This window comes from Balaenoptera ricei, chromosome 10, assembly GCF_028023285.1.
Source record: "Balaenoptera ricei isolate mBalRic1 chromosome 10, mBalRic1.hap2, whole genome shotgun sequence".
NCBI lineage: Eukaryota > Metazoa > Chordata > Mammalia > Artiodactyla > Balaenopteridae > Balaenoptera > Balaenoptera ricei.
Window position 1 is genome coordinate 55,347,715 of NC_082648.1, and position 1,124,709 is coordinate 56,472,423.

The window sequence follows — 1,124,709 nt, forward strand, 5'->3', positions numbered from 1 at the left end:
GGTTTGCCTGTGTGGTTTTATTGCTTAGTTCACACACACAAATTAGCACTGGAGATCCTAAAAGCCAGCTTAAAAAAAAAAAGAAAGAAAGAAAGAAAGAAAGAAAGAAAGGGAAAGAAAGAAAGGGAAAGAAAGAAAGAAAGGGAAAGAAAGAAAGAAAGGGAAAGAAAGAAAATCTTTTGCTCCTCGCGTTGATGAAAGAAAACACTCTTTCTCAAAAATGTGATTATTTGGTTCCTCACAAGTTCAAGATGTGTAAAAAGAGAGAGGGGAGTTTCTTTAAAAGAACTTCCTTCTACCACATTCAAAAATGTTGCTCTTTCGTCAATGATGGGCAATCAGGGGCTTCTAAAAGCAAAGAAACATAATGGTATCTTTCAAATTAGTCAATAGGGAACCTAGTGTCAAATTATGTATATAACTAGAATACCTTGGGGTTGCTTTCTGTAGCTACCCCTTTATAGGGAAAAAAAATAATACAATAATTTACATTTTAAATCATTGGAATTTAACAGTGACCTTTACTACAGTAAACTCTCATTGAAAAAAAAAAATCTTGCTACAACATTCCCTCAAGAATAACTTTTTATAGTTATAGCCAGATAAAATATGATTTGCCTGTAAGATGAAAGCTACTACTATGCCCTACCATCTGCATTATATATTACTGTGAGCTTATATTGAAATTATATTGAAATAAGTATTAGAATAAGACCAACTGTCTAACCAAAGAAAACATTCACAAATCTAACAGTTTAAAAAAGGATATGAGAAATGTAAGTTACAAAATGTGTATTTTGCTAAAGTCATATAACACACTGATCAGGGAAGAGTGTGCAAATTGCCTAGAAGTCCGGGAGTTCACCATGTGCATCAGTATTTGAAGTTTATCAAATACCTTTCAACACTTCAGAGGTCACTGCCAATCAAACTAGTTTTTAAAAATACTTATTGGCTCTTTTTCTCTCGGTCAACCTAGTAATTTTTTTGTTTGTTTGTTTGTTTTGTAATTTTTCACTTGGTGACATCCACAGTGTAGCCTGGGTTTGAGATAAGAAAATTTTAGAATTCATTTGTTTACTCCTTAAAAGAGTTATTTCCCATTATTTTACCTTAGCCTCTTTTTACATTTTGTAGATGAAAATTTTCTTCTTTATTTAACATTGCCAAAAGATAGAACTTCTGTTATATGTGAGGATTTCAAAACTCCCTCCTAAATTAAAAAGTATGATTTACATCCCTAAGAATGTACTTACTAAATGTTTTTTAAAAATTAAAAAGCTCAAAAAATCCCAAGATGCACCAATATGCCCACTTTAAATATTTTGAATAAATCTAATTTTTACATGATTAAAATACCAAACTAAGTCCCTTTGGCTGAACCTCATATGACCACCTACTCTGGGTAGATATAATGAAGTTGAGGTATTGGGGTACGACATCTGGCAAGGACTTGTGAATTACAATTTTCTTTTACAACTGAAAACCATATCCTGGTCAGGTCTCAGTGGGGTTTAATGCTGTCAGAGCATACAAGGTTTGTTTTGATCTGCTATGGAGTAACACACATAACTTTCAGTTCACACTAATAACATCCCCGTGTCTGGTATACACCAATCCAGAGGCTACTAATTAAAGGTTGGAATTAACCAAACACAGTTTCAGTACAAAACATGTGAAACTTATTAAAACTTAAAAGTAACTGCTGATTCTCAATACAGGCAGAACTAAAGAATGTGGGAGTCTTGTGAGGTTACTTCAGCAAAAATTTTAAAGCACATTCAAGATGCTTTGAGTCTGCCTATTCAGTACACAATGTGTTAACATAATAGAAAAATGTGCTAAACATTTAAGATTACTGAAACCAAGACATGAAAAGGATTCAACAAGGAAACAGACCATTTCCCTCACCGGGGTGAACTCCTACTCTGAGTCTTTGGTCTAACAAACAATTCTATATGCAGTTGTTGGAATAATTACCTTACCATTTTCTCACTAGAGAACTGTTTGTTGATTTGGAAATGAAAGGGGGAGTGGGAACGAGAGGAAGATGGCAGAGAGGAGACAAGTTTCAGCAGCTAAGTTACATAATTCAGTATAAGACTACAGCTTTATTTTTTTAACTCAGTATAAGACTACAGCTTTATTTTTTTAACTCAGTATAAGACTACAGCTTTATTTTTTTAACTATATGTAATAGACATATAGAAAAGTGCATATTTCATGAGTGTACAGTTTGCTGAATTTTCACGAACTGGGTTTATCCATGTAGCAAGTACTCGGATCAAGAAACAGAACATTCTCGGCAGCCTTACAGATTTTTTTAAACTTAGCAATGTATCTTCACCCACAGTGGGCACTTAGATCTTTCTCTATATCATGATTTGAAAGAATAGTGAATCCCTGGAGCTGGAAAGCAATAGGGAATGACGATAGCCAGAGCTGAATTCTCTCTGCTTGTGGTTTTAACAGGGCTTCTGGGTCCCACCATGGGAGGTGTGACACCAACTGCTCAAGCTGGATCCAAGGTAAGTATGGAAGAGGGGGGAAGACATTTCAATTAAAGCTCTTTCCCTGTGAGGTGCCCTCAAAACTGAGATTTAGAAAAGTTGCGAAAGCACTGTGGTTTGGGGGCTAAGGTCCCAGATTCTGAAAGCAGAGATACCATCTCCTCAATTTACTAGAAGGAAGACCCAGTCCAAGTTATTTAATCTCGCTGAGCCTCAGGGGCCCCATCAATAAAATAAAGATGTGCCCATGTCACTGAATTATTGAGAGGATCAAATGAGATCCCTTACAGTTGCATGTGGAAAGTGCTGAATGCAAAGAAGTAATCAAAAGATGGCGTGTATCATTATTATCGTTATTACAATGCCTGAAAAACTGATTAATCCATTGGAGAAGAGACCTCCTGATTTTCTCCTCTGTTGAATATCAGTTCACTCTCAGCATGTGGATTTTGTTATCTCTTAGCCTGTTGGAACCAAATTCAAGACTAAAGAGTGAGTGACCCCTACTGGTAGAAGAACCAGTGTATTCCATTCCATCCCTTCCCGTCTGGACTTGTATAAATCTTTAAACAAATATCTCCTAATATTTACCCTACACCGGGTTTTCAAACTCTGGTATGCATAAACGTCACCTGGATTTCTGGGGCGCCATACCTAAATATTCTCTTTCAGTAGATCCGGGGTGAGGCCCAGGAATCTGCATGTTAATCAGTGCCCAGGTGATTCTGACATAGGTGGTCTTTGGGCCACCCTTTCAGAAACACAGACCCTCTGAGTCTCAGGATCTCAGAGATTTTAAAGAGCATCTGTTGAAGCAGAGGGAACATTCACTGATTCTATTTTCTACGCTGAGTAGACAGTATCCACAGTTGACACTTTCTAAATATTAAAGGAATTTTCCAAGGAATAAAAAAAAAAAAATCTCCAAGTATGTGTGTTTCCGGCCTTCATTTCAGATAGATCATTTGCATATCATTAAATTCTAAGCGAAATGGGATGCTAATGAAATTTGTTGAGTCAAATCAATGCAACTTTAAAATTCATGGAAGCAAAAATAAGATTCCTGCTAATGTATAAACGTAACATTTTTCTCATTATGGTTTTTTATTTCTTGAATATATTTCTTGGCATCTGACATTCTCTATTTTTTGGCATTTTCAATTCCTCTTCTTTTTTCTAAAAATAAGCCTACCGGCACCACAGCCAAGACATTTTTGTAAAAAATTTCATTTGTACATATACACTTAGAGACATATGTGTGTGTGTGTATATATATATGTATATATATATATGTATATATCTATATATATATACATATATATATATATATTCATTGAGATAAGCATAATGCTTTATTAAATGAATAATTCTTCCTGGCCTTCACATTTTCCTCCTTTTCCACTGTCATCGTCATCATCGTCACCTCATCCAGTGCATATTAAATCATATCCACATTCACTTAAAAGATATATCTCTTAACTAAGTTCAATTATCGTTCTTTCATGAAAACAATTTGATATTCTTAAGTGAGATTGCAGTCCAGATTATAAATTTGGTTTTCTTTAGTTGCACTCAATAAGCATTTATATAGGACCTACCATGTGCCCAATTCTATTAGGCGGGGCTGGTTATTTTCACAAGTCGATAGGGGAATGAAAACCACATTGTGGTGGAGGACGAGTTGGAATAAGGACAAGGTACCACTTCTCTCCACCAAAGAAGCTCTGGAGCAAATCTGAGCTACAGACAGACAGGTCATTCGACCTCCAGTACATTTGAATTCACTTTTATGGATCAGATCATTTTCGTTTCCCTTCCCAGGCACCCCACACACAAATTTGTGCCCAGAGAGCACAGTGGTTGGAAACTCTCCCCTTACACCGTTCTAGTCTACACAACCCTGGCCCAGGTTGTCTAACATTGTTAAATTTGCCTGCCTTACTAACAGGACCTGAGCCAATCCATTTCTAAGAAAGCACCTGCTGATGTGAGAAAAAAAGATTTGGGGCTAGAGGAATATATACCAACATCAGTGCTTGTCTTCAGGAGAAGTAGGGATCATTGAGAGTGATTTGTTTTTTTTATGTTCTCCAAATTTTCCATAATTAAGGTGTTACTTTCACAATTGGAAAAAGTAACTTAGAAAAAGAATAAGGAAAGTGTACCTTAAGCTGAGCTGCCCAACCATTAGAAAATAGGGTGTAGAGCCATTGTTATTGGTGCTACTATCAGATATTCTCATTTGTATTTTAAATTCAAGTGCATATTCAGTTCAAAATATAGTCGCTTTGAAAAAGGACCCTCAACAGAACACACAATTGGTTTTTTCTTGGATGTCAAGATTTCAGGCATGAGTAAGATCGAAGATGGTTCTGTTTTCTTCTTTTTTCCCCTCAAGTTTTCTAAAATAAGCATGAACAACTTTTGTAATTAGAAACATACCAATAAATATTATTTGGAAAGAAGATTTTAGACTTGCCGAAGCCCATAGATATTCGGGCTTGCCCAAATTTATTTCTACACTGCAGGAATTTGCTTAACTGCTTCCAGTGTGGTGGACAGTTTCTTAAAATAACATTCAATGAATTCATTTGCTTTAATGATTTTATAATTAGATATCTTGTAAATATTCTTAATTTTTCAGTCTATCGGGTGTGAGTATGAATTAAATCCAGGAAACTGCACAATTAACAAAATTCAGTCTCCTTTTGATATGGCCTTTTAAATAAGCAAGCATCAGATTTACAATGTGAGACTTGTGAAAATGTCTCATTACCTGGGATTATCATAATCCTGGAAATGACAGATTTTAAGATTTGTAGATTCATTTTAAGACCACAGAGAAGGCTGAAAGAAGGAGCCTATATTTATTGTGACCAGGTGTTCCTGGCCCACTATCTTTAATAGCCGAGACCACATTGCTCTAATCCCAGAGCTCTGCTCAGGAAGGCATAAAAGATATGAACGTTTAAGAGGGCCTGGTAAACTCTTCACCCTAACTTTTCAAAGTGTACCTCGTTCTTGGGGTAGAACTTAGCAGCTTCCAACTAAAGGTGAGAAGTGCTGAGATTTCTGAAAACAGATGTTGCAGTCAGTAAACTCAGTCTATGTCTAAACCATCATCCTACTGGACCAAACAGGAGTAAAAGAAATGGAATTCATTCAAACAAACAAATGTGAGAAGGCAAACAGACATGAAAAGACAAATGACAGAATTGGCTAATTCTAGCCTCAGCCTGAGTGGACTCATCATAGAAATCATTTTTATTCTTATGTTTCCTCTTAGAAGCAATATTTAATATTGAAAACAAAATTTAAGACATCTAATACTTTAAAATAATACCAATCAGAGAAAGGAGAAAGATGCACACATCTGTCTGGTTTCTTTTACAAGGTCCATATTTGAAAGCCAAAAAAGAGATTATATGTTTTAACTATAACTAAGGATGATTTTCTTCAATGGAACCATCACTGAAAGGAAAAGTTTCTTATTATTTTATCCTGGGAACAACTTGTTTTTCATAAAGATTGAATTGATCTCCGAAGGTTATTACTTTAAGCAGCAAAGCAATGAATGTCCTCTAGTGAAGGGCAAGTGGGCAAACTGCTCTCCAACACTGAGACCCAAAGGCCACTGGTTGCCTTGCAAGGATCTCCAATAACTTACAGTCCTTTGAGCTATGCAGGTCCTCTCTGTGGTTCACTTTGCACAGACTAGGACCTGAGTGGCAGTGGAACATAACAGTTAAGGGCTCTGGAGCCAGACTGGTTGGGTTCAGATCCCAGCTCCCCTGTTCACTCTCTTGTGACCTTGGGTGACTTATTTTAGTTCTTTCTGCCTCTGATTCCTTGTCTGTAGATAAGGATAATAATACTACTACTCTATCACAAAGCTGTTGTAAGGTGTCAATAAAGTTATTCCATGTAAAGTTCTTAGAGCAATGCCTAGAACATAATAAATTGGAAGTATTAACTGTATTCACAAATACAGTCAGTGTGAAAATATAAATAAAAGAGAAGTCAAGAAGGAAGAAAGAAGAATTGCCAAACAGTATTGTGAACACTGTTTTTGAAAAATTAGAAATTATATGCAGATGCTTTCATGGTTCTGAGTTATGCAGTTGGGGAGTTTTCTCTTACATCTGGGTGAAAGTCTCTAGGAAATATGAGGGGAGACTTCTATACTATCACCCAAACTTTGCCATAAACAAAAACGAACCTCCCACAAGGCTGAGATTACGTTTTTAATGAAACAGCAGTCACTTGTGAGACGTTTTCACCTATAAAAGTAATGGCCAAAACTTGTTCTCAATTTCACTTAGAACCCACTGTGTTAAGAAGTGAATCTCTTGGGGAGCAAACATCAATTACATGCCTGTGGAAAAAGTATTTTTTAATCGCACGCAGTCAGTGGAAAATGGTACAGAAGAATGAGGAGGTTATCTAATGAACGGGAAGCACAACGACGAATCCAATTCAACAGATTTCTCAAAGGCCTTTCCAACAGCTCTTACAGCAGCCAAATGAAGGGGAAGGTAACAGTGGATTATTACCTTTCACTCAACACTTCTCCTTCTGCCAAGAATTTTTTAAATGTCACAGGAATATAATTCACATGCTTCACAGATTGTGAACAATTTTCGCTAAACCTTCCACCATGTTTGTGTCCAGCAGCACCCAAGCGCCACATAATCTGAGCACAACAGCAAATGGCCAACATCTGCCCTGCCACTCAAATGCCCTGGGGTATAGAGTGGAGGACTTCAGGTGGCTCTTGCCCACAGAAGAAGAAAAACCAGTTCTTCTGGGGATGAGGCACGGTGAACATAACGGCAGCTCCTGCCAAAATATTTGAAAAGCTGGGAGCCATCATGCAGAGTGAGTGCAATGAGAAACTCCCACTGGTGCTCATTTTATGAACTTGGCAGGTTGTAGATAAGGAAAGGCACTCTGGATCATCACAGTGCCAATCACTCACAAGCCATGAACTGAAGAGAGCGAGGACCACCTCTTTTTAATCTTTGGATGGCCAGAGTTTGACATGGCTCCTGACACGTCAAAAGAAAGATAATCACTAACATGGCTGAAGGCTTACTGTACGCCAGGCACTGTGCTAAAAACTTCACTCCAAGTATTACTCCATTTAATCCTTAGAACCCTATTTTACATTTAAGGAAACTGAGGCACACAGAGGTTAACTGTTTTACCCAATGTCACCCATTAGCAATTGTGACTTATGTTATCAATACTCAACATGTATTTAAATGAATAAGTGAAGTGAATGCATTTCAAGGTAGGCGTCTAGTTTCCTAACATGCAAATTCACTAAGTATGCATATATTATTCGAACTGAAGGGAAAGGACACCAGAAAAAAGGATGAGGAACTCTGAAAATTCCTAGGATTGCTTAACACGGTTGGGAAGACGCATTATTGCATACTGCAGTGATCAAAATACAGTGATCGGGCTTCCCTGGTGGCGCAGTGGTTGAGAGTCTGCCTGCCAATGCAGGGGACACGGGTTCGAGCCCTGGTCTGGGAGGATCCCACATGCTGCGGAGCAACTGGGCCCGTGAGCCACAACTACTGGGCCTGCGCGTCTGGAGCCTGTGCTCTGCAACAAGAGAGGCCGCGACAGTGAGAGGCCCGTGAACCGCAAGGAAGAGTGGCCCCCACTCGCCGCAACCAGAGAAAGCCCATGCACAGAAACGAGGACCCAACACAGCCAAAACTAAATAAATAAATAAATAAAGTGTAAAAAAAAAAAAAAAAAAAATACAGTGATCATCACGCACTCTCCTCCTGGTTATCTTTTTTTTTTTTAATTGAATGTCCCATGATTATACTTAAGTTGGCTTTTAACTATTCTGCATAACCATGATCATTATTGCTGTGTTGTTTGGAGCTAACAGTTTATCGGTCTCCAATACATGGTAGCAATCCCCTCCCACTCCAGCAGCACCTATCTAGTGGTCATCCAAGCACTCATTGGTTCTTCACTCATTCTACGAATTTTCACAAAGCATCTATGTCAGGCTCTGGGGATCTGGTGGTGAACCAGACACAGTCCTGCACTCAGGATCTTGCAGTCCAGCAGGGAATCCTAGTGGTAAACAAGTAATTGCCTAAACAGTTAACAAATTACAATCAAGATGCATGCTCTCAAGGAGAGAGACGTCACACATGAGGGGTGTCAAGGTGGTACTTGCCCAGCCTAGAGGAATCAAGGAAGACTTCACTGAGAGGATATTTAAGCTGAGACCTGAATAGAAAATACGGAAGATGAATGGAAATTTCCCTGGGGAAGGGGATTGGGGACATAATAGGTGAAAAAGTTCCAAGCAGAGGGAACAGCACGTGACAGCATGCCTAAACGCCATGAGGCAGGGAAGAACTGGATGCAGTATGGGTATTTGTTTTCATTATTAAATAATTAACACGTCATGGCTTGGCAATAGAGGAGTATCTTTCTAGAAACTGCCATGTAAGCTGAGCACTAGAAAACGGGATACTGCAAGACAGACCAAGAAAAGTAGTCAAACAATCACACCATTGGCCATGGTGCTGGCAATTCTTTGGAACTGTTTGGTCTGGGAGCAACCTCTGCAGTGTTCATGAGTCTACCAGGAAGATCCTATTGCCTCTCTCAGGCCCTGCCTGCCTCATCTCCTACCACAGAGAATGAGAAGAGAGGGAGAGAGAGAGGGTCCTACCGAATAGCCTCTTCCAAAACATTCATCTGATGCTTATTCAGGTCTTCTAGCAAAACAAAACAGGGTGGCAGCCGGCCTCACCGCATTTCCATTTTCTCCCTCCACACGCTTCCTTCCCTGAATGCCTCCACCCACCTTTCACTTAGACTTATACAACTGCCAAAGCAAACAGAGATGCCTTAGAAAGAAAGAAAAAAAAAAAAAAAAGAATAAGAATAAGAAGAGGAAAAAAGGAGAAAGGGGAAAATAAATCCCTTCAGGACTTTTTGCACTTTGGGATTCACACAGCAAAACTATCTGAATGCCAACCGGACTCCTGTAGCTTTTCAAAGCACACAACAACCCAGTCACCCAGCTTAAGTGGCATGAAAAGCAGACCCACCAACTGATTGCATTCACGGTGTGTGGTCCAGAAAACCAATCCATTTGGAGGACAAAGCCCACACCTCTTCTTTGCAAGTTCATTCGGTTTCCTCACTTATTGTTTTCTCCAGGTAATGCCTGCAACCTAAGTAGGATCAGTAAAGTTAGTAGCCCTTGATAAAGTACAGGAAACATGGGCGGGAGGGAGAAGATGGAGGGAGATGCAGGCGGGAGTAGGAGAGCCTCCTTTATCCTGGGACCCAAGGGAAAGTCTGATCAGTCTTCAGATGCCTGAGTCCTCTCAAGGTATGGGTAGCAGAGCATAGAGCTAAAAATGGCTAAATTTTTACATATAAATTAATAGAAAGCTCAATCACAGGTTACTCAGCACTCTCCTAATTTTGAATCCGTAGAGACCTCTCTGACTAAAACCCTCCCAATCTGGCATGGAAATGGGGTAAGTGCCACCCAGCACGCGCGGGCTTTCCAATAATCTCAAACCTTTTTCAAGAGGCTGGGTGGGGATTTCATCTTGCCCACCTCTCTACACAGAATCACTCACCATTTATGACTGGCTTTTAGAGGGGAATTCTGAACAAACTATGCACTGTTTAAGCTTAGCCTTAGTTCTGTTTTGAGTTTTAAAGCAATCTCATTGTTCTAACCAAACAAAAAAGTTTTGACTTGAGCAAAATAAATAAGTGTTACCTGAAAGGAAAAATAGATATAAGCTATAGATCGAATTTTCTCCAGAAGATGTTCTCTCTGTCCATAGTTCTTAAAGCAGGAAAAGGCAGAGCCTGCCAGGTAATGGTCTCATTTTCATTTTGTCCTCCCCTTAGTTTCCACAGGAGATAAAGCCAAGCTGCTAGGTTGCCCAACTTCAGAGAGCACCGAGCTTTTGTCAACTGCAGTGTGGATGGTGCAATGTGGGAGAACTGTCCCAAAGGTCTACCAAGGTTAGGGGCTGCAGACCATTCTAGAACATTAGCTGGATGTGCATCAGCTTCTCCATTTACCCAGCGCTTCTCCTAACCACTCTCCAAAATGATCCTTCTTTTTGTCACAAACGTCCCGCGTCGGGGAGGAAAAAAGGGGACTAGGGGAAGCAGGGCCAAGTGAGAAACAGGTTTATTAGAAACACACATTTAGCCATCCTGCTGAGCCACGATGGCCCTGAAGAAGCCTAAAATCTGTTCCTTCTTTGCCTCTTCTTCAAATGAAGTATTTCCCACTGAGTGCCATTTCAGCCACCCTCCCTGTGAACATTCCACAAAGATTCATACGACTCTCAGAGCATGTAACTATAGTTCACAGTTGAGACCTTGAGTTTCTTGCGTCACTTAGTTTCCTGTCTCCCCTAAGCTCCTGCTCTTCAAAGAGGGACATTTCTAGGCAGCATCACCACTTCTACTGATGAAGTTAAAGTGACCCTAGCGATACAGGGCAGTTTGAACTTAACAAAGGATTCAAACTAAGCAGGATAAGGTAAGGTGCTTGGAAACTTAATGGCTTGGCTTTTGAATGCTCAGTTCTCAGGCTGTACTCCCGGGAGTATCAAACTTCCAAGACACTTAATATGCTAGTGAAGGTCCACTGCCTCAGCGATGGGCTGTTTACTGTACGGGGAACCAGAGAAAAACAATTTTCCCTGGAAGCATCGGGGAATGCAAAGATACATTTAATAACGATATTTGATGGGGGTGGAGAAAGAACTTTTTCTTTCCCTAGGAGAACTTTCTTCGGCACCACAAAATTAAAGGATTTTCTAACCCTGTCTTCTTTTTGTCTTTCCCAGAGGAGGAAATTGTAAAGGCCGGCCCTTGAAAAATAATATAGTAAAATCTAACTTTATTCCCCTAATCTCTTAATAATGCTGCAGCTGGCCATGATCTATTTAGCATAACACAAAAATAATGTATTTGTACCAAGCAGATTGGAAATGCTTTAAAATAGTGAAAGCTATTTACTTGATTGATTAAGTTAAAGTGTTTACATAAAAGTGTCGTATTTTGACATCAGTCATACAACACCACATCTGGTACTTCTAATTAAATTGTGTGAAAAAAGACGACATTTTTTTATTCAGTCACAACAATATGGCTAACGGAAAGTACAACCATATTCGTCATGCCCAGAGCCTGGGATCTGCAGTATGGCATGTGGCTGCGAAAATCCCCGGATTTGGATCTTGCAAAGCTTTCATAGCCTCCAACACATGTTTTGCCTGAACAAAGACTAAGAAACTGGGTCCCACCTCTGTGAGTCAACGGTTATTATATCTTCCTCTTTTGATTTAAACTTCTCCAAGCGCCATCAGTGAACTAAAATGTAATGAGAATTAGAATAAAGTTATCTTAAGAAACTTATGCTCAGAGCCCAGGTAAGGCGCTTTGTTTTGTTAAGCTTTATTCCTGCAGATTAGGAAATAAACTCAAGAAACTTGAATGCGGGTACAGGGCAATGCAACCTTATTATTCATTCAGAGCAGGAGTTCATTTGTATCTTCGCTAAAGTGTGGAACTCATACCTACCTTAAAAATGGCCTGCTCCTTCCTGAAGCACTTGATTTAAACCACTGATATTTTTTTTCCCTTCCCAAATTAAGATGAAATATTTTAAATATAACAAATAAAAGACAAAATGGCTTGACTTGTTAAAGCATACTTGCTTTACTTTTAATATACAAATAATACTTCAAAATCCTCCTTTTTATTTTTTTAAGTTAAATTATGTCCGCCCCATGTGCAGATTCGATTTACTGACTAAGTACACAACCAAATCTAGCCTCCCTGGGAACCATCCATTTGCTTAAGAAGGTGAAGGAGACACTGCTGTATTTTCTTAAAGAGATTCCTGGCATTTTTTTCCTCCTTCGTTTCACCTTAAAGACTACCTTGAGAAATGTTGCCCAGCAGTAAAAGGAAAATGAGTTCAAGCTTCAAAATCAGGAAATTTGGATAGTAAAAATGTAAGTTATAAAGTCAATGTTGATCAGAAAATAAATTGAGCTCTTTTAAATGGGTTAAGTGTCAGCCCTGAGAAGTAAAGACCATCCGACTTCCTATAGAATTATTCATCCTTGCTCAGGCAAATGTCGCCTCCAAAAGGCTCTTAAGCTGCAAAAGGATACGTTGGGCCAAAATGGTAAAGTATTTGAACACACATACGGGGTATGCACTTATTTACCATGTACTATGTTCAATTTAAAGATAATAAACGTGAAGCCAGGAACCATGAACAAATAGAAGGCACAGTTTCCTATAATTGCAAGGGGGCTTAGGTAATGCTCTATGTGGTGTTTGATTTAAAATGTTAAAATATTAACAGAAGTTTTCTATAGTGGAGTGTTCCTATCACAGTGAAATGACTCATAAGAATGCTAAATTCAAACCAGATGGGCACAAACATTAACTAAAAAAAAAAAAATCAGATTTTTTAGGGGTCAGCATGGGTCTTCATAAAAATGAAGACCTTGTCTGGGTTAGTGAAAAATGAACTTTCAGTGATAAAAAAGAAAACAAGAGAAAATATTAGTGACTTTATTTTAATTATACAAGCCACTGTCAATTAGAAGAACTAACATTCACAAAACTTTACATTGCCATTTTAATTTGAAAAAGATGACTATGGTAATCCTGAGACTTCAGATAAACAGGTACTTTAATGTCTCCTGTACAGCCCAAGTCAGGGACACATGAATTCAGCTGTGTACCATGCTAATATTGTACAAGAATCTCTTTGCTTCCCACCAAGAAGTCATCCTCATTGAAGATCAGTGTGGTATAGAAACCTCCAACCGTCCACCCACGGCATGATGCCAGCCTCTGCTCTTCTTTCAACAGACCACAGAGGAAAATTCTCATTGCCGGGTCAGACACCCCACCAAATCTCCTCTGCTCTCTTGTTGAAAAATATGTTCCCTTGCACTTCTTCCTTTTTGTTTCTTTCCTCCAGAGCTTTTTACCATTTGCAGATTGTCTGCAACATGTGCTGTGTTTAACTGTGTACATTCCCTATGAGAAGAAAAATATGTGGGCTCAGAGTTAATATTGTTTTTGACTTATAGGGAAATTCCAGTTGTGTTTAACTTGGACTGCGGGATCCAGGAACTTTACTGAGAGGAGAAACGAATGTATTTTGAGCAAAAAATGTGTACGGGGAGTTCCCTACTGTTTTGTTGCTGGAATCTTGGACAACACAGGGAAAAATGACAAGCACATAATTTAGTCTGGCAGCCATACCACTCTGTGCTGGGAGCCTGTCAGTTCTCACTAGCTAAGTAAGGGCTGGGCTGCTTTGGTGCAAGGATGAGAGACCTCCCAGGAACAAGTAGGTACTTCAGGAAATGGTGTTTCTCATTCAGTAGGTGGCCTCTCCTCTCCGGGGCTGTGTGAATCGATGTCCCGCGTGGTGTTCAGGGCACTGTGCTACACTGAGCTGTTTACCTTTTGGATGAAACCTAAAACCACAGACCTAACCATTTGTGGTCACCAGAGATCTTATGGCAGACTTTCTAAGAGCAGTTGTGTTAACTCCGGAATCCTGGCTCCAGTCCAACTAAAGTAATTACATTCTGCCTCCCTAAAATTCCCCCTGCAGTTTCAACTGAATATGATAGTCTCAACCCTCCACCTCACAGCGTTGCTGGGCATGGCGGTTAGCATTCCGTGGAGGCGCAGTCTGTAATTCCCTGCGGGAAGAAGTGATTCCTCGGTCCTCACCAAGGTGCGGTGGTACTTAATTAATTAGTGCTCATAAAAGCATGTGGAGAACCTCAATTTAAAAGTGCTCCTAGTATACAAAGGGGCAGGAGTGTCCACGTGTTCATTTGTCCGGAAGAGCGAGCGGTCAATGTGCTATTGGATGGCTTTAATGGAAGTACAAATTCAGGACAGGAGAGGGACAGTCCCACTGCCCTCCAACCTAAAAATATCATAACTGGGCCAGTGTATTCAACTCTGGAGATGCATGTAAGAGAGGTACCTTATCTAAGAGCAGCATGTCTTCAGAGGCCACCAGAATGATGAAGGATCTACAAATGATATTGTGACATGCCCAAAGGAATAGGGAATGTTTAACCAAAAAAGAAACGAAGGAAGGAAGCGGAGGAGGGAAAGAGGGAGGGAGGAAGGCTGGAAGGGAAGGAGGATGAGAGGGAGGGAGGGAGGAAGGACGAACTGACGTTTGAAGAGCAAACATAATTTATTGTCCCATAGAACAGAACCAGGACCAGTGGGTAGAAATCACAGAGAGGCAGAGAAAAGCCCTTCCTCCCAGCCCTAGCCTAGAATATCTTTTCCCACTATCTCTGGGCATCAATTCAGCTCTCACCCATTCACTAAGTTCAGGTCTATCACCAGGCGAAATTCATTCCACCAAAAACTCATCTAACACCAAACTCACTCAGTACTTAAAATCTGTAGCACTGATTTGGCCCTTATCATAGGCTTTCAATGGAGATCTCATTAATTCTAAATATCTTTTCTCATTAATATGTCTCTAAGATTTATCAGAGCAGGAACCATGCATTATATTTCTCCATATCTGCAGTAGTGGTAAACAAAGTACATTCAACCTAGTTCTTCACAAAAGCTATTTATTAAGAGACTATGACATGTGTGCTGAGTATACAGAGATGAATAAGACAAACCTACCATCAAGGGTGAACTCCCACTGTATGGCATGAATTATTTTTTAAATAAAGAAAGAAAAGAAGGGAAAAAATCATATTGGAAGGTTCAGGAAAGATTCTCAGGAAGAGGTGGTCTTTGAGGTGGCCCTTGACAAAAAGATGTGTTTTTAATAGGCCAAAGTGTCAGGGGGAGACATTTTAACAGGGAAGGAACCTTAAAAGCAAAGGCCTAGAAATGGGAAAACATGGGTTAGTTTCTTGGAACTAAGTAAAGATGTTTCTTGAAATAGGATATAAGTGAGGGGAGAAGCAGGAAACAAAAGGAAAGGCTAGTTGGAAACATATTTTGGAAGACCCTAAGAAATTAATCAACTTAGTAAATAACAACGGGCTATTGAGGATTTTATCTTTATTTTCAATAGGGGAAATATTAAGATGAGACTTATGCTTTAAGATGTTGACATGATAAGGCTGTGTTAGGTGGATTCCAGGGCTGAAGGTTGGAGTCTAGGTCAAGGTAATTACAAATCTAACCAGGGAATGGAGTATGGTGCTAAAGAGGTGGGGGAGGGGAGGATCAAAGGAAATGGAGAAAATTGATTTCACAGAACTTTAACAAGTTTTCTATGGGGATATGAAAGGAGATCTCTAGGTTAGAAATTAGATTTAAAAAAAAAAAAACAGAAATAAAGAAATCAGGAGAAGGACCCAGTTTCCATGGGAAAATGATTAATTTAGTTTTTCACATATTAAGTTCAAGAATTTGTGCTGAATCCAGGTGAAGATTCCTAGCATGTAGTTGGAAATGCAATACTGGGCCCAAAGAAAAAGGGCACAGTGATTATATATATATATATATATATATATATATATATATATATATGGCCTCTATCCACATAGGGGAGGTGCCAAGGCGCAGAATATATAGAAAAGAAGAACCCTCAAAAAGGAGGGTCGGCCAGCCAGGCCATCACTGAGGTCAGACATGAAAAAATGACATATGACTTGATGATTAGAAGGTCACTGGTGACCTTCAAGAGTAGATTTCAGTAGCCAATTGAAGGCGCAACATCTCAGGAGAAAGTAGAAATGGGAATTAATGTAAATATAAGGTTCTAGGAGATTTAGAAAAGCTGTCATAAAGCATATGATAAAAACAGAATCAACAAGAGATAGATTTTTAAAGTGCTGAGTAATAGTGAGTGACCTTTGGAAGTTACCCTAAAGATATTGTACACACCAAAAACAAAACAACACACAAAAGTAAAATACTGGCTAATGGTTTTTCTTAGTAGTGCACTGCATCCTGATAGTTCACTGAGAAGACAATAATAAGGGTTGATCTGGGTGGGGATTTGGTTATTCGGGAACCAGGAAGTGTAGGTTGATAGAAGGGGCAACAGGAAATTGACTCTCAAGGATGGAATCTAATGAGGTTGGTGGTGAGCTTGGCCACATGCTCAGGTTAAGCAGAAATAGGAAGGAGGAAGCAGAAGACACATTCGCAGACACCTGCCCAGCACCCTGGGAAGTGCTAGGGGTATAGCGATGGAGATGCATGTATCTCTGAGGGAGTGTTCAAAGTGGAAGAGCAGGAAACACTTGCACTGATGATGATGTACAGGAATGATGATCAAACTCAGACTCCACCACTTACTAGCTATGTCATCCTAAGTAAGTAATTCATTTACTAGCTATATCATTCTAAGCAAGTAACTTAACCTCTAAGCCTCGGTTTCCTAGTCTGTAAAATGGGGGTGGCAACCCACATCACAGGGTTGTTATGAGAACTAAATTAAATAATCCACGTGCTTGGCTCAAAGTAAGCACCGAATGAATGAATTTCACCAACTTGCCATGTTCTCTTTAACCTGCTCCAGTCTGCAGCCGTCTAATCTATCCCTTCCTTCCTGTCTACCAGCCTCACCCTCTGTGAAATCACTCCCATCCCTAACAGGTTAATGGTGTGGTGCACCCAGGGGAGTAAGTTAAAGATTATGAGCCTCAGCCTTACCAAGTCTTGGTGAATTTTCCAGCCCTTTATCTCTGTCCCTCCAACCCACAGCGGAAGCTCAGATTAATAGCTAAGGGACTGTACCTAAGTTGGGATGGGGGAAGTGGATTCTCTCTTTAGTTGCTGGGCTTGGCTCCAAGATTTCTCTTTCCTCAGTGGAACACCTTAGCTATGAGTCATTGCTCAGAACCATTTCCTCAGGGAAGTTGGTAAGGAAAGAACATGAGTAGCAAGCCCCTTAGAGCTAGCTATTGCCTAAGAACAGAGGAGGAAGAAGAGATCCATGCATGAGGGGGGATCCCAGTCTCTTTGTGCTTCTCTTGGGCCCAGAGACTTTTCCTTTGCAAACAGTGCCATCTATACATCGGAAGGGTAAGAATTTAGTTCTTTACTTCACTTTGAGGAGACCATGGTGTATTTTGCCTTAAAAATAAGTTCCCCATTTTACCAACTTCACAATCTTTCTATTCCACTTTCAACACCAAGGTAAAAAATGAAAAAAATATTTTTTTTAATTGAATGAAATCAAGTTTTTCTACTTTTTGGCATGAATCATGACTTGTCCCAACGATTCGGCAAATTACTATCTCTAAATTCTAAGAAGGTGTTTTCGCAGCTCCTCTTTTTCTTCTGGAGATCATAGATAGTCCAAAGATACAAAATGACTAAATGTTTTATCAAGAGAAAAGAGGGTGGGTGACATAGAATAAGGGTCCTTCAAAGAGGGTTCAAGACCAGGAAGAAAAATAACCCGAAGTTGTAATCTGTCTTGTACCAGCACTTAAACAAGACCAGCTGTAAACTTCCTCTTGGAGAGCCACAGGCAGGCTGGGAAGTCCCCTTATGCCAACACCTTCACTTTACAGGTGAGAAGCATTAAAACTGAACGAAATTTTCTTAAGCTCCATTAGAAAAAATAGATTTGTAGGGGGAGATTAGATACAACCTGTATAGTCCTAAGGGGTTAGTTCATTGAACCTATGTTTTGTTGATCTACTAACTACAAATACAAATGCAAGAGGGACCAGTACATACTGGGTCCTTGAACATGCAAAAGTATTTAATGATAATGAAAGGAGAAGAGGTCAAGATTTATCCATTGAAAACTGTGTGGCATATCTCATTTCAGTCTCTTAGTATCCCTCTGAGAATGGTATGATCACCTTGTTGTAAAGATGGGAAAACCTATTTGCCTAACGTCACACAATTTGTAAAATGTGAAGTGAAATATATCTGGCTTCCAAGCCCAATGTCTGTTTGTTTGTTTGTGTTACAACACACACATTTTTTTTCTGTGTTGATTTCCCATCAATCCTGGCTTTACATGTTAAAATCCCATTTATAATTCCATTTTAGGAATAGCTCACAGCTTGAACCATGTAAAGGTCTTCACATGGCTTACCATCAAGTAGCCATTACTTTTAATTTTTCTCATCACTTCCCATCTCGGTACCAACTAATCATTCCCCAAAGTGATCTGCAAATCAGATCCAGGAATGAGGGAAAGGTGGACAAAGGGGAATCCATTCAATCCCACCTTCCACTACCAGATCAAGGCTCTACCTTCACCTATTTGGCCAAGGCAAAGATAATTTATCCTGCTTGAAAATGAAAGTGAAACTTTTCATTCAAAAAACAGCTAGTGTATATCTTCTGGTATTCTTGAAAAAAGAAGTTCAACCCAGAAATTCTATAAGGTTTTCAGCCTCATGGGAGGCTGTCTTTCTTTCACAAAGGCAATGACAAAGAATATTTTCTTCAAGGCAGCACAAATCATTTTTAATGAAAATAAATGTCACAATACCCTCTGTAATTAATACATTCATTCATTCTTTCAACAAATACTTCTTAACTACTGATTATGGATTAGGCACTATCAAACTTGCAATTTAGCCTCAGAATTGAGATCCTAAATAAGCCAAGGTCTAGGCACACTTACCTCCCTAATGTGATCCTAGCATTAAGGTATATGTTTCCATCTAGTTAGGCAAATCGTTAGTTAGCCTTTTCATAAAAAAGAAAAAAGGACAGATTTTATTATGGAAGCTACATGTGTTGATACTAGTTGTAAGGAAGAGCATAAAACTTCTAAACTTGATAATAAAGTTTCAAGCATTTCTTGCTTCCCACACAAACATATATCCAGCCACAAATATACAAACACGATCCTCCCACAGAGTTCTGGCATTTCAGAGAGAAGGAGGCATGAAGCAAGAAGGTCTCACCTCATGGTCTCTTTGTTTCCCAGCTAACATATGTAATGGGATCCTTTCTGACTTATTTTATTGGAAGCCCAGTCAACTACCCTCAAATGATATATATATTTTTTTAAATATAAAATATAAAAAATATTTTCATAATGTGTCTAATTTGGTCCTCTAGAAAGAAAGGGGATTTCAATATCTGTGCTCTCACTTTCATTACTCCCTTGGGGATAAAGAACATCTTTCTTAGAAAAAGTCAGGGGTTTTTGACAGAGAAAGTGAAACTCAGATTACTTAATTAATTCACCCAATCACACGTATGGTTTCTAAAAGGCAAAAGTAAAAATCAGACACTGTTCTTGGAACTGCTACAACTATTTTGGCACACAACAATTTCACTTCCAGGACTTTATCCCATAGATATGCTCACACAAGTGTGCAAAGTACAAATACAAGGATGTTCATTGGTGTTAGAGAGAAAAACTAGAAATGAGAAACTAAGTGTCTTTCAACGGGGGATTGGTTAAATGAATTAGGATACATCTACAAAATGGAAAATCAAGAGTTGCTTTAAAAAGAATGATTTAGGTCAACGTGGGCTGATATGGAATGACCATAATATACAAGACCTTTCCACTCCCAGTTTCGTGTTCAGTATACCATGTTGCCAATTTCAGTCAGGGTTTGATCAGGACAGCAGAAGCCGCTCTATGTATTTGAAGCAGGAAGGGCTTTCACAGAGGGAAATAGAGGCTTACACAACTATTGGAAGGGTTGGGGAAAAATGGTCAGGGAGGCTATCACCAAAGATCTCAATCTGCAGCACTATGTTGGTGGCTCTCCAGAGCTCTTCCAGAAGCCTTTCTGATGGTCTCAGCACGCACTTAAGCAAATGAGTTTCCAAAAGCCACTTCCAACTGTATCAACCTCTGAGAGTACCAAAGCAGGCAATAAGCAGGCGCTCACCCAGTAGCAGCTGTGAACCACTCTTGTGTCATCTGCCCACGGGCTTGCCTGAAAATACCTCTGGAGAGAAATGGCCTCTCCTTCTCAACTTCCTTCCAGACCTCACCCTTGGGTCTCACACTGGCAGACTCAAGTCTAGAACAAATGAAGAAGGAGATCCTGGGAAATGTGATGCAGAGGAGATCAGGGAGGGGACAGCAACAATATGGGTTTGACTACAGTCAGTCCCTCACTCTGCCTTTTACAATAGAAGGTGGCATAACAATCCTTTGACTGGTGGCCACAGGCATATGTGAAATAGAACTTTATAACAAAAAAATTAATTTATATCCAGTTTCTCTAAAATAATATCTTTAGAACATGCACCCAGTTTTCTCATGAAGGTAGACGTCATATCTTATAGTCAGAACTGAGAAGTCCAGAAAAACTTCTGAGCTTCAAAAAATTTCATATCCTTTTTTACAGTCCTTACAGTAGATAGAAGAATCTATAGAAAAGTTTGATCTTTTCTTTTATGTGACAATAACATTAGTTAATATTCAAATCTGTCTAGTGTTCATTTGGGTAAAGTGCTTTACGAATGATGTTTTCCTGCGATTGTCTAGTCCCTGAGCTAAGTGGCACTAGCCTTATTTCACAGGTAGGGAAAATCAAGGGTAAGAAATTCCTCTTAAAAAAAAAAAAAAAAAAGAAATTCCTCTAGATCACACTGGGGTTATTTTACAGAGCCTAGACCTGAACTCTGACACACTCTAAAACCCACGTTCTAAACCACTCTTTGTGAGGGGAAAAATGATGTGAATCAAAAACTCTAAAAATTATGTTCTTTATGAAATACTAATAGGGGAGCTGGGGCAGAGGGAGAGAAATGACCTATACTTGAGGCAAATATTTAATAAATCTTGGGTTTAAACTAAAATGCTGAATGCTTTTTAAAATCTTCTAAGATATTTGAGCTATTGTTATTTAGGCGTCTGTATTGCCAGTGATACCCAGTCACCACATCCAAAAAAGAGAGAATTCATTCATAGTGCAGAAGAACTAAACTAATCTTTTTCCTTAGAGAAAAAGAAACTGAATTTCTCTAAATGTTTAAGCAATTATAAACACAATTATAAACGTGGGCTCTAAAATTTCAAAAACAATCTCGAACATGGACATTGAAGTCACTCAATTAAATATGGTCATGCTTATAAGATTCAATTGTATAACAGAATGTTCCCTAGATGAGAAAAGGCTTTCACTTACTGTAGAGACTCGACTTACCCGTTGAAAAGGTGACTTTATCTCTGTCCCGAGGCAGTAAATTAAAAAACCCAGTGAAATGAGCAAGAAGTGGGAGAAGAGAAGCCCTTGGAAAGAGGGAGGTAGAGGGCTTCCAAGCAGAGTATAACAGTGCGAATTATTAAGAAAAAATACATAGTGTTAGCATCTTTTTGCCCATCACCATCCCAGAAACAGAAACCTGTACTGCATTTCTAAGTTCATCAACTGGCCTTATAATACTGACTCCCCAGCACTGCTGCCCCCAGCCCTCACTCAGGTTGGGGAATAAGTAGTAGTTCCATAGATTATACACACTGAAGATTAAAGTGGGTAAGCCCTTGAGGGGAAAGTGATGGAGTTGAGATCATAGGGGAGTTTGAGTTTCTCTGAGACTGGGGAAGAGACGAAGGACAAAGTGAAATGTAGCATCCTTTACACAGAGGGATGGCCATGAGATGCTGAGCCTGTGGTCAGGGGAGGATTACTGGGAGAAGTATCTCTAAGCCTGGCCAGAGCATCATGGCCGGAGACAGCAGGCAGAGCCGAGTACAAGACAACTGCACTGGGCAGCAAAGAGAGTGACAGTAAAGATGAAGTGCTCCCAGACTGCTGTCTGTCCCCACTTTTTGTTATTACTTAAAACCAGGGTTCCCGCCTGATACTGTAGCGTAAAGAAAGACGCTTCCTAAATGACCGAGGACAAAGTTATGGCCAAACACGTTTCGGGTTGAAGCAGAATAAACTTCATACAGAAAAGTAAAGTAGGCTTCTGGTTAAAGATAGCAATAGCCATCTAAGGTCCAAGATGGTGGCATAGGGAGAACCTGAACTCACCACCTCCCGTGGACACACCAAGTCTACAGCTACATATGGATCATTTCCCTCTGAAAAAGATCTGAAAACTAGGTGAACTGCTTCTCCACAACAAAGGATACAAGGACCACAATGATATGGGTAGGAAAGGCAGAGACACAGTCTTGGCAAAAATTGCATTCCCAGCATGGCATGGCAACACGCATAGGGAGGAATCTCACCAGTCCGGTGCTTCCCCCAAAAGAGAGAGGAGTTGTCGCCCCATCAAGCACCCCAACCCCTAGGATCTGCACCAGAGAGACAAGCCCCAAAACGCGTGGCTTAGAGGGTCAACGGGGCTGATGTCCAGGGACCCAAAGTGATACAAGAAACTGAGATTCCCCTTCTACAGGGCTCATGTACAGTCTCTCTTGTCCCGAGATGCATTAAAAAAACAGCAGTTTGAAAAGTGTCTAGACTATTACATGAAGGAAACTCATTTGCTAATCTAAAAGCATCTGCTGGAGGAGCAGGGGACAGGTGAAACTCTCCCTAGAGATGGAGCCACTGGTGGACAACATTACTGCACTTTCCTCCTGCCCTGCAAGCACAGGAGTGGCTGTGAAAAAGCTCTTTAGAGCTCTTATGTCCTATTACCATCAGTAATGGCTTTAAGAAAACTTACAGAAATAAGTTCATTGAATTTTAGTACTTGAAAGCATGGTTTCATATCACCAAATCTGTACCAAATACTGGTTAATTTGTAATCACCACTACCTCATAGCTTCTGGTAGTTAACTGGAATATCTACTTATGGTAGATTAGAATATTTTTCAGATTCTCTCCCCACTCCACTGATGTTGGCCTTGTACACATGATTTGCTTTGGTCGGTGGAATGTGGGGTGAATGACAAGGCAGCAGTTCGTAGCTTAGGCCTTATAAGGCAACACTAGTTTCCACTCACCTCTCTGGGAGCTTCTAACTTCTGCCATGGGAAGAACATGTCTCAGTTGACCGCTGTTCCTCCAAGTTGGGTCCTGGAATAAGACATGATGAGCAGACGTGAATTCCACCTGAATCCTAACCAACACATAGACCCATGCAAGAGTTACACGCTTATCATTGTAAACCACTGATGTACTGTGGTTGGTTATTACACAGCAAAACTAACACTTGCAAATGTTTTTTAAAGGGTGCTTCCAAATTCTGTTTGAAAAAATTCCCTAAAATTCCATCCTGTTGAGAAGCTTTCTACAGGAGAAGAAGAAGCAGGCTTCATACTTCCCTCTGCAGCAATACTCATATTACTCTTCATTTATATTTAGTTTTCATTTTACAGATATCTCAAGTAATTAATTATCTCTGTTGCCTAGAGTAGAAAGCCCAGTCCACACCATTGACCTGTTCTGACTGAAGGCAGTGGCTGGCAAACGTGGAACCCCCAAATACACTGTCAGTTTAAGGAGCAGTTCCATCATAGGATGTTGGGCCAAAGTCCCTGCTAACTACCTGTGTCTAGAAGGCATTTTATTTTAGAATGTAGCGGAAGTGAGTCTAGAAGAAACTTAGAAAGAATAGCAATGAAAACATACAAGGGAAATCCAACAATATATCTTTCCTTTCTTTCTCTTTAAAATAATAATAACGGTCCTTTACCATGTTTTTGCTGAGGGAAGACTAAGCTCTGTGTTCAGCAGACCTTGAAGATTAGCTCCTGCACATTGCCTTCCTCAGTCTTTGGGAAAAACAGCTTCTCCCCCATGACACAAAGTCCTGAACTAGTACCTACGACATAAATAATTATGGAGAAAATTTAAACTGATGAGCTATACTTAGAATATAGTAGGCATTCGATATATATTTATTAATATGAATGATAGTATTTCTACATTCATTACTAACATACTTTCATTTAATCCTTGAGGTAGATATGACTGTCAGACTAAGGCTTGGAGAAGTTAAGCAACTTATTGAAAATCACACAGTTAGTATTTGTTGGAGCATCAACTCAAAACGAGATCTGATACCAAAGCTAGAACTACACAATGATAATTCTTTGTTGAATGAACTGAATAAACTCCCAGACTTTTCAACATCTCTAGCTCCCTTGTGAAGTGGAAAGAATCAGACTTAGCTTGTTTTAGCCATTTAGAAGCAATTAGGTACATTTTCTCTCTGCACTTTCTCCCCTCAAAAGTCTTGAACATTCCTGTGGACACTAAAGCAATATTGCTCTCATTATTAACTGTTTGCCTGGTCCCTTTTTGTGTGTTTCAGGCAATTCCTCAATAGTTTTCATATTACTTTTTATCGTCTGCCATTTGAAATGTCTTGGAAGACTGAAAATAAAACTTCTTTTCCCACAGACTAGTTTCTGTTTCCATTTGGTAAACTCTAATACTTCTTTCTCCTCATATTTCGAATTTGACTGAAGATAACATGACTTTGCTCTTTGCCTCTAACTATTTTAATCCTTGTGCATCAAGATCAATGAGCTGATGAAAATGTGCCCACCTCAGGGAAGGGTGATACAAAGACCCCTAAAGCCAACTACATTTGAATCTGCTTCCAAATGTCACATGCAAAAGTATTTTCCCCCAGTATATCCTGGTGACACTTGAAACCTCTGTCACTGCAAACATCAGGCCTTGGGCATGATGCCTTTGACTAGGATTTCTCTTCTCCTGCAGTTCCTGCCTGTCCTTCTCTCCCACTCAACTTCCTGAAGGCTTTCCCCAAACCAACTTGCAACCCAAATAATAGAAATTCCTGTAGAAACCCAACAGCAGCTCACCCTCTCTGGTCATCCCCAGTACTCCTCCTCCCCTTCTATCCAGGGTACCTCAAAGAATGATTATTTTATTTTCTGCAAGATATAACTCTGTGTCAAAGTTAGAAGTTAAGTAAGCTCTGAATTAATGATTGAAGTCAATATTTGTGATTAAGAAGAAATCAATGTCTGTCAGATACTGCATGCAAAAAAAAAAAAAAGAGTGCCATTTAAGAAGGACAAAGAGGCATTCTTGAAGGCAAATCTTGCATCTTCAAATAGAACAAAATTACAGGCAAACAATATTCATCCCAGAAGCTAATCTTGTACCCCTGCTCACAAGTCCTAGTCACCACGTGTGTGCACCTTGAGTCTTGAATGTTTCTCTTCTTACATGTGCCTCTGGAACTTCGGTGTCTCTCATAAATACCCTTCTGATAACTGACCCCAACTTTGCTTCTGTTCCAAATACAGTTTGGGCATTTGACTTTGGTCTTAGACCCTCTAATCTGCCCTATAGTCTTTGTCTGTGTCCAGCACGTTTTGTCTGACTGCTTACCCAACAAGGAGAATATCCGCGAAGAGATAGTCGAAGGTTTTGTTCAGACTTCCACCCAAGGCAATGGCTTGTTTAGTTAAGGGATAACGTCCCTTCCAAATGTTATACCTACAGCTGAATTCTAAGATCATTTCCTACTCTGAAACCTTCAGGTTTGGGGGTGGAGCAGAGTCTGAGATGGAGGTGACATTCCTATTCTAAACCATATCCATCTATGTCTTTTTTATATTTCTTTTTATTGTAGTTGATTTACAATATTGTGCCAATCTCTGCTGTACAGCAAAGTGACTCGGTTATACACACATAGACATTCTTTTATTTCTTAATCTTGATCAAGAGCTGTATGTGCTTGTGTGCATATCTTTATTATAGATGCATTCATTGGAATAAAAACATTTATTTATGCTGTTCTTTTAAAAAACACACAATGTGTCACACTGTATTTCTACGAATGAGTTTCTTTTACGGGGTATTAGAGCGTCAAAAATATTCTCCTGAGTTTTACTGAGCAATGGTATGACACATAGCCACTAAACCTCATACTAAGAAAAAGTTAGTTAAATAAGAAATTGAAAAACCTACCTGCAAATAATACTGTAAAAGTTTACAGTCCATCCTAACCATCAAGGATACTTTCCAGAACTTCAGGGTTTGATAGTAAAATGTATACACACAGTACACACACACATATGTATGTTTCTAATAACAAAGGACTAAAGTAAAATAAACCTGCTTGTCCAAATATGGTTGTGTTACAGTCAAAGTTTTGCTTAATATTTCGAGAAGAGCTTTGAGAAGATAAATATTCTCAGCCTTGGATCTGATATCAGATGCTCATGGTGCCATCTACCGGCCGTTTGACTGAGCGACCTGGATTTGGAAAGTTGTGTTTTCAGTACAAAGCAACCTCCACGTTGCCGGACATCCACAACTCCAATGTGGTGGCCCGATTTTACTTAAAATACCCAGCTGTGCTGATTTCCTTTTTCGCAAAAAAGACATCCAAATTGTTGAGTGTCACCACAATGACCAGACGTCTCGTTTTTGAACAGCAATGCTTCTAATAAAACAAAGTTTAAGCTACATTCTGCACCAGAAGCATAGATGGCCATCTATCTGCTCTGTCTGAGCATCAACGTGAGGAAGGGGAGTTGTCCTGGCCAAATGTGTCTTCATGGAAACACCCTCTCAGGAGCACATAGTGTTCCCGGTAGAATGAAGCTGATGAGAAAAGAGGGGAGGCGGTGTGTGTAGGTGCTAAAATGATTCTCTCTCTGCAAAGAGCAGTGGACAGATCTTGGTCCTCCATTCAGAAGTCATGAGGTCACTACAGGCTGCAGGAGATGGCTCACCTCTGCCAGTGACTTTCTGGGCAAGTTCTCTCATGAGGTCCATTCCTGGAGAGCAGGTCCAATGTCATCTCCCCACTGAGGGTGTGCTCTTTTCATGGCATCTTTCTACTTTTCAGAAGCTGAGCTTGTTCTCCTCTTTAATGTTTTCTGTGTCTCAGGTGCAGAAGGCCCTTGTGGATAATCCACACATCACTAATGAGCCCATTTGTCATCCCGCCTGGCCCCTTGTTGAGGTGCTCTGAGTTGGGAGCTCCTGGGGGCCTGGACGTTTTCGAATGTAAGCCTGTGTCAGCCACAGGCGGTGGGCTTCAGAGCTGCCCCAGCTGTTGGTTAAGCCCAGGACTAAGCAGCCATGGTCCTTTCACACAAATCAGGAAGTGTCCCGTAGGTCTCTACATGGAGACCACCTGATCAGAGACTTCTGAAATCTCTTTTTTATTAAAGAATCTATGAAGAAAGTATTTTCCAAGAATTAAATCAAATTCCAAACCTGATGTATATTTTGAGGCTAGAATCCAAAATTCTGAGAGGAGGGTAGGGTCCCTCTTGAACCAAATATCAACCTGGCCTCTTTCAAAAGCTATGGTTATCTGAGATCTCTAAAAAAAAGATGGTGTGGAAAATTTGGTAGAAATTAGGACTCAAAGACAATTTCTTCATCCCTTCACATCAAACATAGGTCTATCTGTATGTCCTTAAAAATACTGGTATGAGTTAACACAACAATATTGGAAGCATACTGATGATTTTAGCGATCGGCCCCTCCTGAGAAACAAGAACGGAAACTTGAATGGATCTAAGTGTTTACAAGAGCACACGGTATTAAGTCCCAGACCACAACAAGAGTTTAAAACAACAGGTTCTACAAGCATGAGTGATTTTTAAAATAAAGGTTGTATCCAAACATTGTTTTATTTTCAAAGGCTGGTCTCACTTCAGTTGGCGCAGAAAAGGGGCCTAGAAAAAAATGGTTGTTTTTTGAAAGAAAATCTAAAGACACTGCTAAAATCCAACTAATGCCTGTGTGTCAGAAGATAAATGGACGATTCATTACTCAAAACAAAACAGTTGTTTTTCTTCTTAAGATATCTGGGATATACATACAAGAAGCCTGTTAGAAAAGGGTAAGTCTTCAATAATTTAACTAAAAATGGAGGGATACAAAATAGATTTGTGATGCACAGAGAAAGAATACAAGATAAAATAGTGACATCCTTTACTGTGTTCATTTAGAGCCCAAATCCAGCTGATATAATTTGTGAATATTCAAGTTGATATACTCACAAAGGTATAAGTTTTGGTCTGGGTCTTTTGAGGATCATTCTCTTGTTTCAAGTTTTCTAACTAAAACTACCAACTTGTAAGTGCTATTTTTACTATAAATAGGAACCTAGATTATTCTAGAAGGGCACCCAAAACATGGCACGCCCAAGAAAAATAGCTTCTATTGAATAAGAACCTCAATCATATTTGCAAGGGCAGTGATGAGATTATCTTGCACCACAGAGAAACTGAGATAATATATTTTCAGCTCCAAAACTCCCAGCTATCCCAAGTGTTCATGCCTCTTTTGTGAAAGAAATGTACCACACATTCTGATTTTCCTTTGATCAATCCTATTATTTTCCAAGGATCTACATGTATCTAAACAGTGCCTCAAAAGGAAGATATGGTGTGTTGAATTCAATGAAAGAAAGAAAAAGAAAACGGTGAGGAAGAGAAGGAGAGAAGAGAACATTCAGAGAAAAGAGAGAAATAGCAAAGAGAGAGGGGGATGGAGGGGGTGAGAGAGGACAAGACAGTAAGGGGGCAGAGACAGGAAATCCAAGGAGGGAGGAAGGAAAGGTGGGGGGAGTACAGGAGGGAGTACAGCACAAGAAAGGTGAGAAAGGAAAAAGGAAAAAAAGCAAGAGAGAAAGGATAGAAAGAGGAGAAGGGAGGACAAAATTATGAGGCGGTGGGGGGAATGAAAGAGTCAACGAAGGGTTGTGGGGGATGGATCCCTGGAGAGGCTGAGGAACACAGATAATAACCTAGCTACCCAGCCGTTTAGAAACTCAGCAGGTCCGAGATGGAAGGAATATTATAGAACATCTCATGCAACACTTCAGAGTACAGATTCCGAAATAGAGGGCTGGGGAGGTTAAATAAGTAAACGGAAGTCACATAGCTAGATATCACTGTTGGAGAAAAGTCACGGAAACAAAACAAATAGGTACTTGGCCGCAGCTTTTCGATCGTGAAATAAACGCTTGGGCAGCCTCCGTGCGCTTCAGGCTGCTGTTGGGCTAGTCTGAGAAACGGGACCGAGCATCCAGCGGCAGGAGGCAGTCTGCGTGCAGAGAGGATGCAGAAGCAATCATGATCCAGCATCCTCTGAGGTCATTACTCGGCTCGAAGTGAATTCCTAGCGCAACCAACAGCTTCATAATCAAATAGAAGTATCAAAAACGAAAGAGCAGTAATAACAAAACTCTAATCCCTCTGGTGTTTAGAGGAGGATAAGAGCTTGAACTCCAGGGTCAGACTGCCTCCGTGTGAATCCTCACTGAGCCGCTGTCCTGCGACCTTAGCTAAGCAGTTTCTTTACCTCAGATCCCTCGTCCAAAAATTGAGATAATAATAGTATTTGCCACCCAATATCGCTGTGAGGATTAATTGAAACAATCCGTGTAGCGTGTTGACTGACAGTACCTGGCACACCAAACCAAATGGTTTGGGATTCTTGTTGGACTATTTCAGCTTCAGCGCCACCCAGCTGTGTTTAAAGCCTGGAACTGACTCTACTTCATTTTTGTAAAATACTTGATTATGAAACGCCTTTGGCATTTATTTTGAATGAATGAGGAGGGATAGTGCTAGGCTGGCACCAAGCCACTTTCAACCTCTCTCTGAGACCACCACTTGGCAAGGTTTTCCAAGCACTAGTTACCTGTTTTTTGAGACTTCAATGTCCGATGTTATCGGTCTTAGTTACGAAGGATAAACCTAATTTGGCATTTGACTTGATTGGCTGCAGACCTGCTGAATGCGATTTGTTTTGAAATGAAAATGGAAAATGGAAACGAAGGCAGGACTTATTAATTTACAAACATTAATGCTGATCTGTTGATTTTATGCTTAAAAATAGCCTTATATCCATTTCAGCTGAGGTGCTGATCCCTCAGTGACTGCCTCCACATCTTTAATGTCACTTCTGAGTGCTCGTTTATTACAGGAAGTGAAGTAAATCAGTGGGGAGGCCGATTAGAATCCTTGTTAGAGGAAAGTGGATAAAAATGAGATTAGGGAATGTGAGTGCATCTCTAAACCACTGCACTTGACCAAACCAATTAAATTTAACTATGCCTTCAGCTCCAGCCCAAAGGAGCGAGCAGTGATTCAGGAAAAAAAGAGACTCGAACTCTGAGTGGTAAGCTATAGTCATTGGCTTCACACACACACAACACACACACACACACACACACACACACACACAGATACACAACACACACATACACAACACACACACCACAAACACAACACACATACATATACAACACACATAACACACAACACACACACACACAACACACACATACACACACAGATACGCAACACACACAACACACATACACAACACACACACATGCACACACAGATACGCAACACAAACACACAGACAACACACATACATACACAACACACACACACACACAACACAGATAACGCACACATACATACACAACACACACAACACAACACACACATACACAACACACCACACACATACACAGCAAACACACATACACACACGTACACAACACACACATACACAACACACACACATACACACACAACACACAGACAACACATACATACATACACAACACACACACAGAACACACATACACAACACACACAGATATGCAACACACACAACACACACATACACAACACACACACACATACACAACACACATACAACACATACACAACACACACACACAGAGCATGCATGATTTTCCTCAGGTGAAGTGGTATTTTCCCTTTGTAACTTCTCCAGATGTTCTTAAATCTACTTTCCGACAACAATACTTCCTATTTATGGTGCACATTTTAAGTCCTGGGCACTGGGCTGGGAGTTTTACGTATGTAATTTCATTTAATCTTCACAACAAATCTGTGACACAGATAGCGTTGCCCCTTTAAAGATGAGGAAATGAAAGCTCAGAGAATAATAATATTAATAATAATGCTTACTTTTAAAAATACTTACATGTGCTAGATGGTTTTACACACACTGCTCATCTAATCTTTCATGATTCTGTGAGATATGTTTTTGTCCCCATTTTAAAGATGAGGAGAACGTGGCTCATAATTATTTATAATAGCTATCACCTATTATATACCAATTGCATACCAGGCACTGCATCACATTTTTTTATATACAACGCATTATGTTTTTAATTCTTACAACCTAGTAACATAAATCTTATCATCTCCACTTTATAAATGAGTAAATGAGGGCACAGCAAGGCAGACAACTTGCCCAATAGCATTCAACTAAGGCAAGGTGAAGCCAGGATTTTAACCAATATTTAGGTAATTTCAAAGCCTGAATACTTAACCTATGCCATGCACTATCCCTTCTTCACTGCTTTTCTAATTTTGCATTTATTTTTTCCTTTATTTCTATTTAACGTAATGTAAATGGTATCTGAAGAAACTTCAGATTTGGAAGACATGGATTCAAAACCAGTTTGAAGGGACTCCCACTGTCCAAATCTGGGACAATTTGAGCCTCAAAATAAATGATGACAGTAATGAATTATGATCCATTTGGTAAGTAGGAATTCATGAGTCCACACTGATATGAATGAATAAATGAAGAGAACAGAAAGCTTTTCCTTAAAGTAGAAAGCCAGCCAATAAATACAGAAAGAATGATGGAATTAGAAAACCACCATAGTGGCAATCACCATAGCAATAATTAACTCTTGCAAGAAACATCAATGGATGCCAAAACTAGTGGGTGGAAGTAGAGTGAGGAATATAGTCTCAAAGTATCTCCCCACAAAGTATTTATTAATACCAGGGGGAAAATAATTTTACAAAAGAGAGACAAGGCAGACACCACAATCTTAATCAAGACGTCAAAGTTAATACCACCAGTCACAGGACAGACACCACATGCCTCTCAATAAGATACAATAAAGAAAACACAGCATCCATGATATCATAGCCAAAGATGCATCCTGGGGTCTAATCATGAGAAAACATCAGAAAAACACAAATAGAGGGACAGTCTACAGAATGACAGGTGTATAATTTTCAAAAATGTCAATGTCATGAAAAGACTGAAGACATGTTCCAGAATAAAGAGACTGATGAAAACACAACTGAGTGCAACATGTGACCTTGGATTAGATTCTTTGAGGTGTCACTGGGAAAATTGGCAAAATTTAAATGGGGTCTCTGGGTGAAGAATATACATTTCTTTTTACCTTTCTTGCAACTTTAAGTTTGAAGTCTGTCAAATAAAAAATATTTTTTAAAAAATTCAACCACTTTCTATGTGACCTTAGGCAAGTCAACGAACTTCCCTGAGTTTGCTTTTTGTTCTGTAAAAGTGTGAAATAATTCAATAGTTTCATTGGACCACGAGTGAGATGGTACATGCAAAACACCAGACATCTATAAATATTTGTTCCTTTTTCTTTTCAACCTGCTTACTTAATACTTTGAATTTGCTCTATTGGGGGTGAGGGTTGGAAAGAAGAGCATGACTTATGCTTTGTTTTACCAGGTGAACAAGTAACAGTGTCAGAAACATCCCAGAAGTTTCAAGCTCAGGGCTTCACTTTGGGTGACCTTATAATCTGCTTGGGAATTATCATTCCATAAGGCAGTGCTTCCAAAATCGGGATCCATAAGTGTATTCTGGGAGATCCAGAGAGTTTTCCAGAGTAATTTTTGTGTTTTCATTTAAATTAATGTAAAATTAATTAATTAATTAATTAAAATTAATGTAATCTTATCATCATGATCATATTTAATTGAGTAACTTCAGTGTCTAGGTTTGCAATTGTTTTTGAAATTCCAGAGCCCACATTTACAATAGTGTTTACAACTGCTTAGACACCAAAGAGTCCTACTTTTATTATCATGGGCTAATGAGAAAAAGAAGTGGATTCTATAAGTAATGTATGAATTTGCACCAAGTGAAGGCTACTACTAGCAAATACAGAACACTGTGTGACTACAAAAAAGATGTCCCTTCCTCAAGACATCTTACCTCCATCTGTCCAACAAATTGTCCTACAATAAACAATAAGCATAATAAATTAGTAAATGCTATACCGTTAGAAGATGATAGGTGTTATGGAAAAAGAAAAAGTTGAGCAAATTAAGGGGAATAAGGGGTACTGGATTAGGATCGGGGAGAGGTATCAGGTTTGGTATTAAATCTATTGGCCAGAGTCGCTCCACTGGGAAGGTAACATCTGAGCCAAGACTGGATAGAGGTGAGGGAGCTATCTGGAGCAGATGTCTGAGAGAAGCAGATATCTGGAGGAAGATAATTTAGGAAAGAGAAAGCCAAGTCACTAAGACAGGGGTATGCCTCATGCATTCAAGGAAGCTAGTCTGCGGAGAGGAGAGTGAGAAAGAGAATGGCAGGGGATGATTGTTAGAGAAGTAAGTGCTGAGGACAGATGATGTACAGTGTTGTAGGTCGTTGCAAGGATTTGGGCTTTTAGTTTGGGTGAAATGGGGTTTTGAGCAGAAGAGTAAATTGATGTGAGTTACAATTCAAAAGCATTACTCCAAACAGACTGTAGGTGGCAAAAGTAGGGGCAGGGAGACCTGTTAGGAGGCCATCTTAGTGGTCCAGGTGAGAGATGACCGTGGCTCAGACAAAAAGGGTAATTTATGAGAGTGGTAAGAAGTGGCAAGATTCTGGGTCTCTTTTGCAGGTAGAACCAATTGAATTTGCTTAGAGATTGGATAAGGACGTGAGAGAAATAGAAGACTCCGATGACTCCGAGGTTATCGACCTAAAAGGTTGGAAGATGGGTTTTCCAGTCCCTGAAAGAGAGAAGGCTGTAGGCAGAGCAGTTTTAGAAAGGACCTACTGGGTTTGAGATGTCTGTTAGGCATCCAAGAGGATATATGCATCTGGAGCTCAGAACTGCCTAGAGATGAAAGTGTGTGTGTCCTTGGTATTGCCCTGAGTCTACAATGTGATGGAAAGGGAATACAAGCAAATAAAGAAGAATGCAAAGGAATGAGCCCTGGGAATCTAATGCTGAATGCTTGGAGAGAGAAGGATTCACAAAAGAAACTTAGAAGGAATATCCAGTGAGGCAAGCAGAAAATCATGAGTAAGATGTCTTGGAAGCCAGATGAAGATAAGGATTATCAGTCCAATTCTTCACTCACAGGTCATAGGACTATACATCCATACCATTTGCCATGTAGCTTTGTAGTACCTGCCCACCTCCACTGGGCTTGGGTACGTGACTTACTTCCGGTGGGTGTGAATGAAGCAAAGGCTTGGAGTGGACTTGCATGGTTTGTTCTACCTCTTGCATTCCTGGAATTTTCCATGAGAAGAACATGTTCTGGGTGGCTCCTGGTTGAAGGAAAATGAAAGACTCGTGGAGCACACCTGAATCCAACCTACAGCCCAAGCAGATCTGCCCCATCTAACTTACAGACCTGTGAGTATAGGAAATAAATTTACTGTTATAAGCCACTGAGCTTGTGGTACAACATCACTGAAGCAATAGCTGACTATCATAACGACACAGAAGTTCCCGGGAACACTTATACAACCCAAAGAGATGGGGAGTCTCCCTGCCTTAGTCAGAACTGCTTTTGTGTGATTTAGATAGGTGATGTGACATTTCTTGCACAGGTGTGTGTGTGTGTGTGTTAATATTTCTCAGTTGATGTTCATGGCCAGGCTCAGGAACCTCTAGACTAGATGACCTCTAAGGTTCGTTCCAAATCTCAAACTTTATGATTCTACACAATCTAGCTCATGCCATCTGTTCATTGCATCACATGTAGTCCCTCCATTCTGACAGCTTCTGCTTTAAGCCAAGTGGAGGTGCCCCTACTCTTTAGTGTCATCGTTAATTCTGAGGTCCTTTGCAACCAGCAAATGCAAGAGGCCTCCACCTTTCCAAACGCTTATGCCACAGCCTTTAGATGAAGGGGAAGGAGGTGAGCAGAGAGACAGAATGGGATGTGGTGTGAGTTACTGTAGGGCACGGTGGTGGGGTGGCAGAGGAGCAGGGAGGACAGTTGGTGATGCAGGACCCCTGGGCTTCCAGATCAAACAGCTGCTTACAGTAGAAACAGGGGTGTCTGAGACGTGGACCTGCGCAACAGAAAGACAAGATCCAGCCTCATCCACCAGAACACAGGCACTAGTCCCCTCCACCAGGAAGCCTACACAACCCACTGAACCAACCTTAGCCACTGGGGACAGACACCAAAAACAACGGGAACTATGAACCTGCAGCCTGCAAAAAGGAGACCCCAAACACAGTAAGTTAAGCAAAATGAGAACACGGAGAAACACAGAGCAGATGAAGGAGCAAGGCAAAAACCCACCAGACCAAACAAATGAAGAGGAAACAGGCAGTCTGCCTGAAAAACAATTCAGAATAATGATAGTAAAGATGATCCAAAATCTTGGAAATAGAATGGAGAAAATACAAGAAACGTTTAACAAGGACCTAGAAGAACTAAAGAGCAAACAAACAGTGATGAACAACACAATAAATGAAATTAAAAATTCTCTAGAAGGGATCAATAGCAGAATATCTGAGGCAGAAGAACACATAAGTGACCTGGAAGATAAAATAGTGGAAATAACTACTGCAGAGCAGAATAAAGAAAAAACAATGAAAAGAATTGAGGACAGTCTCAGAGACCTCTGGGACAACATTAAACGCACCAGCATTCGAATTATAAGGGTCGCAGAAGAAGAAGAGAAAAAGAAAGGGACTGAGAAAATATTTGAAGAGGTTATAGTTGAAAACTTCCCTAATATGGAAAAGGAAATAGTTAATCAAGTCCAGGAAGCACAGAGAGTTCCTTACAGGATAAATCCAAGGAGAAACACGCCAAGACACATATTTATCAAACTATCAAAAATTAAACACAAAGAAAAAATAGTAAAAGCAGCAAGGGAAAAACAACAAATAACACATAAGGGTATCCCCATAAGGTTAACAGCTGATCTTTCAGCAGAAACTCTGCAAGCCAGAAGGGAGTGGCAGGACATATTTAAAGTGATGAAGGAGAAAAACCTACAACCAAGATTACTCTACCCAGCAAGGATCTCATTCAGATTTGACGGAGAAATTAAAAGCTTTACAGACAAGCAAAAGCTAAGAGAATTCAGCACCACCAAACCAGCTTTACAACAAATGCTAAAGGAACTTCTCTAGGCAGGAAATAAAAGAGAAGGAAAAGACCTACAATAACAAACCCAAAACAATTAAGAAAATGGTCATAGGAACATACATATCGATAATTACCTTCAATGTAAATGGATTAAATGCTCCGACCAAAAGACATAGATTGGCTGAATGGATACAAAAACAAGACCCGTATATATGCTGTCTACAAGAGAGCCACTTCAGACCTAGGGACACATACAGACTGAAAGTGAGGGGATGGAAAAAGATATTCCATGCAAATGGAAATCAAAAGAAAGCTGGAGTAGCAATTCTCATCTCAGACAAAATAGACTTTAAAATAAAGACTATTACAAGAGACATAGAAGGACACTACATAATGATCAAGGGATCAGTCCAAGAAGAAGATATAACAATTGTAAATATTTATGCACCCAACATAGGAGCACCTCAATACATAAGGCAAATACTAACAGCCACAAAAGGGGAAATCGACAGTAACACAATCATAGTAGGAGACTTTAACACCCCACTTTCACCAATGGACAGATCACCCAAAATGAAAATAAATAAGAAAACACAAGCTTTAAATGATACATTAAACAAGATGGACTTAATTGATATTTATAGGACATTCCATCCAAAAACAACAGAATAAACATTCTTCTCAGGTGCTCATGGAACATTCTCCAGGATAGATCATATCTTGGGTCACAAATCAAGCCTTGGTAAATTTAAGAAAATTGAAATCGTATCAAGTCTCTTTTCCAAACACAACGCTATGAGACTAGATATCAATTACAGGAAAAAATCTGTAAGAAATACAAACACATGGAGGCTAAACAACACACTACTTAATAACCAAGAGATCACTGAAGAAATCAAAGAGGAAATCAAAAAATACCTAGAAACAAATGACAATGAAAACATGACGACCCAAAACCTATGGGATGCAGCAAAAGCAGTTCTAAGAGGGAAGATTATAGCAATACAATCTTACCTTAAGAAACAAGAAACATCTCAAATAAACAACCTAACCTTACACCTAAAGCAATTAGAGAAAGAAGAACAAAAAAACCCCAAAGTTAGCAGAAGGAAAGAAATCATAAAGATCAGATCAGAAATAAATGAAAAAGAAATGAAGGAAATGATAGCAAAGATCAATACAACTAAAAGCTGATTCTTTGAGAAGGTAAACATAATTGATAAACCATTAGCCAGACTTACCAAAAAAAAAAGGGAGAAGACTCAAATCAATAGAATTAGAAATGAAAAAGGAGAAGTAACAACTGACACTGCAGAAATACAAAGGATCCTGAGAGATTACTACAAGCAACTGTATGCCAATAAAATGGACAACCTGGAAGAAATGGACAAATTCTTAGAAATGCACAACCTTCAGAGACTGAACCAGGAAGAAATAGAAAATATGAACAGACCAATCACAAGCACTGAAATTGAAACTGTGATTTAAAATCTTCCAACAAAAAAAAGCCCAGGACCAGATGGCTTCACAGGCAAATTCTATCAAACATTTAGAGAAGAGCTAACACCTATCCTTCTCAAACTCATCCAGAATATAGCAGAGGGAGGAGCACTCCCAAACTCATTCTACGAGGCCACCATCACTCTGATATCAAAACCAGACAAAACTGTCACAAAGAAAGAAAACTACAGGCCAATATCACTGATGAACATAGATGCAAAAATCCTCAACAGAATACTAGCAAGCAGAATCCAACAGCACATTAAAAGGATCATACACCATAATCAAGTGGGGTTTATTCCAGGAATGCAAGGATTCTTCAATATACGCAAATCAATCAACGTGACACACCATATTAACAAATTGAAGGAGAAAAACTATATGATCATCTCAATAGATGCAGAGAAAGCTTTCGACAAAATTCAACACCCATTTATGATAAAAACTCTCCAGAAAGTAGGCACAGAGGGAACTTTCCTCAACATAATAAAGGCCATATATGACAAAACCACAGCCAACATCGTCCTCAATGGTGAAAAACTGGAACCATTTTTCACTAAATCAGGAACAAGACAAGGTTGCCCACTCTCACCACTATTATTCAACATAGTTTTGGAAGTGTTAGCCACAGCAATCAGAGAAGAAAAAGAAATAAAAGGAATCCAAATTGGAAAGAAGAAGTAAATCTGTCACTGCTTGCAAATGACATGATACTATACATAGAGAATCCTAAAGATGCTACCAGAAAACTACTAGAGCTAATCAACGAATTTGGTAAAGTAGCAGGATACAAAATTAATGCACAGAAATCTCTTGCATTCCTATACACTAATGATGAAAAATCTTAAAGTGAAATTAATAAAACACTCCCATTTACCACTGCAACAAAAAGAATAAAATATCTAGGAATAAACCTACCTAAGGAAACAAAAGACCTGTATGCAGAAAATTATAAGACACTGATGAAAGAAATTAAAGATGATACAAATAGATGGAGAGATACACCATGTTCTTGAATCGGAAGAATCAATGTTGTGAAAATGACTATACTACCCAAAGCAATCTACAGATTCAATGCAATCCCTATCAAACTACCAATGGCAGTTTTCACAGAACTAGAACAAAAAATTTCACAATTTGTATGGAAACACAAAAGACCCCGAATAGCCAAAGCAATCTTGAGAAAGAAAAACGGAGCTGGAGGAATCAGGCTCCCTGACTTCAGACTATACTACAAAGCTACAGTAATCAAGACAGTATGGTACTGGCACAGAAACAGAAATATAGATCAATGGAACAGGATAGAACGCCCAGAGATAAACCCACGCACATATGGTCACCTTATCTTTGATAAAGGAGGCAAGAATATACAGTGGAGAAAAGACAGCCTCTTCAATAAGTGGTGCTGGGAAAACTGGACAGCTACATGTAAAAGAATGAAATTAGAACACTCCCTAACACCATACACAAAAATAAACTCAAAATGGATTAAAGACCTAAATGTAAGGCCAGACACCATCAAACTCTTAGAGGAAAACATAGGCAAAACACTCTATGACATAAATCTCAGCAAGATCCTTTTTGACCCACCTCCTAGCGAAATGGAAATAAAAACAAAAATAAACAAATGGGACCTAATGAAACTTAAAACTTTTGCACAGCAAAGGAAACCATAAACAAGACGAAAAGACAACCCTCAGAATGGGAGAAAATATTTGCAAATGAAGCAACTGACAAAGGATTAATCTCCAAAATTTACAAGCAGCTCATGCAGCTCAACATTAAAAAAACAAACAACCCAATCCAAAAATGGGCAGAAGACCTAAACAGACATTTCTCCAAAGAAGATATACAGATTACCAACAGACACATGAAAGAATGCTCAACATCATTAATCATTAGAGAAATGCAAATCAAAACTACAATGAGATATCATCTCACACTGGTCAGAATGGCCATCATCAAAATATCTAGGGCTTCCCTGGTGGCGCAGTGGTTGAGAATCTGCGTGCCAATGCAGGGGACACGGGTTCGAGCCCTGGTCTGGGAAGATCCCACATGCCGCAGAGCAACTAGGCCCGTGAGCCACAACTACTGAGCCTGAGCGTCTGGAGCCTGTGCTCCGCAACAAGAGAGGCCGCGATAGTGAGAGGCCCGCGCACCGCGATGAAGAGTGGCCCCCGCTTGCCGCAACTAGAGAAAGCCCTCGCACAGAAACGAAGACCCAACACAGCCAAAACAAACAAATAATAAATAAATAATAAATAAATTCTTAAAAAAATCTACAAACAATAAATGCTAGAGAGGGTGTGGAGAAAAGGGAACCCTCTTGCACTCTTGGTGGGAATGTCAATTGATATAGCCAATATGGAGAACAGTATGGACGGTCCTTAAAAAACTAAAAATAAAACTACCATATGACCCAGCAATCCCACTACTGGGCATATACCCTGAGAAAACCATAATTCAAAAAGAGTCATGTACCAAAATGTTCATTGCAGCTTTATTTACAATAGCCAGGACATGGAAGCAACCAAAGTGTCCACTGACAGATGAATGGATAAAGAAGATGCGGCACATATACACAATGGAATATTACTCAGCCATAAAAAGGAACGAAACTGAGTTATTTGTAGCGAGGTGGATGGACCTAGAGACTATCATACAGAGTGAAGTAAGTCAGAAAGAGAAAAACAAATACCATATGCTAACACATATATATGGAACCTAAAAAAAAAAAAAAAGTGGTCATGAAGAACCTAGGGGCCAGATGGAAATAAAGATGCAGACCTACTAGAGAATGGACTTGAGGATACGGGGAGGGGGAAGGGTAAGCTGGGACAAAGTGAGAGAGTGGCATGGACATATATACACTACCAAACGTAAAACAGATAGCTAGTGGGAAGCAGCCGCATAGCACAGGGAGATCAGCTTGGTGCTTTGTGACCACCTAGAGGGGTGGGATAGGGAGGGTGGGAGGGAGGGAGATGCAAGAGGGAAGAGATATGGGGACACATGTATATGTATAACTGATTCACTTTGTTAGAAAGCAGAAACTAACACACCATTGTAAAGCAATTATACTCCAATAAAGATGTTAAAAAAAAAAAAAAAAAAAGAAACCGGGGTGTCTGAAAATAGGGCAAAATTTGATTAATAGCACAAATGTGGAAATAAAAGTGCCATACTGGAAATATTGGATAAATATTAATACTCAATAGATAACTTGGTTGATTTGTCATTTGAATAGAAAAACTAAGATAGAGGAAAAATGAAACTATGTAGAATATTTGAAAGTCTCATCATCACAGATATTTCACTGATATACTGGAAATCCCTAGACAGGGCCTGACCTTAAATGTAGATGGATATGGGGGAAATAACTGCTGTGTTATCTCTCTCTCTTTTAAACAAGCTCCCTGTAACTTCTGGGGAGCACACAAAGTTAACAGGAGATAAATTCCACCTTTTGGGGAACTCTTAAGCACTTTTAAAGTTGTAGTTCATCTTAATAAAGTGTCAACATAGAAAGCCAACCAGTATTCATCTCAGCCCAGAAAGAATTCTTCCTATCCAAAGAGATTGAAGTTAGGTTGGATTAGAAAGGAATTTCCCTCTTTATCTTCAGAAATTTTAAATTCCTTCTTTTATTATTACTTCCTTCTCTTTCTCTCCTGGAAGGCTGATCTGTTCTTACTTTGTTCTTACTGATGCATCTCATCCTACTCCAAAGAAAGAGAGTTGAGGTTTAGAAAGATCACAGACTACGTTTCATTGTTCAATTACCGTAAAAGGGGCATAAGGATCCTGTAAGCACTGCTAACTTTTCTTAAACAACCTTAGTATCTTTCTTCGGTAACTTTTCATTCTAGTTCAGGTGGTGTCTGTGTGTGTGTGTGTGTGTGTGTGTGTGTGTGTGTGTACATACATGTGTGTAGGCACATGTTAGAAATGATAATATATTTTTAAAACACAAAATAACTTTCTTAAAAAATGTACCTACTATTAAGTGACTCTGGGAGGCCGTATGCTTATTCCAATTTTTTTTTAAGTCTTTATTGAATTTGTTACAATATTGCTTCTCTGTTATGTTTTGGTTTTTTGGCCGCAAGGCATGTGGGATCCTAGCTCCCCGACCAGAGATTGAACCCGCACCCCGTCCATTGGAAGGCGAAGTTTTAACCACTGGACCACCAGGGAAGTCCCTGCTTATTCCAGTTTTGAGGCATTTGTTCATGAAGATATTTCTAAAGGCTGGCTACATTGACAGGAATATAGTCATTCAACAATATAATCTCTGTTGGGTTCATCAATCTCAGTTAAATAAATATTGAATACATCAGTTAAATAAATCAATTTAAGCTAAATAAAATTATGGCACAAACATACAATGGAAAGTATTCCCAACTCAGCCGCTGTTAAAAAGAATTATTTAGCTCACCTCCAGGATACATTAAGTGAAAAAAGACAGATGCAACACTGTGTGTAGTGTGCTACCATTTACATGAGGGGAAAGAAGAATATATATGTATATGTTTATAAAAGCACAAACTTTTTCTGAAAGGACACATAGGAAACTTTGCCTGTGGTGGGTAAAGGGAGCATGGCCGGAGGAGGAGGAATGGAAGGACAGAAACCTATTTGTTCCTGTGTCTTTGAATTTATCATGCATATGTTTTACCCATTCAACAAAAAGGCAAAAGAATCACAAAGAAGTCTCCCTCAGTCCTCTTTTTAGTAGTCATGTGGTAGAGTGCCCTACGGACACAAGGTTGAGCTTTGGGGTAAGCCAGGTTAAGATTTGAATCCACATGCTAACTGAGAGACTTCCTGTGGGTCCCTTAACTTCCCCGAAGTTCTCTTCTCTGTGACATGGGGGAGATGATAACTACTTTAAGGGTTGCCTCGGGATTAACGAAAACAAGGAATGGAAAAATGCAGCAGGCACTCCGAAAACCCTAAGCCCGAATTCCTCCCTGCACGCAGGAAGGGACTTGCTTTGGTTATATGACGTCCTTAATCATTTTTAAAGAGTTAATTGATTGCAGCCTGTTCTTTTCCATCTCTGCCACATCCAAAGGTTGTAAACAAGACTTTAAGGAGAAACGCCTCACTATGCCACAGGGAGCAGATCTTGGTGCCTCAAAATCAAGATCCCAGTTGAGGCGTTACCATGAGGGAAAGGTGGATTTGAAGAAAAAAGAGGGAAAGGAACTTTTACTACTTGTCTTGGTACATGAAATTTCACCATTAAATTTCTCTTTTATATCCCAGTGGCTAGTAAATCCCTAGCAGCCTTGGCATAGATGATTCTTAAACCTCATCTGCTAACACTCTGCAGGGAATTAGTTTAAGCAATTAAAATCTTTCCCTTACCCAAACACCACCATCCATAAAACAGAGGACTGGTGAAAGGGAAGGTCGAGCAGCCAGCCTCTGGTCCAGTTCAAACTGCTAGTTGATACAATTTTAAAAGTAATTTTATCCTTAAGACTCTTTACTGGGGGCTTCCCTGGGGCGCAGTGGTTAAGAATCCGCCTGCCAATGCAGGGGACACGGGTTCAAGCCCTGGTCCGGGAAGATCTCACATGCCGCGGAGCAACTGAGCCCATGCGCCACAACTACTGAGCCTGCGCTCTAGAGCCTGCGAGCCACAACTACTGAAGCCCGTGTGCCTAGAGCCTGTGCTCTGCAACAAGAGAAGCCACTGCAATGAGAAGCCCGCGCACCGCAACGAAGAGCAACTAGAGAAAGCGGCGCACAGCAATGAAGAACCAAAGCAGCCCCCCCAAAAAAAAAAAAATTAAAAAAAGACCCTTTACTGCCATCTGCTGGACAACTGTAGGTATCAACTGTACAGATTCTCCCATTGACTACAAGACAATGGCACCCCCTGGAATTGTGAGACACAAAGCCCACGCAACTGTGAGCAACAGCTCAAAACAAGCTTCACAGTTTTGCCAAGGCACTACTCATGCAGCACAGGCACCATCGGTAAGTGGCTGTCACCTTTAGGTGTGGGTTCGCATGAATTCTTCCCTGCAAAGACTTTTCTTGCCCATCCATGGTACTGGACTGAATGTTGCTCCCTTTTTCCAGAACCTCTAGACTGGGAATATCTGCAGGGCCCCTTCAGATCATTTTGAAGACCCCTTCAGGGGTTCATGACCTCCCCAGGTGAAAAAGTTTTTAAGGAGTGTGAATTCATCTTTCCATCATTGCTTGAGGCAGCACCATAAATTGTGACAGTCATCGAGAGCCAATGGAATACAGCATCGTATGCAAGCTCTGTGGATGCAAAACAGATCTGACTAGGTGCCATCAAAAACAAGGAACTGGCCACTAGTAACTCTGCTGAGATCTCGGGTGCTGGGGAGCAGGGCGAGGAGAGGAGGGGAAAGAAGTCCTGTGGGGCTCACACAGCCGGCCAGCTCCTCATCTCAAAGACAGAAATGAGGTTTGGCTTCATTTCAGCCCACTGATTGCTTTACTTCAAATTACCCTAACTACTTAGCATGGTAAATTAAGTTGAAACCCCCAAAAGTTTGCAGAGGATGTCATCTAATCTGATTAAAAGGAATATTCCCGTCACAAGCGAGGGAGGAAATGGAAATTACTCTGAGTGCACTGCTATTAAATAATTTGCATAGACTTGCATATGCTATGCATCAGAAAAGCATATGCTATTTAGATTTAATGAAATAATTTTCCCTCTCTAAAGACTGCTGCAGTCTCTGTCCTTCCCTATCTGTCTTTTTCTTTTCTCATCTACCTCTTTTTGAATGTTAAAATTATTTCATGGAAAGAGTATATGGCTGTGCACAAATTACATGAAATATGCTAATAATCTCCCTGCTGGCAGGGCTGGGAGGTCCTAAAACTGCATTGCCAAACTTCCCATGTGCCCTCCCCCGTGTCCCCCTCACATAATTAAAGGCTCCCTTAATAGCCTTTAAAAGGTTCAACTTGATTCATTTGGGGCTTCCATTGATGGGGGAGGGTGGTTAAAACCAATCCTTTGGCTCTACTTTCCAAGTGATGTTTTCCTAACAGTAAGGAATTGCATCTAAATCAAAATGAAAATGAAAGGAAAAAATCACCAACAAGCTCATGTCATCCCTATCTGTTGAGTCTATGATGCTGCCATTGTGGCTGTACATGTACAATAATCATCCTTGAAAGATTTTTGTGCCTGCTCTGCTTTTCAAGGTTCAAAACCCTTGATGAATGTTGGCTGCTGTTAAAGCATCACCCCCATTTTTATCAATGGAGACAAGGAAGCCCCGCTAGATGATCATGATGCCTTAGTGGCAGGGGGGTTGGATGGGGGATGAAATCTATCTATACTTATATTCTCTGTAGATATACACTAGTTTGGGGTAATATTTTAGCAGATCTCATGTTCAGTTGTAATGTAGCCAACAGAGGAATTCTAGTGAATTCCCCAACAAAATTACATTAGGATCAAATGTGATCGTTATAAACACTATCCAGATGTTGGGGATGGACTGGATATAACTCTTTAAGCCCCAAATTACAGTATAATAAATGCAAGCATGGGGATCTGCCAATACATCTGAACTTCATGTCGGAAACCAGGTCTGACCTTAATTTAACTCTATAAGGAACTAAGAGTTTCCCCACTTGTATAGTTAGGATGCATCCAAAGATCTCCAAGTGCTACACTGTCACGAGTTTTATCACTTACTTGAAGAATGACCATATTGAATTCTGGCATCAAGCCAATCCTAGTGCAAGCATTTTATTAACACATTTAGAAAGGAAACAGAATTGCAAATAGAAATAACTATTGAGGTTATGAAACAAACCTGTGAAATGAAATACAATACAATATTAAGATCACATTTGTCCTTGGTAAATCTCAGGGAGTTAAGGTGCTATAATAAGCACTAAAATATTTTACTATATAAACCAGGGATGCAAACTAGCACAGCTCACAGAGAAAGCAAGGAAAAACTTCATCCTCTGCCCCTGAAATTTTTTTTCTATACTCAGGGCTGATATAAATGGATAACTTTGTATTATAGCTCAAGATCAGTATTGAATGTATTCTAATTAGAATGCTGGTGGTTATGAAGGAAGATGAATATTTCAAATATTCTAGTGTCAATTTTTATTTAAAAAAGCAGGCACTCTGGAAAGCTAGACTCCATAGACAAATCAAGCTGTTAAATAGTAAACTACAACATGCCTACTAGCTGCATGATATTGTGTTGATGTTGCTAAAAGAAACAGAAAGTAAAAGGAAACGATTTAAGGAGTGCCAAGTATGCATCAAGTTCTTTAAGAAATATATGTTTTTTATCTGGATATACCAAACCATAGAATGGTCTCTTCCCTGGAGAAACTTAATATACAGTGCCAAAGACATGAGATATGCAACCCCCCCAAATTCAGAAGTTAAATCCCAAACAAAATAATAGGTGTCACAAGTCAGCATAAGTACAGCTTTGAGGGGCTCTGGGTATCTCCTACCACCAACTTTCCAAACAACAACAAAACAAGCTATCTGTAGCAGTCAAAACGCATTGAAAAACACATGAAATCAGCTACCAAAAAAAAAAGCATGTGAAACCTACAGCATTATATTGTTAACTAAGAGTATTTTTTAAAATCATACATTTGTTTGCAAAAAGAAATTAAAGACCTAGCACCATCACATTTACATGGTCTGTGACCTCTTCCTCTGTTCCTTCCCGACCTCCTTCCCCAATATTTTCATCACTCAGTTATGACTTTGAGGCAGACAAAGAGTACAAAGGAGTTTCAAGAAGAGAAGTTTGTTTGAGATTGAAGAACTTGGATGAGCCAGCACCGTGAGCTTCAAGATATTCTCAGCAGAACAACCTAAATGTCCATCAATAGATGAACGGATAAACAAAATGTGGTATATCCATACAATAGAATATTATTCAGCCATTAAAATGAATGAAATCCTGATGCATGCCACAACCTTGAAAAGATTATGCTAAGTGAAAGAAGCCAGACACAGAAGGATGCACACTGTATAATTCCACTTGTATGAGGTATACTTAGAATAGGCAAATTCATAGAGACAGAAAGTCAAACAGTGGTTACTGGAGGCTGAGTGGAGGGTGGAATGGGGAGTTATTGTTTAACTGGGACAGAGTTTCTGTTTCAGATAATGGAAAATTTCTGGAAATGGATAATGGTGATGGTTGCACCACATTGTGAATGTACTTAACACCACTGAATTGTACACTTAAAAATGGATTAAATGGTAAATTTTATACTATGTATATTTTACCATAAAAAAAGATGTTCTTAGAGGAAAAGCCAGTGGAAGCCAAGGTGCCTGGCAGTGATAGGCCTGGAGTACACAAGGGAAAGATGAGTGAGTGTGGGTAGAGCAGGCTTGCGGAAAGCTGATTTCCTCCCGGGGTCAGTCAGGTAACTGTGTAGAAAACGACAGGGTGTAGGGATTACTGTGAGAACTTAGAAGTGCCTGACCCACCTAAAGGCAATATTCAGTTAAAAAACAAAGCAGCTCTTTGCCGCATCTGCTGCAAGAATGAAGACCATTCTCAACAATCAGACTGTCGACATTCCAAAAAATGTCCACATTACTCCGAAGGGACACACAGTTATTGTGAAGGGCCCCAGAGGCACCCTGCAATGGGACTTCAATCACATCAATGTAGAACTCAGTCTCCTTGGAAAGAAAAAGAAGAGGCTCCTGGTTGACAAATGGTAGGTAAATAGAAAGGAACTGGCAACTGTTTACACTATCTGTAGTCATGTATAGAACATGATCAAGGGTGTTACAATGGGCTTCCGTTACACATGAGGTCTGTGTATGTTCACTTCCCCATCAATGTTGTTATTCAGGAGAATGGTTCTCTTGTTGAAATCTGAAATTTTGGGGGTGAAAAATACATCCGCAGGGTTCAGATGAACCCAGGCGTTGCTTGTTCAGTATCTCAAGCCCAGAAAGATGAGTTGATTCTTGAAGGAAATGATACTGAACTTGTGTCAAATTCAGCTGCTTGCTGCATCGCACGGGGAGATCAGCTCAGTGTTTTGTGACCACCTAGAGGGGTGGGGTAGGGAGGGTGGGAGGGAGGGAGACGCAAGAGGGAGGGGATATGGGGATATATGTATACATATAGCTGATTCACTTTGTTATACGGCAGAAACTAAAACAACATTGTAAAGCAATTATACTCCAATAAAGATGTTTAAAAAAAAAATTCAGCTGCTTTGATTTAGCAAGCCACAACAGTTAAAAACAAGGACATCAGAAAATTTTTGGATGGTATCTATGTTTCTGAAAAAGGAACAGTTCAGCAGGCTGATGAACAAGATCCGAGTGGTCTGGCTACAGAAACAGAAAGATACCAGATGATTCTTCAGACTCATTTGTGATATGTTAAAGATTCAATAAAAGCTCTTTTGATTTGGGACTTTCTCTTAAAAAAAAAAAAAAAGCAATCACTGCACAAAGCATCTTCAGGGCAAGGGTACCAATTTTTCACTCCTATTATTATCAGCCATCAATGTGATGTTAGAACTAAAACAAACACTTCTTATGGGTCTTCTACTTCTAAGCATATCTTACCAGAAACTGGAGATAGAACTTGGGGAGTGAAGGAGAGAAAAGAAGATGTGTAACAACCAAACAACCACCACCATTTATAGTAAGCTTACTGTGTCCTAGGTAGGCAGGAAGTGTTTTACATATATTTTCTTATTTAATCCTCACAACCACCTGTGAAGTAGGAACTACAATTAACCCCATGTTACAGATGCAGAAACAGAGGCATAGAGAGGTTAGGTCTCTGGCAGGTAGACAAGTGGAAGAGCCAGCTGGCCGTCTGATTCCAGTTTAGGGTCCCTGCCCTCAAGGCATAAGAAAAAGGGTAGACCAGTAATCCTCAAACTGGAAACCTTTTTCAAACATACAGGGCTAAGAAAGACATAATATTTAAAGCTGTCGGAGTAAACTAAGTTGACGAAGGTAAGCATATAACGAAAGGAGAGGAAGTCAGAAACTCATCTTATGTGCATATTTGAGTGGAAAAGGAAGAGAATACAATGGAGACTGAGGATTTGTTAGAGATGGAGGAAAATACCAAGAGTGTGAGTGGCACCAAGTCAAAGGAAAAGAGGGTTTCAAGAATTTCAGTAATATCAAGGGCTACACAGAAAGACACACCAAGAGTAGGCTTGTACCACTAGGTGAGAGTGCAGTAACAAACCACCCCAAGCCTTAGGCTTTAGAAAACAAAGTCTTGCTCAAGATACATGCCCATCACTGGGTGGCTGGGAATTCCTCTCCACACTGATGTTCTTTCTTCAGGACCTGGGCAGCAACCACCTGCAGCATTGCCCTTTGCACAGGAGAGAGAATGGGAGAGTAGCTGACTAAGGCCTAGCTCGTAAAAGATTTTGCATGCAAATGCATGTGTCACTTCCACTCATATCTCATTGGCGGAAGTCAGTCATGTGGGCACATTCCAATGCAAGGGGTGGGGAAGTAAAATTCTACCACGAGCCTAAAAGGATCAGAAATATTTGGTGGATACCACACTACCACAAGAGCAGTCCCAATAACAATACACCCCCTAATGTTTACAGTGTTCCACAGATTAAAAATATTTCTTACCTCTATTTTCTCACGGGAGCCCCCAAAATCAAGGTCTGTTTTTTTATTTCCATTTTAAAGCCTGAGGAAACAGGCTTAAAGAAATTAAGTTACTTGCCCAAGGTCACATACTACTAAGTGGCAGGGCTGGGATTTGAACCCTAGTTTCCTGACACTTAGTCTAGTCTAGGGCTGTTTCCTTGATGCCTCCAGGCAGACAGATGGGGGCAGATGCCAGATTGCGGTGGTTGAGAAATTAGCTGGAAGTGAAGAAATGGAAGAGCGTACACACTAAGAAGCTCAGATCTGATCTTGCAGCCATGGGAAGTTTCCTAGCTGGAGAGTGACATATTGAAAGGAATGTTTTAAAAGCTTAATTTACAGCCCTTCCAGTGTACCCCAGACAGGCAGTCACATGCTCCGGGAAGGATTATTAATTGTTTCAGCCTTTCAGGAAAATGAGTTGGCAATATGGATCAGGAGTCTTTTTAAGAAAAGTTCATTCTCTTCTAAAACTCTTCTACAAGAATATATCAGATAAGGATTAGTAAGGCCATTAATGTTACAGGGAAGTATTTTAATCACACACACAAAAATATTTCATAAAAAATTTAAATGTCCAAACATAGGCAAACAAGAAAATGTAGTTTACCCACGAGACAGAATATGAGGGAATGTTTCAGAAGATTTTCAGTGGCATGGGGAAAATCCTCATGATGTAAAGTTAAGAAAACAGAATATAAACCTGTACAGTGTTGAGACAGTTATGAAAATATAGACACATATACATATTCTCTGGGTGGCTGGATTATGAATGATTGTATTTCATTTAGACTTTCCTGGGTTTTCTAATTTTCTACAACATACACATATTACTTTTATGAGAAAAAATAATAAAATATAAAAAGAAATCGATAACTACACAGGGTGAATTAGAAGACAGTAGAAACAAACAAACAAAAATCTAGCCTTTTATGGGGGCACGGGGCAAGAGGAGAAGTTTGTTACTGTGTTGTTTCATTTTAACTAGAAGATGTTATACTGCCTGTGAGGTAAAGAGGCACAGCCACCAATGGGAAAGGTTTGGTTATTAACCACAGCAGGAATAGAGCTGCAGAAAAGACTAATCACACACCATTGTTTCATTTAGCAGCCCCTCTTTTTATAGAGAGGAAAAGAATAGAATTAATCTTGACATTAGTCAGAATGTTACATTTGTGTGGCCACTTGTCACTGCCTTATGGTTTAGAAAAAGATTGGTCTGAGAGTAAAGAGACGTGGGCTCTGAACTGGGTCATGAACTCCTAATATCTCGGCAAAGTTGGGGCCTCAACAGTTTCCTCATCTGTTGAAAAGTGCAGGGTTAAAATAGGTCATCTCTAAAACATTTTTCAGCCTTAAGTCTTATGACTATTTTAGTTCATATTAATTTCATGTTAATGAAACCAATCTGTAAGGGTACTTGGTGTGAAACACCTTCAGACAGACCACCCACCAAATAAAACTACATTGAAATGCTTTTATATGTGTCAGTATTCTAGGTGCCATATTAAATTGAGTCCTTTCTCCAGCATTTAACATTTCCAAAAATGGTTCATAGACTTAAAGGAAAAGTTGGCTGTGAGATTTTTGAAGAGCTTTACAATGGAATTATCTTTTTTTTCCCCCCAAAGACTAAAAAGAGCCCAGTCGGAGGTGGAAGGTGGGGAAGACATCTAAACACACAGACACACACGCCACAAACGACCACCGTTACCCACTTAGCTTTGATAGGACGGTAAGCTTGTCTTTTTTCTTTGGATACCACTGCCTTTAAGTGAGAAATTTGGGGGAAATTTGCAAATATAAAATGCAACTCAATTTCACTAAGTAGGGAGACATAAAATAGATCCAACTCACCTGAATTTCCAGATAAAGAAAAAAAGCCTTCATTAATAAATACAGAAAATATTTTAAAGCAGGATTCAGCAAACTTTTTCTTAAAAGGCCAGATAGTAAATATTTTGGGATTTTCAGGCCAGAGGAGGGTCTCATTCGTAAATATTCAACTCTGCCTCTGTTGCACAAAAGCAGTCATAGAAAACACATGAATGAGTGGGCCTGGCTATGTTCCAGTAAAACTTTATTTGCAAAAACAGATGACCAGCCAATTGGCCTGCCCCTGTTGTAAAGCATATCTTCTATTTATGCATCCGGTTAAGGTTAGAAGATGAGGGTGAAAAGGAAGAGAAAGAAAAACATAGTAAGTGGAAAAACTGAGATGAGAGGGGAGAGAGAGAATGCAAGAAGGGCAGTGATTTGAGCCTAAGGAGGAAATTGAAGTAATATCCACACAGAAAAAGAGGCCAGTGCAGAAAAAAATTTTTTTAAAGAGGAAAATGCAGGACTTCCCTGGTGGCACAGTGGTTAAGGATCTGCCTCAGAATGGGTCTCAGGTTCCATCCCTGGTCTGGGAAGATCCCACATGCCTCGGAGCAATTAAGCCCGTGCGCCACAGCTACTGAGCCTGCAAACCACAACTACTGAGCCCGTGCGCCACAACTACTGAAGCCCGCGTGTGTGCTCTGCAACAAGAGAAGCCACCGCAATGAGAAGCCCACGCACCGCAACGGAGAGTAGCCCCCACTCGCCGCAACTAGAGAAAGCCCATGAGCAGCAACAAAGACCCAACACAGCCAAAAATAAATTAAAAAAAATTTTTTTTAATAATAAAGAAAACAAAAATAGGCAAAACAAAGGTATGGTATTTAGGGATTCATGCATAGGTGGTAAAACTACTAAGAACAAAAAGAGGGACTTCCTTGGTGGCACAGTGGTTAAGAATCCACCTGCCAATGCAGGGGACACAGGTTCTAAGCCCTGGTCCAGGAAGATCCCACATGCCATGGAGCAACTAAGCCCATGTGCCACAACTACTGAGCCTGTGCTCTAGAGCCCGTGCTCCACAACTAGAGAAGCCACCGCAGTGAGAAGCCCGTGCACCGCAACAAAGAGTAGCTCCCGCTCACCACAACTAGGGAAAGCCTGTGTGCAGCAATGAAGACCCAATGCAGCCAAAAAAAATAAATAAAATAAGTAAAAAGTAAAAAGTAAAAAAAAAAAAAAAAGAGGAAAATGCAGAGGAAGAGAGAAAGACAAACTGATGAGGAAAAACAGCACAGAAGTGGGAAATCTATTTGAGCTATTGTCACTGGACCACAAAGAAAAATGCCAGGGGTCATTTATAAACAAAAGCACTTACAACTAAACTTGGTGGGATTTTTTTTTTCCCTAAGAAATAAATAATGTTTGACTCACAGCTTTAAGTTTTTATTTAAAAAAAATTTGTTTTCTTTCAGTTATATGCAAGAAAAACAGACTGAAGGAAAGCAAAGGGAGGTGCAAAAGAGTACCAAATGGGGACAGGACAGGGTGGTGACAGCCAGGAAAAAAAAAAAAAAAAAAGGAAAGGGTAAACTTTCCCTGTCCTCTCAGTCTCTGCTCTCTGGAATTTAAAGTGCCAAGTTTGATCTGCAACCCTCTGGTCCTGCTGGAGTTTTCCTGGAAAAAATATTTAGTAGGCACATGCCCAAGCAGCGACGTGGCAGCTGTACCCTTCCCCCAGCCCTCTAACCCACCCCAAGCCTAAGTGGTCACAGCCTACCAACCACTTGCCTTTCCAGAAATTGCTCAATGTCAAATTCCTCTCTGGCACTGTGAGCTCAGTGTGTACACTGGTCTTTAATGACAAGGGTGGAAAATCAACCCTGGGTCAATTTTCTCATCCACTGGTCACAACTTAGCATTTCCTTTCAATTAAGAATTACACCAAAAGAACCTCCAGACCTAGGGGTCCTCTGGCACTTTAGTTCTAATGATTAAAGTATACTCTTCAGGTCTGACCTTCTAAACCTCAAAACCTGAGATGTGAGTGTGAGAAAAGAGAATAAAGGACTCATAACCATTGGGCAGAATTACATTTAAATCATCTCAAGTGGGGGTCTCCCACTCTCTGCCCCCTTCCATTTCTTTCTCTAGCGCTCTCCCTCTTCCAGAGAGACAATTCAACAGCCTCTTCTCAACCCATACCTGGCTTTAAATAACACTCACATTCAGGAAGTTCTTCTTTACATTTAACTCAAATCCCTTCTGCTACAGTTAAAACCCATTTCGTCAGTGGAGATTCGGAACAGCTGATTCCCATTCTCTTTATGGCAACTCTTCTTAAAGATTCACAGGCTTATAAAGGACAACCATACCAATTTCACCCATGGCATACAGCTTCTTTAAGCATTTTCCACGAATATTTTACTATACAGTTATCAATAACCCATTGCCTAGTCTGTGGAGAGCTTACCCACTGAGCAAACTTCTACAGCTGGAGAAAGACAATAGCCCCTATCCAATTACTCAAGGGGCTGCCTGCATTAGTAAATACCTATGCTTTTGTGAAGACAGTATTAGTTTGAAGTTTGGGACAGAACAAAGACTAAACCTAGAGCAGAATGCTTATGTCTGAGTAGGAAAGCACGCAGGAATGACCAATCTTTGGCCAACTGCCTACCGCTCTGCTCAGAATATCACCCCTTAGTGTGAGCAAGATGAAGCTTTTTAGAAGTTTGAAAAATAGCACCCAATGTGGGTCTCCACTGAAATTTGTAATCCTATCTCCCCGTGCTCCCATCACATATCTCAAACTGTTTCTTCTCTAAAGCATTAAAAAAATAAAAACAAACAAACAAAAAACCTGGAGCAATACAAAAGATCTTCAGCTGACTTTTAGGAGCAAACAACATATGTTCTTGAACATCTGTGATTTTCCCAAGCTATTTTTTTTCCCCATTATTGTCAAGAGAAAAGAAGTTTAGTGGAATGTTTCTCCACAGAGGCACAAGTCTATAATACTCCCCGTTGATTACATATAAAAGACACAAAATATTAGTTTATTAGAAGCAGCTTGAACCACTGCTGTACAAAGCAGTTCTCTGATGGAACAGATTTATGAAGTAACAGCTGAAAGGTATGTAGATCACAAGATACATGACAAATGTACTTTATTACACGGATCAGAAATACCATATGTACTAGCAGTTACTGTACAGTGATACACAACACCCAACTAAGACTATTTAAAGGTTCTGCTGATATTGAAAACTATAAAGACAATGTGAAAATGAGAAAGTGTTTCGTAAGACAGCATAATGCCAAGACACGTCATCGCTTTAGGAAATTAAACACACTCTGCATATTATAAACTTAATGTATTATAAAACTATGCCGTTTTTAAATTAAAATGCAAAGGACTTCACCCCATTCATTGTTTAAAGCAGATGTTCATAACGTTTTTCCATACTTTAAAGTGGAACTTAGTGGAATGAATACCAGACTTAACGACATTAACAAATTTAAGATTTCAGATTTTGTTACTTCCACCAAAAAGATACTTAAGTCTGCAATCATGGGGTACCAAAATACTACCTAAGGGCAAAATAAGCACAATACATTTCAAAGTGACAACTTCCTGCAAGGCACTTCTTAGCTGGAAAGGACTTCACCAGCTTTCTACTGAAATTCCAAGTACAATATTTGAGTCCATTCTGCCACATTCCAAACAAGTGACTGTCCAGTCTTAGCTTGACAGGATAGTCCTCCCAAGCTGCTTGTTCCACCTCCCAACAAACATCTTAGTTAGAAGGTTCTTCCTTAGATTCAATCAAAACCTGTCTCTGAAGCTTCCCATCAGAGACATTCATTCTACACTCTGGGACAGCCTTGCCCACTACTTAATAATTGCATAGCTTTAGGCAACTTTACTTACCTCTTCAAAGCTGTTTCCTCCTCTGCAAATAGAGATAATAAGAGTACTGACCCCACAGTATTGTTTTAGGGATTAAATGAAATAATACAGGTAAAGCATTTAACACAGTAAGCATTCTCTAAATGTTGGTTATTACTAGTATTCTAGCAAATGAGTCCTATTTGACATCGCATCCTATTCTTCTCCTATTCTAAAATAGGTACGAAAGACTCTTGGCATTCAACTGTGTAAAGTTTAAGGGTTTGTGTAAGCAGGCACAAACCTCGCCCTGGCCCTCCTGCTGCCTGATGGGGCCCTGGGAACAACACAGTGGCCTTAACCTGGCATGAGTATTTAACAGTTCCCTATTCCCCCTCAACATTTCCTTGTTAAACTGGCATGTGCCTGCTGCAATGGTGTTTTTACATTCTGGCAAATACATGGGAAAAGCTTTGTATTTTTTGACTATAGCATGAATGTGAATCGCTCTGCCAGGTGGCATCAGAAGTTAGTTGCTTAGCTAGTAAGCTTAGTCAACAGCCCACCATCTGCATCTCAATTGTAGTATTTATAAATTTGGGAATTCCCTGAGGTCTCTTTAGATTTCCCCTATTTATTCTATTTTGTGGCTAGCACTTCACTACTCCTACACACCACTACCCTCACCATCAACACCAGTCCATTTCAGATATTTAAATCAAGTCATTTATAGCCAGTTACTTTTTTTCTCCAACTCCTAAAAATCATATCCCAGATATATTGATCCAAATTTTGAAAATATTCAGATTTCCTCATAAGCAAATATATTCTGCTGCATATTTACTCTACGCAGCATGTGAACTAGTAGGGGGAAAATGTATCTAAAATGTGACATTAGAAAAAAACATGTAGTCAAAACCACTTGATTCTACTTTAGAGTGTCAATGGCAGTTCACATTCCTTCTCTGATTAGTAGCTTGGGTACCACTGAATGTAGGCTATACCTTTAGGATGGGATCAGCCAATTCTAAGGGCATGCTACCAAAGGAACTCCAGTCTGGTTTAGGCCTAGAGATTTGAGAAGGGGTCAATAAATCATTTCTCTACTGAAACCAGCTCTTCAACTGATCCTGAGCCCCCTGAACAGACTGAACCAAAAACAAGTATTCTACCCTAAAACTACCTTTTTTTCTTAGCAAGAGTTTGCACACCCTTGAGAGGCAGAATGACACTGCAAGAGCACAGGCTCTGGAGCTTGACTGTCTGACTTTGAATCCCAGCTATATGGCCTGTGTGCCTCAGTTTCCCCTGGTGTATAGAGAGATAATATCAATACCAAACTCAAAGGATTGCTGGGAGGATTAAATGAGCTAATACTTCTATTGAAGAGTTTAGGATTAAATAATTTAGAACAAAGCCTGATATGCAAAGCAACCAATAAATGAAAGCAGTTTTGATTATCCTTAGATGATTTTAATTTTAAATTTAATTTCTTAAAAACCAAAAATAAAATGTCACATTCAATCCCTAATGTGATTCAGCCCACTCAATATAATTCCAAAAAATGATTTGGTGCTTAGCTTGAGCTCCATCTGGTGGTTTTACAGAATTCTCTGGAAAACATCAGTCAAAGAGATGACAAATTTTATGAAGCTAATCATTTAAGAGATTAAAGGACTATGCTATACTTCTCAATTTATAACCTCCAGGAAAAAAGCAACAAAGAAGTGATCGTACATTGCACTCATTCTGGAATGCTAGTCTAAATTTCCCGCTAAAATTTGGAGGTAGGAAGAATCCTGCTGGCCACACAGTTCAGGAACTCAGTGACCGTAGAGGTCCCCATCACAAGCTATGCAAGACAATTTCTCTTTCATAGCCAACTTGCCAGAGGACATAGGACACTTGAGAACATGTTTCTCAAATATGTTTTTTGATAGTGATATTTTGGTTTTGTTAACTTTTAAGTTAAATCCTGACTGTACAAAGTTCATGACTAGACAACCGTAAATGACCAGCCTAACATCACTGAAAGGCCCTGGATGAAAGCTCAAAGCTACTACCTACCGTTGGAGTGAAACTGGAGGTTATCAGCCTCAGAAAACATGATATCCCTGGTACTGGCTTCTGACCTCAAAAATCCAGAAAAAACATACATAACGATGCTGCCAACTTTTAAATAAGCACTAAGTGTGTAACATCACTGATGTAGACAATTCCTATGATGGGGAAAAAAAAAGGAAACAGCTGGTATATTTAGGCTGATATTATCATGGCTTAATTAGATAATGTTAGCAAATTTTTATTTCATGAATAAACATTTATGTATTTGCCTTTTCCTCACAAACTCTGTTGTTCAAAATTATACCAAAAGGCAAAAAAAGGCCATGAACTTTTTTGAACTTTCCAACTCACATCTTCTTTTAAGCTTCCTTAAGTATGTAAAAATAATCCACTAACTTTTTGGTGAACTAACCACTGAATAGATTGACAAAAGCCTATTATATAAAATAATCCTGAGATTTTACTAGCATTAAATTTCAGCTTCAAATCTCCTAAAAGATTTGGGTCCTGTCCTATTTATCTCTATACTGTGTCCCAGCGTAGCTGTGTGCCCAGTACAAAATTTGTGACCTGATGCCTAAGTGACCTTATTCCACTAGGTCTCACTTTTAACTTGGTTTTCTCTGAAGCTAACAGCCTCTTCTGAGTACATACCCATGAGGGCAGACACCTCGTCTTGTTCCCTGGGTCCCTAGCACCTGGAAAAGTCTGCTAGATCTCTATATGACTATATAGGCATACTTTGTTTTATTGCGCTTTGTACATATTGCATTTTTTTTTTTTTTTACAAATTGAAGGTTTGTGGCAACACTCTGTCAAATAAGTCTATCAGCGCCATTTTTCCAACAGCATTATTTTTTAATTAAGGTATGTATATCGTTTTTTTACATGCAATGCTATTGTAAAATAGACTACAGTATATTGTAAACGTAATTTTTATATGCACTAGGAAACCAAAAACTGATGTGGTCCACTTTATTGCAGTGGTCTGGAACTGAATGTCCAGTATGTCCGAGATATGCCTGTACTAAGCTAATATTGTTTTTGAATCTTCAAGTATGTAGCATTTCCCAAACTTAATGACCATGTAATATATTTTTTTCACCACACATCCAGAAAAGCTAATTCTGAGAATCATACTCTGAGAATATAAAAACTGAAGCATATTAAACTAGTTCCCAGGATCTTCTAATCTCCTAAAAAGATGGAGCATAATAATTTGCACATGTCAATATTCCACCCAAAAATTTAAAATTTTTAAAAAATTTAACTGAAGAATCTGGTCTTCTCTACTACTAGGAAACCTTAAGGATATGTGAAAGAACAGATCTTCAAGATCTAGACAGAGTATCTTTTATTCTGAATTACACAAAATCAAAACTCCAAACAAGTACTGCTTATACGATCCACTGACATATTTTCACATGATATATAATTTACTTTAAATCTGAGTTAGCTCAAATTTGTCAGTATAATATTATGTTTCATCTTTCCTAAGACTGAATGATTACAACCGCATTAATACTCGAGAGGATTCTGATGTCTGATAATCCCTGCATATTGGATAGCATTCAATTAAAATATCAGTGTAGCTTTCATTCATCAAAGAAAATATTTTATTCAAGTTACCAAGACAAATTTGAGGAGTTACCTTGGGCTTGAATTGAAGAAAAAGGCCAAGTTAAAAAATGGAAACAAAGTTTCCATTTGGTGGAAGCTGAAATCAATGTATACATTCTAATCAAAGACCTGTCCCATGTGGCATTTTTCAAGTTTTTAAGGGTCTACCAGGCCAAACCCTTCGCTGCCTTGATAGCTTTTGCTTTGCTTTTTCCTTTCTTTTTCTCTCGCTTTGCTTTCAGCCTTTTTCTTTGCCTCTGGTTCATCCATACGGGGTACTGCCCATGCTGGTCTAGAAGAGTCTTTTTGTTTCTCTTAATATCAGTCTCCATTTTCATGTCATCTGAATTAAAAAATGGAAAAACTATTAATACTCACGAATGCAACCCCATGAAAAAGCACATTAATGCAATGAGGACACAACTTAAAAGTGGCATGAAACTACAAAAGGAAAAAAAATAAAAAATAAATTCCTTTATTTGTGCAATGATCTTTGACTAACACTCAAAAAACTCCTTACAGCACATTCAGTAGAATCATACACATGATGCAATGTGTTCCCACAACCATGAAAGACATAAAAAGTATCTGTGAGGAACTAGAGGCATCATCTATTTAGTCACTAAGAAACTTTCTAAAGAATGTTGTTATGCAACCCAATCAAAAAATGGGCAGAAGACCTAAAGAGACATTTCTCCAAAGAAGAAATACAGATGGCCACTAGGCATATGCAAAGATGCTCAACACTGCTAATTATTAAGAAATGCAAATCGAAACTACAATGAGGTACCACCTCACACCAGTCAGAATGGCCATCATTAAAAAGTCTACAAATAACAAATGCTGGAGAGGGTATAGAGAAAAGGGAACCCTCCTACACTGTTGGTGGGAATGTAAGTTGGTGTGGCCACTGTGGAAAACAGTATGGAGGTTCCTCAGAAAACTAAAAATAGAATTACCATTTGATCCAGCAATCCCACTCCTGGACATATATCCAGACAAAACTATAACTCAAAAAGATACATGCACCACTATGTTTGTAGTGGCACTATTCACAATAGCCAAGACATGGAAACAACGTAAATGTCCATCAACAGATGAATGGATAAAGAAAATGTGGTACATATATAGAACAGAATACTACTCAGCCATAAAAAAGAAAAAAAAGAACGAAATAATGCCATATGTGGCAACACAGATGCAACTATAGATTATCATATGAACTGAAGTATGTGAGAAATAGAGAAAGACAAATACCATATGATATCCCTTATATGTGGAATCTAAAATATGACACAAATGAACCTATCTATGAAACAGAAACAGAATCAGGGACATAGACTGGTGGTTGCCAAGGAGGAGGGGATTGGGAGAGGGTAGGAGTCAGAGTTTGGGATTAGCAGATGCAAACTATGATATATAGAATGGATAAACAACAAGGTCCTACTGTATAGCACAGGGAACTATATTCAATATCCTGTGATAAACAATACTGGAAAAGAATATGAAAAAGAATGTATATATATGTATAACTGAGTCACTCTGCTGCACAGCAGTAATTAATACAACACTGTAATTCAACTATACTTCAATAACAAATAAATTAAAAAAAAAGAGAACATTGTTATGATTGTCGTTTCCAACAGTGAAAGTTAAATAGGAAACATTTAGGAGATATGGGTTTGAATTACCGCATTAGGGGTAAGTTTATGGTTCTGAAAACATGCGAGTTATGAGAACACTCCTCGGATTAGGTGCTTTCTTGAGCTAAATAAAATTGTTGCGTCAATAAAAAGTGCACCCACGCTTCTAATGGACAGGCCTTAGAAGAAAATAACCTATTAGGAATGACTGGCCACTTCCAACGAAGAGTACTTGGAAGAGGAACAGCAGTAAGCAGCAAGCTTCATGACAGAACAGACCGGGATATCCTGGGGCTGCCACACTTTCTTATCCAGGTCACACTCAGGTATCCAGCTCTTCTAACGGAAGACTTAGCAGGAAGCTCAGCACAGCCATGCTGTGGTCCATCTATCACCAACCTTATCTATTGTGAAGGACATGTCCACAATGTCCCTCTCTGGGAACTTACCAGGGTATACAGGTTTTCTGTGGACTCTGCTACCTGACATATTATATTAGTTCATTTATCTGGTTTACTTTGGGTTTCCTCCAATGTGATGTAAATCCCACTAGGATGGAGGTCATTTCTGTTATTCATCATTGTTGCCTCAGTACCTAGAATAGTGCCTGATATACATTAGCCCTTCAATAACTGGTCACTGAATGATTATTTTAGGTGCTGTTCTAGGTTCTGGGGATACAGTGGTCTAAACAAGCTCCTTGCTCTCATGGAGTTCTCAATGTTCTGTTGAGGGGAGAATGACAAAGCAAACTTCAGCTTGTGGTTACAGCCTTTTTAAAGAGAAGTACTGGAACGAGATTAAGTAGGACCAGGCAGGCTGTGGTAAGCACATGGAAATATAATGAGGTGATTTAAGCATGGGAATGACATAATTGATTTATATCCTAAAAAGATCATACTGGGTGACATGTCAAAAATGAATCAGAAATGAGCAAAAGCTGAAGAGAGAGGTAAAATGGCTACTACTGTGGTTCAGGCAAGAGATAACTGTCATTAAAGTGAAAGCATGAAAGTAGGAGAAAAATGGATAGATTCCTAATGTATTTTGGAGATAGTCAAAAAGATGTGCTAATGGTTTACAGGTGGGGGATAAAGGAAAGAGGGATTGAGAATAATGACTATTATACACATTATATACAGCCTCCAACTTTAGACTATATTAAAACACAGACGTACCTAGAATCTGTCAAAATCAAATACAGGGAAACTAATCTTTAGGATAATAATATAAGGGCAGAGGACTCTCAGAATGGAACCTAGATCTTGCAAAGGGTAAAATGAAGAAAGACCTCCTCCTATCCTGCCTAGTTCTTGACTCCTGTGTACCCTCCCAACGAGAGTGTGTCTAGGTTTGTCTACTTCTGTAGTACTGTCTATTTCTGGACACTTAGGCTATCGTATAAGCACAAAAGGCCCTCTCTGAATAATCCAAAACATACCTACTCACATGAGGTGGCTTCAAAATAGCTTAGCATAGAATCTCTAGTAGCACCTCCAAAGAATTATGTGGGCATGGCAGGACGTTTGTAGGGAAGCAAGTGTGAGAAAGAATGGAAGACAGTGAAAAAGGGAAAAAGAGCCACAAAAGGAAGTTGATATAATTTTTTTTTAAATGAAACACATAAACTCACCTGTTTCATCTTTCACCACACATTGCGTTTTCTCTTGACAATGTTTGGGTTCCACCACAGTTGCTATCTCTTGAACGTCTTTCATTAAAACATCACCATCTACTTTAAGAATACTTTTAAGTCTGCTGAGCTCCTTTGGGGCATTCTTTTTTCTCTTTTCAGCACGCATCTTCCTTTTCCACTTACTCCGTAAACTTTTAGCCATATTTTACCTGGAAAGCTAAAAAATTACATTTTCAAAAGCAACTATTTACTATCAAAAAAACAAATCCTTGGAAAACCAGGTCAAAAGGCATCTCTGCAGAACATGAACAACTGGAAAGTAAACTCTTCACTCTGTTCATGATTTATGATGGCATAATGTGCAAATTATGTGAGGATCAACGTGGCATATACAGCCACTAAATAACAATTAAGAACACCAAACCAAACTCCCCGTGGCCACTGGCACACTGTGAGTCAAGCCAATGCTGAAAGCTCCTGTAGTTTCCATACAAGATGCAGAAATTTAATTTCCCCCCAAATGCAAAGAGTGCCATCACCTTACATTTATGCAACAACTTAAAAATCACAAAATATTTTATAAATCTTTTAACTGAATCCTGATTTCCCCCAAACCTACAGGCGACCCCACCCACCCCAATTTTCCTCATTATCCACCCCCTCAAATCAATCTAGCTATTTTAAACTTGTCTATTTCTACTCTTGCTTTCCCTCAACCCCTCAGTCCCAGCCCATCCCTCAGAAGGTGGCCAACGTGAGCTTTTAAAAACTTAAAGAGCAGACACTGTCTTTCTTGGAATTAATGATTTTCCAACTCATATATTCAAGATCTACAAGGGTGTTGGTGACCTGGCCCCTGCCTCCTTTAACTCTTATCTCATTCTCCACCCCATCCTCAAGCACCAACTACATCTGAAGAAAGTCCAATCAATGACAACCGAGGGACAGTGTGGGGATGTGATGAGGACTGGGAAGGGATTATAGGGATTATAAACAGTTTAGAGGGAAGCTCGTGGGAATGACTTATAACATCATCTCGACTGTGCTGACAGACTTATGTTTGTGTGTGAGTATACATGGATATATCTTACACACTTTAAATATGTACAGTTTGTTGTGTTAATTACACATCAATAGGCAGTTAATCACTAAGACATTATTTTGAAAAAAAAAAAAGAAAAATAAAAATGTCCAAATGACGTTGACTTCAGTATCTTTACATTTGCCGTCCCTTTGCCTGGGAACTTATCCTTCACTTCAGTACCTCAGAGACAGCTTTTCTGACTCCTGTAAGCTCACCTCCTTTTATTCTCTACCACCTCATCCTTTTCTTTCCTGTTTAATACGTGTTACAATCTAAAATTCTTAAGTTTATTTTCTGTCATTCCCGGTGGCCTGTGGGCTCCACGAAGGCAAGGGATAAATAGGTCTTGTTCGCTACTGGATCCCCCAGTGCGTAGCACTGTGCACACAGTAAAGTTTAAGCAAACATTTGTTAAACGGACGACTGGCAAAGTAACATTTCTGGACGGCAGCAATCACAAACTCACTCTGTCCCGTGTGTACAACAACGCAAGCCCTGCGAGGGGCTGGGAGAGAAGGGTTGCGGTACACAGCCCTGAGCGGGGCTGAACCACTAAGGACAACTCCACTTCCCACAGAGCACCGGGAAGCCCGACCAGGACCACCAAGACAACGGGAGACCCTCGTCCTAAAGGAGGCCTGCGTCTCTGGCCCGGGCTCAACCTTGCCAGAGAGGGACGAGGCTTGAGAGTCTTTCCACGGGCGCCGGAATCGAGTCCCAAGTCCCACGCCCCACTGGAGCCGGTTGGTAAAAAGGACTCACCTCAGGACACCCAGAAACTCAGACACGGCACGCTGCTCACGCCGACCGGAAGTCCCCGCACTTCCGCCTTCCCGGCAACCCGCTCTACTGCCCCGCCCCCCGGGCGGCGCGCTGCTCGCCGGGAGCCAAAATGCCCCGGATGGCCTCGAGAGGCGGGGCCCTCTGGAGTCCCGGGCTGACGCGCTTCTTTCCTTGGGTGCGAGTGCGGACCTGGGAGCTGGGCTCCTCCCAGATAGGTTCTGAAGTCGGATTAGGGAAATGCGGGGAAACCGGGTCGAGGGTCGGACACCAGCTAGGCCTGCGTCCCAAGCATGAGCGGGGTAGCCCCGAGACTAACCCAAGGAGGGAGAACCGCCAGATGACCCTGCCGTCAGGTAGGGAGCTCAGAGCCGACCTCTAGATTCACGTCAGACCTCCCCATTCGCATATATTCACCACGTCACGTGTTCCTCTTGAAGCCGAATTAAGATCTTTATTTGCAGCCCTTAAATTTCCCCATCCCCGGTGGTGGTCTCACGGTTGTACACATATATCAAAACTTGTCAAATTGTATCCTTTAAGTATGTGCAATTCATTGTATGTCCGTTATACCTCAAAGCTGTTACCAAGAACAAAAACCCCTTTCTCATCCCGAAGACAAGTTCAAAGGGTAAAATGATCAAACTAATTCAGTTCAATCAGTGTTTACCCGGCTAATCACTAATGTATACCAGACACAATACTTAGCCTAGGACACTCGGCTTCGGTGACGGTCACGCTTGATCACAAACACCACCAGTTCTTTTTGTTATTATTTTACATATGCTCCTAATATCACTGGCTTTGGAGCCGTACAGGTCTGTGGTATTTATGGTTCTAACACTTCCTTGTGAGTGATATGAGTACTATCTCAGAGCCTGGATTTCCTTATCTATAGAACGAAGCTAATACAACCTAATAATCCTAGGTAGGGGATATAAGAGCTCAACAAATGGCCGCTCATATCATTTTCACATAATAAATTCAAACATACACGGGACTATTTGTAAGCAATATTTTCTAGAGATTTACAACATGCACCAAAAACCAGTAAATGAATTGTCTTTAATCATGGCCTAGTAAACTCCTGTCTGGTTACTAGTAAAAGAGTTCATTCTGAGACAATTTATGGGTCCCTTTTTTCTTTAAATTTGTGTCCTTGAAGAAACCATGCATCATGTGGAAATTACTAAACTCAGACTACAGCAAGTTGTTTTTGTTTTTTGTTTTTTTAAACAGAGGCTGGAAAAAGCTCATAACATGCGGTATATTTAAAAAAAAAAAAACATGCTTGAAAAACCTGCTTCCTTTAGAGATTAAGAAGTTGCTATACAGCAAGTGAATTTCTATTTTAAAGTTAACTATATGTTAGATCTGGCCACCTCTCCCAAAAATACATGTTCACATTGCATTTTAAATCAGAGAAAGCTCACTTTCAGATAGTCCAAATTGACTGCATCTTGCTTAACATACCAGGCCAAGACTTTTGAATAGATACTTGGCACCAAAAAAGAGAAAAAAGTTTATTATGAAAATGTCAGTGTTAAATATATGCCATAATTCTGCATTACTGATGCTTTAAAAGGCTGAATCCTAGATTGCATTACTGAGAAAAAAACCTTTTTGAACATGTTCCTCACCAGTTTATATAAAAGCAGTTCTAACAGAATAGTTAAATGGCCTTGATATATTTAAATATCCTTAATTCATTCCCTCATTCATACACTTGAGTATGCATTCTGTGATAGGCACTATGCTGGGTATACAAAGATGATGGGAACTAAACTACTGTCTTCAGGAAACTTTAACCCCTGATGGTGGGATAAAGCTTAAGGGTCAAACTGGACATTGCTTCAGCTCCATCACAGAGCTAGGAGAAGCCTGTGGGACAGGAGGCACAGGGGGTCACACTGAATACCTGACAGGAAGCAGAATGGTTTCCCATCTCAAAGCCATGCTACACTACTGGCACCAGCTAATGGGGCCTCTACAGTCAGGCCTCGCCCATGGAATTCCTGATCTGAATAATCACTTAGTAAGGACTAGGAAGACGAATGGCATTCAGATGGTGACTCCAAGCTGCCCAGGCACTAGGTGACAGGGACTTCAAAACAAAGCTTTAAAGATGAACAAGCAACAAGAACTTAACTTCCCAGCTGCTCCAAAAAGGCCCACAACTGGCTGCTGACACCACTAATCCCCAGAAGTGGATCAAGTGGATAAAAGCCAGGTGCGAGGTCTGCAGAAAAGAAATGAAGGCAGGCAGACAGGGCCCACTGCACTTCTTTCCCCAAATTATATTCAATAAAAACAGATCTCAGATACTGCTCTTCCCTATTTTCCTCCTACCTCCCTGGCTGCACTTGGTACGTTTTACAGTTACCTGTCACTCTGTCCAAGCCCTGCTAATTCCCCTTTTTTATTATTTGTAGAGTCTAGGTATTTTCACCTTTACTTGCTGTAGAAAATTGAGGTTGCATATGCCCTTTTATTCAGCAATTCTGCTCCTAGGTATATTCCCTACCTAGGCAAACTCTCATATCTATGCACACTGGGACACACACAGGGATGTACATATGGCAGTACTGATTGTGACAGTAAAAAAGGAGGAACCATATAAAATTCATTAACAGAAGAATGTATGAATAACTATGGTCAATTTACAAAACATAATAAATACACCAGTGGTTGTCAAACTTCTTGGTCCTGTGATCTCTTTACACTCTTAGAAATTACAACATTTGTCATATCAGAAAGACAAATCTTTAAAAGTTTACCTGTCATTAAAAAAAATTAATTACATGTCTACCTGATTTTTATTAAATAAACTACATTTCCCAAACCAAACAATAATTTACTGGATGAAAAATGGTATTGTTTTACATTTTTTAAATGTCAAATCTGCATTTGCTTATTGTCTCTGGTCACAATTCAGTACATTCTCCCTTTGGACCAACAATAACATTAATTAATAACAGCAGCTGACATTAATAAGCACTTAGTTTATATGATATATCCATCTCATTTAATCCTTATAACAGCCAATAAAGTAGGTGTTATTATTCCCATTATAAAGATAAGGTAAAAGACGTAAGTAAGGAAGAATAAGTAACTTGCCAAAGGTCACATCACCAGTAAGTTGCCTAGTAAGGATTCCAATTTAAATTCTCTTACCTATGATGCTATGTTAAACTTGAGTATAGCATTATGCAACTGGGTATTCAATAATTAATTGATAGTGATGGAGTCAAATTTACATCTAAAACTCACCAAAGGCTAAATCTATATACTACTACTAATTTATTTCAGTTTAACAGTTTAATGCTTAGTGTTATGTGCTGAGTTGCATCCCCTGAAAATTCATATGATGAAGTCTGTCTCAGTCTATTCGGGCAGCCAAAACAAAACACTAGAGACTGGGTGCTTTATAAACAACAGAAATTTCTCTCTCACAGTTCTAGAGGCTGGGAAGTTTAGCAGGCATATTTGGTGTCTAGTTTAAAGGCCCTCTTCCTGGTTCATAGACTGTGTCTTTTCGCCATCACCTCATGTGGCAGAAAGAGTAAGGGATCTCTGTGGGGTCTCTTTTATAAGAGCACTAATCCCATTCATGAAAACTCCACCCTCATGACCTATAAGCACATCCCAAAAGCCCTACCTCCTCATACCATCACAAGTGGGCATTAGGTTTCAACAAATTATTTGGGGGGACACAAACATTAGGAGCACTGCAAAGTCCTAAGTCCTAGTACCTCAGAATGTGACTGTATTTGGACATAGAATCTTTATAAAGAGGTAATTAAAGTAAAATGAGGTCATTAGGATGGGCCCTAATCCAATATGACTGGTGTCCTTATAAGATGAGGAAATCTGGACACAGACAAGTACAGAGAGAAGTCCACGTGAAGACGGAGATGACCATCTACCGGCCAAGAGAGAGACCTCAGAAGAAACCAACCCTGCCGACACCCTGACCTCAGACTTCTAACCTCCAGAACTGTAATAAAATAAATTTCTGTTTAAGCCACGCAGTCTTCGGTGCTTTGGTACTTTGTTATGACACCCTAGCCAACTAATGCAGTCAGGAATTTACCAGTTTCATTGGTCACTGGTACACTGCTATAATTTTTAAATGAAACCTATACTTTAAAAAACTAATAATATTAAATTAAATTTTATGTCAAAATATCTGTCAAGCAGAATTTTAATTTTTTTTTTTTAATGCTATTCTTGTCTGCTTACATTCTTTTTATGTATGTATGTATGTATATGTATGTATGTATGTATGTATGTATGTATGGCTGTGTTGGGTCTTCGTTTCTGTGCGAGGGCTTTCTCTAGTTGTGGCAAGCGGGGGCCACTCTTCATCGCGGTGCGCGGTCCTTTCGCTGTCGCAGCCTCTCTTGTTGCGGAGCACAGGCTCCAGACGCGCAGGCTCAGTAACTGTGGCTCACGGGCCGAGTTGCTCCGCGGCATGTGGGATCTTCCCAGACCAGGGCTCGAACCCGCGTCCCCTGCATTGGCAGGCAGATTCTCAACCACTGTGCCACCAGGGAAGCCCCTTAATTTTTAATATATCATTTTATAATGAAATGTCATTAACATTTTAATATAATTTTATTATAATACTGAATAATTCGCTGGAATTTATCTTTTATACTTTTTCCTTTCTAAATAAGATTAAAATCTCCTAGTAAAAGGAGATTTATACTTTATAATATAGTACATGGCTTACAAATAAAATCTTAAAAGTATTTAATAGTTAGTTATATCTCAAACTTTATTACTTAATGAATCAGTTTCTATATACTGCTTTCAATCACTTTTTATTAACTGCTTCCAAAACCCGCAACAGGTGCAAGAATAGATTGATGATATCCAAGTAGAGGCTGATGGCAGCTAGTACATACTCTTCAGGTGACAGCCTATGCATCAAGGAGTGTGTGTCATAGATGATGAATCCACAGAAAAGAAGGGCTCCTATAGCAGCCAAGACCAATTCCACTGTCTCACTGTAAAAAAATAACTATAGGCAAGAGATTAAAATAATAATTTTATATTTAAAAACAGCATTAAGAATACTTAAGTTACTTGCTCTTAAGTTACATATTCTACATATGTATTTAATAATTCTGTACAACTTTGAATACAAATGTTAAAAGTAGAAAAAGGCAAGGCAGGTCCACTACTGTTATATGAAAGGGTGAATGGATAAACCAATGGATATCCTCCTTTTATTAAATTACCCACCTGACTTTGAACAGTAGCATTCCGAATATAAATAATTTAAAATATATTTCTTATTCAGAATTACACGTGCCACTTGAAGGTTAGCAATTACAAGTGAGGGCCTCTTTCTATGTAATTTAACTCATTTGTTCATTCATCTTCCTTTCAATCAATAATATTGGCATAAGACCTTGATTTTTTAAAATGTCATTTAAAAATCATTCTACATACAAATGTTCCCAGATAATTATAACCAAGTGTCTGACCATAAGATGCTTCTTACAGCTTTTTGAGATTATTTATATTTCAAGTTACCATCCTAAAACAACTTACCTTCAAGATTCCTGACAAGCACAAAATCCACAAAGTAGCAAATAGTCTATAAAAACAAAATATTAATAATTTAGAATATTGTTCCTAACCAAAAAACTTTGTAAACCCATTCAACATTTTCTGAAGAAATAAATCCATCCTGATATTTGCCAAAGAATAATTGAAATGTAAGAATTCTTTACTGTACAATGAATAGTGTAGAACACCCAGAAATGGAAAGAACAGGTATCTATTCAACATTTGTTTTTATGGTGTACAAAACTAGTTAAGAGTATCATTTTTAAAGTTTTCAATTGGAACATAAATATTGATATAAGCTAAAAATCATTAGAAGTGTTTTAATTCTAGAGCTATAAAACTTCTAGAAAATCTATAAATGAACAAATGAAACAAAATTGCATTTTTAAACAAATAACAATAACAAATTATTCTGTGAACATGCATATCCATTAGAGTGACTGGGATTAACAACAGTTTAGACACTGAAGGAGATTATTGAACTTGAAAACAGCAACAGACACTAACCAGAATGAATTAGAGAAAAAAAAGACTAGAAAAAAAAAATGAACAGAGCACCAGTGAACTGTGGGACAACATCAAGAAGCTTAGCAAATATGTAGTTGGAGTCTCAAGAGAGAGGAGAAAGAAGGGGAATATAAAAATGTTTGAAGAAATAATGGCCAAAAATGTTCCAAATTTGATTAAAACTTTACACTGACAGATCCAAGAAGCAGAAGAAACATGACAAAAACACACCAAGGAATATCATAATCAGATTACTGAAAATGTTAATCATATTACTGAAAATTACGAAGAAAATGTTAAAGGTAGCTAGGGGATAAAAGACATATTATGTACAGAGGCACAAAGATAAAAAAGCAGACTTCTTGTCAGAACTACACAAGCCAGAATACAGTGGAGTGACATCTTTAGAGTATTGAAAGTAAGAAAAAACCCAAACCTAGAATTCTGCACCAGCAAAAATTACTCTCAAAAACAGAAGTAAAATGAAGATTTTTTTGCAGACACACAAAAGCTGACACCAACAGACCAGCACTATAAGAAACGTTAAAAGGAAATCCCTCAGACAGAAAAATATTAGACGGAAATTTGGATCTACACAAAGAAATGGAGAACAGAAACAGTAAATATGTGGGTGAACATAAAAGGCTTTGTCTATATTTTAAATCAAAGATTTAAAAATAAAAGAGCAAAAATAATAATAATAATGTATCATGAGGTTTATAACATATGTGGAACTAAGTTATGGCAACAATAGCACAAAGGTAGAAGAGAAGCAACCTAAGTATACTGTGCATGAAATGGTATATTCTTGAAGGCAGACTATGATGATTTAAAGATGTGTACTGTAAAACCTAGAGCAAGCTCTATTTAAAAGAACTACAGCTAATAACTAATAAAGGAGATAAATGAAATTAAATAATCCAAAAGAAAAAGAGGAGAAAAGAAACAAAGTAACAAAGAATAGATATGACAAACAGAAAGAAAACAAGTGGCAACACAGTAGGCTTAAGTCCAACCATATCAATAATCACATTAAATATAAATGGTCTAAACAAGCCAATTAATAGCAGAGATGATCAGATTTGACAAAAAGTAAGATCCAACCATACGCTGCCTGTGAGAAAACGATTTTAACTCTAAAGACACAAATAAGCTAAATATAAAAGGATGGAAAAAGATATACCATGCTAACACAATCAATAGAAAGCTGGGGTGGCTATCTTAACAAAGTAGATTTTAGGGCAAGAATATTACCAGAGATAACCCCTTCATGATGATAAGGGGATCATCAAGAGGACATACAATCCTGAATATTTATGCATATAAAAACAGAGCTTCAAATAACATGAAGCAAAACTTACAGAACTAATAGGAGAAACAAACCAAGCCATACTTGTAGTTGGAGATTTCAACACCACTTTCAAATTAACTGATAGAATAAGCAGGCAGAAAATTAGTAAGCCTGCAGAAGACTTGAATAATGCTATCAAGCTACTTGACCTAATTGACATTTATTAAACACCATCTAACAACAGCAAAATATACATTCTCCTCTAGTACACAAAGAACATTTACCAAGATATCATAAAATGAATCTCAATAAATGCCAAAAGACTGAAATCATATAAAATATGTTCTTTAACAAGAATTAAATCAGAAATTAAACATACATAGTATTATAATCCACTTTGGTGAATCAAGGGCATGGTGAGATTCCAGCTCTCAGTTTTCTTGCTGGAATGGCCACCGAATTTCTTGGATACATCTGGTATACTTAAGTTAGACTGATGTATCTTGCCACCTCACCATATAGATCCTTCAGGATTGAAAAGGATTCAGGACCTGCTTTTTCATGCTTAAACCCTAGGGAAACTCCAAAGCTTCTGCACCAAGGAGTATGGGGAAGGTGGTATGAAGAACTGTAAACCAACTGAAATTTTACCTACTTGTAAGCTAGTAAGTTAGTCTGGCAGAATTTCATGGATGTTAAGTAGAAGACACGCGACTCTTAGGTCTGAGATGAAGAGTGGTTTAATAACAGCAATAGCAGTAGCTGAAGAACAGGCATAGGAGACAGGTGTTGTGGGAATAAAGAAATGAAAGAAATAGAGGACAGAAGGTGAATAAAGAAAATGAGACACTGATATTTAAGATTTCAGCAATGGAACAACCCCTAGTGATGACAATCACTACGATGTGATGTCTACGATGTGGACATGGCAGGAAGATGAAAGCTGCCTAAGTAGAAGAGGTCCAGAGATATCAAGAAGCCAAGGTGATGGATGGGCCTAAAATGCAGTTTGATGCTAACATCTTTAAAGCATGAGGGAGGCTTGACCAAAAAGGGAATGAGTAACAGTAATGAGCAAGAGTATGAAGCATACAGCCAGACAGCATAAACCTTAAAGCAATGAATGTCCAGCAGGCTGAGGAATAATGAAAGGAGCATTAGGGGACAGAAGCAGTTTTCAATACTAACCCCCCATCCCAAACAACGTAGGGTGTTGGGGAATAAGCAGCTAGAGAGCAGTGTTCTCAGGGAGGAATCGACTTTCAGCTGAGATAAGGAAGAAGAAAGAATTTATTCTGAAGAGGCTAAAATATAAGGAAGATATATAAGGAGTTCTAGAGACTACAGTAGAGTGGATGGGAGGAAGGGGTGCATATGGAGATTGGGATGGGAAGAAGAAGCAGAGAGAGAAACTACATATACAGCATAAATCATATATAACATACAAATATATAAAAAACATCCCCCGCCAACATACATATAAGACAGGAAAGGAAAAATAATGTTGCCTCTCCCTAAATCAAACTCCATTCTAATACAACTATAAGCATCCTGTACAATTGTCAGTGTTGGCTGACCAACTATATTTTACCCACATAGAGACTTATGGTAATCTGGATTACCAGAAAAAAAGGGGGAGGAAAGAAAGTTTTGTAAAACTAGACCACTTGTAAATTTTTAGTGTTGTAACCGGAAAAAGAACAGAAAGTGTTTGAGTGATTATGTGCCAACAGAAGGCCATTGTGAACTGAGGAAAGAGTCTATGCATTCTTATCAAGGTGAGGGTGATACAGTACCATTATCCTAGTATAAAAAGGATCATTCCCTATATTAATTAGTTTGAAGAATGATACAGGTTAATTTAGATGGATCAAAAAGATTTTAAAGTTCATGCAGACTCCTGGGTCACAATTACCTTGCTTTTGCCACAAAGATGTAGATGGTAACATTTGGTAACATTTATGCTAAGACAAAGATCTAAATAATTTAGGTAAATTTCATACCATTTATAAAGCATGCAAGCCTAGCCTCTCCAGAAGGCTTAAATTTTTTCGCATTCACTTCCCTTTCAATACGGGGGAAGCAAAAGACTCAAAGCCACTTTCCATCTCCTAGCATGCTCTGGGAGAGTAGGGCCTGGCCCTAGTACTCAAAGGGATGACCTCTCATTACCCTCCATTTTTAAAGTATCCAAAGCTAACAGTATAGAACTTCTCTCAAAACTAGGTAATACTAAATATACTTATCTATCATAACCATGATATATATAACTTACCCTGCTCCAAATTTGCTGAAATCTCTCTTAGATTGTAGAGTACATACAGTCAAACCAAGAAATACTGCAGTAGTCAGTATAAAAGCTTGCAGAACAATATACACGTCATAGAAGGTAACTGTAAAATTACAAAACAGTGATTTAAAATACATATAAACATACTCAATATAAAAGTTTTTTTCTAGTGGGAAGCAGCCACATAGCACAGGGAGATCAGCTCGGTGCTTTGTGACCACCCAGAGGGGTGGGATAGGAAGGGTGGGAGGGAGACGCAAGAGGGAGGAGATATGGGGATATATGTATATGTATAGCTGATTCACTTTGTTATAAAGCAGAAACTAACACACCATTGTAAAGCAATTATACCCCAATAAAGATGTTAAAAAAAAAAAGTATTGGTTTCTTTGTACACTTGAAACTAATAAAATTTTATAAATCAACTATACTTCAATTTTTTAAAAAAAGAAATATTAGTGTATGGGAGGATGTAAAAAAAGAAAGTTTTTTTTCTGTCATATAACAGAAATGCCTTATTTTGTCCTGTACTACTTGCTAATAAAAACAATTATGGAAAGATTCTTTATTCAGTCTTCAATACTGGTACAGTAAAACCACACCCATAGTGCAATAAACAGGCTCCAAAATATACAACATAAGGGGTCACGTTATTATGAAGTTAAAGAAATGACTAGAGAGATATCACACAGCTAGTTGGTTTAGGAGTTTGGGGGATATGGTGAAATGATTCTCACCCATTTCTGTCCCCACTGCAGTTTATCACCATAGTTGACAGTGGTGACTGTCAACTCTGGCTTAAATATCAATAGGATATTCTATAACAACCTAATTGGGAAAAGAATTTGAAAAAGAATAGATACATGTATATCTATAACTGAATCACTTTGTTGTACACCTGAAACTAACACAACATTGTTAATCAACTATACTCCAATATAAAATAAAAAGTTGAAAAAAAATATATATATATATCAGTAGGGATGGTTCTGGGTCCTGTGGCTGGCTGGGAATTCCCAGGCAAGAAAAATATTGGGGCTGTCTGGGGCTGTCTGCCGTTTACCAACACCATAGGGAACAGAAACCAACCACTAATTGCTTTATATCCAAATCTGCATTATCTTGGAGTACGTTGTTGGGGGTTTACTGAATATATATCGAATTCCCTTCTGAAGTTTTAGAATGACCATCTGGATTGACTATGGCTACTGTAGTACAACTGCTTAACATTTTAACAGAATACTAAATTATAACCTCTTTAAAGGAAATTAAGTACTTTGAACCCAAAACCATTTAAGTAATTTTTAATTTGAGGGGGATTAATTATCCAGTTCTTTCTATTCCTAAATGCTAACTAATTGGACTTTCTCTACTTATGCCATTACAGGGTTAGGAAGATGAACAAAGAAAAGGTAAACCATGAAATCACTTTTGCTTCTCATTAGAAATTTCAGTGTAAGATTAGGTGGATTCCTATAACCCTGAAATAAATCTCTCTCCTACATCCCTTACAAATGGTGGGAGCCAGAGACGACAGAGATGGACTTGATAGTAACATTAATAGTAAGTAACATTAACAGATAATAACACTAATAATAAGTAAATATTAATAATACTTCCTTTCTATGCTGAGAAATTTCAATCCTATTTTTTTTTAGTTGTTATTATTATTTATTTATATTCTGATTCTTTTATAAAAGAGATGAATTACCAAAAAATAGATTCAATAAAACTGGCATAAAAAAGTTAAAAACAGTAATGACAAAATAGGAAGAGATAAATATATTAACAATAAGGATCAACAATTTACTGTTATTGAGAGTAATAGTCAATTCTGATCTTTTTGGTATGCCAGATTAATCATTTTGAGTCAATCAGAATTTTTATTGTTAATAAATCACAAAACTTTTTACTTGAGGCATTACATAGAGTACATCAAGTAACTATAACAGATGCTTCCTTTTAAATATATATTTAACACAAAATACAAAACAGAAATGAACAGTTTCTTGTAGTGCCGCTTGATAAAATATGAGGATATAATAATAAAGCACAGTTCAATGCAGACAATTTGAGATACTGAGCTTATGTGATGAAAGTACATGGCTCCAAACATGTTATCAGTTCTTCTAAGCTCCCTTTAAATAAGGGAAAAGATTAGCTATGGTTGTCTTATTTTCACAAATGGATAAACAAAATGAATATTGTTCTTATTCCTATTGTTTTCCTAATTCTTTTCCACTTCCTCTAAACTCAGTTAACTACATAAACATTTAATTTTTGCTTATATTTTAGGAATTCTTCATCCTATGCCATATTTTTTAATATGACATTCCATGATGGTAAGCTTTAGCCCCAAACACGTTTTTATCCAAAACATTTACCCACATTAAAAAGTTACTGTAACATATGGAAGCACAATTATGGCTTACCAACGAAGGCCACAGTCAAAGCTTCCAACAGTGTCTAAGAAAAAGAAATTGAAATTACATAGGTGCATGTAAAATTTATACTATGTTATGTACATGTTCTAATTTCCAGGAGTTCAATGTGATTCCATATGCATGATCTCATTTTAGCTTCAGAGCAGCCTTGTGAAGTATATGGGACAGATAATAAGCCCACCATAATGAAAATGAGACCTCAATGTATTAAGTGAGAATATTCAGAATTCTTTTTTTTTTTGGCTGTGCAGCACAGCTTGCAGGATCTTAGTTCGCTGACCAGGGACTGAACCCAGGCCACGGCAGTGAAAACACCAAGTCCTAACCACTGGATCGCCAGGGAACTCCTGTGAGAATATTTAGATTCTAACTGTGATCCCATTACTCCTTGAACTCAACTAGATTTTTCATATCTGTAACAGGAAGATTCTAAAAGTAATACAGAAAATTCTATTTTTCTCACTCACTACAATGTAAATAAAAATGAAACTGCAAATCATATGCACATTTATAAAAACCTCACTACCTCACACAAACAAACACAAGAAGAATAAAATATTTAAGTAGTACTTTGGTGTGGCAGAGTCTTGAAACTGTCTCTGAATATTCTTTTTTTTCTTTCTTCCTTCCTTAGTAACAGAATTTTTGCTTCAACACACAACTGTTCAGATTAATCATTACATTTTTCAGCCTCCCTTGCAGCTAGATCTGGTCACAAGACTATATTCTAGTCAACAGAATGTGAGCAGAGAGGCATACAACTTCAAAAAGCAAAAAGGCTTGCTCTCTCCTTTCTCTCTTCATTTTTTTAAATAAATGGATAGAATGTAGATATGGTGGTGAGCTATCTTATACCATGCAACACTTTAGAAATGTCTGAACCATAGCAGATGAATGGGCCCCTGAGAAGTTCCCTAAACAGTCACTCAGATTTTTATATGAAAGAGAAGTAAACCATCTTGCTTAAGCCATTGTTATTTTGTCATTGTTTAAGCCATGTCAAAAGTAGCTAAACTCATATCCTAAATAAGAGTTAGGGATATTGAGCTTCATCCTCTAGCTTCTCTTTCCCCTTAATTACATATCTTTGTTTTACATGCTTACTCTAGTTAGATTTTATCTGATAGAAGATTATCATAAAGGTAAAGCCTTGAATTTTTTTAAAAAACTCATTAATTTCGTTCTGTTACTGTAACATGTATATGCATTCAATTAAATAAATAAATTTAAAACTCAGGAATAAACGTTAAAGGAACAGATATTGCCAAAGTACTCACAAATCCAAAAAGCAGGTACAGGTTAAGGGGATGCTTATGTCTGTTTAAAGTCAAGGCGAAAATCAAACCCAAAGATCCAAGGGCACACACCAAAATTAAGGCAGGACTGAAAGACAAAAAATTAAATCATTCTCAAGTTAAAAAATACTACAGTCTTATGCAATTTAATAAAATTTGTCTATGTATTTGTGAAAGTACAGGAAAAAAAAATCTGAAAGGATCTACACCAAACTGTCAAAAGAAATTATTTTTCCATGGGGTAAATTTGAGGACTGTGAGATGGGGAGGAGCAGGAAGACAAAGAATCTTCCCCACAGGTACTTCCCTGGTGGCGCAGTGGTTAAGAATCCGCCTGCCAATGCAGGGGACATAGGTTCGAGCCCTGGTCCGGAAAGATCCCACATGCCTCAGAGCAATAAGCCCGTGCACCACAACTACTGAGCCTGCGCTCTAGAGCCTGTGAACCACAACTGCTGAGCCCACATGCCACAATTACTGAAGCCCGCAGGCTCCGCAAGAGAAGCCACTGCAATGAGAAGCCCACACACTGCAACAAAGAGTAGCCCCCATGCGTCGCAACTAGAGAAAGTCCGTGAGCAGCAACAAAGACCCAACGCAGCCAAAAATAAATTAATTTTAAAAAAACAAAAAGAAGAATCTTCCCCACAATGAATGGGGAAGACTTAGCCTTTTTACTTCATGAACTTCTAACATACTTGAATAATTTTTGCAATTAGCATACTGCTTTTTTAAACTAAAATACAATACATAAAAACTATTAAATAATAAACCAATTTTATACCTAACTACTTTTTTTAGGGTATTTACTATATAGCTGTAATTTAAATTAAAGAACTTTACTCCAAATAGCAAACTTATAGTTCAAGATTCCCCTTTCGTAAAGGGAGAATAGAAATTATCGACTTCTAAGAAAATATTCATTCTCTACTTTTCCTTTCCTTTAATATAAAGAACCTATATTACTTTTAGCCGTGGAAATAATTATTTTGGAGGTCAGATCTTAAACAAATTAGGGATGAATCATATGGAACTCCTTTGAAAACTTTTCAGTGAAATTTTCCTAGCTGTGAACCAACACTAAGGTAAGTTAAACTTTTTTCAAGTACCTTTACTTTTCAAGCACTGTCTTGGGCTTTGGGGACAGGGCATAAGTCTAATAAACACACAAAAAACTAAGACTTAAAAAAACTGCATACACAGTTAAAAATTCTTAATACTATTCCAGGAGATGAGGATTTAACCCTATGAAATTAAGCTAAAAAGTTTAGAGGTAAATACCATATTGTAGAACATTTTCCTTATCGAAACTTATTTACAAGAGTTAATAATAAACCTTTTTTACGTTCTAAACTTAAAAGTTAATAGAAAAAAAAAACTAACTGCTCATATTATGCCCTTTCAGTGATATGCAACGGCTGAAAATGATTCAGAACCATGTCATTACCTTACCTTTCATGAACAAATGTCCGTATAGAATCAAAGTATAAAAAAAACATGGATGTCACTGTAGTTAAGAGAACTTGCAGAGAAAGGATGCTGTAGACTTTTCTTAGAAAGGCTGAAAGAGAAAAAAGTTACACATGACTATTTTCTTAAGCATTTATCAGAGAACAGCAAGATCAAATTTCTTCTTAGAAACATTAAATTGTTATACGAATTCTTTTTTAAATCTTAATCCAAATAATGCAATCTGTAACTAAAACTAAAAACAAAAACAAAAACGCCTCCCAAAATATCAAAAATATTAAGTGATAACTATCCTCCAGGAAGCATGAGCTTAAAAAAAATTAAGTTAATGGTCCAGAATACAAATGTTTTCATCAAAATAAAAAGAAAACATTAAATGCATATTTGTAAAACATACAACAAAGCAAAAGATTAAAAACAGAACATTTTAAAGAACGAAGCTATGTTGAAACTGAAAAGCAGGAATAGAAAGCATATGGTTAGATATAAAATTAAAAGAGAAATCTTAATTTCCAAGCAATACAAATGTTTCCCCAAAATGAAATTCTCCATAAAAGGCAAACAATATTTAAACTTACTTTCACTCACCTATTTTTATTTCTCACTTCTAGTACCTTTACCTCTAGTTTCTATATAAGAAATTCTTACTTTCAAAATATTACCGACATCCATATATCAACTCCAAGGCCTAATGATCTAAAAATACTTATTAACGTCTTCTGAGCTACAGACGTCATAAATGATACAGTGAACACCCAACTCACCACCAGCTTCAGAAATAAAACATTAACAACAGTTCCCACTTCTCCTTAACAAACTGCTAATCATCTTTCAAGATTCTCCCTTTCTCAGGACTTCCCTAGTGGTCCATTGGTTAAGACTCGGCACTTCCACTGCAGGGGGGCCTGGGTTCGATCCCTGGTCAGGGAACTAGATCTGGCATGCAACAATTAAGAGCCTGCATGCCACAACTATAAGATCCCGCAGGCCGCAACTAAGACCCGACGCAGCCTAACAAATAAATAATAAATGTTTAAAAAAAAAAATTCAGCCTTTCTCAGTTCCCCAGTCTGAATTAAATGTTCCTCTTCATGTTCCCAAGGGACCCTAAATATACTTCTAGTCACTTTATTTTATAGTGATAAGTCTACTTGTCTTTCACTATTAGACTATAAAGACTAAAAAGCTCCCTAATAATAGGATAATATTCATTTTTATACTCCTAGCACCCAGCCAAGGAGTTGGCACAAAATAAATACTCATTAAATTTTATTTGCTTTTAAATAAACTTATATTGAATTAATGAAAAGTGAGGGAATTAATGCCAGTCAGGGAAAAGGTCTTATTCTGAAACAATAATGGAGCCACACAACTTCTATAGAGCATTGTTCTTAGGCAAGAAAAACACTACTGAATGACTTTTACCCAACAAAAGATGTGATATTGTCTCTTGACTCTCATGACAAGGCGAATATGATAAATGTTCTCTTTGAAAAAAATTCCTACCAAAGACCTGGTTCCTCAAGGAATGATGAAGTGCTTTGACGGCATGTCTGCCAAATATCGAGTAATAAATATTTTATAAGAATAAGGGAATTTTCATAAATACTAAAGATTTAATTCTTAAAGGCCCCGCAATTAAATCTTAATCAGTGTTTCCTTCTGGCACCCTTTCCAAAACATACAGTGAGTTTTTCCTCATGTCTTAAACAGGTTTTAATGAACGTATATCGTAACCAGTGACTCACAGTCACAGTGAGAATCAGTCACTGATTCACAGTGAGAATCAGTCCCACTTTGGCAGAGGTAATCTTGAACAAAAAGGAGATAAATAGTGTTCATTTCCACAACCAATCTACAATTTACTTTCTTAAAAAGGCCCTGATGTCTGCAAGCTTTGGGAAGTCGTTTCCGCCTTTTTCACAAAAGCAAAGAATCTGCCATAGACAATGTTATTTGGGCTATGTTTCCGCAAATTTAATTCTAAGCCAAAGGTCAAACCATTATTCCCCCAAGGGATTTTCTGGACTGTAAAAAAATCATATTCTTTACTTTTGATACCCTACAATGTACCTTATGTAACTCAAATCCACTGCACATAATATATATTCTCAGTTAAGCAGTGAAAGTCAATGTTAATCCTTAACATTTTATGGACCTGTTCTACAGTCAAAACAGTGTGTTTAATGTTTATTTGTATATGTGCGTGTGCACAAGTGCATATGTGATAAAAGACTGAAAGAATACAAGTGAAGGTGTTAATAATGGTTTTCTTTGGGCAGTATGACTGAAGGTGATTTCCATGTTCAGTTCTTTGTTAATCTGTGTTTTTTTAATATATCACCAATAAATATTTATTACTTTTGTAATAGAAAAACATTTTAAAGAAACCTATGCAGGGGGCTTCACTGGTGGCGCAGTGGTTAAGAATCCACCTGCCAATGCAGGGGACACGGGTTCAAGCCCTGGTCCGGGAAGATCCCACATGCCGCGGAGCAACTAAGCCCGTGCGCCACAACTACTGAGCCTGCGCTCTAGGGCCCGCGAGCCACAACTACTGAAGCCCGTGCACCTAGAGCCCGTGGTTCGCAACAAGAGAAGCCACCGCAACGAGAAGCCCACGCACCGCAACGAAGAGTAGCCCCCGCTCGCCGCAACTAGAGAAAGCCCACACGCAGCAATGAAGACCCAATGCGGCCAAAAATAAAATAAATCAAAAAAAAAAAAAGAAACCTATGCTAAGCCAATAAATTCATCATAAAAATAATCCTTATGCAGATACTCTAGATCACAGCTTTTCTATACTCTTCAAAAACGAGAACTTAAATCAAATCTCACAAAAAGTAACACCTGACACCCATTTTGAATAACTAACATAAAAAGTGGCAAAAGATATACATACGCAGTTCACAGGGAAAAATAGAAGATCTGATATGAAAAGAAAACAAGCCAAACAGCAATCTTTCAATTTTTTTCTTTTTTTTTTGAGTCCTAATTTCTCCCCTTCTACTTCTCCCCTTTCTACTCAAACTTAACAGGCTAAACCAGGAACTCTTCATTTCTACCCAATCTGTAACCAGCACCAACATCCCCCAAGCCAAAAATGTAGGAGTCATCTCTCATTCCCCTCCCTTTTCCCAACCCATCAACAACTACCATAGCTTCCACCTGCAAAGTCGACCACCTCTTCGGTCTCCTCTGCAGCCTCTCCAGTCTTATGATCTCTCACCTGGACTGTTAGAGCAGCCTTCTAATTGGGCTCTACGCTTTCACTGGTCCCACCTGTAGTCCCAACCCATTCTCCACAGCTGTCAGCAATCTTTTTGTAAAGTAATCCGTATCACGTGACTCCCTGCTTAACTACTTTTAATGGTTTCCCTTAAACTTAGAATAAAATTTTGAAGATTCTATGAGGCCTACAGGCCCTACATGATATGGAACGTCTCTAACCTCATCTCATACTACTCTTCCTTTTCCTCACCATGTATTACCCTCACTAGCCACCTTTCTGTTCCCCAAACATGCCAAATCCTTGCTGCTTCTGGGCCTTTGCCCTTGCTGTTTCCTCTGCCTGAAATGCCCTTATCATTCTTTACATGAAATGATGGTTTAACTTTTGACACTCCCTTCAAGTGACTCACTTCTAACAAAAAGAATAAGGCAGAAGTGGCAGTGTGTATTATTTCTAAGTCACAAAAGGCAACACCTGTCAACTATACCTCAATAAAAAAAATTTTAAGGCAATATGGCTATACCTACTTGCTCTTTCTTAGATCACTTGCTCTAGAGCAGCGTTTATCAACCTTTTTTTTTGTCATTGCCCATCTAAGAAGCCTTCTGAACGTTTTTATCCTAATAGACCTCCAATAAAATTTTAATGCCACAGGGACTTCCCTGGCGGTCCAGTGGTTAGGACTCCACACTTTCACTGCTGAGGGCCCAGGTTCAATCCCTGGCCGGGGAACTAGGATCCCAAAAGCCACATGGCATGGCCAAATTAAAAAAAAAAATTTAATGCCACAAATATACTGTACATATGTTTATGTATCACAACTCTTTGGAAGGCTACAAGCCATTGAAATACCTGAGATTTTTTGCTCTCCACCTCAGGAACCAATTTTCACCCTCCTGGAGGCAATACTGTCCCCACTGAGAATGAACACTGTAGGAGAAGCCAGCTGCCAATGCTGTGAGAAATCTCAAGCAGCCCTCTGGAAAGATCCATGAGAAAGTGAGGTCTCCTGCCAACAGCCAGTGAGAAACTGAAGCCTTCTGCTAACAGTGATGTGAGTGAGCCTTCCTGCAAGCGCATTCTTCACCACTAGTCAGGACTTCAGATGACTGCAGCCTCAGCCAGCACCCTGACTACACCTATGACAAATCCTGAGCTAGAATCTCTCAGCTCCCTGGCTCCTAGAAACTGATAATAAACATTTATTCAAGCCACTAAGTTTTGTGGTAATTTGTTACACAGCAATAAAGACTAATACAGATTTTGGTACCTGGAAGTGGGATGCTGCTGTACCAAAAACCTCAAATATGGAAGAGGCTTTGGAACCAGGTAGTGGGTAGAAGTGGGTAGGTCTTTGCGGTAAAAGCTCAAAGAGCCTTGAAGAAACTATAGAAGGATGACGCCTTTACGGAGGCTGTGGGTAAGGACTTAAAGAGAGGAAAATCTTATGGAAACTGGAGGAAACAGAATCCTTGTTATGTACTGGCAAAAAATTTAGCAACACTGTCACCTGTGGGAACATGGAAAGTAGAAGATGTGCCTAATGAAGCAGTGATCAAAGTAAGGAGATTTCCAGACAGAGCATGCACTTGTTGCCTTCTCGCTGCTCATACTAAAATGCAAGAGATGACACAGCATGTGATTATAAAATCCTTTGTTAGAACCTCACAAAGGGACTTCCCTGGCGGTCCAGTGGTTAAGACTCTGCTTCCACTGCAGGGCGCACGAGTTCCAGCCCTGGTCAGGGAACTAAGATCCCGCATGCCACGTGGCGCGGCCAAAAAGAAAAGAAAACAAAACAAACCTCACAAATATCCAACATTGTACTTCAGAAAAGATCATTCAAACAATAGGGCTTCTGAGAGGCTTGAGGAAATAGTCACTCATCAGTCTCAGCCAAAACTCACTCTAACACATTTGGGTGTGGCTTTTATTTAATGGAGTGAACCTCAGTAAGAATCACAGGAGACCCACAAAGTTTTTTGAAGAATTTTATTGGCAAAAATACCACAAAATTATGCTTATCTTACCTTTGAATGTTGGGTGTGTGGATACAGGTAATTAAAAAATTCTTTAGTTCCACAGAGTCTGAGAGGAAATGTACTCAGAGGAGCTATACTTAAGGAACCATACCCAAGGAGCCTCATCCATACCTTTAGATGACAAGATTCTGAACTTTGAGCTAATGTTATGGTAGGATAAGACTTTTGGAGGGTCTTAGCTTGCATGTGGAAGAAAGAAAAGTAATTTGTAGCCAGAGGGAAATAAATATGCCTGTAAGTTCTTTGACACATCTTCAAAAGGTGAGCCTAAATACCTTCCCCTTGAATGTGCACTGGACTTAGGAACTTGCTTCTAATAAATACAATAAGGAAGATGTGATGGTGTGTGGGACTGCCATGACTAGGTCATAAAAGACACTGCAGCTTCCTCGATGGTCTCTCACGGATTGCCTGCTCTTGAGGAAGCCAGCCACCATGCCCATGACACTCATGCAGCCTATGGAAAGGTCATGTGGCAAAGAACTAAGGCCTCTGTCAACATCTGCATGAATGAGGTTTCCAGGAAGCGGATCCTCCAGACCAGTCAGTTGAGCCCTAGCTGATTGCAGCCCCAGCCCACAGCTTGGGTGGACTCTCGAGACACCCTGCACCAGAGCCACCTAGCTAAACCTCTCCCAGATTCTTGACTCTCAGAAACTGTGTGAGGTAATAACTATGTGTTGTTTTAAGTGTCTAAAATTTGGGGTAATTTTTAATAAAGCAATAGATAACTAATACACCTGGCTAGCTCCTTCCAATACAACACAACTGCCATCTCCTTTAAGAGTTCTTTTCCTGGCCGTTCCTGAACTAAAATTGCTGCTATTCTAGACCCTAGTGTCTACTCCATCACTGTTTCTTTTCTTCAGGGAACTTAGCACTGTTAGTAGTCTATTTGTTTGCTTGACTCTTTAGGGTCTATCTCCCTTTCTCCTCCACCCAAATAACAACTCTAGAGAACTGAAATAGTATCTGGTTACTTCTATATCCCTAATATTGGTAGGGAGCCCAATAAAGTTGCGTAAACAAAGAAACACGCTCACCTTCACTCACCTAAAGAAATGTAGATTAAAATAAGATAACATGTTTTACCCACAACAAGAGTCAGTAAACTACAGCTAAGGGACAAACCCAGCACATCACCTGACCTTGTAGGCGTTACTGGGCACAGTCACACTGTCACGTGTGTGTCCTCTATAGCTGCTCTTGCACCACGATGGCAGAGCTGTGCCACAATGTCCTTAGAACCCACAAAGCTGAAAATATTTACCATTTGGCCCTTTGTAGAAAATGTTTGCCAACCCCTGATCTACCAGATTGCCAGATACTAAAAAGTTTGATGATCTCAGTGTTGGTGAGGGTGCAATAATAGAAGTAATACAATGGAAAATTGTACTTTCCTCATATACAAATAATACAATGGAAAATCATTCAGCCTTAAAAAGGAAACTCTGACGCATGCTATAAAATGAACACACCCTGAAAATATGCTAATTGAAATATACTAGTCACAAAAAGACAAATACTGTATGAGTCCACTCGTATGAAGTTATCTAGAGTGGTCAAATTCATAAAACAAAAAAGTAGAGCGGTGGGGCTCGGGAGAGGGGAAAGTGGCAAGTTGTTTGATGGGTACAGAGCTCCAGTTTTGCAAGATGAAAAAGTTCTGGTGATTAGTTGCATAACAATGTGAATATATTTAACACTACACACTGAACTGTACACTTAAAAATGGTTAAGATGCTATATTTTTAATGCTGTATGTATTTTACCACAATTTAAAATTTTTTTTTATTAAAAAAACTGAGTTCTATTGCCAAAATAGTTCCAAAATTCACTTCCAGAAACACAGATCAAGATTCTTAGCGCGAGAGCGCTTCATAAGTCCTCTCCCAGAATAAGTTCCAGCTGCCGGATAGGATGAAAATCTGCTGCAGCTTCTGTGATCAATTGGCTGAACTAGAGCGGACAATGAATTCCACTTACATGAAGCTGAGCATTTTAAATTCAAAATAATTTCTACCCGCTGGATATTACATAATAACTTATAACTAACATGGCATTTTGACTGACCTAGGAAACTTCCATTCCCAGCAACTGCCTCAACAATACTCACACCTATGTTGAGTTTTACGTCCTGCAGAGAGAAAACAGTAAACAAGATAGATACGGTCCCTGCCCTCACAGTTCTTACAATCCAGCAAAGAAGACAAGGACATGGAACCTGGAAACAAGTTCACACCCCCTAAACCAAAAACATCCAAGCAGATAACTCCATTCACGGGTAAGTCACGACGATCACATAATAAACTTATTTTAGCCGAAAAAATAACCCTAGGTTTCTCTTAACTGAAAGATGCCACATTCAGGCTACTGAGGTTTTCAACTGTCCCCTTCTCCACCGAAGACAGGATTTAAGGCACGATGGGTTCAGGTTTCTGAGCGCACAGCTGGGGGACCACCTCCTCTCCCTCTGAGCCCCTGCGGAGGGAGAACGCTCTTCCTCCCAGCCGGCGGGGCCGGCAGGAGAAGGAAAGTCTGCCCTCTGAACCCCAGGACACCGGCGCTCTCCCCCGAGCCCGGCCGGTGAGGATGCTCGCCTCAGAGGCCGGCGGCGCGGCGGGACTGACTAGGGGCGGCCGGGACGGGCCCGGCGACGTACCCATTCGGATGTGCACGTTGGCGGAGGCCACGCAGCTGCCATAGTTGAAGTCGTCCTCGATGGAGGAGCAGGGGTAGCGAGGGTCAGGGTCCGCCATGTCCGAACGGCACACCCAACCACCTTTCCGAGCTGAGACGACGCCAGCACAACAGCCTCCAAGCCACTTCCGGAGGAAGCGGTCCAGCCCCAACTAGCCGAGCGGCTGCGGCCGAGCCAAGCCCCAACTAATCGATGATCTCGCCTCAAAACTTCAGTTAGGCTGAGAAAAAGGAGATGGCTTCAGATGAGGGTGGGAGAGAAAACGAGTTACATTCTCGGCGTCATCTGAAGTGAAGGTTTTCTCAGATTTTCCTCCACAAGCTTCTTAAATCTTCTGACCTGGACAGTTGCTAAAAGTGATAAAAGCGAAGTCGCATTCATCCTTCCTTTCAACAAATACCCATCTCATTCATATACTCTGTCAATAATCACACTAGGGAGACACTTAATTACATTATTTTTATTGAAGTATAGTTGATTTTATTTACACTATTTTTAATAATAACAATCCCTAAAATTATTGAGCACTTTCTATAAACCAGGCTTTCTTAATGAGATAATGTTTAATCCTGGAAGACAAGTCGGAGCCAACCAGGGAAGAGTGGAGTGATGTAGGTAGGTTCTCAAGGGACCAACATCTGCAAAGCGGCGGGGAGCAGGGAGCAAAGCTCAGTTTGAGTAGGGCACAGATGGCAAAGTATGAGGCTGAATAGATAAAGGCCAGATCACTGTCTGCCAAATGTAGAATACATTGTAGAGTCATGACCACAGCCAGGGAAGAAGGGATGTTGCTGTACTAATAAAAGAAATGATGGTGGCAAACACGATGGATCAGAGTGAATATTCATGGTATTGCTGTCATTCCAGTACAAAGATGAGGTGTAGATATACACAGAGTAATATCATCCCAGGATCCCTTGGAATTTTTTTGACGCATTTACTTTGATACACCCACATTTGCCATCCTCACTTTAACCATAACACTCAAAAGACTTAGCAAGTAGAACTCAGAATAGCTGTGGAACGGTCTATTCTGAAACTAAATCCTTAAACTTGATATTATTGGAAGCTTTTGTCTAAAGAACTAAACTCTGGGCTTCCCTGGTGGCGCAGTGGTTAAGAATCTGCCTGCCAATGCAGGGGACACAGGTTCGAGCCCTGCTCCAGGAAGATCCCACATGCTGCAGAGCAACTAAGCCCGTGCACCACAACTACTGAGCCTGCGCTCTAGAACCCGCGAGCCACAATTACTGAGCCCGCGTGCCACAACTACTGAAGCCTGCGTGCCTAGAGCCCCTGCTCCACAACAAGAGAAGCCACTGCAATGAGAAGCCCATGCACCACAGAGAAGAGTAGCCCCCACTCACCACAACTAGAAGAAAGCCCATGCACAGCAATGCAGCCAAAAATAAATAAATAAAATAAAATAAATAACGAAAAAAAGGAACTAACCTCATTTCCATAAAGACAAGCAAAAAAAACTTACCTTTTATGATTTTACAGGCATTTCAAAAACACATTACTCATTTTAATACAAAGTCATAATAGGATTTATTATATAGAACTAACCAGAGTTGGACTGGGAACCCATCATTTTTTTTTTTTAATGTCATACTCTTTTGCTTTTATTTTATTTTATTTTATTTATTTATTTTTTATTTTTGGCTGTGTTGGGTCTTTGTTGCTGCGCTCCAGCTTTTCTCTAGTTGCAGCGAGCGGGGGCTACTTTTCGTTGCAGTGCACAGGCTTATTGCGGTGGCTTCTCCTGTTGCAGAGCATGGGCTCTAGGCACGCGGGCTTCAGTAGTTGTGGCTTGTGGGCTCCGTAATTGTGGCTCACGGGCTCTAGAGCACAGGCTCAGTAGTTGTGGCAGACGAGCTTAGCTGCTCTGCAGCATGTGGGTTCTTCCTGGAGCAGGGCTCAAACCCGTGTCCCCTGAATTGGCAGGTGGATTCTTAACCACTGCGCCACCAGGAAAGTCCAAACCCATTGTCTTATTCACTAAAAGCACCATCAGCAAAGTTTGATCTCCTACCTCTTACCATTTACAAAAAGTAAATTTCAGATGGATTGTGGATCTAAATGTGAAAGACAAAACAATAAAACTTTGAGAAGATGATATATAGGAAAATATCTTTATGATTTGGAGGAAAGAAAAGATTTCTGAAACCAGATACAAGCTAGCAGTTAACCCCAAAGGAGAAGATTGACAAACTAAACTATATTAAAATGAGGAACTTCTAGTAATCAAAATACACTATAAGAGAGTAAAAGCAAGTCACAGAACAGAGGAAGATATTTGCTACCCATGTAATGTACATAATGCTTCTTTCCAGAATATAAAAACAATTGTTACAAATCAAGAAAAAAGACAGGCAGCCAACAGAAAAATAGGCATACAGGCATCACACTCACACACACACACACACACACACACACACACACACACTAAATGACTAATACACATATAAAAAGATGCTTACCCTCAATGTTCAGAGAAATGCACATCAGTGCCACAATGAGATATCTCTACACATTCACCAAATGACTAAAGTTAAGAGGTTGACAATACCAAGTGTTGAAAAGGTTGTGGATTAACTGGAACTCTTAAACTAGAACTGGCGTCATAGGCATGTAACCTGTACAATTGCATAGGGCCCTGCTTTCAGAAGGACCTTGCATTTGACTTAATGTTCAACTGTCGCCATTTTGCAATTCTTCATAATTTTTCCTTTGAACTTGTGTTTTATAGGTGAAAGCACAACGGAGCATGAGCAGAAGAGTTACACACAATATATAAGTGTGTACACTCTTCCTTGCCAACCATTTGCATTTAGCATTCAGGCAGCCCCATTAGTGCAGAATTCTATTAGACCTGTAATGCATGGGAGTTAGGCTAGATTGAAAACCAGTACAAGATGAAATTCCCTGGTGGTCCAGTGGTTAGGACTCTGTGCTCTCACTGCCGAGGGCCCGGTTCAATCCCTGGTAGGGGAACTAAGACCCCACAAGCCTCACGGCATGGCCAAAAAAAAAAAAAAAAAGGAAAAAGCAAAACAAAACAGTACAATATAAATGCGTTACATCTGCAGCTTAGTAAAGAGAAAGGGAGGGACGGTGCAGACAGCTGAAAGAGGCCAAGCTTTCCTTACCAACCAGAACTTACTTTGCAGAAAGAATGGTGTTCTAAGAAACATGAATGACAAAGGAATCCTATCATAACTTTTAAAATTTGTGTTACTTCCCAGCATTAGCCAACCACTTACACTGTAAACGAAGATACAGAAGGAAAGAGAGATAGCACAACTATAGTTTCTTTTCCCTTTAGTCCATCCTTATCCGGAAGCTGAAGGTAGAGAGTGTTGGTAGATCGTGCATATATCAGGAAATGAAATAAAAACATTTTGAGTTAATTTCATGCAGCTTTTCCACAGTTGAAGTAAGAATGAAATACATAAGCATGTACAAGCTATGAAATACAAATTATGTAAGTTTGATGATTCCACACATGAGTTTGCATTTAAAACTGGCATTGCAAAAACAAAAAACAAAAAAAACTGGCATTGCACAATATAAAGATCAATGGTAAAACGTGTGCTAATAACTTTAAATGATATTTTTTTCTTTACTTAAAATGACATTAAATAGCAAGTTAAAAAATCATGGCAAGTCAAGAGACTGCAAAAGAAACAAAAAAGCTTTCTGTTTTAGTACATTTAATGGGACCTCTCCTTGCCTTTTAAACAAGGGGCCCCGCATGTTTATTTTGCACTGGGCTCCACATATTATGTAGCTGGCTCTGCTAGTGCGACTGTATATGGGGAAAGCCCTTTGGAAAATTGTTTGCCAATATCCACCAAAGCTGAACATACACAACAAGGTCTATGACTCAGCAATTCCACTTCTACATGGAGCATACCCTCAACAGAAATGCATACATATATTTGTAAAAGATATAGAAACAACCCAACTGACCAACTAGAAACAACCCAACTGACCACTGTTGGTAAAATGGATTAAAAAATTGTGGTATATTCATATAATTGCATAGTTTCTACAATGAAAATGAAAAAATTACTACTATATACAACATGAATGAACTTCACAAACCTAATGTTAAGCAAAAGAAACCAAATACAAAGAATATGCACTATGAGATTCTATGTAAAGTTAAAAAGCAAGCAAAAGGGGACTTCCCTGGCGGCGCAGTGGTTAAGAATCCGCCTGTCAATGCAGGGGATACGAGTTCGAGCCCTGGTCTGGGAAGATCCCACATGCCACGGAGCAACTAAGCCCATGTGCCACAACTACTGAGCCTGCGCTCTAGGGCCCGCGAGCCACAACTGCTGAGCCCACACGCCTAGAGCCCGTGCTCCACAACAAGAGAAGCCACCGCAATGAGAAGCCCGCACGCAGCAACAAAGACCCAATGCAGCCAATAATTAATTAATTAATTAATTAATTTTTAAAAAGCAAGCAAAATTAACCTGTGGTCTTAGACATCAGGAAATTATCTTTGGGGAGTAAGAAGGGATAAGAACTGGGAGAAGGCACTTAGAAGGACTTCTGGGATGGCTGATTACATATGTTTACTTGTGATAATGTAGCAAGCTGTTTATACTGAGGGTTGTGTACTGTTTTGTGTATTATACTAAAATTTTTAAATTGTGTTTTTAAAAGTGACAAAAGTTATTTGCTCCCTCTCAGTTTAGATAAGAAAGTTATCTTATGACAATAAAGCACTTAATTGCAGATATGGAATCCAATAACTCAGTATCCTCTATTTTTTTTAAGCTTATATTTTCAAGAACAAGTTTATTTGTTGTTGTTGGGTTTTGTATTGTTTTGTTTTTGGTTTTGGTTTTTTTTGGCCACACGGCTTGTGGGATCTAGTTCCCCGACCAGGGATTGAACACCAGCCTTTGGCAGTGAGAGCACAAAGCTCTAACCACTGTACCACCAGGGAATTCCCTCCTCTATTCCTTTAAAGCTGCAATTACAAAGAAAGTGCTTTGTAAATAAAGTCACTAATCTAAACAAATTTCAGTGGTTTTAAAGACCTATCTGCATCTCTCCTCTTCCTGCATCTTTCCTCTTCTTTCTTACTGTCTCTTCTTCTTTCTCCCCTCCTTTTCACTTAATATGTTTGTTCTACCAACTACAGGCTAAAATCTCTTCTAGATTATTCCCAGACTATAATAATTCTATCCTATTCCTAGATTGACTCGAAAACCTTTTCTTTTTTTTTGGCTTTTAGATAATAATCTGCGTTCGACATTGAAGGAAGTAGAGACTTAAGATGCTACTATCTTAAAATTTTTTTTTAATCTTTAGAGTTTTATCTACAACTCAAGTTTAGGGACCAGAACAGTAGAGGTTTACAAATCTCATGAATTACAGAAAAAGAGCATGGGCTTTTAGAGCTAAATAAATTTGAGTCTGAATCCTAGCTCAATCACTCACTAACTTTCAAGCACCCAAACTTATATCTCCAGGCCTAGATTTTTTTCTACTGTAAACTAAGAATCAGAACACCTAAACTGTGGATTTGCTGGAGTATTAACATATGTAACGTTGGAGACAACATGTGTAAAGCACTTAGCTCTGTGATAGCAGGTGCTCTACTATCTCACCCTCACTGAATCTAAATAGGTAGGATTTGAGTGTTATTGAGAAATGGGGAGAATGTTAGAAGGAGGGAGGAAAAGCAGGCATTAAGCATGGCTAGAGGTAGAAATGAACACAACCACCATGAAACAGACTTTAGAGAAACTTGAATAGTAGGATTTTATTATGTAATAGAGAGTCACTAAGGAAGTAATGTGATGAAATCTCTGTTTAATGTAGATTAATTTGGAAATAAAATGGATTGGGAGAAAGCTAGGCTAGATGCCGCAGACCGGCTGCAGAAAGCTAGAAGTTCCTGGTGGTGAGGGGTAAGGAACTGAAAAGCACCAGTATGGGGTCAGAAGGGCCAAGACAACTGATGGTTGCAAGGCAAGTTTATTCAAAGAGCATGAATGTATATATAGGTTCAGCACGGAACGAACACTAGGCAACAAATCAGTAAACCTTGTATTTCCACATAATTCTGTCGCCACTATCTATGTGCCACTATCTATGCACCACTATCTATGCGCCACTATCTATGCACCACTATCTATGCACCACTATCTATGCACCACTATCTATGCGTCAGCATGCCTTATGGGCTGTTCTTTGGAGATACAGACTTCCCCCTCAGGGCAGCACGTCCTTCTTCTGGGGAACAACCAGGGGCTCTTAGATCCAGAGCAGGCACCTGGAACGAAACTGGCCGCAAGCCATTTTCCTTTTTTACGCTCAATACCGCAGCGTCAGGAGTGTATACCAAGAAAGAGACAAGCAGTTCTCCGGAAAGCAGAAAGCTGAATAAGCTTACAGCTTGGGGGCCACCACATTTCCCCCTTTTTTATTATTTTTTAAAGCTTGATAATGTAGTTTTAAGCCATGAACATCCTGACGCAAGACAGCGAAGCGCCCCATTACAAATCTAACAACACAAGGTAATAAACCGATCACCAACAAAAGTAGTACACAAATTGATATCAGGCCTGAGAGCCCTCCATGAATCTATTGTATCGGATTTAGCCCTTGTAGTTGATCTAATAATCCTTGAATCAAATTCTGGGGTCCATCTTCGTCCAGGTGGGCCTCTTGAATAGCTTGTATTTCGGCATTTAACTTCTGAATATCAAGGCTAATGTGTCCATCAGTCCATACACTTAATATATGCATTTTTACTTTTTCCCAATCCCATTGTGAATCATTATATAAATGTTGAGTTACACAAATCCAGGTATATTTGGCATGACAAATCAAACGCATTTTTAATTTTAAAGCCATAACTTGATTCCCTATTCCTATTAGAACATTTTTTAATTCATCTACTTCCGTTTTTAGTTGGGTATCAATATGACTTTGTAGGGCTAATGCTACACTAGTATTTTTAGATAACTGATTAACATAATGAGCCTGGTGAATAGTTTGTGAAAGAGCAATCCCAGCAGTGGCCGCAGTAGCAGTTAAAGCTGCTAAGGCTAGGATTGCACATATTAGAGCACCTATAAATCTCTTTGGTCGTTTTAATGCTTCAGTCAGTTCCAGCCAGGCTTGCATGCCAGTGTTATGATACCATGGTTCAGACAAATTAACAGGTAACATTATATAAGAAGGTTGCTTTATAATCATAACAGATGTAGGTCCTTTAACGGGCAAAACACAACTACTAAAGATACAATTAACACAAGTAATATTATAACCTATAGGATTCATAGTGTTTTCTACAATTAAATCTCCAATCAATAAAGCATAAGGAGGAGCGACGCAAGTAATCACCGGTCTATAAGAAAAGGATAAGGCAAGTTTCCAGAATTCCCATTGCTTGTAAAAAACAAGGCTGTTATTATTAACGGGGACAGAAGAAACTAGTATGGTGCCATTATCATAATCTAAAGTACACCAGACAGAGGCTTTAGTCCATGTATCATTACAAACAGGAAAATCAAACTGCGGGAATTCAGAAGCCATAAAAGCAGGAAATTGTAGTCCTGTGACAGTCTTTACGACCGTAATTTGATGTCCAGCTAATAACGTCCCTTGATTACCTATGGTAGTTTCAATACACAAATAATGTCCAGTATCTTCAATCCTCAAGCGATATATGCATAGAGAATGATCCAACGAAGTATTAGAAGCAAGCTTAGTTACTCTAGCATTCATGTGAATGGGAACGTTATCCTTATACCAAAATACAAAGGTGGATAAATCTTCTCGTCTAGGAACAGTCTGTTTGCAAGGAAGACAAATATTAGATCCCACAGCTTTATAATTTTTACGTAAATGAGTAAAAAATTGAGAATTTACAGTGGTTTGGTAAGAAATAGAATGTTCTAAAGCAACAGCCTTAACACAACCAGAATTGGTACTCATAGGACTTAAACAAACAGGGGGAGTATTAAACCAATTAGAGTAATTAACAGAAGTATTAGTAATAGGCAAATTTCCTAGCACTCTTCCAAAAGTAGAATCATTATAGAAAATTGGAAGGTCAGCTTCAGACCATGTAACAGGTTGTAATAAAGGAGGATCGGGTACATAAGCCCAATAAGATTTAGCCTCTATAGATGGGGCTGCCAATACAGCTATCATGGCTAAAAAAAAGGTAAGAGGAGAGCGAGGATGAGCACTCTCCTCCATAATCCTACGTGCTTGAAATACTAAACATTGCAATTGATACCAAGTAATTTGATTTCGATCTCCCCTCGCCTCCCTGACAAGTTGTCTCCTACTCTGTCGCCGCATTCTTCTCGTCCGCCGGGGGAACCGGTTGGGGTGTGCTGTGGTCGATTGCGAGAGCCTCAGGCGACGCATTCTTCGAGTCAGGGTGTTTATTGGTGACGGCATGATAATGTCGAACCAAGCGCTCCGGGAGCCACCGAGGAGAGTCTGCCTCCCTAGGAAAAACACAAACATGGCCTCGGCCCCATACTAAAACAGGGTCTGGTCCATGCCAAAGGTTAGTCATGGGATCTTTCCATTTAACAAGCGCTTTTTCAGGAGGGGTTCCAGAAAGACCTGTAAACAATCGTTCATAAGGCGTGTGACTAAATGCATCTAAAGTTTAAAAATTTAAAATAAATAAAGCATGATTAAGCATAATCTGAGGAGATCTATCATATTCCCCCTTTTTTATTTTTTGTAATGTAATTTTTAATTGTTGGTTGGCACGTTCTACAATACCTTGACCCTGAGGATTGTAGGGAATGCCTGTTTTATGTGAAATATGGAAAGTTGCACAAAAATTGGCAAAAGCTTTACTCGTATATCCTGGAGCATTATCTGTTTTTAAAGCTTTAGGAATTCCCATAGATGCAAAACAATGAAATAAATGACTAATTACATATTTAGTAGATTCCCCAGCCAAAGGCGTAGCACATATAAAATTAGAGTAAGTATCAACAGTTACATGAACAAATTGTAATTTACCAAAAGAGGGAATATGAGTAACATCCATTTGCCAAAGATGATGAGGGAGTAAACCCCGAGGATTGACTCCAAATTGTGGAACAGGAAGGTGGGGTAAACATTTAGAGCAGGACTTAACAATGTATCGGGCTGTTTCTCTAGAAATAGAGAATTGTTTTTGAAGCATAGCAGCAGATTGATGATGTAAATTATGTGACTGAGTAGCAAGATCCTGAGGTTGAGATAAACTTAAGCCTATAATCTTTGTATTTTCGTCAGCCAATTGATTTCCCAAAGACAATGGGCCAGGGAGACCTGAATGGGCTCGAATATGTAATATGGCTACAGGAAAGTCATGCTGACGAATAATCTTTTGTAGTTGAAAGAAAGTCTGAAACAATTGAGAATCAACAGTATTGCCAATTATAGCAGTTTCTATGTTACGCAAAATAGTAACCAAATAATGGCTATCCGTATAGAGATTAAAAGAACAATGTGAAAAGATTTGAAAAGCCAAGGAAATCGCATGTAATTCAACTCGTTGGGCAGAGGTATGATCTGTTTGTTCTTTATGAAGTAAGTCATCAGAAATAACCACAGCGATGCCATTGGCAGAACCATCAGTAAAAACATTTGGGGCATTGAGAATAGGAGTTGAACAGATAGTTTTAGGAAAAATAAATAGATGTTGAGTAGCAAAATGAAGGAGCTTATTAGAAGGATAATGATTATCAATAATTCCTGAATATCCAGCAAAAGCAAGAGCCCAAGAATCAGAGACAAATAATAGCCAAGAATATTGATAAGTAGTATAAGGTATAATAATAGAATTTGGTTCATATCCTACCAACTGAATATTTCTTCTACGACCCAATTGAACAAGGGTTGCTATTAACTCATAATAAGGTGTAATGACTTTATTAGGCGTATTTTTCATATGAATCCATTCAAGAATTCCTGTTTCTTGCCATAATAAGGCGGTAGGGGTATGTGACGTAGCACAGATTATTAATAGTATAGGTAAAGAAGGCTCAATTCTAGTTAGCTGAGCAGATTGTATTGCTTTGTTTACAAGCTTGAGTGCTTGTTGAGCTTCAGAAGTTAAAATACGAGGGGAAGAAGGATCAGGACTTCCCTTTAGGATATTAAAAAGAGGCTGTAACTGACCCGTAGTTAATTTTAAAGAAGGTCGCAGCCAATTAATATCTCCTAATAACTTTTGAAAATCATTTAAAGTTTTAAGAACGTCAGTCCGTATCTCTATCTTCTGAGGTGTAATATTATAATTTGTGATATACTTACCAAGATATGAGAAAGGTGGGTTCATCTGTACTTTGTCAGCAGCAATGACTAGTCCTGATCGTGACAAATGACTTTGAAGGGAATTATAAGCCTTAAGTAAAATATGTTTATCAGAATAAGCAAGTAATAAGTGATCCATATAATGAATAAAATATATCTGAGGGAACTGTTTACGAACAGGGGCAATAACTTGAGGTACAAACTGTTGACATAAAGTAGGACTATTAGCCATACCCTGAGGCAGCATTTTCCATTGATAACGTTGCATAGGTTCTATAAAATTTAAAGAGGGTAAGCTAAAAGCAAATCGCAACTTATCAGCCGGAAATAGAGGAATAGTAAACAAGCAATCCTTAAGATCAATAATAATAATCATATAATTTTTAGGTATGGCTGCAGGAGAAGGCAAACCTGGTTGCAGAGCTCCCATAATTACCATAGTTTGATTAACAGCACGTAAATCTTGCAATAAACGATATTTTCCCGATTTTTTCTTTATAACAAATATAGGAGTATTCCAAGGGCTATTAGACTTTTCTAGTCTGCCCAAAGCAAGCTGTTCATTAATTATATTATGAGCCGCCATTAATTTCTCCTTAGAAAGGGGCCATTGGTCCACCCAGACAGGATTATCAGAAATCCAAGTTATAGGGTCAGCATGTGGTGGAGGAGAATCCAAGGCCCCTAGAAAAAACCCAAGCCTGTTTTATCCCGTTTATTATCAGTCTGTAAGGGTAATTTATTTTCCTGTTGATTTTTTCCCAAACCATTCCTAGGATCATACCCTTGATTTAACAATATATTAGTTACAGTAGGGTTGGGACTAAGCAATAGGATTCCCATTTGTTGTAATATATCTCTTCCCCAAAGGTTAACTGGCAATCCGGGCAATACGTAGGGTTTGAATATTCCTTGATTACCTTCAGCATCCTGCCAATGTAGGTATTGCGAACTTTGTTGTGGAGAATTAGATTGGCCAATACCTTGCAACTGTGTAATGGTTTGGTGCACGGGCCAATTTTTTGGCCAATGTATAAACGAAATAACAGAAACATCAGCACCAGTATCTAATAACCCAGAAAAAGGCCTTCCATTTATTTTTAATACCAATTGTGGTCTTTCCCTACCAATTTGTTGAATCCAGTAAACTGCATCAGAGGAACCGAAAGCCCCAGTTCCTCTTTTGTTATGTTGGAAAATTTTTCCTTCTGGTATGAATGGAATTAATAGAAGCTGAGCTATTCGCATACTGGGCGTGATAAGAAAAGATCCTTTTGATGTTTGAACCATAACCTTTAATTCCCCTTCATAATCAGCATCAATCACCCCAGGAATAATAGTTAAGCCTTTCATAGACATACTACTTCTTCCAAGGATTATACCAACCGTTCCCTGGGGTAAAGGCCCAAAAGTTCCCGTAGGAAGGGCTTGGGGTCCCATATCCGAGGTTAATAAGAATTGGGTGGAGGCACAGAGGTCCAGTCCTGCACTATTTGGCGTGGCCCTTTGAAGGGAGGAGATTCCATTCCCTGAGGAACAAAGGTCTGAGCTGGAGGCGGTGGAGCAGGTTGTGAGGGGATTATTGACATTGCTCCAATTGTTTGATGGGGCCGGAGCAGGCCCCACCGGAAAGTTTCCCGACAAGGGAGTTCCATCTTTATGAATCACTGATCGACATTCTTTAGCCCAATGCCGTCCTCTTTGGCATCGGGGACAAATTGTGGGAGGAGGAGATTTACCTTGAGGCACAGAATTTACGACAGGCATATTAGGAGTATCAACAGTACAATTTTTTGTAAAATGACCTGGCTTCCCACATTTAAAATAGTTTTTACTTTTAGCATTTGGACCAAATCCTGCCTTAGTTAGGGCTGCAGCTATAGCTGCTCCCTGTAAGTAAGATGATCCAATATCAGAACAAACTCGAATATAAACCTCTAAATTTCCTTTCCTTTTCCATGGACGTATAGCTGCTTGACAAATATTATTAGCATTTTCGAAAGCCAATTGTTTGACGATAATTGCTCCAGAAGGACCATCAGAAATAATTCTATTAACAGCCTGTAATAATCTAGCCACAAAATCAGCATAAGGTTCATCTGCCCCTTGCCTTATTTTAGCAAGGTCTTCAGTCCTAGTGGAGGCAGGTAAATGTTTCCATGCATGTAGAGCTATATGATTGATCTGAGCATAAGCCACAAAAGGGAAAGCTAATTGATCCTGTAATAACTGATGTTGTCCTTCCCCAATCAACATCTCATAATTTACTAGCACATTATGTGCAGTATTTCTTTCAGCTTGTTCAGCAGCCTTTTCATAATATTCTGATTTCCAAAGTAAATAGTCGCCACCAGTGAGACAAGCACGAGCAATAGATTTCCAGTCTGCTGGAGGCAATGCTTCTGTTGCAATAGTATCCAACATAGTAATAGTGAAAGGGGCTATAGGCCCATATTGTGCACAGGCTGCTTTTAAATCTTTCAAAACCTTAAAGGAGAGAGGCTGATATTCCCGATTATTTTGTTGTGGATTTTGAGGATTGGGTCGTTCCACCACCGGGCAGCAGAATAAAGGATCCTCCCCTCTATTAAGAGCTCCCCGTACTGCTTGTTGTAAAGGACTAAGCTTAGGAGGGATAGGGACAGAGACATGTAATTGCTGTAACCGCGGAAGAATATTTTCATCAGGATATTTTTCAGCCTCATATTTGGCTTCTTCACCCGCTAAATCAAAAGAAAAGTCATCATCATCAAGTGATGTAACACTCTTTATCCTCGGTGGCAACGGAGGAGCAGTAGCTACTGCAGCAATATGTTCTACAGATTTAGCTGTTAATTTTGGAACTGAATCATAAATTGGATTAAAACAATCTCTTATTAAATTCCACAAGCTAAAAATGGAAACTGAAACAGAAGATGGTCCATGAGCTTCATGATATTTAGATAATTCATCTCCTACACGAGTCCAAATTGCTAAGTCCACTGATCCTCCTTCAGGGAACCAAGGACAAGCATCATATACTAATTGCAAAAATTCCAGAAGTTGTGAGGTAGTTACCTTAGTTCCACGGGCTTTTAACATTGAAAGCAAAATCTGAGCAAATAAATCACGCTCCTTAGAGCCCTTTTGTCCCATATTATTTTACTTCTGACTCTTTCTCGAGTTACCGTCCTAAAAACGAAATTATTTCTTGTGGCCACACTATCTCACTCGAGAGTTCTACTTACCTGAAATCTTCCGAAATGCCTCACGCACTCAGGTCCCTGTGCGGGCGCCACTTGCCGCAGACCGGCTGCAGAAAGCTAGAAGTTCCTGGTGGTGAGGGGTAAGGAACTGAAAAGCACCAGTATGGGGTCAGAAGGGCCAAGACAACTGATGGTTGCAAGGCAAGTTTATTCAAAGAGCATGAATGTATATATAGGTTCAGCACGGAACGAACACTAGGCAACAAATCAGTAAACCTTGTATTTCCACATAATTCTGTCGCCACTATCTATGCGCCACTATCTATGCGCCACTATCTATGCACCACTATCTATGCACCACTATCTATGCGTCAGCATGCCTTATGGGCCGTTCTTTGGAGATACAGACTTCCCCCTCAGGGCAGCACGTCCTTCTTCTGGGGAACAACCAGGGGCTCTTAGATCCAGAGCAGGCACCTGGAACGAAACTGGCCGCAAGCCATTTTCCTTTTTTACGCTCAATACCGCAGCGTCAGGAGTGTATACCAAGAAAGAGACAAGCAGTTCTCCGGAAAGCAGAAAGCTGAATAAGCTTACAGCTTGGGGGCCACCACAGCTAGAGAAGCAACACAGTTTTGAGGTTAAGCCTCAGTTTCCTCGTCTGTAAGATGCAGATGGCACAGATACGTACTTCAAGGAGCCCTCATGTGAATACATATGTGTGGTATAATAAAAAATGTATTTTGTTTTTGTTCTCGGTTCCTGGCACAGAGCTTCAAAAAACCTTGGAATTTCTGGAGTGATCAGAGTATCTTTTGTTATTCACAAAGAACCCCTTTCCTCCATATCTGAATTTATGCTAATTCATGAGGTGACTTAGGTGGGCCTTGAGATAGTTACAAGGAAAGGGCTGGCCAAACCAGAAAGACCAAGCTTGTGATTAGAGGGTTGGAACTTTCAGCCACACCCTCCTAGATCTTGAATTCAATCAAGTGGTCGATGATTTAATCGATCATGCTTATGTAACAAAATCCTAGATAAAAACTCTGAAACAGTGAGGCTCTGGGAGCTTGTTGGTTGATGAAAGCATCCATGTCCTGGGAGGATGGTACACCTGGAGGGGACAAGGAAGCTCAGGACCCTTCTAGACCCTGTTGTGCTGTTTACCTCTTCATCTTGCTATTCATTTGTGTCCTTCATAATAAAATGGTCATCATAAGTATAGTGTTTTCCTGAGTTCTGTGAGTCGTTCTAGTGAATTATCAAATTGGTGGGGGCTGGATTCTGGGAACTCTCAAATATGTAGTCAAATAGGCAGAAATACAGGTAGATTTGGGATACCTGAGACTTGCAGCTGGCATCTGAAGTGGGGTCAGTCATGTAGAACTAAGCCCTTAACTTGAAGGACCTGTATTAACTCTGGGTAGTTAGTGTCAGAAATGAAGGCCTTTGACCTTAACTTGTGGGGTCCATGCTAACTCCAGTAGTGAGTATTAGAATTAGATTGACCTGTAATACACTCAGTTGGTATCAGCATATTGTAGTTGGAACACAGTATGTAAAGTACTGACACAGTGCCCAGTACAGAGGAAGTGCTCAATAAATGATAGCTGTAATTATTATTGGCTAGAGGCAAAAGCATCACTTTTTTCATTTGTTAGACATTTGTTGAGTAATTACCCTGTGCCAAGCAGTATGCAAGGTATCCAAAGATGACTAGGGCTGTCCCACTACACTCCAACCCTCAACAAGCCCACGGGGAAATAACAACAACAACAAAAAGTGATGATGGAAATAAGTACTGAGTGCTATAGAACCAAAAAAGGAATGATTAACTTTGGGGAGTTTATAAATGGCCTCATAGAGTGTTTTAGTTTGCTAGGGCTGCTGTAACAAATTACCACAAACTGGGGTTTAAAACAATAGATGTTTCTTTTCTCACAGCTCTGGAGGCCACAAGTCAGAAATCCAGGTGTCAGTGGGGTTAGTTCCTTCTAGAAGCTCTTAGAATCTGTTCCATGTCTCTCCAGTGGCACTAGGCCTTCTACCTTCTGTGTCTCTATGTCTAAATCTCCCTCTTCTTATAAGGACACCAGTCACTGGATTAAGGCCCACCCTCATCCAGTATGACTCCATCTTAATTTGATTGCATCTGCAAACACTTTATTTCCAATTATGGTCACACTTAGAGGTACCAAGGGTTAGGATTTAAGCACATATTTTGGTATTACACAAGTCAATTTACAACACAGAGGTGGTGACTTCTCAACTGGTCTCAGTGGATAAGTAGGGGTTCACCAGGCAAGAGATGCTCAAAAAACACAAACATGAAATAACTAGTAAAGACAAATTGGAAAAGACTCAGACACTTGTGAGAGACATTACAGAAGAAAAAATTTTGTGACTTATCAATTATAGCACCTAGCACAATGTCTGACACAGCAGTTGCTCAGAAAATTCTTTTGAATGTATCAATCAATTAATCAAAATTACTAAGAGTTCCCTTGGCCATGTCACCAGAAACAAGGAGTTGATTTTTCAGAAAATGATCAGTTTGGGGCATGTTGATTTGAGATGAAAGCAAAAAACTGAAATGAAATAAATAAATTCTGGAGACAGGAGTGAGAAGGGAGTCTGCAGGGCGGGCTAGGGCTGAAGACACAAATATTGGTGTGCGGTTTGCAGGGCAGAAATTGAGACACAGAAAAATCCCCTACGACCCACAAATATATATATATGAGTGTAGTCCACATAGAGATAATAGATGAAAATGAAATTATATGAAATCTCCAACTGGAATAAAAATATCCAAGAATTCAGCCTGTGGGTGCATGGTACAGGCCAGAGGAAGAGTCAGTTAGGAAAACAGAAGAAACAATCACGAATATAGGAAGAAAATACCAAGCATCATCACAGAGGAAAAAAAGGCAAAAATTCAAGAAAGATGATGTGATGAGAGTCTAATGCTCAGAATAAGCCCTGAGGCCATTTGATCGGAAAAATTACTAGTATCTTTAGACCCAAATATGCTGGATATTTTCATATACAGACTTGTTATTGCTTTCATTATCAAGACACCAGATTAAAATGCAAGCTTTCATTTTTCTTTCAAAAGTTCAGAACAATGAAATAAATTCAGTACAGGAACAAGAGGAACAATGACCACTATGAAAGGCTACACAATGTAGATAACTAATGACCAAGTGTTGTTAGGATGTGTACTCTGAAACCTGATGATGTGGCATTGTTTCTTGAATTTACGTGCAGAGGGTTTCTTATGAACTGAAATCTGTGTCATTCCCCCCACCCCAATTCATATATTGAAGCCCTAACCCCCAGTATGGCTGAATTCGGAGAAGGGGCTTCCAAGGAGGCAATTAAGGTTAATGAGGTCATAGGGTGTGCTGAAGAACGGAAGGGAGAAAAAGTATCCACTGAACTGAGAATGCATTTTGAGACTGAAAAATGAGGCAGGCAGCTCTATACACTCGATGGATCAGTTTATTACAGGGTAACTTACTCACAGGGTGTGATTAGTTGGACAACAATCTGGAAGCATTCAAAGCTGCACTCCACACAGCTGAGGGGCCATTGGGACAATTTTATAGGGTTATGGGGGTAGGTGCTTGGAAACAGGATGTGTACTCCTAAAACAAGATTTATGAAGGGGTAACTAGTCTCGAGGGCACAGGGAATACGTCAGCAACATTTTTCATCATTTGGGGACTAACAGAGCATAGAGGCCACCTGGACCTAATGATCACTAAACAATATCTAATAACTACAAAGCCCTTGATGACAGAAAAGAGATTCACTACACAGTACAGCCCTAGGTAGGGTCAGTGGAAGGACAGGAGGAACTGAACAGGCCCAAGATGGCCCAGTTATGCTAACAGCCATGCAGGGTGGGGCCCTGATCAGATAGGATTAGTGTCTTTCTAAGAAGAGACACCAGAGTGTTGCCTCCCTCCCTCTTTCTCTCTCCCTCTCCCTCTCTCTGTTTGTGTGCATGCAAGTTAGGCAAAAGTTATTCTAGAAATACATTCTGGGATGAAAAATACTGTGAAAACAATTTGAAAAGGAAATAGTGAAATGGGATGAACCATAAAAGTGCTGGAAGAAATTATTTTCTATAGTTGAAGGTTTTCTAATCATAGAGATAACACGTTAACTTTAGTAAGTTTAGAAAACACAAAGTAAGAAAATAAAATCCCCCAAATCCTTTCTATCAACCCTAAAAGGATAATTGTTAAAATTTTAGTATTTATTATGTTGTGAAATAATAGATTTTTAGAAAAATGTTTTGATACCTTAAATGGGAAAAGGCTGAGTTACAAGACAATGCAACCCTAATGTTCTTTAAAAAAAAAAAAAATATATATATATATATATATATATATAGAGAGAGAGAGAGAGAGAGAGAGAGAGAGAGAGAGGGAGGGAGAGAGGGAGAAAGAGAGAAGGAACTGGGGGAATAATTATTGCATGTTATTTTCGTGAGGTCATTTTGATGAAAGCCCAAGAAACCACTGAACTTTCACTTTTTAAAATTACCAAGTAATGCACACTACAAATGTTCTCACCCCATTATTGATCTTTACCCTATTCCTGAACCCCAGGGCACCTATGACCCTCTAGAATAAGGCTCAAGGATGAGATGAAACTCAAAGATGGGATAGGTTAGTGATCTTTGTTTCAAAAATTATTTCTGAAACCAGAAAATCCCCTACGACCCACAAGCCTGTGTGTCCTTTGAACATTCATCCTTAGGGATACTGGGTAAATAGCTGCCACCAAGATAGTTGTCTCATACATATTAAGAGCTGTTATTTGCCTCACCTGCTTTCTCTCACCTGTTTTTAGATTTCTGAGACTTTGATGCCCGTGCTTAGCTGGAGCTTCACCACTGATAATACCATGTATCTGTGCCATTGTCACTTTGGCCTTCAGGGTTTCCTCAGCATCTCTGTTTGTAATCTTTGCAGTTCATTACTCTTACCTCCAGCTGGGGTGGAAACACTTTCTTCTTCTAGGGTCCAAAACTTGAGGGGGAGGGGTGGCACTAGAGAGCATTCCGTGGCAAATGGCTAGGTCATAGTGTGAAGCAGTTTTGCGGTTTCACCACAGCCCTCTCTTCACTAGAAAGTATGTATGCTGGCAGTGGGTCTGAGTCTTCATGGATTCTGGTGCAGTCTCATGCACGTCTAGCGCAGTCTCAGGCACATCTCATGAACTTCACATTGCTTCCACCCACACTGCCAGAATCATTCTCTACTAGCATTCATTTTCTCTCAGCTACCCAGTTGTCTCTCTCTGCAATCCAGTTTCCATGCCTATCTCACATCCCACAGATATAGCTGTAAATGTACATTTGAACTCCAGTTTTGGATAGGGGTTAGTTTCCCTCCCATAGGTTTCAGGCCCTCAGCAAAATCAGGGAGTAATACCAAATGTCTGTTCAGTGAATCAGGATGCATTTAGCTGCAAATGACAAGATCCTTGGTTTAAAAACTGATTTAATAAGGGAATTTATGTCATATAATTATAAGTCCGCAAGCAGGACATTCTCCAGGCATAAAACAAATGAGCAAGTTAATGACCTTATCAAGCATTTGGTTCCTTCTCTCACTAGACCATCCTTAAGACTCACTTCATTCTAATATTGATCTCTGTGTGGTTGCAGAGTGGCTCCAGAGATGGCCAGAGCTGCCACCTGTTCTTATTCAGATCAAGAAAGAGACAAATCTGAATGAGATTTGGTTCCCACAGCCATAAATCATTGCCAATTCCAGTCATGTGCCAGCCTGAATCTGAGTACATGGACCATAGCAATTTTAAATATGGAGGTCAAGGTAGACCTTAGCCACATGGGAAGAGCATACCAGGCAAGAGAATAGCAGGTACATAGGCTCTAATGAGGGATTCTGCCTGCTGTGTTCAAGGACCAGCAAGGAGTCAGTGTGGATATGCAGAATGAACAAGGAATCGTGATCAGAGGGTAACAGAGTGGAGGGGGAGTGGGAGAGAGAATGCAGCACGTATGAAGAATCTGATTTTTCTTCTGACTGCAATTAGAAGCCATTCTTGGTTTCTGAACAGAGGAGAGGCATAATCAGATTTGATTTAAAAAGATCAATCTGGCTGCAGTGTTGAGAAAAGCCTGTAGGAAGCAATAGTGAAAGCTACTTTTAGTTAAGAGACAACTACAGTGATCTGGATAAGACATAGTGATGACTCAAACCAGGATGGTGGTTGTGGAGGTGGAGAAAAGTGTCAGATTATAAATATATTCTGAATAGAGTCAACAGGATTTGCTGGTGGATTGAACATGGGCTGTGAAGAAAAGGAGGAACCAAGGATGACTCTATAGTTTTTGGTTCAAGCTACTGGGAGGATGCAGTAACCTAGATGAGGAAGAATGTCGAAGGGCAGGTTCAGGAGGCATGATCAAGCGTTCAGTTTTGGACATGAGTCTGAAGTTCAAGAGAGAGGTCTGGGCTAAACAGGTACACTTGGCAATGCTAGGTAGATAGTTGGTATTTAAAGCCTCGAAACCACCTGAGATCACCAAGGGAGTGGGTGTCAATAGAGAGAACTATGGACTGAGCCCTGCGGCACTCCGACATTGAGTTAAGGGAGAAGTGGAGGAACAGCAAGGGAAGCTGAAGGGTGACCAATGAAGTCAGGGAAAATGTAAGAGAGTGTGGAAGATAAATGAAGAAAGTGTACAAGAAGGAGGGGGTGATCAACCGCGTCAAAAACGACTAGTCAGTCAAGTAAGATGGGGACTGAAACTTGACTATTATCTTCAGCAGTGATATGGACATAGGTGACCCTGAAGAGAGCAGTTTTAATGGAGTAAGGTGGGACAGATGGCCCTAGTTACAGTGGATTTAAGAGAAAATAAAAGGAGAAAAATTAGAGATGAAATAGTCAACTCTTCACTACAAAAAGGAGCAAGGAAATGGGATGATTGTGGCATCAAAGGGGACAATGACATCAAAAAGGTTTTTTGGTTTGTTTTAAGATGGAAGAAATAACTTCATATTTGTATGCTGATAGAACTGATCCAGTAAACAGTGAGAAATTGTTGATTTTGCAGAGCGTGAGAACAGCTGCCCTTAATGTCTTTGAGTAGGGGACAGGAGATGGGATCTAGTGCCCAAGTGAAGAGATTAGATTTAGGAGCCTAGATAATTGATCCATGGAAAAGGTGAGGGGAGGGGGAGTGTATATTAGTACAAATGTAGGTAGGTACTGTCGATGTGGTAATGAGATTCTGTGGAAGTTTTCTCCTGGTGCATCAGTACTCTCAAGACCATCAGCTGAGCATGACGATGGGGGAGAAGGTGATGGGATTGAGGAGAAAAGAGACGCCACATACTAGACGTCAAGGAGATCAGCAGAGTAAATGGACTAAAGGCACAAGTGTGACTGCCTGGCAGCATAAAGGACCTACTTGAGAGCCGTGACTTTGATTTTAAACTGAGTCCAATTACCAGGGTTTTTATTCCCCCTCCCCCTTCCAGCTACATTCAGGTGTATGGGTAGAGCTCAAAATTGGAAAACTGGATTTCATCAGTATGGTAGATTTGCCAAGGGAGTTCAACAAAGTGAGAGGGGAGCAAGAGAATGGACAGCATGTGCAAGGGAGGGATTATAATAATTGAGTGTGGACTTTATGGATAAAGAGAAAAGTGAGAACGTCAAGAGGTTGGGGCCAGAGAGGAGGTGGCAAGATTTTGGACTTGGTATCCAGACGGGGGTAGGGATTGTTGGGGTCAGAGTATTAGAGGATAGGAGATGTACTATTAATGAATCTCGAGCAGATTAATGAAATAGAATTTACAGACGGGGTGAAGTTATTGATAATGAGAAGTTCTAGGGGATGAGTAAGTGGCTGAAATAGTGGGGAGGAGAAAATCACTGGAGAAGACATATCAAGGAACTGAGAGTCCAGGGTATGAGAAAGATCATCTATTTTACATATATTCTAAACTACCAAGGATTAAGAAGAAATTAGCACTGGAAAGAATTACAGTAAGCAGGAGCTATATAGTCTAAAAATGAGAAGGAGAAATTGAGGTGGGGGAGAGCAATGGATGATGGCAACAGTGAAGAGTAGTGGGTGATACAACCTGATGATATAAAGTTCAAAAGTCAAAGACAGTTTTAGGGAACAGGGTGGAAGCATGGTCTGATACTAACTGCCAACATTGAAAATGCAAGAAATTTCACATAATCTATACATAGATTTCGCATAGTCTGGCTTTCACATAAAATTCTTCCTTCTCTGTAAATCAGAAGATCTGGCAAAGCAGGCCGTGCTGACTGCTTCACTCAGCCAGCCACAGCGATTTCCTGGCTCCCTGGCGTATTTGAGTTTGGCTCCCCTGTTCCAGCAATTCAAGAACTACTGGATTAGCCTCTGTTACTCAGCTTATTCAGGTAGTCCCTTTGAGGGGTATAGGGCTTCTAAAGCGTGTACAGATTGGCTGTAAAATTCTAGCCATTTGAACATTGAAAACAGGGATACAGAAACTCTTGCCCAAACGATGTTGGTTTTACCAATTTTCAAGTACATTTTGTGGAATACTTTAGCTGAGAACGACCTGGAAATTCAGGTAGCTACGAAATGATGGTGCATCATCACTGTTGATCTCTAGAGGGCGTCATTCCCAAAAAGTCCAAATCTGAAAGGTTGCAAATAGGTGTTGATATTTTTCAGCGGATAGCCATCGTCCACTCTTCAGTCCTTCAGGCTGGGATTTTTCTCACCACGTTCGAAGCATGCCCTCTTTTTTGGCAGTGGCATTCGTATCATGCCTGCGGTGGGATATTACAGCATAAACGGTAGAAGATTTCAAAGCAATAGCCAATTTTACTTAAACTCCCTGTTGAAAGCAAGAGGAAGATGCTGTGAAGCACTTAGAGGAAGGAAAAAGTGGTCGAAAAATGCTTCATCAGGAAAGCCCATGGACAAGAGAAGGTAGAAAACCAAATAGCAGTTTTGGACAAAGGACAGCCTCGAGAAGAAAACGACCACACTTTTATTTCATTTCGTTCTCTCTTATGTTTTTCTGTTCTTGGTATCTAGGTTCGTCTTTTTCCAATTATTATTTCAGACATACACATTTACCTGTTTAATTTCGGTAAAAGTTGGGAGGAAAGTGTGCCAAACGTTTAGAGTGGTTGTCTTCAGCTGGGGGGGGCGGCTATGAGTGATTATTTTCTTCTTTCAGTTTTTCTGGGTTTTCCAAGTGCTCCTCAAGAAACAGGACAAAACGAAATAACTTTGTAATAAGAAGTCATGACAGGTCATCTCAGATCCATCCAGGCCAGGTCGAGGGGGTGGCGGACTCTCCATCATTTCTGAGCTTCTGGTCTTTCTCCATCTCTCACTCTTTGCTTGGTCTCTTCACTCACGTCCCAAAGCCGGAGGAACGAAAGGACTGTTGAAAACCGAAAGCCAACCTGCAGGGGGAAGCCGGGGCCGGGCGAGCCAGCGCCGGGCCGGGCCGGGCGAGCCCAGGGTCCTCTCCGGAGAGCGGCGCTGTGCGTCACGTGGGCCCCGCCCAGGCGCGGCCCGGACTCCGCGCGAGCGGCCGTCTTAGCAGCCGTCGTGGAAACAGGATTTCCGTGGTTGTGCAACGGCATCGCGCTTCCGCGGAGAGGCCTGGGCTCCGCGTTCCTCTCCGGCCCGGCCCCTCGTCTCCGGCAGCCCAGCCATGGCCTGGACGGCGGCGGCAGCGGCGGGGAGCCGTGGGGCCCGCGGCGCGCTCTCGGCGCACACGCTCCTGTTCGACATGCCGCCCGCGCTGCTGGGCGAGCTCTGCGCTGTCCTGGACAGCTGCGACGGCGCGCTCGGCTGGCGCGGCCTCGGTGAGTGCGGCCCGGGCGGCGGGGGCCGTGAGGGGTGGCGGGGCAGCGGCGCGCACGCTCCGTCCGACGTGCGGCCCGCGCGGTCCAGGACTGCGCGGCCTCCGGGGGTCCTTGCTGCAAACCCGCGCTTTCCTCGCTCGCACTGGGAGCGACTCCCCAGACCCACCCCCGAGCTCCCGCTTCGTCCCTGAAACTTCGGGTAAGATTTTAAGTGAGCGGAGCCTTGGGGAAACCAGCTCCCCGCGTGAAACCATCTAATGCTTCTCCACGATTCCTCCCTTGCTTGGTTCGGAATATTTTCAATAAGAAACGCCTGTGGGATGTCTTCTCGTCCTTTCAAAATGACCCCCAGAATATAATTTTCGTATGAAGACATGTTTATACCTTTAAAGTATTTATCCTGTGGTGTTTTCAATGCACTCCCCTTAATTACACTTCAGGTGAAATGCTAAAGTAAAACATCATTTGTAATTAACGTGGCTCCCAGTTTTCTTAATTAAATATATCTTGCTTATTTACCCAATCTGGTGGAATGAAGTTTTAGGCTAGAGAGTGGCTTTTTAATTTAGTCTAGCAAGTTGGCTCCAAGACTTCATTTTATGCAGGCTTTGGAAAGTTGAGCAACGGCCTGTTGGAAGTGTTGAGTGTGATCAGAAATAATTCAGGCAAAAATCTGTAAGTACGTGCGTTCATGGTTAGATTTGATACCCCATGATGTCGCAATTAATGTTAGTTGAAAATAAACACAAATATGTCAAAGCGGCTTAGCCTTAATTCTCTGAAATAGCTATTATTCTTACCAAAAATAGCAGAAGACCAAGGAGGAAAAAAGTTTAATTTGTTGTTGATGAACAGTATGGTCACACTTTATGGAATGTGGCATAGGGTTTCTAGTTGTATAAGAATTGTTCATTATAGGCTCTGTAATTTTATATTGTAGCCCTTTAGTAAAAATCAGAAAACTCTGATTTCTGGAAAGCATGGACATTTCTAGTATGTATTTGAGAGATATCCCTCCCACACCAGATCTTTTTGAAATGGATGATGGCATGGCAGTTTTTGCACCTGTTGGTTTCCAGAGGTACTGAATTTGTAAATGAAAAATGTTTTTAGTCCAGTCCATGGTTAGTGAATGGACTGAGTAGATATCATAAATGTGTGAAGTAGGTTGGTGTAGACTGTGAAAATATAAGAACATATGTCTCATCTAAAACAGTGAGTACTCAGCCCCAGGTCACCGCTCCTTTTCAGGAAGTTCAGCTCAGTGTTGCTGAATCTTTCCTCTCCCACTCCCCTCTCTCCCTCCCTCCCTCCCCCCTCAGCATTGAAATTCGGATATTCATTCATTACCTGCGTTGTTTCATAAACCCTTCCAATGCCCCTGTCAGGCAGGCGCTATTATCATCAGCAGTGTTTGAACAGGTGAGGAAACTGTGGTGCACATTGGTTTAGTAACTGGCCCAAGTCAACAGCTGGGAAGTGCAAAGGGAGGACTTGAAGCAGATTATACAAGAAGGATGAAGTATATGAAGACTCTCTGGACTATATTCTAAATTTTTCTGTATATTTAAATCTGTTCTGGGACTTCCCTGGTGGTGCAGTGGATAAGAATCCACCTGCCAATGCAGGGAACACGGGTTCAAGCCCTGGTCCGGGAAGATCCCACACACCACGGAGCAACTAAGCCCGTGCGCCACAACTACTGAGCCTGCGTTCTAGAGCCCGAGAGCCACAACTACTGAGCCCACGTGCCACAACTACTGAAGCCCGCGCACCTAGAGCCCATGCTCTGCAAGAAGAGAAGCCACCAAAATGAGAAGCCCGTGTACCACAACGAAGAGTAGCCCCCTCTCGCCGCAACTAGAGAAAGCCTGCGTGCAGCAATGAAGACCCAATGCAGCCAAAAAAATTAAAAATTAAATCTTAAAAAAAAAACACCTGTTCTAAACAATAAAGTCCATTTAAAATTAAAACAAAAAACAAAAAACACATAGACTCTGGAGTCTGTCTACATTTCCCTCTATGACTTCCTCAGGGTCACAAGTACTGCTGTGTTCTTTCAGCTGCATCTCACAGTCTCCCTGAAGTACAGCCACTTCTGCCATGAAAGAACCATTCAGTGAACCATTTCAAATATGCAGCCCCATTTTCCTAGTAGTGGAAATAAATGAAGACCACCGAAATGAGAACAAGCAAAGGCTATTTATTCAAAGCAAGGGAGTCAGCTCCCATGGCTTGCATTTGACTGAGATGCAAAGGCAAGCAGAGGATTGGAAAAGCTTTATAGCTGAAAAAGAGAAGGCTTCAGGTATGCCCTGATTGGAGGCTGTTGGCATGGGGGAAGCTGTATGCAGGCCAACTAGGAGTGGGGAATTCTGTTTAATTAAGGGTACATATTTGGCTTTCTCCAGTTGGCCCTAAATTGGAATTGGGGCAAAAATTAGGAAAGCTATCAGCTATTAATGAAGCCTTGGCCATTTTGGGCCAATTGCTATAAGGGTTATTGTTTGGCTTTCTGGACTAGTTGCTACAGATAGTAGTTTGTCTTCCTAGACTGGTTACTCTAGATAGAACATTGGCTTCCTGGGCTGGTTGATGCATGTTGTGGGTTAGAGTTCTGTTTGTATATCTATCTGGCCATTGTTCCTTTGTATATTTGTTCTCTTATAGGGGAAGAGTCTAAACTGTTTACTCCTTCATACACCAGCTATAATTCATTGTGTAGGGGGTTTGTGCCCCTGCTGTCTGGACCAGAGCTCTAGAAGGAGACCTGGAACGGACCAGCTGCTTCATGAATTGTTGGCTCAGCAGGAAGGGAAGGCTGGCTCCGTTCCAGGTGGTTGAGGGCAACTGCTTGTGTTAAATAGGCTGAGTTTCCCCATTGGCGCAGTGAAAGGAAAAAGGGGGGAAAGAGGTGCAGGGAGGGAAAACTTGACCGTAGAGGACGGAAGGGGGAATGTTGGAGGACTGAATCAAGAAGACAGTTTCTTTTATGCTCAGGACAGCTGAAAGCCTGAGGATACAGAGGGTCCAAAATTCGATATAGAAAGCAACTGTAATAGTAATGGGCAAGAGAAGAGAAAGGCGGTAGAAGAGATTAACCAAACTAAGTGTTGGTTCTCGAGCTTATCATGATTCTTGATAATGGTGAATATCAAGCTATGTTTACAAAGGCAGATCATATGGTGGCCTATATGGTATAATCAGTGTATACAGGATAAGGTAGACAGCATGTTAACAAACAGGAGTCACCTGTGCAGTCTTTAAAAGCTACAAATGCCCAGACCCCACCCCTGGAGCTGTTGATTCAGTAGGTCTGGGTCAAGGGTCCAGCATCTTTCTGTTTCTTGCCAAGCCCCACAGTTGAATCTGATGCACAGCCTGGTTTAGGAGCCATTTGCTTCGGCCAAATTGTCTTCTTTAATAACATCTTATTGTAACAATTACTTTACTGTAGTCTTTCACTACTCTACTTAATTCTATCTTTAAACACATTCTACATATTAATCATTAAATCACTTATATTTTATTGCTATTGAAAATGGTGTAAACACAAGATAATATATTCTCTGGTTGATGTTGATGATTTTATGGCTTTATAATGAAAGTAGGACCACTGTAGAAAATGCCATTCATCTTACAACTACCTCAAAGACATAGCGTATATGCAGAGCCTCTGGTGACAACTGATTTCATTACATTACCTTGAACTAGTGTTTAAATTGTTTGGAGCAGCTCACACTGTAAAACCTCTCAACACTTACAATGAGAGAGGAACCCTGCTTACAGATACTATGTAATAGGTTGTATTCAATTTTCTTCCTCTCAAAAAAGGAAAGAATTATCATAGAAATTATTATCAATCACTTTAAAACAAATTAAATGTAAAATCACATTAAATATGCATTTGAATATTTAGTAAAGACTTAAAACAATAATAATACTAATAATTGCCACCATCTTTTGAGTGCTTACTATTTGCCAGACCCTCTGTGCTAAGCACTTTACATGGATTATCTCATTATTTATCACAAAAACTCTGAGACAGGTACTCTTCCTATTTCCATTTTATAGATAGGAAAACTGACTCTCAGAGAATTTAGGTAACCTACCTCAAATCATAGTCTAGTATGTTGCAGACTAGGATTCTAACCAGATTGTCAGACTCCAGAGTCTATGTTGTTGTCTTTCTTTAATTTTAAATAGACTTTATTGCTTAGAACAGTTTTAAATTGACAGAAAAATTTAGAAGATAGTATCAGTACAAAAAGTCCTCATATATTCTATCCTTCCCATATACTCTGTATCCAGTTTCCCATTATTAACATCTTACATTAATTAGTATGGTACATTTGTTACAATATTGATACATTATTATTAAATACAGTTCTTACTTTATTCAGATTTCCTTTATTTTTACCTCAAGTCCCTTTTGTCTTCCAAGATCCCATCTAGGATATCACATTTCACACATTTCATTTAGTTATCGTGTATCCTTTGGCTGCTTTTGGCTGTGATAATTTCTCAGACTTCTCTAGTTTTTGATGACCTTTACAGTTTTGAGGAGTACTGGTCACTACTGATCAGTGCTGATCTACTGTTTTGTAGAATGTCCCTCAATTGAGATTTGTCTGATGTTTTTCTCATGACTAGAATGAGGTTGTGGATTTGGGGAAGGCAGACCACGAGAGGTAGAATGACATTTTCGTTACATCCTATCAGGGGAACACACTACATGACTAATCACTGTTGACGTTAACCATGGCTGGAGTAGTGTCTATCAGGTTTCCACACTGTAAAAGCAGTCTTCCCCCGCACCCCCTCCCACCCCTTTCCATATTATGCTCTTTGGAAGGAAGTCACTATGTGTGGCCCACACTTAAGGAATAGAGAGTTATGCCTCCCCTCCCTGAAAGTGGAGTAGAACCCATGTTCTTTTGACCACCATGTCATTTCTCACATCTTACAATGTTCTATCTAGATCAAACTTCTACTCTTCAGTTACCACCCCTTTTTCTGTTCCGCTTTATGGTAAAATTCCTCAAAAGGGCTGTTTACACTCCAGTTTCTCCATTCTCCCTTGAATCTGCTCCAATCAGGCCTTCACCCCCAACTGCACTGCTCCATTGAAATTCTTCTTGTCCAGAGTCACCGTGGCTAAATCCAACAGTCAGTTCTCAGTCTTCATCTTATTTGACACAGCTGATCACTCCTTTCTCCTGAAAGCTTTACTTCACTTCTAGAACATTACACTCTTTATTTTCTTCTTACAGGTTCCTCGTTCTCTCTCTGATCTCTTAGAATGCCCCTGGGATTAGTCCATGGACCTCTTCTCTTCTGTTTATCTACTCTACCCACTATCTTGTCAATGCCATCTATGCGCTAATAACGCCCAGATTTCTTGCCTGGGTCTCTCTCTTGAACATCAGCACCGTCTACCTAGTCCGCCTATTTGCCTACTTGATAGACATTTCCAACTTAACAGTCCAGAAGTGCTCCCCTCCCCCAGAGTTTTTCCTCATCTTAGTTAATGGCAACCCCATCCTTCATTTGTTCAGGCCAAAACTATTAGTCTTCTGCGACTTTTGCTTTCTCTCACAAACCACATCCTGTGTCTCAGCAAATGCTGTTCGCTCGGCCTTCAGGATCTATCTAATAATCTGACCACTTCTCACCACTGTCACCACAGCCATCCTTGTCCAAACCACCATCAGATTGCATCTGGTTAATTTCAGCAGTCTCCTAACTGGGCTCCTTGCTACTGCATCTGCCCGCCTCAAGTTTCTTTTCAACCCAGCAGCCAGTGAGCCTGTTTAACATATGAAGCATCTTATACCATTATCCTGTTCAGAACCGTCCAGTAGCTTCCCATCTCACGGTAAACACCAAAGCCCTACATTGCTTTTCTCACTTCTTTCTTCTTATTTGTTCAACTCCAGATAAATTGGCCTCCGTGGACATTCAAGGAATGTTTTTCCTGTAGGTAACCTTGAGGCTTACTTCTTCACATCCTTCATGATTTTGATTAACTATTACACACCCTGACTATGCTTTTAAAACTGATACCCCTGTGCTCCCTTATGCTCTTTTACTGCTTTATTTTTCTCTGTATCACTTATCATTCCTCATATACTTTATATATATATACATATACATACGTATATATTTCTTTACTTGTTTATTGTCCATCTAGAAATAAGCTTCATGAGGGCAAGGATTTTTGTTTGCCTTGTTTTCTGCTTATTCCTCTAGGATCTAATATTGTACCTGGTACAGAGAAAGTATGCACTAAATATCTGTTGATTGAATGAATTAATGAATGAACAGATGTCTGTTACACATCCAAAACCTTTTTGGGCAGAACCTTAGACAAAGTATTATACTAGATACAATGTCATGGCCCCTGCGTGTAAGGATTTTCCAATTTAACATAGGCAACAGAACAGTAGAGATGCTATAAAGTTTAACAAGGGAAGGAAGTATGGGAAAATAGTACTGATCATTACCTGAGTGTGGAATTGTACAGCTTCTGAGTTCCAGACTGAAACACTGGTGTTGAGGGTGAACTGTTCTTCACTTGTCTCCCAGAAGTCATTAAAGTTTGATCCTTCCCTGGGTCTGGGATTGAGAGAGCAGGACAGATGGAAAGATCCCTGAAAAATCATGCGCAGGCCTTCCTGTTTATGAAATAGGAGTCCTACTCATGTAGGGGGTAAAAAGTACACATAAGCTTAAGTGTGGACAAGTATTATTTCTTGTAAAATGTATGACCTAGTGGGTGTTAATGCTATGGTCTGTAAGAGGAGTTGAGCTAAATTATACTTTTGAGTTTTGTTTTACTTTTTTAGGAATTAAAAATATCTTTTCAATCCTAAAGTTGTTTTTTTTTTTTTCAATTGCCTAATTTGTGTGCTTTGTGGGGGGAAAAAAAAGCCATCTTTTCCTTTTCCCATTTTGTTATCTCAAAACAAACTTTGCAAGAACGCAGACAATTTCCTAGGGGTTTTGGCACGTGGTTATATGCAAATACAAAGATTCCAGATAGGGTATGTTGCGTTATTCTAAAAAACCCCTTCAGAGACATATTTGCATGTGGTGAGTGATTTCTACAGCTGAATTCCCCAGCGTTAGCACTCCTAGATAGTCCTGCCCTCTCAAAACAGAGCCCCGAGGACCTTTGAGCATTGAATGATTATTAAGCTGTCACTATTTTCAGATCAATTTATTTCTGGACTTCTCAGGTCGACTTTTTTGGCTTATATTATGCCAAGATGCCTTTCAAACAAAAATTTTGCCTTCCAAAAAATGATTTTAAACTGTGTTTGAGTACAGCATATTTTTCCTGATTTATCTTTTCATGTAGGAGGCTCTTCACTTTTACAACACAACAGTCATTGGGAAGTTCACTCTTTGTTTAGGACTATTAATAAATAAAGTTCTACATTCTGGAAGGAACAAGTAAGGAAGGACTAGAGAAAACTTTGCATGTTGAAGAATATAACAGGAATTAAGAGTTTGCATTCCTGTCACATCATATTGAAGCTATTGTTTTACGGAATTTGATCTAAATGAATTATACATTTTATGGATGCTAAGAATACTCTTTCAGTGGTGTTTCTATTCCCAATGCATCATCATTGGAGAAAAGCTATTAAGATTGTACTGTGAATCACCAGTTAGGGAAAGAGAAAACATTTCATTTCCAGTCCTGGAAGCAACCCATGCTTTCAGGATCCATTTTCACTGAGCTGGGTCAGTTTCAGCACTGTCAACTATGTACTCTTGGAAAAACGCCTTTGTCTAATCTAGCTTTCCTTAGACTTAGTGCAAACTCAGAAACCTTTGCCCCCGGGGTCAGTGTTAGGGAACTGTAAAAACCTCAGCTCATTTGGCATCTGTTCATTCACCCTCTAGCTAAATCTCAGAGATGTGCTCAAGGGAATCATGGCCTGTTGCACTTTTAAAAAGGAAATTCAGAAATTAAGAAAAAGAAAAATGGGGAATAGAATTATGTGGGAAATCTGACATCCCCTGGAACTTGAAAGGTTAACTCCAGATTACCTTAATAGTTATAAACTGTTCCTTTCCTACTATGAGAATTGTGAGCCATGAAATGTTTATACCTTTTTATGTGCAAATACTGTGTATGAGACTCCTGCTGCTATTGCCACCAGATGGATCTTCCAAAACCTAAAGCTTCCATCTTTGCGTCACCTCCTCAGAAATCTTAGATTGGTCCCATTTACTTTCAGGGTAAAATTTTAAGTTACACTGACACTCAGGGCCTCTGTCTGTCATTCAGCAGATACGTATTGAACGTCTGCTATGTGCTAAGCACATTCCTATGCAGGTAACACGGAGACTTCATGGAGCTTGTTCACCTTTTCTTTAACTTGAACCCTCTGCTCTAAGCATAGTGGTCTCCTCTTTGCCCCCTCATGCCCTTTTCTTTATTTCTGGCACAATTCTCCATTTGACAGGCTCTTCCTTCTTCCTTCATCTGACTGAAACCTTGCCCCAGTCCCCTGCTGTTGCAGAGTCAGCAGATGTCCCACCACCTCATGCTCCTTCCCGGGCTGTGGTAGCCCACACGGACATCTTCTTTCTTCACCCCTGTTAAATTATGTGCATGTCTTATCTCACAGAGTCAAAGTGGAAAGGGAACTGTTCTAATAAGGAAAAAAAAAGTCCTGCTGTGTGTTACATAAATTGTTAATTTATATGGTACATTATGCCTCTATAAATGTTAGCCAGTTGATTTACCAACAGACAAAGTAGAAATCTAAACTTTCCCTTTGCTGAAATTTGATATTTAGCATTTCCTTATTGGAATGTTAATTTGGAGACTGGGAAGTGTTTTAAAGACTGGAAGTGTTTTAAAGTCAGTGCTTATGTAATCAGCAGGCCAGCAAAGGGCAACCAAATTTAGTGTCTGTTTTAGGAGGGACTGTTTGTCACAGGACATTAACTGATGAGAGGTTTGAGATTGCTCAGTGAGGCTGTGACTTGTCTGGAGTTGTACTATAGGTTGGTGACAGATCTGCCACTAAACCCACGTGTTCCTGCATATATCCAGGGGGCCACAGTGATGTCTGGACTGGTGGCTTTTCTCATTAGAAGTCAGCATAGTCTATGGGGCTCAGAGTTCATTCTTTTGTCTTGTTTTCAAATCATAACTTGAGTGATTTTTTTTCTCCCCAGGGTAGTATACCCTATCCAGTTATTCCTTAAGAATTGGCCTCTCTTTAGAAATACTCATAGTTTTAAACTTGGCTCAGGCTCCAGAAACCACCCCTCTAGGAAGCCTTCCATGATGCCCCATTTTTAGTTAGGGACCCTTCTTCGTGCTCCACTCACACGTGCTATGTGCAGTTACTGCACTGTTGCACACAGTAGATGCTCAACAAATGTTTGAATTACACTGATTTGCAGTATTTCTTCTAAGAGCTTTTAGAAAGAGTTAAAGTGTCCATAAAAACGTGCCTCAACCAAATAGGCAGATGACATCATCCAAAAATACTTTAGAATAGAGTTAACGTGTCTTGCCAACTTTTTTTTTTTTTTTAATTTTTTAATTTATTTATTTTTGGCTGAGTTGGGTCTTTGTTGCTGCGTGTGTGCTTCCTCTAGTTGCGGCCAGCAGGGGCTACTCTTCCCTGCGGTGCGCGGGCTTCTCATTGCAGTGGCTTCTCTTGTTGCGGAGCACGGGCTCTAGACGTGCGGGCGTCAGTAGTTGAGGCTCATGGGCTCTAGAGCGCAGGCTCAGTAGTTGTGGCGCATGGGCTTAGCTGCTTCGCGGCACGTGGGATCTTCCCGGACCAGAGGACGAACCTGTGTCCCCTGCACTGGCAGGCGGATTCTTAACAGCTGCACCACCAGGGAAGCCCCGCCAACTATTTTTGCTTTGAAGGTTCCCTTCTATTTTTTTTTAGTGCTACTGTATCTAAAACATATTGGCATTTGGATAGTCCTTGCCTCTTCATGAGACATCATCTCTACAAAGAGATGTAAAAGGAAGATATTCTTGCCAGAACTTAAAATATGGAAGAAGGTCAAAAACATTCCAACTTAATGAATGGTATCACATATTTTATAGTAGCTGTTTTCCCCCTACAGCCTAAGCAGGCATTCAGATTGAATGTTTCAACTTTATCTTCCCTTGTTTGACATGTACTTACCAGAGCAGCCACTTCCTTTCACTCTTTTCGGGCATAAGATGTGACTGAAATAACAAAACACTCGGACTTCCCTGGTGGTGCAGTGGTTAAGAATCCACCTGCCAATGCAGGGGACACGGGTTCAAGCCCTGGTCCAGGAAGAACCCACATGCCGCGGAGCAACTAAGCCCGTGTGCCACAACTACTGAGCCTGCGCTCTAGAGCCCGTGAGCCACAACTACTGAGCCCACGTGCCACAGCCGCTGAAGCCTGCGCTCTAGAGCCTGTGCTCCCTAACAGGAGAAGCCACCGCAATAAGAATCCCGCACACCGCAGCGAAGAGTAGCCCCCGCTCACGCCGCAACTAGAGAAAGCCCGCGTGCAGCAATGAAGACCCAACACAGCCAAAAATAAATAAATTAATTAATTAATTAAAATAAATAAAACATTCAAGATAAAAAACTTTGTATGTATTAGTTAGGTTAGACTAAGTTATACTGCAGTAAAAAGAAAAAAAACAAATAAAACCCCACCACCTAAATCTCAGTGGTTAGCATAACAGAAGCTTACTTTTGGCTCATGGGAAGAGCACTGAGAATCCAGGGCAGCTGATCTCCATGTGGTGGTCCAGCATCTTGGGGCACCCCCATCTTGACATGTGCTTCTACCATTGCTGTGACAGGGATGGGAGCCTGGTGAATTGCACCCTGGCTCTTCAGTGTTTCTGGCTGGAAGAGACACATAGGCATGACCAACCTAGAGCAAGAAAATACCATCCTCTCTGATTGGGTAGAGGACTAGAAATAGTGGTGGGCACTAACAATGTCTACCAAGTCCATTTTTTTGCTCCGAAATAGGGGCAATAATGGTATCATATTGTGATCTCTTTCAACTTTTAGGATTTACTTACAGTCTCAGCAGGAACATAAAACTGAAGGAAATTGAATAGTCCAGCAAACCCTTGTAGGACTGAAAATATGGGGGCAAGGGATGCCATATTAAACAGAAGACATTTGCCTTTCTGATGTCTTAGTTCAAAGACTGTAACTGGTGTAGTAGTTCCTTAAGAAATTTTTAAAACCTGTGGAGTCTGAAACAGACTGAACAAAAGATAGTTCCCTAGGGCTTATTGCTCTTCTCAGAGCTGAGAACCTGTTCATCTTATAAAAGGACATCAGCCTTTGGAGAACATCATTGTTGGAGAAGTGAGCCCTTCCATGAGGTTACCTTGATTCCTCTTGGAGGGCAGCTTCCGTATTTGTGTGTGTCAGAGGGAGAGGGGCCGATTCCCACAGCCAGTGACAGTGATGTGTTGCAGGCCCCCACAGCCACTCTCAGGTAACAGTTGGATTTTATCTATAGATCTGTATCTGGCTGCCTGAATTTTTAAGACTCTGGAGGATAAAGGTATGAGGGGATGCTGCCATCACCATCACCAGCCCTAAAACACATTGCTAATTTCAGTACTCAGGATGGCTGGACTAATCCAGGAGTACTGTCCCAGGGACAAGAAAACTATTCTTTCCATCTGTCCTTTGCTTGCTTTCTTCCTCCTTTGCCTTAAAGTACACTTTAAAATTTGGGAGTTATGCAGAAAGGCTGTGTAATTTTTTACCTGAAGAATCCTATTATCTCAGGGTGCCATAAAAAGTCATATACTAAATCAACTATACTCCAATAAAAATTGTTTAAAAAGTCATATACTTTCAGTACAGCTTTAAGGTATTTATACAGGACCCTAAATAAGTCATATACACTGTTTTCGAGCAATTAAAATCCTGTTACCCCAGTAGAACATTTCCCTGACCCTACCCAGATAATAATTTAATTGCTCAAAAATATTCAGCAAAGATAGTCTAGAACAAAAAAAATTTTTTTAACATCTTTATTGGAGTATAATTGCTTTACAATGGTGTGTTAGTTTCTGCTTTATAACAAAGTGAATCAGTTATACATATACATATGTTCCCATATCTCTTCCCTCTTGCGTCTCCCTCCCTCCCACCCTCCCTATCCCACCCCTCTAGGTGGTCACAAAGCACCATGCTGACCTCCTTGTGCTATGCGGCTGCTTCCCACTAGCTATCTATTTTACGTAGAACAAAAATTTTAAACAGCATTTCATAAAAGCTTCAACAAATGAACCTAACTATATTATCAATGAATAACCACACTGAAGAGAATGAGAAAGAAAAGAACTAACCTAAGTAACTTTGGAAAACAAGCTCTTCCCAGAATACCCTTAGGCTGAGGACAAAAACAAGTGTGCACAAATGCTGTAATTTGATTAGTTAATGTGTTCCTCACAGGGCTATGGGTTAGCCATTCTGAAAGTACTTCATGTACGTAGTAGAACTGAACAAACAAGCAAATATATTGTGGATAATGAGAGCAAAGTTTCTTACTGTGTGAGAATGAAGTTATATAAGTGAGAAAGGTCTAAAATGTGCCATATGGTATTGACTTGGATCAGAGGTATCAGTTAAAAATCATGGTTTTTAATGTGTGTACAGACAGAAATACAGATGCATGGGTGAGAGCACATACATGTATTTCCCACGTCTGTCTGCTTGAAGGACCTGGCAGCAGTGAGCGCATATAGCATCTAAGTTCTTGCTTTTTAAACACAATTATCCAATAAAAGGAATCAGGACTCCTTGGAAAAGTAATTATATCATATATATAATTTCCCCTGGCTGGGGCAGGGGAAATACAAAATGAGCCTAGAGCATCTTGTATAGCCAGAAAAATAAGAAAGTGTTCCCAAAATGATAGGGCTTGTCAAAAGAATACAGGAGCAGCCTGAATGGACAAAGCTGGAGCAATTTTAGCAACAAAATAAATAATGATAGTATTGGATTTTAACCTGCAGAGTAAAATAAATATCCATGAGTCCACACTGATATAAATAAATTAATTGCCTAAATAAATGGGCAAGAAGAGATAATACTCTCTTACAGAAGAATTGCAGTTAATGAACATAGAAGGGAAAAGGGAAAATTGAAAAATACCATTAAGCAAACCCCACAGTAATAATTATGATAAACAAGAACCATAGATAGATGCAAATATTTTTAGGCAAAATCTGAGAAGCAGGATGTTTCCATAGTCTCAGAGTATCTCCCCCAACATAGTTATTAGTTAAAAATAATAATAATTTTATAGTGGAGAAACCTGCAGACATCACCTTAACCAAGGGATCAAGGTTAACATCACCAGTGATAAGACATGGACATCATGAACCTCTTGATATTATGCACCAAGAAGGATACAACAGCATTTCACTGTCCTTAAAGATAAGGAAAAACTGAGGAACATCAGATTAGTGGAGATTAAGGAGAAGGAACAAGTAATTGCGATGTGAGAAACTGGATAGGCTCTTAGAACAGAAAAAAGACATCAGTAGAAAAACAGGTGAAATTAGAATAAGGTCTTCAGTTTAGTAATCTCTGGGTCTGATCTTTGTACCCTGGTTACATAAGATGTTAATAACATTAGGGGAAGTTGGGTGAGAAATACATGCTAAAATTAGTTCAAAATAAAAATATAAATAAAATGCAACAGAACATATAAGGTACACAAAAAAAACAGGGATTCCAATAAAAGTAAACTATTCTTTGGTTCTTCCTATTACAATTGCCACAGCGGAGCGACTTTCAAGCAGCTGGCTGGATGTTCGTCACATTGAAAAATACGTAGACCAGGGTAAAAGTGGAACAAGAGAATTACTTTGGTCCTGGGCACAGAAAAACAAGACTATCGGTGACCTTTTACAGATTCTCCAGGAGATGGGGCATCATCGAGCTATCCATTTAATTGCAACTTATGGTAAGCATTGATTCTAACGATGTGGCTCTTACTCAGTTTTATATGAATTGTAACTTGTAAATATTGTATTTTATCTAAGACGTTGACTGGTCATGCTGTATGTCAGTGATTCCTTACCTGTGACTTTTATCTGAAGCGGGGTTTGCAGCTTCACATTTTTGTGTCTGACACTTTCTTTTCTTTTTGCCTAACTTATACAACACATTCCCTTCTACCACTTTATAGTTTGGTTTTTAAAAAATATTTATTTACAAGCTACACGTCTTAAAATGTTTCGTTCTCACTTAGTTAAGAGAATCAGCTCTCTGTCCAAAACTCTGAATCTCTGAGTCATAAACATGACCAGAACCACAATATGAGTAAAATACAAATAATGCTATAATTTGTTTTACCATATGATTAGAAGTTAAAAATAATTGGGTTTCCCCCCTGTATTTTAGTGCAGATGATACCTCCAAAATAACCCTGGGATTTCTCTATTATCTTCACTGCTGTTTTATGCCATGGCTTTCTAACTTCTAACCTGTTTACTGTCCATTTCACAGTGGCTTGAGTCTTTCCTGTCTTTGTTTTCTCTTTCTGATGCTGTGTCATGCATTACATTTATAGTAACCTGATAAGTAAAGCTCCTGAAGTTTTCTCTGTTCATTCTTTGTCAATAAAATAATCTCCCAATGTCACCTGTTCTGTCTATTCCACTTTAGATTCATTGACTTCAACAAGAATGATCTTGAGTGATCTTGGGTCTTATGTTATAGATTCAGGGCTCTTAGGTTGGAAACTCCTTTAAATCAGCAGCCTTATTCTTTGGCTTTTTCATCCAGGCGTATTTTTAGTTCTGTGTATTTGCACACATGCTCTTTGATAATATATTTTGTCCACTCAAGCCACTGCCTCATGACCTAAAGAAGCTTTGCACACACAAGAAGAAATCCCAAGAGGTTTGTACCAGAAAACTGTAGCTTCAGAATGACTTTTATTTTATAGGTTTTTCACATTAATAAGGTATTAGACAGTTCTCAGTAGGCTTCCACCATGATATTATCTGTATAACTTGGCTAATCCCTTTTTTCTGTTGCACACTATTTCTTCACTTAGGATTTTTTTGTCTTAACATTTATTTATTTATTTATTTTGGCCACGCCGGGTCTTAGTTGCAGCATGCGGGTTCTTCACTGCAGCATGTGGCTCTTTAGTTGTGGCATGTGGACTTCTTAGTTGCAGCATTCAGACTCTTAGTTGTGGCATGTGAACTCTTAGTTGCGGCATGCGAGCTCATAGTTGCGGCATGCGAGCTCATAGTTGTGGCATGCGAGCTCATAGTTGCAGCATGTATGCAGGATCTAGTTCCCCAACCAGGGATCGAACTCCAGCCCCCTGCATTGGGAGTGCAGAGTCTTACTCACTGGACCACCAGGGAAGTCCCTTCACTTAGTTTTATACAGCAGAATGCTTCACTCTGAAGCTGACTGATCAGGTAAAATGCAGTGAGTCTCTGGGAGCTGTAAATGTAATGCCTTTTCATTATCTGAGCCTTTTCCAGCCACTGAAACCACCCACGTGACTTGTTCACAGTATAAACTCACACCAATTCAATAGGACACAGGTATATTTTATACTTCAGTGTTCTGGAATAGATTTCAGGGTGTCTTTTCACACTCTATGTTGTTTATTTATGCAGCGGGGAATTATATGGACAAAAATTCCACATCCTTGGTTGACTCCTAGTCTGTTGCACATGGAAAATTAATTTATTTTTTACAATGTGGGATTAGTTGATTTGTGAAAAGGCAATTATTTACTGCCCTAATACCACGAGATAGATACATCTGAGATGAAAAGGAGGATAGTGCTTTGTTCTGAATCCTTTGCTAAGAAAAATAGCATTATTTATTTGCAGCTTATTGAATTAATGCTTTGAATTATGATCTTAAAAACATTAATTGTATAGCTTGTTGAAAGCAGCCACATGATGATTCATTGGAAACATTTAAATGTAACCTGCTGCACAGGTGTTTCCTATGACAGCAACTCACTGAAGTCAGGAGTTGGAGCTCCTAATTGAAATGCATAAAGATTTAGTCTTTCTTTGTTGCTACCATGAACAGAGTTATCACTTATCTAAATAATCTACTTTTGCCTAGCTTTCCTTAAAATTGTTCCATTTAGTGGGATGGTTTCACCTTAATCACCTTAGTCAAGCCATTTTGAATCTTCCATTTTATATGACAGTGAAGTATCGTCTTTTTATGTGCAGCAAAAGGACAATGGCTTTTAGTGCCCTTGCAGCCCCCAAACTTCAAATTTTGTTCTACACAACAATACCTTATTCAGGATGTTTGTTATTTCTTGCCTAATTGCCCTCGCTGGAACCTCTAGTATGATGTTGAATAGAAGTGGCAAGACTAAGACATTCTTTTCTTGCTCCTCATCTAAGGGGAAAACATTCAGTCTTTCACCGTTATGTATGATGTTCACTGTAAGTTTTTCACAGATGCCCTTTAACAAATTAAGGAAATTTTTTTCTCTCCCTAGAGCTTCATCATGATAGATTATTGGATTTTATGAGTTTTGTTCATTTTATTAATGTGGTATATTTTCAGATATTAAGCTAACCTTGGATTCCTGGGATGAATCCCACTTGGTCATGGTATCTCATCTTTCTTATATGTTTCTGGATTTAGTATTTTGGTGAGGATTTTTGCATCTATATTCATAAGGGATATAGGCCTGTAGTTTTCTTGTGCTGTTTTGTGTGGCATTGATATTAGGATAATATTGGCCTCAAAGAAAGATTTGGGAGTTGCTTCCTCCTCTTCTATTTTGGAAGAATGTGTGAAGAACTGGTCTTAAATCTTCTTTAAATGTTTGATAAAATTTACCTGTGAAGCCATTTGGGCCTGGGCTTTTCTTTATGGGAAGTCTTAAAATATTAATTAAATCTCTTCCCTTGTTACGGACCCATTCAGATTGTTTATTTCTTCTTGAATTAGTTTTGGTAGTTTGTGTCTTTCTAGGAATCTGTCCATATCATTTATCTAGTTTTTTGACAAATAGTTGTTCACAGTATTCCCTTATAATTCTTTTTATTTCTGTAAGGTCAGTAGTTATGTCTTTTGTTCTTAATTTTAGTAATTTGAGTCTTCTTTCTTTCTTGGTTAGTCTAACTAAAAGATTGTCAACTTTGTTTATATTTTCAAAGAACCAGCTTCAGTTTCATTGATTTTTCTCTTCTGATTTTTTATTCTGTTCTTCTGTTTCATTTATTTCCACTCCAGTCTTAATTCTTCCTTCCTTCTGCTTCCTGTGGTTTAGTTGTTTCTTCTTTTTTTGTTCCTCAAGGCAAACGTTTAGGCTATTTATTTGATATTTTTCTTCTTTTTAAAGGTGGGCATTAACAGCAATAAATTTCCCTTTAAGCGCTGCTTTTGCTGCATGCCATATGTTTTGGCACGTTGTGTTTTTGTTTTCATTCATCACAAAGTATTTTCTAATTTCCCTTGTGATTTCTTCTTTGACTCGTTGGTTATTTATGAGTTTGGTGTTTAATTTTCATGTATTTGTCAATTTCCCAAAAAATTTCCTTTTGTTATTGATTTCTACTTTATTTTTTCTTTGCATTTTTTTAAAAATGTATTTATTTTTATTTATTTTTTGGCTGCATTGGGTCTTCGTTGCTGCATGCGGGCTTTCTGTAGTTGCAGCGAGTGGGGGCTTCTCTTCATTGCGGTGCGTGGGCTTCTCATTGTGGTGGCTTCTCTTGTTGCGGAGCATGGGCTCTAGGTGCGTGAGCTCAGTAGTTGTGGCACGCGGGCTCAGTAGTTGTGGCACACGGGCTCAGTAGTTGTGGTGCATGGGCTTAGTTGCTCCGTGGCATGTGGGATCCTCCCAGACCAGGGCTCGAACCCATGTCACCTGCATTAGCAGGCGGATTCTTAACCACTGTGCCACCAGGGAAGCCCTTGATTTCTACTTTAATTCCATGTAGTCAGAGAATATGCTTTGCATGATTTCATCCTTCCAAATTTATTGAGGCTCATTTTATTGCCTAACATGTGATCTGTTCTGGAGAATGTTCAACGTACACTTGCAAAGTATGAGTATATTCTTCTGTTTTGGATGGAATGTTCTATAGATGTCTGTTCGGTCTAATTGATTTATAGTTTTGTTCAAGGAGACTTATTATTAATTGATTGTATTTTGTTGCTAGTCTTCTAAGCAAAATAATCTAGGAAACATTAGAATACAATCTAAGAAAAACTAGAAGATGAAATAAAACTCTTCTGAAGTCTGAATCAAAATGTCAGAAGTAACAGCAAAATATTGCAGTTTTAATTTATTGTAGGAAGCTACATAGACTTCCTTAGTTCAGACAGATCCATAACAGACGGAAGTAATAGTCTTCAATTGGGCAGCATTTGTGGGCATTTGTGATTGCATGTGTGCGCGTGCACACACACACACACACACACACACACACACACACACTCACACTCACTCACCCCTCTAATACCTTGTGGCACAAGATGGGATAAAAAGTGAACTAACCGAGAGAGCTATAATCCCATAATGGTAAAAATTTTAAATACATGTACAAAAAACTGATAACAACATTGCTTTTTTCCTGTCAATTCTCTCCTTCATACTTTAATATTTTTAATGATGTCTAACAATAATTTAAGATAGGTGCTCATGGACTTCCCTGGTGGTCCAGTGGTTAAGACTCCGAGCTTCCACTGCAGGGGGCACGGGTTTGATCCCTGGTCAGGCAACTAAGATCCCGCATGCTGCGCCTCACGGCCAAAAATTAAAAAAACAAAAATACAAACAAACAAGAAAAAAAGATAGGTGCTCATGTTTTAAGTGAACAAAGGTATGTTTGTATCATTAGAAAGCTCTTTCACATTTGGAAATTTGTGACCATTCAATGGGAATGAAACTGAGCTTTAGAAATGAACCTTACTAGCAAGGTATTTATTTTCACAGTGTAAGAAAGAAAAAAAAAGTTTATTAAGGACATAACATTTTTTGTATCTAGCTTCCCTTATTTCTCTTTCAGGAGCAGCCTTGAATCCTTCAGAGCAGAGTCATCAGGGAAAAGGATTTCCGATCATGTTATCCAAGGTAGAGTGTGTGCGCATGGAGAATGACCCTTGAACCCTGTTGCATATATAATTGAGCGTAAGGAATGAAGTTATCAGGCAGAAAAATGCTGTATTTGCAGGTACTTTTTTGAAGTCAGGAGAGCTTTAGCTCTCATTCTTGTTCATTTATTTGGGGATTCAGGAAATTGGAGATTGTAAATGTTTGAAGCGTTAAGAGCTTTGTCCTCTCAGTGATCTGTCAGAGATGAGTCTTAGAACTTTTAAGAGTACTGTAAGTTACGCATTTGTCTTAACTCAGCTTTTAGTTTTCCTGTTCTAGTGTTTTGCATGTTACTGTTAGTTTTTATTAAAGCAAATTAGCGGTGATCATTTTTACAGCAATAGAAGTCATTTAAAATTGACTACAACTATGACTTTGATACTTGAGTTTTTACCGTTGGTGTGGAAGCCTTAAATATATATAGCAGTGAATACTATTGAATAAAATAAAATAACTTTGCATTCTACTAGCTTTCTTCTAAATTAGATTCCACCCTGTTGCACTGTACAGTCCCAGGGGGAGCTTTGGATTTCTGTTGAGGTTCTGTTCTTTCTAGACTTTATGAAATTGAATTATACTTTAATACGTATTTCTTCTCTTAGGAAACAGCTAGTGTCACAGTGGATAATGTTCTTATTCCTGAACATAATGAAAAAGGTAAGAAAAACAAAACAACTTTTTTTTAAATCATGTTTTCCTCTAAGTGAATTCATGAATTCTTTTAAGTGAAATTTAGAAAGATCCAATAAACATAATAACTATTTATTAATATGCAGATTCAGGATAAATTTTTCATAGATATCAAAATATTCTCAATCTTGACTGACACATAGTTCTGATGGGTGATATATTATTTAGTTATATTAAAAATTCATTGGCCAGTAAAGAGCATAATTGTGGTCTCAGGAGAATTTCATGACATTTGCTATTTTTATGTGTCATAGGAAGACATTTAAAAATTATGTTGGGTTTTATACAGTTTTAGAAATTTTCATAGCACTTATAGAGAAATCTTTAGAGGTGATTGTAGAGCAGTGCTGAAGGTCACTATGAAAATCAGTTATTTTCCACATCAACTTTCCTACTTTATCAGCAGGGAGAATAATTTACTTCTATCTGGGAATCATTCTGATAAACTTTAGTGGCTGTTTAAGGCTGCCTTGCCTAATCTTTGCCACTAGATCCGATGCTTCTTTGGTTCAAAAGATAATTAGAATAGTTAGATAAGGTTGTGGTCCTTTAATGTTGAGCAAAAAAGGTTTAAATCAAACAGACTAAGTGTGTAAATATAGCCAAAATTGGTCTCTGAAGGATTTAGCCAGGCTTTTCCCTTTGAATTTGTATTTGATTACCTTTGAAATGTTTCCTCCCAATCTCTGCTTTAGATGATTTTTTTTAAAAAGCTGAAGCATCTTCCTAATTTACTCTGAGCAAGTTAGTTAGCCATTTAGAGGATTTGGCTTATGAAAAACGTTTCTACCAGTCATGCTTAGAGAATATTATTTAGTTATATCAAAATTTCCACTTCTATAATTTTTTTTTTACTGGTTTTAGGTTCATAGTGGGTCAACAGCAATCTGTTGATCTAATGATAGGGAAACAGTCTTGGAAAAGTTTCCCCAACTAAGTTGTCTGGCTGATCTCTTTGGAAAGGTGGTAGAATCACAGTGCTTTTGTGTGAATATCTAAAAAGCCATTTGCTCTGTGGGATGGTGGGAGCCAGGCCCAAGTAAATGTACAGAGAGCACATGGTGGGCTTCAGTTTTTGCTCCTGGGCCTTTCTCTGTTGACTTTTCACTGGGCTCTGATTTGTTTCTAATAGGGAAGTCTTGGTTCTTTATAATGATGGTTGATTCTTAAAAAGAGAAAAAGTAACTTATCTTCTCCCTACTTTCCTTCCTAAGGAATATTGTTTAAATCCTCCATCAGCTTTCACAACATCATAGAAGGAACCAAAAATTTCCACAAAGACTTTTTAATCGGAGAAGGGGAAATTTTTGAGGTATACAGAGTGGAAATCCAAAACCGAACATATGCCATTAAATTATTTAAACAGGTATGGAAAGAATTACTATCACAGGATATTCCTTCCATTTATTGGCTCATATTTCACCTTAAAATGTGTCATTTTTCATCAACATTGAAAGGAGGTGTACTTGAAAATAAAATTTCATAAATGGAAATAAGATATATGACCTCTGGTGACTGGAGAAATGACTGAGAAATGAATGCCTGTCTTGCAGGAATGTGGAAGTTAAATCCTTCCCCTCCCCAGATGTATGGCCTGAGAAAGACTTTTTTGAAAAGCGTTGTTAGGACCACTGGGACTTTGCTTAAGATGGTCGGATTGTGCTGGTCTGCTCCAGTTTTCCTGGCTTTCTAGGATGGGCAGCGCCCTCTCCAGGCAGCTTCACAGGCTAAGTCACAGACTGATATTCGGTGCTACTTTATAAATCGTCTTCAATCACAGTTCAGGAGAGGGGGAAAGAGGAGGCTTTGGTAGGAGCAGCACAGCAATGATCAGAGCAGGTTAGAATACAGCTGAGTACAGCCAGGGAAGCAGAAAGGCTACTGGGGGTCCGACTCAGGAGTCAGGAGGAGATAGGTCTGCACACGCATACCCAAAGAGCTGTTCTTCATTGTTGGTCAACAGCCAATAAACATTTACTAAACTTCTTTTATGGGCTGCATGTTGGGTGGAGATGAATAAAGCATAGTTACATTCTCCAAGAGTTCCCAGTCTTATGGGGAAAACAGGTAAAGAAAAGATTAAATTGCAGTGTGATAAGTACTTTAGCAGAGATTTGCCCCAAAGGTCACGGGAGCACATAGAAGATAGGCAGAGGAGGGGCTGGCACAAGAGTAACCACGCAATAAACATTTCCTCAGTAAACAAATGGAAAAGTGGTTGAAAGGAAGTGACCTTTCAACTGGATTTTGAAGGATAAGGAGAATTTTGCCAGGCAGCGAGGGAAGTACTTTCTGGATGGAAGAGATAGCAGGTGCCCAGGCCTAGAGGCGCATGCATGAAAGCCTGTGTCTTACTCACGAAGACCAGCTCGTTTGGTGGAGTAGAGTTTAGTGTGAGAGGGTGGGAACGCAGTGGCATCAGATGATACTGGAAAGATAGGTGAAGTCCATGGATGGTTTCTAAGTAGGAGAGTGAAAGAACGAGATTTGTGTTTTGAAGTTATCACTTTGATTACTGGTCAGATGATAGGCTGGAAGTTGGCAGGGGCACTGGAGGAAAGACGGCAGGAATTAGACTAGAGGTAGAAAGACCTGGCAGAGGGATATTTCAGATGTGTAAACTGAAGTGGATAGGGCTGAAACCTGTATTCTCCCGTTTAATATTAGAATCACCCAGGAAGCGTTTTAGAAACTGAGCTCTGCAGCATCTGGTTGGGTCAGAGTAGTGGTGGTGGTAGGCGTCCCCAGGTGGTTCAGATGTGTGACCAGCATTGGTAACCGCTCTAAGCCAGGGCAGAGGCAGTGGGGATGGCAAGGGAGGGTACTGTTTCTGAAAGACGAGGTGAAATGGAGCAAATCTGGTGATCTGTTAAACAGGGCTGGGGAAATAGGGGAGAAGGAGGGATCTGAGGTGGTTCCAGTTTTGCAGCTTAGATTACAGGGCCTTTTTAAAAAAATTATTAACCCAATTTGTCCATTTCCTCAAATTGCATTTGCCCCACTAATTTTGTATAGACATCTCAAGATTCCTGAGAAGATGAATGTCTAATGAAGAAATGAAACAATCTATTGTTATAACCATTCAACAAAAAGAATGTGGTTACTCTAGAGGTGTCCTAACTGAAGCCTGCTTCTTAGGGCCAGTGTGTCCCTAGCCCCATTTGTACATTCTCTTCTGGTTGAGCCCCAGGGCCACCTCCCCAAAGACTCCATGCGTCTACTTTCCTCTTCTCTCTGCAGCTGCCACCAACTCACACTCCCTCTTGGGAGTGTTCTTTCCAGGGGTCTGGCTTCAGACTGGGATATCTTTGCCCTTTCTGTCCCGAAGACAATGATCATTTCCTTGATTGCTTCCAACCCCTCCAGGATGGTTTTGGTGACCCTCCTCTGTATAGTCTCAGCAAAATACCACTGTCTCATAGTATTAATTTCTTCACCTGCCTCTCCCAGTGGACTGGATGGTTTTCTTTAAGGAGCTTTTATTTATCTTTGTATCCCAGTGCCTTATTACAGGGCCTGGCCTATAGTAGTTGCTCAATAAATGTTTGTTGGGTGAATTGAATGAAGCACATATGCTGTCTTCATGAATTTAGTTGCTATTCAGTATTAGTAAAAAGACAGGAGGTAACAAAGTTACCCAAGACCTAGAGATTGTACAAAGTCCTACACATACACATCAGGAAAAAAGAGATAATTTAATGAAGGCTTAGCCACAGAGCATTTTTTACAAGAAATGTAGTTTTGTAACATTGAGACCTTAGTTTCAGTAACCTTTCTTAGAGGGACTGAAGCTGGGAACTGTACTTAGGTGTGTTAGATTAGTGCATCCAGTTCACCTGGGGATCTTACAGTGCAGATTCTGATTCAGCACGTTTGGGTAGGGACCTGAGACTCAGCATTTCCCACCAGCTCCCAGAGAAGCTGGTATTCCTCATGCACAGAACACACTTTGAGCAGCAAGAGTGCTAGGGTAGCATGAACACAAAAACTAACCCCTTCACTTTTTCAGATTAAGAAAACGAGGACCCCAGGGAGGTTTGGTGACAATAAGTCACAAATAATGAGTGTTAGAGGTGGACCTGAGACCCAATCCACTCGCTCCCAGGGCAGTGGTTTTTTAAAATGTAAATTCTCATAATATGGTCCTTGCAAATGATTTGTTAGACTAGTTTATTGTTTCTGACTTCTTGGGTTAACTTGGAAAATAGTTTCCAGGATTCCTGTTTGATTTCTCTCCCTTTGTTCCTGAGGACAGAGAGCTCTAAAAACTCTGCCCTGGGACTTCCCTGGTGGCACAGTGGTTAAGAATCCGCCTGCCAATGCAGGGGACATGGGTTCGAGCCCTGGTCCGGGAAGATCCCACACGCCGCGGAGCAACTAAGCCCGTGCACCACTACTACTGAGCCTGGGCTCTAGAGCTTGTGCTCCGCAACAAGAGAAGCCACTGCAATGAGAAGCCCGCAACGGAGAGTAGCCCCTGCTCGCTGCAACTAGAGAAAGCCCACGCACAGCAACGAAGACCCAGTGCAGCCAAAAAATAAATTAAATAAATTAAATAAATAAATTAAATAAATAAATAAATATTTTTTTAAAAAACAAAAACAAAAAAGAACTCTGCCCTGTCTAGCAATTTGCAAACGATAACTGGAGCACACTTACTTTAACCCTTTCATGGTAGAAGTTAGGAATTTGAGATTCAGAGACATGCAACGATGTCAGGTGTATGAAGCCATCAAGAACAGTGGAGGTGCTCCATGCAATATTATTGAATTCATTAATTTATTCATATGTCAGGCACTCTGCTAGCTTCTGAATCTTCTTTGAAGTAAGGAGTTATATGTTTCATTTTCCTAGTGGGCCCATTTTTGCAAAATTTGTACAAAGGTAAACTTGAACCAACAGCCAAATGACCCAAGTCATAAATGCCAAATTATTGAAATCAATTCTAATCAGAATACAACTATCACAACCAGGATTCTTTGAGATCAAGTGGGGAGTTTCTGTCATGGGATTTTCTTTGAATACATATTTTTGAATTCATGTAAATGTGTACAAAATATGGTGAAAGGGTTTGAATATAAAATATAGCAGTATGATACATTTCATGAAAAACTTCTAATTCAAAAGCAGTGGTTCTAAATCTGTTCTGGGGTTAATGGATTTTTGAAAGTCTAATGCAAGCTAAGGATCCTCTCCCCAGAAAAATGTTCATATGCATTTATACCATAAAGTATCTAATTTAAGGGAGACTATAGACCCTAGGTAAGAATCCCAGAAATAGAGCGATCCTTTCCTTATTTTTTTTCTTGTTTTTCTGTATGATATTTAGGGGAAAAAAATGCAGTGTAAGAAACAATGGAAGAGGTTTTTATCTGAGCTTGAAGTTTTACTGCTGTGAGTATATTGCTTTGAATTTCTCCACTTGTGTCTGGTTTTCACCTCTGTTCATCTTTGATTCTACAGCACAGAGCTTGGCATGGTTGGCATTTAATAATTGTGGGTTGGATGTTAGAACATTGGGTAAAATTTTGACATCTGCTTTAGTATATTCCTTGGAATACATTTTAAAATAGACCATTTACATAATTCACTTGAACATGTTTTAACAAGAAACTGTCACAAGGAAATGGGTTAAATCATGTGTGACTAACATGACTGAATGTAAACTGATTCTTAGAACATTAGAATTGTATATATTTTACCATTTCCCCCCTTTCTTAGAGACATTCCAGTCAAGAAACTGTTTCATCAATATAAACCTCTTCTGGAAGAGAGTTTTAGACAAAGAAATCAAGTGCTTTCGATGTGCACATTATTTTCTGGGAATTCATTCATGAGCCTGAAAGTCCTTGGAGACAAACTAAAATGACTTCATTTTCATATATATTCATATCTGCAGCTGTGCAGCCTGTCTCACTGAAGACCCCTAACCCTATAGAGTTCAGTCATCACCCTTTACAAACAGAAAATGTTCTTTTCAGATGTTTTCTAAACCAATACATGAATTGGGGGGAGGGAGGTATTATCCTAAATCCTTCTCCGTTTATACCCAGGACCAGAATTCAAAATGTTAGAGGCTAAGTATAAACACTTAATATATCATTTAGTCAACAAAAAACTAAAACCAAAATTGTAATAAGGTTTTTATATTTAAACTTTATTTCTTTGCTTATGAATAAATAATAAGTTCAGACACTTCAAAATTCCAAAAGGGCAAAAGGGTAAGCCAAGAGATTTTCTTCCACTATTCTCATCCAACCACCCAGCTGATTTTTCCAAAGGCAACAGAGTTATCAGTTTCCTGTATATCTTTTCAGAGATATTTTATGTGTAAGCATATATGTATTTTGTTTTCTTACTTTCCTCTTCTCACACAAGAGGTAGCATGCATACTTTGTTCACTTTGCTTATTTTAGTATTCCACTGTGTGCCGTGCTGTAATGTAATTAACCGTTTTCCTATTGATGGATTTTTAGATTTTTCCTAATCTTTTACTCTTAAAAAAAAATGCTACAACAAGAAACCTTTTACATATGTTATTTCATACCTGTTGGAAAACTTATCTAAGTTTTAATATCGCTTAGAAAACTAAGAAAGCTTCACATAAATAAAATTATAGGGTCAAATGGTTGTATGTGTTACATGTTACCAAATTGTCCTCCAGTAGAAGCTATACCAATTTACACTTATACCAGTCATATGTTAGAGTGCCTGATTCCCCGTATTCTTGATAACATAGCGTTTATTCTTTTAGTTTTTTCTGATCTGCTAAGTGGAAATGGTTTCTCAGTGTAGTTTAAATTTCTTTTTCTATGATGAATGAATCTTTTCACATATTAAGAGATATATTTCCTTTTCCATGAAATATCTGTTAATGTTTTTTGCTCATTTTTTTATTAGGCTGTTGGGTTTTTTCTTAATGGTTTGTAAGAGCATTTTATATATTAGAGAAAATTAGCCCTATTTTTATGTTACAAGATACAAATAATTTTTTACCACATTTTCGTTTGTCTTTGCTTATTCTAGTTTTTGCCATGTGGAAACAGTTTTCATGTAGTTGAATTTAATCTATACTTTCTCTTATGGATTCTGGGTTTTATATTGTAGTTTGAAAGGCCTTCCCCACTGAGAGGTTATAAAATAATTATGCCATTTTTTCCAAGTACTTTTATATTTTCATTTTTTACATTTATATATCTGATCCATTTGGATTTATTCTGCTGAGGCATTTATGTATTACTTTAGAGAGAATTAACAACTCTATGACATTGAATATTCCTGGTGTGCCATCATTATCATTTATATTGCTAATATTTCTTTAGTTTTAGGCCCTATACGAAGTACTTCACATGTATTAATTCTTTAATCCTCACAACAGTCCTGTGAGGTGAGTCCTGCTGTTATCCCCATTTTGCAGATGAGGAAACTGAGGCAGAGCCTACTTTTTTTTTTTTTAACAAGATCCAATTTATTTCCTGAATCATACTCAATCTCCCTCTTCTCAGACATTTACTAGTAAATAAGTCAGAGGCAGGCTTCTCCTCTTAGAACATACTGTCTGGAGTGGGTTTAGGAGAGAAGTGCACAAGCAAACAGGCAATTTCAGTAAGTTAAATAATAAGACAAGCAAGTACAGAGCACTGAGGGAGGAGGAAATGCTAATTTGGGGAGGGGGGTGGGTGGCAGAGTAGGTGTCTTGGAAAAAGTAACATCTAAGCTGAGACCTGAGGATGAGTTTTTTTTTAATATTAAGGGAACTACTTAAGGGATTGTATTATGTGTTTATGTATGTACACACACCCACACATTGCCTTTCTTGAGGAAGAAGGAATAGAGGGACTCAGAAGGGAGATAGATATATATATATATATATATATATATATATATATATATATATATATATACACATGCATAGACACACACGCACACACACACGTGTGTTTTATAGGTAAGTTTTGCTACTGAAGAAATGAATAATAGAACTATATATAACACCATTTATGGAAAAATAGCTTTATTTATTTTAATATCGCCAGGCATGCCTAAGACATAGGAGGTGTTCCATAAATAATTGTTGAATTGAGCTGAGTTCACAGTATGTGTGGTGAATTTCACATGTTTTATATTTCATGGCTGTTACTGGGTTCCGTTGGTTTTCACAGTGATGACACATGCCCTCAAGAAATAGAGTTTTTTGGGCTTCCCTGGTGGCGCAGTGGTTGAGAGTCTGCCTGCCAATGCAGGGGACGCGGGTTCGAGCCCTGGTCTGGGAAGATCCCACATGCAGCGGAGCAACTGGGCCCGTGAGCCACAACTACTGAGCCTGCGCGTCTGGAGCCTGTGCTCCGCAACAAGAGAGGCCGCGATAGTTAGAGGCCTGCGCACCGCGATGAAGAGTGGCCCCCGCTCGTCGCAACTAGAGAAAGCCCTCGCACAGAAACGAAGACCCAACACAGCTAAAAATAAATAAATAAATAAATAATAAAAATAAAGGAATTCCTTAAAAAAAAATGAATATGGTAAAAAAAAAAATAGAGTTTTTTTAAAAAGGAGTCTGAAAAATGTATATGATACTGACATAGAATTCTGGGATTTAAAAATCAGTGATGTGTTTTTCAACATCAAACTTTACTTGTCACATGGATTTTAGGTAACAATACAAGCTTTCTGAAGGCATTGGATGTCTCTTAACTATGTGACTGGGGCCTAGTACAGCACTTGACATGGTAGCATTCAGTAAATGGATGAATGAAAACAGTCTTCCGAACTCTTCTATTTTGGTGATTTTAGTTACACATGTATACCTAAAGCAATGAAATGGATAATTTCAGTTGTATTATCTTTAATAAATAAGTTATATTGGGTTTCATGTTGCTAAAAATAAGTTAATATCAAATATTGTTTTCTATTTGTTGTAAAGTTCCCAAAACCCCAAATCTTAAGAACTCTTTACTTGCTTAAAATGTCTGTCTTGTATTTGGATATTGGCTAATATTTGTCAGAACACTTTAGACTAATTTGGAAGGCAAATCTGTATCATGTGTCCATTGAAATTCCTTCTCTCTTGGCCAAATTTATATTCTGCTTTATACCTATTCCCCAACCCACCCTACCACCCCCAAAACAGAGTGTTATTCATTTCCTATTTGAATAAACAGTTTGATGGATTTAAAAAATCTTTTGTTTCAAGGTTCCAACATCCAAACATATTGGAGTTGGCTGCATATTTTACAGAGAGTGAGAAGTTTTGCCTGGTTTATCCGTATATGAGAAATGGATCACTTTTTGACAGATTACAGTGTGTGGTAAGTTATATCTATTACTCTGCCTGATACTCTGACCCTCTAAAGCCCTGGGGCAGCTGCTGAAATACCTGAGCTATTGTGTGTTGTGCAACGTGGTGGCCAGAAGAGTTGCTGGGTCCTTACTCCTCACTGATACCATGTCTCCAATGAGTTTACATCAACTACCCTTATTTCTCAGATAATTTTTATTTGCATAACTTTACGCAAAGTACCATTCAGTACAAAGGATAGACATAAAAGTGATAGACACCTTAAAGAGAAGGAAGGAGGTTGAATAAATGCCATGGTTTCTCTTTTGTGATGTTTCTGAAAGATAAGTTTAAAAACTGATTCCAAATTGGTTAAATTTCAATTAAGATGAGAATAAAAACAGATTATTCTCAATTACCCACACTATGGTGTCACAATAATTTTAAGATCTTGTTTAATGAACTCTTAAACATCTTATTAGCCATATTTCAATTAAGATAACATTAAAATTATTGGGTATTTCCATTGCCTATAAAGGGGCCTAGAACCAGCATTGGTAGTAGAGGAAAACCTATTTTGAATTAAAAATAGGTTATGGTAAACTACAATGTTCATTTACCCCCTCTCCCCACCTCCTCATTAGTGTTTATTGGTTTTTACTCAGAAAATACAACCAAACCAACTACTGTTGTCTTTTCAGGGTGACACAGCCCCACTCTCTTGGCATATTCGAATCAGTATATTAATAGGAACAACCAAAGCCGTTCAGTACTTGCACAACACGGAACCGTGCTCCGTCATCTGTGGCAGTATATCAAGGTAAATTATCCCAGAGCTGTAGGTTACAGCTGAAGGCCCCTTTCATCATCATGGACGAGTCGGACTTCACCCTATCTTCTGTCTATAGTTTCCCTGGTGTGTAAGTGTATGTGTTAAGAAATCTCATTGAAGTATTTAAAATCTTACCTTTTAATGAAAACGTGTCTACCAAATTTTAAAGGCTGCACTTATATTGCCAATCGGAGAGTTTGTATTATCTTTGGGAATTATTAATGAACAGTGTAGGATAGACAGTTTTGTGTATTTTATTAATTATACCGCACAGCAAACTGTGAAATGAACCTGTATTCATCTCACTTTTTTAAAAAAAGAAACTGAGGTCTCAGGAAAGGTTAAGTGGCTTATACAGGGACTCCTGACAAGATAACAGTAGTGATCGGCAATTTAAATTCTTCCTCCTTGAGTGTCCAGCCTCCTGTCATGCCACTGAGCCCGCTGCCTCCTAGCTGTAGGTACTCACCTGTGACAAGCTGAGTGGCAATCCCAGTGTTCATTTTTGAGACACGTGAGAAAATTAGAAGCAACATCTTCCGTCTTTTTTCTTCTTCAGCAGATGTAAAGAATCATTCAGACAAAGAGTATACCCTGTAGCAAACCACCCCCCCCCAACCCCGCTGTGAATTTTTCCTGTGTGCCCTTCATCATGAACCTGTCTCAAAGTAGGTAAATACACCTTTGCTGAATAGCAGGGGAGACTGAATTTAAAAGGCTCTGCCTCTTGTGAACCATCACCTAGTATCTTGGGAAAAGCTTTAAGTGTGCCTTCGAGTTGAACCGAAGAGGAACTGATTGCTTACTTTGTTTTTCTGGTGAAGTGAATTTCATATAAAAAGACTCTGGATTTTATTTTGTCCTGGGGGAGTGGTGGGGGTAGGGTGGAGGGGACACAACCCGTAGGCATCTGCTCCTGTTGCAGTGTGGCAGTTCATCAACTGCCAGTGGAATCAGCGTAAAATTTGTGCGCCCTCGTGGGGCCTGGGACAGAGATGGACAGTGAAAGTCTCAGCGGTCAGTGGAACCTCCCTCTTCCACTCAGCTCTCAGCCAGCTCAGCACTGTAGGTGCTTAAATATATGTTCTAACTGGGTAGATAGATAAATAAATACCTGGAATTTTGCTATACATATTCTTTCTTTGGTTTAAAGCGGGCTTGAACTTATTTTTAATCCCATGAAGTAATCCATTAATTTTAAAAATTTTCCTTTTGTGTGACTGATTCATCACCTCCTTTCCTGAAAGCAGAGCTTGATAGGAAAGAGGGGTGAGAAGGGAGGCAGTGTGGAGGTTCTGGTACTTGATGGGAGAGGGAGACAGGGAAGGCCACCGACCAGAGCAAAGGGAACATCAGGATCCCGGCCCTGCCTGAGTCACAAGGCTTTCCCACAGCTGACACTGGGCAGGGAGATTTGCATGTGCCCCTCCAGCATGCCTCTCCTGCTTTTAGGTCAGAGCACAGGCTGTGACCCTGATTTCTGCTTTCTCATGATTGGCAAGTGTCTTCAGGCAAGTTCCCAGGAAGTAGGCTCAGAGGCAGAGATTTGCCTGCAGGGGAATTTTTTGAGAATGCTCTCGGGAATAACAAAAGTAAGGGAAGGAGGAGGAAGACAGAATTGGGCAGTTGGAGAAGCTGAGCCGGGATATGGACGTAGAGGCCTCGGCAGATGCCACGGGGACTGCTGAAGTTGGGGTGGCCCTTCGAAACTATCCCCAGATGAGGCACGGTGCTTGGGTTTTTGCATCCCTGCGTCCAGCCAGCCCTGAGTGGGGCTGTACTGGGGTGAGGCAGCTCCCTTCTCGCACTAGCAGTTCCCAGGCTGGGGCTCAGCTGGGAGCCCTCAGCAGCCACGCCTCCCTGTTGGGGACCGAGTGCCTCCCTGGACCGTGAAGGAAGGATGGGGCCACACCAAGGCAGCCGCCACAGGGAGGAAAAGTCGGCTGCATGGCGCTCTGCAAAATGTGACCAAATGATTTTCTTTTTCTTGTACTTTCCTCCCCACCTTCTTGCCATCCTGTCCTCTTAGTTCAGCATCCACAATTGTTTAAATCAGAGAGATCTGGTTTAAGAAACTGGCTTTAAAATGCGATTCTGAGCCAACTGCTTGACTCCTCTACGCCTCAGGTTTTTTTCCTCTGCCAAGTGCTAATAAGAGAATAATAGCTTCTACCCCTCAGGGTTAAATGGCAGCAAGTCTATCTGGTGCTTGGCAAAGAGGATGCGCTCACTAAATGGTGGCTCCTGTTACAATGGTCGAGAAGTGGTAGGAGGGGCTTCCCTGGTGGCGCAGTGGTTGAGAGTCTGCCTGCCAATGCAGGGGACACGGGTTCGAGCCCTGGTCTGGGAGGATCCCACATGCCCCAGAGCAACTAAGCCCATGAGCCACAGCTACTGAGCCTGTGCGTCTGGAGCCCGTGCTCCGCAACAAGAGAGGCTGCAACAGTGAGAGGCCTGCGCACCGCGATGAAGAGTGGCCCCCGCTCGCCGCAACTGGAGAAAGCCCTCGCACAGAAACGAAGACCCAACACAGCCAAAAATAAATAAATTAATTAATTAAAAAAAAATTCTATGAGAACAAAGTTTAAAAAAAAAAAGAAGTGGTAGGAGTAGCAGCGGCGGAGGCTAAGAGGCGTTCTGGCCAGTCAGCCTTTTTACTTATCACCCTTTTACCTATTGTCTCAGTCCATTTGGGCTGCTCTAACAGAAATACTGTAAATTGAGTGGCTTATAAACAGTACACGTTTATTTCTCATAGTTCTGGAGGCTGGGAAATCCAAGATCATGGCACTGGCCGATTCTGTGTCCCGTGAGAGCTCACAGATGGCCGTCTTTTCTCTGGTGGAAGGTGTGAGGGGTCTCTCTGGGGTCTCTTTTATGAGGGCACTAATCCCATTCACGAGGGGAGCCGTTATGACCTAATCACCTCTCAGAGGCCCCACCTCCTAATACTATCACATTGGGGCTTAGGATTTCAACATAGGAATTTAGGGGGGACACAAATATTCAGTCCATAGCCCTTACCTCTATCATCAATTTATTGTGTTTGAAAAGTGGAGCTACAAACTAAGTTCTCTTTTAATAAAAATCATTTCTGTGTTAGCACATGTTTATTGAACATTTTGCAAATCACGTTCATTTTAGTTCACAAATATTTATGGAACATCTGCTGTGTGCAGAGCATTGTCTTAGACCACAGTGGGGGGAAGACATTGACGATCATAGTCTTGACCTTGAAGCTTCAACCTGGTGATCAGATAGATAGTGAAAACACAGAAAATATATAGTGCAACACTAAATATGCCTAATGTGTGGTTGGTCTGAGAAGGCTAATTCTAATTAGGTAGTTCAAGCCAAATCTTTGAGGAGATGGTCATTGTCAGTTGATTGGTTGAAAGAAGGGAAGAGAATATTCCTGGTGGAGGCATAATTTGTTCAAGGGAACAGAGTAAAGAAATGCTGGGTGTATAATGAAATCAAGACAAGTTAGTTGAGGGACTTCCCTGGTGGTCCAGTGGCCAAGACTCCACACTCCCAATGCAGGGGGCCTGGGTTCAATCCCTTGTCAGGGAACTAGATCCCACATGCCGCAACTAAAGATCCCGCATGCTGCAACTAAGACCCAGCACAGCCAAATAAATAAATAAATAAACACTTTTTTTTTTTTTTTTTAAAAAGACAAGTTGGTTGATTGGAGAGGAAAGGATGATATTGGAGAATAATGAAAGATAAGACTGGAGAAAAATAAGGAAAATGGCGGGGAGAGGGTTGGATGGAGCTTTGAACGCTTCCTAGGCTGAGGACCTGGGTTTGAGAAGCTAGGCTCTTGCAAGGGACTCTGAGGCTTCTTCTCTCTGGGGTATAGGTGGGAACAGAAAGGTTCTGAAGTCTCTTAGGTGGTCTCACAATTTAAAAGGAGGCTGTTTCTTTCAGGCCAGTATCCCAGGTATTTGCCTGGATGTGCTGAGCTATAAAATAACTTAAATAACACAGAGTGCTCAACAGGTAATATTGATATGAGTAACAAAAGAGATCTGATCAGAGAAAGGTAGAATTTCATGAAAGAGGCAGGATTGAGCTGGAAATGCAGCTAGCAGTGTATTTTATTTTATTTTTTGTTGGTGAAGGGGCTGCTGCTGATTGTTGCCTTTCTGGTTTTTCCAAAGGGTTCAAAGGCTCAAACATAACCATCTATAGATTACTCCCACCCAGTCATGTGTCAAGGTGTGGAATTCTGGGGCTCTGGGCATTGATTTGAGAATTGTGGTTTCACAAGGGCTCATCAGTGTGTCCCCGTCTGTTCCAGAGCAAATCAGCCCCCTCCACAGCCACTGAACTCTTGGCCTTTCTGCTGAGCCTGCCAGCAAAGGTGTTAATTAGTGCCAACTATAACAGTAGACTTTCCCCCTTTCCTTTGGTGATGTGCACACCTGTTCTCTAGAAACTGGAATGAGACCAGCTCGTTTCATTCAGGGCACTGAACATCTGTCAGATGGTAATGACATTCAGTCCCCTACCGTCTTGACCAAACGTGAATTGGCTGACCTAGATCACCCTCCTGAATCTCTTTTAAATGAACCCTTTACTTCGCTCTAAACTTGGGCCTCCCCTATTCTTGGTCCCACTGTGTACAGCCTTGTGCTTTCAGGGACGTCTGAAATCCCTACTATTCGGCCTTTGTCTTATTAATTTTCTAATTCTTTGCGAGGAAAGGCAGCTTCTTGAAGAGATGTCATTTTATGGCCCACCCTGATAATTGGCTCAAAAAAGGACATCTCAGAATGTGTTAAAACAGTGACCTTTTCTGTGGGTAAGTCAGGGCTCTGTTTTTGTTGAAGTGAGAAATGGAAAACCTTTATTTTCTTTTCTGCGCTTGGGCCCCAGACTGATGAATCACCGAAGAGTTATCATACATCATTTGACATTATTAAATATTGTTTTTAATAGTATGAAATAACATACAGTGTACATAAAGTGATAGTGCAAAAAGCCAAATTGAAATAGTAAACAGCACACAATTATAACCTTGTAGAACTACAACTTCAGGAATTAAAAAAAAAAGATTAAAAGTGGAGCATACCAAAATATCAATAAGGCTTTAATTAGATGGAGAAACTATGGCTTTTCATTTAATGGCTTATTTTTTACTTCTACTTGACACTAAATTCTTATTTAAGGATTATGTCTACTCTTATAATAAAAATAAAATTTATTAGAAAAAAAATAACTTAGCATCAGACCTTTCTATCTCAAACCAGGGAATCAGAAATTTCAAGAAGGAGTCTCTAGTTGCTGAATGATATCCCAAAGTTTCTTTCCATTCTCTGTAATTAATTCTGTCTGCAAAGAAGCTTGATAATCTCACACCTTTGTCGTTTTAAAAATAGTTTAAAAAAATGAAGATTGTTAAGGTCATCCTTCAGCAGCCTGGTGCCCAAAGTGTGAGCAGCACCTTCTGTTTGGGCAACACGAAATGCTGTCACGGGGGTGACATGGAAAGAGCACAGGAAGTCTGGGTTCAAGTCCAGGCCCTGCCCCCCACTCTCAGGCCACAGGTTCTCACTTGTACATCAGAGCCAAGTGGGATAATCTTGAGTTGGACCTCTTCTTGCTTTCAAATTCTGTGCCATTTCACCTGCTTGTTTTTGTACTGTGCCCTATACTCACAAATCTGTGGCTGGAGAATGACATGACACCGCATTTTCTTAGATCTTGGCCAGGCTTTCCCCTGATCAGCTTCCAAGTGAGGATGAGCTCAGATACGTTTCAGGAGGCACCTCCAGACACCTGCTCACCCTAGAGCAGGTTAGGGAGAGTTCTGACATGCCTGTTTTCCAGAAGCACCCCTCCCCAGTCTTTTCCCTGTCCTTCCCCCTTTCCAGCACCCACCCCAGTGATCTCATTGCTGCCCCTGTCTCTTGTCACTGCCTAAGGGTGTGGCCTTTGGGGTCTCCCAGGTCTCAGTACAAACGCCAGCTTTACTACTTTCCAGCAGTGTGATCGTGGGTAAATTACTCAGTTCCTTGAGGCTCAGTCTCCTTATATGGAACTGGAACCACTGTACTGCTTCCCAGGGTTGTGAGGATGAAATAAGATTATTTCTGTGAAGCACAGCCCAGGGTTTGGCAATGAGTTTAGTTCCTCCCACCTAATGGAGACTCAAGTATCTCATCTGACCTGCCCTTGGACCCCTGCACAGCACATTGTTAGACCTCTATTTGGGTGCAGCTCTAATTATTAGAACTTCCTGTGCGCTGCACCAAAATGTGACTCACCCATTAGCCGTTATTTTGGCCCCGGAATTATCTATATACAACTAAAGAGAAGAGATAAAATTCATTTCCTTTCTGCCTTGTAATCAACAGTTTCTTGATCTTTTACGAATAGCTGAATCAAAAGATGTTTCTTTCAGTTAACTATAGTAAATCGAGAGAACACTGAACAGGGAAATAGGAGGGCTAGGCTTTAGTGTAAGCTGTTTTGCATAGAATGAGTCATTGCAACCAGCTGGGCCTCATTTACCTCATCTGAAAAAAAGTGGTTATACTTTTAGCAGCGCTGACAAATCTGTTTCGTCTCACATTCCATCTTTGATTGGTTGGTAATGACTTCCCATGTGCCCTGTTGAAAGGGAATCTGGGGTGGGTGGCTCTGAACTCGGTTAGTGATGTCTGCCAAGAACACATATCTGCCATACGCCCAGTGGTCTAAGGCTGCTTACGGTTTCAAATTCTCTTAATTTACAAACTGATTATATGATCAGATGTTTACTTGGTATCTTCTATAGATTCAGCATTATGCTTCTGTAAACAGCAGAAGCTGGTCTCTGAGGGAGTGCCAAATCGAAGAGTGCAGGCTGTACAGTAGGAACTTGGAGAAAGGAGGGCCGCTGGAATTCAGAGCAGTGGAGTGGAAACTCCATGGAGGAAGTGAATCCAGCTGCATAGAGGATTTGGATGACAGTAAGTGGGAGGGAGTACTTTGCAGGTAAGGCGAGCAGCATAAAGAAGGCCCCCAGACAGCAGTAAGCCCAGTCTATGCTGACTGCACTGGTAAGTGTTAGTACCTTCAGCGTGGCTGGTAGGCTGCAGACGTATTAGGGAGCTCAGTGAAAGCCAGGGGACTGAGTTTACGCATCGTTTGGTCTTATCGCTGGTTTGACAGAGGAGAAAGCTGAGACTTAACAGAGGTTAGTAACCTGCCTCAGTCACGTGTCTGTAGATGGAGTTGAGGAGGTGGGTTCCATGCTTGTGTGGGTCCAACAGTCATGCTCTTATTAGGTAATTAAGCCTTTCTAGCCGGGACTCCTGGGAGCATGTCGGCTTCATCAGCAGAGGCAGGGAAATGGGACAGGAGAGGAGAACATAATTAGTACGTGCAAATTTGGAAACGTTGACCTTGGACTCCTAGTGAAAATGGCAGCAGGCGGCCGACTTTGGGGGGGAGATTAGGCCTGGTGGTCTGCATTCGGAATCTTCGCCTTGTGCAAGCAGAGAGAGAGAGTAAATGGTCTTCGAAGGGAGACGCTGTCAAGGACACAGCTGCAGAACACCAAGGATGAAGCCGAGACCACATTTCAAAGGTATTTTCAAGAAGTCTGCTGGTTTAGTTACCCCCAAAATGTCTTAGTAATTTGAACTCTGCAAAGAGAACGTTATAAAAACAAAATCCATTTCCAGATGGTGGAATTTGAGGAGGAAAAGGATTGAAAGAAAAGAATCCTAAAGAGTTGATGTCTCTGTTCTTGGCGAAAGACCCTCACATTTTTATTGGGGAAAACGAAGATGTTTCTGAATTACGGGATCACATAAAAGCATCTGAAGGCAGTAAACCTTCTTGTTATTTCCATCGTATTCCTCAGCGAGCTTAACTGTTTTCACATTTATGAATGATTTTAAATTGAAATGCATTTTATCCCCAGCATTTTTCATCCCAGACATTCATTCTTGTTAATGTTGCCAAAGTGAGGAGATAATCTTGGGGAACATGTCTAATGTTTCCTACAAGATCATGTTCTCTTATGGTATGGCTGTGTGTCTCCTGCCAAGTGAAACAGTCTTTCATATGAGGGAGGTGGTCTAGGAAAGAAAGGAAGGAAGAAGCCATCTGCTTAAAAATGAATTGTTTTAAAAATGGAAATTGATCAAATATATATGGTCGTAGTAAGTGCGTAGGGAATTTCCTTTGTGAGGGACTAGAAAGACTGAGTAGTTGGGAAGGAGGGTGGGCAACCACAGATGGGCTCCTTCAGTGTGACTGCATCACCCTTGCCCATGGACCCAAGCTCCTCCTGCCTTTACCCCCAAGATCTGATGTGTGTGGCGAGGCCCCTGGGCTCCAGCTCAGCGTTTAGCAGGGACCGAAAGTGCAGGGAATGCAAATGTTTGTTTGATTGATGGTTTAATTAACCAGTCTCCTCCCTGTCTGACGTCACCCCCCTCCCCCCGCCAAAAAATACTACTTTTGTTTTTCAGAAACATTTTAGATATAGCAATTCTTTATCCTCAGATTTTTCCTATTTTCCCCCTTAGTGCCTGCCTTCTTCTAAAATATCCAAATATGTTCATTTTTTCTAAGGAATGCCAAAACAAATATTACGTAAATTAAAATTTTCCCTGTTAATTTTATTTACCACTATTGTCTCTAAACCCCAATGTTCATTTATTTATATACAGGAATACATACATGCATGCACACATACATACCAAACAATATGTATATTTTTCTCTCCATGGTCTTAAAATATCTGGGAATATTAGTTTAGTCAGGTTCTTCCAGAAGTTCTCTGGAACTATTTTGAAACACAACTGATGCCTTGAAACTGATTAACCCAAGGGTGTTCAGATCTCCAGGGTTATCCTGCAACCCTCTGTACCTTTGTTACATCAAATTGGTGTCCTTGAACTTCTAGAGACACCTAACCAAGTTCTGTAGGATTTTAAGGTAAGGTAGTGGGTATAGGAGGGACAGTGGCCAGCCTACGTCCTTGAAAGCATGTTTCGAGGCTCTCCCTGTGCATCGGGCACTCTGCTTATGTTTTCTCATTTAGTCCTTGTAACAACCCTGTGAGGTAAGCATTATCGGATCTTTTTACCTACAAGGAAGTTGAGGCTTAGGGAAGTTGTGCTAGTTTGGTCAGAGATGAAATTTCACATTTAAAGGAGGAAGACCCCTTATTGACTGGGCCTAGGACTCACAAGTCACCAATAAAGCAAAAACAAGCCATAATACTGTCTCTGAGTGCTGCCTAGGTCAATGGGAAAGAAAGGGAAAGCTGTATAATCCAAGAGGGACATAAAGGGTTTCAGTTTCACATCATTTGAGGCCAGGTACACTGCATGCTGAAGCGGGAGAGGGTGTGTATGCCTTTTTCCAGTAATCTGCAGGCTGTCGGAGAAACTGGGTCTTCCCTCATCTGGTGAGGGAAGGCAAGACATCTGGTGAGGGGTGTCTTAGTGTTGCAACAGCAGTGACACAGACAGCAAGCTGTCCTGTTGCCTCAGGCTGTCATGGAGAGCCAGTTGGGTGCTCTTTATCTCTGGGGCCAATTAAGTGAAGTCTGGACTTTTCCTGAGAGTTGCCAGGTATTCAGGGACTGGGCTACTGAGTACCAACAACTCCCCCTAAAATCAAAATATAGATACAGATTTTTAAAAACCAGTCATGCGCTTACATGTCAAACATATTTGCACTTAAATTCAGATCCTGCGTTACAATCTAGGTGTATCATCTTGCTTTGTATTTAAGTCCCAAGGGCTTCAGCTTTAAATTAGGAGACAACGTGAGCAAAAGGTACCCAAAAAGAATTGTCCTAGAGACCCCTAGCAATAGAGAGATGAAGTAACATCCCCAGAATCAGAATACAAATTCACCACTTTGTGTGGGATTTTCCCCATCACCTGAATGTACCACTGCTAGTCCTTCTGCTAGAAGAGTTATCTAGAGAGGTGGTGGTCTCTCTGCTACAGTAAGTAGCCTTGTGGGAGAGGAGAGAAGAAATAGGTGGTAGAAGCACTAAATTGAAGGTGTGGGCCATTGGATGTTTCTCATCTGTTTGTTGCATTCTGTCATTACGTGATTTTAGTTACTTTATGTTGTCTTTGTTTTGTTAGTCTGTTTTTACTCCCGTAGGGTGAATGCATTCAGTTGACCTGCAAGGTAGCTGAAGGCACCTTATGTTTGAACATTCTATTTGAGGTTGAAGGAGGGGGAAGAATTCAGGTACAATTGATTGTTGAGGGGCCTTTTGCAGTTCCCAGTTTCCTAAAAGAGAACATCCTTCTTCCTCAGCTACCATTAACCTTTATTTAAAACAGAGTAAATCACTGGACTCAAAATTTATGTTGTACACTAAAGTCTGCTGGTAAACAATTTGTCTTTACACTTTCATTATTCAAAGTGTAAATGCAGTGCCCTGGAACAATTTCACATTCTTATTGATGGCTTCTCACTGACCCAAAGTCCTCTGTGTAACCCAAAGTCCTTTATTGTGTAACGCTGTGTAACACTGTGGTTACTCAGCTCACCTCTGCCTAACTCTTACAGAAGCATGAGTCACCAGTTGCTGAAAACTTCCCCAGTTTTTCTGAGGATCAAATAAATGGATTAGATTATGAGTGGTGGTGTTTCTTTTTTTCCTTTTGTACTTAGTAAAGACCTATTCTTCAGGGATTCTGTTTCACCAGTTCAGCTTTTTGCGTTCTCTTTTAAGTTATGGTTTTATAGCATCTTTAAAGCTAGGGTGGAGGAAGAAGAGGATGAGATGTTTGACCTTGAAAATCTGGCATTCAGATCTTTGCTGTCCGCCTCTTATGCGGAAATAAAGCGGGGTGGGGGGCAGTGGTAGGGCAGGGGGGCAGAAGAGAGCCAGACTCTCAGGGTGGCAGAAGCTTGGGTCCTGGTAATGAGAGTTAATGAAACTCTCTGCCCGCCTCCTGGCACACCTGGCAAACTCCTGCATTAAATACCCTGGGACTCTGAAATGATCAGGGCAACTCCGGAAGCCCCAGCCTTGATCTGAACAAGTGAAGTGTACACCTATGGAAGAAGTCATTAAGAACTAAATGTCTGTTCTTATCTAGAGCTGGGTCGAAGGTAGGATCTGGCTCTAATGTATTCCCCATATTCAGAGGTTCAGGATAGCTACCACTGTTCTCCAACTGAGAAAACGGAAGAACGGGTAGGGAATAACATAGATGGTGCTGTGTGAGACCCCAGCTGGCCTTAGAAACTGCCAGGTTTGAAATATCTGGGGAGAAAAGACCAGGCAAGGAGAATAATGAGGACTGTGCTTATTGATACAAGTCTAGAGAGCCAGGCCTTCTCTGACTTTCTCCTTGTAGGTACAAGGATCATGCAACAGGTAAAGGCCCTCAGCTTATGGACAAGGAATACTTGGAATTGATCAGATATAATGGTGAGCTTGTCCTGTTTTTGAAATACCTTTATGATGTTTTTGTCTTGTTTGCCCTTGATCACAATTTCAGTGCAAACATACTTCTGGATGATCAGTTTCAACCCAAACTAACTGATTTTGCCATGGCACACATCCGACCCCACCTAGAACCTCAGAGCTCTGTCATAAGCATGACCAGCAACAGCAGTAAGCATTTGTGGTACATGCCAGAAGAGTACATCAGACAGGGCAAACTTTCTGTTAAAACAGACGTCTACAGCTTTGGAATTGTAAGTACCAACTACCAGTTAACAAAGTCGAAGAGTTTGTTGCCAAGAATACACTAAGTTCCAAGAATTATTTTAAAGGCTTTAGCTTTTAGACCTATTGATTTTCTGTTACTCATTGTCTTATACATTAATTTTGTGTAATCAGTCAAGTAATGAAATGTAAAGTCATTAATTAGAATGAACTGTATTCAGTATTGAGGTTAATAGTCACGACTAATTATGTGTATATATTTAATATTTGTAATATTTTAATAATATTTATAATAATTTAGTAATTATTACTATGTGTATAGTATTAATATTATGTAGCTGACTTTCTGTATATTCCTTGTAGGTAATAATGGAAGTTCTGACAGGTTGTAAAGTGGTGTTAGATGAGCCAAAGCATATCCAGCTGGTAAGAATTGTCTTCATCTCCGTGCTTATTTCTTGGTCACTTTTCGGATAGATTCTGAGTTCTCAAGGATGAGGTTGTCTCCTTTTCTTCCTAGAGGGATCTCCTTATAGAATTGCTGGAGAAGAGAGGCCTCGATTCATGTATCTCATTTCTAGATAAGAAAGTACATCCCTGTCCTCGGAATTTTTCCGCCAAGCTGTTCTCTTTGGCAGGCCAGTGTGCTGCAACGCGGGCAAAATTAAGACCCTCGATGGATGAAGTGCGTATACCCATGGTTTTATTAAAAACTGAGTCCATGGAACCATGGAAAATCTAAATTGGATAAATTGTGTATCTATGTGAATATCAATGAGACAAATGCAGCCCCCAACAGAGAATTCTCACCTAATAGATAGCTTTTCCAGATCAAAAAGTCACATCGTTTGGTACTCTGAAAGAGGGTATTACTGGGTGGAACCAGGGCAACCACAAAAAATTTAATGAAAAGACATAAGTGACTAATTTGGAGAGAATATTTTATTCAACATTCGTGAAGAGATCTGGTCCATTAAAAATGAAGCATACGGGAATTCCCTGGTAGTCCAGTGGTTAGGACTCAGCACTTTCACTGCCAGGGCCTGGGTTCAAACCCTGGTTGGGGAACTAAGATTCCACATGCTGCGTGGTGCAGCCAATTTAAAAAAAAAAATGTAGCATGTATTTCCCTTATTGATTTTTTAATTTACTCATCTGTCCATCAATTTAATCATCTAGACATTTATTTGTTTACGATAAACAAATATTTAGTACCTGCTTTGCACGCGCCAGACTTTGGACTAGGTACTGGTGATGCAACAGTGATCAAGATACTGAACTGCTGCCCTTCAGCTCACAGTCCAAAGGGAGAGTCAGATCTGTAAACATGAAGTTTCGGTACCAGAAGATAAGCATGATGATAGATGAGAACACAGGCCAATATGGGAGCATAGAGTCAGAATACATCCCAGCCTATGAAGTCAAGGAAGCTTCTTGATGGAGGTGATAGCTGAGCTATGATCTGAAGAACAGGTTGGATTTACGTATTAAGGATGGAAGGACATTCCAGGCAGAGAGAATCTACACCTGCAAAGGCTCAGAGGTGCAGTGGATTCCTTGGCACCAAGACTGCAGATAGTCTAGCATCATGGAAGTGGGATGGTGGAGAGCAAAAACTGGACGGGTTTAAAATAATAGGAGGTTCCAGGTGATCGAGGGACATGAATTCCATTCTAGGAATTTGGATTCCACCCTAAGTCTATTGTAGAGCCGTGGAAGGGTTTTAAACAAGGAGTTGACGTAATCAGAATATAAAGACCATTGACCTGGGAGTCAGGAGAGCTGTGTTCTAGGCCGGACACCACCAGTAAGAGCTGTGTGACCTGCAATCTTGGGCCCGGAAAGGAGCTTTGAGATATGTAGTGGAGGGAACGTGAACTTGGGAGCCAGAAGACGTGGGGTCAGGCAGCAGGTCTGCTCCTTACTGGCTGGTGATAGTGATTCCCTTTTCTGAGCCTCAGCCTTATCATCTATAAAGTGAGGATATTAATGTTTGTGCAGGTTAAATGAGGTGCTGTGTGTGAAAACACTTTGTAAATTATAAAGCTCTCTATATGTATTTTTTTAATTACATGTGTGTGTGAAGGTATGTTATTTTATATCAGGTTAATGGTTCTCAATTCAGCTGCATATCCAGATCAACTGCAAAGCTTTTAAAATACGGATCCCTGGGCCCCCACGTCCGTATTTTTTTTTTTTTTTTTTTTTAATTTATTTATTTATTTATTTTTGGCTGTGTTGGGTCTTCGTTTCTGTGTGAGGGCTTTCTCCAGTTCTGGTGAGCGGGGGCCACTCTTCATCGCGGTGCGCGGGCCTCTCACTATCGCGGCCTCTGTTGTTGGGGAGAACAGGCTCCAGACGCGCAGGCTCAGTAGTTGTGGCTCACGGGCCTAGTCGCTCCGCGGCATGTGGGATCTTCCCAGACCAGGGCTCGAACCCATGTCCCCGGCATTGGCAGGCAGATTCTCAACCACTGCGCCACTAGGGAAGCCCTGTATTTTTTGAATGACCATCTTTAGGTTGGGGCTAAGGGATCTGTATTTTAAGAAAGCTTCCCTAGGTAGTCTGGCATTTGAGAACTATAGATTGGGTTCACCATCCCCTGACCCCTTCCAATCCTCCACATATTCAGGCTGAAGTAAAAAATGATAAGAGATTCATCCAAGGTCACAAAGTAGTTGGTGGCAAATCTAGGCCTAAAGTCAGGTCTCTTAATAATCAATTTCTTTTCTACTTTGCTTCAAGTCACTTAATTAACTTATTAACATGAAGGAGTTTAGCTAATCTTTAATTCCTTCGCATTTCAAATTCTATAGTTGAACTTATTTCATGAAAATCAGAGAATATTCCTTAATAGGTAGACAGAAAAAAAAGGTAAAAGGAGAGATTATTCAGACTTCATTCAATGTGTGTTGGCTTCTTGGTTAATCAGGTCCTAACTGTTCTTGAAAGTACTCAAGCCAGCTTGTATTTTGCGGAAGATCCTCCCACATCCTTGAAGTCCTTCAGGAGTCCTTCTCCTCTGTTCTTCGATAATGTACCAAGTATTCCAGTGGAAGATGATGAAAACCAGAATAATCCATCGCTGCCTCATGATAAAGGTTGGAGAAAAGGGAGAACGACTCAGAAAACTCCCTTTGAATGCAGCCAGTCTGAGGTTACATTCCTGGGCTTTGACAGAAAGACAGGGAGTGGGAGGAATGAGGACATTTGCAATGTGCCCAGTTCTCCTTGTGAAGAAAGTTGGTCTCCAAAGCATGCAGCTCCATCCCAGGACTTGAGGGCCTCTGGTGTGAATATGGACCCTTCTGCAGAAGTTCCAGGGCATTCCTACAGGAGCATGCCAGTGGAGACTAGCTGTTCCTCTGAATTTTCCTGGAATGAATGTGAACAGTACAAAAAGGCATCAATTTCACCAGAAGATAAAGAAGAAAGCAAGTATTGCTGAGGCACCTGAGTACAGGTGTCATCTTGGGAAGACATTGTCTTTATCGGTAGTGCCAAGAGGATGATTGATGGTGAATTTGGGTAATGCAGATCAATGATCTGAACAATTCCATTCCATTCCTTCCAACTTGTAGAACAGAGTGGCTTAAAATTTTGTTATAGCACAATCATTGCCTCATGATCAAACCTGGACTAAATGAGAACCATTCAGAATTACTTAAGACCATAGACTCTGACTTCAGACAAACAAAACAATCAAAACCTACCAAAAAGGAAGTGGATTTCAGTGTCTTCTCCATCAACATCCACGTGAGTCCTCAGAGCCTCCAGTCTGCCAAGAACATTCAGTTCAGTTGGATTCCATTGTTTTGATTTAGCTTGCTTACGAAGGTCGTCAGAAATGTCTAATTTGTAAATGTTAATAGATACCATACCTTTTTAAAGAATTGCCTTTTTGCTTATTTCAATCGATTCTTAGTATATTTCTGTTCATCCCTGTCAAGTCTGCCTATCTGAACATGAGCCATGACATGCCCAAGATCTGTATTTCTGTATTTAAACTCTTAAGATAGTTTATCTCATATAATATTGACTATTATTACAATTTTTTTTACATAGAGACTATTATATCCTGAGTAGAATGTATGAAATTTTAGTCAAGCAATTTTTGTTCCAAGAAAATGGCTGGTCATAAAGGCCTAGGTCAGTTTTTTGTTTGATTCCAACTCTGTGCCTTTACTCCTGGTGTTTACTGGATCTCCCCCTTTTGAAATCCTACCCAGTCTTTCAGGGCCCACCATAACTGCCATCCTCCAGGAAGCTTTCCTAATCTTTCCAGCCAATAGTACTCACTTTATCAGCATTTCCATAGCAATTTCTTTTTTTTTTTTCCATTTTTAAAGATTTTTAATTGAAGTACAGTTGATTTACAGTGTTGTGTTAGTTTCTGGTGTACAGCAAAATGATTCAGTTATACACATATATACATATTCTTTTTCATATTCTTTTCCATTATGGTTTATTACAGAAAATTAAATATAGTTCCCTGTGCTATTCAGTAGGACCTTGTTGTTTATTTTATATATAGTAGTTCGTATCGGCTAATCCCAAACTCCTAATTGACCCCCCCTTTCTCCTTTGATAACAATAAGTTTTCTGTGTCTGTGAATCTGTTTATGTTTTGTAAATAAGTTCATTTGTATCCTCTGTAGCAATTTCTTTGTATTTCTGTTTTATATTTGTCACTTTCTGAATTATATCCAAGTTGCCTGTGCTATCATATCTCTCTTCCTAGATGGTAAACTCCTGTATTAGTTTCCTACTGTCACTATAACAAATTATCACAAACTTAGTGGCTTAAAACAACATAAATTAATTATTTTACAGTTCTAGAGGTCAGAAGTCCTTGGCATTCCTTCTGAAGGCTCTAGGGGAGAATTCGTTCCCTTGCCTTTTCTAGCTTCTAGACGCTGTATGCATTCTTTGGTTCATGGCTTCTTCCTCTATCCTCAAAGCCAGCAACATGACATCTTTAAATCTAGATCTCTCTCTTCCTCTCTGTCTCAACTCTTTTTCATCACCACTTCCTCTTTCTTTGGCCCTCCAAAGGATCTTTGTGATTGCATGGGGCCCACTCAGATAATCCAGGAAAATCTCTGCATCTTAAGATCCTTAATTTAATCACACCTGCAATGTCCCTTTTCTCCTCTAAAGTCATATATTCACAGGTTTCTGGAATTAGGACATGGACATCTTTGGGGCCATTACTCTTGTCTATCACATTCCCTGACTGTGTAGGGTCCATCTCTTGAGGGCCTAGCCATGTTATCCTATACAGAGCAGGTGTTTCCTTATAAGTTAAATTGAGTTACATTATCTCTGTGAACCCACATAATCAAAAATTCAGCTATAATAAACATTCCGGAGTAAATGAACAAAGTGGGGATAATGACTGTCTTTATGATGATGGACAGAAACACTCCACGAAAACCATTTCCAGAGGATTTACAGAATCTCCCTCTCCAGGATGTTTATAATAAAAGGGCAGACCTCTAGTTTTCTCTGCATCAAAGGAATAGGCCTATGCTTGTTTTTTGTAGGTTTTTTTTTTTTGATAAGTCAGTACGGTTGAGTTAATCATAGTCAGTTTGGAGTCCAGATTCAAGAACAATTAATCAAAGAAGAAAGTCATCAGAAATCAGGGTCAGGTTAACAGACCAAGGTCAGAAACATGGAGCTACAATTCTGGGAAAAAGGATCTCATGGCAGGAAGTGAGGTTCAAAACACAATAAGCCTTAGCCTGATTGACAAGCCAAATAAAAGCCCCAGTCAAGCAGTTGGGAGAGGCCATCCCTGAGGGCTGGTCTGGGGGGACCTGGCTGCCCAGTGCTGTCTTCCCCAACTGAGCATGAAGTATGTGTTCACAGTGCTCCCCAACTGAGCATGAAGTATGTGTTCAGAGTGCTCCCCAACTGAGCATGAAGTATGTGTTCAGAGTGCTCCCAAACTGAGCATGAAGTATGTGTTCATAGTGCTCCCCAACTGCCCATGTGCTAAGACTGTCAGGGGAAAGGGTTGCACTAGACTCATGTGATTTTACCTCTTGTGACCTGTCCAGTTTGAAAACTCTTGATGATACACGTTAATCAAGGAATCAGTAAAAGTCTTCAACATTTGGCCTTATATATCGCCAACCATTCTGAGGCCGATTTAGCTTGTCTTATGTAGTCTGAAATTATTTTGGCTGAATCGGGCAAATAAGCCTGGAATTGTGTGAAGTTGCCACTAATAATTCAAACAAGGTAATCAAGGTAATCAAGAACTGACTCTGTGTTAAACTGCTCTTCACTTTGAATCTGAATCCCTCAGTACCTTCAAAGAGGGATCATTAAGGAAGCTCTGATTGACACCAGGCCCACACCATTATTCATCACGTGTGTAATCTGTTGGTATGATGTTGATTTGAACTTGCTTAGTTGACTTAAAGCAGTGTTTCTCAAACTTTAACGTGCAGCAAAATGACATGGAAGGCTTGTTAAAAACACAGATTGCTAGCTCCCAACCTATTACGTGGGATTTTGCTTAGCACTGAGTAGAAGCTCTAGAAATACTATTAGTCAATGATCTTTTTAACTAGATCACCTTGCTAGGGTGTGACTATTTCGGACATCTTAAAGACCAAGTCAGATTAGCTGGCAATAACCTAATTAATGATATGGTAAGCAGATACCACTGTGGCTAGAAATTACCAGAATTTTCTATTGAGTGATCCAGTCCTTACTAGATTTGCCTTCTAGTGGGTGCGTTAATAAATGTTAACTGATAGGAATTAAATCTTGCATCCTGCTACAGGCAATAAGAGGATACCTTTGTGGCTTCATGATGTAAAGACTAAGACACATGAAGAAACCAATAATGAGCCCCCAAGTGTTTCCTCTGATAAGCGAACGTGAATTAGTAAAGAATTTCACTCATCTTCATCCTTATAACGCACCATGGGCAATCCTCTAGGCAGATCCTATTTACTTGATAGGTTTTTGTGCCATTTTACAATCCCCAAAACATGAAGAAAGTATTTTGTTGTTTTTGAAATTAGGTATGGGATTTCTGACATAATCAATTTTATTGGCTTCCGGAGAATTGTTATAATGATCTGTGACCCACTGCATAATTGTGAAGTTTCATAAGGTGGTACATCAGCTTGTGTAAAACAGCTTTTATGACCTCAGGTATGATGAGACTAGGAAGTGAGGGTTACGTGAGTAGCATTTATGAAGAATCAAGGCACTGTGTTAGCTACTAGGGTACCAAGTAAGGAGCAAACATTTTAGAAAGGACGAAAAGACATCTACCCAAGTTAACTGTTCAGTGATGTCTGTTATTTGAACCATAAACTATTGTAACCGAAAGTAAGGGCTGAAAGGGTGAGGAGGCTTACCCTTTACTGTGCACTTTCGAGAGGGCAAGGAAGGTGTCTTGGAGAAGCTTCCTGGAAGGAGAGAAGGGGTTAAGAGAAATAGAAAAGAACACCCAAGAAGCACTCCAGGATGGATACCCAGGGATCCAGGGGTCCACAGCTCTACCTCTGCACAGCCCCATCTCTGGGGCTGGAAGGATGGGGTGAGGGCAAAGGGAACTGGGTCCAGAGCTCTGGATGTTTTTTCCCGTTTAACCTTTACAGCCACCCTGAAGGTATGAATCCCATTTTATAGACGAGGAAACTGACTCAGGCTGGGTATGTAACTTGCCTAAGGTCGTCCCAGATCTGGAGAAGTCAGAATTTGAACCCACATCTGTCTGACTTCAAAGCCCATGGTCTTTCCTGTACTCGACACAAAGAAGCCACTGCAGATTCAAGCCCCTATGCAAAGGTCATTTGTTGATTCTAAAACTTTTCAGTAGGCACAGAAGCCTCACCATGTTTCCTGCCTTTTTCATTATTCTGTTCCTCTGCTTCAGGCACCCACCTCTGCAGTCATTTGGTATGAGTTCAGTGAATTCATCCATTCATTCATTGAATAAATATTTATCGATGGCCTCCTTTGTGTCAGACACTGTTCTAAGAGCTGGGGATACAGTGAAGATCAAAACCAACAAAAATCCCTGCCCTCATGGAACTTACATTTGAGTGAAAAATGAGTGAGTGGATGAACAGGAAATGCTGTGGGAGAGTTGTAATCTCAGTTCTAACACCAACCAGCAGATCTCCGTGGGACCAGCCAAACTGAATCGTCTCAAGAGTATTCTCCAGACATAGACCCTGGCTTCTCTGCCAGCTCTTTTGTCAGGGTTCAGAGAGGTTTTCTCCTTGTCCTGTGGTATAGCTCATGTCTCCATGCTAGCCTGTTGCTTCGCTATTAGTGTCTATGGCATACGTTGTGGCAATCATGACAGCACCTGTTCTTCCACTGACCTATGACTTCTTCAGGGCATTCATTGGGCTACTGATGCCATCTTCAGCAGGCTTCTGCTAAGAAATTTGAAGCATCTACACATGCCTCACTGCACCATCACCCCAAGCTGGAACTGCCTGTTGACTTCTCTCTCCTCCATAAAACTGAAACTTTCCTGAGGGCAGAGGCTATATCTTGCTCCTTTTGGTATCCCTAACAGCTAGCATAGTACCTGGCACATACTATGGCCCAACGAATATTTGTAAAATGAATGAATTGAATAATCCTTCAAAACCTCTTCAGAATCATTGGTATCTAGTGTCTCAACACGGTCATCTAGATTGCACCCAAAGTCTGTCTTTCTAATATCCAGACTGTCATCAGTCATTTGCTTAAATGGTTCCATTTCACCATTCTTGGATGAAAGTTATTAATTTCAAATATTAATATCTGTGATATCTTTGAAAAGAGGAATTAGAAATTGTATATGTTGCTTATAAATTTGCTTCATGGTGAAAAACATTCCCAAACCATGTCTACGCAATGATAAGCCAACATTTTGACAGGGAATAAACGGATGTTTGTTGTATTTTGCTTCCATCTTTCTGTCCCAAATTATTTATGTGTATTTGATGGTCCATTAGATTTTATTGCAGGTATTTCCTTGGGAGGCATTTTTATTCCAAAGATGCCTACCAAACCTGCATTACCCACCAGACTTTCACTTAAGAGCCTTCTTATTGATGTCATCTGCCTAATTGCAAATTTTTGTGGTCATCTCTATAAATAGCAAGAGAGTATTTCCAATGTTTTTTAGTGGCTCCTTAGTTTTAAAATTTTCTTATAGACGAACGTTAATTGGGATAGAAGGTAAGAAGGTAGGAAGAGTGTACTTGCAGGAGATTCAGACTCAGTTAATATTGGTGTGTTTAGTACTATGCTAGCTGCATTCACACATCATCTAAGCTATTGAGCTGGGTTCTGTTACTATAAGATCAAGGAAAATGAGGTTCAAAGAATTTGACTCTCATTCTGAGTCACACTGATGGGGATACAAACTGAAAATTCTTTATTTAAGCCCAGGAAATATCTGCTCTGAAAATGAGTAAATTAAAAAATTAAAAGTATCCCCTATTTGAAAATGAAAACAGCTAATAAATGTTTTATTACTTTTAATTATTATTAATTTTGTCCTCACAGATGGGCAAAGATTAAAACAATTGACAGGAATATGGGCAAATGGGCATTCTTATTCACTATTGGCAGGAGTGGAGATTAGTACAGCCTTTCTAGAAGGTAGTATGTCAAAATTTTACATGGTGATACACTTTTACCCAGCAATTTGTTTAGGAATTTATCCTAATGAATAAAAATTTCACAAGTGTGTAAACATGAGGGCAAAGATGTACTTTTTAATGTTTGTATATTAAAATATTGGAAACAGGGCTTCCCTGGTGGCGCAGTGGTTGAGAGTCTGCCTGCCAATGCAGGGAACACGGGTTCGAGCCCTGGTCTGGGAGGATCCCACGTGCTGCGGAGCGGCTGGGCCCGTGAGTCACAATTACTGAGCCTGCGCGTCGGGAGCCTGTGCTCTGCAACAAGAGAGGCCGCGATGATGAGAGGCCCGCGCATCGCAATGAAGAGTGGCCCCCACTTGCCGCAACTGGAGAAAGCTCTCGCACAGAAACGGAGACCCAACACAGCCATAAATAAATAAATTAATAAAAATTTAAAAAAAAAAAAAAAAAATATTGGAAACAGCCTAAATATTCTTCAATAGAAGATGGATTAAATAAATTACAGCACAAATATACAATTGAGTTGTATGCAACTAATTAAAAATTGTTTAGATCTGTGTTTAGTGCTATAAAAAATTTGTCCCTGAAATATTATTGAATGAGAAAGCAGACTACCAAATAGTATGTTTAATATGGGCCCATTTATAACATTAGATATTTTAAAATAATATGTGTTTCATAGAGAAATCTTTGCTAAAAAGTTAATGATGGTTTCTTTCTGGGCTGTGGCGTTTGGGTGATCTTTACTTTCTTTAGACTTTTATGTATTTGAAGTTTTTATAATGAGCATGTATCACTTTTATTATCAGAAAACAATAAAGCTATTTTTATTTTGGAAAAAAATGTTCTCCAGATTTCTACATTTGCCTGACTCTTCGCTCAGCTGTGCCCTTGGTAACAACTGGCAACTGGTAATAATGCTTTTATTCCAATGCCCTTTATTATTTCTGTCTTCCAACCTTAGTGACTGAAGCTCCCACATAGATTTGTCTGGTATCCCCTGAGTAACAAGTTTCGAGAGGGCTTATAAAAAAGCAGTCCAAGAGGCGAAAACCAGACAAGCTGAAATACAGAAGAATGGAGAAGAGATCACAGTACACAACTGAGAATATCTGTAATTAAATATTAGTTGATTTTGGTAAAATCTTTAAAAGTTACCCTTAAGATCTATACTTACTTCAAGTACTTCAAGAAGCAACCTACAGTTAAATGAAAGATCTTTGGGGAGATAAATTTTTCACCCTTAAGTAACCATACCCCAGACTTGTGCCCCACTATCCGTTTCTAGCCTACATACAAATTTTAACTTGCTGAATTTAGTAGACTCTGGTTATCGTTATCAATTGAAAATAAAACTTGCAACAGTGCAGAGAAAGAATGGCTGAATACCGTGCTTTTCTCCAGCAGGTAGAGATGGAGGCTATATGACAATGCTAACGGGATCCACAATAACACATGAATTATAAAGGGAAAAAGCAAAGTATACTCTAGGGTAAAATACCAATTCTGATGAGTTCTATCTGGGACTGTCGTGGACATAACGAAGTTATAGAGTGTGTAAATATGATAACACTTCCTAGGCCAATCCAGCTAAAAGATAAATGAATGTTGGCTTCTTAAGAGCATAACATAGCCACAGATTTTGTTCTTTTATACTAAATTAATGTGTTGGTTCTATGCTTGTGTTTCCTAGAAGGGAAATGCCAGGTAATCCCAATGGTACCATCATTACAAAGATTTCAACAAAAGAGAAGTTAAGGAATCCAATACATCAATACAGTGTAAAATGGAATCATTCAGAACAGCACGTTGGAGTGAGGTAGAAATAACTTCTGGTGGTCTTCTTAGTCCCATTATTCACTAATGATAATTTCATGTCCTTCTGAAAGTGTACAGGCAAATTATAGTGTACTTGCAGGACCATTAAACACTGGATCTTGTGATGTTTTTAAATGTTTGTAACAGGATTTTTAAAAAGGGCTGCAGTGACTTCAGCCAAGGGCAAATATTAATCAATGACCTTTTATTGTTTTTATTTTATATACCTGGAGGAAAGTGTGTGCTTACCTTCCAGTATGCTTACAAAGCCAAATATGCATGTTTATGTTAACTCACTGCCTGCAGCTCTAAGGCCATTTGCTTTGTGATGAGAGGCAGAGCAATCTCTGACATTGTCATTATGCATTTGTCTGGCAGTTTGAAGCAGGAGAAATAATTCATGTGATTGATTGCTAGTATCCTGTCTTGGCCATTAAAATGTATTTCCCTAATAAAAAAATTATCACCATATTTTAGAAGGCACAGTCTGACATGTCTTCTTCTTTCTCCCCATCTCATATCCTGGCATCATCACTCCTGGTTTCAATAGTCATGTGAGTGAACCAAGTAGCATTACTGCATCACAGTTAAAAGATCTCATTGATTACAGTGAAGCCACACTTAAACTTCCCTTCAGCCACTGTTCCCATGGCCACACTGGACCCTATCGCCACCTGAAGCTGCTACACATCAGAAATCACAGTATGTTGTTCTTGACTTTATAAAGACCTCCCATTATCTGATCTCTCCATTTTGTCCAGGCCTATCAGTGACCATCCTCTTCCTCTCCCATCTGCTCCATGTTTTTTCCTTTGCACAGGCTGGGCCATGCGTTCATCTGTATCAGTGATTGTGCTTATGGAGAAATAGAACCCCTACTAGGTGTTTCAAATGGATGAAATTTAATATTGGGAATTGGCTATCAAAGGGTTGGAAAGCCTAGAAGAGGGAAAAGAGGAAAATGTGAAGTTATCCAGAGATTAATAACTACAGGAAGCCATTCTCACGCTTATGGATGAAAGAGAAAAAAGGGAAAATGTATAACTAAGAGCCCATGACCACTGTACTGCTGAGGCTGCTGACAACTTGCTGCCGATGCTTCTGGAATCGTGTTGCCAAGGAGAAAAACAGGAATGTGGACGGAACCACCACCTGTGCTGCTGCCACTGTCACTGCCAGGGGCCCAGTAAGAAGCAGGGAAAGAAAAACCTCTATTTCTTCCACATCCCATAGTGAGAAGTTAGCTGCCAAGGGCATCTAGGAAATACAGGTTTGTTTGTTTGTTTTTTTAGCTGCCTTGGGTCTTCGTTGCTGCACGCGGGCATGCGGGCTTTCTCTAGTTGCGGCGAGCGGGGGCTACTCTTCGTTAAGGTACGTGGGCTTCTCATTGCGGTGGCTTCTCTTGTTGCAGAGCACAGGCCCTAGTGTGCGCAGCCTTCAGTATTTGCAGCACGTGGGCTCAGTAGTCGTGGCTCATGGGCTCTAGAGCGCAGGTTCAGTAGTTTTGGTGCATGGTGCAGTAGTTGCTCCATGGCATGTGGGATCTTCCCGGACCAGGGATCAAACCCGTGCCCCTTGAGTTGACAGGAGGATTCTTAACCACTGTGCCACCAGGGAAGTCCTGGAAATACAGTTTTGTCTGAACTATAGTGGAAAGCCCAGACAGGCAAGCATGGAGCTAAAAGCCAAAAGACAAATCCTACTCCAGCTGTTCAGCATTTATCCTCACCCTTGTACCCTATATTTAACCTTGCAGTAACAATAATAGTATCATGCAAATAACCCTTAAATAATTCAAGATGCTGTCACTCTCCCAAAAGAGGAGACACAAGGTCTCATCAGTCATCATTTCCGTCTCTAGGTGATCTTAATTTATCTTCTACCTGGATTTTCTAAGAATAAAGGTAATCGTCACCAACTTTTCTTGTACAGAAGAAATGAGAGGGAAAAATAAAAATTGGTTAATATACACAAATACAAAACAAAGGAACTATGCATGGCTGCTGTGGTCTTTATTTCTATAATTTGTCACAAGGCTGCAATTTGTATTTACAATGTGCTTTTTTTTTAGTCTCCTTCCATGTTCCCTTTGCCCTCAGCCAGCACCCTGGTTGTCTATGTTTCCTTCCCTGATGGCGTGCACCAAACCTTCATTCCTGAAGGGTCATTCCTCAGTGACCCTGCCTTTATTAGTGTGTAACGACTGCACATTAACTTTTACCCCTGGATATGGAACTATTAGCAAGCAGAATTCCCTGGATTCCCAACTTAGTCCTTCCTGCCCTCATTGTACTCCCCAATCTGATTTCCCCTTGAAAACTGCAATCAATCCCCAGAGCCAGTATAATAACCTACTTCTTTCTTCTTGGTTCAGTGGCACAAAGAGCCCCAAAAGACAGTCCCTCAACTTCCAGGTCAGTGAAACCATGGTTGTGTCCACAGGGATCATTTCTCACTTGAGATCCAGGACCTTTAAGTTAGCAGAGTTCTGAGTCTGGGAAGAAAAGATGGGAAGCAAAAAAAAAAACATATGTGAGTGGGTATTTTTATTTTTCACAGCATCCTGGTCATTGAAAACTGGGGAAACATTTAAATCATCAATAACTCTCTTAAAATACATAGTCAAATCAAATGTAATACTTTCAATATGGTAGGTAAAAAGAATATTAGTTTATTCTGTCATTTAATTTGGGTATGTTACTGTTAATTTAGTCTAAGGTTGTGCTAGGTGAAGATACATGCCTGCACATATGCATGTGTGTATGTGCTTGTCTGTGGTGTATGTGTGTGTGTGTCTCTCAAATTCATCACTTTATACTAGCTCTTACTGAGCTTGTGGATCTACCAAGGTCTTGAGGTCTTTTTCACATAAACTGCTGATAGCACACCTCTCCTTCATCCTTTCCTTGTGTAATTGATTTTTATGAAATAAAACCCAGAGTATATTACATTTGCATTTTTATAACACTATCCAACCATTTTTAAATGACTTTATATGCCTCGTGCTTCAGTGCCATCTTGTTTGTTTTGATTTATTGATCCCACCTTTTGAGCTTATCACGCTGCCTTTCAGCAGTCAGCTCCAGCCTCGCTAGCCTTCTTGCACGCCAAGCTCGTTCCCATGCAGGACTTTCACACTCGCTGTTCCCCTGCCTGGAACTCTCTTCCCCCAGAATTTCTCCCTCTGCTATTACTCTCTATCACCTTTTACACTGTATCTGTTTCCTTCAATTCATTTGTCAGTGCATGACATTATATATTTATTTGTTTATCATCAATCTTCTTCTCTAGAATATAAAATCCATGAGGTCAAGGACTTTCACTTGTTCACCGATGGTTCCCTGCCACACTTAGAAAATTTCCTGAAACATAACAGATGCTCCATAAACATTTTTTGAATACATGAACTAGCTAGTCTTTAAAGAAATTTTTAATTGAAGTATGGTTGATTTACAATGTTGTGTTAGTTTCAGGTGTACAGCAAAGTGATTCGGTTATATATATATATTTTTTTTCAGGTTCTTTTCCATTATAGCTTATTACAACATATTGAATATAGTTCCCTGTGCTATACAGTAGGACCTTGTTGTTTATTCTATATACAGTAGTCTATATCTGCTAATCCCATACCCCTAATGTATCCCTCTCCCCTTTCCCCTTTGGTAATCATAAGTTTGTTTTCTATGTCTGTGAGTCTGTTTTTGTTTTGTAAATAAATTCATTTGTATTATTTTTTAGATTCCACATATAAGTGATATCATAATATTTTCTTAAAATTTTTAATTTTATTATCCAACCTTTAAGTTCTGTTCAGACTTGTATCATTGGCCGGTTTGATGAGATTGCTTTCTCTATCCACAAAATTGTTGATAAAAAGTGTTCTACAGGATAAGGCCAGTTTCAGAACCATGTGGCACTCCACAGAGTACTTTCTTTGAGGTTAATGTCTTTCCAATAATTTTTTTAAACTAGGAATAAATTCAATGAACTCTGATTTCATCTCATTTTCCAAATACTTCTCTATCTTGAATGCAAGATATGATCCAAGTTCTTTAAGTAGTGCAAGAGGGACTTCACAAACTGGTCCCAAACAATTTTTCCGTCATTTATATCCCATCACTACCTGCTTCCTGCCTCCTTTCCATAGACTTTGTATCTTTCGTTCTAGTCCCACTAAACTTGTTATGATTCCTGAAGCATACCACGTCCCTTCTCATCTCCATGCCTTAGCACAGGCGTTCCAGCTATCTGGAATACCCTCCTCTGCCATCCCCACCTTCAGCTAGGTGCATCCTTATACGCCATCCACGACCTAGCATAAATATCACTTTGTCCATGAATCCTTCCCAAACTTCCCTGGGTGATTAATCACCCACTCCTCTGTTCTCCCTCAGTAATTTAGATGTTTGTCCACTTTTGCATTTTGCTTATTGTTTGTAATCTTTACCATATTATTTATGTCTCTTTTCAGTGTTAAGATGCTGACCTCCTCCAGGTATGAAGTTAGGTACTGATTGATATCTATTGAATACATGAAAACCATAATGAAATATTTAGTTCATTGCTTGTTACAGCTTTAAAAAAGCAGGTCATGCCCAGTAGGACTGGCTTCCATCAACGCTGGCATTGACATTGGTGAGTTTTTTGGGATCCATCTTAGCCTTGCCATCTCAGAGACCTGAATTCCTCAGTCTGTTTGGAATGGACTTACTCTCAGTGGCAGAGCTGCATTGATCAGGTTCATGGAGGTTTATAAAAATCAACATACTAATTCTCTACTTTCTAATGAAAAAATATAACTGTCCAGAGAACTGAAATCCTCAAGTCAACCTATTAGTGCATTGTCCCCCTGGAGGCAAGTTATATTTGAAGCAATATGATATGGCCCAGGGGAATTCGTTGATCTTAAGTATTTCTCAATGAAGGAAGCTTGAGACTGTCTCATGCACTAGAGAAGTAGTCTCTCCGAGGAAACTTGGTGCTTAACCAAGACTGCCACGCCTGGGCAGGGCCTGGGTGATCACCTTCAACATGTCTGCTAACTCTCCATTTCCTGTGCAGCTTTGGTCAACCAACATCTCTTGGCCCAGACAGGACTTAAAGAAATTTCACTAAATGTCTGGTGACAAAGTTATGTTTGTATCTGAGTTCCCATTCTTCCCATTTATATAATCATGGACGCTCTCCTGGTTTGTTCCTGTTCATATTTACTGTGTATAGATTTAACTAATTTAACTCCAAGGACAACTATATTTCCACCTCATTGCCAACCCTGTTTGGTGACAACAAGACCTAAAAGGGTTGAGTGGCTAATCAAGGTCTTAGAACTTGTCAGTGGAAGAGGCAGAAATTCATCCCTCGTCTTGTTGCTCTAATCTGGTATGCTTTCTATTATTATTTTCATGTGGAAATCCCTAATAATTATTCAAGAAGGACTAGTTCTTAGCCTTTTTTACCTGATTAAACATATGTTTTTTCAAAAGGCTTAAATATTTTGACACATTGTTGGCACTTCTATGAATCTATCCTATGGAAATCATATCTTATGGAGGTACAAAAATTATAGCTAGAAGGATGTTCATTGCTACATGGTTTACAATAGTAAATAGCTGAAAAGAACCTAAATGTTCAACAACAAGAAATTTGTGAAATTATAACTATAGTTATTAACATAATGTTATAAAGAATGTTCGTCTTACATTGTTAAGTTGGAAAAGGCAGATTACTAAACACTATGTAAAATTGGATCCTACTTTTTGCAAAAAGAAAGTATATGGATACATAATTATAGAAAAAGAGCTAGAAGAAAATAAAAATAAAGAAAGTGGTTAGGATTATAATGATGCTTTCCCTTTCTTGGCTTATTTGTTTTTTTAAAATTTTCTACAATGAACATGTATTACTTCAATTTTAAAAATGATTGCCATTATTAGAATAGTTGAAAATTAATTTTCATAATCTTATGTGATGGGATTTGAATAGAAAATAAAAACCATATGCAACAGTATTTTCATTATGTAGCTTTCCGTGTAAGAAAGCTGCTTTTATCTTTCTACTTCACATGTTATTCATTTCCTGTAGTGATATTCCACTAGAGGAGCTCTTTAAACTTATTAATCGCCTGTATTTCTATCCATATAAATGCAGACAAGTCTGTTTTGTTGTTGTTCTCTGGCAGAGACTATTAAAAGATAGTGAGGATAATGACCCCCAAGCAAATATTCAAGGGACTCAGCTGAATTTGTTAGAATACTACAGTGATGTGATACCAATTACGCTTCCGTTTCCAGTGTGGGAGAGTAAACTGTATATGAAAGCTGCAGAATGTACTTCTTCATAGTCCGTCCCCCGCAAACATTGCTTGACTGGAATGGAGACCGCAGGAGAACACAGGTAGACCAGCATGAAATATCCTCCCACTGGTCAGTCATACCATGTTTGTAGATGAAGCGCAGCAGCAGTTGGATCAAGGAATGTTAATATTTCATTGTAACTCAGTAGAAATTTAATTCAATTTCTGAATTCAGAGGATTTAAAACCAGCATAATTAAAAGTAATAAAATGTAAAGTCCTCTGATTCTATTCTCTCTCATCTTCATACATTCGTCTTCCCTCCAGGGTTTGTTTGCTCACTGCCCACCTCCCTCCCAGACAGCTCTGCTCTGTCCGGTGGAATGGTCATTTGCTTGCACAGAAATGTCTCTTCATTCTCAACCTGCTCAAGATATTGTGTTAACAAAGACCATATCTTCCCATTATCTTAACAAAACCTGGCTCTCACCAAGAACGCTGCTTTGCTTCCTTTACAATTCGGTCCTGGGAAGGGTGCTCGTTCTTCCATGAACCTGACACCTGTAAGGCAGGGAGGAGGAGGTCCAATCCTTCCAGCTGCACACCGCTGCTCCTATGCCATTCACCTCCCAGCCCAGGGAGGCTGCACAGTCACGTGTCCAGTGCAGTCACACGGGCCCCCGTGCACAGAATTGTCCCAGGCTTCGGGGTTAATGCTCTGCAGTGGTCATCTTGAAACTCTTAACAATTGTTATGGGCTGAATTGTTTTGTCCCCCCAAAATTCATATTTTGAAGTCCTAACCCTCAGTACCTCACAATGTGACTGTATTTGAAAATAGGGTCCTTTAAAGACCCTTTACTTAAGGTTAAATGAGGTCATTGGGATCGGCCCTAATCCAATATGACTGGGAAGAAAAGGAGATTCCTAATCTTATAAGATTCATTATAAGAAGAGGAGATAAGGACACAGACAGGAAAGACTACATAAAGACACAGGGAGAAAATGGCCATCTCCAAGCCAAGCAGAGAGGCCACAAGATAAACTAAACCTGCCATTATCTTGATCTCAAACTTCTAGCCTCCAGAAATATGATGATATAAATGTCTGCTGTTGAAGCCATTCAGTCTGTAGTTCTTTGTTACAGCAGCCTTAGCAAATTAACATAACAGTTTCACCTTTTAATTTGTACGTTGTAACTGAGGTCTGATGGAACAATGGAGGCTGCACCAGGGGCCTGGAGCCTTGGCTCACGTGGGGCTCCACCTTCCACCGCCTCCCCACCTTCCCTGGTCAGCTTCTTGCCTCTCACTCTCCCCTTCCCTGACCCCCAGCACCCTGGGTCCCATCCGTGCCCTCCCCAGGACAGCGATTGGGTCATGTCAGCAGAACACGCCTACTGGTGCTTGCTCCTGCTGTGGCCCTCCGCCCCTGGCGGGGGGACTGCATGCAGGCACAGGCAGGGTTTGAAGCTGGGGCAACACTGCCCTGTGCCATCTTCAGGGAGAGCATGCAAGCACCATATCCTCTCCAGGCTGGCAGGGTCACAGTGTGTGTGCTTGAATCTCTTGCCCCGCCAAATCCAGGCACCAGGCATGGGGGTGGCGTGCTGGGTTGAGGGAAGGGGAGACTGATTTCTTTGCCTTCGGCTGGGGTGCAGCATCTCAGGGAAGGTAGAACTGCTAAGCCGGTGGACCATGCCCTGAGTCATGGGACAGAGCCGCCACTGGGCCCCTGTGAGGGTCCGCACTCACTCTGCAGGGATTCCCCTTGTCCAAGGGACCAGGGCATGAAATAGTAAATAAAAACACCATGACAGGTCACGAGAGAGCGACTGCAGAAAAAAGAGAGTTTTTAATATTTCGGTACCTTTAACAGCACTATATTTGAACAAAGGCCCGCACATTTTCATTTTGTACTGGGCCCTACAAATTACATAGCTAGCCCTGCTGAGCCCCATGCAAAAAAGTCAGCACTTTTAGGGCTCGTACAGTCTGGCTTTTTCACCCTCTCTCCTCAATACTCTTGCTTCTATACATACAATTTGCTTCCTTGGCTAGCATCTTTATCCCCACTCCTAGCTATTATGGTGTGGTAATCCGTTACTAATGTGACGGACCCATCTACACCTGGCTCTCTACGTCACTGACCTTCAGATCCAGTCTAGGAGAGGAATTCGCTCCTGGAGCCCATCCTCCTGCTTTGCATTATCTAACTGCTCTGCCTCTCAACCTCAGGGTCCAATTGAATCCATCAACTCTGCGGAAGGTCAACCAGCTGTGTGACATTGAACAAGTTAGCTGCTGTCTTTGAGACTCCGTGGCCTCACCTGTAAAATAAGGAGAGTAATATTAACTTCATAGGTTTGCTGTAAGGTTAAATAAAATGATATACAAGATGCGCTTAGCATGGCGCCTGGGACATAGGTGTTCTCACGAAACGGCTAGCGTTTTCCCCAGGGGTCACACCTTCCTATCCCTCCGGCTCTCACCGGCTTACTCCCAGCGCCTCTCCAGTTCCCTGTGATGTGCATTCTCTGCGTCCGTACCAGGTGAGCCGGGGGTAAGTCCACTGCAGCACCGCGCAGACGCGGGCCTACACACGCGCGGCCCCTCCAGCTTCAGCTGGTCTCAGGTGGTCCGTCACCTCCAGACCCAACAGCCCTTGTTAGAAGGCTTCCCTCCAAGCCTCCCTTCCTTTCTATCCTCTGACTCTGAGCCATCCTCCCCTACTTCAGAGGGAAAAAACCGGCAGCGGGCTTGCCTCTGCCCTCCCTCTTCTGCTGGTGGACAGATCTGCCTATCGGGCGCTCTTCTCTCCTTCCCTGTCTTCTCCATCGGTCTTCTTGGCCTTTTCCATCTATGCTCTAGACCCCCTTTCTCTCCTGTATTCGGTCATTTAGGCTTTGTACTTTACCGTCAACCTCTTATTTTCCATGTCTGCTTCTCAACATAGATACGTGATTATATATATATTTTCAATGTTTAGGGGGAAACCCCTTCTTTGATCACATCTTATCTAACTTCTTATTCTCAGTCAGACTCTTCGATAAAGCAGATGGCACTGGCTTGCTCCCTTCCTTTACTTCCTGTTTGTCCCTCAGTTCCTTGAAGGAAGGGTTTGCCCTCCATGCCAGAAAGATTTGTCTTTCTGAGGCAATCAGTGGCCCCCTAAGGGCCAGTGCTGGTCATCGACATGCAGACTTCACCACCCTTGATTCCTCTGCAACATCAGACATTGTTCAATTCTACTTCCTTCTGGAAGGGCTCGCTCACCCGCTCTCCTGGCTCTGTCTCTCTCTCCCCTTCCAAGACATGACTCTCTTTCGGTTATATTGCTACCATTTTGATTCTTCCCTCTCTTCTTTCTTCTCCTCTTCCTCCCCCTCCCCCTTCCTTTCCCTCAGGTGTTGCCATTCTCTGAGCTCCCACCTCCACCCCTCTTCTTCTCTCCCTCTCACAGCCTGTCTTGATGAATTCATTTGGTCTTTCTGGCTTTAACCGCCCTGGATTTTCTGAGGAGCCCACAGTGCCGGGGCTCCAGGCCCACTGGACCAGAGTAGCACAGTGGATTCATCATTGATTAGCCACTCCGCGGACCAGCTGAATGGCCTGGGAGCAAATCGGTTAACCTAGGTAAGTGTCAGCTTCCTCATTTGTACAGTGAGACGAGTAATAGATATCTGAAGGGCTTATTGTGAGGATTCAAATAATGCAGAAACAGCACAGTTCCTGGCACATATAAATGACTCAATAAATGGTAGTGTTGCTACCACTGTTGCTGTTGCTAATGGTGGTGCTGTTTAAGGGTAGCTGCCATTCAACCCTTGCTGGGTATTTGTGAGATTCACCCATACGTGCTGCCTCCCATCGGTTAGTAGTATTAACTGTAGATCCTTTTTTGACCTACTGGCACCTCTTCTATCCATAATCCCAACATCTGGAGCTTCTGCATGTTCTCTGCTTCCTCTCACGTCTAACCCACTCTCCTGTCTAAACCACACAGAGCCGGGGATGCTCTCTCTTGACTTCCTGACTTAAATAATCTTCTATCTGACTCAGTCTTTCTGAGGGCTGCAAACTTAAAGAAGCCCATTTTTGAACAGTCTCCCATACTATGTAAAGCCTGGTTAATACTGACGTTCTCAGCATGTTTTTGTGCAGTATTTGTTACAGCTCTCTTTATAGCCTTCGAACAGAGTGTGGGAGACACTATCCAATGGGATAAAGGCCTGGTCCTTGCCTACTTTTCTACTTTATCCACTCTGCTGTAAGAGCTCATGCCTCACCAAATGAAACCACTGACAATTTCCAGAAGGTACCATGCTGCTCCAGCTTCTCCATCTGAATAGCCTGACTCCACTTCTACCTTCCTCTGTGCCTCTCCCCAGCCCCTTGCCAAATTAGCTATTTCCACTTTGTCTATCTGTACCACAGCTCTGATCAGTCTTCTCTATAAATGTTCGCCTCTCAGCCACACTGAACTTCACTTTCAGTCATGTTTTGTCCCCAGAGCCTAACATGATCCCTGGCACACAGCAGATCTTTAGCATCTATACGGGGATTAAAGAGATCAATGAAAAATACTGGAGAAATACTTCCTCAAAATTCCACTAGGGGTCACTTTCTGTACGTTTTAGGAAGAAATAGTGCAGGCACGTAGTAAATCAATCCTTTATGAAAAATTCAGCTTGTGTTTAAATTTTTAAAGCCATTTGTTGTTTATTTAATGGAAACTGAAATTCTGTCATGTCGTACAAGCCTTGAAGCACTGTACGATGGCCAGCTCTTTCTGGTTGTATGGATAATGTCAATACTCATGTTTGTGTAAAAAACAAAATTGAACATAGCGTTTAATTTTGCGTTTTTAAGAATTGAGATCACTGAATTTATATGAAAGTTTCTTCCATATTTTTAGGTTAATATTCTTGGATAAGGTTAATATTTAGTTAGTTAATTTCAAATATGTTTATTTATAGATTATCCCAAAGGCCTGTTCTTCTAAACCTTTATTTCTTTACCACACTTATTCTCATTTGACCTCAGTTGCAAAATTAATGGTATATTCCTACTGATTATCTTGATTTGCCTCATACCACAGAGATCTTTAATAAGGGAAGTGAAAGGGGGAGAAACTGATTTTACTAGCAATTAATAGCCACTTAAAAACAGTGCAAATACACTTACCATAGATATAATGCTTTACTATTTTGGTTACTCTCAAATATAATATACTTGACTGGCCTCCAGAAGAGCTGTGGTATCAAGATTCTGTTCTTAAGGGAAAATATTGTTCTTAGCGACACTGCAAATGTAGTAGCACAGCTATTGGTCAAACATTGAGTTTATACTGGCTGTCAACCTTCTAGGATACAGAAACATCAACAAATGATTAAATACCATGAGGTCAATGCATTGACAACAAATGCTATGGAAACACAGGGAAGGAATTAGCTAAAGGACGGTTGCTTGATAGAAAGGGCTGAAAGGAGCATTTCCCGTCAACTTGGGGAAAGTTCATGAAATGTCTCCATCCCATAACAGAAGTTTCCCTCTCTAATGACTGCATATGGATGTGGGTCATTTATCCACAGTATGTCAGGGAAACCACATTAGGTAAACTTAGGTGTGTAAGCATATTTCATAGGGGTTTTGGTATCAGGAATGGTCACACCACTGTGGAAAACCCTCAACATTCACTGAGCTGGAGAAAGGTCTTGCTTTTTCAGCTTGGCTTTTTGCTCATCCCTGAGTTGATTCTGGGAAGAATTCTTGGAGTATCCTGGCCTGCATGAGCACTTCTGACCAGCTCTACTCTGACTCCCCAGTGCGTGTATTTTCTCACATGGGAAGCTATTTCTGTGTCCTCTGCCTGGAACACCCTACCTGCCCACAATGGAATGAACTCTTCTTTTTCCTCCGGACTTTAACAGAAGGGTTGACTTGAGGTTTTGGCTCAATCTTTTCCTCAGAGAAAACCTTCCCTGACTTCTTAGATTAGGTCCAACTTCTGTTTTGAGTTGTCTCTTAGCTCTAAATACTTCTCTTTTGCAGCCCTTATCATTATTGCAATTTTGCATTGCTTTTCTGGTGTTCAAAGATAAACTGAGGCATATTAAAAATTTTAACAGTTTATTCAAGGAAAAATCGGTTGGAATCAGGCAGCCATAAACCAGAAGTGGTTAGGAGCGCTCCACCCACAGGAGGTGGAGGAGAGATTTTTATAGAGAAAAGGTGGAAGCAAAGTAAGGAAATTATTGATTGGTTATAGCTGTTCTCTCTCCCAGATGAACTCTGCTGCACTTTTCAAACAGTAAATTTTTTCCTTCCTGCTGTCTATATGCTATTTTGATTAGAAAACAGAAGCCTCCAAATCCTCAGTGACTTCAAAGTTGCACAGCTTGTCAGTGATAGATTTTAGATCAGAATTTTTTTTTTTTTTTTTTTTGGAGACTCCTGACTTTGAATCCAGTATACTTTCTGTACCGATCTCTCTCGTCTTCTAGCCTGGGAGTTGAGGGTGTGGAATTGTTAGCTAGCTCAGCACAGTGCCTGGAACATAGTAACATTATGCTCTGTGACTCTTTGCTGAATGAAAAGCTTGATCCACTGTCCCTCAACGTTCTTTTAGACACAAGCTACCCGGCCTGTCCCTCTGGCGCCAGTGACCAACTGTGACCATTAGAGGGCAGCAGAGGTGTGAAAAGCACTGGGGAGGGGATAGTTGAAGTGTCACAATGAAGTCAAAGTCAGAAACATCAGAACCAGAAATGTTATGGAATACAAAGTGCAGCGTTTGTCAGATTTAGCAAATAAAAATACATGACACTCTGGGAATACGTATATTTAAAAAGTATTCATTGTTCATGTGAAATTCAAATTATCTGGGTGTCCTGTGTTTCACCTGGCCACGCTAACAAGTGCCATTGCATGTGAACCAGACGGATGCTCCAGAAGCGGCATCAGTCCTTAGAAGGAACCTGTTAGGAGGAATTGGATGGGGAAGTTGTTGGTGAGCTTACAGAAGTCGAATGCAGGTGCTCATCACGCAGGGGACTGGCTAATTCAAGGTCAGCCAATATTAAAAGTCTGCTCTGGAGGAGAAGACTCTAATGGTACCTGGATTGATCTGGGTGACAGGCCCTTCCTCTGTCCCTTCCTGCACTGTGATGGCATCAGATGGTAACAGTTGAAAGAGATTGTGCAACATCTCCCTTTGTGGCCATAGATTGATTGGGTAATGATTGTTTAACCCCACACACTGTGACTGTTGTAACTTGTATCCACCTTCCCTTCTTAATCTTGTGGTCTCTCACCTTGCGTAACAATCCAGTTCTCTTATTTCAGAATCTGCCATTTTCCACATATTTTTTCCTATGACATTCCCTCTCCTCTAAGGCTCATTTTCTTTTTGGGGCCTTCCTGAAATTTCACTTCTTAAGTGTTCCTTTCTCTAATTAAGTGGAGACATCTCTTCTCAATCCAGTTGTTAAACAGGAACACTGAATAATTTAAGACACATTCATTTCAATACACATTTATTGAGGGCTTACTATGTAGGAGAAAAAGCTTCACCATTAAGAAAGTCGTAATCTAGTTAATGAATTATAACATTAGAAACCAAAGGGGAGATCCTCCCTCTGAGAAGTGATTGATACAGGTTGCCAGAGAACAACTGGTCCCTTTGTAAATCACTGTTCTCATATTCCCATGAATACACTTTCGGAAGTAACCTCAGGGTAAGAGAATTCATGAACATGTTACAAGTGATCTGTGAAATTGGGAGTTATCAGTAGGGCCTTCTTTAAGTTCCTTCGTTTCTCAGAGAGCAGTTGTTTGCTTCTTCTTTTGAGGTAGGTAGAACTGACAAAATTTAGCCTTACTTATTATATTTAAAAATGTAAAAGTGATTGAAATACACCCCCACACACATACACTTACACTTCCTGAGGCTGCATGGCTTCAGGAAGGATGGGTAGTGATAACCAGCTGGAGGAGGAGGTTTTGAGAATCCTAGGATGTTAGTATTCAATACTTCAAAGAACTTAAGGGATCGATCACGTGGTCCAACCTTCTTACTTACAGATATGATACACAAGGCCCAGAATTTAAAGACTTGCATAAGATCGCACACTAAGCTTGTGCTAGGGCTGGGATGTGAGCCCAAGACTTCTAGGTGTGTCTAAGATTAGGTTCTGAAGGACTAGATAACGATATAACGATACTATGTGATGTGTGGCTAGTGACCACTTTTTTCCCCGGGAGACTCTTGTAGGTGCTTGGCTTCTATGACCACCTTCCCCCTGGGCTGTCTCCTCCCTCTCCTGATGCCTCTCCTCTGTCTCCTTTGCTAGTGCCTTCCTCTGCTCTGCTCTAAAAAGGAATGTTCCTGAGAGTTCACTCCCTCACCCTCCCTCCCTGAACAGTCTATCAACTACCAATGTTTTGGTTACCTTACAGAGTACCTCTTTGATTCACAAATATTTATCTTTAGTTCTGATCGTTTTCCTAGGATCTATATTTTCAACTGTGATCTGCACATCTTTTCCCAGATGGTCTACAGATGCCTCAAACAGTCCAAAACTGAAACCTCGTCTTTTCCGTCGTTCCCCCACAAACTGGGTTCTCTTCCTGTGTTCTATGTCTTAGATAGTGACATCATCAGCCATCCCAGCCTCCAGGTCCCTATCCCCCTCACTAATTGGTCACCGAGCCCTCTCACGTCTGTCCCCTTAACATCTCTGTACTCATCACTTCCTCTGCATCCACACAGCCCCAGCCTTAGTCTAGGCCAGGAGTCACAGGTTCAAATGCCTACAGGAGATAAACAAGTGAGATAGGGCGCATGCCAGTAATAGAGGACAGTGAGGATTGTGACCAGCTGGAGACAACAAGCTTCATTTAAAGGGGGCACAAAATACTTAGTTTAAGCAGATTCTTACCATCAGGGGATGCAGGCCCAGTATTGACAGATATTCTCAATTTAAGAGAGGTCTACATTTTTAAAATGTGAAACATTCTGAGTTTTTAATTGGAACAAATAATTTTTTTTTAAAAACCCAACTATTGGATGTAAAACAAGCACACCCTGCCCCCTGCCCCCATCCTTTATCCTTCCCGTAGCTCTGCATCCAGCAAAGTGCCTGACATACAACAGGTGATCAGCAATTACTTAAGTGAGTGAAAATGGACAATGAGGTCATAGCAAGCAAGCTATTACTAAGTTGTTTGCAGTTTACATTTTTTAAATTGTAATTACTGAATTATTATGTGCCCATTTTACTGAATGAAACACTTTGAAAATATCTCAAGAAAAGATCAGTTGTTTTCCTGCTCTCTTCCATATCCTTTAGGTAACTGATGTTAACAGCTTGGTGTGTATCCAGCTACACTTTTCCCATGGTCTTAAAACAGTCATATAGATTTTTGCTCCTGTTTTTCAGAAATGTAATAATACTTTACACGTTACTCTGCAATGTGTGTTGCTTTGGCTTAATTATGCAGCATTGCCATCCTTCAGCTTAGTAACTATATATCTAACTTCATTCTTTTTAATAGCTGCATAATGTTCTGTAATATGATTTACCATAATTAAGTCAACCATTTTTCAATTGATGAGCAATCAGATTGTTTCCAGCTGCTTTTTAGCCTATGAAAAATGGTGCAATAACTCTCCTTATAAATGGATACTTACACAGTGGTGCTTCTGTGCTTTCTATTTCTGTGGGAGAGATTCCCTCAAATGGAATGGCTGTATTAAAGGATGTGGCTAAATATTTTAAGAGACACTCTGCAATTACTTTCAAAAGGTTCTAGCAATTCACATTCCCACGAAAGGCCTTTGGCAGGGTGGACAGGGAAAGTCCCACTGAGAAGATGATGTATGAGCAAAGCTCAAAGATGGTAAAGGAATTTGCCACACAGATCCCTGGGAAAGACAGTTCCAGACAGAAGGAAGAGACAGTTCAAGGACCCTAAGGCAGAAGCACATCTGATGTGTTCAAGGAACAACAAATAGGCCAGTGCAGCTGAAGCAGAATGAGCAGAGGAGAGCCTAGGAGGAGAGAATGTCAGCGAGATTGATGGGCAGAGAATGACACTGGCTTTCGCTTTCATCATGAGGGTGATGTGGAGCCATTGCAGGGTTTTAAGCAAAGGATTGACACACCAAGGCCTATTTTAAAAGGATCGCTATGGCTGCTATGTTGAGAAAAGGCTACAGGGAGCAAAATCGGAAGCAGGAGACCAGTTAGGAGGCATTAGCAATAAGTTCACACAGAAAGGAGGGCAGAAATGAGAGTAGCATGAAAGCAGTGGAGATGGTGAGAAGTGCCGATTCTAGGTATATGTTGAAAGTAGAGTCACTGGGATTTGCTGATGGATGGTGGATGGGATATTAGGAGACGGAGAGGAGTTGGGGATGAATCCAAAAAGTTTGGCTAGAGCAATCAAAAGATGCAGCTGCCAACAACCGAGATGGGGAAGATCGAAGGTGGACCAAATTTAAGGAGGGAGAAAGATCAGGAATTCATATTTGGCCACGTTAAGTTGTAAATGCCTGTTAGAGACCTAAATGGAGGTGCCGAGATTTAAGAATGACAGCGTATAGATGATATTTAAAGACATGGGACTGAATGAAGGGAGTCTAGACAATGAAGAGAAGACCAAAGACCAGGTCAGAGAGAATAGGGGAGACCAGCAAGGGAGACTACTCAGAAGCAGCAGCCACAAGAGAGGGAGACACCCAAGAGATTGTGGTGTCCCCAAAATCAAGAAACAAAAATTTATCAAGGCAGGAGAGATCAAGTGCATCAAATACTGCTGGTAGGTCAGGAGGATACATGTCTACACATAGCTGATTCACTTTGTTATACAGCAGAAACAAACACAACATTGTAAAGCAATTATACTCCAATAAAGATGTTAAAAAAAAAAAAGGCAACTGAGAACTAACTGTGGTAGACTGAGTAATAACCACCCCCACCCCCACCCCCCGCCAAAGATGTTCATATCCTCATCCCAGAACCTTGAACATGTTACCTTACATGGCAAAAAAGACTTCGTCAAAGTGATTTTGTTAAGGACCTTGAAATGGGAAGGTTATTCTAGGTTGTCCAGGTGGGCTCAATGTAATCACAGGTGTCCTTATAAGAGGAGGCAAGAGGGTCAGAGGAAGAGAAGGGCATATGACAATGGAGGCAGAGGTTGGAGTGATGTGGCAAGAGGTGAATTATCCTCTAGAGTCTGCAGAAGAAAATCAGTCCCGATGACCCATTTTGAACTTCAGACCTCCAAAACCGTGTGAGAATGAATTGTGTTGTTTTTAAGCCATTATGTTTGTGGTGATTTGTTGCAGCAGCAGTAGGAAATGAATACCCTAACCACTGGATATAGCTATGTGGAGGTCACTGGTGACTTTGGACCAGAGGAATTTCAGGGGAATGATGGGGGGAAAAGGCTGACTGAAGTGCATTAACAAAGCGCAGGAGAACAGGGCTATCATAAGCATATAGAGGACCTTTGTGCAAATTAGGAAAAGAAGGCTGCCTCAGGCTGGCCAGCTGGAAATGGTGGCACCCTGGGTAGATCAGTTTCAAAATGTTGTTCCTTCCTCAAGGATGGCAAAGTCCTGTGCCAGGCTTTCTGCTTGGCAGGCAAAGAATGGACTGGATTTCAACTTCTACCCACGCCTTCTCTACCAAATGCCTCTGTGCAGAGCACAGCCTGAACTAAAGCCCAGGTCAGCACTGGAAGAGAGGAGCAGGGGATACATAAATATAGACAAGCTTCAGGAGAGCAAAGAAATGGAATGGCCTCTGGTGGGGCAAGTGAGAACAAAGAAAGGATTTTAAAGATGGCATATTTGTATGCTGATGGAAATACTTCGAGAGAGAGAGAGAGAAATGAATGATATAGGAGGGAGAAGAGAATTTCTGGAGTGATGTTCCTGAGGAGATGAGAGAGAATGAATTCCTTACTTCATGAGGACTGCAATGGAGAAATTCATATTTAATAAAACCAGTAAGAAGGAACAGGGTGCAAAGTAAGACAGTAAAATATTATAGTTTGTTTGTACTATGAGAGCAATGGACACAAAAGGAAAGAAAGTGGAGGTCTGTAGGCTAACCAGGAGGAAGCTGTAATATATTATGTGAAAAGGGTGCAGAATAAGGTGTTGGTGTGACTCAGACTTGGTCAAGCAGGGCTCCTAACAAGGGCCCGAGGCATCCAAAGGGTCTCTCTCTTTGAGGGATATCCTCAATTTTTTAGAGCCTCTCTGGTACTTAGAACCAGCTGAGATTGCATTGGCATCTATCTGGATGGGGCACTCCAAGCTAGAACCGGGCCCCACGTGAGTTCAGTCCCAGTGTCTCCCTTTTGGGATGCTCTCCCATCTGCTGTCCAATGAGTGGGTTGACCAGCTGTCCCAAGTTGCTCCATAACTCATGCCTGTGCAGTCATCCTGGGGTTCTGTTGCCAGGTCCTAATTCTGGGATGGTGACCTGGCAAGCTAATCATGCCCATTGGACAACACAGTATTTTTTTTTAAAAGGATTGTGTGAGATTGGGCTGCCAGAATGGCACTGACATGCTGATCTAGGGTGGCTTCAATTGTTTACATAGACAGGGGCCCTATAAAAAATATTTGTGCAGGGGTGCACACACCCTAGGGATGGCCCTGCCATAGTAATGAAGGGGCAATCAAAGAGATATTTCAGAGAAAGAGGAAGCATAGATACAACTTAGGGATTAATTAGATGTACCGATATCTGAGTGTCTATCTTAGTGTCATCTTTTTAGGTGAATTTCCCCACTACAGAAATGCCTCAGACCTTGTGCTTACCCCCATCATTTGGCAATCATATGATTTAGGAAAGAAATAATAGGTGGAGATTTTTTTTTTTTTTAAAGAAATTCACGTTCTTTCTTTCTTTCTTTCTTTCTTTCTTTCTTTCTTTCTTTCTTTATGACTGTGTTGAGTCTTCGTTTCTGTGCGAGGGCTTTCTCTAGTTGCGGCAAGTGGGGACCACTCTTCATCGCGGTGCGCGGGCCTCTCACCATCGCGGCCTCTCTTGTTGCGGGGCACAGGCTCCAGACGCGCAGGCTCAGTAATTGTGGCTCACGGGCCCAGTGGCTCCGTGGCATGTGGGATCTTCCCAGACCAGGGCTCGAACCCGTATCCCCTGCATTGGCAGGCAGACTCTCAACCACTGCGCCACCAGGGAAGCCCTAGGTGGAGATTTTTGAAAAGCATTGTGAGAGATGTAAGGAAGTAGTTTTTCTCAAAATGTGAAGTCATGGTCAAATATTATGGGGAAGGTGTCAGCCAACAATAATGTCTCCAAAACAGAGCCAGCCAGGAAAGAGGTAAAGAGCATTCATTTCTCCCACATGTACGATGAACCTCAGACCCCTGAGTATAGAGTTCTTATAACTGGATCCACTAACTATGTGAAAAATAAGTAACTTCCATGCAATTTGAGTTATTTATCACTAATCGATGACATCAGGTTGTAGGTATCTTTATCATAGTTTTAAATCTACTCTAAGATCTCAGAGAAATATGTGTAGGTTTTACAAATCTCAAACAAACAAGAGAGAGGCAACAAATCAAGAATGAGTTTTAATCTGCTGCAATATGAGTCTGCACACAACCCCAGAGTGTTCTGGGTGCATCCACAGAAGCTGAGAACATGTAGCAGGAAAGAGCATGGGCACTGGAGCCAGACTCCCTGGCTTCAAATCCTGGCTCGGCCATTTCCAACCTTAATCAAGTCATTTTACTTCTCAGTAGCAGTTTCCTCATAATTAAAATGGACATCTTGTTTATTATTATTATTATTAGTGAAATATTTGAAAATTTTAATGTAAGATTTTAAATCTTAATTTAACTACAAAATAAAATGGGCATTTTAATGTTACCATTTCATGGGGCTGTTGTGAAGAGTAAATGAGTTAATTCACAAAAGGCACTTTGTGGTTGGCACCTCGTAAACACTCAAAATTAGCCATTATTATTGTTTATCATAATAATAAATAATAATAAAGGATGAAGATAAAAATACAGAAATATTCTGTTTTCTGAGTGTGAAAACATTTTCTTTGCACTCTCTACATTCTCTGTTTTTTTTTTCCATCAAAAATGGAATTTTGGAGATTTTATATTTCTTCTTTTTTTTTTTTTTTTTTTTTCCATCAACATCATCAATTTATATATTATTGCCCCAGTGCTAGCCTTAACCCTGGCTCTCACAACATGAATTCCTCTTCCCATATCTTATCCACTAATTAATATAAATGTAGGCATATTATTTCTATTAGCCATATCACACCTAGCCATTTATTCCATCCTCAGATCTGGATGAACTTCACATTCAAAATACTCACTCACTGGAGCTCTAGGAACAATAGCACAGACAATCATCTCATATGAAGTAATGTAGCAGTTATTCTATTCTCAGTCTTACGGATAAATGGATCATTTACACTTTCAACAGTAATTATTACACAAGAACACCTATGACTAATTTTCCCCTGACCCCTACCCAGAATTTGATTATCTCCGCAGTAGCAGAAATCCAATGAAGCCCCACTTGATTTAACAGAAGTAGAATCAAAACCCGTATATGTCTTCAATGAAGAAAATGTAGCAGGCCCATTCACCCCGTCCCTCCTAGAGAATGTGTCAATTTCCCTATAATAAACATTTCCACAGCAATCTATTTTTAGGAGCATTCGACAATCCCTAGGTGCCAGAATTATAGATTCTTTCATCTTGTAAATATAGTTTTTTTAAAAAGTAATTTTTATAGTTTTACTGCCTTTAAACAAAATGTACTCCATTGCTGTGGAATATTCCTTCATAGGAGCGTGCATGGTTCATTTCTGCATCCGCCTGTGATGGCCTTCAGGTTCTTTCAGGTTTGGCTCCTGTGGCTGCGAGTCCATGTCCGTGTGTCCTGGTGCAGGGCTGGTGGGTTTGTGTTCAACTGGGAGGAGCACTGTGGGTCTCTGTGCAGGGACTTCGCTATCTGAGGCCCGATTGTTTCAGAAGTGGTTGCATCCCCCCGTTGCGTACCAGGCTTTCCATTGCTCCACATCCGGCTGATATTTGATACTATGTCTTTCATGTCTGCCATTCTGGTAGGTGTACGCACAGTATTTTTCTTATGGCTTTAATCCCTCTGTTGTTAGTGAAGTTGTGCATCTTGTGGTATTCATGGACTATTTCCCGGCCCGCCGTCCCCGCGACTGTCACGGCTTCGGCCGCCGGGGCACCTCCAGAGCCGGCAGCCTCAGTGAGGTCTATATTTCTTAATGAAATCTGCCATTGGGTAAAATGAGGTGGTATTACAGCATTATGACTTGTTTTTAAAGCAGAGTGTTCAAATTCTTTTCTCTCCTGCCATGCATCTACCTCCCTTATCCTCAGTGTAATTCTCTTTCTGCATTGTACTCCTTGTCTGTCTCTCTTTCAGACATCCCTTCTCCTTTTTGCTCCTTATTATTCCAGCCTAGTTCTTTATATCTAACTTTTCTCCCGTGCTTCATAAGCTGGATGGGTTTTTTTTGTCCTTGGCCAGAAGTAGATGTCACATGCGGAATCTTCTCACCAAGGGAGGAAATTCTCCAGCCATTTAAAATAAACCCAGGGAAACAACACCTGCTAATCTGAAGGCAGTTTGATTTCTGAAATAGGGTGGACCCTATGGAATGCTCAAATATATTTCTATCCCATGAAGTCAGTCTTCTATTGCTGATTATGAATTGCATGGGCATAGCACTTTTTACTTGGTCCCTGATTTGCTTTCCTTCTGTTCAATAATTCATCCCATAGCCAATGTAACACACTATCTTATCAATGTCAGTTTAATATTTCTGCCTCTGTTTCTATCGATCCATATCTGAAATAAGTAACTTCCACTCTGGACATTCTCTATCCTTACTCTTATTTTTGCTCCTAGTTCTCATCATCACTTGATATTTGTATTTACTTACTTTTGACTATCTCCTCTCACTAGACTATACCGGGACTTGGTCTGTTTTGTTCACTGTTCTTCTCCAGTACGCAGAACAATAACTGTCCTGAAATCTATATTTACTGAATAAATGAGTTGTAATCTTCTTATGACTACTTCCCATACTTTTTCTGTTTTTTATTTCTATTTTTTATTTCACTTATTGTATAAGATTAGATCAATAATTTGCATAAAATGACTCACAAATAAAGACCAATATGACTGAGTAGGGATCTACCCCCAGCACCACCTCTCTGTGGTAACAGAGCTGAATGCTTTTGCTTTGGTGCTTACCTCACTCATGGCATGTTTGTTAGGAAAGGAGCTTCTAGAAAATATACTTAAGGAGGCAATAATTTTTTATCAATATATTCTCCTACAACTTAAAAACTCATATACTGAAACAGAAATAGAAGGGCATAGATTTAGCCCTACCAATATTTTAGCTTGAGCAAAAACTTATGTAATAAAGCAAACTAAATTGAATTGCAATTGAGGTGACTGGGGCCATTTCTTTGTTTGTAACATTTAGAGACAGGGGCTTAACATCAAAGTCAGTTAATTTCATCAGCATTTCCACTGAAATGCCCATATGGCAAAGAAGAGGGCTTGCATGCCTCATGGGGTCTTGAGGTACTAGCCAGTCTGTCTTCGCAAAGGTGAAATTACTTTTAAGTTTTATCTTTTACCTTAAAAATTCTTGCCAACCTTTCATTCTATGTAATGCATCCTTATTTTTTTAAATATTAGAACAGTGTACTAGATAACATTATGAGACAACTGGACACTTCAAAAAGCCTTTTATCTTGAGACTTTTTGTCCCTTTCTGGTGTACCACCACTTACCTACCAGGAGTCTGGAGTCCTGATTAGAGAATTATGGAACTAGATGTCAGCTCTTTGTGAGTAAGTCTTTTTGTTTCTTCTTTTTTTATTGAAGTATAGCTGATTTACAATGTTGTGTTAGTTTCAGGTATACAACAAAGTGATTCAGTCATATATATATATATGTATATATATACATATGTATATATATATTCTTTTTCAGATTCTTTTCCCCTATAGGTTATTATAATTTATTTTTATTTTTGGCTGTGTTGGGTCTTCGTTTCTGTGCGAGGGCTTTCTCCAGTTGCGGCGAGCGGGGGCCACTCTTCATCGCGGTGCGCGGGCCTCTCACTATCGCGGCCTCTCTTGTTGCGGAGCACAGGCTCCAGACGCGCAGGCTCAGTAATTGTGGCTCACGGGCCCAGTTGCTCCGCGGCATGTGGGATCTTCCCAGACCAGGGCTCGAACCCGTGTCCCCTGCATTGGCAGGCAGATTCTCAACCACTGCGCCCCCAGGGAAGCCCTATAGGTTATTATAAAATATTGAGTATAATTCCCCTTTTTGCTTCTTTAAATCTATTTTGGGACTGCACAATACTATCACAGTGTTTTAGCTTTCAAAGGTCCTCTGAATCAGGCCCCCAGTGCAGTTTTCCAGCCCTGTGTCCCATTAATCCCAAATCTACATACCTTAATTAAATTATAGAAACTTTTGGCAAGGGCCATTATTATTTACTTATGTCTCTCACTATACTCACCAAACACAACCATCTGGTATGTGGTCACTATTGTGTCAGGAAGGATAGGCTAGGTTCTGCTGACTTAAGAAACAAGTCCAGGGACTTCCCTGGTGGCGCAGTGGTTGGGAATCTGCCTGCCAATGCAGGGGACACGGGTTCAAGCCCTGGTCCGGGAAGATCCCACATGCCACAGAGCAGCTAAGCCCGTGCGCCACAACTACTGAGCCTGTGCTCTAGAGCCCGCGAGCCACAACTACTGAAGCCCATGCGCCTAGAGCCTGTGCTGCGCAACAAGAGAAGCCACCGCAATGAGAAGCCCGCACACCGCAACGAAGAGTAGCCCCCACTCGCCGCAACTAGAGAAAGCCCGCGCACAGCAACAAAGACCCAACACAGCCAAAAATAAATAAATAGATAGATTTATAAAAGAAAGAAAGAAACAAGTCCACTGCCTTAGTGGATTAACACAAAAGGATTTCTCCTTATTTATTCAGACCCTACTGCGGGTCCCTGTCACTCTCCAGGGCAGTTGTCCATTAGATGATGGCTCATCGTTGCACCTCACACTCCTACAGTCACCAAGGCAAGGAGAGTTGAGCGCCCAAAATTAAATGCCTCCACCCTGAAATGATGCTTCGCTATCATTTTATCAGCCAAAGCAGGTCAGATGGCCATGACTAACTCCAAATAGGTGAAGTACAGCCCTACTGTGTGCCTAGAAAGAGAGGGGAACGAGATACCAGTAGACAGGGGTAATACGTGCCGCACACATGCAATCTCTTAACTGAACAAAATCTAACACATTTTTAATTAGGATTTCTGCTCTGTATGTAATTGTCAATCTCTTTGGTAATCCTATTATTTAATTCATTTTTTAATTCTACTGTTCTCCTTTGGACCCCAGTTTAATAAACAAAACAGACAAAATGCTAATTTAAACATTCACCTGGATAAATTAATTCAGAGTGCTTTCCCATAACTGTGAAACCATCATTATCATGACTACATCTTAATTGCATGCTTTACCTAGTCATTAATTAAACAGGTCACTAAACCTTATTCCCTCCCTACTGTCCCAATAAAACGTTTAGGTTTTACTAATGATAGCTTCACAGTGTGTTAGCTGCCTTGATACCATCCAGGCACACTAAAACAAATGTATTTCCAGTGTAACTAGAAAATACATTCTGTGTAATTTAGGGGAAAAAACTTCTACGTGAGAAGCAATATGAATGAGATACTGAAATTCTTTGCTTCATGATTCAGGTTGATTGATTTATTTAACAAACATTGCCTGGATTTTGAGGGGATATTGAAATGAGAGCTTGGTTTGTGTGAGATGAATAGCCATGTTTTCAGAAGAATATGGTTAAGCTTCTGTTTACGACCTTCACTGGCTTCTCACTGTGGCCTCCCAAAGTACTGCAAGTTCTGGCTCTAGCCAGGCTCTCTGTCCAGCCTCATCTCCTACCCACTCCTCCTACTCTTGACTTCAGCTACTGGCCTCTGTCAATCCTGGAATCCCTCTTGCTCTTTCCTGCCTTTTTTCCCATGACATTGACTTTTTGGAAAATCCAGGTCAGTTGTCTTGTAAAATATCCCATGTGCCAGATCGAGTGTGCACATATTATGGCCTGTTGTTGTACAGCCCTAGAGCTAAGAATAGTTTTTACATTTTAAGAGGGTTTTAGAAGAAAATTAAAAAAAAAAAAAGAAAAGAAAAAGGAGGAGGAAAAAGGGTGGGGGGAGAGGGAAAGGGAGTGGGAGGAGAGGAATTATGTGATGGAGACCATCTGTGGCCTGAAAAGCCTAAAGTATTTACTTTCTGACCTTTATTCTAGATCTTTTTGTTTCCACATGGTATTATTCACTTTGTACCTCAGTTCCTTGGATTTTGGGCAAATTGAAAAGTAGGTCTAGAACTTTGCTGTCCGATATTACAGTCACCAGCCACATGTGGCTATTGAGCACTTGAAATGTGGCTCGTTCAAACTGAGGTGTGCTATAAGGGTAAAATACACATCAGATTTCAAAGATTTAGGATAAAGAGTGTGAAATATTTCATTAATAATTTTTATTGATTATCATGTTGAAATAATATTTTGGATATATTGGATTAAATAAAATGCATCATTAAAATTAATATCACCTGTTTCTTTTTTTCATGTGGCTACCGGAAACTTTTACGTTGCATATGTGCTTCACATTATATTTCCATTGGACAGTGCTTGTATAGAACCTTGACTAAAATCAGGTTAAATATTTTTGGCAAGAATACTTCATAGCTGATCTTATGTAATCATAGTGCATCACAGCATGAGACACACATCAGTTTGTCCCATTATTAATGGCACTAAGTTTGATAACTTGATTAAGAGGAGACTGACAAGTGTCTCCACTGTAAAGGTCCACTTTCCCCTTCACAATTTATAATTTCTTATAGCCATGGGACTATCAGCTCCCCAGTGACTTTTCACTTAGTGGTTTTAGTATCCTTTGGTGATCCTCGCTTGAATTAGTTTTTATACTGGGGATTGCAAAATGGTGTTTTTTATTTTAGAATTTCTTCTTAAATTTCTTTTATTTTTTATTTATTTTTTACTTTTTCAAAACAAACAACTTTTTATTGATGTATACTTGATTTACAATGTTGTGTTAGTTTTTGGTGTACAGCAAAGAGATTCAGTTATATACATATTCTTTTTCAAAGTTTTTCCATTATAGGTTATTACAAGATATTGAATATAGTTCCCTGTGCCATACAGTAGGTTCTTGTTGTTTATCTATTTTATATATAGTAGTGTGTATATGTTAATCCCAAACTCCTAGTTTATTCCTCCCCCTCCCCTTTCCCCTTTGGTAACCATAAGTTTGTTTTCTATATCTGTGAGTCTATTTCTGTTATGTAAATAAGTTCATTTGTATCATTTTTTAAAGATTCCATATATGTGATGTATGATATTTGTCTTTCTCTATATGACTTACTTCACTTAGAATGATAATATCTAGGTCCATCCATGTTGCTGCAAATGACATTATTCCATTCTTTTTATGGCTGAGTAATAAATACTCCATTGTATATATGTGCCACATCTTCATTATCCATTCACCTGTCGATGGACATTTAGGTTGCTTCCATGTCTTGGCTATTGTAAGTAGTGCTGCTACGAACTTTGGGGTGCATGTAACCTTTCGAATTAGAGTTTTTGTCTTTTCCGAATATATGCCCAGGAGTGGGATTGCTGGATCATATGGTAACTCTATTTTTAGTTTTTTAAGGAACCTCTATACTACTCTCCATACTGTCTTATTTAATGTCAGTTAAATTCCTTAACTGACATTCTTTTCTTCCTTTCCTTAAAAAAATTTTTTTAGTGAGTATCACAATGGACACATCAGTTTTCATTTGCTCAGTGTGTTACAATCAAGTGCAGTCATTATTCTTTTTGTTACTCAAATCTCTCTAAATTTGGCTAGTGGGAGGCCCTTCAAGCTGGCTCCTGAATCCTTTTTATCATAACCCTGTTAGCTTTTGAGTGCTTCCTTGCCTTCTGGTACAGGAAGTCCTAGGGCCACCTTGTACTTCCCTGTCCTGGAAGTGGAATCAGCCATTTCTTCTTTTTTTAAAAAAATTAATTAATTTATTTAATGTATTTATTTTTGGCTGCGTTGGGTCTTCGTTGCTGGGCGCGGGCTTCCTCTAGTTGTGGCGAGCAGGGGCTACTCTTTGTTGCGGTGCGCGGGGTTCTCATTGTGGTGGCTTTTCTTGTTGTGGAGCACGGGCCCTAGGCACGCAGGCTTCGGTAGTTGTGGCTCACGGGCTGTAGAGCGCAGGCTCAGTAGTTGTGGTGCACGGGCTTCGTTGCTCCGCCGCGTGTGGGAACATCCCGGACCAGGGCTTGAACCCATGTCTCCTGCATTGGCAGGCGGATTCTTAACCACTACGACACCAGGGAAGCCCCAGCCATTTCTTAAGAAGCCTCCATTTCTTTTAATAAGAAATAGTATTCCAAAACCAAGATGAAGGTGGTAGATGTGATCAGAGTTACTGGGGTGACGTTACTTTCAGGCCCTTTCAGTAGACAGAGCTAGAATACGTATTTTAAGAAATCACAAGCTCATATTGATATTTCCAGCTCAGGTATAATGCTATAGGAGTTTTTCTTAACTTCTTTTATTCTATGTTTGTATTTCTCTTCATGTACATTAAAAACCTTCCTTTGATAAAACACAAAGACATTTACTTATTTGCTTTATCCTACAATACACATTGTATTCAAATTACAATAACAATATTACAACTAACATTAACCATAGTGTGTGGTAAATTTTAAGATTACTTTGTAGATCTTTTGTCCTCAGAATATAACCTACTAAGGGTATATAGTAAGAGTAACTTAAAATATTTATTCGAAGTATTCAAAAGTAACTTGAAGTAATTATTTTCCCTGAGAGGTTATGTTATCCATTTGATAGATAGTTTCCTTTGTTTCTGTTTGTGTTCAATTTTAGGTTTTGATTTTGTTTATTTTTGAATATGTGAAACATTTTCATGGTTCAGAAGTCAAAACCATTATAAAAAGTTACTCAGAGATCTTGTTCCCATCTTTTTCTCTGTTATCCTGTTTCCACTCTATCTGTAGGTAACTATTTTCATTAAATTCTGGTTTATGTTCCCTGTGTTTGTTTGCTTGTTTTGTTTTTGCAGAAAGAAGCATATGCAAACATATAAAACTATTTTCATTGTTTTATGTCTTTTTTCTTATTTAACGTAATATCCTGGAAGGTCTCCTTATCAGTTCAAAAAGGTATTCCTCATTCTTTCTTTTATAAAATTGCTGAAGAATACTCCATTGTGTGGATGTACAATAGTTTATTCAATAGGTCTCTTACTGGTGCACATTTCTACTGTTTCCAATCCTTTGCTACTACAAAGGTTATACAGTGAATAACCTTATGCCTATGTTGTCTTATGTTTATGGAAATGTAGCTTCAAGAATCATATTTTTAGAAACATCCCAAGTGATTCTGAGGCACAGCCAGGTTTGAGTATTGTTTCTTACTGTGTACTGTAAAGATGGTATCCAGGAACCTAGAATTGTTAACATTTTAAAAAATGAGGAATCAACAGGTAAAGAAGCAAAGTCCTCACCATCCTGAATCCTAACCTACACTACCTAGAATGCAACTGAGTTATATAAACAGAAGCTTAACATCTGGAGTCTTGTGCCTAAATCATCCTGTTGGTAACAAGGTTATCTTATGCATAAATGCATAAGTGACCCACATTTGGGCAGCAGGTAGCTTTCAGTTTGGATACGTTGAGTCAGAGGGAGCCAAGGGGCATCCAGTCCTGGCATCTAATAGGCAGTTGTTTGCACAGGTTTGGAGATTAGATTGAGGTCATTAGCATGTAGGTGACAGAGTAGGTGAAAGATGATTGAGAGAAGGATTACAGAGTGAGAAGGTGCTTAGGATGGAACCCTGGGGAACACAAGTACTTAAGAGGCCAGTAGAAGAACCCAAAGAAACTATAAATGGCCAGAGAGGTTGGAGGAAAACCTGAGAAGACAAGTCACAAAAGCCTAGGAAGCAGAGTGTTACAAGAAGAAAATAGTTATCTGTGTCAAATACTGTTGAGAGGTGAGGCAAGACAGAGGCAGAGAGGTATCCACTGCATTTAGTAACAAAGAGACCAGTGGTGAGACATTTGTCAGATCAGATTCCATGTTGTGGTGGAAACAGCAGCCATCCTGAGTGTTAAGGAAGGCGTTCCACCTCATATAGACAATCCTTGAAACACTGATGCAACAGAGAGTGTTTCTAAAAGTAACAAAAGTTGCTTTGGACCCAAAGGAAAAAAAATCAATTTTAGTATTTTCCCCTGTAAGTTTTTAAAAAAAGAACAAAAGAACTTTATTTTTTATTGAAGTATAGTTGATTTACAAAGTTGTGTTAGTTTCAGGTCTATGGTCCCATAAATTAAACAAACAGAAAAACTTTGGTGGTGGTTATTTATCTATATTAGAATCTAGAATAAGATACTTTTGGATTTAGCAAACAGTGTATGCTTAGTTATTTTAGGTTTATTACTGAGTAATTTCACAATAGTATCAAAATAGTAATGTAGTAATATATTTTATGGTGTTCCTCAAGAAGTACCATGACTTTCAAACACTATCCCCATCAAGTATGGGAACCATGGCTCCAGAATAACTTTTAAACCATTGTTCTCTTCTACTTGCTTTCCCTCATTCCTGTCTATACCCTGGGCTGTAACTAGGCTTTTTTGCCCCACTGTGAGCAGTCAGCAGCCCAGCTTAAAGAAGTTTGGGAGGCTAGTGTGTACTCACAGAGGAAATGATAAAGAGGACTTTTAAAGTCATCTAATGTGGCTGAGCATCAAAATCTACAACTTCGGACGTGGGTTGAAAAGAAGCCTGGGTCTCTGCCCTAGATCCCGATACAATGGGTATGGAATGGGGCCTAGAGATCTGTACCTTGAATAAAGTGCCTTTGATTATATAAATGCAACACCTGACGAAAACAGAGGCCCAAAGGAGTCACGACTAGGCGGGTCTCCCGATTGGAGATTCGCGGTTCTGCGCTTTGGGTGGTGGCCGAAGGGCATCTGGGTTTTCGTTTTGGAGGCGTCGGGGAGGGCTTGCTTTTCCAGGCTCTCTGGGTTCACTAGCCTGGCGTTCGCTCGCGTTTCTCTCTATGCAGGAGTCGCAGCGGGTTAGCTGCTCTGCAAGTGCCCGTATGCCGCTGCCCAATCAGCTGGTTCCCTCCGGGCTTCTGGCGAAGCCTCAAGTCTGGCTGGAGAGAGCACCCCGCCCCCGCATCCGCTCCGCCCCTTGCCCGCCCCCAGCTGAGCCTCGGCCCTCCCCACCCAATTCCGGTCCTCAGCTGGGAGCTTGGGGCGGAGTTTCGCTGCCGCCCCGCCCCTCCGCGCAAGCTAGCCGCCGGGGGAGTGGGAGCGTTTGCGAAAGCTGATGGTGTTTTTTTAGAAAATAAGTTTCAGATGTACAGCATTGTGGTTCAACATCTGTATATACTAGAGCGTGATCACCACTACAGTCTAGTTGCGATCCGTCACCATACAGTTAACCCACTTCATGCATTTCTCCCAACCCCCTGGAAGCTGACGGTCCTACAGTCGCGGAGCTGATTGGCTGATCTTGGGCGTCTACGTAGCCCGGGTTTTCCGGAATTTGGGTTGAGCTCGGGAGAGTGGAGTATGGCTTCGCTGAGTAAGGCATTGCGCGAGCTACAGGGACCTTTGCTCCCACCCAAGGACCTGGTGGAGGACGAAGATGATTATCTGAGGGGGGATGCGGAGGAGGAGGAAGATACGGTGTTTGTCGATGCCGAGGAGCTCTGCAGTGGGGGCGTAAAGGCGGGCAGCCTTCCTGGTCGGCTCCGTGGTGAGGAAGCAACTCGCCCCTGGGGATGGGTTTGGAGGATTAATGAACTGTTTCCCATTATGGCCTCGTCCCAAGTAAGGCGCCCCATCGCTGCTAATAGATTTCCTTTGGGATGGCCTAGCTGTTTCGTCCTGTTTAGGATAAAATAAAAACAGCAACAACCACAAGAATAGCAGAGACTTGAGCAAATACTGTGTTAAGCTTGGGCTCCACGTGTATCTCATTTAATGATGACAACTTTTTCAGGTAGTTTCATAGTCGAGGAAACAGTGGGTGTCCAGCCAGTATTCACGCCCAGAATCAGAGCTTTTAACTATTTTCCTGTCTTTCCTGGAGTCGAGTATGTGGTTACTTTTCAGCTACTTAGACACACATGCACATAAGAAACACCCCAAGGCACTGTTGATTCATTAACCTTGTGTTAATAACCTTGTGATCTGTGTTTACCTTGGATAGTTTCCTGTCCTAAGAATTATACCTGTTATGTGAACCTGGTGACTGATGTTTAAGAATGTTTGAATGTTCAGACCCCTGCTGTACTGTAGAATTTTCTCTGGTGATGGCATTGCTCTATATTTGCTCTGTCCAATACAACAGCTGTTAACCACATGTGGCTATTGAGAACTTGAAATGCAGCTAGTGCACCTGAGGAGTTGAATTTTAAATTTAAATTTTAATTAATTTAAATTTAAATAGTCACAGGTGAGTGGACAACACAGGTTTAGACAGAAATTTTTTAAGTATTTGTGGAGGGTTTAGTCATTTATCCTGAAAGTGTTAGTGATTGGCTACCATCTTCCAAGCAAGGTGTTTGTTTTGTTGGGATACCTTGGAGAGATTAGATGATGAGGTTGCTGTCTTAATGGAGCTTACCCTCTAATGAATTAAACAGACATTCTGGGCTTCCCTGGTGGCACAGTGGTTGAGAATCTGCCTGCCAATGCAGGGGACACGGGTTCGAGCCCTGGTCTGGGAGGATCCCACATGCCGCGGAGCAACTAGGCCCGTGAGCCACAATTACTGAGCCTGCGCGTCTGGAGCCTGTGCTCCGCAACAAAGAGAGGCCGCGACAGTGAGAGGCCCGCGCACCGTGATGAAGAGTGGCCCCCGCTTGCCGCAACTAGAGAAAGCCCTTGCACAGAAACGAAGACCCAACACAGCCAAAAATATATATATAAATAAAAATAAAAATTAAGAGCTTTGAGATATAATTAAAAAAAAAAGACATTCTGTAAATAATCACAGAAGTAACTATAATATCACTCAGTGCTTAGAAGGAATAGTAAGAAGTGCTATGAGAGGTTATATTCATGAGATTCAGGGCTTTCCTGAGGAAGTGACAATTAAGCTGAGGTCTGTAGTAAATGGGGTAAACAGTAAGGAAGAAATTATTTAAGGCAAGTGGAACAGCTTTTGCAAAGGCCCTGGGTAGGAGGAACTATGACATTTTTTAGAAACTGCTTGAAGGTCAGTATTGACTGAGATCAGAGTAGCAGAGAGAGGCCTGCTTTTAGAAGAGGAACAACAGACTTTTGCCATGTACCATGCCTCCCTCCTGAAATACAAAAACAGATGAAACATTGTCGTGTTCTAGAGAGCTTACAGTGTAGTAGAGGGAGACAGATAAACAGGTAAGTGGAATATAGACACTGTAATAGACATCTGTAGAGGGTACTGTCCAGGGATTAAAGAGAGTAGTGGATTTGACAAAACATTGGGAAGAAATTTTAAATTATCCTAAATTAACTTTTTTTTTTTTTTTAGTTTCAATTTTTGATGAAAACACTCACCAGCAATGTGAAGTGTTTGGACGTTTTCCATTAATGGGTCCTTGGTGGCGAGTGAAGGTACAGGTACAGCCTGTAGGATCGAGGAGCTATCAAGTTCAAGGATTTCCTTCTTACTTTTTACAGTCAGATATGTCAGCACCAAATCAGTTACACATCTGTTCCCTCTTTCTTAAAGACTGTAATGTCCCCAGTGAAAGCAGAAATAAATTTTTAGCATGGGTAAATGATGAATCAAGTTATAAAGACCTCAACTTTGAAAATCTTACGGAAAAATTAAGAACTTACCAAAAGAATATTGGAAGGAATACTCAAAAACAATCTACACAGAAAACGCAAGAAGAGTCACCACCAGATTACGAGATACTGCTTCCTCTGGAAAACACAAGTAAGTGATTTTATCATTGAGTTTTAGTGTAATTGAGATACTGGATGACTGGTGTGTTTAAAATATTACCAGTACAGTATTGATATCTTGGTATAGTATTCTTTTTTTAAATTGGTTTGATGAAATGTGTTTGTATTGCTTTTGGAGTATGTCATGGACATTGCAGGTTCCTCATTATAATGTGAAGAGATTGGGTGAGATGATCTTTAAACACCTTTCAGTTCCTTTCCTGCTCTAAAAGTGTGATTCTAGGTCTCTCTCTAACTTTTGTGTCCATAGGATTACCTTGAGTCATTAAGAAGAAGTTCAGTTATCAATTATTCTGTTTCAGAAGGCAGAGAAGAAAGGCAAGAATATGAGCAATCCATTTTGGAAAGATTTCAGTTCAAAATAGTTTAAAATAACTTTTAAATATGGTTTGTTATCTGGACATTCACACATATGGAATATTTCATTTCTTAATTTTATCAAATAAATTTGGCAGTACATCATTGAATGATTTCAATGATGAAAGCATCATGATTACAGTAAGAAGAATGATTATAAAGATTAATATGTAAATGATTTTTAATGCTTAGCTTTAAATTTATCTATATATTATTGAGTCAGAAATTTTATTCTGATTCTATTGCAAGCAGAAGGAAACAAAAGGCTAAGAGGTAGCTATCTAAGCATTTGAAGAACATAAATTTTGGTGTTAAACACAATGAAAACCATCTTGATACAAAAGCAATTGTTATAATACAATCAATTTTCTTGCTGGTCACAGTAAATTTATTACTCTCTGTTTGATTTGGATTTCTTAAACTGGTTGTGCTAAATGGGAAAGTCCATCAAATCAGTTGTTCTAGGAGCGCATTTGTATGTTTTTATTTGTTCTTTTCTGATATCCTGTAGTTCCATATATAACTGTGATGAGAGCTTTGCAGTTTCCAAAAATAATGGAATTCCTTCCAGTTCTTCTGCCCCGACACTTTAAACGGCTCATAAGCTCAGATTCTGCAGAGGTGTTGGAAGAGATAGAAGAGATTTTACGTACACAGCCATGGAAACTCGGATTTCGTAAAGTAAGAAAGACATTTGTTTAGCATTTTGTAATCTTATACAAGGGAGGATGTCTCAGCCTTGACAGTTTTTTTGCATCTCTTTCAAGGGAAAGAAATTTGTATGACTTCAATGTTGATTTATTTTCCTTGCAGTGTTGCAACTAAATATAAACTTCTTCTACCTGTAGCTCTTATGCAATAAATTTACAAAGGAAAACAAAATAACAAAATAAATGACATTCAAATTATCAATACTTAAGTTACATAATTTAATTTCATAGGACATTTTTTGTATTAAATTGCCATTGCACCTTGAATATAGATCTCATCGAAGACAAGTTCTTATGAGTTTCGCAAGTCCATTCTGCTGTGCTACGCAGTTCCTCACTTTCCTATTTGAACTTTCGAAGACCTTCATTATTTATATGGTATATGATGATGCCATTTGATTTTTTTTCTTTGGCACAATAATGTTATTTACAATTTCTTTGGCACTTCTGTTTTTCTTATTAGAGACCAGGAGTAGTAAAGTGGCACTGTGAAGCTCCAGAGATGTTGAAAACCAAATGTGACACTTAAATCTTAGCAGTACTTGGTTATAGGTGGTTTTCCAAATGAAAATACAATTTAAAAATTCTGAGATAATTGGTGGGATCCCCAAGAATGTTTACAGATCCCACCCCCCTGCCCCCCATTTGAGAAATACTGGAATAATGAATTTGTTCCCTCTATAAAATGACTGTGATTTCAATATGCTTGGAAAAATGAGATTCTGGAACATTAGATTATTATATATATTTATTCAGTAAGAAAGAGAAGCAGAGCAATGAGCCTTCTGGGACTCAAGTGGGAAAAGGAGGCTTGGAGTCACCTTTTCAGCATGTAGACCACCACCCAGAATAAAGACTTTTACTGAGGTTTTATATTCATTTGCTAGGGCTGCTGTAACAAACAGCATAGACTGGGTGCCTTAAACCACAGACATTTATTTTCTCACAGTTCCGGAGGCTATAAATCCAAAGTCAAGGTGCCAGCAGGGTTGGTTTCTTCTGAGGCCTCTCTCCTTAGCTTACGGATGGCTGTCTTCTTCCTGTGTCTTCACATGGTCTTCCCTCTGTGCTTGTCTGGGTCCTAAAATCTTCTTATGACACCAGTCATATTGGATTAGGGCCCACCCCAGTGATCTCATTTTAACTTAGTTACCTCCTTAAAGACCCTATCTCCAAATATGGTCACATTCTGGGGTACTGGATGTTAGGATTTCAACATACGAATTTTGGGGGGACACATTTCAGCCCATAAAATGTATGGAGGGCTCCAGGGGTGATGTCTCCATGGAAAAAAAAATGGAGCTGGTAGACGACCTACTTAGTGGATCATGGTGAAGGAAGTTCTGTACCTTTTCAGTAGAGTTTGGGCAGAATTGTTGATAGGCATATGGAAAACTAAACAAGCCAAGAAAATGAGGCAGTCAGTAACCTCACAATACACACAAGAGTTCAACACAAAGTTAATGTAATCACAGCATATCATGTCACTCAGCCGTGAATCCTGTTTACACTGATTTAACCAAAATCAGTTTTCAAAATGTATACTGTAAGTTTTCTCAAAGATGGGAGGAAGAGAAGCATGTGTGGAAGTGACAGTATAAAGGGAGCAAACTTCCATGAAGAAAGACTTTCCATAGTAAGGAGTTAACTCTAATTACCTAGTTTTTTTTAAAAAAAATTAAGGAATAGTATAAACTACGTAGAAATGTGGAGATGATAAATTCTGGAAGAAATAACTGAAAATGTTGAGGGTGTTGCCTTTAGAAGGCATGGAAAGGGTAAGTCAGAGGATTCCTATTTTTTGTGATAAGTCTCATAGTGTTATTTGACTTTTTTTTTTTTTTTTTAAGAAATTCACGTTCTTTTATTTATTTATTTATGACTGTGTTGAGTCTTTGTTTCTGTGCGAGGGCTTTCTCTAGTTGCGGCAAGTGGGGACCACTCTTCATCGCGGTGCGCAGGCCTCTCACCATCGCGGCCTCTCTTGTTGCAGAGCACAGGCTCCAGACGCGCAGGCTCAGTAATTGTGGCTCACGGGCCCAGTTGCTCCGTGGCATGTGGGATCTTCCCAGACCAGGGCTCGAACCCGCGTCCCCCGCATTGGCAGGCAGACCCTCAACCACTGTGCCACCAGGGAAGCCCCCTGTTTGACTTTTAAAACTGTATGTGTATTGCTTTGAAAAAACATAATTTTAATTATGAAATTATATAGATCTCTAATCACAGTACAGTTAATTAAAAAAAATTAGTGATGTATTTGGTACATAGTTTTTTTTTCCCCAATTTTGTTGAAACACATGTCTTCTGGGACTTAAAAAATTATTAATAAACACCATAGTTTTCACTGTAATTCTCATAATAGTCATCAATATTTATAATTTTTATGAAGCAAACTTGAACTTTCTTTTCTTAAAGATAACCTACAGACAGTTGAAGCTTCTGCAATGTGAGGCAAGTTGGACATCGTTTTGTCAGTGCAGGTCTCTTCTCCAGTTGATGACTGATTTGGAGAAGAATGCATTAGTAATATATTCTGAACTGAAGCAGATGTGTAGACAGCAAGGGCACACGTGTGTTGAAGAAGCTGACTTAACTTCTGAATTGTCAGACCGCATGTCTTTTCATGATGCTTGGCAGTCTCTGAAGTTCTTGAAGGATATCGGTGTGGTGACGTATGAGAAGGGCTGTGTCTTTCTTTATGACCTTTACCAGGCTGAAAGAGGCATTGCCTCTTCAATCTGTGACCTGATGACAAGGTCGCCATGGCGATTACATGTTGATGTCAAAAAGGTGCTTGCGTCTATTCACACCACAGGACCTGAGAATTCAGGAAGTGATGATACGCTGAATAACAGTAAACCTGATGAAACAAGATTAGAAGATCCTGTGGATATTTGGGACACGCAGGACAGCGGTGACCATATTTTGGATAATGGTGAAAATGAAGTTAAGGCAGAAATAAGTGAAGTCCAACTGGATCAGGATCAGGTGGCTGCTTTGGACATGATTTGCTCCAATGCTGTGACAGTCATAAGTGGGAAAGGTGGTAGTGGGAAGACCACAATTGTTAGCCAGCTTTTTAAGCATATAGAGCTGTTGGAAGAAAGAGAAGTGAAAAAAGCTTGTGAAGATTTTGAACAAGACCAGAATGTACCAGAAGAATGGATTACCTTCACCCAGCAAAGTCAGCCAAAGCCGGGCAAGGCTATAGAAGTTTTACTTACAGCACCTACAGGGAAAGCAGCTGGCTTACTGAGACAGAAAACTGGTTTCAACGCTTATACGCTATGTCAGGTAAAGCCTTTTACATTTTTTCTCTACATAAAACATTTGCTTTAAACACGGGCTTAATGTAATGAGTTTATTTTTCATTTCTTCCTGACAGCCATCAGTAGGCATTTATTGAATGTCTTCTAGATCCTTGCCTTGTGGTAGCTAATCATTTAGATCAGTGCCACTCAAAACAGCCAGTCTATAAACTGTTACTATTTGCAGTGAGATAGGAGCTTGTGCCAGAAAGTAGATCGGTGTACTGCTTCCTTCATTGAGAAAGTCTTATTATGAAAAAAAAAAAAAAAAGGTCAGGTAAACTAAAGTGTATGCTTAATGCTGTAGTTAGTTTAGATTCTGGCACATGCCCTGTTTCTCAGTGGGACTGGTTTCAAACATGAGTCCACATTTTGTAGAATGAAAGCTCCATCAAAGTGAGGACTTGGATCCTCTGGTTTAGTGCTTTATCTCCTTTGCCTACAACAGTGCCTGGCGAATAGTAGTTGCATAATAAAAATCTCAAATGAATTAAGATGCTTGAAAAAAATAGCTTTGGCTATAGTTAAGAGTCCTGAAGTTTTAAACTTGTAAAGAGTTGGCGAGTTTCCTTTAGCCCTGATCTGCCATTTTATAGATCAAGGAACTTAGTCGTTGGAAGATTTCTGAAGGAAATAATAATTGAATTGGAGTCTAATGGACAAGGAAGCTCAGGTAAGGAGAAGAACATTTTATTTAAGGGAAAGACCTTCCCAGAGGCATTGAGGTGAATGATCAAGTGCATGGAGAGGGTTTTGAGGGGACTGCGTTGATTGGAATGAAGTCTGTGTATTGTAAAATAATGGGAATTACGCTTGGTTTAGACCGGGAATTTGAGCTTTAAAGTTTGTAAAGTATCTTGCCGTTTCATTAAATCCTTGACAAACTAGTGAAGTGGGTAAGTGACGTTATCTGCATCTTACAGGAGAGCCAGTTAAAATTTGGGTGTGTTAAAACAATTGGCCCCAATCCCAAACCTTAACTGGGTGCAGAGCTAGTGCTGGGATTCACATTTCTGACCTCCCAGCTTGCTTCTCTTTCCAAGGTGCCATGACCCCCTCATTTACTACGGACCTTGTATACCTAACAAAGAAGCTTGGACTTGATTTACTGCGGAGCCATTTAGGTTTCTAAGCAAGAGAGTGAAATGAAGAAAGCAGTTCTAAGGAAGGCTACCTGGAATCATAGACCCACGAGCCACCTCAGAAATTGCTTTTGCATTACTTTTATTTGTCACATGAGTGGGCATGGTCCTGGAGAAGTTCAGTGTAGCTCATTGGTGGAAGAGTCTTCTGATCAGTTTATGATTTTTTCCATTACGCCTTCACTTCTGTTTAGTCTGAAGGATTGAATTAGAAAAGGAGAGGCCAGAGAGGGATCATTACTAGATTTCATCTTATGTTCCAACTCTGATCAATTGGTAGTATCTTAATATCAGGTTGGGATGTTGGGAGAGGACATTTCTGAAGCCATGTTTAGGCTCAGGAAAGAGTGTAAGGGCACAGGAGAGGCATTGAGGTGGCACTTATGCCACTTATTTGTCATCCTTGGGCTAGGGATACCAGGTTTAGCAGATAAAAATGCAAATAATTTTTTAGTGTAAGTGAGATATATAGATATATGCATACAACATAGAAACATTTGTGGAACGGTATACAACAAAACATTTAACATTCTCTGGTTGTAATTTTACAAAAAAATTTTTCCCTCTTCTGTATTTTTTTAAATAGTAAATACTATTACCCCTGTAATAAATAGTTTTTTTAGTTGTCTTGGTGGTGTTGGTTTTTTCAATGTTGGGGAAGTAAGGGAGTTTAGAATAACTAGGAGAAAAAGTAGTATTTTCATAGTTAGTTTGGGCAGGCACCCACTAATTTCCAGAATGTAGTATTACAGTTGGGAGAAGAGTGGGGCTTAAGTGTTTGGGCCATCTCAGAAGGCCAAGAGAAAGGTTTATTTGGGGGTAGAAAACAATAGGGAGTTCTCTCTGGTCAAGAGTGATAAGAGAACAGTTGGGATTCTTGCAGTGGAATAGTGCTGTGTGAGAAGCTTGTTAAACACACCAAGTACTCCCTGGGAAGCAATTTTTTGAACTATTTCATCTGTCTTTTCTGGGATTCATCCTATAACTTTTGTGTTCTCTATTTCTTCAGTCTGTTTCCCTATGTTACTCTATGTACATCCTCCCTGTCCCTTCCCCATTTAAGAGTTTTGTTTTAAAAGAATACGTTGTTAAAAAAAAATTTTTTTTTTGGTAAATTTTATAACCTGAATTTAAGAATGCCATACTTTGCTTGTAGGTCAATTATAGCTTCTACTTATGGGAGAAAAAAACAACGACCAAGGACATGCCATGGAAATTTTCTTCGGTTAGAGTTCTGGTTGTGGATGAAGGGAGTCTGGTATCTGTCGGAATCTTTAAATCAGTTTTAAATTTACTGTGTGAGCACTCCCAACTTTCTAAGCTTATTATCCTTGGTAAGTTGAAATATTGTTGGAATCCTAATTGTTTGGTTCAAATTATTGTGGTTAGTAGGTTCTTTATACCATTTCACTGTTTTAATATCCATATCCTACAGGCGGGAAGCCATTTCTCAGACCCCACTCTGAAGCCACTCTGAGTTCAGTCTGACCAGTCTCTTTATCAGCTTGGGTGGCTCTTTGTTTTGGCCAGGATATCAGCAAGCTCGGTTGTGAATGAAATAGAGTTGTGAGGAGTTAACTCTAATTACCTAAATGATGACTATTAAAATAGTAAAATTCTCACAGACTCAGAGTAAATCAGGATGTAGATCATTTGGAAGTAATAGAAAGTCTGAATTATAGACCACTTAAAAGTAATTTTATGATTTTAAGCTAATAATTCACATTAGACCTCACCAGCCTCGTAAGTCCTTTCCAATTCCGGTGAGATTCAGTTTGATGCTATTAGGTAGTACCGATGTGTAGACCGTGTATTTTAATGGAGAAAAAAACAGAATTTCAATGAGAGAATCAATATATTTATAAATAACTGTTTTAGGTATTTGAGGATATTGCGTAAGCAGTTGATTTTATTAATAGCCTAAGCATTCTCTCAGTTTCCACCCAGAAAATAGTTTCTCTTTTCTCTAAGGTTTGCTTGTTTGTTTAAAGTAAAAAGATTTTTAATAGAGCAAAATGTTATCATTACATTAGTAGAATTTATTATCAAATGCACTGGGTTTGTTTATTTTGCATTTTGTACGTTAAGTTTATTTATTTGAGGCCATAGATTCTTCCATGGTTAGTAAGACATTGAGCAAGATTGAATAAGTGACTAAATTCTAGATATCTAAGGCCTGTTTTTTTCTTTACCTGTTGGTGAAAATATATGCCCCAACAGTTTGCCTGTGTTTGTAGATATGAAAAAAGTTCAATTCATGTTTTACCTTACTGTGTTATCACTATTTTTTCTATCTTATATTGTTTAATTGGGATGGTTTTTGTTGTTATTGTTGTTATTGAATATTTTTGAAGACTTAATGTTCTTAAGTAATTTTAAACGAAGATTTTTTTCATATTTCCTCAGAGTAAGTCTTTATAATTATAGCATATATCAGTAGGGAGAAATAAAAATAATTTCTAAATTTCGAGATCCCAGTTACATAAAACCTACTCTATCTATTTTTCCCCCTTTTAGGTGATATTAGACAGTTACCCAGTATTGAACCTGGTAACTTGCTGAAAGATCTTTTTGAGACTCTCAAGTCAAGAAATTGTGCTATTGAACTAAAGACAAACCATAGAGCAGAATCTGAACTAATTGTGGACAATGCTACAAGGTATAATATAACTAAAATTTTGCATTTTCCCTCTGTCGTATTAGAAATAAGGGTAAAAAAAAATATTAGCTTTTGAATTAGGGTGATTCAGTGCAGTATGTTTACTATGCTCTTTTAGCAAACGTTTTCTGTCCTTCAGGTGTATGTATACCTTTTGTCCCACAGTTAGAAAAGCAAAGTATTTTTCATTATTGATCCAAGATAAATTATTGTTGAAATTTAAGTATAAGTGTGTTTTCCTGATTTTAAAAGTATATATGTGAAATAAAGTTGCATCTGGCTTAGAGACCAGAATAAACCCAAGGGGAACAGAGACTCGGAAATGAATTCATTAGAGTTCAAGGGTGACTTGGGGAAGACATTTCCTGTAATTTTTATAAGGGGAGCCCAAAGCAAAAAAAAAAAAACGAAAAAGAAAAAGGTAAAGAAAAGGGTATTTTACTCCTTTATGAATCCTGGTGGCACCTGTGGCATATTACTCTCCTTAAAGTAGGAAAGAATCCTTCTCTTTCCTTAATCTTTGCATAAGCCTTTAGAGTAATCCTCTGTAATAGATGTGATGGGACCACAGAATATTAAGAGACTTTTTATTCATTGGGCCAAAATTTATCTTTTTTTAAAAAATTAATTAATTAATTAATTTATTTTTGGCTGTGTTGGGTCTTCGTTTCTGTGTGAGGGCTTTCTCTAGTTGCGGCAAGTGGGGACCACTCTTCATCGCGGTGCGCGGGCCTCTCACTATCGCGGCCTCTCTTGTTGCGGAGCACAGGCTCCAGACGCGCAGGCTCAGTAGTTGTGGCTCACGGGCCTAGTTGCTCCGCAGCATGTGGGATCTTCCCAGACCAGGGCTCGAACCCGTGTCCCCTGCATTGGGAGGCAGATTCTCAACCACTGCGCCACCAGGGAAGCCCTATCTTTGTTTTTGACCCTCTTTTACAAGGTGCTGTTTTTGTTTGTTGGTTGGTTTTAGGTTTCATTTTCCCTTTATTGGCTGTAGTGCATGCTTTTTTTCTGTATCTGCATGGAATTATTTTGGTTCTACCTTACCACTATCTGTTATTTTGGGAATTATAGGGATCATGGGGCAATCAGCTGAGTGGCAGAGGATTATAGTTGATTTGAATAAAAATTTAGCACAGGTCCTGAACTGCTGCTAAGATCACGAATTTAGCCTGAAACTTCATTGCCTTAGGTCTTCTTTGTACAACATTTTGTGTGTGTCTGTCCTCCTGCCTTTGGACCTGGTGTGTATCCATCTGGGGCTTAGGACCTGGAACTAGATTTTTGAATATACTTGAGGACAAAAAATGACTTACTAGATAACATAGAATTAAATTGGAAGGTAGATTTTGCTCAAAGGAGTGCTTTCTTTACGATGATTTGTTTTCTGTCAGAAGAGTTCTTATTTCTTTAATGATGGATGAAAAACTTAGTAGCTTATGTGGAGGTCTTTGCAGTAGCTATCGGGTTCAGATATTCAGCAGGACAGGATACTGTATTAGACTACAAGATGCTGTTTTTGTTGCTTAAACATTTTCTTGGTTGGATGTCAGCAGAAACGAGAATATTCAAAGCCTACTATTTCCCTGCCCCATCTACCCTGGAAAAGATAGTGGGGGTAGAGGCAGAATGGACAGGAATAGGGTAGATGATATAGGTTCGTACTGGGACGTTAAGAAAAATAATGCAGTTGGAAGTGTAACTATAACTCTTCTATAACGCTTACCTATAACTCTTCTTCTCCTACCTAAAGTCCACCTCAGTTTTGGAATGTTGGTAGATGATTGGTCATTTTAAAGTCTAGAAATCTTGGAAGAATCTAAAGCACACTAGGTTTCTTAGAACTCAATATTATCTGAAATTTAGGAATTCCTTTTAGTAACCCTTTCGATATCTTTTGGGCTGAGCTGTGCTCCTTTCATTATTTCTTCTTGGTCATTATCACCAAGTGTTTAATGACAGAAGGATCCCAATGATACCACGGAAAAGCTTCTAGAGATAGAAGTATGTTACATGTCCTGGGTCAGAAGCAAAACAGGAAATCCATGGTGATTCTCAGTACCCCAAATTAAATTTGGGATAGTTCCAGCAGGGACAGCCTTCTTCCCTCTTTCTCCTTTCCTCCCTTCCAACCCTGTTGGGAAGGATTGAAAGATGACACAGTAGGGTACTATACCTTTGATAGCTAGGCTGCTGTTAGGTCTTTACAGGGTGTCAGTTTTCTTCCAAATAACCAAGGAGGGACTCTAGTATGACAAGGCCCCTGGCCTTTACTGTGCTTTCTGATATGACTTGCTAGTCTTGGGGAATACAAGAACAAAAGAAGGATGAGGAGGGAACAGAAACAAAGAGAAGATGTGGATACTTGGTTCAGCTGGGAAGATGAGACCATATATATGATATATACAGAAGAAAGGAGAAAAGAAAGAGTATGATGTAAATGTATGGAAAAGGCCCCAAAGAGTTTAAATTAATTTGAATAGAAAGGAATATGGAGCCCAGTGGGCCCAAATTTCCCTCCTAGCTCCCCTGCTTTTTACCTCTGTGATCTTGGACCACCCCACTGTAGTTAACTAAGCCTCATGTTGCTCCTCTGTGAGATGAGGATAATACCTACTTGGTATGGTTCTTTAGTGGTCTGGAGAAAAGTAGGTCAAGTTCTCAGAATGTTGCTTAGTAAATTCCATGACAATTTTTTCTAATGCTTTTAATGTGCTAGGGGTAGGGGACTGATGGATAAAGATAACATTATGGTCTTGTTAAGTGTATTTTGAAACTCATTTACTATTTATAATGCATATATGGGTAGTCCTTTTACCCTATTTATGACCTATTCACAGATATTAATTATTGTAATGACATTATCTCTGCTCATATGTGAAGATACGTTTTTGGATACTAATGCTCTTGGTGTATTATTTTACCTTTATTTAAGAATCTCAAGACGCCAGTTTCCAACATTTGATGCAGAGCTGAATATCTCTGATGATCCAACATTCCCTGTCTCAATACAAGATAAATCATTTATTTTTGTTAGACTCCCAGAAGAAGATGCCAGTTCTCAGTTCTCAAAAAGTAATCATCACTCTTGTAAGTATAAACTTTTATGTTATATGGGGTTAAGTATTTCAGTTTTGTAATATAGTTATTAAATGACTAGTTATAATTTTATCTGATGGTAAAAATAAATATTGCTAGTAAAATGTTAGGCACTGAAAATAAATAAGCTAATTTATTAATCATCAAAAACAGATTACTTTAGAATTTTGTAAAGAAGTAAGCTCTTGACACATGCATACTAAGGACTTAGTAAATATTTGTTGAGTAAATAAGTGGATGTAGATGATTAGTTTAAAATAAAGCAAAGCCCTAAGTAATCCAGGTTCATTCAGGAGAAAGCATGTCTTAATGAATGAAGCTTTTCTTTTACAGCAAATACTGTAAAAGTACAGTATTTGCTGTAAAAGTACAGTATTTGCTGGAAACGTAAATACTACATTTGTTGTTTTGAGTACATTTGTGAAACAAAAGTAATGGCTGTCAAACTCTTGCCAAGCTGAGTTCCTAATAGTTCTGTTTCTAGTAAAATGGACAAGCATCACTTCTAATTATGGGTGTTAGAATGACAGCATGGCAGGGTTGAGGAAGTGCATGGGATAGGGAATCTTCTGCCTTATGTGTATGACCCATGTCACATCACTCTACCATTTGTAAAATGGGAGTCATAGTGACAGTGCCTGGGGGCAGTTGTGAAGGTTGAGGGCGTTCATAGGTTTTGAGGAACTATATGAATGTTAGTTTTTTGTGAATAATAGGTATTAAATTATCTACTCCAAATGAATTTATTTAAATTGAATTTATTTATTTATTTAAATAATTTGATCTTTATATTATAAACTTAACTTAGCAAGCTTTTTTAAATAGCGTAGTGGTTTACTCAAAATTGTATTAGTGAAAATTTAAATGATTTTTATTGAGGATTTATTGTAGTTGCCACAGTTCTTCAAGGTATATCCTTCCTCCTTAGCAGCTTTCACTCTGCATGTGAAATTAATTGACATTCAACTTTATCTGTAAGCCTTTCCTCCTTTGTGTGTCCACATCTCAGTTCCTTTGGGTTAGTGTTCATTCACATGTTACATTACTCTTTTTTTAAATGAGCTCATGTAATAATAGGATTCTATAAATGCCTTTTTGGCTTTTTTTTTTATTATTATAGAAATCATTTATATTCCTTAACAAAAGTCAAGTGATACAGAAGTGTTTGAAGTAAAAATTAATATTTTCTTTAATCATCCCCTGTCCTCTTCCCCTGAATCAACCCCATAAAGGTCACATCTGTAGGAAGAGCTTGGAGTTTCTCTTTTTAAACCGTGTTATATCCATACACAGACATATATTAGTTTTACATAATTTGGTTTATAAGCTGTGTATTGTTTTTTGACTTGTTTTTTATTACACATGTTGTAAATAATTTATAGATAATGTTTTATTCTCTCCACAGCTTACTTAATTCATAGTAGGTATTAGTACAGATGAAAAAAATGAGACTAAGATGGTTAAGAAACTGGCTTTCTTTGCCACTCCATTTAGATCTACCTAAAATATGTTTAGTTTTATTTCTGGCACGCATTCTTTAAATTAATGAGAATGTACTTAAAAAAAAAAGTTATTTCAGAATGGTAGTGGAGCTTAGCTGGAGCTGTTTTCTATCTTAATTACAAACTTCAGCTGGGAAATGAGTCTCTTCTTTAAGAGAATTGAATAAATTACTCCTTAGAGAGGCATATAGTATTTTTTTGTTAATAATTATTATTCCTTAATACTTAAGTAATAAGTATTTCTTAATAAATTACTCAATTATTCCCATTATTGCAAGGTACAAAGGCCTAAGACAGGCTTCATAGCTGGGCTAGAATTCCAGAGATGTTAAAATATGAGAAAAAAATGCGTATCTTAGAATCAATGAAGTACAGCGTACGTATTGATCTGGGAGATGTAGAGAGAGTGAACAAAGCAAGGAGCAGAACAGCGCGATCCTGTACGTGTGAAAGAAACCAGTGTTTTGTGAGACCTTTGGCAAGCGGGGCTTGGCTGGCGGTGAGCTGAGTCTTGGACATTTTTTAATGATAATCCTTCCTTCATCTGAAAAGTGAAGGGCTCAGCCAGCAACTGATTCAGTCTTCCTAGAGTGGGGATCACAAGGCCTGAGCTTTTTCATTCCCTTGTGGTTTATCTGCTACGAGGGAAAGACTGAAAAGCCTGGAATGTTTTTACCCCAATTTTTATTTCTTCTGCCTCTCCTGAGAAATGTTCCCTGGTTTGTGACATTGCTGAGAGAGGTTAGAGGAAGCCTGCTTCTCAGTGCTCTGTGAAGGGCAAGCTGTAAGTGGACATCATCACTGTCAACGATCTGAGCTCTAAAAGAGGGAGGCTGGTCACTCTACCCCACTGGAAAATTTCTTTTACTTCCAAGAGCCTCAGTTTCACGGTCCTAACAAGGATGTAATGAGTGGTGCTAGTTAAACTATTTAATAGCTGGTAGGGTCTGGTCACTCTTGGAATGGATGCCCTTCCTGTGTCAGGGTTAACCTTTTAGTTGCTGAATCATGGGGAGATCTGGGGGCTCTGGAGGAAGGAAAGACATGGCTGGGGTGGGAGGGAGGGCACTGTGGTGTTTGGGGAGTAGCTGTTTTCTAGTTAAAACAGAAATATCTCCATATGTTATACTGGTATGTATCAGCTCATTGTCGGCCCTGTATATAATAATACATGCATCATGTGAGTATTGTGAAGATTAAAGATGAAATCACATACGCAAAGCGTATAGATTCTCAAATTATAACTCATGACCACTAGTACCACTAGAACTTAAGACAGAAAGAAGTCTTACATTAGTAATTATGTTACATATGTTGTCCTCTTGTTCATACTTTAAATTCAGCATTCACAAACCATCAGTAAATATGCAGTGGTGATATTACAAATTAGGAGCTGTCCTGGCTAGTGATTGAGGATAGAGTGTCTGGAACCGTCACCTTCATTCTCTTTTCTCTTGCTCCTGCTGATGAAACAAATGAGGTTGATGCTCCCATGGTGAACTTGTATCCCATTTGGTGAGATGTTTTCCTGGACCCCTTAGCAGGAATTCTGAATTAGTTTCTCCATTGAAACAATGTTATAATTTAGTGCTTTGCTGTGTTAACTTTTTTCTCTTGAATTTTCAGATTTATATTCTGCAGTTAGTACTTTACTCAAAGAAAAGGACCTAGAAGATGCAAAAACATCACAATTTATTGCATTTAGAAGGTAAAGCGTTTACAAAATTTTGGTGTTTTTAATGAAGCTTTTAAATCTCATATCTTATGAATCTAGGTGCTGTTGGAATAGGAGACTGGTAGTTCATCACTGTGAATTCTCTTCTCTTATTTTGAGGTATTTCTTGGGTTAGGTCCAGCAGAAGGCAGTTTCTAAAGAGGGCTCTTTCTTTTTATTGGCCACGCCTCGCAGCTTGTGGGATCTTAGTTCCCTGACTAGGGATCGAACCCGGGCCCTTGGCAGTGAGAACGCTGAGTCCTAACCACTGGACTGCCAGGGAATTCCCTAAAGAGGTGCTCTTTCTACCAAATATTATATTTGGTAACTTATAGGAAATCTGAGTGGAAGAAAGGGTTATGTTAAGATCAAAATTACACAATACTTTTCCTGGAGAAAGTCCTGGAAACTTTTTTTTTTTTTTAAGATTTATTTTTTATTTATTTAATTTTATTTTTGGCTGCATCGGGTCTTAGTTGTGGCCCGCAGGCTCTTCGTTGTGGTTCGCGGGCTTCTCTCTAGTTGTGGCGTGTGGGTTTTCTCTCTCTAGTTGTGGCGCGCAGGCTCCGGAGCGTGTGGGCTCTGTAGTTTATGGCACGTGGGCTCTAGTTGAGGCGAGTGAGCTCAGTAGTTGTGGCACGTGGGCTTAGTTGCCCCGTGGCATGTGGGATCTTAGTTCCCCTAATAGGGATTGAACCTACATCCCCTGCATTGCAAGGTGGATTCTTTACCACTGGACCACCAGGGAAGTCCCAGTCCTGGAAACTTTTGATAGAATCCAGTATCTCATAATTGTTGGTAACAGAAATCCACACAAAAGAGATTCCATTAAGATGACCCTTGTATTTTTCTGTGTTCCAGGCAGGACTGTGACGTGATCAACACCTGCTGTTGCAAGCACTACACGGGCCGTCTAATCAAGTGAGGACAGTGCTTCCTGGATTCGCCATACTTTTGTTTGTTTTGACATTTATCACTGTAGCGCATATTTAAAAATCTTTTTTCTCCTTTGTGAAGTCAAATGATATCTTCAATTAAATATAATATATATCCTTAGGAATTGACTTTTTGGTAATCAGGGTAATAAGAAAAATAAAGAATAAAATTGTCCCTGTGATTTCCTACCTCTAGCTTCTCCAAGATAAGCGTGGAGAATTCAGGGCAATTTTTCAAATTAGATTATGTGTGGAATGTGTACAAGAACCTTAGCAACAGGGTGCCTACAGAGAGCACCTTAGGTGGACTTTTATCAGGGAAATAGGAGCATAGAAAAGCCACTCTATTCACATGTAGGACAGACTAACTCACTTCTCTGGCATTTATCAATACCTACTCTTTATTAAGTGCAGAGAACCCAGAGAAGTGTAAATTTCAAGAGGAGCTCCCTGTCTATTGAGGAAGGACACGAAAAACCATGATAGGTAGCCCAACAAAGGGTTGAAAAGCACAAGATTGGGGCCATCCAGTCTGGGTCACAGTAATTGTGATCTTGGGCAGGTAATTTCACCTTTCTATGTATGTAAAAGAGGACACTTACCCAGAATTTCCCTCATAAAGTTGTAGTAAGGATGAAATGAAATAATATACCTAAAGCACTTACCACGGTAACTGGTATTATCACCAGCATTTATTTGATTTGCTGCTATTATTCTGATATAATATAATTATTACAATAGACATATGTGTAAGTGCTGTAAGACTTGAATTGGGGTAGTGATAAGAGAGATTGGAGAGGAGAGGATGAATTTAAAAGGTAGAGTCGATAAGATTTTTGGTAACTTTTGGAATATAAAGGGAAAGAGAGACATCAGCCTTTATGCCAAGATTTCTAACTTGAAAAAATTCGACTGGGAAATGTCACTGAGTTTGAGGTGTGCAGAAAGTGTAGATAGTCAGACCACAACTGAGGGAGCCTGATTTCTTGTTTACCTTTGGAGAACAAAAGTGACGTAAAGAGACTGTGGAAATAATTTTGAGAACTGGATCAGATCTGAGTAAGAGTCAATGCTTAAAGAAAATGAAATTGAGGTTTTCCAAACTCTGATGCTGTATTATTATTTTCTAACCCAGAAACCATCAGAATAGACTTGAATTTGGAGTTGGTGATAAAATTTGTTGTACCAGGAATGCGTATCTCTCAGACTTACTCCCTGAAAATACCTTCAACAGCCAACAAAATAATGAACTAAAGGCCAGTGGCGAAGACTTCAATGGTACTCCTCATGGTTTTGCTAAAAATAAGCATGACTTTGAAAGTGGTATTCGACTCTGCAATGGAGAAGTATTTTTCATAACAGAGGTAAATGATAACAGAAAAATAGTACCTTTTTACCTATGAGGGATAGATTTGGTTTTCTTTTATTGCCCGAGGATTGATTCAGAATTTAATCATATCAGAGCTGGCGTTCTTCTATAATTTTTTGTTAAGGATTTTTGCATCTGTGTCCATGAGGGATCTTGGTTTGTAGTTTTCTAGTGATATCTTGTCTGGTTTTGGTGTCTGACTAATGCTGGCCTCATAAAATGAGTTGGGAAGTCTGGAAGGCTTTGTGAAGAAACATATTTTTAATAAGTTTGAAGTGCTTGAGTAACAAAAAACAAGGGACAAGTGACACACTTATTATATTTTACAAAGCATCACTTCCTTGGTTGCTGCTTAAATGTAGAAACTATAGAAGCGGTCACCTTGAATTTGTCCTCATTGTATAAACACCCTTTTAAACTTATAAGTTTATTCTTTAAAATCTGTGAGGAAAAGTAAACTCTTTGCAAAAAATACATGCAGACTTACATAGTCAGTGCAAGAAGTGAAATGTATAGTCTTCAAAATAAGAAAGACAACACAGACTGTTCTCCAAAGAGTCAAATAAAGGTTAAATTTCAAGGACCCAAAACTTCCATTTGTGGTTATTAAAATATTTGGGTGTGTCTATACTCAGTAGGTGCTCAAGCATAGATTTTAAGCTTTTTGAAATTCTTAACAATTATACATGCTATTTTATTCATAAGGTGCTTGCATTTTATGTTCAACCCCAAAATAGACCTTTACAGTGTACATATTTGAAAACATACAAAACAGTTATTTGTTTTGATGACAGGATAAAACTGATATAACTTTTGGAAAGCAAAGATTTTTGACCATTAATAATATGGCTGGCTTCGAAGTAACTGTGGATTTTGGGAAATTAATGCAATATTGTCACATAAAACATGCATGGGCAAGAACTATTCACACTTTTCAGGTAAGAATGGACTTTTATAAAGCAATTTAAATAGCTTGCCAAGATAGAGTACCTTGCATTATTTTCTTCCTAAGTTTTGTTGCTTTTATTATTTTTTAAATTAGGAAACAAAATACACAAAAGTACTGAAACTACTGTACAGACTCTAATGTTTTGCACTCTGCTTCAGAGCTGTCTTTATTTTCTGGATCTAAGACATAGTTAAAGCCTCATCCTGCAGGCCTTCCCATGTCTCCCAGGGAAAGAGCGGTCAGGACCAGGACAACTGAATTTCCCTCTTGCTTCCGTCTCCAGTGTCACTTGGTATGGCACTCTTACTGATCTTGCCTTCATTTAAAATTTTGATATTTTGTTCAATGTGGATCTTTTTTGCTCTAAATTTTAACTTTTAAATTATTTTCTTAAACTGAAATATAGTTGACTTACAATGTTTCAGGTGTACACAAAAGTGATTCAGTTATACGTGTAAATATATATGTATATATATTTTCAGATTCTTTTCCATTATTGGTTATTACAAGATATTGAATATATCAGTAGGGCCCTGTGCAATATAGAAGGTCCTTGTTGTTTATTTTATATATAGTAGAGTGTATCTGTTAATTCAGAATCCCTAATTTATCCCTCCCCACCCCTTCCTTTCCCCCTTTGGTAACCGTAAGTTTGTTTTCTATGTCTGTGAGACTGTTTCTGTTTTGTAAGTAAGTTCATTTGTATCATTTTTTTAGATTCCACATATAAGTGATATCATATAGTTGTCTTTCTCTGACTTACTTCACTTAGTATGGTAATTTCTAGGTCCATCCATGTTGCTGCAAATGGCATTATTTCATTCCTTTTTCCTTTTTTTTTTTGGCCGCATTGTGCAGCTTGTGGGATCTTAGTTACCCGACTAGGGATTGAACCCAAGCCCGGCAGTGAAAGCACCAAGTCCTAACCACTGGACCGCCAGGGAATTCCCTATTTCATTCTTTTTTATGGCTGAGTAGTATTCCGTTGTATGTATGTATGTGTGTGTGTGTGTGTGTGTGTGTGTGTGTGTGTGTGTGTATACATACCACGTCTTCTTTATCCATTCATGTGTCGATTCACATTTAGGTTGCTTCCATGTCTTGGCTATTGTAAGTAGTGCTGCTGTGAACATTGGGGTGCATGTATCTTTTCAAATTAGAGTTTTCTCTGGATATATGCCCAGGAGTGGGATTGCTGGTTCATATGGTAACTCTGTTTTTAGTATGCCCAGGAGTGGGATTGCTGGATTATATGGTAATTCTATTTGTAGTTTTAGTTTTTTTAAAAAATTTTTTAAAAATGCAAGTAACTTTATTTTTTGTCCACGCCGTGTGGCTTACAGGAGCTCAGTTCCCTGACCAGGGATTGAACCCACACCCTCAGCAGTGAAAGTGCAAGTCCTAACCACTGGACCACCAGGGAATTCCCTATTTTTAGTTTTTTAAGGAACTTCTATACTGTTCTCCATAGTGGCTGCACCAATTTACATTCCCACCAACAGTGTAAGAGGGTTCTGTTTTCTCCACACCCTCTCCAGCATTTATTATTTATAGACTTTTTGATGATGGCTATTCTGACTGGTGTGAGGTGATACCTCATTGTAGTTCTGATTTGCATTTCTCTAATGATTAGCAATGTTGAGCATCTTTTCATGTGCCTGTTGGCCATCTGTATGTCTTTGGAGAAATGTCTATTTAGGTTTTCTGCCCAATTTTTGATTGGGTTGTTTGTTTTTTTGATATTGAGCTGTATGAGCTGTTTGTATATTTTGGAAATTAATCCCTTGTTGGTTGCATTGTTTACAGATAATTTTTCCCAGTCCATAGGTTGTCTTTTCATTTTGTTTATGGTTTCCTTTGCTGTGCAAAAGCTTTTAAGTTTAATGAGGTCCCATTTGCTTATTTTTGCTTTTGTTTCCATTGCTCTAGGAGATGGATCCCCAAAAATATTGCTGTGATTTATGTCAAAGAGTGTTCTGCCTATGTTTTCCTCCAGGAGTTTTAAAATATCTGGTCTTACATTTAGCTCTTTAATCCATTTTGAGTTTATTTTTGTATATGGTGTTAGAGAATGTTCTAATTTCGTTCTTTTACATGTAGCTGTCCATTTTTCCCAGCACCACTTATTGAAGAGACTGTCTTTTCTCCATTGTATATTCTTGCCTCTGTTGTCATAGATTAATTGACCATAAGTGCGTGGGTTTATTTCTGGGCTTTCTATCCTATTGGATTGATCTGCGTGTCTTTTTTTGTGCCAGTACCATACTGTTTTGATGACTGTAGCTTTGTAGTATAGTCTGAAGCCAGGGAGCATGATTCCTTCAGCTTCATTCTTCTTTCTCAAACTTGTTTTGGCTATTTTGGGTTTTTGTGTTTCTATAGAATTTAAAAATTTTTTGTTCCAGTTCTGTGAAAAATGTCATTGGTAATTTGATAGGGATTACATTGACTCTGTAGATTGCCTTGGGTAGTATGGTCATTTTAACAATATCGATTCTTTCAATATTGAAAGAATCCAAGAACATGGTATATCTTTCCATTTGTGTCGTCTTCAGTTTCTCTCATCAGTGTCTTATAGTTTTTGGAGTACAGGTATTCTGCCTCCTTTTTAGTCCTAGGTGTTTTATTCTTTCTGAAGTGGTTATAAATGGAATTGTTTCCTTAATTTCTCTTTCTGATAGTTTACTGTTAGTGTATAGAAATGTAACAGATTTCCATATATTAATTTTGTGTCCTGCAGCTTTACTGAATTCATTGATGAGTTCTAGTAGCTTTCTGGTGGCATCTTTAGGATTTTCTATGTATACTATCATGTCATTTGCAAACAATAACAGTCTTACTTTTTCCTTTTCAACTTGGATTCCTTTTATTTGTTTTTCTTCTCTGATGCTGTGGCTAGGACTTCCAAATCTATGTTTAATAAAAGTGGCGAGAGTGGGCATCCTTGTCTTGTTCCTGATCTTAGAGGGAATGCTTTCAGCTTTTCACCGTTGAGTATGATGTTAGCTTTGGGTTTGTCATATATGGCCTTTATTATGTTGAGTTATGTTCCCTTTGTGCCCACTTTCTGGAGAGTTTTTAATTTTTTTTAATTTATTTATCTTGATTGCTGAGTTTCTTGGTATCCTCTTAAATTTTGTACCCAAAGCAACTGCCTCATTTGCCCTCCCCTCATCCCAGGCCTTCCCACCCTCCTCAGAGGTGATTTCTGGCCTGAATTTGTCTGTTCATGTAGAAACAAGGTAACCAAGTTTTACATAAATGGTATTGTATTGATTATATATATTTTTGCAACTTCTTTTTTATTTGTTTAACCAACTTTATTGGGGTATAATTTACAAACACGTTTTAATTACAAAGTGGGATGGGTTTTGATAAATGTATCCCCTTCCTCTACCCTTGTGAGGTAATTACTTTTTATTTGGGAATAATTTTAGATTTATGGAAGAGTTGGGAAGTTAGTACAGAGAGTTCCCATGTACCCTTCACCCAGCTTTCCCTAATATTAGCATCTTATATAACTATGGTATATTTGTCAAAACTAAGAAACTACTATTGGTACACTACTATTAACTAAAAAATACACTTTATTTTGATTTCACCAGTTTGTCCATTAATGTCCTTTTTCTGTTCCAGAATCTTATTCTGGACACCACATTGCATTTGCTGCAACTTGCTTTTCAACTTTATTTTAATATTTTTTAATTCTCACAAGTTATTTGTGGCTCTGTTATTTATCTCATTGTTTTGAACTCCTCTCTCTGCCATTATGTTGTTTTGGTGACAAAGCTGCATCCACTTTCTTTTTATATAAATTTATTTTATTTATTTATTTTTGGCTGCGTTGGGTCTTTGTTGCTGTGTGTGGGCTTTCTCTAGTTGGAACGAGCGGGGGCTACTCTTCATTGCGGTGCGCGGGCTTCTCATTGTGGTGGCTTCTCTTGTTGCGGAGCACAGGCTCTAGGAGTGCGGGCTTCAGTAGTTGTGGCTCACAGGCTCTAGAGCGCAGGCTCACTAGTTGTGGCGCACGGGCTTAGTTGCTCCGCGGCATGTGGGAACTTCCCAGACCAGTGCTTGAACCCATGTCCCCTGCATTGACAGGCAGATTCTTAACCACTGTGCCACCAGGGAAGCCCCCACTTTCATTTTTATGTAGAAAATTTTATAGGTTAGACTATATCCTCTAATAGTAGGCAAACATTAATTAGCATAGGGTTGTTTTTTTTTTTTCAAAGTGGATGGTGTTTTATTTATTAACTTACCCCACCTCAGTTCCAGAAGGAATTTGAAATGACTTACAAAAAGTGCCCACAGTTGAGCATGATTTTTTAAAATATAAAGAAATGTCAGGGACTTCCCTCGTGGTGCAGTGGTTAAGAATCTGCCTGCCAATGCAGGGGACACTGGTTTGAGCCCTGGTCCGGGAAGATCCCACATGTCGCAGAGCAACTAAGCCCGTGCGCCACAACTACTGAGCCTGTGCTCTAGAGGCCGTGAGCCACAACTACTGAGCCCATGTACCACAACTACTGAAGCCTGTGTGCCTAGAGCCCGTGTTCTGCAATGAGACGCCCATGCACTGCAATGAAGAGTAGCCCTGGCTTACTGCAACTAGAGAAAGCCCGTATGCAGCAACAAAGACCCAGCGCAGCCATAAATAAATAAATAAATAAATTTACTTAAAAAGAAAAATGCATGTCAAGTGGAAAATAAAGTTAAACATGGTAAAGGGATTACCACCAAGAGTGGATTGGAATGCCGATATGCATACTGTCCTATTTGCGTGTTAATGTAGACTGCAGATTTAGCTTTTAAGTTCCCTTAAGGCCAAAGTTCCCGAAGCAAAGAGAGAAGCAGTCAGTTGATTATGTCTACTAGGTTAAAGTAAATGAACAAACAAACAGTTGTTGAGAGGGGCAAATATTCCTAGCTGTGAGATCTGGGAGAAATTTCTCCCATGGATTTTTATGATGGGGACTCTGGAATTCTGGAAACTCATATTCTTCAATTTTGGGAAATTTTCTTAAATAATTTCATTATCATCCTCAGCTTTCTCTGTTTTTTCTTTCTAGAACTTCTACTGTATGGATATTGGACCTCCAGAACTGGTTACCTGAATTTCTTATCAGCTCTCCTATTTTCCATCTCATTAATGTTTTGCTCTATTTATTTCTTCAAATTTATAATCCAGTTTTTCTGTTGCATTTCTAGACAAATATGTAGTGAAGGGTCTTTATTATTACTGGGTGGAGATTGGAGTAGATATCTTGGAATGTTCTTTTCATTGAATCTGGCTCTTATTTCATGGTTGAAATAATGTCTGTTACCTCTGAGAACATTTGTGATTGTTGTCTTCTATCAGTATAGTTTGTTCTTCAAGTTCAGTTCAGCTCAACAAAAATGTATTGAGTCAGACTCTCTTCTCTGTGCTTGGTATAGGTCAGTCCATGAAATAGTCAATGATACTTGACATTATGAGGATTATATTTGGTAAGGAAGGGGATAGAGACAGATGTAATTGAAAAAAATAAGTAAACTATGTATTATGTGAGAAGGTGGTAATTGCTATGGAAAAGGAGTGGGGGTGAGGTGCAGTTGTAATTTTAAATAGGTGGTCAGGGTAGGCCTCACTGACAAGGTGGCATCTGAACAAAGATTTGAAGGAGGTAATGAAGTTAAACCATGTGAATATCTGGGAGAAGAGCATTCTAGGTAGAGAGAATAGCCAAGGCCAAAGTTCTAAGGTGGGTAGCTGTCCAGCAGGTTTGAGAAACAGGAACAGCAAGGAGGCCAGTGTGGGAGAGTGACAGGAGATGAGGTTAGAGGAGTGATGTGGGCCAGGTCACCTCCTGGGGCCTTCTAGGATTGTGTTATCCAATATGGTAGACAAATCTGGTCCACCACCTGTTTTGGTAGATAAATTTTTATTGGAACCCAGTCCCACATTCATTTACATATTGGTTATGGCTGCTCTTGCACTACAGAGGAAGAACTGAGTGGTTGCCATAGAGACCATCTGGCCTACAAAGCTTAAAATACTGATGCTTTGACCCTTCACAGAAAAAGTTTTTTGACCCCTACTCTAAGGTCCATATAGACTTTCAGACTCTAGGTCCGTAAAATCATGAAGGGCATTAATGGTTTGTGTCTCTTCATACCAGTTGTTGAGTTTTAGAACAAATTTAGAGAAGTAAATAAATAAAACTTGCCTCCTTTAAGAAGTTTGACAGTTCTTAATGATTTGAGGAAGATTTAAAGACATGGGCAAATGATTAATAGCAGGTTGTGAGGTGAAGGTAGGTGTCCATGTCCCACTTTCGGAGGACAGCTTTGGCTGACAGTCTTAATTTTTATCCTCATTCATTCAGTGAGACACCTGATAAAGAACAGTGAGCAAGACAGACGTGGTCCTGCCTTCACAGAGCTTACAGTCCAGTGAGGAGTACAGTTCAGAAGGCAGTTGGTGACAGTCCAGTCTGGTAAAAATACTGTGATAGAGGAAGTACAGGGTGCTGGAAAGTACATGGATGGGGCAGCTAATCCGGAAGTAGGCCAGCTGGAGGCCAGGGAGTGGGGAGCACAGTCAGGAAGGATCACAAGGAAGTTCTTTGTGCTTGATGGAGCCTGGCTCATGGGAAGGAAGGAGGGGAAACAGGGCCAAGGCTGGCTCTTGAAGGGCTGTAGGAGCCATATTAAGGAGTTAGGACTTTTTTTTTTTTGAGAGCCTGGGAGCCATTAATGGGTTTTAAGCAGAATCTGATGTGACTAGATTTGCATTTGACAAATAGCACTGTGGCTGCTATTTGTGAGGACAGTGTATTGCAGTAAATGTGGGTACAGGGAGACTGATTAGGAGGCTATTAGATTTTTCTCAGTGATACTTAATTGATGATTAAGAACCCAGCTAAGTTTAGGTGGACGTTTACCTGTTTATGAAAATACAGTGTAAATATAAAGTCCACGGGGGCATGGGGGAATGGTGCTGTATATCTAGCAAATGTGTTTAGCATTTGTAGAATTAAGTATAATTTACATTCATTTCTGAGATTCAGCAGCATTGGAAGGAAGTATTTATCAAACTTCTATAATCTGAAGAGTTGGTTCAAACTCTCTGTGTCCAGGAAGGTAGAAGTGTTTGGTATGTACAAGGTTTTTTTTAGTGCAGATGTGTATTTTCTACATGCCTCATCTTGTTGTTTGTCTCCCCACAATTCCTCTTTCAGCAGAGGAATGTGGGAGCATTGGGAGAGAGAATGGCTCTAACCCCTTCTTAGTTTATGTTGCCACTGAAAATACAGGGACTAAGAATAGCCACAATTTGTTATTGTTTTCTTGAAATTGTTTTCTCACAGTTACATGGTGACATTGGGCATTTTTCTTGCCTATAGTATAGTTCTTGGTTTGTTAAACCCAAGAAACAAAGGTTCGTCATTCTCTTTTGGCTTATCTTGATAAGAGTAATAAATGGTTCAACATTGGAAAAATATGGAAAGTAGAAAAAAAAAATCATCCATAGGCCCTCTGTTTGGAAACAGACTGGTTAAATTTTTGGTAGGATTTCCTTCTTGCTTTGTGATTTACTTTGTTTTTGTTACATCTTTTTTTTTTTTTAATTTATTTATTTATTTATTTTTGGCTGCGTTGGGTCTTCATTGCTACACGCAGGCTTTCTCTAGTTGCAGCGAGCGGGGGCTACTCTTCGTTGCGGTGCGCGGGCTTCTCATTGCGGTGGCTTCTCTTGTTGCAGAGCGCGGGCTCTAGGCGCGCGGGCTTCTCACTGTGGTGGCTTCTCTTGTTGCAGAGCATGGGCTCTAGGGGAGCGGGCTTCAGTAGTTGTGGTGCGCAGGCTCAGTAGTTGTGGCGCACGGGCTTAGTTGCTCCGCGGCATGTGGGATCTTCCCGGACCAGGGCTCGAACCCGTGTCCCCTGCACTGGCAGGCGGATTCTTAACCACTGCGCCACCAGGGAAGTCCCAACATCTTTATGTTCACTTTGTATTTTTGATCAGAGTAATTTTATTTTGTGTTACATGGTTGTGATCTTTTTTTTATATATATGTATCAAGTTTTTAAAATTTTGTTATATTTTAAAGCATATTTGATGTTTGCAACATATATAGATACATGATGTAGAAAAATAAATATATACATATATATATTTATTTATTCTCCTATTATTGGATATTTCAGGTGTCTGTTTTTTGTTATATAAGTAACAGTGGGGTAAGACATCTATACATAAAGCCCATACAGCCATTTCAAATTCTTTTATTAAGGAAGATTTAGCCCTGCATGCAGTTTAAAGTTTATTGCTGGGTTTCTACATGCCAGTTTTGGATCTATGACACCCAAACTTAGCAGCGTAATTAGAAAATGGGAATTCCAGGATAATGAATAAAATGGAACCCATCAGATGGATTCATTTGAATACTCTGGCCAGGTAGAATGCTCTTGAGAGCACTTGGAGGACTTGTCTCCTTTCTGCCTTTGTAGCCTGTCCAGAGACATGAACCCATTATGCAGTATTAAATCTCCCTCGTGCACTATTTCCTCTCAGGGGTCGGAGGAGAAGACAGTCGTGTATGTGGTTGGGAAGGCGGGCCGCCAGCACTGGCAGCACGTGTACACAGCGGTGACCCGGGGCCGCTGCAGAGTGTACGTCATTGCAGAAGAGTCTCAGCTTCGGAGCGCAATTTTGAAAAACAGCGTTCCCAGAAAAACTCGTTTAAAACATTTTTTGCAAAACAAGCTCTCCGAGAGCTGTGCATCTCCAGCAGAGTTTGCGTCCCCATCAAAGAGCCCTGAAGACAGCAGGAGACCCAGCACCCATCCCTCGGCATCCCCACTCCCTACAGTCACAGATGACAGGGTGACAGATGACGTCCCCAGAAGGAGGGCCTCTGTGGCTGGTGACACGCTGTTTGCCTTTGCTGAAGGATGGAAATTATCTTCATCTGATGCAGTGCATGCAAGTGAGGATCCGTCACAATCGAGAGGGTCCAAAAGAACATGCTGCACGAATGCCGCTGCAAGTCCAAGCAAAATTCTTATGGTAGGACTGACGTTCAGGTTTTATTTAAATATTGCTGGCCTCAGTGTGCTTATAAATGACTCTGTATTTTTGTTAATGCTGCATAGTGCTGCAGGACTTAAAAAACAAGTTTTCCTCTCACCTCTGTCCCATTTCCTCCCTATTTCTATAGCCGGTTGAGTCTTAGCTTGATCTCGGCTGGGTGTTTCTCCCTGTGCCTGAGGCTGGCACTCTGGACAGCGTCAGTGGGCTGGTGGAGGTGGCGTGCCAGGAGAAACTTCCTAGTCTTCCTGCATCTTCTCTCTTCATCTTCCTCATCACCTTCCCCTTCCTTTCGCAGGCCATGGTCCCATTTTTATCCCCACAGCTCCATTGAAGCGGCTGGTCCCGGTCATCTTCTTACCAACTTCAGAGGCCTTTTCTTAGGTCTCATTCTGGACTTTCCCCCCCTGACAGTTAATATTTTTAACTGCAGTTGCTGTTGCCATGTTTCCTTCCCTTGGTTTCAGTGTTCCCTTCCCCTCTGACACTTCCCCTCCATCCCTGGCTCGTCTCCGCTTCATGTCTTCCCTCCTTTTCTTCCCTTCCTCTGACTGGAGACGTCGCCCCCAGGCTCAGGGCTTCTTTCCCTTGAGAACTGATCCCATTCGCTCAGTTTTAGCTGTCACCTTTGCACTGGTGATTTGGTCAACAGATAGTTTTCAACTGTCCATTGCATTCCAGGCACTGGGAATTCAGAAGTTCAGTGGCTTCAGTGGCTCCCTAGTTCCTACTGCATAAATTCCAGGCAATCTAGCTTGGCATTTGAGACCTTTCTCTGTTCGATTCCATCTTTCCCAGCATCATTTCATTTATTTCCCACTATTCCTTTTTTTTTTTTTTCTTTAGTCAATCTAGTCTTCATTCATTCACTACATTGAACCAAACTTATTCTCATCTCTTCCTTTTGGTTTTTCTTGGATTCCTCCTTTTCTCTGCCTCCTCTCTTTCAGCATTTGAAGAAAAAAACAAAAACAGCTCCTCTGCTAGTCACTGATCTAAATGTTGGAGGGAGAGAAACAGACAGGTCCCTGTTGGCTTCATGGCCATTACATTGCACCAATGGGTCATAGGCAATCCATACCACAGAAAATAAAGTTTTCAGGTCAAGAAAGATCCTATGAAGAAAATACAGGTAATGAGGTAGGGAATGGTTGGTAGGAGTAGCGTGGAAGGAGGTGCTATTCTGCAATGGTGGTTGAGGCCCTAAGGAAGAGCATCCCAGGCAGAGGGTGTAGAACATGCAAAGCTGAGAAGGAATGACCTTATTGGAAGGGGAAGGGAGACCAGTGTGCCTAGTGAATGAGGAAAAGAGAAGATGTGATGATCTCAGAGAGATAGGCAGAACTACAGGAGGCAGCTGGGACTTTATCCTACTTGCCGTGGGAATCCATGGGAGGGCTTTAAGCAAAGGTGCGATATCATCTGATGTATGCTTGACAACCATCTCTCTGCTGTGGAGAGTGACCTGTGGAAAGGAAGGTGGAAGCAAGAAGACCAGTCAGGGTTGTCCCAGGGAGAGCAGTGAAAGAGCAGCAAGAGTGATGAGAAGTGGTTGGATTCTTGATGCCTGTTGGAGATGGAGTCTGTTTGACTTGCTGATTGGATGTGAGGGGGTAAAACAAACAGGGACCCAGGACGATTCCTGGATTTCTGCCTGAAGCAGCTTGGTGAATTGTAGTGCCGTTTCTTGAGATGGGAAAGATATGAGGAGAACTGGGTCTGGGGAAATGGAAGGTTCTCTTTCGACATGTTATGCTTAAGTTATTCATTAGACGTATATGTGGACTTGTTGAGAAAGGCAGTGGTTGGTAGAGAAGTTTAGAGCCTCAGGGTAGGTTAGGGAGGGAAATGTCCATTTAGGAGTCATTAGCATATAGTGGTGGGTTCATTTCAGGAGACGCCACAGATAGAGGAGGAGGCTTTAAGACTGAGTTCTGGGGGCACTCCTAACTTTCAGAGGTCTGGCAGAGGAGGAAGAACTGGCAAAGGTGACTGAAAAGAAGTATGAGTGAGAGAAAAGGAAGACTAGGGTGGCGGGAGGGGACAAAAGTCTACCTAGGCTGGACTGGTCAGAGACTAGGAGGTGAGAGTGGAGGAAGCAGTAGAGGCAGGTTGCTATGAAGAAGGTTGCAGAGAGATAGGGCTGTATCTGGATGGAGGACTCATGGTCAAGGAAGGATTTATTGATTTATTTATTTTGGATGGGTACATTAAAGCATCCTAGGGTATGGATGGAATGGTCCAATGGAAAACAAGAAATTCATGATTCAGAGAGAGGGGATAATTGTAGGAATGGAGTCCTGAAGTGGGTGAGATGGGCAAATCCAGAGCATAAGTAGAGGAGTTTCCCTTAGCTAGGATTTGGTGACATTGGTGTGTGTGTGTGTGTGTATATACACACACATATATGTATACACATGTATACAATGGAATATTACTCAGCCATAAAAAAGAAAGTCATAAAAGTGGACATAGCAGAAGAAAAAGTTTTCCCTTTTTTTCTTCTTCAAAATAGCAGGATCACTGCTGATTATAAGTTTCATTCAGTACTCCAGATCAACTCTGCTGAGATGGAATTTCCATCTCAACAAAGCATCTTTTTTTTTTTTTTTTAATTAACTATGTTACCTCTTACAAAGACCGTGGGATAAATAAAGCTTCTGACCTGGAGCAGAAAACAGAAGCAGTTCCAAGGAAAGCGTCTTTTTCTAAAAGTTTCTTGCTTTTTATTTCTTAGCACCAACATGGGGTGGGGGAATCATGGTTTATAGGATGGTATGAAGAGAAATTGGCAGCACTATTCATCTTCAGTTTGGAGCTTGCCAAAGCTTTTAAGCTCCGGGAGAGGCTAATGTCCCTGAAGGTTTGGAGCGCAAAGAGGGACGGTGGGGGGCTGCCCGGTGCGGGTTGTTCTCACTGCATGATGGCAGCAGTACAAGCAAAGTCCTCTAACTGAAGAGGATGAGTTTTCTCACATGGTTTGCCACAAGTATGTGGCATTTACAAGAATCCCTAGAAATGAGGAAACTAGAATTCAAAGCTTCAGGACTTCTATAAATTAGGGACTTCTATGTCTCGTAATTCTAGACTTTCAGGTGCATTGAGATGTGTCGTTTGTGAAAGATCAAATTCTATGACAAGGGCTGCCCACATATCCATCCTTCATATTTGTATTGCTACATAAGAGCCAAACCAGTATTTAGATTCTACAAATACCAGTGACTAAAATACCTGAGCCCCTCCCTCCTAGAAGAAAGCTTTTGCTTTTCCATCACTTAATAGCTTTGGGTTTGGAAAAAAGTCCTCAAAGAAAATGTTGACCTGATTTTTTTTTTTTTTTCCTTTTGCCTAGCCTCCCACCATCAAAGAAAAAAAGGGATGGGGGACAAAAATGACCCTTAAAATAAAAACATATGTGTAAAATATTGCTAAAATTTATCATGTTTAAAGCAGGATTTCCAGAATTTTTTGAAAGAAAATGACATTTTCACTTAAAAATAAAAAAAGCTAGGAAAGATACAATCACATCGTCCCTGAATAAAGATAGTCCTTGTCTTCCTCAGAGTTCCGTAGAGAAACAGAACCAATAGGGCGTGTCTCCATCTATCTATCTATCTGTCTATCTGTCTGTCTGTCTATCTATCTATCTATCTATCTATCTATCTATCTATCTATCTATCTATCTAGACTATTTAATCTAACCTATCTATCTGAATTTATTTTAAGGAGTTGGCTCATGCCATTGTGAAAGCTAGTGTTGGTAGAGTCCAAAATCTGCAGGTAAGCTGGCAGATAGGAGACTCAGAGAAGAGTTGATGTTGCATTTCAAGTTCCGAAGGTAGTCTGCTGACAGAATTCCTTCTTCCTGGGGGGAGGTCAATCTTTTTTCTGTTAAGGCTTTCAGTTGATTGGATGAAGCCCACCTACATTATGGAGGGTAATCCACTTTACTCAGTCACCTGATTTAAATGTTGGTCTCATCTAAAAAACACCTTCAAAGAAACGTCTAGAACAGTATTATTCAACCAAATATCGGGGTACTGTGGCTTAGCCAAGTTAACACATGAAATTAACCATCACCGTCCTCTAAATTGAACAGATTTAGCATGATGAATGATGAGTTGAATTTTGCTTATTTTTCTCTTTCCCTGTGGTGGTGAATCTTCTTCATGACTTTACTGGTCCATTGACTGGTGCTTGGGAATCACTAACGGTACCAAGAGTATACTTGCGGTGTACTTGCGGTGTATCGTCTTAACCACACCTACAGCTGGCATCATGGACGTTCAGGCTGGGCAGTCGGTCATACAGGGCTTCGTGCTTAGAAGGAACCCATGCTTGTTTTAATGTTCTCTGCTTGCCATCTTGAAATTCTTAATTTTTGAACAAGGGGCCCACATTTTAATTTTGCACCACCAAATTATGTAGTGGACCCTGTCCACACTTTTAGAAATTAAATATATGTACTCAGTTAGCGGATAGTCACTTCTACATGCCAGTCCCAGAGGTGGGTAGTGGCGTTACCACAGTGAGCAAAAGCAGGATGACAGCTGATTGCTCTGGTCTGCTCCAGGCTTCCACGGGGTGGGAAAATGTATGATGTCTTCTGAGAAGCAGTCAGAGGGAATAGAATTACACAGGGTAGACTGACTATATTTTTATAAAATTAACTTTATTTTTATTGTTGTTCCAACAGGTGGAAGAATCATCTCCACAAGTGTCTTCTAAACTTCAGAATTTGAGACTAAATAGTTTAACCCCCAGGCAACTTTTCAAACCTACAAATAATCAAGAAACTTAGTTTTATTTCAGATTGCTCAAAGTTAATTGTCTGTTTTTTTCCATTCAACACAAAATGACCGTCATAGCTTCAAAGGATCAAGACAAAAGAGGATGTCTATTAACTGGAGTTTTATTTTAAGGCATTTGTGTTAGCAGATGTTTTCAAATCATGTCATCAAAGAAAACCTTAGTGATTTTGACATCTGTCATCAGGAGAACTGACAGCACTGATCATGTATGAGGGAAAAATATGTTATATATTTTTTTTAAAAAAACTGTACTTTTAAAAGTGTTTTATTTTTAGAATAATGCCTTATTAACTTCCATCATCGTTGTGGGTGATCTTTGCCATTGGGTTGAAGCAGTGGTAAAGATAAACTGTAATTATATCTCTTAAATTATTAACACATATTCTAGGACATTGTGTCTTCTGCAAAGTGGTCATCTCACAAGGCTGCTACTTGCTCTGTCACTGCTGCTTGGGCCTACCTGGTACATTTTCCTGGAAATTCCTGCTGAGCTGGAAGCACATTGGTTTTGGTTTTTGTTTTCTTAATTTGAGATATAATTGACATAGGACATTGGGTAAGTTTAAGGTGTGCATCATGTTGATTCACTACTTCTATATTGCAATATAATTACCGCTGTAGCATTAGCTAATATGTCTATCATGTCACATAGTTATCATTTCTTCTGAGAGTATATTGTTTTAAAGATATTCCACTTTGAAAAATTTTTTTTCCTCTCAGTGATTTGATTTTTTTGAGTTTTATTTATTATTAAATGGTAAAAGAAAAAGTTAGGAAAAATTTACCTGTTATCCCAGTGTTTTAAAAATAGCCTTCCTGAGATATAATTCACATACAGTTCACCCGTTTACATAGTTGAGTGGCTTTTAGTAAATTCACAGAATTGTGCAGCCAACACCACAATTGATTTTAGAACATTTTTATCATCCCCCAAAGAAATCCTGTACCTCTTAGCTCTAATCCCTTTTCCCCTTCAACCCTAGAACTGCTTATCTATTTTGTCTCTATTGATTTGCCTATTTCAGACATTTCATATAAATGGAATCATACAATATATGATCCCTTGTTACTGACTTCTTTGACTTAGAATACTGTTTTCAGACTTCATCCACATTGTAACATGTAACAGTGTTTCATCCCTCTCCCTTTTTTAAAGTTTAAAAAAAAATTATGTACAAAGAACTAGCATTATTTCTTTTATTGGGTATATGTCTTGGATAATGCATTCAAGGAGTATCATTCTATCCAACTTGATGAAGCCTATATCTTTCGTGTACTGATGGAAAAACTGGCGGCATATATTGAGGTAGTATTTTCAGATCAGACCATGCTGGTTTGAGCTGATGTGGCGAGATCAGGAACCTTGGCTGAATTTTTGCAGGTAGCTCTAGTAGAGTTGCTGACGACCCATCCTGCTTTCAGTAGTGCAGTGAGGCAGAAGGCCTTCATTTCTTTTTCTTATGAAATATTCCATTGTATGGATATGGTACGTTGAATTTATCCATTCATTAGTTGATGGACATGTGGGTTGTCTCCTCTTTTTGGCTATCATAACTAATGTTGCTGTGAACATCTGTGTACAAGTTTTTGTGTGGGTATATATTTTCATTTCTTCTAGGTATATACCTAGGAATGGAATTGCTGGTCGTATGGTAACTCTATGTTTAACCTTTTGAGGAACTGCTAAACTGTTTTCCAAAGCAGCTGTACCATGTTATATTTACACCAGCAGTGTGTGAGGGTTCCAGTTTCTCCATTGTCTCCAACAATTGTTATTATCTGACTTTTTAATTATAGCCATCCTAGTGGATATGAAGTGACATAATGGTTTTGATTTGCTTTTCCCTTATGACTAATGATGTTGATCACCTTTCTGTGTGCTTATTGGCCATTTGTATGTCTTCTTCAGAGAAATGTCTATTCAGATCCTTTGTCCACTTAAAAATTGGGTTATTTTCCTTTTTATTATTGAGTATGAGTTCTTTATTTATTCTACATACCAGTCTCATTAGAAACATTATTTACAAAATTTTTTAATTGTGATGATGTCCAGTGTATGTATTTTTTTTTAACATCTTTACTGGAGTATAATTGCTTTACAATGGTGTGTTAGTTTCTGCTTTATAATAAAGTGAATCAGTTATACGCATACATATGTTCCCATATCTCTTCCTTCTTGCGTTTCCCCAGTGTATGTATTTTTGTTGTTGTTATTGCTTGTGCTTTTGGTGCTACATCTGAGAAACCAATGCTTATCTAAAGTCATGAAGGCTTACTCCTATTTTTTCTTACAAGAGTTAAATAGTGCTAGGTGTTACATTGAGCTCTTGGATTCATTTTGAGTTAATTTTTTTATATGGTGGGGTAGGAGCCCAACTTTATTCTTTTGCATGTGGCTCTCCAGTTGTTCCAGTTCCATTTCTTGAAGTGACTATTTCTCCACTGAATTGTGTTGGCATCATTGTCAAAAAATCAGTTGATTATAAATGTGAGGGTTTATTTCTGGATTCTCTATCTATTCCATTGATCCAAACGTCTGTCCTTATGCCAGCACCATGGGTCTTCATTAGTTTTGCAGGTTTGAAATCAACAAATGTGGGGACTTACCTGGTGATCCAGTGGTTAAGACTCCACGCTTCCACTGCAGTGGGTGCAGGTTCAATCCCTGGTCAGGGAACTAAGATAAGATTCCTGCATGCTGTGTGGCACAGCCAAAAAAAAGGAAATCAAGAAATGTGAGTCCTTCAATTTACTCCTCTCTTTCAAGATTTTTTGGCTCTTCTGGGTCCCTTGCTTTTCGTATGAATTATAGGATCAGCTTGTCAATTTTACTGACAAAGGAGCCAACTGGGATTTTGATGGGGATTGTGTTGAATCTATATATCTGGGGAGTATTGCCATCTTAACAATATTAAGTCTTCTGATCTGTAAACATGGGATGTCTTTCTATTTATGTCTTCTTTCATTTCTTTCAACAATGTTTTATAGCTTCAGAGTATAGTTTTGTGCTGTTATTTAATTGAAGTATAGCTGATTTACAATGTGTTAGATTCAGGTGTAAAGCAAAGTGATTGAGTTATCTATATCTGTAGATACATAGTATATTCTTTTTCAGATTCTTTTTTATTGCAGGTTATTAAAAGATATTGAATATAGTTCCCTGTGCTATACAGTAGGTCCGTGTTGCTTATCTATTTTATGTATAGTAATGTGTATGTGCTAATCTCAAACTCCTAATTTTTACATCCCCACCCCTTTCCCATTTGGTAACCGTAAGTTTGTTTTCTATGTCTGTGAGTCTGTTTGTGTTTTATTTATTTTTTATTTTTTTAAATTTTTTTAAAGATTTATTTTATTGATTAATTGATTGATTGATTGATTGCTATGTTGGGTCTTCGTTTCTGTGCTAGGGCTTTCTCTAGTTGTGGCAAGCGGGGGCCACTCTTCATTGCGGTGCGCGGGCCTCTCACTATCGTGGCCTCTCTCGTTGCGGAGCACAGGCTCCAGACGCGCAGGCTCAGTAGTTGTGGCTCACGGGCCTAGCTGCTCCGCGGCATGTGGGATCTTCCCAGACCAGGGCTTGAACCCGTGTCCCCTGCATTAGCAGGCAGATTCTCAACCACTGCGCCACCAGGGAAGCCCCTGTTTGTGTTTTATAAATCAGTTCATTTCTATTCGTTTTTAAGATTCCACATGTAAGTGATATCGTATAATATTTATTGTTGTCTGACCTCATTTAGTATGATAATCTCTAAGTCCATCCATGTTGCTGCAAATGGCATTATTTCATTCTTTTTATGGCTGAGTAATCTTCCATTATATGTATATATGTGTGTGTGTGTGTGTGTGTCTGTATACATATATGTGTATATATATATACATACCACATCTTCTTTATCCATTCATCTATCCATGGATGTTTAGGTTGCTTCCACGTCTTGACTACTGTAAATATAGTGCTGGTATGAACATAGGGGTGTATGTATCTTTTCGAATTAGAGTTTTCTCTGGATATATGCCCAGGTGTGGAATTGTTCGACCATATGGTAACTCCATTTTTAGTTTTTTGACGAACTTCCATACTGTTCTCCATAGTGGCTTCACCAATTTACATTCCCACCAACAGTACAGGAGGGTTTCCTTTTCTCCACACCCTCTCCAGCATTTATTATTTGGAGACTTTTGGGTGATGGCATTCTGACCGGTGTGAAATGATTACTTCATTGTAGTTTTGATTTGCATTTCTCCAATAATTAGCGATGTTGAACATCTTTTCATGTGCCTGTTGGCCATCTGTATGTCTTCTTCAGAGAAATATCTATTTAGGTTTTCTGCCCATTTTTTGATTGGGTTCTTTTTTTTTTTTTTCATATTGAGCTCTATAACCTGTCTGCATATTAGGGAATTAATACCATGTCAGTGACATTGTTTGCAAATATTTTCTCCCATTCTGTAGGTTGTCTTTTCATTTTGTTTATGGTTTACTTTGCTGTGCAAAAGCGTTTAGTTTATTGAGGTCCTATTTGTATATTTTTGCTTTTGTTTCCACTACCCTAGGGGACAGATCCAAAAAAAGTATTGCTGCTATTTATGTTAGACAGTGTTCTGCCTATGTTTTCCTCCAAGAGTTTTAAAATATGGTCTTACATTTAGGTCTTTAATCCATTTTGAGTTTATTTTTGTATATGGTGTTAGAGAATGTTCTAATTTCATTCTTTTACATGTAGCTGTCCAGTTTTCCCAGCACCACTTATTGAAGAGACTGTCTTTTCTCCATTGTATATTCTTGCCTCTTCCGTCATAGATTGACCATAAGTGCGTGGGTTTATTTCTGGGCTTTCTATCCTATTGGATTGATCTGCGTGTCTTTTTTTGTGCCAGTACCATACTGTTTTGATGACTGTAGCTTTGTAGTATAGTCTGAAGCCAGGGAGCGTGATTCCTCCAACTTTGTTCTTCTTTTTCAAGCTTGTTTTGGCTGTTTTGGTCTTTTGTGTTTCTATACAAATTAAAAATTTTTTTGTTCTAGTTTTGTAATTTGATAGGGATTGCATTAAATCTGTAGATTGCCTTTTGTATTATGGCCATTTTAATAATATTGATACTTTCAGTCCAAGAACGTGGTGTATCTTTACATTGGTGTCATCTTCAGTTTCTTTTGTCAGTGTCTTATAGTTTTCAGAGTACAGGTCTTTTGCCTCCTTAGGTAGGTTTATTCCTAGGTATTTTATTCTTTTTGATGTGATGGTAAATGGGAATGTTTCCTTAATATCTCTTTCTGGTAGTTCATTGTTAGTGTATAGAAATACAACAGATTTCTGTATGTTAATTTTGAATCCTGCAAATTTACTAAATTCATTGATGAGCTCTAGTAGTTTTCTAGTAGCATCTTTAGGATTTTCTCTCTATATTATCATGTCATCTGCAAACAGTGACAGTTCTACTTCTTCCTAATTTGGACTCCTTTGTTTTTCTTCTCTGATTGCTGTGGCTAGCACTTCCAAAACTATGTTGAATAAAAGTGGTGAGAGTGGGCATCCTTGTCTTGTTCCTAATCTTACTGGGGAAGTTTTCAGCTTTTCACTGTTGAATATGATGTTAGCTGTGGGTTTGTCATATGTCGCCTTTATTATGTTGAGGTAGGTTCCCTCTTTGCCCAGTTTCTGGAGAGTTTTTATCATAAATGGGTGTTGAACTTTGTTAAAAGCATTTTTTGCACCTATTGAGATGATCATATGCTTTTTATTCTTCAGTTTGTTAACATTGATTGATTTGCAGATATTGAAAAATCCTTGCACCCCTGGGATAAATCCCACTTGATCATGGTGTATGATTCTTTTAAGGTATTGTTGGAGTCGGTTTGCTAGTATTTTGTTGAGGATTTTTGCATCTATGTTCATCAGTGATATTGGCCTGTAATTTCTTTTTTGTGATATCTTTGTCTGGTTTTGGTATCAGGGTGACAGTGGTCTCACCCTGAGACCACTGTCTCAGAAAGTATTTGGAAGTGTTCCTTCCTCTGCAAATTTTTGGAATAGTTTCAGAAGGATAGGTGTTAACTATTCTCTAAATGTTTGGTAGAATTCACCCATGAAACCATCAGGTCCTTTTGTTTGTTGGTAGTTTTTAAATTACTGATTCAATTTCAGTACTGGTAATTGGTCTGTTCATATTTTCTATTTCTTCCTAGTTCAGTCTTGGGAGATTATACCTTTCTAAGAATTTGTCTATTTCTTTTAGGTTGTCCATTTTATTTCCATATAGTTGCTCATAGCTGTCTTCTATGATCCTTTGCATCTCTGTGGTATCAGTTGTAACTTCTTTTTCATTTCTGGTTTTATTGATTTGGGCTCTCCATCTCTTTTTCTTGATGAGTCTGGCTAAAGGTTTATCAATTTTGTTTGTCTTTTCAAAGAACAAGCTTTTAGTTTCATTGATTTTTTTTCTTTTTTTTTGTCTCTATTTTATTTATTTCTGCTCTGATTTTTTATGCTTTCTTTCCTTCTACGAACTTTGGATTTTGTTTTTTCTTTCTCTTGTTGCTTTAAGCATAATGGTAGATTGTTTATTTGAGATTTTTCTTGTTTCCTGAGGTAAGCTTGTATCACTATAAACGTCCTTCCTAAAACTGCTTTTGCTGCATCCCATAGGTTTTGGATCATCGGGTTTTCATTTTCATTTGTCTCTAGGTATTTTTTTATTTTTCTTTTATTTCTTCAGTGATCCATTTGTTGTTAAGTAGCATATTGTTTAGCCTCCACGTGTTTGTTTTTCACAGTTTTTTTCCTTATAGTTGATTTCTGGTCTCATAGTGTTGTGGTTGGAAAAGATGCTTGATATGATTTCAATTTTCTTAAATTTATCAAGGCTTGTTTTGTGGCCTAGCATGTGATCTATCCTCGAGAATGTTCCATGTGCACTCGAAAAGAATGTGTATTTTGCTGCTTCTGAATGGAATGCTGTAAAAATATGGATTAAGTCCATTTGTTCTAATGTGTTATTTAAGGCCTGTGGTTCGTTATTGATTTTCTGTCTGGATGATCTGTCCATTGATGTAAGTGGAGTGTTAAAGTTCCCCACTATTATTGTGTTACTGTTGATTTCTCCTTTATGTCTGTTAATATTGCCTTATATATTGATGTGCTCCTATGTTGGGTGCATATATATTTACAATTGTTATATCCTCTTCTTGGATGGATCCCTTGATCATTATGTAGTGTCCTTATTTGTCTCTTGTAACAGTCTTTATTTTAAAGTCTATTTTGTCTGATGTAAGTATTGCTACCCCGGTTTTCTTTTGATTTCCATTTTTGTGGAATGCCTTCTTCCATCCCCTCACTTTGTCTGTATGTGTCTTTAGATTTAAAGTGAGTCTGTTGTAGGCAGCATATATACAGGTCTTATTTTTGTATCCATTCAGGCAGTCTGTGTCTTCTGGTTGGAGCATTTAGTCTGTTTACATTTAAGGTAAGTATTGATATGTATGTTCTTGTTGCCATTTTGTTAATTGTTTTGGATTTGTTTTTGTCAGTCTTTTTCCCCTTTCTTCTTTTGTTCTCTTCTCTTATGCTTTGATGACTATTTTTGGTGTTATTTTGGATTGTTTTTTCTTTTTTTTGCATATATCTATTATAGATTCTTGGTTGGTGGTTACCATGAAGTTTTTGTATAGCAGTCTGTATACATACCTGATTGTTTTAAGTTGCTGTTCTCTTAACTTCAAATGCATTTTAAATACCCTGCATTTGTACTCTCCTCCCCTCACGATTACTGTTTTGATATATTTTACATCTAATTGTTTTAGGTATCCTTTAACTGCTTATTGTGGATACGGGTGATATTACTACTTTTATCTTTCAACCTCCCTACTAGCTTTGTGTGTGGATGATTTCCTACCTTTACTGTATGTTTGCCTTTACTGGTGGACTTTTTCCTTCCATAATTTTCTTTTTTCTAGTTGTGGCCTTTTCTTTTTTGCTTAGAGAAGTTCCTTTAACATTTGTTGTGAAGCTGGTTTGGTGGTGCTGAATTCTTTTAGCTTTCACTTGTCTGTAAAGCTTGATTTCTCCATCAAATCTAAATGAGAGACTTCCTGGGTAGAGTATTCTTGGTTGTCAGTTTTTCCCTTTCATCACTTTAAATATATTGTGTCACTCCCTTCTGGGCTGCAGAGTTTCTGCTGAAAAATCAGCTGATAGGCTTATGGGAGTTCCCTTGTATGTTATTTGTTGCTTTTCCCTTGCTGCTTTTAGTATTCTCTCTTTAATTTTTGTCATTTTGATTATAGTGTGTCTTGGTGTGTTCCTCTTTGGGTTAATCCTCCATGAGACTCTGTGCTTCCTGGACTTGGGTGACTGTTTCCTTTCCCAGGTTAGGAAGGTTTTCAGCTATTATCTCTTCAAATGTTTTCTTGGGCCCTTTCTCTCTTTTCTCCTTCTGGCAACCCTGTAATGCAAATATTAATGTGCTTCATGTTGTCCCAGAGGTGTCTTAAACTGTCTTCATTTCTTTTCATTCTTTTTTCTGTTCAGCAGCAGTGATTTCTACTATGCTGTCTTCCAGTCACTGATCCACTCTTCTGTATCATGTAGTCTATTATTGATTCCTTCTAGTGTATTTTTCATTTCAGTTATTGTACTCTTCATCTCTGTTTTGTTGTTCTTTATATTTTCTCATTCTTTGTTAAAAAAATTCTAACTTCTTGCTCTGCGCATCCATTCTCCTCCTGAGTTCTTTGATCATCTTTATGGTCATTACTCTGAACTGTTTCTTGGGTAGATTGCCTATTCACTTCACTTAACTCTGCTTCTGGAGTTTTATCTTGTTTCTTGGTCTGGAACATAGTCCTCTGCCACCTCATTTTGTCTATTGCTATTTATATTTTTATGTACGTGGTAAGTTAGTTATGTTTCTCATCCTTGGAGAAGTGGCCCTCTGTAGATGTCCTATGCGTCCCAGCAGTGCACTCCACCCGTCACCCAAGCTGTATGCTCTAGGGGTTCCCCCTAAGAGGGTTGCATGGATCTTTCTGTTTTGGCTGGCTATGTGGGTGGTATGGTAGGCTTGGTTGGTGCCTAGTCTGGTTGTTTGCACAGCCCTGCCTTGCGTGGATGCTGCTGGCTGCTCTTTAGAGGGGCTTGGTCATGAGGTGGCTGGTTGCGGAACCCTAGTGGGCCCTGAGGCTAGTGCTGGCACACTGGTGGGCAGAATCAGGGTCCCAAAGACTCTGGGGCTGTTGCCCGCCCACTGAGAGGTGAAGCCAGATCCTGGGAGTAGTACCAGACTACTAGCAGTTAGAGGTGTTTCCTGGAGTTTGACTGCAGGGCCCAGGGATCTCAGAGCTCATTTCAGATTGCTGGTGTTGTCAGGGGCCATTCCTGACAGTTGGTCATGGGTCCAGAGTGTCTGGAAGGTTGTATTAGCCTGCTAGTGGGCAGGGCAGGGGGCCAACTAGTCCAGGGGTGGGGTCTGGCCTGTGTTGCAGGATCATAGCTTTCTTCTTTCTGGAGTCTGCCCCCTGGTGGGTGAGGCTGGTCTAGAGGCTTGTGCGGGCTTCCTGGTGGGAGGGGCTGGTGCCTGCCCACTGGTGTGTGGAGCTGGATATTGGCCCTCAGGTGGGCAGGGCCATGTCAAGGGGCATGTCTAGAGGCGGCTGTGGGCTCAGGAAGTCTTTAGGCAGCCTGTCTGCTGATGGGTGGGGATGTGTCCCCACCCAGTTAGTTGTTTGGCTTGTGGCATCCCAGCATTGGAGCCTTCAGGCTGTTGGATGGGGCCAGGTCTTGGTGCTAATGATCCAACCTGTCAGCCACCTGGAATGTTCACGCAATTGAATGTTCCTCAATGTCTGACACCAGTGTCTGTGTCCCCCTGGGTGAGCTGCTGCCATCCCCCTGCCTCTCCAGGACAGTCTACAAGACCAGCAGGCAGGTCTGGCCCAGGCTCCTATCAAATTACTGATTTTGCCCTGGGTCCTGGTGCATGTGAGATTTTGTGTGTGCCCTTTGAAAAGTGAAGTCTCTATTTCCCCCAGTCCTGTGGGGCTCCTGCAGTGAAGGCCTGTTGGCCTTCAAAGCCAAATGCTCTGAGGGCTTGTCTTCCCAGTGCCGGACCCCCAGGCTGCGGAGCCTGATGTGGGGCTCAGAACTGTCACTCCTGTGGGAGAACCTCTGCAATCTAATTATTCTCCAGTTTGTGGGTCACCCACCTGTGGGGTATGGGATTTGATTATATTTCAAGTTCTCCCCTCCTATCTGTCTTGTTGTGGTTCCTTCTTTATATCTTTAGTTGTAGAAGATCTTTTCTGGTAGGTTCCAGTCTTCTTCACAGATGGTTGTTCTGCAGATAGTTGTTACTTTGGTGTGCTCATGAGAGGAGGTGAGCTCAGGGTCTTTTACTCTGCCGTCTTCCACACCTACTCTGTACTTTTATTGAATTTATTCCTAAGTATTTTATTGTTGCTCCTATGAGAATATAATTGTTTTCTTTTTCTTTTTTTTTTAATTGGAGTACAATTGCTTTACAATGTTGTGTTAGTTTCTGCTGTACAATGAAGTGAATCAGCTATATGTATACCTACATCCCCTCCCTCTTGGACCTCCCTCCCACCCCACCCCCATCCCACCCAACTAGGTCATCACAGAGCACTGAGCTGAGCTTCCTGTGCTTTATAGAATATAATTGTTTTCTTTATTTTTGGTTTGTTCATTGCTACAGTATAGAGATTCAATTGATTTTTGTATATTGATCTTGTATCTTGTAACCTTGCTAAACTCATATTAGTTTTAATAGGTTTTTTAGTGGATTCCTTAAGGTTTTTGTATACACAAGATTGTATCATCTGCAAGTAGAGTTTTACTTCTTCCTTTCCAATCTAGTTGCCTTTTATTTCATTTCCTTGTCATACTGTTAAATAGAAGTGGCAAGAATGGACATCCTGCCTTGTTCCTGTGAATTTACAAAGCCTGCTAGGCAATCTGCAAAAATGAAAACGTTGGGACTATAAGGTAATAGTTTTTTACTTTTTTAAGATGATAGCATGATTAAAATTTATATTTTAATAGTTTTTGAAAATGTATTTTACAGAATACATATAATGTTCTCAGGGTAGATGTGATCCTTGAGTTAAGATCAAGCTTTGTCACCTAAAGTAAACGTACCATTAGTCTTGGAGGTGTTCCTCTTTGCAGGCTGTTTTAGCATGTTCACATGTATCACACCTGTTCTCATGAAAGTACTGGAATGTAGATAAGACCTTCAGTATTATAGGTGGGGAAACTGACTCACAGTAATTAAATTTTATGCCACCACTGAGTACCAGAGCTGGACTTCAAGTCCAGATCGAATTTCAAAACCTAAGCTCTTCCTGCTCTTCCATGTTGCTTTTCAAGTTTATGGCAAAATCTTCCCCCTGTAGAGAATTATGTAACTATAAGTATTGTGCAGGGCTCAGTCTAGAACACTAAAATATATTCAAAGCACCAAAAAAAAAAAAAAAAACAAAAACCCAAAAAACATGTTTTTCTTTTGGCTTTTTAAAATCACTGTTTATTCCATTTGGTAGAGGGTTTTTTTTCCCCATACAAATATTTGCAACAATTTTTAATTCCCCAAAACCATACATAGACGATAAATACCATGCTATTAAAGTATTAAATTTGTACAAAAATACTTTACAGTTTAATACTTGTTTGTTACAAACAAAAATACATATTTAAGTGACTCCTCATGATCTTTTTTTTTTTTTCCTTAACACGATTCTGCTTTATACTTTCTTGCCCTGGCAGTTCTGAACTATGATTGAAATAATAATATATTTCTTTGCACAAAAAAGAAAGCAAGGTGAATTTTTTCCTTAAACAAAGGACACAGTGTTCAAATGCTTTACCTAAGCAGTTGTTTGGATTACTGAACAAAATAAAAATGTTTGTTTGGAAAATAACTGTTTCAGTATGGAGATTCTACAATTTACAGATCTATTTTTTTTTATATTCACCAAATAACAGTTATTAGTATAACAACTATTCAAAATATCTGAACAAAACAAATGAAAACAGTTGCTGACAAACATTAAAAGCAACTGTCACAATTTATTGCTTTGAGGGATGGTAATAATTGGCAATGCATTTTGTGAAAAATGTATTTACAATTTCAGTAAGTGGCATGGCTCAGAACAAAAGACAGTCCAGTGTCATTTTTAAGTACATGTGCTGTACACCCCTCAATATAATCAGTTTTCAAAACATGTCAAGCAGTATGAGTTTGATTTGCCTATCAAGATAAACCTCATTTTAATAGACTCTTCATTCTCAAATTCTTAGTCTTGAATTTTAAAAATAAGATAACTAATTCTCAGTGTTGCTAAACAAACACCCTAATTCATTATCAGAGATTTTTCAGCTATTAAAAATGTGTCCTTAAAAAAAAAAACAGGTCACAAGACATATCCTGTTTGATAATTTGTTGCATAGGGAATCGCATACATCTTAGTTAAAATCATTCCTATACTTGGGCAAAACATTTACCACCACCTATTATGGTCGCCTACGTGCATCATTGCTGAAACGTTGTAAGATGATTTTATACCTGTACCCCTCCCATAGCAGCAGTCCCAGCAGTTCACCAAACTAGTTCTCCTAGTAGAGCCAGCTTTATGAAAAGCCTTGTTGGTTAAATTCTTACATGAATGACTTTGTAGTAAGAAACTGATTTCAAAGTGAATGAAGGAAATTATCATAGAGAACATTTTCAAACAGATATTTCTCTTTTTAAAAAGGAATAGGAAGATGGACTTGTAAAAAATTTCCTCTGATGTTAACTGTAGAGAGGGGTGGCCTAGCTGTTTTTCTTTTTTTTTCTCTACCCTTGGTCTTGGCAGGGGATTGCCTGTCATATACCATAGTGATCAACAACAAAGAAACCTCTTCAACTTGAAAGGGGAAGTGAACATGAGCCATGAGATTGAAAAGACCCCTGTGCTTGCAGTTAATGCCACATGATTATCTGTGCTTCAAATATCACAGAAATCTTTCTTAAAGGGATTTTTTTTTTAGCACCATGTAGATATTGTCTTTCGTCCTGCTTTATAAAAAGCATCGCTATAATGTATTAGTGGGTTCTCGTATCTCCAAATTACCACCGTGGCTCGACTGCTGGAAAAAAGCACTGTTCTGTTCACTCCATTCTCCTCCTGGTAGAGTCTGTTCTATGGACTTCTGTGAAGCCAGGGGGTTTCTACTAATAACCAGGTCCAGCTTATTACCAGATTCTGCTATGAGGGGCACAACAAGGCAGCAGTCAAAGTCTCTCGTTCGGACATGATTAATCTGAAAGGTCAAGAAGCACCGTTTTGAATTACTGTTATAGACATAAGATGATTCCCAAAACCCAGAGTAACATTTCAGACACAACAGGTTGATTATAGAGTCTTGAAAGTGCTTAAATGAGCACTCTGTACAGAGAGGTCTATCCTGGCCCTGACCACACTATAACATGGGCATTGGCTTACTTACTCTCTGCTACTAAATTGTAAGGCCCTTGAGAGCAGAGAACAGGGACGCATCCCAATGTCCCCATGCTGAGCAGATCACCTTATTCATGGCAGGTGCTCCAAGTGCCAAATATTATCCCTAATTTACAGATGAGGAAAGTAAGGCACATAGTGGTTAAGAGATTTGCCTGAGATCAGAAGTTGGTAAGTGGTCCAGCTAGGATGTTGGTGAGTGGTCCAGCGAGGATGTGATCTCAGGCAGTCTGGCTGATTCCAAAGCTCGTGCTCTTGACCATGATATTGAACTACCTCTCTCGGCCATGAGCCCACCCCCTCCTCAGCTTACACATGCATTCATCTTCTTTCATGTTTCCTTATTCTTTTTTTTTTTTTTTAACATCTTTATTGGAGTATAATTGCTTTACATTGTTGTTAGTTTCTGCTGTGTAACAAAGTGAATCAGCTATATGTATACTTATGTCCCCATATACCCTCCCTCTTGTGTCTCCCTCCCACCCTCCCTATCCCACCCCTCTAGGTGGTCACAAAGCACCGAGCTGATCTCCCTGTGCTATGCAGCTGCTTCCCACTAGCTATCTGTTTTACATTTGGTAGTGTATATATGTCCATGCCACTCTCTCACTTCATCCCGGCTTACCCTTCCCCCTCCCTGTGTCCTTAAGTCCATTCTCTACGTCTGCATCTTATTCCTGTCTGCCCCTAGGTTCTTCAGAACCATTTCTTTTTTTTAGATTCCATATATGTGTGTTAGCCTACGGTATTTGTTTTTCTCTTTCTTCACTCTGTATGAGATTATGTTTCCTTATTCTTTCCCCCTAAAAGTTCAAAGAATCATCTACATGCTGCTTCCATTCCTTGACTTTTCACTCTCTCCCCAATCTTCTCAGTCTGGGACCTGACCCTTATATTGTATAAATGACCCCAATTGTCCAACACAGGAATGGTGTCTTGAGTTCTCATCCCCTCTGGCCTTTACCTACTCATCCTTAAAACTCCTTCCTTGGCTCTTATGACACCACTTTGTTTTGACCTTTTTACCATTTTAACTGCTCACTTTCAGACCTTTCCTGCCTTTCCTTCTTCCTGTCCTTTAAATTTTGTTTTTCTTAGAATTCTATCATCTTTAGTTCTCTTCTCTTCCTTACTAGAAATCCACCATAGGCAACTTTATCCAAATCCATGCCTTCAGTATCCCACATCTTTACTTTTGGCTGTAACATCTCTCCTGAGCAACAAATGCAAGCTGCCAGCTGCCTCACAGACTGCTCTGCCAGGATGCACTGAAGGCACTAAAGACTCAGGTCTGGTACACGTGTCTTACCCTTACCTACCTGGTCTCCTTACCTGTGATCCTCCCCTTCTTCACCCTACACCAATCCACCTATGAGATAATTGTATTGTCTTTCTATAAAATATGTCATTATTCTGCTTAGAAAATTAATATACCTCCAGAATAAAGTCCAAGAGCTTTATCTTGGGTTTCAAGGCCCTTTACAATCTGAGTCCAGTCTACTTTTATAGCCTCATCTCCCATAAAAGTAGGTATAGCTCTAATTTATAGATTAGGAAGACAAAGAGGTCAAATAACTTGTCCATAGTTATTTATTCAGCAAATGCTAGAGTATCTATGGAAAATAAACGTGTTCCTTACTCTTAGGACAAGAGTAATTGTTATATTGCCATGGTAAAAAGATCACCAGAATTGGTTTTAAAACTGTCTAATGAATCAATGACAACTTGCTCAGTGAACACGTGTCTGAAAGCCAACCAATCAGTGCAGCCTCATGCTTTGAAAGGCAGCTGTTTAGGGACAGACTCATTCCATTTGAACATACTTTCAAGACTGATGGCAACTCTCTTCTCTTCCTGCAAAATGCTCTTTCTAAAAACTGTACGTAAGATCAGGAATTTGCTTTGCTCAGTGAAACTATACCTGACCACCATAGTACTCCTAGTACTTAATAGTAAACAAGGTTCAGCTTTTGGGTTTTAGACATTGTGTGAGATACTGATATCAATCACTGTATAATGGGAAATGGGAGAATAAGGTACTAGCCCTGTTCTCAAGAAGTTTAGAATCTGCTGGGGAACATATACAGGGAAACAGGCCGTTTCAGTAACTGGTAAATTCTACCAAAGGAAAAAGTGTCTCTCCTCTATAGGAGGGGCCTCTAATCTAGTCTTGAGGCAAAGGAGGATGGGTGGACACTGACCAAATAAGACTTCCAAATTAATTTCCAAATAAAATTCCATCTGAGGTCTTACCTGTAAGAGCCTGTCGTAGGGCTTTAAGCCACCAAGATCTCCTGGCCCAGCTGGGCGAATATTTTTGACATATACTCCTTTCTCCAGCAAGCCGTCTGCTACACTGAACCCGAAGTCCTCCATGTCAGAGCCCTTGTACAAGGTCACCTGGAAAATGAGAAAATGTGAAGGGGATATTTAGGTAGGTTGAGGACTTTTGCTTGTGAAGTTTCTTGACGAACCATATTTTCAAACTAATTTCAATATAATAGATGTGTAATAGATTAGGCAGCTCCCCCCAATCTTGAAGCTTTTTCCATTCTCTAGGAACATCCTTGGAATTTGCCAAGCCCCACCCAGAACTGGAAAAGGAGGAGAAATGCTGGAGAGTTCTGGTCTCTCTCTTTTTTTTACTCGCAGTCATCAGGTGTATATAGGTGAGAATTTCCCAGGGGCATGTTCACTTCTCCTGGAGCAACCCCTAGGTGTTGGGAGAAGCCAGGGTTAGCCCTTTGCAGCTGGATATCAGGACTAAGCCAAAGGCCTTTCCTTCCTGTTCACTGTGCCTGGTGCTGTGCTGGGTTCAGCGCTCAGCATATCCTCTGCCTTTGAGCAAGAGCCAGGAAGTCCACCATTTTATTTTCTCTAGTATCCCAGTCAGTGCTTCAGTACTGTAGGCAAAAAATGTCTTAAAAGGGAGAGCGGCCAAGATGGCAGAGTAGAAAGGTCCTGAGCTCACCTCCTCTTATGAGCACACCAAAATCACACCTACCTGCAGAACAACCATAGATGAAAAAGACTGGAACCTACCAGGAAACATCTTCTACAACGAAAGGCAAAGAAGGAACCACAAGATGGAACCACCAGTAGACTCGTGATGTAATCAAATCCCATACCCCCCGGGTGGGCGACCCACAAACTGGAGAATAATTATACTGCAGAGGTTCTCCTCCAGGAGTGAGAGTTCTGAGCCCCACAGCCAGGCTCCCCAGCCCAGGGCTCCTGCACCAGGGAAATGAGCCCCCATAGCATTGGCTTTGAAGCCCAGTGGAGCTTAAGTGCAGAAGCCCCATGGGACTGGGGGAAACAGAGACTTCGCTCTTAAAGGGCACACACAAAATCTCACGCACACCAGGACCCAGGGCAAAAGAAGCAATTTGATAGGAGCCTGGGCCAGACCTGCCTGCTGGTCTTGGAAAGTCTCCTGGAGAGGTGGGAGGTGGCTGTGGCTCACCCTGGGGACACAGACACTGGTGGCAGACATATTGGGGAACATTCAGCCACAGGAACACTCCTGGTGGCTGACATTTTGGATCATTAGCACCAAGACCTGGCTCCACCCTACAGCCTGTAGGCTCCAGTGCCTCGAAGCCTCAGGCCACACAACTAACTGGGCAGGGACACAGCCCCACCCATCAGCAGACAGGCTGCCTAACGACTTCCTGAGCCCACAGCCGCCTCTGGACTCGCACCAAGACAGGGCCCTGCCCGCCAGAGGGCCAAGACCCAGCTCCACCCACCAGTGGGTAGGCTTGAGCCCTTCTCTCCAGGAAGCCTGCACTAGCCTCGCGATCAGCCTCACCCACCAGGGGACAGACACCAGAAGCAAGAAAACTACAATCCCACAATGCAGGCTGGACCCTACCCCAGGGCCAGCTGAGGCCCGGCCCTCCCCACTAGCAGGCCAATGCAAACTTCTGGACACCACAGACCCCATACCCAACTGTATTAGGAAACGACCCCCCACCCCACACCAACCAATGATCTGAAACGAGCTCTGGGATCCCTGGGCCATGCAACCAGACTCCAGGAACCAGCTCTGCCTGCCAGTAGTCCAGCACTAACCCCAGGATCTGGCTTCACTTGCCAGTGGGTGGGCAACAGCCCCAGAGTCTTTGGGACCCTGGCTCCACCCACCAGTAAGCCAGCACTACCCCCCGAGGCCTCCTAGGGTTGCACAACCTTGTCACCTTGCCTGGTGACAAGGCCCCACTAAACAGTACCAGCAGCATCTGCACAAGGCAGGGTCTAGCAACCAACCAAGCCTACCAGACTGCCCACACAGCCTACCACAAAGAAGGACCCATGCAGCTCTCTTAGGGGGAACCCCTAGAGCACGTAGCTTGGGTGATGAAAGGGGAGTGCACTGCTGGGATGCATAGGATACTTCCTACAAAGGGCCACTTCTCCAAGGTTGAGAAATGTAATTAACCTACCACAGACACAAAAACACAAACAGTAACTTAGACAAAATAAGGTGGCAGAGGACTATGTTCCAGACCAAGGAACAAGATAAAACTCCAGAAGAACTAAATGAAATGGAGATAGGCGATCTACCCGAGAAAGAGTTCAGAGTAATAATCATAAAGATGATCAAAGAACTCAGGAGAAGAATAGATGCACAGAGTGAGAAGTTAAAAGTTTTAAAGAATTAGAAAATATAAAGAACGATGAAACAGAGGTTAAGTATACAATAACTAAAATGAAAAATGCACTAGAAGGAATTAATAATAGACTAAATGATTCAGAAGAACAGATCAGTGAGCTGGAAGACAAGAGTAGTAGAAATCAGTGCTGCTGAATAGAAAAAAGATAAAGAAATGGGGACAGTTTAAGACACCTCTGGGACAATATCAAGCATATTAATATTTGCATTATAGGGGGTCCCAGAAGGAGAGGAGAGAGAGAAAGGGCCCAAGAAAATATCTGAAGAGATAATAGCTGAAAACTTCTCTAACCTGGCAAAGGAAACAGGTACCCAAGTCTACGAAGCACAGAGAGTCCCACACAGGATTAAACCAAAGAGGAACAATACCAAGACATACTGTAATCAAAATGACAAAAATTAAAGAGAGAATACTAAAAGCAGCAAGGGTAAAGCAACAAATAACATACAAGGGAACTCCCACAAGCCTATCAGCTGATTTTTCAGCAGAAACTGAAGGACAGAAGGGAGTGGCACAATATATTTAAAGTGATGAAAGGGAAAAAAACCTACAACCAAGAATACTTTATGCATAAAAGCTCTCATTTAGATTTGATGGAGAAATCAAAAGCTTTACAGACAAGCAAAAGCTAAAAGAATTCAGCACCACCAAACCAGCTTTAAAACAAATGTTAAAGGAACTTCTCTAGGCAAAAAAAAAAAAAAAAAAAAAAGGGTCACAACTAGAAACAAAATTACGGGAGGAAATAGCTCACCAGTAAAGGCAAACATACAGCAAAGGTAGGAAATCATCCACACACAAAGTCAGTAGAGAGGTTAAAAGACAAAAGTAGTACTGTCACCTGTATGCACAATAAGCAGTTAAGGGATACATAAAACAATTTGATGTAAAATATGATATCAAAAGCAGAAATCATGAGGGGAGGAGAATACAAGTGCAGGGTATTTAAAATGCTTTTGAAATTAAGGGATAAGCAACGTAAAACAATCAGGTATGTATATAGACTGCTATACAGAAACTTCATGGTAACCACAAACCAAAAATCTATAATAGATATACACACAAAAAAGAAAAAGGAATCCAAAATAACACTAACAATAGTCATCAAATCATAAGAGGAGAGAAAAGGATTGGGGGGAAGACCTATGAAAACAAATCCAAAACAATTAACAAAATGACAATTAGAGGGCTTCCCTGGTGGCGCAGTGGTTGAGAATCTGCCTACTAATGCAGGGGACACGGGTTCGAGCCCTGGTCTGGGAGGATCCCACATGCCGCGGAGCAACTAGGCCCGTGAGCCACAACTACTGAGCCTGCGCGTCTGGAGCCTGTGCTCCGCAGCAAGAGAGGCCGTGATGGTGAGAGGCCCGCGCACTGCGATGAAGAGTGGCCCCTGCTTGCCGCAACTGGAGAAAGCCCTCGCACAGAAACGAAGACCCAACACAGCCATAAATAAATAAATAAATTTAAAAATAATAATAATAACAAATGTTCAAGTACAATTGGTGTCTTTTAAAAAAAAAAAAAAAAAAAAAGACAATTAGAACATACATATTGATAATTAACTTAAATGTAAATGGACTAAATCCTCCAACCAGAAGAAGCAGACTGCCTGAAATGGATAGAAAAAAACTAGACCTGTATATGTGCTGCCTACAAGAGACTCACTTTAGATCTAAAGACACGTACAGACTGGAAGTGAGAGGATGGAAAACGGCATTCCATGCAAACAAAAAATCAAAAGAAAGCTGGAGTAGCATACTTAGATAAAATAAACTTTAAAGACTGTTACAAGAGACAAAGAAGGACACTACCTAATGATCAAGGAATAAATCCAAGAATAAGATATAACAATTGTAAATATATATGCACACAACATAGCACCTCAATGTATGAGGGAAATATTAACAGACATAAAAGGAGAAATCGACAGTAACACAATAATAGTAGGAGACTTTAACACCCCACTTTCATCAATGGACAGATCATCCAGACAGAAAATCAGTAAGGAAACACAAGCCTTAAATAACACATTAGACCACATGGACTTAATTGATACATATACAGCATTCCATCCGAAAGCAGCAAAATACACATTCTTTTCAAGTGCGCATGGAATATTCTCCAGGATAGATCACATGCTAGGCCACAAAACGAGTCTCCGTAAATTTAAGAAAACTGAAATCACATCAAGCATCTTTTCCAACCACAATGCTATGAGACTAGAAATCACCTACAAGAAAAAAAAATTGCAAAAAATACAAACACATGGAGGCTAAACAATATGCTACTAAACAAATGGATCACTGAAAGAGGAAATCAAAATATACCTAGAGACAAATGAAAATGAAAACATGATGATCCAAAACCTATGGGTTACAGCAAAAGCTTATAGTGATAAAATCTTACCTCAGGAAACAAGAAAAATCTCAAATAAACAACCTAACCTTACACCTAAAGCAATTACAAAAAGAAGAACAAACAAAACCTGAAGTTAGTAGAAGGAAAGAAAGCATAAAGAGCAGAACAGAAATAAATGAAAAAGACTAAAAAAAAATAGAAAAGATCTATGAAACTGAAAGCTGGTTCTTTGAAAAAATAAACAAAATTGATAAGCCTTTTGCCAGACTCATCAAGAAAGAAAGGGAGTGACTTCCCTGGTGGCACAGCGGTTAAGACTCTGCGCTCCCAACACAAGGGGCCTGGGTTTGATCCCTAGTCTGGGAACTAGAGCCCACATGTATGCCACAACTAAGAGTTTGCATGCCACAACCAAGGAGCAGGTGAGCTCCAACTAAGGAAACCACCTGCTGCAACTAAGGAGCCCACCTGCCGCAATTAAGGAGCCAGCGAATCGCAACTAAGGAGCCCTTGAGCTGCAACTAAGGAACCCTCCTGCAGCAACTAAGGAGCCCACCTGCTGCAACTAGGGAGCCTGCCTGCCTCAACTAAGACCCGACACAACCAAATAAATATAAAATAAAAAAATAAATATTAAAAAAATACAGAGCACCAAAAATAAAAATAAAGAAAGAAAGGGAGAAGGCTCAAATCAAAACAAGAATGAAAAAGAAGTTACAACTGACACCAAAGAAATACAAAGGATATTAAGAGATTACAATGAGAAATTATACAGCAATAAAATGGACAACCTAGAAGCAATGGACAAATTCTTAGAAAGGTACAATCTCCCAAAACTGAACCAGGAAGAAATAGCAAATATGAACAGACCAATTACCAGTACTGAAATTGAATCAGTAATTTTAAAACTCCCAAAACAAACAAAAGTCCAAGACCAGATGGTTTCATTGGTGAATTCTACCAAACATTTACAGAATAGTTAACACTTATCCTTCTGAAACTATTCCAAAAAATTGCAGAGGAAAGAACACTTCAAAACACATTCCATGAGGTCACCATCACCCTGATATCAAAAGATATCACAAAAAACGAAATTACAGGCCAATATCACTGATGAACATAGATGCAAAAATCCTCAACAAAATACTAGCAAACCGATTCCAAATACTAGCAATGGCTTAGAAGGATCATACACCATGGTCAAGTAGAATTTATCCCAGGAGTGCAAGGATTTTTCAATATCTGCAAATCAGTGTTAACAAGTTGAAGAATAAAAAGCATATGATCATCTCAATAGGTACAGAAAACACTTTTGATAAAGTTCAACACCCATTTATGATAAAAACTCTCCAGAAACTGGGCATAGAGGGAGCCTACCTCAACATAATGAAGGCCATATATGACAAACCCATAGCTAACATCATATTCAATGGTGAAAAGCTGAAAGCATTCCCTCTAAGATTAGGAACAAGACAAGGATGCCCACTCTCACCACTTTTATTCAACATAGTTTTGGAAGTGCTAGCCACAGCAATCAGAGAAGAAAAACACAGGAGTCCAAATTAGAAAGGAAAAAGTAGAACTGTCATTGTTTGCAAATGACATGATAATATAGAGAGAAAATCCTAAAGATGCCAGTAGAAAACTACTAGAGCTCATCAATGAATTTGGTAAAGTTGCAGGATTCAAAATTAACATACAGAAATCTGTTGTATTTCTATACACTAACAATGAACTATCAGAAAGAGATATTAAGGAAAAAATCCCATTTACTACTTCACCAAAAAGAATTAAATACATAGCAATAAACCTACTTAAGGAGGCAAAAGACCTGTACTCTGAAAACTATAAGACACTCATCAAAGAAATTGAAGATGACACAAGGAGATGAAAAGATATACCATGTTCTTGGATTGGAAGAATCAATATTATTAAAATGATCATACTACACAAGGCAATCTACAGATTCAATGCAATCCCTATCAAACTACCAATGGCATTTTTCACAGAACTAGAATAAAAAATGTTTAAATTTGTATGGAGGGAATTCCCTGGTGGTCCAGTGGTTAGGACTCAGTGCCTTCACTGCTGTAGCCTGGGTTCAATCCCTGATTGGGGAACTAAGGTCCCGCAAGCTGCGCAGTGTGGCCCCAAAAAATAAATAAATAAATAAAAAGAAAAGAAAATTTGTATGGAAACACAAAAGACCCCGAATAGCCAAAACAAGCTTGAGAAAGAAGAATGGGTATAACGGAATCACTCTGACTCCAGACTATTCTACAAAGCTACAGTATAGAAACAGTATGGTACTGGCACTAAGACAGGCACATAGATCAATGGAACAGAATAGAAAGCCCAGGAATAAACCCACACAATTATGGTTAATTAATCTATGATAACAGGCAAGAATATACAATGGAGAAAAGACAGTCTCTTCAATAAGTGCTGCTGGGAAAAGAATGAAATTAGAACATTTTCTAACACCATATACAAAAATAAACTCAAAATGGATGAAAGGCCTACATGTAAGACTGGATACTATAAAACTCCTAGAGGAAAACATAGGCAGAACACTCTTTGAGATAAGTCACAGCAATATTTGTTTGGATGTGTCTCCTAGAGTAATAGAAACCAAAGCAAAAATAAACAAAGAGGACCTAATTAAACCTAAAAGCTTTTGCATAGCAAAGGAAACCATAAACAAAATGAAAAGACAACCTACGGAATGGGGGAAAATATTTGCAAATGATGCAACTGACAAGGGATTAATTTCCAAAATATGCAAACAGCTCATAGAGCTCGATATCAAAAAGACAAATAACCCAATCAAAAAACAGGCAGAAAACCTAAATAGACATTTCTCCAAAAACATACAGATGGTCTACAGGAACATGAAAAGATGCTCAATATTGCTAATTATTAGAGAAATGCAAATCAAAGCTACAATGAGGTATCACCTCACACTGGTCAGGATGGCCATCATCAAAAAGTCTACAAATAACAAATGCTGGAGAGGGTGTGGAGAAAAGAGAACACTTCTACACTGTTGGCAGGAATGTAAGTTGCTGCAGCCACTATGGAAAACAATATGGATGTTCCTTAGAAAACTAAAAATAGATTTACCACATGATCCAGCAATCCCACGTCTGGGCATATATCCAGACAAACCTATAATTCAAAAAGACATTGGGTTGGCCAAAAAGTTTATTTGGTTAATGAATACGTTCAATAAAGTTCTTGGTGAAAATGAAAAATGTGTCTTTTATTTATTACTTAAAACCAAAAGAACTTTTTGGCCAACCCAATACGTGCACTCCAATGTTCATAGCAGCACTATTTACAATAGCTAAGACACGGAAACAACCTAAATGTCCATCAACAGATGAATGGATAAAGAAGATGCGGTATATATACAGTGGAATATTACTCAGCCATTAAAAAGAAAGAAAAATGCCATTTGCAGCAACATGGATGGACCTAGAGATGGTCATACTAAGTGAAGTAAACCAGACAGAGAAAGATAAATACCATATGATATCACTTATATGTAGAATCTAAAAAACTGATACAAATGAACTTATTTACAAATAGAAATAGACTCATAGACATAGAAAACAAACTTAGAGTTACAAAAGGGAAAGGCGGGGGGTGTGGGATAAATTGGAAATTTGGGATTATCAGATACACACTACTATAATATAAAATAGATCAACAACAAGGACCTACTGTATAGCACAGGGAACTATATTCAATATCTTATAATAACCTATAATGGAAAAGAATCTGAAAATGAATATATATATGTATGTGTGTGTGTATATATACATATAACTGAATCGCTTTGCTGTACACCTGAAACATTGTAAATGAACTATAGTTCAATTTTTTGAAAAGTCTTAAAAGACCTGAAAGTGCTCCTGTAAGGAACACCCTCCTCTGGGGCCTGCCTTCAGTAGCTCCCTCAGTCCTTGTCCTGGGTTTGGTTTAGCAATTCCAGGCATTCCTGGAAATGCCAGGATTTGCAAATCCACCCTTCTCAGCTGCGGGCCTCAGCTTGTTCTCTCTGCATTAAGGCAGTACCACCAGCTAAAGTTTTCCCCAACCCCCAGTCCTCCTTCTGACCACCTGCAAGAGTTAGTCTGAGGTTTACACGTTCATCAAATGTGTACTGAGTCCCTCCATGTGCTAAGCCTGGTTCCGGGTGCTAGGAAACAGCAGTGAATGAGAGAGAAGAGGCTGCTTTCTAGAGGCAAACACATTAATGTGTAATGTTCACTGAGACCACCCTGTGCTGGACACGCCAGACAACATACTCAGCACATCACACTCATTTAACATTTAATGTGACCGCTGTTTTTAGTAAGGTTTGCTGCATGCCCTCCACAAAAACTTATGCACACATCAAGCAATAGTTTGGGCTTAGTTTTTAACTCTAATTATTTAAAAATGTACATTTTGGGACTTCCCTTGTGGTCCAGTGGCTAGGACTCTGTGCTCCCAAAGCAGGGGGCCCAGATTTGACCCCTGGTCAGGGAACTAGAGCCCACATGCCGCAACTAAGAGTCTGCATGCCACAACTAAAGATTTTGCATGCCGCAACTAAAGATTCCCCATGCCGCAACTAAAAGATCCTGCATGCCGCAACTAAAAAGATCTCACATGCTGCAACGAAGATACCGCGTGCCGCAACTAAGACCCAGCACAGCCAAATCAATTTTTTGAAAAAAATGTATGTCTTATTTAACACACATAATACCTAAATACATTCTTGTAGAAGAGTCAAAAAATTCAGAGCTATACAGGGCAAAATGTGAAGATTAATACTCTTATAGCAGGTTTATGTTTTTATACCAAGTTATTTTACTTCAGAGAGATATGGAATATTGAAGGAATACAAAAGTGGTCCTTTGTGGATTTTCATCTCACTGGACAGAGAGCTAAAATATCAAGCTGGCTGGGTCACTTCTAATCACCAGGCAGCCCTAGTGGTTACTGCCATATTAGAGGTTAGGAAATTCAATTTTATAGACGTTAAGTAACTCGCCCAAGATCACAAAAGTATTGAATGGTGGGGCCGTGTCTGTCTGACTCCAGGCACTTAACCGTTATATTCTATTGCCACTCAAGTGCCTTATTTCATAGATTCTAAGATGTACTTTTTTTTCATACTTTAAATTCTCTGAAATCAGGCTGTGTTTTATAGGCCATGGTAATCTTAGGACCTATGAAATAGGGTATATCAACATCTCACCCCTACCTGCCTCTTTCCAACAATACACTAGAAGGAAAGGGGCCAGAATTTTGTTACGTATTTACCTTAAGAGAAAAAAAAGCTGTGCCTTGCCAATTACAGGTTGTCCTGATCAGAAGCGTCAACATCACTCAGGAGTGTGTTAAAATGCAGAATCTCAGATCCTGCTCTGAACTGCCATCTGCCAATTTCTGTGCACAATGAAGTTTGCTCTGTGTGGTACTTCACACACCAGAGGGCCTATTACATGTTCTGAAAAGGAAGAGAGGGAACTAACACTTAATGACACTCTTGGCAGGCTCATTCCATCACTGTGTGTATATGAATGCGCGTATGTGTGGGTGCACACGTGTGCATTGGACCCTATGATGTGCTAGGCACTGTTTGAAGGACAGAGTGAAAAAAAGATACAGCAATAAACACAGCACAGCCATCATGAGTATACAGTCCAGTGACCACATCTGACTTAATCCTCCTAACAATCCTGCAAGATGGGCAAGAATCACAGTTTTAAATGAGGTAGTGTATATGAAGTTTTAAAACCTGAAATGACCTGATATCTGTGGAAGGATCACTTTTGTGGCACTCATTTATATAAGCATAGAGTAGAAAGCCCTACTTTACTATAGAAGAGGTGTGTGTATTTTAGCAAAATCCAGCCCCCCGCATCTGACATGTACCTTGATGATGCATGGGGAGAAGTTAAACTGCATGAATGAGAGCACCTTCTCCCCTCAAAGCAAAACTCATCAGGAGGAAAGGAGACGTCTTTGCTGGTAACCTGGGCTCAGGTAAAAAGCCTGAGGGGAGTATGTGGGAGATGCCCTGCCAAGCTCCTCGAGGGGGGCAAAGATCTTTGTTTTTTTCACTGATAATATCCCAAACTCCTCAAATGGTACCTGCCACACAGTAGGGCAAGTATTTTGTCGAATAAATGAAACGACTGGTTCTGACATACCATGTGGTTGCGTTTGGAAGCTAGTCAGAACTGACCATCACGTGCTGTGTGAATGGAGTGGGATTTAGTTCTGAGGCTCAAGCCATGCCCCGCCTCCCGGCCCGAGGGCAGGCCATGCTGGAAATGAGCAAGGCAAAAAGCTGCAGGGTGGCTGGCGTGGATGGGGCCCGGCAGGACAAAGCTCCATAGTGACATCGTGTGGCCACGAGAGGTGAGAGCACCTCTGACGTTAGAGCCAGGCCTGCCCTGCCTTGAGCTGAGGAACCCCCATTCTTGCACGGAGAGTAGGGTGGGATGGAGGGTCCTCCAGCTCAAGATGCTGGACTTCTTGCTAATAAGGCTGTGGGACTTGATTGAGTAGCTTAAAAAGCAAACCAGATGCTACTGTCTCCACCTAGTTGGTGGAGCAGATCATACAGACGGGGAAATGAAAGCTCAGAGAGGGTTAGAAACTTGCCCAAGGTAAACAGATAGTAAGCAACAGAGAAGTGGTTCAAACCCAAGTGGTTCTGACTGCAAAGCATGGATCTTTGCATGGCATACTACCATTTTACCTAGCACGTCGTTGCTTAATAAATATTCATTGCAGAGAAGATATTTTAAGCCCCTCTAGAATTATGATTTTGCCTTAGGCCATAGGACAGGAGAGTTTTATGTGAGGTGGGAATGTTACTGAGATATAATTGACATTCAGCTCTGTAGAAGTTTAAGGTGTATCACATAATGACTTGACATACATATATTGTGAAATGATTACCACAATAAGTTTGGTTAGGAGAAAGTTGTTTTTTTTTTTTTTTGGCCATGCAGCAAGGCATGTGGGGTCTTAGTTCCCCTACCAGGGGAACCTGTGCCCCCTGCAGTGGAAGTGTGGAGGCCTAACCACTAGACCGCCAGGTAAATCCTGAGAATTTTATTTTTTAACGAAAGATTTCAAACATATTCGAGAGCAGAGAGGCTAGGACAATGAATCCTCATATACTCATCACTCAGATCCAACAAGCATCAAGAGCTCACTTACTTCATCCCTCCGTCTTTTATCTTCTTTGGGGGAGTATTTTAAAGCAAATGCCAGTCCTCATGTCATTTCACCCTTACATAACTCAGTATGAATCTCTAAAAAATATAATCACTTTTTTACACAACCTCAGTGCCATTCATTCATTCACAAAATCAGCACTTATTCCTTGATATATTCTAATGTCTAGTCTATAATAAAATTTCCCTGATTGTCTCACAAAGTGATTTTTAGAGTTAGTTTGTTCCAGCAAGGCCCACGCATTGGTGTTAGGTCTCTTAAATGTCCTCTTACCTAGCGCATGCCCCCATCCTTTCTTCCCTGTGCTACTGACTTATTGTTGAAACTATGTCATTCGCTCTGTAGCATGCCCTTCTGTGCCCCATTTTCCTTTAAATGGAAGTTAGCTCTGGATGCTTGAGTTGAGTCAGAATCAGCTTTGGGGGGAGGCGTAGATCACAGGTAGGACAATGTGATTCCTATAACAACACATCACTCAGTGTCTAGTTGCCCCACTTTGGGTGGGTTCGGGTGATGACAGTTTAACTCTTCCATCGTAAGGTTCCCCATTAAACTTCAATTTAATGGTTTCATCCATTGATGACCGTTGTCTGAATCAATAATTTTATTAGGGGTTGCAAAATGATAATCTTTTTATGATCTCTTACTATCTTCTCTATGAGCTAGAATTCTTTTGTAAAGAATTCTCATTTCTGGGCTTCCCTGGTGGCGCAGTGGTTGAGACTCTGCCTGCCAATGCAGGGGACATGGGTTTGAGCCCTGGTCTGGGAGGATCCCACATGCCGCGGAGCAACTAGGCCCGTGAGCCACAATTACTGAGTCTGCACGTCTGGAGCCTGTGCTCCGCAACAAGAGAGGCCGCGATGGTGAGAGGCCCGCGCACCGCGATGAAGAGTGGCCCCCGCTTGCCGCAACTAGAGAAAGCCCTCGCACAGAAACGAAGACCCGACACAGCCATAAATAAATAAAAATTAAAAAAAAAAAAAAAAAAAGAATTCTCATTTCTTCAATTAGTGCTTTTTGGTTACTCTGAAGTACAGTTTGTTCAAGAAAGGCAAAATGAATGCTAATTCTTTCCTTTCATTTTTAAAATAGGGAATTAGCGCACTAAATATTTCCAATGGTGTCCCAGTGAGGTTTTTTTTGAGGTGAGGGGGAAGGGAATGACCTTTTTAAAGTACATTATCAATATGAACCTATGGGTTTTTATATATATGATATGTTACAATCAATTGCATCATTCTTTTGGGTGCTCAAGTTTCCTCATCTTTGGCCAAGGGAAGTCCTTCATATTGACTTCATGTTGTCCTTTTGATATGACCCATTTGCTCTGATAAGTTATTTGCTTTCTGGCACAAGATATCATAGACTCACCATGAACATTTCCTGCCTTGATTGGAGGAAACACTTCTGGTTTACATTCTAGTCCCTTTCTTCCCATACCCATGTTCCTTTCTCAAAGGGAGGAAGGGGAGGAATAGGGAGAGATGGGTACAAAGGAGGAGGGAGTGGCAGTGACAAATAGCTAATATGGTTGCTGATAGTCTGCTATTCTTGGGACTCTGTTTACCAGTGGATGAAATTACTCTGCTCCAAGGTCCCTGCTTATATGCCTCTCTTTGGCTTTGTCTGTGGGATCTCCTGTCCTTATGCCCCCTTTCCATCTTTGTTCCTAGTCAGGCTCTCTCTACGTGACAAGCAGCACAACTGGGGTGGAAGGTGGTACATTCTAGTTATCTCTGTTCCACTAGGTATAGGTTTGGAGAGCAGTCCCATGGACCCTCTGCATATGGCTGGTCAGTAAGTGATTGGCCTCTGCTCTGCAAGCCAAGCCATACTCTTCAGTCATACCTGAATCTGAGAGTCACAAAGCCTATGCTTGCAATGGACATTAGGAAGCCCAACTCTGTCTTAGTTCTGAGATATGTTTCTCAATACAGTGAACCTGAACCCTTGCACTTGGGGTACATTTGGTGTGGGCCTCAAGTAATAGTGAAGTTCTTCATTGCCCAGTTGGCCTGTGCTGCTTGGGTGTTTGCTCCACAGGCCAGAACCCAGAAGGGGCAGAAGGACGAGTGTCACCAAATACTGCCAACACCAGGCAGCGGTAATACGTTAACCACAACAGCAGAGATGGATGTCAACCAGAGCAGGTTAGCACATTAGCCCATTAACTGTAAAGTCACAGTTGTTGGCTAAGAGGCTTGGCTCTCCTGAGCCTTAGACTTGATGATATAGCTTTATGGAAAACTCTTCAGGATGAGAGGCTAATAAAAGGTTTAAATTTGAAAGTAATCTGTTTCTCTAGAAAGATTTCCTAAGGTTAGAGGAGAGTGAATTTTCATAGCCAGCGCTATGGTTCTCCTGGAAGTAGCTTGGAAATAGCAAATAACAAAATGAAATTTTAAAATGACACAGAGGTGAGATTCCAGGAATCAATAATTCACAAAAATAGGATGCACAGCTGCTCTCAAAAGCAGCAACAATAAATTGTGCCATGTAGCTGCTGCCCTCCTGTTTAGCTGGAGATGGGTAGTGGTTACTTCTGATTTATTTCCTGTCCAAAAGTAATTCTAAGGATTCTAAAGTTTAAGTCACAATTTTCCCCCACAGATGAATCCCTTCACCAGGCACTTTCCTATATATGACTGCTTTTGACCTCCCAACAACTCTGTGCAGCAGAATCATGCCCTTCCTACGAACGAGGACACCGCCCCTTGAACTTGATGAATGGACTTGTCCAGTTAGAATACATAAGCCTGGGGATTTCAGTATTAGAATATCTGACCTCATTTGCTGTGTTCCTTCCACCAAATCATGACTTTTTTTCCCCCTCGACATACAAATCTACTAGCTGGTCAGGCAGTTTTTATCCATTTCCAACTGCCCAACCAACTAAAGATGAATAATTTATCACATCTGCTGTATTTCTTCTCATCAGAGCCCTTTTGTGGCTTTCCCCAAGCATCTGGCCAAACTGCTCCCAGCTGCTAAGAGCTCTTCGTGTTTCACCCTAACCCAAGTAAATCAAGACGTTTCTTGTAACGTCTCCATTCTGTGCTGACCAGAGGATGCCTCCGGGTAATGCACTAGAACACAACGATAGATTTTTCTGTTCTAAAGGGCCAATGCGTCTCTTGGAACGTAACTCTCTGGGCGAGGATACCATTCTAGGAAACTCAGTTCAATTTTAACCACTCATCACAGCGCACGCTGCAACGGCCTCTAACCCTCCTGAGAACAGAAGCTTTAACAGGAGGTGGCGGGCTTCACCGTGATTCAAGTTGAGCCTTGTTTTGTATTTCTAAGCAAGTCTATCTGCGTGTCTGAACAATGTCCTCGAGGCAAAGATCAGAAACCTAATGCCTGTGTTTTCAGTTTTGACACAAGTGAAAAGCCTCAGCAGCAGAGCCAACTCTCCCCGCTTGGATTTTAATGGCAACCGTGTCTACTATCTTGAGCACGTCAAGGCAAGTGGCAGCCATCCCAGAAGCAGTTCCTAAGCCCTGGCTGCCTCTGTGGCTCAGCCCCTTGCCCGATGGCCTTATCAGAGATGGTTCTAGTATTTCCACAAATTACCGGGCACTTGGGTTTATTCTTGCAGACACCACTGGGGGAGCCCTGTTCCTTTAAACCTGACAATTCAAGTAATGTTGGTTTTGAGCACAATCCTATACTACCTGTGGGGCTGGAAGAAAAAAATAAAGTATGGCTTTTCCAGCTGCATTCTTCCAGCCCAGAGGAAGCCATCTTGGATTCTGCCACTCAAAAGTGTGGGTTCCAAGATGAACAGGGTCAGGAAAAGCAGCTGCTGCCTTCCTGTCCGGGAGTCTCGTTGGCAGAGGAGAGAACTGGACAGACAGCAGCGTCAGACGCTGCCTCCTGCTTTCTGGCAAGCATGTGGCCCCATGAGCTTGACAAACGGGGGCTCAACAATGGGAGAGTCAGAGCTTGGATGGTGGCCCTAAGTCTGTGCGTGTCAGGGCTGACTTGGCCCTCGGAGAACTAAGTCTCAACCAAAGAAGTTCACAGTTTTTAAGATCCATGGCCGATTGAGGGCTGCTTTCCCAATTCATCTCAGAGCACCTTTGCAGCTTTCATTTCACATGATACCAAAGAGGAAAGAACCAGATCATTCTCCAATTCTCCAGGGGATCAAGCCACGCCACGGGCAGCTGATGGACACCTAGTTACTGTCAGCTCTGCCCCTGGCCCTTTCTACGTGCCCAGCCAGCACCAAGTCAGCCAGCCTGGCAGAGACCATTCCAGCATCTCAGCTCAGGACTGCCTGCCGGCCGGCCCCTCTCCACACCTGCCTCTGCTCTCCGGCCCCCAGGGCTGCTCTGGCCAGGCTCTCCTCCAGCTCTTGACTCTTCCTGAGTCCCCCTGGCAACTTACTGACCTCCATAGCCCTCAGGCCCATGTGCGCAAGATGTCGTGTTCACAGTTCGAACGTGTGTGTGTGTTGGGGGTAGGCGGGTTCCCTACACCACCAAGCAATCCTGCAACACCAGCTGAGTGTCCTACATTCAACTCAATTCTGACATTATCTCCCTGGTGATAGCGTCAGACTCCACAGGTTAAGGGCTCAGTCTTACAATGCCACCTCACCTCCACCCCAGCATTTTAGACAATGGTCTTCAGACACAGGTTGTCACCCGTGCCTTTGACCAACCGGCTATATCTCAGAGGTTCCAGCAGCCCTCTCCTTGGGTTTGACTAATTTGCTAGAGCGGCTCACAGAACTTACCAGATCACCGGTTTATCATAAAATGGTACAACTCAGGAACAGCCAGCCGGAAGCGCTGCTTTGGGGCAAGGTTTTCGGGAAGGGCGCGGAACCTCCGCGCTCTCTGAGCGCACCACTCTCCCCGCATCCCCACGTGCCCACCAACCTGGAAGCTCCTGGAGACCCATCCTTTTGGGTTTTTATAGAGGCTTCATTACACAGGCACTGAGTCATTGGCCTTTGGTGATTGATTTCACCTGCAAATCCCCGCCCCTCCCTGGAGGTTGGGGGTGGGACTGAAAGTTCCAACCCTCTAATCACAGGGTCGGCTCCACCGGCAACCAACCCCCATCCTTAAGTGCATCTAAAGGGCACCTCATTAACATAACAAAAGATGCCTTTCTCACTCTCAACACTTCAGAAATTCCAAGGGTTTTTAGGAGCTCTGTGCCAGCAACTGGGACCAAGATCAAATATATACTTATTATAAAGCACAGTGTCACAGGTGGCCTCCTTGATTCAGGGCCACCTGCGTCTCTGGGCGAGAGGTATTCCCTTCACCCATCCTCTGGGCTTCTGGGGATTTGGGGGCAGGAACTTGTCATTCGGGAAGTATGACAAATTACAGCGGACCAAACTCCCACTGCACTGAGCACTAAGAAAGTTGATTTTATTTCCTCATTCCAGGGAATGCTGTGGTTTGACGCTACAAAGATCCTCAAACAAGAAAGAGCTCCATCTAAGGGGAAGAAAGAGGGCAGCCCTGGGCTGGACTGTTATCAATGTCATCCTCACCACAGCCCGGCCAGACACGCAACAGACACACAACAGAGCAGAACGATGGTGGAGGAAGAGGTCCAACAGGCTACTCTCCAAGGACCTGGACATTAGGGAAACAGTGACCCTCGGGGAGCCGCCTCATTTGTAAAGTGACTATCCCGGAGGTAACAATATTTTACGGCCTATTAATAAACACATTTGATCACAACAGAGACAAGCAAAAACATCAAAAAAAGATGAACGATCCCTAGGCCAGGGCTAGACTTAAGGGAAGCTATTAACATTTCTGGACAGAAGTGAGAGATCAAAAACTGAGATATCAGGCACACTAGACCACTGCCTAACAAGCCCGCCTAAGGGTCATCTGAGTCTAGGGGACTGCACTCTGTTTGACTTAGCATTTCTATGGCTCAGGGCTCAGACTCTGTAAAAGTGGATGGCAACTTACAGAGAAGAGATACGATGCAAATTGAGTTCTGTCCCTCAGAAAAGACAAGTTCAAAGGCCTTGCTTTTATTTCCCTGTAAGTCATTGAGCAGCTTTCATTTTAACTAGGAAATCTTATTTGGCATTCTTTTTTTTTCCCTCCATGGACTGAGATATATATATATATATATATATATATATATATATATGGTATAATTTCTTTATCTTTCCTTTGAACAGGCTTTTTCATCCTGCTGTCATTCCTCATTAATGAGTTAAAAAACACTTTTTTTTTGCATGAGTCAATCATCTGTTTAAGAATTTTGTTTTTTACATTTTTGAAAAGTAAGTCTTAACAGAATCACAGACAAGGGAAGCTGATTGAAACAATCTATTTTGAGGACTCTCGGGGCTGGATGTCATTACTCATATAAAACATACAACCTAAACTCCAACCCTTGTCTTATAATTCCACACTGATTGTCAGCTGCCCCTGGTTTTACAAGGAAAGAATATGCTTGTCAGACTGATGTAGTGACTAATAACTAGACACATGTCCATTTCTCTCTCTAAAGAGATTCTCATTATGGTGTACGCCTCCATCTCTGGAGGCTCTAAGGCAGCTGCCTGAATCGTCTTTAAGGCTGGGATCCTGAGGAGATCTCATTTTCTGGGTTTCTGACGCTGTAGGGCTGAGGTAAGACTCTGGATGGTGACTTCACCTGGGAAATGCTATTTGTGAAGTCTCCTCTCCTGATAACAGGTGATCCCTCCCCTCTTCTGCTAAGTGAGTAAACTGAAGTTCAGAGGAGTGACGTAGCCAATGACTGTCAGATTGTGACCAAACCTCTGTCTGTCTGACAATTCACTGGATCTTGAGTACCAACTGCAAATATTTGGTGAAGAAAGATGCCTGTGCCGGAATAAGATATGTATTTCCATTTCATATTTCCTCTTAAGGCCGAGCCTGTTCCTGAACTGGGGAGAATATTGCAAAAGAAGTGGGCATCAAACAAAACAGAAAATGTTAGCGTATACTGTGCAGTCAATTTTGGGATTCATTTACATATATGAATGTGTGTGTATGTGTGTCCTGAAGTGTGAGGTAAAATGTATTTTGGACTGTGTCTTAGCCAAGAAAGTTTGAGAGGCAATGGCCTCTGGAGACACGAGTATCACTTCCCTATGACCCCCTCACTTCTCCACCTCCCGTGCTCCCCATCTAAGTACCAAATCATCACTCCAGCGCCAACTTCCTCCTCCAACCACAAAGGCCAAAAAGGGAAGTGAGGCTGCGGTGCTTTGTTCTCAAGTGTCAGGAAGGATAACTAGCTTATCAGGTTCAGGAATGAATGGACGGACGACCTGACGGAAGACCTGCTGGGACACGGCAGAGCCTCAGACACAATAGATAGTGTGAAATAAACAAAAACCGTGTAGCCTCTCACCTGAGCTCTGCATTTTCATAAGGTCTGAAGGAAGGAAAGGTATTGGTGAGGAGGGCTGGGTGGAAAAGGAGGGGCAGATAATGGAGAGGAAGTTGAAACTCAAGAAACTGGAAGATTAAGCCCACGCTTTATTCTTTCTGTATCAGGAGACGGAGTGGTTTTTGCTTTTTGTTTGTTCTCCCCAGGAAGGGGGATGGATACCGGCCCATTCATTCCTATCCTCTTGAGGCAGTTTCTAGTGCTAGTAAGAGTTGGTAGGTACTGGGTTGGACACGGACAGATCCACAACTTGTTCTCATGGCCAGCTTTCACCAAGTGGCACACAGCCATGAGAAAGATGGCAACTGGAAAATAACACCAAGTGTGTTCAGAATGGTGTGCTATTAACCCTACCCAGCCTTTCCATGCTGGTCTTTGCAGCCCCTTGGGAATTCCTCCACTAGGTCTATGTAGAAAAGTCCACCCAAGGGGCTCAGGGAACTGAAAACCAGCCTTCATTCCACTTGCCAAGCTGTGCAGTCTTGACTTGGGGTTATTTTTAACTTGAGGAAGGGATGTTTTTCTATTTCCCTGGTCCCCTCTCCACATCACCACCCCCCAAAAGAGTACCTTTTCCTCACTTCTGTGAAGGTTTAGTACAGGCTAATAGCACCCCAATGGGAAGGTAACTCAATTGCATCAACAAGGCACTGTGCCTTTTCATGGTGTCAGGTAATCCTGCAGTGTTCAAAGGACGCCCATAATCAAGACACAAGCGCAATTACCAGTCTCTGCTCTGAGTAAAGTGACTCTTCTAATGACTATTTCTCCTCTCAAGCATTTCAGAATTGGAGAATGTGTTTAACAACAAACATGTGGATGGCCTATCAGGGTAACTGAATTCACTTAAAAAAGAAAAGATACCCGAGATGTGAGCATAAACCACTCCCAGAATTCCATATTGTCAGGTGGCAGGCTCCTCCGCTACATTTTCACTTAACAAGATCATCTTGGGTGTCTTACAATGCCCAGGACACGACCTAATTCTGAGCATCTTATTTTGTTTGGTATCAATCTGGAAGAAGAGTGAAGCCACATGGGAAATGCACTTACTGCTACCATTGAGGGGAAATGACTGAAGTGAAGGAAGAAAGAAGTGCCCCATTTAGTAGGTCAAGTGGGTCCAGCGGAGTCTGTGATCTGTGGCCTCTCAATTCACAGCCCCCCACACAAATGTTCCAAACAGTCCATCCTCTGCCGCTCATTGTGCTGCTAAATGCATGACGCCTTTTTTTTTTTTTAAAAAAAAAAACAAGATCTATTTTCAGCACATTTTTTAAAACCTCAGCTATAACAACTTGCACAGCCAATTGACTGCCGTTATCTTTGCTAACTGCTTTCAGTACAGGAGGGATGGGGAGACAAGCCTTTGGTATTGCTGGGCTATCAGGAATCTTCCTTTGAGGAGACCACTTCACTCCAGAAGGAAAAATGGCACTATTTTATACTTGCTATTTCCCTATGCTGTAGCTGGAGGTAATAAATACCTGCTAAGAAGCACTGTTGTGGGAGGCTAAAAATAGAAAGAATACAGCACGCAGGAGGCACTCTCTGGTATCCTTTTCCTCTGGTGCTGAAGGAAGGTGGGTTACCCAGCATACTCCCCTCTGCCTGGGCAGTAGACTTTTAGAGAAGAGGGGAAGGCAGGGCTCCTAAATAACCGAGGGAATCAGGAAGGGCCAGCCCTTTTCTTGGTACAGCAGAATTAGCAGTGACTATGCAGCTTCTGCCAATTTAATCACCATTGGAGTCCTTACAGCCTCCTAATGGTTTGTCAATTAGCAGATTAGGATATGTGACAGGTGGTGAAGGCTGGTGTTTACCAGACAGACGTCAATTCAGGGTAACTGGATAAACTAACTTGTGATATGGGGCTAGAGCTGGGTCCCCACCCTCAAGTGTCAGAAACTTCTTTGCTTTTCTGTAAAGTCTGTAATGCCTCTGAATGCACAAGGCTCTCGTTGGCAGATCTGCACTCCCTCAGTACACTGCTATCTGTGACATCCTTTTGTACATGTTTCTTTCTGTGCTTTGGAATGCCTTCCCATCCTCCACCTTCCTGTGGAGTCAACACCTGCATCTAGGAAGGCTTTATCGTTCCTCTGTAGTGGGTTAAGGTTCCTCCCCAACCCTCCCCCCCCTCACCACCCCCCCTGCCATCCCCCAGGGCAGCCTAGTCTAGCGTCTATTGTACTTATCCCACCATCTTCCTACTGTTTCCTGGACTGTCTCCCCATTAGACCATGTGCTCCCTGGGAATTTATAATACATTCTTTAAGTAAATGAGTGCACAGTCTATGCATTGAATGAATGAATGAATGAATGAGTGATGAAAGAATGAACCCAGGACTGGAACACAGAATTCAGAACCCAACTTCCTATACAATCTTTTCTTTCACTATATCCTTGTCAGCTGCAAAACAGCTACTTTTAATAGTTAGGGAGACTGAAGTCGTTAGAGGAAAAAGGGAGTAGCTGGCCTTTACCTCCTCTCAACCTGACATTTATATGCTCTTCTGGGTAAGACCGATAACTTATCTCTAGTTAACAGATTATTAACTACAGAGAGGGTCTTGGCTCTCAAGGAAAGTAGGGTGAGATTGTTACCAACTATACATCCTTATGTATTAGCAACAAAACAGCAAAAAGCATTAGAGTTCTACAAAAGCAAACCAGAGAAAGCTCCCTCCCACTGCTTTCCTTGGCCTGGGTTCCACAGACACTGTCACCTACACGTGCCTTGTTCAAACTCTGCCAGCAACTCAAATTCAGCTCTGTTTGCAATCATAGGTTTTCTTCCATGAAGCAAAGTGAGGCAACTATCACAGCAGAGATGGAACATAACCAGGGCTTACCCTGTCCTGACCCAAGACATCTAAATGATGTCTCAAAGAGAACTTCATGTCCCCTGAATAATACAACCGTCTACTGAGAAGTCTGTAACTGATGATTAAGCCTTCCAGCGTCACCCCTGAAACCCCTTTTCAGTGAAGCTGGGAGTGTACGACATTTAGAAAATCCTTCCCCCTTTCCAATGAAGTTGGAATAACAGACCAACTCATTCAAGCTCCACGTGACACTAGAACCTCAAACTTCTGTGAGAAGATTTTGGCCATAAATACATTTCTGATAAATTCATTGCTTGAAAGCCAGTGTTCCCCGTTTTATGAGATCACCTCTCAGAGATCACGTTTTGAGAACAATCGGTCTCTGATGATCTGCCTTTAAGCTCTAGTTTCTCTCCTTGGCTGAGCCCACAGTAGAATGTCATGATCATGCTTGCATCAGGGTGGCCACGCTGAACAGAATGTGACCCTAAGGGAAGAGAAGAGAGTTTCCTGACCTTGTGCAGCTCCACAGGAGTTGGGGACATGATCTCCTTCATTTCCTGCTTCATTTTTCTCAGGGTGACAGACTTCCTGCCCACATCCGAGGGCAGAGTGTTGCTCCGAGTGGTCTGGCTGTAGTGTGGCCGTGAGCTGCTCCGTTCCTGGAAGCTGGCCTGTCGCCCCAGCTGACTGCGAGGTGTAGGGGCCTCGTGATTCAAACTCATCGTGCTCCCCGACATGATTGTTGCCTGTGGCATTGACAATTTTCAGAAACAATTAAGCCACGGACTAAGAAAAGCGTTTGGTTGCTCAACATGAAGCACATTTCTCCTTCTGCCCAGTCAAAATACGGTCTCTTCAGGGCATAACCAAAGGCTGGAGAATGGACGTACTAATTGCACCATGAAAGTCAGGGAAAATGCTTCACAAGTGACATTTATAATGCACAACTCAAATCCAATTTAAGTACTTAAGCCATTGAGTTTATTTAATCAAATACCACCCCTGGCAGTTTGGAGGCAAACTGAAAAGCTCTAACATCTGCTTACTGCAAACTACATTTTAAGCATTAACTTTCCACTGAGTGGGATCTAAAGATGGGATTCACAAGGCAACCTTCAGTATATCTTACAGAAATGAACTAAGAACTCCTCAGTGGGGACCAGGCTGACCCCATTTGCAGTGGTGCCTCTAGCCCCACCTGGAGGTGACAATGGGCTGAAATGAGGCTATTGATACAAAGGTGAGGGCTTCTACCGAATGCTGGCTGCCTAGCTCTGGCATATTGTCTTTCCTTTGGCCACGTGGCCGGCTGGAGAAGTTTGTAGATCAGCTAGGTCTCCACATCATTTGGCGTAGGTCAGTGTTTCTTAGAAATGACCTTTGTGTAAGACCCTCAGAGAGGTTAAGGAATAATCATTTATCACGCTACCGTATTCAACCCTTTGCTCAAAAGTGATGAGACCTGGATTGGATTTTACCAGCGAATTGAGAAGTTTGTTCAGTTTCAAATATGTTCCCTGCATAATACACAAGGAATGGTAAGATTAGATCTCAAAAATGACTGAGTCTCAGAAGTGGAACAAAAAGAGCATTTGAAACCAATATCATGCTGGGAATGCTCATTTCTCATGGTTAGAGGATGCTAAAATTCTGAAAATATGCCTGTAGCCAGCTCTGTGTTCCTCCATATGATAGTTATATAATGGTATACCAGCATCAGTGAATCTGCATGAAATCATGGATACAGAAAACAAATTCCATGTGCCACGTGACTGGCTACAACATGATCTAGTGGTGTTAATACCGATGCTAAAAGTAACAGAAGTGTAATTTGTTGAGTCCTTTGAATGTATTCACGCATTTAAGCCTCACAACAACTTTATGAGGTAAGTGCTGTTATTCCTCCTAATTTACATGTGAGGAAACTGAGGCACAAAAAGGCTGACCTACACAAGGTCCCATAGGTAGTAAATGAGCCAAGTGCACTATCTAAAATTACTGATCAGGAGGGAATACTGCAAAGTGAAGAGAGTTTTCATTTGTTATCTTGCTAAGATTTATAATTCCAAGCTTCACCTGGTGTTCAGCTATACACATGCCACTAACAAGATCTCTGAATGACAGCCAAGTATTAGCACACAGGTAGGTATATCTACAACTCTGTTGAAAAAGAAACAAAACAAGTGAACTTATCAATATCCTGACTAGATCAGTTATCTTACTGATAATTTTGAAAAAAACAATTGTAAAAAAACCCTTATGGGTCATTGAGCATTTACAAATGCTAAGTACCACATCTGTGTGTGTGTATGTAGCATACCATTAAATACTTATAATAACTCTATATGGTAAGGTATTATAATTATTGTACCTCCTCATTTCACTTAAGGAAGGGGATGCCTGGATAAGTGAAGCAACTTGCTCAAGAGTCTGGGATTACAACTTTAGCAATCTGTCTCCAAAACTCTTATTCTTGACTATGAGGCTATATTGGTTCTCACTCAAGTATGAGGTTGAAACACATAAAACTGACTTTTTTTAGTAAATGAAAAAAAAACCCTTAACATTTATCCAGTGTGGATTATCCATATAATGGTTTATTTCGGATAAATCCCCTTTAAATTGAAACCTTTCTATTACTAGCTTTGTTGGTAACATGGGACATCCTTTTATTTTATGGCATTTAACTCACACATACCATTTCCTTGTTTAATCTCCTGTTACTGACAGCATCTGATGATTGTTTTCTTGCTGTGGTGACCATCCACCTATTGTTTTTACCTATTTAGACTAGTTATTTGCTTTGTTAACATTTATTTTTAATACTCATTTTTCATTAGACCAACAGGAAACACATTGGGAGTCGAATAATCACTACAGCCGGGAGACAACACTTGTGCTTTGATGAGCCTTAACCACAACAGAAGTTACAATCTGATCTAGAAAGGGTTCTAATGGAAGCAATGACAGACTATCAAAAGGTCTTCAGGTCGAGTTTTCAAAGGATAGATAGTTTTGTTTAAAGAGAATGTAAATTGAATTAGTGATATTGCTGAAGGAATATTAAAATTAAAACACAAAAACTAAAATAAAAAGTAATTATTTAAAGTTTTCTAGGATTTGTTTCTGCTTCAAGAGTATGTATTGCCTGTTTTCATTTTGCACCATTCATAATTTATATTATACTTTTTCAAAATTATTAGTGAGATAACTGGTATACATACAACTTAGGAGGAACACATTCAAGAGTTCTCTATCTGACATTTAGTTAAAACTTCTTCCTATGTTATACTAAGCAAAAGATAGTTAAGGCAGTATTCATTACTCAAAATGTGGCAAAAATAATTTCTATCAAACATTTATTGTGTCATGTTCTATGTTAAGTGCCATATAAACATTAGTCATTATAATCCCCATATTTTAAAGAAGAAATACCTGATAAGGAAATTAAGTAACTTGTCCAAAGTCTTAGTTTGAATTTTTCTCTTCTGTTAAAACTATATATTTTTCAGCGCTAAAGCTGAACCTAAATTATTGCTAGCAATGGGGAAAATGACTAGTATAATTTTCATTTTCATTCAATTGTAATCATTTTTCATCTTAGCTAATCTTCTACATTTGTTACAGTTATAGTACGCTTTAACTTTTAATGCTGGATATAAATTTCTTATGCAGGAACCTAGCTCCAATAATAGTTTTTGCATAGTAGCTTTTGCAATCAAGGGAGCAGGGTTCATCCAAACTGATAAATGAATACTCTTTGTGCTAAAAGTGTGAACGAGATTCTAATTTATGGATTTGTCATTCTTCCTAGTTGAAAACTTTAATTTCTCTTTGGCTGTTAATTCAACCCATTTTTTTTCCTGGAGGTATAATTTCGAGGGCCACACCTGCCTGAAACGACGTTAGAGAAAACCTATTGGCTCCTGCAACATGACTTCTATGCTGACGGATGTTGTTTCCATTAGGTAACTCAATGTCTGAGTGAAAACACAACTTCATTGTATTACTTTTTACATCATCTTCATTTTACCTAATGTAGAAGAAGCTATTAGAAGAATAGCTGCTTCTTCAAAAGAGAAGTATTTCAAAATGCAAAATGAAAAAGGCATAGGAGCCAAAACATGCTTTGAAAAGCAGGAATATGTTCAAAAATTGTGAACTGAGATCTTTATTCAGTTTGGGAGAATGCCAATCCTTCTCCACACGGGAAGTGGTAAAAGTTTAAATAAGCCACCTGATACTTAAGCACTCTACTTTTTTTGAAAGTTTCATAAAAGGGAATCAATTGCTAACATCTTAATTTATTTAAATTGTATAGGATTATCCATCTCCAGGTCCTTTAACTTGTGCTCTGAAGCTGCAATTCATGCCAGGTAATAATCACGATGTTTACAAATTCAAACTAATATTTTTCTTTATAATTCTCTTTGCAGATTCACAAACATTAGAATCACATAAAATATCCACACATGCATTTGAGAAGCAAAATAATATAAAGATGAGTCATCGTTTTAGAATTGCAAGAGTTCCACCCCATTAGGCCATTCACATTCCTTATGGTGACTTGGGGACCTCATATGACATCAAAATAAAAATGAAACTTTTGCCGCTTTATTTTTTACAGCTCAGAAAATTTAAAAGAACATAAAAGGAAACAGTCCAGGACTTCCCAGACCAAAGTGTGAATACCGTCAGCAAATTTATGGCTTGGATTAAAGAGCTCACCAGGAGTTCAGCTATTATACTCCGTCTCTCTGCAACTCCTTGAATTCACACTAAGTTAACATAGAATCAGGATTTGCAATTAACAGCAACGTGGTCTGTAATATGTTGGCTGCTTTTCAAACAGACTGGCTTCTTTTCACCAGCTGCACTGTCATCTACTTTAAGGGCAAAATGAAGTAAAATAAAATTTCCTCTTATGTTCCTCTTCACGATCAAATTAATGTCTCTACCAGGTACAAATGAAAACATGCCAAAGAAACCTTTCTAAAGCACATAAGAGAATGAGAGATGCCACTGCTGGGAGGCTTAGCTCGCCCCGAACGAGAAAGTGGCAAACAGGTACAGTCAGGGTTAGCAGGGAGCGATGGCAGAAGCCACAGGTCAGTAAGCTCGGGGGGGGGGGGGGGGGGCGGGGGGTGGGGGGGTGGAAATGGGGAAAGAAATACTTTTAACTGCATTGGATAAAATCAAATCACTGTCCAGACGGCAAGGGGGCAGGGAAGGCAGCTTCACAAGCAAAAATATAAACATAAAGGGTAGCTACCAAGAGATTCATGTTTCTCAAAGACACACGCCTGTCAGCTTTCTCCTGTGGAAAGGGTTAAAGCTTTTAAATGAACTGGTGTGATCAATGCCAACTCAAAAGGACCAAGAGAAAAAATGAATGTAGAAACAATAAAAGTAGCAGGACCGAGGCTACCTCGAGTTCTCTGAGAATTCCTGATTGTCCACAGGTTTCCAAATCCTCTAGCGCTTGGGACCAGAAGTTCTCCTCTTGCTCGGCCTCTGCGCTGTCCGGAGCCCCTGTAAAACTGTTGTGAAAAACAGTCTGGGTTAAGAACTTGCCAGACATTTTTTTTTTTTTTTTTTTTTGGTATCCAGAATCTCTCTCTCTCCTTCATCTCACACACAAAATAGAGATTCGTTTTGGATCTGGCTTTCTTCCCACCGTGGCCTCCAAGTCAAGCCAGCTCCAGTAGAAGGACGCTTTAGCAAACTCAAAGTATCTCAAAGACCAGAAGGACCATGGTCTTACTAATTGAATTTCAGAGTATTCACGGCTGCGTCCACATGGCACCCGTGGGAGTATCTTTCAGCTGCTCTTGTCCACAGGGAATGGGAAATCAAACTTTTCTCTAAGAGAGAAAAATATGTTTTCCCCACTCATTATAAACATCAGTATAGAGCCGTTAAGTGCTATCGCTTTTTATGAATTTCCTTAAACTATTTTGGTAAGGAGCAAACTGCTAAAATAGACCTCTCAGTTAAAAATATGGAACCCTCAGTTAAAAAAAAATTTTTTTTTCTAATGTAAGGTAATGTGAAACTACCTTCTAAATGAAAGGAGAGGGAACTAGTCATAGAGTGAGGACACGGTTTACAGAAGTAGAATTTCCTCATGTGCTACTGTTGTTTTCATTCAGGGAAACTTAGCTCTTGCCCTGTTTTGTGGTGGAGCCCTGGCTCCCACTGGGCAGGCCCAAGTCTTCGAATCTGGGCATGGGGCCAGCACGGATGGTGACAGTGGCTTCACACAATGCTTCCAATGCTAGCAGTAGGTGCCACCGGAAGTAGAGAAGTTCACATCTGGCCCAAATGACCCGGAAGCAGTTGGGACAGGGCAGCAGTTGGTGAAAACCTTACCCACTGACTGTGGACCGGTCCCAGTCTTCGTTACTCAGCCCCACATCTGGGTAAGTCTGGCTTCGAGGCTTAGTGACTGGGGACAAACTGCCTCTCTGTTTGGGACTCCTCCAGTCATAGGTGTTGAAGTTGTAGCCTGAGGCCTGAAAGCCAGTGCCTGAAACAAAAACAAGGCGTTATATTCTATTTTAGTAACTTGTCTTTTTCTGTAGTTTCCATTAGTTTGTTCAAGGGGGTTGACTTTAACAGAATTTGGGATCATGAAGGCCATCAAGACAATACTTAAATCTTACATTAAAGACACATTCACACCTATTATCCCTAAGGAGTCTAACAACAGCCCTGAAGTAAGACCCTTAGACTCAAGCAGGAGGAGCCACAGCGCTGGACCTGTGCTTTCTGTGGCTCCTGCCCTCCTCGGTCTGGGTGAGAAATCTGCTGGGGGCCTGGGGGCGGTGGTGGTGGAATAGGCCCAGACCTGTATCTAACCCTTTCTAGTGCAAGCTCCAGAAGGTCAGAAGCCTGACTTTCCTGCCCAGACACCCTGTGTCCACTTCCAGGGTGGAAGTCTGTCCTTCTGAGAGTGGAATTTGCCACCAGATGTGGGTTCCAGACCCAAGGAGTGGCCAAGGGGCGCTGGTTGCAGGGGTGTGGACCAACCGTGGCTAAACCGGCTGGCGCCCACCAGTGTTAGGGATGGGCCTGAGGATTATTTCATCCACCAAGAAATGACACTGTTAGCGAGTAGAGGGGTCAAATAACTACAGCACCAGCAATAACGGCAAACACAAGGTGGGCGTTTACTATGCACCCAGAACTTCATTAAGTGCTTTATTTGTATCACCTTATTTATTCTTCATAATTATCTTTGAAGGTAGATACTGTCATTATTTGCATTCAAGGACCTAGGGGTACTTGCAAACTTTCCTGGGGGTTCCAGTCCTAACTTTAGGAGAATCAGTTTTCAGATCCTCAAATTCCACAGGCAGGTCTTCCCAAAACTGGCCTCGCTGAGAAAGTTCCGGGAGGATCTGAGATCTGTCAAGTCTCCCTTCTTACTTCCCCATTCACAATTGTTTTCCTGCCCCTTTACAAATGAAAGACATATTTCTCATCCATATCAAACCTCTGAATGAGCTTGGCCCTGGGATATAAAAACTCCCAGGCATCAAATCAAGGGATAATTCGGGAAAGCCTCATTCCTGAGGGAAGCTCTTGGAGTGCAGCCTTATTTCAACCAGGCACAGATTTAGCGCAAGGCTTTTACCCCCTCTCATCCATCTATCTCCCTGCATCTCAGAATCAGAATTCAGAAGGACAGCTGTCAGGGTAAGGAGGTGGGCACATTATGATGTTTATTTGAGCTGCAAAACAAAGACTGACTTCCTTTCTGACAGGGAATTAAGTCTGATTGGCTTGATGGGTGACAGTGAGGAATGGCTTTGACAATGAGGTTATATAATGGACAATTTTCCACGAATTTGAGCTAAATCTGTGGCTCCATATTTTGACAAAAATATATTTAAGCATATTTACCACAAACTGGAAATGACAGTTTTTGACAGTTTTGCAATGACAGTTTTTGTATTATAATTTGAGGAGACAAAAGTTAGGATGACAACTAAGTGTGTGGCGGGGTCTCAGTTTTTCAAAATTCTTCGCGGGGGGCCTTCAGCTGGGAGAGCAGGGGCTGACTGGCTGGTCTGACTTTATGGTTCGTGCTGTAACCACCACACACAGCTTCATCTACTACTTCAGGCTGTGACCCGTTACGTGTGTGTGTGTTTACATGTGTGTACCGGGGTTGCAATATTACACGCACTTCTTACTGTGCTTAAAACACATAATCTAGCAAACAGGCCTAGGGCTCCAATTTCACATGCAATTCAATGACCCAACCACATAAGATGACTGTCTCCATGCCATCCTTTTGTTTGTCTTCCCCGTTCACTTTCCCTCTACTCGTTTGGTCCTATAATGCCATCTTCACTATCTGTTAGAGCCCAGAGAAAGCAGGATGGCCAAGGATAACGCTCTCTGATCAAAAGGATTTAATCTCCAGAATGCAGGGGAAAGTACACAGCCGCATCATGGAAATACTCTACGAATCTCCTGTTGTAGGAAACCAAGGATTAGAAGTCCTTGGCACAGAGGAACTATTTACAGTTCAAAATCTCATTTTCTTTCTTGGGTAACTGCAGAGTGTGGCTAGACATTTGGCGAGAAGTCTTGTGTGATGAATGTGCAGTTTTCTGTCGTAAGTGTTGAATTAAGGGAACACATGAGTCGCCTCTTGAAGAGGGGTGACTGGGCAACACTGCACCTCTCCTGGCTCCGTCTGACAGGCTATGCATCTTCTCCTTCTGAACCAAATAAACGAACCCCCAAATATTCACATGAAGTCTCTTAAAAAGAGTTAGGGGAAGCCCGCGCCTCACTTCCCTGACCCAGCTTTAAACTTGCTAAAAGCCAAACGCTAAATGGTTGTGTCCTCCGGGGGGGGCATCCTTTTCTGACAGGCATTAATTAACCCATATGACCGTTCAGTTCCCAGGGGAAACTCCAACATGCTTTAAACTGAGCAGATTAACTTTCTGATTTTCCTTCCAACTGTTGTAAGTAGTTCTTGGTGACTTGGGCAAGAGTGTAAGGATGGCCTTGAGCAGATATGAAGCATCAGTACTAGGAAAATGTCCCCTCCCTGCCGAAAGGCGTGTCTCTCTATACCAAGGATGCCTTGTCTTAATAAGCATTATTAAACGATTATTGCATTACAAGAAAGCAGGGCACGAAAAGGGGATACAGTTCAAATATTTTTGCGTTAGGCATGAACTTAGAAGACCTGGGTCTGTTCCATGCTATGCTAGCACAGGGACTGAAGTAAGAGAAGACCTCGGTTCAAATCCCAGGTTTACCACTTCCTCGCTCTGCAGTCTTGGCTAATTCACCTCCATGTAAAATAGGGATAATGACACGTGCTTCACCAGGTTGATAGGAGAATTAAGGAGAATAATATACACAAACACTCATGAACATGCCTGGAACACAATGAGGTTTTAATGAAAACCTCACTTAATGTTCATTACTTTTATTATTTACTAAGTCACTCAACTTGTCCAGATCTCAGTCTCCTTATTATAAAACAGGGAGAGTAGGAAATCAGCATTGCTAATTCAGGAGATGTTCCAGCACCTCTAAGACTCGTCAGGTACCTGGCAGGAGGAGCTGCAATGTAAAGATAATAACACTAGGCTCCTGTCCTCCCAAACCGCACAGTTTAGTATCGGTTTGGGAGAAAGAGGAGGAGAAACAGGCATCGATAGAAGATGAGAATTCTAATAGCACGTGAGAAGTGTTATCCTTTCAGTCTGAACACACTGATAGAAAAGAACAGAGATCTGTCTGGGGGTCAGAATACAGGTCATGAAAGGTGTCAATGGAAAAGCAACATACAAGCTGGGACTCAGAGGATAAGCTGGCATTTACCAGTGGAAGTACTGCGGAAGCTGTGCAGGTCTAGCAGGAGGGGCTGGGAAGGCGCACTCGTGACACGCGCCGCTCCCTGGCCTCAGGTTCCGTCAGTGGGTTCCCGCTTCACTCTCACGGAGCGAGCAGTAGTCCGGCGATTTTCTGGTCCCTCTTACCATCTGTACTTAATCCTCCCCAGAGGAGGAGCAGCGATTTACCCAATGGTCCAGTTCTGGAAAACAGCACTGGGAGTGTACCCTTGGGCCCTTCTTGGCTCTCTCCAGACCCAATCCCTCCCACTGCTGCTGCACCGTGAGGTAAGCACACCTGGGTCCCACTCCTGGGGCTCACTGAACTCAAAGGAGGCAGGAGGCCAAGACTGCACGGTTAGCTGACTGTGGCAGACTACTAATTGCCTATCAAGACATCCATTCTTATCTTCATCGTTTCACTAGAATACCAGTTTTGAGGGTGGGCATATTACTGCTCAGGATAAGACTATATATCCTAGCCTCCCTTGAAGTTGTGTTAATTTCATTAGGTAGAAAGTTCTGGCCAATGACATGTAAACAAAACTTCCAGAAAGGCTCCTTACAACTCTCTTTCCTGCTGCCCGGAATGTAGATGAAATGGCTGGAGCCCCAATAACTATCTTGGACTATGTGATAAACTCAAGGATGGAAGGCAAGTGCTAAGAATAATAGAGAAGAAACACTTAAGAGCATGGGTCCTTGATGACCCTGTTGAATTATATACTAGTTCGGAAATGCCTACTCCTTTTTGATTTAAGTCACTGCAATATTAGGGTTTTTAGTTGTATTCAGCTAAGTCAAATCCAACTGATATGCTGGGGTCAGAGTTTGCTTTGTAGATCTGACTTTCCCCTTACTTAAGTCCCAACATCAGACCTGGGTTGGGGTAGGGAAATAACAATCCTGACTCCGGGTGTACATTCAATCCAGACTTTCTAACAACCCCCTGACTCTGTCAAAAAAAGAAAATTAAGATGTTGATATTTTAATCCATTGCTGACTCCAATTTCTATTTCCCAACAGATTTAGAATTGATAAAGGCAGGGACTGATTAACATCAAAACACCTAGCGCTATCAGGGTACCAAAGACCAAAGCTTGCTTAGAGAAGAGTGAGAAGTTCAGGATGAGGAGTAAAAGGTACTGTGGGGAAGTGTCAGGAGATGAGATCGATAAAGCAGTTGGGGACTGGATTACAAAGAACTCTGTGTTTTAAACTAAGGACCTTTGGCTTCATCCGACAGCAAGAGAGAACCATCAAAAGAGTTTTTTTGTTTTCTTTTTTAAAGGGCGTGGCATTGTTCGATTTAGGTTTTCTAAAGGTCATTGATAGTAACGTGGAATGGTAAGATGCTCAAAGTAAGATGACTGAGGAAGTAAATATTTCAGACCTGATGAAGGATCTATAACAAAGGCAATGGCAATGAATGGAGAGACATGAGATGTTGAGTTGGTAGAAAGTAGGAGGATGCCTGGGTCCTGATAACACAGTGGGGCTACTGCCCCCTCAGGCTCTGCCCTACAGTGGGAGAAAAATAAGCCTCTATCTTGTTTAAACACCATCATCTGTATTTTCTCTCATACGCAGGTGAATCCAATCCCTAACTGATGCAGGTGGTTGATGACAGCGTAATTTAAAATAGGGAACATCTGAGGGAAATTAGGTTTGGGTAAAGGTAAGTTGGTTGCCACAGTTGAGAAGATGTTACCAGGCCCTGAGGAATATCCCTTTACACAAGGAGTCAAACTTAAAAGCCATGGAAGGAATAAAATAAATGAGGCAGCCCAGGTGCCAGAAAAATCAATTGCCAGAAATATAATTAGACTTTGTTTTTACTGAGTGATGATGTAAATAAGCACATAAAATTAACAGGTATGACACTGTAAACTAGATTTAAAATTCTAAATTGATTAAAAAATTGAAAGAAGTAATTTAAAAATGTATTTCCTAAGTAGTTACTCTTCTTATTTAGAACTGGAAACCTTTTCATTTTTCTTTTTTTCTCCCTCCTTTCCCTTTCTCCCTTTCTCCCTCCCTCCCTCCCACCCTCCCTCCCTCCCTTCTTTCTTTCTTTCACATCTAGGTTTCAGTATCTGGTCTTATATTTTGTATAATAATGTGAGGGATGTTATGGATTGAACTGTGTCACCCCCAACTCATAAGTTGATGCCCTAACCCCTAATGTGACTCTATTTGGAAATAGGGCCTTAAAGAGGTAATTAAAGTTAAATGAGGTCATAAGGGTGGGGCTATGGTCCCATCAGATGGGTGTCCTTATAAGAAGAGGAAATGTGGACACGCACAAAACACCAGGGATGCGGGTACACAGAAGACAGGCGATGTGAGGACACAGTGAGAAGGTGGCCATCTGCAGACCAAGGAGAGAGGGGCTTCAGAAGAAACGAAATCTGCCAACACCTGATCAAGGACTTCTAGCATCCCAAACAGTGAGAAAATGAATTTCTGTTGTTGAAGCCACTCGTCTGTGGTATTTTGTTACAGAAGCCCAAGAAAACTAACACAAGGTATAAAATTCAGTCTAGATTCCTTTCACTGAGAGTAATGTTTAATTTTTATTCAGTTGCATGATGAAAAAATAGGTCTTCACAAATGTAGGTACTTCTGAAAGTTGATGGAATCTTGGTATAATAATTTTTATTTTTAGGGTAACTACACCTCAGATATTTGTAAAATTCGGATGCTCAATATTGTTTTTAGTACCACAATATTGTGCCGCTAAATACCTTCCATTTGTAGCTCTTAATCCACATTCACTATTAATTTAGAAAAGTGATGCTCGTTCTTATTCATAAAGTTTAAAATCAGAGAATGGTTTTGAAAATCAATCTTCAACTCTACAATTTTGGGGTTGTAGCTCCTGCCGTTACTTTTATTTTTGAAAGCCAATTTTAGCACAGGAGAGCGAGCCAGATAATTTCCTGCCAAATTTATTTCCTAAAGCCCCAATTTTGCTAAGAATGAGAAAATCAAATCATACATTTGTGTAACTATTTGTAATTGTTCTTGCCAAGAAATATTCAATGCATTTAGAGGAGACTGTGGTTTCAAAATGGCAGAGCAAAGAGAGATCTACCTTCTCTTAGAAATCACCTCAAAACAAAGAACAGAATGTAAAGTCCATCTTCAGCAAAACTAGAACATTGAACCATAATACACGGGGAAAGTTACCAAATCCCGTGAAAGACAAACGGGGTGTGGTGCTAAGAAGCCAAGAGGAGACACCTCTGACCAGAGATATTGGAGAAGGCCCAGTCCTCCAAAGCAGGGGCCATGGCATGAGGCAAAACAATAATGCTTTGTTTGGAACACTAGAATGGATTGCATTGACTGGTGGCAGGAAGTGCCCTAGACCCAGTTTGGCACCAGGGAAAAGCCAGGGAGGTGGGCTGAGAGATACCTCCAGACATGCCACAGACTGCATGAAGCAATCTCCCAGTGAGCCAGGCTGGCAGAGAGGAATTCTACATTGGTGGCAGCCTGCAGTTGCTGCCCTCTGCTGGCTGAGGAAGAATGCACTCATCGCAGGTACCGTGAACTGGGGGTAAATTTTGCGCCCTTCCAATTTAGGAAAAAGTCATCTCATGTAAACATAAGCAGTAATTTAAAAGTAACTGGCATAAGACATATACCAAGTTAATATTTAAACAAAGGAGAGAAGGCACAGAAAAACAAAGCCATAACAGATGAAGGATACTCATGAGAAAAAGACTGCCATGGAGCAAATGATGAATATGACCAAATATATCACAGCAAAATTAAAAAAATACACATCTCTATAAAACAAGAGATCAGAGATATGAGAGCTCAAGGAAAACTGGGCAAGGCAAAATCATACAAGGAGACGAAACATGAGCTTGTAGAGATCAGAAAAGAAATGTAAGAGAAAAATAACCCTCCCCCAATGGAGAAAATCCTGCTGAGTCTCCTGTTCTGTGCTACTCTTTGTACGTACTATGTTGTGTTACCTAACTACGTTCAAGGAAAGCTGGACTCTCTGACTGTACATGTTGGTGTCTTTCTGATCAATTACCATCACCTTTTATGAAAACTATAAGGAAGCATGGAAATAAATGAATTATGTATTCAAGTCATAAAAAGAACAAAATCTAAGAAGAACAAAGTTAATCAAATTAAAAGCAAAAATTTATTTTAAAAAATCAGAATGGAATTAAATAAATGCAAGAGTCAGTTCTTTGTAAAAAAAAAAAAGGGCAAATACATCAAATGTAGAACCATACTTGGGATATAATTATAGAAACCAAGAAAATTACAAGAATCAAATAAGAGATTATATAATGATATGCAAATATATTTGAAAACCTGGATGAAATGGAGTTGTTTTCTTTTTTCTGAGATAATACAAATGATCATAATGACCTCAAAAAGGATCCAGCCATCCCACTTTGGGGTGTATATCGGAAGGAAATAAAATCTGTATTGAAGAGATGGCTTTACTCCTATGTCATTGGATCATTATTCACGATAGCCAAGATATGGAAACAACCTAAGTGTCTGCCAATGGATGAATGGATAAAGTGTGGGATATATGCATATATACAAGGGAAATGCTTCAGCCATAAAAATGAAGGAAATCCTGCCATTTGCAACAACATGGATGAACCTGGAGGACGTGATGCTAAGTTAAATAAGCCAGAGAGAAAAAGACAAATACTATGTGAGCTCACTTATCTTTGGAACCTAAAAATAAAGTCAGACTCATAGAAACAGAGAGTAGTATGTGGTTGCCAGGGGCTGGGGAGCAGGAGATGAGAGATGTGGGTCTAAGGGTGCAAACTTTCATTTATAAGATGAATAAGTTCTGGGGATGTAATGCACAGCCCGGTGATGATAGTTACTAGTACTGTATTGTATACATGATGCTAAGAAAGGAGACCTTAAGCCTTCTCATCAAACACACACACACATAAATGGTAACTATGCGAGGTGAGAGATGTGGTAATCAACTTGGTGGTAATCATTTCACAATATATATGTATACCAAATCTTATTACATTGTATAATTTAACTACATATAATTTTGTCAATTACACCTCAATAAAGTTGAAAAAATAAACTCAAAAGAGAGAACTATCTAAAGAATATATATGACAGGATCAGACTGCCTGACTTAAGAGTCAAGAATTACAGACATCACAAGAGCCTCACCGTCCATGAGTATGACAGTCCAGGTACCATCAATTTGTCAGTCTCCTCTTGTATTGATTGACCTTTGCAAACTCTAGGGAAAGCAATCATAGGGTTTTCTGAGAGTTTGAAGGAGGAATAGATAAGACAAGGGGGCCAAAAGCATAAGCTCTTGATAAGGCAGAAAGGCATGAATAGTATAAGAGTCAAGAGAATGGGGAGTGGAAGAAGCCGGCCCAGAAGTAGACTAGAAAAGATGTGCATCAACAGAACTGAGAGTCATCCCACTGTGAGACTTCTTTAAACACCGTCCTTCTTTCTCCACCAGCTTTGATTACTCCATCCTTTTCCCCTTTTCATTAGCTAAGTAAAAATTCACTCTGCTGGTACTTGTTAATTGTCTGGCACTTCAGCTGGGTAACCTCCTCCACAAGAATAAGGACCTCTTTTGTCCAACATTGTATACCCATCATATACTGGCTTTTACTGTGCCAGTCATTACATATTTACTTAATGAATGAATGGGGCAAGCTTGACATTTTGGAGTAGAAGCGGAGAACAATAAGGAACACGGCTGCAGAGACATGAATTCCTAGCCCAAGGAGGAAGATGTGCATGACGGAGGTACAACATCCTACTGGGAATGGAGCAACTATTATAGATTTAAAGGTAAGAGTCTTCTTGAGATACGGTAGAGAGAGTGTGCTGAGAGACTGCGTGGACAAGGCGGAAAGATAATCTACATCTCACAACATGATATATCACAGGGGAAAAAAGGTACGGTTCTAGGCCTTCCTTTAAAAAGTCAACTTCACGGGCTTTCCTGGTGGCGCAGTGGTTAAGAATCCACCTGCCAATGAAGGGGACATGGGTACGAGTGCTGGTCCGGGAAGATCCCACATGCCGTGGAGCATCTAAGCCCGTGCGCCACAACTACTGAGCCTGCGCTCTAGAGCCCGCCAGCCACAACTACTGAGCCCGTGTGCCACAGCTACTGAAGCCCACACGCCTAGAGCCCGTGGTCCGCAACAACAGAAGCCACCGCAATGAGAAGCCCACACACCACAGCAAAGAGTAGCCCCCGCTCGCCGCAACTAGAGAAAGCCCGCGCCCAGCAACAAAGACCCAACACAGCCAAAAATAAATAAATAAAATTAAATAAATTTATAAAAAAAAAAAAGTCAACTTCACAAGCACTATCTGGAGAGATCTGGTTTAACCCAATATCACAAGGAAAGGGGAAAAAGACAGACTTTGAGATCTTGGTAAACAATAAGATCAAAATGAGTGACTAGGGCGTGCCCACCAAAATTCTTTTTTTTTTTTCCCACCAAAACTCTTATGGTGAGGTAGGCTGCGCTGATGGGTCCTACAATTTCCAATGATGAAGGTGGCAGGCTTGAGTTGCTCCGGGCTGCCATACTATAGTATGACTTTCCTTTCTGAGTGCTACACTTGTCTAGAGTTAAGCTTGAACGTATTCAGAAGAGAGGCCCCCAGGATGACAAAAACACCCAAAAGTAAGTTACGTGAGGAACAGTGAAAGGAACTGGGGCTACTTTGCTTAGAGAAGGAAAGACTCAAGAGAAGCATGAGAGCTGTCTTTGAGCAGCTGAAGGGTTGTCAAGTGTCGAGGAGGCTTTACTTCGGAATGACCTTGAGGGTAGAACTAGAACAAATAGGCAGAAGCTACAGGCTGACAGATTTCAGCTCAGTACAAGGGAGAACGCCGAGCTGTCAGAACTAAGTACGGGAGCTGGGAGAGCTGCCTTAGCAGTTAGGCAGCAACGCGTCACTCTGGCGCTCTAGGCCGTGCAGCATGACGGCGGGCAGCCGGGCTGGCCAGGACATCAAGGGCTGCACTGGACGCCAGACTAGCTGACTTCAAGTTCTCTCCCAATACCGAAATCCTGTGATTTCAGCTTCCGTGTTCCTTACGGCAATCACTTGAGATGAGTTACGTAAAAGTGCTTTGTAAACTCTAAAGTGTTTTACAAATACAAGGTATTATTACCAATTTTTCGTCACCTTGGAGGATGTCAATTCTATCCCAATTGCCATTTTCTCTATATCTCTCTAATCTCTCTTCAAACTCATAATGATTTTTAATTTATAAATGCCAAACTTATCATACCAATAATTATGACTACTATTCCCTGTCTAGGATTTCAAATTTTCAAAATCCTTCATAAATAATAAATGGTTCTTCATCTTTTATAAACGAGGGATAGGCCTTATATTCAGTGTGCTAATCATGGGCCTGATCTTACTGTGTAAGAGGATAGAGGAGCTAAGTTCTCACATATCACTTAGGGGCAGAACTCATTATAATCAATAGCTCACCAAAATCTGTGTAACAAAAAAGTTCCCACATTAGTAAATAAACAATAAACAAACACATTAAGAAATAAACCTCAGTCTACGCTGATAGAATTTGACTTGGGTCCTTTATCCAGAGTGTCCTCTGGGAGTTTATCAACTTCCTGGCAATGAAAATAGCTGTTATTTGGTGGCATAGCTAACTTGTCACAAGGTATTTGGACTTGGAAAAAATTACTTGCCAGATAAGTGAAAGTCCCAATCCTCTTTTGGGTGTTCAAAATATTTTCTCCACCTGTTTATTCATACAGTGGAATATTACTGAGCCATAAAAATAAATGAAGTACTGATACATGCTGCAACATGGATGAACTTAAAAATATTATGCTAAATGAAAGAAGCCAGTCACAAAAGGCCACATATTATATGATTCCACTTATATGAAATGTCCAGAATAGGCAAATCTATAGAGACAGAAAGTAGATTAGTGGTTACCTAGGGTTTGGGTGGAAAGGGTGGGTGTGTGCTAATGGGTATGGTGTTTCTTTTTGGGGTCACTAAATGTTCTATAATAGATTATAGTAATGGTTGCACAACTCTGTACATATACTAAAAAAACACTGAATTGTGCATTTAAAACAGTGAACTTTATGTTATGTAAATTATATCTCAAAAAAGCTGTTAAAATATATAGTGTCTTGAATAAGAATAAAGCAGTAAAATCAAATTTTCTTTAAAAATTAAATAAAATTTTCTTGTTTTTTAAAAAAACAAAACAACAAAAGAAAACCCCCAAATATTTTCTCCACCAAACTCCAATATCATCTCTAACAAGTAATGACTTGATAACTTTGAAATACCATTTCTTTTCATTTTTGTCCATCCTTCTTGGGATTTAACAGAAAGTGACATAGGCAGAGGCAGGCTGAGAGAAAAAAACTAGAACCAGGAAGAGAGCAAACTGGATACAGACCGTCCTCAAAAGTGGTTACCTAAGTTACTACAAAGCAACCCTCCCGCCCGAACACATGTTCTCCAAACTGTTTATGTATTTTATTCTCTGACTTAAACCAAGAGCAGAAAAGGGATTCGGAGGCTCGAATTTATACAGGGTGTTAAGAGAGAAGGTAAGGCTCAGATAAGGAGAAATACAGAGAATTTCTGAGACACTTCTCTTTGGATGCTAAGTATCATTAAGAAGGAAACATATTTTCAAAAGAAGCATTTAGTTTATACTCTGTCTTCAGTCTAATACTTTTTGTGTGTTTATATTGTGTTAGTGAGGTTTACCTTTTCATGTAGGTTATACTTCGTCCCATGAAGACGCTGTTTGTGAAGAAAGAACTACAGTATACTTTAATATACTATGATTACAACTCTCTAATGATGAGCCTTGGGGGAAAACCCTACACGTTTCTATGAAAAGTCAGGAAGAGGCAGGAGTAAATGGGGTCACAAATCTTTGGCTCATCTCTTTGCACATCCCCTGCCCTCCTCATTCCATCTTTGTGGAAAGCTTGCTAAAAAAAGTAAGACAATGGGGCTGGTCTTCAGTGACCCAATTTATTGTGTGGTTTGCCTCATATTAAACTGTGCTCGAAGGACAAGCTCTGGATCCAACACTTGGACGGCGGTAGGTCTAACGGGGGCCTGCTAGTGTTGGATAGATGTTCACAACTTATTAGCATTAAGGAGGAGGAGATGAAAGGCCACCATATTCAATGTGTTCACTATGGTTACACTGATGCAGACACAAGTAAAATAAAGATATTCTTTTCACGGAGTAGAAGGTGGATCTTTGAGAAACCTGAGCTTCACCAATGACAAATTTCCTGTACCCCACGGCGAGGACATACCTTGATTCCCATAGCTGCCTTCTATTCCTGAGCCATCCCACGAGTCCACGGCACTGTCCACGCTGGGCACAGTGGAGGGGTACGTATCGGTGAGTTTGCCTGGCTTCTGTGCTGGAGACGGGTCCTCCACATCTCCCAGGTCACTCAGGTGGCTGGCAATGGGGAATTTCTTGGGACTTGACGCTGACTGGGCTTTAAAGACAGAAAAGGAGCTTAAGTACCAGAGAAAATTTAAATACAAAGATACGCCAACACTCCCTGGCTGTGTGTTTCCCTAGAAACAAACACGTAGACATTTGCACATTCTTTTAGGGAAGGAAATGCACTGCAAATCCTTAATTGTGGCTTTCAACCCACTCACCATCTGTCTGCTTCTTAATTTTCAAGGTGACAGTCTCTCCTGCCATCTGTAACAAGTGGATGGCTTCACTCAGAGGCTTCCCTTTCAAGCTGCTGCTATTGATGGCAAGGATTCGGTCTCCTATGTGGATCGCGCCAGTTCTGAAACGCCAAATAATAATAGGAAAGGTAGAAATTATCCCTGAATGCTACTGAATATAAATTCCCTGATATACTTTATTTATTCATAATAATAAAGACTTGGCAAGGGTCTCTAGAAGTCACTCCTTGCCTTCTCCTGAGCAATGTTACAAGATAACTGCGTCTGTTGTGAATTACTTTTTAGTTTCAAATAAAATCAGAAAAAATATTTTAATTAGTATTTAAAATGGACTTGTGGGCTGTTTAAATTCCAAGAAAGCGGAGTCATTTGATAACCCTCTTAAAAATCCCAAGGAAACGAACAAAATGGGACAATCACAGTAGTGATGTTTAGCATGGAGCAGTCCTTCTTTCTACAGACTTAGAAGTGTTGAACACAATCAGTCAGTATCCCAGCTTACCGGAAGCAAGGCTTAGACACAAGACCCTGGTGTGGCAGGCCCCCGCCACCCCCCAGTGGTGATTCCAAGAATTGAAAAAGGCTGAACTCAGGAAATCAGTTTGTTTTTTTTTTTTTCGCCGCACTGTGCGACTTGCAGGAACTCAGTTCCCCGACCAGGGATCGAACCTGTGCCCCCTGCAGTGGAAGCGTGGAGTCCTAACCACTGGACCGCCAGGGAATTGCCAGGAATCAATTTGAATCCAACTCTGTCACCTACCAGCTGTGTGACCTGGGCACCTTATTTTCACCTCTCTAGGTGTGAGTTTCCTCCTCACTAGAATGGGGATAGTCATCTCACAGGGAAGCTCTGAGGGCTAAATAGGAAAACACATGTAAAAGGGCTTAACATCCTGCTTGAAATGTGGAAAAAGAAAATTAATTTATTGATCAATAGATAAACCTTTGATCTTTTCCCTTCTCGTCCCATTCTCACCCGATTCTGAACCAGCAGACTGGAATTTACGATTCTGATGTTCACCATATCTATCTTTGTTTGGAAGCACAGTATGGGGGAAGAGCAGACTCACAGCAGTCAAACTCAGGAAAGGTTTAAACACTCAGATCTCTCCACCTGGGTTGAAGGGTGTAGAGTGGGAATCCCATGTGCTAGCCTCTGAGGTGCTGGCTCACTTGAAATATCCTGAGTGAAGGAAGCCCAGCTCACAGCCTGCTTGTGACTGAGTGGTCCGGCCCCAGGTTGCTTTGGGGTCGGTGGACAGCGGTGCTGGGCAGCGGCAACTGGGGCAACGGAGCTGACACGGGGTCACACAGATGATGAGGGGCTGCCTAACAAGTCTACCAATGCATCTACTCTCAAGGAATTTTTTTTTTTCCTTAAAAAAAAAAAAAAAGAGATCAATTCATTCTTCCATAAAGAGTCTCCGGGGAGTGCCCTGGCGGTCCAGTGGTTAGGACTCAGTGCTTTCACTAACGTGGCCTGGGTTCAATCCCTGGTCGGGGAACTAAGATCCCACAACTGTGCGACGGCACAGCCAAAAAAAACCAAAAACAAACAACAGTCTCCAGTTTATGAAAGAGCCATGCTGTAAGCCATAGAACACTTGACCAGGAGGTTGCTGAATCAGATCAATATTAATCTTTTCCTCATTGTCTAACAGAGAAACCTAGGACAGGCGGACACCTGAAGGATACCGTATCATAGGTGTCTCTGTTAATGTCAGAATACGAAATTCCAAGAGGGCAGCCTTTTTTGAGCTGCCTCGGTGCCCTCACCTGACAGATGAGGATGTTGGATGAGCTGATTTCTAAGGCACCTTGCAGCTCCAAAATTCTGTGATGCTATATCTCTGTTTTGCAAACCAGTGTCTTCAAGTGTCAGCATGAACAGTGTGTGTGCACTCCTGAGCTAGGTTACTGGAGGACAGATCGGGTTATGGGGTTTGGAATATGTCCTACAACATGTCTTGGAAAGAAATACAGTATAATGGGGGTGGGGTGCATGCCAATGGAAACAAATTGCCAAAGGAACAAATGGGCATTCCAAATTTCAAGATGTTATTAAGTCACTGCACTGTTTCCTGAAATCTTTGGAGACGAAGCTTCTGTCATCCTCTCAGCAGCCAAGCCCGGTACCTGTCAGGTAACAGAGGCTCAGGAAATGTTTGCTGAATTGGATTGGACAAACCTTTTAACCTCCTTGAACTTTACTCTCCTCCTCTCAAAATGGACACAATATAAATTTACCTCTAGTCAATTGTGGTCAGTTTACACATTTCTGGAGACTAATATCAATGCTAAGCCCAGGACACTTTTAACTGCCTATACCATGCCCTTCAAAATCAAGTCAGAGTTCTGCCTGAGAGTTCTCAAGCTCTAAAATCAATCCTTTGTGCAGAGTTGAAAAAGTCAACAGATAACCAAGCAGGAGAGGGGAGCATGCTTTTATGTGGCTGTGAGGAAGGAAACCCATTTCAGACAGGTAATTGTAGCAGCTGCTTCGAATGTTACCTTTCAGCTAACCCTCCTTTAGTGAGGCTTGAAATGATTATAGGATCAAAAGGCTCTTCAGTTCCTGAAATCGTGATGCCAAGGGGCCCCCCATAGCGCTTCAGCTCCACGGTGTAAATAATTGCTCCGGAACTTTCTTGCTCATCTGCAATAAATGCCGAGTCGTAATTGGTTTCTTCGGAAGAAGCAGAGTAAAAAGACACATATTTTCATACATAAAATAAGAAATTCCAAACATCATCATCGAAGCACTGGGTCTCAGAAAATAATTATTTGGGGAAGTAGCATTTCCTTAGTAGGATATACCATTCTAATACAGGGATGTCGTTCTCATCAGTGTCAGGGAAGGGGTTCTCTGATGGATGACTTATGTTTTAAATCTGTGAGCGAGCTACCCAGCCGGCACTGCGGGCCCTTTAGACAATGTCTCTGCCTAGCACAGTGCTGGCCCAGCATTTTGTGAGTGTGCCACGAATATCCGTGGACTGAACACACCGCTGAGGAGGCGATATGGGTGGACAGAGTCATGCCGTAAACAAAGAGACTGGGCTCTGCAATTCCTATTTGCAGGCTTTACAAGCAAGCTAACTCTCCGTATAGAAAAGTTGATTTAACTCATGGTTGGAGCAAACTTTAATATATGCATGGTTAAGTGGGGCTTGGAAATCTGGAATCCCTTAGCTATTATTCCACTGTGTCTTAAAGTGTGAATCTTATTCACAAAATCTGTGAATCTTATTCACAAATACACAGATAGTAAAACAGATGCTTGAATGATTATCTCTCTACTGTTCTTGAGACTAGGAGCCATGTAAGTTACATTTCAGTAACATATGCCAGGTTGCCACACTCTCGTGAGCTAAGTTTCACCAATTAACGTTCTTATGAAGGAAAACATTTGTGAGTGTGGTCTGCCTAAAGCATTGGCTTGAAAGATGTCATGGGACACCTTTCACATGGTTGGGTATTTTGACTGCATCAAGGTTGCAAATATGAAGTCTCAGAATTCAAAGGGTTTTATTTGCTTATGACATGCTGAAAGTTCTTGAGCATTTCTTGCTTTATTCCTTGGGCCTGGGAGCTGTGAGTGGTTAAGGAGTTGTTCATTGCTGTACCTAAGGATACAATGAAATGGTCCAGTAGACACTTGAACAAAACAGTCAGCTTTTATAGTCAGGCTGTATCCTGGAGAAGCATTAATACAGTCACATTTCTGCAATGAGCAGCTGTTCATTTATGATATGACACCCTAAACTAAGGAGGAATAGAAAAGCTTGAATTAACAATTCAATTATCTGTGTGTGCGGTGAAGAATTATAATGAATATAAAATGAAATGTCTATAGAGAAATGTAGGAAGCGATGTGTCCTTTCCTGCCAGCACTTACTTCACGGATTGGGAGCTCTGGGACGTACCCATTGCCTCCACTCCCTCAGTGGAGGAAGAAGAAGCTCCATACATAGAGAATAAAGACCATCTACCACACACTGGAATGCTTAAATCAACATCCTAGGGTATAAACATCTTCCACATTAGACTCAAGTTTATACTGGCAGCTGAGAATCCTCCACATCAAGGCTTCAACGGCTCTGTGTCATGGTTTACACACTTCATCCAGGGTTCTACTTTAGTTGTGGCCAACAGGCTGGCGATGAGCTGCCAAGCAGCTGCTGAGAGAAGCACCAGGATGCAGAGTAACCAAAAATGGAGGGACAGTCAAAAGTCTAACTTTTTCTACACTGTGATATATCATCACCTGTCAGAACTGGTTTCGACATAAATGAATAGGGTATTACTGGATAGATTACATGTATTTTGCAGTCTGTGCCACCAACTATATTCTGCATAAAATTCTAGGTGAGTCATTTGATTAGTAAACCTTGATATAGTTAAGTGTTAGTTACCGTTGGGCACTCTGCTGGCCATTCAGCGTGGGTGTGTGTGCCAGTGGGAAGACCCTGCCCTTTTATTGCCCTTCCCCCTTACAGGGCAAGTGCGAGCACTGCCTTGTCAATAGGCACCAAGCATTCTGGATGTGGCCATCAGCTCTTTATGGGAGTTGTGGGAAATGGTAGTTACCAAGTACATGGAACCCAGCTGCCCAGAACCCAGGAACCTGTGGGAAGCTTCAGGTGAAACTTTAGTCTAGATGAAAACAACCACTGGCCCATAGGAAGGTGAGCTGGGGTGCAGTCCCATTCACCAGGAGAAAGGGGAGAAATTGGTTCCAGCTAGCTCATTCTTCAGGTAACCCAGAGTGAGTGCCCTGTGTTATTTCTGGACAGTTTTGCAACTTGCATCTAAGATGACAAAATAACGCCAGAAATGGAGTAAACCGGTTTAGGATGGTTTCAGGCCACTTTATGTAGGAACATTTTAAATTAGGCTGCTGAGGCATCACAATAACAAAAGGCAACTGTTAGGGACTCAATGAGTTTAAATAGTGGTGAGATGCAAATCAAGAAAACGGCTGTATATTAACGAAGAAGTGATGCTATAGTTAGATTATGACAAAAATGTAGTTGATTTCTGATTCCTTCAACAAAGAACTTGGAAACAAAAACCAGAATGGGTAAATTTAAGAGACATTACAACCAAAAGCAATGAATACTTCTTTTTGGATCCTAATTCAAACCAACTGATTTTTAAAAACCTGTCTATCTACCCATGTATATGAAAATCAGGGAGATGGGAACATTGAGTACATATTTGAGGAGATTAAGAATTATTGCTAATATTTTGGGGCTTTCCTGGTGGCACAGTTAAGAATCTGCCTGCCAATGCAGGGGACACAGATTTGAGCCCTGGTCCAGGAAGATCCCACATGCTGCAGAGCAACTAGGCCCACGCGCCACAACTACTGAGCCTGCGCTCTAGAGCCCGTGAGCCACAACTACTGAAGCCCACGCACCTAGAGCCTGTGCTCCGCAACAAGAGAAGCCACCGCAATGAGAAGCCCGCGCACCGCAGAGAGGAGTAGCCCCGGCGCGCCGCAATTAGAGAAAGCCCGCGCACAGCAACGAAGACCCAACGCAGCCAAAAATAAATAAACAAACAAATAAGTAAATAAATTTAAAAAAAAGAATTATTGCTAATATTTAAAATTGTGACGATATTTAGTTATGTATTTTAGAAGTCTCTTATAAGAGTATTGTTTAGGGATACATTAATAATGTTTGCGAGATGCAATGATATGATGTCTGGAATTTCTTCAGAATAATTCAGTGTGTGGGTGGGGTGCAGAAATTAGGGTGGGAGTAGATCTGAAGCAAGACTGATTCTAAGTTGCTAACTGTTGATGCTAGATGATGTAGGCTGGTTCATTACACCATCTTTCTCTATTTTTAAATATATTTTCATAGTAATTTTTTAAAAAGAAAAAATATTAATTCCCTTAGAAAACCCTTTGTGGATGCCTTGAGTAAAGAGACATTTAATTAGTTTGGCTTCCTTACTCTCTTAGCTGATGATGGCTGCCTGTACACTGTCTCGTCCAGACCCTATGACCCATCTGTCCACCAGGCAGGCTTCCCAGAGCATCCTACTGCCATGTGCTCTTGAGGAGGCCCCATCTCAGCTCTGCCCAGTTGTTCACAGCAATGGTCTCTTCCTAAATTGTTTTCCTACTTCGGATCCAGACTTTGTCCCTCTCTCCCACATCTATTTTCACCAGTCCTGCCAACACTGAATTCCCTCTCTTTTCTTCCCAGAATATTCTGAAAGCATAAATCTGAATATGTTACTCTCTTCCTTGAAGCTTTCCGTTAGGTCCCAGATTTCTGAAGAATAAAGCGCAACCCCTTGGCATGAACAGGGCTGGAGCCTCTGTCTTCCACCATCCTTTCCATCCCAATCCAACCTAATTCTCTCTCCACTGAATGACCTGTGGTCCATTTAAAAACACTTTGCACGCATCTTTAACCTGGCACGTGTTACTCCCTGGAAGCAGACGTCTTTCCTCCCCCGGAGAATTTCTACTCTTACTTTAGAACTTGGCTCAGATGTCTTATATTTCTGGAAGCCTTCCTGGCTCCTCAGCTGAGACTAGAGACCTTTCCTATGAGATCCTACAGCTCCTGTGTATTTTTCTAGTGTTTCTCAACTTCTTTTTTAAAAAATTATTGCCTCCTCTCCTCCCATCAAGGAGAAAAATTAGATTTAAATTCTCCCTAATGAGAGAAATTAAATACGAGGGAATAAGAGTCAGTCGGGTAGGGTTGAGCTTTGGAGGGTCACAAACTACTGTAACGTAATATCTAAGATTCTTGGCTCCCTGAGAACCAAATTTTATTTTTTTTTAATTGAAGTGGAGTTGATTTACAATGTTGTGTTAGTTTCAGGTGTACAGCAAAGTGATCCAGTTATACATACATATGTATCTATTTTTTTCAGATTCTTTTCCCTTATACCTGAGAACCAATTTTTGCCCCCATCGGGAATGCATGGTCTACTATATGCTTTTCGCTCTATGTGTCTCCTTAATTAGAACAGGATCACCTTGAAAATTAACATTTTTTATATTCACATGCCCAGAGCCTAGAACTATGCCTGGCACCAAGGAGACTCCAGTAAATGCCTAAACAAATGAGCGAAAGGACAAATGCCTATTAGCAGGCAGTCACTGGTTCCTAGCTTTGTGAGTCACCCTTCCGGCTACTCCAAGGTCTAGATTCCTTCTCCAAGGTGATGCAGACCCAATCAGGCTCATTCAAAGAGTGAGAATAAAGCCTGGGTTGCCTGAGTTAGCTGCAGGCTGCACTTCCAAATCCATCTGCCTTCTCGGGCATCGGCCCAACTGGCAGCTGTAAGGCCCTGCAGCTTGGGAGGAAAGTGATAACTGCCATTTACGCTCAGACCGTTTTGGAGGTGGAAGAACTCCAAGACGCTCTCTCCTTGAGGCTGGTCCAGCTTGGAAAGGAGCAACTGGAGTGTTGAAGCAGAACAGAAACTTTCTGAGAAGGAAGAACGCAGGATCACCAGGAAGTTGCAAAGTGAGCCTAAACAGATCTTAATGATATTATAAACAGCTTCTATATCACAACAGAAGGTTTACCGCTATTAGCAAAAGAGATGAAAGGGGGCCAGCCAACTTGTTTGTTCTGCTCAGCTCTAGTTAAGGAAATTAATGGGATCACGGAACAGATGCAAAATTGCAGCATTACTCATCTGCAATGTTATTTTCAGGCTTCTTGAGTGCCGCCTGTTTAACAACATGAACGCTATCTGGCTTGAATCCATAATGGCAGCTGGATTTGGGAGGTTTGGATTTGGGAGAGGGTCTTTGGAACGCATAAATGTACAGGTCAATCAAAGTTCAGTTCAACTAAAAGTGATGGAATTCATTCCACAGAGTATGGCTACATTTCTTGGAGGCGGACAGACCTGAGAAAATGAACCATTTAGAACAATACTCTCTATGACTGCCTTACTGTTGTGCCAGTAAGGCCAACCTTACTGGCCTTACCAAAGTCATGTTCCAAGGAGTTGTTGAGTGTTTAAGAGTAGAATTTGAATTTCCTTATGTAAGTGATCATTTATAAGTCTCCAAATTAGGTTGCCTTGTGACAGTGTTTCTTCAAGTGTAGTTCTGGGATGAGAAATTTTAGCAGTATCTGAGAACTTGTCAGAAATACCAATTCTCAGCTCTACCCCAGACCCGTAGGAATCTGAAACTCTGGAGGAAGGGCCCAGTCACCAGTGTTTTAACAAGCCCTCTGGGCGACTGTGATGCTGACTAGAGTTTGAAAATCATTACTACTTTGAGATAAAGCAGAAAAAAGGGAAGAGTACTTTAAAAAAAAAAAAATCTATCAGAGTTTCTTCTTGCAGCCAGCCTCTTGCCAAAACAACCCCTACCACTGCTCTTCACATAGCCAGGATCATTCTTGGTTGCTTTGATGGGGGCATTTCTGCTACTTCAACCTAGATTTGAGGGGAAAAAAGCTGCTGCAAATTACTTACCCGGCTTAACACTGATGAAGTGGAAAAAAAAAAAAAAAAATGAAAGCCCAAATCTTTGAAGGGAAGATTTAACTGGTACTAATAAGGCTACATTTGCGTAAGACTCTATTTGAAATTGTGAAAAGGTAATTTGCTTCAGATGGGACAAGTTGCAGCCTGGAAATGTTTCTCGACGCAGATTAGAGCCGGTGAAGGGAAAATACTGAATTTTTAGTCTCTACAAACATGGTATGTATTAGAAGTGAGGTGCTCTAAATCAAGAGAGAGGTCATTAGCGTCTGTATATTTGACTGGCACAAAGGCAGTGATACAAAGCGGACCCTTAGAAATTATTTGGGACAGATTTGGAAGCTTCCATGTATTTCTTCCCACAATTCCCCCCAATTCTCTCCTTTGCTTCAGGGTTCTTTCTCAGATCTCCAAACTCTCCCCTCTTCAGCTACATTGGATCTAGATGCAGTCAAGGCAATAGATCTTATTTCAAGCAATAGATCTTATTTGCATCTCTGAGGGCCTGGGGATTAGGTAACCATCAGGGTTCTAGAGGCTTGGACCCAGACAAGCACCGATTGGCTCTACTCGATTTATGTTCCCGTGGTAATGAAAGATGACAGATGTAAAAGCTCCTCTAGAGAGAATGGCCACTGAATATGGGGGGGGGGGGGTGGTTTCCCTACAATCCCAGGTGTTCCAAAAGATTTGGCCATAGTAAAATAAAGCTAAAATTAATTTTAAAAGCATCCTAATAATGGCTGTTGATAGTCTGCATTCACTGGGCCTTACTTGGTGCCATTCATTATCGCTGAGTGCTTAAATATCAATATATATTGCCTCCTTTGACCCTTAAAACTGCCATGTGCAGGACGCATTCAGTGGACATTGTGGATGAGGACACCGGTGCCCAGAGAAGTTAATTTTCCCAAGTTTCCCAGCTTGTCAGTTGTGAAGTCAGTCTAGTGTTCTTAGTCATTTTATTTTACTGCTTCCCCCAGCCAGCGCTAGAAACAGAGTTAATGCAGACTCTCTTGGATGCCTCTTCATTACTTCAGTAAGTGACTGCAACCAGTGATCACAGACCAAATACCCTGGCCTCGTTCCCCTGCTTTTTGTCTTTTAATGGCTCCTCATTGGCTTCTGGGGCAAAGTTCAAATTTTTTAACATAGTTAGAAGGACCATAATGATCTGGCTTCAGTGTATCCATCTATTCACCCACTACTGAGTCCTTACACAAACTTTTTGCTTCAGCTATATCTGCTACTAGGATGTGCCACTCTCTCTGACTTCCTGTGGCTCATACTCTCCCTCTGGTTAATTTTAACAACGCCTCCCAAATACTTTCAAGACCAAGGCTGTTAGAAGCATTTCCTTGAGCTCCCCAGTCTCAAATGGGTGCCTTCACGTTCTCTTAACGTTTTGTGCACACACCTAGAACATTCATCATACTGTTGATTATTTTCTTCCGTTTCTGCTATAACATGGTGACTGATTTAAGGGCAGAGATTGTGTCCTTTTTAATCTAAGAACTGGCAGTCCCTAGTACCTTATGGACACTAAATAAATGCTGATGGCATGACTGAATGAAAAACAAAGACTTTAACAACGTTTGAGAATAATTCTACCATCTCCTTTAAAGTACAAGGCAGAGCAATAAAATTATTGCAGCTGGAAGACAGGCTTACATTTTGAAGCAACATCTGTTAAACTCAACTGCAGTATTACTAGCTTAGGAAACCAAGTTATTATATCAAGTATGGTTATAACCTTTCTGTAACTCATCAGAGAACCAAGGATGGAGAGGAGCAGACACTTAAGAACTGGAAGACTCCTGAAGTCCAGAAAGTCCAATATTAGTATAAGCAATATTTTAGGGAGTGAAGAATATATATTGAGTATTACCATTCTAAAATAGAGCGACAAAGGATGGCAACAATTTAAATCACCAGCTTAATTTCAGATTAAGCAAGGTATCAAACTTCCAAAATCAGTGACCGTTGTCATGAATAATGCTTATTTCCTACTCATTTATATCTTGACCAAGGATCAGAACGAATGTGGGAAAAGGCGTTTCAGGATGTAATAATAATAAAAATAGTTCCCAGTTATTGAATACCGACTGTGCCAGGAAATCTCTCTCTCAACAAGCTATGACAGCTCCCCGAGGTGGGTATTATTTTGTGCACATTACTGAAAATGGAACTGAATCTCAGGCAGGTTAAGTATCTTGCCCAAACTGACGCAGCTCAAATGTGGTAGAGCTGGATTTAAAAGTGTGTGCTCTTTATGTCTACATAGTTGGCCTTGAACTGGTCTATATCCAGGTTTGACATTTTGAATAATCCCTTCCCCTTGCTTTGCTCTGAATAAAAAAGGATTCAGTTACTCAAATTATACTTATATTCTCATGGGGGAAGAGGATACAGAAACACTCAAATTCTTCCAAATCGATGATCAGATGATAATTTTCAAATAATGGTCTGTTATAAAAATGTGTAGCTAAGTGGGTATATATTTTAGTATGACAACTTGAGAAAATCTGGTTTGGGTAAATATGTCTCCTGCACGTATATTTACAGTCTTATTTTGGGTAGGTGCATGGTTTTCAATGGAAGGATGTAGGATTTTAAAAATTGGACCTCTTAAAATTAGAAAAAAAAAAAAACCTAACAAGCATGATCATTACCATAGTCTTAGGCATAGGGATTGTAGGGGGAAGGGTCTAAAGGGGAAAAATGAGTCAAAGGAAAGAAGCAACTGAAAGTAAGATCTGGCTCTCCAAGTGCTCAGTTGTTGTTTCTGAAACTCCTCCCAGCGTGTCTGCACAGCCTGGCTTTGGCATTGGGAACATCGCCAATCACAAGCACCATACATATTCATCTCTGGCTTGGCTCCTTCACTCTGCAAGGAAGGTAGCTGAGATCTGCTTAGCTTGGCAAATCATGCAAAATGGGTTTCTCCACAGGGCTTTGCCTCTTCACTAGGACAGAACCCAGTCTGCTGCTGGAGGCTTTATCCTTCTTTTTAAATAAATCCCCCAAAGAAAATGCCATTGAGGCATGCTCGTTAGGAGAGAAATGCAAACGTTGGTGTGGAAAATCAGTTGCTTGGGAAATAACTAGTAGAAATCTATGCATATTTTCAAACATTCATTATAAAATATACTTGGATGTAATCATCTTTACCAGCTGTACTGATGGATGTAACTACCAACTTGTTTTGACTTTGAATAGGAATCATAAACACAAGGCGTGACATGACCACGAACTCTGGATCTAGAGGATTAGATCCCAGGAGATTCCAGGACATTGACAACTGCTCATTATTGGTTGGGATGAAACTGTATTCAGTAGAAACTCTCTTAACCAATCTCCCTTTAACCAATTTACTGGATTAATTGTGACTCTCCATCCTCTTTGTAAAATATACTGACCAATGCCACTGAATGTTCCAGAATAATAGGTTTCCCTCTGTAGTACCCCGTGTACCTCTGTTCCTGCTACCAATTGAGTCAAAAGCTTAAAAGTTTAGAGTCAATTATGATTATTCCCAATCCTGTTTATGCCAGTTTTACTTGTTATTGTAACGACATAATTTAATATATCTTACATAACGTATGAAATATGAGTTTATTGGATCTATGAAAAAATCAAATGCTTTGGAAAGATTCAATAAGGGGCATTATTAGGCAAAAATCAACAGTTAATTACATAGAGGAAAAACTTGAAAACGTTGGGGAAATAAAAATCTAGATGGAGTAAGCATTCAGATTGCTTTAAATTCTTTAAATTCTCACTGCATTAAAGCAAAACAACACACAAAAACCAAACCTGGAAATCATAAACTGTATATTATGGGTATGACTTAGGCAAACAAGTCAAAAGACTTGTAATTACAATCAGCAGAAAGTGTTGGCTTCACCCATAAGATTGGTAAATTTTTAAATTAAATGTTTATGTTATAGATACATGTCACTTTCTATAAATCCCCACGTTAGTTTACTCTTTCAGTTCATGAACTTTTTTCAATTAGCTTGGGTTCTTATCAAAATCAGATAAAAGGGCGTCTGCTGCGGGGCTACTCAGATTGCTGGGTCTTGGCCCAGCATCACGATGAAGTTTGCTAGAAATGACAGTCTCAGGCCCCACCTGGGGTGAGCGCTCAGGAACTGTGTTTTAAGGAGCTCTTCAGGTGATTCTGACGCCTTCTCAAGTTTGAGAAGCACTGCTCTCCTGTATTCGCACATTACTGGAAGCACTAACAATGGATACAGCCCTTTTAGAAAGCAACATGGTACAAGACTCATCAGAAATCATAAAAATTCCCTTTTTATTTTGACTCAGTCACCCTACTTTTAGGAATATTTCCTAAGGAAATAATTCAAAAGAAGAAAAGTTGAATAAAGATATCTATGCATAAAAATATCTGTTACTGTGCCACCTACAGTAATAAAACAACTGGGAGCAATCTAAGTAAGAAGGAAAGAATGGTAAATAAATTACGGGCAGTAAATTAAAATGATAGCTATTAAGGGTTTGTAAAATGGTAACATGTTTATAAAGCTAAGGAAAAAAGAGAACACGCACTGTGGTTATAATTACATAATATAATATCAACTAGAAAATGACCAGTTCTATTGTATTAGGGTGGTATCAGGTGATGATTTAGTTTTCATCTTTTATTTATTTATTTATTTGGCTGCGTTGGGTCTTCGTTGCTGTGCACGAGCTTTCTCTAGTTGCAACGAGTGGGGGCTACGCTTTGTTGTGGTGTGCGGGCTTCTCATTGCGGTGGCTTCTCTTTGTTCTGGAGCACAGGCTCCAGGCACATGGGCTGCAGTAGTTGTGGCACGCAGGCTCAGTAGTTGTGGCACACGGGCTTAGTTGCTCCGCGGCACATGGGATCTTCCTGGACCAGGGCTTGAACCCGTGTCCCCTGCATTGGCAGGCGGATTCTTAACCACTGTGCCACCAGGGAAGTCCCTAGTTTTCATCTTTAAAGTTATTTTAATATAGCTATAATGTTTATATAATGAAAATATCTTAATTATATCATTTAAAAGCATCATTATTTAAAATTCATACTACACTCTCAACGCCCAATTTAAAGACCCTCTTAACTACAAAAAACACTGCTGCAATGTCACTAGCCAGCTGTTGTATGTAAAACACCAAGATCTAATATCTTTGGTGACAGACGGGCAGTTAGAGAAATCAGTCTTAACTAAGGAGGTTATCAATACCTGAATTATCTTCATCTTTGCGGATTTTCAGCTTCACCAAGTCTTCACACTGCTGGAGGATCTGAACTGCATCTTCCATGGAACAGTTGTCCAGCCTGATGTTATCTATGGCAAGTAATTTATCCCCAAGTTCCAGGGTTCCCGTTCTGATAGTAAAGGCATAGCAAATGCATGATTAATGATGAGCACTTAACCAGGCCATTTAAGAGGCATTTAGCACAAAGCAGCATTATGGTAGTCTTTAGAAGAAATAAGATTCTTCAACTTTTAAAATTGCATTTTATTGACAAATCCCCTTTTTCCAGTCTTAATTTGGATGGCTGCCGTGACATTAAATTGCAGAGTACTAAAAAACATTTATCTTCTGCTTTCTTCAATTAGACCAGGACAACCATATAAGCGTCGCTCAGGAATTCTAAGGTTTCCAGGAAGCGGGGTAATGGGCCCAGGTTTACACAGCCCGGGTGTCCTTATGCTTCTCCAGATTGTTGCACCACTTTTGGTCCTTGGCAGCCCAGATACTCAGAGAGGATACAGGGAGTGAGGCGAGTCAAGGTGGGATGGACTCAGGGGAGGTCTGGGTCCTGGTGTCTCTGCTATTTCCACCTGCACTGGGGAACCCACTATGGCTGCAGTAGGGAGAAAAGGCGAATTGGATGCTACCTATCTGGAAGGTGGCCATTGAGAGTCTAATACTGGTTGTATTCAGGTCTTGAAAGTTTTTAAAGGTCCATCATGAAATGAGAAAAACAATGAGAAGGTATATGTGCTTGCAGGTGCTTCTGTATGTATATGCACACATATCTATAAGGAAGGTTATGTTTTGGTAAGAACCATCCTTTATGCATTATGTCTGTGACCGAGATGGCTAATTGCTTCCCAGAATCCATTCTCCCTTCCTTCTTCTGGGTCATCCCCTAAAGATACACACCCCAGACTCTCTCTGCATCACCCCACCTCCCTTCTATGGCTGGAAAATCACAATGACTGGAGAAGCTGGAGAGGACGGCAGAGCTGCTTCTCCAGCCCTGTGTTGCCTGTCTACCTCCCAACTGCTGTATGAGAGACAAACTTCCGTCTTGTTGGATCCACTCCGTTTATGTCTCCTTGTCACAGTATCTGAGCCTATACCTATATACCTAAGTTCATACAATGTCCTTCCTACTTTTTGAGTGTTAAAATATTTCTTTAATGACATGACTGTGATAACGAATGGTATTTTTTAAGTCCTTAACTGGAAAATAAAAAGAAAGTTAAGTCTTACATCAATATTCCTAACCACTTAAAAATATTTTTGATCTGTGAAATTGAAAGTTTGAGGCTCCCTGATTTTTGTGGTCTATGAACCAAATAGGATACATAAACACTGTTTAAGGCTCAAGGACCTGGCTTGACTAGGGAGGACATTCTGGCATCTAGCAAGACTCTCCCCTAAGCTATTATCTCCATGTGGGGTGACTCTCATCATTGGGGCCACTTTCAGTTTTTTTAGCGGGAAAAATGAAGGATGGAAGATGATCAGTGAAGGAGAGGCTATGTTGGACTCATGAATGACCCTAAAAAACATTTTCATGTGATTGTTGTCTGCACTGGGTGCAGAAATAAACTGACACCGGGGGAGAGCTCTACATAGCCATTGACATTAGGGATGTCAAATATAATCGATTAATCGTGGCTGCCTCGAAAATATTGAGAATACCATGACCTATTAGCAAGGTTGTCTTGGGTGTGGAAGAGGTCATTTCTGCTGTATTTAAGAAATACCTTGGGATGAATCAGTAAATCCATCTTTCTTACCTGTGTGCCACACTGCCTTTCTTGATATCTGATATGACCAGGGGGTCTCCTGGTTTTCTACTGGATGGTGCTGTAATAATGAAGATAGAATAGTCATATCTTTATATCCACGATTCACCCACTACTGTACAGGTCTCACTGTATAGCAACCATTAATGCAAGTACAGTTTGTATGCAAAGCAAAGAGAATCAGCAAATGAATTTAAAAATGCGCATATTACCCCTTCTTGATAGAAAAATATGTTTGTGTTAAAGTACTCATAAACTTGAAAACTAAAGCAAAGTTACTTTAAATCTGCAATTGGAGAAAGCAATTGAAAAGCAGCCCATCTGGATTAAATCTATTTCAATCTGTGATTCTCAAGAGAAGGAGGTGAAGAGTGAATAGTCCAACAGAAAAGTGTATTAAAAGCAATTAGGGGCTCCCCTTGGTGGTACTTACATGTGATCCCTTCTCCTACCCATTCTTTCACTCCTTACCAGTGAGAAGACACCACTCTTCATAGGATCCTGCCATATTACTCAAGTGTACTGGGTGGGAAAGTGGATGAGAATCACTAATGTAAATTTTTTTTTTCCCCCAGAAGGATATCTTTTGCTAGAAAGACTGCAAATATTAAAATTTTGCTCACAAATTCTTATCTAGAATGCTCTGAAATGTTCAGAAATCTGACTGATGCTATTTATTTATATTTATATATATATTCATATTTAAACATGTACATGTAACTTTTATTGAGTTTATAGATAAATCTATTATCCTGCACAGTGGTCAGTTTTGGGCTTTATAACTTTTCTTAGGAATATTTCCCTTTGGTGATAATGAAATAATAATAATGAAAAGCCATTAGGAATGAGTCTACTTAGACTTAATCCTCAAAATGAACTAGAGTCCATATTTAAGTACAAAAATATCATCTTGACCTAGAAAGTTTACATTTAATTTAGGAGTTCGATAATTAAAATGAACATACCAACATTTATAAACAACAATTTGCCTCCAAGAGGAGATGTTTTACCAACCTGAAGCCTGGAGTGATTTCTTTTTAAGGATCATTAAAAGGCGCCTAATGTAAGATTTTATTATAAACAGTCTGATCACCCCATAATAATCATAGAACCATATCATATCCCATAATCCCATTTGAATCCCAGGAAAATGTTTATGCATAAGAACAGATGGTTTAATAGCGCAACACATCGTTGAAAGAAAAAGCAAACACATATACCAATACCTTACCCACTGTCTGAGTTAGTCCACAGTAAATGTTAATGGGACTTCATCCAATCATTATTCTTAGCTTCTAGCAAAGAATGCAAAACATTCTGTTCACTACAATTAATTCATAATTTAAACCTCCACTCAATGATTTGATATAATTCCACTAGAGAAATATAAACATCCAGTGGTTTTACTCATATTACATTTCAGAACAGCAAATTGTTCTGGGCACAGGACACAAAAACAAAAACTTTGTTATGACCAGCAAATACAACTTTCCTAGCATCTGCCAATAACTTTACACGATATTTTTCCAAGCTTTAGTAACCATCACAGAGCACTCAATGTTTCCCTTGGTTTTTAAAAAAATTCATTTTCCACTGAAATGGACTAAAACAAAATAGTATAGGCAACGAAATACATCAAACCCATCTCTGTCATCCTTCTAACAGAGGAAGATAACACTGTGACCTCTGGACAAAACCACACAGCTTTGCAGAGAGGTGTGAAACTTCTAATGGTCTACAGACATGTATGGTGCCCATTTCACGTTTACTACATTCTTCTCTTTCTCCTTTAATCAAGTCCATACTTGAGGTTTGAAAGGTTCATCAGGGTGGATGCCCATTGGAGTGATGAAGTTGAGCCCAGAAGTGGCTCCAAATCTGTATGAGCTCCTGACACTATCATTACCATGCTTACCAGGCACATTACATGTGGCCACGCCTTTGGGGCTTTGAGGGCTCAGTCATGGTTTGCACACCCTGGCACCATGTTTTATTTTATATTTCTTTAAAAAAATTTTTTTATTCAAGTATAGTTGATTTACAATGTTATGTTAATTTCTGCTGTACAGCAAAGTGACTCAGTTATACATATATATACATTCTTTCTTTATATTCTTTTCCATTATGGATTATCATAGGATATTGAATATAGTTCTCTGTGCTATACAGTAGGACCTCGGGGTTGTTTATCCATTCTATATATAATAGTTTACATCTGCTAACCCCAACTTCCCAATCCATTCTTCCCCCACTCCCCTTCCCCTTGACAACCACAAGTCTGTCCTCTATGTCTGTGAGTCTGTTTCTGTTTCATAAATAAGTGCATTTGTGTCATATTTGAGATTCCACACATAAGTGATATTATATGTTATTTGTCTTTCTCTTTCTGACTTACTTCATTTAGTATGACAATTTCTAGGTCCACCCATGTTGCTGCAAATGGCATTATTTCATTCTTTTTTTATGGTCGAGTAGTATTTCATTGTATATATGTACCACATCTTCTTTATTCATTCATTTGTCGATGGACATTTAGATTGTTTCCATGTCTTGGCTATTGTGAATAGACCTAGCACCATGTTGTTTTTTTTTTGAGCCTATATTATTTATTTATTTATTTTTTAACATATTTATTGGAGTGTGGTGTTTACAATGTTGTGTTACAATGGTTTACAATGGTGTGTTAGTTTCTGCTTTATAACAAAATGAATCAGCTATACATATACATATATCCCCATATCTCCTCCCTCTTGCGTCTCCCTCTCACCCTCCCTATCCCACCCCTCTAGGTGGTCACAAAGCACCGAGCTGAGCTCCCTGTGCTATGGAGCTGCTTCCCACTAGCTATCTATTTTACATTTGGTAGTGTATATATGTCCATGCCACTCTCTCACTTTGTCCCAGCTTACCCTTCCCCCTCCCTGTGTCCTCAAGTCCATTCTCTACGTTCACGTCTTTATTCCTGTCCTTCCCCTAGGCTCTTGAAAACCATTTTTTTTTTTTTTAGATTCCATATATATGTGTTGGCATACGGTATTTATTTTTCTCTTTCTGACTTACTTCACTCTGTATGACAGACTCTAGGTCCATCCACCTCACTACAAATAACTCAATTTTGTTTCTTTTTATGGCTGAGTAATATTCCATTTTATATATGTGCCACATCTTCTTTATCCATTCATTCATCGATGGACACTTAGGTTAGCACCATGTTTTGATTCTTCTCTGAGGAAGGTACAAATCAAGCATGGTTTGCTTGACTTGTAGTGCTTTAAAAAATTAGTTGCCAACATTTAAAAAGTAGTAGATTTCATACAGATGTACAGCTTCTTTTAAAAAATTAGAGAGGCAATATTGTATAGTGATGAAGAGGCAAGATTTGGCAGCCAGAATGCTTGGGTTCAAAATCCTGCCTCTTCCACATATAAGCCATGTATGCCCGAGCACATGGTGTTCAGACAGCTTAGTTTCCTGGTCTGTGAAACGGTGATAAAGAACAACAGTGCTGATCTCATACAGTTTTTGTTGTAAGGATTGCGTTTTTCTATGTAAAGTGACTGGAGCAGTGCGCATACAATACACTACATAAGTGTTTATTATGATGATTATCCAGCAACAATGGACTCACTTTCCCACTCTCTCCTTCAGATGGAGCCTTCCATCTCTAATTTGCCACTGTCCTCATTGGAAGGATCTCACTTCCTGACTTGCCTCACCTCTGAGGGCTTTGTGACCCTTTGAGCGAGAATACATTAGCACTCACTCAGTGCTTTGAATTTGCTTGGAGTTCTCCATTGAACCATTCTGTGAAATCCATTGAATTGAAGTTCACAGAGTCATCCATCGAACACATATTCATTGAACACTAACTATGAGCTAGGCACGTCTGCTCTGGGCACTGGCCATGAAATCCTGGAGAAAAGCTGGATAAAAAGGGGAGACAGGGGGGACTTCCCTGGTGGTCCAGTGGCTAAGACTCCACACTCCCAGTGCACGGGGCCCGGGTTCGATCCCTGGTCAGGGAACTAGATCCCACATGCCGCAACTAAGAGTTTGCATGCCGCAACTAAAAAAAAAAAAAAAAAATCTCGCATGCTGCCTCTTTCTATTATGAAAGATGACAAGTCAGTTCTCTTCCACCTCTACATCACCACCATATTCAGACACAGTTCTTGTCTCTGCATTCTTCCAATACAGTTTTGTCATTTTTTGTAAAATCGATATTTAGCATTTACTTTAGTATGACTGCAAACAGTATTGGAAGACAAGTCATGTTGCATGGCATGATTACCTGCCTTTTCTACAGGATATATTTTCTGTTTTCTTGATGTCTTTGTTGGCTTAATTTTCTTGTGTTTACCATGAATTCAACTCCTCAGACTTGTAATCTCTCAACATGTTATATCATATCAAGAATTCTATTAGAGGTTTCCAACCCACCTGGAATGTTTGCTTTCTAGCGTTTCTACACAGACCTTGGGAACTTCCTTCCCACAGACCCTGGGAACCCAGAGTTTCTTTTCACTCCTGTTAAATTAATTAAAGCAGGAGGCCATTAGACTGAGGTGGCTCTAATGCTGTGGTAGCCCAAGGAAGCCAACCAAAACCTAAGCTTTTACAAGGTCATGAAATCAAAATACTAAGGACAACCAGTCACAAACAGCCAACTAGGCTTTAAGCTACAGCCAGTTAAATAATTTCCTTTCTTTGCCTCTGCTCTTCCTATATCTGTCTTTCCCCAGACTCCTGTTGGGGGCGCATTCTTAACTACTTCTGGTTTGGTGCTGCCAGATTTGAAGCAAGTTTTTTGCTCAAATAATCTCTTAAAATGTTTAATATGCCTCGGTTTACCTTTTAACACTCTCTCTTGCATCCTTGAAGCCCTTGCATCCTGAATCCAATTCTCCCTCTTTCCGGCTTTACTCTCTTTTGGTGGTTGGTACACGTTCTCTGATAGCTTCCTGAGGAAGAGTGCATGGGAGGAGAGTATTTTGAATTCTTGCATAGTTGTCTTTTCTTTACTTCCACCTTCGCTAGATGGAGAATTCTAGGCTGGAAATTTCTTTTCCCTCAGAATTTTGAAGGCGCTCTTCCATTGGTTTCTAGATTCCAGAACTGCTATTTGTTGAGAAGCCTGATGCCATTCTGATTACTCGGTTATTATTTGTATTCTGATACACTGTGTGAAAACTGCCCACCCCCACTGGCAGCCTGTAGGATTGTCTTTTTCTCCCAGTTTTCAAATCTCATGATGACATGCCTTGGTGTGGGTCTGTTTTCATCCATAGCTCATGGACCCATACATCTGGAAACTTATATCCATCGATTCTAGGAAATTTATGAAAATATATCCTTGATGCTTTTCTCTTCTCTATCTTTTTGTAACGTCTATTATTTGGACATTGTGTTATTTGGACTCATCTTGTATAATTTTCCTATTTAGTCTAGATTCTTCATTTATTTATTTGTTTTTTTGTCCTAATTTCTAGAAATCTTCCTCAACATTTTTTCCAGTATTTCTGTTGAGCTCCTTCATTTCTGCCATATTTTTACTTTTCAAGAGCTCTTTGTTCCCCTCTGGAGGCTACTGTGTAATAGTATTCAGGGCCACCCACCCAGGGATACAAATGATGTTAATGATCACTTTTTTTTTTCTTTTTAAAGTTTTCTTCTTCCTGCATTTGCTGTTTCTGTTTTTCTTCTCTGTTTTTGGTGATAGTCTTGCATCTTAGATTCTTTCCTCCAAGTGCCTGTGTTCTCCTTAGCTGTCCGTTCACATCACAGATGGCTCTGCAAAGAAGCTGTTTGAAAGCTTGGTGCCCCTGCGTGGGGCTCCTGGATTACGGTCGTCACTGTACAGTTCAGGCCAGACTGCTTCTTTGGGTCAGATGGCACTGATTCTTCCTCCAGCTCGGAGGGGATTAAGCCTGGATACCTGGTTTCTTGGAGCTTCTGTGAGAAGACCAGCAGCCTCCTCATTCAGTGTTTCACTGAATCTTTGCTTTCAGAGCTGGACTGGTACACTCAGCTGTGCCCTCCCAATCCAGAGACCCTCCCTTTCACGTTTTCCAGAGGATAAAACTAGGCTCTGCCAGGAAGGGGAGGGGTGCTTGGCGGTTCTGAGTTGGGGAAGGCATCTGAGGGACTCATTCATTCTTAACAGACTTTCAACCAATCCCCCTGTCTTCTTACTCTCCCATCACTCTTGCTTCCAGAAGTTCCTGATTCCACCTCTCTGACTTGCTGGGAGTTTAGGATGCAAATCAGGGTCACTGTCAGCTTTCCTCTCTGCTTCTTTAAATTAATCTTTCTCCATCTTCTTTGCCACTTCCAAATTCAGTTGCTGTTATCTGTTTTTCTTTTCCTCTTCTCCGTATGAGTTTCTGCCTCCTGAAAAATCTTATACTGTCATTTTAAGATGGCGGTTTGGGGTAGGAGCAGGGCTAAATGCGTGTTTTCAAGCTAGCATCTTTTGACTCACGAAGCTTTAACATCACTGGTCGTCTGTCACTGTCAGAAACTGGTTCTCACAGTGAATTTGGATTCTTTTCTTCTCAAACAGTTGTTGGAAGAGGTAGAAAATGACAGTCCCTATCTTTTGTTTAAAACACTTTTTCTGTATCTGAAGACAGGTGAAATCTTCTGCAGTGTGAAGCTAATTAAATGTGAATCATTCCAAGAACATTCTATAATGTCTAGCCGTTCATGGAACTTACTCTGCTAGTCAAGGTACTTTGCTCAAAGGGTCTGATAAACTGTGTAAACTACACTGGAGAAGCACACACACACACACACACTCACACACTCACACAATCATTCAATTTTCCTTTCATTGTAACCATACAAATATGTGCATATATATATATATACACACACACACATACACACACATATATATATACTACCTGGCAAGTAAAACTGGTTATTTGATTTGAAATGGACCAGTGAGTAGAGTTTTTATTGCAAAGTTGGCAAAAAAACATGAACCTTTCTCTTCTAAATACATTTAAGACTTAAGGCAAAAATGACAGACTTGTTGTTCTTGTTATAAAGGCTGCTTTATGATTTTACAAAAAATAAAGCAAGGCTTTGTTGCTGCAGACAATTCAGTCACAACTAAAAAGGAAAGCCAACAAATTAACTGCACTCACAAAATGCTGTCTTTTGCTTTTCTAATATAGGATCTGGGAAGATTCATCAATCAGATGGTGACAGGGATGAGTGTTAACATTAACACAGCCAGTGTTAAGTCAGACAGAAAGCGTGTGAATCCCTGTTTGGCCTTTTATTAGCTCTGGGTCTTTGGGCAGCTTATCCAGCTGTGTAAAATGGGCACAGATGTTATAGGGCCACTTTCAGGATTAAATGAGAAAACACATATAAACTGCTTAGTGCCATGCACGGTACAAAGTAGATAAAACTGCCTTGTAATAAAACCTCAAAAAAAAACATCGATACCGAAAGGTCTTTACTGACAACTACACATGGCAGAGACAACCACAGTTCTCTGACTTGAAAGGCAGGTGAGCTGCATTGGAGGGTATGGGCTCTGGTTTCTGATTGGCTGAGGTGTCAGAGCTTCAGGACGCTGCTTCTTGTCCCAAACTGCATCCTTCTGCCAGGCTGTTCTACTTTATTTGCTATAATAAATTACTCCATATCATAGCAATAAAATCTATAAAAGTAATGCCTGATGCTAGTGTGCTATGAATGTCTCATCAGGAACTTAAGAAAATTAGTCTAAAACTGCTCACCACATCCAAAATCAGAGGGACTCATTTCTCAGTCAATTAGGTATGAAGAGTGAGCCTTAAGCCAAGTGTGAAGGCTCTGACGGTACGCTCCCCGAGATGGAGGCCTATTTCTCACTACTCAGAGCTTTCACAAGATGAAGATACAGAAAGAGGACTTTGTATAAAGATAGTGAGAAACATTCATAAACCCCTGTAGTGCCTCAGTTTCCCTAACAGTACCTGTGTGTGTATGAGTGAGAAGAGGGTCCTTTGATTTCCTACTTAGGTAGGATAATTACGATTGGCACTAAATTTTGTGGGGTAGAGCCTTGCTTAAAATATTTCATGAGGCTCTATGTGGAAAATAAATATCGATCATTATAATAATTAACATTCATTACGGTTCACAATGTGTTCTGGGCACCTTACATACACTAACTCATTTAATTTTCTCAACAATGCTACAAAGAAGGTAATGAGCACGCCATTTTATAGACCAGGAAACTCAGTACAGAGAGGTCAAGAGAGTTGGGAAGTGGGGCAGTCTGGGCTCTGAGTCCTTGCTCTTCATCATTTTCCAAGTTCATGCTTCTTCAGTTCATGCAACAGACTTTGCACAAACATCTATGTTCCTAATCGCCCTCAGAGGCTCACTTCCTGGGGGGCACACTGGTTAGAAGAACATTGTTTACAAACTCCTCATCTACTCCTTCAACGAAGACAGGGATTAAACAAGCATCTTGTATGTACCAGGAACTGTGCTAGACCTCAGGAATTTACTATTTCGTAACAATGAAAATGGATTCTTTTTTTTTTTTCTTTAGCAAATTCTGCTTTCTCATCTGGCAAATATGAGTATTTTCCACGAGGAGGCACAAACTCAGGATGGTGATGATTAGTTGTGTAAATGGAGCTGGAGCTCTAGAAGGACTGACAGGCATGTCTGATGAGCTTACGTATCATTTCTCCATCCAGGAATGGCACAAAACTTTTAGCTTCCACGAATAGCTTTAGCCTACAGCTGGCTAAAATTCAAGCAGTTTTGTGGGGGTTTGGGATAGTTTCCACGATTGGTATTAAAATCAGTTTTAGTACGTATGTAGCATCATCATAAAGCATAATTTTACATGATTCTTTACGTGAAGAAAATGTTTTGCAGTTGTATGTACATGGCCACACTTGAAACAAACTGAACATATAAATACTGACTTTGAAAAAGGAATCTATCACAGGATTAGTTTTTAAAGGGATACTCTCCTTTATAGTTAAATTACATTTTTATGTATATTAATTTTTAAGAATAAATCTATTGCGAGTTGCCATATGATCCTGCAATCCCACTCCTGAGCATATATCTGGACAAAGCTATAATTCAAAAAGATCCATGCACCCCTAGGTTCATAGCAGCACTATTTACAATAACCAAGATGTGGAAACAACCTAAATGTCCATGGACAGATGAATGGATAAAGAAGATACGGGATATATATATATATATATATATATATATATATATATATATACACACACACACACACACACACACACACACACAAAATGGAATACTACTCAGCCACAAAAAAGAATGAAATAATGCCATTTGCAGCTATGTACATGGATGGACCTAGAGATTATCATACTAAGTGTAGTAAGTCAGAAAGAGAAAGGCAAATACCATATGATATCACTTATATGTGGAATCTAAAATATGACACAAATGAACTTATCTATGAAACAGAAAGAGACTCACAGACATAGAGAACAGACTTGTGGTTGCCAAGGGGGAGGGGGATGGGAAAAGGAAAGACTGGGAGTTTGGGATTAGCAGATGCAAACTATTATATATAGAATGGATAAACAACAAGGTCCTACTGTATAGCACAGGGAACTATATTCAATATCTTGTGATAAACCATAATGGAAAATAAAATAAATAAAACTGCTTTTCAAATAAAAAAGAATAAATCTATTGCATTAAAAAAGACCATCCTCTTAAGTAAAATTTGAGAGTAAAATTACAGTGTGGCAAACTGTGTGGTAAGAGGAGCTTCTGAGGAACAGGTGTCTTCTGTAGATGCACCAGTAGTAAGCATTTCTAAGGACTCAAAACTTAGTATTGGGCCGTGGCACTCAGAGTGTCTTTACTGAATGGAGGCAGAAGGAAGAAAGAATGGGGTGGAAGCAGGGTCTCTGCGTGCAGCCAGCAGGCTCTACACTGCGCAACTCCAAGAGGCACCACGTTCACGGCCAATTCTGATGGAATAAATGAATGGAATGGAATAGACAGGAATAAATGAGAGCAGGGTTAAAGTTACATGGGGGTTGCAGAAGCCACGTGGAGCCCCAAATACTTTTAGAATAGTAAGTTCTGATGTGCTCTCCCTTAATCTCAGTAAGCACAGCTCGTGACAGAACAGTGGCATACCATCTTTGCTTCGTAATGAACAGACCGAAAGGGGAAGCGACCCAGTTAAAGGCGTAAATGACTGTAGTAGCAACTAGAATAGGTCTGGAGTCTCCAAAGTCCCATTTCATCTTTCTACTGACTCTACAGAGGAACGTCAGATCCATCAGTCCTACTTTTCTCCCAGTACTGGGGGTTGGGGGAGATACAGGCTCTCATACACATGGCTTCTTGTTCTGAACATTGATTCCATATTGTAGTACCACTATTTTTGGTGTTGCATTAGATATATGTGATTTATTGGTTATTAATAAAACTTCATTTTCGGTGTTAAATGTATATGGTCAAAGTTGAATTGGACAGCTCCCATTTCATACACCCACTTGAGAACTCTTTGTTTTTGCCTTAGCCACTGACGTAACTGCTGTCCGACAGAGTGTAGTGAGGCACCTTTATGTAGCCTCTTCACTCTCTGTAAGGGACCACACCTTGGTCACAGACGTTGCTTCTAGGTCTCCTTTGGTCTTCATGCATTAATCATTTGCTTCATTTTCTTGGAGCATTTATGGATGAACTTAGTTGATGGATATTAAAAGCACAGAGACCTCAATTTCCATTCTATAAATTTCCACTGGGGCTCAAATTTTCAAAGTTGTTTTACCAAAGCACTTATATATCTAGAGCCTGAGGAAAAGAGGGAATTAAACACATTTATATGTCCTCCTTTTCTTTTTGGCTTGGTTACCCAGGCACCTTGTACCATGGAGGAATTCAGGAAGTTACTAAAGAAAAAGACATTATTTCATTCTTGCAAAATGAATTACAGATGCATAGTGGACAGATGGGAAGATAGTCTCAATAGATTATTGTGAAAACTTAATCTACACTATGTTAAAATGTAGAGAACCTCTGTGCCTTCATATGCCATCTAATTCATGTGGGGTGTGTGAGACATATTTATTGAGTACTTACTCATTATTTGCCAGGGACTATACTAGGTATATAAATATGTTATTTTATTTAATACTTTGAATAACCTACAAAATGAGGATATTTTGCAGATATCCTTATTTCCATTTTATAGGTGAAGAAACCTGAGACTGAAGAGAGTTACAGTAACTTCCCCGTTCACACAGCTATTAAGCGCTGGAGGGTGACCGGCTCCACATTTTTGTACCATTAGGTAGAAACTTGGCAATGAAACTTAAAACATTTGCCACACCTGTAAACCATTTGAGAATACACTTTTCTAATGTCTTCCTAAAACTCTGCATTTTAAAAGATATCACTTGTACTTACAACTTATGGTTATTCCAAGTTCCACACTGTGTTTCTTAGGGAGCTTTACATGAAATGTTCCACTACTCGGGATGACAGACTCTGTAATTTAAAAACAAAAAAGAATGTGTTTATAGAAGACTAGGAAGATTGGAGCACCAGTCAATGAAAATGCATCAGGAATACTTGTATCATCATCATCATCTGTAGTTAAAGCTGTAGGAATTGACATAAAATCCTGATAAACTAAGCTCCTTGTGAAGAACAGACGTCCTACCCACAGGCAACAGTGCATAATTCACAGCAACAGTCGAGTTCCATGTTTTTAAAGTGTGATTCAGACAGCATTTCCATCAAATTTACCTAGGATGCAAGTTAAAAATATAGATTCCTGAATCATCTCAGATCTGTGGAATCCAAATCTCTGAAGACAAGGCCTAGAAATCTGCATTTTAAACATATTCTCCAGGTGATTCTTAGGTATACTAAAGTTGAAGAACCAAAAGTAGTTATATTCTTTTCTCCCCCCAACCATATTTTTTGCAGAGTTTATTATTCAGCAGTGCTTTCTTTTTTTTCATTCATAGCTGGGGGAGATCGATTTCAGGAAAGATTTCAGTTAGCTATGATGGTTGTTGATTTGGAGGAGGACAGGTGTGCCTGAATTTGTAAGGTAAATGTGGAAAAGTACACTTAAAGGTGTAGAAGCAGGAGTGATATTCAAAATATGTCACAACCAGAATGGTCCTGACCACAACCAACCAGACTGAATGCTGAGCAGAGTTGGAACAAAGGGACCCGGGAGGTCCCACTGCACCAAGGATGACCCTCTAGTTTCTGGATCATGGGGAGGTTTCAGGGAGGAGCAGGAGGGCAGGGGGCACTGGAACAGAGCGAAGTGTTGGCCAACCAGTAGAGAAGTAAGCTAATGTAGCAACAGAGAGGGAAGCGGTGTGTACTGCTCGACTCTCAACCTTGGACAGATCTACTGTGATTTTACCAGGGCGTGACTAGTATTTGAGAAAGAAAAGAATTGCTACATATTCTTAAATATATTCTTAAAATTCCTCTAACACTCTGGGAGGCCTTCAATTCGAGACAAGGTTAAAATGGAAATATCCTCTGAAGAGATAACATCTATTCACACTAAGTAGCTAATGACTATAATCCTTTTTTGAAGGTTTTAGAAAGGGGTGGGAAGGGTTGGCAAGAAACAAAGGAAACATTAGCATAAGGGGAGGCTTGTGGGATGGCGGAGTGAAACCACTTTTTCTGCTTGATTTTGCGCCAAGCTAGCTCCCAAACCGCCACAAAGAATTAACTACAGCTGCTGTGATGTGGGCAGAACTATTAGGTCCTCAGGCCCCTAGTCCAATTTGTTAATCACATTTTTAACACGTTTTGAGTCTCTGCAAAGCAGAGGTGAAAGTTGGGGTGGCCTCATGGAAACAGAGTACTTCCTTCCTTGATCTGCCTTAACCTGCTCTTCCTGGCCTTTTCTACTTGCCCATGAAGAATTTAGGCAGTAAACCTTTTATAAGACCAGAACCTGATCTTCCAACTCAGAGTAACTGCCATAGACAAACTGGGGAACACAATAAAATTTTGATTTTCCTGGGCCCTCCAGGCTTCTAGAAAGTCATCTGTAAAGAAGGTTCCCCAAACTGCCCTGGTAAGTTTCAGCCGGGGCTGCTGGGTAAAGGCAAGTCTGCCCCCTCTGGCCTCTTCCTTCTTCCCAGTTCTTTCCTCACTTCGCTGGGGCGTGAGGGAATCTGTCGCCTTCTCCCACTTCCTCCCTCTCTTCTTAATTCTCCTGTCCTGTCAGGTGTGGCCCCTTGAGTGTGACAGATGTTGCCCTCAACTAAGACTCAACTAAGATGTGCCAGGAAGTAACAACATATATTTCTTTATTTATTCATGAAGAATTTGTATCCTTCCCATTTCCCAATGGGAACTTGAGATAGATAAAATTAGTTATTTCCCCCAGTAGATTTCAAAAAGACTGGCTAATTTTAATATATTGGGGCAGAAAAAGAGAAATGAGGTTAAGTAATAACCACCTCGGTATGCTTTACTTCCTTACTTCAGGTGCTCCAAGTATCACAAATATTTACTTCTAAAAGATCTCTCAAATCCTTCCTTTCATCTCTTTTCCGAATTTTTGTGAAGGCTAATTACTACCTCCTTCCCACCACCAAAAGAGAAAGTTTCGGAATTTGGAATTAGCATGCAGACTGGGGGCAGAGAGGGTATTTGGAAGAGGCTAGTTTGGCCCATATGCACCAATAGCCAGTCTGCAGAGAGAAGGCAGAAAGAAACAAGTGTACTTGAGGAGAGAGTGTGAGGTCTTGGAGAGAGCCAGTTAGCCTTGACAGCCCCTGGGTCTAGCTCTTAGGGGCTGCCTATTCCCCGTCCTCAAAGGCTGTGAAACACCAGTGTGCTTCCAGGAAATGCCTCTCTTCTGTCTAAATTAGCTTGAGTGCATTTCTGTGGCTTGCAACTGAAAGATCTCTTAATGAACACGTTGATCCAGTAGAGGAAACGGGATGGGAGCCAAACAGCAAGCCCCCATACAATGTTTGTGACTGTAGCAGGAATAAATTTTCCATTGCTTGGATGAAGTATGCCAAGTGGTCCATAAGTAAATGTATTAGAAGGTTTAGAGGAACAGCTTTGCTATTTAGAGAACTCATTTCATGTATGTTTGTTTTAGTGTTATCCGTTTTACAAAAACATTCTCTGTGAAAGGGCAGGGGAGCATAATGTATGTATATGTGTATCCACGTATGTATATGACATCTTGCCCAAGATGCTATACAAGTGAGTCTTTGATTCATAAGGGCCTGGAAAACACAGATCTAAAATAGTTACGATAGCAACATTTAGCTTTACATTTTTAAAAAATTTTATTTATTTTATTTATTTGTTATTTTTGGCTGCGTTGGGTCTTCTTTGCTGCGTGTGGGTTTTCTCTAGTTGCGGCGAGCTGGGGCTACTCTTCGTTGCAGTGTGCGGGCTTCTCATTGCAGTGGCTTCTCTTGTTGCGGAGCACAGGCTCTAGGCGCGCAGGCTTCGGTAGTTGTGGCACACAAGCTCAGTAGTTGTGGCTCGCGGGCTCTAGAGCGCAGGCTCAGTAGTTGTGGTGCACGGGCTTAGTTGCTCTGTGGCACATGGGATCTTCCTGGACCAGGGCTCAATCCCACGTCCCCTGCATTGGCAGGCGGATTCTTAACCACTGTGCCACCAGGGAAGCCCTTGCTTTACATTTTTAATGTAGGGAATCTTGACCAAGATTAACACATTGTTAATGACACTGAAGGAGACATTATCACTTCCTGGAAAACAGTAATAGATCACTTTTGACTATATAAGATTTGAAATATTTATAATGATGAATAAATATCAACATATGAATCTCTTTGATCAAGCTGTGGCTTCATTTTAATCTTAAATGTCAACATGATTTATTTTCTATTTGGTAATTTTTCCCCCCATACAGTTACTTGGTTGTTAAAGCCAAGGGACATTTAATTTGGGGTTTCTTAAGGAAATACTAATAAAGAGGAAGAAGATCCAATATTTGGAGAAACAACAGGTTTAGAGTAAGTAAACAGAACATTTATTTTCTTAGACTCCCATGTGATTATTCTGTGCTTCCCTGGTTTTGTTTTATCTTTGTTAATACTGTAATTAAAAACACATTTGGGTAAACAAAGGCCTCTTTCTTTCCAACTGGTCTGCTTTTTCTGCCCAAAGCATTCATTGTTGGCACAGTAAGATAACCACCACATCACAATTCATCAACCTGGACACCCTTGTGAGATTTGAAAAAATTAAGGAATTATAACGGGGGCAAATGTAAATGTTTAACTCCCACTCACACAGAGAAAAACACTGGGGATTCTAGTAATGATGGCAAACATCATTTGATAGGATTTTTCACTGAGGCTTCTTGCCAGGACAAAGCTGTATTTTTTCCAACAAAGTAACTTCAGCATTAAAGTAGAAACTTTAAGTATTCATGATATTGTACACTGCTATTTAAAAGAGAGTACTGAAAAAGGCAGAATGTAAACTGTGCATATGTTATGATTATAGCTTTACAAAATTATATGTATGGTAAAGGACTTTGGTAAAGAAATATAAAAAAAATAAACTTTTATTAGAATGATGGGGTTATAAGTAACTTCAGCGTAAGAAAAATCCCTTTAACATTACTACAATTTGGACAGTGGTACCCATGTAAAAAGAGATAGATTTAGGCAAAAGTGTACTCACTGTCAAGCTTTTTAACCACTGTCTGTGTCACTTAGAATGTTTATAAAATAGAGATAGGTAATCTCTAAGATACAATAGTTTGAGAATTAGTGTCTGGGTATAATATATTTCTGAGGAAGAACTGGAAATGAATGATGGTTCATATCCAGACAATTAGGAGTGATACACATAAAATAAAAATGCATGTATAGCACAAGTAAATACTTAGTAGACACTGCTATGGAGAAGGTCAATTGTGCTGGCCATTCCACTACTGGAACGTAGTGAGTAGATGCTGCTCAAGATCCTACAGTGCACAGGATAGACACCCCCCCTCAACAAACAATGTCAGTAGGGCAGAGGCTCAGAAATCCTGCTGTTTCACGCTGGGAACCCTAATATCGTTTTGAAGAGGGAGTGTAATACGATATGGAAAAGACAGATGCAAGTCAACAGAGCCGGGATCTACCATTCACTTTGCTGTATGACCTTGAGTTTCCCCACCTGAACCTCAGTTTTCCCATTCATAAATAAATGAAGGTATTGGATTATAATAGTCCTCCCGCCATGAATGTTCTACAATTATAAGTACATTCTGGGACCACTGGACAGCCTTCTTTGAAAGGTATTCCCTCAGTGCCATCTGACTGATCCTTCTAAGGTCTTTTACTGGCTTCTGCTTGGCCACAGCTGACGGGAAGGGGAAGATGCCACACCTAAGCTGGGCCAATTAGATGCTTTTTCTTGGGAATTAGAAGTTAAAAATGGCTGGTCCTGGCTGGGGATGTTAGCAAGGATAGGGCGATCATGTACAGTCAGAAGTCAGAGAAAACTTGTCCAGGGACAAAGGGAGCAGATGTGAAGAAACAAGCAGCACCAAGCGACCAGGAACCTCAGAGAAGCAATGGGTATGAAATCAATTCTTGGTGCAAATTGAAGTCCCTGATCCTAGTCCCTCGGGAGTGCCAACTGTACTGCATTCATTCATTCACCAAGTATTGGCTGAGAGCCTCCTGTATTCCAAGCGCTATTCTGGGTGCTGGGGTACATTCTTGAACAAAAGGCACAAAGTCCCTGACATCATAGATTTTCCTACTGGAGAAGACAAGACAATAAACAGATAAATATACCCCATAACATCATGGCATAAGAAGGGATAAGAAGAGCTATAAATCTGGGCAAGGGGACAGACAGTGATAGATGTCGTGGAAGGCTTCTTGGAGCAATCTGAGCAAAGATCTGAACGAAGTGAGCAAACCACCCAGACATGCTGGGGAAGAGCTGCCCAGGCAGAGGGAACAGCAACTGCAGAGAGACTTTGATGGGATTGTGCATGTCGGGAGCAGCTAGTTCATACTCCCTCCTCATTCCAAGTCCTGCCCTCCTCCTGAGAGATTTCACCATGTGGGTGCTCCTCCCATCACTCTGCAGCCCCCACTCCCAGACCTCTGGTTGAATGATACTTGCGTCCACTCCGCTTCACTTCGGCAGCTCACTACCCTGAGCCTTACTTGACCTCTGAAATCTTAAACTCTAATATGCCACTTTGACCTCAGTCTCCTGGCTGCTAGCCTTCTATCCCCTTCCTCTCACTCCCCCCATTTTCCTTCCTGAAGACTCCTAGTTCCTTAACTGCTCCCTTTCCTTTTGGTCTCTCATGCTGATCCTTTATTGATTTCCGTCCCTCTCTAACCTAGATTCTTTCAAGCACAGGCAGTATGTGTAGTGCTTAGAGTGTGGCCTTTGGAGCCGCACTGCCTGTGTTAAAATCCCAACCCTACCATTAACGTGAATCGCCGTTTTCTGGGGACATAATAATAGTAACTTTCTCCATTGCTGTTTTAAGGACTAAATGAGCTAATGCACAGGCAGGGCTTAGAAAAGTAACATGCCATAGAGTAAGCATTTGATAAATATCATGATAATTTTGATGCTATTATCATAATCATTCCTCTGCTCTTCCTGCAACGATTTGAACCTCTATGACTTACGAGCTCCTTCTTTGAAACTTCTCTGGAAATCTCAGTCTCTGGATCAATCTAATCATCTACCATCTTTGCTTTTATTCTTTGGCAGTTGAGGTCTCCTGACAAAAAACTACTTGACCATGCAGGTTGATGCTGCTATAGACTTAGAGCTTCTGGACTCTGCTTGGTCTTGAAAATCCCTTTACATGAGTCTGGTTGGTTATCTCATTCATTTCCCCATTAGCTATTCTAAACCTTCATCATTCTTTTCAACTCCCAAAGGTGCGGACCCTTTCACCCTTGCTTGACAGTTCTTACATGATCTTCCTAAACACAGCTAAAAATGTAATTATATTCTCACATCTTTCTCTTCAAACTCCTAGGGAGACGTCTTCTAGTTTCTGTCTTAGATGAGTTATCTACCTATGTTCTAGATAACTTCCCTTCTCATCCCTTTGGAAACCCATATCTACCAATTATCTCTTTTCTCTCTCATTTATTTCGGGCCCCAAACATGCTCAAATCTCTCCAGTCTTAACCAAACAAACTAACACCTCTCTGAATGCAGAATCCCCTTCTATCTGTTGTCCCATCTCCTTTCATCTACAGCTAAATGTCTTGACACTGCCAAATGTCCTCTGGGGCAAAACTGACCTTGGTTGAGAACCACTGATTAGACGATAGCGTGGTATAGGACTTCCCTGGCGGTGCAGTGGTTAAGAATCAGCCTGCCAAAGCAGGGGACACGGGTTGGAGTCCTGGTCCGGGAAGATCCCACACGCCTCGGAGCAACTAAGCCCATGAGCCACAACTACTGAGCCTGAGCTCTAGAGCCCATGAGCCACAACTACTGAGCCCACCTGCCTAGAACCCATGCTCCGCAACAAGAGAAGCCACCGCAATGAGAAGTCCGCGCACCGCAACGAAGAGTAGCCTCCGCTCGCCGCAACTAGAGAAAGCCTGTGTGCAGCAATGATGACCCAACACAGCCAAAAATAAAATAAATAAAATAAATAAATTAAAAAAAAGAAGAAGATAGGGCAGTATAAAACAGAGCACCGAGTATGTAACTAAATGTTGCAGAAGTTCTCAAAAGAGGAGTCCATGGTGGCCTCCAGTCCTTTTCATCTATTCCCTGCATTTTTCCTGCCAAACTGTCTTCCAAAACCCCTTGGCAGACAAAAGCACAGCTTGTCTGTACTTCTCCACACTTTCTTCCCTCACCCCTCAGCTCCCTGCAATCTGACTTCTGTCCCCCAGTTCCTTGAAACTTCCCTATGATGTCTTTCTTCCTAATTGCCGAATCCAGTGGACATTTCCTTTCCCGCCTTTCTTACTTGAATTCTGCACAGCACTTTTATGCTATTGACGGTGACTTTTGCCTTGAAACTCTTGCTTTGGCTTCCAAAAAGTTTTGGTTCTCCTCCCACTTCTCCTATAGCATCTTCATCGTCTCCTTTACTAGCGTCCTTTCCCTTTAAATCTTAGTATTCCTCAGGCAAAGTCCCCTCCTCAGTCCCCTTCTTAACACTACTCTTTCCCTAGTGGTGTCCTTTATTCCATGACTTTAACCATCACCACCGTGTTGGTCACTCCTCAGTCCTGCTCTCCAGCAGAGACCCCAATCCCAGGCTCCAGGAGGTAGCCTGCAGTCTCCTGGGCACTTCCTTCTGCATTCCAGTGGCAACACACTTTCAGCAAGTCTATTCTTATCTTTCAGTAGTTCTTTCTTGTGTCTAATTGAATACAAAGTCCTTGAAGATGTTGATCCTTTCTATTCTTTCTTTCAATGATCTGAACATAGCGCAGCGCCTAGCACTTAGTAACTGGTACTTGGGAACAGTCTTTTGAGTAAGGAATGGATGTACTTGTCCTTTTTTCCCTAGTATTGACAGTGGATTTGCCTACTCATGTTTAAAACAAAACTCTTTTTGTTATTCCCAAATTTCTACGCTTCAAGTCTTCTTCTCAGTTAAAGATATCGCTATCTGCTCAACCACTCACCTTCATAACTCAGGATCATTATGATCTTCCCTTTCTCTCATCTTGCATATCCGACCCATAAGCAAGTTATGTTAGCTCTGCTTCAAGCCACATCCTAAACTTCACTCTCTGTCACCATCTCTAGCACTACCACTTTGTCCAAGCCACCAATCTTCTGCTACAACCTTCTGTTTTTTTCTAATTTTGCTACTGTCCCCCCTATACTTCATAAGGATCTCTCCAAAACATCCATCAGGTTATCTCACTCCCCTCCATAACATGCTCCACGACTTCGTTACATTTATATAATATAAAATTGTACCAAGGCACTGCACTGGCCTGTTCCAACCTCTCCCACCCCACCTCCAAATCCAAACCTGACTCCTATCCCCAGCTCCCTTATATGCTCCAGCAAGAGCCCTTTTTGCTGTTTCTCAAATCCACCAAGCTTATTACTCAAATCCACCAAGCTTATTACTCAAATCCACCAAGCTTATTACACTGGTTGCTCCTGCTGCCTGGAATGCTCTCCTCCCATATTCTGACATGGCTGGCTCCTTCTCAACCTTTAAATCTCTGCTGAAATGTCTCTTCCTTAGAGAGTTATCCTATGGAAAAAAAAAACCCTACAGTCATTCTCTAACCCCCATTCTGCTTTATTTTCCTCAGAGCACTATTACTGCCTAAATTTATATTTACTAATTTTTAAATTAACTTTCTGTACTGCTATAATATCAGCTTCATGAAGACAGGGATTTTTTTTTTTTCCCTCTCCTGTCCACTGCTGCATCTCCATTGTATAGAATAGTAACTGGCCCACAGTAAACATTCAGCAAATATTTGTTGGGATAATGTGATCCCTATGTCCAAAGGCATATCTATACTGATTGGTAAAGGTTATTGGGTCTGTGGGATAGTATTTCACTAAGAGAAGACAACTTTCTTAAATGGGAACTAGCACCGACCTCTAAAACCTGTACACCTATTAGCTACTGACAAGGACTCCTTCCATGGCCAAACTTAAGTCATACAAATGCACTTGCTGTTTTTGACGCTGAGTTCAATCTCTCTTTCCTATTGCAAGTCTTGATCGCTATTGAAATAGTCTTGAATAAAGTCTCCCTTGTCATTTTTAACAAGTGTCTGGTGCGATTTCTCTTTAACACTAGAGGCCAAATATTTACCTACTGGGCTTGAATAAATCCACCCAATGAATTTTCATTGTTCCCCACAGAACTTTCATATTTTTTTCTGCAATGGGAAGAGTCAAAGAGAGGCATTTCTTGTCCCTGTGACTGAAGAATATGGTTTCTCTAGCATATAGGGGAAAAGTCAGGAAGAATAAAGGCTACACGATTTTTTTAAATCACGTTTATAGCAGCTATTACTTATTCATTTTGTCACATTTATTTTCCGTTGTTCTTGGGGTGACATTTTAATGAATAATACAAAAGCAATGCTCAATTCAAAATGACACCTTGAACCTCCGAAACAAAAACACGTTCGTTATATAAAAACAATTTGTCGTTCCTCCCCCATCCCCGGCCACATAATCCACATAATTCACATGCAGTCCACTCCTGACTCCGCAGCTGACTTGAGATTATATGATCATACCTGCAACATCGAACTCAATTTCCAGTGTGACCTTGCTTGTGATTGAAGAGTCTCGGAGCAGCTGACTGGCTTCCTCAAAGGTGCTGTCTTCAGTTGGAATTCCATTAATGGCCAGCACTCTGTCTCCAATCTGTAGCACCCCACATCTGAATTTAGAACCACACATTACAGGTCATAGATAGAGTAAATAATTATCCAGTTGAAGTTGCCAAGATCCTGGCAAATAGCATTTGGTCTTATTTATTTAATGTTGTGGGCATCCTATTAGGTCAACTGCAATAGCCTACATTCCTTTTTTTTTTTTTTTTTTTTAATAAAAGTGTAGTTGATTTACAATATTGTGCTACTTTCAGGTGTACAGCAAAGTGATTCGGTTATATGCAACGTCCTACATTCTTGCATTTCATGGCTACAAATGTGAGCAAGGGAATCTTGAAATATCCCAGAAAAGTAATTAATAATTCAGCACCATGGTATTGTTATAATCTGATCTGAACCAATATATAGTAATGATGAATGTGCATTCCCCCATGGCAGAGAAATTATTAAGTTTGGACTTCAGAGATTTTTTTAATGGATTTTTTTTTTTCCTTTTTAATTAATTTAGCCTCTAGTCGCCAATGGACAAAAATCTGCTAAAGGCACTCATGCTCGCTATTCTTTCTCAAACCTGATCAAGAACATAAAATTTTATTGTCAGAACAGAGTTCATCACGTCTTGCATTTCCTGCACTGAGCACTGTTCCATAATTTATTAGCTAGTCAAAGATAGCCAGCGAGAAATGCAGGGCAGACAACGATGCCGTGAAAGAAAACGTCTCACCTCTCTGCCGGGCTGTCAGCTTCAATATAGGAAATCAGAGGTGGAGAGGAGAGGGTCTCTGTGGCAAACACACTGCCCTGCAGCTGAATCCCAAATCCTGTGACAGCATCTGCTGTGAGCACAACCTCTGTGGTTTCTGTGTGAACGACCTGCCCAGCCAAGCCCACCGTACTGGAGGCTAATGACACTAGAGGAACAAACACACACACAAGAAATGACTTTAGATTGGAACAGGCACCAGGAACGCCAGCGTTTCTGAAACAGATCATGTCTCCGGAACAAAAGCTCATTGGCAGTGGTGGGATGTGAGGTTTTAGGTCTTTTAGCACAAAAAGTTTCACCAGAGCTGAACAGGATAGACGAGTCTCCCGATATTCGTCACATCGAAGTCACAGCATCAGTGTAGCCCCCTCCTCCGGCCCACCCCTAATAGCAGGGGAGCTGTAGGAAGAGGATGGTCTTGGGGTCAGGGTACCTGGGATCTAGTCTTGGCTCGAGCACTAAGCAACCAGTCGGGTGACCTTGGGGCAAGTCATTTATCTCCTTCCTATCTAGGAAAATGGGGGTTGGGCTTAACTGGTCTAATGTGTTTTTTCCCCCCCAATTTAGCCATTTGTACCTAAGGTTCCAGCTTTTTTTTTTTTTTTTTAAATAAATTTATTTATTTATTTTTGGCTGTGTTGGGTCTTCATTTCTGTGCGAGGGCTTTCTCTAGTTGCGGCAAGTGGGGGCCACTCTTCATCGTGGTGCGCAGGCCTCTCACTATCGCAGCCTCTCCTGTTGCGGAGCACAGGCGCCAGACGCGCAGGCTCAGTAGTTGTGGCTCACGGGCCTAGTCGCTCCGCGGCTTGTGGGATCCTCCCATACCAGGGCTCGAACCCGTGTCCCCTGCATCGGCAGGCAGATTCTCAACCACTGTGCCACCAGGGAAGCCCAAGGTTCCAGCTTTTTACAAACAACTTGACCTTCAGTTTTGAAGAAACAACTGATCTAAGTCTGGCTCCTGGGGTGGTGAGGATGGGCTGGTCATCAGCCTTAACGTGGCGTTGGGTTGCCACAATGGAGTCCTTTAAACCCTACATTCCTCCTACCCGCGAATTTGGTCTCTTCAGCTCTTGTTCTTTCCCACTGGCTCGCCGGCCTGTTTTGTCATCTCTTATTTCATTCATTTCTCTGATATTCATCCAAGCCCCCAGGCGCACAGCTGTCTTGTTCCCATTCCCAACCTAGATCGTGAAAAAGCATCCTCCTGGAATGCCTTCCTCTCAGCGCTGCTCACTGGCACCCGGGCCTCCTTTGCTCTCTGTGAGAAAGCTTGCTGCCTGTAGGGTCCTGCGCTTGACTGCCACTTCCTCCAACAAAGGTCTCTGGTCTCCTTCCTCCAACTGAAACCTGATGACACCACACACCTCAGGACCCTCTCCAACCAGAAGCTATTTTCCCTCACGCTCCCTGCCTGGGGCAAGGAGAGAGAAGGGTTTAGAATACTCCTTGCTCCCCGTATGCAGTGCTGTTTATCTCAAATCACTCCTATTTCAAGTTCCATATTCTATATTTATTTCTGCTTTGTCTCATCTTCAAACCCATAGTTTCTGTTTTTGCAAAGTCCCTCCATTTCCTCACTGACTTCAGGACTTGGATCTGAACCTACCTCCTCTAACCTTTCGCTGTCCTCGGGACCTTTGACATCATGGCCGTAATCTCCTAACATGCTGGCTTGACGGTTCTTCATCTCTCTCAATGCCAGTTACTAGCAGTTCCATCCTCCTCCATTCTCTGCCAGCAGAGCCCGATGCTGGACCCCATCTTCCTTCAAAGTGGATAGAGCTCCAGGATCTCAATATCTGAATCCTCCTTATTGATCACACGTCCTTATGAGCCATCTTCCCGAGTCCCTACGATCTGACTTTCTCCTCTTTAGGACGTCTAGTCCCATTTTCTCTCACTTGTCTCCTAGTCTAATGGCTTTCAAACAATATTTTTGGCAACAGATATTTCCCCCCCTTCATATGAAAGCACGTAAGAGATGCCCTTGTATTCCAGATAAAAACACAGCTACTGCAGGTAGTGAGGTAGGAGCAGAACACTCCAGAAGCCTCTGCCTCCCTCACGTGAGAATCTGGTTTGCAAGCCATCATCTTTCCTCGTTGCCTTTTTTTTTTTTAAATTCAAACAGAAGGTCACAAAAATTATAATCATCCTCATCAGTTCACTCAGTCCCATGTAATTAATTTTTTTTTTCATCTTGATCTTTTGTTAGCACTTTTATAAGTTCATCAGTTTTCCATTAGAGTTCTGAAAATGCTTATTCATTCAGTTCAGCAGTATAGTCGGTTACCAGCTCGTTGCCTTTTCTAACGTCATTTTCCTCCATACTCCACCGGGACCTCCGGTGACCATTTCAATGATGCCTCTGCTAGTATTCTTACACCTCATGTGACTTTGTCTACTCTCATACACCATACTCTTTGGTAATAGCCAGTCACTCCACTGCTGTTACTGAGTTGCTGAAGGGTGCTACGGAAAGTCATGACGAATTCACATTATTCTCTATGGGGCCCTGGAATCTTTTGTGGTGTGATATTTTGGTACCTTATTTGATTCCTCATGGGAATTTTCACAAACATTTCTACTCTTTTAAGGGTCAAACTTTACTTCCTTTCCTACAAGACTGAAAAAATCCAGCCATTTGACAAGAATTCCTTAAACAACATGCTTCTCAACCTCAGTTTCTCAGTATCATCATGTGTTCTCCCCCTCCACCCCTATTTCAGGAGGATGTACAAGGGTAATTCTTCCTTTCATTATTTTTGATACTATCCCTCCCTTTCCACTCCCTCTGTGATTTTGTGCCATAAAAACTTCTCTCTTGACATTTTCCCTAACTTTCCTACTCACTCCCCTAGCTTTCTGACCTTTCTCTATAGATTTGTACTGATTCCCAAACTGTTTAAAATTGACTTCTCCCTTCACCCTTTACTGTAACTACTCTCACGGATGACTTCCTGATTGCCAAAAACAATGGCCTCATCCTCTCTAACCACTCTGCAGCAACTGGCTTTGGGAACTATCCCTTTCTTCCTGAAGTTCCTCTCTTAGTTTTGATGAAGCTTTGTTCTTAGTTTCTTACTTTTCCAGCCCTTACCACTTCCTTTGCCTTCTGCACTCCAAACATAGAGCTGATCACGGTTCTGTCCTAAGCATTTTCTACTCTCATTCTTTCCCCCATTCACTTCCAATGCACCTGTAATATGACCTCTCATGTATCTTCTCGTGTCTCCCTCTCTAGACTCTCTCAAGCTCCAGTGATGAATTTCCTTGATGTCCCATCCACAAGGATGTCTCATTGACTCCTCAAACTCAACATCTTCAGATTGAGTTAATCATCTTCTCTTTCTCATGGCCACCACTATTTCTACGAATGGGACCATCATGTTGATAGTCCTCCAGGCTTGAAATCTCAAAGAACCTTTGACTCACAACTCCTCATTGTCTTAAATCCAATCAGTTGCTAAGTTCTTCCAGGATGATGACTAAAATATATCTTGTATAAATCCTCTTTTCCTTTCTTATCGCCAATGCCTTAATTCAGGCTCTCATTACTTTCATTGCATTCATTATTCCAATTATTCTAATATACCTGTTTCTGGGTCCCCTCATGTCCAGTGCTTTCTGCATATTATTGCCAGATTAACTTTGTTTAAGATGAAGCCCCAACTTCTCTACTCCCCTAGAGCATAGCCTCATCACTGCTAGTAGAGATAACTACATAGGGTTCCAACCAGTGTCCTTGCCCCTTATCTTTTGCTAACAGCTCCAAATTGCTCCCAAGGGGCTTTTCTACTATGCAAAGGTCACCCCCAAGTTTAGAATCTTTTAAGGGCTCCCGATTTCCTAGAGAACAAAATCTTCAATTCTAGCAGACTACACAGGATCCTTCATAAGTTCATTTTCTCCTGCCCATCCAGTCTCATGTTCCTTTATGCTCTGTTCCTGAGTCATGTTCTCCAGGCCTGCTCTCATGCCTCTGCACCTCTGTATGTGCTGTGCCCTCTGCCACTTTAGCCTTTCCCTTGTTTTTTTTGATATTTATTTATTTGGTTGCACTGGGTCTTAGTTGCAGCAGGTGGGCTCCTTAGTTGCAGCCATGGGTTCCTTAGTTGCAGCAGGTGGGCTCCTTAGTTGTGGCATTCGAACTCTTAGTTGTGGCATGCAGGTGGGATCTAGTTCCCTGACCAGGGATCGAACCCGGACCCCCTGCATCAGGTGTGCAGAGTCTTATCCACTGCGCCACCAGGGAAGTACCCCCTTGGGTTTTTAATGTCCCGTCCCTTGCCTTATCCAGACAGAATTAGGTATTTACTTTTCTACATTTCCACTTTTCTAATACATGGTCCTACTTCAGCATTTATCAGGTTTTTATTTGCCGGCCTGTCTCTCCACTTGACTCTGAGTTCTTTAAAGTTTGGGACCAGATCTTTTCCTCTCTGAAATTCCAGTGCCTGCAACATTCCATGAAGGCTAAACACATGAGGAATGAATCCAGTTTTGTAATATCAACACTTTCCTTTTTTGGAACCAACACTTGATATAGATTCTGCTGAGTCAAGGAATTAGATGTTGTTCTTTGGGACCCTAATTTTTCTACCATGTAGATCATTCCAGCACTGAAGCTGACATGGCAGAGGATGGTGAGATGGATCATTTTTCCAGTAGGAGTGAGGAAAATCTACTTCTTAAGAAGCACCATCATTGTCCTTTCCCAGCAGAATTAATGTCAATGAGGTTAAAGTAGCCTGTATTAGGGGAAGAAAGTAGCCTCCAACCCTAAACTTATTTACAGATGGTGGCCCACAATTCCAAGATGTGACACATAAACTATCAAATAGTAATTCAGATCATATTTTCTAGTGTGCTTTTGTTGATATCAGCTGTACTTTGATTGCTCTCCAGACCATACATTTTGTTACTCATGGCCACAAAACCAGTAGAAAATACCATTTCCTGTCAGTAAGGATCTGGAGAGTTGCATTTCTTTCCAGTTAGTACTCATAGCAGGTGGGAATATAATATTAGAACATCATCTATTTGGCAGATGACTGGCACCCTGTCTTCTTACTTTTTGGACTTCAACAGGAATACTTTACTTTCTATGGAACTTTCTATAGGTTCACATTAATATTTTTTCCATTTGCGATCCCAATTTGGTATAGGTTTTTGGACTACTCATTTGGAGTTAAACATTATTTTTGAATTGTTAAGTCAGCCGATTACTATTTCCACTAAGAAAAAATCAAGAAGGAATAGTAATTTAATAGTAATAGGGGGAATTAGTTTAGATATACTAAAGACTTTCTCAAAGAAGAGACTTGCTATATTTTTCTGGAACAGTCAGAGAAGATAGTTGAGGAATTTCATTCTCTAGAAGGTTTTGAAATAGAAATTCACTATGGGTATCATTAAATTCATAACCTCTGTCTGGAGGCAAGTTGAAGTGATAGAGATTATTAGGACATTTAATTTAGAATTAGAATGTATTAAACATTGGTTTTATAATTTTATGAAGAATATAGGATTATATTAAATAATCTAGGATTTTACCATTAACTCTAAAAGTCCTCTGACATACTAGAATCTGTTCTTTGAAACAGTAAAATTTCATTGGAAATTCAATGTACTGATTACTCACACATATTAAAGTCTTGAAAATTACTACCAGAGATGAAAAAGATAAGTTGAAGATTTAAAGATGATGGGCCAGAAGAAAAAACAACCAATGTTACTTGGAGGAGAAAAAGATGAGCTTGATTATCCTGCTTCACTAATGTGGTCAACCAGCAGAAGAAAATACAGGTGATGTATGAATTATAACCCTGTAGTTTAAACAGCTGTATAAAGCATTCTCTCTCTCCAGCAGCAAATACTCCTGCAAGGTACTAGTTCTGGCCTGAGGTGTGCCTGTTTCTACTCATAGGTGAAGATGGAAAAGACTACATTGCTGACATGCTGTGTTTGAATACTGCTAACTGGTGTGTGCCAAGGTTGTGCTCAGGATTCGCACCTGCTCTGTCCTGTTCTCACTCCCATTTGGAGGGTTCTGCAGAAGATGACCCTGTGTTTTTGTCAATTCTTGTCTTTCCTAGTGTAAGAAAGGGAGGGGAGGCCAAAGACAACTGGTTAGATCCTAAAGTTTAAAAATCTGCCAAATGTTTCCTTAATTTAGATGGCTATGAGATTTACTGTAAGATATGAAAAGCATTTAAAAAGTATATAGAGAAATGGACCTCAAAGATGTTTTTTTTAAAACAAGTGAAAGTGCGAACACAGGCCCCCGCTAACGCAAATTATGCAGTCGAATGTCCCTCATTTGGGGAAATCGCAGGAGTCAGCGCATCCGGAGTACAATGGATGAAACTCGTCCTGGGAAAACCACCTTCATGATCATGGTATCTCCCCTGCCACGTAGGTATCAAAGATTTATTAATGTATTGTGTTTGTCATTCTTGGATCCGGTAACTGAAGACCTGTCTCTCACTAAAGTTTCCCACATTAGAGTCCGCCTGCTGTGGACTCGGCACATTGTGTATCACGTGATCCAGCTCAGGAGACAGTGGGAGTGGCTAACAGCTCTCTTCTCCAAATGGGGGTGGAGGCAGCTCTTAAGCTGTCCCCTTCGAGGGCTCCCTGCATGGTCATTTATAAAAGCTTACCATGAGCTTTGTCTTCTGTTCTTTTTTTCAGGGGCTGGTGGAAGGGACAAAAATTGTTAGCTTTTTTCCCTCTCTTCCTTTTAGCTCTTTTCAATGGTGCCCTCCCTAGTAGTAAGTGATAACCACAGAAGAGGCAAAGATTATTCTGAGAATGTGTTCTAAGTTCTACCCTTTTCTGCAATTCAGGCAGACTGGGAACAGGCAAGCGTCTACACTGGCTCTGTGTACTGGAGCAGGAAGCAGGGGGAACTAGCCAGACCCACTGCTCAGTCATGCCCTGCCATCACGGGGGATGATGGGGTTCTGGAAGGGGCCTTGGCCTCCGTGGCAGAAAAAGGGGCAGCTCAGGCCGTGGGGGAAAGGTCAGCAAGAATCCGGAAGAGGTGACAAGAGGGCTCCCTGTGTGACATGGCTCTGCCACCCTCCCAGGGCTTTGTGACACTCCTGGAAGCCTAGTGCAGGGGGTACTTATCATTTTCCCTGTGACACAAACATGGCACTTTACTCTTTTAATCCTTGTAACACGTTGTTACAGACGTCCTGTATTTTCCCCTTTGGTCAATGACACAGAATGTTTTAATATTTATGTGAGAAGATTTCATTCTTTTCTGGCCATGTCTTTCCTTTGTATTAGAAACATATGTAAGAATTTTTTCTGTTCTGCAGGCTTTGGCCTCAACTCATCACCAATACGGCAAAGGGACTTTTATTATATTTGTTGTGACTTTGCCATGATTCGGCATCCATACAAACGGCCCGGTTGCTATAGAAACATAAGTATTAGAAAGGGGGCAGCAAATGGTGGCACAGAATAAAGACATAAGTAAAGTGATGGAAATAAACCATGGTATAGTGAGAGTAGCAATAAAACTTTTCTTATCAGTTATCTGGGAAAACCTTTACATCTAACGTGACCATACCAAGCTTAAGCAAAAAAGAAAAAGAAAACCAAAAAACTAAATCCTCAGTTTTTTTCTGACTTTGGAAAACTATCATTAGTTTATATTTTTTAGGTCTTTCTGAAGTGGGAATAAAAGTTTATAGTTTTGTATCTTATTGTTTGATTAAAATACAAATGTATGATTTCCCAAGACAAATTCCGATAGGTACATGGTCAGTGGTGCTCTACTGGCTACAGTCTACAGCAAACATAAATATCAAGAAATTTCTAGAACCAGGTTTCTGCTTATATTTCTACTATGTTGGAGAATAATGTGCTGTTTCAAGAGAGAATTTATCAGTTGGTTATGGGTATTGGTGACAGTGTGGTTTCAGCTTTCTTTCCTACTACAAACTTCAAGATGTGTAGGGCTTCCCTGGTGGTGCAGTGGTTAAGAATCCGCCTCCCAATGCAGGGGACATGGGTTGGAGCCCTGGTCCGGGAAGATCCCACATGCTGCGGAGCAGCTAAGCCCGTGCGCCACAACTACTGAGGCTACGCTCTGGAGCCCGCGAGCCACAACTACTGAGCCCATGCGCCACAACTACTGAAGCCTGTGCACCTAGGGCCCGTGCTCCACAACAAAGAGAAGCCACCGCAATGAGAAGCCCAAGCACCGCAACGAAGAGTAGCCCCTGCTCGCTGCAACCAGAGAAAGCCTGTGTGCAGCAACGAAGACCCAACGCAGCCAAAAAAAAAACCCAAAAAACAAAAAAACTTTAAGACGTGTAAACATCTACCTGAGATGGCCAAACAGATTATCATTTATTTGTAGTCACTAATATCCTTAATCAAGACAGCAGTCTTACCTCACACAAACAAATGTTTGGCCATTAAGGCAGAAGTATGAACATGAATGCATCCATTTTAATTGCCCTTTCTTGCTGAGGGCTGTTAGCCTGTTTTCTCTCAGTAAGCAGTGTTGCACAAGAAGCCATTTTATGTAAAAAATCTCATATAAAAATATCCACCACAAATCCTGAGGCATTAAATGGAAGACTCAACCTATGTATTATGTCAAAGTGGAACCATGTGGAAAATGCCCACGTTTGAGAGCAGTGTCAACATTTCAGATTTAGGCATCATAATAGCAAACACTTAAGCTATTCAAAACAGCTAACAATTTCAATAGCGCTTACTATTTAATAAGTATTGTTCTAGCATATATATATGTTATATATATATTGTATATATATAATTACAGTTCTTATTTCATTGGGTAATTGTGAAGATTATATGAGAATATATCATTATTCACACATATATATGAACATACCATATATATATATGAATATATAGTCTAGAGTGTATTTCTTGTCCTGCACGTTCCTTTCAGTGATGAGAATATACACACACACACACACACACACACACACACACACACACATATACACATTTTCATATAATCTTCACAATTACCCAATAGGGTAAATACTATAATTAGCCCCACTTTGTAGCTAAGAAGGCTAAGGTACAGAGAGCTTAAAAAATCTGCTCAAGGGCTGGCCCAGATGACTGCCACAGCAAGCTCCGCAGCTCATGGGCCCCGGGTCCCCTGCCCTGGGACCTGGGGATAAGTTTGGCTGTGGACATGGCGCCCCGGTCTGGGGGCTCCCTGGGGTGGAAAAAAAAAAATCTGCTCAAGGTCCTAGAGCTAGAAATTAATGACACTGGGATGAGAACCCACACAACCTGGTTCCAGAGGCTATGCTCATAACCAGTTCACTATGTTGCCTTCAACTCATTTCTTCCACGAGTAAATAATTTACTCTCTCGAGTCAGCTAAGAAACATATGAGGCTCTAGAAGCTCCTGGTTCTCAGTCTTCCTTCTATTTACCTATACTAAAGATGACAAATCTTATATTTGAAGGGATATGCACATCAATATCATGAATACACCACAGTGGAGGTTTGCGATGGTTTTCCTTGTAAGGGAACCTCAGGTTCTTATAACATGAAGAGACCATGTCCCAGTATGGGTGATGGCTGGTCTCCTACACTGATGGTGGCATTGGTAGGCCTGGCCACAGACCCACCTCTGAAGATGAAACTCTGGCAAACCAGCTGAAGAGCCAATAGATCCAACCACCCTTCCTCACAAGAACATTTTTTCTTTAACACCAGTCTTGAAGTACCTGGGTTTGGTTTTGTTTAGGTAACTTAAGAGTGGTCCTTACTTTATCCCCATGGTAAGCACAGGAAGAGATCCCATCTTCTCTGAGCTTCTTTACAGGAATCACAATCATGGCCACCAAAAAAAACAAGAAATACTCACACCTCCCTAGACTATGATTAGATCTGGTTGGAGAGATAGGTGTTCTCTTCCTTTAAAACTTATGGGATTATGATGAGAGATTATATTCTGCCCTCCCGTCACCACAAAAGAAAAATTTAGGAGTGATGTGTTTCTTCCCTCTTCCCTAAGCCATTCAACCACCCTTTTCTTGTTTACATGTACAACCAGCTATCCAGAAGCAAGCAGCCAACCACAATCTTCCTAGTCTTGCCTAATCTATAATGTGCTTGGCTGTCCCAGAAGATCATATTTCTAAGAATCACAGTCGAAATTCCTGGACCTTAGGATGCTTGTTGTAAAGACGAGCATCCTTCAATCTTCCTGACGATGGAGTGAGTAACAGAGATATATGTTAGGGCAGAGATTTTCAGTGGGGCAGGTTCCTGGGGAAAGTATTAGAATCTTGGGGAGTGAAATACAGTTTGAAAAGGCACTTTCAAGGGGAATGAGATACAGTTTGAAAACACATGTTTAAACTTATTGCCTTTCTTGCAGGGGGAGGTTCATGAAATATAATTTAGTATGAAATTTATAATAATATTAAACAACTGCATGGAATTCTTATATTTATCAAAAGGGGACCTAGTTTTCAAAAAATTGCTTTAGGGTGAATAAGAAACTAAGAACAAAGATTTCATGTCCAAAACTACCCAGAATATAAGGAAGGAGTCTTAAAGAAAAAAAAAAAATCACATCTTTGGTTATTTTATCAGATCAAAAGAGCAAGAAAAAGATCCCAAAAAAAAGTTGTAGACAAAGGTAGAATGAACTAACAAATTCAGTCTGAAACTGTATTTGGTGCAATCATTACCATGTCGATAAGAGAGATCATTTCACCGGTCTTTGGCACAGGTCTGCGGCTACTTAGCGTCTACCTGTGAAACACTCTTCCTGCAGGTTTCCTTATATCCAAGACTCCAACGGACCCACACGTTTCCTCCAGGCCAAAAGTCATTGGCTAACATTTCACTTACGTGAGCTTTTGAAGTCTTTCTTTTTCAACCTCCTCCTCATCATGGTTCCACGTGGGCTAGTGGAGTAGAGGCTTCGAGGCAAAGTCCCCATGTTCAGGGAACTCAGGCTGTATGCACTCGTGGAGGTAGGAGAGAAGGATGAAGACAAAGCTGCTGTAAAAGAGTGAGGACTTGGCACAGAGCATTCTCAGGTGGGGTGTGAGCCTGCCACACCTGCCAACCAGCAACAGTACAGAAAGACACACAAGAGGCACAGCAATGGCTAGTAGGCACCCCAACCAATCAGAGACCAGATCTCAGGAGCCATGGAGACAGCGCTTTAGAATCTGAGTTACAAGGGCCCGGAAATGCCTGAGGAGTAGCACTGATCCTCATAAGTATAATGCAACACCGAGAGGCTCTATGAATTTTGCTTTAGACAAAAAAGTAAACATTAAAACCAGTTTCTCCATAAACAACAACTCAATGCATCAAATACATAACCTCATTTTCATAGATGTTTTCTGACATGAATTTCACAAGTGATTCCACATACACAAATAAGGTCTGAGAATACTGTACTGTATATACTATCCTGCATTGTTATTTCCTGACCACACATAAAGCATTTGGAACCTTTACGTCCTTTCCTAACAACAAATGCTTTCTGATGGAAAAGAAGGACTTAAGAGATGACAGAAATGATAAGTTGCTACTACATAAAGAAAAGCACACCACACCCATGAAACCAAAAATGGTATGAATCAGATGAGGAAGGGGTGAGAAGAATATAATTTAAGTAAAAGACCAGGAGGCGAAAGCCTGGAACATTACGAGGGCTGTTTGGAGGAGGTGCTTTCGCGAATGTCAGGGCTGGCGCTCTGCAATGGTCAGGGTGGTACGTATTATAGTGATGGTAGGTGTGAAGACTGCAGTGGTCGCTGGCCCAGGAATCCCAGGGAGGTTGCCTGTCGCTCCTCTGAATTTTCACTGCCCATATGAAGTGATGATGAGAAATAAGAAAAACAAACAAACAAAGAACCAAAAAAAAAAGAGGAAAAAGTAACTGAATTGCACAAATAAAAAGTGTAACAAAAAAATGAAAGCTGCTTGCACACACACACAAAATATATATATATATTGACTTTGCCCTTTTCTCAGTGGTCAGCAAAACTGATGATTAACATCAGGGATGGTAACTTTTCATCTTCCCAAGAATAATGCATATCTTTCCCCAGCCCATTTTTTCTCCTTTTAAGATGACTATTGAATCAATTTCTAATCTCCCCCTGTGCTTCACAGCAGAGATTAAAAACATTTTTTTTAAACTTAAAAGTCAACCCCACAAAGATCTATGGCACGAGATTAGTGATTAAAGATTTGCAAATCTTGGCCAGTTAGTAGCACTTGTTTTGAGAAAAAGGAAAGAAGGAACGATAAATCACATTGGCTCCTGATTCAAGAGGTTTACTAGTCACACATCAAAATTTACTGCTCTGACATTTTAATTACACTACTATTCATCCCTTGAACTTGATTTTTCTCAACAATAAACCATTCTAATCATCTATCATTATCAGGATCTTATTTATACTCTAATCAGAAGATAAAAGTCTCAATATATTTTACAATTTGGGGGGTATTTTTAAAAGATGTATTTATATTTGAAAGAGATATTTAATTATTAAAGTATTTCAAATACTTTATATTTCCTTAAGATGCCATGAAATTTTAATAAAGTCAATTTCAAAATTCTGGTGTCCCCTTTATTTTCAAAAAATTGTATATCATATTTCCATTCTAATTTCAATATTGTTTAGATTTGATTTTCTACCCAGTGTCTTGAAATACGAGCACTTTTATGTTTGTTACTATATTGACATGAAATTTTTCATTTAAGTATCTTAAAAAATGAAAAATAAAATATGAACTTTTATCTCCTACTGTTATGATTCTAAGGTTAGATGCCTTACATGTGAATGATTTTGCAGCATCTATTCATGTAGTGAGGTCAAATACTCTGTAAGTATTTAAAGGAGGGTTATTTACATAAGAGAGTTTAGATTATACCATCCGTGATATCAGTCTCACTGGCCACTTCACAGCCTTTCTGGAATGAGACAGTAAATGGAACAAAAGCACTCGTGTGGACAGATCACCATGGGCTGAGGCCAACCTGAGTTTCTGTTCCGGCTCCAGCCCGTCTTCTGTATATGACCCTGGCCAGTTACTCAACCTCTCGAGGCCTCAGTTTTCTCATATGTCAAGTGGAGATCATGAACGCATCTATTCCACAGGCCAAGTGTGAGAATTATGTACTTAAGGTGCTTAGCATGATGCTCGTACACAGAATAAAATCCAGTGACCCTTTATGAATAGCATTGATTCTGTCTACTTTCTATCTATTTGCCAATGAATCATCTTTTAAAGGAAATAGATGTATCTCTCACTCAACAAATTTCACTCATTGGGCACTTAAGTTTAGAGACTATTTCAGGAATCTGCAGCACACTTTTCTGGCCACCATAATTTTGTAACCCTAAACCATCTGGCCCTTTCCTTCTATCCACTGCTGTTTCTAGTTTGGGTTCCATCTCCCTCTCCACTATTCTACTTTCAAGCCACCATCTCCTTCACCTAGATCACTTCCTCATCTTCAGACTTGCCTCCCTGGTTCATCTCTGTATCCACAATACAGAATGATCTTTCAAATACGTAAGTTAGATCATGTGACTCCCATTTAAGGTACTTCAATGGGTTACAATTACAAACAGAATCAAAAGTGAGCCCTACTTATCTCTCCAGCTTCATCCCCTAGCACTCTCCTCATCACTGCCTGTTTGAGCCATGTTGGTCTTCTGTCTTGTCTTAGAACAAGCCAGGCTGCTTCCTGCCTCAGGGCATTTGCACTTCCTGTTCTTCCTACCGCTAACATTCTTCTCCCCCTTGTTTGCATGGCTGGCCTCCTACTATCATTCAGGTCTCAGCTCAGGTACCATCACCTCAGAGTTGTTCTGACCTCCTTGGATGAAGCAGCTGCCCTCTCCCATCCATGCTATCCCATTGCTGTTTTATATTCTTCATACCACTTATTACTGTCTGAAATGGCTTTATTTATTTAATATAATTTTAATGTTTGTCCCTCTATACTGGAATGTAAATTCCATGAGACTAGGAATCCACTTTGCTTGTCTTGCTCACTAGATGTATCATGGCAACTAGAACAGTGTCTGGTATATAATGACTGATGAATGAGTGAATGAATGTGTGAATGGATGCATGCATGAATGAACAGGAATATCAGCCAGAGGGTCCATGTCCACACTGTCCACACTGCAGCAGCAGCTTCCTTGGGATAAAGAGCACTGCCCAGGAAGTCCCTGATGGATTATCTTTCACCATCCTCATTCTACTTTAGGGTGTACCAGAAGACTTTTTAGCAAGATGCAGTCATTGCTGGGTCTGGCTAATCTACCCCACAGCCATTCTACTGAGCTCTGTAAAATATTGTCAAATGAGGTACAGTGAGTGAACTTCAGAATTCTACACTCACTTTTTGACCCAGTTCTTTATGGAGTGCTTTGAAAATTACTGGGCATTTTTGATTACTGTCAAGCCCAATTAATAACTCAATAAGAAAGCTACTGAGCACCTATTGTATGCCTGGCACTGTGACATTTGTGGCAGGCAAGTTAAATGTAGGTCATAACATTTACTTTGACTTTGAACTACTACTGAGGACTAAATCTTCATACACATAAAATAATTGAGACAAAAATTATATTCGATAATGCACAAAACTGCATGCCATGGACTATGAATGCAAAAGGCGTTCAACAAACAATGTAGGCCAGAGAAGACAGCTATAGCCTATTTTGAACGTGCACTCTAAATCTACTGTTTTACGGTGGTGTACTTAATACTCATATGTTAGGCAAGTATTTTACTTTAAAAATTAGATGTTACATTTTTGGCATGCTCTTTCATTTTGCAAAAAATATTCATTTATATTCTCCCATTTAATGGTCCCCATAATAACAGTCAGCTTTCACTGAGTACTCGTTATATACCAGACACTGTGCTAAGTGCTTTTACATGGATTATCTCAGATAATACTCATGATATACCTATGAGGTAGGTATTATTATAATACCCATTTTACAGATGAAGAAACTGAGGTATAGAAAAGTTGGGTAACTTGCTAAGTTCCCAAGTGGTGGAGTCACAATTAAAGTGCTGAAAGTCTGACTCTGAGTTGCTGCCCTCAGCCACCACACTCCACTGCCTCTTCCTAAGTCCTTTGTTACAGATAAACAGCAAGGAAAATATAATGTTTTTCCTATCATTCCATGGTGACATCGCTGTTGAAATCTTGAGGTATCTGATACGGAAGGTACTTCTGTTTGTTCTCTTCTCTAACTGTACCCTCTTGTCCTGTCCAGGAGTCCAAGGGTGTAGGCAACAGCTACTCTGGTGGTTGCTCCTGGGGCTCAGAAATGGAAGTCCTCCTGGTACTGAATGTATAGAACCTCATGACTCTGCTCACATTTTCTTTTCCAAACTCTTTTACAAAGTTTCCTCCAATCATGATTATGTCTCCCAAAGACCCTCAGTGGGAACAATGTCTGAGCTCTTTAAAAAACTCATTCTTGTTGGCTTTTTGAATGTTGCTACTTCCCAGCAAAAGGCACAGTTAATCTATTCCTGGTTGATGTGCCCACTTCTATATTTCCTTGAATGCTATATTTTCCTGAATGCTTTGTTGCTAAGTAAAATCTGGGAAATGTTATATCTCCATCCACCTATGGGATGAGAGACATGCTATTTAGGCATCAGAGATTTTGAAAAAATAACCAGAGCTTTCTTGTAGTAAAAGGGTAAAACTATGTAAAACAACACCACTACATACCAAAACAGAAGTTTGAGAATTAGAAACACAATAACATTTTTGAGGATTAACGGGGATTTAAGTATGTTTAAGAGCCAATATTTATTTCTTCTTGGAAATACGAGTCCGATTTTAATGTAAAATGTAGGGAGATGTCTGTATGTTAGATAAAGAAGATGGTGAACAATTTTCAACAAAAGTGGATGACAGGGTCAAAAACAGAAGCTAGAATTACTAAAATGACCAGCCCTTCACCCCCCTGAAAAATCACAAATGATGTCAGGTTTTCCACAGTGAAGAAAAGAAAAATTAATTTTTGGTCTCCATCCATTTTAGTATATAAATTCATCTTCTCAGACTGTCTTGGCAGGTAAAAATATTTAATATTTCATGAGTGGAAACTATTTGAACTATTTATGATTTGTATACAGGGCAAATAAAAGGTGGGAAAAATGAGGTTGCTAAAGACAATGACATTTTTATAGGGTCTGTTCACTTTCCTGATTCACTGATACCAGAATTTACCAAGCGAAATCTCATGCTGAAAAAGCACTAAGCAGGGCAGAAGTTGAGACACAGATGTAGAGAACAGACATATGGACACCAAGGGGGGAAAACTGCGGTGGGGTGGGGATGGTGGTGTGCTGAATTGGGTGATTGGGATTGACATGTATACACTGATGTGTATAAAATTGATGACTAATAAGAACCTGCTGTATAAAAAAACAAACAAACAAAACAACTAATAAAAAAAAAAAAGCACTAGGCAGCGTGCACTGTTGTGCCCACTGTGCCCCAAATCCAGTGGCGATTTCAGATTAATTTAGAAGAAACTTAGCGGTTTTAGAAATCTCCTTTCTCAGCCAGTGAGCGGGAAAGGCCAGCATGGCCCCTTGACGGGAAGGGAATGTTCCCATGAATTGCACCCCCTTATCATTTCCATTCAAATGAGGCAGAATTTCATAACCTGCCTCGGCTGCCTCATTTCTCCAACTCCAATGTGTAAAATTAAAATCTGATAAAGGGAATGCTGTACTGGAGACTTTCATTAGCTCCAGGGCTGTCTAAGCTCCATTTAATTAAAAAAGGTTGCATCCAGTTGACTCATTCAGTATGAAAATTATTTGGTACCTCTTTTTTTTTCTAAACTGTGGAAAAGTGCAGTGTGTTTTAGAAGGTTGGAGACATAGGATACAAATGACCTCCTCATAAGCAAAATTTCGGTTCCAGAGAAAATTCTTCTCTTGCTAACTAAACATACAGAAATGTGTTCTTCGCCTTTAGGGAGCCCTGATAGTATTAGTGAGGCTTCGAGGAATTGGTTTCAAGGAATAAAAATGGAGGGTGCTTGGTTTAAGGAAAAGGAGGGAGGAGGGTTGGAACAAAGACCTCACTGGAGAGTCTTTCTTCATTTGATCATGGGCTCAAAGTCCTTTTTCTTGCACTGGCTTTTATTTAAAGATGCTTAGGTGGGATGGTATATACATGCTCAGCAAGCAGATCTGTGAGCTTCAAGACAGTGAAAATGCAGATTCCCTCAATTGACACTTGTTACTGCATAACTGTAGTGAAATATTCTGATACTCCCAGGAGAAATATTTGGTCAGAAAGGCTGTTCTCCATCCTAAGAAAAAAACTACTCTGGTGAACAGACAAAATCTAGAGAAAGTCATCCCTCATGCAACTGTTCCCACCCACCTCCCCCAATATTTGAAGGGTCTGGCATGATACCCACTTTATTTTTAAAAACTGAGAGTTTTACTATTTGCCTTTACTGTCCTTTCAGCAGAGTGGAAGTTCAATATGAATAACAGGAAGTCAAATTATTTCCCTTCTCTCCACACTCCATTTGCACCAAAGGCTTTAAAAAAAAATCAAATAGTACAAGCCTGAAAATTCTATTTCAAACAACCTTTCTTTCCTCAATTTGCGGGTTTCAAGTAAATTACCTGTGGCTTGGGAAAAGGGATTTGGAAGATGAAGAAGAGTAAACAAAGATCACCTGTGGTTTTGAAAAGAAATGACAGAGGCAGAATTAAACTCAGCGTCTCCCTGCTTTCTAACTCTGCTGGAGAAGCAATCATTGCAAGGGGAGGATTAACAGATATTTATCCGGATGGATCCTCTCACCATGGTCAGGTCCCTTCAGGGCCAGGCGGGTCTGATGATGGGGAAGAATCTCAAGCTTGACCTGGTCGGTGGTGTTGGCCAGGAACTGGGTTGCTTCTGCGAGCGTACAGTACTCCATGCTGGTCCCGTCGATGGACAGGATGTGATCGCCCACGTGCAGAGCACCACATCTACGGAAAGGAGAAAGTCTCACTACGATGGAGAGCCGTCCTCCTGGGATTCCGACTTTCACGTCCTCATAGTTAAAACTTCACACGGTTTTCACTTACTTAAGAAAAAAAAGGAATCGTTTGGATGTTATAGGAAACACCGCCTCTCAGATGTTAAGTTCCTTGGATATGAAGAGGAATGTAAAACCTTGTAGAATATACAGAAAAACTCAAGGAAATGTTTTTCTTTTGTCCTTCATAAAAAATATATTATTTGGGGGGGGGCTGGTGATGCTGCAAGTTGAGGGGAAGTGAGCGGGAAGGGAGGGAAGAACAGGAAAATGTTTCCCCTTGACTTTTTTCTGTGAGTTTTCCTCCTAGGTTTTTATATCTGTGAGTTGGTAAACATTCAGAATGTGAAGATGTGACTCACAGAATGGGAATAGGGTCATTTACAACTATTTTCTGTGTTAATGGGAATAACTTGGGGAAAGACTGAGCCAGTGCTTGCTCAGAATTGTCTCACTCAAGCTCCCAGATCACCAGTGCTTGATTACTGTGTTTTATTTTGTTTTTCTGGAGTTAAACAATTATTAGTACAAAAGCTCTCGATGATGATGGAAATTATGCAGGAGTCAAAGAGTAGTCAGAGGAGGCCTTCGTGGTGAGTGGGGTGCGGGGGTAGCTGGGATGGGGGGCTGGCTGCTACATCCTGCTGAACTCAAGAGATTGGCTACTGGATGAGTTGAGAACAGCAAACACAGCAGTCAGCACCCCGAGGTACCAGTCAAGTGGACAGCTGCTTAATCTGCTTACCCGCTGCGAAATGGGAAAGAAACAGGGAGAAAATGAAAGCATCCTGCACCGTTGAATGGGAGAGCACCCGTGGGTCAACGGCCATGACTGTTAAAGGGCTGAATGTAGGTAACAGCCAGCACAGTGGAGCTGTAGATGGACCACTGCAGGGGTTGCCACAGGTGCATCGGAATCAGAGGTTCACCAGGCAGGGCCAGCGCCTGGGCAGAAGAGGGCTGGAAACATGCAGGGAGATTGGGTAGTCAAGTATTGGGTTGGCCAAAAAGCTCGTTCAGGTTTTTTGGTAAGATCTTACGGAAAAACCCAAATGAACTTTGCGGCCAACCCAATAGATCTAAACATTTCCACGGTGACCAGAGTCTACTTCTCAAGACAAAAGCATTTCAAGTCATCTAAAAATAAAATTCCACGTGGATGCACTTGGAGTGCTTCAGCTATGAGCTGGGGGTTTTCTTACCAGAAGCTGTAAAATAATTTATCAGGTGCTAAGGTAGTCTTTTTTCCCCCTTCTTGTAAGTCTAAAATATTAATTAGGAAGAAGAGTTCAGGATAAAAGTCTTGCGTTTTTATTGTCATGGGAATGAATGATGTTTTCAGGGACCCTTGAAAATGGTGAAACCCTAAGACTAACACACTATGACGGTGGAGGGCCTTTCTTTCAAGATTGTATCATTTAAAAAATGTTGTTTTATTTATTTCAAAAAAAAAAAAGGAATAAGATTGTATGGTGGCAGGATTAATTGTTCACATAATAAAGATCTGCTTAGCTACCCTAAACCAAAAACGGGCTATTACCCTAGGACACAGTAGGTACATGTGCTGAGTTGCTTGACTTTTTTTCCCATTTCTAAAGGCCACACCAAACATTTGGGTGAAGCAACATTACATGATGGGGTGGCTGATAAGGTAGGTGAATTTTTAAGCGCTAGAACAGTAACTTGTTCTGTATATGAAGCTTGCATAAACTGGTAGAAGAGCTCCTTTTTTACTGTGTGTGTATATGTGTAGGTATTACATATGTGCATGTATATACATATATAAATATATCTCTACATATTTTAACACACATGCAGTTTTGGAGAGTAGGCACTCTCTATGACACTCACCTGTCTGCGATACTTGCAGATTTGATTTTGTCTATGACAATGACCTGTTTGTTACAGCACATCGAGGTAGTCAGGGCCACACCAAGGCTGGCACCAGGAGTTTTGGCAACTTCAACTAGTAGTGGCCCGGATGCTGTTGCCACAGAATCTATGGAAGGACAAATTTCAGAAAACAAAACAAAACAGGATAAATAATCAAACAGACACATGAAAAAGGTGGAGAATGTTGAGTCTGATGTTGATCTGTTAACGTTATCACCGAAACTTAGATTTCCCTCCGTGTACTATCCCCACGTCCAGTGCGTGGTAACTTCTTAGGGCATCTTTTAGGACACCTGTTCTATCGAGCTTGTATTACAGTAATATGTGCACGGGTTTATCTCTTCAATTAACACTTAAGCTTCACATCAGCTGGGATGATGTCTTGTGTAACTTTATGCCCTCTACATCACTAGGCACAGTGCCTGGCACATACTGGGTCTCTTGAGAAAAGTTTAAAAAATTAATTAACTCAGTAAACATCGCAGCACCTACTATGGATGGATGGATGGATGGATGGATGGGAAGGAAGGGTGAATAGATGATGTCTCTGAGTAGGCCAATAGTAGGAAGGCATACGCTACGTTAAATATGTAAATCCTCTGGGTTATCCCTATTCTGGCTCTGATCCAGGGTCACCTCTCCCTCAGAAGCATCTTCGTACATGCTTTATTTTTAGCTTGGAATTCTCTTCATTCCATCAACTGGTACTTGGGGATGTAAACATCAATTCCTCTGGGAAGCCTCTCCTGACCTATGATTTGGTGAGATCCTTTTCTCCTGTGCTCCCACAGCCTGCTATTTTCCTGCTGTTGTCGCACACACCTCATTCATTTTTAATGACTAGTGTGGATGACATGCCGCTGTCCTTTGCCAGATGGCAAGCTTGCTGTGGAGGCAGAGCATGTGTCTTGTCCATCAGAGCATCCACAGTGCCCAGCATAATGACTGGCACACAGAGGTTGTACAATAAATAGTTGTTGATGAATGTATGGATAAGTGAGAAAACTCATTACGTCATTTAAAGCTCAGAAGAGGCAGAGGTCACACGGGAAAGAGGCCTGGACATGGATTTATAACACCTGTACTTATTTCTTCTTTTCTCAATATTTTGCGTAAACGAAGAAATCATGGTATCGTACACTAGTTACTAAAATTTTCTAAGTCTGCTTTCTTACCTAGAAAATGGTACCTTTTCCTCAGCGTTTACTACAATGGAAATCAATGTATAGTTAAAGCATTTTGTAATTTATAAAGTGCTATACACATAGAATATTATTACTATTATTATTGATATATTATGACCTCAAGCCTTTGAGTCATCTCACTTTTCAAGACTGTATATTTTTGGTAGTATTTTTTTTTAACATCTTTATTGTAGTATAATTGCTTTACAATGGTGTGTTAGTTTCTGCTGTATAACAAAGTGAATCAGCTATATGTATACATATCCCCATATCCCCTTCTTCTTGCGTCTCCCTTCCAACCCTCCCTATCCCACCCCTCTAGGTGGTCACAAAGCACCGAGCTGATCTCCCTGTGCTATGTGGCTGCTTCCCACTAGCTATCTATTTTACATTTGGTAGTGTATATATGTCCATGCCACTCTCTCACTTCGTCCCAGCTTACCCTTCCCCCTCCCCATATCCTCAAGTCCATTCTCTACGTCTGCGTCTTTATTCCTGTCCTGACCCTAGGTTCTTCAAAACCATTTTCTTTTTTTTCTAGATTCCATATATAGGTTTTAGCATACAGTATTTGTTTTTCTCTTGCTGACTTACTTCAGTCTGTATGACTGACTCTACGTCCATGCACCTCACTACAAATAACTCAGTTTCGTTTCTTTTTATGGCTGAGTAAATATTCCATTGTATATATGTGCCACATCTTCTGTATCCATTCATCTGTCAATGGACACTTAGGCTGCTTCCATGCCCTGGCTATTGTAAATAGTGCTGCAATGAACATTGTGGTACATGACTCTTTTTGAATTATGGTTTTCTCAGGGTATATGCCCAGTAGTGGGATTGCTGGGTCATATGGTAGTTCTATTTTTAGTTTTTTAAGGAACCTCCATACTGTTCTCCATAGTGACTGTATCAATTTACACTCCCACCAACAGTGTCAGAGGGTTCCCTTCTCTCCACACCCTCTCCAGCATTTATTGTCTGTAGATTTTTTGATGATGGCCATTCTGACTGGTGTGAGGTGATACCTCATTGTAGTTTTGATTTGCATTTCTCTAATGCTTAGTGATATTGAGCATCCTTTCATGTGTTTGTTGGCAATCTGTCTGTCTTCTTTGGAGAAATGTCTGTTTAGGTCTTCTGCCCATTTTTGGATTGGGTTGTTTGTTTTTTTGATATTGAGCTGCATGAGCTGCTTGTATATTTTGGAGATTAATCCTTTGTCCGTTGCTTCGTTTGCAACTATTTTCTCCCATTCTGAGGGTTGTCTTTTCATCTTGTTTATGGTTTCCTTTGCTGCGAAAAAGCTAAGTTTCATTAGGTCCCATTTATTTATTTTTGTTTTTATTTCCATTTCTCTAGGAGATGGGTCAAAAAGGATCTTGCTGTGATTAATGCCATACAGTGTTCTGCCTATGTTTTCCTCTAGGAGTTTTATAGTATCTGGCCTTCCATTTAGGTCTTTAATCCATTTTGAGTTTATTTTTGTGCATGGTGTTAGGGAGGGTTCTAATTTCATTCTTTTACATGTAGCTGTCCAGTTTTCCTAGCACCACTTATTGAAGAGGCTGCCTTTTCTCCATTGTATATTCTTGCCTCCTTTATCAAAGATAAGGTGACCATATGTGCGGGTGTTTATCTCTGGGCTTTCTGTCCTGTCCCATTGATCTATATTTCTGTTTTTGTGCCAGTACCATACTCTCTTGATTACTGTACCTTTGTAGTATAGTCTCAAGTCAGGGAGCCTGATTCCTCCAGCTCCGTTTTTCTTTCTCAAGATTGTTTGGCTATTCGGGGTCTTTTGTGTTTCCATACAAATTGTGCAATTTTTTGTTCTAGTTCTGTGAAAAATGCCAGTGGTAGTTTGATAGGGATTGCGTTGAATCTCTAGATTGTTTTGGGTAGTATAGTCATTTTCACAACGTTGATTCTTCCAATTCAAGAACATGGTATATCTCTCCAACTGTTTGTATCATCTTTAATTTCTTTCATCAGTGTCTTATAGTTTTCTGCATACAGGTCTTTTGTCTCCTTAGATAGGTTTATTCCTAGGTATTTTATTCTTTTTTTTGCAATGGTAAATGTGACTGTTTCCTTAATTTCTCTTTCAGATTTCATCATTAGTGTATAGGAATGCAAGAGATTTCTGTGCATTAATTTTGTATCCTGCTACTTTACCAAATTCATTGATTAGCTCTAGTAGTTTTCTGGTAGCATCTTTAGGATTCTCTATGTTTAGTATCACGCCATCTGCAAAAGGTGACAGTTTTACTTCTTCTTTTCCTATTTGGATTCCTTTTACTTCTTTTTCTTCTCTGATTACTGTGGCCAAAACTTCCAAAACTGTGTTGAAAAATAGCGGTGAGAGTGGGCAACCTTGTTTTGTTCCTGATCTTAGTGAAAATGGTTTCAGTTTTTCACCACTGAGAACGATGTTGGCTGTGGGTTTGTCATATATGGCCTTTATTATGTTGAGGTAGGTTCCCTCTATGCCTACTTTCTGGAGGGTTTTTATCATAAATGGTGTTGACTTTTTTCAAAAGGTTTTTCTGCATCTATTGAGATGATCATATGGTTTTTATCCTTCAATTTGTTAATATGGTGTATCACATTGATTGATTTGCGTATATTGAAGAATCATTACATTCCTGGGATAAATCCCACTTGATCATGGTGTATGATCTTTTTAATGGGCTGTTGGATACTGTTTGCTAGTATTTTGTTGAGGATTTTTGCATCTATGTTCATCAGTGATATTGACCTGTAGTTTTCTTTTTTTTGTGACATCTTTGGTTTTGGTATCAGGGTGATGGTGGCCTCATAGAATGAGTTTGGGAGTGTTCCTCCCTCTGTTATATTTTGGAAGATTTTGAGAAGGATAGGTGTTAGCTCTTTTCTAAATATTTGATAGAATTCGCCTGTGAAGCCACCTGGTGCTGGGCTTTTGTTTGTTGGAAGATTTTTAATCACAATTTCAATTTCAGTGCTTGTGATTGGTCTGTTTACATTTCCTATTTCTTCCTGGTTCAGTCTCAGAAGGTTGTTCTTTTCTAAGAATTTGTCCATTTCTTCCAGGTTGTCCATTTTATTGGCATATAGTTGCTTGTAGTAATCTCTCATGATCCTTTGTATTTCTGCAGTGTCAGTTGTTACTTCTCCTTATTCATTTCTAATTCTATGGATTTGTGTCTTTTCCCTTTTTTCTTGATGAGTCTGGCTAATGGTTTATCAATTATGTTTATCTTCTCAAAGAACCAGCTTTTAGTTTTATTGATCTTTGCTATCATTTCCTTCATTTCTTTTCCATTTATTTCTGATCTGATCTTTATGATTTCTTTCCTTCTGCTAACCTTGGATTTTTTTTGTTCTTCTTTCTCTAATTGCTTTAGGTGTAAGGTTAGGTTGTTTATTTGAGATGTTTCTTGTTTCTTGAGGTAGGATTGTATTGCTGTAAACTTCCCTCTTAGAACTGCTTTTGCTGCATTCCATAGGTTTTGGGTCGTTGTGTTTTCATTGTCATTTGTTTCTAGGGATTTTTTGATTTCTAGTCTTATAACGTTGTGGTCAGAAAAGATACTTGATACGATTTCAATTTTCTTAAATTTACCAAGGCTTGATTTGTGACCCAAGATATGGTCTATCCTGGAAAATGTTCCATGAGCACTTGAGAAGAAAGTGTATTCTATTGTTTTTGGATGGAATGTCCTATAAATATCAATGAAGTCCATCCTGTTTAATGTGTCTTTTTAGGCTTCTGTTTCCTTGTTTATTTTCATTTTAGATATCTGTCCATTGGTGAAAGTGGGGTGTAAAAGTCCCCTACTATTTTTTTTTTCCCCTACTATTATTGTGTTACTGTCAATTTCCCCTTTTACGGCTGTTAGCATTTGCCTTATGTATTGAGGTGATCCTGTGTTGGGTGCATAAATATTTACAATTGTTATATCTTCTTCTTGGACTGATCCCTTGATCATTATGTAGTGTCCTTCTTTGTCTCTTGTAATAGTCTGTATTTTAAAGTCCTTTTTTCTGATATGAGAATTGCTACTGCAGCTTTCTTTTGATTTCCATTTGCATGGAATATCTTTTTCCATCCCCTCAGTTTCAGTCTTTATGTGTCTCTAGGTCTGAAGTGGGTTTCTTGTAGACAGCATATATATGGGTCTTGTTTTTGTATCCATTCAGCCAGTCTATGTCATTTAGTTGGAGCATTTAATCCATTTACATTGAAGGTAATTATCGATATGTATGTTCCTATTACCATTTTCTTAATTGTTTTGGGTTTGTTATTGTAGGTCTTTTGCTTGTCTTGTGTTTCCTGCCTAGAGAAGTTCCTTTAGCATTTGTTGTAAAGCTGGTTTGGTGCTGCTGAATTCTCTTAGCTTTTGCTTGTCTGTAAAGGTTTTAATTTCTCCATCGAACCTGAATGAGATCCTTGCTGGGTAGAGTAATCTTTGTTGTAGGTTTTTACGTTTCATCACTTTCAATATGTCCTGCCTCACCCTTCTGGCTTGCAGAGTTTTTGCTGAAAGATCAGCTGTTAACCTTATGGGGATTCCCTTGTATGTTATTTGTTGCTTTTCCCTTGCTGCCTTTACTATTTTTTCTTTGTATTTAATTTTTGATCATTTGATTAATATGTGTCTTGGCGTGTTTCTCCTTGGATTTATCCTGTATGGGACTCTCTGCGCTTCCTGGACTTGATTGACTATTTCCTTTCCCTTATGAGGGAAGTTTTCAACTATAACCTCTTCAAATATTTTCTCAGTCCCTTTTTTTTTCTCTTCTTCTTCTGGGACCCCTATAATTTGAATGTTGGTGCGTTTAATGTTGTCCCAGGGGTCTCTGAGACTGTCCTCAATTCTTTTCATTCTTTTTTCTTTATTCTGCTCTGCAGTAGTTATTTCCACTATTTTATCTTCCAGGTCACTTATCCATTCTTCTGCCTCAGTTATTCTGCTATTGATTCCTTCCAGATAATTTTTAATTTCATTTATTGTGTTGTTCATCATTCTTTGTTTGCTCTTTAGTTTTTCTAGGTCCTTGTTAAATGTTTCTTGTATTTTCTCCATTCTATTTCCAAGATTTTGGATCATCTTTACCATCATCACTCTGAATTCTTTTTCAGGTAGACTGCCTATTTCCTCTTCATTTGTTTGGTCTGGTGGGTTTTTACTTTGCTCCTTCATCTGCTGTGTATTTCTCTGTCTTCTCATTTTGCTTAACTTACTGTGTTTGGGGTCTCCTTTTCACAGGCTGCAGGTTCGTACTTCCCGTTGTTTTTGGTGTCTGTCCCCAGTGGCTAAGGTTGGTTCAGTGGGTTGTGTAGGCTTCCTGGTGGAGGGGACTGGTGCCTGTGTTCTGGTGGATGAGGCTGGATGTTGTCTTTTGGTGGGCAGGACCGCGGCCAGTGGTGTGTTTTGGGATGTCTGTGAACTTAGTATGATTTTAAGCAGCCTCTCTGCTAATGGGTGGGGTTGTGTTCCTGTCTTGCTAGTTGTCTGGCATGGGGTGTCCAGCACTGGAGCTTGCTGGTCGTTGAGTGGAGCTGGGTCTTAGCACTGAGACGGAGATCTCTGGGAGAGCTCTCGCTGATTGATATTACGAGAGGCCGGGAGGTCCCTGGTGGACCAAAGTCCTGATCTCGGCTCTCCCACCTCAGGCTCAGGCCTGACACCTGGCTGGAGCATCAAGATCCTGTCAGCCACACGGCTCAGAAGAAAGGGAAAAATGAAAAAAAGAAAGAAAGAAAAAAATACATTAAAAAATTATTAAAATAAAAAATATTAAAAAGTGATTTAAAAAATAAAAAGGAAGAGAGTAACCAAACCAATAAACAAATCCACCAATGATAACAAGTGGTAAAACCATGGCAAAAGCAAACCTACACAGACAAAATCACACAAAGAAGCATACACATACACAGTCACAAAAAGAGAAAAAGGAAAAATAAAAAATATATATAAATAAAAAGGAAGAGAGCAACCAAATCAAGAAACAAATCTACCAATGATAATAAGCTCTAAATACTAAACTAAGATAAACATAAAACTAGAAACAAATTAGATGCAGAAAGCAAACCCCAAGTCTACAGTTGTTCCCAAAGTCCACTGCCTCAGTTTTGGGATGATTCGTTGTCTATTCAAGTATTCCAGAGATGCAGGGTACATCAAGTTGATTGTGGAGGTTTAATCTGCCGCTCCTGAGGCTGCTGGGAGAGATTTCCCTTTCTCTTCTTTGTCCGCACAGCTCCTGGGGTTCAGCTTTGGATTTGGCCCCGCCTCTGCATGCAGGTTGCCTGAGAGCATCTGTTCCTGCCCAGACAGGATGGGGTTAAAGGAGCAGCTGATTAGGGGGCTCTGGCTCACTCAGGCTGGGGGGTGGGAGGGGTATGCTATGCAGGGCGAGCCGGAGGCAGCAGAGGCCGGCGTGACGTTGCAACAGCCTGAGGTGTGCCGTGCGTTCTCTCGGGGAAGTTGTCCCTGGATCCCGGGACCCTGGCAGTGGCGGGTTGCACAGGCTCCTGGGAGGGGAGGTGTGCATAGTGACCTGTGCTTGCACACAGGCTTCTTGGTGGCAGCAGCAGCAGCCTTAGAGTCTCATGCCCGTCTCTGGGGTCCATGCTGATAGCCGCGCCTCGCGCCCGTCTCTGGAGCTCATTTAGGCGGTGCTCTGAATCTCCTCTCCTCAGGCACCTCAAAACAATGGTCTCTTGCCTCTTAGGCAGGTCCAGACTTTTTCCCAGACTCACTCCTGGCTAGCTGTGGTGCACTTAGCCCCCTTCAGGCTGTGTTCACGCAGCCAACCCCAGTCCTCTCCCTGGGGTCTGACCTCTGAAGCCTGAGCCTCAGCTCCCAGCCCCGCCCGCCCCGGCGGGGAGCAGACAAGCCTCCCGGGCTGGTGAGTGCTGGTCGGCAGCGATCCTCTGTGCGGGAATCTCTCTGCTTTGCCCTCTGCACCCCTGTTGCTGCGCTCTCCTCCGTGGCTCCGAAGCTTCCCCCCCGCCCACCCCCTGTCTCCACCAGTGAAGGGGCTTCCTAGTGTGTGGAAACTTTTCCTCCTTCACAGCTCCCTCCCAGAGGGGCAGGTCCCGTCCCTATTCTTTTGTCTCTGTTTTTCCTTTTCTTCTGCTCTACCTAGGTATGTGGGGAGTTTCCTGCCTTTTGGGAAGTCTGAGGTCTTCTGCCAGCGTTCAGTAGGTGTTCTGTAGGAGTTGTTCCACATGTAGATGTATTTCTGATGTATTTGTGGGGAGGAAGGTGATCTCCATGTCTTACTCCTCTGCCATCTTGAAGGTCCTCTAGGTAGTATTTTTATGACTTTCTACTGCTCTGGTGTTTGAGACTTCATTAATACCACTTTGTCTTCCTGCAAGTACATCTTTATCACCAAGCCACCACTCAGATATGGTGAACTAGGAAATCTGTATTCCTATCGCTGAAGCTCAGGCAATATGCACTGACTCCTGAAGCTAAAAGTCCCCTGGGAGAGAGCCATCTTCAGTCCCAGATGAAGCAAGATTTTTCTTAAATAACGTAAAGATGAGAACAGTCATGCCAACCGCATTCATATTCCAGGGCTAAGGATTATTGTATGCACTATGTTTCTTAAATGATTGGTAATATTTAGTCCTAAAAACGGTTAAAAGGCCTGTTCCTCTTCCTGTCAATTTCAGGGCAGAGTCCCATTAATAAAAACTGGGAGGAGCCAAAGGTCTTAGTCCACTAAGAGGATTTTTTGACTCTGGGGTGTTATGGCTATAATTTTCCCATAAACCTAACCCTCTGGTCCTGCTCACCCTGCTGTGTCAACACCCTGATCTCAGGCCATTGACATCATCTGGCTTCTCTTCCTTCTCCCTCGTTTCCTGCTTTGTTTCTCTCCAGTGCTTCCCTTGGTCATGTGCAGCCCAGGGTCCTGCTTTACTCTCACCTTGGAGTTTATAGTGAGTGGTCCCAGGCCTATCTGCAACAGTGGTTTGCATGTCATCTGTCCCACTGGCACCTCCTAGTGAAGAATTCTGGTCAGTCCTTGTAGTCCCTGTGTGAGCTGGCTTTCCAGCCCCTGTGTGAGCTGTCCTTCCATCACAAGGGTAGCTGGTTCTTCCCCCCTTTCAACTCTAACAGTCAAAGTTCTGCTGCTAAGCCAAGTGCACATAATCTGATGCCTATAGCTCCATCCCCAGAGGTCTATTGTCCTCCTCTTTCTGGAGTTTGCTCCCTTGCAATGTCTTCTCCTGTTCAGGTTGAACCTCATATGAGCTCTGGCCTAGTGGGGCCTTTTCTCACATTATTTTTATAGAACTTTAGGACTAATTTTAGAAGGACTAATTTCCCAAATCATTTCTCATAGACTTGTTGGATTTTTAATAGACAGGTTTGTGAGGTGACAATCACATGTATTCTTCCACATGGTTTTCTGTCTAAAGATAAATTTATTGGGCTTAACAGATGAAAGTAAGAAAGTTTTTTGTTACTTATAACTTAACCTCTTACAAATGACAGAAATAGAGTTGTTCCTTGGCATCCCATCTTTCCTTCTTTCTTAGTAATAAGCTTTCTGAGTTTTAGCTGAGCGAATGGTTGCCCAGCTAAGGACAACATTTCCCAGCGTCCTCTGCAGTGAGGTGCAGCCATGTGACTAAGTTCCAGCCAATGGGAAGTGAGTAGAAGTGAGATGTGACACATTCTTAAAAAGAATGTCTGTGCCCTCCCCTACCTCGTTTTCCCCTTCTTGATGTTGCACTGTGGGCCCAGAACTGGTGAGCCATCTCCCACCAGGCAGACAAGGGCATGGCACTTGGGGGATGCTTAGATTCCTGAAACTGTATCTCCAGAGATTGCTTGCTCTCCCAAGAAATAAACTTCTACCACATTTAAGCTAGTAGCGTAAGTTTGAGTTTTTGTTGCCAGCTGAATCTGTACTGTGACAGACCTTTTCACTTGAGTTTATGCCTCCAACATACCTTTCTTGAACTTTTATTCTAAGAAGCAGCTATTTATAGTTGTTTGCAGATGTAAATTTTATAAAGCCACCATCAACCATCACCCAGTACACACACTAGGTTTTCATGTTTCTTAAAAGCATTACATCAGGATTAAAGATCAGAGTTTATAAAGAGGTTATCGGCATATGTGAAAGTTGTTTAAATATAAACTCTTACATTGCTATTCTTTTTTCCTGGCCTATATATTTGTCAAGGTATTAAAAATTACATTCTTATGTTTGGTTCTAATGTTCCAGTTATAGTGAAGAATATTAAATTTTTTCTTATACAAAGAAATGATAGGAACAGGAACATTAAGAAGCATAGAAAAAGGGTATCATATTTTCTGCCACCATTAATTTAGAGGGAGAGAGAGAGTGTACTCATAGCTGCTCTGGTGCACCTCTGGAATGGAAACTAGAATAACAGTCTCTCTTTAAGCAGTACTTTCCCCATGAAAGCTTTGAAGGAACAACAAATGCAACATTTACATTTGGGGGAGCCTAACGTGCAATTAATGAGTTTCTTTTAAAATTTAAAGTGGAAAGCTTCAGAACTCTGAAAAGAGAAATGTAAACTCATGGTTAAGAGAAGACACAGTGTGATTCTAAGCTGGGCTCAGATCTGGAGGTCTGGAGGGTGGTCCTGGCTATGCCACCAACTTACCATGTGGCCCAAGCCATCATCTCCCCTGGACCTCATCTTCTTAATCTGTAAAATTAGGGGACTTCAATAAAAGATCTCTAACTCTGATAATCTATGACTCTGCAAAGAACTAGCAATGTCAGTAAGGAAGAGCCTAGCGGGAATTGGAAAATTAGAGAAGGTTAATAAACTTTATGAAAATACACAATAGCTGAATTTAAATTCCAGTATCCTACGAATGGGTAGAAGAGGGGAGCTGCTAGATATAAAGGTGATTCTAGACAATTAATGTTTATCAAAATGGGATGCAGGGTCTTCCCTGGTGGTGCAGTGGTTGAGAATCCACCTGCTAATGCAGGGGACATGGGTTCGAGCCCTGGTCCAGGATGATGCCACATGCCACGGAGCAACTAAGCCTGTGCACCACAACTACTGAGCCTGCGCTCTAGAGCCCGCGAGCCTCAACTACTGAGCCCACATGCCACAACTACTGAAGCTCGCATGCCTAGAGCCTGTGCCCCACAACAAAGAAGAAGCCACCGCAGTGAGAAGCCAGTGCACTGCAACAAAGAGTAGCCCCCACTCGCCGCAACTAGAGAAAGCCTGAGCGCAGCAATGAAGACCCAACACAGCCAAAAATAAATAAATAAATAAATTTATATATATATATAAAAAGATGGGATGAAAAACCTCAGACCTTTAAATATTTTGATGACAACACTAACATCCTTTAAAGGCTGAGCTTGAGGGATGGTCCCCCACCCTCCCTCGTACATTCATCCCATAATATGAAGCATTCGCATTAAGAACTTTCTAGGGCACAACTTTAACTTTCTAACAAGACTGTGTCATAATGAGGTCCTAACTTATGCAGAAAAAAATGATGAGGAAAAGGCGGCGCTTATCTCATGTAAAGCTGATCAGGGATTGTTGACAAGAGCTTACAGCGTATGAGCTCAGTCCTCTGTTCTCTCTCCTTAGCAGCCCAGAGTTTCACCTCACCATGTGCACTCTCAAATGCATGTGTCCAGCACACATCCTTCACTGCTGCCTTGCACAATTCCTGAATGTCTCATAAGCCTATCAAACACAACATGTCCAAAGTGAATGGTGAGGCCACCCCACTTCACTGATTCTTCTCCATGTCTCCTCCTAGTGAATGGCTCACGCTTAATTCTATCAGGCAAACCAGAAACCCAGGAGTCATCCCCAACTCCATCTTCTCCCTCACTCTCACAAATTCCTCTTGGTTCTAATTTCTAAAGAGTTCTCAATTTCATTCTTTCTTTCCAAATCCATCATCACCATTTTAGTCCAAGCTTCCATCAACTGATATATCCCTCATCTTCTCACGGCTCCCAACTTCCCCAATCCAGATCCAATTTTTTAAAAGTGCAGATCTCATCATGTTAACCCCATGCTTAAGACCTTTTAACAGCTGTTCTTGTAACAGGGTAAAATGTATTATCGGAGTCTTCAAGGACCTACATGATCTGGCTCCTGCTTACCTCACCAATTTCCTTTACTAGCATTCTGCCCTTGATCTCTCTGCCCCAGCTTCCTACTCCTCTTTCAATTCTTCAAAAACACTGTGTGCCTTCCTGCCTCTGGCCCCTTATATACACTGTTCTGTCTACCTGGAATGTTCCAACTCTCCCCTGGTCCCTCCTTCAATGCTGCTCTCTGCTCAAATGTCACTTCTGCAGGGATTCCTGCCCTGCCCTGCAAACCACGTCAACCTGTCTGCTATATGCTTTAACAGAACCCTGTGCTTTCCCTTCACAGCACTTCTAATAAACGTAATTCAACAATTAGTTGTTCAATTACCTCTTTAATTAATTGTTCTTTGATTAATAATGTAAACTCCATGCTGTAGGGACTGTGTACATCCTGCTCATGACTGTGACTCTCCATATTGTCTACATAGCATCTGTGTACACAGCAGGTGCTCAATGTTATTTGTTGATGGAATGAATGAAGACCTATTATTTTATTCAAGGTGTTATGCTAACAGTAGTGATGATGCAGACATTTAAGTCATATTGTTATGCTTAAGAGTTCCTAGTGTAGTTGAAATCATGTTAACCCCATGTTTAAACCCTTTGAATGGCTGTTCTTGTAACAGGGTGCACATGCATACCCAGATGATGTTGATGATGAGGGATAGTTTTCCTTTGTCTAAATTCTAAGCCTGCATAACGAATTCTATCCAATGCCTCATAATACCAGACTGAGAAGTGTTTGAGTTTATCTGATGGCAAAATCACTAGGGAACAATCCATTCCACGAAAGGTAACCCACCTTCTTCCAGATGGAACTTGAACTCATTGGTCATTTCCCTTCTATAAGTGGGTGTTGTAATAGTTGGAAATGGTCAAGTAAATAAGCTACTTCCAGGATTATGAGCTCTTGAAAGAGACTGGCATCACTCAGAGATTGAACAAAGGTTCTGTACGCTAACAGCATGAAGAGATGTGAATGCTCTGGATGCCTGGGAAAGGACACTGTCTGCCCATTGGAGAATCTGCCAGACCAGATGGTATGCAGAGGGCTCTGAGCAAATCACGTTGACTGACAGCTGAACAGAAACATGGAGTAGCATAAGCTTACTAAGTCAAGGTCCTAGCAAAGAACAGATGATATACTCAAATTAGGATAATTTGATGAGATTTTAATGAAGGAACTACAGTAAGTCCCTTACATATGAACCTCCAAGTTGCGAACTTTCAAAGATGCGATGTGCCTTTGCATGCCTAATCACGTAAGTTAGTTCACATGTCTGGTGTACACTGTCACATGCGTGCATCCTCTACAAGTGGTTGTGCTTTTGTGTACTTTACTGTACAGTACTGTATAGAGTACAGTAGGACAGTAACTTTATTTCAGGCCCAGGATGTCTGGAAGCAAGCGTAAAAGCAGCGGTATATAGCTGATTGTGTTAGTTGGGTACCTAGGCTAACTTTGTTGGACTTATGAACAAATTGGACTAATGAACGCGCTCTTGGAATGGAACTCGTTCGTATGTAGGGGACTCACTTATTTAGAAATGTGTGGGCAGGTTATAGGGAAACCACAAGGGATAATGCAATACTCTGGGGTTAGAAGCAACAGGGCACCATACTGCACTAGGCCCAAAAAGGCAAAGGATAGAGCTGTTAGCGAAACCAGGATTCAGAAAGGACTGTATGGAGAGGGCTAGCTGACAGGAGCTGGGACCTTCAGCCAAAGGATGCAGCCATCCCCAGTGAATCCACAGGGTGAAGCCAGGGAATACACTGGACCTCACTGTCCTCCCTCCCTCTGATCTCTGGCCACGATTCCCTCTTAGCTAAACCCAACTGGAGCCAGAGGACATGGGAGCCCATAATGCAGGCCACACAGGTCATAGTGCAGAGTAGCATGGAGAAGGGTCGTGAGCAGTTCTGGAGGTAAGAAGGAGGATATCCTTATTTGTACATATCTCCACTCAACTTCTTTCCACAAAAGTCTGGAGGCTGCTTGCTTTAAACAAAATATGTAATATAAAGAAGCAATCAGGAAGAATAAAAAGACCTACGAATGCTTGCCTATAAGGGTTAATAGAGATGCTTTGACTGAATTGCAAAAATGACTCTAAATTATAGGTAAATCCACAGAGACAGAGAGTAGATTAGTAGTTGCCAGGGGTTGGGGGCAGAGGGGAATAAAGAGTGACTGCTTCAGTTTTAGAACCAGGCAGAGCTTATGGTAGCACAACATTGTGAATGTACTAAATGCTACTGAATTTTATACTTTAAAGTGGTTAATTATATGTTATGTGAATTCTGTTACAATTAAAAAAATATGACTATACTTCCTGGAAACTACAACGGTTACAGGAACATTGTCAATTATGCAGTTCTCACTGTTGGAGAAGAGGAAGTCTTCTCATCCCTACAGTGGAAATTTCCTTGTAGCAGGGAGCTCTAAGAGCTACCTCTCCCATGGAGTTTTGTATACAGATGGTGCAAACTGATATAATGGGTAATGCCCTCAGTGCATTTTCATAATGACTACTCTTTGATCAAAGTTGAGGCATAAGATTAAAAAGCAAATCAATGCTGGTGTCTCTAAATGCGACAAGCTAATGTGATGGTCAACTTGATCTAAAGACAGATCCCTGGGTAGACAGACTGGATGTCTCTCTGGGGATCTTCCTAGATAGCAATCTTTTCCCTTACTTAGGTTTCCAGCAGAAGCTGGATGTTAGATAATTCAAGAAGGTCCTCTGTGAGGAGACCCTGCTCTGTTGGCATTTTATATATATGACTGAGACCAAGTCCAAATGCTTTGGCCAGGAGGCTGGAGAAGCCTAACTAGATTCTTGCCAGGATAGAAGATCACCCATCTCACATTCCTGCACACTGGGCGTTCTAAGTCTGCAGGCTAAGTCATCATTCCTGCAACAACATGAATTTTTTTTTAATAAATTTATTTATTTATTTATGGCTGCGTTGGGTTTTTGTTGCTGCACACGAGCTTTCTCTACTTGCGGCGAGCTTCTCATTGCAGTGGCACCACCACTCTTCATTGCGGTGTGCAGGCTTCTCATTGCGTTGGCTTCTCTTGTTGCAGAGCATGGGCTCTAGGCACACGGGCTTCAGTAGTTGTGGCGCTCAGGCTTCAGAAGTTGTGGCTCATAGGCTCTAGAGCACAGGCTCAGTAGTTGTGGCGCACGGGCTTAGTTGCTCTGCGGCGTGTGGGATCTTCCCTGACCAGGGCTCGAACCCGTGTCCCCTGCACTGGCAGGCGAATTCTTAACCATTGCACCACCAGGGAAGTCCCAACAACATAAATTTTAAAATACATTTATTGAGTGCTAACTATATTCCAGGAACCTCAGAAGGTACTGGGGACTCAAAGATGAAAATGTATTATCCCTTCCTTCTCATAACTCCTTGGGTTCCCTTGCCGAAAAGGCAGGGGGATGGGACACAACTCTTGGATTCCACTATGGAAATTTATTCTGTTGAACCTCATGAAGTGTCTAGTTACTTTTTTAAAAAAACTGCAGGACACGTAATGTTTGCAATCCCCCCACCCCCTTTGAAATCTTTAATACAGTAGGGTCAAAGTGCTTATAAAAATATTGGGTTATCTAATGGGATATGATTTCCAGCTTTCTAGGAAGATTACTCAAGTATGTCAAAAAGTATGTCAAATATGTCATCATCCACAGAAGGTGACTCAAGCTCCCTGTCCGTAGGGCTGTCTAGGGAAAGGCAATTATTTTTATTTTGTTTTGTTTTTTGTTTTTTTGGCCGTGCCGCTCAGCAGGCGGATATCTTAGTTCCCCGACCAGAGATCGAACCCGCGTCCCCAGCAGTGGAAGCGCGGAGTCTTAACCACCGGATCGCCAGCGCAATTATTATTACCAAGTATCTATGGCACATGTCAAGGGAATGGCAGTGATATGAGACCTATGGGGGTCAGAGGAGGCTGAGCGTGGTGAGCTGGGATGCTCGGATGAGCTTCTTAGATGAGAGAATTTAAACTGAATGCTTCTCAGCTGCCTTTATTTTAATGCGCTCTAGGAAAACAAACAATTTTAGCAAGTACTGCGTTCCAGCATTACCATGTGGCCGTTACTCTCCGCATCACAGAAGGGGATCTACAAATGCTCACGTTTAATTGATCATTAGCCTTTTCTGGCAATTGCCTTCCATAATAAATGTTTCCACACAGCAACATCAGGAAGCTCATACTGCCTTGTGGTATTAAGCCTATTTCCCTAGCTGCCAACCAATTCCATCCACAGAGGGCCTTATGAAAAGCCGGAGTCCAAAATCTCTGGCTTTATTCCAAGATGTCTAATAAGATGCATAGGAAAAAGAAAAGCAAGCAGACAGGGTGGATGAATGCAGAACCCTTATTTAAGAAAGTGCAAGAGAAAAAAATGGACTGTGTCAAAATGAGAAAAACAAACAGAAGAAAAATCAGGAAGAAATAATGCAGAGCCCATCCGCCGACAGAAGATTAGTTTACTCTGCTGAAGTGAAGTATGGCTGAGAAAAATGGATCATGCAGATATAAATTATTCATGGTTAAAGATGTCTCAGTCATTAAGATATTTACACTCTGACTGAAGTCCTTGCACGCTGTGTTGATTTATGGGCTACATAATTACATAAGATGCGCTGATGACTGTTTGCATGGGAAACACTTTAGGTTTTTTATTTTGTTAATCAGTTTTCCCACTTTGAGCCCTGCATTTCAATCAGAGCACGAGGCTTGATTAGAACCTCACAGGGGAGGCAAAAGAGTGTGCTTGGTAACAGCAGCTTTGCCTGCTGTACCTTCCCGTAGATAAAAAGTACCTTTGGGGGCTTTTCAACTTACCCATTAGTTAAAAGTATTTTTATCAGTGACATCCTATTCGAATAATGCTACTAATAATTTCAACCCTTTTCAGATGAGTTAGACTCTAATAAAATTTTTTTTAACTTTAAAAAATTGCTGACTTATTTTTGTCTATTGCAATACACTACTTGGAGAATATTCCCATACAACAAAAAATGTAACTTCCATATTCCAATGAGCTTTATCTGAAATCCTAAGTTTTTCTTGGGGAGTTAAAGGGGTCAAGTTGAACAGTTACTATATCATAAGAAGAGTTCAAACAATGCAAGTGAAATTAAATAACACACCCCATGTCACCTTGAGTTTAGCTAAAGCATGACTGGTGATTAACTGTCTTTCTCTGCAGCAGCCTCAACCTAGTAATTTTATTAACTTTGGAATATTTTGACATTGCCACCTCCATTTTACAGGACTGATTTTTCTTTTGTACCCTGAGTATTAGCTTATAGTGTTTTTAAAATTCTTACTGAAGTATAACAAACATATGGAGCAATGCATAAATCCTAAGGTTGGAGCTTGATAGGTTTTCATATCCTGATCTATGTAACCATACCCAGACCTAGAAATAGAACAATACCAGCATCAAAGAATTCCCACACCACATGCTCCTTTAAATCACTCCCCTGACACACAGGTAACCACCATCTTAACATCTAGCAGCCTAGGTTAGTATTGCTTACTTTTGTACTTGTAAAAAAGACTCTGCCTGTATTCTTCTGTATCTGGCTTCTTTTGCTTAATATTATGTTTCTGAGACTCATGCATATTGTTGGGGATCATTTTTAGATCATTCCTTCTCATTGCTAAACAATATTCCATTGTATAAATAAGCCATGATTTATTCATTTTACCATTTAGGTTTTTTTCTGGTTTGGAGCTAATACAAATATTGCTCCTAGGAACATTCTAGTATGTCTTTTGGTGAACACAGGTATGCATTCCTGTGGGAGTCATAACTAGAAGTGGAATTGTTGGGCTGTAGGGTATGAATATGTTCAGTTTAAGGAGATACTGTCAAAGAGTTTTTCAAAAGAGTTGTATAAATTTACCATCTCACCAACAGGGAATGAGAGTTCCAGTTGCTCCACAAGTTTGTCAGCTCTTGCTGTGGTCAGTCTTTTCCATCATAACCATTTAGGTGGGTGTGTAGTAGTATTGCATTGTGGTTTCAATGTGCATTTCCCTGGCAACTAAGGTGCTGAGCAATCTTTCATGGCTCATTGGCTACTTGGATATCTTTTTTTTACAAACTGTCTGTTCAAATCTCCCTGCCCCCAACTTTCTATTAGGTTATCTGGCTTATTATTTTCTGGGAATTGAAAAAAAAAAACATATTCTGATATGAGTCCTTTATTGGATATGTGGTGTGGAAATATATTTTCCCCCTCTATGGCTTACTATTTCAGACTGTTAAAGGTGTCTTTTGATAAAGAGAAGTTCTTAATTATTCTTTTTTTTAATGGTTATACTTTGTGTTCTCTTTAAGAAATGTTCGTTTACTGTAAAGTCATGATGATGTCCTCCTATGCTTTTTCTACAGGATTTACTATTTAATTTTCACATTTACATCAGTAGTCCATCTGGAATTGATTTCTATGTATGGTGTGGGATAAGGAGGGTCACCATATGTTTTCTCCACATGGATATAGCTGACCCATCGCCATTTTTTGAAAAGATCATTTTTCCTCAGTGCATTGCAATGCCACTTGTGTCATAAATTAGATGACTATATATGTACAGTTCTGTTTCTAGACTCTCTTCTCTGTTCCACTGCTTAATCGGTCTGTACTTCTTATGATGCTGTCTTAATTACTTTAGCTTGTTAACAGATCTGGGTACCTTGTAGTATAAGTTCTCTGGTTTTGTTATTATTCTTTAAGCCTGCCTTGGTTTTCCTTGGCCCTTTGTAGAGTGATGTTTTATTGTGTATTTACTTCAGGGGAAACTAGAACCCATTAACTAAATCAGTGAGGGAGTTGAGGCTCCTGGCTAAGGGAATAATAACATATGAAATAATCATTAGGATTATTAATAAACCTAATTATTAATAATTATAATAATTAATCCTAACGATTAATAATTGTTAGGATTTACATGGTGGGTTTCAGTATTAAATTCGATAGACTGACAGTTTTTATAGATATTTAAATGTGTTTTTTAGAATACTAATAAAAATCTTCCAATTAAAATTTCTAGGGCTCTAATCTTGTCCCCCATAGAAAAATGATAAAGAGCTTTTAAACTTTTAAAAGAGTGGGTGAGAAAAGTCAGGTCACACAATTCCTTACAGAGATTTCTGAGCTCAGGCAGAGTGACCTGGGCACACTTCGTAGATAAGGCTGTGTGTGTCCCTTACTGCACAAGCTCTGGAAGCGTGCATTTCCATTGTCAGTACCAATGCAAGGACTTAACAAAAAGGGCATAATTCTGTCTACTAGCAGCAAGCTTTCAGGAAACTCACAAGGTTCATGTCCTACTTGCTGTAAAAAGTGTAAATGAATCTGGCATTTAAGTGACTGATAACCAATGAGAAAGTAGAAATATTAGCCACAAAGTGAGAAATCCTTTAGCCTGGTTATTAAAAAGATCTGGCATATACATGACTGCTGCACAATCATCATATTCCATATCATCATTTTCCAGAAAGCCTGATTCCTCCTCCATCTAAAAACAGTCAGGGTCAGGTTTTTCTGAGTTGGATAAGTGATCCACACAGAAAATGGAATGAATCTCCATCAGGTTGTGCTGAGGCAGAGAAACTACTTACGTAGGAGTAAGTGTCTGCCAGACAGAAAAAGAATTCTTACTACTTAGGGTTCTTAACATCCCAAAACTGGAAGGGAACGTTCAGTCAGGAAGAGTTAATGGCTTAATGGCAAGACACAGACTCTGGCATCTTGTGCTAGGTTTAGCTTTATGGTTACATTAAAAGAAAGTACCTTAGTTCTCTAGGAACAGATCTGAAATAAGACAAATGAATACCAACCATGCAGACATCCTAAAAGCCAATTTACTTAAAAGGTGCCAAAAATATACTTAGAAATACTTAAAGCATCTATATTTCTGACTGACCTTGGGCTTTTACAGGGGGTAAATGCAATATTAAAAAAAAACCAACATGGGGCAAATGTACAGGTCTAAAGACATGGTTAGATAAAAAAAAGAGAAACTATTTGATTACTACGTATTAAAACCACCAATCCCTTGCCAATGAAAAAGCAAAGAAAGCCTGACAAGGGCATCAACAGAACAAGGGCACTAAGAGGGCCCCCAACTTGGGCGAATGTGACCACTGGCTAAGAATACTAGGCACACTGTCCAGTGTCTTGAATTCTGTAGGTCCTCAATAATACTCATTTATGATTCATGACATAAATGAAATTTTAAATAGAAAAGTTTGACATATAGCTGGAAGGGATAGAAAATAAGTTGAATGTCAGAATCAGGATCTAAAAAGTTTAGATAGGTTAGAATGATGGGTGAATATTTAGAAATTATTTTTAACAGGATGCATGATGATGTGCCTTACATTTTTTCTGTAAGTTACAGTTTACAAAGTGCTTTCACATATTTCATCTTGCTTTGTTTCTCACAACAACCCTCTGGGATGGGCCTGGGCATTTTTTTTTTTTTAATTTATTTTATTTTATTTATTTATTTTTGGCTGCGTTGGGTCCCCGTTGCTGCACGTGGGCCTCCTCCAGTTGCAGCAAGTGAGGCCCATTCTTCACCGTGGCGCACAGGCCTCTCACCTCTGTGCCCCCCCGCACCTGCCTCGGAGCACAGGCTCCAGGCGTGCGGGCTTCAGCAGTTGTGGCATGTGGGCTCAGAGTTGTGGCTCACGGGCTCCAGAGCGCAGGCCCAGCAGTTGTGGCGCACAGGCTTAGCTGCTCCGCCGCACGCGGGATCCTCCCGGCCCAGGGCTCGAACCCTTGCCCCCTGCATTGGCAGGCGGACCCCCAACCACTGCACCACCAGGGAAGTCCCGGGCCTGGGCATTTTAAACACCCTCCAGGTGATTCCATCATGCAGTGAAGGTGCAGGGCTGTTGCTTTGGGCTGTAGGCTTGGTCGGCAGGAAGATGTCAGTTATTACAGGTGTTCAAATAGAGCTTGGTAAGAAAAGTTCTGAAGAAATTTCAGCATTAGATAGTGGTTCAAGCAAAAGATGCTGAGATTCAATTACTGTGGTGTTATCAACTTTAAAGAACATTGTCTCCCAGGACCCTTACACATCTTCAGAAACATGTTGTGAACACCATCTTTTCACCTATTGGATTAGATAGGATCTTCCGTAGGCATCTGCTTCTTGACAAGGGAAGGCATTTGAAAGTGATAAACAGCACTTCACGCCACTCTAAGATATACTCCCACTAACAGAAATTGAAACAACTCCTGAAATACTTCAAAATATGAAAGTAGAAAACTTCTCTAAACCAGTAGAAACAGCAGAAAGTAGAGCCAACTCTTTTTGGTGGGAAACTGAGGATTTAAGGGAGCCCAAGGACATTCTGGACATATCTGTAGAATTAAGAAAGGTGACAGTTTTTGCCAAAGGGCAAGAGCTAATAGACTGTTCCATTTTAAACCCTTCATCATGGAACCCCAACTTTGCTGATGGTGCTGTATCATTCATGGTATCTTTATTACGTTAAGAAGTGAACATAGACCCTGCTTTGGGAGTACACCTGTGGCCTTTTCCTGGACTATCTATTCCTCCCCTCACTTGGAAGACAAGCTAGATCCTAACACTTCTGTTTCACTATGGAAATCTGGGCTGCAGATGTAGTGCCCAGGTATCTGTGAAGATGTCTCTGAGTATACTTGAGATATTAAGAGAGAAAAGAAAAAAGAAGTAGGAGCGGAATCTAAAAAATGGTACAAATGAACTTATTTACAAAACAGAAGTAGAGTCACAGATGTAGAAAACGAACCTATGGTTTACCAGGAGGGATGGAAGGGAGGGATAAATTGGGAGACTGGGATTGACATATATACACTACTATATATAAGACAGATAACTAATAAGGACCTACTGTATAGCACAGGGAACTCTACTCCATACTCTGTAATGACCTATATGGGAAATGAATATTAAAAAAAGTGGCTATATGTATATGTATAACTGATTCACTTTGCTGTGCACCTGAAACTAACACTATATATATAATCAACTATATTCCAAAAACAAAACAAAACAAAAAAATAAACACTATATGTTTCAAATGAAAAAAAAACGAAGTAGGAGCATTCCTGGAAAATTATGCCTCACTCCCTTAGTCTGAGTAACTTTACCATAATTTGAATCAATAAAAATGCCTGAATGATTAAACACCAGTACGTAATTAATTCAGTGTCTCACTTTCTTCCTTCATACTCAGAACACTCTTAGGTACTTAATGTTAAATATTTGATGTTCTGGGATTTTTAATGGGGCGTTCAATAATGAACTTTTATTCAATAATGAACCTAAAACAATTATATTTTAAATAATAAGATTTCACTTTTATTTTTAAATAGTCCCTGTAAAACTTTTATTTTTGAAAGAATATAAACTGAAACTTACATTTCAATTTCAGAATCTTACGTTTAGAACAAAACAAAGCCATATTCCATTAGTTTTTCTGCTGCTTTCAAAACTTTCCTCCATACTTAAAACATTTATTGCTTCATAGACTGGCTATAATTACACTCAATCTTCTGTGGGTACAATATCAGATCTGTGAGGTTGAGCCTAGGTTTAACATGATATTATCTGTGTTATTTGGTGCAATTATTGTAATGTCTTTGAGACATTACTTCATTTATGAAAAATAAGGATAATAATGTATTAACTATTGAGTTGCTATGACAGAGTTAATAAAATGTATAAAGTACCTCGTACAACTCTTGGCAGAAATGAACCACACCAATTGTTAGTTCTCTCCTTCTCTACTATTTCTTGGGTTAAACCCAGGACATGCTGACGTTATCTATGCTGCTTAATTAATTTCCTCGTTGATGGTGAAAAATTACTCTCTTTACTTGGCCAGAGAAAACTAGAGAAAGGACTATTAAATCAAAAAATTAAATTATAAGGGAACCCTCCTACACTGTTGGTGGGAATGTAAATTGGTACAGCCACTATGGAGAACAGTATGGAGGTTCCCTAAAAAACTAAAAATAGAACTACCATACGACCCAGCAATCCCACTACTGGGCATATACCCTGAGAAAACCATAATTCAAAAAGATACATGCACCCCAATGTTCATTGCAGCACTATTTACAGCAGCCAGGGCATGGAAGCAACCTAAGTGTCCATCAACAGAGCAATAGATAAAGAAGATGTGGTACGTATATGCAATATTACTCAGCCATAAAAAAGAACAAAATAATGCCATTTGCAGCAATATGGATGGACCTGAGATTGTCATACTGAGTGAAGTAAGTCAGACACAGAAAGACAAATATCATATGATATCGCTTATATGTGGAATCTAAAAAAGGGTACAAATGAACTTATTTACAAAACAGGAGTACAGTCATGGATGCAGAAAACAAACTTATGGTTAGCAGGGGTAAGGGTGGTAGGGATAAACTGGGAGATTGGGACTGACATATACACACTACTATATATAAAATAGATAACTAATAAGGACCTACTGTATAGCACAGGGAACGCTACTCAATACTCTGTAATGGCCTATATGAGAAAAGAATCTAAAAAAAAGAGTGAATATATGTAATATATGTATAACTGATTCACTTTGCTGAACAGCAGAAACTAACACAACTTTGTAAATCAACTATACTCCAATAAAAATTTTTAAAAATTAAATTATTATTTATATGCCTCCAAAACTTTTAGTGTTTGCATCTACGTAACATGCAGTGATGTTGTCATCAAGAGAACGTCTAACAGAAAGAGAAAGGAGGGCAGGATGAGGGAGCCAGAGAGCTTTGAGTGTATCGCTAGTTAGATTTTCATGCATTGTTCCACTTAATTAGTTTTAAGTGTTGTAAATGACTTGAATATTATTCTCTCTGCAATTTCAGATTAGCTACACTGCTATGGATTGAGTTTTATAATCTATAGCTAATGAATCCATATCTTGGACAAGGTACTAAAAAAAAATCTACACATGGAGGCTCTCAACTACACAAATTATGAAAATTAAGCTAATTTTCATTTTTTCACAGGTGGGATATTTAATATTCCTGCCAAATGATATCTTCAGCTTGACTGACCACCCTCAAACTTGTTTTAGACACCCCATATGCCTTCCCCAGTGTGAGAATTCTGCTGGAAAGTCTGTCAAGCTTGTACTATAATTCTGTTTGGATAGCAAGGCTTAAGTGAAGCCGATTCCACTGGTGAATGTACCACGCAGCACAAAATTGTCTTTTAAGGAATTCAAAAGATGTGTTCAAGTTACGGATATCACCTCTGAGAAGTGGGGAGTCCCAGAGTCGCCCACAGCAGGTCTCCACAACATGAGACATCTCAGATAATCTAAGTCTGGAACAAAACTTCAGAGGGTCCTAAGAAGCAGGCAACCAACAGTGATGAACCAAAGTATATAAGGCAAAAAGCCTGGTGGGACTTTACATGGGTGCAGCTGAAATATTACTTGAGTTCTTATGAATTAATGATAGCTACTCCTTCCTACTCTCTGAGAGAGAGTGTGTGACTTAGTAGTTTTTGTTTTTTTTTTTAACCTCTTGAGAGGCACAAACTTAAGCCAGAATGAAAGTCTTCAGTGGGCTAAAAATGTCAGGTCTCAGTACTCTGCTGGTGCAAATTTATGATGTTTACCTGAAACCACACCTGAGTGTGTAAGAGAATCTTCCTTGTACCAGTGCCTACACGGCTGAGGCCTCTGTGGATGGTTTGGAACATGACGGGTTGGACAATACAATTGATTTACACTCCCAATTAGCAGCAATAGCTGTAACTAAAGAAAAGCTGGGACTTCCCTGGTGGCACAGTGGTTAAGAATCCGCCTGCCAATGCAGGGGACATGGGTTCGAGCCCTGGTCCGGGAAGATCCCACATGCCGAGGAGCAACTAAGCCCGTGTGCCACAACTACTGAGCCTGCGCTCTAGAGCCTGCGAGCCTAGAGCCCTTGCTCCGCAACAAGTGAAGCCACCGCAATGAGAAGCCCACGCACTGCAACAAAGAGTAGTCCCCCCTCGCCGCAACTAGAGAAAAGCCCGTGTGCAGCAACGAAGACCCAATGCAGCCAAAAATAAATAAATAAATAAATCAATTAAAAAACAATTTAAAAAAAGATCTAGGGATTACAAAAAAAAAAGAGAAGCTGGGGGTCCTCAAATGACCTACAGAACACCAAGCTTTCAAACAGCCATGATACCACAGCAGGGCACCTTTCAAAAGACATATATTAGGGGCTTCTATCATGAAGACTCATATTTACTACTTGGTGAAAACAAGGGTCTTCTAAAATAGAAGGGCTGGACACAGGGTGATACAGGCCACTTTGTACCCTGATCCCAGGACTTCCCAATCTTCAAAGAACTGGAGAGAAATAATTTGTTGCTTGTATACCAGTACTCCTTCTTTGGGGGAGTCTGGTATATTCCCTAAAAGTCTGGATCTCCAGACGAATGTTTACTGTTATACTCTGGAGCTATGGTGTTCTGGAATCACTGAAAATAACTAATGAAAATTTGGGTGAGAAATTAACTGTGGGTATGGGCCAATGATTCACGGAAAGCCCTTCCATGTAGCTCTGTGGGATTCAGGTACCCTGATGCTTTCACTGATAACCTAGAGGAAATGCTTCTTGAAGGGAAGGGAAAGGAAGGGAAGGGGGTGGTGAGGGGAGGGGAGAGGAGAGAGAAGAGAGGGGAGGAAAGAATGGATAAGATTAACAGAATAGCAATACAAATTGGTTACTTAAAGCTTTATTGCATCTTTTACTACTACTTTTGGAGTCCTTCAGAGAAGAGTAAATATTTACTCTCAACTTAGTGAAATAAGTGGATGTGCTGGTTTTAAGCTGTCTGCATTTCATTCCATCAACAAATATTTAATGTGTACCTTTTCTGTGCTTCAGGCATACACTGTTCATACAGTGGTTAAAAAATATATAATGTCCCTGTCCCTGCCCTTATGGTGCTTATAGTTTAGTGAAGGAGACAGCAGATTAGCTCACCAACAAATTAGCATTTTAATGGTGATAATTACTGTGAAGGAAAAGTAAGAGTTCCCTGGGTAAATAAAACAGGGAGACCTAATTTAGACAGCATGTCAGGGAAGTCTTCTCTGAGGCAGTGACATGAAAGGATATGTACAAAATAGCTGGGTAAAGAATGTGAGTTTGTTCATGTGCAGGGTGGGGAGGTGTTGGCAGAGGGAACCGAACTTGCAAAGTCCCTGAGGATAGAAGCCTGGTTATGTGGGAGGAGCTAAAAAAAAGAGCCTTGGGAATCAGAGAAGAGAGCTTCTGGGAAACCATGGAGAGTTGAGATGGGGGAGAGCATGCAGGGATTCATAGGCATGGCATAGAGTTTAATTTTATCTGAAATTTAGTGGATGACAATTGAATGAGAGTGACACGATTCCATGCATGCTATGTAAAGGTCTCTCGGGCTTCTGTATGAGCATGGATTTGAATGAAGAGGGAGTAAAGAGTGGAGATGGGCACAAGCTGGGAGGTGGCTGGGAGAGAGAGGGTGGTGTATGTGGGTGAGCAGCGAGGACAAGTGCGGGGAAAGTGAAGATGGAGACAAGGAGCGTGGCTGGAAGGAGGAGAGTTGGACCCTGTGGAAGAGCTAGGTATAAATGGGGTGGGGGAAAATGAAGGATGACCCAGACTCTTGATTTGAGAGCTGCTCAGATGGAGGCACTAACGCCTGAGATGGGGAAGATGGGAGGGGAACAGGCTAAGGGGAGAAGTCAAGTTCAGTTCTAAACGTGGGAGGGGAACAGGCTAAGGGGAGAAGCCAAGTTCAGTTCTAAACATTTAGCTTTAAGAATTACCATATAAATGTTGCATTAAGACTGCTCTGCTGGAACAGACTTGTGGTTGCCAAGGAGGAGGAGGGGTAGGGATGGACTGGGAGTTTGAGATTAGCAAATGCAAACTATTATACATAGAATGAATAAACAACAGGGTCCTACTATGCAGCACAGGGAATTATATTCAATATCCTGTGATAATCCATAATGGAAAAGAATATGAAAAAGAACGTGTGTGTGTGTGTGTATAACTGAATCACTTTGCCATACTGCAGAAATTAACACAACACTGTAAATCAACTATACTTCAATAAAATAAATTTTAAAAGAGACTGCTCTGATGGTTCATTTGCTTTAAGCAAAGGTTCTAGAATCAGACATAATAGTTTGAATTCTGACTCTGTTCTTTTCTACCTGGGCAAGTTCTTTTATTTCCTCTGATTCCTGAAATAGGGATACCTATGCCTATCTCTTATGGTAAGAATACAGTGAGATAATGTTTATAAAATTGCCTTGCACATAATAGGTACTTAGTAAACTGCAGTCACTATTACTGTAATTTGCTAATAGCAGCATATTATGTTAGAGAAAAGGATGAATTTTGACTTTGACATTTATAAACTGTGTCATCCGGGCAAATAAGGAACCTTAAATTTCTAATTTTTAAAACAGCCTAATACCCTCCTTTCCTACATCACAAGGTATATACAAACAATAATTTCTAGTCTAACGTATTTGATTTAGTCTTGATCCCATAGGTTCCACTGACAGGTGATGAGAAGCCTTGGAATGAAAGATTCTTTTTTCGTACCATAAGGAAGAGAAGATCAGGAATATTAACAGTCTGTGACCACAGGAGCTCTGTGAAAAAACAGCACTGTGAAGAGAAGAGTGAACTGGGGGAAAGGCCTTATTTAAGGTCAGGCTCATGTATGTTCACTGAGAAGGAACAAAAAGTTCCCTAAGATGTTCAAATGTTAACAACAAAGGTCTTATCTAATATTCCTGAACTGTAACCTTCAACATTAAACATTAAACATGTGATGACCATGAGGCCTATAAAGCCTTCTATGTTTTTCAAGAATGTATTTTGATGTGCTCAATTAAAACGTGAATGGATTCACTAGCTTTGTGTGAACTGACCTATCGTAGAAGTCTTGTGGATCCTTATACTAATCAGAAAGTGTTGACTCCAGGTCAACATAATCCTTTCAGGTTTTCTCAAAAAAAAAAAAAAAAAAAATAAGAGGAAGCTTGGTTTCCTTAATAGGTAATAGAAGGATAAAATAGGATTGCAGTTGTGAAGTACACTATAAGCTAAAAGAGCTCTAAATACATGAGAAATTATTTTGAACATTATTAAATTTAGGGGAATGATAGTCTCAACGTCAAATACTCTTCATTTACTTGTTCATTCATACCTTCAATCAATGAAGAAATAAGTGTCTTCCATGTATAGGGCACTGCAAAGGATACAGTATGGGTATGAAATAGTCCCTGTTCCCAAGGAGTTTATAACGTCATAGAGGAGCAATAGTCACATACACAAATAACTAGACTGCCACACTGATGGGGTAAAGACTATGAGGTGTATAAACAAGACATTATGGGAGTTAAAGGGAGAGAGGGATTGCTGCTAGCTAGGTTTCCCAGGGCTCCTTGGCGTGAGCCCTCCCAGAGTCCGCCATTAGCCCCACCAAAGAGCTGGGTAGACTCCAGTGCTGGGTCGCCTTAGGGCAAACAACCAACAGGGAGGTAACCCAGCCCCACCCATCAGCAGACAAGCAGACTGAGGTTTTACTGAGCTCTGCCCATCAGAGCAAGAGCCAGCTCTATCCACCACCAGTACCTCCCATCAGGAAGCTTGCACAAGCCTCTTAGATAGCCTCATCCACAAGAGGTCAGAGAGCAGAAGCAATAAGAACTACAATCTGCAGTCTGTGGAATGAAACCCACATTCACAGAAAGATAGACAAAATGAAAAGGCAGAGGGCTATGTACCAGATGAAGAAACAAGATAAAACCCCAGAAAAACAACTAAATGAAGTGGAGATAGGCAACCTTCCAGAAAAAGAATTCAGAATAATGATAGTGAAGATGATACAGGACCTTGGTAAAAGAATGGAGGCAAAGATTGAGAAGATGGAAGAAATGTTTAACAAAGACCTAGAAGAATTAAAGAACAAACAAACAGAGATGAACAATAAAATAACTGAAATGAAAAATACACTAGAAGGAATCAATAAGAAAAAAGAATGAAAAGAAATGAAGACAGCCTAAGAGACCTCTGGGACAACATTAAACACACAAACAATCGCATTATAGGGGGCCCAGAAGGAGAAGAGAGAGAGAAAGGACCAGAGAAAATATTTGAAGAGATGATAGTTGAAAACTTCCCTAACATGGGAAAAAGGAAATAGCCACCCAAGTCCAGGAAGCACAGAGAGGCCCAGGCAGGATAAACGCAAGGAGAAACATGCCAAGACACATAGTAATCAAACTGACAAAAATTAAAGACAAAGAAAAATTATTAAAAGCAACAAGGGAAAAATGACAAATAACATACAAGGGAACTCCCATAACGTTAACAGCTGATATCTCAGCAGAAACTCTACAAGCTAGGAGGGAGTGGCACGATATATTTAAAGTGATGAAAGGGAAGAACCTACAACCAAGATTACTCTAGCCGGCAAGGATCTCATTCAGATTCTACAGAGAAATCAAAAGCTTCACAGACAAGCAAAAGCTAAAAGAATTCAGCACCACCAAACTAACTCTACAACAAATGCTAAAGGAACTTCTATAAGTGGGAAACACAAGAGAAGAAAAGGACCTACGAAAACAAACCCAAAACAATTAAGATAATGGTAATAGGAACATAAATATCGATAATTACCTTAAATGTGAATGGATTAAATGCTCCAACCAAAAGACACAGACTGGCTGAATGGATACAAAAACAAGACCCATATATATGTTCTCTACAAGAGACCCACTTCAGACCTAGGGACACATACAGACTGAAAGTGAGGGGATGGAAAAAGATATTCCATGCAAATGGAAATCAAACAAAGCTGGAGTAGCAATACTTGTATCAGATAAAATATACTTTAAAATAAAGAATGTTACAAGAGACAAGGAAGGACACTACATAATGATGAAGGGATCAATCCAAGAAGAAGATATAACAATTATAAATAAATATGCACCCAACATAGGAGCACCTCAATACATAAGGCAAATGCTAACAGCTATAAAAGAGGATACTGACATTAACACAATAACAGTGGGGGACTTTAACACCTCACTTACACCAAAAGACAGATCAACCAGACAGAAAATTAATAAGGAAAAACAAGCTTTAAATGACACAATAGACCAGATAGATTTAATTGATATTTATAGGACATTCCATCCCAAAACAGCAGATTACACTTTCCTCTCAAGCGCACATGGAACATTCTCCAGGATAGATCATATCTTGGGTCACAAATCAAGCCTCAGTAAATTTAAGAAAATTGAAATCATATCAATCATCTTTTCCGACCACAACGCTATGAGATTAGAAATCAATTACTGGGAAAAAAATGTAAAAAACACAAACACATGGAGGCTAAACAATACGTTACTAAATAACCAAGAGATCACTGAAGAAATCAATGAGGAAATAAAAAAATACCTAGAGACAAATGAAGATGAAAACACGATGATCCAAAACCTATGGTATGCAGCAAAAGCAGTTCTAAGAGGGAAGTTTATAGCAATAGAATCCTACCTCAAGAAACAAGAAAAATCTCAAATAAACAAGCTGATCTTACACTTAAAGTAATTAGAGAAAGAAGAACAAAAACCCTCCAAAATTAGCAGAGGGAAAGAAATCATAAAGATCAGGTCAGAAATAAATGAAAAAGAAATGAAGGAAATGATAGCAAAGATCAATAAAACTAAAAGCTGGTTCTTTAAAAGATAAACAAAATTGATAAACCATTAGCCAGACTCATTAAGAAAAAGAAGGAGAGGGCTCAAATCAATAAAATTAGAAATTAAAAAGGAGAAGTTACAACGGACAATGCAGAAATACAAAGCATCATAAGAGACTACTACAAGCAACTCTATGCCAATAAAATGGACCACCGGGAAGAAATGGACAAATTTTTAGAAAGGCATAACCTTCCAAGACTGAACCAGGAAGAAATAGAAAATATGAACAGACCAATCACAAGTAATGAAATTGAAACTGTGATTAAAAATCTTCCAACAAACAAAAGTCCAGGACCAGATGGCTTCTCAGGTGAATTCCATCAAACATTTAGAGAAGAGCTAACACCTATCCTTCTCAAATTCTTCAAAAAAATTGCAGAGGAAGGAACACTCCAAACTCATTCTATGAAGCCACAATCATCCTGATACCAAAACCATACAGAGATACTACAAAAAAGAGAAAATTACAGACCAATATCACTGACGCATATAGATGCAAAAATCCTGAACAAAATTCTAGCAAACAGTATCCAAGAGCACATTAAAAGGATCATACACCATGATCAAGTGGTTCTTGATCATGGATTCTTCAGTATATGCAAATCAATCAATGTGATACACCATGTTAACAAATTGAAGAATAAAAACCACACGATCATCTCATTAGATGCAGAAAAAGCTTTTGACAAAATTCAACACCCATTTATGATAAAAACTCTCCAGAAGGTGGACACAGAGGGAACCTACCTCAACATAATAAAGGCCACATATGACAAACCCACAACAAACATCATTCTCAATGATGAAAAACTGAATGCATCTCCTCTAAGATCAGGAACAAGAGAAGGATGTCTACTTTCACCACTATTATTCAACATAGTTTTGGAAGTCCTAGCCATGGCAATCAGAGAAGAAAAAAGAAATAAAAGGAATACAAATTTGTAAGAGAAAGTAAGACTGTCACTGTTTGCAGATGACATGATACTATACATAGATAATCCTAAAGATGCCACCAGAAAACTACTAGAGCTAATCAATGAATTTGGTAAAGTAGCAGGATACAAAATTAATGCACAGAAATCTCTTGCATTCCTATACACTAACAATGAAAGGTCAGAAAGAGAAATTAAGGAAACTATCCCATTCACCATTGAAACAAAAAGAATAAAATACCTATGAATAAACTTACCTAAGGAGATAAAAGACCTGTACTCAGAAAACTATAAGACACTGATGAAAGAAATCAAAGATGACACAAACAGATGCAGAGATATACCATGTTCTCAGAGTGGAAGAATCAATATTGTGAAAATGACGATACTACCCAAAGCAATCTACAGATTCAGTGCAATCCCTATCAAATTACCAACAGCAATTTTTACAGAACTAGAACAAAAAAGTCCTAAAATTTGTATGGAGACACAAAAGACCCCAAATAGCCCAAGCAATCTTGAGGGAAAAAAACAGAGCTGGAGGAATCAGACTCCCTGCCTTCAGACTATACTACAAAGCTACAGTAATCAAGACAATATGGTACTGGGACAAAAACAGAAATATAGATCAATGGAACAAGATAGAAAGCCCAGAGATGAATCCACGCACCTATGGTCAACTAACCTATGACAAAGGAGGCAAAGATATACAATGGAGAAAAGACTGTCTCTTCAATAAGTGGTGCTGGGAAAACTGGACAGCTACATGTAAAAGAATGAAATTAGAACACTCCCTAACACCATACACAAATATAAACTCAAAATGAATAAAAGACCTAAATGTAAGACCGGACACTGTAAAACTCTTAGAGGAAAACACAGGAAGAACACTCTTTGACATAAATCACAGCAAGATCTTTTTTGACCCACCTCCTATAGTAATGGAAATAAAAACAAAAATAAACAAATGGGACCTAATGAAACTTCAAAGCTTTTGCATAGCAAAGGAACCATAAACAAGACGAAAAGACAACCCTCAGAATGGGGGAAAATATTTGCAAACGAATCAGTGGACAAAGGATTAATCTCCAAAATATATAAACAGCTCATGCAGCTCAATATTAAAAAAACAAACAACCCAATCAAAAAATGGGCAGAAGACCTAAATAGACAACTTGCCAAAGAAGACATATTAATGGCCAAGAGGAACATGAAAAGCTGCTCAACATCACTTAATTATTAGAGAAATGCAAATCAAAACTACAATGAGTTATCACCTCACACTGGTTAGAATGGGCATCATCAGAAAATCTACAACCAGTAAGTGCTGGAGAGTGTGTGAAGAAAAGGGAACCCTCTTGCACTGTTGGTGGGAATGTAAATTGATACAGCTACTATGGAGAACAGTATGGAGGTTCCTTAAAAAACTAAAAATAGAATTACCATATGACCCAGCAGTCCCACTACTGGGCATATACCCAGAGAAAACCATAATTCAAAAAGACACATGCATCCCAGTATTCACTGCAGCACTATTTACAATAGCCAGGTCATGGAAGCAACCTAAATGCCCATCTACAGATGAACAGATAAAGGAGAGGTGGTACATCTCCTTTATACAATGGAGTATTACTCAGCCATAAAAAGGAATGAAATTGGGTTATTTGTAGAGACGTGGATGGACCTAGAGACTGTCATAAAGAGTGAAGTTAGTTAGAAAGAGAAAAACAAATATTGTATATTAATGCATATATGTGGAATCTAGAAAAATGGTACAGATGAACTGGTTTGCAAGGCAGAAGTAGAGACACAGATGTAGAGAACAAACGTATAGACACCAAGGGGGAAAGTGTGGTGGGGGTGGTGGTGGGATAAAATGGGAGATTGGGATTGACATGTCTATACTAATATGTATGAAATAGATAACTATTAAGAACCTGCTGTATAAAAAATAAATAAATTAAATTATATTAAAAAAATTAGTATCCAACCACAGAAAGAAGTAATCTTGATTAGTTCTTTAGTAGTACTCGAAAAAGATGGCCTAGAACTGCCCTTATAGTCAATTGAAGTGCTTGTCTGCTATCCCTCTCAAAAAGAAAACCAATTCTAGTCTACCTAATACATGTATACGACTTCAAAGAAACTTCATGAGAAGAGAGATTTCCCCTGACAGGGTTCAGTCAGTTTTTCATCTTTTAAAATACACTAAATTAAAGGGCTAATATTCCCCTTAAGGGACGTGTTTAATTTTAGAAGTATAATATACAATCTGAAAATGAGGGAATTTTAACCAACTTTCCATTAATTTATTAAATGTCTCAGAATGCCAAGATCAAGATCCTTGCAGATAATGACTTCACAGCAGCATGCTGGCCTTATGCCTACTCTGGGAATGCCGGAAAATAATCTCCTGGAAATTTGTAACTGTCAGTGCGACTAATGGGTTTGATGTGATTAACAAAGGAAACAACCAACTTTCCTTTTTTAAATAGTGGTTTAAGCTGTAATCATTTTAATTCAGTTTGAACAACAGTTAAATGTTATTTTAAACTATTTTTATTTATAATATTTTGCTTTGGGGTTATGGTTACGTCAACTTAAAAAAGTGATAACTTCTGAAATCTTTTAAGAGAAGTTATTAAATTCAAAGCATCATATAGGATATTAGAGCTGGAAGGAACTTTGAAATGATGTAGTCTAGTTCCCTCATGTTACAAGTGAGGAACAGTGGCCCAAAATATTTAAAAGACCCTTCTATCACAATGGATGTCACCTAAAATATAGTCAAATGGGCCCTTAGGGAAAAGGTAAATATTAGATTGCTAATCCATGTTACTCCCAGTCTGATACACTATTCACCCCCTTCACACCAAATATAATACTAAACTTCCAGAAGGAGCTCCGGTACGATATTCTATTCTATTCTTACATTAGTGGGACTCAGGTCTTTAAAGATGTCAGTAAGTACTCTGACACTAAAATGAGACTATCCAAATTGCTTCGGAGACCCAGAAACTAAAAACTAACTTATAAGTGATGAGCCTTCAAGGTAGGTATCTGCCCCCAAGCCCCAGGAAACAATCAGGGTGTAACAAGCATGAAGAAGGAGGTTCAGTAGGGAATAGAACGTAGAGGCCAACAGTTGCTAAGAAAAGGGGGACCGAGAGAGTGCATCATTCTAATAAGTTAGGTGGAGCATCTCAGCTCTCACCTCTGATACTCTGCCAAAAATCTTCACCCTTCTCCCAGGAGCCCTCACATAGCTGTTTTGGGACCTGTGAGGTTAGATAGAGAAGAATGTAGACTATGTGGAACAGGAAATTCTAGTCGGGACCTTCTTTCTGAGTGCCTACACAACCTACAGTGTCTTGGAGCTCTTCTGGCTGAAACAGAAAGGTCCTGGGGTAAAGCAAGTGGCACAAACCCAAATGCCTGTGGGGAACAGGCAAGATGGGGACTTGCTGTAAGGTGTTGGTGTCAGGGAAACAATTTGGACGAATGGAAGACAATATCCCCTATCCAAGGAGGCAGCCTGAGACTCAACTCAAGCCAACAGTTACATGCAGGAATGCTGGCCCAGAGGAGTCAAACTTTTAAGAGCAGTCAGATAGTTAGATTTATTTTAAATGGAAAATCCTTATTTTTAAATGTTGAAAACTGATTCCAACTTTTTAAAACCCCTGTACAGATGTGGACCTTGAGAGATGCAAAGCAGAGAACCCAAGGACCTCCCTGGTGGTCCAGTGGTAAAGAACCCACCTTCCAATACAGGGGACACCGGTTCGATCCCTGGTCAGGGGACTAAGATCCCACATGCCTCAGGACAACTAAGCCCACGCGCCATAACTACTGAGCTTGCACGCCTCAACTAGAGAGCCCACGTGCTGCAAACTACAGAGCCCACACACTCTGGAACCTGCGTCCCACAACTACAGAGCCCATGTGCCCTGGAGCCTGTGTGCCACAACTAGAGAGAGAAAACCCGCATGCCACAACTAGAGAGAGGCCCATGAGCCTCAACGAAGAGCCTGCGCACTGCAACGAAAGGTCCAGCATGCCTCAATGAAGATCCCGTGTGCCGCAACTAAGACCTAACGCAGCCAGAAATAAATAATAAAATAAATAAATAATAAATAACTCTTAAAAAAAAAAAAGCAGAGAACCCAGGAAAGCCTGCCTGGACTTCTGACCTGCAGAACTGTGAGATGATAAATGGGTGCTGTTTTTAAGCCACTAGTTTGTGATATTTTGCTACATAGCAATAGAAAACTAATACAGTACTAAAATCCAGTGACAACATCTACCTGAATATTGTAGAGCAAACCAGATGAAATATTACATTTTCTTCTAGGCTTCTGGATGTCTAAATCATAGAAAATTTCCAAAAAGTAACCAAATACAGTTTATTGGAATGCTATAGCTTATATATACTGATTTTGGCATTTATTCTGCATGCAGTATTTAGGGTTAATTTGTAATACATATAACTAAAAAGGAATTGCATATGTAATATATAAAGAACTCATATAAGTCTATAATGATGGAAGAGTTGCCTAACAGAATAAAAGAATGGATCAAAAGGCTTGAACAGAAATATCACAAAGGAGAATATCCAAATGGCCAGTAATGAAAAGGTGCCTGACATCCTTATTTACCTGGGAAATTTATATTAAAGTCACATATAGGTACCACTACACACTCTCAGAATTGTTAAAATGAAAAAGATTGACAACACCAAGTGCTAGTGAGATGCAAAGGAAGAGAAACTGTTACTGGAAATGCAAACTGGTACAAGCACTTGGAAAAATTGTTTGATGCTAGGTACTAATGTTGAGCATACATGTGACTTATGGACTAGCAACTCTACCTCTGGGTATAACTTTATAGAAATGCATATGCATGTTCAGCAAAAGATATATACCAGAAAGTTCATCATAGCATTATTTACAAGAGTCTCAAACTGGAAAATACCCAAATGATCATCACCAAGAAAGGGATAAATTGTGACCTATTCATATAATGGACTACTATAAGAACAATGAAAAAGGATTACTGCTACAGGCAACAAAATGAGTACAACTCACAACATAATGTTGGACAGAAGAAGCCCAATAGCAAAGAAATATACTATATGATTCCATTTACATACAGTTCAAAAATTAGGAAAATAAATCTATGGCTTAGGAAGTCAAGATAGGAGTTACATTGGTGGAAGAGATAGGGTAGCAATTGGGAGGAGGTACAGTGGGGTTTTTGGTGATGATGGTTGTGTTCTATTTCTTGACCTGGCTGGAGAATATACAAGTGAAAATTCAGCAAGCTGTACAAATAAGATTTCAACATTTTTCTCTTTGTGTATTGTACTATACTATAAAAGTATAAATTAAAAACAAATCTAATCTATTAATTTAAAATAAAAAATCTAGTTTTTAAAATTTAGGGTAACTCTCTCCTCACCTACTACTTTTATTTCCCAATTATATGACAAGTGGCTCTGAATATGTAAAAGTGAATGAGTAGTGAGTAGGAAAAAGAGGATTCTGCAAAAATTCATTTTTTAGATAAAAATGGAGAATGTATAAGAAAATCTACCTTTAATTATAGAAAAGTAACATTCTAAATAAACTGCTACTGCCATTTAAAAATTAGACTTCTTTTATGGAGGAAACTCTCTGGGCTTCCATTTATGACATTTTCTATGAAGAGGAGAAGGTTATGCTGGGGACTCACAAGGAAGCATGCCCCTAAATACTTTTAGGAGCCCTTGAAAAACTCAGTTTACAGTAAATTGAGATCATCTGGAAGAAACTGATTAGAAAATACAAATAGTGGTCAATTTACTCTTGGTACTTATGCCTGAGAAATCATTGGTGGACATTATATATCTTGGTTGTCATATTCTGGAAAAATGAAATGCAAAGCCTAGCCAAGATTCAGTTGTAGTAACACCAATAAACCTATATACTGTTTGGTTGCAGGAGAATTAATCATCTCTTCTGAAGACTCATAACATTCACATCCATCCCTGATAAAACAATTACTTGAAAATTACTATTTTATGTTTGCTTAGGATTGAATGTAAGTAAGGACTAGCCATACAGATGGGCAAAGATGTAATACACTTGGGCATTTCTAAGAAAAGGATAACATTTTTCTCAGTATGCTTGGTTTTTCATGCTGGCTTAGTCTAAGTAAATAGAAGGAAATAGAAGGAAAGGTTTGAAGCCAAGCAGATAAATAGTTGAGGGAAGTCACAGGCTTACAGGAATTCAGAAAAACACCACAGGTAGATTAAGAGGTTTTGTGACTCAAAGATTTATAATGTCATTCTGCAACATAAGATGATATCATGAAGTAACTTCATTTCAAACCTACAGGATAAACACTGATATTTTGCTATATTCTATACATACCCACTTAATGATGATTAGTCATAAGAACAACTAATCTATACGTGAATGCATTGTTTAATCCACAATTATCATTAACAGCCTCCTATTATACCTAGTACACCTGAAGACTCCATATGAGGTGCAATAGAAATAAACAACAAATAGTTTATTAATGTCCCCAAGGAATCTATGGAACCTAGCGGCACAACAGAAAAACTCATCAATAACTAAGACTAGGCAAAATGTAAATACCCTCAAGAGTTGCCAAGAAAGTGATACAGGAGTTCAAAAGAAAGAGAAAATGAGAGATTGAGTAAGACAAATAAGAGCAGGATGAGGGAGGGAGGTAGATTTAAATTGGAGATTATCTATCTACCTATCTATCTAGTATATGTATTTTTTGGGAAGGTTTATACATGGGAATAGTAAATATTGGGAACAACAGTGGGAAAATTCATGACATTTTGGAGAAACATTTAGTTATCTTTCCATCTTTATTATCAACTATAATAGTTTGTAGGTTACATTTGACATCTACTAAAATGACTAAGATTACTGTTTCTTAGTAAGAAACCTTGTTTAAATTACACTACAGAGAGGGCTTCTGGGTTGATGAACACGTGGAGGTGCTGGGAGAGTGGTGCGTCTAGAGAAGGCATGGGAACTCTGCTCCCGTTCCCTGTGCCTTGCCCTATGCATCCCTTTCATCTGGCTGTTCCTGAGTTATATCATTTTCCGATCAACCGCGGATCTACTGTGTGGCTGTCAGGGTCTTGGTGCTCTGGACGGGTGTCAGGCCTGAGCCTGTGAGGTGGGAAAGACTAGTTCAGGACACTGGTCCACCAGAGACCTCCCAGCCCCACATAATATCAAACGGAAAAAGCTCTCCCAGAGATCTCCATCTCTATGCTGAGACCCAGCTCTACTGAATGACCTGCAAGCTACAGTGCTGGACACCCTATGCCAAACAACTAGCAAGACAGGAACACAACCCCACCCATTAGCAGAGAGGCTGCTTAAATTCATACTAAGTTCACAGAAACCCCAAAACACACCACCGGACGTGGTCCTGCCCACCAAAAGACAAGATCCAGCCTCATCCACAGAACACAGGCACCAGTCCCCTCCACCACGAAGCCTACACAACCTACTGAACCAACCTCACTCACTGGGGGCAGACACCAAAAACAACGGGAAGTATGAACCTGTAGCCTGTGAAAAGGAGACCCCAAACACAGTAACTTAAGCAAAATGAGAAGACAGAGAAATACACAGCAGATGAAGGAGCAAGGTAAAAACCCACCAGACCAAACAAATGAAGAGGAAATAGGCAGTCTACCTGAAAAAGAATTCAGAGTGATGATGGTAAAGATGATCCAAAATCTTGGAAATAGAATGGAGAAAATACAAGAAACATTTAACAAGGACCTAGAAGAACTAAACAAAGAAACAAACAAAGAAACAAACAAAGAATGATGAACAACACAATAAATGAAATTAAAAATTCTCCAGAAGGAATCAATAGCAGAATAACTGAGGCAGAAGAACGGATAAGTGACCTGGAAGATAAAATAGTGGAAATAACTACTGCAGAGCAGAATAAAGAAAAAAGAATGAAAAGAATTGAGGACAGTCTCAGAGACGCCTGGGACAACATTAAACTCACCAACATTCAAATTATAGGGGTCCCAGAAGAAGAAGAGAAAAAAAAAAGGGACTGAGAAAATATTTGAAGAGCTTATAGTTGACAACTTCCCTAATATGGGAAAGGAAATAGTCAATCAAGCCGAGGAAGAACAGAGAGTCCCATACAGGATAAATCCAAGGACAAAAATGCCAAGACACATATTAATCAAACTATCAAAAATTAAATACAAAGAAAAAATAGTAAAAGCAGCAAGGGAAAAGCAACAAATAACGTACAAGGGAATCCCCATAAGGTTAACAGCTGATCTTTCAGCAGAAACTCTGCAAGCCAGAAGGGTGTGGCAGGACATATTTAAAGTCATGAAAGGGAAAAACCTACAACCAAGATTATTCTACCCAGCAAGGATCTCATTCAGATTCGATGGAGAAATTAAAACCTTTACAGACAAGCAAAAGCTAAGAGAATTCAGCACCACCAAACCAGCTCTACAACAAATGCTAAAGGAACTTCTCTAGGCAGGAAATACAAGACAAGCAAAAGACCTACAATAACAAACCCAAAACAATTAAGAAAATGGTAATAAGAACATACATATCAATAAGTACCTTAAATGTAAATGGATTAAGTGCTCCAACCAAAAGACATAGACTGCTGAATGGATACAAAAACAAGACCCATATATATGCTGCCTACAAGAGACCTACTTCAGACCTAGGGACACATATAGACTGAAAGTGAGGGGATGGAAAAAGATATTCCATGCAAAGGGAAATCAAAAGAAAGCTGGAGTAGCAATTCTCATATCAGACAAAATAGACTTTAGAATAAAGACTATGATAAGAGACAAAAAAGGACAGTACATAATGATCAAGGGATCAATCCAAGAAGAAGATATAACAACTGTTATATTTATGCACCCAAAACAGGAGCACCTCAATATATAAGGCAAATGCTAACAGACATAAAAGGGGAAATCAACAGTAACACAATAATAGTAGGGGACTTTTAACACCCCACTTTCACCAATGGACAAATCATCCAAAATGAAAATAAACAAGGAAATACAAGCTTTAAATGATACGTTAAACAAAATGGACTTAACTGATATTTATAGGACATTCCATCCAAAAACAACAGAATACACTTTCTTCTCAAGTGCTCATGGAACATTCTCCAGAATAGATCATATCTTGGGTCACAAATCAAGCCTTGGTAAATTTAAGAAAACTAAAGTCATATCAAGTACCTTTTCTGACCACAACACTATTAAGACCAGATGTCAATTACAGGAAAAAAACTGTAAAAATACAAACACATGGAGGCTAAACAATTCACTGCTAAATAACCAAGAGATCACTGAAGAAATCAAAGAGGAAATCAAAAAATACGTAGAAACAAATGACAAGGAAAACATGATGACCCAAAGCCCATGGGATGCAGCAAAAGCAGTTCTAAGAGGGAAGTTTACAGCAATACAATCCTACCTCAAGAAACAAGAAACATCTCAAACAAACAACCTAACCTTACACCTAAAGCAATTAGAGAAAGATGAACAAAAAAACCCCAAAGTTAGCAAAAGGAAAGAAATCATGAAGATCAGATCAGAAATAAATGAAAAAGAAATGGAAATGATAGCAAATATGAATAAAACTAAAAGCTGGTTCTTTGAGAAGATAAACAAAATTGATAACCCATTACCCAGACTCATCAAGAAAAAGTGGGAAAAGACTCAAATCAACAGAATTAGAGATGAAAAAGAAGTAACAACTGACACTGCAGAAATACAAAGGATCATGAGAGATAACTACAAGCATCTATATGCCAATAAAATGGACAACTTGGGAGAAATGGACAAGTTCTTAGAAAAGAAGAACATTCCGAGACTGAACCAGGAAGAAATAGAAAATATAAATAGACCAATCACAAACACTGAAATTGAAACTGTGATTAAATATCTTCCAACAAATAAAAAAGCCCAGGACCAGATGGCTTCACAGGCGAATTCTACCAAACATTTAGAGAAGAGCTAACACCTATGCTTCTCAAACTCTTCCAAAATATAGCAGAGGGAGGAACACCCCCAAACTCATTCTATGAAGCCACCATCATCCTGATACCAAAACCAGACAGAGATACTACAAAAAAAGAAAATTACAGACCAATATCACTGATGAATATAGATGCAAAAATCCTCAACAAAACACCAGCAAACCAAATCCAACAACACAAAAAAAGGATCATACACCATGATCAAGTGGGGTTTATCTCAGGGATGCAAGGATTCTTTAATATACACAAATCAATCAATGTGATACACCATATTAACAAATTGAAGAATAAAAACCATATGATCATTTCAACAGATGCAGAAAAAGCTTTCGACAAAATTCAACACCCGTTTATGATAAAAACCCTGCATAAAGTAGGCATAGAGGGAACTTACCTCAACATAATAAAGGCCTTATGTGACAAACCCACAGCCAACATCGTTCTCAAGGGTGAAAAACTGAAACCATTTCCACTAAGATCAGGAAGAAGCCAAGGCTGCCCACTCTCACCACTGTTATTCAACATAGTTTTGGAAGTTTTGGTCACAGCAATCAGAGAAGGAAAAGAAATAAAAGGAATCCAAATCGTAAAAGAAGAAGTAAAACTGTCACTGTCTGCAGATGACATGATCCTATACACAGAGAATCCTAAAGATGCTACCAGAAAACTACTAGAGTTAGTCAATGAATTTGGTAAAGTAGCAGGATACAAAATTAATGCACAGAAATCTGTTGCATTCCTATACACTCATGATGAAAAATCTGAAAGAGAAATTAAGGAAACACTTGCATTTACCATTGCAACAAAAAGAATAAAATACCTAGGAATAAACCTACCTAAGGAGACAAAAGACCTGTATGCAGAAAACTATAAGGCACTGATGAAAGAAAGTAAAGATGATACAAACAGATGGAGAGATATACCATGTTCTTGGATTGGAAGAATCAACATTGTGAAAATGACTACACTACCCAAAGCAATCTACAGATTCAATGCAATCCCTATCAAACTACCAAGGGCATTTTTCACAGAGCTAGAATAAAAAATTTCACAATTTGTATGGAAACACAAAAGACCCCAAATAGCCAAAGCAAACTTGAGAAAAAAAAACGGAGCTGGAGGAATCAGCCTCCCTGACTTCAGACTACACTACAAAGGTTCAGTAATCAAGACAGTATGGTACTGGCACAAAAACAGAAATATAGATCAATGGAACAGGTTAGAAAGCCCAGAGATAAACCCACACACATATGGTCACCTTATCTTTGACAAAGGAGGCAAAAATGTACAATGGAGAAAAGACAGCCTCTTCAATAAGTGGTGCTGGGAAAACTGGACAGCTACATGTAAAAGAATGAAATGAGAACCCTCTCTAACACCATACACAAAAATCAACTCAAAATGGATTAAAGACCTAAATGTAAGGCCAGACACTATAAAGCTCTTAGAGGAAAACATAGGCAGAACACTCAATGACATAAATCACAGTAAGATCCTTTTTGACCCACCTCCTAGAGTAATGGAAATAAAAACAAAAATAAACAAATGGGACGTAATGAAACTTAAAAGCTTTTTCACAGCAAAGGAACCCATAAACAAGACGAAAAGACAACCCTCAGTATGGGAGAAAATAATTGCAAATGAAGCAACGGACAAAGGATTAATCTCCAAAATATACAAGTAGCTCATGCAGCTCAATATCAAAAAAACAAACAACTCAATCCAAAAATGGGCAGAAGACCTAAACAGACATTTCTCCAAAGAAGACAGACATATTGCTAACAAACACATGAAAGGATGTTCAACATCACTAATCATTAGAGAAATGCAAATCAAACCTACAATGAGGTATCACCTCACACCAGTCAGAATGGCCATCATCAAAAATCTACAGACAATAAATGCTGGAGAGGGTGTGGAGAGAAGGGAACCCTCTTGCACTGTTGGTGGGAATGTAAATTGATACAGCCACTATGGAGAACAGTATGGAGGTTCCTTTAAAAACTAAAAATAGAACTACCATACGACCCAGCAATCCCACTACTGGGCATATACCCTGAGAAAACCATAATTCAAAGAGTCATGTACCACAATGTTCATTGCAGCACTATTTACAGTAGCCAGGACATGGAAGCAACCTGAGTGTTCATCAACAGATAAATGGATAAAGAAGATGTGGCACATATATTCAATGGAATATTACTCAGCCATAAAAAGAAACGAAATTGAGTTATTTGTAGTGAGGTGGATGGACCTAGAGTCTGTCATACAGAGTGAAGTAGTCAGAAAGAGAAAAACAAATACCGTATGCTAACACATACATATGGAATCTAAAAAAAAAAAAAAAAAAAGGTTCTGAAGAACCTAGGTGCAGGACAGGAATAAAGACACAGACGTAGAGATGGACTTGAGGACACGGGGAGAGGGAAGGGTAAGCTGGGATGAAGTGAGAGAGTGGCATGGACATATATACGCTACCAAATGTAAAATAGATAGCTAGTGGGAAGCAGCCGCATAGCAAAGGGAGATCAGCTCGGTGCTCTGTGACCACCTAGAGGGGTGGGATAGGGAGGGTGGGAGGGAGACGCAAAAGGGAGAAGATATGGGGATATATGTGTATGTATAGCTGATTCACTTTGTTATACAGCAGAAACTAACGCACCATTGTAAAGCAATTATACTCCAATAAGAACGTTAAAAAAAAAAAGGGTACAAACTTTCAGCTAGAAGATGAATAAGGTCTGAGGATCTAATGTAAAAACTGTGACTATAGTTGATAACACTGTATTGTATAATATGCTAAGAGTGTAGCATCTTTTCACAATGTATGTGTATATCAAATTATCACGATGCACACTTTAAATATCTTACAGATCTGTCAATTACACCTTAATAAAGCTGAAATAAAAACAAAACAAAAACAAAAAATTACACTACAGTCATTCTTGTTTAATACAGCCCACAAGAAATCCATAGTAACCAAAAGCCCTTCCCTGCTCCTCCTATGGAAGAAAAAGTCATAAAATAAATAATTATTAGAGAATCGTGTAAGTTTTAAAAATCCTGAGTAAATTATGTCAGCACAGATTTGGTATCATCTGTACCCCTTGTCTCTGTAACACAGGTCTAAGGACTGACATTCAGAATGATGTCCTTGATAACTGTATGTGCCTCTACCAAAGACCCAAGTATCTTTAATATATATTCTCAAAAACATTATTTAGAAATATTTTCAGCTAAAGTTTAAGAAAAATAAGTATTGTGATGAATTTTAGAAAATAAAGCCATACAGAACACATCATTTTTCAAATATTCTTTCTACTGAGGACTCAATGTTGTCACAGAATAAAGCCCCAGCTGCTGCTTAATCCAGGGTAATGGGAGACCTGAGGTTCATTTTAGGGAAGTGGAGCATCGAAACAGTGAACTTTAATTCCCTGGTAGTCAACAAGAGTTTAGTTTAGTTATGATAAACACTTTACATGTATTCACTCGCTTAATCTTTTCATCAGTCCTTTGAAGAAGTACTGTTATCATCCTTATATTAGAGATGAGAAAGTTGAAGCTTGGAGAGGCTAAGTAACTTGTTCAAGGTCAACAGACAGCCAAGATTCAAAACCTAGTTTGTCTGACTTCAAAAGGCACTACATTTTACTAAAGTTATTGTTTTCAGAACTTTTGCCCCAAGATGTTCAAGCTTTCCTTATATTTTATGTTATTTGGCTTCTAACATCAGGGTTCTGAGACCCAATCATTTGGTAATACATTTCAACAATAATGAAGTGGAGGGTTTTTTCCCTATAAACATTTAAAATAATTAGTTCATATTTATTGAGCACATATTATGGGCCAAACACCACATATGCATTAACTCTTTTTCTCCTCACAGCAGCTTGTGAGTGTGGTAGTATAATTACCACCGTTTTACAAAGGAAAAATCTGGCCTCCAGGACTCCACACTCTGCCTTGGTTCTCTGTCTCCATCACTTGATGTTCCTTCTCAATTTATTTCAAAGGTTCCTCATCACCTTTCTGATTTGTCACTATTGGAGAGACCCAGAGCTCCATCCTTGGGCCTTGCTTTTCTCTGTCCACGCTCACTTCTCTAAGGTGCCTCGTGGTTTTAAGGTCCATCTCTGTGCTGATGACTCAAAAATTTATACCTCCTGCCCTAACCTCTGCACTAAATTCCAGGCTTAATGACCCATCTGTATACTCCATACCTCCACTTGGATGATGGATAGACACCTCAAACATAACATATCCAAAACTGAACTCTTACTTTTCTCCCAGACCTATTCCTACCAGTCTTATCTCAATAAATTTTCTTTAAAATTTTAACAAAGACTAAATTCAACTTTAGTTAATAAAATTGATAGTTTCAATAGCTTTCCCAGACTACTGAATTTGCTAAAATTTGTGATCTGAGATTTACTAGAAAATATATCTCATTCCAGTGATGAGATATCAATATCTCTGCACAGGCACACACGTGTTTCCTACAAAATAATTTGTGTACTTTTAATAGCATATAAATAAAATCAATATTTATATTTATGATTATAGACACACACATGCTTCCTAAGATATAATGTGACATAATTTTAATAGTATGTAAATAAATGAAGGTATTAAAAGTAAAATAATGCAACAAGAATGTCCAAGTGGCAAATGAAAAGGTGTTTCATATCATTATTCATCCTGGAAATATACATTCAGTTTACCATGGGATATCACTACATACCCATAAGAATAGTTACCATGAAACAGATTGAGGATACCAAGTGCTGGTGAGGACGTGAAGTAAGGAAAATTCTCATATGTGTGGCATCTATTATTAACATCATCTGCTTTGGGAAAGTGCCATTCTTTGTCTTGTTCTGTTCAACACACATTCCTTCCTGCCCTGCCAAAGAGCAGAGGGTACACTATATCCCTGGACATAGTGATTACCGCAGTGGTCAGCATTTGCTCCAAGCTAAGTCACTCAGCATCTTTTAGGGGAGATCCAGTTTCATTTCTTTTTCTGGCATTATGAACTCACAACATAATATAGACCTGTGGCTGCCTGGGACCATCTGGTCATGACACAAGGAGAGCCTTTCCCAGGCAAAGAGACCTGAGAGACAGAACACCTGTGATATTACTGAACTTCTTCTGAAGCCAGGATATATCTTGACTCCCCACTTTTGCAAGCTAATCAATTCCCTCTTTAAATTATTCTAAATTGGTTTCTGCCATTTGTACTGATGGCATCTTCCTATACTAATGATCTATTGCTCCTCATTTCCCTAATTTAAGACCTTAAGCTTTCTATTGCAATTTTTCACCTATTTAGCTTTATCTAGGAGTGACAGAAATGTGTCTCAATGGAGGTCCATGAACTTTAAGTTTTATACATTCTTTCATAATTTTATTTCCTTTGTATTTCTAAATATCTCCTGGCTTCCTTTAAAGATAAATAGCTTTTTACTTTAAAAGTTTAATTATTGAGGATTTTTATATCCCAATGAGCTCGACAGGGTAAATATCATTATTCTTATTTTATAGAAGATGATACAAAAAAATGAAATCATTGAGTCTAATATCTAAGGAGATTGGTAAAAGGAAAGGTTAGTTAATATTTGATGAACAATAATTCTAATAGAAAGTATCCTATATTCTGATTTTCTAAGGTACCATTTTTTACTTCTTTCCACAAATTGTCATTCTCAATTATCTGACCTTATCTATACCTAATCCCATTTTAACCCTGTTTTAGAAAAACAGGATTGAAACAAGCAAGAAGGACAAAACAGAGAGAAAGGATAATAATTACAGGGGAATACTGAAAACAATCCAAGTAAGACGATTAGAATAAAGAAGGGTATTGACAAGTGAGAAACCGAGAATAGAGTATACAAAAAATAACTGGGAGGCTAGAAAGGGAAGGAGAAAGAAAGGAAGACAGAGTGTGAGGAACACAGTGGGAGAGAAAAGGCTGAGAGCAAGTAAGCAAGTGCAAGAGAGTTGAATGGAAGAGAAGAGAGAAAAAGGAATTTAAAAAGACATAAAAAACCCAAATCAAAGTTTGCTCATTTGCTGTATAAAGTTAGCAAAACTTAGAATAATACAATAAATGTAGTATGCAGATAAATAATTTTCCAAAAATGTGTCTTTTTATGATAATAAGAGCTCTTATACTAAGACTTTAAATTCAAAAGTCCTATCCTAAAATCTGGTGTGAAACTAGATACAATCAGACTAGCTAGCCCAGATGACGAGTCCAGTATATTTAACAACTTAAGGTATGATTTAAAAAATCAGTAGGCATGTGATAGATTCTTTATTAAATAATCCAGGGATATTAGGTAACTTTAGAAAAAATTAATATTTATATCCTAAGAAAAATACTAGATCCAAATTAAAAAAAAAAAGGAACTTTGATACATCAGAAAGGGCAAATAAACTACTAAGAAGAGTTTTTACAAAAAAACTGATAAGAACTAATATCCTTAAAATACAAATAGTTACACAAATCAATAACAAAAAAAAAAACTAAGAGCACCTCCAATAGAAAAATGAATACAGGGACTTCCCTGGTGACCCAGGGGTTAAGAATCCACCTGCCAATGCAGGGGACACGGGTCCGAGCCCTAGTCTGGGAAGATCCCACATGCCACGGAGCAACTAAGCCTGTGTGCCACAACTACTGAGCCTGTGCTCTAGAGCCCACGAGCCACAACTACTGAAGCCCATGCGCCTAGAGCCCGTGCTCTGCAACAAGAGAAGCCACCGCAATGAGAAGCCCGTGCACCACAATCAAGACCCAACACAGCCAAAAATAAATAAATAAAATAAATTAAAAAAAAAAAAAAAGAAAAATGAATACAGGGCATAAGCAGACAATAGGAGATGAAAATGGCTAGTGTTCATACGAAAAAACATTTAGTTGCACTAGAAATTTTTTTTAAAAAGTAAACTAAAATATTAATGTAATTTTTACTTAACAAATCAGAAAGATTAAAACCAATACTATTCAATGTTGTATCTGGTGCTCCGTTGAGACAGGTACACTTAAAACATTGCTGGTAGTAATATATTATAAAATAGTATAACCTTTCTGGAGGACAACTGGAATTATGTATCAAATATTTAGAAAAGAAATATGCCCTTTGACTTAATGAGGTCAGATACACAGACAAAGATTTGGGTAAAAGGATATTCATTCCAGTTACCTATAATAGCAGTCTGTTGGGAAATGGTTATGTAAATACAGAATTTATTTTTGGGTGTGGTATAAAGTAGGAGATTAATTGAATTTTTTTCCCATGTGGCTAACTAATTGACCCAGTATCATTTACTGACTAGCTCAACCTTCCCCACTGATGTAAGACTATACCTCTGCTTACATATCTGTAGTGGTCTGTGGCATTCGATTCTCTTCCACTGGGTTCTTTATTACCTCATGTAAATATTACATAGACTTAATGGCACAATTTTAGAATGAGTCTTGATACTGGGTAGAACAAGTTTCTCTGCTTTCATATTGTTTCAAAAACATTTTGGCTGTTTTCCCCCTCCCACTTTTCTTACTCCATATACGTTTTAGAAACAGCTTATTAAAGTCCTCCAAAGATCCTTCTGGGATTCTGAATAGAATTTATGGATGCATTTGAAAGAAATGATATATTTTAGATATTAAGACTTCCCACCCAAGTTCATGATGTAGGTCTTCATTTATTTAAGTATTCTTTATGTATATGCATATCTGTATCTATATCAATATCTATATCTAATGGGAAGATACAACTTTTGTTGTATTTATTCCTTATAGGAACCTTATTATTTTATTGTTATTATAAATGGTATATTAAAAATTAACTTTCTGGTTTTGGCTGATATATAGAAATGTAACTGATTTTTGTATACTGATCTTATATCTAGCAACTTAGAGAAACTTTTAATGAGTTTCCTTCCTGATGGCGCTTTCCCCTATATTAGGGGGATATCTGAGAACTCTGAGGTAGGAAAACTGTCAGGCATGATTCAGAACGTGAATGTGAGTAGGGAAGAAGGAAGACAGGTGAGGCATCCTCTCCCCTCCTGACTCTGGTAATAATGAGATATGGAGGGCTCTCCTCTGGAATGGTGCCCATCCCCAGGTGGGGGAGCCCTTGTCTCTCTGAGGTGGGCTGCTCAGAACTTACAAACTGTTGCTGTATTTAGTTTGGGAACTGGTTCCTTCTCATCCTTCAGGTTTTAGCCTACCTGTCACCTCCTCACTGACTCCTGATTGGCATCTGTCAACCCTCACCTGTGCCTGCCCTTATTCCCTATTACAGAATCCAGTTCATGCTTTTCATGGTAGGTAATGATCACTTTCTGAGTGTTTATTTGTTTGGTCATGTTCCTGTTTACTGTCTCTCCTCCTTGTCAACTGCAAACTTCGTAAGAGCAGAGACCAGGTCTGTTTTGTTTATTTCTGTACTCTTGGTACCTGTCACTTAGCTTAAATATTAAAAAAAAATATATTTTAAAATATATATTTTAAAAAAATATTTTAAAAATATTAAAAAAATACATAGACTGAATGAGTTAAATATGTCAAACATCTGCTTCAATTTTTAATGTTAATAATAAATGAGATCATCAGTTAAAATATATCTTACTTGTATAATTTTATTTTATCTTCCTAACTGCCTTTTAAAATAGGCATTGCTGGTCTCCATGTGACAAATGAGGTAACTAAGGCACAGGGAAATAAGTAACATGGTCCAAACTAATAGCTAGAAATCAGTAGAATTGAAAACAGAACCCAAATCATCTAACTCAAAAGCCATACAAAACAATAAAAAGAGAAAGAAAAAAGGGAGAAAGAGAAGACATGAGAAAGGAAGAATAGAGGGAGGAAAATTCATTCATTCCTGACCTTTCCATCTTAAGGGCATATCATACCACTTATTCTGCTAAGAACTCCTTAACTCACACTTTAAGTCTTTTAGGAAGATTCATACCTCTCAAAGACATTTCAGGCCAATAGACAGATTAAGAATATGTTCAAGCAACACTGTTCTACGTGAATTATATAGAGCGGGAAATAAAGGAGTTTGCAGTTACAGAATAAGTGTTTTTTTCTTGGCTACATTTTACCAGGACAAAACTTGCTGGTAAAGTCAGGCACACAATCAAGTCTGATAATTGTAAAAAGTATTTACAACATGATTTAAGTTTCAATTTCAGGTTCCGATTCATTCTCTCATAATTTATCTGCCTTAGTCAACTTTACACAAAACTTTGTCTCTCTCTTCACATTGAAAAGCCATGTTAAGAATATCTTTCCAGTTGTACTACAGTTGAGAGGGTAGAAATAGAATTACTTTCTATTGGGATCATTATTTCAAGAAAGAATATTGTACTCAACTTTCATTTTAATTAATAATACTATTTGTCCCCTTTCCTTTCTTTGTCCCTAAGTCTGATGATAAAATGGTAATTTCCATTAATTCTGATCAACTGGCTTCACTCTGTGATGTAACAAGAAGGAAATCCCCTACTGTTTCTAGTCTCCATGTAGTAAAAGAAAAAGTACTAGCCCCTAAGTTAATAATACCACTTTGGTGATTTGGAGGGGGAAAACACTTTCCTGCCAAAGGGTAATCCATGTGTAAGAGCTGACCGCTAGGTGAAACACACTGACAGAATGAGATGTTATCATAGACTCTATCAACATAAGAATTCAAAATCGCTGAGAAGTACTTCTCACCTCTTTCTGAACTCAAACAGAGTAATATGGTATTGATGAAATTCTGTCTGCTACAGGAGGACATAACATTTCATTCTTAATCCAAAGTGGTTTATCAGGGATAGACAGTGACATGATGTAGAGCTTAGTTAGAGATCCCAACCTCAGGATCCGACATACCCATGACCGAGACATCATATTCGATCAGCAGCGTCGCTTCTTGCCCACACTGTTTGAGAATACTCATGGCCTCAGCATGTGTGGTTCCAAGAAGCCGAATTCCATCCACACTGAGCAACCTATCACCAGGTTTGATTGTGCCCTCTCTGAAGGGAGAATAAAGAAATAGTCATTAATTTAGCATCATGGGGCTTAGCATTAATAGTCACTTAGCCAAAGAGGCTCTTTCACACACATTCTACCATCTATCCCATTTGCATTTCCTTTTAAGCATCAGGTGTGACATTAAGAGAGTAAAGAGGTAACCCTGACCAGAAAGTTGCTGCAATATGAAAATCAGTAATAAGAAAATAACTACACATTAGCAAATAACCAGGTCACCCACGATGAACTCTTGGGGTACAAAAGTAATAAAGGCACATTTTCACTTTTCTAGGTTTTTGCCAAAATGTCTAAAATTGATTTATTAGAGCCCAGGAAATAGCACTCACCTATTTTCCCAAAGCCAGGTGAGTAGAAAAGCCTGCTGATTTCATTCAATTTATCACCAGTGAACTCAAGCTGGATAGGGAATGCTGGTGAAAAATTTCCCTAGTCTGTAAATTTTCCTACTGATTTATAAGGCCATTTGACGATCATTAAATTGATTCAGTCAATCTCACATTCAGTGGAAAAGGCAGGCAAATACTATTCTCCCTTCTGTGGCCACAGACACTCAAGGCACTGGGAGAAGATGCCTCAGTACAGTAATGACACCACTAAAACGTAGCCAGATAGGCTACCAGATTATAACCCTCCTGCCTCAGGGAGGGTCAATGAAGATGAGAAAATCAAATGCAGGGATTACAAGTTTAGGATTTGGAAAGAATAAAAATGCTGTCTTAAATATCTTTCACCCAGCAACTCTCTATGTATTTTGACTCTAAATTTTTGTCTTAAATTCTTAGATTTCCTTTAGTCCTCCATTAATTTGGTAATACATTGCTCACAAACTAGTAGCCTGCTCCTGACATTTCTGTCAACTCCAACTCTAAAATGTTAATCAGAAACAGAAATACTCTCATTTGTTTCAGGAAGAATAATTCATAAGAAAAGGCATGAGAAGGAAAAAAAACCAGCAAAATTTCCTTGGAAATTTTGACTTTGTATTATCCTCTGCAAAGGCAAATACACTTTAGTGCAGAGGAGAACCCAGTGTCTTCATATTTTCTCATTTTATATTAAACACTGACTTAAAAAAAAAACTGAGCTACCAGTATGAGCTTTGAAGGAAAATAAATCTGAATTCCTATCCTAGCTGGCAAGTCATTTAACCATACTGGGCCTCAGTTTTGTCACCTGTAAATCTGGATAAAAATACCTGATTTAGTGGGTGGTTGTGAAGATAAAATAAGATAATGTCTGCCAAGTACTAAGCACAGTTCCTGGCCCATGGTGGTCACTCAACAAGCAGTATTTATTATTATTATTACTATTTCTAGTGCTTAAGAAAAGTGTTAAAAAATCCATCCTAGGCTGAAACATAGTGCAGAGTCAGGGGTCATCAGTGCATTTTCCGCCTCTCCTTCAACTATATCTAGTGGCAGCCATTGTGTTCCCTACCATTATGGAGCAGACTTTCGCTGTGGGAAATTAATACAAAGATAAGCATCTCTTGAGGCATCTAAGTTGTGAGTTTACTTGGGACCCCCAAGGTTTATTGTAGGAAAGCTGAAGGAGCTTCTTTCAGATATTCAAATTAGCCAGGAAGAGAACGCTCTAAACACTAACACTGACAATATTCCTTCCCTTTTACTAAAAGTCGCTTCTATTCTGACATACATAATCATCATCAAAGGGTGATAATCATGATAAGGACGTTGGCAATAGTAAGAGTCAGAGAACACCACCACATATCTTTTCAGGTTAGGATATTACCAATTGGAGAGGATGCATTTCAAGGACCTGCTGTTAAAGGACCAGCTGCCTTTTTAAAAATATATAATTAATTTTTATTGGAGTACAGTTGCTTTACAATGTTGTGTTAGTTTCTACTGTACAGCAAAGTGAATCAGCTATACATATACATATATTCCCTCTTTTTTGGATTTCCTTCCAGTATGAAAGGGCTCCTGCAAGGCACCATAAATCTCTAACCTTTGATAAAACAAAAAACCTTGAAAGGTATGCATTATCATCTACGTTTTACAGTTGGAGGGAACTGAGCCTAGAACTAAGTCATTTGCCAAAAACATAGGGTAGCAAGCATTGAATCTGGAGTCAAACTTTCTTCTGATTCTGCAGCCTGAACTCTTTTGTTTTCACATTCCAACATATTTACTTAATACCTATCTGTTACTATGAAATTTCTAATTCATCAACTTCTATGCCAAAGTCCCCAGCTTTATTTAATCTATTTGGATAGTGACACAGAAAGATGAAGTTTACCTGTCAGCAGGCCCTCCAGGACGAACACATGTTATTACAACCGGACGAGATTTATTTCTATCATCATGTGCTCCCCCTAGTAAAGAAAAGGAATACGGATCAAAAAATGCTCTCATTGCTGCCATTAAAAAATTCACTTACAAAATGCCAGCTGAGAAACTGAAACATATTTTATTGTTGTATGGAGGAATACATATGTTTTCCTTCTGGCACGTAAAAGACTTAAAAATCTTATTCATTTTATATAGAATATATTGTTAAAGTCAACATTTCTCCTCCTCTCAATAAATATATGACTGTAATCGGGGTGAGATATAAAATGTTTAACAACTACTGTGATAAGAGCATCAAATAATTATAAATACTAGCCCAATTAGAACAGCTGCTGGTTATAAACAAAGTGTAGGTGGGTGTATTTGGTGTCAATCAACCTGGGCTGTTATACTGGTGAGTGTACAACCTGACATGAAGCAAAAACTAAAGGAAAAGAAAAAAAAATCCAAATATTAAAAAAAAGAAAAATTCAAGTGGCTGAAGTGGCCTCCATTAAAAACGGGGTGTTCAAAATATTAGTGCATTCTAAAAGCACTACATTTTTAGTACCCACCACATTTTTTTTTTAACGTTTTTATTGGAGTATAATTGCTTTACAATGGTGTGTTAGTTTCTGCTTTATAACAAAGTGAATCAGTTATACATATACATATATCCCTGTATCACTTCCCTCTTCCGTCTCCCTCCCACCCTCCTTATCCCACCCTTCTAGCTGGTCACAAAGCACCGGGCTGATCTCCCTGTGCTATGTGACTGCTTCCCACTAGCTATCTTTTTTACATTTGGTAGTGTATATATGTCCATATATATACTACCACTCTCTCACTTTGTCCCAGCTTACCCTTCCCCCTCCCCGTGTCCTCAAGTCCATTCTCTAGTAGGTCTGCATCTTTATTCCCATCTTGCCCCTAGGTTCTCCATGACCATTTTTTTTTTGATTCCATATATATGTGTTAGCATACGGTATTTGTTTTTCTCTTTCTGAGTTAACTTCACTCTGTATGACAGACTCTAGGTCCATCCACCTCACTACAAATAACTCAATTTCGTTTCTTTTTATGGCTGAGTAATATTCCACTGTATATATATACCACATCTTCTTTATCCATTCATCTGTCCATGGACACTTAGGTTGCTTCCATGTCCTGGCTATTGTAAATAGAGCTGCAATGAACATTTTGGTACATGACTCTTTTTGAATTATGGTTTTCTCAGAGTATATGCCCAGTAGTGGGAATGCTGGGTCATATGGTAGTTCTATTTTTAGTTTTTAAAGGAACCTCCATACTGTTCTCCATAGTGGCTGTGTCAATTTACATTCCCACCAACAGTACAAGAGGGTTCCCTTTTCTCTACACCCTCTCCAGCATTTATTGTTGTAGATTTTCTGATGATGCCCATTCTAACTGGTGTGAGGTGATACCTCATTGTAGTTTTGATTTGCACTTCTCTAATAATTAGTGATGTTGAGCAGCTTTTCATGTGCCTCTTGGCCATCTGCATGTCTTCTTTGGAGAAATGTCTATTCAGGTCTTCTGCCCATTTTTGGATTGGGTTGTTTTTTTTTTAATGTTGAGCTGCATGAGCTGTTTATATATTTTGGAGATTAATCCTTTGTCCGTTGATTCATTTGCAAATATTTTCTCCCATTGTGAGGGGTGTCTTTTCATCTTATTTATGGTTTCCTTTGCTGTGCAAAAGCTTTTAAGTTTCATTAGGTCCCATTTGTTTATTTTTGTTTTTATTTCCATTTCTCTAGGAGGTGGGTCAAAAAGGATCTTGCTATGATTAATGTCATACAGTGTTCTGCCTATGTTTTCCTCTAGGAGTTTTATAGTATCTGGCCTTACATTTAGATCTTTAATTCATTTTGAGTTTATATTTGTGCATGGTGTTAGGGAGTGTTCTAATTTCATTCTTTTACATGTAGCTGTCCAGTTTTCCCAGCACCACTTATTGAAGAGACTGTCTTTTCTCCATTGTATATCCTTGCCTCCTTTGTCATAGATTAGTTCACCATAGGTGTGTGGGTTTATCTCTGGGCTTTCTATCCTGTTCCATTGATCTATATTTCTGTTTTTGTCCCAGTACCATATTGTCTTGATTACTGTAGCTTTGTAGTATAGTCTGAAGGCAGGGCGTCTGATTCCTCTAGCTCCGTTTTTTTTCCCTCAAGATTGCTTTGGCTATTTGGGGTCTTTTGTGTCTCCATACAGATTTTAAGATTTTTTTGTTCTAGTTCTATAAAAAATGCCATTGGTAATTTGATAGGGATTGCATTGAATCTGTAGATTGCTTTGGGTACTATAGTCATTTTCACAATGTTGATTCTTCCAGTGTAAGAACATGGTATATCTCCCCATCTGTTTGTGTCATCTTTGATTTCTTTTATCAGCATCTTATAGTTTTCTGAATACAGGTCTTTTACCTCCTTAGGTAGGTTTATTCCTAGGTATTTTATTCTTTTTGTTGCAATGGTGAATGGGATTGTTTCCTTAATTTCTCTTTCTGATCTTTCATTGTTAGTGTATAGGAATGCAAGAGATTTCTGTGCATTAATTTTGTGTCCTGCTACTTTACCAAATTCAATGATTAGCTCTAGTAGCTTTCTGATGGCATCTTTAGGATTATCTATGTGTAGTATCATGTCATCTGCAAACAGTGACAGTTTTACTTCTTCTTTTCCAAATCTGTATTCCTTTTATTTCTTTTTCTTCTCCGATTGCCATGGCTAGGACTTCCAAAACTATGTTGAATAATAGTGGCGAGAGTGGACATCCTTGTTGTGTTCCTGATCTTAGTGGAAATGGTTTCAGTTTTTCCACATTGAGAATGATGTTTGCTGTGGGTTTGTTGTATATGGTCTTTATTATGTTGAGGTAGGTTCCCTCTGTGCCCATTTTCTGGAGAATTTTTATCATAAATGGGTGTTGAATTTTGTCAAAAGCTTTTCCTGCATCTATTGAGATGATCATGTCGTTTTTGTTCTTCAATTTGTTAATATGATATTTCACATTGATTGATTTGTGTATATGAAGAATCCTTGCATCCCTGGGATAAATCCCACTTGATCACAGTGTATGATCCTTTTAATATGTTGTTGGATTCTGTTTGTTGGTACTTTGTTGAGGATTTTTGCATCTATAATCATCAGTGATATTCGTCTGTAATTTTCTTTTTTTTTTGTAGTATCTTTGTATGGTTTTGGAATCTGGGTGATGGTGGCATTGTAGAATGAGTTTGGGAGTGTTTCTTCCTCTGCAATTTTTCAGAAGAGTTTGCGGAGGATGGGTGTTAGCTCTTTTCTAAATGTGTGATAGAATTCACCTGTGAAAGCATCTGGTAGTGGACTTTTGTTTGTTGGAAGATTTTTTTAAAAAATTTATTCATTTAATTAACTAATTAATTTATTTTTGGCTGCACTGGGTCTTTGTTGCTGTGTGTGGACTTTCTCTAGTTGCAATGAGTGGGGGCTACTCTTCGTCGTGGTGCACAGGCTTCTCATTGCGGTGGCATCTCTTGTTGCAGAGCACGGGCTCTAGGCGCACGGGCGTCAGTAGTTGTGGCATGTGGGCTCAGTAGTTGTGGCTCGTGGGCTTCAGAATGCAGGCTCAGTAGTTGTGGCGTATTGGCTTAGTTGCTCTGTGGCATGTGGGATCTTCCCAAACCAGGGCTCGAACCCTTGTCTCCTGCATTGGAAGGCTGATTTTTAATCCCTCTACCACCAGGGAAGCTGTTGGAAGATTTTGAATTACAGTTTCAATTTCATTACTTGTGATCAGTCTGTTCATATTTTCTATTTCTTCCTGGTTCAGTCTAGGAAGGTTATACCTTTCTAAGAATTTGTCCATTTCTTCCAGTTTGTCCATTTCATTGGCATAGAATTGCTTGTAGTAGCATCTCATGATGCTTTGTATTTCTGCAGTGTCCATTGTAACTTCTCCTTTTTCATTTCTAATTTTATTGATTTGAGTCCTCTCCCTCTTTTTCTTGATGAGCCTGGCTAAAGGTTTATCAGTTTTGTTGATCTTCTCATAGAACCAGCTTTTAGTTTTATTGATCTTTGCTTCTATTTCATTTATTTCTGCTCTCATCTTTATGATTTCTTTCCTTCTACTAACTTTGGGTTTTGTTTGTTCTTCTTTCTCTAGTTCCTTTAGGTGTAAGGTTACATTGTTTATTTGAGATGTTTCTTGTTTCTTGAGGTAGGATTTTATTGCTACAAACTTCCCTCTTAGAACTGCTTTTGCTGCATACCATTGGTTTTATATTATCATGTTTCCATATTCATTTGTCTCTCATTTGTATTTTTTTATTTCCTCTTTGATTTCTTCAGTGATCTCTTGGTTATTTAGTAACATATTGTTTAGCCTCCATGTGTTTGTGTTTTTTACGTCTTTTTCCCTGTAATTTATTTCTTATCTCATAGCGTTGTGGTCAGAAAAGATGCTTGATATGACTTCAATTTTCTTAAATTTACCGAGGCTTGATTTGTGACCCAAGATGTGATCTACCCTGGAGAATGTTCTGTGTGCACTTGAGAGGAAAGTGTAAACTGCTATTTTCGGATTGAATGTCCTATAAATATCAATTAGATCTATCTGGTCTGTTGTGTCATTTAAAGCTTGTGTTTCCTTATTAATTCTCTGTCTGGATGATCTGTCCATCAGTGTAAGTGAGGTGTTAAAGTCCCCCACTATCACTGTGTTACTGTCAATTTCCTCTTTTATACCTGTTAGCAGTTGCCTTATGTATTGAGGTGTTCCTATGTTGGGTGCATATTTATTTATAATTGTTACATCTTCTTCTTGGATTGATCCCTTCATCATTATGTAGTGTCCTTCCTTGTCTCTTGTAACATTCTTTATTTTAAAGTCTATTTTTTCTGATATGAGTACTGATACTCCAGCTTTGTTTGATTTCAATTTGTATGGAATATCTTTTTCCATCCCCTCACTTTCAGTCTGTATGTGTCCCTAGGTCTGAAGTGGGTCTCTTGTAGACAACATATATACAGGTCTTGTTTTTGTATCCATTCAGCGAGCCTGTGTCTTTTGGTTGGAGCATTTAATACATTCACTTTTAAGGTAATTATCAATATGTATGTTCCTATTACCATTATCTTAATTGTTATGGGTTTGTTTTTGTAGGTTCTTTTCTTCTCTTGTGTTTCCCACTTAGAGAAGTTCCTTCAGCGTTTGTTGTAGAGCTGGTTTGGTGGTGCTGAATTCTCTTAGCTTTTGCTTGTCTGTAAAGCTTTTGATTTCTTCATAGAATCTGAATGAGATCCTTGCTGGCTAGAGTAATCTTGGTTGTAGGTTCTTCCCTTTCCTCACTCTAAATATATCGTGCCACTCCCTCCTAGCTTGTAGAGTTTCTGCTGAGAAATCAGCTGTTAACCTTATGGGAGTTCTGTTGTATGTTATTTGTCGTTTTTCACTTGTTGATTTTAATAACATTTGTTTGTCTTTAATTTTTGTCAATTTGACTACTGTGCGTCTCAGCATGTTTCGTCTTGGATTTATCTTGCCTGGGACTCTCTGTGCTCCCTGGACTTGGGTGGCTATTTCTTTTCCCATGTTAGGGAAGTTTTCGACTATAATCTCTTCAAATATTTTCTCAGGTCCTTTCTCTCTCTCTTCTCCTTCTGGGACCCCTATAATACGAATGTTGGTGCATTTAATGTTGTCCCAGAGGTCTCTTAGCCTGTCTTCATTTCTTTTCATTCTTTTTTTCTTTATTCTGTTGAGTGGCAGTGAATTCCACCATTCTGTCTTCCAGGTCACTTATCTGTTCTTCTGCATCAGTTATTCTGCTATTGATTCCTTCTAGTGTATTTTTCATTTCAGTTATTGTATTATCCATATCTGTTTGTTTGTTCTTTAATTCTTCTAGGTGTTTTTTCTTTAATTCTTCTAGGTCTTTGTTAAACATTTCTTGCATCTTCTTGATCTCTGCCTCCATTCTTTTTCCGAGGTCCTGGATCTCTTCACTATCATTGTTCTGAATTCTTTTTCTGGAAGGTTGCCTATCTCCATTTCATTTCATTGTTTTCCTGGGGTTTTATCTTGTTTTTTCATCTGGTACATAGCCCTCTGACTTTTCATTTTGTCTGTCTTTCTGTGAATGTGGTTTTCATTCCACAGGCTGCAGGACTGTAGTTCTTCTTGCTTCTGCTGTGTACCCTCTCACCATCATGTATCATTTAATGTTTGTCTCGTAGAACAGAGTGCCATTTCCCAAATTTGGCAATCGTAAAGAGGTCAGCTTAAAGAACCTAACCTAAGAGAAAATTTAAAAGGCATTCACTGTTTTTGATGAAAGCAAATGCTTCCTTTATGTTCATTGCTATTACAAGAGATTTATTCAGTCTGGTTGATTGGTAAAAGTTCTATTTCAGTATTTATTTCTTTCAATCAATTTTATGGCTTCTTTTAAAATATTTCCTTAATTAAAAAAGAAAATTCAGAATTTTTTCAGAAAATATTTAATGAAAATCCTGATGGTAAGTTACAGCACATGCTTAACCATATTTATATAAATAGCATTATGTAACTTCTTTTTTGCAAGGTGATCATAAAAAGATAGGGGTATCCCCTGAGGGGTATTGATTTAGAAGAGGAAAGAGGAAAGAGGCTGAAGACAGCAAGAAACCTTTCCACTATTTTGATTTGGAGGTCCAAATACAAGTATGTAACAGTGAATACATGTTAAAGTGTGAGAGAGATAACTCTAAATTTATTGGTATGTGACATTTTGTCATTATTTGAAATAATGAGCCAAGTTTAGTTTGTGCTTTACTTACGTTCTAGATGTTTGGAGCTGTAAAGCATAGTAAAGACCCCTCAGAGACCAGTCGTATTTTCAATCCTGGTTGCCCATTAACATGACCCACCTGGCATGCTATTAGAAAAATATCAATGCCAGGGACACAATGCAGACCAAATCTGAATATTGGGCTTCATATGTTAAATGAGTACACATACCTACAGTTTTATAGTTGAGAATGACTAGAGAAATTTCCTCATCTAAAGTGAAAAGCAAATTAGTGGCAGAGTGATTTTTCCTTTTCTTAAAAAAATTTATCACAATTTTTTTCATCTATTTAAAAATTTTTTTTATTGGAGTATAGTTGATTTACAATGTTGTGTTAGTTTGTGCTCTATAGCAAAGTATCTCCACTCCTTTTTAGATACTCTTTCCAAATAGGTCATTACAGAGTATTAAGTAGAGTTCCCTGTGCTCTACAGTAGGTCCTTATTAGTTATCCATTTTATATATAGTAGTGTGTATATGTCAGTCTCCCAACTTATCCCTCCCTCCCTTCCCCCCCAGTAACCATAAGTTTGTTTTCTACATCTGTGACTCTCTTTCTGTTTTATAAATAAGTTCACTGATTTTTCCTGTTAACCTAAATCATCTTCTGGCTTGGTGGCAAAGGAATTAACAGAAATTTAACTCTCCATGATTTAGACCAGAACATCATTTTTCATTTTATGGGTACAAGGTTCTATTGTTTGGGCAGTGAAGGTGTTTGGATCTGTGACATATAGCATTAGAAACGTAATTCCATTCATCAGCTAAAAGCCTGGTTTTTTGTTAAAAGACCCATCCTAATTGGGTAAGAAGAAATTCTCCAGCACTAAATGAATATGCTTCATCTGCAATAACTTTCCCTCTCTCCTCCCTGAATGTCCTGGTATTCCCCATTGATCTAAGTTAAGCTCAAATCCCATCTATGCCATAATGTTTTACCTGCCGTGATAGCATTTATCCACAGTACTTTCTCATTCTGCAACTCTGTTTGCGATTAACCAGTAACTCTTATGGGATGGGCAATGGCCACCTTTTGAGCAAGAAGATCCTCCAGATGGGCCTCAAATTGATTTGAAAATATAAGTTCTTTATTTATTCTCATTAAAAATTATGTAAAATTTGACACATTTTTATGTTCAACTGACATACTAAGGGAGTTATTAAAACCTACAAAAATTTGGTACTCATAAACCAAAATTGGCTTATTATTACTAAGGTTTTAAAACCAGTATAATGCCAAGAAGTCTGATGTCCACACAAATCTAGCCCTCATTCATTCATTCTTCCATTTATTAAGTGCCTACCATGTACTAGGTAGGAGTCTAGGCTCATATTAAAAAATTCTTACTAGGCATGCACACATGGATATTTGAAATTCCTGCAAATTGTGGGAGGGACATTTGTTAGCATCATATCATCAGTTGTCTTGAGGTGGTTGTAGATTGCAATTGCTTCTATTCTTTTTAGTTCTTAAGTGATAAATTACTGCTGGTTTAGCTCTTTCATTAGCAATTTGATTTTTTATTGATTAACCATACAGCAGCTAGTGATGAATATCTGCACCAGCAGTATTTTTTACTGCAGCATTTCAATAATCAGGCTTGTAGGCATGCGATTCAAGTGTGCCTCTCTTTCATATTTATATTTCAAAACCAGATTTGTATATACCACCCTCCAAGCTAAAATTACTTGTACACTGACTTTTCATTATATTCATCTAGTTTTTTTGCACAGAAATTTGAAAATGGTTAAGGTAAATGATCTTGGGGTCTGTTGTTCCACCTAAATGTAGGACTTGGTTAGAAAAGTGTAATAACTACTGGTCTAAACCACTTCATGGGTTCCTAGTTGCCTGTTTTCTCTAATGTTCATTTGGGTACTTTATCAACTTACGTCTTAAATTCACTGGACTGTAATCTCCTGTAGATAGGGGTCCTGTCTCATGACTCCATAGTACTCTGCCTGATGCTGACATGTTGACATGCCCTTAATGAATATTTGATTGATTGATTTTCTAAATGATTCACACAGAATTGAACCTAATGCCCAAAGCTCAGTCATTAAGGCAAGTCTGTGTAAGTGAACACATCTGTTTTATTCCTTGATGCATGTACATTTATTAAGATGCTTAGTTAATTTTAATTAATGTCTTAATAATTTTGACTCTGGTGAAGTACAAAATGTAATAGGTAAAAACAAATTAAAAAATCAAGAAATGTTAAAAAATTCCTGATGCTTACCTAGTTCCCTATTGAACCTCACTGTCATACTAGGAATTATGAGTTATTAATGTATGTGTAGTCTTTTTTTAATAAATTTCTTTATTTATTTTTGGCTGTGTTGGGTCTTCGTTGCTATGCGTGGGCTTTCTCTAGTTGTGGCGAGCAGGGGCTACTCTTTGTTGCGGTGCGCAGGCTTCTCATTGGGGTGGCTTCTCTTGTTGCAGAGCACGGGCTCTAGGGTGTGCGGTCTTCAGTAGTTGTGGCACGCAGGCTCAGTAGTCGTGGCTCGCGGGCTTAGCTGCTCCGCGGGATGTGGGATTTTCATGGACCAGGGCTCGAATCCATGTCCCCTACATTGGCAGGTGGATTCTTAACCACTGCGCCACCAGGCAAGTCCCTTGTATGTGTAATCTTTAAGGGATGAAATTACTAATAAGAAAACTAAAATAATAAAAGCCAGAATTACAGCTCAGAATTAATGGTTTTGTAGACAAGTTGGAGTCACCTGACATTTTTATTATTCATATCATTCCAAAATAAGATGAACTGAGCTGATGCACATCAGGTGGAAGCTACAGTAACAATATGTATTTTAGGAGAAAACAATTTAAACAAAGTTACTTAATCCTAGTGCATTATATCAAATCATCCATATTCATCAACATTTTTGACTCAGTGATATAGAAAAGTATAAAAGGGAAGACAAAAGACATGTTGACAAGTGGCAAATCAGTAGGATGACTGTGAGTTCACAAGGTTTACAAATAATAGCTTCTTGTTCTGTATTAACAAACTGGAATAAATTAGCTAGATCATTTGGATTCCACTTGGATTCCCAATTACTGCTTTATTTCTTTAAAGAAAAATGGGTGCAAATATTATAATGTGACTTTAGACACAGAAGACATCAGTTTTTTTTAGGATGACTTTCTAGTTCACTCCCAGTATTTCACTGACAAATTCTCCAAGAATATCTGTTAGTTCTATTTTCTAACCGCCACCTACCTCGTATTACAAAACCAAAGGTATTGCCTTCTTTATGTAACGTGACCTCCACCGTTCGGAAAATAACACTCGATCCTTGAACAGCTGAATGCAGGAAAGAGAGAGGGAAATATAAGTCTTACATCATAATAACATCTCTGGATTTTTTGATAGGCATAAAATACTACAGATTCCTTGTTGCAAATAATTCTTGTTGAGTAATAAAACAGCAAAAAAATCTGTTTTTAAAGAAAATGTTACAAAAAATAATTGGAATGACATACAAATACCATAAAATAGTCATGTGCATAAATGACTTATATAGGTCCAGGTGGAATCAAAATCAGAGATACTTCCTTTGCTCCTGTGTAGCCAGTTTTTAGACAGAGCATAATACTCACATTGTTAAAATTTTATATAACAAGAGAGACAATTTTCATATGATAAATAGAACTGTTTTCCCTTTGTATAATGCAAAAATAATATGATTTTTATAAAAATTATGAAATAATTATTGTCTCTATATTTACTTTTGCAGCTAGCACAAGAAGGAAAAGTATTACTCTCAGATTATCATTAATACGTTAAGCTAATGCAAATTGATTTTCTGACATGATGTATAGCAGTTAAACAAAGACATCAGCAACCTGAATGACACTTGGAGAGAAAAAGAAATTTGAAGTACATTCAAAATATTATTACTGACTAATAAAGATCTACTTAATTTTACTTGATACTATCATGCTTAGGTTGTGTTTGCCTGGTTATTGCTCTCATTTCACAAAATGAAATTGCATTGCCAAGTTGCTATCTCTAATTACATTATACACGAGGGGATAAGTTATATGAATAGTAACTAAACTACTCTTTAAGACTGTTTTTTCAAGAAACTAGTGAGTAATTCTGATTATACAGTATACTCTTGCTAGATTTAAAAAAATATTTTATCATTATGGATACAAGGATATTTTTATTCATGGAGACAAGAGTTGGCAATCTATAGAATTTGATGGTCTTAGCTCCTTGTCTTGAATTTGTACAGTGATGTCTAACTGTCTAAGGCTGTGTTCATTATCAATGACACATTTTTTACATTGTTACTAGATCCTGAAGGGCTTATTACATCAAGCTGTCAACAAGAAACAGACAGAATTTAAAGGTATCTTTGAAAAGAACGTTTCTTGTCATTGACAGAAATAGGAAGTAATTTTAATTAAGCACTAATTATAATTATTTTTTAATTATCAGAAATTCTGAATCCTCAAAGGAATGGACATGATTAGGAAAAGTACACAGTTAAATTCACAAAACTGCACACAGCCAGTTGGGACATAAAGTACAATAAGAACTTGGATCTGCTAAAAAAACAACATAAACCTACAGCTGAACAAAATGTTTTGGTACGCTGCTGATTTAATTAAATGTCATATTCTTGCTATCAGGGGAATTTCAGTTTATTCTAATCAGCTAGGAACAGGGCATACAAATAGCTGCAAGTGTTGAGGTACAGTTTTAATTAAATGTAAAAAATTTAGTTCAAACCAAATGTTTTCTTATTTCCATGACCCAACAAGCCACTTGAAGAAACTGGTTAAGAACATGATCTTTCTGTTCTATTAGGGAAAAGATATGGGGAGAAATAATTAATGAGCATCTACTGTATGCAAGGAACTCTGCAAAGCGGTTTACAAATTTTATTTCATTTAATCATTAAATCAACTTTCAATTATATACAACCAAATTCTAATTCTGGGCCACCCGTCCTTGTTGGCTAAGTGTCTGTTCTGGGGATGCAAAGCACTGTAATTTCAATTTTGCTTGAACTAAACCTTGCTGACCATAAAATCTTACAAACAAATCTAAAGTCAATATAAAGACTTCGGGGATTATCTACAGCTTTAGATTATCCACACTATTGCTGTTCATCATTTACAAAGATAAATGGGAATGTTGACTACATTTTAATATATTTAATGAAATAGATTTGGTCTTTATAATTTATATTTGCATGACTGGCTCTTGGCGACTGGGTTTTCATATTCAGCACCAGACATCCTGTTTGGCCATGTGAATTTTACTCATTACTTCACATGTGTGTATGTGGACATAGAGATCCAATTAAGGGGCTTACCCAAAAAATCAAACTGGGCACATAGGAAGGCTAGGTAGAAACCAATTTTATAATGCAAAAATACTCCTCCCTAGTATTTTAGTTGTACTGTTGTCCTTTGTTTCTAAATGTGCATATGCATATACTTCCATAACATAAAGTGACATTCTCTATTTTACTATGGTGGATTTAGTTTTTCTAAATTATCAATATATACTATTTCCCATAGGAGAATAGGAGTTGTGCACTTTCCCACCTCATTACATTGGGTTTGCACAGCTGACTTGCTTTAGCCAATGGGGTGTTAAGACATGTGAGCAGAGTCTGGAAATGTGCTCCTGTGGTTGGGCTTGTCTTGTTTTCCCTCTGCCATTGCCACAGGAAGAGCTTCCCCTGGGTAGCTGATGCTTCTTCAGACTACATCCCAGAATGAACCATGGGGAGGAGACCCGGGACGCCCACCATGCCGCACCTCCCCATCATCATCATCATCATCATCATCATCACCATCATCATCTATCATCTGTCTATCTTTCTTAGAATTAGAAATGAGAAGTAATAAGGCTGTCACAGGGACATGCTTTAACATATTTATTTGAATTAAGGAAGCATTCCTTCCAATGAAAAGCTAGTCTGATTTAACTGATGGTTTAACAGTGAGGACCGCCTTTGACAATAAGACTCTGTGGCAGACGTTTCCCATAAAACAAATGAGGTAAATCTGTAGCTCCAAGGTTTGAATGGAAATGGTATTCAAAGATGTATAAAATAAACATCATGCTAAAAATTATATCCTATCCAACTACTGTAGTTTATCATAAAGAATTTTAGGTGTTAAAAATTGGATGAGAATTATGTAATATTTCAAAATTCTTTAGGGGTTATGTGACCAAAAAATTTGAAGGCACTCCTCTAGACCAACTTTGAACACATTAATACTCAAGATACAGCCTGGTAACATTCTCTCTAAATACGGTCTCAAAACACCACATAATTTTAGAGTCAGAAAGAACTTTTGAGCTCATGAAGATCGACTATTCCATTTTCACTAAGAAACTGAATCTCAGAAAAGGTAAGTGGCTTGCCCAAGGTCAAAGTTCCATTTTTCTTCTATCAGATCTCTGTCTCTGTACCATTCTCTCTCTCTCTCTCTCTCTCTCTCTCACACACACACACACACACACACACACACACACACACACACACACACACCTTCCTCCAATTCTTTCTGGACTCTGGGATTGGCTGAGCCTCAGATTGCTGTGACTGTTGAGAGAGTTACAGTCTCGGCCTCGGGTGGCCTACCTTTCATCAGGCAGCTCTCCTCCCGGGCCCTCACTGCTGCTGGCTTGCTCCTGCTCTGGCTGTCTAAGCACAGTGAAAGGGAAGCTTATTAATCCCTTCAACCTCCCTGAACTCACAGATCTGATCAATTTATCTAACATAATAGAAGGAGACAGAGATAATCCTTGGCGTATAGACCTCTTCTATCTGATTTCTACCACAAAATTCACACTTTTGTGTTTAAAAATATTTTCTCTTTTTCCATCAGCTTTACTGTGTGAGGGAGGAAAAGCTGGTATAATCACCAACCCCTGAATATTTCTGATGCCCACCCTCTCCTCTTTAACCCTACTAATGCTATAGTTATTCAGGATATTACCTCTCTTTTGGGAAATTATAACAGCCTTGGGGCTTATAGCCTCTGATCTGTTCTTCATTGGACCTCTTAAAATAAGTCTAAAAACCCTGATCTGATGGCTGTTCCTTGGCCTTCAAAGCTTTTAAAGGCTCCGTATTGCCCACTTGACACCACCCACACTCTACCCACATGGCTTATAAGGTCCTCCTTCACTTGGTTCCTGTTTACCTCACTGACCTCATTCCTCTCCAGGCCCTCTCTTTCCCTTTGTGTTCCAGCAACTCCAAACCGTTTGCAGTTCAACCTACGTACTGGACTATCTTCTTACCTCCTTGCCATATCCTGTGCCTGGAGTGTTCGTCTTCCTCCTGGACCTACATAAACTCCTTCAAATCTACCCCGAAATCCCCAGCTCTGGATTATCTGGATTTGCTGGATAATACTCAGCAAATCTCCACTACTGGCCTCACCCTGAGAGCTATACTAAGAGTTCCTCTTAGGAAGAGGTTGTGTTTTATTGATATTCATCTACCCACTAGAATACAGATGCTTAATCAAAGAGCATTAGCTCTAGATATTTGACTCCTCTTAACTCCTTAGCCGTGGTTTAAGATAGTGATTTCAAAGCAAACTGACTTTAAGTTCAAGAAAACACAGTACTTTCAGTGTAGTAATAGTAGTAATAATAATAATAATAATGGTAATAATGGCTAAGACGCACTATGGCTTAGTGAGTATGTGCTTATGAGCTAAATACTTTACAGGATTATAGCCTTGAATTCTTACAAAAATTCTACATCCATTATAGTCGTTTTATAGCTGAGAAACCTACAGCTCAGAGAACTTAAATAAAATGCCCAAAGTCACAAAGCTAGAAAGGGACAAAACTGACATTTAACTAGTGACACAGCCCAAGCTCTCAACACTCTATTTCACTGCCTGCTCTTAATGAAAATGAAAAACATTGTAGCAAGGTTTTAGAACACAGATTCCAATGGATTTTGTTGTAAAATCACCATTAGATTTTCAGTGTTAGATTTTATGTTAAGAATAAGAACTCATGGGCTTCCCTGGTAGCGCAGTGGTTGAGAATCTGCCTGCCAATGCAGGGGACACGGGTTCGAGCCGTGGTCTGGGAGGATCCCATATGCCGCAGAGCAACTAGGCCCGTGAGCCACAACTACTGAGCCTGCACGTCTGGAGCCTGTGCTCCACAACGAAAGGCCGCAATAGTGAGAGGCCCGCGCACCGCGATGAAGAGTGGCCCCCATTTGCTGCAACTGGAGAAAGCCCTCGCACAGAAACGAAGACCCAACACAGCCAAAAATATAAATAAATAAATAAATTAAAAAAAAAAAAAAGGAATAAGAACTCATGATTGGTATGTACACTCACTCTCTGAGTGCTGTCATCTGGTCCCCAAGCTTCAAACACCATCTATAGTCCCATTACTCTTAAATTTACATTTCTAGTCCATATCTTTCTCCCAAACGCCAAACCGTATCTCCAGCTCTCGTCCTGACATTTCCTCTCAGCATGGCAAATAGGCCCCTTAACTGTAGCATTTCAAACAACAAACTACTGATCTTCTCCTCGCAAGTCAGCTCTGCCTCCATGCTTACCCACCCCCGTTAATGGCAACTCCTTCCTTCCCGTTACTCAGACTCAAAACCTCCTGTGGGCCTTGACTCCTCTCTTTCTGCACAACCCACATTAAATCCATCAGGAAATCCTGTTGACTCTATCTTCAAAATAGATGAGGAGTATGAGTGCTTGTCACCATCCCTACCACCACCTTTTATCTGAATCACTGCAATAGTCCTCCAAACTTCTACCCTTGTCCCTGCAGTCTATGCTCAACACAGCAGCTAGAAGAGCCTTTGAAAACATACATCAGATCATGTCACTCCTCTGCCCCAAATCATACAATGCCTTCCTGCATCATTCAGAGCAAAACTTAAGGCCCCTCCAATGGCCTACACAGACGCTCCTATCCTTTACACTTCAGACCACCTCCCCCCACTTCTCTGCATGCTTACTCTGCTCCAGCACACCGCCCTTCTTAATGTTTCTAGAACAATGTCAGATATGTTCCTGCTTTTGATCTTAGCACTGGCTTTTCCTTCTTTCTGGAACTCTTTTCCCCCAGAAATCCATACAGCTAACTTCCTCACCTCCTTCAAGTCGCTGAGTAATGTCACTTTCTCAATGAAGCTGTTCCTAACCACTCTATTTAAAATTGCAATCCCATCCCCAGCCCAGCACTCCCAACCCCCCTCCTTGCTTTATTTTCTTTTTCCCACAGCATTCATGACCCATAACATTCATACAACATACAGCTGACCCTTGAACAACATGGGTTTGACCTGCATGGGTCCATGTATATGTGGAGTTTTTTCCATAGTAAACACCACAGTACTGCACTATACCTGGTTGGTTGAACTTGCAGATATGGAAGAACCTTGGTTTTGGAGGAACCACATATATGGAGGGCCAACTATAAGTTATGCATTGATTTTCAACTGTGCAGAGGGCTGGCACCCCTAACCGCCTTGTTGTTCAAGGGTCAATTGTAATTAACTTATTTACTGTGGTGGTTTTATTTTAATATCTGTCTTCGCCTGCTAGAATATAAATTCCACTAATGTACTTTGTGGGGGCTGGAACATAGTAATGCCAATAAGTCATTGCTAAACAAATGAATTATTATTGGTTAGTAATAATCAGTCTGAGTTCTCAGTAGTACAGAAGAGCAAAGAGTTGACTTTGATGCCTACTAATTTGGGAAAGATATTTAACTTAAGTCTCTGTAAAATGAGAATAATAATGAAAATAATGCCTATCTTATAGTTTTGATTGATTTATATATTTATTATTTAACCAAAAATTTTATAGTGTCGGGCACTGTCCTAAATGCTATACAAATACTAACTCATTTAATCCTCATAACAGATCTGTGAGTAATACCATAGATTCCTAATATCATCCCCATTTTTCAGATGTGCAAACTGAAACACAAGAAGCTTAAGTAACTTTCTCAAAGGCATGTAGCTAGTAAAAGTTGGAGCTGGGATTTAACTGGCTATTTGACATCAAAGTTCAGCTCTGCTATGCTGACTTTCTTTGTGGTGAGGATTTAAGTGCACCAATAAAAGGGGCTCCTTATAATGATGCTGGACATTCAGTAAGCTCTCAAAATATGTTGGCTGCACTTTTATGTCTATTATTATTACTTAAAAATGTATTCCGATTCTATTTTCATGCTTCAGAAATGAACATAACTATACAAGAATCAATAGAAATCACATTAAACATGCTTTTCCTAAACTTAGTCACTAAGTAAAAAGCCTGGATGGAACTTAATGCAGAGAATTTATAAGTATGTGGACAGTTTATTAAAATAGCTTAAGTCCAATTATGATGTTCACAGATGGCCTTAATGAAACATGAGTCCTAGATAATTTCATCATTATTTATGCTCTTTTACATTCTTCCTGAGTAGGCTATAGCAATTCAAATAAGTTTTAAATATTAAGAAACTATACTCTACCATTCCTGTAATAAGACAATGATGTCAAAAGAGAAAAAGATAGGGACCAATAGTTTTAGGCCAAAACGTGGTGCAGCTGTTCTGCCCCTGGCTTGTGATGACTTACAGACTGGCGGCAGCTCATACTCAACTTCAAGAACCACTCTTTCCCCGACATTCTTCAGCAAGCTGATGATCTCATCGTGGCGGAATTTGGCCAGGTTGATGCCATTCACTGCTTTGATATAGTCACCCACATCCAGCTGATCACTTCTGCAAAACAGAGAATGTCACCTCAGTGGACCCCTCCTTTCCGCAGGCCAGTCTGACCATATTTCCCTCTTCCCCATCGTGGATAAGCGTGCAAGCCCAGAATGCCGACGCAGCTGGAGTCCTGGCTCCTAGGATGTGGCTGGTTCCTCGGAGTGGGTGCGCAGCTGAGGGTGGGTGAGAGACTCAGTGGACCCCTCTTCTCATGCTGACTGCACACTTTGGAAGCCCGGTACTGGGTCTGCTGCTGTCTCCAATTTCTTCCTAACCCTCTACCTCTTTTACTTTTAAGGAGTACCGTAAAACAAAATAAAGAGAAAGTTATTTTTAGTTGCTCTGCTCATAAAGAGGTGGCGCTCTTGGGGCAGATTATCCAGATCCTGGACACACTAGAATTTTCCCTTTCTTCTCATTCCTTCTCATTTTTGCTGCCTGCCTTTTGGACATTTCACCACTTTTGTTATCTTCACTGGGAGTGTGTCCAGGGCCAACCAGAGGGTGAGCTTATTTTGCTATTTATTGCTTATAGCGGGACTAAGAAAAAAAGTATTGGTGAAGAAGAAAGTACAACGAAAGTACTGGCTTTCAGTAACATTATCCTCTCTTCACCATCATAATAGAACCTTGGCTACTCTGGGGCTTTTAGTCAAACTCTACTTTTAAACCAAGAGCAGGCAGCAAGAACTATGATAGGACTTAATTCAATAATATTTTCTCCCCAAATAAAAATACCAAGTTCATTTGTTTTACATAAGCCTAGCTCCAATCATTCCTCCTTCGAAGCCTCCGTAATCCGCTCTAGCCAGCAGTACGTGTTGTCACTCTTAACTCAGGTTTACTGACTGACACTTATTTGGCAACTTAATTGCCTAATGCTCTGTGACAACCCTTATGTTGTTGCTTTTTACTATTATGCAATGCGATTATTGCTCCCAAACTTTTCATGCTTTTTATGCCTTATTTCCCCCAACGATCATAAACCCCCCTAGGGCAGGGATCTTATCTTTACTTATTTTGGTTTACTACCTGTTAAATGGTAGTGGCTTAAATAATAAATATTTGGTGATCGATAATACTCAACATAACTGGCACAGCGCTACATTTAATTATAGCATCAATACATGTGAAAACCACATTCTTACCCTCTCCCCTGCCAATCACACTTGCTTTAGGGGCTACATATGCAGAAGCCCTGGAGACATAGGAAGTCCTAGCATCATGGATTGGCCACGACTGTTAAAAGTTAAAGGAGGCTATGGTGTGGAAAGAAATCTCTTAAAAATCATAAAGGAAAAGAACATAAAAAAGAATGTATATATGTATAACTGAATCACTTTGCTGTACAGCAGAAGTTAACACAACATTGTAAATCAACTGTCCTTCAATCAAAAAAAAAAAAAACCCGAAGGAAGGAGACTAAGGTGCTTGTGTTGACATCAGCCTGTTTTACAGACAATTCCCCAGATCATGGAGCAATCAATTGGATTGAGCTTATAAACTGTACCAACAGGTTGATCATCGAAAGTAATCACCATTTCAGGTGACACTTTATAAGTTAAGAACTCTAAAACTTAATTTGTGCTTATGCGGACACAAATATTGGTGTCCAGGATCTAAGGGACATTAACCTCACTTTGAATGAAACCTGGGCATTCCACCCCCTCTTTCTGAGGTAGATTTAGAATTTGCCTGCAAAGCAAATGTACCGCTGCCCAGCACCCAGGACATTCTGCTGTCAGCAAGACGCAGTGCCATCTGCAGTTCATCAGAACAAGGACAAAATGAGACCTCCTCAACCAAGCCTTCTGTCCTTTTGGAAACCACCTCTTTGTCTTAATGAAAGGAAGATCTCACAAGTAGAAAAGTTGAGAATATGCAGGAGAAGCAAAATTGTTACTTAGAAACTTGGAGTTGGGCCTCCCTCCTTTTCTAGGCTTGTCATGTCTCTCTGCGGCAGTTTCCCCTCATCCACAGCGTATGCGTCATCTGTTCCCCGTTAGATGACCGGACCATCTCACTCCCACTGCAGCCTGTCTGCTGTTCAGTGGCAATCTGAGGACTAGATCCATACAGACACTTTAAAATTAAAATCTTCGGAGAGCCTGGGGGCTCCTGAGAAGACACGAGAGCTCCCTGGTGATTCTGGCACAGGCCAGAAAAGCCATGCTTCTGCAACGTGCCCCCCTATGCTTCTGCCCGGCAGATGGCAGTGTCGTTTGTGTACTAGTGACCTTTTCTGATGGAGCTTTAACTTTTGAATTAATTACATCGTGCATTTCTTTTTCTACATTTTCACACAATGCAGTTACCTAGCAGCAATTCCTCCCTGCCGCAGATTAGATACTCTCGGCTTGCCGTCCTTGTCAATTCCACCCGAGACCGTCAGCCCGAGGGTAGTGCCTTCCTTCTTCATCAGTTCAACCACGGTGGAGCCCTTGAATTCCTCTGTTAAAAGAAAAGCATCTGCTTTAGTAAATGACAGTAGAAGCGCAAGGGGTTGTTTTTGTGGGTGGTGAAGTGACTCATCCCCATAAACTCTGCACTTTTTCTTTTGTGGGAAAAGATCTGTGGCCTCTTTTCCATTGTAATTTGCAGGGTATCTCATAAAGATGAACATACAGATAAAGCGGAGCAGATATTCCATTACAGGTTATTAAAATGGGTACCAGTGGGGTAGTTCGCTCTAGAGTCACAATAGTCTGACATGGCTTATGTACAAGGATAATATTTGCCCTTTGTTTTCTGTCATTCTGAAGTGACTTTCTCTGGTGTCTCTCCTTGTAATTCCAAAGGGAACAATTGCGAGTCATAAGACAAAGGGCTAGAATGGAATTTTAAATAATGATACAAAAGCATATAGTGCAGACTCCAAGTTCCCGATACATTTTTGCTGAGGAAGCCAAGTGACACAAGAGAAGAGCTTTCTACAGGTTCAAGAAAAATATTATTGACTTTTTCTTTTTTTGTCTTTCAGAAAACAAAGTACAATAGCTTCATGTTATGACTTACATCATTTCTTACAAACTGTGTCACAGTATGTTAAAGCAGGGTTGGTCCTCAGAATCCCCAGGGAACTTCTGTTAACCCCTCATTCTCTACTTTTGAAATTTTAAAATCTCACTGATCTTGTGGGGATAATGTCTATGCAGCAAGAGGGAACCCACATCTTTTGATTTTAGGCACTACAGAAAGAAAACTTTAAGACTACCCTTGCTTTCAGAAATAAAAATGCGTCAGTATTTACCTATCCAGAGGCTAACTATGATAAACATTGTTTTAAAATTCTCTGTTATGTTATCCCCCTCTCTGCATACACTTTCTGGGTAGGGATGGGGAAACTGGACAGTTTTCCAACTCCTCTTGAATCAGGTTATGAATTTCAGGGGTTATGAACTTCTAGGACATCAGAGACACTCATATTAAAATTCAAGAACAGACTTTCTTTTTCAAAGTCAAAAAACCAAAAAGATTACTTACACACCTCTGCCCTTTCCTTTATTACACATGACAGTTAATTATAATTTCAAAATTTATGAATGCTTATCATAAAGGTTTTTAAATTGTTGCTGCTGGTCTACTATCCCATTAGCTGATAAAAAAATCAAATCATGTTAGGGAAAGAAATAATCTCTCCCCTGGTCTAGTGAGGAGAACAGAGTACTTGGGGAAAGAAGGCAACAGGGACAGGCCACTGATTTCGATGTATTAATGTCAGTCTAGGCAGGACTTTCAAGATTGCCAGATTCTGTGACCTTAGCAGCCCTGCATACTTCCTTTTTCATGGCAGTTTCATGACACTGTATACACGAGTTGTTACTGCTCTTTAAAATAGAAGCCAAGGGGGGGCTTCCCTGGTGGCGCAGTGGTTGAGAATCTGCCTGCCAATGCAGGGGACACGGGTTCGAGCCTTGATCTGGGAAGATCCCACATGCCATGGAGCAACTGGATCCGTGAGCCACAACTACTGAGCCTGCGCGTCTGGAGCCTGTGCTCCGCGACAAGAGAGGCCGCGACAGTGAGAGGCCCGTGCACCGCGATGAAGAGTGGCCCCCGCTCGCCGCAACTAGAGAAAGCCCTCGCACAGAAACGAAGACCCAACACAGCCAAAAATTAAAAAAAATTAAAAATTAAAAAAAAAAATAGAAGCCAAGGAAGAGTCAGTGAGTGTGAGTGATGTCAGCTTCATTTACTACATTTTGAATGAGAGACCAAATAAAGATAGACATTCAAGAAGCAAATTTCTTGTCAAGTACATAAAAGCACAGGGCCCTTTACATCATTTACCAGGAGCATTTGGAACAAAAGTCCACCACAGTGTGCATTTTACCTAAGCTCTCTTAACACAGAACAGAACAACCCTCTATATATCCCATAAAGACATACATAGGCCCAACTGATAGTTGAAGAGGTCAATTTAACAAACAACCCCTATCAGTCCTCCTTGGCAGAAGGCTAGCTATAAATTATTTTAAAAATAAGGTTAATAACTAAAGGAATGAAAATTACATAATGGATGATGACTTTCCATATTACAGAGACATAACGTATACAACAATTTTACCCAACAAATTATTTGCATTTTCTTTAAATATGTAGTTTACCCTGTATGTTTAAGCACTTGATTATAGAGCTTTGCTTAAGGAGTTGGGAGCATGGGTTTTTAAGGGCCTGTCTTAAAGGTCAATCAGAAATGCACAAAGAAGCAACTATAAAATAGTAGTAACAGACAAGTGAGAAATAAGTTTCAATTAGTAAGAATTTCATTTGTACTCTGGTTTTCAGGAGTGTGCTTCCTGAATAAAATGGGATACCAGGACTTAAGTGTAGCCTTATGGGACGTGGACAATGCAGTTTCCTCCAGAAGGAACCAGGTCTCTGGCTAAATCCTGAAAAGCTAGAAAAGCTAAATTCAATTAGTTTGATTTGATCTCTGTTAAAATACAAATCCATCTGGGCTACTTTTTAAACTGGTAATAGTCAGTTACCCTCTTGTTTAAAAATATTTCAAATCTTTCCCCAAGAGCTGGTTTAAAAACACGAAAGAAAGAAAATATTAATGTACCAGTTAACTGAGTAATTTGTGTATTCATTGATTCAAGCATTTATTGAGTGCTTACTATGAGTCAGACAATGAAACTCAAAGACGGAAAAAGTCAGAGATGCTTAAAGCCCAGTCACAGAGGCAAATGAGTCACAGAGCACAATGTCACAGTGTTGGTGGTGGGGAAGGCGGCCACAGAGGAGATGGTCCTGGCAACAATGTAAAATGAAAACTTGCTGTTCCAAATGCAACATCTATTTCACAATTTCGTCTTCTGTCTAATCTGTCCGTACTTATCAATCAGGATTAGTGGAGAAGAACAGACCTATGGCGGAATCTAAATTAGGCAAAACTCAGGAGTAAAGATAGAATACTGTTGCAAGAAAATGTGCTGAATCACAAGAATGTTAACTGCCAATAAGCATCTCTAGTCCCTGAAGGACTGACTAAATCATTTATGGGCGTTTCTGAAGAAAGGAGAAAAGCAGTTTGGAGAGGGAGGAACAAGTTTCTGGCGTTGGCTTTCTGCTAACCTGCACTCTCCACCAGACTGATCACTCATTTTATGTCTTTTTTGGTGCTTAATGCTTGCATAATGATCTAATGGCAAGCAGAAATGAAGACAGATGCATTCATTTGCCTAAGTTCGCTTGTATATCAAGGCTTACTGAAAAAAGCTCGCAGTGAAACAGTGGAACTTGGGCAAAACAATATATATTGACAGTTTCTTTCTTTGTGATTTAAATTACAAATATCCCTCCCCAAATGAAGAGGATTCTGTAGTAAAGACTGCAGCCTCTCCAAATTAGCAAGCAGCGCAGGGAACAGATGATACCCAACTGGCAAGGAATGAGACGGTTCCGGATTTGACGGTTTCCTTAATCACCATATTTAATTATCTTAGAAAAGAAATTGCAGGTTTACATCTGTACCAGCACACACTCAACCAACAAGAATCTCACTGATAGAATTAGATTTAGTTGTCTGCTGTTTTTGTTTGGGCTTGAAATTCATTCCTCTTAATTACTGAACTCCAGAAAGTTTTAAGAAAAGTAACAATGATACCTGGCAAAACCAAGAGAAGTATGAAAAATTCTTGCAAACAAATAAGAAAATTCCATAACATAGATGGTTAAAAAATTAATATGAAGAAAACCATAGCCTTTTATAAACAAACAACAACTAGTTAGAAGTTAATCACAGAAGAAAAAAACCATTTACAATAGCTAAAAACTAAAATCCCTAAGAAAAAAAATTAATGAAAAATATATAAGATCTCTACAAAGAAAACTTTAAAACACTTCTGAGGGATATAAAACCAGAACAAATGAAAAGGCATCCCATTCATTCATTCAATAAAAACTGAGCACTTACTATGGGCCAGGCACTGTTCTAGGCTTTGGAGATAGAACTCAACCAGAGAAAATCCCTGTCATCTAGGAACTGATATTCCAGTGGGCTCATAGCCCAGTGTAAAAATATGACAATTCTCCCTAAATTAATCTACAAAGTTCACAATATCAGTAAAAAATGCCACTAGGATTTGGAGGGCACAGCTATATTTTATATTATTGCAAAAATGGAACATGTATCCTTGCAAAGATTCTGTGAAAAATTATATTCCTAAGGTCTACCAGCTGGCAGTTTAATGTTGCTATGAAAGAACAGGAAGAGCCTTCCCAGGAAGCCTACCTGCATGAGGTGACGGACGATGACTGGATGTTACACCACCCTGAGACAGATTAAAAAATTAACCAGACACCCCGGAAGCAGGGGCCTGGAGTGGGGAGGCTGGCAAAGCCTCTGTGTCTGCCTCCCAAACATTGGTCAGAGTCCGGATCTATTTAGATGTACAAAAGCAAGAAAGAATGAAAAGAAAACACGTATCATAGGCATAGGGTATTCAGAACCCATATTAGAACATCTTAGTGCTTTGTAATACTAAGATTGTAATGTTTTGCATAGAATAAAGGTACAGCATAATAACCTCATTTGGTTCTGTCAAACTTTTGGTATCTAGAAGTTCTTGCCTCATTGATTATTTAAAAAGCATAATTAGGCTTAGAGCAGGAAAGGGGAGTTACCTGTAATTTTTGGAAGGTCCCTAAAATTCAGGGGCTAAATGATCAGGGAATTACAAAGTGAACAATTGTAACAACAGTTGCTGAAAGCGGGGAGACAGACAAAAAGTGACGATTACAAGAAAGAGTGATAAGAGCTATGACCAGAGTAAAGAAAGGGCCACTATGGTGCAACCTGGGAGGATCCGTCATCAGACTGGGCAAGTCGTGCTCTGGACAGTTCTTCAGAGGAGTTATTCCTGAGCTAGGTCATAAAGAAGGCCTCAGCTCAGCAAACAGAGCGGGGAGGTGTTAAAGGCAGAGGAACAAGAAATGGTAGACGATTACATAGGTTCTGGGGAGTGCAAGTCCATCAGTTCAATTTGCACTTTCTCAATTCTGGCTGCATGTTAGAATCACCTGGGGAGCTTTGAAAATACCAATGTGTGAGCCCACCCCAGACCAAGTCGATCAGAATACCACCCCCAATCGATGGGCAATTTTTTTAATGCAACTTTTACTTGTGACATAACTTAATTGAATCTTAATTGTAAGATTCCCATGCAGTTGTAAGAGATAATACAGAGAGACCCCCTAGTTCTCTTTACCTTGTTTTTTCCCCTGTGGTAACGTTTTGCAGAACTATAATACAATAGCACAAGTAGGATATTGACCTTGATGCAGTCAAGATACAGAACATTTCCATCACCACAAGGATCCCTCGTGTTATCCTTTATAAATCACCCACTACCCTCCTGCCCCAACCCCTTCTTTAAACTCCGCGCAACCCTTACCCCATTCTCTGTGTTTATAACTTTGTCATTTTAAGAATGGTAAATAAATGCAATCACACAGTGTGAAAGCTTTATGGTTGACTCTTTACACTCAGGATAATTTTCTTGTGATTTATCCAAGTTGTGTGTGGCAAGAGTTCCTTTTCCTTGCTGAGTGGTATTCCATGGTACAGATATACAAAAGTTTGTGTCACCATTTACCTACTGAAGGACATTTTGGTTGTTTTCAGTTTGGGGCTATTATGAATAAAGTTGCGATAAACATTCATGAATAAGTTTTTGTGTGAACATAAGTATTCATTTATCAGGGATAAATGCCCAGGAGTACAAGTGCTAGGTCATACAGTAGTTGCATATTTAGTTTTCTAATAAACTGTCAAATTGTTTTCCAAGGTAGCGGTACCATTTTACATTCCCACCAGCGGGTGAATGGTCCAGTTTCTCGGCATCTGTGCCAGTACTTGACTGTCATTGTTTTTATTTTAGCCATACTGATACGTGTGTTAGTGATATCTAATTATGGTTTTAATTCTTGGGTACTTCGAGCCATTTCTCTAATGGGAAATGTTTAACATTTTTTTGTGTGTACTTATTTGTCATTTGCAAACCCTCTTTGGTGAAATGTCTTTTCATGTCTTCTGCCCATTTTCTAATTAGATTGTTTGCTTTTTTACTGTTGAGTTTTGACTTCCTTATATATTCTAGATACTAGTCCCCTGTTTGAATATGTGGTTTGCAAACATTTTCTCCCAGTCTGTAGATTTTCTTTTCACCCTCCTAACAAGGTCTTCTGCAGAGCGAACATTTAAGTCCAATTGATCAATCTCTCTTTTTATGGATTATGCTGTTGTCAAGTCTAAGAACTCTTTGCTGAGCCTTAGATCCTGGAAATTTTCTCCCATGTTTCTTCCACAGTTTCGAAAAGTTCTATAGTATTATGGTTTACATTTAAGTCTGTTATCCATTTTAAGTTAATTTTTTACATAAGGTGTGAGACTTAGTCAAGTTTCATATAATTTTTGGGGGGGAAGAGGGGGATGGGTGTCCAACTGCTCCAGCACTATTTGTTGAATAGGCTGTCTTTTCTCCACTGAATTGCTTTTGCACCTTGTCAAAAATCAGTCTGTTTCTGGGTTCTCTATTCTGTTCTACTGATGTATCTCTCCCTTCACAGATATCATGCAGTCTTCATTACTATATCTATATAATAAGTCTTGAAACTGCGTAGGCCGATTCCTCCTATTTCATTGGTTTTTTTTTTTAATTGTTTCAGCTGTTTTAGTTCCTTTGCCTTTCCATATAAATATTAGAATAATCTTGTCTATATCTATAGAAACTTTTGTGGGTATTTTGATAGGATTTGGATTAAAGCTGTATGTCAATTTGGAAAGAATAGACATCTTTACTATGTTGAGTCTTCCAATCCATAAACATATCTCTTCAAATTATGTAGAAACTTCTTTGATTTCTTTCATCAGCATTTTGTAGTTTTCAGCATACAAGCCCTATACATGTTTTGCTGGTTTTACACCAAAGCATTTCATTTTTGGGAGAACAACTGCAAATGGTACTGTATTATTAATTTTGATGTACATGTGTCCATTGCCAGTATACAGAGATACAATTGATTTCTGTATATTTGTCTCATATATTGTGGCCTCACTGAACTCACTTAACAGTTCTAGGAAGTTTTTTTTTTTTGTAGATTCCTTAGGGTTTTCTATGTAGACAATCATGTCACCTGCAAGAAAGGACAGTTTTTATTTGTTTCCAATCTATATGCCTTTTATTTCCCTTTCTTGCCTAAAGCACAGGCTAGAACTTCCAGTACTATGTTGAGTAAGAGTGGTGAGAATGGATATCCTTGCCTTGTTCCCTATCTTAGGGGAAAAGCATTCAGTATTTCATCAGGTATTATGTTACCTGTAGGTATTTTGTAGATTATCAATTTGAGGAAATTCCCCTCTATTCCTATTTTTCTGAGAGTTTTTATCATGAGTTTGAATTTTGCCTATGATGATGTGATTTTTCTTCTTTAGTGTGAAAATGTAGTGGATTACATTGATTGATCCTCTAATATTGATCCAATCTTGCATTCCTGAAATAAACTCCACTTGCTTATGGTATATAATTCTTTTCATATATTGCTGAATTTTATTTGCTAATATTTTGTTAAGGACTTTTTTTGCATCTATATGCATGAGGGATATCATCTGTAGTTTTCTTTTTTTCTTTCTTCGGTTTGGGTATCAGGGTAATAACACTAGCTTCATAAAATGAATTGAGAAACACATCCTTTCCTCTTCTATTTTCTGGAAGAGATTGCGTAGAGTTGGTGTTTATTCTTTTTAAAATATTTGTGTAATTTTCAGTGAAGCCATCTGGGTCTGGACATTTCTTCTTTTTGGAGTTTTTAAATTACAAATTCATTTCCCTTAATAGTTACAGGGCTATTCAAATGAACTATTTCAAGTTCAGTGAGTTGTGGTAGTTTGTTGCTCTTCAAGGAACTGGTCCATTTCAATCAGATGATAATCCTTGCAGGTGGGGAACTGGGTGTTGGTATTTTTTAAACCTCCCCAGGTGATTCTTACATGTAGTCAAGATTGAGAGACACTGATTTAGGGCTTAGTGCATGAGGAAAGATTGGTGGTGGAAATCAGGCTGGGAAGCAAACAAAGGAAGTGCTCAGCTTTGAGTTTTAGAAAAGTTTTAGCCTGTTATTAGCGTAAAGCAGTAGATTTGGTAATGATGAAATGAACTGTTGGGGAGGAAGGCATTAGATTTGGATCAAGGAGAACCATTAGAAGGTCATTGCAGTACTATAAGGTATTAATTAAGTTAGGCTAGGTTGTGTCAACAAATTCAAAAACGAACAATGGCTCAACCACAACAGAAGCTTATTCCACTCATATATTTACAAGCCTGCGGGGGTTGTTCCCAATCAGCAGCCCGCTTCCCTTCACACAGAGATTCAGGGATCTCTGCTCTTTTCCATTTTGTGACTCTGTCATCCCCTAGGGATCTGGTTCCCAAACTGTGCACAAAGTGCCTCAAGGTTTCAAAGTGAACTCATGGGAGCACGGTGGAGTATCTTAAAAATCTGAAGGAATTACAGCCATATGTGATATCAGTTGGGCACACCACCACCTACTAGCAGTTTTGTTCAACATTAGAACACACAACCCTGCTTTTGTTGATGGCCTAACTTTCCAAAGCTGGGTTTTTTGGTGGTTTCTATGACAAAAGGGAAGTTCTGTGTGAAAGTCAATGAGGAACAGGAAATGAGTTTGTCAGTATTTCATTTGATTTGAAGGTTTGAGAAACTGTGCAATGCCTAACAAGCACACACATACCATTACTAAGTATTTGTGATTCTTTAAATTTATACATATTATATTTCTTCAAATGGCTACTAAATGGTTAGGAGATAATATGTATTACGTTGTTTGGACCTAACTACTTAATAAGCGGAACTACTGATATTTCACTTGACCTAGAGGTGCTGTGAAAAAATTACTGAGACATCAAGGGCTCTGTGAACCGAGAAAGTTTGGGAACTTCTGCCTTAGGACTTTATCTTGTCTGCATTTCTCTGGGGGAAGGGGAAAAAGCTCTCAAAAGCCACCACTGACCGGCTTCTGTTCACGTCCCCAGGGCAAGAACTTGTTCCACGTCCACACCTAACTGCAAGGGAGGCTAAGAATTGGAGTGTGGACAGATGCCAAGGCAATGAGGGAAGTGTAGACTTGGGGGGGGCAGGTAGGCAACACATGAAAAACTGAAATCCATTGGTAGCTATGTGGATGGCACGAACTCCAGATATACCGAGGAAGAACTTCCCTGAGTTAGAGACAAATTAGTGTGTGGGAAGTGAGGAACTAGGACGGACAAGAGGATCTCAAGGTTTCCACCTTGTTTGACTAGGAATCTAGAAAAGAGAGGAAGGGAATCCAGAAAAGAGAGGAAGTTTGCGTTGTTGAGACTGATTGGAGAGGGCAAAGTCACGTGATATAATGCCAGTTAGAGAGAAACCAAATGAGATTTAAGTACTAGGGAAAACCTAGTCTTCGAATAGTTTTTGTCACACCCCAAAGGGTCTGTAAGACCCTCACCTTAGAGCCATATCACAAAAAGAAAAAAACGCATTTTAAAAGCAACCACCAGGACTTCCCTGGTGGCACAGTGGTTAAGAATCTGCCTGCCAATGCAGGGAACATGGGTTCGATCCCTGGGCCAGGAAGATCCCACATGCTGTGGAGCAACTAAGCCCGTGTGCCACAACTACTGAGCCCGTGTGCCACAACTACTGAGCCCGTGTGCCACAACTACTGAAGCTTGCACACCCTAGAGCCCGTGCTCTGCAACAAGAGAAGCCACCGCAATGAGAAGCCCACACACCGCAACGAAGAGTAGCCCCTGCTCGCCACAACTAGAGAAAGCCTGCATGCAGCAACGAAGATCCAACGTGGCCAAAAAATAAATTAAAAAAAAAAAAAAAAAGCCATGTAACAGCAACCACCATTGGCACATTCAGCAAAATAGACCCTGGGAGCTCTTTACTTGCTGAAGTTCCATTCACTAGACTTTTAAAAGTATATCATAAACAGTAAAATAGAAATACTATTGATAAAAATAGAATTTTTTATTGAATAAAAAATAAAAAAATTAATAAATAGTATATTTTATTAAATAAATATAATACCAAGAGTATTAAAAATACTATTGATATATTTATTGTAAAAATACTTTATACAGTAAGTCACAGATTTTCAAATGCTAGTGACAGAGATAGTGTTCTGTTCCCTCCTGTATCTCCAGTGCCTAGAATGGCACCTGGCACTGTGGTAGGTGCTTCCTGGGAGCTACTGAACAAATGGGCACGTCAGTCCCAACACAGGGAATTATGACCTGGAGATGTGCATCGGCTTGCGGCAAACAGAATTCTTGCTGGATGGTGCCAAAGCAAAATGATAAATCGGCAGAATTTGAACAGGAGCAGACAGAGTTATTTCTCTAAGCTTCTTTGGTTGATTTTTTTACCATTGCCTTCATAAGGGCGATTGAGGCTCATACCAGAATACTATAGCTATTCCTGTGTACTACTTTTGGAGAGAATATTATTGCTCACAATGCAGTCTTATCTGTATATTACTTTTAGTGGTGCCACTAGGATGTTTATCCCCCTCAGGAAATAAACAGATGCTTTTTCCAATACTCATTTCAAGTTCCTTCTAACATCCCCTGCTTCAGCAAAGCTGTCGGGCTCAAAGCTGGGTTTCTGTGATGAATGGCTGCGTTTTCTGTCTCAGTTCTTGCCACCCAGACTAGCAGGGAAAGGTCTTCTGGCACTTTTCACCTTTGTATAGTGACATGAAGGATGTACCAGAATTTTTCTCATCCCCTGGGAATCTGAACATAAGTTAGACTCATGGCAGGGATGTACAGCACATAAATATTACCTCCCACAAATATTCATGTGAAACAAAATTATGATAGGTATTTATCTCCCACAGTGACGGGAGGGCTGGATTAATATCTGCAAGTTTCTCAGATCACCTCAAGAGAAAGAGGATACACAAATATGCAGTACCAGCCACAAAAATCTGAGACCCCTGAAAGTATGCGATGTATAGATCAGCATTTTAAAAAATAGATAAAGCAGAAATGTGGACTCTTGGTGTAATTGACTCAGATATATTATGTCTTTTGAGTCATTTAGAAGAAATATCACTGCTTTTAAATTATGGCAATACTAGGATTCTTTCAGTTTTCCACTGTTCCCAAATCAATAATTTAATTGTCAAAATTTTCTATTAAGTTTCCCAGTGTCACAACTTGTAAGTTATTTAATTTTTTTCATCTTATTTTCTTTATCTGAAACAAGGATAATAAAAGTACCTACCCTTATGTGAAGAAAAAGGAACCCTCCTACACTGTTGGTGGGAATGTAAATTGGTGCAGCCACTATGGAGGCTCCTTAAAAAACTAAAAAAAAAAAAAAAAAAAAAAAACTAAAAATAGAACTACCATATGATCCAGCAATCCACTCCTGGGCATATATTCAGAAAAAGCTCTAATTCAAAAAGATATGTGCACTCCAATGTTTACAGCAACACTATTTACAAGAGCTTAGACATGGCAACAATCTAAATGTCCACTGGCAGATGGATGGATAAAGAAGATGTGTATATATATATATATATATATATATATATATATATATATATATACACAATGGAATATTACTCAGCCATAAAAAGAATGCAATAATGACATTTGCAGCAATATGGATGAATCTAGAGATTATGATATTAAGTGAAGTAAGCCAAAGACAAATATCATATGATATCACTTATACGTGGAATCTAAAAAAATGGTAGAAATGAACTTATTTACAGAACAGCAATAGTCACAGATGTAGAAAACAAACCTATGGTTACCAGGGGGGATGGGGGGGAGGGATAAATTAGGAGGAGGGCATTAACATATACACACTACTATATATAAAATAGATAACCGACAAGGACCTACTGTATAGCACAGAGAACTATACTCAATATTTTGTAATAACCTATAAGGGAAAAGAATCTGAAAAAGAATGTGTGTGTGTGTGTGTGTGTATATATATATATATCAGAATCACTTTGCTGTACACCTGAAACTAACACATTGTAAATCAACCATACTTCAATAAAAATATACATCTTCTGGGCTTCCCTGGTGGCGCAGTGGTTGAGAGTCTGCCTGCCGATGCAGGGAACACGGGTTCGAGCCCTGGTCTGGGGGGATCCCACATGCCGCGGAGCGACTGGGCCCGTGAGCCACAATTACTGAGCCTGCGCGTCTGGAGCCTGTGCTCCGCAAAAAGAGAGGCCGCGGTGGTGAGGGGCCCGCGCACCGCGATGAAGAGTGGCCCCCGCTTGCCGCAACTAGAGAAAGCCCTCGCACAGAAACGAAGACCCAACACAGCCATAAATAAATAAATAAATAAATAAATAAATAAAATTTAAAAAACATTCTTTAAAAAAATACATATATACATCTTCAAATAAAGTTGTATAATTTTTGCTATAAAATATTTACTGCTTCTCATATACCATTCTCTGCTCTTGCTTTTAGATGAAGCATAAGAATTTGTTTTTAGAATATGAGTCAAGGGTATGGTTCCTAGAGAACCGTGTGGTGGCGTCTGGAATCACTGAGATATGTACATTCCTGTGCACATGCGTGTGTGTGGGCACACACACACCTGGCCCAGATAAGCACACACACCACACCACCACATTCATGATGAGCAGGGCCTGGAAACAACACAACATTGTAAATTAACTATACTTCAATTTTTAAAAATGGTTAAAAAAAAAGTACCTACCTTTAGGGTGTTGTGAAGACTAAGTGATAAAGTTCTCATAAGGGACTTATTATAGTACCTGCCACATAGTAAGTGTTCAATATATATGTTAGTCACGGTATTATGGTTGTCAGCATTATTATTATTTGGATATAGGAAAATTCCAGATATGTAGGTTGCCAATCTTCTGCTGTATTTTGATTGTTATGAATAGAAGACAAAACAATTAGCAGCAGTATTCAACCACTTGTGGAATCACAGATTCCTTTGCGAATCTAAAGAAAGCCATGGGCCCTCTTCCCAGAAAAATTTTGTATACAGTTTCAGGGGAATTCATGGATACCCTGAACTCTATCCATGTACTCTACATAGAAATCCTGAAGATCTTAAGTCAGATCAGATTTGAGCAATGTGAAAATCAAAGTACATCCTCTGCTAGGCCGACATTTTATAAACTGTGTGCATGTCAGGTAGGGAGTCATGAAACAGCAAATAATGTCAAACTTATCAGTGACATGTTCCTACGTAGTCATCTAAAAATCAAGATGAAACCATATTCAGGACATCAGAAACAGGAAGTGACTCACCTCGGTGAAACTCCCCTGATTCCTGAGCAGGACTGCTCGAGGGATGGACATTTATATCTGAGAATCCAAAGGACCAGCAAAAGGCACTGGCCAGGAGATCCAACAATTGCACTTGTCTCAAGAGACCCAGGCAATTTTCCTTTGGGAAGGCTCCCAATCTGCAACTTTTTACTTGCAGGTGGTTGTACTCACATTTTTTAAGTTGTTGACATGATTGAAACCTGGATTCTACCAGTGAAACTAAGCAACTAGCACAGCTAACTTTGAAATTACTCTGATCTTCAATGTTCTCCTAGAGAAGCTAACTGCATTCTTACAGCTACTTGTGGATCATTTTGGTCCAAAAATATTTTGTGAGCATCTGCTATTGTCAGACTCTGTGCTAGGGGCTAGCATTTCCAAGACCCATAATCACAACCTCTACCTTTCTGCATTCTAAGTGTCTAAGAGACAAATATCTATACTTTCAATGAAATGTGGTTGGTGCAAAGCATGGCCTGGGAGCCTGAAGAATAACAAACAGTTCGATCCGTGGTCCTGGGAAAGCCCCTGTAGGCTATGGATGTGTATTTGGAGGTTTAAATACTTTCTTTAGGGGGGAGTAGGAAATTTACTTGCAATATTACTATCATTCCCACCCAATAGTTGGAGAAATAGAGGTATCAAAATTTGCTTAGCAAATTAATGAGATATTGCTGGGGGAGGGTCTTTTATTTTTGCATGACTTTTAGGATATCCTTTTGGCTAGTATCTTATATTAAATAACTATTTAGATATGAAAAACCAGAGCTCCCATGCTAGGATTAGAGTGATCAGATGGTCTGGTCTGAGAGCCCGGCTGAACAAGGGATGAGAAATATGTCTTGTTCAGCTGCGTGAGTGAGAAGAAAGAAACACTCTGTAAGCAAAGGAAAACCCTGGAATTCGAAAAGATACATGCACCCCCATGTTCATAGCAGGCACTATTACAATAGCCAAGACATGGAAGTAACCTAAATGTCCATTGACAGATAAATGGATAAAGAAGATGTGGTATATATGTACAATGGAATATTAGAAGTAAAAAGAATGAAATAATGCCATTTGCAGCAACATGGATGGACCTAGAGATTATCATTCTAAGTGAAGTAAGTCAGATAGAGAAAGACGAATACCACATGATATCACTTATACGTGGAACCTAAAATACGATACAAATCAACATATCTATGAAACAAAAACAGACTCACAGACATAGAGAACAGACTTGCGGTGGCCAAGGGGGAGGGGGAGGTAGGGGAGGGAAGGAATGGGAGTTTGGGATTAGCACAGGCAAACTATTATACATAGAATGGATAAACAACAAGGTCCTACTGTATAGCACAGGGAACTATATTCAATATCTTGTGACAAACCATAATGGAAAAGAATATGAAAAAGAATATATATGTATAACTGAGTCACTTTGCTGTACATCAGAAATTAACACAACATTGTAAATCCACTATACTTCAATAAAATTTAAAAACAAAAATTCCAAAAAAAAAAAAAAAAAGAAAAAGAAAAACCCTGAGACAGACAGACATCAGGTAAGGCTGCACTGGCTGCTAGTAGTGAGAGCAAGTCATCAAGGAGTTAGGAGCTTAGCCAGTGCCCAAGACAGGGAGCTAAACACTGCTTAGGGGCCGTTGCGTCTTCAAAGACAATTAAAAGAACAATGCTTGGGGGGAACATTCTTTCTGCCTGAAAAGGAAATGAAGGGAGGATAAACTTCAACAGGAAATCAGACTTCTTGAATAATCAGGACAAAATGCGACTTAGAGCTACACTTGCTTGGCCTCCTCCTTCCATGAAGACCAAAGTACCCGTGAGTCTATCATGAGTGAGATAACTGGATTGAAGAGAAAAATTAAAAGGAAGAACTCCCTGACACCGTTTAAGATTATCCATCCTTTTAAAGCAGTTAATACTTCTCAAAATGGTTCACATCTGTCATCTAATTTAACCTTCAGCATAACCCTGTGAAGAGGATTACACTTCCATTTTATAAATCAGGAAACTTGAGACTTGAAAGTTGGTTTGTTAGGCAGAAATCTGTATCTGTTTTAGGTGCAGGGGATTGCCTTCTCAGACAACTGAATGCTATAAATGTTCAGACTGTCATAAAGTAATTGCTAAACAATGGATGCAAAAACATGTAGATGAAATACTACTGAGAAAGGAGCTGAAAAATAAGGCCAGCCTTAGGCCAACTCCAAGCCACCAGGGCAACAGTAAATCAGTAAATCCATCCCTATCACTTTGTTACAGATGTCAGAGGCATTTATTTGACTCTCTTGTTTTATGAGACTTGATCCATTTCAGAGGAACAGATGGAAAACTGCAGTCACTGCGGATAACCGAGAGGCAAGGCATCAAGGGAGCCCTGTGGACTCTCCATGGAGAAGACAAGCAGCCTGCTGCAGTGAGTCTCCGTTTTATTAGAGCCCTCCTGAGACCCCGCTGGAATCCAGAACTGGAGGAGGCTGTGCTGCCCACGTCAAGGGCAGCTCCCCCATCCTACATCCACCTCCTCCCTGCCAGCTTCCTCCACCCTGACAATCAGTCCATACTTGTATTAGCACATCACTTGCCATATATAACACCACCTTATCCAACTATCTTGTAGCCTCAATCTGAGTATGAAATGTTTTAGCCCTTTCCATCCATCCATCTATCCCTCTCTTCATCTACCCCTCCTCCATCCATCCATCCATCCATCCATCCATCCATCCATCCTTCCGCTGGAAAATCTAATGATCAGTTGCTAAATGGTAGGCACCTTGCTACCTAGCAGGAAACAAGACAGACTTCATTGTTGCCCTCAGGAATTTATATTCTAGTAGGAAATACAGATCCCAAGCAATTAAAAAATAATAACAAATCTGATTAGGGATGATTAGTGAAATAAAGGGTGAGGGTTCTAGTCTGGGGCTAACTAGGGAACAACTGCTTGAAAAATATTTGCAGCTAGTTCATTATGCCCTGGAAAAATCAGCCATATTGCCTTGGGCAAGTCACTAAACCCTCTCTGGGTATTAATCTCTGAACTACAAGATGAGAGAATTGAACTAAATGGTTTAAAAAGTACCATATTTCATTGACTCCAAGACACCAGCACTTTTAAGGAACGCTATTGTTTTATTTACCACTAAGAAATGCTTCCAATTAAATTACAACAGAATGCTTTCTTACCGCTAAGTTTAAAATTTTTTTGTACTTACAAATGAACTCGAAGTGCATACATAAGAAGGAAGATGTAAGTTAAAGTCAGTTAAGGGACTTCAGTATCTTCTTCACATTCACTTTCTGAACCAGTGCCACTGATGTCTTTATTTGCCATATGACATTGTCCTCTGGACCTCAAGAACACTGATGATGCCAGTTTCTGAGAGAGGGCTACATTACTGTCTCTTGGTCTTTCTTCCAAGCTGCTGAGACCCCTTTTGGCAAGTTATGATGCTTATGCTTCCTTGATCTTCCCCCAAAGTGTCAACAGAATGTTTTAGACAGCAATGCATGTTCCTGCCTCAAATGGTCCTTAAATGATTTAATGCCTGAAACTTCCAGGGGTTGCATTTATCCAATCATATTACCAGGAATTACAACCAAGTAAGAGCATGCACAGGCAATAACGATGACATCACAACTACTGCAGGTTCAAGAACAGCTGTAAGGTGCATCCTGGTTTCATGGTAGTTAAAATGGGGGGGGGGGCAGTCTTCAAATAAATGAAATACAGTGTTTCTCCAAACTCCCCTTTCAACTGAAGTTCTTAGGTACCCAAGGAAGGAGGAGGCCACACGGACACAGTTCTAACTAAATCCCTCGTCCTAACCTCAGCTCCACCTATCTGTTTTCTCTTCTGTTTCTCCATGTAAGATTTTGTTTCCAAAGAAGTTTCTACTGGGAAAAAACAGGTGTGAACCCACACCGGTTGGCAGTTATGGCCACTCTCAGCTCTGGCATTCTGTAAGTCTGTAATAATAACGCACAGCTAAAGCTACTGACTCAAGTTTCCAGGACCTTCACTGCCACAGGCTTCTTCTAAAGCCTTGGCAGAGGTCCTAGCAAGGTGTTCACATGGTCACATGGTTTTGTAAAATTTTAAAAAGACATTTTTGTATTTTTTTCCTTAAAAAGCTGCCTACCCTCAAATTGTATAAGCTTTGGGTACCACAAAAACCTATATTTTCCTTTGATCACACCATTTTACATCTCTATACCACTTGAAGAAGCGTCTAGCAGTGTCACATTTTCTCATTTGATTCTCACAGAAACCCAGGATCTTAAAGATGAAAACACAGAAGCTTTTCAAGGTTAGATGATTTGCCTAAGGACACCGCATCAGGCAAACCGTTTTGCTAGAACTTAAAGCCAGGGGCTCTCAACTCTGAATTCAGTCTTCTTTTCACATCACTTTGGTTAACATGGGTTGCCTTGGCTTGGCAGGTTGCCAAAGTGACTCTCGCCAAAAAAAAAAAAAAGTTCCAAATTCTAACAAAAAATTCTAAGACTGTTTTTCTTTTTCTTCTTGAATGTAAGTATGAAACACAAAACCGCGTGTGGTTCAAGTGGATTGTGAAAGTCATTTTCACACAACGGGTAAAAGAATATTTACTGATTTGTATTGAGTTAGTGACCTGCCAGAACATCATTTGGAAGGCCACACCAGTCCCAGAAAATAACAACTTTGTGTTGAAGTTCATGAGAAATATGCCCTGCTGAATGTTGTAAGAAAAGTCTTACTCTTTCTTTTTGTTGTTGTTTTGTTTAATCTTTGTTCCACTCAGTGATATACACACACAGGAACATTTTTTTCTCATATCTGAAATCTGGATATATATTTCTTGAAAAAATATTACTCCTGTCTTTTTTTCCTCCATTGCATATTTCTCTTTAACAGATTCATCATGTGGTCTGAATACAATACCCACCCATGTTATCAAGTATGAACAGGGCAGAGAACAGTTTCTTTTTAAAAGCACACTGCCCTACCAATACCTTTAAAATCTATTAAAGAATATCTCACCAAGCCCAGGAGAGCATTACAATAACTGCTTCTCGTAGCCAGGTGAAAAAGAACATATCTGTCAACAAAGAAGCGCAGAAGCAATTAACACCTCAACACCCTACTGGGAAATTGCTTAAATTAAAGAAATAACAGGGATGCATCATGGTTATTGTATTTCTAATATTTAGTCACTCGCATGGCTGTAGAGTGCCTCAGTCATCCCCCTTCCCCCCTTCCCCAGCACAACAGGGCCAGGTGCTAGTGTGTGCGTGACTCAGGGTGTACTTGGGTGTTGGCATGTGTGGTGCATGTGGTTCTTTGGTCACATTTCTCAGAGGCTGAATGCAGAAATAGGGCTGGTGTGTGCACTGACACAATTCACATGCAAGGCTATGTATGTCTTAAATCAATAATTTCTCAGGCATAAAAAACAGCTTTCTGGATTCTGTGCTGCCACAGTGGAACTGCCTTGTTCATCCTCTTCCATGGCTGGGCTACTAAACAGAAAGTTTATGTTTATCAAGCCTTCAGTGCAAACAGCAGAGGCTGAGCTGGTGAGTGATCAGAAGGGTAAAAAGCCTCGTTAGTCACCAGCAAGATCTAGAGAGTCTAGAAGTCCAATCCATCATCTCGCCCTCTTCCCAGTAATGTTACACGGCCTTTATTGAGTGCAGTCTAGGTACACAAACCTGATTAGGGTTTTGAGAGGCCCAGAAGCTGAAAAGAGGGTTTGCACCTCCGCAAATCTTAGTCAAGGTAAAATGCATTTCTTTCCTTCCTCCCCACCCGACCCCTAAAGCTCGGCTGTTTTAAGAGGGACCAAAGTCACTCTCAGAATTCTCAGAGAAAATCATATAGGCTGCTCTAGTTCCCATTTACACAGGGGAAGTCAGGTAAAAATGAAAAAAATACCATGCAAAACACCTATCTTTCTGAAACTATTTCAAAAAATTACAGAGGAAGGAACACCTCCAAACTCATTCTACGAGGCCACCATCACCTTGATATCAAAACCAGACAGAGATACCCCCCAAAAAAGAAAATTACAGGTCAATATCACTGATGAACAGAGATGCAAAAATCCTCAACGAAATACTAACAAGCCGGATCCAACAATACATTAAAAGGATCATACACCATGATCAAGTGGGATTTATCCCAGGGAGGTAAGGATTCGTCAATAACCACGAATCAATCAATGTGATACACCATATCAACAAAGTGAAGAATAAAACCCATATGATCATCTCAATAGATGCAGAAAAAGCTTTTGATAAAATTCAACATCTATTTATGATAAGATATCATGCAAGAAGAATAGCAGCAACAAACGCATAAACATGCTGCAGGAGACTTTGGAGGAGGGCAGTTGGTTCACCTTGTCTGGTGGCTGAATTAAATCACAGATGATCTTAAAGGTCATCTGGTTCAAGACCTACCTCCATTTGATTTTATTTACAGTCACCATCCAGTCCTGTCTGAGTACCCCCAGTGTGAGAAACTAATCTTCTCAGAAAGCTACCTATGTCTTCTTCAGACAGTTTAAATGAATACTAACTACATGTATTAGGCACCTTATAGGTACTGGGCCTGAGTTAGTATGCTGTGGCAGACAGACGCTAAGGTGGTCATTCATGATGCCTAACTTCTGACTATGAGGCCTTGTATTATCCCCTTTTTTTGAGTGTGGGTGTCACCTGTGACTTGTCTCTAACCAGTAGAATATGGCAAAGGTGCCGGGATGTATGCGATGACATGTAAGTGATTATGCACGTAAAACTGTAGCACCCATCTTGCTGGAGGCTTTCCTGCCCTTGTGGGTTTTGGAAAAGCAGGCAACTGGGTTAGGGCTGAAGGCCTCTGGCTGACAGCCAGCAAGAAACCGAAGCCCTGAACTGAATTCTGCCAACACCCTGAGTGAGCTTAAAAGCAGATCCTTCTCCAGTCAAGTCTCAGATGAGGCTGCAGCCCTGGCTGACACCCTGATTGAGCTTTGTGAGACCCTAAAAAAGAGAATCAGAGAAGCTATGCCTCGATAACTGACCCACAGAGACTGTGAGATCATGAATGTGTGTTGTTTTTAAGCTGTGAAATTTGCAGTAGTATTGACACACAGCAATAGATAACTAATATAGATGCTTTATAGGCACTAACTTATTACTCTCTCATTTCACACAATAGGAAAACTGATACATGCAGCATGAAACTTAAGCAACCAGCCAAAGTTCACATAGCAGTAGGTGGCAGGACCAGAATTCAAATAAGGGGCAGGCTAACTCCAGAGTCTGTGTTCCCAGCCAGTAAGGTAGGTTGCCTTTCTGTACTTCTTAGAAAGTTCCACTTTAAGTTGCTTCCAAATCTGATTTCCTATAACTTACCCTTATAGCATGGGTGAAAAATCCAAATGCACATACAAATCTGATACATTAAATGAATGAAGCAGGCCGTCTGTGACCTGATCAGTAGGGTGCGGACATGAAACAGAGTGAAGAGCGATGGGTACTGCCTCACGGTATTTGCTGGCCAAGTGTACCTAGGCTGCCCTCAGCCAGTGGGATGAAGTTCGCTGGTGACCTCTGACATACAAGCTCTTGTTATGCTTCTGAGATCACGGGGAACACATGGACCCCTTTTCCATATGACTTAAAATATTACATACCAGTAATCATTTTGTTTCCAATCTTCTATTTTCTTCTTCTTAAATGAACGGCGATACCCTCACATTTTTGTAGTTCTCTCTTGCAGATAAGCTTCTTGACATGTGGATAAATATTTACAAGTTTCTTGGCTTAGTATCAGCTGGCAGGCATGCCTCCTCCTCTTCTTCTCCATCTGCAGGGTTGGGTCTGGTATGTCCTCCAAGATGTGGTTATGCCAGGTGGCTCCAATCCACTAATATTCCTTGTTGTCATTATAGTATTTTTAAAAAACCACCCAGGTATTACACAAATACACTTTAGTGGAAGATTCAAATGATACAGAAGTATACGGACCAAAGCCTGAGGCACCCTTCCACACCCTCCCTCTACTCCTCCTCTCATCTCAGAGGAAACCACTGTCAAAGTTTGTGCCCAACTTCCATTCTCTTTTCAGGCACTAACATTTAACCAAAATTGGGTTAAACCACGCAATGCTAACTTGCTGTTTTCTTTCCTTTCTTTTTTTTAAAATAAATTTATTTATTTATTTTTGGCTGCATTGGGTCTTCGTTGCTGCACGCGGGCTTTCTCTAGTTGCGGCGAGTGGGGGCTACTCTCTGTTGCGGTGCGTGGGCTTCTCATTGCAGTGGCTTCTCTTGTTGTGGAGCACGGGCTCTAGGCGCGCGGGCTTCAGTAGTTGTGGCATGTGGGCTCAGTAGTTGTGGCTCACAGGCTCTAGAGCTCAGGCTCAGTAGTTGTGGCGCACGGGCTTAGTTGCTCCCCGGCATGTGGGATCTTCCCGGACCAGGGCTCAAACCCGTGTCCCCGGCATTGGCAGGTGGATTCTTAACCACTGCACCACCAGGGAAGTCCCTAACTTGCTGCTTTCAACATGGCAATATGTCTTGGAGATCTTTTCATGACGTGGTCTATAGGTTTACCTCATACTTTTTAACAGTTTTATAATCTCTCTTAGAATGGCTGCACCTTAGTTTGTTTGACCATTCCTCAACTGATGGATACTTTAGGTTGTTTCCAATATTTCAACAATAAGCAAAGCTCCAATGAACATCTCTGTTTATACCAATTTGCTGGCACACTTTATTCCCAGACCTGCCCATTTTCATGGTCAAACACACTTCGCCTGTCCAACTCCTGGACGACTAAAGGGACTCTCAGTCCCCACTTTTCAACAGTGAGGCACCAGAGTTGGGAGAGGTCCCTTTCTACCCCTGGAGTCACCCTACTTCAAAGCCAGTGATGGTCTCCCTCAGAGGCAGTGAGTGATGGTGACAGTGGTTGTTGGGGGCTACCTGTACTTTTTCAAAGCATTTCTTTATCAGATTGGGATGATTCTCAAAAATTACCACATCTTATAAGTAGGCAAGTATGGTTCCATCTTTGTGCACAAGTGTGAGGATTACTGTAGAATATATTCTCACAAATGTTGGGAAAATTGCATATATTTTTAAACACTCTGATTGATGCTACCAACGTGTCTTCCAAAAATTTTATATTCTTGCCAACAATATATGTTTCTATTCTCCTGTATCCTTGATAGCACTTGATATAATCAGCATTTTAAATATTTGCCATTTCATTTTTTTGCAAACTTCTAATATTTTCTTCCCTTTATTCCTTGTGCCTGGAGAGCAGAAGAGGAGTCCTTGCCACCATAATGACTACCACCTTCATCTGGCCTCCTGGAAAGAATAGTTTTTGAATATGCTCTATTGAAATATGGACAACTTTATCAAGTGAGAACTATAGCTAACAGGAGATGATAAGGTCAACTAGAATCATTTTTCCAAGTTCTCCAGGCCAGAAGAAGAAGAACCTGGGGAAGAAGTCTACCTCTGACAGAAGCTGGTGTCAAGTTACTTTTAGCATGGTGAAATGCTGAGTTACTCTATTCCAATGATGCATCTCCAGTAGCTTCCAAGGAGAATAACCTTAAACTAGAAAGGATAGAATTTAAGATTAAAGTAAGAGGAAACTTATGCCAAAGGTTAAGTAAAGTGATATTAAAATAATCCCTTAGTTGTTTAAAATATATTCGAGTTTCCAGAGTCAGGTAAATTACCTCCCAGAGAATTAAAAGAATACGCAGATGTAATAATGAAACAAACATAAAAATGAAAGATATGCTTAAAGTCTGGGAATAAGTGAGCAACTAAATTTCTACAATCAGGGGCTCTGGAAATCCTAGATCTCTGGGATTGATGGCATGTATTGGCAAAATTTTAGAAAGGATTATTAGACCACTGAAGAATAAGGCATGCAAACCAACATTATACAGGTATACCCCATTTTGTTGTGGCCTGCTTTACGCATTTTTACAAACTGAAGGTTTGTGGCAACACTGCATCAAGTTTTTCAGCACCATTTTCCCAGCAGCATTTGCTCACTTCGTGTCTCTGTGTCACATTTTGGTAATTCTCGAAATATTTCAAACTTTTTCATTATTACTATGTTTGTTGTGGTGATCTGTGATTAGTGATCTTTGATGTTACTATTGTCATTGTTTTGGGGCACCACGAACTGCACCCATATAAGATGGTGAACTTGACAGATAAACGTTTCATGTGTTCTGCTTCACTGACTGGCCCTTCCCCCATCTTTCTCCCTCTGTTTGGGCTTCCCTGTTTCCTAAACACACAATAATACTGAAATTAGGCCAATTAATAACCTTACAATGGCCTCCAAGTGTTCAAGTGAAAGGAGTCACACATCTCTCACTTTAAATCAAAAGCTAGACATGATTAAGCTTAGTGAGGAAGACATCAAAAGCTGAGATAAGCCAAATGCTAGACCTCTTGTGCCAAACAAGAATGCAAATGAAAAGTTCTTGAAGGAAATTAAAGGCGCTACTCCAGTGAACACACAAATGTGGTCTTCATAGAAGATCAAACCAACCACAACATTTCCTTAAGCCAAAGCCTAATCCAGAGCAAGGCCATAACTCTCTTCAATTACATGAAGATGAGAGAGGTGAGGAAGCTGCAGAAGAAAAGTCTGAAGCTAGTAGACATTGGTTCATGAGGTTTAAGGAAAGAAGCCATTTCCATAACATAACAGTTCAAGGTGAAGAAGCAAGTGCTGATGTAGAAGCTGCAGCAAGTTATCCAGAAGATCCAACTAAGATAATTCATGAAGGTGGCTACACTAAACAACAGATTTTCAATGTAGATGAAACAGCCTTGTATTGGAAGAAGATGCCATCTAGGACTTTCATAGCTGGAGAGGAGAAGTCAATGCCTGGCTGCAGAGCGTCAAAGGACAGGCTGATTCTCTTGTCAGTTAGGAGCTAATGCAGTTGGTAACTTTAAGTTGAAGCCAATTCTCATTTGCTACTCCAAAAATCCTAGGGCCCTTAAGAATTAGGCTAAATCTACTCAGCCTATGCTCTATAAATGAAACAACAAAGCCTGGATGACAGCACATTTGTTGACTACATGGTTACTGAATATTTTAAGCCCACCGTTGAGACCTACTGCTCAGAAAAAAAGATTTATTTCAAAATATGAGCACCTGGTCACCCAAGAGCTCTGATGGAGATCTACAATGAGATTAATGTTGTTTTCATGCCTGCTAACAGAGCATCCATTCTGTAGCCCACGGATCCAGGGGTAATTTTGACTTTCAAGACTTATTATTTAAGAAATACATTTTGTAAGGCTATAGCTGCCATAGAGAGTGATTCCTTTGATGGATCTGAGCAAAGTAACTTGAAAACCTTCTGGGAAGAATTCACCATTCTTAGATGCCATGAAGAACATTCCTGATTCATGGGAAGAAGTCAAAATATCAACATTAATAGGAGTTTGGAAGAAGTTGATTCCAACCCTCCTGGATGACTTTGAGGGGTTCAAGACTTTAGTGGAGGAAGTGACTACAGATGTGGTGGAAACTGCAAGAAAAATACAATTAGAAGTGGAGACTGAAGATGTGACTGAGTTGTTATAATCTCTGATACGACTTTCATGGATGAGGAGTTGTTTCTTGCGGATGAGCAAAGGAAGTGGTTTCTTGAGATGGATCTATTCCTCATGAAGACACTGTGAAGACTGTTGAAATGATAACAAAAGATTTAGAATATTACATAAACTTAGTTGATAAAGCAGTGGCGGGGTTTGAGAGGATTGACTCCAATTTTGAAAGAAGTTCTACTGTGGGTAAAATGCTATCAAACATCATTGCACACTACAGAGAAATTGTTCATGAAGGGAAGAGTCAATCGATGTGGCAAACGTCATGGTTGTCTTATGTTAAGAAGGTGCCACAGCCACCCCACCCTTCAGCAGCCACTACCCTGATCAGTCAGCCGCCATCACCACTGAGGCAAGACCTTCCACCAGCAAAAAGATTATGACTCACTGAAGGCTTAGATGATGGTTAGCATTTTTTAGCAATAAAGCATTTCTAAATTAAGATATGTACATCGGGTTTTTTAAGACATAATGATATTGCACACTTAATAGACTACAGTATAGTGTAAACATTACTTTTATATACAATGGGAAACCAAAAAGTTTGTGTGACTTGCTTTATTGTGATATTCGCTTCATTGTGGTGGTCTGGAACTGAACCTGTAGTATCTCCAAGGGATACCTATATATAAAGACAATATAATGTAAATGCATATTTGAATATTTCAGTGGGATTTGAGAAAGATCTCTCATGATAACTTGTGGACAGAATAGAGTACCATGAACTAAAAGCTGGTGGCTTTGAAGCTCACTGAGGATGATACCCAAAAGGTCGAAAGTCATTGTTGATGGGGGAGGATCAAGGTTTCTGGTGGTGGGGGTGCCGCAGAGCTCTGTCCTTGGTACTGACTGCTATGCTCAAAATTCTTTTCTTTTCTTATTATTTTTTAACATCTTTATTGGAGTATAACTGCTTTACAATGGTGTGTTAGTTTCTGCTGTATAACAAAGTGAATCAGCTATACGTATACATATATCCTCATATCCCCTCCCTCTTGTGTCTCCCTCCCACCCTCCCTATCCCACCCTTCTAGGTGGTCACAAAGCACGGTACGCTCAAAATTCTTAACATTGTTAGATGTTTGTCAAATTTATGGCTAATTCACTGCTAAGACAGTGGTAAATATATGTGATGTGCAGGAATAGAGACTATTTCCACTATGTTGGAAAGATGAGCTGAATCATTTGAGAGCTGGGAACAAGAGCTGAAAGATGAGGGGCTTTGGATTAAACTAAGCTAAACTCAAATATCAGCTTTGTTGTTGGATGAACTTGGGCAAGTTACTTAAGCCTCAGTGAGCCTTAATTTCTTCCTCCATAAAATTGGGATCATTAAATACCTCTTTTGAATAAATAAGACTGGTACACAATTGATGCTCAACAATCGTTAGTACCCCTCCTCCTCTCCTCTTCTCAAATCTTCCTAGTGGAATATAACAGAAATACATGTGTAGACAACTGAACAAAGGGTACAGTGTTGGCTAGCATTATACGAAGTGCTACTGTTCAAGGCAGGAAGCCTAGCTCTTGAGGGATATTCATGAGAATAAGACCTATTGACTGAAAGTTCAGTGTAAACAAACATCATTATTTCATTCAAAAATACAATCATAATCTGCACTAACTGAGTAGAACACCCAGATCAGGGATGGCACTGGTTTTCTTATACTCTGTGCTCTTTAGCTGGAGGAAGGATTCGGTTTTGGCTGCCACATGCAAGAGAGCATTGACAAAATGGAGAAAGGCTACCAGGGTGTGAAAAATATGTCACAGGAGGCCAGGCTGAAGGAAGGAACATGCTTTATCTGGTTAAACAACAATGACGGCTCAGGGAGGAGGTGACAGGTGCATTAAAGTACTCGAAAGACTTTGGGGAAGTTCAGAAGAATCAGAAGAGCCAATGGGTAGAGGTATAAGGTGGGAAACCTCAGCCTGTTGGCATAAGGAATACTTCCTAACACACACAGATTTTAAAAAGCAGGGGTTACCTTGTAAGACAGTAAGTTTCCTGTCTCTAAAAATATTGAAGCAGAAGAGGCTAGATGTGAAGTTTCCTATATTGAAAGAGGAAAACAGAAGGAAAGATGTGCGTGTGTGTGTGTGTGTGTGCGCGGACAGTGTTTGGAAGAGAAAGACCAGTAAGAGTACTACAAGCCATGCCTCATCATTCCATCTCAGTGTTCTGTAAGGTTTGGCGCATAACAGTAATCAGATCCTAAAGCAGGTGATGAGAGAAGTCTTTAATGCAACCACCATGGACTACACCCTGTTATGAACCCTGCTGGGCAAAGCTTGGTGGGAGAACTGTAAATAAAGAAACATTTTCTTGAACATAAGGGACTGTACCTTAAATTAGAGGTAAGTCTAGAACCCAGGAAAATAATTGCAGAGCGACTTGAAACAGGATGAGCTAACCTGCCAGAAGGTTTGATAAAAACACATGATATTCTGGGTGCTCATAAAAAGAAATGCTTATGAAAGGTAGAAGCTGTAGGAGAGCTCCCAGGGGAGATGGAATATGACATGTGGGGACGACATGGGGCATCAGCATCAGATGTGTGAGTTCATTTCATCCTTTTTTGATTTGAAGAAGTCAGGTTAAGAGAGAAGAGGGTTCTGTTTAGTTAGGGGTCTACAAGGCTGCAGGGCAATCCTTGGACGTCGCCCGAGGCAATCCACTCTCCCAGCCTTTGAAATGACACCCCCTCCTCACTCTACAAGCCTGTGTCCTCCCCTCCCCCTCCCTCCTCTCTGTGATGACCTCACCTATTATTTCAAGAAGAAAACAGAGCACAGAAGAAGACTCACCTATCTTCTTAGCAGGAAACCTACCATAATCCTCCTGCCTTTGTGCCTCTGGATTCGTCTGCCTTCCCTCCTGCTGACACCTCCACCGCATGCTGGATGCCCCCCTTCGAGCCTCTTCAAAGGTTTTGCTTTAGCTTTCATTCCCTTTCCCTCCTGCGTCAATTTCTCCCCCTCCACTAGATCAACCACATCAGCACACAAACACGCTGTATCCTCTCCTGTATTTAAAAAGGGAGTCTCCCGGAGACCACATGCCCCCTCTGGCTACTGTCCCATTTTTCTGCTCCTCTTGATAGAGTCTTCTGAAAAAAATTTTTTTTAAATTCATTTCTTTATTTTTGGCTGTGTTGGGTCTTTGCTGCTGCGCACGGGCGAGTGGGGGCTACTCTTCGTTGCGGTGCACGGGCCTCTCACTGCGGTGGCTTCTCTTGTTGCGGAGCACGGGCTCTAGGTGTACTGGCTTCAATAGTTGTGGCACGTGGGCTCAGTCGTTGTGGCTCACAGGCTCTGCAGTTGGGCTTCAGTAGTTGTGGCGCATGGCCTTAGTTGCTCCGCGGCGTGTGGGATCTTCCCAGACCAGGGCTCGAACCTGTGTCCTCTGCATTGGCAGGCAGATTCTTAACCACTGCACCACCAGGGAAGTCCAAGTCTTTTGAAATTTTGAAAGAGTTGTGCACGTTCTCTGACTCTGTTTACTTAGGTCCTAGTCTCACCTCAGCCCACTCAAAGCAGGCTTTTGCTCCCACCACTTCACTGAAACTTTTCCAGTTAGGGCCCACTACAAACTCTCTTCTTACACAATCCTTTAGCCAGTTCTCAGTCCTCGTCTTATTCATCTTATCATCAATACTTGGTTCAGTTTTTTTCTCCCTCCTTGGTCCCATGTGGTTCTTAACTTGGATTCCAGGACACCACATTCTCCTGCTTCTCCTCCTACTGCCTCCGTTTCTTCAAGTCTTTTGCCGAAACTTCCTTCATGGCTGACCTCGGAAGGCTGGAAGCCCCAGGCTCAGACCTTGGACCCCGTCTCCATCTATCTGCACTACCAAGATGGTATCCCTTATCCCCAAGGGTGTAAATACAAACTGATTGCTCCAAAATTTATATCTCCACGGACCTTTCCTCTGAGTTCCCTACTGCCCCCTTCCACTGATCCATTTCTTCCTCAGGGTGTGTCTCAGTAAATGGCATCACTACTTACCCAGTTAAGAGCAAAACCCTTGGACTCATCCCAGACTCCTCTCTTCCTCTCACATTCCACATCTAATTTGACCATTTTTACTACCTCTACCTCCATCATCCTAGTCCAAGACACCATCATTTCTTGAATGAAATAGTGCAATGGCAACTGATCTCCCTGTCTCTGTTCCTGTCTCCTTAAAGTCTATTTTCCATATAGACGCTGGAGAGATTTAAAAAGAAATGCATCAGTACCTCAACTGTTCAATCCTTGCAATGGTTTCTTGTCACACCAAGAATAAAACTCAAGCTCTTACCTTGGCTACAAGTCCTACAGAACCTACCTTTGTCTCTCCCTCTCTCCAACCTCATCAGTTGCCACTCTCAGTGTTGCTTCATCCTTTCTGGTCATGCTGGCCTTCTCTCAGTTTCTTTAACAAGCCAAGCTTGTTCTGACCTCAGGGCCTTTGTACTGGCTGTTCTCTTTGGCCTAGAATCCTCTTCCCCCAGACCATTATGGGTTCACCCCTCTTTTTAGGCTCACTCAGTTGTTACTGCCTAATTGAGCCTATCCTTGACTTTCTTTTCAAACACAGAGTCAGGTCTTTCTGCCCACCACTCTCTACACCTTATACTAGTTTATTTCACTTTACTGCACTTAGCACAGCCTGACTTTATGTTAGGCAGTCAGTGCTTGTTGAATGTCAGTCTCCCCACTAGCATGCCAACTCCAGGAGGACAGAGGTTTGTAGGATACTGCTAGCTTCTGGAACACTACTAGGCACATATAAAAAATGAGAGAAGATCATTTTAGTTATAATGGACTTAGGGAGCAAGTAAAGGATTGGCTGGAGGAAAAATAAAGGCCATGTGGTGAAATATGCAAGGGTGAAATGCATGGAATCAATGTGTAAGCAGTTTACATTTACATGCAGAAGGCAGGAAAGCACCAGGGGAGTAATCAAACTCCTAAAGAGAAAAAGATTTCCCAGGTGCTATAAAGTTTCCCCCCCACCCCAGTTCTGAAGCAGAAATCTTCATAACATCAGTTTACCATCTAGCTCAGTAAGAGTCCTTAGAAATGTGCAAGAATGTTTAATATCAAGAGAATTGAAAATGTATATACTGAGCACATTGCCCAGAGTCAGTCTTTACTCACTGAATCAGATAATGGGAGATATATGTGAACTAATTTTAGAAATCTATTTGCCAGGTGAAATGCTCTGCCACAGAGCAAAGTGACTCATTTTACTCATTCAGTGTTATCTTAAAACTCTGTATTATTCTAAGGTTTTAGAAGGGAAACACAAAGCAGAGAGTTATGGTGTTACCTGTTCAAGAACAAGTATTTAGAAGCCTGCTTCGGCAATTTCAGTTTTTTTCCTTGAAAATTACAAATGTATAGAATAAATGACAGCACAGCCTAAAGCAAACTACCAGCTTGCTTCCTCAGTTTCTGCTAGCCCTCAGTTACTTAGAGAAATAATGGCATGACCCCTATGAGCGCAGCCTCTACTTGCTGACCCACCTGTAATCAAGGGCACAGTCAGTGATGACTGAGATAGATTCTGCAACTTGGACAGGCAGAGGCCACCCACACTCAGAGGCTCCGGCTCACCTTACATTTTCTTACATTACTTCAGAGCAGAGGCTCCATTGGCCACTAGGAGTCAGTCTTTACACCTCATTCTCATTACGAATTCTCACCACCTTCTCCTTTCACTCACTGCTCAGGACTCTGGTGGAAATTCATTGTTATCTAAATGCATTTCAGATACAATTTTATTTTGTCCACTACTTTCTAGCCCTATGACCTTGGCATCTTACTTTAGCTCTCTGAACTTGTTCCCTCAACTGTTAGAGGGAAATGAACAAAACTTAGTTCCTGCAGGTGTTGTGGAAGAAATGCAACATTATTTATTAAAATGGTTAGGCCAATACTTGGAACACAGCATGAAATGAATGACAACCAGTATTTTTATAATTTATCTATGGCTTCCCTCACTCTCGTCATTGCATTCTTGTTATTTCCTAGGCTTTGGGTTAATATTGTTCTCTCTCCTCGCTATCAGTATTTCTTTCCATTTTATAGCAAAAGCTCCAAATGCCTTCCACTCCCGTCCAAACGCCCCATTTCTGCACTATAAATCAACGACTACTCATCAATATACTGACAAACTGAAGTTCTCAAAGGCATTTCTTTGGAGAAGAATCTCACTCCAAGCCAGCGTTTCCCAAAGTATAGTGTATGTAAATATTGATGGATGTATTTGAGGGAACACATAAAACTTAAAAAAAAAAATTTCAGAGTTACAATTTTTAAAAACTTATATTAGAAAAATATAATTAGCATATCAAATTCAAGATAATAAAGCTTAGGATAAAGATAAGGAAAAAAGTGAATCAATTTAAATTTACTTAAAATCATATTAATTATAGTCAAGGTGGAACAAACATATATAACAAACATTATGAAGATGACACGACTGAAATTGGGGGGCTGTTCTAAGTCATGTCAGCCCTAATAAGAAAGGAGTATTAATGAGCCCAACTGCTCTATTCTGCATTAAACTGTGTAGGATGGTTTTCTTTCCCTAGTGCCAATCAATCCATACAACTCTTTTATTTTTTATTTTTTTTACAGAGCAACTATTTTTAAAAAATTTTATTGGCGTATAGTTGATTTACAATGTTGTGTTAGTTTCAGGTGTATAGCATAGTGATTCATTATACATATACATATATTCATTCTTTTTCAGATTCTTTTCCCATATAGGTTATTACAGAATATTGAGTAGAGTTCCCTGTGCTACACAGAAGGTCCTTGTTGGTTATCTATTTTATCCATACAGCTTGCACCCAGCCAAATTCTCTAAAGTCACTTAATTAAAACACCCTGAACTGAAGGTCTCCCTAACCTGGGGAGTGGGAGAATTCATTTTTCTTCAGTGCCAAAGTAGTAGACAGAAAATACTTTCTCCTGTGGCTCTTGTGCACATCTCCTTGAGCCTCCTTGTAAAATGTTTCCAGACACTGGGAAGCTGTGCTGGCCGTCGTCAGAGTCATTCTTATTACTTCGTGTACCCAGAGCACGACATTGACCAAATGCCACCACTCCTGTAACACAGTGGGGCTCAGGGAATATCCAAGCACAGGACTAATTCATTACAAATAATTTCCCCTAAACTGCATGCTGGAAGAACTATTGTTTAAAAATCATTTGCTGCCTATGTACCACTTCATTATATTTCACCCATGTTTACTAAGGCAGGAGAGAAGTTCAAACATAAATAGACTGTCATTTGTCTGAATCGCTAATGAAAGCTGCAGCACTGAACACACAAATCAAGCTGCTCGTTTTGCCCAGCACTATTTGAGAACTCAGGATGTACCACAGAGCAAAGTGGATCAGCTCTCCGGGGGAAATCCTTCATGCGTATCTGCCATAAGAAGTAATAAGTTCTGCTTTGCATCACTCTATTTACAGACTCCAGCTACTTTTGCATATTTTTTGTGGCCTTTTTTCTATAGCAGCACACGTTCTCGAATGAATCACTCTCATCTTGTCGATTTTATTGTTAAATTGTGCTCAAACATTCTCTTTAGGTGTTAGAGGATCGCATAGATATTTTCTGTTCAAACAGGAACAAATGAGACTTGGGGGAGAGACCTCTGGCCTTTGAAATTCTCTATGTAATTGACAGAATTGTAAGACATTTAAAGTGTACAATGTGACGATTTGATACACGTATGCATTGTGCCGCACCGTGCTTTGTATGACATGACATACTTGCTTGAGTCAACTGAGTTTGGTTTCCCATCTGTGAGACTCGCCCATTTCTTGGAGCACCTCAATGATGGAACTAAACAGAGGAAGGAGAACCAGGCCTGAAAATCAGAGGAAATGCCCTTCATCCACCTGAAGAGTGTTAGAGCTATAAAATCCTATTGTAAATGTCACACTATATCTACTACAATAATGAAAATTTAGACCAATGAAGCGTCAAATTGTGTGTTAACGAAGAGGAAAATGCTGAACAGGGAGGGCAGAACCTTCAAAATTCCTGTCCTTCCCCCTCAATTCAAGGTTGCCAGCTTCTCTGTGATTCCAAGGGCACTGTATTATTTTCCACACTTTGATTTTTCAGTAGGTGTCAATGCTTCCTGGATGTATTCTAAACAGCGTGAGTGTATACATCTTGGGCTAATGGGCATTTCAGACTCTCAGCTTCATATCTGTACACCCTCTACAAATATTCAAATGTGAGAAGCAAGAAGGACATATCATCTTCATTTAATTATGACCAAATTGATAAATGTCTTTTCTCATATTCTAGGAGGAAAAAAAATTCCCACACAAACTTTTGAGGGCTCATTTTGGCTACAGAGTTAAGATAATTTTCCTGGGGCACCAAAGTTTGGAAATGCAATGGGTGTGAACACTTGACATCTTCCTGCTTTTGTGAATTGCCCAGAATTCTTTGTCAAGACTAGCATAAACAAAGAAAGCTATCCTACCTGGAAAAAGTAGGTGAATCAAATAAATAATACACTAACTCTAGGCCTTCAGGTCTAGTATAGTATCCTGTCTTTTCCGTTCATGAAAATTAGACAGATATGATTAAATGTCTCATCTCTAAGTGGCTAAAGCCACAAATTATTGTAAAATATGCTAATCCAAGAATCATACAGATATCCTGTAATAATCTGGACAAACCCTCAGGTGGTCAAACTTTGATTCACCAGTAATCTCTCAAATAAAGGAAGATCAGACCAACAGATTCTTTTTAATAATCATAGATGTGTAGTAGAATCTGTTAGTTCAAAATAGCTTTGTACTTGGAATTCATCTTCTCTTTGAAAAAAAAATGAGCAGAAGTGAGATTGAAATATGCCTCCTTAATATTTTTAAACAGAATGTTAAGTCTTTAAATTTAAACTTCAGTGTCATAGATAGCCATGTCATTTCTTTTTTACTATTATGGTTATTAAAAATTTTACAAAACCTTATGAAAGACTAAAAAACCTTTTTTTTACACATTATGCCATAAGAGACACGATTAAAATGACAAGTTTCCAAATAACAAGAAAAATGCATTTCCCCTTTATCCAAATCAAATGCATTTTGCTCCTAAGAGATGTTTAATCCATTCCCTTTTTTGAGAAGAGACAGGAGTGGGACGAAAGGATTTACAGTTAGAATTGTCATTTCATGAAGGACACATATTTGACTTGTGATTATAAAATAACTGCTATAGCAATCTTGAGTTTAGACAGTGGTAGTAGATTTTGATACGAATGAAAAGCAAATTATATTTTTGTTAACATTCAAGGTTACTTCTCTGGGTCAGAATTATTAAAAGTTACTCTTTGTTATGCCATGAAAATAGTGGAACCCATGTTAAGAAACCTTATCTATGTCTATGTGTACAAATATTTATTCCAGGAAGCATCAGGTCTCTACAGAATTAGTTTCAAAGAACATCTTAAGCTTTCATAAAAACGTGTATAGAGAGCTTTAAAATGCCTTCCACTACCTTATACTCTTCCTCCCTTACACCTCCCCCCCTTCCATCAGAGAAAGTGCTCACATGAATGATCAAATTCAATCACCATCATTGGATCAGTGGGAAGAGATGTGAGGAAAAGCCATAGCTCCTTTAAAATTTCAGCTTCCGGGTGTTTGATTACTGCCCAGGAATTGGGGCACCAAAATGGCCCCAGGAATTGGGGCACCAAAATCTGCCCTGAGGAGTGCCTTTGCACTGAGAAGATGCAGGGGCCAGTAGAGAAGCCAAGCTTTCCTTTACGCCTTTTTCAGTTCCTTGGTGCATTTTTTCTTTAGACACATCTTTCCTTGCTACCAGGGTGGTGATAATACTTCTGAGGGAAGTGAGGTTGGGAGATAAGCACAGGAGAAAGAAAAAAAGGCTGTAAACTTTGATTTTGCTCTTTTAGCTCCCCGGGGTCCACCTTAATTCCTCAGGAGGACACTTTGGGATTTTTCAGCTGAAGCTCCAGCAAATAATGAAGAGTGTGCATTTTCCAGGTCTCTGCGCATTTCCCTCTCTCTCTCTGACTTCACAGGGATAAAGGTTGCCATGGTAGGTGATTGGTTAAGATTTCTGAATGCTGGATTAGATCTCCCTTTGACTTAACTATTTGGCCAAAGATCGGGGAGAGTCCCTTTTTTTTTTTTGCCAGAACAAGAATTAATGGGGATTTTTAGGTAAGACAGTAAAGGTTCAGAACTCCAAGTGTCAGAACTCAGTCATGAAGCAGTTTCCAAGAAGTTCCCTAATTTTCTTCTTAAGATATAACAGTTAAGTCCTAATCAGCTATTAATCACTTTGGTTTCTTAGCCTTCTGGCTGGTGAACTCTTTTTTTTCTCTTAGGCTGTTCTAAATAATTAAGAAGATTTTCAGGACGCCCAACCCTTCTGGCTGCTGCCTTCTAACAGAGAACAAAAGGGTGCTTGTTCATGTTCAAACTCCAGGAAAATAACCTCTGAAGCCTACAAAAAAGGTTCCTGATTCCAGTGACTTAAAAACTGACCTGAGGAAGAACAAAAGGAAAAAGTCTATTACGAAGAATCATTGTATGTCATGAACTAAGGATTATAATTAACAACTTCTCTGTACCTAACATGTAACGTTAAAAACGACTTATTGACTTTAAGGAAAAGTCTGGCCCATAAACCTGTGTTATAATTTAGTATGTAACACTAGAAAACCCATGAAAGGAAAACATGAGACTAGTTGGTGCTTTTGTTTAGTACCACATAAAGTGGTAAGGACAGTGGGAAGTCTCTTCAACTCTTGCCAGCCGAGTACTGAGCACTAGCTAATTAGAGAGGCCAAGAAGGAATTGATGGATAACTGGCATTCTTGAGCTTCAAACTTTGGGTACTCCCTTACTGCTGACAAGGAGAAAGCAGAGAACACAGCACATAGCTGATTGCAGTAGTTTTTCTAAACGTGATCGGCACTAAGAATGACATTTTATAGGATGGAATAGAAGAAATCTTAGCACTGGGTGATGCCATCTAATTACAAATTTCAAATTACTTTAGAATCTTCAAAGCACACAAACAAGGATAGGTAACATTCACAACATGCCTCTTTATAAGCCATGTACTTTCATTATGAGTCTAAGCCTTCAGAATAAGAATAAAAATAACCACACGTAGTTCTTATAAAAATAAATAATAATCATGAACAGGGCAGAAACTGGACTCATCTTGCTCTTTATTCAAATGGAAAACTCCCCTTTCACTGACAGATTTGCCAAACCATTCAATTTAACATTGGAAACACTGCTTTGTTTCTCCTGGATTGTTAAACTACTGTACTCTAGAACCCTGTCACTAAGCTTTAGCTGTACTCAATTTACTTGTATATAACATAGAAAAACATTAATTTTGATAAATTTCTAAATGTATTAATGCTTTTAATCCTTAAGTATAGTTGCTACCATAAGAGGTTTTCCACAAATTACCTAGTTCAGATAAAGTTTGAATAATATTTTGAATCTCCTTCCTCCTTTAATTTTAGAATGTTTATGTCATTCTCAAATTCAAAGTTTCAAAATATGGAAGTTTTGGGATAAAGACATTTTAAGATATTTCTGCAAAATGTTTTGTTGAAAAAAATAGGTATTGTTTATTGTACTACAAGGAACCTAATCACAGCTTCCTAAGGAAACAAAGTCCCAGAATTCTACAAGAGTTGTTCGATGGAAGTAAATCCAAGTTCAACGAGACAAGAAGAAAAGAGTAATTTGTTATTCAGCATATATGTGATCTGCCACAGCAATTTTGAACCACTTTGTTATGCCGGGTTTGTCTCAGTAAAGGGATAGATGCTGCTGTGAGAATCATCCCCTGAAATCAGAGGTGAAAGTAAGTCAATGAGTGAGAGCTGATATAAATTCAAGTCATTTTACAAAGGATTTGCACACAAGATGAATTTTCACAAGTTTGCAAGCTTTTCCGGAGTCTAGCTTTCATGAACATTGTCTGAACAAGCTGTGTAGAATGCAGTCTCCACCCTATGAAATAGCATTTTTTTTTTTTTTTTTTACCAAGTTGGAACTATTTAGGATCACCAAATAACAGGGTTCAAAAAGTAAAACAGCTGAAAAATCCAACAGTCTGGTCTAACCTGGGATGCTCTGTCTCCTCACAGCCAATGCTCCATCAGGCGGCTTTGTCTGGCTGGCGGATTTAGTGTAGGGACTCTCATCTGCAAAGGTACAATGAAGGGTTTGGTTAATTTCCATCCAGTTTCTAACGTAGTGAAGATTTTTCAATGGACTGCAAACCTTCTGCCAGAGAGAGGCGATATGATACAATAGAAAGAGTCTGTAGACCTGGGTCCTAACCTTGGGTTAGCCATAGGACAAGGTCAAGTCATTTAAAATGCTCTGAACATCAGTCTTCTCTCCTGTGAAAGAGGGATATACTTTCTCATCCACCTCTTAGGATTGTCAGGATCAAGCTATAATGCACATGAAGGCATAGAATGGTAAGAAGTTTGTAAATACAGTACACAGATTATTTGCCTGTCACCTATATTCATTGATAAATAAGTATCAGTGAATATCAGTAACCAGAAGACAAAGAAGGAATAAAATGGCTCAATGGGCACTAAGAATAAACAGGTAGAAGAACAAAGGAAATGAAAAGAAATGTTGTATTTCAGAGAAGCAGATGACAGAGTATTAGTATTGCAGGGGAATAAAGACACAGAATTAGTGGGTTCCTCTTGGAAGTACGAACTGGCATCCAGTGGAAAATAAAGGGACAGGGACATTCAGAGTAAGACCAGAGAAGCTAATAGGTGAAGAACAGGGAAGGAAGGATGGTTTGGGAAAAGAAGACATATATCGCAATGAGTTGATTTGCCCTCTTTTAGAAAGAGATGGAAATAACTTGCAGAACCAGAAAAAGAGCAACTGAAGAGACAGAAGGACTAAAGCCTAGTATACCTGTGACAGTTAGGCAAGAAGCTGAATGAGCAAAACTAGGTGACAAAATCATACAAGTGATGGATCCATCAAATTCTAAGTAAAGTGATTTTTTTTTTTTTTAATCTAGGAAAGGATTTAGTCTGGCTTGGAATATAGGAATAATGATCTAGGATGGCAAATATTAGGGTTAAATAGAAAGGAAGTATTCTTTCTAGTTTGCATGGGACATTTGTATAAAGTAAAAGAGATGTCTGAGTGACAACCTTAAACATTTTCAAGAATAGGATGTATATGGCCTGAGCAGACATAATGTAAAATAATTACCTAGCAGAGCTACTCAAGCTGGATGACCCAAAGGTTACTTCTGGCCACACTAACAGGTTAGTTTGTTGTTGTTGTTGTCATTGTTGTGATAGGAAATCATTAAAGGATTAAAAACCATTATATTGTGCATGGCAAACTATTAAATATAACAAGGATTTAATTCAGCAACAAGACTTAGTCATCTGAAAACATAATTCTCCCAACTAAGTAATTTGTGTTGCAAAATTGAGGAAATCGATTCCTCTTTAGGATGTTCTTCTGGTTGAAATGATTCACGATTTCTTCATAAAACTAACAAGGTCTTTGTAAGCAATGACAAAAACGAAAGATTAACACTGCTGTAAGCTGCAATTAAAAAATGGCAGTCATGCTGTTTCATGTGTCTATTCCATTTGTCACACAATTCTTTAAATTCTTCCAACCATAAAGATAAACTACCAACTTTCAGATACCAATACACTCAACAGCGTCACTTTTGCTTAGGAAGCAGTATCCTAGATCTCTGACTCTTCTCTTTGCAAATGTGATTTTGAGTAGACTCACAAACCACAAAACAAAATGCAAGCATTATACTACAGAAGTCTTCATTTTGCTATACCATGCCCACCTGAGTATTTGAACTCTTTTCTCACAGTGTTGATTTAATAACCAGGCAATATGCTTTATATAGCACCCATTAACACAAACTTACTATATGTTAAAATCTGGATTCTTTATAAAACCAATTTTAAAATGTATTTCCTTTTATTATCTAAAACTTTGAAACTGTGTATTTATGAGTACAGAGCACTGAGCCAGGAGATACCAATCACAATGACCAGTTTCAGGGACAGCATCTTGGAAGCCTAAGGGCTTTCCTCAGTTTTCCATTTGTCTAGAGTCCAGCCAATTAAAGTCTTGGGTTGAATTCAGTGTTGGATTTTCTTAAAGGGCAATAAGAGATTTGACCAGGAGACTCTGGGGTGTTTTGCACTTGATGCTCTATTTTAAGGAGCCCTGTCTTTAGAAATTTACCCAGTTTGCATTACAGAAGCAGTCAACCCTGGTAAAACTGTTTTCTCATTTATATTTGAAAACAATGTCCTTGATTTAGAGCTGAGAAGTCTAGTTATACACATCCTTAAAAGGTTGAAACTGAATTATAGATGGCCACCTGGCCAGCCTCTGCTTATCCACTCCCCAGCCCCCAGCCTCACTCCCAGTATCAAGAGTGTCCTTGCTGAACATAGGCGGAAGTAGACAATTACCTAGAAGTCAAAATTTGCATTGGTCAAAGGACCAGACTGAAATAAGTTTGATATTATCTGAGAATAGCTTACCGAAGTTAGTCAGGGTGAAAGCAATAATTCTCAATGGAAGTGAGGCAGAATCTTGGCAACATTCATCATGAGTTAAGGAGAGCATAGCAACAGAGCAGCATGACACCTTTTAACATTTGCTTTTAAAGAAACTTTTTCCTAAGAATATATCTTTAATTTAAACCTCCAGGAGGCATCGTAGGCCTTTTATAAAAACCTACCCATCAGAGAATGCACATCAATTCTCTTGATGCGATTTACGCAAAGTCAATTCTTGATTCAAACTTTGAAGATAGAAACAGAGGGAAGACACTGAATGAATCAGTGGCTGATGGCTCCATAATAGGATATTCAAGGGCAAGAATGTTTCGGGAGCAGACAGTCACGGAGAGCTGTGGAGTCTTCCATGGTAGTTTTCTCGTAAGTCCTTTAATGGCCATTTGTAGATATATCACTAGAATCTCATGATTATAAGGGATGCTCTAGACCACTCTTTCATTTTAGAGTCAGGACTTGAGGTCCAGAGCTGAAAATTTATAGAAGGACCTGCATCTAGAATGAGTCTAGACTGAATTTCTTTTATTCCTATTTCTGTGCTCTTTCCTCCTTATGTTATTTCCTCTTGGATAGACAACAAGGTTTGATAGGTTATCAGGTATCACACATTTCGGCATCACACAGGCAAGTGACTGGCCACACCACTCCAGCAGACACCTGGCATCATGTAAGTCAATTACTTTGGAGAAGTCTACAAAAATGAGCAATCTTAGCCAGTTCTTTTTGTGTGTATAGAAAAATCTCACTTCCCTCTCTTCCATATACTTATTTGCCTAAAATAAGTAAATTTAAATTGTACTGCAGAACCAATTTATACCTTTAAGGTCACTTATTTGAAGACAAAAATTTTAAATAAATGCCAATACACATGAAAAGACGCTCCACATCACTAATTATTAGAGAAATGCAAATCAAAAGTACAATGAGGTACCACTTCACACCGGTCAGAATGGCCATCATTAAAAAGTCTACAAATAACAAATGGTGGAGAAGGTGTGGAGAGAAGGGACCCCTCCTACACTGTTGGTACAGCCACTATGGAGAACAGTATGGAGGTTCGTTAACAAAAACTAAAAATAGAGCTACCATGTGATCCAGCAATCCCACTCCTGGGAATATATCTGGAGAAAACCATAATTCAAAAAGATACATGTATCCCAATGTTCACTGCAGCACTATTTACAATAGCCAGGATATGGAAGCAACCTAAATGTCCATCGATGGAGGAATGGATAAAGAAGATGTGGCACATATATACAATGGAATATTACTCAGCCATAAAAAGGAATGAAATAATGCCATTTGCAGCAACATGGATGGACCTAGAGATTGTCATACTGAGTGAGTGAAGTCAGACAGAGAAGGACAAATATCATATGATATCACTTATATGTGGAATCTAAAATATGGCACAAATGAATCTATCTACAAAACAGAAACAGACTCACAGACATCGAGAACAGACTTGTGGTTGCCAAGGGGTGGGGGGAGGGAGAGAGATGGACTGGGAGTTTGGGGTTAGTAGATGCAAACTATTACATTTAGAATGGATAAACAACAAGGTCCTACTGTATAGCACAGGGAACTATATCCAAATCTCCTGGGATAAACCATAATGGAAAAGAATATAAAATAAGAATGTATATATGTGTATAACTGAGTCACTTTGCTGTACAGCAGAAATTAGCACATTGTAAATCAACTATACTTCAATTAAAAAAATAAAATAAATAAAATAAATGCCAATACAATTCACTGTTCCTCAGTAAAAGCCTCAAAAGTTTCAGTGAATTATAAGATCTATGGTAATACTTCTTTGATTTATCAGGAAGACACTAAATAGACTTTCCAGTTCCATCTAACTACGTAAGTGAATTAAAAAATAGCTCAAATAACAAAGAAAGGAATCAATCTATAGATAATATCTCTAGAACAGTGCCTGACTCATAGTATGCATTCATTAAATATTTGCTTATAGATGATTAGACTGCATTTAACTTTTCAAACTAGAGCATTTATTGTAAAAAAGCAAACTGAAGAAAGTCAAACATTTGTTAGGAGCTATCCTGCCTCCTCCTTCTGATTTCATTTTCTAGGTTTACACCCTATTGCTTTTAAAGCCACATCACCACCTAACAGCTATTAAGTATTGCCCTATTGTATGTTCAAAATCTGTGACTCTTTATAAAAATAATATTAAAATATATTTCCTTTAATTTTTGTTCAGACTACAGAAAGGTTTATCGAACAACCTTTAACATAATGCCTTTAAACAAAAGAATTCTGATTTTCATACCAGATGCCCAACCTTGACTTTGATGGTGGATCATACTAACAAGGGATCCTTATGGAAAGTCACTATAGGGGCAAAGGAGGCATTGAGCTAGTGAGTCACTGCTCACTGAAGTGAATGCTACAAGTACTCATCAAGGGCACCTCAGGGTATCAGAACTGTCAGCCTTTTAACATGACATCTTAGCAGCTAGATAATCACTGGCACATATGATGGCCACCCATTGCCATTGGTCACAAGAAAGAGCATGTGTCCCCTTTACGGTGACATCCCATGAGGCTAGGGAAAATGCCCTCCATTAAATGGAGAATCGACACTGTGACAGAGACACAGAAAGGGCTTAGTCAAGCATGTACTTAAAACAGAAGTGCAACAATGGCGGGGACCCATCTATCCCTCTCATTTTCCCTAATTTGGCCACTCTCCTTATGTGCCAAACACAGGAGGGGCAAACACAGATCATTTGTTTTGATTACATGCTCCGAGTGAAGCTGGTATTTACAAACTTGGAAAGCAAATGGCAGGCACCTAAGAAGCAAGGTTTCATCCTGCATCACAACCAAAGCCCATGCTGGAGTTGGGAGAAACCCATCTTGAGGAATGGACTCACGTCCCCTCATGTTCTCGTAACCTTGAATGGTTGCCTGGCATCAAATAGCATCCATGTGTAATCAGGCTGGTCCTTGTCTCCATCTTCTGCTTCTCCCATTCCCAGAGTCTGGGCTTCCCAGAGAAACCGGATATGACTATGGTTTCAAGAATCTCTAGCTGTTTTCAGGGCTTTATTGAAAAAAAAAATTTAATTTCCTTTGGCTGAGACTAATCAGCCTATGCTAAACAATTCCTAGCAACTAATTATGTGCAATTGAGGCACCTGCTAAGCCAGAAAATCCCTCAACTTCTTGATTAGGGAAAAAAAGGCATTTTGTGCAATTAAACATTATGACCATTTCCTAGCAGTAGGGAGGGAGACAGCCAGCTCATGCCACAACGTTCATGCACATCGTTACGAATGCAGAAGAAAACTGTTTTTCGTGAATAAACAAAATGAAATCCATTGTGAAGGAAATAATCTGTCCCTAGAATTCAATTACATTGCACAAGTTTTAGTGCCTACTATGTGCAAACTAAGAAAGTGGATATAAGATAATAAGACTCATATCTTATATCCAATTTTATATTCACCATTAATGAATGGTGACGGAGGAATCCTTATGACATCATAGGTCTGAGACTGGAGCATGTGGTTCATTAGCTGAGGGGCAAAATGAGCACAGGCTTAGGGTACTGGTGGAGGTGGGACCCAGTAGGAGAAAGGTAGCTCCACTGTGATGAATTAATGCAGAATTCTGAAATCAGAAAAATCAAGAAACAGGCAATGTTCATTTTCAGCTAGCCTGGAAGTTTTGTGTGGTGTGGGACCATAATCTTTCCAGTACTTGGGTCTTGTGAACATTTTATCCCAGCCCAGCAGGAACATATTACAGATTGACTGTTTCTCTCTCTCTCTTTTTTTTTTTTTTTTGTAAGTTTGAGCAACATGGTCTTGGTAGAAAAGTGCGACAGAAATATTACAAGGAAGAAAAATTACAGCACGGTGCATCTAAAACAAAACAAACAAAACAAAAAATAAGAAAAACTGACAATATATTTTAAAAACTAAATCTTTAAAAAATTTTTTAAAAAAACAAATAATTCATCACATTCAATTGGGTTATACTCCAGGCATACATTTTATCTTTAATAAATTTATGAAAGCCATAGTGAGAATTTATTTATTTTTTTAAACTTTTTATTTTATATTAAAGTATAGTTAACAATGTTGTGATAGTTTCATGTGTACAGCAAAGTGATTCAGTTATACATATACATGTATCTATTCTTTTTCAAATTCTTGTTAACATTTGAAAGTCAGTTGCTGCAATTCAGAAAATTCCCAGAACGAAGGAGATAAAGAGAACTATTATCACAGACAATTCAGAAAAAAGCATTCGATAAGTTCAACATATACTAATGATATAAAACTCAGAAACTGGGACACAAAGAAGCATCTTGACTCTTGAAAACAGCTGACAAACCACGGCCCTAAGACAATGCAACTCATCGTTGTTAGAAAACAGGAGTACATATGCACAGAGCTACAGCTACTAATTTGCATATTATCTCTGGCTGCTTTTTTGCTCCATTGTCAGTTTTGTAGTAGTGACAGAGATTGAAAATGGACCAAAAAAGCAGCCAGATATAATATATTTCTCTCTTTTTGACATTAGACTTCCAGTTCAGTTTGCTGCCTTGCTGGTTTGATGGCATACTCTAAAATTTAAGCAAGATTTCCTGAAGGCTAGCTGTCACATGGTTTTGATCATAGATCTTAATTCTGTCTTTCTCTGCTTATTAAGACAAGGTATAACTACAAGCACAAGGCCCTGCATAATTTAAAGAAATGCAAACTCAATGATATGGCCAAATATTCCTCTGCAATCCGAAATAGTTCTTAATTCCTGATTAAAATGACCCTGTTTTTCTAGGGCAAATGAAAAGTACACCCTTAATCTCTCCTAGAGTCACAGGCTTCTGGGTGCTACATAGACTTTAGCTCTATTGCTTTGGCATGAGTTTTTGAGAATAAATTAATTTCATCTCCTTCCCTACCGGGGTAAAGTGGTCCACACAACTAGATTTAAATCAGAAGGGAGCAAGAACGATCTGAGCTTGAAGGCAGGAGGCAGAGGCAGCGAGCTGCTCCATTACAGTCCCTTTCCTATGAAGAGATGATTTCCCCTATTCCAACCTTCTACTTCTCTCCTCTCTTTTGTTATTTGTTTTGCATCTGCATGGCATCATTGCCTATCCTTTACTCTGCAGGTTTCCTTACAGTATTCTCATTCTGACACTGATGTGCTCTATATTCTTAAAGGGGACCAGGTCTTTTGATTCTGAACGTTAAAAAACATCCAAACAGAGCAAAACTTCATTTTAAAAACGAATGTATGGTGGTTTCTTCACACTGACAGAATGTCCTCTAAAATTATATTAATCACAATCACATCACCATTTAAGGGATTAAATATTACAGCTAAAAAGAATGCCAACCGAGGAAAACGGCTGAACAATCATAGACAGGAAGACACTGGAACTCATCAAAAAAGATATCCAAAGACAAAGGAGAAGCCACATGAGATGGCAGGAGGGGTGCAATCACAATAAAATCAAATCCCATAACTGCTGGGTGGGTGACTGACCACAAAGTGGAGAACACTTATACCAAAGAAGTCTACCCACTGGAGTGAAGGTTCTGAGCCCCACATCAGGCTTCCCAACCTGGGGTCCGGCAACAGGAGGAGGAATTCATAGAGAGTCAGACTTTGAAGGCTAGCGGGATTTGACTGCAGGACTCCAACAGGACTGGGGAAACAGAGACTCCACTCTTGAAGGGCACACAAAAGTAGTGTGCACATCGGGACCCAGGGGAAGGAGCAGTGACCCCATAGGAGACTGAACCAGGCCAAGCTGCTAGTGTTGGAGGGTCTCCTGCAGAGGCGGGGGGTGGCTGTGGCTCACCGTGAGGACAAGGACACTGGCAGCAGAAGTTCTGGGGAGTACTCCTTGGCATGAGCCCTCCCAGAATCTGCCATTAGCCACACCAAAGAGCCTGTACCCTCCAGAGCTGGGTCACCTCAGGCCAAACAACCAACAGGGAGGGACCTCAGCCCCTCCCATCAGCAGACAAGCGGATTAAAGTTTTACTGAGCTCTGCCTACCAGAGCAACAGCCAGTTCTACCCACCACCAGTCTGTCCCATCAGGAAACTTGCACAAGCCTCTAAGGTAGCCTCATCTACTAGAGGGCAGACAGCAGAAGCAAGAAGAACTACAATCCTGCAGCCTGTGGAATGAAAACCACATTCACAAAAAGATAGACAAGATGAAAAGGCAGAGGGCTATGTACCAGAGGAAGGAACAAGATAAAACCCCAGAAACACAACTAAATGAAGTGGAGATAGGCAACCTTCCAGAAAAAGAATTCAGAATAATGACAGTGAAGATGATCCAAGACATCGGAAAAAGAACGGAGGCAGAGATTGAGAAGATGCAAGAAATGTTTAACAAAGACCTAGAAGAATTAAAGAACAAACAAACAGAGATGAACAATACAATAACTGAAATGAAAACTACACTAGAAGGAATCAATAGCAGAATAACTGAGGCAGAAGAACAGATAAGTGACCTGGAAGACAGAATGGTGGAATTCACTGCTGTGGAACAGAATAAAGGAAAAAGAATGAAAAGAAATGAAGACAGCCTAAGAGACCTCTGGGACAACATTAATCACACAAACATTTGCATTAAAGGGGTTCCAGAAGGCGAAGAGAGAGAGAAAGGACCCGAGAAAATATTTGAAGAGATTATAGTCGAAAACTTCCCTAACATGGGAAAGGAAATAGCCACCCAAGTCCAGGAAGCACAGAGAGTCCCATACAGGATAAACCCAAGGAGAAACACGCTGAGACACGTAGTAGTCAAATTGGCAAAAATTAAAGATAAAGAAAAATTATTGAAAGCAGCAAGGGAAAAACGACAAATAACATACAAGGGAACTCCCATAAGGTTAACAGCTGATTTCTCAGCAGAAACTCTACAAGCCAGAAGGGAGTGGTATGGTACATTTAAAGTGATGAAAGGGAAGAACCTACAACCAAGATTACTCTATGCAGCAAGGATCTCATTCACAATCAACGGAGAAATCAAAAGCTTTACAGACAAGCAAAAGCTAAGAGAATTCAGCACCACCAAACCAGCTCTACAACAAATGCTAAAGGAACTTCTCTAAGTGGGAAACACAAGAGAAGAAAAGGACCTACAAAAACAAACACAAAACAATTAAGAAAATGGGCATAGGAACATACATATCGATAATTACCTTAAACGTGAATGAATTAAATGCTCCAATCAACAGACACAGGCTTGCTGAATGGATACAAAAGCAAGACCCATATATATGCTGTCTACAAGAGACCCACTTCAGACCTAGTGACACATACAGACTGAAAGTGCGGGGATGGAAAAAGATACTCCATGCAAATGGAAATCAAAAGAAAGCTGGATTAACAATACTCAGATCAGATAAAATGGACTTAAAAATAAAGAATGTCACAAGAGACAAGGAAGGACACTACATAATGATCAAGGGATCAATCCAAGAAGAAGATAAAACAATTATAAATAAATATGCACCCAACATAGGAGCACCTCAAAACATAAGGCAACTGCTAACAGCTATAAAAGAAGAAATCGACAGTAACACAATAATAGTGGGGGACTTTAACACCTCACTTACACCAATGGACAGATCATCCAAACAGAAAATTAATAAGGAATCACAAGCTTTAAATGACACAATAGACCAGACAGATCTAATTGATATTTATAGGCCATTCCATCCAAAAACAGCAGATTACACTTTCTTCTCAAGTGAGCATGGAACATTCTCCAGGATAGATCACATCTTGGGTCACAAATCAAGCCTCAGTTAATTCAAGAAATTTGAAATCATATCAAGGATCTTTTCTGACCACAATGCTATGAGATTAGAAATCAATTACATGGAAAAAAGCGTAAAAAACACAAACACATGGAAGCTAAACAATACATTACTAAATAACCAAGAGATCACTGAAGAAATCAATGAGGAAATCAAAAAATACCTAGAGACAAATGACAATGAAAACACGATGACCCAAAACCGATGGGATGCAGCAAAAGCAGTTCTAAGAGGGAAGTTTATAGCAATACAAGCCTACCTCAAGAAGCAAGAAAAATCTGAAATAAACAATCTATCCTTACACCTAAAGGAGCTAGAGAAAGAAGAAGAAAAAAACTCCAAAGTTAGCAGAAGGAAAGAAGTCATAAAGATCACAGCAGAAATAAATGAAATAGAAACAAAGAAAACAATAGCAAAGATCAATAAAACTAAAAGCTGGTTCTTTGAGAAGATAAACAAAATTGATAAACCATTAGCCAGACTCATCAAGAAAAAGAGGGAGAGGACTCAAATCAATAAAATTAGAAATGAAAAAGAAGTCACAACAGACACCACAGAAATACAAAACATCTTAAGAGACTACTGCAAGCAACTCTATGCCAATAAAATGGACAACCTGGAAGAAATGGACAAATCCTTAGAAAGGTATAACCTTCCAAGACTGAACCAGGAAGAAATAGAAAATATGAACAGACAAATCACAAATAATGAAATTGAAACTGTGATTAAAAATCTTCCAACAGGGGCTTCCCTGGTGGCGCAGCGGTTGAGAGTCTGCTTGCCAATGCAGGGGACACGGGTTCGAGCCCTGGTCTGGGAAGATCCCACATGCCGCGGAGCAACTAGGCCCGTGAGCCACAACTACTGAGCCTGCGCGTCTGGAGCCTGTGCTCTGCAACAAGAGAGGCCGCGATAGTGAGCGGCCCGCGCGCCGCGATGAAGAGTGGCCCCTGCTTGCCGCAACTAGAGAAAGCCCTCGCACAGAAACAAAGACCCAACACAGCCAAAAATAAAAATATAAAAATAAATTAATTAATTAAAAAAAAAAAAAAAAAAGACACATGCACCCCAATGTTCATTGCAGCACCATTTACAGTAGCCAGGTCACGGAAGCAACCTAAATGCCCATCGACAGATGAATGGATAAAGAAGATGTGGTTCATATATACAATGGAATATTACTCAGGTATAAAAAGGAACGAAATTGGGTCATTTGTAGAGACATGGATGAATGTAGAGACTGTCATACAGAGTGAAGTAAGTCAGAAAGAGAAAAAGAAATATCGTATATTAACGCATATATGTGGAACCTAGACAAATGGTACAGATGAACTGGTTTGCAGGGCAGAAATTGAGACACAGATGTAGAGAGCAAACGTATGGACACCAAGGGGGGAAAGCGGCAGGGGTGGTGGTGGTGGGATTAATTGGCAGATTGGGATTGACCTGTATACACTAATATGCATAAAATGGATAACTAATAAGAACCTGCTGTATAAAAAAATAAATAAAATAAAATTCAAAAATTCAAAAAAAAAAAGAAAAGGAAAACAAAAAAATAAAAAGTAAAAAGAATGCCAACCATACAGCCCATATTGCTGCAGGCCTGTCTTATAAGACCATCTTATAAAATAAAGAAGATATTGTATACACACACACACACACACACACACACACACACACACACAATGGAAAACTACTCAGCCATAAAAAAGAATGAAATAATGCCATTTTCAGCAACATGGATGGACCTAGAGATTATCATGCTAAGTGAAGTAAGTCAGACAGAGAAAGAAAAATATCATATGATGTAACTTATGTGGAATCTGAAAAAATAATACAAATGAACTTATTTACAAAACAGAAACAGACTCACAGACTTAGAAAACAAACTTATGGTTACCAAAGGGGAAAAGTAGGGGGGAGGAATAAATTAGCAGTTTGGGATTAACATATACACACTACTATATATACAATAGATAATCAACAAGGACCTACTGTATAGCATAGGGAACGCTACTCAGTACTCTCTAATAACCTATATGGGAAAGGAATCTGAAAAAGAATGGATATATGTATATGTATAACTGAATCACTTTGCTGTACACCTGAAACTAACAACACTGTAAATCAACTACACTCCAATATAAAATAACAATTTAAAAAATGTTAACAGATTTTAAAAAACCCAAACGTATGGTGGTTTATTCACAATGATAGAATGTCCTGTAAAATTATATTAATTGCAATCACATTGCCATTTCAGGGATTAAATATTACAGCTAAAAAGAATGCCAACCATACAGCCCATGTTGCTGCTGGCCTGTCTTCTAAGACCATCTTCCTCCCTCACTGCTCCATTATCTAATGCCTTGCTACTCAAAATGAGGTCCACAGATGAGAAGCATGGGCACCACCTAGGAGCTTGTCAGAAATGGAGAATCTCAGGCCCCGCTCCAGACCTATGCAGTCAGAGCCTACATTTAACAAAATCTCCAGGTGATCTGCACACACATTGAAGAAAGACCTGCTCTAATTGATTTGACCAACAGCAAAGGCAAAAGTAGTGAGGATCCACCTGTCCTGATTGTCACCTGATTGTGTCAGTGACAGCCCATAAAGAAGCTGGCAGAATGGCTTCAATACTATCCCCAGACCTCAAATATTAGAATTATCAAATTGCTTATGGAATGGACTCCACAAATGGAAATGAAACTGTTGCAATGTATGGTTTTGAGTAAATTTCATCTTCTCTTGATCCACTTTAAACCCTTTAACAGTCCTAACATGGCTGATTTATGGAGGTACCTGGATACATCTAAGGTCAGATTACCTACAGCAGTTGATTGACTGTAATAATAATCTATTAGTCAACTTACACTTTAAAGTGGAGAGAGAAAATAGCATTGAGTTACTACCCCTTAGCTAGTAAAGAACAACTGAAAATGAAAACTTACGTCCTACCTCGTAGAAGGGACATGGGGGAAAGCATCTTCCATGGTACTATCTCTTTAAACTCTTTTGTTTCAGACACAAAGTCGCTTCCATGCATCTGCAAGGAAGGTCTCCAGCACAGAACTTGACCTATAATCTTCACGTGGGAATAAATAAGACCACTGTGGCCCCCAAGCATCTGGTCAACCTTGTGGACGTGGTCTGTGGTAACTGTGCTGCCCCATGATGCCTGCAGGCCTTTTGGAAGAGTAGTATCTCGAGCCAGGTTAATTTGTAAATCCTCTCTGAAACTAATGAGCATGAAATTGCACATTTTCTGCCTCTAGCATTCCTATTGCTTGTGTGTCTGAATCACAAATCATAACTCCGATGCTTCTTCTTAGTAGTGTTTCCAGCAAGGACAGATGAAAAAGAGTCATAGACTTCATCACCAAAAATTTCTAGAGGGATGGACTCCGTGCCATAAAACTCATTTTCATTACCATATCAGACTCCAACTAAAAACTTTAAAATCTTATTTGCAGTACAGCTTCTGCATTTTCTATATGTAGGGAGGCCTATCTGCTGTAAATCTTTGGTTTGATCATCAGATTATGCCAGCTGGCATTCTCCGTACCTCAACACTGTGAAATATGCCTAGGTTCAATAAATTCTAAGCGTTAGAATAATAATCTGATAAAAAATATGAATTACTTCAGCGTAGTGAGTATTGACTGTTTAAAACCACACGTGTTAATTCTTATTTTAAAAGTGTACCATTCTTCAGGAGAAAGTATTCATGTGGGCATAAATAGGCTATACCATATCTGAGTATTCTTGGAGGGTCATATGAATCAATGATTTTATGTAATAGCAACTAGACCTGTATGGTAGGATCAATAGAAATAAATAAGACATTTGGAGAAATTAGGGTTCCCTCCAATTTTTTGACCAATGAATAATAGAAAATTAAGTTACTTGGATACATATTGATCACAATTTAGACTGAAGGAAAATAATTAAAACAGTACATAGATTTTCTTGAGGTAACTAATGAAAAATGTTAAAAATATTTTCATTAAAAAGACTGAGAGTGAAAAAAGAATAAATTAAAAAAAAAAGATTTTAAAATTAAAAAAAAAGATTGAGAGTGTTTTTTTAACATTCCAATAACCATGGTCACAGCTTCAAAACTGGATCATTTAAATGATCATATCTCTGATTACTTAAATCACTTTTTTTTTTTGCCCCTTGTCTGGGAACTTTTTTGCATTTCTAATGTAAACTGTAGAGAGAAAGATGGAGCTCTCTGTAAAATCAGGGCTCTCCAAGAACTCTTCTTTTACGTGATATTACTGCAAAGATTTCTACATTTAGAAAATTTCAGTATGGTAGTTTCTAGAATGGGGTCAAGATTGATGGGAAAATGAGAGGAAGCAAAATGCAATCAGGATGACTTTATTTTAAGAGGTCTGAATCTTGTGCCAGTGTGTGAATGAATGCTGGGTGTCATTAGAAGAAAAGAATGATTCATATTGATCTGTGGAGAGGAGCATTCTTGTCTAGGTTTGATTGCCATGAAAATAGCTTTTAAACCCTCACCTGTTGCTTTGACAATCAGTGACATGATGAAATCTTATAACTAAGGTAACTTTCCAACCTGGTTCAGTGGCTCAGTATTTTTTCTTCTTTTTTTCTTTCTTTCTTTTTCCTGTTAACCAAGTGTCGTGTAAATGGAAACAAATGTCAACTGCTGAAAAATTACTTTATACAAATAAATGATCAGATAGTCCCTACTGCTGACAAATTCCTAATGAAACTGGAAAAATAAATATTGTCCAGACTCAGTTTCCAAAATACAAGCTGAAAATCGGTCTCTATATCTAGCACCCTGGCGTAATAGAAAAGGCAAAATGAATAGTGTACATTTATAATCTTGAGTAACATTTTGGAGCTAGGAGCACACACTCTTCTCCCCAGGGTCATTGATCTGACTGCAGAACAAGGGCCATATGTGTGCCAAAACCCACTCTGTGACCCCCAACTCCTTCCTTCATGGCTGAAGTGTGCAGTGGTCTTAGAAAAAATACTCCAAAGAATGTTTCCAATATGCTGAGGAAAAGCAACGCTTTTTCTGAGAGTCTACTTTCATTAATAATCAAAACACTGAAACAAGAGATGAGACTTAGTGGTAATGGAGAAAATGGATTAAGCCAGAAGTTATCAGAACGCAAAGTAGATGGAAGGAAAAGTAAACATCAGGTTGAAGCCCTGGGTTGTATGTGAAGGATATAAGTTACAAGAAAAAAAAAAAAAAGCATACTTGAGTCAACTAGAAGATTTTTTATGCCAGTAATACTAATACTCCTATACACAATGATAGCTAACACTGAGCACTCACTGTGTGTCAGCACGAGTCTAAATCCTCTATATGTGTAATCTTTTTTCTTTTCAACAACTCAATAATATTTAAAATTGTAAAAAATGATAACTTCATTTTACAAAAGGAGTCCTGGTTTTCAGGAAGAATTGGCCATTGCTCATGCTAAATAGATTCCATGGTGAATTCTAAATGGCATTACTATTATATTGCTGCCGAGAGCAGCGTGGGTGTACATACACGCCTAGCACTGTGCTTAATACTTCATATACATTATCAATACTTAGGACGATGTAATTGCACAGGTGCAGGTACAATAACACTTCCGAAAATTTGAGGATACAGAGGCTTATAGAGATGAAACAAGGTGCCTAAATGTTCCCAGGAAGCAAAGTGTAGAAATAAAGCTTTAACTTACATGCTCTTTACCACTATGATATACTATTTGCCCAAATTTGATTGACATCCTTTTTTATAGTGTGTGTATGTATGTGTAAAGAAAGGCACATTTTCATATAGTAATCACTACTGGATGTATTCTGGGTGACCATCTATCACTGATACAGAATAGGGACTTGAGGCTGCATTTGAAGATTCCCTAAAATTTCAGTTGAGAAAACATATCATTTCTCCAAGTTTTCACATCTCACTTCCTCATCATGAGTTCTTGGTTTACTTTATAAGATTCAAGTTTTTTTTTTTCCAGCACATAAACAAATCACTTGGAAGAATGCCTTTTGGCCAAGAAGCTCCAAGCATTTTAGGAGATGAAATTTGGCTGAATTTATCTCTCAACTCCTCCTCTATGCCCACCATTGTCCCCGAGAGAGCATTTATGAACTGGTTCCTACAAGGGGTTTATCATCTTAAAATGAATAAATAGTGGGACCCTCTTTTTTCTCCTTTCGTATTCCAGACAACAGGTTCACAGCCTGCTGCTAACAGTATGTCAAACTTTTCATTAGTGTTCACGCAGCTAGAGGGGTAAAATAAATCTTAGACCCGGCGACACGGAGCAATGCAACGAAGAAAATGGTGGAATGACTTGTGCGGTTAGCAAAGATCACTGAATCTGTCTTTCCTCTCCCTCTGGCTCTCCCAGCCACCCCTACAAATAGCCAGGCTCCAAGGTAGGGAGGCTGCAGTCTCTGTTCTCAGACTCAGGAGAGGCTCTGTGCAGCAGAGTTACCGGGCAGACAGGGGCAGACTCTTTGCTGAACTTAAGAATTTCACAGAGAGCTTTTGGAAACCAGCTGATGAGCACTTATCAGCCATTCTTTCCAATATTGTCATCTCTTTAGGCCTTGGCTCATTTCAGGACCTATCTCTGAACTCCTTTTAGTTTTGAAAATTCCCAGATTTAAGCTCAATTTCTAAGCGTGAGCTGGTGTTGTTATATACTATCTTAGAACCAACACCTTTTTGCACCCAGGATTGTGGGTGAGGATCACGTTTGGATGCCTTGGGAATAACATATTTCATACATATGCCTTGAGTTGTCACATATTTTGCTTCATTAATTCATTGCTAGGTCAAGCAATAGCAGAATGACTGCTTATCAAACAGATGACGTTTTTAATGCATGATTAAAGCAGGATTTATCATGGATGTCGGAAGGCTGGAAGTCTGTGATTTTCATTATTTAAAGCCGTACTTTGGAGACTTCTCTGGTTTTACAGTGAGAGGCGGTGATTACACAGACAAAACCTTACCAGGATGTTAGAACAGAGATAACTTTTGTATGGAAAACACAAACCCAGTTTTAATACACTAGGTTTTCCTGTAATGCAATTTTCATAGTTCATACTGCACTGCCGTTTATTAGCTGTGTGACCTTGGACAAGTCCCTTCTTCTCCCTGAGCTTCAGTTTTGTCACCTATAAAATGGGAATAGTACCTACCTCACAGAATTGCTGTGAGGATTGAATAAAATAGTGTAAATGAAGCACCAGGACTGGCTGAGTTCAAGAGATGGTGGCTGCATCCCTTTATGTGGTGGGTGAGGAAGCTGAGTGATAGACCAGAGTTAACAGGGATCCCACGGCAACAAACACATGTTCCCATGACAGCACTTACCGAACTGCCTTGTAAACATCAACCTGCTCATCTTTAAGGTATGAACGCCTCTGAGCAGGAATTTACTTCTACAGTCACAAATATTACTATCCCCATTTTTACAGATGAGAAAACTGAATCTCGGGGAAGTTAAAAATCTAAGGCTAAATAGCTAATAAGTGGCAGAGACATGATTCCAACCGAGGTCTGTCTGACGGCAAAGACCATTCTTTTCCCAATACGGACCCATTGCCTCGATAAAGAGAGTCTGCAGGACAAACAACCCTTAGTGGAGAGGAAAGTCTGTTATTTGGCCATTGCAGACCAATCTGAGTGTTGCCCAAACCTGTCCTTCCACTTTCTATCATAATAAAGATGCAGACACTTGACACATCTTTTTTTCAAGGCCCATTATGGGCTACGATTTGCTGAATTTCTAGTTAGAGAAATTCATTGATATTAAATGGTCTGTTATGACTCAATTTGTCAGTGGCAAAATAAAAATTAAAACCCAGGAACCTAGATTTAATAGTCCAAAGATTATCAAATTATCTTCATTTGCTTCTGAGACAAATTATTCAGACGTACAATTTCCTCACGAATTACTTGCTTGTCTAACTCTCCTTGGGTTATGTCTACTTCATCAACTTCACTACTTTTCCCCATAAACCCTGCCTGAGCAAAGATTCAGCTTTTATAGTTGATTAGGACAAACAAGAAAAATGCAGTTCAACTCCACAAAATGTGAATGTTTAATTTTAAACTGATTTTGTAGCATTATACTCAGTAGGACTCGTGCAGTTTTCCAATTAACGAGTTACTGACATTTTACAAACATCTAGAATAAAAGAAACCTTTCCTTCCATCACTGTTGGTCAGCTTCATTATTGAATTTTGGGTCTGCTTTGGGATACTTCAATCATGAAAGTAATCATGTAAAACTATATTGGGTTATGTTAGCAATAATACCATAGAGGAGGTTCATTTATGAAAACTGAAACTTTCTCTGACTCTCTCTCTTCTGCCATGTAGTTCACCTTAAGGTATTTTAAGGTGAAAATTTGAAAATTACATTGTCAAAGCTTTAGAAGGACACTCCTAATAAGCATTTAACACTGAGCCACAGTATATTTTGAAACACAGATATTTTATGAAATCCCATATTGACACGCAAATCACTCAGCATTTTTCAATACAAACGTTGTTTAAATTTTCCAGATCAGTTCATCAATGCTATATGAGAAAAACACAAAGATATACACACACAAACACACATATGCACATCCATACATCCATACATACATATATATTTCATAGATATATTCATCCATATATATGTATCTATTTATGAGCACTGCTAGGAATAAGTAAGTACACATATGAACAGGAGATCTAAAAGGACCCCTCAGCCCCAAGTCATCCTCTCCTATTCTGCAGGGCAAAATATAATGAGGAAAAGTTGGAGACTACCGTCTTTAACGCAGTGACGTCTTATTTATTAGCCTTATAGTAGAATAACAAGAAGCTTAGGGCTAATGGCAAGGCCCAAGATGGAAAAGCTTTCGTAATAGTCCAGAAACTTCAACTTTTAGAAAATATATGCAAACTTGTGCCTTAATTTATATAATTCATAGACTTTGGAATTCTACACCTAGGATTGCCATATTCTAGCAAAAGATGTTTTCAGAGAAACTGTAATTTCTCTTGGAGACAGCCTATAAATATGTAATGACACAGCTTGTAGAAGCACAAAAGCGTTATGTGAGAAATGAGTTGATCTCAGTGGTCCAAAGTGAATAATTCAAGCACAGCAAAGCAGACATTGTAGAGGTGGGCATGGTTACCATTTGACATGCACTATCCACACATCCACTGCATAAAGAAGTAGCTTAGAAAGGTTACGCACGTGTGTGTAGATCTATTGAACAATTTGGGTACTGACTTCAAGAGTAGCCTGCCTTCACATTTCTTCACTGTATAACAGCAGCCTTTATTGGCTTCGATTTTGCTGAAGACAAGCTTAACAAAACATTTGATATTTATTGCGATAGAAAGAGTAAACAACACATAATGGCTATTCTGGGTACCATAAAGCTCAGATATTTGCTTCTTTGACAATTAGGGATGTATTGCAAGCATTTGTGCATTATCTGAAAAACACTCCACTTATGTAAACAGACTTAATAAAACTGATATATGTAAGCATTGCTGGTGCTACTCCTGTCAGCATCTTTCCTGTAGGAAACAATTTCAAGGGACACTTTTATAAATTCCAATTATTAGAGATTTTAGCTAAAAATCTATTAGGTCAAAAAATTCTTTGTTAAACGAAGTAGAAAGCTTTGCCACCTTTGTTAAATACCTACAAACTTAATTGAAAAAAAAAAAGACGTTAAACTAGTTGGAGAAATACCAGAAAGTCTCGAGCAATTCGCATAATTAAACCATCTTCTTTTCCATTTCCTTTATGTTTTATCCTTCTGACCCCAGAATTTCCTTCTTGTATTGCATATTTTTGCATAACTGAGAAGAAGTATGAAGCAAAGGCTGAACTCATCCTAGGAGCCCTCAGAATCATTTGAGGGCAAGCTCTTCTGTGAGTAACAAACTTCAGGATTGGATACACATCCACTAAACGATCTCTTCTCATCTGTGACTGTGAGTCACGTGGGCCTATTAGAAATTTTATAAATAGAAGGAGGCATGCATTGACCACATTTGTTTTTTCTGCCATCGGCAAAGATAAGCCAATTGGAAATAGGTGAGAGAAGCAATTCTTTATTTTCTTCTAAAGGTTTTCTTCTTAAAGTTTACAGCAACAGAGCATGAGTGTACTGTCTTAATAGTACACACATGCAGTGTTTAATGTTTCTTGGCTAATATAACTGCAAACAATTCGAGCAGAGGAACGGGGGTTCTTTTGTAGAGAGTTAACTCACTAATGTGGAAAGCACACAGGTTTTATGTTCATAAAATATTTGAAACTCGATTTCTCCATTGACTTTGGACAAGTTATATAAGCTGTGATTTTCTTATCTCTTAAATGGGGATAACAATATCTATTTTTCAAACTTATGAGAATTGGGAGAATGCATGTAAAGACCTTGGTATATAGCCCAGCCTCAATTATACCAGCTTCTCATGCCACTTTGGCCTGGTATGATTTCATGGACCTCTTGGGCATTTGATACATGTTAATTGATCATATTTGGTAGAAATAAAAATCATGTGAATAGAGATTTTTTTAAAGCCTAGAATTTTTTTCATATGTTTTTATTTTTTGATGAGGGAAAGACAGAACCCAACAACAGGAAACAAAACTACTGCTCTTCACACATAATTGAATTGATTAGAGATGAGTTCTGAGAGGGCTAAAAATGGCTCCTTAAAAGCTTAGTTAAATAATCCAAAAAATACACAAGAAACCTATTAAGTATAAAACATATCTTTAAAATGTTATGGGGTAAATCCTCCCAGAGGCATAACTTAGTCCCCTAAACCAGACATATCAGGTGGGCAAATGCCAATTCTTTCATGGTACTAGGATATCATTTATTAAATTACCACTTTCACAGCACCCTGGTGGCCCTAGAACTAATGCTCCTTGTAAAGGTTTAAGTTAGAATGAGGGAGATGATTTGCTCACCTGATCCTTTATGCATAATTATCGCTAATTGCACAAATCTGGTTTGTATTTGTTCCATTATGTACCTCCAATGACATCGTTTTGTATACAGACCAACTCTGGGACGCACACTCTGTCTACATATAGGAAGTTTCCTATGTGTTACAATTCAGTTCAAATTTTTATTAAATAAATGAGAAACAATCCAATAACAAGGCATCCACAGCTTTTAAATAATGAATATGCACTAGACTCCTTGCTTCACGTGATAAATGATGTCAAAGGACAGAATGGAATCCTTATCCAGTTTGGCAACAGCTACAAAAAAAAAAAGAACTTTCAAATTTCTTTCCATGAAATTTTACTTTCAAAAGTGAAATACGGCAAAATGTGAGTACTCTTGGGTATTATAAATCATTTATCTCCCAGCTAGAAACAGATCTGCTGGAAGGCTGCCCAGGGCACACTGATTTGTTCTTTTTCCTGAATCACTATTAGAGGGCAATTACTTTTCATTGGATTTAGGCTTATTCTGTGCAAGCATTAAAGAAAAATGCTTCTGCATCCTGGAGTTTAAAACTATAGAAATAGCACACATTTAAAATTCAGTATAGGTAGCACTCACTTCTGGTCTGAAGGTTCTCTAGAAATCATGTCTTAAGACATATTAGCATTAATATTATCTTTAAAATATTCCCTGATCTCTTCATTCTTGACATTTTGGCAGCATTACTGGAATCAATCTCTCCATCCTCTTGGCTTTGGATATAGCAGTTGGTCTTTGCTTCCCCCATGCCTTGATGACCACACCTTCTCAGCCTCTATTGGTGCCTCCCTCTCTTTTACTCCTCCTTCTCTCAGACCTGGAAATACAGATATGACCCACCTTCACTTATCTACACCTCTCTCTCCTTCTCTCATCCATTTCTAAGATGCAAAAGACTCCCACATTTCTATCTGTTGCCATGACCTCCCCCTGAGCTCCAGACTCACAACATACAACTGTCTATCTGGCATCTCTGCTTGAACATCAAAAAGGCATTTTAATCTTAAGATGTCCAACACAGAATGATTGATTTCCCCCCCATGCCAACCCCATGACATGCCCATTCAACCAGTTACTCAGGCTAGAAATCTCTGAGTTATCTTGGATTCTTTCTTGCCCTTACATTCTACCTTGAATCCCTAAGCAAATTCTGCTGGTTCTTCCTTAGACTATTTCCCCAATTCATATACTTCTCACGACCTACCGTGCTACCAACCTGGTCTAAGCCACCAACACCTCTCTGCACTATGAAAACAGACCCTGAAACTTGCCTATCTACTGCCCACTTGACTGCCAGAATTATCATTTAACTCGCTCCCCCAGCAAAATCACATTATTCTTTGGCTTAAAGTTATCCAGAGGCTTCCCACTATACTGAGAGAACTATCCAGACACCTGACCACCATGTCAGGTGTAATCTGCCCTCTACCCAACTTTCTCACCTCATCTTGTATATTTTTCCCTCCACTCTGGCCACATGGGCATTCCTCCCACTCCTCGACCATGCTAAGGTCATTCTCGCCTTAGAGCTTTTACTTTTGCTATTCCCTCTACCTGGAACATTATTCCTCCAGGCCTTTGCACAACCAGCCTCTTCTTATTCTGATCTTGCTAAAATATCATCTCTTTATCCCTGAGCATCCTTTCCCAGGTCCTCTCTTCTCAAGTCACTCTCTATCCATTAACTTATTTTCACTTTCTTCCCAATACCTATAACTACCTGAAATGTCTATTTATTTGCTTTTCTAATGTCTGTCTTCTCCACTAGAATATGAACTCCGTGAGAGTAGGGTCCTGGCGTATATAGTCTATGTGTCTTGGCACATAGTGGATGCTCGATAAATACTTGTTGAATATATATTTTGAATGCGTTCCTGACCATCATATATATGTAAGGTAGTATAGATATACCATATACTAGAGTCAAACATAACAACTAAAATTCTTTATAATAATTTAAAATAATGAAATCATGCTCCTGGTCATAGAGTTCAAGGACTGGGAAGGGTCCTAGAAATTATAATGAACCCTCTTATTTTACAATGTCATGCGGCTTAGTGGGGGGCAGTGAGCCAAAAAGAGCTCACAAAGTGAAAGAGAGGCAGAGTCAGGCCTGGCCAGGTCCCCACTACAGCATCAAATACAGCTGGTTGCCTGTTATTATACAACACACATAAATGATTTTATAGACCTCACTGACTATACAAGAAACCCAAATCCAGCACCAAAATGCAACTCATTATGCACAGCAAGTAAAAATATTATTTTGAATCATAAATTTGATTTATCTTAAATGAATATGCTAGTGTTCATAATAAATGGCAACCTTTAAATTAACCGTATGCTTGCATTAGAATTTAGAAACCTTTTCAGGGACAACCAAATGGCACATGTCTCTTAAAAATATAACCAGGAATGTTTTAACTGACTTTCATAGTTTCTCTCCAAAAATGTCCATAAACATCACTTCCAAAAACCTGCATAACTGCATTTCACTATCTGGGTGACTTCAGTTAAGAGACATAATGATATATATAATATAGCCCTCTTGAGTGCCCAGGAATTTCCTGGACACTGAGAGAGGTCTGGGCCACTTTAAATATTTGAGACAATAGGCATTTTTTAAAATAAAAAAATATTTAGATGAAGTTAACAAAGTTATGGAATATTTTAAATATTTACATTATACATATTAACCTCTGAAAGAGTGCCTTATTATTATAGGATTTTTTAAAAAAGTTTATTCGTCATGCACTGGAGGCTCTATGATCTACTGCAGGGACAATATTTTAAAAATTTAAGAGGAACACCTACTCCTTGCAATGCTGTCTGTGAATCTCTAGGATGAATACATGAAAATAATGGTAAAAATCCAAGATTGCAGTCCTTTATGATGGTAAAACCTGGGCCAAGTGATCCTCCTAGCACCCAGGACAGACCCTGTATATCTGATTTTCTTTCTGCCTTCACGCCAACTGCAAGCAAGTCATGTGGGGAGAGGATGGCAGGCGATGGGGGGAGATCTTAGCCACCAAAAGGCAGCTGAAATCCAGTGTACAAGAAGTGAGGAGGGACAGACTCTTTCTGGTCTCAGAACTTGAAAACCAACTGACCAAATAAGTGAAAATAACTGATGTGACTCTTTTTAGCTTTCTCAATCCACTGCCTCTCTGATACTCTGGGGGAAAAATGAGTAGCTGTTTGGGATTAGCAGTTACTGTGGCCTAACCCTGAATGAGGACAACCTTCTCTGGCCATGGCCATATCCTGACTTGCACGTGCATTCCAGGCATAAACTGAAATTAGAGCAAAATATCTATTTATTAGGATGAATCCCAAAGGGCTGTATTGGTACTGCAGAAGTGTGTTCTGAAAGGTCTGTTGGGTCCTGAGAGGCAAGTTATAGGAGAAAGGAAACCAAATTCATTTCCTCAAGAGTTAGGGAGCAATGTGACAAGCTTTAGGTACAAATGTGTGTGTGTGTGTGTGTGTGTGTGTCTGTCTGTCTGTCTGTCTTTCTGGAGAAGGTGAAGAGATGTATAGCCTGAGGTCTGTTTCAACTTCAGAAAATCAGCTCTACAGTGAGGCTGGGGATAACTCAGTTCTATTTATCCAAAGAGACCCCAGTTCAGGTCTGGCTCTTTCCTGCACATAGCCTAAGGAAAAAAAAAGATGCTGGTAAACTACTGTGTTGGTGGTCCTATTCATCTTTCTTTAGTGACATTACCATCTAACAAGCTTTAGTTCTTAATTGGTTTTACAAGAACGATGTTTAATTGAAGCTAATGATATCGGGGTACTTGAATCACCATATCATTTAATTTAGCAATATGAATGCTTCATCACATTCTCTCTTTATTTTTCTCAGTATTAATTAGAATCATTTCCCAAAGAAAGTAAAAATCTCAGGGATGACCTAGATATCCCACTTTTCATCCAAAAGTGGGCATATTCCAAGAGTCTGGCAGGATAAAGAAAGACTGGTTTTGGTTAGAAAACAGTTTCTAACATTTGCCCAAATCTGAGATATTTACACATACTTGATTTTAATACACTATAACCAAAACCCAGTAGAAAAATGGGCCTGTGATATTAACAAAAATTCACAGAAAAAGAAATACAAATGCCTCTTAAAGGTAAGAAAAGATGTTCAATCTTACTCATAAGAAATGCAAATTAAGGCCACATAAAATACCATTTTTTTTCACTTCTAAGATTAGCAAAATTCTACAAGTTGGATAACATACATATTGGTAAGGCTATGGGGAAACAGGTACTGTCACACATTGTAGGTGGGAATATGAACCAGTATAACCTTTAAAGAGGGCAATCTGTCAATACTTATCAACAATATAAATTCATACTATAATCTTTGACCCAGATTTCCATTACTGTGATTTATCTTACAAATATACTTATACATGTATAAAATAATACATGTAAAAGGATATTAATTACAGCAATTTCATAATAGCAAGATATTGGAAACAACTCAAATGTGCATAAGTAAAGACTGGAAACAACTCACATGTTCACAAATGAGGGATTGGTTAAATAAATTAGAATGTATTCATACAATAGAGCATCATGCAGCTATAAACAAAGAATGATGAACCACTTTTTGTGCCAATACGGAACGACTTTCAAGATTTACTTTTTCAGTGAAAAAAGCCATATATAGAAGAGTGTGCAAAGAATGCTATATTTTGTTTTCAAAAGGAAAGTTTTGAATATGAATTTATATTTGCTTATATTTGCATAAAGAACATCTGGAGGAATTCTAAGAAACGAAAAAATGTGATTTCCATTTTGTGTACATAGTGGTGGGAACGGGCTGGCTGGGGGATGTGGAAGAGAATTAATCTTTTTATTTTATACCTTTTTATATGTTCTGTGTTTTGAACCATCTGTTTGTACCAGAATCTACCTCATTTGAATCTACCTCTTCAAAAAAATAAAGTAAAAGTAAAGCATTATTGATTAGGATGTCACAATATCCGAAACCGTATTGATATATATATATGTATATATCTAAAACTGAACATACTTAAAATTTTTCTGACAGCTTTCTTTGCCAAGGAAGTCTAATAAGTATCAAAAGATAAACAGTGAAAGCCATTACATGAATGCATGTGCATAATGAAACACAAAGAGCCACTGATGCATGTAGTGAATGAAGTTTCTTGAGAATGAGCATTGATTAAATGTCATATTTGTAAAACAATTAGGATCTGAAGCTTATTAGATAGAGAATGCTGAAAAAAGACAAGCACCACTGTCACCTACGGTAAAAGAGAAAAAATGAAACATTCAGTAGCTATCACTATCACATATCTTAGTAAGACAAATAAAGGATCTGTTTATTTTATTTTTACAGGTTTCTAATATGAGGAAGTTACAAATCCTCTTACTCTATTATGCTTAAAAATGATGTTCAGGCAGATGTGAACAAAGGGTATTTAAAACACTCAGATAAAAGTATAAACAGCATTTCCTCCAAGTCTGTTGCTGTTGCAGTTACTTGAAGTCTTGCCTGGATAGTTAAGAAGGTATCTAAATGAAGACATAGACAAAATAAGATAAACTAAAATGTACACGTTAAAATCAAAGGAAACACTGTGATTAGAGAAATAGCTCAGGAGCCACAGGGCAAGAAGTACTACAATGTAAGAGTTATATTTCTCTTTTAAAAGGCAACCAAAAACTCACATAAGGTATTTTTAGATGGGCACCTAATGTTAACAGTACACAACTTTAAAATGACACATTGAGAACTGGGTACTAGATCATCAAGCCTAACGGGCAAGTGGAGTAGGAAAAAGTGGACATAAGTAGCGGCAGCCATTAGGGATGGTTTTTCTTGGTCTCCCTGAATCAACAGAACACATTAGGGAATTTTTGCTTTCTCCCTGGTGGCATCTTTGACAAATGTAGCAGCTTACAGTATTTGTACTCAAGGCCCACTTCGGAAAGAATGGAGCAGTAAGTTTCTAGCATTTGCCATGTATTGGGTAAAATAAAGAACAATAAATGAACACTGAAGGTGAAATCAGTGAAGCCGATAAAATGGCCAAAACATTAAACTTTGCATTTTTATCTGCCTTGTACAAGAAACCAAAAGGAGAAAGAAAAAAACATTTGAGGATAGTTATGTAGGAACAACCTTCTCAAAATGGTTACAAAAAGCGTGACTGCATATTGTCCAGCTAATTTTATTCTCCAGCAAGAAAGCAAACATCCAAAGAGAATTCTACATGTACAGAGGATTAAAAAAGAATGAGAGGGCTTCTCTGGTGGCGCAGTGGTTGAGAATCTGCCTGCTAATGCAGGGGACACGGGTTCGAGCCCTGGTCTGGGAAGATCCCACATGCCGCGGAGTGACTGGGCCCGTGAGCCACAACTACTGAGCCTGCGCATCTGGAGCCTGTGCTCCGCAACAAGAGAGGCCGCGATAGTGACAGGGCCGCGCACCGCGATGAAGAGTGGCCCCCGCTTGCCGCAACTGGAGAAGCCCTCGCACAGAAACGAAGACCCAACACAGCCAAAAATAAAATAAATAAATAAATAAATAAATAAATTTAACAACAACAACAACAAAAAAAAAAAGAATGAGATTTAAAGAATACTGGTTTACTATTACATGGTTTTGATTATCAAAGAAGAGTTAAAAGTAATTCATTGTTTGGGGATGAAATTACTGCCTCTTACAAACCTCTAATAGAAACAATTCTTATTTAGAAGGCATTTACAATTTCAGTGCAATTTTAGATTCATTTTTTCATTTGATGAGCTGATATTATCATCCCTGTAATACAGATAATATATAGACACCAAAACTCAGAGGCATTAAACTACCTGCTCAAGGTAGCACAGGTAGAAAATAGTGGAGCCAGAGATTCAAATCCAGTTCACGACTCCACAAATTCTGTGCTCTGTTCTCCATAGATCCTTAAGAATATGTGCAAGTAATCTTTAAAAAAAAAAAAAAATAAGGTATTCAGTTTTCCTCTAGAGTAACCAGCCAGGGACTAAAGGTATTTTGACAGTCTGCGCCAATGCTGTGCTGAGAGAGTTCTCAAAAATTGGTTCAATGATAGTTACAAAGATGCACTGATACACTGCCACCATCCAGGACCCTCAAATTCCCTCCACCCTAAAGGCCAATATAATTTTGAGCCATGAGTTGAACAAGAAATTGATTTTCCTTTGGTTCAAATTCCTGAGTAGGCGGCTCTGAAATCCTCAGAAAGCTCTGCTCTCACCTTCTGGACATCCCACTTCAATATCAGACAGATGTTAACAATTAGACATGTTCAAAGAACAATACACAATTAAGGAGACGGCAGGACTGATCTTATACGCAGGGTATATTGTGCCTTTCATGAGAGCAAGGACAAAAATAAGACCTTCACAAAGCTGCAGACCAGAGCTTTTAAAAAAATATTCATTTTCAGGATTAAAAATAAAATGTTTTACTTGGTTTCTGATACCTCTTTACTTTAAATTTGATCAATGTATTTAAATAACTACCTAAAATAACCCTTAGGTCCTTTTCTCAATTTTAGCTGGTAGTACCTCAGCTTATTACCCTAAGGGATATTTGAATTATTTTCTTTTAAAATTATTATTTATCAGTTGCCTTCAATAAAAGTAATCTTCAGCCACATTATTATTGTTACATAGCATGGTGTCTCTTTAAACATAGTTCCTTCTTTCTCTCCTTCCTTCCTTCCTCCTTTCTTTCCTCATTCATTCATTCAATCATTTATTTAAATATTTATTCAGTATTTTCAAGGTGCCAGGCACTATGCTAGATGATGGAAATATAACTTTTATTCTCAGTATCTTCCCATTTAAAAAGGTTTGTCCAATACCGTGGAAATTAAACCATTCTATGATTTGAGGTATTAAATAATTTGTAAGAAAATAAATTATTTCAATTGGTTCCTCTTTTTCCATACTCATATCTGCCCTCTCAAAAGGCTAGAATACGGTGGCATAGAGGTTGATATCATTACTTTGGTTTGAATAATTAAACAAAACATCTCATTTCAGGAAGTACAAAAATATGTAACAAAATGATTTACAGCTTTTAAGTCAAAGTATATAACAGGTACTATAGTTGTGAATTATCCTCTTAAGGAGAGAAAAAAATTATAAGTAAAGTAACATTTTAAGGCAAGATGGATGCATTAGAAATTTATCATTAGATAGATTGCAAAATGTCTCTTGCATCTGAATAATAAATATAATTTATTGATTCTCTCTGAATGTATTAGAGAAATAAAGCCTATAAAATAATCATTTATACTAAGGACATACAGTAAAAGAATCAAAATTATTCTCTGCAGCAAGCACCAGGCTGATGGTTAACAGCACATACATTCATTTTCATACCTCTTGCCCTTTTAAATATATCTCTAAGGAAAGACAGTGGTTATTATTTGGTTTTCCCCATGTGCAGTTTCTCATATTACGCAGTAAATCTTTAAAAGTTATATGAAAAGTACATTTTTCTTTCATGAATTCTCATTCATGGTTGAGAATGCTTGGGGGCATATTTCATTTAGCTTGGACAACATTTCCAATTTAACTTGTTGCAGAGAATGTAACATTTGTAGCTAATTTCCAACATAACATTTAGAAACAGCTCAAAGTGAAAACCCACTATTGGTTTTTGCCATGTTTAAAAGCCAAATGCAAATAAAAACCAAGGCAAGGCTATATTTTACTTTTAGATCATGTATTTCAGTTCCTTTTCCAGAAAAATAGGTTTGATGTAGGTGGTAAGCTTGTAATGTTATTCTTTCTTTAAAACACATGGCAGAAAGGTCTCAGGGAGGAGAAGACATATGTGCACATCTGTCATGACCCTATAGTTATAAATCTGCCATTTGAAGACAGGCCTTCAAAGGGCCAGATGAGCGGCCATGTTCACATATATTATACTAGCTTCATTTTTTGTTAACCAGTATAGCTCAAATGTTGTCTTTTATATTTCTATAATCCGTTCATTATGGATAGCTTACATTATGTTTTGCCCAAACTGAACTGACTCCTTAATCTGGCTCATGCGTCAGACGTGCAAATGGACAGATTTTCACATATGTACTTTCCCATATGAACTGATGACCAGTAGGTCTTATAACATTCTTTTCTGAGTATTTATAATATTACAAATTACCTACACTAATTTTCAAAGAGACTCAATAAAATGATAGAATATTTACAAACTTAGATTGAAATATAGTCATTTGTACTGTTATATAAGGAAAACCAGAGTTGGTATTAGTGATTTTTTAATATAATGACCCTCTGACAATATGCATAAAATGAAGAAATTCAAAATGATGCAATTAATCTTAAAGTTTGAGACCATGTAAGTAGCTTTTTAAATGTTAGAGTCTAGTGGAAAATGTTACTGAGGTAGAATAATTTTGCAAACATAAATTTTAAATGGAGCTTCTAGAAAGGAATAATTTTAAGATAACCTATCAAATTTGAGGAGTCAGGCATTATTTAGATAAGAATTCTGCCAAAAATATAAATAGCATAAAGAGTATACAGAGACATTTGCAAGTATCTTCCAAACAGGATTCAACAAATATCTGTCTCACGTCTACTAAGAATTTCAGATACCGAGAGTTCCTGAGTGGGAGGGAGGACGCACCATTAGGCAGGAAATGCTGAGACCCAAAGAAGGACATGGAGCAGCCCACCTCTGGGGAGGACGGTTCCAGGCAGAGGCCAGAGCAAGAACATCAGTCTCAAACGCACATTAAAAGTATACTTATTTTTGGGGCTTCCCTGGTGGCGCAGTGGTTGAGAATCTGCCTGCCAATGCAGGGGACACGGGTTCGAGCCCTGGTCTGGGAAGATCCCACATGCCGCGGAGTGACTAGGCCCGTGAGCCGCAATTACTGAGCCTGCGCGTCTGGAGCCTGTGCTCCGCAACAACAGAGGCCGCGATAGTGAGAGGCCCGCGCACCGCGATGAAGAGTGGCCCCCGCTTGCCACAACTAGAGAAAGCCCTCGCACAGAAACGAAGACCCAACACAGCCATAAAAATAAAAAAAATAAAAAAAAAGTATACTTATTTTTAAACCAAATGCTAAAAGAGTTAAACAAAAATTCAATTACAAATTAATATATCTATAAGTAAGGTGCATATATATTGTGTTCTGACAATATACATGCACACATATATATGTATACATATATAATTATACATATCTATACACATGTATATACTGAATGGATGTACATAAATAAATAGTATTTCTATAAAGAAAACTGAGGATATAGTTCTTAAATGTTTTGAACGTAAGCCAGCAGAAGCTAGGAGTAGCTGGATAACCCATATCCTGAAAACATTTGCTTATGGTTTGTCCTAATACACCTGCCTTGTCCTTACTTCTCTTGGTCTCTCTTTCTGCCAGTGTCTCATATTGTGTCCCTCCCTCCTGTGAGCTAGGGAAGGTGAAAAGGCCTTCATGTCTCAATTCAAAACAGCTAGAGTCAGCACCACAACTCCACGTTCCACTGTGCTGAAACGAGCATGGAATCCTGATGAGAGAGAGGTCTGCTTCTTTCTACAGAGGTGACTCTGCAGGTGGTAAAAAGAAGGGGCACTGAGCGGGGACACCCAGGGACTTGGCACAGATGCTATTTTGCCAGAATTTGTGCTCTTATGCTCTCTGACCATCTCTGCTTGATCCAAGTAATTCATTTGCATGGACATTAAGCTCCAAATGTCACTGCACACTGTGCCTTCCCATTTTCTGACCACAGATCAGGCCCTTGATCAATCTGCCACTGGCTGTTGAGCCATTATCCGTCCTACAGACATGAAGACAGCTGTACTCTTTCCTTTGATGAAGAATACTTAGGTGTTCTTGCTCATCTCTCAAGGCAGGTCAACGCCCACCTTAGGAAGACCATATTACTATTGTCTCTTCATCAGTTGGTTTCTCCATGGCAGAGATCAGTATCTAACCTTAGGATGTTATGTACTGAGCTAGGAAGGAAACTGCTACCCTGAAATTCAACACAATGCCCAAAGTCTACCAAATCTCTATCTTGGCTCCTACCAGGCTCCTAACTGGTTTTCCTGACTCTTCTTCCATCACCGGAGCTCTACATGTAAAACAAAATGAAACTACCAGGCTACTTGCTTATTCACTCATTAATTCAATAATAATTCACAATATTTACTGAATAGCTTCCAGGTGTCAAGCACATGTCTTACAAGTGTCAATGTCACGGTAGCAGGGCTCACAGTGTAGTCAGGAAGGGGTGAATCAGGTAGGTGACTGTAGTGAACAAGTGATGTTTTTGTCTAATTAGCAACCATTTCTCCCTTTATTAGCACCTCTTTATACAGATAGATAGACTTGGATATATAGGTATATAAATAGATATGTCTATATCTATCTATCTATCTATTTAATTAGGTGCTAATTCCAACATTTGAGTGTTTAGATCTCTTTGTGCTCCAAAGTTTTAAGGGCAGTGATAGAAGCTCTGATAAACCACACCATGAGTGTCAAGTGGTAAGTAACCAACTCTGGAGCAGCTGGGGAAATGCACATCCACCTGGCACCTGCCTCTTCTTCACTGTTCCTCAAATGTCACTTCTTCAGGGGAGACTTTCCTTCCTCCCAGAAGGATTACTTGCTACCTTGACTTTGTTCTTAAGAGATCATGAGCTCACAGACACCAGAGAACATGGCTTGGTCATATATGTATCTCCTAGCACAGCACTGTGCCTGTTAGATTGGATACACAGTATGCCTTCAAGAAAAATTCCTTGAGTGCCTCTATGTCCCCAGCCCTACACTGAAGGCAGGGGGTTCAAACAGGAGTAGAATGCTGGCCCCGCCCTTGCGGAATTTGCCAGGGTAACTCTCATGTTTGGAGAACCGCCTTCAGAAAGAAACCTAAGATAACTTATTCTTTTTTTCATTTTCCCCTCCCCCTCCCCATGTCCTTTCCCCCCTCTCCCCCAGCATTCTAGTCTAGCTAACCTTCCATCAGAGCTTAACATAAGTATCTCCCTGTCACTTATCGGAAAGCTTTGCCAATTTAGGTCCAGGTTCCCTGTTACAGGTTCTCAAAATGCTTTGTATTTCTCTTTTATAGAAATCAGTGTTCTCAACCAGGGGTGATTTTGCTTCCCCTTCCCAAGGACATCTGACCACATCTGGAGACATTTTTGATTGTTACTACTGAGAGAGGTGGCCGGTGGCATACAGTGAGTAAGGATAAGGATGCTACAGAAGAAGACAGCTCCCCATGACAAAGAACTATCTGGTCCAAACGTCAGTAGTGCTGAGGCTGAGAAACTCTTATACAAATCTTCACAGTTTAGAACTGCTGATCTATTTTTGTCATTATTTGATTGATGTATTTTCCTCCACCGAACCATAAGTTCCAAAAAAGCAGGGACTAAGTCTGTTTTGCACCATTATATTCCCAAAGACTTACAAGTAGTAGGCGCTCAACAATCATTTACTGAACGTTGTCTTTAAAGAAATGTTAACTCTCTCTGAAACAGAATACAATATTCAAGCAATTTCTCCTTTACTGTAAGTATGTATGCTAGCAAGACAAATGTAATTCTCTGTACTCAATTATCATTTTCTAGAAAAAATATTTGTCGGTTGCATGGCTGTAATTTAGTTTAATTGAAGAAGTTCCATTCCAAAATGAAAATATCCCATATGAAAATATTTGTTTTAATGTATTAGGAAATTCTTGGGAGGTTGACAAGACCTATAGAATGTATGGCTCCGGCTGCAGTAATAATCGCTCATACTTTGCAGTATATAGAACTGACAAGCCTCCATGACACAAATAGCAGGAAACCTAACATGCGATGACTGGCATGTCACAGAGTTTGCACAGTGATGTCATCAAAATATCCCTTACGTAAATGTTAATTCAGCCTCCTATACTTCCCATCTGCTCCCTAAGAACAGGAAGCTTGCATTCTACCAAGCCAAGTCCTCAGTGCCTCGTAGTTCTAAAGCCTCTAATTACAATCTTGAGTCATAATATTTGCTTTAGAGCTTTACCTCAAGTGAACATTCAAATGTGATTTTTATATAGAAGTCAATTTCTGGAAGAGCTACAATGTAAAAACATTGGGGAAAGGAGCCGGTTAATTATTAAAGCAAATCTAAAACAATGTACTAAAATACACTACTATATAAAAATAAAAAGTAACTAGTTTATAGACCTAGATCATCTTTAAAAACATGCTACAAAGGCACACTGGGCCTATTTTCAACCAGAGATGTTTTCCTTCTCCATGGGTTAGTGAATTCTTTAAATACACACAGAGCCTGCATTTGAAAGCATGCATTCATCTGTTATATTTCCCTGTTGAAATTTTTCTATGAAACAAAGGCCTCAAGATTCTAGTTTTAAATGATACAAGCTTAATTTGACTTTAAAAAGGTTTTTTTCCCCCTTGAAAATCCTTGAGTCTCTGGTTCTCACTCTATCAAATATAACACTTGGGAAACTTTAAGCACCTTTTCTTTTGGTTTTTGTATTCGGCAACTCCAATATACAAGGCCCTTTTGGCTAGGTACTGAAGAAGATGTAAAAAATTCAGAATTCTTGTCCTCAATCCCAACTTAGAGCCTCCCTTAATTTTTTTTTCACTCCGCTCTTTGCCCTCAAGAAGCTTAAATTCTTGTGGGGCAGAAAGAAAAGCATGGACTTTTGAGTTCAATTTGCGCAAACAAATTTCTTTTGAGTGAAAGAATAGATCTCCTCTAACTAGTAAGAAAAGTAAGGCTTAGAGAGGTTAGTTTAAAAAGCACCTTAAAACAGAGTATACCTTTCTGGGTCTTTTAAGGGAGTACACTGAAAACGTAGTCATTCTACCATTACAAGACTTCATGGTCCATGTAGGCAGGGAGAAGAGACCTCAGAATGGTTCAGTTACAATCTTATGAATCACAGAGCAGTATCTGCTTCAGCCTCTCATTGCACTTTAAGATTCAGTAAAAGATGTTCTCCAACAGATGAAAGTCACTATTGGAGGAGAAATGTCTGTTCTTAGCATTTATTGGGATTGTCCTATAGAGAAGAAAAAGCCGAAAAACATTCCTGCAAAAGCAAATTTCCATATATGTTGGCTGCATTTATTGGGATAACTTTGAAAGCAGTAGTTGAGGAAAGTGAAACTTCCTATTACTATAATGATAGGAAGGAAGCTTCCCAACATTACAGTAAAGCTAGTGTTTCCATGGGCAATGGCTTGATTGGAATACATTGGACCTGGGACCATTTTTTTTTTTAAACATCTTTATTGGAGTATAATTGCTTTACAGTGGTGTGTTAGTTTCTGCTTTATAATAAGGTGAATCAGCTATACATATACATATATCTCCATATCTCCTCCCTCTTGCATCTCCCTCCCACCCCCCCATCCCACCCCTCTAGGTGGTCACAGAGCACCGAGCTGATCTCCCTTTGCTATGCGGCTGCTTCTCACTAGCTATCTATTTTACATTTGGTAGTGTATATATGTCCATGCCACTCTCTCACTTCATCCCAGCTTACCCTTTCCCCTCCCTGTGTCCTCAAGTCCATTCTCTACGTCTGCGTCCTTATTCCTGTCCTGCCCCTAGGTTCTTCAGAACTCTTTTTTTCTTTTTTTTTTAGATTCCATATATATGTGTTAGCATACGGTTATTTGTTTTTCTCTTGCTGACTTACTTCACTCTGTATGACAGACTCTAGGTCCATCCACCTCACTACAAATAACTCAATTTCGTTTCTTTTTATGGCTGAGTAATATTCCATTGTATATATGTGCCACATCTTCTTTATCCATTCATCTGTCGATGGACACATAGGTTGCTTCCATGTCCTGGCTAAATAGAGTTGCAATGAACACTGTGGTACATGACTCTTTTTGAATTATGGTTTTCTCAGGGTATATGCCCAGTAGTGGGATTGCTGGGTCATATGGTAGTTCTATTTTTAGTTTTTTAAGGAACCTCCATACTGTTCTCCATAGTGGCTGTATCAATTTACATTCCCACCAACAGTGCAAGAGAGTTCCCTTTTCTCCACACCCTCTCCAGCATTTATTGTTTGTAGATTTTTTTGATGATGGCCATTCTGACCGGTGTGAGGTGATACCTCATTGTAGTTTTGATTGGCATTTCTCTAATGATTAGTGATGTTGAGCATTCTTTCACGTGTTTTTTGGCAATCTGTATATCTTCTTTAGAGAAATGTATATTTAGGTCTTCTGCCCATTTTTGGATTGGATTGTTTGTTTTTTTGATATTGAGCTGCATGAGCTGTTTGTATATTTTGGAGATTAATCCTTTGTCAGTTGCTTCATTTGCAAATATTTTCTCCCATTCTGAGGGTTGTCTTTTGGTCTTGTTTATGGTTTCCTCTAGTGTGCAAAAACTTTTAAGTTTCATTAGGTCCCATTTATTTATTTTTGTTTTTATTTCCATTTCTCTAGGAGGTGGGTCAAAAAGAATCTTGCTGTGATTTATGTCATAGAGTGTTCTGCCTATGTTTTACTCTAAGAGTTTTATAGTGTCTGGCTTTACATTTAGGTCTTTAATCCATTTTGAGTTTATTTTTGTATGGTGTTAGGGAGTGTTCTAATTTCATTCTTTTACATGTAGCTGCCCAGTTTTCCTAGCACCACTTATTGAACAGGCTGTCTTTTCTCCATTGTATATTCTTGCCTCCTTTATCAAAAATAAGGTGACCATAAGTGCATGGGTTTATGTCTGGGATTTCTATCCTGTTCCATTGATCTATATTTCTGTTTTTGTGCCAGCACCATACTGTCTTGATTACTGTAGCTTTGTAGTATAGTCTGAAGTCAGGGAGCCTGATTCCTCCAGCTCTGTTTTTCTTTCTCAAGATTGCTTTGGCTATTCAGGGTATTTTGTGTTTCCACACAAATTGTGAAATTTTTTGTTCTAGTTCTGTGAAAAATGCCATTGGTAGTTTGATAGGGATTGCATTGAATCTGTAGATTGCTTTGTGTAGTATAGTCATTTCCATAATGTTGATTCTTCCAATCCATGAACATGGTATATCTCTCCATCTGTTTGTATCATCTTTACTTTCTTTCATCAGTGTCTTATAGTTTTCTGCATATGGGTCTTTTGTCTCCGTAGGTAGGTTTATGCCTAGGTATTTTATTCTTTTTCTTGCAATGTCAAATGGGAGTGTTTCCTTAATTTCTCTTTCAGAGTTTTCGTCGTTAATGTATAGGAATGCAAGAGATTTCTGTGCATTAATTTTGTATCCTGCTACTTTACCAAATTCATTGATTGGCTCTAGTAGTTTTCTGGTAGCGTCTTTAGGACTCTCTATGCATAGTATCACGTCATTTGTAAAAGGTGACTGTTTTACTTCTTGTTTTCCGATTTGGATTCCTTTTATTTCTTTTTCTTCTCTGATTGCTGTGGACAAAAATTCCAAAACTATGTTGAATAATAGTGGTGAGAGTGGGCAATCTTGTCTTGTTCCTAATCTTAGTGAAATTGGTTTCAGTTTTTCACCATTGAGAACGATGTTGGCTGTGGGTTTGTCATATATGGCCTTTAGTATGTTGAGGTAAGTTCCCTCTATGCCTACTTTCTGGAGGGTTTTTATCATAAATGAGTGTTGAATTTTGTCGAAAGCTTTTTCTGCATCTATTGAGATGATCATATGGTTTTTATCCTTCAATTTGTTAATATGGTTTATCACATGGATTGATTTGTGTATACTGAAGAATCCTTGCATTCCTGGGATAAACCCCACTTGATCATGGTGTATGATCCTTTTAATGTGCTGTTGGATTCTGTTTGCTAGTATTTTGTGGAGGATTTTTGTATCTATGCTCATCAGTGATATTGGCCTGTAGTTTTCTTTCTTTGTGACATCTTTGTCCGGTTTGGTAACAGGGTGATGATTGTGGTCTTGTAGAATGAGTTTGGGAGTGTTCCTCCCTCTGCTATATTTTGGAAGAGTTTGAGAAGGATGGGTGTTAGCTCTTCTCTAAATGTTTGATAGAAGTGGCCTGTGAAGCCATCTGGTCCTGGGTTTTTGTTTGTTCGAAGATTTCTAATCACAGTCTTAATTTCAGTGCTTGTGATTGGACTGTCTGTATTTTCTATTTCTTCCTGGTTCAGTCTCAGAAGGTTGTGCTCTTCTAAGAATTTGTCCATTTCTTCCAGGTTGTCCATTTTATTGGCATAGATTTGCTTGCAGTAATCTCTCATGATCCTTTGTATTTCTGCAGTGTCAGTTGTTACTTCTCCTTTTTCATTTCTAATTCTATTGAGTTGAGTCTTCACCCTTTTTTGCTTCATGAGTCTGGCTAACAGTTTATCAATTTTGTTTATCTTCTCAAAGAACCACCTTTTAGTTTTATTGATCTTTGCTACTGCTTTCTTCATTTCTTTTCATTTATTTCTGATCTGATCTTTATGATTTCTTTCCTTCTGCTAACTTTGGGGTTTTTTTTGCTCTTCTTTCTCTAATTGCTTTAGGTGTAAGTTAAGGTTGTTAATTTGAGATGTTTCTTGTTTCTTGAGGTAGTATTGTATTACTATAAACTTTCCTCTTAGAACTGCTTTTGCTGCATCCCATAGGTTTTGGGTCATTGTGTTTTCATTGTCATTTGTTTCTAGGTATTTTTTGATTTCCTCTTTGATTTCTTCAGTGATCTCTTGGTTATTTAGTAGTGCATTGTTTAGCCTCCATGTGTTTGTATTTTTTACAGATTTTTTCCTGTAATTGGTATCTAGTCTCATAGTGTTGTGGTTGGAAAAGATATTTGATATGATTTCAATTTTCTTAAATATAGCGAGGCTTGATTTTTGACCCAAGGTATGATCTATTCTGGAGAATGTTCCATGAGCACTTGAGAATAAAGTGTATTCTGTTGTTTTTGGATGGAATGTTCTATAAATATCAATTAAGTCCATCTTGTTTAATGTAACAGGTAAAGATTGTGTTTCCTTATTTATTTTCATTTTGGATGATCTGTCCATTGGTGAAAGTGGGGTGTTAAAGTCCCCTACTATGATTGTGTTACTGTCGATTTCCCCTTTTATGGCTGTTAGCATTTGCCTTACGTATTGTGGTGCTCCTGTGTTGGGTGCATAAATATTTACAATTGTTATATCTTCTTCTTGGATTGATCCCTTGATCATTATGTAGTGTCCTTCTTTGTCTCTTGTAATAGTCTTTATTTTAAAGCCTATTTTGTCTGATATGAGAATTACTACTCCAGCTTTCTTTTGATTTCAATTTGAATGGAATATCTTTTTCCATCCCCTCACTTTCAGTCTATATGTGTCCCCAGGTCTAAAGTGGGTCTCTTGTATGAGTCTTGTTTTTGTATCCATTCAGCCAGTGTATGTCTTTTGGTTGGAGCATTTAATCCATTTACATTTAAGGTAATTATCGGTATGTATGTTTCTATTACCATTTTCTTAATTGTTTTGGGTTTGTTATTGTAGGTCTTTTCCTTCTCTTGTGTTTCCTGCCTAGAGAAGTTCCTTTAGCATTTGTTGTAAAGCTGGTTTGGTGGTCGATGAATTCTCTTAGCTTTTGCTTGTCTGTAAAGGTTTTAATTTCTCCGTCGAATCTGAATGCGATCCTTGCTGGGTACTCTTGGTTGTAGGTTTTTCCCTTTCATCAGTTTAAATATGTCCTGCCACTCCCTTGTAGCTTGCAGAGTTTCTGCTGAAAGATCAGCTGTTAACCTTATGGGGATTCCCTTGTATGTTATTTGTCATTTTTCCCTTGCTGCTTTTAATATTTTTTCTTTGTATTTAATTTTTGATAGCTTGATTAATATGTGTCTTGGCATGTTTCTCCTTGGATTTATTCTGTATGGGACACTCTGCGCTTCCCATGGGAGCTGATTGACTATTTCCTTTCCCATATTAGGGAAGTTTTCAACTATAATGTCTTCAAATATTTTCTCAGCCCCTTTCTTTTTCTCTTCTTCTTCTGGGACCCCTATAATTCGAATGTTGGTGCATTTGATGTTGTCCCAGAGGTCTCTAAGACTGTCCTCAATTCTTTTCATTCTTTTTTCTTTATTCTGCTCTGTGGTAGTTATTTGCAGTATTTTATCTTCCAGGTCACTTATCCGTTCTCCTGCCTCAGTTATTCTGCTATTGACTCCTTCTAGAGAATTTTTAATTTCATTTATTGTGTTGTTCATCATTGTTTGTTTGCTCTTTAGTTCTCCTAGGTCCTTGTTAAATGTTTCTTGTATTTTCTCCATTCTATTTCCAAGATTTTGGATCATCTTTACTCTCATTACTCTGAATTCTTTTTCAGATAGACTGCCTATTTCATCTTCATTTGTTTGGTCTGGTGGGTTTTTACCTTGCTCCTTCATCTGCTGTGTGTTTCTCTGTCTTCTCATTTTGCTTCACTTACTGTGTTTGGGGTCTCCTTTTCACAGGTTGCAGGTTCGTACTTCCCGTTGTTTTTGGTGTCTGCCCCCAGTGGCTAAGGTTGGTTCAGTGGGTTGTGTAGGCTTCCTGATGGAGGGGACTAGTGCCTGTGTTCTGGTGGATGAGGCTGGACCTTGTCTTTCTGGTGGGCAGGACTGCGTCTGGTGGTGTGTTTTGGGGTGTCTGTGAACTTATTATGATTTTAGGCAGCCTCTCTGCTAATGGGTGGGGTTGTGTTCCTGTCTTGCTAGTTGTTTGGCATATGGTGTCCAGCACTGTAGCTTGCTGGTCATTGAGTGGAGCTGGGTCTTAACGTTGAGATGGTGATCTCTGGGAGAGCTTTCACCATTTGATATTACATGGAGCCGGGAGGTCTCTGGTGGACCAATGTCCTGAACTCAACTCTCCCACCTCAGAGGCACAGGTCTGACACCCGGCCGGAGCACCACGACCCTGTCAGCCACATGGTCAGGTACGTGGGGAGTTTCTTGCCTTTTGGGAAGTCTGAGATCTTCTGCCAGCATTCAGTAGGTGTTCTGTAGAAGTTGTTCCACATGTAGATGTATTTCTGATGTATCTGTGGGGGGGAAGTTGATCTCCATGTTTTACTCTGCCGCCATCTTGAAGGTCTCCTGTACTATCAACTCTTTCCCATGGTTCTTCATCATGGGCTCATTCAGGAGACTGGAGGCAGGGCAGGTGAACTGAGAGAGAGCTTCCAAAGCAGGAGCTAGAGGTTGCCTTTACAGCGGGGCACGGGACTGAGGTTGTGGGGGAGAGCTGGGGAGGGGAAAAGGAGCAGTGGTCCTGAGAGGGAACCTTCTAAACCACCTTGGGCCTGTGGAAAGCTGGGGGCAGAGCAGGAGCTAAGAGAATCCCTTCGGAGTGACTCTGGGACCATTTTCAAATTCATTTTTGTTCCCCACAAAATATCTCATACATTTTAGGTGCTTAATAAGTATTTGTTTATTGACTTTTGCTTACTGCTCAGATACAAGAGATATTACAGGTAGTATTGAAATAGAACATGAAAACGTATTAATGAGAAAAAGAAACAGTACCTGTACCCAACCTTTTTATGACTACAACAGCATTACTAGAGACATATATAGTGTAGCACTGATTTTTGTTGTTGTTTTCCTTCATTTAGTAAGCATTAGAAAGAGGCAAGATTTTTCTCTCTCTTTCCTATTACAATGCCATCTACTGTGGCCACCTGATTTCTACATAACACAAAAAAAGGGACAAATGATACTATCTTTGTCATTATTCTGGGAGACTGGTGACAAATCGTAGCATGGGGGTCCCACCTTGTGAACTAGTTGAATCAGAAATTTCCATCTAAGCAGAGGATTGTCACAGGTGAGTTTTTTAAGGTGATAGAAGTAGAGGAAAAGTGGAATGAGCAGGGATTAACACTGAATTTGTGCCCAGGGCTGGTTAGTATTTTACATGTATTATTTTATTTCATTCTTGTATAGCCTTATGAGGTAGGTATTCTTTCCTGGAGAAGTTCAACATGGAAAATGACATATGAAGTACTGCACAGGGGTAGTAAGTAGACTGGGGTCCCAGTCTCCCGTCTTCTATGAGGCCCTCCAAGGTGGCACTCAACTCCTTGGTGATTTTACCCTGGTTCTCCTTCAAGCTGTCTGCCTTGCAGGTCTAGAAACTTGCTTTGTTGGCTCACCCAGCATGGCTCCATTTCTCAGAGGTAAGAAACATGTTATCAAACTGAGGAGACTGATGTATATTGAGATGGATGTATAATGAGAAAGCTGTCATGGGTACAAGAATATTTGCTGTAAGCAAAACTACATGGGAGGCAAGATATATTCTGAAGGTTGCTGGGTGAGAAGGGAATGAAAACGAAAGGAACTATATCTAAATGGATGGCAACACTATTGAAGTAGGAACGCTTGCAACAAGAAGAGCTTGACAACACTCCTCTCTATACGTTAGGAATGATCTAGGTATTCGGGTTGGACCACTTGAAACCATTAGCTAAGATTTCCTCTCCTCCCTGGATGGTGCCAGTATTTACTTCTGTGATCCTCCTTTCTACTATGCTTCCAATGAGCACCAAATTCTGTTCTTATGAACATTTTCCTTATATAGATATATATTTATACATCCTTATATATTAATACATTTGGTCAGGTTACAGAAAAGTCTTGCTTTTTAAGCAGTTATTTGGTCTCATGTTGAGGAAGTGGTTTTTAACCTTTATTGAGTCATAAACTCCTTTAAGAATGTTTTGAAAGATAAGGAGTTTCTCTCCAGAAAAAGCCATGTACACAAATACAAATATATATTATTTCCAGAATTCTAGAAACTCATACTTGAATCCAAGGTTTAAAATCATTGCTTAAGATAAATGTGCATATTCTTGTTCTGACCCATTACATATTGATAAAGGGTAATACTTAGAGTCTATGAGACCTATGATCCTTATGAACTGGTATCAATTCCATTTCATAAATAAGAAAACAGAAGCTCAGGAAGGTTCAGTGACCTGCTCTAGGGCCAGCCAGTAAAGGACAGAATAAGAAATTTATCAATGTCTACAGTAGGTATAAGACTACCTTCAATTTTTAAAATTACTCTTTATAAATGAAAATTTCATCTCCAGTTCAAAAAAAATCAAAAAGGGGTGAGTGGAGAAAAAGGGAAATGGGTATAACTTTTGAGCATTTAAAGATGGCCAAAACTTTCTTTTAATTAGTAAAGACATGGATTAATTTACCACTATCCCCATTTTACTGAAGGGTAGAAATTACCTGAGGTTAAACAACTTGCTCAAGTTTTCTTAGCTACAAGTGATGGAACTAAATTTGAACAGGAAGCTATGTTCCAGAGGCTTTGCTATTATCTACCCTGTGTAACATCTGGTCACAGCCTCAGCAACCACTGGCTTCATCCATCTCTATTGGCAACATCTCAAAGTAAAGTTGCCACTGGCAGTCAAATAACATACTTCACACTTGAGGATTATTATCTTGAAGGAACTCTGAACCTTCAAGTTCAAGAGGGTCAGAGCCCAGTGTAACCTTCAGATGATGGGACACATGAGATGCATATGCTTTCACTCAGTATTTCAAAAACATGTGAAATAGTTTATATTTTACTTCAAAAATGGTCCATCTTTGCATTTTCCTTTTGCGTTGTGTTATATTTCATTAGGCAACAAAGGTTTCTTTTTTTCCTCTCCTGGTAATAAGTAGTGATTAATCACAATCACCTGTTACACTTAATTTAGCATTCATTCCATGAAAAGATTTTCCACACGCTCCAAGGTGAAATCTACATTTTAATGTCCATAGATAAAGAAGTATAGCAGTATGCGTTACATTCTTTTTTCCCAATATGAAAACCATTTTCGAGAATTTAGACTGCTAAATAATCATTCCTTTTATGAGACTAGCTCTAAAGGTACATATAAATTTTGAAATCTATAGTATTACTTAGCAATTTTAGTGCTTTGCTTTTTGCAGCCAATCATGGAAGACTTGCTTTTATAGCTTTCTCTGCAGAGTCATCTTAATTATAGGGAAATTCCTTTATAAATGGCTATCCATTTACAGTGCTTCAGCTGGAATCTAACGTTGGTTTTATTGGAAATGATGAAAAATCACTCTTCCCGGGACACAGAGTTAAGAATTACGATTGGAAGTGAACCATGTTCTTTTAGCTTTATGAAAATTTTAAATACCCTATTATTTCCTTCTAAACAGTTTATCCCAAGGAGGTTTAGTAAAGCAAAAACTTTTTAGATTCTAGAAAAATCTTCAAGGGGAAAGGAGTCATACCAGTTATGTGATTCAAACCACACATTTAACTAATAAATAAGATGAGTTTCACCCAACTCACAGAAATAGGGAGCAAGCCTGGATTAGAAGTCCTATCTATGGGCTGCCATTGTGCCCTTTCAGCCTCACTCTGCTTTGAACATGTACCCTTCTTCTTTTGTTTTGCAAATAGCTCACACGCCGGGAGTGTTCTGGCCCTGATGACAGGAACTTCTTTGAGGCTCTCATCATAGCATTCTTGACAACTTGGCGCCATGTTATATATTCACTTGGCTATTGTCTTTCTCCTAGAAAGAATGTAAGTTCCATGAGGACAAAGAATCTGTTGCCTCTAATGGTGTCTGGTATGTAGTAGGATTCAATAAATATCTGATAAAGGAAGTTTTTAATATAGCCTTAAATTTCTCCCATAATTTATATTGTATTCCCTAAAATATCCGTTTGCTTTACCTAGAATTAAAAAAAAAAAAACTTAATATCCTCAAGGTACAAGACTTCTTAAATAAGAAGTCATAGAAGCAAAAAATGATAAATTCTGCTACACTAAAATTAAGGGCTTCTATTCAACAAAAAGCTACCACAAAGAGATTGTCAATACAAGTCTACAAACAAGGAGAAGAAAATTGCCACACATATAAGTAACAAAGAATTAGTACCTAGAATACACAAATACTTCTAAAATTCAATAAGGAAAATAAATACAAGTTACACATTAGAAAAATAAAATGGTGAAAGATAGGAGCATACAATTTAAAGAAAAGAAAACACACATGGCTAATAATGGCCAATAATGACCAATAAAAATAAGATCAATATTCAACCTCTTTAGTAATCAGGGAAATGAAAATTAAAGACCTCAATAATATATACTCAAAAAAAACCCTGAAAGCAGAGACTCAAACAATACACCCATTTTTTGTACACTTATTTGTATATCAATGTCCATAGCAGCATTACTCACAATAGCCAAAAGGTGGCAGCAATCTGTGTCCATGGACAGATGAGTGGATAAACAAATTGTATTTTGATGACAAATGGAATACTAACAGTGGAATATTATTTGGCCTTTAAAAAGAAGGAAATTTTGACACATGCTACAACATACATGAACCTTGAAGATATTGTGCTAGGTGAAAACAGGTCAAGCACAAAAGGACAAATATTGTATGATTTTACTATGTGAGGTACATGGTCAAATCCATAGAAACAGAAATAGAAGGAAGATAGTCAGGGGTTGGCAGAAGTGGGGGATGGGAAGTTATTGTTCAATGGGTATGAATTTCAGTTTGAGAAGATGAAAATAGTTCTGGAAATGAACTGCCGTAATGGTTGAACAACAATATGAATGTACTTAATGCTACTGAACTGTACCCTTAAAAATGGTCAAAGTGGTAAATTTTATGTTATATATGTTTTACCACAAAAAACGAAACCACAATGAGATATCAATTTATTATACTAGACTGACAAAAAAATAAAACCCAAAACTTCTGACAATAGCAAGTGTTTATAATTGCTATAGACTAAAATGCATACCCCTATAAATTCAAATGTTGAAGCCCTGAGCCCCCCCAGCCCCTCGTCATGTGACTGTATTGGAGGCAGGCCTGTAAGGAGGAGATTAAAGTTAAATGAACTCATAAGTGTAGAGTCCTGATCCAACAGAACTGGTGTCCTTATTAAAGAGGAAGAGACATCAGAAAGCTTGCTCTCTCTCTCCACCCTTAAGGATACAGTGAGAAGGCTGCAGTCTGCAAGTCAGAAAGAGAGGCCTCACCAGAACCTGAACCCTGCTGGAACCTTGATCTTAGTCTTTCCAGTCTCCAGAACAGTGAGAAAATAAATTTCAGTTGTTTAAGCCAGCCAGCCTATGATATTTTGTTATGGCAGCCCAAGCAGACTAAGACAGTAATAATGGAGCAGTGAGAGCTCATATGCTGCTGATAAGAGTAGACACAGGGAAAGTGTTGCCAGGTCTAGGTGTACAGTCATAACCCGGTGACTCCATTGCCTGGGGTGCACTCCAGAGAAATTCCAGCATGTGTGCAACATAAGATAAAAACATGGAAGTTGACTGGGACAGCTTTTGTATTAGGAAAATCTGGAAATAACCAAAATGGACACTGAAAGGAGGATAGAAACTATACATAAAATAGGAGAATAATAAATTGAAAAACACAGGATAATATTACATCTAGGAAAACAAAGAACAATATATCCTTCAGGGGAGTATAGGGGCTTCACATGGTCACCAATATTCTGTATTTTAAGTTGGGTGGTGGGTGTGTAGATGTCCTATTATTATTATTCTTTAAAACATAAATATCCACTCTGCATACTCATACTTTACATACATAGACTATTTATTAACAATTAAATAAATGAAATTAATAACAATATACAATACCCAAAGCATAGAGCTTAACTATCTTTCATCCATTTTGGTCCAAAATTTTTGTTAAAAATTTTTATGTCTCTCCCCTTGCTATGTTCTTATGCTGTTTGTTTGTTTTTTTTAATTTACAAAAAATGGTACAGAGCTTTAAAAAGTAATTTTACTCAGTTTAAAGATCTCAACTTCATATTTTGTCCATTAAAATACTGAGCCCCCTGGGAACCAATTTGCCACGAAGAAAGTGAAATCCTCCACTGATCTCAAACTGTTATACAATTTCCCAGCGTGTCTACAATATGATAACGCAGGAGGGAAATGGAAGATCATAAATAAATAGAGTATAAAACTTCAAGTTTCAGGGCATAACTGGGACAGATAAGTAAGCAAGCACAACTCTGATATAATAAATTACTTGAACTGGTTAAAAGAGTGGGCTACATACGTTACAATTTTACCAGAGGTGCTGCGAAATCCAAGTGCACCGTGAACAGTATAAAAATCGCTTGTATGATGCTCACCGAGACTCCACATCATATATGTAAAGCCCGAGGGCCACTCAGATATATGCCACAGGCCTACATACACAAACATCAAGAGCAACCTCTTCCCCTTGGTGTGAGAATGTCGTTGCCCATGTGAAAACAGAGTTATTTTTGTTATGGTTGGAGGTGGGAGTGATGTTAAGATGTTAGAAAGTGAGAACCAAGAGTTAAAAAAACAACATCAAAACCACTAAGAAACGTCATATTTTACATTTTCTTCCACCCGGGTAAACAAATTATACTGGGTACACTGAAAACGTGACACATGACTATTTAGTTCACATTTATCACTTTAATCCTCAATACATCACCCTTGACAGGTATTACTTTTCCTATTTTATATATGGAGGGAGGGAGGGAGGGAGGGAGGAAGGGCTGTGGGAGGGAGAGAGAAGGAGAGAGAGAGAGAGAGAGAGAGAGAGAGAGAGAGAGAGAGAGAGAGAGAGAGAGAGAGAGGACCTTCCCAGAGAGACAGTGCGTGATGGAATCCAAACCTATTTCGTCTCACTCAAAGTTCAGTACTTTTTGCCATTATACTGTTTCCTTATGACTGCCTTAAAATATAATTTTTTTAAATGACAGCAAAAATAATTAACAAGTCAAGAGTTAATTAGCCAGGTTCTTAGCTTTTCCCTCAACTTTATGGGCTTTTCCTATCTTCTGAGCTATTCCTGCTCATCAATTAGTTCTTTCTAAGATGAACCAAGGAAATAAAACATGAAAACTGTCTATCAATTTAGGCCCTTCTTAAAGAGGATCACCCACATTTCTGTGCCATTCCTAAGATGTGCCAGAGTGGGCTGAGTATAAGTGCATCTAGTAGATACAGTCACATTTTCCCCCTCCTTTTAGACAAATACAGCTTTATCTGACACATTCGGGTAGGAATCCTTTAGGGTTGTTTGTCAGTTTAGTTCGGTTCACTTAACTATGCCAGACTCTGTGGAAACAGTAATAACCGAGACAGTGTTGATGCCTCACAGAACTGACTCAGAAACAGACACATGAAGGCAGACGTGGTGAGAAGGTCTGCACAGGTGTTACCACCACTCAGGAGCACCAGCTGGTGGGGGCTGAGAAAACTGCGAAACGTGTGAGGTGAGTCTTACATGCGAAACATGTGAGGTGAGTCTTACATGTTAACATGTGAGGTGAGTCTTACATGCGAAACATGTGAGGTGAGTCTTACATGCGAAACATCTGAGGTGAGTCTTACATGCGAAACATCTGAGGTGAGTCTTACATGCGAAACATCTGAGGTGAGTCTTACATGCGAAACATCTGAGGTGAGTCTCACATGTTAACATGTGAGGTGAGTCTTACAAGACGAGCCTAAATGAGTCCCATTGAGTAAAGAGGTGGTGGGCGAAGGTCTCTGACAGGTTGGCCCAAAGAAATCATCAGTTGACTAAAAACAGAACTACCATACGACCCAGCAATCCCACTACTGGGCATATACCCAGAGAAAACCACAATTCAAAAAGAGTCATGTACCACAATGTTCACTGCAGCACTATTTACAATAGCCAGGACATGGAAGCAACCTAAGTGTCCATGGACAGATGAATGGATAAAGAAGATGTAGCAAATATATACAGTGGAATATTACTCAGCCATAAAAAGAAACGAAATTGAGTTATTTGTAGTGAGGTGGATGGACCTAGAGTCTGTCATACAGAGTGAAGTAAGGCAGAAAGAGAAAAACAAATACCATATGCTAACACATATATATGGAATCTAAAAAAAAAAAATGGTTCTGAAGAACTTAGGGACAGGACAGGAATAAAGATGCAGACGTAGAGAATGGATTTGAGGACACGGGGAGGGGGAAGGGTAAGCTGGGACAAAGTGAGAGTGGCATGGACATATATACCCTACCAAATGTAAAATAGATGGCTAGTTGGAAGCAGCCGCATAGCACAGGGAGATCAGCTCGGTGCTTTGTGACCACCTAGAGGGGTGGGATAGGGAGGGTGGAGGGAGACGCAAGAGGGAGGGGATATGGGGATATATGTATACATATAGCTGATTCAGTTTGTTATACAGCAGAAACTAACACACCATTGTAAAGCAATTATACTCCAATAAAGATGTTAAGAAAAAGACAAAAGTAACCAAAAAAAAAAAAAAGAAATCATCAGTTGAGAATTTCGAAAAGACCTGAAAGGATTCCCAAAGGTGTTAATGTCATGGGCCATCCCTCTCCCTTACTTCGGACATAACTTAGAAGGTTCTCAGTGTTACCAGTCCCTGGCACTGTGCAGATCATGCTCAGGTTGATCTGATGAAGGGGAAATAAAGAGTACCACTCGCTATTCTGAATAAGAAAATCATAAATTAGATTAATGACAATGACATAAAGATGCAAAAGGGGAGGACAATAGTTTCTATAATGGCCATATTGTGAATAGAATGGGTATAGCCCAAAATTGAAGAAAAAAGCTCATGGAGTCACAGACAATACACGATATGACCATAGCAGCAATGCTTCATCCACTGCTTCATTCTTCAACCAGAGGTGACTGTGCACCCTCAGTGCCAGGTTACAAGGGGGGATATGACAATGGTAGACAAGACTTCGAGCTTAGAGGGCCTCATCAATCTAGTGGGGGAGACCAGGCAGTGAACAGGGTCTGACAAAACAGCATTCAACGTCGCCCTGGGGACACTGCAGGTGCTAAGGGAAAACACAACAGGAGCAACTAAACTGGACTTTAGGGGGAGAGGGAGAAAAGTGACATCTAAACTGAGGGCAGAAAGAAGAGTTTACCACAAGAAGGGGAGGAGGAGGAGAAGGAGAGAACTCCAGGGAGAGGAAACAGCATGCGAAAGGTCCAGAGGCAAGAAGTAGCGAGGCAGGGCTTCCCTGGTGGCGCAGTGGTTGAGAATCTGCCGCCAATGCAGGGGACACGGGTTCGAGCCCTGGTCTGGGAAGATCCCACATGCCGCGGAGCAACTGGGCCCGTGAGCCACAACTACTGAGCCTGCGCGTCTGGAGCCTGTGCTCCGCAACAAGAGAGGCCGCGACAGTGAGAGGCCCGCGCACCGCGATGAAGAGTGGCCCCCGCTCGCCGCAACTAGGGAAAGCCCTCGCACAGAAACGAAGACCCAACACAGCCGAAAATAAATAAATAAATAAATAATTATTCTGCCTTCCTCATTAAAAAAAAAAAAAAGAAGTAGCGAGGCAGACCAGAATGGAACAAGGAGCGCAGTGGGACGGCAAGTGTGCGTGAGTGCGTGTGTGTGGTATGTGTGTATATGGTGTGTGGTGTGTATATGTTGGGTGGTGTGTGTGGTGTGTATATGGTGTGGTGGTGGTGTGTGTGGTGTGTGTGTGTGTATGGCGTGTGGTGGCAGCAGAGGTGAGAAACTGAAGCTAGATTGTCAAGCAGGAGCCAGATCACAAAAGGCCTTGAGAGCACATTAGGGGGTTGAGCCTTATTTCCCGGCCAGGGAGGTGCTGTTACAGCACCTGCAGCACACACATGACAGAAGCAGATCTGTGATGTAGAAGGTCCCTCTAGCTGCAGGTGGAGAACAGCCTGGGGGGAACCAGGCAAGGCCTGGGGTGGGGGTGCGGTTAGGAATCCAATCCAAGTAATCCGAAAGCCAGCATTTGGAAATTGTGAAGGATGATTTTGAAGTCCATTTGGAAGAATGAATGAATGAGAACAGGCATGGCTGCTTCTAAGCCCTCCACCCTCTGTCCTAGTCAAGACACTAAATCCATTTTAAAACTACCGTAATTAAAATAGAGTGATAAAAGTATAGAAGTGGTATAGACAGATGAGTGGGACAAAAAGTCAGGAAATAAGCCCAAGTATTTATGGAAATTTAGGTTATGATAAAGGTGGCAAGTGGAACCGTTTTAAAAAATAATTAGGCTTTCACCATACCTAACAACAAAATAGATTCTAGGTAAAGTAAAGATTTAAATGTACAGAATAGAAAACAGGTAAAAATCATTACTAGGCAATTCACAAAAGAAGAAAAGCAAATGGTAAATAAACATAGATACCAATTTTTACCCAGCAGATTGGCAATGATTTAAAAAGTTCATAATACCCATGGGCAGTGAGATTACAGGGGAATAAGGATGCGTCTACTCTACTGGTGAGAATGTATAAAATTGGTATGTCCTTTCTGGAAGACAATTTAACAGTATAAAACAAATCCTTGAAAATGTTATGCCATTTGACTCAGAAACTCTATTCCTAAGAATTTATCCTGAGGAAATAACTGAATAACCACCCAAACATATACGTACAATGGTGGCAAGTGCAACATTTTGAATAGTAAAGATATTAATGATAACTAAAGTATCATGAGACAGTGAAGTACTGTAGAGCCATTTAATGTAAAGATAAAGAATTATTTTAATGACATGAAGAGATATTCACAATACATTGGCAAGTGAATAAACCAGGTTGTGGTACAGTGTGGATTATTACAACTCTATTATATATTTGTATATAAAAAGGGGAAATTTACATAGAACAATTAACAGCCGTCTTCTCTGGTATTGGGATTATGGTTGGTTTCTGTTTTCTTCTTAGGTGTTTTATGAAATTTTCTCGCCAAGAGTATATATTACTTTTATAATCGTAAAAAAGTACAAACTCTATTTGCCTTTACAAAGAAGTGTCAAGAATAGCACTGAGAGTGGAGTTAATAACTCAAAAGGAAAGAGCAAGTGCCTGCATCACATTCCAAGCCATTGACAAGTGACAGCTAGAAAGTCTCTTCTCTCTGGATTCAAGGAGGAAAACCGACACAGAAAAACTCCTTCTACCACCGAACCTCAAAAGGAGAATGAAAATCCCTGCCACGAAAACCAGCAGCATTACTGAATAAATTACAACATATTTTGCACTTCAATTGCATAGGTAATGCAGACACTCAAACCACACTTTCAGACGCAATCCCCATATCATGCCTGCCCATTTATCAAACTGTGTCAAATACCATACACAGTACAACTTAGCTTTGAGGAACATTTCTCTCGTGTGGGACTCTGTCATATTCGTACGAATCCTCATGTTTCTCTGTTTTTTCACTTATGAAACAACAAGAAGTTGTTTCATGTACTCTAACTTTGCATATGAAGCACTAATATGGTAAATGTCTTTTTCATAATAATCTAAGACCAAAACCAATAAATACCACCTTACTTTTGTAACGCAGTTTTCCAATATTCTTTTGTGCACATAACCTATAGTCTCAAAAAGACCATGTTTCGTGGAGGAGCAGGCATTTTTAATATTATTATTATTATTATTATCCCTACTTATATAGAAAAGAGAAGTTACGATTAGAGTTTATTCTCCCAAGGGTTTCACAGTCAATCAGCCACAAATTCAGATTCACACCCAGTACTGCTTGCATGATGGTATTTTTTTCAGCTTCTAATATGAATGATGCTTTTTCAATGAGTAATACTGGAGTTGACCAATTTTATTTTTCTGCCATCTACATAATATAATAATTGAATAATTATGGAGATGTCAAGTTTGGTCGCCTCATCATATTGACAAAGAAACTAAAGTGCAGGGAGAGTAAGCGACTCTCCTCACATCTCAAGTGTCATTAGCGGGATGGGAACCAGACCTCAGTGCCCTTCCTCTATTACAAGTGCTCACTGTGCTAGAGAGAGAGCCTGAGCAACCCCCAGCCATAGCAATTTACAGACTGTGCTCCCACACACTCAGTTCCCACAATCACTGTGTGAGGTATGGTTATATGATGATGATGATGATGAATATTATTCTCATTTTATAAAGAGGTAACTGTCACTTGGAGAATTTAAGTGACTCAGTAATACTTTCAGTCACAAAGCCCAAGGCTTTATACCAGGACCAGAACTTTTTCACTCTGAAATCAAGACTGGGATGTGTTTTCTCTAACTCTCAATTCGAAGGAATCCATTGCTGAAAAAGCTTTGGAAACTTAAAATTATATAGCAATCTGATAAAAAGGTTCACGAACTGTTAACACAATTATTTCCTAAGGAAAAAACTCTTTTATCTCATATGTCTTTTCAAAGCATCAGCTTCCTACAGATAATTAAAAACTGAACTCAGAGAATAATGAAAGCTTACCCTTGTTTAGTTTAGCAAGAAATTCAAGAGGGCTCTGATCCAGGTTAACCTTTGTATCATTAATTTCAGGAAGCTCACAGCTTCAATGAAAATCATCAGTGTAAGCTTCTGGGGCTCCAGAGGCAGAGGAATATGGCTTTTCTTTGTATTGGATGGAACCATCAATATTAAAGGAGATGTTGTTGAGGATTAAAGATGCTGCAACAGAAGGTTCAGAAGTGCTAAAGTGATGTTTCTTAACTGACTTTGCCATGGCTTTCTCAAAATGGGCTGCAAGGTCCATTCATTTTCCAAAAAACTCTAAACACGAAGAGGTACACATGATTTCAGTTAATACAGGTAATGGATGATAATACAGAATCCTTGCTAATCTTCATATCTTATACATTTGCTTTTTTACAAATGAAATTACTTTTTATTCCCCTTTGTGTTTTATGTATTGCACTCTCAAGCAATGTTTGTTGACTGACAGTTTCACTGCTATGGCCACAACTGTAAACTCTGCTTGAGAAACATATTAGGGAACTAAGAATAGAAGCCTTGTCAGGTAAAGCAGAAAACTGGGGGGTTTGCTTTCCTTTGTCTTTAGTTTTCCTCGATTGAATAAGTAGTTCTGGAATCTCGAGATATTTTTATTTGCTACATGAAGACAGGACAAGCCTTCAGAATCATGTCAGTTTTCATTCCCTACGCCTGTTGCCACCTCATTGATGGGGCAGGGAAAGCCCCATGTGAAGACAAGAAGACAGCAACAGGGGACCCCAGCACAAGAGTGACGGCAAACTCTCCACACTAACTACTAAAAACGGGCAATACAGTGCCCTCCTTTTCAAAATGAGAATATGGTGACACATGGAGATTAAGTAACTTGTCCAAAGCTACAGAGCAGGGAAACAACAGCCAAGGTTGAACCTCAGTGGTCGGATTCCAAGCTTGAACTTAACCATTGCACTAGATCATCACCTCACATGTGCTGGAATGGCCCATGTAACTGGTGATTTCTTTAATGTCAGCCACATCTAATGTGCCAGCAAGGTCTACCAAGGTTGGGTGCCTAAATTCTGTGGTCTCTCATTTCTCTAAAATGCTTAGAGTATTTACTGTGTGCAATGGAAAATGCCAGTTATTGGATAATAATATATGTGCAAGTGTCAAAGAGAGAGTACTCACTTTTTTGGTCTTTGAAATTCAAGTGGATATGCTGAATTTTCAGAATGTTACATTATGTGACATCATCATACCTACAGTTTTCATCTGTGTAATGTTTTTTAGTTTCCTCTAATGTAATGGAGGAAACAGAAGCCTTTGACAACCAGAAGAAAACTACGGATCACCTTCCCACAAAAATGTACGTTAGTAGACACAAATGCAATGGGTTCTAAGATTCCTGAAGCTCATGCATGGCCCCCTGTGAACCCTAAATTAAGAACTTTCATCTAAAGAAAGTGACAGGTGAGGGAAGAAAGGAAGGGAAAGAAGGATAGCTAGGAAAAGAATGAGTAGAAGATCCTTACTAGGGATGGAACAAACACCTGGTATCACATTCTTGGAGATATGATGATAATATATCTTTTGAATTTAAAGGTACAGCTCAAAAGGCCCTTTCTTTGTAAACCATGGCCATGATCATCTTCCTCTTCTCCTCCTCCTCCTCTGGATTTGTCGGTATGAATTAGTTACCATTACAGACAATGGGCTTTAGAATGAGGGAGATGTGGGTTAGTCTCAGTTCTACCCTTTACTAGCTGTATGCCTCCATCTCCTCCCTCAAAGGTGATTTCCTCATTTTAAATTCTGCTTAATAATACTTAGCTCCTGGGGTGGCTGTGTTTGATCTTCTGCTGTTTTGCACCAGGACGGCCCTATCAGGGGTAACATGTTGAAATACTTTGAAATCAGCTGGAAAAAGCTGCTGCCCTTCACTTGCACCCATACCGCTCAACACACACCACAGCGCCTTCTAGCTACTCCAGCTCTAGCCCTCTTCACCCGGAAGCCCTCAGACCTTCCCATGATCTGGCAATGTAAGGGCTACCGCCTGGCTCTGCAGGACTCTGCTCCAGGCTATGGTCGATGCCCAATCTATTTGGTTAGTGTCTGGACATACAGATTTTTTTTTAAAATTTTATTTATTTATTTTTGGCTGCATCGGGTCTTCATTGCTGCACGCGGTCTTTCTTTAGTTGCGGCGAGCGGGGGCCACTCTTCGTTGCGGTGCGTGGGTTTCTCATTGTGGTGGCTTCTCTTGTTGAGGAGCACGGGCTCTAGGTGCGCGGGCTTCAGTAGTTGTGGCTCACGGGCTCAGTAGTTGTGGCTCGTGGGCTCTAGAGCGCAGGCTCAGTAGTTGTGGTGCACGGGCTTAGTTGCTTTGCGGCACGTGGGATCTTCCCAGACCAGGGCTCAAACCCATGTCCGCTGCATTAGCAGGAGGATTCTTAACCACTGCGCCACCAGGGAAGCCCTGGGCATACAGATGGTTAAATGTTTTGAATAGATCCCTGAGAAGCTGTGGTATGCAGCAAGTGTGCATGTTTTTCCTTTCCTCATCCTTGGTGCTTTGCCTCATATTCATCATGGTTTGACCTATATGATAGCTGGGTATGTGTCTTTTTCCCTCTCTAAGCTCAAGCAAAATAAGGAATGGTATCTCTGGTCTTCCAGCCCATGGCAGTTGCCGGATAGACGTTAGCTGAATTGAATTTCAGCCAAAATGTTCTTTTCACTGTAAAGCATTCCTGTGTGATTACTGTAGTCGTTAAAATGCTCTGAAAGATGGAGTCCTTTGGGTTTATTAGTAGCTGCTGAGATGCAATAAAACAGGTGAATACAATAATGTATTTAAGTCAAGGATTTAATGAGAGAAGGGCTGAATGCACGGAGAGCAAGAAGTTGATGAGAGAGTTGGTAAGATTATCTCCCATGTTGGTTATATTTTGGAGGTTCACTTATGGCAAATCTTTAGCACCAGACTGTCCAATATGCATCCACAGCTCAAAGTCCAGTTTCAACTGGACATTTAAAGGCATTTTCTGTATCACCTAAGTGCATGAATAACACTGTGAAGGAAGCTTGATAACTAAATATTTCTAAAACAGTAAGAGGAAAAAAATCAATGTGTAAAATATGTTGATGATTCTAATAAATGAACACTATAAGTTTGAGTTTATTTTGTAAATTTCATTTTATCAAATACATGGCAATGTGCAAATTCATTCTCTTGGTTTCTCATCATTATAGACTCATAGGGGCTAAGAAGCAAAGAAAGGGATGATCACTCTTGCAGTTTAAAAAGCAAGAATACCATATGCAATAACTAAGAAAAGAAAAAAGAATCAATACATTTCCTAGTCATAAATCAAATAAAATGCAGATTGTTTGGATATTTCCCCTGGCAATTTCATGTTTGAAGTTGGTCTGGCTTGATTCTCTTCGATAGTATTTAAAAAATGTATTCAATACATAAAATCCATCTACCAGCAGGCAACCAATACTTGAAGAACAGAGAAGATCATACAGGTAAGAGGAGTAGAGAAAGTCATCAGCTCTGTCTCCCTTATCACCTTAGGTTAAAGCAGACTCAGTCAAAGTAGCTGAGTCCCTCAAGCCTGGACAGAAAGAAAGGTCCAGAGATTTGCACAAAGTTCAGTTTCCCTCTCTCATTCAACTCAATTAAACACACAATTATTGACTGCCGATGTGCAAGGAGCCATGCTTAGCACTGGATAGGGAAACAGTGATGGGCTAGACATTATCTCCCTCACAAGGAGCTTGAAATCCAGCAGGAAAGATAAAAGCAGCATATAAATGAGTATAATCCAAGGAAGGGCGTGCTAAATGTCACCGAGTGCCCCAAAGGGTGGCTGGAACACAGAGAAGAGAGAAATTACTTCTGTGTCGTAGAATCGGGGAAAGTTTCATTTTCAGACAGAGTATTTAAAACTAGGACTTGCAAAAGAAGTAGGTTTCAGGCCCATGCAAATGAGGAAAGTGGATATGCCAGGAAGAAGGAACAACATAATCAAAGACATTGAAATAGAAAAACTGCATACGTAATTTAGACGGAGGAATATATCCGAATTTCTTGCGTTGTCAGGTAGTGACAGAAAAGGCTGGAAATACTCTATTCCATACCGCATGGAGCAAAGTTGTGACTTTTAGGGCTAAGTATTATATCTATTTTAAAGAAAAGGAAAACTGAGCCTTAGAAAGCTTTTAGAGTGCTCTAAGGGAATACATGTAGTGAGTGATAGATCTGAGACTTAAAGCTTCAGAGCTCATATCCTTTCCATCACATCCCAGTGTCCTTTCCCTGCCTGTCTTTCCCCAACATCTGAATGAACAAGCACAGATGTTCCTGGCCACTCCTTTCCTGTACCCCATGGTGGTCAGCTCCACATCCAAGTGAGAGTACCCCACCCCACCCATGCAGCAACCAGAAATCTGTATGCCAGTTTAAGTCATTCATAGACTAATGCTTTTACAAGTCTGCTTGGGTCATCTGGCCAATGGGATACCTCACTGGCCAAGGTCCATCTATGTGTCTCAAGATGATGAGGGGAGACAAGAAGCAACAGGACAGAAATATGTCTTAATCTTGTGGGCTTCCTCCAAGAAATTTAGTAATCAAAGCATATTTTACTAGAGAGATATTATCATATCCATTGTCAGTCTGCTTCGGAGGAAATTTTGAGCCCTCAAAGATCAAGGGATGAACATGCTATGTTTTGGAATATGAATTTTAGTAAAAGACAGTCAGAGAGAGGCAACTTAAATTTTCTCAGTAGAAAGAAGCTAATGGAAATACTTCAAACGTTACCTCAATTGCCAGGCACTGTGACACGTAAATACCTTCTTTGAAGGATAGTTTACACATACTGGTCACTATTATTACCTATTCAGAGTTTAGACCACAGACTGATTTTAATTATTAAGGAAGAATTCGACAAGAAACCAATGTTTGAAACACATAGGACATTACAGATCAAAGATACTCTGAGACTTGTCTGCTAGCAATTTGGTACATGGTATGTAATGAACACCAACATATACTGGTGTGCCTCTTGGGACTTGTAGTTTTGGGTATATAATATTTTAGAGTAACAGATTACTGCAGTGTTGTGTAACATTCTTTTACAAACCCAACTGGCAACCCCCTATACACTTGAGGATTAAATGCCTTCCACAAACTCCTTCTCCTTCTCATTGATTCAACAAGTATTTAATGTACATGTAGGAAGGTGGTACAGAGTGGAGGTCAGGAGTCAGGCTCTGGTACCACACAGACCAATTTCAAATCTAGCTGCATAACTTTGGGCAAAATACTTAACTTCTCTGTCCCTAAACTTCCTCATCTCTAAAATATGGTAATAATAGCCGACTCACAGCACTGTTACAGGGATTAAAGGGGATAACACGGGTAATGCTTAGAACAATGCCTAATTCCATGGAAAGTGCTCAGGAAACAGAGTTAGCAGTTATTTTTATTATTGCCTAGTATATGTTAGTATATATCACCTACATGTGTTAGGTGCCCCTGCTACTGCTAGAACATTCATTTCCCATCAGGATGCAAATACTTTGTGGCTTTATCGGATTCCACTTTGCCCAGACAACCAGTGGCGTAGCAACTCTGGAATATTAAGCACCAAAATAAGAATCCTAGAATTTCACTCAATGTATCCATTAATCTCCTTAAATTCACAGTCCATAGATGTAAGGATTATCCTAAAGCAGGACGGATACTTAACTCATTTCACATCCTACAATCTTCTGTAGAGCCCAGGAAAGTCGGAGGCTGGAGGAGAGGCATCAGCAAAATTTAAATTATTTCCTAAATCTTAAGCTTTAAGAGCTATTGTGTTCTGCTCTAAGGACTGTTCTTCTCCCTACATCATTTAGCTTCCCCCCACCCCATTTTCAAATTCTCTTTATTTCCAAATCAGAATGCTCACAATTACTGTTCTTTTTAAAAGGCACGGATATGAGTGCTTCAGCAAAAATAGCTGCCAATAGAGTTTAAAAGATGTTATTCACTTTAATACACCATGACTAATTGGGGGAAAACAGGAAACAAGCACATTAGGATTATATCTGCAGGCCTGTGACCATTCACTGGCACTCTGGCAACACATTAAGCAGAATTTCACAGTATTGGGTAATAAGCAAAAAAATTCCTTTGCTTGGTGGCAATCTCTATGGACATAATTTTAAGCAGAAGGGAGGGGAGCCTTTACTCACTCATTCTAAACTAAACAATACCATCCATCACTTCTGAATACATTGTTTTTTTTAAAGAAAAAGTATTAGAATCAGGACAGAAGCACATGGGGCTGCCAGATCCATTTCCCACTATAATGTGCATTGTATTTTAAGAGTTTTGTTAGCAGAGGTGGCATCTGGGAATTACCGTGGGAAAAATTTAAATACTAGGAAGCAAAATGGGTTCTGGGTAGTATGTTCAAACTGAATGATAGAGAAGTATTCTGCTTTCTGGGAAAGGTGAAAAATTTTCTTAATGAAAAGTCAAATAATATGAAACAAATGTTTATTCCACTACTCCAATACGCAAGTCCTACAGTGGAAGCTATGGAGGAAATCGAGGAAATACAAGGAGATAGTTCTTTGCCTTCATGGATATTCTAATATAGCGAGAGAGGGAAAACATGAGTTTGAAAGTTAATTGACGTTGGGCAGTTAGTGTTGGGTTGTCCATGAGTAGAGTTAACAAGTGGAGCCTTTGCACAGAGGATGCTGGGAAAGCATCTCACCTGTGAGCTGGTGCCTATGCCCATGTGCTCTCCACACATATGCTTTCCCTTCTGGGACCAAAGCCGATTTGACTCACCAGAAGTTTGGCTTTTCTTCTTAGAATGTGATGAAAGATTTCCACCCCAGAGATGCTTACTTGGGATTTTCTTTAGGGCCTATGTATACCTTGCAAATGGTGGAAAGGAGCACATGAGGATTATGAAACAGGCTACAGTTTTCACCTCTAGTTTGCTTGATCTATAAAATACAAATGTCAGTTGTTTTACTTGAAAGATTCCAGAGGTAAAGAAGACTATCTTTAAAACATCCCACACTCATGTATTTTAACTTGGTTGTTCTGTGATAAATCCTATTGTGCTTACAATTCTATTGTGCCAGAAAAGTTGTGGCTGACGGAGGTGCAATGGTAAGGGCTGAGTCTTTGGATTCCTTGACATTGATTTCTAGATCTCAGGCTCTCAGTTTCCACATACAATTTTCAGTTTCTAAATTTAAAATGGCATAATAATTTTAAAAAAACTCTTTCCCATAAGTATGAATATATAATTGATCTAATTACTACCCTATTATAACTTTCCAAGCATCTGTTTGCCAAACACCAAATAGCTTAAACCAGGCACTTTATAAATGTGAGGTACCCCTGTAAGCTGAATAGTGCACGTTCTCACAGAATATTTAGCCGTTTTATACTAGCCCACCTGTCTCCTGAAAGTATCACCTCGAACGAGTACTGATACCAATTTGGGAAATAAAATCAGTGAATAATAACATCTCTGGATTAGCAATTCCTCCATTTATTAATCTAATGTAGTAGAATAGAAGCTTCATCCCAGTATGCCCTTTCTTCAGTTTCTTACACACCTCAATTTAGCAGCTCAGCATTTAGGTCGCTCAGAGGATACAGAACCCAAGAAATTGTTGATCCACACTAGACCTAAAGGAAGAAACTATTTGCTATAAGAACGTGGCAGATCTACCATAAACCCTATCCAAGAGAAGCATTCCTCTGGCTCATGCTAGACACATAGCAATGAAAATTTAAAGCAAAATTAAGGGGGCAGAGCCACACTTAAAAACAAGGTAAGTTTCTCTGTGGACTGAATTTTGAGCTGGAATGTACATCACTGGGTAGAGACGAGTGGCCTACTGGTCTCAGGACTAGATACAGACTACAGTGATCTGATACACACAGGCTCAGAGAAAACAGGAACTAAAAGCCCTTCACTCGCACAAGTCAATGGATGCAGGATCACTGCATGAAAGAGCAGCTGAGACGGCCAACCCTGTTAGCAAGCAGAGGCTGAAAATGCTGTGACCGCCGCCCAGGACGATAATCACTGCTTGACGGGGGAAGAGGGACAAAGCAGAGCTGCCAGGCACCGAACCTAGTTCTAGATTTAAACTCTCAGACTTAGGAAGAGAACTCCTAGCAGTCCTAAGAAGACCTACTTCTCAATGGTTGACCCCAGAAGGACAGAAGGAGGTAACTACAAAAATTTGTGGCAAGGAGAGGTGATCTTAAGGAAATGGAAAGGAACCCCCAACTCAACAACAAAAACCCAACAAAAACAACCAAACCAAAACTTCTACCTAAGATAAACTTGCAAAGAAAAGGCATAAAAAAGTACCAAAGTGAATGCAATCAGTGCCCCAAATATAATAACAACAACAAATACAGGTCAAGTTCTATAGAAGAGGTAGAATGTGAACCAGACTTACAGGAATAAGTTCTGGAACAGTAGAAGAGGAAAGGGCATTTTGGAAAGGAGAAACAACGTATGCAAAATCATGGAAGTTGAACGTGGAATGGTGCTTGGTTTCTGGGAAGCCATGGAGGGTTGGTGAGAAAAGAGGGACTGTGTGAGAGGGAGACACGCTTTGTAAATTAAGATGGAGCCAAGCCAAGGTGATGCCTAAGTGCCAGGAAGAGGAGCTGAATTTGCTTTGTGAACAATGGGAGCAGGGTGACAATGTGATGAACAAAAAGTAACGGCATTACACAGGATGGAGAAGAGGGGGAATGTGGAGGTCATCAGACATTTTGGGAGGTGATGAGAGGATTAAATGATGATGTGTGTGCCACAATGATACAATAAAAATGGAAAGAGATTTTTTTTTAATTTTTATTTTATATTGGAGTATAGTTGATTAACAATGTTGTGTTAGTTTCAGGTGTACGCAAAGTGATTCAGTTATACATATACATGTATCTATTCTTTTTCAAATTTTTTTCCCATTTAGGTTATTACAGAATATTGAGCAGAGTTCCCTGTGCTACACAGAAGGTCCTTGTTGGTTATCTATTTTAAATATAGCAGTATGTATTATACATGTCAATCCCAAACTCCCAATCTATCCCTACCCCCTTCCCCCCTGGTAACCATAGGTTCACTTGGAAAGAGATGTTTTGTAGGTAGATTTTATAAGTAACAGACTGGATTAGCCCCCAGGGATAAACAAGAGGGAAATTTTAAATATTTTAAGTCTGGGAGAGGCTAGTGCCACTAAAGCAATGGTGAAAATTAGAAAAGGCATTCTCTCAGGAATAAAAAAAAAAATCTAATTTAGTCACGTTGTGTTTTACATTATTTTATTTTTATTATCTATTTAAAATATTGTAAGCAGGATGATGGAGAAAACATGGGATGCCTAAGTCCCCCATCATCAAGATTTAACAAATGTTTACATTTGTTAGATAATTTTTAAGAAACAAAGTGTTGCAAATACAACTACAGACCAACATCTCCATCACATTTCCCTCCCTCTTCCCCCAGAGGCAACCACTGTCCTTAAGTGGGTGTTGTTATCCTTCAGCTGTGGAGGTTTTTATACCTTTTCCTACAGTTGAATGTTCCTATAATATATAGTATTGTTTTGTATGCCTTAAAAATCACATAAAATCATTCTGCATATTTCTTTGCAACTTAAAATTTTTTTCTCACTATTATGCTTTGAACATGTATTCATGCTGACACAAGTAGTCTTGGTTTACTGATATATCATAGTCGAAGGAAAACAGATATACCGTAGGTCAGGTGAGAGGCTGGAAGTGTAGGTGTTGATTTGAATCCTATAAAACTATAGGGAATAACTGAATGATGAGTACGGTTTTCCAGGTTAGCGGGGAGGCATCCACTAGACTCAGTTCTTTGGTGCAAAGACCCCATATTTCATTTATCTTTGAAAGCCCCATAGCACTAATCATGATGCAATACTCAGTAAGTGTTTGTTGAATGAATAAAGGAATGGATGGATGTATAAACAACTTCTGTTTTTGCTACAGAATATACAAATGCACAGCTTGGAAACTGGCAACCACGTGCAAAATCTGAGTTAGAAGTGAATTTCGTTTGCCAACACAGTATTTTTTAAACAGAAGCAACATTTTAAAATTGGGAGGTTTCCTATTAAAAAACCAGATTCCTGGCTTTTATCACAAAACCTAAATATCTAACAATACCAGGCTTGTACTTCTGCCTGGCAGCGATCAAGGTGAGGAGCTGCAGCCACCTTTAAACAGGCCGTATGTTTCCAAGGTGACACGACCGCTTCCTTCCCATTGCCACTGTGACACCAAGGCCAACTGTCAGTTAACATGGATTATTGCTTGAACTGTTGTTTGGAAATTTTTCATTGTATCCTAGCCTCCAAGAAAGGGAAAAATACAGACGGACTGAGAGGGCCCAGTGTTTCACGCAGATTGGAGAGAACATATTTCTTTGCAAACGTAAAGACTGTGCCCTTAGGTGTTTAACATGCAAACAGTGTGTCCAGGTCAGTCTAGGTCATGCAGGATGGCCCTTATTTATTAAATAGATATGAAATGCCTGGCTCTTGTCAGCATTTCAGTTTGCAACCCAGTTCTCTCCTCAGATTCTTTTAGGAATGCAATATTTACAAAAGACACTTTCTCTTTAGCTTTTTAGTGTTTAGTCTCATGGGGTTTTCATCCCAGTAGAAAATCGTAATAATCTGGAAGTCTTCCTATTCTCTATTTTCTCTACTAGAATGACCCAGTAGCACCAGTCATGACTCTGGCAGCACATATAATATTTCTAAAAGTTGAAACTGTAGTTTGATTTAAATAAGAAACTATGGGAGTTGTTCATTTCAACTCTAGTCTAGCATTGCCAGTTGTAGGGAATTAATCAAAAGGTTAGATTTGCCTCCTCAAGTTGTCATTTTTAATGATGTGAGACAACTCTCTAATGACCATTTCTCCATCAAAGATGCATTCCCAGCAAGGGTCCTGAGAGGAGAAACATGATGAACTGTCAGCATGTGGTGTGATCCCCCGGAGAAGTCCCTCTCAGACTTCAAGAGGACCCCACGCAAAGTGGAACATTTCTGTCTTCGGGGGTTGCTTTGGTGCCTAATGCTCATAGCTGGACAGAAAACAGCATCAGAAAAGGTGGTGGGGACACGCAGGCTATGTCTTTAAGTGAGGTGTCCTTGTGGCTGAAAATCCAAGCTTTACTCCAACTTTCTGTTCAAATGAAGTAAAGTCCTTTTAGGTCCTTCCCATCAATAGAAGATTATTTTTATTGAGTTAATGATTTTTGATTAGAAGATAATTTTTTCCAGGCTTAAAAACAGAGGACATCTGACTCTGGTTGGAGAAGCAGATTCTAAAAGCTGCACCATCCCCACTCCTCTGTTTAGATGGGTTTGAGCTGGTTTATTTCCAGCTACAACAGGCTTCCTTTTCACTGCATTTAAAGATCCCCCAACCCCACATGTACCAAACTGCCATGACAATTAGTAAAATCTTCTCAGATGGATAAGAGAAAGACAATACACAAAGCATGATAGCCATACTCTCTTCCAGACAACAGGAGGGACTTTATTTTACGTGATTTTAAAGTTTACTCTTAAATACTTGAAAAAGTGATTTGTTTGGGGGATTTAACTTAAATTTTGGTTCTTACAGAACCAAAGATATTTTAAATTTCATGAGTGAATAGTTTACTGTCTTCTCTCACCCTTAGAAGGTAATTCCTTCCTCATAAACCCTTAGGAAGGCAAATTCTCAAGTTTAAAATGTACTTATTAGTGAAATTAATGGTACACAATGATTTCAATAGTTAACAAACAACATACATGATGAAGAATGTTTATTTGATTGACATGTTAATGCCAAAAAGACCCCAGAGAGGTAGATACAAAAGGAATCAATAAGGTAAGTCAGAAAGAGAAATATCGTATATTAACGCATATATGCGGAACCTAGAAAAATGGTACAGATCAACCAGTTTGCAGGGCAGAAATAGAGACACAGAGGTAGAGAACAAACGTACGGACACCAAGGGGGGAAAGTGGAGGGGGTGGTGGTGGTGGGATGAATTGGGCGATTGGGACTGACATGTATACACTGATGTGTATAAAACTGATGACTAATAAGAACATGCTGTATAAAAAAAAAAAGTTGTTAAACCACAGCTCATCCTAATTAAAAAAAAAAAAAGGAATCAATAAGAACAATGGAAACAATGCACAGGATTATTGCTACTATTAATTAGCAAATTACTTTGAGAACTTAATGCAGTCTATGCTGACTGTGGATCTGGATGAGGGCTCTCTTTGCAGCTAGGAACGGTCCTCATAAACATGAAGAAATGCCTAGAAAGTAAAGTATGGTACTAAATAAGCTTGAAGCCTTGTATTCTTGTAATCTGTACCTTTTTAGAGATCTCAGGGGTGTGACTGCATATGGAGATGATAAGCAATCAACTTAAAATCCCTATTTAAAAAGTAGCTCCTCAACTCTTTGCTTTGCTTACTTTACTCAACTCTTACTCTGCTCTAACAATATTGTCCTCTTGGTGAGCCTCACACACCAAGCTCATTCCTACCTCAGGGCCTTTGCACTTGCTGTTCCCTCTGTGCAGAACATTCTTCCCCCAGATAATCACATGGCTATCAGGTCTTGGCCCAGATATTATCTCATCAGAGGCCATCCCTGATGAGATGACATCCCCCATCTCACTTAGTGCCTTGCCCCTTACTCTCTACCCCTATGTCCTCCTTTAACTTTTGCATAACACTGAGAGTGTGCATTTATTCGTGTATTTGTTTACTGTCTGACTTTACCATTAAAAGTTAGCCTCCAGGGCTTCCCTGGTGGCGCAGTGGTTGAGAATCTGCCTGCCAATGCAGGGGACACGGGTTCGAGCCCTGGTCTGGGAAGATCCCACATGCCGTGGAGCAACTAGGCCGGTGAGCCACAACTACTGAGCCTGCGTGTCTGTAGCCTGTGCTCCACAACAAGAGAGTCCGCGATAGTGAGAGGCCCGCGCACCACGATGAACAGTGGTCCCCGCTTGGCGCAACTAGAGAAAGCCCTTGCACGGAAACGAAGACCAAAAATTAAAAAAAAGAAAAAAAAAAAAGTTAGCCTCCATAGTTTAAGAGCAACACTTGTTTTGCTCACAGTGGTGTGAATACCCACCACCCACAGCTTTATCTGACATTTGGGTGCTCAATAAATATTTGTGAAGGAATGAATGAAGCTGTCACTGTACATTCCTTTTTGAAAACAACTTTATTTCCTTCAAAACAAAACATTTAAAAGCTACACTTCCACATGCATGTAATATAGTGTCACACAATCCTTGAGGATGTGACTATTAATGTACTATTTTTATTTTATAGGTTACTAAAAAAGGACACGTCTCAATATAGATTCTAATTTAACATAAACTATATATATACACTGAACTCAATCTAAGAGAACAGTTCTTTTCCCTTTCAAATGGCTGTTCATTCTGACAGTGTATCTAGTATGTCCTCTAAAAATGGACATTTAAAAGATACATTTCTTGAAGGACCCAGTTGTACCATGTACCCACTAGAGGCTCAATAACTATTAACTCCTGGTGAACTGTTGCTATGTAATGTACACTCTCTCCAGTGGAAAATAAAAAGAAGTTCTACCTGGATTTTAGACCATAAAAATGGTATTTTACAGTACAAACTCTCCAAATATATCTCAAGTTAACACATAGGTTCTACACACAAAATAAACAAAGGATTGTTCTTCTATTAAAAGATCCCATTTGCTGTACAAAGATAGCCATCAAAATAAATCAATGCTCATGCTTCTCTAGAGAGAAAAACTAAACTATCTATTGTTTCCCATGATTCTCATGTTGGTGCCTACACTGCATACAATTCAACAGCCTCAGCCCAACTCTTCTCTGGTGAACTGTTGGCCATCGTTGAGGATAAGGAATCAATAATGTGTCCTTATTAGAATTTTCTTCATATATCTTAAAACCTTAGTTATGCTGTTAAAACAATCTCCATAGAAAGCAAACTTATGGTTACCAAAGGGGAAAGCAAGGGGGAGGGATAAATTAGGAGTTTGGGATTAGCAGATACAAACTATTATATATAAAAGAGATAAACAACAAGGATAACAAGGACCTACTGTGTAGCACAGGGAACTATATTCAATATCCTGTAATAAACCGTAAAGGAGAAGAATATGAATAAAGTATACACACACACACACACACACACCTGAATCACTTTGCTGTACACTAGAAACTAATACAAAATTGTGAATCAACTATACTTCAATTAAAAACAAACAAAAACTAATCTCTAGCACTCATACCCTAAAATAAAAGCTAAATAGTAAATAATGAAATCAATACCATAACACACCACCCATTAAAATGATGTGCCTACATAGTCAAATGATTAGCAGCATCTTAATATTAGAATAGCTATCAAATTGTTTCTATGTCACAGAACAACATTTAATGCTATTTGAGGCAAGGAAGAAAAATGATTACACCCATGAATTATCCTTACTGATATTTTAAGTCAAGGACCTATTCCTCAGCTAATGACCTAGTCTCAATTAACTATTATTAATCCAGATTCTATTATTAAAACTACGTATATTGTACAGTTATAACATTTCAAATGTTAATATTTCATGGGAACATAACACTACACCATATTTATATAAAATTTTACATAGCACTTTTACATACATTTCTCGTAAGTCATTTTCAGCCCACTATTTCATTTCACTAACACATTTCCGTTTTGGGGGGAGATGTGTGAACAGAAAATAAGTTACTAATTTAATATCAATTTCATTTCATTTATTTATATATTTATATTTATTGATTGCCTGATATGTTCTAGGCATTTTGCCTGGTGCTGGAGAGACTGAGAGGAGTAAGATATGGGCTGTGCCCATTACAGTATTGATGGTTTAAGTATGGAAAAAAATAAATGTATTTTTGCACAGCATCAAATAAATTTGTGTGTGCATGTTTGTATGTGTATATATGTGTATTCATGTATATATGTTATATATATACAAATTATACATATGTATTACATATATACAAATATATATTACAGATTACACATACATATATCTTCTGATCTATGTAAGTCACTAGTTATACTCTGAACACACATAAATTCTGAAGTTGGAATGGATGCTATAATTTTAAGGAAAATACAAGTTAAAATATGCAGATATATGGTGGTTTTCCTAGAAACACAGAAATATGCTCAAGTGCCCAGCTGTGATGAAAGATCCATGACCTTATAGAAATTAAAGAATATTTGGGGAAAAATGGCTTCTATAGAGTAATCTGAAAGCAGAATTATTTTTATGAGTAGGGAGCAATCTATGTAGCTGATTTGAACTTCCTAATGCTAAATATCAGCCGGCCAGAGAGTTCAAAGTTCTGCCCCTAGAGATTTGAGTCTTAAGGAGATTTTGCTCATCTAGAATTTCCAATGAAAAAGGTCAAGTGCTGGAGTGGTCAAACCACCAAAGTCCCTTGGAGTTAATCTCTCAAAGCAGAGACTACTTCTCTCCAAAACAAACAAACAAACAAAAAAACTAGCTCTGAAAGCTAGGTCCTGTGAAAATAAAACCCTGGTTAGATTCTGGAAAAATAGGGGAGGTGGCAAAGAAACCAAAACAAACCATACCTACTACAATTTTTCAATTTGCCTTGGGGACAGACAGCCCAGTCTAGAAAATTCATCATAGTCTTCATTAAAATCTCAGATGGACTTCATTTGAATATCAGACGCCATATAACAAACATTTTACACTCAGTATTGTCTAGAATTTCACCAAAGTAATGAAAAAGATAATTGAAACATTTTCTTTTCCCCAAACTAATATTTTTCTGAGTCCTCATTTAGTTTTATTTTAAGCATCACTAAAAATCACCCTCTCAAGGCTTTACAATGACCAGTGTCCTATTTATACAATTACCAATCCACTTTTTTCCACCTCTGCCCTTAAGAGATTTTAAATAAAATGATTAATTCAGCCTCAAATTAATCTTTAGCGCTTAATATAACTATTTTAAGATTTCACCATATGTATCAGTTGAACAGTGAAATTTGGGGCCTGTAAGGTTTACATAAAGCCAAATCTTTTCTTTCCCATCAATAACACTGCAGCCTTTCCCACTCTGGGTTCAGTGAGAGAATTAAGCCCTAATATTCTAAGGTGTCCATACCCCTGCACATGTAGAATGACAGTAATTGTGTATCATCCTAGTAAGGATTAAGAAAATAACCACTCAAAATATTTTCTGTCTTCTGTGTTTCAAATGAGGAGCTAGGCTGAGAAGATCCAGATTCACTCCATTCAAAATGTCCTTCTGGAGGGGTTTCCCTTCTAACCATGGCTGACCAGTATCTACTCATCTTGATGGCCCCTTTGTTATTTGTCAGTTCACTGTCTGCTGAAGTCAGGAATCCTGCTTCCTCCCTCTCCCTCTTCTTTACCAGGTTCCCTGCCCATTTCCCCACTCTACCCTCCCACCGAAAGTCTGTACAGTATGGAGGAAATCATGCATAAACTGTTAAACTTCAAAATCTTTTCAGTGCAACATATTCCTTTGGGGGCAGGGGAAGGGTCCTAGTAAGTTTCTGTGAACAATTTTGGCTGACAAGAGTTGAGGGTCTTGTGCATTGTCATCTGAGTTATAATGTCCCCAGGAGGAAGAGTAGAAGCACATGTTTCTTCAGATGGTTGGGTGAATTATTTCATGATGCTTTACCCACATTTTATAGTTTACAGGCCTGTCTCTTCCTAAAATTTGGTTAAAACAAACCAAAAAACAACAAACCCAAACCTCTTTTATTTATTTTTTATTGAGGGAACATTGGTTTATAACAACATATGTTTTATGTGCATAACATTATATTTCGACTTCTATATACACTACAGCATGCTTACTACCAAAATTTAGTTTCCACCCATCACCATACAGTTGACCCCCTTTACCCATTTCACCCTCCCCCCTTCCCCTCTGATAACTACAACTCTGTTCTCTGTATCTACATTTTGTTTTGGTTTGGTTTGTTCATCTGTTTTTTTTGTTGTTGTTTGTTTGTTTTTTATATTCCACATAAGAGTGAAATAATATGGTATTTGTCTTTCTCCACCAGACTTACTTCACTTAGCATCATACCCTTAAGGTCCATTTGTGTTGCTGCAAATGGCAAGATTTTATTTTTTTATAACTGAGTAATATTCCATTGTATATATATATTCCACATCTTCTTTATCCATTCATCCACTGATGGCCACTTAGGTTGTTACCATATCTTGGCTATTATAAATAATGCTGTGATGCACATAGGGATGCATATATCTTTTCGAATTAGTGTTTTCATATTCTTTGGATAAATACCCAGAAATGGGATACCTGGATCATGTGGTAGTTCTATGCTTAATTTTTTGAGGAACCGCCATACTGTTCTCCATAGTGGCTGCACCAATGAACATTCTCACCAAGAGTGTATGAAGGATCCCTTTTCTCCACATCCTCGCCAACGCCTGTTATTTCTTTCCCCAAAAACCTCTTCTAAAAATTTCTATCACTTGCCTAAATGTTGAAAAAGATCCCAGAAAAATACCTTTTCCTCCAAGAATTATTACAGTTCTGTCCCATGTGCCTGTGTCTTTTCTATCAGGCCACTTACTGTAATGACTTTCTTAGCACATAATTCCTTCCTGGTGGGCTCGCCTTTCAAAGTAGGAAACCATCTTATATTTCATTCAAAGTGCAAAACTAGGGCTTCCCTGGTGGCGCAGTGGTTGGGAATCTGCCTGCCAATGCAGGGGACGCATGTTCGAGCCCTGGTCTGGGAAGATCCCACATGCCTCGGAGCAACTAAGCCCGTGCGCCACAGCTACTGAGCCTGCGCTCTAGAGCCCGCAAGCCACAACTACTGAAGCCCGTGTGCCACAAGTACTGAGCCTGCGCTCTAGAGCCCGTGCTCCACAACAAGAGGAGCCACCGCAACAAGAGAAGCCCACGCACTGCAACAAAGAGTAGCCCCCGCTCGCCACAACTAGAGAAGCCCGCATGCAGCAATGAAGACCCAAAGCAGTCAAAAATAAATAAATGGATAAATTTATTAAAAAAAAAAAAAAAGAAACAAAGTGCAAAACTATGACTCATTTTCTTCATAGAAACAAAGAAAAATGGTAAGTCTGGGTCCCTCAATCTACTACCTTGCATTAAGGAGACACTCTTCCATTGCTGATTACTGTTCTCCCCTTGCTTTACCACACTGAGATGAGGTAAGACTTTTTGTTGTGTTCATTGATCTTTTTTGCCTTTGATTCATAAACAGAACTATCTATGAGTCAAGCTGTACACTCTTGGATTGAAAGTCCAAGCTATTAACGCTTTTTCAAAGGGTATACCATAATACCACTGTCAGAATCAGCACGGATAATAACGCTTGTCTGACAGATCAAATTCTAATTCTAAATGGTGTGGCATCTCCCTTCCTGTTAACCTTTATCAAGGTAACCTGATAACATTTGAGCTCCATTAGAATTATGCCCACAGATTCTACCACACTGAAAGCTGACCATATGCCATTGTTATCAGGATATACTGATTAATTCCGCTATAAAGAATTTAGCATAAGATATACTCATAATAAAATTTTTATATTTGGCAGACATTCTCTAATATATAAATGAAAAACTGAAACTCTACCCCGAAGTTTACTCATTCAGCTCTCTGGGTGTAGGGCATACTTTGTAGAGAACTCAGTTTGCCAGGTTCCTTAGGAAGTAGTTGCAGTAAAAACTAGACAGTGTCTGGGGGTCATCTGCCTCTTTCATTGGGTGGCCAGTTTGTAACAGTGCCTTTTAAATGTTATGAATCGAATCATTTCTTTTGTGCTTCATGGCACAGATCCTAGAGGTTTCCTAGAATTGAGTTGAAATGATTTGACAGATTCAAAATGCAGACAGCTCTGCACTTTGGAGGGATGGGGGGTGGGTGTGTGCATCATCTAGCAGCAGACAACCCTGCGGTTTATTTCTGTGTAAAAATAGGAGAAGTATGTCTAGGAAAGAATTTGTCAGAGTCCTAAGTTTCTGTTAACAGGACACAAACTTTGTTTTCTATACTTTTGAACTCTGTATCCTACGGGCCTAATTTTATACATGATACCAGAGAATACTGGCACTTGAGGCAATTCTCAGAAAATTCATCTTCCAGTACTTGCCAAAAGTGTATCTGAAACAACTAGTTTTGAAAGCTACTATCACTGGTGCTTGTATGCTTGCTACCTTCCAACCTGTACTAGGTAAACGAATGTTTCCCAAACTCTGGTATCTGCAGTATCAGTGTTACTTGAAGAAAGGTCCTATCATTAAGTAAACTGGGGGAAAAACTGGGTCAAACGAAATAAATTAGCTTTATTTTCTACTGAACTTCTAAGGCTCTTTAATATGCTAGGACAGTTTTGAGTCTATGAAAGGGAGATTACATTTTGCTGCATTTTCGAAGACAATTTAACCCACTTTTTGATGAAGTAACTATTAACATCGAGCATAATTAGTTTTCTGAAGAACAAAGGTTGGGAAACTCTCCAGAAATCAATATGTCCTGACTCTACTACCTGCATTTCCTAAAGAAATTACTTCCCTGCATTATGATATAATATGATGCTCTTGGCTTTTATAGTGAGTCAATAAGACAGTTTTTCAAATAACTTTTCTATCTTTTTGCCATAACATAATTATAGCATCTATCACACCTTAGACAAACATTCATAGTGTACGTTCCTTCCAGAATTTGTTGCCAGGTACCGGTTAGCTCTCCAGGTTTTTAAATGGGCAATGAGACTTATAACCACAATAAGAGCTTCCCCTGCCCCCAACTGCTAGGGAGCTCAAACTCAAATATATGTACCTTAATCTTATAACAAATATATTCTGGGTTGCTGAGAATTTTTCTTTCTAAATAATGTTTTATGTCTTTTGCATTATAATTGGGTATCTTGATGTTTAGGTTATATCACTATAACTGGGTTAATAAATTCCACCCTAATAAATGCAGTGAAGAATATCAAGTGTGAAGATTTAACTGAGATAAATTATACAGAATATCTAGTCCAGTATCTCAATAATGGTAAACATGAAATAAATGGTAGCTATGATTATTATTGTTAGTATTACTTTTGTTTTGTCTTTCTCTTTTTAATGTTATGGTAGAGAAGAGTAAAAGATAAAAAGTAAAAATTTCCTTCCTCATTATTTCTCATTCTCACTCCCATTCCTCAATGGGAAACATTTTTTTTTTTGTTTCAGTTTCCAAACTTCTGAAACTACCAAAATAAATGTTACCATTTCTTCGTTTATCATTTTAAAACAGTGTTTGTCAATGTTGTCTGTGAAAGAGGGAAATTTGCACCGCCCACTCCTCCCTCTTCCTCTCATATTGGTAGTTCTATTAGTTATATTTATGAAGTATAAATAGTGTACTCTTCAACTTTGGGATTTTTAAAATAAACTTTTTATTGTACACACAAAGTGCATGAAGTAAAAGTGAACAGCTACATGAGTTTTCACAAAGTAAACACACTCATGTAACCACAGCCCAGATGAAGATACAGACCTGTACCAGTGTCCGATCAATTTCCTTCCCGTCTCCACCATTATCTTGATTTCTAACCTCATAGTTTGATTTTGAGTGTTTTTAAACCTTTTAATACATGAATCGTATACTTTTTCGTGTTTAGCCTCTTTCACTCAAAATTATGCTGGTGAGATTCATGCATTTTATTGAATGAAGCAGTACTGTTTTCTTTTTAATTACATACAGTATGCCATTGAATACCATAATATATGTAGCCATTCTATTGTTAAAGGATATCTGGGTTGTTTCTAGCCTTATACTAATACTAATGCAATAGCCATTCTTGTGCAAGTCTTGAATCATATATTTATGCATTTTTGTTGGGTATAAAACTAGGAGTGGACTTGCTGGGCGAGATAATATGTAGCAGTTACACTTCAGTAGACATCACCAAACAGTTTTCCAAAAGTGATTGTACTAAATTTTACTTCCCTGAGAAGTGCATGAAATGTTCAGTTGCCTCATATCCACGTCAACATTTCACAGCGCCAGACTTTCTAACTGTGGTCTTTTTGTTTCCGTAACATGTTAACTTTACATAATACCTTAAGATATATTCCACATAAACTGAGGAAATTAGCAGCCCTGTACTTCCTTCCACTTCTCTCTTCTCCATAAACCTCCAAGCTTATTAGGTATATAATTATCTTTATATTATAAAAGTATATAGCATTTACATTCTCTTCCCTAATTGTAATTTAGTTTTGTGCTTTCTCTGTACAGCTAGACTATAAAAATTAAAAATCCAATAAATGACAATTATAAAATTACGATTATATAAATATGATTCGTTGCAAAATAAAATAATGTGATGGAATCCCTAAAGCAGGGGATGCAGTTTTTTTTTTTTTTTGGTTAGAACATCAGCATATTTTTTTATGAGGATACAATTCAACCCACAGCAGGCTCCAATCAGCAAAATCATCAGTCACTGAAATTCAAAGAGCTAGGGTTGCAGTAACCCAGAGGTAGAAGCAACTTTTCTACCGCAACTCCTAGGAGAACCCCCCTGACACTACTGGGATGGGAAGTACATGCATATAATATACCAATTCCTACTATATACATGAGATGTAGAAGCAGCCAAAAAAAGTACATTGAGTTGGTCCAAACTTCTCTCACCTACTGTGACCCTATGAACCCTAGCCTAACTGCGTTAGCTATAATTGGACACCTCCTCTCCCATGGAAGCGAGAAGGCTGGCACTTTGGGTGCCGGAACCAATAGTTATAAAAGTTTAAAACCCTCTCCATGTCATAGTTCAGAGTGTATGGGGCCTTTGGTCTTCCTTGGGGCCAGAGAGACCTGGGCCCCACCACGAATCCTCCTTATCCTTAAAGCGGATGAAATTGGAATAGAAGGGGAGTGAGAGTCCAGTGGGTGAAGAGGGAGAACACAGCTTCACATTGGTAAGCATGGCACATTTGTTTTCAGTTTCAGCTGTCAATCACTCAGGGTTCAACCAAATGAACTTCTTCTTCTTTTTTTTTTTATACAGCAGGTTCTTATTAGTCATCAATTTTATACACATCAGTGTATACATGTCAATCCCAATCGCCCAATTCATCACACCACCACCACCAACCACCGCCACTTTCCCCCCTTGGTGTCCATATGTTTGTTCTCTACATCTGTGTCTCAACTTCTGCCCTGCAAACCGGTTCATCTGTACCATTTTTCTAGGTTCCACATATATGCGTTAATATACAATATTTCTTTTTCTCTTTCTGACTTACTTCACGCTGTATGACAGGCTCTAGGTCCATCCACATCTCTACAAATGACCCAATATCGTTCCTTTTTATGGCTGAGTAATACTCCATTGTACATATGTACCACATCTTCTTTATCCGTTCATCTGTCGATGGGCATTTAGGTTGCTTCCATGACCTGGCTATTGTAAATAGTGCTGCAATGAACACTGGGGTGCATGTGTCTTTTTGAATTATGGTTTTCTCAGGGTATACGCCCAGTAGAGGGATTGCTGGATCATATGGTAATTCTATTTTTAATTTTTTAAGGAACCTCCATCCTGTTCTCCATAGTGGCTGTATCAATTTACATTCCCACCAACAGTGCAAGAGGGTTCCCTTTTCTCCACACACTCTCCAGCATTTGTTGTTTGTAGATTTTTTGATGATGCCCATTCTGACTGGTGTGAGGTGATACCTCATTGTAGTTGTGATTTGCATTTATCTAATAATTAGTGATGTTGAGCAGCTTTTCATGTGCTTCTTGGCCATATGTATGTCTTCTTTGGAGAAATGTCTATTTAGGTCTTTTGCCCATTTTAGGATTGGGTTGTTTGTTTTTTTGATATTGAGCTGCATGAGCTGTTTGTATATTTTGGAGATTAATCCTTTGTCCATTGATTCATTTGCAAATATTTTCTCCCATTCTGAGGGTTGCCTTTTCGTCTTGTTTATGGTTTCCTTTGCTGTGCAAAAGCTTTTAAGTTTCATTAGGTACCATTTGTTTATTTTTGTTTTTATTTCCATTACTCTAGGAGGTGGATCAAAAAAGATCTTGCTGTGATTTATGTCAAAGAGTGTTCTTCCTATGTTTTCCTCTAAGAGTTTTATAGTGTCTGGTCTTACATTTAGGTCTCTAATCTATTTTGAGTTTATTTTTGTGAATGGTGTTAGGGAGGGTTCTAATTTCATTCATTTACATGTTGCTGTCCAGTTTTCCCAGCACCACTTATTGAAGAGACTGTCTTTTCTCCACTGTATATCCTTGCCTCCTTTGTCATACATTAGTTGACCATAGCTGTGTGGGTTTATCTCTGGGCTTTCTATCTTGTTCCATTGATCTATGTTTCTGTTTTTGTGCCAGTACCATATTGTCTTGATAACTGTAGCTTTGTAGTATAGTCTGAAGTCAGGGAGTCTGATTCCTCCAGCTCCGTTTTTTTCCCTCAAGATTGCTTTGGCTATTCGGGGTCTTCTGTGTCGCCACACAAATTTTAAGATTTTTTGTTCTAGTTCTGTAAAAAATGCCATTGGTAATTTGATAGGGATTGCATTGAATCTGTAGATTGCTTTGCGTAGTATAGTCATTTTCACAGTATTGATTCTTCCAATCCAAGAACATGGCATATCTCTCTATCTGTTGGTATCATCTTTAATTCCTTTCATCAGGGTCTTATAGTTTTCTGCATACAGGTCTTTTGTCTCCTTAGGTAGGTTTATGCCTAGGTATTTTATTCTTTTTGTTGTAATGGTAAATGGGGGTGTTTCCTTAATTTCTCTTTCAGATTTTTCATCATTAGTGTACAGGAATGCAAGAGATTTCTGTGCATTAATTCCGTATCCTGCTACTTTACCAAATTTATTGATTAGCTCTACTAGTTTTCTGGTGGCATCTTTAGGATTCTCTATGTATAGTATCATGTCATCTGCAAACAGTGACAGCTTTACTTCTTCTTTTCCAATTTGTGTTCATTTTATTTCTTTTTCTTCTCTGATTGCCAAGGCTAGGACTTCCAAAACTATGTTGAATAATAGTGGTGAGAGTGGACATCCTTGTCTTTTTCCTGATCTTAGAGGAAATGCTTTCAGTTTTTCACCATTGAGGATGATGTTTGCTGTGGGCTTGTCATATATGGTCTTTATTATGTTGAGGTAGGTTCCCTCTATGCCCACTTTCTGGAGAGTTTTTATCATAAAACGGTGTTGAATTTGTCAAAAGGTTTTTCTGGATCTATTGAGATGATCATATGGTTTTTATTCTTCAATTTGTTAATATGGTGTATCACACTGATTGATTTGTGTATATTGAAGAATTCTTGCATCCCTGGGATAAATCCCACTTGATTGTGGTGTATGATCCTTTTAATGTGTTGTTGGATTCTGTTTGCTAGTATTTTGTTGAGGATTTTTGCATCTATATTCATCAGTGATATTGGTCTCTAATTTTCTTTTTTTGTAGTATCTTTGTCTGGTTTTGGTATCAGGGTAATGGCGGCCTCATAGGATGAGTTTGGGAGTGTTCCTTCCTCTGCAATTTTTTGGAAGAGTTTGAGAAGGATGGGTGTTAGCTCTTCTCTAAATGTTTGATGGAATTCACCTGAGAAGCCATCTGGTCCTGGACTTTTGTTTGTTGGAAGATTTTTAATCACAGTTTCAATTTCATTACTTGTGATTGGTCTGTTCATATTTTCTATTTCTTCCTGGTTCAGTCTTGGAAGGTTATACCTAAGAATTTGTCCATTTCTTCCAGGTTGTCCATTTTATTGGCGTAGAGTTGCTTGTAGTAGTCTCTTAGGATGCTTTGTATTTCTGCGGTGTCTGTTGTGACTTCTCCTTTTTCATTTCTAATTTTATTGATTTGAGTCCTCTCCCTCTTTTTCTTGATGAGTCTGGCTAATGGCTTATCAATTTTGTTTATTTTCTCAAAGAACCAGCTTTTAGTTTTATTGATCTTTGCTATTGTTTTCTTTGTTTCTATTTCATTTATTTCTGCTCTGATCTTTATGATTTCTTTCCTTCTGCTAACTTTGGGTTTTGTTTCTTCTTCTTTCTCTAGTTCCTTTAGGTGTAAGGATAGATTGTTTATTTGAGATTTTTCTTGTTTCTTGAGGTAGGCTTGTATAGCTATAAACTTCCCTCTCAGAACTGCTTTTGCTGCATCCCATAGGTTTTGGGTCGTCGTGTTTTCATTGTCATTTGTCTCTAGGTATTTTTTGATTTCCTCTTTGATTTCTTCAGTGATCTCTTGGTTATTTAGTAACGTATTGTTTAGCCTCCATGTGTTTGTGTTTTTTACACTTTTTCCCATGTAATTGATTTCTAATCTCATAGCGTTGTGGTCAGAAAAGATGCTTGATATGATTTCAAATTTCTTAAATTTACTGAGGCTTGATTTGTGACCCAAGATGTGATCTATCCTGGAGAATGTTCCGTGTGCACTTGAGAAGAAAGTGTAATCTGCTGTTTTTGGATGGAATGTCCTATAAATATCAACTAAATCTATCTGGTCTATTGTGTCAATTAAAGCTTCTGTTTCCTTATTAATTTTCATTTTGGATGATCTGTCCATTGGTGTAAGTGAGGTGTTAAAGTCCCCCACTATTATTGTGTTACTGTCGATTTCCTCTTTTATAGCTGTTAGCAGTTGCCTTATGTTTTGAGGTGCTCCTATGTTGGGTGCATATATATTTAGAATTGTTATATCTTCTTCTTGGATTGATCCCTTGATCATTATGTAGTGTCCTTCCTTGTCTCTTGTAACATTCTTTATGTTAAAGTCTATTTTATCTGATATGAGTATTGCTACTCCAGCTTTCTTTTGATTTCCATTTGCATGGAATATCTTTTTCCATCCCCTCACTTTCAGTCTGTATGTGTCCCTAGGTCTAAAGTGGGTCTCTTGTAGACAGCATATATATGGGTCTTGTTTTTGTATCCATTCAGCAAGCCTGTGTCTTTCGGTTGGAGCATTTAATCCATCCACGTTTAAGGTAATTATCGATATGTATGTTCCTATGACCATTTTCTTAATTGTGTTTGGTTTGTTTTTGTAGATCCTTTTCTTCTCTTGTGTTTCCCACTTAGAGAAGTTCCTTTAGCGTTTGTTGTAGAGCTGGTTTGGTGGTGCTGAATTCTCTTAGCTTTTGCTTGTCTGTAAAACTTTTGATTTCTCCATCGAATCTGAATGAGATCCTTGCTGGGTAGAGTAATCTTGGTTGTAGGTTCTTCCCTTTCATCACTTTAAGTATATCATGCCACTCCCTTCTGGCTTGTAGAGTTTCTGCTGAGATATCAGCTGTGAACCTTATGGGGATTCCTTTGTATGTTATTTGTCGTTTTTCCCTTGCTGCTTTTAATAATTTTTCTTTGTCTTTAATTTTTGCCAATTTGATTACTATGTGTCTCAGCCTGTTTCTCCTTGGGTTTATCCTGCATGGAACTCTCTGTGCTTCCTGGACTTGGGTGGCTATTTCCTTTCCCATGTTAGGGAAGTTTTCGACTATAATCTCTTCAAATATTTTCTCAGGTCCTTTCTCTCTCTCTTCTTCTGGGACCCCTATAATGCAAATGTTTGTGTGATTAATGTTGTCCCAGAGGTCTCTTAGGCTGTCTTCATTGCTTTTCGTTCTTTTTTCTTTATTCTGTTCCACAGCAGTGAATTCCACCATTCTGTCTTCCAGGTCACTTATCCGTTCTTCTGCCTCAGTTAACCTGCTATTGATTCCTTCTAGTGTATTTTTCATTTCAGTTATTGTATTGTTCATCTCTGTTTGTTTGTTCTTTAATTCTTCTAGGTCTTTGTTAAATATTTCTTGCATCTTCTCGATCTTTGTCTCCATTCTTTTTCTGACGTCCTGGATCATCTTCACTCTCATATTCTGAATTCTTTTTCTGGAAGGTTGCCTAGCTCCACTTCATTTAGTTGGTTTTTCTGGGGTTTTATCTTGTTCCTTCATCTGGTACACAGCCCTCTGCCTTTTCATCTTGTCTAACTTTCTGTGAATGTGGTTTTTGTTCCACAGGCTGCAGGATTGTAGTTCTTCTTTCTTCTGCTGTCTGCCCTCTGGTGGATGAGGCTTTCTAAGAGGCTTGAGCAAGTTTCCTGATGGGAGGGACTGATGGTGGGTAGAGTTGAGTGTTGCTCTGGTGGGCAGATCTCAGTAAAATTTTAATCTGCTTGTCTGATGATGGGTGGGGCTGGGTTCCCGCCCTGTTGGTTGTTTGGCCTGAGGCAACCCAACACTGGAGCCTATCTGGGCTTTCTGGTGGGACTAATGGCAGACTCTGGGAGGGCTCATGGCAAGGAGTACTTCCCAGAACTTCTGCTGCCAGTGTCCTTGTCCTCACGGTGAGCCACAGCCACCCCCCCCCCCCTCTGCAGCAGACCCTCAGTCTCCCCTGGGGTCACTGCCCCTTCCCCTGGGTCCTGATGCACACACTACTTTGTGTGTGCCCTCCAAGAGTGGAGTCTCTGTTTCCCCCAGTCCTGTCGAAGTCCTGCAATCAAATCCTGCTAGCCTTCAAAGTCTGATTCTCTAGGAATTCCTCCTCCCATTGCCAGACCTCCAGGTTGGGAAGACTGATGTCGGGCTCAGAACCTTCACTCCAGTGGGTGGACTTCTGTGGTATAAGTGTTCTCTAGTTTGTGAGTCACCCACCCAGCAGTTATGGGACTTGATTTTATTGTGATTGCGCCCCTCCTACCATCTCACTGTGGCTTTTCCTTTGTCTTTGGATGTGGGGTATCTTTTTTGGTGAGTTCCAGTGTCTTCCTGTCAATGACTGTTCAGCAGTTAGCTGTGATTCTGGTGTTGTCGAAAGAGGGAGTGAGAGCACGTCCTTCTACTCCACCATCTTGGTTCTCCAACCAGGGATGCAGTTTTAAGTTACTATATCTGTGCTACTCAATGGAAATCTTCCAAGTGTAAAGGTCAAGGTCATTCTCCAACAACTGTTCAAAAACATGACACATTTTACACTGCTTCATATTTGGGCTTTTACTTTTTTGTCCCGCTTTCGTACTCTTTAGGGTTTCTAATTGCCTTTGTTTTTCTTGCTGACAAAAGAATACTTATATCTCTATCTCATCATTAATTTTATCAAATTTATGCATTAATAATTGTAAGAAATCCATGTTCTTTGGAAGATGTTATTCTTCAGGACCTCTGACTCTGGTGATATGTCCTAATTTGAATTGACTGCTCTGTACTACATAACTGCCATTCTGGGATATCTTTCTACCATACTCTTAAATTAGACACACTGCTTCTCCACTTTTAGACATATATATATATATATATGTATATATATAATATATATACATATTTATATATATACATATATATATATAGAGAGAGAGAGATACATATACATATACATATTTTTTCTTTGCTTAAGTATCTCAGCAAGTTTTTTCTAAAAGTGCTCAGTGGCTTTTTTCTAAAAGTGCATTTGGATATAAATCGTCTGAATCATTGCATGCCCAAATATATCTTTATTTTATGCTCACCCTTGATTGACAGTTCTAGGTTTAAAAGCACACCTCCTCAAAACGTTGAAAGCATTGAAAAAATCTTCTAGAATCTAGTGTTAATAAAAAGTCTGATACCAAGTTGACTCTCATTCCTTTATAGGAAGTCTATATTTATTTCTCTTGAGAAACTCTTCGGATCTTCTCTTTTTCATAATGTCCTAGAATTTCAAGAGAATTTGTCTAGGTCTTTTTTCAGTCATCTTGCTTAGGGCTCAATGGGCCTTTTCAATCTGAAAACTTTCTTTTGTTTCAGGAACTAATATCAATCATATCCATTATAATTTCTTTTTCTCTCTGCTCTCCCAATGTCTTTTTAGGTTGCTGCTGTGTCTTTCCAATTGATCTTCTATGTACCTACTTTTAAAAAATATCTTTCTTCTTTTTTTTTTTTTTTTTTTTCTGTACCATGCAGCATGTGGGATCTCAGTTCCCCAACCAGGATCGAACCCGTGCCCCCTGCAGTGGGAGTGTGAAGTCTTAACCACTGGACTGCCAGGGAAGTCCCAGTAGTCATATTTTTATATTCTAACAATTCTGCATATTTTTTGCCCCCTTATCATTATAGCTGGTCTTGTTTTATGTATGTAGTATTATACCTTCTTGAATGTTTCTGAGGTTAATAATTAGAATGTTTAAAAATGTATCTTTTGTTCTTGAATCACCTCTCCTTTCTTCAAGTTAGTTGTTAGCCCTCAAATGTCAGTTGTTATCAGTTTACATTTATTAATAGAAAACTAAGTTGCTAATACAAGTAGCTAGTGTGGATTATATAGATATATTTCTTCAATCAACCTTTCCTCAGAATGACAGGATGTGAAAACTGGCAGGCTTTACCTGAATCCCTCGGGCTGGGAACAGACAGTAAGGTAAACAGGCATGTTATACCTGCCTATTCCTCACTAACTTCATGCCAAAATGAGGAGGGTTTTACTCTAAGGGTCATCATCACTACATATCCAGGAATATCTTAAAAGGCTAGTTTTCTAGTTTTAGATTAGGGAACAATACTATAATGGAAGGTGATTAAAGGGGAGTGGGGTTGACTTTCCCAGGTGTTTCATCCTTCAAAAAAAATCACATGATTTTCTACCCCCTTCTTCTTCCTGATCTCCCAAATCAACACAGATTTAGAGCCTATCTGTGCCTCCACTCCCAGGAAGCATGACTCCCTCCCGCCCCATTCCATTTTTCTTGTATTTGTCCTGGACTGTAATGTCTGCTTTGGTTTATCTACTTTCCATCTTTCAGAAATTTCTGAAAATCTCTGGTCTCTTGATATCCATCCATTACTTCCATTTTTAGAACTGCCCTTTTTGCTTTCATGTTGATGTTTGGGATGTAGCTGAGGGAAAGTTTTTGGTCAGTGTGATTTGAGCCCCTAATCCTTATACAGATTTTAACATTTGGGAGGCATACATCTAAAACAAATAAATATCATCAACATAAAAATATCATTAGGAATTAATACTCTTGGAAACTCTTTTGATTTTGAGACTTTATAACTGAATTTTCACAGTTTAGGAACCAAACTTACCAACAAAGCATTTAGAAAACAAAGGCAATAAATGAACTTCACTTTGATCTATATGAGGTCCCTTAGCTTTACAGAATGGGAAAAATTCAATTCAATCAGTAACTCTGTGGGGTCCTAAATATTCCCCAGATTGAATTCAATTGGGAACCTGGTCATGCAGAATTCAACAGTAGTTTGTCCTTCAGCTTCCAGACCCCAGGTGCTGTTCCTGGCCTCCTGCCAGACTCTTCCTCTAGACTGCCCAGAGCAGGCTTCCAGAGAAGGAGAGAAAGGAGGAGGATGTTGAACACCCCTCTAGTTAGGAGGGAAACTGGGAAATCAGCAGGTGTTAGAGGATGCTGAAGCTCCTTGGAATAGTCCTGGTGCTTACTTTCTCATGTGATGTGAAAACCTGAAAGAATATTTTCAAACATCAAGAGCTCTGGAGAAAAGGAAGGAGTTAACTGAAACATTCCAAGTCCAAAATGAACACATGAGATTGGTTAATCCAGGAGACCTTTAGAAATTAACACTATCCCTTCAACAGGGCATTTTCTTTGCACCAAATACTGTGTATTTGCTGGGGATATAATGATAAGTAAAGCATGTTTATTAATTTCAAGGAATTCATAGTCTGATGGTTGTATACAGATAAACGGACAATCACAATTCCACTTGGAAAGCAAAAGGAAAGACATCTACACATGTTTTATGAATACGTAGAGCAGAGGTACCTATTCAGTGTTGTGTTGGTAAATGTTTAACAACTGGCTTTCTGGGGCTTATGGGGAAGCCTTGATTTATTGCGTGTGCCAATTTCCATGGTGTAAACACACCATAGCCAATTTAAAGCTATTAATGTGATGTTACTGACTGTGGAATTGGGGAGAAATGTACAGTAGCACACCATTATATAGTATTTCCACCATACTGATACACTAGACCTTAAGAGTACAGAGAATAAAATGTTGTAAAATAATAATTAGGCAATGATTGGGAAGTGATGAAGTTTGAGCATTTATTACCTTTGTTTTTAATATAATTTATTTAACCATAAGTTTATATAAAATGATGTTTAATAACAGATATGTTTAACAACTGGCTCACAAAACTCTTGAAAATTTAACCATTAGCTCTTTTAAGCTAGTATAAGCCGGCTTCAGCATGCAACTACCTCTATCTGGGGGCTGGGGTGACAGACTTCCTGAAGAACACAAATGAGGGTGGACTCCTTTACCGTAAGTAGGTCTACATCAGAATTCGTTAAACAATCACCTTCTGCTTAGTGGGGAGGGGAGGGGAGGAATTAGCTGCTGGGATAGTAAAGACAGAAAAACCACATGGAAATAAAACATTCCTTTCCATCCCTATCTGGACATTGCTTCTAGTTTATGCTGATGTGGACCACCAAGTGGGGGGAGGGGTGCACTTGATCAGTGGTCCACTAAACAAAATGATCCAAAGGAAATCCTAAATGAGCAGTGGTGCTCATAACTCAGCACGGAAGCTGGGGGACCAAGATTTGTTGAGGCTGTACTGGTGTTCTGGGGAACGTGAGTGATTCTGGTTATCAAAATGTGTATGCTCAACTGTTACCACCCATATATCAGGCTTCTTTTGATTGCAAGTGACTGAAAAAAACCTGGCTGTAATTAGCTTAGGTATTGGGGAAAATTATTGGCTAATATAATGGAAGAAGTCTAGGGCAGAGATCAGAGCTCACTTAAGGTAGTTCTTGACCAGAGGCTCAGGTGATGATACTGGGACCTGGTGTCTCTTTCTTTTGGCTCCATTTCCATTTTCAGATGGTCTCTGCCTTCAAGGTCACAGGAAGTCGAATCTGCTCAATTTCTCCCTCCCAGCAGTTGAACAAAATCCTGGGCCTGTCTTTGGCGGAAACATGTCTGATTCCCAAGGACCAGTGTGATGTCCCCATGGGGCTTCCTAAATGGTTGGTGGCGCCCAAATGCACCTGCAAAGCAGAATCGCCTGGGAAATTTTTAAAAATTCCCAAGTGTAGACCACATCCCCAGTCAATTAAATCACAAGCTCTGGGGTTGACACAGGTGTCATTATTTTTTAAGCTCCCAGGTGATTCCAGTGCATAGACAAATTTAGAAACCCCTACATTAGGAGCTCCTAAGAATATGAGTTTTTACAATCTCCTTCTAATTTATTAAGAAAGTTGAGTTAGGTTAACTTTCTTAGTGTCTACCTCAAAAGCTTTCTTCCTGTGCTGTACCATCTCCATGATGAAGGCATTCTTCTTGCTGGCCCAGGCTGGTTGGTCTCCATCTGCATCTTCCATCTGCATCTTTCATCTGCATTTGGCTCTCACTCCCTCTCACCTTGCCTTGCCTTGCTCTGGAATCATCTCTCCTCTGATTTGCATCTTGAAGTTTCACCTCTCTGCAAACTCTTTCCTCTAAACCTAAAAAAATGCCCACATCTCTATCTCATAATACCCTTCCCTATTCCCTGTGGTCCCACCCTCCACCCCTAGAGGCTACTCCCAGACCACAGCCTCACCTCCACTGTCCACCTTGGAAGAGAGGTGTGCACTCACGACCTTTAGGTGTGCCTGAAGCCCTTATAATCTGGTTGTGGACATCACCACTCTGCTGAAACTGTTCTCTCAAAGGTCAATGATGACCCACTTACAAAGCTGAACGGCTGTTCATTTCTCACTCTCCTTCTCACTGAAGGCTGCTCTCTCTCTCCTGTATGAAATATGATCCTTGCTTCGCTTTTTGGATATTATGGCATCCAAATGCTGCTTCCCTTACTGTTTTTCTTTCTGCCTTTGAGAACACATATGGGCTATGTATTCCAAACACATTTCTGCCACCTTTGTTAGCTTTAAAAAGCATTTGAGAACACATGTGAGGTACGTATCCTGAACACATTTCTCAGGAGATGTGTGTCAGGAGATTTTAAAGTGAAATATACTGAGGCAACAATTTAGAACACAAAGGATTCTTTTTCCCTTATAGGTTATTATGAAATATTGAGTATAGTTCCCTGTGTTACATAGTAGGTCCTTGTTGGTTATCTCTTTTATATATAATAGTGTGTATATGTTACTCCCAAACTCCTAATTTATCCCTTTCTCCCTTCCCTTTGGTAACCATAAGTTTATTTTCTATGTTTGTGGGCCTATTTCTGTTTTATATATAATTTCATTTGTATCATATGATCCTACAATCCCACTCCTGGGCATATATCTGGAGAAAACCATAATTCAAGAAGATATATACACCCCAACGTTCACTACAGCACTATTTACAATAGCCAAGACATGGAAGCAACCTAAATGTCCATCGACAGATGAATGGATGAAGAAGATGTGGTATATTTATACAGCGGATTATTACTCAGCCATAAAAAAGAATGAAATAATGCCATTTGCAGCAACATGGATGGACCTAGCAGCATGGATCACACTGAGGTAAGCCAGGCAGAGAAAGACAGATATCGTATGATATTGCTTATATGTGGAATCTAAAAAAAAATGATACAAAGCAATTCTTTAAAGATACTCAACACCATCATTTATTTGAGTGAAAATGTGGCAACAAACTAGGGTGATATGTTAAGTATGGTAATCCACATAATGGAATACTACAGAGTCAGTAACATCTTATGACAACAGTGTGCTAACACACACAAGTGGGTAGAATTTTAAGAAGAAAATGTAGGGCAAAGATATGTGTTCACATATAGTATAACTTCAACTCTTATTAAAAAGCATATAGAATAGGATAAATTGCAAATCACCTTGCCCCCCACACCAGGTTCCAGGTTTCCATTATAACACCGGCAATGTATTTTTAGCGACATGACGTTAGATTTTACATTTTCTCCTAATTCATCTTTGTTTTGAAAAATGGGTAGAAAATTTACTCTGTACAAATTTTAATTATTGTGCTTTTCTTCATATGTTCAGCTGTTTAATAATCTAGTTTGAATTATTAATAAGAACTAATAACAGTAATTCTTATTATTATAATAACAAATTAATACTTTTTCTCATTTTCTAGTAGCCTGAGAAGCTTTGTCTGAATTTAGGTGGTTACAAGTGACTTGAGAAATATGAGACCATTTTGTTTCAATTGCTTTTTTAATGGCAAGGTCAAAGTTTCTCTTTGCATTTGAAAGGTGAAGTCACATCCTTCAAGAAGCTAAGTGTGCGTGGCTTTTCTTTGAGATACATGTAGTATTGAAACTTTAAAGTAATTACCAAACAAATTTTGCAACAATATATTTTCTTCTGTAGATTTAAGAAGGCACAGATGATTAATTTTTAGGCGAACATATAATTCTCATGCATATGGGCAGAATAATGCCAAGAGACTGAATGAAAGAGAGAAAAAGGAGAAGGATCTAAGCATTGACTGCTCCCTTATATTTCTAGAAATTTTCAGAATACATATTTTGCCTTCTCTCGAATTACCAAAAATATGTTTACTGCCAGAATAAAGTAAATTGACTAAGATAGAAATTCAAATCAATTGCCGTAGAAAATTAGAATGAAAGAATTTTCTTATAGCTAACATGAGCATAAGGCCATATAAAAGCTTTTGCATATGATTTTTAATTTATAGATGAGGAAACTGAGGTTTAATGAGGAGGCTCAGTTCTTTTTTTTGGCCACACAGGTAAAAACAGAAGAGCTGGGACAAGATCACATGACATCTCACTTCTAAGTCAATTCTGTTGCCCCTATACCATGTGGAACACTGAGGGATTAGTGATGTATTACCTTGGTTGATTTCCCTTTAATATTCTGGGTGAGCAGGTATCAATATATGGTTCCCATCCCCTTTTCCTACTCTAGAAAAAGTGGGGCAACAATGAAACATTGGGTCTCATTTTCCTAAAGTGAGAATGCCTATCCTGAATTGGAATTCCTTTTCTCAGTAACGAATCAGCTTTTCCTCTCGGAACAGCCACAATCATATCAGAAGAGTCTGGACTCCTGTTCATAGGAGGTTATGTGAAGGATAGCCTGTTACTCCATCAGAAGGATGCGTGGCTTCTGGAAGGAGGAAAAGCATTTCCAGCATGCAATTCCCATCCAAGAAGATGGGGGAGAAATAAACCTGCAACTATGACAAGCCTAGCCAGTTTTACAAAAGGAAAGCTTCAGACCACTAGGAGTAATGTGGTCCAAGCCGCAGTTCCATGTAAACTCCCTCAGAGCACTGGACTAGAATCACAGCTTCTAGAAATCCATCACCATCCCCTCAGTTAGCAGCACTTGTGGGGAAACAGCAAGACTTGCCTGAGATCCAGTTGCAGAATTCTCCTATTCAAGTGGGGTCTCTCCATTTGTGAGAGAAATATGCTCGTGTCCTAGCAACAGAGGACACTTCAACAAAATAAGACAATCTTATTTTGTGCAACAACTTTTAAGGGCATGGAATTTTTTAAAGTTTATAGGCTGGAATGATGCATGAGGAAACTAGCTTCGAGGGGATGAAATTAGAGGCAAAGGAGAAAGGATATGTTTTCAGGTGAGATGTGAAAAGGGATGGAAAGTTAATGAGGTAGAGAGATACAGTCAAGCTGTTCCAGATGGCAGGATCTGACAGAGGAGGAGAGCATGGGTTAGCAGAAGAAACGGGGATGGGGAAATGCGAGTAATGAGGTCCAGCAGGGACAGAGAACATTCTTAACCCAGATGATAATCAATTCTGAATCATATCACGGAGTGGATGAGGAGTCATCAGGGGAGAATGCCAGAGGAGCTGGGAGACTAGACACAGACAGATGGTGAAGTGCAGAGGGACCTGAGCAGAAAATTCGAAGCCATCAAAAGAGGAGCAATCACATTCAGAACAATGACATTGAACTCAGTGGCTGATACAGAATTCCTTGGATTAAAAGAATATTGCAGAAGGGAAGACATAGGAAATATTTTTCCTCTTCCATCAAGACCAAAAAAAAAAAAATTAAATGTATTGTTGAAATTGATGGAGATTACACATAGAAGATGAATTTCTGAATAGAAAAAGTTTTAAACATTGGATGAGTGCCGAAGAGTTTAAAAAGGCTCAGAGGTCACTTAAATAGTCCTTTGAAAGATTATCAGACACATCGTGAGACTGTTCTTATTGAAGAGAATTAAGAATAAGATTGCTGGCTGCCTAAAGTGGTTGAGTTTCAGTTCCATCAGGAGACAAGTCCTAGATTAATGTCTGACCTTCCCTTTCAAGCACGATGATTCCATGACTGGGGGAAGGGTAAGGAGCAAAGACTGAGAGGAAGTGCCTTTTAATCCTGCCCAGTGCCAGTGGATAAAGTAAGGCCCAGGAATGCCCAGGCAGCAGGGGAGAAGAGAGGATACCCAGGTTGGGAGGAGTAATCAGGAAGGAGAAAGAAAGAGTGCAAAGCAGGGGGCAGTGGGATGCCAGCCACAAGCTCAGATGCCCCACTGGGACTCAACAGGGCTGCCTGAAGTAAGCTAATGGGAAAGGGACAGGGAACGCTCATTCTATTCTAGGCCATATGTGTGTTTGGGAAGAGAGAGGAAGAGAAGGCAAGTAGAAAATAAAATGAGGGACTTCCCTGGTGGTGCAGTAGTTAAGAATCTACCTGCCAATGCAGGGGACATGGGTTTGAGCCCTGGTCCAGGAAGATCCCACATGCCACGGAGCAACTAAGCCCGTGCGCCACAAGTACTGCACCTGCGCTCTAGAGCCTGTGAGCCACAACTACTGAGACCGTGCACCGCAACTACCGAAGCCCGCGTACCTAGAGCCCATGCTCCGCAACAAGAGAAGCCACTGCATCGCAATAAAGAGTAGCCCCCGCTCGCCCGCAACTAGAGAAAGCCTGTGTGAAGCAACTAAGACCCAACGCAGTAAAAAATAAATAAAATTTTTTAAAAAAAAGGAAAATAAAATGACACTTAGGCCAGCTATGAGAAATGATTTTGAAATCTATACTAAAGTGAAGGCAGAGACTTTTGGACATGGGTCCTGAGCCACTAAAGAGAAGATGGGGAGATAAAATGAATGGAGACCAAAAACAAGAGGTGACCAGAGCCGCATGCTCCCTGTGGAGTGTCAGTAAATATTTGTTGGCTGACGTTGACTTTGGTAGACAGAGGAAAGCTTGTGAAAGAAAAATGCCATTACCAGTGGAGCATGGAAGTTCCGATCTCCCAACTAAAAACAGTGGCACCTGAGAAAGAAGTGGGGTCACACCAGTTACCACTACAGGAAATGAATCTTTGCAGAGGAGGCCAACCAATTTCAAGGAGAATAAAATGACACAAACATGACGTGAGAAAAAAGAACAATGGCTGTAGAAGCTGTGAAAATATATTCCCTTCTCCAAGAACACATTCACTTCCCTTAAGGTACTGTAACCCCTGGCAAAGAAAGCAGGCTCTCAGAGGTAAACAGTTGTGAAGGTAGATGCCAAGAAGCCTAGCTTTACTTGCTCAAGAAAATGCCTTTGTTCGATGTGCCTGGAAAGCTGAGAAAATATTATTTTTGGATTTGGCTCCAACGCTAGGTAATCAGTAGACAGTCTCATTGTGGAGTTAGAACAGAGGCAGAAGACAGCATCTCTTTAGATTTCATTATTAGATGTAAAAGAATACTTTTGACAATTTTGGTCTCTTAATGGCCCGAAGTTCGTATCTTAACTGTAGGACCAGGCCTTTTAAGAAAAGGTTATTTTCTTGGTCTACCTTGGTAGGAGGTCCATAAGGCAAACAAATTGAAACAGTCACTCGAAGCCTTAATAAGAAAACAGACTCAGTTCCCAAGTCTGAAAAGTACTAAGGCCACCTAAAATATGTTCTGCCATAAACCTTGTGGGTCACGCTTCTATGCAGGGTGATCAAAGGATTTGTATGTAAATATTGACTTTAAAATGCTTGATACCCTTATAAAGTGTCCCAGCCCAGGATTTTAGTACAAAAATGGCGGTACCTGGCATACGCAGTAGATACTCAGCAGGTATTTGTTAAATGGACAATAGATGAATGAATGAAGAACCCTAAACCACAAGTAAACTGCTAAGAATTGGTGTGTGTGTGTAGATAATAGTTTACCTTTAACTGCATCCTTTTTTCTTTAAGAGAATCGAAAAGATATTATAATTGCCATACTGTTTTTTCTTGTGGGTGATATCAACCACAAATAGCAAAGTAGTCTCAGAAACACAAAGCAAATCTTCCCTGCGCCTCCTAAGAGCTGCGCAAGGTTCTAGCCACAAGGGGTCCAATAAGGAACTTGAAGCATTTGCTAAAAACTCACAGAAAATTCAAAAGTCCTACCACTTTCAACTAGGCAAATCTAATCCCTTTTAATAGACAAGTTGCAGGGCACTGGGGTAAATATCTGGAGGAGGTGTATTAGGTGCAGCCTTCAATGGGTATAAAGAAATATGTGCCTTTGGGGGTTGAGAGTGAGGGTGTGGGAGCTGTGTGAGGAGGGGGACAAGGCAGGAAAGAAACTTCATCCAAGTGCATATCTGCACATTACTCCCACCCAAAAAAAAAAAAAAACCAAAGAAGGGTAATTTAAGATTGTAATTACATATAGTTCTTGGTTTCATTACTACAGCCTAAGAAAAATAGCACAACAGGTAGGGGTGGGGTGCTGGAACTCAATGTATCCAGTTTGGAACAACAGGTAGCATTGGTGGGACTTGAACTTTGTTTGACAGGACGGTAAGGAGATGACAAGGTAGGTGGTGCATTACTCAGACACATTCCTGGCCAACATCTGAACATCCAATCAAATGCACAGAGGAGCCAAACGATGGCAAATTGATTCCACATAGAGATTTTACTGCAGTCATCAACTGGCAGTCTTCAGCCAGATGCCGAAGAGAAAAGAGGCAGATATAAAGACTTTGGGGAAGAAAAGTGAAATAGCAATGACAAAGAAGGTATCAATACTTTCCTCATTTATCTAGATTTCTAAAACTATCTTAGTAAACATTTAAATCTCCTTTCACTAACGGACAGCAATGCTTCCGTAAGACACAGAAAACTGGACAAAGTTTAAAAATATTTGTAAAAACTAAAAATTGCTTAGGTTCACTTTCATCCTAGTATGTAGGATTTGTAAAAGAATCTCTGATACACATGAACAGAAAATATCAATTGTTTTATGATTAAAATCTAAGAAGAGCATCAACTTCTTAACATCAAGATGAGTAAATGCTAAAATCAGCTAAGAACTTTTTAGAATAAGAGACCTTCTAAGTCTTAGCCCAAACCATCACATAAAAGATAGTCTGTTAATAGTGATTCATAAACAGAAATGGTACATTTGTACCAAGTGAAGAGGATAAAGTCAAAACAGAATTTACTACCCCATGCTAACAGCCTAATTTAAAATGGATAGTCTTTCCTATATTTTCCCCAAAGTACCTTTTCAAAGGACTTGCTCTGCTATCCAAACAACTTGCAAATGCATTCGGTAAGTTTGGCTATAGTATTTATTCTCTTTCCTGTTATTGACTCAAGATCTATTCCTCACTATTTGCTTTGTGCTCATTCTTCTGCCAAATAAAATATTAATTGCATTTTTAGCTGTACTGCTGGTGATAAAAGAACTCTGATATGTCAAGCTAAACTGATAGAAACAGCATCCATTAACATATTTATAGGTTCAGAGCTTCTAGAGCATAATTACATCCATTAATTACTTGACACTACTCATGTTACAGGCTGAAAAAGAAAGGCATTTGCAGCTACACACTTTTACTCAGAGTGAAGTTTTTTTAAATAATAAATTCCCTCTAAAGAAGATTCTATCTAAAGGAAATAAGGCAAAAGAGCTCACACGTCTATCCGCACCTAAGGCAAGATTTTTAAAAGCAACATTCACTAACTTTGCAAAAGAATGCTCACAAAGTAAATGAGATGGCATAGGGAGAGTGATTTCAAAGAAAAGCATATTTAAAATAGTACAGAGAGATTTAATTAATATTTTAGATTCTAAGAGAGACAATCACAAGCCAGGAATTCTTGAAGGGAGGATACAAAGCAATGGTTTTTTACTTTCAAATAAACTTCTTCAAACAGCACATAAGACCAAAGCATTTCAAATTACCTACATTTCTGAACATGCAATTCTAAAAAAAAACACAAAAAACAAAACAACTAAAGCTGTCCTGGGAAAAAGCTCATGAGATGTCAGAAATTAACAGAATAAACAATGATTCTGTGCATTCGTCAGCTGTGTGGGTCCTGAAGCTGCCAGCTGCATTTAGCACGTGTGTCATGGAAAGGACAGTAACACACACATGAATTTTCTTGCCCAGTTAATCAGCATGCAAAATGACAGGTTCCCATGATAACTTCAGCACCGGACGCAAACGCATTTTCTTTCCAGCAATGAATGAAGTTGCTAAGAAAAAACACAGACACACACACAGACACACACACAGACACACACACACACACACAGACACACACACACACACACACAAGCCGGGTTCATGATTTCAGCATGAACACAATCAGGACGTAAGGACAGCAAGCAAAGCCCAGTCTACCAGTCCATATCTCTCTATCTACACCTATTTCAGAGTTCTTTGTTGCCTGACAATAAATTGTAAAGGCAGTCATATTTGAAAGTAAAAACCATTAAACTGTGTTTATAGGCTACTGCGACGGACTCGCGGAGTGAATAACAAGGAAATTACGGTACCTTTAGTAAGTCGCCTCAGAATTTGACAACGGCATTTAAAAGAGACAGCTATCATTCTTGCTCACTGCTTGCAGTGCGTGGCAAGGTGTACTCCGGGCTCTGCTCTGGTGGCTGCAGCAGCAGCATATGAATTCCTTGCGCACATACCAGGAGAAAGGTAGTCCCAGCGGGGAGTGACAAAGCTTAATTCCTCTTGGCTGATGCAGAGGTCCGCTACTTGTCATCTGGCAAACCTGTGTCATTCACAACTCCTGGCACCCCTGCCCGCCACAGCCTCCTCCCCCTGCACAATCACAATGGTTTAGAAAGTGAGGCTGTTTCGATAGCAATAAAGCGCCAAATTGTAGAAAGCGGGGACAACCCTGGGAGAGGAGCCATTCCATAAATCTAATACTAAACACTGAGCAATACCTACAGTTTTAGGCAAAGGGCTATGTTTTCCAGTCAGTTCAGCCCTCCACCCCCTTCCCTTTCCGGCTCAGCATCAGGTCAGTGTGCTTCAGGGCTTCTCATTTAAGGGGAAATGCAAGTGTGAAATGCTTGCACTCTTACTTTAGGGGGAACCGTATGTATCATATACTATGTTCTCTTAACAACAAAAAAGAAAGGCAAAGGAGGGAGGCAGTCTATCTCTGGGATGCCGTAGAGAATAGGATTTTTGCCTACAGAAGAGATGCAGCCCTATGACAGTCAGAAAGACAGCACAATGTGGCAGTTTACAAATCTATGAGGGTCAAGCCAGTCTACATGGAGAGAGGAAATGCAAGAAGGGCTCGGGGAAAGGGTGCAGGCAAGGCGATCATCAGGCAGATGGAATCCCAGCCCCTTTAATCACCCTTTCCAAAAAAGGACTTGGCTGGAAAGTAACACAGTCAAGACAGTTTCTAAAGGTACCAGGAGTAAAAGCAAACAAGGCCAGGTATTTCTATTTGTAAAGTACCTTATTATCCTATTTCCCAAACAACCCTCCCCCAAACCATTGTTCTCATTATGCAAATAAAACAGTCTTGCAACATAGCAGATACTTGGGAGTATCTGCTTCAGTGGAGTTTAGAGCAAATGAACAAACTCTTCACAATCCATTCACAAAATGACAAGAAGGCGGAGCAAGTTCTTCAGCTGCCAGCACCAGCCTACTCACGATACAGTCAATACAAACTAACATCTGGTATGGAATTTTAATTCAAGAACCTCGATGAACATTCCAAACACCAAAGGAAAAAAATTCATAGCTGGCCAGGAACTCAGTGAATTAGTCAAAACAAAAAGATACATCACTGTCCAAACTATTTGATTAATATTTCCAGGACTATATAAATTATTCATACAGCCTTATTCTCTACTCTAAAGCTGTAAAAAAAAAAAAAAAAAAATCTTTCAAGCTGGTTTCTAAAATAACTCCCAATATTCCAAATTTAACGATAGAGCTTTTTCCTCTCCATTCATAAATGCCATAATAAGTCAGTTTCAACCCACTGATATTGAAATGTATATGCTTCCTACTTGGAGTCCAATAGAAAAATAATTTCTGTGGGAAAAATAGTTTAATAGCGTAAGCATCTACTTTAAAGGTCTTTGAAAAGAATGAAATTCCCTTACCAGGGATGGTCTAGCTAGAGCTGTCAGCCAACACTAATCAATAGGAAAGTATATTAAATGGATTGTATTGCAGAATCAAATTTTTATAACTGTTTCAATTAGCACAAATCTGTTTTTGAATTTTAACCCATCTCATTTTCATCTCTATTAGGTCATCCCCTAGTAATATTTTAGCCTCCTTGATTTTTTTGTTTGTTTGTTTGCTTTAAATGAGAGGTACTTTACTGGTAGAGAATTGGCTTATGAGTGAAAATGAGATAAATATTTATAGTTAGCTCTTTAAAAGAGCCTTCCCTAAATTTGTCTTTCTTTAAATCCAGGCACTCAGAATATGCAGCTGTCAAATAGCATTAGTAAAGTCTTGCCAGTGGAACATCACCACTCTAGCCCATTTTTTTAATGTCTATTCAAATAAAACTCAAAATCATACAGAAATCTCTTGCCCCCTGCTATTATGCCTACTCAGATCTAATTTGCTTCTTCCTTAAGGCTAAAATAATCAAATATTTCCTCTTTTACTAGAACACTTTTTTTTTTTTTTTTAAGGCTCTGTCCTCTGGTCCTAGAAAGATCTTCAGAACTGCCAAAACATCCTGTTTTTCTGGCAGGAGAAGTAACCCAACCTAGAGCCCTTTTTAAAGGTTCCCGAGGGCTCAAATTACGGGATTTTTTTTTTTTTTTCTCTTTGTATATCGTGGTTAATCCAGCTAATCCAGCTGAGCTCATGCTCAAAGCTCCAGGAATCTTACAGAACTGGAGCCATCCTGGAGTAACCCTTTTCCAGGAAATGAAGGAGTCTGCCACGTGTTCCCACCTTCTTCCACGTGTGGCCTCTCTAGTCCTCAGAGATTTCCCTGGGAGTCATTCCCAACTCAGCCTTCTTACTGTAAGCCCCTCCTTCTTCTGTCACCTAATTGGAGCCTAGCCTCAGATCCTGAATTCGAATGCTGGCAAAATGCCTTCCAGTAGCGTGAATTTTGTAATCTCAAAATTTACTGACATGCAGGACAAAGGTCCCAAGCGGCTAAAGGCAACTTGTGGAACTGGACCACAGTCTCCTACCATAGCCACCACTGGGGCAGAGGAACCTCCATTTCTCGGCCACCAGACTAATGCACGCATGTGTCTTTGGAGCCATCAACCGCATTCTTTATGGTGGCTCAAACTTAACAATGTGCTCTTTGAGGTCAGCAGGTGAGGGCTATGGAGACAGAAAAGCAGGCAGAATTACACAAAATATATATCTGATTAAGTTCCAAGGTGATCTGGAGAAGAGCTGGTTCATGAAATTTACTTCTCTTTTTTTTTTTTTTAACTCAATATATGAAAATACAGGCTTGCTGGATTTAGGGTTGGTTATTCCCTTAAAACGATAATTATTTCAGGGTTTTAAAAAAAGTATTAATTTTGCTAAGGTATAATACAAGTATACTGTGTGTATGTGCATGTATTCTCTCTATGTGTGTGTATTCTCTCTCTCTGTGTGTGTGTGTGTGTGTGTGTGTGTGTGTGTGTATGTAAAATTTTTAAAAGCAGATTACAAAGCACATCTATACACAGTGTCTCATCGGAGGGACTCCGTTATGGGTTTTTGTTCCAGATAAGGAACCTGGTTCTCAGAGACAGCATTTTTCATCACAGTCATTCAGCTAGTAAGTGGTAAAGAAAAGGAAAGAATCCAAGGTTTCTCACCCGGGCTGAATATTCTTTCTACTCTTTGCTTTTTCACTGTGTCCCTTTTTCATTGATAGAAAACGTGATCCCTATTACAGGGGGAAAAAAGTCCAATTAACAAAGAACCTTTACGTGTAGTTACATTTTATAATAGGAGGCAAATCTAGAGTCAATCACTTCTTCAACGTCCCCTTCTCCCCCGCCTGTGCCCATGCCCCTCTGAAGCACAGGAAATGTTCCCAGAACCACAGTGACCAGAAGCAACCAGAAACCGGAGGCAGTTAAGACAGGCACCTCCAGGCTCCAGACCATTAATTACGTACCAAGTGTTTCCCAAAGGAGTCCATTCTGACTAGATAGCTTGTCCGCTCTGACTGGCTGGCATCTTTGTCATGCTCGTTTTTAAATATTCTGAATATCACTGCCAATGACAGTATGGTACTAATTCTAGGATGGGGGAGGGGAGTGAGGACAAAAAAAACCTTTCATACTGGCTCAAGGACTCCAGTATCTTCTCAAAACCATTCCATAGCACCATCAGTAGTAGGTGGGAACACACACACACACACACACACACACACACATTCTTACTCTGCTAATTTTTCTCATCTCTTTGATTCTCCTCCATTGCATACATTCTTCTATATAATATCTCCACTCTCAAAATAAACACTGCTGTTTGCAGATTCTCCTGATTCTTAGCAAGAGTCATCATGAACCGTAAATTTCCTGCCATCTACCTACACCTGGGGAATTCATTTAAAAAATAAAAAACATAAAAATGTGGTTAACTCCACAAACAAATACCCCACTATTTTATATAATTAGAGACAATTTGATTAAATTACTGATTTGTACCTTCTTCCTTGTTTCAACTGATTTTGTAATTCTGTTCCAAAACACACTTGATAGACCCCATTTGATTGTTTATTTAAATATTACCTCTTTTTCTTTGAATGCAGTTGATTCAAAACACTAAACATGTTTACTTTAGGCCATTATTTAAACACCACAGGACATCCTGAATTGGCTAGTATTGAGTATACTGATGTTTCTCCCTCACAGTTAATAACTATAGGGCATTTCCTGAGTCTTGAGGGTTTAGCAGTGTTCATGGAGGTCTTAAAATGTGACCAGAACCCCCTTTTCGGTTTCTTATGGACACTCTCACTGACTCATCACTAGCTTTTTATAATCTGCTGCTTTTAGTTTCCTTTTCAAAGATGGTAAAAGTGGCCATGAGACTGAAACAGGTTAGAATCCTTGGGGCCACTGTCTGCCACTTAATTTATGGAGTGCGTCAAAGTGAGGCCAAATATTAGGATCCAGCTGCCAACAGAACGTGCCACCGCCCAACTGGAGCTGAGGGCAACTATGAGAAAGAGGAAGAACAAGACCTAATTTACTGACAGCAGTGTGAAGGGTGAGGGTGTAATTGCCCCAGACAGGATTTATTAGGCATTTTTAACAAATATTTTATGAGAAAACATTTTTGCAGAAGTAATGATGCCCTTTAGGAAGTGTCATTAGGACATACTCTTGCAAATCTGGGGTGATTAAAAAGCACTTAGTGGCTCTGAGCCTCTGGTGTGTTGTGATATAAAAGGGAGGGTACAACACACACTCCGTGCTTCTGTCGTCCAGGCCCTAATGCCCTTCACAGTGCCAGGGGAGGAAGGCTGCTTCCACTTCACATGAGAAGGCCAGGAAAGCTCCCACCAAGGTAAGGACCTTAGAAATTTGTCAGCTAAAAGCATCTGGTGGAAAAACATTAAAGCATGGAATATGTAGAAAATGAGAAATGCAGTACAAGAGGAAACCTGCCACAAATCATCCTCCTGAGCCCAGGTTAAATCCAACTATTTACTGGGGCATTAGGTAGAGAGAAGATGGTATAGTGGCCAAAAGCCCAGGCTTTAGAATCAAATTGCGTGGCTTTGAATCCTGCTTTTACCACTAAGTGGCTGTGTGACCTTGAGCAAGTTTCTTACCCTTCCTGTTCTTCATTTGTAAAATGGTGAACATCATTTCTAGGCTTGTTTTAATGATTAACTGTTTTATTTGTATAAAGTGGCTTGAACACAGAATAGCAAAAGGTTTTATTAGTCACTAGGTATTTGGTAGAGGATACAGTCTTACAATCTGGCAGTTGGTTACAGAGCCCAGATTCTCGAGATGGGCATTGGGATTCACAACTAAAATGATCCCTTTTCCATGAAGTCTTGCATGATCGCAATGGCACAAAGCCATCTCTTTGGATGCACCATGTGCCTTCCTTTTCAGAGCATACCTCAGATTTACTCCTGGTAGTTCTGACAAGGTGACCCATGAGGACCCTGTCCTTTTCCAAATATGAAGAAACACACAACACAGCTGGTTTTTCACTGAAGTCAGAGGCGGCAAGAGCAACAAAGAAAAAGGCAAAGTAAAAGTAATGCTAAAATTAAAAAGAATTCTGTCTTTGGCTTGCTCTGTGAATAAAGAAAGTAGCAAATACAAACTCATCCTGATAGTAGATTGTGGTGTGACAAGCATAATTATCGCCTGTCAAGGATATATCTCTAAAGTAACAGTATGTATCTGTTTAAAAGTTTCCATATCTAGTGACACATGGCTAAAAAACTTTGAAATTCCATATTCAACAGGACTTTGTACTATAACAATTAACCTCTAAACTGACCTTGTTGCTGTTTTAGCTGCTATTTTAATTTCTTCCTTTTATTGAAGTATAGCTGATATACAATTTTGAGTCTCAGGTGCATAGCAAAGTGATTCAGTTATATATATATATCTCTTCAGACTATTTTCCATTATAGGTAATTATAAGATATTTAATATAGTTCCCTGTGTTATACAGTAAATCCTTTTTGCTTATCTATTTTGTGTACAGTAGTTTGTATGTTCATAGTAGCACTATTTACAGTAGCCAAGACATGGAAACAACCCAAGTGCCTATCAACAGCTGATTGGTTTAAGAATATGTGGTATAGGGCTTCCCTGGTGGCGCAGTGGTTAAGAATCTGCCTGCCAATGCAGGGGACACAGGTTCGATCCCTGGTCCAGGAAGATCCCACATGCCACGGAGCAACTAATCCCGTGCGCCACAACTACTGAGCCCACGTGCCACAACTACTGAAGTCCGTGCACCTAGAGCCCGTGCTCCGCAACAAGAGAAGCCACCACAATGAGAAGCCCATGCACCGCAACAAAGAGTAGCCCCCGCTCACTGCAACTACAGAAAGCCCACACCCAGCAATGAAGACCCAACGCAGCCAAAAATAAATAAATAAATAAATAAATAAATAAATAAATAAATAAATAAATAATTTTTCAAAAAAAGGAATAAGTGGTATATATATATACAATGTAATATTATTCAGCCATAAAAAAGAAGGAAATTTTTGCAGCAACATGAATGAACCTAGAGAATATCATACTAAGTCAGAGAAAGACAAATATTATATGATATCACTTATATGTGGAATCTAAAAAATTATACAAATGAATCCATATACAAAAGAAGAACAGGCTCACAGACATAGAAAATAAACTTATGGTTACCAAAGGGGAAAGGGAAAGGATAAATTAGGAGGATGGAATTATTCTGACAGCTCACATTTTGTGAATGCAGGAGTAAAACTTTCCGTAGTGAGAATGTACACTTTGAAAACAAACTACAACAAAAGCCTCTTCAATTCTAAGACGCTTGACTCATTCAAATAAAACTGAACTGAATATTTTAAGGCATACTATAGATATATAAAAATCTAAATAATTTTAATAAAATGAGGGAAAAGTAAGTCTGGATATAATTATCATATATGATACGATGAAATGGACAAATGTTTCACACCTTCAAGTAACGTGTATTGTGGGTCATTAAAACACATACAATTAATTGGGTGACCAAGGCCACCACCCACTAGAATATTTTAATCAAAACACAGGGAAATGATGGCGGAAAGTATGAAAAAAAAAACCCACAGGAAATAGGATGGCAGAACTGAGAGACGCCCTAAGGAGTCAGAAGGCTAAGGCTGAAGTTCTGATGCAGTTACAGATTGGGCATTTCTCGGATAAAAGTTGCTGGGCACCTCCTTCATGCTGGCCACCGTGATGTGCCCTGTGAGTGCAAAGGTGAAAAATACACAATCTCTTTGCTGCAAACGTACATTCGCGGGGATAAATTCCAACTTAGAATACACAGTCCAGAATTCCAACCAAAAGGCTATGGAACCACTTTATACAAATTGCCATATAGCCTTATAAACTGCTCAGGCCTATGCTGCATGAAGGTCCCCCTCCCCCTTTAAAGAAGGTTAACACCTTGATTTTCTTTTGAGGACCCACTCTCAGTCCATGTGATGCGAGTGCAGCAGGCACTCCCTCCAACTGCCCTTCCAGGGCTGACCACACAAACAGGTCCAGAAATAGGCAGTCATACAAGCCAAGATGATGAGATACAATCCCAGGATTTTTGCTAGAACTACAAAAAAGAAGATAACTCTCATTCCACCAAGAATGGTAGGTTATATGCCCAGAGCTGCCACCTTATCACGAGTTTAGGAGAAGCTGTCTTTGAACCATGCCAAGACAGAGGAAAGAGAGGGAGAGTGACAGGTTCCTGGAGATGTTGTTGGAACATCTGGATCCATCCTCTCGTAAAACCATAAACTCTGGACTTTTTGGTTATACGTGTCAATAGTGTCTCCCTTTTGCTAAATCAGTTTGGCTTGGGTTACGGTCACTTGGGATCAAAAAGATCTTGACTAACTAAACGTCTTTCTGAACTTCAGATTCTTGACCTGTAAAATAAGGAGGTTGTGTCTCTAAAATCCCTTGCAGTTCTGCCATTCTATTACAATACTGCATTCACCTATCTTACAGGGTTGCTGTGGTGATCGAACGAGATAGTGAATAGAAAAGTATTTTGTCAAAGTGCTGTATAAAGAGCATCAGAGTTTCTGAAAATAATAATAATCAAATGTGTGTGTGCGTATGTGTTTGTGTGTGTGTGTCTGTGTGTGTGCATGCATGTGCACACGTGTGTGTTGGAAAAAACATTAGGAGGCTCCGGAATCTACCCATCTGTAATACAGTTACATAAGGAGTACAGACTCAGAAAACAAGGGGGAGAAATGTCTCCTCTCATAGGAAATCCATACTTTATCAAATTCAAAGGTTTATATGAACTATATCCTGTCTTCTTAAGCTCATTACCACACCTCTCTCACTTAAAAAAAATGGTGCCCATTATTTTTCACTTTTTTTTTCCTTATAAAAATAACATTAAAGGGCTCCTTGGGGATGTTTTGCAAACATTCTCAATCACTGATCACTGACTCTGAGAAAAAAGTCAAGGTGTTTCTTTAAGAGGAAACAGCCCTCTAATAATTCCTAAAGGGAAAAAAAGGACTCCATAAAGATGGAAGGAGTATAGAAATGAAGAAAAAGAGAAAAGAAGTCAGTAGAGAGGGTCATTCTTCCTCTCATCAGGCATCCTAATATCCATTAGGACACGAATAAAAAATAACAGCATTAACATAAAATTAAAAAAATAAAAAGATCCAGTTCCGTGAGCCCCCTGCAATCCAGCAAAAGCAGGGTCGGCTTTATGTTCTGGCTGCTCAATTGGGTGAATAGCTGCTAGAGGGCAGCAAAGGATCAGAAATGGGCCTGCAGGACCTGCCTGGAACTGACCAGGTGACCAAACTGAGGCCAGCAGCCTGGAGAAGACCTCGGCCCAGCTTCCCACCATACGGCAGGGAGCATTAACTTGCAGGGGCCCCTCAGAGTTCTCTATGGCTCATGACAAAGCCTGTGCTGACAGTAATGCAAGGACTTACCTGAGCATCCAGTGACAGGAGCATAAGTAGAGAGTCACCAAGAAACCAGGGGTGTAGGGAGAAGCCATGGGGGAGCCAAAGTCAAGGAAAGGTGGGGAGGAGGTTGGGGCACCTGGGTTCTGGCTTAGAATTCAGGGAACTCATTATGTCAACTGTTGTCATCTTTTCCATCATCAATGCCATTACCGTCGGCAGTAGCAGCAAGGCCAGCACTTACATGGAGCTCCCTGTGTGCTGGGCATGGTCCAAGCCTAGACTTACATGTCCTTATTGAATCCTCACAAAAAGCCAATGCAGGGGGAACTATGATTACCCCATTTTGCAGTTGAGGGAGTTCCAAATAGTTCCTCTATTTGCCCACTATACTTAGGAGCAATGCTGGTGAAATTGGTCAAATTTCCAGGGCACTGAAAGCTTTGGAGGACAGAGCTCGTCTTTTCATTTTGAGCATCTCAAGGCCTAGGACTTGAAGAACAGTAGATTCTTGATACTTTTTTCCTTGAATGGAAGAATGAATGAATGAAGGGGGCATGAGAGGAAAGGACTGGGAGAACCAGGAAGTCCTATTTCAAAGTGTAGAGCCAATATACATTGGGATGTAAGAGGCCGGGGACCAAGTACAAAACAGCTGCAGCTCTCAGACTTGTGTGCCCAGAGAGCAGCTCTCATGGAGCACCTCAGTCCAGGAAGTGGGGTCTTGAGAGCAGATTTCATTTTACTCGCTACCTCTGGACCTTTTCTTTCTTAGGCCCTTTCCTGTACTAGAGAAGCTGAAACAACAGACATTTCAGGAAGCATCATATTAACCAAGAGCTGGGGGCAGGCACTGCAAGTATCTGGCATGAAGCACTCTGAATGGGCTGTGGCTTTCAGATGTCAGGTCACCTGAAGGGTGGGGATGCTTCTGGAGCATGTGGGGGACCTTGGCTAAGACGGCTCTAGGAAGCAGGGTCAAGTCTAGGGCCCCTCTCCCCATTTCTCAGTCTTCTTTGTGCTCCCAAAGGCTTGCTATGCCTCTGCCTCTCCTCCAAGGAGACTTCTTGGGCGCATAACCCCAGTCTCTTGGGAGTTTTCTTGGAAAGTTTTAGAAATTTTCTAAACACTCTGGCTTCAGAATACACAGCAGAAGTACTTTAAGGGCCGGAATATTCCAAATACACCCATCCACTCTGGCCAGAGAGAGCTCTTAAAATTATCCTAAGGGGGGCACCGCTGGGAAACTCTGAGGGCGCGGAAATGGCTGATGCGTGGTGGCTAGAGGACCGGAAGATGAGGGCCAAAAAGAGCCTGCCATGTGACTGACAGGGTCTTGGTGCTCCGGCCGCGTGTCAGGCCTGTGCCTCTGATGTGGGAGGGCTGAGTTCAGGACACTGGCCCACCAGAGACCTCCCAGCTCCACGTAATACCAAACGGCAAATGCTCTCCCAGAGATCTCCATCTCAACGCTAAGACCCACTGACCAGTAAGCTCCAGTGCTGGACACCCTATGCCAAACAGCTAGCAAGACAGGAACACACAGCACCCATTAGCAGAGAGGCTACCTAAGATCATAATAAGGTCACAGACAACCCAAAACACACCACCAGATGCAGTCCAGCAGATGAGGCTGGATCAGAAAGAAAAGATCCAGCCTCATCCACCAGAACACAAGCACCGGTCCCCTCCACCAGGAAGTCTACACAACCCACTGAACCAACCTTAGCCACTGGGGGCAGACACCAAAAACAATGGGAAGTACAAACCTGCAGCCTGAGAAACAGAGACCTCAAACACAGTAAGTTAAGCAAAATAAGAAGATAGAGAAACACACAGCAGATGAAGGAGCAAGGTAAAAACCCAACAGACCAAAGAAATGAAGAGGAAATACGCAGTCTACCTGAAAAAGAATTCAGAGTATTGATAGTAAAGATGATCCAAAATCTGGGAAATAGAATGGAGAAAATACAAGAAACGTTTAACAAGGACCTAGAAGAACTAAAGAGCAAACAAACAATGATGAATAACACAATAAATGAAATTAAAAATTCTCTAGAAGGAATCAATAGCAGAATAACTGAGGCAGAAGAACGCATAAGTGACCTGGAAGATAAAATAGTGGAAATAACTACCGCAGAGCAGAATAAAGAAAAAAGAATGAAAAGAATTGAGGACAGTCTCAGAGACCTCTGGGAAAACATTAAATACACCAACATTCGAATTATAGGGGTCTCAGAGGAAGAAGAGGAAAAAAAAGGGACTGAGAAAATATTTGAAGAGATTATAGTTGAAAACTTCCCTAATATGGGAAAGGAAATAGTCAATAAAGTCCAGGAAGCACAGAGAGTCCCACACAGGATAAATCCAAGGAGAAACAAGCCAAGACACATATTAATCAAACTATCAAAAATTAAATACAAAGAAAAAATATTAAAAGCAGCAAGGGAAAAACAACAAATAACATACAAGGGAATCCCCATAAGGTTAACAGCTGATCTTTCAGCAGAAACTCTGCAAGCCACAAGGGAGTGGCAGGACATATTTAAAGTGATGAAAGGGAAAACCGCAACCAAGATTACTCTACCCAGCAAGGATCTCATTCAGATTCGACAAAGAAATTAGAACCTTTACAGACAAGCAAAAGCTAAGAGAATTCAGCACCACGAAACCAGCTTTACAACAAATGCTAATGGAACCTTAGCAAAAGACCTACAATAACAAACCCAAAACAACTAAGATAATGGTAAAAGGAACATACATATCGATAATTACGTTAAATGTAAATGGATTAAATGCTCCAACCAAAAGACATAGACTGGCTGAATGGATACAAAAACAAGACCTGTATATATGCTGTCTACAAGAGACTCACTTCAGACCTAGGGACACATACAGACTGAAAGTGAGGGGATGGAAAAAGATATTCTATGCTAATGGAAATCAAATAAAGCTGGAGTAGCAATTCTCATATCAGACAAAATAGATTTTAAAATAAACACTAGTACAAGAGACAAACAAGGCACTACATAATGATCAAGGGATCAATCCAAGAAGAAGATATAACAATTGTAAATATATATGCACTCAACATAGGAGCACCTCAATACATAAGGTAAATGCTAACAGCCATAACACGGGAAATCAACAGTAACACAATCATAGTAGGGGACTTTGACACCCCACTTTCACCAGTGGACCGATCATCTAAAATGAAAATAAGTAAGGAAACACAAGCTTTAAATGATACATTAATTAAGATGGACTTAACTGATATTTATAGGATATTTCATCCAAAAACAACAGAATACACTTTCTTCTCAAGTGCTCATGGAACACTATCCAGGATAGATCATATCTTGGGTCACAAATCAAGCCTTGGTAAATTTAAGAAAATTGAAATCGTATGAAGTATCTTTTCTGACCACAACGTTATGAGACTAGATATCAATTACAGGAAAAAATCTGTAAAAAATACAAACACATGGAGGCTAAACAATACACTACTAAATAACCAAGAGATCCCTGAAGAAATCAAAGAGGAAATCCAAAAATGCCTAGAAACAAATGACAATGAAAACACGATGGCCCAAAACCTATGGGATGCAGCAAAAGCCATTCTAAGAGGGAAGTTTATAGCAATACAATCCTACCTCAAGAAACAAGAAACAGCTCAAATAAACAACCTAACCTTACACCTAAAGCAGTTAGTGAAAGAAGAACAAAAAAAGCCTAAAGTTAGCAGAAGGAAAGAAATCATAAAGATCAGAGCAGAAATAAATGAAAAAGAAATGAAGGAAACATTAGCAAAGATCAATAAAACTAAAAGTTCTTTGAGAAGATAAACAAAAACAATAAACCATTAGCCAGACTCATCAAGAAAAAAAGGGAGAAGACTCAAATCAATAGAATTAGAAATGAAAAAGGAGAAGTAACAACTGACACTGCAGAAATACAAAGGATCATGAGAGATTAATACAAACAACTATATGCCAATAAAATGGACAACCTGGAAGACATGGACAAAATCTTAGAAAAGCACACTCTTCCAAGACTGAACCAGGAAGAAATAGAAAATGTAAACAGACCAATCGCAAGCACTGAAATTGAGACTGTGATTAAAAATCTTCCAACAAACAAAAGCCCAGGACCAGATGGCTTCACAGGCGAATTCTATCCAACATTTAGTGAAGAGCTAACACCTATCCTTCTCAAGCTCTTCCAAAATATAGCAGAGGGAGGAACACTCCAAACTCATTCTATGAGGCCACCATCACCCTGATACCAAAACCAGACAAAGATGTCACAAAGAAAACTACAGGCCAATATCACTGACGAACATAGATGCAAAAATCCTCAACAAAATACTAGCAAACAGAATCCAACAGCCCATTAAAAGGATCATACACCATGATCAAGTGGGGTTTATCCCAGGAATGCAAGGATTCTTCAATATACGCAAATCAATCAATGTGATATACCATATTAACAAAGTGAAGGATAAAAACTATATGATCATCTCAATAGATGCAGAAAAAGCTTTTGACAAAATTCAACACCCATTTATGATAAAAACCCTCCAGAAAGTAGGCATAGAGGGAACTTACCTCAACATAATAAAGGCCACATATGACAAACCCACAGTCAACATCGTTCTCAATGGTGAAAAACTGAAAGCAATTTCACTAAGATCAGGAAAAAGACAAGGTTGTCCACTCCCCCCACTGTTATTCAACACAGTTTTGGAAGTTTTAGCCACAGCATCAGAGAAGAAAAAGAAATAAAAGGAATCCAATTCGGAAAAGAAGAAGTAAAGCTGTCACTGTTTGCAGATGACATGATACTACACATAGAGAATCCTAAAGAAGCTACCAGAAAACTAGTAGAGCTAATCAATGAATTTGGTAAAGTTGCAGGATACAAAATTAATGCACAAATATCTCTTGCATTCCTATACACTAATGATGAAAAATCTGAAAGAGAAATTAAGGAAACACTTCCATTTACCATTGCAAAAAAAAGAATAAAACACCTAGGCATAAACCTACCTAAGGAGACAAAAGACCTGTATGCAGAAAACTATAAGATAATGATGAAAGAAAGTAAAGATGATACCAACAGATGGAGAGATATACCATGTTCTTGGATTGGAAGAATAAACATTATGGAAATGACTATACTACACAAAGCAATCTACAGATTCAGTGCAATCCCTATCAAACTACCAGTGGCATTTTTCACAGAACTAGAACAAAAAATTTCACAATTTGTATGGAAACACAAAAGACCCCAAACAGCCAAAGCAATCTTGAGAAAGAAAAACGAGCTGGAGGAATCAGGCTCCCTGACTTCAGACTATGCTACAAAGCTACAGTAATCAAGACGGTATGGTAGTGGCACAAAAACAGAAATATAGATCAATGGAACATGATAGAAAGCCCAGAGAAACCAAAAGATATGGTCACCTTATCTTTGATAAAGGAGGCAAGAATATACAATGGAGAAAAGACAGCCTCTTCAATAAGTCGTTCTGGGAAAACTGGACAGCTACATGTAAAAGAATGAAATTAGAACACTCCTTCCCTAACACCATACACAAAAATAAACTCAAAATGGATTAAAGACCTAAATGTAAGGCCAGATACTATAAAACTCTTAGAGGAAAACACAGGCAGAACACTCTATGACATAAATCACAGCAATATCCTTTTTGACACACCTCCTAGAGTAATGGAAATAAAAAATAAATAAACAAATGGGACCTAATGAAACTTAAAAGCTTTTGCACAGCAAAGGAAACCATAAACAAGGCAAAAAGGCAACCCTCAGAATGGGAGAAAATATTTGCCAATGAAGCAACTGACAAAGGATTAATCTCCAAAATTTACAAGCAGCTCATGCAGCTCAATATCAAAAAAACAACCCAATCCAAAAATGGGCAGAAGACCTAAATAGACATTTCTCCAAAGAAGATATACAGATTGCCAACGAACACATGAAAAGATGCTCAACATCACTAATCATTAGAGAAATGCAACTCAAAACTAGAATGAGGTATCACCTCACACCGGTCAGAATGGCCATCATCAAAAAATCTACAAACAATAAATGCTGGAGAGGGTGTGGAGAAAAGGGAACCCTCTTGCACTATTGGTGGGAATGTAAATTGGTACGGCCACTATGGAGAACAGTATGGAGATTCCTTAAAAAAACTAAAAATAGAACTACCATGTGATCCAGCAATCCCACTACTGGGCATATACCCTGAGAAAGCCGTAATTCAAAAAGAGTCATGTGCCACAGTGTTCACTGCAGCTCTATTTACAATAGCCTGGACATGGAAGCAACCTGAGTGTCCATTGACAGATGAATGGATAAAGAAGATGTGGCACATATATACAATGGAATATTACTCAGCCATAAGAAACAAAATTGAGTTATTTGAAGTGAGGTGGATGGACCTAGAGTCTGTCATACAGAGTGAAGTAGTCAGCAAGAGAAAAACAAATACCATATGCTAACATATATATATGGAGTCTTGAAAAAGAAAATGGTTTTGAAGAACCTAGGGGCAGGACAGGAATAACGACGCAGACGTAGAGAATGGACCTGAGGACACGGGGAGGGGGAAGGGTAAGCTGGGACGAAGTGAGAGAGTGGCATGGACACATATACACTACCAAATGTAAAATAGATAGCTAGTGGGAAGCAGCCGCATAGCACAGGGAGATCAGCTCAGTGCTTTGTGACCACCTAGAGGGGTGGGATAGGGCGGGTGGGAGGGAGACGCAAGAGGGAGGAGATATCAGGATATATGTATATATACAGCTGATTCACTTTGTTATAAATCAGAAACTAACACACCATTGTAAGGCAATTATACTCCAATAAAGATGTTAAAAAAAATAAGTAAAATAGCAACAGAACCCCCCCCCCCAAAAAAATTATCCTAAGGGACAATGGGAAATCAGCTTCACATATGAGGTACACGGGAGGGATTCTAGGTGCTGCTCCCAAATCCTCACTGCCCTAAGCCTTTTGAACGTGTATTATCTACTGATTTTTAAGGCAGTGCTATTCAATATAAATTTAATGCAAGCTACAAATGCAAGACCATATATATTTTCTTTCGTTCCAGTAGCCACATTAAGAAAGTGAAAAAGAAATAGATGAAATAAATTAAGAAAAAATTAATTAATAACATATTTTATTTAACCCAATATATCCAAATACTATTGTTTATCACGTAATCAATATAAAATATTACCCATGAGAATTTTACATTTTTTCCACATACTTAGTGAAATCCGCTGTGTATTTCACACTTACAGCACATCTCAATTTGGAGAAGCTCTATTTAAAGTGCTCATTAGCCATGTGTGGCTACCATATTGAATATCACATGTCTAATGCACTCTGTGTCATAACAACTATGAAAAGAACTTCCACTAGGTTGCAACGTTTTGTTATGTGACAAATTCTTCTTCTGATCCTCCCCTGCATTTCTTATCCTGTTAAATGACACATCATCCCCAGTCCAAACACCTGGGTGCCATCCTGGACTTCTTCAGTCCCATATCCAACTGCCCACCAATTCCCCCACATGCTAAACTGCCTTTTTACAACCACATCATGTCTTGCCCTAACTTTTGTACTAGTCTTAGTGTTCCCTTTGCATTAATCTTCTTTATTCTCATCTCATACTCCTTTGATCCATCTTTCTGACTTTTGCTTTAAAAAAAAAGGTTGATTATCCCTCTCCCAGTTCTTTCAATCCCTGTAGCATTGCCAACAGGATCTTCATGAAGTGATCCGCAGCCTGCTTCTCCAGCCCTGTCTCACCACTCCTGCTGGTAAAGCTCCAGCGGTACAGAACGACAAGGAGCACCAGAACACCCCAGTCTACCCTGAAATCCATACCTCTGCTCCCTGTACCACTCTTGCCTGCGATGCTGTGGACTGTTATTAGTTTAACTGTTAATCTCTTCTCCTGGGCTGGGCACTCTTTAAGGAAGAGATGGGTCTTGTTTGTCTTTGACTCTGTACATGTAACTGGAACACTGAAGGCATGTACGAATGGATGAAAGAATACTAAAATTCAAGAAACTTTAGTTTGAGATGAGACTTCATCATTTTCTAGCTGGATAACCTCAGAGAAATCACTTAACCCCTCCAAACCTCAGATTCCTCACCTATAAAATTTGAATTGTAATACTTGCCCTACCAACTGCACATGCTTGTAAAATTGTTATATAAATAATCATACATAAATCTATATGAAATTTGTAAAAGTATTTATTAATATATAATTTATATATACTTATGTATAAAACATGAGTGTGTGGGTGTGTATGTGTGTGTGTGTATATATATATATATATATATATATATATATATATATATATATATATATATATATACACATATATACATACACACATCTCCAGGCAAATCTCTCAAGCCATTCCCCTTCTCCCTCTTGTTCCAAAAAAAAGGCTGAGATTTGTCCAAAAAAGTTAATCAACACCAGTTATAAGAAGCATTAATCATCTGGAACACTTATCTGTTACAGACAATTTTCTTCGGGTCAAGAGAGTTCCCAACATAATTCTCAGCTGTAAACTGTGAATTATAAGTCAATAAGAAGTCTTCAGATACAGAATGTAGTCTACGTGAAAAATACTAATTGAAGCAGGAGATGGGGATAGCTTTAAATACATGCCAGAAACTGAAGAAGTTCAGTATTGAGCCTTTGTAAAATCATTCGTTCAATGACACACATTGTCTTGTGATAAGCATGTTCTAGATACCATTCAAGATATAAATGAGACAGAAGACAGGGGTATCTGCCTTGAAGAGCTTAAGCTCATGATCCAAATAAATGAATCATGAAATAGTTCTCAGCAGTATATGTGTTGTACTTATCCAAAGTGAAGAAAATATGATTGGGGTTCCAGGTCGTTTAGGCAGGCTTCATGGAAGAAGCAAGCTTTGGAAGAGAGCATGCAGTTTGGATTTGTGGTAAGAAAAAAAATAAATCATTACATGCTGCATCAAAAATGCAATATACACAAAAATTAATTCAAAATGGATTAAAGACTTAAATGTAATGCCTGAAACCATAAAATTCCTAGAAGAAAACACAGGCAGTAACCTCACTGACATCGGTTTTAGTGATCTTTTGTGATCTGAATCCCAGACAAGGGAAACAAAAGCAAAAATAAACAGATGTGACCACATCAGACTAAAAAGCTTCTATGCAGCAAAGGAAACCATTTTTCAAAATGAAAAGACAACCTACTGAATGGGAGAAGATATTTGCAAATGATATATCCCAAAAGGGGTTAATACCCCAAATATATAAAGAACTCATACAACTCAACAACAACAAAAACCCAATTAAAACATGAGCAGAGGATCTGAATAGACATTTTTCCAAAGAAGATATACAGATAGTCAAAAGGCACATGAAAGGATGCTCAACATCACAATTATCAGGGAAATTCAAATCAAAACCACAATGGGATATCACCTCACACCTGTTAAAATGGCTATTATTGAAAAGACAAGGAATAAATGTTGGAGAGGATCTGAAGGAAAATCTGTGCACTGTTGGTGGGAACATGTTGGAACATGGTGGAACATGTCCACTGTTGGTGGGAACATAAATTGGTGCTGCCACCATGGAAAAGAGTATGGTGATCCCTCAAAAAATTAAGAAGAGAACTACCATATGGCCCAGCTGTTCCACCTCTGAGTATTTATCTAAAAACGTGAAAACACTAATTTGAAAAATTATGCACCCTGTACACTCCTATGCTCATTGCAGCATTATTTACAATAGCCAAGATATGAAAACAACCTTAGTGCCCATCGATGGATGAATGAATAAAGAAGATATGGCATATATACAAAACAGAACACTACTCAGCCATAAAAAAAGAATGAAATCCTGTCATTTGCAACAACATGGATGGGCCTTGAAGGTACTATGCTAAGTGAAATAAGTCAGATGAAGAAGAACAAATACCATAGGATTTCACTCATATGAAGAATCTAAAAAAACAAAACAAAACAAAAACAATAACAAATGAACACACAAAATAAAACAAAACAAACCCATAGATACAGAGATCAGATTAGTGGCTACCAGAGGGAAAGGGGGCAGGGGGTGGGCAAAATGGGTGAAGGGAGTCAACTGTATGGTGAGGGATGGCAACTAGGCTTGTGCTGGTAATCACTTTGGAGTGTATACAGATTTCAAATTAGAATTCTGTACACCTGAAACTTCTATAATTTAAAAAATGCAATATGGTGGAGTCAATGTATACAGATTTAACTTGCATGATTTCAGCAACTTTGAGTTCCCTCTCTCTCTCTCTCCCTCCCTCCCTCCCTCTCTCTCATTCCATACGAGTTCTCAGTTCTTGCTTCATTCTCATCAGGTGAGCGTTTTGCCACACTGAAGATGATTCTGTATTTGAACATAACCCAGCCCCTATATTTTGGCTGGCTATTCTGTCTGCACAACCCAAGAAATACAAGGATCGGTCAGGGGTAGTTATGACTTTATGAGATTTTTGCCTCACTTTCTAACTTTATTTTTTTTTAATTTAAAAATTTTTTGCCTTATAAGGAAAATAATCTATTTTTACTTAGTGGGATTTGCCTATTTTCTTTCTTTTTTTAAAATTAATTTTTATTGGAGTATAGCTGATTTACAATCTTGTGTTAGATTTTGCTGTACAGCAAAGTGAATCAGTTGTATGTATACATATATCCACTCTTTTTTAGATTCTATCCCATATAGGTCATTACAGAGTATTGAGAAGAGTTCCCTGTGCTATATAGTGGGTTCTTACTAGTTACCTATTGTATGTATATAGTAGTGTGTATATGTCAATTCCAATCTCCTAATTTATCTCTTCCCCCCCTTTCCCCCTTGGTAACCTTTTAGAACTAACCTCCGCATGCTCAACTGCAGGGCAGCTGCTACTAAATTTGCACTTTCTAAACCAATTCTGATAATGTCATTCCTCACAGTAAGGGGTTTCTTTAAGCAACATGCTTTCAGTTGTTTGTATCTGTGGTCCTAGATGATGACAAGGGCACAAACTAGTAGAAACATTAGGTTTGTGCAAATCCTGTGATTTATGTTTAGGCCCAATAGGAGAAAGCATCAAATGGACACACCCCAGATTTTTCTTTCATAAAAAAGAAAAAGTAGTCCAAATATTTAATCAAAAATAAAATAGGGGAAAGTTTACTTTCAAGTTCTTACAGGATTTAAAAGAATATATACACTTTTCAAAAGGTAGTTAGATCCATCAACTTATGCCTTTGCCAACATATAGATCTCTGAATGGTTTTTAACGATTGGCTATATAATTAAGCCTAGAATTCTACAATGCCTCCAGAATGCCCTTGCTCACTCACTCTTCCATATTTTTGGTTGTGAGTTCCAGCGGTCAGTAAAAGACTTCTCTTTACTGGCATCTTTTAAAACCCTCCTTTTGGCTTTATATCTCATGTTTTATTTCAGAACTGATGGTAAAACTAGTCCCCAGAACGAAAGGTCTTCTGCAGATCCTCTTCTGAACTTGTTTGAGGAGGGAATCACAGGAGCTTAACTGATGAAAAGGGAGTCATAAGGTGAGGAAATATTTCGCATAAGCATAAACTAAAGGAAGTGCACCAACCTCTAAGACCCACTGCTTACAGGAAGCATCACAAACCAGTGAGCTGATGAAAATGCAAAGCTGTAAAGCAACAGCCAAATCTAAGGGGCATCTTCTAAGCAGGAAATTAGAGACCCATTGATATAATTCATGGCATATCACCGCTTTGGAGTAAATTCACACCCTGTCCTTTGTCTCCCTCCCTCCCTCTGTTTTCCATTATCAGTCTCTCAGCAGGGTTTGGACAGAACTGGAAACAAGTGTATGTCACAAATCAGTGCATGCTCCCATGTCATAATCCCATCCTTGTACATCAGACACAGATTCCACGTTGCTGCTGCACTTAAAGTCAATTCCCTGTCATTACAGCTGTAATTTCTCATCTATTTCAGGAGTTTATTTTGTGCAAACCTTTAGAAAGCCTCTCATTGGAGAAGGTTCAGATGAAACAAAAATGTGAGTAGAGAGCTAAGTGGGCGCTTTCTTCTCCGACACCGCAGTCTCACTCTCATTCCACCCCTTCCACGGCTCAGATGATGTCAGCGGGGGCTAAACTTGTTGAGAGACAAAAGACAAGGCCATCTCTCACCACTATTCGGAAATCTCATCTAGCAAAGGATTTACAATCTGCTCATTTCAGAGGAGATTAAAAACTCCAAAGATTGAATAAAGCATGTCTGGTGATGCATGAAAATGAGATGAGTTTCAAAGAAGACCCAGGGCTGAGACAGTCAGAAATGCCACATGGCCATGCTAATGCGGACAGGGTTTTTCTGGGACCACGAGGCACCACAGCTGAGAGGTATCTGAAGAGTGGCCAGTACCCAGAGCACCACAGAGGCAGTCAGAACAGCACAGTGGTTAAGAGTTGCAGGCTCTGGAACCAGTCTGCCTGGGTTTGAATAAGAGCTTGGGCTGGGGCCAGTTACTAAATAGCCCCATGCCTCAGTGCCCTTAGTTATTCATAGGATTGTTATAAGGGTTAAACGAGTTAAGGCTTGTACCTAGAAGTCCCTAGAACAGTGACATACAGTAAATGCTATATAAGTGTCTGCAAAACCAGTAGTAGCCTAACTCACAAGGTTTCAGAGATGGTAAAAGGAGTTACTGTGAATCATGTCTTTAGGGTAGTGCTTGGTACATCATAGGTGCTGGAGTGTTAGTCATTCCTACTACGAATGTTGTTATTAGAATGATGACAATAATTAGTAGAAGTACTAGTATTCCCTAACATGGTAACATCCCAAGAGAATCAGGTCTTCAGCTTATCAATCACAGGCTGATGTCTCAACTCAGGTTATCAAACTGGCAACTCAAGGGTCACACATGAACTGTAGGTATGTCCGTTTTGCCTGAACCATGCTTACAAATGTTCTGATTGAGTTGTACACTTCAGAAATTTCCGAAGTTCAATGAAAATTATGGATTTGTGGCTTCTCTCAGAAAATCCAGAGGTCATCCCACACTGGGTCTGCATTCCGGGTGACTCTCACCAGGGGCTGAGCAGTGGCCGCCTCCTTAGGTATTTGGGGTGCACATTATGCAGCTCACCCCGGTCTCCCCAAGGTTGCCTTCACTCACCGTGTTACCTGGCTGGCCCTTGTTTGCACTGGTGTTTGCTGCTTCTGCCACTCCCGAGTCTGTTCTAGGTCTCCTTGGGTGATATGCCCTCGGACAGAATGTGTTTCTTATGGCCTTTACCCCATCTGAGAATCTAATGAAAGTTAGAGAAACTCTCCCCAGTAAAATACACATAAATTCACATGCTCACAGCATATGATAATTCCAGGGGGGTCATGGACCCCCTAAAGCCCACTCATGGGAAAACTCCCAGCTTTAAGGGTTTACTCATGGACAAGAAAATTCCATTAACCCTCACGCTTCCTTAGATGACTATTGTGTGTTGCAAGGAGGAGAACATGATTAAAATAAGGTAAGTTACGCAATGCATAAATGGGAGGACTACGCTTAGGAAGACTAAATGCTTTGAGTCGATGATAAATTTAGTGGTTGATTTTGTTTCAGTCAAATTTGACATCTTTAAAATAAAATCATCCTATGAACTTGCTATCTCATTTCACCTCCTAAACACTTCTCAATTCCATCATCTTTTCTCCGTGTCGTGTCTCCTCACTGCCAGGGTCACTGCTAGCCCAAAGGGTACAGTGGCGAGCATTATAAAAAGGCATCTCTTCCTCAAGACATTTGACTGCCATCTGCTGGGGGAAAAGTGCCATATTAACTATGTACATATATTCACCACGTCTAAGATGAGAACGGCACTCCCTAGACATGGAGTCCTGGAGTTCCGTACAGCTGCACAAGAGTCTCCAGCATGACGTGAGCTGTAAGCCTCCCTGACTCGGGCTATTACTACAGAAGGTTGTTTGTTACCCAGGTGGGGCAGCAAACAGCAGTGCTGATGGGCTGTGTTGTTCTGAGCTTTTGTTTCTTTTCTTTTTCTCTTTTTCTTTTTTTTCTGGCAGAGCTGTGCAGCATGTGGGATCTTAGTCCCCCGACCAGGGATGGAACCCGCACCCCCAGTAGTGGAAGTGCAGAGTCTTAACCACAGGACCGCCAGGGAAGTCCTGTTCTGAGCTTCTAAAAAAAACGTTATTTCGAACTACTCTTGGACTTCATGAAAAGCTGCAAAAATAGAACAGAGAGTTTCCACAAATGAATCCCTTACCCGGACTCCCGCAAAGAGTTTCGGTTTTATAGCCATACAAATCAGGGTGTCAATTATAATTCTGACAAGATTTTGGCAGATGGGCTTAGTGCCAGCACATAGTAAATGCCCAATATGTAAACTGTTTAGCACAGTGCTTGACATACAGAAACATTAATTGTTGATATTGGTGGTGATATTACCTGTTATTTCTGTGGTCTAATGTTCCCCCCCCCACCCACAGTTTTCTAGCATACTGTCATTCCAGTTTTCTAGATGTAAAATCATAAGTAATCACTACTAACGAGATGCTTCCAGATCCCGGGAGGTACATGATGGTGACCAATTCTTGGATGACCACACTCGGCATCCCAATGACCAGGAAACACCCAGAAGCTAAGGGCAGATCCAGCTCCAGGCTGAGTGCAAGACTAACAGGGACCTTCTACTTTTCTATCTTATCTGAGAGTTGACACCTCTCTGGAGCATGTAGTCTTACTGGTTGTTATTGCCGTCATTGTTGTTTTAATTTCATAAAAGAAAGGCAACTCTTTTTAAAATAAGAGAGAGACACTTTTCAGTCCCACCTCTAAATCATCGGTCCCTACCCAAGTCATAAGGACCATTGGGCTCCCAGTGCAGTGAGGGGTGTTAGGTTTTCTTTTTTTTTTTCTAGTATTATTTTTTTTTAATTTATTTTATTTATTTATTTTTGGCTGCACTGGGTCTTCGTTGCTGCACGCGTTGTTTCTCTAGTTGTGGCGAGCGGAGCCACTCTCCACTGTGGTACACGGGCTTCTCATTGCGGTGGCTTCTCTTGTTGTGGAGCATGGGCTGTAGGCGCGTGGGCTTCAGTAGTTGTGGTTCGCAGGCTCAGTAGTGTTGGCGCACGGGCTTAGTTGCTCCGCGGCACGTGGGATCTTCCCGGACCAGGGCTCGAACCTGTGTCCCCTGCGTTGGCAGGTGGATTCTTAACCACTGCGCCACCAGGGAAGTCCGGTGTTAGGTTTTCAACAGGAGGAATGAGCAGCATAAAAGACCTTGGTTTCTGGAAAAGGCTCTGACACCTGGGGGTGAAGGAGGGGGCAGGCACGTGTGAAGAGGAGCCTTGCTCTTAGAAGGGAGGACACTCCTCAAGTCACTCCCAAACTGCTGTCACAGCAGGCAATCGAAGCTTTTCCTTTACAGCATCTGTTTACATAAATTCTGACCAGGCGGCCAACTCTTCCCCTCTGCTCTCAGCAACAGTATGCAGGACAGAGAACACCTGTTCTAGAAATGGACTGATTAACCGGAGGCTGGCATACACAGCACAGGCTTGGGGCCACATGTGGGGAGCAGATCCTGCCGCCTTGTCAGCAGTTGGATCCAACCCCTTCTCTTGGCTCTAGTCCACGTTCACCACTAATGGGATTGATCCATGGGCATAAATCTGAAAGACCTTGCCAGGCACGTGGGAGGTTATTCTACCCCAAACTGCTACTGTGTGCTGTTACTAGTCTAAAAGCAAATGTTTCAAGCACTGGGTAGGATACTGGAGGTGCAAAATGCACATGATGATCCTTATCTTTAGGGAGTTTCTTAGGAGTTACTGAAAATGATAGAATGGGATGGAAATACTGTTTAATGAACACGTTTTCTGCAATGTAATTTACATTTGCAGGATCACTTTAAACAAGTAACCATAATTCAACAGGATATGTGTTACATTGGTATTATCAACAGACGGTTGCAGAAGCAAAAAGGAGGGAACAAGTTAGTGAGGTGAATGCATAAGTGAGGGAGTAAGACAGCTGGGGGAAAGTGTCCCAGAGGACGTGGAATTGGAGCTGGATCTTGAAGGATAAGTAGGAGTTTGTCCATGGAAGAAGAAGCAAATATTTCAGGTAGAAGAAGCAGTATGCAACCTGGGCAGATGGGAACTAAGTGTGAAAGAAATTAAAGAACTAAGTGAAGAGGTGAAGATAAATCCAAATTACAATTCAGCTAATAAATATGGGGGAAGCTAATGATAAGCAGAGTTACTGTTATCTCAAAACCCCATTTTATTAAGAGGACAGCACCCCACAATACGTCCCACTGTGGGGCTCCTTACAAATTTAGGTTACTTCCATGCCTCAGGAATGGTCCCTTGCCCCAGTGGGTGTACAGAAATACAAGTCAATCCGTTCAACTTTCTAAATATACAGAAAACTCTAACTCTGCATGCTCCTTGTCATTTTCAAAAATTTGTTTTCTGAGTAAAGTAGAATACTAATCTAAACATTATTATGGGTGGAGTAACAGAAAAGAAATTCTACAAGTCCTTGATTCTCAATAGTCATAAAGATCAGATGCCAAAAGAACGTAAGTTAGAAAAAGGCAGAATATACATGAAAAAGAAATTTTTAAAAATGATTACAGAAATGTAGATCTAGGAGGGATGTTAGACAGCCGACCCTAAAAGAACATGGCAGATGCTAAAAAAAAACTTGTTGAATGAATGATTAAATGATTATTCTACTTCAGTGGTTTACAAACTGTGCCTTTTGGAGGTGGCTTGGGTTCTGTAAACCCCAAAGTCATTGCTGTACAACAGTGAAGGTTTACACCGCTTTGTAGACATGTTTGACCTGGCGCCTGACGTACAACAGGTGCTTCATAAATATTTGATAGTGAATGAATGAAGGAATAAGCAAATTTAATGAACACAAGGATGGAATTGTTTGAATGTTACCAATCAGCAAGTAAGAGAGCAAAATCTAAAGGGAAGATAAAGACTGCATTTCATTCTCTACTCACCTACCTCAAACTTCACCTTTGCCATATCTTACTTTCCTTGGATCAAGAGAAGCATAAACATGACCCTTTTCTCACTTCAGAGGGATGTGGGAAGGGTAATTATGCTAATATGTGCAAAGCTTCTGGAGTTTGTCGAAGAGGGCCACTACAGGTACTTGTTTCATTATTGTAAGCTTCTTGTGAAAATACAGCTGTCACACCCTTAAACAAACCATTTTTGATGATGTCTCAAATATCTTCAAGTAGAACAGAGAACGAGCTATGTGGCAGTAGGGAAAACTGTCAACAAAACAAACCCACCTGGAAAAGAAAACAAAACAAAAACCCAAAAAAACAAACCCACCTGGTCCTCAGCCTTGGACTCACTCAGGGCTCCCTTTTGGGGCAATCACAAATTGAAGACCTTACTTTAGGTTGTACGGTGAATGGCTCAAAAGTGTGCTATCAGCCTGCACTGAACTAAGTCGGCGGGGCCGGGGGGGGATGAAAGGAATGCATCTTCCTCTGTCCACTGAGAGCCCTGATTTTGAACTAAATTCCAGGAGAGGAGGTGTAAAGAAGATGAAAAGCAATGGGTTTGAAGGTATTTTAAGTGGGTTATTCTCTTTGTAGGAAGTACTGACCCTTTTAAAACTACATGTCTCATGTCAACATTGCAGACAAACTGCTTGAATCAGCAAATGCAAATTAAGACCCCTTCAGTATAGGGAAGCGGAATAAGAATAATAGCTTATTGATCTTCTCTTTATTGATCGGCACCAAACATCTAGATTCATCTGGATCCTAGAACTAGAAAAAGATCTTCAATGTATAGCATTAAACAGAGAAAAGATCACAAGCAATAGTTCCTACAATATTTAAAATAACCAGAGATTAGGAGCTTGAAAAAGAATGAAACACATCGACAATGGGATTTGTGCCATCAGAGATGCAGGTTATGTCACATCTGTGTCAAAATTCTTCTGTTAATCATCATAGCATCAATATGCACCTGGACTTGAATATGCACTACAACGAATCCACACATCAAAAATACAACCAGGAGTGAGAAAAGGTAATTAAGATTACAATTATTGCAAATGATTTAGAAAGAAAATTTTATGTGTCTACAACATCATGCTCTTTGTATATGAGGATGTCTGATGTTTTTAAAACATAAATATTTATTGAATAGTCAAGGTTGTACTTGTACCTGTGCCATATCTTCAATTGCGTATTGATGCTTTTCCAATGAGTAGCTCCTTGAGCTACCATCTTTAATTATACAACAACACACGTTTTATTTTGTGAATAGTAAATATATACACAAGGTAAGAAAGCCAAACAATCTAACTGAGAATACAGTAAAAAAGTAAGTCCTTCCCCAGGTCCTTTCTCCAGAAGCAGCTACTGTTGAAAGCAGCTCTTTTGCCGCTTTCCTGTTTGCCCATTTCTATTCCCCTCGAACCTTGAAAGAACCTAACTATAGGAATGAGATCACTAGGCAATTTAAACTAACCCCTGATTTATGCTCTCCTGAATGCACACCATGCCTTGCCTAATCTGTTCTCTTCTTAGATGAACAGAAGTAAGAATGAAGAATTAAGTAGTTAAAAAATAACTAGCTCTTTACCCCCAGCAGCCCCTTTAGCAATGCAGGCAAGATAACATATGAAGAGAGAGTCAGCCAGCCTGCACACAATGAAGAATGATGTAGAACCTATCCTCCTGCCTCCATGATTCACTGAGATTCTCCCTGCCCCCCCCCCCACCCCCATTGTTTTTCCTTTAAAAAATGTCATGGCTGAGCAGAATCTTTGGAGTTGGTTTCAGGACACGAGTCCACCTTCTCCCCAGATTGCCTCCTTTCCTGATTAAAGCGACTTTCCTTTCTACTGACACTTGCCTCTCAAATTATTGGCTTTTGAGTGGTGAGCAGCCCATCCTGAGTTTGGTAACACTGTTACCAGTTTATGGAATACTTCTGGAAAGACATACAGGGCACCTATAAACATAAATAGATACATGTGCTTTAGGCTGCCTATAAGAAGGCTTCTCCAACTCCTGCCTTCACTGCTTTCTTCCTCCTCTGGACTCCTCCTATTATCCATAATGCAGTGCCCCAGAGTTTACCACACAATTAACCTCAAATTGTTTCATAAGTATTAACCTTGTCTCCTTGAGGGCAATGGCTGTTACACACATCAGAGTGTTAGACACACAGTAGGTGTTCAATAAATACCTGCTGATTAATTAAACCTTAAATTGACTTCATGCTAGCTTAAATGGTGTATCTCCTGTAAACCTTTAAGAGAACTCATTCACACAGCTGCTACATGGTTACTTTTGCAATAGCTATCTACTTAATTGGTAATCAATCTCTTTTTAGAACCCCATCTGTACAAGTACTTGAAAAAATTATTACTATGGATGCTGACATTATAGTGAATGCAGTCATTCAAAAATCTAAATCTCAAGACATTCAAGTGTCAGAGAGTTGGTCCTGCAACACAAATTCCAACTCCACTTTGAGAAGTCTGGGTCGTAAATGATGGGGAAAAGGGAGTACAGATTCCTCCAGCAGTACCCCAACAAGGGTATTATTTCTGCCATTTCTACCTATTTACACCAGGCTATATATACTCAGTCAGGCTAAATTTTAAATGCTGGCTCTATTATATTCATGATATTCCATTAAAAGGAGACCACCAGGCTCATTTAGTTTACTCTTTATGAATCTCAGATAGTCTTCCAGGGAAAGACTAAATGCTTCCTTTCACTGTGATTCAATGTTTTCACATAATAATGCTCTAGAATTACGCTTCCTCCCGTAATTTGGGATCTCTTAGGCTAAATTCACTTCTTTTGTTCTCTTGACAGTTTCTAATCGCAGTTTAAATACCTAGAGTTCTGCTTTCAGGGTAGTAATTTTTGATCCTATTTTTAATGACAGCAAAAGTTATATGAAGCGGTTTATGTATATGGCTTGCTCTGTGCATTTTACAAGCCCAAAGAAAATTACATTTCAGAGAAGGTACATATCCAATTACTAGGAAATGAGTTATAACAAAGTGGCCATAAGAGGCAGTGTAATAAAGACAAACTCAATTAAAAGTCACCATAACATAGCAAAAAAAGAGACATAATACAATGCACATTAATAGCTTATTCAGAAGTTAAATACTGAGTGGGTGGTAGAAAAAGGAAGTTTCTTTCACGTAGAAGTTAATGAATCATTCTATTTAACAAGAGGTGGACTAGGAAAGGGTGAGGGTCTCTTTTGTGAGCAATAGGAAGTGGCAGTTAGAATTCAAGGAAGAAAACAACTCCCAGTAACCTTGTGAAAAATTATTTCAGACAAATCTTGTTAACTTCAATCAGTTTTAAAGAAACACTACGAGATGAATGAAGTATAAGTGAGCATGGGCATACACTTATACCCTCACTCTAGTTATGTAAATATCTATTGTGCCGCAAACTGCGCTCGTGAGAGATGGAGGTCCTAACTGGAACCTCTAGGGAGTAGACAATTACATAGCAGTGTGGTGACTTCCAGGGGGAAGGAGGCAGAAGGACCTGAAGCTCAGGGCAGGAGACCTAATAGACTGGAGCCAGTGGTGGGGACGGAGAGGGGAAGAGGGAGGGAGAAAGAGAGTAACAGGCGAGGTTTCTGGACTTGAGCAAAGATATGGAACCTAAACAGAGGTTGGCCTTCCTGGAGTGTGAATGCAATTCAGTTAGGCTTAAGCTTGATGGCTCTGTGTGTGTGTGTGTGTGTGTGTGTGTGTGTGTGTGTGTAGTGGGGAGAGTGGAGCAGAGGTGAAAGAGATGTAGTGGATTTCTAAAGCCTTGCCAAAGAATCTGAACTTGATCCTGAAAGTCATGAACTTCAGGAAGATTTTAAGCCAGAGCTGTGGCATGATCATATTTGTATTAAAAAGACCATCAGGTGGAATGGCTTCCCTGGTGGCACAGTGGTTGAGAGTCCGCCTGCCAATGTAGGGGACACGAGTTTGAGCCCTGGTCCAGGAAGATCCCACATGCCACGGAGCAACTAAGCCCGTGCGCCACAACTACTGAGCCTGTGCTCTGGAGCCTGCGAGTCACAACTACTGAGCCCGTGCGCCACAGCTACTGAGCCTGTGCTCTAGAGCCTGTGAGCCACAACTACTGAAGCCCATGCGCCTAGAGCCAGTGCTCCGCAACAAGAGAAGCCACTGCAGTGAGAAGCCCGCACACCGCAACAAAGAGTGGCCCCTGCTCGCCGCTACTAGAGAAAGCCCGTGAGCAGGAACAAAGACCCAATGCAGCCAAAATTAAAAAAAAAAAAAGACCATCAGGTGGCACCAGTGTGAGGGATGGCTGGGAGGAGGCAAAGGAAGAGGAGGCTGAGGCAATAATCCCTGTGGCAGGTGATGAGGACCTGAAGAAGAGCAGGGCCCATGTGGGGTAGAAACAAAGTGGAGACTCAAGGAATATTAATGGTAGGGAATCAAAAGGACACTGATGGATGTGGGGAGAGAGGAAGAAAGAAGAGCCTGGGACGACACCCAGATTTCTGGCCCAAATGATTGTTGGAGGGTGGAGCCACTCATGGGATAGGAGATAAACCAGGAGAAGCATCTCAAACATCACTACACATATGTAAATGAAGAGCATCAACTTCAAAGAAAAGCCACGCACTGGGTGATATTCTGCCTATCAGATATTAAAAATGATTACAAATCTATGATAAAATCATGTTGGGGGAGAAGGGAATGAGGAGTTATTGTTTAATAAGCACAGAGTTACTGTTTGGGATGATGAAAAAGTTCTGCAAATGGATAATAGTGATGGTTGCACAACACTGTGAATGCACTTAATGCCAATGAATGGTACACTTCAAATGATTTAAATAGTTAAAAAAAAACAACCCAAAAACCATGTGACAAAGGTATGAGAAGTAAGCAAGTGACAATGAAAGGAAATAGATCTAAAGTAGTACATAGAAGAAGGCAGTAGGTGACAAATAATACATCAATAGCAAAGAAATAGAGGGTAAAACTGGCTAGCTCCTCCAAAATAGTCAATTTAGATACACTGCACAAATATCAAAATACACTACAGTTTGATAAGCATAATATGTAAACAAAGAACACAAACTATCCAGAGAAATATTTCGGTTAATATTTGATCTATGGATAGGGAAGGATTTTCAAAGAATAAAAACAATGGAAGAGGGCTTCTCTGGTGGCGCAGTGGTTGGGAGTCTGCCTGCCAATGCAGGGGACACGGGTTCGATCCCTGGTCTGGGAAGATCCCACATGCCGCGGAGCAGCTGGGCCCGTGAGCCACAACTACTGAGCCTGCGCGTCTGGAGCCTGTGCTCCGCAACAAGAGAGGCCGCGACAGGGAGAGGCCCGCGCACCGCGCTGAAGAGTGGCCCCCGCTCGCCGCAACTGGAGAGAGCCCTCGCACAGAAGCGAGGACACAACACAGCCAAGAATAAATATAAATAAATAAATTAATTAAAGAAACGTTTAAAAAAAAACAATGGAAGAAAACAATCAACAAATATTTTCATATTTTAAAAATATTAATATTAAAAGAAATAAAAGGTAAATCAGAATGGTAAAGAAAATCAACAAAATATTTTCATATATTAAAAATATTAACATTAAAAGAAATAAAAGGTAAATCAGAATGGTAAAGAATTTGACACAATACACGAGGATCAATAAAAAGGCCACTAAGATCTAAACAGAAAAATGAACAAGAGATGTGAAGAAACAGTACGTTAAAGGACAAATACAAATATCCAGTAAATTAATGAAAAACTCTTCAGCATCACGAATAATCACAGAACTGCCAAACAGAAATATGAGACATGTTTTTCACCTATGAAATTGAATTCTCCAATGCTCACAAGCACTCTGCAGAATATGTAAGCCTATGCGCCACAGATAGGAGGTCAACTGGGTACCACTTCTGCAGAGAGCTCCCTCATGACCTTTATCAAGAGCCTTAAAAATGTTCCCATCCCCTGACGAAGTAACTGCATTGTTGGGATCTATCCCAAATAAACATTCAGAAATATAGCCAAGAGTTTTGCACATCAGTTTCTTTTTTTCTACTTAAAAATAAAGGATTTATTGATTCGTTTGCCTGGAACATCTTTTCCCATTATTTCTCTAGATAATTTCTTCTTTTCCTTCAAGTTGCAGCCAGTCCACATTGCTATCCCTGCTATACATTGCGAGAGCATCCTGTGGTCGCCCAAAGGCAGCTCATCATGTTGATATTGTCTTCCTCTGCCTAGAATTCTCATCTAAACAATAAGCTCCATTAAAGTCTCCTTCTCTGTTATATATCATTCACCTAATAGAGTCCTTAACAAAGTCCCTGTTGAATGAATGTATGAATGAATCAATGTATGATTGCTGAGAAACAGGACTGCAATCATTTTTACTTTTCTTTTTTTCCTTAAGATTTGAAATAGCTCTTACGTGACTTTTCTACTCAGAATAACTACAAAAAAAGATATAAAAAACAGCATCCTTTCATACAGTTCGCCTACTGCACTAAAAGTTAATACTCTACAAATAAACTGTGAAATACTACACAGAATTTAAAACTAATAAAAACATTTGTTTCAGGTTTGTTTTAAATTCTTCAGCTTGCAAGCTGGTTCCCGTACATGAAGCTGTTCATGCTCTGTCCACTCTGGAACCTTCACTCTGTCCCCAAATCCACATGTTCTTGGAGATGGCCAACATTAGAGCCTTTGCGCCATGGTTTCTAAGCTGTAGCTGCTGCTCTGAGACTTTCCCAGATTTGCCGATCTCACGATTTATTACTTCTGCAAATTTACACACTTATTTCGACAAGTTAAAACATACCATGTAAATAAGCAATGTGTATAAAACTCACTTACACTCAGTCTCTAAAGTCTGATTAAAAAGAGTAAACACAATCTTTCTTCTCTGAGTAGCAGCCTTCTGTGATTTTACTGCCGAGCCAATCACTGATTTCTTTTAAAAAGTGTGAAAACTTGGGGCTTCCCTGGTGGCGCAGTGGTTGAGAATCCGCCTGCCAATGCAGGGGACACGGGTTCAAGCCCTGGTCTGGGAAGATCCCACATGCCGCCGAGCAACTAGGCCCGTGAGCCACAATTACTGAGCCTGCGCGTCTGGAGCCTGTGCTCCGCAACGAGAGAGGCTGCGATAGTGAAAGGCCCGCACACCGCGATGAAGAGTGGTCCCCACTTGCCACAACTAGAGAAAGCCCTCGCACAGAAACGAAGACCCAACACAGCCAAAAATAAATAAATAAATAAATAAATAATTTAAAAAAAAAAGAAAAAGGAAAAGAAAAAAGAAACAAGCCCTTATTTTTTAAAAAAAAAAAAGTGTGAAAACTTGTATTGGCCTATTTAGAGACACTGATAATGTCTTTAATGATGCTCTTGGGCACTTCAAGTAATATTTCTTTTAAAAAGAGGCTGGTTTTTTTGTGTGGGTGAAAGTCCTTCTTGTTTATTTCTCCTTTACAAAGTTGGAACAATGTGAATGTGCCCATAATTCAACCACTCGTAAAATTCCTTTCAGTGCCCTGTAATGAAAGCTATGTATTGAAAACCCACGCATTTTTTTAAAACATCTTTACTGGAGTATAATTGCTTTACAATGGTGTGTTAGTTTCTGCTTTATAACAAAGTGAATCAGCTATATGTATACATGTATCCCCATATCCCCTCCCTCTTGCATCTCCCTCCCACCCTCCCTATCCCACCCCTCTGGGTGGTCACAAAGCACTGAGCTGATCTCCCTGTGCTATGCAGCTGCTTCCCACTAGCTGTCTATTTTACATTTCGTAGTGTATATACGTCAATGCTACTCTCTCACTTTGTCCCAGCTTATGCTTCCCCCTCCCCATGTCCTCAGGTCCATTCTCTACATCTCCATCTTTATTCCTGTCCTGCCCATAGGTTCATGAGAAACATTTTTTCTTTTTTTAGATTCCATATGTATGTGTTCGCATATGGTATTTGTTTTTCTCTTTCTGACTTACTTCACTCTGTATGACAGACTCTAGATCCATCCACCTCACTACAAATAGTTCAATTTTGTTTCTTTTTATGGCTGCGTAATATTCCATTGTATATATGTGCCACATCTTCTTTATCCATTCATCTGTCGATGGACACTTAGGTTGCTTCCATGTCCTGGCTATTGTAAATAGTGCTGCAATGAACATTGTGGTACGTGACTCTATTTGAATTATGGTTTTCTCAGGGTGTATGCCCAGTAGTGGGATTGTTGGGTCATATGGTAGTTCTATTTTTACTTTTTTAAGGAACCTCCATACTGTTCTCCATAGTGGCTGTATCAATTTACATTCCCACCAATGGTGCAAGAGGGTTCCCTTTTCTCCACCCCTCTCCAGCATTTATTGTTTGTAGATTTTTTGATGATGGCCATTCTGACTGGTGTGAGGTGATACCTCACTGTAGTTTTGATTTGCATTTCTCTAATGATTAGTGATGTTGAGCATCCTTTCATGTGTTCGTTGGCAATCTGTATATCTTCTTTGGAGAAATGTCTACTTAGGTCTTCTGCCCATTTTTGGATTGGGTTGTTTGTTCTTTTGATATTGAGCTGCATGAGCTGCTTGTATATTTTGGAGTTTAATCCTTTGTCAGTTGCTTCATTTGCAAATATTTTCTCCCATTATGAGGGTTGTCTTTTCGCCTTGTTTATGGTTTCCTTTGCTGTGCAAAAGCTTTTAAGTTTCATTAGGTCCCATTCGTTTATTTTTGTTTTTATTTCCATTTCTCTAGGAGGTGCGTCAAAAAGGATCTTGCTGTGATTTATATCAAAGAGTGTTCTTCCTATTTCTTTCTCTAAGAGTTTTATAGTGTCTGGCCTTACATTTAGGGATTTAATCCATTTTGAGTTTATTTTTGTGTATGGTGTTAGGGAGTGTTCTAATTTCATTCTTGTACATGTAGCTGTTCAGTTTTCCCAGCACCACTTATTGAAGAGGCTGTTTTTTCTCCATTGTATATTCTTGCCTCCTTTATCAAAGATAAGGTGACCATATGTGCGTGGGTTTCTCTGGGCTCTCTATCCTGTTTCATTGATCTATATTTCTGTTTTTGTGCCAGTACCATACTGTCTTGATTACTGTAGCTTTGTAGTATAGTCTGAAGTCAGGGAGCCTGATTCCTCCAGCTGGTTTTTCTTTCTCAAGATTGCTTTGGCTATTCGGGGTCTTTTGAGTTTCCTTACAAATTGTGAAATTTTTTTGTTCTAGTTCTGTGAAAAATGCCATTGGTAGTTTGATAGGGATTGCATTGACTCTGTGGATTGATTTGGGTAGTACAGTCATTTTCACAATGTTGATTCTTCCAATCCAAGAACATGGTATATCACTCCATCTGTTTGTATCATCTTTAATTTCTTTCATCAGTGTCTTACAGTTTTCTGCATACAGGCCTTTTGTCTCCTTAGGTAGGTTTATTCCTAGGTATTTTATTCTTTTTGTTGCAATGGTAAATGGGAGTGTTTCCTTAATTTCTCTTTCAGATTTTTCGTCATTAATGTATAGGAGTGCAAGAGATTTCTGTGCATTAATTTTGTATCTGCTACTTTACCAAATTCATTGATTAGCTCTAGTAGTTTCCTGGTAGCATCTTTAGGATTCTCTATGTATAGTATCATGTCATCTGCAAACAGTGACAATTTTACTTCTTCTTTTCCAATTTGGATTCCTTTTATTTCTTTTTCTTCTCTGATTACTGTGGCTAAAACTTCCAAAATTATGATGAATAATAGTGGTGAGAGTGCTCCATGCATTTTTGCTAAAACAGTTCTCCATCAGTTTTAACATGTCGCACATCGATGCTATACTCTAGTGTTTGTCTTTCTAAGTCTGACTTATTCACTTAGCATAATGCCCTCCAGTTTCATCCATGTTGTCACAAATGAGAGAATTTCCTTCTTCCTCATGGCTGAATAATATTCTATTGTGTATATGTGTATATATACATATATATATAAATGTATATATACATATATATAGATAAAATATTATATCTTCTTTATCCATGCATCCATTGATAGACATTTAGGTTGTTTCCACACCTTGGTGCTTGTGAATAGTAATGCTGCAATGAACATAGGAGTACAGGTATCTCTTTAAGACAATATTTTTGTTTCCTTTAGATATGTACCCAGAAGTGGGATTGCTGGACTATATGCTAGTTTTATTTTTAATTTCTCGAGAAAACTTCATTCCGTTTTCCATAGTGGCTGCACCAGCTTACATTCCCACCAACAGTGTCCAACACTGCATGATGTCACTTATATGTGAAGTCTTAAAAAAAAAAAGTCAAACTCATAGAAACAGGGAGTAGAAAAGTGATTGCCAGGGACTGGAGTGGGGGAAACAGGGAGAGGTTGGTAAAGGGGTACAAACTTTCAGTTTTAAGATAAATAAGGTCTGAGGATCTAATGTTTAATATGGTGACTGCAGTTGATAACACTGTATTGTATAACTGAAATTTGCTGAGAGAGTAGAATTTAAATGTTCTTACCCCGGAAAAGGGGGGTATAAATATTCGAGGTGATAGACGTGTTAATTAACTTGATGGAGGGATCCCTTCACAATATACTTGGATATCAAATCATCATGTTGTACAATTTAAATATCTTACAGTTTTATTTGTTGGTTACACCTCAATAAAACTGAAAAGAAAAAAGAAACAGAGAGAAGCAATGGCTATTTGTATAACAGTGTCTAAGAAACTTGCTAATAGTTTAAAAGGGCATATTTTCAGGATCCCCTGTTACTGCTTTTTGACTACTTAAAGTGAACTGGTCCATAAAATCTCTGAAACCCCCAGTAGCACTGGGGTGTGTCTTGGGACACAGAACACACACAGTACATGCACCCAGCGGGAGGAATGTAACAATGGCATCTGGAATGCTCTTTTACATGGTACTTGATAAACAGAATTAAACATAGCTCCCCACAGAACAGAATGGGGCAAATTAATGGTAATTTTAAAAAAACAAACAAGAAAGGAAAAATCAGTCTAAGACTTTATGTGTTTAAATCTTAGGTATCTGTAATGAAAAGAGTATCTTTTAAGACTATTCATTCAAGGCAATGCTAAAGATTTACAGCACCAGAGTTATGTTTTGTTAGTTTACTTTTAAATTCTATCAGGAAGTTTTAATTTGTAATGCTTATTTTCTCAGTTCAGGCTCAGGTAGATGTTAATCCAGTGTTTCCAAGTGATGATCAAATAAATTGTTTTAAAGATACAGTGACATGTATACAGTGATGTGTATAAAATGGATGACTAATAAGAAAATAAAGAAAGAAAGAAAGAAAGAAAAAAAAAAGAAAACCAACCTCTCATAAGTAAGTCAGAGAAAGACAAATATTATATGATATCACTTACATGGGGAATCTAAAAAAATGATACAAATGAAGTTATTTACAAAACAGAAACAGACTCACAGGCTTAGAAAACAAACTCATGGTTACCAAAGGGGAAAGGTGGGGAGGGATACATTAGGAGTTTGGGATTAACAGATACACACATTTTTTTATTTTAGAATTTTCTTTATTTTTTTATACAGCAGGTTCTTATTAGTTATCCATTTTATACATATTAGTGTATATATGTCAATCCCAATCCATAAACACACTTAAAATAGATAATCAACAGGGACCTACTGGTATAGCAAAGGGAACTCCACTCGATACTCTGTAATAACCTATATGGGAAAAGAACCTGAAAAAGAATAGATATATGTATAACTGAATCACTTTGCTGTACACCTGAAACCAACACAACATTGTGAATCAACTATACTCCAATATAAAATAAAAATTAAAAAAAAAAAAACCAACCCCTCAGTGATTCTCTCACTGAGTAAATTTCTCAGTCTTCTTTTTCTTCTCAAAACTAAACAAACAACAGCAACCACATGAAAACAGTATGTCAGATAGAAGAGCATGTCTGGTGGGGTGCGCCCAACCACAATGAAGGATTAGGAGATGGAGACAGTGGGCACTGGAGCACACAGTTAATGGTGCTCCCTTTGTACAAGCCTCTGGAGTGGATAGATTTTTGACATGGAATCAGGGATGTGTCCCTACACCTTCCTGATCACTAGATTTGCTGGTGAAACTGCTGTGTATACTCCCCCATCAATGCAGCAAAGTAAAACAAACTATCCCCGAAGAGGGCTGTGATGTAATAAAAGAGGTACAAAGGAGAGTAGCAGAGGGGCAGTGAGAAGATGCCGCAGAACTGCTGGCTTTTCTCACTGATGCGGAAGTAGGCAGGCGCTCCTGGTGCAGCCTGGGGTCACCACACACGGTCTATGCAGGACCTGCGATTAGTTTATAAGGGAAACTGACAGTAATATACTGTTTCACCTTAAGATTCTGTAACAGTTTTAAAAGTTCCTTTGATAACAATAAGCCACAGGTACAAAGATACAATTTGATACCATTAGGGCTATAATATTCTTACTTCTTTGAAATATTAAGAGAAATTAGTTTTTATACAGCTCTCAAATATAAACACGTTTTATATGTTCATTTAACATTCATATCTTTTTTATACTTTGTTTTAAAAGAAAATTAAAACAGAATGTTAGGCAGAAGAACAAAAGAATATAGATAAATATGTTTATGGAAATAAAAAGACAAACTTTAGTCTGTCCACAATGAAAATACATGAAATTAGGTTGTATTTATGCTTAGATTACATGTATATACTTAAGAATTTATATGATTATACATTTTAAAAATCCACAAATTAAAATTTATACTTTTACTTTGAATGTCATAAACTACATTTAGTTGTAGTTGACTCCCTCTATTGGCTGAAAATGATATTTTTGGTGAAAATGTATTTTTTGCCAAGATTTTGACAGATGAAATACATAAATATAATTTGTAAAATCTGACAAATTAATACCGTTACCATGGAACATGATTTTTATAAGCAGAGGGAAGTTAATATAAAAGATAATATACCACCACGAATTAGAACACAAAGAAAAATAAGAAAAAAGCTCCTGGGGGGTATTAAGTACACAAAGAAAAGGAAATATTCAAAACAAATGATTTTGAAACAAATTTTAGAGTCTATCCAAGTATTTGTAATTATATTCAAGGACAAACAACTGTTTTTTTTTTTTCTGCTTTGACTCCAGTATTTTTTTTTAACCTGTTTATTATAGTATAATTGCTTTACAATGGTGTGTTAGTTTCTGCTTTATAACAAAGTGAATCAGTTATACATATACATATGTCCCCATATCTCTTCCCTCTTGCATCTCCCTCCCTCCCACCCTCCCTATCCCACCCCTCTAGGTGGTCAGAAAGCACAGAGCTGATCTCCCTGTGCTATGCAGCTGCTTCCCACTAGCTATCTATTTTACATTTGGTAGTATATATGTTCATGCCACTCTCTCACTTTGTCCTAGCTTACCCTTCCCCCTCCCTGTGTCCTCAAGTCCATTCTCTATGTCTGCAAAGGACAAATAACTTTTTAAAAAATTGAAGTATAGTTGATTTACAATGTCATGTTAGTTTCAGGTGTACAGCACAGTGATTCAGTTACACACATATATATACGTACATACATACATATATATACACATATACATATATTCTTCTTCAGATTCTTTTCCCTTATATTAAAAAATATTGAGTATAATTCCCTGTGCTATACAGTAGGTCCTTGTTGGTTATCTATTTCATATATAGTAGTGCGTATATGTTTAATCCCATCCTCCTAATTTATCCTTCCCCCTCTTCCCCTTTGGTAACCATAAGTTTGTTTTCTATGTCTGTGGGTCTATTTCTGTTAAGGACAAACAACTTTCTTAAATGAATGAAAAACAAAACGTCTCAGGATCTGGTCAGATCTACAAGAAAAAAGGTTTCTGCTCACTTTGTTTTTTACCATAGTGACTTGAAAATTTTTAAAAGTATATTTATAAAATTGTTGATTACTCAGAAGGAGGAGGGAACACTCGTATACTGTTGATGACAGACTCAGGACTCAAAGTGATCTTCAAGGGTGGCCTCATGGATTGACTGAAGTTAATCTCTTGTCTACGGTCCCCAAACCAAAAGCACCCAACACTGAGAGTTGTTTTTAACCCTTCTGATGGCAGAATCTGACCTGAGCTAACCAGAGGCTATATAAATCTTTATTAGCCCCACTAAATGTGAATATCCACATTTTTTCACTGCAGAAGTATTAATATACTTGATTACAGGCAGCTGTTAGGATAATCCTGGGCAGGGGGCATATTTGGTAACATACAGGTAATACAGGGGCCACTGTGTTACCTTCTAAAGGCTGGTAGTTCAAAAAAAAATCTTCCTTATGGGTTTCTGATGAAGGATTGTGAATGTATAACAAAACTAAACTAAAAGGGGTAAATAACAGTATGCACAAAGGACCAAAAATGCCACAGCGCCAAGTGCAGAAGAGAAACTTAGCATAACAAGGAGCATAATAATTTCCTTAATTAAAGGAGATCAGCCAGCTTATAGTGAGTTGCTGTTTTTTAAAATGCCTGCTATTTGCTCAGCCCTTTGCTGCGCATTTTATATAAATTATCTCTTATTTTACAATAACTGTGTAAAGTAAAAATTTTACTCTCATTTTACAGATAAGAAAACTGAGGTTCAATGTGGTCAAATAATGGATGCAAAGATAACAGCTATTATGTGGCAGAACCAGGATCTGACCCCAATTCACCCTGACTTTTAAGGTTGCACCTTTATAACTACTCTGCCATCAAAAAAAGGATAGAAAAGAGACTTAAATCTAGATCATGTTGAGAATATTTAAAGGGACTGATCATACTTAAGGAGTCGGGAGTTTATGTTCCACCTCTGCAAAGTGTTTTTAAAAGTAGAAAAGGGTAGAATTATGTCTTAAGAGAGAAGATAAATAGTTCGATAAAATAAACAAAATATACTCTGCTCTTTGGAAGATCATAAACTAGTCCTGGGAACTCTTAGAATAATAAATGGTCTCTTAAGGAAATAAGTAGAGCTTCCCTAAGACACTTGCATCTGAGAGGTGCTCTGCAGTTTTCCTTTTCGTTGGAAACAAGCAAGTCAGCCATGATGCTTTTTCCATCTTTTGTAAATCTGTCTTATTCTTGAAGGAAGTTACTATTTATTTGTTAAAACATATGAACGTGGTAGATGAGTATTTCCAAGCCCGATCAATTTGTTTCCAAAACTTTACGTGAATTTTCGCACCTCTATAAACAAGATGCGTAGAAACCAAAGCACTTACCTTGAGAATTTACTGTTGCTATAACCTCTGAGTTAATGACCCCAAATACAAAGAAGAAATTCACACCATTCCCCCTGTCATACACTTTGCAAGTCCTTATGATTAAAGAGAATCTTAACATAAATAATGTATGATCAATAACATAGTACATCAAATTGCATTTTAAATATTCATGCAATTCTTTTAAAAAATAAAACCACAAATTGCAATTCAAACTGAGGCTTCTGAAGAGGAAGGGATACAATATATCAGTGAGTCTAAATAGCTCTGAAATGAATTTATAGAAGAATCTTCCAAAGGTTTCTGCCCTTCTGGATCACTTCAGCACAGTTTACGTCAGTAGTACAGAGCACATGAGTTTCTGAAAACCCTAAGTAATATGGTGTGTTTGGCACAGATATGGTAGATTTGTCTCCAAGAAATCTGTTGTGACTTTATAGAGGATATCTTTTCCTTCATTCTTCAAACATAGTGATTTAATTTACTAGACCAGTACAGATATAGCTTTGGGTATTGATTTAGAGCTCAGATGGATCTAAATCATCTGGATAACCTGCTTTGGAGCTTGTTTGCTCTGATTCCTGCTTTAAGAACAAGTATCTTCAAAATGTTTGGTTAAAAATGTATTTAGCAGGAAAATATGAATACAGGATCTTAATGAAGGGTATTCCTAAAAGCTTCCATTTACAAATGAAAAGCAAACTCCCTAAAAGTGGATTCAAAATTGATGCATCTCAGTTGTTATTAGTAAATGTATGTCCCTGAGAAACAGAATTTTATAAATGTTTATACAAAAAAATCTAGAGATTTCTAAGAATTTATGAGTATAATTAAATGACCAAGAAATATTCCTGAGCATGGTAAATTTTATCTCACCATAGCTCAACAAAAGATTTTGACATCAATAAAATTAAATTTTGCCTAAGCCTTGAAATATATGAATAAAACAAAATTCACTGTGCTCTTAGATATTAAATGCCTAAAATATGATAGGTAAAACACATATTTGTATTCAATGTTGGGATTTTTCATACATTAATTGAGTTCACACTGCTGCAAACCTTGGTAAATTTATATGTCTTATAAACTGAATGACTGTAAATCCAAGGGCATTACACAAGTAATGGATAAAATAAAAATCCACCTACCAAAAATTCCCTTTTGGAACTCAGAATTGGCCTATTTGGGTCTGCCTCAATGGGTTATACATGAGAAAGTATGACTAATAATATTACTGCTTTATAGCATGAGTTTGAGAACACCCAAAAAGTTATTTGCCAACCTATACAGAACACAGAGTCACAGATCCTAAATGGGTAGATCAAAACTGGACCATCAGTTGGTATGAACAGAAAGAATCCCAAGTGATTTAGGACTTCCATAATTTTTAAAAATAAATATTCATGTAAAACTATCACATCAGTGAAAAATCAACTGAATTGAGTTATCCAAGAACTGTAGTTTAGTTTTTATCTTAGTGCCAGGTGTTTTTTTTTTAAAAAGTAACTATTTAAAAAAAATATATATGGGTGCTTTCAAACCTTGAAATTCAATACAATCCTATAAATCTCTTACTTCACACGCAATGAAATGTACTGTGTCTAAGCAGTCTGATTTCTGACCATAATTTATGCTTTTACATTTTAAGTAAACCTTGGTACTTACCAACTGGAAAAATATTTTATATTAATAAAATTATCATGCAGAAAGTGGTACTTTTGGTCAAAGGAAATGGACATAATTTATGGCTAAAATCTACTAAAATCATTAAGATCCCATAAGAGTTGGGAAAATGGCAAAACCTTAATTCTCAGCATAAAACAAGTTCAGACGTTGACTACAGGGACACTGAATGAATGACTGATGTCAGACAGCATATTGAGCATATTGATATGACATAGGGATTCTGTTTCCTCTGGGATAGCTTTCCATTTTGAACTTGAATTTTGAGGAAACTTAAGACGCCAGTGCAATTTATACAGCTCCATTATGTTTCCTGATTATTTGGGCATGAACAAATAAAGCCAAACATAAGCAAAAGGAGAGTATGGTGATGGAGAAATGCAGTGAGTAATAGCAACATGTTTTTACAGACACTGAATTCAAATTTCAGCCCTAGCTATTACGTGAGCTGGGGTGAATCACTTAATTCCTAAGTCACAGTTTCATCATCTGAAAAATATTTGTCTTATAAGGTTCTTAGATTAAATGAGATGATAGCATATGGAAAGTCCTCAACCCAGTGTTTGGCACTTACTCTGCAGTCCTAGCATGTATCACCAGGTAGGGCAATTGAGTTTTGCTTCTTTGTCTTCACCTCTAGGTTGAGTGCTTGCTGAGGGCGGTCTTTTTCATCTCTATAGCCCTAGGACTTTATCAGCAGATTATTAAGTCCAAAAAACGGCTAATGGGTGCTGAATGAACAGTGCATATTCAGAAAGTTGAAAGTACTTTCATAGACCACTTCTTTTATTTTTAATTTAAGCCTTTGAGGCAGAAAAGACAGAAAATAAACCAGAAGCCTCTTTTTTCTTCCACTAAAATACCCTAATACCCATCCATCAAACATTTCCTTCCTTAATTTTTGTCTTTATGATAGTCAACCCTCTTACTTTCTCCAAGTGGGACGGGGCAGTGATACACTCATCTACTCACAGCCAAAACAGAAAACAGCTAATAAATTGAGTCGGAATTATTTCTTAAGATCCAAATGTTTAGCAACCAGTCTTGTTCCTCAAAATACATTTGTTAATTACCTACTATGTGCCAGATAGTGTGCCAGGTACTGTGGATTCAGTGATAAGTAAAGCAATCTCCACTCACAGAATTTAAAATTTAAGGATGCACTAAGGTAGACTGTAGTCTGCCTAAGAGTCACCTGGGGTACTTGTCAAAAACATAGATTCTTGGGTTCCCTCTCAGAACAATGGAACCAGAAATTAGCAAGCTTGTGTCCTGAACCCCCACTCTCAGTGCCCTTGCCCCTGCTGCAAGGCTTGTCCAAAATATCTTCCACTTTTATCACCCACCTACTCACCCTTCATTGTTCTACTCCAATGCTACTGCCTCTAGGAACCTTTCCTAATTATCCCTGTCCCCCAGAGAATTAATTATAGAGTTAACTTCTTCTTTCTCTGACCCTTTGCTTACCTTGGAGCCCTTCTATCAATCACAAGCTTACCATGCTGCTATGTAATTTATTACTCTACACATCTGCTTCCCTTACTGATCTAGGGGCTCTGTCAACAAAAACGAAGCCCCATTCATCTCTGCTTCCTGGGACCTAGCACAGAGCCTGTATGCAGTGGATGGTCAGGAAACATTTACTGAATTATAAATGGAAAAACTGAAAAAGCTCCCTGACAGATAAACTTGGGAATGTTCTTAGTCAGAGATTGGCATGGGTAAAAAAATTCACTGAAATTCATCCTACTGCCAGCTCAGTGACCCAACACAGTCAAATTCCCCAAACTGCAAGATTGTTTTGACAAGACATAGAATTTTATTATTATTTTAAAATTTCCTACAAGATGTCTTCAGTTGTAATTTCTAAGTTTAGGACTTAGTATTCTAAACCAATGTGAAAATATATCTTTGTTTCACTCTCTAAATCTACCCAACAGATCAGTTTGGTCTGATTTAAATCTAATGACTTTTTAGAAAAGAAAACTAGAATCCAACTCATAACTTAAGGATTTTGTATATTTAGGATGTGAAATATTTGAAGTAAACATTTCCTATTCACACTATATTCATTGAAAATGATAATTTAACTCTCTGAAATACTATGTGCGCAAGAAGCTATAAGAATTAAGGGAAATAGATAAGCAGAGAAGATCAGTAAATAATATGAAGTGGCTTAATTATCAACTTGACTACCAAATGTATCCTCTAAGTCTTTCATTTTCTATTCTGTTACTATAAAAGTTTGTGTCAGACTCTATCTAAAATAAATATATCACATAATCTTAATTTGTTTGTAATTGCACCTAATAACCTCTTCAAAGGAGATCAGCATAAAATGTTTACCCCTTTTATGGTTACGGTAATTATTAAATAATCACTGCATTTTTCATGCATGGTTTACAATGAACATTGCTTTATTCAGTACACTACGAGAAAACTGCATGTAATTAAGTTTTATTTGCTGAACATTTATTTGTATGACTTCTTCAAAAGTGACTTCTATATTCACTTGGTGAATGGTGCTCCCAATCTTCCAGGTGATCAAGCCAGAAAACAGGGAGTGAGCCTAGATTCTTCCCTCATCATCCATCCAATCCATCCATACCACCAACCATCCACCTATCCATTCATCCATCCATCCATCCATCCACCAAGCCACCTATTAGTCAAAGCAAGGTCCCTTAGATGGTACTCCATAAATATCTCGTATAACTCCCGGTTCTTTCCTATGCCCACTTCTGCTTCTCCAGTGCAGGTCTTCCTGTCTGCTTTTTCTCCTCCCTCCTCAGCTGGGGGGGCAAGTGATCCTTCCAATTTCCCAGCTAAAAAGCCTTCAATCATTTTCAGTTGCCAAGGGCATAAAAACCTGAACTCTTCGGCAAGGTACACAGGGTCTTTTATGATCTGTCTCCTGGGCCATATTTAGACTTAGCTCTGGCCCCTCAGACAATGCTCGCTGCACTCCTGGTACTTTCTTGAACTTGTCACGTGGTCTTGCTCCTCCTTAGACAAGGCACGTGATCCCTGTTCCTAGAACCTTCTCACTTATTGGACTGACAAACTCTTATTTTATCCATTAGATCTGAGCTTAAGCATAATTCTGCCACAGCAACCTTCTAATTGTAGTTTTTGTTTTTGTGTCTGTCTCCCCTCTAGATTAAACACCTCATGGTCATGAGTATTTCTCTTCATCTTTGTTGCCCTCATGTCAAGAGGAGTGCCTGGCATAAGGAAGATAGCCAGTAAATACGGGTTGAATAAATGAAGAGTTGTCTACTTCACCTACGCCTGACTGGTCGTGCTCAGAGCTGTGCTAGAAACTACGAAAACATTAAAGCAAGTAATACGTGGGAATACAGGCAGAGTTATAAAGAGCTTAATTCACCCCACCTCTAGTCATCTCTCTCCTCCTCGCCTGTCCTCACTGATTCTGCTGTGGGAGCTTTGATGAAGACACTGTAGATCCAGCAGCTTCAGAAGGGAAGAAACTGTGATAATCTGGAATAACTTAAGAGGGTTTTCCCACAGAGGAACACTCAATCAGGCCCCGTCAGTGTCTGGGTACCCCTGTGACCAAAAGATACACTGCTCAGCTGGCATGAAGATCTCACTCACCCATCTAGAATTCCTCTCATTTATGATGCTTTCGAGATTTACTGATACTCATTTTGTGCTAAGTTAGATTTGCTATAGCTGCTTTATAAGGTTAGTTTCCTTATCTAAAAAATAATAACCTCCCTTTTTTCTCTGCTATAAAGTTCAAATGTGATGAAGTGAAACTACTTTGAGAAGCATTAAAAATATCAAACACATTTAATTTATTATTTTTACTCCCAGCTTATGTGAGTTCATTTAATTTGTATTTTGGGGGACTTCCCTGGCAGTCCAGTGGTTAAGACTCTGCGCTTCCACTGCAGGGGTGCGGGTTTGATCCCTGGTCAGGGAACTAAAATCCCATATGCTGTGCAGTGCAGCCAAAAAAAAAAAAAGAAAAAGAAAAAAAAATTTGTATTTTTTTCCTTAGTCTAGTTTAACTGATTTGAAGAAACAGGATTTTTGATCAGGAGGGAAGGGATTCAGATGTTTTGACTATTGGTTCCCTGACCTGGCTGCTCATTAGAGGCTCCTGGGGACATACAGATGCCCATGCCCATTTCTGATCTGGGAAGTCAGGGGTTATAAAGGGAGAAGCCCAGGAATCTGCAGGTTGCTAAAAGCTCCTGGTGTACTCCAATAACCAACTAGGTGGAAAAATCTATGTTTCAGGATCACATCCTTTGAGAAGGCGCTCCTCAAAGTGGACACATGTATTGATATTAAGAACACAGGTATTTGGACCCCAGACAGACAAATAAGACCTGTGTGCTAAATGTGCCTCCCCGACTCTTCATGACTCTGCAATCCTAGGAACTTGACTGGTAGCGATGTGGGCGTGAGGGGCACTTAGGAGTGGAAGAAAAGTGACAGTCTCATAAACTCCACAGTCCCAGCTCTCAGGACAGGAAACTCAGGCTTGTCCTAAGTATTCTAATTCAGCTATTTCAGACTATTTTATTGTCTCCCTTCTTAACCCTTCTTTCAACCAAACACACAGCCTAGACAAGAAATTGGTAAACTTGCTGAGAACCCATTTACTATTTACATAGCTCTGTTTTTAAGACAGAATATGTTCCAAGTTCCCAAAACCTTAGTCACAGTGACCTTTATAGAAACACAACTTATACTTAGATCAGAAACAGTCTCTGTTACCCTACAAAGACAAGTCCAGCAAGTTACAGGACACACATACTTGTAATAGCCTGTTCTTACAACTTAAGACAGAAATTTATTTTTCTTGAATTTTGTAGACAGAGGGCAGCATGCACAATCCAACTGTATAAGCAAAAGCCTGTGTGTCAATTTTACAGAAAATGCTCTAAGATGTCTTTCTGTAATGGTCCTTTTAAACCTCTGAATATTGTTTATTTATAGTGGACTGGTACTTTTGCTCACCGTTAAAAAAAAAAAAATCACTACATGACCCAGGGAAGTGTTCATTTCTTTGGTTCAGAAAATGTATGCATGTGATATCACCATGGCCTTGGAAAGGGAATACACACAGATGTGATGACAAGCATCATGCCAGAAAACCCAGTAGTTAAAAATGATAACTAATCTTGTCACGCTCTGTCATTATGCAAATCCAAGAAATGTATTGCCAAAGTGATTTACGTCAGTGCAGTTGAAAGACAATTTAAAAATGTAATCTTCAACAGATCATTTTAAAATTGACTCTCTATGGCTGTCTCTGCCTTATAATGGTGATGCATATTGAATAGTAATTGTGTTGGTCTTTTCTTTAATTATAAATGATATTGCACTTAAATCCAATGTACCCAATTGACAAAATTAAATTAGCGGACTTTAAAAGGTATTGATTTTAAAACCAAATAAGAGGTTCTAGAAGAAGTCTATTTCCCATTTTTGTTTTGGTTAATAGCTATTCTTGGACTAGACAATAACAAGTCTGTGGTTCTCTTGTGTAGGAGACGACTGGTAGGTGGTACCCTGTGTGCTGGGGAAGATGTGTTCCTGGAGATGGCAGCACCGCCCGAATCAGTGCTAATGGGGTCATCGCAACACGGTTTCCATGGAGATCTGCCTCTGACATCGCACTTGGGTAACTGCTCTTCAGTTTTCTTCAAATCCCCTGACTAGTTTCACACAATGGTCAGTCCTCCCAGCCTGCAATGATGCCCTTCAATAATGTCAGTGGATTGCCACCACCCCCAATGTCCTGCTGATTCTGCGTTACCATGAGCCACCAACACTGGAGAAATAAGATGAGGGAGGTTCTTCCATGATGGTTGCCAAGGTTTTTCCAACTTGTTGAGCTTCAGAGCCCACTCTAACTCCCTCATTTTACAGCTAGAAAACAAAGAGCTAGTGTGGTTAATATTCCGGGAAAAAGTTGTTTAACAATTTGGAAAAGAATCTTAAAATAATAGGAATTAAAATTCAAAATTCACCTAAGCTCTTTTTCCAAAAGAGAGAATTTCAAGCTGTTTTCCTTGGAACACTGGGTATTTCCATGATTTTAAAAGTTTGAAAAACAGTAGGATAAGCAAAATAAAACAGATCTCCTTCCTGCAGAAATTCTCACTGATGTTCTTTGTGAATCTATAGGAAGGGTGATGGTACATACAAGTGTTTCTTAAATATTTTTTTTCCTCTTTTTTCATAGAGCACTCTTGAGATCTAGAAATTTGCAGAATAATTTTGGTAGACACTATTATAGAGGCATGGAGTGACCATATGATTTATTGCCCTATTAGGAAAATTTTGAGAGTGAAAGGAGATGCCATTAATATTTATGCTGGGAAAATAGCGTAAAGTGGGACTATCCTGAATGGGATGTCTGGTCCTAGAGGCATAAAACAAAACAAAACAAAACATTCTGAGGGCTAAAGATAACAGAAAGGCAGTCATACTGTTTCCCAACTTGAAGGCTATAATTTATAGGAAAGACAAGTATTACTCTGTTTTGCTCTAGAAGACAATGATAATAATAACAACAATAATAATGGTAATAGTAATCATGACAACAGCAACAACAATAATAATAATAGGAGGAGGGGGAAATTAGATGGAAAAAGGGTTTTACACAATGTAAAAAGGAAATTTTTAGAAATCAGATCCATCCAAAAAGGGAATAAATTCTGTTGGGAAGATGTGTCTCCTGCTTCCCTCCCTAGAGGTATTCACACAGAGGCTGGATGTTGATGAGCGACAGATACTATTTGAGTATGGAGTATATGACTTCTAAGAACCAACTAATGTTTTATAATTCTATGATTTCACTAATGGAAACTTACTGCAAAGTCCTGAGACATCACCACAATTCAATCTAAGTAAACATGATTGTTTCAAGAGAGGACTCAGAATGTCTTATAATCCAACTTTTTCCACTTAACCATTTGCCCAAAGGCATATAAAGAATACAGTACTGAACAAAAGAAACATCATCAAACTTGAGTAACTGAGTTTCACACAAGTTAAACCACACTGGACACTTTGCCATGAGGCCTTGGTCTTGAAGAAGCCACTGCATTTATGTAAAAATGAAGGCTCTGAAAATTCCCAGGGGCAGTGATGATAAAGAATTGGGAGGTGCAGACTTAGGTACAACTTACAGATGAACAAAATGTGGAGCGGAAGGAAACCTGCAGGTCATCCTAATCCAGTTTGCTTGTTTCCTCATAAGGACACAAGCCTACGGATATATAAAGTATCTTACCCAATATCAAACAGTAAATTAGGAGCATAATTGAAATCATAATCTAGGTATGGATCTGAGTAGGACATGTACAGAAAGTTAAAATTATTTTACCTATTCTCACATAAGAAAATAGCATATATTAACAAATTAAGATGAATTTTCAGGCACTGCAAGGTGCTGAATTCTCTCATTTTATGAAAATAGGTAGTGATTTATATGGTTTCTGGAACAAATCTCTAATCCTTCTAGTCTCTAGAAAAGGAAATTCAAAATAAAGATAATACAGAAGTAATTAATCATTTCAACTTTAATACTCTTTACTAGTGATAAATAGTAATATAGGATCAAAAGCTCCCATTTTACAGGTGGGAAGGTACATGATAGGACTAAGGTCAAACTGCTAAAATGGGAAGAACCAGAATTCTAACCCCAGTCATGTCACTTGAAGACAAGTACAGTAGTATTTCCATTCTGTCTGCCTGTTCCCATAATTTTTGTTTTTGCCAATGCTGTCTTTGGTATTTCATTGTTTTGAAGTACTTTCATCAAATCAATAAAGAAAAACAAAACAGAAAACCCTACCTTTTTTAGACCCATTTGCCCTTAGGCCTTCATTGATCCTAAATCAAGTCACAGGAGCCACAGGTTCCTGGGCAGCATATCTTTTGGAAAACAAATGAGCAAACAGAAGAACATAATCAACTGAATTTCTACACATGGGAATCCTCCATCAAATAAGAGTCTCTCGTTTTCTTTTTGGTTTGAGAATGCAAAGAAGAGTTTTGCACACACACCCACTTCACCACGGAGTTTTGTTGATGCACTAGAAAGCCACACAATAGCAAGGGATCTATGGGCAAAACAACTGGAGATGCTTCATGCCAAGAAAAAGTAGGAGAAACAGAGAATTAGCAACTTTCTAGGACAGCTTCAGCACAAAGAATTAAGCACAGCTACCCATTTTAAGGGTCATTTTGCAAATACATACCTGATGAAGAAAACAGTGGTTCAGCAAAATGAGCACTTCTTTTATTAGGTCAATGGGTTATAGATTAAGCTGTGATGTGGCAGGGAGAAGGTGGGTTAGGAAACAGAAACAAGATAAAGCAGGGAAATGGTGCTTTGTAGAAATGATAGGGTAGGAGAGCATCAAGACCACATGTCATAACACCTTGACACTCCTCAAGTCCAAAATCAGAGTCTCGGAGTCAAATTAGTGTACAGTTACTTTTTTAAAAAAATACATTTATTTATTTATTTATCTTTGGCTACCTTGGGTCTTCGTTGCTGCGCGCAGGGGCTACTCTTTGTTGCAGTGCGTGGGCTTCTCATTGCGGTGGCTTCTCTTGTTGCGGAGCACGGGCTCTAGGCGCATGGGCTTCAGTAGTTGTGGTGTGTGGGCTCAGTAGTCATGTCTCGCGGGCTCTAGAGCGCAGGCTCAGTAGTTGTGGTGCACAGGCTTAGTTACTCCGCGGCATGTGGGTTCTTCCTGGACCAGCGCTCGAACCCGTGCCCTGTGCATTGGCAGGCGGATTCTTAACCACTGCGCCACCAGGGAAGTCCCATTGTGCACAGTTACTTTTAGGAGACTCTGGGAATTCACACTTGAGTAATGAGAGAAGATGCTTGTACAGAGCTCTGTTAGGTTGGAAACAAGCTTCTTTGGAAAGCTTGTTCTGGTTCTCCCACAGTGAGAAGTTTCTGGCACATCTGAACAGGGTGCTGGCAGTCCTCTCTTTACACATAACAGCACTTTTTAGCAAATTGCCCCATGATGGTTTCAAGAAAGAGGAGCAGATGGGGTGCCACTGATACCCATGGAACAGGCCACTAGGGTGACCTTTTCTCAGCCGGAGCCTCGGCAGAAGGGTCACAGGTGCTGAGCTGCACTGAGCGTTATGCTGTGTGTTTCACGCCACTGAGCGAGACAGGAATTCGCTGCATCCCAGCTCCTAATTTCTTCCTTGTCCTACATCACGCTTGTCATTGAAGCACAGAACATTTCAGTGAAAAGTTAGCTGGCAGCCTTCAGCTGTTTACCTTAAAAACTGATCTCTTTATCACTCACTCAGGGGGCTTTGGTCACCTGATGTCCAAAATGGACTCCGGGGACAATAGTAACATCAGGTAGCTTCACTATCTGAGACTGGTGACCATGTGGTGTTCTGTACCCTAGAACTTCCCCTTTAGAAGTTATTTCTTCTTTCAATGTCCATTTGTAATGGACAGATAAATAAAGCTACTGCCACCCTGGGTTTCCCACATCACCATTTGCTGCACCAAGAAAAATTCTGGGGAGTTCAGAGAACTTTGGCCTGCAGAAGTGGAAGGGACCTTGTCAAAGCAGAGTCCTGCCATGACCCTACGTCACCCACTGGGAGGAGAGCAGGCACATCCAGGCCCTGACTGCAAGACGCTCTTCCCCATACTGCCCACCTATTTCTCTCTACTTTGTCACCAAAATGGAAGCTCACCAATTAAGGATTCCTTTCAGAACAAGAGAATCTTTTAAAAGTACATTAAAAAAAATAGAAGTAATACATGAATATTATATAATGTAAAGGCAAAGAAACTAATAAAAATTTTTAAAAACATCTTCTGGAGCTAATCTTGGTATTAACTTTGCAGTTTTCTTCTATTATACACATACATATTTTTTTTACTATACACACATAAAATATATATGTATTGCTTTTAAAAAATGAGTTTTTTCACTTAGTATATTATGAATATCTTTTAAAATCACTAAATTGTGTGTGTGTGCGCATATATACGCGTGTGAAAATTCACAGAATCAAGAAATGTTAGATTTGGAAAAGATGTAAGAGATCACCTATTTCAAACTGTGACTACACAACATTAAAAATACATTTTACATTGCAACTCAGTACACACATTCGTATTTGTTATACACACACACACACCAGAAACAAAATTTTATGTAATAACATTTACCCTTACTAAGCACTCTAATCATTTCTATTTTACTCTTATAATAATAAAAATGTATCGTTGACAACACCAAATGCTGATGAGGAAATGGAGCAACAGGAACTCTCATTCATTGCTGGTGGGAATACAAAATATTACAGCCACTCTGGGAGTTAGTTTGATGGTTTCTTACAAAACTAAACTCTCCCCATATGTTCCAGTAATGTAGCTGAATCCAGCAATCCTTGGTATTTACTGAAAGGAGTTGAAAACTTATGTCCACACAAAACTCTGCACTCAGATGTTATAGCAGCTTTATTCATAATTGCCAAAACCTGGAAGCAACTAAGATGTCCTCTGTAGGTAAATGGATAAATAAACTGTGGTCCATTCAAAGAGTGGAATATTAATCATCACTAAAAAGAAAGGAGCTATCAAGCCATAAAGAGACATGGAGGAAACTTAAATGCATACTACTAAGTGAAAGAAGCCAGTCTGAAAGGCTACATACTGTATGATTCCAACTCTAACATCCTAAAAAAACTATGGAGATTGTTAAAAGACAGTAAAAACTTGTTAGGGGTTGTGTGCAGGGGGGCTGAAAAGGCAGAGCACAGAGGATTTTTAGGGCAGTGAAAGTACTCAGTAGGATATTATAATGATGGGTACATGGAATCACACATTTGTCCAAACCCATAAAATGTGCACAACCAAGAGTGAACCTTAATGTAAACTATGGACTTTGATTATGATGTGTCAGTGTGGGTTCCTCAATTTTAACAAATGCACCACTCTAGTGGGGGATGTTGACAATGGGGGAGGCTGTGCATGTTGGGGGGAGGGGAGTATACAAGAACTCTCTGTAACTTCCTCTTAATTTTGCCGTGAAAGTCTTTTAAAAATGCTAGCAGAGATCTTCTGCAGATTTATAACTCACTACTTGGTTGGGACTCGCAGTTTGGAAAAAAACCCTTATCTAATTAAACCCCTTCTTCTAAGAAGAAAACTGAGGCTCAGAAATTGTTTTCCTAAGATCACACGGTGAATAAATGGCACCGGCAGGGTCAGATCTTCTTGTTTCTGTCCCACACCGTCTCTGTATCTCCTGGACACTGTGAACCACTAACCACTGACAGAGAGAGATGTATATGTGTGGGTGTTGGGGGTGTGTGTATGTGTGTGTGTGTGTTGGAGGTGATGATGGGGGAGCACACAGCACCCTGAAATATATAGAAAAATACTCAACATTTTCCATAAGAAAAATTATTATAATAGCTAACATGATTTATGAGTAAATTTTCTCACACAGCTTTATAATTTTCTAAGGCAAGAGGTCCAGTAAATTTCTACAGCTGAGTAAAAATCAAGCTATCACAGATACAAGTCAGTAGTTAGGTTAACTGTAAACCACCATGCTGTAGAAAATGTCAGATTATCACTCTATGGGTTGGCAAAATATATTGACTATACGAACTTCAGTCACTTTCTTTATCTGTAAAATGGAAAAGACTGCCCTGTACACCTGAGAGAATGTAAGCCGTAACTCCAACAACCTTCATTTCTTGTTTGCCTTGTTTGCAGCGCAGGCTGATTGAGCATCCAAGGTAACTGTGCTCCCTGTGGTGACCCCGTGACCCAGGCTGCTTCCATCTTGTGGTACCATCATCTCCACATGCGGCTTCCAGGTCAATACAGTAACAGCAAAGGACAGCTAGAGGGTGGCATGCTGGCTCTTACCACTGGCCCAGCAGATCACGATAACACCTACTCACAGATCATTGTCTAGATCCAGTAAATGGTCCTATCCAACTACAAGGGAGCCAGAAAACATGGGGCCACAGAAGGATACACCCATAGCAGTAAAGGTCTCTCCTCTCCCGGCCAATGATGCCAAAATTGTTAGAAACCAACTAACTAACTACTCTGAGCTACGTTATAATTTTTAGAAACCAACTAACTATATTGAGTGATATTATAATTGTTAGAAACCAACTAAGTATATTGAGCTGTATTTGTGCATATTCCTCAGCCTAACTAGTATAAAACTGTAGTATCCGACATATCATCATGATTAGTGTTTCTGTTTTTCAGACTGTGATCTGGGGGCATGAACAATAAATTTTTAAAAGCTTAAGCACCTATTTATAATTGGCCTGACCTCTAACAGCCAGTGAAGCAGGCTGTCATGGAGCTATAATATTTTATGTCCACAGAGGCCCCAAAGTATATTGCAATCATACATAGAAAGTACACTCTGTTGAGCAGGGTATTTTTAGCACAGTTCTCAAAGCATCACTGAGCTGGAAGAATTTAAGGCAGTAAAGTTAGCCACTAGCTTCATTTTGTCCATTAAGTAAAATCAGCTGGATCCTAAAATGAAGCGACATCAGTTATCAGAAGCAAAAGCGAATTTCCTCAAGAGACCCAATGTGCCCTTCAGGATACTGGCTGATAGCCTTGGCCTTTAGAATTTGTTAAACATATACTATATGTAGTTTGGTTAGCCGACCAACCCATTTATATTTTAACCATTTATATTTTAATACTAAAAACTAAAATCTCTCTTTCTAAAGACAATAAAAATAAAGAATACTCTAAAATACAGCTCAAATCTCCCAAAGTACATTTATTCCTTTTTGGACTTTTCTCCATCTAGATCTTAAAGTCAGAATTAGATGATTCTGTACTCACGTGTGTTGTGTGTGTGTGTGTTTGCGTGTATGTGAGTGTGCGCACGGACACACATGCACACATGCATACGGTGGGTATCAAGCGAAAGCGTACGTTCACTCACAGTGGTATGGTAGAATAAAGTATTGTTTCAAATTTTCAGTTTTCTGTAATAGGACTGTAGTTCTGCACCCTTCACCGCGTAAACACACATCAGTGGAACAGGCGGGATAGACAGCCCTGCCTCACTGACTTTGCCCAGGTGAATCTGGCAGAAGTGATAGGATGACAGTTCAGAGGTGAGGCCTTAAGAGGCTCATTCCTCTTGCTCTTCCCCCAGCAGCCAGTGGAAGAATATGACCCAGGTAGCTGCCAGTTGCAGAATGAGAGACATGTGGAGCAAATCTGACCAAATCTGCCTCAGAAGTAAAGCTGCCCCCCATCCCAGAGACCCAGGAGGCAGAAAAATAAATGGAGACTGGATTGCTGTAAGTACTGAAACATTGGGGTTGTCTATCATGCTGTGTTGGTGGAGAAAAACCTAACTGGTACAAATGAGGAAAACACAGAGACAGAATCTTTTTAAAGAATTTCCAAAACTCCTTCTACAAATTCTCCACTCTTTAAACATAGAAGACTCTTGAAAGAAAGCAGAAAAAGAATACAAATGCCAGGGAAGTTAAGAATGGTTGTCTTGTGATGATCTATAAGGTAACATGTAGAAGCTGAAACAGACAACATGGGTACAGATATATGCCTATAAATTCTGAGGAACTGCTGATATACTCAAAGAAACCAGGGAAAATTCTGTATAAACAGAAGGGAAAGAAAAATTCTAATTTTTTAAACAGTGTTGTTCTTGATGATACTAAATCTTGACCTAAGTTAAATCCACAAAGAGGTTGATTAATAATCACAAATGCTAGAAATTTGCAGGAGAGACTAAGCACTTGAAAGATTAAAACACCACAACAGACATATTGCCAAGACGAAAGATCCAACTTGAGGGCTCACTTGCTACAAAAATGAAATGGAGGAAGAGAATTCAGATTTTTATACAGTTCATATTCACAATTTATAAAAATTTCCTTATGTTACTTGTAGTTTTTAGGATGATGTTTGGTTATGAGTGACAGATAATCTAAATTAATAGTGGCTTGAACACAGTAGGATTTCTTCTGCCTTGTAAAAAACAGTCCAGAGGCAGTGAAGCAAGGCTGGAATGGTTCATCACAATGCCCCGAGCCCAGGGTTTTTCTATTTTGCCCCAGAATTCTCAGTACGCAGATTCCCCTTTAAGCTCTAAGACGGCTTCCTACTCTCCAGCCATCACATCCATATTCAGGAAGCAGAAGAGAGGAAGAGATAAAGAAGATAATACCCTTTCTTTTCAGGGCACTTCCGAGATGTGCCATGTTGCATTTTAGCTTATGTCAAACTAAACGGAACTTAGATTCACAGGTAGCTTTAAAGAAATGTACCCAGGTTAAAAACAAACAAACCAACAACAACAGGGAGTTCTGCTATTAATGAAGAAGGAAAGAATGGATTTAGGGGACCAGTAGCCTCTGCTACAGTTTTTATTGTGTCAAGCATACAACATACAGGCAAGAAACATGCAGTCCTTCAACAGCCTGCCCTAAGTCACTAGGCAAGCCGAGACCAGAAATTTACAGAAATAAATAAAACAACAGCATTTCATTTCGAGACCTAAACAAAACACTGACAACACTAACTAACTTACAGAATCCCGGCATACATAAAACTAAAGTGACATCTGTCAACTTTCCTTCCTTTCTTTCTTTCCTTCCTTCCTTCCTTCCTTCCTTCCTCCCTCCCTCCCTCCCTCCCTCCCTTCTTTGGTGCTGATTAAAATCCAAAATCCAGTAATCTCTAACATTACCCAAAACATCTTACCAGTCAGATCAAAAAGGGTTGGTGGATTAACTGGATTAAGAAAAAGCTTTCTTCATGAGGATTAAGTGTAAAACATGGTGACTATAGTTGATAACACTGAATTGTATAATTGAAATGTGCTAAGAGAGTAGAACTTAAATGTTTTCACCACACACATACACACAAAGATGATGATGGACTTGTTAATTAACTGGAAGGGAAGAATCTTTTTACAATGTATAAGTACAGCAAATTTCCTTGATGTACACTTTAAATATCTTACAATTTTATATGTCAATTACACCTCAATTAAGGTGGGAAAAAAAAGGAAAGAAAGCTTTCTTCAGACAAAACATGTTCATGTTGATCACTAGCATTAATGGCCTAAATTTGATGAAAAAGAGGAACATATTATTACCTTTTGCCTTCTGATATTGTTTATCCGGAAGGTTTTTGGTTAACATTAAGATAAACCATATTGACGTTAATCTTTTTCTGCATATAAAATACTTACTTTGAATGTGCACAATTATTTATGTATAGTATACGGAGCTTTTCCCAATAAATCGTCTATGGCTTCTCTGTAGTAACAATATGAAGTGAGCATGTAGTGAATACTTGCTATGTGCCAGGTACCATGCTCTGTGCCTGACATTACTTAACTTCACTTCACTCCTTTCTCAAAAATAAACCTAGGGCTTCCCTGGTGGCGCAGTGGTTGAGAATCCGCCTGCCAATGCAGGGGACACGGGTTCGAGCCCTGGCCCGGCAAGATCCCACATGCCACAGAGCAACTAAGCCCGTGTGCTACAACTACTGAAGTCCACGCACCTAGAGCCCGTGCTCTGCAACAAGAGAAGCCGCCGCAGTGAGAAGCCCGCACACCGCAAACACAGCCAAAAATAAATAAATAAAATTATCAAAAAATTTTTTAAAAAACCTAGAAGGAGAGACTACTGTATCTTCCAAATTACAGAACAGAAATTTGAAATGGGTAACTAGCTTATGGTCACAGGTTTACTCAATGATGAAGGTGAATCCAGGATACACATTTAAGTCTCTGATTATAAGACTCAAGCTTAACCACTGTTTTATTGCAGCACATATCTAGGAAAATGGTACACAATTTAGAAATAACTAGATAATTGTATATATGCCTTTATTTTTATACTTCCTTTTTGTCTTATCATCTTATAGTTAAATGAATATTCAGAAAATTCTGTCTCTAATTCATCACAAAACCAGCATCCAGGAGAGTAACTCATATATAGTAGCCACAGGTTACTTGTGGAATGACTGAATGAAATGGGAAATTATTACACTTAACAGTAGTTCTATTTTTCATCTGCTTTCCAATACATATATACCATACTAGTGGTTTTTGTTTTACGGTAATAACACTTAAAAATCACAAACATTTCCCAAGATCATATCCAATTTCACCACTCTGAATTTTGATTATAAAATATCATCTATCATTAATGGCTAGTAGCGGTTTTAGAATACCACAAATAATTTCATAAGTAGCTATAATTGCAAACGTCTTAATATTTGAACTGTGTGTATATAGCTTGCCGTAACATTTTAGGAGAAGAAAGGATGATTGGAAAATGCATTGTTTACTGCTTATGATTATATTTACAATTCCTGTTATTAAAGATCAGCAGCAATCTCCCAATATTACATTTATAATCATTTGTCCTAAAAAAGCTTATTACTTTCAAAAATATATGTAAATTACACATCATTTTGCCAAAAGTAGGTTATCTAAAAAAGACACAAATCGTTAACCTAAAATATGCTTGTTCTTAACAACGAGGCTAAGACCCTAACTGGATGCTAGCCCAAGAATATGATGCCAGAAGGATCATTAACAAAGAAGAGACATATGCAGTATTTCCCGTGCCCATTTCCCATGCCCAGAGCACAGCACTGAGCTGATACGCAGAGAAAGTGGCTTCTTATTTCAAATTTGCAAAAAACTTGTATATAACTTCTATTTCTCCATGTGTCTTTGGTTGCCTTACCTGTCAATGAAAATTTATGTCAAAATACAATATTCTGTACTCTTGGGAAGAAAAGGCGTACGGGAAGATCCACACGTAAGTGTGGAAAGCATGATGATTAATGTTAAAATTAAAGTCATTATATATATATTCTAATATAGATATTATTTTTTAAGATATCAGTTTTCTGTCTGTACTTTTGTGCTAAAGCAATAAACCACACTAATTTGTTCTAGTGAAAAAAAAAAAACTGAAGTCGTTTTATCCTTGGTTAAATAGCAAAAGGAGACTATAAGCCCACTCTTTTAACTCTGGGGTCATAAAGAGCCCATAAGGTTTTCATATTTTTTTTCCTTAGGGAGATCTCATTAGATATTTTCTCTGCTGGTGGATTTCATTATTTGAAGGAGAACCATTGGATTGCCAATGAAGAAAAGAATAGATTCAGCTAAAAGCAAGACAGAATGAAATAGAATACAAAAAGAAAAGAGGTCTTTGTTGTAATTGCCATTAAAAAAGATTAAAAGTGAGAAACATTTTTGGACTATCATTAAGTTAGTATTGTACTGCACTGGACTCAGAAGAGACTTTAAATTATTCTTGTCATAAAGATGATCTTAGCCATTTGGAGTTTCACATGTCTTAAATTCAGTTTTAGAGATCATGGGAATGAAGGTGCTGTAACTGCATAAAATTACTTATGCACTGTTTTGGATAGAAAATTCACTGTTAGCAATACATTGTCCATTTAGACCTGCTTACGGTCATTTACAAAATATCTGCTTTATTTAATCACTGGAATTCCAAATAAATAGGGTGGTAACATGCTACCTAAAAATTCATCTGCATCAACAAACATCGATAGAGCATTATTTTGTGCCAGATACTATGGTAGACAAGAAAATAATCAGGCCATAATAGAGAGATAAAAACACAAATGGACTACGGTGAGTTAACAACAGAGACAGGACTTGTATTAATGCACGAAATGTGTTGACTTCTAAGTTTTTAAACATCTATGTACTGGACTTCAGTTTTATAAGAAACTTGCTTTAATTCAAAGGATTGAGAAATGTAATGGGATGAGAATTCAACATTCTTTTTAACAGGTGCTCAACGTGTCATATCCAAATGGCCCACTATTAAATAATTTAAAACACGAAGGTTAACATGAAAATTATACTTTTAAAATATTTGACGATTCTGAAGTCATTAAGGATTGTGCTGGGGCTAAATTTTACCATGATGAAGAGTAATTTTTCTATCAACAGAAAAGAATTATAGCTTCCTGATTATTTACATGCTGAATAAATAAGTATTTGCTGTGGAAAACAGCACAAGATGAAGAGAGAGGAATCTGCTGTTTATATCTGTTTTCATACATTGCCAATTGTGGCAAAGACTGCTAACTGCCAAAGCAATATCAATTCTCTCCTACCTCCTTAATACAGAACACTGATTTTTTTGGAGAGATGGTAATACATTCAGCTGATAAACTCTGAATTTTCCATGTGACTAAGTTCGGGCTAATAAGATAAGAGTGACAGTGTTTGGATGGGACTTCTGGTGAAAACTCCTTAAAAAAGAGGGCTGACTTAGCTGGGATGTGACCCTTTCTCTTACTCTGAAACTTGGATGAGAGGGATGAAACTCTGGTAGCTGTTTTGGGGCCCCAGGCAAAAATCACTTGGTAAAGATGTCCAAGCAGAAAAAATGGAAGTTGCCTGGATCCCATTGTGGGCTGTGGCATTTTCATATGTGAATTGCCAACCTCTAAAAAATTGTCAGCATGGGAGAATAAGAATCAATTAATTTTTTAAAGCCACTCTCTTTGGGTCTTTATAACTAGCAGCTGTATACAATTTCTAACTAACCTATCAGGTGAAATAGGAATAAAATGGATACGACATCCCGGGCAAAGAAGAGAGCCCTCTTCAAATTGTAACCGAAATATCCTGTAGAGTTTTAACCTCACGGAGCAATATATAAACATTTTATTCTAGGGGAAATCAAAGGAGAAAGAGTAGCTCCTTTTGTGACATTTCAGAGTTTAGTGTGTTGAAAGCCATGGCACTATCACCACAGGGCATCATTCTGAACACAGATGCTTATTGCTATTTGCCAGCTTTTCTATTCAAGCTGCAACTCGGAGAGGCACAAAGGAAATGTGTGGCCCACACAGCAAAACAGCAAGAATCAAAGTTGCTTGCTTTGTAAATCCTGAGATCTGAATGGTATATATGCTAGTCTCTCAGAGGTCTAGGATAATAAAATTCCTATTTTAATTACAGCAGCATACTTAAACTGCTGTCATTAAGGTTATGTCAGCAATTATTTTTTTACAACCTTATTTTCCAGAGAATAATAAAAATGTGTTTGGGACTGATACCTTGGCCTGAAACGTGGCCATCTCCAAGCCTTTTCTTGCTTTTGACAAATTGGAAGAGAGCCTGACCTGTGTTTCCTTGAAACTGTGAAAGAGAAAATTCTAAACGAACAGACCTCCAAATTACTCTGCTTTTGATTGTCTGAAATTCAGGTCCGTGAGCTGTCAGGGGTGATCAGTGCTATCATGTTTCAGGATGACAACTGTGGTTGCTATGGTAACAAAGGCTCGAAATGATTAGTGTTTAGAAATTAAAATCACCTCTCTGAACTGTACTTTAAAGACAGAAACCAGAGTCATGATATAGAAGTGTTAATTTTCTTGGTCTGCAGGTCTATGATGGAATGATTTGTGAGGAACAAAATAAGCAAGAGATTTAAAGAAGTGATCAACTCGGATCATTGTGAGAAGAAAATGACTTTACAAATGGAACTCTCCCTAGATGGGTAGGAATTAACACATAAGTTTTGTGAATGGTGAAAGAGAGTTATAAAAACACAGCAAAAAGGCAATATTAGGAGATTCTTTATTAGAAAGAAGCATCACCAGAAGAACTGATGCTTAAAGAAGTATGAAATCTCTTTATAAGATTGATAGTATGTTAAAGGCTGCATATTATGTCAAGCTTCAATAATAATAATAAGCTTAAGTATAACATAATAACTAAAATGTATTGAGCATTAACTATGGACAGGTCTTTTGATAGCATTTTTACATTATGAACTCATTTACCACTCATGACAATCCTAGGAAGTAGGTACTTATTATTCCCATTTCACAGACATGGAAACTGGAGTGAAGAAATATGCAAATACTTGTCTTTGGAGCAACGATGGGCAAGAAGAGGTGGACCCATCTGCGTTCTTCCTGATTCTATTTAGGAGAGCATGATTTCCCCAGGTTGTGCACAAATCTACTGAATAGTAAGCTTTCTTATACCAGATTTCCATGGTTTTATGAAAGAAGGATAAGCAGGTTTTAAGATACTCTACAGATATTAAAAGCCATATGATCGTAATGTTGAAATGATAATAAGAGTTTTCTGAGGCATAGAAAAAGGACTGGGAAGGAAGAAGAATTCTGGACTAAAGATAAGTTAAAGGAACAAAGTCACTTGAAGGGACTGTGGAGTCAATAATAAAAGCTCTCAGTAACCCAGTGGCAGTGGTGACAGGGGACCCTGGCGGGATAACAAGCCCAGAGTCCGAATATAAATTTCTGACTTGCTCCATATTTCCTGGAGTCATTCTAAGATTCTTTTATGACAAAGGGGAAAATCTGATCAAACCTGGTAGGAAGATAAAAAGTTTAAGTGGCAGCAGGAGGGGAAAAAAACAAGTGAGGTGACAAGAGAGGAGAAAACCTGAGAACAAAGGTGGCAGGAAGAGGGAAAGTGAGGTGTCAGGGCAAAGAAACGATCAAGAAGGGGTTTGAGAAAATAGGCCACATAAGGAAAGCTCCAGAAAGACAGAGGCAATCGATCATAAGTGGCGGGACTTCCCGATAGACAAATCTTTTCATAATCCCATTTCTTATCAATTTCAGCATGAATCCATCCCCCAAGGAATACACTTCAGCATTAAACAGTAACTCCAGGCTCTCCCCTTCACTCCCCTCTTGCCAGCAAGCAAACACGCCCCTTAGGATATGGCACAGTTAAAGAAGAAGAGGACTCCTGAGACAGACCTGCGATGTGGCACCCAGGAAAAGGACAGAGAAGGTGAACTGTATTCTAAGTATCTGAACTGATATTTATCTGCTGCTAAAAATCCCTGGAAAAAAAAGTTACATGAAAAATTTAAGGAGATACCAGGAAAGAGGTTTGCTAGGTAGATGAATTGGTGTCGTAAAGATGCATCAAAGTTGGACGAGGTCCATTATGGCATTTTCTGGGAAAGAAGTCTTCAAATTGAATATATATCAGTGCTCGCTCTGGCTTTCCCTTGCTTCTCAAGTCTTTTTGATGCTGTGGTGAAACACTAACACGCTAACCTCCACAGAACTTTGCAGACTGACTATTCATTAGGAATTTTCAGGTACAGCTGCAAAGCAGCAAGGAAGACTAAGGTCTGAAGAATTGGCCATGATCATGTGTACATCTCGGTGGGTTAAATTAAGCACAGAGCTAAACAAGGGTCAGTGCCCTTCCCTTTGGTACCAGAAGGTTCCTAAGTCATTAGCCTAAACTGCGCGAGATGCTTATCTGCCTAGATTGCAGTCCGCTGTGACTGACTGCCTCTTTCCTTTCTAGGTTCTTCAAATCGTCCCCTATTTCACCTCTAGTGACTCCCAGGATACTCTCTGTCTCTATTACACACTCTCACCTCATAAAATCACCTCATTACTCATTATCACTCTAGCTTTTCCAGCATAACTTCTATCCCTCTCTTACTCTCCCTTCACCCTAGTATCCCTTTGAGATTATTTTTAAAAGCAAACAATATTGCCACATCTCTTTGCTCTGTCTTGGGCCTATTTCTTTACTCTTTTGTCCCTCCTTTAATAAATATTTAATCATCACGCACCCTGTGGCAGGTGCCATGTTAGGCATTCTGGATACCACAAGGAACAAGGCAGACCAATTGTATGTCCTCATAAAATCTAAATTTTAGATTTTAAATTCTAATTTTTAAAATTTAATTTTAAATTCCAGTTGACAAGGCAGACACCAAACATGTGATTATTTAAGACATCTGTGATGATTTACTGCAAAGAAGACAGGCCGAGTGCAAAGAGAGCAGTTAACAACCAGCTCAAAGAAATCAAGGAAAGTTTCACTTGGGAAGAAGGACAGGAGAAGTGAAGGGATGGGTGAGGGGAATCCACTTCTGGTGCCCAGGACCCCTTGGCTGGAAGGTCCCAAGGCAGCGAGAAGCACAGATGTTTGAAGACTGGAAAGAAATGCAGAGACGGACCGGGAGGAGAGGGAGCAGAGCGGGAGGAGAGCGGGTGAGGCAGGCGGGGGATGGAGCATGAGAGCCGTGTAAGTTAAAGGTCTGACATGCTTTATTCCAAGAGCAATGTGCAGCCACTGGAGGATTTTAAGCAGGAAGAAGAGGCACGGTCCATTGCATGTTTTGAGAGACAGCATTCTTGTGACATGGAGAACACGGATCAGGAGAAGGAAAAGGGGACACAAAGAGACTAAGCGAGCTAGGAGGCCACCAAGGCACTCCAGGGAAGAGACGATGGTGCCAGCAGCGAGAATGAATGGAAATGGGTGGGAGTAAGAAATCTTAATTATGGAGAATACAGGCAACTAATAAATGCCCTTGATGTTTCTCCGATTGCAATAACGTGAAGGCGCTAAACTCTTGTCTGGATGGGAGTTTACCTTCCCACGTTGCCTCTCACTCCTGCTAGAAAGCCATCCTGCCCGACTCTTCCTTTACATATTCAGTGTTCTTCTGTCTTTTCTTTTGCTCAGAAGTTCCTCAAACATTTAATCCTTGACCAGGAGAGCCTTAGATATTTGTTCACAGGTTGGCGTGAGTAGTAAGTCAGTGTATTTGCCAGTGACTACAAACACTGGGTCTACATTTTGCTTGGGTCACGATAAAGCTCCGGGCTAAAGGGATCATGATATTGAAGTCATCAAAGAAGTACACTGTCTACTGTAATACCTGCCAATAGGAAAACTAAGATTAGAAAGTAGATAATAATAACTGTTATTAACATCTGCTGAGTACTTACCAAAATGCCAGGTATTCTAGGTTGATTGTCTAATTTAAACCTCACAGAACTCCTATAAAGTGGGTCCCGTAATTTACCTCCATTTTACAGATGAATAGACTGAGGCTTAGAAAGGTAAAATAATTTGCAAAAGGCACACAGAGTGAATGGTGGAGCCATTAGTCTGACTCTGCAACTAACTTATCTATCTGCTAAGGTACTACACATCTCACAAGAAGAGGTTTTCTCTTCTAAAGGAATCTCTGGCTCCAAGTCCCACAGACCAGTTAAAGGTATTACTGGGATTTCTCACAGTCTTGGGGATACCTATATTTGTCAAACTGACTATTGGGATTTTCGTAACTTGATTACTTCTCTGTATTCTCTTCCTGGGGAGGGAGTCACTTAATAGTCCCCTATCCGATCCCCCCCTTTCTAGTTTGTAAACTCAGCCTCACGTCCGGTTCTGCAACTCAGGCAAGAAAGATTTAAGGGACAATATTGGAGCAATTTTGCTCTTTAAGGGAAAAAAATCAACATCAAGCTAATCTTGCTACAAGTTCCTTGAGGCTCAGTCCTCTGCACTAGCTTCTATCTGTTATTGGGGCAGCCATCTTCTTCATACATGAGCGTGAATAAACGGATTCCTTCCTGAGCCTCTTCCCCAGCAGCAAGCCCAGTATCCCTAGGACGGTGCTCCTGTCTCTTCAGCTCTCCTCTGCAGTACTGAGTCCTGGCATTTTATCTAGGCTCTTCTAATAGATGCCCCTGATGTGAATGAAAAGATCTTCAAATTCTGCCAGTGTCCAGAAGCCTGGTGATTGGGCGTGGTTTGGTGGAGAGAGGTCCTTGTTATAATGCCATGTATGTTGGACCTCGAATGACGAATATAAGTCTGTTTGTTGCCATAACCTCTGATCTGTGTTCTGTCTGCTTTTCCTATCCCCACCTCCACCCTACCGTGGGAAAGATCTTATCCCAGGTCATGTTTTTCTCAGTTTGCTCTAGCCCTCTAAGTTTAACTGGGTCATCCCCAGCCCTGTCAGTGCCTACGAGGCATAAGTGATACAAATGACAGTGTCAGCATCCGTGTAAGGTCCTGACTTCAACACAGGGATGTGAGGACTGTATTCATGCCAGCTTCTCTCCTAGAATCTGAACTGTGGCCAGCAATAATTTCTGGCTGCTGGCCCAAGGCATAGAAGAGTTTAAATTTGAGTTATAATGCCAGGAGTGCTTTTAACTCATTAAAGTTGTTGGAAAAAATCACTTAGCCTTCTGCTGATTCACCCCATTAGAAGAATACAGGGCCAAAATATGGGGAGGTAAATGAAGATGGTGTTTTCACAAAGTTATAAGACCAGTTAATATTTATTGAGCACTCATGTGCCAGACACTGTACTAAAAACTTTGAATAATTATCTCATTTAACACTCACAACAACCCAATGAGTAGCTATTATAATTATCTTGACATTACATTTGAGAAAAATTAGGCTTGGAGAGGGAACTTGTCTAAGATCACAGAGCCAGGACATGAGTTAGAAGCCAGCCAAAGCCCTCATTCTCAACCCTGGATGGAAAGGTTCATACTTTCAGCATAGCCATGTACTGAAGACATGCAAATGGACACATATGTTTTTAAATGTATGCAAATTTAAATTTCAAAGTTAGAAATGTAATTAAAGAAAAAACATCCAATTTGACCAACGCTTCTCGAATCTTTGAGAAAGGGGTGGTGGTGGTGAAGAATGATGCTCAGAAAAACAGCTCCCCACTCTTTAACAAACCATTCACAGCTCTCTTTTTCAAGAAAGATGCAACATCTACTCCTACTAATAAGAATAAGACAGAAGTATTCTAAATCAATCTATTCTTTGGGATTGACATATATACACTAATATGTATAAAATAGATAACTAATAAGAACCTGCTGGGGCTTCCCTGGTGGTGCAGTGGTTGAGAGTCTGCCTGCCAATGCAGGGGACACGGGTTCGATCCCTGGTCCGGGAAGATTCCACATGCTGCGGAGCAACTAAGCCCATGTGCCACAACTACTGAGCCTGAACTCTAGAGACTGCAGGCCACAACTACTGAAGCCCACGTGCCACAACTACTGAAGCCTGCGCGCCTAGAGCCCGTGCTCATGAGAAGCCTGTGCACCACACGAAGAGTAGCCCTCGCTCGCCGCAACTAGAGAAAGCCCGCATGCAGCAATGAAGACCCAACACAGCCATAAATAAAAATATAAATAAATAAATAAATAAATAAATCTATAAAAAAAGAACCTGCTGTATAAAAATAAATAAATAAAATAAAATTTAAAAAAAAATGTATTCTCCTAGGTGCTTTTGTGTGGTGTATCTATCAATAATGAAAATCTGACAGGATTTTTTACTTAAGAACTTAAAAATCCTTTATTTTAGAGAACTGTCTCCAGGGCCTGTCCATAAAAATAATTCTCCAATTATGCTGTTCATTCTCTTTACTCATATCTACCTATTTGAAAACTAAGTAAAACAACTACTTTTAAAAAAATGAACACATTCTCAGGGAAAATGTGAGGAGGAAGCAAAATTCATCACATAAGAAAGTGAAACTGTGGTTAAAATACCAGAGAAACAAGACAGTCCTACTAACGTGGTATAGGGCCGGACCAGCCCTGTCCAATAGAGATATGATATGAACCACATATGCAAATTTTCTGTAGTCATATTTAAAAATAAAAAAGCTAAAGAAGCTAATTTTAGTAATGTTTTACTTAACCCAATGTATCAAAAGTTATCACTTAAACATGTAATCAATCTAAAACTTAAGAAGATAGCTCATATCTTATTAAAGATTATTAAAATATATATACATTTGATGCTAAGAATTGGAATCTGGTATGTATTTTTCACTTACAGCACATCTCAATTCGGACTAACCACATTTCAAGTACGCTGTAGTCACAAGCAGCGAGTAGCTACGGTATTGGACGACACAGAGCTGAACTGTGACAAATCTGAATATTCTTTGAGTTTCAGAGCATCATAGTTTCCCACCTTCAGAAAATAGCTAGTTCCCTCCTCATCCATTTCTTTCCTGGAACTTTTCCCTTTCATTGTTCCCCATCATCTCTACCAATTCTTTACTCAACTCGTACTAGAGAAAACAATTTTCTGTCAACAGATCACAATACAAAAGTGTAAAATTATATGCCATTGTACCTTTTCTTCCCTCTGTTTTACACAGTACCTAGGTTATTTCCCTACTCTTGTATTATTTTACTTTCATATATCTTCCCTTTGATGTATAAGGGCTGCCAGTTTTTCAGAGGTTTACTGCTAAAAACTCCATAAAGCGTTTCCTCTACGAGAGGTCTGATCTTACTTTCTGATGGTAACTATCTTGTTCCATTTGCCTTTTTACGGGAAGCCTCCTCAACTCATTTTTTTTCCCAAAAAAGTTGGGATATTTGTTACAAGTGAAATGCTAGTAAAATGGTTTCCTTAGGAAAAACTGAGAAGGGGGGAGAAGAGAGAGACAGAGAACAGAATCCAAGTAAGAAACAAATACCAGATGGAAATGTTTGCTTGAAATCATCAAGGAACTGGTATGAAATTGCCTAAAGTGGATGTGCTGCCCAGAAGGGTCTCCTGACAAAACCACCAAACCCTTCGGAAGTAGAATATATTATTACAGGAAGATAATGAGAAAGTCAAGAAGAAAAACAACCATAGCACTTCAAAGATCATCCTGAAGAAAGATGAATTGGGGCTGTCTGTCTGCATGCACACAGAGAGGTCATGTGAGCACAAATGAGATGGTGGTCATCTGCAAGTCAGGAAGGGAGCCCTCACCAAGAACTGAATCTGCCAGCACCTTGATCTTAGACTTCATAGCCTCCAAAACTGTGAGAAATAGATGTTGTTTAACCCACTCAATCTATTTTGTTATAGCAGCCTGAGCTATGACATCTATCTTTACAATCATATTTTTCACTAAATTTTATATACAAATTCCTAGAGAGGGAATCTGATGGGGTCCACCAGTTACTATTCAGTATTGTATCTGCACTTGAGGAGTAGAGTTCTTATTCTACACCATCTTGATATCAGTGCCTCAACTTTGAGGGATCCCTGGTATAATCTTCTGGAACCATGGGGATTAAGGCCACTTTGTACAAAACAAGGGTACTTAGGTTTCAGTAGCCTTATGAGTACCTTGCCCAGAGCAGAAATTTAGAGTTTTAAATTTAGTACCCTAGACTGTTTAGACATTTTTTTTTTTATTCAACAGAAATAAAGTATCACATTATTGCTAGTTAGTAAAAAGAAAAAAAAAAAAAGAAAGATGAATTGGAAATGAGGTGATAAACAGATTAACACTGTTTAGATAACTGGATCTGTGGCCATGTCTGGTGTATCACGCCATACACTTTTTACCCAGAAAAATACAAAAGCATTGCATTGTAAAGTTGTTTCAGGTGAGGGATGGAATGGAAAGACGAATAATAACATTTGAGGAAATGGCTGCAGTTTCCCCAGATGATAATATAAGACTGCAAGCTGAGAGAAGAAAAGGGCAAATGAAACGTGATGAGGCAATAAAAGGTAAAGAGAGAATGTCAGCCCGATTTATTACCTGTATTTTGATAATTAAAAACAATAGTTAATTCGAGGCAGTTAATGACTAGCAAAATTAGGAGGTAAAATAATCAACTTAAGAATTAAATTCATATTGAAAAAAAGAGCAGGATATACCTCTCTGTGAACAGAACAGTTGATGTCTAGCTGTGAAGAACCTTTTCAACATACCACAGTGCCAGCAGCCTTTCCCAATCAGAGCGTGCAAATAAACCAATGAGAGATGTTTATTTCTCAAGGCAAACAAACAGCCCCTGAAAACCCACTGAGAGTAGACATGAAAAAGAGAACGGGTCTGAAGCTAGAACGCAGAGACTGCATTTTATTCTCCGGATATTCACCCCAGAGCTTAGTGTAATGCCTGGCACAAAGCAAGTACTCATTAAATATTTGTTGAAAGTATTTTCGGACAATGGCTATAGCTGTGGGTTACTGGTAGGTATATTTCTACCCCCAAATATGTTGGGGTAGAAAAAGTGTTGAGAACTACTGGGTTAGTGGAAACCTCTCCCAAAGTGGAAGGGTTAAGAGTGGGTGGCAACAGGGGTCCTGCTATTATCTGAGGTGGTGCAGAGATCAAAAGGAACTTTATTATGAATCCCAATCAGAATACGGGTCATGAGGAAGAACACTATCGGAAGCCAAGGTCTGACTGATTAAACTAGATCCCATGAATCAGGAGCCAAGGACCTGGGAGAAGTGAATAAATACATCAGCTAGTACAGAATAGTGGCCATGTTCTCCATGGAGCAAGTTGAGTACATGATATCCATAATGTATGTAGACTTTTTTTGTAACCAGGCACTTGACCTTTACCAGGACATAAAAGGAGTCTGTCCTGGAGTGTCTAGGATGTGGTACAAGCCCACCAAAGTATGGGATAACAATGAGGAGAAGGAAAGTTAACATTCTATAAAACCAGACAAAGTTAATGGTAGTAAGGTTAGTGTGCCAACAAATTAATCTACCTTCTATTCAAAACCATCAGTTCCCCATGGATTACCACAAGGGCCACAAGTATGGAAAGACTGAAATCTCTGGAGGACCTTTTCTTCATTTGTATGTTTCTGTGTGAGGAGGCAAATTCTCATCACCAGTAGCGTCCTTGCCTTCCAGGCACCAATACAGACACTCTAGCTGTGCGGACTTCCTTGCTGTTACTTATGATAATAGTTATCTCTTTCTCAAAAGGTGCCTTCAGTGTTTTTCCATTGCTTCCTAAGTAATAACTAAAATATTTATCTTCATTCCATGAGCGTGTTCCCTAGAGATCCACCTAGCTTTTATTTTTCCAGATGGTGGCAGTGAAAAGTTACTGAAGTAAGCAGCGTAGTCAACTAATACACAAACAAGCAAGTACATAAAAACATTAAAAATGAGAGAAATTAAACATTGCTTAACTCTAATCATAGTTCGTGTCCCTCTTTCCCCTTCATTCTTCACCAATGCATTTATCAAGATGGTCCTCTATTCCGGAAAAAAATGGTCCATTTCTATAAGAATAGCCTTCCCCTTCACTCCTCCTCTAGTCACTCCATTCTTCGGGGACTGGTGCCTGGGAGGTCATAAAGCATGGTGTCCATCGCTCCTATAGAGAGTTTTTGCTGAGTTTCTGATTCTTCTTGCTCCTAGACTGCTCAGGAGGATCCCTGCAGCATCCTCAGGAAGATGCCTTGTTTGTCTTCCTGGGCTTGGATCCTACTGTGCACTGTGACCGCCAAGACTTGTCTGAACGAGCGTCCCTGACTGTGAAGCGATCTGCTCTGGACTGTTAAACCCACGGCAGACCTCGATACTGACCCTGCGTCCCCAGACCCTCCTGAGGCCTGGCACCCCACCCTCTTCATCTCCTGTCTGCACCGCAGCCCAGCCCCTGGTGCCTCAGTCTGAGACATTCTGCATAGACAACCCTGTACCACTCAGGCTCTGATACAGTCTAAAGGTGATTTTTCTAATCCTTTGAGTAACTCATTCATCATAACTTAGTTCCATACACAGAAATCCTATCCAATTATGTTGCAAACAGTTCTATAAGCACTGTTAACAATGACTAAATTCATAGCACTGTATGGTTATGTTATCTATCATCAGCAGGAAATTAATGAATTGGACTCCCAGTTCTAACAAAGTCACTTTGGTCCTATAAAAGGCAAAAGTAAGAGGCACTGCATTGCAGGGGCCTCCTGAATGTCAGGGACAAAGCATTTCATGCAGCACCTGACAACTGTAACTGAAAGCACTGCCCCATCACATGAGGTCCGTAGATGGTGAGTAACATCAAAAGCTTCTATTGTTCCCAGGTGGCAAAGCTGACAAATTACCACTACAGGAAGTCTGACAATAACATATATAAACTAGTCAGTAAAAAGGACTGCAGTTTTACAGAATCAGTATTCAGGAACAGTCAGTAAAACCTAGCAGAAAGTACACAAGTGACTTATGGATAATTTATATTATTGGTTTGGCCAAGATTGTAGATGAATCAAAGCTGATAAAAGGCAAGTCATGTGAGGTAAATGATAAATGGGGAATCAGACAGAGAAAACGATAAGAAAAAGAGGCTGATCAATAAATGTATTCTGCTTATCATACTAAGTAAGCCAGACAGAGAAAGATAAATATCATATGATATTGCTTATATGTGGAATCTAAAAAAATTATACAAGTGAACTTACATACAAAACAGAAATAGACCCATAGACATAGAAAACAAACTTACAGTTACCGAAGGGGAAAGGGGGTGGGAGGGATAAATTAGGAGTTTGGGATTAACATAAACACACTACTATATATAAAATAGATAACCAATAAGGACCTAATTGGAATTATACTCAATATTCATTCAACATTTATTCTGTGCCCAGTAGGTCCTATAGAAATAAAAATGAATAAGATAGTGCTTTTGTTCTTGAGAACCTCACATTCCAGTGCTAAGACAAACACATAAATAAAACATTGTAATAGCTGGTAAGTGCTCTAGTATAATTATGCAAATCCCTTTACAGAGCAGAGAGACCCGTAGTTAACTGCATGGAGCAGGTAGGAGTAACCTTTGAATCCTATCTTAAAAAGAGAGAGGTACAGGGACATTTCAAAGTGTAAGAAAAGGTTGGAGACACCAAAGGAAGAAGGTCAAGATAATAAAGTGCCCTGAAAAGGACCACTTAGGAGCAGGACCCAGAGGCACCCCAGAAGCCAGGGGAGGACAGATGTTCAGTGACCACAGTGTGGGCAGCAGAGCCAGAGATGGCAAAGCTGGTGAGTGCTGGTGGCCTCCAGCACTCAACCACACCCAAGCATGTGGTACTTTGGCTGCTGTAGGTTGTATGGAAAGCTTACAATTTAAGAAGAGTACATTTATTCACTTGAAGTTAGTTCTCACACATATGAGCTTAGAATAGTTCACAAAATAAACATCATATGAAGGGCCAGTCTAGTCATAAGAAAAGATAAATTCTGCACTGGCAGGGTTTGCTGGCTGTCACGTCAATTGAATTTTTTAAAAAAGAGAGAGAGAAAGGAAGGAAACATCAGAAATCTTGTTGCTTGAAAAAACAAAATAATGCTGCTGAGAGAACTTAGAAGAGAAATGAATCTCTGTAAGAGGAGCTAAAAAGAATTTAGAAATGAAAGAACATCCAAAAAGTCACTTATTTTCAAAACTTTTCTTGGACACCTTTTACAGCCTTGGGACTCAAAATGTGGGACTCAAAATGTGGTACTCAGGGCTTCCCTGGTGGTACAGTGGTTGAGAGTCTGCCTGCCAATGCAGGGGACACGGGTTCGAGCCCTGGTCTGGGAAGATCCCACATGCTGCGGAGCAACTGGGCCCGTGAGCCACAACTACTGAGCCTGCGCGTCTGGAGCCTGTGCTCCACCAACAAGAGAGGCCACGATGGTGAGAGGCCCGCGCACCGTGATGAAGCGTGGCCCCCACTTGCCGCAACTAGAGAAAGCCCTCGCACGGAAACAAAGACCCAACACAGCCAAAAATAAATTAAAAGAAAAAAAAAGTGTGGTACTCAGATGCTGCAGTAGCAGCATCGCCTGGAAACTTGTTAGAAATGCAGAACCTTGTGCTGCACCTGAGAGCTGCTGAATCAGAATCTGCGGTTATTAAGATCCCTAGATGAATCACATGCACAATGAAGTTTGCGAAGAATTGTTTTATAGAACTGGGGAAACTGTCCATGCTATAAAGGGGCAGGGAAACTACTGCGAAGACACTAAATAGAGATTCGCCCTTCTCCACCTCTGCTCCTCAGCGCCCCCTTGTTGATGTCTCAATTGAAATCCCGCAGATCTATCAGAGGTTTCCCTGGAACGCCTCGGAATACCTACATCACCCATATGTCTACAGCATTGCGACTGAGCTCAGTTAGGTACTACGGGAAAAAGAACATGATTATCTCATTAAAATAATATATCATGCACTAAGGTGTAAAAGGCTGATTGGATTAACATTCTCAGCAAGCATTGACATTTTAAGGGTATGTGTTAATCCAAATGGATTTCTAATTCATAATCAATGGGAAAGAGTTCTTTTTGAGCTGAGAATCCTTCAGGTATGTATTGTTCCTATCTACCCCAGACCACCGCTAGCAGAACAATAAATTTTTAGAATCCACTTATGGGTCAAATACTGTTACAATAAATTAAACCATATTCTTCTGAGTTATGGAAACAATGGTAATGACAGCTAAGCAGACTAGCTAAGATTAAATTATATATTATGATAAATAAGAGAGCATGGATAGACAGAACAGTAAATTGGGTTTAGGATTAGAAAAACTGAAAAAATATATTTAGGTAGAAGTGAAAAGAAATGAACTGAGAAGGAAATTAACAAATTATATACTCTATACAAAAAAATAAAATTTAAGATGATCTCTAGAAAAAATATAAGGGATAAAAAAGGTGAGTAAATAAAAGTTATATCCAGGTTGTTTGGCTGTATAAATTATTTAAAAATCGAAACTAGAAAAAAGGGGGAGAGATATCAAATGGAGCCATTTCTAATTTGAATAATAACCATAGCATTACTGCCTACACAATCCAAGAGGCAACTGTGTACATGAAAAGAATGTACTTCAGTAGATGCTTCTAAAATCAGGCAAGCTATATGTTCTTGACAGGGGTCCAAAATTTAAATTATCTACAATAAATGTGAAGCAAAAGAAGCATCTCTTCCTGTGTTTTCTCATTGGGTGACTAAACAGGTAGGTAAGGTTCAAGAGAAAACTAAAATCATTTCAAAAGGATTTATTTTTGGACAATAGAGAACAGAATATTGCACGGGATCACAAACAAAATAAGAAAAGCTATACAGGTACAATTCTATCTCGATTTGAGCAAAAGCTTATACACGGCAAGACAAGTTACTTAAACTTTCTGAGACTTAATCTCTTAATTTGAAAAATGAGTTTAACGACACTTACCTTTTTTTTAGGGTTGTCTCCAGGACTTGGTGAAAACTGTAGATTGTCTCGCTCAGAAATAGTCAATAAATGTTTGAGCTTTTGTTTAATTTCATAGAGAATGAAATATGAGTTACAATAATATTTTGAGTATAATAAGCTGTAATTCATATTCAATAAAAGTTCAAAAATTATAAAGAAGAGAGTAAGGGAAATTTATACATATTAACATTTACATGTAAGTATGTATATGTATATATCTGCTTCTTGGCTATATATATTTTCTTTTTTCTTTTGATCTTGCATTCTTATTCTACAACTTCTCCACTATGCTAAGCCATCATTATAAATTACTTGTACCAAGACTATAAGCAGTAGAGCCAAACTGCCTGGATGCAAATCCTAGCATCCCCATTGTAAAATGTGGGATCCTAGAAGATATATTTAATTCTCTGTGCTCAGTTTCCTCATCTGTAAAATAAGGCTAACAGTAATCCCTATATCTTACATGTTTCCCGTGCTATTTGTTCTTGGTTGTCTTGTAACTCTCCCTACTCAACTGGCAGCAGCACATTCCCTTTACCTCCCAGCTGTTGATGGCATGTACCCCAAAGTCCTATCAGTAACCAACCAAAAGTTCTGTCAAGAATACCATGTGCCTAGCTGCCTTAGGATCCACAGAGACTTAAGGTCCAGTTCCACCCTTGTTGTGCAGGAAATTTTAATTTCTTTGCCTCCCCATGTCCAGTGACGAGCGCTGAGCCCACAAATGGTCTGCTGTTTCTTGGCTATGCGGACTTTCCGTGTGTTTTTTCCTATCCAGATGTTCCTGGGTATTTTGATAGTCTATGCTCCAATTTGTTTGCTACTACCGTTTTAAAGTAATTTTTTAAATTATATGGACAAAACATACACTCTATAAAATTTATACTGTATAGAAGTGTATCCATCCCCAGAGGTGATCACTCTTGTAGACTTAGTATGTGTATAAACCCCAGACTTTTCACTGTGCATACATTATAGATAGATAGATAGATAGACAGATAGATCACTACTGTAACCCTAACACCTAGAGCAGGGCTAACACTTAATAGACAAAAATCATCTGTTAGATAAATTAATTACCATAGCAACTGGATCAGAGACTGCTAGTTGCTCACCAGTATCCCTTCTTTCCATTCTCCCCTTCTTTTACAGAATCCCTGATTTTATCTGGGTATATCCATTATAATATTTTAATTATTGATACATGCTTGTCTCTCTCATTAGAATATGAGCTCCTCAAGAACAAAAACTATGTCTCCTTCAATCTCATTGTCATAATTCCTAACACAGTATCTGGCACCTATGAGGCACAGAGCAAATGTTGAATGAATGACACCATTTTTGGTCCACTTGTTTTTCCATACTGTTTAGTCAGCAGGCTTTATGAAAGAAACAAGCTCAGTTCTGAACGGTCCTAACCTTGTCATTCACCCCAGAATACTAGCCTTTTTCCAGCCATATATTAGGCAATGTATTAGGCTCGTCTATGAGAAAACTGATGGGGCTACTTCTGTTCTCTAACTGAATGTTCCATAAGCCATTTGCTCATTTTGTGCTGTGTTTTACTGACTCTTCCTAGATGCCAATTTTGTAAAACTATAATCCTTTTTACTGACTAGTATATAGTATAGTCAGACTTCCTGTGGAGGAAAATTTGGCAGTTTTGCCACCTGAGGTCAGTGGGGATGACTTCATCTTCCAGCCTCCCCTGCAGCAGAATCTATGTGCGCATCTTCTAAATGCCCCTCCCCGCCTCCTTCGCCCTTCCTGTTGGCTGAAATGGAGATACAGTGGTGGTGAGACATCTTGGATAAGACAATATCCTGGGGATGAGAGGGCAGCAGGGTAGAAGGAGCCTGGGTCCCTATTGCCACGGACTGTTTCTGCCCAGATGGGTACATGAGAGAGAAATAAATTGCTACCTTAGTTAATGTCTTAAAACTAATATAAAAGCAGATTATCTCATTGGGTTACCCCTCCATACTCCTCTCATTTCTCAGGCAGACAACCAAGTACCAGATGAGGATACCTTTATGGATTCCACCACTGCCACAGAGTCAGTCCCAACAAACCAGGGATAATGCATGGCAAGTTATATGCCCATTGTCTATACCACAGAGAATGTTCATGCCTATTTCTTCCTTCCTAATGGGTAGAGATTATATCAGCTTACTTTCTTTTGCCCAGTACCATCAGACAAGGTGAATCGCACCTGTCAAGGACCAGGAATGGGGAGAACTGCACAACACCACATGGCATGAGTTAAACAGGCTTTATATGGAAAATATTTGTAAGCCAAAGGTTCCTTGATGCTCTCATTATCCCGCAGAGAAGCATGTTGGGCGGGGTGCTGCTGCTGCCACAGTGTGAGTCTGAGTTCCGTTGGAGGAATCTAGCTCCCCGGAGAGCCTCCACTTTCTAGGGCAAGCATGGGAATCAGCCTCGTCAGTGCTCAGGGCTCACTGTTAGGCAGCTGCAGCGCAGGGTGCTAGCTGCGTACATGAATGGCCAGAGAAAGCCAAGCGTCTGGATGCTACGGTGGACCTGTCTAGGGGAGGGAGTCACAGGTCCTGTAGGAAGCTGAACTTGAACTTGGTATAATCTCACCCGCCAGGAAAAGGAGGCAGCCCTTCCTCCTCTGCCTTGTCCCAGCTGCCTGTTGTCCAGGCAGCCCAGAATCAACAGGGTCAAGCCAGGGCTGCCACTCCCTGTACATATCTAAGGACACAGGGTTGCTTTTGTTTTTTTTGTTTTAATAATTATTTTTTAAATAAATTATTTATTATTTATTTTTTGGCTGCACTGGGTCTTTGTTGCTGCACACGGCTTTCACTAGTTGAGGTAAGTGGGGGCCCCTCTTCGTTGTGGTACACGGGCTTCTCATTGTGGTGGCTTCTCTTGTTGCGGAGCACGGGCTCTAGGTATGCGGGCTTCAGTAGTTGTGGCTCACGGGCCCTAGAGCACAGGCTCAGTAGTTGTGGCGCACGGGTTTAGTTGCTCTGCGGCACGTGGGATCTTCCCGGACCAGGGCTCGAACCCGTGTCCCCTGCATTGGCAGGCGGATTCTTAACCACTGTGCCACCAGGGAAGCCCCATAGAGTTGCTTTTCAATAACGACTTTGAATAAATCTGTTAGATCAGATCAGAGTGCCAAAAATACCTACAGAGTATTAAAGTAAGAGTAGCAAAGGGAATACAATTCCAAAATCACTCTTAAATGACACATATGAACAGCAATAGAATTTCACAGAATCAGCAGAAGACTTGTGAAATAGGGGTTAAGTCACCAAACCACAGATATCTAAAATAAATTCTTTACATTCGATCATTAAAGCAGCATAGGCAATGAACTGTAATGCATCTCCTAAAGTAATAGGAAGATTGATTTAAACTAATAAAGACTGAAATATTCTAAGGTTGCTATAACTTTATTCTCTTTCATCTTCAGATATTTATTGTAGTAGTCTGCTTTACAGGGCACAGCGCTGATTTTAAGAAAGGTTTTAGATTTTAAAAAATACTTTTTAAGTGAGAAATTCAGAAAGAATTATAGATGCAGCTTGTGGAATGCTCCAGAGGTCTCATTATTAGACTTTAAGGTGGGGATGCTGGAGTGGCTGTCCTCATCAATATTCCATCATGGAACAATTTCACCTCTCTCACTTCTAACTGTAATGGAGAAGAAAAGAACAGAAAAATAAAAAAGATTAAGAAAACTAAAGCACATCGAGGAGTCAGGGGAGCTGGGAGACTAGGAGAGATGTGCCTGTTGATGGATGCACAAATGTACAGACAGAAGAGAAGTAAACAGCATAACTGGGAAACTATTCTCTCTTCCCATGTTTTGCATTTAGGTAGTCTGTAGCTACCCGAACCCCCGACCTAGTCTGTACACTTTGGAAATTAAAGGTAAAGAAATATTCGTGATTGCTTCTTCCAGAAGGGCAGGGTGGAGCCCATAGAAGAACTACTGATTGCTTGGTTTGGTATATTTCAATTCTAACCTGGCTCGAAAGTCACCTCCTCCCTGAGGCCCTCTCTCCCCACTGGGTGAGCGCCTCAAGGGCAGGACGTAGAGGACTTCTCCTTGGGATTCACGACTGGCTCTCAGGCAGACGCTCCCTGAAGGAGTACTGAATTAAATAAGAAGATAGACTTAGTGTAGTGCCTTCATTAACCCCAGTGGGAAACAATTCACAGTTTGTTTAGTTAAAATGAATAGATTTAGATTTTGTACCAAATTTGCCTCACTCATAAACTTGGCAAATTTGCTTTTAAGTTCCCCATGTAATCTGAACGTGCTAAGAACATGTGTCACCAGCTTAAAGTCTCCATTAGGCTCCAATGGTGGGAAGTGAAATTTAAAGTGACTTCAATTACCCTGCTGCAATTTCAAATAAAAGCAAAGCACAGAGCCATCACGAGGAACTATCAGTAAGTAATGTCACAAATCCAAGAGGCTGACGCGATAGGCACGGAGAGAACGTACACTGGACTGTCATTCTCACTGGCAGGCCCTCAATTTCTCAACAAGTCACTAATGAAAATGCTTCTTGTATAGAGGAAATATTTATCCATATTACAAACCATAACGAAGTCTGACATAACAATTTATTATGGTTAGAAGCTTCCATTTAAGCAACAACTGAGACTTTGGTTATAAGGGCCTTGGCATGGGATGAACAAAGTAAACTGGTTGGAGCGTTAAGTATTTTTATAAACACCTGCATAATCCTCCATCGGAGAGTCCCATTAATCTACTATTTTCAGGGAAACTGAATTCACATGTCTATTTTAAATGTTTTCTAGTTTGAAACAAAATATAGTAAATTAGACCAATATTCTGATATAGGACTAAATACTCAAAAATATGGTAAAGATTGTCCAAGGACGATATACAATTTGATAATTCAAAATCTAAAATACTTAGAGAATAAGAATTGTTCTCATTATTCTGTCCCAGTTCAAAGCCTTGGACCTATGGGCAAGTGACATGTTTCATCTCATGATTCAATACAGATGCCCCTTTGCTGCTAGTCTGTATGAACTGAACTATTTAGAAACAGTACCATGGGCCAGGGACACTGCTTTCTTATACCTATTTAAATAAAAGCCATTTCTGTGAAGCTGTTATTAAACTGTTAGCTAGTTCATTAAACACTGACTGAGTACTTCTGTACCTTGGTGGCCTAGGGAAACTATAGGGAAATATATGGAGTGTAAATGTGGCCCTTACCTTCAAGATTATAATCCTATTGAAAAAACAAAGCTTGAATTTTTAAAAATTGCATTATGAAAATATAATGCCTCCCATCACAAGTAATAAATATAAAGTCTACTTCAAAAAAATTCAGCCCAGCAAATCAGTCAACTAATACTTACAATATTAAAACAACAATGAAGAGCTATAATTCTAAGGCGAGTGGAAACTTCTTAGTAAGGTATTTATGAACTTTTATAATTTAGCCCTGAACTACCTTCTTAGTATTATTTCTCATTGATCCCCACCTGCCTACTAGGCTGTGCACAGAGAAAAAGTGGAAAACTTCCTCTTTCCCAAACTCAGATCACTGTGTGTTTCTCATGCACTTCTCTCCTGTCTATATTCCTATCCAAACTCACTTTTTTTTCATTTTTTAAATTAAAAAATGATTTGTAAATGTTGATGTTAGTTTCAGGGGTATAGCAAAGTGATTCGGTTATATATATGTATGTGTGTGAATATATATGTATGTATAACATATATATAAAACTTCTTCAGATTCTTTTCCATTATAGGTTATTACAAGATACTGAATATAGGTCTCTGTGCTATACAGTAGGTCCTTGCTGTATATCTATTTTATATATATACAATAGTAGTGTGTATCTCCAACCTTACTTTTAATCTAAAAAAACTCATTGTGGTAAGATTACTAGCATTTACTAATATCTGTGTTCCCTTCTATTTGGGCATGTGGCTAAAATACATTTTTCATCTCCCTTGCACTTTGATGTGACCATATGTCTGAGTCCCAGAAAACAGAATGTGAATGGGAGTGATAGGGACCCCTTCTTGGTCTGGCCCATAAAAACTTCCATCCGCAGACCTCTGATTCTAAGGATCTGGAAGAAAGTAAAGCAACAACTGGAAAGGATCCAGGGTCCCCAAATCACTGTGTCAGGCAGAGACACCTTTCATCACCGCTTTGGATTGTTGGCCTATGACATGAGTGATAAATAAATCTCCTATTGTGTTAAGCCACTAATATGTGGGAGTTGATGTGTTATACAGCTAGCATTATTTACCATAACAAATACACCACAGATGAAATCAGTCATAGATGAAAGATTCCTCCTCTGCAAAGTCTTTTCCACCCCCTCAGGTGGAATTAATCACCTTCTTCCTTGTATTCCCAGAGCATTTATTATGTATATTTATTATTTATTGTTGTCTAATTCATCAACTAGCTGTGAGAGCCCTGAAGGTAGATCCTGTTTTATTCATCTGGGAATCTTGTAACACCTAGTTCATAGTGAGTACTCAATGAATGTTTATTGAAAGTTCTTGAACAATGGATGGTATCTGAGAGTGTTGTATTAACTTACTAGAATGTTTATACCTGTATTTGACTTAGAACACAAAAGAAAACACTTTTCTTTTGTAGTTGATGAGAAAATACTACGGTTGCATCCTACAATGTATTCAACTTGCACTTCAACTCCATGCTTAAACAGTAACATTTTTTTGGATAAACATGATATATCATTTACTCTTCTCCTTTATGATGCTTGGCAATTTGAACCACCAAATACAACTATCATAGATGTGTTTGTCTTACTCTGACTCTTAATAGCCACCTAGGGTTTAAGGGACAACCTGCTGGTAAATAATAATGATCTGTTGCAATTTTTAGAATACTTTTACATTTCTTTTTGACAAAGGAAAACAGATCGTTGGAAGGATACCTTTAGTATTCCTTCAAGAAAAATCTAGCCAGAAATGTTGGGCTGGCCAAAAAGTCCATTCGGATTTTTCTGTAACATGGAAAAACCTGAATGAACTTTTTGGCCAACCCAATAATTTTAGAGGGCCTGCAAAACGAATGTTAATGTAAAACTGAAAATATGTAAAGGTTCAACTTATAGTCTATAAAATCGAAAATTAAAACAAAACCCATCCATTTCTGAGTTCCTAAGTATTATGTGCCTGCCTCTCTCCCCAAGTTGCATTCCCATACTGCAGAATTTCTTGGAGCTAAAAAATGGGATGAAGCAAATGCACACGCACGCTCACACATATGCACACAGACAATATGACTGGATTCAATCCCCTGTTTAATTAATGAAAGAGACGAAACATTATATCTCAGTGCAGATTCTGTTGGCCCTCAGGATGCTGAGCAAGGGCAAACAGCCCACTCAGGGTAGGGTCTCAAAGGACCCAAGAGCACAATTCTTCCTAAACCACTGCCCTTTACAACTCAGGTATATATCATTATTCCAGAAAAAGTAAGCCTAACATGGAGTTCTCTCGACTCTCAAATCAACATCAGCCTGAGGGCGGCCCCATCTGAGGGCGGAAGTGGAGGCCAGAAAGTAGTGAAGGGAGGAAAGCCCAGATGCTCCTCAAAGTAACGCTACACTCCAGCATTTTGGGAAGCCCATCTTCCAGAGTCTGTCTGCCTCATTCTAATATCCTTTTATCTAGTTGGTTGTCATATGAGTTTGGTCTGAGGGTTATGATCAAAACTCCATTTCCCTACACACAAAACTATGCCACCATTTATCAAGAGGTAACTAAGCATGATTACCACATTTTCTAACTGTGAATTTTTTTTTTTTTAATGTGAAGTACTTTCATATTTTCTAAAATGCCATTACATTTAATTTTTTTTTTTCCTAGGGAATACGGACTGATCTGTCTTCCCAAACATAGTGATGATTCTAGTAAAGCAAAAGAAAGTTGGGCTAAAAGAAAACACTGAGGGAACCTGTGATATTTACCCGGAAATTTTCCTATGAGAAAAAGTCCAGAGCAGGAATTGAGAACACAATTGCTACAGTGATGCTTGCTAATATTTAGAACATTAAAAAGGCCATGACAAATCAAGACTTTCATATTTTTTTTAGAAATATGAAATATCTTGAAACTGCTATCTCTCATTGCATTATGTGATAAATAAGTAACTAGGATAAGTAATTAGGACTCACTTTATTTCCAAAGGCAAAGAGGGCAAAGAACAAGAGGAACAATCACGTTCTGCATCCAGCCAAGTAATAATGATATATTGGCTTCTAATATGAGGCATACTGACTCACAGCAATGCTTTTGTTATTAAAAAAGAAAAAAATAAAGAAAGAAAGGTAGAGCGCAGTAGCAATTATTTCATTAACACAAAAAGGGAGACCACTGCCATCTTCAGACTCCCTTGGCCATGCTTCCTCCTACCTGGGGAGCTCAGTTTACATCACCAGCATCACGTGTCCTGGGAATGTTGAATGTTCCCTTAATATGGCTGCCGCTGGGCAGCTGGGCCCATCAGTCACCCACTTGGAGCTTCTGGCTTCTCCTTCTACTTACCGATGTGGAAGCTGGCATCCCACACAACAGCTTGAGAGGCCCAATGCAACCTGCAAATGTGGGGAGTTAACTTCCCAAGGGGCAAACTGTGACCTATGGGAGATGGGAGGGACGTGGGCGGGTAACTGTCTTCCCCCTTTCCTTTTTCAAAATTGTGGTAAAAAACACGACATAAAATTTACCATCGTCACCATATTCACATGTGCAGTTCAGCAACGTCAAGTATATTCACACTGTCATGCAACAGATCTCTAGAACTTTTTCATCTAGCAAAACTGAAACTCTGTACCCACTGTACAACTCCCCATTTCCCCTCCCCCCGGCTCCTCGCAACCACCATCCTACTTTCTGTTTCCGAGTTTGACTGCTGCTTTTGATAGCTCATTTGTCTTTTTGTGACATCCTCCCCTGTTTCTTTTCCTCACTGCCCTGGATTTGTATATCCCAAATAAAGTCCTAGTACTTCAATCCTTGCCTCAGGTGAGTCTCTAGAAAATTCTGGCTAGAACACAGTGTTCTGACACCTGAGAGTTAACTCACTGGAGCAGTAAACCTGTCTCTTGGAGACAGATGCTTGACTTGGATATCAGAACTAGTCTAGAAAGTTATATCATATAATAACATTTCATTTCATAAGTACCCTTTTTTGTAAGTACCTGGCTTTTATCTTAACTTTTTATTGTAGATATTAAACCGGCCACAAAAGCCCCAATAATGGTGGTAGTTGGGCTTTAGTGATGGCAGAGGTGGTAGCGGTATGGTGGTAGTAGAGACAGTTAACCAGTACTGAGTTCCTTGGGCCAGGCATTATGCATCATCTCATTTAATCCCACCTGTGGTGAAGTAGGTCTCATCATCACCATAGGACAGAGGAAGAACTGAGGTTATCAAGGTGAACTGAGAAGTCGTCTTGGGCCACGGAGCCCAGAAGTGGCAGAATTGGAGTTTGAAATGAAGCCTTTCTGCCCTCAGAGCCTGGCTCTTAACCATGTGTGTGAGAGATGCTGCCTCGCTTTCAGTGAAATCAATCTGAGTCCTCCTTTGTGCCAGGAACTCTGCCAACGCTTTACACGCATCTTTTCGTTGTTGTTAAATCCCCAAAACGATTCTTTGAAATGAAAAAGCCTCACAGATGCATAAAATTCTCTCTATCGTTTTTCCCCAAACAAATCTAGGAAGAAAATAAACCTTTCTTGTATACTTTATTATAGGAATAAAACAGAAAATTTATAGAATCTGTGAAAAATAATACATACTTACAAAATGCAGTTAGTTTAGAAAAAAAAAGTAGTAAGAAGTACTTCTGGAAACAGGAGTATTGTGAAATTAATTTGGGACAAAAATCCATACACAATGCAGATTACACACTATCAATATTTTGTACATCCTTAATTCGATCTGGAACTTGTTCCAATGTTAGTGCCTCACCCTGTTAGTATTCTTTATTGCTCCCCGCAGATAGTCTGGGGCATCTTTGTCTGTTACCACGATTCTGGCCAGGATGCCAGACAGGTAGCATAATTCAGTGAAAGATTTGAACTCTACAGAAGCCCCCAAATTACCACCCTACTCAACTGAAAGCTTCTGGAGGACGTGTGTCACCTTTATCTTGGCTTTTCCTTTGGAGTCTAGCACACAGCAAGGCTCATTAAATATGTTTTTAATGGAAAGAGGAGCTTTAAGATATCAATCTCAAGGGCTTCTGGTGTTTATAAGCTGAGTTTTAAAGGACTCCTAGAGCTAAAAGAGCCAAACCTCAGCTGCCTCAAGTCTTTGTGTTTCATTAAACAACTGAACAAAAGAGACGCAACCCAGCACAGCAGGAAAGAGTACAGATTCTGCAGCTATGCAGCCTGAGGGTGAGTCTCCGTTCTGCCACATACTAGCCATGATGTAACCCTGAGCAGGTTTTATTTCTTTAGCCTTTATTTCCCACTGACTCAGTTTCCTCATCTGTAATATAAGGGTAATTATATTGCCTACCCTAGAGGGTTATTAAGAAAAATAAATGAGTTAATATTTGTATAGCACTTAGCTCTGTGCCTACACATAATTAATTAAAATAATATTAAAACTGGGTCTCCATGTTTTTTGCTCTTTCTGTGATAGTCAACCTTCTATTTTGAAAGCATGGTTCTACGAACTTGGACAAAACTTTCTGGTCCTTTATATTTACTTAGTATGAGTTTTACTTAACGTTAAATGTGAAGGCATAATTGTCAACTAGGAGATTCTAGACTGCAGGCAATTCAGCTGGCCTGGAGGAAGCTTCCTGCTATACAGCTATGTTGAGAGTTTCATCTCCCCCTGGTCAGAGCAGGCTGACAGGAAAAGGGGCTGGGGGCTGGAAGCATGTCTCCTGTCTTCCGTTCCAGTCTCATTTTCTTATTACCTGTTGTTAATATCCTTCCTAGTTTCCCCTTATTTTTATTTCACAGTGTGCTCTGTACAACTTAAAATTTGTAGCTAAACATCTGCTTAAATCTTTCAGCAGATAGATGCAATATTTGGTTCAATTCAATTCCCCAAACACCACCAGTACTATTCTGTGCTGGGCATTATGCTGCAGAATCCAAGAGAAATGAGGTCACGTTCTGAAAGAGACAGACATGGAACACACAACTGTAAGGTAATGTGTTAAGTGCCTCAACAGGAGATTAGACAGTGTGCAGTGGTTACACAGATTGATTCTGCCCTGGGGATTGTCTTCATTAAAACATCTAACAAATTAATAAACAATACTGGTCGATTTCATTTCATCATTCCTTGTATTTGTATATGAGGCTGTGACAGGGGCTATTGAGCTGAAGTACAGAGAATAGTAACTGATCATCATATTCTTGAATATTCTGTTTATAGAAGCCATGCCCACATTGTTTGTTCTGCTACTGCAAAATGCAAATAAAAGTCATATGAGATACTTTTTAAAAAATTGTAGCTTTAAAATGGGATCATTAGGTTTCTACTACTAAAGTAACCCTTGCTATCCTCAAAACAGGATCTGGTGCATTTGTTCCCCTTGGTGCTTCCATCATCAGATTTAGAACTTGACCCTTGAACTACAAACGCCACTGACTGCAGCTTGCTGGTCTCTCCAAATCAGTCACCCTGGTGATCTACTCTTCTGTGCCAAGCTTCCCTCAAATCAGCTAGTTGTTTGCAGGCTTGGACTGATGTTTCCTCTAGCCCACGCCTGTGCAAGCTGCCTAGTCTTTAGAAACAAGCTCCACCTCAGAAATGTGTTCTGACATAAAATTACAAACAACTGCTGGGCTGACCACAGTCAATGATAATTCCCCAGGACTCAGCTTGACAAGGAAAAAGAATGAAGTGGAAGAAAACTAGATGCTGGCCAGCATGACTTTTAGATGTCAGTTACTTTGGAGTTTATCCCCACATGAGATATGTCTTTTGTGCTGTGAGGACGATCACTGAGAAAACATGACAACATAATAAAGCCACCAGAAGACAACCCCATCATTACTGCTGCAGGAAATAAAACACAGATTAATGTCACCAAAGCCCATGTCAGGAGGGATAATGATGATGTATACAAATGAATCTTCTCATCCTGGACAAAGGGCTTAAGTACCACTTAAAACTGAGTAATAATTATATACAGATCACCCATGACAGTCTGCTAAGCATGTATTATGTTCTCACATTTTCAAGGGGTTTGTTTTATATTTTTCTCTGAAAATTCTCTAAAAGTCTTCCCACTTGTATCCAAGTGACACAAATTAGAAAGTGGTGCAGCAAAGCACTAACATTGCCTAACAAGGCAAATGCAGCTTGCCATGGACAGCTATGGGGCATCACGCTTCCCCAGCCTATTCGATGAGCAGCTGTGAACAAGAAAGGCAAGAGTGATGTGGGCCATGCAGAGAGGCCATGTGGCTGTCCAAATGAAAACAGCATATAAACAATCATTTGGAAAATAGGTTCCATTTGTGTTTCTGGCCACAGAAAAACTGGGCGGAGAGTGAAAACTAAATGGAAAAGCATCAGAGGCCAATAGCTCACCAATATAAGGAATGGAAGATTTAGTGTGAATATTAAAGATGAAAGGAGCTAGAATTCCTTGATCTTGGCTTTAGGCTACAGCCATTTCACTATTAATTAGCAGTCTTAATGTGGCTTGGCGAGGGCATCTTCATACATCAGCCTGCTGCAACCTCAAGGTATGCCTTAGGAAAACCTAATAAATGACAAAATAATTTTGGTAATAGTTATGACTTAAATTATACTGAGATCTTTGACCAAAATTTAATGTAAGCTAAACCTTTCAGGGATGTGTTTTATTTTATAACAAGAAGTTCACCTACAGCTCACAGCAAATGAATGGGTTATAATTACCGAAACCCCATCTAGCCATGGATATATTTTAGAAGGCTTATACACTTTATAAGGCCAATTATTTACAGTTCTTTGAAAGAATGAGGGGTGGAAACGGACAACGTGCTGTCTTTCTCCTTTCTTTATATTTTTCTTTGTTGGAATAAAATGTAATCAGACACAAAGAAAGTCACTTGAACTTGAGCAAAGCCTACCCATCTCTTGCCTGTACAGAGTCACTACCATGTTCCCCTATCTATGAGAAGGAGGACAGCTTATGTAGACTGCAAAGTATAACAACAGTACGACTGGTAGCAGCTAATACTTTCCTGCTTCCTATGTCCCAAACACTGTTCTAAGTGCTTTATGTGAATTAACTCATCTAATCCTTACAACACTTTATGAAGTAGAGTGTATTAACATCCTTATTTGATAGAGAAGGAAACTGAAGTGCATGTATTCATATTTTTTTCTCATGAAGAAGGTTACTTTCTTGAAACTTCAATAGAGTACATGATTAGAAAGCATATGGAGTTCCTTATCTCACTAAATACATACCCATCACCAACAGCACATTTGGTCTTACTCCCTGATGGGACAGGCCCTTGGTCACAGTCTATTCATCTGATCTGGTGATGATACTTCATAGACTCAAACGCTCTTAAAGTTGAAAAAGGTGGTGGAGTCATTTAGGGCAATGTTCAAGCCGCTGCAGAACCATCCATTTGGAATGGATTTCCAGCTATCCTCTGAGCACCTCCAGCCTATCTTGTGGATGAAGAGCTCCTGGTGTCAAGGTTCCCCTGTTGATTCACACCACCGACAGTCTTTGAAATGGCTTTTCTTGAGTCAGTCAAGAACTTCTTCCTCTGAAGTGTTACTCTATGCAAGTGAAATAGTAAGGAGCAATGAATGTCCTAGTTTGTTTTCTTAAATAGATCTTAGCTGAAATCAAGAGCGTAATATTACAGAATTCCATGTGACGAAATGAAGGAGGCTGGTCGCCATGTGTGGGTTGGGAGATCTGATCCTCATTCCTGGTGGTCACACTCTCCTTGCTTCCTCTGGCTTCTCCACTGGTGAATGTGCTAAGACTCCTTCACGTTGCCTTAGTGAAAACACACTAAGATTTATGCTGAGTAGGAAGCTCTCAATAAGTGAAGCCAAAGCAGTTTTTTTTTTTTCCTTTAACAAATGGTGTGAAGATTCACTACTCCATTCTATTTGAGAGAAAGAATTGAACAGTGGGTTTGAGGGAAGAGGCAGGAGGAGAAGATGGGGGAGGCAGGAGGAAGTGGGCGAGGAGGATGAACAGGAGGGGGTGATGACTGCAGGGATAGGACCTGCTTAGGGAAAGGGTGTGAAGGCGTAGTTATCTTCAGAACTTCCAGACCACCCAAGTCTATTATTCTGGGGCTACCAGCCAGCTTTCTGAGCCTCTTTATCCACCCTTCTCCACGACTTACTATCCTGTGGCTCTGGTTTTTTTCCTTGTACTCTGAAAACATGCTCAGAAAAAAACACCTCAAGCTCATCCACAGTAAGATGTAAATGACTGATGACAACTTGAAGTCTTAGTGCCATCAAAAGAATGTTTTCAAAAGGAATTAAAACCCTATATTAGAGAGCTGAAGTGCCAGGTCTTGAATGTAGTGGATCCAGCAGCAAGGGGCAGAGATATTGTGGAGGTCAGTGGTCCTTTCCAGGACTGGCTTCAATTCCTGGGGCTCCCCTTGGACTTTGGATAAAAGCTCATCTAGGTTTCTCAGCTCTCTGTACGTGGCATCTCTTCTCAGAAGGTGGCTGGCATTCTAGGCAGAGTTGTCACTCGTTTCTTTGAGCCTTTACTAGCATACAGCACACACACCTCCACGAAAACATCTACCCTATCATCCTTGGAGTTCATGTGTCTGTCTCCACCCACTAGACTGTGAGCCCCTTGGGGGCAGAGACTGTGTGTTGGTCAACTTTAGATTCTCAGCACTTCGTATCAGGCCTGCCTGATCACCCCTCCCTCCCACATGGCTTTCCTGCAAGGAATCAGACACACGAGGAACAGCTATACATGGGCAGTCTTACATTTAGGGAGGTGCGATAACAGTACAGGAGCCTCTCCAGGTATTGACAAGACCTTGACTTAAAGATCAACCATCAAGGCCAAGACTGGTTAATCTTTTCATCAAAATATAAACTTGCTAATGGTATACTCGTGATTTTTATTTAACGGAGTTCCAACTTGTTCTTTCTAATTCAGTGTTCACGCAAGCATATTCTCAACAAGTGAAGTTTTGAGTAATACCTACTGAAGAATCCACCCGCCATTGAGCAAGCATTGACTATGAATGAGAAAGAGAATGAATATGTGGATAAGGGAATCACTCTGGTTTCCCCATTCTACTGCAATTTGTTACCCATTAAAAATAGGTTGGGTTTGAGCATCTTTAAGTTACAGGAGACTCAAAATTCTATGGTTCAAGGGTTTGGTTTTAAATAAAACCTGAATAAAATAAAAACTGAAATGACTTTGAAGTGAACAAGACATCATTAACTAAAGGAAGATAAGCCTGATGATTGAGCAGTAGATCAGGTGACCTAACTGCTTTGATAATTACCAAAAAAAAAATGAGTAGAAGCATAAATACTAAAGACTGAAAGTCAATTTAGCATGCCTAGGCTTAGGTAACAACCGACCATGGAGAAATGGAGTATCTTTTTAATACTGGCCCCCAATTTGACAAGAATAAAATCAGTTATTTTAAATGAAAATCATGCTTGAAATCCATACGTTTTTCTAATAAAAAAAAACCCAAAAAGATTTTTATAATTAATCAGAGGTATAATACACTAATTGTGGCAAACACACTGCCCATATCAACAGGAATGCTGGCTTGTTTTTAGTTGAATTACATTATGAAAAACGCACATATAAAAGCAAAGCTAACAAGTCAGTTTCAAAACCCTCATGTTCCTCAAGGAGTGAAGAAACCTCAAATAAAACCATAGCCTAGAGGTCACTGGCTCAAAGGCAGGTCATAACACATCTTTGCCTCAGTTTCTTCATCCACGAAATCGGAAACACTTTGACAGAATGTGAAGTGATGTAGAATTTAGCAAGCTACTGCCTGAGGTGTGCTTGCATTACACACCCTTCACTAAACCTTTTCTGTCCTTCCAGGTAATAGTCATTAAACGAAGCAGAGGATTAAAGAATGGTCCACAATTTTTTGGATTAATTTCTTTAATTTTGCTACCAATCTAATCATCTTCAAATCTCAGAAAAGTCTTTGTACAGCATTTGAATATAAATGCTTTAATTTGATTTGCTTTAAAAATTCAGTGTAAGCTAGTCTTATTGTTACAAAGAGATACTTGCAAATTCCAGATTGCACTTACATTAAAGGTACTTCACATTAACAAGGCATCTCCAGACACACGCCAAATCAGAAGAAGCCAACCAGCTCTGGGGGATGAGCGGTGAGGAGGAGGGGAGATGGGAGGAGGGAAGAAATTCTCAGAAGATGCATCTAAGGATAAGGGACTTAGGAAAAAATAAACAAAATGACTTTCATTATTCATATCATCTGTGCTTAGATGTTTAAAGAGTTATTCCAATGGAAAGGTCTGGGACAGGATTAAAGGCACTAGAGTTTTCTGATATATCTAATTAAGCAGTAGAAGCTGAAGAAGAATGCTATTCATCATCGTTTTTGCCTTCGCAGCAAGTGGCGGTCTCTATGTTAAAAAATAGCTTTAATCAGTATAACTGACCTTTGACGGGATTAATAGCCTACCAGGCATGATTTCTCACAGTAGGCTGAAAAATTGCAACTAACATGAGAGAAAATTACATAATCACTGAAGCAGAAGACAAGCAAATAATTTATACATGAGTCAATTGAGACGGAGCAGCCCTGCCAGGATGTCGGTTTGCCTCTCCTCAGCTTTATCCACCAGAGACATAACATGCATACATGTTTTGGTGCCATATGAGGTAATGTCTTATAACAAGATAATAGCCTTGGGTTGTTCCTCTTTGGAACAACGTTGAGGTCCAATGACTCGTTTGTGATGTGCCTTGTTAAAACAACCACAGACCGCATAACAGGAAGAAGACAGGGTTAAGAATCAACACAATTCCTGTCGAATGTTTGTATCCTGTAGGCTTATAAAACGTAGAATCAATTTGCTTCAGCAATGAGTAATAACCTCTATGTCCTTGAAGAAGCACTCTGAGAAATGCTAGAGTCACAACTATACATCCAGTGACACTGATTAAATGCTCTGTTTGCTATATATTGTATTGAAGGTGGAGGTGGGGCAGCACATTAGTTATTGCTTGCCTGGGCTTCGAGGATAAAACCAGGTAAGGGTGTCTTCCATCAGGGAATGCCATTTGCAAATTGCTGGCACTTTCTGATGAACTTCACTGACATTAATATTTTATATAATCTCGGTTTAGCAGGCACCCACTTCCCCAAATGACATTTTTTACCATCATCAATCACTGAAGTGTATTTGTCTAAAAATGCACACTCACATACAGCCACACGCAGCTGGGGATGCTACAGATTTGGTTGGTTGGGACTTGCAACCTTGCCAATTGCTTCCATGGTAATAAAGACGAGATTCTGCCAGCACAGGGGAAGATACACCTGCGGGAACTGAGGAAGTCAGTGATGTGAGAGTTTACGTGGCCTGGTGGACTGGACAGCGGGCTACGGGAGTGAATGCAGGAACACTGTGTTCTTATTTCACCCTCGGCTCTGACTTTCCCAATGGCTTCGAGGAAGTTCTGTGCCTTCTCCATGCTCAGTGTAAGCGTGAATTATGGAAAACAAACAAGTCAGCTAGACACTGTTTATATATAATAACATTTATCCTTTTCCTGATGCAGTGGCATTTCATTATGGGTGACTAGGGACAAAGGCAATGCTTATATTAAAGAGTTTTCACATTACAGGGTGACAAAAAAAACCTCAGGTAATCAGAGCTATAGGACAGTGGTTCTCAAATTCTGCTGCACATTAGAGGAGCCTGGGGACCTTTGGAAAAATCCCGATACCCAGCCTACATCCCAGACCAACTCAATCAGAATCTCTGGCAATGTGACATAGTTTCTAAACCTCCCCAGGTGATTCTGATGTGCAGCTGCATCTGAGAACCAATGGTACAGGATTCTACAACAGCGCGTTTCTTCCCTTCAGCCAGTGGCTCTTGCTCAGAATCCCCTGGAGTCATTAGAACACAGATTGCTGGGCCCTACCCCCAGACTTTCTGGCTTAGGAGGTCTGAATTGCCATTCCTAACAAGTGCCCAGGTGATGCTGGGCTGTCCAGGGACACTTTGAGGATCACCGCCTCCATTAAATGGATCCAGCTGCATAAATGGTTCTCGGGCTAGAAATGTTCTTTTACATTAGCCTTTCTGTAAGTGTGGTCCTCAGATCACTGTCATCAAATTTCCCTGGTGTGCCCGTTGAAATGCAGATTCTCAGGCCCCGCTCCAGATGTCCGAGGTCAGGAGCACTCTGGATGAGGCCCCAGAAACTTCATTTTACTACCCCTCCCTTGTGATTGTGCTCAACAAAGTTTGAGAACCACTTCTTTACTCCCTCCTCCTGTATGAATATGAAATAGTTCTCCCCTAATAACCAAAATGACTCAAGCATAGAAAGGCCACTGGGTCCCAACCTAGAAGTGGGAAAGAGTGAATCCCCTGAGATGTGGTTTCTTCATTACATTATTCACAGGTAACATTTTCAGAACACAGCGTCTGAGAAATTGACTCCGTCACAAAGTCTCCAGCATACTGAGCATCTCTTCATTGTCTTTTTAAAAAAATTTTATTTTATATTGGAGTATAGTTGATTAACGATGCGGTGTTAGTTTCAGGTGTACAGCAAAGTGATTCAGTAATACATATACACGTATCTATTCTTTTTCAACAGAAACAGATTCATTATCTTTCTTATTGCTGCAAACCCTCTGAATTTAAGAGGGAAAAAATCCTCCTTTCCAGCAAGTTCACCGTAACAACCAATAACTTTTTTGTAATGTCTCCTTATGACTTCCTGCCTGCACGCATCACTTTCTTTGCATCCACTCCTGAGCTCACAAAAAATAATAGAGAATTCGGAAAGGAGCTGTTTCCTTCCTGAGCCCACCATGCTGACACTCTCAGGTTTAATTAGTGAGGAATAAGAGGACTGGATAATAGAACAGTTTAACTGCTTATAATTTAAAACTACTCTGGTAACTTGGTTGAAGGTTGGGTGTTAGAGCCATTCAAATGAGACTCACCCCATCAACAGATGAATGGATAAAGATGTGGTACGTATATACTGTGGAATACTACTCAGCCATAGAAAGAATGAAATAGTGCCATTTGCAGCAACATGGATGGACCTACAGATTGTCATACTGAGTGAAGTAAGTCAGACGCAGAAAGACAAATATCATACGATATCACTTATATGGGGAATCTAAAACAATGATACGAATGAACTTATTTACAAGACAGAAACAGACTCACAGATGTAGAAAACAAACTTATGGTTACCAAAGGGGAAAGGTGGGGAGGGATAAATTAGGAGTTTGGGATTAACAGATACACACCACTCTATATAAAATAAACAACAAGGGCTTACTGTATAGCACAGGGAACTATATTCAATATCTTATAATAACCTATAATGGGAAAGAATCTGAAAAAGAATATATATGTGTATAACTGAATCACTTTGCTGTACACCTAAAACTAACACAATGTTGTAAATCAACTATACTCCAATAAAAAAAATATGGGACTCACCAGCTGGTGACCTTGGGGGGGAAATCAGTTAACCCCCTATGCCTCCATTTCCTCACCTGTACAATGGAGGTAATAATAATGCCTAATTCATGGGATTACTGAAATGAACTAAAGCATATAAAGTACTTAGCAGAACGCCTAACACATAAGTGTCCAAAAAATGTGAGCTTTTGTTTTAATTATGACATAGTGGATGCTCAGCAAATGCTGAACAAAGGATAGAATAAATGAATAAACACATGACTAACCAGATAATAGGAAAGGCAGTCTTTTAGGTCAATCAAACTTCAAATTCAGACTAAGTTATTGCTCAGGGGACCTAAAATTTAAGAGTGCCTGGATGGAGAGTTTGATTCAGGATGAAGTTCATTCGCAGACGTGCTATGACATTTATTTTTTATAGCTGGGTCAGGCCCAAGTTTATTCTGTGAAAGTAACTTTTGCCAAGAAAAAAGAAAAGAAGGGCTTCCCTGGTGGCGCAGTGGCTGAGAATCTGCCTGCCAATGCAGGGGACACGGGTTCGAGCCCTGGTCTGGGAAGATCCCACATGCCGCGGAGCAACTCGGCCCGTGAGCCACAATTACTGAGCCTGCGCGTCTGGAGCCTGTGCTCGGCAACGAGAGGCCGCGATAGTGAGAGGCCCGCGCACCACAATGAAGAGTGGCCCCCGCACCGCTATGAGGAGTGGCCCCCGCTTGCCACAACTAGAGAAAGCCCTCGCATAGAAACGAAGACCCAACACAGCCATACATACATACATACATACATACATAAAAAGAATGTAAGCAGACAAGAATAGCATTTAAAAAATAATAATAATAATTTAAAAAAAAAAAAAAAAAAAAGAAAAGAAGAGGGACTCAGGTCTTTCATTCCATGGAGCAGAGAGTTAACCAGAAGAGAATGGCAAATAGCAGCGCGGGAAGTGACGTCCTGAGGCTGACCCACTGGTTCAGCCTAGGGGGAAGCTGAGGCAGGGCAATTGGAAGAGGGCCATCAGATGGCCAGAGAGAAGCAGGCGACTGAGGAATAAACGTATGGGCAATGAAGCTCGAAAAGACGAGCTGGATGGATCAGGGGTCTGCTTTAACTTTACTGTGTATTATGGATTTTCTCCCCTTTATGTTGATAAATATAACAAGTTATACTCCCTATCTCATGGTACCAGCATCCCTGATTTAACTTATCAGTCCATGCCACAGTACAAAATGCCACAGTACAAAACTCAGCAGCTGGCCTATGTGTTGTGGTTTATTATTCAGAGACATGTCGAAGACTCAACACCACAGGTCATTTCATCTTTGAGAGTCCTAATCTCCCACTTAAATTCAGAAAATGCTTATTTAACGGAAATTCATTTTAATAATGATAATTTTATTTTCATTATGACATTTTTCCAACCTGATACTCAAATCTAATATAGCAACACAATGCACCATTAAGTTTCAACTGTACTGAAATGTGTATATTGGGCCATAAGCATACAAGACCTTGCACACACACACACACACACACACACACAACACACACAAAATGCATGCACTCCTATCCAAGCAAATAATCAAACCATAGAGTACATCATAAAATAAGGCCCACTCACTGTCTGTTGCTTTGTATTTATGGAGTAGATGTTAAGGCTGAATTAAATTAGGGGCTCATTTTGGTCTAAAGTTTTGGATACATCTGCTTTCAGCCAATTCCAGGCCAGAGTTTCCACCAAAGAACAGGTGAATTCTAAGACTCATTCAAATTTGCTTAGAGGGTTACACAACTGACCTGGCTTTTGGAGGGGCTCTTGTGAACAAAGGCAAAGGCTACCTCAAAGCCAGAGAGTCTCCTTCTAAATGATTTTCAAAAAAAGTAATTCCCTTAACCCTGAAGTAAACAAGAAAAGTTAGCTCGCTAGCTCTGGAAACAGACCAAGTCCTTAGGATTTGGGCCACCTACAGCCAAGCCTAGGATCTACTATGGAGGGTAAGTCCATGGAGGCACATTGCATGTGCCAAAACTGATGGAAGAGTCTTCAACTTATTCAAACAGGACCTACACATATAAATGACACCTAAAAATGCTTGAATGGCAAAGGAAAAATTATAATAAAAATGATAATAATGGTGGTGATAACCAAGTAGCCAAGACTTACTGAGAGCTTAATATATTCTAGATACTGTACAGATATTCTACAGGGTTATCTCACATTATGCCCCAACAGCCCCATGAGATGGGTACTGTATCATCATCTCCATTTTATAGTCTAGGGAACTGTGGCTTAGTAACATTAAGTGAGTTGCCTGAAGTCATATACAGAGCCAGAATGTAACCCTGGGCCTGGGATGTCCAGAGCTGGAACCCTCAACCCTACCCTAGTTTACCTCAGTAGAGAGCAGTTGAGCAGGGAACCCCTCAGTGGTTTTAGATCTTAGATGAGAAATTATACAACATGGAAGAATTGGCACATAATCAAGAAAGAATATTACAGTGTGATCCTAAAGGACAGTATGGGGAGATAAAACCCCAAATAAGTTGGATCCTTCAGAATATTACTGAAAATGACACAAAGGACATTTTATTGATGGGATTCAAGATTGAGAACATAAATCCTGCAAGTGCCAAGCTTCAGCCACAGCTGAGCAGTCTGAAGGGCTAATGGGGTATGTCTTTAACAGAGGAATGAGAAACCACCAAGGGAATAATATATCCTAAGAGAGAAGCCTGCTGTCACACAAAGGCTTGGTCTAAAAGGATAATGGCATCAGGTTAGAGGGACGCCTGATTCTTAGTCATTAGTGTGTGTTTCCCCCAGCCCTTAGGTTTGTGCCAGAACTCTGGAGACTGGAGATAGAAAACCACTGCTTCTTTAAAGCCCCTTAGGCTTTGAAGAGCACAGAGCAGCCCACCCTAAGGTCCATGTTACAAAGCATAGCACAGGTGGGAGGGAAAGAGCTTTTCCCATTTGGGTTGACCCTTGAAGCCCACTGGAGATTCGAATGGGGGCTGAACACAGGCGGACAGCCATGCCTCGGAGCATTAGGAGTGGGAGGAGACCCATAAAGCCACAAGAGAGGCTCCCCAACTCATGGCAGCTGGGAAAACAGAACTTTCTGGGCCAAGTAAACAAAAGACTTCCAAAACAAGTTGGAGAGCTGGTATGTGGAGGAGATTTAGTGTTAGTGGTGGCGGACACACAATGGAATCATGACAGGAGGCAGAGCCTAGAAATGACAATTTAATAGTTACTGAGGCCCTTATGTACCCTCAGGTTGGCAGTACCTTTGGAAGCTGAGGTTGGTTATACAAGCTCTGGTCTTGGAAAGAAGAAAGAAAGGGACCAACTCATTGTTGGCCATTGTTCTTGTTTTTGCTGGGGGGGTGTTTTTGTTGCTATAATGTTAAGAAAATATCAAAATCAAAAATAAGTGCTGAGCTCCTTTCTTGCATTCATAATACATTCCAGTTTCCCACAACTCTGCAGAGATGAACCACAGTAGTTCCTGAATCCAAGAACTACTGTGGTTAATCTGTGTAGTCACGGTAAACTTAAACGGTGCTAGAAGATGGGAGTAAAAAAAAAAAAAATATATATATATATATATATATATATAATATGTTCAAAAAATAGAGAACAGTATATTTGAGAAGACATTCAGTGATTTATTGTCATGTAGTAGAAAAAGGACAAAACTAAATGCTTAGAGTATGGTTCAGAGTCATCATTTATTGATAACCTTGTTGCCTCTATTTTGCCATCCATAGAAATGAAGATCATTAAGATCATTAGCTCCATCCTCACAGTTTGAGGGATGCTCAACTGAGCTATGTTTTCTTGTGAAAATGCTCTGAAAACTGAAGCTCTTGAAGCTGCCATGTCCCACATTTCTATCCACAGTTTGTATAAAAGCACAGAAATAAAACTAACCCAATATGAAAGTGACACAACTGAGTTAAAGCTAATGAGTTGAAAAATGGTTAAAAGAAGATTAAAAGCACTCCACTTGCATGAACAAAACCAGATGAGATGGAATGTAACAAGGATATATTTTTCATTAATATGAAACATTTTAACTGCACAGGTACAAGAAAGCAGGGGGTGGTGCAGCTCTAACCTTAGTTCATTTGATGCAGGAAAAACCCTGGCGGTTTCATCTTACCACGAGCTGAATATGAGTCACCAATAAGATCTGGATGCTAAAAGGAAATGCAACCATAAGCTGCACTAATGGAACCATCACTCCAGTAGAAGAGAGTAGGACTGTTCCTTGTCTTCAACTGGAAATAAACTTGTACTAATGTAGCTTCCATGAATTATATGTGATTTAGATACAGTAGGGGTTAATGGGTTTTTAAGGGCTGGTCTAGAATCATAATAATCATGAACAACATTTTTCAGTAGGAGGGGGAAAAAAAGTGCTCAAAGTCCCAAACGGTCAATTTACAAACATACTGTGGAACAGAACTCATTCACAAAGCAGGGTGGGGTGGGAGAGTGCAAGTACTTGGGGCTGTGTCTCAGACACAGAGCCACACCTCGCCTGCTGAGCCTCTCATTTCACAGGAGGTGCTTCTCTCTCTCAAAGATGATTTGAAAAGATGGAGGTAAATTCACATATTGATTTCCCAGCACTCTGAAGGCCAGAAGCAGCACACACTCGGTCATGTTTCAAATGATGGAATGTGAAATTAAATTAAAGGCTGCATCTGTGCTCAGCCTGTAATTGCCAGCCTAGTGGATGTTTTTAAGGAGTACAGAGAGGGAAGCGAGGGAAATGACAGAAGAGGAAGAAGCAAGTTGAGTGCATTAGAGAGCCTGAAAAACACGAAATGTAACAAAGGGAGGGGAGGGCCATTTAAGAATTTCTATGCACAGATTAAAGTTCTCAGTGCCTGTTAAGTAAATCTCCATAATTTAAAACACAAGCAAGAGTGGTCATCAGTTGGCTTCTTTGACAATACAGACAAAAGTTTTAGAAGCATTCTTCTGACAACATTTCAGGTATGTGAAGATGTTGTATAGTTAGGAGAAATTAATATCTAGGTTTACATTTTAAAATCATCACTTTCTTCATATGTCCATTTTCAGTCTTATACCTGTTCCTAAGCTCTCAGGTTAACTTTAAAGTTTCTAATTAGTCCTAGGATGTAGTCTATTTACAAAAACAGATAAATAAATTAAAACATTCAATTCATCTGTGGCCTATTTCTGTGGTCAATGGCTACAAACCAGCCCATACTAGACAGCAACTCTTCATTTGATGAATACAGGCTAGGAACTGAAAATAGACATATTTAGTGATAATTATTTATAAATTTATATAATCATCTCTATTGGTACAAAATGAAAAACAGGAAAAAAAAAACCCCACCAACTTCTCTTGTTTTTTCTCCAGCTCTGTTCTGTGGAAAACTGATATCCTGTGATATACTGACAGGTGTTACTAGGAAAAAAAATAATTTCCTGTGGTCAAATTAATTTGAGAAACACTGGGATAAAGAGGTTTCTTTACTGCTGGGCTTCTCAGAACCCTTCATATGCTTCTGTGCATGGGGGAGAGAGATTCAGTACAACATTTCCAACATGGGACATTTGTTATTCTCTCCAGGGACCCAAGTGTACAGGGAAAGCCAGCCCAGGAAACGCGGCTCATCTCCCTCAGCCCACACAATCCTCTGCCCAAATCCATTTTCAAATCACATTTTCAAGGTTCTCAAAACTAAGTGACAGTATAGCTGTTAACTTCATGACCTCAGCAGCCAGATGCCCAAGGCTGCAAACCAGAAATTGCTGCTCAGCTTCAAGATGACAAACCAGATAGAAGCAGACAAAGCTACTGAAATCTGATTGAACTGTATAAACTGTCACCTGCACAGGATCCAATTCAGTCCCACTCAGGTTTTTGTATATTTAAAGAAATGCTTACTTTGGGGATTAGAAATAAGAAAACGCATTGACTATTTCCATCCTGAACACTACAGATGGAATACATAATTGTTCTCAGCTAGCAGTTAGAAACATGTAATCCAATAAATCAAAGTGTTTCAGTGACAGCTATTGCTGTCATTTTAATTATCAAATTCATAACACAAGTATAAGATTATATAGCATAATTCAAACAGAATTATGTCATTCACTCATTAATCAACAAAGATATGATAACTGTTCATTGTGCATTAAGCAAAGTTCTAGGCACAGGGGGAGGGTATAAAAAATAAGAGGTTAGCCTGGCTCTTGAGAAGTTTATAATAAAAAAAATGGGACACAAGGACATAAACAATTAAAATACAAGCAATAAATGCTATGAAGAGATGTAAAGTGCAAAGCAGTTGGGAGCCCTGAGAAAAGGAAGAGGAGCGGGATAGAAACCACATTATTATATGATTTAGAGTGGAGGAGGGATCACCCCAAAATCATAACCGTAAGGGAACACTCACAGAATTGGCAAAAATAAAATTGTTGGTTAATGGCTACAGTGTTAATAGGAAAACAGCACTCTCCTACATTGTGGGTGAGAATATAAATTTGTACAACCTCTTTAGAGGGTAAACTGGCAATATCTAGGAAAATTAAAAATTAGCATCTCCTCAATGAGTTATTCTACTACTAGGAATTTATTCTACATGAAAGTTCACACGCGTGAGCAAAAACATGTAGATTCAAGGATATATACTATGTCATTGTTTAGAATATCAAACAGGACAGAAACAACCTAAGTGTCCCTCTCAATAGGAGACTGGTACATGGTACCTCCAAACACTGGAATGCTTTGTGGCTGCCAGTGAGAACCTGGCAGACCTCCTTACTCTCACAGCAAGGGTTCCAGGGGTTACAGGAGCCTCTCAAGTAGACAAGACCCACTGCCCTCTCCAATCACTTCACTCCACTGGCCTTCCCACTGCTCCTCACTAAAAGGTGCATGAATCCCAATGTTCACTACAGCGCTATTTACAATAGCCAAGGCATGGAAGCAACCTAAATGTCCATCGACACATGAACAGATAAAGAAGATGTGGTACATGTATACAATGGAATACTACTCAGCCGTAAAAGAATGAAATAATGCCATTTGCAGCAGCATGGATGGACCTAGAGATTATCATACTAAGTGAAGTAAATCAGACAAAGACAAATATCACATGATACTGCTTGTATACAGAATCTTTTAAAAAATGATACAAATGAACTTATTTACAAAACAGAAATAGACCCACAGACTTAGAGAACAAACATGGTTGTCAAAGGGGAAAGGGGGAGGATAAATTAGGAGTTTGGGATTGACATATACACTAAATATAAAATAGATAACCAACAGGGATCTACTATATAGCACAGGGAACTATATTCAATATCTTACAATAACCCATAATGGAAAAGAATCTGAAAAGGAATATATATACACATATATATAACTGAATCACTTTGCTGTATACCTGAAACTAACACAACATTGTAAATCAACTATACTTCAATGAAAAAAATTAAAAATAAAAAACATGCCAGGAACCCTCCCACTTTGGGCCTTTGCACTGCCTTCCCCCTGCTTGGAACACCCACCCCCCTAGATTTACCCACAGATAACCCCTCACCTCCTTCAAGACACTGAGCAAATCTCACCTTCTTAATGAGGTCTCTCCCGAGCACCCCATTTGAAATGGAAATTCCTGACCCGCTACAACTTTGCCTTTTCTTTTTTTTTAATAGTATTTATTACCTTCTAAAATACTAAAGAGTTTACTTAATTAGGTGTTTACTGTCTATCTCGCTCTTCTAAAATGTAACATCCAAAGGCAGAGGTGTTTATCAATTTTGCTCACTGATAGAACCCAAGTGCCTAGCAAAGCATGAGGCACATAGTAGGTTGTCCATAAATATTTGTTGAATTTATTTGAATATGCACAGATACACACATACATGCATATCTGCATATACACATAAACACACACACCCATACGACTAAGGAATAACTTCCAAGTTATGGTGTTAAGTGAAAAAAAAAAGCACTAAAATACAAAAGTGTGTATAGTATGCCTTTATTTGTGTTAAAAAAACAAAGAAAAATATACTTGACGTATAGAATAATTTTGAAAAGTACATAAAAAGTTGTGTTTGCCTTTGAGGAGAAAGATGAAGGAACTGAGGAATAACAGGGTAGAGAGTCTTATTTCGTACTGTACAACCTCTTATACATTATTACTTTCTCCCTCCCGCCCTTCCTCTCTCTGTACAATACAATATGGCAGCCACTAGCCACTCATAACTAATGAACACTTGAAATGTGGTTAGTCCTCTTTGAAACATACTGTGAGTGTAAAACACATACCAAATTTTGAAGAATCGTACAGAAAAATAGAATGTAACATAGTTCATTAACAATTTTTAGATTGATTGCATGGTGAAATGACACTAATTTGTATATACCGGTTTAATAAAATATATCATTAAAGTTAACTTCACCTGTTCTGGCTTTTAAAAATATGGCTATATTAAAATATAAAATTGTATATGTGAGTTGCATTTGTGGATCATATTATATTTCTATTGGACAGTGCTGCTCTCTCTCCAAAAACATATAGATAATATAGATAGACATCCATATATACACATACATACAAATACACATGTACCCACACACTAACGAGAATGGTAAAGAGACTTTGAGTTAGTGGGACCTGTAATGAAAACGAGTTTTGCTTTTACTTAACTTCCCTGAGCCTTAGTTTCCTTTATCAGTAAAATGGGGATACGATCATTTACCCTGCAGGATTACGGTGGAAATGAAAGAGATAAATGTATATAAAGTACTTGGTACACGAAGGTGTACCATAAAATGGTATAGTGCTGGGATTTTCTTCTCCAGAGGAAAAGTTCATAAGGCTTGTATGAAACCCTGAGCCTTACCATCAAGCAGTGGGGGATATCCTGTTTCTGCATTGTTGTGCAGATTGTATTTCCTCGGGGAAAGGAAAATTAAAGACACAATAAAGATTCGCATCTGACACAGAAAAACAGAAGCAGGAAATGAATGAGGAATGAAGGGCTGAATTTTCAGTACAGGGTTGGTGCCATATTTCTATATGCAAATAGTTTCATAGTATTCAGGAGGTGCCAAATCCTTCAACAGTGAAAACTGCAAAGTAGGAAAGGGAAATGAGAATTGATGGACAGCCAAGGAGCATGTACCAACACCAGCCTACACATGAGGGTGAGGTCTGAACTGGCCTCACCTCCAAGCGAGAGGTGATTTGGAAATGAGGGGAAGCACTCTATGGAATGAGAGGTCAGGGGGAGAGCACAACAGCTGACCACATCACTTTGGAAGCCTGTCTCCCAAAACAGGAATTCATAAAGGACCAGAGGGAGAAACCAGAACACCAGCTCAAGAGTGATGAAGTGCTGTACTTGAAGAAGATGACTTTTTTAAAACGTGATATCAGATTTCAGGTGCCCAAGGACAGTTTGTCTTTTCTATTCCAGGTCAATACGGCAGATTTTCAAATTAAGCTGGACTTCACTATCTGCCACACCATAGAGCATTGAGGGGAACAGTAAGCACCTCTTGAAAATATCAATAAAAAGCTTGTTTAATGTAGTACAGCATTTATGTTAGTGGCTGGATTTATTTTAAAGGCTTTAGGACTGATTTTAGTTCTGTATTCAAAGAAACATTAGGAGGTCACTTAAATTTTTCAGTTATCCTTTACTTCATTTTATGGAGGAAACTGTATAGTATTTGTGAATTTGTGGAAACAAGAAAGGCCCCTTAGGCATATTCCCCATGAATGCCACAGGTCTACTGTATCAGAGATGGGAAGGCGATTCAGTAAACTGAGGCCCTCAAGACAAAGCAGCTTAGAGATCATAATGATAGCTATCACAGAATCAGGGAACCTGGATTAGACATTCATTAGTGTGGCCTGAGCACAGGCAGTGGAGGAGGCATGAAAATCCTGATATGCTGAGTGCTCAAGGTAAGACATTTGCATTTCACTCTGCTTGCAATGGGATGTTACCGGAAAGTTTTAAATAGCACTGGTGTGATCTGATTCACATTTTTAAAGATCACTTTGGGTGAATTATGGTAAAATAATGGTAGTAGTAGAAGCACAATTTTGGATCTTCCCAGATCCCCACATAAAAACAGAGAGTAACTAGATAGCCAACCCAAAACCCGAGGGACAACATTCAGACAAAACTAGGAGATGATGTACTGATTGTTCACAGACTCCAAATTCCAAGCTAGTGAGGACAAACCACCAAGAGGAACAACATCAGCATCTGTGCAGGAGAAAGCAGAGAAGCAAAGAGGTCTCTGGAGGATCTGAGAACAGGAGAACCTCCAAACAGCCAACAGGTATTCACTATAGAGTGTTGCAGACCAGTTCGATCACAGTGGCTGAAACTGCCCAATCCAAAAGCCAGTGAGGGCCAAGACATAGTCTGGCAGGCTACCCACTGTGAACTTTTGAATCTGATCCAGCCAGCGATCCCTTCCAGGACAGGACTCCACACTGGGGAGAAACTACTGGGAGTGGAATCAAAACTGAGCAGGACAGAAACAATAGTGGTGAAGGAAAGAGAAGATCCAGGGAAGTGGGAGGCATATTTTCCAAGGCTGCACCCCACAATAACTCCCATTCTACATGTTCTTATTACATGGTGCCCTTGACACCCCTCCCATCAAAGGATTAGGTCTATGTCCCTTCCCCCTGAATCTGGGCAGAATTTTGTGACAAACTTAACCAACAGAACATGGCAAAAGTGACTGCAGGTGACTTTTGAGACGAGATCATAACAATGCCATGCACTTCTGCCTTGTGCTCTGGGGATGCTCCTTCTTGGAACCCAGCTGCCATAATGTGAGGAAGCCCAAACTAGGCCACCTGTAGGTAGTTTAGTTGACAGCTGAGCTGAGGTCCCCGCCAACAACAGGCTGTGGCCTTAGAAAGTGTCGAGTGGACAGGCCACCTCTCCTGTGCTCTATCTGAATCCCTGACCCTCAGAATCCAAGAGCATGGTGAAATGGTTATTTCACTATTGAGTTGTAAGGTAGTAAGTTACCTAGAAATTGTAACAGAGCATAGTTTTAATTAAAAATTTTAATCTCATAGCCAAACTTTAAGGCAGGCTTATTTTAGAAGTCTTCTTTATTTTTGGTAAATTATAAAATAAACTCAATGCCAGTGGAAGGGTTCCCCTTTCAAAAGAGTAGCTTAATGGATTGGTGCAGCATAATCAATTTTTCTTTGCTTTGGATGGCATCTCGTTAACAAATCCTTCAAAAACCATGCCAGGGAGGTCTGTTTTTTCCAAAAGAAGCAGCCAGACACATTAAGTTTCTTCCTTTTTTTCTTTCTCTCTCTTTTAAAATGGTAGAGGGCTTCCCTGGTGGCGCAGTGGTTGAGAATCTGCCTGCCAATGCAGGGGACACGGGTTCGAGCCCTGGTCTGGGAAGATCCCGCATGCCGCGGAGCAACTAGGCCCGTGAGCCACAACTACTGAGCCTGCGCGTCTGGAGCCTGTGCTCCGCAACAAGAGACGCCGCGATAGTGAGAGACCCGTGCACCGCGATGAACAGTGGCCCCTGCTTGCCACAACTAGAGAAAGCCCTCGCACAGAAACGAAGACCCAACACAGCCAAAAATATAAATAAATAAATAAATAAATAAATAAATAAATAAATAAAATGGTAGAAAAGGGGTCAAGCAGGATGACCACATGATTTATCATCTAAACTAGAACAATTTTTCAAAACATTTTTATTGAGATATAATTCACACACCAGAAAATTTGCCCATATAAAGTACAATTCAATGCTTTTTAGAATTATAGTCACAGGGTTCTGCGACCATTACTAAAATCTAATTTTAGAACATTTTCATCCCCTCAATCTAAGACAATCTAAAAGTGAAGGGAGCACTAATAAAAATTATACAAGGACAATAGGTATAAACTTGGTATATCCAGGGTCTGTCCAGGGCAAATCAGAGTACATCATCACCCGAAGTAGAGGGTATGGTGTTAGGAAGAAATCTGTATAACCTAATTCAAAACAGTAGCTTGCTTTAAGAAACATGATTTTAAAGTAGATAAATAATTAAAAATGGAATTCTCATTCTCTACTGAGGCTGGGGGTTGGGGGGGGAGAGTGTATAAATTGGCAGAACCATTTTCAAAAACTCTCTGGCAGTGTCTATTAAAGCTGCACGTATGCACATACACTATGAGCACAGAAACAACTACTTGCTATGTTATTTCACTTACGTAAACTTCAAAAACATGCAAAAGCAATCTACAGTAGCACAGATCGGGACAGCGGTTAACCTTGGACAGGAGTTAGTGACGGGAAGGGAGCGTGAGGGAGAGTTTGAGGTGCTGAGAATGTTCCGTTTCTTGATCTGGGTGCTAATTATATGAGTGTGTTCGCTTTGCAAAGATTCCGCAAGTTGTATGCTTATAATCTGTGCACTTTTCTATACGATTGCAGACTTTGATAAAAAGCTGACTCAGAAATGGATAAGTTTGTGTTTGACAAAGGAATATTAAGAATATGGACTGAAACAGAATTTCCAAGCTCATTAACAGAGAGCCACCTTAAAGAGAGCAGTTACAAGCGGTTAGTGTTCACACACTAAAAACAAGGTGTTAATTTTCTCCTTAACACCTTTCCCTTGAACTAGTGGCACTGAAACTACTAGGGAAACAGAGGTGGGAAAAAGCAAAAGGTCTTCCCCTCACATAAAGGAATGTTTAAGTAAAGACTGAAATAGTTAACTACCACTTAGGAATAATGGAGGCTTTTTGTTTTAGAGTTTTTAAATGCTTCTGCTAACGAGGATAATATTTTAGAGTTGGAAGCAATATTCAAGGTCATTTGATCAATTTCTTTCACTTTACAGTTAAGGAAACTAAGGTCCAGGGAACTGATAGGATTTGCCCCAAATTACACAGCTAGTCAGTGAGAAAGCTGGGTTCATAACTCTTGACTCGTAAACCATTTTTCCCAGTAATAACGTTTGTTACTCTATGGCTTACCAGGTAGCAAACTGTGACAAGAGCATTCCTTTTGATCTAATTTAATCTCCACAACAGACAACAGGTATCACAGTTATCCCCATTTTACAGAGGGTAAAACTGGAGATGCTCAGAAAAGTTCGTATACCTTGACAATGTTAAAAATCAATAAAATAGAGGAGCCAGGATTTCAATTCGTTCTCATTCTAGCATCTGAGATTTAGCCAAGGGGCAATACTGCTTCTTTGAATGAATAGTACATCACCGTATTTCTAAGCTGACGGGTAAATGAGTAAAGAGATGTGTTGTTCCTTAATCATTGTGTCATAGAAAGAAACAAGTGAGTATGTAATTTATTTCTATGTTAAAATCTAGTTGTTCTCACTTATTCATATCTGAGGAAGATACATCCATTGGATCAAGGCTGTCTTCAGTAAGCACTCACATTTTCCTCTCGGCAGCCATTTCTAAGCGAAGTGGCTCTGTGCTTAGTGTTCTAGAAGTTATTCAACACCCAAATAGATGACCATGCAACATCACCTCTTTTAATGACACAGCTTTACGTCCTTAGCAACGTTCTTGACAACATACAACAGGCAGCGTTAAAGATTCACGGCCAACACATCAATTTTACAGTTTTCTTCTTAAGTGTCCATGGATACTTACGATAAGGTACTCCAAGTAGAGTCTAAGTAACTATTCATACCCTAAAGTGCTGAAAATACACTATTTTGAGTTCAATACAAATATAAGAAAAGTATAGCCAGATAAGACATATTTGATTTGTCAAAAAGATAGCTTGCTTTCCCATCCGAGTTCCCTCACGTTCTCTCCAAATAGCTAATCTGTAGTAGAACTAAGACATTTAAGAAGCACAGGCTCATTCATTATGCATTGTAAAACGTACTTCCTTCCAATTCATTCATGTGGCAAGACTAGCAAGGCTAACAGGAGAACAAAAATTGTATTTTCCTTCCATGTAACTGTCATAATTTTAAACTTAGGAAATACAAATAAAGATGGAGGGAACAAAAGGAAATATACATGGGAGAAGGTCCCTAATTTAAGCCAATGCTCTCTCTAATTTATTTTTTAAGATGTAAGTAGATAACTATGTAACATAAAAATAAAATACGACTGAGTATAAATGATCGTTTCATTCTAACTATATTCCAAAGATGATAAACATATGGCATGCTTTCTCTCACTCCCATGGCAACTGAGCAGGGCTTGCTTTCTCACCTCCCATGATCTCAGAATCTTTCTTTCTCTGACCTCACAATCTTTTTCAATACTAACATGCATCACTTATAGTACGTGTAAGGCACTGTACTAACTGCTTTACATGCATCATCCCCTTTAATAGCCTCACAATATTCCTAGTGAGATAAGTACTACTACTCTTCCCCTTTTAGAGGTGTGGCCACTGAGAGTCTGATGTTAAGTCACCCAGGTGGAAGGGGCTGAGCTGGCATTCAAAGCCAAGTTCATTGTACTCCTATGTCCAGGGCCAGGCTGCTTATACTACTACAGCCAGCTTCCACCAGCTGAGTGGAGATAGCACATAATATATAAGCTAGATGTCATCTTGGTTCTCTGTGCATACCTTCCTTCATCGCACTGCTAACAGTGGTCACAGAAAAGATGCCATTTTGTTTTCTGAAAAAAGAATCTTTCCTCAAAGCTACACACTGGTTTTAGCCTTGTTTTTAAAGGTCACACAGAGCAAATTCTGGGGTTGCACATGGCAGCACTGCTGTACCTCCCACCTCCTGTCTGCTATTTTTCTGCAAAGTCTTCTCTTAAGTAAGGTGAACACCTGTTCTTTCAGCCAGCCCATATGTGCCGTTCCTGTATCTAGTCATTCTTCTCTGGCACTGCTTCAGTTTGCCCACATCTCCCCAAAGCCAACAGAATGTTTCTAGAGAGGTCTGCCCAGCCCAAGTGCAGCAGGGCCATCCCTCCCTTCCACGTTCTGGCTCTCTTGATTATCACACCCGAGGACTGATTTTTAAAGCAATTTCACAGCTCTATGAGTTTATGCTATTTAATATTCTACTAAGTCAGCATAGGCCTCAAACACCAAAGATGAAGCTGGATACAGGAAAAGGAAAGTAGAGGAAAGTTAAGTACTGGCCAAAGGAAGAAGGCTGCGGAGATGGAACTGTTTCCAGGAGAGTCTGAGGATTCCCCACATCAAGGTGTCCTCGTATCTAAATAGAATACGCTTAGAAGCAAAATTTAGTAAAAGCAATCCAGTCCAAACGCTCTCTCCTATGTTGCCTGAAATCTCAACATTTGAAGACTTATTGGGGTTAATAAGCAAAAAAACAAAAACAAAAGCAAAGTAAACCATAAAACTCATCCATAATAACACGGGTTACCAGACAATCACACACCTTGTGAGTTTTAAAAAAAGAAAGTAATTTGGTTTAGCAAATGACAGTACGTTTTGGTGTTGAGATGATATCTTTTTGACTGGAATAAGTGTTAGGGAGAAGGTAAAGGAGACCGGGAATTTGGGGATGGTTGGTGGAGGGGTAGAGAAAACCAAAATCCGCTCTGAAGGATGGATATGATGACCTGCTTTGCAAAATAAAAATCAGTCTTCATGGTTGAACAGAGGACAGAGGAGTTTTGAACTGGCACAGGAACCAAACACCCGAGACACACGGAGGCCATAAGTACTTTGTTGGTGAGCAGACCTGGAAAGAACATCACCATGGGCACCAAGCGGCAGCCATTGGGCAGCAGGAGGGCTGTGGATGGCGGTTTCAGGAAGCAAGTTCACCTTCATGGCCATTTAATCCAGGGCCAGTTAAGCAGCTGCTTTCTTCTCTCCTGAACCCAAGTGCAGATGTGATTTATTTCTTATCACACAGAGACAGGGACCACTGTTTTCCTCAGCATCCCCAGTGCCTTACCCAATGTCTAGTAGTAAGCACTCAAGAATGAATGTTGCTGGACAGTCTCCCCATCAAATGTCCAGCCTGCAAGTGCTGCTGCTTGAAGTACTGTGGTGACAGCCTTGGCTGGCTGGCCGTCCAGGACATCCTGACTCCCAGGGATTCTCACGGGACTAGAGGAGGAGCCCACAGGCATGCTTATGCTAGAGTCCCATTTAAATGGATCCACAGGGTTCCAAGATCTGACAAATGATCACTGGCCTTGCTATCAACCTCATACAGTTTAACTGAATCACAGTGGCAGTCTAATACTTCCACTTTCTTTCTAAAAAAGAGCACAGCTGATCCCTCAGGTCTCATCTTTCAGATATGTAAAAGTAGGAGGGGAAAAAAGCCCCAAACAAAACAACAACAAGCTGCTATAAAGCCATAGCTACAGCTTATTAGGTTTAATTTTACACACCAGTGACCCTGGATACCTAGTATTTGACCCCCCAGTGGCCCCAGCTGACCCCAATTAATATCCGGGCACACACACACCTGTGCTTTCTGTGAGCCAACATATTAATAAGGCTTTGCATTCATGCTAAACTCCAGATAGATGAACTGGATTCAGTCCTAGGGATGAGCTCTGGTAATGATTAAAGGTTACACAGAAAAGTTTAGGAAACATTTTGCTTCCATAGGACACACACTGCCAAACTATGGATTGCCGTTTGTTGTTAGCTTTAAACAATTATTTAGCATGAACTCTTTTGTTCAGGAGGGTAGTTCTTATTCTTGCCACCAAAGTAAGATTTGCCCTCCTGTACATTTTTAGTTCCTCCACAAACACAGTAAATTGCATGAATGAGAACAAGTAGGGCCGTAACGAGGATGCATGAGCGCAAATATTGGTTTGCTTGCCCGTTAGCCAAAACACTTATTGTGAGGACAGCACCTCAATCCTTCTTTCCCCCACTCGCAGTTCATATGATTTGGGTTTCTGCTCCTGTCACTTTCCCCCAGGTTCCAGGCCTGGTAGGTAACCCAGAACTGGTCAGTTGGGGAACTCCATTCCCGATAACCATAGGGATGAGCCCGAAGCACAAGACAGGCCAACAGAATCCCTTCAGGACTATTTAAGAAAGCAGAGTGTTGGGAGAACAAAACAGAATCCTGCTGGACCTAAAGTCAGGACAACCCCATGACTATTTTGTTAAATAAACAAATAAATTGATTTGAGGGTGGCGTCTAAAGCCAGTTTGAGCTGGGTTTCTTTAACTTTTTCCTTCAAAAGTCTGAACAAGGTGAAGGTCAGTCTACCAGAATTTTACTTCTGATTTAGTCTATTTGAACAAGAGCATTTCATATGAATGGGCTACACAGCCCTAAGATGCCTCCAATGATTCTGCCTCTTAGTATTCACAGTCTGGTGTAATCCCATCCTCTTCAGTGTGGGCTGAGCTGGTGACTGTCCTCTAATGAACAGAAGGCAAGAGTGATGGGTTGTCAGTTCCAAGATTAAGTTACAGAGACTGTAGCTTTTGTCTGGCATGCCCTTTCATGCTCTCTCCGCTCACTTGCTCTAAGGGAAACCAGCTGCCATTTTTGAGCTACCTAATAGATGGCCCACTTGGGAAAAAACTAATGTCTCCAAGCAACAGCCAGCAGGGACCTGAGACGACAGCCCCATGAATGAGCTTGGAAGGGGATCCTCACCCAGTCCAGCCTATGCCTTGATTGCAGCTTTATGAGACACAGTGAGCCCAAGGACCCAGCTGATGCACAAGATTTCCAACCCACCTGAACTACGATATAATAAATGTTTGTTGTTTTAAGCTGCTATATTTGGGGATAATTTGTCATGCAGCCATAGAGAACTAACAGAATGGAATTAACCCCAAATAGATTAACAATAAAGTACTCATCCTTTTCCTCTTTGTTATGTTTCCTGTGACAAGTCTCAATTTATAAAAAGTACTTCATTTAGAAGACTTTAAAAATGCAGTTTCAATGGTTTCAAGTGCACAGCATAATACTATTAGGTTGCTAAAACATCGTATTTGAGCAGTAAGATTCTTTAAAAGACTGACAATTGAAATTCCATTCTAGCGTACAGTAATCTGTTCAACAAATACACTTTATGCATCTGTTATGTTGCAGGCACAGGAGGATAAATAGGGCAGGGTAGGCTGTTTCAATAGATCTCCAAGTCCATTCAGGAAAGGAGAAAAGCCCAGAAGAATCAAGAGGAGTGCCACTACTCACTAACTGTGTGACACTGTACAGCCATTTAATTTTCCACTATTTTCTTTTCCCTCATCTATAAAGTAGGGAATAACATAACAACAGCTAATTTATCAACTCGTAAGATTGCTAGAAGGACCACAAAGTAAAATGGACATAAAAGTACTGTAAAATTCTGAAATAAAATAAAAGTATAATTACTGCAGTGCTTACTAGCAAAACTACAATATTCAAGCTTTACTACAAAATAGACAAGAATGATTCATAATTAACTTTTTGTTTACTAGCATGCAAAATTTCTTTTCTATTAACTATTTAAACATGTCTTTAAATTTGAAATTTGCACTCTAAAGGTTGCTTGGTCTTGATCATTCTTTCCAAAACCATGCAATGTGAATTACTTCTCCCTTGAATTTAAATTTCTCATACTTTCATTTAAATTTATTCTCTGTGAGAAAACAGTTATTGTAATTGTTTTAAAAACTGAGTGAAAATTACAAAGAACATGAAAATTCTAAACATTTTGGTCAATTAATGATTCTTGTAAGCAAAAAAGTTCCATTCTATAAAAAAAGAGACAAAATTTTCTTTGATGTTAAATTTAAACAATATCTAGAGCTACCATTTAGAATCAATTACACGTTCTCATTACTTCTATTGCCTTTCTTCACTAAACCTCCTCTGATATATTCTGATTTATTAAATCAACATTTTGAGGTCACTGAAAAACACTTTTTCAAATTTTCAATATGCGCCTGCACTTCAATTCATTATTTTAGTCCAAATAGCCAGTCCGTTAATAAAAATGCATTGATAAGAATAATTGACTCCATTTTAGGGAAAAGATATCAACAATAAACTGCTTTGTACTGAGGCAATCAATGGTTATTGAATTCTTGACTCCAAACTAATATTTCCAGCTACACAGGTTCTTGAGACTCAAGTTGGCCACTTTGTTTTTAGTGAACAACGTCAAAATCATGAATTGAAATACTACGACATTAATAGAACACATTACCTCAGAAAAATTTTAGCCTCGAGCCATCATAAACTGCCACGTATCTTTCCAGTAGGCCTAAATATTAATATATACATCAAAGTTGTAGACAAGTCCCTTGGAATCCACCATTCTTGTTGTCTACATTTTGGTGTGAAAAAAAAATTAAATTAAACATTTATTAAGCTCTATGGGCTAGCCCAGGTGCAGAGGGAATACAAAGATAAAGTATAAAGTAGATGAAGTAGATAAAATATAATTGAAAAATGTAGAGAAGGTAGGGTGAGGAATGATTTTGAGCTTCTTATTTTGGACGAATTTTTAGAGGACTGTGACTTTAAAAGAAAGAAGGAAGGTGGAGCAAACGTGTGGGGTGGAAGATAAGGTACAGGTTTCAGTTTAGGAAATGCTGAAATCTGAGGTGATGGAGTATCCAGATGACAGTTGGCAGTATGATCTCATTCGTGCCATCTAAACTACAAAGAAGAGGGAGACAGAGATTGCCCAGGAAGAGTTTACAAGAGGGGGGAAAGCAAAAAAGCCAGGAAAAGGGGGAGCAGAAATAGGTGATCAGAAAAGAGGAGTAGAACCAGGAAAAAGATGGAGCAGCCAAGAGAGAAAAGACTCAAAAACCAAAATGATGACCAACTGTTAAATGCTACAGAAAGATCAACAACGTTAAGAAGTTTTAAAGGCTGCTAAATGTACATTCAGGAGGTCACTCATGATCTTTGCTGGATCACTTTCAGGGAAGCGGCAGGTGTGGACTCCAGAGGACCCTGAGGCATCCATCAGTCTAATATTAACTGAGCATCTTCTTTGCGCTTTGGGGATGACAAAGTCCAAGCTATATATGTGGAATTTTTTGTTGCTGTTGTAAAAGATATTTGGGAGGTGGGGGGAGGTGCGGAAGCAGAGTCAAGAAAACTGAGAAGTAGTCTATGTCTTTGGTTGAGAGTGTGTTTAGGGAGGGGAAGAGCAGGTTGGGACTTCAGAAGAGAGGTACAATAGGGGAATAATTGCTTGGGGAAAGGGTAAGAGAGTGGCTAGAGATCAAGAAAGACTGATGACTAGTGTTGAAAGCCCAGCTAAGGCTGGAACTCATCAAGTTGTAATGCAGCCAACCTCCATGGCTGTACAGTCTTTTTCCTCCAACAAGGTCAGTGACCTGAGAGCAGGAGTAAAGACCACACAGTTGGGTTGGTGTCACTAAGACCAAGCACGGGCAGGCACGTGAGGCTGCAGTCCAGGGGAGACAGATACTGAAGGGGAACTGGACCCCTAATGAAAGAATGAGAAGTCAGCGACATTCTGACAGGGGGAGGGGACAGGTAGGGACCGAAGGGTCTGGTGAGTTTAACATTCAGGTTTGATGGTGAGGGAGAGGTTGAAAAGGGGGATGTAATGAGATTTCTGAAAAGAAGGGGATATAAAAATAGAGAGAGAAAACCTGATATTATTAAAAGTTGCCCAGTGTCTTAACAATTCAAAATAACTGATTGATCACCTTAAAAAATGATACACTTCCTTATAACTTTTCGCTATATAACTTAAAATTTATACTTTGCTTTTAACATTACATAATTCTAAGTAATATCAGGTCATTTCTGAGGTTTACTGTTATATTTCAAACTAAGAGATCCCGTCAAGTTAATAAAGTATTTTAATTTCTGATGACTTGGGAAACTTGCAACTTAAAGGAAAAAAAAATAAGTAAAAAACAGAAAACTTGCAAATGAAAAAAAAAAAAAGAATAAACAGCTAATTATTTGAGACATTTACAAAACCCCAAGGATGATACTTTGATTGAGTCAAGCTCAAAATGGATAATATAAATGATGTAACCTGGCACTGAGAGTTCCTTGATCACCATTGTCAAGTATCAGAATATTACCCATTCCTAAAATTTATACCTTATAGTGAATAACTTCACTCTACTTGGTTAATATTTCCCATCAGCAAACTTCACAGGTGAGTATTTTATCTGGGTGGGATATGATTCATGTGTGACTTAGTAATAGAGAAAATAAATAAAGAAAACTAGTTCCTATATCATTTTCTAACTCTCATAAATTCTAGGATTTATTTGGAACCGCTAAGAGAACTCTTTGTTTTTATGACAGATTTATACCCATATTCACATTTTTATTCATACAGATGCACTGGTTTTGGACAGTTTAACTTTTAATAATCTGCGTTTTAGGTAGCACAGACACAACATGCATTCATATTCAGATGACCAAATGTGTCCCAGCCCTCCCGCTGTCACTTCTATGCTTCTGTGGGATTATGAACAAGGCTTAGTCAAGGATCCCACCCTAGATTGGATATGTTTGCTCACTTTGGTGATTGTAAGTTTTCTTCTAATCCAAATATGCTGTGAATTATATACATCATTTCCTAATTTTAGATTCAGTGAGGAAGAATATACACACACACACACACGCCTCACAAAGTTACACCAGAATGTAATATGGCAAATAAACCTGTTCAAAGCACAACTGATTTCAAAATGATTGAATGAACAGGACAGAGGAGAAAATTTACCTTGTTACAAAAACAGTCATGACAGCAGTTGCTTTTGCTGTCTTTTTACCTTTGGAGACTTGGAATTATGTCCAAGATGACCCAGGAGTTCATCAACCTATCAAAAGGGTAGAGATTCCTATCACAACAGCATCCGCAAACAGCACCACGGGGGAGGAAGGCACACAGCATAGTAGGTGGGAGATGGGATGCACTTGGCTCCACTCTCAGCACACAGTAACTGCCTAATGAATATTCGCTAATAACATCTAACAGCTCAGATAATTAAGCTCATTTGGCCCTAGTTTTATGGAAAATAAGGATGATAATATCTGTCTCACAGATAATATCTTCTCAATTTGTGAAAATGAATAACTCATGTAAGCACAGGGCCCAGCATGCACTAACCCCAGAAGACCAAGCCTCAAGAAGTGTGTAACAAGTGTATGTTGAAAAAAAAGAAGGTAGGTCTATAAAATATTATAAAATACAAACATTTCTTTTCCCCTTACATTTTCTTTGCATTTAGATTCTCTTAAAAATTTGTTGTAAGAGCTGTGCTATCTTATGCTACGTGGAGTTACAGAGGGGTAGTATCAGAATTACAGATAGGGCAAATGCAAATTCTTCCCACCAAAGAGTATTATTTTCTAAACTTCCTAATCATTATGGATATATGAGTAAGTTACTATAAAAGAATAAGATGGGTGTCTGTGGGTGGCTCATGGGAATCAGTCTCCACAGGTTTTTAAGCAAGAAACATCTACTGACGGCCCAGAATGTGCCAGGAAGCCAGGCACTGTCCTAGGTGCTGGAATATAAACAGTGGTACTCACAGGAGAGACATATAGGTAATTACAAACTTACAGACTAAGTAAGGCATCATTTGTATATATAGGTGCTCCCCCAGATCTAACCCTTGGGATTGGGGTGGGATGGAGATTCACTTGAAGACAATCTTTGACTCAATGGGAAAGGTTTAGAGAAAGATAAGATTAAAAATAAACCAAGTTAAGAGACTTAAATACTTAACGTCAGTCCTATTCTTAGTTAAATATTTTCTCTCTTTAAGCCTTAGAAAACAATTACTGAGCAAATTCCTATGTTGTTAAGAATATTCATCATACGTAGCATCAGAGAGCTGGACTAGAAGATCCCAATAGTTTTTCTTTGCTCTTAGTTTCCTTTCATCCCTGATCACCTTCCAAATGGTTCTAAATACACCATTACACAAACGCTTCGAGATTTTAAAGAATGAAAGAGGTGTTCGTTCCTGTAAGTCATGAAAACTTGCTATTGGTAGGAAAACCGAGCCATAACAGTAGTTCTTAGATGCTGGGAATTCCCCAACTCTATTCCAATAATGAAAGGCCACTGTAAATCCATAAAGTGGAAATTTATAACCAGCAGCTGAGTACCTGTATTTCTCACCATAAATTTTGACAGCTGCTCCCTTAAAAGTGATCATGATTTTAGGCAGGGTGAAACTCACTGAGCAAAGTAAGTTCATATTCATGTCTTCAAAATACTTGCAAAATTAATTTTTTCCACACGTTAATATTTTTTGCCGACCACAGTTTACAAAAACAAGTGTTGCAGGGAGACCTTCAAGACGGCGGAGAAGTAAGATGTGGAGATCACCTTCCTCCCCACAAATACATCAGAAATACATCTACACGTGGAACAGCTCCTACAGAACACCTACTGAACGCTGGCAGAAGACCTCAGACTTCCCAAAAGGCAAGAAACTCCCCACGTACCTGGATAGGGCAAAGGACAAAAGAAAAAACAGAGACAAAAGAATAGGGACGGGACCTGCTCCAGTGGGAGGGAGCTGTGAAGGAGGAAAGGTTTGCACACACTAGGAAGCCCTTCGCGGGCAGAGACTGCGGGTGGCAGAGGGGAGAAGTTTCGAAGCCATGGAGGAGAGCACAGCCACAGGGGTGCAGAGGGCAAAGCGGAGAGACTCCCGCACAGAGGATCGCTGCCGACCAGCACTCACCAGTCCGAGAGGCTTGTCTGCTCAGCTGCCGGGGCGGGCGGGGCTGGGAGCTGGGGCTGGGAGCTGAGGCTCGGGCTTCGGTCGGATCACAGGGAGAGGACTGGGGTTGGTGGCATGAACACAGCCTGAAGGGGCTAGTGCGCCACAGCTGGCTGGGAGGGAGTCTGGGAAAAAGTCTGCAGCTGCCGAAGAGGCAAGAGACTTTTTCTTGCCTCTTTGTTTCCCGGTGCACGAGGAGAGGGGATTCAGAGCGCCACCTAAACGAGCTCCAGAGACGGGCGCGAGCCGCAGCTATCAGCGCGGAGCCCAGAGACGGGCATGAGACGCTAAGGCTGCTGCTGCTGCCACCAAGAACCCTGTGTGCGAGCACAGGTCACTCTCCACACTGCCCCTCCTGGGAGCCTGTGCAGCCCACCACTGCCAGGGTCCCGTGATCCAGGGACAAATTCCCCGGGAGAACGCACGGCGCGCCTCAGGCTGGTGCAACGTCACACCGGCCTCTGCCGCCGCAGGTTTGCCCCGCATCCGTACCCTTCCCTCCCTCCAGCCTGAGTGAGCCAGAGCCCCCGAAGCAGCCACTCCTTTAATCCTGTCCTGTCTGAGCGAAGAACAGACACCCGCAGATGACACGCAGAGGTGGGGCCAAATCCAAAGCTGAACTCCAGGAGCTGTGCGAACAAAGAAGAAAAAGGGAAACCTCTCCCAGCAGCCTCAGGAGCAGCGGATTAAATCTCCACAATCAACCTGATGTGCCTGCATCTGTGGAATATCTGAATAGACAACGAATCATCCCAAAATTGAGGCAGTGGACTTTGGGAGCAACTGTAGAGTTGGGGTTTGCTTTCTGCATCTAATTTGTTTCTGGTTTTATGTTTATCTTAGTTTAGTATTTAGAGCTTATTATCACTGGTAGATTTGGTTATTCATTTGGTTGTTCTCTTCCTTTCTTTTATATATATATATTTATTTTTTCCTTTTTCTCTTTTTGTGAGTGTTTACGTGTATGCTTCTTTGTGTGATTTTGTCTGTATAGCTTTCCTTTTACCATTTGTCCTAGGGTTCTGTCTGTCCATTTTTTTTTTTTTTGGTACACTTTTTAGCACTTGTTACCACTGGTGGATTTGCTTTTGGTTTGGTTGCTCTCTTCTTTTTTTCTTTTCTGTTTTTTTATTACTTTTCTATTTTTAATAATTTTAATTATTTTTTATTTTAATAACATTATTTATTTTACTACATTTTATTTTTTCTTTCTATCTTTTTTTTTCTTTCTCTCTTTTCTTCTGAGCCGTGTGGCTGACAGGGTCTTGGTGCTCCAGCTGGGTGTCAGGCCTGAGCCTCTGAGGTGGGAGAGCCGAGTTCAGGACATTGGCCCACAAGAGACCTCTCACCCCACATAACATCAAACAGCGAAAGCTCTCTCAGAGATCTCCATCTCAATGCTAAGACAGAGCTCCGCTCACCATCAAGTTACAGTGCTGGACACCCTACGCCAAACAACTAGCAAGACAGGAACACAACTCCACCCATTAGCAGAGAGGCTGCCTAAAATCATAATAAGTTCACAGACACCCCAAAACACACCACTGGATGCAGTCCTGCCCACGAGAAAGACAAGATCCAGCTTCATCCACCAGAACACAGGCACCAGTCTCCTCCACCAGGAAGCCTACACAACCCACTGAACTAACCTTAGCCACTGGGGACAGACACCAAAAACAATGGTAACTACAAACCTGCAGCCTGTAAAAAGGAGACCCCAAACACAGTAAGTTAAGCAAAATGAGAAGACAGAGAAATACACACCAGATGAAGCAGGAAGATAAAAACCCACCAGACCAAACAAATGAAGAGGAATTAGGCAGTCTACCTGAAAAAGAATTCAGAGTAATGATAGGAGAGATGATCCCAAATCTTGGAAATAGAATGCAGAAAATACAAGAAACATTTAACAAGGACCTAGAAGAACTAAAGAGCAAACAAACAGTGATGAACAACACAATAAATGAAATTAAAAATTCTCTAGAAGGAATCAATAGCAGAATAACTGAGGCAGAAGTACGCATAAGTGACCTAGAAGATAAAACAGTGGAAATAACTACTGCAAAGAAAAATAAGGGGAAAAAAAAGGAAAAGAATTGAGGACAGTCTCAGGGACAGGGACAGACCTCAGGGACAACATTCAACACACCAACATTCAAAGTACAGGGGTCCCAGAAGAAGAAGAGAAAAAAAATGGACTGAGACAATATTTGAAGAGATTATAGTTGAAAACTTCCCTAATATGGGAAAGGAAATAGTCAATCAAGTCCAGGAATGCAGAGAGTCCCATACAGGATAAATCCAAGGAGAAACACGCCAAGACATATATTAATCAAACTATCAAAAATGAAATACAAAGAAAAAATATTAAAAGCAGCAAGGGAAACGCAACAATTAACATACAAGGGAATCCCCATAAGGTTAACAGCTGATCTTTCAGCAGAAACTCTGCAAGCCAGAAGGGAGTGGCAGGACATATTTAAAGTGATGAAAGGGAAAAACCTATAACCAAGATTACTCTACCCAGCAAGGATCTCATTCAGATTCGATGGAGAAATTAAAACCTTTACAGACATGCAAAAGCTAAGAGAATTCAGCACCACCAAACCAGCTTTACAACAAATGCTAAAGGAACTTCTCTAGGCAGGAAACACAAGAAAAGGAAAAGACCTACAATAATAAACCCAAAACAATTAAGAAAATGGTAATAGGAACATACATATCGATAACCACCTTAAATGTAAATGGATTAAATGCTCCCACCAAAAGACACAGACTGGCTGAATGGATACAAAAACAAGACCCGTATATATGCTGTTTATACAAGAGACCCACTTCAGACCTAGGGACACATATGGACTGAAAGTGAGGGGATGGAAAAAGATATTCCATGCAAATGGAAATCAAAACAAAATGGAGTAGCAATTCTCATATCAGACAAAATAGACTTTAAAATAAAGACTGTTACAAGAGACAAAGAAGGACACTACATAATGATCAAGGCATCAATACAAGAAGAAGATATAACAATTGTAAATATTTATGCACCCAACACAGGAGCATCTCAATACATAAGGCGAATGCTAACGGCCATAAAAGGGGAAATCGACAGTAACACAGTCATACTAGGCGACTTTAACACCCCACTTTCACCAATGGACAGATCATCCAAAATGAAAATAAATAAGGAAACACAAGCTTTAAATGGTACATTAAACAAGATGGACTTAATTGATATTTATAGGACATTCCATCGAAAAACAACAGAATACACTTTCTTCTCAAGTGCTCATGGAACATTCTCCAGGACAGATCATATCTTGGGTCACAAATCAAGCCTTGGTAAATTTAAGAAAACTGAAATCGTATCAAGTATATTTTGCGACCACAAGGCTATGAGACTAGATATCAATTACAGGAAAAAATCTGTAAAAAATACAAACACATGGAGGCTAAACAATACACTACTAAATAACCGAGAGATCACTGAAGAAATCAGAGGAAATCAAAAAATACCTAGAAAGAAATGGCAATGAAAACACAATGACCCAAAACCTATGGGATGCAGCAAAAGCAGTTCTAAGAGGGAAGTTTATAGCAATACAATCCTACCTCAAGAAACAAGAAACATCTCAAATAAACCTAACCTTACACCTAAAGCAATTAGAGAAAGAAGAACAAAAAAACCCCAAAGTTAGCAGAAGGAAAGAAATCATAAAGATCAGATCAGAAATAAATGAAAAAGAAATGAAGGAAATGAGAGCAAAGATCAATAAAACTAAAAGCTGGTTCTTTGAGAAGATAAACCATTAGCCACACTCATCAAGACAAAAAGGGAGAAGACTCAAATCAACAGAATTAGAAATGAATATGGAGAAGTAACAACTGACACTGCAGAAATACAAAGGATCATGAGAGATTACTACAAGCAACTCTATGCCAATAAAATGGACAACCTGGGAGACATGGACAAATTCTTAGAAAAGCACAACCTTCTGAGACTGAACCAGAAGAAATAGAAAATATAAACAGACCAATCACAAGCACTGAAATTGAGACTGTGATTAAAAATCTTCCAACAAACAAAAGCCCAGGACCAGATGGCTTCACAGGCAAATTCTATCAAACATCTAGAGAAGAGCTAACACCCATCCTTCTCAAACTCTTCCAAAATATAGCAGAGGGAGGAACACTCCCAAACTCATTCTATGAGGCCACCATCACCCTGATACCAAAACCAGTCAAAGATGTAACAAAGAAAGAAAACTACAGGCCAATATCACTGATGAACATAGATGCAAAAATCCTCAACAAAATACTAGCTAACAGAATCCAACAGCACATTAAAAGGATCATACACCATGATCAAGCAGGGTTTATCCCAGGAATGCAAGGATTCTTCAATATACACAAATCAATCAATGTGATACACCATATTAACAAACTGAAGGATAAAAACCATATGATCATCTTAATAGATGCAGAAAAAGCTTTTGACAGAATTCAACACCCATTTATGATAAAAACCCTCCAGAAAGTAGGCATAGAGGGAACTTACCTCAACATAATAAAGGCCATATGTGACAAACCCACAGCCAACATCATTCTCAATGGTGAAAAACTGAAAACATTTCCACTAAGATCAGGAACAAGACAAGGTTGCCCACTCTCCCCACTATTATTCAACATAGTTTTGGAAGTTTTAGCCACAGCAATCAGAGAAGAAAAAGAAACAAAAGGAATCCAAATCGGAAAAGAAGAAGTAAAACTGTCACTGTTTGCAGATGACATGATACTATACAGTGAGAATCCTAAAGATGCTACCAGAAAACTACTAGAGCTAATCAATGAATTTGGTAAAGTTGCAGGATACAAAATTAATGCACAGAAATCTCTTGCATTCCTATATACTAGTGATGAAAAATCCGAAAGAGAAGTTAAGGAAACACTCCCATTTACCACTGCAACAAAAAGAATAAAATATCTAGGAATAAACCTACCTAAGGAGACATAAGACCTGTATGTAGAAAACTATAAGAAAATGATGAAAGAAATTAAAGATGATACAAACAGATGGAGAGATATACCATGTTCTTGGATTGGAAAGGGAGGGGGTAAGCTGGGACAAAGTGAGAGAGTAGCACTGACATATATACACTACCAAATGTAAAACAGATAGCTAGTGGGAAGCAGCCGCATAGTACAGGGAGATCAGTTCGGTGCTTTGTGTCCACCTAGAGTGGTGAGATAGGGAGGGTGGGAGGGAGACGCAAGAGGGAGGGGATATGGCACTATATGTATACATATAGCAGATTCACTTCGTTATACAGCAGAAACTAACACACCACTGTAAAGCAATTATACTCCTATAAAGATGTTAAAAAAAAAAAAGTTAGCCACAACTGTGACTGCAAAGCTCTCCACTGTGGCTATTTGTTAACCTACATTCAATTTTTAGAATCAGCAAGATGCCACTGTTGGCTTCACATTCTATACTGGTTACATTTGACATTTAACCAGTGCATATGACATGTGCTTAGTTTTATCTCAAAAATGGGGCTTCACAAATCAAATATTTTCCACATCTGCAAATTCATGATTCACATATCACCACCAGCAGAAGAGCAACATGAAAACGTAAGACCAGCTCTGCAGTGATCAGAAGCACCTCTTTTCACAAAGCGTTCATCACAGCATCGAAACCAGGCATAAGTTTTAAGTTTGTTGGTTTGACACATCTCCAGAAAAGCAATTCAGACAATCGCCAGAAAACAGAAAAATTTTTTAAATCTTACACTGAATTTATTTCTAAATATAAAAAATTATCCTATAAATCATAGTTAACAAATAGTAACTCATCTGGAAAACAACTTAATATTCCAACAAGGAATATAAAATTCCCTGGCTATCTACTGCTAGTAAAATAATAAACAACAGAAATGTAAAGGGTCCAATTCTCCATAAAGCACAGAGACTGGCAATGCTATGGGCTGTAACCCAAAGACCCTGTACAACTCTGCTCACTCTCTGGAAAAAATTTCTTTGACGTATAATGTTTCCTATAAAATGCACAAGCCGTTCAGTATCTATACTGTGGTGATTTTCAAAGACCAGGGAGAAGTGGGATATATTTTTGTCTTACAGAAAAAGAACAAGAAACTATAAAACAAGCATACAGAGGATAGAGTATCCTCTGATTACGTGGCAAGTACACTTTTAGGTTAAGAAATGTGCTCAATGGATGTTTAGAATCAAGTGACACTAATCTGAAGGTAAAGCAAACTATTTTCTCATTCCTCCAAAACACTGCTGCCACTTTAGGCATCCCTTAACTTGGCAGAAGTCTTCTAACAGAAGACTCCTATACATGAAAGGCAACTGCAGCCCTACCTTTTTCAGCAAAATTAAGGTTTTCTCCACTAACTACCCCTCCTTTGGCCACAGCCATCCTTTACCTGTTAGTGAAATATTGCAAAGGCCTTTAGGGTCAGGCGTAGCTTGAAATCTAGGGAAAAATGCATTCGCAATCCCAAACAACTGATTTTACAAATGAAGGCTAAGGAAACAGCTCATTCAGAAGATGTCAATGCAAGCGCTGTATGAAAATGAATAAACACATTTCTAATACTGGAGGGTTTTATGCCCTGGGTTCTATGCAGATTATCACAAGGTGGCTCTGTCTCTTCTATCAGAGTCAGCCCAAACATCTAGTTCTCAAAGAGAGATCACCTTAGCTAAGACACGCACCCCCTTTACTACCTCTAAAACTCTAGCCCGTAAAACTTTGATTTTCTCCACTGTACCCGACATGCTTTCTTTATTTTTTGTTCCCCCGTTAGATTTCTGGTTCCAATAAAGCAAGGACCTTCTCTGTCTTTTGTACCACCCAATCCCAAGCACCTAGAATGACGCCTGGCATGTGAAGAGTATCATCAATATTTGCTGAACGAATGAAAATGATGGGGTGCTTACCATAAGTTGTCTTCCTATTCTTGGCAGGGTAGGGAAGTAAAGGAGAAAATTCAAGCATTATACTCTACCTTAAATATTACTTAATTTAAATAAATAAATTTAAAATGACTTAATTATGATAATCTGTTTAGCCATAGTATTTTGGACTCGGTTCAGGCAGTTTCTAGAACAGAGATCTTCAAAGGTATATTAGTATATTAAGTAATACACTTCCAAGGTATATTAGTATGTTAACTGAAGTCCAACTCAATTTCTACATAACTATAGACCTAAGTGCTGATATTTAGTTCAAATCTACTGACCCAAAGTGCTCAGTTCTATGGTTCAATGTTTCAGAAAAGCTTCTTGGCTCTAAGCTTATGTAATAGTTAATGAGATATCGGAGTGGAATTCTAACACTTCAAATAAAAAAGGCATATAATCAATTCTGTTATATACTCTAAAATACCACTGGGAGTGCTTCCCTCTGGCATCATGGTGAATCATTCTGTATTCCATATTTGATTTGCTTTTTTTCTGAGTTGGGACTTAACAAACACTTCTTGATTAAGCTAATGCCTAGGACATTCCATAGTGGAAAATAAACTCTGATTGCTCATTTGGGAGCTGCTAAAACAAAAACAAAAATCTTACATATATTCATTTGAGTGCCTATCACTCTATCTTTTTAAAGATCAATTTAATGGTTTCTAAGTAAGTTTACAGAACTGTACAACCATTATAACAGTCTAATTTTTAAAACATTTCTATCACCCCATCAGGAAACCTTGTGCCCGTCTGCATCAGTACATGGTCTTTTGAGTCTAGCTTTTTCATTTAGCATGTTTTGAGGTTCTTCCATGTTGCAGCACATACTAGTATCCCCTCTTTCTAAACTCATTTAGAAGTTGCTTTCTCTCCAGGACACCACAACCGAAAGTACACCACCAATAAAAGTCCAACTTTTGAATCCTAACATCTATTTTGAGTTGCATTTCCTTTGCATAATCAACTTGCAATTAATCTTTTATATCAGCATTATAAGAAATTAATCAAATGGGCAATCCATTCAGTACTCATTACAAATTCCCTTATTAAGGTATCCACAGGATTGATTCCTCTATCTGTTGACACTCTGTTACATCATTAGAATTGTATGTTTAATCAGTTTTCCTCATTTGGTCCCAAGAATAGTCAGTATAAGACAGAGTCAAAAGACCGCTCTTTCTTACCAAGGTCATCTAGTCCCATGATTCATCCATCAAATCTATATACACATCTTCCAAATCTCTTGAATCCTATCCCCTTTCCACAATTCCAACTTCCATATTTCAAGCTGCCTCCTTACGGTTCTCCTTGGACATCTTCCTGGCAACACAAACTCAGTGTGTCGAATATATTTTTTTCTGTTCACACCTATGTTTTCCCACAACTGCCGTATCTGCCCTTTTATTTATGTCTCTACCTCTAATCCCTTTTATACACTAATACCATACTAATCTCCCTAAAGTACAGCTCTTTGCTGGCTCTACCTCTACTTGAAAACCTACAATAGTGCCCCAGTGCCTGCACAATGAATGTAAGCTCCTTAGCCTGCCATTCATAACTATCCATTGTGCTTTACTTAATACCTTTATGAATAAGGCTTTCTTCTATTAACATTTACTAAGTGCTCACGATGTGTCAAGCACTTAGTACTGTATTATGTCATTCAATTCACAATAACCCACACTAAGAGATGGGTAGTTACTGACCCAATTTCATAGATGAGGAAACTGAGGCACAGACAGATTTACTTGCCAAGTTCACTTATCAATGATTCCAACTCAGGTAGTCTCACCCAGGTCCCACATCCTTAACCAGCAGGACACAGTCTGCCTGGAGAAATAGGTATTGCCTTAGGGTTAAGAAAGGGTGTTGTTTTTGACCTCACAAATATCTATATAAGTCCCGTGTGTGAGTTGGGGGAGTGCTCTCTCTCTCTCTCTCTCTCACGCACACACATGCACATGCACACACACACACGCGCGCACACACACATGCATGTCCTTTCGGGGGACTCACTGTCCTGTACTTGGTATTCTACACCACCTAGTTTTAGGGCATATACTGATGAGAAAGAATTGTCTTGTGTGTATCCAAACCCTCTTTTATGCATCTATAGATACTGGTGGCAGAACTCCAGTGAGATGTGGATAGGGAAGTTGTGTGCCCCCCTCTCAAACAAGATTTAACTCTGAACAGAAAGTGAGGGCAGAGAATGTTAAATGCACAGCAGTTATGCTGCTAGGTGAAATCATGTCTTCTGCTCAAATCTGTCTACTGGCCATCTCCTTCCTCCAGCTGCTTTGGCTGTGTGGTGCCCTGAGATACACAGCTCTACATACTGTATCTAGAACTGTCAATGGATCCTCTCTGAGGGTCTCTGGTCCTCTGCACTGGGATGGAGTACCCTCACTTTACAAATAAGAAACTGAAGAAGCATAGAGATCCACATGATTCCTCTAAAGTCACAGAGTTCCTTAATCCCATTAAGAAAATTACTTTTTTGGAGAGTAGGAACTTTAATTGAAAGAATCTAGTTTCTACCTCTGGCACTTATTTCTATCAATGAGAATACCAAACAATAATATTTTCCAAATTAAAAAAATTACCCACACGATCAAACTAGAAACGAGCTGATCTGAGTTCCAATTTTGGTTCTGGTCCTTTCCAGCTATGTGAAATTCAATGTGGGCAGCCCTAGAGACCCCAAGGTCTGGACTGGTGACTACAAAGCTGTGAGAGGGGGACTTCCCTGGTGGCACAGTGGTTAAGACTCCGCACTCCCAATGCAGAGGGCCCGGGTTTGATCCCTGGTCAGGGAACTACATCCCACATGCTGCAGCTAAGAGCTTGCATGCCACAACTAAAAAGATCCCGCATGCCACAACGAAGATCCCACAGTCTGCAACTAAGGAGCCCACCTGCCGCAACTAAGACCCGGCATCAATCAATCAATCAATAAAATATTAAAAAAAAACAAAAACGCTAACCTTTAAAAAAAAATAAATAAATAAACTGTGAAAGGTCTCTTGATCTTTTATTCTCATCTCTTTTACTTGATTCTCTCCTATTCCAGACTGTTTTTTCCCATGTGATAAAGGGCACTGAGTTGAATTTGCAAGCTCCCAGAGGAGCACTCTCATTGACCCAGCTTGGTTTATGTGTCCATTGCCAGACCAATCACCATAGCCAAGGCAATGGTATAATATAGTTATGTCAGTTCTGATTAATCAATAATGACCAAATTGGAATAGAAACAGGAATGTTTTAAATATGAGAACTGTTCCTCCCAGGGGGAAAAAAAGATTTTCAAGACAGACAAATAGATGTCCACTACATCATGCAAACACAAAGCAGAGTATGTATTTCTCATTAAATAAATGGGAGATTTGGTGACCTTTAAGAAATTTAAAAAGAAAGAAGGAAAAAAGAAAAATTACCAAATGGATGTGGGCCCAATGCAGAGCTCTTCTGGGTTTGTGTAGTTAAAACAAAAATAGCATTGAAGGAATTACTCACCTCCACATACCATATGTTATGTCGGCAAAAGAATAATGTGAAGAGAGGGGAGGCGTGAAATCTTATTGCACGTTAAATATAATAGAGTCTATGTTTATCTGGGTCAAGATACAATTTTGAGCATATTACAGTATTTGTTGGAATACGCAAACAGCTTAACATAAAATTTAGAGCTTGTTTAAAAGAGACATAGGCTTATTCAATGACTTGCCTAGTCTGGAAATGAATGTGTTCATACTGGAAGGATATAAATAAGAGCTGGAGGTCCATATAGCAGGGATGCTGAGAAAGAACTTCCTATATGAAATAGCAGGGCTCCCTAACTGAACCCAAGGATCCTCCTAATTCTAATATTCCTGATAGACTTATGCCACTTTAAGTCTCCTGAAGGGATATTCATTGGCAGAAGTGGCTGTATTTGCAAACCACAGAGCAAATGGGAGGTGATACAAAAAATATTGTTGGCTGGTTTTTGAGTCAGTGACAGTCACTGTTACTAGCATCATCTATAAATAAGACACCAAGTTAATTTCACTTGCAGTATTATATTAGGAGTTAGTTTTTGTTCAAGAGTTTAGTTTAAGATAAGATGACCCACTGCTCAAAAGAATAAAGCCACCAACAAGGGAAATTAAAATTCTAATTCATTTGTAGATGGATCCGAGCCCTTAAATATCGGAAGAATCATCGGAGAACTAAAAGATGAGTGTGGAATAAAGGATGGAGGACCAGACTCTATCAGGTCCTCCTTGAGGATCAGTGGGGGCTTGCATAAGCCACTTACCTTGTTTGTATCCTACTTTATTCATCTAAAAAAAGACTCAGATTGGACAAATGGATTCTAAGGTCCCTTTCAACTTTAATATTCCTTTAAACTATTCCATGTGGGAAAAAAATACAGCTTGAGATAATGAAGTTGATGACACAAAACACCCCAGGCAAATGTAACATGGTAGCCAATCAATTTTCAACCAAACCATTATACTAGAGATGGAAAGCAATTCTTAGGAAAGAAAAATAAGCAGTGTAGTCATAAAACAAGCAAGTTTGCCGTATTTCTATATAACCGATGTTTCTCATTTGGGATTTTGTGAATCAAACTAAGTACAGCTAAGGTCTGAATCATTCATATCTCACATCTAAGACCTGCCACTTCGATGATCACTGTTTTTAACATAGAAATAAATGGATTTTATGCTTGGAAACCTCAGATAGGTAAGGATGACCTATGAAATGTGCTGCCCTCTCTTCTTCCCTTCCTCTCTTCCTCTCCCTCACTCCCCCACCCTGTGATTGCTGTGTTCAGCTTTTGCACACAGAGGAGCAGGGACCAGCCATCTTTCCAAAGTGTAGGTGAAAGTTCTCACTCTATCCTTATGGCATGCTTATCAAGAGACAGAATCCGAATTTGATGTCAATTCCAGGAAGCAGAGAGGATGTGGTTACATGAATTTACAAACAAACAAACTTGTAAAGGAAACTAGTGAGAAGAAATTGCTGGAACTAATTACCCACAATTCCTAAAAATTCTCACACTACAAACACCCACTACCAAAACTGTTTTTCCTCTAAGAACAGTGTAGGACATCTTTCAATGAAATAAAAGAAAGTGAGCAGCCCTCTTAAAATGCATTTTGAACATCTCAGGCAATTTAAAGCCTGAATTGGCTAACTAGGGACTTTAGATGCAGACATTGTTTAATAAAGTAACTTAGCTAACAGTGATTGTAATGCACATACATCACAATTGTTGCTTGATACCTATTAGAATAGGCAAACAACAACAACAAAAGAACAAAAAAAAACTTGTAAATACAAATGACCTATTTTCGAAAGACCTAAACCATATTCCTGTCCGCCCCCCCTTTCTCTGGTTTTCCTGAAAGGACCTCAGTGGGAAAGGTGAGTGGGTCGCTGAGGACTGCCTGCCCTGAGCAGCTTCTCCGCACAGCTCACACCTCCCCAGGTGAGTCAGGATGAAAGCAGAAAAGAGTGGCTACCTTGGAGGAACTCCATGCCTAATTCAAAGCCATTACACATGTGCAAAAAGGCGCCAGGGCCATAAGTGAAAGTGGCTCACATACTTTCACATTAGTAAGAGATAAACAAATTCCTCCTTTTCAAGTCATTCAATAACCATACCCTGCCTGGACACAGGCAGGTCAGGATTTCTATCATGGATATGAACAGAGCTAAGAGAATACTTATAAAATGCACATTATCTGTCTTAGAACTTGAATATTATCCTACGTGATTAAATAAAAATTACATTAAAAATAGGATCAGAGGATTTAATTTTTTGTATAACAGACTAATCAAAATATGATCTGCCAGTCTTTAAAAAGGCATTGTTATAACCCAATATTTATGGAACAACAAATAAAAGCAACAAATACCATAAAACTGAATTTCAGTATCCTTTTTTTAGCTTTTTGTTGCAGTAAGGTTTATAAATCAGTTCTGTAATCAGTGCCAGGTTTTCTTAAGTAAAAATACCAAATGAATCATCCATGTGAGAATTTCAGAGTAAATGGTGGTTTTCAGCAGATAAGATTACATAAAAGATGAGGTCTAGGACTTACCAACATGTTCAGAATTTCATAGGTTTATAAACATTCTCCAAAACTCCTTCATATTCAATGATAGATTACTAACTTAAAGGAACAGGAATCGTCCTACCGATGATTCCTGCCAGAAAAACCAATTCCCCATAACACAGGTGAATTTTTTAGTTTAAATCCCGGTTAAAATCCTTTAGCCAATACCTTTACCTGAATTGCTTTAGAAAATAAAACAAAGTTTAAAATCATAGAGTCCTAGAACTTGAAAAATCTTAAGAAACAAATATCCCTCCTGTCACATTTTACGAAACAAAACCCCCAGAAAAGTGTGGTGATTTTCCCAAAACAATTGTTTAGTTTATTTAAACTCTAACTTTAGAATTATGAAAGGATAGATGAATGAGGAAAGCAGATTTTAAAAAACCCAAGATAGTCATCCCATGCACAGTGACATTCACAAAGTCAACATAAAATCAGGGAAGATTTAAAATCAGTCTATCACCATGATCACTGCTAAAACTCAGTTTTGATGGAGTTACAGAAAAATTATCCATTTTTAGGATAACTTCTCTTTCATACTATCAGACCCTACTGATACTTTAATTTAGGTTTTGGCATTTCATGAAATTATAAGCTGTGTTGTATTTCAGATGAAGGAAAAGATGGCAACATTTGAAACCAGAACCCTTACAATAGAAGAGACATTATCTTGGATAAAGTTAAATATCAGCAAACACTTGAGAATGTACTAAAGGAAGGCAGACATATTGGGGACCTTTCTGGGAAGGTCTTTCTAAGCTCAGTCGTTCATTATTATACGTATAAAGTCCTTGTGGTAATCTGAACCATTGGATAAATTGACAAAACAGAGAGCTAAGTTTCTTTCAAGAAACAAACACCACAGGGAGAAAAATAATAATGACACTTCTGGTTTATCAATAGCACCATTAACTAAGATGTGTATGACATCAGTAAATTTCACCAAGTTTTGAGTCTCAATGTAAATAATTTTTCTAAGCCATCTAGTGAAATGCAGGGCATAAAACTTTCAAATTATGCCAAAGACTAATTAGAATAGATACGTTGTAGACGTAATTAAATTCAACCATGTTAACTCTTTGAGGATTGGTCTTAAGGATGAGTCTCACCCTTACTATTTTTCAGCTATAAAATACAGCTATTTTACACCTGTAAAATATAAGGGGATGTCTCTCCTACCCCATTCAGACAGGACCTGAAACGGAAGCCAAAAGATGCACTGAGAGGTCATTATGTTGTATGACATGGCTTCTTTAAAAGCCCTGGCAATTTGACATTTGATGAAATGTCAAATCCCAAGTGTCAGAGCCCATTGTGACACCTTCTGTTTATTATGTAGTAGTTTGAAGTTGGAGATTCAATATGCATCTAACTCCAAAAGTTATATGTTACATAACGGGTACTTTCTGATAAATCATCGGGGAAAACATGTCCATTCTGCATCTAAAGCAAATGACCTTTGATGTTCAGCATCTTATCCTCAGCATGACCTTGACAAATCAGATAAAACATGATTCTCTTTAAGTTACTGCATCTAATGTATGAAGACTACTGTCTTTGATATGTAATTCTCCTAACTCTAGTTTAGGGCTACTTCTTAGATATCTCCATAAATATTTCTCCTTGTGGGTGCATTTTGTAAACTTATAAAGTAGTTTTGTTGTTTTTAAATTCTTACCAAAACTAGTAGGATGCAGGAATTTGAGACTGTTTGATTCTATTTGCACATACACATCACAGTACAAACCCAAGAAGGTGTGAATTTGACTCAGTATATATTGGTTGTAAGAAATATGTACAATGAACACCAAAGTAACTAAAAGTTCCTAAGCTCCTTTTTTCTTTTCAGTCTCCGAGTTTTCAGAATTATGCATGCAAACTGACAGTATTTTTTGATGTGACACAAATCTTAGTTAAATTCAAAGGAAACTAAGTTCAGGAAACATAGATCGTCACTACAATAGAACAGATTATTCATGTAAAAGCATGATGAAAGAGAAACATCTCTAAAACTCAGGAATTACTCTGTAAAAGCAACACAGCCATATTATTCAAGCAAATGTCAAAGAATTATAATTTTGCATTATTGTGTTATTGCCACCACATGAATTTTCAACCCTCAACTTTCATCAATCACAACAGAATTTCTGGCATTTAGAACTAATTCTCATGGATTTCAATACCACGGAAATGGAATCTAAATTATTTATCAGTCAACATTCACAAGTTGTAAATGGTATATATTCATGGTTAAACATCAAAAGGCCAGGATATATTAGAACCGAAATATAAGTCTATAAAGATCCTTATTCAAGAAGATAAAAATAATTTTGAATTTTGTAAATGTAGAGCATGGATAACTGCCAGTGTCCCCCATTTAGGACACCTCATAAACCATGTAGCTGCTTTCTCTCTGCACCCTTAGGTGTTTCTAGGCATTTAAAATCTATTAGGACAAGTCTAAACCTCACCAGGAACTTAAAGCAATGATAAGCACAAGAAAAATTCTAGTTCTCTGCTATTTAGAAGCTCATTTACAAATGTCTTAATATAGATATATTCTTTTTTTCTTACGGTATCACTGCTTCTAGTTGACAGCAAATAAGAGTTCCCTTAACTTAGTAATAAAATTATGAACATGCATCAGAGAAAATCATTTGAACTTCCTTGTACAAACAACACCTTGGATTAATCATAGATAACTGTCTAGAAGTCTGCATAAGGAACAGTAATTATCAGCATCAACTTGAACAATTATTCCTTCCAAATAAACTACTCTCCTAATTAAAAAGAAAAAACAGTTATCTAAGAGCAACAATTAAAACCGAACGTATTCTAACCACCTACTACATGGGCTTGCAAGATACTTTTCTGAGTGGCTCATTAAAATGCTAACATAATCAATCAATTGCACTGAAAATATTAACCATGTGTATAGATCTGGACAGTTTATACTGTCTAGATGCTATCTGATAGCTATTCTTGCAACAAATCAAGCAAAATGTAGCACTTCAGTACTTACAGACAGCTCCCAGAGAACACCATCTGGAAAACCTTTTGCATTTAAGATTAAAGCTCCACACAAGGTTTATGGTTAGCCCCAGCATGCGAAAAGGAACAGGAGGGTGGAGGGTAGCGCTTACTTCGAAAATGCTCTGAGGCATAATAATAGACATCCTCATAGCCCTCGTGGTAATCCTCTTCTGGTCGGTACTTTTTTCCCTTTCTTCTCCTAGATCTTCTTATCTGCTTGACAAAACCCAGGAAGCGGTCCATCTCTCGCTCACCGCACAGCCTGGCTCAGCCAGCACCAGAGTGGAGCAACAGCCCAGCTGCTTGGGGAGCCGCCGGAGCATGAATGAAACCTTGGGCTGGGGGAGGCGCTACCCTTCCATCTGCCTCCGTGCTACCACCAACGCAGAGATTTTAGCCAGGGGAGAGGAAAAAAATAACAACGATTGGGTTTACAAGATTTCTTACTTTGCTCAGTAAAATGTCAAGTGTGCAATTTAGAAAGAATTTTTTTAGAAAAGGAAGAGAGCAAGTGAAATGATAATGAAAGACTAAGAGAAAAAATCAACAGCAAAGCTCTGTACTTCAAATAGCTTTGAAACAAAACAAAAAAAGTTCAACGAGCGATTCCGCTGAGAGGCGAGGAGTCCCAGCGCTAGAATTTCACTACCCAATGTCTCCATCATCAGGGGCGGGGGTGAAGGAAAAGAGAGGGGCGGGGAAACTTGTTAGTCAATGGACTGAACCAAAGCTAGAGACCCAAGCGACTTTTTCTTACCTGCTAATCCCACCCCCTAGAGCCTAGCACCCTTTAGGGCAAAGCATGTACTTGGGAAAGGTCTTGGCAAGGTATTGTTTGCAATGGGCAGATTGATTAAGCCTTTGCTCACTCCTGCATATCATATCAATGAGCTGCAAAGTGGTTTCATCCATATGCACTGCCTCTTGCTGACAAAAGTGTGCAGTATGTGTTAATTGGAGTAGCAGGGAGAAGGCTCAGCAGCTGCTTTCAAATGACACATTTACCCACTGGGCATTAATGTATTCCAATTGCTGTTTGATCTAAATATTAAAATGCACTTCACAGAGAGGTTTCTCATAGGCTTAGCAACAGCATACCGTAATCAGCAAATAAAGGAAAGTGCATGGTTTGGGGGAAAGAAATATAAACAAATCCAATTTCTGCTTACACTGAACTCAAATATAAATCTAGCTGAGTTGTTACACTTTTTAAAAAACTATGAAAACAAATGGGCTAAATAGTAAATAAAATTTAGTTCTTGATGAAGATGTAAGGAGGGAGAGAAGTTTTGAAAAATGCTCACACCCAGTTCGTCCTTTGTCTCTATAATCTCAACCATTTTTTTTTTTTTAAGTATGACAATCAGAAACACTTCAAACTAGACGAAAGAGGTACACTAAAGTCTAGACAGGTCAGCGTTAATCATGGATAATCTTCTTCTCTCCAGTTTCTTTTTCAGATCTTCCAATGAATGCAAATTTTTAACACCAGGAAAAATTCGATTTGTTTACAATATAATGAATCAAACATGTTAGCATATTACCTACTAAACTAATAATATTCTGCAGAAGCTCCATATTCCCAGAAATGTAATTTTTAAAACAGCTTCTCACTGTATAAAGGTCGTTCAATATCTATGCAATATCAAGTTTGTAGGAACATCCCAGAGGGAAGTGATTGCACTTTGCCTTTTCTGTTCTTAGATTCACAGGCAATCTGTTTCTCCTCTAGATTTTGACAGTTCTCTATCTTCAGATATTAACTGCTAATGATGGAGTAGGGAGACATTTACTCAAAGAGGTAAAAGTTCATCAATCAAGAACATGTCATCTCTGAAATGTGTACAGTTAGATTTACAGTTACACTCAATGATTACATGAATTTCCCCTATTCCTAGAGATTTCTCTTTTTTATGCCTTATGAGTGAGCCCATGAAGAGAAACACAAACTTAATGATGCTGACAAAAAGATACTATAAAATGTTTTACGAACATCTTTAAACAAAAAAATCACTTGTCTGTAGGTTTCAAATCATTTATTATTCTCAAAAAAAATAAATAAACTAGAACAGTTTAAAAACAGTGAACTAAAAATGTGAAGATCTGGAGTCTGGATCTTGAATAGGTCACTAAATAAATGATAATAATAATACATAACCTTTTCTTTCATTTAATCCTAACAACCTTTATAATGAGGTGATACCCCTATGGATGAGGAAAGAAGGTTCAAAGGTGTTTTACGGGTTTATCCAAGATCATGAAGGTAACACTGCCACGTATCACCTAGTACCAGGTATTTTTTCATACAAATTCAGAGATTATCTATTATTTGCATTCAGTGATTCAATTTTTTCTATGTACGTCGTTTGTTATTGAAATGGAGTTTGAAAATAGTAGCGGACTTTCATTTTCAATTGGGCTAAACATATATCCTGGGTCACATGATTAATCTGTCAAATACACTTGTCCCCCAGAGATTATGCAGGCAACAAATTCTACCCAACTATCCCTGACTTATTATAACTCCTAAATTTGTGGAGTCCACATTATTTAAGTTTTATAGTTATTAGTTCCCAGTTCAACCTGAAAGGACTGACATTACAAAACAGATGATGCTTTAACAGAAGATCCTTTTCCCAGAGACCAACCTTAAAACATTTCATTACAGTTTACTGATTCTTAATTTTAGTATTTAAAGAGGCTGAGAGTTTCCCAAGCGGTGATAAGCAACCACTTTTTAACAAGAAACAATGTAAAGTAAAATTATCTACAAATGACATCGTTGTCATAAATACACAGAAATTATGCTTAAGCACCTTCTTGTTATGTTCCTAGTTTCGTAGGATTTTATTCAAAAGGTTAACATTTTGGTATGTCATTATAATGACATGATTATTATACAAGATGAGATTTAGTGGTGCTAGGGAAAAGTTTTGAGTTCAGCCATATATTTGGAGAGGTATGGGAGAGGAGGTGACAGTCCTATTGAAACAATCATAGATGCTTGGGAAGCAGGAATAGGGAATCAGGTATTTAGAGGAGGTCTATCTGGGTCACAGAGAATGAAGAAAGGTGGCAGTGTATGATGTGAGGGGAAAGGAGCATTGTGTATGTGTCACAATCCAAAAGACAGAAGGAAAGACACTTGCTACCCTGCCTGAGAGGTGTGCACGAGGACAGGATTCTTTAACCCATCATCCTGGGCCCATAACTCTGGGCCCAGAATTTTTCCCATGTTCTATCCTGAATAGTCCATATTTATCAACCTAATATCTATAAGAACTGAGGCATTGCAATAATTAACTAATACGCCACAAGAGTTGATAAATTAGTGGAGTGAAGTTCAAGTCCATTCAAGTTAAGTACACTACTGTTTCTGTAGAGTCACCCTTTCACCCCATAAGGCAAACACTGGTTAAGTGGTGCTATTCCCCAGTGACTGTACCCTACAGTCTAAACAGATGGGATGGTTTAGAGGTTGCAAATGGCAGTTCACAGAACAAGTAACTCCTACAACTGTGTTTTGTTTGGCTCACATTAGAGTATTTTTTTTTAAACTGGGCCAATATCTAAAAGTCAGGAATTTCACAAATAAATCAGACATTAGCATTTTTTTTCCTTGCAAAGTCAAAGATCTGGCAACTCTGGGCCAAGTTCCAACATGGCAACTATGGATTAGAACTGAGTGGTGGTTGCCAACCATAAATAAACATGTGCTTTCCACTTAGCCACAGTCTCCTCCCCTGGGCCCAATTCTCTCATCCAGTTACCATCTGGCCTCTGTAGGCTTTTATGCTTGTGAACCTTGGTTGAGGTATTATCCTGCCAATTCCAAAACACTAAATTTCTTTAAGAGAAATTTCAGCTCCCTTCTATTTTCATGTAAAGAAAGATGATTATGACAAATTGGTTTCAGTTGAACTAAATGTTCACTAAACTATAAAATTAATTTTCTTAGAAAAAAATTTGTTCACATGGGAAAATGGGAAAATAAAGCAGGTTGAATTAGTCAACAAAATGTGCTTCAACCAAGAATAGCAAATATATGCCAGCAAATTTTTTTTTTTTTTAAAAGCTAAATCTTTTCTTTCTGGGAAGTAGGTAATTGCCTGAATAGCATTTTCATGGTTTCCATACTCTTCTGAATTAGATTCTCTATTGCCTTTTAGGAAAAGAGGAATAGATCAACTATTGAGATTAAATCTTTGATTTATGATCTTCCCTAGATCTCTTGATTAGTAGGGCCCTTCTGGGTTTATTTAGATTGAGTAGTGGTTAGAGTATTTTCTGAGTAGTAGTATGGAACATCCAATCTATTAGAGAAGTCTGTGAGACATTAAATCAATCTGGCCCTCTTAGATGCCATGGTGTTTACATGTGATGCCAAAAACTGCAGCAGACTCCCTGTGACCTGAGGGGAGACACTCAGACATACTGAAGATGACAGAGCAGGCAGGGAAAACACTCTGGGTCCTGGAAATGACCCTGTCAGACCCAACACCACTTTACCTCAGCAAAGATTTGTAATATGCCCTATTATTAGTCTAAATGAAATTTATAGATCATGCAACCCATACATACATAATTTCAACATAAAATGTCTTAATAATAATCTATATTTAGATATATGTTTAACAATAGATATTTAAATTAGTAATCTGAGGACACTGACCACACCAGAAGATGAAGCTGGACCCTTGCACCTACTTCTAATAAACAATTTCAAGTTTGAGAGATGATCAAAAGCCATTCCATACAATTTACAGAAACTAAAAGGGTAGAGTCACAGATAGCACCGTAAAAATTAGTATGTTCACCATAAATATCTCATTTCAAAAGAGTGAAAAGACAAATCACAGACTGGGAGAAACTATTTGCAAAAGACACATCGCATAAGCGACTATTATCCAAAATATACAAAGACCCCTTAAAACTCAACAATAAGAAAACAAACTGCCAATTGAAAAATGGGGCTAAGACTTTACACCTCAGCAAGATTTACAGGCAACAAATAAGCAGATGAAAAAATGTTCCACATCATACAGCATCAAGGAAATGCAAATGAAGGCAATAATGAGATACCCATTACACCTATTAGAATGGCCAAAATCTGGAACACTGACAACACCAAATGCCTACGAGGATGTGGAACAACAGGAACTTTCAGTCATTGCTGGTGGGAATGCAAAATGGTACAGCCATTTTGGATGACAGTTTGGCAGTTTCTTACAAAACTAAACATACTCTTACCATACAATTCATCAATCACACTCCTTGGTATTTACCCAAAAGAGTTTAAAACTTAAGTCCACACAAAAATCTGCACTCGGATGTTTATGGCAGCTTTATTCAGAATTGCCAAAACTTGGAAGCAACCCAGTTGTCCTTCCATAGGTGAGTGAATAAATAAGCTCTGATACATCAGATGATGGAATATTATTCAGCACCAAAGAAAAATGAGCCATCAAGCCAGGATGAGACACAGGGGAACTTTAAATGCATATTACTAAGTGAAAGAAGTCAATGTGAAAGGCTACATTCTGTATGATTCCAATCATACGACATACTGGAAAAGGCAAAACTATGGAGACAGTAAAAAGATCAGTGGTTGCTAGAAGTCAGCCGGGAGGGAGGGAGGGACGAATAGGCAGAGCACATAGGGTTTTTAGTGCAGTGATACTACTCTGTATGGTACTACAATACTAGGTACATGTTGTTATGCATTTGTCCAAACTCATAGAATGTACAACAACAAGAAGGAACCCTAATGGGCTCTGGGTGATAGTGATGTGTCAGCGTAGGTTCATGGATTGTAACACATGGAGCACTCTGGTGGGGGACGCTGATAAGAGGGGATTCTATGCGTGCAAGGGGGGTAGGAGGGTAGATAGGAAATATCTGTATCTTCTGCTCAATTTTGCCGTGAACCTAAAACTGCTCTAAAAAACAAAGTCTGTTTAAAAAATAGATTTATGGGCTTCCCTGGTGGCCCAGTGGTTGAGAATCTGCCTGCCAATGCAGGGGACACGGGTTCGAGCCCTGGTCTGGGAAGATCCCACATGCCGCGGAGCAACTTGGCCTGTGAGCCACAACTACTGAGCCTGCACGTCTGGAGCCTGTGCTCCGCAACAAGAGAGGCCGCGATGGTGAGGGGCCCGCGCACCGCGATGAAGAGTGGCCCCCGCTTGCCGGAACTAGAGAAAGCCCTCGCACAGAAATGAAGACCCAACACAGGCATAAATAAATAAATAAAATAAATTAAAAAAAAAATAGATTTATGCCTCTCTATATAACAGTACGTATGCCTCTGCATATAACAGTATTAGTTTCTAGGCTCAAATAATTATAAATAAGCTTTCACTTACAGGAATATTTATTCATATAGATATTTGAATGTTATAAAGATGCAGGATGGTTTGTCAGGGTTTCTCCCTCATTTCAGTACTTCTAGCACCCCAAGCCTGCATCCACAAAATGCTGGTTACCCTCCCCTTCCCTCCAACCTTACCCAGCATTGTGACAATCCAAAATGTCCCTCTAAATTTCCAATAGGTTTTTGGAAGGAACAATGGGTTGTTCCTTCTGACAACCACCGAGCTAAATTATAAATTAACCAAGCAAATGCTGCTCTACCCCTGGGATTCTTCTTCCTATGTGTGTAGTACCTACCCCCTGCCCCGCCTTTGTTCTCCCTGTTTAAGATACTTTGAAGTGTGAAGACTAATTTTAACACTTAGCTATTTCAGCAGTTGATATTTAAAGACAGGTAATATCCTAAGAAATATGAGTGGTATAATACTAATCCTTCCTGTCTTCTTGCTCTTCATGAATTTGTGTAAAATTTAAGAGAAACTAAGTTCCAAAATGAATGCTTCAGATTAAAAATAAGTTCTTCACACCACATCCAAGGCATTTAAATTATTATTCTGCCAGTAACACTTAGGTTTACTAGAAGGAAAACACTGTCTGTTGGTATACGAGAATTAAGTCATTCTAGATTAAGTCACCAAAGCCCCGCAGCAGCTCAACCAACACTCCAGTTCGTACATTTATCTCAGTAATGAAAACACTTGTTTTCACTGTTAAAAAAAAATAAACAGTAAAACAATAGCTCATGGTCCAAACAGGGCGCATCAGAGCCTGAAGTAAAATGCTTTCAGTGTACAAGTAAATGTTTTCTATACTCTCCTCAGGCATACTTATCTGTGGGTAAGGAGACACATCCACACAGAAATAGGCACTCATTGCTCCTGGCAGATAGTAGATACTCAATAAATCTTTTTTTTATTCTGCATTAATATGATAGCAATGCCAAGATACCTTAGTTAACAAAAGATAGGTAATCTAATTAAATATTTTTTTAGGAATTTAGATTCACAAAATTTTGATGTTAGATAAGATTTCAGACATCATTCTCAGCCTCTCTAATCCCCACCGACATTCAAACCTGACGTTCGCACCAGATTCTAGAAATCCTACAAGGCCCAGCCTTAGACCTATGCCTTCTTGATGCACCCCGAACCCTAGCCTGGGGCAGAATAAAGGACGTTTCCTCTGCACTCTGACGGCTCTTTGCTTCTGCCTCTGTTAACGTAACTTTTGCCTCCTCACAACATCCCTTGACTTAAAAGTCTAGTCAGTTAATGCATGGTAGTCATTACTACTAATTTGAGATACGTAAAATGGCACGCATATTTTTATTATTTGATGTGCTATCATTGTCTTATTTCAGGGAAAATTATAAGTATATATTTCATTTACTTATGAAAAACTGCCTTTGCTCTTGTTTCCTATAAGGCTGTTTTCAGCCAATTAACCCTTAATAATAATAACAACAACAACAAATTTAAATATCTATTGCTCTGAGCCTGTCTCCAAGAACTTCATGTACTCATTTAATCCTGCCGACAAGTTTATGAAGGTGGCACAGTCCTTTACCCTTATTTGTAGGTGAGGAAAGGAGATACAGAATAGTTAAATAACTTGCTCTCCGCCGCACAGCTGAGGGTGGCATATTTACTAGTGTGAAATGAAACTCATATATCACATAACCATTACTTAGATAATTTAATAGCTATAAACCTCCTAATAATAAACCAGGCAGTTTAGAGTTTAGGCTCTTCACTCTCATGCTATGCTGCCTCTCAAGAGTTCTTCTACTTGAACAGTACAGTATCTTTTAAATGATGATTATAACAAATTGCTATAGTAATTTTGATGTCACTGTATACATTCAAATGAATGATCTTACAGGTTTATCTAAAATGCATAATGTGCTAGAGATGATCTATTTCACAAATATATAAATGAGGACAAGTATGATGAAAACCTTCAGATGTGAAGTTAAAAATCTGCAAGGGGAATGCATTTGTGTTTCAAATTCCCTTAGTGCAAAAAAGTTTGAGAAAACTGCCTAAATGTCGTGGTGATTTTTTCACCTTTGTATCCTCAGTTGCGAGAACATGTTATATGCTCAATGTCTGATGAGCAGATGAAAGATGGAATGAAGAGTGAATATGGACGAATGAATACTTGACTGAAGGATGGCTGAAGAGACTAGATTTGCATAACCTTGCTCACCAAGAGTGGGAAAGCTGTTGTATAGTGGAAATAAAACCGTGTCCAGTCCCACGGGGCTAACAGCGCATGAAGAAGACAGGGATGTGAGTGGAGGCATTAAAGCACTAATTTAGGCTTGCTGCCTTGACCTCCCTGAGATGCTCCAAGGAAACACAGCCAGTAAGTCACTGCCACTTAAAGGGGAGACAGACCTGAATGAGAGACACGGAGCGGATCTAAGCCCACCGCTGCAGCCAAGCCCACCTGCTTAGCAGTCTGAAGCAGAGCTGCCAGGCTGGGCCCAGCCTTAGTTAACCCAACTGCAACCCACTCCCTGCACACCCGTGAGTGGGAGAATAGAAATGATTATTGTTGGAAACCACTGGATTTGGGAGGGGCTCCTGATGCGGCCATATTAGCGCATGCTGACTAGGATACCATTGCTGACTCATCTAGTACAGTTCACGCTGTATTACAAAGGCCCCTGTTTAAAAATCTGTCTTTCTCTCTTGACGGGGAGGTACACAGAACAAGAGCCATATCTTATTGATGTTTGGATCTCTGGTCTCTGGCAGAGCACCGGGCACAGAGTAGATGTTCAATACATGTTTAAAGATGGAATGAATGGATGAAGTCTTAGGTAAGTTCTGAGGTTTCTTTCAGTTCTGACTACAACCACTTGAGCACCCAGCCCCAGGGACTGAGTTGGCCCGAACACACATTGGGGGAGCCTGAGAAATAGACCATGACCGCCTAGGAAATGTCAAGGAAATTGTCCCAGGTCGTGACTGACACTGATCATTGCTCCCGCTGATCCAAGAATGTGCATCTTGACACACAATGCACCCATGAGGAGAATCCTATTCGGGTCCTCCCAGGATGTGAAAGATTCGCTTCAGTTTGAGGATCAGTAATGGCTACTTGTTAGAAAAACTAAATTAGGCTTTTGACACTATGGCTTAAGAAAAAAACAACACACACTCCTTACTTTCTTTGGACACTGAAAATAAACCCATTTCTGCCTTTCTCTATGTTATTTATTTTTAACCTCTGGTAGATGTTTTTGGAATTGGATGTTTCTGGAATTACGGATTATGAGAGAATAATTTCATAATCCATGTAGTAGCTCAAAGGCCAACCCAAGGAAAGAAATTCTGGTCTACCTAGTTAAGTTTCACTGATTCTAACTAAGTATTTCATGTCAGGAAATTTAGCTTCATGGTGAAAACAAAATGTAAAATCTTATCAGGAAAGGCTGGAATCTCTGTTTTGTATAAAATATACCTGAAAAAAGAATATAAACTATTGGATCATTTTTTTCAAGAAGAATGATGTGAAGTGTAGAGTTTGTTGCTAAGTCTTTCAAAATAACCAAATTAGTTTTGCAAGTGTGCATAATATCTAGTATATGCCTAAATTAATTTTTTTCTGCACTGATTTTACCAAATGGAGGTACAGTATACCAAACAGGTATGTAGTACATTATGCCTTTTAAGTATTTCATTGCTGGACGATGATGGAAGCAAGGCTAAATAAACACAGAAAGTATCTTAGTGCAATTTATAATTGGCACTGTGGTATTAAATAAAAGGAGAATGCTTTTATACCCTCACCCATATGCTATGCCCCCACTAAGCTCCAGATTCACTTAACCATATCCAACTCTCTACCAAGGTGCATAATAGGCATGTCCAAGATAACAAGGTCAGAAACTCTAGGCACAGCCCTCAACCCTGTACCTCTCATCATAGTTCCCATCTTAGTAAAGAGTATTATCCTTCTAGTTGTTCAAACCAGGAACCAGAGTCATCCTTGATTCCTCTCCTTTAGACTACCCATATCAAATTTATCAACTATACCTTCAAAATATATCCCAAACCTATTAGCAGATGCAAACTATTATATATAAGATGGATAAACAAGAAGGTCCTACTGTACAGCACAGAACTATATTCAATACCCTGTGATAAACTATAATGGAAAAGAATATGAAAAAGAATATATATATGTATATATGTCTATAAGTGAGTCACTTTGCTGTACAGCAGAAATTAACACAATACTGTAAATCAACTATACTTCAATTAAATATAGATAGATAGATAGATAGATATCTCCCAAGCCTACCTATCTATGTTCCACTGCCACCCCTAAAGCCAGCCAGCATCCTTGCTAACTAGGCACCCTACTTCTACTCTTGCTCTATTTTCCATACAACAATCAGAATGACCACCTTAAACATACATCAGATAATGTCACTACCCTTCTTGAAACTCTGCAATGAATTCTAGGTGCTCCTCATACACATAAAGTAAAACTCAACAATCCTTATCAGGGCATTTAAAACCCAAGTTGAAGTGGCCCCTGCTTACCTCTTTAGCATCTGCTCATATTACCTTCCACAGTGATCTTTTCCTGTCCCTGGCAAAATGCGAAGCCCAGGGTCTTTGTCCTTCCTGTTCACTCTGCACCAGATGTACTGCCCCCAGATGTTTGCATGGATGGATATTTTTGTATTATTTAGGCTTCAGCTCAACTTTTGTCTCTTCCTGGTGAGGCCACCCCAGATTCCCCCACTGTGATATAGCCCTACAGTCACTTTCCATCTTATCACCCTGTCACTTCTCCTTGTCAGAAATTACTTTCTTTCACAATGTGATTACGCGTATGTTATCTGCTTTTTCTCTTCTAAAATATGATCTCTGTGAGAAGAGGGACCTTTACCCTCATGTACACTGCTCTGTTTCCCAGCTGTGAACAATGCCTGGCAATATAGACAAACCATAAGCATTAGTAGAATGAATGAATCAGATTTAGTGTGAGATGAGCACATACTCTTCATGGTTCATGGAAACATACTATTTAAATTATACAAGGGCCTTTAAAGTGTCCTTCCTGAAAGTGTATTAAACACCAAAATCGGTCAGCAAGAATATGAAATAGGGCCAGTTCTAAAGATTGGTTAGAGCTGGCATGCATTAAGTATCTATCATGTCACAGGTGCTAAATACATTTTATAGAGTGAATAAATAAATCTTTAAAGCTATAGACACTCCAAAAGCCCTTTTAAGCTAATGGTTTCAAACTCTTCACTAAACTTATAACTAAAGCTAATATCAAGTAGAAAGATGGCTTGGAATTTCCTGTCTCCTGCTGCACACCCACTACTTAATAAATACTGAGTGCATAATACATATGTGGGAAATAACTGAGCAAATAAATGCATAAACAAAGGAACGAACCAGCCAAAGATTTAATAATAAAAGTAAAGAAGAGAGGTAAGAACACAGGTTAATCCAAGTTGGATAAACAACTCCTAAAAAAATCAACAACTTGTAAGTACTTTGATAGCAAACCAGACAAGTGTGCCTATAAATGACAGCTAGAATTAGGGGTCTAAGAAATGACTTTAAGAGGAAAAGGTCAAGAAGCTAAGATGAATCATATGGCAAAGCACTTACAGGAAAGAAAAGAAGAGAAATTCAAATTAGATTAGTCATCATAATTCAAAAAAGAAGTGAGACTACAGGAAACTATTTTAAAGAGCAAGAGAATGTTCCTATAGCCAAATGAATTGATTAAAAAAAAAAAAAAACCCTAAGCTTTTTGAAATGCAATGCTCTGAAAAAAGGAATCAAACAACCAAGAAACATAAATAAACAAATAAATGTGTGGCATTTAAAAACAGACTTTTCTTGATAGCCTCATCCACCAGAGGGCAGACAGCAGAAGCAAGAAGAATTACAATCCTGCAGCTTGTGAAACAAAAACCACATTCACAAAAAGATAGACAAGATGAAAATGCAGAGGGCTACGTACCAGATGAAGGAACAAGATAAAACTCCAGAAAAACAACTAAATGAAATGGAGATAGGTAATCTTCCAGAAAAAGAATTCAGAATAATGATAGTGAAGATGATCCAGGACCTCGGAAAAACAATGGAGGCAAAGATCGAGAAGATGCAAGAAATGTTTAACAAAGATCTAGAAGAATTAAAGAACAAACAAACAGAGATGAACAATATGATAACTGAAATGAAAACTACACTAGAAGGAATTAATAGCAGAATAACTGAGGCAGAAGAACGGATAAGTGACCTGTTAGACACAATGGTGGAGTTCACTGCTGCAGGACAGAATAAAGAAAAAAGAATGAAAAGAAATGAAGACAAGCTAAGAGACCTCTGGGATAACATTAAATGCAACAACATTCGCATTATAGGGGTCCCAGAAGAAAAGAAAGAGAAAGGAGCTGAGAAAATATTTGAAGAGATTATACTCAAAAACTTCACTAACATGGGAAAGGAAATAGCCACCCAAGTCCAGGAAGCATAGAGAGTCCCATACAGGATAAACCCAAGGAGAAACACGCCGAGATACAGAGTAATCAAAGTGGCAAAAATTAAAGACAAAGAAAAATTACTGAAAGCAGCAAGGGAAAAATGACAAATAACATACAGGGGAACTCCCATAAGATTAACAGCTGATTTCTCAGCAGAAACTCTACAAGCCAGAAGGGAGTGGTATGATACATTTAAAGTGATGAAAGGAAAGAATCTACAACCAAGATTACTCTACTCAGCAAGGATCTCATTCAGATTCAATAGAGAAAGCAAAAGCTTTACAGACAAGCAAAAGCTAAGAGAATTCAGCACCACCAAACCAGCTCTACAACAAATGCTAAAGGAACTTCTCTAAGTGGGAAACACAAGAGAAGAAAAGGACCTACAAAAACAAACACAAAACAATTAAGAAAATGGTCATAGGAACATACATATCGATAATTACCTTAAACGTGAATGGATTAAATGCTCCAACCAACAGACACAGGCTGCTGAACGGATACAAAAACAACACCCATATATATGTTGTCTACAAGAGACCCACTTCAGACCTAGGGACACATACAGACTGAAAGTGAGGGGATGGAAAAAGATATTCCATGCAAATGGAAATCAAAAGAAAGCTGGAGTAGCAATACTCGTATCAGATAAAATAGACTTTAAAATAAAGAATGTTACAAAAGACAAGGAAGGACACTACATAATGATCAAGGGATCAATCCAAGAAGAAGATATCACAACTATAAATACATATGCACCCAACATAGGAGCACCTCAATACATAAGGTAACTGCTAACAGCTATAAAAGAGGAAATCGACAGTAACACAATAATAATGGGGGACTTTAACACCTCACTTACACCAATGGACAGATCATCCAAACAGAAAATTAATAAGGAAACAGAAGCTTTAAATGACACAATAGACCAGATAGATTTAGTTGATATTTATAGGACATTCCATCCAAAAACAGCAGATTACACTTTCTTCTCAAGTGCACACGGAACATTCTCCAGGATAGATCACATCTTGGGTCACAAATCAAGACTCAGTAAATTTAAGAAAATTGAAATCATATCAAGCATCTGTTCTGACCACAATGCTATGAGGTTAGAAATCAATTACAGGGAAAAAAAAGTAAATAACACAAACACATGGAGGCTAAACAAAATGTTACTAAATAACCAAGAGATCACTGAAGAAATCAAAGAGGAAATCAAAAAATACCTAGAGACAAATGACAATGAAAACACGACGATCCAAAACCTATGGGATGCAGCAAAAGCAGTTCTAAGAGGGAAGTTTATAGCAATAAAAGCCTACCTCAAGAAACAAGAAAAATCTCAAATAAACAATCTAACCTTACACCTAAAGGAACTAGAGAAAGAACAAACAAAACCCAAAGTTAGCAGAAGGAAAGAAATCATAAAGATCACAGCAGAAATAAATGAAATAGAAACAAAGAAAACAATAGCAAAGATCAATAAAACTAAAAGCTGGTTCTTTGAGAAGATAAACAAAATTGATAAGCCATTAGCCAGACTCATCAAGAAAAAGAGGGAGAGGACTCAAATCAACAAAATTAGATATGAAAAAGGAGAAGTTACAACAGACATCACAGAAATACAAAGCATCCTAAGAGACTACTATAAGCAACTCTATGCCAATAAAATGGACAATCTGGAAGAAATGGACAAATTCTTAGAAAGGTATAACCTTCCAAGACTGAACCAGGAAGAAATAGAAAATATGAACAGACAAATCACAAGTAATGAAATTGAAATTGTGATTAAAAATCTTCCAACAACCAAAAGTCCAGGATCAGATGGCTTCACAGGTGAATTCTATCAAACATTTAGAGAAGAGTTAACATCCATCCTTCTCAAACTCTTCCAAAAAGTTGCAGAGGAAGCAAAACTCCCAAACTCATCCTATGAGGTCGCCATCACCCTGATACCAAAACCAGACAAAGATACTACAAAAAAAGAAAATTAGAGACCAGTATCACTGATTAATATAGATGCAAAAATCCTCAACAAAATACTAGTAAACAGAATCCAACAACACATTAAAAGGATCATACACCATGATCAAGTGGAATTTATCCCAGAGATGCAAGGATTCTTCAATGTACGCAAATCAATCAATGTGATACACCATATTAACAAATTGAAGAGGAAAAACCGTATGATCATCTCAATAGATGCAGAAAAAGCTTTTGACAAAATTCAACACCCATTTATGATAAAAACTCTCCAGAAAGTGGGCACAGAGGGAACCTACTTCAAAACAATAAAGGCCATATACGACAAACCCACAGCAAACATCATTCTCAATGGTGAAAAACTGAAAGCATTTCCTCTAAGATCAGGAACAAGACAAGGATGTACACTCTCACCACTATTATTCAACACAGTTTTGGAAGTCCTAACCATGGCAATCAGAGAAGAAAAAGAAATAAAAGGAATATAAATTGGAAAAGAAGAAGTAAAACTGTCACTGTTTGCAGATGACATGATACTATATATAGAGAATCCTAAAGATGCCACCAGAAAACTACTAGAGCTAATCAATGAATCTGGTAAAGTTGCAGGATACAAAATTAATGCACAGAAATCTCTTGCATTCCTATACACTAATGATGAAAAATCTGAAAGAGAAATTAAGGAAACACTCCCATTTACCACTGCAACAAAAAGAATAAAATACCTAGGAATAAACCTACCTAAGGAGACCAAAGGCCTGTATGCAGGAAACTGTAAGACACTGATGAAAGAAATTAAAATGATAACAAAAGATGGCGAGATGTTCTTGGATTGGAAGAATCAACATTGTGAAAATGACTATACTACCCAAAGCAATCTACAAATTCAGTGCAATCCCTATCAAATTACCAATGGCATTTTTTACAGAACTAGAACAAAAAATCTTAAAATTTGTATGGAGACACAAAAGACCCCGAAGGAGAAAGAAAGGAGAAGAAGGAGGAGGGGGGGCAGCGGAGGAGGGGGAGGGAGGAGGGGGGAAGGAGGAGGGGGGAAGGAGGAGGGGGGAGGAAGGGAGTAGGGGACAGAGGGACGGCAGAAGGAAGTACGAATGAATTCCCAGGCAATAGAAGCCATTTGGTAATATACTGTTCAGAACCATCAATATGGAGCTTAAATAGATCAGATGAATTCTCACCATTACCTAAAAGGACTTCATAATCAGCACTAGTTTTTTTTCATCACTTTAAAGCACCTAGCTGTATAAAAATAATAACATCTTGCAGCTAGAAGAGACTTCCTAGTCTAAATCTTTCTATCGACAATACATCTTCAGGGAACGTATGAATTCTGATACTTTGCAAATTTCTGAAACCCCTATAATATTCATGTGGCACATTTAGAATTTCCAATTTGGAAATTATTTTTAAGTTTTAATTTTTAACTCTCCTACGCTTATTCCACAAGTAGTTGAGTGAATATATTAATTTTACATGATGGAAAAAATAGAAAAAATCTTTTAAAACTGAAAGAATAATCTCATTCACTCAAGCTCTTTGAAGCCTAATATATTTGGAACCTCAGAATGACTGCCTGACATTTCATTTTGCAAGAAGCCTAAACAACCACGATAAATTTACAAATGCAGACATGCCACAGTTAAATTTCATTTCACGCTCAGTAAGCAGACATTATCAAACTGTAAGCACTGTCCTCCACTGTCTTTTTAACTCAAAATCCTTTAGCCAATGGATGGTCGACCTTGAAATATTTCACAGATGGATGAACTGGCTTAGTTTATTCATCAATTTGCAGACTAGCAAACTTAGGCTATAGGTACTACTGTTTAGGCAGGTGGCTCTACGCTTTATTTAATAAACAACACAAATAATTAGTGATTAGAGGGAATCAAATTAGAGACCCAATTAGGAGTTATCCAAGAAAAGTCTTCTAAAGATAAGGAGTATTTTTTTGTGCATTCAAATTCTGTTAGAAACTTGATTGTCCTTTCATTTGTTAATGGAAAATTTCTTTAAACAGTTTGCATCAATTTCAATGAAAGCAAGGAAATACTTTGAAGAAATCATCAGATTATACAGGGGTTTGGGAAATCAAATGAGTACTGAGTGCTACAGAGTGCTAGATAACTACTGTATTTATCAGCATTTACCTTCATTTTTAGATTATATGTAAAGAGGAAGCTTTCTTTATTTAAACATATTTGGTTTCGTAATACTGTCATTTCATTTGTCATCTGCATTTATCAGTTACTCAGTAAATGTAATAAAGATACAACATGAAAACATACAGAAAAAAACTCTCATAACATACTTTATAATTTCAATGCCAAAATCCCACTTAGTATGTGAAAACTTTCTGTTGAATTTTTATTTATTAAGTTTTAAAATTGTTACACAATAACACTTTTCAATTACTAATTATTGAAAAGGCAAATTATTGATGCAGATTTTACATCCAGGAAAAAATTTTCCTTTGATTAATCAAACATTAAAATTGACAGGTATGAACTAAAGAAATTTCCTTTAATGTTGGAATACACACTACTCCCCAGTATGGAAGCTTTCTCCTGCAGGGCCCAAGGTGTTAGTCTTAGTCATGATTTGCATCTGATGCTCTCGTGGGCACTGCAAGTCAGTTATCCATATCCATACTGACTTTTCTTTCATGTCACTGGTACATCACTGAGTAAATTTCTTTCCCTAAGCAGTACCCTACTGACTTCAAACTCTCAAGAATTGATGTAGCTATTTTAGTGATATAGTTAAAGTGGAACTGTTCAGAGCCCACTTAGGGACAAGGATATCTAAGCATGCACTCATTTTGTAATGCATTATTAAAGAAATAAAATTCAATTATTTTGTATAGTAACGACTGTGCAAGTTTCAAAGGCAGAATATCTTCATCGACGCTATCACAGTTGCTTTTTACACAAACTTGTAATCATCTGCTTAGTTAACTGTGAGTTCAAGGGCAAAACTGTCCTATTTATTGCTTGGGCTGAATGTCTAAGCATGTATTATTCCTTTTATTCATCTTTATTCATTGGCTTTTTCAACAAAGAATTTACTGAATGCTAACTATGTGACCAATGGCATTGAGTACAACTGATACCAAAAAAAAATTAAAAAACAGACAATGAGCACATCTTAATGAAGCTTATATGGGGGAGGGAGGGGTGACAAGTTTGTAGAAAAAGTAAATAAACAAAGAAAATCGGTAAGAAGGTCCTACATTGGATATTTATATTCTTTATTTATGTGTATATAGTAAGTGCTCCATACACATTTGTTTAAAGAATGAAGCAATTCCTATTTCATGCAAAACTTCCACTGGAATCATACTAAAGAAAAGTCAAGTCTCATTATATGGCATCATATCAGTGATTCTCATGGCGGAGGGGTTCCTAAGAGGCGGGGGATCAGAACCCCCTGAGGAGGAGTGTTTTCCAACTCACAACAATCCTTCAAAACCCAGGTCAGGGAGTCCTTCCTCCAGGAAGGCTTGACTTGGGCTCACCCTCCCCCATCTCTTCCAAGTGGTCCAGGTGTAGGAGTTACAGTGTCCTGAGCTTACTCTATTAATTAGGACACTAGCAAATTGGTAAGAGTGCTGAAACACGATGGAGGTATTCTTTTTCATATTAGGGTCTGCGCTGGTGGATGGTGGCTGGGGATTGGGGAAAGTAGGTGGCAGGTAGCGCTGCTATATAAGTCACCCAGGGATCTGGGTTCCTTCTATCTGAAATGGTATAGCTTGGTGTGCTCTCCTTATAGCCATGAGTTTGGCTCACCACTGCCATGGCCAAGTCTCAGCCCAAAGAAGGAGAAAAATGGTAAAGTTTCCTTTTAAACACAGAACCAGTAAATTGCACATACTACTTCTGTCCACTGCCATCGTTATATGGCCACACTGTACTGAAATTGAGGAAGGGAAATGGGGTTTCTCCAGCTGAGTACCTATGTGCTTAGCTAAAATGTGGGAGCTCACCAAAGAACGGGTGAATAAGTATTGGAGCATACCTAATTTATCTCCCCTCACTTACTTTATTATAGCATTATTATTCTCTGTTGTGACTGAGACCTTATTTGGTCTTCCCTGGAGCTGATCTCAAAGTCTGTTCAGCAAAGAACCAGTATTCTATTCATCTTTGCTACCCTGGTACTGAGCACGGAGCCTGGCCTCTAAGGAGCACTCAATTCCTGTGTACTGACTATACTACAGGCTCTATCGAAATCTCATTTTCTTTTTACAATAACCTAGTCAGCTAGGTAAAATAAGCCCGTTTTATAGGTGCCAATATTCATAAACATGCCCATTTAAAGACTCAATACATTATGGATTCAGTATTTGAAACCAAACTTGTATGACTCTTCAAATCCCTTGCTGTTACAAAAAACCATGCTGGCATGTTTGAAGTAAACACCAAAACTTGAGGCTATTATTTTAAAATCTAGCCTCAAAACCTTTCATTGGCAATGTCTTAGAATTTTCAAGTGATTATTCTAATATTAACAGCCTTATTTTTATGTTATACCAATGCAAATAGGACAAGAAACAAGAATTCTGATGGTGAAAGACTTTGAACTTCTTACAGAATCTTGAAAACATTTGAAATTTTTAAAAAACTAGATCCTCAGCCACTTATGCTCATTACATATTGCTATATCACCTGTCTCATGATTAAGCTTACCACCCTTTTATTCTATTCTAGAGAGAACTGTGGGGCTTAAAATAAATTTTTTAAATTTTTATTTTACTGTGGTAAAAACACTTAACATGTGATCTAGCCCCCTAACAGATTTATTTTATTTTATTTTATTTTATTTTATTTCATTTCATTTCATTTTAATTTTTTTTGGCCACACCATGCAACATGCGGGAATCTTACTTCCCCGACCAGGGATCGAACCTGTGTCCCATGCACTGGAAGCTCAGAGTCTTAACCACTGGACCACCAGGGAAGTCCCCCCTTAACAGATTTTTAAATGTACAATGCAGTATTATTAACTATAGGCACAATGTTATACAGCAGATCTCTACAACTTACTCATCTTGCATAACCGTAACTTGTTGGTAGGAATGCAAAACAGTGCTGCTGCTATGGAAAACAATACGGAGGATCCCCAGAAAATTAAAAATAAAACTACCATATGATCCAGCAATCCAACTTATGGATCTTTATTCAAAAGAACTGAAATCAGGATCTCAAAGAGATAATTGCACTCCCATGTTCACTAGTCACCATAGCCAAGATGTGGAAATAACCCAAATACTCATTGATGGGTGAGTAGAAAAAGAAAATTTAGTATATAGTATTTACTATATAGTATATACATACTATACATTATAGTACATAGTATGTAGTATGTAGTATATACATATATACATTATTCAGCCTTTAAAAGGAAGGAAATTCTGCAATACAGTAACATCTTAACCTAGGCAAGGCACTAGATCTTTGAAGCAAGATGTGAATGAAGCAATATTTGCACAATAGTGTTCCTCACAAACACTTCTTCCTCAGAAAACAAATAGGATTTTATTCAGGAGTTTGAGAACTCCCAAGTTAAACAAAATTAAGCATGTTTTTCAACTGAAGAACTTAGAGCTTCTATGCCACTGTGCATTGTGACTCTCTGATAGGGAGTAAAAATTTCACCACAGTATACTTTTTTTTTCCCATGGACTACCTCACGTTAAGTGGTTCCTAAACTATCTGGTCTCAAGAACTCTTTACCCTCTTAAATATTATTGAGGACATCAAACAGCATATCAGTTATATCTATTGATATTTACCATAATAAAACTGAGAATTTGAAAGTGTATTTAGTACTAATTTATTTTAAAATGACATGTTAACATAAGTAACATATTTTATGAATAATAACTATATTTCTGAAAACAAAAAAATTCAGTGAGAATATTGGCACTGTTGTATATTTTTACAAATCAAATTTATAGCTTAATAAGAAATAGCTGCATTTTCATGTCAGATTCTGCATTTAATCTGTTGCAATATGTTGTCTGATCAAAGCATACAAAGAAAATCCAACCTCACACAGACATGTAGTTGGAAGAGGAAGTAGTATTTTAATAGCCTTTTCAGATAGTTGTGAATATTCTGAGACTACACCAGAAATCAACAAGGGGTAGTTTCTTAAAGATTAGTCTCAGTGTGGAATCTGAAACTTTGTCAATGAACTTTTTATACTCTGTTACATTAAAATCCATTGGTCTATCTTACATTTGAATGGACTTTTACATATGATTTTATAGCACCATGTATTGGTCACTTGGAAAATAATGGTTCAGTGAATTATGTAGGTCTTGCAAATGTTGATATATTTCATTATACCATATCAATACATCACATTAATTGTCACCACTCATCTCAGAAAAGTCATTAAGTATTACGGTACTGGGAAACTGTCAAGCTCATAATGGTAGATACAAGTGTCCCAAACTTCCAATTTTCACTTGAAAGCTCGAATTTTATCCCTGGCAACAAATATTATCTGTTGCTATCCTCGAAGTGACAGGTTCATTTTGCTCATTTTCAAAAAAATACCTGCCAAATACCCAAGTCTGAATAACCATCATTAGCTTGTCAGTTCTTTCAGTAAAATGTTATTCCATGGTAAAGTGGCTAGTTCAGTTCACAACTCAAACAGTCTGGCAAGTGCTTTTTCTCGAGACAGCCCTAGTACATTGGTATGCAACAGAAGTGTTCTAAGACTGCTTCCCATTTTGTAACACAGAATATTAAAACATGTTTATTGTTTCAGCAAAGGCACTCTTACGTGAAACCCACTTTTTATTTTTAATTGCAAGTATATGGTGGTGAAAAATAAATGAGTCGTGGCGCATTTTGATGCCACTGTCTTGGTACTAAAGCTCCAGAGGTGTTATCCACCATCGGGTAACAGCAAATAATATGGACCACCAAGGGTCCACTATACTTTGAGAACCCTGCTATACAGAATCACTGCTAAGTAAAACAGATAAGAGCCTTGGTTTTCTGTTATTTGCTCCAAGTTCTCACAAAGGGTTTCCCCAAAATTTTAGTGCAATGTAAAGCTTTAATAATTTCAGAAGTATAATGCCAACAACTTAGTTAAATGTCTTTTACACATATTTAGTTTAGTACATTTGAAAGAATCAACTTTTAATTTAAAATTTTTGTCTGTAACTGCTTCCACATGGATTGGTGAAGGAGGCCCTTTGCTTGGCTACCTCAGTTACTAGATCTGCCTCCATTCAATTTTTTTTTTTTGAGACATACAAACTGTTGTGTATGTATCAAAACCTTGTCCTTTTGGTGATTTTAAGGATAAAGTTACAAATTCAATCCTTTCAGTCAATGAGCTCAGCTGGTAAAAAGTTTTTACAAAGTTTAAAAATCAACTAGAGCAATGTATACCATAAAGTAGTAGTTATATTGAATTGTACTAGAAACATCAATATTTTAAGATGTTAAGTAATCAACCTTTCAAATGTTTTCTGTAAGTAGTTACACTATAGTATTCTTAGGTTACTTGCCTCACAAAGCAATTATGGTAAAAACACATGAATTAAACCATTCACTCAACAGTTAATAAATATTTATTGAATAACTATTATGTACCAGGAATTGAACTGGGCACTAAAAAATATTTGATAAAGAAGTTTTTAAATAACACACATTGCTATATTGAAACAATTTTTTTATCATACCAGTACAAGGTAATTTCTGAGATTTATATGCTCAAAATGTCAAGCTAAACTGATAATTTTTAATATTCACTGTCAAAATTCAACCTATTCCTATTCTAGCATTTATAGTAAAATTATGAACTTGGTAGAAAAGAGTGAAATTCAGTAAGAAATTTAACTTGACATTGTTTTTAAAATTTATCATCAGATAAGTACTATAAAAATGGTGCTATAAACTTTGCATTTCAGCCAAAATAGAGAGAGTTAGAGGTGAATAAAGGTCAATGATTATTGGCTTTTTTCTTAATAGATGCCATGAGTACTCAATTCAGGAGCACCATGATATGAATAATTGTGACTGTCTCTGACTTTCTGCTTTTTGCCATAAGAAATAAAGTATATTCCTATAGATTATGTTTGTAATTTTATAACTTGGGTTGGAAAAAGTTTAAACAAATGTCAGCCTACAGAAATAAAAACATTATCTTTGTCAACACAATGTAGCCAGTGTTATACTTTAATTTTTGGTGCTGCTAACTAGTTTCCCTAGGGAAATTGAGCCAATAGTAATTAAAAAATCTCTCTAATACATAACTCACTCTTCTGGGTTTTAGAAACAAACCATTGAGATCATCAGCAACTCCCCTCTTCTGAAAAAGTCTTGTGAAAGTAGGTGGTCTCTGATGGAAAGAAGGGGGACTGAATATGGGATCTGGACCCCCCCACCCGAATGAGGGGGGCATCTGTATGTTTCATCAAGTAACAAAAAGTGGAGGCTCTGCCGAAATCAGTTCATGATCTAAGGTGGGCTGTGAGAGTCACATCCTTGGACAACCACATTCATCCCAGGACGAACACCCAAAATATGAGCATTTCTTATCTTGGACCAGAGGTAGAATAGGGGCTAAGTGATGGTGTCATGTCTATCTTGTGTGTGTGTGTGTGTGTGCGCACACAGCATCCAAATAAATATGCCTTCTTTTCTTTTCAAAGAGTTGTTATTCAGAAAGCATCATGCAGTTGAAACACGCAGATGGACTAGGAAGAAATGAATTAGACTGACTGTAAGTGACTTAACAAAAGCCTAGAAGCCATAGAGCAACATACAGAGAAGCAGAATATGTGGTAGAGGGTGGCTTCATCATTCTGTTTTCTTATTTTCACCTATAATGCTTTACGGCTAACAAAATCTTACGCTTTCTCAGCATACCTATGAAAGGTTCCAAAGGTCAGTATGCCATTCCATTTACAAAGCCAAAGCTAGTGATGCAGAAATAGGTCTCCTACTGAAAATAGACCTGGTTACTAGTTCCAGAAGACCCTGCTAACTAACTGCACAACCTTGGGTAAATGACTTAACCTCTCTAGACTTGTTTTCTCATCTGTGAAACAGGGGACTGAACAATATGATAGCTTATGTGACAGTTCTAAATATGATTATATATCCTCAGATGTGTAAACACCCTGAATATTAAAATTTCCCAGGAAATCAAGGGAGTGTTGCAAAGAATTATTTTTTACAATTACGTGCTATTTGGTACATGTTGGTAATGGTTCTCAAGTTGCTACGTTTGTATTTGTTTGGGGAGATTAAAATTCCTTGAGGATGGTGATCTCTAGATTTCTATGTGGTTAATTACCCAGTAATGTCTAGTGTAGTAAAGTGCTTTGCACATTAACATTTTCATGATAAAAAATGATCAATGATCATTTAAAGCTTCTCTTGCTCAAGTACTGGTTTATAAGAAAATTATACCTTCATTAAGATTCACCTTTCTCCTTCGTCAGTATTTAGTACATACTCTGGCATCTAACAACCACACATATCAACCTCTTTGGGAGATGAATTAAGATTTTCTTCTTTGACCGAAAAAATTAGAGACATTTAATAGAAGCAACACTGGAAATCAAGTATTTACTCAGTAGACACCAGCTGTGATACTTGGGAAACATTTCTCTATACAATGGTTTCTAGACCTGAGAATCCTGGCACTAACTTATAGCAACTATGCAAGCTGGACTCATGGGAAAAGAGTTCTGAAAGAATCTGGGTGAGAGAGCATAAGCCTCTCTCTTCTGGGTCCCAAACACCAACACATATCCACGCGCTTCTTACTGCCATGCCTGGACTAAACTTCTTATCCAATGGACAACATGTAGGAAAGAAAATGCAACACCATCCTCAACTCTGAAACAGAGCACCTGGTGATTCCCAAGTGTAACCAGTTCTAATTCTGCTAACAGCTCTGTCCTTTTCATGAGAGTACACAGAAATGGGCTCCAGCTGTCCCAGGGACCTAACGTTTCATTCTTTGTGAAAGCCTGACAAGTTTTCAAATGTTAATAGCATTAGCAGTGATTTCCATAGTGTAACCATGGCAGAGGTGCCCTGAGTCTGCCAGGATTTTAAAAAGGTGGGTGAGGCACAATCCCTAAACACAAAGAAGTTCAAGGATAAGGCATTTTGATCGTCAACTGGAAAATCACACACACACATACACACACACACAGGTGGGAAGTAAAGAAGCAAGAGTTACTGGCTGAATGGCACTCTCAGAGAGGTTGTTTGGGGCTGCTAAAAGGTAATGCTCCATAGAGAAAAGAAAGGTGAATAAAGGCACAGCGTGTGCTACTGAAGCCCCAGGCCCGGGTAAGGCCTCTACGCCAGGGCTGCCTCACAGGATCAGCCTCTCCTTGAATGGCACGGGCAGTTACTGCTCGCCTCAAGGCTCTGACTGGGTCTTTTTGATTTGACATAACTCAGGGGATTTCGTAGGACTCTGGCACTGCAAGTGGCTAGCCTTGAAGGTCCTAAGTCCAACACCACCTTCTCCCCATCAAGTTAGATGCCCTCCCCATAATCGGGACAAGTGGTTGCCCAGTCTCTCCTTCACTTTATCCATTGGAGTTAAATTAACTGTGCTTTGTCTACAGGAAGCATGCGGGGCTTACCGTTCAGGGATAGTTGGTACCGAGAAAAGGCCACTCAAAGTGAATCCACTTAAAACAGAAGCTAAATTTCATAGTACTGAGCAGAAATAAGAAGGCTGGAAAACTGAACCGCCAAAGATGAATCAACTATTGACTTTTATTGTTTTTAGAGAGGGCATAATTTTTTAAATTTGGGGTAAATTTATATGATAGCACAAAATTATATGATAGAAGAATTTAACATCCTTTACTTTATAATGGACTTTCACAGTTCAGTCTAAAAAAGGTCATTTTTATAAGTTTTCAAGGGTTTTATTAATTTTCCCAAAGGCTTCACTAAATCCCTCGACACGCAAATCATCCTCTTTTGAAGTGCCCATATTATCACTATTCTTGTCTATTTTTCATCTTCAATTTTCAACTAGTTCAATTCTATTTTTAGGGTTGAGCAGTTTGTCCACATCTCCTTATCCATCTCATGAAACTCTGGTGAGATTTTCAATGTACCCTGTTCTTCATTGTAAAGAAGAGTAATCAGCAACAGCATATATTTATGGATCTCTTAAAAAGGAAGAGAGAATGACTGAAAAAACTGGCAAGGCAAAGGCAGATAGTAAAGGAGAGATGGTTTCACAAGGACAAATTTTAAAGTAGTTCCTAAGTAAATTTTTTCATGTTATAACAATTTTTGCTTTGTAATTCATTTAACAGGGACTTTTTAATAGCATTATTGTTATTACTTTTCTCTGTGTGATTTTACACACAAAGCATGAGAAGTTAAATACAGAGTCTGTTTATATTAGGCATGATCATATTATTTAGTACAAATGGCATTAACTGCCTTTTCTCCTGGGGAAGCTAGTTTATTATAAAAATGCCTCCACCCTTATTTTCAGGGATTAGTTCTGGAGTCAGCTTGGTTACCATCTTACTCTGCCAATTACTACATTTGAGCCGTTAGATAAGGCATTTGCCCTCTTTATCCCACAGTTTCCTCATGTGTAAAATGGGCATAATGATAGTACCTACTCACCATATGTTTGTGAGGATAATTGCAAGTAATCAGCACCCATAAATGTCTCTGACATTTAATACAATTCCGCTGCTGCTGCTGTTGTAATAAAATGATGGGGATGCCCTTTGGATGACTAATAGCCAATTTCTTTTTTCCTTTTTTAAGGAACAAAACTATATTTTAAAATGTTAAAAAGTATCCTATGTCTCTGAAATAAAATTTTTGATTAAGAATTAAGGAACTAAACCTTTGACTAATATTGAGTGTCTATGATTCCAAAGTACTTATAAAGAATTAGGCAAACTGAAATGAAAAGTTAGCAAAATGTTATTTTACGGTAATCGAATCTAAGTCCTCAGCAGTATTCCTACTTCAAACGCTACTAGAGATTTAAAGTGTCAACTAGAGAAATCTCTGTACTATACATATTAGATGAAAATGAAGCCACAGAAAAGAAAAAAAAAAACAACATATTACATTCTATCCAATGAAAAAATAACTTAAAAGTGAGGAAGGAATGATTTTCCTCTAAAGCTCAAAATTTTAAATGCCACTGAATTAAATAAAAATTGGGGTGAAGGTGGGAAGAATTCTCATATTCTGAATATATCATAAGTTCAATTCCTCTTTTCAAAATATTCACCTGGTATAGTCTGTGTTTCGTCTTTGAAAATGCATAAAAGAGAGTCTGGGTATAGGGAAATCAATATAGAAACAATATACATCCTAAACATATTTTAAAATTTCCAAAATGATCAGCATCTCGTTTAATACCTATGGCCTGCATTTCTCTCTCTTCTCCTTGATGCAAGCTTTTGGATGGAGACAGAAAAATCAATCACATTCATTGTATTAACATCTCTTGTTACATAGCAAAACAACAGTCCCCAAACATAGTGGCTCAAAACAACACACATTTACTATCTCACAGTGTCTGTGGGTCAGAGTCTGAGCAAGGCTTAGCTGGGTCCTCTGCAATCAACATGTCACCCTGGCTAAGTTCTCATCTGAAACTCAACTGGGGAAGAGTCTACTTCCCAGCCTACTCAGGTTGTTGGCGGAATTAAGTTCCTTACAGCTGTAAGACTAAGAGCTTCAGGGTCCTGCTGGTGGTCAGCCGGTGGCTGCCCTCAGTTTCTAGAAGCTGCTTGTAGTTCCTTGCTACCCAGGGCTCCCCAACATGCCCGCTTGCCTTCTCAAAACCAGCAAAGGAGAGAGAGAGAGAGACACCCCAGCATGACACACTACAGTTTTATGTAACACAATCACATAATCACATACACGTAATCACATATATCCTGTCGCTTTTGTCCTGTTCTATTGATTGGAAGCAAGTCACCATCCACAGTCAAGGGGAGGGATCACACAAGGCCATGAGTACCATCAGGCAGGGGGATGAAGGTCACTTTAAGAGTCTGTCTGCTACACTCATGTATTTTAATACTTATTAGTAGATTCATTTTTAGTGGAAGAGAAGGATGACAATATTGATTTTAGAAGGCTAAAAGTCTACATTATGCATTTTCCCTTTTGTCCCCTCAATAATTGAGTACTGGCTCTTTTGATATATTATTTTGAAGTGACCGTGGACACTAGCTAAATATTTGCCTATAATTCAAATCTAAAAACAGATTCCTTTTAGTAAAAACGTATCTTATTTGGAATTTTCTTGGTGCTTAGAGTTCTAGTTTTTTCAGCACTTGCTCAGTGGCTGGAGGCTGCTGAGAAGAAGAGTATGACAGTCTTTTCATGGATCTTTCACTGGGAAACCCTTCAGCCAGTACCAAAAAGCAGAGACATCACTGTCAAACACTGGACTTGCCCTGCATCTGGCATCCCTATGCCTCAAGATCAAGATGGACCAGATATTTGTCCCAGGATGACATAATTTACCAGCATTATGGTGAGACAGTGATTTTATCTTAGTTCAACATTCATGCGACACATTCTTTCTACAGGCTTAAATAAATTCAAGACAGTCCTTGTGAATTGTAGACAATGTGATCACAATTATGGCTGATGCTGTACGTGATAGTATAAGGTTAAAGAGATTGCCAAAGGCTATACGGAAAAGAACTCGTAGGTAGGCATGATACTTAGAATTCTTGACATTTAGTTAACTCTTTAAAACATAAGGCCACGTCATCCGTTTTCTAACTTACTGATGTGCAGTACTCATATAATATGATGTGGAGATTACCAGCATTATTAATAACCAACACCTCACATCTCCATAGCTCTCACATTTTCAAAACACATTCGTAACTATTATCTCATTTTAGATAAGTAAAAATGGAATCAAGGATGATTTACTTCTACCACTTTTTAGTCTGACTTTTATTATATGGAGTGAGTTTTACCTCTCTTTTGCAGTGGAAATTATATTACCATCATTTCTTTAAGTATCAGCTCCAACTATTCCTTGGGCGAGGAAGCCTTCTGTGAGAGCTTTCTGCCCTCTGCTAGTGCATCCTTCTGTCTTTGCTTCTCTGCACGGAAGAGCTTTATGTTACTTTTTCTTTCACTCTGAACTTCCAGTTGTTTTCACGGGTGTTTTATATTTCATTTGCTGGATGGGAACTTCATCAAGGGAAGGGATTTCACTTGCTTTTTATTTTTGGTCGGGGTTGTGTCCTGTAACGCCTCAGAAAAGTGCTCTTGCTAATAGAAGCATTCATCACGGGGTACCAATGACCCCTCACTGAGCCGCTGAGTGAAGGCTCCTCACCATTTCGGAAAACACTTCCCCTACTTTTCCTTCTGTCCCTGTGGTAGGTTGAAAAAAATGACCACCTTTTTTCCACCACTGGTTACTAATACTCATTTCGCAAAACTATTTGAAGTACTTTATTAATATTTTAAAGCAATATAGGCCAGCATATTTCTAAAAGGTGATTTTCAAACATGTTTAAAAAACAGAATTGTTTTTTTCAAAATCGTACGTGGAAATCTCAATATATAAAAGAGATCATAGCAATTTTGCTCTGATGGAAGGTGACGGGGAGTGGTGGGTGGGAGCAGGTCTAGGCTGCCTGCCACTCCCCCAGCCCAGGGCGCCCTCAGAGGCCTCAGGAAGCATCTGAAACTCTCTCTCCAAGGCAGTAACTTCTGAGTCTCATTCCCACCAACTACTTGGGAGCTGGCCATGTAGCCAGATTCAGAGGTCCACAGAAAGTTGCTATTTTACTTGTACAAGGTGACACTTGGCTCTGTTTTTCCAGGAAGGCTGATTAGTTCGTGTTGATGTATTCACATTAGCATTATGTTAATGTTATCGATACTGTCAAGGATTTTGAGATATCTTACATTAGCAATTTCCCTCAAGAATGACAAGAGAAAGAATGAGTTGGCTCGGTCACCCCAAGTTTAAAGGTAGGACTAATCATACTCCTTTCAAAATGTCATATGTTGATCCAACCAACAACTTCCCTGGACATACTTCAAAATTATAACAGCAAACAGTTTATGTGTGTCCCCACAAACAACACCTCAAAGCAAGTATTTCATCCTCCCTTTACAGTTTTAAAAACTGAGACTCAGAGAAGTAACTCTGCTGAGGTCACATAGCCTGAAAATGGCAATGCTGGAATCCCAAGTCAGTCTAGCTCCAAGGCATACGCTCTTTCTAGATTTCACACCAAGGAGGGATGTGTTGCCCTTTTGGAGGACCACGTTATAAACCCAGATTTACCTCTTACTTGCCAAGTGACTTAACCTCTGGAAGCCTCAGTTTCCCTACCTGTAAAACCAGGACAACAAAACACCCTATCACATGGGCCACAGTGAAAACTAAATGAGTTAACACGTACACAGTGCTTAGAAAAGTCCCTGGAATAATGTAAGGTGTGCAGTACATATTTTTAACCAGGATTACTATTTATTAATAAATTTGAATTATAAGCCAGGCTTTCCACAGTAGTTCTGCACTACTCCTCATTTTATCCAGAGCCATATTTGGAGAAATCTTAGCTTCTGCAAAAGATCAGGACACGTTGTGAACTGAGACAAGTTACCTCTGAGACTCTCTTTGCGTACACTTAAGACCTGTGCATTCCTACCGAATTAGTTTCACGCTTAGAAAATACCAAGAGGTCACTAAGCTCATCTTCAAGCTGTGGCCAGGTCCCTTCTGAAATTATCTACCTCAGTTGGAAATACCTCCAGAGAAAAAGGTTTTATAGCTTCCTGTGGTAACTGATTTAAATCTCAGACGTGGACAGACCCAAAGCCATGAGCACCATGCCTCACGCTTCACTTGGGGCTCAAGGTCAGGGATACCTAAAATCTTCCTATGAAGACCGGGGCCATTTTACAAAGGGGCTTCTTGAACTTCAGCTGGTACCCTTCCTTCTAAATCAACGCCTAATCCATGTTTCCTTCCATCTGTCCTTGGAATTAATGAATATTTCAAGTTAAAAACCGTATCATCTGTTTATGGAACATCTGTTATGTTCCTCTCAGAACTGCAGAGCTTGGTAAGGAAGAGATTTACTGCAAGCTGAGCCCTGTTAATGGAGCAAACTGGGGGTTGGGGAGGTGAGTATTTAACTGGTAAGAGTGAGGTGTTAAGAAAACCTTCAGACTGAAAATAAAGAGAAACAAATTCTACATAAGGCTTCTCCACTGACTATTTATCTGGCCTTAGGCAGACCCATAAAAAGGGGATGTGATAACTACCCTGTTTATTTTACGGGCATGTTGTGACATTCAAGTGAGATCATGTTAAGTAGAGCATATCAGTGATTACAGGATACTGTGTAACAGGTGGTTCCCCGGGGGGAAGATCTTGGATATCACCAGGCAAAGTCTCTGACCCTCGATCCCAATGGCATTGACTACAAGCATCCCGACTTTCTGAGCTCTTTTCACCTCTGCAGAAGGGGGTTTGCTTTGAGATGTGTTCCTTCTGGTGTCCCTTGAAGTGAGTGCCCAGCTTACAGAGACAGAGAGATGGAACGGAGCCAACTAAGGGCAGAACCTGATCCAGGAATTCCCAATTGCACAAAGCCAATTTCCTCCTTAAAGCTGGGGCCATAGCTGCACGACGCAGCCAGCTTTCCTGGCTGCTTCCACAAACGCTGGCCCTAAGGAAGGTGTTTGAGTGGGTCTAGGGTGGAGCAAGGCTGCCTATTTTACAGGAGCCCCTGGCCAGGGCGCTGAGGCAGCGTGTGCACTCCATAGCGGTCCTTCTGGAATATTTGACTCCTGCCACCCTCTTTATTCTGGCACGAGAGCAGCGCTGCTTTTCCTTCTCTTCAAAAGCATCACCATATTGTCAACCATTCTTTGCTGGGCCCCAGGTGAGACCCATAAAACCCCCATCTTGCCCCTCCCCACCCCGTGGAGATCCAGGGTGTCTTCACATCACCCTGGGACTCTGCCATGCGGCCTCCCTTTCTCCAGGGGAAGCAGGCCTCTCTCCTGTGTCACTGGGCCCAAGCTTCTCCCCCTTTCTCCCAGCTCCTCTCCCCTTCTCCTTCCCCCTCACACCCTCCCCTAGTTCACTGTAACCTACAGACCTGCACCCCTCCCCCACCCCAATGCGGGACCCTCACCATCAACCCTAAACTTAGGACTCCTGTCATCATGATCACTGTCATTTAAAAATCATCCTGAAGTTAGATACTGTGTGCAACTACGTAAAACGAGTAACAATATTATTTTCCTTTAAAAAAATAAGGAAGCTCAAGAATTGAGAGTAGAGAGAAAAGCCTTAATAGATAATAACAAAGTGTATCAAAGGCTTACTATGTGCCCAGCATCAAATAACAGTTGAAAAGGATTATATCCTTTAATTCTCCACGCAGACCAATGAGTTAAGTGTTACTCTTATTAGCTCCATTTAACAAATGATTACACTGAAGCTTTGGGGACGTTCTACCACTCTATGTCACACACTTAATAAGTGGTAGAACCAGGATTTAAATAGTATATTGCACTGCCTCTGTGAAATGATTAAGCAATGGCCTTCTACTCCTCACTGGCAGTTTAGTATATGCATGAGAAAACAGTGACTCTGAATTAATACAGATGTATGATAAAGCAAGATAAAGGGCTTATAATCCCAAAGGGAAAATGAAATTAAAGCTTTTCCTTCGGATCAAGGAAAAACTAAGGTTTCGTTAAATAGCAATTAATAATAGTCAAATTAGCAGCCAATATGTTAGCATTTCTTTATATCTTGTTCTCCACTGTATTTGCCTCAAATAAGCTTTAAAATATTTAAGGTTTGCTGATGATTTATGTCATTTTAGTAGAAGCATGCAATAGGCTGGACCATATGTATAGGTAATAAAAAGAGCTCTTTTATACCAGCCTGCTACTGCTCTTGGTAAGGAGTTAAAGCTCTAAGGAAATAACAAATATGACATGATGGTTTTGCCATCCTGATGTGTCTAAGATCTCGGCACCCATCTAAGATACACTGAGTAAGTACTCCTTATGGATAACAACGTCACACATTTCTAAATGCTTGGAGGCGCCCAGGCCTGGGAGCGTCAGGACCTTATCTCCTCCAGAAGATGCCTGCCTCCCCCATGCCTTCTCTGGCTTCCAGACTTCCTGGGTCTTTATCCACAACCCTATTAGATAAGCCTGCCCCTAGTTAATGGGCGCTTTCAGGCCGTGACATAGTGGCAATTACATTAGCATGCTTTTCAATACATCTTTTAAAACAGGCCATAGCTCTTGAAGTAGAAATGTCTTTAGAAGGATCCCTCACAACCACCCTCTCGGAAATTGATTTCACTAAATTTGGAGAAAAATACAAGTGTAATAATTTTTTAATGTCTATTTTTAAACACACATACCTTTTAACTTTAACTGTAAACAATGAAATGACGAGAATTCCTTCATTAGAAACATGAGAGACTGGCATTGATAAAAATGCTTCCATTAATATCATGGATTAACGGCCAGCAGGAGTCCTTAGGGTCCTCCTTCCCTTGTGTTCACCCTTACAGACTGGAAAGGAGTAATATCATTAATAGGCCTCATTTGCAGGCTGGCAGCCCGGTGCCCCACCAAAAGGATGAGTGATGATTAGTTCATTAGAGGAGGATGTTTATTGCTCACAGTTGGGAAGCTTGACCATCAAAGCAGTCCACTGCTCGTTCAAAGAAAGGAAGGGTACATTCATGTTGTTTTTCTCTTCAAAGCCCATCCTTCAAATGAGGGCTGTAGAGGAGGAAATGCGTGCTTTTATCCAAATGATAACTGCCGTCAAACAAGCTAGTATGGGGTTTCCCTGGTGGCGCAGTGGTTAAGAATCTGCCTGCCAATGCAGGGGACACGGGTTCGATCCCTGGTCTGGGAAGATCCCACATGCCGCGGAGCAACTGAGCCTGTGCGTCTGGAGCCTGTGCGCCGCAACAAGAGAGGCCGCGATAGTGAGAGGCCCGCGCACCGCGATGAAGAGTGGCCCCCACTCGCCGCAACTGGAGAAAGCCCTCGCACAGAATCGAAGACCCAACGCAGCAATCAATCAATCAATCAATCAATCAATAAATAAATAATTTTAAAAAACAAAAAAAAAACCAAAAAAAAAAAACCAACCTAGTACGAAATCAGTTCCACTGTACATGGAAACATCAGACTCTGTCACTTTCATTTACTTCCCTAGACTCACTACTTATGGCTTTCCTTTTTCCAAGAAAAAGTTAGTAATGCCTTTATTCTCATTCAAATGAATTTAACACATATTTACTGAGTGCCTTCTATGAGCCATAGCAGGCCAGCAGGATACAAAGGTAAATAAGGCATTGTTCCAACCTTCAAAATCTCACACTAGAGTGAAAGATTTAGAGAAGAGTTGCATTAACAAAGGTAGCTAAAACATACAGAGAAAGGACAAAGAAGCAAGTGACTAACGCTACTTGGGTGGGTCAAGGAAGGCTTCAGAGCAGAGAAGATGTCTGAGCCAATCACTGATGGGCACTTTGTATAGTTTCCACAAAGAAGGGCATTCCTGCAGCAGTGGCTACAGGCACCAATGCCCAGAGAGGCCCACTGTAACTAGTCCAGTGTGCAATGTGTGCAGGAAAAGTAGAAAGAGGATGGAGAGGTTGGCAAGGCAAAGTAATGAAAGGGCACATTAAGGAGTTAATATTTGATCTTGCAAGCAATGATCAGCCACAAACCAATCTGAGTTTTAGAAAAATCACTGATGAGCAGTATGGAGAGTAGACTGGAGAAGGATGGTAGGAAGCCAGTTAGAAACCTACTAGAAACCTGTAGTAGGAACCTACTGCAATAGTCCAGGCACATGGGGCTGAGGGTGGGAACCAGGGCAGGAGTGAAGGGTAGAGAAGAAAGGTCAAATATTCTTACGGCAGAATAAAGAGGAGAGCATCAGGGGTGAGGATCTAGTTTTAAGCTTGGGTTCTTTGAGAAAGGGGATCTAGAACCCAGCAGGAGAACAGTTTTAGGGAAAAGGCAGTGAGTTCAGCCTTTCCCAGAACATCAATAGGTGAGGTAGAAGAGATACTCTTCATTCATTAATCTACCACCGGGTACTATTTATGCTTCTATGTTTTTTAGAGCACTAATTTTCAAACCTTAAAAAATACTTCTAGTGTTTCAAAGTGAGAAAGCTTGGTGGGTAATGGGTAAAATCGTTAGCAGATAGAGAGATGAGGTTAGAACATCAGGATTACATTAACGAGACAGGACTCTACTTGCCCAGAGCAAATGCAGGAGATGCAAGCTCCGATCAGACAAGACTCCTGCCAGGAGCAAAGGTGTGACACACTCACTCATGCATGGGGACAAATCAACTTAGACATAATAAAGCCAAAGGATTTGATTAGGAATATTTGGGATCAGTGATTGGGTTAAAATAACAGGAAAGGAAAGCACAAGAACAGAACATTGCCTGATAAAGGGGGCAGGGTATACTTTGGTTTGAATTGATAAAAATAGGTGAGTGAGCCAGGTGATTCTTTCTGGTTTGGTAATAGCGGTAATCGGCCAAGTGAGAAAATAGAAGAGGTTAAATAAAGAGAAGCCAAATAAATAAGAAAGGATGACAGAAGAGGCATAAGGATAACAAAATTGTCAGAGCGAAATATTGGGGTCGTAGATAAGGGCAGCCTCCTATGTATAAAGGCCAATTTTAAACTTAGCGGTGAAAAAGACATTTTAAAGGGCAAGTCAGAGCAGAGGCAGAAATGATGAGTTGCCTGGGTCACAAATACAACAAGAACTCCGGCACAGGCTTGAGCGTTTTGTAGCCCAGGAATGAAATCAAGACCCTAAGTGCTGGCCGCTGCAGTAATAAGCATTACTGTAATAGGACCATTGCTGTGAAAGAACATTAGACTACTTTGGATTTAATTCCCAATAGGCTCATATTCCAGGTAAAAATACAAAAGGAAACAGAGAAAAATGGAAAAACTTGCGTTTACTGAACAAAAAGAATCCTCTCCTTCACTGCTGGTAAATAACGGACAGGGGGAATAATTTAGTAGGCAAAATTGACAAATCAGTGATTCTAGAATCCCTAATGTACCTATTATAGAGACCATTGTGGGCAGGTAATTCAAGTATGCAGGGCCAGCTGTCTCTCTCCTATGTTACCAGTTTATGAGGTCAAATTGTAATAGACACAATTCTATGGAATGAGAATTTTCAAAAGGATTTAATTCTGCAAGTTAATTGCATGTAGTATTCACCTCTGAGTTTATTTTAAACATGTCTTTGCATATACACACTAATGCCTCAGTCCATGAATATACGTATGAGACTATATGAAGACTCACAGTCATACAAGAAACATCTGCAAAATTCAACTCAGTCAATTCAGTTTCAGCAGCTGGGCAGTGTGAGAAACAATGAAGAGATATATCCCCAAAGGGACAAGCTTGGGCTTCAAAAGCCAAAAAAGAAAACAAGAATTCACGGCACAATGGATTCCTGAAACAGGTAGTCAGCTAAGTGACAGCTTACTTAGAAGAATGGGTATCCTACCTGGTCAGACCCGGAGGGGGACATAAAGTTCACCTCAACACATGTTAATTCCGCACTTGCTCTGTGGGAAGTTTTCTGCCAAGTGTTTCAGGTCCGCAGAGGGTCAGATGAATTCCCACTCACTGGCGCTCTGTACCAATCTCATCTCTTATTTCCATAATACTTCCACTTATAGTTGACAGTGTGTTCAACAGATACTCTAGCTAGCAAATATAATCCATAAGGCTGCCAATTCAATACAGTTTAAACCATGACCAAAATGGGAAATTCGTTTAATTTAGATATTGGTATTTCCAGGCTTTGGTCCTGCATTGCTGTTTTGTAGTTTAGGCAAACAAATCCTCTCTCTTCCAAGCCCATAAATGCCTCAAGCTACAGCTATCCCAAGTACAAGGATAAACAACTCCTCAATGTTTAATTAAAGGATCTCTATTTATCTCTACTACTAGGGAATTTTAAGTAATAGCAATAGTAATAATAATAATAATAGGCTCCTGCTATTGATTGCCAACTAAAGCAAGTTTGAGGAGCTTTTAATCTCCATAGTTATTATTTCAAGTATAAAGCAATGGAGGTTATTCTTATCAAGGAACAATAATGAGCTACAAGTTTGGGGTGGTGGCTTTTAATTGCTAATGAAATTGTGAAAGCTCAACATTTTCCTAATGTTAATCTGCTAGGGAAGCGACTAGAAAACAATGTAGGAAGAAAATCAGTCCTAGACAAGAGCAGTAAAGGAACAAGATCATTAGACTATGACAGGGAGGGCTGACCTGTTAATGAGGCGGATGTAAAATTTTTCCTAGCTGATTGGCCGGCATTTTTCTTGCCAGTGATGTTATCATTCACCTTGTAAAGTGAAGTCATTTTACAACATCAGGGCGTAGTATCCACCCTGAAAGACCTTAAGATTTTTCATATTACTGAGAAATCTACTGTTTAAATTGAAACTTATTGAACTCCTACAATGCGCCAGACAAGAGTCCCCAAGCCCTCTAACTGGTCATTTGGGCTGCCTGAGGCGCATTCAAGGGTAGAAGTCATGTCAGCCTCTGGTCTTCCAGTACCTGACCAACAACAGTACTGTTAAATGTGCACAGACAAGCCCAGTGAATCTTTTTTATTTTAATTGGCTGGTCATTCGTCTACTTTTTTCTAACTATCTAAAAATTTTAAAACCATTTTAAAATTTAAAAGAATTGCCAGGTAAAATACCAACTGCCAGGTAAAAGACCCATTTAAATTTGAAATTCAGGGAGCAATGAATAATTTTTTAATATAAGTACATCACAAACACTGCATAGGCTATACTTCCACTAACAAAAAAGCATTTGCTACCTTTCTGAAATTCAAGTTTAACTGAGCACCTTGTATTTTATTTGCAATAAATTTTATTTATTGCATAGCTGAACTCCCCAGGATATGAGAGAAATGCTGAGAGTCGGAGTGGGAGGCAAAAAGGAACCCAAACTGAAGATCTATCTCAGTGACTGGCATATAGTCAATGCTTCCCGTGTGTTTGTTCCTTCTTTTCTTGCCCCTCTGCTAGGCCTTAAAGAAATACCAAGACGATTATGTTCCTGTCCTCAGTGAGCATACTACTAATAAAACAAATACAGTCATGTAATGAAATATGACATGTGCTGGGGCCAAAGAGGAGGCTAGGAGCAACCTCCTACAGAAAGAAAGAGATCAAGTCTAGTTAAACATGCATCCTTATCTAATAAGCAAACATCCCTTAAAATACTTCTAACACACAAAGACATGAGATGAAGCAGGGCACTACCTGGGGTGTTTTCCGTATCCTTCACATTCCTCAACATACATTTTGAGGCTTACCCTTCATTCCCTAAATTATTTTCTACAGGTATTAGCTCAGTTTCATGCCTTTGGACTCGGTGAAGTTGGGCTCAAATCTCAAGTCGCAACTAGGATTTCAGGAAATACGTCCATATAGGTGGCCACAGAGCAACCAGACCACAGAAACTGGGGAGCCATTCCAGCAGCCCAAAGACACCTTCATTACTTCTGGGGAGCATCTTGGGGTAAACATCCTCCATTCACAAATGCCAAGCTCAAGGCTTACACTTCCCAATTCTGCAAATCATATTTACAAAGGCTAAGTAGGCAAAATAATTAAACACACACATGTTCAAAACACAGATTTTATTTTTTAAGCATGTACAGGACTAAAGTTTTCTATAATCTTCACAGGCCTAGTTATTTTTGTCAAAATAAGATCATCAGTGATTCCTCGACTCTTGCCCCTATGCCACTCCCAACACGGAGATTAATTTCAAGTGCTTTGTTATTAGTCCCCTCATTGAGATGAGGCATATTTTTAAACTTTTTGTTTCTAAGAATAAAAAGGATGCCCACTATAGAAAAAGTTTTTAAATGAATAAATGAATTACCCAGAGAAAAACCCAAACATCTAGATTGCTTGCTGATAACATCTTCATATTTCTTATTAGCTTTTATAGATATACAACTTACATAACATATAATTACTTATAATCTTATTCTATATAAAATTTTGTACATGCACTACTGAACATATGTTAGACATATGATTTTATACTGAATTGACTGATGATTGATATACTGATTGAATGATGAATCCATGATTCATCACTTGTCTATATTTTAGTAAGTGTTTCTGATCAAGACTTCCTGTGTTGGATCCCAACACCTCCAATTAACCTTGTGTGGCCATCAGCACTCCCTGCCTTGGTTTCCTCTGGTTGTTGTTATGAGTCATAAACGAGTTAATAATAAGTATAGCACTTATATACTGCCTGACACATTATGAATTCTAAATAATGTTAGCTATTAGTATTTTTGTAATTATGATAAAATTATTTTGTATATCTTTTGAAGGTGAGAAGCTAGAAAAATCAGAACAGAAGAGTGTAGATAAAAGAGGAAAATTCCAGTAGGACTGAGAGGAATTTCTTTGATACTACCAGAAAAGAAATTTTGTATAGATTTCCAATGTTTGGCACATAATGGATACCCAATTGATACTGCTGAATGAGTTAATCAATAAATCATGGACCAATGGCTTTTGGCTTAGGGGCACAGGTCATATTTTCATCTGTTTCCATGTGTAAGATGTGTCTCTGGAAACTAAAAAGTAAAATATAGAAAGTCACCAACTTCTTATGTCCTTGAAATCAAAGATTCAGTCTGTAGAACCACTTGATATTTATAATAGAATAAAGGTTGTTAAAGTTGTTGTAATATTACATAAATTTGTATTTGGGAAGAGATTCATTCATCAGACTGAAAAAGCTTTTAACTGAAATTGTCCAAAAAATTCCTTATAAAACCCTTACAAGTAATAGTGGAGAGAGGGGCAAAATACCAAGTAATAGTGGAGAGAGGGGCAAAAGCTCCTAAACCAATTTCTGAAATGTGAGCTACTATTTCTGAATTAATAACAAAACGTTTAAATGTAAAAAAAGATTCCATTTACAATAGTATCAAACAGAATAAAATACTTAGGAATAAACCTAATCAAGGAGGCAAAAGACTTGTACACTAACAACTAAGAAACGTTGCTGAAACAAATTGAAGTCATAAATAAGTAGAAAAATATCCCATTTAATGCATTAGAAGACTTAATATTGTTAAGATGACAATACTACCTGAAGTAATCTTCAGATTTAATGTAATTCCTATCAAAATCCCAGTGGTATTTTTTGCAGAAATAGGAAAATCCATCTGAAAATTTGTATGGAATTTCAAGTGACCCCAAATAGTGAAAATAATCTTGAAAAAGAAGAATAAAAGTGTAGGTCTCATATTTTCTAATTTCCAAATGTATTACAAAACTATAGTAACCAAAATAGTGTGGTACTGGTATAATGACAGACATGGAAACTAATGGTATAGAAATAGCCCAGAGTGAAAGACAACTTACAAAACAGGAGAAAATATTTGCAAAGCATATTTCTGATAAAGGGCTAGTATCCATAATATATAAAGAACTCCTACAACTCAGCAACAACAACATAAAAACAACCTATTTTAAAAATGGGCAAAGGACCTGAATAGACATTTCTACAAAGAAGGTATACAAATGGTCAATAAGCACATGAAGAGATACGCAATATCACTAATCATTAAGCAAGTGTGAATCAAAACCACAATGAAATACCACCTCATGTCCATTAGGATGGCTACTATCAAAAACGCCCCAAAATACCAAGTGTTAAGGATGTAGAGAAACTGGAACCCTTATGCACTGTTGGAAATATAAAATGGTATAGCCTCTATGGAAAACAGTATGGTGGTTCCTCAAAAAATTAAAAATAGAATTATCATATAATCCAGCAATTCCACTTCTGGGTATATGTCCAAAAGAATTGAAAGTTAGATCTTGAAGAGATATCTGTACACTCATGTTCACAGCAGCTTTATTTACAATAGCCAGAAGATGGAAGTAACCCAAGTATCAACAGATCAATGAAAAAACAAAATGTGGTATATACACAGAATGGATATTATTGAGTCTTAAAAAAAGAAGGAAATTCTGACACAAACTAGGACACGGATGAACCCTGAAGACATTATGCTAAATGAAATAAGCCAGTCACGAATTCCCTGGTAATCCAGTGGTTAGGACTCCATGCTTCCACTGCCGGGGTCGATCCCTGGTCAGGGAACTAAGATCCCGCAAGCCGCTCGGTGCGACCAAAAAAAAAAAAGAAATAAGCCAGTCACAGAAAGACAAGTAATGTATGATTTCACTTACATGAAAGGACTGGAAAGGGAGAAGGGAATGAGGAGTTATTGTTTAATTTAATTGTTTCAGTTTTGCAAGATGAAAACAGTTCTGGAGACTGGCTGCAAAACAATGTTAATGTAATTAACACTACCAAACTAAAAAAAGGTTCAGACGACAAAATTTATGTTATATTGTGGTATATTTTACCACAATTTTAAAGAAATACATGATAAAAATGCTTAAGGATAAATACAGAAATATTTCATGATATATTCTTTCTGGCTTTAAATTTTAGGTTACACTTCTCTCTTTTAAATCATTGGGTAAGTATAAGTTCCGTCTTCCCAACAAAACCATAATTTCCGTGGGATCGTGGGCTGGGTCCCATGATTTGGGCCCACAGTAGACTAATAATAAATCTTTGATAGTTGGTGCTAAAAAAATTAACATAATAATGTTTGGTTAATCTTCAGTTGAGCCTCAAACATTAACAGCCTCTACACTAGCTGAGAGTAATCAGCAGGCAAAGGAGAATTTCCATCCTGCAGGAACATCTATTTTAAAAGACAAAAGCCTGAACAAGAGGAACTCTATTTAATTCTCTTAAGGAAGTGCCCAGAGGACTGCTGGCACTTTAAATAAACTCCTTACCTTCCAGGTCTTCAAGGGGGGGAATGATTGGTGTTAAGGTACTCTACTCCTCCCCCATACAAACTGTCTGCTTTCATCAGCTGGACTATTCATTGTTGTCCAAATCTGCAACACACATTTTGCTTCTGAACCTTTGTTCACTGTTTATTTCTCCTGCTTAGTGTCCCCTTGCCTCAACCCAGTAATGCTCACGTCTCACTCCCTGCAGGAGGTACTCCCCATGATATGCAGTTTGGAGTCTGCTATCTTTGGTGATTGCTACCATCTGTAATTCTCACTTGCTAGGATTTTTTAAAGTCTATTATTTATATAATCCTCTTTTCTCAACGAGATCTAGTCACCAGTTCTTGAACTGTCTGTCTGACTGTCTCCTTGACATTTCCACTTGAGTATCTCAAAGTTACCCCCATATCAATACACCCCAAATTGAACTCAAGACCTTATCCCACACCCAGGGCCTCTTCCAGTTTTCCTGGTCTTGATGAATGGCCCCTGTGACACAAGCCAGAAATCTACAAGTCATCTTCATCACCTACTTTTCTCTCATCCTCAATATGGACCTATCTTTGAATAACGTTGTTGTTATCTCATACCTACCTTTGCATTTACCAGGTTTTTGCTGTCTCCACCACCAACCTAGGCCTGCATTGTTTTAATAGGTTTTATTATTATTTAGGTATGGTAAAGCCAACAGATTGGGAGATGACTGCCATTGAAGAGACGGTTTCTTCTACTCACAGTTCCCAAGAGAGGGAGAAGGTGTCACACCACAGGGGGCAGAGGACGGGGGGCACACAGGGAATCATGGGGCTCAGCCCTGAGGCAGAAGGAGAGGGAGGAACTGTGGGCAAGAGCTTTTACTCTGGTTTCCACAGGTTCGGCCAGTTTAGGATTGGCTCGTAACTTCAGCAGGTTCTGGGGCACTGGGGCGGTGCCTGGGTGTCTGGCATCTGGCCTTGGGGTGATTAGGGCAGGTGGAGAGTGGGCCAGAGAGTGAGAGCCCAAGAAAGGAGATGGTTGGTGGTGTGGACTTAATCAGCTGCTCCCGAAGAGGAACTGACCAGTCTCCAGCCAAGGCCCCCAAACAGGGTCAAGACAGCACTTAGACTATATTACAAGCGCATCACCCTGGACCCTTTACTGCAACAGTCTTGTAAAGGCCTCACTCTCTCATCTCTAAGTTCCTCTCCACCCTCCCCTAAAACCCTTCCTATATAGGAGACTTCCTATTGCCTTAGAATAAAGACAAGTCTCTAACACGGTTTATGAACCCCTGAATATTCTGGTATTCTCACTTCCCCTGGCACAGTTTCACCTTGCTTCCCCTCACTATATACTTAGTTCTTATCTACCTGTATATATACCTTGTCATTTGCTCCACAAAAAGGTGCTTTCCTGATGAGAAGACATCAGGTGTGAGAATTTTAATGAACATCTTAAACCAATTCCAGTTATATGATTTATTTTTACTTGGCAAATTAAATAATGTTATTTAACAGTAATTAATCAGATGCTGCTATCTATTATACATACTTATCTGCATCATTATACAAACCCCGAAGGCAAAATGGCTGGGTTTATTTCCATAGAAAGAGTAGGTTTCAGGTAAACATCTTACATTTGATTACTGAATCTTGCAATGAAAATGTCTGTTGAGAAAATCCTTGTTTCTAGGAACTTATGAGCTAACAATGGCACAAATTTTGCTTGAGGATGTGTCTGACAATTCCATCAGACTCCTAAACATCCTCAGGATCCAATGGTAGCATGTTAAAAACTCACTTCAAGATGAAATTTTTCCTACAGCATTTAAACTGTGGAAAGAGGATATGAGAATGTGCTTTAATTTCGTTTTTATTGATGCATTATCATCATTTTAAATAAAACATTTATTGAAGAGGCAGCAAGTAAGTTTATTTGATCCTTGGGTTTGTCATAATTTCCCTCACTAACTTCAACATTTTGATTCATTTTACCAGGAGACAGAACCAGTCGATGAGTGATATGATTTGCTTCATATGTGACTTCCAAAGGCCATGACGCCAACATCATACTAAATCAGTATGAATAGGCTTTGTGGAAAGGCACGTGAAGCCTAGTTGAAAACAAAGTTCTCTTGTAAAAAACAAAAAACAAAGTTCTTTGTAATAACCCTAAATTAGTTTTCTTTATCTCTGAATCTTTGTTTCTCCTTTTCCTTCCTTCCCTTCTTTCTCTCTCTGTCTCTCCCTCTCTCTCCCCACTCCCCTCCACCCTCCTGTCTCTCCTCTTCTTTCAGCTGGTCTGTCACTCAGTTATTCACTAAGAATTTAGTGAGCATTATCTCTATGCAGACACTCTACCAGGCCCTGGGGATACAACAGTGGACAAGACAGAAACGAGTCCTGTGGTTGGGAAGCTCACAGTCTACAGGTGTGGCCAACCATTAGACAATTACAACCTAGCGTGGGAGAGGCTATGGCAGGAGAAGTGCAGGGTGCTACGAGAGCACATAGGAAGGAAAATAACCTCAACCCAGGGGTCACAGAAGGCTTTCTGAAAGAAGTGACATCTAAACTATGACATCAAAGCATCAGCCAGATGGACATTCCAAATAAATTTCAATTTAAGTAGAAAGAATGCTGATGTAGCTTCTAATTATAAGTATTCTGGAGTCCATTAGCTCTTGCCTTTTGCCCGCCTAGTTTTTCCCAACTCCCATCCAACCTGCACACGTCACGTCTCTCCTCCAGGATGTCTAGCGGCCCTCAAGATAGCATCTCATCTCACCCTGTGTCACCAGTCCCACCTCATCTCCCCGAGATAAGCCTCCCACCTTTTACAGGCTCCAACGCACACTCAGTGCTGGGAACACTGATACCTGCTCCTGCCTGCTAAGGAGGCCTGAGCCTCTTCTTCTATCTGGTCATTTCTTGTATGTACAGAAAGCTCATCTCGCATCCCAACCTCCTCTGTGAAGCCTCTGCAGGTCACTCCAGCCTGCGTTGCTTCCCCTTTTTCTGAACATCGACTGTGCCACTTATTTTGAAACCTCTTTTTTTTTACCCAACACCACAATTTGTGTTATTTTCATTTCCCTAATTACGTTACAAATTCTTTTAGATCTTAAAAATCCTTTTATTACCTCTCCTCCTTACCACCCTCTCTGTAATCGTGTTAAACCCAGACTACCTCCTGAATTGAAGGTAAATGAAGACATACCTAGTTCCTAAAAGACATGTGGGCTTGCCCTAGAACAAACAGACTTACAAGAAACAAAATAGCCCTATTTACAATCCTTGTGCCAACACCCACCAGGTGCCCTTTGCCTTCAAATGGTGGAGGATGGTGTTCTGGACCCATCTTAGCGCTGCCAGCCCTGCCCCAGCATGAATGGGCCACTATCACCACTCAACAGTGTCTGATTCTTGCCCTGCTCAGGGGCCCAGAGAGTCAGGGCACCAGACCCCTTCCTCACCCCGTTCATCTCTGTCCCTCAGTGTTCAGGGGGGTGGCAGTGCTGATAGCTTGAGCCCCTTAGAAAAGGATGGAAAACGGTCTTCAGCTAAGAAGTTGCCAAATGTCCATTAAAGCTCTAGCCGTTCTGACTGCAAACAACAACAACAATCTATCTCTCTTCTTTATTTTCAAGGATCAGTTACCTCCTGGCTAGCAGATGTAGTCTAGCGCAGAAAGCACTGGACTAAAAGCCCCGCATTCCAAGCTCAATTCTGGCTCTTCTGGCTCTGCCAGTCTCCAGCTTAATAACTCTGACCTAGCCTCCTAACATCTCTGTGTCACAATTTTCTGATCCACAAAATGAAGGAGTTGCGTCCAGATAATATTTAAAGTTCCTTTTCAGTCTCTCCTTTACGGAAATACTTACATTCTATAACCCCGGGCACGTCTAGATAAGCAGAGCGGTAACTGGTTAAAGAAGGAAGCACTAGTCAACGTAAGGGGGATATGAGACAAAAGAGGAGATGAATTGTATTACAAATCCCACAGATGAAAACGAATCTGGAAAACTACTGTGACGGAAGGTGACAGCTCAACCTCTGAACACATTATCTCTCTAGGACGTTAGCTGACAACTCTGGCCAATCAGCAAGCAGTTTAAACTGTAGTTCTGTCGTCCAGCCCTCCTTGTGAACACAGATCTGGGTTCCTGAGAGGTGACTGCACAATTTTCAAGATCTTGGAACAGTTGTGGATTCACAGTCAGGACAGCCCTCTGTCAGGTGATGAAACTGTACTGTAAGACTCAGTAAAATATCACCCTACTGGATTTGCAGGTGGCAAAGTTTTTATGTTGTTTTTCGTTGTTGTTGTTTGTTTGATTTCTTTTTTATTGAGGTGTAATGGACATATAACATTATATTAATGTCACGTGTACAATATGATGATTCGATATTTGCATATGTTGTGAAATGATCACCATGATAAATCAAGTTCACATCTATCACCCTACATGCTGTTTTTGTTTCAACACTTCGTAAGAATGGATTTCAACTTTGTATCTTGAAATCACAGATCTTGATGCAATCTTAGCCTGAGATGGGAAAGGGATGCAACAGAAACAAAACATTTTCAGTGATACCAAAGGGTGTTCTCAGGAATACCTAGAGGTGTCTCTTGGATGCCTAGGACATGAGGAACATTGCTGCAAGAGTTACTGAATAGAGTTAGCAAAGAAATGCAGAGCACATTTTCTTAAAAGCACATCTTTCTAAAATAAAAATATGTAAATATATTTTTTTACTATTTTCAGATAGGACCAGCCAGCAAATAATGTCCCTCCCTCCCTCTCTCCTTCCTTCCTTCCTTCATTCCTCCCTCCCTTCTTTCCTTTTTTTCTTTCTTCTCTTTTTAATTAATGAGAAAAGGAAAATGTGACCTCTCTCCTAGCACTGTCTCTCCTTTTGGGCTTCTTAGCTCTTTCATTTCTCTCCCTGACTTCTTTAACATCTCTGAGCCTTGATTTATTCAGCCATTAACAATGTAGGTAAGGTATCTAGCATGATACCTGGAATCTTTTAGTGATTTATTTATTCATATTGACCTCATGCCAAATGCGATTTGAGGGGATACTTGGCCAATAGTAAGTGCTGAAGAAATGTTAGTTTTCTTCCGCTCCTTCCTCTATTTAAATTACCCCTAGTTTTCTTGAGAGGGAAGGATAAACTGAAAAGCAAGAGGAATTTGGGAATAAAGGGTATGGAGATAAACTATTAGTAAGTGATACAGCTGTTCCTTTTTAAAAGCTTCCCCATCTGAAAGAACAACACCCTTTCACAAGACACAGGACGTCCGGAAACAGGAGGCTGCACGTTAAAGCAGGAACATTGGCAAGTGCCTCTGTCTCTGACAAGAGAGGTAGTTATGGGTAGGAAGATGTTTTCACAGCTAGAACAGCTGTCCATCCAAGAGCTCAGCTGCCCAAAGCCAAAATATAGAGTTTTATTATAATTACATTTGAAATTTATATAGCCTCTTTATACTGCAAACAGCTAACCAAATCTTCATATTGCAGGGCCTCACAGCCATCCTGTAGATTTGACCAGCTGGGCCATTCTAGAAGTGAGTATGATGCAATGGAAATCAGAAGACGCAGCTAAAGTGTGCTCGGGCACACCAGTTTCACCTCTCTGGATTCAGTTTCTCTATATGTAATATGGGCTAATTTAAGTTCCCTTTTAGCTCTAAAATCCCTGCCATGGAAAGTGGGTAATGTCACCAAGTGCTCACTAGTACTTGGCTGAGCAGGATCTTGGATCCTCTTTCTTTGTTCTCTGAATTGCAGTCTCTTCATACATTTTTTCTTTCTCATATTAAGCAAATTATGAAAGGACTGAGCATTCTTCCTTTAATCACAAACCATTTGCATTTTTAAGGTTGAATGTGTCTTTATATAATGATAATTGTAAACCTTATAAAAAACCAACCTATCTGCAGCCACTATGGAAAACAGTATGGAAGTTCCTTTAAAAACTAAAAATAGAGTTACCATACGATCCTGCAATCCCCCTCCTGGGTACCTATCTGGAAAAGATGAAAACTCTAATTCAAAAAGATACATGCACCCCAATATTCATAGCAGCACTATTCACAGTAGCCAAGACATGGAAGCAACCTAAATGTCCATTGGCAGATGAATGGATAAAGAAGATGTGGTATATATACATAATAGAATACTACTCAGCCATAAAAAAGAATGAAATAGTGCCATTTGCAGCAACATGGATGGACCTAGAGATTATCATACTAAGTGAAGTATTTTAAGTCAGAAACAGAAAGACAAATACCATATGATATCACTTATATGTGGAATCTAAAATATGATACAAATGAACTTATTTACAGACAGACATAGAAAACAAAGTTATGGTTACTAAAGGGGAAGACAGTGGGGGCAGGGAGGATAAATGAGGAGTTTGGGATTAACATACACACAAATATATATAAAATAGATAAACAACAAGGACCTACTGTATAGCACAGGGAGCTATATTCAATATCATGTGATAAACCATAATGGAAAAGAATATGAAAAAGAATATTTATATTTATGTAACTGAATCACTTTGCTGCATACCAGAAACTAACACGACATTGTAAATCAACTATACTTCTATTAAAAAAAAAAACAAAAAACCCTATCATGACAGGTCACCCCATTCACAATTCTATCTTCTTCATGACTAACACTCCCTTTCCTCATCACATCATCATGCATTAGAGTCATAATCTCTAAATAGAGGGGATACAATTTCAAATAAAAAATTTAATTGCAATTTAGGGGTATTTAAAGTCTTCCATAAATAGAGCCAGCAACTTTAGCTGAGAAGGACTGGGTCAAGACTCTGAAAAGGGCTGTCTGTGGAAACACAAGTTCATTCTTCCATTTTTGGACACTTTTTTGTACCTACTTTAGTCATGAAAATTATATCTCCCATTAGCTGTGCCAGGGATTTTTTTTTTTCAAAAGTAAATTTGATGCCTTTCCAAAATTGCATATGATTAGCTTTAAATCAGGAAAGAGGCCAAGACTTACTTACTGTGCTGAGTTAGCAGCTCTCCCAAGAAGTTAAACTTGAGGTCAAAGAAAAAGAAATGTCATTTAGAATGAGACCACAGTAGGAAACAACCTCTTAATACCTCCTGAGTTTGGGCAGAATTTTTAATCACCCCAAACAATAAGCAAATAAAAACTGCTTATGCACACAAATAAACATAACATACCACTGTATTCATTAAAATTAATTTGGATATTTTTTCCAACCCGTGTAAATTTATACAAATTTATATAAATGTATAGTTTGATAAAACATATTTTTCTAAATACCAATTAGCGATATCAATTTTGAAATATTTCTATTTCAAAATAGAAATAGATTTTGAAATATTTAATGATTTTGAAATATTTACTCGATACATTTTTAATGGGAAATCTGGGACAATTCCCATGTATTTCAACTAATGACAAAAGACATAAAATGATTCCATTTATAATTCAAAGCCTGGAGTCACAGCAAGTAAAACAGTTTTGCTGTTAAATACTGCAAATCATTAGTGCTATCAGCATATATGTCTTTGGAGAATAGACTCACATCCTAACACAAACCAACCTCCATTTATTGCAAACATAAGAGTAAGTAAAACATGCCACACTGGCAGAATGCATCTTAACCCTCCCAGGCAACTGCTCTCCTTGTTAAAGTTCCCCTTGATAAATATGAAAAGTAACAGATGACCAAGACGTTATTAGCTCAGAGTTTGTGTCTCATGGGTCAAACGCTGGGGGCTTTTTCTTCTGATTGGGAGCATTTTCCAGTAACCATGAGAGAACTCTTTACATGAATAATAGAAAAGGGAGATTTTTAAATCTTCCAGTTGCTGTAGAGCTCATGTACTCTGAAGATGCTCAAATACTTATGTAAATACCCCCAAATCTTTCTTACAAGAGGCAAGGTGCTTTTTTTTCTTACGACGTTATCATTACCTGTCAGCCGCCAAGGACACATTTGATATTTGGCTTCTTTCCTAGACCAAATGTAAAAGTTGTCCCCACGATGAATTATAGGGTAACTGGCAGTGCAAACTGGATAACTGAACTTCATTTTTGAAATTTATCTTTTTTTTTCTCCTTACATAATCAAAAGCTCAAGTACCTGAGGGAGCCATTTTAACAACTCTGCTCTTAAGTAATAATTAAAGCTGCTGCTACACAGTAGTTTTACGTCTTTATAAATGTCAGCTCAATTCTAATGAATCAGAGCTTCTCAGAAGTTCTAACACCACATGCATGAATATATACAATTTTGAAATGTCTTTTTGCCATTTATACACTTATAAATCATGAGCCAAAGTTAAAACCCCAATCGAGTGTGTACCTTTCACGAATTCTTGAGCCAACAATTACTGGCATGCATTCTAACACCAGAATTCTTCCCCAATTACTGAGAGTAAACATGACACTGAGGCTGCAGAAAGACTTCAGTATCTGAAGTTCGATTACACTTAATTCTATAAGAATATAATTTGAGAATTCATGAATATGATTGGTTGCTGTCATTGGAGTTTTTGTTTTAACATACATACAAGTCTATTTTTTTTTTCTAAATAGATATTTAAAACAGAGGGTTATTTTTCTCATTCACAAAATTACTAAAACATGTCTGGCCCTATTAGGATTAATAAATAATGACGAATCTTTTCACACTCATTGGATTGACAGGGAGAAGGAAGAAAATAAAGTGAGAGAGAATCCATAAAGCAAAGGCTTACTGAGCGCTTGCTGTATGCTAGATATTATACACTGGGAATATAAATATAAATAAGGTACTTGGACGCTTGATGTGTAATCTTGTAAGAACAGACAGATAAACAGATTGTATTAAAATGGAAACGTGCAACGACATAGAAAGCACAGATTAATATTTTATATTAGTTACTCCAGGGGTAACTAATGAAGGAGGGCCTTGTGGGAACCAGCATTTAGCAAGCAGCGATTAGACACCAGGTTCTTTACTTATATCGTCTCATGGAATCCTCACAACAATCCTATACATCACCGTCTCCATTTCATGGCTAAGGAAAGGAGACTAAGAAAAATTAAATAGTTTGGCAAGAGCACATCATTGATAAGTGGTAAGACTGGAATTTAAATCTTGCCTGGGTTGCAATCTCCAAATTTTCCAACTGCATGAATGTGTTGCAACAAAACGCAAAATGAAACCCGAACAACCTATGTGCAGCCTAAGCTTCATGACCAATACATAGATGCTGCTACCAATTTAAAACAAAAGTCATAGCGCTGATGCAAGAGAGGCATGTATGAGATGGGGCCAAGGACAGGAACATTACTACCCACACTACCCAGGCAGGCAGGTAACATGGAGAAACCCCAACCTGTTTTCCTATGGACTTCATTCCCATGCCACTTTGTTAAAAGAAATTACTTATTTTTAAATTACAGTGTCCATCTTCATCAACATCGTCACTGTTTGAAAAGATGTTTTCAGGCTATTCTTCCCTACCCATCTGCTTTTTTTTGGTGTGTGTGAAGACAGAAGGTTGCTGGAAGGCTGCGGAGAAATCACATTGGTTATCAAATGTCTCCAACTATGTTACTAAGTCATTTAGACTGACTTAGAAATATTAGGCTTTACCAGCTGCTACTGTACACAAGGCACGTTATATAACTGGTCAGATGCTGTTAGTCACTTTCAAGGACATCCTTATCTTCTGGAAATGAAACTACTCTCTAAGCAAGTTGGTTTAAAAAATAGCTTCAAGAGTGTTACATCTGGAATGAAGCAGAGAGAAAATAGATCTTTGCACTGTTTGTTCTGAGCCTGTATTCTCATGTCAGAGTCAATCATCCCCACTTCATAGGTGAGAAAACTAAGGGCATGAAGAGAAATGACAAGTACGCTCTCACAGAGTTTGGGAATGTCAGGCTTGGTTCTTGAATCCAAGCCTGTTGACACACACCACTTAATGCTTTATCTTCATGCTTCAGAAAGATTTTTTTTTAATTAATAGTATATTTTTGAAGGTTAAAGCATTTACAAATCAACTAGAGGAAGTCAACATTTCACCATGTTTCTACAAGAATATCGTAGATTATGTCATTCTAAAATAGCAAAAGAAAAGCCTGAGGTTCTCATTATCCCGATTACTGAGTACTGATTACTAAATACAAACACAGAATAACACAGTCTGCTGATGACATGAACAGAACCAGCTAGAATCTGCTACAGCAGTGTTCCCCAAAGTGGGTTCTGAGGATTGCTAGTTCCATCAAACATTCCCTCATTGTTCCAATAAGTTTGTGAAACTGGAAATATTTTATTCTCTTCAGGCAGATTCCTAGTGCACTCTGGCATATAAAGGTTTGAAAAGTCTTACAATGTAAAAGAACCTGTTTAATGTTATTTAATTCATAGCGCTTCAAAATAATGAAAGCAAAACAACAGAAGTGGTTGAATATCAGTGACTGAGATCCCAGAAAGTTTTATAACATTTCTAGATTCAACTCCAACAGATTAGTTAAATCAAAAGTCAAATCAAACATGGATTTTATAAGGTTTCCATTTAGTATCATTTTCACATAAAAATAATGCCTACTCTAAGCCAGGTGTTCTCCTAGGCCAGGGGTAGCAAGGAAGCTGAAACCAGTGTGTCAGTCACAATGAATTTGTAGTAAGCGGCTGACCGAAGCATGGTGTTCAAAAATACCATGCGGCTATGCCTAGATTCCGAGAGAAAAAGTACCATGATTGACTTGTAGCGTCTGCCACAGATGCAGAATTGAAGCGTGGAGGCATGTGCCCATATATTTTCCATCCATGAACTAGGCAGACATAAATGAATAAAATGTGGCTCCTGGCTTCAAGAAGCTCATCTGGGGTGGGGAGAGGTGAGGCATATCATCATCTAATTTCAACACAGTGAGACAAGAATAATAGGAGACTGTAACGGAAAGAGGAGTGCAGGAGTGACTGGCTAGCTTCAAAGATTAAAGGCTACCTGATCCGAGTCTTGAAGGATGCGTGCAAGTTCATCAAGCGTGCAGAGAGGATAGAGCATCAAAGTTGACGCTGCAGGTAGAGGCAATATGAATGCAGAGCATGGACGTGTGGAATCGCGCGGCACATTCACGGGGCTCTCGGTAACTCAGCTTGGCTGGAGCACAGGGATTAGGGAAGGTACACTTTACATCTTTCCTTTGATCGTATTTTCCAGGGCAACCCTAGCATGGGCAACACATTTCTCATGTGCTCTTTGTTTGTTTGGGGGTTTTTTAAATGTATTTTTCCACTGTCAGTACTGTGAAGTTATTCAGCCTGGTAAAGGAAAGAATGTTCTGTTTAATTAACCAATATGGTTAGGAGAGGATTACTATATATACAAGAGATATTTTTTATTCTAATTTTCAAGGTGGTCCACATGCTCTTAACTATGACAAAGCTCCGCAGATTTTAGAATACCTACGGCACCCTTACTGCTTCTTTGTGATAATTTACCCTCACTGCCATGGTAAGTTTTATGACTCTGAGCTTTGTATGTTTAAGAAGTTAAGATGAATATGAATCGACTTTATATTATGTCCCAGAACCACTCTTAAAAATCTAAATCACTCAAATTGACTTTTTTTCCTTGGCATTTTCGTCTCTTCTGCAGATTGCAACCATTACTGGCTTTCCCATGGACAGAATACTAGATAACAAAGTCCACTGTTCTCTTTGGAAACATTCCATTTTCTTACAGAGAAAGGTGAGGATAAAATGAAATGGTCAAGAGCCCGATTTTGAGAGTGTCTTGAGACAATCACCAGAAACGATTCACAATAAACTTCTTTCATAGTTGTGGTCATCTCTCTACATTTAAAATAAAATCCTTGACTCTAAGGAGACGTGGAGTTGAAGCAAGTTTAAAAATGAAAAACGAACTAGTAGCATTTAGGGGTATATGAGGGAAGTAGTAACTGAAAGGGAGGAAAATCTCATCCCTGGAAAAAAAAGATCTAGTACTTTCGTGTTAATTCAGTATCTTTTTTCTTCGTGTTGGTTATAGAGAGATTTAGTGTATCAGAGCTATTCCTTCAAAGAATGAGATAAGGGTACTCGTTGACAAATTATCACCATACCCATCATGACTAACCATTTCTACCTCGTTTTCCTATCTATTACCCAATCCCTGTGAATTTGGGCAGGTATACATTTTTCCCTAACAATTTCTACTACACCCTACACCACTTTGTCTGTTTGGGAATATGAGGCATATTTGGAATGTGCATTCATCGCTGATATCAGATAAATAAGCCAGAAGCAGAACAATTTTTGACTCGAGGATAGGAAATGCAACAAGTTACCTGGAAGTAACAAAATGAGGCTGAAAAGACTAAGATAAATATTCCCTGCATTTTCCGAAAAATACCAATGTTAGCCATCAAAGACGGCAACAGGACAGTTAGTTCTTTTAGCCTCGTTTTATGACCCATGGTTTCCTCTCAGGAAGCAAGTTTTATCGTTGCCAAATACGTATGAGTCTGCTGTAAACCATTATTCAAATTTAACATTCATCTCTGCTTACAGATATGTTCAATACATGAATTAGTAAAAGATAATACAAGAAGAAAAAAGGCTCTGAAACAATTTTCTCAGACTGAGCAACAATCCTCCTACATACAGTAACAAAAAAATAGAGGTAACTTCCTTATCTTACTGAGATATCTAATTCTGTTCTCTGTGGGAGACTCATCAACACATTTAGCTAACACAACCAGGCTCCTGTAAGTGTAGGTAATTACAACTATATTAACCCCTGAAAATGGTTTTGAAAAGATGAGTGCCAATCTGGGCAATTCCTAAAACCAGTGCTCTGTGGGCGATGCAGGGCTCAGTCAGTGTCCTGAAAATGCTGATTTGCAAGTGGCCCGTGGTTGGATTTGGGAGAGAATACTTGGTTCTTAGATCTCCTGAGCTCAGCATTAATATAATCCCACTCTATTACAAATTTTCCAGCTAAAGGTCCCCAGTCGCCACCCATCTGCAGTCAGTCTCGACTTCCTCAGGATGGCAAGGCTGTATTAGATGGAGGAACTCAGGTGACCCACACTCAAGGTATAAGTGATCACCACCCCCATTTGGGAAGTCACTCTTCAGCATTTAACTCACAAACTTTCCAAAATTGATATTTCAGTGTAAGGTCCTCAGATCCTTGGTCTGGAAATCAACCCTTTCCCTTGTTATCTATAACAGAGGTGATAAGGATAGATAACTTACTGGAAGAGCCTGGGCTTCTAGGATGCAGCTTATTCAAAACCATGGGCTTTGGAGCCTGGCAGAGCTTGGTTTATGCTTTTGCTCATCACTGACTGGCCGTGTGAGTGACTTTGCATGGTCTCCTCTTCTGGGACAGTAATTTCTCTCAGAGCTGTCACAAAGATTAAATGTGAATCTCAGCCCAATGCCTACCAAACACATGCTTGCCCTTAGTACATACCTCTCTTAGCACCTACATGGCTGAATTTCTTCTTTTTTAAACACCCTCTCCATCCCCTGACTCTAAGCTCCCTGCTGGCTGGTATCCTGACTTGGCCATAGCTGCACCCAAGCCCAGGTGCACTGCTGCTTGACTTCCAGCAGGCTCTCAACATCTGCTTTACATGAACGGAAGAGGAGGCACTTAATAGTGTTTCTCCAACTTTAATATGCATATGAATTATCTGGGAATCTTTTTAAAAAGCATATTCTGATGCATTACATCTGGGGTGAGCCCCAAGACACTGTATTTCCGACAAGCACCCAGGAAGACCCACGCTGCTGGGGTCAAAGGACCACACTTTGAGTAACTACGTACTAGTTTCCTTTCCTTCCTTTTTGGCCACCACAATATTCCATGAAGTGGCAACAGTGAGCTATTTGTGAGCAGCTCTTTGAGGGCTGTTACCCTTAGCCCAACCGCATTCTTTGCTCGACACAAACACAGAGGATGGGGACACCCAGGATAATACTCTATGGGGATTATTTACTGATATATCTCTACCTTATTAGGACAAGCTATTAAGTGAACTCCAGTGTTAATCATCAGAAAATAAAAAGCTCCTTAAGGAACAATGAACAGTTTCACTATAGCGCTACAGGGCAACACTATATAATAATGTGCTGGAATAAGATACAAATTTACAAATCTCTGACATTTAATACCTTGTATTTCAAAAAAGTGTCATTCGCTCCACCACAGTAATGTTAACAGAATGAGTATTTGTAAATATATAGGCCAGAAATGCACACAGACACGTTTGCAAAAGGAAGCTGTCATCCAGTTACCACACAGTGCCATCTGCTGGACGACTGCTGACGTGCAGCGGAAAAAATATGAGATAACCCCCTGGGAATAATAATACAAAGATTTCTACAGCTTTTTATGAGATAACCCCCTGGGAATAATAATATAAAGATTTCTATGGCTTTTCAATGAGATTTATGCAAATTAAAGCAACTTCCTACTGTTCTGCACTTGTTTATTGGAGAGAATATTGTACAGCATCTATGCTCTTTTGCTTAGAGAAGTAGAACAGTTTTATAGAGATATGTATATTGATGCAGGACGAAAGGCTGAACCCAGAAATCCCATATGGCCGTGGAGAAGAAAGAGCTGCTTCCTTCTTCCAAAGAAAACCTGGTTTTCTGGGTACCACTGGAGTTTACATGACTTAATCAACAAAATATTAGCGCACACTATCTTGCAGCACCCCAAGCAAGAAACAGATGTAACAGTAGAAAATATAAATCCCCAATCGAGTTCACTTCTGCACACAAGTACCTCTTGAGCTTTAAAACTGGTCAAATTCTTTAGCACAAATGGTAAGAAAGGAATAAATGGGAAAGATGGGAGGCTTAGGTAAGACTTTGCTACTGACATCTTTCAAGGAGAGTGCAACTTGCTCTATCAGAGTAGTAATATAGTTTTGAAGTTATTTAACAATTTCCTACCTGATATGCACTCAGTCTAGTTGCAAGAGCTGATCACATAGGTCTTAGGCAGTCTTACATTTTAAAGAATTAAGAAGATGGGTTTAACTGCACATATTAAAGAATAACGATTAGTGCTGTGAAATATCTACTTCGGGATGTTAGAAAAAATATAAGTAGCCAGGCCCTTTTAAGCAAATTTCTATAAAGGATCTCAAAGGGCATTATTGGCTTTCATTCAATGACCCTGAGAATGGCTCTACTGAGGTTTTCCAAAGATTTAGAAGTGGAAAGTATGAATAAAATATGGATCAATAAAGTATCTTATAGGTATTTTGGGGAACATTAAGTGAATTGCCTGAGGTCACAAAGTCCTAACAGTGAGAGGAAAAAAGAACCTCGCACTCCCAGATCCTAGCTGAAAACACCTAAAGCACTTCCTCCTGTAGAATACTTCTTGGGGGACAATCCCATAATTAATTTAAACAGCTTTCCGGGGCACATTAATTATGTATGCTATTTGTATACCAGGCCACTCCAAGAGGAGAAAGTGGCTTCCTTGTCACTCATAAATGGGACTGCTTTCTTCTGAGTGAGACCAAATGGCTCTTGGAAGGAAACAGCAGCAATGCCAAGAGTGCTGGAAGCTCACGTGGGGTGCAGATTTTTCATCCAGCTGTCTTGTCTCATCTTTCAGAATCTCCTCAGTAGCCGGGGAAAACTGACCTTTCTTTCCAACTGTCAAGGCTAACCCCACCCCAGGCCTTCATCACCCTTAGCGGGATGATTCCCAACTGTACATTTTCATGAACTAAGCATCGCCTGAGGCCCCAGCTGTACTGGAAGGGAAACCGCACCCTGCATTCCATCTTTCCAAATGGTTAAGACAGCATTACTCTTCTCTGCCTGCATCCATACAGATTTCCAATATGCGGCAGTTTCGGGAATGTTGAACCAGAGTTTTGGGAGCAAACTCTTACAGGGTAAAGATGATGAAAATTAAGATATGGAATACTACAGCACTGAGACTGAAATTCCAAAACAAAACAAGCACATCTCAAGCTGGTCAGGAAAAGGATCCCTGATGGTAATATGGCATCTGGTAAAGCTCAGAAAAAGGAGAATGTTCTTTTATTTTAAGTGCTGAAGTCTAGAACCAAAAGATGACTCTACCCACTTGAACTGAAATTAGAGCTGACTAAAACGTTCTCTTCTCCTTCTTACTAGCCAAATTAAATTACTTCCTGTTTCCTAGAGCATATCTGCATTTTCTAGCCCCACTGCAACTGTTCTGCCATTCATTCCCTCACTCACTTCTTCCTGCACTCATGCACTGAACAAATATTAAGGCCAGCTATGAGTCAGGCACTGTTCCAGGTGCTAAGTCGACAGCAGTGTCCAAGATAAACAAGTCCCTGGACTCGTGGAGTTGACTTCTAGTAGGATGGGGCAGACAATAAGTAATAGCTCAATAAATACATACCAGGGATGAATTACTTAGGGAAGAAAGAGAAAGCAAGGTAAGGAGACAGTAATGAGGCAGGCGTGTTTCAGTCACCAGGGCAAGCGGTTCTGGTACGGTAACATCTGAACAGAGCTCTGGAGGAAGCTAGGGAGAGAAAGGTGTAGTCACGTGGAGGAAGTGCATCCCAAGCAGAGGGAAAAGCACAAGACGAAGGGTTCGCTTGGCAAGTTCAAGTAATAGCTAGGAGGCCGCTGGTGCATGGTGGGAAGAAGGTGGAGAATGAAGGGAAAGGACAGAAGATGCAGCAGGAAGGTTGTACAGGCAAGTGCTCCTCAAACATTCTGTGGTAAAGAACCACTGGTGTGTTTTTCACAGTCCATTGCAGATCAGTTCTTTTATAAAGTACAGTTAAAATGTCACAGCAATATCTACTGCTATAAACGCTTCTGAATCTGTCTCCTCACAGACCCACAGCTATTCTCAGATCAGCAGTGATGGGGAGGGGCACACGGCACAGCACTGAGGCGGGGTTGGGAGGCCAGGGTCAGTGCTTTAAATTATATTCTGAGCAGTTGCACCACCACTCGAAGGTTCTGATCTGAGAGACCTCTGTCCCCTCCCATAGTGCCAAGTGGCAGGAGCTCACTCAGTTACAGGAAACATATCCACCACTTACGGAGAATACCTTCAGCCAGGAGCCGTCTCAGAACGTGACGTTCATTTACTGACCTCATCTCGTGGCTTCTCCTTCACCCCCACCAAAAGTAATCGCTTTCAACGAAAATTCTTCTCTTGTTTTCGGTCTACTCTTCATGGCATTCATCTACACGATATTATGATTTTTTGAATACATGTCACACATTTCTCCAAGTAGTCTAAACTCTTAAATATCAGAGACTGTTTCAGAAACCTTATACTTATTATGTTAACCTGACACTCAATACATGCTCTTGAATTGAGCTCTAAACTAGACCTATGAAGACCAGTCATCAATAATATGATGTGACTATATAAAACAATCTCTTAAAGACCTGTTTACAGCATTTTGGAAAGTGCTGACATTTTTCAAGCTCCCTGTAACTCTACAGATCAAATCCAGAAAATCGTTACTGGTTCAAAACTTTTGTAGTTCTAATCTCTTGTCTGTGGCATATTTCTTTTTTTTTTTTCTTTTTTAAAGATTTATTTATTTAATTGATTGATTGGTTGCTATGTTGGGTCTTCGTTTCTTCTGTGCGAGGGCTTTCTCTAGTTGCGGCAAGCGGGGGCCACTCTTCATCGCGGTGCGCAGGCCTCTCAGTATCGCGGCCTCTCTCGTTGCGGAGCACAGGCTCCAGACGCGCAGGCTCAGTAACTGTGGCTCACGGGCCCAGTTGCTCCGCGGCATGTGGGATCTTCCCGGACCAGGGCTCGAACCCGTGTCCCCTGCATTCGCAGGCAGACTCTTAACCACTGCGCCACCAGGGAAGCCCTGTGGCATATTTCTTGAAATACATGGCTCACTGGCTGGAACTTGTTACCATCTTAATCCTATACAGATTCCTTTTCTAATGAAATGTGGTATAATGCAGTTTGACCTGTAGGGCTGAAGAATTTAAATGCTCCCTTAAAAAGTCAGTGACCAAGAAACAGCATTGTTTGTAGATGTCCCAGACCTACAGTTACTTTTCAAATTAAAAGGAATGATCTGCTATGTTAAATGTGTAAAGAAATTGAAAATTTAGCTTTCAATATTATAGCTTAAAGAAGCACAGCAAGAAGATTATTGCTCTAAAATCCAATATGAAAAACTTTGCGGTGATTCTAACTTTATTTTTACTATGCAGAAACAGAGTCATCTGTACATTCTTGAGTGTTTGTGTCTTTGGAATGAATCACAATTTGTGATGAAATTCCTGATTAAAAAAAGAAAACACCATTCCTAATCAGAGAATGTTATTATTTTTCTCAAAATTATAACTTTCTCCCTTACAAAAGATGAAAATCTTTTAAGAGTAGGAGGGCAGTAAGAAGGATTACCAGAGCAGCAGATCTTTGCCGTAGCTTTTTTGCATGGACAGAAATATCCTCATTTCTAGCTGCAAAGGGATCTTCTTAATTTGGTACATAGAGTTTTAAAAGGTCTTAGTCTTCTCAGGCTGCTATAACAAAATACCACAGACTGGATGGCTTATAAATAATATACATTTATTTCTCACTGTTGTGGAGGCTGCAAAGTCCAAGATCAAGACACAAGCAGATCTGGTGTCTAATGAGAGCCTACTTCCTGGCTTACAGATGGCACCCTTATGCTGTGTCCTCACAAGGCAGAAGGGATGAAGGATCTCTCTGGGGCCTCATTTATAAGGGCACCAATCCCATTCATGAGGGTTCCACCCTCATGACCTAATAACCTCCCAAAGGCCCCATCTCTCAACACCACCATCTTGGGGGTTAAGGATTTCGACACATGAATTTTGGGAAGATACATTCAATCTACAGTAGTTAGCAACACAGTCTATTCTCTCCTATATCTGTCCATCCACCTATCCACTCATCCATCCATCCATCCATCCATCCATCCACCCACCCATCCATCCATCCATCCATCCACCCACCCACCCATCCATTTGCCAACCCATCCACTCACCCACATCTTTCTCTCTCTCTGTCAGTTGATCACTTGATCTATCTCTCTTTCCTTTTTCTAACCTTCAGAGTGAAACAAATAATATTTTCTTCCCCAAGATCCCAAGATTTAAAACAAAACCCTAGGCATATCTTTATGCTCATCTTTCTGTATTCCTGAATGATCAACTTTCTTCAGCAATTTTCCTACTGCCTTTTCCCCAACCCACTTTTCTCCTTTACCTAAATCTAATGTTTTTCTTCTGTATGTAACTCTCCATTTCTTTCTGTCAACCTGCAGAAGCAAATTTAAATGAACACCATAGCTTTTGCTCAGGGGTCTTTGTAAAGCAAGAAAAGAACAAGGACCCAAGGCCTTCCTTTGCTGGGTCTTTTATCTGGAGCTCCTCCCCTCCTGGGGCTGTGACTTTAATGGCTGCCACCAACAGACTTCTCACTTGGTAGCTTTTGTGCCAGCACCTCACCCAGAGAAAACATATAAAATAACTTATAACCATAAGAAAAAATCTATAAGAAATAAGGGGAAAACCTGCTCATAAATTATTTTAAAAAGAAAAGGCAGTTATTTCATATTGTGCATTAAAAACCGATGACCAAAATTTGACCTTCCGAGACAGACACTGGTGCCCCTTGACTGCAATTGACTCAATACCAGAAAAGCTTGAAACACTGAATTAGCATCATTGTTTTCATTATAAATTTAAACATACAAAGTTGAAGCATTTAAAGGTTATCTTTGGGCAGGGCTGGAGTAGGCAAAGGACACACAGGAGCTTTTAAATACACTTGTTACATGAAAAGATGCTCAACATCGCTAACTATTAGAGAAATGCAAATCAAAACTACAATGAGGTATCACCTCACACCAGTCAGAATGGCCATCATCAAAAAGTTTACAAATAATAAATGCTGGAGAGGGTGTGGAGAAAAGGGAACCTTCTTGCACTGTTGGTGGGAATGTAAATTGGCGCAGTCACTATGGAGAAGAGTATGGAGGTTCCTCAAAAAACTAAAAATAGAACTACCATATGATCCTGCAATCCCACTACTGGGCATATACCAGGGAAAACCATAATTCAAAAAGATACATGTACCCCAATGTTCACAGCAGCACTATTTACAATAGCCAAGATATGGAAGCAACCTAAGTGTCCATCAACAGATGAAAGGATAAAGAAGATGTGGTATATATAATATATATAATATATATACATATATATAAAATGGATTATTACTCAGCCATAAAAAAAGAATGAAATAATGCCATTTGCAGCAACATGGATGGACCTAGACATTATCATATGAAGTGAAGTCAGATAGACAAAGACAAGTATCATATATGGAATCTAAAAAAATGATACAAATGAACTTATTTGCAACAGAGAAACAGACTCACAGACATAGAAAACAAACTCATGATTACCAAAGGGGAAAGAGGGGAGGGATAAATTAGGAGTTTGGGATTAAAATATATACACTATTATATATAAAAGAGATAACCAACAAGGACCTACTGTATAGCACAGGGAACTATATTCAATATCTTGTAATAACCTATAATGGAAGAGAATGTACAAAAAGAATATATATGTGTATACATATGAATATGAATCACTTTGCTGTACATCCGAAACTATCACAACATTGTAAATCAACTATATTTCAATAAAGTTTTTTTAAAAAAAATACTTGTGTTTGTTTCTTAAACTGGTTGGTGGATATGCAAAGTTATTTTGTTTTTATACCTTATATATATATTATAATTATCTTGTCTATGTTCAATATATAATAGAAACAAAATTATTAAAGTCCACTCTTTGAAAAGAATTGATTTATAATGCTATCTCTTTAGAAAATGGCAGAAGAACATCTATTATCTGTAGATACTTTTAAATAAAAATAAATCTACCAGAATACCACATGTGGTGCTAAAGAACTTTATTCATGACAGAGATACTTCACAACTTTTTGTGGAGTTGTGAGATAATGAATTTAAGGCACCTAGTACATTGCTTTGTATATACAAGGTACTCAAATGAACCACCTTGAAGTCAAAAACAGATTGCTAAACAGGAAACAAAAATCTTCTGTAGGAAGACATGCAGAAAAGTTTGGTATTAAACTACACTAAGTTTTCAATTCCATAGGGAAAGAAAAATATGATTCTTTATTTTAATACAAATATAGGAATCGTAAATAGGAAGTAGTGATTGGTAAAGGATGGGATAACAAAAAGTACCACATAATTAATCTCGACATGTGGGCTATAGAAGGAAAACTGCTTAAAAATATAACACATGGTTCACTTAACTTAACCAAAGGAAAGCATATTTGTCTTGGTCTGTTCTGTCACCATAACAAAATACCGCAGACTGGGTAGCTTATAAACAACAGAAATTTATTTCTCACGGTTCTGGAGACTAGACATCCAAGACCAGGGTGGCAGCATGGTCGGGGTCTGGTGAAGGCCCTCTTCCAGGTTGCAGACTGCCGACTTCACGGTGTGTCCTCACATAGTGGAAGGGGCAAGGGAGCTCTCTAGGACTACTTGCATAAGGGCACTAATCTCACTCATGAAAGTTACACTTTTCCTTACTTAAAGTCCCCACCTACTAATACCATCACCTTTGTGGGTTAGAATTTCAACATGTGAATTTGGAAGGATCACAAACATTCAGATGATAGCAATGGTAACTTATGGAATTAGTTAAAATTTTACATGAAACATAACTTTTTAGAAGACAAGTGGGAAAATGTATGCTGTTGATCAGAATGGCCAGGAAGGGACAGGGTGGGAGTCGAGGGGGGCGGAATCTGGGCTGGTAAATAGTGAAGCAACAAAAGCCACAGAAGCTGAGACAGAGGAGGAGAGAGTTCCCTAAGAAATATCACCTAAGTGAGGAAGATGAAGAGGTGGGGAGAGGACTCCCTGAAGCATTTTTTGGCAAGCATTTTATATGTCATCTTAATGAATCTTCTCAAAACTATGAAAAGTAGATGTTATTATCCTGTCTGTACAGGCAAAGAAATCATACTTCTGTGAATTTAGAAAAATTACCCTAAAACACACAAAGTTATAGCAGGGATTTAAATCCAGATATATTTGACTCCAAATCTTATAATTTTATACCAGGCCACCTCAAGAAGAGAAAAGACTACAGAATATAAGTTGGGGTGGAGGGAAGAGAGGGCAATCATCTACCCCCAAAATGGTGAAATTAAAGAACACTGAAATTAAACAAAAATTTCATTTGAGTCCTTCCTTCAGCAGTTATTATGAGTATCCTGCCTAGGTGTTCAGCAGTTATTACGGAGATCTGAAAGCTAAAATCATCTTTTGAAGCAGAGAGGTCAAATTAATGTTCAGAATGTGTGATGATCTGAGTCTAATTGACACACCAGACATAAATAAATCACCAGGAGTGGTTGTTTCATCCTGGAACTTCAGGATGAAACAGTGACACACTGGGCCAAAATGTACAACTTGTCATTTCCAAAACTATCCTTACGTGAAAAGTCTGGAAGCCTGTCAGCACGATTCTAACACAGAATATGGGTTTCAGAGGTCTAGATCAGGAACTTGAACTTTCATGCATGACTGGCAAGCAAGATCTACCAGCAAGAGGCTTCAGACACACCATGGAAACTGCATCTGTCGTACATGTACATCTATTTCAACAGTATATTACAGTTACTTATGTACATATCTTACCACCCTTGACTAGGTTTTAAGCTGTTGAGCAAAGGTTGTCTTATTCAGGTTGTATGCCCTGACAGCCTGGCATACTGACCTGTACATAATAGATACTCAATATTGAATTGAATCAACCCCTCACCACATCAGGAAGCACAACTGCTGGGTGGAAAGGCAACTGTGGTTTCTGTCAGGGGAGATACTATTTAGAACTACATTTAGAATTTAGATCTAGAATTCTTTAAGAGATTGACATCAGTTTGTGGCCAAGGAGAACTCATTGGGCATACTTTTCCAACTGAATTGCGTGGTAATTGGGAAAATGTTTTGCCAAGGGAAGAAAACTGGTTCAAAACTACAAACAAGAAGGAAGGAGAAATGTATAATTTCTCTAAACGAAAAGGAGTTAAAACAAAGAGTCTGCTGCAGCTGACCTTAATTAACCTTTTTTTTAAGATATAAATCATCTGGCTGATGAAACCATAATGTGTTCCAGATAAGAAGTCAAGCTGATGAACATAAGTGGCAAAGAAAATAAATGGCAGAGTTGAGTGGAATGAAGAGCGACAGACATGCATTGAAGACAAGTGCAAACTAAGGATTAAAATACAAAAGTATCATATAGGATGCTGGACTTGGAGATTCAGAGTCACTGGTAACAATTCTGAAAAGGCTCTAAGCTCAGGCATTTTCTAAACATACAGACCAAAAACTTCCAAGTATTGTCAGGCAGAGTTTGGAAAAACAAAGGGTATTTTTTTCCCTTTGCATTAAATCCAGATTCTGGGACTGTGCCTGAAGAGAGACAGACACACAAAGTAAGAAAGGATCCATAGAGAGACACCTAGGCAGGATACTCAAACTACGCACTACGGACATTGTAGGTGGATAATTCTTTGTTGTTGGGAGGTGGGGTGCTGTCCAGGGTACTGCAGAATGTTTAGCACCATCCCTGACCTCTACCCACTGGATGCCGGCAGCACAGTCTCAGTTGTGACCACCAAAAATATCTCCAGAAATTGCCAAATCCTCCCTGGGGAGCAAAACTATCTGCTATAAGAACCACTGCTCTAAAGTGATCAACAGAGACCCCAACTGGAGATGAAACCTGCTAAGTATGTGACAGAAATAAACATCCCATGAGAGAGCTGATGAAAATATGCATATGCTTGCTAAATTTCAGGTGTAGCTGAAGGGATGCACTTTCAAGTGCCTTTTAAATCACAGCAGTATTACTAAATAGGATGCAAACTTGTAAATTTAATTTCACCCCAGGAAATGGACCAGGATTGACAAAAACAGGTTGGAGAAATGTTTGGCAAAGTCATGTGTGGACAGACCCCAAAGCTTTTCTTTTAATCTTAATCTCTTAGAGGGCAATGCTATTCCTCCACAAAACATTTCTTGGTGCAAAGAAAGAGTGAATATCAGTTTAGTCTAACATAAATGTTTATAAATGTTAGGCTGAAATTAGCTGATTTCTTCAGTTCTCATTTTTAAGTGTTCTATTTTGTTCATTCTGGGTCTCACCAAATGCATTTGGTCTAACTGCAGAAGTTATTTCTCATGTAAGGTTAGCCAAGCTTGGGCATAGCCATGGAGATGGAAAAGGCACAGGGATTGGGTTCGTGATTCTCATAGGATCATTGACAAGTGCTTTCAGACCGGAAAGATGGGTACTTGACCAACAGGATGTAAACTTTTCATAAATGCTAGGATTTATAGTCATGGCCTCATATGTTGCCATTTCATGAAGAGCCACTCCACTTCCAAAGACTACATACCAATCTGGTGCCCTTGCCATTGTTGCTTTTTGATCTTGTTTCCTGTGCTGAACTATTGCATTTCACTGAGATCCTTAACAGTAGAGCTTACACAGCAGTGGAGAATGTAGGGTTTGTATTCAAAGCCTGGTTTTTATCATTTATGGTCTGTCTGATCTTGACCATAACACTTAACCTTCTGAGACTCATTTTTTCATGTGTAAAACAGAGGCATAATGACCAATTTCTCAGCACCGGTGTGATGATTAAACAAGGCAAAAGGTTGGAAAGCTACAACTGGAATCATTGCAAGAGGAGGAAGAAGGGTTTCCTGGGCAGCAGGGTCTGGAAGGCAGACTGTTGAAGGATGAGACAATGTTGCAGTTCCATGCTCTTTTCTCCTTTTTCAAATAGGCCCACCTTATGAAAACCTGTGTTTTAGAACACTTTCTACTTTTCCCCCTAGTTAATATATAAACATTACATATTCCTGGCATCCACTCTGACAAGGGGGGAAAGAACAACCACCAAGATACCTTGCAAAATCCCTATTTATCAGTGCTTAAGCAGATCTAGAGTCAGACTACCTGGGTCCACATGCCAGCACTACTATTTACTAGCTACATGGCCTCTTTTTGCCTCAGTTTTTTCATCTGTAAAATCAGATAATAACATTTCCTACCTCATAGGGTTGTTATAAGGTTTTAAAAGAATTAATAACTACAAAGTGCTTAAAAGAGTACCTGGCATGTGGTAAAGATTCAATAAGTGCTGGCACCATCACCATCATCATCATTTGTTCTCAGGACCACACTCTGCCAAGAGATAGGAGATGATGATGGGCAGGGAACCCCATCCCCACCCTACAGTGTAAAGACTACAGAGTTAAGCTTATTTATTTCATTGCTTCTGATCATATTTCCCCCTATCTCCACATTATGCCAGGTAGGGGTTTTGCTAAGAGAGACTTGAAAGTAAAATAAGATTGAGCGATGTGCTGGTGCAAGGGGTTTTTCTTGACCTATGTACATTGGTATAAAATTTAAGCCTGCGGGTAGACCTGAACGCTCCATCAGCTGTCTCTAGTTTTGCTTTTTGGCACCACCACTGGAATAATGCAATCTTCTGAGCTGTGGGCAGCAAGAATTCTGTTTGCCTTCTTCTAATGCATCCCATCTCATACATAACTGTCATGTTTTCAAGCTGTCCAGCACCTTCCAAACACTCTCACTACGTTTGGGGAATTTGCAGCCTTATGGATCTGGCTTCATCAGGGCAGAATCCAGAAAAGTCAAGTTCCCAGACTCCCTTGCAGCTAGGAAACAGGAACTTGGACAAGGTTTTGCCAGCCAGTCCGTGCTCCTGACTCTTTGGTTTGGAAACAAGCAACTTGAGGGGACAAGCTTTGGGAGGGGGTCATTTTGCTGGCTTTGGTGGCAGCAGAGGCACCCAACAATCACGGGCAGCCAGCCCAGAGGTTCCCCTTGGTGCTCAGTGGGCAGCAGAAGCAGCTGCAGTTTATTCATCAGACCAGTTCTGATGCATGGTTTTACAATAGTTCCTGTAACTTTAAACTCAATTGTTCTTATATGTTTAGCTCACAGTTCTGTGAGCTACCTGATAGCCTTGTCCTTTTCTGGTTAATCAGCCCAAGTTGGTTTGTGTTGCTTCCCATTAAAAATCTTGACTGAAAGAGCTACATCTACTATGAAAGGGAATATAGGCATCAACCCGTACCAGGAATATATATAAAACACCTACTGTTTTAAAATGGTGGTTGATATAATTATGTCTACCATAAATGTGCAAATTTCTTCTCCAACTTTTTCAACAAATACTTCTTCTACACAGAAGGAAAAACTTTGTCCAGGCCTTCACAGTTGACAATAATGCTTTGTCATTATGATGTTGAGTTTACCTTATCAATGATTTTTCTAGTTGGAATTACCTGGAGACCGCATTTCATTGTTCATCTCTGCTGCCTGGGCTGATATGACTCAAAGACTAGACCACTGTTGGGAGCACCTAGAGATGCCTTGGCTTCCTCACAATATGGTTGCCTCAGGGTAATCAGACTTGTTACTTGTCAGCTCAAGTATTCCAATGAACAAGGGGGAAGGTGTACTGACTTTTATGACCCATCTTGGAAGCCACACAGTGTTAATTCCAGCATACCCTACTGGCCAAAGCAGTCACAAGCCTGCCCAGAATCAAGAGGAGAGAAATTAGATTCATAAGGAAATGGCAAAATCATGTTGTGCAAGAGTGTGTGGAATGAGAGGTGTTTTGCATCCATCTTTGGAAAATGAAATCTGACACAGTGATGCTGGCAAAATGGATTTAGAACCCAAATGTTAATTCTAAAGATGTCTAGGAGTCGTAGTCAGACATTTAGACTGCTGGGGTACTTCGAGGCTTGATATTATCGTAATACTTTATATCTGGTATAGCTCCCAAAAAGATAAGCTGACTTTCTCAATTTTGCTTTCTATTTTTCATCCATCAGTACATAATTTGACTATGGAATACCCTTCTAGAAGAAATCTAGTGACTACTTACATTCTGAATACTAAAATCTCTCAGTAATAGTCCAAATTAATATATAGTCTGTGTTTCTTCCAGCATGGCATAAGCTCCTAGTGCTATGATTCCTCTTGCAAAATCGACAAAGATTTCTTGAAAAATCTTGTGTTTGCTTTCAGAGCAATGTCATGAATATAAAATTCTTTTGATGGTAAAAGGGTTTTTATGATGCTCATGTATTTCCCCTAGTTTTACAGATGGAAGATGGTGTTGATAACAGCATGATAATTTATATCATACTCACTGAGCAGATCATTGCAGGTGAGTTTTCCACTGAAAAATTCAATTACATTTCTCTACATTCTAACGCCACTGCCAAAAGATGCCCTGAAGTCTTTCCTGACTCCCTTCCAGGCAAAAACGGATTCTGCTAGGAAAGGTCGCTTAAGATTCTTGAAGGACATTTTCTTCTCATGGGTATGTGATCTGGAGGAGATATAGATTATTTCAAGATATACGCTCATCAGTTATTCTCTTGGCAAATTTAAAAGTTTTGACTGTCTGATTGCAAAGATAACAACTGAAGGCTATTACTCTTAAGGTACCAAACCCCTCCTGAAGAAAATATACCCAGCATCTTTTTTAATGGAATGTGCATTTGTTCCTCAAGGCCAGGGCTTGGGTCTTAGCCACAGATACCCAGTTCACTTACATAGTGTTTGTTCAACTAATGTCTGTTGACAAGAATTTTATGATTACACATTGCTTTCATGAATATACAGTTCATGCACTACAATGCTAGCTCTTTTATATTTGGCTAGGAATCTAAATTTTTAAACTTTTGATGGCTGACATTCCATGAGATGGTCATTAGATTTACATTCTAAGATATATTACACTTCCTGCATACATACCTTGTCTGTACGCTAAAGTCAAATCCATCAGAATTGGTAATAAGACGCATGAGGATAGGAACCATGTCTATCTTACATATTCCCTGCACCTTGCATAGTAGTGTTTCATACAGAGTAGGTGTTCAATAAACATTTGTAAAATGATGCAATTATTGATTGAATAAATGAAAGAAAAAGGCATACTTGGGTCTTAGGTCATCTTGTCTTATTCATGCATTATCCCATGAACCCACCTCAAAATAAAGTTGGTAATAACCACATAGTTATAAAATGGGGCCTCAGCTTCTTAAGAAAATAACTGGCTCACATCCTGGACTGTCATCACAAGAAAGGAATAAATTTCCACAAGCAAAATATGTAAATTGAGCTAGATTTCCAGGAATGATTCTTGATTGGACCAAACAATTGGAAGTGTGCATGTATGTGTCCCTGTTAAGTGAACAGAAAGTGATCAGGATATAGTTAGCTAGCTGCAAAATTCCATTTCCATGCAAGCTCCTCTGTGAGTGCCAGGGCTCACCCACTCCACAGGCTGCTTTACAAACATTACACATCAACCATAAAAATAAAACCCTGGCATCGGTGCTATTTAGTCAGTAATCAAATTCCACACACACCCAGAATTTTGCTAGTATGTACATTTTAATAATGAGGTTGTCTTAAAGGCTGTTGAGAGGTAGGGGAAGACTTCATTGCTTAACCAAAGTCTGCCAATTACCCCTTAACTTTGCTGTTTTACTAGGATCAATCATCCATCATATTGTGGTGTTTTAACTGGTTACAAATTAAACAGGAAAAGTAATAAGAAAAGAAAACTAATTTTCCTAGACTACCCTAATCCTGCCAAGCATAAAAGTGCACTTAACTGAGAAAACTGCTGAGAGATTAATACAGAATTTGTGTGCTACTGAAGAAATCATTATAGCAGCTAAGTTCTGGGAATACAGCCTCTACAAAAGTGAAGGGAAATACCTTTTTCAAAAACAGTGGTGTGATAAAATTTAGATTTTATTCTCTACCAATGTAAACAGGATTTTATTAGTACAACTTCATTTAAAGTCATGTATTCAAATCTCCAGTGTGTCAGTGAAGAAAAGATTTCAAGGGCTAGGCAATTTAAGTTATAGTATTAGCTAAAAGGAAAAGGATGAGCATTTAACTTAAAGAAATCTGTAAGAGTGATAATAAGGATCAAACTGAAATAAAAACTAGGCTAGGCGATCTAGCTGCTTAAAGAAAAAAATGTCTAGTTAAGTTAGAAAAAAATCAAGGATAAAAAAATTTTTTATCTCAAGTACAATTCTTTTTCATTGTCATTGTCACCGCTCTCGTCGCCATCATCATCATCACCATCATCATCATCATCATCATCATCATCATCATCGTGGCCATCCTTTACCAAATGTTTACTCGATAGCAAGCACTTTATACACACTTTCTACTAATCCTCAAAACAACCCTATGAGTTAGGTTCTATTATTACCTATGGTTTACTATTTAAGAAACTGAGGCTCAAACAGGTTAACTAGCACAAATTATTTGCCTAAAACTTGTAAGTGGCAAGTTAAAATTCTAGGCAGTCCGATTTCACATTTTCTTGTAATTATCATCTGTCTAGATATTTCTGACGATAGGTCTGATGGACAGAGTAGCTATAGACACAGCAAAGCTGTCAAGCAGCTCATGAGCCTCATAGAACTTAACTAGTTATGTGACTAGTCTCAGGTAGCTGAAACTTTCTGGTTCTCAAAGTCCTTTAGAAGGTGGTAGAACTAGACTAGAGATTTGAAACTGGGTGGCATTAGCTGCTAGGGAGCAATCTGGACATTTACAGGGAGGTGGCATCACAAAGATTGTGGACCAGTCTTGTGGGCATGTGGGGGGCGAGGGTCAGTCACAGAAATTGTAAAGAGTGGAACAATTCCACTAGAGGAAAACTGTCCTATGTTCTGCATGATTTTCCAAATGTTCTACCAGACATTCAGATATTCAATAAACCCTTTTTATAACTATCTGAGCCTACAAAGTAACTCCTTTTCCACATGCAAACAAAAAGTATTTTTTGTTTCGTACTATTTTAATACACCCTGATTTCTCCAGGCATGCAGCTGCAGTCTATGTGTACGTGTGGGTGACTGTGTATGGATGAGTGAAGGTGCTTCACTTTGAATATTTTTTAAATTATAGTTCACTATCTGGGAAAATCATACCATTGACATAAAACATACGGTATTTGAGTTGCCAAGAAAACACACCTTTATCCAAAGGCATTTATGGCTGTTGCATTCATGATAATTCTATGTACGGGTGCATCTGACTACTTCATATGTTTCCAGAAGAGTCATGCTCAAGCATTTATATATCGATACTGATGCATGTATATGTACATGTATAATTTTTATTATAAACATACTTTTATATATATATTCCAAATTTTAATTTTATTTATATGTAAATTATATACACATATAATTTTATATACATATATTTAATTTTATTATATATTATTTTATTTTTCCTGGATATTTCAGTCAGGCTGTTATATTGATTTTTAAAAATATGTGTTTGTTGATTAAATTGTTGGTGAAATTTATTTTAAGCCAGTAAGGCACTGTTACTAAATATTTGTCAAAAAAGAGTGCACTAGTTCTGAGAAGATAAAGAAATTCTGGACTAGGAGTATCTAAGGTCTCACCCAGCTTTAACATTCTACTCCATCCTATTAAATAAAGCCATAGCCAGTGATTTTTCTCTACAAAAGTAGCTATAGCCAAAATCAAAGGTAAATTACACACTCCCTCTTACTTAGCATGATTGCTCGCAGAATACAGACTTATATTTCTGGAAATTCCCTAATTTGCACATTTTTTATGATGGGAAGTGCCTCTCCTAGTCTGTGAAGCAGAAAATGACATTCTACATACACCCGCACATGTTCATTCTTCCCTTTTACCCCACACATAAAACTTAGCTGGCAGAAAGTCAGCTGGATTAGAAAAGTGAGACTACGCCGACAAATTAATTTTAAATGAAAAAATATAATAAATTAAGTGAAAGGAATAGCAATAGGAACAATGTATGGCAAATGAGAGAAACGATGTGGAATTGAAGTAATTTGATTACTCTGCACCGTGGGCCGACATCACGGAAATATTCAGAGAATTACAACGAAGTATCATCATTTTAACTAAAGAAGAGCTTAAAGTTTCCTCAGTGCTTTGCCATCTAGAAGGGTCACTTTGTCAAACAATCGTTAAACGAGAGTTCAGAACTCTTTCCTGAGGGGTATGATGGCCTTTCTGAAGTCCCTCCTCACACGCAGGTTCATTGATTAAACAAGATGGGCTGAGCCCTCACTGAGCAGAGGGGCAGAGCACCGCGCTGGGTGCTACGGAGCGTGACGGGAATGCAGGCGTTCCCACCCTCCACATTCCTGCAGGACACACACAGATAAACAAATCTGAAACAAGGAAGACCACGAAACAAGTTGTAAGAGAGCAACAAAGGGCTGAAGTAGCCTGGGAGAAGGGGAGATTCATTTCAACTGGGGGAATCTGAGGAGGCTTCCTGGAGGAGGTAGGATTTGAACTGAGCTTGAGGAAGAAGAAAAGCTCTGGTAAGCAGACATGAGTAGGAGAGGGAGGTAGCCCAGACACAGGCAACAGCTTGAACCAAGGCCTGGGAGAGAAGAAGATGCAGAGCAAATTGGAATGATGGTGTTAGGGTGGGAAGCAACACTGCAGAGGGCCAAAATAAATATAAATTTGAAATCCAGGTTGAGGAGTTGGGGCAGTATTCTATATATTCAACACTCATTAAACAAATATTACAGAGCACCTACTATGTTTTAGGCAGTAGGGATATAGCAGGAAACAAGGCAGACAAAATTCCTGACCTCATGGAGCTTACTTACTTAATGAATTGTAGAAATATACAAAAAAGATAAATAAGAGCAAATACATAGTATGTCACAGGGTAAAAAGTACTGTGGAGAAAAAGGAAGAAAGGAAAATGAATGGGGGTGTTGCCATTTTAGAATGTCCTGGGAAGGCTTCACTGAGATAGTGGCATTTGAATAACGGCTTATAGGAGATGAGAATATATGTAATAGGAATTCAACAGTAGAGTGTGACCACGACACACCTATGGGAATGGCCAAAATCCAGAACACTGACAACACCAAATGCTGATGAGGATGTGAAGCAATAGGAACTCACATTGCTGGAGGGAATGCAAAATAATACAGTCACTTTGGAAGACAGTTTGATAGTTTCTTACAAAACTAAACATATTCTTCACCATCCAATCCAGCAATTGCACTCCTTGGTATTTACCCAAAGGAAAACTTATGTGTGTCCACACAAACACCTGCACACGGATGTTTACATAGCAGCATTACTCATAATTGCCCAAACTTGGAAGTGACCAAGATGTCCTTTAGTAGGTGAGTGGATAAACTGTGATACATTAGATAAGGGCATATTATTCAGCGCTAAAAGAAAATGAGCTATTAATCTATAAAAAGAAATGGAGAGACCTCAAATGCATATTACCAAGTGAAAGAAGTCAATTGGGAAATGCTACATATTGTAGCCTTTGATTCCAACCATATGACATTTTGGAAAAGGCAAAACAATGGAGACAATAAAAAGATCAGTGGTTTCTGATGGGCACAGGGGAAGAGAGGTGAATAGCAAGAGTACAAAGGATTCTCAGGGCAGTGAAAATACTCTATATGATACTATAATGATGAATATATGCCATTATACATTTGTCTAAACCTATAGAATGTATAAGAGCAAGAGTGAATTCTAAGGTAAACTATCTATGGACTTTGAGAGATTGTGATGTTCAATGGAGGTTCATCCTTGAAAAAAAAAAAGGATCATTTTGGTGAGTAATGTTAATACTGGGAGAAGCTATACTTGGGAAGAGGGGGTATATGGGAAATCTTTCTACTTCCCTCTCAATTCTGCTGTAAATTAAAACTGCCCTGAAAACACCAAGTCTAGAAAGAGAGAGAGAGGAAGGATGGAAGGAAAGAAGGAAGGAAGAAAGCTGAATGATTTACAGAAACAGATTTGTGTTTTGGGATGATAACTCTAGAAGTAATATGAATTACTGATTTGAGGGATGCATTGGGGGGCAGGTAACTAGAGGACAATGCACTGGATACCATACTGCATTCATAATTCTTAGCTACACAGTCAATGTGTAAAAATATACATACAAATGATAAACACCAAATTTGGGTCAGTAGTTATCTCTGGGATGGAGGAAGGGAGAAGAAAAGGAAAGGAGGGAAAAGCTGGTATAGGAAAGGGTTCTGAGGTGGCTTTTATTGTCTTTGCTGATTTCTTTCTTAAGCTGGTAGCGGCTGCATGGGTGCTTGTTACATCAGCCTCTATTCCTACTTGCATGTTTGAAACAGTTCACAAAAATAGAAAAGAAAACTGTAAAAGTAGAAGCTAAAAGTAATGAAAATAACTTACATATAATTACCATTTACTATGTACTAGGCAGTAAGGGCTACACAGGAACTACCTCAGTTGATTCATAGAACAGCCTTATGGAAGGGGTGTGATTATTTTCTTTCATTTAAAGGGAACAAGACATAAATGAGACACAGAGACTAGGAAATTTGGGCACAGCTAGCAAACTAAGATACAGGGGCTCTAAAACAAGGTAGCAAAAAGACAATACATGAAACCACTGAACCAAACTGCCTCTCCCAAAATAAATAAAAGCTTGAGCTGAAGAAAACTTGTCAGTGAAGGAGGGTTGACAAAGATAGCAACAGAGTTAAGAGTCACTCTCAAAGCAGAATGGATTGATTGGCAACTGATTACAACATTCACTCATTCATCCCTTTTTTTCATTGCTCCATTTTCAATGCCCATTTGTTGACGCTTATGTACCAGGCACTACTCTAGATGCAGCAATATAAGACTAGATAAGACAGTTTACAGGCAGTTGGAATATGGTGTGATTAGTGCTATGATGAAGATATGCGCAGAGGGTCTGGGAACCTGTGGGAGGTGTATCTAAAACCCAGACCTCAGAGCTGCATTCAGATGAGGAAGAGTGAAACCAATTCAGCAAAGGTTCAGGTGTCTGCTCACAGTAGGTGGAGGTGTTTACAGCAAGGTTCACTTGAAGAAATGCAGATGGTACATACTGTAGTGGAGACAGAAGGGAGTGTGAGTATTTGGAAAAGATGCAGCTGGAGCCGTAAGCAGAAGCCAGCTCGTGAAGAGCAAAGAGGAGGTGGTTAGCCATGCAAAGTTAGGAAGGAGTGAAGGATGGATGTAATTAAGGGCAAACGAGGGTGCAAGGCAGGCAGCAGATGAAGCCTGAGAACCTCACACTTTCTAGAGTTGTGACCAGTAAGATCATCTGCTAAGAGGAAGGGAGGTGGGGGTGGGTAAAAGCTTTGTCTTAGAGAAGGTCAGAAATAGCCGTGTTAATTACACTGACGGGAAATTAAACGGGATCCAAAGTAAATGCATCACGACAAAACTGAGGACGCAGTGAAGGTCAAGTGCCTTGACGCTGAGTTCATCGGTCAGCACACACATCGATCATCACCACCGTCGGGAGATCCTGATCCATTCTCAACCACTTGGGAATGGAAACCAGAGAGACTGCAGCAATAACCAGGGATAAAGACAATCAGCGTGGGCATGATGCATTCCTGAACTAATTTTTAAATTATTTATAAGGATGCGATGATTAGCAGCAATAAGGAACGTAGACTCTATCGCTTCCAACTCCCAGTTTATAATGTAATTGGAATAGAGCAAAAGCAACCAATTGATAGTAGCCAAAGATTAGCCAAATGAATCCCAAAAGAATGCTGAACTGATTAACTGACCTGTACCACTCCATAGGCAAACTCTTAAAAATTAAGTAGAGTTTTGTTAATGTTTCTCAAGGTTCATTTAATATGTGTTCCCTACAGACAGCATATCCAAGTAAGTGGTGAGATGAATGGAGAAATCTCTAGATCTTGCCTGTGGCCCAACATTAGAAGTCAGGTTTTCAAGCAGAATTTGTTACTCTTCTGTTCTTTTCCCTTCCTGAAAATTACAGGTGTCTCAATTGAGTGGGAAAAGGAGGACTAAAGGGAGTTTTCACTTCTTTTCCCTTCCCTTATTAACCCCTCAGATATTGCTACAAATGGGCTCTCTAATGAATAGTATATACAGTTAAAGAAAAAGGCCCCGATGGACAGAAAAAAAGAGAGAAAGAGGAGAAGAAGTTTCTGGGTACGGCGGGCAGGGGGCGGCAGTGTAGAACTTCCTTTTTTTTGGACACTAACACCAGAGGTGAGTTTTAAGCCTTAGTCTGTGAAGATGTGATCTGGGGTTCACCAGGGAAGTAAAGGGTAAAAGACTTAAAGCATGGCTGCAGAAGCTGAAGCTGCTAATTGGCTCTAATGATCGGAATGCAAATTAATAAATCTCTGTGCTAAAAATTACACGCATCTATAATTGTGACTTTTATAAGTTAAGAGCTCTATGTAACCCGTTATTCACACTCTTTCCTTCATGGGACCTGGTAGGGATGGAGAACTTTCGTTTTACTCCCTTCCCTGCACCGTGCATCACAGCACTATTGAGCTTTACAGCTTTGGAAGGTCTTGTTAAAAGGATCTAAGAATTGCAGGCATGAAACCCAAGGATATTTTTACAAATAAGGGGGAAACGGTCAAACACAAAGCTGTGGAAGGCTGAACAGCTTGAAAATTCCCAGCCAAGTTGTCTACTCGAGAACCCTTGGGAACCCAGCCAGAAAAAACTTTGACATTGCAGTGTGTGGCGACGGGCTGTTAGAAATAAAACGGTCGTACTGCCTTTTCTTCCACAAAGGGTGGAGTCGTTGCCAGGATGAACTGAGATAATTGATAGCAAAAGGCCTGAGCATGCCTGGTACACAGCAGGCACTTAAAATCTTGTCCTTTCATCCGTTCATCCGCTTAATTGGTCAGAGAGGCAGCATCTAATTCCTACTTCTAGTTCCTATTATTTCCCTTTTCCTTGTCCTCCTCTCTGTCGTTTTCTCTTTCCTGTGCACTTGCTCCGTTTCTTCCTCCCCTCGTCCCTCCCTCCTCATCTTATACCCTCCATCTCACGCAGAGGCACTATTTTGCTCCGCGGGGGGCACATGGAAAGAACAGGTATTGAACCTCATCGTGAAACACTCACCAGAGACCTAAGCCTTGGGCCCTATTCTCCTGCACCACCACCCACCCCCCGTGTAAATACAGTCTGCCATCGGTTAAAGGACCACAACTTTATCAACGTAGATGTTCGAGCACCGGAGTCAACACAAGGCTAATATTAAATGAGAATGGGAACTACGTCTGGAAAGCTGGCAACAGTGTACACAGGCGGGAAATCTCCAAGATCGCCAGATAAAAACTGGATGCAAAGTATATTGTACTTGGGATCTGCCAAGGGTGGTATAGGAGAAAAAAGGAAGTATTGTAAGAGGAGCCAGTAGACCTGAACCAAAACCCATTTTAGGCCATCAAAATTTAGGCTGCCCAACTTCTCTGTGCCTCAGTTTCCTTCTCTGTAAAATCAGGGTATTGTGAGAATGAAATCAGTCAATACATCTCAAGCCTTGAGAACAGTGTCAGGAATGTATTACATGCCAAATAAGGTATTAACTGCTATGACCACCATCATCATCATTTTATCTCAGGATAAGTCCAGAATGAATATTATAATCATTAATATTACTTATAATAATAGGATTCTGTTTATTTCATATTTTGCTTTTTACTTTCAAAAGTACCTTCCCCATGCTCCCATTTTGTGGACTGGGAAGGTTATTATCTCCACTTCACAGACAAGGAATCTGAGCTGCTTTAAATACTCGCTCTCCTCTGCCATTTTCTGCAGAGTTCATACCTAAAGAACTCCTGGATTCTGGCTCCAGAAATGGGGGAGACAAACACACAAGCATGGTAAGAAACCAAAACTGGGAGGAAGGAAGGGTCTTTCCCTCTCACCCCTCACGTCCCATTAAACACCAAATTATGTGTATTCTACCCCCTCTGTTTTCATTCATTGCTGTTCACTCCACTGCATCCTCATGGCCCCAGCCTCTATCATCTCTCACTGCGATAACCGAAACTACCGCTTGATGTTCATCCTGTCTCTCTGGTCTCTGCCCCTCCCAGCCATTCTCCACAGAAAACTCCATCAAGTCCCTCTGCTTCAGGGGCTTCCCTTATTGCCCCTGACAGACTCCGCCAGTCATGGTCCCAGGGCATCAGCGCATCCCCTCCTCCCCTTCACAGCTCTTTTCACCCTACTCTGTTTCATTGTCGGCTTTTGTCTCCACATTAGATTATAAATTCCTTGAGGGCATGGACCGTGTCTTTTCATCTTCATTTTCCCACGACCCATCAAGATACCCAACCCATGGTAAATGTTCAGCAAATGGTATGTTCAGCAAACAAACTGAAACTCTATAATACAAATAAGGGGGGACGGGGGTACAGCCCTGACCATGTTTACCTAGTATTGCATCAGTGGACACATTCATGGAAAACTGCCTCTTTTGAGTAAAAATTGAATCTGATTAGAAGCTAGGGACTTTCCAACCTTGGGGAAAGGACCTTGGAAAGGACCCCAAAGTCTTCCTTTACTGTCTCAGTGATTGAAAGCTCCCCACCAAGAGGGCTTATAGTCAGGGTAAACATATGTCCTAGTCTGCACAGAAAAGCTCTGATTTATAACTGTTATCCCAGTAAAAATAGCAACAGTGTCCCATTTCACTCTCAAAGATGTCCCCATACAGACACTATATTACAGGACGGGGAAAAGGGCAGACCTGGTTTGGGCTCTGTTACCTTCCAGATGTATGACTTTGGTCAATTTCTCTAAATTTGTTTTTCCATCTGCAAAATGGGTATCTATTTCAAGGGACTGTAAAGATTAAATGAGATGATGCCTGCAAAGTGGCTGGCATAATGCCTGGCACCCAGCTCAAAGGTGTTAGCTACCATTATTATCACCCATTTAGAGAAGTTGATCGCTCCACTGTGCCTGCATGTATGAACAGAAAAACTGCAATTACCAAATGTTAGCTCTCCAACACATTCCAACAAATTGAGTCAGGTTCTTAACTCAAAGCATGTATGAGTGCCTTTTGGGCAACACTACAATAGTGCTTTTAAGAGCAGAGAAATGGGGAAAAGCAGGGCAAAAGGCTGCATGCTTGACCTGTGTGTTTTGTTAATAATTTAAGTGAGACCACTTAGTGCTTCTGCTTACTACAAAGAGCAGAGATCTGCACCTCCCCCAGCTGTATTAGAACTCTTGTCAGCCACAAGGGAACAGAGAGCTGTTTGAAAAATTGCCTCTCTCCAGCCTCTAATAATTATATAAAGCATATCATTGAGGATCTATAATTGGTAGAGAAGGCTGAGACTAGAGAATGAGACTATTACCCTCTGGAATCATCTTATGATAAATGATACATTTATTTTAGAGAAATAAGAATCAAAATACATAGGAATAGGAAGGAAAGTTAATGCAGCTTAAAATACTACTATTCAGCAGAGTTGACATCAGTTGGAAATGAATAATCATGAAATGTAGAAGTTATAAGAAATGAAAGCTTTAAGAGACAAAAATTGTAAATGGATTATAAAAAGAGAATTCGCAGGTTTCACGGAGATAAAGCTTAGTCTTGAATACAAGAGCTGCACAATGAATCTCTGATGTGCAATTTCTTAGACTGAAAGGCAAAGCAAAAAACTAAATGCGAAACAGAAAATAAAAGAATAAAAATATTACTTTTCAGGTAATAGAATATTTTGAAATATCATCCTAAATATGCCTCATCCTGGCAGTTCTCATTACTTCAAAGTCCTTTACTCAGCTGAGGCATCCATTGCTTAAAGGAGATGGCAGGGCCATTGCCCATCTTGGATTTTAAGTAGGCTTGTTTTAAAACAGGTCATGGAGGGGCTTCCCTGGTGGCGCAGTGGTTGAGAATCTGCCTGCCAATGCAGGGGACACGGGTTTGAGCCCTGGTCTGGGAAGATCCCACATGCCGCGGAGCGACTAGGCCCATGAGCCACAACGACTGAGCCTGCGCGTCCGGAGCCTGTGCTCCGCAACAAGAGAGGCCGCGATAGTGAGAGGCCCGCGCACCGTGATGAAGAGTGGCCCCCGCTTGCCGCAACTAGAGAAAGCCCTCGCACAGAAACGAAGACCCAACACAGCCAAAGATAAATAAATTAATAAAAGAAAAAAACAAAAACAGGTTATGGAAACGCTGATTTTTCCCTTGTAAGAGCTGGGTACTTAAAAGAGGTTTGTTTCCCCCGGACTCTGAAGATGTGCTTTAAATAACAAAACTAGCTCGAAGAACTGGGAATAAAATTCTACAATGAGCCTGGTGGATTTTGCCCACTGAGATCAAAACCCCAGAAGGGTAGACAGGAACTCTTCAGAGAGACTCAGCATCCAAATGCAGAGGGCCGGGCACTCCTGGTCTCTGTTCAATTGAAACTCTCAGTGGTGCCAATGCCAACTCAAGAAGGCTGCCACAGAGCAGAAATGCCAGCGGGCAGATTTAGACAGACAGAACTAGCCACTCCCACTTCCCTCCACACCATTTCCCGTGGGCACCAGCAGGGCATGGAGGAGAGCAGAGAATTCCCATGGGCCCTTGAGAGGGTCATAGAGGGCGGCTGTGAGCTGCGGCGAAATGTGCTATCCTACCCGGGTAGCCAGAGACAAAGAGAATCTGGAACAAAAGCTGTAGGTAGACCAAAGCCAGGATTTCACGCAGGTGTGGCTGAATCTCAGAGAGAAAATAGCACGGGAAGAAAGCCAAAGTGACGGCGAAGTCAGAGAAAGAGCTCCAGGCACTGACTGTGCTAAGATCAGAGCAGGGACACGTCAGTAGCAGATGGAGCGAGGGCAGCGGCTGGTGCCCAAAGACCAGGCAGGATGAGCCATCTCAGAGGAGGCAGGGAGAACCAGGGGACAGCTGATGAGCCAGCCGCAGCCCCTCCACCAAGGTCTGGAGGCTGCGTAGCCCACACCGCACTCTGCTTTCCAGATGTTGCCCGAGAGAAAAGGAGAACTCTGAAAGACTAAGATTTTACGTGAAGAAGAAGAGTTAACCTAGAACTGACCTTCTTACCTTGAATGGGCAAACTTATGAGGAAATGGGGAAATGGAGACTTAAGTGCTACAGGAGGAGGAGAATAAAGTTATGGTATGTGACTCTCCATGTAAAATCCTCCCATATGTTCAATGTCCAACTTATGGAAAACTAAACTGAGAGCATCTTTGTGTTCAAAGTTAACCCTGGAAAGATCCAACGCAGAGCAAAAGTTAGTTCCTCCTGCCTCCCTAGGAAAACTCTCTATTTTAAAGGAAGAAATGATAGGAAAAACTGTAGAAAAAGCACTGTGGAGTGGCGGGTAAAGGGCAGTGTAGGTAAAATGTACTGAAGGCCTTCTACAACCTGGTATTATAACACACTCACTCTTTACTCAATCCTCACAACAACCTCATGACATGACATGGGCAACAGTATCTCCATTTATGAAGGAGTCCAAGGTTCACAGAAGTGAATGAACTTGTACAAGGTCACACAGCTGATACGTGGCAAAACTGGGCTTCAAACCCAGGTGTTCCTAACCCCCTAAAGTCCAAACTCTCTTCCTTGAAAGCAGAATCAAACTTAATGACGTCACACCTGAAAATTAGAGGAAAAAAGGCTGAGGAATAGAATTCCAGTGTGTGTTTTGCAATATGTGCTATGAACATGCCTACCACTAATTTAGATCGCATAGTACCTAAAAACTGAACTTTCCCAAATCATAATGAAGCTTATACTGGAAATGAGATAATATTTATTTGCAGGGGTTAGAGTTGTCTGCTACCTCCTCTAATCAAATAGTGAGCTTGTATAAGTGCACCACAATGTTTTATTAATATTTTAGCTTGGATTCTTTCAAGTGAAAAGTAAATAAATAAGCTGAGAATTAACTCTATAAGTGGATATCAGTCTTAATATAGTATAATTTTTAAAGAAAAAGGAGATTATCTTTAAGGCATATATAACAGAGGCTTTCAAGCTAAAAATGCTCATAACAAATAGAACAAAATGACTAGTTTTCAAAATGAAAAACTGTGCATTTGGATGGATAAATTCACAGTGATCTATATCCTGGGTGGCTTCTACTTTTCAATTTCTGTTTACTCCTCAGGCCCATTTACAACCCCGCCCCTCCCATATCTTCTCCCTCTGCAGTCAAAATTCTCTGTTTTGAAAGCAAATCTAAGAGATTTTCCAATTAAAATTACTTTCATGTTCCAAAGCTTAAAATCTCCCAATGATCTTACAAGGGTAGACTCCTGAGCTTGGCTCCCATCTCAAGTACCCATTCATCCTACCCTCCATCTACGCTGGAAAGGTGGGACCACTTTTGGTTGGTGGTAAACATAAGCAAAAATAATACTAGTAACAATAATGACAAGGTAATAGTAATAAAAAAAAAAAACTAGTATCTAAATATCATCATATAGCCAAAAGCACTCTCCAACAAATATCTCATTTGATCGCGCCAGCCGTACCGTGAAGAGGCTCTGGCAGATGCTGCTACTCTTGTTAATTACTGCTCTTACCACTCCGCTCCCGCTATTAGAGAGCACGACATGACATCTCAACAGGTTCAAGTTTTTTGCAAGATCACACCCCTAAGTGAGAGCTGGAACGAGGTTTCAGTCTCCCTGGGTTCTTTCTCCCAGTGCTCACCATCTCCAAGCATCCCTCCTTAGATGTTAAATGAATTTCAGATCTTGAAAGTTGGGGAATTGAGAAAGCAAAGCAATTAAAATTGCGGAGTATGAACCACTTGATCTTACCCTTTGTTTTTCAGGCTTTGTTAACCATGTCAGCCTAGGAGATTCAACTGCTTTGAAGACTTTGCCTTCTGGCTTTGCCTTAGGAGCAAAACATACTTTAATAAAGGTTGGCATTTCAAATACCAGCAGAACTTAGAAATCATAAGGACTACTAAGGTACAGAAATTTTTGAGAAGGCTTAGAATTCAAATTGTAATTACTAATGACAGTATTTAAATAATATTTATAGATGTAAAGTTACTCACTGTATCTCAATGTTCTCATGGGTAAAATGGGGTAATATGGTATCTGCCTCGTGGATTGTTGTGAGGACAGAATGAAATCCCGACCTAAAGTGCTTAGAATACTGTCTGGAATACCAGGATCCCGTTAATGTTAGCTGATAGTATTATCATTTCTAATGATACAATAATAAACTATAGGTATCTTCATCCAGGTCTTTTTTTTTTTTTCCTAGAGGTCAAGGATACTTACTTCTGATATTTAGTTGCCTTTTAACTAACTTGAAAATTCTATATATGTTGCTATAGACTGAATGTCTGTATCCCCCCCAAAATTCATATGTTGAAATCCTAACTCCAAAGGTGATAGTATTAGAAGGCAAGCCTTTGAAAGGTGATTAGGTCATGAGGATGGAGCCCTCATAAATGGTTCTAGTGCTTTTCTAAAAGAGACCCCAGAGAGCTCCCTTGCCCCTTCCACCACACGGGGACACAGTGAGAAGACAGCCATCTATGAAAAATGGGCTCTCATCAGACACCAAATCTGCCGGCACCTTGACCTTGGACTTCCCAGCCTCCAGAGCTGCGAGAGATAAATTTCTGTTATTTATAAGCCACTCAGACTGTGGTATTTTTGTTACAGCAGCCCAAACAGGCTAAGACGTATGTTTTGACAGTGTGTTTGGATTATCATGTTTTATGTATTGCTATTCTAAGATAAAAATCTCTAGAGGAGGGACTTCCCTGGCGGTCCAGTGGTTAAGACTTCACCGTCCAATGCAGGGGGTGCGGGTTTGCTCCCTGGATGGGGAGCTAAGATCCCACATGCCTTGGGAGCCAAAAACCAAAACATAAAACAGAAGCAATATTGCAACAAATTCAATAAAGACTTTAAAAATGGTCCACATCAGAAAATCTTTAAAAAAAAATCTCTAGAGGAACTGACCAGCAAGATATGATTACGATGATTTTTAAAGATTCTTTATAAATTTTAAAGTTTATTTTACTAAAAGCAGCAGAGAGGTGCCTCCCATGTCAAAGTACTTCTCCTTAACCAAAGAAGATTTTTACCAATAAAAGCATGTGAAGATATTTATTCCCAGACGGCTCCCTATCAGAAGAAAAATGCTGCTTTAATTAAAAGGAAATTTAATTTAGATAAGGATAGGCCTACATCAGCAGTTCTCTGTCCTCTGCATGCATCCGAATCATCTAGATTCTGCAGAGCTTCTAATAAAGTCTCGCCCCTGGTGATTCTAATCCAACTGGTCAGGGGTGGGGCCCAAGAACTAAAACATTTTAAAGCCTATTCAAGTTATAAGCATGTGCAGCCAGGGTTGAGAACCACGGGCCAAAATTCAATTTCCAAGATCCTATTTTGCTAATAGAAACAAAAATTTTTTGAGGCTATGATGTTATACTACTAAAAAGTAGAGTTGTTATCTTCAGACTTCAAAAGACACATTTAAATAAATGAAGCCACATTTTTACCTGAAGAATATAGTGTCTGACAAAGTTTGAAGATATCTGAAAAAACAATCTGGTCCTCTATAACCACAATGCGGTGTTAACAAAGAAGTAATGCTAGAAAACACAGCTGATCTAGAGAAGTGAAGCTCTAAGAAGGTGTATGATTTGTCCAAAGGAACAAAGTCAAGAGCAGACTCTGTATCAAACCTTTCTTCTTCCTACCCTGCTACAGTTCCTCTATCAAACCTTTCTTCCTACCCTGCTACAGTTCCTCTATTGTAAGTCTAGTTGTTTGTCTGTACATACACAAGCATTCTATTTATTTTTTTTTACAGTTTCACAGATTTTGAAGAACTGTGATCCAATACTGAACATCATCTATTATATATGTTGAATATTAAAAATATGCTTATAAACTGTGCTAAATGGTCAGTGACACAAGCTAAAATATATCCTTAGCTTCTGATCAGAATAGATATATTTAGTTGGCTTCCAAATTTTAATAAATGTTAGATAATACTAATTTTATTAAGTTTAATTTTACACTATCTGTATAATAGTTAAAGCATAAATGTGTGACCCTTGAGCTGTGTTCCTGGGTGGAGAATGATGGCAAGTGCCATCATGTGTCATAATGTGCTAACATTTCACATTTCACATCGAGTTTGAGACTGCATTTGTAACAATAATAACTATATTGTAACAACATTACTATAGCAATGATAATAACTACTATTTATTCAGTGATTACTATATGCCATGCAGGGTACTCAGTGTTTTACATATGTGGCCTTTAAGGTTATTATATAAATTTCATAGATGGATAAACCAAGGCTTAGAAAATTTAAAGTGCTCACAAGTATAGCCATTTGGTGGCAAACTAAGGATCCCAATCCAAATCAGTTTTGTTTCAGAGCTAATACTTTATCCACAAATTTATACCGCTGTAATAATTGATTTGAGAACATTCAAAGTTCAATTTTGTTGAATATAAAGTTAGACTAAAATCTTTTTATAAAATTGAATTTAGGGGCTTCCCTGGTGGCGCAGTGGTTGAGAGTCTGCCTGCTAATGCAGGGGACACGGGTTCGAGCCCAATCTGGGAAGATCCCACATGCCGCGGAGCAACTGGGCCCGTGAGCCACAACTACTGAGCCTGCGTGTCTGGAGCCTGTGCTCCGCAACAAGAGAGGCCACAATAGTGAGAGGCCCGCGCACCGCGATGAAGAGTGGCCCCCGCTTGCCGCAACTAGAGGAAGCCCTCGCACAGAAACAAAGACCCAACACAGCCAATAAATAAATAAATAAATAAATAAAATAATAATTTTAAAAAATGTAAAAAAGTAAATTAAAAAAATGAATTTAAGTATAATTTAGGTTAAGAAAACCCCAATTGTCTGAGAAAACACTGATGATGAAGATTAACACTGATAAATCCTGAATGTAAGACTGCTGAAGAAGCTCCTTATTAATCTGAGTGACAGAAAAATGACACAGGGTTCAGAAATGATATACCTGTAACTAAATATCACTCTCCGCTCTGTACCCGAGAGTGAGCTCCAGGGAATACAAAGTTAGAAAAACAGGCAGAGAGAAAAAATTTTTAAATGCAAATAATTCAGATGATTATAATTGGAATACAAATGAGTTTATTATACATGTTAATGGGTTAACCATCTTTAGATCCGAAAAATAAATTATCTGACTAAAGATAAATCTTAGCAGGAGGGCAGGGAATGTAACAGGGTAACAGAAGTGCTATGTCTAGAAAGAACTGCATCAATGTGGGAATTGAAACTAAGGCTTTGGATCTTGCATCTTACAAGATTAACAGTGGTTGTTCAATGACTTTATGATGTGTTTCTTAGAGACTTAAATAACATCACAGAAAACATATGGATTTTGGGCGGAAATGAGTAAACAAGTAAAGTGTTGCTATATTTTAATGTTGATCTAAAAACTATATAGTTGGTTTTCTAGTAGCAATTTTATGATTGTTACAAGCTGCTTAGAAGTCATGTATACTTTAATAAAACAGTCTGTTTTAATGCAATAAAGGTGGAAGGATCTCAAAGCAAGCTAAAGCTTTTATATTTCTCCAAGAAGGAAGATTTCTACATTTGGAAGCAACTGGCAAAAGTCCCAACTTTTTTTTTTTTTTGAGATAATGCCATATTGATTCAAAATTCATACAAGGATTCTCACAACCTTACTAAGAAATAGGTTGCAGTTATGACTCAACGGTCCAGAACCGCTCAAGGACTTAATGTAAATGTTGTGTATCAAGGACCTGGCAGGGCTATCAGCCCTGGAATAGTGTTCATATCTGAGTGATCACAAAGCCATCAGTATATGTTTCCAGGAGGATGGGATGGTGGAGGGCCTCGCTGTGGCCTGGAATCAATGAGGGGAGAGTTACCTTCCCACCAGAAGGATGCACTGGAAGGGTGTGGGCCAGTGTGCTGATGTGAGGATGATGCCTGAAGCGTTGGTTGCCAAAAACAGAAGTGGGGCAGCTGCATCCTCCACATCACAGGGGGTGGAAAAGTGGAATGACTGTGACTTTGGTCCTTCCCCACAGATCACTGAGCTAGCCATGCTCCTAAGAGAGGGTGAGAATACATATCATAAATCTGAATCAGTAGGCAGGAAAACACTTTGGCACAGAGATTCTCCTTCCTTCTCTCAGATGGGAATGTGTCTTGAGAAAGAGCTAAGAGGTGAGGAGACCCTTTTGGAAAATATGCCTAAACTGAGCTCTTCCCCATGGATGTGGAAAAGGAATTAAAAGCTTCCCAAGAGGATTTCACCAAGTTTCCTGAGAAAGAATTAGTGGGAAGACCAGAATGTGATACACCTCCAGTGGGAAACAGTAGCAAAGTCCAGTTCAAACCACACGGGGCAGGTGGTGGTCTTCTTCCTAATGGATGGGCAGAGGACATGCCGCTCAGACAGTAGAAGTCAAGGACTTGTGACGATCTGGGCAATTCTGGCACAGGGAAGCAGGAATCCATGGCGACATCAGGGGCAGCAGCACCTACAGTGGCTGTGAAGCTCAAATGGCAGCCACGATGGCAGAAAGCACATGAGCAACGGGCAACAGACTAGATCCAGAGATGACAGCAGATGGTGACAGGGTAGTGACAGGCTGGGCGTGTGGCACTTCTGAAAGTTGCTCTATTGCATGGCCCAGAAGGGACAGATAGGAGCTCTATCAGCCTGGCCCCGCCCTGGCGCCAGCCACCATCACCTCTCACCTGAATGAGGCAGTAGCCTCCTAAGTGGTCTCCTATCTCCCCTTCTTCCCCCCTCAGTGTTGACTCAGCGGAAGTGCCAGGGAGCTCCTTTTTAAACTGCATTTAGAAGTAGTTTTAGACTCATAAGAAAGTTTCAAAAATAATACAGAGAGATTCTGTGCACCCTTCACTCAGCTCCTCCAATAAATAACATCTTACATACCCATAGTATATTTCCAAGCAAGGAAAACTGACGTTGGTACAATACCATTAACTCAACTACAGACCTTATTAGGATTGTCACCACATTTTTTCATGCATTCTTTTTTTTCACTGTTTGATTCTATGAAACATTATCACAAATACAGATTTGTGCAATCACATCACAATCAGAATACAGAACTCTTCCTTCACAACAAAGAAATGTCTGTGCCGCTCCTTTACAATCACATCCTCCCTAACCCTCACCCTCACAACCACCGACCTGTTCTCCATCACTATCGTTTTGCCTTTTTTTTTTTTTTAAATGGAGGTGTGTCCTCAGTTTAACTTTCTTGTTTTTTATTTATTTTTATATTTTTTATTTTTGGCTGTGCTGAGTCTTAGTTTCTGTGCGAGGGCTTTCTCTAGTTGCGGCGAGCGGGGGCCACTCTTCATCGCGGTGCGCGGGCCTCTCACTATCGCGGCCTCTCCTGTTGCGGAGCACGGGCTCCAGACGCGCAGGCTCAGTAGTTGTGGCTCACGGGCCCAGTTGCTCCGCGGCATGCGGGATTTTCCCAGACCAGGGCTCGAACCCATGTCCCCTGCATTGGCAGGCAGATTCTCAACCACTGCGCCACCAGGGAAGCCCCGTTTTGCCATTTTGAACACGTTACATAAATGGAATCACAGACTATAACACCTTTTGAGATTAGCTTTTTTTTTTCAGTCAGCATAACGTCCTTAGGCTCCATCCAAGTTGTGTGTATCGAATAGCTCTTTCTTTTTGCTCTTGAGTAGTATTTCAGTGTCTGGATGCACCAAAGTTTGTTTTTCCATTCACCCACTGAGCACCGAGGGGCATTTGGGTTGTTTCCAGTTTGGCAGTTTTACAAATAAAGCTGCTATGAACATTTACTGCTGTGAAAATTTAGCTGCTATGAAACTGTACAGGATTCTGTGCAAACATTAAGTTCCCATTTCTCCAGGATAAATACCCAGAAGTGTGACTGCGGGGTTAGATGGTATGTGTATGTCCAACTTTATTGGGAATCGCCAAACTATTTTCAGGATCACTTTAAACCAAACGTCATGTTATATCACTTCTTGCTCAAAACCCTCCCGGGGCTTCTCCAGTTAAAAACCAAAGTCCATCAGTCTTTTAAAACACCTTACAGAATATGGTCCTCATTACCTCTCTAAGCTCATTTCTCATTACCTGAGTCTTTGCTCATTCTGCTCTGGCCACACTGGCCTCCCTTCTACTCTGCTCATCAACCAAGCTCCTCCCAACTTGAGGCTGTATGCCTGCTGTTCCCTTGGCCTGGACAGCTCGTTCCTCAGACGTCCATGTGCCTTGCTTCCTCATCATCAAAGCCCAGCCTTTAGAATTAGAGCACTTCCCTTTCCTGCTTTATTTTACCCAGAGAGTACACTTTGTTTTCTTTCCTTTTTTTTAAATTGAAGTATAGTTGATTTGCAATGTTGTGTTAGTTTCTGGTGTACAGCAAAGTGATTCTTTTTCAGATTCTTTTCCATTAGAGGCTATTACAAGGTACTGTATATAGTTCCCTGTGCTATACAGTAGGACCTTGTTGTTGATCTATTTTATATATAGTAGTGCGTATCTGCTAATCCCAGACTCCTAATTTATCCCTCCCCCACCCCCTTTCCCCTTTGGTAACCATGAGTTTGTTTTTATGTCTGCGAGTCTGTTTCTGTTTTGTAAATAAGTTCATTTGCATCATTTTTTTAGATTCCACTTAGGAGTGATACCATGGGGCGTTTGTTTTTCTCTAACTTGCCTCACTTAGTATGATAGGTCTGTCCAGAGAGAACACTTTGAAGTCTTTCTCCAACCTCTCCTATGAGTGCCCACTGGGGCTCATGGAGAAAAACCCCTAAGGGAGTGTGTACTCCCACCACTGCCACCCCTACGGCCTCCACATCCTCTCATTCCTCCACAGTCAGTTTACCATCCAGCGTCGCGCTGTCTACCGCAGGTAAGCCAGTGCTTGCATCTTGTCTCTTCTGCCAGCCACCTGTCTCCTTAGGTTTGGGGTCAGCTGGCTGTCCCGCAACCAGGCTCTCCAATGAGTTTGAGAAAATACATGAACTTGGGGTTTGAAGTGCTTTTTCATTTTTTTCATCGTGAGGACAGGAAGATGCTCTTTCCAGCTGCCCAGCCCCAGGAGGAAGGCCCGGGTCTTCAGTACCCACAGCGTGCACAGAATGGGGCTCTGGGATCCCTGATCCTGCCACATTCCCCTGCCTTTGCTTTCCCAGTTCCTCATGGGCCCAGGCCTGCCCTGATTCCTGGGCTAATCATGACAATGGCAAGAGGCTGATTAGAAGACACAGACTGCCTTCCAGACACGGACCTGAGAATTCAATTCTGCTGTCAATCTGCCCCGACAGGGGACGAGCAGGGGGCACCTGTGAGGCCTCCCAGTGGCAATTCTTCGAGTCACTGTGTTGAGACAACTTTTTTCTGTAATCTTCCTGGACATACTGACCAATAACCTAGGCTCCCTCTGGGACTGGAACCCTAGCCGCTGGGCTTGTACCCCACCTAACCCTCCCCTGGGGTCTTGCTGTCCTCCTCCAGTCGGTGGCGGTGATTCTGCTGTGAAGGAACTAGGTTCTATGACGTGGCTTAGCTGTGCCTGACTTTGCCCTCTATGCTACACGAGGAGCCGCAGTGCACCTTGCCTGCCAGACTGTCAACCTGTGGGCCCATGGACTGCCAAGCACACCCATTCTTCTTTTTTTTTTTTTTTTTAATTTTTATTTATTTATTTATTTATTTTTGGCTGTTTTGGGTCCTCGTTTCTGTGCGAGGGCTTTCTCTAGTTGCGGCGAGTGGGGGCCACTCTTCATCGCGGTGCGCGGGCCTCTCACTGTCGCGGCCTCTCTTGTTGCGGAGCACAGGCTCCAGACGCGCAGGCTCAGTAGTTGTGGCGCACGGGCCTAGTTGCTCTGCGGCATGTGGGATCTTCCCGGACCAGGGCACGAACCCGTGTGCCCCACATTGGCAGGCGGATTCTTAACCACTGCGCCACCCATTCTTTTTGTTATGACCTTAGACCACTTAAAAAATTTTTTTATTGAGGTATACTTGATGTACACTATTATATAAGTTTCAGGTGTACAACGCAGTGATTCACAATTTTTAAAGCTTATACTCCATTTATAGTTAGGATAAAATACTGGCTATATTCCCCTGCTGTACAGTATATCCTTGGAGCTTATTTATTTTATACATAGCAGTTTGTACCTCTTAATGCCCTACCCCTATCTTGCCCCTCCCCCCTTCCCCCTCCCCACTAGTAACCACTAGTTTGTTCTCTAGATCTGTGAGTCTGTTTCTGTTTTGTTATATTCACTAGTTTGTTTTATTTATTAGATTCCACATATAAGTGATAACATACAGTATTTGTCTTCTCTGTCTGTTTCACTAAGCATAATGCCGTCCAGGTCCATGCATGTTCAGCTCACCCATTCTTTAGACGCATCTTTGGGTTACTCAGGTGCCCTGACAGCACAGTCAATTGTAACAGCCTCACTTGGTCTGAATTCTCTCTGCTTCTTTCTGCCTGAGCCCTGTATGTCCCAAGCTCACTGCATGCTCCACTGAGCACCACTGATAAGCAAAAATGATTACCAATCACTGCCTTATTCAAGGATTTGTCTTCAAAGGTAAAGGTAGCCTCAGACCTGCCACTACCTCCTATGGTTAATGTCTGTGCGCTACTGGCTTAATTTCATATTAATGTTCATTTATCAGAAGGAAAGGAGGTTGTACACACCTTGTAGTCTGTGGTTCCTATTATGTGTCTTAATTATAATGTTACTATTCCTTTGTTACTAGTTTAGCCCGAAGACTAAATGTATTTAAAATTCAAACTGACTGTAGCTACTCTGGCATCTAACAGGAAAGCCAAAATTCGTATCATCGAGAAAAAAACATGTGTTCTCCTCTGATCTTTTGCACTTTGAGAACTTGAGCAGAGGTGAGGAGGTGGGATAGAGAAGGGAGAGGAAAGGCTGAAATTCCAAAGTCACCGCCAGTTCTGCTGTGCTGGTAAAGAGTGGATGGCCATTTTGCTTGGCAAGATAGTAATGAATCCTTAGACAGATAGAGGCAGGCATGGAGCCAAAGAGTGGGTCGTGCTACACCACTCTGCATAAAAAGTGAGAAAAACTGAATTTGAAGCATAGTGAGAACTGGAGCAGCGTGAGGCTGAGCAAGGATGACTTGTGAGACAATTCTCTGTGATGGAGTGGCTGAGGGACATTTAAGAAAAGGAATGTCTAAATTCAATTCTAGGTTACTCAGCCATAAAAAAGAATGAAAATAATGCCATTTGCAGCAACAAGGATGGATCTAGAGATTATCATACTAAGTGAAGTAAGTCAGACAAAGACAAATATAATATGATATCACTTATATGTGGAATCTGAAAAAAATGATACAAATGAATTTATTTACAAAACAGAAACAGAGAGTCACAGATGTAGAAAACAAACTTATGGTTACTGGGGGGAATGGCGGTGGGGGGTAAGTTAGGAGTTTGGGATTAACATATACACACTACTATACATAGAACAGATAATCAACAAGGACGTACTGTATAGCACAGGGAACTCTACTCAGTATTCTGCAATAACCTATATGGGAAAAAAAATCTGAAAAAAAAAATGAATATATGTATATGTACAACTGAATCACTTTGCTGTATATCTGAAACTAACACAACATTGTAAATCAACTATACTCCAATATAAAATAAAAATAAATAAAAATAAATAAATAAATTCAATTCCAGGCTATCTGTGTTGTGGTAAAGTAACTGCTAACTGTCCCCTGTTGCCCCAAACTTTCAGTGAAGTCTGTTATACCTAAAAATGTCTTGTCTGAGTAACTGGCAGGGAAATCTAGAGGTGAAAAGCCATGTATAGGTTAAAATGGAGCAGAGGGAAGAAAAGAGCAAGGGCGATCAAGACTTCCATGAGATCTAAAACTCAAACTCAAAGCTAGAAGTGACTGTGAGAATTTGCTAAAAAAAAAAGTCTTTGGTGGGCTGGGATTTCCCATGGGATGTACAAGACAGGATTTAAGTGTTCTTGAATCTTAACAAAGAAACTTCTAAGCTGTCACCTGTGATGTGTTTCTGTAGGTGAATGGACACCCCCTTCTTCAAGGGGTGGCCGTAGTATAAGATCAGGTCCAGGTGATGGGAAGGAAGACGTGAAGGGGTTAAAAGGCTGCCACAAGAACTGCTCTGGCAGACTGGAGAGAAAGTCGGGAAGCTGTTTTTAGAACCAGGAGAGTTCCAAGTTAACCAGCCATAACAAATTCTGTATTCTAAGTTAAGTGTCACGAAACAAGGATTAGGAAGATGGCTTGGCAGGTTTCTGGTTCCACAATTTCAAAAAACATGTCCGTGGTAAGGAAACAATAATTAGAATGTGTCAAGGCATTTTCCAGACCCTTCCCAAATCCTGCCTCCACAGCAGAAGGAAGCTGCTCAAACTGAGAGGCAGTGCAGCACAGTGATTAGCACGCAAGCTCGAGCTGGCTTGCCTGAAACCAAATACTGGCTCAGTCGTTTGCCAGCTGCTAGATCCTCCTAGTCTACTATGAGTCAACTACTCATAGTCTCTGTCTCCATTTTCTTCCCTATAAAATGTGAACGATGGGGTTTCCCTGGTTAAGAATCTGCCTGCCAGTGCAGGGGACACGGGTTCAAGTCCTGGTCCGGGAAGATCCCACATGACGTGGAGCAACTAAGCCCGTGAGCCACAACTACTGAGCCTGCGCTCTAGAGCCCGTGAGCCACAACTACTGAAGCCTGCGTGCCTAGAGCCCGTGCTCCGCAACAAGAAAAGCCACCGCAATGAGAAGCCGGCGCACCGCAGCAAGGAGTAGCCCCCGCTCGCCACAACTAGACAAAGCCCGCGTGCAGCAATGAAGACCTAACGCAGCCAAAAAATAAATAAATAAAATTTTTTTAAAAATGTGAACGTAATAAATAGTACTAAATTCATGGCGCAGTTGGGAGGATGACCTGAATTAATACATGTAAAGCATTTAGATTGGCACCAGGTCCCCGGAAAGCCCTCAGTATGTTTTGCTCCCTTTATTACAGGGAGGAAACAGCTCACCAAAAGCACTGGAAAGCCCTGTCCTGAGAGCTAGAAAGCATATTCCCCCCACTTAGCAAGAAAAGTTAAGATCACAGCCTGAGACTCTTGGAGCCTTCTATGAAAGTGAAGGTCAAAGCAGAACAACTTGTAGAGCTTCTGCCTCTTCTTGATTAGCCTCTGGCGATACAGAAAACTGACACTAGTTTAAACACCTGCACATGCTTAAATACCATTTAGGTAAGAAAAATACATTCTGTTCCATTTGATTAAGACACTGATATTATAGCCAAGGCGGGCAAGCAGCAGCTTCAGAACGCTTGCCTCAAAGACCAGCTACACACGAACGGGAGGGAGCCAATGACGGTGGCCTTTGAGATCAAACAGTGCAGTGTTCCCTCTATACAGAGATTTTCACAAAGAGTGGACAAAGTGACAATAAGCCCAGTAATGTGAACAGATCCAGTTATAGCAAAACAGGGGAAATTAATACTGTGCCTCAGGCATAGAGTGTTAGACCAGTGATTTCTTTTTGTGACTTATAACACCTAATTTTTCTTGACTTTGATCTTGAAATACCTTTTTTATATTGTTTTGTTTTTGGTGTCAGTGTGAATCCAAACACATACACACACATCAGTTAGGGCTTTGTAAATCCCGGTAATAATAATCACCTGCCACAAAATGCTAGGATCCATTTTTCTATAAAAGCCAAATCCTTTGCAAGACAAAGGAAAACAATCAATACTGACAAGAATATATTGCCTAACCCTTGTGCTGTAAAATCTCAAACAAATAATAATTTGGAAGCTAAGAGGGAAAAATCATGTTTATCTATCACCTTTATCACCTAAATGCTTGTCCAAATACTATGTTCCATAATCCCTGAAAATCCTACAGAGCGGAGGAATTTTAAAGATAATTTTATTCATATTAACTAAGGCAAGAACTAAGGTTCAAAACCAGTGCTGAGTTCAGAGGCTGCACTACGCCCACGACACTAATATCTTGAGACACAGATCCCCCAACCTTCCTCAATAACTGGTTATAGTTTGTGACATTTTTTTCTTTAATGATGCTCACTTTCAAGAAATGCTTCCCAATATTTAATCTAAATCCCTTTCTTCTCCTTGAGTTTAAACAATTCCTTTTATATATGTCTTCTATGGGGAGAGAGAACATTGGCCAATGTCCTCCTTAATAACAGCTCTTTAATAATGATTACATTGCCTCTACTCCAGACTAAATGCATCCAACTCCTTTAACCTTTTGTTAAAGGCCCGATTTTCCAACCTATTGATAAGTGCATTTGCTCTTCTCTGGACCCATTCCAAGCTCTTGATGTTGCCCTCAAAATGCATATGTTATATATATGTGGGTGTATATATATACACACATATATATATCATACATACACACACACACTTTTCCTAAAATGAAGAACCTATGCTAAGTAAACCTGAAATAATCCTTCCCAGTTTTTTTTTTATATGAGAGAGAGAATGAGATTTGATTGGTAATTTTAATAAAAGCTTTATTTTGTTAGCACATTCATTATCAACTTACCAACCATTATCATCACAGATTTCATTTTACGACCCTCTTTCCTAATCCAGCTTGTACCCAATGTAGTGTTTATTATGGACAATTATAACCTGCCTTGAAATTACTCTCTACACACATGCCGAGCGCTTCGGTGCCTAGAGGGGAAACAGAGTGTGCTGGTAGGGGTTGAGCTGCTGAGCGGGGAGGTTTACGTAACACCTCAACACCCACCATCCTGACAGTGGCTGAGGGTGACAGCTATATGACACAGCGTGCACATGATGGCATCGCCCCTTCCAACAGTGGGATGTGGCAGAGAAAGGCATCAGGTGGTCTTGCTTCTCTATGTTGCATTCCTGCCCCTCTCTTTGGATGTATGCCCGAGTAACTCACTCCACCTTCCCAATTTACGTCCATAATGTTCCTTCAAGGTTTTATTTTCTTCTCACTGGATCACTCCTTTAATTTACCCTTGGCTGAATGTGACCTCTATCTTCTTTGACGTTAGCAAAGCCACAGAAAGTTGCAGGAAGGCAGGTAAGAGGCCCCTGCCTCTTAGTAAAGGCTTGAAGGGAGCTCTCTTCTTCACTGGTCCATGAAACACTCACCCAGTGAAGTGCTCCTGGCAGGAAAGAATCTACTTCCTGTAGACATCATGTGAAAGAAGCTATGTTCCTGCCCCATGTGAGACTCTAACCCTGTCCAACTCATCCTGTCCTACAGGCTAGATTCTAGACTTCAGTGGTTCGTGCCTGCAAAACAGTTGCCCTGCACACCCCACCCCACAACTACTGTGAGCGCTGCTGTGAAAAGTTCCCGCGCCTCTGAAAATGCTCTGTGTTCAAAGGAGAACAAAGGAAGAAGCAGCAGAAATAGTTGTGAATACATTCTGCAGCCGGACCAGTCTGCATATGCGATTTTCAGGCAGGCTCTTCCTGTCTGAGAATGTCCTCTTGAATGCTAGTAATAAGTAGAGAAGGAGGGAGTTAGAGTTGGGAGAAGAGAAGAGACGAGTGAAGTAGGAAGAGATGTCTCTGTATTTCAGTCATGGGAAAGTTAAATCATACCTATCAGGTATGATTAGGTTTGTCTGCATATAATAGGAAGCTCCAATGTGTAGTTTAAACAAGTCAGAAATTTACTTCCGATTCAGACAAAGGAAGTACAGTCAGCCCTTCGTATCCACAGGTTCTGTATCTTCTGTATCTTCGTATTCAACTGACAGAGGATCGACTTTGATCAATGGTCCCTCCGGCCCTCCGTATGCATGGATGCCATTCTATATCCCGGACTTGAGCAACCACAGATTTTGGTATCCATCAGGCCCTGGCACCAACACCCCACGGATACCAAGGGACAACCGTATAGATGTAGGCGGTATACACTGCCATGTCAGCTCTAAAATCATCAGGAACCCTGAATCTTATCTTTCTAAGTGGCTTTCATCCTGGAGGTCCAAGGTTGCTGTGAGGCTCCAGATACTACATTTCAAGCAGAAAGAGGAGCAAGAAGGAAAGGGCCAAAATTCATGCCTCTCAGTTGGCTCAGTCTGCCTAACAGAGCCTTCCTGAAAGCCCATCCAACCACTTCAGATTCATTTCACTGACCACCTAAGGGGTTCTGGGAAACAAAGGTGTTTATGCAGGCACACTGCCAGTGTGCCTGCATAAACTAGGTTTCTTGTGAGTGAAGGCAGAATGGATACTGGGTAGATAACTATCAGTTACTAACAAGATAAACTAGACAGAATACTTCTGGTCTTGATTTTTAAGCCCTACATATTATTTAAAAGTATTTCCCCTAACTCCACATTTCTCCCAGGGCAGTGGAAACCCGGGGATGAAAACAGACCAGGATATTTAAACCCCTTGCATGGAAATGTATCACTCACATTGCTTGCAGTATTTTTAGCTTGAAAATGAAAGGAAATCTTGATTATATAAGTAAAATAACAGAAGTTGATCATGTCAGAGGGAGCTATTCAAACTGGAATGTAAAGCTTTGTTTTGAAAACTAAAAACATCCATTAGAGGGGGAGTTAATTCAACAAAAGAATGAAACCAGTAAACATCTGCAATTTCACATGATGAGGGAAAAGAATATAAAGCTCAGTTATTTTAAACAATAGACCAAAAACGACATGAAAGCAGAATGTAGCCCTAAGATTTGTCACTCTTGCTTACACAAGGGATGGCTTCACTCAACCATGTTTGGGACACATCTGGTGGAGAGGAAGGCTGTAAATATTTCACTAGGTTATCCTTACGGTTCCTGGTACCCTGTGGCTATAGTCAACATAATCTCTGAATGGAAAATCAGATTATATGGTTTGACAGAAGATTTTTTTCTTTTGTGCCAATGTATGGAATAGTCTCACATAGGTGAGATGGTACACATTTAAGAGATTGCTTTTATGGCAAAGAATAAGAGCACTTGAACACAGGGCTATCTCAAGAAAGTTGGGATGTATGCTAGACTGAATAAACCTGGATTGACCTTTATAATCAGCCACTGAGACTCTTTACCTGGAGTATTTATTGCCCTGCAAATAATATCTCAACCACAGGTCCAAGTCTAAGTGCTGGCCCAAAGAAAACCTGGTATCAGACAAGAGAAAGGAAGGAACAGGAAAAGGAGGGCGAAGACTTGCTCTGCTTATTTCCTTGCCACCTGGTCACTGCAATAATGAACTGAACGTCTGTGTAATGTTGCACAACAGTATCATACTGTGTGAAGAGCAATGCCATACATTAAAGCCTTAAAGCCACGGTGCTTTCAACAACAACAAAAGTAAGTATTTCTACCTGAGAAAATCCTCTTGAGCATGTGTATATGTGGGGAAAACATGAGCTCTGGAGCCAAAAATACCTGGCTGGCAATCCAAGATCATGATTCATTGGGCAAGGGTAACACTGGAAAAGCAATTAACATTTTTCATAGGCAATATTGGGAAACCAGTTCCTTACTTCCTTATAATGGTGTTGCAACGATTCAGTGAGATCAAACACATCAAGCACCTGACACTTAGTAGGTATGCAACAAGTGTTCAAATCTCTCCTTCTCTCCTACCTCACTACCCCACCCCTTTGCCCACTCTCAACAATTCCTTGTTTTGGATTTAGGTTCACATGTTTAGCACCATTTGATCATATTAATACACCGTGAGGTTAAATGAGGATGCCATTATTAGCAGAGCCATGGATAAAAACTTCCGCTCCTTCACAATGTGACATTAGGTGCCGACCTGGAAGAAATAGCTGACCTGAGGGATGCTTTAGGCAAGAATTCTGGGAAGGTTCAGGGATATGGGAAGAGCATCAGCTTCAAAGCTCAGGTCACCTGAGCAGGCTCCCAACAGCCATTCAGTGGTCTTCATCCTATGCCATGTCCTTTGCTCCAAGACTAGGCAGCGACTTATGAAAACTGCTAGTTCTCAGTGGAGTTACCAGCTCAAGGTTGAAGTCACCAGGCTTACCTGGTGACTTAGCCTTAGCCATTTTGGAATGTTGCAAAAGAGATACAGGGAGAGAGAGAGAGAGAGTGAAGTGGAGTTTTCAGCACCAGTGGCCTAAGGTAGGAAATAGTGACAGTCTTTTGGGAAAATTCATTTAGAAATCATTTAATATATTTAGATATAGACACAGAAATATTGTTGTTGTGGTTTTAAGAGCTTATACATCAAGATGAAATATAAAGATCCTAAAAGTATACTGTTTTTACTGCTTTTGAATTATTTAATAGTAAAGATACATGTTTTGTCTGACTTGCTCATTTCTTCAACGCTCAGAATCGAGCCACTAGGGAAAGCTTCATGTCTGTTAAAAATTAATTGCTACATGTTATTTTTCCAACCATAAAGTTCTGATCTGTTTACTTCCGAACACTTACTATTTAAACAAATAGCTAAGTTATTTTTTAGAGTCAATGTAAGAGAACAGAATTAAATAACTGCCTAAAGTCTGAAATGACACCAAAATGCCCATTAAAATACCTTCTTGTTAATTCACATTTAATGAATGGGAAATCCCTTGCCTATTACTACGCTATGCAAATCAACAAGCAAAAAAAGCATGAAAAAAATTAAGAGCACCGTAGCACAATCCATAGTTATCATTTATTTTGACAATTCTAGTTCTATTTTAATTATTCATTATAGTACTTTATGGCAGAGTGTAAATATGCAGCAGTATATTTTTTTAAGTTAAGAAGTCTATGTACCGCAAACCTCAGGAGTACTTTTTCCCATTAACTGTTTTCTATAATAAGGAAAGAGACTGCCTTTTTAGCACAAGAAAAGTCTTCCAAGGTTACTTAGTGACAGAGTAGAATAAATTATGTTCTACTATTTACCTACTTCTGCAATTTGGAGATTTTTAAAGATACATGCAAATCAAAACTACAATGAGGTATCACCTCACACCAGTTAGAATGGGGATCATCAGAAAATCTATAAACAACAAATGCTGGAGAAAAGGGAACCCTCTTGCACTGTTGGTGGGAATGTAAATTGATACAGCCACTATGGAGAACAGTATGGCGGTTCCTTAAAAAACTAAAAATAGAATTACCATATGACCCAGCAACCCCACTACTGGGCATATACCCAAAGAAAACCATAATTCTAAAAGACACATGCACCCGAATGTTCATTGCAGCACTATTTACAATAGGCAGGTCATGGAAGCAACCTAAATGCCCATCGACAGACGAATGGATAAAGAAGATGTGTTACATATATACAATGGAATATTACTCAGCTATAAAAAGGAGCAAAACTGGGTCATTTGTAGAGACATGGATGGATCTAGAGACTGTCATACAGAGTCAAGTAAGTCAGAAAGAGAAAAACAAATATCGTATATTAACGCCTATATGTGGAACCTAGAAAAATGGTACAGATGAACTGGTTTGCAGGGCAGAAATAGAGACGCAGATGTAGAGAACAAACATATGGACACCAACGGGAGAAAGCGGCCGGGGGTGGTGGTGGTGGTGTGATGAATTGGGAGATTGGGATGGACATGTATACGCTAATATGTAGAAAATGGATAACTAGGAAGAACCTGCTGCATAAAAAAATAAAATAAAATAAAATTCAAAAAATAAATTAAAAAAAATAAAATAAAATGTGAAAAAAATCCCTTTTTTTAATCTCTAAAGAAAATATATATTGTGGACCTCGTTTAATGAAATTCTTGGGGTTCAAGTTTTAGTTTTTCAAGATTTCCCCTAGAAGGGGAGGTGGGGAAGAGAACCACAGAGAACTAGTAATCAAAGAAAGCTTCTAGGAAATACTAAATTTTCTCCTTAAAGTCTACTTTTTGAACTTAAATCAACATAGACAGGAAGGCTTAAATCTATAGATTTTTTTTTTCTTTCCCAAAATGTTATGAGGGGAGAGAATGTGGGTGACAGAAAATAATGAGTTCAGGATCAGTGATAATTAGACAACACCAAGGACGCCTGCCTTGGTCACGTTCAAGGATAGTTTATGGATTGCTGGCTTTCAGTGGAGGGAAGGGAGGAAATGTGGGAAATGGAGCTCTTCTCTACATTGACTCAATCAAAGATAGAGTCTCCAGACACAGTGGTGCTATTTCTGCACCTGTTAGCACTTTAGGATACTGGATATTTCTTCTGCAAGAAGTCTCTGGCTCTTCAAGAAAGTGATTTGATAATGTTTGCTATAAGAAAAAGCATTGTAGGGAGTATTCAACAGGTGGTTAGTACCCTTTATATAACAAATATATTGAGCCTGCCCATAGCTAAAAGGCTGCTGCTAAATAATGTACCTCCAGAAATGAACAGCAGGGAGGGGAGCCATTTTTCTTCCTGTTATACAGGCTAGAGGGCAGTGTGGTATAATCTTTGTAGATATGTCTTCAAGCTTTGTCTAACCCAGACTATTGCACATCAGTTATTGAACAAATGTTTCAAACCACTGCATGATGGTCCTGCCTACTGGCCAACACGTAAGTTTGAACAGTGACACCATCTTTCAGCGAGCAGCAGTGCTTACTTGAGTATTTCAGTATATTTTCTTATTTTGTTGTATAAAATGGCATGAAAAAATGGAAGTCATGAAGGTATTAGTCCTAATGATAAGGAGCAAGGCTCTCAGAGAACTAGTTGATGTGAGAGCTGGTTGATGTTACGAATTAAACAGTAAAAGTAAGGTAACTGTACGAAATGCTGGAAATTTATACTCTAAGATTGTGCCTTAAAATATAACTAACTAGGGATATCATCATATATTTAGTTCTTTGTGTATGGAAGACCCACGCCCTTAAATTTAGAAAGCTTGTTAAAATGTAAGGTTGGTAATTTTTTAATCTTTTGAATGGAAAAGCAGAAGGGAGTTTAGAAGCTAGGCCACTTGTGCAGTGTACTCACGAAATGTAATGTCCCCCTTACAGCCCTCAGATACAGTAAACGTTGCTGAGTCTCCACATGTTGACCGTGCAGAAGTGTCTGTGATACCTCACAAAGCGGGTAGCATTTGGGTATTCAGTAAATGTTTTCAAAATGGCCTTATCTATGAAAACTGGGGTCTCTCTTTTTCCTCTTTTCTTTCAAATTCTAGCTGAAATAGCCCCGTTCAGGTTTTGGTGTTTTTTTTTAATAAATTTATTTATTTAATTTATTTATTTATTTTTGCCTGTGTTGGCTCTCCGTTGCTGCACGCGGGCTTTCTCTAGTTGTGGCGAGCTGGGGCTACTCTTCGTTGCGGTACACCGGCTTCTCATTGCGGTGGCTTCTCTTGTTGCGGAGCATGGGCTCTGGGCACACGGGCTTCAGTAGTTGTGGCACGTGGGCTCAGTAGCTGTGGCTCGCGGGCTCTAGAGCGCAGGCTCAGTAGTTGTGGCGCATGGGCTTAGTTGCTCTGCTGCATGTGAGATCTTCCCGGACCAGGGCTCGAACCTGTGTCCCCTGCATTGGCAGGTGGATTCTTAACCACTGGGCCACCAGGGAAGCCCCCCAGTTCAGTTTTATGCTAAGGAAACAAGAGTGTGGCAAGCTGCCTTGTTGAACTGTAAAAACGTTCTCTGTAGGAAGCCTCTGCTCCAAGCTCCACACTTTCCATCTGTGGATGTTTGTGTTTGTGAGGTGTGAATGCCTAGATACAGAGATGATAGATGCCACAGAAATACCCAGGTAGGTAGCTGTGCAAAGCAGGAAGTCCCTAGGGGAGGATGCCAAGAAACAGACAAGAGGGACTCTTCTTTGCTAAGACAACCTTAACCCTGTTGTTCGTAGTGCAGTTTATGTGAGCAAATGACAGTGAAGTTATGGCTGAAATGGAGTACCATGTGTTTCCAATAGGAAATAATTGCAAGTCAAAAGTTTTATGAGCAAGAGGAAAATAACCACACACTGACCCTAAATGTTTATCAAGGGTTCAACCTTTAGGAGGCTTTTCTTAAATTTCCAGCTGATTAGAAGGTCTTATTATAGCACTTATTAATTATACGTGCTATTATATAGTCATTCTACAGTGATGGACTAAGTTTAGAATGCTCTTAGATGGACTTCCCTGGTGGGCAGTGGTTAAGAATCTACCTGCCAATGCAGGGGACACGGGTTCGAGCCCTGGTCTGGGAAGATCCCACATGCCGCGGAGCAACTAAGCCCATGCGCCACAACTACTGAGCCTGTACTCCAGAGCCCGTAAGCCACAACTACTGCAGCCCACGTGCCTAGAGCCTGTGCTCCGCAACAAAGAGAAGCCACCACAATGAGAAGCCCACAAACTGCAACAAAGAATAGCCCTCGCTCACCGCAACTAGAGAAAAGCCCGCGCACAGCAACGAAGACCCAACGCAGCCAATATATAAATAAATAAATTTATTTCTTAAAAAACGAATGCTCTTAGAAATGCTCAGGGATGTTTTTACAAGGATTTCTGAGGTTTTAAACTTATTCTTTCAACCTTTACAAGTTATCTTAAAAGCTATAGTGTTCTGGATTTCTACCATAATATATTAAGATAAAGATATTCTTTTATATGTTTAAGACATTTTAGAGGGACATTTTCTACACAAAATTTGAGATTAGCTATTAGTAAAGAGGTGGTCAGTCCACAACATATAAAATAAAATACGGATGTATTGAATCATTATTAAAAAAAAAAAAAAAAAAAGATGCTCAGTCAGGAATCTGGCCGGAATATCTTGGCATTCAAATAGAAATAAAAATTTTCAATTCAAAGATAAAATGCAAACAATTTAAAAATCAAGGTATAAGGAGACCAGATTCCCCATTTTTATTTTGTTTTTCTCTACTACAACTCTTCTTTATTACCTTCAGTCCTGATGGAAGCAAACTGCCAATACACAGTGTGTATGCAGTACAGTATCACTGCCACCAAAAGGCAGGATGCTGGCCTCTCAAGCACAGGCACTCTGGGACCAGGTCCTCCCTAAAGGAACCAAGCTGTTGCTAGGTAAGGCAGGAAGGCCAAAGAGCAAACACAGACTGCAAATAACCAAAGTGGGAGCAAGCAAGGGTAAATTCATTCAGCGTTTATTGAGCACCTACTAGGCTGGGCACTGTTAGTGGCTGAGAATCTAACTATTAAGGCATATTTTCTGTCTATGGAAAGCTCCTGGTTGACTTTAATTTATTATTTTGAGATAATTTTGGACTTTGGGAAAAGTCTTAAAGATTGTACAAAAGGTTCCCACATCCCTTTCACCCAGCTTGCCCTAATGTTAATATCTTATAAAATCTTCATACCAATTATCAAAACTAAAAAAACTGAGCTTAGTACAATACTATTAATTAACCTGCACACTTTATTTGTATTTCACCAGCGTTTCCACTGATGTTCTTCTTCTGTGCCAGGATCCCATGTTATATTTATTCATCATCACGTCTCTTCAGTCTCCTCCATTCTGTGACATTTCCTCAGTCTTTCCTTGCCTTTCATGACCTTGACAGTTTTGTTAGTTGACTTCTGAACAGCCATAATGGAATGTGTAAATCCTCTGAGGGAACTATATTTTGCCTGGGGATGGGGAGGCTACATAGAAAGATGACATTTGAACTGGGTCTGGAAAAATAAAGTAGGACTTTGCCAATGTATTATTTATATCTCATCTGTTCAATTCAACATATATTTATAGTAATGGGAAGACCATTAGGCATTGCAAATATAGCCTTGAACAAGGTAGAAATGGTCTCTGCTCTTATGCATTTTATGAGGTATTAAACAAATCATGACAAGTGCACTGAAAATTACAAAGAGGAGGGAAGGAGGATGGGTAACATTCAGCAAATGGATTTCACATCATCTAAGGGGTGAGGGGAGATTCCCTGGAGGAAATGGCAGGCAGTAAGCTGAGATCTATCCAGGGGTTTGTCAGCTGAGGGAGGACACAGTGTTCCAGAAAGGGGGAACAGCCTCTGCAAATGCCTAGAGTCAGGAGTACTTGTCATTTTCCAGTAACTTCAAATGCTGCATCGTTGACACATGATGGAAGGCAGTAGTGTGAAGAAGAGGGGCTAAAGGAGATTGGGAACAGTTAACTGTTGGTTACATATGAGAAACTTCAAATAAGAACAAAGAAATAAGAGAAGACCTAGATGGAAAAGTAAAGGAGAATGAGATTCCTACATCAAATGCATAACAAGTTCCATTAGTTGTCTGTTTTCTGAGCTATTTAGGAAGAGGATGGCTGGAGCAAAGGGAAGGGAGAGAGGCCAAGCCAATGTAAGACTAGCAGATACAAATTATCAAGAGACACCGGGGGGTCAAGAACAATGTTGGACTACCCTGCAAGATGACAAAGACTAGGGCATCAGCAAAATTAGAGTACCAAAAGTAAGAAAAAATTTTTGGAAAAATAAAGAGACCTATTATTTTCCCAAAAAGGCATCAACATCATGGAAATTGTAAGAACTCTGTTAAAACTTCCTTCAACTTATTTTAACGGCTCAGTAGTGTTATTATTTTAAACTGCATCACATAAGAAATACAATGTCAGGATTTCTGGCTTCTAAATGTCCTGGTCTTGGCTGAAAATACAGATTCTGATGACACCCGGTATCAAAACCCACAAGAACAAGAGATGGATAAAAGAGGGTAGAACACAGCTCAGCAAGAGGGCAGTCGAAGACTGATATGCCGGGTGTGAGTGGTAGATGAGAAGCCAGTGAAGATCAGAGGCAGGCCTACCTTACCAGAGAAAAGGGAAATGTCCATGAAAAACTCAGTCACCAAAATCAGGGAAGGAGAGAACTTCAAGGAGGCATGCCTTCCTACAGAGACTTGTGAAGGAGGAGGAACACTAAAATGTTTCATGTCACCTGGCCCTTAGCAGGTTGGCTGTCACGGGTGACCTTTGTTAGAATGGTTTCAGAACAGTCACAGATAGGCGTAGATACTGTATTAAAACAAGTTGAGGGGTGAATGTGATCTGAAAAAACAGTGCTATGTCTTGAAAACTCTCTTCCAGAGAGTTTGTCTATGAGGCAAAGGCGTGAGATAAGGGAGCACTGAATGCACGGTGGACGAGGCATTTTTCTGGAGGACGCTATGTTCATTGACCAAAGGGAAGGAGTAAGCCAGAGAGGGGTCTGGTTGAAAGACATCTGCACGTCTGCACGGGTCCTCTGGTGAAAACAGCTGCAGTAACGTTCAGCCATGAAGATGTCTTTCTTGCAGGTCTAAGAGAAGTAGACACAAGATGTCTGCCTGCACACTGACCCTCTCCAACTTCCGCCCTGAAAACAAACCCCAGATTTAAGAGGACCCAAGGGAAGCCTGCTGCACCCCCAAGACTGCCTCAAACTCTGCCCCTCAATGGAGTTGATAACGTTAAACGTCATACATCACAGGTGCTTACTTAGAGCCTAGCATCAAACACCCTTCATCCTTTTTAGCACATTCCTTGATATTTCTGCTATTTCCCTTTCTTTTATTTGTTTGCTAGTATTGTCCACGGACTTCTATTATATTTTTTTTCTTGCTAACTTAATGTTTTTAATCTGCTTTCCCTCATTCCTTCTCTCTATCCGTGTCAGCATTCCTTTCTCTGTTTCACTAGTTTGCCCTATCGGTACATTATGATGCCTTAGCTTGTGGTACTTCCCTCACCTCCACCTCAAATGGCCTCTCTCACACCAGCCACCACACCCTTCCAGTGTCCTCTGTGAAGTCAGAGAGGAGGTCACCTGCCGGGAGACAGGGAGATGAGGCTGTCATGACAGCCTGCGGTGACTGCTAAATCCAGGATGCTTCAGACAAATAGGGTATTCATCTGTTCGGTACTGATAAGGATTTTGAAAACTGTTCCATATGCAAAACTAGTTTTAACCTAAAACCTGTTTACAGAACATCTCAACGGGGACATTTCGGCATCAGCTCACATGGTCAATTTAACGTTTCTTATCATCCCCAACCTTGTTGCCAGCCGTCCGTTCTGCCTCCACACTCTACTCTTTGACTCCGTTCCTACTTAAAGCCAATGAGGATGTGTTGAGTGCCTACTGAGTACATTCTTTGGGTCATGCAAGTAATCATATGTGAGAGCTGCTATAATGGAGGTGGCTACAGGGTGCATGGCAACAAGGTTTACAATGTTCTTCCAAACATCTTTTGGCCCTCTTTGTTTCTCTTTATCCCCTCCCCTGCCTTCCCTTTCTCTTTACTCCAGACTAGTTCTGTTCTAATATATTTAAAAATACCATCTCTAGTTAGCTGACCAAACACAATAAAATGGTTCCAAGTTATTTCCATAATAGTGTCAAATCTCCTGAAAATGGGATCAAAGACTTTCCACAAACTGATAGCATCCAGGGACTTCCCTGGTGGTCCAGTGGTGAAGAGTCGGCCTTCCAATGCAGGGGACATGGGTCTGATCCCTGGTCGGGGAACTAAGGTCCCACACGCCACGGGGCAACTAAGCCCGTGCGCCACAACTACTGAGTTCGCGTGCCTCAATGAGAGAGCATGTGTGCCGCAAACTACAGAGCCTATGCACTCCGGAGCCCGCACGCCACAACTAGAGAGAAGCCCAAGCGCCGCAACGAAGAGCCTGTGTGCCGCACGAAAGATCCCACATGCTGCAACTAAGACCTGACGCAGCCCAAAAAAAAAACTGATAGCATCCAAAATATCTCATCCCCACCACTTCAATTTCTCACCTCATCTAAGCAAATCATAATCTCTGGTCAGTGCATTTAATCAAAGTCTTCTTTTAATGGACTCTCAAGGTTGAAAAGTACTATTACTAGGATGACTAGCACAGGTCAAACATGGAATTCCAGACATAAAAGAAGCACTTGAATTATGAATATCCCTTGCATGGAAGCAATACCCAGGCCCGGGACCCATCTCCCCCCTGTCTTCTTGCCATTCATTAGGCTCCTTTCCTCTGTCTTTTTGGTCAGTTTGCTGACAGATTCATCACTAGCACTAATCCCCAGTTCTCACTCTCTCTCTGTCCAAGTGCAAAAGAGGAAACAGGGCTGAGGGCCATTCAGACACCTATTTCCATCTTCAGGGTTGGGCCTCCCCTTTCCTTTCTTCTCCTGGCTTCTGTAAAACGTAATTTCACATCTTGGTAATGACCCTCGGGCTTACAAAGCTTCCAGTTCAACCACAGTCAGAGCCAGGAGCCAGAACAGTGAGGACCCAAGATGTATTGAAACTAAAAGCCCATGGCAACAGTGTTCAAGCAAGAACTGAGGAATGTGTCATACAGCCTTTCTAGCCTAAGAACCTAAGAAATTGGGTCTGGGGGTAAATACTAGCACAGGCCTCTCCTATTTAGCATCTGGCTCTTAACCTCAGGAAACATTGCGAGGAAAAGAAAAAGTCTGAAAACGAAAGACAGGAAACTTGAAATTAAGAGACCTAAGGTCGGGGATCAGAAAGTAAACCTAAGTCTTCTAAGTTCAACTCTGAAGATCAGAGATTCTTAAACTGTTCTCCAAAGGTGCTTCAAGGACTAAGTGGGTAGGTCTCCAGGCTCTAGAACTCCACTTCACCAGAGTAGCAACATTTTTATCTCTTTTACATACTAGACCTCCATGTCAGACTTCAACTTGAAGGACTGGTTCTGCAGCTTGAAAAACATAAGTTTAAAAAAAACTTATTTCGAACTGCATCCATTCATGCATTCATCCATTCAACCAATATTTATTGAGCAGCTCTGTGACAAGCACTGTGCTAAGGGATGGAGATACCAAAATAAGTAACACACGGCTGCTGTCCTCCAGGGGTTCTTCCTGGAGATGAGGAGATAGACAAATGATGCAAAATTCAGACCAGAATGTGATAGGGTGCTATGATGGGGAAGAACAGGGAGCTTTGAGATTCCACAAAACAGATGCTTTAACATCTGGAAACTGGCTTTGAAATTGGCTTTGAAACTCTGCTTAAATATATCCAATGGTGGGTAATTCTACAAGGTAGCCAATTCTATTTTTAACACCTGTAATCATTCTCAATTTTTCTTTTTAGGGCTAAAATCTATGTTCTTGTGGCTTCAATCCATCAGCTCTAGTTCTGTCAAGTCTACACAGACCAGGTCTGTTAACCTTTTCCACAAAATTGTCTTTGAAGATTTGAGTTCAGTCATCATTCCCTTCCCTGGACTTTCCACCCTCTAGGTATACAGCCTTTATTTACACCAATTATATTATGGCTTCATGTAACCAAGACAAAAAGGGAGAGAATTTGGGGAGAACGGGGACTTGATGAAATCCTTCCTTCTATGTGAGAACTTTGTTTTATTTGGGATAATTTTAAGAGCAGTCCTGGTGCTAACATGGAATCAAGAAAAAATGTGTAAATGAAACTAGACATGATAAAAAGTGACTACAGATCTGGAAAGCTCATTTTTCTTCAATATTAACATTCAAAACTAATGGAAATCTAGAGGGTGACAAAAAATATAAGAACATACACTAAAATGGTTTATTGATGTTGTTACAACACATGTTATGTTCAGTGTGTTGTCTGTCCATCATTAAAATGCATAGTTCAACATGCCGTTTAAAACTGGAATGAACATGGTGACTAATAGCTCCCATCACTGCCTGCACGAGCATCTGAGATTTGTTGCCTAAGATAACTATGTCTCTGATTTTCACTGAATAAACCTACACCAAGAAGTAATCAAGGAAGGTCAATCTATAACAAACAAGAAAGCAATGTTACCTACATTTGCAAATTTCATGGCCAGCATCTATTTTTCATTAAAATTTTACTGTTTCATTTTTAATTGCTTTTTAATTATTGAAATCTTTAGAAAATTACCATGCTTAAGAAAAATTCCAAACTGTTTTGCCTATGTAATGTTATAAAGCATTTTGGTATTTCTTTTTCTTTTTAACCACAATTTCTAGGCACAGGACTTTTGCTATCTAAAAATTAAGAAGCTTTGAAGGCCAGTGTGAAACACATATAACTAACACACATATAACTTTACCTCTATGAAAAAATTTATCGGTTAAAATGGTTTGAAGATAAATTTACTGAACACACGCTTTGCATAAGAAGTCTCTTTCACTATTAACATAAAATTTAAGTACCACCTGCTTCCAAGGGAATTGAAGTAGTATATAAGCCTGTTTAAATTTTAAAAAGCATGTGTAGCTATTACTATGGTGTGTATTAAATTTGACTTTGATCTTTCTGACAGCCTAGGCAAAAAGGAAAACATGAAAGAATACTTAATTATACTTGATACATCTGATAAGATGAAATATCCAGGGTTTTTTTTTAGGAAAGAACAAACATTTTTACTACTAAATTCCAAACAGAGTTTATCAAGACATACTAATCAAGGGAATTTAAACAAGGAACACTTAGCAATACCATGTCTTCAACCAAAAACATGCAATAAAAGGCTGGAAAACAATCCTAATAGTGTTAAGTATGACATAGATCTGTAAAATTTGAGGGCACAGTATTAATACCATTTAGTGAGGGTGTTTTAATGGAGAATTATACTGAAGAAGTCAAGAAATATAGTTATTTTCTGAATTGTGATCAGCAACTCCTGAGTGGAATGTGAATTCACAGAAAAAGATGACTATTATTTTCTTTATTTCTCCTCCTCTACTGCAGCTAGATAATAGCTGGATATACAGGATATAGATGGAAGTTACCTCAAGTTTAAACTCTAAGGGAAAAAAAACGTAGCACAGGTAGCTGGTATCCATGCTAGGAAGAAGAACTTAGGGTACCAAACATGAGAGCGCAAAGTTAACATTCCGTTAAAGAAGCCGAAAAACTGTCTAAAATCCCTGCCTGGGTTAAGGGGTCACCTCATCATCTCCACACAAGTCAGCTGCAGCAGCATCTCAGGCCAAAACCCGCATCAAGATGCAGCTTTGCATCTGCTCAAGTACCTGAAAAGGTGCCTGTTTGAAACTCCAAAATACTGTACCAAAGAATATTGTTTCTCCCAGTAGTTTTTTACTCCAAGACTTCTCAGAACTTTTAACTAGCTAACATGCGATGTGGACCTTCCAAAATGGACCCAGAATGGGCAGTAAACTTATCTGACCACAACGCCCTCATTTCTTGGGGCATCTTACAAAACTAATGCCCCAAGGAACATAGTTTGGAAAATACGACCAGAAATGCCACAAGCCTGAATATTTTAGGAACAGGTATTACCACCTCAAAAACCAAAAAAAGACTCTCATTGTTGGAGAATTATCAACAAAGCAACAATAGCTTTGGCATTGTTTATATACAGTGACTCCTTAGGACAATAATGTGACAAGAACAGCTGCTTTCTGGAGCTGGAGATGGAAATTCAACGTCTTCAGCCCACATAGGAATGTCTTCTATTCAATTATGTCAGGAGGTCATTCAAGTGATAAATCTGAAAGTTGTAATAGTAAGATAAATTAAGCTGAAAGGACATTTAAATATTATACTGTTTATACCATTTGATATTGAAATCTAGTCTACTAGTAGATAATTCCTTTTCATTCCTGTCATCAAAAAAGCATTTAAGGGACTTCCCTCGTGGTCCAGTGGTTAGGACTCTGCGCTTCCACTGCAGGCGGCACCGGTCCCCTGGTCAGGGAACTAAGATCTCACAAGCCGCATGGTGCGGCAAAAAAAAAAAAAAAAAGGCATTTAAACGCTGGTTTTGAAGCAGAAACAGACATACAGACTTGTGGTTGCCAAGGGTGGGGGAGGTGCGGGAGTAAATTGGGATTAGCAGATGCAAACTATTATACATAGAAAGAATAAACAACAAGGTCCTACTGTACAGCACAGGGAACTATATTCAGTATCCTGTGATAAACCACAGTGGAAAAGAATATGAAAAAGAATATGAAAAATACATATGAAAATATGTACAACTGAACCACTTTGCTGTACAGCAGAAATTAACACAACATTGTAAATCAACTATACTTAAATGAAAGAAAGAAAGAAAGAAAGATAAACACTGGTTTTGAAGAATCATCACCAGCCTGGGCTCAACAGTGGTAATAGCCAGTACTTACTGTGCTGTAGTATGTCATGGTACACTCCTGTTAAGTCATTAAATTCTTATAACAATCCTAAGAGATTGGTATTATTATTGCCATCCCTGTTTAACCAGTGAGGAATGGTCTATGGACTACAGAAGGATACTATTAGAAATAAGGAGATCTTTTCTTTACCTCTAAATTTTAACCACTTTTCTCACTGTACAAATAGCAAATTCTGGGATCGTAAGTGCTTTTAATTTGATCTATGATATCTATCTCAAAGATTGTGGGAGTCAAGTAATCAATAATGCTGGCTCCAGTAATGATAAGAGAAATCCTTCTGGGCTATCTAATTCTTTGGGGTTGGTCTGTTTGTTTTTAACAATATTGGTAAGGTTATAAATACTCTTGAACAGGTGTTTTCCTTTTGATTCATTCAGTTTATTATCTCTAGAAACGTAGTTCCTGACCTTTATTTTCTTCACAACACATTTGACAGATGAGGTTCACATATGACATATTCCCAAAACCTGACCTTTTTTTTTCTTTTTTAATTTTTGGCTGTGTTGGATCTTTGTTGCTGCACGTGGGCTTTCTCTAGTTGCGGCGAGCGGGGGCTACTCTTCATTGCGGTGCACGGGCTTCTCATTGCAGTGGCTTCTCGTGTTGCAGAGCATGGGCTCTAGGCGCATGGGCTTCAGCTGTTGCGGCACGCGGGCTCAGTAGCTGTGGCTCGTGGGCTCTAGAGCGCAGGTTCAGTAGTTGTGGCGCACGGACTTAGTTGCTCCGCGCGGCATGTGGGATCTTCCCAGAGCAGGGCTCGAACCCGTGTCCCCTGCATTGGCAGGCAGATTTTTAACCACTGTGCCACCAGGGAATTCCCCCAACCTATTCTTGACAAAACCAAATTTGAAAAAATAAACAGAATATGACAGAATTTTTGCTATGGTATTTATGAAAGTATTTTATAGGCATATGGGTCAAGAAACTGCAATTTAAAAGACCTCAAAATTTTGTCATTTTATGTGGGAAAAATGAAAACATATAGTTACTATTAGTTCAAATAATTGTTTTAAAATGTGAGTCTCTTTCCCCAAAGCTATTCTACTGGTAAAATTAATTAAGCAAAAGAGATGCATTATTGAAGAACAAGCATAAGAATATATTATATATTTTGTTGTTTTGAATTACATAGAATTTATAGATTTTTTTAATTGTAATGAATATGAATCATGTTACTGCAAATATTACTTGCATCATCTTTTCTGCTGTTTTGCTAATAACCATGATATAGACATTAATATAACTGGCAATTATCAAAACTTTTACTGGCACATCAGCAGTAATCACAGAGGATTGGCAACTCATGGTGTGTTGGTTTCAATTCTAACCCTTTCTCTTCCACCTAAGAAAGAATATCATAAACCAATGAGCAGTATCACAGGGATAAATTAGAATCTACTTTAGACTAAATTAAAAAGGAAATCATTAGAAAATCTTGGAATGTGTTAATGCATCACTGATCATAATTGAGCAATTAGTATATCATGTCACAGTGTGTAAGAAATGCCGATATTAAAAACTGCCCTTGAGAAGCAGCCACATAGCACAGGGAGATCAGCTCGGTGCTTTGTGACCACCTAGAGGGGTGGGACAGGGAGGGTGGGAGGGAGACACAAGAGGGAGGAGATATGGGAATATATGTATACATAGAGCTGATTCACTCTGTTATATAGCAGAAACTAACACACCATGGTAAAGTAATTATACTCCAATAAAGATGTTAAAAAAATAAAATAGTAACTAGAGAAGAATTTATTGCTTTAAAAAATGTTTATAAGGAAAGAATAAAGGCTGAAAATTAATGAGCCAAGCATCTACATTTTGAATTTAGAAAAGAAGACAGAATGAGGCAAAGTAAAGTGAGAAGGACTGTGTGTGTGCATATGCGTGTGTAAATCATAAAAAGATTCATGAGAATGATAAATACCAAATTAATGGTTTTGGTTACCTGTGTGTAGAAGAGATGAAAAATGTTTTGGCAAGGTATATACAGTTTCACCCGTACTGATTATGTTTTCTTTAAGATGGGTAGTGCATATGTATGCACTTGTATTAGTCTATTCTTTTTATATATCTGAAATGTTTTATAATAACATTTTAAAAATTTACCTAACAATCTCCCTGACTACTAACTCACTCATTACTAATTTACCTTCAGCAAATACTTTTTGAATTTTAAAATGTCATTTATCCAAATTAGTATTCTGAGTATTTTCTCCTTGTTATCATTGACTTTCAAAGGGCATTGATTTTTTTAACACCAAATCTAGAAAATGTATGAGAGGAAATGTTATAATTTTAAGAAATAAAAAACCAGTTCAAGGTCTTAAAGTTACCTTATTCTTTTAGTCTTTTGACCTATTTGTTTTTTCTCTATTGTATCTGCCCTGGATCACTTCTTCTGTTCTTTAACAATAAAAAATAAAATAAAATGTAGCTTTTAAAGGAAATGGTTTGTAATAAGTGTAAAGACAAACCAAGCACAAGTAAGTGCATATAACTGGCATTGAATGATTGTAATAAGTGGCTATATAAATTTTTAAAAATAAATAAATAAATAAATACTACCCTTGGGAGAGGGCTGACCAGTCCAAGTTTTCCTTGATGAGAAGTTTGGTGGGTCACAGACCACATAAAGATCGTGACACTAAGACCTGGAAACCAAAGAACCTGCATGCACCTTGGCTCGAGAAAAACAAATACGAAGACACTGCAGGCAGGTCCCATCAGAAAGCTGAATTAAAATCAGATTAAATCTGAGAAAGAAAACAAGCTTTCCTATCTTATGAGACATAAACCATGCCTCTGGATGGCCCAGTTTCTATCTCCCAATTTACCTGATCTTAAAGGAAATTCATTTCCTAATATCCAGGCCCTCTACAGGCGAATGACATGAAGTCCCACAGCGACCTCAGCAGACCAGAACCTTGCTTTTGAGATGCCCTTCCTGACATGTTCCAAGTAAAGGGTCTTAACCATTGAAAGGCATAAACATCCCAGAGAAATTCACTAACTGAGAAAAAAATGCTGTGATTTTCTTTTTGGCAAAATCTTACTTATTTGGCAAACGCTTTCTAACTGGAGTAACACCACGAGAGTCAGACTAGCTTAATTGCCTGTGCGTCCTGGGGAAGGAGTTCTAGTGAGAAAGTGTATGGGTTTCCCAGACAAAGCCATCTGGAGATGGAAGAGGGGGTTGTCTAGACAAGGAGACAGCTAGCTTTAGAAAAGGAAAAAGAGTACATTGTGACCAAGGAGAGCGAGACAGAAGGTGGGTGAGATCACACAGAGCCCGCGTTCTCAGCAGGCATCAGATGCGGGTGGGCATCAAACAGGACGGCAGCCTGGACACAGTGTTCGTCTTCAATCACTGTGCGTGCCAAACAGGCCGGTTCCGGAGATGGTACAGATCTCCCAACTGTGAAGCTTCTCCGTGTGGGGCTTTCAGTGAATGAGAAAGATATTAAACAGGCTGAATTAGGGTGGGACCCACGTCTTGTATGCTGGGTAATGAGCGAGCCAGGCTGCAAGCCTGACGTTTCCTCAGGACTGTTTCCTGCTGCTCAATAAACAAAAGCAATGAGCTAAGAGTGTGGGCCAGACATTGCGCTAGGCACCGGGGACGAGGCGAAGAATCTAACCCACTCCAGCTTCAGGTGGTCCTGCACCTATTAACACTCAATCAAAACTGGACGCAAAGTGAGAAGAAGGGTTCGGAACACTCTTCCCACAGGAGCCCTTTGCGAGGAACTGATTATGCCAGAAGGCACCTGGCGAGCCTTGAGGGGGCAAGGCTGGGTGGTTAGGGACCTACTGAGCTTTGGCTGGACACCATGGCACGCCCGGCGTGTGCATGCATGTGTGTGCGTGCCCAGCGCAGGACAGTGTGGCCCCTCTCAGCCCTAAGTATGCCCACCCCTGCCCTACCTATTAAACGATGCTGTAAGAAAGCCTAGTAAAAAAGGAAAATGGTAAATGAAATGATCTTTTAAATTCACAATTAAAAGACAAGGTGTCCTACGTGATATTTTAGGTTGTGACCCCTACGAATGACAGGGGAATGTCTATACAGCTGCCTTCTCAGGCTGGAGTCCACAGCGAGGGGGCTCTCAGGGGCTGGGACATGCCTATTTGGAGAATGTGCGAGAGCATTCCGTGTGTTAATGCTCCCCTCCACCCACAGACAGTTTAGGCCTAATCAGGTTGAGGCATGTAGAGCTCAACTCCCCTGGGAGGTCCTGGCTGTGTACAGACAGCAGTCTCAGCGCTTTGCCTTCCAGCCACCTGCTTCGGAAGCCGCCCCTGTACTACAAAGGACCTTTCGTGTTCAAAAAAATCCCACCTTCAAACAAAAAGTATTAGAAGCATTATGTTTTTTAAAAGGCAAAATGCACATACTTCAAAACCTCAGATTCCAACAAGTTTCTTAGGTGATTAAAAAAAAAAAAAGAGTATTTAAATCTTTATTTTTTTCTTTTTGCAAAAATGTTAAGAGAGCCACCATCAGGAAAAAACAGTCAAGAAAATCTAGGAACTGAAGGTTTGCGTAAAGGAAAAAATCTTAACATTAAATAATTATAGTTTCTTCTATTATGCCCTTTGGCCTAGGATCAAAAGGCTTTTACTTTACCTGGAGGTCTGATATTCTAAAGAGATCATTTATATTTCCTTCGCTGTGTTAAAATTAACTTTGTTCAGCACAGGGTAGATATCACATAGCACTAGGAATATATCTTTATAAAACACATCAGAATGGATTTTTGTTTGTTTGTTAAAGCTAGAAAGTATTTTTCACTTACAAATGTTCCAAGTTTCAAGATCTATTTTCAAGTGATATGAAACATGTCTAGAGGATTTACAAAATTTGATATGGAGAGCGTTTTCTGAAAGTCTACCATAATCTTCAAATTGCATCCCATGTATTTAAAGAATACTTTCGAGTTCTTCATCTCTTGTTTTACTTATGCTTATTTTTAAGCTTTCTATACTTTATCAGCATAGCCCTAATTTAAGACACAGTCACATGTTGCCACTCTGATCAATAACAAAAAAACAACAAAGGTCAGTAATCAATAATATCTATGCTTTCCTAATACATGATTTCAAATACAGTACCTCCTGCAAAGCAAAGAGTTTTCCAATATTGTGAAGGCACTTTCCTTAATCTAGGAATGAACTGTTGAGTAACAGGAGAACCAGAAAGGAAAAAAATCTTGTTAAATAGGATCTATTCTTAATTGTTTATGGTAAAACTATGCCATGATGCCTATCAAGCATAAATCAGGGTTTATAAGTGTATATTTTCATGATAATATAACTAAAGTATGACAGTAATCGATAAATGGAAAGTAAAGACATGATTTCCTTTATCACATGCCAAGTGTACGGCTTCACTTTAATCATTATTTATCCAACACCTAAAATCTGTCAGAGGGGAAATTTACTGCATTAATTTCAATCACTAGACATTTTAAAGAATGTTCTGAACCACATTTAATACACTGTTTCAATTTCCCCTGTTTTCTCAGAATAATTCTTTTTAAATCAGACATTCTAGGAAACATTAAACTGGACAAATTAAGTCGTTTTATATAATGTTCCCTCTGGTGTTGTAATTTTCAAAATAATTACTCATCTCTCTCTTTATATCTCTGAATTAAAACAACTTAGTTCAACTGCATTAGTCAGGGTTCTCCAGAGAAACAAAATGACTAGGATGTGGAAAGACAGACACCTATATAGAGAGAAAAAAATTTATTATAAGGAATTGGCTAACACAATTATACAGGCTGATCAGTCACGAGACCTGCAGGGTGAGTCATCAAGCTGCAGACCTAGGAGAGCTGCTGGTGTAGTTCCAGGCTGAGTCCGAAGGCCTGAGAGCCAGGAGAACCAAGGGTACAGCTCCAGTCCAAAGGCCAGTAGGCTCAAAATGCAGGAAGAGCCAAAGTTTCCACCCTCAGTTCCAGTCTGAGTCTGAAGTCAGGAAAAAAAAACCCTATGTTCCACTCCAAGGGCAGACAAGCAGGATGAATTCTCTCTTACTCATACTCAGGGGACGATCAGCCTTTTTTTCTGTTCAGGCCCTCCGTTGACTTGATGGGGCCTACCCACAGGAGGGAGGACAATCTGCTTCACTCAGTCTACCGATTTAAATGTTAATCTCAGCCAGAACACCCTCACAGAGCCATGCAGACTCGTGCTTGCCCAGATATCTGGGCACCCTGGTGACCCACACAAATGGACACATAAGATTAACCACCAAACCAACAGATGACATTCCCACATGTACTTCCTTTTATTCTGTACCTTTCCCTAATTCTCCCAAATTTCAGAGTTTTAGAGGATTAAAATGTTTCCAAACAACAGTTATTCTAAATTATTCAGAAAAACCTTATCAGCACCAATAAGTTTTCTTCTCAAGCAGAAAAATGATCCTTTCTTTCTCATATTTATAAAGTTCCATATTATTTATGTTAGCTCTCACAATAAAGCAGTGATATCCTCAAGATAAACTAAAAGAAAATGGTAAGCCTAAATTTAAATACCAATCTCCATTTGGAAACTTGTCTCCAAACTCCCAGGATATCATCATTAATGCTACAAGGTAAAGACATTTTATAAAAATGTAACATGAAGAGTAAGAATACATGAATAAATTAACACAAATGTCACAGAACCTTATCATTTAAGTTTTCTTTAGAGCCTTGTAATAACCTTAAAGTGTATATGAAAAAATAATCCACACATATTGAACATACTTCACAAATAGTTCATAAATGGGTGAGGCCAGATGGTCATCTGAGCTTCAGGCTCACAAGCGGCTGGACCTCTGTCATCACCATGACTCATGATCTGACTTTTTACAGTTTCAGAAAAGCAGTTTTGTTTGGTTCCCCCATGCTGTAATGGGTATAATGGAATGGAGTCACAGGAATCTAATGAGAAAGAAACCTATTTAAATCTAAAATCATCAATTATTTAAATGTAAGATTTTGTTTGACCCCAAAACTAGGGACGTATCTATATGGAACACATCCTTCCTGGGGGTTGGGGGAGGGGGAGGGTATTCACTTGGAAGCAAAGTTAGCAACTGGCAGCTGGCTTGGTGAGAACAGAAAAAGCACAGATTATGATACTCCTTAGGGAAGCTGAGCCATGGAGCCCCATGAACAACCCTTCTCTACCCTGGGGATATTTTTGTGGAAAGAGCAGGATGACTCATTAATAATCAGAACACCTGCCCTCTAGGCAGTGCTGGAGAAAAATTGCAAATTCTTTCTCTGCATCTCCCTTTGCTTTTCTAGACTACACAGGAACTTGTTTGCACTTATCATTATCTCATTCTCCTTTATTTATCTTACGTAATAGATTGCTGGCTGTCTCCTAATGATATGAAGGGAGGCACCTCAATGACACCAGTGAAATGAAGAAAGAATTTGGTTTGGGGCTTGATTCTGTCCCCCAGAGGACTATCTCAATTCTCCATTCCAATGAGAGGGATAAGGAAGTGAAGTAAGCCAGAAAAATGTGTCACCATGTATAATGTTGACATACCTCTCCATCAAAGTAGGACAGAGGAGGCAGTAGACATTCAAATAAAGAAAAGGGCTGTGGATGTGTTAAGAAAATATTAACAGATTTTTTTTTAAGTCTTCTATACAAAAACACCTTAAGGAAATTTTTACCTTGGTAAAGCTAAAGTATTTCTGGGTGGAGATATTTATTTGTACATTGGAGGTATTACATAAAGTTATTTAAATAATGCAAATTAACCAGAAATATTAGACGAGCAAACAATTATCAATAATATAAATCCAACGGAGATATTTTATAGGTATATAAAGAAATTTTATATAAATAGGTTATTTGCTGATGCATTTAATTTTGGCAATCATAAATCAGTTTGAATCCTAAAGCCCATAAGGATTATCAATAATTGGGATGAAACAAGAAAACAATTAAGCTGCCCAAAATGCCAAATTTTGATTGACCTGGATTAAATATTAACATTTCAGTTGTCCTGCATTGTCAAGCGACGTTCTCTTCCACCCACATTAACGTAGGATGTCAGCGATTTACTTTCACCTCTCCTCATGTCCTCAGTCTCCTGCTTACCCAGCTTCATGTCTCCTGGCCCAGAACTGCCATCACTCCTTTGCATTCATCCCTGTCCCTGCTCCCTCAACAGCATGATCACTGGATTATACCCAAACCTATGCTTTCTCTCTATCTCCCCCAAGCAGCTGAATTGGCTAGAGAAAACCCCACAATCACGATGACAAGGCACATGTTACGTTCATGTCCCAAACACTCAAAAGGCGCTCAGCACCATCCGGTGACTCTCAGAGACACCAAGAAATTTGTTCAGAGGGAAAAGTCCCATCAGGGAAATGATGGAAGAAACCCAAGGACTAAGGAGACCTACTGGTGTCTGGTTCAGAATTGTCTCTCTATCGCTGATCACTCTTAGTCAATATTTTCATGGTTCCAGGGCAAAAAAAAGTTATGCTAATTCATACATATTTCACTTACTGGTGGACATGAACAGCCTTAATCAGGCCCAGACCCCAAAAGACTTTCTTTAAAATTTCATAACCTTGGGAGAATCTCTATTCAGCTTTTTCCTCATCTTTTCTCTACTTGAGCATCACACTTCCTGGGCATTCTGATCCTATCAATTGCTTTTCACACCTTATCAGCGTCCATGAGGACTCCACTGCCCTGCTGAGAATCCCACGTATTCTGAGTGTAACAGTCTCTGCCTCCCCAACACCCCTATCCCATCACCAGATAATGGGAATGCAACAGTGCGCTCCATTCACTGGAGTAAGGCATACGAGGACTCCTCTGAATACTTTGTGGCAAACTGTAACTTGAGGCAAGGATGCTTCCTGTCACCCCCTTTCATTCGGGATGGCATAACCCAGCCTCTGAACACCGGCATCCAGAGGACAGGACATTAAGGTCACACTATGGGGAAACGAGATGCCCTGATGTTACCTTTAAAGGCAGGTGACATGTGAGCCTTCGTTTCCAAACAGGAGACATCACTTCTCACCCTGAGGGAAATAATAGATGAGTTTGGAAGCCTTTCAGCTCAGAGAACTGTTTATAACAGCAAAGAAAATGCTACAGTAGCCTCCCACCTGATATGTCATCCTGAAAGACAGACAAAATATCCAGGAAAACTGTTTTCCATAAACCCAAGATGCGTCGGCTGCCTAAAGCCCCATGCGAGATTCCACACACAGTACTGAGGAAGGCGATTACTCCTGGCTCCTGGCTCTAGGCCCCTGAGTACTGACATATTGATACATAAGAACAAAAAATTCCCATGAAGATCATCTGAAGGAATCTGGGCTGCCTTCCAGCCAGGCTCCTGAGCAATTCCTTCCCATGTTCATTTCTAATTCCCACCCGAACCCACCTTCCCACCCCGCGGCCCTGTGCACTGCTATCTCCCAGGGCTGCTGAATCCTGCCACTGCGCCCACACGCTGCGGACCCCACGGGCGTCTCCCACCACTGACCATACGCCAAATTTTCCCACTTGCCTGCCACGTGAAAGAAAAGAGAATTAGAAAAAAGGACCACTGCTTCCAAGAGCAGAAGTACAGAAAATTATTAATATGAAACAAACTGTTTTTATTTCAAAAGTGTTTATTTTACTCTATCTTTTTAGAAAGGATGTAGCTGGTTTACATTTCATTTGGAAACCAACTGTTTATAAGAAGAACCAAGGACTGTGAAATTCTCTTTGGGAAAGAATGAAGAAAACCAATTAATAAATACACAGAACAATCAGCAGTAAACACTTCTTTAATATACCAGCTTCCCTTCCTCTAGAATACATCAGTAACCCTGGAACAATTTACAGAGTTCAAGGCTTGTCCTGGGGAAGAAAAAAAAAGAGGAAGCATCATTTTTTTGACCTTTTTTTACCTCTATAAAATCATGACTCCGTGGTCTCGTGTCATCTTAAAGTGAAAAACAACAGCAGCTATTTACATTCTAAACTTGTGAGAGAATTTCACAACGCACCTTTCTGATGTCTAATTTTCATCTGAAGTTTCCAAATGTTGGGTGTACAAGAGAAGGTTTGGAAACAGAAAAGTGTTGCAGAGACTGCAGTTGTTCTCAACATCCCCCTTTCTTTGTTTTCCTTTAAAAGCAGGTCCCTGTATTGTTGTAGGCAGCAATGTGCCTGAATTTAAAAAAAAAAAAAAAAAAAAACTCTATAATTCCCAAACTCCTTTGTATGAAAGAGTATTTAAAGATTTAAGCAGAAGTCATTGACAGGCTTCTGGAAAATGCTATTCAAAGAGAACTGACTCAGTTGACAGCCTTCGCCTTTCCTCCTTTCTCCCGCCTGTTCTCTGGAATGTGGGCATGATGGCCAGAGCTCCAGCAGTTATCTTGTGAATAGAGGTGACCATGAAGATGGAAAGCCTGGCCTAAGAAGAGTGGAGCAGAAAGATAAAAACAGTTGAGCCACTGATGACTGTATACATATCACAGAAGCCCTTGACTACCTACCTTAAGATTTCTTTTGCATACGAGAAAAATGAACCTCTATCTTAAGTTACTAGTATCTCGGGTCTCTACTGCTGGCAACTGAAACTATCTCAATTAATACAAACAGTTATTAGAGGCTGTTTGACTTTCTTTTAAAGAAATCTGTATTGCAGCACTGTACATTATTTGGCCAACTGAGACCATCACTGGTTCATGGTCCACAGCATGGACGGACTCCTTGGAAATGCCTGACACTCTACTCAGTCTCCACCATCATCTCACCTTCCTACTGAAAAAGAGCTCTTCCAAATCTCTTCAACTTTCCACAAAACTGCTATCCTCTTTTTAAACCCACTCAACTCTCAACAGACGAACTCATCCTCCACTTCAGAAAAAAAAGCAGAAACTATCAGATAAGGGCCAGCAGAGCTCCCTCTACCAAATCCACAAACCCCCTTGTACTTCTGAGTCAGTATGGGTTAAGAGCCCAGACTCTGGGTGCAGAAAGACCAGGTTGGAATCCCATCCACTTGCTGAGAAATCTTCAGAAGATCCCTTACCCTAAGTTCCAACTCATCTATAAAATGGAAATAACTGTATCTGCACTTAATGAGCTTTTGAAAGGATTAAAGGAGATAAATTTTTAGCACACCAATGCATGGAACCTAGGAAGCACTGAAACAATGTTAGTCCGTATTGTAATTAAGTATTGTAATTCTACACCATATCTGTCACAATCACCACAGTGCAAAGAGCCTTACGTACTGGAGGCACAAAATAAACATCTGCTGAATGAACTATACATTAAAACAAATTCCATGTAAAATCTAGGGAAAATCCCTGGAAAATAAACTAAGCCCATACTGTAGGTAGAGTGATATAGATATGTTTATCTAACTCAACCAGAGTTGCACCATCAGTCCACAGAGATGATCACATTCTCTGACTTCCTTTTGTCTCTTCTAGGCAACAAACTTGGTATGGAGATGTGCTTGGCTGATTTGAACAGTGGTCCTGTATTGGACTGACTAACTGAAAGAACACTGAGAGGTATCACAAAGCAAATGATGCCTAGCTCAGAAGAGAAGCTGGGTAAAAGTTAATACAGCAAGATAAGAATTTTCTCCTTCAAAATATAAATAAGTCAGATTATGAGTGATGTTATTTTAAAAGAAATGATGAGACTCTCGCTTTTCTAACAGATTTGGGGCACTTGGGAAGATAAGTAAATAAATCCACAGGACTCTACGAATTCAAGAAACCATGCCAAAAGAATTTTTAAATCACCATCTCATATACAAAGTCAGAGGTTATTTTTAATAGCTAATAAAGATCTATACGTACACAATGATGCCTACAAGTGACACAGAATGTGAGAGTACCAACGAAATGGGTTTAGGGTAGATCACCAAGCCACATGCAAAGTACCAAAACTTGCCATGCGTTTGGCCAGGAATGACATTCCAGAAAATAATTATTTTGAAAAAGGAAGCAGAAACACATTCTCACGTATGTATGACCTGTGGAAAGTAGAATGCAATATCCCTCTTACATCATACAGAAGAGTGAATAAACATACATTGAGTTTTCATTTGTCTGGGTCATTTAGAGGGGGTAAAGAATGACAGGGATACCTGGAAGATGTCCTAAAACCATATGGATTATAGTTAAACTTGCCTGAGAAAATTTCTGAACAATACGGATAAACAGCATGAAGGTAGGAATTATAAATGAATAAACTGACTAAAGGTATTAGACATTTTAATATAGGAACAATGATAATAGATATTCTAAGAGGTAAACAGACTCTTCTTAACCCAGTAAACTAAAGCAGCATCTCAAAGGAATGCTTCCTTCCTCAACGTCAGCAGTCATTACCCCACCATGTACTTCAGAAGGAGTCGCCATGGAGTTTTTGTTTAAAATTCTCAGTGTTATACAATCAATGTTACCAGTTCCTCTGACAATAACTTCAGTCTTTTACACATAATAATGTTCTTCACCACCTAAGGAGGCTGTTACTTTCATGTTTTTTTTTCCTTATTCCAAATGGTCCATTAGTGAAATAAAGGTCTATTCAGCACTTGCAAGACTCCCGTGGCTCGAAGCTAAGCTACTGCCTAAAATCAGAGTTTTACAATAAGGCTGCTGCTCTCAATTCGCCTTTATTTCCTCACATGGTTGAAGTTCTGCAGTTCAGTTGAAAAACCTGAGTTTGAGTTCTGTCTCTCCCACTTCCCAGCACTGAAGTAGCATGCCATCACCCTGCATGTCTGATCCCATGTTTTCCATCTACAAGATGGGAGGATTTGATTAAATGGTCTTTCACGTCCTTCCCAAATACACTGTCAAGCTACTCTATATGATTTTAGACATCAATTTGCATATTTGTTTAGTAGACCCTGAGCTTATCTGCTTTCAGACATTAAGAAGGCGATTCTTTTAGGTGCGAAGTCTATGCCTGTGTGCTCCAAATAACAGACTTTTGTTTGACATTGGAATACTAAGTCAAAGCATATTTCACTAGGTTACATTTTTCCATTAGAAATATAGTTCGCCATTAAAATCACAAAGCACTAATATTATCACAAATCACACCACTAAAAGCAAAGAAAAAAAATAAATTCACGAAGGTGCAGTTAGATATGAACTATTTAATCTAATCACGATATTCTTGTAAATCTGTTTAGAAAACTCACCATTTATTCACTCATTCATTCATTCACTCATTCATTATTGAATATGTACTATGTGTTAGGTGCTGTGCTAAATTTTATATTTATAATAACTTTATATTTAGCACAGCACCTAACACATAGTACACATTCAATAAATTTTTTAAAAGTCTTCTAGGGCATAGATATCTCCTAACTTGTTACATTATGTCAAAGTCTCAGAGCTTTCCCAACATCAGAAGTCCTTCATCACATGCTAACATCCTCCAAGTGAGAAGGAACTGATTTATCTCCTCAGACTTCTTACCTCACAGAACCCTCCAACTACTCAAGCCTATAACTGAGCTCCTGTTGTACATGCCTCTATTATTCCATTATCCATTCAGAAATCATTAATGATTCTGGCTCCAATAAATGTTATTTCAATAAATACATGTGGCGTGCTCAATATGTGTCAGGCAGTGTGTCAGGTGTTAGACATACACAGTGAACAAAGCAGTGCAAAAGTCCCCACTCCCATAGACCTTATCATTGAGCAGATATTGATAAAAGGTGACTAGATCAATAAGACGTGTCCCTGTGCTCTTGGTCATTCCCATCACTATTCTGATTATTTGTTTACGTGACTACCCTGTGGGTTTCAGTTCTTAAAACACAGTAGGAACTCAGTAAATGCTTTCTAAATGAAAATGTCAGTCCCTCTCTGTTTCTGTTCACAAGAAGGACACTGCTACTGCACAGAGCGTGGTTGCCAACAACAAATTAGAACTCATTATTAAAACATCTTTAGTCATTTCTATAGACTCCTACCTTATAGGAGTGATTGCTACCTAGTACCCACCCTCTCCTACCTCCTTCCTAATGGAGCCATGATTTAGTTCAGGTCTCCCCCTCTCAGTTGAGCCCACAGTTCTCAGGGGAAGTAGGTCTTATCCCCAGATCCAAGGCTGAGTCTAGACAGTGCACTCTTACCATGACCATCTCATTCACCCTGGTGTGGATGGTTCAGAAGTAAGCACATAACTTAAGTCAACCAATCAGACCAGAGGAAAGGATTTTTAATCTGTGGCTGGAGAAGAAGCCCTTTCTTCCACTGTAATTAGGGGCAACTGCTGCTAGTGGTGGCAATTATCTTGTGACCATGGTGGAAGCCAGCTTGAGAAAAAAGGTGACATGGAGATGAGAGTAGACCTGAGATACTAGAAAAATGGAGCTGGAACTGCCCAACTTCTGGCTTCCAGTTATGTGTGATAATATAACTGTTTATTGTTTATGCCATTTTAAGTGGGGTTTTCTGTTACCCATAGTTAAAAGTGTCCTCATATAATCCTCTGGAAGCTATTGGCTGAACTCCAGATTAGGAGAGAAGAAATGTGCTTTTAGAATCCATGGATGCATTTAAATGTAAACTCTGACCAGAAGGGCAGCATATCTCCTCCAAGACCCAGCTGGAGAGTGAGGCATCCATGATTATTGTTGTAAAGTCCAAACAACATTTACCACAAATAATTTATAAGGTTCTTTTCCCTCTCTCAAAACTTGATGTTTAATACCCTTGATGCTTGGTTTTAAAGTTCTTTTGTGAATTGAAAAGGAATTCCCTTAAGTTAAAAGCAACATAAAACAGTATTCATTGGATAATTCATTCATTAACAGAGGCAAAAAGTTAACAATAAATAACTCAAAGATGAAGAACTTATAAAAGAATCATGGTCATAGAATCACAGCAGGAAAAAAACCTTACAGAGTGTCTAGATTAATGCTTTTCAAACTTTTCCATTGAAATCCATGAGGGGAATGTTTTTATGAGGATAGAAATCATGTCTGAAGTAGCTTGTCAAAAGCATGAAATATCTTTGACATTTGACTTTCTAATCTTTAAAACGCAAGGGAGTTTTGTGTTCTAATGCAGAATATTATTCACATATAATTTTTCCCAAATCTTTAGTGAAATTAATAACCCAGGAAGATGAGTAGTGTCTATATTCTGTCTGTGGGTTGTCCTCACTGACATACCACTGTGTATCCCCAGGGGCAGATGGTATGTTTATCCAACCATTACCCTCATGTCACAGATCAGAGAACTGAGGCCAAGAGAGGTTAAATAACTTGACCAAAGTTCTTAAGATATTACTAGCAGAGCTGAAAAGAGAATCAAGCTCATTGTAACTTCCAAGACCAGTACTCTCTCCAAATGCTTCTTTTGATCTTTGTAAGAAAATAAGAGCAATGCAAATTAGAAGTTCAGCAACAGCTCTAACCAAATTCATGAGGCTGTGGGTCATATCCTGAACATGCCCAGCCTCAGTGCCTCTGCACTTGCTATGCCTTTTCTCTAGAAGGCTCTTTCTGACTCCCTTCATGGCTGGTTGCATCCCAGCATTCCTGTCTCAGCTCAGACATTACCACTTTACAAAAGAAGCCTTCCCTGACCATCCTATCTAAAGTGGTCCTCCCACCCCCAGTTATGCTCTACCATGTCATTCTGATTTGGTTCTTTCACAGAATATATCACAATATGAAATTATGTATGTATTTGTTCCCTTTCTGGTTCCCTTCCTCTTGAACATAAGCTCCACAAAGAATAGACCTTTTCTGCATTGCTCACACCAGAATTGGGGGTTTGCACATAGAAGAAACGAGTACCCTACTCATTGCTGTCCTATCTCTCTTTTTCCAAGCTGCCACTCTCCTGGAACACCATTCCTCCCTTATCTTTCCTGCTCAAGTATTACCCATTCTAAGGACAACTCAAATTTTACTTCTTTCAGGAAGCCTCCCCTAGATCTATTTACCCAACTAGCTTGTGAGGTCATGGAGAACTGGAAACTTGCCTTGTTCACATTTATATGCCCACACGTTTATATGCCCAGACCCTAACATAGAGAGCACCTTTGATCCCAGCCCTTCCCTCCCCTCACCTGTTTGCCTTTCTCATCTCAGTGCACTTTTTCTCTGTGTTTTAGAAGACCATTTTAAGGTTGTCCTACATGAGATTGACTATATTTTCCATTGTGTCAATTCTGTTCCTTAAACACTCCAATGCAAATTTTAATTCTGTCATTTTGTTTGGTTATTTCCCCCTTGCCTTCTTTTCCTCCTGTCATCCAGGTTCTCTTTTTTACCTCAAAGCATCATTTCCTTTGGACTTTCTGTGCTATTAGTGAGCTTCTGTTTCTTTGTAGTTGATGTAGGATGCCTATTTAAAATAGCACGCTATTTCCTGTAATAAATTATACTCAGAAATACTCTCTTCTTCTGATCCTTCAGCTTTTGCTTTTTCCCCTTAACCTGCACTGTTATTTTGTGGGCCCCAAACTTAGGGGTTCCTCTGTTTTCATCCTTACAAGGAGGGGAGTTCTATCCAGGCTCATATATTGACCAAACAGGTGATTCACAGAGCTCTTAGCCCTACTCACTGTCTGCTAGGGAGCAGGTCTAATCCTGGATGTAAAGCAAAGGGAAGATTGGTGTGCCAGATCTCCCCTGGCTCCCAGAATCTAGCCTAACTCAAAGTAGCTCTAATGGACCTAGGTGGGATCCTCTAATGGACCTAGGTGGGATCTTCTCCTGACTCTATCAAATGATGGACTTCAGAAGTACTGGAAAAACCACAACCACCAATGTGCACGGGGTGAAATATTTCCTAAGACACAATGCACTCTTCCCTCAGCCCCCTCTACACTGTGTTCTGCACTGTTGCTTTCTAAATGGATTGCCTTCAAATGGACATTGAAAGCCGAGGGAACAGAATGTACGCCTCTTCACAGGAAGTGGAGTAAAGGAAAAAAGCAAGAGGCCAAGAAATGAACCTTACAATTTGCTACAATTAAGGACTGGAGGAAGAAAGAGAAGCAGCAGTCCAAGAGCTAAATGGGAGCCGTGTCATGTCACAGATCACCGGAGGCAGAGGGAAGGCTGAAATACGGCAAAGAGGTGGCCATCAGTGTCAGGGACTGCATCAAGGGAAAAGAATGAATACTGCATGATTAGGAGGCCCCTGACATCCTTGGACTTTTCAGAAGGATAACGAAGGAGATCACTCTGGCAGGTGATTAAGCGATGAATACAAGAATGAAGAAAGGGAAACCAGGGCATGCTTGTTGAGAAGACTGACAGTGGAATTCAGGAAAGAAATAGGGAGTAGTTGTCTATTTCAATATTGTAGGAGAGACGTTAAAATCTGCAAGCACTATTTAAATCTCTAAGTAAAAGTAATTGGCATGATTGCCATTTTTTGCATTTGGGAAGACTATGTCAGGTTTATAAAACAGTAAGAGTAACCATATGTACATCCTTTTTTAAAATAAAGGGGCACAAGTGGGATGAGGGGAGAGAATTCAACCCCAGAAATTAGAAATCTGAGAATAGTGATAAAATACCAGTAAGGAAAGGTTCCACAATTTTTTGAAACTGCATCCAATAATTTCTTCCTTAACTCTGCTAAACACCATGGAATTTTTAGACCTCTCTTTTTGCTATTTTGTAATATCGCTTCATGGCCCCCAATATCAACAACAGGTTATATGCCAAATTCTGAAGGCTTCTTACAACTAAATAGAACAATGAACTTGTATGATTTGATGGCTAGACATTACCATACTCATTGAATACAAAGATTATAACAGAAGAAAAGTGAAATTCTTTTGAATGGTGTTTAAAATACACGCATTTTTATAGGTAGGGAAAAGTCATTAAATATTACTTTTCATATCTTACAGGCTGAGAGCATCAAAGATCTATTCTTTTCAACCACAATCCAGCAAGACTAAGTGATAACATAAAGGATCCTGGCTACCAGCAAATTTGGTAAAGGCAGTGGAACCCAAGAACCAGAAGCACCGTGCATCTCGGCTCTGATCTACCACCCCAAAGACAGCATCATGAAGATTCCATCCGTCTGGAGCAACAGAAGCACAAACTAGCAGACATCCACCCGTTAGTCTAACCATCTGTTAGTACTTAATTGTTGTTAATTCATTAGTCATTTGAGAAAGTTGACAAATTGGAAACTCTGATACTCTAAGAACGAATTCCTGTCCTGGGAAGGAGTCCTCAGAATCATCCACCAACTGCTCAAATTTTTTTTTTTTTTTTAATTTAAAGTCACCTACTTTATTTATTTATTTATTTTTGGCTGTGTTGGGTCTTCGTTTCTGTGCGAGGGCTTTCTCTAGTTGCGGCAAGCGGGGACCACTCTTCATTGCGGCGCGCAGGCCTCTCACTGTCACGGCCTCTCTTGTTGCGGAGCACAGGCTCCAGTCGCGCAGGCTCAGTAGTTGTGGCTCACGGGCCTAGTTGCTCCGCGGCATGTGGGACCTTCCCAGAGCAGGGCTCGAACCCGTGTCCCCTGCATTGGCAGGCAGATTGTCAACCACTGCGCCACCAAGGAAGCCCTGCTCAAATATTTTAACTTCTAAAAAGGGATTCATTCAAGTAAGCCAGACAGAGAATGACAAATATCATATGATAATGCTTATATGTGGAATCTAAAAAAAATGATGCAAATGAAATTATATACGAAACAGAAATAGACCCACAGACATAGAAAACAAACTTATGGTTACCGAAGGGGAAAGTGGGGAGGGATAAATTAGGAGTTTGGGATTAACATATACACACTACTATGTATAAAATAGATAACCAACAAGGACCTACTGTATAGCACAGGGAAGGAACTATACTCAATATTTTGTAATAACCTATAAGGGAAAAGAATCTAAAAAATATATACATACATGTATAACTGAATCACTTTGCTGTACATCTGAAACTAACACAACATTGTAAATCAAATATACTTCAATTTTAAAAAAACAGTAAAATAAAATAAAACAAAATGGGATTCACTCAAACAAGTATTTTTTGAGGACTCCTATGTGCCAGCTCTAAGACTGAAGCAAACCGGTCACTTATTTGGACACCAACACTGAACTGAGTCTCTCAGTCAAATGAGGAGAAGGATAAAGATTGTATATGCTAAGAAACAATAGCCAAGCCATTAGGCTCATGGGACTAAAATCAGAGGGGGAAAAAAGACTCACAGATTATCAGTGTGCTTTAATGACAGTAAACTTACCAAGGGATGATATTATTCTTATAGGTGGCAACTGCTATTTTTATTAAGAATCTTTCCTATGTGTGACATCTTTTAGCCTTTGGCCTAATTTTTCTCCCAGATACTGGGCTTGTTAGCTGAGCATAAGTTTGCAAAGCAAATTACCTTTTGATGATCTGACCTAACCTTTTTCTTAAGTACAGTCAACATAAATGGAGGCTGGCACCACTTTCCCAAGTCTTATACCAATACAAAGGCATGACTAAGAGTGTACCTCTTCCCAGAGGAGCTGCACAGGAGTTTGGGATCATCATGTTAATTCTGCAGAGAAATCTACAATATAAGATGAGATCACTTGTGCGTAATTAAACTAAAAATAAATTCTGTCTTATATTATATGGAATGACTGCTGACATTTTCCCCACACATAACTCTTGTCTGAGGATAAAATCAGCTTAGCATTTTTTTGATTCTGAAATTCATTTATCCTACTAAATGCATAATAGCTATTATTTAACTTCTTCCTCTACACATTTTAACCAGGGTATACATCTCAGTTTCTGCATATTCAGTTCTTTCAACAAAAATTAATTGAAAAATTAATTGGCCTACTATGTGCTGGCTGCTGTTATAGGCTCTGAAGACATCATAAGGACATGTAATGAAGAAAATGACATCTCTGCCCTCATAGAACTTACATGGAGCTTACATTTTAGTGAATGGATATATAAATGTACCACCTACAAACATACTGCAGCAATGTTTTCCATCAAAGTGAAATCTGCTTCCCTGCTTATATTTGGAAATATTTGAATACTGTAGTGTCAGGGATCTAAACAAGTCACTAAGCAACTTTTATTCTGCAAAGCATTAAACCATAGCCCGGATCTAAATTTTATCAGATTCTCATGATATTCAGTGGGCTTTTTTTCCTACAGCAGGTTGTTCTCCCTTGCATAAGTTACCGTTAATAGAGGTATTTTCTCCCCAGTCTTAACCCCACTAACCTCCCCCAGCAGCATTACTCATTCTCCCAAAGTGTACTAAAAATGTTCTCTTGCAGATTGTATTCTCAGATGAGAGCACCTTGTTTTGAATGGTATTTTCTTGTCCTTTATCTCGTCTTTTAAAAGATCTCCAAAGTCTCCTTTGTGATCACTTCTTATCTTTTCAGGTCACTTCTTACAACTCACTTTATAGTCCACAGAATGGCTTTTGTTTCTCAAACACGCGTGCTCCATCTTACCCCCAAGCCTTTGCTCTTGCTTTACGTCTGCCTGGAAGAGGCTTTGGCTACACTCTTTCCCAGGCAAAACACCTTTTCATCCTTGAATACTTAGCTCAGACACCACCTCCTCCAAGAAACTTTCTCTGACCCTTATATCTCTGCTCCCTAGGGGTTCTTTAAGTTCTCCTCTGTGCTTGCACAGTACACAAGAAAGAACCATATTAACTGAACTTGCTACACTGTATATAATCATCTGGCAGCACACCTAAAAGGGGAGATGAAGTCTTGGTCATGTTTGTGGACCAGTGTCTTGCACACAGCCCTCCATATGCCAGATACTTAAAAAACATGTTTGCCCAATAAACACTTTAATGAATTTTAAAAACATGCTTCAATAAATTTTTAACAGTAAAAAGAGCAAGTGACAAAAACCTGTGAAATTATCAAGTTCCCTAAACCAAAGAATGTTTCTTAACTCAGTCCAATGTTTTTCCTCTTTTCAACACAAGCTGTCTACTTATTTAGCTTTTTGTTTTAACTAGATATTAAACACATGTAAATACTTGTTTAAACGTGAAAAATCCTACAGGGATCATGGAAGTTGATAGAGGAAACACAGTAAGCAACTGAACAAATATCTGTTATGAGATTTACCCTCTGCCCAGGAGACACCAGAAAGAACTTCATTAGCAAAGATCTTCCTTCACCTATGAGGTAATGAAAGGGGAATTGCCAAAGCCCTCAAGCCAAAGAGCAGGTGACATCAACTTTACCCCGAGCAATTTAAATCTATCTGCAATGCCATGTCCTTCAGAAGGGGCCTGGATGAAAAATAGGAGTAAACCATGTTTTCATTCATGGTTCTTTTCTACCCTTAGCAGCTGCCCCTCTAACAAAAAGATGAACTTGAGCTTTGGCTATGGAGATTCCCTTCCTAGTCAGGATTTTTTTGTTTGTTTGGTTGGGTTTTTTTGCCTCTTTTAGTTGCTACTTTCTTATCTCTGGGCCAGCTATGTCTTTAGTAAAATTCCTAAGCCAAACAGGTTTTGAATTTCTGTCTGCTGTATAATGAAGAATGTTATATAATAAAACAAAGCTTTTGTGCTGGGTTCCTGGAAGGGAGCTTCCAAACTTAGAACTGCCCAAGTGACAGGAGTATCTTTGTTATTCATGGTAGATACTCAGACTGCACTTGAATTTATGCTAACCAAGCAACTCAAGGTAGGCCCCTAGATAGTTTCAGGCTGGGGACCAGAAGTGCTAGAAAGACCAACCACGAGATTTAGACGGGTGGGACTTTGAGCCTTGTGATATCAGCTTGACCTCTGGGGAGGGAAGGGGGGCTAAGGATTGAGTTCAATCATATGGCCAATGATTCAATAAACCATGCCTATGCAATGAAACCCCAATAAAAACTCTGGACACCAAGGCTCTGGTGAGATTCCTGGTAGATGAACAAACTAATGTGTCTGGAGGGCAATGTCTCCTGATTCTAAGGAGAGAATACTTGAAAGCTCTGTGTTCAAAACACTTCTAGACCTTGCCCTATATGTCTCTTCATTTGGCTGGTTCTGATTTGTAGCCTTTATAATAAAACTGTAACTGTAAACATTAGTGCTTTCCTCAGTTCTATGGGTCATTCTAGTGAATTACGAAACAAACCTGAGGGAGTTGTAGCAACCCCTGAATTTGTAGTCAGTTGGTCAGAAGTGCAAGTGGCCTGGAAACCCCCCAAACTTGCAGCTGGCATCTGAAGTGAAGGCAGTCTTGCTGGGAACTCTGCTCTTAACCTGTGGAATCTCCAGGAGGTAGTCGTGGTATTATACTGTTCTACCATGGTAACTACACAATTACCATATTTATTCAGCATGAATTAAAAAAAGTCAGGCCCGGAGTCAGGGTACCTGGGTCTGGGGTCAAACTTGCCATTCAATAGCTCTGTGATCTTGCACAAGCCACAAAACTGTTCTGAGTATCAGTTTTCTCCTCAGTAAAATGAAAGGGTTGGACTCAGTAGTGGCTTCTGCCATTTCCCATCTTTACACAGTACCCATTAGGCCTCAGTTTGGAGGAGAAGCCAATAACTGCTTTTTCCTCTGGATGATTTTCTTCTATAGGCTCCTCTTATTAGCAACAGCACACAAATAGTTTTGAGGCCTTTGTTTTTGCTGGTAATTCACAGGCTCATACCTGAAGTAACTGTAAAAATGATTTCCCCCCAGTTCAAAAAGGAGAAAATGTGCAATGACGGGGAACAACAGAATGCCAGGAACCATACTCAGAGAATGGAATTGTGGCGGTTAAGAGATTTGGGGGTGATTATGGTGATGAGTGAGGTGGGGATGAGCTAAGACACTGAGAGATGGTAAGACCGTAAAATCTTCAAAGATGATGACAGGGAAAGGAATATAGGGAAACTGCATGGCAGTTGATGCCACTATAATTCCAAAAAGTGCTTGTTGGTCACAGCAAAGATAATGAAAATCAGGTGGTATAAGAGAAAGGCTCTGAAATGTTGAGAAATCGCAGGGGAACAATAGTTGAAACCAGACGTCGGGTACAGTAGCTGTTAGACACAAGAGGCTATTAAGCACTAGAACTGTGGCTACTCCAGACTGAGATGTGCTGTGAAAGTGTGAAATGAACACCAGATTTCAAAGATTTAGTATGAATTTTAAAATGGAACACACATCATTAGAAACTTTTTATATTAAGTACACGTTAAAATAATTTTTGGATATATTAGACTAAATAAAATTAATTTCACCTACTTTTCGCTTTTTTAATGTGGCTAAAGGAACACTTTAAATGACATCTGAGGGCTAGCATTGTACTTCTATTGGGAGCACCTGTGAGGAGTGTCTGAGGGGTATATGAAGAATTCTGCAGGTTTGATTATCAGCCCCCGTGAATCTGGAGAAATGAGAGAAGGCATGGCCTTCATTAGAGAGGTCTGCTAAAGAAGCAGTGTCTTCAAGGGAAAGCTGATTTTCAACATCAGGGAGGAAGTAAAAAGGTTATTTGAAAAAAAAGGATGTGATAGAGGTGTTAGCTGATGCCAAGGTGGTAATCATACTGCAATACATAAATGTATCAAATCAACACGCTGTACATCTTACCCTTACACAGTGCTATATGTCAATTATATCTCAATTTCAAAAAAAGAAAAAAGAAAAATAGGTATAGTTCATGTGTCAGAGGCAGGTTGGTAGATTAAATCACAGGAGAGGTAGGGACTTTGAAGTTCACCTACTCCGGGCTGATTCCAAAGCTGAGAGCATTTCCTTTAGTCAAGACCAACTTCGTTTTGGGAGGCAAGGTGGATGAATAAGTCATCCAACTACAATATAGTCAATCAGCAAACATTTATTAAGGATTTCACATATCTTAGGCTCTAGGGATCTAAAAATGAGTAAGTTCCTATCCACAAATTGTTCTCAGGCTAGTGGAGAGACAAGTACTTAAAAATAGATAAATGCCAACATAAATCCTGACAAATACAGTAACTGTGTGTAAACTAGGCCCTGAGGTCAGAGCTGCCAGTGAGATATACACAGTTTAAGGCCTGTGTGCTGTTTCCACTGAGGCATGGGCTGTAGAAATAGTCCATTCAGCACAATTTCAATTCTAGCTACAAAAGGGTCATGCCTTCTTTTACTTAAAAAGATTAAATCTTCTGATTGGGAAAAAAATATATTTCCCATTCTACTTTTACAGATATAAAGGAAAATAACTGACAATTTACAAATGTACTCCACTGTCTCTCATTTAAACCATAATTATCCTTCATTCAAAAATTTTAAAAATACCAGCTTATATCCTACAATATTATTTTTAGAAGTCTTTCTATAAAACAAAATATGCACATAACTGCTATGTGCTTTCACTATCTTAAGATGCCAGATGGTTACAAAAGAGAATATTTCTTTCATTTTCCTGACTTCTTTCAAAAAATAAAATACAGTTTGTTTGGTATAGTTAGTTTCTAAAAGGTATAATGTGAAACAGCAAAATCTCCTTAGTAGAAACAAATCAGCCTGTGTAGACCTTTTTGGTTCTTCTCTTCACAGAAGAAGCAAATAACTTCTGATGACAGAAGTTAACTTCTGATGACAACTGGTGTGTATGTGTGTGTGTTGTGGGGCAAGAACTGACCATCTCTGGGGCTCATTCTGGTTAAAACAGGCCCAGGGCAGAAAGAGAGGCAATGGACATTAGAGTCAGAAGAACCTGGATCCAAATTCCACCTCTATGGCTTATTAAATTGAGAATCTTGGGAACGTGAACAACTTCTCAGAACTTCAATTTCATCACCAAGATAATGGAGCTCATATGCTACACACCTCGAACAGGGTGAAAATTAAATGAACAATCTGGCAAACAGTAGGTGCTCAGTGTTAGTTCTCCAGTTCTTTTCCTTCCTACAAACCCCACCACCCCTTCTGATCTGGTCGTGGCCACCTGCCCCCAAAAGAATGACAAAAGTATATCAATCAGCATAGTAGCTATTCTTTTCCTAAAGGTATCAGTGCATCAGTGAAAGCAGTCAACCATTCCCTGTGTATTAAAATGAAAGCAGATGGTTCCAGAATAAAAATGTCATTAATTTCTATAAAAATTAACTGCTTGAGCATTTTCTAGCAAAATTAAACCAAGCTAATTGAATAGTCCTTGAAGAGCGGGAAAATCATCAGGGCCATCACAGACTACTGATTCAGTTTCTACAAAGTTGAAAAGCAAATTATAGAAAGTTGTGATGAGAATCTCCTTATCAGCATGAATAAAGGCTCATAAACTTCACCCACTGAATTCCAACAATCTAAAATTCAACAGAAGAACGATGTCTTAAAATAATAAGAGGGTGTGTTTTTATCAGAAAATAACCTATTTTAAGTCCTCTGTAAAAAGAAATAAGATATAAATTCATTTTTTATTGAGTAAAGATTTCCATTTTTTGATATCAAAGTCTCCTTTCTTATTTGAATAAGTACAGTTTCCACAAAAAAGTTCCTAGGGAAAATAATAATGCATTTGATTAAAATAAATCACAACGCTGAGCAAGTCTCCAGTGACTAGAACACTTAATGAATGTGCAGGAAATGACAAATGAGCAGAAAAAGCAAGTATGCCTTAACAACATGTTACAAGACCATACATCAATTCAAGAAATTTTTTAAAAATTCATTCAGAACAGGTAGATATTTTTATACCAACTAAGTGGGTGAGAAAGCTCAGAGAGGGTAAGTGACTTGCCCAAGGTCACACTGCCTAAGTGTACCAGAACCCAAATCAACTGATTCATTTGGCCACCTATAAAATCTTAGTGTTGGAACCCCATGGAGGTTATTCAGTCTCAGTCTCCCAGGCCACATAGGAATCCTATCAATAACATTCTTGACATGTGGTTATTTGGTCTCTATTAACAGTTCCAATGACTCCCTCCTTTTACAAGGTCACTATTGCCATTTCTGAAATGTCTTCTCTACAATGAATCTAAATCTTCTCCCCAGTAATTTTTAGACTTTGGTCCTGAGCTACACAACATAAATCTAATCCCCCCTCCACAAAGAAGCTGGTCCTCTAGAGCTTTCTCTACTTCAAAGCTAAACATTCCTTCCACCCATCTGGTTTTACCATGAGGTGCTGCTGGGGCATCATCAAGGTACCATGTCTGAAAATCCTTGCTCATTTCTACATTCCCATTTCCTGCCACCTTTCAATTTTTATTTCATTACACCCCTGACGTGTTTAAAACGGAATCACAAATAAACTAATAAAACACCATACAATTAAAAGGCAATCAGTAACGTAACCATGATCGTCCTGAATTATTGATCTTCCTGAAATATCTGGCCTTCTTCAGTGGAGGATTATTTATAATCTCTATCTGTAAGGATCACTAGAGTTATCAAATCTCTTCATCTTTTACATTCAAAGAGGGATAGTCAGGGAGTTTGGGATTGACATGCACACACTGCTCTATTTAAAATGGATAACCAACAAGGACCTACTGTATAGCACAGGGAACTCTGCTCAACATTATGTAACAACCTAAATGGGAAAAGAATTTGAAAAAGAATAGATACATGTATATGTATAAAAATATATTTAGAAGCCCACAACTTTCGAATCAGAAAAAAAAAAAAGACAGAAATCATCCCATCACTTACACAATAAACATTTATTGAACATCAACTACATGCCATGTCCTATGCTAGGCTCTGTGGTAAGCACTACCCATAGAAGACCTGATAAGACATTTACTAACCTAAAAAGGGCTAATAGTAGTATTATTATCAAATAACTTTCACTGAGCATTTATTGGGTGTTGAGTACAGTTCTAAGTGAACTGCATGCATTAACTCACTTAATCCTCACAATGACCATAGGAAGGTGCGATTATGATCATCATTTTCTCATGAGGAAACTGAGTCCCAGAAGAGGGAGAGGAATTTATGCAAGGCCTCCTAGCCAGTAGTGGCTGCCACCAGGGCCTCGGGGAGGAATTCCAAAGTAAATAGTTTGTCTTTCTTTTCCCAGCCTTTTTTTTTTTTTTCCTTTCAGTTTTTCTGTTATTTCTCAGCTGTCCAAAGTCTTTCCTAATGCTAAGTAATGTGAAGCTTTCTTCATTCACAAATTTACATTAGTGTGTAGATAACCACCACGCATAGCGCTACCACTCTAGCTCTTCCTATTTCCTTTGACCTGAGCTTCCTCACCCATGTATACAAATGACCCCAACTTGGACTTAACAACTGAACTGAACAAGGAGGTATATGTTAAATATACCTGTGGGAAGGGGATATATTTCAGACCAATTGTTACTAATCATGCCTGACATCCTTCATTACATGCAAATACCTGTAGTTAGTAAGAAGGGTAGTAAGAAGGGCAGTCAGTTTGTGTAGTGACACTGCAAACTTCATTTTTGGTGGTGCTTTATGAGCACGTGGATTGGAAACATGTAAATTCAAGGATTCTTTTGTTGATTATTTTGTCTTCTACTCTTATGAAGAATCTTTCCATCATTCTTCTTGGCACATCTAAAACGAACTAATCCTGGATTTCTCTGGGTAATGCCTCATCTGAAGATCAAATAGGGGTTATCCTAGAGAGGGAATGGGGCAGAGAACAGGTGGTTAGGGCCTTCACAGCAGGAGGTCCAGCAGGTGCAAAGGCCCCAAGTTGGGGAGGCTTGGGGATTCCAGGAACAAGGGCCAGGCTGAGGGAGAATGGGAGGGACACTGCCAAGGAAGAATTTTCTGATGGGAGGATCTTTGAATGACATGAGGAACCACAATGTATTTAACAACTTAACTGATATTCATAAGTTGATTTGCTCTATTTAAGTATTATAAGCATTAAAGACATCTTTATAAAAAATATAGTATTACAAATATTTAGAATTTAATGTTATCTATACTCCTCTTTTCTGTGAAATTGCTTCGGTTCATAATAAATGCAAAAGGAAAGAAAGGCAGTAAGCATGTCCCTGATTAAATTCTTAAAAGGGAAGCAGCATTACAGTAAATGCATTTACAGATTATTCCACTTGCGAAATTTCATTTGATAGATATCACATAATCATCTTCTTAATCTTTGGACCATAGAACATTTGCAAGGTTTTTTGGTTCGTATGTTTTGTTTCTTGAATTAAAAAAGATCTTCAGTGGTCCCTAAAAATGCAATGTAACTAAAACTCTACTAAATCAGTAGGAGAATTTAATTATATATATAAATATATATATTACATACATATATGTGTGTGTGTGTGTATATATATATATATATACACACATATATATATTAGTCTTTAAGTTCCCTTTGTATCCATTTGAAGCAGGAAGTTGGGTCCTATCTAATATCCTCATAGGTTCAGTATTTTTAAAAGATTCACTTTGACCCAGGTAATCTGCAAGAAAAAATCGATATTGTTAAAAAACTATCATCACTAATATTTCCCTGATACCCTGAGATGATCAATAATTCCAACTCCCAGGCTTTGCAGGGGTTAATGTTATACAGTACTATAGATTCTTCCAAGCCGACTGCCAGTGGCAGGGCCATCTGATGCCTTTCTCTACGTTGTTGACAGAAAGGACCCTGAGAGGCTTTTGTGCTGTGAAAGGCGCTCACTCTTTCGCTGAGGCAACTCATTTACCCCAACCCTTCAGGCTTTCCATCTGTTAGATGAAGAGGTTAGGCAATACGATCGCTAAGGTCATCACGTGAGATGATTGTGCGAACTGTGGGCAACTTGGTTTCCTCCTTTATAAACGTGAAGCATGACAGAGAGCTTGACCCCAAGGCTACTATAAAAAGTCTATCTTTCCCATGTAAACGGCTATGTCCCTTTAAGTAAATGTGACATACAGGCTGGAAATTCACATTGATTAAGTGGAGTACTGATTCATTCGAGTCACAAGACTACATTTTTGATGGGCCACTTTGTTGAAGAGAGGCCAGTCTATTCATTGCAAGCAATGAAGAAAAAAGGAGGAGCATGATTCCGAGAGTTAGCGTGCAGTTGGAGAACTCTGAGCTGTGTGAGAAAGTCTTCTGTGCGGCCTGAGGAGCTGATGGGAGAGGGGGCAAAAGACAGGACAGTAACACAGAGGGTCAGAAAGGGAAAGGTCAACTGCTTTCTCCAGCACTGCAGGGCCCAGGATGTCACTCCAAAATCCACCACTGAGCCATTTTGTACTCTTTCCCCATCAACAGTTTAAAAGTCAAAATATGCAAGACGTTTTTAACATGGAATTGCCATTCTCTTTCACGGGATAACAAGTCTCACTACAAAAACATTCATCTAACTGTTACAATAAAAATGGAGCCCAAATGTCATCTTTGACCACCACACCCTGTAAAATTCAAAAACGTTTGGCTCGGGACTTCCCTGGTGGCACAGTGGATAAGAATCCACCTGCCAATGCAGGGGACACGGGTTCGAGCCCTGGTCTGGGAAGATCCCACATGTCGCAGAGCCACTAGCCCATGCGCCACAACTACTGAGCCCGTGCGTCACAACTACTGAAGCCCCTGCGCCTAGAGCCCGTGCTCTGCAACAAGAGAAGCCACTGCAATGAGAAGCCCACACACCACAACGAAGAGTAGCCCCCGCTTGCCGCAACTAGAGAAAGCCGGCGCACAGCAACAAAGACCCAACGCAGCCAAAAAAATAAAAATAAAAAATAAAAACGTTTGGCTCAAACATTCATCCAATTCATCCATCAGATTATGGATTAATTAGTCCATCAATAATCTATCAGATTATTTCTGACTATTCTATGAAGTAATCCAATGTACCCCTCCATACTTTAGCAAGCTTTGCAGGTTTCTGTGCTCTGGCTCTGATTTTCCACTTCTGCAGAATTCTCATTCATTGCTTGATACCCTGCAGCTACTCTTTTCCTCAACCTTAGCCCAGACCCAAACATGGAACCCCCCAAGAGCCCACCCTTCTTCCTGCTGGGCAATTATTCACTGCTCTTGCACTTAGGAGAACATCTAGAGAAAGCTGGTGGGTCATGGGAAGGGGTTACATTACAACACAGCACTGCCTGGTCAACAATCTAACCTTTTCCTAAAAGAACTTTCTACTTCTTTCCCTCCAAGACTTCTCACAGGGCCGTTCTATCTAGAGTCCCCACCCTTTGCTTGCTCTCCTCTCTCCTTCTACTTCCCACCTCGTCCAAGAAAATTCTACATAATCTCTCTTTATTATTTAGAGCAATTCAATTCTCTCCACACTCATAAACTCAATTCCAGGCCCAGTTTTGAATAATGCAAACCCGCTAGAGAGCCTGAGATTACAGTCTTTCCTTAAAAATAATTGACAATTCTTAAGTAGTGCTGTGGTTTTAAATAATGACATTTTCCCATTATAAATATCTTCAAATACATGCCCTAAATAATGGACACCAACTCTAAATAAGAGCTAGCCTAAAGTTTATTACCATGACTTCCAAAAGTGACATTAAGAGTGTATTATTCATTCGATACTTTACTACAGTTATTCTCAAACTTGAACATGTATCAGAATCAACTAGAAGGCTTGGCACAACACAGATTGCTGCGCCTCATCTCCAGAGTTTTGGTTTCAGACTGTTTGGAAATTTGCATTTCAAACATGTTCTGGGCTTTGCTAATACTGTCCCTTTAAAAATCCCTGCTTTAACATAAATTCTCATCCCCACACCTGAGAAGGGCAGAAGTGCTTCAGAGTGCTTTTAAGAACATAATAGCTAGAGCTTTCTCCTCTAGGTGTAGGTAGCAAACAAATAGTTTCACCTGGCCCCTTTCAGCCCACACATAGTGATGAAACTTGCTATTCCCACAGATTCTAGTCTATTTCCTGTAAGATCTACTGACAGTGGGCTGGTGTGGTCTGCATATTAATCATCCCTCCCAGACCCCTGTCATCACAGTAGCCGTAAGGATATGCTCAAGCCTTACATTATAAATGTGAAACTGTTTAGAAGATGATGCTCAGTTTCCATCTCCATAGTTTCCCCTTAATCACCATGGCTGTTACTGTTTACTCCTGAATGCTGGCAGGGGAGAACATGTAAAGAATGAGAATTTTGGAGGAGGTGAAAATAGTTGATCTGGTACATGATGCTTCATGTGTTTAGCTTGCAGATGTGACAATAATGTTTGTACTCTTCTGAGCAGGTGACAGATGGGTGACTTCTGGCACAGAAAGGGTTGATGCTCTGATTTGACGGCTGCTCCCACGACATCACCGACAAGGCATTGTGAACGAGAATCGCAACCAGAATTCTAGACACTGTCCAGCATCAGCGACTCAGCATCTTCTTACCAGTGAGACTTCTCCTGAGACAGGCTGTTTCTGCAGGATTTCTTAAATTTACCAACCTAATCAATAACTAAGTATATAAGACATAAAACCATACAACACAGTGACAGGCTCTGTAAGCAACATCTGTGGCTGAAATTAAAGAACCACCTTCATAGCTCAGTGTAGAAAGGGAGCTGCTCCTATAGTATTTTCTTTCCTGCCTCCTCTGTCATTCAGGACCTCATTGTTCATGTAAGAATGGCCAGTAAAACCCCTTTATAAAGTGGATTCACCTCAGAGTGTCAGATCACATCAAGATATACAAGCCCCTCCCATCACAGCAAAAAAAGCTTAAAACTAAAAATCAGATGATGTGCTTATTCCCGAGACCAGGGTTTAAAGATTTACATGAAATGTGTTTTTTTTGACGGAGAAGGCCCATTTTTTATTCTTGCCAACCTGTTCTTAGAGATGCTAGAAATTCAGCTGGCATGAGAATTAAATAGATCAGTTTATTTTTTATTTATTTAGTTTTTAAATAACAGATGCGTCCTTTTAGTCACACATAAATTTTGCATGGGTTACACCTTGAAATCTCCATTTGGTTAATTGGGGAAGGAGGAAGAGAGGGGCTAAACTAGCATCATGAGGTGGTTTTTCATGAAAATGGAAAACCTAAGCAGAGCAATGGACGAGCATGTAGAGTGGATTAATGATAGTTATTTGCAATACATTAAAAGACTGATTTATAAAATTGATGTTTCTCAGATATTAGAAATATTTTAATACTTTAAATTGCCATTATATATCCTTCTGGGGGAGAGTGGACTTTTAGATCTGTCCTTAAATAGTATTTAATCAGTTTCTCTGACACTGGGTTTGTTAGATACCTATTTGTTCTTTCTTCTTTTCCTTCTTCTCCACTTCATTTAGCTAAATAATGTAGGGCATGACTATGCTTAAGAACTCGTGACGTGGAAATTGCTGTTGAACCATCAAATCTTACTGGGCAGAGACTGTCTTAAGGACAGCGTCATACAAAAGGGTACCTAAGATGAATAAGTGATGGTACCTATCCTAAAGAAGCATAGAGTCCAGGCGGAGAGACAGACATATGACTAGATGAACTACTGTAAGACAGATGAATAATGAACAAATACTGTATACTGGGAACACTAGATAAGGAGAGACTCACTTCCTAGAGATACGAAGGTGGCTTCAAATGGAGGTTTTGTCTGAGCTGGGTTTCCAAGCATGTATCCGTAAATGGAAGAGGAGAAAGGGAGAGAAAGGAAAGATACTAATACAAGTTCTATCTTTCCTTCAATTTGCATCAAGGACAAATTCCTCACTTCCTACCACAGAAAGTTAGAACTGTAGAATTTCACTTTATGTACATCTACTTTCACTTCTATTTTTAGCCAATGTTAGAGAATCTCTCATAAATTACTAAAGATGTGTTGCAGCTAAAAGCATAAACTAGAAGCACATAGCCGACCTGAAAGGGAGAGAAAATTAAGAGCGAAAGACCTGTCCCTCTAATTCAGCATTATTTCCTTTTTTTTTTTTAACCAAATTAATCTAATTAAACTAGCTTTAACTACTCAAAAAGCAATTGCTTAAATTTTGTTGAAAATGTTTTGTATGGGGGTTTTGACTCTTTAGGAACAGATATGAAGACATAATTACAAGCACCCTAGACCATATTTTCAATTATTGATTATAAAAAAGCTGTTAGATAAAAGGTATGTATACTAACCCAGTTGCACCAGTTCCTACAGAAAAATTCTTGAGACTTTTCTATGAAGAAAAAAGAAAACAAAAAGATGAGTAGAATATCCTTCTGACTGGGGGAAAGAATCATAAAGCCATTTTCCTCCAGTTTTACTCTGAGCAACTAAAAGTCAAATGAGAGGTCTATGTACAATCAACTCAGAAAGAGCCTACGTACGTGATGTGAGTGTAAATCTATGGCTAAGATGGGACCTCGCGAGCCCAGTAGCTAATGGTCACAGTGAACTGATTAAGGCTGAATTAAAGATGAATGGAAAATGTATCTTTCTTTTAAAACCTTTTTAAAAGAATGTTTGTCTTTTTAATTAAAGTTAAACTGTCTTAATGACAAATTGTATATCTTATTCTAAAAAGTAAACAGGAAAGTGCATTAACGCTAACCATCCTCACTTCTCTGATTGGCTGTGGCATCCCACCAACCTGATGTTTTAAGCTTTACTTCTCAAAAATTGTCTGTACAAATCCAACATCATGAACTAAACAGACAAGAGTTTCTATTTCCTTTAAATTTTCCTTCTCTCGTGTTTGTCTTTCTCCACCCAAATCTTCATCAAAACACTTGTCAAAACATTTCTGGTCCTTCTGATGGATGGATTCAAAACCAAATTTAATGTCCATATTGGACTACATAGTTTTAGGTACAAAAAAAGGGAATTCCAAAACAGCTAATAGTTCTCAAAACTAATATTTCAAAGTGCCAGCTGGAAAACAATTTTGATATATTAACTCTCCTATAGAGAGTTAATATACTTTCCATGAGATTGTGTCCTAGACCCTCAAAAACATTTTCCTTTCTTCAATCAAAATTTTATTGACTTAGAAATAAAATGTATATCTAATCTTAATCAATTATTACTTGATTTTAACATTTATATCTATGAAAAGCCACAGCTTCAAAAATAAAATATTCTCTAAAAAACAAAAAACTTTTTCTAACTGTGAAATCAGTTGTTAGTTCTAACCCATGTCAATCAATAAATAAGGTAAAATAGCATAAAATAGAAAAGAACAAACAAGAACAGAATAGAAATTTATAGAATATACTGCATGCAGCAATGGAAAATATTGGTTTCTTAAGTCTTACTTCAGTTGTGTGTGTGTGCATGTGTGTCTATATAAATCATAAGGTAAACAGGGTCATGGCCCAAAACACTGGAAAAATAAACACGCTGATATTTAACTGCATTACATTCATTAAGAAAAAGTATTGAATATGGACGAATATATGGTCATTTAGTCTATGTCTCAGAGACAGTGGGCAGTATGTAGGTCAGCCACTGGGCTCATCCTGCAAGATAAAAGAAACTGCTTCTAAAGAAACTGCTGATAATATGTTGAAACTAAAGACTGACAACATCTGGCATCTAGAAGAACAATTTGCAAATATTTTAGTATCTTTGGCTTTCATTCAACCATGTAACCTGCATTTATGAAGACTAATTTATATAGGCCCCATGACAGGCCCAGGGAGGAAAGTGATGAATAAAAGAGTTGTGATCACTGCTGTCATGGAACCTATAGTCTAAGCAAATATTAATCAAATAAACACACAAATAAGGTATAACTGTTAAATGCTATGAAGTGTGATAAAAAAAAGATAATGAAGCCTCACCTGGTTGCAGAAATGATACCAATTGTTAATATCATGATATAAATAATAATATATCTTGTAATAATATAATAATGTTTTTACAAATGGCCAGTAGGCACATGAAAAGACACTCAACATCACTAATTATTAGAGAAATGCAAATCTAAACTACAATGCGGTACCACTTCACACCGGTCAGAATGGCCATTATTAAAAAGTCTACAAATAACACATGCTAGAGAGGGTGTGGAGAAAATGGAACCCTCCTACACTATTGGTGGGAATGTAAGTCAGGATACTTCCTAGGTCTCTCACCTAGACCTGGGTGGGCAGTGGTGATGTGGAAAAGGTTTTACACTGAGCCACGGACATGCCCTAGAGGCAAAGGGTAAATGTTTGGATAGGCAGGTCTGGTGTGCAGAGGAAAGGTATGAGCTGAAGATTTTGATTTTGGAATCAATAGCGTAGTGCAGGTAACTGATGACAGATAGGGTCACAGATGAGCTTATTTAGGAAAAAGTATAAAGTGAGAAGAGATGAGAGGGAAAGGGAGGGTAGGGAGGGGAAAAGAGGAAGACTGAGGCTGACTGAGCCTTGAGGATGAGCAGCTGGGCAGAGCAGAGAAGGAGCACACAGAAAGTGTCAAGGAAAATCATGTGCCAAGGTCAAAGGAAGAGACAGTTTCAAGGAGGGAGTGGCCATCGGGTAGAACGCTGATGAGAGATTCAACAAGATGAAGACGGAAATAGTCCTTTAGATCTTGGACAGTGAGTGCATCAGAGATCCTAGTGATCAAGAAAGATTATATTTTAAAGCACTGACTTGCTCTTGTATAAACGTAGAGAGTTTCAAAGCTCGAGATTACGAATGAAAATCACATATAGTATTATTTATCAACGGCCTATTAATGCGACCCAATAAAAGGGTGAACAACAATCTCCTTTTATAACTGAAGTATGAACAGCAACACCAGAATCCGTTCTTTTTTTTTCCATTATTGATCACATCTTCTTGCTCTTTGCTATGGTAAAACGGGACTTAAAAACAAAATACGAATGTCAGGTAAACATTTGCTTTTTCATTTCAATACAAACCATAATGTTTCATCTCAATGGAGTTCAAATTCCTCTGACTCAATATACTCAACATTTTTCATGACCACAATTCAATCTGATTTGACATCTCATCAAAGACGTTCTCTATTTGCTGCTGGATGAATGATTTCATAAATTGCATACATGATCCAGGCCCTAGAAGACTGAAAGGAACATGATTCTGATGAGTAAACATATGCCATTTTTAGTTCATTTTTGTTGTGCATCCTTGCAAAGTGATTCAAGTTTATGATTAGAGTTACATGAGGACTTTTATAAATATTCTGTACAGCTCCACTCTGCAGCACATAGAAATTTAAATTCCAAAGTTGGTTGAGCATAGCTGCAACCCAAATCAGAAGAGAAAATGTTATACTGGGGTACACTTGCAAAGCACAGAAAGTACACCACATCCCCAAAGAAATCTTTCAGCCAGCAACAAATGGAAAATGACATTTTTTGAGAATATCTTTTAATCTAAAAAATATCTAAAATAATCATGTATTCATTGATTCGTTTTGTCAGTATTTATCAAGTGTCTTCCATGTGCTGAACATTAAACCAGTGTGAACAAACAGATATGCTCCATGTGAGCCAAGGCTCTGAGGGAAAGAACAAGAAGGTAGGTGGAGTTATCTAACTCAGTCTCGGGGGCTGGAGGATGGTGACGGTGACACTGGCAGCCGTCATTCACTCAGGACTCGGAACTGTGCCAGGCCCTGAGGAAGCTCCATAAAGATTATCTCATTCGAACCTCGAAGCAACTCTCTGAATTGGGTAATAATGTCCTTATTCCCATTTTTAAACAAGAAAACTAACACTTAGAGAGGTAGTTTGGGTTTGTTTGTTCTTAGCATAAGTCATAATGCTCACAATGGTTAGCCTGAGACATCAAGAAAACAAATTCTGGGCTTCCCTGGTGGCACAGTGGTTAAGCATCCGCTGCCAACATAGGGGACACGGGTTCGAGCCCTGGTCCGGGAAGATCCCACATGCCGCGGAGCAACTAAGCCCGTGCGCCACAACTACTGAGACTGCGCTCTAGAGCCCGCGAGCCACAACTACTGAGCCTGCGTGCCACAACTGCTGAAGCCTGCTCACCTAGAGCCTGTGCTCCGCAACAAGAGAAGCCACAGCAACAAGGAGCCCGCGCACCGCAACGAAGAGTAGCCCCCTCTCACCGCAACTAGAGAAAGCCCGCGCGCAGCAATGAAGACCCAACGCAGCCAAAAATAAATAAATAAAATAAATAAATTTATTTTTAAAAAAAAAGAAAACAAATTCTGCTCAGCAGAGCAAGGAGGAAAAAGGCTTTTAGAAGTGCTATCACTAAAGCACGGTCATGATTTGGTCACTGCCTCAGTGCTCACAGGTATCAGTGGTTTCTTAGGAAGACTCTTCTTTCTCCCCAAGAATGACAGATTAAAGAGGCAGTACTATAAAAGATTAGGAAAAAAAAAAAGTAAAAAGGAAACAGAGAGGCCAGAATAGGAATAAACAAAACTGAGTAACACTGGGTGATCCTGGACTAGCTACTAAACGACAGACCAAAGAGAGAGTGCGACACATATACACACCCCAATACACACACACAAATACACATAAAAACAGCCACACATACACACACAAATACACACATCCACACACAAACATCCATACACATGTACACACATACATACATGTGCATGCCATCTCCCACCTAGGTAATGAGGATCCTCTAATAAAACTTCACACTCAAAATCTGGTTTCTGGCTCAGTAGATTTTTCCCATCCCCAAATCTGTTAAAAAAATATTGTCAAAACCCATCTTGTCTGCAGCTGTCACAACACTTCTCTCTCAGAATCCTCTGCTGATTCCCTGCACAGAGTTCACATTTCTCTTGCTGGGTTTCCAGGCCTTCTCCTCACGTGGGCTTTTGCCTTTATCACCTCTCCTACTTCATTCACCGCAACCTGCACTTCTGCGTGGTCCACCTAAACCCCCTCTGTCTCATCTCTTCTGTCTCCTAATTCTTTCCTCATGACATCTCTACTCAGTTCCTTCTGCCGGCAACAAATCCGCACCTCTTAACTGCCACTCTCACCAAGAAAAAATGGCTGCAGACTTCAGCAGTATTTGGGAAAACAAACTCATTTCAGCTTAATGGTATAGAGAAGTGAGTTTCAAACTCTCTTAGCTACACAGTCCTTCTGCCAGTGAACTTTCTCCCAGAATCCAGCCACTTGGGACTAGCCCACTCCTGCCTCAACCCCCAGCAGCTCTCCAGATGGCTTTGGGGTGCAGAGACCATTAACCAGTGCCCAAAGCACAGCCTAATTATTATTAATTATGGAAGCATTTCACAAGTCAAATCAAACATTCAGAACACCTAAAGCGCTTGAAGAACACTTGGAAGCCTGCTTTCATAAAGCGATTTTATCAATCATTCATTGTGGAAACAAATATTAAAGTGCCTACCATGTGTCAGGCACTGATTTTAGCACCTGGGCTCCATCAGTGAAAACAAAGATCCCCTGCCCTTGAGGAGTCACAATCTAGCAGGGGGAGACAGACATTTAGGAACGTACATAATGAATGTGTAAGTTAGATAATTTATGAGATGGTGATAAGTGCTATGAGAGGTGGGGGGGACACACCAGGAAGAAAAGGAGATTGGGAGTTCCAGACAGCGGGGCAAGAGGGAGAGGCATGTTGCAATTATAAAGAGGGCAGTCGAAGAAGGCCTTCTTGATCAAGTGCCATTCAAGCAAAGTCCCAAAGGCGGTAGGGGAGTTAGCTGTGAAGATATCCGAGGGAAGAGGTGGCAGTATCTGGCCTTGATTGGTACTTTTACTGAACCACTTACAATATGCCAGGCAATTGCTAAATTGGTTTGCATTGCACACTCATACATAAAACCATCAGAGGCCTGTAGTATTATTGTTTGCATTTTACAGCTAAGGATACTGGGATTTGGAGCTGTAGAATCACCTGGAGGACTTGTTAAAACACAGATGGCTGAACCCGATCACCAGAGTTTCCAATTTAACAAAACTGGGGTTCAGCCTGAGAATTTGCCTTTCTAACAAGTTCTCATTAATGCTGCTGGTTCCTGGAGCACACTTCAAGAACCACTGGTTTAAAGGAACGAGGTAATCTCTGCAAGACCTGTTTCCAAATCCCCATATTCTGGTCCAAATTATACACTTTCTCTTTCAAACAACAGCGCCTTCACCCAAATGTTTACATTTATCATCCAATTAAACCTTAAAAGCAAAATGCATATTACAGTATACATTACATATTTACAAATACAGCTTTTTTTTAAAAAAAAGATCAATTGGTAATAAAATGAAAGCTCTATAAGGGCAAGAATAATATGTTTTATTCATTGCAGGATTCTTAGCACATAGAAGAATATCTGGCACATATCAAGCACTTAATAAATAGCTTTTGAGTGAATCCATGCTATTATGTATGCTACATTTTTTTAACATTTTATTTTATAATAATTTTAGGTTTTCAGTAGAGTTGTGAAGGTGGTATAAAGAATTCCCATATACCCTTCAAGCAGCTTCTCCTAATGATAACATCTTAAATAACATTTATCAAAACTAAGAAATTAACATTGATACAATACTAATAACTGATCTTCAGACTTTTGGATTTCACCAGTTTTCCCACTAATGTTTTTTTCCAGTCCAGGATAACATGTGGCATTCAATCATTATGTTTAGTTTTCTCTAGTCTGTGGCAGTTTCTCAGTCTTTCCTTGTTTTTCATGACCTTGACACTTTTGAAGCAAATTGATCGAACATGCTGTAGAATGTCCCTTAATCTGAGAATTTTCTTTTTTTTTTTTCCATGAATAGACCGGGGTTATGGATTTGGGGGAAGAACGTGACAGAGGTAAATTGCTGTTCCCACTTCATCCTACCAGTGGTACGTGGTATCAACAGGACTTACCACTGGTGATGCTAAACTTGATTACTTGGTTAAGGTGGTGTCTGACAGGTTTCTCCACTGAAAAGTTCCTATTTTTCTTTCTATAACTTTAGAAGGTGAGTCATTAAGTCCATACTTAAAGGAAAGAGAACTGAGCTCCACCTCTTGGAGGGAGGCATATAAATGTGTTTGTGGACATATGTAAAAACCACCACAGTAATTAATAAATATTTGGAGTGGGTGAGATAGTTTGAGACTATGTACATATCCTTTTTCTCCTTTAATTTTCTCCCAGACTAATCATATTTTTCTTGTCTCAGTCCTAGAATCAGCCATTTCTCCTTTGCTTAGAGAACGATAGTTAGAAACTAACTGCCAGTAGGTATGTTTGTTGCTACTGGAATGTCACTGCTTCTAGGACCTCTGAGCAGATGAGCTATGTAATATGTACACATATACTAACCATGTGTACACACATAACTATATTTATTTCTGCATCTATATGCATATATATTAAAGTAAACATGAGTCCCACTAGTATCTCCAATCCTAATCTATCACTACAGGGTTGTTCTAGCCTTCCTCTGTTGCTTATCTGTAACTTCTTTCTCTGACAGTGAGAAATATGGTGTCATGGGCTGAAATGTGTTCCCCCCAACCCGCACCCTGGCACAAAATTCTTATCTTGAAGTCTTAACTCCCAGTAGCTCAGATTGTAACCATATTTGGAGATAGGAGCTGTAAAGACATAACAAAACTTAAATGAGGTCATTAGGGTGGGCCCAGATCCAATACAATCGGCATCCTCATAAAAAGAGGAAATTTAAACACAGATATGCACAGAAGGAAGACAATGTAAAGACACAGAGAGAAGACAGGCATCTACAAGCCAGTGAGCGAGACCTGGAACAGATCCTTCCCTCGTGGCCCCTGGAAGAAACTAACTCTCCAACACCTTGATCTCAGTCTTCTACTAATTACAATTAAATAATCAATAATGATGCATCATTTAAGTAAAGTCCATACTTTATTAAGATTTCCTTAGTTTTAACCTAATGTCCTTTTCTGTTCCAGAATTCTATCCAGTTTAACACACTGCACTGTGTCATGATTTCTCCTTGGGCCACCCTTGGCTGTAACAGTTTCTTGGATGTCCCTTATTTTTGATGACCTTGACACTATTGAGGATTCCTGGTCAGGTATGTTGTAGAATTTCCCTAAATTGGGATTTGTCTGCTGTTCTTCTCATGATTAGACTGGGGTTTGGGGTTTGGAGAAGGAAGATCACAGGGTAAGATGCCATTTTCACCACATTATATCAAGGGTGCATACAATCCACGTAACTTATCACTATTGATATTTACTTTGATCACATGGCTGAGGTAATGTTCTCATGTTCCTCCACTGTAAAGCTATCCTTTTGCTCCCCCTACCCTTCCATGATGTGTTCCTTGGAAGAAGTCCCTCTGTGTAGGCCACCTTCACAAATGGACAGCTGCATTCCACCTCCTTGAGGGTGGAGTATCTATGTAAATTACTTGGCGTTTCTCTGCGTGGACCATATTTCTCTTGCTCTCCATTTATTTATTCAATCATTTATTTATATTAGTATACACTCATGAATATTTACTTCATACTTTGAACTATAATCCAACACTTTATTCTGTTGCTCAAATTGTACCAGCTTTGGTCCCTGTGACCCTCTGAAATACTCTATCACTGTGGGTTTTGTTTTTGTTTAACACTTCCTTACTTTCTGGCACTGTAAGATGCTCCAAGTTCATTTTGATTTCCTGAAATAGCCCTAAAATCAGTTATTTCTCCAATGATTCCTTATTTCTTTTATTGGAGAATCGTATTAAGAACCAAGATCTGGGTGCTAGGTGTAACCTACATTTTTGACCTAACAATTCATCATACGTATTTTTTCCATGTAAATACACACTTTAAATTATCATTTTCTGAAAAGCATCATATTCTATTTTATGGATAAATCATAATGTATTATCATCTACTGATGCATATCTACACTGTTTCTAGGTGTTTTGATATTATAAATAATGTTGGGATAAACTTTCTGGTATCAAAATCATCATACTCATGACTAATTATTTCTTTAGGATAAATTCCTAGAATTAGAAATTGTGAGTTTAGGGCTCTTGAGGCATATTATGAAGTAGCCTTCCAGAGTCCCATCTGCAGAGAATGACTACCCACTGCTCCATATTTTCCAACACCAGGTATCTTTTTTTTTTTTCATTTTCTATTTAATGGACAAAACTTTCTTTGTAGTCATAAATGATTCCTATCTAGGATGAACAATGTTTTAAACATTTGTCATTTGAATTTCCTTTTAAACTTTTTTATGTTCAAGTACTTTGTCCACTTTTCTATTGGTATACTTTTTTTTAAATTGACATGTAACAGTGCTTGTATATTAAAGAAATTAACTCTTTGCCTGTTATATGTATATATATATTTCTTTTTAAACAATAACTTTCCATATTCTGTATTCTACAATTTAAGCTTATTTATAGATTTTTTTTGGCCTAAGCCACATTTACTTTTTTGTAAATTTTTTTCTGTAAAATGCATTTTACATTACAGTTTTGCTCGTGGACTAAAAAATGTGTTTGCTTTCACATCTTTGCATTATGTGAGCCAATGTGAAAAAGAGCTGATGATGTATTACTGATTCTGACACAGTCATGAAAGCAAAGATTATGCTTCTATTAAAACTTGTATTTTATGACAAGTTTGTCAGGTTTAATTTATGACTCATATACATTTCTGGCTCAGTAGCCACAAATGATCTCTTCTTGAATCTTTATAATACAGTACATTTTCTTGCCAGAGCATTTGTTCAAATATTTCGATACATTCTAACAACAACAATAAAAATCAGAAAACACACACCAAAAATTGATATGTAGGAAATACCATTTTTAAAGACAATTTTAAATATATATGTATATGTGTATATACGTATATAATTCCATCTCCTCTTCATTTCTCATGCTAGTTTCTTATTTTTATAAATATATTTTTCTCATTTTAAGAAAATGATACAACATAGATATTCATGCTATCACACTTCTCTAACTTTCTGAATACAGGAAACATGCACACAAAAAAATGGAGCTGATGAACCATCTTCTTTATAGCAGCATTAGTGAAATTTCAAATGAAAAGAGAAAAAAATATAAATATATATCCCTAATACGAGGAATTAGCTAGGGTGATGGGGTTGAGGAGGAGCTGGCTAAGAATATTCTAATCACGTGCAGAGACATGGCGGTGGGAAGACATATGGTATGCTCAGGAAATGAAGGGAAGGTAGGCAAGGCCAGATCACACAGGCCATCTGGTCTTGTTAAGGATTTGCATCCTTAACCTAAAAGCAGATGGAAGCACATGTAAGTGACTTGTTCACATTTACTGTTTTGCAAGATCCTCTGAGTGATATAGAGAATGGATTGAAGGGAAGTAGAAATTCCTGAAGTCCAGGGTTGAGGCTCATCAGTGGTCTAGGAACAGATGATGGTGGCTTGACCTGCAGTGGTTGGGGGTCGGGTAGGGAGGAGGATGAATATGAAGAAAAGGGTATGGATCTGGGGCAGAGTTGGAATACAAAATCACCCAGCACTTAGTGATTAACTAGAAACAGGGAATGAGGGAGGTGGGTAGATGATGGAGCCTTATTACCAGATAGGAAACACCAAGAGAGGAAGTACGGTAAGAAGATCAGCATTTTGACTTTCAGCTTTGAAGTCTCTCTGAAATATCCAGGAAGATATGTTGTCACTGGAGCTCAAAAACAAGGTCTGGACTGAGATTACACAATGAGCATGATGAACATGTAGACCATAAGTGAATCCAAGAGTGTGGATAGAGTTGCTTGGGAAAAGAGTATAAAGCAGTGGTTCTCAACCAGGGGTAGGGGAGTTATTTTGACCCTCAGGGGATATTTGAAAATGTCTGAAGACATTGTTGGTTGTCACAAACGGGGGCACTTAGTGAAGAGAGGCCAGGGATGCTGGTAAACATCCTACAATGAATGCACAAGGCAGGCCTTCACAACAAAGACTACCCGAATCAAAATCTCAATAGTGCCGAGGCCGAAAAACCCTGACATAAAGTGTGATGAAATGCGGGCTTTAGGAACTCCACCTGAAGACTGTGATGGGTCAGGAATAGAGGAGGGGCAACCTCAGAACCGGAAGGAACACGAGGAGTATCTGGTGCCACGAACACCAACAGTGCTAAATGCTACTACTGCAAAACAAACTATTGTATATACTGGTTCAGAGTCTTATTCATACAGAGAATATTTTTTATAATCTCCCCTAAATTATTTTCAAACCTCTGTTATAATTCAACAAGCCACAACACAGGCATACATTTATAAAAAGAGAGATGAAATTTTGCCTCACTCCTCATTAATCCCCAACCTTGGTCGCCTTCCTAAATGTCTCTCTTTCTCAGATGCTTACCACACAAGGGAAAAGATAACTACTATTTCAGAAGGAATAAGAATAGGGAGGGGTAGAGGACACAGGGAATTTGGGTAGGAGAAAGGATGAGTAACTTGACATGGAAAAAAAGCAAGCCTTCCTTACAAATATGAAGCATTCCAAGTGATTATGTTTAGAGTTTGTTACTTGGCATTCGGTATGCATCTTCAATTTAAGATAGACAATGTTATGAGAAGTAGTTAAGTTTGAGGAAAAACCACAAAAGCCTGTTTTGCCTGTGGTATCTTTTGATATTGATGACAGCCCAAGTTGTAGAAGGTTCAGGAGGTTTGGGGGGGTTTGAAAAAAATCAGCTGGCTTCCTCTTTCTTGGGATCACCTTCAATCCCAATATTTTTAAGCTCATTTGTTCATCAAAGATTTCTTGAATACTTAAATAGGATTTGTCTAGTGTCTGTGTTCCCCACTGAATGATAAGCTCCATGAGAGCCAGACCCACATCTACTCTGTTCACTACTAAACGCTAAGAAACTACCATTACTGCCTGGCATCCAAAAAATAATCACTGATTGGGAAGTGAGTGATGAACAAATGAATGAATACATTTCTATTTTTTAAAATAACATTTACTCTAATGTATTTCAAAAGGGTAGGCTTTCATGCAGAATTACCATACAAAATTTTTAGAAAATAGCCTCACAGCATGAAGAATGATGTTTTGAGGCAGAGAGGTCACCCATAAGTAGGCTAGTCCTGCCTGAGAGCCTGCCCTTGGGGTCAGCCTCATTCAAATGGTATATATATTTATAGTTATAGTTTTCTTCCTCCCTCTTGGATATTAAAACATGTATTTTTGCCATGGATGTGGTAGTAGTGATACAAGTGTAGCCCAAGCCAACAGTTTCAACATTTAGGGAGAAAACAGTCTATTTTTAATAATAAAAGGAAATCTTCAGGAAAGGTGACTTTTTGAAATGTATAGAAACCTACTAACAGGATTAATGTATTATTGTAAACAGTTTTATGCAAAGAAACTTCCACATCGGACTTCAAATGGGAATGGAATTAAGATGGGAAAAGTGGGTCAGGTGGGGAGGACTTTTCTGATGAGGAAAAGATGGTCAGAGGGGTGTGTTTTGCAGTGAACTCAAGCATGAGGCCTTTGTAATGAGCCTTTCTTATAGCTAAACGGTGCTATTTAGACCAAAGCATGATATTAGAGAATGAAAGCAGCTTCTCTGCATAAAATAGGAAGGAAGCAGTAAGAACTGGACACCCCATAGGTAGCCTTGCTAGCAAGATGTCAGTTAAAGACAACAGATTAAAAAACTGCAAATACACACTTTAATGAGCCAATAAATGTGTAGGAGTCCAGGACTTTTAGATATTTAAGGTACTAATACAAAGGTCCATCTGAAAACAAAACGAGATAACAATGAGCGTCTGATTAAACAGTAACGAATAAGGTTTAGTCAATGGCACACTTAATTTATTCTGGAGTTTGTATTTTATTCAGTGTTGCTTTGAGTTTAATATCGTTTGGTTTACAATTTGTAATTAGTAATTGGTAGGTATACTGTGTGATTATTCACACACATACACATGCACAAACATAATATAAAGGAGTGGTCCACCCCACTCAACAAAAATCCACATCTAGAGAAATCTTCTGTGGTTGATCTTGGAAGCCATAAGCACTAATGTTCCAAACTGGAGACATAATATAATTAAAAATAATAATGATAAGAGCTAACAATTATTGGGTGCACATTATGTTCTCAAGCTTTATATCTATCTCATCTAGTCCTCACAACAAACCTAGAGGTAGGTATTATCCTTGGACCCATTTTACAGATGCAGAAGAACGATGTATAAAGTGGTTAAGCAACTTACCAAGATTATAGCTTCAGAGCTACAATTTAAAGTACACATTCTTCTTAAAGTTCTATAAAGTAATGACAAACATAGCAATGAGGAATTCACAGAACTTTTGGGAAGAGCACTAACCTTCTCACTGCTTGTTTTGATTTTCTGTTTCCATTTCACTCTCAGTACTCCTTGTTCTTATCTTCTGTGTCTACATACTTTTCTGGAATAACTGCGTCATTTCCCTGGTTTTCGTTTTACCTTGAAGTTGAAGGTTCCTAACTCTAGATCCAGCCCAGGAAACCCTCCTGTACAGTCACAGCCAAAGAGACATCTCCATGTGGACATCATTCTGCTGCCTAAAGCTTAACATGACAAACACTGAACTCAGTATCTCCAATCCACCCCCAAATCTACTGTTCTTAGTACATTTCTTGCCTCGAGAAATGACCTCTTTCTTTCAGTGCCTAAGGCTGGAACTTGGGAGTGATCCTGGACTCCCCTCTTCTGCCTCATACCCTAAATCCAGTCAAATTACAAGTTCTCTTGATTCTACCTCCTGACTAACTCTTCCATCAGTCTAGTCTTTCTGTCCACACCTCCCCCATCAACTTTAGCAGCACTAATACCACAGCCTCCTAACCTATCCCTGCTTGGGGCCACATTCCAAATATTTTCCACAGTGATTACTTAAAAGAACAAATCATGATTTCCATTCATTCATTTATTTAGCAAATTTTTTATTGAACATTTTCTATGTGCCAAGCACCGTTCTAGCTAATGAGAATAGAATAGTGAACAAAAGCCAAAAAGGCACAGCAGAGGTTTCATTCCAGTGGGGAGAGACCAACTGATATTTAACAAAATGAGTGTGTGTGTGTGTGTGTGTGTGTGTGTGTGTGTGTGTGTGTGTGGCGTGGGGGGGGGGGTGATAAAAGCTTATTACTCTTATGCCAAATCTCCCCATTCCCTCATTCACACACACCCTGGACTTCATCCCCATTGAGCTGCTTTTGACTTCCCGAACATGCCGTGCTCCCATGTCCAGGCCTCTGTACACGCTGTTTCTTCTACTTAAAGCTCTCTTCCCCTGCCCTTTTAACCAGGCTAACTCCCACCTACTTTCAGCAAGTCTTCCCTGATTCTCCCAGTTCCGATTTTGTTATCCATCGTTAGGTTCCCAGGGCAACTTAAACGTCCCCTTTAACACTTACCATACTATACTGTTACTGCCAGATTACTCATCTGTTTTCCCTTCTGATCTATAAGTACCCAGAGAGCAGAGGACGTGTGCTCCGATGATGTGATAGGTATCTGTATCAGTTTGGTAGGTCTGCCATAACAAAATACCACAGATTGGGTGGCATAAACAACAGGAAGTTATTTTCTCACAGTTCTGGAAGCTGAAAGTTCAAGATCAAGGTGGCAGCTGATCTGGTTTCTTCTGAGGCTCTCTCTTTGGCTTATAGATGGGGTGCCTTCTCCCTATGTCCTCATGTGGTCTTTCCTCTATGCACGTGCTTCCCTTATGTCTCTGTGTGTCCAAATTACCTCTTCTTACAAGAACACCAGTCAAATTAGGTTAGGACCCACCGACCGGCAGGGCCTCATTTTAACGTAGTCACTTCTTCAGAGGCCCTATCTCTAAATACAGTGTTACTGTGAGGAACTGAGGGTTAGTGATTCAACATATGAATGGGGTCGGGGGGACACAATTCAGCCCCTAACAGTGTTCTGTAATCAACTCATAGCCAGCCTTGTGTCGCCTATATCCTAACCACCTCCCCAACTCCCATATTATTTTGAGGCAAATGCAAGATATCATATCCTTCAATCAGTAAATATTCTTTCAATGTCTTTGGATAAAGACAACGTATTTTTCTCTCTGGGACAAAAGAGATAAGTCCTACTTAGCTCTCTGATAATTCCCTGACCTCTTTTCAGGTTTTGAGGAGCAATAATCCTTTAACAAAAGATTTTCTCTTTTTGGAAAAGTTTTCTCTTTATAATAACCATTTTCAAAACAATTTTTTTAAATCTTCAGTATGGCAGATATTCAGCCTACATTCTAAAGATGGAAGGAGGGCTCTATGGATGGTTTTAGTTGAGGTTTAATTTTTCGACTTGCTGCTTAGGCTATTGAAAACTAAACTGTGTGTGTATGTTTATGTGTGTGTCTATAAAGTATGATGCCTCAAATGAAGCTAACAGATTTTTAAGGTGCATTTTGAGAATCCACACATGCTATTCCATGCATCATCAGTGAGATCCAAGAAGCTAGGCTATTTTCTCTTTTCATTATGGATGCTCTTTACCGCATCTCCACTCTCCTAACAGCTGTCATGGCAACATTCTCCTCTGTCAGGAGGAGAAAACCGAAAGGCTCATACTCTTAATGCATGAATGAACAGGGGAAGACTTCTGAATAACAGAACTCCCCAGAGTTTGGATGACACCCTTGCAAAATGCAGCTTCTGTCAGGCAGTCTGCTTTCAAAGTGACACCTTCTCCATACTGGCACTTCACAACGTGATAATAAAATAAAGGGTAGATGAAAGAGATGGACTTCTTCATTCGTGACTCAACATGTATTGTCCTTAAGTAGCAAGTTGTAAAATGACAATGAATAACACAAGCACTGAAAAATATATGGAAGACACAGGATTTTAACAACTAACAGATAATTTTGTCCTTGCAAATGTTTGTAGGGGGAAACAAAAGACTTGCTGTATTCCAGAAATAAACTGAATATCATTAATACCAAAAGTTCTATTCAGCAGAAATTCTTGAAACTGGACCAAATGGCCTTGGGTAAGAGTTCTACAAATGAAATGTGTAGATATATTTAAAGTGATTTTTAAAAAATAAAATGTAGTTTTAGAACAGTTCTGGACTTACAGGAAAATTGTGAATGTAGTACAGTGAATTCCTATAACACCAGAGTTTTCATATTATTAACATCCTACATGTGCATTTGCTACAATTACTGAAAATACTGATACATTATTATTAACTAAAATCCCTACTTTACTCAGATTTTCTTCGTTTTTAACTAATACCGTTTTCTGTTCCAGGATTCCATGCAAGATAACACATTTCATTTAGTTGTCATGTTTCCTTAGGCTCCTCTTGGCTCTAACAATTTCTTAGACTTCCCTTGTTTTGAAGAGTACTCATTTTTGTAGACTGTCCCTCAATTAAGGTTTGTCTGATGATTAGACTAGATTCATGGAGGGGTGGGCATGAAGACTACAGAGGTAAAATGTCACTTTCACCATATCCTATAAAGAGCATTAAAGTGCTAATATCAACACCATTTATCACTGCCACTGTCAATCGTGATCAGCTGGCTGAGGTATATTTGTGACTAATATAACCACTGTAAAGTTACCTGTTTCCTCCTTTCCACACTGTACTTTTTAGAACAAAGTCACTATGCACAGCCTGCACTTAAGGAGGGAAGAGCTATGTTCCACCTTCTCGAGGGCGAAGTAGCGACATCGATATTTGTAATTCTGCAGATGAGACTATCTCTTCTCCTCCATTTACTTATTTTTTATACGGCTGTGCCACAGTTTGTTTATCCATCTATCATTAAAAGACATCTTTGTTGCTTTGTTCTTTCTTCTTTTCTAATATATGCACTTAATGCTTTGAATTTTCCTTTAAACACTGCTTTTGCTGCATCTTACAATTTTTGATAAGTTGTATTTTCAATTTCATTTTGTTGAAAAATTTTTAAATTTATGTTGTGACTTCTTCAACCCATGTGTTATTTATGAGTGTTGTTTAATCTCCAAATACGTCGGGATTTTCCAATTATCTTTCTGTTACTGATTCCTAGTTTAACTCTCATTACATACTTTGTATGGTTTCTACTCTTTTAAATTGGTTAAGATATGTTTTACGGCTTAAAATGTGGTCTATCTTGGTGAATGTTCCATTCAAGCTTGAGAAGAATGTGGATTCTGTTCTTGTTGGATGGAGTATTCCATAAGTGACAATTAGATTAAGTTGATTGTTAGTGCTACTCAAGTCAACTATATCCTTACTAATTTTTGCTTCCTTGATCTACCAATTACTAAAAGAGGGCTATTGAAGTCGATAGATACAATAGGGCACTATCTATTTCTCTTTGCAGTTCCATCAGCTTTTGTCTCATGTATTTGATGCTCTGTTATTAGGTACATACATGTTTAGGATTGTTATGTCTTCCTGGAGAATTAACCCCTTTATTATTCTTGAATGTCTTTCTTTACCCTGTATAATTCTCCTTGTACTGAAGTCTTCTCTGTCTGAAATTAAGATAGTAATTCCATCTTTCTTTTGATTAGTATTAACATGGTATATCTTTCTCCATCCTTTTACTTTAACCTGAGGCTTTATATTAAAAGTGGGTTCCTTATAGACAACATAGAGCAAGGTCTATTTTTGTAATCTACTCTGATAATCTCTTAATTAGTTACTAGATATATTTAGACCATTCACATTTAAATTTATTTGTATATAGTTGGATTAATATCTACTATATTTGTAACTGTTTTCTATTTGTTTTCATCTCTTTTTTCTTCTTATTCTGCCTTCTACTATCTTAATTGAGCACTTTATATGATATTTTAACTCCTCGCTGAGCGTATCAATTATGCTTCTTAAAATTTTTTTTAGTGGTTGCCTAGAATTTGCAATATGCACTTTAAGCTAATCCAAGTCCACTTTCAAGTAACACTGTGCCACTTCATGTGTAGCGCCTGTACCTTAGAGTACAGTCATCCCTTGGTGTCTGTGGGGGATCAGTTCCAGGACCCCTGTGGATACCACAATCCATGGATGCTCAAGTTCCTTATATAAAACAGCGTAACGCAGTTGGCCCTCCATGTCTTTGGGTTCTGCATCCACAGATACAAAGGGGCAACAATATTGCCATTTCCTCCCTCCCATCTCTTATGGTACTGTTATTCATTTCACTTATCTACACACTGTAATCATCAAATACATCGTTACCAGTATTCGTTTAAACAAATAGTTTTCTTTTAGATCAATTAAAAAGCAAGAGATTTTATTTTACCTTCATTTATTTCTTCTCTGACACACATCCTTTAAGTAGATCTAAGTTTCTGAACTTTATTTTCTTTTCCTCTGAAGAACTTCTTTAAACAGTTCATGAAGAGCTGGTCTGATGGTAATAAATTCCCTCAGTTTTGTTGTCTGAGAAAGTCTTTATTTATTCTTTACTTCTGAAGCACAATTTCTCTGGATATAGAATTTAAAGCTGGTGGGTTTTTTCTTCCAATACTTTAAATATTTCACTCCGCTGGCATGGTTTCTGATGAGAAGTCCTCTGTAATTCTTATTCTTCTATAGGTAAGGTTCCCCCTGACTCCACCCAACCCCATGATTTCTTTCAAGATTTTGTCTTTGGTTTCCTGCAGTTTGAATATCATATACCTAAATATAGATTGGGGGAGGGTGTTTTGGGGGTTTTTTTTGGCTGCAACGCAAGCATGCGGGATCTTAGTTCCCCTACCAGGGATCGAACCTGTGCCCCCTGCAGTGAAAGCGCTAAGTCTTACCATGGACCGCCGGGGAAGTCCCATAGATTTTTGGTATTTATATTGCTTGAGGATTGCTGGGCTTCCTCTCTCTGAGGTTAGGTGCCTGTCCTTAATTTTAGAAAGTTATCAGTCTTTATTACTTCAAATGTTGCTTTTGTTCCATTCTTTTTTCTCCTTCTGAAATTCCAATTACATAAATGTTTCACTTTCTGAAATTGTTGTTGAATGTTCTGTTTTTTTCATGATCTTTTCTCTTTGCATTTCAGTTTGGGAAGTTTCTCCTGACTTATCTCCAAGCTCACTGAGACTTAGCCCAGTCATGTCCAGTCTACTGATGAGCCCATCATAGGTATTCTCCATTTCTGTTACTGCATTTCTGATTTCTAGCATTTCCACTTGATTCTTTCTTATACTTTCCATTTGTTAACAAACATTACCCACTTGTTCCTGTATGCTGTCTACTTTTTCTATTAGAGTTCTTAATGTATGAATCATAGTTATTTTAAATTCCCTGTCTCATCATTCCAAACTCTGTGTCATACCTGAGTCTGGCTCTGATGCTTGCTTTGTCTCTTCAGACTGTTTTTCCTTGCCTTTTAGCATATCTTGTAATTTTTTGTTGAAAGCCAGGCATCACATACGGGATAATAGGAACTAAGGTAAACAGGACTTCAGTGTGAGGTATTCTATTAAGCTGGCTAGGAGTTGGGCTGTGTTTAATGCCTGCTGTAGACGTAGGTGCCAGAAGCTTCAAAGTTCTCCTGTGTCCTTGTTTTGTCTCCTCTATTATCTTTCGGCTTTCCTAAGAACCTGCCTTGGATAGAGTCTGCATCCTGCAGCTCTTTCAGCTGTAATCTACTGTTATTATAGGGGAGCCCAGTTGGTGCGGTGGTAAGGAGTGCAGAAGGGGAAGCATTCTAGAATCGCATGATGAACTCTCAGTCATTTGGTAGGCTTGTGTTGCTGTGCTGTGACCTCTACTAGTGTTTCTTAGCTTTTTTCCTCCTGGCCTTAGGTGATACAGAAAAGCTAGGGAGGGCTTAAGTCAGAGAAATGCCCTTTCCCCAGGTGGTGTAGGACTCTGCTAAAGTCATTTCCCCTGGAGAGTAGACCTTCATTACAGAGAATGCTCTGTATTTTACAGTGGTTACATTTCTCCTCCTCTTGCCAGAGTCAGCAAAGTATCTTTCTTGACTCTTCCCTGTGAGACCCTGATGGAGTTCTAGAGGCAAAATCCACGTAAGTGTGAGACCCCCTCTAAAACTGTTGTGCATAAGAGTTTCTCAGTCTCAAGCTGAACTACACTGAGCCTCCTGCAATTCAGCAAAATTACTATTTAAGTAGTTCCTCCAGTTTATGGCTCCGCTGCTTCAGCTGCAGGCAAGCAAATCTGAGTGGTGACTGTCTAGATTTACCTGCTTCTCCCAATTTCGGGGTAGTATCTGCCCCACAACTACTGATGGGGCTAAGAAAAAAAATCACTGATTTTCAGTTTGTTCAGCTTTTTCTTACTGTAAGGATAGAAGCAATGACTTCCAAGCTCCTTATGTTGTGTTTTCATACTCATATTTTTAATATTTATTTTTATAGAGAACAGAAAGTATTTATTGAGAACTCATGACAAGCTTAGCATAGTATCAGGTACTTTGAAAGATAAAAATTCATTCATTCAACGAATATTCATTAAGCACCTATTATGATGCCAGGCCATGTGCTGGACAGTAGGGATACAGTGATGAAGACGACAGCTATGGTCCCTGCCTTCACAGAACTTATATTCTAGTGAGAAAGACAGAAACAGGATATACACATGAAAACACTAACCTCAGCCTTTAAGAAGCTAATCAGACTGACAAAACAAAATGTAATCATCATAAAGAGTATATATGTTGGAGGACATTGTCATAACGTAGTTCAGCAAAGAAAAGGAACTGTGCGAGTTGAAGCATTCTGGGGCTTGAACACAAGTTAGAAAATAAGTAGAATTAAGGTTCTGAAGAAATGTCCCTTTGATAAAGGGCACAGCTACGGGAAAGACTTGGAGCAGTAATGAGAATATTATGTTCCAACGCGGCCAATACAATATAATACAACAACGTGTTCCAATACAGCTGGGCTGAGGAGTAGTATGAAAGAACAGCAGAAAAGCTGGCTGACACCAGAATCAGAAATGTGTCGTTCAACAGGAACCATGAGAACCTTGTTATTAACACGTGAGACAGGGAGTGGAATGGGAAAAAAACACTGTCTAGGATTCATAAGGACACGTAGCCTCTGCCACTAACCAGTCATGGGTCCTTGGGCAAAATCACTTGGCTCTGAGTCTGTCTTCATCCTTAGTTTAAAAAAAAAAAAAAAAAAAAAGGTTGAATCACCTCTTCCCATTTAAATACCCTAAGGTTCTGTGTGGGAATCCCTTCCACATCAATCCCAATAGGGAGGAATCCAGTCTCCGGATGAGTCCATCAATGGCAGGAGGCTCACGGTTCTCTGAGGCAGCCAACTCAACAGAAGAGGCACTGGGCAGTTAAACTGACAGCATGCTTTTGTTCATAATAAGACGAAATCTGCCTTTCCATAATCCACCCTGTTTAAAGTTTAAAACTCTAGAGCAGCTCTGCCCCATAGATCTTTCTGCAATGATAAAATATTCTCTACCTGCACTGCTCAATTTAGTAGCCATGGGGCACTTGAAATGTGGCCACTATCACTGGAGAACTGAATTTATTTTATTTATTTTTATTTTATTTTAGTTTACTTTTTACTTTACTTTACTTTTATTTTATTTTATATAGCCACATGTGGCCAGTGGCTACAGTACTGGATCGCCCGGCTCTAAGGCAACCCAGAATAAACTTACTCCTTCCACATGCCAACTCCTCAAATATGTGTGATAGTTCATTATTGGCCTGTCTCCCGAGCTTTTCTTTTTCCAGCTAATTAGGCTGAGGTGCTCTCACCTTTGTTCGCATGGCATCTCTTGTAGCCCCCAAGTTCTTACTGACACATTCTAATTCACTCACACTCAGCTAAGGTATACAGATGGTTTCCAGAAACCATGAAACACCCCTGAATTTACATATAAATCTCTTATGTATACATGTGCATTCTTGATGAGACAGCTTCCGTGCTGCCGTCAGATTCGTCAAGGAATCTCTAACCCCCAGATGGGGGCTGGAGTAAGAGAGGAAGATACAAGAAAACAGGACACAGTGATACTATTAAAGTTAGCTCTGACACGTCACAAAACTATTAAGAGACTAAGATAAAAGCCGACCTTAGGATCCCCGAGCGCCTAGTCCTATTTCTATTTCAATACCACCTAGGAATTTTCACACAAAAGCTGCTTCAATTTCTTCCTAAAACACAGCCCATCATTCTTCTTCCATAAACATGGTAACACGCAATTTTTATAAATGCATGTGTCATGTAAAACTATGTTATCTTCAAGAGAACTATGGTTAAAAGCACTTTTTTTTGTAAAAGCATTCTTTAACACCACACACACACACACACAGACACACACACATACTATCTAGCTTATTCAGAGTCTTGTAATACTTTCTAAATTTTCTGACTGACACGACAACTTTTTAAAAAAGGAAAATGCACTTGAAAAACCTTCTTGCAGTCTGTTAAAGACATCTGTAATTCCCCTGCTTCAGATCCTGCTGCCTCCATATAGTAAGGTGTATTTTGAAATGATTTTTGAATTCTGAATGAATTCACCTTACTAAATCAAAGGACCTATGGTCTGTCAAAGTAATCTGACCTCTATTGGCCTAAATCAAAACATCACAGCTATGCCAGTGTTTATCCTATCTTTAAAGAACTCCAGGAAAGATATACTGTTACCTTAAATAGCAATTCCATTCCAATGCCATAAAAGATGAAATGTAATATGACACTGAAATAATTGTGTAGGTAGATATTGCTTCTTACCAAAGATATATATCAAATAAAAGTACATCATCTACTTGAACAGTTGTGGCTTCACTTTACTAGCATTCCAATTTAATCCAGGCATTACAATTATATAAGAAGACCCTTTGGCATACTGAATATTTAAGTCTGGGCTTTGAGGGCATTCCTTCTTTTTCCTTTCTTTTCATTTCTTTTTCTCTCTTTTTAAGATATTAAGCAAGCGATTGTAGTGGCTACAATATAAAAATTCTAAATGAACAAACAAAAAAGGATACCCCACCCTGACATTATCTCTAAGTTACTTTTTAATAACAATTGGCTAGAAGACAGAGCAGGAAAGATTTAAATCTATCTCCTTGCAATTAGATCTTGCTACACAAACTCGAGAACATTTGTTTTTGTCTTTCCAGTCCTAAAGAAAGACATCACCATGAGACATGAACAGAAGTCCCCGTGAACCATGTTGAGTGGCAGAACCTGGAGTCTCGAGTAGGCTCTTAAGAACTCTGCTGTGACCGCCTTAGAATCCCCCACTCAGATGTCTATTTGACTATTAAAGACCAAACACAGAACCCGGCCCCTTCTCACCACCTACAACACTGCTTCCCTGGGCCACAGACAGCCCCATGACTCCCCAGTCAGATCACTAGAATTCCCACTAGTTCATCTCCCTATCCCACCCACCCTTGACCTCTCTTATTCTCCACCCAGCAGCCAGAGAGATACTTCTAAAACTTAAGTCAGATCATGTTATTCTTCAACATATCCCAAATGCTTTGCGTAACAGCACTCAAAAGCTAAAATTCTTACTATGCTCTACAAAGCTGCCTAATTCCTTCAGGTCTTTACTCAAATGTCACCTTCTCCATGATGTGACCCATTTAAATCTCAACCCCTACTCCCAATACACATGCATTTCTACCTCCTCGTCTGCAGTATTCTTTTTCCTTAATACTTACAAAACTATCTAATGTATCATGGACTTTACTTATTCATTCTTATTTGTTGACTTATTTATCTAGATCTTCCTCAAATAAAATGTAAGCTTCATGAAAGCAGGGATTTGAACATCTAGAACCCTGCCTAGCGTTCAGTAAGTAATTAGTGCTTAAATTTAATGAACAGGTTCATACATAGGGAGTGAAAAGATTAAGTAAAAATGATCATAATTTCAAAACTGTCTAAATTCAAACCCTCATTTAAATTGGTGTTATTCTCTGGAATTTTTTTAAAAATAGAAATACAGTTTTTGTTATAAGGTAGTCAAAGTGCTCATTATAAAAAATAAAAATGAGGTCTTAGCGGGGGTGTCTGGCACATGGTAAGCACTCAACAAATGCTTGCTCTTATTGATTTTTATTACACACTTTCCTTAGGATAAATTCTTGGAAGTACAATTACTGGTCATAAAAAGAGGCATGTATATTAAGTGCCTAATAAAACTTAATCATCAGGCCCCCTCATTTGCTAGAGCCTCTTCCAAGACATGAGAAGGGTCATCAAAATATGTTCACATGGCCATATGTTTTTGTAAAATTTGTAAAAATAAGATAGTTTAACTGCATCTATTATGACTGCTGTTGCCTTCCACTCCAGTTTCCCTTTCACCAAGTCGCCTCTTATATTGAGTGGCTATCTAGTAGCCATGGGCATTTTCAGAATCCAATAAGGGCAAACTGAGTTGGGAACTGTATTTTAGTTTAGTGGCTTTTATAATACGGACTTTGAGGTCACTTCCAAAGATAGTTAGTGATAGCTATTCCAAATGAAAAATGGCCAGGAATATTCCTACTGCCCATCATTCCACCTCACTCTCCAGGGCCAAAGGTCACACATCACAATGAGAATGCCTCTTGCCAAGCCTAGAATTAGAAGTATGTGGGTAACAGAGGAGAAACAAGATTTGAAATGTATAGAGCCAGGAGCTATTCGGTAGAAAATTCTTCCAATCATCAGGCATCTAAAATCATACGCAAAGTACTGAATTCCATTTTCAGTGCCTAGACTAAATGGAAGTAATTTCCTGTCGAGAATGTACTCAGTAATGGAGTATATTCAATTATAAATACAACAAACCTATAGCAGTACTACAAACAGCAAGTATGTGTGCATGTGAACTTTCACATTCTATGCATCCTAACTATTAATAAAAAGAAATTTCCATCTACCATGCTAGAAGACTTAATTATCTTTCCTGTGCCTTTGTAGAAAATACAAAACCACTGTCATCTGCAAAGACAATCAAAGAGTAACCAACATAATACAGAAATAAATTATTATAGAGGAATGTCAGGAAGCTCATTACTAAAAATGTTAATAAACATAACATGTAAATTCCATTCAAGGGTGAAACACAAAGACCAGTTAGGAAGCTATTTCAATGGTCCAGGAGAGACAAGATGGAGGTTTAGACCAGGGCACCAGCATTAGAGGTGGTGAGAAGTTGCAAATACCTTTTGGTCTTTAGTAGTCAACAGACATACATGGTGATGAATTCTGAGGCTGTCAGAACAAAGCTATCGTAAGCCAAGCCTTAGAGTCAGACTGACTCAAGTTTGCCAGTTAGAGATGGATTTTGTGACATTTGTGGTATTTACCAGCTTCATAAAAATTTGTTATGATTTTTTTCTCATTAAAACTAAATATTTACTTTCATACCCAATTCTGTATGCATAACTTTAGAATCCTTTTTTTTTAAAAAGAACCCTCCCTTCCCCCTCCCCCAATGTATAAGCCTCAGGCTCCACAAACCCTCTATCTGTCCCTGGTCACAGAGTATGTACATTGTAAATATTGATACAAACTGATTAATTTCCCACTGGAAAGATTATACCAATTGACAGTCTTGGTTTCCTTAAAATTTCGTTAATATTAGCTATCATCATTCTTTATAAATTTGGCCAATCTGATAGATGAAATTTTGAGATTCTTTGATTACTAGGGATGCTGAACTTACTTCTATATATGTATTGCCCATTTGTAAATCTTTCCTTATAGGTTACCTGGCCTAGTCCTTTGCCATTTTTCTATTAGAAAGTTGGTCTTTGTCACCTAACTGGCAAACAAATAAACTGTAAGTGTCAAATATTGTAGTAACAATATTTATATTGTTATGTATGTTATAAATGGTATGTATTTATACCATTTATCTTGCACATATATTTCATTTAAACATTTTAGCTCTAAATGCCTTGTTTCTCCAACTAGAGAATATGTTAACAGGCAGGAGACATTCTTAATGGGCAGACTTATACTGTATTATGTATCATATTTTCTATTTTACATCCCTCATCTAGCATTGATCAAAGTATTTTGAATGAGCAATATTTAAAACAAAATCTGGGACTTCCCTGGTGGCGCAGTGGTTAAGAATCCGCCTGCCAATGCAGGGGACACGGGTTCGAGCCCTGGTCCGGGAAGATCCCACATGCCGCGGAGCAGCTAAGCCCGCGAGCCACAACTACTGAGCCTGCGTGCTGCTACTACTGAAGCCCGTGTGCCTAGAGCCCATGCTCCACAACATGAGAAGACACCACAACGAGAAGCCCAAGTAGCCCATGCCCGCCACAACTAGAGAAAGCCCGCGTGCAGCAACAAAGACTCAACTCAGCCAAAAAAATAATAATAATAAATAATAATAAAGCTATTTTTAAAAAAATCTAAACTCCTTCCACGACCACCACCACCACTTCTTCCTCAGTTCAAACAGCGCAGTCCATTCAAAACCAACAGGAGTTAAACACAAACGCCTCACTGGATATGTCACATGTCTGACCAAAAAAATATTTCATTTTCTTACTTTTAAACAAACATCTGAAGATTTGTGTCTTCATTATTTCCACTTACCCTCACTCTTCTTCAACTCTTCTATACCTCCTCCATATTCTTAGTTTTTCCCTTTTGTCCTATCCTTAGATTTTTAAAACTCACATACACACATACATACATCCAAGTTTATGAACCTCAGAGCTAATGAGAAATTTGAGAGACAAATTCTATGTTCTGAACTGAATATAAATTGTAGCTAATTCTGACTCCCACTGAATATAAATTGTAGCTAATTTTAAACACACTTATATGATTGAAAATACAATTTGAGAAACAGGAGCAGGTTGCTAATTACCAGGAATATCAATGGGCAGCTCCCAGAGAAAGATTCCTCAATTTTGGTGCAATTATGGAAAACAATATATATATAAACATTAGCACTCCCAAATCTTCCATGTTTAAGATTGGGGCAAATTTTCATCAAGATATATCAGCCAGCCCACAAAATTTAAATTTTTTCAGGATAAAATTATCTTAAGAGTTCTGAATGTCCATTAAGTTCTCTAACATATCTTTCTAACTTTTTAAAATGTAAAATAAATGTAGCAGAAAAGAACACAAGTGATTAAGTATATAGCTTGATGAATTTTCACAAGATGAATCCTTCAAGCCATCAACCCCCAGGTTATGAAACAGAGCACTACCGGAAGCTGAGAAGCCCTCACTGTATTCGCTCCAAGTCACTACATCTCCCCAAAACACACCTCTATTCTGACTTTTAACACCATTAGTTTTGCCTATGTTTGAGCATAGTAGGAAGCGTCCAATAAATACTTTTTTGCATCTGGCTTCTTTTTCTCATAATTATGTTGTTGCATGTAACAATAATAGCCCAAACACTCTAGTTTTGTAATGCATCATGAAAGAATGCATTCTTCAGTTACTAGAGTTAGTTACAGAGTTGGGGCTCTTCTTTTAATAAAGTCTTCCATTTTACACTTTAACTCCAAATCCAGAAACTACCTCAACAGGAGTTAATAAACAGATTCAACCCAAGAGGTGGGTGGTGTAAGGATGATTTTTTAATCGGGTAAAGTACATATCCACACATACAAGAAAGGAACTTCCTTTTATTACACTGAAAAAAAGAAGTAATGACAAAGTACTGTACTCTAAAATTTTTGAAAGTTTGATTTAAAAGCACTTCTATAGAAATAAACTGTTTTCATTGTAGATCAAGTCGATGCATGTATATGAAAACCATGTAATTTTGATTTACCTATTCTTTTTTTTTTTTCTTTTCTTATTAGGCATCAATTTTATACACATCAGTGTATACATGTCAATCCCAATCGCCTAATTCAGCACAAAACCATCCCCACCCCACCGCAGTTTTCCCCCCTTGGTGTCCATATGTCCGTTCTCTACATCTGTGTCTCAACTTCTGCCCTGCAAACCAGCTCATCTGTACCATTTTTCTAGGTTCCACATACATGCGTTAATATACGATATTTGTTTTTCTCTTTCTGACTTACTTCACTCTGTATGACAGTCTCTAGATCCATCCACGTCTCAACAAATGACTCAATTTCGTTCCTTTTTATGGCTGAGTAATATTCCATTGTATATATGTACCACAACTTCTTTATCCATTCGTCTGTTGATGGGCATTTAGGTTGCTTCCATGACCTGGCTATTGTAAATAGTGCTGCAATGAACATTCGGGTGCATGTGTCTTTTTGAATTACGGTTTTCTCTGGGTATATGCCCAGTAGTGGGATTGCTGGGTCATATGGTAATTCTATTTTTAGTTTTTTAAGGAACCTCCATATTGTTCTCCATAGTGGCTGTATCAATTTACATTCCCACCAACAGTGCAAGAGGGTTCCCTTTTCTCCACACCCTCTCCAGCATTTGTTGTTTGTAGATTTTCTGATGATGCCCATTCTAACTGGTGTGAGGTGATACCTCACTGTAGTTTTGATTTGCATTTCTCTAATAATTAGTGATGTTGAGCATCTTTTCATGTGCTTCGTGGCCGTCTGTATGTCTTCTTTGGAGAAATGTCTGTTTAGGTCTTCTGCCCATTTTTGGATTGGGGTGTTTGTTTCTTTAATATTGAGCTGAATGAGCTGTTTATATATTTTGGAGATTAATCCTTTGTCCGTTGATTCATTTGCAAATATTTTCTCCCATTCTGAGGGTTGTCTTTTCGACTTGTTTATGGTTTCCTTTGCTGTGCAAAAGCTTTGAAGTTTCATTAGGTTCCATTTGTTTATTTTTGTTTTTATTTCCATTACTCTAGGAGGTGGATCAAAAAAGATCTTGCTGTGATTTATGTCAAAGAGTGTTCTTCCTATGTTTTCCTCTAAGAGTTTTATAGTGTCCAGTCTTACATTTAGGTCTCGAATCCATTTTGAGTTTATTTTTGTGTATGGTGTTAGGGAGTATTCTAATTTCATTCTTTTACATGTAGCTGTCCAGTTTTCCCAGCACCACTTATTGAAGAGACTGTCTTTTCTCCATTGTATATCTTTGCCTCCTTTGTCATAGATTAGTTGACTATAGGTGCGTGGGTTTATCTCTGGGCTTTCTATCTTGTTCCATTGATCTATGTTTCTGTTTTTGTGCCAGTACCATATTGTCTTGATTACTGTAGCTTTCTAGTATAGTCTGAAGTCAGGGAGTCTGATTCCTCCAGCTCCGTTTTTATCCCTCAAGACTGCTTTGGCTATTCGGGGTCTTTTGTGTCTCCATACAAATTTTAAGATGATTTGTTCTAGCTCCGTAAAAAATGCCATTGGTAATTTGATAGGGATTGCATTGAATCTGTAGATTGCTTTGGGTAGTATAGTCATTTTCACAATGTTGATTCTTCCAATCCAAGAACATGGTATATCTCTCCATCTCTTGGTATCATCTTTAATTTCTTTCATCAGTGTCTTATAGTTTTCTGCATACAGGTCTTTTGTCTCCCTAGGTAGGTTTATTCCTAGGTATTTTATTCTTTTTGTTGCAATGGTAAATGGGAGTGTTTCCATAAATTCTCTTTCAGATTTTTCATCATTAGTGTATAGGAATGCAAGAGATTTCTGTGCATTCATTTTGTATCCTGCAACTTTACCATATTCATTAATTAGCTCTAGCAGTTTTCTGGTGGCAGATTTAGGATTCTCTATGTATAATATCATGTCATCCGCAAACAGTGACAGTTTTACTTCTTCTTTTCCAATTTGTATTCCTTTTATTTCTTTTTCTTCTCTGATTGCCATGGCTAGGAATTCCAGAACTATGTTGAATAATAGTGGTGAGAGTGGACATCCTTGTCTTGTTCCTGATCTTAAAGGAAATGCTTTCAGTTTTTCACCATTGAGAATGATGTTTGCTGTGGGTTTGTCATATATGGCCTTTATTATGTTGAGGTAGGTTCCCTCTCTGCCCACTTTCTGGAGAGTTTTTATCATAAATCGGTGTTGAATTTTGTCAAAAGCTTTTTCTGCATCGATTGAGATGATCATATGGTTTTTCTTCTTCAATTTGTTAATATGGTGTATCACATTGATTGATTTGCATATATTGAAGAATCCTTGCATCCCTGGGATAAATCCCACTTGATCGTGGTGTATGATCCTTTTAATGTGTTGTTGGATTCTGTTTGCTAGTATTTTGTTGAGGATTTTTGCATCTATATTCATCAGTGATATTGGTCTGTAATTTTCTTTCTTTGTAGTGTCTTTGTCTGGTTTTGGTATCAGGGTGATGGCGACCTCATAGGATGAGTTTGGGAGTGTTCCTTCCTCTGCAATTTTCTGGAAGAGTTTGAGAAGGATAGGTGTTAGCTCTTCTCTAAATGTTTGATAGAATTCACCTGTGAAGCCATCTGGTCCTGGACTTTTGTTTGTTGGAAGATTTTTAATCACAGTTTCAATTTCATTGCTTGTGATTGGTCTGTTCATATTTTCTGTTTCTTCCTGGTTCAGTCTTGGAAGGTTATACCTTTCTAAGAATTTGTCCATTTCTTCCAGGTCGTCCATTTTATTGGCATAAAGTTGCTTGTAGTAGTCTCTTAGGATGCTTTGTATTTCTGTGGTGTCTGTTGTAACTTCTCCTTTTTCATTTCTGATTTTATTGATTTGAGTCCTCTCCCTCTTTTTCTTGATGAGTCTGGCTAATGGCTTATCAATTTTGTTTATCTTCTCAAAGAACCAGCTGTTAGTTTTATTGATCTTTGCTATTGTTTTCTTTGTTTCTATTTCATTTATTTCTGCTCTGATCTTTATGATTTCTTTCCTTCTGCTAACTTTGGGTTTTGTTTGTTCTTCTTTCTCTAGTTTCTTTAGGTGTAAGGTTAGATTGTTTACTTGAGATCTTTCTTGTTTCTTTAGGTAGGCTAGTATAGCTATAAACTTCCCTCTTAGAACTGCTTTTGCTGCATCCCATAGGTTTTGGGTCGTCGTGTTTTCATTGTCATTTGTCTCTAGGTATTTTTTGATTTCCTCTTTGATTTCTTCAGTGATCTCTTGGTTATTTAGTTACGTATTGTTTAGCCTCCATGTGTTTGTCTTTTTTACGTTTTTTTCCCTGTAATTCATTTCTAATCTCATAGCATTGTGGTCAGAAAAGATGCTTGATATGATTTCAATTTTCTTAAATTTACTGAGGCTTGATTTGTGACCCAAGATGTGATCTATCCTGGAGAATGTTCTGTGCGCACTTGAGAAGAACGTGCAATCTGCTGTTTTTGGATGGAATGTCCTATAAATATCAATTAAATCTATCTGGTCTATTGTGTCATTTAAAGCTTCTGTTTCCTTATTTATTTTCATTTTGGATGATCTGTCCATTGGTGTAAGTGAGGTGTTAAAGTCCCCCACTATTACTGTGTTACTGTCAATTTCCTCTTTTATAGCTGTTAGCAGTTGCCTTATGTATTGAGGTGCTCCTATATTGGGTGCATATATATTTATAATTGTTATATCTTCTTCTTGGATTGATCCCTTGATCATTATGTAGTGTCCTTCTTTGTCTCTTGTTAACCTTCTTTACTTTAAAGTCTATTTTATCTGATATGAGTATAGCTACTCCAGCTTTCTTTTGATTTCCATTTGCATGGAATATCTTTTTCCATCCCCTCACTTTCAGTCTGTATGTGTCCCTAGGTCTAAAGTGGGTCTCTTGTAGACAGCATATATATGGGTCTTGTTTTTGTATCCATTCAGCAAGCCTGTGTCTTTTGGTTGGAGCATTTAATCCATTCACGTTTAAGGTAATTATCGATATGTATGTTCCTATGACCATTTTCTTAATTGTTTTGGGTTTGTTTTTGTAGGTCCTTTTCTTCTCTTGTGTTTCCCACTTAGAGAAGTTCCTTTAGCATTTGTTGTAGAGCTGGTTTGGTGCTGCTGAATTCTCTTAGCTTTTGCTTGTCTGTAAAGCTTTTGATTTCTCCATCAAATCTAAATGAGATCCTTGCCGGGTAGAGTAATCTTGGTTGTAGGTTCTTCCGTTTCAGCACTTTAAGTATATCATGCCACTCCCTTCTGGCTTGTAGAGTTTCTGCTGAGAAATCAGCTGTTAACCTTATGGGAGTTCCCTTGTATGTTATTTGTCATTTTTCCCTTGCTGCTTTCAATAATTTTTCTTTGTCTTTAATTTTTGCCATTGTGATTACTATGTGTCTCGGCGTGTTTCTCCTTGGGTTTATCCTGTATGGGACTCTCCGTGCTTCCTGGACTTGGGTGGCTATTTCCTTTCCCATGTTAGGGAAGTTTTCGACTATAATCTCTTCAAATATTTTCTCTGGCCCTTTCTCTCTCTCTTCTCCTTCTGGGACCCCTATAATGCGAATGTTGTTGCGTTTAATGTTGTCCCAGAGGTCTCTTAGGCTGTCTTCATTTCTTTTCATTCTTTTTTCTTTATTCTGTTCCGCAGCAGTGAATTCCACCATTCTGTCTTCCAGGTCACTTATCCGTTCTTCTGCCTCAGTTATTCTGCTATTGATTCCTTCTAGTGTAGTTTTCATTTCAGTTATTGTATTGGTCATCTCTGTTTGTTTGTTCTTTAATTCTTCTAGTTGTTTGTTAATCATTTCTTGCATCTTCTCAATCTTTGCCTCCATTCTTATTCCGAGGTCCTGGATCATCTTCACTATCATTATTCTGAATTCTTTTTCTGGAAGGTTGCCTATCTCCACTTCATTTAGTTGTTTTTCTGGGGTTTTTTCTTGTTCCTTCATCTGGTATATAGCCCTCTGCCTTTTCATCTTGTCTATCTTTCTGTAACTGTGGGTTTTGGTCCACAGGCTGCAGGATTGTAGTTTTTCTTGCTTCTGCTGTCTGTCCTCTGGTGGTTGAGGCTATCTAAGAGGCTTGATGGGAGGCTCTGTTGGTGGGTAGAGCTCGATTTACCTATTCTTGACTGCATAATTGGAAACTGACCACTCTGTCCCCCCTTCAGTCTCTGTCTTTGGGTAATTATGTCAACATCTCCAAACTGGTCATATTTTTCCCAAGGAGGCAATGCTACCGTATGAGGGATAGTGTCCCCATGCACACTTCAGCATTTTTTTCATGTCTCAGACCAGCTGTTTTCTATTTTTCCCCCAAACATTAAATGCTACTCAGTTAAAGCCAAAAAGAGAAGTATCTGCCTCAAAAGTAAAGATAAAAAGTAAACAAAAACAACTAAAGAAAAAACAAAAACGCTTTTAAAACTACTGCATTTCCACCAGATTGTTCGTTTTTCTCTTGTGCAATGACATTTTCACTTTCTCTTACTTGATCTGACTTCTAACCAAGTTCATTCTTTTTTTTTTTTTTAATTTATTTATTTTTGGCTGCATTGGGTCTTCGTTGCTGCGCGCCGGTTTTTCTCTAGTTGCGGTGAGAGGGGGCTACTCTTCGTTGTGGTGTGCGGGCTTCTCATTGCGGTGGCTTCTCTTGTTGCGGAGCACGGGCTCTAGGGCACGCGGGCTCAGTAGTTGTGGTGCACAGGCTTAGTTGCTCCACAGAATGTGGGATCTTCCCGGACCAGGGCTCAAACCCGTGTCCCCTGCACCGGCAGGCGAATTCTCAACCACTGCGCCACCAGGGAAGCCCCCAAGTTCATTCTTAAATTACAGGCAGCCAAGCCTTTGAAAATTTTATCTGCAGCTTTCAGGATCCACGGGGACAAATGTCAAAGTGGCAGACCATGACACGGCCACAGCTCGAGGCCATGGAGGCCGGCCAGGCTTGATGCCTTCAGCCGTGCACCTCACCCTCTGTGCTAGGTCAATAGCTTTACACCATCTGGGTCGCTGCCCCAGGATGTATGATTTAGTAAACCGGCTGTGATCCCATGTGTGACTCTTCCCAAGGAATTAAAGAGAAAATACACTGCTCTCCCTAAACAGCAATAAATCTCAAATATTTTGATCCTCATGAGCCCACCTGAGGATTCACACAACATCCCCAAAGCCACAAAGCCTCTCTTCTATTAAAAAGGAAAAGAGCAAAACAAAATAACATCCCATCACCTTGCAGGTACCACCACCACTAGATAATTCTGGAATTACTTTTGCTTTTCTATGCATTCGTACATTTGGGGAAGGTGGAAACAAACTCAGTGAGTGGACTCAAGAGTGAAAGTGACTTGCTAACCCAGTTTATGTGGCAACAGCCCGTACTAGCCAGCAGTAAAGGTTATTAGCCAGAGCTCTACAGCTCCTGTCTTCGTGAACTCATCAAAACATCTCCCCATGCCTCCTAAGGTTCCAAATCTCAATCTTGAGGACACTGTGTGGGGATTGTGGCTGGATTATATCTCCCCAAAGGATATGTTCCTGTACCTATGAATGCGAATGTGATCTTATTTAAAATGTGACCTGTGAATGTGACCTTATTTGGAAATAGGGTCTTTGCAGATGTAATCAAATTAAGGTGAATTCATTAGGGTCAGCCTTAACCCACTATGACAGGCATCCTTGTAAGAGGAGAAAGCCCTATGAAAACGGAGACACACAGGGGAGATCTCCACGTGATAACGGAGGCAGAGACTGGAGGGAGGCAGAGGTAAGCCAAGGACCACAAAGACCGAAGGCCAACAGCGGAAGCTAGGAAGAGGCAAGAGAGGATTCTACCCAGAATCTCAGAGGGGGATGGCCCTGCTGTCGTCTTGATTTTGGACTTTTAGCGCCCCCGAACTCTGAGGATACATGTATGTTGTTTTAAGCCACCCAGTTTACAGTACATTGTTGTGGCAGCCCGAGGAAACTAATCAGGCTATGATGAGTGTATTAAGTGGAGCACCAGCAAGGCTCCTATAATACCCCTTCTTCTACAACACAGCAGACGGCCAAATCAGAATGGTCACAATCTACTATCATTCACTAGGTTTGCTCAATTCTCAGTTCTCTCTGATGAGATGAAATACGAAAAACAGTTAATCCATTGGCTTTTTGTTGTTGTTGTTGTTACAAATTTATTTATTTCTGGCTGCATTGGGTCTTCGTTGCTGCGCTCGGGCTTTCTCTAATTGCGGCGAGCGGGGGCTACTCTTCGTTGCGGTGCACGGGTGGCTTCTCTTGTTGCAGAGCACGGGCTCTAGGCAAGCAGGCTTCAGTAGTTGCAGCACGTGGGCTCAGTAGTTGTGGCTCACGGGCTCTAGGTGCACAGGCTTCAGTAGTTGTGGCTCACGGGCTCTAGAGCACAGGCTCAGTAGTTGTGGCACACAGGCTTAGTTGCTCCGCGGCATGTGGGATCTTCCCGGACCAGGGCTTGAACCCGTGTCCCCTGCGTTAGCAGGCGGATTCTCAACCACTGCACCACCAGGGAGGCCCCAACCCACTGGCTTTTGAAAAATTATTTTGTACTTCTACTGAATGGGAGTGACGGGCATTCTAGAAATTCACCACACTTCAAACAATCATAACTAACACACACTGTGTGCTTACCGTGGGCCAGACCCTCTTCTAAGAATTCATACGTAGTACCTCATTTAATTAGTACAACAAATCTATGAAATTAAAATATTATTATCCATATTATATAAATGAGGGAACTAAGACAAGAAGGAATTCACTTGCCCAAGGTCGCATAATCAGAAAGCAGCAGAACCACAGGTTGACACCCCAGGCCGTCCGACTGCAGCGCGTTTCTTCACCAGCATGCAAGAGCGCCCTCTGCCACTGGACGAAGTTTTGACTATTCATCTCATCCAGGCTACTGTTTCTACTCAGTGCCTTTCATCTTCCTCCATTCTTCCTGCCTTGTTCTCCACTACCCCGTTTTGGACATGGGCCAAATCCCCACTAGGCGATGTAAAGGACCCATACACAGCAGAGCTGAGTCCTTCCTCAAATGTACTGTTTCCTACTTTTTCTAGGGCAGAGGGGTTAAGTATTTTTGATTTAAAAGGCCTTCTATTCCTATTGAATTACAGCAAACAAAGTTCCTATTTACATCAACCAAGCACTTAAGCAGAGAAGGTGACAATGTCAGCAAGTCTTCCTTTCACACGCTTAATGTGCATAATCTCTAATCAGAGGTTGGCCATGACTAGGGTGGCTTTCCCAATGATCCACAGCGGGAAGTGCTCCCTTCCTCTCTCTAAATCCCCTTAACATTTAGTGCTTCTTATGATGTTCATCAGAAACCGCCCTCTATTACAATTACTTGTGTTCATGTGTTACTTCCCTTTTTGCATTATAAATTCCTTGATGCCAAAACCACATTTTAGGTCTGTCTTCCCCACAGCAGCTTCCTTGGTGCTTTGCATAAAGCAGGCCCTCAAAATATATTTGTTGAATGAATAACTGGATAAATATATAATGACCATAGTAGTAGACTAGTGATTCTACTGTAAGAATATGCTGAATTCTAGACACAGATTGATTAGTCAATCCACTCAAGGTGACATAAAGGGATTTCCCCTTGAGAATCAGTCCCTATCTATTACAAAACCTGGATCTTAGATTTAAGGTTAAAAAGCAGAAAAGAAAAAATGTAGCTTTGCTGCAAGGTCCTAGATAACCTGTCTTTGGTTAGATAAAGGTAAGAAGATAAAGACACTATTTAAAAGGATAAACAAAAAACTATAATTTTCCAAAGGTAAAGGAAGCACATACTTTGATTGGTAAAGGTATTCTAACAGCATATTTGCAGAAAGGATTCAGCTCTGCCATACACAGGTCCTTTACATATGCCTAGATGGTGGGATGGCCTACTCAAAAAGATGGTAATTTCTAAATAAGGAAGTAAAGGGCCCAGATTTCAGGCTTCCTGACTGTCAATCTTAGAATTGTATGTCTGGGCTACACTGTGTTATTTTGGGGGAAGGTGCTCCTTTTACCTTTGGGAAAAATTCGTTAAGAATTTACAAAGCACAATTTATGCTACATTACCTTATTTAATTAGGACAATATGCCTGTGACTTTGTTGAGGAAATAGGTCAAAGATGTTATTTTACAGGTGGCAGAGGTTCATTTAATAGGTGGCAGTTCAAGGACTCAAATCCAGTTCCTTCTAACTCCAAACTCTGTACTCTTTATCCACTCCACATGGCAGCGACAGCTAACTGCCTTCACGACAGCCCTTCTCCACTTCTTCCTCATTTTGTGTGTGACGGTAACATCGCAACTAAAAGTATTCAGCCTCTAAGATGGCACCCAATGATTCCCACCTTGTAGTGCTTGTCTAGCCCCCTCCTGTTGAGCGTGGGTTGGACCTAATGAAACTTCTAATAAGTAGAACAGGGCAAAAATGATGTGATGTCACTTCCAAAATTAGGTTAAAAAAGACTGGGACTTCCATTTTGGGCTACCCTCTCTCCCCCCGTGTTCTCTCTGAGGGAGGCCCACTGCCATGTTGTGACCTGACCTGTGGAGAGGATCTCATGGAAGGAAACAAAGCAACTGTGACCAACAGCCAGTGAGGAACTGAGGCCATCAGTCCCACAACTCATTAGGCATTGAACCCTGCCAACAATCACGTGAATGAGCTTAGAGGCAGATTCTCCCCCAGTCAAGTCTTCATATGAAACCATAGCCCCAAATGATGCCTTATGAGAGACTGAGACATAGGCACCCAGCTAAGCCTCTGTTCTGACCCACAGAAACTATGAGATAATAAATGTTTGCGGTTTCAGCTTGTAAGGTAGGATAATTTGTTATGCAATGGCAGATAACTAACACCATTCCTTGGAAGTTGGTAGGGGCTATATGACCTACAACATGTAAGCAGAAGTCTAGGGAATGGGATTACTGGGAAAGCTACTATTTTCATGATAAAAAGGGATAAACTCAGCTGTCATGTGCTTTTGACACCTGACCTTCCCCGTTCTGTCTTCCTGGAATGTAGATGTGATACCTGAAGTTGGAGCCATCATCTTGTAACCATGAGTACAAAACCCACACATTAAGAAAGGTAGAGACAAAAGATGGAAAAATCCAGGCCCCTTATGGAATCATGGAGCTGTCATCCCAACACTGGAATGCTTTCCTCTTGACATTTTGTTGCAAAAGAAAAAGAAACCTTTTCTGAGTCTTGCTATTTAGAGTGAAATGCAATTCTAACTAATTTAATCATTTTTCAGCTTTGGCTGAATGTTCAATTTTCTCTATAAAATTGGAGGTTAATAACAGCCTCCCTTTCTACACAGACAGGTGTGTTGAAGTACTTTATTCTCACAAAACAAAATAAAAACAAAGCATTATTGTAATTTTTATTTTAAAAATCTAAAATATTATTAACATTTAATGTCAAGACCAGAAATAAATTACTGACAATAAATAGATGTTTAAATAGTTAACTCTTAGCAATATTTTTAGTTTACTAAAAAGTTTTTGAAAATAAATTTGTAGGTAATTACTTTAATAGTTGCATCATAAAACTTTACTGTAACTCAACAATAAAGCCAATATAAAGTGTTAAATACCTTATGCTATATATATGGATTTGATGAAGTTGTTTCTATGTTTCCAAAATAATTCACAAGAAAATCAGAAATATAAGCCCAATAAGTAGCCAATTAGATTCCATACCTATATGTCATCAGCCAGTATCATCAATGTAAAGGACAGCATATTGTGCATGAAGTGGTTAAATAGTATTGCCCAGGGCTGCTGCTGCTATCCAAGGTATACTTAATGGTGTTACCCAGGAAGTATCCTGGTATCTTTGTTTTTGCACAATGGGGTATCTATTTCCAAATCAGACTCCAAGCAGGACGCACCTCTTCCCACCAAGGGAGATTCAAAACCCGCCTCCTATCTTTGCAGCACACAGAAGACATCGATTCCAGCAAAGAAAACACAGATGGGGATGTTCAGGCTGGGCATACAGCATTACATGACCACAGCCAGCAATTTACAGAACAAATCCACGAGAAGCAAAGCCACACTTAGAAATCCACAGATAAATCAAGACTATACTTAAAGACTATATTTCAAGAGCATAAGCAAAGAGGAAGAAAACACAGTTATAATGAGCCTACAGCAAAAAGCAGACATCTCAGCGGATGCAAAAGTACAGGGAAGATCCAGTCTGGGGCCAAATTATGTCCATGTCCTCACTCATTAAAGACTCTCACCTGGGCTCCTTACTGAGGAGAAACCTGGGACTAATATCAAAAGCCATTATGTGACATACAAAATTTATCATATGTAAGAACATGTAGAAAGCTATAAAATAGTCATAATACGTTGTGAGTTCAACTGCTCTCAACAAACCCTCCAACTGTGTTCATAAAGCATCAGAATTAAAATGATGCTAACAGTATCTAACATTTATTGAGTGCTTACTATGTACCAAGTGTTGTTCCAAGTGCTTTACATGGACTAACTCATTGAATCCTCACAACTCTTATGAGTTAAGTGGTTTAGCATCATCCCCAATTTACAGATGGAGAAACTAAGTAACTTTTCCATAAACTAGGAGGTGATAGAGCTATGTAGATAATCTCACTCTCAATTATACTAAAAATACATCCAGATATTATTATCTGGTGACTAGATCACATGGACTCTGTCCGGCTACTGAAGAGACTATTCTCTAGCGTGGGCAAACTAAGTAAGCAACCCCACTTACAGCAATTTGTCTAATAAGACTCATTTAAGTCTGGGTATGCTAGCCATGTATTCTGTTTATCTACTGCTGGGAAATAAAATATCTCCAACTATCCCAAGCTTAGTGGCTTAAAACTGCAACAACTATTTTATTTTGCTCATGAATCCACAATCTGGGCAGGATGTGTCTCTGTTCCACACAGCGTCAACCAGGGTGGCTGAAAGGCTGTTGGGGCAGAGGGTGACTCTATGTCTGCAGACTGGAATCATCTGAAAAGCCACTCACTCATTTAGTAGATCACTGGCATCAGAGAGGACCTCAGCTTGGGCAGTCAGCCAATATACCTACACATTTCCTTACTGCAGGGTGGCTGAATTCCAAGAGTAAACATCCCAAAAGAATAAGGTGGAAGTCCATGGCATTTTTATGACTTAGCTTCATAAGTCACATGGTATCACTTCCAACTATTGGTCAAGGCAATCGTAAAGTCGGCTCAAGTTCAAAGAGAGGAGACATAGATCCCACCACTTGACGGAAAGGGTGTCAGTGTCATACTGTAAGAACAGCTGGTGGTAGGAGATATATTGTGGCAGCCATCTTTGGAAAATATAATCTGTCACGACAAAGCAATTACACCTTTTCAAAAGCTAAATATAATGTACCTACACAATAAATAAATGAATTAAATAAGTAATGTCAACAACATCCTAATTAAATATCTCATGAGTTATTTTTAAAATAAATTTTTCACTGCTTAAATTTCCTATTATAAAGCTCCAAGACATTTCCATTTATAATTTAATTGTATGTCATCCAATTTCAACTTCCTGAGGACCAAATTTGAGGTTAGATCACCCTTCTAATGGGAAAGGTTAGGGAGACAGGACTGATACCGTGAAAGATTAGAATTTTTCTATCATGTTAAACTGGACAAAATGAACACTGCCACTCAGGCTTCAAAGATGAAAATGTCATTTTCAAGTAACACCTACTTCCTCTGAAACATTTCATCCTGCCCTAAAAAACGCTGTAAATCAAAATCTCAGTTCACTTTACCAAAATGGCATGCCATTTGTAGATCCTTCACTAAGGACACTAGAAACCTACTCCAACACTGTAGTTCCTGTGCCTCTGGTCAATGGTCAGCAGCAGTTATTGATTTCATTCTGATTACAAGTGCTCAGTAAGTTTTGTGTCTAAAATTCAGGGTCATCCTATTAAATCTGCTGCTTACTTTTTCTCTTCATCATCACTTTCACCCTTGAGATATACTGTTCTCCAGCCTGAGATGCCTTTCCCCCACCTGACCTAAATCTTATACATTACTTAATCACAAATCTTGATTTCTGCACTCCCTCTGAATCCACATCCACAATCCATGCAAGAGATACACTTGTGTTAACAAAATTCTGATCTGAAAATGATGTGGAGACATATGGAAATTTCAAGAAGCTCAGAGACATTCTGTAAATGTAAAAAAAAAAACATACAAGAGCTTTCCCTATTTAGGGTCTGCTAGGCAAATAAAGGGTTCAGCAGGAGTATTTGAGCCTTCTGGCTTAACAGGATAAAGCTTACCAGGGGTCAGAAGAAGGTGAAATAAACTGGAATAGTGCTGAACTCCTGGTTGTTTCTTGGAAAGAATGAGGAATAAGAACCTGGAAGGCAGGATATCAAGGTGAGCAGATAGAAGAGGGGAGAAATAGGATTTATTGTCTCTTCCTACCAGAATCTAAGTTCTGTGAACACATGGGTAGCTGTTGGTTTGTTCACAGTGATACCTCCAGCACCTAAAACAGTACCTGACAGGTAACAGATACTCAACCAGTATTCGTTGAACGACTGAATGATACTGATAGATGGTAGTAATCTTGGAGATACATTGTAATGAGAGATGGGAATCCAGGCTTTTCTCTTTTGATAGCCGACCCTGCCCTTTAGACCTCTGCCCTCTTAACAACCTACTCATTCTCCCTCCCTCCTCACAAGCCTCATCCGTTGTAGGACGCTAACCTTCTCCCCTGTCTAGAGAGCTAGGGTGCAGAGCTGTGTATCCCAATTACCAATGTATAGGTATATCTGCCAAGAGAGAAAATCTACCCACGTGAACTCAATAGGTCGTCTCTGCAGTCCAACTCCAAGAATCCCCACCTTCTGGAAAGGAGCTCTACCTGGAGCAGGTTAAGCTGACCTTCCATTTACAGGGTTGAAAGGCCACAGAGTTGACACCAAAGCATGGTACTCACACTCTTGCTGGTCCCACCAAAAATAAGCAAGGAAGAGGTTTTTCCTTCATTTAAAGTCTTCTTTTTAGAAGACTGCCTCTTTCAGCTCCTCTTTTCTCTGCCAGTCTTGACGACCACCATTGCTTTTCGGAATGCCAGTCAATAGCCCTACAGGTGCACAAGGCCACAAGATGGGCTTTTTCTCTTCTTTCATGCCCTCAGTAAATCTACCCTGATTTCCAAGCCTGCCTCAGTCACTAAGTAGCTACCTAGAGCCAAGTCATTTAACCCCCAGGGCCTCTGTCTCTTCATTTATAAAACCAGAGATCGGAAATAGATAAATTTAACAGTCTCCTCTAGTCACAGGTTCTTCAAATCAATAAGTAATTAAGAAAGGACTCCAAACAATAATCTTTCTGATTGTGTAAAATAATGGTGCTAATTAATTCTTTCTTGTAATCTAATGGTGCCACTTATTTCTTTGCCCAAGAAATAACCACATGTTTTTACTAGGCATGCACAAGATGCACAGCATGGTGCTACCTCTCTGATGTTCCAGAACTTGTATTTATGAATGATAACTACTTGAGTTTTGATCCATGTTTTGGGAATTTTAGGTTGCTGTCCCAAATTCTGATAAATTGTATGGTTTGTTCACTTATCTAGTTATTCAAGAGACAGTTAGTTAAGAAGCTAAGTGCTTATTGATTAACTCTCAATAAAGGACTGATTTGACAACTTTACAAGGGAAGATGCTTACTTTTTGAGATTTTCTTAACTTTATGAACTAGAATAATGGATAGGCAAGCTAACTGGTGATCAGAACCTTCATTTATAAATATTTCCAGAAACTAAATGTCATCATAACTACCACCTGCTGAGCACTTACGCTGAACCAGTGCTTTTAGATTCCACCATCAAAACAGCCCTCTAAAAAAAGGTATCACCAGTCCCATAGAACAAACTGCAAACAAGACAAGAGGCTGAAGAAGACTGTCCTGTGAATCACAAATTCCTGACTCTCAAGCCGTCATTCCCAAGGGTCATAGGCAATTTCCAACCAGTGTTCTAACATTTCTAAATTTTTGTGTGATTCACATTTTAATGTGATTCTCTTGTATGTAAACTTGCCGCAGCTTCACAATTAAAAGGCAGACTTATTCACTGGAGGGTCTTTTCTTTGTTGTTACTCTGAGTGACTAACTGCAGCACAGTAGGGGAAGTTTTTACCAAATGAATGCAGTGAGGGTTTCTGCCTTGCTGAAATGTATCAGATTTGAGATTTGTCACAGTGAAGATCAGTGTGTCCTTGGGAAGGAGCCATGGCCATAGGAATCTTCTTCCCCAAGCAATTAAAGGGTGTCTGATCTGTTTGCCATCAGGGTTCAGAGTAAGACCCATCTGTTTGTGCCCTAATACAAATGGCCTGATGGCAAAATTATCCTCAGTTCCTCAGATGAATACCTCTAAATAGGTTATTCATCATCATTAAACGGAAAACCTCTATCTCACGCTTAAGAGACTTCTGAATTTTTTAAGTTTAACATGGTCACATTAAAATACAGCGTTTCTACAGTTAAGCTGTAAATTGGCTTTGGAACAACAATAAACACTGTCACTACACAAGGAAGAAAAATAAGGGAAGCTATTAGTTTGTTAGTGGGAAATGGAATCCCTGGCTGCAGCATGATCTGGCTGGCAGCACCAAAACCTTTCATGGAATTTTAGTTACAAACTGGAGAGATGAATACAATCAGCTTTAATGACTGTGGCAATGTGAGAGGCAAGGAAGAAAAGTGTAAATGATGTTCAAGGAATTGCAATTCCCAGGGAAAATGATAAAACGTGCAAATACACAGATGTTGTTTGCTAAGACTTCATAGAATTAAAATAAATGAAAGTATTACTGCTAGTTCTCAGATCATTATATTATGCCTATTCCTGACTAGCAATATACTAAATATCAATATATTTCATTAAAAGGCATGGTCCATAGCAAGGATGAGGGAAACACCGACTCAAATTCTGGAAAGTTAGAAACCTAGGGAGATGGGGTTTGCTTTTGAAGTTCTGGGGAGAGGTGGTTAAAGCTGTAAACATAATGTATGTGACACTTATTAGGTTCCAGCTCTGGGCCAGGTTTGAAAAATACAGAGTAATATAAACCGATCAACACGAAAGAGCTTATCCACCACTGGAAAGAAGAGACAGGAAGGAAAAGGAAGCTAACAACTGTAGATTATTCTGTACACCAAGTGCTGTACTAGGCGCTTTGCAGTCAAGAACCCATTTAACCCTTGCAGCACCGTGGACAATTATTCCCATGTCACATTCTTTTCCCAGCGTCATTCCCATTTCACATAGGGCTCACCAAAGCTCATAAATTTGGGGTATCTTGCCCTGGACAATTATATCCACGTCACATTCTTTTCCCAGCGTCATTCCCATTTTACATAGGGCTCACCAAAGCTCATAAGTTTAGGGTATCTTGTCCAGGATCACATAGTAATGTGGTCAAGCTGGGATTTGAAACCCTTATTATCAGTTCTCTCCACTACACACACAAATATGTCTAATACAATATAGAACAGGCTGGGGGCAAGGGTTGTTTAAAAGATAAACTGTGCTCATGAATAATCAGCTCTGCACTTATGTGAACTCTACCAAAAAATGTGCAATAGAAAATATGTTTAGTCACGATTAGAGATGTGGCTTCATTTCCAAATTAGAATAAGGCATTGTCACAGCAGGCAAGGGATGAAAAAAATATTTCTTCCATATAGCCAAGTGACAGGAAAGCAAGACGTTGTATATAACATCAAGGGTCAAAGTAAAAAATGGAATTATTAGTCAAAATACTTTCTTTCCTGCAAATTATTATTTCTGAGTGAAAGAGTACAGAAAAAATGAAGTCAGTTTGGGTACAACCAACTTTTTCAATAAGGGGCAACACAGTCGCGAATTCCTATTGTGAGAGTCAAATGATTTATTGATAGCAATGTTGAAATAGAGCCAGTTAGATATTTAATGGTGATATAAATGCCGTGCAAAAACAACTTATTCTACCTAAAATGATACTTAATGATAATAAGTATACTTTAATCAATATTAACTACATCAGTGAAAACACTGGAATTTGTCAAACAGAATAGTTTTTTTTTTTAACTCTCTAGGGTGTATTCAGCCAGAGCCCATCTCAATTTGGATTCCAGATTAATAGCACTATTGGCCTCAATTTCAGCAGTTTCATGAAAGAGAAACTGCTTTCACAGAACAGGACACATTCAAACACCACCCAAAATACGCTTTAAACAGAAATTTCACAGTAATACTGAGATGCTTTTAGCCATGTTCAAATTCTCAAGAATACTGTGGGTATGTTTTCTTAATAGCATTGACTGCACTCAGTTGAAATCTTGATCCCATCCACACTAAGGGCTGTGGTCTGCTAATGCAGATATCAAGGGCCAACTGCAGAGACGTAAGGCAGGATTCATGTTCATCACAACCTGTGAATCTCCTCTAAAACTGAATTTTTGGTCAGTGTGCTGCACAATTCTTAGAGAAGCAATAATTCTATTGCTTTTAAGATAATTCAGTAACAGAAACTGAATAAGCAAACAAGCTGCTTTTGGAAACTATATCCCTCAGTGAAAGCTTAATACCTGTATCCTAGAATAATAACTTTAAAGGTTTTTTTTTTTTTTAATCTTTGTTTCGGTTTTGCTTTTTAATACATTTTCAATTTTAGTGTGTTTGGATATACGTCAATTCAGAGAGAAAGTATAACCAAACATGCAGCTGCCTCTTTCAGAGACATTTAAATACCAACAAGGCCCAATTAAACAGCTTGGTAAGTCTATTTAACAAATGTTTAAGATAAGACATGTGCTGTAAACTAATTAAACCTAACACACACCTATAGAACACTCCACCCAACAACAGTAGAGTACATATTCTGGAATATTCTCCAGGACGGGCCATTTGGTAGGCCATAAAACAAAGCTACAAACATATTTAAAAGGACTGAAATTATACAAAGGATGTTTTCTGGCCACAATAGCATGATACTAAAACTTGATAACAAATCTGGGGAATTCACAAATATGCGGAAATCAAAAAACACTTCCAAATAACCAATGGATCAAAGAAGAAATCACAAGCGAAATTAGAAAATACTTTGAAATAAATGAAATTGAAAATACAACATACCAAAATTTATGAGATGCAGCAAAAGCATTTATAGAGATATTATGTGACACAACAATTTCACTCCTAGACATATACCCAAAAGAAAACATTTGTGCATAGGTTCTTGGGTGGACATATGTCCATACCAGCATTCATCAACTGATGAATGGATAAATAAAATGTGGTGTATCCATACAATGAAATATTTTATTTGGCAATAAAAGACTATTTCATATTTCATTCATTTTTTTGAATTCCAATTTTTTTTCATTTTCAATTTTTTCATTTCAATATTTCACTCCTTTTTATTGCCAAATAAAATATTCCATTGTATGATACGCCATATTTTATGTATCCATTCATCAGTTGATGTTCATTTGGCTTGTTCCTACCTTTTTACTACTATGAATAATGCTGGTATGAACATTCGTATACAAGTTTTTATGTGGACATATATTTTCATTTCTTTGGCGGATACGTCTAGGAGTGAAACTGCTGCGCCATATAATACCTGAAATAGTGACACGTGCTACAACATGGATCAACCTTGAAAACATTACACTAAGTGAAAGAAGTCAGTCACAAAAGACCACATTTCATATGATTCTACTTATATGAAATGTCCAGAATAGGTCAATCTACAGAGACAGAAGGTCGATTAGTGGTTGCCTACAGCTGAGGAGTTGGGTGCTGGGGCAGGAGGATGGGGGGTGGAGAGTGACTACTTAATGAGTATGGGTTTTCTTTGAGGGGGCAATGAAAATGTTCTGAAATTGATTGTGGTAATGGTTGCTCAACTCTGAATACACTAAAAGCTATTGAATTGTACACTTTAAACAGGTGAATTGTGTATGTAAATTAGACCTCAAAAAGTCTGTTAAAAATGTGAATTAATGATCAAAAACTTACAATTTTTCAAAAAAAAAAAAAAAAGGGACATTTGACTGCACGCAGAGGTTCTAGAGGCCTGCCACCAACTCAGCCAAAGCAGTGGGACTGAGACACTCTGGTTGCCTCTAGGTTACCTAATGGCCTTGGAGTCTCAAGAGTGAACCTACTGAATCACCCCTTCCACACCACCGTTACCTCACCCCATCAACAGCTTGCTTGGTCCTTGAATGAACAGAAGAGCCCAGGCCAAACTGGCTGATTCCCTACCCGGGACCACAGGAAAAAAAATGGCATAAGGTAGAGGCACTGGTTGTTAATAGAGATTGGCCCATCCTGGGAGACAGAGCAGAGTGAGATTAGGGCTTTACCTAAAACCATATCCCTATTGTCCTCTGAGAATTTTGGAATTGTATGGATTTCTCTCACCTTTCCACTCCTTTGAATGAAATTCCACCTACTGAAAGAAGTTCTTACACCTCGTTTACCTCCCACACCTCATTCCAAACCTGAGAAAAACCTTCACTTCCAGAAATTTCTGCCACAGGCTTTTCACTTAAAAGGAAGACGGAAGAACCAGCACTGATGTCATGTCCCACGAACTGTGGCAACAGTTCACCACACAGCTTCCAACTGAAGACCTTGGCAATCCCGGGACAGAGAGACGGACAGAGAGAAACAATTAGTCTTTAAATCTTGACTGTTCTCCAATACTGGCTTTCTGCCTTTACTCAAGAAGGGTTTTTTGTTTGTTTGTTTGGTTTTTTAATGGGACCTTTGAAAAAAATCTACAGCACAAGAGTGACATTTCCTAAGAATTTAATGCAAAATCCTCCTCTTTATTTTTTACAAAAAGGCATGTAATACATAGAGCATAAATGTTTACTGCTCACACTAAGACTCAAGAAGATGTTGCCTCTATTAAACAGACTTTACACAACAGAAAATGGAATGAAGATGAAGAACAAACTTGAGAAAGGACCCAAAAGAAGAAACTGAAAAGGATGAGTCTGCAGGTAACCATTCTGAAGGTCTGATCAGAACGAATAACAGGTATTCTTAAAGTAGAAACCAAAGCAAACGAATTGAGCAGAGCAGGGAAAAGGAACATACCCTGTATTTTAACCTGATTTTTCTCCTGGAGGAAAATAATTCTGAAAGGTTAAGGCACTTTCCAAAGGCCACACAACCTGTAATTTGTGCAGCTGGGATACAAACCCAGGTCTATACGGTCTCTAAATGTATGGGTTTTGTCAATCACAGCATCCAAAAGATATGCTAAAAGAAAACTTTCAAAACCTGGGAAAGGACTAGCAATTGCCATGTGCTCAGCAAGTTATTTTTAAGAATCTAGAAGTCATATCCGTCATTTACAAAATTTCAGTTTTTCTAAAAGCAAGACAGACAGAGTTTGGATTCTCTTCTGCAGTAATAAATGCCAGAAGGCAATGGGATAATGTCTACAACTGTGCTGTCCAGAATGGTAATTTAAATTAATGGAAAGCAAAAAAAAAAATTTTTTTTTAGTTACTCAGTGGCACTAGCCACATTTCAAGTGTTCAATAGCCACATATGGCTACAGGCTACTATACTGGATAGGACAGATACAGACCATTTCTATAGCTGCAGAAAGTTCAATTGGACAAGCTAGACCATAGAGTTTTAAATAAAAGTTCTTAATCAAATAATCACATGAGGAAGTTGGAATTTCTGCTTGAAGGTTAGAGAAGACACTTTTTAGTTCTGTAGAAATCTCAGAAAATATACAACCCCTGTAACTTTCTGAGAAAAATGCTTGTTTATGCATGCAACCCTGCTGACTAGTCTCATTTTCAATTCATGACCACGAATCCCAAATGGGCATTAAGAATTGCCTGGATTTCCACTACCTATCCCTGATAACTTCATTTCACACATTCTTCTTTCAAACTTGGCTTCTCCATCCTTTTCTCTGTCCATCTTTCCCCTTCCAATCCCCACAGCTCCTTCTTGACCAAAGACCTCACCTCACTTGTCAAAGAGAAAATAAAGCAGCTAAACAGGAACTCACCTGTATCAGGTTCATGTGCATTTGTAAATGAAGAGGAGCCCCAGCTTCTAACAAAGACCAGCCCCTTTGATTGTACCTTGGTCTGCCCATTTCAGAGACCACACGTCTGCCATTATTCCTCTCCACCCAGCAGCATGCAGTCTCCCTCTCTAGTGGGTCATGCTTACCAGCATAAAAACATGCTCCAAAGCTTTTTTTTAAAGGGTGTTTGCACCCTAAGTGCCTCCAGCTATATCCCCATTTTTCTGCTCCCCTCATTCCAATCTTAGCTCAAATGACATCTCCTCAAGGTGCCTCTCACTGACCACCCTTTCCAAAGCTGCCCATACCCCATACCCACAGTTTCTATCACATTAGGATGTTTTCTTCATAACATTTTTATCAGTAGGAAAAATAGTTCCAAGACTGCAGACCTCGTCTGCCTTGTTCATACCCCACATCTCCAATGGAGCAAAAAATAATAAAGTAATGGTAATTAGTGTGCCATGGTCTGAATACGAGTCATTTTATTCAATTTTCACAGCTTTGAGAAACATCCTATTAATATCTTATTTTACAGCTCAGAAAACGAAGATCCAGGAAAGTGGTGTAAGTTGCCCAAGGCCACACAGCTAGTAAGTGCTAAAGCCAGGTTGAAACCCAAGCAAGCTATCCCTACAGCCCATACTCTCAACCACTACATTTCACTGCCTCTTTACAACAGGTACTCCAAATACACTTTTTTGTTTGTTCATTGAATGAACATTTTAGCCAAGTCATCAAGAAACAAAGCAAAACTATCATCCAAGAATGAGGATTAAGGAAGTGAACACTGAAATCAACTAAAGGTCATAAAGATAATGATGAATGGCATTGACCACCAATAAGGAAAAGAATAATACAGAACTATCTATATAATTAACACACAAATGGGAGCAAAAAGAGAAGGCTAAAAGGAAATATGCTAAAAAGGATTCATAGTGAAAATAGCAAAAATAAAAATATTGAGAGAATCAAGATGTAATTATAAATGATGGCTCCACCTACTCACAATAGTAGTTAATGTTTGGTTGTAATGTGAGATGTTTTGATAATAACAGATGATCACGTGCTACACTGGACACTCGCTCCCCTGAATATTTGTCCTATACCTTCCTGCATTCATAACTTTTCTCATCCCATTTTTATTTCAAAGCCCCCAACCTTTCTTCCTCCCTCCCATTAAGTTTTTCCAGATTGAGGAGCTCAAAGGTTTCTCTCCTTCTTGATTTCGAAATCTTTGCTACAACACACAGGGTAACTAGCTACACGACAGCACACATTTATATCATGTATTACTCTATCTTTTCCCAAGTTTATTGTCCCCTCAAACTTATCTGGGACCTTTTGGGAAGGGCAACTCTGTCTTGTACTTCTCTTTTTCTCCCCAGGGACTATCACAGTATTTTATAAATAAATTAGGTAAATATGAGACGGCAAGAAGAATACCACGTTTTCAATTATCTAATACTTAATGACAGTTTCATATAAAAATAAAAGAATACCATGTTTCTATGAAACATGTAATGTGCAGGAATTAGCAATATTTCCCCCAAGTCGTTATTTCTTTGCTAGCCAAATAAGAGGAATTAGATATTAGCCATTACTAATATCTAATCACTTTCCATTACTTTGTATCTGCTAATATGCCTAACCAATCATTTCTATCGATCTCCAAAGCATCCCTAAAATTGTCATCCCTTTGGAGAGCCTTCAATCAATTATGGACAAACAGCTGAATTGTATTCTCCTATAAACTTCCATGATAGCTCTGCACACACATAGATCAGTCTATCTCCTTGCCTGCAGCAATTATAGTAAAGGTTATTTTAAAATTCAGCAAGTTCATGAGGACAATTCAACATCAGACAATCAATCCAAATACTATTGAAAGAATTTGTGGGAATTCTTCACTATCTTCTGGCTTATAAATTTCAGGTATTCTGCCCTAGACTCTGAATTTTGCCCAGGCTCGTAATATAGGGTTGCCAGATTTAGCAAATACAAACAACACAAAAACAAGATGCCAAGTTCGATTTGAATTTTATACAAACAACAAAAAATGTTTTAGGACAACTGTGACCCTTGCAATATTTGGGACATACTTATATTTTTTTAAATATTGCAGAGGACGTATTTATACTAAAACATTATTTGTTGTTTATCTGAAATTCAAACTTAACTGGGTGTTCTGCAAACTCTACCCTAAAGGATAGAAATCAGACTTCCCATATTTCTGGAACCACCTTCATTTAGCACTGATGTCACATTGCCTGAACGTGTATCTCTGTAAAAATGCTTCCGGGCTAATACAGTCTCTCCCCCTCTTACTTTACTTGCTTATCCTAGCTCTGTTCCTACCGGAGATTTTTGAAATGAGTTCTGATTTTCTCTTCAGATTTTGCTCCAGCTCAGCTCTTTGCTTTAAAAGAGCCAACTCTCCACCACTATTTCCCAACATAAATTATACTGAGGGCTGGTGAGCTATTTAAATTCTCTTCCACAGCCTCCAGGAGTGAAAAGAGAGGAAAAAAATAATCACGATACATCTGCGGTCATGGAGGAGAGAGAGGCAGCAGATGCAAGGCAATAAATATTTTCTGTAAGACTCTGGGGTTGGAGAACTCCAATCAGTCAATCAGTGTTGACCAGAGGTCACAGGCTCACAGACCCAGGCATGCTTTATTTGGCCCACACAGCATAATCCTCTGGTTTGTTTGTTTGTTTGTTTGTTTAAGAATTTTCAATTAATTACTCAAACTGAATAATCAGGATATTACCCAAAAACCCCATTTGTGGTCTCTCTTGAGAGAGAAGTCCTAGCAATTCTGGCCTTGCATTCCCAAATGATAACCAGAGGCCAGAGCCGACAGGCCCCCCAGGAATCCCGGAAGATCCCACTCGTTATTACCTCACCTGCCTTGGGGTTTGTGACCCTCTCAGACCAACCCTTCACTTTTCACAAGTCCACACAACCAACCATTCTGGCTCCTACTTCCCATCGCAGAGATTCTCTGAGCTAATCAGGCATCTCACACCTAGTAGGTCCCCTGTCCCTGCCAGCCGTTTGTACAATATCCTACCTGGATAGAAGAGTACGTTTGCCCAGATGTAAAATAAAGCTGAATTCAACCCAAGATAGAGAGTTTTGCACATGAGATCGGGGGAAAATACCCTGAGGAAAATATGTAGCAAGTTACAAATCAAGAGAGAAATGTGAGGTTTAGAATCACCTAAGTCCTGCATATTAAATGAACAGTATTGGATTCAAACTCAATTGGAACATATGTAGTACTTTCACTATTATTAGAGCAATGATAAATGCAACCAGTGCTCCCTATTCAAAACAACTGCAGCAGGATTGGTTTTTTGCTACTCAAAACGGTGTTTGTAAATTGTACAATCTGTCAACACTTGAAGACAACCTGAAGCAAAGCATTTATATCAGCAAATCTTCATGCTGAAATTCACTGACCTAAATATTACAAAGAATGTAAATGAAAAACTGCCACAGATTATACCAGTGGAATAATTGGTAAATGCTGCACACCAGTAACAGAACAGACTGGAACAGAGAAGCCTGGTGCAGTGCATTATCTCACGTTTGTTTAGCAAACCTCCTAAACTTGCAACCTCACAAAGGTGCTGTCATCCAAGGTGCTAAACAGGAGATGATACTGGCCTTTTTCACAAGTCAATTCATACAACAAAGTAAATTAAAATTCTCTAATTGGTTTAAAGAAACAAACAACTATTTTTTTTATTATTACAGCCATCTATGAATAATTGGGTTCATGACATAGTATGTGTACCTAGCTTCTGTTCTCATTTTTAGGTAGTCATGCAATCCTTTTTAAGAGAACCCAGGCAGACCCTTTTCCTGTGGAACTGTACCAGAATCATGGTTTTCTACTTCGCTTTTTTTAAATTAGTTTCTTTTGCCTTTCCTTTCATTCTTTTTCCTTTAATATTTAACTCCAGAGACATCTCTAAAACAAAAAGTTCTTTGTCCTTATCAGGGTTAAATCAGAGTTACCGTTGCCTTTCTGCCATCAGGGAAGGATGTCTGGGGAAGAGAGAGCCAGCCATCACTGACGCTTCCATCCTGCTCATCAGCACCTTGGTTTCTCCTTACCATTTGCTTTCTACTCTCCCTAACTAAGTACCAGCAGATGACAGGTCCCTCTGTGTACTACGTCCTAGGAGGACGTGGCAGCCGTGGTCTGGAAAGGCAGCACCTGCCTTATTTCCCCCTTAAGGAACTGTGCTACACTCCTAAATGTACAACTTAAAGAAAAGCAAAATGTAAGTGGAAGCACCACCGTTCAGTAATTTAGGTATCATCTCACCCTCTTTTCCTCCTCTTCCCCCTGCTTTCTGCCCCAAACGGGACAACACCAACGTGCTTGAACAGTTTCACATTCTAAGTGGCAATCTAATGCTAAAGACAGAAAAATATGCTGTACTTTGATTATTATGTTGTGTTATTTACAGCAGCATGAGTCTAACTTCCTGAGTATGCAGTTCCCTACCACTAATTCTGTAATGAAGACTGACATCTCAAAAATGATCATCCCTACCATTTTTCCTTTCCCTCATCTATTTGGGAATGAACATATTGAGAGAAGAATAGATGGACAATAGATTCCTGAAGCTGCTGTAACAAATCACCACAAAATTGCCCTCTTAAAACAACAGAAAGTTTTCCTCTCACAGTTCTGGAGGCCAGAAGGCTGAAATCCAGCAGGGCCACGCCCCCTCCAGAGGCTCCAGGGGAGAGTCTTTCCTTGCCTCTGCCAGCTCCAAGTGGCTGTCCTGGTGTCTCCAGGCTTGGGGCTGCATCATTCTAATCTTTGCCTCCACCTTCATGTCACCTTCTCTCTGTGACTGCCCTCTACCTTCTGTCATAAGGACACTTGTGATGGCAAACAGGGTTCACCTGGATAATCCAGGATAATCTCCCCATCTCAAAATCCTTAACGTAATTACACCTACAGACGCTTTATCTAAAGAGAATAACATTTACAAATTACAGAAAGTAGGACTTGATATCTTCAGGTGGCCATTATTCAACCTACTATAAGATGAGTACAGTGCTACATGGAAAAGGTCTTAATTGGCTGAGTAGCACTAGCCAGATACATGCTTTCAGTTACACAGTATACTGTGGATACTACATTCTTACTAAACAAGCCCCAGTTGTAATAGTCATCCTTAGCACTTAGCAGCTGAAAGAGTCAAGATTCTTAATCTGGAAAATCACCTGGATGGCAAAGTGAGTTGGACTAAATTAAGAAATTGTTCAGTGGGCAAAACTGTACCTCTCAGAACTTGATGAGGACCCAGTTTAGAAGGCACTCCGTGAATAGGATAAAGGTCTACTGTTACAAAACCAACAAGCCTGGCTATGCAGAGAATATAATATGTTGAAATGTGATCTACCCAGGACACTCTCGTTGGATGGAAATGAAAGAAACAGAGAGACAAGAAAATATCCTTTCTAGGACACCGCACGAAAACACACAAGTTAAATGTTGAGCACTGCCTGACAGCAGAACCTACTACAAATTATTTTTAAGCTTAAAGGGAAGGAATAAAAATATTATAGAACTGGGAATGAAACTAAGCTTTGAGAAAACTGAATGAATGTAGAGTATATGACTAATTTGGTCAAGCTTCACCTAAGATAGGACACAGTCATGTACAAACATTTGAAATGTGCACATACCGGAAAGAGAGATGAATTTAATATATTATCAAAGGATTAAAAGCAATGGGGAAAAGCTGTCTTCAAGTGAAACCATGGGAGCGTTTTTTAAAGGTCATAAGCTAGCCTTGTTGCATTAACTTCAAAAGAAGACAAATAAAATATCAATTTATGTTCATCACTGTGGAAGTACATCAGGAAGTATGAAAGTAAGAATTTTTACTTTCTTATGAACATCTGACCAAAGCAGTCTTTTCCTAAGTAGGATGTGGGGAAATATTCTTAACCACTTGCTGCTCTCTTCCCTTTATAAAGTCAAACGGTACCTAAGAAAACAAATTCAGGTATTTTCAGAAACCAAGTTTCCATCCCTTCTTCTACATCTAATCTGAATTCGCAAGGTAGAGAGGAAGCAGTCTGGTGATAACAGCTTTGGCCATCATAAATATAATGTTGACAACTCAAACACTATGAGTTGAAAAGTCCTGAAATATAAAGACAGGGAATTATCAGAAATTCACTACAGTGATAATATTACTTGACTTTATTGTTTACTATCAACCAGGCACTGTGCTATAAGCACTTCACTTGGATGATTTCTTTAAGTCCTCACAAAAATCTTATGAGGGAAGCATCATCTGCATGGAAATTTTGCAGTCAAGGAACATAAAGCCACGATCCCAAGACTAGAAATAGCAGAGCCAGGATTCAAATGCAGAGCCTAACTCCAGAGTGGAACTCCATCTTTTGCTGTTGCTGTATGATGGCACCAATCACTTCCTGAACGCTCACTGTGTGCCTGGCAGTGTCCAAGACAACCACCCAGATGAAGATACTCCTCCTGACCTCCCTGGGAGTTAGGTACTTATTATTAAACCCAGCTACCGAAGCTGCCACACAAAAAGATTATGCAACTTGTCCATGGTCACACAGTTAGTAAATGCAGTGATCTAACCACAGGCAGATCAACATTTAAACACAGCAAGGAAAATTCTAAAGGCAGCATCCTTGAGAAGTGTGCCAACAATAAAGACCATTGATTCATGTCACATTTAATAAGACTTTCTCAGACCAAGTACAGAAAGGGAACCGAGGCATCTAATCTGCCTGGTGAGGCAGGACTACCTTAAACCTCCATTTCCCCTGACCTTTAAGCCTCACATCCACATGCCAGTTCCATGGCTTTCCAAAGGTGAGGATTAGGGAGCACAGTCACTTTTAATACATTTTGGAGGGGAAAATGGTGCCAGGTTTTCTAATGACCTGATACGCTAAGGATAAGCATATATGAAAAAAAGAATAGAAAGAGGCATCCAAAAACAAGTCAGAAAAAAATACAAGGACCAAAAGCAAGTCACAAGTCACTTCCCCACCACTGCCTGTGTCCAGTCATGTAGGCACTGACATTAAAAAAAAGCTACACTGCCAGCCTGCATCTGAGGAGACTTTCAGGTGCATCTAAGAGGATGCTGGCTGGCACAACCTAAAGACAGACAGGAGCAGGCTCCAACGAGAGGAAGAGAGGAAATAATTTGGTCCAAAGCAGAGCTAAGCAGCAAGTAAACCAAAAAGGGCTTTTGTTTGTTTGTGTGTGTGTTGTTTTCCTATTTACCATGAGAAACTTCATAAAGACAAACTGTTGCCTTGGTTTGTAGAGCCAAGAACATGCAAGGAGAATGTTTCCTCTAGTTCCTAGGAATCCAGAGCTAGGATCAGGCTAGGGCAACCAGTGCTCACCTTTACGATTTCCTTTTAATGTCCATAATGGGAAATAAAGCCCAAGTAGGGAGAACATGATTGTGATAGGCCAGGGGAGGGGTCAAAAACACCTTGCATTACTAACTAGGTAATTATGATTTTCCTCCTGTTGTCACACACACACACAAAGGACAACAGATGATTGCTTTAAGAACTTGTGGTCTACGCATAGCACAGGGAAATCAGCTCTGTGCTTTGTGACCACCTAGAGGTGTGGGATAGGGAGGGCGGGAGGGAGGGAGATGCAAGAGGGAAGAGATATGGGAACATATGTATATGTATAACTGATTCACTTTGTTATAAAGCAGAAACTAACACACCATTGTAAAGCTATTATACTCCAATAAAGATGTTTAAAAAAAAAAGAATTTGTGGTCTAAGACTTCCCTGGTGGTGCAGTGGTTAAGAACCCACCTGCCAATGCAGGGGACACGGGTTCGATCCCTGGTCTGGGAAGATCCCACATGTCGTGGAGCAACTAAGCCCGTGTGCCACAACTACTGAGCCCACGAGCCACAACTACTGAGCCCGCGAGCCACAACTACTGAAGCCCACACGCCTAGAGCCCATGCTCCGCAACAAGAGAAGCCACCGCAATGAGAAGCCTGCACACCGCAGCAAAGAGTAGCCCCCACTCGCCGCAACTAGAGAAAGCCGCACACAGCAACGAAGACCCAACGCAGCCAAAAATAAATAAATAAATTTATTTAAAAAAAAAAAAATTGTCACAGCCACCCCAACCTTCAGCAACCACCACCCTGATCAGTCAGCAGCCATGAACATGGAGGCAAAAAGATTATGACTCTCCAAAGGCTCAGATGATGGTTAGCATTTTTTAGCAATAAAGTATTTTTAAATTAAGGTATATACATTGGTTTTTTAGACAGAATGTTACTGCACACTTAACAGAATACAGTAATAGTGTAACTTTTATATGGACTGGGAAACAAAAAATTCATGTGACTAGCTTTACTGCAGTATTCACTTTGCTGTGGCGGTCTGGAACTGAACATGTAATAGCTCTGAGGGATGCCTGTATCTTCCAAAATTCAGAGCAACAAGATTTATATGGGAGAGGAAAAGAAATCTATGCAGCATTTATTCAGAAAAGTAATATCCAAAATATGTGTGACTGGTAGGAACAACCTATCTTCCTCTTTTATACTTTTTTTAATTAATTAATTTATTTATTAATTTATTTATTTATTTATTTTTGGCTGTGTTGGGTCTTCGTTTCTGTGTGAGAGCTTTCTCTAGTTGCGGCAAGTGGGGGCCACTCTTCATCACGGTGCGTGGGCCTCTCACCATCGTGGCCTCTCTTGTTGCAGAGCACAGGCTCCAGACGCGCAGGCTCAGTAGTTGTGGCTCACGGGCCTAGTTGCTCCGCGGCATGTGGGATCTTCCCAGACCAGGGCTCAAACCCGTGTCCCCTGCATTAGCAGGCAGATTCTCAACCACTGCACCACCAGGGAAGCCCTCTCTTTTATACTTTTAATAATTCACTGCATTTCTTATATGCAGAAAGCAATGCAAAGATGTACCCCTCCCCCCGAAAAAAAACAATATGAGGCAAATGAGAGAGGAGCAATGATCAAAGATGATATCCGTGTCTAGACTTAGGCATGTAATTATTTTCATAAATATACAGTGATTAAAAGCTTATTAGACAGATGCATTCACTCCACACCCCTTGTTTCTCTTGTTACTATTACTAGTCACATATTTTCTTTTCAATTTCTTCCCCACCAACACCCCTGCCACCACAGGAAGATTAAGGTCATGGTATAATAGCAGTTTTGCCACATAAATCAAAGATAGAATATTCTTGCACAATCAATGCCTTTGAAATCTATACTATAAACTCATGGGGATTTAACTTCAGTCAACATCATTAAGTTTTACAAACAGCTGTGTTCCAGTGCTACGATGTGCATTAACATCTCAGAAATAACACTGCCTATATAAGGATACGTTTAACAAAAAACAAAATCATGGCATATTCAGCCAAGGAAAATGAAATAGGAACCCACCGAGTCTTTGCAGAAATAACAATTCATGAATAAAACATGTGCATTGTATACAGCTTCAGAAGGAATCAATCATATTAAAGGATTCGGTGACGTAGGATAATATGCATGTATTTTAACTTTTCTTTTTGAAAAATGACAGAATATCATCAAATCCTTCCATATTCATTGAAAAGATACCACCAGTCTAAATGCTGACAACATCCACTGCATATGTGTGGTAGAGAAAGGGGAGGATAAGGGATACTGCCTCATTAATGTTCAGAGTACAGCTTTACACACATAAAAAATGAAATTTTTAAAAAGTAAAAGAAAATCTGCATAAATAGCCAAATCTTTGGGGGGAAAATGTGGAGTTCAGATAAGCAAGTCTCAAGTTTATTCACCATACTGCATATAAAGATTTATATTAGAGTTCCTAAATCCTGCATCATAAGCCCACCCCTTCCCATCCAGCGGCGATCCTCACCTCACCCTCAGAGTCCATGGAGGTCCCCCCGACTATGCCCTAGGGCAGACGAGCCGAGTCCCCGCTTTTGGACTGTCCACACTCGGCCACTTAAGGGTTGGGGAGGATGACACGGACTTGGGGACAATCTCCAACCTTATATTTTTCTACTGAAATGCTCCTGGAAGCTCACCTCCAGCCCCACACTTTACTGCCTTGAACCTGAAGCCTACCCTATTCCAGAAGTTATCAGTGCAAAAAATAGGTACTGAGGTGTTAAAAGTTCAAATATTAAGGAGTCAAGATGGCGTACTAAGAAGACGCGGAATTCGCATCTCCTCACAAGTAGGGCACCTACCAGGCACTGGTGTGTGACCATGGACAACTAAGGGGACGGGAGGAACCCCCAGCGACAGGCTTGCGGGATCTTGGTTCCCCAGCTGGAGGTCGGGCCCAAGCTCCTGTGGTGGGAGCTCCGAGTCCAAACCACTGGACTAACAGAGAACCTCAGACACCAGGAAATATCAATCGGAGTGAGGCCTCCTAGAAGTCCTCATCTCAGCACCAAGACCCAGCTCTATCCAACTGCCTGCAAACTCCAGTGCTGGACGTCTCAGGCCAAACAAACAGTAAGACAGGAATACAGCACCACCCATCAAAAACAAAAAAATGAAACGACAAAAAAGTTTGTTACAGACGAAGGAACAAGGTAAAAACCTACAAGACAAATGAAGACGAAATAGGCAACCTACCTGAAAAAGAATTCAGAGCAATGATAGTCAAAATGATCCAAAACCTCAGAAACAGAATGGAGAAGATACAAGAAACATATACAAGGATCTAGAAGAACTAAAGAGCAAACAATCAGTGATGAACAATTACTGAAATTAAAAATACTCTAGAAGGAATCAATAACAGAATAACTGAGGCAGAAGAATGGATAAGTGAGCTGGAAGATAAAATGGTGGAAATAACTGCCAGGGAGCAGAATAAAGAAAAAAGAATGAAAAGAATTGAGGACAGTCTCAGAGACCTCTGGGACAACATTAAATGCACCTACATTCAAATTATAGGGGTCCCAGAAGAAGAGAAAAAGAAAGGGTCTGAGAAAATATTGGAAGACATTATAGTGGAAAACTTCCCTAAGATGGGAAAGGAAATAATCAAGTCCAGGAAGCACAGAGAGTACCATACAGGATAAACCCAAAGAGAAACACGCCAAGACACATATGAATCAAACTATCAAAAATTAAACACAAAGAAAAAATATTGAAAGCAGCAAGGGTAAAGCAACAAATAACATACAAGGGAATCCCCATAACGTTAACAGCTGATCTTTCAGTAGAAATTCTGCAAGCCAGAAGGGAGTGGCAGGACATATTTAAAGTGATGAAAGGGCAAAACCTACAACCAAGATTACTCTACCCAGCAAGGATCTCATTCAGATTCAACAGAGAAATTAAAACCTTTACAGACAAGCAAAAGGTAAGAGAATTCAGCACCACCAAACCAGCTGTACAACAAATGCCAAAGGAACCTCTCTAGGCAGGAAACACAGAGAAGGAAAAGACCTACAGTAACAAACCCAAAACAATTAAGAAAATGGTAACAGGAACATACATATCAATAATTACCTTAAATGTAAAAGGATTAAATGCTCCAATCAAAAAAAATAGACTGGTTGAATGGATACAAGAACAAGATCCGTACATATGCTGTCTACAAGAGACGCACTTCGGACCTAGGGACACATACAGACTGAAAGTGAGGGGATAGAAAAAGATATTCCATGCAAATGGAAATCAAAAGAAAGTTGTAGTAGTAACTCTCATATCAGACAAAACAGACTTTAAAATAAAGATTATTACAAGAGACAAAGAAGGACACTACATAATGATCAAGGGATCAATCCAAGAAGAAGATATAACAATTGTAAATATTTATGCACCCAACATAGCAGCACTTCAATACATAAGACAAACGTTAACAGCCATAAAAGGGGAAATCAAAAGTAACACAATCATAGTAGGGGACTTTAACATCCCACTTTCACCAATGGACACATCATCCAAAATGAAAATAAATAAGGAAACACAAGCTTTAAATGACACATTAAACAAGATGGACTTAACTGATATTTATAGACGTTCCATCCCAAAACAACAGAATACAGTTTCTTCTCAAGTGCTCACGGAACATTCTCCAGGATACACCATATCTTGAGTCGCAAATCAAGCCTTGGTAAATTTAAGAAAACTGAAATCGTATCAAGTATCTTTTCCAACCACAACGTTATGAGACTAGATATCAATTACAGGAAAAAAAACTGTAAAAAATACAAACACATGGAGGCTAAACAATATGCTAGTAAATAGCCAAGAGATCACTGAAGAAATCAAAGAGGAAATCAAAAAGTACCTAGAAACAAATGACAGTGAAAACACGACCACCCAAAACCTATGGGATGCAGCTAAAGCAGTTCTAAGAGGGAAGTTTACAGCAATACAATCATAACTCAAGAAACAAGAAACACCTCAAATAAAAAACCCAACCTTACATCTAAAACAATTAGAGAAAAACGAACAAAAAAACCCAAAAGTTAGCAGAAGGAAAGAAATCATAAAGACCAAAAGGTAAATGAAAAAGAAATGACAGAAACAATAGCAAAGATCAATTAAACTAAAAGCTGGTTCTTCAAGAAGATAAACAAAATTGATAAACCATTAGCCAGACTCATCAAGAAAAAAAGGGAGAAGACTCACATCAACATAAATAGAAATGAAAAAGGAGAAGTAACAATTGACACTGCAGAAATACAAAGGATCATGAGAGATTACTACAAGCAACTATATGCCAATAAAATGGACAACCTGGAAGAAATGGACAAATTCTTAGAAAAGAACAACCTTCCAAGACTGAACCAGAAAGAAACAGAAAATAAACAGACTACTCACAAGCACTGAAATTGAAACTGTGATTAAAAATCTTCCAACAAACAAAAGCCCAGGACCAGATGGCTTCACAGGCAAATTCTATCAAACATTTAGAGAAGAGCTAACACCTATCCTTCTCAAACTCTTCCAAAATATAGCAGAGGGAGGAACACTCCCAAACTCATTCTATGAGGCCACCATCACCGTGATACCAAAACCAGACAAAGATGTCACAAAGAAAGAAAACTACAGGCCAATATCTCTGATGAACATAGATGCAAAAATCCTCAACAAAATCTAGCAAACAGAATCCAACAGCACATTAAAAGGATCATACACCATAATCAAGTGGGGTTTATCCCAGGAATGCAAGGATTCTTCAATATATGCAAATCAATCAATGCGATACACCATATTAACAAATTGAAGGATAAAAACCATAATGATAATCTCAATAGATGCAGAAAAAGCTTTTGACAAAATTCAACACCCATTTATCATAAAAACTCTCCAGAAAACAGGCATAGAGGGAACCTACCTCAACATAATAAAGCCCATATATGACAAACCCACAGACAACATCGTTCTCAATGCGAAAAACTGAAACCATTTCCTCTAAGATCAGGAACAAGACAAGGTTACCCACTCTCACCATTATTATTCAAAACAGTTTTGGAAGTTTTAGAGACAGCAATCAGAGAAGCAAAAGAAATAAAAGGAATCCAAATCGGAAAAGAAGTAGAACTGTCACTGTTTGCAGATGACATGATACTATACATAGGGAATCCTAAAGATGCCACCAGAAAGCTACTAGAGCTAATCAATGAATTTGGTAGAGTAGCAGGATACAAAAGTAATGCACAGAAATCTCTTGCATTCCTATACACTAATGATGAAAAATCTGAAACAGAAATTAAGGAAACGCTCCCATTTACCACTGCAACAAAAAGAATAAAATACCTAGGAGTAAACCTACCTAAGGAGACAAAATACCTGTATACAGAAAACTATAAGACACTGATGAAAGAAATTAAAGATGATACAAACAGATGGAGAGATATACCATGTTCTTGGTTTGGAAGAATCAACATTGTGAAAATGACTATACTGCCCAAAGCAATCTACAGATTCAATGCAATCCTTATCAAACTACCACTGGCATTTTTCACAGAACTAGAACAAAAAATTTCACAATTTGTATGGAAACACAAAAGATCCTGAATAGCCAAAACAATCTTAAGAAAGAAAAATGGAGCTAAAGGAATCAGGCTCCCGGACTTCAGACTATACTACAAAGCTACAGTAATCAAGACAGTATGGTACTGGCACAAAAACAGAAATACAGATCAGTGGAACAGGACAGAAAGCCCAGAGATAAACCCAAGCCCATATGGTCACCTTATCTTTGATAAAGGAGGCAAGAGTATACAATGGAGAAAAGACAGCCTCTTCAATAAGTGGTGCTGGGAAAACTGGACAGCTACATGTAAAAGAATGAAATTAGAACATGCCCTAACACCATACACAAAAATAAACTCAAAATGTATTAAAGACCTAAATGTAAGGCCAGACACTATCAAACTCTTAGAGGAAAACATAGGCAGAACACTCTATGACATAAATCACAGCAAGATCCTTTCTGACCCACCTCCTAGAGAAATGGAGATAAAAACAAAAATAAACAAATGGGACCTAATGAAACTTAAAAGCTTTTGCACAGCAAAGGAAATCATAAAAAAGACGAAAAGGCAACCCTCAGAATGGGAGAAACTATTTGCAAACGAAGCAGCTGACAAAGGATTAATCTCCAAAATATACAAGCAGCTCACACAGCTCAATATCAAAAAAACAAACAACCCAATCCAAAAATGGGCAGAAGACCTAAACAGACATTTCTCCAAAGAAGATATACAGATTGCCAACAAACACATGAAATGATGCTCAACATCACTAATCATTAGAGAAATGCAACTCAAAACTAGAATGAGGTTATCACCTCACACCGGTCAGAATGGCCATCATCAAAAAATCTACAAACAATAAATGCTGGAGAGGGTGTGGAGAAAAGGGAACCCTCTTGCACTGTTGGTGGGAATGTAAATTGGTATGGCCACTATAGAGAACAGTATGGAGATTCCTTAAAAAACTAAAAATAGGACTACCACATGACCCGGCAACCCCACTACTGGGCATATACCCTGAGAAAACCATAATTCAAAAAGGGTCATGTAACACAATGTTCGTTGCAGCACTATTTACAATAGCCAGGACATGGAAGTAACCTAAGTGTCCATCGACAGATGAATGGATAAAGAAGATGTGGCACAGATATACAAAGTAATGTTACTCAGCCATAAAAAGAAACGAAATTGAGTTATTTGTAGTGAGGTGGATGGACCTAGAGTCTGTCATACAGAGTGAAGTAAGTCAGCAAGAGAAAAATAAATACCATATGCTAACACATTTATATGGAATCCAAAATAAAAAATGGTTCTGATGAACCTAGGGGCAGGACAGGAATAAAGACACAGACGTACAGAATGGACTTGAGGACATGGGGAGGGGGAAGGGTAAGCTGGGACGAAGTGAGAGAGTGGCAGGGACATATATACACTACCAAATGTAAAATAGATAGCTAGTGGGAAGCAGCTGCATGGCACAGGGAGATCAGCTCGGTGCTTTGCGACCACCTAGAGGGGTGGGATAAGGACGGTGGGAGGGATATGCAAGAGGGAGGGGACATGGGGATATATGTATACCTATAGCTGATTCACTTTGTTATACAGCAGAAAGTAACACAACACTGTAAAGCAATTATACTCCAATAAAGATGTTAATAAATAAATAAATAAATTTATATTAAAAACTGCCAAAAATAAGACTAGGAATTCATTTTAACAGAAGGTCACTCAATACATTATTATTTACATTCTGCTTACTTTCAAAAAAGGAATTTGATTTAATTATACAATAAAAGACACATCCAATCAGAGCAGATAAAACAGCAGTTTGCCACAGTGGTTATGAGCTCAGACTCTGGAGGCAGAGAGGAAGGGATCTGAACTACAGCACTACAACCTACTAGCTATGTGACCTTGAACAAGTTACTTCATATCCCTAAGCCTCAATTTTCCTGCCCATAAAACACCAATGATAACACCAACCTCTTACGGGGCTATGTGTGAAATAACATACATAACATACATAAAGTTCTAGCACCAAGCTAGCATTCAAATAGTAAGTGCTCAAGAAACTACAGATGCTGTTAATTTTGTAATTAATAATAAGAGATTCTAGAAGAGTACTCTCCAAGCTGCCAGGCTGTCCTTATTAACTATTTAAAAAAGAAAAAATCTATATGCTTTCACTAACAAATACGTACATGCCATATAGTTATAAAAATTAAAGAAGCTGGCCCCTTCCCGTCTCCAAGAAAAAAAGTCATTTCACCTTGACACAAAGGTGGCCTAGAAGAAAACCTGCAAACCGGAGATAAAATGTGGTTCAGGAATTCATTGTGCACGTGTTTCAAGGGCCTAAGCAGCTGAGACACTAGAGTTTTTTATCATAAAACAGATAGCAGTGACTTTGGTCTGAAATTTTTTTTTTTTTTAATTTTTTGTTGTTGTTGTTTGCTAGCTTCCATGTGATTTTAATTTATTTATTTATTTATTTATTTTTGCTGTGTTGGGTCTTCGTTTCTGTGCAAGGGCTTTCTCTAGTTGTGGCAAGTGGGGGCCACTCTTCATCGCGGTGCGCGGGCCTCTCACTACCGCGGCCTCTCTTGTTGCGGAGCACAGGCTCCAGATGCGCAGGCTCAGTAGCTGTGGCTCACGGGCCCAGTTGCTCCGCGGCATGTGGGATCTTCCCAGACCAGGGCTCGAACCCGTGTCCCCTGCATTGGCAGGCAGATTCTCAACCACTGCGCCACCAGGGAAGCCCCCTGGTCTGAAATATTTTAAGAGCAGGAACTACCAGCTGGCTACTTTAATCAAGATTTCTATTTTTAAAAACTGCATCCTGTTGTGTCCCTCCACTGAATTAGCTACAAACTGTTTCCCATGAGAATCAAGCAAAAAAGTAATTTATTTGATATTGTAACTCTAATTGCCAAAGACTCTGACAACGGGAATTATTTAGCTTTCTTTTTGAGAGTAATCAGCCCCTGGATTCACCTGCCTTGCTAACAGCATGGAGGAAGATGCTTATCTTTCACTTAACTTTGACAGGAGGGCACATACTCAGCTCATCTAAAAGCTACGTGGGGGCTTCCCGGGTGGCGCAGTGGTTGAGAATCAGCCTGTCAATGCAGGGGACACGGGTTCGAGCCCTGGTCTGGGAAGATCCCACATGCCGCGGAGCAGCTAGGCCCGTGAGCCACAACTGCTGAGCCTGCGCGTCTGAAGCCTGTGCTCCGCAACAAGAGAGGCCGCGACAGTGAGAGGCCCGCGCGCTGCGATGAAGAGTGGCCCCCACTTGCCACAACTAGAGAAAGCCCTCGCACAGAAACAAAGACCCAACACAGCCAAAAATTAATTAATTAATTAATTATTTTTTAAAAAGCTATGTGTGACGTATCCGGTGCTGTTAAAAGTCAAAATAGCTAGAACACACTACTTTTGTTTTATATAATTGAGGATTGGAATTTAACCCACAAAGAGCATATTCTTACCTACCATCATTCTCAGAATGGTTTTATATGCACAGACTCTTTAGAAACATTAACAGCTTGTGATTCATGCTGAATTTATAGTTGGCCCAAAATGTTTCCACTTGTGAATTAAAGACTGACCACAGATGGATGGATCAATGGTGTGAAAGTCCTTCATGGCTCCTCAACATCTGACTGAAATAGACTACAATCTGTGTATCCTCAGCCAAGACAGATACAGGACTCAAGGAAGGCTTCTGAGAAGGCTGTACACCCCGGATGTGCACCTAAAGAACAGATCTGGAATTGGGGAAAACCGAATGCTACCTTTTTAAAAAGACTTTAGACTAAACTTTGAGTCCATCTTAGAGAAATTCTAGTTGAGGAACCAATATCAAGATCTATCACTAAGAAAAGAATTTCAAAAGTGCTCATGATACCCTTCTCATGATACTTCTCTTTCAATTTTCAAATAACCTCCCCAGCGAGCTTTCACTAAAGGGAGAGGAGTAACAAACGCAAGGAGGCACACTGAACCACCACCTCAAAGGGTGTTTTTCAGTGGTCTGGCGTCAACCTAGACAAAGTGTCCATGGGTATACCACAGCACTGTCTCCGAACCTTCCTTTTGCACAGTTTTCATCAGTGATTCAGATGACGATAAAAAAGTATACATATATATACTTAAACTTGTGCATAATGCAAAGCTAAGAGTACAGGTAATATAAAAGGGGAAAAAAGAAAACAAAACCAGGATTCAAAATGGTGACCACAGATTAGATGAATGAGCCAAAACACAGCAAATTAAATTTAATCCTCCATTCCTAGGTTCAAAAAATTGACTGCACAAGCATAGGATTTGACCTAATAGCCATTTGTGTTAAGAAAAAAAGACGACAACAACGACAATGATATAGGTGTTTCAGTTGCCTTCAAGCAAAATTTGAGTCAACAGTGTTACAGTTTCCCCCAAAAGCTAAAGCAATCTGAAATTACATTTTAAAAGAAAAGTGCCTAAAGCAAGAAAATGTGACAGTCCCTTTCTATTATGAAAGCGATAACCATACCAGGAACTGACGAATTCAGTTATGGCTACCATATTTAAGAAAACCACTGACAAGCTGGAATATACCTGGGGAAGGTGCTAAGAATGTTAAGGAGTTTCAAAACCAGATGTGAAAAAGGACTGAAGGAATTAAGACAGTAGCCAGAAGAAAAACCTCTGGTGGAACAGGCTAGTGGTGGTGTGTGCACCTCATTGTAACTAACCCGTCAACAAGAGCTGAGTGCAGAAACGGGGAATGTAGGCTCCAGGCCACAGCTGAATCGTGTTATGTCCTACTTCTGGGGGAACATCAAAACCAAATCCACTAGGAGGCCTTACATTCTCTGCTTTCCTTGGTTACCTCCTAAACGCAGGCCTCTGCACTCAAACACCACTTCAGTTATCTGCTGCTGCTCACAAACCAGCCCAAAACTTAGGGACTAAAATCATCTTTTTTTTCCCATTACTGTGCAGTGTAGGCTAAGCTTAGATGGACAGTTCTTCTGTTGACCTTGCTACTAGTCACCAGGTGACTGCATTCAGCTGGCAGACTGGCTGAGGGCTGGGCTCGGCTAAGATGACCTGGGCCTCTCCTCTCCTCCCTCCCCTCTCCCCCTCTCTCCCCACGTAGGGTTAAGGGTTCTCCCTCTCCACGTGGCCTTTCCATATGGTCTCTCCAGCAGGGAAGCCAGATTCATTTAATGGCATCTGAGGGCTTTCAGGAGAGCAGAAGCTTAATCCTAGAACTGGCACTGCCTCACTAATACCACGTTCTGTTGGTTAAAGCACATCACAGACTCAGGTCAAATTCAAGTGAAGGGGATTGTGTAAGGACCTGACACAGGGAGGCATGGTTCACTGGAGCCTCGAGCGGTACAGACCACCACAGCTATCATCTCCCCAGTGACTCAATAGACGCTCTCTGCCCTGCCAGTGACCACACATCCCACCCTCCTACATCCTCAAATGTGGCCTCTGGAACTGCAGAGACCACTGAACCTCCATATCCTCAGCCTCTTTTCTGAACAGCCATTTTCACTTCCTTGCCTTCACCTCCTTACCTGAACTGAAACCTGGCTATCGCCAGAGGATTCAGGTCTGCCACACCTGCCTAGGCTCTCAGACCTTACCTAGGGCCAGTACTGGGAGTCTGGTCTTCCAAGGCCACTTCTAGGTCACTGTTCCTCTAAGGTGCAGATCGACTTTCCCCTCTTTCTTTTTTCTATCAACTCACCTCCATCACTGAAGCTTTAAGGACTCCTTTAAGGTCTTGTCTTACCCCAAATCTCTCTATCATCCTGTGTGACCTAATACACTGGTATCTCGATTCCTTGACCTCTTCAACTTCACTAACCACCTCCTGGGCACCAAAATTGAAGTCACTAATCCAGATATCTTATTCACTGCCCACAGTCTACTATACTTCCAGGTTGGTAGCTCAAGTACCACCACAGTGTGTGTGTGTGTGTGTGTGTGTGTGTGTGTGTGTGTGTCTGAGGCATCTTCAACCCATTGATCCTTTATCCCTATCTGTAAGTCCCCTCTTGAATGCACTATCCTCCTTTGCCAAGTTAGATTCCATAGTCCATCGTTACAGTAACTCTCTGGGAGACACCATTACTCGTGTTGCCCTTTGCCCTCCCATCTCACCTTCTGCCTCACCTACCCATGTGCTCTCAATCCATGAATTCAAGTATCTGAGCTCACCTGCAGAACAACCACAAAACCAGAGATGAGTTCACGGTAAAGTTATCAACGTCACCCTCAACTGACCAGCAACCCTACTTGCTTTCTCTGATGAACACGCCCTCCTCTCAGCAACAACGATGTCCTGTGTTCTGCATTTTCTTGTTATTTCCTTCCTGATATCTACCCCTCCCCCTTTCAGCAGGTGACCGTGTTTCATATTTCACAGAGAAGACAGAAGCCACTCATGGACATTCCCGCAACTTCCTGCCAGCACATGGGCAAGCCTACCTGCACCTGCATCTCTCCTGTCCACTCTCCTTCCTGTTACGATGGAGAGCGTGTCCTTCCTCCTATGGAGAGCGTGTCCTTCCTCCTATGGAAAGCCAGTCCTCCCCTGGGGGCTCAGGCTCCCTCCCCTCTAGGAATATCAGAGGCTTCATCTGGTACCCTTTACTCTGCTGTCTCTTCACCCTCCCCACCCTACTCTTTCCTTCCCACTGAGGCTCAACATCTTAGAAACAAATACAACTTCTTGTCTGCATCTCCTCTCCCTCTCTAGCAGCTGCCTTCTCTCTCCTTTCCTTCACAGCTTAACAACTTGGAAAAATGTCTCTTCGTCCTCCCTTCCTACTCACGTACCTCTCAGCCTATCCTCACCTGCCTTCTGCCCTCACCGCTTAGCTGAGCCTGCTCCTGGCTAAGGTCACCAGTGCTCTTCGTGTCTGCAACCTGAAGGACGCTCAGTCTCCGCCTGACAATCAGCAGCAGTGCTACGGGGCACAGAAACCTGCCCACCTTCTTGAAACACTCTCTCTGCTTAGCAGAAGGATGCCACTTCTCCTAGGCCGATTCCTACTCCCCTGGCTCCTCCTCCTCATTGTCCTTTGGAGGGTCCCTCTCCTCCTCCGCCCAAATAATCAATGTCGGAGCCCCTGGGACTTGAGCCTAGCCCTCTCCCCGCCCCCCGTACTCATGTCCCCAGGCAATCTCACCCACCAACATGACTTCAAAGAACCTCAAATGCTGACGGCATCCAAACTATAATAACTACCCATATCTTTCCTCTAGGCTCCACATTAGCGCATCCAACTGTCTTCTTGACATTTCTACTTAGATATCTCACTGGCACCTCAAACTAAACTTCTCCAAAACTCAAATCACCACCAATTCGCACCAAACCTGCTTCCCCTCCAGAATTCCCCATCTCATAAATGGCAACTTCATTCACCCAGTTGCTTACATCAGATGACTGGGAATCATCCCAGATTCCTTACTCCCCTTTACTCACCCACCAAAGCAACTGGTCCACCAAAGAGCTAATCCAACCACTTCTCTCCATCTCCATGTAATTGCTTTAAAATGCAAATCGATTTAAAACCTTCCAGTAATGTCCCAGTGCCCTTAGGGAAAGTACAGTATTCTCAGAAGGCCCTGCCTGATCTGGCCCCTGCCTACCTCTCTAGCTGAACCTCCAACCACCTACCTTCACTCCTCACTTGGTTCCAGCCACAATGGCCTTTTAGTTCTTTAATTATGCCAAGCCCTCTTCCTTCTGCAGGACTTCCTGTGAGTTGTCCCTCTGCCTATGTGTTCCTCACACCCTCACAATCTTCTGGCTCTTTTTTTGTCCTTCAGGGCTTCAGTGTTATTCTCTCAGGGAGGAGTTACTGCCCAACCTAAATTAGGTTCTCCCTGTTTTTTTCCTAGCGCTCTGCACTACAGAAATGTGCAATGACGTATTTAGTGATGCGTTCAAGAATTTAATATCTACCTTACCCACCAGACCAGGGGTCAGCAAAATTTTTCTGTAAAGGGCCAGAAAGTAAATAGTTTATGTTATAAACACCACAGGGTCTGTTGCAATTACTCAACTGTGCTCTTGTAGCACAAAAGCAGTCATAAACTGTATGTAAAGAATGGGTGTGGTTATATTTCAATAAAACTTTACTTATAAAAACAGACAATGGGCTGGATTTGAACTGAAGGCTATAGTTGCACTAGATTATAACTTCCAGGGAGGCAGGAACAAGACTGTTTTACTCTCACGACTATATCTCTGCTGCTTAAGTACCTGGTACACAGCCGTTGCGCAATAAATAGTTGTTGAATGGATCCAGTCAGAAAGACTGTCACAATAAAACTGGCTCCATGAAGCTCTATAGATCAAAAAGTACAAGTTAGAGAAGAGCAGGTTTGGTTCAAAGGAAAAGCTTCCTAAAAGCTCTACCAACTTTACACATTATACCACAGAGATCAGCTAGAATAACAGATGTGAAAACATTCTGTAAACTACAAGCAAAATGTTGTGTTGCTATCATTAAGAATTAGAGCTGACCAAAAACGTATGTAGGTTACCTTCTGAAGCAGTGGGGGCCCCCTGGCTTACTTAATAAGAGCCTGAAGACCCATCAATCAGACGTGCTCCAGGACAGATTTTTGCATTGGCAGGAGGTTGGACCAGAAGACCTCCAAAATGCCTTCCAACTTCTCACTTGGGACCTGCCCATGAAGAGCAATTAACGTATTTACCATGTCCCTAATGTGGGGCAAGAGCCTTATACGCCATGTTCTATCTAATTCTTGAAACAACCCTTTAAGTGTAAATGGCATTATCCTCATTTTGTAGAGAGGAAGCTGAGACTCAGGGATGGTAAGGTGAAGGGGTAGAAGCAGGACCAGGAGCCAAACAGGGCTGTGACTGTACTCTTATCACAAACTCCGTTGCCTGGCCCAGCCACGCCAGTCCCTTCTCAAGCATCTCCCCAAGACCCCCATATTTACAGACATGCAATTCCCAGCATGTCCCTATATATTTAGGACTGAAAGATAAGCCTCTCAAAAAGAAATGTGCATCAAATTCCTTATAGGGCTCTGACGGAACGTTGAAGAACTGTGTGTCTCGAAACAATCATTTTGGAAAACAATCTTCCTTTGAGATATGCTAAATAAATATAACAGCTTTGTAAATAGAAAATAATTTATGTCTAAGAGAAACATTTCCACCTTTGTGAGAAAATCTATTATTTTTCAATCTACATTTCATAGAAGGGGAAACAGGTAGCTAAAGCATTAGTCAGGTAACATTATAAATTACCACATAATGTAATTTGGGTAACATTTGTTGGGGAAAGAAAATATCAGGTGCAGCGCAGAATAAATATTGCTTTTTCTGATTTTCAAAGACACAGTAGACCTTCCATTTCCATACACAAAAGCTTACATAAAAATAGGCATATTTGTTTCAGAAGGAGGTCAAAAATTATTCTTGTTTTTAAGTCAGAGCAATGGGATTCCAAATGCTTTTTATTATCTTCAAGTTGCTTATCTATCTTTGCTATATTTTTAATGATGAAAATATATTACGTGTGTAATAAAATGGTCAAAAACAATCTGATTAGGGGATGTACTCTTAATATTTTCTCAGTAATTTATTGACCAAATCCTTCCTAATTACTCCATCTACCTACCTGGAAAACAACTGAGAATTAGGAAGGAAGCAAAAAAAGCCTCTGAACAGCCCAAATACATGTGACAAATCCAGTATTCACACACATTCATTACAGGAGGGCCTTTTGGGCCCATCTTATTATTTTACAGAAAATTCTAATAAACTTAGATATCTGGTAATGAAATCACTTACAGAATTGGAGAAACAAATAAGGAGGGACATATAGTAGACATGTCTCCCCAACATCCATTCTATCCAGCCTCCAATGTGTACCAGCCATTCTATCTAGGTGGGATTCACTCCTCCCTCCAGGGATATTCTCTGATAACCATGGTAATACCAGAATTTCCCATCTCCCTTCCACACTAATTGCTGCATCATATCCAAACCAATAAATAAGCACTTAGAATTCCTTGGGGATTGGTTCAGGAGTTTGTCCAATCAGCACAAAGTTCAGGATTTCTACTAATAATTCTGGGCAAAGATGCTCTTCTTTTCTGATGGCAAACTATGCAACACAGACGGCCAGAAGTAAAACCTGAAAAAACTGCAATTATTTTGCACCATGATGCAGGCCAGTGCAAGGATAAACCATATACTTAGAGCCAGGAAAATGAAGCCAGATCTCTGACCAAGCCACAGCAGACGCCAACTCAGCCTCTGAGATTTTTCAGTTACATGAGCCAGTAAAACCCCTCTATTGTTTAATTAGGTTAGTTTGTCTTAATTTTGTGTTAGCCGCAACAATCTTGGTTTGCCCTGGAGAGTCAGTTTACAGCTACTGTCCCTGTATAACTATTAACAGAGTTCCCTTTCACTTCCAAAAGTATTCCGGTTTGAATAACCAATTATATGGGTGCCCCAATCATAACTGATGTGAGGGGAGGGGCTCCGGCATTTAGGAGAGGCCAGAACACTCACAGTGACAACTGAAAATGGTAAAAACCAAGAATGTACAGAAAATGTAATTTAAAAGGAGACATAAAAATCCAGCAGCAATGTGAGTCATTCAACATAGAGGCAAATAATCCCATATATACTGACAGCCCTAGAGGCTTATCACACTGAAGCAGCATTTTCCCCAAATTTTCTAAAGATTTTCTTCAGGAACTACAACAATCTAACACAAAGGGGGTTCTCTGGTTCATTATATTTGAGAAAAGCTCCATTCTCTAACTCTCCGTGGAGACTTAAAATATACATGAACATGGTAAAAGCTCTGAGTAATTCTGAAAAAAAAAAAGAAAATTACTTCATTTTGTTTACTCAGTATTTACCCAATTTATTTGATCACAGAGCATTGTTTTTCAAAGACACCTATTACTATGCAGTAGATAACTATTCTGCTGACACCAATTTGGGAAAAGCTGCAGGCACTAATTAATGACTCTGAGTCATCCAAAAAAAGTCATCAAACTACATTGAGTGTTTTTGGTCTAAAAAGTTGAAAAGTATTCAATATATTCTAGAAAGATTTCCTTACAAAATGGTTAAAAATTTTAAGACTGAAGTAAGTAAATAAATGAAAAAACAAAACCTCACCTCTTCTGGTGACTAATTACGAGTGGTGAATAACAGAATGTCTACTACAAAACTAAAATAGCACCTTCTAAGGTGCTATGACTTCTCTCCTATTATCTAGGAGAGAAAAAAGCTACGAAAACATGCACTCATACACATCAGTAATTATGTCTAAGTAGAGTTCTACCCTGATCAAAAGGAGTGTACACTGATAATCTTCCACACTGTTAAGATGTGTATTATCCCAGAAATCAAATCAACAGTAGTTACAAGGGACTTCAGAAATTGCAAACTTCACTAGATAAATTCTTAGCACGCTTAGGGGACTCTTTCATGCTGAAATATAAATGTGCTCAGGAGAAATGTGCCAGGGCATATTTCACTGTCCTCAAGAGACATTCTCTTGATTCTGAGTAGAATAAAACAAAAAGCTTCAGAGATGCCCTAAAATCAATCCTGCTCACAGCAGACTGGCATCTTCACTACAGCTTGAGTCTGGTGAATTCTTATAATTCAGAACATCCTTGGAGCTTTGGAAAACCACTCTGAAAAGACTTCTGACAGGAATTCCACGTTGGGTATCTGAAATTGAGAGAGTATGGGGGGAAGGAGAATGCATGTCTTGACTACAGCATTGAATACCCAAAGCCTTGCAAGGAAGGAAACAAACAACCCTCGTTGGATGCCAAGTGCAAACAATCTGGCTTCGGGGCTGCAACCATGTTGCGACGGCAAGAGAGCGATTTCCCTTCAATTTCTACGGGAGGAAGGATGCATGGTACATGGTTCAGGAGGAGTCTTGGCAGCTGACAACAGAACAGTTTGCATAAAATCAGAAAATGCTGCTGGGCCTCAGAAACAACATCATCCCCACACGAGATGCAAAAACAATGTGGCATTAGCAAAAAGCATGGTTGATTACGATGACTTCTGGTTACCAGGACTCCCAGCTGTGGTTTATGGCTGGCCCCACCATCACTGCTGTTATCTGCTTCTCCAGGGCTGGAGTAAGGATTTAAGGGCACAATAACATCTTAAGTCCAGAGCCATGTAACTCTGGGTTACTGGGAGGTCAGAGGTCCTTCACGCCATTTGTAGCACAGTAGTTTCAATTGTCTATGTATTTGTTTAAGATGCACATGATACCATCCCTTGAAAGAGAAACATCACTTTGCTTCACAGCTTGTGTCTGTGTAAGTATAAGAAATTAGGTTGAAATGGTTTCTTTCTCTAAAGATGATAGAAGACAGAACACTTGAGAAACACTTGAAAAGCTTGCACACCACACTCAGAAATAAGACTTTAAAATGCAAATACATCAAAGGAAAGTTGGCTTAAACTCACATTAAATGAAGCTGATAAGAGGGTTTGTTTTTTTTTTTTCCTAAGAGCAGGTTTTAATAAGGAGAACAAAGCACAAAAACTGTGAACCTGAAAAGGGGTAAAAAAGGGGTCCTGAGTTGGGGACAGAGAAAGGATTTCAAAAATGAGGCTTCACAGCCGCACAGCACAGGGAGATCAGCTCGGTGCTTTGTGACCACCTAGAGGGGTGGGATAGGGAGGGTGGGAGGGAGATGCAAGAGGGAGGAGATATGCGGATATATGTATATGTATAGCTGATTCACTTTGTTATACAGCAGAAACTAACACAGCATTGTAAAGCAATTATACTCCAATAAAGATGTTAAAAAAAAAAAAAAATGAGGCTTCAGGCACAACAGGTCAACTGCCTTCTAGAAATTCTGCCCACAGCTGGCACACAGACACATACACGTATAGAATCTATGGGAGAAGAAGCGGGCCATCCAAAAACGTGCTGAGCAGCTGCACAACGCAAGCAAGCATAGTTGGCACCTCAGGGGGCCCTGAGCGATAACAAGATGTAAATAGAGACACTTTCTTCTCACCCAGTTGGCCTGGGAGCCAGCGACAGGCACCCAGCGGCTCCTCTGGCCCTGACTACGCAGAGCTGTAATACTCAAGGATGAAATACGACGGAAGGAAGGTAAATATGTTAACGACGTACACCATGAAAAATGGTCACTGTAAAGCCACTCCAAATAAGAGCAGGAGAAAAGGTAAGTGCTTCTCCAGAAAGTACCTTCAGTTTGCAAGTGTCCCATGAATCATAAGGAAAATCTTCACAGCTGGAGAGGTAACGTCTAGAAAAAATGCTAATAGTTCTGAATGTTGTTGCTATAATTTCAAGAGAGGGTGACAAGGCCAGCAACGGCATTAGTGATTTATCAAGTCAGGTCTCGGGTAGATATGTTAAAAAGGAGGATAAACGCAGAATAAATTCCCCTATAATCCTTAGATGTAATCACTAAAATAGAGAGAGGTGGTTCGTGATAAAATGTGTGCACATGAAAGATTAATGTAAAGACCTGAAACATGAGAAAACGTCATTATCTTTGCAGAAGTTTGGAGCTCTCAATCAATACCTGCAAAGGTAAGTATTACAGGAAACAAACTTCAAGCACCGTACTCTTGATCTCAATTAATGGCTTTCTTAAATTGCTACTAATTTACGTATATTAATCTCATCTTCGCAACTAAAACATGAACCCCTCTGGCAGTCAGTTCTTTTTTTGTGACTTTTTTTTTCACTTTATGTATCAAGTAAACAAAAGGGACTTAATACAGAAATACTTGAGGAACGAATGAATAAATGTAGAAGAGTCTTCAACCCTAGTACAAAGCATGACATTACACTGTACTTTCTACAGTGTCATGTGGAGAAAGTTTTGATTTAATAATTAATCTTTCTTTATTTCACAGTATTTCTCATGAAATTTTGGTTCTCCAATGGTGTCGTTTTAAGCCTGTGCATAACATTTAATGTTTAAAAACATTTAAATATGACAAACACTTAATCATCAACTTAAACTATCAGAAAGTGTTAACCAGGTACTCTTCAAAAGCACATTTAGGGCTTCCCTGGTGGTCCAGAGGTTGAGAGTCCGCCTGCCAATGCAGGCGATATGGGTTCAAGCCCTGGTCCGGGAAGATTTCACATGTCGCGGAGCAACTGAGCCTGGGCACCAAAACTACCGAGCCTGCGCTCTAGAGCCCTCGAGCCACAACTACTGAAGCCCCTGTGCCTAGAGCCCGTGCTCTGCAATGAGAAGCCACTGCAATGAGAAGCCCGCGCACCGCAACAATGAGTAGACCCCACTCACCACAACTAGAGAAAGCCCGCGTGCAGCAGTGAAGACCCAACGCAGCCATACATAAATAAATAAATAAATATAAATTTTTTTTAAAAAAGCACCTTTAAACCAGTGACAGTAAATACACATTAGTGGGTTAAACTTAATATTTTTTTTATCAACTGTATTAAAGTATAATTGACATACAAAAAATGGCATATATTTAAAATATATAATTTGATAAGTTTTTACTTCTGCATACACCCAAGGAATTATCACCACCATCATGATAATAAATACGTCACCCCCAAAAGTTTACTCACAACTTTTTTTGTTAATCCCTTCTGCCCACCGCACTCTATCTTCCAGTCCCTAGGCGAACAACAATCTGCTTGCCTATTTTTCACATTTAATATAAATGAGAACACAGAGTATGCACTCCTTTGTGAGGATCAGGGGTAATTATTTTGAGATTCATCCATGTTGTAGCATGTATAAATAGTTCATTTCTTTTTAGTGCTGAGTAGTGTTTGTTGTATGGATACAGTTTATCCATTTACTGTTGATAGACATTTAGGTTGTTTGCTTTTTTGACTATTACAAATAAAGCTGATATGAATATTCATGTATTCAAGTATCTGAATATACACATGCTTTTATTTCTCTTGCACGAACACCTTGGAGTGGAATGGCTTGATGATTTGGCAGGTAAAATTTTACCCTCTTAAGAAACTGCCAAAATGTTTTGCACAGCGGTTGTGCCATCTTGCATTGCCATCAGTAGTGTAGTAGAGCTCCAGTTTCTCCACTTCCTTGCCAACACTTGGTATGGTTCATCTTTTCATTTTACACCTATCAGACAGATGTGCATGGGTATGGCACGGTGGCTTTAATTTGCACTTCTCTAATGACTAATTATGCTGAGCATCTTTGTATGTGCTTAATTGCCATCCATATATCTTCTTCGCCTAAGTGTCTGTTCAAATCTTTTGCCCATTTTTAAAAATTGGGTTGTTTGTTTACTTATTGAGTTTTGAAAGTTCTTTATATTCTGGATACAAAATCAGATATATGCCTTACAAATATAGTATTTCCTCCCAGTCTGTGGCTTGTCTTTTCACTTACTAACAGTATCTTTTGAAAAGCAGATTTTGTTTTTCCTAAAGAAATCCAATTTATCAATTTGTTTGTCTTTAGATTATGCTTTTGGTGATGTATCTAAGAAATGTCTACCTAACCCAAAGTCACAAAGGATTTCTTCTATGCTTTCTTAAGTTTTATATTTAGGCCTGTGACACACTTTGTGTTAAGTTTTTATGATGTAAGATGTAGACCGAAGCACATATTTTAAATATGGATATTCAATTTTTTCAGCACCATTTGTTGAAGACTATCCTTTCTCTACTGAATTGCCTTTGCATCTTCATCAAAAAGAAGCTGTTCATGTATGTGTGGATCTATTTCTGGATTCTCCATTCTGTTCCACTGACGTATTCATCTGTCTTGATACCAGTACCACATTGCCTTGATTAATGTAGCTTTATAATAAATGCTGAAATCAGTTATCTAGTCATATAACTTTGTTCTTTTTCATTTCTAGTTATTTTTGGCTACTCTAAGTCCTTTGCTTATCCATAGGAACTTTAGAATCCATTTGTCAATTTCCACAAAAAAAATGTCTGCTGGAATTTTGACTGAGATTACACTGACTCTATAAATCGGTTTGGGGAGAAGTAATCTAAGGCAGTGGAATCCAGAACTTCTACTCCCATCCTTTCCTCCCTCCCTCGCTGTCAGCCTCACACCAGTAGTGGACTAGGGGCTAGAAGGTAAGAGTCTGAGATTAAACCAGACAGAGGGTAAGGTGTCTCTGGCCAGTATGTCCCAATGGGGACCCAAGGTTATCTCCCTCTTTCACTTTTTCTCTCCTTTTTCTTTACTTTCCTTCCCTTAACTTTTCCTCTTTTCTCCTTCCTTCTTTACTTTCATGAGGATATTACAGATTAGCTCTCCCACTTCCTTTTCCACTGTTAACCCCAGCACCTTTCAGCCAGGGTTGGAAACTGAAGTTTCACAGCCATTTCTCAACTCTCAGGTCCCCGAAGCAAACAAAAAGCCCTTTTGAGAAGGTCCACATTTGGGGAACATTGGGTCCTTTCTCAACAAGTAGTTAAAAGTTATCAAAAATAATAATGTTTTCCTCCCATCACTCATCATCCTCCCTTTCTTTACTTTCCGTCATTCTAGAGAAAGATAAAATACAAAGGATCATAACCATGATGGCCCTAAAGACTGAAGATTCATGGGAAATTCCTGCTGAGGAGCAAAGTGTCTCAAGAGTTCTGGCTGGGGCTACACTGGGATGAGCAGGAGGAAGCGTAGAAAGAAGGACAGACCTGCAGCCATAAAAAGTGGGGTGGGGTGGATAACAAAAACCGCTGGGGAAGAAAGGGGAGAGGGGTTTAAACCAGAGCAATGAAAGGGACATGAAGGAGAAAGGAGGGGTAATCCTGGCAGAGGCTGCATATCTGAAATAAAACTGACTGCTTCACTGTTTCTAAAGGCCTTTGGCCATTCACAGACCTATCTGTAAGTCAGGGGCTGCCTCTGTAATAAAAGAGCCATTTAAAAAAATCTTACCATTTTATTTGCATCCTAAGTACAAAGTCTAAATTATAAATTGTAGAGAGGAAAAATATCATGACCTTCATCGCTTCACATACGGAATCTTTTAGATCTCTTTATGTCCTAGAAACTTACAAAAGATCAGAAATACAAATGGCTACTCTTCCATATTTAATTTTACTTAATTCCTGGTACAATCAAAGAAAGAAAAGGACTGACACACATGTATTTTTAAGCAGAGGATCATTACAATAATATGTTTGTCATGATTATTCCTAGTCAGTGGTTCTCCTACCAACAGTATTCAAAAACTTATTTCCATTCAAAGAAATTACAACAATTTTCTCACTGCCATTTTTTCCACTAATTTAATACAGAGGATTCCTCCAAAAGATGTGGTTGAGAACCTATGCCAATTTCTGCATGAGACCTTCTCTACTCGACTATGAGAAAGCATAAAATTCCCTCTATAAGAATAAGCAGAGAGAACAATCACACAGCCTGTGAAAAAAAAATCTGCAATTCAAAAAACAGAAGACTGCCTTTAGAAAACTAAGAAAATAAGGAATTTTAAATTCCATATCCATTTAATTTATAATTATTTTTTTCTTCTGGGCAAGCTTACACTTTAGCCTTTTATTTCTATAGTAATATAAGCTAAAAGAAATAAATGTGCATTACAAAGACAGCCTTAGCACTTTTCAATGTTCATTACCTTTAGTATCACCTCATGGATGTGAATATCTAAGGCGGGACTAGCTCAGATTTATTTCTCCCCAGCGTTTTAACTTGCAATTTCTACACCTGCCACCAGGTGGTATCTTGGGTCATGATGGCAAGGGTCGGTCAGCTAGGTTTATTATACCACAGACGTGGATAAATGAAAGAACACATGACCCAGGCAATTATGCACATTCTATTAAAATAAATAAATTATTGAAATTACAAGCATACATTATTAACTAGTTTCTAATTATTGTGTACAGCAGTGCTTTCTCAGCACTCTAATCTGAATTCTCAAAATGCTCTTAACTAGCCAGTGCTGTTCTTTTTCCCTTTTTTTTTTTTTTTCCCCCCCCCCCACTTGGAAGAGTGAAAGTGCATAGTCACCATCTTTCAGCAGCATGAATCTCTGGTCTGTTTTCCCAATTAGGAGGTTTACTTCCTACCTGGGCTGCTTCACTCTTTGCCTAACTCCCTAAACACTGTCTCTAGTGCAATTTAATTTTCATTGAATTATTAAGATTATTTATTGAAAACCTTAGATGCTTTCTGCCAACTATGCTTTTTGTTCAAAGAACAGTGTCTTTTTAAACGTTCCTGCTAAAAAATTGAAAAGTATAAAGAAAAAAGTAAAAACCATCCCTAATCTCACCACCCAAGTATAAAACCTTTAAAAGCTACTACAGTTTCCCCAGATTTTCGCATGTTCCACATTTTCATCCCTTTTCCTTTATGTTTGAATTTTTTCCTCAAGTTTGTTTTCTACTTTACTTTTTTTGTGACTGTTTCTCAGTGTGCCACTGTCTACTGTCTCCTCGACAAAGGTTTTCTAAATGGAGTTAATAACTGCATATCCCTCATAGGGGTGTTATGAAGATTAAATGAGTTAAAACACATAGGGCCTTAGAAAAATGCCTAGCCCTTGGTATGTGCTTGATAAACATTAGCTCTTGTCACTATTTCTATGAGGCTGGCTCCCACGTCTTTCAGCTCTGTGTAATCCTTCCTCTCCTTCCTTTACCTAATGGCCTGTTTAGACTGCTATAGTTCCATACGTGCAACAAACCCTCAAGTGTTGCTGAAAACAGAAAAACATATTTTCTAAGATCGTCTCATATCTCATGGTCAACCTATCACAGAGGAAACAATTCCTCTGAAGCTTTAGGGAAAACAGTGATCCTTTTCTTTTGAATAACAGAATCTCTTAATAGAATCCATGTAAGGGAGCCTTATTTTTCTGATAAAATAATCTCCTAATAGGAGTTGAGCTGCTTTTTGGCAGAATTTGTTGTGGATTCCCATCCAAATCTTTCTTAGAAACACATCCTTATCTAGATTGAAGAGAAGATGATCCGGAGCAGAAGAAGAGGAAGAAGAAGGCTGTTTTATCAGTTAAGGACATCCAGCAGCCTGTGGGGACAGTGAAGGAACCAGAATGAAAGTCTCTGGGCCTCCAACGTGGAACCTATTCTTTGGGAAATGCCCCATTTTCCAAAACCTCTGCCTGATATGGCAGCCACACCACATCCTATCACCGTGCCTGGTCCTTTGCTTGTGGCAGTTGTCTCTGTAGGGAGAAAAGGTCAAAAGGGTATCCTAGGTAGCTGTTGAAATCCAAATGCTACCATCCCTCAATCCATCCATCAATCCATCCATTTCATAAATATTTATTGAATATCTAATATATGCCAAGTGCTACGCTAAATGCTAGGGATACAACGGTGCACACAGACAGATACCACTCATAAGTGGAGCTCATAGTCTAACAGGGGAGACAGATCCTAAGTAAATAATCATGAAAATGACTGTACAATTCGAATCACAGCATGCCATGACAGCACAGATCTCTGATGATCCCTAAGGAAGGAACAATGCAGCCAAGATCTGAAGGATGATGAGGAATTAACTAGGAAAGAGGGGCAAGAAGATGTCCAAGTGGTAGAACTAGTTCGGGGCCAGTGCGAAAAGCCAGAGCCAGTGGTGCCCATGAAGTCAGGGTGGCTGCAGCATGGAAGACATAGGGGACACGGAACTGGAAGGCAAGAAAGGTCCATGTGCTGGATGTCTGCCTTGATCCTAAAAACAGTCGAAACCCCCGGAGGCACTTAAGCAAAGGGATCACGTAACAGACCTACCTCTTAAAAGGATCATGGAGTCTAGTGAGGAGAAGGAATTGGAAGAGGGTAAGAATGATGTGGGGAGACACGCAGAGGCAATTTCAGTCTCAAGATGCTGTGGTCACATGCTCACCAGCCGGCCCTCAACCTGCCCTCACCTCCAAACACTGCATCACTCCGTCACTTGCTTATTTTCTGGATCCAGTGAGGGGAAAAGGCTCTGGGACATCCTTCAATCCAGACCCACCAAGGAACTGCTCACAAAAATTCCCCTCACTTTCTGCCACAGGGACTGTATCCTTCCTTGTTTCTGCTTTCTCTTGTTAATGCAGATTTCCCCCTATTTCTATACCCTTCCAGCCATTCTGCTAGGAATTTGGGGAGAACTGGGGTCTGTGCTTACACCAATCACCAAATCCAGAGATTTCAAACACTGCCTTTGGAAAACTGAACATCACAATTAACGAACCATATTTGAACAGAGGCAATTTTAAATAAATGACATTTTTAGTAGTCTCTTCACAAGCATATTTTGGATCAAGTGGATACTTGTAATTATGACAGCAATTTTCAGTATTCATATAAGTAGAAAGTGTTGTGAAAAGATTGCTGGGAAAGAAAACATCACCCATACCCCTGTTATCTACTCTTACGCAGAACATAGCTAGCTTGGTGGATAGGCATTTATGAATAATTTTTAAGAATTCTCTTTATTCAATAGTTTCCACCTCTTTAATATCTTTGACTAAAAAGATTAAATGCTGTGACTCCTTTCCCTTTTTCTCCATACCGTGTTTTTAATGTCAATAATTTAAGAAGTAATATTTCCCAAAAGCAGAGATCAGGAATACTCTTACTGTTTACTACACTCCTAGTGAATGTACTTTTTACACTTTACATTACTAATACTTTAGAAGTCAATTTTTAAAGTAAGCAGGCAATATCACTTGTGGGGAACACTGGCTATAGAATTTCTCAAGTTTTTATGATTTTATTTATTGCAGCACCTAAGATAGCCCTGTAGACTTAATCGCTGGGAAGCTGATAATGAAATTCATTGGTATTCTCATTTTATAAACATGAAGCCTTGGGCTTAAATATTAAATAGGTTTACGTAAAACTTAACCAAGGTCAAATAATGAACCTTTCGCAAATTCAGAGGTAAAGCTGATATATTTTGATTACCAATCCAAAATTCTGGCAACCACACAACACTGCTTTGACTTTTCCATCTATTTTTAAAATCAAAGTTCCACAAAAGCAGTCATGACGTCTGCCAGTTATGCTGACTGAAACCTTGACTATTTATACTGCAGGCAATTTCTAGCAATTGTGTTTCTATTTTTGTATTTTTCTGTACTTTTGTCTTTTAAAATGTTTAAGTTCTTCAAATGTGAATTGCTTACATGTTTTTATTTACTTATTTCCAATAACAATAATATAGAAAAAAAATCTTATCCAGAGTCTTACTACAAACTTTCCTTAGGACATCAAAAGATCATTGCTGTAGGGAAGTAAAAGTTATCAACCATGACATGCACGGGGATGTAAACCTTAAGGTAAAATATAAATACATCCCCCACCCAGCCCAGACTGAGAAACACCACCTCTTTGTGGTACCATAACTCTAGCAATGAGGTACATGTAGAAAAGACCAAGAATAACCATTTAACATGTTTTTTTAATATTCAAATGGCAAAAGTTTCCAATTTGGAACTGTTATTTTCTCTCTTTAATCCATAAAAACCTGTTCAGCTATTTCCCAAGTCCCCCTCAGGAATAAATATTAAAATGAAGCAGTCAGACCTCCAGTTTCACCATTTTAAAAACAGTAGATAAAATTAAAAATTCAAATTACTTTACTTCTAGCTATGAAAAGGTGATCAGTGCTAGGAAGAGTTTACGTATGTATTTTAACACCCCCCCCATCATTTCCATTTTATTTATTTTACCAGAAACACTCTCTTTAGCCCAAATGCATAAGGGCAAGTAGAATTAGACATGATCCCTTACTTAGGACATCAACTCAAGACTGTCAGAGCTTTGATAGAGAAGAAATATGGACAAGGACACAGTTTTAGGATTTAGGAGCCTAATTACTAAAAATTTCCTTCTGTCATTTTTTTCAAGCAGTGACCCTGTTAGCTCTGTTTTCCTGAGCCCAGAGGTGGAGGCGGCAGTAGAGATTACACCTTAGTGGTCTCTGTACACACCTAATCACTCACCCCATGGTAGATAAATAAACAGGTACATGTTCAATGAATACCTGTTGAAGGAATGAATGACCCCACAGAAAGAATGTCACAAAATCAGCACGTGCTTGTTCCCCAACAGAAGCTCTGGGATAGTCTGGGTCCCCAGAAGCAGTTTGCCCATTCCTTCGTTCCTTACCATCTGCTTTCCACCCGGTACCAGAAGGCTACCAACATCCTTTGGGTGGTAAAATCCAACTCCTTGACGTCGCTCCAGCTTCAACCTCCACACTCTGTTAGTACTGCTGACCACTGTGGAACATTCCCAATGCAAACTCCTCCTAGCTTCTATGATTACTTCTGTGATGCTAAATTACACAGAATCCTCTTTCTATGTCTTTTGCCTCATCTTTTACTTCCTTCCTTGACTTCTCCTCATTTCATCACCTAAAGACAGTCACACCTAAGGGTGTATCCTAGCCTTCTCACTGGGTACCACCTTCCTCAAGTAATCTTCTCCATTCTCAAAACTTCAGTGACCACTTTACCTGAGATGATCCCCCACATCTCTGTTTCTTGTCCTTATTACTCTCTTGGCCTCAGATCTGATTCGCAGGGGCTTCCTCAACCTCTCCACCACCTGGATACTTATTATTACCTCAAACTCAACAAGGCAATCCTGAATTCATCATCTTTCCCTTCTTGCCAAACCAACCCATCCTCCTGCCCTATCCCTATTAATGTCCCCAGACACCCAAGCTTAAAACCCCAGGATCATCCTTGATTCATTCCTCTCCTTTATCTACTGACCTCAAGTCAATTGCCTCGTCCTAGACACTTTGTCCCTATTGTGTCTCTCATCTCTCTTTTCATCTTGCCAATCTGTTATAAATGACCTCAGTCTTGTTGTTTGTTTTTGTTCACTTCTTTTGTTTGGGGTTTTCATTTTTTAAGTGCTCCACACTGGGATTCTAAAGTCAACTTGACTATTGAATATTCCCCACACTCCCCTTTGCCTTGGGCCATGCTGTGCCCTCTGCGGTGTATGCCTTTCCGTCATCTCCATGGGTTGCTACCCTGTCCACTGGGGGTACATTTCAAACAGAAGAGTCTCATGAAGACTTTACCTGGTTTCCCCAACCAACACTGGTACATTTTCCTTTGAAATCCATAGTTCTTTTGGTTGTCGTTTTTGCCACATCTCTCTTCTGACATCATATGCTGCTTACAAGAGAGTGCATTTCTCATGCCATCCCCTACCAGCCTGCAGGCTTTTTGAAGGCAGAAGTTGTATTTTATTTATCTCTATTTTCCCTGTAGAAGCTTTGCATATACTCAGATTTCAGTATTTGTGTATGTTTATATATATATGTGTGTTTATTCTTCCCTCATCTTGTTCTAAGAAAGATTTGTAGTCACTCAATAAATATTTGTTGAAATAACTAACAAAGCCTGTTGCTTTAACCCTAACCATCTCCAATTCCTTACTCTTACCTACAATAAGAGTCATTCTTTAATGCTGCTAAATACTTATGCAGTCTAATATTTCAAATCAAATTAACCTATAAGCAGTTTTAGCTCCCAGCGTTTTTCCCTACTTCTCCTTTCTGAACCATCTGTACAGGAGTTCTCAACCTCAGCACTCTTGACATTTTGGACCAGATAATTCTTGTGGTGGGGTGTGGGTATCTGTCCTATGCACTGTAGGATGTTTAACAGCATCTCCAGCCACCACCCACTAGATGCAGTAGTATGCCCAGTGTGATAATCAGACGTGACCCCAGACATTGCCAAATACACCTTGGAGGATGCGAGACGTACTGAGAGGAGGGAGTTGCCTGTGGTTGAGAATAATCTCAACCAGCACTATGATACAGACATATAATGAAAGTTACAAATGTAAGCTACTTGTATAATTTTAAATATCCCAGAAGCTGCATTAAAAAAATAAAGAGAAACAGATTTAGTTTTAGTATTATATTTTATTTAACCCAACATATTCAAAATATTACCATTTAAACATGTAATCAATTTTTTTAAATTATTAATGAAATATTTGATGTTCTTTTTTTCTTACTAGTCTTCGAAATCCAGCACATATTAGTTAAGACTAGTCACATTTCAATTACTTGGCAGCCGTTTGTGACTAGTAGCCACCGTGTTGAACAGCTCAGCCCTGGACAGTTTTCCCTAGGCTGAGAACTCATTTTTTTCAAGAAGAATAAAGAAACCTTTTCTTTTCTTGCCTCCTAATTATTCATAGTTATAATCAAATATAGCAAGTTTCAGGATCAGAAAATTTTAAAGGAGATGGATGATAGGGGATCTGGGATAGGAAAGTAAATGTGGAAAAAGATAAGGAAAATCAAGAAATGTCTCTAAGAGAATGCCGTTCCTCCACCGCCTCAGTGCATTTCACTAGTAGGTCATGTAGAGATGTCAGTTTTTATCTGCGTTCCACACCCAAAATCCCCAGCCCAGGAATAATACTCTATTATTTTCAAACACGTATCTCAGTACTCTACAGAAGGTGCTCTCACATTGTTTATGAAAACCTGTTCATTAAGTACTGACCTCTCTCAAGTTCCCCCTGGGACATGTGTTACAGAGGTTTGGGATAGAAACTTAATCCAAATCTTCGCATTCTAAACCCTTTATTCTACAAATGAAGAAACCAGAGTCTAGTCAGGACCAGAAATCGGCCTGAGACCTTAGCACTCATTACTGGCAGCATCCAGGTCCAGAGCCATGGTTCCAAGCCCTCTCCCCACCCCTTCCTAGCTGTGCTGTTTTCAATGAACAACTTCACTCACCTACTGGACCCTCGGTTTCTTCATACCGACAACAGAAACAATGTCATCTCCTTTGTTTTTGTGAGAATTACCTCAAATGAACTAATAATTTGAAAATATCAGGCTCAGTGGTCCTGTGATCCTAAATGTTTGTTGGATCTGAAAAGGCAGCACATAATAGAATCAGAAGGTAAGAAGCAACTTGGAGATTTGTTTTTACCCATTCTTTCCCCCTCAGCAGTATTATAGCTAATCTATCAAGGCCGATGAAACTATAAATTTTTATGTAAAAGCTTTAAAGGAAGGATTGTAAGACCTCTCTCAACAGTACATTCCAATAAGGGACAACTCTTATAATCTAAGACATAGAGAACGGACATACGGATGCAGGGGCGGGGGGCGGGCGGGGGGGCATGAACTGGGAGACTGAAATTGACGTACGTGCACTACCATGTGTAAAACTGATAGCTAGTGGGAACCTGCTGTGTAGCGCAGGAAGCTCAGCTCAGTACTCTGTGGTGACCTAGATGGGTGGGATGGAGGGTGGGAGGGAGGTCCAGGTGGGAGGGAGGTCCAAGAGGGAGGGGATATATGTATACATATAGCTGTTTCACTTCGTTGTACGGCGGAAATTAACACAACATTGTAAAGCAACTACACCTGCCCCCCACCAAAAAAAAAGTTTTCCCAAAGGTCTACATTTTTCCGTCGATGTTTCAGAAACAAAAAAAGAGCTTAATTATTAGCTTCAATCCACGTGGGCAAACGCAACCTGCCAGAGGACACAGATCAATCCTGGAGGAAGAATTCCCTACTCCCCTTAGGATCACAGCCTGCCTCCTGCACTGAAACTTACCACGGAAGGAGAATTAACTTGTTTCCTAAATATCCCACTTCACTGGTTTTGCTAGTAGGAAGGCTTACTGTGTGCCAGTAAGATAAAACCAATTTTACCAAATTTTCTCTCTCTTAATAAACACACAAACTCAATCACTTGTGGAAAATAGAGCCTGCCATTGTTTCCATGTGATAACAGCATGACTCCTTCAAATATCGAAAAAGCATGATTAAGTTATTCCTAGCCTTCTTTCCTCAGAAATTTTAGATATTAACTTTCTGGGTTCTGTAGAATGGTCAGGCACTTTAATAACACCTTGTACCAATATTCTGTTGTCTTCTGGCCCAGTGTGAATTTAGTCGCAGTCTTCCTCTGGATAAAATGAAAGAAAACCATTTTTTTCCTCCACGCAGTTCCATAAAGCTCCGGTTTCATGCAGGCTTTTTCATCTCCAGACATCTCTTTGAATTAGATACTTCCTGCCTAAGCCTCCCCTCGGTAGGGTGTTCATGGCGCAGTTTGGAATTCAGGCCCTCGAGTCAGGGAACAAAGTCTGAATCTGCCTGTCCTACAGGACACAATGGAACAGCCAGCTGTTTGCTTAGACATTTGTCTGAGTCGCATTTTATCGGGCTATTAATAGTTTTAATGTTGTAATTAGATGTGCAAATGTACCCTGAGGTAAGTTTGGATGGGAACATCATACAAATCAGAATTGACAATGATGAACACAGCCGCACTGCTGCCAGTGATGAGGCATTTAAATAAGTGCTCGTGGTGTATTTGCTGGAAAATGTGATCCTGTGGAGTGGAGAGGTTAGCGAGCACGTGAGGCTGCCAAGGGGACATCAAAAATATCAGGAAAACACGAGAGAGGGAATAAATTGGATTCCACTTAGAAACTGGAAACTCTCTTCCCCAACCACCCTATGGAAAATAGCTCACTTCTCCCTGACATGTTATATATACAAACAGATCTTTTTTTAACATGTGTGCATTGTGCCTCCCTTCCCAATAGAACATAAGTTCTAAGAGAGCGGGGACAACGCTATACCCTCAACACTAGAACGCTGCCCAAGTCCTCCACAGACTAGGTTTTCAAAAAATATTTGCTAAAGAAATAAATGGATAAAAATTAATGGATTATAATATATATTGAAGAGAGTTGGTGTAAATATGACTTCTCTTCGACTAAAATATTCATAAAAATCATTCAGCTTTTACAGCTAGGTGACATCAAGTTCAACCCCATCTTTTCACCACCGGAACTGGAAGCTTGGGCTGATTAAGTGACTTGTACAAAGTCTTATCATTAATTAGCCTGGACACAGAGGAAAAACTTAGAAGCCAACTTTGCACTTCATTATACTTTTTTGCTTCTGTCAGAGTCACTATCACAAGAATAGATTAGCGTCCCCTGCTACTTGCCTAATGTTCTACTCAATGAGTATAGTCACAATAACAGAGAATAAAGATGGCAGCACTTTTGTACCTACACAGCACTCTCAGCTGTAATAACATCGTAATTAAATCTCTTTCATAAATTGCTGGCCTCTAAAATCCTCCCTCCTTCTTGTAGCTCCAAATTACTAAACCTTCCAATCCAATGCTTCTAAGACCCTTTCTACTTAGAAGCTTTGAAACTTAGAAACTTTGACTGCTCTCCACAAGTTGCCCAAGTTGTCTCCCGATCACCTCCTGCCCCTATTCTCCTTCCAAATTTCACAAAAATATGAATCCAAAGACATAAACACACTAAATAAACATTATCCCTATTTCTGGAGGCATGAAAACCCCACAGAGTCTATAGCAAGTGTGTAAACTGGGATGGCTTGGGGGCTATGAGCACATAGTTAAATACTGTACCAATGCTGTATGAATAAGAATATAATATTCTAACGCTGATGCTATACCAACATAATGTAAACTTCCTTTGGAGATTCAGAAGTCAATTCTTGCAGTGCCTGAAGGGCATTATTTTGAACATCGATTTTCCCTATACATTGCTGTAGAAAGAAAATATGATTATTTAAGCTCTTGGATTCCAAATAAATGGAACTTCAGAGCATTGTGACAAAGAGGAATTACAATGTTCTTCATATGAAGCAAAAGCAGGCATAAAGAAAATGAGCTATATTTCAAGCAAAAGAGTTAAATTTGATATTTATCATTTCCTTACATGTGAAAGACTAAATCTAGGTCCTAAACCATTGAAGTAGGATTGCATTTAGCATGGGTGATGACCAGAAAAGTTTTCTCAACCTTTTGTCCTCAAGCAAATGTTAAGGTTATGAATTTTATTTCATTTTATATTTCAGTCTATCAGTAGGACATTAACCTAGACTGTAGAAAGTTTCATCTGATTGCTAAATATGAGGTCAACTACAACTCCACACAGGTTTTTCTTTAAGTAAGTTTTCAACACGGGGGGTTTACTATGACTAAAGCTACTTTAAGCTACACACTAAACTAAATATACTGAAATTGATGAAAGCTATTTATCAACTTTAAATATTCAAGTTGATGACAAACATATACTCATCAATACAATTCGCACTGGCCATCTGACCTCTGTAACTGTTGTCTGACCACCCAATACTAATCCAGCTAATGAAGGACTAACCAATGACTTTTTAAGAGCTTTCTTTACTGTTATTAAAAGAAGAAGGACTTCCAAGGAGACTCACTACGTAAGGCTAACAATGGAGAAAGGGAAGAAATTGAGCAGAGGCACTGAGAGAAACAGAAATAAGGGCATGAGGAGAGGATGCTAAAAGTTTTCCAGCCCATTCTGGTGACCCAGGCTCCATCCCCACCATCATTTTCATGAGACATCTCTAAATCCTTTTAATAAATTCTCTCTCTCTTTTCAATTTAATTCCAATCGGTGTCTGTGGCTTGGAATAAACATCTTTAACTATTAAAAGAGAACTCTATCCTTAGAGTTTCACAATGCACATTAATATAAAAGCATCCGAAAACTCTCACAGTATGTTTGAAACTAAGTGCACCAGTAGAGCTTTTTTTCGTATCTACTAACAGCCTTTGAGCTACTGCTCCACTGAGCCTATTCTGAAAAACAATGATGTATACGTTAGTATAAACTTATACAATGTGTTTTCTCAACCAAGACGTTTCAAATTTAGCTTCAGAATATGGTGGTGAGGGGGAAGAGTGGAGGAAAACATCCCAGAAATATCCATCACACAAGCATCTGCCCATTCCTTCTTAGCAAAGGCTGATTCTATACAAATCAGCAGGGCATTTTTCCCCTCAGAATTAGTTTGATGGCCACGAATACCCATTTTACTTTAAATGATCCACTACTGACTAAGAATATGATCAATCAATGCCTTAATGTAGCATAACTATATGCACTCACTACAAATCCATACTCCACACAGATCCTCAAGTCCTAGGCAAGGCCTTGATATTCTCCACAGCAATATGACCAAACTCATCCCCAAATCTCTATACACACGTAACAAGAAAAAGCCACAAACCACAGACACATACATACACTCTTAGCACTTTTTCCCAAAACATTTTTAAAATGAAAAATAGAGGTCTCGAAAACTTAAAGTTATAAACAACCTTACTGAAAATCAGGAGTTAGACAAGATTTATATTTGGGTCAGGTAGAATGTTACATTTTTAACTGTTTGGCAATTCCCCAAAGCACAACTGGTAAATACACTATTCGAATTCAATTACTGCTTAAATACCAGGCTTATTCTCACATGTTTAGATAAAAGAAAACAGGTCCTGGGTCTTTTTTACATGCCATATTCTACCAGACATGGGCACAAAGAAATAATTCTAAATAGTGACTCTTCCATTACGAGTATATCAAATGAAAACAAATTTGTTTCATGCAGGATAAAAGGCAGTGAGGCTAGCTGCACAGGCAGTACGAATTTGAGTTTTAACACTGGAAATGAATTCAGCACAGCTGGGCTCTCTAACTCTACAGCCAACATGGGTGCTAGTCAAAAGTCAATTAAGGCTGACAGCTCCATTTCCAAAAAAGCACTGCAACACTGGGTCTGTACCAATAGGAGGAATTCAAAAGAGTCTCATAATAATGATTATTGTTTCATAAAGATATCTATATCCAGAACCTGGGAGTGTGAAACATTATGGAGAAATCTCTTTCTAGATAAATGAAGGCTAAGCATTAAAACATTTTACCGATTTTCCAGGGGATGCTTCTAGAATGTACTGCATACTTCTAGGCCTTCTTTACTAAGTGCTCAAAATCTGATTTGAACTCCTGGCAACTTATTATGAATGACAATTACTATATGGTGTCAAATGGTCTTTGGTGCGAAAGGATGTTTTAATATGTGCATGGCCTCTGCTTGTGGTATGTTTTAGGTTTATGTTTGCTTTTATTAAGCTTTTCCCTTCCACCCAGTTTAGTCAACCAGCTATTATTTCTTATTTCTCTCCAGCTGTCTGCCCATTGCAAGGTTTCTCCTCCCTCCCCCCTTTCTAACTGACAGCCTCTCACACTGCCCTAACCTTAGAAACCAGTGTTTCCAGTAAGAGCAAACAGGCTGACTCAAGGCCTGGGTTACCATCCATGATTTTTATGGCATTTGTGGGCCTCTTTCACATACTCTCCGGTTATTAGCCAAGTTCCAGATAATTGCAGGGTAATTACAGCCCATGTAGATTCCATCCCACACCCCGTCCTTCTCCAGCAAGTAAGGCGTGAGCTCCAATAGTATGTGGCCAGCCGCTACTGCAGCAAGTTGAAATAGTCTGATTCCATGTAACTAGAGAAAGCCTCTGCCTCAACCTCAGACACAAAATATGCCATTTTTAAATTATGCTTCTTAGTCTGTCAGTAACACCTGCAAGGGATCTTTCTGAGCCCTGCCCTGGGATCCTTCCCATAAAGATATAAATCCCTATTTTGATCACAATCTCAGGAAGTGAATAAACTATTTGCTCTCACAGATAGTGCTTTGGAACTCAATTTAGATGTCCCTTCACAGGACCCCAACAGCTACTACCCATCTGTCCTTTTCATGTTTAAGGAGAGAGGTAAGAAACACGAATTCCACATTCCACACTGGTGGGAATGTAAATTGGTACAGCCACTGTGTGGAGAACAGTATGGAGGTTCCTTAAAAAACTAAAAATAGAACTACCATATGATCCTGCAATCCCACTCCTGGGTATGTATCTGGAGAAAAACATGATCCGAAAGGATACACGCACCCCTATGTTCATTGCAGCATTGTTTACAATAGCTAAGACATGGAAGCAACCTAAATGTCCAACGACAGATGAATGGATAAAGAAGATATGGTACATATATACAATGGAATATTACTCAGCCATTAAAAAGAATGAAATAATGCCATTTGCAGCAACAGGGATGGACCTAGATATTGTCATACTGAGTGAAGTCAGACAGAGAAAGAGAAATATCGTATGATATGGCTTATATGTGGAATCTAAAAAAATGACACAAGTGAACTTATTTACAAAACAGACTCACAGACTTAGAGAATGAACTTATGGTTACCGGGGCAGGGGGGACGGGTAGTGGGGAGGGATAGTTACGGAGTTTGAGATTGGTATGTACACACCGCTATATTTAAAATAGATAACCAACAAGGACCTACTGTATAGCACAGGGAACTCTGCTCAATATTATGTAACAACCTAGATGGGAAAAGAAATTGAAAAAGAATAGACACATGTATAACCATCACTTTGCTGTACACCTGAAACTAACACAATATTGTTAATCAACTATATTCCAATATAAAATAAAAAGTTTTTAAAAATTAAAACTTTTAAAAATTTTAAAAAAGAAACATGAATTCCAGCTCAACCGCTTACTGTCTGTGTACCCTTGAGCAGGTAACTTATCCACTTCATCCCTAAGGTATCTTCCACTGTGGAATTAAGATGCCCAACAATGGAGTTAATAAGAGACGTGAATGAGATAATGCTCAGAAAAAAACTGGCACTCAAAATATGCTCAGTGAAGGTTGGTTACTGTGATGGTTAATTTTATGTGTCAACTTGGCTTGGCCACGTTGCCCAGATATTTGGTCAAACATTCTGGATGTTTCTATGATGATGGTTTTTGGCTGAGAAAACATTGAAATTGGTGGACTTTGAGTAAAGCACCTTCCCCTCCATAATGTGCATGGGCTTCATTCAAACAGCTGAAGGCCTTAATAGAACAAAGACTGACCTCCCCCAGCAAGAGGGAATTCTGCCAGCAGACTCCCTCTGGACTCAAAATGCAGCTCTTCCCTGAGCCTCCAGACTGCCAGCCTTCACCACCAGATTCTGGACGTGCAAAGTCTCCAAAATCATACGACCCAATTCCTTAAAATATATCAATATCTCTTTCTCTCTCCCCCCAACCCCCCACGTCTCCCTCTCCTCTCTGTCATCATACATATATGGAGAACCCCGACTGGTACAATTACTATCAGAATTATTTATAATCATCATCACTATTACACCATTCAACCAAATACACTGGTCATCCTGTAATTTCAACTACAAAGGAGACAGAAAGGAAGAAAAGCTGAATTACCTCAAACTTCTTCAAATCAAAAAAGGACTGGATAATCCTCAGCAAAACCAGATATTCAAGTAAATGTCCCAAAGTAGTTCACCTAGCATCCAAGGATGACTTGGTACCAAAATATCAGTGTGGACCCATTCCTAAGAATTGCAAATACATTTAAAAACTTTAATATGTCTGTCTCTTTTTTGTAAGAAACTTTAAGGAAGAAAAGCAACAGCAAAAGAAGACTTGCAATTAGTAAATTAATTGATTTATGTGTTTTACTGTTGAACTTATGTTACACTGTAAGCTCCTTCAGAGCATATCCAATGCCTGCATCTTTCTAGCAAAACCACAGTGATGTTAACAACATGATTATTCATTTATTGCCTACTGATTTTTGTAGGCATATGTTTCTGTGATCTGGGCTTTGCTCATAAAACTATCATAAAATGAAACCCCTTTTTCTATGAAAGGTAATAAAATAAATCAGCTTCATGTCTTTGAAGTATGGAATTTTTCACAATCTCTTACCATATTTTTGTTTAGCAGAGGGTCAAAGGATATCTCAAAACCCTGTAATTTCATTCTATTTCAATTCACAGGATATAAATGTCTTTATTTCTCTGCCAGGCATTTTATTGATATTTCTTTCCTTGTCTCATGTCTCATGGATTGTGTGTCCTAATTTTCCAGTCTCCTACCTAGCATTTGGCTTTAAGTGCCTTTATTTCTTTAATTATCAGAAACGTAAATCTATGAGAGGGCCAGGCTGCAAGTGGTCGGGAGGCCAGGAATGAGGACAATTCAGTGGTGAGAACAATTAGGGTGGCACCAGATTGGAAGACTAAAGTTTTGATGGGCAAGGGGTGTATCATGACTGTGAGTTGCAAGAATCTGAGTGAAGTCAGAGCAAGGGAACTGGGACAGAGCGAAGCACAAAGGGTTAGACTCTTAAGTATGAGTGAGAAGGAAAGGGTCAGTGTCCAGAGGAACGATCTGGACAGGAACAGAACACATCTTTCAGGCAAGTTGCAAGGAAACAGGCAGAGAAGAGCCTCCTGTGAGACAAATGGACTTGTCCACATGACAGCCCAATTTGGAATGACAAAGGATCCCAGGGCAGGGCCATCTGCCCACTGTCTTGGTTTTAAATGGCCTCACTAGTGTGGGGAGATAAAGGCTAGCAGGTGTGTGCTGTTCGATGACAGAGGCCAAGGATGGCTCTGCAGGTGCCGGGGACTGCAGCCGAAGAGGATGGTCCTCTGGGAGCCCTTGGAGGTCTATTGCCATTGTTGGAAATGATACAGACAGCATAGACTCTTTCTTTGGTTTTCAGTCTCTTAAGAGCCATGGATTAAATATTCATTTTTATTACATTATCTCCTGGAGCCTGCTGATGGAAGGAATGGCTAAACAGTGGGAAAAAGTCCTAAAGTCAGCTAGGAGAACTTAGGAAGATCTGAAAATCTTTTCACTTTCACTAAAACTGTAAGTGTCCAGTTCCCAAATATCTTCTTTGTTCTCAGAGGACAAGAGAGGGTGATCCTAAGTTCTCAGTCAAAAGCAAAATATATCAGCCCCTCTTAAAAGAGATACAATGGGGCTTCCCTGGTGGCGCAGTGGTTGAGAATCTGCCTGCCAATGCAGGGGACACGGGTTCGAGCCCTGGTCTGGGAAGATCCCACATGCCGCGGAGCAACTGGGCCCGTGAGCCACAACTACTGAGCCTGAGCGTCTGGAGCCTCTGCTCCGCAACAAGAGAGGCCGCGATAGTGAGAGGCCCGCGCACCGCGATGAAGCGTGGCCCCCACTCGCCGCAACTGGAGAAAGCCCTCGCACAGAAACGAAGACCCAACACAGCCAAAAAAATAAAAATAATAAATAAATAATAAATTTTTTTTTTAATTAAAAAAAAAAAGAGATACAATGAAAAGTATGGAGGCATAATGTTAGAGGTTTTTTTTTTTTTTTTTTCCGCTTGTTTACTCAAAGATCAAAAAAGAAGGCCTATCCCAGAGCAAAGGAACGAAGCAGATGACATGTGGCTTCTAGCCACCCACTTTTAGGTAACCACCACCATCACAGTCAGGGCATCTCCCAACAACCAAGAATCACAGTGCGCCCTCCCTACGCAGTACTGTTTAAGGCCAAACAAAAACTCCATAATCAGGAAAAGAGTTTATAAACTCACTAACACATTACTGTAAGGCTGGACATATTATTTTAGTCATGCCTGCGACATCTGCATTTGTAGAAGGTAACAAAACTTGAAGTTTAAAAACAGGGAGAATCTAATGTGGAATTTCAAACAGCCAATAAATAAAGAAACTATTTGGAAGGAATTCAAAGGCATTTCACAGCCACTGAATTGAAACAACTTATTTAGAGCCCACTCTACCCACGAGTAACACTGACCCTGAGAGCACCTTTTATAATAGAGCCATGAGTTTTAATCTTAAAACATTTGCCTATTAATTCTGAATATTCAACTCTAAAAGAACTAGAAAAACACACTAATGCTTAGACAAAAGCTTATGATGCTTCCAATTTCTACCCAGAGCTATTTCCATCAGTTTGTTCCTAGGATGGGTAGCTTGTAGGGGGGTGGGTAGTAGGGGCATTTCTTCAACCAGTTAAATATTTTTGCAGAAGGAAACCATGTTACATTCTCCTAAGGGATTTAATCCAAAGAATTTTTCTCCTAAATTTCACATGTAAATTGCTCCCATCTTGAGAGAACAAGGATTTCTAGATACTAAAGAAGTAAATCAGAAATTAAGCTGCTTGGATTTACCACTGATAGATCTGGTATTATTAAACCTTTGTACCATTTTCTTACTCACATTTACCTTCTATAGAAAACCAAAGTGATTACAGTTTTTTTATACAGCTTTTTCTAAGTGACTGTACATTTCCCTTCAAAATCTTTGAAATAAAAAGCTCCTGCGAGGGCTTCCCTGGTGACGCAGTGGTTGAGAGTCTGCCTGCCAATGCAGGGGACATGGGTTCGAGCCCTGGTCTGGGAAGATCCCACATGCCGCGGAGCAACTAGGCCCGTGAGCCACAACTACTGAGCCTGCGCGTCTGGAGCCTGTGCTCCACAACAAGAGAGGCTGCGACAGTGAGAGGCCCGCGCACCGCGATGAAGAGTGGCCTCCGCTCGCCGTAACTGGAGAAAGCCCTCGCACAGAAACGAAGACCCAACACAGCCAAATATAAATAAATTAATTAATTTTTTAAAAAAAAGAAAAAGCTCCTGTGAAAACGTAGTACAACTGTGGTCATAATTACTGTAAAACTCCCATTGATTCCCAGGATGTCATGGATCGCAATTGCCCTGTATCTCATTCTGCTGTGTTCAAGCTGACACCAGCTACTTCTAATTCTCCTCTAGTGACTGTCATAATGTTTCTGTTTCAGAATTTAAACAGATTCTAATCTAGACTCATGTACTATAGTAGTCTACATTTCTTTAAAAACCCTCAAAGAATTCTACAACACAATCCAAGCCCTGAAGACATTATTTTAAAATGCTTTTTGCATCTACTAATCCAGAAGGAGAGTCTGAGTTGGCCAACACCGTAATTTTTACTGAGTACTTCCCATGTACTAAGAGTTTTACATATGTTAGTTCGTTTAATCCTCACAACAACCAGATGAGGATGGTATTGTAATTATCTCCATTTCAACCACTAGCAAACTGAGGCACAGAGGCATTAAAGACTTGCCTGGGATCACAGAACCAATAAATGGCAAAGCCAGAATTTAAATGGAAGCAGGCCATCTCTAGGGTCTGTGCTGTCAACTCTACCTTAGCTCTGCCCATGGAGAAAATCAAACAACACAGAGGAGATGGGATTTGATTCACTTTGTTGTACAGCAGAAGCTAACACAACACTGTAAATCAACTCTACTCCAATAAAAATTAATTAAAAAAAATTTTTTTATAAATAAATAATTAGCACCTAAATAATTAAAAATAAATTTTAAAGCTATTATAAATAATAAAAGTTATTATAAAAATTAATTAAATAACATTGTTTAGAAAAAAAATCAAGACATCTACACTGGGAAGAATGGGCCATTTTATTCTCAGATTTTTTTTTTTTCCTTTAAGTTAATTAGCAAGCAAAATACTGTTGATCCTGTGTCAGGGGAGAGAGAGGGGGATAGGGAAAGGGATGGGGAGGGACACAGAGACAGAGTGACAGAGGAAGAAAGAGGTCCAACATCAACTTCTGCTGAGTTTTGAGGAAGCAGGAAAATCCAGATCATGCTACTGCTTAGAACCCTGTTAATAAGTTAACAGGAAACAGGGTATTACTCGAGAAAAATGTTCTTTCTGCTGTGTTACTCTTCCAACCCCACAGCATGTCTGTTACAGGATGCAGCTTTCCTGTAAGGGCCATCATGAAGGCCGTGACCTTTTGTTTTAGTTCCCTGAGGGGAAAGGGAGTCCCTTGCCCACAGTCTGGGTCTGGGGAGGCCAAACTCTACACAGAGAGGAAAAGGCTGCGGAAGCCAGTGTGAGACCTAATGGAATTCCCAGGTCATTAAGGAATTAGCCTCAAGTTTCAACTCAGGTGCAGCCCCATTAAATAAAAGACTGAGAGGAAGATGCCCACGCTGGCTGTAGGCTGGTCCAGACCACTCTGTTTGGAGGCTGCGCTCGCACACGTGACACTTCACACCGACTGAGAGCTTTGTCCGTGATCACCGACACCGGTCAAATGCTGGTGATGGCACCAGGGACGCCAGCACCGCCAGCACTGCCACCGCAGCCACCAGACCTGCACCAGGTACAGGGATGACTGGACACACTGGCCAGGCCTGAATAGCGGACTCCTTAGACGGGAACATGAACCTGAAACACACACGACTAACTTCCCCAATTCTGGGATACACATTTTGGCGTCTGAAGCACACCCCAGCGGTGAGGCTGTCTGGAGAGAAGAGCACTCCACAGAGAAGACATGGAGACAGAGGGGCAACAGCCACTTTATCATCTGATGAATCTGGAAAGAAAGCAACCTGAGCTCTCTTCACTGACCTCTGCTTCCCAACTGGGTTCAGCCTCCAAGTCAAAGCCAACAAGTCTTCACCTCCTGCCCCACTGGAAGGGGCAGGAACGTGTACAGTATGGTGCTGAGAGCAATGACTGTGGAGACAGAGGACCTCCGTCCTCAGCGCTCCCCTCCATGATGCAATCTCATGTGAAAGAGCAAGTATGCAATCCACCTGGGTTCCAGTCTACCCAAGACTCCTGCCACTGCTTCAGTTCTCTAACCAGGCTTTTTGCTCGATGACTGACTCTAACACGACTGAATTTCAGGCTAATTTTAATAATTTTGAGTCCTGAGTTTTATATTTTATGGTGCATTTACATAGGTCATAATAAATTCTCGTACAACCAGAATACATAATGTCCTGACCTTTGCTCAACATTTTAAGCCATTATTGAACTTTTATAACTTTAAATTTAAAATATCTTTATTTTTAATTCAAACCCAGTTTTCAAACAGAAAGCATAAAAACAATGCCTAAACTTAAGGGACTCTAAAACATTTCAAAACACAAACCAATTACACAAAATAAATTTATGCGTAAGTATAGAACATAATTAAAGTTTACTTAGAATCACAGTAGTGGGATCCTTCACTATAGGAAATAATGCTTGAGTGGAAATTTAAATTCCCTCATCTTACTATAAAAGAGGAAAAGGAAAAAACACACCATTATCCTAAATAGCCGTTTTCAGAATTTTAATTATATTACTGCACTCTTTATGGCATGCAAAATAAGAAGACTAAAGAATTACTAGGCTGTTAAACTTGCATTTACCTAATCAAATTGACATCGTGTTGGACTTTTTGATCTGCTGAATGTAAGTTTTTATCTATTTGATATACAATTACCATTTACTACAGAAGTGTTTTAATGAAAGTAGCATCTTAAAGGCTTTTAAACATATCAGTAAAACCAAAGATGTTTTAGGAGCTCAATAAAATCATGAATTCTGGTAGTTTTAATTAGATCTATTAAATTCCCATCATAGCTTGGACATAAGTTCCTATTTTCCTATTTAAAGAGAGTATTGCAAACATATAATAAATAATAGCAATTAAGTTTTACGTTTATTTTTCTAACTTAAAAAGCAATATATTTTTATTGTAGAAAATTTCGGACATAGTGAAAAATATAAAGGAAAAAAATCCACAATCCAATTGCAAGATAACTGTTAATATTTTCATGCACTTCCTTTTAAGCTTTTTTCTGTTTTGTTGGGGTTTTTTTACACAATTGAGGTCAATATATTTACAATTTAATATCTCACTTTTTATACCCAACATTTAAAAAGGCAGCATTTCCCATGTTATGGAAATCCTCTTTTTAAAAATCATTTGGAGAAAAGGTTTTGTTCACTGCTGTGTCCTCAACACTGAAGCAGTGGCTGGATATTTGTAGGATAAATTAATCATAAAATGATCTATCCTATCACTTATTACCCCATGACCATAGTTCTGCACATTTAGGTTGTTCTCAATTTTTCACTATTATGGGAAATGCCATGTATCTTTTTGCATAAAGATTTTTCGGGGTTTAGGATTATTTACTTGGGATCAAATTCCAGAAGTTGAATTACTGGGCCAAGTCTTGTATAAACAATTTTAAGACTTCTGATACCAATCATCAAATTGCTTTCTCCAAAGTAGTACCTTTGGAGTGTCTATTTCAGCACTCTTTTTGAAAAAGCTTTCCTGCTCTAACAGATAAAAAGTTATCTCATGGTAGTTTTACTTGTAGGTCTTTAATTACCTATATTGACTATTTCTCCAAATATGTATTAAACATTTGTATTTCCCGTTCTCTGAGCTGTCTAGCCATATCATGTAGCAATTTACTCAGTCACTCTGAATTCCTTGCACCGGTAGCCATATTCTTCTATTCCCTGGGTGTTTCCTCTTTCACCTCCTTTTGGGCAAAAGTTGGTTCTGTTAAATCTCTTATATAAACTTCAAAACATTCTGTCATGTTCACGCAAGGACACACCCAAATTTAATAAAATTTTTAAAATATTGTTGCTTATAACACAATATATACATTGTAGAAAAATTAGAAAGTATAGGTAAACAAAAAGAAAATTAAAGTCACAGAAAAGCACTGTTTACACTTTAGTATATATCTTTCCAAATTTTGCTCTACGCTATATATATTTTTATTTTTTTTTTTTTTTTTAACTTTTTTTTTTTTTTTTTTTTTTTTTAATGCTATTCTTGTCTGCTTACATTCTTTTTATGTATGTATGTATGTATGTATGTATGGCTGTGTTGGGTCTTCATTTCTGTGCGAGGGCCTTCTCTAGTTGTGGCAAGCGGGGGCCACTCTTCATCGCGGTGCGCGGGCCTCTCACCATCACGGCCTCTCTTGTTGCGGAGCACAGGCTCCAGACGCGCAGGCTCAGCAATTGTGGCTCACGGGCCGAGTTGCTCCACGGCATGTGGGATCTTCCCAGACCAGGGCTCGAACCCGTGTCCCCTGCATTGGCAGGCAGATTCTCAACCACTGCGCCACCAGGGAAGCCCAATATATATATTTTTAAAAGAACATATGTGGGATCATGTGTGCATACTGTTTTGCAATTGTTTTTTTACTTAACTCTATTTCATAAACAACTTGCCATACATCAAATGCCCTTCATGGTATTTTTAATGCTAACAGAACACTATGGTAGATAAGAGCATGGACTTTAAAGGCATACAGCTATGAGTTCAAATGTTGCCTCCAAAATCCTAATTAAAATACTTAGTTTCTTGGGACTTCCCTGGTGGCGCAGCGGTTAAGAATCCACCTGCCAATGCAGGGGACACAGGTTCGGGCCCTGGTTCAGGAAGATCCCACATGCCACGGAGCAACTAAGCCTGTGCACCACAACTACTGAGCCTGCGCTCTAGAGCCCGCGAGCCACAACTACTGAGCCCGCATGCCACAACTACTGAAGCCCGCGCACCTAGAGGCCATGCTCTGTGACAAGAGAAGCCACTGCAATGAGAAGCCCGCGCACCGCAACGAACAGTAGCCCCCGCTCACCACAACTAGAGAAAGCCCGCACGCAGCGATGAAGACCCAACGCAGCCAAAAATTTTTTTTAAATAAAATTTTTTTAAAAAAGACAGTTTCTTTAAGCCCTTTGCTCATCAGTAAAATGAGGATAACAATACTTATTTTATATCAATTGTTGTTTAAATAAAATAATACAATTCATAAAGCAACTTAACAACATGGTGATAACAGGTGTTTAATAAGCATTTATCAAATTAAGGAAGATTTGATTAAAAAGTTATTTTGTTTTAATTTCCATCTCTTTGTTTTTCTTGTATATTTGGATTTGTACTTCTGTGTGTGCACACACACGTGACTTGTGCTATGCCACTCCTCACATCTTTTTCATATTTTTTTAATATAAATTTATTTATTTTATTTATTTATTTTTGGCTGCATTGGGTCTTCGTTGCTGCGTGCAGGCTTTCTCTAGTTGTGGTGAGCAGGGGCTACTCTTCATTGCGGTGCCCGGGCTTCTCACTGTGGTGGCTTCTCTTGTTGCGTAGCACGGGATCTAGGCGCACGGGCTTCAGTAGTTGTGGCACGCAGGCTCAGTAGTTGTGGCTCACGGGCTCTAGAGCGCAGACTCAGTAGTTGTGGCTCACGGGCTTAGTTGCTCCGCAGCATGTGGGATCTTCCCTGACCAGGGCTCAAACCCATGTCCCCTGCATTGGCTAGCGGATTCTTAACCACTGCACCACAGGGAAGTCCCAATCTTTCTCATATTTCTACTGGGGTGCTTTTTGTCCTTGTTGCTTTGAATTCATTTATTCATTTATTCACTCACTCATTCATCCAACAATGACTTATTAAAAGCTACTGTGTGCTTATTTTATTAAGGATAGTAAACTTTTGTCTTTTATGTTGCAAATGTTCTTCCTAGTTTATAGTTTGCATTTTAATTTTGTTTATGGTAGGTTTTGGTGTACAGAAATATTAAATTTTCATGCACGTATTCTATTTCTTATTTTTTGTAACATGCTCAGAAATTTCTTCTCTACCCTAAGGGGATCCTTTATTATTTGGAGTGAAAAACCCTGTTTTTAAAAAATAAAAGTCTGAGGCCTGAAATGAAGAAAAACAAAATAATTGGTTTGATATAGAACCACCTTTATAAAATATCTGTTTTGCACTCTAATTTGTTTTTCAAGAGCAGGCCTAGCGTATTCATTATTTGTGTTTCCGTCAACTAGCACAGCATATGACACATAGTAGGTTCTCGACAAATGCTGACTTTCCTCAATTAGAGAGAACAGAGCAGTCAGAAAAGGCAAACTCAGTAACCAAACATCAGAATTGAGAGGAAAGATCTTAATTAGGCTGACACTACAACACTACAGAGAAAACATCAAGAAAGTTCAAAATCAAACATTCTACAGCACTGATGTTCTTCTGTTGTTGAGGAGATAACACCTGCTCTTAACATTTTTTTCAAGCCCTAAATATCACTACTAGTCTATGGGGCAACATTTCTCTAAGTGTGCTGTGAACTACATCACCCTTCAAGATGCTCCAACAGCAAGAATCCTGTGATCAAATAAATTTGGCAACCACTTCACATTGCTTTACCCCTTCTCAACTCACCCGCATACCAGAGGCACAATGAACTTCTGCAAAAATAAACCTCTGAGAAACTCTGCAGGTACTCGTTTTCAAAGGAGACAGAGAAGAAACTGAGTTCAGAGTTTGTCTGGGGTACCCAGACAGAAAGGAGGGAACCAGGGAAATGATGGGTCCTAGCAAAAACTAAAATCAGTATTCTGGGATTCAGGAAGATCCTGGACAAAGCACATACTTAGGACACAGAAAAAGACCAATGACTGGAGGAGACAGGAGGCATTCAAGGATGCTGGCAGGACTCAGGCTACATGGTAGAGTGGGCAAGAAGTAAGCATCAGCATCCTGGAAGATCATGCAGCAGGAACCAGGAACAGGAAGCAGGGACCCAGGCGGAGTCTGAAGATGGACCAGAGGGATGTGGCAGCCTCATCACCCCAACCAAGAGGTGGGCTGGACCACAGCATGCAGTGGGATCCCTATGGCTACCAATCATTTGCTTCCGAGCCAGGCTAATTATTCAGCACTCATTTACTAGGGGCAGGGCAATGCACTCTGCACAGGGATTTTTTAAAATTTTCCACTTGACGATCTGTCCACTACAGTAAAAGGAGTGATGTGTGAAAGCTTGGATTATAACCAGCACCATGTTCCTGATTTATTTCAGTGATGTGTAGCATCCATTTAGACTGGTACCCTGGCAGCACGTTCTTTAAACCTACTGTGATGGGACAGAGTACCAAGTGGAAGGGGCCATCAGCGCTGACTTCGACAACAAATCAAGTTCTCCCAGGCAGGGTTCCCCTGGGAGACTCAGAACCGGGTTAGACAGTGAACAGAGTGGGGTCAACGAGGTAACATCTAGGCGTCAGTGGAATGAGAAGCCAGGCAGCTCCTTTGGCTGTAAATAATGTAAGGTTCCAGTGACAGAAGGGGTCTGGGCTGGCAAAAGAATCCTCTCTGGATCCCAGGTTAGCTTGGTCACAACCTTGTCAGAGAGTGGCTCTGCTGTTTTTGCTTTGTATTGCTTTGCATTTGTCTGTAAGCATTTAACTGTAGTGTTGAAACAATATCTTTATAAATCATCACGTCTTTGCAGGTTTTCTACACTGAAGGATAATAGTTTACTTGGTGTGTTTAGTTTATTGTCTTGGTTTAACATATCTTGAAAGCCTTGCAGTGAACAAAGCTATTCTTCAAATGCAGTCACTGACAGGAAAAGAACTGGAAATTGTGATTCACAAGCTTGATGTCAAACCGAACCACATATCAGCAGTGAAATAAATGGAGGCATGTGGTTTTAAAATCAGTCCTTTTATCCAGAGATGTATAATTCTACAATGAGTTTCAGGCCCTTAAGTCTGATGCAAATTAGCCTAGATGAATTTCTAGGTTATGTTCATAATCACTTTTTCAAATACTTTTAACCAGTTGTTACTATTACCAAATATTTATATTAGCAGCAGAAATTTGTGAATGACCCCCTTACTCCTCACGGGATACAGGGATCTCCAAACATCCTGGAACCCACCTTGAAAAACAATCCTCAGGTAACTGCATCACCCACAATTACACAAAAACCTGGACTTACCTTGATATCATCTTGTAATTAGTACACTCCTCTAGATTTTACTGACAGGTACTTTTAGAGCTACTCTTAAAAGCTACTACAACCCTGCTGAGTACGTGTTGTTATGTTCCTTTTACAAAGGAAACAAAGGAGAAGCCAAATAATTTGTCGAAGGCCAAAGAGCCAGTTAGTGTAGGAGTTAGTCTTCAAATTCCATTCTGACCCTACAAGCCGAAATCTCTAATTATCTTGCAGTATAGTCAAGTTTCCTAAATTGTTTTCCCATAATAGAAAGTAAACTTTTGATCACTGAGTATTTTTCCTCATCCACTGCATACATCCCAAATCTAGATGACATGACAAGGAACCCAGGAGGGGCCTTCGATTCATTTGGGAGTCTTCCTTAAGTCAAACAGTCTACAGGAGGTGAAGGGGTTTAGATCAATCAATCAACAAGTGATTACTGAATGCCTGAGACTTTTTTGTGCCAGGCATGACAAAAGAACATAGGGAAGTAATAGAATTGATCATTATTCTGATAGTCTAATGTTGGGGGATGAGGGGGGAAACCGAGCAAATACCTTGGGAATTTAGAAAGAGATAAAGTAGGGATCTTGTGAGGATAAAGAATCACTGATACACAAGCAAATGACAGTTTACATGTAATAGGAGCCTAGGAAAATTAGTTGTTAAAGAGGTGCTTTGTGGGGAGGAACAATTGCATTAAATTGGTTTCCTTAATCTAGGTACAATTCATGGTTATGCTGAACTTTGAGATTATCTACCATGCAATCAACCATATCTAAAGAAAAAATATTGTACTAGTTAAGAGTGCAGGTACATATGAAACACAGCCTTAAAACCAAGAATGAGGCTATATAGGGACTTCCCTAATGGTGCAGTGGTTAAGAGTCCGCACTTCCACTGCAGGAGGCATGGGTTCGATCCCTGGTCAGGGAACTAAGATCCTGCATGCTGTGCGGTGCGGCCAAAAAAAAAAAAAAAAAGAATGATGCTATATAATAACATTATAAATGTTTTCCTAAGAATACATATAAACATTCCCTAATAGGTTTGCCATATAACTATTCAGCCCTTTGGTTTCAGTAATAAGAAAGGAAATTAAGTACTGCTTCCTGTGTTTCATATCAAGAAAAAAACAAATGACATAATAAATTATTCAATTAAAGGACTTTTTTTATTTCACTCCATTAGAGTATAATGAATTGGCTTAGAAAAATTAGGGCAAAATATACTAATCTTCATTTTACTGGCATGTTACTACACACTTGGTAAAACCAACTGGACTTATCTAGGGCCAGAAAGAGGCTGTTAGAAAGATACTGCTTTCAGTTCTCTTCTAAGAATCAACAATGAAAAAAAAGTATAGATAAAGAAATATGTAAACCATTCAGATTAGCTTTTTAAAAACACCTTGTCCTTGGTACAGCTTCTTCAAATGCCACATATAACAAAAACAAAAATTATTTTTTCACTTAAAGCAATTGCATGATGTAATCCAATGATGTGTCCTGGTACCAGGTAGTAATATACTCTACTCTTGACTTGTACATAGTTTTTGTCTCTAGATAGAGGGGAGCAGATAGGCTTATTTCTTTCTTATCATGATTTTTCATAATGCAAACTTATTTTGTCTCATTTATTCATTCATTTCACAAATATTAAATATCTACACAGTGCCTTGCACCATGGTAGGCAGCGTGGACACAAATAAGGCTACGACACAGCTGCTGACACAACAATCATATTTCAGAACATCAAGAAAAAGATTTTCACTGTAAAACACTCCTCGGTCATTTTTCTGCTTTCCAACACCAACTGTATCATCAACAGAGGTATATTCTAGCAGAAAATACTTATAGTTTTAAGACATTAAAGAGCACTTTTCAAGGGCCAGTCCACAGATTGCCAGTACTGGAAGGGAAACTCTCTACTCATCTGCCTCCTTTCTTCTTCAACCCCAAAGGGGAGACCAGGAACGATACGGGAGTAGTACTAAAACTGTTCCTGTTTCCTCTTCCCCTGGAATCAAGATGGCGTAAAGCTCAAACGCAAACCCTGAAAGCAAAACGTAAATAGGAACATAACTACTCCGTCATCTGAAAACCATTTCTCTTGCTTTCTTAGTACCACTGCCTTGGCACCTCAATTCACTCAACAGAGATTTACTGAGTGCCTACAGCGAGCCCAATACTTCTGTGTGCTGGGGATGGAGCAGTTAACAAAACAGATAAAATCCCTGCCCTCGTGGAGCTTCCATTAACAAAAAGCAATAGGCGTATACAACATATGCATAAAAAAGTAAAAGAAATAGCACGTCCTAGGGTGCCATGGGAAAAACGAAAGCAAGGAAGAGAGAGGAGGGGTGTTGGGGAGGTTACTATTTCAAGTACGGCTGGGAGGGGAGGCCTCACTAAGGAAGTGACATTTATGCCAAGCCTTGAAGAAGGTGAGAGAGGGCGTCACACAGGCAAAGGGGGGGGGGGGGGAGGGCGAAGAAAGACCCTGAGACAGAAGCCAACTGGGTGTTTCTAAGGCCAGGGTGCCTACGGTAGAGCAAGTGAGGGATGAGTATGGGGAAACAAGGACACGTGGGTAGCAGGAAGCCTGGGTATGGAGGGCCTTATCCTTTGGCTTTTACTCTGAGCACGACGGGAAGCCACTAAAGTGTTTTGAGCAGACCTCAGATATTTTAAAAGGGTCACTATGCCTGTTCTGCATAAAATATTTGTCAGAACAGAAGACAAGGGGACAAACAGAAAACCCAGCTAGGAGGAGAATGCAATAAGCCACGTAAATATAGATGATAGTGGCTTGAACTGCGTTGGATGTGGCAGAAGTAGATGACAATGGTCAGATTCTAGATATATAATATTTTGAAGGTGGAGTCAACAGGATTTTCTGACAGACTGGATGTGCAGTGAGAGAAACAGAGGTTCCCACAAAGATACCAAGGGCTCTGACATGAACAAGTGGTAAGATGGATGTGCCATTTACAATGATGGGGAACACTGGAGAGGAGCGGGTTTGAGGGAGCGAACGAGGAGCTTGACTTTGGATATGTTAGATAAGTTGCTTGCCTGTTCGACCTTCAAATGAAGATGCTGGAAGTCCTGTGAACAGGGAAGCCTAGAGTTCAGGAAAAGGACCAGGCTGGAGACACAAATTTCGAAAGCATCATGTATTGATGACCAGATGACAGCACAAAAGAAGAGGAAGCACAAAGACCAAACCCTGGTGCGCTCCAATATTTAGACATCAGGGACCTAAGAAATAAACCAAAAGAGACCAAGTAGGAATGAGAAGGGAAGTAGGACAATGTGACAGTCTAGAGGCCAAGTGAATAAAGGCTTCCAGGAGGGGAGTAGTTAATTATCTCAAATGCTTCTGACTGGTCAGGTAATACGAGACTGAGAATTAGCTAGTAGGCTTAACAATATGGAGGTCACTGGTCACCTTGGTAGAAGGAGACAGAATAGGGCACAAACACTGGATTGGACTAGGTTCAAGAGAGAATAAGTGGAGAACTATTCAATATTAAAGAGTGAATACAGACAAATTTCTCAAGGGATTTTGCTTTTAAGAGAAGCAGAAAAGTGGAGTGGTAACTGGACAGAGTAAGAGTCAAGAGAGGGTTGTTTTTTAAAGTGGGTGAAATAACATCATGGTTGAATGGCAATAATTCAGTAGAGAGGGAAACTAATGATGCCGGAGAGACAGAGAATATGCTGGAGCCACGTCCTGGAGGGGGCACAAGGGCATGGGATCTGATGCACAAGTGGAAGGCTGGCCTTGAATAAAAGCACGCAGTTCAACCGTAGTAGCAGGAGTGAAGACAGAATATACGGGCACAGATGCAAACAGAACTCTTCTAACGGCTTCTATTTCCTAAGTGAAATAGGGAGCAAAGTCTTTAACAAAGGGTGAGAATGGAAGCAGAGGCGGTGAAGATTTGAGGAGAGAGGAGAAAGCAGGAGTATCGGTCATCTAGGAGAGCAGAGGCACGAATGAAGACCAAGCAAATGTAGCTTGGTAAGCCAGCAGCACTAAAAGTGCATTTGAGAGTAGCAATCTTGAAATTAAAGTGAAACCAGTCAGCTTGGCTGAGTGTTTTTCTCCAACCATATTAAACGGCAGAGGCAAAAATGAGGGTGGTAGAAAGTTGAGTTTAACCAGGTTTTCTAGATGAGACCTACAACATGGAAGAGGGAAGAGGAAATTAAGAGTACACCCAAGAGACTGATTATATGATATGAAGGAATTGAGGCTGGAAAGAAGGGAAAGGAGGACGTGAGAGGGGTGTGGAATAGTAAAAAGGGGGTGGGATCAATGGGTTTTAGGTCCTAGTGGGATTGAGGATTATTGGAGTCAGGATCACAGAGACTGAGTTAGAAAGACAGGTGCTGATTGGAGAGCAGGACACCCGAAGATGAGCCAGAGGGGAGCAGTCACTGGCAGTGACAAGGTTGAGGGCAGCAGTTCTCAAACATGTTGGTCTCAGGGTGGCTTTACCACATTCCTAAAAGTAAGTGAGTGTTCCAAAAAGTTTTTGGTAACATGGGTGAGGTCTATTCATATTTACCATATTAAAATTAAAACAGAAAATTTTTAAACATAAGAATATACAAGTACACATTTCACTGGCTGCCAGAATGAAGATATTCATCACATGTCATGTAACCTCTGAAAACTACTGTGCACTCATAAATGCATGAAAGTTCCAATGGCAATTAATGTCTGAGTATCGTTATGGAAATAACAGACCTTCGCAAAGCGTCTTAGGAACACTCACTTCGAGAACTGCTGGTCTAAGGTGTGGCCATGTGGCAGATATAACAACTGAAAGAGAGGAGGATGCAGGGCTGAGAAACGAAGAAACTAGAGGGACAGTTTATGTGAATATTGAAATCACAAGAATTATGACAGAAGTAGGCCTGGAACAATAGTAAGCCAGTAGTGAAAGTGGTCAAAGCCTGCAGGAAGTGACTGCAACAAGGAGGAACCATGGTTTGTGTGGTCTGATGGCACGAGATTCAATATTCAGGATTTTTAGGAAGGAGAGAAGAACAGTCTGGAAGTAGCAAAGAAGGACAAAGAGGACCTTCTACTCCTCCTCCAGGGGTATGTGAGAGACAACTGCCACCACTTGAGAGAGCACAGGGGAAGCAATGAGTATGTCACCTTCTGTTCAAAAGGAGCCATTTCCAGACACTTGAAGATGAAATTTATAGGAACATTACCTAAACCATTGATTAATCTTCTGTTCCTGCCCATTATGGACTGAATGTTTGTGTCTCCCCCACTCCCAACCCTGCCAAATTCCTATGTTGAAACCCCTGACCCACAGTGTGACTGTATTTGGAGACAGGGCTCCCAAGGAAGCAATTAATGTTAAATGAGGTCATAAGAGTGGGGCCCTGATCCCACAGGATCAGTGTCCTTAAAAGAAGAAAAAGTAGAGAACTCTGTCCACCCCCACCCCCCAACCTCATGCATGCTCCAAGGGAAGGCCGTGTGAGCACACACAGACAGGACGCAGCCACTGGCAACCCAAGAAGAGCGCTTTCACCAGAAACTGGCCTTGCTGACACACTGATCAAGGACTTCTAGCCACCAGAACTGTAAGAAAATACATTTCTGTTGTTTAAGCCTCCCAGCCTGGGGTATTTTGTTACGGCAGCACAAGCAGACTAATACACTGCTCTCCCTGCTTCTTCAGCATGAGCAGCAGAGGCTGAGAGGATAGGATTCTGAGTCAATGCAGTCATGGAATGTAGAGCCCAGATCACACTTGATAATTTTAGATGACTGCTGGTGAGAAAACTAGGGCTACTCTTTGGTGGTAGGATAAACATGTGTGTGTGTGTGTGTGTGTGTGTGTGTGTGTGTGTGTGTGTGTGTGTGTGTGTGTGTGTGTGTGTGTGTGTATCGGCATTCAAATTCACTAGAAAGCCAGATGAGGTGCTTTCTTACTTCTTGGTAGATGCAGCACTACAGGTATCTGATTCTAGCCTGGCAAACTGTCATTCTCTTAACTAAAATTATAGGAGGGGGAAGTGAAATAGTAACAGAGAAACTAAATTTATATTCCCTTGTTCAAGGTTCTCATTTAACAAAAATGTGCTCTGCACATACTAGAAAATTACATATTAAAAAGAAACACTTGAATTCATCTGAAAAATCTAATTTTAAATGCCACCCTCTTTTAATCAACAATCCTGACACTTCAGAAGAGGGCAAGGTAGAAATCCTTATGACTAACTAAGTTGAGGATATTAGTGCACTTTTTCAATGGAAATTCTGAATGTTGATAACAGGAGAAATACCTGACATCAGAAGGTATCAAGGAGGAAAACTATTCTCAGATTATATATCAGAATACATGAACAAATAAATATCTACTACATTATTATCTGAATGTTTACCTACATTATTTTCCACTGTTTTGCTGTTATTTTTAATGCGCTAACAGGTAAAAGCTACATTCACTAACTTTTTCTCAAATGATGAACTGTACCTAAAAAAGATATAAACTCTAGTAACTTATGCTGTCAAACTATCAAATTTTCATATTGTCTGCTATATTCAACAACTGTGAAAGCAAAAGAAATGAACACTTCACCAGTAAAAAATATATTTATTAATTCTAACATCAATTCATACAAAAACGTCTTAATCTCTTCTAAGGATCTTTATTCAAAATACAAAGTAAACCTTTGAAATACATGAATAACAGAAAATGCACATTGCAATTACACGACCAACCATGAAAAGAAATATGTCAGTTCTCAAGTTCACACATTTGCTGATGAAATACAAAGGACAGATTTCTAATAAAACTATTAAGTGAGAAAGGTTTGTGTACAAGGTAGGCCAAGAGAAGGCATTGGTCAAACTTACTTGCCAGCCTCAAGCTATGTTATCTCTGGGCTGTTAGACAGTTCTTCTCTATATCTTTTTTCTCTGACATTCAGATCTTACGGACAGGTGTCCACCTAATGATGGCCTATTGGACTCTTCTCCCTTATTATTTATTCACCCTGCTGACTCCTGTCCCTTCCAGTTTTAAGTTTTCAAGTCATTTAAGCCACTCCAGATATCTGGGACAGCAGAGAAAAAAGAAAAAAAAAAGAAGGGAGGGACAAAAGATCAGACGTAAGTATCCAATACCCTGCAAGGATTCAAGACTCGTGACAAGCACAAAAGGAGAGAAAAACTAACACCCGTTTGGTTTTGAGGACATTAGTAAACATTCTGACCAATGATCCGTCTTGCTAGCATGAAGGTCCCTTACTGGGCATAGGCAGAATTCAAGGTAGCACTGGAACAATACAGTGGCAATATATGCAGAAGGTGGCATAAGACAGGTAGGGATGTGGGCACCTCCCAAGATCCCACAAACTCCATCATGATTCAGGGGAAATTGTTGTGTTCTCTGGCTCCCAGGAGGGATATAGAAATGTTGACAGGACTGGAACCTAGATAAGGCCTGGGGTTTGACAAAAAGGTCACAGGCTATAAGGATGTTACAACCAGACTCAATGGCAAGGTCCAGGAAGCCCAAATCAGCTGCCAGGATGACATTCAAAGACCAAATGGGAACAGTCTCATTTCAGTGGATACCAGGGCACAACTCACAGTCACCAAGCATGCCAACTCCAAAGCAGTGGACACAGTGAGGGTCACACAATGAATAAAATGCCCTTCACCCAGGGCCATGAGGATACTGAGCTTTCCCGTTCACCCGAACGCCATCTTGGGAATGAGGGAAGGGAAAATCCTTGAGAAATGAAACAACCATAGAGTCTTTAAACTGGAAACTAACGTGCTCTTAATGGACAAGATCAGGTGTCTTCAGTGGGAATGGGATCTTGAAGGCAAAGTGAAAGCAGCTATAGAAAATAAATTACATTTCATTTGTATATTTTAATAGTAGCGTGTCCATTTTCACACACACATACACCCATCCTTCTGAACTCTGCTTCCCAACACTAGCTACATAAACATATTCTAAACCAGTACTATCCAAAGTGTGGTCTACGGACAGTGCCAGTCAGAAAACTGCTTATTACCCATCCATGGTTAGATGAATACTGAAAATGAGGGTAGATGTTTAGAAATTCCTGCAGCAGTCTGGCATTGCCCCAACATCTAAGTCCGTGATGAATGGGCACATCTCACTGAACAGGACGTAGACAAGTTCAGGTGTGGTCAGACTCACGTGGGGAGTTTCACATGGTGCAGTCACTATAGGACCACATATCAGACTGGGGGAAAAACAGCCCTTCACCACGAGTAGTCTTAGAAGTACTAATGTAGATCAGCCTAATACTACCACCAACTACATTACCAATACTCGGGTTTGTATTTAGGATCACAATGGTGCAAAACAGACCAATGAGAATAGAGAACTTCACAAGCAAATGACATGTTCATGCCCCCCAGAAAGACCTGGTGACATCAGACTGTTGAGACCAATGTTCCATGGGAGTTCAACTAGGGAAAAAGTGAAAGTAGTTCAACTACTTTCCATAGCAGCAAGTACCATATTCGTACTACAAAAGGGAATTTTGTTTCAGACAAACAATATCAAGTCGCATGAAGTAAATGCTGTTCATTTGGAAGTTACTGATTTTGGGGGTAGTTTTGTTTACATTTCATTTGTAAAATCTGTTTTGGTTCTGTGGTTGTATGAGACCTATAAGCATCAGGAGTTTACACCTAGTTTTACGTTAGTACATATTTAAGTAACGTGACAGAAATAAAGTCAGCAGTGGAGGTCTGCAAGAATTTTTTCTTCCTTAAAAAGGTTCCATACATGATTTCAATTTGAGAAGTAATGGTGTCTTGGGCTTTGCGTTGAGGTCAGAAGCTTAGGCTGGAGAGCAGCAGAAACTGAAGAGGGAGAGGTAGCAAGGTGCACTCAGCATCTGAGCAGGATACTTCCAAGGCCAGTGGGGAAAGAGGCTGCTTCCAAGAACTGTGCAGCCTGTGTGTATATAGTGTAATTCAGTCACATCACTTGAGCTATTTTGTTATCAATGGGAGCCTAAGGGGGGGACTCTCATATTTGAACTTCATTTTGGAAAACTAAGAATTAAGATTCTTTAATGAAGGCTTCCAGTTTATGAAACAGAAGTTATGCAATAACGCCTCCATCCAGAAATGGCCAGCTAATAGATGTGCTTTAAGAATCTCAGTTCTTTCAACAACTTCTTCCCTTTGTAATGTAACCACATAGCAATAATAGCTTTCACCCGATAACAACTTTAGGAGGTCAGTATGACAAGAATCATCTCTACTTTCAGATGAACAAATGGAGGTTCAGACGGGCAGGCTGTGCCTAGACCAGGTAATCAAGAACATGGCCAAGGGAGGACTTTAACCCACTTTTTGAATTTTGAGTCCAATGTTAGAATTATTTTTAAACTTTATTCATAGAGAATTTAGTTGTTTTCAGAAAATAATAATTTTTTAAAACCCCACCCAATTCTGTTCGTAGGGGAAGACATTTCTATAAGATAATAACTACCACTTTTCTCTTTTTCCATTAAAAAAAACACTTTAAATTCCAGATTAGTATTCAGATATAAGTGTACAGGATAATAATTATTTTTTCTTTAAGATTAGATAGTATATGAATTTTATATAATTCAAAGAAAAAACTAGTGCATACTAAGCTATCATCATGACCCAGCCTGGTACCCAATCACTTTGGTGGTTGTCTATTTTTACATTATTCTACCAGATTATGTTTACATTTTTCCCCTACATAGATTGGGGAGGGGGGAGTAAAGAAAGGCAACATGTAGTGGAAAGAATACCAGGCTTTGTATCAAGGTACTGGGTCTCAAGCCACAACTGTAAATCTAATCACTATCTTCACCAGAGACCTATGTCCTCCACATTTCCTACATTCACCTGCTCACCAAGTCCTCCTCCTGAACATCTCTGCATGGCCTGCAACAGGGCAGTAGACTCCTACCCGATTCCCACCTCTCCAGTCCCTTCTTTTCCTAAGCTTCCCTCCTTGCTACCAAGATGACCTTTCTAAGACATAAATCTGATCCCTTCACTCCTCTGCTGGAAATCCTTCAATTAACTCCTCATCACCTGCTGGATACAATCTGAACTCTGCCACCTGGCATACAAAGTCCTTCCAAATGTGGTCTCATCTTCTCCCACCCAGTCTCCCCACCTCTTGGGGAAATACGTTATTCTTATTCAACAGTCCATATGCGTATTCATACTCTATGCTTCAGCCCCTTAAGAAACCAGTAGTGGTTCTTAAAGTATTTTATTCCATAATGCTTTGGAACACACCATGCCCCCTGCCTGAAATATCTGTCCTCGCATCCCCTCCCAACCTTCTTCTGCACTCCTCCCCTTCCTTCAAGTCCTTTAACACTTCCTCTGCCACCTCCTTTGAGAGCGTCCTCAGAAGTTTCCCTCTCCCCACCTGCCCTTGGCACATTCAACCCCTCTTCTCTGCTCCCCCAGAGCTAATCTGTACAGGAGGAGAGAGGCTATCATATCCATGACTCTGTAACTATGCACGATAATCTCGTGACAATGGGAATGATGATTTGCTCATCCCCAGCACCCAAATGTCAGTTAGTTGTCAATAACTGTTTACTACATGTATGAAATGTGGCCTTGGGTACATTTCCCCCTATACTGGAGTTTCTTCTCCTTCATGAGAGGGTCAGACTAGAATATATCAAAGACCTTGGCCTCATAAAGCTCTGTGTTTCAACACAGCTTTTCACAAAACACTGGACTTTCTTTTTTACTGGTTTATGAAGTTTTTAAAGAATAAAAACTTTTATCATTTCATCATCAGGACGCCTTGAGGTGTCGAGTTTACAGATCTATATCAAGATAGCGTAAAAATAATACTGGTTGCCATTACTGAGCCTTGAACTATATACAAGGTACTGACAGAAATTCCCCCACACTTTTTAATTTCATTTACTCCTCCCACGAGGTAGATGTTACTTGTGCTCATTTTAAAGAAGAAAACACAAGGACTTTGAAAAGTTAAAAGATCACAGAGCTAAGAGGTGCTGAAGTGGCTTTAAACCCACAGCTGTTTCACTTCAAATACCTTGTCCTGCATCACTCTGCTGGGTGAGGCAAAGGAATCTATCCAGGACACTAGCCTTGTCTTCACATTCTACGCAACACCTGATTTAGCACTTAAAGTTTAATCACTGTTGAAATGAAAGGCGGTAAGAAATTCAATCAGGCACATTTTAATCAGCAGATAGTACTTAAAGAACGTTAACTTTCCCGTGAAACTGACAACACCCTTTGGCCACTGACCTGTCTAAATAAACAGATATCTTGAATATGGAATTTTGTTCCGACAGATTTTTATATTTATATTCAGGACACCTTTGAATTTAAGGAGAAATAAACTTTCCTAAAAGATAAAACAATAGATTTAAACCCAGGTTTTGCTCTTGTGTTTGAATAGCATTCTCTGTTAGATGTGTTACTTTGTATTACTACTATTCTTGTATTTTTTATTACTCAACTATTTAACTGAAAATAAACTGATCAAATCCTAAATGCCTTAAACCATCAGCCTTCACACAGCATTTAATATAACCATTTTAAAACCCATGATATTCAATTCTCAATATCCTTTACCAATTTAAGTTGATACTTCTTTTTTCTTCATGAAAAACCAATAAGGCTGCCGCAGAAAACATTATCTGCTGCCCCTTTGGCCACTGGGTCTTCTGATAGATAGCCAGGCTGAGAGCTCAGATGGATGGCTTTAATTAAATAAAAAGTTGGCAAAAGAGCAAATGTACAGTGGCTATTAACAATAGAGTAGTTTCCTAGTTCATCACAGTGAGGGAAAATACCTAATTCTTGTCGTCATGGCAAACACTCTGAAAAAAAGGAAAACTATGTAATATTTCAAGTCCTTGGGGGGAAAGCCATTCATTTACATGAGTCTCTTTAAGTTTAATCAAATAATTCCACTTAGAAATATGCTGACATGCCAATCCTTACAGCTAGGGTTAATAAATCTATCTAGCAAAGACAGTTTTTCAAAAGCCCAAAATATACTTTGGAAGCTTTTCCACAGGATATGTAACTACAAAACTCTTCTCGTGAATTCTTAATGAAATATTTGGTGGCAGTTTATTAAAATTCTGTCCAAAAGAAAAACCGTAAGACATTATAATGTTAATATAATGTTAAAAACTTCATCTTAGGAAAAGTAACAATTCTTTTTCAAATTATCTCTAGAAACTGGTGCCCTAAGTCTTGGCTTTGTATCTTGAGGCAAATTTTTTCATTCTCTGAGCATCACTTTCTTCCACTGTCAGGGGAAATAATAATACCTACCTTACTGGCACGTGGTAAGGACTATACCAAATAATGCTCGGGAAATGTCAAACACGGTGCCCAACGCACAGCAGACTCTTGTGCATTTTGATCTCTTCTCTTTTCCCCACAGCATTCCCCAGTCAAGACTCAAATTTCAAATTGGACTTTTTATTAAGCAGGTTATGTGGGGTAGGGTCACCAGATCTCCTTGTGATGTGGAAAATGAAACAAACCAAAGATGTAATAAAGGCACACTACTTAAGCCCCCTGTGCTTTCTCATACATATTTTATAAACACTAATTCTTTACGTCTAATAAGATCCAAATACTCTCATCTGACAAAACAGAAGCAAAACCCCAGACACAGTAATTCCTACAAGGGTCCAAAGGGAAGTTCTCAAGATCACTTGTAGACCTCCAAAACTTACGAGAAGAACAGAAAGGCAAGAGGGAGGGGAGATATACAAAATGCATACATTTTCCCATGGAGAATGTGTACACACACACAAACATTTACTAACCAAGTGCACACAAATCAGAAGGGAAGCTACAAGGCAAAAGAAAGGCATCATTAATTACTGAGGCACCTATCCCTTTACACTAAGATTTTCCTTAACAACTATATTCTTATTACACACGATCAGCTAATAAGCAGATTAAAACAACAAATAAATTGCTTAATTTAATTTGCTTGGAAGGGATATTAAACAGAACAGTTTTCAGAATCATTTCTCTTCTTCTAAAACATTTACCCAAAAGTGTATTAGGCAGTTTCTAAATGGACTGGGTTTATCAGCTCAGGCAGAAAATCGGGGGGAAGACAGAGAAATGTGTCCTGAATTTTAATAGCACGTGGGTGAATTTTTACCGTACATGGGTGAATCTTAACATGCCATTTTGGAAATGACGGCATTTCCTGCAGCAACTCATGTGTTACAGTTTCTCTGCTCAGCACTGCATGCAGTAGCAATAGTTCACTCAATATCATCTTGACAGAGGCATTCAAGGTGAACCCAAGTTATGAATGGTGTGTAGGTATGGCAGGAAGTCATGTGGGTTGGCCAAACCTCTCTTTGTATGTGACAATACCAAGAAGGCAGGTTCCCTAAATCTTTGAATTGAGATTAGCATTTTTTTTTTTCAAGAATAACGCCTAGAAATACTTGTTCAAATACGTGGTCCTTAAAGAAGCTAGCAGCCTGTATTAATTTGCATGAAGTTTCAGAAAGAGATTTAGCTAAATAAAATCTACATGAAAAAATGGTATGCTAGAGTAGTCTCCATAATGGGTTTTAGAATGTTTAAATGTAAACTGGGGTTGGGGGAATGTGGAAAGAACAATGGCTCTATGAGCACAACCAACCTTAGATTTTAATGGTAAGATATTAGAAATGGACTTTTTGGTCAATGTTATCCCCAGACAAAATTTAAAATGTATTTGTTCCCTTTATGTTCCTTATTTTCCTAACCAACCTGATAGTTTAATATTTCTGTTTATATTTGACAAGAACCTAATTCAACACCATTTGAATCACTTAAAAGGAAAAATGCTAAATACAATCTGATTTCAAATGCAAATAGAAAACTGTTCATTATTCTACAATAAAATTCTTCCAAAACGATAAGACAATCTCAAGTAGTATCCTCTGACACATGCATTAAAAATCAGTTCATTCAAATATATGTATACATATATATATGGATACACTAACACACACACACACAATTGAAACACAAACACCAGGTAGGAGATTTTAAAAGAAACAAAACACACATTTGTGCATTCCCAATGAAGCAGGGCCTCAAAAAGAAATGCCACAACCAAACAAAAACAATACTAATTAGAAAAGCATGACTTAATATAAGCAAGAAGTAAGAAACTTTTTAGTGAAAAAAGACACCAAGTAACAAACGTTCTCTGTTTTCTCCTACTGGAGAAGTTAAGGCAGAATACCCAATTTCTGACTCAGATTTTTATTTTCTGGAGGAAATTCAGTCTTATCCCCAACAAGCAGATTAGGCGATCATCTTTCAAAGTTACCATATATTTCTAAAAGACATACAAGTACCTTTTGTCACGATCCAAAAATCTACCCATTTCAGCATTCTGATAAAACCTGTTGGCAGCACTGCAATGGTTTTTTAGCAAACGGATACATTTAACACCAAGGGCACTGTGACGCTGAGTTGATAGGACAGACACTCCACGCTTGACAGAAGGCTTTCATTTTAGTGCTTTTACCTGCTTATAAATTATTGGTACTACTATTTGCACCTTTTAAGATATGACCTACTAAAGGGAAAAGCAGAAGTATTTCTAAAGCAGGGGTGCCTTCTGAGTCGGTGAACGTAAGTTCGGTCACCAGAACGTGTGCTGGAAAATGAACGCACATCTCTAATAAGGAAGTGGTTAAAAAGGGATGAATTCCCTGAGTCATTAAACAGGATATAAACCAAAGACAGGTTGTGCCACCTAGAGAAAAACTGAAAATCGTACATTTGTTCTTCAGTAGTAGGCATTATTTCCAAAACCTGAAACTTTTGGCATGCCCAATAACCAAGCCACCCTCCGTACCAACTCATCATTCTGCTGGATTCAGCTCCCCTGACAACTCTGCCTACTCCACTCACCAGATTGGCCTCCTCACCGCCCCCCACCCACGCAGCACCCTTCATCCTCGTCACAGGCGGTCGCACAGCCCATGCGGACCCAGCATCCTGAAACACTTCCAACTCTAAAGCATTTTCCTCGAAGCAGGGCAGGCCGGGGTGGGAGGAGCAGAGGAATAAACCCTGGTGGACCTTGCCAGCCAGAGTCCCTCTGGACACTAGCAGAGCCACGGCGCACACCCCCCCGGCCCCGAGCGGCCCGTAGAGGAAATTCTGGCACATTCAGTACACCATCTCCAGGTTACCGAGCTGAACTCCTCGGCCAACCTCCGCACAATCCAAACACCATGAAATGACCTCAACAGAACCGAGCCTTGGAGGTGCAAAAAAGGCCTTCAACTTTCCTCGCCGCAAGTCACTTAAAAGCAACGTGCCCAGTACACTTGTCAGGCTGAATCACAAAAGGTCTACAAGCCACCTGGCACCGAGAGCTGCCTTTTACAAAGGAAACAGACAGCAATTACGAAAAGCCCGCAGTCCTGCGGTATTAACTTGACAGCGGGGACTGCGCTGGGGCATAACTCATCTCCGAGGCACTCTCAGTCCCAGACCCTCAGCCTAGGGACGGCTTTCCCCCTCCTCCCCTCCCCCTCCGGAGACCTGCGGCAGCGCCCACTTGCCGTCCCCCACGCTCTTCCTCCTCCTCCTTGCTGATTCTCCAGCAACTTTGGGTGGGCTAGGCAGCACCATCAAAGCCCAGCCCGAGGCGGGGACACCGCGAAAGCGACCACGGGAGGGAGGAGGAAAGTTTGAAAAGTCACTTAAAACACTGCAGGACTCCCCCCCACCCCGGCGCCCGGTCACCCCAGCACCCACCCCGCAGAAGGCCGCCCGGGGCTCCACGTGCAAATGGGCCCTGGAGAAGCTAGAGTTCCCCCCTCTCCAGAAAAAAATCTTTGCCCGACTTAAAAGTTCCCTACTGCAGCACCCTCCTTCTCCCCAACCCCCCAGCCCCCCCAAAAAAGAAAGAAATCTTGAGTTCGCACGCCGCCGCCGCCCGGACTCCCCCCAGACCCCGGAGGGCGCGGCGCCCCTCCCCCGTCGGCCGCGGACAGGTCGGGAGGGAGCCCGGGGAGAGGGAGGCACCGGGGCGGCCCCCGGCCCGGACCCCCTCCCCGGCCCTCCCCGCCCGGTCGCCCCGCTCACCTCTCTCCTGCTCTTCCGCCTGCAAGCAGATGGGGATATTCTTCTTCCAGCCCGGCATGGTGTCTGCTCCCTGCGCTCGCTCTCGGGCTCGCTCCTCCTCGCCCGCTCGCTCTCCGTCTCCCGGGGCTGGCCGCGCCTCCCCGCGCCTTCCCACTCGCCCTCCCGGGCCGGCCGCGGCGCTCTCGGGGCTGTTCAGCTGGGCTGGGGCGCCGAGGCGTCTCCCGGGCGCATCGAGGCGGCGCCGCGCGCCCCGCGCTCGCCTCAAACTCGCCGGCGGCTCCGGGTGGCTGCGGCCGGGCCGGGCTGGCCGGGCCGGGCAGAAGGGGCTGCAGCCGCGGCGGCGGCGGCGGTGTGGCCGGGAGGCCTGGCCGGGCCGGGGGCGGGGGGCGCGTACAGGCCGAGAGCAGGGGCTGCGGAGCCCCCGGGAGGTGGGCGCGGACGGCGGGAGTGGACTCGCGCCGCCGCCTCTGTCCCCTCCTCCTCCTTCTTCTCCTTCTTCCCCTTCCTTGTCTCTCCGCCGCCAGCAGGTGGGACTCGGAGCCGCCGCCGCCGCCGCCGCACAAAGCTCCGCCGGCGGCAGGACTGAGGCTGCGGGTTCCCCAGGCGCCTGGTGGCGGAGCCTCCCCCGAGACGCGCGCGAGGCTGAGCGGGCACGGAGGGGGCGCGCGCGCTCACACTCTCCGCGCTCCGGGCGGCCGGCCTGCCAGGTACCGAGCCTGGCGCCGAGCCGCGGCCGCCGCCCCTCCCTCCCCAAACCCAAACCGGCGGCTGCACCGGCTTGGACGACGACCTTGCTGAAGTAGGGGGCAGTGTCTCTCCCTCTAGCCCCTCCTCCCGCCGCTCTCCCCCCGGCGCGGGCTGTCGCCCCCTCCCCCTAGCTGAGACTTTGCAGCTGCGGAGTCGCTAACTTTGCCCTCAGCTGAGAGAAATCGCAACTTTCGCCTGGTCAGAGCCGGCCGGGGCCGGGAATACATTTTCTGCTGGGGTGGGAAGGGCGTGAGTAGAGAACCTCTTTTGTTTTCAGTGAAGCCGGGAGACCTTGGCTCAGTGAATATTTAATCGTTGTCTTCAAGTATAAGAAGGGTTTTATGATCAGGTTTTATGATTAGTTTCTTCCCCTTGTCATAGGTTCATAGAATATCGGTGGAAGAATGAATTGAGGGGAGAGGGCAGCTTTACGGTAGAGTCTGGAAGATTCCGCCCGGACTTGGGGGCGCTTGCTTGTGATTTCACAAGGATACTGTTAGGAGGGGCTCCTGACAGCCTTCCACTTGGCAACTAACTGCCTGTCCTGCTGGGTTATCTAGCTGGGGGCCCAGCTAGATAATACCTAAGTCTTCACCTCCTGAGTGTATGATGGGGACTGAAGAATTTGGGGCCCCTGAGGCTATAACTACTGGTTTGTATTTGTCAGGGACCAACCACTTATGCCTCTCTCTGTCCTGCAGTTTATTTTGGCCTCTGAAGGAACTGCAGTTTGCTCTCCCAAACTGAGGACATTGGCCCTTGCCAGGCTTCTCTCTCTCTCTCTCTTCCCTTGGAAACGTAATAATACAGCCAGAGGAATGTAATAACTACAAAAGACAGGAAGATAGAATCTTTTTTTCCCTGCCACTGCATAAGCAGTCTTATCAGGCTGGGATGTTTGCTCCTGCTGCTGCCCCTTGGCTGGGTGGCTGTCTGTCATTACAGAACTGCCGAGCTGCCAAAGACAAGTGGCTATCTCTCCTAAACAAAGGAGAGGCCCAGGCCCAGGAGCCTCAATGAGTAAAGGAATTGAAGGGCTAAAGGAAGGGCAGAGTCAAACCATCCCAGGGGTTATCAGTAGAAATCCCATCTGAGCTGCTCAAATCTTCTTTCCAGACTCTTTGAGAAGTAAAATCCAGAAAATCAATATGAATGTCGCACCTGTCACCCTTAAATGACCCACTCTCCATCCTAAAATTAACAAGACTCCTTGGGTATTTTCCTCTTGTCCTGCTCTTGTTTCAAGATGTAGTCCCACCAGTCTTATGTGGAGAACGGCATTTGTCATAGATTCTCCCAAAGGGACAGGGTAAACCCAGCCATAACCAGGACAGCCGGTGCCTGTACACCGCAAAGACTTAGGTTTTGACAACATAGAAATGACTGCAGCATTGGCGTGCTTGCTTTTTGTTTTAATAGCATCTTATATAGCATATTATGTATGTGGTTGTTCTAACAAGCCTAATTCTAGAAGACCTACACACTAAGGTAGAGACTAAACCATACTCTTATAGTTACATTGCAATCAGTGGTGCAGTTATCCTGCCAAGATGAGTGACAGATTACAGTTGCTAGGGAGTTGCAGCTCACAACTGTTAAAATAATAGTATTTTAACTAGGGTAGACAAAATTCCTACTATGTGTTAGACTCTGGGCTAAAAGCTAGAGATACAAGAAGGAAGTTGATGTTTAGTAGTGGAATATTAAATTAATACATTCTGCTGTGTGTTACGGTCAAATATTATTTTACAGATTATACAACTGAGACTGGTAAAGAAACTCTTAAGAATGGATTCATATCTTCCCCAACCTCAAAGTACTTACTGTCTAAACCCTTGTTCAACAATATCCAATGCCTTGTTTCATCTTTGTATGTACATCTAAGTCATCAGTTAGGCTCTAAGCTCTGTCAGGGGGAAATAGGGCTTATCTCTTTCCATCTCCAGAGCCAGGGACAGTAAGCTCTCAGTCAATGATGGTTGATGATGATGGTATTTAACCTCACTAGGGCTACCCCTAGCATATTATCTAAGGGAAATAGGCCCTAACACTGTGAGATCACCACTTGATAATATCAAACCAAAAAAAAAAAGAACTAAATCATTTAAAATTCAGTCTGATATATTTGGTTCCATTGTCCAAAGCCATCTCATATTCAAAGCATTATATTTAAAAATCTATTCCAAGGAAATTACAGTGCTATTGGGGTAGGATATAAGATATATTATTTTTTCCTTTACTAAATTTGAAAATCAATGTTCTCTAAAGATTACAACTGCAACTACAATTGCAATGTCTGTTTCTAAACGTCTGCTCACTTAAGAATTTATGCTCCTTTTCTGAACATAAATCCTTCCAAAGTATTTGTGCACTTTGAATGGCTTTGCAGTCTGCATTTACAGAATTCAAAGTTTAATTTAAATCAGTTGTTTTACTTTGACAGGTACACAGTTGACTGCACAGGGCATAGGACACTCCTAAATGTGGCCTCGCTTGATCTACTTTTCTATTTACAATTTTCAAAATAAGGTGGAGAAGAGACATGTTTTCTTACTACTAGCGCCTCTCTCACCTGGTAGAAAAGGGAAAAAAAACCTGTAAACCAAAGGCTTTAATGTGACTGCTTGATCACCTTTTCAAGCTTATGTGGATGCACTCAGTTCATTAAAGAATTTGGAAATGTGTGTGATGGAGAGAGTCCGTAGCTGCCCTTCCATTTCCTCTGTGTCGACAATTAAGCTTCCAGTCTCCTGCTCACAGGGCCTTTCACTCTAACAGAGTGTTATGACTTCTTGGGACTGAATTTCATAAGTTTGAGGAGTCCCCCAGGAGATGTAAGATCCCAGCTGTTATTTTGGATTGGCTCCAGGGCCTAAAAACATCCACAATATATTTTTTTAATCGTGCACTGACTTTTACGAACACCCACACTGCATACTGAACAGCCACCTGGAAGTTTCAATACTGCTACCAAAACCCAGCACTTCTTTTCTACTGCATGCAGTGAATTTGAAAACTCTTTTAACACCTAATATGCACTCCTAGTGGGTACCCAAGGATTCTTTTAGATGTTGTTAACTCACTTTTAGCTGCAAAACCCTCTTTGAAAATTTAAAACGCAAGAGGAAGCTTCCTTGGATAGTTTATCTTCTTAGGGAAAAAATAAAGGGAGCAGCAAGCAAACAGAATGAATCCAAGTGGGTTTTACTTTAAAATCTTCCGTTAGGAGAACGTAACTGGGGAAAGGGGAAACATGGGAGAAGCAGCAGCTCTAACATGAGTAATTTAAGTAAGGCATGTGTGAAAGCCAAATGAAAGTTCATCTAAGAAAAATATTAGAGTGTATTTATTTATTTATTTATTGGCCATGCCACACAGCTTGTGGGATCTTAATTCCCTGACCAGGGATTCAACCTGGGGGCCTGGCAGTGAAAGGGCCAAGTCCCTAACCACTGGACCACCAGGGAATTCCCTAGAGTGTATTTTTAAATGACAGTACAGGGCACAGTGGTTGGGACTACTAGTAGTTAATCTGATGTGTCACCTTGACTAGGCTATGGGATGCCCAGATATTTGGTCAAACATTATTCTGGGTGTTTCTGTGAGGGTGTTTTGGATGAGATTAATGTTGAAATTCGTGAATTGAGTAAAGCAGATTGCCCTCCCTAATGTAGGTGGCCCTCATCTAATCAGTTGAAGGCCTGAATAAGACGAAAAGACTGACCCTCCCCAGAGTAAGAGAGAATTCCTGTTGCCTGACACTCTTTGAAGTAGGACATCAGATTATTCCTGTCCTTGGACTCAAACTGAAACTTCACCTCTTCCTGTGTCTCAAGCCTCCCAACCTTTGGAGGGGAACTACACCATCAGTTCTCCTGGTTCTCAGGTCTTGGGACTCAGACTGGAACTACAGCCTCAGCTCTCCTGGTCACCAGCTTGCTGACTGCACATCTTGGGACTCATGACCTTCTATAATTACATGAGCCACTTCCTTAGAATAAATCTCTTTACACACACACACACACACACACACACGCACGCACACATCCTACTGGTTCTGTTTCTAGGGAGAAACCTAATACAGAGACCTAGGTTCAAATCTTGCCTCTACCACATAATAACTCTGTAACTCTGGGCAATTTATTTAACCTATGTGTTCCTTCACGTTTGAAATGTAATACCTATATGGCAATGTAATGGCGAGGATTAAATGAGCTGGCACTTAGGCACTTAGCACAGGACCTAAAATGTAGTTAATTGTAGTTGGAAAATATATTAATGCATTGGTTAAAAAAGAAATTATGCAGAGCAGACTCTTGAGACTCATGGCTGGGTTTCAAAAAGTACAAGAACTCCCTAAAATTGTGTGCAAATGTTTGTATGAATGTTTATGATTCCATCGCCCCTCACCTCCCCGCCACACATGCACTTGGGGATACAAGAAAGTCTATAGTTCTCATCAAGTTCTCACAGGAATTCCAAATCCAAAAAGAGAATAAAGGTCCCTGATAAGAATGAGAAGAAGACTCCATAATAGAATTAACTTTTGGTTTTGCTAAAGAAAAGAGTTAATCCAAAAGAGATTTATCTTCGTAAATTAGCTTTAGAATTACACTCAAACTCTCCATCCTCTCTTTCCCTTTAAATTCAAACTTTTCACAAAGTCATCCATACTGCTGACACCCAAGTTTTCAGTTCTGATTCACTCCTAAACTAACTGCAATTTCTCTCTGCAAAAAGGCATGATCATCATTTCAGGACCCTGGGGCGAAAACCAGAGGAATATTTTGACTCAGTCCCAAATCCCCAGTTGGTTACCAAGTTCTTTCAAATCTACCTTTGAAATTATTCTTGAAATTATTCTTGACTCTCTCTCCTTCCTTTCCATGAACATTGCCCTGACTCCTGCCTTTATTATCTTTCACCTGGACAATCCCAGTAGTCTCCTGCGGGTTCACTTCTTCAGCCCCTCCTTACTCCAAACCACACCGCTGCCAACCTTGTTGTTTCCCTTTGAGTAAAATGACATGCTCTCTTTCTGCTGTCTCAAGTCTTCCAGCAAGTCCTCATACCTATTTCATTTTGCCTTCAGATGCAAATGCTCTCCACATATGCCTGCCCTTCCTTCCTTCCTTTCTCCTTTCCTTCCCTCCCTCCCTGTCTCCTTTCCTTCCTCCCTTCCCTCCCTCCCTCCCTTCCTCCCATCCTTCATTCTCTCCTTGAACTGCCCCCAATAGCCCCTTAAACCCCCTTTACTTTGCATCACTTCCATTCCCTAAACAAATCATCTGCCTCCAAACTCTTATATCTTTGCTCATTACAACTGAAATAGGTTGAGTTCCTGAGGCTAAGTGAATTTGCCTTACAATTAGTATGTGCTGGGGTCATAATTTGAACCCAGAGGTATTGGGCTCTAGAGTTTATCGTTCCACCCCACATGGAACTATCCACTTTCATTTCTACTCAAAACAATATTGTTTCTATCTTTCAAGGCCCATTAATATTCTACCTCTTCTTTGAATCTTGATTTCTCTAATTTCCCAGCCCTCTGTACTACCATATTTTCCTACTAGTGATAGTATATTATACTAGTGATAGTATATTACTGCAAGTTATGTTGTATAAGTCTATCTTACTGTACTCAAGTTTTTATAGGGAAGTATACATTAAGCCAGCTGATTCTGGACTAAAATAGTCCAGGTTCAAATCCATCTGTGTGGTCCTGGATAATTACTTGCTTCTCCCTGCCTTTGTTTCCTTATCTATAAAATAGAGATAATAATAAAACCAATCTCATACTGTTGTTGGGTGGATTAAATGAGTTAGTACATGTCAAGCATTTAGACCTGTACTTGGCGTACAGGGAGAATCCAATAAATTTCTATGATTATTATCATCATCATCATCATCATCATCATCATAGGGCGAGAAATGTGGCATTTGCTTCTTAGCATTGCTGCAGACATCAAGTATTGTACCTTGTAGTGCGTGCCCAATGGATGCTTGCTGAAAGGATGAATATTAAAAATAGTTTTCATTTCCTAAATAAATCTCCAATGATCATGAAGACTGGCCTATAAATGTGCTAGTAATGGAAATTTCACTTATTTCAACAAGGCTTGACAATATTTCTAGAAGAAACCTTTTAGGTTAGAATGGAGAGCAATGAATTTTTATTATTTTTACTATTATTATGAAAAGAGTAAAAATATGTAATTGAACGGAGGAATAGACAGAAATAAGCATTTCATCAAGAAAATTAAATAGATGCTTCCTACCTTCATGACCAAAAGCGTCTAATAATATATTCAGGTTTAGCCCCTTGAGTATCTAAAAAATTAGAGTAGTGAAGTGATTAAGGAAACTGACCTCAGAGGGAAAATTAAGGTAGCCAGCCACGTCTCGTATAACTTGGCTGAGCGATAACTAAGAGCTTTCTTGGTTGAAATTCATGGACTCAGTAAAGGAGTAAATACCAAAAAGGGAAAGGAATTATTTGTCATGTTGGCAGGTGATAAATAAAAATAAAGGAAGAAATGAAAGGAAAGGGTAGGTTGCCCAAGAGGCAAGATTTTTTTTTTAAATAAATTTATTTATTTATTTATTTACTTTTGGCTGCATTGGGTCTTCATTGCTGTGCACAGGCTTTCTCTAGTTGCAGCGAGCCGGGGCTACTCTTTGTTGCGGTGCACGGGCTTCTCATTGCGGTGACTTCTCTTGTTGCAGAGCACGGGCTCTAGGTACGCGGGCTTCAGTAGTCGTGGCACCCGGGCTTCAGTAGTTGTGGCTCGCGGGCTCTAGAGCGCAAGCTCAGTAGTTGTGGCACACAGGCTTAGTTGCTCCTTGGCATGTGGGATCTTCCTGGACCAAGGCTCGAACCCGTGTCCCCTACATTGGCAGACGGATTCTTAGCCACTGTGCCACAAGGGAAGCCCAAGAAGCAAGATTTAACGTGTACATACTGTTGATGAATAGTGAAAAGCACTGGTTAGAAAACACCGTGTGCCTGCATATTCTACTGGTTAACATACAGATTGATACAATCATTTTGGAAAGCAATTTGGCAGTGTACAGGAAGTGCAAACTGCGTATCATTTTACCTAGTTAGGCTAACTTGGAACTCTCTCTTATGGAAATTATCAAAGATGTGGACAAAGGTTTACTCTCAAAGATGTTTATCACATTTTAGTTTACGATGGCAAAAAATTGGAAAGGTCCTAAATGTGCAATAATAGGGTATTGTTTACATAAATTATACTGAATGTTGTACAGCCCTTAAATATCATTAATTTAAAAGATAGCAGTAAGTTTTCTTGATGTAAAGTTCAGCCAAAAAGAAGGTTGCATATACCATATCTCATAGATTCTAAGATGCATAGTTTTTCGTATTTTTACATATCTAAAATCATCGTGTTTCTTAGAGCTTAATTGCCTGTGCATTGTATATTAAAACTTGCACATTGGGGATATCAGCTTAAAGGCAAATTCTGGAGACAATAGCAGAACACTTTCAAAAAATGCCCTATCACCAATACCCTAGCAGGGAAAGAAGATAATTGTGCAAAAAAACACAAACATTGAAAAGTCTGAATCACAGATTGAATCATAAGAGTTGAAGTCCGAGTATGAAAAAGTTTTAGAAATACCTACTGAATTAATTTCACTTATGTTTTATTCATGTAAGCTCAAGATATCTGATAAAAACCTATGTCTAGAGGATTTTTTCAACAAGTATAAAATAATAATTCTAAGCAGTTAAGCATTGTTTCAAATTATCAGCAATTTTCCCTTGTTTCTTAATAGTACATAAAATAGGTATTTATATAATATTAATATAATGGACGACCTACTAGATTAATGAAAAGCAATATATATATATATATAGTATAAATCTAACTTTTTTTAGAGGGGAAGAGAGAATGTCAAAATATGTTCTCTCTGGGTATTAGCATTATCTGTGAATTTTATTCTTTTTATACTTTTTTATATTTTTCAATTTTTCTAAAGGGCAATATTATATTTTAAATAGGAAAATCTTAGTAAATATTGTCTTTAAAAACAATAGTGAAAGCAAATAGTTGAAGACGAAATTTTTTTCCAAGTACTCTGGAATTGGAATATCTATCAGCAATTCTGTAGTAAATAGGCTAAGAAATTGAATTTGAGAAGTTTGGGTTTCATTTTCTCTTCTGCCAGCCTAGCCATTTACAAAAAGTTTGAGCTTTCTAGAATTTTCCTATTCCTATGTGTAAGAAATACACAATAATGCTCACTTGCCTACTTCAAAGTAGCAGGGAGTGAACATCTGGAATGAAACAAATAGATATCATAATTGCAGGGAGTCTGAGCAAAGAGCATGAACAAGGCATTTTGTGAAGACAAATCTGTCTCCCCTTTAACTTATCACTAAGCAGCATTCGTTTCTACACTAGCTGTGGGGTCCAGACCAGCCAATCTATTGAAATCCCCAGGAACGCCAACCTCAGATCAGTTTCTGTCTGATGTACCAAAAGACTTTAAAAAAAAAAAAAAAAAAAGATGCCCCTTAGGTATTTGTAAGCTTATTTATCTTTATAACCTGAAAATTCCAGCCTCAGGGTTGAATGCAAAGCGCTTGACACATATATATTATGCATGTATGAGCATTTGTTTACATTCTCTTTGACTTTTAAAAATCTGTTCAATGAGCCTTTTTATTCCATACTTATTATATATGATATTTCATTTAAGATCCATGGATAGAGTCGCTCCTAGTTTACATTTACATTATTTAAGCCCTGCAAGTGATATTTGCTACTGGTTATGTAAATGGGAAATAACTTCTGAGATTTATGACATGATTTTCCTTCTTGTGCTTGGTGACTGGGTTGCCTCCTGATTTTTATTTATGCCCTGAATGATAATCAGCCCCTTCCTTTTGCCCGCCCACACCGTAGCCTAAGCTTTAAGAAACAGTGTGACTGGAAATGAAGATTGGGGGAGGTATAACTGCCCTTAGCTCAGAATGACACTCGCTAGCTCCTCCTTGAAACCATGAGGCAATTCAGTTTCCAAGAAGAAATGCCAACCTGATTTCCAGAAGTGAAGAAGCAGGAAGTCCCAGAGCTTGACCAAGAAGCTACCCCCGCCCTGCACTTCACAGTCAGCCCCAAGGGACATCAAAAAAGACCTATACTCTGGAAATGCCTATAGATGATTAAAGGGTAGACAAAGGAAGTACTTAAAAATTTGAAGGAACAATAGACTAGATGAGCACCAAGAAATGGGACTGTCTACAGCCACCCTGAAATCTAACAGGAAGCAGCAATTTGCAAATTGGTCTGTTTAACGGATGAAACGCCATGATGGCATCCTCTCAGGACCACAGTTGATCTTCTCAGGCCCCCAAACAAAGTGAATTTTATCAAGCCAGCAACATCACTGAACTTGTATTTCAACAAAGAACGGTCCACGTGCTACTAGTGAAACTTCGACAATAGTATCCTTTTTCCATGTAATTTAGTTCTATTTTAAACTCACTTCACAATTCCAATTACTATTCTAGTGTTTTATGCTTCTTAGTCATATTCCGAGCAGCCTGAAAGAAATTTTACTTTGAGGCTGCCCCTAGCTTTTTCAAATTCTGACCCTTCTCAGCATCCTGTTTTCCATCACTGCTGTTTGTTCTCTTTCTCCCTGGAACCTTCCATGTTGTCACTTCAAGATACAGACCTTCTCACCTCCTGTCTACCATCCCCAAACTGCACCTGTCCCAACTGTGATCCCTGCTTTCTAAGTGACAATTGACTAATCTGATAAACTAATCCATGCTGATGTGCTAATGTACTATAGGTCACTACTGTGCAAATGAGACCATGCTGATTTCCTAACCTCTTTTCCTTCCAGGAATTTTTACTAGGGCCTTTTAAAGAATGCCTTATTTCAGCAACATGGATAGACCTAGAGATTATCCTATTGAGTGAAGTAAGTCAGATAGAGAAAGACAAATATTATATGATATCACTTATATGTGGAATCTTAAAAAAATGATAGAAATTGACTTATTTACAAAACAGAAACAGACTCACAACCATAGAAAACAAGCTTATGGTTACCAAAGGGAAGTGGGGGGAGGGATAAATTGGGAGTATGGGATTAACAGATGCACACTACTATATATAAAATAGGTAAACAGCAAGGATTTACTGTATAGCACGGGGAACTATTTTCAACATCTTGTAATAACGGAAAAGAATAAAAAAAGAGTATAGACATATACATATATGTATTACCAAATCATTTTGCTATATACCTGAAACTAACAAAATATTGTAAATCAACTATACTTCAATAAGAAAAGAAAAAAAAGAACGCCTTATTTCAAAGAGGTAGTATTAGCAGTGGGAATTTTAGGTAAGACATGAGACGTATGGGGGAAAACTGGACAGCTCTTTTGGTTATTCTTCAATCACAACACAGAGGAATGGTGTCACAAGGTTTGTAGCTGATTTGACTATTATATTATAGATGATTCTGCAACAGTTCTGTCTGGAGCTGCTGTGGACTCAGCATTAGGTTAAACCCTAGAAACATGCCATGTAAAGCGACTTGCATTTTCATGTCTATAACAAACGTTAACATTTGAACTCTCTATTTAATTGGTATATATTTAAACTTTTCTTGCAATGGTAAGAGAAAGGCTTTTGGCATTAAGCTGCTGCTGTGTAGATCCTAAATGTCTGAAAAATTCATTAAAATAGCACTTTAATTTTGACAGAGTTGAACTACTGGGAAAATTAATTGATTGTTTCTCACTTGAGCTTTGGAAAAGTCATTAAGGTTTTTATGCTTTATGGAAAATTGAGAATTGAAGTACACTGAAATCAATATGTTATCTGATGTACAGAGAAAATGGCACTTTAGATAAAAGCAAGCATGAACAGCTCCTTGGAGCTTTTTCTTCCTTTCTCCTGATTCGACAAGCATATTTACATAGAGCTTCTATATTTACTTGTATTCAAAGTCCTTAGTCAGTCATTTCATTGTGCTACACATTGTGAGGACAGAATAATGAGGTCTGAGAGATGAATCACTGCATTTTAGAATCTATTCTTTCCTGGCTATTTCCAAAAAATATTAAGGATGTAATACAAAGCACCAGAAATATTCATATAGGTCTCTGCATTTTGTGATGAATTTTTACAAGAAATTTTTAATTGGGCTTACATGGTAAGGGCAATGGAAAATACTTCAAGTGTTCATTGTGCTTACGTGCATTTTGGAGAAAATCATCATGCTTTGTAGAAATAATGGGCAATGAATTGGATATTGGCTGATGCTACCAGCAAGACTTAGGAGCTCATTCTGTGAGATTAAACTAGACGTAGAACAGGGGCAATAAAAGGACTGGTAAGAGAAAAGATCATCATGTAATTTTTCTTTAGTTTATTTCCTCTTCTCAATATGTTTCTCTGATATACACACCAATGATCCTGGAAGGAGGAGGGGGACAGTTGGCCTTATTCCATTTTTGAAAACACTGAATGGGTTGGGGATTTTAAGAACAGCCACTTCTGCATTTATCCACTTCCACCATCTCTATTCCAGAAAGAAAATGATACTTTTCTTTTTGATTATTCATGGGTGCTTCCAAACCCCTTCAGCCTGACTGACCCTTTCCTTCCTAAAATCACTCCCAATTCACCATCCTTCTACACAGTCCTATCCACAGTAGACCATGGCAGCATGTGATATGGAGGGGATCCCGTAAGAGCGTCAGTGATAAAATATTTGCTAGCATCAGCCTTATCTCAGAAACATTCAGCAAATAAAGTAGCCCTATTGGTAGCAGATTGGTTATGTTGGTTATCATGGGATACTTGAAAACCAGGGTGTTGTCTAGTAAGAATTTACCCTAGACCAGGTATTTTGAGGTAATCAAGCAATTGCATAACACGAGTGTTCTCGTTACGTTAGTATTTGATACTTGACATGTTAAGTATTCATTTATTTATAGTTTCACACTTTATCCAACTGGTTAACCATTGTTTTCACTATTGGGAAATCAATAATCCCTAGGGAATATACCATGAATAGAGAAACTCTTTAAATACCCTTTACTAAATTGTATTCTAACCTTCTTTCTTTTGCAGTTTTATTAATAAAGTGTGTGGAAAACTCATTCATTCATTAAGAAATAAGCGAGCACCCAAACCAAACCAGGGTGTCCGTTCATCTCATGGTTGTCAGTCTGGTGTACAGCCCTTTACCTAGTCTTTACGCTGCCAACTTGTGAGTGACTAATCCCTGCCTTCTCCCACAGTCCATTGATCTTCGTATATGTTCCCACGTTAGGCATCTCTGAACATGTTCGAACAACTTGCTCAGACAAAGGCTTTCAGCTGGAGTAGAAGACTAGCAATTTTTACTGCTTCAATGGTCTCTCTTAAGAATGTAATTTATTAAACAGTCTCTACTAAACCAAGAGTAAGAATTTCTTGTTCATGATTATACTACAACTATAGATTTATTAAGACACCAAAAGGAAAAAAATTTTTTCAAAAGATTCACTATAGCATGTATTCTCTAAAGGGGGAAAACTGTTAACCAAAGTATAGATTGGGGTCAAGAGCTTTGTGTTATTACCGTTCTCCCACCTGATCTGTTCAGTGATCCCAATCATTTGACATAAGCACCAACCAGGGCTATTTTCTGAGCAGTAATTCTTTTTTCTGCCTCTAAGTTTAATCCTACAGACTCTGAGACCACCATGGTGTTATTCTTTCTTCTGTTACTGAGATTGCACTTCCCACTCCTAGAAAGAGAGTCTTTGGGTCAAGGTGACATGGTCTCCGTGAAGTTCACATTAAAACATACCTGAGGTATGTAAAACATTAACTTATTAGCACCAGTCATGACATAATCAGATTGATTTATCACATTTTAACCAACTAGCAACCAGCTCAGCAGGTAGAAATTGCCAGGAGATTAGGGAGACGGATGAAACCAGATGGGGAGTTGTTCTCAGGAAAACAGACTTACAGTGAAGAGATGGAAAAATCCCTAGACAGGCAGCAGGAAGGCACTGCCCAACCAGGAAATGGGGAATTAACTCATGCTGAAGGGTCCCTCCAGAGACTAACCCCACACCTCCCAATTCTTCTGAGGCAACTGTTTCCAAGCAGTTCTTTAAATAAAATATCCAGTCTGAAGCAAGAAGGACAAAATATATCAGCTACAACATTACAACATTCCTGGGGGTCCCCTGCTACCAGCTCTAGAGTTTTTTTGCAGCTTTGGATTTGCATTTAATTCTGATAGCAATATCAGTAGACTGCCTGACTTCTAATTGGATAAAAATCATTCACACTGAAAATCGGTAACCTGCTCTTCCTTGGTCCACTCTGAAGGCACTGATGAGTAAGTAGCCTTTATATTCTTGGGCTCTTTCAAAGTGCAGACAGTAACAAAGATGGAGAACACGTCAACCCTCATGGGTGGGCAGATAAACTTAAGGGATCAAGGACAACTGACAGCTACCTCACACCATCCCCATTTGAAATATTTTTCCCACAATAGCTCATCCGTTTTTTTTTTTTAATTGGAAAAACTTAAAGTTGAAAAATAAAAATTCAAGTACAGACGGCTCACATGAAATGTGTAAATATAGGAGAAAGAGTAACACAGTGGCTGACAGCATAGAATCCAACAGAACTGCATTGGAATCCCAGTTCCATCACTTACTATCTATGTAAACTTGAGCAATCTTACTGAAACTTTGTTTTTCTGTCTGTAAAATGGAGATAATAATAGTACTTACTTTTGGGGGAACATACTAAGAACCCCATAAGTGAGCTGTTACAAATTTTTAAAATTAGATGTTATTCTACTAGAATTTACTTCTGTGATTTAAAGGTTTTAGACATTGTAATTATAGAGAGAGCTACCATGGAATATTTTAAACAAATTATAATCAAGGAGCCATATGTATATGTCTAGGGTATTCAGTGCTAGGACAGTTGCTTCATGAATACAAAAGAAATATAATCCCTAGTTTTTTCCCTTATGTGATATACCTCATGGTTAGGGAGACAACACTACCTTGTGAATTTTTGTAGTGTTGACTTAAAAGCTCGGTTTTGGTACAGATGATTATGAAATCACATGTAAAATAATCATGTAACATAGTCCTTTGTCTTCCAAAGCCTCAAAACAATTATAGGTAGTGATCAAATGGTGTAACCAATGAAATAAAGGCAGAAGTTGCAGTCAAATAGTAGCCTATTCAATTTTGCCTTTCCTAATTTTAATTTCTTCGTTGTACAAGCTGATAGGGCACCATTTTAACCTTTGCAATGGGTCATATGCAGATCTGTCCCACTGACGCAGTGAATCCAGACTGAAAGGGATGGACTCATTTCCGTGTTTTGTGTATCAGCTAAATCCTTACTGCTGGACAGAGACCCAATGAGCATAGATAGGTTGGGAGAGGTGATGATGCCAACCAGCCGGGGCTCGAATGTGCAACTGGACCAAAGCTCACGCTCCACCCCCATCAGGTAGGCAGCAGAAACGCATTTCCTCTGCACCTCTTCCTGACATATCCCTCAAACTAAACATTGCCACATGACAGTATGTAGTATCTATTTACAAGTGATTTATGACTACATTAAAACAATGACAGGGACTTCCCTGGTGGCGCAGAGGCTAAGAATCCACCTGCCAATCCAGGGGACACAGGTTCAAGCCCTGGTCCGGGTAGATCCCACATCCTGCAGAGCAATTAAGCCCGTGTGCCACAACTACTGAGCCTGCGCTCTAGAGCCCGCGAGCCACAACTACTGAGCCCGCATGCCTACAGCCTGTGCTCCTCAATAAGAGAAGCCGCTGCAATGAAAACCCCGTGCACCGCAACGAAGAGTAGCTCCTGCTCACCGCAGCTAGAGGAAGCCCGAGCACAGCAACGAAGACCCAACGCAGCCAAAATAAATAAAATAAATTTATATTAAAAAAAAACCAACAACGACAAACATTGGGAAAGGGGTCTTCCAGGCTTTACCTTGGACATCACACTACTCCTAAGATGAAGAGGGAGAGGGGTTGTAGAACTGACATGCTGACACAGGCTTGCTTCTATGGAGACATCTTCTGTTTTCCATAATGAAGGCTAGAATTGCCTGACTCTAGGAGGTACCACCTGGGAGTTACTTGCTTCACGGTTCAAAAGTTTGTTTACTGAGCTTTTGTTCTGATAATGATCTGAAAGTCAGTTTTACTTTGGAATGAATGGCAAGTCTAACTTGAATTTTTTATTATTTGAGTTGTGCTGCAAGAGGTCAAAAATGACCATATCACTGATCCATGGAGAGACACAGAGCTATTTTCTGTAAAATACCTAAACTTATGTCTGGTTTAAAGTAATCTTTCTGGAACACAACACACACACACACAACTTACTCTGTCTTTGTCTACCTATTTTGTTTAACTCCACAAAAGTAGAGGGGGTGGGAAGTTTGAAAGAATCAATCATTCTTTTCTAAGTCAGGTCCATTTTTCCACACCATTTTTACTTTGACAAATAATGTAACAGTCATTCCCATGAGTAAACAGTTTCCAAGAATACTACCTCCTTTGGTTAGGACAGTGTTGGGAGATGGGTAGTGGTTACAGAGTAACTCAGGTCTTCAGAAAGAGTGTGACGACAATAATAAGACATGTTTTCAAGCCTGGCTGATGGAATTCATGTAACTATTTTGTTGCCATATCTTCTATAGATATGTCATATCTGATTTAAGATATTTCATATCTAAATAAGTCATATCTTACTTAGATGGGACAACTACTTCAAAATTATTGGCTCTTGAGGTTTTAATATCCCTATGAAATATTCAGAATATCATGATTTCTGTTAAAATAAGAATAACGAGGCATTCAGAATTTGTCTTATTACTGTTTAAATAGAACATTGGATATTTGTGGCTTAGTCTTCTGACACACAATGCAAGGACAGCATTTGGTTCATTTAAGCTCATAAGTGTCTGCACAGCATAATTAAAATTATATTTTAAAACTATTGTAGGGGAGAAGAGGGTAACACCAAATTTTGTAGAGACTAGTTATGGAATCTTCATTTACATCCTCAAAATAATACTCCATAATACTGTAATGGTTATTCTGGTATCATCTGGAGACACACACACACACACATACACACACACAAACACAATTTGAAGAGGTAATATTGCCATTGCCTTAGGAGATATCCATTAAAATAGTTTTCCAAATACACTCTTTTAATTAATGTGTGTTATGTTTAAACACTTATTTTCAGATTTATGTACACACTTATTGATGTTCATCTAGCATTTCCTTAAAAAACAATAGATTGCATATCTAGGGAGGAATGTTGGTGAAGAGTGAGCTCCAACTTCATGTGTGAACTTGCCCTAAAATACTCAATGTTAATAATGAGGATTTGCCTTGTTAAGAAAGTGAAAATACTTTCAAAAGTCAAGTTATGCTTTAACCATTAAATGTGACTTTTTTGTAGGCAATTTTGGAAAGGGTGCTTCCTTTAGCAGCTAAAAAATAGGAAAAACAGGCTGAAGTTAAGGGTATGACCATTCTGTCATAAGACATGTTACAAATGGTCACAATATTTTAAGTGAAAATATACTATGTCTGGTAAACTTTCTGTTTTTCAGAGGGCTTAATATTGTATTTCAAATAAAAGGAAGGGTAAAAGAAGGCCAAGAGATAAGAATCTTTTAAAAACATAAAATTTCTCTCTTCTAGTTAAGGGTAGATAAATGAAGCTATGTTCAACAAAAAGAAAAATATCAACGAAATATAATTTTCCCCAAATCCACATGTTTGATTTCATATTTCAGTTCAAAATACTTCCATATTTATTCTAAATTCTGATCTCAAGGTTAATCGTTTGCAGGTGGCTTGAAACTACTAATTCTAAAAGGAAAATTGAATAGGCAATCTACAATTTCAAAAATATGAGAATACTTCTTGTAAGAAAAATTTACGATTGTGAGTTTTGTTTGTTTTGCTTGTTACTTTTTATTATTGAAACTCTTTCATAAAGCTGTTATTTCTTCCATGCCCAGGAGGCAAGAGCTTAGCCCTCTGCTGAATTAGTTCATCTAAATGTCAACTTTTTCTAATGGAATAAGAATTGTCTTATTCTCATTTAGGACTACAACTATATGACCTTTAAGAGCCTTTCCTACACTGTGATCTCTGAAGATTTTATTATACCTTTCCTTAAAATTCATGGTAAAAATCTTCATCAAAATTGTTGTGACATTCATTTTTACATTAGCTCAAGGCAGAATATAAAAATATTTGTGTCAGCTATGGCTTTCTGTTGGGATAACACAGATCCTCGACAATCTCCATAGAATTTTCCTAGTGTCTTTGGGTTACTGCATGAGAAAAGGGAAGAATGGAAAGATTTCTGCTCCGAAGATTATATTCTTGAACCTAAGGCTTTTCTCTTTCTTCCTTTCCCCTGTTTGTGCTGCCTTCCTCCTGTTACTACCTCTGAGCTGTAATACATGCCCAGCAGGACTGCACGACGACAGAAGTGAGCGCATCTTAGCTCATATGCAGTTAGTCAAGGTACAGATGCACAGTTGCTTCAACTTAAATTAGGCTGTTGTAGTTTAACTCCTTACGCTAATTCAAAAGCTGTCTCTCGAGGTTCCCTGCTAGGTTTGCTGGCTCCCATTCCTCCCTTTGATCCCAGGTTTACTCACACCTTCCTCTCTGGCTCCCAGCTCTACCTCTTTAGTTAGGATTCAAAGTCTGATTCTCACTGCAACTGCCCCAGCGCTGACTCACTGGCTCTGCCCGCTCCTTAGTCTGCCCATCACTCCTGGATCTTCCACTGCTCCCTGTCTCCTTGCTTGCTGGAGAAAAATCTTTGAGGATTTTTATGTGGTTGATTGCTTTTCGTAGCTTGATTGAATTTCCGCCAACTGTCCTTTATATACCTTCAGAATTTCCTGATTTAGATTAGCATACAGTCCTTGACTTTCTGTTATCTATAATTGCATATCCATACCTACAGTCTAAAGAATGTTATCTATAGAGAACTGTATTAAATATGTTAAAAAATACACAAGTTTATAATGATACTTAAAAATACTCATTAGTCATCTTTGGAAACCGGTAACCAGAAGGAGGAGGAGAGACAGAATCAAGCATTTATCATTCTTTTACCATGCTTTTACTATAAGAACCATGGTTATCTCAGAGTAATCAAAGAGCTGATGAAGTCAAGTTCATTTGTTTGTTTTAATGAATTGCGCTTAATAAATGCAGAAGGGATACTAGAATTTAAATATCACCACTTTATGATCCCTAATGAAATAAAGAATCTGGGCAATGATCGTCAATGGCTTCTAAACCCATAGGTGAAAAACGAATGGAGAACTTTATAAAAAATGATCAAGCTGACAATATCAGAACCCACTGATCAAGTTTAACAGTACAAAAAGGAATCAACTCTACACTCTGTGCCTCCCCATATGATGCAAAAGAAAATATACAACCCTAACTGTAAAATACTCATAAAAACTGAACGAGATTCTTATCAAGGCTGCTACATCTGTCAATTTTATAGGAAATACAGGAGACAGAGGATATCACAGGAAGGCGATCAGCAAAATCCAGAATGTGGGAAATTCTATAGGAAAAAATATCTTTCTTCTACAAACAGCAAGAAAGACAAAAAAGGAAAAGATACATATATTCCAAGAACTTTAGAGACATATTAATGTGTAACATATGCTCTTGTACACATTAATATAATAATGTATGTATAATTTTGGCTCCTGATTTGAACAAAGCAATTGTAAACAAATGATCTCTTAGGTCAAATGATCAGAGTAATCTGAAGACTGGGTATTTGATAATATTAGGGAATTATTATTAACTTTTAGGTGTAATAAAGGTATTGTGCTTATTTTTTAAAGAAAGAATCCCTATTTTTAAAAGACGTATTATAAAACATTCATGGATAAAGTGATATAAACTTTTGGATTTGTATAAAATAATCTAGGAGATGGGAGATGTGGAATGGAGTATAAATGAAAGAAGATTGGCCATGAATTGACAATTATTGAAGCTGGTGATGGCTACATGGTAGTTCATTGTACTATTCTATACACTTCTGAATGTGTTTAAAATTTATCGTAATACAAAGTGGTGAAAGATTCAATAACTAATACATTTCTCTGCAAATGCAATAAGAACTCTAATGTCAAGAGAGAAGCTTATTCTAGAAATTATACCTTATCAAATGGAATCTATTCTGCATTAGGATAGCGATACTCTCAACCCACTTTCTTCTCACCTCCCCCAAAATCTTCAGAAAATATGGTGCTGTCTGTGAAAATGTAGACACTGAATGACGGGAGAGTGGGAAGAAAGGTGTTCACCAGGGAAGTGGCAGATTTATCCTTTATTTCTGGAGAATCTCTGCTTCGTCCTCACCCCTCTGGAGAGGGATATGCAGAGCCAGGCTGGAGGTGATTTGTGCAAATCCAAGTGAGCACAAATCCCCTTAAGTGCCCAGCAAGTGTTCCAGGGCTACCTCTGAAATAATCTAGGGAGCCAGAGCCATGAGGCACGCTGGCAGCTCCATGCTGGGACTGGGAGGAGGGAGTACGATTCTGCTAAAGTAGCAGGGTTAGAGGAAACTGAGAACAGGGGGCTGGAAGATTCCTAGGGAGGAATCTACCTTCCACATCAAGAAGTTCAAACCATGACAAGTCCAATTCTATTTCTGACTAAAAATTAGAGAATGAAAACTAGGTAGGTTGGGGATAAGATGCCACCACAAAGACTTCTCAGGCCTGGCAGGACTGGGAAAGAGGGCTCAGAGCCCCCTGGTATACACTCTAACATGCAGGCGGGGCTTGGGAGTCAGGAACACACACTTTGCAGGGAGGGAGGGTAGGAGAGGCTGTGGTGCATTGATTATGTGTCTCCTAGGAATCTAATGTCACATGTAACCACACTAATTGCAGGCAGCAGACACCATTCAGTAACCGTGGAGATGGAATTTGAACCCTGCTCTGAGTTCAAGATCTGTTTTTTTTTCCGTTGCACTCTCTGCCTCCCAGCTCATTGAACTGCCTCTGCATATGGAAGGGTCCTCTAACGAGCAGCTCTGTTCTATCCACTTGATGTTGTTCTTATCTTGGCAGCCCACCCAACCCCTTGTTAAATGCCAATCCCTTACTTAAGTGGGAGCGGAAGAGAGCTGACATGGCATAGAAGGAAGAAAAGGGAAGAGTCGGTGGGAAAGCTTGGGACTCTAGAGGCAAACTCACCTGCGTTAAATCCTGCTTTATTTCTTCCCAACTCACTAGCTTCTGGCAAGTTTCCTGTCCTTTTGGAGCGTTTTATCATCTGTAAAATGAGCAGAGTATTATCTAACTTGAAGGTTTGTTGTGAAAATGAAATTTAAAATAGACTGTGAAATATACTATTAAAGTAACCAGGAACCCCACTCTTCCTTTTAAAACTTTTTTTGGCCACTTGGGGTCCTGGGATAAATGGAAACAAGATACACTGAGAGGTAGCAGAATCTACCTCAGAATCTACCTCTCATGTGGTTTTATTAGCACATGGCATTCCCACACCAGGAAAGTCAGGTACACGACCTGTCCAAACCTGATGGGGAAAGAGTTGCTTTTGTGAAAATGTTATGAGTCAAAATATTACAATACCTTGCCCAGCCTCTTACCAGTAGTTGCCATCCCACCATTACAGAAGTAAGGGAGCCGGAAGGGAGTTTCCTACTGATGCCATCTGGTCCAAAAGACTTTTTTTGTCCAGTTCATTCTCAACATTGCCAATGGATTGGGCATCAGACTTGCAAAAAGCAAGTAACCTAAGTGATACATATTTAAAAACTGAATTCCTTTGGGCTGGGACAAGGTTGTCATTTTAAAGCAATTAGCCTGAGCACTGTGTCAAGTAAAGTCTAAGATGCTTTTTCAAAGAGATCCTAAATTATGGAGGATTAGAGAATAATGTAATGTTTGAGGAGTTTATTTCCCTCACACATTGTAATCTTTAAGTAAGCAGTCCAGGTTGAGGGATGGCTCTGCTCTGGGTGGGCTATGGGATGTGGAGATACTGGCAGACAATAGATCGTAAAAATTTTTGCTTATCTATCATAAAGATCTTTATGCTTTTTAATATTATTCCTCAATATATAGCTCTGGATCACTAAATGTTAACTCCTTTCTTCTTTCCATGTCATCTATACCAGGTATGTTGGAGATGGCCAACTCCTTTGCTGATAAATTTATGAAATATTAAAAAAAATAAATTTGCAAATAATGTTTAACTTTGCCATTGTTAAAAAATAGCCTTACTTTCTACTAAAACAATCTCTAGAATTGTTATTGACTTTGAGTAATGGGTTTTATGCTTATTGTTTAAAAGAATCACTTGATTCTTTTAAATATAATAGAACTTTGTTATTGAATTTAATTTTAAATAAAATTAAAATTAAATTAGGTTAGCTGCTGACAACTCTAAATTTTGGCTGATTTTTTTAAAAGTCACTGATAGTATATAGCAGAACTTAAGGAACAGAGAAAATAAATGTTCAACCCCGTAGCCCCTTTATCACTTTTTCAAGACTGTTTTTGATCAATAGCCATCCTATCAAGAACGAGTCCCCAGGAGAATGCTATAATTTTGTTTATTTCAAGCTAAGTCTCTGAAGACATTTCTACTGTATTTGCTGTCTCCACTTACAAATACGTTTGAGTTGTCAAAAGACTGTCATAGAAACTTCCCTAATGTTTATCTTTTAAAGCCATTCTCTGGCACAAATAATTAGAACTTTTCTTTTTCCTAGACTCATTGGATTTATTTTAGATCTATTGAACAGATTTTATTATGATTAAATTGGGTGGGTTAATACTACTATTCCTTAATTAGTGATAAATCCTTATAGAGCATATTTTTCCAATGTATACATGATTCCAAAATATCCAGATGAATAATAAACTCATCAATTATCTGGACTTTTTGTTTCCCAACACAAAACACCAGGTAAAGGCTATCATCTAGAACAGGGGTCCCCAACCCCTGGGCCTCGGACTGGTTCCCATCTGTGGCCTGTTAGGAACTGGGCCGCACAGCAGGAGGTAAGCAGCAGGCAAGTGAGCAAAGCTTCATCTGCTGTTCCCCATCGCTCACATTACCGCCTGAATCATCTCCCTCCCCCGCCCCCCCGCCCCATGGAAAAATTGTCTTCCACAAAACTGGTCTCTGGGGCCAAAATGTTGGGGACCGCTGATCTAGAACGCTGTTTTTTCCCCACCTGTTTACCTAGTAGTTTGTGCCTATAGACAGAGCTTTTGACAGTAAAGGAAATGAAAAGCCAGACAGAAAGGATCATCTAGTTTTCTTGAATTCTGGGCAATGTCCCAGGATTGAAATGAATTGTTCTCTGAGCTGTGGGGAGTAGATGTCAGAAATCACTCCTTCACAAGCTGCAGGAGGCTTGAGACTATGAAACGGTAAAATGTCACCTTGAAGGAATTTAAAGTTTTCAAATCCTGAACTTGACCTGAGAGAAAAGGTTCATTCCCGAGTAACCACAGTGAAGGAAACCACAGCCACAGTGGATCTAGGTGAGAATATTATCTACAGCATAAAGCATCAGAGGCCCCCAAACCAACAGAATGGTGAAATTAACAAAAAGCAACAGGGCAAATAGGTCTTAGTTCCAATGCTCCTTGTTACTGGTCACTTATGTTCTAAACGTCATTGAGCCAACAAAGTGTAGTGGTTTAGCACCTGAGCCTAGGAGACAGGTTCTCAGTGCTGATTCTGTCACATATCACTGGGTGAACTTGGGAATCTCAACCTCTCTAAGCCTCATCTGTAAAATGGGGCTAATAATAGAACCTAAGTCTCAGGACTGTGTGAAGATTCAGTGAGTGAGCATGTGTACACTTGGCACACAGCATGTCCACAAAGGTCCAGTGATAGAGCTCCTATAATTATCATTCCCACGAGCTGCTGTGAGCAACATCCAAGACAAAAGATGTGAAACGCTGGGAAGACTACAAATGGCCAAGCAAATTCAAGATATTGTTAGTTTGTTTAATGTTTAATTAGACCTACTTCAGTAGCTCATGAGAGGTCTGGAAAAAATCTCAAACCATAATGGGAATGAGTACTCCTTCTGTACAGGTACCTAGAACTTGTGTTCTCAGAAATTTAGAGGAGAAAGTTATTTCTTCTTTGTACCTACCTGATCAGATAGAGACCTAACGCCGCTGGCAGCCGTGCTCCTCACCTGCATGCTTGCCTATTATTTTAATAAAGCACAGGTCCATCCCTTGTCCTTGGAATTGAGAAATGTTGGGAAAGAGACAGCAGTAAGAGAGTCACATTCCTTACTTCTTCCTTTTCCTGCCTTAGATCCCATCTTGCTTAGGTTGTCTGGTCAGTATATTAACCATACTTTGAGCCATTCCAGAGGGTAATGATCTCTCTTCTTACATAAGACTGCCCTAGCCAGGAGTTACAAAGGCCAGCTTTCTGCCTCTGCAGAGATTGAATTTAGTGTATGGAGAACTGAACCATTTGTTGAGATGGGTTGACTGGAAATAAAATGGATTCTGCTACTTAAGAAATACTCTTTGGGGGCTTCCCTGGTGGCGCAGTGGTTGAGAGTCTGCCTGCTAATGCAGGGGACACGGGTTCGAGCCCTGGTCTGGGAAGATCCCACATGCCGCGGAGCGACTAGGCCCGTGAGCCACAATTACTGAGCCTGCGCGTCTGGAGCCTGTGCTCCGCAACAAGAGAGGCCGCGATAGTTAGAGGCCTGCGCACCGCGATGAAGAGTGGTCCCCGCTTGCCACAACTAGAGAAAGCCCTCGCACAGAAACGAAGACCCAACACAGCCATAAAAAAATAAAAAAATTAAAAAAATTAAAAAAGAAATACTCTTTGGGGAATTCCCCGGCAGTCGAGTGGTTAGGACTCTGCACCCTCACTGCTGAGGGCCTGGGTTCAATCTCTGGTTGGGGCAATAAGATCCCACAGGCCAGGCAGTGTGACAAAAAAAAAAGCAAAAAAAAAACACAGAAAAAAACACACAAATATTCTTGGGAGGAAAAAAATAACTAAATATTGCTAATAACTAAGTGTCCTATTTGCTGTGAGAGTGTAGACCAGGATAAGAGAAGGGGCTTATCATTTGGGGAGGTGCTTTGAGTTCCTTTATAAAAGACGTTATTAGAATCTGAGAGCTTTTGATACTTGATAGCAATTCTGTTGGAAGACTGACTTTTTCTCAAGGCCTGGTGGTATCATCAACTTACAGCCCAGAGAAAAGAGCATTAGAAAAAAGTCTTGTGGATGAAATAACACATGGAGTTATATACAGTTGGCAAAATACATGATATTTTGAAAAATATCCTTGACCCTGGGCTCTAACTTTAGAGGAAAGGAAATAAACAATCCATAAGCTTCTGTGACAGGAGTTCTGAAAATTTGTGGAAAATGTTCCCTTTTCCCTTAAAATGGATAAGGGAAATGACTATTGAATGACTATTCATTCAACAAAATAAGATTTATTCTCTCCATATCCCTGCAAAACACCCATCCGCAGTCCCTGGGGGAGTCTCAGCAGAGGGGTGTTTTGATCAGCCTAATCCCCAAAGAAAATGGGAAGCTGCCCTCATGGCTTTTCTTGCCACGAGTACCATGCTGTCCAGCAACGCACAACTCTCTTAGCCCATTGACTAAGTACCAGGAAAATGGGCCCTAACCTGTACCAGGCCTCCTCCTAAAATCCTCCGGAGGGGGCAAGATGAAGGGGAGGGAAATGCCAGGCTGTGTGTAGGGAGGGCTCTGCCTCCTGCCTTTTTTAGCATTCCCCTCCTCCCCGCCAGGTCACAGGTGAGGATGGGTAGGTGGATAAAACCACTGACTAGAACATATTCGTACCTGTTCACAAAGCACTAAGAAGATTATACTTGATTATGAATTGCAATAATTAGCGGCGAGCAGTATGGTGGATGTTAATGTAACTGCTATTCCAGGCAGAGGTCAACATTGCCTCATGAATGAATGACTCAGCAAAACAAAATTGTGAGGTGTCTCTGCTGCAGTTAAATGTGGCCCTCTCCGAAGTAAAATCAAAACAAAGAGCTCAGCAGGAAAGCAAGGCCGGAGAGTAATTTGGTGGTATAGCACAGTGATTATTAGTATTTTATAATATTTGTGGTACCAACTGCTCACTGTTAACCAAAATCCATTCTCCTCTCCTGGGCATATCCCCATCCCGCCCCAAGATTGCATTTCCCTTTCTCCTTTGAGACTAGGTGTGGTCACAGGATTCAGTTCTCAAAAATGGAATGTGAATAGAAGTGATGAGTATGACTCCTGCATCATTTGCTTAAAATGAAATTGATGCTCTGGGCCTGATCTCTCTCCCTCTTCCCAGTCTGCCCAGGACCCATTTTTGACCATGCAGGTGAAGACAAGGCTCTTTCTGAGCGGGGGGGGGGGGGGGGGGGGGGGGGGGGGTTGCCAGGGTAACCAAATGGGAGAAACAGGAGCACCTGAGTGCCTATGCAGAGGAAAGCCAACCCGGACTTGCCCTGCCCACTTCAGGACCTCAGTGTGTGAGGGAAATAAATGCCAATATTTTCTAATCCACTGTATTTTTGAATCTCTTTGAAAAAGCATCTTAGACTTTAACCTGATGCAATATATAATGCAACATATCTTTCCACAAAATATAATATGATATATAATATACATTTTTTATAGCTGCATAACAAATGACCATAAACTTAGTGCCATAAAACAAGAGAAATTTATGATTTCACAGGTCTGTAGGTCACGCTTAGGTGAGTTCTCTGCTCAGGGTCTCTCCAGGCTGAAATCAAGGCGTTGGCTGGGGCTCCCGTCTCACCTAAGGCTCAGGGTCCCTTCTTCCAAGCTCGTGTGTTGTTGACAGGATGCATTTCCTTGCTGCTGTAGACCGAGGTTCCTATTTTCTTGCTGGCTGTAGGGCAGGCCCATTCTCAGTTCCTGGAGTCTGTCTGCAGCTCCTTGTCATGTGGCCACAGTTCACAGCATGGTCAGTGCTCCTTTCAGACCAACAGGAGTACATCTCTCTGACTTCTTTCTCAGATTCTTACAATCTGGAGAAAACTCTGCTTTTAAAGAGCTTGCCTGATTAGGGCAGGCCCACCTCGATAACCTCCCTTTCACCATATTAGGTGATATAATCACAGGAGTGGTATATCATCAAATTCAAGTACTTTTTAAAAATTTTGTATATCAGAATACACAATGGATCTATTTTCAGGAAACCTATTTACTCCCTCAACAATAAAAGAAACGTTATACTATTTAATTAGCACATATTATTTACATATGTAGATAAAATGAACTTAAATATCTGAAATGTAAAGAATTTCATTTCGTTAGCATATTTAGGTAAACAGCATGATGTAGCAGAAAGCGCATAAGCTTCAATGCCCAAGAGAAGGAGGATAGAATCCCAGATCTGCCAACTTTGTGTCCTAGAGCATAGTTTGAATTTCAAGTTTTAACGGTATCTTGGACTTCTAATCTCTCAGTAGTCATGTTTAATATGTTTATATCTGTTGTAATAACTGTTATGTTTGGTCTTATATCATCTTGTTTTATACTGTCGTTTTTAATGTTTTCTTGCTTTTCATACTGTTTTGTTTTCCTTCGGCAATATAAAGAAATTTTTGCCCACTTTTTTTGTGATTTAGAATCTGGACATCTTGTTATTAATTCTCCTAAGGATATGTTTGAAATTTTAAAACCCTCTAAAATATATTTCTCTTATTTTTGTACTCAAAAATGAATCAACATTTTAAATCACTCCTATGTATGATAAAAAATTTTACTAAATTTGCTCCTTATTCATTGCTTATCTTTGTCAATATAATTTACTACCCAGAATCTATATTATTATATAAAAAGTTCTATCCACACTCAGGGGAGGGGATTATACAGGGTTTGTATACCAGAGAGTGGGAATTTTGTGGGGGTCTTTTAGAATTCTGCCTACTATAGGAATACTTAATATATATATGTGCTATTAACATATGTGTGATACATAATATAATACCACAATATAATAATGCTTACTTATAATAATAATTAGGCTTACTATATGCTAGGAACTTACAAACCATTTTACATGTATTTTATCACTTAATCCTCACAGCAAGCCTATGAGAGATAATATTATATTCCCCATTTCACAGATTACAGAAGTAATTGAGGCTTAGAAGGGTTAAGTAATGGGCTCGAAGTTATGCAACTAGTTAAGTGGCAGAATTTGGCTTATCCCCAGCTCTGTTCTCAGAGAGCATGGACTTGGAATTGGACAGACCCATTATGCATGCTCCTAGTGCCCTATAATTCTCCTTTATAGCACTTGTCACAATGCCAATTAAATCATTTTTGTGAAATAAATTGGTTATGTCTGTCTCCCCAGATAGACTACAAATGTCATCAAAGCAACTGTATCCATTTAGCTACAACTAACAGAAAACCTGATTAACTGTGGGTTAAACAAATAGAGATTCAGTTTCCTCATCGAAGAAAAGTACAGACATAGTGGCTGCTGGTAATGTTTCAGAGACTCAACAATATCACGATGTCCCTTTGGCTCTTTTGGGCTTTACTTCATGTTCAAGATGGCTGCTGCAGCTCCAGCCATCACATCTAAAACAAAGCCAGAAGAAAGGAAAAGAGATGAAGATAGCCATATTTGTCTCATTTTAGTGGGAAAGCAAACTTTTCATTCTTGAGCTTGGCCATAACTAGGTTGCTTGCAACTCCAAGCTGCAAGGGAGGCTGGGAGAGTGAGATTTTGCAGTCTAAATTGGGAAAGAAAGTTGTAGTGGATATTTGATAAGCAAAAAATACCTTCTGCCATAGGTAACGACTGTATCTGTCCTAGTCATCATCTTATCTCCTGCACCCTCTTCAATGGTTTCCGCATTGTAGGCTCTTAATCATAGTTGAATGAATGTTTGCTAAATAATGCAAGCAAAATGCTTAGCACAGTGCTTGGCATAAACCAGGTAGTTGATAAACTTTGACTACTAGTGACTACATTGTTTAGAGACCCCAAACGTGTGTGTGTGTGTGTGTGTGTGTGTGTCCTGATGGATGCTTTCCAACACTACACTGGTTGATTCAGGATAAGCACCAACAGCTGATAGCTCTGCTGGGCGCACTAGCCACAGGTGGGCTGGATAAGGTCTGCTTTGGGGTGGGGAAGTGGGAAGTGATGAATCTTCTTTTAGCCCCATGATGCTTTGCAGGCTAAGACTGGTAATTGCCCAGCTGCTGCTGCTTCAGCTCACTTTAGGAAGCTAGGGGAAGGGTGAATGCTTAAAGCTTTCTTTCTTTGGATAAAAAGAAAAAAAATCCCCGCCCTGATGGTGGCAAGATTTCTCTGCCTGAAGCTGAGGTGGGGAAAGAACGTTAAGACCTCTGTATCAACACCATCTTTTTGGCAACACTTCAGCAAGCTTGCATGTCTTCAACTTACTTCTCACCCTTTTCAGCCGATGGCCAGGCAACAAGGTATGTTTTGATTGCCAGGTGAAATACACACTCTAGACTCTGCTCACCTTCTCAGAACTAGAATTTGAGCATACTGATGTTGCAGCAATGCTGGGAATTGCAAATACACTGCTTCCCTCTTCCCTCAGCAGTCACTGTGTGACTTGGGTGAATCTATTACTTTGCTAGAGCTGCCATAACAAAGTATCACAAACTGGTGGCTTAAACAACAGAAATTTAGTATCCAGAAGTCCAAGAAAGGTGTCAGCGGGTTGGTTCTTTCCGAGTGCCCTGAGGAAGGGATCTGTTCCAGACCTCTCCCCTAGCTTCTGGCATTTTGCTGGCAATATTTGGTGTTCCTTTGTTTTGTCTTCCTTGGCTTGTAGAAGCATCACCTTGATCTCTGCCTTCATCTTCACATGGTGTTCACCCTGTATGCCTCTGTCTCTGTGTTCAAATTTCCCCTTTTTATAAGGACACAGTCATATTGAATTAGGCCTATCCTAATTACCTCAACTTGATGATCTGCAAAGTCCCTATTTGCAAATAAAATCACATTCACAAGTACTGGGGATTAGGATTCGACGTCTTTTTGTAGGGGACACAATTCAACCCAAAACAATGAGAAATATATGGTATATTATGGTATATATGTCTCTTTGCTTAATATATGGTATATATGTCCCTTTGCTTAAGCAAAGACCACCAGTGATCTTTGGGCCTCCTAAAATGTTAAAATTACTTCCAGGTTCTTGGACAAGAATCAAGATCTATAAAGAATGATTCTATGACCTGGATTTTTAGGATAACATTGACTCCATGTAATGTTTTTCTGTAAAAGCAATTGATTAAACATAATTAAGAGATTTATGTTTTGTGCCTGTATGATATTTCTCAGATAAATTAAGGATCAGGTCAGAAAAATTAATGATTATGATTACAGTTACAACTTATGGCTTATAATAGGCTCTAGGTGCCAGACACTGTATTGAGAGTTTAACCACAGTAATACTGCCAACTGGGTGTTAATAGGCTCGTTTTCTGGATGAAGAAACTGAGTCTCAGGATAGTTAGAGAACATGCCTAAGATCAGGCCCAGCCCGCGAGGGGTGCCTGCAGAATACTTATCAACGCATGTTTGAATTTCAAAACCATTACAGCATGCTACCTGTTTTGGTTTCAGAAAACATGGTCTCCATACATTTGCAGCTCAAATCAGCTGTACAAATTACAATGGCTGAACATGAGAAAATGAGACTCTGGACAATCTAGACTTTTAATAAAAAGAGAAAAATGTGACCCACAGCGCTGAAATGGCACTTCATTGATTTGCTAATATCAATTCCATCAGATACATCATGGTACACCTGAAGTGAGCAGGCAGTGTTATATTTCTAATGTTATTAAGAAAAATGTGGATTGGTGTTTTAAATAATTCTTCAAACTTTAAAAAATATTATTTTTACCCTTGAGGGCACTTGCAGGTGAAAATTAAAGAGGTAAAAGTTCAAGACTTGCCTACTTCACTACGAAAAACACTTCAGAAAGAGACAGCCATTATTGAGAGTTTGATAACAGCAGAGTTTAGGAAAGTGTCATTTGTCTTACTCTTGTGGTCTAGAAAATGTAGATTCCTCATCAAACTAGCTAATTGAAGTCTCCTTAATACTTAATGTTAAGTTACATTAAAGAGAAGATGAAGAATCTCTTTAAATCACTTTGCAGTAATAGGATTTTGTGGTTAAGAACCTAATTTAAAATAAATGGACCATTGGCTAGATTTAGATATTTCTGTCATACAAATTTCTGCTCCAAATCTATTTGCAGTAATGGATTTTGATCTATTATAAAAATCGTCAATCGTTTTGGACATTGTACCTTCATGTGCGTTTAGTAACTGATGAGCAATTTTGAAAATTTTTGCTAATTAGCAATGGCCTTTTTTTATGATGATAAAGTGAAAGAATGTAGCACAGATGTAAGAACTATAAGCCAGTGACTACCCCTGAAACTATTTCTCCCCAGGAAATTCAGATGCAGAAGCCTCACATATTCATTCAGCATATATGTATTAAACACCTGTCGCAGGCCAGGCACAGTTCTAGGTGACTGAGATGCATCAGTGGACAGACTGATACAGATCCCTGCCCTGTGGAGTTTACTTCTAGGAAGGGGGGACAGGCAACAAACAATAAAATAATAAGAAAGTTGGAAGTGTCCGAAGAAAAGTCAGAATAAAATAGCCAAAATAAAAAAGTGAGATGGTGATAAAGTCATGAGAAAAAGAAAAAAGACACTAAGGCACGAGGCATTGGGAATGTTGATAAGTGATATCACTGTTTTAAATAGCTTGGTGGGGGCAGACCTCACTGTGACGGTGACACCAGAGTCTCAGACTGGAGAAGTTGGAATCAGGGTTTCCACTAGTTGAAACTGAGCAGAAATTGATGAAATATACAGTGGTGTATGTTGTCAACAATGGCCCAGGTTTGGATGGCGTTGCTGAGCTCCTCCTGGCTGAAGAGGGATCTGGAGACAAATCACTTAGTCCCGTATTTTAACAAGTGTATATGGAACAGAGAAGAGAAATCATAGGTTTTTCCCTGAGAGGTGATGGGAATGGGGATGGAGGTAAACGGTAATAAGATGGTTGTATGTCGGAGTAGCAAATTACTCAGAGGTGGCATTCTCAAATCAGCTCAAGATAAAGTGGAGATGTTGAAAATTACCCTTGAAACTTCTGTGCAAAGCCCCCTTTGGAGATGAGACCATCTATCATGAACTGCTAGTTTTTCTTTTGGCATTGGAGTAGATCTGTTTCTTTGGTTGAGCAGCAGATAACATAATTGACTTGTATTGAAGGGCCACGCTGAATATGCAAATATGGTAAGAGGTTCACAAGGGAACTGAGACTCGGGTCACATCAGACTCATGTCTCTTGTATGACGCACTCTGGGAAGGATGATCGTTGAGGGGCATGGCAGGCAGGTGCTATTTTAACGTCTCTCTCTCTCTCTCTGTCTCCCAAGAAAGCATAGTTGAAATCGCATAGATTATTTGAAATAATTGTTTAATGTGACGGCACTCTCTACCTTCAGCCTCCAGTCTTGTGTTTATCGGCTGCTGTCAGTGTACCTCCACTTCTCTCTTTCTGCCTCTCAGAGACTGACCTGCACTTGCCTGTTTTCTACTGCTTTACAAAGCCACTGAAGTTTAGGGCCACGGGGCATTTGCCCTTTGTTTACTATGCAATAGAGCTATCTCTACTAAGCTATTCAAACAAGTATATCCCCTGTATATTTTTCTCTTGGTCTGTTTCATTTAGTTCAATAAAAATGAGTCCAGTGAATCCAGGAAAAAACTCATGCAAAACATCACAATTCACTTCTACACACTTCGTACAGACAAGATCCAAATTAAAACAACTGCTGGAGAGAGTGAAAAAATTTAGGACAAGTTCACAATATCATGAAGCTGGAAGACCCTTAGTTTAATTATTAGTCAGGATTATTCTGATTACATATGCATAAACTTCTCCTTGGGGATAAGAAATAAGAAAATTAAATTGCCTTTTTCTAAGCAACACATTACAAGCTTAACCAAGATTAGCCACATTATAACAGCTAAGATAATACATTCAAAATTCCACTTACTTAATTTAAATATTTCAAAAATTGAAGCTAACTCCTCAGCATGCCCAAACTAAAAAAAAAAAAAAAAGTGTTTTTTGGTGTTTGTTGTGATTGTTCTGTGTGCTGTGATTGTGTTTAATTAAATTCTAAATAAGCTTTCTCTTTTTCTTTCTTTTTTTCATTTTTTGGTGGGAGGGGTATTAAAAGTTATAGGAGAAGCAACTGAAATTTAGCTTTTCTCTCAGTAGAGGTCCTAAAGTCAAGACCTTTTAAAAAATTCTCAAAGATAATTAGCTGCCCCAAATTTTCATCTTGTCCTCAGTGGGAATACCATTAAACCTCCTTCAGTAGATGTCTGAGAAATTTTCAGTTTAGAGATGGGTAGCATGGAGTCTTTAGACTCCACTGTTCAAAATAACCAAGGGGAGCCGATGTCTAGTAAAGTTCTAGAGTGAGACCTGGGTCTGGGAAACAAGTGCAAAGGCTGATATTCCACTACCATGTCTGGAGGATGTGCCAGGAAGTCCTGCCTGCCAGGGAATGATTCGCAAGAGGAACCGTGGAAGGCTGTGGGAAGGAGTTCACTCAAAGAAGGTTGAGGTGTGCAAGCTTGGACCAAGGACAGTGGGTCATTGTCAGAGGGGAGGGGCGGCCTGAGGTTAGCAAGGTTCATGTTGCTCAGATTCCCTCCGGCCCTCGCTGTAGCCAGAGACCAGAGTCCAGGGAGGAAGAGTGTCCGATAAGAAGCTAATCATCAGCGTCTTGTAAAATACAGGCTGGGCAGCGCGGCTCTGTGGCCTGTAACAGAATACAACCCAAATGGGGGAGCGGAGTAAATTCCTCAGTTCAGCTGGAAGGTGGTTGGCACGGGTCGCAGTGGTTACAAGCCAGAAATGCTCTTCACCTGGGATCTCCTGGGCTGTGCTACCTGAGTCAAAGGCAAGGACCACGGCCATCTGGCCGCGGGGTATGACCACAACCTGACACGCGAGCAAGTACCACTGGGGAAGAGGGGGCAAACGCTTCCATGCTGCAGGATTAAATCCAGTGTGAGGTGACACACCCTCTGAGGATTTCCTTAGCTACCCCAGGAAGCCTGGAAGGGAGCTGGAGCTTCCCACGATTCATCTGGAAGGACCAGACCAGACAGATACTCTTTTGTTAAAAGTCCCTTGATTTTTAAAAAAAATCTCCCCAAGGCTTCTGTGGCTGGGCAAATACAGGTTACACGTGCAAGTGCCTTTTATTCAAAAAGCCCAGCTTGGAATTTCCCTGGCGGTCCAGTGGTTAAGACTCTGCCCTTCCAATGCAGGGGCCACGGTTTCCATCCCTGGTCAGGGAACTAAGATCCCACATGCCGCGGCACCACCGGAGCGGGGGAAAGCCCAGCTCCTCTCACTGCTTTCTCCCCTCCATTCCCCACCCCCAACATAATCACCGTGCTTTCAAAGTGATAATACTTCCTGAGCACCTACACTATTCAGTATGGATATCAACAAAACAGAGAAAAGGCTTTTACGTTAGCATTGAGATAAATCATTCTATATAGCCACGTGTGAGAATGAACAACCTGGTAGATTCATTCAGGAGAGGTTTCTTGGGAGAAGTGAGGTGATGTAAACACTAGACAGGAATATTACCCTGTTCCTACTGCTGACTGTGAGACCGCAGTCCCCTCTGTGCAATGTTAGTTCAGGCAGTAGCTGTGTGTGTGCGTGTGCACACACACACACACACACACTCACATACACACACACACACGGCGTCATCTGAAGTGGAGGAAGGTCCTTGAACAGCACTTCCAACAATTCCCTGGGGTACAATCCACAGTTCCATTGCCCTCCTCAGGAGATGACAAAGTAAGTAATAGCCATGAAAACCGTTAAGTGCCCATATTTGAATCTCTTGGGCCTTGTGAAGAGGGAAGCAGGCCCATGAGTCACTCAATATTCAAGCCATAAAAGCAGAGCACCTGCAAAGTGGGACCTGGAAGCAGCCTGGTTGTGTGAATCAGTCTCCCAGGTTGAAATCCAAGTTCTTCCCTGTGTGATCATGGAAAAGATACTTTTCTTCTCTTCCTCATCTGTGAAATGGGAATAACGCTCCTATGAAGCTGTGAAGGTGAGATAGATACATATGATCTAGTAAGGTGTCTGGCATACAGAAAGTACTCAATGCACTAGGATTGCAGTTCTGGTCAGGTAGCAGGTGTCTCCCAAGCAGGAAACTGGAAAGAAAGTGGTGTGTAGTTACAGGAAATACAAGAATTCAGTGAAACCAACAGTTCTTGACTGTCCCCGGAAGAATCATTCTGGACTCAACTCTCTACCCTCTGTGTCCCAACCCTGGACCCTTTTGTTTCCTTCTGCATCAAGGGATAGTCATTGGCTTCTCCTGCAGCAGCTAAAAGCTGCTGTCAAGGTCATATTCGTTGTACTAAGTGCCTGGAAGTTGGGAATCCGAGGGATATGGCTCTCTGTCTTTGGAATCTTCACTTCTTGAGTGCTCTCACCCTTGTTGCTGCTCTGGGGCTGCGGGCAGCTGTCACAGCTTCCTTCTCTTTGATGCTTCTTCCAGTCAATGTCACTATCAAGTGCTAGCCACTACTGCTGCCAGCTCTGGGCCTGGGGCCTGGTGCTGGAAAGGCTTAGGAAGGAACAAGGACGTGGCTCCCTCTGCCTTATGTTGGGCTGGCCTCTCCTGGGGCTGGGTTTTGGCACTGAGACCACTTCTCTGGTCTTTGGTGCTGTTTGGTAGCCCCAGCCTTTTCATTTCCTCGAAGGAGAAAAGGTGTGTTTATAATTAAAATAGAGAAAATTTGGGGATGCTTACATACCCTTCCCTAATCTACCATTTAATGATGATTTGAAAATTATCGCTATATCATTTAATCCAAACAACAACACTAGAACATGAATATTATTTTCCCCATTTTACATATAACAAAGCTGAAGACCTGACAGGTAAACCCTTTCACAGTTAGTAGGAGGCAGAGCCAGGACACAAACCCAAATGTTCTGGCTCCAAAAGTCCTCTGCTTTCCCTAACTCTATAATTACACGCAAAACTCTTGGTGGGCAAAGACCCAGTCCTATGAATTATACCCCCAATACCTTAATATGCTGGCATATCATGTGTTTTATTTCCTCTTTCTTGATGTTAGTTATTTTGTGTCAAATCAGCAAGAAATTTAATATTTTTTGCACTATATTCACCTGCTTCACTCCACTTCAGTTAATTAGATTATCAAACAATATCCATGAGCCTTTTTATTACTTTTATTCCTAATCCATACGAAGTACTCAGTTATAGTTTGTTAAATAAACGAATGCATAAATGAATATAAAGTGTAAGCACAAGGCAATAATCAAACTGCTCAGTGATAATAGGGCTGCCCGCATCTCAATAAACAATGTTCAGATATAGAACATGGGGAGCATGTTGTTTATAAATGATGGAGGCTCCAGTTAACTTTGCAGTGCACAGCAGGACAGTCAAGTCCTGGGCATGGCGGTATATCCAGCCTAGGACACCGTATACATTACAGACCTGAGCAAAGACAGGTATGGCTTCGTGCAAGTCGGCTTGGACTTGAACCCATGGTGAGAACAGACAGGAATAACAGTAGCAGGCAGGCCTGACAAGTGACTTCTGCAGTTAAGCACATTGATATTAAGCAGTGCACAAGAGCTGACACAGAGAAAGAGCTAATGTGTCCAATTTTAGGGAGGAAATGAAATATACCATGGAGGAAGGAGGAACAAAAGCAGAAAAAAAGCTCAGCGTGTATAAGCATAGCCTGCTGTATGAATCAGGAAATGAAAAGAAATTCTTTCCAAAGGCTCCTGTTCCTCTGTCCACACTACAAAGAAATGACAAATCCTCCCTGAAATTGTGGACTCAGCTTTCTCTTTTTCTTCCTTTTTATCCGGCCTAATGAATTACTTGTTTGTAAACGATACCTTAACAACAACTTTAGAAAATGAGAAGTTTTTCTACCAACAGAAGACCTGCTATAAGAGTTGGATTACAGGCACAGAAGCGCTCAGGCAAAGACCCAGAAATCTGAGTAACATGATAAAAAAGACAGGACCATACTATCTCTGGTTATTGGCAACTGTATGTCTTAATATTTCACCCTATTGTGTGATATTACAGCTCATTCATAAATTCATCAGTCACCCAGTATTTACTAAATCTTCCTAACAGGTACAAGGCTGGGGACAGTGTGGCACTGTCCTGGCTTCAAGGAGCTCATGCCTATTAGCGGATATAATTATATATCTTATTACAATACGATATATACACACTGCTCTGAAAGCACTCTGCCTGGGAGGTGGGTGAGGGCTGTAAGGTTTCTCCTTACAGGGAGAGGAGGCTACCTGAGTTACATATTGATTAATAAGTAACAAAAGAAGGGTGTGTGGCAGGTCCAGACACAGGGAACAGCATCTGTGAAGGCTTGACAGCCTGCTTGAATTGTATAAATTCTATAAGGGTAGATTCAGACCATGTGGGTCCTGGAGATCATATACTTGGGGGACCCTCTTTAATGAAAATGGTATAAATTTATAGTATACAATTAAATATTGAAGTGAAGATTTATTTAGAATGAGACAGTAGATGACAAGTTATGACTGTGAAAACTGACAAATATCACAAAGCTCACAAAATCCAGAAAAACAAAATAATATTCAATAATATTCAATAATACTGAATGAATAATATTGAATGAGCTAGCTAGCTATAATACTTTTCCCTGTCATTTTGGAGGGGCTTAAACTCTTTGATACCCTCTTCATATGACAACAATTTTGCAACGTGGTATATATTGAAAAGAGAAATATAATTCATTAATTTTCCTTGAATGGTTGATAACATTTGATTTTTCTTATTATCAGTTTAGAAAAATTGTTTCGATTTTACAACTCTTTGTTATTAATGCCATATTAAATTTTTAGGAGTGTTTTCAAATTTGGGGAAACACCGTCAAGGTACTTTTACGCATAAGCTGTAAGATTTCAGGGTGTTTGAAATTCTTTTTGGCAGTGACTCATCTTCAGTTCTCTTTGAATTAATGACATTATCATCCTGTTGTCATTAATGTTTTCATTCTGGTGGCATATCACGTGTTTTATTTCCTCTTTCTCGATGTCAGTTATTTTGTGTCAAATCGGCAAGAAATTTAATATTTTTTTGCACTATATTCACATGCTTCACCCCAATTAATTAGATTATCGAACAATATCCATGAGCCTTTTTATTACTTTTATTCAAAATTTATCTCTTCCTGTGAATGACTTTTCACTGTCACAATAACTTCTATAGATTTTACCACTCATCGTGTTTCATATTTAATTAATTTCATCTGAATATTTTACATTTCTTTAATACATAAATTTAATTATGATAAAAGGAGGTCCCCTTCATATACAACCAAATCAGGAATCTGTAATTTCTCCCTATGGAAATGTTTATAAAATGACTGCCAAATTACAGCTAAATTGCATTTTTGAGTTCTATTAACTTTTAAGCAAACTTTTTGCATCTTATGTTCATGTTGCAAATCCTGAAAAGCTTCATAACGGGTAGATCACACTGTTATATCCAGACTGAAAAAAAATCCAGATTGGTTTTGCGGGTTTAGATACCCTATTTAGGAGATGAACCAGAAAACATACAGCTTTTACAAAATACCAAGGTAATCAACAACCTCAGGAACTGTAGGCCAGTTTCTTCTCCAGCAAGATTAAGGAGTGAACTGCACATGACACATATTCTGCAAACTTATTCATGATCAATAATAATATCTTCACAATGTTTAATTGTAAATGTTGCCTAGTGGCAGGTTACAACTGAACAGATGTTTTACTCTGTTCAATAAAGTCACACATAAATGCTTTTCAGCTGGCAAAATAAAGTTAAAAATAAATACATAATATTTATTCCACATAAATATATTCCAGTATATCCAGACTAAATATAGTTCCAGGTCAACTTCTCCTTAGCTGGATCCCCAAAATGCAGATGGCCACTCCAGTGCCAGTCAACACAAGCGATTGTCGACGGAAGTAACTGATCAACCAATCCGTAATAAGAATAGAGAAGAGTTTTATCTGAGCCAAACTGAGGACTATAGCTTGGGAGACACAGATTCAAGAAGTACTTGAATTGTGTTCCGCCAGACTACAAAATGGGGGAGGCTTATAGAGGCTAAAACTGCAAAATGACTAAGCTGCTTCCCAAGAATTAGGGTTAGAGATGGCAAGAAGTAAGGGTGCTTGTTAAGTAAGGATTGGTTGGGGTCTAACTTGGTTGCATAGTTACAAGGGGAGAACTTGAGACCATAAGGTTGCAGCTGGAAGCTGCTTCCAGATACTGTTTTGAGAATGGCTGGTAGTGTACTTGAGTCTGATGCAGTTCAGAAAACTCAAGCTCTCAGTGATGCAGAAATGTGTCTGAAACCACATTCACAATGGCCACTTGGCTCCATTTTGGATGCCTGAACCACAGTTACTCCATTTTGATTTTTAAATGGATTCTTTTCTCTAATGGTTACAGCAGATATACAATGCATGTTCGACAGGCTGTAGGACAGGCTGTCCTAGGTAGCATCAAGTTTAAGTTAAATCATGTATAAGCCAGGATGAGTTGCCCATACCTCAATATGTGAGAATTTCTTCCATCAGGATCATGTAACCGAGGGGAAACTGCAGTGGGAAGAGATAGTGTTCTTAACTGATTGTGGTTAAAAAATATCTATCTCCAAACTTATGAAAGCATAAGTATCCTTATTTTATAAAAACATAAAAATCCTTCCTCCCTCCCACTCTAATTTTCTGAATAATTTGGTCCAAACAGCATTAATTGGGACCAAGCAAAGTAGGTGTCTGTCAGGAGTGGCAGTTGCAGTGGTGGCAGCATGAGGTATCAAAGCCATGGGGTGAAGGTAAAGGGCATCTGTGTGAGAGGGAAGAGGAAATGGATAGATGTTGGCTTTCAGAGACCAGGAAGACTGACCAGAGTGCCCATGAGGCCCCGTGTAGGACACTGGAGTCCAACAGTGGTAAAGAGGAAATCCGAGCTCAGGGTAGGGTAGGAATGAGTGGGTTGAGGTTGTGGCCATGGCAGCCCAGAGCAGGGTGTCAGAACCTGAGTTGGGTGAGGAGAAAACCAATGCATGGTCAGTCAGGTGGTCTCTGATGCAAGGTGAGGGGGGCAACCATGTGGCAGGGGTGGGGGAGAAGATTGATTACATAAAGGGGGAATTGACCCAAAAGATAAATAGAGGTTTGGGAGCCAGGTTTCTCACTGTCAGAGAGCAGAGTTATAAATATGCTAAACTAAATGAACTAAAATGAACCTTGTGATGTTGGATTGCAATAGAAGGTATTGGTTGAACTCATGTATGGAAAGATATAAAAATAAATATAGATGTAAATGTGTGTATATGAGTATGTTCATTAGCTTCTCCACTGAGAAGGCTTGGGAATAGCAATACCCCCAAAGGAATGAGCACTCCCAGTGCCCAGATCTTGGTTTGTCAATACCTTTGCAGGTTTAGAGCAGTGAAATTACAAGATAAGCTTGGAAATATTGTTCTTTTAGAAAGCAAGAGATTCCGGGGACATGTCAAGATTCACAGAAACCAGCTTGAAGGGGTGCCCACTGGCCAAATCTGGGACAACTTGAGATCAAAATAAAGTATGATAATAACAGATTATTGCTCATTGAATAAAATAACAATCATGAATTCACACCAATATTAGTTAATTAATGAATGATAAATAGGAAGAAGAGAAAGCTCTTCCAGTAGAATACCAGCTAATATATGTAGAAAGAATGAGCAAATAAGATGATCATCTTTGGGCAACCAGTATAATAATAATTCAAGTCATTAATGAATGCTAAAACTAGTGGGTGAAAGAATAGGAAATTCACCTAGTATTAAAACACTTCTGGGCTTCCCTGGTGGCGCAGTGGTTGAGAATCTGCCTGCCAACGCAGGGGACATGGGTTCGACCCCTGGTCTGGGAAGATCCCACATGCCGCGGAGCAACTAGGCCCGTGAGCCACAACTACTGAGCCTGCGCGTCTGGAGCCTGTGCTCCGCAACAAGAGAGGCCGCGATGGTGAGAGGCCCGCGCGCCGCGATGAAGAGTGGCCCCCGCTCGCCGCAACTAGAGAAAGCCCTCGCACAGAAACGAAGACCCAACACAGCCATAAATAAATAAATTAAAAAAAAAAAAACCCAACACTTCTGCACAAGACGTTAATTGTAAAGGGAAAAAGAGTAATTTTAGACTAGAGAAACCCAATAGACACCACCTCAGTCATGATCAAAGTTAACATCAGCAGTGGTAGGGCAAATGGAAATCATGTACTACCCAATAAGATGCAATGAGAACACAACATTACTTCTGTGATGTTCCTGCTACAAAGGCAAAAGCTGACTCCAGTCCTGAGGAAACATCAGATGAACCTGGGCTGAGGGAAATTTTACAAAATAACTGGTCTGTAATTTTCAAAGCACCAAGGTCATAAAAGTCAAGGAAAGAGTAAGGAACAGTTCCAGACTGAAAGAGACTTAAAAGTAAATGCAATACAATAATGCAACCAACAAGGTGTTAATCTCCAAAATATACAGACAGCTCATACAATTCAATATCAGAAAAACAAACAACCCAATCAATCAGAGAATGGGCAGAAGATCTAAATAGACATTTCTCCAAAGAAGACAGATGGCCAACAGGGACATGAAAAGATGCTCAACATCGCTAATTATTAGAGAAATGCAAATCAAAACTACAATGAGGTATCACCTCACACCAGGTGTGAGGCCATTTTAATGGCCATCATTAAAATGTCTGCAAATAACAAATGCTGGAGAGGGTGTGGAGAAAAGGGAACCCTCCTACACTGCTGGTGGGAATGTAGATTGGTAGAGTCACTATGGAAAACAGTATGGAGGTTCCTTAAAAAACTAAAAATAGAGTTACCATATGATCCAGCAATCCCACTCCTGGGCATATATCCTGAAAAGACGAAAAGTCTAATTCAAAAAGATACATGCACTCCAATGCTCATAGCACCACTATTTACAATAGCCAAGATATGGAAGCAACCTAAATGTCCATTGGCAGATGAATGGATAAAGATGTGGTACATATATACAATAGAATATTTCTCAGCCATAAAAAGGAATGAAATAATGCCATTTGCAGCAACATGGGTGGACCTAGAGAATATCATACACAAATGAAGTAAGTCAGAGAAAGACAAATATCATATGATGTCATGTGTGGAATCTAGGAAGGTGATACAAATGAATTATTTACAGAACAGAAATAGACTCACAGACATGATGCACAAACTTGTGGTTACCAAAGGGAAAGGTGGAGGGGGGAGGATAAATTGGGAGTTTGGGATTAACAGATACATACTACTATACGTTAAGTAGATAAACAGCAGGGACCTACTGTAAAGCACAGAGAACTATATTCAATATCATGTATAACCTATGATGGAAAAGAATCTGAAAAAGAATAGATGTATCTGTATGTGTATAGCTGGGTCACTTTGCTGTCTACCTGAAACTAGCACAACATTATAAATCAACTATGCTTGAATTAAAAAAAAAAAGCCATGCAAAAAAAAGTAAATACAATACATTGTCCTAAGTTTGCTATAAAGCACATAATTGGGACAATTGGCAACAGCCAATTTTATTTTTGCAATTTTGCTATCACTTTTAAATTATTAAAAATACCTATCCAACCACATGAACACAGAGCTATGACCCTGCCATGAACTCAGAAAACACTTGTACTGGTGGGGTCTTTATGCTTAAGCTTAATTAGCTTCATGATAAATCTGTTTCTGCCTATCAGTACTTTAAAATGGGATTCATTTCTAGAAATAAAAGCACTAACTAAATCAATAAATGTGGGTTATTATAGCATAAATTTTGGGAAATATTTTCCCAGTATCATCCCCCAGTTGTTTCTCTTTATTTGTCTTCAGATCCCTGGAGTCATGATGTGTCTCCAACCTAAGCATCTTCCAATTTAAATAATATATGGTTAATCCTCCTGGTTTGCAGTAATATTTATAGTGCTTCTCAAATGTCAAAGAACTTTCACCAATCCCTAATTATCTGTGCATTGCTACTCTTTTTTTCCCCCGACCTCCTTGAGGATGTCTTGAGCCTCCTTAAAAATGTGCGTTTTATTTATTTAATTTTTATTTTATTTATTTATTTTTTGGCTGTGTTGGGTCTTCATTGCTGCGTGCTGGCTTTCTCTAGTTGTGGCGAGTGGGGGCTACTCTTCGTTGTGGTGCGCGGGCTTCTCATTGTGGTGGCTTCTCTTGTTGCGGAGCACGGGCTCTAGGTGTGTGGGCTTCAGTAGGTGTGGCATGTGGGCTCAGTAGTTGTGGCTCGCAGGCTCTAGGGCGCAAGCTCAGTAGTTGTGGTGCACGGGCTTAGTTGCTCCGCAGCATGTGGGATCTTCCCGGACCAGGGCTTGAACCCGTGTTCTCTGCATTGGCAGGCGGATTCTTGACCACTGCACCACCAGGGAAGCCCCCAGAACCTGCGTTTTATACTGTATGATCGCAGTTATATGTGGAATCTAAAAAAGCCAAACTCAGAAACCGAGAGTATAGACTGGCGGTTGCCAGGGGCTGAGGAAATGAGGAACTGTTTGTCAAAGGGTACAAACTTCCAGTTATAAGAGGAATAAGTTCTGGGAATCTAATTATAGCATGGTGACTATTGAAAACAGTACTATATTATATACTTGAAAATTGCTAAGAGAATAGATCTTAAATGCTCTCTCCATAACGACAGCAACAACAACAAACGGCAATTATGTGAGGTGAAGGATGTGTCAACTAATCTTATTGCAGTAATCATTTCACAATATAAATGTGTATCAAATCATCACATTGTATACCTTAAAAAAATACTGTATTGTATGCTTGAAATTTACTAATAGATCTTAAGTGTTCTCTCACACAGAGAAAATCATAACTATGTGAAGTGATGGATAGGTTAGTTAGCTTGATTATAGCAATCATTTTACATGATGTACAAATATCAAAATATCATGTTGTATGCCTTGAATACATGCAATTTTTATTTGTCAAGTATACCTCAATAAAGCTGGAAAAAAAAACTAAACAAACAAATGAAAACCCTGCCTTTTAAGTCCAGGTAGTTATTTTCCATTTGCTCCTTTGTGATCAGTTCAAGAATATAATGTGCGCACCTTTAGTTAGCCATCATGTATTCAAACTCTGCCAAATCTTGAAAATAAATGATAGAGAGGCCATACACATTGCAGAATATTCATAACTTAGGAAAGCACATTGAGATCTCATTGGCTGAAATCATTTGGCAGCCCATGGAGCAAGGGGAAAAATATAAATTAATAGCATATTGTAATATATTATCAAAATAAAAATCACTAAATTAATCAGAGCTGGTGGCTCTAAAAGGATTTGGTCTGAAGTGACTAAAGTGCAGGGAATAGTAGGAGGTTGGTTGGGGGTCATAGTATTGAGAGTTTTGATTGGCATACTAAGTGACTTAACTTTATTCTGTAAGCTGTAGAGTGCTTTTGTAGTTCTTTTAGTAAATCAGAGTTGAGTTTAAGAAAGAACCTGAAGGTAGTGTGGGGAAGAGACTGAAATAAGAAGTCCAGATACAGAGAGGACTGGAAGATATTACAAGAGTCTGGATATCATAAAGGTCTGATCTAAGGCAGAGGCAGTGGGAGTTAAGATAAAAGAAAAAGTTTGTTCCATCTGTTACAGACAGAATCATTGGGTCTCAGTGTGCTACTGAGTATGTCAATGGTAAGAAACAGAGATGCTTGGTTTCTAGCTTGGATGGTTTGAGATGGGTGGTGGGAGTAGCGGACATGATTGGCAGCCTATACGACCATTCACCCCATTGCAGGTTTGCTGGTTGCCTCCCATTAGAATTTCTTCTTTGGTAACAAAGCCCTGGACAACGTATCAGGCTGAAAATGACATTTACTAGCTTTCTTTACAATGTGAGTAGAAACCTTGCCTGGGACCTCTGGGCAGTCTCTTTAAAAGAGATTGGGCTCTTCTCTGTCATTTCTGGGACCCTATTGTCTAGAGTGAAGATGCTGGCTGGACCGTGGCATGGAAGCCTCATACAGAAGAACAGGAAGTTTAGAGGTTGCCTGGACCCCTCATCACTTTATGGAGCTAATACAACCGTCCTGGATTGTCTGCTTCTGGATTTCTTTATATATTTAAACTACCATTGAGTTGGGTCAAACCTAATCATAACTGATTCAACTACCTGCTCTCTTTTCTTTCTTTTTTTTTTTTTTGGCTGCGTGGTGTCTTCGTTGCCGTGCGTGGGCTTTTTTCTCTAGTTGCGGCGAGCAGGGGCTACTCTTCATTGCAGTACGCGGGCTTCTCATTGCAGTGGCTTCTCTTGTTGTGGAGCACGGGCTCAAGGCGAGTGGGCTTCAGTAGTTGCAGCACGCAGGCCCTAGAGCATGCGGGCTTCAGTAGCTGTGGCTCGCAGGCTCTAGAGTGCAGCCTCAGTGGTTGTGGTGCACAGGCTAAGTTGCTCCGCAGCATGTGGGATCTTCCCAGACCAGGGATCGAACCCGTGTCTGCTGCATTGGCAGGCGGATTCTTAACCACTGGGCCACCAGGGAAGTCCCTCTCTCTTCTAACAGAACCCTTACTTTATTCAGACACCCACAATCCTCAAGGCAACCACATGGTGTGAGAGGGGCAAGCCTACCACAGTGGTCCCTTTCTTTCCATTTTAAAGTAGGTGATTTTGACAAGTGCATGTGACAGAATTCTGGCCAGTGGGATGTGAGGAGAAGTCTTCTAGAGGGCTCCTGGGAAAGATTTTGTTTTGTTTTGTTTTGTTTCTGATATAAAGACAAACAGAAAAAGGAATAGCTCCTACCTTCTTTCAATGGACACTTCCCTGTCTTGATATGATGTCTGGAATAGCAGCAGTGATCTCAAGGGAGGCCAGCCTGAGGATAAGCCAATGGACTGAAAATGGCAGGAAGTAAAAACAGGAGATGTTGGGTCTTGCTTCATGTCATTTAGCCTCTGAGTTAACCAATCAAGGGACTGACCTATCTCCATAATTCTCATTATATGAAATAATACATTTTCCTTTTTGTTCAAACTAATTAGACCTGGGTTTTCTGTTACTTACATTAAAAGCATCCTCACTGATATCTTATTAACTCAAAAATGGAGAAACAGGTTGGAGGAGGAGGGACTATGGAGAGGACTCTATTTTTTAAATGTTGACTTTGATCATTTGTTATGACCAGTAGAAAGCTTGTAATAGAGTTGGAGCAGATCATGGATATTGGGGATCATAGATATATAGATGGGAATTGGAGCCATTGTTTAGAAGAACTGCTCAGCGAGCACATGTAGTTTGAGAAAAAGGTCATGGATGAGCACCTGGAAAGCAATTTCATTTGAAGTATGAACAAGTGAAGAGTCAGAGAAAAGAACAGAGAAGGGGGAGTCAAAAGTAAGGAGAAAAATCACCAAAAGCTGGTGACTTCAGAAAACAAGGGGCTAGAACTTTGGGAAGGGATAATAGCTGAGAACAGTATGGAGAGTTCCTTAAATAACTGAAAATAGAGCTACCATATGATCCAGCAATCTCACTCCTGGGCATATATCTGGACAAAACTCTAATTCGAAAAGATACATGCACCCCTATGTTCATAGCAGCATTATTTACAATAGCCAGGACATGGAAACAATCTAAATGTCCATCGACAGATGAATGGATAAAGAAGATGTGGTATATGAATGCAATGGAATATTAGCCATAAAAAAGAATGAAATAATGCCATTTGCAGCAACATAGATAGACCTAGAGATTATCACATTAAGTGAAGTAAGTCAGGCAGAGCAAGACAAATATCATATATCACTTCTATGTGGAATCCAGAAAATGATACAAATGAACTTATTTACAAAACAGAAACAGTCTCACAGACTTTGAAAACAAAGTTATGGTTACCAAAGGGGAAGCGGGGGAGAGATAAATTAGGAGTTTGGAATTAGCAAATACAAACTATTATATATAAAATAGATAAACAACCAGGACAGCACAGGGAACTATACTCAATATCTTATAATAACCTACAATGGAAAAGAATCTGAAAAAGAATATATATATATATTTCTATATTATATTAACTATACTTCAATAAAAAACCTTAAAATTTTTTTAAAAGATTATCTAGTAAATATTTCATTGAAGTTATTGCACTTTTAAATTCTAGAAAAAGGGGGGTAATTGCTGTAGAGCAGAGACTGTGGGGTTAACACTGTGGCGTCCACTGATGCTCTTTGAAAGCACTGCTCTAGTAAAGAGATGGGGTGGAGGCTTTGTACAGTGGATTGAAGACACTGGGACAATTGGTTACTTCAGTGGTTCTCAAATCTTAGAGCAACTTTAAAAAAAATTTTATATTGGAGTATAGTTGATTTACAACGTAGTGTAAGTTGCAGGTGTACAGCAAAGTGATTCAGTTGTACCTATACATATATCCATTCTTTTTCAGATTATTTTCCCATATAGGTTATTGCAGAATATTGAGTATAGTTCCCTGTGCTATACTCTAGGTCCTTGTTGATTATCTAGTTTATATACAGTGGTGCGCAACTTTGATTTGAAAGAAGAAAATGACAGATTGCCACACAGCTTTCATTAGTGCTGAAGCTGGATCCCAGGAGGCTGCTTTTTAAATAAGCACTTGGGTGAGTCTGATGTGAGTTGTTCATGAACCATACCTTAAGGAGCATGGGGCGACTCTTGCCATGAATTATTTATGAAATGAAGAAGGAGGGTGGCAACTTGAGGCCAGGCAGGGTTGATGGAAGGCATTTATGTTGGGGAAGACTTGAACGGATGCAGGAGAGACGGAAATACAAAAGATAACAAAGGTGATCTCTGGTAGCACAAGGTCCTGGAGAAGAAGGTGGTTGGTAAAGGATGAAAGATTCTCCAAGACATGAAAGAAACAGATAAGGAGGGGTAAAACTATCTGCCCCAAACTACTTGCAGCCAAATTTTCTGTGCTTTTTCATATCCTGCTCTTTCTGCTTTCTCTGTCCAGCTGGAGGTGAAGACATCCTCTCTTCTCTGCAAACGCTTAGAGTTACCCTTAAAGATTCTGCCCAATTGTCCCCTCCTCAATAAACAAACAAAATGAATGACATGAGTAGAAACTAACAGAGGATTTTGATCCAATGGAAAAAAATTCTTTTAATCAATTAAGATTCTTTTAATCTTTACAATAAAATGGGCTACCTCCAGAGGATGTGAATTTCCCATTTCAGGAGATTTCAAGCAGAAGCTGGAAAATATTCTGACAAATATTGTAGGTACAATTGATGCACTGGCTAGACGTTTGAACCAGACAAGCTTGTATTCTTCTCCAACTCTGAGATTCTAGGATTTTAGTAATATTGATCTAGAAGGACTTCATAGGGGAAGAGAAAAGCATAAGCGGGGAATAGAGCTGGGAAGAAATTGGGAACTATGGACAGCATAAGGATACTGGGGTAAAATAAAAATAGAAGGTAGGAGGACGGCATTCAAAGTAGATTTTACCTTTTATATGATTTTTGCCTTAGATTGGCTCAATATTGCCTTAACCCCCAGTCTAATTGATGTAAATTCCAAGTCAAAACTTCAGACTGCCTCAGGCTATGTCTATGCTTCAGTCTTGCAATGAAGAGAATTTTCAGTCCATCACTGAGGCCAGTCCTAATGTTTTCAAGGTGAACGAATTATTGCATAAGGCATGAAAAAGGTGATCAAATGCTGTTGGCTTTCAGACTCTCAGCTTTTTATAGGTAGAAATGGCAGGAAAAATTATTAACAGTCACTGTATTAAATCTTGGCAGAGAGTAGAGATTATTTGGGGGAGGGAGTATTTTTTTTCTCAAAAATAAAAGAACTTATTTAATGACTCATAATGATTAATGTGTTGTTTTTTCCATGAGTGAAGTATGTATGGTTGATTACTGCTAAGTAAAAGGCTAAATGCAAATAAGAGAGGAAAAAAAAAGAATAAGGACAAAAGAGGTGCTATGCTCATTGTGAAAGACAAAGTTGAGTACTAGTAATTATATTAATTAATTGATATGAATAATGTGTCAAGAAAAATGGCTGATTAATATCAATAGTGATGAACTTAAATTATATGACAGTCTCTTCAAAGCATTCCACGAATTTCACAGATACTCTTTTAGGCACATACCTCCCCAGAGCCATCAATTTCTAGTTCCAAATGGAAAAATAGGTGTGGGTGGGCTGGTGTCTTGTGATAGGCATGCAGGAAATGAGTGGCAGAATCCAAGCTCAGAACAGAGTTCAACCGCTGTCCTGTCGAATCCTTCAAATGTCAATTTGTATCTTAAACTCCTTTCAGAAAGGATTGTACTATTGGAAGCACAGCAAGCATTTGGCTGAAATGAGAGTGATGGAAATACTTGAAATGACTTCACAGTGCCTGATTGACTGAAGGCAATGATTTCCTGGTGGAATGGCTTGTTGAGATAGCGCTGAAAATGCTTGATTTGGTTTCTCGCCCATCATTAATGGTGTGAAGCACAAGTACATAATGGGCACAGTTGGACTCAATCTATTTTATGCACCCATGCCTGATGTTACAACAAGGGACCCAGATGCTATTTTAGAATATGTTTCAAAGTCTCCAGCATACTTCTCTATCTCGATGGATTTCAAACATCCCCAGAATCCTTGAGGGGACCATTGATAAACTTCCTTGGAGCAAATGATTGTACCTTAGTGTAACAAGTCCAGTAAGTTACTTTGTGGATTATAGACTGCTGTGCAGTCGTGGGTGAACAGCAGAGTTTGAAGTAAGTGTAAAGGAGACAAACTAGTTATAAAATCAGCCCAGAAAAACATGCGCCCAAAACTTTGCTGCTAGGCTAGAATGAAAAGCTCCCCAAATTCTAAAATACTGCTTGGAAATATCTATGGCTTAGCAATAGGCAGGAGAGAGGGGTTCCAGGATATATATCTTTCTAATCGAGAAGAAGACAGTGGTCTTTTTTTTTTTTTTTTTTTTTTTTTTAAATTTAATTAATTAATTTATTTTTGGCTGTGTTGGGTCTTCGTTTCTTTTTTTTTTTTTTTTTTTCCACACACACACACACACTGTATTTTATTTTTACAAGAGATAAATCGACTGACACCAAGCATTGTACATGGATGACCACAACAAAAGCAACAATGATTGCAATTACCAAACATGAAACACACTCATACTATGTCATAGTATTGATATTCAGTCCAGTAATCCTCCACTGTAACAGCTCCTTTACTTTGCAGTGAAAATTGATTTGTATATTCTTTGCCTCTGAGTCCTTGTGGAATTTTTTTTTTTTTTTTTAAATTCAGACAGAAAGTCACAAAAATTATACTCATCCTCATCAGTTCACTCAGTCCCATGTAATTAATTTTTTTTTTTCATCTTGATCTTTTGTTAGCACTTTTATGAGTTCATCAGTTTTTCATTAGAGTTCTGAAAATGCTTATTCATTCAGTTCAGCAGTACAGTCCGTTACCAGAAACCTGTACTTGTCAGAGTCTTTTCCATGTATTTCTTGAAGATGAAACCCTTTTATAGGAACATATTTGCAAAATCATCAGAGTACACCCAGAACTGTCTGTAAATGACAAAAGACTTAAAAATGACCACGGTTAAAGATTTGATGACAGTTCATAATAATGCAGTTGACAAGAAAATTAGTTATTTCTGAGATATACATTTTAAAGTAATAAATAGGATTATTACTTATAACATTATACCAGAACATATAAGATTTTTAGAAATTTCATGTAATGTCTGAAACATTTATATTAACATATTTCCATACATATTTCCATACAAGTACAAATATAAGATTTTTAGAAATTTCATGTAATGTCTGAAACATTTATATTAACATATTTCCATACATATTTCCATACAAATACAAATATGATTTTTAGAAATTTCATGTAATGTCTGAAACATTTATATTAACATATTTCCATACATATTTCCATACAAATACAAATATAAGATTTTTAGAAATTTCATGTAATGTCTGAAACATTTATATTAACATGTTTCCATACAAATAACCCAATGAAAGTTTAGTATTAGTTGTTTTGTTTGTTTTTTTATACTGCAGGTTCTTATTAGGCATCAGTTTTATACACATCAGTGTATACATGTCAATCCCAATCGCCCAATTCAGCACACCACCATCCCCACCCCACCACAGTTTTCCCCCCTTGGTGTCCATATGTCCATTCTCTACATCTGTGTCTCAACTTCTGCCCTGCAAACTGGCTCATCTGTACCATTTTTCTAGGTTCCGCATACATGCATTAATATACGATATTTGTTTTTCTCTTTCTGACTTACTTCACTCTGTATGACAGTCTCTAGATCCATCCACGTCTCAACAAATGACTCAATTTCGTTCCTTTTTATGGCTGAGTAATATTCCATTGTATATATGTACCACATCTTCTTTATCCATTCGTCTGTTGATGGGCATTTAGGTTGCTTCCATGACCTGGCTATTGTAAATAGTGCTGCAATGAACATTCGGGTGCATGTGTCTTTTTGAATTACGGTTTTCTCTGGGTATATGCCCAGTAGTGGGATTGCTGGGTCATATGGTAATTCTATTTTTAGTTTTTTAAGGAACCTCCATATTGTTCTCCATAGTGGCTGTATCAATTTACATTCCCACCAACAGTGCAAGAGGGTTCCCTTTTCACCACACCCTCTCCAGCATTTGTTGTTTGTAGATTTTCTGATGATGCCCATTCTAACAGGAGTGAGGTGATACCTCATTGTAGTTTTGATTTGCATTTCTCTAATAATTAGTGATGTTGAGCATCTTTTCATGTGCTTCGTGGCCATCTGTATGTCTTCTTTGGAGAAATGTCTATTTAGGTCTTCTGCCCATTTTTGGATTGGGGTGTTTGTTTCTTTGATATTGAGCTGAATGAGCTGTTTATATATTTTGGAGATTAATCCTTTGTCCGTTGATTCATTTGCAAATATTTTCTCCCATTCTGAGGGTTGTCTTTTCGTCTTGTTTATGGTTTCCTTTGCTGTGCAAAAGCTTTGAAGTTTCATTAGGTCCCATTTGTTTATTTTTGTTTTTATTTCCATTACTCTAGGAGGTGGATCAAAAAAGATCTTGCTGTGATTTATGTCAAAGAGTGTTCTTCCTATGTTTTCCTCTAAGAGTTTTATAGTGTCCAGTCTTATATTTAGGTCTCTAATCCATTTTGAGTTTATTTTTGTGTATGGTGTTAGGGAGTATTCTAATTTCATTCTTTTACATGTAGCTGTCCAGTTTTCCCAGCACCACTTATTGAAGAGACTGTCTTTTCTCCATTGTATATCTTTGCCTCCTTTGTCATAGATTAGTTGACCATAGGTGCGTGGGTTAATCTCTGGGCTTTCTATCTTGTTCCATTGATCTATGTTTCTGTTTTTGTGCCAGTACCATATTGTCTTGATTACTGTAGCTTTGTAGTATAGTCTGAAGTCAGGGAGTCTGATTCCTCCAGCTCCATTTTTTTGCCTCAAGACTGCTTTGCCTATTCGGGGTCTTTTGTGTCTCCATACAAATTTTAAGATGATTTGTTCTAGCTCCGTAAAAAATGCCATTGGTAATTTGATAGGGATTGCATTGAATCTGTAGATTGCTTTGGGTAGTATACTCATTTTCACAATGTTGATTCTTCCAATCCAAGAACATGGTATATCTCTCCATCTGTTGGTATCATCTTTAATTTCTTTCATCAGTGTCTTATAGTTTTCTGCATACAGGTCTTTTGTCTCCCTAGGTAGGTTTATTCCTAGGTATTTTATTCTTTTTGTTGCAATGGTAAATGCAAGTGTTTCCATAATTTCTCTTTCAGATTTTTCATCATTAGTGTATAGGAATGCAAGAGATTTCTGTGCATTAATTTTGTATCCTGCAACTTTACCATATTCATTAATTAGCTCTAGCAGTTTTCTGGTGGCAGTTTTAGGATTCTCTATGTATAGTATCATGTCATCCGCAAACAGTGACAGTTTTACTTCTTCTTTTCCAATTTGTATTCCTTTTATTTCTTTTTCTTCTCTGATTGCCGTGGCTAGGACTTCCAAAACTATGTTGAATAATAGTGGTGAGAGTGGACATCCTTGTCTCGTTCCTGATCTTAGAGGAAATGCTTTCAGTTTTTCACCATTGAGAATGATGTTTGCTGTGGGTTTGTCATATATGGCCTTTATTATGTTGAGGTAGGTTCCCTCTATGCCCACTTTCTGGAGAGTTTTTATCAGAAATGGGTGTTGAATTTTGTCAAAAGCTTTTTCTGCATCTATTGAGATGATCATATGGTTTTTATTCTTCAATTTGTTAATATGGTGTATCACATTGATTGATTTGCGTATATTGAAGAATCCTTGCATCCCTGGGATAAATCCCACTTGATCGTGGTGTATGATCCTTTTAATGTGTTGTTGGATTCTGTTTGCTAGTATTTTGTTGAGGATTTTTGCATCTATATTCATCAGTGATATTGGTCTGTAATTTTCTTTTTTTGTAGTGTCTTTGTCTGGTTTTGGTATCAGGGTGATGGTGGCCTCATAGAATGAGTTTGGGAGTGTTCCTTCCTCTGCAATTTTTTGGAAGAGTTTGAGAAGGATGGGTGTTAGCTCTTCTCTAAATGTTTGATAGAATTCACCTGTGAAGCCATCTGGTCCTGGACTTTTGTTTGTTGGAAGATTTTTAATCACAGTTTCAATTTCATTACTTGTGATTGGTCTGTTCATATTTTCTATTTCTTCCTGGTTCAGTCTTGGAAGGTTATACCTTTCTAAGAATTTGTCCATTTCTTCCAGGTTGTCCATTTTATTGGCATAAAGTTGCTTGTAGTAGTCTCTTAGGATGCTTTGTATCTCTGCAGTGTCTGTTGTAACTTCTCCTCTTTCATCTCTGATTTTATTGATTTGAGTCCTCTCCCTCTTTTTCTTGATGAGTCTGGCTAATGGTTTATCAATTTTGTTTATCTTCTCAAAGAACCAACTTTTAGTTTTATTGATCTTTGCTATTGTTTTCTTTGTTTCTATTTCATTTATTTCTGCTCTGATCTTTATGATTTCTTTCCTTCTGCTAACTTTGGGTTTTGTTTGTTCTTCTTTCTCTAGTTTCTTTAAGTGTAAGGTTAGATTGTTTACTTGAGCTTTTTCTTGTTTCTTTAGGTAGGCTTGTATAGCTATAAACTTCCCTCTTAGAACTGCTTTTGCTGCATCCCATAGGTTTTGGGTCGTCGTGTTTTCATTGTCATTTGTCTCTAGGTATTTTTTGATTTCCTCTTTGATTTCTTCAGTGATCTCTTGGTTATTTAGTAACGTATTGTTTAGCCTCCATGTGTTTGTCCTTTTTACGTTTTTTTCCCTGTAATTCATTTCTAATCTCATAGCGTTGTGGTCAGAAAAGATGCTTGATATGATTTCAATTTTCTTAAATTTACTGAGGCTTGATTTGTGACCCAAGATGTGATCTATCTTGGAGAATGTTCCGTGCGCACTTGAGAAGAACGTGTAATCTGCTGTTTTTGGATGGAATGTCCGATATATATCAATTAAATCTATCTGGTCTATTGTATCATTTAAAGCTTCTGTTTCCTTATTTATTTTCATTTTGGATGATCTGTCCATTGGTGTAAGTGAGGTGTTAAAGTCCCCCACTATTATTGTGTTACTGTCGATTTCCTCTTTTATAGCTGTTAGCAGTTGCCTTATGTATTGGGGTGCTCCTATGTTGGGTGCATATATATTTATAATTGTTATATCTTCTTCTTGGATTGATCCCTGGATCATTATGTAGTGTCCTTCCTTGTCTCTTGTAACATTCTTTAATTTAAAGTCTATTTTATCTGATATGAGTATAGCTACTCCAGCTTTCTTTTGATTTCCATTTGCATGGAATATCTTTTTCCATCCCATCACTTTCAGTCTGTATGTGTCCCTAGGTCTAAAGTGGGTCTCTTGTAGACAGCATATATATGGGTCTTGTTTTTGTATCCATTCAGCCAGTCTATGTCTTTTGGTTGGGGCATTTAATCCATTCACGTTTAAGGTAATTATCGATATGTATGTTCCTATGACCATTTTCTTAATTGTTTTGGGTTTGTTTTTGTAGGTCCTTTTCTTCTCTTGTGTTTCCCACTTAGAGAAGTTCCTTTAGCATTTGTTGTAGAGCTGGTTTGGTGGTGCTGAATTCTCTTAGCTTTTGCTTGTCTGTAAAGCTTTTGATTTCTCCATCAAATCTAAATGAGATCCTTGCCGGGTAGAGTAATCTTGGTTGTAGGTTCTTCCCTTTCATCACTTTAAGTATATCATGCCACTCCCTTCTGGCTTGCAGAGTTTCTGCTGAGAAATCAGCTGTTAACCTTATGGGAGTTCCCTTGTATGTTATTTGTCGTTTTTCCCTTGCTGCTTTCAATAATTTTTCTTTGTCTTTAATTTTTGCCACTTTGATTACTATGTGTCTCGGCGTGTTTCTCCTTGGGTTTATCCTGTATGGGACTCTCTGCGCTTCCTGGACTTGGGTGGCTATTTCCTTTCCCATGTTAGGGAAGTTTTCGACTATAATCTCTTCAAATATTTTCTCTGGTCCTTTCTCTCTCTCTTCTCCTTCTGGGACCCCTATAATGCGAATGTTGTTGCGTTTAATGTTATCCCAGAGGTCTCTTAGGCTGTCTTCATTTCTTTTCATTCTTTTTTCTTTAGTCTGTTCTGCAGCAGTGAATTCCATCATTCTGTCTTCCAGGTCACTTATCCGTTCTTCTGCCTCAGTTATTCTGCTATTGATTCCTTCTAGTGTAGTTTTCATTTCAGTTATTGTATTGGTCATCTCTGTTTGTTTGTTCTTTAATTCTTCTAGGCCTTTGTTAATCATTTCTTGCATCTTCTCAATCTTTGCCTCCATTCTTATTCCAAGGTCCTGGATCATCTTCACTATCATTATTCTGAATTCTTTTTCAGGAAGGTTGCCTATCTCCACTTCATTTAGTTGTTTTTCTGGGGTTTTTTCTTGTTCCTTCATCTGGTACATAGCCCTCTGCCTTTTCATCTTCTCTATCTTTCTGTAACTGTGGTTTTTGGTCCACAGGCTGCAGGATTATAGTTTTTCTTGCTTCTGTTGTCTGCCCTCTGGTGGTTGAGGCTATCTAAGAGGCTTGATGGGAGGCTCTGGTGGTGGGTAGAGCTGACTGTTGCTGTGGCGGTCAGAGCTCAGTAAAACCTTAATCCACTTGACTGTTGATGGGTGGGGCTGGGTTCCCTCCCTGTTGCTGTGGCGGTCAGAGCTCAGTAAAACCTTAATCCACTTGACTGTTGATGGGTGGGGCTGGGTTCCCTCCCTGTTGGCTGTTTTGCCTGAGGCAACCCAACACTGGAGCCTACCCGTGCTCTTTGGTGGGGTTAATGGCAGACTCTGGGAGGGCTCACGCCAAGGAGAACTTCCCAGAACCTCTGCTGCCAGTGTCCCCATCCCCACGGTGAAACAGAGCCACCACTCGCCCCCGCAGGAGACCCCCCAACACCAGCAGGTAGGTCTGGTTCAGTCTCCCCCAGGCTCACTGCTCCTTCCCCTGGGTCCCGATGCACACATTACTTTGTGTGTGCCCTCCAAGAGTGGGGTCTCTGTTTCCCCCAGTCCCGTCAAAGTCCTGCAATCCAATTCCCACTAGGCTTCAAAGTCTGATTCTCTAGGAATTCCTCCTCCCGTTGCCTGACCCCCAGGTTGGGAAGCCTGACGTGGGGCTCAGAACCTTTACTCCAGTGGGTGGACTTCTGTGGTATAAGTGTTTGCCAGTCTGTGAGTCACCCACCCAGCAGTTATGGGGTTTGATTTTACTCTGATTGCGCCCCTCCTACCGTCTCACTGTGGCTTCTCCTCTGTCCTTGGACGTGGGGTATCCTCCTTGGTGAAGTCCAGGGTCTTCCTGTCAATGATGGTCCAGCAGTCAGTTGTGATTCTGGTGCTCTCGCAAGAGGGAGTGACAGCACGTCCTTCTACTCCGCCATCTTGGTTAATCTCCGACAGTGGTCTTATAACAGTGTAGAGGACACTCAGCACAGAATGTATTCTTCATTTGATTGGAGAGTAGGGTATGCAAGGGAGAGTAGCAAACACACAGTAAAAAAAAAAAAAAAAAAAAAAAAAGTAGGTGGGATTAGAAGATGGAAAGTTTGGAAGAAAAGAGGGTTGGACTTTATTTCCTTTGGTAATTTTTCTCTGATCTCCCCAGATGAGGTTAAATGCTCCAGTTAAATGCCCACACAATATCTTTTACCAAACACATATCACATTTTATTGCTACTGCTTCTTAAATTGTGTGATTTCCCCGCTAAACTCAAATGCTCTGAGGACACCTTCCACTAAACACCCAGAAAAGATTTGGCACATGTTAAGTGCTCAGTACATATTTGTTGAGTTAATGAATGGATAGGAATAGGAAGCCACTGATGGTCTCTAAGTTGGGGAGGCATGTGATTTAGAAGTGTTATAGGGCAGTGAAATTGTAGGGTACCTGGGCAATAAGATTGGGGAGTCTCCTACCCCTTTATCAGTGGCGGTGTAAGGGGTATATCTCACCTGGATTTAAGCCACTGATAATTGTGTTGTCACTTTGGAGATTATGGGATCTAAAGGAGTAGGGAAAGCTGTAAGGCATGCTACTTCTACCTCTTCCACCACTGGAGAACTTTATTGTGCTCCTACCGTAACTTGGTCTTAAAATCAGAGGAGGAAATTAAAAAAAAAATGTTATTGAAGCATACTTGATTTACAATGTTGTGTTAATTTCTGCTGTACAGCAAAGTGATTCAGTTATACAAAAATATATATCTATTCTTTTTCATATTCTTCTCTATTGTGGCTTATCACAGGATATTGACTGTAGTTCCTGTGCTATAGAGTAGGACCTTGTTGTTTATCCATCCTATATATGATAGTTTGCATCTGCTAACCCCAAACTCCCACTCCATCCCTCCCCCAACCCCTCTCCCTCACAGAGGAGGAAATTGAGTCTTAAAGGAGTTTGTGGTTTTCATGACGTCACACTGTTTGAAGGAGCAAAGCTGAGATTAGATCCCAAGTTCCCAAATCCCTAACCATGAGGTCTTTTGGCAGCTCTTTAGGAAGATCTATCTTATAAAATCCTTTAGGATGAATTTAAGAGAGAGATATTGTAATTCAGAAGGGGGTTATCTCTAGATATGATATGTTGAGGGTTGTGTAAAGGTGATTATAATGTGAGTGAAAGGAAAGTAATGGCTCTGAGAGATTTTAAAAAGAAAGAGCCTACTGTTTTGACATTAGGTGAAATCTAAAAAAGAGGTTAGGGAGTAAAATGAGTGAAACTGCTAATTCCTGAGCATTCTGATAAATGTGAGTTAAGAAGATGGTGTTTTGCATCCAAACAATAATAACAGAAAGCATAACAGTACTTAGTTAACAATAATAAATATGGGATTCTCTGTTGAGCAAAGGGTTTAGAATGCAGACTCTAGGAGAATAGTGGAGACAGGGGCTTTTGTAGGATGGGCAGCAAATGCAGGGATATTTATTACAAAAGGGAGAAAAAAATGTCACTAATTGCCATTGTCAAGGATGCCCTGAATAACACAGCCCACTGACAAAGTTAAATATGGGTCCCCAAGTTAAATGGGTCCCCAAAGCTAAGTATGGGTCTCCTAGGCAAAAACTTTATAAAAGTCTTCTGTTCAAAAATAGTGAAATACACATCTCTGAAATTTATTAACAATTTAATAAGTTTAATATGAACATTTTATACACAGTGCCCGATACCAGTTTCAGTTCTATTTTATTCAATATTAAACAAATATTTGTTGATCATATATTATGTACTTGGCACTTAAAATATTATCATTTTATTATCATCATTATCATTATTAACATTATTCTATATTTGTTGTTTAGGCAACATAGAATAGTTAATACACAAAGGTGCAAATAGATGCTATGTTGGCTTTATTTCTAACAAAGGAAAAAACTTTCTACTGAATATTGGCAATCAACAACGGACTATTATACCTATACTCGTAATCATATCAGGGTCCAAAGGAAAAAAATCAAGCCACCACTTTCAAAGTGACACTGGCATTAAATCAACTATTACCAGGAAAATACATTCTTGACATGCCTTCCTGATAATTCTATCTGCCAAAAGGCAAGAAAAGCAGTGAAGGGAAACAAATGTTTCTTTGGATCTAATCATAGCCTCCATGAAAGAATTTGCTGATTAAGTGCTAGAACCTTGGGAAAATAAAATGATGTGGTATAATATTTTGTGATAGTCAAGGAGAGGAAAACTACACGTGTATCAGATTACATTTTTATTCATGATAATCATTTTTTATTGAAAAATAGGTGGTCATTGCAGAGGAATGTAAAAAATGTAGAAAATTACAAAGGAGAAAATAGAATAGTAATCTAGAGAAAGCACTGTTAACATTTTGATGTACATTCCTGGCTTTTTAATACCTGTGTTATGTTTCTCTTGTTATACAATTTGTGTTATACTTTACATAAAATTTTATACCCTGCTTTCTTCCATTAACAGTACATCATAAACATTTTCCCACTTTATTACATGGTCTACTGAGACATTATTTTAATGTCTACATGATACACTATTAAAAGAAAATACTGAGTTAATTTTCATCAGCCCTATGTACTAGACACTACATAATGAGTGCATTATTGGATTATCTCAGTTAATGCTCATGTCAGCCGTCATGTTAAGCACTTTTAGGGTCCCCATTTATACTGAGATTTAGGGAAAATAAATAACTTGGCCAAGGCTCTGAAGGTAAGAATTATAAGATTCAGATTTGAATCTAGCTAATTCAAAACTACAGTCAGTGCTTTTAACAACTACTTTACGGTACTTCTCTTATTGTAGAAATTTATCAAAGTTGATTTAACCCAATCCCCTATTGTTGAACTTCTCAAGGGTTTCCATTTTTAGGCAATTACAACTAATGCTATCATTTACAAATTTGGCCATACTCTTTTGTAAATATCCATTGTTATTGCCTTACGATAAAGTTATAGAAATAAAATTACTGGATGAAAGAATATGAATAATTCAAAGTTGTTTGATATAGTTAAAATATATTTGCCAATTTGATAGAAAAATGTATTTTTCTTTAAATTTATGTTTCTTAGACTAATAATGAGGTAAGATATTTATTGGCTTTAGATTACTTTACAAATACCTGATAATGTTTTTGGCATAATTTCTACTGACTTTTACATTTTCCTTTTTGATTTACCAGAACTCTTTACATATTAATGATAATGAAAAATTTTCATAAAATTTTAAAGTTTTTCTTCTAAAAATTGGCCTTAAAATTGTGTTTATGGTATCTTTTCATGTTTGAGATTTAAAGCTTTAGGTAATATATCAATATTTTCCATAATTGTTTTTTCATTTGCTGTTGCGTTCAGAAAGACTTTGTGTTCTCTGAGTTCAGACAAATATTTAACCCTATTTTTGAGCAAATTTAGAAGGTTTCTTTTAAAAATTGAATACAGTTTTTAGCTACGTGAATCTCATATATTTTAAAGTATATGACCTGCAAATTAAATCGTACACAGCACTCTAGGCTAGAAGAGAACTGGTTTATTTGTTATGACCTCCTTGTACTTTTGACTTTTTATTAGTGGCTGGAAAAACTTAACTAGGGTTATATTGTTGTTTAGAGACAGATCACTTTCACATCTTTCATTTGTCTCTGAGAAACAATGTGTTATATTCCTGGAAGGACTGCCTGTAAAGCAACTCTAAATTTGTGCAGTTTCGAGTGGGTGTCTCAATGGATGACGGACCATTCTCTTTAGTAAAATCTCTTGCTTCATCTACTGGGACTGCCTTAAGAGGAAGTAAATAATTACCGCTCCTCACAAGCATTATGATGTTTCTATTGGCATAATCTTTTCAATCTTTCAACTACCATTCTATATTTTCACATGTGATACACTTAGCATTATTATAAATGATGAGGTACCTATTTCTCTGTGGTGGTATGCAAATATCATAGCTCAGCATTGCTGTTATCCTACAGCATCCTCTATTTGAACCTTTATTTTTTTCCTATCACCCTGGATGTGTCTTACTGAAACTCTTCCAGCCGAGCTCTTGATTTCCAGATTAAGCTCCTTCAAGTAAACTGAAAGAGGACTGCTTTCTCTATCAGAGTCCTACTTGTTGTCATGGATGCCAGCAAGTGGAGTGGTGTTGGAAGTTGTGCTGCATTGGTGGGACCAGGGTCAGTTGATGCAGTAATAATTAAAGGATTAAGCTTTCTGGAATTTAATTTTTTAATACAACTGAAATTTCTCTGGTGTATGGTGTGGAATAGAAATCTAATCTTATGCTAAGTTTCTTAACGAATAATGACTTATTTTCTCAATGATTCAAAATGCTACCTCTTTCATATATTAAATTTATATATTTATGTATACACACGTATGTACTTATGTATACACACATAATAATGCTAAGTATATCACATATGAATATATATATATATATATATATATATATATATATATATATATATATCGGCTTCTGAGCTTTTTATTCTCTTATTCTTTTCCATTAGTTTATTTAGTCTTGTGCCACTCTCATATTGTTTTCATCATTACAGTTTTAAAGCATATTTTAACATCAGGTAGTGGTAATCCAAATCACCTTCTGTGCCAGTAATCAATGTATTGACTCTCAGCTCCAAATTTACCCTTCATCAAATGCTCTGGGAAAATGGAGCTGGGTCTTTTAAATATTTTCCTTGGCCAGCTGGCGTGATAGCAATCATTGTCAGTAGAGGGCGCTAAAGAGACACGGCAAGAGAAGATGCCTTCCGTCTCAGTTTTGGAGTGCGGCTCCCTTGGCAGTCTGCAGCAGGCATGGATTATCTAGTGCCCAGCTCTTGCGGTACACAGTAGTCTGGAGTAACCAGCAGCCAACAGATTCCCCAGCACTCCTTTTGGACAGTTTTGTGATAAAAGGCTTTTAGTGAGATATCTTCCAGTGAACAGCTTTCCCCAGCATCTAGAATGCAAATTTCAAGCAAGTTCCACTGGTACAGTACAACAGTGACTTCTTTCCATTCAGTGAGCCACAGCTGTGCCTTCAACAATGTCTAGATCTCAGCCCTGCGGGAGGTTCTTCCTTCTAGGAGCCTTAGAATTCATGGCTGCTTAGTATAGACGCTATTTTTATATTCTTTAGCGCTCTTTACTTCTAACTGACTAACCCTTCATTATTCCAATCCTCTATTACAGTTAATAATTCTTATTATTAAACTTTCCCTGTTTGAATTATTGTTTTGTTTCTGTCTCCTGCTTGGACTCTGAATGATACCATCATTTTTCCAAAATTTCATATATCCTCTTTCTATTTTTCCAGATGAATTTTAGAATATATAAAATTCGAGAAAAATCCTTTCAGATTTTCCATTATAATTACATTAACCCTATACATTAATTTGTGAAAATTAACATTTATTTAATTTATTTATTTTTGGCTGCATTGGGTCTTCGTTGCTGCACACAGGCTTTCTCTAGTTGCGGAGAGCAGGGCTAGTCTTCGTTGCGGTGCACGGGCTTCTCATTGCGGTGGCTTCTCTTGTTGCGGAGCATGGGCTCGAGGTGCGAGGGCTTCAGCAGTTGTGGCACGCAGGCTCAGTAGTTGAGCCTTGCAGGCTCTAGAGCACAGGCTCTGTAGCTGTGGCACGCGGGCTTAGTTGTTCTGCAGCATGTGGGATCTTCCCGGACCAGGGTTCGAACCCGTGTCCTCTGCATTGGCAGGTGGATTCTTAACCACTGCGCCACCAGGGAAGTCACTTAGAGAAGCTTTAAAAAGATTATTATTGCTATTTCCAAGAGGTTGAGATTTGTTTGAAATTCTGTTACTACAACTTAGATATTAAGAAAACATATTTGTTTGTAGAAAAGATGTATGTTATTTTAGAGTGTGTCAGTCAGATTAGGCCATGTTTACTGCATTAACAAATTAACTCCCAGATCCCAGTGGTTTTACACAACAGTTGTTTATTCTGGTCACACTACATATTGAATGGCAGGTTGTTAGGGAACCATGACTAGACTGATGGAATTTCCACCATCCCCTGGTGCTGCCATCTCCAGTTGGGGTTTCAACCTTCCCTGTAACAGTGAAGAGAGTGAATGGAGAACTCACTCTTTCTTTTAAAATCTTTGACCTTAAACAGCACATGTCACTTTCACTCACAGGCCATTCATTAGAACTAGTCTCATGGCCCTGACTAGCTACAAGGATATGTGATGAAGCAAATGGAAATTCAGAGGACCATAAATGTTTACCAAAATATCCATGAACCTAAATGGAAGATAGTCTCAGGATATTATACTGAGATTATAATGATGTTATATTAAATGTTAGAATGAGTATTTGCAGAAATATTTTTCTGTCAATGAGGAAGACAAGTGGGAAGCATCTAGAAAGATCAATGTGACTACAGAGAAATTTCTCTGATGAGCTATCAGAGAACATTTTAAAAATATGAAAAAACAGGATGGAGTAGCAAGGACTGGGATTATTCCCTCACCTGAAACAACCAAACAAAGATACAAAATATATGAAAAAGTTGTTTTCAAGGAATTGGTTATGAAGCAACTAAGAACAGTGGTCCCTAAAAGATGGGTAAAATATAAGCCAAGCCCTACAATTGCCCTGGATTGCTGCCTTGAGAGCATTTCCAGGCTGTAGTTCAGGAAAAGGCAACCCAGGTCAAGTCTGAAATGAGGAGATAGAGGTGAGAATTTTGGAGATTTCAGTTGGTTAGAATTCATATGACAGAGTAATAGATTGGAGAAATCTGTGCAGAGATTGAACTCTGGGGGTCTGCAGAGAGTTACCCTATAGTATTCAGCAGAGTACTGATCAGGACACACATGTGAAGAAACTACCTGAGGCTGAGGAAAGCACCGCTTAAAGGATTAGAGGTAATGGTGCTCAGTACTAACACAGAACTGGGAATAGTGCCTAGTCCCATCAGCCGGACTGGAAAGCCTCATCCTTCATGGGACATTGGTAGACTACTCAGAAGAGTTCGCTTCCATAGTGAGAAATAATTAGCCCTAGTCTAAATGCTGTTCTGATGCTGCCTAACAGATCTTAAAAACAAGACCCAAAGGATCAAACTCTTTCCAAGTAACTTAACTGCATCCTAAAACAAGGCTCAAGTATAATTATAGGGATACAAAAATATCCAGCACCCACAAAGATAAAATTCACAATGTCTGGTATCCAATAAATAATTACCAGGCATGGAAAAGCAAGAATCTAGGAACCATGGTGAGGAGAAAAATCAATAAATTGAAACTGATCCAGTACTGATGCAGATGTTAGAATTACCAGACAAGACATAAAAAGAGTTATTATAACTGTATTCCATGAGTTCAGAAAGTTAAGTAGAGATGGGGTAGGTGTAAACAAAAGACACAAATAAAATTTCTAGTTATAAAAACTACAATGTCTGAGATAAAAAATTCACTGGTTGGAATTAAGGGTAGATCAGACACTGTAGAAGAAAATTTTAGTGACTTTTAAAACATAAGGCAATAGAAACTATCTAAAATGAAACACAGAGAGATAAAAATTCTTTAAATGAACATAACATCAATTAGTTGTGAAACAACTTCAAGCAGCCTAATGTACATGTTGTTAGTGTCTCCATAGGAGAGGAGAGAGATAGGGAAACAGAAAAAAATTTGAAAAAATAATGGTCAAAAATTTTCCAAATTGATGAAAACTATAAGCTCACAAATCCAAGAAGCTAAATGGACCCCAGGCACAAGAAAGATGAAGATAACCACACCCTGGGACATCATAAATAATGTGCTCCAAACCAGTGGCAAAGAGAAAATCTTAAAAGTAACCTGAGAAAAAAGACATTATGTATAGACATAAAGATAAGGATGGCAGCAGATTTATTGTTGGAGACAATGTATGTGAGAAGACAGTGGAGAAAAATCTTTAAAGCAGACAGAAAAACTTTCAGCCTAGAATTCTATAACAAGCAAAATATGTTTCAGTAATGAAGATGAGATAAAGATTTTTTCAAACATGCAAAAGCTGGAAAATTTCATCTCTAGCACACCCACACTGTAAGAAATTGTAAAGTACTCCAGGCAGAAAATAAAAAGAACAGAAACATGGATTTACACAAAGGAATGAAGAGTGCTGGAAATTGTTAATTATCCTCATGGACACAAATGGCTGGAACAGTTCCTTGCATCATATTCAGAAAAGATAAAATCCAGCCAAAGTAACTGATCTTTACTTCTTTTCATCTTTTGCAGTGTGATTCTTTAAAATCAGGAATCCTTTCCCAGAAACAACCCTCATACATACCCACAGACTTCTCCTTAAGTCACTGGCCAGAACTGCAAGAAGAGAACTGCCGAGTTTGGCTTAAATTTAGGATTTACTCAAGTCAAATTGGAGAGGAATGGAGGAATGGACAGCTGAACTAAATTGGGAGTCTACCATAATAAAAAGAGGAAAATGGTTGTTAGATAGGCAAACTGCATTGTCTGCTATTGAACATTTATGGAGAAATGTCATTAAATATTTTTGTACAACAACAGTTTAAATTTAATAGATTTAGAATTCCATAGAAAGGATGTACAATAATCCACTTACCTGGTCATAATCTCTGCTGTTAGCCATGTATATTGCTTTGAATTACTAATGGTCCTATGGTAAATATCTTTCTAGACATAACTTTGTGCACATAACTGATTATTTCCTTAAGAAAAATTATTTGAAAGAGAAGAGCCAGATCAAAGGTGCACATCAAATGGTGCCTTATGGCAAGATTATACAAGTTTTTTTTCCAACCATCAAAATAGGATAGGTGCTATATCCCCCCACCCTTACCTATACTATCCATTAAGCTTCTCCAATTTCATAGGTAAAATGTGTCTTTTCATTACTTTAATTTGTATTACTTTGATTACTAGTGAGATAAACCATGTATTCCCATATTTTGTCTACATTTATATTTCCCCTTTTGTTAACGGCCTATCCAATATCATTTGCCCCATAAATAAAATGGCATTTTAATGCAAATGAGCAAACAAAATATGAAAAGAAGAACATACAATTTAAGACACATTAAAGAATGGCATGGGGACTTCCCTGGTGGTCCAGTGGTAAAGAATCCGCCTTCTAATGCAGGGGACATGGGTTCGATCCCTGGTCGGGGAACTAAGATCCTGCATGCCATGGGGCACCTAAACCTGGGCGCCACAACTAGTGAGCTTGCACTCCTCAACGAGAGAGCCTGCGTGCTGCAAACTACAGAGCCCACATGCTCTGGACCCTGCACACCACAACTACAGAGCCCACACGCTCTGGAGCCCACCTGCCACAACTAGAGAGACAAAACCCACACACCACAACTAAAGAGACAAAACCCACACGCCACAACTAGATAGAAGCCCGTGTGCCGCAACGAAAGATCCCTCATGCCTCAACAGAGAAGATTCCGTGTGCTGCAACTAAGACCCGACACAGCCAAAAAAATAAATAAAATAAATAAATAAATAAATATTTTTAAAAAATAAAGAAAGAATGGCATGGACCAAACTATAATATTATCAGAAAGCTAAATGCCAGAAAGAATTAAAACTTATAAAAAATAACAAAGGACATTCTTATTGGGTCTAGATTGAAGAGAAGCATAAGAATACATTGATTTTACTTTATATTCTCTGTGATGGAAATTGATGGCCACACCGGAAATGTAGACTAGACAATGGTAGAAAAGAATTGAAATCCTACCTATGTTAAGAGTTATCAGAGAGAATTTACTTTCAAATGAGTTCAACCTTCCAGGAGGTTAATGAATTAAATTAAGTGTCAAGTACTAGTTTTATGGATTAGTTGGCTGATCTTTAAGGAAGCTTGCAGAGTAGGAGGGTTTCTGGATACCGGGAAACTGGTAAACGTTGCCTTGAGTTTTACAAAAGTTAAAAAAAAAAAAGGTAGCATTTGTATGATATACTAGTGATAAAGGAGGTATGTAGATTCTCACCTGATTAAATGAGCAACCCCAAGGTTTCATGATATAATAGGGATAAAGGAAATATGCAGATTCCTATATGATTAGATGAGTGACCCCAGATGATGGTCTCTGGTGGAGTGCTACAGGACTCAGTCTTCAATTTATCCTGTTCAAAATATGGAGGACAAGCTAACATAATGAAATTTAATGAGAACATATGTGCTAATGGAAATAAATAATCTGAATAATATAAATTACGTACAGGATTGAGGATAGAAGTGTAAACTACAATCTGCTTTAGAAAAATTTATGTTTCTTACTCAATTTTGTTTTAAGTCTAATATGGCAGAGACTGTTTAAATAGCAAGAAAATCTTTTTTAAAAAGCTATTTTAGAGTTACAAATAAACAATTCCACTATAGCATGGAAAAGGGATTTCAAGATTATCTTGTCTAAGCCTTCAGTTTATAGTTGTCAAAACAGACATCAAGAGAGGTAAATTGCCTTTCCCAGCCTCCCAGCAAGTTTGTTACCTGATTTAATGTTGCATCATCTGTCACTGGTGTTTCTCTCTCTCTCTCTCTTTTTCTCTCTCCCTCTCTCTCTCTCTTTCTCAATTACTGTCTCTCATGATCCACTTTTCAGGGAAAGGCTGAGGTTTCCTCTGCTGAACATAATGGGCCTTTTCAGAGGAAAAATATGGTAAATGCTGTAGACTGAAATGTGGATTTCTACCCTTAGATTTCCAACTGGATTTAGGATTTCTGTAAAAGAGACCTAAATCAATGATTGGCCCAGTTGGTCTGACAGCTGATGTCACTTGATCCCACACCTGTGACACACTTGGCTCTTCCCAAGGAGAAAGAACCCTGCCCTTCAAGCATCATTCCTGCCACATGCAGAAAAGTTGTTCTCCTGTCAGTATGGACTCCTCACCTGCCCTGCTCACCTCTCTGACCGCAGGTCCGATAACTCCCCATCATTCATTACGCTGCGGTGACTCTGGCTTTCATTCTCTTCCTCCAACACACAAAGCCATCTTGGAAAAACTTTCTTTTGACATGCTGCTCCCTTTGCTTGAAAGTTCTGTGGCCAGATCTTTGTATGACTGGCCAGAGGGCTCAGTTTAGCTGTGACCTCCCCAGAGAAGCCTTTCTTTTCTTTTCTTTTCTTTTTTTTTAACATTTTTGAAGAATTATTTTTTTTAAAGATTTTTTTGATGTGGACCATTTTTAAAGTCTTTATTGAATTTGTTACAATATTGCTTCCGTTTTATGTTTTGGTTTTTTGGCTGCGAGGCATGTGAGATCTTAGCTCCCCGATCAGGGATCGAACCCGCACCTGCTGTGTTGGAAGGTGAAGTCTTAACAACTGGACTGCCAGGGAAGTCCCAGAGAAGCCTTTCTTGATGATTTATTCTGAACTACCTGCTCACCTTCCTGGCTCCTTTCCATTCCATTTTTCTATCTTATTTTTTTTTCACATTATTTATCACTATTTGAAATTGTGTTTTTAAAAAATATTTGTATATATTTATTCTTTTTCTCTCCACACATTCTAACATGGAAGCTTCATCACATCAGGGACCTTGAGCAGTCTTGTTCACTGCTGTATCTGCAATGTCTAGAAAAGTAGCTAGCTTACAGAAAGATCTCAATAAATACTTGATAGGTGAATGAATAAAGTTCCCACTTAGACTCTCTGTCCCACTTCCTAAGTGAGAATCATAATATTAAGTTTTATTTAGGCCCCATATTTATGTGCGTACAGGCACATATCAGAATCAAGCAGAGTGGAGGGATTCCTCTTATTAAACTAGTTACTGTTAAACTAGTATATACCTTTCTACTTGAAATAGAAGCCAGAATTTCAGAGCTTGAAGAACTTCAAGGATGATAATGATGGTAGTGGTGGTGGATAACTGAAACCAAGAGAAGTAAAGTGATCAGCTCAAAGTGACACAGGTATTTCTGGGTAAAGTGGAGACATAATCCAGTCTTCCTGACTCCCAATACCATGCTTTTCCTACTGAACTATGCTCCCTCTATAAACTGAGAGTAAATATGAATGAACAACAGAGGAGAGAGGAGTTTGGAAAGGATAATGAATGGTTGGAGAAAGACAGAAAAAGCGGGACTTCCCTGGTGGCGCAGTGGTTAAGAATCCGCCTGCCAATGCACGGGACATGGGTTTGAACCCTGGTCCGGGAAGATCCCACATGCTGTGGAGCAACTAAGCCTGCATGCCACAACTACTGAGCCTGCGCTGAAGATCCTGTGCACCGCAACTACTGAGCCCACGTGCTGCTACTACTGAAGCCTGTGCTCCTAGAGCCCGTGCTCTGCAACAAGAGAAGCCACCACACAAAGAAGCCCATGCACCACAACGAAGAGTAGCCCCCCACTCGCCGCAACTAGAGAAAGCCTGCGTGCAGCAACAAAGACCCAACGCAGCCAAAAACAAATAAATAAATTTGTATAAAACGAAAAAAACCAAAAAAGCCGTTAACTAACAGTATCTCCCACAGAATCAGGAAGTGGTGATATACACTACCTATAGTCTAAATGGGGGGAAGAGTAACCAACAACCCATAATATCATAAACCAGGAAACCCTAACAGAGCACAGCTATTTCAACTATAAAAGGTATGAGGTGTTTTTTCCCCTCAAAGGAGAGCATTAAGCCTCCTGTAAGCAAAGCTACTCAAAGCAAAGCAAAAAGGCTCTGAGGGGTTTTATGGTTGCCCCATTATTTAGGTGAATCAAATCAATTTTCTGTGCTCATGGAAGATCTCCTCTTAGGAGAAATGTAATGCAAATGTAAGACGTCATGATCTTTCACAACTGTCACATAAAATTCTATCTTTTGTATACACGTCAGGGTTATAAAGCTAGAGATAAACATGGATATAGGACTGAATTCATTCAACATGACTTCTGTAGAGAGAATGGTATTAGATAAGATAGACACACATACTCTGTATAATAACGCAATGCTCTAAAATTATTATTTCTAAATATCTGGGACTCTTCTCAAAAATAACATTCTCATAACTTGCATTTTTGGCAAAGATTCCTTAAGTTCATAAATGATTAAACATGGAATCTTTCTGATAAGATTTTGTAAAGATGCAGACTGTTTGCTTTTCCACTTATGCCATACTTTCATTAGTCGTAGAGTGCTTTGTCTTCAAAATGATGGATTTCAATGTGTTAGTTGTTTACCACATCATTTTGGACAGAAACTAAGGAGACGAAACTATATTGTTCAACATAAGGTTAGAAATAAAACAGCTCAGTTCTCTCACCCATCACATGTGTAGGTATGGGTTAAGCTGGGGATTGAGTAGTCACGTAGATGGGAAGGGAACTCCTAACTTCCCTGTGTGTTACCTGGACTCAGAGAAGTGTCCAGCCAAGTTCGAGGGCCAATGAGCTTTCGCTTGTGGAAGATGAGGTGTAACAACTCCAGACTTGGGATTTTAGGCCCTTGTTAGCAATGTGACCCTGAACTTGTTAGTTTACTTTTAGGAGTTTTAGTTTCCTCTTGTAGAAATTGATGAGAATGATACTGCCCTGGCTCTATCAGAGGATTGTTATAAGGATCAAAGGAGATAATGTCCACGAAAGTGCCTCATAAACTACAAAGTACTGTGTAATTGCATTTATGTAGGTAGGAAGACCGGGCTGGGTGATACTAGAGGAAAGGTTAGGAACTCAGAAGTAAAGAGGCAATAAAACTGACAGAAAGCCCTGCTTGTTTAGTACGATTTGTCTCAGGGCCCAGCCATAAGGCAAGGTAAGAATCAGGGGATTAGAGATGCTGTACAAAACGTAGCCAACTTTCAATTCAGGAATCACTCGGTTTATTGCACACAGTGGGCACACAACACAGGTCAGTCAAAGTAGGGAAAAGGGAGTAAGGAACCACGCCAAGGAGAAGTCTGGGAAGGAGGCGTCCCAGCACGAGCAGCAGTCTATGACCCACTACTGGGTCACATGACGAGCGTGAGTGGGAAGTTGCCCTCTGCTCCGACAGAGCCTCCAGTAGCTCTCATCTGGATCAGCTCTCATCAGCATGGAATCGGGTCCCCAGAGAAGAGTCTTCATCCAAGTTGCTGGGTCTCTTTTTAAGGAGTCTGTTGGTAGAGTGTAACAGTTATGCCCAGGGCGTCTTTTCTCTATCAGTTGCTCCTTCTGTTCCAGTGGTCAAACAAATTCTTTATCTAAAGTAACTCTCCTAGTTTCTCAGTCTAAGACACTCACAGTCCTACCACAGACGTTTCAAAACGACTAATATGGAAGTTCACGTTGACCACTGTGGCGCCATTTTGAACTACTTAACATAGCTTAAATCCTGTATGTTTCATACAAATAGGAATCAACACAAAAGAAATCACATCATAACAGTTATGCTAAAAAAAAACCCAACAATTACGCTCTCTTACCTACAGGTGTCTTTGGGATATATATGTATCTGTGTATCTTCATATATGTCTCTCAAGAGGGCTAGAAGTAAGGGACGCCAGTAACAATGACCACACCTGGGACCTAAATTTTGGTATTTAATATCATTTTCCACTAAAAGCAAACAGAGTACCTTGGAGAAAGGCTGACTTCAGGGCTGAGGCAGGGAAAATAAAATGTAAGCCTAGTACATCTTCTGTGAGAAGATAAGGAAGTGCTCAAAAATTGTGGAACTTAGCAAAAGGAAACAGAGACAGTTTGAAGGGACCTCCATAGGGACCTCAATTTCTGAGGAAATTGAGCATCAAAATAATTAACACTAACGATGAATTATATTAACCATTGAAAACCCATGAGTTCATACTGACAATAGATTAAATAGGGAAGAAGGAAGGGAAAATGCTAGAAAGCTCATTACTGAGAAAACTGATAAAATTACTGTGACTAAATAAAATTATTGTATTCATGTTATTTTCCAGAAATTGATAACTGTACTGTGGTTTATATAAGAATATATTTTCTTAGAAAAAACACACTGGAGTATTGAGGGATAAAAGGGCATGCTGTATAAAACCTACATCCTAATAATTCAGAAATGTATATATAAAAGACCCTGGGGACTTCCCTGGTGGTGCAGTGGTTAAGAATCCGCTTGCCAGTGCAGCAGACACAGGTTCAATCCCACATGCCGAGGAGCAACTAAGCCCATACGCCAGAACTACTGAGCCTGCGCTCTAGAGCCTGCAAGCCACAACTACTGAGTCTGTGTGCCAAAACTACTGAGGCCGCGTGTTGCAACTACTGAAGCCCACTCCCCTAGAGCCCATGCTCTGCAACAGGAGAAGCCACAGCAATAAGAAGCCTGCGCACCGCAACGAAGAGTAGCCCCCGCTCGCCACAACTGGAGAAAGCCCGTGCAGCAACGAAGACCCAATGCAGCCAAAATAAATAAATAAGTAAATAAAATTAAAAAAAAAAAAGCCTGAAGTCTTTTATTAGACAAACATGTGATGTGGGTTTGTTTCCTGGCTTTACCACTTATTAACAGTTTTAATATTTCTCTTTTTCTTCTTTTGAACCCAAAGTACAAATGGACAGGTGAATTGGAGGCATAAAAGGTTTAGAGAGGCTGTACAGAGGAAATATTATTATCTTTAGGTCAACCTTTTAGTTAAAGTATAACATTCTTACAGAAAAGTCACACATAGTGAGTGTATGTCAATGAATTATCACAAAGTGAAAACACCTGTGTGTCACAGCATCTGTATCAAGAAATAGAACATTACCAGCCTGCAGAAGCCGCTCTCACTATTCCCACCAGAATAATCACCATCCTGACTTCTAATGGCACAGTTTAGTGTTGCTTGTTCTTGAATTTAATATAAATCACCAGCTTCTTTCTTTCCACATAATGTTTGTAAGTTCTATGTTGTATGTATTTGTAGTTCATTTATTTTCATTGCTGTATAGCATTCTGTATATGAATAAGCCACAACTTATTCTTTCAGTTGCCTGATGTTAAGTATTTGGGTTGTTTCCAGTTTGGGACTATTATAATGTGACTAAGGACATTATTGGACATGTATTTTGGTACACATGTGTGCATTTATTTTAGTCATGTGTCTAGAAGTGAAATTGCTGAATCATAGTATGTACATATATTCCATTTTAGGAGATGCTTGCAAACAGTTTTCTGAAGGAGTTGAACTAATTTACACTCTCTCCAGTAGTGTATGAGAATTCCAATTGTTCCAAATCTTTGCCAACACTTGGTACTCTCTGCATTACTTTCTTGCCATTTTGGTAGGTATCTTAGTTTTCTAGCTACATAACAAATTATCACAAATTTAGTAGCTTAAAACAGTACAAATTTATTATACCACAGTTTCCGTGTACTGAGTACAATTTAACTGGATCCTCTGCTCAGAGTCTCATAAGGTTGCAATTAAGATATCGGCTCGGTTGCATTCTCATCTGTAGGCTTGACTGGGCCAGAATCTGCTTCCAAGCTCCTGCAGGTTGTTGGCGGAATCTGTTTTCTTCCCACTGTATGATTGACAGCCCAAGATTTTTGCTGGCTGTTGGCTGGAAGTTCTCTCTGGTCCTAGAAGTTGTCCACAGTCCCTAGATGCCACCTTCAGTTCCTTGCTACATAGATTTCCTAGATGCCACCTTCAGTTCCTTGCTACATAGATTTCTCTAACTTAGCTACTTACTGCCCCACACTCACAACATTATCTCCAGTATGTTAATACGGAGTCTAATATAACAAGATGTAATAACAGGAGTGACAGCCCACCATCTTTGCCATATTTTATCAGTTAGAAGCACATCACGCATCCTACCTGCAGTCAAGAGGAAGGGGTTGCACAAAAGTGTAAAGACCAGAAGGTGGGGATCATCAAGGATCATCTTAGAGTCTGTCCACCGTAGTGAGTATATCATGATATTATACTGTAATTTCAGTTTACATTGGAAGACTATGTTCTCTCAGAACAAAGAGAATAAGAATATACTATTTACTTGGAAAATTTGTCTTGAAGTATCTAAATTATTTTTTCTCTCCATCTTATGAATTAAATTTTCCATCTTGCTTTGCCAGTCTGGGTATGGGCTCAAAGTACAGACTTCAGCTTTCATGTCCTAGATAAAGCCTAGCTTATATATAGGTTTGACGTTCTGCCAGCTCAGGTATCTATGCAATTTCAGTTGGACACAGAGGACAGAGACCTGAGTTATAGCCCATGGTACTCCAGAGATTTTTGAATACGTTGATGAAATATAAGGAATTCCTATCGCCTGGAAATGTGACTTGGCCTCTTCCTTCTTGCTTACTTCCTCTAAACAGCATGAAACATAACTCGGCACTCTTAAGCAGTGGCAATTTCACCCTAGGGGAGATAACATTTCAGGAGTGAATGCTGTGATATTTGAGATTTGTTTATCACTTCTCTTAACTCTATAGAGTGGTTGGAACCTTCCCTAGGAGGAAAGTATGGAGTAACTCTCAAACAGCGTTATGGTTAATGTGTTTGCTGAATCATGTATAATAATGAAATTGTCAACCTTGACCACAAAGAAAAGAGTAATCATTACTCCTTCAAAATAAGGAATTTATAAAATCACACAGCTAGATAAGAACTGCATTTTGAAATGTTTTATTCACTGTAGAGAACATTGTCACAGATTAAATAATACAACCAACTGCAATAATACACAGTAGAGTGAGAGTTTTTAAATGAAATTATACCAAGGAGATTTGAGAAAAATAATTGTGAGTGAGCTTAAGGACTCAATACTTTCCTAAATCCAGAAAGTATAAAACCCCTCTAACTTTTTTTTTTTCTTTTTACCCCTAATGATCTTTTAATCTTTGGGAACTTTATTAACAGAAATGTATAGAATGAAATGGATATCACTGGAAATAAATTCCCCAAATATAGCAGTATATTCATAAGAGAGTGATTGCACCTAACACGGAAAATGTTACAGGGATAATTCCACCTGAGGCTATCTTTGAGTCATCTTTATAATAAGGCTAAGAAAAATGCATTCAGATTTGAATTCCTTTGCAAGGAAGTGGGAAATGTATGACAAAATATTCAGAATTCTGAAAGAAACACCTGAAAATTATTTATAATGAATAAAGTTTAACTCTGATGAGCAGTGAATTTGAATGTATGCTGAATAGGGAAATTTTTATTCCTTAAATTTAATTTTATAAGTAAAAGTCACAGGTAACTGTTTATCTATGTAACAAATTGGAGGGGTGGCATGAGTGATGATTGAGTTCTATTACATTTACTTTAAAACTCAAGTAGCCAATCCATTCTAGATCACATCTTTTTAGCATTTTACTTTCTTTTTTGCAAAAAGGTCCTTGGAAATAATTTTTCAAAATGCATTTATTCACTTCTGTTGGATATGCCAAAAGCTAAAAATTTCCTTTGAAGTAACACTCTTAAGCAAGACGATAGTGGTAGAGCAAACAATTTTGAATTAACTGGAAAAAAGTCGTGTCTCTGGGGAATAAGATGAATATCAAATAACCAAGTAGAAATCTCTCTTTTAAAATAAAAGTAATTTTTAGTAATCTTGCCACAGTGTACCAAGAGCTCTGCCACCATCATGTGGTATCTGAAAATGGGGCCTGGGAATTTGAACCCTCTCATTTTCTAGTTGAAAGTAAATGAATATTGTAGACAACCCAATATGCCAGGATTATGTATAGTCTTACCTACTTTATACATTTATATTTATATTTTCATCTAACCTCAAGGATTTTTCCAAGATAAATACTACCTCCATTCGTTAGAGATCAAAAGCTTGCGAAGTCCCAGAGTCACATGACCAGTCAGTGCTACAGCTAGAATTCAAACACAGGTGTGTGTGGTTCTAAGGCGTTTTGCATTCCTTTGCTCAGGAAGCTCTTTATTTTATTGATGTGTATCAGGTGAGGTCCCTGTGGAGTTAATCCTCCCTGCCACCCCAGCACCCCTACCCTGTGGTCCAGCACCATGACTAGAAGCCTCTGTGATTGGTTTAAATCAATGAGTATAAATTCCAACATTGTTACCAAAGTGCCCTCAGGGCAAGCTTATGTTCACCAGATCCCTGAGGCTAGACATGTGCCAACCTGGCTTTGAGCGTGTTCTTCCATTCAGCTCCAATTTCTATTACCCTTATTTAACCATGGTGGATACCAGGTGTGCGATAATAGACAATATATGGCTTGGTCTCCGCCCCCGCTTCCTGCACAGAACTCCTGAGACCCCTGTAATCTCCTAAGCGGTAAGAGCACTAGTAACATCTTTTGTTCTACTATTTTTTGTCTTTGACCCCACTTCCTGACACAGGGCTCCTGAAACCCTTGCAATTTCCTGGGTGATAGGAGTGTCTTTTGTTCTAATGAGGCAACTCTGCATGGGCTCCTGGATGATGGCTGGTCACTGGAAAGACCAAGCCATGATTAGAAGCTTGGAATTTTCAGCCTCGCCCCTCCCCCCTTCTCTTGAGAAGGGAGAAGGACTGCAAACGGAGTTAATGATCTATCATGCCTACATAGGGAAGTCTCCATAAAATCCCGAAAGCACAGAGTTCAGAGAGCTTCCAGTTGGGTGAACACATGCACACCGGGACGATGACACATCCCAACTCCCCAGGGACAGAAAGAAACTTCTGCACTCAGGACCCTCCCAGACCACCCCCTGTGTATCTCTTCATCCTTTAATAAACTGGCAAATGTATTTCCCTGAGTTCTGTGAGCCACTCTAGCAAATTAATTGAACCTGAGGAGGGCGTTGTTGGAACCTTTGATCTGTAGCCAGTCGGTTGGAAGCACAGGTGATAACCTAAGCTTTTGACTGGCGTCTGAAATGGGCGTGGGGATGAGTTGTGGGACTGAGGCCTCACCGGGGCTCTGACGGTCTCTCCGGGTGAACAGTGTCAGAGTGGAGTTACCTTGTAGGACACCCAGCTGGTGTCAGAGACTTTCTTGTTGCTGTGGGGAAAACCCTTGCGCTTTTGGTGACTAGAAGTGGCAGATGTGAAGTGTTCTGTGTGAGTAATAAAGGAGACGCACAGAATAAGAAACAGTAGGAAGAACTGGCTTTTTTCCTACATAGGAAGTGGAAAATTGTAGTTTTTTCCTTTATAACAGGTCCATCACCAGTTGTGAGAAGGTCATCACTTGGTCCAGACTCTCCCAACACTTTTTCTTCTCCCGTCTGTTCCTTCTAGAACCAATGTTCAAAATCCAGGTAAGAGAGATTCTAGTACTTTTAAGTATTTTTTTTTATCTTTGGCTTTTTAGAAAAATATTTATTTATTTATTTGGCTGCGCCAGGTCTCAGTTGCCACACGCAGGATCTTCGTTTCTGTATGCGGGATCTTTGTTGCGCCGTGCGGGGTCTTATAGTTGCGGCGTGCAGGGTCTTTTAGTTGCGGTGTGCAGGGTCTTTTAGTTGCGGCGTGCGGGGGTCTTTTAGTTGTGGCATGCGGGATCTAGTTCCCTGACTAGGAATTGAACCTGGGCTCCCTGCATTGGGAGCACAGAGTCCTAACCACTGGACCATCAGGGAAATCCCTTATCTTTAGCTTTTAGCAGTCTGATTATGATGTGCCAAGATGTAGTTTGCTTTGTTATTTATTATTGCTTTGGATTCTCTGAGATTCTTGAGTCTGTAGATTAATTATTTTTACCAGTTTCAGAAACTGCACAATTATTTCTTCAAATGTTGCTACTGCCACATTCTCTTTTCTCCTTGTAGGACACCAATCACATGTGTGTTAGATCTTCTGGTGTAGTCCCACATATCTCTTATACTCTCTTTGTTATCCCCCTGTTTTTTTTTAATGTTCTCTGTGCTTCATTTTGGATATGCTCTATTGACCCATCTTTTTTTTTTTAAAAGATTTAAAAAAAAAATGTGGGCCATTTTCGAAGTCTTCATTGAGTTTGCTACAACATTGCTCCTGTTCCATGTTTTGGCCTTCTGGCCCCGACGCATGTGGGATCTTAGCTCCCCTACCAGGGAATGAACCCGCACTCCCTGCATTGGAAGGCAAAGTCCCAACCACTGGACCGCCAGGGAAGTCCCTGACCCATCTTTTTGAATTCCCTAACTTTGTCTTTTGCGTAATACAATATGCTTTAAAAAAAAACCAAACAACTTTACTGAGATATAATTTACGTGTGATGAAATTGGCCCATTTAAAGTGAGATCAGCTAGGGAGAGAATGTAGCTTGAGAAGAGGGTGCAGGACCAAGCCACGTTCATAGGCAGAGCTGGAAAGGCTGGATCAGCTAGTGAGGCATGCCCTGTGACCCATCCCTGCTCCCATGTGCAGACTCTACAAGCTTCTTGTGCCTTTCCCGCTACCTTGACCTTTCTGATGTGCCAAAACTTCTTCTTTCCAGATCCCTCTCTGCCAAGGATTTTAAGTGACTAGCAAAACTGATCATGATTCACATGAATGTATCATGTATTACCCTGCTCTGGGGTGTTTAGAACTCAACAGAAGATTCCTAGAGATGAAATAACATAACCTATATTTTCTCAAAGACATCCATGGACCATCTTTATCAGGCATGCATGTAAAAAGGCAGATGCCTGGCCCTCATTTTGGACCTATTGAACCAGAATCTTTACTTTCATAAGCTCTCCAGCTGTTTTTAATGGACCCTAGAGTTTGAAAACAAATGCCTTAACCCATCAATATAAATCTCAAGTATCTATTGGTAGGACTTCAAGCCCAGGGTAGACTGGCACAATGTAACTGCGGAGGTCTCGGCTGGGCCCTTCCCACTACACTACAGGAGCCCCACTGATTTCAACTTCAAGCAAAACTAACCTAGTTTTAAGTAAATGTTTACATTTTATGTACACAAAATTCAACTTCCTATGAACTCCTGGGTGAGAGGCGTGGCAGCAAATGAAGACAGTCATTTTTATTCGAGTGGTGGAAAGATTCTGCAACACCAGACTTCTATTCTGGGCCAAAATAGATATGGAAAGAAGTTTGAAAATGATTAATTTAAAATGACACAATCCATTTTAAGCCTCAGCCGAGAGCACTGATGCAGAGGCTAGAGGACATCGTGTTGACCATGAGCAGGGCTAGGGCAAGGCTGTTGGCAGCTTTAAGCTCCAGAAGGTTTTCCTAGGCTGCTCTTTCATTCTGTTCTTAATCCTTTCAGCCTAGAATTCCCTTAGGGGAAGCGAAAACTCATCTTAGTCTGACTTAAGCACTATCTCCTTAATTACTGACCTCTGGTTAGTCAGATAGATATATTTAAAACATGTGTGAGGAGTGTCTGCGTGTGATTGGAAGGGCTTTAAAAAGACAAGATAATGTATTGAGATTTACTTGATACTTTAGTAAGACCCTAAAAAACTAGACTCTCGTCAGCTTGTATTATCAGTCTTTCCTGAGAGTCAGCCTGTTTGCTTCCTGTGTCTTAGTAAAATGGCTCTACAGTTTCTGAACAAACAATTCTGCTGCACTCCTTGTTGGTAAGCTAGCAGCCGAGAAATAATAGAAAGTTACTATTGCTATAACTTTTTCATAACTTATTTTTAAAAATCATGGTCCATATAGTATAAACACTGGAAAGTTAAAGAAAAAAAAATGCTTTCAACCTCTTAGAAGAAAAAATAGGATAATATATTTATGACCTCAGGATAGGAAAGAATTTCAATGAGGCACAAAAAGCCTTACTGATAAAAAGAAGAGTGTAATAAATTAGATCACATCACATCAAAATTTAAAACTTCAGCATGATAAAAGACACTATAAACAAAGTTAAAGGCAAGGGACAGACTGGGAGAAGCTATTTGCAACACATAAAGCAAAGGTTTAGTATCCACAATATATAAAGACAGCAGACAATTCAATAAGAAAAAGAAAGATAACCCCGTAGCAAATGCACAAAGGCTGCTAACAAGAGATTCACAGAAGATGAAATTCAAATGACCAATAAACATGAAAAAGAAAAGCCATAGACTCACTAGCACTGAGGAAAATGCAATAAAATTCATAAGCTACGATTTCTCATCCATCAAGTTAGAAAAAATAAAAACATGTGAATAGATCAGACACGGTTCTGTAGTTGCAAACTACAGAAACCAATCACAGTTAGTTTAAACAGGAAAAGAATGTATTAAATCATACAAGCTAACATTTGCCCATTGCTCACTGTGTGTGGGTATAGTTCTAAGTGCTTTATATGTATTTGCTCATTTAATCCTCACAACAAATCTATAAAATAGGTACAATTATTTCCCACATGTTGTAGAAGACAAGGTGGAGATTGGTGGCTTAGTTTGCCTGAGGTTACACAGCTAGTCTGTCAAAAAACAATGGTTTCAACACAGCAACCTGTTTCCTGGGTCCACCCTGTTTGTTTATTTATTTATTTTTAAATTTTTATTGGAGTATAGTTGATTTACTATAATGTTGGGTTACTTTCTGCTGTACAGCAAAGTGAATCAGTTATACATATACATATATCCACTCTTTTTTAGATTCTTTTTCCCATATAGGTCATTACAGAGTATTGAGTAGAGGTCCGTGTGCTATAGAGTAGGTTCTTATTAGTTATCTATTTTATATATAGCAGTGTGTATATGTCCATCCCAATCTCCCAATTTATCCCTCCTCCCCCTTCCCCCCCGGTAACCATAAAATTGTTTTCTACATCTGTAACTCTATTTCTGTTTTGTAAATAAGTTCACTTGTACCATTTTTTTTAGAATCCATGTATAAGCGATATCATATGATATTTGTCCTTCTCTGTCTGACTTACTTCACTCAGTATGACGATCTCTAGGTCCATCCATGTTGCAGCAAATGGCATTACTTCGTTCTTTTTTATGGCTGAGTAATATTCCACTGTATATATGTACCACATCTTCTTGATCCATTCCTCTGTTGATGGGCATTTAGGTTGCTTCCATGACCTGGCTACTGTAAATAGTGCTGCAATGAACATTGGGGTGCATGTGTCTTTTTGAATTATAGTTTTCTCTGGGTATATGCCCAGGAGTGGGATTGCTGGATTATATGGTAGCTCTAGTTTTAGTTTTTTAAGGAACGTCCGGGTCCACCCTGTTTAGAGGTGCATTCAGTTATCTATTAGAAGACACACCACTGCAGGCCACTGAAACCCCACAACCCTTCATAAATCCTAAATACCAACCACTGTTCCTGTCACCAATACCAGCACAGAATGTGGCTTTTGGAACCTCTGAAAAATGAATGTAACTGTTGCCAATAAGAGTGGATTCTAAGGAGCGCCTGTTTCCTGTTAAGTCACTGGGTTTCCATTCACGATCTGGTGTGAGTAAGTCTGATTGGCAGTCTAGGGAGGGTGGGAAGGAGAGGCTTGATGTCTCTAGTGGGAAGTGGAGACTCATAACTGGAGATTCTCCAAATGTAGGAGGGTGTTCAGGGTGCTGGGTAGCCAAAAAGAATGACAAATTTTCCCTACACTGACACTCCATAACCTGGAGAGGATGCAGCGGAACAGGAACACTGGGGTGGAGCTGTAGTTGGTACAACTGATGTGGAGACTGTTTTGGTAATAACACCCACATAACAGTATGTATTTCTGGAGAAACTCCAGCACACGTGCACAAGAAGGCATGTAAAAGATGTCAACAGCAGCATGTTTAAACTAGCAAACTCTTAGAAACGACCAAACTTTCCACTAGTGAAAAAGTAAATTGTGTTATGATATGAAATGTATACAGCAATTCAAGTGAAGGACCTAGATCTATACTAATCAACGCTGATGGTTCTGAATAACAGGATGGTGAAGAAAAAGTTTCAGAAATGATAGATACCATATGAAAGCATTTATGTAAATTAAAAACAAATAAAAAGAACACATAGATGTAGTGAGTATTGTAGACAAAGAATGTCGCCTGCCATATAAGTAAACAAAGGATGTTGTGGCCCTCAAGCCATCAGCCACTGCACCCTCCTCCCCCAACTGTGCACCATGAGGGGTTCAGAATAAAAAACAAAAACAAAAACAGGCTCCTGGCCTTAAATAGTTAAGGTGCATCTCAAAGGAATGATTTCAATGAGCCCAGACTCTTGCATCTTCCCATACATAGAAAAGCGCTAAATTCATTACCTTGAGATGTCTGATTTTTCTTTAATGAACAGGAATCCTTTGATCAGTTTTTGTTGCAAAAACTCCTTTATATCCTGGCTTCTCCCTTACCTCTCCAGAAGGAGAGGTCCCTCAGAGTTGAGAGGCTGCCTGCCAGGCGTGAGTCCTCAGTATGTCCACCAAACAAAATGTAATTCTCAACTTTTAGGTTGTGCATTTTTTTTCAGTCGACAGTATAAAATCATAAACTAAAGGATACACATCACATTCATGATCAGTGAAGTAGAAATTGCCTCTGAGAAGGAAAAGAGGAGATTAGAACTGAGGTGGGGGAGACAAAGGGAATTTTAACTTCATTTGAAATATTTTATTTCCTTGATTAAAATTTAAAAATTGAAGCAAAAATATTAGTGTTAGCAGCACTTGTTAATCTTCGGTGATGAATAATATATAGGAATTGGTTATTTCCTCTATTTTAATAATTTTCAGAAAAAGAGGGAAATCATGGTTATTCAACTATATTATTTGCATTTTGTGGTTCTGCTAATTTAATCCATTATTTCCAGAAATTGTTTATTCTGTTTCATAGGTTTCTCTTTTGGACAAATAAAGGGTAAACTTTGTTACTAATACTGAAGCTATATAATTCATTTGATTAGCATTCTACTCTGAGAACTACAGAGATTTGTACATTTTCCAGCTTAGTTAATATTAAAGGTTCAGATATAATCTTTCTCACGGGTATAAACTATATTTAACTCCTTTCTCTTTGTATAATCTGCCAGAAGTGATTTGTCTTTGCCTTCTGGCTAATGAAGATAGAATCCATTTGGTAACAGAGACTAAAACCATTTTTCTTTAATATGGTAAAAAACACTTTCAGAATTAGTTTTATTTCAATTGCAACAGCATCTAAATCAAACATCATTTCACTGAGGGGTCTATTTAAAACAGCAGAAAATTGAAAATATTCTGAAATATATATTCATAATATTCTTGAAGTTACAGTGTTAAAAATAGATCTTAAGCTGCCTATCACCTCCCAACATATTCTATTTTATTGATCAAGTCCTTCTGAAGAATTTGAGATTTCAGCAGAATCAACAGTCCCTAAGTATGGGAAAATGTAGTCAATTCCTACTAACTTTGGAGCAGAAAATATGTTATATGTGAAATCACTTAAGGCTCTTCAGGAAAGCTCACATAGATATCTGTTAGATCCAGCTTGAAGATTAACCTATTAATAGACTTCCAGGACCCCGGAAATATGGAGGAAAATTTAATCTTCCTGAGAGAGGCTCACAAAACCAAACTAATATCACTTCTGATAATGGGAAGAGATTACAGTTTTCAAGGCTCAAACTTCCTGAAAAGAAAACACAAAGTGATGATCTTAGTACCTAGATTGGTGAAGAAATATTTGCATAAAAAATTTAAAACATGCCTTCAAATTATACGAAAGGATTACATCAGAAGATGGGGAACAAGTGTCCTCTTCTTCACTGTCGTCAATTCTAGATTTGATTGTCTTAAGTAATACAGTAAGAATTTAAGTTAAACATTTAAAAAAATCATTGAGAGGAATGATAATGAAAAGCTGGAAACAAAGATTAAGAGCTATTACTTACACTAACTCCCTTCTGGAAGGTTTATATAAACAAGATCGATGGTTATCAGCTTGAGATGGCATGGACAGCATATAAGATAATGTAAAATGGTCTTTGGCGGCATAAAAAATATACATTGGAATAGAAAACAGTGATTATCATTCTGTTTGTTATGATATCCTCCAGTGATTACCTCTGGAGGATAAGAAGAGGAGGCTGAAGGGGAGGATATTTAGGAGTTTTCTTCTGTTTGATAATATTCTGTTTAAACTTGGTGATAGGTAAATAGGTGTTATTTGTAATATTCTTTATGTATGTTGTTTGTCTGGAATATTTCATAATCACGTTTAAAAGGAAGATGTGTTTTGAAGTCCTAGAAGATCATGTGCTATTCTGGATGCTGTACTTAGGAGAAATTTAGACTAATGAGAACATTTAGAAGGTGACTCTGATATAAGGATGAGACTGGAGACCCTGGTATGAGAAAAGTTGAATGGACTGCGGAGGTTTAGCCAGATAGAGAAGACATGGGGGTTGGAGGGGTGTGACTTGGCATAGCAAGGAGCATGGCAGATGATAAAAATATTTGACTAAGTGCTATGCAGAAAGGAATAGATTTGTTCTACATGACCACAAAGGGTTAGACAACACAAAACAAAACACAGGACAGATTTAGTAGAATCAGTATAATTAAGAGTTGTCCAGAGATGGAATAGGCCACAATTCCACATATGTAAAAGTTTGTCTTGGAGGATGACTTAATATGATTGTAATCATGTAAATTCAAACAAAGTTGAACTATTCCAGAGTTTTCCAGTACAATTAGGTTTTTAAAAATGTTTTATTAATTTTAATGATTTTTAAAATTTTATAATTTTTTGTCTGATCAGTGCTTTCCCTGGTGGGGAGGTTGATCAAAGTGTTGGCCAGACTAGTCATTCCCACAGTACTAAGGGTCTGGAAATGTGACTTAGTCACTGGCAAGATGCTAAGTGCCTGAGAACAGATGCCAAGATCTGGGGGAAAATTCTGGTCTAGCCAAGTTAGATTATTCAAAGGGGTTGTCAGATGATATGGAATGAAAGAGAAGCTGGAGAACAAAATTAGTTGAGTTGTTGATCCAAACAGATGACGTAAGGCTAAGTCTAAAAAATTCCATCCATATAAGCCAATGGGCTCTTCTTGCTCATATAATGCTTGGTTACACAGCTAACTTCAACTCATCTAAAGGGCTCGTGATAGGATGGAGTCACTATTTTGGAGAGAAGGGGAATGAATTGTCACTAAGAAGTAGAATGGCTTTGTAAGAGCAGCCAACACAGTATTTTATGACATTCGTGAGCGTTGACCTCAGTTTGAATGCAAAGCCTTCCAATTACCAGCTATATGACCTTGGTCAAATTACTTATCTGACCCTTAATTGCCTTATTTGTAAAATAAAGATATTAATTTTACATGCCTCATATGTTAAAGAAAAAGTGTTTGTGCATTTGACCCTTGAATGATGCAGGGGTTAGGGGGCCAACCCTCTGCACCCTTGAAAATCCAGGTATAACTTAGAGTCAGCCCTCCGTATCCTTGGTTCCTCCTATCCATCATTTGGCATCTGAAGATTCAACCAGCCATGGATTGTGTACTGTAGTATTTACTATTGAAAAAAATTCTGGTATAAGTGGATCCATGTAGTTCAAACCCAGGTTGTTCAAAGGTCAACTGTACATGTATATAAATGTATCATCCTAGTGTCTGGCACATAATAAGTGCTCAGTCAGTAGGCTCAAAACTAGGGTGGGGCAGGAAGAAAGCATAATTACCTTTATTGATTGCTGTATTCTCAATGCTGGGGGTATACTAGGTGTTCAACCAATATTCGTAAAATAAATTAGCACTGAGAAGACAGACAAAGGACCACAAATGTGACCCATATAACTGAGCACCAAGAGATAGAAAATGAACAAAATAGCAATAGTGCTGTGCAGGGCCAGGGGTATTGGGGTGGGGGAGGTATGTAGAAAAGGAAGTGTGTCATTTCACAGAGAAGGTGCCCCATCTATAGGATGGAGTTGTGGCTAGGGAAAAAAAGTGAGGTTGGAAGTGAAGGTGATGATATTGCAGGGATATCTGAGTTTGTGAGCAAGTCCAGTAGTCTCTTGACTCATGATAGATATGGCAGGGAAGGATGAATAGAGAGTTTCAAATAAGTTAGGGACCACCCAAAATCCTGGTGGATTGCATTATACATTTAAAATGGTTTCTATGCATTAGACATATTTGGTTTGGTAGAGGTTCACCAGTACTCCATGGCTGAAGGGCCATCTGAGTGTAGAACTGGATTTCTGCCCGGCACTGCTGCCCAGACATGTTATCTTCACTTATTACTCTGGTGTCAGAGGATTTCCTGGGTTTGAGTCTTCTGTCCCCTGTTATTCTGGCTTTCTTAGTAAAATCAGGTAGATCTGTTTGCCTAGCATGTGATGCAGATATCACATGAATGGGTCCATTTCAGTCAACATAAACTGAGTGTACGTTTGCCTCTGTTTTTCATGGTTGTCTAGGAGCATCATTCAGGGTCCCTTAGGGGAATGCCCACACATTTCAAAGGTGGCTGTGGCCCCTAATACCACTTGTCCCCAGATAGAGTAATCAGCCTAGGCTGAGATCAACTTCTAGGAGAATCACAGAGCAGAGGCCACCAGAGCTTAGATCTGCTTCTGAAACAATATGCTTTCCTCTAATGATGTATCATCAAGGCTAATGAAGAACCAGAGTAGGTAAGGTTTAGAGAGGAGAGGATGAGATTTTCAATGACTGTGAGGCCACAGTCATATCTAGTACCAAGAAAACCCTTTTCCCCATGTAAAGAATTCCAAAGTATAGTCAGGTTAGTGGTTCTCAAACTTAAGCAAGTATCAGAATTATCTGGAGGGCTTGTTAAACACAGATTGCTGGGCCCTGCCCACCAGAGTTTCAGATTAAGTAGGTCTGAGATGGGGTCTGAGATTGTGAATTTCTAACAGGTTCCAAAATGATGGTGCTAGTGTGGGAAATACAGTTGGAGAACCACTGGATTAGAGACATGAGAGAGAAATCACCAGAAAACCCTAGAAATCTATTGTAGCCACAAAAAGCTTGCAGTAACCTGGCATTCTTGGTTCTGTAGAATACCCCTCTATTAAAATAGCAGTCACTTTTTATGATATCATTGGATCATCTATTTTAGACAGAATAGAATGACCCAGCTATAACACTGAACCAAGAATTCATTAAAATTCATTCATGTGCATAAAGAAACCTTCCATTCCAGAAGGTCATGGAGTATCCCCTTTATGACTCATTGGAAGGCAGGGATGTTGGACCAGCTGAACAGTGTCACCAAATATGTGAATTGGTTGAGATGTTTCTGCAAAGCTGTCATCACTTATTATTCTCTGTTTTGCCCAAAGCTGTAGATACCATGAAAGTCTTACTTTGTCAAGCCCAAGTTTTCATAGAGCTGGTCCATAATAGGGATTAGTAAAAATAATTGTCTCAAAAGGTGTTGTTAAGCATTAGTAATCCTAACAGGACCCCAACGTGCTTGTGAGAGTTGGCCTGAGGGACCACCACCAAAATTAGTGCCTTTGAACTTGCAGAAAGCCTTGGCTTTGAGCAATGAGAGTAAATATGTCTGCTTTGCTGGAAACAGTTACTAGATCTAATGTTTAGTTGCATATTCGAACTAACTATGCAAGTGTAGGTCCCCTGCCTCTTCCTTTGTTGCCAACTTAAATAACTTTTAGTGAATGGGGAGGAAGTGAAGTGGAGACTTAATGAAGGTATAAGTAGTGCTGGTGACCGAATTTCCAGGTGACGAAAAGGATATGGAGTGCAAGGGTCTGTAGTCACTTATTTAACAAATGTTTATGTGCTAAGTGCTTTTCTGGGACTGAGAATACATCAACAAACAAGCCAAAGTCCCTGCCTTCAAGTGGCTAACATTTTTAAGCTGGAGAGGGGAGAGATAAAGGGGAATTTTGGTAATGGATAAAGGACCCCATTTGCTTTTCGATATCTTGATAGGCTTTCCAACATGCAGCTCATGAGGGGGGTGGGTGAAAGTTATTTGTTTACACAGTAAAGGCATTTAGTCAAGTTTCTTAGTTTCCTGGATAAGGGCATGATCCATGAAGCTACACAATGTCCTTGAATCTATTGGACCTATCAGTCTTCTACTAAATGTAGGAGGGAGCCATTTTTAAATCCATGGAGCACAAAAATATTTTTTTCCAGAGTGGTTCTGTATATGGATATGGGGAGTGGGACTGAAGTGGTGGACAGAGCCCAGAAGTGGAGGTGCATAGTGCAGGAGGACAAATATCATCACTGTGTTTAACAGGCGTAATGCATATTCAGTATGAAAGACCAGAATTTGAAGTGAAAATCGGGAGCGGGGCAGTAGAGGGCCCAGTGGAGGTTGTCAAGTGATGGAAGATGACAATAAAGATTTATGCCTGGGGGTACTTCCCTGGTGGCGCAGTGGTTAAGAATCTGCCTGCCAATGCAGAGGACACGGGTTTGAGCCCTGCTCTGGGAAGATCCCACATGCCACAGAGCAACTAAGCCCTTGTGCCTCAACTACTGAGCCTGTGCTCTAGAGCCTACAAGCCAAAACTACTGAGCCTGCGTGCCACACCTACTGAAGCCCGTGCGCCTAGAGCCCGTGCTCCGTGACAAGAGAAGCCACCTCAATAAGAAGACTGCGCACTGTAACAAAAAGTAGCCCCCACTCGCCGCAACTAGAGAAAGCCCACGTGCAGCAACGAAGACTCAACACAACCAAAAATAAATACAATACCTAAAACTGATTCTTAAAAAAAAAAAAAAATTTATGCATGGGAATGAATACACCAGAATATGTTCTGGATGAATTACAGAGACCAGAGCTAATATCCAAGGCCAGCTTTTAGTATAAGCTTTTAGTGCATTCTTACCTGGGCAAGGAAGATCCCTTTAAGGAGGCCAGAATAAAGCAAATATTCTCTGCTACATAAACTAGGAATAAAAGCAGGCAGAAGTGCAGTGGTGGAAAAGAAAATAGGATTTAATTGCTGCACTGAGAAATAGAATGAATATATATTTATAAAACAATTAATGTATGTGTATTAGTCAAGGTTCTGTTGAGAAACAGAACCAACAGGATATATGTGTATAGAAAGAGATTTATTGCAAGGAATTGGCTCATATGATTATGGAGACTGGGAAGTCCCAAGATCTAAAATCAGCAAGCTGGACATCCAAGAGAGCCAATGGCATAGTTCCAGTGTGAGCCTGAGGGCCTGAGACCAGGAGAGCTGGTGGTATAATTTCCAGTTTGAAAGCTGGCAGGATTGAGATCCAAGAAGCTTAATGTTTTAGTTTAACTCCAAAGGCAGGAAAAAAACCAATGTCCCAGCTTATGCAGTCAGGCAAGAGGAGTTCCCTCTTACTCCTGGGAGGGTCAGCCTTTTTCTTCTATTCAGGCCTTTAACTGATTTGATGAGGCCCACCCACATTAGGGAGGGCAATCTGCTTTACTCAGCCTACTGGTTCAAATGTGAATTGCATCCAAAAACACCCTCATAGACCTAATGAAACTTAAAAGCTTTTGCACAACAAAGGAAACCATAAACAAGACGAAAAGACAACCCTCAGAATGGGAGAAAATATTTGCAAATGAAGCAAATGACAAAGGATTAATCTCCAAAATTTACAAGCAGCTCATGCAGCTCAATATCAAAAAAACAAACAACCTAATCCAAAAATGGGCAGAAGACCTAAATAGACATTTCTCCAAAGAAGATATACAGATTGCCAACAAACACATGAAAGAATGCTCAACATCACTAATCATGAGAGAAATGCAAATCAAAACTACAATGAGGTATCACCTCACACCAGTCAGAATGGCCATCATCAAAAAATCTACAAACAATAAATGCTGGAGAGGGTGTGGAGAAAAGGGAACCCTCTTGCACTGTTGGTGGGAATGTAAATTGATACAGCCACTATGGAGAACAGTATGGAGGTTCCTTAAAAAACTAAAAATAGAATTACCATATGACCCAGCAATCCCACTACTGGGCATATACCCTGAGAAAACCATAATTCAAAAAGAGTCATGTACCACAATGTTCATTGCAGCACTATTTACATTAGCCAGGATATGGAAGCAACCTAATTGTCCATCGACAGATGAATGGATAAAGAAGATGTGGCACATATATACAATGGAATATTACTCAGCCATAAAAAGAAACGAAATTGAGTTACTTGTAGTGAGGTGGATGGACCTAGAGTCTGTCATACAGAGTGAAGTAAGTCAGCAAGAGAGAAACAAATACCGTATGCTAACACATATATATGGAATCTTAAAAAAAAAAAAAAAAAGGTTCTGAAGAACCTTGGGGCAGGACAGGAATAAAGACACAGACGTAGAGAATGGACTTGAGGACACAGGGAGGGGGAAGGGTAAGCTGGGACGAAGTGAGAGAGTGGCATGGACATATATACACTACCAAATGTAAAATAGATAGCTAGTGGGAAGCAGCTACATAGCACAGGGAGATCAGCTCAGTGCTTTGTGACCACCTAGAGGGGTGGGATAGGGAGGGTGGAGGGAGACGCAAGAGGGAGAGGATATGGGGATATATGTATATGTATAGCTGATTCATTTCGTTATACAGCAGAAACTAACACACCATTGTAAAGCAATTATACTCCAATAAAGATGTTAAAACGGGCTTCCCTGGTGGCGCAGTGGTTGAGAGTCTGCCTGCCAATGCAGGGGACATGGGTTCGAGCCCTGGTCTGGGAAGATCCCACATGCCGCGGAGCAACTAGGCCCGTGAGCCACAGCTACTGAGCCTGTGCGTCTGGAGCCCGTGCTCTGCAACAAGAGAGGCTGCAATAGTGAGAGGTCCGTGCATCGCGATGAAGAGTGGCCTGCTCGCCGCAACTAGAGAAAGCCCTCGCACAGAAACGAAGACCCAACACAGCCAAAAATCAATCAATCAATCAATCAATAAAAACTTAAAAAAAAAAAGACGTTAAAAAAAAAAAGACTTTCCAAACCTTAAAAACACCCTCACAGACTCACCCAGAATAATATCTGACCAAAATCTATGTAATCTGTGGCCCAGTCAAGTTGACACATAAGATTAGCCATCGCAATATTCCAGGACAGTATTAAACACTTTACCTCCTTTAATCCTCCCAGTAGTAAAGAATCTAAGAATTATTATTATCTCTGTATTAGTTAAAGTAACACCAGATACCATAAGAAATAGACTTAAAAATTAAAAATGGCTTAAATACCATAAAAGTTAATTTTTCACTCATGTATCATTGCAAGGCAGGGTTCCTGATCAGCAGGCAGCCCTTCTGTCTTGTGGTTCCATCATTCTCTAAATCCTTATTGTTGTTATCTGCATCTAGCCAACAGAGGGGAAAAGAAGGGGAAAATAAGGCACATCTACTTCTTAACAAACCCTGGCCCAGAAATGATACATATCATTTTCACAAACATTCCTTTGGTAAGAAGTAGTCACCTACCCACACTATCATGTAAGAGCAACAGGGAAATTTTGTCCCTTCCTAGGGACAACGCCATGCCCTGAGAGGGGGGACTCAAACTTGTGTTTATCTAGTTCTCTGCACAGTCTGCCCCTCTAGCGTGAAATATCTGTGCTCACCCTTCTTCACACGCACAGGACATGCTTACTCCTCCCCAAGAAAATTAAGCCTCAGTACCATCCACTTTCTGAAACCAAGAACTCCGTGATCTCTTGGTGATATATATTCATCTTCACCAGGTCTTATGGCCTTTTTTTGGTCTGGCAACCTATAAACTGAAAAAGAAAATGTTCAGTGGTAGAGCAGGGCAAGGATATATGCCACTGAAGCTGTCATTTGGATAAGGAAAGAATGGGAAACACACATCGCTCATAGGCTCGTAGATCCAATGGAATCCTACTGGGGAGGCATTGTGAAGAACCCCTGTCTTGGGAATGGGGCAAGTTCTTTAACTGAACCTTGTATCTGCTTTCCAGGAGGAACCTTCTTGTTCACTTTTGACTCTCTCAGAGGTTCTTCCCTGTGCGTCATCCTCCTTGGTCACATCTAAAATAAATGGTGGAGAGTGTGCCATTCTTGGTGGTTGTCCAGATTTCATAGCCATCTTCCTTTCCATGTGATTTTGGGACCTGGCGTTCTTTTTTAAGCTCAAATGGTCACAGGTTTTGGGCCAGGGTTATCATTTTTTACATAATAGTCAGACATTGCTGAATTTTGTTTTGGTAATAACAGTAGCTTACAACAATAAAGACTTATTTTTTGCTCACATTAAACGTCACCTGTAGTTTGGCCAAAATTTTTTTCTATGTGACTTCTTTATTCTAAGATCTAGACTGAAGGATCAGTTTCTATCTGGAATTAGCAAAAGTCATGGAATGGCTCATAAGGTATATGATAAGACATGATGGCATTCATTACTTTTCACATTCCAGTGGCCAAAGTCTCATATCCATGATATAGGGAAGTATATTCCTTCCTCAGGGAGGCATTGCAGGTCTTAAGGCAGTAGACAGAGCTGTATAATCTTTTAAGAAGGAGGGGACAATCACACAGTCTACCAGGTCCCTCAGAAACTTAGTAGGCTTCAATCTATTTGTTCCTAGTCAGTTCCATTTGTAACCACATCCAAATGTAACCACATTCAGTAGTTGTGGCACATGGGCTCCGTAGTTGTGGCTCATGGCTCTAGAGCGCAGGCTCAGTAGTTGTGGCACATGGGCTTAGTTGCTCCGGGGCATGTGGGATCTTCCAGGACCAGGGATCGAACCTGAAAAACACTAATTCTAAATGATACGTGCCCCTATGTTCATTGCAGCATTATTTACAATAGCCAAGTTATGGAAACAACCTAAATGTCCATTGATGCATAAACGGATAAAGAAGATTTGGTGTGTATGTACACACACACACACAGTGGAATAATACTCAGCTGTTAAAACAAAATGAAATCCTGTCATTTGTGATGGACCTTGGATGGACCTTGAGGGTATTATGCTAAGTGTAATAAGTCAGATGGAGAAAGACACATACTGTATGATTTCACTCATATGTGGAATCTTAAAGAACCCAATGAACAAGCAAAATAAAACATAATCAAACTCATAAATACAGAGAACAGACTAGTGGTTACCAGAGGGGAAGGGGGTTGAGGGTGAGGGAAATGAGTGAAGGGGGTCAACTATATGGTGGTGGATGGTAACTAGACTTGTGGTGGTGATCATTGCAGTATATACAGATGCTGAACTATAATGCTGTATGCCTGAAACTTATATAACAGAAAGAAAGAAAGGAAGGAAGGGAGGAAGGAAGGGAGGGAGGGAGGGAGGGAGAAAGGGAGAAAGGAGGAAAGGAAGAAAGGAAGAAAGATTTTCATGCTAAATAAAAGATAAAAGATGCTCTTCAGTTCTTATTTCCTTTTGTTTAAGGTCCAGAAACATTCTTTAACACTGGGAAGCCTCACATTTCATCCCTTTTACATTCTGCTCTCTAATCAATCTTCACCTGAGCTCATAACTTTCTTGCAATATCTTACCAAAGGCAGCAGTCGAACAATGAATGCCACAGCCAATACATATTAAGATTCTGGCCTTTTCCAATCCTCTCCCCTCCGTACCACCTTCATATACATTGAGAGCTTTAGAGTCAGTAGGCACTTCGTTTTCTTTCCAAGCTATGTGGGCGATGGTTTTACCAAATGTGCCATTGCATATCTCTGTTATTCTAGCATTAGGCCTCTGCTTCCTCAGTGCCTACCACCAGTCCTCTAAGCTGGTACCACACATTTTTAGGTTTATTTGTTATAGTAACATTGTACTTCAATTTACCAATTTTGTTCTATAGGGTGACACTAAGGGTTGCTATAAATAGGTTCCCCTAAAATCATGTATTAACTCAAACTAAATAGAAATTTATTTCTCACTCAAGTAGCTATCCAAAGTGTATTTCCTGTTAGTCAGGAGACTCTCATCCATGCAGTAATGCAGGGATTAAATTCTTTCAGTATTGTGTTTCCGCCATACTCTAGGGCAGGAGTTAGCAAACTCTAGCCAGTGGGCCAAATCTGGACAACGGCCTGGTATTGTAAGTAAAATGTTATTGAAGCACAGCCATGCCCAGTCATTTACGTATTGTCTGTGGCTACTTTCACGTTACAATGGTGGAGCTGAATGGTTGTAACAGAGGTATTATGCCCTGCACAGCCTACATTACTAACTAACTGGACTTTTACAGAAAAATGTTTGCTGACCGCTGCCCTAGGGTCTAACAATTGTCACCTGAATCCAGCTGTGAGAAGGGGAAAGAGTGTGGAGGAGGTACAATACTTCTTAAAGCCCTGGCCTAGAATTGCCACGGAGAACCTTCATTCACATTCCATCTTTACCTGGCCTCGTCTAGATGTAGGTGGGATGGAGAAATGTAGTCTGTGGCTGGGCGGCCACTTTGCCACCTTTCCAACAACTCTATATTATACAAAGGAGAGTAAGAATGTTGGTGCACAGCTGGTCAATCCCACCATAATGCCCATCTTGTGGGTTTTTTTTTTTTTTAATTAGGCTTTTAAAAGTTAGTAACTTGACTAATGACTTCAAACCTGTTTGGAGGTATTATATCAAAATGGTTAATAATTCAGTCTCTAGAATCAGAAGGACCTGGGTTTGAAGAATAAATGCTCAATAAATGTTATCAGTAGAATCTTGCCTTCATGAAACAGTAGAAGCTCTTGCTAGAGGTTAAAATTTACCTCCTAATCTGTAGCTTGTAATTTGTGAAACCTTGGTCTAGAGGGTGTTTAAGTTTCCTTCCAGTGCAGAAATTCTTTCATTCCATATATTTTACTTGAGCTCTACTGTGTACCTGAGACTGTGTGAGGTGGTGGAGGGACAGAGGTGAATAAGGCAGTGCTCCAGCTCTTGAGAAGTTTACAGTCTAAAGAGGAAAACTAACATGGTATCAGTGCCTATTCTTAGTACCTGGGGGTAGAAACACTGAACAAGAAATGTCCGCAGAAAGCTCAGAGCCATGGTGATTCCTCCCTGTCTGACAACATTCGGGCTGAACTCCTAGGCACCTAGGCCTTGCTGGGCTTACCTGTCAAATTCCCCCATCAGTTGGATCTTTCCTTTGGAATACATTCTTGGTCTTTAGCTCTTGACTTCCTCTTTGTTTATAGCATTTGCCCCAGGAACCTGTCTTTCCCCTTATGTTTATTTTCCATGCTTTTCACCCCAACTTTGTTCTTTTGTTTTTAAATTCAAAAGTGATTGACACTTCATGCTTTATTCTAGAAAGTTTGTGAATACCGCGAATCCTCTTTATTTCATTGGTCTTCTTCCCTTCACTATGCCTTGAACCAGAATTTTAAAAACAAGTCTTTGTGCCATTATATGAAATTTTATAAAAGGCAAAATTATAGTGATAGAAAGCAGATCCGTTGTTGCCAGGGTCCAGTGAGTGGGAATTGCAAAGAGGCAGAGGGTAACTTTTTGGAGATGATGTAAATATTCTATGCTCTGATGTGGTATTATATTTACTTGGCTACATGTATTTCTCAAAAGTTATCTGATTATACATTTAAAATTGGTGAATTTTACTGTATGTAATTATACCTCAGTGCAGCTAACCAAAAAATAAAAATAGAAGAGATCACAAAAGAGAGAAAAATCGAACCCAAATATTATTTTAAACAACAAAACAAAACTAGTCTTTGGACCCCTGAGAGAGCCATGATAAGTTCTGTGGAATCTCTCAAAAACACTCTCAGTTTTTGGCAAAAGCTGTTTAACTTTATGTTTTTATTTCACTGATAAATTTAAAAATTAATGTAAGCATATTCTGTTTTATAAAAATGATGACATTCTAACTGAATAATGCTTTGTAATCCAAGTGCCTGAGTTTATGTTTGTATTTATGATTGTGTTCGTATCAATGGCATCATGGAGTGCTGCCTGGCTGAAGGTATCAAAGTCATAAGAATAGAGGAAAGAGGGCTTCCCTGGTGGCGCAGTGGTTGAGAGTCTGCCTGCCGATGCAGGGGACACGGGTTCGAGCCCTGGTCTGGGAGGATCCCACATGCCAAGGAGCAACTAGGCCCGTGAGCCACAACTACTGAGCCTGCGCATCTGGAGCCTGTGCTCCGCAACAAGAGAGGCCGCGACAGTGAGAGGCCCGCGCACAGCGATGAGGAGTGGCCCCAGCTCGCTGCAACTGGAGAAAGCCCTCGCACAGAAACGAAGACCCAACGCAGCCATAAATAAATAAATAAATAAAATTAAAAAAAAAAATTAAAAAAAAAAAAAAAAGAATAGAGGAAAGAGCTGGCAGAATTGGGTCACATGGGATATGAGAGTATAGATGTAGAGAATTTAAAAAGAAGGAAACCTGTACTGTAGCATCTGGTATCATGTTTATAAGTGGATATATTGTTCAGATACTAACTAGGAAAAATTCATTAACAATAAATATGCTATGAAGTATTCATTATTTCAATAATTGGATTAAATACCCATACAGAGATCCATTTTTAATGACACAATGTTAGAATTATCTTAAACAATTTACAGAGATGACACTCCATGAAAATTATTCTTGGACCATTATTCACTGGAAGAGTTTTGATTCTACAGGAAGACTGTTTATCCTGAATTAGGAAACAAGATCATACTAAGAGAAAACGTGTTTTTTCTTGCATTAGTATGGTTGAAGTCAAAATGTAAAAGTTGATTATATATAGAACTTGACCTGAGGCTGCATCCTTATATATTAAAGCCTACATCAGCAATGTAGTTCCAGAAAAACAACATCATGTGTCATATTAAATTAGGGCTCTTAATTTGACTTTTAATGATTTTATGGTTTTGTTAGTATTTAATTTGTAAACTTGCTTTTGTTTTTTAGTTGGATAGGAGGGGTGAGCATGTATTTCTTTTATATTCACATAAAATATGTGCATTTTTAAATATTATAATAAAATAATGTATGGCAACATGGGGAGGGGAGTGTCTGTGGACATGCCTTTTCATTTAAAATGAGAATACACATTTTTCAAGTTTAGAAACATTGCATTAACCAGCCAACACTCTCAGGAGCTCAAAAGTTCCAGTCTTTGAATCAGCACAGATGGTAAATGAAGGTTTTGATGTAGTCGAGGCAAAATGGGCAAAATGAGGACAATGTCATAAGTTTTGAATCATACTAAATAATATTACATTTAAAGGAATGTCCATTAGCTAATGTTCTTACTCTTGGAGGATTACACTTGTCCTATAAAATATTGGTGATAACGCATGGTAGGTTTATTTAATACTTTTACTTGACAAAATGTTACTGTAAAATTGTACCAGTTCAAGATGTTCCAAATGCTATGAACCCCTCCTTGTTTTGGTCCTTTGCAGCCCACTGGAATCTCTGATCTTGTCGCCAGTGCTCTGGCTCTGGGACCACTTACTCAATTCAGAACTTTTGACTTTAGGTTGCTGCCTCAGCCACACAGGAGCTTGTAAACCAATCATTACAGGATAGTAGATTCCCTGTTTGTAATTGGGACTAGTAGTTGGTCAGTTAATAGAAACAAAATAGATTAAAACAGGGATACTTCAAGTATGATACATATTATAATGATTTTTTCTCACTTAAAACAAATGAATGTATGTTAATTCACCAATATTTGGGGTTCTTTCTTTTTTTTAATTGAAGTATATATCCAGTTTGCAATATTGTGTTAGTTTCTGGTGTACAGCAATGTGATTCAGCTATATATTTGTTCTTTTCAATTATAGGTTATTACATGATATTGAATACACTTTCCTGTGCAATAGAGTAGGACCTTATTGTTTATCTATTTTATATATAGTAGTGTGTATCTGTTAATCCCATGCTCCTAATTTATCCCTCCCTCCCCTCTTTCCCCTTTGGTAACCATCAGTTTGTTTTCTATGTCTGTGAATCTCTTTCCATTTTGTAAATAAGTTCATTTGTATCATTTTTTCTTTTTCTTTTTTTTAAATTGAAGTACAGTTGATTTACATTGTTGTGTTAGTTTCAGGTATACAGCAAAATGATTCAGTTTTATATATAATATATGTATGTGTATATATATATATATATACACACATACACACACATATATATATTCTTTTTCAGATTCTTTTCCCTTATAGGTTATTACAAAATATGGAGTATAGTTCTCTGTGGTCCTTGTTGTTTATCTATTTTATATATAGTGTATCATATTTTGGATTCCACATATAAGTGATATTGTATGATATTTGCCTTTCTCTGTCTGACTTACTTCATCTAGTATGATAATCTCTAGGTCCATCCATGTTGCTGCAAAGGGCATTAATTCACCAATATTTTGATGTTGAGTCCCCAAAGTATGGGCCCATCACTTGGTATATAAATTACATCCAATTTCAAATTCTTTAAAGTGGAGCAGGAATTTAAAGCCATTTGCCATCAATCTGAGTGCAGAATAATGTCTGATTCCTTTACCCAGTTGTTGTTGTTTTTTTTTTTTAATAATTGTGTCACATCTATTTCAACAGGGTTTTTTAGTGGCTTGGCGTTATTAATAGTTTCTAAATCATTCATTTTTCCCCCCATAGAAATGGCTCTTTTGTGTCTATATTTTTATTAATGTGCACAATATGCACAAATAATAAATTTAAAATATATTATTGTGATAAAGAGTACAGTTGGACTTTTTAACCTAAAACAATAAAACAGCAAGTTATTTTTACCAGCAAAACAGGTTTATTCAAAAACAGCAATTTCAGAATTTCAATTAGAGACATGCAACTATGGTGAACCACAAGCAAGTCCACTAAAACTAAAGAGAGGAAACTCTATTTTATAGAGGAGAAGGGGAAGTTGGGAGGGGCTGTTCCAAACAGCCCCTTGGAGGAAACTGGGAGTTGGAAGTACAGTGGCTTTTCATTGGCTGAGCTGTTGCCAGGCGAGGAGAAACATTTTTTCTTCCTCCAGCTGGGTCCTCCGGGATATGCAAAGTATGTCTCTTCCTGTTGGGATCTGTATTGGTATTGAGTGGTCCCCCTTCTGGCCTCCCAACTCCATTTTAATGAGGTTTCCCTTTATTAATTTTCACATATTAAAGGGCTTTGGGAATTAGCCCAGCTGACTCTTGATAAGCAAACAGTTCAACTGATGTATTATGAAGGCAAATTGAAGAGTAGAATCTTTAAGCAGTAAGTGTCATAAGCGTCAGTCATCATGTTTCACAGAAGAATACAGAGCATCATCTACTTCAGGAACCTGGTTAAATGGAAGTCAGTTTAAAACATACAAACAAACTTCTACTGCACAATATAATTAGTGTGAAGAAAGATTTAAGTACAAAATGCTATGGAGGCCCAAAGGAGGGAGCAACTAAGTACCTGTGACTCTAGATCTTTTCAACCCCTTATAAAACAATAGCAGAAATTAAAAAAATAACTTTTAAAAACTTTATTTCAGTATCTTCACTAATTCAAATATTAGTGAGTTACTCTAACACAAAAGGTTAATCTGGATTTATATTTTTTTCTTAAATTTGGGGGACACTGCATACTATATTGTTTTGAATGATCAATAATTAATACATCAATTGTTGTTTTAAATTATCTGATGTCCTGTGTAGCGAAGAGTTAGAATTCCCAGCAAAGGTTTTTCATCCTGGCAGAAAGGGCAAATTCTGTGCTCTAACCACATAGATCTCATTGTGAATGGTTTCTTCTGCTGGAGTATCCAGCTACCTCTCCTCCTTTTACCCATCCCTGGCACTGATCAGGTCTGTTCACCTTATTCTCCCCTCCTGGCTCCTGTCATGACTGGTGTCTCCCTGATCAGAACTCCTAGAGCCCTGCACCATTTAATGATGCCCTGTCTTGGATCATTCACTGCCCATTCCATGTGTTTATGTATTTTTACATCATCTTTACAGCATCTTTACATCACAGGTACAAATAATTGCTTGTTGAGTCGAATGGAAACAGCCAGCAGAATGCCAAAAGAAGAGTACATGTATATTTAATAAAGTGACTAGACTTTTCTGAGCAATTATTAAATCTTTATTCTGTAGCAAATGCTGTGAAGGGTAGCTCAGAAGCACAGGTAACAACTGGCATCTGATGTGGGCTTAGGGGGCGGTCTCATAGGACTGAACCCTCACCCTGTGGAATCTGATGTTATCTCCCAGTAGATGGTGTCAGAATTGAGACCAATTCTCACACACTCTGCTGGTGTCTGAGAATTGCTTGGTGTTGTGTGGGAGACCCTCCACTTCCACCCCACACATGTTGGAATTGGTGTCACAACTTATTTACTCGCTCCTTTCCACCTGGTCATCTAGTTTTGAGTCTGTAATTCCACCTCCCCTAAAGTTCTCTAAGACCATCATCCCTCCTCACCCTCAACACACCCAAGCACCCACCATACTCTCCTCTCTTTCCCTGCCCAAGAAACTCTCATGAGAGCTTTTCAGAGACAGCGTCATCTACCTCTCACTCCTCTTTATTTTCTTTCTGTTTTATCATGGCTGCAGGTTGGGTACTGAAACTGAGACAGTGTTTATTAGGTGTGTCCTTTTGGGCTCCATACTTGCGGCAAGAAGGGAGGGAGGTGGGATTTGGCTAGAAAGTGAAGGCGAGCTGCTCTGTAGCCTGACAGCCTTGGTTCTTGCCACGGGGTTGGGGGGTGGGGTGTGGAAGCTCTGAACCTAAAACGGCTGGTCCAGCGGTCTTGCGTTGGGACAAGAGGGCCAGGCCTTCTTACTCCCGCCTTTATCAGCCATTGGATGTGGGCTGTGTCACAAAGGTTGTGACCTAAGGTGAGGCAGCTTTCTGCAGCTGGGCAATTCCTGAAGGAACTGACAGCTGAAGGCTTTCTGCCCACAGCACTCCCAGCTGCAGGGGCAACAAGTCCTTCCTTGGAGGAAGATCTAAGGCACATCCCATGTCCACCACAGTGGTTAACGTTTAAATGCCATGTCCTTAGGAATTTCTCTTTTGATCCTCAAAGGTCTTTTTAAAAAAATTTTATTGGAGTAGAATCGATTTACAATGTTTCAGGTGCACAGTAAAGTGATTCAGTTATACATACACATATATTCATTCTTTTTCAGATTCTTTTCTCATACAGGTTATCATAGAATATTGAGTGGAGTTTTGGTTATCTGTCTTATATATAGTAGTGTGTGTATGTTAGTCCCAAGCTCCTGATTTATCCCTCCCCACCATGTTTCCCCTTTGGTAACCATGAGTTTTTTGTCCATATCTGTAAGTCTGTTTCTGTTTTGTAAATAAGTTCATTTGTATCATTTTTAAAAATTAGATTCCATATATCAAAGGTCTTTTTTTTTAGTTAAAAAAGAAAAACAAAACATTTGTAATTCCTTTCTCTTTATATCCATGCCATAAAAATGTTTTGTCAAGGCAGTATGAACATCTCTTAATGACCAGAAGAAAGGTCTATATAAGGAAGTGCTTAAAAAGGCAAAAATTTACCCGAGATCAGTATTTCAAGATAATGTGGAGAAACATTCTCTTTTCTAGTCAAAATAATTTAATTTGAGTCCAAGTTTCTTTTATTTTGTTTACTTGCTGGTTTGCTATTCCCAAGGCTCTGCTTTAGCTTAATTTTCATTCTAACCTATGATAGAGTCCACGGTTTTGTGAATTTGCCCTACAGTTTATGACAGAGCTGAGAGTCTTGTTAAAATGGTCTCCATCCTGGATAAAAATCTAATCTCCCCAAATAAGAATTTCAGATCTTCCATTTAAAAGAGTCACCTAATCCCAATGCCAGATCTGACCTGATTCGTGAGCAGACTCAATGTAGGTTTCAATTCCAGATGTCTTGCTCGGTAGCGAAAAGAAGATATCAGCCAGTTAAATTACATTTTAATGTTTTCTATTCATATGGAATACTTTGGGTTTAATAGCAGAGCATAAAAGCCCAACTCAGCTGAAATATGAACTACAATTTGTTATTATCAATGCTGTGTATCATCATTACCAGCCTCATATTTCAAGAGGACAGCTGGTACTTGCAAGGTCAATGACAGTTTTACATAAAAACCCCAAATGAAAGGACTACAGAGATCAAAGATTTGGGACAATCATATAGAGAAAAATTGCCATATGCTAACTCATCCATTCCAAAAATTGGGTTTTTATTTTTAGTATCTATGATGGAGAGATGGGAGGGGATTGAAAAGGATTCAGTAAAAGCTATCAACACAAGACTGTACTCTCCAACATAAGTCAAACATTCCATAAGAGAAGTTGCTAGGGAGAAATACACCCAGATAATTGTTACTACTGAAATGTCCACTCCCTGTTGGTAAATGCATTTTGAGAAAGCTTGATGCTAATACAGAACGATTCAATTATACAGCAGGATAGTAATGATCTCACAGACTGATGAAAACAAATCAAAATCAGCTCAGTGGTACCAAGGAATAGATGTGGGCATGCTGTGGTAGGTTTTCAATGACCTTGGTGTATTTACATTAATGGAAGAGGGATACCAAAGCTTTTTGATTTTTCAGAACTAAACAGCAATCAGAATTATCATAGCTGTGACTCATAAACCTCACTTTTTCTTGCTTTAGGGGAATAGTGGAGTTATTATGAGAAATTAGCCAAATCCAGGATATTCAGCCCAGATGATGCCAGCATGTACTTCAAAGATCTTGATTCTGTCCATTAACGAAGTCAAATGATGCAGGCATTTGGGAACAGTGGGCGGAGACACAGGATGTTCCCAATTATTTCAACTTTCCATGCTGCCCGCCCTACACATTTACCTTCATTTTGAAGTCATGAGTTGAAGCTGTTTGGAGAATATTGTGGAAGGGAAAGAGTGACTAGGCTAGCAAAATGCAGAACATTGCCAGGACCTAGGAAAAATATATAGTAAGCAAAGATTTATTTCAAGCCCCCAAACTTTCTCTACTAGACATTTTCTTGCCTTGATAATATCTGATCCCTCCTTTCAAGCTTCATGGGTATTTGTGCTCATTCTTTGGACCTCCCCTTCATTTTCTTGTCCAACTGTATGTTCTGGTTTGCTAGGAACTTGGAGGGACACACATACGCACATAAAACAGGGTCTGTTTTATGGATGAAAACATTATTTTGCTCAAAAAATTGAATAAAAGGGTTGAAAATTGAGTTATTACCGACTCATGTCAGAGATTCAGCAGTCCCTACCCAGCTGAGCCTGCTCTGGATTACAGCTACTTTATCATTAAGATTATGATTAACCTGGTCCCAAATCATCACACCTAGGATATGGGAGCTCATGATGGAAGGTAGTCAGGAGTTCTCAGGTATGCACTAATGGGCAGAATACCTCAGTTACTGCAGATGACTCCTCCCACCCTGAAATTTCTTCCCCGCAGCTCCTTTTTACACCCTCATTTCTAATTAATTTAGAATAAACTTGGATGCCCCGCTTCAGCATCCAACTCAACCCCAGCCCCAACATGTACACCATACATTCCCAACAACGGGTTACACACTTATTTGCTGAGTATCCAGGAACTGTAAGATACATTTCATGATCATTGTTTTCTACAGCCCACCTATTCATCCCCCTCCACTGCTGATGGCAACACAAGAAATTAGTTCTCCCTTGTCTCTCTCTGTATGTTCTCAGGGAAAATAGTCTAAGATGGATAATTTGAAATTAAATACAAATTCAATACAGAGTTACCTCTCTGAGACATCTTTGCATTTTAAAACTAAAAGCTTTGTTTCTTTTTAAGGAGTTGCATATAACCACAAGCAGGAGAGTGAAATATGTGTGCGTATGCACAGGTGAGTGTGTGGAGAGGGAAAAGGGGTGCAGATGGACTACTTCCCCAAGCCTACGTAAATTTTAGGGATGGCTCAACTTACCCCAGACTCAGAACATTCACCTGTGGATGAGAGACAATATATGTGTATATTCATTGACAACAAAGATGATGCCCTTTGCTTTTTTTCTCCTTGGCATTAATCACTGTTTAACATACTACATACATTTTATCTATGTATCTACTTTATTGTCTCTGTCCCTACTGGAATATGTTACCACTGCTTAGACCAGTGCCTGGTGTATTGAAGATAATCAATTTAAACTTTTGAATAAATTATTTATATGAATACTACACTTTTGTATATACTTTTATCAGTTATATGTGTTGTAATAATATTTTCCTACTACGTGCTCATCTTTTCACTGATTCTATGGTGGTTTTGGTGAATAGAAGTTCTTAATTTTAATGTACAGTTGACTCTTGGACAACATGGGTTTGAACTGCATGGGTCCACTTACACATGGATGTTCTTCAATAACTATGTACTACAGTACTACACGGTCTGTGTTTGCCTGAATACTTCCTCCTTGGATGGAAGAACTCTAGATTCAAAGGGCTGACTGTTAAATTGTATGTGGATTTTTGACTGCATGGAGGTTGGTACCCTTAACCCCTTAGTTGTTCAAGGGTCAACTGTAGTTGCATTTAATTATTTTCCTTTAAGGTTATTAATATTTGTGTATAGTTAGATAATTCCTTCCCTCTTCCGAAGCCATGAAGGTACTTTCCGATGTCAACATTTTAAAGTGTTACTGGGTATAGAGAATGGACTTGAGGACACGGGGAGGGGGAAGGGTAAGCTGGGACGAAGTGAGAGTGGCACGGACATATATACACTACCAAATGTAAAATAGATAGCTAGTGGGAAGCAGCCGCATAGCACAGGGAGATCAGCTCGGTGCTTTGTGACCACCTGGAGGGGTGGGATAGGGAGGGTGGGAGGGAGGAGCAAGAGGGAGGGGATACGGGGATATATGTACACGTATAGCTGATTCACTTTGTTATACAGCAGAAACTAACACAGCATTGTAAAGCAGTTATACGCCAATAGAGGTGTTAAAAAAAATTTTTTTTAAATAAAAAATAAAGTGTTACTGGGTTTTCCCCCAACTATAGGTCTTTAATTTTGTGTGTGATGTAAAGTAGGGGATTAACGTTCTTTTTTGCTCACATGGATAACAGTTGTTTAACATCATGTATTGAATATTCCAGCCATTCCCACCGATTGGCAGTGCTTCTTACTGTATATCAAGCATCCATATATACTTGCAGCTATTTTTAAAAATGTTATTGAAGTATAGTTGATTTACAATGTTGTGTTAATTTCTGCTGTACAGCAAAGTGACTCAGTTATACATATATATTCTTTTTCATATTTTTTCTATTATGTTTTAACATAGGATATTGAATATAGTTCCCTGCGTTATGCAGTAGAACCTTGTTGTTTATCCATCTTATATATTATAGTTTGCATCTTTTAAAAATTTAAAATGGCAGCTATTTTTTGGACTCTATTTAGTTCTATTGGTCTAAGTATCTTTTTCCCACCCTTTTATATTAAGTACTGCTGTCTGATATAGCAATTCCTCCTACTTACTTTTTCTTTTTCAAGAGGTCATGGCAGTTTTAGCTCTTTGGATTTTCATATAAATATAATTTTAGCTTATACATTTTCCCACATACACACAGACATCTATTGAGATTTTTACTAGAATAACATTGAATCCATAAATCAATTAAGGGAGGATTGAAATCTTAACAATATTGAGTCCTTTCAGTCTATGACCATGGCAGAGTTTTCATTTTATTTAGGTCTTTAATGTCCTTCATTCAAACTTTATAATTTTCCATTTAGAGGTACGTACGTCTTTTAGTTGAGTTTATTCCTAGGTAATTCATATTTTTGATGCTTTTGAAAATTTTATTTTTGCTCTTAATGTCAATTATAATTATTATTGCTTATTTGTAAAACTACAGTTTAGTTTTCTGTGCAGTGTATTAGCAATGTGTTAAACTCTAATCCTAATAATTTATGAGTAGACTATTTGGTATTTTCTATGTAAACATTCATAACTGTGAAAATTACCATTTTGTATTTTCTTTCCTGATCTCTTCACCATTTGTATAATTTTCTTCTTTACTCTGATACTAAAGACTTTCATTACAATGTAGGATAGAAGCAGTGATAGCGAGCTTCTCTATGACTCATTTAAGCCCTACTCTGCTAGTAACTTCAAAGGGTATATTACACTATCATTAACTATAGTCATCCTGCTGTACAGTAGATCTTCAGAATTTATTCATCTTATAACTGAAAGTTTGCTCCTTTTGACCAACATCTCCCCATTTCCCTACCTCCAGCCCCTAACATCACCATTAATTCTGTTTTTATGAGTTCAACTTTTTTAGATTCCACATATAAGCGAGATCATACAGTATTTGTTTTTCTCTGTCTGACTTACTTCACTTAGCATCATACCCTAAAAGTCCATCCATGTTGTCACAAATGATAGGATTTCGTTCTTTTTTATGGCTGAATAATATTCTATTGTGTATTCTATTGTGTTTGTTTATATGTATGTATGTGTACATATATATGTATATACATATATACATATGTATATATATGTATATATATATGCATATAAAACACACACAATATTTTCTTTATTCATCTGTTGATGGGCACTTAGGTTATTTCTATGTTGTGGCCCTTGTGAATAATGTTGCAATGAACATGGGAGTGCAGATATCTCTTCAAGATCCTCTTTTCATTCCTTTGGTTATATACCTAGAAGAGGGATTGCTGGATTGTATGGCAGGTCTATTTTTAATTTTTTGAGGAACCCCCTGCACTGTTTTCCATAGTGGCTGTACAATATACATACCCACCAACAGTGTATAAGCGTTCTGTTTTCTCCACATCCTTGCCAACACTTGTTATCTCCTGTCTTTTTTGTTTTAAACTGATTCTTCTTCTTTTTCTTTTTTTTTTGGCCTCACCATGCGGCTGTGGGGTCTTAGTTCCCTGGCCAGGGATTGAACCCCGGCCCACGGCAGTGAAAGCGGGGAGTGCTAATCACTGGACCACCAGGGAATTCCCTTGCCTGTCTTTTTTCTTTTTTTAAAAAGAGGTTCTTTTTTAAAAAATTAATTAATTAATTAATTAATTAATTTTTTGTTTTTGGGCTGCGTTGGGTCTTCATTGCTGTGTGCGGGCTTTCTCTAGTAGCAGCAAGCGGGGGCTACTCTTCGTTGCGGTGCACCAGCTTTGCATCATGGTGGCTTCTCTTGTTGCAGAGCACGGGCTCTAGACACGCGGGTTTCAGTAGTTGTGGCACACAGGCTCAGTAGTTGTGGCTCACAGGCTCTAGAGCACAGGCTCAGTAGTTTGTGGCGCACTGGCTTAGTTGCTCCACAGCATGTGGGATCTTCCTGGACCAGGGATCGAATCTGTGTCCCCTGCATTGGCAGGTGGATTCTTAACAACTGCACCACCAGGGAAGCCCCTTGCCTGGCTTTTTGATGTTAGGCATTCTAATAGGTGTGAGGTGATAGCTCATTGTAGTTTTGATTTGCATTTCCCTGATGACTTGTGATGTTGAGCACCTTTTCATGTACCTATTGACCATTTGTATGTTTTATTTGGGAAAATACCTATTTAGGTCCTCTGCCCATTTTAAAATCAGATTATTTCTTTTCTTGCTATTGAGTTGAATGAGTTTCATATATATTTTGAATATTAATCCCATATCAGATAGAAGATTTGCAAATATATTCTCCCATTTAGTAGGTTGCCTTTTCATTTTGTTGATGGTTTCCTATTACGTGCAGAAACTTTTTGGTTTGATGTAGTCCCACTTGTTTATTTTTGGTTTTGTTGCTTGTGCTTTGGTTGTCACATCAAAAAAAATCATCACCAAGGCCAATCTCAAGGAGCTTTTTACCTATTTTCTTCTAAAAGTTTTATGGTTTCAGGTCTTACATTTAAGTTTTCAGTCCATTTTGAGTTCATTTTTGTGAGTGGTGTAAGATAGGAGTCCAATTTCTTTTTTTTTTTTTTTTTGCATATGAATATCCAGTTTTCTTAATACCATTTATTGAAGAGATCATCCTTTCCCGATTGAGTAGTATTGGCTCCCTTGAGAAATATTAGTTGACCAAACATGTGTGTTTATTTCTGGACTCTTGATTCTGTTCCATTGATCTATGTCTCTGTTTGTATGGCAGTACCAAACTCTTTTTTATTACTATAGCCTTGTAATATAATTTGAAATTGGGAAGTGTGATGTCTCCAGATTTTTTCTTCTTTCTTAGAATTTTTTGGCTCTTCAGTGTGTTTTGTGGTTCCCTATGAACTTTAGGATTGTTTTTTCTATTTCTGTGAAAGATGTCTTTGGAATTTTGATAGAGATTGCATTGAATCTATACATGACTTTGTGTTGCATGAGCATTTTAACAGTATTAAATCCTCCGATCTATGAACACCAGATATTTTTCCATTTATTTGTGTTTTTTTAAAAATTACTCTCAGCAGTGTCTTATAATTTTCAGGGTGCAGATGTTTCACCTCCTTCATTAAATTTATTCCTAAATATTTTATTATTTTTGATGTTATTGTAAATGGGATTTTCTTTATTTCTTTGTCAGGTAGTTCATTATTATTGTATAGAATTGAAACTGATTATCTATGTCTTCTTGAATGATTCCTATGACATCTATGTCTTTTTTAATCTGTTTTGGTAAGTTCTATTTTTATCCGGAAATTTACCAATTTTGTTATAAAATTATTTGTTAAATCAAATTTATCTTTTTATTTTACTTTATTATTATTTTTTAGATTCTTTTCCCATATAGGCCATTACAGAGTATTGAGTAGAGTTTCCTGTTCTATACAGCAGGTTCTTATTAGTTATCTATCTTATATATAGTAGTGTGTATATGTCAGTCCCAGTCTCCCAATTTTTCCCTCCCGTCACCTTATCCCCCGGTAACCAGAAGTTTGTTTTCTACATCTGTGACTCTACTTCTGTTTTGTAAATAAGTTCATGTGTACCCTTTTTTTTTTAAGATCCCACATATAAGTGATATCATACATTTGTCTTTCTGTGTCTGACTTAACTTCACTCAGTATGACAATCTCTAGGTCCATCCATGTTGCTGCAAATGGCATTATTTTGTTCTTTTTTATGGCTGAGTAATATTCCACTGTATATATGTATCACATCTTCTTTATCCATTCCTCTGTTGATGGACATTTAGGTTGCTTCCATGTCCTGGCTATTGTAAATAGTGCTGCAATGAACATTGGGGTGCATGTATCTTTTTGAATTATGGTTTTCTCTGGGTATATGTCCAGGAGTGGGATTGCTGGGTCATATGGTAGTTCTATTTTTAGTTTTTTAAGGAACCTCTATACTGTTTTCCATAGTGGCTGTACCAAAATTTATCTTTTAAATGTCTGAGGCATCTGTAGTGATATTCATCTTTCCAGTCCTGATATTGGTTAACAGCACCTTCTCTCTTAATTTCTTGATCATTTTCTCTACAGTTTGTAATTTAATAATATTCTTTTCAGAAAATCAATTTTGGCTTTGTTGATTCTTTCTCCTGTATGTTTAGTTTCATTATCATAAATTTCTGCTCTTTATTCTACTCCTGCTTTCTTCTTTCTGTGGGTTTATTTTGGTCTTTATTTTTTAGCTTCTTCAGATATATGCCTAGCTCATTATCAGCCTATTTTCTTTTCTAATATTTGCATGTAAGAGTATAAATTTCCTTCTTGTTTTGGCTATACCCCACAATTTTTGATATATAGTGTTTTTATCAACATTTAGTTCAAAATATTTTCTAATTTCCATTATGATTTCCTTTAAGTAACATGGTTGTTTTAGAAACATATTTTTTAAATGTCCAAACATATGGGGATTTACTAGTTCTCTTCTTTGCTTTCATTTCTAGCTGAATTGCAATGTGGCCAGAGATTTCAGTCCTTTAAAATTTGATAGGTCAGTAATCAATTCCATAAACTTTCCTGTGTCCTTCAAAAGAATATATATTCAGCAGATGTTGGTGCTGTTTTCTATATATGCCCGTTAGGTCAAGTGTGTTAATTATACTGATTATATTTTCTATTTCTATGCTAAACTCTTGTCTCTTTGTGGAACAGATAACTGAAGGAATACTCTTTATGTCTAAAAGCTCCTACTATAATCATGAATTTATTAATTTTTTCTTATAGATATATCAATTTTTGATTCATGAATTTAGCCATGATATTATACATTTCATAGAAATTTGAAAAAGCAATATTTCTGATATATTATTATCTTACTCTCTGGTAATGATTTTTGTTTTGAAATCCATTCTTTGTAATATTAATTCATTACACCAACTTTTTTGGGGGGGAGGAGTTGTAGTCTTTACATGGTATATATTTTTTAACCCTTTTATTTTTAAACTTTCTGTGTCATTGTATTTCAGATATATCCCTATATATAGCTACAGCATATAATTGGAATTTTTTCAGGCCATCTTTGTCCTTTATTTAGAGCATTTACTGATAAATATAGTTTTTTATCTATTATTTAAAAAAAATTATTCTGCATATTTATTTTTCTCTCTGTATTGCCTTATTTGGACTTGCTTCTCTCCCCTATAAATTGTAATGTTGTTTACCTTATTTCTATTCATTTAGTTGTTACTTTAGATTTGCAAATGCATACTTTAACTTATAAATATGTAAAATTAACAAATAGCTTTACTTTTGTCATTGACTTAAATACTTTAACTCCATTTAACCCCGTATGATTTTATTTTTTTAAAAATATGTTTTAATGCCATCATTAAACACATTATCACTGTTGCTTATAACACTTAATGGACATTTAGTTTTAGGCCCTATTTAACACTTTCTTTGCTCTTCATTTCTTCTTGCAAATCAGAGCTTTTCTCTGGGATTATTTCCTTCCTGCCTGAAGTATTCCTAAGAATTTTCTTTGGAGAGGGTCTAATGGTCACACACTCTTTTAGTGTTTGTTGAACTGAAAATGTCTTTATTTTTCCTTAGTTCTTGAAAGATCATTTTGCTGTGTGTAGAATCTGTTGACAGTCATTTTTTCCCCCAATACATTCAATAGATCATTACTGTCTTCTGGGTTCCAGTATTACTCTTAAGAGTTGATGCTGTTACAAAGGTAATTTCACTTATAATTTTTTTTGGTCTGTTTTAAGCTTTACTTTGCTTGGTTTTCTGCAGTTTTACTCTGGTGTATTTAGGTGTGAATTTCCTCTTATATATTCCACTTGGGAATCACAGGACTTCCAGAATGGGTTGACTGCTGACTTCCATCTGTAGAAAAATCTCTGCCATAATCTCTCCAAATATGCCTCTGTCTCATTCTCTCTCCTCCAGAACTCCACTTAAATATATAGTCAACCTTCTCAGTTTATTTTTTACGACTCTTAACTTCTCTTCCATATTTTTCATCTTTTGCTCTCTCTGCTCTGCCTTTTGGATAACTCCTTCTTACCTATCTTCTTGTTCACTAATTCTCTCCTCTGTATCTTATCTGATCTGCTGTTAAACACACCCACTTAAAAAAAAAATCTTCTAATAAACAAAAACATAAAAATCTTCTAAATCACTTTTTATAATTATCTGTTTTTTTAACACCATCCTCACTTCTTTTTATTAAAATTTATTTATTTATTTATTTTTGGCTGTGTTGGGTCCTCGTTTCTGTGCGAGGCCTCCCTCTAGTTGCGGCAAGCGGGGGCCATTCTACATCGTGGTGCGTGGGCCTCTCACTACCGCTGCCTCTCTTTTTGCGGAGCACAAGCTCCAGACGCGCAGGCTCAGTAATTGTGGCTCACGGGCCCAGCTGCTCCGCGGCACGTGGGATCCTCCCAGACCAGGGCCCGAACCCGTATCCCCTGCATCGGCAGGCAGACTCTCAACCACTGCGCCACCAGGGAAGCCCCTAATTATCTGTTTCTTGCAGATATTTTCAAGTTTATTTTTCACTTCTTTTAGTGGGGTAGACACAGTTGTTTGATAGTCTCATGATTTATCTCTACACTAGGTGTGTAGCAGCTTGAGATCCAAGTTTTACAAGCTATAGACAGGTTCTGGGTCCTCACCTGCTTCCCTGTGCCATCCAGGCTATGAAAGCTATAGCTCATTTTCTTCTGCTTAAGCAAACACCCTCAAGGCTAAAGGGGACTTTGTCCTTGACTTGCCATTCTGAGTTGTTTCTTGTACTTAAATTTTAATCTGATAATTATTTATATCTTTTCTATACTCTTAAGGTTTATTTTTTAAAAAGACTTAAAAAAACTTATCTATCATTTTTAGTTGTTTTCAACAGGAGAGTTCAACAGAGAGTCCTACATATTATCAGAATACACACACACAGACACACAGACACACAGACACACACACACCCCAGACTTATTGAGAATTTGCAACTCATTAGGACAAAAATGTGTGTGCGGTTGCTCCTTCAGTGAAGTCTTGGCTAAATTCCATAAATTTTCAGTCACTTTCAGTTTCTGGAAAAATCATATTTTTGAGTTTAAGATGTAGTCCTTAATTCTTGATTCAAAGCTTGGCCTCTCCCCTTTTCCCTGCTTGCTTAGAGTAGGGAGTGGAAGCGTGGCAGCATGGTTACAGTCTAGGATGTCTCCTTCCCCTTTCTCTCCAGGCACTAATTCTTCCAGGGTTGGTGATCTAGAGCAAAGATAGGCAGAGGCCTCCTCACATACATGTTAACTAGACCCTGTCTTTGCTCTGGTTCGGTCTGGTTTTATCTGATATTGGGGGCCTCAACTGATGTGGAGAGGTCCTCACAGGCTGGGAGTGTGATTTTCTTAGGGTGGTGATTGGCTTCATCTGGACACTTTCCACTGCTCAAGAGCCTCCTCCCGAGAGCAGGAGTGTCTCCTCTTGGCCCACCTGCTGTATGTATTCCCAATGCCCTCTCAACATTGAATACCTCATTACTTGACCTTCAAAATACACATCTGGGCAGCCTCAAGCTTCCTGTCTTAGAATGCCCATACTCCTTTATGTGGAGTCAGGAAAATTACCAGGGTCTTTGTGCCCTATAAGCACCTAGGAAAAAGGAGAGGAGTTGAACAACTCTTCTTTCTAAGTACTTTACACTCAAGCACTGCTGATAGGGCCTTCCAAAGAGGGTCTCCCACTTCCAGAGCTCTCCAAACCAAGTGCCTCTCCAAACCTCAAGGAACATATGGCAAGCAAACCCTCTTTCCCCATAGGTGGAAAGAATTGCTAAAATCCCACTACCATATTCCTAGGTTCTGAGCCCCAAATGCCTTCCCAAGAACTCCCTCACCATCTTCTGCTCCTAGATAGGATGCACATGCAAGGGTCTGGCCCTGAGCCAGCATCCAGCTAGAGAATGAGGTGCTGGTGCCCCACCGTACAGCACCTCTAATATTTAGGGATGATTCTTTTGGAGTTCCCCTCACTGGGCTTCAAGGGGAGAAAACAACCTCCTCTTCTCCATATGAGAGAGGGAGAAGGATCCTCCTGACTTTCCCCTTCATCTTCTATAAATTGTGTGAGGGGAGGGCGTGACATTGGCACTAGGTGCTGTATTGGTACTTCCCAGCAAGGCTGCAGAAGGAAGGTTGTTCCCAGAGGCTGGAGGTAAGAGTGCAAAGTATTGATTGCTGTTCATCCTCAACTGGATTTACTGTCAAGTGTGGGAGAGCAGGAAGGGTCTAACTCATCATCTTGTTAACGGCGTACACATTCCTAATGGGTCTACCCCCAGATGTCCACAGTGGCTCTTCCCTTCTTCGGTGGTAGGCTCTTGGATGATTTAAAATATTTCTTCTCTTTTTTTTCTTTTCCTTCATCCACATTTTCTAATCTTCCCCTAATGACCATACATTCACTGTATAATAAAAATAAATTTCTCTGCATGTTCCATTTTATTAGCAAACAGTAGCTAGACCCCCTGAAAAATATTCATCGAATTTTTACAAGTCACATTTTAGTTTATAGGCAACTTGCTTTAATTCTCAGACGTGGAAATGAAGTCCTTACCTTTTGACTCTCTTTTTTTGTACACTTGAGTTTCAAACTCTGCCACCATATTTTGTTTTGACTTTTCAATTCATACTTTAATAAAAGTAATTTCTGTTTCAAAGCTGTAAAGGAAATGGAAAACTGAAAATTAAATTAAATGTTATGCTTAATCTCTGACTTAGCTGAAAATACCTCCTTTAAACAAGAGATAGGTGGAAATGATAATTGTTCCGTGCCAGACATTCTAAGAGAAAATTTTAAATATGCACGTGTAGGTTTCTTCTAAGATGACAAGCTCAGCCTTTGCCTCCCCAGGTAGAAAGAAAATCACTGGCATTTTGAAGTACTTTTTTGATTGGATAGAATAAATTCTTTGGTCAGTGAAGGACATAGAGAACTTGGAAATGCTTCTTGACAAGCCTGGTATTTTTCCATTCTGTCTCTGACTAGCTAAGAGTTCTTTTCAATTGTACTTGTTTGTCCCAGTACATCAAGGTCACCGGGCAGGCACATTGAATTTTTAGATGAAAATTCTTGATTGAATATCATTTGAATGTTTTCCACTCTCGCATCATGACCTAAACACAGCAAAGAGTTTTCAGTTTCATTAAGCATGTATTTATTAGGCATTGTCTCTGTGCCAAGTTCTGTGCTGGACACTATGAGAGATCGGGGGATGGGAGGAGCAACCCAAGTTGTGCGGAGTCTAAAGCAACAAAAATGATATCCTTGTGTGTCTCATGTGCATTGATCTCATTTGGACATTCCTTGAAGAATGTGGTTCTTCTCTCAAGGAAGTAACAGTTTACTGCAGAACGTAAGTCCACATCTTAAACAATTACAAGGCAAGATAAGAAGGACATTATTCAGTGCTGAATAGTTTGGTGTAGTTAATTGATAGAGGAGTTCAGGTATGGAAGGATCTGTGAGCAGCATTGATGGAGGATAGTTACCATAGACTGGAAACCAGATGAATTTGAAGAATGAACAGGCATTGGGAAGAGAGTTGGGCAGGGACTTTCTGTGTGTGGAAAGCAACAGGGGAAAATGGACAGGGTAGAGAAAGAGTGAGTCCACAGCCTGATCAGAACAGAGGGGGCAGTAAATGGAATTAAGTACAGTGACCCTATGTACCGACCCACAAATGCCCAAAAAAAAAAAAAAAACAAATAAAAGAACAGAGGAGCAGTTTACAAGTAGAAGTGGAGAGTTTGCAATTATTCATGTATGTATATGTGAAGCAATAATATTTTAAAATATTCATCAACCTCACATGTAGGCCCAAAAAACCCCTAAAATGACTGTTTTAATCAAAATTGAGGTCCTAAACATTACTTACTCCAAAATTAAGTCTTTTATGAATGATATAAAGAAAAACCAATAGCACATATATGGATTCTTTATATATATAGTGTCATTTAATTTATATACCAATTCTGTGAAGTAAGAATTGCATTTGGTTACTGGTAAAAGAGACAAGAAAAATTGCAACCAAAACAAGAAAGAGGGTTATTTCTCTCTCACATTAAAAACCTCTAATCAGTCCTGGTCCAGCTCCATGGCCATCAGAGACCCAGGCTTCTTTCATCTCCCTGTTCATCAGACTTAGTGAATGGCTTCTAGTCTCACGATTGCCTCATGATTGCAAAGATGGCCAATATTGCTCCCACCATCACATCCATGTTCCAGGTGGGAGGAGGAAGAAAGGAAGCTGAAATGCAGATAGACACACCTCCCAGCTCTCTTTAAAGAAGATTCCAAGTTCTCTTTAAAGGGATTTCCAAAAAGCCCAGTTCAGTGATTTCTGAACCAAGATATCACCCCTATCTGCAAGGAAGGATGGGAAATGTACTTTTAGCTGAGCATATTCTGACCCCAATAATATAGAGTTCCTACTAGTAAAAAGAGGGAGGAGCATGTCTATTAGCTAAGTTGATAGCAGTCTCTGTCACAGTAATGTTACATTTTACAGCTGAGGGAACTGAACCTCCAAAGTGTTAAGTTTGTGACTTCAGTCACACAACCAGGTCCTAAGCTCTTTCCACCCTCTGTGCAGTGCATGTGCTTGAAATTCTAGGCTTGGTTTCCCTAACACTGGTCTCACACTTTCTCATGTACATATTGAACTATTACTCTCAGGATTTATCACTTTCCAGCTGCAAAGAGATGCTTCAGCATCGTTAGGAGGATGGGAAATTGGACTGAACAATTTCCTATGTGTATATATCAGGGTCAATCTTGCTGCACGTGAAATTTGTGTAGGTGCAGTTTGTGGGTCTTCGTACGATGCTTCTACACGGACACCATAGCTGACCCAGTCTCTCCCTTCAACCCCTCCCATTTAACGTTTGTCATTCCTTCCCAAACATCCACAGTTCTGCCTCTTCCAAAGTTGACACCCAGTTACCAACTCCCTTGTCAAGAGAGATTGTGAGTAAAAACATGCACAGTGAAGCATTTTACTCAGTTTCGATCCTCAATCTACCAATTATTATTATTACTATTATTATTTTTAATGTTAAGCACTAAGGCATCTTCTCTAAAGGAATAGACAGGGATTGTAAAGTTATTTACTTTTTAGTATTGTTATTTTTTCCATAAGCCAGAAAAACAAAAGACGCTACCTGTTCAGATCACCTCTTGCACTTCTCTAACTTACAAATAGCCTAGAAATAGTCCTAATTTGTATTACAATCCTAATGATCAGTTGAAGCTTAATTCTATTTATAAGATTCCCTAATTTCCCCTTAACGATTTTATATCTTCTTACTTCTTCAGAATTTCTAGTCCATGGCATATTAATTTAATTTGCTTGAGTATTTTGGAAGAGACTACTAGATGCTCCCTAGTATCTATCATTCCCCCTCTCTCTCTCTTTCTCTCTCTCTCTCTCTTTTAAGAAATAGAACTTCATGAATTTCAGATAGGCTAATGGCCTGTATTAGCAAAGGACTGTATTCCCAAGCTCCCTTGCAGCAAGGTACGGTATGTGACTATTTTTAGGCCATTGGGAAATGGGTAGCAATGGTGATTTCAACTTCCAGATCACATTCTTATTAGGAATTCCCACTTCTCTCTTTCCCCCTCCTATAGCCTTAAATGCAGATATGGTGCTGATAAGATAGCTTTGTCCATAAAGACAAGGGGAACATCCTGGAAAATGGTGGAATAATAAAACAAAAAGAGAAAAATCCATGAACACCCTCTTGGATCATAACCAGGTAATGCCTTGTATGGTTTCTTGGCTGTTATTTGAGAGAGAAATAAGTTTCTACCTTGTTTGAGTCACTCTTCTGGCTTTCTTAGATATAGCAACTCAGCTTATGCCCTATTATTGCAATTGCTTTTTTTTTCTAAAATGCTTGTTTTTTAATATTCTTTTTCTTAATTGAAGTATAGCTGACTTGCAATATTATATTAGTTTTGAGAGTACAACATAGTAATTTGATATTTTTATAGATTATACACCATACAAAGTTATTATGAAATATTGACTGTATTCCCTGTAACTTATATTATTTTTTGCACATTTACTGTGTACAATCAGTATGCCAGGTACTACTGGGCTTACTATGAAACATAAGATACAATCATGATTGACCTCAAGGAGTGAACAACCTAGTTGGGGAAATGAAATGCATACACATTAAATGACAACTTATAGAGCCTGGCAGTATACAAGTGCAGGTCAAATGAGAGAAGGTGAAAGCTCTAACTGTTGAGAGGAAGGAAAAATCTCTTTTGGCTGAGGAGGTCAGGGAAAGCTTCATGAGACAAGAGGACATTGATTTGATCCCTATGGAAATTAGGACAGTTAAAAGGAGATGAGAGGTTTCTTTAGGTGGAGAGATAAAAGTCACAGCAATCGGAGACCACTGACGTATTCAAGAGATGGGAGTGGTTGGGTCTGGCTAAGATAGTTGGTTAGTATGGAAAAGGAGGGAGAAGAGAGGCTAGAGAACCAGTCTGGGGGCAGAATAGAGAGTCTTAAATGCTGGATAAGGAATGTGGATTAGATATACCTTTGGATTTTATCTAAATTACATATAGGATTTAGAGCAGCACTTAATGAAAGTCCTGATTTAAAAGGAGTAACTCTGGGAATGTCAACTGGGGTAGCCACTGTGGAAAACAGTATGGAGTTTCCTTTAAAAACTAAAAATAGAGTTATCATATGATCCAGTAATTCCACTCCTGGGTATGTAACCAGAAAAGATGAAAACTATAATTAGAAAAGATACATGCACCCCAATGTTCCTAGCAACACTATTTACAACAGCCAAGACATGGAAGCAACCCAAGTGCCCATCGACAGAGGATTAGTTTAAGAAGACGTGATATATATATACAATGTAATATTACTCAGCCACAAAAAAAATGAGTGAAATATTGCCCTTTGCAGCAACGTGGATGGACTTAGAGAATATAATACTTAGAGAAGTAAGTCAGACAGAGAACAACAAATATTATATGATATCACTTATATGTGGAATCTAAAAAATTATACAAATGAATCTATGTATAAAACAGAAACAGACTCACAGACATAGAAAACAAACTTATGGTTACCAAAGGGGAAAGGGGGAAGGAGGAACAAATTAAGAGTATGGGATTATTAGTTACAAACTACTATACATAAAATAGATAACAAGGATTTACTGTATAACACGGGGAACTATATTCAATATCTTGTAATAACCTATAATGAAAAATAATCTGAAAAAAATATATAAAACTGAATCACTTTGCTGTACACCTGAAACTAACCCAATATTGTAAATCAACTATACTTCAATTAAAAAATTTTAAAAATAAAAGGAGTAACTCCAAGTCTATGTGAACTGTACTCTGTGTGACCCATTTCTCCCACACCTGTTTTCTTTTTCTCCTTTGTACTGAGCTGGTGCAAGCCCTGTGGTCTCTCCTTCTCCTGCAGGCTGCTTTCATCTGCACTGGCCCCTTCATCTGTGCTTTTACCATGATGAGAGAAAATGGAACTGACGCCAATCCATTTTATGAGTTGAGTTTTACCAGTTTTACTAAAAGGTTTAGAGAGAAAAAAAAACTGAAAGAAATCTCTAGAATATGGCCTTTGATTATGAAATGATCGTGTCTAGGAAGACAAAGGAATGATGACTCTAGGAGTGACGTAGTACAGGTTTTCCACACATTGGAACCAGGGGAGGTGCTGTGGCTTTTCTCTTCTGTGGCTCTTCAGAACCCCACCTGACTTCCTGACATTGATACTTGCAAATGAAGCTTGCAAAATGATAGTGGTAGTCCTGGTTCTGTCCAGTCATAGGAAGAGAATTAGGTGAGAAAATTAGTAGTAGTTTCTCTTTCCAATAGGCAAATTCCTTCAAGCGGTCTATTAACTATCTTATTTGGAGCTATTGAGGATATTTTTGGGTCTCAGGTAACAAACAACCTAGCCTAAATAAGCTTAAGCAAGGAAGGAACTAATTAGTTCACAGGGGTTACAATGGACTGAATGTTTGTGTCCCTCCCAAAATTCATATGTTGAAATCCTAACCCCCAAAGTGATGGTATTAGGAGGTGGGGCCTTTGGGAGGGAGATAATTAGGTCATAAGGATGGAGCCCCCGTGATGGGATTAGTGCCCTCATAAAAGAGACCCCAGAGAGCTCTCTCACCCTCTTTCTGCCATGTGAGGACACAATGAGAAGTCTGTTATAAGCAAGAATCCTTGTCAGAACCTTGCCATGCTGGCACTCTGATCTCAAACTTCTAGCCTCCAGTACTGTAAGAAACAAATTTCTGTTGTTTATAAGCTACTCAGTCTGTGGTACTTTGTTCTAGCAGCCTGAACTAAGACAGGGGTCATACACAGCTTCAGTGTGGCTGGATCCATGGACTAAAGTGATGCCATCAAGGCACTGTGTGTCTCCATCTCTCAGCTCTGTCCTCAACTGCATTGTGTTATTTCTTACACTCCCATGCTAGCAGCTTCAAGTTTCAAGTTTCAAGGTTCAAGTCCAGTGGAAAAGAGCACATGCTTTCTCTCAATAGTTGCGGAAAAATTTTCCAGATCATATCTCTTCAGATCTGATGAGACATTTGATTTTCCAAGCCTGAGTCTCATGCTTCTCCATGGATTTAGGAGTTCAGTCAATTCCATTCATAGCACATGGATTGGGGGACTTCCCTAGTGGTCCAGTGGTTAAGACTCCATGCTCCCAATTCAGGGGGCCCGGGTCGGGTTCGATCCCTGGTCAGGGAACTAGATCCCGCATGCTGCAACTGAAAGATCCACATGCCGCAACTAAAGTTCCTGAATGCCAAAACTAAGACCCAGCACAGCCAAAATAAATAAATAAATATATTTTTTTTAAAAAGCACATGGATTGAGAATGGAAAAGAGAGTTGTTCCCATGGCATTATCACCAGAAGAAGGGGAAACAGGTACTCTGGGTGGGGTAGAATAACAAATGTCTACAACTGTTACTTTTCAAAATATCTATCTTCTAGTAATACACTACACAGCTTCCCCCATACTTTTCAACTTTCCAGTACCATTGTCATATGACATTTGTAAGAAGAGAATACATATAACCCCAAAATAGCCTGTGCCACAGCCTAGACTATACTTTTATTTTAGACAACTTTTTTGAGAGTATGGGGAGCTAAACTTTTTGGAGTAAATGTCCCATGTCAAGGGATTCACTTTCACTGTAATAGTTCATCTTCACAACAGCCCCTTGAAGCAGGCATATTCTTATATTTTAGATGAAGAAACTTCAGTTCAGAGAGGTTAAGCATCTCACCCTGTGTCACGTAGCTAAAGGAGAACTTGCATTGGTACTAGAAGTCAGGTCTTCCTGGCACAAAAGCCATTGCTGCTTCCACGATGCTATGCTGCCCCAAAGTCTGATTTCTTTCCAAGGACATAGTCTCATTTTCATGGTCATGAAATTATGCTGTGCATGATCATTTCTTTCTCTCATTAAATTCCAAACCACTGCTTGTTTGTAAAGATAAAGATCCAAGATGTGAGAGCTGAACAGGATCTTAGAAATAATCTAGCTCAAAACTAAAAATCCTGCTTCAAAGGAGGCTGAGGCACGGACAGGTGTTGATCATTCAAGGTCACAGAAATAGTGGTCCTGGTCGCGGCACCTGATTTCCAGATTCATACCCTGGCTTTTCCACTTTCTTTCCTTGCTTGAATATGACCTTGGGAAACTTACCTTAACCTCTCTGGCTTTAGTTTGTTCTTTTGTAAAACAAAGACCAGAGTATTGAATTTCATTGATTCTCAAGTGCACATTATTTCGCATTTTTAAATCTAAATGTGGCTTAAATGGAAAGCAAATCATAGTTTGTTTTCACTCTCTTAACAGTACGCGTATAAAACAATGGCATGTCTCACAGTCAGTGATGTCTTTGATTCTATGAATGTGGAAATACAACCTTCATGGTGTTGTTTCAGAGATGTAATAAAATAATAAAGATGTGTCATTTAGAATAGTGCCTGATGCATAGTACATAAATGCTGAGAATATGTTAGTTGGTATGGTGGTGGTAGTGATGGTTACACTGCATATAAATAAGAATGTGTCTATGCCTTGGCTCATGTACTGTTATTGGGAGATAAAATTGTCCCTGGACTTTGTCACCATTTATAGTTTTGCCTCTTTGGTCTGTAGGCCACATACTGGTTTTCCTTTCTTATTCCTCATTCCTGAGTGTTGTACCCAAATCCATTTGGATTGAATTATCCAGATTAATTTTTTCCTTTGTTCAAATAATGTAGCAAGGTGACAAATTGTCACTCATGTTTGTGTTATATTGATACAGGGTATAGCTTGTATTATATTTCCTTGTTTTTTACAGTCAACTGATTAAAGCAGTTTTTACAAATAGTTTCACTTAACACTCTCAGCCTCATATTTTTATGACACAAAAATGCATCACAGCAGGTAAATTGGCATGAGATTTTTTGAGGTAGAGATTTATCTTTGCTTAGACTAACCATGGCTTTCTCCACTAAGAAGGGAAATCTGATAGAATTCAGATGTAAGTTTAAATTGGCACAATATCAAACCAAGTCAACTTTTATTGATTTCCTAGACAAGTTTCTGTGTATTTTGTTCATTGTATTTCAAGGCATAACTTTGAAAGGCAGGCTATTCTTTAAAAGATAAGGCATACACAAAAATACATTGTGTTTCTTTCCTCTAGTTCCCAAAATTTTACTGCCTGTAGATTTGAGATCAGATATCTTTACTGATCTTGTTATTTAAAATTCACAGCTCTTCATCTTATTCTTCTATTCATCATTTTCCCTGTTGTCTTTCAGAATGTCTATAAAATGATGGGTTATCATTTCTGCTACTTCAGTTAGTGTTTATGTCAGCAGGGGAAACATTATTTTATTATTTTTAGAGAATAAGAGTTATTTTTTGAACCAGGAAATTGAGCTTGCTATTTTAGAGGAAAAAAGCAAAGACATCTTTCTCATCAATCTCTACTTGATTTTCTCTCAGGAGCCTTCCCCATTCCCTAAAACTAGCCCCTACATGAGTGAGAAGCCTTTCCCATCATATAAAGTGCAAACCTCTATTTATTGACATGCTACACTATAGCATCTATTTCTGTTTCTGTCTTCTCTCTAGACAGGGCACCCCTCAAGGACAGGGACTGTGGCCATTTCCTTGCTGTATGCACATATCCTAGAGCACTAAATTAAAAAGTATGTTAGGACTTCCCTGGAGGTCCAGTGGTTGAGATTCCGTGCTCCCAATGCAGGGGCACGGGTTCCATCCCTGGTCGGGGAACTAGGATCCCACATGCCATGTGGTATGGTCAAAAAAAAAAAAAAAAAGTATGTTAAATGAAGAAATGTCTAACTTGGAATCATTCTTAGAGCTCTGAGGGTAACTGTGTATTGTTTCAATATTAACGTTTATCCATTGGGTAGTAAGACTCATCATCAAAATAGATTTTAGTTTCTCAGAGCTGCACCTGCAAAGTTGCATGCACCACTTTAGGTAATAATCTGCTAGAGACACTTATAGACATATATTTACTTAATATTAGGCTGGGCTAGAAAAGAAACCAATTTGAAATTGCCTCCTCAGCTGAAAGCTCTGTGCTAACAATAAAGTTTAATTTCAGCAGCTGTAGTTCTCACATCAATAGTCTGCAAAGAGGGTGGCAGAATTTCAGTTTTTGGTTTTGAATACTAAGCAGGTCAGAAGTTGCATTATTTAAGAATAAATTTACTGGATTTTAAAAGCAGCTTTCGGAAAATTAGCCATGTGGATTATATTATTTTCAATAATGATCTAAATCTCCAGAGTAAAAGAAAATAGTGTCCAACCATAAACTATCATATTAATTACATGAATATGAGGGGTTTTTAAACATTTATGGCTTCAAGAGAAAGACTTTTAAATTTGTAAGTGATAAATATTAAATCACATTAAACAATTGGATATTCTTACCTGACAAAGTTTCAGGACATTTTCTATGGTCTCTCCTATCCTTTCTTTAGGCAGAAAATACTGCAGTAATACCTCCTGGTAACTAGACTGTGTTATGCTAATATCTGACTTTTTCCCCTTAGCAGTATTTGCTCTAGCATGGGAACATATGTGTGATGAATAGTGACCATGGTTATATTGGCCTTTTAATCTTGACCTTGTTTACATGAGTGTGTTGTCTTACTTTATCTCTTAATAACTAATTAAGCTGGTAGACCCTGGGACCCAAGAATATCAAATCATGGATACTTTCATAACCAAGAAGTCCAACTTGGGAAATACCTTTTAAATATAAATAAATTACTTTGTCCTTAGAAATAAATGAATGGCCTTAAGTCTCTCCAGGGTCATCAAAGCATGCACTTAATCCAGAGGGTTCCATGCTCCCTATCCTAGATGTCCACAGGTTGAGGGAATGAGAAAGCCACATCTACTAAGATTTTCTACAGTCAGGTTGTACAGGAAGGTACCGAAGTGTTCTGGAGTAGCAGGCAACAGCTGTCAGCATTTCTGAAGGAATGTTGAAGGTCAAGATGATTAGTGTTTAAAACACAGAGACAGGGAAGGAGACAAAGGGCCACAGATGGTGCTGAATGGGGGTCAGGACCCTGGACAGCTCTACTAATCTTGATTTACTGCTGGATTTTTCTTGTCAGCTTTGGAAACATGGAGGCATTATCATTCATAGGCTTTTCTTGGACTGAGCTGTGGAATTTTAATGTCATGGTCTTAATATTTTAGGCTCTTCCCTTATTTGAGGTGGGGGAATAGAAAATGAATTTCATCTACCTTTCATATCCACTGTGGGTTTCTGGCTTGAGGCTTCAGCAACAAGGAGTCATACTGGGTTAACTATGGGATGGAATGGTGATGGGGTTGTAGGCTGTCCTTATACACTATTGTATTTTCCCACCATGCATTTTCTCTCCTCAAAGGTAGAGACTGATATGAGTAGAGCCCAAGACTATAAAAGAAAAGATGTTCCCAATTCAGTTTGTGAAAGAGCCTGAAGGTATCCAGTTAAGCACTTGTTTTGCCCTCTCACTGAAAGAAAGAGAAACACAAGTTTTCTCTTTTTAATAATTTTGTATAATTAAACTTCAGTCTTTTAGATGTGATGCATACTAATAAATTGTCCATGAAATCTTTTAGAAGTAAAGCACAGCTGTTCCATTCATGACTTTATTTTGCAGCGTCTTAATAGAATGTTTTCCTCAAAAAGAATTTCATTCTTTAGATGGCCCAAATGACCTTCTGTATTTTATCTTCTCTCTCATCTCTCTTAGTTTTGGCCTTATTCTTGATTGAAAATACTTGTTAGCCTTAATACGTTATACTTCTGGTGCCAGGTCAGTTCGTATTCCTGTGAGCTGCATGCCCATGTTCAAGAGTCACCATTTCATTTCACCCTCCTCTGTGCCAAATGTTGTACCTGATGCAGGAGACTTTAAATTCAGTGAGGTTAATTGGGATTTTATTAAAGTATGATCTCTGATTCCTTTCTTAACTTAGATGTTTTATAGGTTAAATTATAATCTGGGTTCATGAAGTATTCAACACAATGATTTCTGATTTAAAAATATGGCTGAAAACAGAGAAAGAAAAAAATCAGGTATTATATTTAATCTGAATCCACAAGGAGAAATTTTCACACCCTCATTCAATATTTGACTGACTTAAACTAGGTCATATTGACAATAAGTTAGCTATTGAAAATTGTTAGAGACTCCCTCCTCCTCTAGGATGTACCAAACAACACTGGGTTGAGTCGAAATCCTTAAGGGTTTGAAGACTTTCTCTCACATCTCATTTACACAGCCTTAAACTGTTCACTCATCTCATTCTCCATCAAGTGTTCCTCCTGATCACTTTCAATACCGGATCTCCTGTACCAACTTGAGAGAGGACATAGGAAAGGAAAATGGGAGGAGTGAAAGGATGGTGAGGAACGGAAATGGAAAAGGGAGAATGCCAGTATGCTTCGAAACAGGGCCACCATGTGGTCTTCATTATATTCTATGTATTCTACGTGAAATTCCTTTCGCAATCCTATTTGGGATCATTACCAAAAAACTGTGCTGTCCTATCTCAGGCTGCACATTCTCATACTCCTTCACGGGTTCCTTTTTCTGACAACCTCTTAGAAGCTGATGTTCCTCAGGGATCAATCCTCTTACTTTCTTCTCTCTTCATTCTATAGATGCTTCCAATATGATTTCATCTGATCTGCTGGCTCCAACTAACATTCATATATACCGATAACTCCCATATCTGGAGCTCCAGCACGTTCTCCCTTCAGACCTCCAGGTACACGCATTCAAGTGCTACTAGACATTTCCACTTACGTGTCTCATAGGCACTTCAAACTCAGCATCTCCAAAATGAAACATAATATCTTTGTCTTTCCCTCCCGAGGTTTGCCCTCCCTTCCTGTGTTCTCCTCTCCCTGAAGGCACCTCCATCTACATCACAAGACAGACACCAGGGAGTCATCCTTAATCCTGTCTCTCCCCCACCCCCAAATCAAACTAGACTCTAATTCCTAGGAGTTCTGCCTCCCAAAGATCTCCTTGATTCTCTTTACTTCTTTGTGACCTCACTACTACTAACTTGGTCAACATCCACCAAATTCTTGTTGAATTATTGGAATAAATTTCTATTCTTTCCTGGTCTCCTTACAAGATGCTGGCTTTGCCCAGTACTGCCCCATATTGTAGTGAAAGTGGTCTTTCTAAATTGTATATCTGATTCAAGACACTCACACCTGCTTAAACCACACAAATAGTCTTCATAACCCTCAGGATAAAAATTCATTTTCTTTAGTGAAGCCAACAAGCTCTTCATGGCAGCCCCTTTCCTGTCCAGCCTCATCTCTTGTCACTTACTTTCTCATCACCCCCATTCTGAACTATCTGAAATTCTCCAAATGTGACATTTACTCTTATATCTTTAGCCTCTGTGGCTCCATTTTCTCTGCTTAAACCTCCCTCTTGAGATTGGAATTGACATATATACACTACTACATATAAAATGAATAACTAACGAGAACCCATTGTATAGCACGGGACCTCTACTCAATGATCTGTGGTGACCTAAATGGGAAGGAAATCCAAAAAAGAAGGGATCTATGTACATGTATAACTGATTCACTTTACTGTACAGCAGAAACTAACACAACATTTCCAAAAAAAAAAAAGTATTCCTATATTCAGCAAGCATTTTTTTACTTCTGAAACTCCCAAAGAAATGATTATGCTTTCTATTAACAATTTTGGCTGCTTTAGCCTTTCAAAAGCAGTTGGAAGTCTCTCAGTTAATATGTAAATTAATTTTGTCCAATAATATTGTCTGGATTTGGAGTAATGACAATCACTCATAACAGGGGATATTTTTGAAATATATTAAAAAAAACCCTCCTTCTCCCCAACTTTAACAAATTACATAGAGTATCATTTAAGAAGGATGGAAGGGATGTAACATACAACATGATAAATGTAATGAACACCGCTGTAGGTTACATATGAAAGTTGTTGAGAGAGTAAATCCCAAGAGTTCTCATCCCAAGGAAAACATTTTTCTATTTCTTTAATTTTGTACCTATATGAGATGATAGGTGTTCACTAAACTTACTGTGATCATCACTTCATGACGTATGTAAATCATATCGTTTTGCTGTACATCTTAAACTTATACAGTGCTGTATGTCAGTTATAGCTCAATAAAACTGGAAGAAGAAAAAAAAGATTGATGCAGTTTCAGGGCAATTTCTCCCCTTCCAAAGTTGGGCAGTTCACCTTGGAAAGGTCAGTTTTAAGAGAAGAGGGCCAATACATTTTTTCCTTGTGATCTAATCATGCTACTCCGGTAGAAGTTAACTCTGTAGAAGGCTATTAACTGAGTTTATTTAGATCATTGGTTCTGGATACAGATATCATCTATTTATTTATTTCCTTTTTCAGCTTAATTGAGGTAATGTGATAATTTGATATATGTATACATTGGGAAAGGATTGCCTGCATCAAGTTAATCAACACAACCGCTACCTCACATATATTACCCCTCTTTTTGGGTGAGAACATTTAAATTCTACTCTCTCAGCAATTTAAGTTGAACAATAACTGTGGTATCAACTATAGCCACCATATTACACATTAGATCCTCAGACCTTATTCATCTTATACCTGAGTTTGTACCTTTAACCAATCTCTCTCTATTTCCTCCACCCCTGCTCCTGGCAACCACTTTTCTACTATCTGTTTCTTTGAGTTCCACTTTTGCTTTTGATTCTACATAGAAATGATACCATGCAGTATTTGTCTTTCTCTGTCTGGTTCATTTCACTTAGCATAATGCCATCCTGGTTCCTCCACATTTCCCAGGTCTCCAGGGAGAATCGCAGGCAGCCTCCAGATGTGTGCTAGAGTACAAGCCTGACCCTCAGGCAGCAGCTTTCAAAATGTGCAGATGGACCCCTTTCCAGGAAAGATTGGGAGACTGGTGATTTTGCTTGCCCCCTTTGTGCTGAGCCCTGGGGGGATAATCACGCACCATTAACAACTGCTCCTTTGTTTCCTATGGTCTGTGGGGGTTGTCTGTGCTGCTACTGGTAGTGACCAAGTCGGCTTGTCCTTCTACACCTGCTCAAAAGATGGTGGTGTAACCCTGAATCCCTTTCCTGACGCTGCCAAGTCACCTTAACTTATTCTCAGTTTTCCTCCTGGAGGACCTTGATCATACAAAGCAAGCAACAGGCACACATGAGGCAAATAACTCAACCATTGCCATGGCATGACTTAGCTTCTCTCCCAAGCTAAATGTTCAGGTCTAGCAATAATTAATCAAGCTTATCACCTTTTAATAGAACAAATACGGTGGTTTTGACAAAAATTTGGCTATAACAATTCATTTAGCACAATACAAACATGGTCAGAATTCCCACAAATACTGAAAGAGATCAGTTTTCTACTCAATAGGTTCTGCATCTGTGATACATTGCTTTGATACTCCCATTTGGTTTCCATCATAATAAGCAAATGAATATTGCTTATTTTGCATCCATGAGATCTGAAGTTCTAAGCAGAACACTGAAGGGTAACTTCATCCCCATCAGAATCTTACTTAATGTTACTTGAAGAAGGTATTTGATTGTGAGGCAACAGTCCCTGTGTAATTCGCAACTGGGTATTCATAGGCCCACTCTCTGTCACTAGCTTCTTCTTCATATGTTATTTGACATTTTTCCCATGAGTATTTAGTACTACTAATTCTCAGTAGATGAGTTCAAGACACAGACACACATTATGAAAATTAAATGTGACATGGAAGTGACCAAAAACACCAGGCAGAAACATTAATTACATGAAAATCTGGCTACCAGAACTATAGGTGATGATCCAGGTATCATAGGATTATTGCAAGGTGGAATTAAATCTTTTGCACACTACTCTTGGACACTATGCTTCTCATAAAGCAGCAAAAGTTTGCAACTCTGCTTCTCTCTCTCCTACCGAACTTTCAGTCAATAAAATCTCACAGCCTTTCTTTCATGATGGTTGTTAAATCAGTTCCACATCCTGCACTTTCACCATTGATTTTTTTAAACATATACCTTACAGTTTTTCCCAAATACATTCTGTCTTACTAGTTTTAAGCACTTTTTCTGGCCCACTTGTCTTTGACGGCTTCACTAAGAAAAAGAATCACCACTCATGGATTCAGCTCTCCTGAATATTTTACCTCAGGATGTTTACATCAGGCTAAATTAGGGCATTCTGGACTGATGTTATACTAAACGCTTTTAACTGCTTTGCAATCAATTCCTAGGAATAGAGTGGGCATGGGGGAAAGGGAAGAGATGGAGGGTAGGAGGTAAGAATAAAATTTGGAAGATGAGTGCCTTTTTTTTAAGATTGGAATCAAGAAATTCATTATAAATATGAAAAACACAGCTGTAACTGGCATAGAGAGTGATTCAGCTTTCCATCCTGGCAGTCTTTTAACTCTGGCAGCATCAATTGGACCTGAAAGACTTCTACTGCTTTGAGTTCTGATTTTCATTTAGTCTTACCAGCAAGAAAAATCACCCTGGAGCCATGTGCCTGCTGATTTTGTTAATTTCCTCAAATATGTCCCTTGTTTAAATCACTGCTGATTAAACATTCTTGACATCTTTCCTTTCTCAACGTACCATGACTCATCAGGTGATCCCAGTGGAAGGTAAAAAGGTTAAATCTGTTTCTTTAAAATGTTTACTGAAAGTGAGCAGCGGAAAAAACAATAGTAGCTGAGATGATAAATGCCTCTGATGGGCTATGCGTCTTTTAACTGTTGATAGTCTTCAAAAAATGGCATATTAGCCGTCGGGAAACATCACCAGGAGCTGAGTTAGAGCAAAGGCTTGAACTACAGCAAGCCTGAGCTGCTGCTGCCAAACAAGCATTTCCCAAGAGGGGCCGATTGCCCTGCTGCTACGGAAGGTCACTTAGAGGCAGCAATTTTGGCAGTGATCATGGATTTTCTCTTTGCCTTATCAGAAACGGTGTTCAAATTCACTCTAATATTTGATCCTCTATCTCCCAAACAGTCTGAATTTTAAGGTAGTAAAATTGTTTGCCACAAAGAAACCAGGCATGTGTAGAATGTTAACTGAAAGTTCGTTTATACTGTGCAATGCTACTTGTAGCACAGCAAAAGTTAGACTTTCTGTTCCACCTGTGACAGTAACAGGAAAAGGATGACTACCACAGCAAATTACTCACTCCCACCTGCCTAATCGTCCGTCAGACTCTGTCAGTTGTGTGAAGGGAGGAACTCATCATACTCAGTGTAATACAATAGAAAAAGCACCACTCTGGAAGTTAAGAAAACAAGTTTTCTCTTCTTGGCTCTGCCCACAAACTGTGCAACCTCGGATAATTTGTTTAAACTCTCAGATCTTTCATTTCTCATCTGTGTAGGCATTAGGCTAGAATAGGATCTTGCATTTTATATTTCATTCCATGACTCCCCCAACCCTAACAAGAATTATCTTTCTGGAATGTTCCTAGGATTTTATATGTGTACCTCACTCAGTGCAGTCTGGGACGTTAATTTAATTTAATTATCACTTGGAAGATAATCTGAAGAAAAGATCAGATAAAAAATCATATATTTTTCTTCTGCCAAGAAAGATCCTATTTTAGGGATTTGATTTTACTGACTTCAGGTGTCATATATATATATATATATTTACATATATATATATATATATATATATATATATATATATATATATATATATATATATATATATAAATAAGTGTATATGTATTTTTTAAGGTAGATGATACATTAGTGTCAGGTATCAGACCTGCTATCTTGGGATCTGGGGATGGGGAAGATTTAAGTGCTATGAGCCATAGAGTCAATACATTCATGCATCTGAGGTCTGTCACTGACTCTTCTCTGGGAATCAGGCCAGTCATCTCTGATCTTCGTATCTGAACATCTTTGTTTCTATCTGGGAGTTATTCATTTATTTAAGTTTGCTTCAGGAAACTGTGGAGCATAATCATTTGGGAGCATGTGCTTATGGGACAATGTCAGAAGAATGTTAAAAATTTAAAAGTAAGTAAAAAAACTAAAAGTTGCTTCCTTTAGGCTTTGTTGTTGACAATATAAGTGCCTCGTGAACTGGAGAACTCTAACATCATCTGTAGGTTGTCATGGTAACAGCTACTGCTATTACCAGCCTACCTGGAAGGATCCAAATGTAATAATTCAAAAGTCTTTCTCCTGACTATTACTTATAAAGTGGCAAATGTTTTTCTCCTCTGGTCTATGTATCTTTCCCATTTCTCACTTTCTGCTGCATCAAAGGCCATTTCTTGCTCTGTATTTCTTTTCTGCTGAGCTACATGGCTCCATCGGCCAGTTGTTTAGGATTATGGTCTTTCTCTTCCTTGGAGATCTAGAAGGGATATGAACTGCAGGGGAAATAGGGTATGAGTCAGGGCAACTATTTGCTTGTGGAGAATTAGAAAGTTATCTTTTTCTTCAATTAGGAGTAGATAACAGAAGCCTATGGAATTATGTTCATGTAACTCAATCATAACTGCTAGAGTGACTCAGCTAAAACTTCGTCTTATTTTATTGCAGAGAAAGAAATATTGATTGGGGTTAAGTAAGTGGTTACATAAGTTTAGCATCCTGCATTTACATGTATCCACAGTATACTGTTTATTTGCTTTTCTCTTTTAAACAAGTTCTGGTGATTTCCAGGTCAGGATGGTGAGTGGAACCAATGCTAAAACTCCCATCTTCAGCTAAAAATAGAATAGCTTGGTAAACTAGATCTTGTAAACTGAAAAGCACATGGCCAGACTTAAAAGCAAGAAGGGGAAATATGTGGTAGAGAAACCAAGGTATTACCATCAAAAATGGCAAAACAAAACAAAATCAGACAGAAGCATATAGCTGTAGGCAGTTGAAGCTGAGGGCCTGACATAATCTAACAGGAGCTGCAAAAGGAAGAACAGAGAAAATGGGCTCAAAGCAATATGACAAGAGAGAATGCCGAGAATTTCTCAGAGTGAAAGAAAGACAAGGGTCATCGGACTGATGAATTCCACCATGTGTCAAACAGGTAAATATACTTTAAAAATTAACATCTAGAGGTCCCGGAGGCTGGGCTATGCCAAGCCCTGCGCATGAGCAGCTGCAGCGGGGGCAACATCCAGCAGCGGTGCCAGCAGTTCCAGCCCGTTGCTTTACTTTTTAGCTGCACAAACATAGTCATTGGGCTGAAGAGAAAGTCTCCAGAGAATCCAGAGGGCAAGGATGGATCCAAAGTAAGTAAACAGGAGCCCACCAGAAGGTCTGCCAGGTTGTCAGCGGGACCAGCAATATAATACCTTCCACTGACATCATTGCCCGTGGTGCTGACGCAGAGCCTCCTTGGAAGCCAGTGGGATTACAGACTGCAAAACCTCATCGATTTTTTCCAAGCCGCCTGTGATTGCTCAGCACAAGTTTTTATGCATTTTAACCACTCTAATACAAGCTGTGACCCAGAATTGCATCTTTCAGTTTCACTGTGGGCCTGTTCCTAAAGAGAGTGCTTGAGGTCGGGATGCAACTTCTTCATCCTTGTATCCCCTAGGGCAGGCTGTGCTGCCTCTCCAGGTGAGAGGACTTGGGAATCTGTAGAGAAAGGAGCCTTTGCAGGAGTGTTGCTGAAGAACCATTCACCAGCCGTGTGGCTGACAGGGTCTTGGTGCTCCGGCCGGCTGTCAGGCCTGAGCCTCTGAGGTGGGAGAGCCGAGTTCAGGACATTGGTCCACGAGAGACCTCCTGGCCCCACATAATATCAATCAGTGAGAGCTCTCCCAGAGATCTCTGTCTCAACGCTAAGACCCAGCTCCACTCAACAACTGGCAAGCTCCAGTACTGGACACCCTATGCCAAACAACTAGCAAGTCAGGGACACAACCCCACCCATTAGCAGAGAGGCTGCCTAAAATCATACTAAGTTCACAGACACCCCAAAACACACCACTGGATGCGGTCCTCCCCACCAGAAAGACAAGATCCAGCCTCATCCACCAGAACACAGGCATCAGTCCCCTCCACCAAGAAGCCTGCACAACCCACTGAACCAACCTTACCCACTGGGGGCAGACACCAAAAACAATGGGAACTATGAACCTGCAGCCTGCAAAAAGGAGACCCCAAACATAGTAAGTGAAGCAAAATGAGAGGACAGACAAATACGCAGCAGATGAAGGAACAAAGTAAAAACCCACCAGACCAAACAAATGAAGGGGAAATAGGCAGTCTACCTGAAAAAGAATTCAGAGTAATGATAGTAAAGATGATTCAAAATCTTGGAAATAGAATGGAGAAAACACAAGAAACGTTTAACAAGGACCTAGAAGAACTAAAGAGCAAACAAACAATGATGGACAACACAATAAATGAAATTATAAATTTTCTAGAAGGAATCAGTAGGAGAATAACTGAGGCAGAAGAACGGATAAGTGACCTGGAAGATAAAATAGTGGAAATAACTACTGCAGAGCAGAATAAAGAAAAAAGAATGAAAAGAATTGAAGACAGTCTCAGAGACCTCTGGGACAACATTAAACACACTGACATTTGAATTATAGGGGTCCCAGAAGAAGAAGAGAAAAAGAAAGGGACTGAGAAAATATTTGAAGAGATTATAGTTGAAAACCTCCCTAATATGGGAAAGGAAATAGTCAATCAAGTCCAGGAAGCGCAGAGAGTCCCATGCAGGATAAACCCAAGGAGAAACACGCCAAGACACATAGTAATCAAACTATCAAAAATTAAATACAAAGAAAAAATATTAAAAGCAGCAAGGGAAAAGTAGCAAATAACATACAAGGGAATTCCCATAAGGTTAACAGCTGATCTTTCAGCAGAAACTCTGCAAGCCAGAAGGGAATGGCAGGACATATTTAAAGTGATGAAAGGGAAAAACCTACAACCAAGATTACTCTACCCAGCAAGGATCTCATTCAGATTTGATGGGGAAATTAAAACCCTCACAGACAAGCAAAAGCTAAGAGAATTCAGCACCACCAAACCAGCTTTACAACAAATGCTAAAGCAACTACTCTAGGCAGGAAACACAAGAGAAGGAAAAGACCTATAATAACAAATGCAAAACAATTACGAAAATGGTCATAGGAACATACATATCGATAACTACATGTAAATGGATTAAATGCTCCAACCAAAAGACATAGACTGGCTGAATGGATACAAAAACAAGACCCGTATATATGCTGTCTACAAGAGACCCACTTCAGACCTAGGGACACATACAGACTGAAAGTGAGGTGATGGAAAAAGATATTCTATGCAAATGGAAACCAAAAGAAAGAAGGAGTAGCAATTCTCATATCAGACAAAACAGACTTTAAAATACAGACTATTACAAGAGACAAAGAAGGACACTATATAATGATCAAGGGATCAATCCAAGAAGAAGATATAACAATTGTAAATATTTATGCACCCAACATAGGAGCACGTCAATACATAAGGCAAATGCTAACAGCCATAAAAGGGGAAAACAACAGTAACAGAATCATAGTTAGGAGACTTTAACACCTCACTTTCACCAATGGACAGATCATCCAAAATGAAAATAAATAAGGAAACACAAGCTTTAAATGACACATTGAACAAGATGGACTTAATTGATATTTATAGGACATTCCATCCAAAAACAACAGAATACACTTTCTTCTCAAGTGCTCATGGAACATTCTCCAAGATATATCATATCTTGGGTCACAAATCAAGCCTTGGTTAATTTAGGAAAATTGAAATCATATCAAGTATCTTTTCCAACCACAACGCTGTGAGACTAGATATCAGTTACAGGAAGAAAGCTGTAAAAAATACAAACACATGGAGGCTAAACAATACACTACTAAATAACAAAGAGATCATTGAAGAAATCAAAGTGGAAATCAAAAGATATCTAGCAACAAATGGCAATGAAAACACAATGACCCAAAACCAATGGGAGGCAGCAAAAGCAGTTCTAAAAGGGAAGTTTATGGCAATACACTCCTACCACAAGAAACAAGAAACATCTCAAATAAACCACCTAACCTTACACCTAAAGCAATTAGAGAAAGAAGAACAAAAAACCCCAAAGTTAGCAGAAGGAAAGAAATCATAAAAATCAGATCAGAAATGAAGGAAACAATAGCAAAGATCAATAAAACTAAAAGCTGGTCCTTTGAAAAGAAAAACAAAATTGATAACCCATTAGTCAGACTTAGCAAGAAAAAAAGGGGAAAGACTCAAATCAACAGAATTAGAAATGAAAAAGGAGAAATAACAACTGACACTGCAGAAATACAAAGGATCATGAGAGATTACTACGAGCAACTATATGCCAATAAAATGGACAACCTGGGAGAAATGGACAAATTCTCAGAAAAACACAAACTTCTGAGACTGAACCAGAAGAAATAGAAAATATAAACAGACCAATCACAAGCACTGAAATTGAAATTGTGATGAAAAATCTTCCAACAAACAAAAGCCCAAGACCAAATGGCTTCACAGGCAAATTCTACCAAACATTTAGAGAAGAGCTAACACCTATCCTTCTCAAACTCTTCCAAAATATATAGAGAGAGGAACACTGCCAAACTCATTCTACGAAGCCACCATCACCCTGATACCAAAATCAGACAAAGATATCACAAAAAAAGAAAACTACAGGCCAATATCATTGATAAACATAGATGCAAAAATCCTCAACAGAATACTAGCAAACAGAATCCAACAGCACATTAAAAGGATCATACACCATGATCAAATGGGGTTTATCCCAGGAATGCAAGGATTCTTCAATATATGCAAATCAATCAGTGTAATACACCATATTTACAAATTGAATGATAAAAACCATCTGATCATCTCAATAGATGTAGAAAAAGCTTTTGACAAAATTCAACACCCATTTATGATAGAAAGTCTCCAGAAAGTGGGCATAGAGGGAACCTACCTCAACATAATAAAGGCCATATATGACAAACCCACAGCCAACATCATTCTCAATGGTGAAAAACTGAAGCCATTCTCTCTAAGACCAGGAACAAGACAAGGTGGCCCACTGTCACCACTGTTATTCAACATACTTTTGGAAGTTTTAGCCACAGCAATCAGAGAAGAAAAAGAAATAAAAGGAATCCAAACAGGAAAAGAAGAAGTAAAACTGTCACTGTTTGCAGATAATATGATACTATACATAGAGAATCCTAAAGATGCCACCAGAAAACTACGAGAGCTAATCAATGACTTTGGTAGAGTAGCAGGATACAAAATTAATGCACAGAAATCTCTTGCATCCCTATACACTAATGATGAAAAATCTCAAAGAGAAATTAAGGAAATACTCCCATTTACCACTGCAACAAAAAGAATAAAATACCTAGGAATAAACCTACCTAAGGAGACAAAAGACCTGTATGCAGAAAACTATAAGACACTGATGAAAGAAATTAAAGATGACATAAATAGATGGAGAGATATACCATGTTCTTGGATTGGAAGAATCAATATTGTGAAAATGACTATACTACCCAAAGCAATCTACAGATTCAGTGCAATCCCTATCAAACTACCAATGGCATTTTTCACAGAACTAGAACAAAAAATCTTAAAATGTGTATGGAGACACAAAAGACCCCAAATAGCCAAAACAATCTTGAGAAAGAAAAACGGATCTGGAGGAATCAGGCTCCCTGACTTCAGGCTGTACTACAGAGTAACAGTAATCAAGGCAGTATGGTCCTGGCACAAAAACAGAAATATAGATCAATGGAACAGGATAGAAAGCCCAGAGATAAACCCACGCACATATGGTCACCTTATCTTTCATAAGTGAGGCAAGAATATACAATGGAGAAAAGACAGCCTCTTCAATAAGTGGTGCTGGGAAAACTGGACAGCTACATGTAAAAGAATGAAGTTAGAACACTCTCTAACACCATACACAAAAATAAACTCAAAGTGGATTAAAGACCTAAATGTAAGGCCAGACGCTATAAAACTCTTAGAGGAAAACATAGGCAGAACACTCTATGACATAAATCACAGCAAGATCCTTTTTGACCTACCTCCTAGAGAAATGGAAATAAAAACAAAAATAAACAAATGGGACCTAATGAAACTTAAAAGCTTTTGCACAGCAAAGGAAACCATAAACAAGACAAAAAGACTACCCTCAGAATGGGAGAAACTATTTGCAAATGAAGCAACTGACAAAGGATTAATCTCCAAAATATACAAGCAGCTCATGCAGCTCAATATCAAAAAAACAAACAACCCAATCCAAAAATGGGCAGAAGACCTAAATAGACATTTCTCCAAAGAAGATATACAGATTGCCAACAAACATATGAAAGGATGCTCAACATCACTAATCATTAGAGAAATGCAAATCAAAACTATAATGAGGTATCACTTCACACCAGTCAGAATGGCCATCATCAAAAAATCTACAAACAGTAAATGCTGGACAGGGTGTGGAGAAAAGGGAACCCTCTTGCACTGTTGGTGGGAATGTAAATTGATACAGCCACTATGGAGAACAGTATGGAGGTTCCTTAAAAAACTAAAAATAGAACTACCATACGACCCAGCAATCCCACTACTGGGCATATACCCAGAGAAAACCATAATTCAAAAAGAGTCATGTGCCACAATGTTCGTTGCAGCTCTATTTACAATAGCCAGGACATGGAAGCAACCTAAGTGTCCATCGACGGATGAATGGATAAAGAAGATGTGGCACATATATACAATGGAATATTACTCAGCCATAAAAAGAAACGAAATTGAGTTATTTGTAGTGAGGTGGATGGACCTAGAGTCTGTCATACAGAGTGAAGTAAGTCAGAAAGAGAAAAACAAATACCGTATGCTAACACATATATATGGAGTCTAAAAAAAAAAAAAAAATGGCTCTGAAGAACCTAGGGGCAGGACAGGAATAAAGACGCAGATGTAGAGAATGGACTTGAGGACACGGGGAGCGGGAAGGGTAAGCTGGGACAAAGTGAGAGAGTAGCATTGGCATATATACACTACCAAATGTAAAATAGATAGCTAGTGGGAAGCAGCTGCATAGCACAGGGAGATCCTCTCGGTGCTTTGTGACCACCTAGAGGGGTGGGATAGGGAGGATGGGAGGGAGACGCAAGAGGGAGGAGATATGGGGATATATGTATATGTATAGCTGATTCATTTCGTTATACAGCAGAAACTAACGCACCATTGTAAAACAATTATACTCCAATAAAGATGTTAAAAAAAATTAATGTCTATTTTTTTTCCCTTTTTTCATAGCTGAGCATTTTGGGCTTCCGGTTCTTGAAAATTACTTATATTGCAAATTAAAGTTCTAATTGATGTACTTATTAAAGGGGCAGACCAACCGAGTGTTACTTAGAAATATATCAATTTTAACACATTTTTTAAAAAAATCTAACCTAATGGAGTTTCTTTTGCCTTCAAGTTCCTAAAGGTTTTAAATATGCAAATATTTAAATACTAAAAACATGAGCAAAATATTCTATTAAAATATACATTCCTAATCAAAAACAGAAAAAAATTAACACCTAGACACGATTGCAGAATATTAAGTTAAAGAGAAAACCCTACAAAAGAAAAATAAAAATCAGATTAACTCTATAGACTTTTCTTAGTAAAAATAGATGCCTAGGGAAATAGATTATCTGTAAGCTTCCTGAAGAAAAAATAACTGTACTATAATTCTACAGCCAGTCAAGCTATAGTTTATGAACATATTGTAAAGCGTACGTATACATCTTAGACAAAGACCATCATTAGAAAAATTTTGAAGGTCTATTTTTCAGCTAACTAAATTTATAGGGATGTACAAGAATCAGAAATGGGCAAAGAATCAGGAAAGCATAATGGAAAATGCAAATGAATGTTGTTTGTAAACAAAAACAAAATCATATTTTCATTTTTAGGAAAAATATGTATCTAAAATTTTAGGTAAAAATCATATGGTAGTTGGAGAAAAGTGAAGTGTGCTAAGATTATTGTCTTCTTCAGAAGGAGGAGAAAGATGCTGATTAACTTTGGATTTTAAGAAAATGTAAACATATGTATGAATGTTAAAAAAAATTTTTGTTTTTTCTTTTGGCCATGCCACTCAGCATGTGGGATCTTAGTTCCCTGACCAGGGATTGAACCCATGCCCCCTGCAGTGGAAGCGCGGAGTCTTAACCACTGGGCTGCCAGGGAAGTCCCTGAATGTTAAAAAATTTTAATGGTCAACAGTAAAAAAGAAAGGAAGGAAGAAAAAAAGGAAAGAAGGGAGGAAGGGAGGAAGGGAAAGATATGTGAATAAGTAGATGGTAAAATGGAACAAAATCTTAATCAGTTGAGACAGAAAAAAAAATAAGAAAAAACAAGCAAAGGAAAAGTATCATAGATAAAAACACAAAATAGTATGGCAGACACAAGAACAAATATATCAGGAATCATACAATATGTAAGGCATCCAACTTCTAAAAGATAGAGACTCACAGAGTTAATAAATCCACCTATGTGCTGTTCCCAGAATTACTCAGAAATAGATAAAATGGATAAGAAAAAATATATTTTGATAAATATCAACATCAAGAAGCTGACACAGCAATAGCCAAATCATAAAAATAGAATAGCTTGGTGAACAACTTTGAAAGGGTCAAGGAAAAAATACTAATACTAGTAAAAGGAATAATTCCCCCAGACAACAAAAAAATATTGGGTTGGCCAAAAAGTTTGTTCAGGTTTTTTCCGTAAGAAATTATGCAAAAACCTTAACGAATTTTTTGGCCAACCCAATATGTTCCAGAATGTATTCTCCAAACTCTCTACCCTGTGATCTCAAACTTAATTGTATGATTTAATTTGTTAGATCTCTGGTATTCCATTTTTAAAACCATTTTAAGAATAATATAGTTTTTAATGATGACAATGAAAATATATAACTCATTTCTTAACACAATGCCAATACTTTTCAATGAAATCAAACAGAAAAAGTATTACCTGAGAAACCCTTCACACTTTGATCACATTCTCTTCAGAGTTCACATTCGTGATTCTCTATTATCCCATTGAGTTATCTATGTTATAAATAAATTTTAAGAATATTCTTGCCTGCATAATTCTGAAATATAAGTATTTAAATAATATTTCAGTGCATTTGTTCAAAAGTAGCTCTATTTTTATACGTAGATATCTCCTGCCCTTTCATCTGTTTCTTCCCCACAGTAGGATGACATTAGAGTCACCTTTAATTATGGTTTTGTTGAAATTTTATATTTTGTTTATTAATGCTTACATGTAATTAACAAATTATTTCTCAATTCTTATGTTTAAAAACTAAATAAAACATTCAAGATAGTTCTCCCAGTACTTATCTTTTCCCCTGTAATTAAAATACAGAGGGACTTCCCTGGTGGTCCAGTGGATAAGACTCTGCACTTCCAATGCAGGGGGCGTGGGTTCGATCCCTGGCCAGGGAATTAAGATCCCACATGCCTTACAGCATGGCCAAAAAAAAAAAAGAGTAAACATTAAAAAAAATAAAATACAGAAAAAAAGTCAAGATGATATATAATTACAAGTAGAAGGAAACCCAGAAGTGAAGACAAATTAAACTGTTTACATAATTTGAATAATTTAAAAAGGACACCTGATGTAAGAGGAATTACTGATTGAAATGTTAATTTTTGTGTTATTTGTCTTTTTTGACTAAAATGACATAGGAATCCTAGCTGGGATTGGAAAGAAAAATATATATGTATCTTCCAAGGAACATATCTGTAATAAGAGGTCTGTAATTGGAGTCAGCATATGGTTTTGGATCAAATACTGTTTTTTGACTATTATGGTTCTAGGTAGTTTACTGGGCTAAAAGAATGATTTTCTCTTGATCTTATGCCCTCCGATATTTTTAAAAATTTATTTTATTGAAGTATAGTTGATTTACAATGTTATATTAATTTTTGCTTACAGCAAAGTGATTCAGTTATACATATACATACATTTTTCATATTCTCTTCCATTATGGTTTCTCACAAGGTATTGAATACAGTTCCCTGTGCTATACAGTAGGACTCTGTTGTTTATCCATTCTATATATAATAGTTGGCATCTGCTAACCCCAAACTCCCAGTCCATCCCTCCCCCATCCTCCCTCCCCCTTGGCAACCATGAGTCTGTTCTCTGTGTCTGTGAGTCTGTTTCTGTTTTGTAGATAGGTTCGTTTGTGTCATATTTTAGATTCCACATATAAGTGACATCATATGGTATTTGTCTTCTCTGACTTCCTTCACTTAGTATGATAATCTATAGGTCCATCCATGTTGCTGCCAATGGTTATGCCCTCCTGTATTAATCAAGGCATCCTGTCTCCTGAGATTAATGTTGTACAGCAAAAAATTTACTCTATAGCTTAATACAAAGCAGGAGAATGCTGATTTATTGTCATTCCCTTAACATCTCATGTAAAGAAAACATGCCTTTTTAACAACAAATATGTTTCCCCAATGGCTATTTCTTGTTAACAGCTACAGTTTAATCTTTGAGAGGCAGATGGACACATATTTTGACTGAAGATACAGAGAGCAATTTTACACCAAACACATGAAGAGGGAAATTGGGAACGGTTGCAAAGACTCTAGCACTTAATTTCAGAAACCTTTTACAGCACTGGACAAAAACTGGCCTCATGCCGGCTCCCCAAATGCCTCCTTTACAGTGTAATCTCTTGAGAGATTTTTCATTATTGTCTTTACTGCTTAGATCAACACCAGGCAGATTGAGTGAAAACAGCCCTTCAAATCCATTTTTAATCTTTCAAACAAGCAAATTAGTTGTGAACTATTTATCAAGAACATCCAGGTGGGGACTAATACACTGAAACCAGCTTTCTGCATTCCTGTAACCTAGAGATTTTTGGTTTTTTAAAAAATTATTTATTTATTTATTTATTTATTTTTGGCTGTGTTGGGTCTTCGTTTCTGTGCGAGGGCTTTCTCTAGTTGCGGCGAGCGGGGGCCACTCTTCATCGCGGTGCGCGGGCCTCTCACTATCACGGCCCCTCCCGTTGCGGGGCACAGGCTCCAGACGCGCAGGCTCGGCAATTGTGGCTCACGGGCCCAGTTGCTCCGCGGCATGTGGGGTCTTCCCAGACCAGGGCTCGAACCCGTGTCCCCTGCATTGGCAGGCAGATTCTCAACCACTGCGCCACCAGGGAAGCCCCTAACCTAGAGTTTTTGAGCTTTCGAGATACTGCTGTCAGCCCTCTTTCTTTTCTTTTACCGATTTTTAACTTGTTTCCTAAAAATTGTTTGATATGCCATCAGAGTAATGAAAGATATTTGCTTCTTTGTCCTGAAGTGATATAGTCAATCACTAAGAAAAAGCAAATAGTACCTGGACCAACAGATGTTTAGGATTTACTGAGATGTGCAAAGAAGGAATTAGGGAAGGGAAAATTGAAGAAAGAAAGGATTTAAGAAAAAAAAAAAAAAGGATAGTAACACTTTTTGGGCTAAGAGGAATGTAGAATGTGTACTGTGCTAATCCTACCATGCCAGTCAGTGAACTTGTTTTAAGGAAAGAATAAGCCAACAATAATTCTTTGATTTGTAACTTTATGAAGACAACATGAATTCTCTCTTTCCATTGCTGACCTAAATCTTTAGTCAACCCAAATATTGTCTTTTTTTTTTTTTTTTTTTTTTGCAGTGCATAGGCTTATAGACAACATCAAGACCTGTATTACTCTTACTTCTAATATACAGGCCAATTTCCTGGCTGCTTCACAACCTGAAGGTTAAAAAGTCCTGGAGAAAATTGTAGAATTAACTCAAGCAAAACTGAGGCATGCTTGGAAAAAAAAAAAGCAGAGAATACTCTTTTAGCATCGAGAGTAATATTATCTGTGTAATTAGAAATATTGTGATGCTATTAAATAGCAAGACAACTTTTAAAAGATAGACATACACTTCAAGTTTTTAAAATGAGTTCCATGAGTTTTAAAGAGTGGCAAATGTTAACTTATTTTCCATTTAAAAAAAAAATTATTTTATTGAAGTATAGTTGATTTACAATGTTGTGTTAATTTCTGGTGTACAGCAAAGTGATTCAGTTATATATTCTTTTTTATATTCTTTTCCGTTATGGTTTATCACAGGATATTGAATATAGTTCCCTGTGCTATACAGTAGGACCGTGTTGTTTATCCATTCTATAAATAATAGTTTGCATCTGCTAACCCCAAACTCCCAATCCATCCCTCCCCGACTCCCCCACCCCCTTGACAACCACAAGTCTGTTCTCTCTGTCTGTGAGTCTGTTTCTGTTTCATAGGTAAGTTCATTTGTGTCATATTTTAGATTCCACATATAAGTGATATCACATGGTATTTGTTATTCTCTTTCTGACTTACTTCACTTAGTATGATAATCTCTAGGTCCATCCATGTTGCTGCAAATGGCAATATTCCTTTCCTTGTATGGCTGAGTAGTATTCCATTGTATATATGTACCACATCTTCTTTATCCATTCATCTGTTGATGGACATTTAGATTGTTTCCTTGTCTTGACTATTGTAAATAGTGCTGTTATGAATATAGGGGTGCATGTATCTTTTTTTTTTAATAAATTTATTTATTTATTTATATTTATTTTTGGCTGTGTTGGGTCTTCGTTTCTGTGCGAGGGCTTTCTCCAGTTGCGGCGAGCGGGGGCCGCTCTTCATCACGGTGTGCGGGCCTCTCACTGTCGTGGCCTCTCCCGTTGCGGAGCACAGGCTCCAGACGCGCAGGCTCAGTAGTTGTGGCTCACGAGCTTAGTCGCTCCGCGGCATGTGGGATCTTCCCAGACCAGGGCTCGAACCCGTGTCCCCTGCATTGGCAGGCAGATTCTTAACCACTGTGCCACCAGGGGAGCCCTCATGTATCTGTTTGAATTACAGTTTTGTCTGGGTATATGCCCAGGAGTGGGTTTGATGGATCATATGGCAACTCTATTTTTATTTTATTTTTTAAATTTTTATTTATTTATTTATTTTTGGTTGCGTTGGGTCTTCGTTGCTGTGCACGGCCTTCCTCTAGTTGAGGCGAGCAGGGGCTACTCTTCGTTGCCATGCGCAGTCTTCTCATTGCGGTGGCTTCTCTTGTTGTGGAGCACGGGCTCTAGGCATGCGACTTCAGTAGTTGCAGCACGTGGGCTCAGTAGTTGCGGCACAGGGGCTTAGTTGCTCCATGGCATGTGGGATCTTCCCAGACCAGGGGTCGAACCTGTGTCCCCTGCATTGGCAGGCGGATCCTTAACCACTGTGCCACCAGGGAAGTCCAGCAACTCTATTTTTAGTTTTTTGAAGAATCCCCATACTGTTCTCCATAGTGGCTGCACCAATTTACATTCCCAACAACAGTGTAGGAGGGTTCCCTTTTCTCCATGCCCTCTCCAGCATTTATTATTTGTAGACTTTTTGATGATGGCCATTCTGACCAGTGTGAGGAGATACCTCATTGTGGTTTTGACTTGCATTTCTCTAATAATTTGTGATGTTGTGCATCTTTTCATGTGCCTATTGGCCATCTGTATATCTTCTTTGGAGAAATGTCTATTTAGGTTGCAAAAACTAATTGTTAATGAGCACTTATTATATACTACAATTAATTCTCTTAAAAATCAGAAGGGTTAAGAGCTAGTAATATCTCTACTAATTGAGGAGGAAACCAAAATACAGAGAGACTGAGTAGCTTGTTCAAAGTTCCATAGCTAACAAGAAGGGCCAGGGAAGGACTTGAACACAGACCTTCTGCTTTCAGAGCCCACTCTTTTAACTACCCAACATTTGGCCTCTCTTCCCTTCACTATAACTAATATTACTAAAACTATTATTATAAAGCATTGGGACGACCCTTTATCAAAATAATAAAAATGTCTTTACAGTGTCTTGTATAAAATTGACACAGAACATCTGAACTATTGGCAGCTCCAGTGGACATAGCAAAACTGATGACTGTCTTCTTATAGTATTCCTTTTTGCCATGTGCACTGTCTGCTCAAGTTGGTGTTAAGTAATATTATTTTGGGGTAGGGAAGATGCCAAAAAGTAGAAGAGAATAAGTCAAGGATACACATCAAAACTATAGTGCATTTTTTAGTCTATCAGAGAAAAACAACCTTAAACTTAAAATAGATAAAAGAGTTAAAAAAAAAAGTTTAGCACTAATGATGTGTTGCATAATTTTTTATGTAAAATCAATTCCCCTAATGACTCTGTGATATCAGTATTTTTACCCTTTTTAAATGTGAGGGACCTGAAGTGAACTAATGCAGAAATAGAATTCAAACCCAAGTCTCCTCTTGCCAAGGCCTTTGCTTTATCTTCTAGTCTTCAGCTACTCTATGGCTATGAAATGCAGAGGTAAATACCAGTTCTGGAGTCAGTCCAAATCCTTGATTTCCAAATTTTGACACCCCTGCTTATTCGCTGTAGAATCTTTTTTTTTTTTTTTAATTAATTTATTTATTTATTTATTTTTGGCTGTGTTGGGTCTTCGTTTCTGTGTGAGGGCTTTCTCTAGTTGCGGCAAGCGGGGGCCCCTCTTCATCGCGGTGCGCGGGCCTCTCACTGTCGCGGCCTCTCTTGTGCGGAGCACAGGCTCCAGATGCGCAGCCTCAGCAGTTGTGGCGCACGGGCCCAGTTGCTCCGCGGCATGTGGGATCTTCCCAGACCAGGGCTCGAACCCGTGTCCCCTGCATCGGCAGGCAGATTCTCAACCACTGCGCCACCAGGGAAGCCCTCCTTTCAGTCTTATAGTGGTACTCATCTCCGCAATTCCTCTTGGATGGTACTGCTTCTGACTTACTACCTTTGCCAAGGGGGTCAGGGTGACAGTTTCAGGAACTCTCACTTGGCTCTTACTAGCATTATGGATTTTACTTTGCAAGTCTATAGTCAAATGTAAAAGTTTTGTTTGTGCCAAGAATATTTATTCCAATTATACATTCAGTACAGGGAAAATTACCACAAGATGGATCTGTGGACTCACTAGATAAACTGTAAGATGCACTTGGGCCAGTTGGCCCTGGGTCTGTGAACTGTCTTAGCTCTGGAAAGTGAATGAGAAATTGCAATTTCCTATTATAATAGCTGACATCAACTCACTAGTCACCAACTCTCACTTTTAAAAATTGTTTTGTTGTTGTTTTACAAATCAGGTGGATTTTTAGTCCACTGTCCTTGTATTTTGACCCTAGAAACATCATGATCTAATAGCCATCACCCTAGATCCCTGTGGATCAAGGCATCCTGATTGCCATTCCATTCTTTCTGTCCATTACTAGGATGACCAAAGACTTACTGTCTAAACCAGGGTGTCGAGAGTGAAAGCTGGCACTATTAATAATTATACTGGGACAACACGCAAAAACTGTCCTGAGCAAATTATGACGTGTGTTGTTCTTACTCATTTTTGTTATTGGATCCATCTTGCCTCCGATGATTCAGTGCTGCCACCTGGCTTATGACATTTCTTAATGCCTTCATTCTCCTGAATTCCAAGGATTACAATTCCCATGCAACATCTCACCCCGTCAGCTCCAGTCTATGTAAGACAGAAACCATCAAACTTCTCAAAGATATTGGTGACTCCTTCACAGGAGTCATTTTTTTACCTTTAGAAAAGGAGCATCCTTTAGGACCTCTCATGAACTGTTAGGTGGTGGGTCCTTCAAACATTCCCATATCCTTGAGCCCTCTGAATTCTTTCTGAATATCATGCCAAGGAAATTCTGGCAGCTCCTCTTCACTTATTAGAAGGTATTGCTGTATCCAAACTTCAGAGAGCCATCTCAGCAGACTGGGAGGACTAGGTCCTGGTGTCTTTGCCAAAACATTGAATCCCAAGTCATAGATGTGTGTCCTCATATCAGTAAATTACCCCCATCTATCCTTATATTTCAAATTCCTCCCCAGTCCAACGCTCTAAAGATCTGGTCCCTCACATGTTCCGCTAGTTAATGCCTGTACATATGATCCACATTACTCAGTTCCTTTGACATGTAAGCTATTTCTTCCTGGAGCAGACTACTTCTTCATTCAACTTGTGCTAAAATCTAACCCTACTTTTCTGCCTGGGGTAATGGGGTGCGGGTGTGTGTGCTAATAATTAGCACGATCTTATGAGATACCTGCTATAGCTGAGGTCATTGCTTGGTCTTCAGGTACAAGAAGCTCTCTCTCCCTAGCAAGTGGAAGGGTCTGCTTTTGTCAGCTTAGAGGGTTTAGAGGAATTTAGGCATCACAGACTCTCAAGCTCACCTATCTAAATGTCCCAATTCCAGATCTCAGGACCCCATCCTTTTTCTATCAAGGCCCTGTCATTTACATAGGAAATCTGTCAAGTTTGCAGTCTCCTTTGCAGCATCTCCACCCTTAAAATCAGATCCAGGGCCTGATTTTCAGCACAGTCTACCTTGCGGCTGCAGGAGTTGAGCATTTTCTTGTAACCTATTCTAGAAGCTGAATCATCCAAGTTCTGAGTATTTCCTCTCCCTTAGCAAACAGTCATGATAGTAATTGACTGCTGTATCTCTGAGAAAAGCTTGGAGGAAGAGTTACAGTATATACTTGTGGCCACTTTGCAGGGTACTTTCTCAAGGGACCCACCCTCCTCTTCAATCAAAGGGCTCTGAGTTTGTGAACTGGCTTAGGTCCACAAGCTAGATGAAAGGTCTTGACTCTCCATTGTGGTGACTCAAGTCAACTTTCTGGGCACAAGACCTGGATTTTTTTTTTTTTTCTTTTATAAGGATCAAGTAACACTTCAGTAGAATGTCTGTCTATTTCATTTCTGTGGCTGGTGGCCAAACATTCTGGTTAGCCCTTCATCTGTGATGTTCATCACCAGAAATGTGTCCCCATTATCCCTAGTAGGTGAGCGCTCTGCTGGCACCCCAGCATTCTCATTGAAATCAGGGACCCATTGCAATGGCAGCATCTCTCAACATCCTGCCTGGCTTACAGAGGACAAGGACCGTAGAGCTTTTCTAGGATACTTGTGTTCCCCTCGTCTTCACTGGTGCTTAGTGTCCTAGTGAAGGAAGCATCCTGTGAGTCATCCAAGTTGATGTAATGAGGGTGGGTCAAGGGTGTTAGTGTACAGGTCACTGATGATAAATCCACTCCAGCATCCCCATCGTCTGAAACCTTTAAATTTCATCCTCTGCATTACATGAGGGAAAGTTCTGCATCCCCATCCCAATGAAGGCAGGCCACCATTGAACCCAAGTTCTGTCAACCAACCAAGTAAACTATTAGAACCAATTTCAGATGTACCAGATAATACATGACTTCCATAAGCTCTGGAAAGCGTACCCCTTTCAATTTATTTGACTTAATCCAGTTGTATAAGAAACAATGTGTCATAAAGAATTGGTTAAATGGATATTGAAAGACTGAAAAGGCAAAAGGAAAACATCGAGAAAACACAGAAATAACGGCATAGAAAGAAGCTAGCATTCCAGGGACTGGGGAACAAAGGAAAGAGGTTGGATTTATTAAAGCCTAGAGGCTTGAAGAGCCTTCCTAGAGCAGGAACTCAGGCCTCTGAGGAAAGGTGCTGGAGCTGGTATCTCTGAGGGGTGATGTTGACAGACACAGAACACAAAACGGGAAGGAGCTGATGATCTCTCCTCCAGGCTTTCAGTCTCCCTCTAGTGTTCCTTTGTGGAAAAACCTAACAGGGAGCCAGCTGCTAAAACAGATATGGCAGAAATGGCTCATAGAGCATCACAAAGCATAGTATAGAAAAGTGGGATTGGAGCTGAGAAACAACAGCTTTGTAATCAGCACGGTGTTCCTCAGACTGTCACAGTGGCAACTGGCTCAATGTGGCCTTATTTGGGTTGCCCAGTGCCATGAACAGGATCCAATCTCCTTCATAATCCTCATGCTTATGATTGTTCCCGTGTACCTGAGACGTGAGATGTGCTACAGCCCCAGCACATGCCAGAGCCTCACTTTCCCTTGTACCTCATCGCAATCAACCCTAGATGAGAGTCTTAGTGATTCTGATGCTATCGCAAGCAGGAGTTATTGCCACCTCCACTTACCATCAGCAATAGAGTCCCTATTGACATCAGACTGGAGAGAAACAACTCCAAAATCCTATGCTGAGGGGTCTGCTTTCAAGGGTTATGCCTGGTTCCAGCAGTCTTAGCCGGAGTTCTCCAGAGCATAGAACCTGAGGCAAACACCTATGTGTTGCTACTTTACCCGAGGATGCAAGACCAGGAGTGAAGGAAAGGGGGGAAAAGGCAGGGAAGTAGGCGGAGGCAACACAAGGTATATTACTGTGCAGGCTTCCATCTGGTTTCAAACAAGATCTGGGGGATCTTGTGGAATCCTAAGACCCTATGAACTACTGTATTTCAGGACAGTCGCAGGATGGAGGGAGGGAGGGTTGATCATTTTTCTGCTGGTTTCCATCTCCTTTTGTTCTAAGATTCACTCTCTCATTCTCTTTAAGGTTCCTTTTCCTGCAATTCTGGTTTGAATGAAAGGGTGCTGAGCCTGTCCTGGGACATCTCATACCTCAGGAGCAACAGGGGGACCCTAAGTTAGGATGGAAAGTCACATGTCTTGGGCATGGGACAAGGCACTGTCCGGTTGGAGTGAAGCATAGCTCGTGCTAGATGGGTCATCACAGGAGTGCGAGGGGAAAAGTTAGTGAAAAAGGATCCTGATGAGGCTGAAAAGATCCAAGTGATGTCTGTTACAAACATCATTTATAACAACAAAATGAGAAACAACCCAAAGGCTATCAATAGGAGAATGATTGAACAAAATATATATAATATTATGTAGCTATAAGAAATTAGAAACTATCTTATGTAGTGTTATGGAAAATCTATAAAATATATTATTAAGTGAAACAGAAGGGTCAGGATGAGTATTTATAATATGTAACCTTTTATTAAAAAGTAGGAAAATGAGACTATATGTATTAGTGTATGCATGAAGACAATCTATAATGACGCATGGGAAACTAAGAACAGTACTCGCCTGTGTGTACCATGGTAAGAAATGAGCATATGGGGACAAGTATGGAAGGTTGGGTTTCCACTGTAAAATGTTTTGTACTTTCGGGCCTTTGAGCCATGAGAATAAGCTAAGCATTCAGTGAAGAAGCTGGGGTGGGGGGAATCATTAGAGAACATCTAGAAAAACAAAAGGTAAGGAAATACTACTTATCTTCTCACAGGCATAACACTTTGAAACAGATAAAAATGACAATGATAGTAAAAATTAGCGAAGATTTTTTAAAACCCAGATTTTGTTCTTCAAAAAGTTTAATTAGACAGCCATGCAAGGCTAATACATAAAAAAGGGAAAATATGAACATAAATAAAATACAGAATGAAAAAAAGGGATGAAAATGCAAACACAATAATACAAACAAGTGTATGCTAACCAATTTGAAAACTTTGATGAAATGGAAAAATTCAAAGAAAAATAAGATGCTGTAATTAAAAAGTGAGAATTTGAAGAAAACACTAAGAATTAAAAAAATCAAAATGGTAGTCAGTGACCTCCACTCTACCCCATCCCACTCCTAAATTATCCCAGGCCTGAATGGCTTTACAGTGAGTTCTATCAATATTTTATGTAAAGGTTAGTTCCTATTTGATCCAAGTTTTCCTAAACGTGGAACAAAAGTTGCCCAGATCACTTTACGAAGCCAAGGAAATCTTGGTTCCCACAACACAGGGACAAATCAAGGAAAAAGATTACATGCCACTGATTTTATAAATATAAATGCTACTTTCAAAATACAAGCAAAATCTGACCACTTATTGTCTCCTCAAAAATCGAAGCCACCATTATCTCTCATCTGGACTTTTTGAAACTTGTCTCCCTGGTTCCATTCCTGGCCCACTGTCATCTATTCTCCACACTGGCAAGAGTGGTTTTTGTTTTTGTTTTTAAATGTAAAACATCACTGTCATCTCTTTCAGATATCTGCTCAAATATCTCTTGATAAAAAAGTGTTTCATCTTCTTCCACAGCCCCATCATCCCTTTATATGTATTATTTTGTTTTACTTATTACCACCAGATATATTATGTATTGCTTTGTTTATGCTTTATTGTCTGTCTTCCCAGTCCAGAATTAAATTTCATGAGAGCAGGGATTTTGTTCTGTCACTATGTTTGCTCTGTACTTAAAAGAGTGGTTGGCACAGAGTACATATTCAAGTATTTACTGAGGAATGTCATTTATATAACTACATGGAAATAATACTGTATATTGCACAGTATTTTTATATATATGAGAAACCTAAAGACATGCATATGAATGATAGCCACCAAATTCAGGACAATGTAATCTGTACATGGGGTAATGTTTTATTTCTTATGTAGAGTGATAGGTACATAGGTATTTATTATATTATTTTCCTTACCTTTTTAAGGTACCTGGACAGTCAGTATACTAATGGCCAAGTATAGACTCAAGAGCCTGACCAACTGGATTTGAATTCTGTCTCCGCCATTTAGAAATTGTGTGACTCGAGAAGTTCCACTTAACCTCTCTGGGTGTCAGTGCCTTTCTCTGTAACATGATGATAGTAATACCCATCTTATCAGTGAATATATGAAAAATGGTTGCATATAATCAGTGCTATGTAAGACTCTTCCCCTATTTCCTGCTATTGAGTTCAAAGTCAACAGAGGATTCTACTCTAAGCAACAAAATAACAACTGGCCCTCTTGGCATGACCCATCTGTTGTTACCCGTCTTTGTAACAACAGGCCCTCTTGGCATGACCCATCTTTTAATGAGCACAGAATAGAGGAAAGAGACATATCTATGTTTAACTTTTGACCATGCCATTTCCTAGTTATATGACCTTCAGCAACTTATTTTCCTTTTATGATCCTCACTTACTTCTCCTGAAAAATGGGAATAATAACTTACTCTTTTATCAACAAACATTGACTGAGTGTCCACTATATTCAAACACATGAGACAATGTCTAACATAGAATAGGTTAGCTATCATTGTTGTTGCCTAGAACAGTGATAGCACCGTAGAATATAGATAACAAACACACTGACCCTATTCTTTTTTTTTTTTTTTTTTTTTTTTTTTAGTGAGAGAATATTTATTTATTTATTTTTTTCATGTAATGTCTGAAACATTTATATTAACATATTTCCATACATATTTCCATACAAATACAAATATAAGATTTTTAGAAATTTCATGTAATGTCTGAAACATTTATATTAACATGTTTCCATACAAATAACCCAATGAAAGTTTAGTATTAGTTGTTTTGTTTGTTTTTTTATACTGCAGGTTCTTATTAGGCATCAGTTTTATACACATCAGTGTATACATGTCAATCCCAATCGCCCAATTCAGCACACCACCATCCCCACCCCACCGCAGTTTTCCCCCCTTGGTGTCCATATGTCCATTCTCTACATCTGTGTCTCAACTTCTGCCCTGCAAACTGGCTCATCTGTACCATTTTTCTAGGTTCCGCATACATGCATTAATATACGATATTTGTTTTTCTCTTTCTGACTTACTTCACTCTGTATGACAGTCTCTAGATCCATCCACGTCTCAACAAATGACTCAATTTCGTTCCTTTTTATGGCTGAGTAATATTCCATTGTATATATGTACCACATCTTCTTTATCCATTCGTCTGTTGATGGGCATTTAGGTTGCTTCCATGACCTGGCTATTGTAAATAGTGCTGCAATGAACATTCGGGTGCATGTGTCTTTTTGAATTACGGTTTTCTCTGGGTATATGCCCAGTAGTGGGATTGCTGGGTCATATGGTAATTCTATTTTTAGTTTTTTAAGGAACCTCCATATTGTTCTCCATAGTGGCTGTATCAATTTACATTCCCACCAACAGTGCAAGAGGGTTCCCTTTTCACCACACCCTCTCCAGCATTTGTTGTTTGTAGATTTTCTGATGATGCCCATTCTAACAGGAGTGAGGTGATACCTCATTGTAGTTTTGATTTGCATTTCTCTAATAATTAGTGATGTTGAGCATCTTTTCATGTGCTTCGTGGCCATCTGTATGTCTTCTTTGGAGAAATGTCTATTTAGGTCTTCTGCCCATTTTTGGATTGGGGTGTTTGTTTCTTTGATATTGAGCTGAATGAGCTGTTTATATATTTTGGAGATTAATCCTTTGTCCGTTGATTCATTTGCAAATATTTTCTCCCATTCTGAGGGTTGTCTTTTCGTCTTGTTTATGGTTTCCTTTGCTGTGCAAAAGCTTTGAAGTTTCATTAGGTCCCATTTGTTTATTTTTGTTTTTATTTCCATTACTCTAGGAGGTGGATCAAAAAAGATCTTGCTGTGATTTATGTCAAAGAGTGTTCTTCCTATGTTTTCCTCTAAGAGTTTTATAGTGTCCACTCTTATATTTAGGTCTCTAATCCATTTTGAGTTTATTTTTGTGTATGGTGTTAGGGAGTATTCTAATTTCATTCTTTTACATGTAGCTGTCCAGTTTTCCCAGCACCACTTATTGAAGAGACTGTCTTTTCTCCATTGTATATCTTTGCCTCCTTTGTCATAGATTAGTTGACCATAGGTGCGTGGGTTAATCTCTGGGCTTTCTATCTTGTTCCATTGATCTATGTTTCTGTTTTTGTGCCAGTACCATATTGTCTTGATTACTGTAGCTTTGTAGTATAGTCTGAAGTCAGGGAGTCTGATTCCTCCAGCTCCATTTTTTTGCCTCAAGACTGCTTTGCCTATTCGGGGTCTTTTGTGTCTCCATACAAATTTTAAGATGATTTGTTCTAGCTCCGTAAAAAATGCCATTGGTAATTTGATAGGGATTGCATTGAATCTGTAGATTGCTTTGGGTAGTATACTCATTTTCACAATGTTGATTCTTCCAATCCAAGAACATGGTATATCTCTCCATCTGTTGGTATCATCTTTAATTTCTTTCATCAGTGTCTTATAGTTTTCTGCATACAGGTCTTTTGTCTCCCTAGGTAGGTTTATTCCTAGGTATTTTATTCTTTTTGTTGCAATGGTAAATGGGAGTGTTTCCATAATTTCTCTTTCAGATTTTTCATCATTAGTGTATAGGAATGCAAGAGATTTCTGTGCATTAATTTTGTATCCTGCAACTTTACCATATTCATTAATTAGCTCTAGCAGTTTTCTGGTGGCAGTTTTAGGATTCTCTATGTATAGTATCATGTCATCCGCAAACCGTGACAGTTTTACTTCTTCTTTTCCAATTTGTATTCCTTTTATTTCTTTTTCTTCTCTGATTGCCGTGGCTAGGACTTCCAAAACTATGTTGAATAATAGTGGTGAGAGTGGACATCCTTGTCTCGTTCCTGATCTTAGAGGAAATGCTTTCAGTTTTTCACCATTGAGAATGATGTTTGCTGTGGGTTTGTCATATATGGCCTTTATTATGTTGAGGTAGGTTCCCTCTATGCCCACTTTCTGGAGAGTTTTTATCAGAAATGGGTGTTGAATTTTGTCAAAAGCTTTTTCTGCATCTATTGAGATGATCATATGGTTTTTATTCTTCAATTTGTTAATATGGTGTATCACATTGATTGATTTGCGTATATTGAAGAATCCTTGCATCCCTGGGATAAATCCCACTTGATCGTGGTGTATGATCCTTTTAATGTGTTGTTGGATTCTGTTTGCTAGTATTTTGTTGAGGATTTTTGCATCTATATTCATCAGTGATATTGGTCTGTAATTTTCTTTTTTTGTAGTGTCTTTGTCTGGTTTTGGTATCAGGGTGATGGTGGCCTCATAGAATGAGTTTGGGAGTGTTCCTTCCTCTGCAATTTTTTGGAAGAGTTTGAGAAGGATGGGTGTTAGCTCTTCTCTAAATGTTTGATAGAATTCACCTGTGAAGCCATCTGGTCCTGGACTTTTGTTTGTTGGAAGATTTTTAATCACAGTTTCAATTTCATTACTTGTGATTGGTCTGTTCATATTTTCTATTTCTTCCTGGTTCAGTCTTGGAAGGTTATACCTTTCTAAGAATTTGTCCATTTCTTCCAGGTTGTCCATTTTATTGGCATAAAGTTGCTTGTAGTAGTCTCTTAGGATGCTTTGTATTTCTGCAGTGTCTGTTGTAACTTCTCCTTTTTCATTTCTGATTTTATTGATTTGAGTCCTCTCCCTCTTTTTCTTGATGAGTCTGGCTAATGGTTTATCAATTTTGTTTATCTTCTCAAAGAACCAACTTTTAGTTTTATTGATCTTTGCTATTGTTTTCTTTGTTTCTATTTCATTTATTTCTGCTCTGATCTTTATGATTTCTTTCCTTCTGCTAACTTTGGGTTTTGTTTGTTCTTCTTTCTCTAGTTTCTTTAAGTGTAAGGTTAGATTGTTTACTTGAGCTTTTTCTTGTTTCTTTAGGTAGGCTTGTATAGCTATAAACTTCCCTCTTAGAACTGCTTTTGCTGCATCCCATAAGTTTTGGGTCGTCGTGTTTTCATTGTCATTTGTCTCTAGGTATTTTTTGATTTCCTCTTTGATTTCTTCAGTGATCTCTTGGTTATTTAGTAACGTATTGTTTAGCCTCCATGTGTTTGTCCTTTTTACGTTTTTTTCCCTGTAATTCATTTCTAATCTCATAGCGTTGTGGTCAGAAAAGATGCTTGATATGATTTCAATTTTCTTAAATTTACTGAGGCTTGATTTGTGACCCAAGATGTGATCTATCTTGGAGAATGTTCCGTGCGCACTTGAGAAGAACGTGTAATCTGCTGTTTTTGGATGGAATGTCCGATATATATCAATTAAATCTATCTGGTCTATTGTGTCATTTAAAGCTTCTGTTTCCTTATTTATTTTCATTTTGGATGATCTGTCCATTGGTGTAAGTGAGGTGTTAAAGTCCCCCACTATTATTGTGTTACTGTCGATTTCCTCTTTTATAGCTGTTAGCAGTTGCCTTATGTATTGAGGTGCTCCTATGTTGGGTGCATATATATTTATAATTGTTGTATCTTCTTCTTGGATTGATCCCTGGATCATTATGTAGTGTCCTTCCTTGTCTCTTGTAACATTCTTTAATTTAAAGTCTATTTTATCTGATATGAGTATAGCTACTCCAGCTTTCTTTTGATTTCCATTTGCATGGAATATCTTTTTCCATCCCCTCACTTTCAGTCTGTATGTGTCCCTAGGTCTAAAGTGGGTCTCTTGTAGACAGCATATATATGGGTCTTGTTTTTGTATCCATTCAGCCAGTCTATGTCTTTTGGTTGGGGCATTTAATCCATTCACGTTTAAGGTAATTATCGATATGTATGTTCCTATGACCATTTTCTTAATTGTTTTGTGTTTGTTTTTGTAGGTCCTTTTCTTCTCTTGTGTTTCCCACTTAGAGAAGTTCCTTTAGCATTTGTTGTAGAGCTGGTTTGGTGGTGCTGAATTCTCTTAGCTTTTGCTTGTCTGTAAAGCTTTTGATTTCTCCATCAAATCTAAATGAGATCCTTGCCGGGTAGAGTAATCTTGGTTGTAGGTTCTTCCCTTTCATCACTTTAAGTATATCATGCCACTCCCTTCTGGCTTGCAGAGTTTCTGCTGAGAAATCAGCTGTTAACCTTATGGGAGTTCCCTTGTATGTTATTTGTCGTTTTTCCCTTGCTGCTTTCAATAACTTTTCTTTGTCTTTAATTTTTGCCACTTTGATTACTATGTGTCTCGGCGTGTTTCTCCTTGGGTTTATCCTGTATGGGACTCTCTGCACTTCCTGGACTTGGGTGGCTATTTCCTTTCCCATGTTAGGGAAGTTTTCGACTATAATCTCTTCAAATATTTTCTCTGGTCCTTTCTCTCTCTCTTCTCCTTCTGGGACCCCTATAATGCGAATGTTGTTGCGTTTAATGTTATCCCAGAGGTCTCTTAGGCTGTCTTCATTTCTTTTCATTCTTTTTTCTTTAGTCTGTTCCGCAGCAGTGAATTCCATCATTCTGTCTTCCAGGTCACTTATCCGTTCTTCTGCCTCAGTTATTCTGCTATTGATTCCTTCTAGTGTAGTTTTCATTTCAGTTATTGTATTGGTCATCTCTGTTTGTTTGTTCTTTAATTCTTCTAGGTCTTTGTTAATCATTTCTTGCATCTTCTCAATCTTTGCCTCCATTCTTATTCCGAGGTCCTGGATCATCTTCACTATCATTATTCTGAATTCTTTTTCTGGAAGGTTGCCTATCTCCACTTCATTTAGTTGTTTTTCTGGGGTTTTTTCTTGTTCCTTCATCTGGTACATAGCCCTCTGCCTTTTCATCTTCTCTATCTTTCTGTAACTGTGGTTTTTGGTCCACAGGCTGCAGGATTATAGTTTTTCTTGCTTCTGTTGTCTGCCCTCTGGTGGTTGAGGCTATCTAAGAGGCTTGATGGGAGGCTCTGGTGGTGGGTAGAGCTGACTCGACCCTATTCTTAAGGAGCTTATACCCTAGTGGAAACAGTCTGACACCTAGACAAATTATAATGCAATGTGAAAAGTTCAACACTAGAAATAACATAGATAAGGGACTGGTTAAAATATGACAGAGTCCAGTGAGGTTCACTGGGAAGCCTCCCTCTAAGTGCCAGAGGAAGCTGTCCATGCGGGATTCTACATACTTTTGACCTCTGCACTCTCCCTTCTTTGTGCTTCCAGTGGGCTCCACTGATGAAGCTTAACACTATGCCAGCTGCCAAGGGAGAAATGCTCCAATATCACAAGCTTGGCAATGAAGGGTGAATGTGGAGCAGAGAGGCAATAGATTGATAATGGTATAAACCAATGAATCCTTAATTATGTTAAATGTAAGTAAACCAAATGATTCAATGAAAAGGCAAATATTTTGAGACGGTTACAACTAGGTGCTGTATAAGAAACACATTTAGAATATAAAAAACATGGAAGTTTTAAAAAAAAGTTTCTATTTCAATTACCAGAAATAAAGAAGGATGATAAGAAGTTCAATTTGTAAGAAATTTATAACAAATGAAAAATTGTATGCATCTAATAACTTAGCCTTAAAATGTCAGAAGTAAAAATTGATAGTTACAAAGTGAAATATACAAATCCACAATCACACTGAGAAATCATAACATACAGTTTTCAGTAATTGATTAAATAAGTAGATAAAAATCACTGAGGATATAGAAGATTTGTGGGATTGTTACAATGATAGACACATAGATCAATGGAACCATAAAGAGAACCTGCAAACAGACCAATACATACATGTATGCTTGATTTATAACAGAAGTAGCACTGGAGTGCAGTGAGAGAAAAGATTTTTTCAAAAAACATTGTTAGGACAAAGAAAAGCCCTTAAAATAAAGGAAAAAATGGATATGGTGGACTAATATTAAAATTATGAACTTCTGTTCCTCAAAAGACACTAGGAAGATATTGAAAGACAAGGTATAGAGTGGGAAAAGTCATTTGCATAACATTTATATTACATATACTAACAAAGAGATTACATACAGAGCATAATGAAAAAGACAGACAACTCAATTAATAAGGAGGGGACAAAATCTTAAACAGGCATTTCGCATAAGAGGAAATGCAAATGTGCTCAATCTTATTAGTAATCAGGGATGTGAGATTTAATCTAAAATAAGATCTATACCCACTGGAATAGCTAAAATTAAAAGTCTGACAATACCAAGGTTTCGTGAGAAGGTGGTACAAAAGCAACTCTTATCCACTGCTGGTTAGAGTGAAAATTGGTGCAAATACTTTGGAAAACAGTTAGACATTATGTAGCAGGAACAAAGATACATATGTTCTATGACCCAGCAATTCTTCTCCTAAGTATATACTCTACAGAAATGCAGGCTTAGATGTACCAAAACACACGGACAAGAATTTTAATCACAGCACTTTGCGTAATAGCCAAACAGTGGAAACAAACAAAACGTTCATGGATGATAGAGTGAATTAAAATAGAAAATGTGGTATGTTTATTCAAATGAAAATTATACAGCAACAGAAATGAATTAACTACAACTCACATTTACAATGAGGGTAATTTTTAAAATAATGTGATAAGTACGAGGAATTCCCTGGAGGTCCAGTGGTTAGGACTCAATGCTTTTACTGCCAAGGCCTGGGTTCAATCCCTGGTCAGGGAACTAAGATCCTGTAAGCCATGTGGTACGGCCAAAAAATAATAATAATCATCATTGTCATCATCATAATGATAAGTAAAAGAAGCCAGCTAGAACAGATTGTATATAAAGTTCAAAATCAGGTTTAACCAAACCGTAATATGTAGCATGCATACCTATGTGGTAAAAAAAAAAAGAAAAAAAAATATAAAACAAGACAGTGATAACTGTAAAAGTCAAGAAGGTGGCTACCTTCTGGGAGGGAGTGGTTGTGATTAGGTATAGCAAAGAGGTATTTCTGGGGTAACAGCAATATTTTATTTCTATATCTGAGTTTCAGTTACATGAGTGTTTGCTTTTTAATAATTCATTTAGCTGAACAGACATGTTTTTGCACTTTTCTGTGTGTTCTATTTCATAATAAAATGGATTCAAATACAAAAAGAAACAAGCAAATAATCCTAACATGGGTGAACCGTTGTGCTGGATATTTCCTCTTTGTTCTCTCTTTTAATTCTCATAATACTACTATGAGAACAGTATTACAGTATTATCGTCTCTATTTTAGGGGTGTGCACTATATTTTAGTCATCTTTGTCTTTTAAAATCTAGCACCGTATCTGGCACATGACAGTACCCTATATGTTTGTTATTAACCTAAGGCTCAGAGAAGTGAAATGCCTTTTTTCCCAAGGCAGTGTAATTCACAAGGAGTGGAACCTACAAACCCCAGTTTTCTGAGTCCAAGTTTTGTCACATTTGCCTCTCCAAATTTCTGCTGTGGCAGATAGAAGGGCTCCCCGATTCTGGTCACCCAAATGCACACACAGCTATATAAAAAACCTATTTCCAACCATGGACTGCAAATAGATTGCAAGATTAGAGGCATCCAGAAAGTTGGGGGGAAAAAGCCTTGACACACAGACTCTACCCATGGTAGGACAAAATGGGAATTGTGTACCTTTTACTGCTGTACTAAACTGAGATCAGATAAGGAACCAGAATCCCTTCTTCCAGGCAAGAGGCACTGTCCCTTTGCCCTAAGCAAAATATTTGTAGTTGTCATTCCGGAAGCAGCAGAGATAATGTTAAATTTTTATTTTAAAGTACTTTGCATTTCCCTCTTTTTTTCCCCATAGCTCATCATAGGTTTAACAAGTTCATCAGAATGGAGTCAAGAAGTATTAGTATAAAGATTATTTGAATACTGTCAAACGAACTTCAGACCTAGGTCTGTGGGCATATTTGTCATTGTGGACCTAACAAAAATCTGTCTCCTACTGGTTTTTGACATACAGAAATTATACAAATGTCTAACAGAACAGAGGGTTTTACCCTGTACCCTAACAATGACAAACTCAACAGACTCTCAGCAGGAGAAGCAAGTTCTAGGGACTCTTCTGAGAAGGGGGTTTTCAAACTGCAGGTCACAATCCATTGGTGGGTCCCAACCAGTTAGAAAAAAAGTGAAATAAAATAGATCAGAAAATATTAGAGTGTCTTGCCCATAGTAAGTACTGTTTCATGAAACGTTTGTTTCACATTATCTGTGCGTGTGTAGACACATGCTGTTTCTGAGTTCCTGACCCAATTTCAATGTGTGTCGGGGGGAGGGGAGGAGGGGTTACTTCCCCACACACCACCATGCAATACCAGCTGGATGTTCCACAATTTAACTTAATTCTGACACTATCTACCCAGAGATAGCATCAGATCCCACAGGTAAGGGGTCAGTCCTACAAAACTGCCCCTCACCCCCTTCAGATGCCAGTCGCAAACCCAGGTTATCACCTGTGCTTCTGGCTGACCAGCTATAGTTTGGAGGTTCCAAAGACCTCCTTCAACTCAGGATGCCAATTCCAAGTCCAGGTTGTTTGGTACTTCTGACAGAGTGGGTATAGATCAGTGGTTCCCATGACCCACTCCTTGGGTTCGATTAATTTGCTAGAGTGGCTCACAGAACTCAAAGAAACACTTTACTGACTAGGTAACCAGTTTATTGTAAAAGCATATATCTCAGAGACAGCCAGATGGAAGAGATGGATAGGGCAAGGGGTGGGGGAAGGGTGTGGTGCTTCCGTGCCCTCTCCAGGTAGGCCACTCTCCCCAAATCTCCATGTATTCACCAGCTCCGAAGCTCTCCAGACTGCATCCTTTGGGTTTTTATGGAGGCTTCATTACATAGGGATGAATGATTAATTCATTGGGCATGGGTGATTGATCAACCTTTAGCCCCTCTCCCTCCCTGGAGGTTAAGGTGGTGGGACTGAAAGTTCCAATTCTCTAATCACACAGGAGGCTCCACTGGAAACGAACCCCCATCCTTCGGAGCTTTCCAAGAGTCAGCTCGTTAACATGACAAGAGACACGTTGACTGCACTCAGCACTTCGGAAATACCAAGGGTTTTAGGAGCTCTGTGCCAGAAATGGGATGAAGACCACATATATGTATATTTCTTATATAAATCACAATATCACACATGCCTATGTGTGTATATACACAGTCCTATTTATCAAATATATCGAATATACTGTATATATCAAAATTTTGATCCATCGTTGGTTGATGTGAGGATGCAAAACCCGTGGATGTAGGCCAACTGTATCTATAAATTTGCATGTCCTGAGTTGTGACATACAATGTTTTTCTTAATATGTGACATGGTAAAAAATATGTTTGAAAATCCCTGCTTTGGATGATATTTTTCTTCCATACTCCTTAAGTTTCATGTTAAAAGCCCATTGTTTTAAGTGTTCATGTTGTGGTAATTCAGATTGTAAAAAAAGAAATATTGGAGGTGAATGGTCGTTCATAGCACACGACCTAATTTATCTGAATCAGAAACTTGATAGTGGCCCAGAAGCAAAGCTAGAAAATTCTGTGATGACATTAAACTCAAGCAAGGAACAACTATTCTTAACTGTTATTTTAACGTTGTCCAAAAGCCACAAAGTGACACACAGCTGAGAGCAAGGTCTGTGCCAAGGCACACTGAAGACTAATCCTCTAACTGATCCTGACACCACCAGACTCTAGAACCACTCAGGTCACTGACCTTCAGTTAGATGTTGACCAAAAAACCTGATGAGGAAGCAAACACTTCTTCACCACGTCTTCTAAATATTTCTCCTTACTTAATTTAGGAACTCCTTTTATTTTAGTGTTTTCTGTTCACCTTTGTCCCTGTGAATGAAAAATGTTACCAGCCATGTAAGCAAACTAAGGATGTTGCAGCCATCAAGCCATCAGCCACTACAGCTGTCCCCAACAGTGTACCCTGAGGCGACTCAGGATGGGAAAGAATGGGATACTGGCCCTAGATAGCTAAGGTGCATATGAGAGGAATGATTTCAATGAACCCTGATTCTTGCATCTTCCCATACATAGAAAAGTGCTAAATTCATTAACTTGAGATGTCTGGTTTTCTTTAATTAAACAGTAATCTTTTGAAGTTCCAACTACCTGGTTATCACTCCTATATATCCTGGCTTCTCCCCTACCACTTTGGAGCAGTGCCTCCTAGCTGAGAGGCTGCCTCCTGGGCTTGAAGTCCTCAGAATGTCTACCAAATAAGACATAATTCTCAACTTTAAGCTTGTGCATTTTTTTTTAGTTGACATCCCTAATGGCACAGGGGTTAGTTTCATTTCACATATGAAAGAGATTTTAAAGTTACCTTGACTCCGAATATTTCTCTTTCTAGCATAATGATCTTATTTATATACTGAATTATTTGGGGTCTATGAAAAAAACTCTTTAATATTATTAAAACAAATTTAAAAAGAGACCCAGGAGTATCCAGAGGTAAATCTTCCCTTACAAACTATATGTAAATAAAAGTTTTGTAAATTGATTATTTTTCCATTGCTTCATTGCTTAAGAGCACCTGACATTTTAACTTCACGCTTCCAGCCTTTTGTCTTCTTCAAGAAACTAATGATAAAGGAATTCTGATGTGAATAACCACTCCCTAAGCAATCTATTTGACACACTTGAAATTTTTTTTTGATTGCTATAAATGAAGACAAAACTATATTCAGTTATTACATTTGTGGTAAGAACTGCTTGTCTATTGGCCCAAAGCTTAACACAAGTGCAGAAGCACATAATATGTGTATGTTATGAAGCTTTGTGAAGTGATTTGGTAGAGATAAATAGGAATAAAGACAAAATTCTGCTTGTGAACATAAATAGGCTAGGTCTCTTTTGAATTTCTTATGAACACAAGCAATGGCCTGGCTGAATCCTGGATGGATGTAAAAGAGGCAGACATAGATTGAAAAGCAGGGAGAGCTGAATTTTGTATCTGATTCTACACAGAATCGATTACCCTTGATCAGCAGAACTTCTTTTCCTCAGAAGTTTCCATGGGAATGACATTCATAAAACGTTATAACTTCTGAGAATAGTTTGCTCCATTTCTGAACTATGGAGCTGAATACTGCTGATGAAAAGAGAGGAAACATTTGGAGGGGAGATTAACTGTTTTTGGGTTTTTTTTCCCCAAAATACAAACACTACTGCTAATTTCTTACAAACTTTCAGTCTCCAGGAAGAGGATAAAGTCCTGTTTTAAGACTTTAACAGGTACTTCCCTGGTGGTCCAGTGGTTAATACTCCGCACTTCCACTGCAGAGGGCTCAGGTTCGATCTGTGGTCGGGGAACTAAGATCTCGCGTGCTGATGGGCACTGCCAAACTAAGATTAAAAAAGAAAAGAAGACCTCTGACAGGTTAGCACAGCATCACTGTCAGCTGCCTCCTCACAGAAGGCTTACCCATGTGCCAGATGCTGAGTAAGTCTTGCATCTGTGTATTTCCATTTTGTCTTCACAAGAAACTTATGAACTAGAAGTTGTTATTCTTATAAGGCTAGTTAAGCTCTGGATCTTCTTTTCTAACTCATGCATTTCTATCCAACTCCAAAGCCTTATGCTGCCATTTGACAGCATTTTGCTTCTATCTCTTATGATGCTCTGTGCTACCAAAAAACAATTCAGAAACTTCAAGTAACTTAAAGGCAAGATGATATTTATATCTAAAAATCATAAACTGCCCCTATATAATTATGTATTTGTTGGAAGGCCATCCTGTACACATAGCTATTATTTATAAGCTGTACAAATTGATGCAACATTTTACATTATTATTCAAAAATTTTATTAAGCACCTCATATTCTAACAAACTGTTAGAAAAAAATTATTGAAAAAAAATTATTAGGTGATTTTTTTCATGTTGAAGTTTTTGCTTACTCTTCAAGTACTAATTTTAGGAGAGACTGCTGTTCGACAACACTCAGTGTCATGACCGGTACAGAAATTATATCCTTTGAGTTCACCTGTTAAGGTGAAAATGTTTCTTTCTGAAAAGACTAGAAGCAAGTGTAGGCTCACCACTAGACAGGACCCAGCATAAACAAGTACTGTGTGTCTTATTTCTTGTAGGGTGGATGATAGACCCTTTCATCTCTGAGATTATGTGTACTCAGCAGTGAGCTCATTATGTAAAACAAACTTGAGAGCATGTATTGGCAGAAATTGGAAACCAAGAAGAAAATCAGTTACCTTTATACCTAAAAATTCCAAATGCATGTGGTTGTAGGATCTTTCTCTATTTTTAAGATTTATTTATTTATTTATTTATTTATTTATTTATTTTGGCTGTGTTGGGTCTTTGTTGCTGCGCGCGGGCTTTCTCTAATTGCGGCAAGCGGGGTCTACTCTTCATTGCAGTGCACGAGCTTCTCATTGCGGTGGCTTCTCTTGCTGCAGAGCATGGGCTGTAGGCGCGTGGGCTTCAGTAGTTGCAGCATGTGGGCTCAGTAGTTGTGGCTCACGGGCTCTAGAGCACAGGCTCAGTAGTTGTGGTGCACGAGCTTAGTTGCTCCGGGGCATGTGGGATCTTCCTGGACCAGGGATCGAACCCGTGTTCCCTGCACTGACAGGCAGATTCTCAACCACTGTGCCACCAGGGAAGCCCCTCTCTATTCTTTATATTAGAGAATTCTTATCCTTCCTGATGAAAAAAAAAAAAAAAATAAGAGAAATACTCTCAAAGTATACTCTCAAGTATACTTTCAAAAGTCAAGTATTTGAAAAGTCAGAAAACAGGATCAGAAAGAGTGTTAAATATTTCATCAGGCTACATGAGTATTCTCCTAAGATTTATTTTTTAAGGTACTGGTCACTCAAAAGAATGCTTAAGTAAAACTAGACATAATAGATCCCCACCCCAATTGACCAGAGTCTCAATTTAACCATAACAGTCTGACAGTGACATATTTTCGGAGAAAGGGGTAGATGATAAGAACAGGATGTCAATTTAAGTATTTTGTGAAAAAATATCCCTAAATGTCAGGTGTTTCCTTGAGGTCAGTACACACTGTTTATTCTCTTACTGCTATACTTCTACGAGATTGAAACTTGGTATCAAGAATGGTAATCCTGAATCCTTACAAAATACTTTATCAGGAAAAAAGAGAGAGAGAGAGATTTAGTCATCTTTACTGTAATGAAGTATGTTATAACATCTTGAAATCATTTTTTTTATTGAAGTATAGTTGATTTACAATGTTGTGTTAGTTCTGCTGTACAGCAAAGTGATTCAGTACAGCAAAGTGATTCAGTTATACATATATATACTCTTTTTCATATTCTTTTCCATTATGGTTTATCACAGGATATTGAATATAGTTCCCTGTAGGACCTTGTTGTTTATATATTATCTATATATAATAGCTTGCATCTGCTAACCCCAAACTCCCAATCCATCCCTCTTCCACCCCCCTTCCGGGTTGACAACCACGAGTCTGTTCTCTGTGTCTGTGAGTCTGTTTCTGTTTCCTAGATAGGTTCATTTAAGTCATATTTTATATTCCACATATTAGTGATATCATATGGTATTTGTCTTTCTCTTTCTGGCTTACTTAGTATGATAATCTCCAGGTCTAATCATGTTGCTGCAAATTACATTATTTCATTCCTTTTAATGGCTGAATAATATTCCATTGTGTGTGTGTGTGTGTGTGTGTGTGTGTGTGTACACACACATATCTTCTTTATCCATTCATCTGTCAATGGACATCTAGGTTGTTTCCATGTCTTGGCTATTGTAAATAGTGCTGCTATGAACATAGGGGTGCATGTATCTTTTTGAATTGTAGTTTTGTTCAGATATATGCCCAGGAGTGGGATTGCTGGATCACATGGCAACTCTGTTTTAGTTTTTTGAGGAACCTCCATACTGTTTTCCATAATGACTTCACCAACTTACATTCCCACCAACAGTGTAGGAGGGTTCCCTTTTCTCCACACCCTCTCTAGTATTTGTTATTTGTAGACTTTTTAATTATGGCCATTCTGACCAGTGTGAGGTGGTACCTCATTGTAGTTCTGACTTGCATTTCTCTAATAATTAGTGATGCTGAGCGTCTTTTCATGGGCCTATTGGCCATCTGTGTATCTTCTTTGGAGAAATGTCTATTTAGGTCTAATGTACACTTTCTGATTGGGTTATTTTTTTGTGTTATTGAGTTGTATAAGCTGTTTGTATATTTTGGAAATTAAGTCCTTATTGGTTGCATCATTTGCAAATATTTTCTCCCAGTCCATAGGTTGTCTTTTTGGTTTGTGGTTTCCGTTGCTTTACAAAAGCTTATAAGTTTGATTAGGTCCCATTTGTTTATTTTTGCTTTTATTTCTATTGCCTTGGGAGACTGACCTAAGAACACATTGGTACAATTTATGTCAGAGAATGTTTTGCCTATGTTCTCTTCTAAGAGTTTTATGGTGTCATGTCTTATATTTAAGTCTCTAAGCCATTTTGAGTTTATTTTTGTGTGTGGTGTGAGGGTGTGTTCTCACCTCATTGATTTACATGTGGCTATCCAGCTTTCCCAACACCACTTGCTGAAGAGACTGTCTTTTTCTCATTGTATATTCTTGACTCTTTCGTCGAAGTCCACAGGTGTGTGGGTTTATTTCTGGGCTCTCTATTCTGTTCCATTGATCCATATGTCTGTTTTTATGCCAATAACATGCTGTTTTGATTACTGTAGCTTTGTAGTATAGTCTGAAGTCTGGGCGGGTTATGCCTCCTGCTTTGTTTTTTTCCCTCAGGATTGCTTTGGCAATTCTGGGTCTTTTACAGTTCCATACAAATTTTAGAATTATTTGTTCTAGTTCTGTGAAAAAATGTCATGGGTAATTTGATAGGGATTGCATTAAATCTGTAGATTGCTTTGGATAGTACGGCCATTTTAACAATATTCTTCCAATCCAAGAGCATGGGCTATTTTTCCATTTATTTAAATCATCTTCAACTTCCTTTATTAATGTTTTATAGTTCTCAGTGCATAAATCTTTCACCTCCTTGGTCAGGTTTATTGAAGTTATTTTTAATACAAGCATTGGTTAAAAAGCATTTTTTTTAGATTAACCAAAATTTATTCTGGGAAAAAAATCAACCAGAGCATCCTTCATTCCCCCAATTGAGAGGCTCTCTCATTAACAGCCTTTTTTTTTGGGGGGGGGGGCGGGGCGAGGGTGGTGGGTGGGGGAGGGGTGGTGTTGGTGGTCTGGGGCTTCCCACAGGAAGAGTTAACAAATAGTTTCTACATTCGAGATTAAAGTCCTCCTCTTCTGGAGCCAAGGCAGGTAAAAGAAGCCTGTCACTGTTATCCATTATATTTTCCATGAGATCCAAAATTATTCAATAAGCAACAACAGTGTACTTTGTTTCATTATAAAGCTACTATTAATTATTTGTTATTGACAATCTCAAGCTGATAAAACAGTACAAGGATATTTACTAAAACCAGGGCCATGGGATACGGAGTACTTTTGTGGTTTAAAACAAAACAAAGCAAAACAAAACAGCAAAACACCTACACCCGTGAAGCAAGTACAAAAGTCCAAATCTCACAAGTGTATCTAGTATCTGACAGAAGATATGTTGAATGACATTGTGGGTCTGGCTTTTTCCTGCTGTGTAACCAACCCTGGCATAGTCCCCAGAGCACAAGATTCAAAAGGCACTATTTCTCCTTGTGCAGTGTTTCAGGACCGCAGCAGCTTCTGACAAGAGCACAGGGGTGGTGCCCACAGCCCACAGAATGAGGCAATCCAGGCTCTCTTGGACCTGATGCTACATCTGGAAAATGGGAAGAAGGGGGTGTGATGTTTCTCCATTTCACCCCCCATCCAGTGTTTTTAATTGCATACCCTTAACATGTAAAAATGATTGAGCACATCCCCCCAACATAGGTAGATGTATTTATTTACAAATTGTATACATACGTTATTATACTAATAAACGATGCACATAATAAAACTTATACAAACAGAATTTTTTAATAAAAATACATAAACCAAATTTCTCCTATTTTCCGGCTGTATCTCAATGGGTTGTTTTCAGCAATCCCTGGAGTGCAAACACCCACCCTCCTCCCACTGAGTGCACCGCTGGCCTGGATGGGACAAGTACAGGCTGGTCTGTCCTTCCTTTCAAATCTACGAGTTCCCTGATTAGCAACTATCCTGATGGCTTTAATTGTTAAGAACAATATGAAGCAACATTTGAAAAAATTACCACACTTATTTATTCAGGAACAACATTTCTAGAGACTGTGTGCCATGGTGAAAAAGAATTTCCCTGGTATCTAAGCTATTGGTCACATTGTGAAACATTCTGCTCAAGACAGAGTTAAAGCCAGTTTGAGAGCAGCCAGTAAAACAGATTCAGGGCTATACAAGATTTTAATACAAGTTTAGTAAAAAGAATGTACTGGATAGAGATGGGACTAATGTGTGGAATTCCTCAGTTTTTACTTTAAAAGTAATTTTTGGCTAATTATATATTATAGTGAGTTTAAAATGTATGTATTTTGGGTTATATCAGATCATAACTTTTTCACAGCATATTCATTTGGATATTTCACAAAATATAAACAATAAAATGGCAGATTTATATATATATATGTAGTCGTAAAATAACATTTATATTATTTAAATGTTAAAGTCAAATAATAAGGCATAAATATTTTTAAACTTTGAGTTTTATTCATAAACCAAACAATATTGTTTTTCTCCTGGCCCTGCTGCAGTTCCACCTTCTGTAGTCGTAGCCATGTTTCAAAGTTCCCCTCTAATTTTATTTCTTTATCAAGTACTTTGAAATCCCTCCTCACTATAGTCAGAACTAGTCACTTCCCTCTAGTCCACATGTTGCATATTGTGGCACTTTTCATCATCAGCCTGAATAATATCAGCTATTTTGCTCAAGATCATAGTTTGTAAATGACAGATCTAAGAAGAGCTCGAGTCTATGTGACTGCAGAGGCCAAACCCCTCTGCATACAGCATCTTATGAAGTATAGTGACTATACTGGGATCCCCAAAGGCCTGGCATGGTAGTATTGCAGCATCTAACCATCTAACCACTAATGTATCATTAACCATCTACTGTGAATTGGGAAGAGTCAAAGAAGAACAAAAATTTTAGACATAGATTGTAAAATGAGCCCATTCTCTCAAGTATTTTTCTTTAGAATAGTACATTATTGTAATCCACTGATTTTCTCCCCATGTTCCTTTCCATATTCTATTCCTTAAAAAAAACTAACAAGGGTGTCCCTGGTGGCGCAGTGGTTAAGAAACCGCCTGCCAATGCAGGGGACATGGGTTCGATCTCTGGTCTGGGAAGATCCCACATGCTGCAGAGCAACTAAGCCCGTGCGCTGCAACTACTGAGTCTGCGCTCTAGAGCCCATGAGCCACAACTACTGAGCCCATGTGCCACAACTACTGAAGCCCGCGCGCCCTAGAGCCTGTGCTCTGCAACAAGAGAGACCACCGCAATGAGAAGCCCGTGCACCGCAATGAAGAGTAGCTCCCGTGCGCTGCAGCTAGAGAAAGCCTGTGCAGAGCAACGAAGACCCAATGCTGGCAAAAGAAAAAACTAAGACAAGTATATTTAAGGAACAATATGAGTTTTAAGTGCCAATGCAATGACTTATTAAATTATACATTAATACATATAATTTGAATATATATATTCAAAGTAGTTTTTTTTTTTCATTTATCATTTCAAATTACCAAACATTTGTGATTCCTCATTTTGTACAAGGTCCTATGCTAGAAGCTGCAATACCATGCCAGGCCTTTGCGGACCCAAATCTAGTCATTATATTTCATAAGTACTAGA

At 39.4% G+C, this 1,124,709-nt stretch overlaps 5 protein-coding genes, 2 non-coding genes and 2 pseudogenes across 14 annotated transcripts; 4 read left to right on the forward strand and 5 right to left on the reverse strand.

The window, feature by feature from the left end:
• The first annotated feature begins 47,599 nt into the window (after positions 1 to 47,599).
• Positions 47,600 to 48,453, forward strand: LOC132373762 (large ribosomal subunit protein uL6-like; annotated as a pseudogene).
• Positions 48,454 to 58,854: 10,401 nt separating this feature from the next.
• On the reverse strand, positions 58,855 to 64,340 carry LLPH (LLP homolog, long-term synaptic facilitation factor). Its single transcript, XM_059934676.1, has 3 exons — positions 64,237 to 64,340; positions 62,388 to 62,607; positions 58,855 to 59,454 (listed from the first exon to the last, which is right to left on the reverse strand). Exons 2-3 carry the CDS (start codon positions 62,590 to 62,592, stop codon positions 59,276 to 59,278), a joined length of 384 nt encoding a protein of 127 aa, XP_059790659.1. The 5' UTR covers positions 62,593 to 62,607; positions 64,237 to 64,340; the 3' UTR covers positions 58,855 to 59,275.
• Positions 64,341 to 69,008: 4,668 nt separating this feature from the next.
• On the reverse strand, positions 69,009 to 87,244 carry TMBIM4 (transmembrane BAX inhibitor motif containing 4). 2 transcript variants are annotated; one of them, XM_059936426.1, is made up of 7 exons: positions 87,068 to 87,244; positions 79,114 to 79,222; positions 77,644 to 77,749; positions 76,355 to 76,388; positions 73,908 to 74,025; positions 69,817 to 69,862; positions 69,009 to 69,280 (listed from the first exon to the last, which is right to left on the reverse strand). In XM_059936426.1, the coding sequence occupies exons 1-7, from the start codon at positions 87,162 to 87,164 to the stop codon at positions 69,074 to 69,076; spliced, it is 717 nt and encodes a 238-aa protein (XP_059792409.1). In that variant the 5' UTR covers positions 87,165 to 87,244; the 3' UTR covers positions 69,009 to 69,073. The 2 variants fall into 2 exon arrangements, with proteins under 2 accessions (XP_059792409.1, XP_059792410.1); XM_059936427.1 differs by having other exon boundaries at positions 69,187 to 69,266.
• A 22,949-nt stretch (positions 87,245 to 110,193) lies between these two features.
• On the forward strand, positions 110,194 to 156,563 carry IRAK3 (interleukin 1 receptor associated kinase 3). 2 transcript variants are annotated; one of them, XM_059936428.1, is made up of 12 exons: positions 110,194 to 110,481; positions 124,284 to 124,466; positions 129,526 to 129,590; positions 130,214 to 130,268; positions 131,516 to 131,667; positions 135,631 to 135,695; positions 139,492 to 139,606; positions 140,277 to 140,395; positions 151,894 to 152,092; positions 152,427 to 152,489; positions 152,584 to 152,748; positions 154,996 to 156,563. In XM_059936428.1, exons 1-12 carry the CDS (start codon positions 110,328 to 110,330, stop codon positions 155,509 to 155,511), a joined length of 1,851 nt encoding a protein of 616 aa, XP_059792411.1. In that variant the 5' UTR covers positions 110,194 to 110,327; the 3' UTR covers positions 155,512 to 156,563. The 2 variants fall into 2 exon arrangements, with proteins under 2 accessions (XP_059792411.1, XP_059792412.1); XM_059936429.1 differs by lacking the exon at positions 152,584 to 152,748.
• Positions 156,564 to 194,632: 38,069 nt separating this feature from the next.
• Positions 194,633 to 229,421, forward strand: HELB (DNA helicase B). The gene is made up of 13 exons (XM_059934677.1): positions 194,633 to 194,821; positions 196,586 to 196,996; positions 197,894 to 198,063; positions 200,508 to 201,386; positions 203,699 to 203,876; positions 205,060 to 205,201; positions 208,137 to 208,291; positions 211,429 to 211,510; positions 212,378 to 212,437; positions 213,587 to 213,815; positions 214,615 to 214,758; positions 223,326 to 223,820; positions 228,538 to 229,421. The coding sequence occupies exons 1-13, from the start codon at positions 194,635 to 194,637 to the stop codon at positions 228,640 to 228,642; spliced, it is 3,237 nt and encodes a 1,078-aa protein (XP_059790660.1). The 5' UTR covers positions 194,633 to 194,634; the 3' UTR covers positions 228,643 to 229,421.
• A 399-nt stretch (positions 229,422 to 229,820) lies between these two features.
• LOC132373763 (small ribosomal subunit protein uS14-like) lies at positions 229,821 to 230,184 on the reverse strand (annotated as a pseudogene).
• A 9,983-nt stretch (positions 230,185 to 240,167) lies between these two features.
• On the reverse strand, positions 240,168 to 954,620 carry GRIP1 (glutamate receptor interacting protein 1). 6 transcript variants are annotated; one of them, XM_059936432.1, is made up of 25 exons: positions 954,354 to 954,620; positions 455,703 to 455,783; positions 418,366 to 418,501; positions 415,914 to 416,059; positions 408,527 to 408,610; positions 398,430 to 398,505; positions 396,003 to 396,148; positions 343,892 to 344,039; positions 341,821 to 341,990; positions 335,637 to 335,792; positions 334,824 to 334,973; positions 323,903 to 324,089; positions 323,080 to 323,225; positions 313,277 to 313,357; positions 302,312 to 302,362; positions 301,832 to 301,901; positions 300,035 to 300,180; positions 288,837 to 289,011; positions 286,287 to 286,426; positions 285,926 to 286,117; positions 273,085 to 273,241; positions 272,141 to 272,252; positions 267,225 to 267,458; positions 244,425 to 244,571; positions 240,168 to 241,974 (listed from the first exon to the last, which is right to left on the reverse strand). In XM_059936432.1, exons 1-25 carry the CDS (start codon positions 954,409 to 954,411, stop codon positions 241,747 to 241,749), a joined length of 3,417 nt encoding a protein of 1,138 aa, XP_059792415.1. In that variant the 5' UTR covers positions 954,412 to 954,620; the 3' UTR covers positions 240,168 to 241,746. The 6 variants fall into 6 exon arrangements, with proteins under 6 accessions (XP_059792415.1, XP_059792416.1, XP_059792414.1 ...); XM_059936433.1 differs by having other exon boundaries at positions 288,837 to 288,981; positions 334,824 to 334,976; XM_059936431.1 differs by having other exon boundaries at positions 334,824 to 334,976.
• LOC132373904 (U1 spliceosomal RNA) lies at positions 330,209 to 330,372 on the reverse strand. Its single transcript, XR_009505560.1, has one exon. It is a non-coding gene; the product is annotated as a U1 spliceosomal RNA (small nuclear RNA).
• Positions 333,025 to 333,147, forward strand: LOC132373837 (small nucleolar RNA SNORA5). Its single transcript, XR_009505497.1, has one exon. It is a non-coding gene; the product is annotated as a small nucleolar RNA SNORA5 (small nucleolar RNA).
• Positions 954,621 to 1,124,709: the final 170,089 nt, after the last annotated feature.

Coding starts and splice junctions, on each gene's coding strand:
- LLPH (XM_059934676.1), bottom strand. CDS start 62,592: ATGGCTAAAAGTTTACGGAGTAAGTGGAAAAGGAAGATGCGTGCTGAA. Junction 59,455..62,387: donor TGTGGTGAAAGATGAAACAG/GTGAGTTTATGT, acceptor TTTTTAATTCAG/ATGACATGAAAATGGAGACT.
- TMBIM4 (XM_059936426.1), bottom strand. CDS start 87,164: ATGGCGGACCCTGACCCTCGCTACCCCTGCTCCTCCATCGAGGACGAC. Junction 74,026..76,354: donor TTTGACTGTGGCCTTCGTTG/GTAAGCCATAAT, acceptor GTAATTTTACAG/TTACCTTCTATGACGTGTAT. Junction 69,863..73,907: donor TTCAGCAAATTTGGAGCAGG/GTAAGTTATATA, acceptor TTGTTTTTATAG/ACTATTTGCTACTTTGTGGA.
- IRAK3 (XM_059936428.1), top strand. CDS start 110,328: ATGGCCTGGACGGCGGCGGCAGCGGCGGGGAGCCGTGGGGCCCGCGGC. Junction 124,467..129,525: donor CCATTTAATTGCAACTTATG/GTAAGCATTGAT, acceptor TTTCTCTTTCAG/GAGCAGCCTTGAATCCTTCA. Junction 129,591..130,213: donor TTCCGATCATGTTATCCAAG/GTAGAGTGTGTG, acceptor TTCTTCTCTTAG/GAAACAGCTAGTGTCACAGT.
- HELB (XM_059934677.1), top strand. CDS start 194,635: ATGGCTTCGCTGAGTAAGGCATTGCGCGAGCTACAGGGACCTTTGCTC. Junction 213,816..214,614: donor AAGTATTTTTCATAACAGAG/GTAAATGATAAC, acceptor TTTTGATGACAG/GATAAAACTGATATAACTTT. Junction 223,821..228,537: donor GTCCAAGCAAAATTCTTATG/GTAGGACTGACG, acceptor TTGTTCCAACAG/GTGGAAGAATCATCTCCACA.
- GRIP1 (XM_059936431.1), bottom strand. CDS start 954,411: ATGCCGGGCTGGAAGAAGAATATCCCCATCTGCTTGCAGGCGGAAGAG. Junction 301,902..302,311: donor AGAGTGGTGTCTTCTCACTG/GTAAGGAGTGAA, acceptor TCATTATTACAG/CACCATCCAGTAGAAAACCA. Junction 286,118..286,286: donor AATTAAGAAGCAGACAGATG/GTGAGTGGGTTG, acceptor CTGTCTTTAAAG/CCCAGTCAGCGTCAAGTCCC.